This window comes from Anomaloglossus baeobatrachus, chromosome 3 (assembly GCF_048569485.1).
Source record: "Anomaloglossus baeobatrachus isolate aAnoBae1 chromosome 3, aAnoBae1.hap1, whole genome shotgun sequence".
Lineage (NCBI taxonomy): Eukaryota > Metazoa > Chordata > Amphibia > Anura > Aromobatidae > Anomaloglossus > Anomaloglossus baeobatrachus.
Genome location: NC_134355.1, coordinates 603,543,537 through 604,604,725, shown reverse-complemented (window position 1 = coordinate 604,604,725; position 1,061,189 = coordinate 603,543,537). Strand labels below are relative to the sequence as shown.

Sequence of the window (1,061,189 nt, the reverse complement as noted above, 5' to 3'; positions counted from 1 at the left end):
GGGGAATGTCACTTTGGTGGCCGTTGCCCAGTACCGTGCCCTGGGTGCTTTTTAAAAGGGGAATATTTACAGGGGATTTTTGAATAAAGTTCACACATGACGCCACTTACGGTTTTGCGGCTATGGGGATGGAGCCGCTGCTGCACAGTTCTTGCTACTGGGGCTGGTGTTAGTGGCAGCCTGGATGTTAGGCCCTCTGCAAGCAGGGCCAGGCCCCAGAGGATACGTGATGTAAATGGTGTCGAAAGAATACAGGCCGCACACCACACTGGGTTGCAGTATAACTGGTTCTTTTACTCACTTTCAGTTAAAACTGGTCACCCGGGGAAGGCTGGTTTCAACCCAGGTCCCCTTAGGGGTACTTTGCACGCTGCGACATCGATAGCAATCTCGGTAGCGATGTGAAATTCTAGATCGCAAGTGCGATCTTCCGAGATCGCACATGTGTAAAATGACCTATGTGCGATCTCGAAAGATCGCACTTGCGATCTAGAATTTCACATCGCTAGCGATGTCGCAGCGTGCAAAGTACCCCTTAGTCCCAGTGCCGGTTTAGTGACCTGGAGGTTTCTTTCCCCTGCACCTGTCTTTGGTTGGTGGGTCCCCGTGGCTTGGAGCGGCTGGGGGTCCCCTCCTGGTTGTCTCTTACAGCAGTCCGTATGATGGTAGCGTGAACTCTGTGGGGTTGGAGTTTCTGGTCCTGTCCCCGATTCTCCCATTGCTACTGTGTCCCGAACTTCAAGGTCAGTAAGGTCCTTGATGGTCCCCTTACTGTGCAGATTTTATCAGGTCTGCCTGGAATGTTTGCCTGACCTAGGATTTTGTACCCCGTCGGTGCGTGATTCCAGAAGTACGCCTCTGTAATCCACCGGCAACCAACCGCCTGGGCTCTCAGGTCACTGTCACACTCCTGTCAGTGCGTCTGCTCTCTTTCACTGCCACTTCAGACTCCCTCATGTCTTACTGACTGTCCACTTTCTGCCCCTCCCACCTGGTCGTCTAGTGGACTGGACTGGCTCCACCTCTGAGTGGCCATCCATAGGTCCAACCCTAGCCTGGTACCAGTGTATGGGGGAATTTGGGGAAAAACAGGGATTAACTGGAATGTTTGGTTGTGACCGGCACTGGTCTTCTGGGTATCCTGGGGATAGTCCCTGCATCCTGGTGGGGATACTGAGGTGCTGGAGGTCACATCACCACATGACACAACTCAGAAACAATCATCTCAACATCAGTAAATGATGAATTTCCTTATTTCTCACAGTCTACAACTGTTAATAATTCAGTATGCCTGGAAAACTCCTTAAATATAACATTGAAACTTTAAGCCGATAGCATAGCTTCTTAGGGTACCGCTTAATTCGATTTTAATTTGGAGGTGCTGTATGATGTTTCTTTTTATTATATCCAAGACATGCATGCCTAACCATTATCCCTTAAAGCTGCACTCTGTGTTTTTTCTTTTTTTTTCACCACTGGACTAGGGATTTTAATCTAAGTCTAAAGGCTGCTAGCGATAGCACCTGCCTCCGTCATTTGTGCGTCACAAGCAAATCACTGCCTGTGGCAAACGATATCACTAGTACGCGTCACACGAACTCACCTTTCTAACGACGTCGCTGTGGCCGGCAAACAACCTCTTTTTTAAGGGTGCGGTTCGTGCGGTGTCACAGCGACGTCACACAGCAGGCCTCCAATAGAAGCAGAGGGGCGGATAGCAGCCGTATGAACGTCACTCCCACCTCGTTGCCGGAGGACGCAGGTACGGTGTTGTTTGTCATTCCTGGGGTGTCACACGTAGCGATGTGTGCTGTCTCAGGAACGATAAACAACCTGCGTCCAGAACGAGCAACGATATTTGGAAAATGAACGACATGTCAACAATCAACAATTTGGTGAGTATTTGGGATCGTCAGCGGTCGCTCGTAAGTGTCAGGCTATGTTCGCACGTTGCGTTTTTTTCCGCGTTTCTGCAGAGTTTTTAGCAGCAGCGTTTTTGCGCTAAAACGCATGCGTTTTTGATTGCCAGCAAAGTCTATGGGAAAAGCAGAAATCCTGTCTGCACTTTGCTTTTTTTTCAGCAGCGTTTAATTTGCATATTTGTGGTCAAAAACCATGCTGAAAAAGAAGCAGCATGTCAGTTGTTTTTGCCATTTCTGCAGCGTTTCCTTAACATTGGAGTCAATGAGAAATGGCAAAACGCAACGAAAATCAACTTTCCTGCGTTTTTCATGCTTTGTACCTGGTTTTTCATTGCGTTTTTGGCTTCAAAAACGCATGCTTTTCTGGCATAAAATTAAAGGGTTATAATGTTCCTTTACACACACACAAAAAACGAAAATTTAAATGATAAAAAATATTAAACTTTACCTATTTTTCTGTTAAAATGTGCATAACCACTATTATTTCATTAAAATTGATAATGTTCCATATATTTTTATTTAAAGTTAATTTTATCCTTTTTTTCTCTTTTTTCATTCTTTTTGACTATTCCAACTTTATTTCTCAGTGTCTTGATCTACAAAACGCATCTGCAGAAACGCAGGTGAAAACGCAGGTAAAAAGCGCTTAAAACACACTAAAAACGCGATAAATACGCATGCGTTTTTAGCGCTAAAATATGGCCAAAAGCCATTTGGTCAAAAACCAAGGGAAGGAAAACGTGCAGAATAAACTGCAGGTACTCCGACGCAATGTGCGAACATAGCCTCACATGCAACGACGTCGCTAACGAGGCCGGATGTGCGTCACGAATTCCGTGACCCCAGCGATATCTCGTTAGCGATGTCATTGCGTGTAACGGGGCCTTTACACTCACTTTCTGGCATTTTCACCTTTTATAGACACTGCCATCATACTCAGGCAGTTTGTCACCTACCAGATTACTCCAGTGTTTCATGGAGCGAGCTGGAGTTCATTCTTCAATACAAGTCTATGAGAGCATCGTTTTTGTTCCCATAGACTTGCATTGAGAGCTTGTGATGTAAATTCTGACTTCCATCCAGTCAGAAGTAGTGGCACAGCGAGAGCGGAGCGGCACCAATAAAATGTGAAAATATCTGAGGGTAAGTATATTACTTTGGGTAGGGATTTTAGATTAGAAGCACCACTCCAGCATGAACCACCCCTCTGCTCAAGTGGTGCATAAATAGTCCAAATCATTTTTATCTGAATAATGAAGTATATTAGAGAGTGTTGGGAGAAACAACTTGATTGCCAGAACTTACAGTCATATGAAAAAGTTTGGGCACCCCTATTAATGTTAACCTTTTTTCTTTATAACAATTTTTTTTTTTTGCAACAGCTATTTCAGTTTCATATATCTAATAACTGATGGACTGAGTAATATTTCTGGATTGAAATGAGGTTTATTATACTTAGGCGGGCTTTGCACACTACGACATCGCAGGTGCGATGTCGGTGGGGTCAAATTGAAAATGACGCACTTCCGGCATCGCATGCGACATCGTAGTGTGTAAAGCCTAGATGATACGATTAACGAGCGCAAAAGCGTCGTAATCGTATCATCGGTGCAGCGTCGGCGTAATCCATGATTACGCTGACGCGACAGTCCGATGTTGTTCCTCGCTCCTGCGGCAGCACACATCGCTGTGTGTGAAGCCGCAGGAGCGAGGAACATCTCCTACCGGCGTCACTGCGGCTTCCGTAGGATATGCGGAAGGAAGGAGATGGGCGGGATGTTTACATCCCACTCATCTCCGCCCCTCCGCTCCGATTGGCCGCCTGGCGTGTGACGTCGCTATGACGCCGCACGACCCGCCCCCTTAACAAGGAGGCGGGTCGCCAGCCAGAGCGATGGTCACAGGACAGGTGAGTCCATGTGAAGCTGCCGTAGCGATAATGTTCGCTACGGCAGCTATCACAAGGAAATCGCTGCTGCGACGGGGGCGGGTACTATCGCGCTCGGCATCGCAGCATCGGCCTGGGATCTCGCAGCGTGCAAAGTACCCCTAACAGAAAATGTGCAATCCACCTTTCAACAAAATTTTACCGGTGCAAAAGTATGGGCACCCTTATCAATTTCTTGATTTGAACACTCCTAACTACTTTTTACTGACTTACTAAAGCACTAAATTGGTTTTGTAACCTCATTGAGCTTTGAACTTCATAGGCAGGTGTATCCAATCATGAGAAAAGGTATTTAAGGTGGCCACTTGCAAGTTGTTCTACTATTTGAATCTCCTATGAAGAGTGGCATCATGGGCTCCTCAAACCAACTCTCAAATGATCAGAAAACAAAGATTATTCAACATAGTTGTTCAGGGGAAGGATACAAAAAGTTGTCTCAGAGATTTACACTGTCAGTTTCCACTGTGAGGAACATAGTAAGGAAATGGATAACACAGGTACAGTTCTTGTTAAGCCCAGAAGTGGCAGGCCAAGAAAAATATCAGAAAGGCAGAGAAGAAGAATGGTGAGAACAGTCAAGGACAAGCCACAGACCACCTCCAAAGAACTGCAGCATCATCTTGCTGCAGATGGTGTCAATGTGCATCAGTCAACAATACAGCGCACATTGCACAAGGAGAAGCTGTATGGGAGAGTGATGTGAAAGAAGCCGTTTCTGCAAGCACGCCACAAACAGAGTAGCCTGAAGTATGCAAAAGCACATTTGGACAAGCCAGCTACATTTTGGAAGAAGGTGCTGTGGACTGATGAAACAAAGATTGAGTTGTTTGGTCATACAAAAAGGCGTTATGCATGGAGGCAAAAAACACAGCATTCCAAGAAAAGCACTTGCTACCCACAGTAAAATTTGGTGGAGGTTCCATTATGCTTTGGGTCTGTGTGGCCATTGCCGGCACCGGGAATCTTGTTAAAGTTGAGGGTCGCATGGATTCAACTCAGTATCAGCAGATTCTTGACAATAATGTGCAAGAATCAGTGACAAAGTTGAAGTTACGCAGGGGATGGATATTTCAGCAAGACAATGATCCAAAACACCGCTCCAAATCTACTCAGGCATTCATGTAGAGGAACAATTACAATGTTCTGGAATGGCCATCCCAGTCCCCAGACCTGAATATCATTGAAAATCTGTGGGATGATGTGAAGCGTGCTGTCCATGCTCGGTGAGCATCAAACTTAACTGAACTGGAATTGTTTTGTAAACAGGAAAGGTCAAATATACCTTCGTCCAGGATCCAGGAACTCATTAAAAGCTACAGGAAGCGACTAGAGGCTGTTATTTTTGCAAAATATTAATGTCACTTTTATGTTGAGGTGGCCATACTTTTGCACCGGTCAAATTTTGTTTAAATGCGGATTGCACATTTTCTTTTAGTACAATAAACCTCATTTCAATCTAGAAATATTACTGTCCATCAGTTATTAGATATATGAAACTGAAATAGCTGTTGCAAAAACCCAAATTGTTATAAAGAAAAAAGGTTAACATTAATAGGGGTGCCCAAACTTTTTCATATGACTGTATGTCGTTTACCTGGTAACAATACCAGCACATGGTTATCATCTTCACTGATATAGACAATGAAGGGAGCTGCAGTTAGAATAGAGAACATAACCTGTTAGATCTGGGTTATTATCATTGGTGTTCACATCTATCTCTACAATAGGACCTTGTTGAGTGCTGTTTTCAGTGTAGTTATAGAGGAGAGCACTTCTCTACTGACAGCTGTGTGTATCAGTGTCTTGTTATATAGATAGATGCATGTCCCATTGGTATGATCTGCATCTACTGTACACATAAATGTATGGGATGTGAGAACTCCTTTAAATTTAATATCTTAGCAGTAAATAGCACAGATGAGTACATTGGCTAAGTTAATTATGAATGTTCTCCCTCATTGCACTAATCATAGAATGAACACCCCTATTAAACGCTAAAGGATTTAACTAAAGAGAGATTTTTAATGTTAAAGTCCTACAGAATTTCTTTTTCTCCTTGGTGACAAGAGCCATACATGTACAGTATTTATTGGGAGAGGAAGAATGGAGTGGGCTTAGGAACTGAACCAGTCTACTTCACACAAGATGATGGCTGTATTATTCAGCCGTCATCTGCCTCTAACAGCCATGAGTTGAGAACATTTAGAGTGGACGGCACACTATTGTAACCACCAGCAGTCTTCAGGATGATGATTTATTTCTACGCGTTTTGGAGCAATAGTTCCTTCTTCAGGATAAAATCACAAATGGTACTTCCTGAAGAAGGTGCCATTGCTCTGAAACGCGTAGAAATAAAAGACGTTTCCAGTCTGATGCATCATACAGCAGCGCGATGGTTAACCCCTTCACCTCCTACTCCCTTTGGACATCTATGTTTAGACGAAAGTAGCGGTGGTGCTAGCAAAGTGATGTCCTCCTTTGCCCCTATTTGGCTCCACTCAGCCTTTTTTTAAGCAGATGCCTGGTCAGTAAAGATGAGTGGCTAAATCCATGGAAGATAGATTTCCTGTAGAGTGTAAGCTCTTATGGTCAGCAAGGTCCTTTCGCTTTATCTTCCATGGAGCCTAAGCTCTTATGGTCAGTGGGGTCTTTCCTCTCTCTCATTAACACTAATTTTTCAAGTTATTACAAGCTTTCCTGTATCAATATTTGCACTGATTTATTCACCACAAATCAAATTTTTGCGAAAATTTGGCAAACTCAATAAATTATAATTTTAAAAAGACATTCTCATTTCTACTGGTCAATCTGGAGAAAACTGGTTGATGATACTGGGTCATAATTGAAAAAAAATTGCGTGTAATTTTAAAAACCCTTTTTAAGGCCTCTTTCACACGTCCTTGTCTTCAGTACGTGTTTGGTCCTTTTCCTCACGTACCGGAGACACGGGCACACATAGACCCATTTAAATCAATGGGTCTGCGCTCACGTGCGTATTCTGCCATGGACCGTGTGTACGTGTGGAGCATAACTGTGCCCGTGTGCGCCACACGCCGACATGTCCATTTTTCTCCGGCATCACGGGTGTCACACGGAATGCAAACGGACCACATGGAGGTCTTCCGTGTGAAATGCGCCGGAGAAAACACACGTGTCTAAGAAAAAAAAAAAACTTTACTCACCTTCTCCAGCCTTCCTGTCTCTGCCGCTGCTGTCACTTGCTTCCGACCGCCGCTCATTATGCTCATTGCATATTCACTGCGGCCGGAAGCTGCAGCAGTGGGGAGCCGGTAGGACCGGAGACCGAAGATCAGCACCACGGACAGCGACACCAGGGACAGGTGAGCAGAAAGTTCCCGTTCTCCGTGTGTTACCATGGGTAACACACAGAGAACACACGTGTGCCACAAACACGGCTCACGCAGGGCAATACGCACCTTTGACACGTCCGTGAAAAACGTGAGAGATTTTCACGAACGTGTGAAAGAGGCCTAAGAAGGGAACATTTGCTGAACTACCCTATACGGATATTTTCCTTCTGAAACCTACTTGTAGTATCTCAGACTACTTGTACAAACAAGATTCATACACGTCATCCACAGAAAACAGCGTACGTGGCAAATCCCATCGATAAACTGGATAATGTATGTAAAAAGTAGAGCAGCGCTTTTCATTTTGTTCCGTAACATCATGACGGTTTGAATTTCACAGCTATGTTTCTATGGGGGAATATTTTACTGATGAATTACACTCGCTATGAAATATTAAAGCATCGTTGACTTCCTCTATCATCGCCTTAAGCTGTGTCCTGCTTTGAAGACGCAAAATGTGTTGTATCTGAAATAATACTAATGAGAGATTAACTCTGCTTTCGACTTTTAAACTAATATCAGAAGTATCTGTTGTAGTTCATTAAAATCCGCAGCATATGCCATTTGGTGAATTGAGGCAATTAATTCAAATCCCTGATTTATTCATGTTGAATGCTGCCTTCCGTAGGGAGAGCAGCGCTTCTATCACAGAAGTGGGTCCATTTGACGTACAGAGACCAGGTCTCTCCAAACACTGTTCTGTTCCAGTGCTTTGATTATTCTGGCGAACGGCACTTTATACCAAGGTTAAGGACATTTGTAAGAACAACTTCCTGTGCTCTTTAAGGCTTATGAAGCAAATGAATGAAACTGTTTGATGGAAAAGACACTTAAAATTGCTGTTCCTTGAAAATAATAAAAAGTTAGGATAAAAGAACGGTACAGAGAGTACTCTGAGGTATTTATAATACATTCTGCAGGCATACGCTTTATCATGTCAAGTTACTCGGAATCCAAAGATGCTTAATTATTGGGAATCTTTTCCCTGAGCTTTAAGAAAATAAAAATTGCAACACTAACAACAATATAATGTACTGTACATGTGTTAAAAAAAAGAAAAAAAAACAAAAAAATAATTAAAATGCTTTAAAACACATAAACAACTGCCCATAAGAGGCAAATAATGGATTACCAAACATTCCAGATGGACCTAGAATGATAAATAAGTCATTATTCCTTGTCACCGATTAACTTTGAGCTTTTTGCTATCCAAGAATAAAAAAAGGTTGACAAAAGAGCACAAAAAATAGATCACTGATGCTGATTGTTCAGATGAATTGATATTTCTGTTTCACAAGGTTGATGGGAGGCTCATAATTTTACAAAAACATCATGAATCGTTAGTGTTGTGAATGTTTTTGTAGAAGACCCTAGGTTCTCTAATATGTGTGGATGGACATCAGGAAAGTCAGGATTACCTTAAAATTGTGGCCAAGTTCATGCATTTGTGGCAGCTGTTTACCCCATGGCAAAAAGTCACATCTATAAAGAGAATATGCAGCATATAGTCAGGCAATCGTTCCAAGAACATGACAGTAATTTCTCCGGGCTTCCCTGGACCTCACAGTCCCCATATCTACCGTAATCACACAGAGCATCTTTAAGACTAGATAGAAAGTGATGTTAGAGCATGTCAGTACCTCCATATAATTTATGTGCTCCACGTGGGCCAAAAGTCCTGCAGAATGATTCAACACTTTGTAAAATCTATGACATCACTGATTAAAGGGGTTGTCCACTACTTTGACATTGATGGCCTATCCTTAGCATAGGTCATCAATGTCTGATTGGCCAGGGTCCAAAACGCTACACCTTGGCTGATCAGCTGTTCTCGGTCTCGGTGGCGGCAGCAGGTGGCTGGAAATGCTCAGCTCCCGTGCTGCTTTGTATTCTGATAGCAGCCGCGGCTGGGTATTGTCCATCTGCCTCCCATTATAATCAATAGGAGGTGGATGTCAGTTCCCGGTCACCGGTCATCAGAAGACGGAGCAGCGCCGGAACTGAGCATTTATGGTTGACTGCTGCCGAGCCTGAGAACAGCTGATCGGTGGGAGGGTGGCATGTTGGACCCTGGCCAATAAGACATTGATGGCCTAGGGATAGGCCATCAATGTCAAACAAGTGAACAATCCCTTTAATTCACTTCTGGAGGACAGAGTTGTTCCTACTGACTATGAGATTGCAGCCTCTAATTAGATAACTATTTATTGTATACAGTATATATTACTCCTTCCCACCAGCTGATTTTCCTTTTTTGTTTCTTCCTCCCCTCCTTCCGAGAGCCATAACTTTTTTTATTTTTCCATCAAGAAAGCCATATACGGTTTGTTCTTTTTGCAGAACAAGTTGTACTTTTAAATTATAGTATTAGTTTTCCCATATAGTGTACTGACAAATGGTGCAAAAATTTCAACTGCGGTGAAATTGCAAAAAAAAGTGCAATTCCACAATTGTTGTTTTTATTTACCATTTTCACTATATAGTAAAACTGATCTGGAAGTATGATTCCCCAGGTCAGTATGAGTTCATAGATACCAAACATGTATAGCTTTACGTTTATCTAAGTGATGAAGAAAAATTAAAAAATTTGTCAAGAAAAAGAACTGCGCATGTGTTGCCATTTTGCAAGACATGTAGAATTCTAAATTTTAGAGATCTAAGGCCGGCGTCACACGGTACGATCTATCGTGCGATCACACGAGCGATCGTACCCGCCCCCGTCGTTTGTGCGTCACAGGCAATTAGTTGCTCATGGCGCACAAAGTCGTTATCTCCCTGTCACACGCACTTACTTCCCGGACGACATCGCTGTGGGCGGCGAACATCCTCTTCCTGAAGGGGGAGGGACGTTCGGCGTCACAGCAACGTCACACAGCGGCTGGCCAATAGAAGCGGAGGGGCGGTGATGAGCGGCCGGAACATCCCGCCCACCTCCTTCCTTCCTCATTGCCGGCGGGACGCAGGTAAGCTGTGTTCGTCGTTCCCGGGGTGTCACATGGAGCGATGTGTGCTGCCTCGGGAACGATGAACAACCGGAGCACAGGAGGAGGACCGACATTTTGAAAATGAACGACATGTCAACGAGCAACGATAAGGTTAGTATGTTTGCTCGTTCACAGTCGTTCGTAGCTGTCACACACTACGATATGTCTAACGGAACCCGTGACCCTGACGACATATTGCCCGATATATCGTACCGTGTGACGCCGGCCTTAGGCTATGTGATGGCTTACTTTTTGTGTCTTGAGGTGAAATTTTTAATGATACCATGTTTGGGTAGATGCAATATTTTGATCTTTTGTTATTGCATTTTTTTTTCTCCCTACATCATTTACCGGAATTTCTGTATGTGGCGATGCCAAATATTTGTCTGTTTTTTTTTATACTATTGTTCTATTTTCAATGGGGCAAAAGAAGGCTGATTTGAACTTTTAGTATTTGTTTTTCATATTTTTAAAAATTTTTTTAATTTTTTTTTCATTTTACTTGTCCCCTTAGGGGACTTGAAGTCTGCATTGTCCAATCACTTCTGCAGATCAGAGTAATACTTCAGCATCCTACTAAGCAGCAGAAATGCTGATGATCTGTGGATGCCTGCATTCAGCCGTTGCTCACAGGAACTTCATCTTGAGAGCTGCATGAGTCATCTGCTGACTGCTGACCCCCAGCTGTCATGACCATCTATTGGTGCCCTGTGATCGCACCATGGGGCCGCCAATGGTGGTGGGGAACGGCACATGTTAGTTTGGTATCACACTTGCGAGTGACTCACATGTAATATGCGCGAGTCTTACATCGTATCACCCGGCGCGGCCGTACACTCTACGCACAGGAGCAGGTCAGCTCCATGTACTTCTATGCAGCTGAGATGCTCCTGCCCTGAGACCAGCAGGCCGTGCCGGGTGATGCGATGCGAGACCTGCGCGTATTACACATGAGCTGCTTGCAAATGTGACTCTGGCCTTAGGACGAGAGTTTGACAGCATGAGCTATCTAGTTAACAGGAGCAGGTGGATTTGAGATCCACCCACACCTGTTAGCTGCACGTCTGCTGATCAGATCAGGCGACTTGTATGGGAAATAATGGGGGCTCACCGCGCAAGCACACATTAAAGGGACACACATGACCAAGGACGCATAGGTACGTCTTTGGTCATGAAGGGGTTAATATAGTAGCTAAGAGTAAATTATCAGCTCATTACAATCAAAGTGCAGTTCTGCTTGCATGATCACCCTGGATAAGGCTGTGAATTCATTCTAAAGGCTGCTTTATACAAAACGAAATCGCTAGCGATTTAGTTAGCGATGTGACACGCCCAGATCAAGTGGATGTTGTTTGTCGTTGGCAGGGTGTCAAACGTAGCAATATGTCTGCTGTGTTCCAAATGACGAACAATATTTTGAAACTAAACGACATGTCAACAATCAACAATTTTCACCCTATTTGCGATCGTTCGGAGTCGCACGTAGGTGTCACATGCAATGACGTCCCTAACGATGACGGAAGTGCGTCACGAAAATTGTGACCCCGACGACATATCGTCAGATAAATCGTAGCGTGTAACGTACCCCTTAGTCTGCAGTCATCTGAATTGTACTTTATTTTTAATTTTTACTTTATGAAATTAAGTCATCTTTAACAAATAAAGTCTTAATTAAACTTATAATTGTATGTAATGTTTTTAAAATATGGTGCACGAGTTGTTGCTAGAACCTCCAGAATCTTCTTGTTGCAGTTGTATCAAGAATCCATTTTTTCATGGAATGTTACTATTTTGCAGCTGACTTGCAACATATGTTAGTGAACGTATTTCTGAATCCATTTTATGTCATTTCACTGAAGACATGATTTCACATCCAAAGTTATATTTTTATCCTAATTAAAAGAACATCTTTCTAATTAGTTTGATGTTCTGTCTCGGGTGAATATTGTACATTTTTTATAATTAACTATTGGTTTATATCTTCTTCATCCACATTTTTAAGCTCTCAGTTTAATAATTATGTGATATAATTTTTTTTAAATATTGTCTACATAAGTCTGCTCCACTGCAAGAGAGTGTCTTTGAGACTGAAAAAAGGACAGGTGTCCATTAATCCAAATGTAAATAATTTCAGCACCATAGAATGAATAAATCTTGAGTAGTTTGCTTTAAGTGTATTCAATTTCAGGAGTATAAAATTCTCAATAGGAAATGTAAAAAAGAATCAAGCTAGCAAAATTAGCTGCTGAAACAAAAATACTGCCAAAGACATTAAGATAACCCCCTCCCCCAATTTTTTTTTATATATACATCAATGCCAAAAGGAACAAAAAAAGTATGGCATTGACCCCATAAAAGATTATAACTAGAGATGAGCGGACTCGTAGATAACCAGGACCCGCGGGTCCCTATTAATTTAAACAAAAATCAAATTTCGGTCTGGAATCCAGGTCCTACATAAGTCTATGGGAGACTAGAATCCATCGATTAAAAATGGTGGTGGAAGGGATGAGGGATAGGAGCGAGTGTGGTATACTCACCAAGGCTCTGTGTCATGGCGGTAAGCTGTTTCCAGGTTGTGCATTCACTTCTGGAGCTGATAATAAAATATGCACTGCTTTCCCTGCTCATTGGCAACTGTGATTTGTTGCAGACAGACACACCCCCAGCCTGTGTGATAGCATGGGAAAGCAAGGAGGAAGAAAGCGATTATAAAAGCCCAAACAAACAATCAAGTCGATCAAAATTGATTTTTACTGAATACAAATACAATTTATCAATTATAAATAGTGCAGGTATTAGTGGGAACAACATTGCATGCATTAATAATTATACGATTAACACGACCGCATCATGATATTTATACATATGCATAAATGAAACCATATGCATAAAGTAGGACTCAAACAGTCAAAATGGGCCAAAGATCATAATAGAAATTTAGTATATTTAGCTGTAATGACTTTAAAGACCACTAGAGTAAAGGGGGCTTTACACACTACGATATCGTTAATGTTTGGTCGCCGGGGTCAAGTTGTTAGTGACGCACATCCGGCGTCATTAATGATATCGCAGCGTGTAATACTTACCAGCAACCTTAGGCGACCTCAAAAATGGTGAAAATCGTTCACCATGGAGAGGTCGTCCCAAAGTAAAAAATCGGTAAGGGTTGTTTAGCGTTGTGGTTCATCGCTCATGCGGAAGCACACATCGCTATGTGTGACACCGCAGGAGCGAGGAACGTCTCCTTACCTGCCGCCGGCCACAATGAGGAAGGAAGGAGGTGGGCGGGATGTTACGTCCTGCTCATCTTCGCCCCTCAGCTTTGATTGGCCGGCCGCTTAGTGACGTTGCAGTGACGTCGCTGTGATGCCGAACATCCCTCCCCCTTGAAGGAGGGATTGTTCGGCAGTCACAGCGACGCCGCCGACCAGGTAAGTATGTGTGACGCTGCGTAGCGATAATGTTCGCTACGGCAGCGATCACAAACAATGGCATGCGCGACGGGGGCGGGTACTTACACGGTCGCTATTGCTAGAAATTGCTAGCAATATCGCTACCGTGTAAAGCCCCCTTAACACCCGACACGTGTTTCGGCATCTTCATCAATGGCCCCTTGATGAAGATACCAAAACACGTGTCGGGTGTTACACGCTCTTAACAGGTAACCACTCTGCTGGCTCTAATATTCTATACCTGTATTATCTGCCATATATCTTTATTTCTAATGGAATCCCTATGGCCCTTAAACAAGCCACTCTAGACTGGCTATATGTAGTTAATTTTGCATATGATAGATTTCCAAATGCTCTAATATATTTTCACACACTTAAGCGGGCTTTACACACTGTGATATTGGTCCCGATATCGCTAGTGTGGGTACCCGCCCCCATCTGTTGCGCGGCACGGGCAAATCGCTGCCCGTGTCACACAACATCGCCCATACCCGTCACACATACTTACCTGCCCGGCGACGTCGCTGTGACCGGCGAACCACCTCCTTTCTAAGGGGGCGGTCCGTACAGCGTCACAGCGACGTCACTGAGCGGCCGCCCAATAGCAGCGGAGGGGCGGAGCTGAGCGGGACGTAACATCCTGCCCACCTCCTTCCTTCCGCATAGCGGCCGGGAGGCAGGTAAGGAGAGGTTCCTCGTTCCTGCGGCGTCACACGGAGCGATATGTGCTGCTGCAGGAACGAGGAACAACCTCGTTACTGCTGCAGTAACGATTTTTGAGAATGGACCCCCATGTCACCGATGAGCGATTTTGCACGTTTTTGCAACGATGCAAAATCGCTCATCGGTGTCACACGCAACGGCATCGCTAATGCGGCCGGATGTGCGTCACCAATTCCGTGACCCCAACGAGTTCGCATTAGCGATGTCGTAACGTGTAAAGCCCCCTTTAGAGTGACCCCTAGTGTTTGGATGCAACTACATCACTGGCTTAGCCGTCCTTGTGCACTTAGAGTGACTCTCAGTGGTTTCAGCCATAATTACACCACTGGCATAGTTGTCCTCTATGCATCTAGAGTGACCTCTAGTGGTCTTTAAAGTCATTCCAGCTAAATATACTAAATTTCTATTATGATCTTTGGCCCATTTTGACTGTTTGAGTCCTGCTTTATGCATATGGTTTCATTTATGCATATGTATAAATATCATGATGCGCTCCTGTTAATCGTATAATTATTAATTCATGCAATGTTGTTCCCACTAATACCTGCACTATTTATAATTGATAAATTGTATTTGTATTCAATAAAAATCAATTTTGATCAACTTGATTGTTTGTTTGGGCTTTTATGATCGCTTTCTTCCTCCTTGCTTTCCAATATGTTAATGCAATTTGCTTTATTGTATGATTTGGTTGGATTATTCTCTAACTATATATTACGCATATTAGATCACTGTTTTACATTTTTCCTGTGTGATAGCATGTCTGATGCTTACACTCAGAGACGCTGTGTGCGTCTAGATCATGCAGTAAAAAAACTAAATAAATAAAACAATTGGCGTAGGCTCCCCCCACATTATAGTACCCAGCACAGATAAAGCCCATGGCTACAGGCTACAGCCCCCAGCCATGCACTTATCTAGGCTGTGTATTAAAATAAGAGGAAACGCATGCAACTTTATTTTATTATTTAAATAAATAATTTTAAAAAATGGTGTACGGTCCACCCCAATTTTGATACCCAGCCATGATAAAGCCCGACAGCTGGGGCTGGTATTTTCAGACTGGGGAGGCCTATGGTTATTAGGCTGCCCCCCAGCCTAAAAATAACAACTTGTAGCTGCCCGTTATTGTCAAATTCATTAGATATGAGAAGCTCAGTGCTTTACCTAGCTCTTGCCGATTGCCCTGATGTGGTGCCAATCAGGGTAATGAGTGGTAAATAACAGCCTAAATAACAGCCCACAGCTGCCAGTAAGTCCTAGATTAGTAATGACACACCACATCACTAATCTGTAAGTGAAAGTAAATAAACCACAAACACCGAAAACATTGTTTGTTTGGAATCAGATACAAAAACAACACTCTCTTTCACCACTTTAATAACCCCAATACACCCCTGCAGGTCCGACGTAATCCACACGAGGTCCCACGACGATCCTGGCTCTCCTACATCTCAGTCACAGCGAGTGCCAGAGAGCATGACTACCCACTGTGACTGCAGACAGAGACTGACTGAGCCGTGCGATCAGCGGTGACGTCACTAGGTGATTTGCTGTCACAGTTGGAAGTCCCCATGATCCTCCACCTGTGAAAACAGGTAACCTGACCTCAGTAAAGTCACCTGCATCTCTTGGCAGAAAAACACATTTTTTGCCAAGAGATGCAGATTTAGTGCTGAAATTTTCACACTATATTCATGCACCTAATTTACCACTCTTTGCAACAAATTGCATCAATACCGCGGCAAAAAACACATAAAAAAATGCATAAAAAAAAGGGGTTTTTTTGCCAGGAGGTGCAGATTGGGTGCAGGAATATGGGGTAAAAATGCCATCATCAAATTTGCATCTCTTGGCCCAAAAATGCAGAAAATCGCAGCAAAACCCCACAGCAAAAACGACGGCAAAAACTGCAACAAAAAATGCATATGTGTGTGTTTTTTTCCACAAGGTGTAGATTGAGTGCAGAAATATGGTGCAAAACTTTCATCACCAAATTTGCATCTCTAAGCCCAAAAATGCAAAAAAGTTTTTTTTTTTTGCCTGGAAGTGCAAATTTGGTGCTGAAATCTCCTGCAGACCATTTCAGTACCAAATGTGCACCTCCTGGCAGAAAACCGCAGCAAAACCTGCAGAAAAAACCACAGCAAAAACCACGACAAAAAAAATGTGTAAAACAAATGTGTTTTTTTTTCTGCCAGGAGGCGCAAATTTGGTGCTGAAATCTGCTGCAGACCATTATAGCACCAAATGTGCACCTTCTCGCAGAAAACCACAGCACAAACCACAACAAAACCCAGCAGCAAAAAACTGCGTCAAATGTTTTCTTTTGCCAGGAATTGTAGATTGGGTGCAGGAATATGGGGAATATTTGCCATCACCAAATTTGCATCTCTTGGCTCAAAAATGCAGAAAATCGCAGCAAAACCGCACAGCAAAAACCACGGCAAAAACTGCAACAAAAAATGCATAAAAATGTGTGTTTTTTACCACAAGGTGTAGATTGAGTGCAGAAATATGGTGCAAAACTTTCATCACCAAATTTGCATCTCTTGGCCCAAAAATGCAAAAAAGTTGTTTTTTTTTGCCTGGAGGTGCAAATTTAATGCTGAAATCTCCTGCAGACCATTTCAGTACCAAATGTGCACCTCCTGGCAGAAAACCGCAGCAAAACCTGTAGAAAAAAACACAGCAAAAACCACGACAAAAAAATGTGTAAAAAAAATGTGGGGTTTTTTTCTGCCAGGAGGCGCAAATTTGGTGCTGAAATCTGCTGCAGACCATTATAGCACCAAATGTGCAGCTTCTCGCAGAAAACCACAGCACAAACCACAACAAAACCCGACAGCAAAAAACTGCGGCAAATGTTTTATTTTGCCAGGAATTGTAGATTGGGTGCAGGAATATGGGGTAAAAATCTCATCAGCAAATGCTGTATGGCCACTCGCTGTGATTTGATGTAGCAGAGCTGAATCATCATGGGACCTTGTGTGGATTACATTGGACATGCAGGGGTGTTTTGGGGTTAATAAAGTGGCGAAAGAGGGTATTTTTTTTTACATTTTATTCCAAATAAAGGATTTTTCAGTGTTTGTGTTTCTTTACTTTCACTTACAGATTAGTGATGGGGAGGTCTCATAGACACCTACCATCACTAATCTAGGGCTTAGTAGCAGCTGTGGGCAGTTATTTACCCCTTATAACCCCAATTGCCACAGCATCATGGCACTCAGGAAAAGCCGGGAAAAGCGTTGAGCTTGTCACATCTAATGGATGCGAGAATCTTGGGTGGTTGTAGGTTGCTATTTTTAAACTGGGGGGCAGTCCAATAACCATGTACTGTACCTCCCCAGCCTGAGACTACCAGCCCAGCTGTCGAGCTTTATCATGGCTGGGTATCAAAATTAGGGCGGACTGAACACCGTTTTTTAAATTATCTATTTAAATAATAAAATAAAGCCGCATGCGTTTCCTCTTATTTTAATACACAGCCAAGATAAGCGCAGGGCTGGGGCTGCAGCCTGTAGCCATGAGCTTTATCTGTGCTGGATATCATAATATGTGTTGACCCTACATCAATTGTAAGAATTTATTTATTTATTTTTAGACCTCGATACTGACCCGCAGACAGGGTCTGTGAGTAGTTGCAGTCAGACACTGTCACACAGGCTGGGGGCACGTCTGACTCCAACCAATCAACTGGTGGATGGGGAAAGTAGTGAAAGTAGTGCATATTCGATGAGATAATGCGTGGCAGTGGAATTGAATGCGCAACCTGGAAGCAGTGTGCAAGCATGACGGAGCCTCGGTACATATGAAGTGCTCACTTCCTTCTTATTTTCTTTATTATTCCTTTATTTTTTTTTAATTTCTTTTGTGCTGGTTCTGGAACAAACACCCGGGCCCGGAACACGAGTACCTTTGAAATTGCGCGGATCCGGACTTTTACAGTCTGTGTCCGCTCATCCCTACTTATAACAGGATATGAAACAGGCACTTTTCATTGGTGTTCACCAAGGAACTGACTGTCCCAGGGATCATTCAGCAAGGCAAAAATCCAAGACCCCGCGACATAAGTAATTTAATGCAAGAAAAAGTATGCCTGTGAAAATTAAAACTGACAAATGCCCAAGGCCAGATGGCATTCCTCCATGGATACTGAGGGAATTGAGCTCAGTAATTGACAGACTGCTGTGTCTTATCTTCTTAAGGCTGCTTTACACGTGTCGATTTCATGAGCGATTGCATGTGCGATCGCACCCACCCCCATCGTTTGCGCGGCATGGGCAATTTGTTGCCCGTGTCGCACAATGTTGTAACCCCCCGTCACACGCACTTACCTTCCAAACGACCTCGCTGTGGGCGGCATACATCCTCTTCCTGAAGGGGGAGGGACGTTCGGCATCACTGCGACGTCACACAGCGGCCGGCCAATCGAAACGGAGGGGTGGAGATTAGCGGGACGTAAACATCCCGCCCACTTCCTTCCTTCCGCATTGCCGGCGGCCGCAGGTAAGCTGCAGTTCATCATTCCCAGGGTGTCACACGGAGCGATGTGTGCTGCCTCGGGAACAATGAACAAATAGACATTCGATTTTTCGAAAATGAGCGACGTGTCAACAAGCAACGATAAGGTGAGTATTTTTGCTCGTTCACAGTCGCACATAGCTGTCACACGCTACGATATATCAAACGATGCCGGATGTGCGTCACTTACGACGTGACCCCGACGACATATTGTTAGATATATCGTAGCATGTAAAGCCCGCTTTAGACTCTCTTGTAATAGGGTTGGTACCTCAGGATTGGAGAACGGCTGATGTGATACCAATATTTAAGAAAGGTAAGAGGGTGGATCCAGGCAACTACCATACGTGTGCAAGGTTTTTGAGGGAATTTTAAAACATGACATGCAACCATATATTTGAGAGAATAATATAATAACTGATAACCAGAATGGATTCATGAAAGATAAGTCGTGTCTAACCAACATGTTGGGCTTCTATGAGGATATACAGTTAGGTCCAGAAATATTTGGACGGTGACAAAATTTTTGCGAGTTGGGCTCTGCATGCCACCACATTGGATTTGAAATGAAACCTCTACAACAGAATTCAAGTGCAGATTGTAACGTTTAATTTGAAGGATTGAACAAAAATATCTGATAGAAATTGTAGGAATTGTACACATTTCTTTACAAACACTCCACATTTTAGGAGGTCAAAAGTAATTGGACAAATTAACCAAACCCAAACAAAATATTTTTATTTTCAATATTTTGTTGTGAATCCTTTGGAGGCAATCACTGCCTTAAGTCTGGAACCCATGGACATCACCAAACGCTGGGTTTCCTCCTTCTTAATGCTTTGCCAGGCCTTTACAGCCGCAGCCTTCAGGTCTTGCTTGTTTGTGGGTCTTTCCGTCTTAAGTCTGGATTTGAGCAAGTGAAATGCATGCTCAATTGGGTTAAGATCTGGTGATTGACTTGGCCATTGCAGAATGTTCCACTTTTTTGCACTCATGAACTCCTGGGTAGCTTTGGCTGTATGCTTGGGGTCATTGTCCATCTGTACTATGAAGCGCCGTCCGATCAACTTTGCAGCATTTGGCTGAATCTGGGCTGAAAGTATATCCCGGTACACTTCAGAATTCATCTGGCTACTCTTGTCTGCTGTTATGTCATCATTAAACACAAGTGACCCAGTGCCATTGAAAGCCATGCATGCCCATGCCATCACGTTGCCTCCACCATGTTTTACAGAGGATGTGGTGTGCCTTGGATCAGGTGCCGTTCCCTTTCTTCTCCAAACTTTTTTCTTCCCATCATTCTGGTACAGGTTGATCTTTGTCTCATCTGTCCATAGAATATTTTTCCAAAACTGAGCTGGCTTCATGAGGTGTTTTTCAGCAAATTTAACTCTGGCCTGTCTTTTTTTGGAATTGATGAATGGTTTGCATCGAGATGTGAACCCTTTGTATTTACTTTCATGGAGTCTTCTCTTTACTGTTGACTTAGAGACAGATACACCTACTTCACTGAGAGTGTTCTGGACTTCAGTTGATGTTGTGAACGGGTTCTTCTTCACCAAAGAAAGTATGCGGCGATCATCCACCACTGTTGTCATTCGTGGACGCCCAGGCCTTTTTGAGTTCCCAAGCTCACCAGTCAATTCCTTTTTTCTCAGAATGTACCCGACTGTTGATTTTGCTACTCCAAGCATGTCTGCTATCTCTCTGATGGATTTTTTCTTTTTTTTCAGCCTCAGGATGTTCTGCTTCACCTCAATTGAGAGTTCCTTAGACCGCATGTTGTCTGGTCACAGCAAAAGCTTCCAAATGCAAAACCACACACCTGTAATCAACCCCAGACCTTTTAACTACTTCATTGATTACAGGTTAAGGAGGGAGACGCCTTCAGAGTTAATTGCAGCCCTTAGAGTCCCTTGTCCAATTACTTTTGGTCCCTTGAAAAAGAGCTATGATTCCTAAACCCTTTCTCCAATTTGGATGTGAAAACTCTCATATTGCAGCTGGGAGTGTGCACTTTCAGCCCATATTATATATATAATTGTATTTCTGAACATGTTTTTGTAAACAGCTAAAATAACAAAACTTGTGTCACTGTCCAAATATTTCTGGCCCTTACTGTAAGTGCAAATCTGGATATTGGTAATGCAGCTGATGTGATTTATTTGGGCTTTACAAAGGCATTTGATACTGTACCACATAATAGACTTATACTAATGCTCCAGAAGCAAGGACTAGGGGAAACAATATGCAACTAGGTAAGGAATTGGCTAAAAGATAGGAAACAAAAAGTAGTCATAAATGGTATGTTCTCTAATTGGGCTGTAGTCAGCAGTGGAGTGCCGCAGGGATCTGTGCTAGGACCGATTATTTTTAATCTTTTTATTAATGACCTTGTGGATGGGATTGAGAGTAAAGTGTCAGTCTTTGCTGACAATATCAAACTATGTAGGATATTAAAAACTGACCTTGGTAGTACAATATTACAAAATTATCTAGAGAAGATGTATGAATGGGCAGATGTGCCGCCCCCGCAACAGCCGACGGGCTGCTCGGACTCGGATCCGCAGTGGCTCGAGGGATCTCCGAATCCGAGGCGGCGTCGGGCGGCTAGGTCGGAAATAAAAAGGGGGATTTGTAGTTTTGGGATAATGTTGTGACGCCACCCATGGTGTGTGGTAACGTGAGGGACCACTGCTGCCGGTTTGGGGAGAGCCCAGGGACGCTGGTGTGTGGCAGCTCGAGTTGTTAACCCCTCTGTGGGCAGGGGGAGTGGTGTCCCGGGGTCCGGTGATGGATGGAGTGGGGAATCTGTCGGGTGCAAAGGGTTAACGTGTACTCACATAGTCCAAAGTCACTGACACTGACACCAGGTAAACCAAACTCTTGAGTATCCTGCTTTTCGTGGGTAAGTACGCCGGGTCTGTGCCCTTCTGGTGTTGCATGTTGACCTGAAGACCTTGGCACTGTGTGTCCTACGTATGGATCCCTTACACTTGAAGCGTTTCGGGTCCCGCTCACCTGTGTGGCTAGCAGGGTGAGCTTGCTCTCAGGGTTCACGCTTGGGATTTTCTGGATGCTTGTGGGAAGTCCTATCCCCCTCGTTGCGCTAGTACCCCGATTCTGGAGCGTGTGGGGAACGGTTCCTGAAGACTCTGTTGCCGTATGGTGAATTACTGGGCTACGTGAAGCTACTTCCCAGCCTAGGGTCCGCATACCCCGTCATGCCCTGGTCCCTGCCCGGTTGTAGCACAAGGCAGCCGGCCTGCTCTCTGTAGCAGCACCGTGCTCCCTGTCACTACCCCCTGCGACCGGGGTTCCAGCTCCTTCTGGCCAGGCCAACGTCTGGCACCTAGGACGGGTACAGGAGCCCAGCTCCACACTGTGACCTGTCCTGTCACCACTGCTCACTGCTCAACTTCTACTCTACAACCGACATATCTGCCCTCCCTCTTCCATCCCTCCATCTGGGTGGCCCTATTTCCCTCAGGCTGCCCAATGGGTGTTTGTTGGGTGTGGTGCAGAGTGTTCCTCAGGATTTTAGTCACCAAATTGACAGGACCCATAACCAAGGAGGAGCGGGTACCATGCAGAAGGGCAGATTGCACGGCACCCTTGTAACGACCTGATAGGCCAGGGCGTCACACAGACACTTGGAAAATGAGATTTAATATTGATAAATGTAAAGTAATGCACCTAGGATGGAGTAATCCTATAGCTGCATATACACATGGAAATAAACTCGGGACTACAGAGCAGGATAAAGACTTGTGGATTCTGGTTACAAGTAAGCTGAGCAGCAGCACTCAATGTCAGGCAGCAGCTGCAAAAGCAAAAAAATATTTTAGGGTGTATACGAAGAAAGCGGCAACTAGATTATTACAAGGAATAGAAGGCCTCCCATATGATGAAAGGTTGAAAAAGATGGATTTGTTTAGCTTAGAAAAAAGATGTCTCAGAGGAGATCTCATTTACAGTTAGGTCCAGAAATATTTGGACAGTGACACAAGTTTTGTTATTTTAGCTGTTTACAAAAACATGTTCAGAAATACAATTATATATATAATATGGGCTGAAAGTGCACACTCCCAGCTGCAATATGAGAGTTTTCACATCCAAATCGGAGAAAGGGTTTAGGAATCATAGCTCTGTAATGCATAGCCTCCTCTTTTTCAAGGGACCAAAAGTAATTGGACAAGGGACTTTAAGGGCTGCAATTAACTCTGAAGGCGTCTCCCTCGTTAACCTGTAATCAATGAAGTAGTTAAAAGGTCTGGGGTTGATTACAGGTGTGTGCTTTTCCATTTGGAAGCTGTTGCTGTGACCAGACAACATGCGGTCTAAGGAACTCTCAATTGAGGTGAAGCAGAACATCCTGAGGCTGAAAAAAAAAGAAAAAATCCATCAGAGAGATAGCAGACATGCTTGGAGTAGCAAAATCAACAGTCGGGTACATTCTGAGAAAAAAGGAATTGACTGGTGAGCTTGGGAACTCAAAAAGGCCTGGGCGTCCACGGATGACAACAGTGGTGGATGATCGCCGCATTCTTTCTTTGGTGAAGAAGAACCCGTTCACAACATCAACTGAAGTCCAGAACACTCTCAGTGAAGTAGGTGTATCTGTCTCTAAGTCAACAGTAAAGAGAAGACTCCATGAAAGTAAATACAAAGGGTTCACATCTAGATGCAAACCATTCATCAATTCCAAAAATAGACAGGCCAGAGTTAAATTTGCTGAAAAACACCTCATGAAGCCAGCTCAGTTCTGGAAAAGTATTCTATCGACAGATGAGACAAAGATCAACCTGTACCAGAATGATGGGAAGAAAAACGTTTGGAGAAGAAAGGGAACGGCACATGATCCAAGGCACACCACATCCCCTGTAAAACATGGTGGAGGCAACGTGATGGCATGGGCATGCATGGCTTTCAATGGCACTGGGTCACTTGTGTTTATTGATGACATAACAGCAGACAAGAGTAGCCGGATGAATTCTGAAGTGTACCGGGATATACTTTCAGCCCAGATTCAGCCAAATGCCGCAAAGTTGATCGGACGGCACTTCATAGTACAGATGGACAATGACCCCAAGCATACAGCCAAAGCTACCCAGGAGTTCATGAGTGCAAAAAAGTGGAACATTCTGCAATGGCCAAGTCAATCACCAGATCTTAACCCAATTGAGCATGCATTTCACTTGCTCAAATCCAGACTTAAGACGGAAAGACCCACAAACAAGCAAGACCTGAAGGCTGCGGCTGTAAAGGCCTGGCAAAGCATTAAGAAGGAGGAAACCCAGCGTTTGGTGATGTCCATGGGTTCCAGACTTAAGGCAGTGATTGCCTCCAAAGGATTCGCAACAAAATATTGAAAATAAAAATATTTTGTTTGGGTTTGGTTTATTTGTCCAATTACTTTTGACCTCCTAAAATGTGGAGTGTTTGTAAAGAAATGTGTACAATTCCTACAATTTCTATCAGATATTTTTGTTCAAACCTTCAAATTAAACGTTACAATCTGCACTTGAATTCTGTTGTAGAGGTTTCATTTCAAATCCAATGTGGTGGCATGCAGAGCCCAACTCGCGAAAATTGTGTCACTGTCCAAATATTTCTGGACCTAACTGTATATGTATAAACACATGTGTGGTCAATACAAAGGACTGGCACATGATCCTATCATCTAGGGCCACTCTGTTAAAGGATTGATCTCTAGTTACAACACTGTTCACATCCTGTGTCTCCTGCCTCTCTCTTGAGATTCAAGCTATCTTGCCTTCTGTCTGTTTTGCTCCACCATTTTCACAAACTACCCACTGTATGCGACCTTCACAACCTACAAAATGGTTGTGAAGAAAAGAGTGAAGTGGTCAAAAATTATGTTGAAAAGGGCAATCTTTTAAAGTTCATTTTGTATCTGTGTTCTCTAAGAATGCAAATGTAACATCAACTGATCTTCACTGTACTATCGAAGGAATAAAAAATCCACACCATCTATAAACAGAGAGATGGTGAAGGAACACGTAGCTAAATTAAATGAATTTAAATCTCCTGGTCCAGATGAATTACATCGCAGGGTACTGAAAGAGATAGCAGAGGAAATTTCTGAATCACTAGCCAGAATCTTTGAAAATTCTTGGAGAACAGGAGAAGTCTCAGAACACTAGAGAAGGGCAAATGTTGTCCATATCTTCAAAAAAAGAAAAGAAGATGAGCGTATTGAATAAATTATTAAACAGCATATAAGTACATAGAGGAGAATGAAGTAATTAACCATATTCAACATGTGTTTGAAGCAAACGAGTTATGTTTGACTAATCTAGTTTCCTTCTATGATTTATTCACTGACTGGGTGGATCAGGGAAATGCAGTAAATATATAGTATCTCAACTTCAGAAAGCATTTGATAAAGTATGTCATACTATCCTTATTGAAAAATTGACCAAGTGTGGAATTCATAAGGCTATGGTTACGTGGCTTTATAATTGGCTCAGTGATCGTACTTAAAAAGTGGTAATAAATGGTTGTACCTCCAATTGGAAGAGTGTTTCAAGTGGGGTACCACAAGGCTCTGTCTTGGCAACAGTGTAATTCAACATTTTCATAAATGATCTAGATAAGGGAACTGTAGGTAAACTAATCAAATCTGCAGAAGATGCAAAGCAAGGAGGGATAGCTAACACTAGATAAGACAGAGAAAAGATTCAGAAGGATCTAGATAAGCTGGAACAATGGGCAGTGACTAATAGAATGATATTTAATGGGGAGAAATGAAAAATTCTACCTTCGGACATGAAAAACAAAAACAACATTTACAGAATGGGAGGAAGAGAAATAAGCAACAGCACGTGTGAAAAATACTTGGGTATACTAATAGATCACAGACTTCACATGAGTAAAAAATGTGATGCAGTGGCAAAAAAAGCAAACACAATTCTGGGATTTATTAAGTAGTATACAGTAGATCACACAAAGTAATTATCCCCCTCTACTCTTCTTTGGTTAGATCCCATCTTGAATAATATGTCCAGTTCTGAGCACTATATTTAAAAAAAGACTGTCACGCTGTACTCTAAGATGTACAATAGCAGTACAGCGCAGTAATGTGGGACTGAGAGGATTCCTGAAACTATCTGAGAAGGTAGTTAGCTGGTAAGCCACTAGGGGGCGTAAAAGTGGAGGAAACGTATGAGCAGAGAATTCCCTAGCAGAGGTAATACTAGTCAAGTTCACCAGATGGCAGTAGAATCGTCAGAAAGCCGTGTCACAACATGAGGTCTTGTAAGTACACAAGGGCAAAGTCTAAACGTAGTCAGGGGGAAGCAAATAGTCAGTAGCCGGGAAATCAGAGCCTAGAAGCGAGGGGGAGTGGGAAGACAAGACAGAATAAAAGGTAAACAGATAAGGAACGAACAGGGAGACAGCGGGAGAGACACTGATGGAAACAGACAGCAGAGGAGGTTAACAGGTCAGGTGAACACGGAGGTCAGGCGGGGGCAGGGCAGACAACAGGTCACTCAAGAGCAGAACACAGCAGAGCCAGAAGTATCACTGGCGAAGTCCAAGAGAAACAGTGCCCTAATAAAGCAGCCTGACCTCCAGAACGAGGCAGAAAGGATTAACCCCTAACGTGACTTGCATCAGAAGTGAAACTAAAAAAAAAGGCTCAGCTCCAGCTGAGCCAGGAGTCAATCATGACAAAGACATTGAAAAACTGGAGCAAGTTCAGAAAAGAGTTACAAGGAGGGTGATCGCACTGCAAACTATTTCCTACGATGAACGGTTAGGCTATGTGCGCACGTTGCGTTTTTACCCGCGTTTCCGCTGCGTTTTTAGCGGCTGCGTTTTTGTGCCAAAACGCATGCGTTTTGGTTTTCCAGCAAACTCTGTGGGAAAAGATGAATTTCTGTCTGCACTTTGCTTTTTTTTCTGCAGCGTTTAATTTGCATATTTTTGGTCAAAAACCATGCAGAAAAAGAAGCAGCATGTCAATTGTTTTTGCCATTTCTGCAGCGTTTTGTTAACATTGCAGTCAATGAGAAATGGCAAAAACCAAGATTCTTCAATTTTCCTGTGTTTTACCTGCTTTTTAGGTGCAGAAAACATGCGTTTTAGACAAACAAAACGCATGCTTTTCTAACATTAAATTAATGGAATAATATGTCCCTTTACACACACACATAATCCGACAAATAAATTATAGAAAATTATGGGTTTTTTTCTATTTTTTGGAATTAATATGATAAAACCGCTATATTTTCAAGAAATATAACTATTTTCTTTAATAATTCTAAAATTATCTATGTTTTGCTTTTTTTTCTCTTTCTTCATTCTGTTTGACTATTTAATCTTTATTTAGCAGTGTCTTGATGTTCAAAACGCATCTGTGAAAACGCAGGTGAAAAAGCATGTAAAAAGCACTAAAAACGCTTCAAAAACGCAGTAAATACGCATGCGTTTTTAGTGCTAAAAAATGGTCAAAAGCCATTTTGACAAAAACCAAGGGCTTAAAAACGTGCAGAATAAACTGCAGGCACTCCGACGCAACGTGCGCACATAGCCTTAAAGGATCTGGGAATGTTTACCTTTGAAAAGCAAGGCTAATCTACCATGGCAGATACAGGTATACATTAAATAGACACGGTGACGTCAGAGTACCACCCCTACTTGAAAAAAACGGGCGGGAAAGGGTGCATGGTGATCCATATATGACGCAATACAAGGTAATACATAATAAAAAGGCAAAACATAAAACCTTGTCTCAAAACATAAAACCTTGCCTTTTTATTATGTATTAACTTGTATTGCGTCATATATGGAAAAATTTTTTTCAAATATATGGATCACCATGCACCCTTTCCCGCCCGTTTTTTTCAAGTAGGGGCGGTACTCTGACGTCACCGTGTCTATTTAATGTATACAGTTAGGTCCAGAAATATATGGACAGTGACACAAGTTTTGTTATTTTAGCTGTTTACAAAAACATGTTCAGAAATACAATTATATATATAATATGGGCTGAAAGTGCACACTCCCAGCTGCAATATGAGAGTTTTCACATCCAAATCGGAGAAAGGGTTTAGGAATAATAGCTCTGTAATGCATAGCCTCCTCTTTATCAAGGGACCAAAAGTAATTGGACAAGGGACTCTAAGGGCTGCAATTAACTCTGAAGGCGTCTCCCTCATTAACCTGTAATCAATGAAGTAGTTAAAAGGTCTGGGGTTGATTACAGGTGTGTGGTTTTGCATTTGGAAGCTGTTGCTGTGACCAGACAACATGCGGTCTAAGGAGCTCTCAATTGAGGTGAAGCAGAACATTCTGAGGCTGAAAAAAAAGAAAAAATCCATCAGAGAGATAGCAGACATGCTTAGAGTAGCAAAATCAACAGTCGGGTACATTCTGAGAAAAAAGGAATTGACTGGTGAGCTTGGGAACTCAAAAAGGCCTGGGCATCCACGGATGACAACAGTGGTGGATGATCGCTGCATACTTTCTTTGGTGAAGAAGAACCCGTTCACAACATCAACTGAAGTCCAGAACACTCTCAGTGAAGTAGGTGTATCTGTCTCTAAGTCAACAGTAAAGAGAAGACTCCATGAAAGTAAATACAAAGGGTTCAAACCTAGATGCAAACCATTCATCAATTCCAAAAATAGACAGGCCAGAGTTAAATTTGCTGAAAAACACCTCATGAAGCCAGCTCAGTTCTGGAAAAGTATTCTATGGACAGATGAGACAAAGATCAACCTGTACCAGAATGATGGGAAGAAAAAAGTTTGGAGAAGAAAGGGAACGGCACATGATCCAAGGCACACCACATCCTCTGTAAAACATGGTGGAGGCAACGTGATGGCATGGGCATACATGGCTTTCAATGGCACTGGGTCACTTGTGTTTATTGATGACATAACAGCAGACAAGAGTAGCCGGATGAATTCTGAAGTGTACCGGGATATACTTTCAGCCCAGATTCAGCCAAATGTCGCAAAGTTGATCAGACGGCGCTTCATAGTACAAATGGACAATGACCCCAAGCATACAGCCAAAGCTACCCAGGAGTTCATGAGTGCAAAAAAGTGGAACATTCTGCAATGGCCAAGTCAATCACCAGATCTTAACCCAATTGAGCATGCATTTCACTTGCTCAAATCCAGACTTAAGACGGAAAGACCCACAAACAAGCAAGACCTGAAGGCTGCGGTTGTAAAGGCCTGGCAAAGTATTAAGAAGGAGGAAACCCAGCGTTTGGTGATGTCCATGGGTTCCAGACTTAAGGCAGTGATTGCCTCCAAAGGATTCGCAACAAAATATTGAAAATAAAAATATTTTGTTTGGGTTTGGTTTATTTGTCCAATTACTTTTGACCTCCTAAAATGTGGAGTGTTTGTAAAGAAATGTGTACAATTCCTACAATTTCTATCAGATATTTTTGTTCAAACCTTCAAATTAAACGTTACAATCTGCACTTGAATTCTGTTGTAGAGGTTTCATTTCAAATCCAATGTGGTGGCATGCAGAGCCCAACTCGCGAAAATTGTGTCACTGTCCAAATATTTCTGGACCTAACTGTACCTGTATCTACCATGGTAGATTTGATGTGGTCTTATTTCTGATGGTCCTAAGGAAGGGAGCAGAGCTCCTGAAACGCGCAGACCTATGCAACAATAAAGATACATGAATCTGAGCCTCTGACTGGTGATCATTGGTGCGGCATTACAAACCTGTCTTCTACCTGTCTCTGTTATCTGCCGTTTTGGGTTGCTGCTGCCTTGGTCCATTTCTACATGCGATTATAGTGGTTGTGACTGTCACAACTACATTTGGTGAGTAGTATTGCCCCCCCCTTCCCTACCCTATACATATTAGGGTAAGACCCTATTGCGCTTTATTTTCCACAGCTTTTCTATTTAACGTACACTTACTAGGCCTTCACTGACTTATTCTAGAATGAGCCATTACTTTCCCTCTCATTGACCGCTCCCGAGGTGGGCAAGTCCCAACACTTAACTCTAACTGTTCCTACTGTCTGTTACTAGGCAAAATTAAACTTTCACGCAGGGCAATACAAACATTCTACACCTTTTCTCATTACATTACACATTCTGTAATCATAAAGTTACCAAACTTTGTTTTGTTCACTTTTAATAGATCATGTTTTCCTTACACTGTTGATAAAACTGTTCACCGACCAGATACAGCATGTATTCACAAAGTCTCAAATATGAACTTACAGAGCTAAGTTTTTCATTATAATGGTACACATGAGCCTTTTATTTCTTAGCACTACTATTAAAGTTCTAGTATAAATTCTAAAAAAAAAAAAAAAATAGAATAAAAAAAAAAATAATACAAGAAATAAAACAAGCAATGAGACTGACCCTACACCACAATACAGACAGAACACAGCCTAAATTCCCTATTAGAAAATTGATCATGTGCTTTAAATCTTATGGCACTTAATCTGGAAATTAGATGATACTGAAGACACTGCACATACAGTTAGGTCCAGAAATATTTGGACAGTGACACACGTTTTGTTATTTTAGCTGTTTACAAAAACATGTTCAGAAATACAATTATATATATAATATGGGCTGAAAGTGCACACTCCCAGCTGCAATATGAGAGTTTTCACATCCAAATCGGAGAAAGGGTTTAGGAATCATAGCTCTGTAATGCATAGCCTCCTCTTTTTCAAGGGACCAAAAGAAATTGGACAAGGGACTCTAAGGGCTGCAATTAACTCTGAAGGCGTCTCCCTCGTTAACCTGTAATCAATGAAGTAGTTAAAAGGTCTGGGGTTGATTACAGGTGTGTGGTTTTGCATTTGGAAGCTGTTGCTGTGACCAGACAACATGCGGTCTAAGGAACTCTCAATTGAGGTGAAGCAGAACATCCTGAGGCTGAAAAAAAAGAAAAAATCCATCAGAGAGATAGCAGACATGCTTGGAGTAGCAAAATCAACAGTCGGGTACATTCTGAGAAAAAAGGAATTGACTGGTGAGCTTGGGAACTCAAAAAGGCCTGGGCGTCCTCGGATGACAACAGTGGTGGATGATCGCCGCATACTTTCTTTGGAGAAGAAGAACCCGTTCACAACATCAACTGAAGTCCAGAACACTCTCAGTGAAGTAGGTGTATCTGTCTCTAAGTCAACAGTAAAGAGAAGACTCCATGAAAGTAAATACAAAGGGTTCACATCTAGATGCAAACCATTCATCAATTCCAAAAATAGACAGGCCAGAGTTAAATTTGCTGAAAAACACCTCATGAAGCCAGCTCAGTTCTGGAAAAGTATTCTATGGACAGATGAGACAAAGATCAACCTGTACCAGAATGATGGGAAGAAAAAAGCTTGGAGAAGAAAGGGAACGGCACATGATCCAAGGCACACCACATCCTCTGTAAAACATGGTGGAGGCAACGTGATGGCATGGGCATGCATGGCTTTCAATGGCACTGGGTCACTTGTGTTTATTGATGACATAACAGCAGACAAGAGTAGCCGGATGAATTCTGAAGTGTACCGGGATATACTTTCAGCCCAGATTCAGCCAAATGCCGCAAAGTTGATCGGACGGCACTTCATAGTACAGATGGACAATGACCCCAAGCATACAGCCAAAGCTACCCAGGAGTTCATGAGTGCAAAAAAGTGGAACATTCTGCAATGGCCAAGTCAATCACCAGATCTTAACCCAATTGAGCATGCATTTCACTTTCTCAAATCCAGACTTAAGACGGAAAGACCCACAAACAAGCAAGACCTGAAGGCTGCGGCTGTAAAGGCCTGGCAAAGCATTAAGAAGGAGGAAACCCAGCGTTTGGTGATGTCCATGGGTTCCAGACTTAAGGCAGTGATTGCCTCCAAAGGATTCGCAACAAAATATTGAAAATAAAAATATTTTGTTTGGGTTTGGTTTATTTGTCCAATTACTTTTGACCTCCTAAAATGTGGAGTGTTTGTAAAGAAATGTGCACAATTCCTACAATTTCTATCAGATATTTTTGTTCAAACCTTCAAATTAAACGTTACAATCTGCACTTGAATTCTGTTGTAGAGGTTTCATTTCAAATCCAATGTGATGGCATGCAGAGCCCAACTCGCGAAAATTGTGTCACTGTCCAAATATTTCTGGACCTAACTATATACTGCTTTTCGCACCATTTGAATGACATTTATCTAATGTGTATAGAGAGCTTTAAATACCAAATAGGAAGAATCATTTTACCTGTTATTTTTCATCTTTTCTTCATTGCCCAGATTGAATTTTATACATATATATATATATATATATATATATATATAATTTATTTATTTATTTTTTTTACAAACTATTGTGTACACTGTATGAAGAATCCGTTTGATGATCAGATAACTCTTTGTGTGTTGTGTGGATCTAAAGACTTTTCTGGCTTGAAATATGATCTTCCTCATACATGTTGTGAAAGGTTGTTCACAGCCTCGCTGGCAAATGCCCCTTCAGCTAAAGTAATTACCTTTGAACAGAATCAAGGTAATTTTGAAGTGTGGCCATGTTTTCTTACTTCTCTTTATAGGACACATGTAAGACCAAGTTGTTTATTTTAGCCATAAGTTTGGAAGCAGATGAAATCATAAATCCCCTTCAATGTGCTAACAAAGTGCCAATTAGTCAATGAAATGAAGTTCGGTATTTCATTTCTTTTTTTATCCTTAAGATACTTTTTAATGCAATTTTAATATATGACTTTCTTTATTTTACACAGGAAACAAAAATCAGTTATAACTACAAAACATATACAGCTGCACACTACAATGTCTGCCCAGACATTGAGGCTTTTAACCCAGAGAGTGGCATTTCAAGTTAGGTTCCCAGTATACAGAGATTACCTTGCTGTGGTGACCGGGCTCACATGCATTGGCCAATACATATGCTAAATATCTCTATTTTCAAATATTCCTATAGCAGTAATGCAATGCCAGAGTTCACTTTTTCATTGTTAGCATTTTAGTGTGCAGCTGTATATGTTTTGCAGTTATAATGTGTTTTCAGCTGGTACCTGTTCACACCTGTGGGATGTGGGAGTCAGTCTTTTTGATATATAAGAATCAATTCTGTTCCCACACATACATCCATTTCCTCTTCATCCGAGTCACAACTACTTCTCTTATTCTCCTCAATGTTGATGAAATATCTCTTAATGTCCTCTCAGAAAATGTTCTTTATTTTCCATTCTGCCACAGTACCTTTCTATTTTGTGTACAAGAAGCTCAACTATATCCATGACGTTTCCATTTTTCATAACCCTCATAGCTCAAAACACACTGTGACTGGATTATAAAAACAACAACAAAAAAATACAATAGCACCATGACATCCAACACAGCAAACAGGTTGGATGAAAAAAGGAGGAGATCTAGTATCACGTCCGGGGATTAAAAACAATAGTTTATTCCATCAATTTAAAAACCATGAAAAAAATAGAAAGTGGGCAGTAATCCGTACCCCACAGGGTTTATTTGGCTTAAGCGTTTTGGACTATAAGTCAATTCAACCCCATGGAATTTGGACCATTACCCCTTTTTAATTTTTTCATGGTTTTTAAATTAATGGAATGAACTATTGTTTCTAATCACTGGACATGATGCTGGATCTTCTCCTTTTTTCATATTGAACTAAACTGGATATCCAACATTGAGCTATCTGAGCACCTTCCGGAGTTAATTGGATTTATCCATGGAATTTATAACCATGGATATGTGGTGAGATTCTTTTCTATTTGACAGTAATGGAACTGGCATTTTCTTATTTTCTTAAATCTATATCTCTACACTTTTTCATCTGTCACCTCCTTCATCACCTTTTTTATGACGTTCATTCTTTATCTACTGTGACACAACCTTTAGTAACAATTTATCCGTCCGACTACTACACATCATGCTTCTGTTAGTGCTCCTCAACTTGCCATTCCCTATGAACTAATTTTTCCACATCTACACTCCAAATCCCACCACTAGCCTTTTTTTCCAACTCTATTTCCAGCTGTAGGGTATGTGCACACAACATTGTTTTCTACCTGGATCCCAAATGAAAAATTGCCGCAAAACCACCTGCAAAAAATAGTTACTTCTTTTAAAAACTGCAGAGTTTTTAAACTGTGAAGCCACTAGGGCAATGTGCACACGCTGAGTATTGGATGCAGACATTTCTGCACCTAATCTGAATCTCTTGTCAGACAAAACGTGTGTGTGTGTGTGTGTGTGTGTGTGTGTGTGTACATTGCCTAAAAGTGGTAGCATGTTCAGTGTTTGGGTGGATGAAGTCACTTGCTATTTATCCCTTAAATTGCAGAGAAAAGATGCTTGGGCAGAGCCACTACTAAAACCATAGCAAAATCCACAGCTAAGCCACTTCAGGAAAAAGGCTTTGCCTAAGGGTAGGGTTCCACTTGCGTTTTGCATGGACGAGTGCAATGAACCATTAGATTGCACTTGCACCAGTGGAAAACTATGGGGCTGTGTCCATCTACGATTGATTTCTTATGCCATATCGACCTGAGAAATGAATCACAGCATGCTGCGTTTGGCAGCGAGTCTCGGCTCACACCCCCCCATACAAGTTTATGGGAGAGTGGGAAACATCGCACTGCACTCGCATGTCATCCGACCGCAGTGTGTTGAACACAGAGACAGGCGGAGGAGGAGAGGGAGATAAAGTGTTCCTTCCCCTTCTCCGCAGCTGTGATATGATCGCAACATCACATCACAGTCGCATGACCCGCGGCTGATGCTCGCAACAGAGGGTCATTAGCATATCACTTTCGATGCTTTAGCATCGAAAGCTATGCGCAAGTGAAACTGTACCCTAAGAAAGCTGCAACAGGGCCACTGGCATCTTAAAAATGTCCTGTGCATACTCGCCTAAAAATACCTTCAATCCAGTTCTTATCCACCTTTTCCATCTAGAACTCACCAATGAAACCATTATCAATATTACTAATAAACGTTAAATTACTAAATCTATACAGCATTACTCTATACTTCTTTAATTTTCCTTCATCCTATTCACCATGCAATCCAAAACTATTAATCAAGGGTCCTTACATTTCCCCGATCTCAACAGTTTTATGAACCTTCATTTCCTCTTTCACTTTAAAAAAAGATTATTTACATTATTATTTTCAGGTCTCTTATTATTAATGTAATTGAAGAATATTGTTGTTGTATTACTTTCGTGTAATTGTTTTTTTTACATAGAAAGAAATGTGAATGTGACAGAACCACATGAACCTTTAATTCTTCTTTTTTTTCCCTTTTCTTTAATATGAAGATTATTTACATTATTATTTTTATGCCTCCTATTGTTAATGTAATTGAATTGAAGAATATTGTTGTTATATTACTATAATATATATATATATTTATATATATATATATTTATTTTTTTTTATTTATTTATTTATTTTTAAAGAAAGAAAATGTGGATATGGCAGAATCATCTGAACCTTCAATTCCTTTCTTTCCCTTTCACTTTAATATCAAGATTATTTACATTATTATTTGTATGTCTCCTATTATTAATGTAATTGAAGAATATTGTTGTTGTTACATTACTAGAGTTGAGCGCGGTTCGCGGTTCGAGGTTCTCCAGTTCTAGGCTCGAGTGATTTTGGGGCCTGTTCTAGATCGAACTAGAACTCGAGCTTTTTGGAAAAGCTCGATAGTTCTAGAAACGTTCGAGAACGGTTCTAGCAGCAAAAAAACAGCTAATTCCTAGCTTGGTTTCCGCTGTAATAGTGTAAGTCACTCTGTGAATCACACTATTATGACATTTCAGTGTATAGTGTGCGGGAACAGCGCATTCAGATCACTGCTGTTTGTATAATGGCGATCGCCATTTTTTTTTTTTTTTCCTTGTCTTCCTTCCCTAAGCGCGCGCGTCTTGTGGGGCGGGCCAGCATGTCAGCCAATCCCAGACACACACACAGCTAAGTGGACTTTTAGCCAGAGAAGCAACGGCATGTGTGATAGGATGTCCATGTCACATGTCCCTGCATTATAAAACCGGACATTTTCCTCCAGGACGCCATTATCTCTTCTGCGTCTTTGGTGTCAGACATCACTGGCGCAGCTCCGTCCTTTCTCCTATCGCTGATACAGCTGTATGCGCTCCATACACAGCGCTGGACAGCTTAGGGATAGCACTTTCTAGCAGTCCTTTTAAGGGCTCAAACCGTTAGGGTCAGAGCCATAGGTGACAGGTCCTGAAAACAGCGACAGCGTCTGTGTAGCCAAGGTCAGGGATTTCCTCCCTGCATTTCCCTATTAGGAGGGAATAGAAAGGCAGGCTTCCATTCCTCTACCCAGAGCCCCACAATCCTGCCACTGTACCCTCCTGTCCTCTGCACACTCCAACTCATTATAACTAAGCCATTATACTAGCAAACACTCAGTGTACCTAGTGGCATCCTAAACGTGGCTATTGGACTTTGCTATAGTCACACTAGTGCAAAGACATTTGCAGAGCACGTCTGCCTGCATTGCACACTCCAACTCATTATAACTAAGCCATTATACTAGCAAACACTCAGTGTACCTAGTGGCATCCTAAACGTGGCTATTGGACTTTGCTATAGTCACACTAGTGCAAAGACATTTGCAGAGCACGTCTGCCTGCATTGCACACTCCAACTCATTATAACTAAGCCATTATACTAGCAAACACTCAGTGTACCTAGTGGCATCCTAAACGTGGCTATTGGACTTTGCTATAGTCACACTAGTGCAAAGACATTTGCAGAGCACGTCTGCCTGCATTGCACACTCCAACTCATTATAACTAAGCCATTATACTAGCAAACACTCAGTGTACCTAGTGGCATCCTAAACGTGGCTATTGGACTTTGCTATAGTCACACTAGTGCAAAGACATTTGCAGAGCGCATCTGCCTGCATTGCACACTCCAACTCATTATAACTAAGCCATTATACTAGCAAACACTCAGTGTACCTAGTGGCATCCTAAACGTGGCTATTGGACTTTGCTATAGTCACACTAGTGCAAAGACATTTGCAGAGCACGTCTGCCTGCATTGCACACTCCAACTCATTATAACTAAGCCATTATACTAGCAAACACTCAGTGTACCTAGTGGCATCCTAAACGTGGCTATTGGACTTTGCTATAGTCACACTAGTGCAAAGACATTTGCAGAGCACCTCTGCCTGCGTTGCACACTCCAACTCATTATAACTAAGCCATTATATTAGCAAACACTCAGTGTACCTAGTGGCATCCTAAACGTGGCTATTGGACTTTGCTATAGTCACACTAGTGCAAAGACATTTGCAGAGCACGTCTGCCTGCATTGCACACTCCAACTCATTATAACTAAGCCATTATACTAGCAAACACTCAGTGTACCTAGTGGCATCCTAAACGTGGCTATTGGACTTTGCTATAGTCACACTAGTGCAAAGACATTTGCAGAGCACCTCTGCCTGCATTGCACACTCCAACTCATTATAACTAAGCCATTATACTAGCAAACACTCAGTGTACCTAGTGGCATCCTAAACGTGGCTATTGGACTTTGCTATAGTCACACTAGTGCAAAGACATTTGCAGAGGACCTCTGCCTGCATTGCACACTCCAACTCATTATAACTAAGCCATTATACTAGCAAACACTCAGTGTACCTAGTGGCATCCTAAACGTGGCTATTGGACTTTGCTATAGTCACACTAGTGCAAAGACATTTGCAGAGCACGTCTGCCTGCATTGCACACTCCAACTCATTATAACTAAGCCATTATACTAGCAAACACTCAGTGTACCTAGTGCCATCCTAAACGTGGCTATTGTACTTTGCTATAGTCACACTAGTGCAAAGACATTTGCAGAGCACGTCTGCCTGCATTGCACACTCCAACTCATTATAAGTAAGCCATTATACTAGCAAACACTCAGTGTACCTTGTGGCATCCTAAACGTGGCTATTGGACTTTGCTATAGTCACACTAGTGCAAAGACATTTGCAGAGCGCGTCTGCCTGCATTGCACACTCCAACTCATTATAACTAAGCCATTATACTAGCAAACACTCAGTGTACCTAGTGGCATCCTAAACGTGGCTATTGGACTTTGCTATAGTCACACTAGTGCAAAGACATTTGCAGAGCACGTCTGCCTGCATTGCACACTCCAACTCATTATAACTAAGCCATTATACTAGCAAACACTCAGTGTACCTAGTGGCATCCTAAACGTGGCTATTGGACTTTGCTATAGTCACACTAGTGCAAAGACATTTGCAGAGCACGTCTGCCTGCATTTCACACTCTAACTCATTATAACTAAGCCATTATACTAGCAAACACTCAGTGTACCTAGTGGCATCCTAAACGTGGCTATTGGACTTTGCTATAGTCACACTAGTGCAAAGACATTTGCAGAGCACGTCTGCCTGCATTGCACACTCCAACTCATTATAACTAAGCCATTATACTAGCAAACACTCAGTGTACCTAGTGGCATCCTAAAAGTGGCTATTGGACTTTGCTATAGTCACACTAGTGCAAAGACATTTGCAGAGCACGTCTGCCTGCATTGCACACTCCAACTCATTATAACTAAGCCATTATACTAGCAAACACTCAGTGTACCTAGTGGCATCCTAAACGTGGCTATTGGACTTTGCTATAGTCACACTAGTGCAAAGACATTTGCAGAGCACCTCTGCCTGCATTGCACACTCCAACTCATTATAACTAAGCCATTATACTAGCAAACACTCAGTGTACCTAGTGGCATCCTAAACGTGGCTATTGGACTTTGCTATAGTCACACTAGTGCAAAGACATTTGCAGCACCTCTGCCTGCATTGCACACTCCAACTCATTATAACTAAGCCATTATACTAGCAATTTTTGCTGCCAGTTTAAGGGCCGTAGTTGCATTGTCAGGGATATTTATTCTTTATTATTCTGCTGTTAATAAAGCTAGACCACCACTGCAATCTACACCACCTCTCAATTTTTACTACCACATTTTCAGTCCACAATCTTGTCGCAATCAACATGAGTGGCAAAATGACAGATGCTGGTGGAAAGGGGAAGAGGCGTGGTGGAAAAGGCAAAAAAGGTTTTGTCCGTGGGGAAGGTGGCAAAGCTCCATTATCATCTGCTGAAGATAGACCATCTACCAGCAAAAGTAAGATGTCTACTACTTACCGTGGACAATCCGATGTGCTCCCTTTTTTACGGACACGAACAACAGGAACAAAGGTAGATGATGGGCAAAAAAGGAAAATGCTTGAATGGATCTCAAGTGGTCCAACAAGTGCCCTCTCAGCCACTTCAAGTACCGCATCCAAAAAACACCAGTCCTCTGAGTTGTCATCCCAATCAAACTTGATTTCTCCCAGCTCTGAAGTTTCCATCAGCCCTGCACAGTATGGTGGAACTGAGATGGCTGAGTCTGCAGAGCTGTTCTGTCACACTATAGCCTGGGAATCAGAGGTCTGCTCCCAAGCTACAGTGAGTACAGAACAGGAAATGGTCTGCAGTGATGCCCAGAACCTTTGTGACTCTGATTCAGGCCGTGAGGACAAAGTTTCGGAGCATAATGTTGACCCTTTGTCACAAACTGTAACACCTGTGGTTATAGACAATGAGGAACATACTGATGAAGATGAGACTCAGATACCCGATTGGGATGACAACTTAAATATTCGGTCAGGGCAAGAAGAGGCTCGGTCAGAGGGGGAGGGGAGTGCAAACACAACAATTGATGATGAAGTTCTAGATCCCACCTACTGTCAACCCACAGTCAGGCACTCGAGGAGGTCAACAGAGGTGGTGGAGGAGGATGCAACTGATGACGAAGTTACCTTGCGCCTTCCTGGACACAGTCGGAGTACTGGTAGCACGTCTACAACTGCATCCTCAGCCACCACTCTGCCTCTGAGCATTATTCGGGGTGGATCATCAGGTCGCATGGCCTCTAAGCCTTGCCTAGCCTGGTCCTTTTTTGACATAGAAAAAGATCGCCCAAATTATGTGATCTGTAAAATTTGTCATGGTTCTCTTAGTAGAGGTCAAAACCTCAGCAGTTTGACAACTTCTTCCATGAATCGTCACATGAATAAATATCATATGGCCCAGTGGGAAGCTCACCGTGCTGCAATGCGGCCTAGCGGAGCGAACCATCCACCGCCTGCCCCTTCCAGTGCATCCGCGCGCTCGTCGTCTTCTAGGACTGTGGGGACAGCTGTCACACCTGTTTTTCCACCCACAACTTCCACCACTGTAACCGCAACAGGCAGTTTGCTTGGTAGGTCGTCAGTTGTTTTGGAAGGGGAAACAAGTGAGTGTGTACAGCTGTCTCAGACATCGATAGCACCAACTTTGGATGAAGGCAACATCATGTCTCCGCCTGCACTTTCCTCACAAACCTGCATTTTTCCAGGGACACCCTACTCAACACCGTCTACACACAGCAGCCAGATCTCTGTCCCTCAGATGTGGACAAATAAAAGGCCATTTCCTGCGACCCATGACAAAGCTAAGAGGTTGACTCTATCCCTCTGTAAGCTGTTGGCTACAGAAATGCTGCCTTTCCGCCTAGTGGACACACAGGATTTTAGAGACCTTATGTCTGTCGCTGTGCCCCAGTACCAGATGCCTAGTCGCCACTACTTCTCTAAGAAAGGTGTGCCCGTGCTACACCAGCGTGTCGCACACAACATCATCGCTTCCTTGAGAAACTCTGTGTGTGAACGGGTGCATTTCACCACCGATACTTGGACCAGTAAGCATGGACAGGGACGTTACATGTCGCTGACTGGGCACTGGGTAACTATGGTGATAGATGGTGAAGGGTCTGCTGCACAAGTCTTGCCGTCCCCGCGACTTGTGTGTCAATCCTCTGTCTGTCCAAGTTCCGTCACTGCTTCTGCATCCTCCACCTCATCTGGCTCCTCCACCTCCGCCCCAAGCCTGCCTGGTCAGGCCACCAGCGTTCTCACTGCGCAGAAGGAATCACGCACCCCTCATTACTATGCTGGCAGCAGAGCGCAACGGCATCAGGCGGTCTTTAGCTTGACATGTCTTGGGAATAAGAGTCACACAGCTGAGGAGTTGTGGTCAGCTCTGCGGTCCGAGTTTAATAAATGGTTGTCTCCACTCAATCTGCAGCCTGGTAAGGCCGTGTGCGACAATGCTGCAAACCTGGGTGCGGCCCTTCGCCTGGGCAAGGTGACACACGTACCTTGTATGGCTCACGTGTTGAACCTTGTCGTGCAGCAATTTTTAACACAGTATCCCGGCCTAGATGGCCTTCTGAACAGGGCACGAAAACTGTCTGCTCACTTCCGCCGTTCAAGCGCCGCAGCTGAGCGACTTGCATCGCTCCAGAAGTCTTTCGGCCTGCCGGTTCATCGCCTGAAATGCGATGTGGCGACACGCTGGAATTCAACTCTCCACATGTTACAGCGACTGTGGCAGCACCGCCGTGCCCTGGTGCAATACGTCATGACGGATAGCCTGGGCCAACGAGATGCAGAGGTGGGGCAGATCACCCTGATGGAGTGGTCTCAGATCAAGGACCTATGCACCCTTCTGCACAGTTTCGACATGGCGACGAATATGTTTAGCGCTGACAATGCCATTATCAGCATGACGATTCCAGTCATTTACATGCTGGAACACACGCTAAACACTATTCGGAGTCAGGGGGTGGGACAACAGGAAGGGGATGAACTACAGGAGGATTCATATGCGCAAGACACAACAACATCACCAAGGTCCAGACGTTCATCATCACCAAGGCGCCAGGCATGGGAGCATGGGGTACAGGGATCAACAAGGGCGCATGGTAGCAGGCGAGATGTTGAGGAAGGTGCAGGAGGACATGAAGAAATGGAGGACGAACTGTCCATGGACATGGAAGACTCAGCAGATGAGGGAGACCTTGGTCAAATTTCAGTTGAAAGAGGTTGGGGGGAGATGTCAGAGGAAGAAAGAACGGTTAGCACCTCTATGCCACAAACACAGCGTGGACTTGGTCCGCATGGCTGCGCAAGACACATGAGTGCCTTCTTGTTGCACTACCTCCAACATGACCCTCGTATTGTCAAAATTAGAAGTGATGATGACTACTGGCTTGCCACACTATTAGATCCCCGGTACAAGTCCAAATTTTGTGACATAATTCCAGCCATAGAAAGGGACGCACGTATGCAGGAGTATCAGCAGAAGCTGTTACTCGATCTTAGATCTGCTTTTCCACCAAACAACCGTGCAGGTGCAGGGAGTGAATCTCCCAGTTGTAACTTGACAAACATGGGACGGTCTCGTCATCTTCAACAGTCTACACGTACCAGTAGGACCGTATCTGGTGCTGGTAACAGCAATTTTATGGAATCTTTTCATAATTTTTTTAGACCCTCCTTTGCAAGGCCACCAGAGACAACAAGTCTGACACATAGTCAACGGCTGGAGAGGATGATACAGGAGTATCTCCAAATGAACATCGATGCCATGACTGTGCAACTGGAGCCTTGCTCCTTTTGGGCTTCAAACCTAGAAAAATGGCCAGAGCTCGCAACTTACGCCTTGGAGATTTTGTCGTGTCCAGCTGCCAGCGTTGTCTCTGAACGTGTCTTCAGTGCTGCTGGGTGTGTGCTGACAGATAAGCGCACGCGTCTGTCCAGTGACAATGTGGACAGACTGATGTTCATCAAAATGAACAAGTCATGGATCCAGAAGGAATTTACAACCCCTGTGTCATCCTGGGGAGAGTAAATGCTTGTGGATTTTGAATGTGCTTGATGCAAATCTAGCTGTGAAGTGTACAACTAGGGCACAAGTGCTGCCACTGAATGGGTGGGTGTGTGTGGGGCACAATTTTTGGAAAAAAAGGGAGACTCCGCTTGGAGTAACCCTTGCTTGCTGTGTTTTTAAAAGAAGCCAAGATGAACAGAGCTGGGATCAGGAAAGACTTTGCTACCTACCCCGGTGTCATCCTGGGGACGGATAAGAACGGCGTATTTTTGAATGTGCTTGATGCAAATCTAGCTGTGAAGTGTACAACTAGGGCCCAAGTGCTGCCACTGATGAGGTGGGTGTCTGTGTGGCCCAATTTTTGGAAAAAAGGGAGACTCCGCTTGGAGTAACCCTTGCTTGCTGTGTTTTTAAAAGAAGCCAAGATGAACAGAGCTGGGATCAGGAAAGACTTTGCTACCTACCCTGGTGTCATCCTGGGGACGGATAAGAATGGCGTATTTTTGAATGTGCTTGATGCAAATCTAGCTGTGAAGTGTACAACTAGGGCACAAGTGCTGCCACTGAATGGGTGGGTGTGTGTGGGGCACAATTTTTGGAAAAAAAGGGAGACTCCGCTTGGAGTAACCCTTGCTTGCTGTGTTTTTAAAAGAAGCCAAGATGAACAGAGCTGGGATCAGGAAAGACTTTGCTACCTACCCCGGTGTCATCCTGGGGACGGATAAGAACGGCGTATTTTTGAATGTGCTTGATGCAAATCTAGCTGTGAAGTGTACAACTAGGGCACAAGTGCTGCCACTGAAGGGGTGGGTGTGTGTGGGGCACAATTTTTGGAAAAAAGGGAGACTCCGCTTGGAGTAACCCTTGCTTACATTGTTTTTAAAAGAAGCCAAGATGAACAAGTCATGGTTCAGCAAAGACTTTATCTACCTACCCCGGTGTTATGCTGGGGACGGTTAATTATGGCGAATTTTTGAATGTGCTTGATGCAAATCTAGCTGTGAAGTGTACAACTAGGGCACAACTGCTGCCACTGAAGGGGTGGGTGTGTATGGGGCACAATTTTTGGAAAAAAAAGGGAGACTCCGCTTGGAGTAACCCTTGCTTGCTGTGTTTTTAAAAGAAGCCAAGATGAACAGAGCTGGGGTCAGGAAAGACTTTGCTACCTACCCCGGTGTCATCCTGGGGACGGATAAGAATGGCGTATTTTTGAATGTGCTTGATGCAAATCTAGCTGTGAATTGTACAACTGGGGCACAACTGCTGCCACTGAATGGGTGGGTGTGTGTGGGGCCCAATTTTTGGAAAAAAAGGGAGACTACGCTTGGAGTCACCTTGCGGTGTTTTACATGATTTTAGAAGGGCGTGCCATGCCTATATCTGTGTGTCCTCCTCTTTTTCCTTGTCCAGTTGTTTTGTTTTCGCATGAGTATATGTCCTTGTCACTTTCCCATGTGTTTGAGTTGTTTGTCACCTTTTGGACACCTTTGAGGGTATTTTCTAGGTGTTTTTCTGTGTTTGTGATTGCCAGCCATTGTTTCCTATGCAGTTCGAGTTCGGTTCGTCGAACGTTCGACGAGCCGAACTCGAACGGGACCTCCGTTCGGCGAACCGACCTCGAGCCGAACCGGGACCGGTTCGCTCATCTCTATACATTACTATATATATACATATATATATATATATATATATATATATATATATATATATATTATTTATTTTTTTATTTGTTTATTTTTAAAGAAGGAAATGTGTATGTTGGAGAATCATCTGTATAATATAGAATTACCTATATGTAAAAATTTGCGCTGAACCACAACAATACATTGAGAAATAATGTTTTATTCTGTTTTATTCTCCACTCACACCAAAAAATATATAAAACCTCTACTAAAACATCACATAACATAAAAAACAAATATACAAGTACTTGATTATGATTTAAAACTACTGAATATAAGTCTCAAGAAAGGGTTTTATATGAGTCTTTACAAAATACACAAAAGCCCATAATATAAATGAATAATAATTTGTATTACTACACCAGAGTCCTCAAATGTCACTTTGAGTCACGCACTTCACATAAGCTGCAGTTGCCTTTATAGGGTTAAATATTAACACCACATCTAGCGCATTAACGCCAGATGTGTCCAAAATGTAACAATTCAGCAGGCAATGAAAGTCTCTGCACTATATGTTTGTTTCTTCAGTGCAAGGCTCCAGCAGATTAAAGACAATTTATGCTCTGTGGATTTCAAAGTGTGCCTGAATACAAGTTTACAACGGGACACCACAGATTCTTCCTTTGCAGGCTCCTGGATTCCTAAAAAGCAGATAACACTTCAGTGTTTAAATAACAACTTAAATACACAGGCTCCGGCAGATTAAAGGAATTTCTGCGCTGCCGGTTTTTAATTGTGCCTGATTGCAGGTCCACAGCAGGGCACTGTAAACTTCTCCTGTGCAGGCTCCTGGATTCCTAGAAAGTGGAGATACCGCCAAGGCTTTTAGTTTGTAGCAGAGCTCCAAGGATCCTTGAGGAAGGGGACCGGCAACGCCCCCGAAACGCGCGCGTCGGATCAAGCTCATTTGCACCTACTTTCTTTCTACGGCGGAACAGCCGGATTGTGTGTGGATTCAAACCTCCAAAGTTTAACTTTGCTGGAAAGAGTGAATGCCCTAATCAATTCTTCGGAATCTAGAAGGATTTTGTACCTTGGAGCTCTGCTGCAAACTAAAAGCCTTGGCGGTATCTCCACTACAGGAACGCAGGAGCTCACATAGGGGAGGAATCACTGCACCCCCGCTGAAGATTCTGCGATCAGGTACCTTTAATAATAACCCACAATATAGAGACTTGTCTACCTGTCAAAGTGTTAATTTACCCGTGGCAGAATAAGTGGACTGTGTCCTTCATTCAAACTTCTTACCCGGGAAGGCATTTGTGGCGCCCCTGACCTGGTCAGGCACCACAGAGTATTGCACCCATGCGGGAGCAATGCTTCCAGGTAATCTCCAAAGGCCAGGATGAGGTGCACACACAAACATATAGTGACCAGGCCTCCCACATCACCAGAGGGGACCCTTGAGTAGCCAGAAGGAGTTAACTTTCAATTCCCAGCTGGGGGTGTGTTCAGGGGCTGGTTGCTAGGAAGCAGGGCAGAGAGAGAGAGGAAGAGGAAAGTCTGGAGGAAGAAGTTGAAGTGTGTGGAAGGGAGCAGAGGAGCTCTCGTGTCAGACAGGTCCTGAGGAGTGCAGTAGCTGAAAGCAGGGGAGAAAGGAGTACCGTGGGTCGGCCTGAAAATCATCCAGAGAGAAGGGTGGCTGAGTACGGAGATCCCGGTATCCGAGCACACAAGGGGAACTAGGTCCCCAGTACAGGCAGCAGATCATCCAGAGCTGCTTAACCTACAGGTGGGGGGGGGGTACTTCATGCCCTCACCACGACTACACAGAGCTTGAGCCAAGCAGCAATCACCAGGCCCATAAGGGGACAGGGCCAGAAGCCATCCCACCAAGGCCACGCTGCCGGCAGACGAGCCAGAGAGAGGGGAGCAGGGTGGTAACAGCTTCCCTGGAGGGGTCCTACCACGCTTCAAGCAAAGGATCCTCCTAAAACAGAAAGAGTGCAAGGAAGGCGAGTGGACAGCTACCCTCAGAACGGCCTCCTGGAATTCCTGGTTCAACCTGGTTATCACAGTGTCGCCCGGGCATCTCACCGTGACCTCCAAACAGTGAGTAAACACGTTGAAAGACTTCTTGGACTGTGTTTGAGTCATTCTGCGACCTGTGGTCCCACACACATACACCGGGGCCTGGGGCTTGCCTCACTCTCAGGGGGCTAATATACTGACTGCACCCACCATCAGCCCCAGGCATCCCTTAATCTGCAGTGGCGGTCCCCGCTGACCGCAATACTGAGAGTGGCGTCACGACAATCCTAAAAGAAGGTTCCCTACCTGTGACCAGACTGTTCCATCCACGTGGAGTCCCTGAAGGTACTGCACCGACACATACTAGCGGGGCTTCACAACTTCTGGCGTCACGAACAGGATAAGGACTAGACCTGTTCAGACAGGTGACCGTGTGCCTCAGAGGTCCGACCGCAAAAATTGAACCGCCGCCATATTGCCATCTTCAAAAGCGCGCGCTGCAGCCCGCGCGAGGGAGAAGAGCACCGCCCACGAAGAGGTGTGGCCGCCCCAGAATCCCCACAATTCGGAGAGCGTTCTGACCCAGGAAGTGAAAAGGGCGCGCGCAGATTTGTGAAGAAAAATGGACGCTGCAGGAGGTAATGCCCCTGGTCAGGGCGACGCAGCCCAAGCGATGCCAGCCCCCGTCGCGCTGGACGCAGCAGCGCCTGGTGCCGGTGCCGCGATCGCAGCCGCGCCGGCTGAAATCTCCCCCATAATGCCAGTTTCCTTGCTGTATGTCCCAGGAGCGCAATGGCTGCCCCAATACGCCGGTAAAATAGACACGCTGACCGGGTTTAAGAAGAAGATCAGCACCCTGCTAGACATGCACGCGATGACTGGTAAGCAGAGGGCCGCTGTGGTGCTGGGACAATTGACTGAGGCAGCAGAATTGGAAGCTGAGTCCTGGACCAATGATGACCGGAGCTCTGTTGAGACCATCTTTGCCAAACTAGCAGCTGCTTTTGAACACCGCACCGAGGGAGAGCTGAGGACGGACTTCTATAACTGCCGGCAGAAGCCCCAAGATAGTATAAGAGACTATGCCCTCAGGCTGCAGGCTGCACTACGGGCTCTCAAGCTGGTGGACCCTGTCAGTGATCAGGAAGGAAACCGGATGATGAAGGAACAATTCTTGCGGGGCCTGCGCTCTCCTGAGGATGGGAAGCAGATGAAGCTGTGGTCCCTGGAACACCCTGACGTGGACTTTGCCATTCTGAAAGACAGGGCAGTGAAAGCACTCCAACCTCCTGTGGACACAGACCCCGTCGCACCAGCATGGCCTGCCAGTTCCACGGCTGCAGGAGCGGAATCCTCCTCGCAGGCCCTGGTAACTGCAAAAGGACTCAACACGCCAGCAGAGACCATAAATACACTATCCTCCCAGGTGCAACAGCTCACTAAGGACGTCGCACAAATCCTGAAAGCAATGCAGTTGCCCTCAGAGACCAAAGTCCCTCATCGGATCCTGCTAGCTGACAACCCAGAGGACGTCCCTTGGATGCGGAGGAGAAGAGGTCCCCCAACCCGAGGCAGGAGCAGTGATCGCTATGACTCATCTGGACAACCCATCTGTCGTCGTTGCCAGGAGGCAGGACACTATGCAAGGGCCTGTCCTTTAAACGAGCCAAACCTGGGGCCGGGGGCCAGTCCTCAGGATTAAGAAGATCAGGCCCAAGTCGCTGCTGTGATCAGTACGTGGGTGGACGTCCTGTCCTGTCCATCGTCCTGGACGGGATCCCTACCCCGGCATTATTGGACACCGGCTCTCAGGTCACCACGATCCCGTATGTCCTTTATCGTAGGCTTTGGTCGGACGACGATCTCCGACCACCGGACCCCTCCCTCACCATCTATGCTGCCAACGGACAACCTATAGACCAGATCGGGGTCAAAGAGGTAACCATAAAGGTGGGAAGGCAGGAAATGAAGGGACAAGGACTGATTGTTGTGGACACTGATATTAGAGAAAGGAACCCGCAAATGATTTTAGGCACTAATGTCATAGAAAATTGCCTAGGGGAAGTGTTGTTGTTGCTTCACCAGATTGTTGAAGGTGCTGAGGGCAGGTCGCAAAGAGCCTTGCAAAAGGAGATCCGAATCATTCTGAGGAAGCAACAGGTAAAACAGACTGGCGGTGAGATTGGTAGTGTACGGGTGATGGATGCAAACCCCATTGTGATACCCCCACGGAGTGAAATGATGATGTGGTGTAGAGCAGCGGTAGGTCTCAGAGGACAGGATTACCAGGCTGTACTAGAGCCCACTCATTCAGACCACTGGCCCACGATTCTGACAGCCAGGGGGGTAGTTGATGTACACAAGGGACGAGTGCCTGTACGAGTGTTGAACTGTGGGGAGGAGGAAGCCAGACTACCAAGGTACGCTACCATAGCCAAACTGTTTACATGCTCAAATGACGCCATAACACCTGTAGGTCCCCTGACACAAGCTGACTCAAAAGAGGACGAGACCTCCCAAAAGCAGTTAGAGGATTGGTGCCAGAAACTACACGTGGGGACTGACTCTACACCCGACTACCAGAAACATGGGGTTTACAGGGTCGTGCAGGAATACGAGCAGGTCTTTAGTAAGAACCCACTAGACTTTGGTAGGATCAAAGGGGTGCAACATCACATACCCACAGGCAGTCATCCTCCCATTAAGGAAAGACATAGGCCTATTCCACCAGCCCATTACCAGCGCACAAAGGACATGCTGAAGGACATGAAGGAGGCAGGCGTCATAAGGGACAGTTGTAGCCCCTGGGCGGCTCCCCTGGTCCTGGTAAGAAAGAAGGATGGCACGATGAGGATGTGTGTGGATTACAGACGGATAAATCAGATAACACACAAGGATGCCTACCCTTTGCCAAGGATAGAGGAATCCCTCGCTGCCTTGAAAGCCTCTAACTACTTTTCTACCCTAGATCTTACTAGTGGCTACTGGCAAGTATCTGTAGCAGAAGAAGATCGGGAGAAGACGGCCTTCACCACCCCAATGGGCCTCTGTGAGTTCAACAGCATGCCATTTGGACTCTGCAATGCCCCCGGGACCTTCCAGAGGCTTATGGAATGCTGCCTAGGGCACCTCAACTTTGAAACCGTCCTGCTCTACCTGGATGATGTCATCGTGTACTCCAAGACCTACGAGGACCACCTGAAACACCTGGCTGAAGTCTTTGAAGCACTATCCCGATATGGAATGAAGCTGAAACCATCCAAGTGCCATTTACTGAAGCCAAAGGTCCAGTACCTAGGTCACGTGGTCAGTGCAGAAGGAGTAGCACCGGACCCAGAGAAGGTCACAGTCATCCAGGAATGGCCCACACCTACTACCGTCCGGGAGGTACGTCAGTTCCTTGGCTTGGTAGGCTACTACAGAAGGTTCATCAAGGGCTACACGAAAATGGCAGCGCCTTTGCAAGAGCTCCTGGTAGGCCACCCAAAGAAGAGAGGAAAGATCTCCGGCCCGCCATTTCACTGGGGAGAAGCAGAAGAACACTCCTTCAGACAAATGAAAGGGGCCTTGACGGGTGAAGAGATCCTAGCCTACCCTGACTACGGTCTGCCATTCGTACTGTACACAGATGCCAGTAATGTGGGACTGGGAGCAGTGCTTTCATAGGTGCAGGGAGGCAAAGAGCGTGTGATTGCTTACGCCAGCAGGAAGCTCAGGCCTACTGAAAGAAACCCGGAGAATTATAGCTCATTCAAGCTAGAGTTCCTGGCCATGGTATGGGCTATCACAGAGCGGTTCAAGCACTACCTGGCAGCCACCAAATTCACTGTCTTCACGGACAACAACCCCCTGACCCACTTGGATACTGCTAAATTGGGTGCCATGGAGCAGCGTTGGGTAGCCCGACTGGCGAATTATGACTTTACTGTCAAGTATCGAGCTGGCCGCAAGAACGGCAACGCAGATGCTCTGTCCAGGATGCCTCACCTAGCAGACGAGGGTGAAGATGTAGATGATCTTGAAGAGATTGAGCTGCCAGCGTTCCATCGCCATGGAGCAAAACAGTGTCGGCAGTCGCGTGCCAACCGCCAAGAGGTGACCCTGAACCCACTACCTCACTACAACTGGAAGGAGACCCAGGAAAATGATCCAGCGGTAGGCTTGGTAAAGAAACTGATCAGCCAGCCGGGCGCCAGCCTTGACAAAGGAGCCCCACCTGAGGCACAGTACCTATGGAAGGAGAGGGGTCGATTATTCATCTATCAAGACAAACTTTACAGGAGCATCATTGACCCGAGGACGCATGAGAAGGTGTGGCAAGTGATTGTACCACAGAAGGATACGAGGATGGTGCTAGAAGCCTATCACAATGGTGCAGGCCACTTTGGTTGGAAGAAACTGGAGGCCCTACTTAAAGTAAGATTCTACTGGGTGGGCATGAGATCTGCCCTAGAGAAGTGGTGTCGAAACTGCGGGCCCTGCAATCTTAGAAGAAAAGACCAGCACAGCCAGAGAGCACCACTCCAGCCAATCCAAACTAAACGGCCCCTGGAGATCGTGGCCCTGGACCATGTAAAGTTGGCACCCAGCAGACAAGGCTACAACTACGCTCTCACTATGGTTGACCACTACTCCAGATTCCTGGTGGTAGTACCAGTCAAGGACTTGACAGGTCAAACTGCAGCCAAAGCTTTCCAGACACACTTCTGTCGACCACATGGCTATCCAGATCAAGTGCTCACTGACCAAGGACCAGCCTTTGAAGCTGAAGTGTTTAAGGAGTTTTGTAACCTATACGGCTGCCAGAAGATCCGTACTACGCCTTACCATCCTCAGACCAATGGCATGTGTGAGAAGATGAACCACATCATTCTCGACCTTCTGAAGACGCTCCCACTAGAAGAACGAAGTCAGTGGCCGGAAAAACTGCCCGATCTAGTGGACATGTATAACAACATCCCTGTGAGTTCCACGAACTGCACACCGGCATACCTGATGAGGGTCAGACCAGGGAGATTGCCAGTAGATCTGGAAATGGGAGTTGAGACCCCTGAAGACCATCTACAAGGTGCTGATTGGGATTCCAACCGCCAAGCCCAATACAAGAAAGTACAAGAGTGTGTGGAGCGAAGCCTGACTCAGCAGCGTGAGAAACAAGAAAAGGCCTACAATCGAAAAGCACCTGCTGTTCCTTTGATGCCAGGAGATATAGTTCTCAAAAGAAAGAGAAGACGTCATAAACTTGACAATCACTGGGAAGAAGAACCCTATACTGTGTTACCATCGACGCTTAGCAGTGAAAAGACATGCCTTATCAGCAAAGATGGAGGAAAAACAACAGCTGTCGTTTCTAGAGATCGCCTAAAGAAATGTCCTGAACAACTAAGAATCCCTGAAGAAAGTCCCAACCCTTTGCCAGTTCAAGAACCAAAAGAAAAGATGATCCATACTGTACTTGGAGATTTTCCAGCAAGTTGGCCTCAATACAATGGAGCAGTAGTTATTCCGGTTATTACATTCCCTCAATCTAGAGAAGTAAGAGACCCAGAAGAACCTGTTCAGAACCTGGAAGAGCCAAATGTAGCTGAAGCAGAAGACCATGCACTGGTATCAATACCTAGTACACCCATTATTCACATTGAGACACATACATCGGGTGGGAGGACACAACCTCAGACAGATGACAGTATAGTACTGCGTAGATCAACCCGCAGCAATTTTGGTCAGCTCCCATTACGCTATAGAGAAAGTACAGTTTAGTTCAAAGTGACTGTATGAAATGTAATGTTTAACCTGTTATAGTTAAGTAACGTTTAAGCGAAATGTGCCCACAAAGACTATTGTGAGACCTCCTTAAAATGTTAGACCACTGGTTATGAACTGGCTTTAACCACAAACTTTTGCATTGTAAAAAGTTACCTCCTTGGTATCAACCACAGAGTCTGCCTGTTGAGGGGCATGGCTCTGCACCAACAAGGGGGCACGCCTGTTTATGGGGCCTGCCCTCCAACACTCGGAAGCGGGTACGCCTGTTTATGGGGCCTACCTTACACCACTCCCCTCAGGAGAGGAAGATTGGAGGAAAGGTCTGGGGAATGTGATGGCCCAGCCCTGGTCACCAAAAGGACCGGCGACCTACCTCCTGGAGGTTTTTGGGTGGGGTTCGGACATGTGGGTGGTTGGTGGTGGAATGGTACCTGGTATGTTTAAATGTAAATAATTGCCCCTGTGTGGGAAAAGTTTGTATTTACCTTTTCTCTTGTCTTTGCAGCCCGAGGACGTGCTGATGATAACTAAGGGGGAATGTGGCGCCCCTGACCTGGTCAGGCACCACAGAGTATTGCACCCATGCGGGAGCAATGCTTCCAGGTAATCTCCAAAGGCCAGGATGAGGTGCACACACAAACATATAGTGACCAGGCCTCCCACATCACCAGAGGGGACCCTTGAGTAGCCAGAAGGAGTTAACTTTCAATTCCCAGCTGGGGGTGTGTTCAGGGGCTGGTTGCTAGGAAGCAGGGCAGAGAGAGAGAGGAAGAGGAAAGTCTGGAGGAAGAAGTTGAAGTGTGTGGAAGGGAGCAGAGGAGCTCTCGTGTCAGACAGGTCCTGAGGAGTGCAGTAGCTGAAAGCAGGGGAGAAAGGAGTACCGTGGGTCGGCCTGAAAATCATCCAGAGAGAAGGGTGGCTGAGTACGGAGATCCCGGTATCCGAGCACACAAGGGGAACTAGGTCCCCAGTACAGGCAGCAGATCATCCAGAGCTGCTTAACCTACAGGTGGGGGGGGGGTACTTCATGCCCTCACCACGACTACACAGAGCTTGAGCCAAGCAGCAATCACCAGGCCCATAAGGGGACAGGGCCAGAAGCCATCCCACCAAGGCCACGCTGCCGGCAGACGAGCCAGAGAGAGGGGAGCAGGGTGGTAACAGCTTCCCTGGAGGGGTCCTACCACGCTTCAAGCAAAGGATCCTCCTAAAACAGAAAGAGTGCAAGGAAGGCGAGTGGACAGCTACCCTCAGAACGGCCTCCTGGAATTCCTGGTTCAACCTGGTTATCACAGTGTTGCCCGGGCATCTCACCGTGACCTCCAAACAGTGAGTAAACACGTTGAAAGACTTCTTGGACTGTGTTTGAGTCATTCTGCGACCTGTGGTCCCACACACATACACCGGGGCCTGGGGCTTGCCTCACTCTCAGGGGGCTAATATACTGACTGCACCCACCATCAGCCCCAGGCATCCCTTAATCTGCAGTGGCGGTCCCCGCTGACCGCAATACTGAGAGTGGCGTCACGACAATCCTAAAAGAAGGTTCCCTACCTGTGACCAGACTGTTCCATCCACGTGGAGTCCCTGAAGGTACTGCACCGACACATACTAGCGGGGCTTCACACATTCATACCCTGGAGTCCCGTGGTTGGTAATCAAGCGGTGTCTGCTTTCTAGGAATCCAGGAGCCTGCACAGGAGAAGTTTACAGTGCCCTGCTGTGGACCTGCAATCAGGCACAATTAAAAACCGGCAGCGCAGAAATTCCTTTAATCTGCCGGAGCCTGTGTATTTAAGTTGTTATTTAAACACTGAAGTGTTATCTGCTTTTTAGGAATCCAGGAGCCTGCAAAGGAAGAATCTGTGGTGTCCCGTTGTAAACTTGTATTCAGGCACACTTTGAAATCCACAGAGCATAAATTGTCTTTAATCTGCTGGAGCCTTGCACTGAAGAAACAAACATATAGTGCAGAGACTTTCATTGCCTGCTGAATTGTTACATTTTGGACACATCTGGCGTTAATGCGCTAGATGTGGTGTTAATATTTAACCCTATAAAGGCAACTGCAGCTTATGTGAAGTGCGTGACTCAAAGTGACATTTGAGGACTCTGGTGTAGTAATACAAATTATTATTCATTTATATTATGGGCTTTTGTGTATTTTGTAAAGACTCATATAAAACCCTTTCTTGAGACTTATATTCAGTAGTTTTAAATCATAATCAAGTACTTGTATATTTGTTTTTTATGTTATGTGATGTTTTAGTAGAGGTTTTATATATTTTTTGGTGTGAGTGGAGAATAAAACAGAATAAAACATTATTTCTCAATGTATTGTTGTGGTTCAGCGCAAATTTTTACATATAGGTAATTCTATATTATACAGATGAATTTATTTCTGGGCATTAAAGGGTTTTTAGCCTAGTAAAATTAGCTGCAGAATCATTGCAACATTGGGTCTAGCGCTGACCCTTATTCTATTGTTACTTATGTTGGAGAATCACCTGAACCTTCAATTCCTTTCTTTCTCTTTCACTTTAATACCAAGATTACTTACTTTATTATTTTTAGATCTTTTATTATTAATGTAATAAAAGAATATTGTTGTTGTATTAATTTTGTTTATTGTTTTTTTTTCTTCATTTTGTTAAAAAAAAAAAAAAAAAAAAAAAAAGAAAGATGTGAAAGTGAGAGAATCACTTCCTATTGATAACACAAGGCAGAGTGGACAGGCTGAAGTCAAGAAAGAAATAATGAATCTTTCCACAGTAATGTTTCCGTAATTAGGGATGATAAACTTGATAATTATTTACTGTCGCTCACGCTCTTTGAAGATGATTTGTAAAAAACGTAAAAAAAAATATATAAAAACCCATAATGAAGAGACCCATTAGTGAGACTTTGATCTGATATCTGACATATTTTCTTGAAAAAAAAATGTTAATAAAAATGAAATGCTTGTATGATACATCTTTTAAAGTAAAATAAAAATTGAATCCCAGCCAGTGAGCGGAAGATGTTAAACTAGACAGCTGTATATAATAATCCAGAGAACCATTGATCTCAAAGCAATCTATTTTTTGTGGTTTTCAAAAATTTGTATATTTTTTTCCCAAGGGGACACATTAAGATTGTGTATTTACTTCATTTTCAATGAATTCTTTGGTTGAAAGTTTTATCTCCTAACTCAGGGTGGGGAACCTTTGTTCTTCCGGGGGCCATTTGGAAGTTTCTACCAAACTAGAAACTAGAAACTAGAAATGTTTCTACCAAACTAGTTCGGGGGCTGCACAAAATTATCAACATGAAAATTACCCTGCTATATTTGGTCAAACAATTTACTCACTGTGGCGGCTGTAGCGTCTACTCTTTGGTGCAGCTGTAATATTAAGGTGATATTGATCTTGTTGCTTTTCACAACTGTTTTTCCAGGTTTGAGTTGGCTGGGACTGCTGTATATACATCACAGGAGGGGATGGGGATTTATACATCACAGGGGAGGGTTGGGAGGAATATAGATTACTGGGGAGACTGGGGGGCATAGACATGACTAGGGAGGCTGGGGGCATAGACATGAAAGGAAATGCTGAGGGCAAATACATCACTTGGGAGGAGTATAGATAACTAGAAAAGCTGTGGGACATAGACGTGGCTGTGGGCATAGACATCACTGGGGGGTACATACATCACTGGGGGTGTATACATCATTGATGGGGAGCACAGACATAGCTGGGGGGGCATAAACATTGCTAGGAAGAGTTGAGAGGAATATACATCACTAGGGAAGCTGTGGGGCATAAACATCACTGGGGGTACATACATCACTGGGCAGCACAGACATAGCTGGTGGGCATAAACATTGCTGGGGGTATATACATAACGGGGGGCACAGAAGGCCCTGGGGATGCTGGAGGGGCACAGATAACTCCCTGGGACTCTAGAGGGGCACAGACAGCCCTGGGGAACACTGGAGGGGCACAGAAAGCCCTTAGGGAAGCTGGTGGCATAGAGAGCACTGGGGGCACAGGGAACGATGGGAGAGGCTGGAGGCACAGAGATCACGGAGGGACGCTCGGGGCACAGAGATCACTGGGGAGACTGGGGGCACAGATGAGAGCACTGGGGGTACAGACGAGAGCACTGGGAGCACAGGCAAGAATGCTGAGGGCACAGACAGGGCTGGAGGGAGGCTGGGAGCACAGACAGACCTGGGGGGAGGCTGGGAGCACAGGCATACCTGGGGGGAGGCTGGGAGCACAGGCAGACCTGGGGGGAGGCTGGGAGCACAGGCAGACCTGAGGGGAGGTTGGGAACACAGGCAGACATGGGGGAGGCTGGAAGCACAGACAGACCTGGGGGGCTGGGAGGACAAGCAAACCTGGGGGGAGGCTGTGACCACAGGCAGACCTGGGGGAGGCTGGGAGCACAGGCAGACCTGGGGGGAGGCTGGGAGCACAGGCAGACCTGGATCAGGCTGGGAGCGCAGACCTGGCGAAGGTCACAGGCAGTTAGAGAACTGAGGGAGGCTAGGATCACAGAGAGCGCTGCCGCCAGTCACCGGAAGTGCTACCACCAGGCACAGAAAGCGCTGCCTGGCACAGTAAGACCTGGGGGATGATGTGGCAGTTACTCCTCCTATATAGGATTGCAACGCACCTCCCGCCTACAAAGTGCGTCCTCACGTAGCCAGTGCCAGTGTGGGAATGTAGTCCTTCAGGTATAGGAATCATTGCATTCAGAATTGAACGCGCTGTGTGGGGTTTTAAAGGGCCAGCAGGCAGCAAGATTTATGATATGATAACGAGACCAGCGACTAGTAGCAAGGGCGTTAGTTCCCTTGCCTAGTCGGCCCCGTAAACATGTAAGCACACCCCTGTGGGCGTGCTAACATGCTAATGAATGCACAGCATCAGTGGCATGGTTGCGCTCACCTCTCTGCTGCCATCACGCTGGATTTTGGCTCAGTGTGCATGATCCCAGGACTTCTGATCATGCGCACTATGAAGCCTTGTGTACGTGTTCCGGCTTCAAACTGGTGTAGTGCGCATGACCAGAAGTCCTGGGATCATGTACATTGACCGAAATCCAGTGCGATGGCAGCAAAGAGGTGAGCGCAACCATGCCTCTGACGCTGCGCATTCATTAGCATGTTAGCACACTCACAGGGGCCTAATAACATGCTAATGTGGCCAACTAGACAAGGGAGCTAATGCGCTTGTGACTAGTCGCTGGCCTCATTATCATATCATAAAGGATCTTTAGAAATTCTTTTTCTAAAGATCCCTTTATCTATACTACTAGATACAGGGACTGCTAGGCAGGGATTAGAAATATGCACCCAGACTGTCTCTTGGTCCTGGTGCATACAGGACCTGGCAGGTTCCCTTTAAGGAATAAAAAAATAACATACATTTTGTTGTTATTTGCACTTTTATGATAAAAAGTTTAAATTCAAAGTTTTCTGTATATTATATACTTTTCTGTAAATTAGAACATATTTTTTTTTGTTTTGTCAAGATCTTTAAACTTCTAGAAGCATATTTATAGCAGACACTTTGACCTGTCTTGCCTTTATTGACTCCACTTAACTTGACTTACAGGCTTGGATTTTGGGATCACTGACTTTATTGAGTGGTTGAATTATTAGTATGTCAAGTATCTGAAAGTTTTCTCAATAAATGTCAAAATCTTTCTCAGCCGTGCCCTTATGTACAAACAGAATCCTTGACCTTTGCCTTATCTCTCGCTGTCATTAATTGGGATAACACACTGTCAGCTTGATATCAGTATATTCCATACTCTGACCCATCTTCAGCTTAGTAAAAACTTAATGAATGTGAAATATTTCTATCTTTATTACATATTTCTACCTTCTAACACTATAATACCCTTCTATATAAATGTGCAATATTTGTGAATGTATAGTACATCACATTGCTTATGTCAGACGGATCATGACTTTTATTATATTCCACAGCTACATTATACCAGATGCAAATGGAAATAATCTTTCTGACATCCTCACAGAGCAGATCCAGCAAATCACAGTGAGTGGGGGATAATGTGTAGTCCACTGATGAGTCTGTGACTTATAGAGCTATGATGCAAAGAAACACCTCAAAAGTGTTGTAGACAAACTATTATGGTATAACTGTCACATTGAAGTTTTTTCACAAACTTCGCTGACTATCATGGCAGCGTTGGTCTGTGTTCAGATTGCAGATTCTGGCACTCTGCTTGATGGTTTCTCTGATGTCTAAGATCAACAAAGGCAGACTCGGGCATTTATCTGCTGTGTGCTTGAGTCATAGGCAGGCTAGAAAGAGTTAATATCTGCTGGTCTGCTTGCTCTTTTAATAACATGCTGTGGGGAGGCCTATCACATCTGCTTCCTTTCTATTTATGCTGGTTGAATACGTCTACTCATGCCAGCTATAGTTTGTCTATGTCGATCTGTGAGATGTGGTATCCCAGACCTTCTGGTGAAAGTTGTAACTTTTGCTTGGTGGGGTTGTGGAGTTTACACCTGTTGTTTTGAAGCTTCATTCTTGCTCTTCTTTTTCCTCCTGAAACTCTTATTTTCTTTACTTTTGTGTGTGAGTGTTGTGTGACAGAGTTTTAGTTTTCCCTTGTCTGTCTGTATTTGTGGGTTTCATCACAATCCTGTTCCATCACTCCATGGGGGGGATGGGGAGGAGGAATCAGATCATATACGGTCAAAAGCAGGGCCAGGAAAGAGACTCAGACCTCCTCACCATCATGAGTATCCCTAAGGTTAGGGATATCTTAGCACCGCCTAGTTAGAGGGATGGCGTAAGAACCCCAGTTCACCGCTATCGCATAGTAGTTGGGACAATAAACCAGCAGAATCTAATCTGAGGGAAAATAGCAGACAGCATCATAACCAATGTTGTAAAATCCCCTTTTAAATAATAAATTGAGCTACCACCAGCTACCACAAAAAAGACCCTGAGAGCTTACTAAAACAGATTCTACATCCATTTTTTTATTATGCATATTGATGACTAAACCTTTAAAACTGTCTAGTCCTTTAAAATTGTGCTATCTAAAAAAAATATTGGTAATCTTACCTACAATTTATCAATCTTCTTTAATACTATTCATATTTGTTAATACATGCATGAATTCATGACCTAAACCTAAACATGAATTATCTTGGGAATGGAGATTTATTTGTACAGGAAATATTTTAAAAGTCATTATATTGTGGAAAATATATACTGTATATAATGAGTCAACGCAACAGAATCCTTCATTTATTAAAATAAAAAATAGTCAACGGTCCACACAGTATAATGGGAACTTTTTTATTTTTCTATTAAATTATTTTTCTTTTGCTTTCTTATTTTATTACAAAGAGCCATTCTTTCTTATTTTCCTAATAAACCAAACATGGTACTTATCAGAATCTGCTTTGAATTCACTGCTCAAATCTGTTTTCGGTGAAGACAAGCTTTTAGCACATTGAGAAATCAGATTAGCATTGCTGCCTATAAAGTGCCTTCCGAAAGTATTCGTCCCCCTCTAACTTTTCAAGCTTTTCCCAAATTTCAGGCTTCAAACATAAAGATAAAAATGTTAATGCTCTGGTGAAGAATCAACAACAAGTAGGACACAATTGTGAAGGTGAACGAAATTTATTGCTTATTTTAAACTTTTAAAAAAAATAAATGACTGAAAATTGGGGCGTGCAATATTTTTCGCCCCCTTTACTTTCATGGCAGCAAACTCACTCCAGAAGTTCATTGAGGATCTCTGAATGATCCAATGTTGTCCTAAATGACTGATAATGATAAATATAAGCCACTTGTGTGTAATCAAGTCTCCGTATAAATGCACCTGCTCTGTGATAGTCTCAGTGTTCTGTTTAAAGCACAGAGAGCATCATGAAGACCAAGGAACACAACAGGCAGGTCCGTGGTACTGTTGTTGAGAAGTGTAAAGCTGGATTTGATTACTAAAAGATTTCCAAAACAATAAACATCCCAAGGAGCACTGTGCAAACGATCATATTGAAATGGAAGGAGTATCATACCACTGCAAGTCTACCAAGACCCGGCCGTCCATCCAAACTTTCATCTCAAACAAGGAGAAGACTGATCAGAGATGCAGCCAAGAGGCCCATGATCACTTTGGATGAACTGCAGAGATCTACAGCTGAGGTGGGAGAGGTGGGAGAGTCTGTCCATAGGACAACAATCAGTCGTACACTGCACAAATCTGGCCTTTATGAAAATATCCATAAAAAGTGTTGTTTAAAGTTTACCACAAGCCACCTGGGAGACACACGAAACATGCGGAAAAAGGTGCTCTGGTCAGATGAAACCAAAATCGAACTATTTGGCCACAATGCCAAACGATATGTTTGGCGTAAAAGCAACACAGCTCATCACTCTGAACACACCATCCCCACTGTCAAACATGGTGGTGGCAGCATCATGGTTGGGCCTGCTTTTCTTCAGCAGGGAAAGGGAAGATGGTTAAAATTGATGAGAAGATGGATGGAGCCAAATGCAGGACAATTCTTGAAGAAAACCTGTTGGATTGTGCAAAAGACCTGAGACTGGGACGGAGATTTGTCTTCCAACAAGACAATGATCCCAAACAAAGCAAAATCTACAATGGAATGGTTCAGAAATAAACGTATCCAGGTGTTAGAATGGCCAAGTCAAAGTCCAGACCTGAATCCAATCGAGAATCTGTGAAAAGAGCTGAAAACTGCTGTTCACAAACGCTCTCCATCCAACCTCCCTCAGTTCGAGCTGTTTGCAAAGGAAGAATGGGCAAGAATGTCAGTCTCTCGATATGCAAAACTGATAGACACATACCCCAAGCGACTTACAGCTGTAATCACAGCAATAGGGGGAGCTACAAAGTATTAACGTAAAATGGACAAATAATATTGCATGTCCCAATTTTCAGTTTTTTATTATTTAAAAAAGTTTAAAATAAGCAATACATTTCATTCAACTTCAATTGTGTCCCACTTGTTGTTGATTCTTCACTATAACATTAACATTTTTATCTTTATGTTTGGAGCCTGAAATATGGGAAAAGATTTAAAAATTCAGGGGTGACGAATACTTTCGAAAGGCACTGTAGATATTTGTGGAGAAGGAAGTGGCAAAAGGGTAGATGCTTGATTGTATGGGCTCCTTCCAGGTATGACGTCATTTCTGTCACAAGATAGGGGTGTGTTGGAAATGCAGCCCGAAGTTTCCAGATGGAATAAACAATTAATTTTCTAAGTCCTCATAATCATGTTGTTGCATATAATAGAAGTGGGGGTAAGACCCCCAGGCAGGGAGGGGCCGGAGGGGGCAGGGGCGTGCATGGGTTGAAGCCCCCCTTTGCAAGATTTTAAGGCACAGGAAGAAACATCACCATGTCCATCAACCAAACCAGTCACACCCATTAACCTGGATGGAGCCCATACATTATAGGCTCAACCGAGACAGAAGCCAGTAAACAAATCATTTAAAAATGAAGTAAACCAATTCTGTAGTGGCCGCGCTCCCCGTAGTAATGATTTTAAAAACTCTTGTCCTCAAATGGAATTTATTACTCAAACATACGGAAATAAAAAACAGATACAACGCATTTCGGCGGGAACAACCGCCTTCCTCAGGTTAGCCCAGGTAGTCCCACACACACAACCCCCCCACCTTAGTAAGGTGACAGCAGCCAAACTACAAAACCTTTGTCACCTCCCTCCGGGTTTGATGTTCACACCAGGGGGCGGAGCCAGGCAGTTGGCTCCGCCCACCAAGGAGTTCACAGGCCCAGAGGCAGGAAAACAGTAGTCTGGAGTAGTCTTGTGTAGTCTAGTCTTGACAGTGGAGTGAAGTGGAGTCAAGTTCAAGGGCAGACCTGTGCTCAGGCCTGCCAAAGTCTACACCAGGTGTCTGGGTTGGAGCCCAGTCACCTCTGGCAAAGAGGCAGACGGTGGTGGCTGCCTGCAGGAGCTGGGATTACAGCCGGTGGAATCGTAGGGACCGGGGATGGGTGGTGGCCCGCCAGTACCGAACCAGGGAACCGATTGGACAGCGGAGCACCAGGAGGGGTACTCAGACCCAGTATGAGGCCCAGAAACAACTAGGCTGAGTCAAATCAACTGATTGAGGACTGCACTTTAGGACCTTTCCCACATAAGACCCGACTGAAGACAACAGCCCAACCATAGGGGTAAAGCCACCGCCCAGGCATAGAGACCCGAGGGGCCAGAGTCTGCAGGCAAACAGGGCTCTCCCGACGCATAGCAAGCCTGGGAGCGGACTACCGTTGCTCAGGCATAGGAGTCGTGATTTCTACACAAGTGAGGTGCAGGAAAAAGGCGGAAACAACCAACCTGTTAAGGGGAAAATCTGCAGCTGGCTGCGGGCACCGTTCACCATCTTGTTTGGTTTACCAGAGACTCCAGCGTGTTTATCTTAGTGAGTACACCAGTGCCTTCGGGCCGTGCACCGCACCGACACCCCAGCACGCATCCATCCCCTCGCCTCAGCACATCATCCCACTACCCACAGAGGGGGTCAACACCAAGCTGCGCAACACCGTTCCCGGGAGCCTAGTCAACGGCAGTGGTGGTGTCCATCCATTCACCACAACCCGTGGGTGGCGTCACGAACTTAAATCCCCTTCAAACCACCGCAGCTCAGGCCGTGGACCTCCCCACCGAAGTCCCTACGTGTAGCGCCAACCCACTTTCAGAGCGACGTGACCCCCGGGTCCATGGAGAGCTCAAGCCACCCACCGATGAGCATGGATCTGAGTGGCTCAGCAGCCGGCCGAGCCCCAGGGTGGTACAGACTTCCTTAGCACTGCAGCTCCCAGGATTTACAGCAGAAATAACATTGATAATAATAGTTCTGCATTTTCAGTATAGTTTACCATGTTGAGATTGCAGACAGAAATTTGATGATGTCGCGGGCGGGTGCCACGTCGCAGCAGAGGGGTTGCTCGGGGGCGCTCGGGTCCGGGATCATGTGTGGGGCTTGAGTGGTGACCGGACCCGGACCGGACCGGACCCGGGGCTCGTGCAACTGCCTGTCCTCGCAACAGTAAAAAGGGGGGTATTTACAAGGGAGATAGATTTTATCTGTGACGCCACCCGTGGGTTGCAGTGATGGGATGGTGGCACCGCCACTGCCTCTTGTGCAAGCGCCTGGGACCGATGGTGCTGGGCAGCAAGGTGGTGTCCCTTCCACGGGTAGGGGAGGTGTAGTCCCGGGGCCCAGGTGTAGGTGGGGAGCACTGCTGGGGCGCCGTCGGCAGGTTGGATCGGATGACACCGGTGTACTCATGATTAGGAATAATCCACACAGAGTCTATACTGTAAACCAAGTCCGGATGCCGGTTGCCGTTGGAGAGGTCTGCTGGTCCCGCACACGGGTTAGCAAGGTAAGGACCCTTCCTCCTGCACTCGTGTCTTGCTGTGTGTTGATTTAACCCGCTTGGAATGTGAGAAATCCGCTCCCCTGCAGTTTTGTATACAGGGGGAGCCAGGCCCGCAAAATCTGAACCGTGGGATTTTAATAGGTTCTTGGCAGACACCTTATCCCCCGCGTTGGGCTGCTGTTTTGCTCTCTCTGGGCTTCTCTATCCGGAAACAAGGCCTGAAACCTTGTCCCTCTGGTCAATTAACAAGGGGCTTGAAGCTTGCCTCGTCCTAGGGTCCAGGTACCCCGCTTGTGCACGGCCTCCGGACAGGATTCCCGTTGTCGGTACCGGTGGGCTACAATCCTGCCCCGGTCCACTTCAGGTCTCCCGCAACCGGATCTCCGTCGCCTGTGGCCCTACTCTGCCATCTGGCACCTAGTCGGCTCTCCCGTGGTCCAAGAGCTCCAACCCTGACCACGCTGCACTTCAGCTCCACTGACAAAATCCTCACTGTTTGACTCTGTCTGTCGTTGTCCTCTGTCTAGACTCGACTCCGACTTCACTCAAACTCCACTCAAACTGAAACTCTAACTTCAACTGATACTTTCCCACCCCTGACACCTCAAGACCCCTAGGTGGGTGTTCCCATCCGCCTGGTCCCGCCCACTGGTGTGTCCCGGCTATCATAGGGGGGCGATTAGGCTTTGTGGCTGGTGTTCCTGTGTGTGGAAGTGGTGTTAATCCCAAGGAGGAGGTAAATTCATGTACCCTTGGTGGGGGTACAGTCCTCTGTGACTACCTAGTTTTGCCAGGGCGTCACAATGACATCACAGTCTTGCGACCATGATGTCACAATAGCTCCTATAACGTGTAGGCATCTTAAAGAACTAAAAAGGAGAATACAGAGTATATAGTGTTTGTTAATCATTGTGCGTGTGTGTCATTAATTGTGTGTGTCAAGCATAGGGTGAGTGCATCACACATTTGGTGTGCCCAAGTAGGGGCAGCTGGGGCCACGGCCTGGCCTTGGCATTTCTGCTGTGATGCAGCCCTTCTCTCACTTTGGCCCTTGCCCTGGTCCTCTCCACAAAGCAAGGGGATAGGCGTGTATAGCAGGGGTTCTGGTCAAATGAGTGGACTTTGTATCTGCAAGCCATACCTTTATGCAGGTCATTGAATACTCTTGCCAAGGATTGATTGACACAGATTCAATTTCAACAGTGTTTTACTAACAGTTACGCACAGTACTTCAGTCATATCATTACTGTGGGCACAATACTTGAACATTGTAGGCATGGATCACTTTACTTCAAAAGACACTTCTACTGAAAACTTCTCCTTGGCTCTTTGTACTACTGCTGCTCTTACACTGTCTTTTCCTTCACTTGTTGACACCACGGTTCCACTCAGTAAAGTCATAGAGTCGCGCTCAGCCATGGTCATGCCCAGCCCTGAAGGCCCCGTTCACTAACGGTACATGCCAACCTGCACTGCCGATGGACAACATTTGTTTTATTAGCTTCTCCGTGCTGGCCTGTTCACCCCAGTCTATATCAGCCCTCCGCTATTGGACTAGTTTTGCAGGATGCAGTTGTGACCCAGCATGCCCAGGTTGGCGTATGGTCCTCACTTTGATGGGGTAGAGCGCCCTACTGTTCTGTCCTATGTTACAGTTTCTGACGCTGGCTTTGGACCTTGCCATGTGCAGCCATTCTGAAACCTAGGTATTTTTTAGCTTAAAAACAAGAAGGTAGGTGGCTAAGGCTGTGTGCACACGTTGCGTTTTTTACCGCGGAAACGCTGCGTTTTGAACCGCAGCGTTTCAGTGGCAAATTGCATGCGTTCAGCTTTCCCAGCAAAGTGTATTGGAAAGCTGAAAAATCAGTGCACACGCTGCGTTTCTTTCCGCAGCGTTTTGGATGCCAAAAATCGGTGCGGAAAGAAAAGCAGCATGTCACTTCTTTTGTGCGTTGTGGCTGCGTTCTCTCCCCCATTGAAATCAATGATGTGGGGTCAGAACGCAGCTACAGCGCATGGACCTGCTTTTTTGTTGCGGTCCGCGGCCTTTGTCGGCACGCCAGAACGCAGGCATTTACCTGGAAGTGAGGTCAAGAGGTTTCCTGTTGACCTCACTTCCTGGCAAAGCCCCCGGTGTCGCCAAAGTGCCCGCCCCGACCCCCGACCCCCCTCCCAAAAATCCAACATGGCCGCGCGCACAGTAGCGCATCGGCCGCCCTGCTCCTATGATTTCTGTCGCATGTGCAATAACACATGCGACAGAAAAATGCCCCCCAGGCCCTGCCCGTTCACCCCAATTCCCCCCGGTGTCATACATACCTGTCCGGTCGCAGCGCTGATCCCCCACGGCCCCCTCCTCCTTCACAGCAGACGCCGGCCGGTCACATGTGCAGAGCAGCTGACAGCCAGCACAGTGTTCAGTGTGAGCTGTGCTGGCTGCTCGGCAGTCTGCAGCTGTGACCCGGGGAGAGTGGGTGCAGATTTTTGCACCCACTCTCCTCAAATGGAGGGTCTGCCCTCCTAGAAAATGGGGGATACGTTCCCTGAACGTGTCCCCCATATTCTAGAAGGTCCAGAGCCGACGTGGGACATCCAAATGGATTTCTGCGGACCCATTTTTTTTATTAAATTGGAGAACAAGGGAATGATTTGGGGAGTGTTTTTTCTAATAAAAAATTTTTTGTTGTCTTTTTTTGCTTTTGTTTACTGTCAATTAGTTATGTCGGGTGTCTGATAGACGCCGTGACATCACTAATTGCTGGGCTTGATGCCAGGTGACATTACACATCTGGTATCAACCCCATTTATTACCCCGTTAGCCAACGCACCAGGGCGCGGGATGAGTTGGGGCGAAGCGCCAGGATTGGCGCATCTAATGGATGCGCCACTTCTGGGGCGGCTGTGGCCTGCTATTTTTAGGCTGGGAAGAGTCCAATAACCATGGCTCTTCCCACCCTGAGAATACCAGACCCCAGCTGTCAGCTTCACCTTGGCTGGTGATCTAATTTGGGGGGACCCCATGTTATTTTTTTTTTATTATTTTTATTTATAAATAAAAAAAAAAAACCTGGGGAGCCATCCAAATTGATCACCAGACAAGATGAAGCTGCCAGCTGTGGTTTGCAGGCTACAGCTGTCTGCTTTACCCTGACGGGCTATCAAAAATAGGGGGGACCTCACGCCATTTTTTTTTTGTTTTTGTGATAAAAACTAGGCTAGGCACCCTTTAGTGCCACATGAAAGGTACTAAAGGTGCCAGCTTAGAATATGCAGGCGGGGGTGGGACGTTATATATATTTGACCTCCATTGACGCTTTTTAGGCTGGATGCCCACAATCGGGGTTTGCAGCGTTTTGGGCGCAGATTGTTTTCCCTGCGTCCATGACGCTGCGTTGTGCAGTAGAAGCACAGTGGAAGGATTTTTAGAAATCTCATGCCCACTGTGCTTCTTTTCTCCGCAGCATAAACCGACCGGTGGCGCAGCTTCCCGAGCCTCAGCATGTCAATTTATGCTGCGTAGATGAGTGTTCTCTGCAGGTAGCATAGAGCTCCACAGCAGCCTGAACCCAAATCGTGGGCATGGCCAGCTGCGTTCTCCCGTGGACAACACTCACATCTCTGCAGGAGGCTGACACTGTGTACTGGACGCCGTGTCGCTGGATCATGGCCACATAGCCTTAGGCCTGTTTCACACGTCAGTGATTCTGGTACGTTTGTGCTTTTTTTTAAACGTACCAGAATCACTGACATACGCAGACCCATTCTAATGAATGGGTCTGCTCACACATCAGTGATTTTTCACTGCACGTGTCTCCGTGCAGCGTACCCGCGTGTGCGTGATTGCCGCACGGAGACATGTCCATTTTTTTCTGGCATCACTGATGTTCCACGGACCACGCAGTGGTGTGGTCCGTGAAACACGTGCCAGAAAAAAAGTGCTTGTAAAATAAAAATCATTTTTACTCACCCGGCGTCCAGCGATGTCCTCTGCAGCCCGTTCTCCCTGCTGCTTCTGAGCCGGCTCATTATTGTCGCGCATATTCATGATGTGCGACACAGCCGACCCGGAAGCAGCTGCTGCGGGGGTCAGCGCCGGCCGGATGCTGCACCGCGTGAGCGATCAGCACCATGGAGAGCGGGAGCGGGCACAGGTGAGTTAATCTCTAAGTGCAATCACGGGCCACGGAGAACGGAGCCCGGATTGCACTTAGACAACCCATGTGTGCCGTGATTCACGGCACACGGAGGGACATGTGCATGTTTTACACGCCAGTGAAAAACGTCACTGTTTTTCACTGACGTGTGAAACGGGCCTAAAAGTGAGAATATTGTTGCTACAGCAACATTTTGGGTGAAGTAGCTGTGGATTCAAAATGCTTAATATACTCCTGAATAAAATCCTTGAGGGGTGCAGATTCCAAAATGGGGTCACTTGTGGGGGTTTTCTGACGTATAGGTACCCAAGGGGCTCTGCTAATGTGACATGGTGCGCGAAGTTTATTTCAACTTTTCCAAAATTCAAATGGTGCTCCTTCCATTCCAAGCCCTCCCATTTATCCACACAGAATGTGGAGAAGGAAATGACATCACAGGGTTTTTTTTCCAAAGGTCTGTGTTCAACCAACTTTATTAACACTGACAAGTCTTAAAAAACGCACCTAAAAAAACGCATGAAAAACGCATGAAAAACGCATGAAAAACGCATGAAAAAAGCATGAAAAACGCATGAAAAACGCATGCGTTTTCGATGCCTTTTTCTCAAAAAAGCATTGTTTACAATTCTCCCCTCTGCCAGAGGGTGCGTTTTTTTCCGCGCTGAAAAAAAAGCAACGTGTGAACATACCCTAAAAAAGATAAACTGATACAACACAGGTACAGGTAACGCATTTCTGGCCCAAAGTGGCCGTTAGTCTTCTTAGATTAAGGGCCACTTTGGGCCAGAAACGCGTTGCCTGTACATGTCTTGCAGCAGTTTTATTTTTTATCCACCTACCTTCTTGTTTTTTTGCCTTTTTGCATTGAATAAATTAAAACCTTTTTTTATGTATTTGTGCAGGTACTATTTCTACTTTTGGATTGTCCATGGAACTGCCCTGTACCATGCACTTTATTAGGTGGGCTGAATTGCTATTTTCTATATATTTTTTTGGCTTACACACTGTCAAACTGTCAATTTTCTCTGAACTTTTCTTCACAATATTTTCTGCCTAACTAAACCTTGTCTCTGTCTCTATATATATTCTTCCCATCCCCTCTCAGTGTTCTGCACGTTTCACTGTCTTGCTACTCCTATTGCTAGGCAACCTCTAATATCTTGCCCAGGAGCAGTACGTAAGCCTGCCACTGGATGGCCACATGTGCAACATTAGAGTAAACACATCCACAATATCTACACTATTCTTTTCATTGACTGAGGTCTTCAGGGGTGTGGTGCATGAGTCCAGCACCCCTTTACATATGTTTCATGCATTGGGTGTGTGTGTCATGCATTGTTTGTGTGTGTTATGCATTTTGTGTATATCAAGTAATTCACTGTACACTCTTATTCCAAAATGCAGGAAGTTTTATTCCAATTGCAGATGTGAATTAGACATACAGTGCCTTGCGAAAGTATTCGTCCCCTTGAATTTTTCAACCTTTTCCCACATTTCAGGCTTCAAACATAAAGATAAAAATTTAAATTTTATGGTGAAGAATCAACAAGTCGGACACAATTGTGAAGTTGAACGATATTTATTACTTATTTTAAAATTTTGTAAAAAATAAAAAACTGAAAATTGGGGCGTACAATATTATTTAGCCCCTTTACTTTCAGTGCAGCAAACTCACTCCAGAAGTTCATTGAGGATCTCTGAATGATCCAATGTTGTCCTAAATGACTGATGATGATAAATATAATCCACCTCTCTGTAATGAAGTCTCCGTATAAATACACCTGCTCTGTGATACTCTCAGTGTTCTGTTTAAAGCACAGAGAGCATCATGAAGACCAAGGAAAACAACAGGCAGGTCCGTGATACTGTTGTGGAGCCGTTTAAAGACGGATTTGGTTACAAAAAGATTTCCAAAATTTTAAACATCCCAAGAAGCACTGTGCAAGCGATCATATTGAAATGGAAAGAGTATAATACCACTGCAAATCTACTAAGACCCGGCCGTCCCTCAAAAATGTCATGACTTTATGGACTGTCCCCAAGAAGCTCAGAGATCAGGGGCACTAGCGCAATGAAGGGGATAGGGCTTTCCAACCCAAGCAGCACACAGAAATTCCAAGCATGAGCCCTTGAGAGCACAGCTCTACTACAAACAGTAGGGAGCGGGGCCCGGACAGCATTATGCCGACGGGCCACCAGAACACTTCAAATTTGTGCATGGAGGCAGGCTCCAGACCACCCGGCAGTACTATAGGGGACGGATACCCGGACAGGCTCCCCCAAGAGGGCAGCGGCACCCAGAGACTTGGTTTACCTTGTTGTCAGAGTCTGCTTTGCTTTGCGGCCGCATCATCACCAACACTGCCGGAGTCAGTACATGGTCCTCCCCTGCTTCCAATCTTCACCCCGCTCCCTAACACCACCATCCAGAGTCCCGGGGTCTCCCCTACCCATGGACGGAACCGTCATCTGGCTGCCCCCACGCCATCTCCCCCGGGTACTCCCATCGGCAGCGGCGGTACTCCCCTTACCGCGAACCATGGGTGGTGTCACAAACTATTGTCCCCTGTAAATACCCCCTTTTACATTCGAGTGGCCGCGAGCCCCCGGGTACGGAGACCCTCAAGCCACAGCAGACCCCCCAGATCCTAGCGGTTCGACCGCTGCAGGGGCGGCACACATTTACCTAGCCTCCATTCCCCCAGCCCTTCTAATAGGAGCTCTATGGAATGCTCTGCAATAAACTTTCATACATCCACAACCTTTTCATCATTAACAAACTTTCCTTTCTTGGCATCACAAAACCTGGCTCACCCCCCTCTGACACAAACTCTCCAGTTGCACTTTCTTATGGTGTTTTCCATCTCTCGCACATGCCTCGCCCCAGTAACAAGCATGGTAGAGGAGTTGGTTTTCTTCAGTCAGAAAAATGCCACAATTCTACTTCCATCCATTACTCTTCCCACTTTTGAGGTGCACTTCATCCACATCTATTCCCCCTCCAACCTCCAACTGGTTGTCATTTACCGCCCCCCAGGGCCTGCCACACCCTTTTTTTGACCACTTCAACACCTGGCTACTACATTTCCTTTCCACTGAAATCCCAACCATTATCATGGGCAATTTCAACATTTCAATTGACACCTCACACCATCTGTCTCAAAACGTTTAACACTCACTTCCTCCTTTGGCCTCACCCAATAGTCCTCTGCAGCTACTCACAAAGATGGCCACATGCTTTCCCTCATCTTTACCCACCTCTGTTCCCTATCTAACCTCTCAAATTCACCAATCTCCCGTCTGACCACAACCTACTTACATTCTCTTCCCTTTCTTCTCAAAGTACACAACCCCTATTCCACAAACATTCACACCCTCACATAGATCTAAAACAATTTGATTTACCATCATTTTCTCAGCCCCTTTTCCCTCTTGCAGACATAGCTTCCTTACACAATGCAGATGATGCTGCCACTTTATATAATACTACAATCTCTTTAGCTCTTGAATTGGCCACCCCCTCACACATACCACAGCCTGCACAATCAACAGGCAACCCTCGTACACCATCCTGTCTAAAAAACTAAGACAGGCTTCCAGGGTTGCTGAGAGGAGATGGAAGAGGTCTCATTCCACCAAGCATTTCATCACATACAAGCAGACCCTCACCAATTTCAAGGCCACACTCACTGCTGCAAAACAAGCCTACTTCTCATCTCTCATATCCTCGCTGTCTCACAACCCTAAACAGCTATTCAACACTTTAAAATCTCTCCTCTGTCCCCCAGTGCCACCTTCTTTTGCTCTCATTTCAGCTGAAGCTGTTGTCTCTTTATTCAAGCAGAAGATTGATAACATCAGAATAAGCTTTGGCCCACAGTCCCTACAGCCCCTCCTCATAACTACTCAGCCCTCTTCCACCAAATCCAGCTTCTCTACCATGACAAATCATCTTTCCGCTCTACTCACAAAATCACATCTCAGCACCTGTGCACTTGACTTCCTCCCATCCCACCTCATACCCAACATCGCCGCAGTCTACATCCCGACCCTATCCCATCTCTTCAATTTACCACTAACAACTGATGTATTCCCTTCATGCTTTAAACATGCTTTGATGACGCTTATCTTCAAAAAGCCTTATATTGACCCATCCCCTGTGGCTATCTATCACCCCATATCACTTTAACTTTTGCCCAGGGACCCACTTAAACACAGCCCTAGTTACTTAAAAGTGTTTTCTTCTCAAGACTTTTTTTTGCTAGAAGATTTCTATGAGAAAATACTGATTACAAGATGTCCAGCTCCTGTGAAACACAGCAGTTCACCATAAAGATGCCTTTTCTTTGCTCCCGGTTCACATACTGGGAGCTGGTGTAAGGTAAGTTAATCTGCTCCCTTGACAGGGTATTTGGGCTGTGTTGCGACCATTGTTGCAGTGATTTTGTGTCTGTGGGGCGGTGAGGCCTGGAGTCATGGGGAGTCAGCCTTGCAGCATGGGTGCTGTGAGGCACCAGGTCATCTGCCCTGCTGGTGCATTGTCACTGTGGTGATGGTTGGCGCATGGTTCTGCACCATTAGGGCGTCAGGGTTAGGGACCCACTCAGAGGTTTGCCGTGACTTGGGAGTGGCTTAATACAGTCTTATCAGAATGTTAAACCAAGATCCTCATGTTCAAGTATTTAATTTTTTGCCTGACGGCATTAGATCAACTTATGAGTTTTGGATGTGCGGCCATTTCTTTTTTCTACCACATTGTCACCATAAAGATTATTATTTTTGTATTATTAATATTTATTTATAGAGCACCATTGATTCCATGGGGCTGTACATGAGAAGGGGTTACTTACAGAATATAAATTACAATAGACAGACTATTACAGAGGGAAGAGAACCCTTCCCTTGCGGGCTTACATTCTATAGGATTGTGGGGAGGAGACAGTAGATGGGGTGTTGTTCGGGCGGTGGTTCCGGCACAGATGTAAGATGTATCCACCCTTTCACTTTCACAATATTCATTATCATTATGCATTTCAATTTCTTAGTATATAAATAAAATTTATTATCCAAACATAATAGGAAAAGGAAAACCTTGACAGATCATATCTGCTGGGTAGCTATATTGTTATTCACCTTTACTGGCTCCAGCGGCTGTATGCACATTTCCCTTCTTCTGCGACCTGCTCCTTCTTTTCTTATCCCCATAAGATCATTCCCCTAGGCTTCTTAAAGACCACTCAGTAAGTGTGTGAGTGACACTACCGTGCTCATTCAGTTAGTTATTATGTGACTGAACCAGCTTTATTGTGGATGGGCTCTCCTGCCACCTGACAAACACTGCTACTACATCAAGGTGTTATACAGCTAACTCAGTTCTGCAGTTCTGAAATGCTGTCCTCACATCTAACCCTGCCACATACAAATGCATATAGCTGTCTCACCTCTGCTATTCCTGGGTGCCATACAAACATTTGGCTCTGCTAGAACAAGGTGCATGATTGCTGTCTCTGTCCTGCTTTTCTTTGTTTTTGTACACTCATTTAGCACAGCTACCAAGTGCCTGACTGCTGATTCAGCTCTGCTGTTCCAGGTTGCCCGATTGGTTGCTGATTCCGCTCTGTTGTTCGTGGGTGCTTTCCGAACACTTGGCTCTGGTACAATAAGGTGCCTGACTGCTAAATCAGCTCTTCTCTTCCTCAGGGCTATCCATGCACTCGTATCTGCTACAGCAAGGTGACTGTCAACTTAGCTCTGAAGTTCCTGAGTGCTGTCTGAACACTTGGCTTTTTGCTACAACTAGGTGCTGTCACGCTCCCCAGCTCCCGTGCCACGCTCCCCGGCTCCCCTGCCACGCTCCCCGGCTCCCCTGCCATGCTTCCCCGCTCCCATGTCACGCTCCCCGGCTCCCGTGCCACGCTTCCCCGCTCCCGTGCCACGCTCCCCGGTCCCCCGATCCACAGCCTCCATGCTCCCTCACCTGCGTCCTCCAGGCAACCCGGTCCCCGCTCTCGGCGCCCGTCTGCGACGCTGAGCCAGCCCGGCACTCCTGCCTCCTGTGCACCGCTTCCTGCTCTGGCTTCTGGCACCCGGGCCTCGCGCATGCACATTAGGGCGCGCGCGCGGTCATTGACCCTCGCTTAAAGGGCCAGCGGCCTCCAACAGGATATTGAAGATTCAGGTACAGGGTATATAGGGGGTTCCTTTCCAAGTGGGCGGGACCTGTTCTTCGTGTTTGCTAAGCTAGGAGTCAGGTCCCCCTGTGCCTTGTCCCGTACTTACCTATCTCTCTTGTAGAGCCGCTCCTGTCTCGCCAACCGGTCCTGACGGTTCCAGAACCCCAAACGGTGACTGTCCGCCATCTTGTCAGTCCCTACCGTCTCCGATCCCTGGATCCGTGTGGTGACCGACCTCCTTGCTCAGCTGGTTCCGGACTCTGCCTGACATCATCCCGGCCTCCGAACCTGAGCTCCGTCACCCGGACTACCTTCAGAGACTCCGTGGTCCCAGGGACTTCTTCACTCCACTCCTCTGAAAGGACTGTCCTGCTACCCGTAGTGCTCCGGCTACCGGGCACCTTGCCCTCGGTTGGGGTGCTCAGTCCAGTGGATCCACCTCCTGGGCCTACCCGTCCTCCTGGTCCTAACAGGTGCCTAGGTGCCATGTTAGCTCTGCTGTTCCTGTGTGCTGTCTGTATACTTAGCTGTGCTTTAACAACTAACTACTAATTCAGAGCTGTTGTTCCTGAGTACGGTCACATACTCGTCTATGCTAGAGGAAGGTGTGTGACTTCAGACTCTTTCTGACTCTTCTCTATTGTTCCTGTCCACATACTCACCCTTCATCAAAGTGCCTCATTGCTGACTCACTCGGATGTTGCTGTGTGTTGTCCACACATTCTGCTTTGCTACTTTAATTAGATTGATTACTTATCTTTACAATCAAGGTTGCTTTTCTGCAAGAAAGTACCAGTTTATCTTTCCAAGGTGCTGTCGGCATATTTGGCTCTGCTGCAACAAGGTACCAACCAGTCTGTCTACTCATCCCTACTTTTCCTAGTTGATGTCCTAAGATTTCACTCTGCTTTGTCAAGTCATCTGGCCATATCTTCTGTTTTAACAATCAGTGTCATCCAGCTTTCCAGATTCACACGCTACTTAGCATACCTAACCCTTTTTTTCTTTGTTGTTCTATGAGTTTTCCTTGTCTGTCTATGTTACATCACCCCTACGGATACATACTACTCACCGTGACCAATGACAACCCAAATCTACATTTACAGGTGAGACTATAAAATATATATAAAAATTGAGATACTTAGTAGACAAAATTGGCCAGTTTTATGTAAGCCCAACAGCCCACGACAAGACGACCTCATTTTTGTTGGGTCCCTATCAAAGTAATGCCTCTATTTGGGTTAGAAAAAACCCTAAAATTTATTTGTGGACAGGAATCTGAAAATGGAGAATTAAAATCACCTGAGGTTGAAGAGCAGGAGCCCCAGCCAGCGTTCTTGATCCTCTGATCCACGAGTTGCTCAGCGTAGCTAACCCCTTTGTTCTTTGCTGTTCTATAAGTTGTATTGCCTTCTCTATTTACATTTTATCAACCCTACCGGTTCATAGTGCTCACCCTGACCAATGACGATGCAAATACACGTTAACAGGTAAGCCTATAACACACAAATAAAAACTGAGATACTTAGCAGACAAAATTGGCCAGTTTTATGTGAGCCCAACAGCCAATGGTCCCTATCACACTAATGTTTCTCTTTGGGTTAAAAAACCCTACAGTTTATGGGCTGACAGGAACCTGCAAATTGAGAATTAAAATCACCTGAGGCTGAAGAGCAGGAGTGCCATACAGCATTCTCGATCCACTGATCCACGAGTTGCTCAGCGTAGCTAACCCCTTTGTTCTGTGCTGTTCTATGAGTTGTCCTGACTTGTTTATCTACGTTGCATCAACCCTACTGGTACATAGTGCTCACCCTGACCAATGACAAAGTAAAGCCACATTAACAGGTAAGCCTATAACATACATATAGTCACCAAAAACATAGACATTGATCTACATAGTATTTCTAAATCATGTTTCTTTTTCATAGCTGGTCGACTCGACCGACACATCCAAGGTAATCTTTGGATGGCTGATCACCACCTATTCCATGCATGCCTGACTTTGGTTAGCAATATATCCCTCCTGTTGGTGGCTGTTCACATTCAGTGGCCTCACCCTATTTCCACAGGCAATGCTAATTAAGCACCATAATTGGATCTTATCCACCTTGATTTATGGTTTCTGTTCTGGCACTGTGAAAGTCCCGGCGTGTATGGAGTCTGCTACGCACATTGGGACCTGGGCTGCCGTTTATCCGCAGCTGCCTCCTTTTGCGACATGGAAGCGGTTATACACAGGTTACAGGTATGTGTGCTGTAATATGGTTCTGCTTTTTATTTGGGATGCCGCAGAGCATATGAAATACAAATATAGAGTAGGATCCCCCTATCTAGATTTGCCATGACGTGGCAGGGGTGGCTCAAAGAATTGATAAATTATTTGCTAAACATCTCTAGTACAGTTGGAATAAATCTGTGTATTTGCACTTTTTATATGATGCATGCCCCTCTCAGGTCATGCTGGCGCTCTTTAATCTTTGGGATAATGTAAAGACAGGTGTTAAATTGCATTCCATTACAAACATAGGAGTAATTAAGAGTTGGATAATTGAAGGCTATATGATTGAAATGCATAACTGTGTCCTCCAGAGTACAAGACATAGATATTCAGATTTTGCTTCTATTCTGAATTTTACAGTTTATACAGTATAATCTAAAATTTCTAATGTTCTATACTTCTGGTTGAGAATTACAGAATATACTGAAAATGTAAGCATTCTCATGTGTATAGAAATTGTAATCTGTACAAGTTCAACGGAAACTTCTGAGGAATAAACAAGACACAAAGAATATTTCTTCTCATTTTGTAGGTCAACAGATGACTCCAGACAAGCATTGAATTTCCACCCTGCCAGATCAGCCGTTCTAATCAGAATAATCATTTCTATATTCGCATATTGTACAGCTGGGCTAGTTATATAAGCAGCCCCCAAACTGACCTGGTCTAGCTAATGTGTGTCAACATAGTGAAGAAACGCTATAATATGCTACTTTGCAAGCTGTTGAACTCAGAAGTTGAAGAAATGAGAGCGAGTGGAGAGAATTCAAGAAAAGCAATACTATTCTTAAGCAGTTCAAGATCCGGCCTTTCGTGACAAGGAACTTTTTTTTTTCTTCTTACATGAGGTTTACAGGATTCTAATAAATTTTTCTCATTTGGATATTCAAATAATTTTTGCCTTTTTTATTTTGTGATAATTTGCATGTCATTTCTACATTCTTACTTTTTTCCCCGATGTTAGAGGGAAAATATGAAGAAAACATTTCTGCTTTTCATATTAAGAAATGGTCATAAATTTCAATTAATTTTTTTATTAATAATAAAATAAATTTAAAATTGTGTTCCCCTTTCAGTAACAATTTTTTTTATATATCAGACATGAGTTTTCTTTCAATGGTGGCAAAGTTACAAATAGTAAATCGAACTGCGATTGGCTTTTCTTCTTTTTTGTCTTTTATTAAATTTATTGATTTTTTTAATTTAGGTAAATTCATCCTAATGTCTGCACTGCAAAGCTGGACTGAGCCTGTTAGGACCCAGCAGATCATGTTCCCTCACATGATTACAGCCTGATACCAGAAGAGAAAACACTGTCAGCACTACCCAGTCTGTATATACAGTACTTCGTCTGCACTGTGTACACAGCAATTAGGGGGAAGAGATGGTAATAAACTGTTTCTGCCTTCTCTATGAAGAGTCCAGCTGTGTCTGTCTGCTCGTACCCCACTCCTACAGCTGCATGATCTCATGCAGATACTTACTGAGCAGTGACATTTAAGAAGATCATTGAAGAACAATATGTGGACCACACAGAATTTTAAAGTCTGGGGTTGTTCTGGAAGTAGTAGTACATTTATAGTACGAAAAACAATAAATATGGAAATAATTTTATTCCATGGCTCATGTCATGTTCGTTTTAGGGTTTTATTCAAATATTTTATTTATTAAGTCATTCTGGAGTCATTTAGTAAATTACAGTTGGAAATGAGAGGATATTGTGTAATTTAAATTTGCTGGCATCATTACATTTTTCCCCAAAATTTGATTCTCAGCAAAAAAATTAGCATGATTCAAAATCCTGGAAAACTTGTAATTGCTCAGAAATTACATGTGGAGGAGAGGAGAGAGATAACTCCGCTGACAATAAGATCTTAAACTTTACAGGGACACTGGAAATAGAAAACAATTCTGACATACAAACGGTGCTCTACTGGGAACCACTGATCTGTGATGGCCCCGGTACTGACTACCAATGTAGAAACTATTAGAATCGTAAGATGCCATAGCTGCAGAACATAATAGGGAAGTCAGTGTGCCAATGCAACTTAACATTACGGCCCCCTTCACACATCAGTTTTTTTGCCATCAGTCACAATCCGTTGGCTCGAAGGATGGACAGATCCGTCACAGATTGTGGACAAAATGATGCAACAGATCCATCGAAAAAACTAATCCGTTGCATCAGTTTTTTCAGCCCAACAGTGTTTTTACATCCAATCTGAGCATGCTCAGTTATTAAAAATGGAATCCGTCGCCAGATTCCATCATTTGACAGATTACGATGAATCCTGCACCCATAGGCTTCCATTATATCAAATGACGGACAGTGACGGATCCATCACTGTCCGTTTATTCAACATAGACAAAAACCGTTACTGTGGACATTGTCTCCGTCCAACGGACAAACAATATTTGACGGATCCGTTGAATGGCGGATGAAACGTGAGGCGATCCGACGCAATCCGTCGCTAATAAAAGTCTATGAGAAAAAAACGGATCCAGCGGCATCAGTCATCGAATCCGTTTTTTTAAAATTCGATGGATTGTGACTGATGGCAAAAAGTGATGTATGAAAGGGGCCTAACCCGCTCTATGATGCTTCAGCAGTGTGGGAAATAATGCAGGGTAAATTTTATAAAAGAAAATTTGTGGACTGTGAATCATATCTCAAAATGTTTGAATTGGCATGAAACCCGTGAATTTCAGGAAATTCGACTCAAACTTGATCCTCTGCAGATAGATTAGCTTATCTCTACAGAATCTTTCATAAAATGTATGGAAATGGCCTTAACTGTCTCTAAAGTTTAATTTGTAATCTTCTAAAGGGCACTTTACACGCTGCGATATCGCTATCGATATCACTAGCGAGTGTACCCGCCCCCGTCGGTTGTGCGTCATGGGCAAATCGCTGCCCATAGCGCACAACATTGCTAACACCCGTCACACATACTTACCTGCCTAGCGACGTCGCTGTGGCCGGCGAACCACCTCCTTTCTAAGGGGGCGGTTCGTTCAGCGTCACAGCAACGTCACTAAGGGGCCGCCCAAAAAAAGCGGAGGGGCGGAGATGAGCGGGACAAACTTCCCGCCTACCTCCTTCCTTCCTCATTGCGGGCGGCCGCAGATAGGAGGTTGTTCCTCGTTCCTGCGGTGTCACACATAGCCTGCGTCCTAAAACAGCAACGATAATCGGGAATGGAACGACGTATCAACAATCAATGATAAGGTAAGTAATTTTGATCGTTAGCGGTCGTTCGTGTGTTCCACATGCAACGACGTCGCTAACGAGGCCGGATGTGCGTCACGAATTCCGTGACCCCAACGACATATCATTAGCGATGTCGGTGCGTGTAAAGTGGCCTTAAGCCAATAGAAAGAGTTTCAAGCAACTACTATGTGTATACCACCTTACCATTATTTAGATATTTACAAAATTAGGTGGCATTTACATAGCAAATATCCCTTTCCTCAGATTAATAACACAAGTCCTAAAGGATCTGCTTTGTGTTTTGTTAACTTCCCTTTCCCCTGAGAGAACTTATTTACCAGTGATCTACTATAAAACGTTTTAGGGCATCCTCCTTTCCGTATATATTCATGTTTTAATTGGAAATTAAAGCATAAGTGTTTTTTACTGTTTATTTATTTTGTAAGCTGCAAACTTAATTTAGTTTACTAGAGGTCAGAGCAAAAGTTTCCTGAATTACAGCAGCCCTTTACTTTCTCCCTGCTGATTACAAATTGTTTATCTGTGTAAAGAAGGAACGTGGTATTTATAAAGAAGCTTGTGAATACAGCTGCATAAACACTGAATGAAGCTATGTGTTTGCATGTACTATCAAAGGTAAAAGGAGAGTAGAGGTACAGAAAATTGAATGTCAGCTAGAAAGTTTGCATAAATCGTGAACATGACCAGGCTGTAGCTCCATTGTATCTGTTAGTCAATAATAAGTGCTTCTAGTTAGTGAATAAGCACAAGGGAGAAATTTCCATGATCCAAGGTCACTTATCTCCTTTTGGCAGAGCCCTTAAAAGTGTGAATGGCATTTTAAGCAAGGTTTACATTTGCCTTTTGCTATTCTAAAAATATTGAGCTGGTACATGTTTATACAGCTAAAAGGCCAACAAAATTCTGGGATGTATCAAGACAAGCATTGAATCTAGATCAAGAGAGGTAATTATTCACCTATACTCTGCCCTGGTCAGACCCCACCTGGAATACTGTGTACAGTTCTGGGCACCAGAATTCAAGAAATACATCGATATATTGGAGCAAGTCCAGAGAAGAGCAACCGAGATGGTAAAAGATCTGTAAACCACGTCTTATGAAGAACTAGTTATGCTTAGTTTGCAAAAGAGAAACCTGAGAGGAGACTTAATAGCGGTCTACAAATACAGTTAGGTCCAGAAATATTTGGACAGTGACACAATGTTCGCGAGTTGGGCTCTGCATGCCACCACATTGGATTTGAAATGAAACCTCTACAACAGAATTCAAGTGCAGATTGTAACGTTTAATTTGAAGGTTTGAACAAAAATATCTGATAGAAATTGTAGGAATTGTACACATTTCTTTACAAACACTCCACATTTTAGGAGGTCAAAAGTAATTGGACAAATAAACCAAACCCAAACAAAATATTTTTATTTTCAATATTTTGTTGCGAATCCTTTGGAAGCAATCACTGCCTTAAGTCTGGAACCCATGGACATCACCAAACGCTGGGTTTCCTCCTTCTTAATGCTTTGCCAGGCCTTTACAGCCGCAGCCTTCAGGTCTTGCTTGTTTGTGGGTCTTTCCGTCTTAAGTCTGTATTTGAGCAAGTGAAATGCATGCTCAATTGGGTTAAGATCTGGTGATTGACTTGGCCATTGCAGAATGTTCCACTTTTTTGCACTCATGAACTCCTGGGTAGCTTTGGCTGTATGCTTGGGGTCATTGTCCATCTGTACTATGAAGCGCCGTCCGATCAACTTTGCAGCATTTGGCTGAATCTGGGCTGAAAGTATATCCCTGTACACTTCAGAATTCATCCGGCTACTCTTGTCTGCTGTTATGTCATCAATAAACACAAGTGACCCAGTGCCATTGAAAGCCATGCATGCCCATGCCATCACGTTGCCTCCACCATGTTTTACAGAGGATGTGGTGTGCCTTGGATCATGTGCCGTTCCCTTTCTTCTCCAAACTTTTTTCTTCCCATCATTCTGGTACAGGTTGATCTTTGTCTCATCTGTCCATAGAATACTTTTCCAGAACTGAGCTGGCTTCATGAGGTGTTTTTCAGCAAATTTAACTCTGGCCTGTCTATTTTTGGAATTGATGAATGGTTTGCATCTAGATGTGAACCCTTTGTATTTACTTTCATGGAGTCTTCTCTTTACTGTTGACTTAGAGACAGATACACCTAGTTCACTGAGAGTGTTCTGGACTTCAGTTGATGTTGTGAACTGGTTCTTCTTCACCAAAGAAAGTATGCGGCAATCATCCACCACTGTTGTCATCCGTGGACGCCCAGGCCTTTTTGAGTTCCCAAGCTCACCAGTCAATTCCTTTTTTCTCAGAATGTACCCGACTGTTGATTTTGCTACTCCAAGCATGTCTGCTATCTCTCTGATGGATTTTTTCTTTTTTTTCAGCCTCATGATGATCTGCTTCACCTCAATTGAGAGTTCCTTAGACCGCATGTTGTCTGGTCACAGCAACAGCTTCCAAATGCAAAACCACACACCTGTAATCAACACCAGACCTTTTAACTACTTCATTGATTACAGGTTAACGAGGGAGAAGCCTTCAGAGTTAATTGCAGCCCTTAGAGTCCCTTGTCCAATTACTTTTGGTCCCTTGAAAAAGAGGAGGCTATGCATTACAGAGCTATGATTCCTAAACCCTTTCTCCGATTTGGATGTGAAAACTCTCATATTGCAGCTGGGAGTGTGCACTTTCAGCCCATATTATATATATATAATTGTATTTCTGAACATGTTTTTGTAAACAGCTAAAATAACAAAACTTGTGTCACTGTCCAAATATTTCTGGCCCTGACTGTATCTGAAAGGAAGTCACAGTGCAGAGGAAACTACACTATTCTCATTAGCACCAGTAAGTACAAGAAGCAATGGGATGAAACTTAAAGGAATGAGATTCAGATTAGACATTATGAAAAACTTTCTGACAGTGAGGGCAGTGAGGGAGTGGAACAGGCGACCACGGGAGGTGGTGAGCTCTCCATCAATGGAAATCTTCAAGTGAAAACTGGATAAACATATTGCCGGGATGATTTAGGAAAACCTGCACTCATGGGAGTTGGAACAAATGGCCCATGAGGTCCCTTCCAACTCTACCATTCTATGATTCTATAATCTATTATTTTTCTTTCCTTTTATTTTCACAAATTCCGAGTTGTGGGGCACCAGATAACTAGCTTCGAAAAAAACAATAATTTCTTGATACTCTGTCACAAGACATGTATGCTAGATATGCCTAGGAATTAACACCCAATAGTTATTGGTTCTCTGGAATAAATTTTATTATTGACATTTATTCTGAATATATGCATGGTATGGTTGAAAAAAAACACATTTCCATCATGTTCAACTGAAGAGTGGTAGAGGATAATGGAAAGGTTTCTAAGCGCAACCATAATGCATTAAGCATTCCTATGTAGAAAATCTGATTTTTCCTTGTTAATCCCAAGTTATCTGTCTCAGTATTCAAAACAAGAATTTTATACATTCACATATGTATTTATGTTATTTTCATCTAAGCCTTTTTGTTAAACCATCAATTGTTTCCGCTGTGACCAACTTCTGAGGCTGACGATTCCACAGATTAACCCTAGAACGCGCAAGCAATTCAATCTACCATAAAAAGCAAATGACCTAGCAGGCCTGCGAGGCCCCAGGTATGCGTTCTAGGGTTAATAATTCTTAGGGTAAAGCTGGTGTCACACTAAGCGACAGCGACAACGACGTCGCTGTTACGTCACCATTTTCTGTGACGTAACAGCGACCTTGTAAGTCGCTGTTATGATCGCTGCTTAGCTGTCAAACACAGCAGAAGCAGCGATCATAACGTCGCTACATGTGCAGAGAGCAGGGAGCCGCGCTTAGCGCTGGCTCCTTGCTCTCCTAGGTACAGTACACATCGGGTTAATTACCCGATGTGTGCTGCAGCTACATGTCACAGTGCAGAGAGCAGGGAGCCGCGCACACTGCTTAGCGCTGGCTTCCTGCTCTCCTTGCTACAGTATACATCGGGTTAATTACCTGATGTGTACTGCAGCCACATGTGCACAGAGCAGGAGCCGGCACTGGCAGCAAGAGCGGAGGCTGGTAACGAAGGTAAATATCGGATAACCAGGGAAAGTGCTTCCCTTGGTTACCCGATGTTTACGCTGGTTACAGCTTACCGCAGACTGCCAGATGCCGGCTCCTGCTCCCTGCTCGCTTCATTTCGTCGCTCTCTCGCTGTCACACACAGCGATGTGTGTGTCACAGCGGGAGAGTGACGACCAAAAAATGAAGCTGGACATTCAGCAACGACCGGCGACCTCACAGCAGGGGCCAGGTCGTTGCTGGATGTCACACACAGCGACAGCACGTCGCTGCAACGTCACAGAAAATGGTGACTTAGCAGCGACGTCGTTGTCGTTGTCGCTGTGTGTGACACCAGCTTAAAGAAATCTTGACTCCTCTGAAGATTAGACCTTGTTTCCCCAGATGGATGGAGTGATGTTTGTTGGATTTATCTTGTTTTTCCAGTCTTTAAATTTAGTGTGGGGACTCACAAAACAATGACGACCCTTTACATAGCTTTCAACCTTGCGTACTTTGGCCAAAATATCGACTGTATACCTCATGCAATTTTTTCATCCTCTGCAAGATACAACAAGGGCATGTAGTGTTGATGAGGGGAAAATCTGGATGTCTTTCTGTCTAGGGTGCTATTATAGCATGCTGAGTAGCCTACCTGATCTTATGTTATGGGTGAAAACCAAAAGACTATAATTATGGTGCACTGCAGATAACTGAGTGACTAGTTCTATATACAGTACAATCCTTATCTGTGTGTATTTAGAATACTAGGCTGCTAGGCAATCCCTTTATGAATGGGCGATTTGTGATTGGTTAATTTATCACTATTTTGCACCTATGCTGATTCTGTCTTTTATTATGGGGCATGCTGTATCCTGTAGTGCATTAGTATTTTGACCTCATATTGGTAAGTACAGCAGCTTTATATATGCACACAGAGTATTTTTTCGTAGTTTTCAAGACAGACATTGAGCAGAACCTTCAAATTTTTCAAGAGTTTATAATTTTTAAATAGGATTTGAAATGTTTCTGCTCAGTTTTTCAAATAAAATTAAAATAAATAAATAAATTAAAAAACATTCTGCAATTACTTGGAAAGGAGCAGTCTTATCAAGCTAATAATTTCTCAAAAAACAAAACTAGGAAACAAAAACTCTGTCCTCGTCTGCCAATCTGTACAGGTTTCATTGTCTAGAATCCCTGGCATTAGTTTGACTCAGTTACACATTTTAGTTACATCAGTCAGTCTAGGGTCACTAGAGTGAGAGTTGCTCTATTACTTAGTTTCAACCGACGTTGGCGACACTCAGTATCATGTTCATATTCTATAATGCATCTTATGGTCAGGAGCTGCCAGTTATAGTTAAAGGGAACCTGACAGCTGATACATGCAGCCCGATCCATGGACAGCATTTATCAGACAGAGGCTGGCTGCATCATTTTAGAGAGAAATTTAGCAACCGAGTGGCATGGGATACTAACAGGAGAGTTGGGTCCTTGGTAGCTTCTCCCAAACTGCTGCCCTGGAGTGACAGGTCTCATCCTTGATGCGTTTATAGTGAGAGACCTGTCAGTTACTATCACCGGTTGGGCGTCTTTTAAAATACGTTTTTCTATAAAATTCAGAGCTTTTCATTAATGCATACATGGCTGACATCATGCAACCAGTTTCTCATACATGCTCTCCATGGATTGAGCAACATGTCTAGGCTGTCTGGTCCCCTTAAACCCCTTTACGCCATGATGATTTTTCATTTTCAGTTTCTATTTTTTCCTCCCTTCTTCTAAAAGCCATAGGAGCGCTCGTTTTTTGCGGAACCGTTTATAGTTTTGAATGAAGCCATTAGTTTTACCATATAGTGTACTGGAAAATGGGGAAAAAAATAGAAAACAATTCCAAGTGAAATTGCAAAAAAAGGGCAATTGCACGATTGTTTTTGGGGTCTTTTATTTACCACATTCACTATATGGTAAAACTGACATGTCCGTATTATGCCTCAGGTTGGTACAAGTTCGTAGAAACTAAACATATATACCCCCAAAAATTCAGAAGTTTGTCCAAAAAAGGCTTTTGTTGGTCAGAGACCCATAGAGTTCTCGTTTTTTGGAATCTAGGGCTCACTGATGGCTTATTTTTTGCATCTTGAGCTGGCGTTTCTGAATAGATATGACATTCTGATCACCTGTTATTGCATTTTAATTGAAATATTATGGTGACCAAAAAACGTAATTTTGGTATTTGCAATTTTTATATAGCTACACCATGTACCTATTAGATTCATTGATTTTATATTTTGATAGATCAGACATTTTTGAATGCGACGATACAAATGTGTATTTTTATTTTGTTTTATTATCAATGGGGCAAAAGGGGAGTGATTTGAACTTTTAGGGGTTTTTTTTATATTTTTTATATTTTTGAAGAATTTTTTTTATTGATTTTACTAGTTCCCCTAGGGGACTTTATAACTGTACCATCCAATCGCTTGTCCTGATCAGAGTGATGCTGCAGCATTACTCTAATCAGGAGAAATGTAGTGTTCCTGTGAGTGCTGGCGCTCTGTCAGCTCTCACAAGAAATAAGTAATGGTAGTATCAGGGGTCATCAGCTGACCCCACACTACCATTACAACAACATCGCATCCCGTTATTGCAACACAGGGCTGCCGATGGTGGCGTGGAATGGCGTGATCCCCGCCGCATCCATTTAAAACGCGCTGTCAGGTTTGTACAGGGCAATCTAAGTGGTGGGCAGCTATGAGTGGATCTCTAATCCACATGCATCTATTATCCACACATCTGATGATTGATCAGGAGACATGGGTTGGAGCTGAAGCCTGCGATTAGTGGGGGGACATTACCTAGGATGTATATATGCATCCAAGGTCGTGAAGGGGTTAAGATAGCCATTCTATTTGAGAAAATGTTAGGTTAGCACTAGTTACCCTCTTTGTAGAAATTAAGTATTACAGTGTTTCTCTAAAAGCAAAGGCCCTTTCACACACAGAGATAAATCTTTGGCAGATCTGTGGTTGCAGTGAAATCATGGACATATTGTTCCATTTGTACACAGCCACAAACCTGGCACTGATTGTCCACAATTTCACTGCAACCACAGATCTGCCACAGATTTATCTCTGTGTGTGACAGGGCCTTAAGACCTACCCCATAAATGACACGATTGTACACGATTGTTGGATTATAGTTGAAATATAAGACCTACTCAAAAATCCAGCCCTGGTTACAGTCAGGGCCAGCATCACGGAGAGTCAAACTGCATAATTTCACAAGAATTCTTAGAGACCCCCAGCATTTTTATTCTGATGTTAAGATTTTTGAGCACCCTTGGTGACTTGAGTCATGTGACCATGATGCAACCAAAGGTCTCTTAATTGCAGAAGTATAAAAGAACTGAATAGGTGACAGGTTGGTATGCAGGACTGGCATAAGGAGAAGAGAGAGAAAACTGGGCAATTTCACAGGTCCTCCAGTCTCCTAGGGTCCACAGCATCTCTCCTCCTGATATGTTAAAGGGGGCTTTACACGCTACGATATCGTTAATGCGGAGTCGTTGGGGCCACGGATTTGGTGACGCACATCCGGCCGCATTAGCGTTGTTGTTGCGTGTGACACCGATGAGCGATTTTGCATCGTCGCAAAAACGTGCAAAATCGCTCATCAGTGACATGGGGGTCCATTCTCAATTATCATTACTGTAGCAGTAACAAAGTTGTTCCTCGTTGGTGCGGCAGCACACATCGGTACGTGTGACACCGCAGGAACGAGGAAGCTCTCCTTACCTGCCTCCCGGCCGCAATGCGGAAGGAAGGAGGTGGGTGGGATGTTACGTCCCGCTCATCTCCGCCCCTCTGCTTCTATTGGGCGGCCGCTCAGTGACGTCGTTGTGAGGCCGCACGGACCACCCCCTTAGAAAGGAGGCGGATCGCCGCTCACAGCGACGTCGCAGGGAAGGTCAGTCCGTGTGACGGGTTTGGGCGATGTTGTGTGGCACGGGCAGTGATTTGCCCATGTCGCACAACAGATGGGGGCGGGTACGCACGCTAGCGATATTGGTACCGATATCGCAGTGTGTAAAGTGGCCTTAAGACTGATTAAGGACCTTTGTGATATCACGGTCAAGTGACAATGTTTTCACCATAGGTCTCTTAATTGAAGGAGTCTAAACATACATGATACACATCTGTTACACACCGGCTTTGGAGAGTTATGTTGATAATCCAGAATGTGATATGATTATATTTGAATAAATGTTTTTTTTGTTCAAGAATAAATGTGGATTGTTGTTCATGGGAAAAAAATAAGACCTCCTCTGAAAATAAGCCCTAGCCTATCATTCATAGCAAAAAATAATTTAACACCCTGTCTAATTTTCGGAGAACCACTGGTACATCATATTACATGCCCCATTTGCTCTTTATGGTTAATACAATACTGTCAAATGCAATAGGCAATAAAAAAATGAGACATTTGTAATTTTTTTTTCAATTAAATATTTATAAGAATTTGCATTATGCATGAGTTTTATAACACACTGATGAAATATACAGTATGTAATATTATCTTATCAAAATACATAAATACTTATACCATCTGTTTGATTCCCTCATAAATACATTTGGTAAGACCATAAAATTTATTAACAGAATATTACATTAAAGCTGCTGACAGCAGACTGTAGATTGTATTCTCCTAAGAAAAGAAAATTCTAAAATGTAATATGCATGCTATCAGGCTATATACAACAAAACCCTCCAGCCAGGATCCTACTTCATTGGATATATACAGCTTCTAAGACAACCTGGAATATTTTTCTTAAAGTGCTATTTCATTATCCTTTTCCATAAAAGAAATAGGAAAATGTGCTTCTGATATTATGAAATACATTTAAATGGAAAATAAAGTGAATGTGTATACACCGAGCTGACATAGACAGGAGGGAGAAATAGTTTATGTTTTATTAAGAAAGTTTGATTCCAAATTATTTGTGCATGAAATCTCAATCCCACAAGAAAATATTGCTTCTCCATGCTTGTTCTTCACGTGTTGTAAATGTATTTCCTCGTAATACTTTGGCTGTTTATAAAGGTGGGGTCCATAGATGCAACCTTGGCAGCAATGAAGGAGTGAATACAATGTAAAACACCAGTGAGATCCTGAAATTCCAGTTCCTATGAAAATACAGAAAAATATATAAAATACAGAAAAACATAATAGAAAACTAGAAGTTTCATAGAGTTAGTAGGGATAAGTTTGGAGGGAATCTGCTTTGAAAACCTGAATGTCCTCATTATGGGCCATGACCAGCATTTAAAGGTGTTTTCCAATAGTTGGACAACCCCTACTAATTACCCTTGTTCGCCCCCCATAAAAATAAATAAGCCTATACTCACCTCTGGTGCTGCTGTGGTTTCAGCAATGTATGAAGTCGCGTTCCTGAGGCCCAGGTGACATGGTTATGACGAGTGGGTCCTGCAACCAATCAGCTCCAGCTTTCTTCATCCGCCATCTAGACAGGAAGTCAGCATAGCACTTGCATCCTGCTCAAATGTCCAAAAGTGGGGAGACAAACACCAGGCACTGATTGGTCGCGGGGCTCGCGGGACATAACAATGTTACATTGGAATCTGAAACGTGACTTCAGACATCGCTGGAACCACGATCGCATCGGAGGTGAGTAATGGCATTATATTTTTACAGGAGCCAACAAGGAGAATGAGTGGGGGTTGTCCAAATAGTGTATATCCTCTTTAACACATCTGAAGGCTCATTGCTAGAAAATATTGCTCATTGGAATGGATTACCAGCCGTTCAGCTCTAGCTCTAACATGGAAAAAAATAACTTTTCTTTTCCTTGAAAGAGAACCTGTCAGGTGATACATGCTCCCTGAACTATGGACAGCATGAATTTAGGAATTCGCTACCTCTTTTTATGTTTCTATGATTTCCTCTAAAATACTACACATTTTCAGAGTATATGTAGCTTCAAAACAGGCTGGGAACAGGGGGACCAGTCATTAGGTTGTTGCCAGAGTGAACTATCAGTGATTGTGAGGTGAAAGCTTGACTTGAAATTGAAAATTATACCCTATGTGTTGGTTAGGAGATACCTTGCTGATAGCTCCGATCACTGGGCCCTCAGAAATCCAAAGAATGAGACTCTGGAACCCCAAGAATTAGCTTTGCCATGATTGAACCTCAGGTATCCATGCTTCACTTCCACTCCATTCTTTGGTAATGGGACTTCTGGAAATAGACATGTACTATACTCCACTTTGTCCAGTAGTTCTAGAGCCAATGAAAGGAGAAAACTGAACATGGGCACTTCTACGTCTGTTAAAATGAGGCTCTGGAGATCCCTATTTTTGGGGTGCCAGAGTCCTATTCGAAGGTTCAATGATCAGCAATTTTTCCCCTATCAAATTCTGTCAATTATAGATAGATAGGGGATCATTTGCAATATTGGGAGATAATACAACTGCCAAATTGTTATAATTACTACAAAGAACCTGTCAAGAAGAGATGACTGAATCAATTCAATTAAATTTACAAGTACAGGGAAATTCATGCAATTCAACCCAAAAAATGTCTACCACAATTTTACACATTGCAGAAAATTGCATCAACCAGAGAAGGCTCAAATGACCTCAGGAACAACCATGTGTGCTTCCCTATAATATTTTGCAGCTATCACATCACATAGAATAATGCAACCAATCAGAAGAGCTTATCACAGACATTTTAAAAGCTTCATGCACCATCAATTTTAAGGTAACTTAAAATAGTTAAAGAACAGCAGTGCTAAAAGCACAGCAATAGAAGTAGAAACATTAGACAAATATTACAGAGAGTAATGTGTTGTACAACTGCAACAGTGAAGTATGATAGTCTGCAACAAATTCCAAGAGTCAGTTTATATATGATAAAAAATATAACCGAGGTAAGAACAGCAGTGTGCGACCAACTGTGATTGATCAGTTATATGCAGCTATCCTGCGGCATTTGTATCACAATAAAAAATGTTTCTTCACTCTTAATGCACTAGAAAGCAGAAGCAAAACAGCACAATCATTTTTCCTGAAAGAAAAATCTGAAATCAGTGTCAGATATGATGTGTTTGCTTGTCACAAGCAACTGGACTGAGTTTTAACATGCCTTGTACATTCTTTTTTGTGAAGGTGAAATAATTCTTTTTGAAAATACAAAAAAATCCCCAACATTGGAGCATCTAGAGGAGTATTTTCATGTTATCAAATTAGCATGGTTAATTAGACAACATGGAAATAAAACATATTGCAATTTACTTGCCTTTTCTATCTTCTGCAATTCTACTGCAATGAAAGCTTTTATTTTACATAGTACTCAGCTTATTGCCAAAGACAATCAGAGGTTAACCAAGTATGCACAAAAGCTACACTTCCTCCTGAGGTAACTTCTGAGATACCAGTCGGCTGTCTCCAGCTAATTGGTTTCTGTACAGCGGTTAGCTGCTCATCTCCTCTTCTTTCTCAGCTGCTAACCCAGCTGCTGTTATCAGTCCTGCAAAGTCACCAGACCCAACATCGTCAATTTCCAAAGCAGTTTTTCTAATCATTGCTCATTTGAGCCATGTGCACTTTTATAGCAAACATAGTAATAACAATATAGACTTTAGAACACTGACAGATCATTAATGTGTCACAGTAGCAGAATAAGGTCAGCAGTAGGACAACACAACGGAATCAGCAACAAGAACGTTAAAGGTTAGGGAGCTCAAGGCACAACCTTAGGATAACCATTTAACCTCATCCTTCTACCTCAAAGTGTGCATGTTGCAAACAGTTATTTTTTTTACATTCATACACATCACATCAATACTATGCCCTGTTGCAGGTTTTGTCTTTTTATATGTACAAATCAACACTGGCCATCTCCCCTGTCCTTGTTAAAGAAGAGTCTTCCAACAGCATGGTATGGATGTGAAGTTAGTTTTCCGCCAAACAATGAATTTTGCATTTAGCCCTAAAAGTTCTACTTTGGTCTCATTTGACCAGAGCACTTTGTTCCACATACTAAAATGTGCTTTGGTCAAATTAGATCAAAGTAGAACTTTTTGGGCTAAATGCTAAATGATATGTGTAATGGAAAATTAACACTGCACATCACCCTTAAAACACCATCCCCACCATCAAACATGGTTGCTGTGGGGATGTTTTTCTTTAGTTAGGACTAGAAATGTGGTCAGAGATGATAGGAAGATGGATGGCGATAAATACAGTGCAATCAGGTCACGCTGCAGAGTATAACAAGCCTGGCACGTGCTTTCAGACCCTTGGATGTCTGATGCACGACAAAATGTACACAAACAATACAACAGGTAGGGGGGAACACTGGGAACACATTAATAATGGTGGGCCCTTGCTCTAGTGAGGGGGTAAAGGGACACCTCCTGCACCAACCTGCAGCTGTTCCTACCCTCCTAGCCAGGCCCTATACAGTCTCCTCAACTGTCGCCAAACAGGAAACGGAGACCCTAACAATACCCTGTAGTGGCCCTAACTAGCGCATTGGCAGGTGAGAGACGCTAGCCCCACTAATATGAGTCATATGACACAGGGGAAGGTAAGACTAACAGGGTAGAACAGCAACAAAAAGAGGATGCAGTGGAACCTCGGTTTACGAGTAACCCAGTTTGTGAGCATTTTGCTATATGAGCAAAGCTTGCTGTAAATTTGTAATTCAGTTTACGAGCAAGCTTTGCCGTATGAGCAAATGCTCACTGCACACACTTCCGGTTCCGTACTTTCATCGCGCTCTGACCCGTTCGTGCAGTCTGCACAGACACACACAAACACGCATGCACAAACACATATTATGCTTACCTTACCTTCTGTTCCATCGCCGGCCTCATGGTTCTTGTAGTTTGCTGATACAGGATGTGTATCGGGTAACCATCGTGACGATGGAGGAACTTCTGCTGTCAGCCGCTACTCAAAGGCAGTGCGTTGGCAATCAGAGGCTAGTGTCTCCTGCCTTTGATGTCAGCGCTCTGGCAGCGGAGGCCCTGGGGTATCGGTCACAATGGTTACCCGATACACATCCTGTACCGGCGAACTACAAGAACAATGAGGCCGGCAATGGAATGGAAGGTAAGGTGAGCATAATATGTGTGTGTGCGCGCGCGCATGTTTGTGTGTATTTGTGTGTGTTTGTGCGTGTTTGTGCATGTGTGGAATGGCACAATAGGGGACCAGGATGGGACATTGAACAAGTTGTGGAACGAATTGTCTGAGCTTTCATTATTTCCTATGAGAAATTTTGCTTTGCTAGACGAGTAACTTGGTTTACAAGCACACTCCCAGAACGCATTGTTCTCGTAAACCAAGGTTCCACTGTAAAGTCTGCCTTTGGGAACAAGCCTTCACAGGACCTTCAGCCAAGGCGGCCAGAGAGCAAATGGATTTATATCTTCAGCAAGGAATGCTGGGTAACATCTTTACTTAAACCTGAAGGGGCATGGCTACTAAGTAGCTGCAGCTGAAACACTCAGCTATGAACTACTGTAGAATAAAACTGACATTAACAATAATGCACTGAAGGGAATAAAACTACGTTTAAATGTTGAGTCCCAGATGGAAATGAGGGATGTCAACCCTGAATCTGTCACTAGTCTCCAAAAATAGAGACAAGACCATAACAAATCATGTAGCTTAACCTGTTAGAGGTTGCAAAATTCTTGAGATTGGGGTGAAGGTTCACCATCCAGTAGGACAATGACCCTAAATATACTGCCAGAGCTACAATAGAATGGCTAAGATCAAAGAATATTCATGTGTTTCAATGGGCCAGTTAAAGTCCAGACCTAAATGCTGTGGAAAACCTTTAAAATTGCTCTTCACAGATGCTCTTCATCCAATCTCACTGAGCTAGAGCTGTATTGCAAAGAAGAATGGTCAAATATTGCAGCACATACAGTGCCTACAAGTAGTATTCAACCCCCTGCAGATTTAGCGGGTTTGATAAGATGCAAATAAGTTAGAGCCTGCAAACTTCAAACAAGAGCAGGATTTATTAACAGATGCATAAATCTTACAAACCAACAAATTATGTTGCTCAGTTAAATTTTAATACATTTTCAACATAAAAATGTGGGTCAATTATTAGTCAACCCCTAGGTTTAATATTTTGTGGCATAACCCTTGTTTGCAATTACAGCTAGTAATCGTCTTTTATAAGACCTGATAAGGCCGGCACAGGTCTCTGGAGTTATCTTGGCCCACTCCTCCATGCAGATCTTCTCTAAGTTATCTAGGTTCTTTGGGTGTCTCATGTGGACTTTAATCTTGAGCTCCTTCCACAAGTTTTCAATTGGGTTAAGGTCAGGAGACTGACTAGGCCACTGCAACACCTTGATTTTTTCCCTCTGGAACCAGGCCTTGGTTTTCTTGGCTGTGTGCTTTGGGTCGTTGTCTTGTTGGAAGATGAAATGACAACCCATCTTAAGATCCTTGATGGAGGAGCGGAGGTTCTTGGCCAAAATCTCCAGGTAGGCCGTGCTATCCATCTTCCCATGGATGCGGACCAGATGGCCAGGCCCCTTGGCTGAGAAACAGCCCCACAGCATGATGCTGCCACCACCATGCTTGACTGTAGGGAATGTATTCTTGGGGTCGTATGCAGTGCCATCCAGTCTCCAAACGTCACGTGTGTGGTTGGCACCAAAGATCTCGATCTTGGTCTCATCAGACCAGAGAACCTTGAACCAGTCTGTCTCAGAGTCCTCCAAGTGATCATGAGCAAACTGTAGACGAGCCTTGGCATGACGCTTTGAAAGTAAAGGTACATTACGGGCTCGTCTGGAACGGAGACCATTGCGGTGGAGTACGTTACTTATGGTATTGACTGAAACCAATGTCCCCACTGCCATGAGATCTTCCTGGAGCTCCTTCCTTGTTGTCCTTGGGTTAGCCTTGACTCTACGGACAAGCCTGGCCTCGGCACGGGTGGAAACTTTCAAAGGCTGTCCAGGCCGTGGAAGGCTAACAGTAGTTCCATAAGCCTTCCACTTCCGGATGATGCTCCCAACAGTGGAGACAGGTAGGCCCAATTCCTTGGAAAGGGTTTTGTACCCCTTGCCAGCCTTGTGACCCTCCACGATCTTGTCTCTGATGGCCTTGGAATTCTTCTTTGTCTTTCCCATGTTGACCAAGTATGAGTGCTGTTCACAAGTTTGGGGAGGGTCTTAATTAGTCAAAAAAGGCTGGAAAAAGAGATAATTAATCCAAACATGTGAAGCTCATTGTTCTTTGTGCCTGAAATACTTCTTAATACTTTAGGGGAACCAAACAGAATTCTGGTGGTTTGAGGGGTTGAATAATAAATGACCCTCTGAATAAACTTTTCACAATTTAAAAAAAAAAAAAACAAAACATTCTTTTTTGCTGCAGTGCAATTCACACTTCCAGGCTGATCTACAGTCCAAATGTCACAATGCCAAGTTAATTCCGAATGTATAAACCTGCTAAATCTGCAGGGGGTTGAATACTACTTGTAGGCACTGTAGATGGTAAGCACATACCCAAAGGATTTGCAGCAGTAACTGCAGTGAAAGGTGGGCCTACAAAGTGTTGAACCAGGGGTAGAGATGAGCAAACCCAAACTGTAAAGTTTTTTTTTAACAAAAATCAGTGTCTAAGTTTGGAGTTCGGGTGCTGCACGTAAGCTATCAACTATTGAGAATCAGGGTACTCAGGCATGTTCCATGCTCAATCTGCTTGCAGTTTCTAAATGGCTATCACTAAAGGTTAAAACAACATTTTTGGATGTAGTCTGTCCCCCCCACCCAAAAAAACCTCATGCAATCCCTTCCCAAGATAAGCTCCGTTTGTGGCTAAATGTACGTGGGCGGAGAGCTGAACTGCCCAATCAGTGACTTTCAAAGGGGTTCAAATTTCAGGATCAAGTTCAGATCAAATCCAGGTGCCAAACTGAACTTTATCTAAAGTCCGGTGAAACCAAACTTGCATAGCTCCACTCAACTCTTCTCAGGTGGGCTGAATATAAATGCATGTTACAATTTTCAGTCATATTTTATACATATTTAGAAAACCATGTATCCTTTACACTTCAAAAATACTTGCTACTTTGTATTGGTATATGAAAAAGATAAATTTAAGTTTGTGGGTGTAATGTGAAAAAAATATAGAAAAGTTTATGGGGTATGAATACTTTTTCAAGGCACTCTATGTTCATTTTATTGGATATTAATATTTTGCTAGAGTTCCATTCTGATTTCAACGATTTACTGATCACCAACCTCTGAAACAAATTCTAATATTGCAGAATTTACAACCGTCTTATAATGGGTTTTCATTTATTTAAAAGATTTTCATTTTACTTAGAAAATATTTATTTAAAGGTGCAGTTTATCTCATTATGTCAGGATATGAGTACAAAGCTTGATGCGACCATTCCCTAATGGCATTCTATCTATTGAAATTAATCTCAAATGTCAAATATATTTTTAGGCATATCTCTCCGTAGGATGCTTTCGACTGGTTACTTTTCTTACCAAAATCCCAAGAGCTTGTGACTTAGTTATACAATAAAATATCATGCAGTTTATATTCACAGCCTCCAGTATCCATCCATGTAGAATTGTACATTTTCATTACTTAGTGACTGTACCAGTCAGCCGCTATAGGGCGTGTGATCTGTGGGAGCCTTGTGCCAGGGCTGCCAACAGTCTTTAAATTCACTTACAGTCAGAAAACTCTTGCTCTATATTTGCTGGCTGTAATGTCTGGCTGGAAAAAAGACACCGTTTGTAATTTTTTTGTATATAATTAGTTAGAAGGTGGATCTTCCATATGATGGGCAGCCTTGAAGTGTAACCAATGGGGGTCACAGAACAGGAGGGGTGGGACTTTCAGTCATAAAAATCCTGCTTTCCCGCTGTACTACAACCAATCATCATCAAGAAGCAGAAGCAGTGGTAGGGGAGTCTGCACTAGTGAAGTGTGAGGATGTCCGGACTCCAGATATACAGTCATACAGTGTCACGACATTTAAGAGCATTTGGACTGAAAACCCATCAGCAGTGACCAAACCTCTAATTAACAGAAAGAATCAAAAGGCTAGACTCACCTTTGGTGAGAAGCATGTTGTGTGGACAGAGGAGAAGTGATCCACAGTTCATTTTAGTGATGAAAGCAAGTTTAATTTATTTGGGTCTGATGGGAAACATTATGTTTATCGACAAACTGGGAAAAGACTGCACCCACAGTCTGTTAAGAAGTCAGTGAAAGGTGGTGGAGAAAGTGTCATGGTTCGGGGAATGTTTTTTGCAGCAGACGTTGGACTTCTCATACACCTATACGGCAGAGTGAATACAAGTGTGTATCAGAAATTTCTCCAATAACTTGTGGCTCCTTACTTGTGTTCATCATTCAATCATCAATTTTCATACAGGACAATGACCCCTGTCACACAGCAAAACAGGTAAAGTAGTTCCTTGAAACAGAAAACATTGAAACAATAAAATGGCTAGCCCAGAGTCCTGATCTAAGCCCAATAGAAAACCTCTGAAAAATCCTTGGTGACAAAGTTATGGTCGAAGAAACCCACAACAGACAAAGAACTGTGGAAGAAACTGGAAGAAGAGTGGACTAAAATCACACCAGATCAGTGTGAGAGACTAGTTATGTCCTGTGGCCACAGATGTGCTGAAGTCATTAAAAGCAAAGGTCTGTACATTTTCTACTGATTCGTGACTGTTGTTACCTTCAGAAAATTTACTTAGACTCTTTCTCTGTGCTACAGTCATTGTTGTTCTCTAATTATGATCATCACGTTTTGGGCAAAATTAAGGTTTTATGTTGATAAACTTTGGATCTTTTGTAAAACACTGTTCTAGTGGAATGATTTACCCCTTACAAAAAACCTTCAAATGTTGATCAATGTAGATTATATTATTTCTGAAAAAAGCAAGTGATCATACATTGTTCTGTAATTTTGATCTCTAGTGTACATATGATGCCCCTGGACTATCAGGTTGTCACATGGTACTGTACTGGTACTGCATGGTACTGCATAAACTGCCCTTCCGTGCAGTATTTGAGTCCTTCATGGTTCTGGGACCCTATCTTACAGTGTTGCCCCCAACAGCAAATCAAAACCTAGATACACACTGCACCACACCCACCTGGCACACCAGTGGACGGCTTGAGCGAAATAGAGTCGCCCACCTGGGGGGTCAGGGAGGGGAGGTGAGGAGTGTAATGTAGTGGAGTGAAGGAGAGGAGATGTGAAGTAGCCCTCAAGCTGAGAGGAGCTCAGAGGAGGCTGGGAGTGGTGGCTCCCAGGTGAAGCTAGCTAGGTTGCAGACGGTGGTCTGGACCAAGAGGAGTCGGACCCCCGGTCGCAGGGGATTGAGACGAGGTGCCTGGACCTGTCAAGGAGGATGGTCAGCAGCCTGGTTCTATCACCAATCCGGGACCAAAGGCATGGCGGTGTACACGGACCTTAGGTCGGGGAGAAGCTTCAGGCAACCCGGCAATTAACCTGAGGAGAGCAGAGCCTTTATGATCTGTTCCCACCCACTCCAGAATTGGGGCACTAGCACAACGAGGGGGATAGGGCCTTCCAAACAAGCAGCCCAAGAAAATACCAAGTGTGATCCCTGAGAACAGGCTCCCTCACTTAAGGCCGCTTTACACGTTGCGATATCGTGACCGATATCGCTAGCGTGTGTACCTGCCCCCATCGGTTGTGCGACACGGGCAAATCGCTGCCCGTGGCGCACAACATTGCGCGGACTCGTCACACTACTTACCTGCCTAGCGACGTCGATGTGACCGGCGAACCGCCTCCTTTCTAAGGGGGCGGTTTGTTCGGCGTCACAGCGACGTCACTAAGCAGCTGCCCAATAGAAACGGAGGGGCGGAGATGAGCGGGACGTAACATCCTGCCCACCTCCTTCCTTACTCATTGCCGGCGGCCGCAGGTAAGGTAAGGTTCCTCGTTCCTGCAGTGTCACACATAGCGATGTGTGCTGCCGCAGGAGCGACAAACTACATCGTAGCTGCAGCAGCAACGGTAATCGAGATTAGGGGGGCATTTCACAGATTAGCGATTTTGAACATTTTTGCGACGATTCAAAATCGCAATGTCATCGCTAATGCGACCGGATGTGCGTCACAAATTCCGTGACCCCAAACGACATCGCTTTAGTGATGTCGTAGCATGTAAAGCGGCCTTTAGCTACAGTGGGGATCGGGGCCCGGCAAGTTTCAGACTACCGGGCCACTACGTTGAAGTAAAAACTTTGTGCCATGAGGCAGGTCATGGATCACCAGGCAACACTGTAGGGGACGGGACCCGGACGAGCTCCCCTCTGAGAGACAACGTCAGTCAGAGACTTGGTTTACCCAGTTGTCAGCGTCTGCTTATTGACTGAGTGAGTACCTGAGTGACCCCTGCATCCCACGACATCCCACCGAGAGGGCAAGGACACCTTGCTGCCCCACTCCGTCACCCCAGGTACTCCCATCGGCAGTGGCGGTATCCCCATCAATACTGTACACCACGGTGGCACCACGAACTATAACTCCCCTGTAAATAATGACCCCTTCACATTTAAAGTGGCCCCAAGCCCCCAGGTCCGGAGACACTCGAGCCAAGAGTAATCACCCCGGATCCGAGTGGTTCAATCCGCTGCAAGGGCGGCACACACATATATAACTTATTGAGGCCTAGTGGCCTCATATTCTGAGAGGCTTATAATGCCCTAAGGAATATGAACCCACAAGGCCTAAATAAGCCCCTTGCCTGTGTCCACTGAACAAAGCACTTTTGTATGTACGTGTTCAACCTCTTCATCTGCCTACAGTCTAGTGGTATCCTCACTAATGCCATATATTTGCCACCGTTGCATTGGGGAAACCACAATTAAGGTGACAAAGATTCTCTGTGCAGTGTTTATGCGGTGCCCTTGGGCTTCAGGTGCCACAGGATATTACACCACTTTTAAGGGGTAATATCTATAGCGGGTAAGGAGGGGGTTAACTACCGGAGCCTTCACAAAAAGACACACAAACAACAGTAAGGGGCCTTCCCACAGGGGGTTGGACTAGGGCAGACAGGGTAGTTAGCCATCACGAAGCATGTGACTTCCCCCATCACTAGGACAACCACTGGGTGATGGCACCACTTCGGGTAGAAATAGGCGCCACTATCACACATACACAGACCTTCCCAGGCACAGCTTGGGAGGGACAACATCTAGCACTGACAACTGGAGTAAGTGTTTCTCTCTCTTCGTGGGCCCGTGGCTCGAAGTTGGAGGCTCGGCCCGGGTTCTGGATAGCAACCGAGGGACAATTCACTAAAGACTTTCACGGGCACCTGCGGTGACCGGCGACTATCCGAGATCTACTGGAGCTCATCGTGGTAGAGAGCGGTACTCTGGGACAGCACCTGAACTACCTGTGAGTAAAAGAACTGGAACCGCAGCCCCTGCCTCTCCTTTACTGGCGCCGTTGCCCAGCTCTTTGGCACCAATGGGAACTACAACCACCTCCGTCTGTCCTCTATCATCCTCCCCAGGGTAATCCCGCTCCGCCTGTGGGGAGCAACACCATCCCGGCTGCGACCCTCACCATCAGCCCCGGAGCGCACCACCTGTAGCGGCAGCTCATACCTTGCCGCGTACCACAGTTGGCATCACGATTTTAAAAAGACTTACCTAATTGTCACTACCACTCCCATCCTCCAACTACCTCCCTTCACCCTCATTTCTGTACGCCTCGGGATAACGGAACCGAGCCAGGCCACCCCGGGACATCGCAGAGGATCTGCACCCCCGGCCTGGCAATGAGTAGGCTAAAACAACTGACCAAAGGGGCGCTACATTTGGCGTCACGAACAGGATATTCGTGCCTGCAACCATTGGGTACTGTGCACCTATTAAATTTTCTGTGTATGGACTGTATGTGGTGTATTAACAAAATCAGCAGACGCCATTTCTGCAAAAAGTGGGAACAGAGGGGGCGTGCGGTCGTGGGTGCAGCCAACAGCAAAAGGCGCTAACAGGAGTTCTGCTGCAGAGCCAGTCAGAAAGCAAAGACGAAAAATTAATATGTACACTGAGGAGAAAGCAGAGGCTGTCCATGCTGCAGTAGCCGCTGCTCCAGTAATCCAGTTTAGCATGCCTTACCTCCCAGGATCGACCTGGCTGTCACAGTATTCTGGAGAAGCCTACACCTTGTCTGACTTCAAGGAGCGAGTCTATGGCGTATACTATATCTACCCCCTAACTGAGAGCCAGAAAGCCAACATCCTCATTGCTAAGTTAACTGGAGCAGCCCGGAGGGAGGTCAGGTCCTGGCTGGAGACTGACAAGAGGGTGGTGAAGGACATTTTAGCTAAACTGAAGGTAAACTTTGATACTCGTACACCGTCTGAGATCAAAATGCGGTTTTATGGATGCAAGCAAAGGGCCCAGGAGAGCATACAGGATTATGCCTTAAATCTGCAGGAGGCAATGAAAGCAGTCAAACAGGTGGCACCAGCAGAGGTGGGGGATGAAAATCACCTACTGACCGACCAGTTCTGCAGGAACTGCTGTCTGATGCTCACCGGACCCAGCTGCGCATCGTAGCCATGCAACACACAGACATCATCTTTGCCGAATTCAGAGACTGGGCCATCCAAATGCTGCGTGAACCATCTCGGCCCAATCCTGTGTTCACTACCAAGGTAAAGGTGGATGCCAAAGAGCAAGCTGTGGAAAAGTATCCCCTCGATGATTGGCGACTCCAGATTCAGGAACTGATCAAGTGTGTGTCTGCCTTAACCCATGCAGTGCAGTCCAAGCAGGTGAAACAGCTACCAGTATCCATTGAACAGGTTTCCAATGCTGATGACCTTCCATGGCGACGACGCGGTAAGGACCCCATTGTCCCAAGTTCCTGATCGGTATACTGCCAATGGGCAGCCCATCTGCCGCCGTTGTGGTAAAGCGGGACATTTTGCAAGAGGCTATCCCATGAGTGTCCAGAACCAGGGGGCCCGTTTTGTAATTTGTAATTTGTAAGTGCCACAATACATGGGAGATATGCCCTTCTATTTCTGTGCCTATGCACTGTGACCAAAGCTACTCCACTAGATACTTTATTTTTTTACTTTTTTATGGCCAGCCCCATTAGGACATTTACAATGGAGCCCCATCATTTCTATGCACACCCCTGCTAGTGTCCTTGAAAATGTACATGAAAACCATAACATACTGTATATACGTTTATTTAACTGAATTAAGGTTGAATTACATTTATTGCCTTTAGCCATGTTGCTACATATTTCCTCACCTTGGCAGTTGTTAACAATGCACACTACCTCTACTGTACAGAAATTACAGCTCTAAAAGGAACAACCAAGCATATTTCATTGTCTATTTCCAACACCATAATGAATGTTGCAATCCATATTCTTTTAAACTTATTTTGTGCTCCTTTTTCACCCCTTTTTAGACATCCTCAATGAGACATTCCCTTGTATGTTACTGGCGTGGTCTTATGAGCGAATCAGATGTCTCCCTATTTCTGTTCCTTCCCCATCATAGTAGAAAGTAAAAAAAAACCCAGAGATTTGAAGACAGCTTCATACCCCTCTCCACTATCAATGATTTATTGGAGACTTGTTAAATTTCTGAATATTTAAGGGGTAATCCAGGGAGATAAAAAAAAATCTTCTAAGGTCCATGCCCTCCAAATTATAAAGATGAGATGCCCAATGCAGTCCTATATCCTCACAATACCTGTAATTCTGTGTGACAGCAGCTGCTCTTTGGTGCTCCCCCTCCCCTCTGGGATATAAGAGGGTGTGGCGTGTACCATGATATTGGCAACAGCCAGTCCCCTGATAATATCTGCTTCCCGGCAGTGAAAAAACATGGGGGGTGGCCACAACTGTCTACCTCACAAACTGTGCATGTTTTAAAGAAATTCTGCTTTGTTCCACACTTTATCATTGTAATAGTCCAATGTTAGACCTGTACGCACACCGTTTACAGTGTGTTGGAAGTGCTTGCTTTTGGAATGTGAATCCTACTATCTTTTCTTCTCTCATTCTATTTTTTAAAGGTACAGTATGTGGATGTTTATTTAAAAAATCTTTTAAAGGAAGTTTCCATTTTAGTTTTTGAATACATTTTATAATTATAGAATTAATCAACCATATAATGTACACCTCACGACAATGCTGCATTCTGTTGCCATTTTCATTTCTGATTCTGAATCTACATTTGGCTCCATCAGAATATAATGTTTTGGGATAAATAACTTACATTGAATTTTTGTTGAAAGGAGAAATTGTTAAACAAAAATAAAAAAAAAAATTACAAAATGAAATGTTATTTTGCTAGCTGCATTTAAAATTCGTAGCGATCTCAAGAATACTGCTAAATATTACCACAAATTACTTTCGGTGCATGTACCTAAATAGCGACCTAGCTTTTTAGGGATAAGCAATTTTTGTTAAGGGAATAAGAATTTAAAACAAAAAATCTTATCCCCAAACAAAAAAAAAAAACTATACACAATTTTTCTTTTTCCGCACCTATTTTAAAGGGGTGGTTCACCCCTTTCCAGTAGTGCCACATCGATATTATGTTGAGAAGCAAAGTTTCCCTCAAAGACCTTGTGTTGCCAATAGTGCCTGTGAGTGGTGCTATTGTGGTCCGCTCAACCCCTTCGCAGACCCCCAGGCTCCGTGACATTTCATGTCTGGTAATGTCACGTCAACAGAGGCTGGCCACAGTCTTCCTGAGTGATGGCTGTGGGTGGCGGTTCACTGCTCATCACAGCCCAGCGTCACAGCATGCGAGATGCTGGGCTGTGATGAGCGGTGAAACGCCATACACAGCCATCATTCAGAAAGACTGCGGTCCGGCCGCAGTTGACGTAACATCACAGGACATCAGAGGTCATGGAGCCCAGGGTCATGTGAAGGTAGTGAGGGACTGCAATAGCGCCGCTCACAGGCACTATTGGAAACACAAGGTATTTCAGAGACACCTTGTTTCTCAAAATGGATGAACCACCTCTTTAATATTCCAGTGTGACAAAGGTATATCACACAACTCTCCTGTAATCCGCAAGTAGCATTTTTTACACCGTGCAAGTCAGAATAGGGAAAATTGTCTGTAACAGCTAAATTGTTTAAAATGATGAAACAGAAAGTGCAATTTTGTTTAACAAAACTAACAATTTACAAATAACCGAGGCAGCAAATATGTTATATTTGACATGATAGACAACATTTTTAATCTGTTGGTGCAACAAACGGGTGCACTGCCTAAACTGCCATGTTTAGCTGTAACTTCACTGTGTCCTTCACAGATTTCCTGAGCTCTGATCCATTGAACGTCTGGCTCCGCAGATTGGACCAACTTATAGAAGTGACACAATTTCCCCACAGACTTGCATGACTTAGGAACGTCTGACTGACGGCCCTAACTTGCCGTTCTGACCCAAACCAGTTATCCACCTTTCACCACTTTTCCACTAAAATAAGACACAGACTGCGTGACATTGGATGTAAAGGCCACAGCAGCCTCGTTTATTAACACCAAAATAATCAATAACATTTTATTCATAAACATAGTAAATAACTCCATAAGCATAACCACCAGCAAAGGAGGGGGGGTAAGTGAAGAGTCCCTTTGTCCATGATTGCAACACCAGCTCCACCATGTGCCCTCAGCCGCACCACACCGACTCGAGGACACCCAGCCGAGTGTTGCTCCACCATGTGCCCTCAGCCGCACCACACCGGCTCGAGGACACCCAGCACATTAACATGCCCTGCTGTGACCCAGCACAGCAGGGTCCCACGTTAACATGTCCCGCTGTGACCGAGCACAGCAGGGACCCACCAACCATACCATTGCACACCAGGGGTAACCCGCTCCTGCACTGGGTTCCCCCCCGCTCTTTGTGCAATCCACCGACTTCAAATACCCCCCTCCTTTCCGCCGACTGCTGCGACAAGGTCGATCCTCCTCGTCTCTCCATGACGATCGCCAGGAATCCAAAATAGGGCGGGTGGGCGGGACAATTCAAGACGTCTTCCAGGTAGTGAATGACCTCCCACCTCCTAATCTAGCCCTGTATATACTCCCCTACACTAGCAACCCCCTGACCAATTACATGGCCCCACAGCCCTATAACTCCACCTCCCACTTTTCCCGCACAAAATACCCTGTACCTTAACCCCTTGCTAACCCTCAGGCCTAGCATCCCTCCTCAGTCATGTTGCCCTCCCTTGAGCCCTTTCAGGGCAGGCGTCCGGGCTTTTCTTGACTTAGGAACGTCTGACTGACGGCCCTAACTTGCCGTTCTGACCCAAACCAGTTATCCACCTTTCACCACTTTTCCACTAAAATAAGACACAGACTGCGTGACATTGGATGTAAAGGCCACAGCAGCCTCGTTTATTAACACCAAAATAATCAATAACATTTTATTCATAAACATAGTAAATAACTCCATAAGCATAACCACCAGCAAAGGAGGGGGGGTAAGTGAAGAGTCCCTTTGTCCATGATTGCAACACCAGCTCCACCATGTGCCCTCAGCCGCACCACACCGACTCGAGGACACCCAGCCGAGTGTTGCTCCACCATGTGCCCTCAGCCGCACCACACCGGCTCGAGGACACCCAGCACATTAACATGCCCTGCTGTGACCCAGCACAGCAGGGTCCCACGTTAACATGTCCCGCTGTGACCGAGCACAGCAGGGACCCACCAACCATACCATTGCACACCAGGGGTAACCCGCTCCTGCACTGGGTTCCCCCCCGCTCTTTGTGCAATCCACCGACTTCAAATACCCCCCTCCTTTCCGCCACAGCGAGCACGTATGACACCTTGTACGTGCGAGCCCCACCACCAAAACCCGACCCGACCCGACTCCTCGGGTCGAGCAACCAATACTGCGGGACCAATGTCAATCAAGCAAAATGACCCCCCAATAGACTTTACGATGTCAACCTGCACCAAACCACCAATACAACAAGGTCAGCCGACCCAAGACCTGCAACTAGCCGAACACCTCGTCCGATCCTATGTACCGCCTGCGCGACCAGTCCCCAACGAGCCACCAGAGCCGCCGCCCCCATCTCCCCGGAATAGGGGCAAGCTTGGCCTCGTTGAGACAGCTACCCTGCAGGCGCCGCTGAAATTTACACATCCACTGATAATCAAACAAAGCCAACCATTATTGGTGTACCAGTACAACAAGGGCAGCCGTCCCAAGACCAGCAACTAGCCAACCACGCTGTCCGATCCTATGCACCGCCTGCGCGACCAGTCCCCAACGAGCCACCAGAGCCGCCGCCCCCATCTCTACGGAATAGGGGGGCAAGCTTGGCCTCGTTGAGACAGCTACACTGCAGGCGCCGCTGAAATTTACACATCCACTGATAATGAAACAAAGCCAACCATTATTGGTGTACCAGTACAACAAGGGCAGCCGCCCCAAGACCAGAAACTAGCCAACCCCGCTGTCCGATCCTATGCACCGCCTGCGCGACCAGTCCCCAACGAGCCACCTGAGCCGCCGCCCCCATCTCCCAGGAATAAGGGGGCAAGCTCGGCCTCGTTGAGACAGCTACACTGCAGGCGCCTCCAAATTACATATCAGCTGGTAATTAAGCAAAGCCAACCTTTATAGTTGGAAACAAAACAACCTCCCCTGTTTCCCCAACCTCTGGTAGATCCTAAGACATACCAAATAATGAACCGCTAGACAGTCATGCCCCTGCGAACAACAACACGAGCACGCCACCCAGGCAGGAAGAAATGGCCCAGGGCAATCAAGCCCGATGTCACGGATCAAGCACCCCGGATGCCCCCCCAGCGACCACGTCTCCTCCACCCACGTGCGGTACCAAAACGCTGCTGTTCCCGTAAACTGTGTATTATCCCACCGATCCTGGAATTACCACCCAGTCCAATAGCCAAAACCATTCCACCCCAAAGACACAACAACACGGGACCAAAGACAGTCAAGCCGACCACCGGCCTGAAGAAAAGACCTTAACTATATCCCCACTGTGTAACCATACTCCCACCACCAGATGATTTCCCTAATTAAGTCAGCATACACCCTTCTGACCACCGCATAATGCTCAAAGCCCCGCAAAAGGGGGGGGGGGGCACATAAGCACAGTTAATCATTGGTATCTCCGTGTGCTTTGAACCTGGCAGCACAACCCTACCGTTGCCACCCTCTCACCAAAAGCCAACTGCACACCACACCCCATCCCCGCTAAACTGCAGACTCAATACAACTCACAAAAACGAGAGAACAGAAACTCCCACTCGACCCGTAATCCAGAGAAACTCAAACACCATATTTCTCCGAAATTGCAGACACCATAAGCCAGGGCCAACCGTCAACGTTGCACCCACGAGTGTCTGGTGCCTCCCCGCCATTCAGCCCTAAAGCGCCGCAAAACAACCCCCCAAACGGGGCACCGCCCCAGACAATTACCACGTCCTTAAACCATAAGAGCCAGTGCATACCGCACTGGCTACCCCAGCCATCCAACCCAACATTGCGGGAGGTAATGGCATAGTTGCAACCTATTCACACACTACTTCAAATACCTCACCCGCAGCTGCGCCGCACCACTGTGCACCCGTGATACCTGCCGGTCCCGACCAATACGTAAGACCAAAGGAACCGCCCGGCAATGTACTGCCGGGAGGGGCTGCACCACCGCGTGGCAGCCCGCGAAACCCACAACAGGCCCCACAGTCTGTCCACATAATCAACAAATGGAGCAACACCCGCCAGCAGCACTACCTGGCTGGAAACTACCGCAAGTCGCCAATAGGAGGCCCCCCCCGACACCAATAAGCCACACACTAAATCACCCAATGCCAATGTCACTTATTCCTTGCACCGACACATTACCCGAGCCCCCTACCCGGGGGGCACCAGGAAGAAACACACCAAGACGAACCATATACCCATAAGGCAAAGCCAAGTCAGCTGTACCCAGAAGAAACACCCCAAACCCATCGTAAACGAGAACCACCTACTCTTATTATAAACTCCTGTGGAGCTACTATCAACCGCCATAACGAATGCCGCCCAATACGGACTGCCAACGTTAAGCCGGCAACCCTACTAAGAACCGCATACCAATCCGCGTGTATAAAACTTGTTAAAACTGCCCCGTGCAGACACTGCCGGCAGACTCCCGTAATCTCCCCATGAACCCCCAAGCGGCACGTGAACCCACGAATTCAAGAAGCCAAACTGGACCACAAAACAGTAGCATGATATACACGGGAACCTGATAATGGCCCGTAACTGTACCTCAAACATAGGGCCCCACCTATACGAACCACACACATCGATTTATCCCACACATTCTAACTCTGCAAATACACTCTGGGCATGAAGAAACAGCTTAGCAAGCCCAGGTTGTCCCAGAAACAGAAAATAAGCACTCAACCATCCCGAATATTGGAATAATACCCAACTATGGGAACGAACCCGAACCATAGACCCCAATAACCGGCATTGCGCAACCATAAAACATCCAGCTCCACACAATACATGTACGAAAGATATCGGAAACAAACACTGAAAAACGATTACAGGCAAAGGCAACAAAATCGTGACTTTGTTTTTTTTTTTTGTTTTTTTTTTTGTTTTTTTTTTTTATCGCCTCTTACTCCTGTCAATAGACGGCTAGCCTGGGCGCCGCATACAGGTGACTGGTCCACTTCAAGACCCCCAGAAAGGTGTCGTCCACCGCCGCAAGGAAGGACAGATATCCAACTGCTGTCCCCATCATCTCGACCTTAACATCTGGCCGCAACAAAACATGCCGCGCCCCAGTGGACCAGCAAAATACCCCCAGTACTCACACAACACCAGTTGGAGAACCGGGCTAGCCCAATGCCCATAAAACTTAAAGCACCCCTCTTAAAACACAACCACCTTCCCCTTCACCTCTCAAATAGCACACACCCCATGCAACGCTCCAAAGTAAGACGCCGAATGCAAATGCGCCCCCGCACGCCGGGCCACCATGTCAGTGGACTACCATCAAACTCTTATCACATATTATGAACCGAGATAATCCTCTAGCTAAAAGACCCCCATGACCATTACAGAAACCATGGAATTGCCGTGACCATGGCTATCCACAACCCATTTGTAAGTATTCGTATCCCTGCCTCAATCACCGCCCCACCGCCGACTTCCACCTGAATCAGTCACAAACCACCTGAAAATCACCCAATCATACAAAACACCCAGAGAATGCAAGCGCCATTACGCCATCCAGAATAAAGAAAGTCGTCACCTATAAATAGACACCCTAGCATAGCAAGGCACCCGGGACCACGTAGCCACCACTCACACACAAAATTCAACGCCGTACTCAGGGTCCCCAACCTCCTGCCGAAACTCGCTGACAAACCAACTACCGCCCTAATGCACCCAAAATCATACCTAACGACACCCTCACCACCCACCATAATTCAAGCATTAATACAAGGTTTTAAGTGAGCCGTAACTTACTAGGCTGACTCCATGGGATCCCACGGAACAGCCGTCACATGTCCTCCGCGTCGAGCACCGCCATCTTCTCCACGGGTAAACGCAGGTTGCAGCCCTCCAGGGCCGCAACGCAACCGGCCGGACTGGCCGGCCAGCCGGGGACGCTTGTCAAGTAGTCACCGGCTCGGAGCCACAACTTAGGAGGGGGTGGTGCGCTCCAGCCGCACATCCGCCAGCTGGCATATGCAGACGATCGAGACGTGCCGCCACTGCCTGCTGGACCCCGTTCAGGCTGTTCCACCTAGATCCCTGGCAGTAGTAGACGACCGAGATGCCAGGGGCATGTGACTGCGCCGCCAGACCCCGCACCGCGCCATGGGTCACGTGGCCGCGCCGCCCAGGTATCACGCTGACCCCCGCACCGTACTGATCTGAGGCTGTCAGGGCCAGTGATGTCACTTACCACTGCCCGCACCGCTGCTGGACGGTTGTCTGGGTCTGCGAAATCCTACCCGCATCCTGCTCTGCAGCCGCCGCCGATCGCTGCAGGATTCATCGCCGACACTTCCGGGTCAGCTGACACCAGCGCCGAAGCACGTGACCGCATCGCCAGACCACGTGACCGCATCGGGTCACGTGGCCGCGACGCGCGCGTCACCAGTGCGCGCCGCAACCCGGAAGTGGAGGAGAGGCCGGTCACGTCACACCGCCCCGCTGCCGACATCTGATGCAGGTCACTGCGACGTCTTCCACTGGGACCGCAAGTGACCGCGCCGCCGGCCCACGTAACCGCGCCGCCCGCCCACGTGTCACCGCCGACCCACGTGACACTGCCGACCCACGTGACACCGCCGACCCACGTGACCGCGGCGGGTCAGGCGAGCGCGGCGGGTCAGGCGAGCGCAGTGGGTCAGGCGAGCTCGGCGAGCAAGTGAGCGCGGCGGGCCACGCAGCCGCGACGCGCGCATCACACTGCGCCCCGCGAACCGGAAGTGGAGGGAGGCCGGCCATGTCACTCACCGCCCCGTTGCCTTGATGCTCGTGGCCCGACTTCCGGCCCAGGCCCCGCTTTTCCCGTTTCTTTAATCTGCCGCCGCTGCCGTGGGTCTTCCGCTGGGGCTCCTTCTCCGCCGTCGGGTCCTCGGCGGCGTCTCCGGGCTGAGGCGCTAAGGAAACCGCGGTCTTCACTGCCGCTTCGGAGGCAGGGGGGTCCCCATCTGCAGAGCCGCCGACTTCACCGGGCCATCGCTGCAGCTGCTCCTCCTCCTCTTCATCTGTACCCCGAAGCCCTCAATTTTCAGGATCCAAGCGAATCAGCAACAATTCAAGACGTCTTCCAGGTAGTGAATGACCTCCCACCTCCTAATCTAGCCCTGTATATACTCCCCTACACTAGCAACCCCCTGACCAATTACATGGCCCCACAGCCCTATAACTCCACCTCCCACTTTTCCCGCACAAAATACCCTGTACCTTAACCCCTTGCTAACCCTCAGGCCTAGCATCCCTCCTCAGTCATGTTGCCCTCCCTTGAGCCCTTTCAGGGCAGGCGTCCGGGCTTTTCTTTAGAAGTGTAAAATCGGCAAGTAAAAAAACACGTTTTAGAGCACTTCCACGGCGGAAACGCATCCAAAGCGCATATATTCCACACCAAAGTCAATACCAGGAAGTTTAAAAAACAAAGCAGCTTAGGTTAAAGGATCACACATTAGGCAGACAAAAAACTCAGAATAAAAAAGCAAGAAAAATGCAGCTTCAAAAATGCAATGAAAAAAACACAAGTAAACTAAGGTGCAGAAATTCTGCAGCATCAAAAACTCAACAAACACTGTTTGTGGTAATGTAGCCTTGGAGACAGTACTCCTCAGAAAGTCTAGACATAGAGGATTTGCTCCAGATTTGTAGTTTTGATTAAACACCACAGATCTGCAACAATTTAGGGGTGCTTCACACACAGCGAGCTCGCTGCCGAGATCGCTGCTGAGTCACGCTTTTTGTGACGCAGCAGTGACCTCATTAGCGATCTCGCTGTGTGTGATACTGAGCAGCGATCTGGCCCCTGCTGCGAGATCGCTGCTCGTTACACACAGCCCTGGTTCGTTTTCTTCAAAGGCGCTCTCCCGCTGTGACACACAGATCGCTGTGTGTGACAGCGAGAGAGCGACAAATGAGGCGAGCAGGGAGCAGGAGCCGGCGTCTGACAGCTGCAGTAAGCTGTATCCAAGATAAACATCGGGTAACCAAGGTGGTTACCCGATATTGACCTTAGTTACCAGCCTCCGCAGCTCTCACGCTGCCTGTGCTGCCGGCTCCGGCTCTCTGCACATGTAGCTGCATTACACATCGGGTTAATTAACCCGATGTGTACAGCAGCTAGGAGAGCAAGGAGCCAGCGCTAAGCAGTGTGCGCGGCTCCCTGCTCTCTGCACATGTAGCTGCATTACACATCGGGTTAATTAACCCGATGTGTACTGTAGCTAGGAGAGCAAAGCTAAGCGGTGTGCGCTGGTAACTAATGTAAACATCGGGTAACCATACCCGATGTTTACCTTAGTTACCAGTGTCCGCAGCTTCCAGACGCCGGCTCCGTGCAAGCGCAGCGTCGCTTGCACGTCGCTGCTGGCTGGGGGCTGGTCACTGGTCGCTGGTGAGATCTGCCTGTTTGACAGCTCACCAGCAACCATGGATACAAAGGAGGAAGAAGTCATTCATTTTGCCAAGGTGCCTACATGCCTCGAAGTTAGAAGCAAAAAGTAATCAAAATGCACAAGTGTGCAGGTAAAAATACTTTTAATGAACAACAAGTACAATACAAAGGCATAGATGTGAGCATAAATAAGTTACACAGACATAGGGGGTGATAAGAATCCCCACATGTGAATGCATGCGAATCGTATCAATTAAGTTACTTGTAGCTCACTGGCATGGTCAGTGCTGAAGGCATATAACAACATAGTGCAGACCAAAAAAGTACCAGCCGAAGAAATCAACAAGCCGGCTACACATTATAGGTTGACAAGTTAACAATGCAGCAAAAGACCAGAGGCCAGTATAGAGCTTACCAGGGTAACAGAAGGAAAAAGCGTGCAGACACACACAGGGAAAGTCCCGACACGTGTTTCGTGTTGCGACTGCTTCAGGGGACTGTGGACAACAGGACAAGGCAAGAGTCTAATATACCTGCCGTACTTATGCTGGATTTGCAACACCTGTCGCAGTTCAATGGGGCGGAGAGGCGCAGCGTCAGTATGGGCAGCAACCATGTAGCGATGCAGCAGCGATCCTGACCAGGTCAGATCGCTGGTCGGATCGCTGCTGCATCGCTAAAGTGTGAAGGCACCCTTACAGTAGAAGGGATTGGGAACAAATCTCAACCAAAAGTACTGAAACATTTCCACACAAAAATCAGAATATGCTACGGCTTCTCATATCTTCAATATGCCAGTATGTTCATTGATTTCCACCATGGATTCACATTACTTTGGGTCAAAATCTCTTAACAAAATCTGCATATAACTGATGCTAAATTTGCTGTGGATTCACTGCAGATTTCTCCAACGTTGTAGCAATTTTTCTGGATATTTAACCAACCATTCTGTTCTGGAAAGTCAGTGCTTCTGAGAAGTATATTGTTTGATCTCTCTAAGCTATACTGAATTAGAAGAAAAAACATTTGTATTAAAAGGAATCTGTCAGCATGTTTTTGCTACCTCATCTGAGAGCAGCATTATGTAGAGAAAGAGATCCTGAATCTAACGATGTATCACTTAGATTACTGGGTGCAGCTGCTCTGACACAATCAAAATTTTTAGATTTAGCCATGTACAGTAGCAGAGCTGAGAGAGCTGTCCCCACCCACAACAGGCTCTCTATAGAGATTGTACATTGACAGCGAGGTGTCAATCAGAGGAGGTGGCATGCCGGACTGTCGGGCACGTGATATTGTAGTCTGAGTCTGAGCAATGTTAAGGGTCCTGCTGCTTAAATAAGCCTAGCCAATGAACAACAGATCGGACTGTGACAAAACATGCATCCCAGAATTTTCTGTGTCAACCCTTGCAGCATGCTGGCTTCAACATACATAGACAAAAAAAACCTGCTGACAGATTCCTTTTAAGCTATTTAATCAGTCACTTACAATAGGGTCCTAAAATGCAGCAAAATCATGTGATGGAAGATCCCTCATGCGTAGGGGCAAATAAAGGCACAAGATAGTCCCATGGGCATATAGCCTTACAGCTATGTACCCACGGATTTTGCCACAGAAAACCTGCAGATTTATCTCCATTTTCTAGATAAATCCACAGGTTTTAGCATGTACAGACACTCCCCATGCTATCCTATGGGATTTGGGGAGTGCTGTGTCTGTGTCGCCCTGGGCAAGCCAGGGGACACAGGTCACACACCACCACACCCTACATCCCAGGTAGGCACATCTAAGCTAACCAAAATTCCTTGTTGCCTTCCTCCAGAGACTGATGATTCACACCAGGGGGTGGGCCAGGCGGTTGGCTTCGCCCACCGAGGAGGACACAGCTCTGGAGGCGGGAGAAACCAGGCAGTTGAGCCCAGGCAGGGCAAGAGTGAAGGAGAGGAGAAAGCTCAGGGAGGAGCAGGAGTGAGGAGCGAAGTGAAGGAGTAAACAAGTAGTGAAAGTAGAAAAGTGGAAAAGGAGGAAAGCAAGTGAGGTGACAGTAAAGACAGAAAGCCTGAAGGGTCCAGCTGTGTGTAGGACCAGGTCAGCAAGGTCAGCGACGGCGGTGACTGTCTGGAGGGGGACCGTTTGGAAGTTCCTGGAAGGACCCCGTTGGCTGTGTGCCCGGCGGTCTGGAGCAGTGTTCCGAAGGACAGTCAGCACCAGGGCAGGGGCCTCTCGGACCCCGGCAAGGCTAGGAGTCGCCAAATTTGCCAAATCCGTCAGTGAAGGGGACGTAGATCCCCCAACAACCAAGTCCCGATTGAAGGCAACAGCCCAGCCAGTATAGAAGAGACACCGCCACCGCCAAGGCACCAGTTTCTTAGGGCCAGCGCCTGCGGGCAAAGAGTAGAGCTCCCCCGGTCCAGCTTGAAGCCGGGGAGCGGGTTACCGGTGGGGACCCATCGCAACCATCAAGTACATCAAGGTGCAAGGAAGAGGGACATCACCGTCACCTACCGGGAGAGCAAGTGCAGCCGTCCGTGGGACCGTCTATCCAGCCGTTTGGTTTACCGTACAAACTGTGTCACGTCTCAGGCTGAGTGAGTACCACAGTGCCGCAAGGCACCGCGCTGCCTCCCCCCGCGTCCCTGCGCCCACCAGGCCCTGCACCTCCCAAGCCATCACCGGGCCCCGGGATCACCAACCCCTACCCACAGAGGGGCAACACAACACCTGGCTGCTCGGCATCACCATCCCCGGGACCCCCGTATTGAGCAGCGGTGGTGAAATCACCACAACCGTGGGTGGCGTCACGGACAATAATCATTCCCACACCCAACAACCCCCTTTCACTCACGGGCGAGGAGTGCCGCTCGAGAAACCCCCGGGATCCGGCCTACAGCTCGAGCCACCACTGAGCAGCGGCCGCCGGACCCGAGCAGAAGGGGGTGAGCGTAGTGTGCTGACACCCTCCTCCCCGCCCGCGACATGTCCATGCTGCGGTATGTGCGGCTGCGGAATATGCTGCGGATGTCCCGCAGCCACACATAACTGAATGTCAATTATTCCTGTGGAAATATCTGCGGAATTCCCGGCCCTCCACTATGGGGATAGAGGCCGGGACTTCCGAACGTAAGTCGCATGAATGTCCGCAGGTTTACCGCAGATATTTCGCTGGAATCCCGCAGCTATGGATAGCTGTGGATTCTGGGGAGTTGCTGCGGGAAACCTGCAGACATACCTGTGGATATATCTGCGGGTACATAGCCTAATAGTGAGGTAGTCCCACAAAACTCCCATGCTCATTCACCCTTCTATAGGGGTATGAGTTTATATATTATCCAACTTCAACACTATAGGACTCAACCCTGAGACACCCTTACAGTAAAGTTCTAAAAAAAAAACATTATATCAAAAAGTTTGGTGGTAATTTGAAGACTACAATATCAATTGCCAGAGGAAAAGAAAGAAATTCCCTTAATTTCCTAACTCATTAAAACATGATTTTAATGAAAAATACAATAAAAATCACAGTAAAAAGGAGCACAATATTAGATAAACAATAGAAATTCTAGAATTATTCTACCAGCTTCAAAACTAACTAAAGTTTGCATTTTGGAGAAACAAAAGAAAAATAAAAATTTATGGATTTTCTAGTAGAAATCTATATAGGCCAATAAACTAATTGATTAAGTGCCTTGTATTGGGTAATGTAAAGGGAAGGCAAACTGGTGTCAAACTGCTTTTAGGAATATGAATTATTGTTAATCCAATTTGTGAGCATTTTTCTCTATTAGCCTATTGAATGAGCAATTTGTCAAATTAATTTGGCTTTGTTTCCAATGGTAAATTTTGATACTGCGTTATCCAAAAATTATATTTGACTTTGTTAAAAGTCTTCTAAACTAGCGTAACTTTACTCATTCTTCGCTCTGGACCAGGTTTTTTTTATCCCAGATTTGGAGCTGATATGACTCAGGACATCTACATCAGCATTTCATAGAACAAATCATAGAGGATGCGTCATACACTAAAGGCTGCTTTACACGTAGCGACATTGCTAGCGATGTCGCTCGTGAAAGCACCTGCCCCTGTCATTCCTGCGTCATGGGCAAATCGCTGCCCGTGGCGCACAATATCGCTAGTACCCGTCCCACATACTTACCTTCCCAACAACGTCGCTGTGGGCGGCGAACAGCCTCTTTTCTAAGGGGGCGGTTCGTGCGGCGTCACAGCGACGTCACACGGCAGGCGTCCAATGGAAGCGGAGGGGCGGAGAGCAGCCGCATGAAAGTCACGCCCACCTCTTTGCTGGAGGACGCAGGTACGGTGTTGTTCGTCGTTCCTGGGGTGTCACACATAGTGATGTGTGCTGCCTCAGGAACGATGAACAACCTGCGTCCAGCACCAGCAACGATTTTTTGAAAATGAACGACGTGTCAATGATCAACGATTTGGTGAGTATTTTTGATCGTTAACACTCGCTCATAGGTGTCACACGCAACGACGTCGCTAACAAGGCCGGATGTGCGTCACGAAATCCGTGACCCCAACGACATCTCGTTAGCGATGTCGTTGCGTGTAAAGCCCCCTTAAGGCACAGATTTATAAAAATGGAACAGTGACCACACACACTGCTCGCAGGGCATTTTATTGGCCACATGTGATGTGTTTTGGCATTACCACTTAAGTCATTTAATAAGGAATTTTTTTATTACATGGTCAATAAATCAAATTCTTTTATAAATCTTTTTAAAAGACTGTAACCAAAAATCATATGTACAAAAATATACTTTAAGATTTACCGTCGCTTACATTTTTATTTCATAAATCAATGGTACACATGAAAAAAAATAAACTTTGTAATTTATCTTATCAGAGAAATCTGCTTTTCTTCTCTGCCAGGACTGATCATTCAGTCTCAAAATTTTCAACATTTAAAATGTTTATTTCTAGATTTAGGTGCCATCCCGATTGAGATACACCCTGTCATTGTGGGATGGCTTTTGCATTTTATAGGGCAGTGCGTTTTATTTTTACAGCTTTCCAAAAGTAGGTGTCTGAACAGTTATGACCCAGATTCTACTAAGCCTTTATATATTTTTATGTCTGCTGACACATAGTTAGGTGAACCACAAGAGTTAGGTACCATCCCATTTGAGGTATACCTTGTCGTCGTGGGATGGATTTTACCTTTTTTGATCAAAACAATGTCAACTAAGTATCTTATAAATATAAAAGAGAATCTGGCATTCAAAATATGTTGCAAATGGTGGTGCAAGTGGAAAAGTGAGGTCACAAATCTTTATCAAACATACATCTGGAGGTAAACCACGACTGAGTCACGTGGATGAAAGTAGAGCTATATAAAAGTGCGATCTGCGTCACTTTGAGACTGTTACTGGGTACACTGTACATTGTGATCAAGCTGCCAATAACTGGTAGAAGCAAGCTATTTAGAGTGTGAAACGTACGTTGGCATCTCCTTTCCATTAGGAGATTTTTCCTCCATGCCTTGGTCTGCCTGCACTCCTTGACACTTTCAACCATATGGGTATGGTCAGTGTAGGTGTAAACTTGCACCCTCTAATCTGATAATACTGATATATGCAGTGGAATGGTAATGTGTGTTGTTGCTATTTTGCACCTATTTTGTTAAATCTTTGATCATTCCACTTGTCAGGTTTTATCTCTGCATTGGCCTCTTCTGATCATATTACATTTTAAAATGGTTATGTTTGTTATAATCATAAGCGGCCATATTTATTATATGTGCAGGTCTGTGCTGCCATTTTATTAATCTACCCCTGTATTGTGCATTTGCGCTTTACAAAAACTGCTTTGATTGCTGTAACCATTATTTATTGGGTTTTTTATGATTAATAAAAAAAATATATGTTTTTGAGCATTACAACACGTTTTTTTCTCCTGTTTGTCCAATAACTGGTAGGGGTAGAATTACAAAGATTAGTCTGACTGGCCAGCATGTGAGACCTAGTTCTCCAATGATAATCTACTGCTGATAAAACACTCATTGTATTGAAACAAGAGCACACAGCTTACTAAGTGACATATCTCTGGAATCAGAGCCACTTGCTCTATATTAGGCTGCTCTCAGATTAGATAGCAACAGTCTGCTGACAGATTTCCTTAAAAAGACTACCGTTTGGCTGCATACAAGACAACCAGTGGTCACTTAATATTTTGTTTAGACAGACCGACTGCCCTTCTATGTGTACAGATCGAAAATTAAAATGATCATTCTGGGTGCATAGAAGAACATGGTCTAAACAGCACATACACTGACAAAAATGATTATTTTTAAGCAAGCACAAAAAGGAATTTTACTGGTTAAACGAGCAGTTTCTTAATTTGTCTGGTGATTTTCAGCTTGTGTAGTTGGGTCAATAACTGGAAAACTGATGTTCTTAGAAAAGCTTGTAGCTGATTATTGGTCATTAGTCATGCGGTGACTAACAAGGTTTTATGAGATACCAGCAAATTCCCCAGGGAGGTGCCATAACACTGAGAGTACACAGGGACCACAAAACGGAAGGTACCAGGGGACCCGAGTCACCACCTGCGGCTGTACCCTGCACTCCTTGACGTGCCTATACGGGTTATTTCACCCCATCGCTGACCACATTCCTAAGCCCTTGCTTGCCCTAAACTCACCCTGACTAGTGAGCAGGCACTAGTCTCGCCTCTATTATACAGAAACACAAGGGTAGGAAAACAGATAGGGAAAATAGTCATGAAAAGGAAAAACACTCCAAGTAGCTTCAATGCAGTTAACACCACAGCTGCAGACTACACGAAAAACTTCTTCCAGAGCAGGCTCCTTCCAAAGTTGACCACATAGAACTAAAGATTCAGTTTCTATCACAGGCATCAGCTGATCAGCCACATGTACTTAACTAGTGAAGGTAAGTGATAGCAAGGAGCTGCACCTGAGATTAAAAGCTACCGCCAGCAGCCAGGCAGGAAAGGGTGCTTAACCCTTACAGCACTACTAGCTAGCAAGAGGATGTCATTCAAGTATCAGTAACGGATCTGCAAGCAGCAAGGCATTGTGACCTTCTGATTCCAGACTCGCCGCAGGTCACCCCTGGACAGGATGCACTCATGACATTACTATAAGTCAATGTGCACATTCAGTCCTTTCCTGTGTTTTTTTTTTCTGCACCTAAAACCACCTTTTCTGGAAGTAGAAATTCTGCAATCATATCACTCGTTTCTCATCATTTTTGTATCATGTTTGAAACTTTTTTTTGGTTATAAATTACACATTTGCTTTGTCTACTGTACAAGTATAACAAAGCTACTTTTGTTTCCTAAAAAATGCTTGAAAAACATACCAGAAACTAAGCAATGTTACTGTAAATACGTTGGTTGCATTTTTTCCAGTGTTTTTTAATTTTCTCACTTCCTTCTATGGGTTAAAAACACTGCAAAAACGATGAAAGAATTGGCATACTGCAGATTTAAAAAATGCTGCAATTCTCAAATTCAGTCAGAAAAAAAAAACAATCGCATGCATGAGTTTTCTGAAATTCAAGCTTTTGTTAGTACTGTAAAAATATCTTGTTTCCCCCCTTCAGTTCTAGGCATGTTTTCACCTTCCTGCCAAGCCATATTTTACAATTCTGACCAGTATTACTTTATAAGGTAATGATTCTGGAAAACTTCAACATATCCTAGTGATTCTGAGACTGTTTTTTGTGAAACTTTGTACTTTATGTTAATGAATAGAGATTGAGGGCACTGCAGCCAAATTTGAGATGCTGACCCCTGACTGCTGGCCCCCTATGCTAAGTTTTAGGAGGTTCCCCTCCCTGGAAAGACACTGTTCAGCTCCCCCGCCCCTTGGTGGTATGACTAGCTATTGCCCTGCCTTCCGGATATATGTCACCGCGCTGCCCAGCTTTCGGTCTCTCTGTTCCAGGACACGGACCTGTTTCCCGCCCTCCCTCCTCTTTGTTTTTATAAGTTTTGCTGTGTTTCACTGTGTTAAGTCGCAGCAGCGGAAGGGGTAGGAAAAGTGGTGCTGAAATACCTGCACTGGACGGCCAGAAGGCGGAAAATTTCCCTAAACCCGGTGGTGCTTGCTGGTAATGCCTAATTTAAAAGCTGCAACCAAAATTTATGCCAAAGTAAAGATGAGAGTGTTTTTTCCTCATGCCTCTCCAAAATTGAATAAGTGAAATCAAAGCATTTTCACTTATAAAGAACGGTGTGGTATCTTTCTAGGGGGGAAAAGTGGTGTTTGGGTCTTGGCAGTCGAGGAAACCTGTTCAGTAAAGGTTCGCCAATTTCAAATTCAGTACAAGCCTGAGCATGTTCGTTTGGGCTCAGTAACCCCGAGCCCCTCCCCAAAAGTTGGTAATGTTTGTTTTTGTTCCTTTTCTGCTCCTGAACGCTGGCTGTGTTTCCAAAAATGATTTTTAAACCGTATTTTTTCCTTTTGGATAGGATTGTGGTGCTGTTTGATGTGGGGATGTGTAAAATCAGTTCAGGAGAAGGGGAGTCTGGCCTGTGAGAAGCCAGAGGTGCCCGGTGCCATTTTTTTTCTTAACTATATTTGTGGATATTGCAAACATTCACAAGGTTCAGACAGAAGGGCTTCTGTGATTGGCTGCATAAGTCCGTGTACATATAAATTGCGGACATGTTGCCTCAACGCCCTTTTCTGAATTTGAAATGTTAGGGAAGCTGCTGCTGCTGGTGCTTCCGTCATTGCTGCTAGACAGTGAGGTTTAATTCTACGTAGTTCAAATAGATAGGAGAGTGAAAGTTTAGAATAGTGACATGCAGTGAAACTTAGCTTAGCTAGAGGTTTAATGCTAGGTAGTTGAGATAGATAACAGAGCAATAGTATACAATAGGGTAGTTTAGGGAAAGGTGTGTGTGTGTGTGTGTGTGCCACAAATTGGCACATTTCATGATTGAAAAAAGGATTGGTACTTGTTGTGCCTGCTAAAGAGTTTCCAGTGAAGTATATAAATATTGCTAAGTATTACTGGTTGCTGAAAAGTAAGCAAACACAGTCATAAGTATTGTTACTTATTAGTGCCTGGCCTAAGAAAATATCAAGTGAAGTATCTAAAAAGTGGTTCTTCGCAATTTTAATTGCCTGGTGAAAATCTGCAAACACAGTTATTGTTACTATTGTTACTTGTTAGTGCCTGGCCTAAAAAATGCTAGGGAAGTGTCTAAAAATTGGTTATTGTCAATTTTAATTGCTTGGTCAAAAATCTGCAAACACAGTTATAGTTATGGTTACTTGTTAGTGCCTGACCTAAAAAAAAATTTGCTAGGGTAATATCTAAAAAGTGGTTTAGGCAATTTTAATTGACTGCTAAAAATTATGCAAACACATTTATAGGTGTTAGTAGTTAGTCGTGTGTGGCCAAAAAGTTGCTAGGGAAGTATCTAAAAAGTGGTTCTTGCCAATTTAAATTGCCTGGTCAAAATTCTTCTAACAAATTTATAGGTATTTTTGCTTGTTAGTGCCTAGCCCAAAAAAATTCCTAGGGAAGTATCTAAAAACTGGTTCTTGCCAATTTTAATTGTCTGCTCAAAATTGCACAAACACATTTATAGGTGTTGATAGTTAGCCATGTATGGCCAAAACAGTTGCTAGTGAAGTATCTAAAAAGTGGTTCTTGCCAATTTTAATTGCGTGGTCAAAATTATGTTAATTATTGGTATTGTTGCTAGTTAGTGCCTGGCCTAAAAAAATAGTAGTAAGGAAGTGTTTGAAAAGTTTTTCTTTGCAACAAATTGCCAGCTCAAAATTACGCAGTGAATTACATGTATAGATATTCTTAGTAGTCCCTGCTGAAAATTTGTTATTGAACTTCTTGGCACTTTTACAGTGTCTGCTCCAAATAACACCGTAAACCACATTTTTAGTTGGGTACCTTTTAGTGTGTTCACAAAATCGCCAACTCAGGCAGGAAATAAATAATTTATCTTTTGTGTCAGATGTCTGAGGGGTGTGGGCGTAGGGTTGCAAAACATCTGTTTTAAAGGGGAAAGGTACATTAACTATGAGTGGTAAATCACAATGAGGTTGTCATGGAAGGGGGAATAGGCAGTGTGTTGGCGGTTCTGTTAGTCAAAAGTCTAGTGAGCAAACTCCGGCTCATCCTATCCCATGAGAAATGAGAACAACTTCCATTTCTAGACAGCCTACTCCACTAGACTTCTTTGACATCCCCACATCGCTTCAAATTTGAAATGCGGCTGATAAACAACATGTGCTGGAGTGGATATCAAGCAGTGCATCAAGTGGCCTCTTCTCCTCTTCCTGCACCTCAACATCACACACAGTTCATTCCTCCAAGGTGCCACGCCACTTACACTTATTTGCGTTCACGTCACAAATCGCCTACTAGAAAACTGACTGTGGAGAACCACGCATGGGCGAGTCTCAAGAGCTGATCACACATTCTATTCTATGGCCATCACAGGTCCATTTCAAAGATTCCCAGACTGCTGAGGAGGAAAGAATGTGCACCAATGCCCAACACTTTTGTTAGTTGGATCCTTGACTGGCCGAAGTAGGGTCCCAGCAGGATCCAGACCCTTGTCAACTGACATTAACCACCAGGGGTAGAGGTGATGATGATGAGACTCAGATACTTGAAGCGCAAGCATACTGTCCTTGGATGTCAGGTCAGGAAGAGGAGTGGGACAACATAGAGCCTGATGATGAAATTGTAAATCCACTTAGTGTGAACCCAGAGGCACGCAGCTGTGTAGCTCAGCAGATGAGGAGGAGGAGGAAGTGAGGGTGTTGCATTAGCAATTCAAGCACAAACATATAGGGTGATTTGCCTAGCCTGGGCTTTTTTTGAGACAGCAAAGGATGACCTAACCTTCATTATCTGCCAACGTTGTAAACAATGATTTAGGAGAGGCAAAAATTAAAATATTTTGATGACTTCATGCATGAACAACACATGTGCAACCAGCATGCATTACTGTGAGAATCTCACTGCGCTAAAATGTGGACTACCGAGTCTGCCCAACCACCGGCCACCAAATCAATCACTTCTGTGTCCGCTGACTCTGCTGGTCTCAAGAATCCCTTCAGGTTTTACGAGGAAGCTGCACTCAAAAAATATCTAAAAATTTCAACGTGTGCACAGTGCCTAATACTATGACAACATTGTTCCCAGCAGTGGCCTGGGAATAAGAGATGCATCAAGGCATCCTCTCCATGCTTCTCCTATTCCAGTTGATAGCTGTTTCCATCCGTCTCAGTGATTATCCTGTCCCCCAGACATTTTGGGGAGTTTTCATGAAAATGCCTGCGTTTCCTATTGACTTTCATTATACTCGTTACTCAAATCAAGTCTGTCCGAGCCTCCAACCAGCTCGATTCAAGTACCGAACAATGCAGGTATTTTAGTGCTCGCTGATCACTAGTTACTAAGTATAAGTCTCGGCTATGTGTCCAAGGTACTTAGCATAATTTTGGTAACTATTAATATTGTCATGAAAGGAACATCCATGTGCAAATGAGGTCAAAATCCATATACAAATGGAAGTCCAAATAAGATGTTGACAGAATACTCTTACATTATTTCACAGATCTTTCATTCATATAAACTTGTACTTTAAATTCCTCCTCTAATTTGCAGCGGCTGGTACAGCCTTTTGTGTATTCATCATATGACGCAATAATGTGTAAAGATTAGGGATGATCTTATACTTCGATTATTCGGTGTTGCGAATATATTTCAAATACGCTATTCGACTATTCGATGCACAATGTAAGTCTATGGGAAGCCCAAATAGTTCCGAATAGTTGTTATTCGGGTTTCCCATAGACTTACATTGCGCATCGAATATTCGCGAATAGTCAAATAGCGGCGAGGTATTCGGAAAATATTTGCGAAGCCGAATAATCGAAGTATTCAATCATCCCTAGAAAAGATCCATACAGAATTTTATTGAATTGATGGTAGTATTGTGCATATTATCCCTCTTGAAGCATGACATTGCCTTCTCTAAACAAAGTCAAATTAATCAGTCCTTTATGTTATATTATACAAAAATGCAAATGAATCTATTCCATGCTGCTTTGGTAAATCCGGTTATATATCGCCTCAAATCTGAAATAAAATAAGGATTTTTGCTATTACGTGCCACAGACATAAAAAGTCAGAGAACTATATTTTATTAAACATTTTAAGCTTGAAGTTCAAATGGAAAATTCATGATTAAATTAAAGTTAAACATTTATGTACAACCTCCAGTCAGTCTAATCCGGGCGCTCACGCCGCTTTCATTTTGATTGTGCCTAAATTTTAATTATAAATTTTGTAACATTTACAACATCTGATGCCTATTACCGACTCTGTCATATTCTCCGCTTTGATTATGTAAGTGAATTCATTGCCGTATTACTTACCTTCATTTCAATTTGTTTTGTGTCACAATTTTGAAATAGCAGCTTTACTCGGGTTTTGCCGTCATCTGAGGAGCCTTTCAATTGGGAAAACTTAAATCTCCAGATTATGTTCTAAGACGGAAAAAAAAATGGATCAAATCTGATCTGCAGTCATTGTGAGAATATAGACATATATATTTAGATTATACGATTTTTTTTTAGCTTTTTCCATATTCAAACGTCGGTTGAGAATCACTTTAACCCCTTCGCGATATGGACAATTTTTGGATTTTCATTTTCTCATCCCCTCCCTCCAAAAGTCATAACATTTTTGTTTTTCTGGCCACATAAATGTACAAGGGCTTGTTTTTTGTGGGACGAGTTGTACTTTTGATTGACACCATTCATTTTACCACATAGTGTACTGCAAAAAAAAAAATTCAAGTGCTGTAAAATTATTAAAAATGCATTTCTGAAACAATTTCTTTTTGTAACGAATTTGTATTTATGGGGTATATTTTGTCTTAAAAATTACCTTCAAATAAGATGATCCTGATCCATATGATTAAACTTGAAAATGAATATATATACATGCGGTCAAAATTGTTGGTACCCCTCATTTAATGAAATAAAAACCCACAATTATCATAGAAATAACTTGAATCTGACAAAAATGATAATAAATTAAAAATCTATGAAAATGAACAAATGAAAGTCAGACATTGCTACTTTTCAACCATGCTTCCACAGAATTTAAAAAAAACCCTCATGAAATAGGCCTGGACAGAAATGATGGACCCTTAACTTAATATTTTGTTGCACAAAGTTTTGAGGAAATCACTGCAATCAAACAATTCCTGTAACTGTCAATGAGACTTCTGCGCCTCTCGACAGGTATTTTGGCCACTCCTCAAGAGCAAACTGCTCCAGCTGTCTCGTGTTTGAATGTTGCCTTTTCCAGACGGCATGTTTCAGCTCTTTCCAAAGATTCTCAATAGGATTTAGATCAGGCCTCAAAGAAGGCCACTTCAGAATAGTCCAATGTTTACCTCTTAGCCATTCTTGGGTATTTTTAGCTGTGTGTTTTCGGTTATTATCCTGTTGCAAGACCCAAGACTAAGCATTCTGAAACTGGGCAGCACATTTCTCTCTAGAATCGCTTGATAGTCTTGAGATTTAATTTTACCCTGCACAGATTCAAGACACCCTGTGTCAGATGCAGCAAAGCAGCCCCAGAACATAACAGAGCCTCCTCCATGTTTCATAGTAAGGATAGTGTTCTTTTCTTGATATGCTTAATTTTTCCATCTGTGAACATAGAGCTGATGTGCCTTGCCAAAAAGTTCAATTTTTGTCTCATCTGTCCATAAAACATTCTCCCAGAAGCTTTGTAGCTTATCAACATGTAGTTTGACAAATTCCAGTTTGGCTATTTAATTTTTTTTTCAACAATAGTGTCCTCCTTGGTCGTCTCCCATGAAGTCCACTTTGGCTCAAACAACGATGGATGGTGCAATCTGACACTGATGTTCCTTGAGCTTGAAGTTCACTATCTGTAATCTCTTTAGAAGCTTTTCTGGGCAGTTTTGTTACCATTCCTGCTATCCATTGTTTTGATTTGTCATCAATTTTCCTCCTGCGGCAACGTCCAGGGAGGTTGGCTACAGTCCCATGGATCTTACATTTCTGAATAATATGTGCAACTGTAGTCACAAGAAAATTAAGCTGCTTGGAGATGGTCTTATAACCTTTACCTTTAACATTCTTGTCTATAATTTTCTTTCTAATCTCCTGAGACAACTCTTTCCTTCGCTTCCTCTGGTCCATGTTGAGTGTGGTACACACTATATCTCCAAACAGCACAGTGAGTATCTGTAGCACTATATAAAGGCACACTGACTGATTACAAGATTGTAGACACCTGTGAGGATATAATTAGTGGGCATAACTTGATTTATCATGTCCCTTTTCTCACATTGTTTTCAGGGGTACCATCATTTCTGTCCAGGCCTGTTTCACACAATTTAAAAGAAATTAAACTCATGAAAGCAAGGTTGAAAAGCAATGTCTGACTTTCATTTCTTTATTTTCACAGATTCTTAATTTATTATTACTTTGTCAGATACAAGTTATTTCTTTGACCATTGTGGGTTTTTCTTTCATTAAATGAGGGGCACCAACAATTCTGACCATGTGTGTATTTAAGATGACGTTGCCAGATCTAAAAGTATAATAATTGTCTGGGCCAGGCATATACAGTGGGTGCAGAAAGTATTCAGACCTCTTTAAATTTTTCACTCTTTGTTTCATTGCAGCCATTTAATAAATTCAAAAACAGTTCATTTTTTCTCATTAATGTAAACTCTGCACCCCATCTTGACAGAAAAAAAACAGAAATGTAGAAATTCATTAAGGTGGCAGCATCACGGTATGGGGGTGTTTTTCAGCTGCAGTGACAGCACGACTGGTTGTAATTGAAGTAAAGATGAATGCGGCCAAGTACAGAGATATCCTGGAAGAAAACCTCTTCCAGAGTGCTCTTGACCTCAGACTTGGCCAAAAGTTCACCTTCCAACAAGACAATGACCCTAAGCATACAGCTAAAATTACAAAGGAGTGGCTTCAGAACAACTCTGTGACCATTCTTGAGTGACCCAGCCAGAGCCCTGACCTAAACCCAATTGAGCATCTTTGGAGAGACCTGAAGATGGCTGTCCACCAACGATTACCATCCAACCTGACGGAACTGGAGAGGATCTGTAAGGAAGAATGGCAAAAATCCAGGTGTGAAAAACTTGTTGCATCATTCCCAAGAAGACTCATGGCTGTACTATCTCAAAAGGAGGGAGCTTCTACTCAATACTGAGCAACCGGTCTGAATACTTATGACCATGTGATATTTCAGTTTTTCTTGTTTAATCAATTTGCAAAAAATTCTACATTTCAGTTTTTTTCTTTCAAGATGGGGTGCAGAGTGTACATTTATGAGAAAAAAATGAACTTTTTTGAATTTACTAAATGGCTGCAGTGAAACAAAGAGTGAAAAAATTAAAGGGGTCTGAATACTTTCTGTATCCACTGTATGAATGGGTTTTCTTGTTATGAGACAAGGTTCTAAATATATCATTCTAAGTCCCTCAGAATATTAGTACATTTTTTATACCTATCCATTATCTTTAGATTTTTCTTCTTAGTATTTGGCTGCAATATTCAGTGTGAGATGATTGTGATTAAGATGAAATTCCTCCTGACAATGTTTTGTAGTTTTTGCATTCAGGCACAGGGGTATTTTGATGTCACTTCTTTAGCCTCCGGTATGACATTAGTTTCTCTTTCTTCTTCTAGCAGAGTGATGCGGTTCCATTTCCCTGTAGCCTGCGGCTCTTTCTTCAGGCTTAGCATTTTTTTCTCTAATCTTTTCCTGTTACTTAACGTTTGAGTCATAAGCTGATTTTCTCTGAGATTTGCACATTTTGTGAATTACTTGACTGTTTTTCACTTAGTTCTCTATTATGTTTATCCTTTTAATCAAATAATATGCAACAGATTAGTAATTATGCTAAATCTAATGATGGCTATTTGTAGCATCCAGAAATGTCGCCGTGCTGGGGACCCTGTAGAAGAGCAGATTATGGGCACCTTGCTCTAAATTTACTTGGCAAAGATCATCTCTTATTTGTCAGGAATAATTGACCAGTAAGGCCGAGTTCACACATCCATGATATATAGTCTAAACAAAGATTGCATTATCCAACCTGTCAGTGGTTCTTTTGAATCAAACCTAGTTAGCTTGGGTCAGGAGACGCATGGGTCCTACAAAGATCATGACACATGACTTTGTGAATAGAACCTAATTGTGAGCTGTGTAATCCATTAGACTACATATATTATAAAAAATGTATATGAAAGTCAATGGGTAACATCTTCCAGAAAAATGCTTAAGTTCCCTATTGACTTCTGTTATACTCGGTAAACGAGTTGAGCCCATCCGAGCGTCCAATTTCTAAATACGAGTACCGAGCACCCAAGCATGGTACTTCCCCCTCATCACTGGTCATTTCTTTTAACTACTTTAGGGTTCGTAAACTTTAAAGCAGTTCCACTGGGAATCCACTTGCTCTCTATACATAACAGAATAGAATGAAAGCCAATAGCGGTGGAGACGTCATGAAAGCAAGGGCAAAACCGCCCATGAAGTAGAACTACATAACATAACAACGGCAATGAATATGATAAAATCTCTTTACTTTATTGACAAAAAATTGGAGGCAGGTTGGACCTTTTTGCACATTAATTTCCTTTCAGCTCTTTTAGACTCGGCAGGATTTCACTCCTTTGTAACAGCTTTCATGCTGAAGTGTGTCTTGCATACAAAGGAAAAGAAAAAAGCAGTTTTCTATAGGACAATATATTGTTCTTACTTATACAAACAACCATTTTTGAGAAAGAGAAATGCAGCAAGGCTGCTGTCTGCAAACATGTGCTGCTAATAGGAGTATTTTTACAGGGAACATGTCACATATAAAATGCAGTCCAATCTGTACACACCATGAGGAGCAGAGCAAATAATGTAATCAATTGTGGGAAAGCACTCCATATAAAGTATATCCTTGTACCTTATTCATTTAAACCCTACTTGTAGAGATGGGTGAGTCTGGTTCGGGACGGAACTTGAACCCGAACATCTACTTGGATGGCAAACCACATATAAGTCTGAGAACCCAAACATTGGCTGTAAAAGGAAACATGACTGCCTGCTGCGACTTCAGGCAGAGACTGACTAAGCCATAGCTCTGACAGGTGATGTCACTGAGTTTGCCAGCTGTCGCCACTGGAAATACCCACGGTCCCCGTCTGTCACTGCAGGTAAACTCACCTCAGGGGAACTGATTGAACTCTGTGACCTCACATCAGGTGAACTAATTGACTTCAATGAGATCTGCATCTCCTGGCAGAAAAACGTGGGGGTGAGGGTTTGCCAAGAGATGCAACTTTGGTGCTGAAATTTATATACCAGAGTTCTGCATCAAATCTGCATCTTCTACCATTAAAAGCATCTAAACGTGATGCAATTTTGGTGCAATATTTATGCGATTTTTTTGCCAGGAGAGGCAGATTTGGTGTAGTAATTTGGTGTATAAAGTTAAGCACCAAATCTGCATCTCGGTAAAAAAAATGCGGTTTTCTGCCTGGAGATGCAAGTCTCATTGAAGTCAGTGACTTCTCCTGAGGTGAGAATTCTGAGTTCAATCAGTTGACTTGAGGTGAATTTACCTGTGGTCACTGGTGGGAGACAGTGGGAACCTCCAGCTATGACTGTTGGTAAACTCAGTGATGTCACCACTCAAAGCTGTCAGTCTCTGCATAAAGCCACGGCTAGTGGTCATGTTTTCTAAAGTGCCCGAGTGCTGCAACTTCAGTATGTAGTAGAGTCGGGATTATTGTGGGACCTAATGTGGATTACGTCGGACCTAGGTGTTTTGGGGGTTAATAAATTAGAGAAAGAAGGGTTTTTTGCATTTTATTTCAAGTAAAGGATTTTTTTCACTGTTTGTATTTATTTCTTTTCACTTACAGGATTTCAAATGGGGGATCTCATAGGACATATACCCATTTTAAATCTAGGGCTTAGTGGCAGCTGTGAGCTGTCATTAACCGCTTATATTACCCTGATTGTCATCACACCAGGGCAATCAGAATGAGCTGGGTAAAGTGCTGGGATTGTCGCATCTAATGGTTGTGACAATTCTGGGTGGCTGTTATTTTTAGCTTAGCGGGCCCAATAACCATGGGCCTCACCAGGCTGAAAATAGGAGCCCCACGCTGTTGGCTTTATCATGGCCGGTTATCAAAATTGAGGGGGACTGCATGCCTTTTTTTACATTATTTATTTAAATAATTAAAAAAAGCTGCATAGGGTACCTCTTATTTTGATACACAGCCAATATAAGCACATTGCTGAATGCTGCAGCCTGTAGCCATATGCTTTATTTGCACTTGTTATCACAATATGGAGGAACCCCATGTCAATTTTTTTATATATTTATTTTTACACCACTATAGGGACACAGACTGTGTGTGATTCCAACCAATCACAGATGCTGTCACACAGGGTGGGGGCACAGTCTGACTGTAACCAATCTCAGATGCTGGGACTGCCGGTGGGTGGGTCAAAATGTATGAGAGCTAATAGGCGGATCCAGAAGTAGTGTTATAACTGTGGCAAAGGTCGGTAAGTATAACGGCCTTGCTTTATTCCTTATTTCTTTCTTTTTTTTTATTATTTTCCGGGTGGCTGAATCCAAACAATAACACAGACGTCCCTTAGAAGTCTGTGTGTGAACACTAGGTATCGGATATGGAACCCGAACAGTTTGAGTTTTCCAATCACTACTGTGTTTCCCTGAAAATAAACCATACCCTGAAAATAAGCCCTAGCAGGAGTTTTCAGCCTCTTCGGCATAAGGCTTAAATATAAGCCCTACCCCGAAAACAAGTCCTAGTCGCGGTTCAATAATGAAGTGTCTATGCTGCTAAAACAGTTAAAGAATACTGCAGGACACTTCATTATAGAAAGCAGACACCCCCAAAAGAGAGAAAAAAGACAGAAGACCCCCAATCATACTCACCAGACGCCGAACGAGAGGACCTGCAGTGGAATGTATCAAGGACCAGTGGTGGAACGCCGACCTACACATGTCAGATCGCACACCCACACACATCAGATAGCACAGACAATCACACATCAGATCGCACACACGCACTCACCACATCTGATGATACCGGTTGCTTCTGGCCAGCAAGGAACCTGGGATCCAGTGCAGTGGAGTGTGAGGACCTGTGGTGGAACACATGGAGGACCTGGGTGGAACGCATCAATGCATTCCACCACAGGTCCTTTAAGCATTCTACCATAGGTTCTCGAGCTCCACTGCACTGTGTCCCAGGTTTCCCTACCGGTTGGAAGTGTGTGTGTGTGTGTGCGATTGTTTGTGCGATCTGATGTGTGTGTGGGTGATCTGATGTATTTGAGTGTGTGGACCAGAAACAGGGGAGGCCCGCTGAAGAACTCAGGAGGACCTGGGAGCGATGCAGGTGTCCAGGGTCTGGTAAGTATGAGCCTCCTGGGAAAGGGGATCTGCTTTTTGGGGGGGGGGGGTAACCTGTGGAAACCGTGTTTCCCTGAGAATAATCCCTACTCCGAAAAAAAGCCCTAGCACATTTTAAGGGTCAAAAATAAGACAGTGTTTTATTTTTGGGGAAACGGTACTTGCTTGTTATTTCAGGCAACTTTTCACAATAGGCTGTCATGTGTGTGTGACGCCCTGGACTAGTCAAGTCATCCCAGGTAGTCCCATGCACATACACACCCCCTCCCTAGTAAGGTGACAGCAGCCAACCTACAAACCTTTGTCACCACCCTCCGGGTTTGATGTTCACACCAGGGGAGCAGAGCCAGGTGGTTGGCTCCACCCACCGAGGAGTTCACAGGCCCGGAGGTGGGAAAAACAGTGAAGGGTAGTCTAGTTTTGGTCTTGACAGTGAAAGGACGTGAGGAGAGTCAAGTTCAAGGGCAGACCTGTGCTCAGGCCTGCCAAAGTCTACACGAGGTGTCTGGGTTGGAGCCCAGGCACCTTTGGCAAAGAGGCAGACAGTGGTGGCCGCCTGCAGGAGTTGGGATTACAGCCGGTGGAACCAGGGTCGGGCGGTGGCCCGCCGGTACCGAACCTGGGAACAGATTGGAAACCGGAGCACCAGGAGGGGTACTCAGACCCAGTACAAGGCCCAGAAACAACTAGGCTAAGTCAAATCAACTGATTGAGGACTGGACTTTAGGACCTTTCCCACATAAGACCCGACTGAAGACAACAGCCCAACCATTAAGGTAAAGCAAGCCACCGCCAAGGCATAGAGACCCAAGGGGCCAGCGTCTGCGAGCAAACAGGGCTCTTCCGACACACAGCAAGCTGGGGAGCGGGCTACCGTTGCTTAGGCATAGGAGTCATAACATTTACACAAAAGAGGTGCAGGAGAAAGGCAGAAACCACCAACCTGATAAGGGGAAGCTGCAGCCGGCTGCGGGCACCGTTCATCTCGTTTGGTTTACCAGACACTCCAGGGTATTTTATCATAGTGAGTACACCAGTGCCTTCGGGCCGTGCTGCACTGCACCAGCACCCCAGAATGCCTCCATCCGCTCGCCTCAGCCCCTCCCCCGGGACCACCATCTCCCTACCCACGGAGGGGGTCAACACCAAGCTGCGCAACACCATCCCCGGGCGCCTCGTCAATGGCAGCGGTGGTGTCCATCCATTCACCACAACCCGTGGGTGGCGTCACGAACTTAAATCCCGCTGCAAACCACCACGGCTCTGGCCGTGGACCTCCGCACCAAAGTCCCTACGTGTAGTGCCAATCCCCTTTCAGAGCGACGTGACCCCCGGGTCCGTGGAAGAGCTCAAGCCACCCACCGACGAGCACGGATCCGAGCGGCTCGGCAGCCGGCCGAGCCCCGGGGCGGTACATGTGTATTAGAGAAATAACACTTTGTTAATGATTATTACATGACTGACATCCTGCTTTTTTCACCAGTTTTCCCTACTGCAAGCTCTATCTCTAATTTTCAGCTGTATCTGAGCTTTAGTGTGAAAATTAGCTACTATGATATATCCCAAACACAGTTCACAGAATTGTATATAATAATTTCTGCTCCCCTGCCTCTGTGTACTATATGTTCAGAAGCAGTAGCAGCATGGAGAACCTTGTACAGCAGAACCAATCAGCATTGCTGTGATTTCAGCTCTGGGGGGAGATAAAACACAATAGAAAGCAGCACAGCTCACAAATGTAGACAGATAAAAAGCTGTGAATAAAAAGCTCAATAGGAACAAATGACAGACAAACAGTACTAAAAACATAATCCAGCTGCTGCAGAATCCACACACTCAAAGGCAACAGGATATTCAGGAACCAAAATACAATGTGGAAAACATCTGCGCTGCTGTAAAATGATGAAGGTCCAAAGTTTTGAGTGAAAAATATAGGTGGTTTTTATATTTATGCATTTCAAAGTGTTCGTCACTTCTTCTTTGCATAAGTGGATTTCTTGATGAAGAAATGAGGATACACCTTGAAACGCGTTGAAATAAATAGTTCAGCCAGACTTTAGAGAAAGTACAGTTCTGGACCCGGACTTGACCCGAACACCAATGAAAGTCACTAATTGGGTTGTTCAGGTTTCCACCCACATTCAACCAGGCATAAACAGATCACTTCCGGGGGCAGGTGAGTGGGATCTCTCCATTTTTATTTTTTGGTGCACACTACATCCGATAACGTTGTTGTGTGAGTCATTCAAACACAGTAAGCGGCTCGTACAGGACTGTGCACCGAGTGTGTAACATTATATCCCCCCAGCCTGTATCATATTGCAATCAGGCTTCAGCAGTAGCTATTGTCATTGATTTGGTGGGGGTTGCATATATATATTGTTCTTCTCAGCATGGGACTTCTCCAATCTACAACTTGGTAAACAGAACAGAGCCAGCAGTCTAAAGTCCATTCATGCATCAAATGGCCAGGGGGAGGTGTGCCCACCTAAGGGGCTGATCCCAGGAGAGAAGAACATGTTAGTTCAGTTAGTTGGATCTCGGCTGGAGACGTACTAGGATCTATAGCTGAGGCTGGATCCTGGGGTCTGTGTGTGTGGACTGTTACAGACTGGAGATCCGCGGCCACGTGGAGTTATGCTTTGTTGAGTGAAGGGTGAGGACCTCTGCTAAGGCAAGCTCCTTATCGCCCGTACATGGACGATTGGACGTTGAGGACTTTTGCATTCTCCTTGGCGCCCCCGGACCTATTTCCTTTGTGTGGACTCTAAAGAACCATTTTAATATTGCATTTTTTATGCTCCCTGCCTCATTAAATTTTCTTGGATTGTTCCTTGGCCTGGCGTCCCTTACTGCTGTGTCGCATACCCCGTCACAAACTGGTGGCAGCGGCGGGATCAGAGCAGAAAGAATGGAGGACAACGGCCCATTAACATCTGGAATCAGAACCTCAGAGTACAAGAACTGGACTGTGGTGAGCCTACAAACAATGGCCCGTGAATTAGGAGTCGGTTACAAAGGACTCTCTAAGGAGCAACTAATTGAGGCATTGGAAAACGCTTGCCTGCAAGATGGCACCGAGGAACAATTTCCACAGCAAAGGGAGGAAAGACGGGAGCTGGAGGTAAATACCCAAAAAAGTCAATGGATTGTGTGGTATGAGGAGGAGATGGCACTGCTTGGAGATGAGGCCACCATAGAAGATAAGAGGGAGGCTATTCGCGGAGCTAAGGAGAGGGCATTGCTGGAGAGGAGATTTGCTGTGGAAGCAGCTAGAGGCTCCAGACAAACTTTAACCACAGCACCAACTATGAGGGAATTCTCCAGAGTGTCCCGCAAGGACTTTAAGCCATTTAATGAAGCTGCAGGTGACATTGAGGGCTTCTTTCAGGACTTTGAGCATCAGTGCCGATTAATGGAAGTCCCAGAAAGAGAGCGAGTCAGACACCTGGTGGGCCTCTTGGAGGGTGGAGCTGCCGACGCCTATAGAGCTATGGAACCTCAGTGGAATTGTGAGTATGGGGAGATAAAACAGACCATTCTGGAACATTATGCTGTGACCCCAGATACTTATAGGACTCAGTTCCGTACGTTAGCCTGTGATGGAGAAGTGTCTTTTAAGATGTTTGCCCACAGACTGAAACAAGTATGCCATCGCTGGCTGGAGGGAGAGGGGGCCTTAACTTGGGAGACGTTCATCCAGGTCATCCTAAAAGAACAGTTTTATGCCAAGTGCCCTACTGAGATTCGGGAATGGGTGCGTGAGAGGAGACCAGAGACAATGGAACAAGCTGCTGCTCTAGCTGATGAGGTGCTCACTATCAAGCCTCAATGGAAGAAGCTGCTAGCAGAGGGAGCAAAAATGACCACCTCCCCAACACCAGAGGTTCCTTGTCCTTCAGTGCCCAATGTTCCTCGACCTAGATCACCACCTCATGTGGATACCCATGTGGATATCCAGTTGTTTCTACCACATTTTTTGGAATACGACGAGGAGAGAAAGTAGAAGAGAGGAGATGTTATAGCTGTGGGCATCCCGGACATCTGCGGGCCACATGCCCATCTATCCAGTGGAGTCATCCTCCAAATCGACAACCACCTCCAGCACCTGCACCTCCCTATCAGTCACCAAGGTCTCCTACCTACTTCTCCAGAAGGCAAACTGGACGGAGTGAGACGCAGCGCAGATGTTATCAATGTGGGCAGCCTGGTCATCTGCAAGCTCACTGTCCAGGTGTTCAGAGGCAGAACAGCTGCAGACAACCTTTGCCTGTCCATTATCTACAGACACCCTCAACAGGAGAAGAGCTAGATTCAGGCCCTGATGATTTGCCAAGTGACCCTGATATCTTGACTTCCCTACCAGGAGTCTATGGAGTGCGAGCCACAGCCACGCGTTCTTATGATCTTCAGCATAAACATCTACAGGAGGTTGTGCTGGATGGCCAAAAAGTTGTTGGCTTTCGTGACACTGGGGCTTTTATCACCATTGCAGATCCCCGAGTAATTCAACCAGAAGCAATTCAAAAGGGACCAGGAATTGCCATGCACCTACTGTACCTGGGCACAGCGATGAACTAAATGCAACCACGCCAAACAGATTTCATTCATTTCAATACACTCCATGAAATTCCACTCCCCTTTGCTTCCTCATGATAACAGCTCATCACTGAGGTTTAGTCAAATCTTAGATGCCTTCACTCGGGGTGACTTTATTCTAAGAATGGATTGTTTGAGATGGGACAAACCTTTTTAGATATATTTCACATTCATTACAGGTTAGTCGGTATATTTATTGATTTACATGATGATATTAATAAAAACAGAACATCAGTGTAATGGAAATCAAAAATTATACCGTAAACTTCAGAATAATTAAGCTTGAGCTACTTTCATTATTGATCCACAGAGATATGCATTTTATAATAATACAATTAGAAACGGGAGAACTGTATTATTCAATAAGAATTATTCCACATTCCCTTACCTTTGATTTGCTGTCAAAACAGGTAAATCCTGATACAAAGTCAACCATGAAGCAAACGCCATCCCCCTGACTGTTGCAGGCATATGTTTTTGACTGTAAAATAAAATAAAAAATAAATAAATATAATAAATACATATTGAGTTACAATTTTACATTACAATACTGTATATTTAACATGAACTGTTTAAAGGGAACTTGTCACCAGGTTTTTCCCTTATGAGCTGCAGCCACCACCAATGAGCTCTTATATACAATATTCAAGACTACTGTATATATGTGCGCAGGCCGCTCTGTATAATGTAAAAAAAAGACCTTTATTATACTCACTTAGGGGGCAGTCTGGTGCGATGGGGGTTGCTACTCACGGGTTCGGCGCATCTTCTCTGCTGCGATCTCCATCCTCCTTCTTCCCAGCCCAATGTGGATGAGGAGCCATACCCATCGAACCCCCCCTATAATGCTCTATATAAGGGCTCACTGGTGGTGGTTGCAGCTCATAAGGGTACATGCTGGTGACAGGTTCCGTTTTAGGCCACGTGCGCACACTGCAGATTTACCGCGGATTTTATCGCGGATTTGCAGCGGATTTGCTGCAGAAAATGTGTTTAACATTGCTGCAGTCATTCCCCAGCAAAACCTATGGCTATAAAAAATGCTGCATTTTTTTATACCTGCGGATTTACCCGCTGAATTTCCTCTGCGGAATTAATGTGCATGTCACTGCTTTTCTGCAGGTACCTGCTGTTTTTGCCATAGATAATGGTAAAAAAACGCAGGGACCAATCCGGGAAAAAAGGTGGCAAAACCGTGGCAAACCGTGGCAAAAAACGCGGCATAAACGTGGCAAATTGCTGCAAAAATGTGGGTGCGGTACCCACGGTATTCTGCTAGAGGGTGCGGATTTTTCTTAAGAAAAGTCCATTTTCTAGTGCACACATAGCCTAACACAGGACATTTTGCTCCATACCCAGAAGTGGGTCATTCCAAGTCTAAACTCCAGAGAGTCAAGGTTTCCATATCTTGCACTGATGAAGGTCAAAAAGTCTTCAGCTGTTTACAAGCTGCAAGAAAAAGGTTCTGTACATAATAGACTGTATCTGTGCTATTCACAAGCTATTTTCTATGCATAATTTTTATGTATCCTCTTAAAGGGAATCTGTCAGCAGGTTTTTGCTATGTAATCTGAGAGCAGCATGATGTGGGGCTGAGATCCCGATTCCAGAGATGTGTCACTTACTAGGCTGTGGGTTGCTGTTTTAAAAAGATCAGTGTTTTATCAGAGGAGATTATCACTAGAAGACAAACTGCCCCATGCCTCCTAGTCCAACCATGACCCAGCACTGATTATCAGTTTTCTGTCACTGTACGTTGCACACAGAAAGCAGTGGTGTGTGCGGTGTTATACACAGCTCAGCACTCAGTGAACTGCTATTTCTGCAGGAGAGAAAATTGTAGTTCTATCACAACTGCTGTACTCAGTAAACTAAGTGATACATCGTGGGAATAAGGGGTACTTTACACGCTGCGACATCGGTAACGATTGCTAGCGATGTTGAGCGCGATAGTACCCGCCCCCGTCGCTCGTGCGACATTAGGTGCTCGCTGCCGAAGCGAAGATTATCGCTACGGCATCATCACACGCACATACCTTTTGAGTGACGTCGCTGTGACCGCCGAACAATCCCTCCCTCAAGGCGGAGGTGCTTTCGGTGTCATAGCGACGTCACTTGCGGCGTCACTAAGCGGCCGACCAATAAAAGCAAAGGGGCGGAGATGAGCGGGACGTAACATCCCACCCACCTCCTTCCTTCCTCATTGCCGGTGGACGCAGGTAAGCAGATGGTCGTTGCTCCCGCGGTGTTACACATAGCGATGTGTGATGCCGCAGGAACAACGAACAACATCGTACCTGTGGCAGCAGCGATATTAAGGAAATGAACGACGTGTCAACGATCACCATTTTGGAACGATTTTGCGATCGTTGATCATCGCTCACTAGTGTTACACGCTGCGATGTCGCTACCGGCGCCGGATGTGCGTCACTAACGACGTGACCCCGACGATATATCGGTAGCGATGTCGCAGTATATAAAATACCCCTAAGGGTCTTTGACTTTACAGATTGTTACTGTCAGATTACATTATAAAAACCTGCTAACAGATTCCCTTTAAAACCCTATATCAGTGAATTGTATATTTGCCCTTTTCTTAGCTAGCGTAAATGTGTTAGGCCTTACTGCTAGAGTTGAGCGAGTATCTAAGTATCTGTACTCACTATACTAATAATGAATACTGTCTAATACTCGCGTATTCATTCCGAATAGTGATACAATGCAAGTCAGTGGCGAAAAACTCACAAAGTAATGAGTAACATGAATGCCGTACTATTCATGCGAGTAGCGAATAGTGCGGAATTTGGGTTACTCATTACATTGCGAGTTTCCCCATTGACTTGCATTGCACACGCTATTCAGAATGAATACGCGAGTATTAGACAGTACTCATTATGAGTATAGCGAGTGCGAATAGTTAGCTACATGCTCAACTGTACTTCCTGTCCACTTGCGATTTAAGATGGCGAGTGTAATTAATAAAAAATCGGATTGCACTCGTGGTAATATTATTCAATGAGGAAGTGTCCATCTGTGAGTTTTTCCTCAGCTGTAATTAGGCTGAGGAAAACAATTTCAGCATTCTACGTATGGCTGCGTATATCACACGAGATTTGACAATGCAAGTCTATGGTTGTGAGAAAAAACGGACCGGACACGGATGGTGCATGTGCGTTCTGATTTTTCTTTTACACCCATAGACTTGCATTGGTGCATCTTGTACGATGTACACACATAAGTTCCCAGCCAGAACCCTCCTGGCAACAAATACAAAAAAAAGTATATATATAGATACAAATAGACTCTGTAGATAGATAGATAGATAGATAGATAGATAGATAGAATGATAGATATCTTTCCACTATAATGTCACAGCACCTCTATATATTGTAAACATGCACCCTTTAGTGCCTTTCAAGTGGCAGTAAAGAGTGTTTAGCCTGGTTTAACTTAAAAATAAATAATTACAAAAAACAATATGGGGTCCCCCTTATTATTGATAACCATCAAAGGTAAAGAAGAAACTGGGGGTTAAAATTATTAGGCTGGGAAGGTCCATGATTATTGGACTCTTCCCAGCCTAAAAATAGCAGCTTGAAGCTTCCACAGAAGCCCGGCTTTCCCGATTATCTCTATAATCCAGGAATGTCGTGGGAGCTGTCTGACTATGTTGGAGCTTGGAACTTTGCTTTCTAATAAATTAATGAACAAGTGACAGTCTCTTGTTTCTCCCTTTTTATGTATTTCAGGTTTCCTTTCCTGGACAGTGTTGGACTCCTTGGACTACATCGGACATGCTTGTTTTTTTTGGGGGGGGGGGGGTTTAGAAACTGGTGAACTAAGGATAGTGTCTAGAATTTATTTTTTTTTAATAAATTATTTTTGACTGTATGTTTCTTTCTTTTGACTTACTGGGTTAGTAATGAGAGATTATGATAAGCACCTCTCCATTAATAACGCCGGGGCTTAAACGGGTGGTTCACCCATATTTTTTATTGTATAGATCGATGCTATATTGAGAAACAATGTTTCTCTCAAATACCTTATGTTGGCAATAGTGCCTGTGAGAAGCGCTATTGCGGACCACTGTTCCCCGCTCCATAACCCCAGGGCTCCATGACCTCGGGGATCCGATGACGTCACGTCAAGTTCTGGACACGTCCCATCCCTGCAGCCAGCCCCAGTCTTCCTGACTCACTGAGCTGTGGGCGGTGTTTCACCGCTTGTCACAGCTCTGCGTGACTCCTGCTTGCAGCGCTCTGGGAGGGAGCTGATGGGCTGTGACGAGCGGTGAAACACCGCTCACAGCCCATCACTCACGGACACTGCAACCGGCCGCAGTGTCAGGAGCTTGATGTGATGTCACCGGATCCCCGAGGTCATGGAGCCCAGGGGTCACGGAGCGGGGATCAGCAGTCTGCAATAGCGCCTCTCACAGGCACAATTGCCAACATAAGGTATTTGAGAGAAACATTATTTCTCAATACAATAGCTTTCTAGACAAAAAAAAATATGGGTGAGCCACCCCTTTAATGCCATCTGACACTACACAGCTAACATCAACCCCAGAACATTACCCTGATTTCCACCTCATTGGGGCAATCAGGAAGAGCTAGGGTGAAGTGCCAGAATTGATGCATCTTATTGGATGCCACTAGAATAGCCAGGAATGCCACTGAAACTGTGAATAAATGGCAACCAGTGAGTAGAGGCGTTACAACATTTCTCCACCAAGTTTCAAAAAATGAGGATTTATTTTTTTTGGGTGGAGAACTTGATATCAACCTGAAAGTCTTTGATAGATGTTGGTCCGATTTCACTTGGACTCATCTTACTTTCCCAAATGACATTTGTTATTCCTATGTCTGCAGTTTCCTAGACTGATATCCGAAAAATGTCAAATGACCTAAGATTATTTTAAGACTGGAACATTTGGTGACCTTGTTATGCCAATGAGGATTTGAAAAGTTCTTGTAGCAACGTAAAATGTGAAGTCACTAAAAGTTTCCTTTCTAGTGAATATATTGTTACATAGTGAACGTCTGCTTTGTAGTGCTGACACATGGGTTATAATACACAGGGGTTTTTAGCCCTTTTAATGGTTTATTACTTGGTATAATTCTGGTAAAAGATACATGATAAATAGTCCTATATACATGTATCTATTGAAGATTCTGACATACATTAACCTACATTGCGCCTGCCGCATTTCCCCACTTTATTCTATTTATAGTGACTTTACAGTTTACATTTGTATCTTTAGTTTCTTAAACTACATTACATTTAGAACTTTGTCATGTTAAAAAATATATATTTTAAAACTAGGACCTTTTCATGATCATATTTTTATGTCATCATTACCAGTCTGAAAAGCTCTGGCAAAAATATTTCAGTTATAAAAGTATAAATGTAACCATTATTTCATGCAAAGAGTTTATAGGAGGTACACCTTTAGAAGTGGCACCTCAATCATTGTGCATGAGGGTCTCGAAGTATCTATGCCACATGAGACACTAGTATTTTACATTGTACAGGGTAGATAGTGGGGATTTTAAGGATTTTGCTTTGGCTTTAGCTTTTTTAAGGATTTTGTGTCCAATTATGCTTCTGGATCTAAAGTTTCAAATACAGTTTTTATAGATACTCATGGGACATCTTATTTAGACCACGATAGATAGAAAGATAGATAATGGATAGATAGATAATGGATAGATATATAGATAGATAGATAATGGATAGATAGATAGATAGATAGATAGAGGGATAGATAGATAGATAGATATAGATAATGGATAGATAAATAATGGATAGATATAGATAATGGATAGATAGATAGATAGATAGATAGATAGATAGATAGATATAGATAATGGATAGAGAGATAGATAATGGATAGATAGATAGAGGAATAGATAGATAGATAATGGATAGATAGAGAGATATCTGTGTGTATGAATATATAACATATATTTATTTACATAAGATATTTATCACACTATATATATTTACACTATATATATTTGATCAAAACATAACTGAGTCTTCTTGTGATATGTATCGGAGACATTCCAGGACATGTCCCTTCGGAGCAGGACTATGAGCTGGAACCTATACTGATCACTCTAATATAAAGCCACCTTGAATTTGAGCGCCATAACTATAAGGTAAAGTGTGTTTTTATGGGGACACTTGTGGAGCTTCTGTTGTTATAGGAAACCTGTAAGTATTATAGTAATCAATACAACATCAAAGGTATGTTTGGTAGTTATACAGAGTATTGTGGCACAATATTTGGTGGTAACTAGGGATGAACAAATTCAAACTGTAAGTTTGGGGTCCGTACCGGACACCAGGTGTCCAGGTCCCGGACCCGACCACATACTTTCACCTGGATGTATCATTCCTGTTCAGGTTTGCCATCCAAACAAAGCTTGTTGAAAGGTTGCAGAGCAGCCAATCAGCAAGTTTTTCTGGTGTGGGCACTTCCAGCCCCATCACAGCCAGGTCAAGTATTAGCATGGCTGTGATTGGTCAGGGACATCACTGTAAAAAAAAATTGAGGCTCTTTTCCTATTTTGATAGTCGGGTAAAACAATAGCTACAGGCTGCAACCCCCACCTGTGAACTTTACCATAGCTGGATATAAAAAAAGGAGATCCTAGACCTTTCTTCTTTAAAAAAAACCCAAAAAAACCAAACAACTATTTAAATAAATAATTGAAAAAAAGGCATAAGGTCCCCCCATTTTTGATAAACAGCCAAGGTAAAGCAGACAGGTAGGGGCTGGTATTATCAGGATTGGAGGAGCCATAGATATGGGCCCCCCAGGCTAAAAATACCAGCACGCAGGTCCTCAGAATTGGCACACCACATTAGGAGCCTGCAGAGAGCAAACATGTTTCAGCCCATGTTTTCACTCTGCAGCCTCTGGATGTAGCATAGTGGAGGATCGTTGTGGGACTTTGTATGGATTACATCGAATCTGCAAAGGTGTTTTTGGGTTAATAAAATAATGAAAGATTGTGTGTTTCTTTTATTTCAAATAAAGGATTTTTTCAGTGTTTATGTTTTATTTCTTTTCACTTACAGGATTAGTAATGGGGGTGAATCATAAATGTCTCTCATCACTAATCCAGGGCTTGATGGCAGCTGTCATTTTTGAAAAATCACAGCTGTCATTAACCCCTTATATTACTCCAATTGCCAATGAACCAGGGCAATTGGGATGAACCAGGTAAGGTGCCAAGTTTGGTAAATCTAATGTGATGTTCCTGGGTAGCTACAGACTCGTATTTTTAGGCTGGGGCTGAATATCAAAAATGGGGGGGACCCTAAGACTTCTTTAAATTATTTATTTAAATAACTAAAAAAAAATGGGATCTCTATATTAATATTCAGCCATGGTAAAGCTCATAGGTGGAGGCTGCAGCCTATAGCTACTGTTTTACCCATTCTGGCTATCAAAATAGTGTGGGAGCCTAATTATTTTTTTTAAATTATTTATTTATTTTTACACTACCATACAGAAAACTGACTGCAACCAATCACAGACATGGAAACAGGGTGGGGGGCGTGTATAGCAATCTGCAACCAATCACAGACAAGGGCACAGAGGGTGGGCGGGGCAAGCAGTGAATATAGATGATATGCCTTTAAAACATTCTCTCTCTCTCTCTCATTATTCTGACATTTGGGAAATATAAATAATTTTGGTTCTTAATTGGCCTAAAACGGGAAAGGATTATTCTGATTTTATGTCATTAGTGAGAAAAACATGCAGATGTGTCTTTTTAGAAAGTGTATGTAATCTTCTGATTTCAACTGTAAATGAATGCAACAATTCACTGATCACATTGGTAGAAAGCCCAGCCCTTGCCTACTACTTACAATAAAATCTTGGTCAAGTACTACTAACTTACTGGCTAGTTCAAGTTCATTATACAATTAAACATGCCCTATTCTGTTGCAACAAATATATAAATACAGATTTATTGCACAATTTAACCAGTGCATGCTCACAGATATAACTAATAAGGTATTAACAGGTTGCAGCGTGACATGGTACAAGCACCAGTTACTTCACTGGCGATTGCAGTTCGAGGATATATTTGCAGAAATGCCTCACTACACTTAAAATGCACGTCAGCATAAAATATATTGCTCAGTTTACAGAACCTTAAATTTGTCATTTGATTTCAGTATAAGTCCAGAAATGAATCTTGATGTTTTGTTGTTAGGGTAGGGTCACGTGTAGAGGTTAGATTGCATCAGCCTTTGTAGATGCATCCTAGCTGCACTTTGGCCCAGTGACCTCTACATGTGATTCTCTTCTAACTATAAAAAGGTTAGGTGCAGCTTTTGCTTTACCTTAGGCCGGTGTCACACTTGCGAGTGCCTAGCGTGTATCTCGCGTGAGTCTCGAGGTGCATCACCCGGCACGGACTCACACTCTCTTCACAGGAGCGGGTTGGTTGCATAGAGATGCATGGAATCGACCCGCCCCTGTGAAAAGAGTGTGAGTCCGTGCCGGGTGATGCACCGCGAGACTTGCGCGAGATACATGCGAGGCACTCGCAAGTGTGACACCAGCCTTAAAGAGGTTTTCCACTACTAATGTGACCCTCTTTCATTTGTCCTAACTATTCCTAACTAACACTTTTTTAATATACTTCTCCTACCTACTCTGCTCTTGTAGGCTGATCTCTGTGCGGCTCATAGAGTATGCTCCTATGTTGTTGTTTTACCTTTGATACTTCCAGTCTGAAGACCGAAATTGGACAAACTGAGCAGGACACGTCATTGCGATATGCCAATCATTAGATAGTATATCACATCATAGCACATGTCACATCAAAGCACAGCACTGTAAAGCTGGCTGAGAGGACAGTGAAGTGTGATATGGGTGCGTACACTGCTGTCACTCGAAGAAAGATAACTCGGCCCTCACCAGTGATGTGCCCTGCTCAGTTTGTCCATTTCTGGAAACAACAACATAGGAATATAGGAGCTGCAGAGAAATCAGCTTAAAGGAGCAAGGTAGTAGCAGAAGTATATTAAGAACATGGTAGGAATAGTTAGGACAAATGAAGTACATTAGTAGTGTAAAATTCCTTTAATATTCACTAATTTGATGAACTTTGAAAAATATTAATAACCTACAGCCTACCAGTGAGTCCAAAGCCCTAAAACAACTTGCACAACTAGGCGATATTATGTAACAAATTAAACAAAAGTCAACAGTGCATAGAAACATTCATTCTGTTTTTCAGAGTATTCTAAATGTATGCATGTAGCATTTTAACAAGGTGGTTGTTTCTGCAGCATATACCTGGATTGTTACAGTCCCCATAGAACTGTTGTAGAATTATTTGAACATATCTACGGCATGTGAACTGTGCCTAAAATATTATCAGTTTAACAAGTATTATTAATATTTATTTATAGAGCACCATTGATTCCATGGTGCTGTACATGAGAGGGGGTTACATACAGAATACATATACAAGTTAGACAGTAGACATACAGAGGGAAGAGGGCCCTGCCCTTGCGGGCTTACATTCTATAGGATTTTGGAGAGGAGACAGTAGGTAGGGTGTAGGTTGGGCGGCAGCTCCGCACGGTGGTGAGGCGGCAGCTCCGCACGGTGGTGAGGCGGCAGCTCCGCACGGTGGTGAGGCGGCAGCTCCGCACGGTGGTGAGGCAGCAGCTACGCATGGTGGTGAGGCGGCAGCTCCTCAATGAGGTGAGGAAGTGGTGTCATTCTGGAATATTTTTGATTGCCCACTTAAAAAATCCCACTATATAAGTATAAAAAGAAATAGCTAAAAATGCCTGATCAATAATTCCTAAAATTTGCCAGGTATCATGAGGTTAAAATTCCAGTAGAGCAGTTTTATTGCAGAGCTTCTGATGTTTCTCCAGCACAATATCGAAATGCGTGCAATTCAAAACAAACCATCACTGTTAATTGGCTGTAAAAATTGATTCAACCTCATAAAGCAAATCATTAATTTTAAGTGCTCACTCTTCTTTATCCTTTATGATTTTCTCAATTTCCAATCATCTGTTAAACCATTAGATGAGCCTTACCATGGTTTGTGTTGACCAATTTTGCATATGGCAAATGCAATGTTCAGAAATTAAAGCTACTGTGTGTCTTTTCCACAATAATTTTCTTGTTCTTTCCAATATATAAGATAACAACTAAAGGAACTTGAATATTGTCTCATAAGTTAATCACCAATCCTTGAATAAGTGAAATATAAACAGGTGGTTTATAATTATGAGTCTTTTAAAAATCTATTCATTTGTGTCAACAGTTCCTATTCAGACCTATGTGTCTCCATAGCAACAGACTACAAATAATTCCAGTGTAGTCTAATCCTGCAATCAAAGTGCCTTGTTTTTGCCACTACATCTTGCTAACCTAATAGATGAAATATAGTGAGATGTTTGTTTTTGCAGTCTTACCATGAGAAAATCTAGATCTGCATTAAAACTGAAGACAAAGCAATCAGACATTTTTATTTAGATTGAAGCAATGATGTAACAAGCCATCTACTGGTCACGGTGCAAATCTAAGTATGTATGGCAAGTAAATGCTATGGTCAATCAAGTTTTGGTGTGGTATATCATCGCTGTAGACGGAGACTGGTGGCATATCTCCCAACTTTTGAAGAACAGAAAGAGGGACAAACTATGTGGCATGCGTAGCACAGCAGGGCACATTTTGTCCACATTCCTAGCCACACCCCAAGCCACACCTATTTCATTTACTATTTCTTTTTACCCTGGCAAAAGGAGATGTCCTAGGGGCAATGTCAGTGAGTAACATTCAGCAGACAATCCAGGACTGTCTTGCTGAATCCAGAATGGTTGAGTTTTATGCGGGCGTCACACGATGCGATCTATCGTGCGATCGCATGTGCGATCGTACCCGCCCCGTCGTTTGTGCGTCATGGGCAAATCGTTGCCCATGTCGCACAAAGTCGTTTAACCCCATCACACATACTTACGTGCTGTGGGCGGTGAACATCCACTTCCTGAAGGGGGAGGGACGTTCGGCATCACAACGACGTCACACAGCGGTCGGCCAATACAAGCGGAGGAGCAGAGATGAGCGGAACATAAACATCCCGCCCACCTTCTTCCTTCAGCATTGCCGGCGGCTGCAGGTATGATGCAGTTCATCGTTCCCGGGGTATCACACGGAGCGATGTGTGCTACCCCGGGTACGATGAACAACCGGCGCAAAGTAAAATAGACGATTTTTTAAAAATGAACGAGTACACGATACACGATTTGTCACCGATTTGCGATTGCTCGTAGGTGTCACATGGGACTACGTCGCCAACGAAGCCGGATGTGCGTCACGAAAACCGTGACCTGACAACCTATCGCACGATAGATCTCCTCATGTGACGCTCGCATTAGGCTGCTTTCACGCTACGTTTTTTTAACATGCGTCATGAATGTTTTCTTGCTGTAAAAGCGGATCCTTCTTTTACAGCAAAAAAACGCATGCAAACGCATGTGTTATTTTGCAGGATCCTGTCACTTTAAGTTTATGGGTGGGCACTGGAGTCATGTGATCGGGAGTGAGGGGAACTGAACGTGTAAGACTGGGAGTCGACATCTGACAGCTGTGGAGGCTCGTAACCAAGGTAAACTTCGGGTAACTTGCTTGGATACCCGATATTTACATTGGTTACGAGCGTCTGCAGCTGCTAGGAGCCGGCTCCCTGCACACGTAACCAAGATAAACATCGGATAACTAAGACCATGGTTACCCGATGTTTACCTTGGTTACGAGCGTCCTCCGCTCTCAGGCGGGGGAGAGTGGAGAGAGAGGGAGGGGGAGGGAGGTGGAGGGAGAGGGAGGGGGTGGGGGAGAGAGGGAGGTGGGGAGAGGGGGGGAGAGAGGGAGGGGGAGAGAGAGGGAGGGAGAGAGAGAGACTGATCACCCGAGGCTGGTTTCTGGGCATGCTCAGTAGAGCAAGCAGGATCCTGTCTATCAGCATGCCAGCGTTCACATACGTTTGCATGCTGTTTAGTCAGGATCCAGCAATTTGCAGTATTTGGACGCAGCTCAAAAACGCTACAAGTAGCGTTTTTGAATAAAGTTAAAAAACTGCAAGTCGCTGGATCCTTACTATAACGCACGCAAACGCAGGTGAACGCATGTTGACGCGAGTCCATTGCAAATGCATTGAAATGAAAACGCATTTGCACTGGATCCGTTTTTGCGTTAAAAAAACGTTCATGACGCATGTTAAAAAAACATAGTGTGAAAGCAGCCTTAGGTGCAGCATCCAGGTCAGTGGTACCTGGAGACTAGATGAGAAGTCCGTGAGTTTCTCATCTTCCGGTGTGCCCGGTGTGGCGTTTAATTAGGTACACTTGACTTGATGTGATGTCATCTGTGCGTCATGCACATCTCTGGTTCGGACCTAGAAATTTAATTTTTTGTTCATTTATTAATGTTGTTGCAGCCACAACTTTGTCATCTTGAAGTAATCTTTACTATATTACTTCTGGCTTTGGGTGTCTATAAGGCCATGAAGCAGCATTTTATATTGAGGAAAAGCTTTGATTCTGCACTTAAAAAAGTAACCAGTTTTTTACCAGTGTTTTTTATAGATCCACATAGAAACCTCTACAGAAAAAAAGCACTAAAACCGCAGAGTTCCGCACTTTCCTTACACGCACAGTGGGTGAAGTTTTCTTTAAATCACATTCACTTTAACTGGACAGAAACAACAGAATTTCTGTGCAAAAAAGCAGCAGAAAAAAAATCAACATCTATGCTACATGTGAACAAGGCCAAATATGCAGGCCAAGTGGATGTGATTTCATTGCATCTCCACCAGCTATTCGTCTAAAGACGCTGCTGAACTTTTTGGTTTGGTGCATTTTTTCACTATACACTTCTATGTAGAGCATGAAAAATAAACAAACATTGTTACATTTTAAGCGCAGAATCAAAGCTTTTCTGTACTATTAAAAAATCATTAAAAACACAGCTTCACATCTGCACCAAAACACACCAACTAAGGGGGAAAATAATTGCAGCAAAAAACGCAATAATCAGAGAAGAGTTTTATTGTGTTGTGTTGTGCAGACAACTGAAGAAAACATGCAGAGGAAAAAGCAGCATTTACACTACTTGTGAACAAGGCCCCAGGGTTACATTTTTCTAAAAAAGAAATTCTGGGTTTAATAGAGAAAAGATAATCAATCAAGCAATTTTTTAGCGATCACCGTAAAAATTAGATCCCTGTATTGTGTAAGTTTTTACAGTTACAGAGTCACCAAATATGTCTGTTATTTCCTGAATTGTTACATTTTTTTATGTTACAATAATTTTTGCTGCACTTTTTTAAATTGTTTTTCATTATTTTTTAATAACTTTTTAGGAAGTAGAACAAGCAGAATTCCCCCCCCTCTAGAATATAGGGACATAGAAATTCACTGCAATGTACAGATTAGATGTATCTGTCATACCTCGGTTTCAGGACTTAATCTGGTGACCTCTTGCTGTATGGTCAGTTACCTTGTTTTCTGAGCCACAGCCTGCTCATCTTTGCCCAACTGCTAAAGGTTCACTTGTCTTTGTTTTTTATGCCTTGATTTGCTGCTATTTTGTCTCTGTCCTATCACAGCTTTGGATGGGGCTATTTATCCTTACCTTACACAAGCCTACTTTGTTGGCTATATTTTCAGGTGGATTACAGCTAAGGAGTTCCAGTCCTGTAGCTGAGGTATTTTGCCTGCGAGGCAGAGACCAGTTGTGTTACTGCTCTGTGTTTGCTCATTTACCTTCCCAACATCTTTCTTTGTACTCAATAAGGTTGGTGGTAGGTTTCCCTTGCTTTTATTTATTATTCTCCTTTTTGCTCCTTTATGCACATGCCTTATGTTTCCTCTCCTTCTCTCCCTGTCTACCTCTGCACACTTTCCCTCTTTTGGTTAGTTGTGAATAATGGCCACCACTATTGTTTCTTAGTAGGTGTGAGAAACCCCTTGATGGCCTTTCAGGTAGCCAGTGCTGAGTTTGTATTTTTAATTGTGCGGCTTTAGATCATTTAGTCTGTACGGGAACCAGTAGGGTGTTGGTGCAGCTGTTGTGTTGTAAACTTTTCTTCTCCCTTTACCCATATTTAAGTTAGGTAGGTGCATAACAGTTTCGCTATGTACCAGTACAATCTGCTTATTATTATATATTTATAGATTTCATGGTGCTGTACATAAGAAGGGGTTACATACAAAATACAGATAGAAGTTACAGTAGACAGACTGACAGACAGCCCTTGTGGGCTTACATTCTATAGAATAATGGGGAGGAGACAGTAGGTGCGGGTGGAGAGGGGAGTGGGGGTCCAGAGCCTGCACTACAGTTTCAAGATTACAAAATTCTCCCACTCTTATCAGTGTAGCATTTGGCTCAAAACTTGTTCTACTGCCTGCTATGGTATAGGTTGTGTGTTCAATCTCACGGGAGACCGGATCTCAAGACATATTTTTTTTTCATTAATTTTTAATAGTTTTATAGGAACAAGAAATATTTTCTTCACCTCTCAAATCGGAACAGACTGAATTGGGAGCTATGCTGGTGGTGGAACAGAGGCTATAGAGAATAGAATGAATTTTTTTGTCAGGTATTGTCAGATCTTGCCTTTGGAATATGCTCCTATCTCAGGAATAGAAAACGGTTTCATTCAAATGAAAATGGAGACGTGACTGACCAAATATGAACCTTTTTATTCACTTCAGTAGGATTTCCAAAAATATCCTGGCACCCCGCCTCAGCAGTATAAACCACATTCTTCACCAATTAATTGATTTTTGTTAGTCTTTTTAAGCTTGATTGCTTGGGATTTCCAGAAAATTTTATCTTGGAGCTTAATATTGGATAATTTAGACTCATTCATATTCATTAGAAAAGTAAAAGAGTAAAATAATTGTTTCTATGTACTTCTATTAGGAAACAAGAGATTCTGCTCATAAACAGATTTACAGGCGGAAGGTTTAGATAAATGACTAACCACACTCGCAGCCATTATTTAATTGTTTAAGATTTACAATGCTAACAAAATTATTATAATGTATTACATCAAGGGGGCCGCTATGGCACAAGCTCATAAATGTGTTACAACAGTGTGACTAATGCCTGACACTGTGCGCGGAGATCTGCAACCTAAGCACATTCGCAGAATAATGAAAAGTGCACTCTCAACTGATTGTCAAATTAACCTACAAAAAGTTTGTAAGAACTCCGGGCTCGTGACAGCTTTAACAATATGAAGCTCTATTATTAAAAATTAGAGATAAACTTCTGCATTTGTTTAGTCTACGGTAATGAGTGGTGGTGTCTGCCAAGCTTTACTCACAAACTACTCATTACCACTAGGGTTTTCTTAGAGAGCATCCATCACCAATTAATTGATTGCTCAATATTTTTAGAGCTGAAGTGCTCGGTTTTGCAGGAAATGTAAACTTCCACCATGTAAGGCCTGCGACACACATCCGTGCCGCCAGTACGTGTTTGTCATTTTTTACACGTACCGGCGGCACGGAGACACGTTCAGCAATGCTACTCTATTGTAGCAGGCACACAGGTGTAAAACCACATGGAACATGTGTCCGTGTGCGTTTGTACGTGTGTGCGTTTTTCAAAGCGCTGACATGTCAGTGTTTCCTCTGGCAGCACGGGTGTCACACGGCCCGCACCTGTACCACATGGGTGTAGTGTGGATGCGGTCCCGTGTGACCCGCGCCAGAGAAAACACACGTGTCAGAGAAAAAAAACCCAAAACATTTACTCACTTTCTCCAGCCCTCCTGTCTCTGCCGCTGCTGTCACTTTCTGCTGACCGCCGCTCATTATGCTCATTTAATATTCACTTCACTGCGGCCGACAGCAGCAGCGGGGAGACGGGAGGGCTGGAGACCGAAGTTCAGCACCACGGACAGCAGGAATGACCACGTGAGTATGTAAATAACCTGTTCTCCGTATGTTATCACGGATAGCACATGGAGAACACACGTGGCCCGCACATACCAGAGACACGTACTTACCTGCACGCAACATGCAGGGGAAATACGTGTCTCTCAGCACGTGCGTGATTTTCACGTGAGTGTGTCCGCACTTTGCGTTTTCACCTGCGTTTCCGCAGCTTTTTGAACTGCAGCGTTTTAATGCCAAAAGGCATGCGTTTTGATTTCCCATAATAGTCTATGGAAAAGGAAGATTTCCTATCCGCACTTTGCATTTCAAAACGCTGCGTTTAATTTTCATATTTTGTGTCAAAAACCATGCGTTCAAAGAATCAGCATGTCAATTGTTTTTGCCATTTCTGCAGCGTTTTGCTAACATCGAAGTCAATGAGAAGTAGCAAAAAGCAAGAAACATCAAAATTCCTGCATTTTACCTGCTTTTAGTTGCAGAAACACTGCATTTTGGAATTCCAAAACGCATGCTTTTCTGACTTCAAAATAATGGAATAATATGTCCCTTTACACACACACATAGTCCGACAATTAAATTATTGAAAAACATAAATTTATTGCTATTTTACCTCTAAATAGTATAAAACCGCTAAAAATATATGAAATATAACTATTTTCTTTATTATTTCAACAATTATATGTGTTCCTTTTTTTCCCTTTCTTCATTGTGTTTGACTGTTTAAACTTTATTTAGTAGTGTCTTTATGTTGAAAACGCATCTTTCAAAACGGAATGGAAAAGCATGTAAAAAGCGCTAAAAACGCGGCTAAAACGCGGTAAATACGTATGCGTTTTTAGCGCTATTTTGTGGTCAAAAGCAACTTTGGCAAAATCAATTACTGCCAGATGGTGCGTTTTGAACTGCAAGTAGGACGACACAAAGTGCGGACATAGCCTAAGGCTAGTGCAGATTTGCCACAGATTTGCTGCAGAAAATGTGTAACATTTCTGCAGTCATTCCCCAGCAAAACCTATGGGTATAAAAAATGCTGTGCGCACACTGTATTTTTTTATATTTGTGGATTTACTCGCAGAATTTCCGCTGCGGAACTAGGCTATGTGCGCACTAGAAAATGGACTTTTCTTAAGAAAAATCCGCACCCTCTGGCAGAATACCGCACCTGCGGCAAAAACTGCTTTAAAACCGCACCCACGTTTTTGCTGCGATTTGACGTCTCTTTACTGCGTTTTTGCCGCGGGTTGGTCCCTGTGGTTTTTTACCATTATCTATGGCAAAAAAACGCAGGTACCCGCAGAAAAGAAGTGACATGCACATTAATTCCGCAGCGTAAATTCCGCGGGTAAATCCGCAGGTATAAAACCATGCAGTGTGCACAAAGCATTTTTTTATACCCATAGGTTTTCCTGAGGAATGACTGCAGAAATGTTAGACACAATTTCTGCAGCAAATCTGCGGCACATCCGTGGTACAATCCACGTTAAATCCGCAGCATGCGCACATAGCTTTAATGTGCATGTCACTTCTTTTCTGCAGGTACCTGCAGTTTTTGCCATAGATAATGGTAAAAAAACGCAGGAACCAACCCGCGGACAAAGCGCAGCAAAAACGCGTCAAAACTGTGGCAAAAACGCATCAAATCGCGGCAAAAACGCTAGGGCGGTATTCTGCCAGAGCATGCGGATTTTTCTTAAGAAAAGTCAATTTTCTAGTGCGCACATAGCCATAGGGACTCTTGATGGGCTTGACATAGAAGTTACAATCCTTAACAAGGGATAGGGAACTCAACTTCTACGAAAATTCCCAATAGGTCAGTTTATGTCAAAGCGATTGTAGGCTAAACTTACTGTCCGTTGGTCTTTGAGGAGCTACACATTAACCCAGCATGCCCTGTTAGATTATTAGCAATGACTGTAGACTTAGGCGGGCTTTGCACACTACGACATCGCAGGTGCGATGTCGGTGGGGTCAAATTGAAAATGACGTACTTCCGGCATCGCATGCGACATCGTAGTGTGTAAAGGCTCGATGATACGATTAACGAGCGCAAAAGCGTCGTAATCGTATCATCGGTGCAGCGTCGGCGTAATCCATGATTACGCTGACGCGACGGTCCGATGTTCCTCGCTCCTGCGGCAGCACACATCGCTGTGTGTGAAGTCGCAGGAGCGAGGAACCTCTCCTACCGGCGTCACCGCGGCTTCCGTAGGATATGCGGAAGGAAGGAGGTGGGCGGGATGTTTACATCCTGCTCATCTCCGCCCCTCCGCTCCTATTGGCCGCCTGCCGTGTGACGTCGCAGTGATGCCGTACGACCCGCCCCCTTAATAAGGAGGCGGGTCGCCGGACAGAGCGACAGTCACAGGACTGGTGAGTCCATGTGAAGCTGCCGTAGCAATAATGTTCGCTACGGCAGTTATCACAAGGATATCGCCGCTGCGACGGGGGCGGGGTCTATCGCGCTCGGCATCGCAGCATCGGCCTGCGATGTCGCAGCGTGCAAAGTGCCCCTTATGGTCGAAGGACTGCATTGCTCAGATAGCAGATATAGCTGTGTAAATTGTTAGAATTTGTTAATATTGTACTGTGTGGGATTTTTTCTTGAGTTTTTAAATTTTCTATTATTCTTCATGTTGTGATGAGAAAGATAAAGTTTCCTGGATAACTCAGGAAAAACAGTTTATTATGTTTGTAATGGAACCATTTTTGTGTGGATACTATGTTTTGATCACCTGTTATTGCATTTTAAAAATAATTTGTGGAAACCAAAAAACGTAATTTTGCAGTTTGGAGTTTTTTTCTCGTAACGTCAAGTACCAATCAGATTATTTGATTTTATATTTTGATAGATAGGGCATTTCTGAAAGCGGTGATACCAAATATGTGTGTATATAAATATAATTTTCTTAACTGATTTCTTTTCAATGGGGCAAATGTGGGTGATTTGAGTTTTTATTTTTTTTATTTTTTCATATTTTCTTAAAACATTTTTTTTTTACATTTTTTATTTTTTTTACTAGTCCCCCTAGGGGAGTTTATGGATCAGCAGTCTGATTGTTTGTACATTTCTGTTGATCAGAGCTGCACTGCTCTGATCAGCAGAAATGCAGCGTTCCTGTAAGTGCTAGTGCTCTGTTGGCTCTAACAGGAAATATGTCACGATAGCGACAGGAGTCATCACATGACCTGTTGCTACCATGGCAACAATCGTCTCCCTGTGATCACGTTACGGGGCCTCCAATGGTGGCAGGGAATGACGTGTTCCCCACCGTGGCCCCACATTCTGACAGCACGATCTAAGGGGTTAACAGGCCAGGTAAGTCACTGGCGCTCCTTGCTGCCCTGTGGTTCGCTCCCCACACCCTTGTGCTGTGCTCCCCGCGCGGTCCTAACTTAGGATCGGGCAGGGAGGTGGCGGGGGAGTGAAGCACCGGGCAGCGGGGAGAGAAGCACCAGGCGGGGGAGCGAGGCAGCGGGAAGCGAAGGACCCGGGCGGGGAGCGTGCATCAGCTGATTGTTTAAAAAACGGCGGCTTTTTACCCCCCGGCTTTTAAACAATCCTGCATACATTTCAGCCTTTTACTCAGCCCCCAGACCGCTTTTTCGGGTCCATCAGACAATTACTCACATTTCCCATTGACTTACATTGGACTCACTACTCCTAATGAGTAATTACAAGGATACTAGCGGAGTAACAAGTAGCCTGAATACCGTACTACTCGGCGAGCACCGAGCAGTAACGAGTATACTCGCTATTCCCTAAACATGGCATACACTACTGCACAGCTCTGAAAATCTGTACAGCTCTGTAAAAGAAGGGGGTGGATATATCATTGGTGCAAAAAAAAAAAATGTAGCCACACAAAATAGGGCCTACTTCTACCTCTAAAGCTGCAAGCATGCTCTGGACTGCAAGGGGCCCATATAATTTTCTTACATAGGGGCCCTCTTCTGTTTGTGTTCACTGCTTACATAAGCCATCTGCACAGAAAAAAAACATGTCTCTGTGAAGCACCGTACTGTCCCACGGAAGCAATGCTTCTCATGGAGAATACAACTGGATGAAACATGCAGCTACTTTTGCATTTTTATAGCTTGTCATGTGCATGGGCTATTTTGATCTTGTATGAAAATATTCATTTAACCAAGATCTGCCAAAACATTGTATAATTCCCGCAGTCCTGTCAGGGGCTTTTGTCCAGACTTCCACTCTTCGCAGGTTCCATAGCTTCTCCTCCTTGGGGATGCATACATTAAATAGAATTTTCTTTTCTTTTCTCTCTTAGATTCAAACCCACAACCTCCATGTTCATAGGTATACAGTGCCTGCAAGTAGTATTCAACCCCCTGCAGATTTAGCAGGTTTGATAAGATGCAAATAAGTTAGAGCCTGCAAACTTCAAACAAGAGCAGGATTTATTAACAGATGCATAAATCTTACAAACCAACAAGTTATGTTGCTCAGTTAAATTTTAATAAATTTTCAAGATAAAAGTGTGGGTCAATTATTATTCAACCCTTAGGTTTAATATTTTGTAGAATAACCCTTGTTTGCAATTACAGCTAATAATCGTCTTTTATAAGACCTGATCAGGCCGGCACAGGTCTCTGGAGTTATCTTGGCCCACTCCTCCATGCAGATCTTCTCCAAGTTATTTAGGTTCTTTGGGTGTCTCATGTAGACTTTAATCTTGAGCTCCTTCCACAAGTTTTCAATTGGGTTAAGGTCAGGAGACTGACTAGGCCACTGCAACACCTTGATTTTTTCCCTCTTGAACCAGGCCTTGGTTTTCTTGGCTGTGTGCTTTGGGTCGTTGTCTTGTTGGAAGATGAAATGACGACCCATCTTAAGATCCTTGATGGAGGAGCGGAGGTTCTTGGCCAAAATCTCCAGGTAGGCCGTGCTATCCATCTTCCCATGGATGCGGACCAGATGGCCAGGCCCCTTGGCGGAGAAACAGCCCCACAGCATGATGCTGCCACCACCATGCTTGACTGTGGGATGGTATTCTTGGGGTCGTATGCAGTGCCATCCAGTCTCCAAAGGTCACGTGTGTGGTTGGCACCAAAGATCTCGATCTTGGTCTCATCAGACCAGAGAACCTTGAACCAGTCTGTCTCAGAGTCCTCCAAGTGATCATGAGCAAACTGTAGACGAGCCTTGACATGACGCTTTGAAAGTAAAGGTACCTTACGGGCTCGTCTGGAACGGAGACCATTGCGGTGGAGTACGTTACTTATGGTATTGACTGAAACCAATGTCTCCACTGCCATGAGATCTTCCCGGAGCACCTTCCTTGTTGTCCTTGGGTTAGCCTTGACTCTTCGGACAAGCCTGGCCTCGGCACGGGTGGAAACTTTCAAAGGCTGTCCAGGCCGTGGAAGGCTAACAGTAGTTCCATAAGCCTTCCACTTCCGGATGATGCTCCCAACAGTGGAGACAGGTAGACCCAACTCCTTGGAAAGGGTTTTGTACCCCTTGCCAGCCTTGTGACCCTCCACGATCTTGTCTCTGATGGCCTTGGAATGCTCCTTTGTCTTTCCCATGTTGACCAAGTATGAGTGCTGTTCACAAGTTTGGGGAGGGTCTTAATTAGTCAGAAAAGGCTGGAAAAAGAGATAATTAATCCAAACACGTGAAGCTCATTGTTCTTTGTGCCTGAAATACTTCTTAATACTTTAGGGGAACCAAACAGAATTCTGGTGGTTTGAGGGGTTGAATAATAAATGACCCTCTGAATAAACTTTTCACAATTTAAAAAAAAAAAGAAATAACATTCTTTTTTGCTGCAGTGCATTTCACACTTCCAGGCTGATCTACAGTCCAAATGTCACAATGCCAAGTTAATTCCGAATGTGTAAACCTGCTAAATCTGCAGGGGGTTGAATACTACTTGTAGGCACTGTAGCTATGAGGTACAGCCCAGATTGAAGAGAACAGGAAAATTTGGAATACTTGAGCTGTATATTACAGGCTGTGGATCTAGAAGCAGATTATACTAGTACATAAAAATACATCTGCACAAAGCGATGTGTGCTGCCGCAGGAATGACGAACAACCTGCGTCCTGCAACAGCAACGATATTTGGGATTAGAACGACGTGTCAACGATCAACGATTAGGTGAGTAATTTTGATCGTTAATGGTCGTTCCTGCGTTTCACACGCAACGATGTTGCTTACGAGGCCAGATGTGCGTCACGAATGCCGTGACCCCAATGACAACTCGTTAGCGATGTCATTTGCTTGTAAAGCCCCCTTTAATCCATGTCCTTAGTCTGCTTGTGTTCAGCAAACTTTTTGCAGGCTTTCTTTTACATCATCTTTAGAAGAGGCTTTCTTCTTGGATGACAGCCAGCAAGACCAATTTGCTGCAGAGTGCGGAGTATGGTCTGAGTACTGACAGGCGGGCCAATCCCCCACCCCTGTAACCTCTGCAGCAATGCTGGCAGCACTCATATGTCTTTTTTAAAAACACAACCTCTGGATATGACACTGAGCATGTGTACACTTTTTTGGTTGACCATGGTGAGGTCTGATCTGAAAGAAACCTATCTTGTTAAATGTTAAACTTCTATATGGTCTTGGCCATTATGCCGCAACTCAGTTTCAGGCTATTGGCAATCTTCTTATAGCCTAGGCCATCTTTATGTAGAGCAACAAAGCTTTTTTTCAGATCCTCATTCATTGCCATGAGGTGCTATGCTGAACTTCCAGTGGCCAGTATAAGAGAGTGTGCGAGAGATAATACCAAATTAAACACTTTCTCCCTATTCCGACTTTGCTAAAGACTAATTGGGCACAATTTGGCCATTATCACTTAAGGGTGTACTCACTTTTGTTGCCAGTAGTTTAGTCATTAATGGCTGTGTAGACTTATTTAGAGGGCACCAATTTTACACTGTTATACAAGATGTACACTGACTGCTTTACATTGTATCATAGTGTCAGATCTTCAGTGTTGTTGCAGCACCCCACGGGGTCCAGGGAATACTCATCATTGGGCCGGTGGAGGGTCAGGGGGTTGTCACGGGTTGCCCTGCCTGGTTTCGTGACCCTGAGGTGTCTACAAAAGGATAGTGGGATGATGAGGGTTTTGGAAGTAGTAGTTGTCTCGTGACGCCACCTGTGGTGTGCGGCCAAAGATTAGCCGCCACTGCGGGTGCTGTCCTCTGGGACGGATGGTGTCGCAGCCGGGATGGTTCAGCTCCCCACAGGTAGAGCTAGGCCCCAGGGAGGATGATGGGGGTGGTAACGACAACTGACGCCGAAGCACGGTGCGATGGCACCGGCAATGAAGGGCTGACTCAGTAGTTGCGGTTCAAGGTTTTTACTCACTGTCCGGTTGCTGCCCTAGGAGTGTCAGTCTCTGCTGTAATGGGCCCCAGCCGATTCTGGATAATTCTGAGATCATCGCCGGTGTTCCCACTGTGTGTCCTTTCTGGTTGGGGTCCCTCCAATCCCATGGATGGAATGTGGATGGGCTGTGGGTGTTTCCCGCACTCTCCGCAGACCCTGGAATTCCCGGTAGCTGTATAGAGCCCGGGCTGAGCTGCCTGCTCCAAGCCATGGGTCTTGCGGTGCTTCAGAAGTGTGAAGAAGAAAATGCCTGGATCGAGGTCCTGACTGTGCTCTTTACCTCAAGCTGTGCCCAGGGCAAAAAACTGACTAAGTGTGAGATGCTCCTTCCTGTTCCCAAGTGGTGCCCACCCACCAGGTGGTTGTACTAGTGACCAGGGAAGTCCCATGCCTCGTGATGGCCACCCCCTTTCTACCCTAGGCCAATCCCAGTGGGAAAGCACCTGACTGTGTGTGGATTGTGAGAAACACAAGCGGTTACCCTCTTCCTTACCCGGGATGAGTACTGCACCTTAAGTGAGATGCAGTACCCTGTGGCAACTGAAGCCTCAGGGGTGCCACATTGTCCCATGAAAAGACAACAACATTTTTTAAAAAACTGTGCCTGGTGTACTCACTCTGTGACTCTATCTGTCTATCTATCTATCTATCTATCTATCTGACACGCCCAACTCCAGGGCTGGGGGTGCTCAGAACCGGGCTGGACTAGTCCGGGGATGTCAGCAGTGGTGGGGCCTGGCTCCATGACCCTAGCGGTATCTTTATTCGATAATGAGGATGATGATGGGAGTTGTATTTACAATGAAATAAAGTTCATGATGCCACCGGTGGTTTTGCGGCTATGCGGGCCGCCGTTGCGCTGCGTGTTCCCCAGGGCAAGTGATGATGGCGCAGCTGAAGTAATCTTGCTCCCCACAGGTGGAGCGGGACTCTGGGGCGACCGTTGGAAATATGAAAAGGCAGGTTGAAAAGGACATATATGAAAATATGAAAATATATGACAAATATGAAAAGGACAGGTTGTAACGTAGGAGGAATGGAGACGACACCATGGCTTTGCAAGAACAGTCTTTTACTCACTGTTTTAGTTCCAGGTTGACAGCCAGCTTAGTCCACCCACAGTATGCTGAGATCCCTAGTGATGGGCATCCGACGATCCCGAGTAAGCAGGTACCGGTTCGCCTTCGTCTGCATTTCCTGGTCGTCTCTTCTGCGCTTACTCTCTCCCGCCGGTCCTGCACCTCCACACACAGTGCCCTGAACCAGGGGTTGCGGACCTCTAAAGGGACTCTGGCTCCCTGATCCTCTGTGACCCCCTTCCAGTGGATTTGTGTGCTGCTTGTGGCCCAAATATGCGTACAGCCACCCTGCCCTCCAGTGTTACTAGAAAGTCATAAAGTCTTTTCTAGCCTAGAGACCGGGACCCCGTTTGCGACCAAATCCCTCGACTTTGAGATGTTGCTTGTGGAACAAGATTATAGGGGAGTCTGGCAACCCTCCCCTAAATCTCTGGGATTCTTTCTTCAGCGTCACCAGGGTCGAGGAAGACCCTCAGGGTCTTGAACCTAGTCGGTCTGCTTCCCACTCCTGACTGACTCTGTCAACCATCAACTGTCAACTTTCAAATTTAGCTACGCCCATTTTCCTCAGACACCTCACCCACCAAGCTCCACCCCCCTGGCTGGTTTCAGAGACAATGCACGGGGTTTAAGTGCCATAACAAGATTTCTGGTCACTAAGCATTAATGGGACCTGCCCCGGCCCTGATCTAGAGTGTGAAATAACAATTGGGTGTCTGTGGGTTTTTGGTACGTGAACCGGTAGATGGCCCCTTTCTTACCTTGGATGGGGCACCACACCTCTGTGGCGATGGTAGCCTCAGGGGCGCCACATATCTATCTATCTAGCTAGCTATCCACATTTTTAACACATAAAAATTAATTTCAGTGTCATGTGTTCTTTTCCGGTACGTATCACACGTATGTCACACATATGGTACAGGTACCAGAGATATGTGCACACGGATGTCACAAAGACAGCATAGAGATGACACGGATGACACACATGGACCGCCACATGTAATGTCAAAATGGGACATGCCACATGCAGGTGTTTTTAATGGACGCTTAAAAGGGGCCTTAGAGACTAAAGGAAATAAAAGTGCTTGTAGAAAAAGGTATAAAACAACAAACCAGCCATTCCTTACAGGATAATCCTCTCATTCCGGCACGGATTCTCCAGTCACCCCGAGCGGCCTTTGTTTGTTTTTTCTGCAGCGACCACATGCCGCACATGTTCTGCAACCAATCACTGGCCTCAAAGGTGCTGCTACTAAAGTTACTATAACTGCTGAGGCCAGTGATTGTGCTGAGGAGAGCTATTAGATCAAATACTTGATTAACCTCTTGACAAGGGATTGCCATGACTGGCTTCATCAGGAGACTGGTTCTATAGCGTCGGCCTGATGAAGCCAGTCATGGCGAAACATGTCGGGGAGGCTATTAGCTGTTAGGTAGTTTTAACAGGCAGTGTAGGTGATAGCCAGCCATATTACGTTTAGGAATTGATCCAGAGCAGTGTCAGTCCGCGGCCGCACTCATCCAATACGGAATTGGCCTCCCACCTGCCAATTTTAATCCTTGTCCATTTATATAATTTAATAAAGTTTATTTGATTAGGTCTTTAGATAGGGTACCTCTTGTTTCCCTTTGGGCAAATAGTGTTTGTACAATTACCCCTACACTGACAGGGTGTGACAATCAAAGGTCAGTGTTTGTAATTTGCCTTACATGAGCAAGGTTTTCAAATATAACTAAGATGGCCACCGATGACATCATAGACCCTCCCATCAGCATGGATCCACCAGATGACGACATAGACCCTTCCATCACCATGGATCCATCCAATGACGTCATAGACCTGCCTACGATGATGCCCACCAATCAGCTTATGGACTAAAGCGGGCTTTACACGCTACGATATCGTTAATGAATTATCATCGGGGTCACGGTGTTTGTGACGCACATCCGGCTTCATTAACGAGATCGCAGTGTGTGACAATTTTGAGCATCCTTAAACGATCGCAAAAACGCTGAAAATCGTTTGCCATGGAGAAGTCTTCCTGAAACAAAAAATCGTTTTAATCTTTTTAGCGATGTTGTTCCTCGTTCCTGCGGCAGCACACATCGCTGTGTGTGACACTGCAGGAACGACGAACATCTCCTTACCTGCCTCCACCGACAATGCGGAAGGAAGGAGGTGGGCGGAATGTTACCACCCGCTCATCTCCGCCCCTCCGCTTCTATTGGACGCCTGCCGTGTGACATCGCTGTGACGCCGCATGAACCGTCCCCTTAGAAGGGAGGCGGTTCGCTGGTCAGAGCAACGTCTCAGAGCAGGTATGTGCGTGTGACGCTGCCGTAGCGATAATGTTCGCTACGGCAGCGATAACATAATATCGTACGTACGACGGGGGCGGGTGCTATAGCGCTCAACATCACTAGCATCGGCTAGCGATGTCGCAGCGTGTAAAGCCTGTTTAATACATTGTTCAACCCACTGACCAATGGACACATCCAAGTATGCCCACTGTAGGGCTGACCATGCCCCTTTTCTTAGTTTTTATAAAGGCATGTTCTTGAATAAAACTCTCAGAGTCTGGGCCGACTTTGGTCGAGGAAAGATGAATGTCCGCCTGTGTGTTTGATCTCATTTTTCAAGCATGCACTCGATCCACACCAATTAGAATCAGGCAATAGGCAACTTGTGGAACTTTGTAAGAGTTCACCCTAACATTTGAATGCAGCGGACTCGTGCATGTAGTGGTCTTGCTGCATAATAAGGAAAAATAGTCCAGCTCAGAACGTTACTACTCTATTTCACAACAATCAATGTAGATACTAATTATTTATACCCGTGGACAATTTCTTTAAAAATGGTGATTGGTGATGTATCTAATTAAAATACAGTACCAATAAGGCTGTGCTGAATTACAGCATTGATGTTATATGGAAATGCGATTTTTAAATAAACAAGAAATTGTTTAGATAACAAAAAAAAAAAAAAATCAATGCTAAAGCCTGCGAGTGGTACTGCGCTATCACTAATGGGGCAGATGTGTGCCGCATACAAAGGAAGCTGCATCTTATTCAACCTATATTTACATTTTAAGATGAAGCGAAGTAAAACTGTCATATACAGGAAGCACCGCTCCTCCACTGTAATGATAATGTTATAGGAACCGATTTAATCAGAATATGTAGATTTGTGAAATGTGTGACAACTATCTTCAAAGGCCTCATCAAACAGGAGGCAGAAGGGCTATATTGGCTCCATGCTGTGATCTAAACAGTTATTTCTGGAAGTGCTAAAATGGCCTGTTAATTTCCGCATGCCATGTAATCCATCCGACTCCAGCTGATGAGTGAAAATCATAGAACTGTATATACAGGCAATTTAGGAAACATGAATATTGAACATTGCTTAAATGTTATATCTGTGATTAAAATCATTCTAACATACAAAAAAATACATTCTCTATTCTCTATCTGTTAGAGATCGAATTGAGGGACTCCCAATCGGTGCCAGGTCTTTGGTAACTACCAGCAGTAAGTTAGCTCCATGAATCTCTGGAGGGGAGGATTTGTCAGCGCTGGCGTGATGTCACCTGAGCTGGGTGACACACCATAGATGTAAATGATGGTAATAATGCACAAACATGGATAACTGTCAATTGAACTATGTGCAGTGTGTGGTGAATATAGAAGTATATGCCACTGACTATTAAGATGCAATTATAGGGTGCTTTACAAGCTGCGACATCGCTAGCGATTGCTAGCGATGTCGCGAGCGATAGCACCCGCTCCCGTCGTTGGTGTGATATGTGGTGATCGCTACCATAGCGAACATTATCGCTACGGCAGCGTCACACGCACATACCTGTTCTGCAACGTCGCTGTGCTCGCCGAACAATCCCTCCTTCAAGGGAGAGGTGCGTTTGGTGTCATAGCGACGTCACAAAAATAGCCGTCCAATAGCAAAGGAGGGGCGGAGATGAGCGGCCGGAACATGCCGCCCACCTCCTTCCTTCCTCATTGCCGGTGGACGGAGGTAAGGAGATGATCGTCGCTCCTGCGGTGTAACACATAGCGATGTGTGCTGCCGCAGGAACGACGAACAACCTCGCTACGCACGAGACAACGATTTTTGGTAAATGAACGACCTCTCATATACCAACGATTTCTGCCTCTTTTGCAATCGTTTAAGGTCGCACATAGATGTTACACGCTGCGATGTCGCTAACGGCGCCGGATGTGCATCACAAACACCGTGACCCCAACGATATATCGTTAGCGATGTCGCAGTGTGTAAATGGCCCTTATCTCTTTAACACCTCTTAAAACACATCCAGATTCTAGCCATTTATCCATAGGCTTGTCCAACACCTGGCACACCTGCTGATCCGCTATGCTCTGAGCCACTGGCAGCTGGAAGAACTCAGTTGTGAAGCTGCACAGCTCCATCAACTGTATAGTAGTCGCAACCGGATATTGCACATCCGCCTCGTATTCGAACCAGTTGCCTCTTTACAACCTGCAATGAGGTAAGGTGTGTAATTCACATCTTTCTGATAGAATAGTCTCCTAAATCAGTTCCAAATGAGACTCTCTACTGGACCTTTGTGGTGCATTATTTTGTCATGGTCCTGACCTAGATCATCGTTCCCCAACTCCAGTCCTCAGGAGCCATCAAAAGGAATGTTTTCAGGATTTCCTCAGCATTGCCCAGGTGTTGGAATCATCACCTGTGCAGGTGATTAAATTATCATCTGTAAAATGCTATGGAAATACTGAAAACATGAACTGTTGGTGGCTCCTTAGGACTAGAGTTGGAGAACCCTGACCGTGATGAAGATTCTAGGGTGGGCTAGTCCACCCATGGTCTCACATTGCTAGGAGCAAGAGGCTACCAAATCAGCCCCATTTTACAGGGATAAGCAAAAGTGCCGGAATTCAAATTAGAATTCAAAATTCATCTACATTTAGCAGTTATGGGATGCAAATTTGTCTTTATTCTGCTTTGGGATTTCTCCTCACCCAAGAGAATAATAAATATGAGGTGACTAAAAGAAAAAAATGTCTCTGCTCACCTGTCCCCACATTAGCACAGCCTACAGTGTGGTCCTCCACTTTGATCTGTCTCTTCTTTCCTCTGACATGCCATGATTTTTTTGTGTGTCTTCTCTCTGCCCAAGGCTTCTGGTGCTATGATATCAAAGATGACTGAAGAGGACATTGCATGAAGGAGGGAAGAAGAGACCGGATGGAGATGAGTACCGGATGGTGATGAGTACCGGATGGTGGACTGTGGTGGTGGTAGCAGGATAGCTGACCATTAGAGTGAGTATTATTTTAAATCTCTTTCATATCCTTCGGGTGATATGGCATGGGAAAAAAAGGCACAGATGTAGGACTTGCTATATTAAAGTGGGGTGTAGTGATATCATTCAAAGACCTCCTTGCCATAAAAGAAAATTATAGTATTATAATAAGGCATGGTCAAACAATGATATTGTTATGTTTTTTTGCCAAGAAACTTCAACTATGATCATCCTACAGCTCCTTCTCAAGTTCCTGAACCCCATATTTTATAGATATGGTCTCTAGGTATTTATGTATTAATATTCTGCTGCATTACCATGTGGTGTTCAAAAATTTTATTTCTAATGTCATCTTTAATCTAAGCTGTCACGTCTGCACCAGAGTCCGCTCCTGCAACTTCTGCTTCGGTCACCAGGCACCATTGTTTTCCCACCGTGGGCAGTGCTGGTGATAGGGGAGGAGTCAGTACCAGTACCTCTGGTGGGCACAGGCTCCGCCATCCACTAGGCTGGGTTTCCCTGGGACCTGTAGTACCACTGGCTGACTATGGTGGCATTTGCCTTCCAGCTGAAGTTACCACCTTTCAGCTATAGCCAATGGGAAGGCATCACACCCTTTAAATTCCTCCTCCTGTCTGCTGGTCGTTGCCAGATATATAATCTAGTTTATCTTGCTTGTCTCTGGTTCTTGCCCTGCTCTGTACATTGATCCCTGTGTTTTGACCCCTGCCTGCTCTCTGACTACTCTCCTGCCTGCCGTTTTTGTACCTTGCTGTCATCTCTGTGTTTGACCTTAGCCTTATTTCCTGACTACGCTCTTGTCTGCCGATTTTGTCCCTTTTCTGTATCTCCTGGTTTGCCCTCTCCAATGACTACTCTTCTTGGGATTGCAGCCTTCCACAGGTAGTGATCTCCGGGGCCCTGTGGTAATTCCAAATCCCTGTATAGGGGTTAAAGGGTTTCGGGGTTCTTGGGATCCTGCTTAGTGGGCAGCTAGTTTCTAGTGTGTCCGTGATAGCCATCCTGAGACTGTGGTTCCAGGCAGACATTACATAAGCCTTTATAGACAGTTAAGGCTTCTGAGCTACAAGCACCCCCAGAAACGAGCATAATTTCTCTATGAAGTTTACTTTACGGGATATAAATATATCTGACAGCCAGAGAAGCCTTTGAGATTCTTACTGTGCTTCAAATGCCACAAGTGAAGCATAGATGGCAAGTTCAAAGGCTTCTTCCTGCACTGTCAGACATACGCTTATGTCTACTTAAGAAAGCATTGCGGAAGAGTTGTCCTGATGTCTGCAGGTGCTTGAGAAGATATAATAAGAAAGATAATATAAAGCTTAACGCCAGTGCTCTGGGTCATGAAAAGGTCCTGCTGGTCCTACAAGGAACGTCACATACTCGAGTCTGTGTGTATCCTTGTACTATGATTGTGGAGAAATATAGAGAAGCTGCATTCATATTAACATTAAGAAACATGTAAATGTAGAAATATTAAGATATATTAAGTAAAGGTTAAATATGAAATTGTGTAGATATATAAAAAGGGCCAATAAAATGAATGAACTTAACCCCTTCAAGACAAATGAAGTATATTAATAATAATAATAGTATATTATTATTATGTACTTGTACTGAACTGGAGAATCATACTGCCAGGTCAGTTTTACAATATAGTGAACATGGTAAAGAAATAAAACAAAAATCAATTGTTGAAGATTTTTTTTTTTTTACAATTTCACTGGACTTGGATTTTTCTTGTTTTCCAGTACACAATATGATAAAATAATGCTGTCGCTCGAAATAACTCATTCAACAAAACACAAGGCATTATACGGCTATATTGAGGGAAAAATAAAAAAAGTTATGTTTCTTGGAAGAAGGGGATGAAAAACAAACGAACAAAAACAGACAATGACCATAGTGTGAAGGGGTTAAAGGGTTTGTCACTTTATCTTTATTTTGAAGTGTGGTGACATGTTGAGGCGCAACTTACTAAAATATCATTTTATTATATTACAGGTTCTCTTCCTTGGGAAAAGCCGCCCACTCACAAGCTCTTCCATTTTTAGTAGAACAGCTATGTTCAGTCTATGAGGACGACTGAACTAACAATTGCTGGAGGAGAATCTATAACACTTCAACATAGGTGAACCCCTTTAAATACCATAGCTTGAAGGAACGAGAAAAGGGGTAATGATTAGTGTTGGGCAAATAGTAACTATCTTTGTTTGACGCCCCTGGACTATCAGGTCGTCACAGGGTACTGCACAAACTGCCCTTCCGTGCAGTATTCCAAGTCCCTCATGGTTCTGAGTCCCTATCTAAATAGTGTTGTCTCCAACAGTAAATCAAATCCTAGATACACCCTGCACCACACCCACCAGGCACACCAGTGGACGGCTTGAGTGGAATAGAGTCGCCCACCTGGGGGGTGGGGGGAGTTGAGGAGTGTAGTCAGTTAGTGAGGGACTGTGTGTAGAGTCAGGAGAGTGAGAGGAGGAAGGGAGCGGTGGCTCCTAGAGAAGCAGTCTAGGTTGCAGACGGTGGTCTGGGCCTAGAGGAGTCGGACCCCCGGTCGCAGGGGATTGTGGCAAGGTGCCTGGACCTGTCGAGGAGGACAGCCAACAGCCAAGCACTATCTCCGGTCCCGGACTGAAGGCACAACGGGGTACACGGACCCTAGGTTGGAGAGTAGCTTCAGGCAACCCAACAAATCACCTGAGGACAATGCAGCCTTTATGATCTGTTCCCACAGAATTGGGGCATTAGCGCAGCGAGGGGGATAGGACTTTCCAATCCAAAACGGTCCAGAAAATCCCAAGCGTGAGCCCTGAGAGCAAGCTTCCACACTTAGCCACAGTGGGGAGTGGGACGCGGAAAGTTCCATACTATTGGGCCACCACATTGAAGTTAAACTTAGTGCCAGGAGGCAGGTCACAGATCACCAGGCAACACTATAGGGGACGGGACCCGGACGAGCTCCCCTCAGTGGCAGCGGCAGCATATGCTTTTTGACTGAGTGAGTTTGAGAGTGACCCCTGCATCCCACGGCACCCCACACTGAGTCCCGGGGCATCTCCCCTACCCGTGGAGGGCTACGACATCTTGCTGCCCTACTTCATCATCCCAGGTACTCCCAGCGGCAGCGGCGGTACTCCCAATTACTGTACACCACGGGTGGCGTCACGAACTATATATCCATTCCCCTGTAAATACCCCCCTTTCATTTGAGTTGCCGCACGACCCCGGGTCTGGAGACCCTCGAGCCCCAGCGAACATGGATCCGAGCAGCTTGGCTGCTTCCACGGGGGCGGCATATTTGTTGAAATTATTCGTAACAAATCCCAAAGTACTATTTTGAAATGTAACATGAATAACGAACCTAATGGAAGTCAATGGAAAACCTGTGCATTTTTCTTTTTGTGACAAATAATGTAATAGTTCTTGGTATTCGGTAAGCATTATCCAAACACGAATAGTTACTATTCGCCCATCTCTAGTAATTATCAAAATATTTAAAGATAGTCTATCAGCACAGAATGACTGTTCCAACCAAGTAGAGGTGCTCGGTCCACCCAAACAGTTCAGCACCCCTTCACACATTCTTGTTTTCTTTCTGACTCCCCCTCCATCTTCTCTGACTGGCAGCATTGTCTTTATAGACCCAAAGAAGGGCAGAGATAGATGGAAAATAAATCGGTGGGAAGGTGCACTCAAATGTTTGACCAATGCCGCAATGCACCAAGCGCCTGTACCCGGTTTGAACAGTTATGTTGTCCTGATGTAGAGGTGGTTCAGTCCTTGTGCTGTTTTATGCTATGTATTGTCTACCTGTACTACGAAAGCTGTGTTATCCTAAACATATTATATGGCATGGATTGTTATAAATGTGTATTAGGCCTCTTTCACACCTCCATGCATTTAATGGAGCAAGTCAGTATGTTTGTCCGTTTGTGTGTTCTCCGTATGCTGTTCATGTGCTATCAGTGTGACATCGGGATAGCACACAGACAGCATGAACTTGTATACTTACCTTTCTCCGGCACTTCTGTCTTCGGTGCTGGTACTTCTGGGTCCATAATCAGAGTAGTGAATATGCATGAGCATAATGAGTGTGACCTGCATGCAACAGCAGCACCGGAAACAGATATAAAGATTTTTTTTTTTTTTAAGGGACAGGTGTTTTCTCTGGTACATGTCACACTGATGTAACATGGATCACATCAGTGTACAGTCCATGTGACACCCATGCTACCGCCAGAAATCTAACATGTCACCATGTGGAGCACACAGACACGCGTGTGCTCCATACAGACACACAGTCCATGTGAAAACATGGACATGGGCACAAACCCACTGAATTTAATGGGTCTACGTGTATCCATGTCTCCAGTACGAATGGACACCACACGCACTGGAAACATGGATGTGTGAAGGATGCCTTAACATGTAAATGTTGCTAGCAGAGTGTAGGTTATCGATGTAGAAGATTTGGGCCTACTTGCCAGCAGGTGCCACCTAGCAGGAGAGACCAGCTGAAGCACCGGACAGGTGCGAAACGGCCATCGTTTGCCACGTATGGCGTGTACTCCCTCCCCCCACCAGCCCTCTCCACACATGTAACCTCCACCATTCAATAAACGGCACCATGCACAGCAAAAAACCGGTGAGTGCAATATTTTTTTTCTATTTTCATACTGGGTGCCACCTAGCAGGAGGGCTGGAGCAGTATTAGATTAAATGTTAGATAGGTCAGGGTTAATTGGAGGTAGAGGAGGAGTGACAGATGGCAAGTGGGTTGGCTAGTAGTGCGGGCCTCATGGGGTGCCAGTTCTAGATAAGGTTCGAGTAAGATAAGACATGGTCATGGTGTAATGGCCAGTGAGGGAACCCTGAGGTAACCTTGAGAGGTCCGGAGCCTATGGCTCACCCCAGCGGCCTTAGAGAGTCATGTGACTAGAGAACTGTCGGAGCCCAGAAACAGATGAAGTTGTTAAGAAGAGGGGGGAACTTAGATGCAGACCTGGCAGCTTGAGGGCGAGTTCAAAAATAGCAGGGGACAGGACAAGAAAGAGTACCCCAGAAACAATAGTAGCAGGGTGATGGACACCAGCCTGAAGAAAGCAGTAAGTGTTATGCACCCCATCCGAAGTCACACCCATACATAGAGTCTTCTAGCCCCATACGGTCCCGCATCCATGCGTTCCTTCACTCACAGTCTCTTTTAAATATTTTAAAATGGATCTGTCAGCAGTATATGCAGTCCTGTGTAAAGACAGCATAGTATGGAGATAAGTCTGCTTTCCGATTAAAGAAAACCCTTTGTTTTTCGGATGATAGGAGTAGTCAGAAAACACATATAGTTATGAGTCTAATGTATGTATGAGATTAATGCTTTTCCTTTTCTCATCACATATATCAGCCAACTGCTGGCTATGCAGATAGGCAGCAGCTAGCCTTCAATGAGGGTTGGTCGCATATTAGAAAGGGAACAGTTTCCCTTCTTCTTAAATATAATGGATTCATGAGCTAATATTTCCCATACATGTTAGATATCTGTTGGATGAACAATGAAACTATTTCTGTCTTCACTCCTATCGTACTGTGTTCCCTAGGAGGGAGCCACTGCTATACATTTCTGGTGGTTGATTAGTTGTCCGGCATTGGATCCCTATCTTCACTGATAATTATTTGTTGGGGATCCCCATATACAATGGACTATTGGCCAAACCCATCAAAAATGGTGTATTCTGCCATTAGTCTAATGTTTTTGGGGGGCCATTTTCCAAATGAGACAACTTTTTTGTGCTGCTTAAGGGGGCTTTACATGCAACAACATATCTAACGATATGTCGTCGGGGGTTACGGCATTCGTGACGCACATCCGGCGTCGTTAGCGACGTCATTGCGTGTAACAGCTCCGAGCGAGTGTTAACGATCAAAAATAATCACCTAATCGTTGATCGTTAACACGTTTTTCATTTCTAAAATCTCGTTGGTCATTGTGGACATAGGTTGTTCGTCGTTCCTGATGCAGCACACATCGCTACGTGTGACACCTTGGGAACGACGAACAACAGCTTACCTGCGTCCTTCGGCAAAGAGGTGGGCGTGTCATTAATGCGGCTGGTCTCCGCCCCTCTGCTTCTGTTGGTCGGCCGCTGTGTGACGTCGCTGTGACGGCGCACAAACCTCCCCCTTAACAAAGAGGTTGTTCGCCGCCCACAGCGACTTTGCTAGGAAGGTAAGTATGTGTGACGGCTGTTAGCGATATTGTGCGCCACGGGCAGTGATTTGCCCGTGATGCACAAATGACGGGACGGGTACGCTCGCTAGCAATATCGCTATTGATATCACAGCGTGTAAAGCCCCCTTTAGACTAAGAAAAGAGCAGACCTTTCCCTACAATATGCTAGCCTTAAATGCCTGGTATAAACATATAGTTTCATAGTTTTTAAGGTTGAAGGTAAACTTAAGTCATGCATCCTTCACCTTTGTAATGGTGCCTGGGTGATGGGAGGGATCACGCATGTTCTCCTTCCCATCTTGTCCGGCACGCCTCGGCCATGGTGTAACGGCTCGTACTGGGGATTAACAACAGCATGATCGGATACAATGTGTACCAAAACAAATATGGAAACCCCCCCCCCTACCCTCCCCCAGAAATGTTCTGTTTATTGCTGGCTGCATGTGGCCGAAGACCAGAAATGCAAATCAGTGGCTTCATTACGGGTTTGGGTCAAGTCCCAACCTGTGGAGGGGAGGGTCAGTTTGGCTGGACCAGCAGAACTGAACGTCCATGGGTTTGATCATCTCTTGTAACAGTACGTTTGGATCACGAGGTCAAATCTTTTTTTTTATACACCTTAAAATCTTGTTTTCTTTTGCAGCTGCTGCTTAACCCCTTCACCCCCGGCCACTAAAACACCCTAATGACCGGGCCATTTTTTGCAATTCTGACCAGTGTCACTTTAACAGGTTATAACTCTGGAACGCTTCAACAGATCCTGGCGATTCTGACATTGTTTTTTCGTGACATATTGTACTTCATGTCAGTTGTAAATTTAGGCCGATACTTTTTGCGTTTATTTGTGAAAATTTAGGAAATTGTGCGAAAATTTTGAAAATTTTGCAATTTTCAAACTTTGAAAAAATTTATGCCCATAAATCTGAGAGATATGTCACACAAAATAGTTACTAAATAACATTTCCCACTTGTCTACTTTACATCAGCGCAATTTTCGAAAGAAATTTTTTTTTCGTTAGGAAGTTAGAAGGGGTCAAAGTTCATCAGCAATTTCTAATTTTTCCAACAAAATTTACAAAATAATTTTTTTTAGGGACCACATCACATTTGAAGTGACTTTGAGAGGCCGAGATGACAGAAAATACCCAAATGTGACCCCATTCTAAAAACTGCACCCCTCACACTGCTCAAAACCACATCCAAGAAGTTTATTAACCCTTTAGGTGCTTCACAGGAACCAAAGCAATGTGGAAGGAAAAAATGAAAATTTTACTTTTTAACACAAAAATGTTACTTTAGCCATAACATTTTCATTTTTACACAAGGGAGAAAAGAGAAATTGCACCATACAATTTATTGTGCATTTTCTCCTGAGTACGCTGATACCCCATATGGGGTAAAAATCAATTGTTTGGGTGCACGGCAGAGGTCGAAAGGCAAGGAGCGCCATTTGAATTTTTCAACGCAAAATTAGCTGCACTCATTAGCGGACGCCATGTCGGGTTTGAAGACCCCCTGAGGTGCCTAAACAATGGAGCACCCCCAGAAGTGACCCCATTTTGGAAACTAGAGCCCTTAAATAATTTTTCTAGACATTTGGTGAGCACTTTGAACACCTGGAGGCTTCACAGAAGTTTATAACGTTGAGCCGTGAAAAGAAAAAAAATTTTTTTTACCACAAAACTGTTGCTTCAACTAGGTAGCTTTTTTTTTCACAAGGGTATTGGGAAAAATTGCAACATAAAATGTATTGTCCATATTCTCCTGAGTACGCAGATACCTCATATGTGGTGGAAATCAAATGTTTGGGCACACGGCAGAGCTCGAAAGGGAAGGAGCGCCATTTGAATTTTTGAACGCAAAATTAGCTGCACTCATTAGCGGACGCCATGTCAGGTTTGAAGACCCCCGAGGTGCCTAAACAATGGAGCTCCCCCACAAGGGACCCTATTTTGGAAACTAGAGCCCTCAAATAATTTTTCTAGACGTTTGGTGAGCACTTTGAACACCTGGGGGCTTCACAGAAGTTTATAACGTTGAGCCATGAAAAGAAAAAAAAAATTTTTTACCACAAAACTGTTGCTTCAACTAGGTAGCTTTTTTTTTCACAAGGGTATCGGGAAAAAATGCAACATAAAATGTATTGTCCATTTTCTCCTGAGTACGCAGATACCTCATATGTGGTGGAAATCAAATGTTTGGGCACACGGCAGAGCTCGAAAGGGAAGGAGCGCCATTTGAATTTTTGAACGCAAAATTAGCTGCACTCATTAGCGGACGCCATTTCAGGTTTGAAGACCCCCGAGGTGCCTAAACAATGGAGCTCCCCCACAAGTGACCCCATTTTGGAAACTAGAGCCCTCAAATAATTTTTCTAGACGTTTGGTGAGCACTTTGAACACCTGGGGCCTTCACAGAAGTTTATAACGTTGAGCCGTGAAAAGAAAAAAAAAAATTTTACCACAAAACTGTTGCTTCAACTAGGTAGCTTTTTTTTCACAAGGGTATCGGGAAAAAATGCAACATAAAACGTATTGTGCAATTTCTCCTGAGTACGCAGATACCTCACATGTGGTGGAAAGTAATTGTTGGGCGCATGGCGTGGCTCAGAAGAGAAGGGCACCATTTGACAGCAAAATTGGTTGGAATCATTAGCGGACGCCATGCCACGTTTTTAGACCCCCCCTATGGTGCCTAAACAGTGGAGCTCCCCCACAAATTACCCCATTTTGGAACTAGACCCCTCAAGGAATTTATCTTGATGTTTAGATGTTTAGTGAGCCCCTTGTACCCCCAGGGGCTCCACTGAAAGTTGATAACGTTGAACCGTGAAAATTATTATTTTTTTTTTAATTTTTTTTTTTAATTTTTGCAGCAACAAGGTAGCTTTTTTTTTTCTTTTTACAACGGTATTAGGAAAAAAATGCACCATAAAACTTATTGTGCAATTTTTCCCGAGTACGCAGATACCTCATATGTAGTGGAAATCAATTGTTTGGGCGCATGGCGGGGCTCAGAAGACAAGGAACGCCATTTGACTTTTCAAACGCACAGACGCAGTGCACTGATCGGCCGCTGCAGGAGGCACGGTCGGATGAGATACAAAAAGCGCTGGGGATACGGAAAAAAAAAAAGTCACGCCAAAAATTGAGCAGGGATGCTGATCCGCGCTCAGTGGGACGCACGGACAGATGCAATACTTTTTTTCTGTATCCCCGACGCTTTTTGTATCGCATCCGTCCGTGCGTCCCGCCGAGTGCTGATCAGGGATGCACATAACGGATCGGCATCCCTGCTCAATTTTTGGCGTGACTTTTTTTTCCGTATCCCCGACGCTTTTTGTATCGCATCCGTCCGTGCGTCCCACCGAGCGCTGATCAGGGATGCACATAACGGATCGGCATCCCTGCTCAATTTTTGGCGTGACTTTTTCCGTATCCCCGATGCTTTTTGTCACGCTCGGAGGGACGTACGGACGCATGAGGTGTAAAAATGGACAGGGGATAGAGGAAAAAAAAAGAAAAAAAAAAAGTTATACTCACAGTACCCAGAGGATTAGCAGGAGGAACAGCTTTACAGCAGCAGCCAGCAGGCAGGAAGTTGGACAGCTCAGCAGAAGACCCAGGAAGAAAGACCCAGCGATGGAGGCAGATGTGATCGGCCGGTGAAGACAGGTAAGAGGACGTCGGGGGGACAGCAGAGGGGGAGGGGGACAGCAGAGGGGGAGAGCAGAGGGGGAGAGCAGAGGAGGAGGTAGATACCGGAGGAGCTGCAGAATAGAGATCACAAGGGAGGCCGGCAGATTGGGATGGCGGGGGGCAGATCGGGATGTCGGGGGGCAGATCGGGATGTCGGGGGGCAGATCGGGATGTCGGGGAGCAGGTCAGGATGTCGGGGGGCAGATCGGGATGTCGGGGGGGCAGATCGGGATGTCGGGGGGCAGATCGGGATGTCGGGGGGGCAGATCGGGATGTCGGGGGGGCAGATCGGGATGTCGGGGGGGCAGATCGCAGGGGGCACGGGCAGGGGCCATTACGGGAGCGCGCATTAGCAATCACAGAAGCGCGCAGGGGCTGCAAGGTGAGCACAATACTCACCGCTCCTGCTCCGTGACAGCAGCGGCTGCAGCAGCGGTGGCGTGGTACCACTAGTACCAGCCAGTGCTGCACGCTGCAGACATGTTGGGGGAGGGTCCCCAGACCAGCACAGGCCTGGGGAGGGCGGCCACCAGCAAATCAAACCGCCCCACTGCACACTGATTGGAGCAATTGCGCGTCATAGCACGATCGCTCCAATCAGTGCTGCAGGGGCTGGGGGCGGTATGTTTGAGATCCACCTATGATCTGCTGCATCAATTTTAATGCATTTTTTAGAAGGGTTCACAGTTTATCAGCAATTTCTAATTTTTCCAATAAAGTTTACAAAATCAATTATTCTTTGACCACATCACATTTGAAGTGACAGAAAATACCCAAAGCGACACCATTTTAAAAACGTTCACCCCTCAAAGTGCTCAAAATCACATTCAAGAAATGTATTAACTCTTTACGTGCTTCACAGGAGTTTAAGCAAGGAAAATTATGAAAATTTTACTTTTGCATTTTTGCAAGGGTAACAAGGGAAAATTAACTGTACAATTGCTGTGCAATTTCTCCTGAGTACAAAGATACCCCATATGTGGTGGAAAAATATTATTTGGTTTGGGCACATGGCATGGCTTGTAAGGGAAGGAGCAACATTTGACTTTTGGAATGCAAAATTGGCTGGAATTGATACGGGACACCATGTTGCGTTTGCAGAGGCGTGATGTTGCTAAACAGTGAAAACCCTCCACAAGTGACCCCATTATGTAAACTAGACCCCTCAAGTAACTGATCTAATTATGCGATGAGCACCTTAATCCCCAAGGTGCTTCACAGAATTTTATAACATTGAGCTGTGAAACAGAAAATATTTTTTTCCCACAAAAATGTTGCTTTAGTCCCAATTTTTTTATTTTCAAAAGGGTAACTGTGACGCTCTGGCAAAACCAGGTAGTCACACACTAGGCCCCCGCATAACACCTTCCCTTACCTAGGTTACATACAGTTGACCTGAAACCCTAGTCACCCCCCTCAGGGCAAGACAGGCACACCAGTGGGCGGGACCAGGCGGTTATGGAACGCCCACCTAGGTGTCTAGACAGCCCGGGGCGAGAAAACAAGCAGTTCAAGTCTAGAGTTCAAGTTGAGAGGAGTGGAGGCTGGGGCTAGGTGTAGCTCCAGTGGAGTCAAAGTCAGACAGTCTAAGTCTGAAGTTAAAGTTGAACGGTGCCAGGGTCGGAGCCCTGGTGCCTTGGCTAGGTGGCAGACGGTGGTCACCGTCAGCAGGAGACGGGAAGACGGCTGGGCATATCGGAGGTGGACCGGGACAGGGTTAGAGCCCGCCGGTACCGACACCGGAGACCCGACCGGAAACCGTGCACAGAGGGGGTACTCGGACCCTGAAGCCAGGACCGGAACCAATGGCCTAATTAATCAACCTATTGAGGGCAGAATTATAGGTCCTGTCCCAACCACAGTCCCAAAAGGAGACAACCACTCACAAAGAGGGATAGGGCGACCTCCAGGGTCCATAGATCCCATGGTTCAGCGTCAGCGGGCATGGCTCCTCAGGTACACAGCAAGCCGGGAGCGGACTCCCGTGTTCCATATCGGGAAGTCTAAACACACACCCAAAACTAGTGCAGAGGAGAAGACGGCAACCATCAGCCCAGGTGGGGGACCAGGGTACAACCGGCCACGGCGACCGGCCACCAGCACCTTGGTTTACCAAAAGACTAGTGTGATTCATTTAATTGTGAGTAACCAAACATCCCCTGGTAAGTCCGGGCTCGCAAGCCCCTGCCATCGCCATTCCCTGCACAGAGACACTGGGCCCCGGGGCAACCATCCCTACCCACGGAGGGGTTAACATCTGTCTGCCAGTACATCTCCCCCGGGTATCCCAAAACAGCAGCGGTGGTGTCCCACTTCACCACACACCGTGGGTGGTGTCACGAGCTGAATACAGCCAAGGCCGTACAACTACGTTCCCCTTTTCATTCAGCGTGTCCGCGTGACCCCCGAGTCCGGAGGATCCCTCGAGCTACACAGCGGGTCCGGATCCGAGCACCCCGGCTGCTGCAGGTATGGGGTGGCACACCCCGAAACTTGGCGTCACGAACAGGATACTTACCCATTCACCTACCTGGTGGAAGTGAACCTTGAGTTGGACAGTCAGCAGTGATCCGTTGAAAAATTTCCAGAAGTCGCCATTTTGCCGTTATTTTTAGGCGTGAAAAACTACAGCCCAGCGTCTTCTGCCCCGAGAAAGGGCACGAAGCTGAAGCCCCGCCCCCTGGGAACACGGCCGGAAGGAAAAAACACCCTGAGGCTGAAAACAAAACTAACTTGCCGCACAAGGGAGTGCTTGCAAAAGACCAAGGGGGAGAAGCAGGAAGATGTCCGTGCCTAACCCGGATGGCGGAGTAGCGTCTGCAGCGGGAGCAGCGGCACCTGAGGATGTGGCAGAGGATGGAAACGTGGCGGCTCCCGCTCCGGTCGCAGGAGCGGGGGAAGCGGTGGCCCTGGCGATCACCCAAGTCATGACAATCACCTTGCCCTACATGCCCGGCGCTGCCCGGCTACCTCAGTTATAGCAGTCCCCATTGGGACCGTGCACCATTCCAGTTTGGAAAAGTTTTAAAAATGGACCATGGCTTTGGACTGGAAAGCCAACCCAAAAACTATTGGGTTTTGTAAATAGTCCCTGACCAACCTTCTCACCCTACAGCAGTCTCTGGAGAGGCTGGTTGGAGGAAGGGCCTGCGGTAGAGTCGGCCGAGGCCCAGTCACCACCAAAACCGGTGACTACCCTCCGGGTCAGGGGTCCCCTGGACGTGGGGCCCTTGAGATAGACTGTCGGGTAAGGGACTTTTTACCCAGCCCGTAAGGGCAACACCCGGACCTGTCCTGGACTTGGGCAAGGGGTGAGCACTAGTGCTTAGCGGTGCCACCAGGGGGCAGGTTGTTTTGGGTGGGGGTGCGGTGTGAAGGACCCGGTCCGTCCCGTCCCAGTTTAGATGTGTAACGTTTAAGCAATGTGCCTCCCGTAAGGGGAGAAAACCAATGTACTTGATGTTAGTATACTTGTAAACTGTTCCTTTTCCTTTTTCAGTTCCTGTTAAATAAATGTTGGTGGTCGGACAGCCTGCGGACGGTCTGTATTAAACCAAGGGGGAATGTGACACCCTGGCAAAACCAGGTAGTCACACACTTGGCCCCCGCATAACACCTTCGCTCACCTAGGTTACATACAGCCGACCTGAAACCCTAGTCACCCCCCTCAGGGCAAAACAGGCACACCAGTGGGCGGGACCAGGCAGTTAGGGAATGCCCACCTAGGGGTCTAGACAGCCCGGGGCAGGAAAACAAGCAGTTCAAGTCTAGAGATCAAGTTGAGAAGAGTGGAGGCTGGGGCTAGGTGTAGCTCCAGCGGAGTCGAAGTCAGGCAGTCAAAGTCTGAAGTTCAATCGGCCGCGGTGGCCAGCCACCAGCACCTTGGTTTACCAAAAGACTTGTGTGATTCATTTATTTGTGAGTAACCAAACATCCCCTGGTACGTCCGGGCGCACAAGCCCCTGACATCACCATACCCCGCACAGAGACACTGGGCCCTGGGGCAACCATCCCTACCCACGGAGGGGTTAACATCTGGCTGCCACTACATCTCCCCTGGGTATCCCACAACAGCAGCAGTGGTATCCCACTTCACCACACACTGTAGGTGGCGTCACAAACTGAATACGGCCAAGGCCGTACAACTAGGTTCCCCTTTTCATTCGACGTGTCCCCGTGACCTCCGGGTCAGGAGGATCCCTTGAGCCACACAGCGGGACCTGATCCAAGCAGCCCGGCTGTTGCCGGCGTGGGGGCAGCACATAAGAAAAAATGCACCATAAAATTTGATGTGCAATTTCTCCTGAGTATGCCGATACCCCATGTGTGGTGAAAAACTACTGTTTGGGCAAAGGTATGGCTCAGAAAAATATTTTTGTATTATTTTCACTTTTTTTGGCAATGAGTTTATCTGTCTCGATCTTTGCTGCCTTGGTTTGCTCTTTACACATTTTTTTTCCATAATTATTTAATATGCCTCATAATTATCCTCTTGCTTTAATTCTTTAAACATTTTCATTTTGTCATCTACTACGTCCCTTACAGTTCTATTTAGCCTTAGTAGTTTACTCCATTTTATACCTTGTTTATTCCCATGAGGTCTGTATTGTGCCCAGGACCTTTTCAGGAGGCTTATAAAAGTGTCCCATTTACTTTGTGTACTTTTATTTCTCTGGCCATTGTCCCAGTTTTTGGCACTGAGATCATCTCCTATCTGTTGGAAATTCACCTTCTTAAAATGCAGTGTCCTTGTAGCCCCTGCAAAATAAATCTTCTTAACAAATACATGAAAACATATTATATTGTGATTTTGTGATCACTATTACCCAAATGACGCCAAACCCATATATTTGATATGCAGTGTGGCCTATTGTTTAATATTGTATTTTGCTAAGTATAAGATGCACTTCTTTTGCCCACAATTTTGGAGAAAAGTGCGTGTTATAATCCAGATGTACCTGGCTGTTGCTGAGTGGCTGAGGGGGCATGGTGGTGGTAGAGGAGAAGGTAACAGGAGGCAGGAGCAGGGTCACAGAGGCAGTAGACATCACTGTGGCGAACACATGTGCTCACTAATAAAGAAAATGAATATTTATTGCTCCCCATTGCCAAATGAAGCCAGTGCCGAGAGGTGAACAGAACTATGGGCATAGGGAGCAGTGAATATTCACTCTCTTTTTTTTAGCGGGCACACATGATCACCCAGATACCGGCTTATTGCTGCTGCTGGGCGATCATGTTTGTCCGCTAATAAAAAAGATGATCTCCATGTCCATAATCCTGAGCGTGGGGAGCAGAGAACATTTATTCTCTTAAATTGCAGGCACACATGATCACCCAGCTTCCGGCTTCCTGCTGTGGCTAGGCGATCACATGTGACTGCTATTAAAGATAATAAATATTCCCCATGCCCATAATCCCAGGCATAGATGCAGTGAATATTCCAGCAGCTGACTTCTGTGTGTAACTAGGGCGCATAGCAGTGATGTCATGCACTGTGCTTCTTACACACTGAGGTCATTTGCCAGCATCAGACGAGGATACAGTGTACATGGGGACCGGTGGGATGGTGAGTATGATTGCTTTTTTATGTGTGTGGCGTGATGGGGGACATATATACCAGGATGAGGGACATATATACCATGATGGAACCAGGATGAAGGCATAACATATGCATACCAGTGTGATGGCCATATGTAACAGGATGAGAGCGTAGTATACCAGAATAGGAACAGAATAAGGATCATATATACCAGGATGAGAAAAAGATGGGCAATATATATATCAGGATGGAGGACATATGTCGTGGGCGGAGGAGGGGACGCCACTGCTCGGGTCCGGCTGCTGCTGCTGCTCGCTCGGTCGGTGGCTCGAGCAGTGGGCCGGATCCCGGGGACTCGAGCGGCGTTCCTCGCCCGTGAGTGAAAGGGGTGGTTGTTTGTGGTTTAGGGATATTGTCCGTGACGCCACCCACGGTTGTGGTGAGGTTGTGACACCACCGCTGCTCTGGACGGGGATCCCGGGAGCGGTGACAGGGAGCAGCTTGGATGTTGTTTCTCTCCTCCGTGGGTAGGGGAGTTGGTTGTCCCGGGGCCCGGTGAGGGGTCAGGGAAGGCAGGCGGGTTACGGGGCCTGGTGAGGTGCAGGGTCGCGGGGGCAGCGCTGTGCCGCACGGCACGGTGGTACTCACTCAGCCAATAATCAATGCAAAGTCTCCGGTAAAACAAACGGCTGGATGGACGGGTCCCACAGACGGCTGTGGTAGCTCTCCCGGTAGGTTGATGGTGAGTGCCTTTCCCTGCACCTGTGTTGTGTTTACGGTTCCAATGGCTTCCCACCGGTAACCCGCTCCCCAGCTTGGATGGATGCCGAGGGAGCCCCTTTGGCCCGCAGGCTCTGGCCCTGGGAACTGTAGCCTTGGCGGTGACTGTATTTCCCTTTACGGTGTGAGCTGTTGCCTTCAATCGGGTCTTGACTGCTGGGAAACCCCGGAGGTTCCCTTCGCTAACGGATTTGACCAGTTTTACGGCGACTCCTAGCCTGGTCGGGGTGCTGGCTTCTCTTCACTCCCCGATCCTGTACCGGCGGGCGACCGCCCGTCCCCGGTCCTTATGGGTCACTTCAATCAGCCTCTCCTGCAGACAGTCACCACCGTCTGCCAACCTTGCTGTATGTGTCCGGGCCACACACCCGGACACGGTCAGTCTCCTCTACTGCCACTTCACTTCTCCCACTCCAAAACTAATCTGACTTCTTTTCCCACCTCCAGGACTGTGAACTCCTCGGTGGGCGGGGTCAACCGCCTGGCCCACCCCCTGGTGTGGACATCAGCCCCTGGAGGAAGGCAACAAGGATTTGTGTTTGACCTAGATGTACCTAGTCGGGTTTTGGGGTGTGTTGATGTAGTACCTGTGACGTCCTGGCTTTTCCAGGGCGCCACACATATACATCAGGATGGGGCACACATATACCTAGATGGGGCCCAAAATGGGTAGATTACTACAGAATTGGGGGAAATTGCCCCCATAACAGTGTCAGATCCCCCCTAACAGTGTGTCTTGACCACATTTTTTGGTGCAATTTGTTTTCACTATTTTCCTCCTCTAAAACCTAGGTGCATCTTATGGTCTGGTGCTTCCTATAGTCCGAAAAATACGATATTAGGTCTAGCACTGCCCCCATACTTGTTGGGTCCTGAACCAGTTGTGAAAGCTATCAGTCTTTCATTATTGTCAATAACCTGTTTCCTTTGCTGGACCTGCAGGTTTCTGCTCCCCAATTTAGATCAGGGTAGTTGAAGTCCCCCATAACAATGACTTCCCCTGATTCTCTGCCTCATCTATTTGCTGTATGAGGATATTTTCTGTCACTTACATCAGATTTGGAGACTTATAACCAACTCTGAGTATTTTATTTTTCTTTCTCTGCCCCCTAATCTACACCCACAGGAACTTTATGTTTACATTAACCTCATATATATCATTATGTAAAATGGCTTTTAGGGACAATTTTTTATATATCATATCCCTTGCCCTTGCTTATTTGTATGATCATTCCTTAACAAACTATACTTACCATATTTTTTGGATTATAAGACGCACTTTTCCTCCAATAAATTTGGGAGGAAATGAGAAGTGCATCTTTAAATTCGAATATAGCTTACCGGGAGGTGGAGAATTGGCAAGGGGCTGTCTGTGCGGCTCTCTGTGCGGACGGCCGGGTTCCTGTCTATGTGGGCAGACAGGTGCCTATCGTTGCTTGCAGGTGGCTGCCTCTCTGTCCCAGCAGTCGGCTGCCTTTTTGTGCCGGCGACCGACTGCCTCTCTGTGCGGGTGGGTGGGTGACCTGCTGGCTGCCACTCTGTGCGGGCAGGTGGCTGGGTGTGCGAACCATCGTGGCTGTGCTGGTGTCGCGGGCGGCGGGGCGCTGCGCTCGCTAACGCTCGGGTCCGGTGCTGCTGCTGCTGCTGCTCGGTGGCTCGAGCGGTGGGCCGGATCCGGGACTCGAGCGGCGCTCCTCGCCCATGAGTGAAAAGGGGATGGTTTGGTTTGGGGATGTTGTCCGTGACGCCACCCACGGTTGTGGTGAAGTTGGGACACCACCGCTGCTCTAGACGGGGATCCCGGGAGCGATGACAGGGAGCAGCCGAGATGTTTTTCTCTCCCCTCTGTGGGTAGGGGGATTTGGTGGTCCCGGGGCCCAATGATGGTGACTGGAAGGTGGATGGCGGGGTTTGGTGAGGTGCAGGGTCGCGGGAGGGCAGCGCGGTGCCAGACGGCATGATGGTACTCACTCAGCCAATGATGTAGACGGAGTCTCTGGTAAAACAAAAGGCTGGATGTGTGTCGCCCGGGGATCAGGGGGTACTCAGATCCGGGCCACGGGGTCACTTCTGTGGGTATCACGATGGCGTGACACGGTCTGTGATCCCAGGCTCCACAGTAAAAGGGAATTTGGTAAGGGAGATTGTCCGTGACGCCACCCACGGGTTGTGGTGATGGTGGACACCACCGCTGCGATGAAGGTGCAGGACTCCCAGGAACGGTGTTGGGATGCAGCTAGGATGTTAACCCCTCCGTGGGTAGGGGCAGTTGGTCACGGGGCCCGTTCGGGGATAAGCAGGGAGCAGGGCGCAGTGCTGCGGTGCGGTGCCCGAGGGCACGGGCGTACTCACAAGTATTTCACACAGAGTCACTGGTAAACTAGGAATTGCCGGTGTCCGCAGCCTTCAGTACGGAGGGTGTTAGTGGCCCACACACGGTTCAGCAGCTCCTGTTGTTCTTTCCCTGCAGCCAGGTGCCTCTCTCTCCACTCTCTTCCTCTTTCTCCTCAGCCGGGAACGAGGAATCCACTCCCCTGCAGTGATCTGGGTCACCCTAGGTACCGGCGGGCCACTACCCTGCCCCGGCTACCTCTGGCCCCTTCCTCACTAACAGCCTGTCCCGGCTCTTTCGGAGCACGCTTCTCTATCAGCCTGGGAGCTACCACTCCAGACTCCTCTCCTGTCTGTCTCTCCACACACTCTGCTCCAGCCCCTCCCCTCCTGCTCTGTCTTGTTCCTACACTGGGGGAGGGTGGTTTGTCCTGCTGCACCATGTGGGATCAGATTACCAAGGAGGATTAACTCTTTCTGTGACAACCTGGCTTTGCCAGGGCGTCACAGATGGATGGGTCCCGCAGCCGGCTGCGATGGTCACTCCCGGTAGGTTGGCGGTAACTGTCTCTCCCTGCACCTGTGTTGTGTTGTCGGCTCCGATGGCTTCCCACCGGTAGCCCGCTCCCCAGCGGTGTATTTGCCAGAGGAGCCCCTTTTTGCCTGCAGGCTCTGGCCCTGGGAACTCTAGCTGTGGCGGTAGCTCTATTTCCCTTCAAGGTTGAGCGGTTGCCTTCAGTCGGGTCTTTGCTGCTGGGAAACCCCGGAGGTTCCCGTCGCTGACGGATTTGACCGGTTTAACGGCAACTCCAAGCCTGGTCAGGGTCCGTAGGCCCTGCCGAGTGGTGCTGGCTTCTCTTCGCTGCCCGGTCCAGTACCGGCGGGCCACCACCCGTCCCCGGTCCTTACGGTTGTGCGTCAATCGGCCTCGCCTGCAGACAGTCACCACCGTCTGCCAACCTTGCTGTTTCTGTGCCCGGGCCACGTACCCGGACACGGCCAGTCTGCTCCACTACCACTTCCTCACTCTCCAACCACTACTCAAACTGTTATCCTCTCCACTACTGTCCTTTCCCGCCTCCAGGACTGTGAACTCCTCGGTGGGTGGGGCCAACCTCCTGGCTCCACCCCACCTGGTGTGGACATCAGCCCCTGGAGGGAGGCAACAAGGATTTGTGTGTGTGACTGATGTGCCTAACCGGGGTGTGGGGTGTGTTGTTGTAGTACTTGTGACGTCCTGGCTTGTCCAGGGCGCCACACTGGCAGCGGAAGCTGTGGTGGCTGTGCAGCGGGTGTCCCAAATGGTCTGTCCGCGGTCCGGGGTTCAAATAATGGCGGCTGGAGTCAGCGCGTGCCCAGATGGAGCTCTTGGATGAGAGCTCCATCTGCGCACGCACCACTCCGGACACCATTTCTTTGAAGCCCGCACCACCAACAGAGCATCTGGGACACTCGCTGCACCAGCCTGCTCCACCACACAACTACTATAGCTTCCGTTGCCAGCACAGACCCGCCGCCACTGCCAGCAATGACTCGCTGCCACCTCTGCCAGCACTGAGCCGCTGCCGTTGCCAGCACTGACCCACTACCAGCACTTACCAACTGTCGCTGCCAGCACTGACCTGCAGCCGCTGCGAGCACTGATCCGCCGCTGCTGCCAGCACAGCCTCTGCCTCCTGTGACCCCGCTCCACCACCGCTGCCGCCCCCGTCCGGTAAGACAACACCGGAGTATAAGACGGACACCATTTTTTTTTACCTTTTTTTTATCTCGAAATTTGGGGTGCGTCTTATAATCTGGTGCTCCTTATAAAATGAAAAATACGGTAAATGAAAAATATAGAATAGAAGCAGCACTCCAATGGAAATAAGTGAAAAATTGGACTTTATTCACACAAATATATGTGACGTTTCAGCCCCTTTTTGAGGCCTTTTTCAAGCAAAATGCTTTGTGATGTGTATTTGAGCATACAACCATCATAGAAGAGTTTTATCGAACATGCCATCCAGAATTGGGATCGACTGCGTAGAACAGCGTTCATTTACTACACTAACTTGAATGGGACCTATATAATCACCATTTTATATGAGAGTCAGTCTGTGAACTCTAGATGTTGAATGCCAGGACTAAAAAGAGCTTCTTCAAATTTCAATTTAGATCACTGGAGACCCTGAAGCTAGACTTCCATGTTTTGGCTTTTTTAAACACATGTTCCGATCATTACGTCACATGTTTGATAACTACACTGTGTGCAGAATTATTAGGCAAATGAGTATTTTGATCACATGATACTTTTTATACATGTTGTCCTACTCCAAGCTGTATAGGCTTGAGAGCCAACTACCAATTAAGTAAATCAGGTGATGTGCATCTCTGTAATGAGGAGGGGTGTAATTACATCAACAACCTATATAAGGTGTGCTTAATTATTAGGCAACTTCCTTTCCTTTGGGAAAATGGGTCAGAAGAGAGATTTGACGATCTATAAAAAAAAGTCCAAAATTGTGAGATGTCTTGCAGAGGGATGCAGCAGTCTTGAAATTGACAAATTTTGGAAGCGTGATCACCGAACAATCAAGCGTTTCATGGCAAATAGCCACCAGGGTCGCAAGAAGAGTATTGGGCAAAAAAGGCGCAAAATAACTGCACATAAATTGAGGAAAATCAAGCGTGAAGCTGCCAAGATGCCATTTGCCCCCAGTTTGGCCATATTTCAGAGCTTCAACGTTACTGGAGTATCAAAAAGCACAAGGTGTGCCATACTCAGAGATATGGCCAAGGTAAGGAAGGCTGAAAAAACGACCACCTTTGAACAAGAAACATAAGATAAAACGTCAAGACTGGGCCAAGACGTATCTTAAGACTGATTTTTCAAAGGTTTTATGGACTAAGGCTATGTGCGCACGTGTGCGCTCTGCACCGCACTGAAAAGGTGCACTTCAGAGCGCAGCTGAAAAGCTGCGTTCTGAAGCGCATGGTGCCGGCGAGAACGTGCGCTCTGCCTGCAGCTCCTGCCATAGACAGAGCAGGGGCGCAGCGTAACTGCATGAATTACGCACACGTGCGCACATAGCCTAATGAACTGAGAGTGACTCTTAATGGGCCAGATGGATGGGCAAGAGGCTGGATTAGTAAAAGGCAGAGAGCTCCACTCCGACTCAGACGCCAGCAAGGATGGAGGTGGGGTACTGGTATCTGCTGGTGTCATCAAAGATGAACTTGTGGGACCTTTTCGGGTTGAGGATGGAGTGAAGCTCACCTCCAAGACCTACTGCCAGTTTCTGCACACAATGTTGATCGTAAACAGATCAAGCAACTGACAGAGTCTATGGATGGTAGGCTGTTGAGTGTGACCAGAAAAGTGGCTATATTGGTCACTAATTTTTTTGGATTTTGTTTTTGCATGTCAGAAATGTTTATTTCTAAATTTTGTGCAGTTATGTTGGTTTACCTGGTGAAAATAAACAAGTGAGATGGGAATATATTTGTTTTTTTATTAAGTTGTCTAATAATTCTGCACAGTAATAGTTATCTGCAAAAACAGATATCCTCCTAAGATAGCCAAATCTAAAACAAAACCCACTCCAACTTCCAAAAATATTAAGCTGCACACGCTGTAGTGTCAGGAAATAACAAGGTGGTTTGCTGCCAAAAGTTTTATTGAGCTCAGGATGGATTACTCCTATGGCAGGGTTCCCCAACTGCAGTCATTGGAGCCACCAACAGTGCAGGTTTTCAAGATCTCCTTGGTGTTGCACAGATGATAATTTATTTACATGCCCAGGTGATGATTCATGACCTGAACAAAACTGAGGAAATTCTGAAAACATGAGCTGCCGGTAGCTCCCGAGGACTGGAGTTGGGGAACCCTGCCCTACAGGATCAGCCTTTTATTGATGGGGTACTTTAAACAATCAGATAGCAAGATACCCCTACCTGAAAATAAATAATGGATGGTCCAGTGCTACCGTGTAAATGTAGACGTAGTGTATACACATGACCACAGCTCCATTCACTGTCTTTGGGAGAGTTGGGCATGAATTTATAGACCCATATAAACCAATAGTATGGAGTGCTCATGTAACGCTCTGGCCGGGCCAGGGAGTCACCAAATAGGCCCCTGCACCTTCCCTCATAGGTGACATCAGCCAGCCTCAAAACCCTAGTTACCCCCCCTCCGGGCTGTATAGACACACCAGGGGGCGGAACCAGGCAGTTAAAAGACGCCCACCGAGGAGTTTAGACAGCCCGAGGTGGGAAAGTAAACAGATTTTGTTAGAGTTCAAGTTGGAGAGGAGTGTGGGCTGGAGCTGTATCCAGCTCCAGCAGAGGCGAATACCCAAATTGAACGGCGCCAGGGTAGGAGCCCTTGGGCCACTGGCTAGGAGGCAGATGGTGGTCTCCGTCTGCAGGAGGCGGGAAGACGGCTCGGTGGAACCGAGGTGGACCGGGACAGGGTTGTAGCCCGCTGATACCGACCCCGGGAACCGACTCGGAAACCAGAGCACACAGGGGGTACTCGGACCCTGAAGCCGGGGCCAGAAGCGACTGGAACCAGCTAATTAACCGATTGAGGCCAGGACTAGAGGTCCTGTCCCACCCAAAATCCCTATTAGAAGGCAACAGCCCACCGAGGGGGATAAAAGGCCACCGCCAAGGCTCAGAGATCCCACGGGCCATCATCTGCAGGCAAGGACTCCTTAGGCTACAACCGGCTGGGAGCGGACTCCTGAAGTTGCAAAAGCACAGGCAGTCCACCGTTCTAAAAAGTGCAGGAGAAAGACAGAGACCACCAGCTGGGTGGGGGACCAGCACGCAGCCGGCTGCGGGCACCAACCACCATCAGCTTGGTTTACCAGAGACTCGTGTGTATCTTTAATAGTGAGTACACCAGCACCCTGCGGTCGCCCATCTCCCTGCACCAACAACTCCAACGGGTCCTGGGGCCACCATCCCTGCCCACGGAGGGGTTAACAACTTGCTGCACAACATCTCCCTCGAGTGCCCCGTAACTGCAGCGGTGGGGTCCAAACTCGCCACATATCATGGGTGGCGTCACGAACCTCGTACGGCCCAGGCCGTACATATACGTTCTACATCCACCACCCCCCAACCCTTTTCATTTAGAGTGTCCGCGGGATCCCCCCGGGTCCGGAGACCCTCGAGCCACACACTGGAAGGCCCGGATCCGAGCAGCGGCAGGCTGCCGGCACGGGGGCGGCACACTCATAAGAGTTCTACTACTTTATATACAAGGTGCACAATGCCCCATTACTAGGGTTGGTAAGGTTCTCAGTGGTTGACCCTTTTCTACTTATGAATCTATCATCTAAACACAGTATAAATGAAAAATGCTGTACGTCGGATAGTATAACCCTTTAGCGTACCCAATAGATGCTTGGATACTTTTTGCCTGTGTACGGGAGTGGTACATGACACAAGGGCTCTTTTCTTCTTTAAAATCCTATGATCTGCCCTGCTTGTTAGGTTGTACTTTAAAAACACACATGCCCTTATTTAGCAAAGGATTTCTGCCCGATTTCTGATGTAAATCACTTTGAAATTATTGTTTGTGCAATTCCAAGGTGCACAAAAGTTTTGAGACTCTTTGCATTTTCATGCCAGTGCTGGTCAGCTTCATCATAGTGGGCAAAAAATGGGAGAGAAGCGTGGAGAAGCCCACCCAAAAATTCTTCAAAATTTATGCCACTTTGGTGGCATAACTTATGCCAGAAATCTATTCCACTCCATGACTGGAGTTAATTTGCTGATGAAGCACCCAAAGGCGTCAGTGATAAAATGTGCTTTATACATTAACCCCTTTTTCCGTTTTTCATTTTCATTTTTTGCTCCTTTTCTTCCGAAAGCTGAACTTTTTTTTTTTTTCCATCAATATAGCCATATGAGGGCTTAGTTTTTGCGGGACAAGTTGTACTTTTGAATGAAAATTATTAGTTTTACTATATAGTGTACTGGAAAATGGCAAAAAAATTCCAAGTGCGGTGAAATTGCAAAAATAGCGCAATTGCACAATAGTTTTTGGAATATTTTATTCACCTTGTCCCCTTTATGGTAAAACTGATGCATCAGTATGATGCCTCACGTTAGTACGAGTTTGCAGATCTACAAACATGTATACTTTTACTTTTAGCTAAGGGCTTAAAAAAAATTCTGAAGTTTGTCCAAATAAAGAATTGCGCTTTTGGCGCCATTTTTTGATACTTGTAGTGTTCTCATTTTTCTGGATCTGGGGCTCAGTGATAGCTTATTTTTTGCATCTCGAGCTGAAGTGTATAATTATATCATTTTTGTGCAGATGCTACGATTTGATCGCCTGTCATTACATTTTAAAAATGTTTGCGGAGACCAAAAAATTTAATTTTGGCATTTGGAATTTATCGCCTTGCAGTGAACCAATCAGATTAATTGATTTTATATTCTAGATCAGGCATTTATGTAAGTGGCAATATTAAATATATGTTCTTTTTTTAACCCTTTTATTTTCAGTAGGGCGAATGGGGGGAGATGTGAACTTTTAGGTGTCTTTTATATTTTCATATTTTTGAAAACTTTTTTTTACGTTCTTAATTTGTTTCAGCAGTCTGATAGCTTGTGCATTTCTGTTGATCAGAGCTGCCCAGCTCTGATGAGCAAAAATGCAGTGTTCTTTTAAGAGCCGCTGCTCTGTTGGCTCTTACAGGAACTATGTCATGATAGCAACAGGAGTCATGACCCTTCGCTACTATGGCAATCATCTGCTCCACATGATTGCGTCACGGGGCCTCCGCTGGCAGCGGAGAATGGATCTTGGATAAACCTGCGCCTGTTAGCCTCACATGTCTGCTGTTCAAATCAGCAGACATGTGTAGGGTTCACTGCTGGCTCACCGAACTGGCTGCACCTCTTAATTAATTTGGCACATCTTACTCCTGCAAGCCCATCATTAAGACTAGGTTATGAAATAATACAAAAAAGAAAGTCGGGCACTGCAGCGTGAAGCTGTATAGTCGAGCCATACTCATGGGAGACAGTAATCAGCTGTTCCAGGACTTGTATCGCTGTGTCAGGTGGTGCTCTGCTGACAGCAGGGTCAAGATTCCAGAATTCGGGTATAGAGAAGAAGCGGCAGCTCACTCGGATAATTGGCAAAGATTTTTTATTCTGCAGTTGCAGACATAGTTACATGAATAATGGGGAGGAGGGGTGGTGCGGGGACGGCAGACGGACTAATGCGGGCTTTACACGAGACGAGCTATCGTGCGATGCATCGTCGGGGTCACAGTTTTCGTGACGCACATCCGGCATCGTTCACGATGTCGTCTCATGTGACACCTCCAAGCGACGCAGTATCGTTCATAAATCGTGAGTCGTGTACTCGTCGCTCAGTTTTAAAAAATTGTTTAATTAAAATGGCGGTGGTTGTTCATTGTACCCGGGGCAGCACACATTGCTCCGTGTGACACCCCGGGAACAATGATCACAGCTTACCTGCATCCCGCAGCTCCCGGCGGCTATGCGGAAGGAAGGAGGTGGGCGGGATGTTTACGTCCCGCACATCTCCGCCCCTCCGCTTCTATTGGCCGGCGGCTGTTTGACGTCGCTGTGATGCCAAACGTCCCTCCCCCTTCAGGAAGAGGATGTTCGCCGCCCACAGCGAGGTCGCTCAGCAGGTAAGTACGTGTGACGGGAGTTTCATGACTTGGTGCGACACGGGCAGTGATTTGCCCGTGACGCACAAACGATGGGGCGAGTACGATCGATCGTGAAATCGCACGATCGGTCGACTCGTGTAAGGCCCGCATAAGACTAGCTTATGAAAGGACAGTCTTTATGAATCAAGACCAGAGTGTTTACATTTTCCCAGACAGTACCTAAAAAGGAACATAAAGGCTATATCCAGTACTTCATATACAAGTGGGCACTTGGGAGGTGGCATCACACTTGTAGAATTTTTTTTTTTGAATTGCTCAGTCTAAACTCATCTTCGACTCTTTTCAGAATAAATATTTGACTAGCTAACGTACAATTCATTCTAATCTGTAAAACATAAATGCGGCTTTATCTTTTTTTAATAATTTATTTTTTGTAATATAAAACAAGATGAAATGTCCACTTCACTGAAATGAAACAACTTCCCCTTGGTACCCATGCTTCTGTTCTACAGCTACGGATGAATAGGCAAAAGTGTTTTAGTGTGCTGAATGTTATATATTAGTATCGGATAAGACAGAGAAATAATGAGATGGGATTGACCAAAGCAGACAGCATGACACTATTCATAATCTAAATGTGAAAACACATTTTTTTTCTGAATATGGTTATGAATTCAGTTTAAATTGCATTTATCTGGATTTAATTATAAACTAAAATGTGAAGGTTGAAGGACTGTATAGGTGTTAATTGTGACTTAAATCATGCTTGGTACGGTTGTATTAAAAGGTTTCAGAGCATGAAGAGAGGGCGTCTTGTTTTCAGATAACTAAAGGATAAATTCATCAGCCAAAATATTAAAACCACATTCATGGTAGGTCCCTCTTGTGCCAACAAAGAACTTAGACCCATGAAAGCATAGACTCCACCAGATGTCTGATGGTGTCCTGTGGAATCTGACACCAAGAATTGAGCAGCAGATTCAAGTTGTCTCAATGCATCACACTTGTTTTTTCCAGCACATCTCAAAGATGCTCTATCACATTGACATCTGGAGAATATGGAGACAAGTCATATTCTTGAATTATTAACTACGTTACTCAAATTATTCCTAAACAAGATTTTCTGTGTGACAGGAGTAGAGATGAGCCACCCCCCTAGTGTTCGAGTTCGGTTCGGTTAGTCGAACGGAGGCTCCGTTCGACGAACGTTCGACAAACTCCTTTCGAACCCCATTGAAAACAATGGCAGGTAAACACAAACACATAAAAACACATTATACATGTACACATACAGTTAATAAACATTGCCATTACACTTACAGGTCCCCGCGATGCGTCCTGCACTCTGTCTCCCGACGATTTTCCTTCCGATAATCGCTGCGTCCTCCAGGTAACCAGCACTGATGATAGGACCTTCCGTGACGTCAAAACAGCATGTGACCAGTCACGTGTGTATTATCTCATTCGAAACAGACTGGTCACATGGCTAGAAGTCATGCTAGGTCCTGTCAGTGCATCTCTCCGGTATGCGGTGCTCGTTTGTGTACCGGTGAGATGCTCTGGCACATGGTCACCTTCCCCGTTTCTGCATGTGGGCGCTCTTTACAGAGTCAGCCCACATGGAAGGACTGGCTGCCCCAGCCGGTGAATTGCGGCACCGGGAATCACGTGATCGGAGCACCGTTGCTATAGTAATCAGCCTATCAGATTACTTTAGCAACAGTGGCTCTGCTCACCCACTGAGTGATTAGAGTGCACGGGAGCAGCAGCGTCTTCCTCCCATGCAGTGCTGTCTGATGTAGCAGAGCTGCATGGGTTGAAGGAGAAAGAAGACAGAAGACCAGGATCGTGGAGGGATGAGAGGGAGTAATAAACATGGAGTCTCTAAGTGTGTCTGTGTATTTATTTCTATTAAAGTATTTTTTCTCTGTGTGGTGTCTTTTTTTTTAACCCTTTATTGGAGATTCTTATTGGCCAGATCAAACTTGCCTTACATTAAGAATCTCTGGCTTAATACTAGCTAGTAAAACAAAGCTAGTATTAACCCATTATTACCCAGCAAGCCACCCAGCTTCAGGGCTGCTGGAAGAGTTGGATACAGCGCCAAATGATGGCGCTTCTATGAAAGCGCCAATTTCTAGGGCGGCTGTGGACTGCAATTAGCAGCAGAGGGGCCCAGAAAGCTCGGGCCAACCTGTGCTGCGGATTCCAATCCCAGCTGCCTAGTTGTACCTTGCTGGACACAAAAATGGCCCATGTCGATTTTGTTTTTAATTATTTCATGAAATTCATGAAATAATTAAAAAAAGGGCTTCCCTATATATTTAGTTCTCAGCTTTGTACAAATAGGCAGCTGGGGGTTGGGGGCAGCCATACCTGCCTGCTGTACCTGGCTAGCATACAAAAATATAGCAGCTGCAGAAAGGCTCAGCATACTCCATCCAGGACTGTATGCAGGAGTTCCCCCCCCCCCAAAATGACGTGGCTTCGCCATGTTTTTGTATGCTAGCCAGGTATTAGTAGGCAGCTATGGGCTGCCCCCAACTCCCAGCTGCCTATTTGTACCTGGCTGGGAACCAAAAATATAGGGAAGCCCTTTTTTTTAATTATTTCATGAATTTCATGAAATAATTAAAAAAAAAAAAAAGAAGGACATGGGCTTCGCCCAATTTTTGTCTCCAGCCAGGTACAACTAGGCAGATGGGGATTGGAATCCTCAGCGCAGGGTGCCCAAGCTTTCTGGGCAGCCCTGCTGCGAATTGCAGTCCGCAGCCGCCCCAGAAAATGGCGCTTTCATAGAAGCGCCATCTTCTGGCACTGTATCCAACTCTTCCAGCTGCCCTGTTGACGGGTGGCTCACTGGGTAATAATGGGGTTAGGGATAGCTGTATATTATCAACTAGCCCTAAGCCCGAAATTCATGGTGTCACGCCAATATTAGACATGGCCACCATCAACTTCTAGTACAGATAAAAAAACACAACACACAGAAAAATATTTTTATTAGAAATAAAACACAATACAATCAGTGACTCCATCTTTATTGAAATAAAGAACCCCCCTCCGCAGTAATCCTGGGTCAAGGGTCCCACGCCATCCAATCCGGATCCAATATCATCTGATCGGTTTTCTGGAAGGCGAAGCGATCAGATGATGTGTCAGGTTCAAGGGCCTGAATCACATGACACAGCAGCTGATTGTATAAACTGCTTTTATACAATCAGCTGATGCATCAGTGCAAAAAAACCCAAACTACACACTTCTGTGCAGACTCCTGTCCGACAGCAGCAGGTGATAGTTTAGCCGGCCGGGCGATAAAAAGCTGGCCTCACCGCTCGACTTTTAGTGTCAGCTGATGCTGTCAGGTGACCGCATCAGCTGATCATTGCCTGGTCTGAGAGAGAGAGAGAAAGAGAGAAAAAGGAGAGAGAAGAGAGAGAGAAGAGAGAAAAAAGAGAGAGAGAAAAGAGAGAGAGAAGAGAGAGAAAAAGAGAGAGAGGAGAAAAAGAGAGAGAGGAGAAAAAGAGAGAGAGGAGAAAAAGAGAGAGAGAGGAGAAAAAGAGAGAGGAGAAAAAGAGAGAGAGGAGAAAAAGAGAGAGAGGAGAAAAAGAGAGAGAGAGGAGAAAAAGAAAGAAAAAGAGAGAAAGAGAGAGAAAAAGAGAGAGAAAAGGCGAGAAAAAGCGAGAAAAAGAAAGAGAAAAAGAAAGAAAAAGAGAGAATAAAAGAGAACGAGAGAGAAAAAGAGAAAAAGAGAGTGAAAGAGAAAAAGAGAGAGAAAAAGAGAAAAAGAGAGTGAAAGAGAAAAAGAGAGAGAAAAAGAGAGAGAAAAAGAGAGAAAGAGAGAAAGAGAGAGAAAGAGAGAGAAAGAGAGAAAAAGAGAGAGACAGAGAGAGGGCGAGAGAGTTGAGAGAGAGGGAGAGAGAAGAGAGAAGAGAGAGAAGAGAGAGGAAAGAAGAGAGAGAGAGAGAGAGGAGAGAGATTAGTGAGAGAGGAGAGAGAGAGAGAAGAGAGAAGAGAGAAGAGAGAGAAAAGAGAGAGGAGAGAGCAATGCAGGCTCATTCCGTGAACTGCTCCGATTTTAGAGGTGTGTTCCGTGGGTCACAGCTGATGTCCGGCTCCTCCCCTCAGTGCATAATTAAATTAAATGAAATTATAAATAAATAATAATTATAATTTAAAATAAATTAAATTCATTATTGGGGTGGCCGGAACTTGAACTTGTGAACTAATGCTCCCTAGGCAGTAGCTCTAACCATTGAGGCACAGCCTCTAACGAGAAACACAGGAAGATTTGGTTATTTTGACCTCACTTCAGGTGCTGCGTGGAGAGGACACAGAGCGCTCGTGTTCTACGGGGCTCCCTGTCATCTTCATGTAGCAGAGCTGAAAGCGTCGTGTACATTACTTCGGACCTGGATTGTTGTTTGGGGATTATTAAAGTGGTAAATGAGGGTTTTTTTGTCTTTTATTCCAAATAAAGGATTTTTTGCTGTGTGTGTTAATTTACTTTCACTTACAGGTTAATCGTGGAAGGTGTCTCGGGGAGACGCTTGTCATGATTAAACCCGTTATTCCCCCAATTGCCACCGCACCAGGGCTATTCGGGATGAGCTGGGTAGAGTCCCGGGACTGTTGTATCTAATGGACTGCCTGCTGATTTTGTTAGGGTGGTGGGCTTCCCATAACGTGGCTCTCCCCATCCTGACAATACTAGCCTCCAGCCATGTGGCTTTATCCTGGCTGGTATCAAAATTGGGGGGACCGCATTTTTTTTTTTTTGAAATTATTTATTTATTTATTTTACTGCATGATATAGACCCACCCACCAGCGGCTAGGATTGGTTGCAGTGAGACAGCTGTCATTTATCGTGGGGGCATTTCTGACTGCAGACAATCATTGGCGCCGGTGGGCGGGGAAGGGACGGAATAACTGATTGAATAATGAAGCGGCAGCCATTTTCAAAAGAGGAAAAGCCGCCCGAGATTTGTGACAGCCGTGCAGCGAGGCGCCCGTGATCGGTGAGTAGGAAAGAGAGAGGGATTGTGCTGGGGATGCAGGACGCATGCAGATACGCAACGTGCGCACATACTTACTGTGAAAAGCCACGCTTTTGGTGATCGAACCGTTTTCGAACGTTAACTCGAACTGCCGAACTTGAAGCAAATCGTCGAATGACTCGAACACCCCGCGAAATTACTCGAACTTGAAATTGGCGAACCGTTCGACTCGAACATCGCTCAACTCTAGACAGGAGACATTATCCTGATGAATGAGGGCACTGTGAGCAGAACAATCTCTTTGGCATCCCACACTCTCTACCATATTGCCTCCCTCCAACAATGCATTCTGCTGCCGCTTCTTTGGGAGAGCAATGGATTACACATTTAAATGTCCACATGATGTAAGATAAAATGTGTTTAACTAGACCATGCTCCCTTTCTCTATTGCTTCATGGTCCAGTTGTAAAACTCATGTGCCTCCTATTGTGGGTGCTTGGGATGGTGGACAAATGTCAGCAAGGGCACTCTGACCCGTCTACAACTACAGCCCCAAATCCACTGTGTGCATCTTTCTATCATAATAAGCAGTACATTTTTAACAATTTGTTCAAGATGTAGCTTTTCTGTGAGATAACGGTTCATCAATGGTGTAATGGGAGACGAGAATGGCAAAGGGACCCCTAAGCGTACCCTAAGACTGGGGACTCTGTGCTGTCCCTTATCCCAACAGTTGACCTGAATGTGGTCAGGGTCAAGCCTCCAACATGGCCCTGCCTCCTATCCTGGCCCTGATAACTCTATCCTCACCAACCAGGGGACTAACCGGGATGGAGATCCCAAACCAAACCCACCAACACAAAACGACAGATGGGGGTAAATAAAAACTCACACACACCAAAACCTGCACCGGGGACACCACAGTTACATGGGTAAGGATAAGGGTAACAAGAATAAGGGGGAAATAAGAACAGCTTAATAAAATCACGGCAACAGACACAAATAGCAGCAGAGATCAACAAACTAGTCCTCTCTGCTCCTGGGCTAGGCTCCAACTGAGGCTGGAATCACACTTGTGTGTGTAAAATCGGTCCGAGTCGCATGCTAGAAAGTAGCATGAGCTCTGTTCAAGTTTAGATCAGTGTGCAATGCAACTGCAATGCAATCCTGTGGTTTTTCAATTGATTGTAGTCCATGTGCAATCCATGTGTGATACGTATGGGATCTGTTTTTATTCTCAGCAACTATGTCATCTGCCATTCAGCTCTGCTACATGGCCGCTGACAGCAGACACAGACAGAGCCATGTAGCAGAGCTGAATGGCCGCTGACAGCAGACACAGACAGAGCCGCGGGATCAGAATGAACTCGGATGAACTTCACCCAACTTCATTGTCATCCCGCGGCTCCGTCTGTGTGTCATGGCCTGATTTTCAGTCACTGGTGAAGGTCTTACTGGTGACCGCAATCTCCTGAGTGACTTAAGTGATCTGCGCTATCAGCAGTGCCATCACTCAGGTTACCCGCGGCCACAGCGGAAGTCCTCCACCTGAGATCTGTGACCGCAGGTAACGTGAGTGACGTCATCGCTGATAGCGCGACTCACTTCAGTAGTGGTCTGTGACCGCTCTCTGTCAGCTTCTGATGTAGCAGAGATGAAAGCTTTGTGGAACCTCTGTAGATTACGACGGACCTGGAGGAGTATTTGGGGGTTTAATAAAGTGGTGAAAGAGGGTTTTTTTTGTCTTTTATTTCAAATAAAGGATTTTTTGGTGTATGTCTTTATTTTCTTTAACTTACAGGTTATTCATGGAATATCTGGTATCTCGGGGAGACGCCAGCCATGATTAATCTAGGACTTAATGGCAGCTATGGGCTGCTGCCATTAACTCCTTATTACCTCGATTGCCACCACACCATGGCAATTCGGGATGAGCCGGGTACAGTCCCGGGACTGTTGCATCTAATGGATGCGGCAATTCCGGGGCGGCTGCTGGCTGATATTGTTAGGGTGTGGGGGCTCCCCATAACGTGGCGCTCCCCATCCTGAGAATACCAGCCTTCAGCCATGTGGCTTTACCCTAATTGAATGATAGCCCGGCTCACTGAGTAAGGTGCTCAGGGGAAAAATATATAACATATAAATAGAGAACCCCGGCACTCAAAAATGAGAGAGTCTTATATAATTGAGTTTTTATTTAATTTTATTTTTGATGTTTCAGCGAATGCCTTTTTCAAAACTAAATAAAAAATAGAAACATATGCAATTGTCAGTACCATAAATACATGAGATATTATAAATCATATCCATATCAAAAATAATGAGAAAAACATCATATATACCTAATACAGTGTGAAAACAGGTAATATGTGTTATCCTGTGAAGTATATCAATGAACTTCGCATGAAATTTTCTAGAAAAAAAGGGGCCATATATTAGGTACAAAGAAGAATTAAATGCATAAATCCGCCAAAAAGAACATACAATATAAGCATACCTAATCAGAATCTCCCTAAAGAAGAGCTCTGAATAACGTGGTATAATGATCACATGCATGGTCATCTATGGGATAAAGAATGTAAATTTTAAACCACATATTAAGATGTAACAGAAAGTGCATCTGTATGCCACAATGAAACATCATATTACCTCATATAAAGAGCAGAGTTTCCTAGTGAAGATTTGGAATACAAATATCGCTAATAAGATAGCTAGAGGTTAAAGTGAAATAACAATCAATGAAGGATATAGAAAAAACAATCCCATAGAATAACATGATGATAGCAACGAGGAGCGCTATGACATTACCTGTGCCCTGGGAGATCAGTGGTGGAATGGGACAGAACAGAGCCGCGGTGAGGCTTATAAGCCGAATAGGGGCGGGACAACTAATAATTTCCTGTAAGAAGGAACGCACGGTGAAACGCAATGTGCGCGTGCGCAGTGAAACGCGGAAGTGCGCGCATGCGCGGTAACGAGGGAATGGTGAAACAGTGTAACCCGGATTCGGAGCTCCATGGAAACCAAAGTAAACTTCAACGTGTCTATAGGAAGGAGGGAAAAAGGAAAGATATAAGTAAATGTAGCAGGTACAAAGCAAGTAATTACCAATATTAAGTAATGACCATATATAAATAGTCAAAACATACGAGCCATATGAATATACAAACGTATACATTATCTGAATGCCCCTGCTACAACTATCAGGAATACGGTAACAGATTCCCAACCCTTATGTAATCAATGGGGGATAAGAATTACCATAATGATTATACTTAATATATATATATATATATATATATATATATATATATATATATATATATATATATATATATATATGGATATACACGCATATACATCCACATTCATACACTTATAAGCAAACAAGAAAAAATGAATCACAAAACAGGACAGACCCCATATCTCCAATTCAATAACATTCATACTCCCTATAAAGACCATGAGGGAACAGGGTATTGAGCATGTGAATCCAATAGGATTCTCTATTTTTTAATTTTCGAACCCTGTCACCTCCACGCCTCAAGGGGGGAACATGCTCCAGAACCTGGAAGCGAAGTTGAGAAATAGTATGTCCACATTGTATGAAGTGATAGGGTATAGGCAATATAGTCAATCTACATTTAATGGTGGATTTGTGCTTCCCTATGCGGTCTCGGACATGCTGGGTAGTCTCCCCAACATATCCGAGACCGCACGGACACTTTATTAGGTAGACTACATATGATGTATCACAGGTGAAAAAATCCTTTATTTGGAAAACCTTCCCAGTACGGGGGTGTGTAAATTGGTTGCCCTTAACCATATTTGAGCAATGGGGACAATGGAGACACGGGAAATTACCCTTTTTGGGAGTGGAAAGAAAGGTCTGTCGGGACCGAAGAATTGTTGACCCAATGTCCGCCTTGACTAAAATATGGTGGAGATTAGGGGACCGTTTGCAGCTAAACAAAGGAGAAGTAGAGAATTCAGTTATTTGAGGATATGATCTCTGTAATACCTGCCAATGTCTAAGTGTAATCTTCTTAATGATCGGACGAAAAGGATGAAATGTGTTAACAAAAGAAATAAAGGATCCCTCCCTCCTAGGTTTACGAATAGGATTTAAACTTTCTTCAAATGCGGAATGAACTACCGATGCGGGATAGCCGCGTTGCAAAAATTTTTTTGACATCTCCTCATGTCTACGAGAACGCTGATCATGCAATGTAACGATTCGTGATACTCTCTTAGGCCTCTGCCACACTCACGTGTAAAAAACGTACGTTTGCTGTAGTCCGTTTTTTGTGTCCGTGTTCCGTATTTGCAGTCCGTTTTTCCCCTCCGTGTAGTGTCCGTATGCATATCGTGTGTCATACGTGTGTACGTGTGTGCATTTTCCTGTGCGTGAAATACGTCAGTGTGTGTTCCGTGTGCAGTCCGTTTTTTGTGCGTGTTTAACATGTTTCACACATTGAGATAATGGTGATTACTTGGAATTAAATGACACATAGGTGTATGTGATTAGGACATAAATATAAGTTAACTATAAACTGTTTCCTGCTTGTATTTTGCCTTGGAGCACCTATGTGTTGTGACAAAATTTTCGCAATGCCATTATCCACGGAGGCCTTAGTGTTTTTATGTTGGATTATATCTCGTCGTTTTGGCGTTAGACGGCACATGTTGCAATATGATAATGTAAGAAGAACCAGATTGTGGGTGCATCCACTAATGATGATGCGGCCTATGCATGGTCATTTCCATACTTTATTTTTTGAGTTACGGAATTTCCCAGATAAGTTTTTTTCATACTGCCGTTTGTCAGTTGAGAGTTTTGATTACTTACTAAATATTTTACGACCTCATTTGCAACATCAGGACACTTGGATGCGGCTTTCCATTTCCCCAGAGGAGAGATTTATGGTGACTCTGAGGTATTTGTTATTTTTTATAATTTTTTGTAAATGTGTTATTTTTCACATTGAAATGTGTAATTGATCTTTATTGATGTAATATCTGTTTTGAATCAATGTTTGTGTTTTCTTTTGATTGCTTTAATTTAAAATAACATATTGTTAATTGTAAATCATTGTTTGTCTTGTTTTCATAGATTCTTGGCGACTGGTCAATCTTTTAGTGCTTTACATTTTGATTTTTTGTTGGGGAGATCAACCATTGCCGTTATAGTACGTCACACATGCGACATGATATGGCAACATTTAAAAGAACAAATGATGCCTCAGCCAAACAGAGAAGATTGGTTGAAAATCTCTAAGGGCTTCAAGGACTCTGTTGACTTTCCTAACTGCATAGGAGCTTTGGATGGCAAGCATTTCAGAGTTAAAAAGCCACCAAACTCTGGGTCACGTTATTTCAATTTTCATAAGTTTTTTTCCGTTGTTATTTTGGCATTGGTTGACACAGAATACCGTTTTATTTATGCAGACATTGGGGCCTATGGTAGTGCCTCAGTTGCCCGTATTTTCCGTTCATCAAGATTAGCCCAACGCCTGCAAGAAAATGCATTATTGATCCCCCCACCAGTTGCCCTACCTGGTACATCTGGACCGTTGGCACCATATGTGATGGTAGCAGATGCAGGATTTGCATTATCCAAACATGTTATGCGACCATATCCAAGGAGATCCATTGATGACAGGAAACAGTACTTTAATAATCGGCTAACTAAAGCAAGACGTTATGTGGAGTGTGCATTTGGTATTTTAGCTAACAAATGGCGCATTTATCAGACAACTATTCAGTTGCAGCCAAACTTTGTGACATCTGTCCTCAAGGCTACCATAGTGCTTCACAATTTCTGTCGGATACATGAAGGAGGAACTTATGTGGATGATGAATTTCAGATAAACCATGTTGTTAATCCAACAGGGGAACCTATGTCTCATAATTCCGTGACATCTGGTTTACAAATTAGAAATTTATTTACTGATTACTTTAATTTTTTTGATGATAATAATAATAGTGATGTTTGTTAAGATTGTCATGGATTTATTTCGATAAAAATTTATTATTTTTTCTTATACGAAAATGTGTAATTTTTTCTAAACATCTAAGAGCTTAAATCTTACTTGTATTAAAGTGAAAATGTGTTAATCATCAACTGACATTTCTGTTAACAACATGGATTTCTGAATGTTGTATGTATGTTTTTGTAAATTTCTGTGTTACTATCATGTTTTTTTTGTTATTTTAAACTTACAACATTAATAATGTTAAACGTCTATTGAAAAAATGCAATATTATTTAAAAATTTAAATAATAAAGATGATAGTTTTTTTCCCAACATATTTTTTTATTAATAATAAGCATATTAATCCATAAAGTAATGCTGTTATTTTTTCACATCAAAATAAAAAATGAACATATTGTTCATCTTCTGTTAAATTTTACAAAATGTAAATTTTTATGGCATTCTTTCTAAAATTAAAAATATACTTTACTTACAAGAGTACATTTTCAAAAATGTGTGCATTGCTTACAATGTTGAAAAATTGTCAACCAATTAAGTTGGTCTCATGTTGGACATTGACATAGACATAATAAATGTAAACTGTGTTTTGAGAATATAAGAAGTAATCTAACCATCAAATTGGTTGGGTACAAATGTGTTCCTAAAATTAAAAAAAAAACCATGCCATCAAACATATATGTGATCCGTCACTAAATATAATCACACATGTTTTTTTTTTTTTTTAAACTCAGAGTTTACACATTTTTGGAAATCCTTTTTTTTTTAAATTTTGACACATTCATCATATTTGTTGTTTGAATGTAAAGATTAGAGATGAGCGAACCGGTCGCGGTTCGGCTCGAGGTTGGTTCGCCGAACGGACCTCCCGTTCGAGTTCGGTTCGTCGAACGTTCGACGAACCGAACTCGAACTGCATAGGAAACAATGGCAGGCAATCACAAACACAGAAAAACACCTAGAAAACACCCTCAAAGGTGTCCTAAAGGTGACAAACAACTCAAACACATTGGAAAGTGACAAGGACATATACTCATGCGAAAACAAAACAGCTGGACAAGGAAAAAGAGGAGGACACACAGATATAGGCATGGCACGCCCTTCTAAAATCATGTAAAACACCGCAAGGTGACTCCAAGCGGAGTCTCCATTTTTTCCAAAAATTGGGCCACACACACACCCACCCCTTCAGTGGCAGCAGTTGTGCCCCAGTTGTACACTTCACAGCTACATTTGCATCAAGCACATTCAAAAATACGCCATTCTTATCCATCCCCAGGATGACACCGGGGTAGGTAGCAAAGTCTTTGCTGACCCATGACTTGTTCATCTTGGCTTCTTTTAAAAACAATGTAAGCAAGGGTTACTCCAAGCGGAGTCTCCCTTTTTTCCAAAAATTGGGCCACACAGACACCCACCCCATCAGTGGCAGCACTTGGGCCCTAGTTGCAAACAGGATGTTTTGATTTGCATCAAGCACATTCAAAAATACGCCATTCTTATCCGTCCCCAGGATGACACCGGGGTAGGTAGCAAAGTCTTTGCTGATCCCAGCTCTGTTCATCTTGGCTTCTTTTAAAAACACATCAAGCAAGGGTTACTCCAAGCAGAGTCTCCCTTTTTTTCCAAAAATTGGGCCACACAGACACCCACCCCATCAGTGGCAGCACTTGGGCCCTAGTTGCAAACAGGATGTTTTGATTTGCATCAAGCACATTCAAAAATACGCCATTCTTATCCGTCCCCAGGATGACACCGGGGTAGGTAGCAAAGTCTTTCCTGATCCCAGCTCTGTTCATCTTGGCTTCTTTTAAAAACACATCAAGCAAGGGTTACTCCAAGCGGAGTCTCCCTTTTTTTCCAAAAATTGGGCCACACAGACACCCACCCCATCAGTGGCAGCACTTGGGCCCTAGTTGCAAACAGGATGTTTTGATTTGCATCAAGCACATTCAAAAATACGCCATTCTTATCCGTCCCCAGGATGACACCGGGGTAGGTAGCAAAGTCTTTGCTGATCCCAGCTCTGTTCATCTTGGCTTCTTTTAAAAACACATCAAGCAAGGGTTACTCCAAGCGGAGTCTCCCTTTTTTTCCAAAAATTGGGCCACACAGACACCCACCCCATCAGTGGCAGCACTTGGGCCCTAGTTGCAAACAGGATGTTTTGATTTGCATCAAGCACATTCAAAAATACGCCATTCTTATCCGTCCCCAGGATGACACCGGGGTAGGTAGCAAAGTCTTTCCTGATCCCAGCTCTGTTCATCTTGGCTTCTTTTAAAAACACATCAAGCAAGGGTTACTCCAAGCGGAGTCTCCCTTTTTTTCCAAAAATTGGGCCACACAGACACCCACCCCATCAGTGGCAGCACTTGGGCCCTAGTTGCAAACAGGATGTTTTGATTTGCATCAAGCACATTCAAAAATACGCCATTCTTATCCGTCCCCAGGATGACACCGGGGTAGGTAGCAAAGTCTTTGCTGATCCCAGCTCTGTTCATCTTGGCTTCTTTTAAAAACAAATCAAGCAAGGGTTACTCCAAGCGGAGTCTCCCTTTTTTTCCAAAAATTGGGCCACACAGACACCCACCCCATCAGTGGCAGCACTTGGGCCCTAGTTGCAAACAGGATGTTTTGATTTGCATCAAGCACATTCAAAAATACGCCATTCTTATCCGTCCCCAGGATGACACCGGGGTAGGTAGCAAAGTCTTTGCTGATCCCAGCTCTGTTCATCTTGGCTTCTTTTAAAAACACATCAAGCAAGGGTTACTCCAAGCGGAGTCTCCCTTTTTTTCCAAAAATTGGGCCACACAGACACCCACCCCATCAGTGGCAGCACTTGGGCCCTAGTTGCAAACAGGATGTTTTGATTTGCATCAAGCACATTCAAAAATACGCCATTCTTATCCGTCCCCAGGATGACACCGGGGTAGGTAGCAAAGTCTTTGCTGATCCCAGCTCTGTTCATCTTGGCTTCTTTTAAAAACACATCAAGCAAGGGTTACTCCAAGCGGAGTCTCCCTTTTTTTCCAAAAATTGGGCCACACAGACACCCACCCCATCAGTGGCAGCACTTGGGCCCTAGTTGCAAACAGGATGTTTTGATTTGCATCAAGCACATTCAAAAATACGCCATTCTTATCCGTCCCCAGGATGACACCGGGGTAGGTAGCAAAGTCTTTCCTGATCCCAGCTCTGTTCATCTTGGCTTCTTTTAAAAACACATCAAGCAAGGGTTACTCCAAGCGGAGTCTCCCTTTTTTTCCAAAAATTGGGCCACACAGACACCCACCCCATCAGTGGCAGCACTTGGGCCCTAGTTGCAAACAGGATGTTTTGATTTGCATCAATCACATTCAAAAATACCCCATAATTAACCGTCCCCAGGATGACACCGGGGTAGGTAGCAAAGTCTTTGCTGACCCATGACTTGTTCATCTTGGCTTCTTTTAAAAACAATGTAAGCAAGGGTTACTCCAAGCGGAGTCTCCCTTTTTTCCAAAAATTGGGCCACACAGACACCCACCCCATCAGTGGCAGCACTTGGGCCCTAGTTGCAAACAGGATGTTTTGATTTGCATCAAGCACATTCAAAAATACGCCATTCTTATCCGTCCCCAGGATGACACCGGGGTAGGTAGCAAAGTCTTTGCTGATCCCAGCTCTGTTCATCTTGGCTTCTTTTAAAAACACATCAAGCAAGGGTTACTCCAAGCGGAGTCTCCCTTTTTTTCCAAAAATTGGGCCACACAGACACCCACCCCATCAGTGGCAGCACTTGGGCCCTAGTTGCAAACAGGATGTTTTGATTTGCATCAAGCACATTCAAAAATACGCCATTCTTATCCGTCCCCAGGATGACACCGGGGTAGGTAGCAAAGTCTTTCCTGATCCCAGCTCTGTTCATCTTGGCTTCTTTTAAAAACACATCAAGCAAGGGTTACTCCAAGCGGAGTCTCCCTTTTTTTCCAAAAATTGGGCCACACAGACACCCACCCCATCAGTGGCAGCACTTGGGCCCTAGTTGCAAACAGGATGTTTTGATTTGCATCAAGCACATTCAAAAATACGCCATTCTTATCCGTCCCCAGGATGACACCGGGGTAGGTAGCAAAGTCTTTGCTGATCCCAGCTCTGTTCATCTTGGCTTCTTTTAAAAACACATCAAGCAAGGGTTACTCCAAGCGGAGTCTCCCTTTTTTTCCAAAAATTGGGCCACACAGACACCCACCCCATCAGTGGCAGCACTTGGGCCCTAGTTGCAAACAGGATGTTTTGATTTGCATCAAGCACATTCAAAAATACGCCATTCTTATCCGTCCCCAGGATGACACCGGGGTAGGTAGCAAAGTCTTTCCTGATCCCAGCTCTGTTCATCTTGGCTTCTTTTAAAAACACATCAAGCAAGGGTTACTCCAAGTGGAGTCTCCCTTTTTTTCCAAAAATTGGGCCACACAGACACCCACCCCATCAGTGGCAGCACTTGGGCCCTAGTTGCAAACAGGATGTTTTGATTTGCATCAAGCACATTCAAAAATACGCCATTCTTATCCGTCCCCAGGATGACACCGGGGTAGGTAGCAAAGTCTTTGCTGATCCCAGCTCTGTTCATCTTGGCTTCTTTTAAAAACACATCAAGCAAGGGTTATTCCAAGCGGAGTCTCCCTTTTTTTCCAAAAATTGGGCCACACAGACACCCACCCCATCAGTGGCAGCACTTGGGCCCTAGTTGCAAACAGGATGTTTTGATTTGCATCAAGCACATTCAAAAATACGCCATTCTTATCCGTCCCCAGGATGACACCGGGGTAGGTAGCAAAGTCTTTCCTGATCCCAGCTCTGTTCATCTTGGCTTCTTTTAAAAACACATCAAGCAAGGGTTACTCCAAGCGGAGTCTCCCTTTTTTTCCAAAAATTGGGCCACACAGACACCCACCCCATCAGTGGCAGCACTTGGGCCCTAGTTGCAAACAGGATGTTTTGATTTGCATCAAGCACATTCAAAAATACGCCATTCTTATCCGTCCCCAGGATGACACCGGGGTAGGTAGCAAAGTCTTTGCTGATCCCAGCTCTGTTCATCTTGGCTTCTTTTAAAAACACATCAAGCAAGGGTTACTCCAAGCAGAGTCTCCCTTTTTTTCCAAAAATTGGGCCACACAGACACCCACCCCATCAGTGGCAGCACTTGGGCCCTAGTTGCAAACAGGATGTTTTGATTTGCATCAAGCACATTCAAAAATACGCCATTCTTATCCGTCCCCAGGATGACACCGGGGTAGGTAGCAAAGTCTTTCCTGATCCCAGCTCTGTTCATCTTGGCTTCTTTTAAAAACACATCAAGCAAGGGTTACTCCAAGCGGAGTCTCCCTTTTTTTCCAAAAATTGGGCCACACAGACACCCACCCCATCAGTGGCAGCACTTGGGCCCTAGTTGCAAACAGGATGTTTTGATTTGCATCAAGCACATTCAAAAATACGCCATTCTTATCCGTCCCCAGGATGACACCGGGGTAGGTAGCAAAGTCTTTGCTGATCCCAGCTCTGTTCATCTTGGCTTCTTTTAAAAACACATCAAGCAAGGGTTATTCCAAGCGGAGTCTCCCTTTTTTTCCAAAAATTGGGCCACACAGACACCCACCCCATCAGTGGCAGCACTTGGGCCCTAGTTGCAAACAGGATGTTTTGATTTGCATCAAGCACATTCAAAAATACGCCATTCTTATCCGTCCCCAGGATGACACCGGGGTAGGTAGCAAAGTCTTTCCTGATCCCAGCTCTGTTCATCTTGGCTTCTTTTAAAAACACATCAAGCAAGGGTTACTCCAAGCGGAGTCTCCCTTTTTTTCCAAAAATTGGGCCACACAGACACCCACCCCATCAGTGGCAGCACTTGGGCCCTAGTTGCAAACAGGATGTTTTGATTTGCATCAAGCACATTCAAAAATACGCCATTCTTATCCGTCCCCAGGATGACACCGGGGTAGGTAGCAAAGTCTTTGCTGATCCCAGCTCTGTTCATCTTGGCTTCTTTTAAAAACACATCAAGCAAGGGTTACTCCAAGCGGAGTCTCCCTTTTTTTCCAAAAATTGGGCCACACAGACACCCACCCCATCAGTGGCAGCACTTGGGCCCTAGTTGCAAACAGGATGTTTTGATTTGCATCAAGCACATTCAAAAATACGCCATTCTTATCCGTCCCCAGGATGACACCGGGGTAGGTAGCAAAGTCTTTGCTGATCCCAGCTCTGTTCATCTTGGCTTCTTTTAAAAACACATCAAGCAAGGGTTACTCCAAGCGGAGTCTCCCTTTTTTTCCAAAAATTGGGCCACACAGACACCCACCCCATCAGTGGCAGCACTTGGGCCCTAGTTGCAAACAGGATGTTTTGATTTGCATCAAGCACATTCAAAAATACGCCATTCTTATCCGTCCCCAGGATGACACCGGGGTAGGTAGCAAAGTCTTTCCTGATCCCAGCTCTGTTCATCTTGGCTTCTTTTAAAAACACATCAAGCAAGGGTTACTCCAAGCGGAGTCTCCCTTTTTTTCCAAAAATTGGGCCACACAGACACCCACCCCATCAGTGGCAGCACTTGGGCCCTAGTTGCAAACAGGATGTTTTGATTTGCATCAAGCACATTCAAAAATACGCCATTCTTATCCGTCCCCAGGATGACACCGGGGTAGGTAGCAAAGTCTTTGCTGATCCCAGCTCTGTTCATCTTGGCTTCTTTTAAAAACACATCAAGCAAGGGTTACTCCAAGCGGAGTCTCCCTTTTTTTCCAAAAATTGGGCCACACAGACACCCACCCCATCAGTGGCAGCACTTGGGCCCTAGTTGCAAACAGGATGTTTTGATTTGCATCAAGCACATTCAAAAATACGCCATTCTTATCCGTCCCCAGGATGACACCGGGGTAGGTAGCAAAGTCTTTCCTGATCCCAGCTCTGTTCATCTTGGCTTCTTTTAAAAACACATCAAGCAAGGGTTACTCCAAGCGGAGTCTCCCTTTTTTTCCAAAAATTGGGCCACACAGACACCCACCCCATCAGTGGCAGCACTTGGGCCCTAGTTGCAAACAGGATGTTTTGATTTGCATCAATCACATTCAAAAATACCCCATAATTAACCGTCCCCAGGATGACACCGGGGTAGGTAGCAAAGTCTTTGCTGACCCATGACTTGTTCATCTTGGCTTCTTTTAAAAACAATGTAAGCAAGGGTTACTCCAAGCGGAGTCTCCCTTTTTTCCAAAAATTGGGCCACACAGACACCCACCCCATCAGTGGCAGCACTTGGGCCCTAGTTGCAAACAGGATGTTTTGATTTGCATCAAGCACATTCAAAAATACGCCATTCTTATCCGTCCCCAGGATGACACCGGGGTAGGTAGCAAAGTCTTTGCTGATCCCAGCTCTGTTCATCTTGGCTTCTTTTAAAAACACATCAAGCAAGGGTTACTCCAAGCGGAGTCTCCCTTTTTTTCCAAAAATTGGGCCACACAGACACCCACCCCATCAGTGGCAGCACTTGGGCCCTAGTTGCAAACAGGATGTTTTGATTTGCATCAATCACATTCAAAAATACCCCATAATTAACCGTCCCCAGGATGACACCGGGGTAGGTAGCAAAGTCTTTGCTGACCCATGACTTGTTCATCTTGGCTTCTTTTAAAAACAATGTAAGCAAGGGTTACTCCAAGCGGAGTCTCCCTTTTTTCCAAAAATTGGGCCACAAAGACACCCACCCCATCAGTGGCAGCACTTGGGCCCTAGTTGCAAACAGGATGTTTTGATTTGCATCAAGCACATTCAAAAATACGCTATTCTTATCCGTCCCCAGGATGACACCGGGGTAGGTAGCAAAGTCTTTGCTGATCCCAGCTCTGTTCATCTTGGCTTCTTTTAAAAACACATCAAGCAAGGGTTACTCCAAGCGGAGTCTCCCTTTTTTTCCAAAAATTGGGCCACACAGACACCCACCCCATCAGTGGCAGCACTTGGGCCCTAGTTGCAAACAGGATGTTTTGATTTGCATCAAGCACATTCAAAAATACGCCATTCTTATCCGTCCCCAGGATGACACCGGGGTAGGTAGCAAAGTCTTTCCTGATCCCAGCTCTGTTCATCTTGGCTTCTTTTAAAAACACATCAAGCAAGGGTTACTCCAAGCGGAGTCTCCCTTTTTTTCCAAAAATTGGGCCACACAGACACCCACCCCATCAGTGGCAGCACTTGGGCCCTAGTTGCAAACAGGATGTTTTGATTTGCATCAAGCACATTCCAAATCCACAAGCATTTACTCTCCCCAGGATGACACAGGGGTAGTAAATTCCTTCTGGATCCATGACTTGTTCATTTTAATGAACGTCAGTCTGTCCACATTGTCACTGGACAGACGCGTGCGCTTATCTGTCAGCACACACCCAGCAGCACTGAAGACACGTTCAGAGACAACGCTGGCAGCTGGACACGACAAAATCTCCAAGGCGTAACTGGAGAGCTCTGGCCATTTTTCTATGTTTGAAGCCCAAAAGGAGCAAGGCTCCAGTTGCACAGTCATGGCATCGATGTTCATTTGGAGATACTCCTGTATCATCCTCTCCAGCCGTTGAGTATGTGTCAGACTTGTTGTCTCTGGTGGCCTTGCAAAAGAGGGTCTAAAAAAATTATGAAAAGATTCCATAAAATTGCTGTTACCGGCACCAGATACGGTCCTACCGGTACGGGTAGACTGGTGAAGATGACGAGACCGTCCCATGTTTGTCAAGTTACAACTGGGAGATTCCCTCCCTGCACCTGCACGGTTGTTTGGTGGAAAAGCCGAGCTAAGATCGAGTAACAGCTTCTGCTGATACTCCTGCATACGTGCGTCCCTTTCTATGGCTGGAATTATGTCACAAAATTTGGACTTGTACCGGGGATCTAATAGTGTGGCAATCCAGTAGTCATCATCACTTCTAATTTTGACAATACGACTGTCATGTTGGAGGTAGTGCAACAAAAAGGCACTCATGTGTCTTGCGCAGCCATGCGGACCAAGTCCACGCTGTGTTTGTGGCATAGAGGTGCTACCCGTTCTTTCTTCCTCTGACATCTCCCCCCAACCTCTTTCAACTGAAATTTGACCAAGGTCTCCCTCATCCGCTGAGTCTTCCATGTCCATGGACAGTTCGTCCTCCATTTCTTCATGTTCTCCTGCACCTTGCTCAACATTTTGCCTGCTACTATGCGCCCTTGTCGATCCCTGTTCCCCATGGTCCCATGCCTGCTGCGTTGGTGATGATGAACGTCTGGACCTTGGTGATGTTGTTGTCCCTTGCACATATGAATCCTCCTGTAGTTCCTCCCCTTCATGTTGTCCCACCCCCTGACTCCGAATAGTGTTTAGCGTGTGCTCCAGCATGTAAATGACTGGAATCGTCATGCTGATAATGGCATTGTCAGAGCTAAACATATTCGTCGCCATGTCGAAACTGTGCAGAAGGGTGCATAGGTCCTTGATCTGAGACCACTCCATCAGGGTGATCTGCCCCACCTCTGCATCTCATCTCGTTGGCCCAGGCTATACGTCATGACGTATTGCACCAGGGCTCTGCGGTGCTGCCACAGTCGCTGTAACATGTGGAGAGTTGAATTCCAGCGTGTCGCCACATCGCATTTCAGGCGATGAACCGGCAGGCCGAAAGACTTCTGTAGCGATGCAAGTCGCTCAGCTGCGGCGCTTGAACGCCGGAAGTGAGCAGACAGTTTTCGTGCCCTGTTCAGAAGGCCATCTAGGCCGGGATAGTGTGTTAAAAATTGCTGCACGACAAGGTTCAACACGTGAGCCATACAAGGTACGTGTGTCACCTTGCCCAGGCGAAGGGCCGCACCCAGGTTTGCAGCATTGTCGCACACGGCCTTACCAGGCTGCAGGTTGAGTGGAGACAACCATTTATTAAACTCGGACCGCAGAGCTGACCACAACTCCTCAGCTGTGTGACTCTTATTACCAAGACATGTCAAGCTAAAGACCGCCTGATGCCGTTGCGCTCGGCTGCCAGCATAGTAATGAGGCGTGCGTGATTCCTTCTGCGCAGTGAGAACGCTGGTGGCCTGACCAGGCAGACTTGGGGCGGAGGTGGAGGACCCAGATGAGGTGGAGGATGCAGAAGCTGTGGCGGAACTTGGACAGACAGAGGATTGACACACAAGTCGTGGGGACGGCAAGACTTGTGCAGCAGACCCTTCACCATCTATCACCATAGTTACCCAGTGCCCAGTCAGCGACATGTAACGTCCCTGTCCATGCTTACTGGTCCAAGTATCGGTGGTGAAATGCACCCGTTCACACACAGAGTTTCTCAAGGAAGCGGTGATGTTGTGTGCGACATGCTGGTGTAGCGCGGGCACACCTTTCTTAGAGAAGTAGTGGCGACTAGGCATCTGGTACTGGGGCACAGCGACAGACATAAGGTCTCTAAAATCCTGTGTGTCCACTAGGCGGAAAGGCAGCATTTCGGTAGCCAACAGCTTACAGAGGGATAGAGTCAACCTCTTAGCTTTGTCATGGGTCGGAGGAAGTGGCCTTTTATTTGACCACATCTGAGGGACAGAGATCTGGCTGCTGTGTGTAGACGGTGTTGAGTAGGGTGTCCCTGGAAAAATGCAGGTTTGTGAGGAAAGTGCAGGCGGAGACATGATGTTGCCTTCATCCAACGTTGGTGCTATCGATGTCTGAGAGAGCTGTACACACTCACTTGTTTCCCCTTCCAAACCAACTGACGACCTTACAAGCAAACTGCCTGTTGCGGTTACAGTGGTGGAAGTTTTGCGTGGAAAAACAGGTGTGACAGCTGGCCCAGGCTAGGCAAGGCTTAGAGGCCATGCGACCTGTTGATCCACCCCGAATAATGCTCATAGGCAGAGTGGTGGCTGAGGATGCAGTTGTAGACGTGCTACCAGTGCTCCGACTCTGTCCAGGAAGGCGCAAGGTAACTTCGTCGTCGGTTGCATCCTCCTCCACCGCCTCTGTTGACCTCCTCGAGTGCCTGACTGGGGGTTGACAGTAGGTGGGATCTAGAACGTCATCATCAATTGTTGTGTTCGCACTCCCCTCCCCCTCAGACCGAGCCTCTTCTTGCCCTGACCGAATATTTAAGTTGTCATCCCAATCGGGTATCTGCGTCTCATCTTCATCAGTATGTTCCTCATTGTCTATAACCACAGGTGTTACAGTTTGTGACAAAGGGTCAACATTATGCTCAGAAACTTGGTCCTCACGGCCTGAATCTGAGTCACAAAGGTTCTGGGCATCACTGCAGACCATTTCCTGTTCTGTACTCACTGTAGCTTGGGAGCAGACCTCTGATTCCCAGGCTATAGTGTGACTGAACAGCTCTGCAGACTCAGCCATCTCAGTTCCACCATACTGTGCAGGGCTGATGGAGACTTCAGAGCTGGGAGAAATCAAGTGTGATTGGGATGACAACTCAGAGGAATGGTGTTTTTTGGATGCGGTACTTGAAGTGGCTGAGAGGGCACTTGTTGGACCACTTGAGATCCATTCAAGCATTTTCCTTTTTTGCCCATCATCTACCTTTGTTCCTCTTGTTCGTGTCCGTAAAAAAGGGAGCACATCGGATTGTCCACAATAAGTAGTAGACATCTTACTTTTGCTAGTAGATGGTCTATCTTCAGCAGATGATAATGGAGCTTTGGCACCTTCCCCACTGACAAAACCTTTTTTGCCTTTTCCACCACGCCTCTTCCCCTTTCCACCAGCATCTGTCATTTTGCCACTCATGTTGATTGCGACAAGATTGTGGACTGAAAATGTGGTAGTAAAAATTGAGAGGTGGTGAAGATTGCAGTGGTGGTCTAGCTTTATTAACAGCAGAATAATAAAGAATAAATATCCCTGACAATGTAACTTAGTTATAATTCGTTGGAGTGTGCAACGCAGGCAGACGTGCTGCAAATGTCTTGGCACTAGTGGGACTATAGCAAAGTCCAATAGCCACGTATAGGATGCCACTAGGTACACTGAGTGTGTGCTAGTATAATGGCTTAGTTATAATTAGTTGTAGTGTGCAACGCAGGCAGATGCGCTCTGCAAATGTCTTGGCACTAGTAGGACTATAGCAAAGTCCAATAGCCACGTATAGGATGCCACTAGGTTCACTGAGTGTGTGCTAGTATAATGGCTTAGTTATAATTAGTTGGAGTGTGCAACGCAGGCAGATGCGCTCTGCAAATGTCTTGGCACTAGTAGGACTATAGCAAAGTCCAATAGCCACGTATAGGATGCCACTAGGTACACTGAGTGTGTGCTAGTATAATGGCTTAGTTATAATTAGTTGGAGTGTGCAACGCAGGCAGACGTGCTGCAAATGTCTTGGCACTAGTGGGACTATAGCAAAGTCCAATAGCCACGTATAGGATGCCACTAGGTACACTGAGTGTGTGCTAGTATAATGGCTTAGTTATAATTAGTTGGAGTGTGCAACGCAGGCAGACGTGCTGCAAATGTCTTGGCACTAGTGGGACTATAGCAAAGTCCAATAGCCACGTATAGGATGCCACTAGGTACACTGAGTGTGTGCTAGTATAATGGCTTAGTTATAATTAGTTGGAGTGTGCAACGCAGGCAGACGTGCTGCAAATGTCTTGGCACTAGTGGGACTATAGCAAAGTCCAATAGCCACGTATAGGATGCCACTAGGTACACTGAGTGTGTGCTAGTATAATGGCTTAGTTATAATTAGTTGGAGTGTGCAACGCAGGCAGACGTTCTGCAAATGTCTTGGCACTAGTGGGACTATAGCAAAGTCCAATAGCCACGTATAGGATGCCACTAGGTACACTGAGTGTGTGCTAGTATAATGGCTTAGTTATAATTAGTTGGAGTGTGCAACGCAGGCAGACGTGCTGCAAATGTCTTGGCACTAGTGGGACTATAGCAAAGTCCAATAGGCACGTATAGGATGCCACTAGGTACACTGAGTGTGTGCTAGTATAATGGCTTAGTTATAATTAGTTGGAGTGTGCAACGCAGGCAGACGTGCTGCAAATGTCTTGGCACTAGTGGGACTATAGCAAAGTCCAATAGCCACGTATAGGATGCCACTAGGTTCACTGAGTGTGTGCTAGTATAATGGCTTAGTTATAATTAGTTGGAGTGTGCAACGCAGGCAGATGCGCTCTGCAAATGTCTTGGCACTAGTAGGACTATAGCAAAGTCCAATAGCCACGTATAGGATGCCACTAGGTACACTGAGTGTGTGCTAGTATAATGGCTTAGTTATAATTAGTTGGAGTGTGCAACGCAGGCAGACGTGCTGCAAATGTCTTGGCACTAGTGGGACTATAGCAAAGTCCAATAGCCACGTATAGGATGCCACTAGGTACACTGAGTGTGTGCTAGTATAATGGCTTAGTTATAATTAGTTGGAGTGTGCAACGCAGGCAGACGTGCTGCAAATGTCTTGGCACTAGTGGGACTATAGCAAAGTCCAATAGCCACGTATAGGATGCCACTAGGTACACTGAGTGTGTGCTAGTATAATGGCTTAGTTATAATTAGTTGGAGTGTGCAACGCAGGCAGACGTGCTGCAAATGTCTTGGCACTAGTGGGACTATAGCAAAGTCCAATAGCCACGTATAGGATGCCACTAGGTACACTGAGTGTGTGCTAGTATAATGGCTTAGTTATAATTAGTTGGAGTGTGCAACGCAGGCAGACGTGCTGCAAATGTCTTGGCACTAGTGGGACTATAGCAAAGTCCAATAGCCACGTATAGGATGCCACTAGGTACACTGAGTGTGTGCTAGTATAATGGCTTAGTTATAATTAGTTGGAGTGTGCAACGCAGGCAGACGTGCTGCAAATGTCTTGGCACTAGTGGGACTATAGCAAAGTCCAATAGCCACGTATAGGATGCCACTAGGTTCACTGAGTGTGTGCTAGTATAATGGCTTAGTTATAATTAGTTGGAGTGTGCAACGCAGGCAGATGCGCTCTGCAAATGTCTTGGCACTAGTAGGACTATAGCAAAGTCCAATAGCCACGTATAGGATGCCACTAAAAAACACTTAGTGTGTGCAAGTATAATGGCTTAGTTATAATTAGTTGGAGTGTGCAACGCAGGCAGATGCGCTCTGCAAATGTCTTGGCACTAGTGGGGCTATAGCAAAGTCCAATAGCCACGTATAGGATGCCACTAGGTACACTGAGTGTTTGCTAGTAAAATTGCTTAGTTTAAAAAAGTTGTAGTGTGCAATGCAGGCAGATGTGCTCTGCTAATGTCTTTGCACTAGTGGGACTATAGCAAAGTCCAATAGCCACGTATAGGATGCCACTAGGTACACTGAGTGTTTGCTAGTAAAATTGCTTAGTTTAAAAAACTTGGAGTGTGCAATGCAGGCAGATGTGCTCTGCTAATGTCTTTGCACTAGTGGGACTATAGCAAAGTCCAATAGCCACGTATAGGATGCCACTAGGTACACTGAGTGTGTGCTAGTATAATGGCTTAGTTATAATTCGTTGGAGTGTGCAACGCAGGCAGATGCGCTCTGCAAATGTCTTGGCACTAGTGGGACTATAGCAAAGTCCAATAGCCACGTATAGGATGCCACTAGGTACACTGAGTGTTTGCTAGTAAAATTGCTTAGTTTAAAAAAGTTGTAGTGTGCAATGCAGGCAGACGTGCTCTGCAAATGTCTTTGCACTAGTGGGACTATAGCAAAGTCCAATAGCCACGTATAGGATGCCACTAGGTACACTGAATGTTTGCTAGTATAATGGCTTACTTAGAATGAGTTGGAGTGTGCAGAGGACAGGAGGGTACAGTGGCAGGATTGTGGTGCTCTGGGTAGAGGAATGGAAGCCTGCCTTTCTATTCCCTCCTAATGGTGAAATGCAGGGAGGAAATCCCTGACCTGGGCTACACAGACGCTGTTGCTGTTTTCAGGACCTGTCACTTATGGCTCTCTGACCCTGCCGCTTTGAGCCCTTAAAAGGACTGCTAGAATGTGCTCTCCCTAAGCTGTCTAACGCTGTGTATGCAGCGCATACAGCTGTATCGGCTATAGGACTCAGGAGGACGGAGCTGCGACACTGATGTCTGACACCAAAGACGCAGAAGGCAGATAATGGCGTTCGTGAAGAAAATGTCCGGTTTTATAATGCAGGGACATGTGACATGCAGATCCTATCACACATGCCGTTGCTTCTCTGGCTCAAAGTCCACTTAGGTGTGTGTGTGTCTGTGATTGGCTGACATGCTGGCCCGCCCCACAAGACGCGCGCGCTTAGGGAAGGAAGACAAGAAAAAAAAAAAAAAATGGCGATCGCCATTATAGAAACAGCAGTGATCTGAAGGCGCTGTTCACGCACACTATACACTGAAATGTGATAATAGTTTGATTCACAGAGTGACTTACACTATTACAGCAGAAACCAAGCTAGGATTTAGCTGTTTTTTGGCTGCTAGAACCGTTCTCGAACGTTTCTAGAACTATCGAGCTTTTGCAAAAAGCTCGAGTTCTAGTTCGATCTAGAACATGCCCCAAAATCACTCGAGCCGCGAACTGGAGAACCACGAACCACGAACCGCGCTCAACTCTAGTAAAGATTACCAAAAATGTGTATCATAAGTCAACAAGATCTTCTAGTGAAGTAACCTGAGTGTTGCTGAGTATGTTGTTTTGTGTGGCCTCAGAAATGGTATTTTCAGGAATGGAAGCAGTTGTTTGCTGAACAACATTCCTATTACTAACTACAGTAGTGTGTGGAACAGTCTGTTGCATGCTTGTTTGTCCCAACACATTGCCTGTTGTTGAGTACACCTGTGGATCTACATGGGTAATTGGGTATTGTGTGTGTGTATGTTGTTGACCTTGAGGATAGTTGACTGATGTTTGTAAGTGTGGTGTAGGTAACATAGTTGAGATTGGATAATGAGGCATCATGAATGATTGTGGGTATGTTGAACCAGGAAACAAGTTAGGTAAACCACCAATATTTGTGGGTTGAGTAAAGTAACTAGTACTTGGAGTGGGTTGTAAATTCATATAGTTCATGGGTTGCTGTGAGGTAGCACTTTGTACAGTGCTTAAGGCACCAGTATTGGTTGCAACATACCCTTGTCTAATTGGTGTTGGGAATAACGTACTTGAAGCAATTGAAGGTTGACCAGATTGTTGTAATACTGGATTATTGACTATTACAGTTGCCATTGTTGTTTGTGTTGAAATTGTATTTTGATTGTCTGTTGTGTTTGGGACTGTATGTTGTTGCATAATGGTACGCCAATTTTCTATGGCCTCATATACTCTGACTGGTTCCTGTTCTGCCTGACTAGCTGACAGTAGGGTCAGCATAGCAGCACGTACACGTTCCTGCCTATCGGATGGAATTTTGGTTAAGCTAGAAGATAAAGACCGACAAAAGCGCTCGGCATCTGTTTCTGGAATTAGAGTGTTCATTATGTGAATAATGCGTGTGTCAATTATTTCCGGTAAGAATCTCATTTCCTCAGGTCTGCGGATTCTTCTTGCACGTAGAGGTTGTGGTGCAAAACGTGGAAGTACATTTGTTTGTGTTGATTGTGTAGCTGGTGTGGTTGCTTGTTGTGTTGATGAGCCTTGGGTGTTGGTTTGTGCACTCTCTGTCCCACCCTCATGTGATTCAGTTGCTGCATCTTGTTGAATCTCTGGATTTTCACTGTCTTCTCTGCCAGGTTCTTGTTCTGATGCTGAGGTGGCTGTAGCAGAGGGACCTGCTGTTGGTTGATCATCTGAATCGTCTAGATTATCCTCCGTTCTATAAGAAATGAGACAACATATTACAATCTTAACATTTATATTTGTACAATTATCTTAATGAAGTAAATGAATGTTGCATTTTTTTTTTTTTTTCTAAAAAAAAAAAAAAACTTACTGTGTTACTTCTAAGATGGGTGCTAGGAAGCTTATTTGTTCATAATAAACATATCTGCGTTTGCGGCCTTGGCTGGATGAGGATGGTATAGGGTTGTACTCCCTTCGGTACTGATCACGTGCTGAACGCCAACGCCTTTTGACCAAGTCAACTGTGTAATTTAAAAAAATATGTCACTTGCAACATTCACCATAAATCTGCACACATTAATTAAAATAATGTTTGCTAAATGTAATATACAATTTAACAAAATAATGTTGGCCAAATACTTTTGAGGAAAAAACATTTTTTTATATATTCTTCATTCAAAAGCATTTTTAGACATTCACACATAACAAAATAATATTTCTGATAAATTATCTTTGAAGTAATTGTCATATATATTTAAATTTTCCTTTTTTTTTTTAGAGCAATATCATTTGGCAAAAAATTACTAGAAATATTATTTTATTCATGTAGGTCATGATATTGAAATGTTATTTAACTAAATTAAAAAAAAATATTAAAAATAAAAAAACATGAATTGAAATTGTGATACTAAAATTAGACTAATAAAACAGGGAATTTAAAAACACATGACAGTTTAATCAGTTAATTAATTAACTTCATGAAGAATTCAAAGTCAGATTACAAAAATAAGTATACTTTGATTTTTGTTAGTTATGAAATGTTTGGTTAACTTTTTAAAAATTTAACATGAACTCAATATATAGAGTAGTACATATACCAATTCTTCACAAAGATTTTTTAACTAAAAGACAACATAACTATAACAAAACATTCACCGTTTGTAATTATTTGAAAAATCCTAATATATATATTAAATAAATAAATATAAAAACATACAACAACTTACCATATTTAGCACGCTTTGCAGGCGAACATCTAGCCCATGCATTATTGGGGTACACTTCCTCAGCTACTTGATTCCAATGGCGGTCAACTGTCAGTCGGTCATGGTAACCATCAACACGTGTATCCCATAATGGTGGGTGAGTCTCGACAGCTGTTATCAGTTTCTCCGTGTCCACCCGTGGTGCCATTATTATATTTCGAAGCCGAAATTTTGCTCAAAATATATCTTTCAATACACAGAACTACAACTGCTTGCTTGCTCACTCCTTCTGCAAATGCATAGTTAGTTTTGTGCAAAAAAAATATGTTAGCTACGCCACCTGAAAGTATTTGAGATTGTAACAACCTTTCTAATGAAAACACGGACACGGACCACACGGATAGCATACGGAGGCCATCCGTATCACGTACGTGTAAACACGGACCCATAGGATTTAATGGATCCGTGAGGACGTTATGCCGGTGGAAAACGGACATGTCAGCGCTTTTTCAGCACGCTCAAACGTACGCACGGAACGGACACACGCTCCGTGCGCAAACACTGACGTGAGGCTTTTTATATTAAAAATACTGTGTCAACATCAGCACGTGTCTCCGGTACGTGTAAAAAATGCCAAAAACGTACCGGAGGCACGGATGTGTGGCGCAGGCCTTATGTTGAGAAATTGGCAGGGAGTTTTTTAAATGACGTGGATGACTACTTGTATAGTGCATGAGACTATTACGGTCAGTGGGTTTAATATACATGTCAGAAAGGATATGACCCTCCTGATCCATATGAATAAGAGTATCAAGAAAATTTACAGTAGACTATTTATATGTTATATATTTTTTCCCCTGAGCACCTTACTCAGTGAGCCGGGCTATCATTCAATTGTTGTAGCATATTTTTTGGTCTGTGCTCCTGAAGTACCATAATTATTATTATCGATTATGGCTTCCAATATTTTTTCCTATAATGAAGAGGAATCTTCTGCTATCCATTCAAGAGTGACTACCACTGGACAATTTCTGTTTACTCCAAGTGAAGAATCACGGACAAAGGAGTATGAACGCGAGCTAAAACGCCAGGTAGCCTTGGAGCTCCACCTTATCACCCTTGCTGAGTATTATAAGGTCAAAAGAATACCGCGAGGATTACGTGTTTCGTTACGACCTACCTTATTTTCTGACAATCCTGAGTTCTGCACCACATTTCAACACATTTTGAACAAATGCTCGTATGACCTGATGACTCTTACTATTGATTATTTACATAAAGAACTGGATATTATTTCCAGACAAGTATCAACTCTTGAGGGACAGTTATCCAATACTTTCTCAACTACTGATTTATTAAATATGAAGTCTAAAATGGACTCTACCATCTCGGAATATAAGAAAACACTTCAAGAGCGAAAACGCAATAAATTTGCACGTGATGAGGATTATAAGCGTGGACAGGTTTACAGGTGGCGATGTGGCGAATCTTTTCCGCGCAGACGCTTTCCACCTAGGACTGACTTTTCTTCATCCGCCAGTTCCAGTATTCCTGATAGTTGTAGCAGGGGCATTCAGATAATGTAAACGTATGTATATTCATATGGCTCGTATGTTTTGACTATTTATATATGGTCATTACTTAATATTGGTAATTACTTGCTTTGTACCTGCTGCATTTACTTATATCTTTCCTTTTTCCCTCCTTCTTATAGACACGTTGAAGTTTACTTTGGTTTCCATGGAGCTCCGAATCCGGGTTACACTGTTTCACCATTCCCTCATTACCGTGCATGCGCGCACTTCCGCGTTTCACTGCGCATGCGTACATTGTGTTTCAAAGTGCGTTCCTTCATACAGGAAATTATTAGTTGTCCCGCCCCTATTCGGCTTATAAGCCTCACCGCGGCTCTGTTCTGTCCCATTCCACCACTGATCTCCCAGGGCACAGGTAATGTCATAGCGCTCCTCGTTGCTATCATCATGTTATTCTATGGGATTGTTTTTTCTATATCCTTCATTGATTGTTATTTCACTTTATCCTCTAGCTATCTTATTAATGATATTTGTATTCCAAATCCTCACTAGGAAACTCTGCTCTTTATATGAGGTAATATGATGTTTTATTGTGGCATACAGATGCACTTTCTGTTACATCTTAATATGTGGTTTAAAATTTACATTCTTTGTCCCATAGATAACCATACATGTGATCATTATACCACGTTATTCAGAGCTCTTCTTTAGGGAGATTCTGATTAGGTATGCTTATATTGTATGTTCTTTTTGGCTGATTTATGCATTTAATTCTTCTTTGTACCTAATATATGGCCCCTTTTTTTCTAGAAAATTTCATGCGAAGTTCATTGATATACAGTTAGGTCCAGAAATATTTGGACAGTGACACAATTGTCGCGAGTTGGGCTCTGCATGCCACCACATTGGATTTGAAATGAAACCTCTACAACAGAATTCAAGTGCAGATTGTAACGTTTAATTTGAAGGTTTGAACAAAAATATCTGATAGAAATTGTAGGAATTGTACACATTTCTTTACAAACACTCCACATTTTAGGAGGTCAAAAGTAATTGGACAAATAAACCAAACCCAAACAAAATATTTTTATTTTCAATATTTTGTTGGGAATCCTTTGGAGGCAATCACTGCCTTAAGTCTGGAACCCATGGACATCACCAAACACTGGGTTTCCTCCTTAATGCCTTGCCTGGCCTTTACAGCCGCAGCCTTCAGGTCTTGCTTGTTTGTGGGTCTTTCCGTCTTAAGTCTGGATTTGAGCAAGTGAAATGCATGCTCAATTGGGTTAAGATCTGGTGATTGACTTGGCCATTGCAGAATGTTCCACTTTTTTGCACTCATGAACTCCTGGGTAGCTTTGGCTGTATGCTTGGGGTCATTGTCCATCTGTACTATGAAGCGCCGTCCGATCAACTTTGCGGCATTTGGCTGAATCTGGGCTGAAAGTATATCCCGGTACACTTCAGAATTCATCCGGGTACTCTTGTCTGCTGTTATGTCATCAATAAACACAAGTGACCCAGTGCCATTGAAAGCCATGCATGCCCATGCCATCACGTTGCCTCCACCATGTTTTACAGAGGATGTGGTGTGCCTTGGATCATGTGCCGTTCCCTTTCTTCTCCAAACTTTTTTCTTCCCATCATTCTGGTACAGGTTGATCTTTGTCTCATCTGTCCAAAGAATACTTTTCCAGAACTGAGCTGGCTTCATGAGGTGTTTTTCAGCAAATTTAACTCTGGCCTGTCTATATTTGGAATTGATGAATGGTTTGCATCTAGATGTGAACCCTTTGTATTTACTTTCATGGAGTCTTCTCTTTACTGTTGACTTAGAGACAGATACACCTACTTCACTGAGAGTGTTCTGGACTTCCGTTGATGTTGTGAACAGGTTCTTCTTCACCAAAGAAAGTATGCGGCGATCATCCACCACTGTTGTCATCCGTGGACGCCCAGGGCTTTTTGAGTTCCCAAGCTCACCAGTCAATTCCTTTTTTCTCAGAATGTACCCGACTGTTGATTTTGCTACTCCAAGCATGTCTGCTATCTCTCTGATGGATTTTTTCTTTTTTTTCAGCCTCAGGATGTTCTGCTTCACCTTAATTGAGAGTTCCTTAGACCGCATGTTGTCTGGTCACAGCAACAGCTTCCAAATGCAAAACCACACATCTGTAATCAACCCCAGACCTTTTAACTACTTCATTGATTACAGGTTAACGAGGGAGACGCCTTCAGAGTTAATTGCAGCCCTTAGAGTCCCTTGTCCAATTACTTTTGGTCCCTTGAAAAAGAGGAGGCTATGCATTACAGAGCTATGATTCCTAAACCCTTTCTCCGATTTGGATGTGAAAACTCTCATATTGCAGCTGGGAGTGTGCACTTTCAGCCCATATTATATATATATATATATAATTGTATTTCTGAACATGTTTTTGTAAACAGCTAAAATAACAAAACTTGTGTCACTGTCCAAATATTTCTGGCCCTGACTGTACTTCACAGGATAACACATTACCTGTTTTCACACTGCATTAGGTATATATGATGTTTTTCTCATTATTTTTGATTTGGATATCATAGTATCATAGTATCATAGTTTTTAAGGTTGAAGGGAGACTCTAAGTCCATCTAGTTCAACCTGTAGCCTAACATGTTGATCCAGAGGAAGGCAAAAAAACCCCCAATGTGGCAAACAAGTTCCAATGGGGAAAAAATTTCCTTCCTGACTCTACATCCGGCAATCAGACTAGTTCCCTGGATCAATACCCTGTCATAAAATCTAATATACATAACTGGTAATATTACATTTTTCAAGAAAGGCGTCCAGGCTCTGCTTAAATGTTAGTAGTGAATCACTCATTACAACATCATGTGGCAGAGAGTTCCATAGTCTCACTGCTCGTACAGTAAAGAATCCTCGTCTGTGATTATGATTAAACCTTCTTTCCTCAAGACGTAGTGGATGCCCCCGTGTTCCAGTCGCAGGCCTTGGTGTAAAAAGATCTTTGGAAAGGTCTCTGTACTGTCCCCTCATATATTTATACATTGTGATTAGATCCCCCCTAAGCCTTCGTTTTTCCAAACTAAATAACCCCAAGTTTAATAACCTGTCTTGGTATTGCAGCCCACCCATTCCTCTAATAATCTTGGTGGCTCTTCTCTGCACCCTCTCCAGTTCAGCTATGTCCTTCTTATATATCGGTGACCAGAATTGTACACAGTATTCTAAGTGTGGTCGCACTAGTGACTTGTACAGAGGTAGAACTATATTTTTTTCATGAACACTTATACCTCTTTTAATACATCCCATTATTTTATTAGCCCTGGCAGAAGCTGCCTGACACTGTCCACTAAAGTGAAGTTTACCATCCACCAATACACCCAAGTCTTTTTCTGTGTCTGTTTTACCCAGTGTTCTACGATTAAGTACATAATCATAAATGTTATTTCCTCTACCCAAGTGCATGACCTTACATTTATCTACATTAAACTTCAATTGCCACTTCTCAGCCCAATCCTCCAATTTACATAAATCTCCCTGTAATATAAAATTATCCTCCTCTGTATTGATTACCCTGCAGAGTTTAGTATCATCTGCAAATATTGAAATTCTACTCCGCATGCCCCCAACAAGGTCATTTATAAATATGTTGAAAAGAAGTGGGCCCAATACTGACCCCTGTGGTACCCCACTATGAACTGAGACCCAGTCCGAGTACGTACCATTAATAACCACCCTTTGTTTCCTATCACTTAGCCAGTTTTTAACCCAGTTACACATATTTTCCCCTATCCCAATTATTCTCATTTTATGTACCAACCTAAAATGATATATGATTTATAATATCTCATGTATTTATGGTACTGACAATTGCATATGTTTCTATTTTTTATTTAGTTTTGAAAAAGGCATTCGCCGAAACGTCAAAAATAAAATTAAATAAAAACTCAATTATATAAGACTCTCTCATTTTTGAGTGCCGGGGTTCTCTATTTATAGCTTTACCCTGGCTGGTATGAAATTTGGGGGGAACCGCATGCTGTTTTTTTAAAATTATTTATTTAATTTGCTGCATGATATAGACCCGCCCACCGGCAGCTGTGCTTGGTTGCAGTGAGACAGCTGTCACTCAACGTGGGGGCGTGTCTGACTGCCAATCATAGGCGCCGGTGGGTGGGGAAAACAGTGAATAAGTGATGGAATAATGAGCGGCCAGCTTTTTCAAAAGAGGAAAAGCCGCCGGATCTTTGTGACAGCCGTGCAGTGCAGCGCCGGTGATCTGGGATCGGTGAGTATAGGAGACGGGGGGGAAAGGGATAGACCAACAGACAGAGAGAGAGACCGAGGACAGGGAGACAGAAAGACTGACAGAGAGACAGACAGACCGACTGTCAGAGATAGAGATTGACCAACATTGACAGACCTCACTCATTTCCTGTGTTTTCGGCAACATGCGATAAATGTATTTAGAAAAACTCATGTGACTAGGATGGTGTGTGTGCCGTCCATGTGACATACGTTTTTTTTCACGCACCCATAGACTTTCATTGGAGTGACTCTCGCGAGAAACTCACCAAAACGCAGCAAGTTGCGATTTTGTTCTCAGTCCGATTTGGATTGAGGAAAAAATAACAAATGGGAGCTGCCTCATTGATTAATGGGTCCGAGTGCAATGCGAGAATTTCTCGCATTGCACTCGTGCGAGTGCGAGTTAATCGCAAGTGTGAAGCCGGCCTGAGTTGAATATCCAGCAGCTACTCCAAGAAGCAGAAGGATTTTATAAGGCTGGAAATGATCAAATGGCCGACAGCTGAGACAGACTGCTGCAGCACAGAAAGGAGTTTAACCATTTTGTGCCCAAGGTAAATTAACACCGTTTAAATGTGAATAGAGTAAAATGATGATAGAGAGCTCTGACCCTGAGCCGTTAAAGGCACCCGTGATAAACGGTACATCAACTGATGTCAGTTTACTAGTTTTCATTCCTTGGACCAGTTTTGGAAGATAATAAACTCTATATACTAGGAAAACCTTACAGGACTCATTGTTTCGGAGATGCTCTGACCTAGTTCTATTCTGATCATGGTCATATTTTAAATGCTTTAGTCATTTTTCCCACTTTCAACAAATCAATTTTCAGAGATAACTTGTTTACTTACTTTTTATAGAGTTAAGGTGGTGTCACACATAGCGACGCAGCAGCGATCACGACCAGCAATCTGACCTTATCAGGATCGCTGCTGCGTCGTTACATGGTCGCTGGTGAGCTGTCAAACAGGCAGATCTCACCAGCGACCAGTGACCAGCCCCCAGCCAGTAGCGACGGGTGGAAGCGTAACTAAGGTAAATATCGGGTAACCAAGGAAAGCACTTCTCTTGGTTACCCGATATTTACCTTAGTTACTAGCGTCCACCGCTCTCACGCTGCCAGTGCCGGCTCCCTGTTCCCTGCACTCCTAGCCAGAGTACACATCGGGTTAATTACCCGATGTGTACTCCAGCTACGTATGCAGTGAGCATGGAGCCGCCACTGCAGCGTGAGAGCACACCGCTTAGCGCTGGCTCCCTGCACTCCTAGCCAGAGACCACATTGGGTTAATTACCCGATGTGTACTCCAGCTACGTATGCAGGGAGCCGGCACTGGCAGCATGAGAGCTGCGGACGCTAGTAACTAAGGTAAATATCGGGTAACCAAGGAAAGGGCTTCTTGGTTACCCGATGTTTACCGTGGTTACAGCTTACCCAGGCTGCCAGACGCCGGCTTCCTGCTCACTTCAGTTTGTCGCTCTCTCGCTGTCACACACAGCGATGTGTGCTTCACAGCGGGAGAGCAACATCGAAAAAATGAAGCAGGACATTCAGCAACGACCGTCAACCTCACAGCAGAGGCCAGGCCATTGCTGGATGTCACACACAGTGACAGCGACGGGACGGCGCTGCTACGTCACAGAAAATGGTGACTTAGCAGCGACGTCGTTGTCGTCGTCGCTATGTGTGACACCACCTTTACTTAGACCAACGTCAATAGTCAACCGAAGGTAGTGCAGTGTGAAACAATTGTAAGAATACATATTTTGTCTCTACTCATTGCTCCTTTTCTGTGAAATTCAATTTTTATCCATATGCAAATTAGATTGCACTGGGAGGTGTATCCAAGCAGTCAATGGTTCCTCTTCTCTCCATCTCCCCATCCTGTGTTGTTTGAAGTGAAGACAATCTCTTCTTCTTGTGTCTTCAATGTCTCTAGTCAAAACATTGTGCATGCTCTACTCTTTGTATGGTCGGCACATGCAAAGGTCAAGACTAGGATTTTCAGCAAAACATAGCAGAATATTGTGCATGAAATGGGCAAAATAAAACCAGTATGTGCATGAGATTTTGGCTGGAGGAAGAAGTAATGTCACGCAGAACTCTGTTTTTACTGTCAATCAAGCAGCAAAGAGTGGCACCAGGTAGGGAAAGGTTAAGAGGAGCCATGGAAGGTAAGTGCAGCAATATGCCTTCCATGTGCACTTGCAGTTAAATTTGCATATACATAAAAAGAAGAATTTTTCCACAAAGGAACAATAAATCACGAAATAGATGTTGTTAGAATTGCCGCACACTGCCCTTTCCTGCACTAACTTTTGTTGCTTTCCAAAAACGTTTGACAGGTTTAATAAATATTATCCAATGACATGAAATAATTTAATCAATTCTCAAAATGTACAATTGCTTTTTGCCGTGCAGTTATTAGAAAATTGAAGCATTGCCTACTGACAGATAACAGTTGTTATTTTCTATTATTAGTTAAGATTTTACTCCAGAAACAGAATAGACATTAATTTACATATATTGTCCCTGGTATTGTGCTCTATGCACACAGTCATATTACAGATCTAGCAGAGCATTATGTAACCCATGATACAGCATCCGCCAATGTCTTGGGAGACCTATGGTATCTTTATATGCCTTCAATTTTATAAAGAGACATACGGAGGTATCTGGGAGAACCATTTTGACATATTACATATTTTTATTCTGAATACCCCCTGTATATTTTCTTCACCAAAACCACCGGGGTATAGCTAGCTACACCAGATGTTCCATTTTAGTAAATGAGAGAATACAATTCTCATTCTCATGTTGCAGTTCTGCTGTTTTTAGTGTTTACTGCTTTTAGTTAAAGTTACATCATTCTTTCTATCCCCATAACATTTGCTAACCATATGTTGAATTTAAAAGGTGTATCTGGGACTTTTTATATTTTAATAAAGCAAATGCATTAAAGGGTACATCTGGGACGTTAACAAAAAAAAAGTGCCTAAACACTAACAGGCAGTTGGTTGATGCCTACATGCCTCTTGTGACCGGCGCCGTCACAGACTGCTCCTGTCGGCGATTCAGCTGCTTCTGCTGATGTTGCATCAACAGATTGGCAGCGTCTCATCCGCACTGCTCTGTAGGCGGGTGGGAAAGCAGATGTCATACTGATTGACAGCTGGCTCCTCCATTTAGGCAGTGGGGAGCTGGCTATCAATCAGCATGACGTCAGCTGTACTGCACCATCCCCAGAGCAGGGTGGACAAGAAGCCTCCACTCTGTTGATGATAAAGGCATTGTATCACCGGCAGGAATGAGTTATAGCAACTATACCTGCCTCTTAGTGCTTAGGCACTAAAGTAACAGACATATCCTTTAATGCATTAGATTTAATATCCTTTATACTAAAAGACATAAGAAGTAATCAGGGAAGAGAATTGGACTTCTTGGGTCCCTCATACACTTAGGCCACATTCACATGTTATATTCGTAGCCAAAACCAGGAGTGGAACAATAAGAGGAAAATATAATAGAAACACGTCACCGCTTCTGCACTGTTTCACCCACTCCTGATTTTGACTCAACGTGTGCACATGGCCTTTTTGGCGTGGCTCTAATAGCTACATGAGCACCCCTTAGGCCATATGCACATGTTGAGTATTTTATAAAAAAAAAAAAAAAAAAAAGTCCATGTCCGAGTTCAAGTACTGTTCGTATGCTAATAAAGTTTGTTAAAAGGCTGCAGCACAGCCAATCAACAAGCTTTATTGCATATGGAAGGTGACTATAGACTGCTATGAACAATAAAAAAAGAGAAAACAAAAAAAGTTATTTGGGTTACCATCTACTTTTGATCACCAGCACAGGAAAAGCAGACAGCTGAAAGCTGCAACCGTCATATTTCTGCTTTACCTATGCTGGGTATCAAAAAGCAAGGGGATCAAACTCCATTTTTTTAAATTATATAAATAAATAATTTTAAAAACCAGAGTGGGGTCCCCCCTATTTTTGATAACCAGCCAAGGTAAAGCAGACAGCTGGGGGCTAATAATATCAGGCTGGGAAGGCCCATGGTTATTTGGTCCTTCCCAGATGTGCCAATGCTGGAGCTTTGCCCTGCTCTCCAATTTCCAATCCACCTGTGGCTGTTAGAAGCACATGTTGGCTCAGTGTGCGAGCCCGCATCAAAGCCAGGGACTTGACTTTGGACATACCAGTACGTCCAAGGTTGTTAAAGAGTTAAAAGATACTTAAATGCATGAACATATGCTCAACAAGACATTTGTACATAGAAATTCATATTTTCAGTTTAGTAAACACTTTTTGAGGTGGGTTTTGGAGTTGTCCTGTCTGCAAGAAACATTATGTGCACATACCCTTAAAATCCATCTAGCATTTATTTAGAAAGAAGTCACACATTTAGGATTAAAACATATAATACAATCAAGATTTTTTTTTTATCAACTAGCTTATTTATAGGCAAGTAATTCTGTATCTATGTGAAAATAATTCTCAATTCCGATCACTATTTTTTTTAATACCTGACTGTAGAAAGTCAAAAGGTGTCATTACTCACCCCTACTCGTTGTACTTCCATAAAGATTGCTTTTTGGAAGGATCTTTCCCATGCTGGTAGATCACTGCCCAACTCCGTACTGAAAAAGTGGCTCTTGCCGTGTCCAACTAAAACATTAAAACAATATGGTCGCTGACCTTCAAAATCTTCACTTTGATTAATATTTAAATATAGATTTTCTTGAATCCAGATTTCATCAGCAGGCCAAACCTAAAATTGAAGTAGAACAAGCAAATAAAACAGTCATCTCTTTCTAGAGCTTTACATCATCTATTGAATCCTATATTCTGTATGTAATATCTATGTAATGTATAGTACATATAGTAAGTAACTCTACTGCTGTGTTCCCCAACTCCAGTCCTCAACAGCCACCAACACATCATGTTTTCAGCATTGCCTTAGTAGTGCCCATGTGATAATTCCAGTATGAGGCTATGTGCGCATGCTGCGGATTTACCGTGGATTTGCTGCAGAAAATGTGTCTAACATTTCTGCGGTCATTCCCCAGCAAACCCTCTGGGTATAAAAAAATGTTGTGCGCACACTGAATTTTTTTATATCTGCGGATTTATCCACGGAATTTCCACTGCGGAATTAATGAGCATGTCACTTCTTTTCCGCACGTACCTGTGGTTTTTGCCATAAATAACGGTAAAAATCCGCAGGGACCAACCTGCGGCAAATCCGCGGCTAATCCCCACCAAACCGCGGCAAAACCGCATGCGGATTTAATTGCGGTTTTGGTGGGTTTTTTTACCGCAGGTGCTGGATTCTTTAAGAGGGTCCGGAGTTTCCTTGAGAAAAAGTCAATATCTAGTACGCACATGGCCTTAACAGAATCCTAAATACATGATCTGTTGCTGCTCATGAGGGCTGGAGCTGGGGAACATTACTCTACTAGATTTTGTTGAAAAATGAACCTTAAAGTGTAACCAGTGTTTTAATTTTTATTTCATAAATGAATAGTACACATTAAAATAAGCAATTTTGTAACATATGTTGTCAGACAAATGTGCTTCTTTCTCTGCCAGAATTGATCAGAATTGATTGTTACAAAAATACTCAATTCAGAAGTAAAATCTGTATTCAGTGAGGACAGACTTTCCTATTTACTGTGATAGGGGATGGCAGTTGTTATTGGTGAGATTCTATAACAGGAGGAGCTAGAGATAGAGCTCCTCCCTCCTCCCTCTTCTATATACCGTACATTGAAAATCATCAGTAACAACTGTTAGGGTATGTTCACACAGGGGTTTTTTTGGTAAGTTTTTGCTGCGTTTTTTAGCTGCAGATTTGCCTTGGTTTTATGCAATCTCATGCACACACACACAAACACCTGCAGATTTTTTCCTGACTGTTTTGTCAAATTCCTGCGTTTTTGCTGCAGATTTCAAAGAATGAGCATGTCAATTCTTTGCAGCGTGTTTGCATTATTTTTTCATTGATACAACCCATTTTGTAGAAAAAGCACATCAAAAGCGCATCAAAAACGCCACTAAAACGCACTACAAACACAGATGACTCAAAGGAGATTTCCTGCCACAAGATCAGGTTTTGGCCGGGAAAAAAACTTACCAAACAAGCCTTAAACTGTTATCTCCTATCTCAGTAAGGCCTCTGCCACACTTCCGCAAAAATACACGTACGTGTCTCAGGTTCCGTTTTTTGTGTCTGTTTCTCCGGTACGTGTGACATCCGTGTGATGGCGTATGCTCGCCGTGTGTGCGTGTGGAATGTCCGTGCATGGGTGAGATACGTACATGTAATGTCCATGTGCTGTCCGTTTGAAATCATCCCTGTGTAAGGCAAAATGTCGTTACTACATACCCGCTGACAGCCGACACAGACAGAGTTGCGCAATGAGAATGAACTTGGATGAACTTCATCCGACTTCATTGTCATACCACAGCTCTGTCTGTGTGTGGCGTCCTGATTAGCGGTCACCCGTGAAGGACTCACCGGTGACCGCTAATCCCCTCAGTGACTGAAGTTAGCGGCGTGTTTAGCGCTGCTTTCACTCAGGTTACCCGCGGCTAGCTGGATTCCTCCAACAGAGACCGCAACTCACCTGTGACTTCATTGCAGATCGCGCAGCTCACTTCAGTCACTTGGGCGACTTGCTGTCACAGTTGGAGGATCCAGAGTTGGCCACGAGTAACCTGAGTGACGTCATTGCTGATCATGCGGATCACCTCAATTGCTGCGTGGAGCTGACAGAGAGCGGTCATGTTAAGTGGCCGCTCTTGTCAGCTTCATGTAGCAGAGCTGAGAGTGTTGTGGGACCTCCGTGGATTACGCTGGACCTGGATGGGTTTTTGGGGCCTAATAAATTGGTGAAAGAGGGTGTTTGTTTTTGTGTATTATTCCAAATAAAGGATTTTTTGGATGTGTGTGTATATTTTCTTTAACTTACAGGCTAATCATGGAAGGTGTCACGGGGAGACGCCTGTCATGATTAACCCCTTATTACCTTGATTTCCAATGCACCAGGGCAATTCGGGATGAGCTGGGTAGAGTCCCGGAACTCTCGCATCTAATGGATGCGGCAATTCTGGGCAGCTGCTGACTGATATTGTTAGGCTAGGTGGCTCCCCATAACGTGGAGCCCCCCATCCTGAGAATACCAGCCTTCACCCATGTGGCTTTACCCTGGCTGGTATTAGAATTGGGGGGGGACCACACTTAGTTTTTGTTTATTTATTTATTTATTTTACTGCTTGATATAGACACGCCCCCCGGTGTCTGTGATTTGTTGCAGTGAGACATCTGTCACTCAGTGTGGGGGGCATGTCTCACTACAACCAATCATAGGCGCAGGTGGGCGGGGAAAGCAGTGAATACGGGATTGAATAATGAGCGGCCGGCATTTTCAAAATATTAAAACCCGCCGGAGGTTTTTAACCCCTTCAGCCCCCGTACACTTTCTGTTTTTTCGTTTTTGATTTTTGCTCCCCTTCTTCCGAGAGCTGTAAATTTTTTATTTTTCCATCAATCTTGCCATATGGGGCTTGTTTTTTGCGGGACAAGTTGTACTTTTAAATGAAACCATAAGTTTTACCATATGGTGCACTTGAAAACAGCAAAAAAATTCCAAGTGTGGAAAAACTGCAAAAAAAGTGTGATGGCACAATAGTTTTTGGGATGTTTTATTCACAGTGTTCACTATATGGTAAAACTGATGTGTCTTTGTGATGCCTGAGGTCGGTGCGAGTTTGTAGACACCAAAAATGTATAGGTTTACTTGTATCTAAGGGGTTAAAAAAAATCACATGCTTGTCCAATAAAAGTGGCGTACATTTTGCGCCATTTTCCGAAACCCGTAGGGTTCTCATTTTTTGGGATCTATGGCTCAGTGATAGCTTATTTTTTGCGTCTCGAGCTGACGTTTCTAATGGTACTATTTTTGCGCAGATGCTACTTTTTGATCGCCTGTTATTGCATTTTGCGCAAAACTTGTGGCGACCAAAAAATGTAGTTTTGGTGTTTGGAATTTTTTGCCACTACGCCGTTTAGCAATCAGATTAATTGATTTTATATTTTGAGAGATCGTGCATTTCTGAACGCGGCGATACCAAATATGTGTATATTTTTTTTTTTTAACCCTTTAATTTTCAATGGGGTGAAAGGGGAGTGATTTGAACTTTTAGGTTTATTTTTATTTTATTTTTTAAAACTTTTTTTTTACTTTTTTTTTCATTTTACTAGTCCCCCTAGGGGGCTATAGCGATCAGCAATCCGATCGCTCTGCACTATCTGCTGATCACAGCTATACAGCTGTAAACAGCAGATACGGTCACTTCTTGCTTCACTGACCTCCGGGCTAAGTGAAACCGGAAGGGACTCGTCATAGCTACAGGCGTCATCACATGACCCTGTGCTACCATGGCAACCACTGAAAGTCACGTGATCACTCACGTGACTTCCGGTGGGGGCGGCGGTAAGTAAAAATCGTGACCTTGCGTATATACAACTCGCTGCCAGACTTTGGCAGCGAGATGTATGGGGTTAATGTTACGGCTGGACTGCGATTCCTCTCGTAACATGCAGGCACACATGTCAGCTGTTGAAGCGTGTAAAGCGGACTTTAAACCAGATAGTTGTATAACATCATTAAAAAATAACATTTGCCACATGTCTACTGTACATAAACCACAATTTTTAAACATTTTTTTTTCTTTTGTTGAAATGTTAGAAAGATTGAAAGTTTATGAGCAACTTCTCATTTTTCCCAAAAAATTTACAAAACCATTTTTTAGAGAACAAATCATGTTTGTAGTGACTTTGAGGGTCCTATGAGACAGAAAACACTCCAAAGTGTTATCATTTAAAATTATTAATCCTGCAAACTACTCAAAACCACATTCAAGAAGTTTATTAACCCTCTAGGTGCTTCACCGGAACTAAAGCAATGCAAAATATAGAAATGAAAATTTTACTTTTTCCCCACAAAAATATTGCTTTAGCCTTATAGTTTTCATTTTTACAACGGTAACAGGAGAAAGTAGACCATATAGTTTGTTATGCAATTTCTCATGAGTAGACTGAGACACCATATGTGGTGAAAAACTACTGTTTGGACACACGGCAGGGCTCAGAAGGGAAGGGGTGCTATTTGAATTTTATAGCGCAAAATTGGTAGGAATAAATAGTAGACGCCATGTTGCATTTGCAAAGCCCTTGGTGTGCTTAAACAGTGGAAAGGTGTGATGAGCACAACTGCGTCACAGAGTTTTATAATGTTGAACCACGAAAATGAAAAAATACATTTTTACCACAAAAATGATTCTTTAACTCCAATTTTTTTTTCATTTTCACAAGAGTAAAAGGAGAAAAGGCAGTTTACAGTTCGTTGTGCAATTTGTACACATATCCTATATTTAGTGTAAAACTACTGTATGGGTGCACGGTTTGAATCGGAAGGAAAAGTGTGCTATTTGAAATGTGAAGCACAAAATTGGCTGGAATAGATAGTGGATACCATGTTGCATATGCAAAGCCCCTAATGTGCCTTAATAGTGGAAACCCCCACAAGTCACCCCAGTTTGGAAAGAAGAAGAAATAAGAAAGCAAGAAATGTATCTAGATGTTTGGTGAGCACCTTAAATTCATAGGTACTTTGCAAAATTTTATAACGTTGATCCGTTAAAATAAAACAATACATTTTTAGCACAAAAATGTTGCTTTAACCTAAAATTTTTCATTTTCTCAAGGGTAACAGGAGAAAATGGACCATTCAATTTGTTGTGCAATTTCGCTTGATACCCTATTATTGGTGGAAAACTATCGGTTCAGCTCATGGCAGGGCTTGAAAGGTAAAGAGTGCTGTTTGAAGTTTGGAGTGCTATTTTGGCTGGAATAGATAGTAGATACCATGTTGTATTTGCAGAGCCCATGATGTACCTAAAGAGTAGAACCCCCCCACAAGTCACTCCATTTTAGGAACTATACCTCTCAAGGAATTCATCTTGATGTGTAGTGAGCTATTTTAAGCCTCAGGTAATTCATGTAATTGTATAACATTAGATGTAAAAGTAAAAAAAACATTCCACTTAAATTCATCTTTGGTCCCAAAGTTTACATTTTCAAAAAAGGTAATAGGAAAAAATGGGCAATACAATTTGTTATACAATTTCTCCTGAGTTTTCCAGCATCACACATGTGTTCAAAAACTACTTTTGTAGTACAGTGCAAAACTCAGAAGGGAAGGAACACCATATTGGAGTTCTAATTTATGTGGAATGGTTTGGCAGAGCCATTGACATAAAAATAGCAACAAAAAGAGGATTAAATCTCCTCCAAACAAACCACCCCCCTTTTCACTCGTGGGCGAGGAGCGCTGCTCGAGTCCCCGGGTCTGGCCCACCGCTCGAGCCACCGAGCAGCAGCAGCCCCGGACCCGAGCGTAGCGAACGCGGCCCCTCCGCCCGCGACACAAGCAATCAGTGTGCAGTTTTATCATCTAGCAATCGCCCCCTCCATTTTTTTTGGAAGTGTGTGTGTGATTGGCTCCTCCTGCACCTGTGATGCCTCCACTTAGTGGGGGTTTAGCTGCATCCTGCTAGAGTACTAGTTTTTGGCCCGGGCGATATACAACTGCTGCCCTTTTTTGCTGTAAGTAGAGTGCTTGACATGCCAGAAATGAAGACCCCACCATAAGTGACCCCATTGTACTAATGGCACCACTTAATGACTTCATCTAGGGGGACAGTGAATATATTGACATCACAAGTGTGTCACTGAATTGTATACCATTTTGCAGTGAAGAAAGAATAAATACATTTTTTCTCCAAAATGTTGCTTTAGCCCCAAGTTTTTATGAGGGCTAATAAGAAAAAGAAAAGAAGAAAAAAGGGGCCACGTTGTTTGTTATGTAATTGTTTAGGAGTGCGCCAATACTCTCCAAGTGATCGAGAACTACTATTGAGGTACAGTGCAAAGCTGACAAGTCAAGGAGTTACTGAAACGATTTGCAGGTACCATGTCACATTGGCGGAGCCCCAGAGGTGCGAGAATAGGAGAAATCCCATTTTACAAACTAAATCCCTCAATTAGTTAATTTAGGGGTGCAGTGAGCATATTGACACTACAGTTGTGTAACTAAATTTGATACTATTGGATGGTGAAGAAAAAATGATTACATTTGTACCACTATAATGTTGTTTTAATCCCTGATAGCCTATTTTAACAATGGGAATAGATTAAACAGGCCCCATATTGTGTTACACAAGTTCTCCTAAATTTGGCAATACCCCATATGCGACTATACAGTACTATATGGCCACATGGCAGGGCTTGGGAAGGAAGGAGCATCATTTGACTTTTAAAGCATAGATGTTCCTAGAATAATTTATGGTTACGGACTCTGAAGACATGCTTCCAGTACATGCATTGTGGTCCAAGAGTGGACCGATATTCTCTGACATCTTCAAGAGCCCTTAGACTGTTGCTCATGTATAGATCTCCACTGTAGTTTTGGCACCACTTCTAAAGACTTTATGAACATATAGCATTTATGTATTTTAGCTGTTGGTCCTAGCATATAAACTGTTTAAAACTTCTGACTTAACTAAAAAGAAAATAAAAATAACATATATTGAGAATAAAGTACAAATGTCTTCATGAACACTAAGGGTTTTTTTGCACGCTGCGACATCGCTAGCCGATGCTAGCGATGCCGAGCATGATAGTACCCGCCCCCGTCGTACATGCGATATCTTGTGATAGCTGCCGTAGCGAACATTATTGCTATGGCAGCTTCACACGCACTTACCTGCCCTGCGACGTCGCTCTGGCCGGCAACCCGCCTCTTTCCTAAGGGGGTGGTTCGTGCGGCGTCACAGCGACGTCACATGGCAGGCGGCCAATAGAAGCGGAGGGGCGGAGATGAGCGGGACGTAAACATCCCACCCACCTCCTTCCTTCCGCATAGCCGGTGGACGCAAGTAGGAGATGTTCTTCGCTCCTGCGGCTTCACACACAGCGATGTGTGCTGCTGCAGGAACGAGGAACAACATCGTATCTCCTATTGGTGCAACATTATGAAAATGACCGACGCTACACAGATCACCGATTTACGACGCTTTTGCGATCGTTTTTCGGCGCATCTAGGCTTTACACGTTGCGACGTCATTACCGGCGCCAGATGTGCATCACTTTCAATTTGACCCCGACGATATCGCAGTAGCGATGTCGCAACGTGCAAAGTATCCCTAAGAGTAAAAGGAGCAATTTGACTTACTTTCATGATTAGTAGGGGTTCAAACTCATATTTTTAAAAAATACACAAGGTTCCCTAAATGCTATGAAGGGGTATTCCACTCAACTTCTTTCTTACTAGATACAAGGTGTGTTACTAGTTGAAGCTCCACAATAATATTTAATGAAGAAAAAACAAAAAGCCAGCACCAAATGGGCACTCCAGCACTAAAAATTCCATCTGTACTTATTATAAAATTTTGAGATTTTTGGCAAAAAATTGCAATTTCTTGAGCTACCTCGCCACGTCACGGCAAATCTCATTTGAGGCAGTCCTGCACTAAAATATTTTTAGAAAATGTGCCATACGGCTTCACATATGAATAGTAGAACTGCTCTTAGCAGCACTCACCTGGTCTATTTCAATCACGTACCCATGACTGAGTCATGGCTGTGGGCGGGACAGGTCCAAGCAAATGCTGCATGAAGTAAAAAGCCTGTGGACAAGGCCTGATGACTGAATGTGTACAGTCACCAACCGCCAAAATCTAGACAGGTGGAATACATCCCAAATTGGGGTGCATAGCATGGTGGGGGTCAGCCACCGACCAATTCAATGAAGAAAAAACAAAAAGCCAGCACCAAATGTGCACTCCAGCACTAAAAATTCCATCTGTACTTATTATAAAATTTTTGAGATTTTTGGCAAAAAATTGCAATTTCTTGAGCTACCTCGCCACGTCACTTTCAATTTGACCCCGACGATATCGCAGTAGCGATGTCGCAACGTGCAAAGTATCCCTAAGAGTAAAAGGAGCAATTTGACTTACTTTCATGATTAGTAGGGGCTCAAACTCATATTTTTAAAAAATACACAAGGTTCCCTAAATGCTATGAAGGGGTATTCCACTCAACTTCTTTCTTACTAGATACAAGGTGTGCTACTAGTTGAAGCTCCACAATAATATTTAATGTCTACTTCTCAATAGGTTATACAGTTAGGTCCAGAAATATTTGGACAGTGACACAATTTTCGCGAGTTGGGCTCTGCATGCCACCACATTGGATTTGAAACGAAACCTCTACAACAGAATTCAAGTGCAGATTGTAATTTTTAATTTGAAGGTTTGAACAAAAATATCTGATAGAAATTGTAGGAATTGTACACATTTCTTTACAAACACTCCACATTTTAGGAGGTCAAAAGTAATTGGACAAATAAACCAAACCCAAACAAAATATTTTTATTTTCAATATTTTGTTGCGAATCCTTTGGAGGCAATCACTGCCTTAAGTCTGGAACCCATGGACATCACCAAACGCTGGGTTTCCTCCTTCTTAATGCTTTGCCAGGCCTTTACAGCCGCAGCCTTCAGGTCTTGCTTGTTTGTGGGTCTTTCCGTCTTAAGTCTGGATTTGAGCAAGTGAAATGCATGCTCAATTGGGTTAAGATCTGGTGATTGACTTGGCCATTGCAGAATGTTCCACTTTTTTGCACTCATGAACTCCTGGGTAGCTTTGGCTGTATGCTTGGGGTCATTGTCCATCTGTACTATGAAGCGCCGTCCGATCAACTTTGCGGCATTTGGCAGAATCTGGGCTGAAAGTATATCCCGGTACACTTCAGAATTCATCCGGCTACTCTTGTCTGCTGTTATGTCATCAATAAACACAAGTGACCCAGTGCCATTGAAATCCATACATGCCCATGCCATCACGTTGCCTCCACCATGTTTTACAGAGGATGTGGTATGCCTTGGATCATGTGCCGTTCCCTTTTTTCTCCAAACTTTTTTCTTCCCATCATTCTGGTACAGGTTGATCTTTGTCTCATCTGTCCATAGAATGCTTTTCCAGAACTGAGCTGGCTTCATGAGGTGTTTTTCAGCAAATTTAACTCTGGCCTGTCTATTTTTGGAATTGATGAATGGTTTGCATCTAGATGTGAACCCTTTGTATTTACTTTCATGGAGTCTTCTCTTTACTGTTGACTTAGAGACAGATACATCTACTTCACTGAGAGTGTTCTGGACTTCAGTTGATGTTGTGAACGGGTTCTTCTTCACCAAAGAAAGTATGCGGCGATCATCCACCACTGTTGTCATCCGTGGACACCCAGGCCTTTTTGAGTTCCCAAGCTCACCAGTCAATTCCTTTTTTCTCAGAATGTACCCGACTGTTGATTTTGCTACTCCAATCATGTCTGCTATCTCTCTGATGGATTTTTTCTTTTTTTTCAGCCTCAGGATGTTCTGCTTCACCTCAATTGAGAGTTCCTTAGACCGCATGTTGTCTGGTCACAGCAACAGCTTCCAAATGCAAAACCACACACCTGTAATCAACCCCAGACCTTTTAACTACTTCATTGATTACAGGTTAACGAGGGAGACACCTTCAGAGTTAATTGCAGCCCTTAGAGTCCCATGTCCAATTACTTTTGGTCCCTTGAAAAAGAGGAGGCTATGCATTACAGAGCTATGATTCCTAAACCCTTTCTCCGATTTGGATGTGAAAACTCTCATATTGCAGCTGGGAGTGTGCACTTTCAGCCCATATTATATATATAATTGTATTTCTGAACATGTTTTTGTAAACAGCTAAAATAACAAAACTTGTGTCACTGTCCAAATATTTCTGGACCTAACTGTAAATGTATTAGATCATAATAACTCTTTAAAAAATATTTTGTTTTGCCTATTTTTTTTTTTACATATATTTGTAATTGTTTCACATTTTTGCCTGGTAGAAATGTCCCTCCCAGTAATATATTCTGGATGTGATCTGTGTGTGTATTTAGTGTGCTACTTTCTTCATTAATTCATTCATAAACCCAGCTTCTATCCTGCAGTTTTTTTCTTTCCTCCCTTTCTGTTGCCTATTTTTTCTGTCCTCCCTGAACTTTTACATGCTTTGTCCCCTTACCACTCTGGAGATATCGTATTTTTCGGATTATAAGATGTACTGGCTGCAGTGGGGGCTGTGTGGAGCAGGCGGTGAGATGTTCTGTTGGCAGTGTGGGGCTATACTTGCTTCAGTGAGGGCCTTGTGGAGGAGGGCGGTGCGGCATGTGAGATGCTCTGTTGGCGGTGCGTGGCTGCTCTGGCTGCAGTGGGGGCTGTGTGGAGCAGGCCGTGAGATGTTCTGTTGGCAGTGTGGGGCTATACTTGCTTCAATGAGGGCCTTGTGGAGGAGGGCGGTGCGGCATGTGAGATGCTCTGTTGGCGGTGCGTGGCTGCTCTGGCTGCAGTGGGGGCTGGGTGGAGCAGGGCATTGCGGCTGGTAAGATGCTATGTCGGCTTCAAATAATGTGGCCTGGAGTCGGCATGTGCACAGATGGAGCTCTTAGCTCAAGATCCCATCGCTGCCTCCAGCCCACTGATATCTTAGCAGACTTAAGGAAAATGGCACCCGGAGATGGTGCTTGCGCAGATGAGATCTTGGCTTGTCATTGAGCCAAGAGCTCAATCTGCACACGTGCCGACTCTGGGCAACATTTCTGTGAAACCCGCACCACCGACAGAGCAAATGTGACACCTGCCGCACCACCCTGCTCCACGCAATCACCATGGTGCCTGCAGCCAGCACAGCTCCCACTGCAGCCAGCAGAGACCCCACCGCAGCCAGCACAGCCCTAATTGCAGCCAGCACAGACCCCACCACAGCCAGCAGAACCCTAATTGCAGCCAGCACAGCCCCCACCGCAGCCAGCACAGCTCGCACCACAGTGCCTGCAGCATTGCCCTACTCCAGCATTGCCCCTGGGTCCTGTGACCCCGTTCCACCACCGCTGCCGCCCCCCCACCAGTAGGACACCACCGGAGTATAAGACAGACCATTTATTTTTTATTTATTTATTTTTTACCCTTTTATAGCTCTAAAGTTGGGATGCATGTGTCTTATAATCCGGTACAATTATAAAACGAAAAATATGGAAATTTAGAAAATTGATTGAATTTGCAGCTAGGAAGCAAAAGAAGATCGAAAATAAAATCTATGCGAATATATACATAGCTTTTAATTTAATGTATTTTGGTTATCAATGTAATAAATATATAAATCTAAACTTAAAGGGTTGACTTGCATTTAAATTATATATACTGACACTTACCTTGCTAACTTTAAAGAGAACCTCACAGAGGTTATACATTTTTTCTGCTCGTGCCCAGTCAAGCGTGCTAACCTGTAAGTAACAACAAGAAAAATTATCCTGCATCAAACTTAAATTAGAATTTCTTCAATCCAATATCCAAAATATTTATTTATTTATTTATTTTTATTCATTTCTTATTGCTAGTACATAACTGTAAAAAAAAATCTGGATGGCGTAAATGTAGTAGCATATTTAATTTTCACCGTTTATTTCATCCTTTCTCCTTGAGGGTCTCCAATTTTGTAAATAAGATTTCCTAGTGAGATTTTTTAAATTTAATTAATTGATCATTTTGCACTTTTCAAATTAAAGGAATTCAAGAGAATATAATAAGAAATAGAATTTACCAATGTGACAAAAAGTTATTGAAATAGAAATTTAGGGGGTTTTTTTGCATGTCGCATATTTTAAATTGATGCTTCTGAATGTGGTATAAATTCAAAGTGAAGAAAACACTTTATAGTAATTTAGTAGATATCATGGCCACTATTATGCAGCTCTCCTGGATGTAATCAATGCCTTGTAGCAGATGGAGATGCCTTTTGTTGATAGCAATAAACAGCGAAATTACTTTTTAACAAAGCAGTAAATATAAATTTATGATCCAGCGTTATTAATTTCTCCATTTTATCCCGTATGTGTTTGAAAGGATATCACAAGAACCAGAATCTTACGTAAAGATTCTCTATGGTTAAAAATCCAGCTGGCCTCCTATTACCTTCCACCTGTTTTACAGTTATCGAAACAACCTCTAAGTATGGTAATTACCTCTAAACTTTAAATGTAAGGGCAATTCCCAAAATATTAATATTTTTCGCTTGACTCACCGCATAAAAAGAAAAATGTGGAGTCAGTAAACAATCACTTAAAGAGTAACTCAACTTAATCACCTTATTTTTCTTCCTTCTCTCCTAAACATCATCCTATAGTGCAATTTCCATGCCCATTTCCTGCTTCTTTAGAAGCTCCTTTTAACTGTTGCTTAACAAGATCCATATACTGTGTTAAAACTAATAGTGTACAGGAATTCCCCTGTCGGTGCCTCTATGCTCCCCACCCTGTACTCAGTCCGGGAATTTCCCATACTCTGAATATATTGTGCAGCTCTTGGCAAACAGCAGAAATTGAAAAGAGCTAAGGAATCATAGACTGGGCATTGACTCAACACTGCAGCATAGTTTTTGTTGGCGAAGGAGGCAAAAGAGGGCAATTAAGTAAGTTGCAAACTTACATAACTTTGCAATGGAAGTAACAATTGAAATATAAATGAGTAAGGGCACTACATGCCTGAAACGTTTACGATATCCTTTTTAAGGTGATTCAATAAACTATAGATTTTTAAAACATTTTTCTTCATGTGCGGAGATTGTTTATCTCATCATCCACCTGGGAACTGGCCTAGAATTTATTTTGTGCACTGAACTTCATTGTTGGACTGGATGTCTGCCTGGACTGCTGAGCTGACTATCATATTTTGCTTGTCTATTCATAACTTTACAATGCCTGGAGGATAATTGATTAAATGAAAAAAAAAGTACTTTATAATTGGGTTTTATTACTGTATTAAGTGATGCCAATGTAAGAGGGTGGCCAGAAGAAGCTACTTCTGTTCACTGCCCCATGCCATCTGCACACCAACATTGCCATCTGCAGGAGTATCAGGGCAACCAAGAACTGATCTGTAAGGTGTAGGTTTCTTTTACAGAAGAGTTAGAGTGGAATGCTAAGTCAAGTGATAACTGTGGTGCAGTTACAAAGTATAAAAGGGTGTGCCGGTAGTAAGAAGGTGGAGTTGACACCAAGATTACCAACTAAGCAGACATGTGCGCAGCAGGTCAAGCCCATGGTCAAGCACATAGTAGTCATCTATGTTAGAATAATCTGGAAGTGTGTTGAGCCTAGAAAAACACAAAGACTGCTTCCATCGCCAGAGGAACTCAAAGACTGAGTACCATCAGCTAAGATATCCTGAAGAAAGCATCCCATCAAAAGAGGAACCTAAAGACCAAATTCCATCTCCAGAGGAACCCAAAAACAAAATACCGTTGCCAGAGGAACCCAAAGACCGAATACCACCTCCAGAGGAACCTGAAGATTGAATACCACCACCAGAGGAACTTTAAGACGGAATACCGTTGCTAGAGGAACCTGAAGACCATATACCATCACCAGAAGAACCCGGAAACCAAACACCAAACATTGTTACAAAAAGAAGATCAGAGTATGCGGTCAAACACCGAAGATTGAACTTCGAGAACCAGAGACTGAGAAACGAACATTTGTTCCCGAGGGGTGTTTAAGTGAGCCGGGCTGATGCTTCCACCCATAACTTACAGTAATGGGAGAGAGACTAGTTCATTATTAAAATTAACTGTTAATGTAGTGCATTTCAACATATCTGCCCAACATTAGGGAACTGCTAACATAAATAGCCTGTGAATATATAAGCTTCATGTTTAATTATATATTGTTATTATACTGTAAATAAGGGCAACATTGATGCTCCTTTGATGGGAGAACTGGGATTGGATTATTGTTGAGAGGATTTATTTGGTATAGCATTCAATGATTGCATGTACCTGATCAGTCGAGTGTAATGGTGAAACAATCAGTAATTTGATTTTTAGCTGTGAACTGTTAGGCTATGTGCACACGTTGCGTAAATTCATGCAGTTACGCTGCGCTTTGCAGCACAGCGTAACTGCATGCGTCCTGCGTCCCCTGCACAGTCTATGGAGATTGTGCAGGGGCCGTGCGCACGTGGCGTCTCAGAGCGCAGCGCTTCGGCTACTGCCGAAGCGCTGCGCAAAAAGAAGTGACATGTCACTTCTTCCGTGCGCTTTGCCGGCAGCTCCTGCTCTGTCTATGGCAGGAGCTGCAGGCAGAGCGCACGTTCTCGCCGGCACCATGCGCTTCAGAACGGAGCTTTTCAGCTGCGCTCTGAAGCGCACCTTTTACGGTGCTGGGCTAGTACGCAACGTGCGCACATACCCTTATATTGTTTTCTGCTCACATACCCCACCTGTATTCTCTTCCCCAGAAAAGTATATCATAAATTAGAAATTCCATGCACACAATTCCATTGGTTTTTTTTAGCAGCGTTTTGTTTGACAAATATTTGTCAAAATTGTTGCCTAAAAAAAGCAGCATGTAATTTCTTCATTACGTTTTCCACCCATTGAAATGAATGAGGTGTGTCAAAACGCAACCAAAATGTTTAGCTGTGCGTTTGCACTGCGTTTTGGTTGCATTTTTGATCCGTTCTTGTCAACAAAAATAATGGAATAATAATTTTCAATAAAGTTTAAAAATAATTTCACCTGATAAATGAGCATTTTGTTCAATTGTTGTTTGATTGGCAACCGGTTTGCACTGCCTAATTTTTAGGAAACAAGTGTTTCTAGACATGCTCGCTTCCAGTAATCAGGTAGTGTACAGTTGTGTTCAAAAGTTTACAGTTCAAATATCTTTTCCTGTAGATCCATTGACAATTCTTTTGCTTTCCCCATGACTCCCAATCCAGAAATGGCAGTGGTTGGATGAAAGATACAAGAGCCTGTCTGGATCCCAGAAACTCACTCAGCTTTTATGCACACAAAATGATTACAAGCAAACAGGTCACAGGTGAGGATGTTACCTTTATTAGCCATTCAAACCCATACGTGTCAACTTCTGTGCATATTATCAGGCCAAAATCACCAGGGTATGTAAACTTTTGATCAAGGTCATTTGGATGTTTTTGGTTGTCATTATGATTTATAAAGAGAAAACAGAGTAGATGACAATAAATGTCTTCACCCAACCACTAACCATGAGTAGAAAACAAGAGTTTGTGTTATCATTCATATTCTCTAAAAAAAAGGCCAAGAAAGGAAAAAATCTGCTGCGGTATGTAAACTTTTGAGCACAACTGTAAATTAACCCTATCAGCCCCAATGGGAACAAACAGAGCAGGCCTGCCATTTCTCGACACAGTGAGACACAGTACATATAAGGTTTGTACCAAGTTTCAGTGTTATTTATCCAAAGATTTCCAGCTATAACCTATAAAATTATTGAAGATACATCATAACGAGACAATGTATCTGTTGTGGAAGGATTTATCCCAAGCTAATTTGTTGCTGGACATTAGGAAAGCTGTTTAACAAGAAACATTCTATAGGTATGGGTAGTATGCAGAAACGGACTCACAAGTATCCTCAAACCTTTATTACAATATGTTTATTAATTAATTCTAAAAATCCCATGGACACACAAACAAATAACAAAACCGTGGGGTCAGGTGAACCCTCACTAGGTTGTTGCTGAGATGAAGGGACGGGGGAGGTTGGGGGGGGGGCTGGTAACTCGGGATAGAAATGGTGTCCCTACCTATCAACGGAGGGTATGACACCTTAAGTTACTGGGCGCCCCGTTCTACGTCGACTGTCCCTTTCCTCACTCTAAATAGGGAAGATGACTCAGGAGGGAAAGGGGGGGAGGAGAGAGGAAACCGTCCCAAAATAATTAGGGTCTAACAGGATATATAGATATATACGTCAATTCCAATTCCTGACCCAAAATAATATGATATAAAACCACTAAAGGAATGGTACAAAAACAATATCTTGCACGATTTAGCTCATGTAATACCTAATAATTTGTCACACTGTAATATATCACAAAAAGAGCCATCATAATCCTTATACAATCATAACAGGACTAAATAAATCAGCAGAAAAGTTTGCTACCACCCACTAATATTGTTCTAATATGGGTGCCAATATCCTCCGTCACAGATAATGCCAAATGATAACAGGACAAAACAGGGAAAAAGAAAGGATAATCAACTTCCCTGGAAAGAGCAGGTCTTCATCCCTGCCGGGCCTCTACGCATTTCTCCTTTCCCATTGAAGGTTCGTCAGGAGGCTCAGGGAAACAACAGCAAATCCTGTAATCCATGGCTGTAAGCAGCGTTCATGTGATTTAATGGGGATTTTAAATCATAGCGCCAGGAAGTGGTCAGAATCCACAGCAAATGAAAGCCTAGGGCTACGATGTTCCATAGAGGGTAACTGTGTATGTCCAGCAGAGATCAGAACACTAGATGGCCCGGGTTCAATATGCGCAAGCGCTGACCCGACGTCACCGTACAGGCAATACATCACCGCACACGCGCAGTCAAAACAGGTACCCTCTGGCATGAGCTGTCGGAGCGCGTGTAGGGAAAATTCATCACGCACATGCAATCAAGGTGTCCGCAACAGTGATAAGGCAAATAGTGCCAAGTCTAATAGTGTAGGTATGTGTAAAGCAAATAACCCACTGCCAATGTGCGGCCGTAGGTAATGGCAACATATGTGCGCTCAGTGAAAGGCTGATGCCCACGCCAAATAGACTTTGGCATTCACCATAGGCTATAGCCGGTCATTCAGTGACAATGGTAGATAAAAGGATAATATGACATTTACAGTAGTCAACCAATAGTGCAAGGATGTTATTGGAGTTTATTCTATTCTGAGCAATATATGCCAAAATTACCATCCCACATTTAGAAAACAGAAGAGTTTATGGAATACTACTAAATCCATCAAATCCACAGTTTAGTAGGTTTTATTATTTCTTAATAAAACTATCAGGACATTATTGGTGACCAGCAATCCCCAGCGTTTCTGACACAACAGAATAAGTAATAACCGCTCATGGAAAATTCCAGAGCCATATATCCGTGATTGCAAAACTTTGAGTCGATATCGGGGGCATTTTAACTGTCGTACTTAGGTGTACCCACAATAAAAATGACAATAAGTAAGGTGTGAGAACGTGGAACGGGGGCACCCGGTAACTTAAGGTGTCATACCCTCCGTTGATAGGTAGGGACACCATTTCTATCCAGGGTTACCATGGCCTCCCCCCCTCCATCGTCCCTTCATCTCAGCATCAACCTAGTGAGAGTTCATCTGACCCCATTGTTTTGTTATATGTTTGTGTGTCCATGGGATTTTTAGAATTAATTAATAAACTTATATTTCAATAAGGGTTTGAGGATACTTGTGAGTCCGTCTGGACATTAGGAAATAAAAATGCTACTGTTCTTGTTCTACCTTGTACTGTACTGAAAAATAGTTGCTATAGAAATAGCAAAATGGCTACTTTTTAGTGGTAACTAAAAAGTATTCAATCACGAGAAAAGTTTACATTTATAACTTTATTAATAAATATGTAATGTATAATGGATTGTTTCATTGTGGGTTTTCAGCTGCCATTAGTCACGTCATTTTTAAAGTGCATCATATATTAGTGAAAAACATTCATATTTGTGCATATTAACATTTTAACGAGAAAAGTGCTTCTGATGTATGCTTTATGTCTAAAATGTATTGTGACCATTATAGTACTGTAAGGCATCTAATTAAAGGCATTTTCCAATAAACAAAGTTGATTTTAATCAATAGATCTTGGAATAATAATAAGTTCCACAATTCAGTGTTTAAAAATTTTTCCTGTGCTGAGATAATCTTATATATGTGTTCCTGCTGTGCAATGGCCGTGTCTGACCGTACAGGGACATGCTCTGATCATACCACCTCTTCTGGGCAGAGAAGGAAGCAATAAAGTATACAGATAGGACAGCACAGAATTGCAAATAATTCTTTTCATAAGGTAAAACATTGCATAAAAAGAGGCAGGGGAAATGTTTTACCTCACAAAAAGAATTAGCCTGTATATTCTCTTCTACTTTCTCCCCTGCCCTGGAGCTGTGGTATCATCAGACCATGTCCCTGTACGGTCAGACAAAGCCATTTGTCACGCTCCCGGGGCCCCGGCACTGCTCCTTACCCACTGATCCGGTCCCGGGATCACAGCGCAACTCCTTCTCCACTGACCTGGTCCCGGGATCACGGCGCTGCTCCTTACCCACTGATCCGGTCCTGGGATCACGGCGCTGCTCCTTATCCACTGACCCGGTCCACGTGCGTACCGACCGCACCGCTGCTCCCGCTCCTGCTCCCGCTCCCCTGTGTCTCCCATGATCCCTGCTCGATGGTCCCGCCGGCTTGCTGCGGCTCGGGACTCTGCCCCCGACTCCCCTGCATCCTGTCCCCGGCCTTCTGTGCTTGTCTCCGGCTTCCGGACTTCGTGCATGCGCATTAGGGCGCGGGCACACTCATTCACCTCTTCTTAAAGGGCCAGCATCCCTGGAACAGGATATGGCCGATTACAGGTTCAGGGTATATAAGACTTCCTTTTGCATACGGGCGGTGCTTGTTCAATGAGTTCTTGCAGCTTAGTCTCTTGTGCTAGTGTTCAAGCCCTCTGATTTCTGTTCCTGGATTAACCTCTCTCTACCCTCAGAACCTGATGCCCAGTGTATGCCTCAGCTCTTCCGACTCCCTGAAGATTCCCCGGTGTCCATTAGCAGTGGACCTCATCATCTTCCCTCTGCTTCACTCCGCCACCGGCTCTGGATTACATCCGACGTCTCCAGCCTGCAATCGTCACTGGTTCCAGACTTCGCCTGCTGTCTTCACCCAGCTCCGGTCATCCGTCTAGATTCCCTCCGGTCCGAAGTCCCCGTATTCTGCCCGGACTTTCGAAGGACACTCCCCGTATCCCACCTGTGTTCCGGCTGCTGTGCATCTAGGCCCTCTAGGGTGGTCGTCAGACAGTCCCTGTATAGGGGTTCGCTCCTGGTGGCCTCCCTGGGGAAGTCCGGTGCATGGTCCCGTGGATCCACTCCTGGACTGAACGCTACACCATTACACAGTACACAGTTTTTCTCAAAAATTGTTTTTTTCATATATGTTTTAAATATATGTATTTTTTGTATGATATGCGTTTGTACACTATCCCATTGATGTGAGATTTGTAAATTTCTGTCTATATAAACGTTTGATATGCGTTTGCATCCCATTCCACTGATGTGATATTCGTTAATTACTCTTTCTGAAAACAATTGTTTATTGTTATGTAGTTTTTATATTCTTTTCTTTTTATTTTAGACAGTCTTTTGAAAAAGACAGGTTCTGTCGAAACTTTGATACTGTCTATTAACACGATTATCACTTATGGACATAATTTTTTGAGCAATAATCAAAATACGAATAAATATTACTACTGAGCAAAAAGCAACTGGATTCTACTTTTTCTTGTTGTCCCGTTTTTGAGTTATTTTTCTAGTACTAGTGTTTTTTTTTTTCTCCTGAGCACCGCTTTACAGTTGAGCCAGGCCTTCCCTGATTGATTACATAGTACATAGTAGGGGACATATATAAAATTATCTCTGCATAGTAACATTTTTATTAAATACATAAAATAGTGGAAATTATTACTCAAAGATCTATTGATTACAGTGAACGTAAAAAAAAAAGAAAAAAGTGTAATTTTTATTGCATTTTCAAAAAACAAAACATATAACACATAAGTGGATTGTGACCATTTTTCGCCAGAGCAAAACTGGTTCAGGAGTGCAGTGTTATTGTTGTGTAATAAAAAGTCCAACAGTTCCTTGGAATAAAAGTTCACTCAAAACACAGACATTTTTTTATACCTGTTCAAATGGCCACCTGTGAACCAGCCATACACATGAATATTTTGAGATCTAGCATGGTGTTAACTATTATTTAAATATACTCTAGTTCAAATTTGGAGAGAAAAGGGTTACTAAACCGCGCTGTCGTAGAAAGGAGGATCCATGTAGAAGGAATGATTTTATTTGTCTACGCGTTTCAAAGCGTTATGGCTTCTGAAGAAGACATAAAGCTTTGAAAGTTGTACACAAATAAAATCATTCCTTCTACATTGATCCTCCTTTTTACGACAGCGCGGTTTATTAACCCTTTTCTCTCCAAATTTGATCTGCATCTCCACGTGGGCTCTGCTGCAGCCGTCTTTACGCCTTTACAGTGGCTGTGACTCTTACAACCACACCAGATTAGTCTACCCTTACAGCACCTTTGCTGACAGTGTTTTAGAATAAGACCCTATTTGCGCATACTGTCTCTTCCAGCACTTTTAACCTTAAATAGACTCTAGCCACATCAATTCCTTCTTCCAAAATTATACCAACTAAAGATAAGAAAACCACGAAAAAAATAACAATTTCAAACATAGCAAACCAGTACATTGTTTTGACGAACAGTCTGCTCTACACTTTTACACTTAGAAAACACCTGTTTCCCAAGTAAATCACAAGAGCAATTGGAGTAGGCTAGCCATTGTGACCAATTAAGTTTGAATTGCTCCAATGTGCCCAATCTACCCGCTATCATATGTTCCATAACACAATTTTGATTGATATTAATAAGAATTTCACCTAATGAAGGGGGGGTGGGTTCCAAGCTTTTCCATTTGGCCACTATATCCTCCGTCACTATTGTTAAAATATAAGTTCTAAGCACCGCATCCCCTTGTGGTATCAACCACAGAGAAAATAAATCTGTTTCCGAGCCCCAAGGGAACATAGATCCCATAATGGATGTCATCAGTGAGTGAATTTGTTGCCAATAAGAATGTTTAGAGGACATGTCCACCAGATGTGTAACAAGCTAACCACCGCTTTTTTGCATCTCCACAACTCAACCGGGAATTGTGGGTTTATTTTGTTAAGTCTATATGGAGTGTAATACCATCAGTATAAAAGTTTCCTGGGGGTTTTTAGATGATTAATACAATGATAAGTTTTCCTATGCAACTGGAAGGTATAAAAGCAGTCAACACTTGAAAAGGTACTATTTCGATCCTTCTCCCACTTAACAAATGGTAAGGACCCAGGATCGATTGAGTTATTAATTGCCAAATATGCTTTGGAGATACCCTTTGAGATCTCTTTATTTGTAGTAAAATAATACTCATATAAGGTCTTAAGTGGCGGTGCAATTTATTTAACCCCCCCCCCATGTCTTATCTGAAGATATTTGAAGAAGTCCTTCTTATTAATGCTGAAGGATTTCATTATATCAAAAAACTGGACAAGAACACCATTCCTCATAATATCCACCAATTTTGTAATGCCCTAAAGGGGGCTTTACACGCTACGATATCGTTAATGTTTTATCGTCGGGGTCACGTCGCTAGTGACACACATCCAGCGTCATTAACGGTATCGCAGCGTGTAACACTTACCAGCGACCTTAAACGTCCACCAAAGTGGTGAAAATCATTCACCATGGAGAGGTCGTCCTAAAACCAAAAATTGTTAATGGTTGTTTCTAGATGTTCCTCGTTCCTGCGGCAGCACACATCGCTATGTGTGACACCGCAGGAGCGAGGAACATCTCCTTACCTGCCTCCACCAGCAATGAGGAAGGAGGGAGGTGGGCGGCATGTTTGTCCCGCTCAGCTCCGCTCCTCCACTTTGATTGGCCGGCCGCTTAGTGACGTCTTGGTGACGTCGCCATGATGCCAAATGCACCTCCCCCTTGAGGGAGGGATTGTTCGGCAGTCACAGCGACGCCGCCGACCAGGTAAGTGCGTGTGATGCTGCCGTAGCGATAATGTTCACTGCGGCAGCAATCACACGATATCGCATGCACGACGGGGGCGGGTGCTCTTGCGTACGATATCGCTAGCAATTGCTAGAAATATCGTAGTGTGTAAAGCCAGCTTTAGTGTGCCAAACCATCCAAATCTATGAATGGAATAAGATGATTGAGGGATGAGTGGGGTGTCTTGCAATCTTAGAGGGATCAGGTATTCCACCTAAGTCCTTCTTTTTCCATATATTGACCCCAGCTTTAATGCTAGGTGTAGGGGCAAAAAACGTTTTGTTTGACAATCTCAGATACCATAATAAATGAGACATATTGGGGTAAACCATTATTTGGGATTCCAACTCAACCCATAATTTAGTGTGATCATTCATCCACTAATTTCTCAATTGGTCTAGTAGTGAAGCATGATCGTCGCTCCGAATGTTAGGGCACCCCGAGCCACCCTGATTAACTGAAAGAAACAATATTTTGGATGAAACCCTTTCCCTCTGTGATTTCCAAATGAATTTCATCAGTAGGGACTGTAGAATGTTTAGTGTATGTGGAGATAATTATATGGGTAGATTTTGAAAATAATACAAGATCTTGGGTAAGAGAATCATTTTGCCCACAGAATTATTACCAAGCCACGATATAGGAAATGCAGTGAAGTTTTTAATGTCTTGAGAGAGAGAGACTTTGTTAGGGTTTGGAAATTAACCCTCTCTAAATCGTTACTAGAGTATGTCAGAGATATACCCACATACAGGATTGACCCTCCTGCCCACATAAATGGGAACTGTTATTGCAAGCACCTCTGCGATTCAACCGAGATGCCAATATTCAAAATGATTGATTTGAAAGTATTGACCTTACAATAACTAACTTCCCCAAAGTGATCAATAAGTTTAAATATTTCCTCCAGCAATTTCTTTGGGTTAGAGACATAGTATCAAGTCATCAGCAAAAAGGCCAATATGGTGCTGTATATTACCCACCCGAATTCCAGAGATCTGGGGTGATATACAAATTGGATCCATGACAAGAGTGAAAATCAAGGGGGGGGAGTCTGCAGCCCTGTCTTGTTCCATGAGAAAGGCCTCTATAAGGACACTTGCAAAATTTACCTGTGCTGAGGACAAGGAATAAAGTGCCATAATAGAAGTAAATGTCTTCCCCTCTAGTCTGAAATACAAAGGACCTCCTCAAGATACCCCCAATGGAAGCGGTCAAATGCCTTCTCCACATCCAAAGCTAGGAGCAGAGAAGGCACCGACCTATGTCCCACTTCTGATATAATATTAATGAATCTATGAGTCCTGTCACATATTTGGCAGTATTTAATAAAATCTACTTGATCCCTGTTAATAGGAGTCAGCAGAATATTTAAAAGTCTCATCGCTAAAACCGTAGCATACAGTTTTAGGTCTGTATTCAGCAGAAAAATTGGTTTAAAATTGGCTGGGATATCCGTAGATTTCTCAGGTTTAGGGAGGGTTATTATTAAAGCCTTGAGCATCTCCTCAGGAAAAGAACCCCGGGGAACAGCCTCATTAAGAATTCTAGTAACGTATGGGGCTACCATCAGCTTATATTTTTTGTAAAACTCATTTGTAAGACCGTCTGGGCCAGGGGCTTTATGCAATTTTAGTTTGTCAATAGCGTCACTCATTTCTCGCACTGTGATAGTTTGAGATAGCAGTTCAGCTTGTTCCGAGCTAATCTGGGGCAGGAGGGGGGTAGATCGAAAAGGGCTAATTTTTATCACAACTAGGCTGTTTAATTTGGCCATCCTTCCCCAAATTATACAGTTCAGAATATTATTGAGCAAATTCATAGGCTATGTGTCGTGGGTCCATAACTCATACCATATTTGGTGAAATTAAATATGAAATGCAAGATCTCAAAATTTGTAATTTAATTTGTTTGGCTAAGGGGTACTTTGCACATTACGATATCGCAGGTGCGATGTCGGTGGGGTCAAATCGAAAGTGATGCACATCCGGCGTCGCTGTCGATATCAGAGTGTGTAAATTCTTTTTGATACGATTAACGAGCGCAAAAGTGTCGTAATCGTATCATCGGTGTAGTGTCCGACATTTTCATAATTTAGCTGCAGCGACGGTACAATGTTGTTCCTCGTTCCCCTGTGGCAGCACACATCACTGTGTGAGAAGCCGCAGGAGCGAGGAACATCAGCGTACCTGCGTCCTGCGGCTCACGCCGGCTATGCGGAAGGACGGAGGTGGGCGGGATGTTTATGCCCCGCTCATCTCCGCCCCTCCGTTTCTATTGGCTGCCTGCCGTGTGACATCGCTGTGACGCCGCACGACCCGCCCCCTTAGAAAGGAGGCAAGTCGCCGGCCAGAGCGACGTCGCAAAGCAGGTAATTCCATGTGAAGCTGCCATAGCGATAATGTTCGCTACGGCAGCTATCACAAGATATCGCTGCTGCGACGGGGGCGGGTACTATCGCACTTGGTGTGACGCCCTGGGCAAGCCAGGGGTCACAGGTTATAACACCACCACACCCTACACCCCAGTTAGGAACATCAAGGCTAACCTAAAATCCTTGTTGCCTTCCTCCAGGGGCTGATGTCCACACCAGTGGGTGGGCCAGGCAGTTGGCTCCGCCCACCGAGGAGTTCACAGCCCTGGAGGCGGGAGAACCAGGCAGATCAAGCTAGGGGAGTGAAGTAGAAGGAAGTGGTAGAGGAGCTTGAGAGAAGGAGTAAAAAGTGACAGTTTATAAAGCCTGAAGCTGGTCCGGGTGTGTGCCCCGGACTGAGAGACAGCAAGGTCAGCAGACGGCGGTGACTGTCTGCAGGGGTGACTGCTTGGAGGTTGCTGGAAGGACCACGGACGGGTGGTGGCCCGGCGGTACCAGAGCGGTATACGAAGAGCAGTCAGCACCAGTGGCAGGGGCCTTTCGGATCCCGGCAAGGCTAGGAGTCGCCGTGAATTTGCCAAATCCGTTAGTGAAGGGGACCTCTGGGTCTCCCAACAAGCAAGTCCCGATTGAAGGCAACAGTCCAACCGTTACAGAGAGACACCGCCACCGCCAGGGCACCAGTTTCTCAGGGCCAGCGCCTGCGGGCAAAGTAGGGCTCCTCCGGCCCATATCCAAGCCGGGGAGCGGGTTACCGGTGGGAATCCATCGAAACCATCATCATCTTAGGTGCAAGAAGAGGGACCGTCACCGTCAACTACTGGGGAAAAGCAAGTGCAGCCGTCCGTGGGAACCGTCTTTACAGCCGTGTGTTTTACCGAGAACTGTGTCATCGTCTCAGGCTGAGTGAGTACCACAGTGCCGCAAGGCACAGCGCTGCCCCCGCGTCCCTGCACCCCACCAAGCCCTGCATCACCCACCTCATCACTGGGCCCCGGGATAATCAACCCCCTACCCAGGGAGGGGAGGACTAACATCTAGCTGCTCCATACCATCACTCCCGGGATCCCCATACAGAGCAGCGGTGGTGTCAACAAATCACCACAACCGTGGGTGGCGTCACGGACAATAAACTATCCCAAAATCCAATCCCCTTTCACTCACGGGCGAGGAGCGCCGCTCAAGTCCCCGGGATCCGGCCCATCGCTCGAGCCACCGAGCAGCAGCAGCAGGCCGCAGCAGCCGCAGCGGCAGCCGGACCCGAGCAGAGGGAGAGCGCGGCGTTCCCTCCTCCGCCCGCGACAACTTGGCGTCACGAACAGGATCTTACCGCTCTGCCGTTGGGTAGAGGTGCGCCTTGTGACCGCCGGAGGTATCCGGCCGGAAAATTTCAGAAGTTGCCATCTTTGGCGCGAAAAGTTCCCGCTCGAGCGTCTTCTCGAGTAGTAGAGGCGCGAAGGCCAAAACCCCGCCCTGATAGAGGAGGGGCCGGAAAGAAGCTAAGGGAGACGGAATGGCGGCTGGCCGCATGTAGCCGCGGCTATAAAAGCAGGGACGCCAGGACTCTGCAGACATCTTGTTCCTGGGAGAGGCCGCCAGCAACATGTTCATGCCGTCCCGCAGCACCGTAGCCCCCGTGCCTGGAACCGCGGCGTGGGTTGAGATCCGGACCGCGCAGCTCTACCAAAGGCTGCAGGTCAATATGCAGCTCCTCATGGAGGAGTGGGAGACCGACATGGCGGACGTCATAGCGACCGTGCGGAGACGCGAGGAGGAAGCGGAGGAAGGGAGGGTGAGTGACCCACGCCCCGATGCCCTTGAAGGGCCGGTCATCGCGGCTGCGGGACCCGGTCCAAACCCTCTCCCCCTGCTGCCTCCCTCGCCACCCGTCTCGGAAGCTGTGACCCCGCCACTAGGCCCGCTACCACCACAACCGGTAGCGATACCCAGCGTACCCACCCAGGCGGGCCGACCTGTAGCCGGAGCCCGTAGTCGACCTGGGGTGCTGCCCTGGAAAGCCCCGAAAACCGAACCGGAGGCGTCCCCCGAGAAAGTCCCCGAGCCGGAGCCGATGACCCGCTCCGTGCCGAAGGCCCAACCGCGGAAAGCCCCTGTGCCCATCCCCCACACCTCGGCTGAGGTTGCGCCGGGTTGCCGATGCAAAGCAGCGTCTAAGGCCAAGACACCGCGGGACCTGATGCCCAGAGTACCAGCAGTGGGCAATGTCCAACAGGTCTCGCAGGGCCCGACCCGTGCGCCGGAGCTCGCAGCAGCGCCGTACTGGGACAGGGAGCCGGTACCGTTGGGCCCGGAGATTGAAGAGAGGGAAAGAAGGAAGGCGGAGTTGGTGGCCCGTGCAATCCGGGAAAAAGAGAGCCTCCGTCAGGCAACTTTCCATGTCCGGGGCCCGCTGTACGAAGGGCAGGTGAGGCGGTTTGATGTCCGCCGGGGCTATGGGTTTATATATGAACCGGGCCTGGAGGCCGAAGTGTTTATAGCCCGGCGGGATGTGAATGCCCACCTGCCTGAGGAGCATCCCGGTCGTAACCTGATGCCGGGTGACATTGTGCAGTACACCCGGCACTGTGGGGAGAGGGGGTGGTTCGCGCTGGACGCTAAGTTAAGGGGCAGCCAGGAGTCCCATGTGAGCGCCGCGCCCCCTCCCTCAGGTGATGTGGAGGAATCGGAATAACGGCAACGGAGCACCGTTGCACCGTCCCCGTTGGGACCACCAGTGTGTTTGTTTAAAGTTCTAGAGATGATGATAAGAGAATGGAACCGAGGATTTATCTGATTTAACCGTGATTGGAAACCGGCCGTTGCCGGCACCGTTGTCCCCGTGGGGACCGTTTGAAAAGTTTGCATAGGAACTCCTATAAACATGCCCGAGAACTCGCAGGGCAACCACAAACGTTAAGTGGGTTGTAAATAAATATGTTGTGCAGCTACCGCTACTGCCTCCGGAGAGGCAGGTTGGAGGGAGGGCCCGCAGTGGAGCAGGCTGGGGCCCAGCCACCACAGGAACCGTTGGCTACCCTCTGGAGGGGAAGGACAGATCCCGCTCGGGTAACTTGTGCTGGACTGGGGTCAAGGGGTGCTGCCTGGGCTTTAGGGGCAGCATCAGGGCCAGGTTACTTGGGTGGGAGAGAGCGGCAGCCGCAACCGTTTTAATGTTTAGCAACGTTTAAGTACCGAACCTCCCGATGTGGGATGATGTCATAAGTTGTATTATGTTTACCTTTTTATATATATTTTTCAGAAAATAAAACCGGTGTTGGACGGGCAACCCGCGGACGGTCTGCATTTTGCTAAGGGGGAATGTGACGCCCTGGGCAAGCCAGGGGTCACAGGTTATAACACCACCACACCCTACACCCCAGTTAAGAACATCAAGGCTAACCTAAAATCCTTGTTGCCTTCCTCCAGGGGCTGATGTCCACACCAGGGGGTGGGCCAGGCAGTTGGCTCCGCCCACCGAGGAGTTCACAGCCCTGGAGGCGGGAGAACCAGGCAGATCAAGCTAGGGGAGTGAAGTAGAAGGAAGTGGTAGAGGAGCTTGAGAGAAGGAGTAAAAAGTGACAGTTTGTAAAGCCTGAAGCTGGTGCGGGTGTGTGCCCCGGACTGAGAGACAGCAAGGACAGCAGACGGCGGTGACTGTCTGCAGGGGTGACTGCTTGGAGGTTGCTGGAAGGACCGCGGACGGGTGGTGGCCCGGCGGTACCGGAGCGGTATACGAAGAGCAGTCAGCACCAGTGGCAGGGGCCTTTCGGATCCCTGCAAGGCTAGGAGTCGCCGTGAATTTGCCAAATCCGTTAGTGAAGGGGACCTCTGGGTCTCCCAACAAGCAAGTCCTGATTGAAGGCAACAGTCCAACCGTTACAGAGAGACACCGCCACCGCCAGGGCACCAGTTTCTCAGGGCCAGCGCCTGCGGGCAAAGTAGGGCTCCTCCGGCCCATATCCAAGCCGGGGAGCGGGTGACCGGTGGGAACCCATCGAAACCATCATCATCTTAGGTGCAGGAAGAGGGACCGTCACCGTCAACTACTGGGGAAAAGCAAGTGCAGCCGTCCGTGGGAACCGTCTTTCCAGCCGTGTGTTTTACCGAGAACTGTGTCATCGTCTCAGGCTGAGTGAGTACCACAGTGCCGCAAGGCACAGCGCTGCCCCCGCGTCCCTGCACCCCACCAAGCCCTGCATCACCCACCTCATCACTGGGCCCCAGGATAACCAACCCCCTACACACGGAGGGGAGGACTAACATCTAGCTGCTCCATACCATCACTCCTGGGATCCCCATACAGAGCAGCGGTGGTGTCAATAAATCACCACAACCGTGGGTGGCGTCACGGACAATAAACTATCCCAAAATCCAATCCCCTTTCACTCACGGGCGAGGAGCGCCGCTCGAGTCCCCGGGATCCGGCCCATCGCTCGAGCCACCGAGCAGCAGCAGCAGGCCGCAGCAGCCGCAGCGGCAGCCGGACCCGAGCAGAGGGAGAGCGCGGCGTCCCCTCCTCCGCCCGCGACATTGGCATCACAGCAATCGGCTTGCGATGTCACAGCGTGCAAAGTACCCCTAAGAGAGTACATGTTTTGTTTCCCTGCCAATATTGAGTCATTTTGAGTTTTTTCAGAACTTGCTCATATTTATATAAATTCTTGAAAAACTGCCACGCTAATTCAATTATTTCTTCTTTTAGACAGGTTTACGCGGACCCTGCCAACTGCCTGCAGCTTCCAATTCCCTTCCCTCCCCTCTTTTTTATCTATTTAACTGATATTTTCAGTCTTGTGTCCCCTCCCTGGCATCACCTCCATACCCCCATAGTTAAGTATAGCCTCTTTCCCATTCTTTGTGGGAGCGCTAGTGTCCATCTTTAAAATTTTTATATAAATTCTGTTTATGTAGCTGTTGGTGGAGTTGAGATATTTCCATTGCTCTTTGGAACAAAAAATGTAACTTGTTAAGTCGATACAGGTCCGAAAGTTTATTTTGAATTTCAGTATAAGCTAAAACCCCCATTTTTTGTTATGAGCTGCTTTGCTTAATTAACTGCCCCCTAATTGTAGCCTTGTGGGCACACCACAAAGTCATATCAGAGACCACCCCATTGTCATTCAAGAGAAAGTACTTTTCTATGGACGTGGCAATATTTGAACTGTAGCGTGGATGGTTCAAAATATAGGAATTAAGCGGCCATTTTCGACTAGGAAACAAGCAGAATCCCTCATTAATTGATAACATAATGGGTGCGCGGTGTGACCATGTCATATTTACAATATAGGAGCTACCCACCCGGGAAATCAAAGATTTGTCTATTAAGAAATAGTTAATCCTAAAATATATTTTATGAGATGATGAAAAGAATGTATAATCCCTTTCAGAAAGGTTCTGCTATATGTATATATCATATAGGTTGCCACTGTGGAGGGTGCGGACAAGTGGACTAGGGTCCAACTTGGTTTAAAGTGATGTAGTATGCATACTAGGCCAGAATGAAAAAAATTAAAATCCCCTACTATAATCAGAGCACCTACTGTATTTTGTTTGGTTAAACAGATACATTTCTTTAGAAATTGATGCTTATTTATGTACATTAGGCGCATATACAGAGGCTAAGGTATGGGGTGCATTATTAATAATGCATTGCAAAATAAAATATCGACCATTTTCATCAAGCAATTGCTTTGCGACCGTGAAAGCTATGGAGTCTCGCACTGCAATAGATACATCTCCCTTTTTTCTGACTGCCAAGACAGATATTACATGTGGGAATTTTTTATCCTTTAAGCTAGAAAGGTCATCCTTATTCAAATGCGTCTCTTAGATGCAAATAATATCTGCACTAGCCTGGGTAGTTCCCCTCCACAGTAGCGACCTCTTGAAAGGGAGAATTTACCATATTTTTTGGACTATAAGACACACTTTTTCCCCCCAAATGTTGGGGGAAAGTAGGGGGTGCATCTTATAGTCTGAATATAGGGCTGCGGGGAATGAGGGTGCTGCTGTAGAGCGGGTCAGTGGCGGCATGTGCAGGCTGTAGCAGCGCCTGCCATGGCCACGTGGGCCCGCTCATTTCCTATGTACGCCCATCTTCCCGTCCATCATCTCTCAGCACTAAAGCCGGCGTTGACAGGTGGGCGGGATGATGGGCAGGCGGTGTGCGCATAGTAAAGAGCCGGCCCGTGTGATCACCCCTGGCAACTACAGCCTGGAGTGATCATGTGTGGGGGGCAGTGAATAAAGTACGGTATGCTCACCGTTCCCTACAGCGTCGTGATGTCCTCCTGTCTGCCAGCCTGCTGATCTGTGTGGAGCCGTGCGCACAGCGATGACATCATCCCTGTGCTCACTGCTCTCCAGGAGGACATCACGATGCTGCAGGGAACGGTGACGGCTCCACACAGGTCAGCAGCGCTGCTGGTGACACAGACAGGAGGATGAGCGATGCTAATGGAAGGAGGAAAGGTGAGTATAAATGTTTATTTTTTCTGTGCCACAGGATACGGGGCATATATCAGGATGGGGTATATAGCAGGATGGGGGTTTATAGCAGGATGGGGTATATAGCAGGATGGGGGTATATAGCTGGATGGGGTATATAGCAGGATGGGGGTATTTATCAGGATGTGGGTATATAGCAGGATGGGGGTATTTAACAGATGGGGGTATTTATCAAGATGGGGGCTATACCATGATGAGGGGACACAACCCCTCCCTCCTTCTGAATAAGTGAGTATGCAATGAGGTCTACACAGACCTCTGGCCATCTCAATTAAGTCCATGTTGCTCAGCTATGGATAGTTATGATTTTTCTTGCCGTGACAGTTCATCAACATGGTCCAAGTCCAACTGGATTGCAGGTGCCCAGGTTGTCTACACCCATAACATCTCCTCTCTGTGATTCCCCCAGGGCGTGGTCGGAACTGTTAGGGCCCAGGATTTTGAGCCTAGATTGTCATCGGCCTGTGGCTGGTTGGAGGGGATGATATAACTGGAGAGGGCCGGGGAGCAGGAGCAGGCTGTGTCTTATTGTCCAGAAACCCCCTCAATTGTGGTCGGATACTAAGGGCCTCATCAGCCAGGGCAACAGCTCTATCCAAGGTGCATGGTGTGCGCTCTCTGACCCACTCCTGTATTTCTGAGTGACACTTGTAAAGAAATTGTTCTATTAGAAATACTTGCATAACGTCTTGCACAGTGAAGGCGTCTTCTGCTTCCAGCCATCTCCGACATGCCTGGAACATCTTATGTGCATACATCCTAAATGATCCCCCCGTGGTGCATGGGAGGTCTCGGAACTGTGCCCTATGTGAATCTGCAGTGATGGCATGGTAATCCAGGATATTCCGCTTTACAATGTTGTAATCCCGGTTCTGCTGTGAGTCAATGGTGCGATAAGCCTCTGCCAGGCTTCCGTGCAGGAGTCCCACTAACAAATGCACCCAGACAGAGTGGGGAACCTCCATCATGACACACTGCTGCTCAAAGTCCTTGAAGAATCCTTTCACATCTCCGGAAGCCTCATCAAATGGCTTGAAGTCCGCCCGGGTGATCCGTGCAGACTCCTGGATCACTGGGTTTGCACTCCAACTCACATTACTCCCTCTGTCAGACTCCATTGCTTCTTGTCTCCGCTGAGCAGCCTGCTCCTTATATTCCTGAGATACACCGGGGCCAAGAGCTGCCATTTCTTCTTCGAACCACACCATCCACTGACTTTTTGGGGCAGGGATCCCAGTCCTTGTCTGTCAGACATCTGGGAGGAGGTGGACTGGCTCTCACCCACAACTAGATCAATCAAGGCTTCTTTACTCAGTCTATGGTAGCTCAGGCCCAGATCTTTGGCTCTGTCCTTTAAACTGGATGCAGTCCAGTTTCTGTACTCACTCTGTTGGTGGGCCTCCATTAGGCTGCGCTCTGTTGATCCTGCCGATGCAACCAGTTGTGACGGGGTCCTTCTCCCATATCAAATAATCAACAGAGCGAGAGATGGCTGTACAATTCAAAGACCATTTATTCCAAGCAACTCAAATGGTCCATAACATAATCCACAAAACAGAGGGTAAAATTAGTCCAGAAATATGAATATAATCAAATAAGCGATAAATGTCCTGGTCTCTCTGAGAAGTCCCAGTTTCTTCCAGAGATTCAATCTTTCTCCCTTCAAGTTCTCCAACAGACTCACAAATCTCCCAAGTAAGCAGAGAGTCCACAGTAGATGGACTCTAGGCCCACCTCCCCCCACACCCAGGGACAGAAGCGCCTCAAGAGGCTATAACCTTGCACTACAGGGGGTGATTATTTTTAATCAATACAATGTACACACAAGCAGTACAAATAATGGACAGTGAAACAATCCTTAAAATAGGAATCTGTATAGCAAGATACACCTCCCCCATATCCCACCATCACAATGGTGAACATATACAAGGCAGGAGGATCATTACCAGGATGGGGTATCTTAGTAGAGAATCTGTGGACATTACCTCCATAACAGTGTCTTCAGCAGATCCTCGCCCCATAACAGTGTGTCATGACCACATTTTTTGCTTAAAAGTTTATTTTCCTATTTTCCTCATCTAAAACCAGGGTGTGCCTTAAGGTCCGGCGCATCTTATAGTCTGAAAAATACCGTAGTTCCTTCACATTGAGAGATAATATTTTAAATACCATGATAAGTTCTAAATAGGGCGCTAGTCTGACAACCACAGTTAGGGAACTTAAAGCCCCAAATATGTGCCCCTATGACTGACATACTATAAGGATTTACAATCCACCTTAAGGGATCTAAGAGCAGAGACAATATGCATGTGCATGTCACATTACACAGTGAAGGCGTAAGAAAAAAAAGAAAAAAAAATTCTGAGAAAGAGAAAAAAATGAGAATAAAAATCAAAACAAAATAACCTTAAACGTTGACCAGGGAGGCAAGATGACCCTGGTGAATCAGGGGACAGGCACCAGGTGGAACCTAGAAGACTAAAAAAAAACAAACATGTAGACTTCACACATGCCAGAGTCAGCCCTTCAATAGAGAAGTAGTGTAATCAAATATCAAGTAGAACTAACTGAAAGCCGCGTCTTCCTTGTAGACATGTTGCAATTTGAAAGATATGCAGCACTGCAGTGAATCAGGTGGGGTGACGTTTCCTTCCAGAATAAATTTGCCATTCTTGCTGTAGATGCATCAGTGATCTCACTCACCTCTCCGCTGCCATTGCTGCACCGACACTGGATTTCGGCTCAGTGCGCATGACCCCGGAGTTTTGGTCATGCACACTATTTCAGTCTGAAGCCAGGACGCGAACACCCGGCTTCATAGTGCGCATGGCCCAAACTCTGGGATCATGCCACTGAGACGAAATCCAGTGTCGGGCGGCGATGGCAGCAGAAAGGTGAGATCATTCTCTGACGCTGCACATTCATTAGCATGTTAGCACACCCACAGGGGCATCCTAACATGCTAATTGGGCCAACCAACAACAGAAGCAATGCCCTTGGGACTAGTCCCCGTGCTCATTACCATACAATAAAAGATCTTTAGAAATACTTTTTCTAAAGATCTCTTTATCTATGCTAGTGTATACAGGGACGGTTAAGCAGGGATTAGCAATATGCACCCAGAACTGCTCGTGGTTCTGGCTGCATATTGCACCTGACAGGTTCCCTTTAAAGAGCTCTGCACATCTTTGCATTCAGGAGCACACCGCTCACCAGCCTCTGAGCTCCTATATTGCACTTTTGAAGATTGACATCTTGGACTAGCAGCATGGTCATGATGGTGGTCTGAACTGTATAGGGTGCTTTACACGCTGCGACATCGCTAACGATATATCGTCGGGATCACGTCATTAGTAACGCACATCCGGCATCGTTAGCGACATCGCAGCGTGTGACACCTAGGAGAGACGATCAACGATTGCAAAAACGTCAAAAATCGTTGATCGTTGACACGTCGCTCCTTTTCATAATATCGTTGGTGGTGCATGCCGCTAGTTGTTCGTCGTTCCTGCGTGACCACACATCGCTATGTGTGACACCGCAGGAACGACGAACATCTCCTTACTTGCGTGCACTGGCAATGAGGAAGGAAGGAGGTGGGCGGCATGTTCCGGCTGCTCATCTCCGCCCCTCCTCTGCTATTGGGCGGCCACTTAGTGGCGCCGCTGTAACGCTGAACGAAGCTCCCCCTTAAAGGAGAGATTGTTCAAAAATATACTGATTGGGACCTTAGATTGTGAGCCCCAGTGGGGACAGTATTGCTGATGAATGTAAAGTGCTGTGGAATTAATAGCGCTATATAAATAAATAAATTATTATTATTATTATTATTATTCGGTGTCTCCAGCGACATCGCTGATAACGTATGTGCGTGTGACGCTGCCGTAGCGATATTGTTCGCTACGGCAGCGATCACCCCCATGACGAAACAGCGACGTGGGCGGGTGCTATCGCACACGACATCGCTAGCTATCGCTAGCGATGTCGCAGGGTGTAAAGCACCCTTATGTCGGAAAGCAGAAACAGTAGCATCAGAGAACAGAGTCCAGAGATCCAGAATCCAGCGATCTGTAAGTAAATGTGGGCTCCTTGCCAAGAAACTATATAGGTAAAAGAGGATGACCAGTCTATGAGCGCTAGCAATAGATCTTAAATCTGCGATTTTTTTTTGTAGATAGTAAGGCTTTATTGTTAAAAATAAAGCTCTTGTTTTCACTTCACAACGCGTTTCAGCAAGATCCACTTGCTTTCCTCAGGTCTTGCTGAAACGCGTTGTGAAGTGAAAACAAGAGCTTTATTTTTAACAATAAAGCCTTACTATCTACAAAAAAAATCGCAGATTTAAGATCTATTACTAGCGCTCATAGACCGGTCATCCTCTTTTACCTATATTGTCTACTCCCGCAAGGGAATCTGGCAAGAGTTGCTGCGAGTAATAGATTCAACCAGTTCACTTTGATCAACCCAGCGGGAGGACGCAGAGCCGATCTGAGCTCCAGGAATCAAGGAGTCGGTGAACCAGGAGACACCAGCGGTAAACTGTCCAGATCCACCCCGCTAAATATCGGATAGTGTCAAGCTAACTCAGTCCCTCATCCCCCAGAGGAATTACACACTCACCACCGAGGTTGTGCGAGGGCGCACAACCTAGTCAGGTGAGCAGTTTTATACTATAATCTAAAGAAAATGATCCACGGGTGCTTCTCATATTGCGCTATCATTATTTTACAGTGAAGCTTGCCAAGAAACTGACCATCAATGATGACCTACAGTGGTTGTTGATAACCTAAGATTTCAGCAATACAATATAGATATTAAAATTCTTGAGAAAGAAGAGGATATTTAGTAAGAAATACATTTCAAAATTTATGGTTTCTACAAGTCCTTTGCAATTTTACCCATTTAACAAGATGAGAGAACCCCTTTAAGCGTACAGCTTTTCCATGTACATGAGCCCGTAAACTCACTGTAAAGTATTCAAGTTTTACTATTTTGCAAGCAATATCATCAGCCAACTGTAACTTCTGTAGAGCGTAAATGTTTCTTATTTATAGAAAAGAGACCATTTACCCATGAAATTATTAAAATGAAACACATATATATCCTAAAAAAATCTTAAACCGTTTGCACACACATTCTCAATGCTGTTTTTCTTTGGAAAATGCAAAAAAGTGGAAAGCAAAATACAAATGTAAGCACAAAGCAGTCTACCCCACTGAGAACTTCATTACACCGAGAACAAATAACAGTCAGGTGCTGTATTGATGACAGCTGTGCTGTGCGTAGGAGCTTTTCCAAAGCACTTAAAACGCTTCTGTCCTAGGTGATTAATACTCATTCATGTGCACGGATTTAAAATCCATATCCTTCCCAACTACATACTATTAATTGTTTTATTAAAATATTAACCTAAATTAATTTAAAAGTACAGAAATTTAAAAAGACAGTGGGATACATATTTTTATATCATGTTCATGCACTATTTATTTTTCGAAAATAAGATGGATAATATAGAAGCTGCACCATATACCGTGTTTCCCCGAAAATAAGCCATAAGCCGAAAATAAGCCCTTGCAAGAATTGACAGCATTTTCAGCATAAGGCTTAAATATAAGCCCTACCCTGAAAATAAGCCCTAGGCGCGGTTCAATAATGAAGTACACATGCAGCTAAAAAAGTTAAAGAATTCTGGAGGACACTTCATTAAAGAAAGCAGACACCCCCAAAAGAGAGAAGAAAAAAGACAGAAGACCCCGCGATCATACCAGATGTCGAATGGGAGGACCAGCAGTGGAGCGCATCAAGGACCTGCAATGGAACGCATATCCACACATATCAGATCACACACCCACACACATCAGATCATGCACATGTGACGCCCTGGACTAGCCAGGTAGTCACAGGTAGGCCCTTGCATAACACCCGTCCCCTAAAAAGGTGTCATCCGCCACCCTTAAAACCCTAGTCACCTCCCTCAGAGTTTAATGGACACACCAGGGGGGCGGAGCCAGGCGGTTGGCCACACCCACCGAGGAGTTCAGAGAGCCTGAGGCAGGAAACTCAGTTCAGATCAGTTGTAGTCAGATTAGTGACAGGAGTGAAGGAGAGTGGAAGCAGGCCTGTGCCCAGGTCTGCAGCAGTCTGACAGATGCCGGGGTTGGAGCCCGGGCACCTTTGGCTAGGAGGCAAACGGTGGCCTTAGCCTGCAGGAGCCAGGAAGACGGCTCGGTGGAACCGTGGTGGACCGGGACAGGGTAGTGGCCCGCCGGTACCGACCCGGAGAACAGACTCGGAAACCGGAGCACACAGGGGGGTATTCAGGGTCCAGAATCCACTGGACTGAGTTAATTAACTGATTGCGGTCTGGACTATAGGTCCTTTCCCATGCAAGTCCCGACTGAAGACAACAGCCCACCGAGGGGGATAGAAAGCCACCGCACAGGCAGAGAGATCCCACGAGCCAGCGTCTGCGGGAAAAAAGGCTCTCCCGACATCCACAAATCCGGGGAGAAGACTCCCGTCGCTGAAGCGCAGGCAGCCCAAATACACAACATGGTGCAGGAGAAAGGTCAAGACCACCGAACCGGGTGGGAGACCAGTGTCTTCTTCCCCGCAGAAAGGGCGTGAAAAACTTAAGCCCCGCCCCCTGGGAACACTGCCGTGCAGCAAAGCGAGAGGTCGAAAAGCGAAACTGATCGGCCGGAGAGGGTAGTGCCGCGAAACGATCAAGGGGGAGAGGGCGAGAATGGCGGCATGTAACTAGCACTGCGGAGTGCAGGGACTCCAGGACTCTGCAGAAACCCATTCCTGGACACCAATGCGGCAGGATGTGTCGGAGTATCCAGGCCCAAGCCCACTTCATGCTGGCGAAGTGGGCGTCGGAGATGAAGGACATGGCTGCAGTCGTCCGGGCGCGTGAAGTGGAGATGATCTCGGAGGAGCGGGTAAGCAGTGACCCATGCCCCTTTGTTCTCCAGAAACCGGCCGTCCCGGCTGAGGGGCCCGGCCTAATTCAGTCCGCCACACCATTTCCCTCGCCGCCCGTACCCGCAGCCAATGCCCCAACCGACCCGCTGCCCCAGTCCGAGGCAGCGGAGCCCGTACCATCTACGGGGGAGGACCCAGCCACTGGGCCCTCAGGTCTTACCGTCAGCATCGCTCCGGCACCGCCGACGACATCCCATCCGGCCCCGAGCATGGCCACAACAGAGATGACGATAGCTCCGGCAGTCCGCCCGTCAGCAACGGAGGCGATCCTTGACCAGAAGCCAGCACCGCAAGTCACATTGACCGCTCCCAGACACCCGGCCTCGGCTGAGTAGTGGTCTGCCGGTACCGACCCGGGGAACCAATTCGGAAACCGGAGCACACAGGGGGGTATTCAGACCCTGAAAAGAGATCCAGAATCCAGTTGACTAAGTTAATTAACTGATTGCGGTCTAGACTATAGGTCCTTTCCCACCCAAGTCTCGACTGAAGACAATCGCCCACCGAAGGGGATAGAAAGCCACTGCACAGGCAGAGAGATCCCACGGGCCAGCATCTGCGGGCAAAAGAGCATTCCCGACATCCACAAAGCCGGGGAGCGAACTCCTGTCGCTGAAGCACAGGCATCCCAAATACACAACACGGTGCAGGAAAAAGGCCAAGACCACCGAACCGGGTGGGGGACCAGACGCAGCCAGCTGCGAGCACTGACCACCATCAACTTGGTTTACCAGAGACTTGTGTGTATCAATAACAGTGAGTACAAGTGTCCTCCGGCCGCGCACCGCCCTGCACCGCCCAGCTACCCCCAATGGGTCCCGGGGCCATCATCCCTGCCCACAGAGGGGTTAAGATCTTGCTGCACTATCCTAGGTGCCCCGTAACTGCCGCGGTGGTGTCTATCTTCACCACATTCCTTGGGTGGCGTCATGAACTTAGGTACGGCTCCGGTCGTGCACCTACCTAACTCCCACCAAAAGCGCCAGCATCCCCTTTCACAGCGAAGTGACCCCGGGTCCGGAGGCGCTCGAGCCACGCACCAACGAGCCCGGATCCGAGCGGCTCGGCTGCAGCCGAGCACGGGGCGGTACACACACATCAGATCACACACCAAAACACATCAGGTTGCACACACACATCAGATTACACACTCACCACATCTGGCAATACTGATGGTTTCTGGCCAGCAGGGGAATCTTGGAAACAGTGCAGTCTGATGAATGTGTCGGCCAGAAGCAGGGGAGAACTGCATGGTGCATACCTGCTGGGAGTGACTGCCGAAGATCGCAGGAGGATCTGGGAGTGATGCAGATGCCCGGGGTCTGGTAAGTAAGAGTTTCCTGGGAAGGGGAGTCTGCTTTTTGGGGGTGGTAAACTTACCCTCAATCGTGATTCCCCGAGAATAATCCCAACCCCAAATAAAAGCCCTAGCGCATTCTTCGGGACAAAAACTAATATAATACAGTGTCTTATTTTCAGGGAAACTTGGTAAGTATTAAATTACCGTATTTTTCGCTTTATAAGACGCACCTGATTATAAGACGCACCCCCAAATTTGGTGAAGGAAAAGAGATTTTTATTTTTTAATGTTAAATGGGGTCCATCTTATAATGCCAGTGTCCGTCTAACAAATCATATAGGGTATATGTCCCTCATAGCCCCCCATCCTAAAATTAGCCCACCTTAATCTGGATATGGCCCCCTTATATTGAATATAGCCCCCTTGTGCTGGGACACGTCCCCCTGTGCTGCCCATGGCCCCTATAGATGGCACAACTCCCCTGTTAGATATGGCCCCCATACAGCTGCCCATGGCCCCTATAGATGGCACATCTCCCCTGTGTTAGATATGCCCCACATGCTGCTGCCCATAATAAAATAAAACACTCTTTCCTTACCTTCTCAGCGCTGTCCCTCCTGTGTCTCCCTCCTCGCAGTTGAGCTCCGGCTTCCTTACTTCCTGCTTCTTGCTGCCGGTCATGTGATGGCAGAGTGATATCATCTCTGCATGCCTTATCACAGACAAAAGCAGCAGGAGACAAGATCAGCTCTGGAGGAGGTGAGTAAAGCTTTTTTTATTTTACTAAGGGCAGCAGCACGGGGGCCATATCTAACACAGGGGTAATCATGTGCGATTAAAGGAGGGCGCAGGCAGATATAATATGCCCCGCTGCCTCAGCCCCTCAGCGTGATGCAGTTTCAGAACCACACTGCTGGACAGCGGCTGTGCATATTATATGAGCGGGAGCAGGAGATATAACGCTGCTGCTCCCAGCTTTCCCTGCCCCCAGCACCGCTCCAGAGCGGACCCTGCAGTATATACATATATATGTACACCCCCCCGTATATTCGGTTTATAAGATGCACCCTCTACTTTCCCCCAAAATTTGGGGGAACAAAAGTGCGTCTTATAAAGCGAAAAATACGGTACTTTCCTGCATTGATTATTTCATCTTCTTTGGTGCTGCATTCACGCCTGATCTGTCTTTCATATTGGTATGCATGTGTCGTGCCCCTGAGGCTTCAGTCGCCACAGAGTACTGCACCTCATTTAAGGTGTAGTGCTTAACCAGGATTCGGAGGAGATGGGTACCGGTTTCACAAATTATACCACTCAAACACACAACCGGGTTGCCCTCATCAATGGGGACCGGGCTAGAGTCGGGTCTTAAGGTTGCCTTCAAACCTGGGGGGCACCACCCACTAGTGACAGGGACCCCGGGGGAGGAGCAGCCACAAATGGGTTAGGAGCCAACACTACAGTTAAGGAGTTCTCCAGCAGGAGAGGAAAGGAGCAGACGTGTCTTACCAGTGCTCCGGTGGCACACAGGAGTTGTTCTTGTGGTTGCCGAGTTGAGAGATGAATTGCTCCCTCGGAACCGATGGCACGCATGGTGCAGAACCCTAGGGAAGATCACGTTTCAAATGGGTTTTCCAGAATCTGCCAGGTCTGGGAGGTTTCAAGCCTCCCTGGCCACAAAGAGCCCTTAAGAACAGTTCCTTAGACAGGATCAGACCCCATTACAGAGTTAAGGCACCTGCAAATAGGGACAAGAGTACTACTCGAGACGACCGGGGTCCCCAAGTAGCTTCAATCCATGGGGATCCAACACACAGGGCTCTAGGAGGAAAGGGCCCACCGAGCACCACACCGGATTGACCTCTAAAGGAATGCAGGTTCGACGGGGCACATCACAGCGGGTGACCAGTACTACTGGGTGAGCGGCACAAAGAGTGAATACCTGAACCGCAGCATCAGACTTGGACTCTCAATACTGGTGCCGCCGCCCTGCGCCTCGGCACCAAGGGCCTTCGCCATCACTACTCCCCTCATTATCCTTCCCCGGGGCCCGCACAGCCTGTGGAGAGTGATACCTTCTTCGGCTGCTATTACCATCCGCCCCGGAGGACAGTGACTGCAGCGGCGGCTAATCCCTGGCCGTGTAACACAGGTGGCGTCACGACAATCTTCCTACTACAATCTCCATCATCCTCCCTCCTATTGGTGTACACCTTGGGGCACGAGGCTGGGCAGACCACAGGGACATGCCAGACCACCACACAGGCCTGGTGACGAGTAAAATCAGGTACAAGACACCGTGCCTGACTACCCCTTGCCCCCTGGTTTTACACATGTCTGTTCTTTCTCTGATGTGTACTTAGTTAAGTTTTGTCTTCAGTCCTGGGAGTTAATTCATCCTATGTCTCTAGGTGTTTGATCGGCTCCTGCCCTATAGGCTCGCTGTTTACCTTGTACCAGTGGCGTAACTAGAGTTTGATGGGCCCCGATGCAAAGTTCAGACCTGGGCCCCCCCTCTACGTACACCGACACTTGGGGATGGGATAATGACGCTGACACTTGGCTCTTTCCCTCAGCACCCAGCTTCCCTATGTTCTGATATCCATCTGGTCATCGGCACCCAGCTTCCCCATGCTCTGCTATATGCACATCAGAGCATGGGAAATCTGGGTCCTGAGAGAAGATGTATAGCAGAGCATGGGAAAGCTGGGTGCTGAGGAAAAGAGCCCTTTTCCCTCAGCACAAAACGTTCCCATCCCCTGCTTGTATCTTTGTCCCCCTTGTATATAGTTCTCCAAATACTATAATGGCCCCCAGATAGCCTTCCATATAGTATAAAGGGTCCCAGATAACCGTTCATATATTAGAATGCACCTCCACAGTCCTCCATGTATTATATTGCACCACAGTCCTCCATGTATTATATTGCACCACAGTCCTCCATGTATTATAATGCACCACAGTCCTCCATGTATTATAATGCATTTCCCATAGTCCTCCATGTATTATCATGCACTCCCCATAGTCATCCATATATTATACTGCACCCCATAGTCCTCCATGTATTATAATGCATTTCCCATAGTCCTCCATGTATTATAATTCACCCCAGGCCTCCATGTATGATGCAGCCAGCCCCCCATGTATAATGCAGCCAGCCCCCCATGTTCCATGTATAATGCAGCCAGCCGCCCATGCTCCATGGATAATGCAAGCACCCCCCCCCCACACTCCCTGTATACTGCTGGCAGCTCCCCCATACTCCCTGTATACTGCTGGAAGCTCCCCCATACTCCATGTATACTGCTGGCAGCTCCCCCATGCTCCCTATATACTGCTGGCAGCCTCCCCCATGCTTCCTATATACTGCTGGCAGCCTCCCCCATGCTCCCTATATACTGCTGACAGCCTCCCCCATGCTCCCTATATACTGCTGGCAGCCTCCCCCATGCTCCCTATATACTGCTGGCAGCCTCCCCCATGCTCCCTATATACTGCTGGCAGTCTCCCCCATGCTCCCTATATGCTGCTGGCAGCCTCCCCCATGCTCTCTATATACTGCTGGCAGCCTCCCCCATGCTCCCTATATATTGCTGGTAGCTCCCCCATGCTCCCTATATACTGCTGGCAGCCTCCCCCATGCTCCCTATATACTGCTGGTAGCTCCCCCATGCTCCCTGTATACTGCTGGCAGCCTCCCCATGCTCCCTATATACTGCTGGCAGCCTCCCCCATGCTCCCTATATTCTGCTGGTAGCTCCCCCATGCTCCCTATATACTGCTGGCAGCCTCCCCCATGCTCCCTATATACTGCTGGCAGCCTCCCCCATGCTCCCTATATACTGCTGGCAGCCTCCCCCATGCTTCCTATATACTGCTGGCAGCCTCCCCCATGCTCCCTATATACTGCTGACAGCCTCCCCCATGCTCCCTATATACTGCTGGTAGCTCCCCCATGCTCCCTATATACTGCTGGCAGCCTCCCCCATGCTCCCTATATACTGCTGGCAGCCTCCCCCATGCTCCCTATATACTGCTGGCAGCGTCCTCCATGCTTCCTATATACTGCTGGAAGCCTCCCCCATGCTCCCTATATACTGCTGGCAGCCTCCCCCATGCTCCCTATATACTGCTGGCAGCCTCCCCCATGCTCCCTATATACTGCTGGCACCCTCCCCCATGCTCCCTATATACTGCTGGCAGTGACTCGCCCACCCCAGGGCTATGGGACACCCGGTGCCGGGCCGGACTAGTCCGGTGGTAGTCAGTGGTGGCTGGGCCCGGCTCCGTGGCCCTGGTGGGTGTCACTATAATATGTGGCTGATGACTTTAAGTTTGTGTTCGTGACGCCACCTGTGGTATGCGGCTATTAAGCCGCCACTGCCGTGTAAGGCCTCCGGGGTGATGAAGTGGCAGCAATGGTGGTACTGCTCCCCACAGGTGGAGCGGTGCCCCGGGACACAGTTGGTGCTTGTGGAAGTCTATGGTGTTGTGTGACTAGCACGGTGCAGGGCCGACAAGCAATGAAAGAAACAGGCACAAACAGTAGTCTCTTTACCTTCTCCTCTTTTACTCGGCAGAAGTTTAGTCCAGGGAGACCGTCACAGATGGTAAAGATGGTCCGGCCGGCCTGGAAGTGCCTGGGGTGATCTTTGGCCAGTTGAGTATGAGGCCTACTCCTTAACCTTTCTTTGCTGTTTTAGGACACTGCACTTTGGGGTTAGCAATTGCCCTCTTGCTGCTGGGACCGGTGGTTCGTCCCTTTTTCTGTGGGGTAGACTGCGCAGGCCCTCTCTGGTGCTTCTCTGCTGGAGTCCACACCAGGCCCTTGGGATGCAGCTGTACCTTCAGATTGCTTCTGGGCCAGGGGGCTTGCAGCTCTCCTGCCCTCCGGATTCAGCTACCAGGGATGGATTTTATGCCCTGGCAACTACAGACTCCGATGTCCGAGTCTCTGCTGTGCCTCTCTGCTTCCCTTGCTTCACTGGGCCAAGCTATCCCAGCTCTAGGCCCCAGTTTCACAAGGCAGCACTACTCTGCGTCTGCACTCTTTCACTCCTGTGTCCAGACTAACTACTACTTCCTCCCTTCAGCCAGACTTAAGGAATGCTCCCTGAAGTTCCAGGTTCAGAGCTCCCTCTGCTGGCCGGAGGGAGAACTGTGTTGGGTGTTAACTTACTGGCCAATAGATCTCCCAATTACCTCCAGGCTCAGCATTAACCCTTTGGGAGGGCAATGCTGTTGTGGCGACCAGGTCCAGGGGCGCCACACTCCCCCTTAGTTAAATTCAGTACTCCCGGACTGTGGAAACAAACATGACATGTTAGAACATTTCATCCCATTATGGGAGGCGCAAATACTTTAACGTTACAAACTTAAACATTACTATAAGAGTCCAGTGTGGCTCCCTGCCGGGTGTCCATTACACTGCTCCATGGGGGACCCGCCGCGATCAAACCCCCAACGTAGGCTCTGGGCGTGCGTCAGAGCATTGATGACCCCACTCTATGCACGCCGGACGGGTTTTTCTTCAGGGGTGTGGAGCACACTGGTGCTAACTATGAACAATTTAGGTGTTGGCCACCCATAGTCCAGTGGCCCAATTGTCCATTTTCGCAATCAAAGAAAAAGAAAAACATTTTGTACACAACCTTACAGACATTTTGCATAACTATGTACATTCTAATAAATACTCCTTCTTTTTCCCTTATACAGTTGACTCTCTATACCTTGGAGGGGGTTGTCCCCGAGTGCTGCGTTGGGACCTGCGTAGCTCTGGTGTTTGCCCCTGACTATGTGGTGCGTCTTCTACCTCAGCACTACAGGTGGGCCTAACCCTGATAGGTAAGCGTGATGGTTGCCTATGTGGTCTAAGAGTCGCCAAGGGTATGACAGGTTCACCACTGACAGGGGGTTGATCCTCCTGTTCCACTGCTGGCGTGTCATCTCGTGTTGGAGCGGACGGTTCTTTAGGTGGATCCGGAACCTTTTCTTTTTCTGGCTCGATCAACTGCGGAAACGTCAAAACTGGTACCACTATGGCATTGTTTATTCGGGTCCAAGTTTTGGGGAATTTTCCAAGGATGGTTTGAATCATCTCCCCTTCTTTCTCTTGACTTTGGGGACTTCCTTGTACTTCTTCCATTTCTCTTTGGATTCTGCACCGTTCAGGGCACGCTTTCAGGCGGTCTCGAGAAATTGCTTGATAGGTCTTGCCTTCATCCTTGCTTATGAGGCATACCTTACTATTGTCAAAGTTGGAGGGGATAATGGTGTAGGGCTCGTTTTCCCACTGATCATCCAATTTATGCGTCCTCCGCTTCTTCTTGAGGACTTGTTCTCCAGGTGCTAAGGGAGTTGCTGGGGCTGTTTGATTGTAATGCTGCTCTTGTCTCGTTCTTGCTTGAGACAGGCTCCTCTCTACGCACTCCTGGACCTTACGGTACCGCTACTGCCGTTCTGTATCCCAATCCTCTATTTCTTGAACCGCCTCAGGCGACACAGTCCCCATCTCAAAGTCTACAGGCAACTTGCCAGGTCTGGCTCGCATCAGGTAAGCGGGGCTGCAGTTGGTCGAATTTACTGGGATATGGTTGTACAGGTCTACCAGATCTGGCAACTTCTCTGGCCATTGGTTCCTTTCTTCCAGCGGTAGGGTCTTCAGCATATCGATAACCACATGGTTCATTTTCTCGCACAGTCCATTGGTTTGGGGGTGGTACGGTGTGGTTCGGATTTTCTTACAGCCGTACATGTTACAGAACTCTTGGAACACTTCGGCCTCAAATGCAGGACCTTGATCAGTCAGTACCCTTTCCGGATAACCGTGAGGTCGACAAAAGGATGCCTGGAACGCTCTAGCTGCTGTTCTGGCTGTCTGGTCCTTCACAGGCACTACTACCAGGAAACGAGAGTAATGGTCCACAATGGTGAGGGCGTACACATAGCCTGACCGGCTTGGTGTTAACTTCACGTGGTCCAGGGCCACCAACTCCAGGGGCTGCTTCGTGACAATTGGCTGTAGGGGAGACCTTTGGCTGGCATCATCCTTCCGCCTCAGGTTACACGGGCCACAGTCTCGGCACCACTTCTCGATCATCTTTCTCATGTGCACCCAATAGAACCGATCACGGAGTAGGGCCTCCAACTTCTTCCACCCGAAGTGTCCTGCGTTATCATGATACGCTGCTAGGACCATTGGAGCATCCCTCTGCGGAACCACTATCTGCCAGACAAGTTCATTTGTTCGCCAGTTGACATATCTCTTGCAGAGCTTGCCTTGGTAGGTGAACAGTCGTCCCCTCTCCTTCCACAGCTGCTGGGCTTCCTCTGGAGCGTCTGGGCCAAGATGGGTCTCAGCTTGCGCTAGCTTCTCTTTGACCAATCGCACGGCCGGGTCACCGTTCTGTGTCTCTTCCCAATTATGGTGGAGTAATGGGTTGACTGAGACCTCGTGCTGGCTTGAGCGCTTCACTCCCACAGCATGCTCACACTGGGAAACACCTTGGTGATGGAAAGCCGGTAACTCTATCTCTTCGAGTTCATCCAGGTCTTCTCCAGTCTCGGGTAAGTGAGGCATTCTGGACAGCGCATCAGCATTGTTATTCTTCTTGCCAGCCCGATACTTGATGGTAAAGTCAAAGTTAGACAGCCGGGCCATCCATCGCTGTTCCATCGCACCTAACTTGGCTGTTGCCAGGTGTGTCAACGGATTGTTGTCCGTGAAGATGGTGAACTTGGCCGATGCCAGATAGTGCTTGAAGCGTTCAGTCACTGCCCAAACAATAGCGAGGAACTCCAGCTTGAAGGAACTGTAGTTTTCTGGATTCCTTTCTGTGGGCCGAAGCTTCCTACTGGCGTACGCTATCACCCTCTCTCTGCCTCCCTGTACCTGGGACAGAACTGCTCCCAGTCCCACGTTGCTGGCGTCTGTATACAGTACAAACGGTTGGCTGTAGTCAGGGTAGGCCAGAATTTCTTCTCCCGTGAGAGCCCCTTTCAGCCGGACAAAGAATGTTTCTAGTTGGCTGCTCCATTCAAATGGAGGGCTCTGCTTCTTAGCCTGCTTTGGCTGGCCCACCAGGAGATCTTGAAGGGGCGCTGCTATCTTGGTGAAACCATCAATGAACCTTCGGTAGTAGCCCACTAGTCCAAGGAACTGCCGCACCTCCTTCACTGTGGTGGGTCTTGGCCAGTCCTTGATTACAGTGACTTTCTCCGGATCAGGTGCCACACCTTCTGCGCTGACCACATGACCCAGGTACTGTACCTTTGGCTTCAAGAGGTGACATTTGGACGGCTTGATCTTCAGGCCATATTTCGACAAGGACTCAAACACTTCTGCTAAGTGCTTCAGGTGGTCCTCATAAGTCTTGGAGTAGACTATGACGTCATCCAGGTACAACAGCACGGTTTCAAAGTTGTGGTGGCCCAAGCAGCACTCCATCAACCTTTGGAATGTCCCTGGGGCGTTGCAGAGCCCGAATGGCATACAATTGAACTCACAGAGGCCCATTGGTGTCGTGAATGCAGTCTTCTCCTTGTCCGCCTCTGCCACGGGAACCTGCCAATACCCACTGGTGAGATCCAAGGTGGAGAAATAGTTAGCTGACTTTAAGGCTGTTAGTGACTCCTCTATTCTGGGCAGAGGATAAGCATCTTTATGTGTAATGCGGTTAATTTGCCTGTAATCTACACACATTCTCATTGTACCATCTTTTTTCTTTACGAGCACTAGTGGAGCTGCCCAGGGGCTACAACTATCTCTGATAACCCCAGCCTCCTTCATTTCTCGTAACATTTCCTTGGCACACTGATACTGTGCGGGGGGTACAGGGCGGTATCTCTCTTTAATGGGATGATGATCACCCGTGGGGATTTGATGTTTAACCCCTTTCACCTGCCCAAAATCTAGGGGGTGTTTGCTGAAGACCCGCTCGTACTCCTGTACCACCCGGTAAACCCCATGCTTTTGGTGCGAGGGGGTGGAGTCGGTGCCTACATGTAATTTTTGGCACCAGTCTTCCAGCTGCCCCTTGGAGCCATTGTCTTCCGCCTGGTCGGACGGGATCAAGGGTTCCACTGCTTTAATGGTATTGTTGCTGACAGTGTACAGTTTTGCTACAGTGGCGTACCGGGGCAATTTGGCCTCCTCCTCCCCACAATTCAAGACACGGACGGGCACTCTCCCCTTGCGGACGTCCGCTACCCCTCTGGCTATCAGGACTCCAGGCCTACTGTCTGAATACACCGGTTCTACCAAGGCATGGTAATCCTGACCCTTGAGGCCTATTGCTGCCCGACACCATATCAACATTTCACTTCTTGGGGGTATTGCAATGGGGAGGGGGTCACTTACCCTCACACTGCCAATTTCTCCTCCGGCCAGCTCTACCTGCTGCCTCCTCATCAGGGCTCTGATCTCCCTCTGTAGGGCACGCTGCTGCCCGGAGCTGGCAGTTTCAGACGCCTGTTGCAACAAAATTATCACTTCGGCAATACAATTTTCTATCACATTTGTACCAATGGTTAGCAGTGGGTCAGATTCTTTGCGATCAATATCTACAATTATCATCCCCTGACATGGCAATTCCACCCGCCCCACTTTAATGGTTACTTCTTTGTACCCAATTTGAGGTAAGGGCTGACCATTACTGGCCACAATTGTTAAATCATCATCTGGGCCATGGTCAATGTCTGAATCAGCCCAATATCTTTTGTACAGTTTGTGGGGGATGGTTGTTACCTGGGACCCCGTATCCAGGAGGGCATTCAAAGGGATCCCATCCAGCACAATGGGAAGGACCGGTCGTCCTCCCACATACTTGCTGCGGCTGGGGTTTGAGCCGGGCTTCCTTACACCTGGGGGTTGGCTCCTGGCCCCAGGCTCAGCCCATTTAAAGGACAGCGTCGTGCAATGTGGCCCGCCTGGCTGCAGCGGCGGCAGATCGGTTGTCCTGTTGAATCATACCGGTCTGTGTCTCTGCCTCGGGTCGGCGGAATCCTCCTCTGTCGCATCCATGGGACGTCATCTGGGCTGGAGGCCAACTCGATTCTTGCAGGCGATGGGGTCACTTGTAGAGACTGCACGGTCTTGGCAAGGGCAGCCACAGTCTTGGTCAGCTCCTGGAACTGCTGTCTGAGCTCTGCAGTGGGATCCTTATCCAGGGACTGCGCCTCAGCCCCTGCAGTGGCTCGTGTTGCAGGCACCACCCCGGGGTACGTGATAGCAAGAGGCCGGAGGGGTACTGGGTCATTCGGTGTAGATTCTCTCAGTACCCTGATGGCCTGGTCCTTAAACTTTGCAAAGTCCAGAGCAGGGTTCTGCAGGGCCAGGATACGCAGCTGGGTCCTGTGGGCGTCTGACAGGAGCCCCTCTATGAACTGCTCAGTTAGGAGTTTGTCTTCTTCACGTACACTCTCTGGGTCCACCTGTTTAACTGCTTTCAGGGCGTCTTGCAGGTTTAAGGCATAGTCCCTTATGCTGTCTGTGGCCCGTTGTTTGCACCCAAAGAATCTCATCTTTATCTCGGCTGCGGTGCGGGTGTCAAAAGTACTCTTTAGCTTGGCCAGTATCTGGGCTGCTGTCCCTTTATCTGTATCAGGCCAGGACTTCGCTTCACGCTGGGCTGCGCCGGCTAGCTGTCCCATTACTATGCGCACCTTCTGGCTCTCAGTCAGCGGATACACCCGGAATAAGCTGTGCAGGCTTTCTCTGAAGTCACTCAAGGTATGGGACTCCCCGGAGTACTGCGGCAGCCATTCTGCTCCCGGTATGTACGGCATGGTGATCGGCATTACCGGCGCTACAGTGGGGGCTGGGGCGACGGCAACTGGGACTGCTTCGGCCGGTGCTGCGGCGCCTTGGGCGATGGCAGCCACCTGCTCTCCCTCTGAGTCGGACATCTTCTTCCCCCTTAGTGAACCTTACCAGGCTCCGTTCACGTTTCAAATTTCCTTCTGGGTCGCGCGGGGTTAACAGCGCTCTGCTCTGATGGCGCGCTCCCTTCGCGCTCTTTGTCAGGCACGCCCCCCTTCTTCCTGCGCTCGGCGCGGCTAATGGCGGCGGCAATTTACAACCAGTACACAGTCTTTTAAGCACAATTCCTGCAGGCGCACAGTACCCGGTGGGACCGGGCACGAAATCCTGTTCGTGACGCCAAAAGTTGACTCGCCCACCCCAGGGCTATGGGACACCCGGTGCCGGGCCGGACTAGTCCGGTGGTAGTCAGTGGTGGCTGGGCCCGGCTCCGTGGCCCTGGTGGGTGTCAGTATAATATGTGGCTGATGACTTTAAGTTTGTGTTCGTGACGCCACCTGTGGTATGCGGCTATTAAGCCGCCGCTGCCGTGTAAGGCCTCCGGGTTGATGAAGTGGCAGCAATGGTGGTACTGCTCCCCACAGGTGGATCGGTGCCCCGGGACACAGTTGGTGCTTGTGGAAGTCTATGGTGTTGTGTGACTAGCACGGTGCAGGGCCGACAAGCAATGAAAGAAACAGGCACAAACAGTAGTCTCTTTACCTTCTCCTCTTTTACTCGGCAGAAGTTTAGTCCAGGGAGACCGTCACAGATGGTAAAGATGGTCCGGCCGGCCTGGAAGTGCCTGGGGTGATCTTTGGCCAGTTGAGTATGAGGCCTACTCCTTGACCTTTCTTTGCTGTTTTAGGACACTGCACTTTGGGGTTAGCAATTGCCCTCTTGCTGCTGGGACCGGTGGTTCGTCCCTTTTTCTGTGGGGTAGACTGCGCAGGCCCTCTCTGGTGCTTCTCTGCTGGAGTCCACACCAGGCCCTTGGGATGCAGCTGTACCTTCAGATTGCTTCTGGGCCAGGGGGCTTGCAGCTCTCCTGCCCTCCGGATTCAGCTACCAGGGATGGATTTTATGCCCTGGCAACTACAGACTCCGATGTCCGAGTCTCTGCTGTGCCTCTCTGCTTCCCTTGCTTCACTGGGCCAAGCTATCCCAGCTCTAGGCCCCAGTTTCACAAGGCAGCACTACTCTGCGTCTGCACTCTTTCACTCCTGTGTCCAGACTAACTACTACTTCCTCCCTTCAGCCAGACTTAAGGAATGCTCCCTGAAGTTCCAGGTTCAGAGCTCCCTCTGCTGGCCGGAGGGAGAACTGTGTTGGGTGTTAACTTACTGGCCAATAGATCTCCCAATTACCTCCAGGCTCAGCATTAACCCTTTGGGAGAGCAATGCTGTTGTGGCGACCAGGTCCTGGGGCGCCACAGCAGCCTCCCCCATGCTTCCTATATACTGCTGGAAGCCTCCCCCATGTTCCCTATATACTGCTGACAGCCTCCCCCATGCTTCCTATATACTGCTGGTAGCTCCCCCATGCTCCCTATATACTGCTGGCAGCCTCCCCCATGCTCCCTATATACTGCTGGCAGCCTCCCCCATGCTCCTTATATATTGCTGGCAGCCTCCCCCATGCTCCCTATATACTGCTGGCAGCCTCCCCCATGCTCCTTATATATTGCTGGCAGCCTCCCCCATGCTTCCCCGGCCATGCACTGATTTTTAAAAAAAAAACAAAAACACGTTTTTACCGCTCTCCTCGTTCCCTCGCTGCTGACCTCACGTGTCCTCGTTCCCCGCCGCTCCGTCCTCATCTCTCCTCCGCTGCCCTGCAGCTGCGGTCGGCGTCCTCCCGCCCTGCGCTCTGTGCTCTGAGCACAGCGGACGCACAAGAGTGACGTCACCGCGCAGGCACAGACGTAGAATGAAGGAGCATGGAGCTGCACGGGCCACTCCACGCTCCTTCATTGTTGCTCTACGTGATGACGGGGAAGGGGGGCCCGGTGCTGCCGCCGCTGACAATGGCCAAGGGGGGCCCACTGTCAGCGGCGGAGGCACCGGGTCAAACAGCGGCCGCGTGGTCTGCGCCAGATCAGCGCAGCTCCTCTCACAGAAAGGAGCTGCTTGCTGATCTGCAGAGCGGGCCCCTAAAAGCTGCCGGGTCCGGTCGCACTCGCGACCTCTGCGACCGCGGTAGTTACGCCTCTGCCCTGTACACTGACATGTGTATAAAGTTAGAGGAAGAGGTCTCTGACCATAGTCTCTGCGTGCCTCATAAGTGCACAGCACAGTACAGTACTTAGAAATATACCAGAAATATCCCAGAAGTGACTAGAAGGTATTTGCCAAAAAATCTGCATGTGTTTCATATTCCAAGTGTGAACAGTTCCTGATTTCAGTTATGAAATACACTATGTGTTCCTTTTATTTGCTACTAAATGGTTCACATTGACTTTCACTTTCTTTTTCTGCTCTTTTTTTTCCCAGGTTGGGTGTCTGTGTATCATGTATAGCAATCTCTGCTGTGGTGTCTTTGTAATTGCTTAATTAAGCAGTAAAGCAAATTGTGTCCTACATTCCAACAGATAGGGAGGCACGGTGGCTCAGTGGTTAGCACTGCAGCCTTGCAGCGCTGAGGTCCTGGGTTCAATTCCCACTAAGGACAACATCTGCAAGGAGTTTGTATGTTCTTCCCGTGTTTGCGTGGGTTTCCTCCGGGCACTCCGGTTTCCTCCCACACTCCAAAAACATACAGTTAGGGACCTTAGATTGTGAGCCCCAATGGGGACAGTGTTGCCAATGTATGTAAAGTACTATGGAATTAATAGCGCTATATAAATGAATATATTATTGTTATTATTATACTTAAAAATATTCCAATGTGGCAAAGGGATAGCAAGTGTGTATATTCCTAAAACCAATATTTTTGATGTGTCTCGTCAGTTACCACTACGTTACATGCTTAAAAAACACCTTACCAAAAGGACACCCTGATGCGTTTCGCCGTGGCTTTTTCTGAGGGCGTCCTTTGATAAGGTTTTTTTCAGCATGTAATATAGTGGTATATTTTGCTTCCAGCACATGGCTATTTTTTTGGTGGGATGTAGTTTATCAGGTTGTACGAGTTACTGATTTTTTTTTTATATTATCACTGTACTATTATTATATGTCAACTTCTGTCACTATTATTAGTGATTATTTATTTTTCTCACACTATTTGTACATCTTGATGTCCTGTATTATATTATTTTACTTACCATCTGCACTTTGAATATCATCTACCTCACTTTGTTACTCTGTCATGCTTTTATCATGCCATTTTCTTACTGTGCATCATTTAAGATTTTTTATGCTGTTTTTAATATATCACAGTAAAGATGAATTTTGATAATTGATTCCAGTGTAGTGCTTTATAGGTTTATATAAATTAGACACTATGTGTCACATGGTGTTCAGCTCTAAACTCACTGAGTCTCATGGCGACTTCTGACCCTGCTCACATTGCAGACTGACATGTCACACTATAGAAAAAATACCAAGAAAAAAGGACCTCATAGTAAAATTAGAGATGCAATAAACCCATATAACATGAGAAATCTTAGAAAAAAGTTAGTTGCTTGTACAAGTTCACTATATAGAAAAATCACTCAAACCCGTAAATAATTATTATTGCTGCTTTTAATAGAAAAAGTGCATAGACAATCACAATTACGGTAAGTGGAATAAAATTCATATACAAAAGTAGTAACAAAAATGAACCAGAAAAGAAGATTTGGAGAAGGAAAAATATCCCCAGCCGCTAGGAAAAAGAAACTCCCTAAATATATGAATATATGGCACAGATCCAGTATATATATATTTATATATATATATATATATATATATATATATATATATATATATATATATATATATATATATATATATATATAGTCTAACAAAGCCTAAAGAGCTGGTCCTAATAGCCAAAAAACACAAAGGAGCACTCTCTAACCATCAGTCATGGTCAGTACAGAGCCACTGTATGAAAAAATGACAAAATTACACTTGGGATTTCAGTGGGCCGCATAAGCTGGAAAACCCTATCCCAATCGTTGTGTTGATGCCTTCGTTCTCTGAGCTCTTGGGGAAAGTTCATAAAGAGACTATCCTCCACAGGTTAATTATCAGGTTTTGTTAATCTACTCACCGATCTAGGTCCTGTACCCCGCCGTGCTCGGTACCGGTCCGGTTACTGGACTTTCTGGTGCCAACCATTCTCCAAAACTAAGCCAGTACACCCCTTTCTAATACCCAGTGACCGGGTCTCTAACTCCTCTGGTCCCAGACCACCGTCTGTGACCCAACCAAGGTCACACAGGGATCTTCAACTCCCTCAGCTTTTCACTCTTTGAGGACTACCACTGTTCTCCAGGGAGCTGCTACTCCCAGATCCTCTCAATTTGGGAGCTCTCACTGTTCTCACTCAGTCCCTCCCACCAGTCTGCCTAACCCCTAGGCGGATGGCCCTTTTCCAGCTAGACCAACCCACTGGTGTGTCTGACAGGGTGTGGTGTGAGGTGTGGTTAGGATTTGAGTGCTGATGGAAGCAATACCAGTGTGTGGGAATCCAGAACCATGGAGAGTGGGTTCTGCACTATGAGAAACAAGAGTACAGTTCCCTGTGACACCCTGACAGAGTCAGGGGCGTCACATTAGGAGACCTAACACAGCCGCCTCTGCAGTTTAAAAGATGGTGGAGCATGTACCCCCACGTTGATTATAGCTTAATTTGTGATACTAGTGCTGTGGTGCTCTTGCTCTGGTGCTGTCCTGTACATTATTTGGTATGTTGGGGAAAAATTCTCATTGTCTGTGTATTCCCTCCCTGATTCTTTATTTCCTTCCGAGCATGTTTGTTCCCTGTCTGTCTATTTTAGTGGGATAAACCACTCTTGTCCCAGCCCTCCCCGGGGGTTGGGAAGAGGGGGTATTGACCAGGTATTTTCTGGAGCTAGGGTTAGGAAGACGGCCCAAACATCGTCACCATAAGACATATCTTTGGGAACAGGGACGGATATGGCCAATGTTGCCCTAGGGCTAGTATAGATAACCCTGCTCCAAGTTACCTCATCACAACACTAGACATTATAATCAGCCCATTTAAATTTCTTTATGGACCCCGTAGCTTCCCTTGCGAGGCAGTTACAGGCGCTGTCACTCCAGGTGGTGGAATTAAAAGGGGAAATTCAGCAACAGTCTTCTACCTCGATGCAGTCCAGGTTGGTTGCTGGATCACCTGAACCTATGCTGTCACTTCCTGAGTTGTTTGCTGGGGAGCAAAGCCAGTTTATAACCTTCCAGGAGGCATGCAAATTATATTTTCGCTTTTGTCCTCATTCCTTTGGGAGTAAAGGCCCAGTCACACACAACGACTTACCAGCGATCCCGAAAACGATGCGACCTGATAGGGATCGCAGGTAAGTCGCTGGGAGGTCGCAGGTGAGATGTCACACAGTCAGATCTTACCAGCGATGCAGGAACAATACAGGTCACAGTAGCGACCTGTATAACGATCTCAGCAGTCACTGTGACCCTGTCACACAGTGTCAAACACAGCGATGTGTCCTGCCCAGCAAGACATCGCCTTTGAAGAAAATGACCTGGACCATTCTGCAACGACTAGAGATCTCACAGCAGGGGCCTGATCGCTGGTAAGTGTCACACATAACGAGATCGCTAACGGGATCGCTACTGCGTCACCAAACAGTGACTCATCTGCGATCTCGCTAGCGATCTCGTTATGTGTGACAGTACCTTAAGGCACAGTATGTGGGTATTGCAGTCTCACTTCTTAGTGGTGACACACAATCTTTGGCATTTTCTTTATCTCCTGATTCCTGTGTTTGGGTCTGTGGACTTTTTTTTTCTGTGCTCGGTCTAATCTATGACAATCCTGATAAGGTGTCATTTGGCCGAGTTTATATTACGTTCACTTCAACAGGGGAATCAGCTGACTGAGGATTACTGCACTGAATTCCAGCATTTGTCAGTGGACACACAGTGAAACGACCTTGCTCTCAAGAACCAGTTTTTTCAGGATGTGTCCGAAAGGGTAAAGAAGGCCTTGGTTATGTATGAGACTTTTCCCTCTCTGGAGTGTGCCATAGCTCTGATAATCCATATAGATTGCCAGTTCCGTCAGAGGTCTCATAACACTTAAGCGGGCTTTACACACTACGACATCGCTCAAGTGATCTCGTTGGGGTCACGGAATTTGTGACGCACATCCGGTCGCTTTAGTGATGCCGTTGCGTGTGACACCTATGAGCGATTTTGCATCGTCGCAAAAACGTGCAAAATCGCTCATCGGTGACATGGGGGTCCATTCTCAAATATCGTTACTGCAGCAGTAACGGAGTTGTTCCTCGTTCCTGCGGCAGCACACATCGGTACGTGTGACACCGCAGGAACGAGGCCACAATGCGGAAGGAAGGAGGTGGGCGGGATGTTACGTCCCGCTCATCTCCGCCCCTCCGCTTCTATTGGGCGGCGGTTCAGTGACGCTGCTGTGACGTCGCTGTGACGCTGACAGAACCACCCCCTTAGAAAGGAGGCGGATCGCCGGTCACAGCGACGTCGCAGGTAAGGTAAGTAGTGTAACGGGTCCGGGCGATGTTGTGCGACACGGGCAGAGATTTGCCCGTGTCGCACAACCGATGGGAGTGGGTACGCACGCTGGCGATATTGGTACCGATATCGCAGTGTGTAAAGAGGCCTTTAGTCTTTCTGGGAGGGGGCAGCGGCACCTGTGTCACATCCAAAGGCCTTGTGGGACAGCTTGGTGGGACATCTCAAGTGAGAAGAGAGTTCATTACTCCATATAGGGAGGTGTATGCTTTTCTGTTGTAAAAAGTGACATTTTATTACCACTTGCCCATTGGTGCTTAAGAGAGGTTGGCCATTGGAAAACTCTTATGAGGGCGTCACACGGGACGATAAATCGTGCGATCGCACCCGTCCCCCTCGTTTGTGCGTCACGGCCAATTAGTTGCCCGTGGCGCACAAAGTCGTTAACCCCCCGTCACACGCACTTACCTCCCGGGCGACGTCGCTGTGGGCGGTGAACATCCTCTTCCTGAAGGGGGAGGGACGTTTGGCGTCCCAGTGACGTCACACGGCAGCCGGCCATAAGAAGCGGAGGGGCGGAGATGAGCGGGACGTCAACATCTTGCCCACCTACTTCCTTCCACATTGCCGGCAGGACGCAGGTAAGCTGTATTCGTCACATGGAGCGATGTGTGCTGCCACGGGAGCGACGAACAACTGGCGCGGAGAAGGAGGAACGAGATTATGAAAATGAACAACGTGTCAATGAGCAACGATAAGGTGAGTATTCTTGCTCATTCACAGCCGTTCGGAGGTGTCACACAGTACGATATCTCTGACGATGCCGGATGTACATCACTAACGACGTGACCCCGACGACATATCGCCAGATATATCGTACCGTGTGACGCCCACGTTAGACTCAGGGGGATTGGGATATTCTAACCTGGGACTATGCATCTCATTCACCATGGTATCTCATTGTGTTTTACCTGTCAAGGTAAAAATAGGGGGCCAAGAGGTCTCAGTTATGGTGTTTCTTGATAGTGATTCTTGGGCCAAAATTATCAACAGACAGATTGCTCACTTCACTGGGTTAAGGGTTGACAAGTGATCCAGCCCTATATGGATCTGTGCCATCGACTCGTCACCTCTCTCCCAAGAGGTTTTCAAGGAGTGTGTAGAGGGATTGGAACTGTGCATTGAAGTACTCCATTCTGAGGATATTACTTGCCATGTGCTGAAGGATCTAGCTGCACATATTGTATTAGAATTCCCTTGGTTCACTTTAAACAACTGGTAGTTGACTGGAAGACCCAGGATATAGTTCAGTGGAGCTCTTAATGTAAGGAACACTGTCTGGGGACCTTTGTCTTGACCATAGCCACTATTATCCCTGAGCCTTATGACTGCACCATAAGGTTAAAGTTAGGGGCCAAGTTACCCAAGTACAGCATGTATAATCTGTCCGGTCCTAAGAGACAAGCTCGCAAGGAAAACAGAACTGAGAGTTTGGTCAATAGTCACATTAGGCCATCTTCATCCTCTGTAGCAGTGGGATTTTTCTTTGTAAAAAAAAAAAAGATTGTTGACTCCATTCACGTCTGAATTTCTGAGAGCTTAACCAGATTATGGTCACACCATATCCTATGCCGCTGATTCCAGATATATTTGATCAGATTTCTGGTGCGAAATGGTTATCCAAAATCAACCTCAGGGTGGCCTATGAAATGAATCAGGTCTGATAGGAGAATGACTGGAAAACAGCATTTAATACAACTGAGGGCCATTTTGAAAATCTGGTGATGCCATTTGGTTTAACCAACATCCCTGCAATATTCCAATACTTTGTGAATGAAGTATTTGATCCCCTGTTGGGGAAATTTGTTATCATATACTTGGATGACATTTAGATTCTAGATTTTAGGTCACACATGAAAAATGTTAAACAGGATTTGCACATACCAAGGGCAAAGAAGTTGTATGCTAAGTTAGAGAAATGTCTATTCACGGTTCAGGAACTGCCAATTCTGGGTTACATTATTTTTATCTCTGGTTTTAGGATGGATCCCTCTAAGCTGCAGGCTAATCTTAAATGGGACCGTCCTGAGAATCTTAGGGGCACTTTGCACACTACGACATCGCAGGTGCGATGTCGGTGGGGTCAAATTGAAAGTGACGCACATCCGGCGTCGCAGGCGATATCGTAGTGTGTAAATCCTTTATGATACGATTAACGAGCGCAAAAGTGTCATAATCGTATCATTGGTGTAGCCTTGGTCATTTCCATGAATTGGGAAATACCGATGTTACGATGTTGTTCCTCGTTCCTGCGGCAGCACACATCACTGTGTATGAAGCCGCAGGAGTGAGGAACATCTCCTACCTGCGTCCTGCGGCTCACGCCAGCTATGCGGAAGGAAGGAGGTGGGCGGGATGTTTTGTCCCGCTCATCTCCACCCCTCCGCTTCTATTGGCCGCCTGCCGTGTGACGTCGCTATGACGCCGTACGACCCCTTAATAAGGAGGCGGTTCGCCGGCCAGAGCGACGTCGCAGGGCAGGTAAGTACATGTGAAGCTGCCGTAGTGATAATGTTCGCTATGCCAGCTATCACCATGATATCGCAGCTGCGACGGGGGCGGGGACTATTGCGCACAGCATCGCAGCATCGGCTTGCGATGTCGTAGTGTGCAAAGTGCCCCTTAAGGTGCTGCAATGGTTCTTGTGTTTTGCTAATTATTACAGAAAGTTTATAAAAAAAAATTCTGCCATAGCTAAACCTCTAACTGACATAATGAAGAAAGATAAGGAATTTTCCAACAGGTCTGAGAGTGCTTTACACGTGTTTGATTCTCTTAAAAAATGCTTTTCATTAGCACCTGTATTGATGCAGCATGATGTGTGACTTCCCTTCTCTGTGGAGGTTGACGCATCTGAATTAGGAGTAGGGGCTGTTTTGTCTCAGGGTCTGTTGGTTGGTGAACTTCGCCCATGTGCCATCTTTTCTAAGAAGTTATTGCCGAACGAACGTCATTATGACATTGGTAATAGGGAATTACTCGCCATCAAATTGGCATTTGAGAAATGGCAACACTTTTTGGAGGGAAATATTCACTCTGTCACTGTAAGTACGGACCATAAAAATCCCCTGTACCTCGAGTCAACAAAGTGCCTATCTCCGAGACAAGCTCGGTGGTTGTTGTTCTTTAACAGGTTTTATTTTTCATAACCTATCATCCTGGTTCTAAAACACTAGGGAAGATGCATTGTCCAGGAATTTTCCAGGTGGGGAACCTTATGAGGACCAGGCTCGATGCCCCTTATGGGCCCCCTCGTTGCTGCTGAGCCTCGGACTCTGGTTGGTTGGTTAGGGACTTGTGGTTCCCCTCACCGGCAGGTTTAGCACATCAGTAAATAGACGTCTACTCTAGGGACCTGTTCCCCGTGTGTGCCTAGTCACCAGGAGTCCCCGTACTCGACCAGCTGACTTCCTCAGCATCTTTCTGCAGGACTTGCTGGTAACCGTTCTCCCCCGCTAACGGCTACTACACGTGCAGGGTCTGACTAGCGTGTCAGCGCATGTCTCTCCCCTCCGGCGACTCTTTGCGCCCTTCCTCTGCTAGCAGACTGGCTAGCTCCTCATACTTTCCTTACAGCCACTGCAACCTAGCTTCCAGCCCCTCCCCTACACCCCTATGTGAGATGTGGAGGAAAGCCCCCTCTTGGATCTACTCAAGGGTCCCCTGTAAGGTGTGGGAGACCTGGTTGCTATGTGTCTGTGCGTTCCCACTATGCCAGCCTTTGGATTACCAGAAGGTACTGCCCCAGCATGGGTGCGGTACCCAGTGGTGCCTGACCAGGTCAGGGGCGCCACAGATGGCTGCCGTGAGACGTCGCTGTGACACCGCATGTACCGCTCCTTAGAAAGGAGGCAGATTGCCGGCCAGAGCGACGTCGCAGGGAAGGTAAGTCCGTGTGACGGATGTAAGCAATGTTGTGCACCACGGGCCCGTGACGCACAACTGATGGGGGTGGGTACGCTCACTAGCGATATTGGTACCGATATTGCAGCGTGTAAAGTACCCTTAACTCCCTTTCGACTAGTTTCTGGCCTCATTAGCATATCATATATGGGATTTTTAGAGATACTTTTACTAAAGTTCTCTTTATCTATTCTCCTAAATACAGGGGTGGTTAGGAAGGGATTAGCAATATGCACCCAGATCTGCTCGTGGTTCTAAGTGCATATTGCACCTGACAGTTCCACTTTAACATTTGAGCTCCCTGTCTGGGCAGTACTACAAGTCCAAGAGAGTACTGAACTAGAGTTGTTACCTGGCATTATCTGCAATGAAAGCTGAGAGTCACATGGCAAAAGAAGCAGAAAGAGGGACCGCAGACACCTATGCAGATGTCACACCTGTACTGCAGTGTGTCTTGCTCCATAGATAAATGACAGAAGATCCCACATGAACAGGAGGTCTATTGTGTCTAAGGAGGCATTTTTGCCAGTGAAAAGTCATTCCAATTCCCATAAAACTTGTAAAATATATTTTCAAGTTTTAAAATATCATTAATAAATAATATATTACTTTCCACAATATTATCACAGACTGGCACTGCCTCACAGTCAGGATCCACAGCAAGAAGTAAGACAGAAAGGACGGCAAAATTCTTTGGTTGACAGATAATAGACAGAACATACAATACACCTGCAAGCTGTCACATGAAATGTACATGTCTACTGCATTTTTAAGTGTTTCCAGCGCGCTCCATTTTTTTTCCTAACTTGAAAAATAAAATGACAAAATGAGCTCACATGCGAAGAAACAAATGATCATAGCATGTATAAATCCTGCATGATTCAATATCTGAAAACAAAATTGACTATATTATAATAAGAATAAGTAAAGAGCAGCTATCAAAAGGATCCGCTACAAAATGTTTTGAATTCATGACGTTTCAATGGAAATATGCTTTATTTTTTTTGTTACCCGCTGTTCTCAAGCTTTCAGACACCTACAGTAGTGATATTTCCAAAAATATCTTGGATTTAGAGGGACATTTCAATTACTGACGACTGACGTTTTTATTTTTTATTGTTCGAATCAAAATGTATTGTGTCAGAGTTATTTTTACAACTTGACGGTTTTGCTGCAGGCGTCCCTAAGGGGCTTTAAGACTTTTCTAAATATTACGGTTTGCGCGGAATCCAGCAGATGTTTTCTCGAGACTGTCTGAGAGGTAGAGATATTCTAACCCAAAATATAAAAATGTTCTTCTATCGTAATTCTCCTGTTTTGCTCTCTGGAATATATGTTAATATTGAGCTACGGTTGGACGATCGGGCAGAGATGTGACTTAGGTTCAACACCGATAAATGTAAGGTTATACACACGGGAAGGAAAAATAAATGTCCCCATTGCATTCTAAAACACAGAATAAAACTGATATGAAAATATACCTGGGCATAATAGAGGACAGCAAACTGAAAAGTATGGAAGCTGAACAGATGCTTTATTCAATTGTACCTGTGCACTGATAATGTAAAATGTTATGGATGAAAACTCTGTGGTAAGGGTGGTCAGACAACAAAAAAAAAGAAACCAATAAAATGGATTATCTATTTTTGGAATATTCTTAGTTTAAAGGAGCAGACTAATATCTTTTCAGATCTCAATTGTCACAGTCATCTCTCTCTTTTTGAAGAATTATGACGGATTCAGGATTGGAATCTCTCCTTTCCTTTTGCGACTCTAGAGTTAAACATGGTTTCATTTCTTTCAGTGCCTTATCAGTTAATCTAAATTTTGTTGCCAGCAGTTCCTAGCTGAGTGTTTCAGCTGCAGCTGCTTTGTAGCCACGCCTATTTAAGTTTAAGTAGTGTGTTTCCCAGCAATCCTTGCTGAAGATACAAATTCATTCTGCTCAGGTCCTGCTAGGAGTTGTCCTAAAGTCGGGCTTTATCTTCTTTTGTTGCTGTTAAGCTCTATTTGTCTTAATTTTCCTTGTGCCGTATTAGTGCAGCAGTGAGGCTACCTGCCCTCTCACTAGCCAGGGTGTGTACATGTTTTTTCTCTCAGTGATAGGTTCCTGCTCGGCGACAGTTGAGGAAACTGTATATGGACTGGCTAGAAGAATAGGAACAGCTGCATGTGAGAGCAGGAGTTGTCCTATCTACCCCTTTCACTTGCACAAGGACCCGCTGTTGTTATCATGCACCCGGTGTCATCTTTGTTTGTTGTGTTTTTTGGTTTGTGTCAGACGCCCATAGGTCTGAACGCACTTGCCACACTCATCATACTTGGCAAGCGTGACACCTATTTACTAGTGCCACTTGAGAACCACAATATTTTTCACATTCTGACTTACCGAGAATTCAATGCGCTTGAAAAAGTTTTGGAAACTTTAATTTCAGTCGTAAGAACATCAGGTCTCAAAAACAATATTATTAACCACTCATCAATTTTGGGTGATTAGATAATAGAGTAATAGGTATACAGAAGAATAAAGAGTTTACCAAAAATATCGGCTGAATAAAAAGTTTTATTTTATAAATATTTAACACCTTCAAAACAAACATTTTTACTAAAATCAACATATATCCCAGCATGAAGCACAGATGGGAAGGTAGGTAAATTAGGGGGATATAGACTTATATTATAAATAATTATTAAATAGTACCTCTATCTGATTCCTATAATGAGGTCACTCTGCCTTGCCATGAAAGTTGGCACCCTAATTAATGATATGGTGCCACCACTCAATGAAGACTGTCCCTATTAAACTTTCCCTAATACCCATAACCTACCACACAAAAATCTATTAGGAAATTAGTAGGCACTCAACTTAATAATTTATCATTTACTTGGTGCAGTCACCAACATAGAGATAATGATTGATGTCACTTTCAATAGTTTCTCCTTTAGTTAACACTTTTCTCACCATTCAGTGTTTTGCGTTTCATCAGGAGACATGAAGAGACTCAATTGGCTATTATCGATCAGTTGAGCAGATTCTAGCGTGTGCGCAGATAACGCTGAGACTTTAAGACCAGTAGATCAGCTATTTTGGATGCGTACCTTCAGAATTGTGTAGTCTTGGAATACTATGTGGCCCTGGCGTGCCCTCAGTCATGCTCCAATCGGAAGACACTATGCGATTACTTCTGGCGACAACTTACCAGAAGTACGTCACTGTAAAGAGGGACAAAAGGCTAGCATGGAGCAGGACAGGTGACAGAGAGGGACAAGAGCCCAGCATACAGCAGGACAGGTGACAGAGAGGGACAAGAGGCTAGCATGGAGCAGGACAGGTGACAGAGTGGGGCAAGAGACCTCCATTCCTGACATCATGGAACGCCATCAAAACCCTGCGTGTGGCCGAAATTCAAAAGATAACGTGGTGTTTCCTATATGCAGCAATACTGTATATAAAGTGCCAGTGATCAAATTATAAATATACATATTATATATATATATACACAGTACAGACCAAAAGTTTGGACACACCTCATTCAAATAATTTTCTTTATTTTCATGACTCTGAAAATTGTAGATTCACATTGAACGCATCAAAACTATGAATTAACACATGTGGAATGAAATACTTAACAAAAAATCGTGAAACAACTGAAAATATGTCTTATATTTTAGGTTCTTCAAAGTAGCCACCTTTTGCTTTGATTACTGTTTTGCACACTCTTGGCATTCTCTCACTTTACAGGTGTGCCCTGTCAGGTTTAATAAGTAGGATGTCTTGCCTTATAAATGGGGTTGGGACCATCAGTTGTGTTGTGCAGAAGTCTGGTGGATACACAGCTGATAGTCCTACTGAATAGACTGTTAGAATTTGTATTATGGCAAGAAAAAAGCAGCTAAGTAAAGAAAAATGAGTGGCCATCATTACTTTAAGAAATTAAGGTAAGTCAGTCTGAAAAATTGGGAAAACTTTGATAGTGTCACCAAGTACAGTGGCAAAAACCATCAAACGCTACAAAGAAACTGGCTCACATGAGGACCGCCCCAGGAAAAGAAGACCAAGAGTCACCTCTGCTGCGGAGGATAAGTTTATCCAAGTCACCAGCCTCAGAAATCGCAAGATATCAGCAGCTCAGATTAGAGACCAAGTCAATTCCACACAGAGTTCTAGCAGCAGACACATCTCTAGAACAACTGTTAAGAGGAGACTTTGTGCAGCAGGCCTTCATGGTAAAATAGCTGCTAGGAAACCACTGCAATGGACAGGCAACAACCAAAAGAGACTTGTTTGGGCTAAAGAACACAAGGAATGGACATTAGACCAGTGGAAATCTGTGTTTTGGTATGAGGAGTCTAAATTTGAGATCTTTGGATCCAACCACTGTGTCTTTGTGCGACGCAGAAAAGGTGAACGGAAGGACTCTACATGGCTGGTTCCCACCGTGAAGTATGGAGGAGGAGGTGTGATGGTGTGGGGGTGCTTTGCTGGTGACACTGTTGGGAATTTATTAAAAATTGAAAGCATACTGAACCAGCATGGCTACCACAGCATCTTGCAGCGGCCTCCTATTCCATCCGGTTTGCGTTTAGTTGGACCATCATTTATTTTTCAACAGGACAATGATCCCAAACACACCTCCAGGCTGTGTAAGGGCTATTTGACTAAGAAGGAGAGTGATGGGGTGCTACGCCAGATGACCTGGCCTCCACAGTCACCAGACTTGAACCCAATCGAGATGGTTTGGGGTGAGCTGGACCACAGAGTGAAGGCAAAAGGGCCAACAAGTGCTAAGCATCTCTGGGATCTCCTTCAAGACTGTTGGAAAACCATTTCCGGTGACTACCTCTTGAAGCTCCTCAAGACAATGCCAAGAGTGAGCAAAAAAGTAATCAAAGCAAAAGGTGGCTACTTCGAAGAACCTAGAATATAAGACATATTTTCAGTTGTTTCATACTTTTTTGTTAAGTATTTCATTCCACATGTGTTAATTCATAGTTTTGATGCCTTCAATGTGAATCTACAATTTTCAAAGTCATGAAAATAAAGAAAACTCTTTGAATGAGAAGGTGTGTCCAAACGTTTGGTCTGTACTGTATATATAAACAAAAAGTTTCAAGAGTATGAAAGACCCCCTATAGAATTTCAAATCACCCCCATTTCCTCCATTAAAAATATAATAATAATATTAATCATCATCATCATCATCATCATCATCATCATCATCATCATCATCATCATCATCATCATATGTGGTATCACTGCATCCATAAAAGTCATATATGTCAAAATATTTTTAAAAAATAACCCAATAGTCAGTGGGCAGTAAACTTATCTGCAGAATGGTAGACATTTAATTTTTTTGTATAAAATATATATTTTTGCTTTTTCAGTTATAGTAATTCGGTTGTCAAAGTGGGAGACTCCTTTACCTACTATACAATATGTATTCTAGTACAGTATGTTACCCTCCTTTTAGACACTTTTTGATCTCAGGAACCACAAATAGCTACTGCTTGATTATCATGATACAAAAATGATGCAGCCACTGAAACTATCATAAATTTTGCTCTGTATCCACATTCAGGAAAACAATTAAAATAAAGGAGTCACTAATCTTCAAATTCATGAATACAAGTTAAATTTAATTAGTTGCATCATGCATTTTGCGCTCAGAAAATTAGCCAAAATAATGTCTTGAAAATACAGAATAATCTAGATGATGAATAAATGTAATTAGAATTCAATGTCTTCCTGTTCTTTTCTATCTCGCAGTTCTGTGTGCTTTTATTATACTTTGCGAGGTTAATTAAAAACTCTTCATAAGTTCATATCTCCAATTATCTAAATTATTCTCTAAATTGAATTGTAGTTCCCTAAAATATTTCCCAAAGCTATTTTGATATATATGCAGTTAATAGATGAATTAACGGCTTGATAGGAAGAAAGGGCATCAAGTGAAAATGTAGTTAAAGAGGACAAAAATATAAATATACATTTTTCATTCAGTTCCATTGCCCTAGGTGTATAAAATCCAGTGACTCGCCATACCGTCTGCCTTAACTAATGTTTACGACAAATAGCTCATTCAAAAGAGTTCTTTGATACCAGCATCGTCCACTAATAGGACTTCATTGATGTAACGAGTCAGTTTGTGAAAGCTCATCCATCTTAAATATTAAACTGAGTGATATTATTGAAACATTTAAAGGAGTATTCACAAATTTTCTCTTGAAAAGCTCAGAGTTATGTAGACTTCTTACTTTGTGGTTGAATGTTGGGGTCGGTACAACTCCCACAATGAAAGTTCTGATCCAAGAGCTTCATCCTGCTACTATACATTAAAGCACCACTCCAGCGTTTGTTTTTTAATGTCACCACTGGAGTAGTGTTTCTAATCTAAGTCCCCTGCCCCTGGTATTAGATGTCTTCTCCGGCATATTCATATGTTATCAACGTCCCTCCTGTTGGTCTTCTGCACTTTGTGACCTTCCGTCTACTCCAGTGTTTCATTGAGTGAGCCATAGGTCACAACCAATGCAATTTTATGAGTGCCTCATTTTGGCTCTCTTAGGCATAGCTTGTGACATTTCTTCTGACTTCAGACCAGTCACAAGTTGCGATCTCCATGAAAAAGGGGACACAGTAGGGTGAGTACAATTCAAGGGGCAGGTACCTTAGGTTAAACACAGCATTCTACTGGTGAAAAAAGAACTCATTGTTGGAGTGGTGCCTTAATGTTTTGTCAGTATTTGTTCCAGTCTGCATTGTTTTCACTACATATGGATATAGATATAATAAACATTTGAACAAATATGCAATTCAGGGAAATCAGAGCCGTGATTAGAAGAACTGCTCTGGAAACTGCGTATGTTGGGTTCTGGGAACTGGGGATTTTACAAGCCAATTGATTTCTATACAGAAAGTGAAAGGGATGGTCTGAGCTTGTAAAATGAAAGGGATGGTCAGGGAGGTGAGCAGCTAATTCTGTATAGAAATCAATTGGCTTGAGAGAACTGACTAGGATGCTAAGAGTTAACTCCTCTCCTAGAATGTAACTACTGCAGACACTAAGCCAGGCTATATTATCTGAGCTCCTTGGAAACAGGCTCTATATTATGTAAAATTAAATCTCTCACAGCAGAAAAATGACAGCAGAGAGAAAAAGTAAGACAATTGTAAATTTGCTTATTTTCATGTAATACAACTAATTAAAACAATTTAATAACATGAAAATACCCCTATAACAACCACAGCAATTCATCCACAAAGCATCAGTATTAAAAATGTAAAGGCTTTAACAATAAAAAAAATATATGCAAAGATTTAGATCAACCCTCTTTTCCACAAAAGTATTTTAATTAGCAACATATAAAAAAGGAAAAATCGTTGTCTGGTAAGTAGCGATGTTGTTCGTCGTTCCTGCGGCAGCACACATCACTATGTTTGACACCGCAGTAGTGACGAACATCTCCTTACCTGCGTCCACCGGCAATGAGGAAGGAAGGAGGTGGGCGGGATGTTACGTCCCGCTTATCTCCGCCCCTCTGCTTCTATTGGTCGGCCGCTGTGTGATGTCATTAGGAAGGTAAGTATGCGTGACGGTGATTAACGACATTGAGCGCCACGGGGAACGAATTGTCCATGACGCACAAACGACGGGGGCGGGTGCGATCGCTCATGCGATCGCACGAAATATTGATGCGTGTGACGGGGCCTTTAGTCTAGCATACAAGTACATGCATGGAGACTTCACACGGGAGGACTTCTTACATCCAACCACATTAACACTCTTGGTACTAAACATGCTGTATTTTGCTTCAAGGCTTATATCACTGAGGATAACCACCTCTGGCATATATATCTCCCCTCCATGGCATGTCTGGAGGCCTCTGGACCTTGGGACACACTCAATACGTCGCTCTAGTTCCCTTCTTTTGGATGTTGCTTTCCCTTTCAGAAACTCATTTTGGAGAAGCTATGACCTCTTATTTCCCCAAGGACATTAAAACCATCTGATTCTTTTAATCCATGCCCAGCAGGTTATAAGCACTCCTGTAACTCCCTGAGCAACCCATGATTAAACTTCTCTTGCACATGAGTGTATGAACCTGTCCATGACGACTCTTTCCACCATGAGCCAGGTCATAATAGGCCTACTGTGGTTCCCCCATTAGATAAGGCGCCAGCACCTCCACCCACTTTTCCGGAGGTAATTTTTCCTGTTTCCCCACCCTTTTAAAAACTGTCAGGAATGCCTCAACATTGTCACCCAGTGTCATATTTTGAAAGGCTCTCCTTACTGTCCTCTGCACATTTGAATTATCACCTTGACTCAGGGGTGGTGCAGCTTCCCTGGGGCGGAGTGTCTCAGCCAAGAGCACCATCTGCTGCATCAACAAATTTATCAGTCTCCTGCTGAGCTTGCTGGTGCTGCTGTATATTGTCCTGTACCAGTTTCTGATTAACTCATCCATGTTGTCTGTTTTCAGTCCTGCAACTGCTTTTACCCAAGACATACAGTTTCCCTGCAGTAGTCAGACATGCCCCTCAGGATTCATCATACTTCTGCAGCAACTGAAGAGATGACAGCAAACTCATCAGCGTTTGAGGTAGGTACATGAGGCATAAAAAAAAAAAAAATGTTCTGGCTGCTTTATTGAGACTCCATAAAGAGAGCCACAGACAAAGAAAATAAATGGTCTTTCCATGCAGGAAATCAGGGTATACATTCCTAATAATGGCAATACTGTGTTAGTCCAGCATACAGTGCCAAGCATGGAGACTTCACACACACAGATGTGACGCCCCTGAGGGTCCAGTCACCACAGAGGTACTGCTCCTCAGCCAGAGGTGTGGCATCCCATTCTCGGGTAAGGAGGAGGCCACATGTTTTTGCACACATACACAGACACACACTCTTAATTTAGTGACACTCTGTTAGGCCGTGGTTAGGGCAAGTTGCACCTTAGGGAAAGCACAGTCCCGAAGCCAGTCTGGAGGTGGAGTCTAGTTAGTGGGAGTAGACTGTAGAACTGTAGAACGTTAGTCAGTCAGGAAGTGGCCATGTAGGAAAAAGGTTCTGGGGTCTGGAGCTGGAGCAGCTCAGTCCAGGATCAGGACTGAAGGGGTCTTAGATCCATGGGTACGTGCGCCATACATCCGTGAACTCACATCCACAGCCGGCATACCAGTGTGGAGGGACTTGGACGCAATAGGGACCGGTCCCTAAACTATCGGAGGACTACAATGCTCAGCTAGTAAACCAGAGGCTGAGGTTACTTCAAGTACCGACGCCACCTCCACACATAACCCGCTGAAAAGGTGACCATGTAGGACCAAGTGACAAGGCAGGGAAGCCACCCATACAAAGGATCCGCGGACACCGGCTCAGGGCACTGTGTGTGAGGCATGGGGCAAGTGAGAGAGGCCAGCGCAGGAAGACGAGCAGGGAAGGAACACAGAAGGGTGTTCCGGATTGTGCCTCCAAACTATCCGTGGATCGGCCGGAGCCCATCACGGCAGGACCCATCACTCCGAGGGCAGCCTCTGCCTAGTCGTGGTAACCTGGAACTATCAACAGTGAGTAAAGAACTTGTGACTGCATTCCTATGTTGTCCAGTTATTGTTTGCGCCTCCAGCCCTGCACCCCGCCATTGTATCTCAACACCATCGACAGCCCTGGGGTCCAGCTCTACCTGTGGGGAGCTATACCAACTCAGCTGCATCACCACCGGCCCCAAGGGAGCTGAATAGTAGCAACGGCACCTATGTTGCCGCACACCACAGGTGGTGTCACAACATCTTCCATTGTAAATAACTTTCTCCCCCATTATCCCTTTTAAAACTACACTGCCGGGGTCACGGAGCCGGGTCTTGCCGCCGTGATCCTCTCCTAGAACAGAACCGGCCCGCTAATGAGTGCTCCCATGGCTTCGATCGGCGTGTCAAAGACAGCTAGTAATTTCACCTGCACTTTCTTATGTCCACCATACCAGGCCCCAGAGTTGGGCTATGTGAGAATCCAGTACAACCAATCTCTCTGTCTGCTCGTAAACCAGACCCTTAACATACCCTATTGACACTCTCACTATTATACATACTGGAGCTTGCCTCTAGGCTTAGGCTATGTGCGCACAGTGCGTTTTTCGCGGCGTTTTTGCGCGTTTTTCGGGTGCGTTTTTGGCTTTAAAACTGCAGGACTTTGCTTCCCCAGCAAAGTCTATGAGTTTTCATTTTTGCTGTCCGCACACATCTGGTTTTTTTACCTGCGTTTTTGAGTTAAAAAAAAAAATGGACATGTCAGTTCTTTCCTGCGTTTTTCTGCGTTTTCCGCCCATGCAATGCATTTGAAAAACGCAGCAAAACGCAGAGATCAAAAACACAGCAAAATGCAGCCAAAAACGCACCAAATCGCGTCAAAAACGCATGCGTTTTTTTATGCGTTTTTTCGACGCAGGTGCGTTTTTGTGCGTTTTTAGCGGCCAAAAACGCACAAAAACGCAGCGTCAAAAAGACGCAGTGTGCGAACCTAGCCTTACACCACTGCCACTGAGGATACATATTGTGACACCTCTGGGATTCATATTTTCCCTCCATGACATGTTCGGCAGCCACATGTACAATGTACATAAAAAAAAATATTGTTTTGCAACATGCACACTTTGTGAGGTAGACAGTTGTATATAATTTGCTGGATTAAAGAGATTCTTTTGGCTTTAAAAAAGAATTATAGCTGGCCCATCTTGTAAGGGTTTCAATAGCTAAGTAGTTTTGCAAAGCCCTTGGCACTAGTGACATGGATTCCTCTCATTGTGTGAGTGATATTATTTGCTGTTGATGTTTCACGTTGCTTGCTCTGTCCATAAACCCTCGGGTGGCATATCACTTGAATCTTTGGATTATTATTCACAGAATGAGACTACGGTCCCATTTTCAATCTGATTCATCACTGATGAAGTACACCATAATCAGATTAGATCTTCTATTCTATATGAAATCAGCTGTGAACCCTGACCTTTTAACTCTACATTGCACTTGTGTAAAATTGACAAGTTAGTCTGGCCCTGGCCCCATATTATGTTATCTATCATAGTACCTCCCACCAAGTACCAAGGATCAATCTATCAATCTCTAATTGGGACACCTACACATTACACCTACCACAGCTTTCTAAACATATAGGCATATAGTTGCTCCCCCTTCTGTTTCTAAAATACCTTGCTCTCCTCTGGGAAGTCTTTTTGGAGATTTTGGAGCATCTGCAGTATTTTTGCCTAGTTATCCAGAAGAGCACTTGTGAGACCAAACACTGATGTGTTCTGAACATAAATCACTCACACAAAGAGGAAAAGTAAAAAGAAAATGTGTGGCTGCACCCAACTGGTCCCCGTACAGACTAAACATCCTAGTCACACAAAAATCAGCACCACTTTGGTCTTGGCATCCTAAAAGGCCATCAAAGTGTTTCTCGTGCATGCTGAGGGATGAGAGTGATGGTCACAAAACACTACCTACAAGGGGATAGAGGAAGGACTGCTGTTCAAACTAGAAACCCGATTTGAACTAAACTGAAACAGACACAAATTAAGTGAAAGGATAAGGGGCTGGGAAGAAAAACACAACAACAGACACTCAGTTGATGTTTTCTTGAAAGGTAAATCCCAAATATGAAGAACTAGACAACCCAGGAAAAAGTTCAAATAGAAATATAGCCAGCAAGGAAATTCAGTGAAGGGAGAAAACAATATATTTTCAACCAGGCTGTGATAGGAAAAACCAAAACAGGACAATGAAAAACACCCGATGTGGATAAAGCCCAAAAAGGAAAAAAAAAAACAAAAGTAATTGCTTCAGCAATTTGCCCGAGAGGAAAAGGACTATAACTCAGCAGACAGGGGAACCGAGCATGGAGCAAGAGGTCACCGGATTGAATTCAGAAACTGAGGCATGACATAATCCCAAAAATGAGGCATGACACATTCCCTATTCTATTTCATTCCAAATATGTGGGATGAGGTTTATGTCTAAGCTCTGTCTGGTCAGTCAAGTTGTTGCACACCAAACTTAACCTACCTGGACTTTGTTATGTGCACTGGTGCACAGTCTTACTAGAACAAAGAAGGGTCTTCTTCAAACCGTTCCCACAAAGTTGAACATATACAAATTACCCAAAATGTCGTGGTATGGTGAAGAATTAATATTTGCCTTTGCTGTGATTAATGGTTCTATGCTTACCATTGAAAAACAGCTGCATACTATTATCCATCCTGCAATAAACCTTACAGTTGACACAAGGTAGGCAGGTAACATTCTCTTGAAAGTCACCAAAGCCAGATTCATCCATCAGATGCCAGTTAGAGAAGTGTGATTTGTTACTCCACAGAACATGTGTCAGCTGCTCTAACGCCTAGTGGAAATGCATTGTGCTTGGTGATGTAAGGCTGTGTATGAAGCTCTTGGTGCACACTGTTTTTGCTGATGTGAAAACCAGAGGTTTGGAGTCTGCAGTTATTGAGTCAGTTGGCGATTTTCTTGGACTTTGAGCCTCAGCATTTGGTGATCCCGCTCTATTAGTTTACTCTTACAATGCATTGCTTTCAGCAAGAGTGAAGCCATCAGAATTCTTAAATTAGTTTTAGACATGAATAGAAAAAAATAATCATTCAAATAAAAATGAATGCAACTGAAGTAAAGCAAATTATACTGTAAATTTGCACAATTTGTAGATTTTAATTCCAATTTAAATTGCATTTTATAATTTGTTTTTTTTGAAAGTGGAAATCTTCCTTCATTTCTTTCATCCACTCATATTTAAGACTTTCTTTTCTAATTGTACACTTGAATAATAATCATCATCATTAGGCACAACAACAATGCAGCTGCGTTGAGCTCATGGAATGGATTTCCAGAATATGAATACTATATTGATAGGTAGTTTTTTTGCTTCAGTGATTTGCGTTGGAAAAATGAAAGTTTGCGAAGTGACAGCTATGTAATTTTGCAGATAGACATGTTAGATCGTTTTAAAAGCCTCAAGCAATGTATTTATAAATAGCTATGTGCTGTTGGATGCTAATAAAGTAATATCTAGTAAACCACATTTTCATTAAAATGTCTAGACATCAGAGACAATTGCATTTTGTAAGTTCCCAGGATTTTGTGAGTTGTCATGTATAAATAGATTCAGTCTGGGGTGGTGCCTTCTGGACTGTAATGGAGGCATAGCCTGTGGCTCCTGGGCCCCTGCGTTATTTATTAAATTAAAGACTTCCTGCGAAGAAGATGGGCCATTGGGTCTTCCTAAGCAAAATAATTCCTTTGTAATAGTACCAAATATCCCAACACATGGGCCTACATGTTGTAGCATATAGTTTTCCACATACAGCAAAGCATCCAGGGTAGAATACAGTATATGACAAAACTGATCCCCTCACATTTTTGAAAATATTTTATATCTTTTCATGGGATAACACTGAAGATCTGACACTTTGATACAATGTAGATTAGTCAGTGTACAGCTTGTATAAAAGTGTAAATTTGATGTGCCCTCTAAATAACTCAGAAGGAGGCTGTGGACAAAAAAGCGCAAATAGGGTCTTACCCCGATATATGTGGGGTGGGGAAGGGGGAGTAAACTCACTCACCTGATGTAGTTGTGACAGTCACAACTACTATAAGTGCATGTAAAACAAGATCCACGGCTGCAGCCACCCAGTGGCAGACATCAGAGAGCAATAGAGAAGGGTGTTCAATTGCCGCGCCAACAGATCACTCATTCAGATGATGAAGACCAATGTCACTTTATTTTCATACAGGTCTACGCGTTTCTGGAGCACCTGCTCCCTTCCTCAGGACCATCAGGTTAAAAATAACATCAAATCTGTTCCACAGAGATCAGACACATCATAAGTAGTGAAAATGACATCATAGGGACCACCCCCTTCAGAAAAAAACGGCGGGAAAAGGCTGCCACGTTGTCAGCTATGACGTTTACATAGAAACAATAAAAAAAAAAAACCATCAAACACATGAATGTCAAAAAACACCTCTGTAAATTGTGAATCACACCCATTACATGTTGCATGAAAAAACGGGATGTGTGTAAAAAATAAAAAATGAATTACATAATGATAATAATTAAACCGTGTATATGCATGACATGTCCATATAATATGAAAAAATGAACATGAAACAGTGTAGAACCCGGAGAAGTACGGGTGCATGAAACATCAAGTGCATACTGTGTTTAAGCAGAGATGGAAGAGCGTCAGCATCAGTCTCTGTCGCCACCAAGGGGGAATGAAAATCAAGTGAAAACCGATGTGGATCGAACCTCAGGTAAGAGCAAGTGTAGTTGAGTGTGCAAAACATGGGAACATAGAAACCCCGACAGTAATAGCTCACGGGCAAAGGCTCATGACCGCAGTGTACTATAGGGCAAGAGCGTGGGAAAAAAAGTTCTGAGCATGCGCCCAGGATAAGTATCAGGCACCGACAGGTCAAACAAGTTCAAAACTGTGGGAACCAATCTACAGCGCATGCGTGGCAGCCGAAAAATAAAACAGATACAGAGAAATATAGATAAAAAGAGGGGAAAAAATCCCAGGGACACCAACAATACAAAAATAGAATTAATATATAAGGAATTGAAAAATTGGAGAAAAAGGAAGGAAGCAGAAGAAACCAAAAAATCCTTTGATGTCATGAAATCACAGATAGATCAATCTGTTGAGTCCCATCACCCAAGAGAAATCAACACCGTGAATAAGAGGGATCTAATCAAAGAATACCCTACAACCATATATATACACATAAAAAAAACAGAGAAAAAGAACAGGACAAAATGCATATATACATCTGACTGTATATATGAAAAACTATATAACCACAATAGTGTAAAAACATATGTACACCTATATAATTGCATATGTCATATAACACATACTATAATAAGAGGCCCAAATATAAAGCACATGGGCCCAGGTCCATAGAGGACAATGATAATGAAAACTATGATCAAAAATATGTATATAAAAAAAAAAAAATATATATATTTTAAATGTATAAAAATATATATAATAAAATTAAATAAATATTAAATAAATATTAATATCCCATGTCTGAACAGCCAAAGGTGAGATATGTATAAATTATCGTAGATAAGAAAATACAAGATAAAAATAGTTAAAATTGCATAAAAGGAAGGGAGGTAAAAAAATCCATATGTATATATGTGGAAAATAAATACAGTTTAAAAACATGATAAACAATGTCAGTTAAATAAATCAGTTACCTCATTAAGGCCCCGAGGTTTTAAGGTGTTGAGTTTGTAGATCCAGTAGGTTTCTTTTTTATTTAAGATCTCCATCCTATTGGGATTATGGGTGGGTATCTGCTCGATTGGAGTGACTTTTAACTCAATTTTTTTGTTATGATATATAGTAGTGTGCCGGGATAATCCATGTAGCATGTATCCCACCTTGATATTGTGCCTGTGAGAATTAATTCTATTATGCAGGGCTTGGGTCATCCTCCCCACATACCGCTTATTGCAATCACACTCGATCAAATAGATAACATAATCTGATTGACAGTTAAGGTGTCCTTGTATAGGGAAAAAAGTATCTCCCAGGTCAGACCCAAAACTGACCCTACCATGTTGTATCGATTTACAGCATAAACAATTTTTAGCCATACATCTATAGCTTCCCAAAGGTTTACTGGTACTGATAATGTTGGAAGGACTCCTCAATCTACTTGGTGCCAACTGGTTCTTTAAGTTGGAGGCCCTACGAAACGTGATTCCAGGGAGGGGGGGTAAAACATTCTTGAGAAAAGGGTCATTATGAAGTACAGACCAGTGTTTCTTTAGTATTCCCCTAATAGCATCACTATCACAACTGAACGTGGTAAGAAAATTCGATGAAAACTCATTTTTGGAAACGGGTTTAACATTTGACGACACGGTTGTGCTGGAAGGAACATCTAGAACCTGATGCCTATTAGTCTGATACGCTTTCTTAATAACAGGCAGAGGGTATCTTTTATTCAGAAACCTTTCCTTCAGGACCAAGGCTTGATCCTTGAAATCACCATCTAATGTGCAGTTTCTCCTGACTCTCTGGTATTGGTTTTTGGGGATGTTAAGCAGCCATTTGTTATAATGGTTACTGTTGAAATTAATGTAACCATTGCAATCTACTTTTTTGAAAAAGGTTTTTGTCAGGATTGAACCTTCAGTATGTGAAATAGTAAGGTCTAGGAAGTCAATGGAGGACTGGTTCACAGTAGGTGAGAACCTCAGACCCCAAGTATTGTTCACTATACCCTCTAGAAAAATAGAGAGGTTATTGTCAGTGTTGTCCCAGATTAAGAATAGGTCATCTATGTACCTCTTATAAGTCACCACATGTTTGAAAAGTTCGGAGGAGTAAACATGCTGCATCTCAAAAAGCCCCATTACTAGATTTGCAAAAGTGGGTGCAGCTTTCGAGCCCATGGCTACGCCACAGCATTGATGGTAGATCTTATCTTGGAATGTGAAAAAATTGTTTTTGGAAATAAATTCCATACTGTCCAAGACAAAATTCTTTTGTGCAGCAGGTAGGCGATCATCTACCTCTAGAAACTGTTTAAAGCATTCAAGCCCAAGGTCATGAGAAATATTCGTGTAAAGGGATGCGATATCTAAGGTCACAAAAAGAAACAAATCCCTCCATGTGACACTCTTTAGGATATCTATAAGATGAGGAGAATCCCTAAGGTAGCTTTTCAGATTAAAAACATGCGACTTCATAATGGAATCAACATATGCCGCCAGGTTTTCAGTAAGTGAACCAATCCCAGAGATGATGGGTCTTCCAGGAGGGTTAGTCAGACACTTATGTATTTTAGGGAGATGATAATAGAACGCCAGCTTGGGATTCCTTATATCTAAGAACTTATGCTCATCTTTATTGAGGACCCCTAGTTCAGAGGCCCTTTTAATTAGGGATTGATAATCGGAAATGGAATTTAGATATACAGACATGTCAACCACCTCATAGTGTGTACCATCGGATAGCATCCTCAGAGCCTCCCGGACATAGCTGCTTCTGTCCTGTAGGACAATGCCTCCCACCTTTGTCAGCATTACGGATGACCAAATTTGAGTTATTTTTCAGGGAAGTGATGGCCATTCTCTCCTCCCTGGATAAGTTGGTTTTAGGGGGGTTCCTATTGGTAAGGACCCTCTTGAAGTCCTCTAACACCAGATCGTTAAAGGTTTTAATGTGGTGTCCTATATTATGTAGGGGATAAAAATTAGATTTTAATTTGTAATCTGTATGGAAAAAATCGTCCAAAACCACTTCATTATTAATAGAGGAGGATCTGTTAATCTGGAAATGCCTTGTCAGGGTCAATTTCCTAATAAATTTCTGAAAATCTAGAAAGAGATCAAAGTCATTTGAAGATCTGGTGGGACAAAAGGAGAGGCCCTTCTTCAGGACACTCAACTCACTCTTTGAGAGACTATAGCTGGAGAGATTGAAAATGCCTGAGGTGTCCTCCTTAATCATGTACTTTTTTTCTCTTTTTTGTTTGAGCCTTCTCCCAGCTCTAGTCCCTCTAAAGTGTTTTTTCTTTTCCCTCCTCTGGGTGTCAGAAAGTTCGTGATAGGGACCTGTGAGTTCCTGGCCAAAGGTAAAAAAGGCACACAAGAATCATTCTGAAGAGTGTTGTCTATAGTAATAGTGCCCTTATTCAGAACAGCCGACAAAGGTATCGGAGCTGAAGTGGAAGGGTTAAGATCATGAACCTCAGAGGAAGTTGGTAAGGATAAAAAATCATCATGTACAGAGATGTCTAAAAGATCAATAAAGTCGCCATCGTGGTGGCTAATGTCCACAGGGGGAGCAGTGTGTACCTCTAAAGCTGACAACGAGTCCCTCTTTTTCCTGACATTTTCTATTTGTACCCTCAAAGATTCAAGCTGTTTCTTTGTATACTCAAAATCTATAGGTCCCCTAGAAGGTGGAGGTGCTACAGATATAGGTTCCAGATTATCCACTATCACGGGAATACTGACTTCCACTGAATTTATAGTAGGAGAGTCTATGAAGACCTCATCATTGTTTGTGACCGATGATGTACCGTAAGGTTGGGCAACAAAGCAAGTCTGAGACACAGAATCCGTCGCAGACGTTTTGTTAAGCCCAGTACTAGCATTATCCTTGACGGTTACTCTCCTATCATGAGAGCTCGTGTTCCTTTTATGGTATTTGCTATTGAAGAAATTTCTGTGACTACTGCGAGATCTAGGTCTCCGAGTAATGGAATTATTAACCCTCACGGTAACCCCCTCAGTCATAGTCTTATTAGAGATCATATCAGATATATCTCTTTGTAGTTTTTTAGATTCATATTCATTATACAAAGAAACAGCTTGAATCTTTGAGGGTACAAATAGAAAATGTCAGGAAAAAGAGGGACTCGTTGTCAGCTTTAGAGGTACACACTGCTCCCCCTGTGGACATTAGCCACCACGATGGCGACTTTATTGATCTTTTAGACATCTCTGTACATGATGATTTTTTATCCTTACCAACTTCCTCTGAGGTTCATGATCTTAACCCTTCCACTTCAGCTCCGATACCTTTGTCGGCTGTTCTGAATAAGGGCACTATTACTATAGACAACACTCTTCAGAATGATTCTTGTGTGCCTTTTTTACCTTTGGCCAGGAACTCACAGGTCCCTATCACGAACTTTCTGACACCCAGAGGAGGGAAAAGAAAAAACACTTTAGAGGGACTAGAGCTGGGAGAAGGCTCAAACAAAAAAGAGAAAAAAAGTACATGATTAAGGAGGACACCTCAGGCATTTTCAATCTCTCCAGCTATAGTCTCTCAAAGAGTGAGTTGAGTGTCCTGAAGAAGGGCCTCTCCTTTTGTCCCACCAGATCTTCAAATGACTTTGATCTCTTTCTAGATTTTCAGAAATTTATTAGGAAATTGACCCTGACAAGGCATTTCCAGATTAACAGATCCTCCTCTATTAATAATGAAGTGGTTTTGGACGATTTTTTCCATACAGATTACAAATTAAAATCTAATTTTTATCCCCTACATAATATAGGACACCACATTAAAACCTTTAACGATCTGGTGTTAGAGGACTTCAAGAGGGTCCTTACCAATAGGAACCCCCCTAAAACCAACTTATCCAGGGAGGAGAGAATGGCCATCACTTCCCTGAAAAATAACTCAAATTTGGTCATCCGTAATGCTGACAAAGGGGGAGGCATTGTCCTACAGGACAGAAGCAGCTATGTCCAGGAGGCTCTGAGGATGCTATCCGATGGTACACACTATGAGGTGGTTGACATGTCTGTATATCTAAATTCCATTTCCGATTATCAATCCCTAATTAAAAGGGCCTCTGAACTAGGGGTCCTCAATAAAGATGAGCATAAGTTCTTAGATATAAGGAATCCCAAGCTGGCGTTCTATTATCATCTCCCTAAAATACATAAGTGTCTGACTAACCCTCCTGGAAGACCCATCATCTCTGGGATTGGTTCACTTACTGAAAACCTGGCGGCATATGTTGATTCCATTATGAAGTCGCATGTTTTTAATCTGAAAAGCTACCTTAGGGATTCTCCTCATCTTATAGATATCCTAAAGAGTGTCACATGGAGGAATTCGTTTCTTTTTGTGACCTTAGATATCGCATCCCTTTACACGAATATTTCTCATGACCTTGGGCTTGAATGCTTCAAACAGTTTCTAGAGGTAGATGATCGCCTACCTGCTGCACAAAAGAATTTTGTCTTGGACAGTATGGAATTTATTTCCAAAAACAATTTTTTCACATTCCAAGATAAGATCTACCATCAATGCTGTGGCGTAGCCATGGGCTCGAAAGCTGCACCCACTTTTGCAAATCTAGTAATGGGGCTTTTTGAGATGCAGCATGTTTACTCCTCCGAACTTTTCAAACATGTGGTGACTTATAAGAGGTACATAGATGACCTATTCTTAATCTGGGACAACACTGACAATAACCTCTCTATTTTTCTAGAGGGTATAGTGAACAATACTTGGGGTCTGAGGTTCTCACCTACTGTGAACCAGTCCTCCATTGACTTCCTAGACCTTACTATTTCACATACTGAAGGTTCAATCCTGACAAAAACCTTTTTCAAAAAAGTAGATTGCAATGGTTACATTAATTTTAACAGTAACCATTATAACAAATGGCTGCTTAACATCCCCAAAAACCAATACCAGAGAGTCAGGAGAAACTGCACATTAGATGGTGATTTCAAGGATCAAGCCTTGCTCCTGAAGGAAAGGTTTCTGAATAAAAGATACCCTCTGCCTGTTATTAAGAAAGCGTATCAGACTAATAGGCATCAGGTTCTAGATGTTCCTTCCAGCACAACCGTGTCGTCAAATGTTAAACCCGTTTCCAAAAATGAGTTTTCATCGAATTTTCTTACCACGTTCAGTTGTGATAGTGATGCTATTAGGGGAATACTAAAGAAACACTGGTCTGTACTTCATAATGACCCTTTTCTCAAGAATGTTTTACCCCCCCTCCCTGGAATCACGTTTCGTAGGGCCTCCAACTTAAAGAACCAGTTGGCACCAAGTAGATTGAGGAGTCCTTCCAACATTATCAGTACCAGTAAACCTTTGGGAAGATATAGATGTATGGCTAAAAATTGTTTATGCTGTAAATCGATACAACATGGTAGGGTCAGTTTTGGGTCTGACCTGGGAGATACTTTTTTCCCTATACAAGGACACCTTAACTGTCAATCAGATTATGTTATCTATTTGATCGAGTGTGATTGCAACAAGCGGTATGTGGGGAGGACGACCCAAGCCCTGCATAATAGAATTAATTCTCACAGGCACAATATCAAGGTGGGATACATGCTACATGGATTATCCCGGCACACTACTATATATCATAACAAAAAAATTGAGTTAAAAGTCACTCCAATCGAGCAGATACCCACCCATAATCCCAATAGGATGGAGATCTTAAATAAAAAAGAAACCTACTGGATCTACAAACTCAACACCTTAAAAACTCGGGGCCTTAATGAGGTAACTGATTTATTTAACTGACATTGTTTATCATGTTTTTAAACTGTATTTATTTTCCACATATATACATATGGATTTTTTTACCTCCCTTCCTTTTATGCAATTTTAACTATTTTTATCTTGTATTTTCTTATCTACGATAATTTATACATATCTCACCTTTGGCTGTTCAGACATGGGATATTAATATTTATTTAATATTTATTTAATTTTATTATATATATTTTTATACATTTAAAATATATATATTTTTTTTTTTTATATACATATTTTTGATCATAGTTTTCATTATCATTGTCCTCTATGGACCTGGGCCCATGTGCTTTATATTTGGGCCTCTTATTATAGTATGTGTTATATGACATATGCAATTATATAGGTGTACATATGTTTTTACACTATTGTGGTTATATAGTTTTTCATATATACAGTCAGATGTATATATGCATTTTGTCCTGTTCTTTTTCTCTGTTTTTTTTATGTGTATATATATGGTTGTAGGGTATTCTTTGATTAGATCCCTCTTATTCACGGTGTTGATTTCTCTTGGGTGATGGGACTCAACAGATTGATCTATCTGTGATTTCATGACATCAAAGGATTTTTTGGTTTCTTCTGCTTCCTTCCTTTTTCTCCAATTTTTCAATTCCTTATATATTAATTCTATTTTTGTATTGTTGGTGTCCCTGGGATTTTTTCCCCTCTTTTTATCTATATTTCTCGGTATCTGTTTTATTTTTCGGCTGCCACGCATGCGCTGTAGATTGGTTCCCACAGTTTTGAACTTGTTTGACCTGTCGGTGCCTGATACTTATCCTGGGCGCATGCTCAGAACTTTTTTTCCCACGCTCTTGCCCTATAGTACACTGCGGTCATGAGCCTTTGCCCGTGAGCTATTACTGTCGGGGTTTCTATGTTCCCATGTTTTGCACACTCAACTACACTTGCTCTTACCTGAGGTTCGATCCACATCGGTTTTCACTTGATTTTCATTCCCCCTTGGTGGCGGCAGAGACTGATGCTGACGCTCTTCCATCTCTGCTTAAACACAGTATGCACTTGATGTTTCATGCACCCGTACTTCTCCGGGTTCTACACTGTTTCATGTTCATTTTTTCATATTATATGGACATGTCATGCATATACACGGTTTAATTATTATCATTATGTAATTCATTTTTTATTTTTTACACACATCCCGTTTTTTCATGCAACATGTAATGGGTGTGATTCACAATTTACAGAGGTGTTTTTTGACATTCATGTGTTTGATGGTTTTTTTTTTTTTATTGTTTCTATGTAAACGTCATAGCTGACAACGTGGCAGCCTTTTCCCGCCGTTTTTTTCTGAAGGGGGTGGTCCCTATGATGTCATTTTCACTACTTATGATGTGTCTGATCTCTGTGGAACAGATTTGATGTTATTTTTAACCTGATGGTCCTGAGGAAGGGAGCAGGTGCTCCAGAAACGCGTAGACCTGTATGAAAATAAAGTGACATTGGTCTTCATCATCTGAATGAGTGATCTGTTGGCGCGGCAATTGAACACCCTTCTCTATTGCTCTCTGATCTCTAAATAACTCACACAGACATTAACCCCTTCACGACCATGGACGGATATATCCGTCATGGAGCGTGTCCCGTTAAGCCCCGCCCCCTGCCGCGGGCAGGCGGCGGCGGTTGGCACACATATCAGCTGTTTTCAACAGCTGACATGTGTGCCTGCTAGCCGCGGGTGGAATCGCTTCCACCCACGGCCATTAACCCCTTAAATCTTGCTGCCAAAGTCTGGCAGCAAGATCTAAATGCGCGCGGCCATGTTTTTTACTTACCGCCGCCCCCACCGGAAGTCACGTGCGTTATCACGTGACTATCGGTGGTTGCCATCGTAGCACAGGGTCATGTGATGACACCTGCAGCTATGATGTTTCACTTTCGTTTTCCCTCGGCCGAGAGCAGAGGGAAAAACAAAGTCACTGAATCTGCTGTTTACAGCTGTATAGCTGTGATCAGCAGATAGATAATAGCGATTGGATTGCTGATCACTATAGCCCCCTAGGGGGACTAGTAAAATGAAAAAAAAGTAAAAAAAAAGTTTTAAAAAATAAAATAAAAAATAAACCTAAAAGTTCAAATCACTCCCCTTTCACCCCATTGAAAATTAAAGGGTTAAAAAATAAATAAATATACACGTATTTGGTATCGCCGCGTTCAGAAATGCCCGATCTATCAAAATATAAAATCAATTAATCTGATTGGTAAACGGCGTAGTGGCAAAAAAATTCCAAACGCTAAAATTACGTTTTTTGGTCGCCGCAAGTTTTACGCAAAATGCAATAACAGGCGATCAAAACGTAGCATCTGCACAAAAATGGTACCATTATAAACGTCAGCTCGAGACGCAAAAAATAAGCTGTCAGTGAGCCATAGATCCCAAAAAATAAGAACACTACGTGTTTCGGAAAATGGCGCAAAACGTGCGCCACTTTTATTGGACAAACTTGTGAATTTTTTTTAACCCCTTAGATACAAGTAAACCTATACATGTTTGGTGTCTACAAACTTGCACCGACCTCAGGCATCATACCCATACATCAGTTTTACCATATAGTGAACACCATGAATAAAACATCCCAAAAACTATTGTGCCATCACACTTTTTTTTGCAATTTTTTTGCATTTGGAATTTTTTTGCTGTTTTCCAGTACACCATATGGTAAAACTTATGGTTTTATTTAAAAGTACAACTTGTCCCGCAAAAAACAAGCCCTCATATGGCAAGATTGATGGAAAAATAAAAAAGTTACGGCTCTCGGAAGAAGGGGAGCAAAAACCAAAAACGCAAAAACGGAAAGTGCCCTGGGGCTGAAGGGGTTAATGTCTAAACTGCTGGAAACAAAAGTGTGCACACCCCATAAGAGAAAATTGGAAAATTATTCCCAATCAGCCACTTCTCTCGCCAGCGTCATGTGACACATCAGTGTTACAAGGTCTCAGGTGGGAATGGGAAACAGGTCTGCTAAATTTGGTGTTATCACTCACACACTCTTTTGGTCATTTTGGTCCCTGGAAGTTCAACAAAAATTGTTGCTCTACATAAAGATGGCCTAGACTAAAAGAAGATTGCCAAAACCCTGAAATTGAGCTTCAGCACAGTGGCCAAGACCATACTGTGGCTTAACAACGCAGGTTCCACTCAGAACAGGCCTTGCCATGGTTGACCAGAGAAGTTGAGTGCTCATGTTCAGCATCATATTCAGATGTTATCTTTTCAAATTAGATATATGAATGCTGCCTGCATTGCTGCAGAGGTTACAGGAGTAGGGGGGTCAGCCTGTCATTGCTCACACTATTTGCTGTAAATTGCATCAAATTAGTCTGCGTGGCTGTCATCACAGGAGGAAGCCTTTTCTAAAGATGATGCACAAGAAACCCTGCAATAAGTTTGCTGAACATAAGCAGATTAAGGACATGAATTACTGGAACCATGTCCTGTGGACTGATGAGATCAAAATAAATTTACTTGGTTCATATGGTGTCAAGCATGTGTGAGTACAAAGACAATTGTGTCTTGCTTACAATCAAGCATTGTGGTAGGAGTGTCATGATTTGGGAGTGCATGAGGGAACCATGAATGCCAACATGTACTGTGACATACTGAAGCAAAGCATGATACCTTTCCCTTTGGAAACCGCAGTAGGGCACTATTCCAACATGATAACGACCCCAAACACACCTCCAAGATAAATACTGCTCTGCTAAAGACACTGTAAAGGTAAAGGTGCTGGACTGCCTAATCATGTCTCCAGACCTAAACCTATTGAACATTTGTGAAGCATCATTAAATGGAAGCTGGAGGAGCGCAAGGTCTCTAACATCCACCAGCTCTGTGATGTCCTCATGGAGGAGTGGAAGATGATTCCAGTAGCTCCTGCGAAGCTTTAGTTAACTCCATGCCCAAGAGCGTTAAAGCAGTATTTGAAAATAATGGTGGCCACACATATATTGACACTTTGGGCACAATTTGACATTTTCACTTAGGAGTTTACTCAATTTTGTTACCAGCGGTTTTGACATAAACTGCTGTGTGTTGAGCTATTTAGAGGGGGCAACAAATGTACAATGTTATACAAGCTGTACACTGACTACTTTACATTGTATCAAAGTGTCACATCTTGATGTCATATGCTGCACCCAGTGCGACATGACCCCGCTATTCCTCATCAGTCCACTTTCACAGGCTATTCCTTCTCCTCTTAAACACTTGGAAAACTGCTCAACAAAGGCCGCAGATAGGCCAAAACATTGCGGTGATAATGAGTTTTACTTACGAATTTTCACTCTTTGAAAAACACAGAGTAATTATAAGAATTTGATTGGGAACAGTTTCCCTTGTGTTTTGTTGAATAAAACCTTTTGAAATTGCATATGGACTACTATGAGTGCCGACATATAATTTCTATTTACAAAAATAAAATATTTACTAAAATGCGAAGGGAGTACTCACTTTAGTGATAAACTGTATACTCAAAATACATCATCCAAATAAACATTGTAATTGTTTTGCAAAGGTTAACATAAAATATGAAGAAAAATGGAAAAAACGTATAGAGCCTACGCGAAACATGGAGCTACTGTAAGACCCAATGTGGGCCTAACTGTCATGTTTCATACCAGCAAACTATAGTGCACATAAATGACTGATATACAGTATCTAGTGCCCATTTAAAGTAGGTGCCCATAAAATGATCTCTAAAAACTCCTTTACTCACGTGCACTCACAGTTTGGCAGCACTCAGTCACAGAGGTTGCCACCTGAAATTGAACAACAAATGGCACTCACGCTCATCATCGGCTGGCCTTTTGTGTCCAATACTGATAACTTCCTATTAATAATATTAACAACTTCATATTTTTAATGCTGACCTCGTAATTACCACAGATCCAATATATGACTAGTGTGAACAGAAACCAGTTCAAACACCAAGTCAAAAATCACAGTATACACATATTAAGATTATTACACTAAAATTTGTAAAAACAAAATCAACATTGTTTATATCGCCATAATCTGAGACATGTAACTTTTTTATTTTTCCTGCAGAGGTGCTATATGGGAACTGCTTGTTTTCTGTGCGCCCTGAGCTCTTATTTATACAATTTTGGGGTTCATATGACATTTTTATAACTTTATTGTATTTTACTGTATTTTATTTAGGAAATGCGGCGACTCCCAAAAAATGCCAATTCTGACATTGACAATTTTTTTTCTTTCCAACGTTTAATGTATGGTTTAAATAATTATGTGTTTTGAACAGGACAATGTAAAATATCTTCATTTTTATAATCTTTACATTTTTAAGGGTGGTGATTTAATTTTTTTCATTTTGTTATAATTTTCAAAACATTTTTTTTTAATGTATAGTTGATATTTTTTTAGTGTGAAAGTATGTGAAATTAATATTTTTTTAGTTCCCCTAGACGACTTGAACCAGAATTTCAGTTTGTAGCAACATTTTTGGCTACCTATGAAGCTCAGCCTGTGGCTGAGCTTCACAGAAAAACTATTATGGCAGTTACAGTCTCCCGTCTCTAATAGTAACCTATCGGTTCCATTATATCTCAAAAAAGATTAGGTGCAGAAGTGCAATTGGAGATATCACCTAATTCACATCAGCAATAACATGTTTTAAATTTTGCTGGTAGAGATTTACTGTCGCATGGTAGAATAATACTATTATCAGAAATCTGGGTATTGGCAGAAATATTTTTGGGGCATTTTCATTTTACACTTAACTATTAAAGTATTTCTCAATTTTATATTGAATGGGTTGGCAACCTTTGGGGACAAATATTTTTTTAGAACATAAGTATATATTTTGGGGGCCAAAATGATTTTTACAATTTGGATTTCCTTAAATATGTTGTATTTTTTGGCTTTTGCAAAATTTTTGTTTACCTGTACATTTAATTTTGATGTGATGTAGTATGGTCATAAATCAGCTAAGAGGCACCCAGGAAAAAACTGATAATCTACAAACTCTCACATAAGATTTGTAGAACGAGCTGACTAATGGATACTCAGTTATTCCTTCTATAGCCGGTATTAAAGAGAACAAGACAGAGACTGTAGGCAAATGGTGGAAAAAAGTTAAATGAAGCTCAATTAGAAAATAGATTTTTAGTCCCAAACACATGTGTATAAGTAAAATAAAAAAATGTCACCAATAGTGGACAATCCCTTTAATGCAAAAAAAATCTACAATAGAATATCTTACTGGTGGAGTCTTGAAGATATAGAAGGTTGAACCTTTTAGTACCAGGAGCTTGAATTTATAAATGTGTGATCCATCTGATCCTTGTACTTTTTCGCTGACCCATCCCATGTGTAGGATCTGTAAGGAGAAGCAAAAATGTGGTCATGCCAACAAAAAACCATTTCATTCAGCCAAATAGAGGGTAATGTAGAAATTACATAATATTATGCACGTGAGTAGTCAAAAAGAGACTATAACACAAAAAGCAATTGCATATTAAGAACAGCAGAAATACTAACGCAAAATTCAAACTGGGACCCAAGTATGGTGCTGGGTTTAGATAGATGGGCTTAATTGTTTTTGCCTTCCACACCAATGTCTCAACCCTTTGGCCTCTTTCCCAAACCCCTGCTTTGCTAACAAGGGAGATCCACAGTGAAGGTAAACTTTTTGCAGGTCCTTCCAAATCCATAAAAATGAAAAGGGACAAACCGGTCTGTCCCTTTTCTAATTATTCAGTGCGATATAGATATAGATATAGATATATAGCTATAGATATATAGATATAGATATATAGCTATAGATATATAGATATAGATAGATATATTTATAAATTTAATATTAACATGCGGTAAAAAAAAAAACAATTCTTCATGAGGACTCAGATCTGAATTTTTGAGTTATGGGATCTCTGCATGTTTGGCAGCTTTCCATATAAAGCCACAGAAGGATTTGGTGTTAAAACTCCAGATTCCGCAGGTTTTTACTAAATATTGTAAATACTATATGCAGCATTAAAGTAGCAGATATGGATCGGTTGAGATGGGTGAATCAATTCAAGGTAAATATTTACAAAAAAAAAAATACTATTCACGAAAATCTGTTGTTTTTTTTGTCTGAAATCAATTTACTGAAACCAAGTAAAATTATGGCCTTTAAAGGGAACCTGTCAGGTCCAATATGCACCCAGAAACAAGAGCAGTTCTGGGTCCATATTGCTAATCCCTGCATAACCGTCCCTATATACACTAGCATAGATAAAGAGCTCATTAGTAAAAGTATTTCTAAAGCTCCTTTATGATATACTAATGAGCACAGGGACTAGTCACAAGGGTGTTATTTCCCGCGACTAGTCCTCCCTCTTAGCACGTTAGCACACAGGGGCGTGCTAACATGGTGTTCAATGCACAGCATCATCAGCAGTGACACGCATACCTGTGTCCACTGACACCATCTCAAATGGCAGGTTTAAGCTCAGTGTGCATGATCAGAAGTCCCTGCACTTCCGGTCATGCGCACTATGAAGACGGACGTACGTGCGCATGACTAGAAGTCCTGGGACTTCTGATCATAGACACTGAGCTTAAACCTGGCGTTCTGATATAATGACAGTGGACACAGGTACATGCGTCACTGCTGATAACGCTGGTCATTAAATAGCATGTTAGCACGCCCCTGTGGGCGTGCTAAGAAGATGGAATAGTCTGGGGAACTAATACCTTGTGACTAGTCCCTGTGCTTATTAGCATATCATAAAGAATCTTTAGAAATACTTTTTCTAAAGATCCCTTCCCTTTATCTATGCTAGTGTATACAGGGACGGTTAGGCAGGGATTAACAATATGCACACAGAACAGCTCATGATTCTGGGTGCATATTGGACCTGACAGATTCTCTTTAAGCTGTGTTTGCATTAAATGATGGAAAAGGATGGGATACAGTGCTGGGAGACCTTAATGTTAGATACGTCTTTTTATGGAAATTGTAGAGCTTTCTTATTGCAGAGAATAGGTTCATGGTCATTCAAATTTTAGGAAATGAGTCACTCATCTCGAATATGATGCTTTTATTACTAGTAGTATCGGGGCAGACATACTATTGTTGCATCTTGTACAGCTACACAGGCGCCAAATAGATTAGAGGAGCCATATTAAAAGCAGTTTCCTACTATTAATTATATTGCACATAAGGACATGAGCTAATAAACTTTGTAAATCACATATTCTGATTCATTTTTCGCATTAATTATGGTGTGCTTTATATTGAGCTATGGAGTAATAGAGGGCATTTGTACAGTTCTTGCATTGGGCCCTCTACTCTCTGAGTCCATCCCTGAGTTTTAGTAGTATTAGAAAAGCTTCATCGTGAACCATCAGGAATGCTTATGCCGGCGTCACGCGGTACGATATATTGGGCGATATGTTGTCGGGGTCACGTCGTTAGTGTTGCATATCCGGCATCGTTTGACATATCGTACCATGTGACACCTCCGAACGACTGTGTATGAGCAAAAATACTCACCTTATTGTTGCTTGTTGACACATCGTTCATTTTAAAAATGTCGGTCCTCCTTCTGTGCTCCGGTTGTTCATCGTTCCCGAGGCAGCACACATCTCTCCGTGTGACACGCTGGAAACGATGAACTGCAGCTTAAATGTGTCCCGCCGGCAATGCGGAAGGAAGGAGGTGGGCAGGATGTTATGTCCCGCTGATCTCCGCCCCTCCGCTTCTATTGGCTGGCTGCTGTGTGACGTCGCTGTGACACCGAATGTCCCTCCCCCTTCAGGAAGAGGATGTTCGCCGCCCACAGCGATGTTGTCCGGGAGGTAAGTACGTGTGATGGGGGTTTAACGACTTTGTGCGCCACGGGCAACTAATTGCCCGTAACGCACAAACGACGGGGGCGGGTATGATCGCTCGTGCGATCGCACCATAGATTGTACCGTGTGACGACGGCCTTAGGTTCCACATAAGCACAGGTCTGCACGTTCACTTCTGAAAATGGCAACGGAAGAGCGCTCAGCTCATTTCTGAGGGTCCCATATAAGAGAATGGAGATAGCTGCACATGCAAACTATAGCCATTCATTTCAAACTCTTTAATTTTTCTATTAGGTGCTAGTCCCATAGGTGATATATGTCTGCACCTATCTGGCATTCATGGTATAATCTAAGATTGACAACATAGCACTAGTTTTATTCTGTTATTATTATTATTATTATTATAATAATAAATATGAGTAGTATAGTATATTTGCAGATATTAGAAATAGTATAAATACTTTATTTGTACTAAGAATAACAACAGTATATGCATGATAAAATTACATTACAGATTAATGACTTTTTTATTTACGCCTCTATAAATAATATTTCTCTAAACATCACTTTTTAATTTCTTTGGCCTAATAAATGAGCTCAGCATGGAGGTTGTGCTTTTGCATGGTCATTGAACTTTTTGATGACTTCTAAAACTTTACAGTAGGGGGTACATTATCCAATATATTTGATTTTTTATTCATTTTTGAATTCTTGTGAACTCATCCATAATACTTGAATATGCATAAAGTGATAAAAAGACTTTACTTGCTGCACTCAACCTAAAAGTGGAATATTTGCCATTTCAGTAATTCATAATTTATAATGAAATGGATATAAAAATACTTTATCTAGTTCAGTCCGGTCATTTTAGCTCTCTCAATGTAATGTCCTGCCAGTATTTCATGCTGTAAACCGCAAAACAAATTAAATACTTTACAAAGGTGGTTGTTATAGAAGTGTTAAAAAGGAAATTTTATGAAGACATTGTAATCTCAGAAATCTCCTCTGTTAGATCAAACATAAAGTGGATGAAACACCATATTTTTCATTTCATAAGACATACCGGATTATAAGACTGCGATGCTGTGAGTGGTACAGAGGGGGGCCCAGATACTCACTGCGAGCACTGCTCTGTTCCAGGGCTGTGGACACGGCTCTGCTCTGTGTGGGGCTGCTCTGCTTGCCGCAACTCTGTTCTGCTCTGTGCGGGGCTGCTCTGCTCTGTGCAGGGCTGCTTTGCTCTGTGCGGCAGGCAGTGAGTCAAGGGCCTTTCTGAAGATGTCGGTCGTGAGGCCTTCTTCAAATAATGGCGGCCAGAGTCGACGCATGCGCAGATGAGAGTTTAAGTTGAAAGCTCCATCCGTGCATGCGCCGACTCTAGGTGCCATTATTTGAGGAAGCCCTTACCACTGACATCTTCAGAGGTGCCCGTGACTTATCTCCTGCTGCACAGATCCGAGCCCTGCCGCACAGAACCGAGCCCCGCCGCACTACACAGAGCCCTGCCACACCACACAGAAGCGAGTGAGCCACAAAGAGCAGAGCAGCGCCGGAAGCACACCGCATAGAATTGCCCCTGCCACCTTTGAATCCTGTGTAATAAGGAGAAATGACACAGGAAAAAAGTAAAAAGCAAAGAGAGAGGTGCAAAAAGTCATGGAACTAGCATATATCTATTAGTATTTAGAAAGTAATCCTGCAACTTATTGAGAAATAATATCAGTTGGCTCAACTGATCGCCTATAAAAAGGTGTCTCATTACCAAGGTGCCATACAATAAACACCTCATGATGGGTAAAACCAGTGAGCCGTCTCAAGGCCTTCACAAATTGTTGTAAACATATTGGTCGCATTGGTTAAAGCTCAATTGACAGCAAAAAAGTGACAGGACTTGTTTTCCTACTTTCCAGTATATTATACTGGAATCATTCAACAAGTGAAAAATCAAAGTCCACCACCCGATATAATTAATTTAACACAAGATGAAGTACGCCTACGTCTGAGTAAATTAAACATTGACAAATCCCCAGGGCCAGATGGCATTCATCCACGAATATTGAGGGAATTGAGCTCCGTAATCGACAGACCGCTGTATCTCATCTTTTTAGACTCACTTGTAACAGGGTTGGTGCCTCAGGATTGGAGGATTGCTGATGTGGTACCGATATTTAAGAAAGGTAAGAGGGTAGATCCAGGCAACTACCGTCCAGTAAGCCTGACATCAGTAGTATGCAAAGTTTTTGAGGGCATTTTAAGGGATGACATGCAAAAATATATTGCAGAAAATAATATGATAACTGACAAACAGCATGGATTCATGAAAGATAAGTCGTGTCTAACCAACCTGTTGGGGTTCTATGAGGGGGTAAGTTCAAACCTGGACATTGGTAATGCAGCTGATGTGATTTATTTGGACTTTGCAAAGGCATTTGATACTGTACCACATAATAGCCTTATACTAAAGCTCCAGAAGCAAGGACTAGGGGACACAATATGCAACTAGGGTAAGGAATTGGCTAAGAGATAGGAAACAAAGAGTAGTCATAAATGGTACATTCTCTAAATGGGCTATAGTCAGCAGTGGGGTGCCACAGGGATCTGTGCTTGGACCGATTCTTTTTACTCTCTTTATTAATGACCTTGTGGATGGGATTGATAGTACAGTGTCAGTCTTTGCCGATGACACCAAACTATGTAGGATATTAAAAACTGACCTGGATAGTACAATATTACAAAAAGATCTGGATAAGATGTCAGAATGGGCAGATACTTGGCAAATGAGATTTAATGTTGATAAATGTAAAGTAATGCACCTAGGACGGAGTAATCCTATAGCTGCGTATACATTAAATGGAAGTAAACTCGGGACTACAGAACAGGAGAAGGACTTGGGTATTCTCATTACAAATAAGCTGAGCAGCAGCACTCAATGTCAAGCAGCAGCTGCTAAAGCAAACAAGATAAATAAATAACAATAGATAAATCACTTGTAAGACCACATCTGGAATACGGGATCCAGTTTTGGGCTCCACATTTTAAAAAGGACATTCAGAAGTTAGAGTCAGTTCAAAGGCGGGCAACTAGACTATTACAAGGAATGGAAGCCTCCCATATGATGGCAGGTTGAAAAAGTTAGATATGTTTAGCTTAGAAAAAAGACGTCTCAGAGGAGATCTCATTTATATGTATAAATACATGTGTGGTCAATATAAAGGACTGGCACATGACTTATTTCTTCCAAAAACAATACTAAGGACCAGGGGGCACTCACTGCGAGTGGAAGAAAAGCGATTCCGACACCTAAATAGGAAAGGGTTCTTTACAGTTAGAGCGGTCAGACTGTGGAATACACTACCACAAGAGGTTGTAATGGCAGATACTATAACAGCTTTTAAAAAAGGGCTGGATGATTTCCTCAGTACACAAAACATTGTTGGTTATAAATGACTTAGTGACTAAATGTAGAACTGGTGGAGGAAGGTTGAACTAGATGGACCTAGGTCTTTTTTCAACCTAAGTAACTATGTAACTATGTAACTATGTAACTATACAGTAATATTAGTGGTAATATTTAAAAGTAGTCCAAGGCAGGGGAAGAAAACCAAAGTGCAATAATTTAAAATCACTCAGTCCTTATGATGTTAAAGACTATCTTTCTCTAATTTTGTAAATGGTTTCAATGTAGACTATGACCAGTCAATCCTCACCAGATCCTCACAATGATCTATCAAACCGATCTATCATGTGTTGAACTCTTGCACCAGGATGACAAATCACCATTTGACAATCGTGGTCTTTGTTAAAGATCACCCTCTCTGTTCCCCATCTACCCTGCACTCCTATTCCGTCCCTTACTGGAGCAAACATCTTGCTTTTTCAATGCTTTTAAAAATTGCTATCCACTTTGCCTGAAATTTTGCCTGAAATTTAAGATTCTGTGTTTTTGACGAAGCAAAAATACGCAGCATAAAAAACTCACCAAAAGCGTATCGTGGGAATGTAGCCTTAAACAATCTTGTGATTGATTCCCCATCTGTTTTTCATTACTGCCCACTTACTTTTCCACTTTTTCTTCACCCTTTCCCAACTTTTGAGATGTGTTATTTGTAAATTAGTTAATTATTTCAAATGAAATGGGAAAATGTCTAACTTTCAACTTCTGACATGTATTCTTAGTTCTGTTGTGAATAAAATATGACTATTAGAGTTTAGCGATGTTCGAGGTTCGCCAATTTCATGTTCCAGTGATTTTGGGGGGTGCTCGAGATCGAACTCGAACGTGAGCTTTTTGCTAAAAGCTTGACAGCTCGAGTTACGTTCGAGAATGGTTCAATTAGCAAAAAGCCTAGCTAGTTACTATCTAGCTTTTCACTGTAATAGTGTGAGTCACTCTGTGAATCACACTATTATCAAATTTCAGCATATAGTGAGTGGGGGGGGCACGTTTAGATCAGTGCTGCTGAGAGAATGCCGATCGCCATTTTTTCTTTTTTCCCTAAGCGCGCGTGCAGTGGGGCGGGCCAGCATATCAGCCAATCCCAGACACACACACAGCTAAGTGGATTTTTTTCCCAGATAAGACAGGGCATGTGTCATAGGCTGTGAATGTCACATGTCCTTGCATTATAAATACGGCTATTTTCCCCTCACGGCGCCATTATCTACCATCTGCGTGTAGGTGACAGTCACTGCTCACGCAGCTCCTGTCTCCTACTGTGTACGCTACACACACAGCGCTGTACAGATTAGGAACAGAAGTTTATTTCAGCCCTTTTCAGGGCTGATTTCCTGGGGCTCAGAGCCATAGGTGACCAGGTCCGTGGAAACGCTGTATACAGCTTTAGATAGCGTCTGTGTACCTAAGCTCAGGGATTTCCTTGCTGCATTTCACCATTAGGAGGGATAGAAAGTGAGGCTTCCTTTCCTGTCCACTGACCCAAAGAACCCGGCCACTGTACCCACCTGCCTACTTTTGCCACGCTATTTTTATAGCAAACAGTGCTGAAACTTAGTGGCATCCAAAAAATGGCTGCTATACTCCATTGTTGTCCCACTGGTGCCAAGCAATTTCTAGCACCTCTGCATTCTACCCTCTTGCCCATGTTTGCTACGCTATTTTTATAGCAAACAGTGCTGAAAATTAGTGGCATTCACAAAGTGTCTGCTATACTAATTTAGTGTCCCACTGGTGCCAAGCAACTTCCAGCACCTCTGCATTCTACCCTCATGCACATTTTGCTATGCTATTTTTATAGCAAAACGTTCTGAAACTTAGTGGCATCCAAAAAGTGTCTGCTATACTAATTTAGTATCCCACTTATGCCAAGCAAGTTCGACCACCTCTGCATTCTACCCTCATGCACATTTTACTACGCTATTTTTATAGCAAACAGTGCTGAAAATTAGTGGCATCCACAAAGTGTCTGCTATACTAATTTAGTGTCCTACTTGTGCCAAGCAAGTCCCACCACCTCTGCATTCTACCCTCCTGCACATTTTGCTACACTATTCTTATAGCAAACAGTGCTGAACATACATGGCATCCAAAAAGTGTCTGCTATACTAATTTTGTGTCCCACTTGTGCCAAGCAAGTCCCACCACCTCTACATTCTACCCTCATGCACATTTTGCTACGCTATTTTTATAGAAAACAGTGCTGAAAACTAGTGGCATCCACAAAGTGTCTGCTATACTAATTTAGTGTCCCACTTGTGCCAAGCAAGTCCCTCTGCATTCTACCCTCATGCACATTTTGCTATGCTATTCTTATGGCAAACATTGCTGAACATAAGTGGCATCCAAAAAGTGTCTGCTATACTAATTTTGTGTCCCACTTGTGCCAAGCAAGCCCCACCACCTCTGCATTCTACCCTCATGCACATTTTGCTACGCTATTCTTATAGCAAACAGTGCTGAACATAAGTGGCATCCAAAAAGTGTCTGCTATACTAATTTTGTTTTCCACTAGTGCCAAGCAAGTTTCACCACCTTTGCTTTCTACCCTCCTGCACATTTTGCTACGCTATTTTTATAGCAAACAGTGCTGCCAGTTTTAGGGCCATAGTTGCATTGTCAGGGATAGTCAGTGTTGGTTCTTCAGCTGTCAATAAAGCTAGACCACCTCTGCAATCTACACCACCTCTCAATTTTTGCTACCACATTTTAAGTGACTAATCTTGTCGCTAACAAAATGAGTGGGAAAAGGAGAGATGCTGGTGGAAAGGGGAACAGGCGTGTTGGAAAAGGAAAAAAAGTTTGTGTCCGTGGGGAAGGTGGCAAAGCTACATTAACATCTGCTGAAGATAAGCCATCTTCCAGCAAAAGAAATATGTCTACTACTTTCCGTGGACAATCCGATGTGCTCCCTTTTTTACGGATCCGAACAACTGTAAGAAAGGTAGATGATGCACAAAAAAAGAACATGCTTGAATGGATCTCAAGTGCTCCAACAAGTGCCCTCTCCTCCAACTCAACTACCACATAAAAAAAACCCAGTCCACTGAGTTGTCATCTGAATCATACTTGCAATCACACTTGCTTTCTCCCAGCTCTCAAGTCTCCACCCGCCCTGCACAGTATGGTGTAATAGAGATGGCTGAGTCTGCAGAGATGTTCAGTCACACTATAGCCTGGGAATCAGAGGTCTGCTCCCAAGCTACAGTGAGTACAGACCAGGAAATGGTCTGCAGCGATGCCCAGAAGCTTTGTGACTCAAGCCCATTTTACACGCTGCAATATATCTTACAATGTGTCTTTCTCTAGAATTGCACGTCAGGTTGTTCATCGTACCCGGGGTAGCACACATTGCAGCGTGTGACACCCCGGGAACGATGAACAGATCTTACCTGCCACCTGCGGCTCCTGGCCAGCTATGCGGAAGGAAGGAGGTGGGCAGGATGTTTACGTCCCGCTCAGCTCCGCCCCTCCGCATCTATTGGCCGGCTGCCGCGTGACGTTGATGTGACGCTGAACGTCCCTCCCACTCCAGGAAGTGGACCTTCGCCGCCCACATCGAGGTCGTATGGACGGGTAAGTACGTGTGACGGGGGTTAATCATTTGTGCGACACGTTTAACAAATTGAACGTGCCGCATATACGATGGGGGCGTTGCAAATCGCATACGAGATCATATGCGAAATTGCAACTTGTAAAGCAGGCTTTAGATTTGGGCCCTGATGACCAAGTTTCTGAGCATAATGTAGACCCTCATTCACAAACTGTAACACCTGTTGGTAGAGACAATGAGGAACATACTGATGACGATGAGACGCAGATACCAGATTGTAATGACAACTTAAATATTCGGTCAGGGCAGGAAGAGGCTAGGTCTGAGGGCAAGAGGAGTGCAAACACAATGCTTGATAATGAAGTTCTAGATCCCACTTTCTGTCAACCCACAGTCAGGCACTTGAGGAGGTCAACAGAGGCGATGGAGGAGGAGGCAACTGATGACGAAGTTACCTTGTGCCTTCCTGGACAGAGTCGGAGTACTGGTAGCATGTCTACAACTGCATCCTCAGCCACCACTCTGCCTCTGAGCACAATGCGGGGTGGCTCAGCAGGTCGCATGTCCTCTAAGCCTTTCCTGGTCCTTTTTTAACCTTGCAAAGGATCTCCCAAATCATGTGATCTGTAAAATTTGTCGGGAATCTATAAGTTGAGGCAAAAAGCTCACTAGTTTGACAACTTCTTCCATGAATCGTTACATGAATACCAAGCATAATTCCCAGTGGGAAGCTCACTGTGCTGCAATGCGGCCTAGCGTAGTGGGCAACCACCGCCTGCCCCTTCCAGTGCATCCGCGCGCTCTTTATCTTCTATGACTGTGGGGACAGCTGTCACACCTGGTTTTCCATGCACACCTTCCACCACTGTAACCGGAACAGGCAGTTTGCTTGATGGTCATCAGGAGAGATGAGCGAACCGGTTGCGGTTCGGATTGAGGTCGGTTCGCCGAGCCGAGGTCCCGTTCGAGTTCGGTTCGTCGAACGTTCGACGAACCGAACTCGAACCAATAGGCTATAATGGGAGGCAATCACAAACACATAAAAATGCATTATAAATGTACACATACAGTTAATAAACATTGCCATAACACTTACCGGTCCCCGCGATCCCTCCTGCACTCTGTCTCCTGCCGCTATTCCATCCGATGGACGCTGAATCCTCCCGGTGACCGTCACTGCCAGCAGAGATGCAAAACCTATCGTGACGTCAAAATAGCCATGTGACCAGTCACGTGGCTATTATCTCATTGGCTACAGACTGGTCACATGACTATGACGCATCATGTAGGACCTGCGAGTGCATCTCTCCGGTACACGGTGCACATTTATGTATCGCCGTGTACCGGCGACATGCTCTAGCACACGGTCGACTCCCCGCTCCGTTAGGGACCGGCTGACACAGCCGGTCATTAACGGAGATCACCGTTGCCATAGCAACGCAGTTAGCGGTGACGTCACCGCTAACCGCGGCTCCGGGAGCACCGTTGCTATGGTAACGCGTCTGTCAGCGTTACCGCTGTTACCGCTAGCAGCACTGATCACTCACGGAGTAAAGGCTGCACGCTGCTTCTCGTGCAGCTTTCACGGAGTGAATGCTCCACGGGAAGCAGCGTCTTACCCCATGCAGCAGTGATGTAGCAGAGCTGCATTTGTTGAACGAGAAAGACAGACGACCATGGATCGTGGAGGGCTGACAGGGGGTAATAAAGATGGAGTCTCTAATGTGTCTGTGTATTTATTTCTATTAAAGTATTTTTTCTCTGTGTGGTGTCTTTTTTTGAACCCTTTATTGGAGATTCTTAATGGCCGGGTCAAACGTGCCTGACATTAAGAATCTCTGGCTTAATACTGGCTAGTAAAACAAAGCCAGTATTAACTCATGATTACCCAACAAGCCACCCGGCTCCAGGGCTGTTGGAAGAGTTGGATACAGCGCCAGATGATGGCGCTTCTATGAGAGCGCCATTTTCTGGGACGGCTGCGGACTGCAATTCGCAGCAGAGGCGCCCAGAAACCTCGGGCTAACCTGTGCTGCGGATTCCAATCCCCAGCTGCCTAGTTGTACCTGGCTGGACACAAAAATGGGGTGAAGCCCACGTCATTTGTTTTTTAATTATTTCATGAAATAAGTGAAATAATTAAAAAAAACGGGCTTCCCTATATTTTTGGTTCCCAGCCGGGTACAAATAGGCAACTGGGGGTTGGAGGCAGCCCGCGGCTGCCTGCTGTACCTGGTTAGCATACAAAAATATGGCGAAGCCCACGTCATTTTTTTGGTGGGCAAAAAACGTCTGCATACAGTCCTGGATGGAGTATGCTGAGCCTTGTAGTTCTGCAGCTGCTGTCTGGTCTTCAACATACAGACAGACAGCAGCTGCAGAACTACAAGGCTCAGCATACTCCATTCAGGACTGTATGCAGAAGTTTTTTGCCCCCTGAAAAAATTATGTGGGCTTCGCCATATTTTTATATGCTAGCCAGGTACAGCAGGCAGGTACGGCTGTCCTCAACCCCCAGTTGCCTATTTGTACCCGGCTGGGAACCAAAAATAAAGGGAAGCCCTTTTTTTATTATTTCATGAATTTCATGAAATAATTAGAAAACAAATGACGTAGGCTTCGCCCCATTTTTGTGTCCAGCCAGGTACAACTAGGCAGCTGGGTATTGGAATCCGCAGCACAGGTTGGCCTGAGCTTTCTGGGCCCCACTGCTGCGAATTGCAGTCTGCAGCTGCCTCAGAAAATGGCATTTTCATAGAAGCGCCATCTTCTGGCGCTGTATCCAACTCTTCCAGCACCTGCCTGCTATACCTGGCTAGCATACAAAAATATGGCGAAGCTCACGTCCTTTTTTTGTAGTTTTTTGGCAAAAAAAATAAAAAATGCTTCCCTGGATTTTCCATTGCCAGTGAAGGTAACACCAAGCAGTGGGAGTTAGCAGCCAGTAGCTGCTTGGATTACCCTTAGCTAGCAATACAAAAAATGCAGCGGGAGCCCATATATATTTTTTTAATTATTTATTTAAATAACTAAAAACAAAATGGGCTTCCCTGTGTTTTGATTGCTGGACATCACAGTGCTGTAAAAATAAATCTTTAAAAAAATGACGTAGCGCTCCGCGGTATTTTTGATTCTCAGCGCAGATAAAGCAGACAGCTATGGGTTGCCACCCCCATCTGCCTGCCATTACCTTGGTTGGCAATCAAAATACAGGGAAGCCCATTAATTTTTTCTATTTAAAAAATAGTTAAAAAAAAAATGACGTTGGGTCCCCCCATTTTTGATAGCCAGCTAGGGTAAAGCAGACGGCTGTAGCCTGAAAACCACAGCTGGCAGCTTTACCGTGGTTGGGGATCCAATGTGGAGGTCCCCTCAGGCTCTTTTTTATAATTATTTTATAAATATTAATAATTACACAATAGGGTCCCCCCCAAATTGGATCACCAGCCAAGGTAAAGCGGACAGCTGTGGTCTGGTATTCTCAGGGTGGGAAGGTCCATAGTTATTGGGCCTTCACAGCCTAAAAATAGCAGGCCGCAGGCACCCCAGACGTCCACTAGATACCCAACATCATAAACTGTCAGTATTAACAAAAAAAAAAAAATCGACAAAAGAAATTTATTTGAAAAAACAGTCCCCAAAACATTTCCTCTTTCACCAATTTATTGTAATAAAAAAAATAAAGGGGTCCCACGACGACTCTGGACCGTCTAGAATATGGGGGGAGACACTCAGGGAACGTATCCCCCATTTTCTAGGAGTGCGGACCCTTCATGTGAGGAGTGTGGGTGCAATGAATCTGCACTCACTCTCCCCGGGTCCACAGCAGCAGAGTCCATGTCGTAATGGTTGCTACCAAAGCTGCAATGCCCTGCTTATGAGGTAAGGGCATGCCTAATCAGGAGAACTACTGTAGAGGAAGCTCTGCTCACTGGTATATAGGTGCTCAGAGGTAATAATAGATAAAATTAGTGAGTAACCTCGGCACTCTAAATCTCCCAGACTAAGTCAGTAAGTCACAACGGATAGTAATGCAAAATCACTCTTTATTGGTCCGTATTAAGAAAAAAAAATTTTTCATAAGCATATATGTTTTTGTCCAAAACAAGTTACAAATGACATTTTGGCCTGAGCCTTCGTCAGATTGGACTTATCTGCATGTAATCATGAAAAATGACAATAATCAGTATCACATAAGAGTGAGAGAACAATAACATAAACTCGAACAATGTAGAGGTACAATTGGGATGCAGCAAAAAAATTGCAACACAGCAAGAAATGAAACACATGATACAAATGTCATAATACAGTACAAGGACAATATAGTAATGACAAATATGGGGTCAGAGTAGGCTTAGACAGCTCTGGTACGAAAGAGATGTCAACAATCATAAAGTAACATGTGCAGTAGGTGTAGAGCTACACTATGCATGGCAGAGCTAATGGGTAGACCGACCATAGAAAAAGTGGAGAAAAAGTGGAGAAAAAAATGGAGAAAAAGTGGAGAAAAGGTGGAGAAAAAGTGGAGAAGAAGTGGAGAAGAAGTGGAGAAAAAGTGGAGAAAAAGTGGAGAAAAAGTGGAGAAAAAGTGGAGAAAAAGTGGAGAAAAAGTGGAGAAAAGGTGGAGAAAAAGTGGAGAAGAAGTGGAGAAAAAGTGGAGAAAAAAATGTAGAAAAAGTGGAGAAAAAATGTAGAAAAAGTGGAGAAAAAGTGGAGAATAAAATGGAGAAAAAGTGGAGAAAAAGTGGAGAAAAAGTGGAGAAAAAGTGGAGAAAAAATTGAGAAGTGGAGAAAAAGTGGAGAAAAAGTGGAGAAAAAGTGGAGAAAAAGTGGAGAAAAAGTAGAGAAAAAGTAGAGAAAAAGTGGTAAAAAAAATGTAGAAAAAGTGGAGAAAAGGTGGAGAAGAAGTGGAGAAAAAGTGGAGAAAAAGTGGAGAAAAAAATGTAGAAAAAGTGGAGAAAAAATGTAGAAAAAGTGGAGAAAAAGTGGAGGAGAAGTGGAGAAAAAGTGGCGAAAAAGTGGAGAAAAAGTGGAGAAAAAGTGGAGAAAAAGTGGAGAAAAAGTGTAGAAAAAGTGTAGAAAAAATGTAGAAAAAGTGGAGAAAAGGTGGAGAAAAAGTGTAGAAAAAATGTAGAAAAAGTGGAGAAAAGGTGGAGAAAAAGTGGAGAAGGAGTGGAGAAAAAGTGGAGAAGAAGTGGAGAAAAAAATGTAGAAAAAGTGGAGAAAAGGTAGAGAAAAAGTGGAGAACAAGTGGAGAAATAGTGGAGAAAAAAATTGAGAAAAAAATGGAGAAAAAGTGGAGAAAAAGTGGAGAAAAAGTGGAGAAAAGTGGAGAAAAAATGGAGAAAAAGTGGAGAAAAAGTGGAGAAAAAGTGGAGAAAAAGTGGAGAAAAAGTGGAGAAAAAAATGTAGAAAAAGTGGAGAAAAAGTGGAGAAAAAGTGGAGAAAAGGTGGAGAAAAAGTGGAGAAAAAATGGAGAAAAAGTGGAGGAAAAAGTGGAGAAAAAGTAGAGAAAAAGTGGAGAAAAAGTGGAGAAAAAGTGGAGAAGTGGAGAAGAAGTGGAGAAGAAGTGTTTGTTCATGCTAGATGGGAGATAAATAATTTTTTACCGGCGCTGTCATTTACTGTAACGTGATCATCGGTGTACGGTGTATACCTGTGATCACGTGAGCGGGGACCGGAAAAACCGTCCTGAATCATGATCTCCAGGGTCTCAGCTAGCCCTGAAACCCCGGAGATTTTCTGACGCTGGGGGGCGTTATTCACTTATTTTTGCCTGCTGTTTATAAACGGCAGATCAGAATAAGGCTACATTAACACGACCGATCCATTTTTGCGGTCTGCAAAAAACAGTCCGTTTTTTTTCACGGGTGCATCAGTGTAGCATCCGTTTCCGTTACGTAGACGGTCCGTATGTCATCTGTTTGTCATCCGTGTGCCTTCCGCTTTTTTTGTGTACTGCAAAAAAACTGAAGGAGGGTAAATGCATAAATTTACCCAGGATCCATAGCTTCATCCTACATGAGGCGGTCACATGTTCCCTCCAGTGCCATTTTCTACTGGTTTTCACAGCGTAGAGCGCTCTGGTGATTTTCCTGTGCTTGTGCACTTCATATCAGTCTTTTCTGTCATTATAATGGCAGAAAGACACATAATGTCCCACTCTCCTGCATTTTGTAATTTTGCACCCTTTGGTGCCTTTCATGTGGCAATAAGGGTGCTTAGCTTTGTATTTAGCCAAAAAAATGAAAAAAAAAAATGACGTAGGGTTCCCCCTAGTTTTGTAGCCAACTAGGGTAAAGCAGACAGCTGCAGCCTACAGACCACAGCTGGCAACCTCACCTTGGCTGGTAATCCAAAACTGAGGGCACCCCACGCTGTTATTTTAAATTAAATAAATAATTAAAAAAAACACGTAGGGGTCCCCCCAAAATTGGATCACCAGCCAAGGTAAAGCAGACAGCTGGGGCCTGATATTCTCAGACTAGGGAGGTCCATGGTTATTGGACTCTCCCCAGCCTAAAAATAGCAGGCTGCAGCCGCCACAGAAGTGGCGCATCCATTAGATGCGCCAATCCCGGTGCTTCGCCCCAGCTCATCCCGCACCCTGGTGCGGTGGCAAACGGGGTAATATATGGGGTTAATACCAGATGTGTAATGTCACCTGGCATCAAGCCCTGGGGTTGGTGAGGTCAGGCGTCTATCAGATAACTGAATAGGATAACTGAAGTGAGCACTAATATATATATTATGAGTGCAAGCCAAAAATTACATACTATATACGGATAAGGCTGCACATCAAACTTAGATAATAGTATAATGCCTCAAGCATATGGACAAATATTGGAATACACAATGAAAAATGCTACTTGCTAATTTGAACATGTGAATAATGAATTGCATACCTGCCATGAATATTAGGAAAAAGGAGATATTTAGCAATCGCATTGATCAATGTAACTGAGCCCCAAGGCCTCGTCAAGGCATATCTCTATATTGGGGTCCCTAGCTCTGTGACCCTAACTGTGTGTCATCTCATTGCAATTAAAAACTGCTGTGGGTGGAGAGGGGTAACTAAGGACTTTCTTATATAGGAGATGGAAAAAACATGGCCGAAAGGGGCGGAGCTGTGTTCACATTCAGAAAAAAAACTACATATAACTGAATAGGATAACTGAAGTGAGCACTAATATATATATTATGAGTGCAAGCCAAAAATTACATACTATATACGGATAAGGCTGCACATCAAACTTAGATAATAGTATAATGCCTCAAGCATATGGACAAATATTGGAATACACAATGAAAAATGCTACTTGCTAATTTGAACATGTGAATAATGAATTGCATACCTGCCATGAATATTAGGAAAAAGGAGATATTTAGCAATCGCATTGATCAATGTAACTGAGCCCCAAGGCCTCGTCAAGGCATATCTCTATATTGGGGTCCCTAGCTCTGTGACCCTAACTGTGTGTCATCTCATTGCAATTAAAAACTGCTGTGGGTGGAGAGGGGTAACTAAGGACTTTCTTATATAGGAGATGGAAAAAACATGGCCGAAAGGGGCGGAGCTGTGTTCACATTCAGAAAAAAAACTACATATAACTGAATAGGATAACTGAAGTGAGCACTAATATATATATTATGAGTGCAAGCCAAAAATTACATACTATATACGGATAAGGCTGCACATCAAACTTAGATAATAGTATAATGCCTCAAGCATATGGACAAATATTGGAATACACAATGAAAAATGCTACTTGCTAATTTGAACATGTGAATAATGAATTGCATACCTGCCATGAATATTAGGAAAAAGGAGATATTTATCAATCGCATTGATCAATGTAACTGAGCCCCAAGGCCTCGTCAAGGCATATTTCTATATTGGGGTCCCTAGCTCTGTGACCCTAACTGTGTGTCATCTCATTGCAATTAAAAACTGCTGTGGGTGGAGAGGGGTAACTAAGGACTTTCTTATATAGGAGATGGAAAAAACATGGCCGAAAGGGGCGGAGCTGTGTTCACATTCAGAAAAAAAACTACATATAACTTAATAGGATAACTGAAGTGAGCACTAATATATATATTATGAGTGCAAGCCAAAAATTACATACTATATACGGATAAGGCTGCACATCAAACTTAGATAATAGTATAATGCCTCAAGCATATGGACAAATATTGGAATACACAATGAAAAATGCTACTTGCTAATTTGAACATGTGAATAATGAATTGCATACCTGCCATGAATATTAGGAAAAAGGAGATATTTAGCAATCGCATTGATCAATGTAACTGAGCCCCAAGGCCTCGTCAAGGCATATCTCTATATTGGGGTCCCTAGCTCTGTGACCCTAACTGTGTGTCATCTCATTGCAATTAAAAACTGCTGTGGGTGGAGAGGGGTAACTAAGGACTTTCTTATATAGGAGATGGAAAAAACATGGCCGAAAGGGGCGGAGCTGTGTTCACATTCAGAAAAAAAAACTACATATAACTGAATAGGATAACTGAAGTGAGCACTAATATATATATTATGAGTGCAAGCCAAAAATTACATACTATATACGGATAAGGCTGCACATCAAACTTAGATAATAGTATAATGCCTCAAGCATATGGACAAATATTGGAATACACAATGAAAAATGCTACTTGCTAATTTGAACATGTGAATAATGAATTGCATACCTGCCATGAATATTAGGAAAAAGGAGATATTTAGCAATCGCATTGATCAATGTAACTGAGCTGTGTTCACATTCATAATTTTTGGCTTGCACTCATAATATATATATTAGTGCTCACTTCAGTTATCCTATTCAGTTATATGTAGTTTTTTTTCTGAATGTGAACACAGCTCCGCCCCTTTCGGCCATGTTTTTTCCATCTCCTATATAAGAAAGTCCTTAGTTACCCCTCTCCACCCACAGCAGTTTTTAATTGCAATGAGATGACACACAGTTAGGGTCACAGAGCTAGGGACCCCAATATAGAGATATGCCTTGACGAGGCCTTGGGGCTCAGTTACATTGATCAATGCGATTGCTAAATATCTCCTTTTTCCTAATATTCATGGCAGGTATGCAATTCATTATTCACATGTTCAAATTAGCAAGTAGCATTTTTCATTGTGTATTCCAATATTTGTCCATATGCTTGAGGCATTATACTATTATCTAAGTTTGATGTGCAGCCTTATCCGTATATAGTATGTAATTTTTGGCTTGCACTCATAATATATATATTAGTGCTCACTTCAGTTATCCTATTCAGTTATATGTAGTTTTTTTTCTGAATGTGAACACAGCTCCGCCCCTTTCGGCCATGTTTTTTCCATCTCCTATATAAGAAAGTCCTTAGTTACCCCTCTCCACCCACAGCAGTTTTTAATTGCAATGAGATGACACACAGTTAGGGTCACAGAGCTAGGGACCCCAATATAGAGATATGCCTTGACGAGGCCTTGGGGCTCAGTTACATTGATCAATGCGATTGCTAAATATCTCCTTTTTCCTAATATTCATGGCAGGTATGCAATTCATTATTCACATGTTCAAATTAGCAAGTAGCATTTTTCATTGTGTATTCCAATATTTGTCCATATGCTTGAGGCATTATACTATTATCTAAGTTTGATGTGCAGCCTTATCCGTATATAGTATGTAATTTTTGGCTTGCACTCATAATATATATATTAGTGCTCACTTCAGTTATCCTATTCAGTTATATGTAGTTTTTTTTCTGAATGTGAACACAGCTCCGCCCCTTTCGGCCATGTTTTTTCCATCTCCTATATAAGAAAGTCCTTAGTTACCCCTCTCCACCCACAGCAGTTTTTAATTGCAATGAGATGACACACAGTTAGGGTCACAGAGCTAGGGACCCCAATATAGAGATATGCCTTGACGAGGCCTTGGGGCTAAGTTACATTGATCAATGCGATTGCTAAATATCTCCTTTTTCCTAATATTCATGGCAGGTATGCAATTCATTATTCACATGTTCAAATTAGCAAGTAGCATTTTTCATTGTGTATTCCAATATTTGTCCATATGCTTGAGGCATTATACTATTATCTAAGTTTGATGTGCAGCCTTATCCGTATATAGTATGTAATTTTTGGCTTGCACTCATAATATATATATTAGTGCTCACTTCAGTTATCCTATTCAGTTATATGTAGTTTTTTTTCTGAATGTGAACACAGCTCCGCCCCTTTCGGCCATGTTTTTTCCATCTCCTATATAAGAAAGTCCTTAGTTACCCCTCTCCACCCACAGCAGTTTTTAATTGCAATGAGATGACACATAGTTAGGGTCACAGAGCTAGGGACCCCAATATAGAGATATGCCTTGACGAGGCCTTGGGGCTCAGTTACATTGATCAATGCGATTGCTAAATATCTCCTTTTTCCTAATATTCATGGCAGGTATGCAATTCATTATTCACATGTTCAAATTAGCAAGTAGCATTTTTCATTGTGTATTCCAATATTTGTCCATATGCTTGAGGCATTATACTATTATCTAAGTTTGAGGCGTCTATCAGATACCCAACATCACCAACTCAGTCAGTAATAAAAAAAATAGACGACAAACACATTTTTATTTGAAAAAACACTCCCCAAAACATTCCCTCTTTAACCAATTTATTAGAAAGAAAAACAAATCCAGGTCTGGTGTAATCCAAGGGGTTGCCATGACGATCCACACTGTCCCAGTCAATGAAGAGCAGAATGTTCCCCATTGGCTGGGAGAGCAGTGCAGTGACCTGAGCTAACATCAATAGGTCAGCCCAGGTCACTGCAGGGCATGACAAGTGCTTCTGTCAGCGAGGTACATTACCTGCGCTGATCTCCTGCACTGCCGACAGCACCTGTCACTGAGTTCAATGACCGCCGCCTTCACAGCCAAGTATCACGAGAGGCCGGTGACGTCACCGCTAGTCAGTCTCGGGTCGGAAGCAAAAGAAGGTGATGTGACAAGCGGCGGCCATGGAGGACAGTGACAGCGCTGAGGTCGGGATGGCGGGACTTCATCACCGCAGGTAAGCCGAGCGGGGCCATGTGTGCAGAGTGTGTGTGTGTGTGTGTGTGTGTATGTGTGTACATGCCGCGGGCAGGAGGGGGTGGAGCGAGCTGAGCAGGGAAGTGTGGGCTTCCTGCACATAACTAGGATAAACATCGGGTTACTAACCAAAGCGCTTTGGTTGGATATCCGATGTTTATCTTGGTTACCAGCTTCTGGCAGGCTGCCAGCGATGGCTCCTGCACACTGTAGCTGTAAAAAGCCCTGCTTTTTGCTGCTAGAACCGTTCTCGAACGTATCTAGAACTATCGAGCTTTTGCAAAAAAGCTCGAGTTCTAGTTCGATCTAGAACAGCCCCCAAAATTACTCGAGCCACAAACTGGAGAACCACGAACCGCGAACCGCGCTCAACTCTAGTCATCAGTTGGTTTGGAAGGGGAAACAAGTGTGGGTGTACAGCTCTCTCAGACATCGATAGCACCAACGTTGGATGAAGGCAACATCATGTCTCCGCCTGCACTTTCCTCACAAACCTGCATTTTTCCAGGGACACACTACTCACCACTGTCTCCACACAGCAGCCAGATTTCTGTCCCTCAGATGTGGACAAATAAAAGGCCATTTCCTCCGACCCATGACAAAGCTAAGAGGTTGACTTTATCCCTCTGTAAGCTCTTGGCTACCGAAATGCTGCCTTTCCGCCTGGTGGACACACAGGATTTTCGAGACCTTATGTCCGTCGCTGTGCCCGAGTACCAGATGCCCAGTCACCACTACTTCTCTAAGAAAGGTGTGCCTGCGCTACACCAGCATGTTGCACACAACATCACCGCTTCCTTGAGAAACTCTGTGTGTTAGCGGGGGAATTTCACCACTGATACTTGGACCAGTAAGCATGGACAGGGGCGTTACATGTCGCTGACTGGGCACTGGGTAACTATGGTGATAGATGGAGAAGGATCTGCGGAACAAGTCTTGCCGTCCCCACGACTTGTGCGTCAATCCTCTGTATGTATAAGTTCCTCCAACGCTTCTGCCTCCTCAACCTCGTTTGGGTCCTGCACCTCCGCCCCAAGCCTACCTGGTCAGGCCACCAGCGTTATAACTGCACACAAGGAATCATGCACACCTCCTTACTATGCTGGCAGCAGAGCGCAACGGCATCAGGCGGTCTTAAGCTTGAAATGTCTTGGAAATAAGAGTCACACAGCGGCTGAGTTGTGGGCAGCTCTGCTGTCAGAGTTTCGTAAATGGTTGTCTCCACTCAACCTGCAGCCAGGTAAGGCTGTGTGCGACAATGCTGCAAACCTGGGTGCGGCCCTTCGTCTGGGCAAGGTGACACACGTGCCTTGTATGGCTCATGTGTTGAACCTTGTTGTCCAGCAATTTTTAACACACTTTCCCGGCCTAGATGTCCTTCTGAACAGGACACGAAAACTGTCTGCTCACTTCCGCTGTTCAACCGCCGCAGCTGAGCGACTTGCATCGCTCCAGAAGTCTTTTGGCCTGCCGGTTCATTGCCTGAAATGTGATGTGCCGACACGCTGGAATTCGACTCTCCACATGTTACAGCGACTGTGGCAGCACCGCCGAGCACTGGTGCAATACGTCATGACGTATAGCCTGGGCCAACGAGATGCAGAGGTTGGGCAGATCACCCTGATGGAGTGGTCTCAGATCAAGGACCTATGCACCCTTCTGCACAGTTTCGACATGGCGACGAATATGTTTAGCGCTGACAATGCCATTATCAGCATGACAATTCCAGTCATTTTCATGCTGGAACACACGCTATGCACTTTTCGGAGTCAGGGTGTGGCTCAACAGAAAGGGGAGGAAGTACAGGAGGATTCATATGCACAAGGGATAACAACATCACCAAGGTCCAGACGTTCATCATCACCAAGGCGGCAGGCATGGGACGATGGGGGAGAGGGATTAACAAGGACGCCTGGTAGCAGGCAAAATGTTGAGGAAGGTGCAGGAGAATATGAAGAAATGGAGGACGAACTGTCCATGGACATGGAAGACTCAGCAGATGAGGGAGACCTTGGTCAAATTTCAGTTGAAAGAGGTTGGGGGGAGATGTCAGAGGAAGAAAGAATGGTTAGCACCTCTATGCCACAAACACAGCAAGGACTTGGTCTGCATGGCTGCGCAAGACACATGAGCGGCTTCTTGCTGCACTACCTACAACATAACCCTCGGATTGTCAAAAGTAGAAGTGATGTTGACTACTGGGTTGCCACACTATTAGATCCCCGGTACAAGTCCAAATTTTGTGAAATAATTCCAGCCATAGAAAGGGACGCAAGTATGCAGGAGGATCAGCAGAAGCTGTTACTCAATCTTAGCTCGGCTTTTCCACCAAACACCAGTGGTACACGGAGTGAATCTCCCAGTTTTAACTTGACAAACATGGGACTGTCTCGTCATCAACAGTCTAACCGTACCAGCAGCACCGTATCTGTTGCTGGTAACAGCAATTTTATTGAATCTTTTCATAATTTTTTTTAGACTATCCTTTGCAAGGCCAACAGAGACAAGAAGTCTGACACATAGTCAACGGCTGGAGAGGATGATACAGGAGTATCTCCAAATGAACATCGATGCTATGACTTTGCAACTGGAGCCTTGCTCATTTTGGGCTTCAAATCTTGAAAAATGGCCTGAGCTCTCCACTTACGCCTTGGAGATCTTGTGTCCAGCTGCCACCGTTGTCTCAGAACGTGTCTTCAGTGCTGCTGGGTGTGTGCTGACAGATAAGTGCACGCGACTGTCCAGTGACAATGTGGACAGACTAACCTTCATCAAGATGAACAAGTCATGGATCCGCATGGACTTTACTACCCCTTTGTCATCCTGGGGAGAGTAAAAGCTTGTGGATTTGGAATGTGCTTGATGCAAATCTACTTGTGAGGTGTACAACAGGGGCACAAGTGAAGCCACTGAAGGAGGTGTCTGTGTGGCCCAATTTTTGGAATAAAATGGGAGACTCTGCTTGAAGTCCCCCTGCTGTGTTTTTAAAAATGAGCCAAGATGAACAAGTCATGGTTCAGCAAAGACTTTGCTAGATTGTCCCCGGTGTCATCCTGGGGACAGTTAAGGCTGGCATATTTTTGAATGTGCTTGATGCAAATCAACACATCGAGTTTGCAACTGGGGCACAAGTGATTCCCCTGAAGTGGTGTGTGTGGCCCAATTTTTGGAAAAAAGGGGGACTCTGCTTGGAGTCCCCTTGCTGTGTTTTTAAAAATGAGCCAAGGTGAACTAGTCATAGTTCAGCAAAGACTTTGCTAGACCTACCCCGGTGTCATCCTGGGGACAGTTAACGCTGGCGTATTTTGGAATGTGCTTGATGCAAATCAAAACATCCAGTTTGCAACTAGGGCACAAGTGATGCCACTGAACTGATGTCTGTGGGGCCAATTTTTGGAAAAAAGGGAGACTTTGCTTGGAGTCCGATTGCTTGCTGTGTTTTTAAAAATGATCCAAGATGAACAAATCATGGATCAGCAAAGACTTTGCTACCTACCCCGGTGTCATCCCGGGGACAGTTAAGGCTGGCGTATTTTGGAATGTGCTTGATGCAAATCTACCTGTCAAATTTGCAACTGGGACACAAGTGATGCCACTGAAGGGGTGTCTGTTTGGCACAATTTTGGGAAAAAGGGATACTCTGCTTGGAGTCTACTTGCTGTGTTTTACATGACTTTAGAAGGGCATGCCATGCCTATATCTGTGTCTCCTCCTCTTTTTCCTTGTCCAGCTGTTTAGTTTTCGCATGGGTATTTGTCCTTGTCACTTTCCCATGTGTTTGTGTTGTCTTGGGAGTTGTTTGTCACCTTTTGGACACCTTTGAGGGTGTTTTCCAGGTGTTTTTAGGAGTTTATGATTGCCTCCCATTGTTTTCAATGGGGTTCGAGAGGCTCATCGAACGGCTCGTCGAACGGCCCGTCGAACGGGGCACCGTTCGATGAACCGAACCGAACTCGAACTCTAGGGGGGTGGCTCATGTCTAATGACTATATGACTAAAAAAGATTTCAAAATATTTATATTCTTATATTCTTTACATTTTACACAGCATCCCAATATTTCGGGAATTGTGATTGTAAAATAAAAGTAATGGACCTAGTGAAAAATACAGCCATTTTTGTGATAAAAAAGGGTGATTATTAATATATCACACTCTGATTTGCTCGCAGTTAACAGTTAGGTACAATAGGAGTCAGTATTGGGCCCTCTCCTTTTTTAATATATTTTGTTATTGACCTGGCTGAGAATATTTTCACTTGAAGTTAAACTCTGCGATGTAATTAAAACAGATAGAATCAGTTAATATTATAGACAGATTTATATATGCCTAATTCCTCAGGCAGAGAAATAGCAACTGAAGTTTAATTTCAATGAATATCATGCATTCGGGCCAAGGACACAAAAAGCACAATTTTATATACTAAACGGTAAAATAATTGTCACTGAAAAAGACTTGGGGGGAGTATTTGTTGAATAATATAGAGCTTTACTGACCATTACCAGGCAGCTGCTGCCAAGGCTAATAAAACAATGGGATGCATTATAAGAGGCAGAGGTGATCAAGACAAGAATATAATTTTTCCACTATACAAGTTACTAGTACAGCCAAATTTAGAATTCAGTTTTCAGTGTTTGTTTTCGTTGTATAAGAAGCACAGAAATTAACTTGAATGGGGTACAGATCAGAAATTGAGTATAATAAGTTACACATGTATGTAAAGCATTAAGGAATTAATGGTGCTATATAAGTGAATAAATATTATTATATGTTAATATGGGAATGGGTGAACTTCATCAAGCTTGAAAGTATTCAGGTGGGAAAAGAAAGACTTAAGGCCGCTTTACACGCTGCGACATCGCTAGCATCGGCTAGCGATGTCGCGTGCGATAGCACCCGCCCCCATCGGTGGCACGATATGTGGTGATCGCTGCCGTAGAGAACATTATCGCTACGGCAGCGTCACACGCACATACCTGCTCTGCGATGTCACTGTGACTGACGAACTGCCTCCTTTCTGAGGGGGCGGTTCGTTCAGCGTCACAACAACGTCACAGCAGCGTCACTGAACTGCCGCCCAATAGAAAAGGAGGGGAGGAGTTGAGCGGCCGGAACATGCCGCCCACCTCCTTCCTTCCTCCTTTTCCGGTGGACGCAGGTAAGGAGATGTTTGTCATTCCAGCGGTGTCACACATAGCGATGTGTGCTGCTGCAGGAACGACAAACAACATCGTTACTGCAGCAGCAATGATAATTGGGAAGAGGGGGGCATGTCACCGATGAGCGATTTTGAACGTTTTTGCGACAATTCAAAATCGCTCATAGGTGTCACACACAAGGACATCGCTAAAGCGGCCGGATGTGCGTCACAAATTTTTTTTCTGACAAGGATACATTGTTTACAAAGATGTTTAGGATGCATTTCATAAACTCTGTTCTTTATATCATGGATGCAAATTATTGCCAAATTATAATTTATACTAGTGATGATCAAACACATGGATATTCAGGCTTGCTGAACCAGCAGGGACAAAAAAAAAACCGGGTTCGGCAAGCGAACTTGATGCTGAACTTGACCGCGAACAACAAACCCCATACAAGTTAATAGTGAGCCGAAGTTTGGGGCTGTAAAATGGTTTTAGTAAACGTCAGGAGGTTTCAAAAAGGAACCTAAATGGGGGTAAGAGCATGCCAAATGCCCTGCAAACAAGTATGGATAGGTAAATGACTTCAAGGATTTCTGTCATCTTAGCAATTATGGGTAAATAGCAAGTAAATGAAGAAACAAAAAAATTTAACAATGACCCCACAGAGATGGATTTCAGAGAATCTCCACAGAGCAGAAATTTAAAAAAGGAACATTACAGAGCATGTATCCCAGTTCACGCACACAGTCAAGATTGCCAAACTTCCCCCACAGAACAGCAAGTTTAACAAATTCCCCAATGTAGACTGTATTCTCGGTTGTCCCACACAATCAAGATAGTCAATGTTGCCTCACAGAGCAACAATTTTAAAAGGCCCATGAGGAGTCTGTCGATAGCTCCAGCTCAGTTGGGAATTTCAACCCCAAACAGCTGAGTCTCAGAACAGCCTGATATTGATTTCCCTTGGCTGTGCTGAGCTGAGGTTGGTCGGGCAGGTGTTACGCATGAGGAGGCGGTGGAGGAGTTGGAGAAAACTGAATAGGAGTAGGAATCAACACTGACCAACAAACGTCCAGTGATCTGAGGTGATGGTAGGACATGCACTTGAATGCCTGGTGCCTCATACCCAGCCGTCACAATGTTGTGTGCAGTTAGATAGACTATCCTTGCCAATGCTTACTAGTCCAAGTATTTGTAATTCTGGAGTGAAAAACAGCTTTGTTTCTGCAGGGAAAGGATGGCATGCCTGGAAAAATTGTGCCATCTGGGAACAATGTACTGCAGTACAGACACATATGTTTTGTTGGAAACTGTCCATCCCCACCTGCCTGAATGGCAGCATTGCAAAGGCAAGGATTTTGGAAATGCTGACATTCATGGCCAGGGTTTGTGGGTAGCTAGGGGGTATTTCCTCTTTCTATCAAAGGTTTGGGGATGGAGAGCTGCAGACTTTCATGGGTTGGTGTGGATATTGTAGGTGATGCTGTTGGTCATGGTGGGGGTGTTGGTGCTGCTGTTACTGCCACATCATGCGCTTGGGGGAAGGATGGTGGCCCTGCTGATCATGAACGGATGCAAGATGCCTACACCACAACAGAAGAATTCAACACCACAGGAAAAGAGGGAGCAGGAGGAGTCGGAGTTCTTTCCTGATTTCTCAGGAAACTACTCCACTGCATCTCGTGTATGGAAGTCAGATGATGCATAATGCAGGTGATGCTCAGGTTGAGAAGATTTTTCCCTCACTTCAGGTTCTGACAGCACATCTTGCAAACCACCACTCTATTATCACCAGAACATTCATGGAAGAAATGCCATTCCAGGGAGATATTTTGAGCTGCCCTTGCTGGAATGTATGTATTGGTGTGACTGGCGGTAGCAGCCAACTTACTGGTTATGGGCCATGCACAGGGCTTTTGCCCCATGCTCCCTTTTTTGCTGTGCTGCTGGTTTGTCTGCCAGAACAACTCCTCTTCATCACCTCTTCATTTTAGATGGCGTCAAGCACCTAGTGATCATCCCTCGCATCGTCTTCCATCCACTCCTCAGCCCTGTCCTCTTTCCCAGTCTGCACAGTGATGCAAGCTGCAGCAGTTGACACCTGTGTTTCATCATCCTCTGAGCTATGGTGGAGTGATGCACAGTCCATGTCCACCAGCCCTCCCACGGACTCTTCCTCCAACACAACAAGTGGTTTGGTGTCAGTGCATGCTGTCTCTTTTACCTCGGAGGCAGGGCCAGGTGGATGGGCCACGGGACCCCAGCTAGCATAGACATCAAAAAACACTGCTGCATGACTTATGGCTCACACTGCTTGGCTGATTTTGGATGGCTTGAGGTGGAAGGAAGATGACCATGGAAGACAACTTTGAGCTTTCTGATGTGGTCTGGATGTAAAACAATGCAAAGGACTGGTAGCCATACAATCTAAAACCGCCTCAACATGTCCTGGCCTCACCATTCATGCAGCATTACTTGGGCACTACTTGGTATTGCTGTGATGGCTCTGGAAGGGCTTACACACTCTAAAAGCTTGCTGATTGGCTGCTCTGCAACCTTTCAGCAAGCTTTATTTGGGTGAAAAAATGAACAGGAACCAGACTTACAGTCAAAAGTCTGTGTTCGAGGTTCAGCACCAGACACAAGGTGTCGGGTATGGATCCCAAACTTTACAGTTCGGGTTTGTTCATCCTTAGTTTTTTTACAAATAATTATGCAACGATTATGAAACATATTAAGCAATCTCATAAGCAACTAAGAATTTTATGATAAGGTGGGACTTTGTCATAAAAAATTGAATTAGTGTGTATACAAAAAGTATCTGCGCCTTACATATATACCCCCCGAATAAAGAGCTCAAAAATGCTGCAAGCGATAACAAACACTCCTGCTGAGTGGCTAAACTTGAAAAAAGAAAGGATACTACCGCTGCGCAAATGAACTCTTATACTGTGGTGAAGATAAGATAAATAAACCACAGAATAACACCTTAGGTATAACCAAAATAATAATACACTACCCAAAGGAACTCACTGCGACCGTGTATGACCGGGAGTATAGATCAGGAAGCCTCCAGGATCAGGCTGGTAGCGATTGGTACTGTGCAGAAAAGAACTTCCAGAGTTGATTTTGAGTGAACTCCTGTGACGGAGTGCTCAGTAAATTAGCGCTGGGTGCATATTAGGCAGCAGACAGGCCATATGGGTATGCCTGAAGAAGAAACTAGTCAGTTTTGAAATGCGTCGGATTGGCCCTTGCAGGCCGCCGTACTCAGTGGTGATGTCACCCCTCCTGCTTCTGCGTGTCCTGCACTGAGTGCTTTGCTGTGTTGGGGGAGCGACAGCCGAGGCATCTAGCAGCAGCATCGCACCCAGCAGACCGGGGGTTTGCTCTACTGTGCTAGGATAGACCCTCACAGTACCCCGCACCGTGGTCCCCCTCCGAGGTTGGCGCAAATGCAAGCACTAATTTGCTCAACACTCCGTAACAAGAGTTCACTCTGGAAGTTCTTTTCTGCACATCACTGATCGCTACCAGCCTGATCCTGGAGGCTTCCTGATCTACACTCCTGGTCATACACGGTTGCAGTGAGTGCCTTTGGGCAGTGCATGATTATTTTGGTTATACTTAAGGTGTTCTTCTGTGCCTTGTTTATTTAACTTATCTTGACCACAGTATTACAGTTCATTTGCGCAACAGTAGTATGCTGTCATAAAAAATTTAACTCTTTGTAAACAACCTAGTATGTACATCATTTTTTGTCTATCGATCGATGATCTGGGTATATTTTATGCCGATATACCTAAAAGATATTAAATAGTCTCCAGCAAACGATTAATTTGAGTGGTCAACTAGTAATAGTACAATTATCCAGCAGTTATCACTGTATACTAAAAGTATGGCAAGCCAAAGATTGCAATCAATTGCCTTGCTATCTATAGAGAAGGGTTCCTTTCATAAGCCCACCCATCATTCCTACACAATCATATAATACTATAAAGGAGCAGATACAGGTGTAAGAAACATAAGAACACAGGGTCAGGAACTCTTTATTGTTCCATACAGAGCAAGTGTTGGCTGTGCTACACAGCTAGCAGCTCTGTCTAACAGCAACCATTAGATATAGCTTTCATCCCAGATCTTGAATTAACTAAATAAGTTTACACATTTGAGGACCTTTTTCCATTATTGTGCATATATTTGGGGCTAATAATCGCAAAAGAGTATTAAGACATTACAGCACGGGATCACAAATTATTCCTTCTTTGAGGTAAAACATTACTTATGAATGGGCAGGGAAAAAAAAAGAAACAGATGCAATCCCATGCTGTGCTATTGATGAAATCTATTTTGTGTCTTCCCCTGTCCAGGAGATGTGCTATGATCAGACCATGTCCCTTTACAGTCAGTCACAGCACATAGCAGGGGCACATATATAAGATTATCTCAGCATGGGAACATTTTTTTTTAATCATATCCAATTGTGGAACTTTATTTCCAAGCTTTATTAATAAAAAATGAACTTTATTCATGCAAAAATACAAAAAACACTTTAAGTATCACAATAGGGATGGCCATCCATATGCCCCTTGTGACGTTATTTCATGAGCCGATTGTTTGCCATATATATATATATATATATATATATATATATATATATATAAAACATACACACATACCGTATTTTTCGGATTATAAGACGCACCGGACCATAAGACGCACCCTGGTTTTAGAGAAGGAAAATAGGAAAATAAAATTTTAAGCAAAAAATGTGGTCATGACACACTTATGGGGCGAGGATCTGCTGCTGACACACTATTATGGGGGTAATGTCCCCAAATTCTCTAGTAAGGTACCCCATCCTGGTAATGATTCTCCTGCCTTGTATATAATCCCCATCCTTATATTTATTTTTTATATATATATATATATATATATATATATATATATATATATAGTGTGTGTATGTATGTATGTATGTGTGTGTGTGTGTGTCCCTCATCCTGCTATATGTGCCTCATCCTGCTATAGGTCTCTCATCCTGCTATAGGTCCCCCATCATCCTGCTATATGTCCCCCATCATCCTGCTATATGTCCCCCATCATCCTGCTATATGTCCCCCATCATCCTGCTATATGTCCCCCATCATCCTGCTCATATGTGCCCCATCATCCTGCTCATATGTGCCCCATTATCCTGCTTATGTGCCCCATTATCCTGCTCACATTTGCCCCATCATCCTGCTCACATGTGCCCCATCATCCTGCTTATATGTGCCCCATCATCCTGCTCATATGTGCCCCATCATCCTGCTATATGTGCCCCATCATCCTGCTCATATGTGCCCCATCATCCTGCTCATATGTGCCCCATTATCCTGCTTATGTGCCCCATTATCCTGCTCACATTTGCCCCATCATCCTGCTCACATGTGCCCCATCATCCTGCTTATATGTGCCCCATCATCCTGCTCATATGTGCCCCATCATCCTGCTCATATGTGCCCCATCATCCTGCTCATATGTGCCCCATCATCCTGCTCACATGTGCCCCATCATCCTGCTCACATGTGCCCCATCATCCTGCTCACATGTGCCTCATCATCCTGCTCATATGTGCCCCATCATCCTGCTCACATGTGCCCCATCATCCTGCTCACATGTGCCCCATCATCCTGCTCACATGTGCCCCATCATCCTGCTCACATGTGCCCCATCATCCTGCTCACATGTGCCCCATCATCCTGCTCACATGTGCCCCATCATCCTGCTCACATGTGCCCCATCATCCTGCTCACATGTGCCCCATCATCCTGCTCATATGTGCCCCATCATCCTGCTCACATGTGCCCCATCATCCTGCTCACATGTGCCCCATCATCCTGCTCACATGTGCCCCATCATCCTGCTCACATGTGCCCCATCATCCTGCTCACATTTGCCCCATCATCCTGCTCATATTTGCCCCATCATCCTGCTCATATTTGCCCACACATCCAAGCCCTCTTCACCTCATGCCGATTACAACTCAAAAATATCTCCCGGATCCGTGCTTTTCTTAACCAAGAATCTGCAAAAACATTAGTGCATGCCCTCATCATCTCCCGCCTCGACTACTGCAACCTCCTGCTCTCTGGCCTCCCTTCCAACACTCTTGCACCCCTCCAATCTATCCTAAACTCTGCAGCCCGCTTAATCCACCTCTCCCCTCGCTACTCCCCAGCCTCGCCACTCTGCCAATCCCTTCACTGGCTTCCCATCGCCCAACGACTCCAGTTCAAAACATTAACCATGACATACAAAGCCATGCACAACCTGTCTCCTCCCTACATCTGTGACCTAGTCTCCCGGTACCTACCTACACGCAACCTTAGATCCTCACAAGATCTCCTTCTCTGCTCCTCTCTTATCTCCTCTTCCCACAATCGTGTACAAGATTTCTCCCGTGCATCCCCCATACTCTGGAACGCTCTACCTCAGCACATCAGACTCTCCACGACCGTGGAAAGCTTCAAGAGGAACCTCAAGACCCACCTCTTCCAACAAGCCTACAACCTACAATAGCCTTCAGCCCAGTAGACCACTGCGCAACCAGCTCTGTCCTCACCTATTGTACCATCACCCATTCCCTGTAGACTGTGAGCCCTCGCGGGCAGGGTCCTCTCTCCTCCTATACCAGTCTGTCTTGTACTGTTAATGATTGTTGTACGTATACCCTCTTTCACTTGTAAAGCGCCATGGAATAAATGGCGCTATAATAATAAATAATAATAATAATAATCATCCTGCGGAACACACATAAAAAAAATAAAATAAACATTTATATTCACCTTTCCTCACTCCACGCAGCGTTGCTCCTCCTCCGTCTGTGCCGGCAGCGCTGTGTGGAGCCGGCCACGCTCCCTGCTGCACCGCGATCTCCTTCTGTCTGTGCCGGCGATGCTGTGTGGACACGTGCGCACAGCGATGACGTCATCGCTGTGAGCCCCGTTAGTCTCTACACAGCGCGGCCGGCAATCAGGAGGACATCGCGGTGCTGCGGGGAACGGTGAGTAATGTGCACTGATTCACTGCACCCCGCGCTGAAGATGATGCGCGGGGAGCAGTGAATACAGCCGCACATGATCACTCCTGGCTGTAGTTGCCAGGGGTGATCACGGCTGGCTGTTTACTTCGCGCGCGTCCCCGCTCATCACCTGCTGTCAGCGCTGAGAGATGGGCGGGAGGATGGGCGTGCATATGTAATGAGCGGGCCCACGTGGTCACGGCAGGCGCTGCTTCTGCCTGCTCGTGCCCCCGATGACCCACTCCACCGCAGCACCCTCATTCCCCGCAGCCATGCCTTACATTCAGACCATTAGACGCACCCCCCACTTTCCCCCAACATTTGGGGGAAAAAAAGTGCGTCTTATGGTCCGAAAAATACGGTATATATTTCCAAATATTTCTATAGCAGTAATGAAATAGCAATACCAGAGTTCCCTTATTCAATGTTAGCACTTTAGATTGCAGCTGTATGTATTTTTGTAGTTATCATTTCTTTACAGCTAGCACCTTTTCACACCTGTTGGATGTGGAGGTCAGTCTTTTTGATATATTTGTAGCTTGGTGCCTATCGACGGTCCCATTGGAACCATCACAGATGCCTATGTGAATGCCAGCCACAGACTTGACTTCATAGGAGATCATGATTTTTAACATATACTGCAATATTGTGTAATTTCTATATTTAGTAGAATCGATTAAATGATCACAGGTTTAAGTCCCCTAGGGAGACTAAAGAATAAAGTGATTGTTAAAAAAAGTTTTAAAAAATATTTTAAAAGGTTTAAAAAAATAATATTTACCGTACATAACCGCATTGAAGAAATTAAAAAAAAGGTATATTTGATATTGCCATATTCTTAATTTAATCTGACAGATCACAATATGTATTAATCCATAACATAAACGCTTTAAAATTGAAATTGAAAGACCAGAATTGTTTTTTTTTTTCGTTTACGGCACTTCTCTTTAAAATATTCAATAGAAAATGATCAAAATGTGTTATGGACACCAAAATGTTACCAATAAAAATGTCAACTTGCCACACCAAAAATGTGTTCTCATACAGTTTCATTAACGGAAAAAGTACAATGTGACGTATCTCGGAAAATGGTAACACAAACTCAATTTTTTTGTAAAGGTAAAAAAAATGTTTAACCTAAAATAATAAAACTGTATAAGTTTAGTATCGCCGCACTTCAGAATGAAGGCTGTAAAAACGAAACTGAAAAACATTTTTTAATACGTTATATGGTCTAATAAATGGCAAGATTCAAAACTATATGATGATGGCTGTTTCAATGGAAAAATAAAAAAACTATGGCTCTTAGGGGAATAAAAGGGAGGATTAAACAAAAAGGAAAAAAATAAAAATTGCTTTCTTGAGAGGTTAAATTTAATTTGGGGAAATGTATATTGATTCCATTAGTGCTAAATTTGGCTTTCGATAGTATTACATCCAATTTATAAAACACCGACAAAGATGAAGGTTTGTAAAATGTATTCAATTCTTTTTTTGTATCAGATTTTATATTTTTTTTTACCGTGAGAATTTTTCACACGTCCGGCTAAATCTAATAAAAAATGCATTAGATGAGATGTAAGTGCTTGAAGTGCACAAATTCTATCTAGACTAATGTGGTGTGGATATATCACAATTTGATTTGTGAAGATTCAGTGAAATTATTTATCAAAGATAAACCACGAGAATGTTTCGCGGCGAGGCTTTTATCACTTCTTAAAAGCTTTCTTCTTCTCACATCGATAGACTCAAAAGTTATTTAAAGCTCCTTCTCTTCTCCTAAATATTATTTCAGACGCCAAATATTAAAGCGACCAATGTTCCGTGCACATTATAGGATCCCTAAATAGACTTCACAGTTATTACTTTCCTATTTAACTTGTTGTGATGCATGTCAAAACTGTCTCCAAATTGTCATTCGCTGCATAACATTACATTTCTTCTAATACCATTCACTCTATATTCACTGTGCTCTGATATGAATAAATACATTTTTATCACTGTACCTTCTAGATGGTGTGATTGTCAGCTTCCTACCCATGTGTTCAGTATTCTGTATTGGAGTTCTCATAAGCGTCCAGGTGTTTTCCTGTTGCACAGCATCTACTTAGCGCAAGCTGTCAGATCTCTGAATATTTTTAAATCACTGATCAGGGACATTATATATAGACAATCACTATCTTATGGCAGTAAGATTGGCCTAGTGGTAAATAATACAGTGACACTAAGAAGGATCTGAAGTTGCGATGACACGTTGGTATGGAAGTTCCATCTGTGGGATTCCTACTGATTAGCAGAATAGAAGGGTAATAGCCATCACTAGAGTGTCATGGAGCATTCACCGCAATACCTGACAGTACTGTCTATAAAACTAAAGATGCATCTAATTCACAGCTTAGTCCAGCTGAGAATCTTTCTATTCTATGACAGTCCTGGTATGTGTAGAGCTTGCTCCACATACTGGGACCTGGGCTGGCCTTTATCCACAATTGCCTCTTTTTGCATCATGTAAGAGGTTATATATAGGTTACAGGTAAGTGTTGCACTTATATGGTTCTGCTTTTAATTTTATCTTGGAGGCCACATGGCACATGAAATACATAATATAGAGTAGGACCCCCCTATTGAGATTTGCCATGACGTGGCAGGGGTGGCTCAAAGAATTGATCAATTATTTGCTAAAATCTCATTTTTTTTATTATAGTACAGTTGGAATAAATCTGTGAATTTGCACTTTTTATATGATGCATGCCATTTTCAGATCATGCTGACTCTTTTTTCTCTGTTATGGCTGTAGTTATGCTCCATTTTTCTGGTGGCTGACCACCACCATGCTATGCATGCCTAATCTTGGTTTGCAATGTATTCCTCCTGTTGGTGGCTGTTCACATTCAGTTGCCTCACCCCTTTCCACAGGCAATGCTGATTAAGCATCATACTTGGATCTGGTTCGCCTTTATCAATGGTTGCTGTCTGGCACTGGGAGGGTCAGTTCTGATATAGTCCTGGTATGTGTAGAGCTTGCTCCACATGCTGGGACCTGGGCTGCTCCTTATCCACAATTGAATCTTTTGCAACATAGAAGCGGTTATATACAGGTTACAGGTAAGTGTGCTCCATTATGGTTCTGCTTTTAATTTTATCTAGGAGCCCGCATGGCACATGAAATACATAATATAGAGTAGGACCCCCCTATTGAAATTGGCAGGGGTGGCTCAAAGAATTGATCAATTATTTGCTAAAAATCTCATTTTTTTATTATAGTACAGTTGGCATAAATCTGTTAATTTGCACTTTTTACATGATGCATGCCATTTTCAGATTGTGCTGGCTCCTTTTTCTCTTTTTTTCTTTTTATCTCTATTCCATGACAGGTAAGGGTTAAAAGTATGTATTATCACCAACCAATTAACTGATTGTTCATTCATATGTGCAGGATGTGATGTGTTATAAATGTGTGGTTTTTTGTCCATTTCTGTATGCCTATGACTAAGGAGCAATCCGAAACCCATATGGCATGGGCCCTGTGTTGGCCCAGATCATGGAACTTATGTTTTAAAATTTTTTGCACGTATGACTTTCTGAATAAATTTGGATACCACTTTTACGAAAGAACCTGATGCTGGATTTTCCTTCCTTCCTGCTTACATGTGGTGGCCAGCCACGCCCTTGCATCGGTGGGGTTTGCAGAGAACCTGGTGATCTTTCCCCTCCCCTTTTCCCATACCTTGGAAAATACCTGACAGTACTGTCTATACAGCTAAAGATGCATCTAATCTACAGCTCAGTCCCACTCAGCCCATTCACTTTACTATTTAAGCTACAGTACAAGCTAGAGATGAGAAGATCTTTTGAAAAGTGAATTTTCCAAATCAGTGAGATTTTTCAGAAATTTGATTTGCGGTGAACACATTTGGGTGGATTACAATACTGGAAAGCTTGTAATAACTCGGAAAACACGTGGCGGAGGAAGAAGCTTCTGACTATAAGGGATTACACTCTATAGGAGAGAGAGAGGGCTCCGCTTAGCATAGAAGCTTAAACTGGTGGACACAGACAGGCCACTGTGCTGGAACAATATATGAATAGTAATGAGCGAACAAGTTTGGCACTATTCATTACTCCCACGAATATTAATATTATATGAACATTAACATTTGGGCATTTGTGTGGCTGCAAAGATTACACTAATGATATGTTTGCCACTATCTCTACAGAAGAGAGAGGAACCAGCTGACCTTAAGAGCTGACACTCTACAGGAGAGAAGCTGAAAATAGAAAAAAAACTGCTGGAGTGATTCCCTAATAATGATCCTGTACCAAACACTACCAGTTACATTCTCATCCTTTCTTCACAAACAGTTAACAAGTGAATATTAGTGTAGTGAGTAAATGTTGTAGAAATATATAAAGTCCAAGTCCCAGTGACTCTGAAGATGGAAAATGACTTTGCCTTACAAACTATGCTTCTCTGGGAACCGCTGATCTGTGATGGCTCCAGTACTGACCACCACTGTACTAGGTATGAAGATGACATAGCTGCAGGGCAATATGGTTAGGCTATGCAGCAATACAAAATGTTGGCATGCTCTCTGATGCTTCAGCAGTGTGGGAAATAGTATCAGGAAAGTTTTCTTTTGCAAACCGCATATTGAATTTGAGTACGGTTGGAATTTGTGTGAAACCACAAATTTCAGGAAACTAGACAAACTCCATCCTACATAGATTGATCTACTCCTCTCTAGTACCAGACTTTAATTAATTCCCTAATAACTATATTTTCTATCCTTTTGAAAAATTGTTTATGCTCAAATTCATAAGTAGAAACTATGGCTTAAGTAATAAATCTAGTAGTTAAATCTTAAATAGAGATGAGCAGACCCGTGGATTGGTCTGGCGGGTTTAGAGTGGAATGGCCAAGCCAGTGTCCAGACCTGAACCCAATATAAAATCTTTGGAGGGAGCTCAAACTTAATGCCCATCAACAGCCCCAAAACCTGAAGTATATGCAGAAGATCTGTATTGCGCAGTGGGACAATATCTCTGTTGCAGTGTGTGCAAACTCGGTCAAGAACTACAGGGAACGGCTGACCTCTGTAATTGCAAACAAAGGTTTCTGTACCAAATATTAAGTTCTGGTTTTCTATTGTACTAAATGCTTATTTCATGCAACAAAATGCAAATTAATTATTTCAAAATCATACATTGTGATTTACTGTATTGTAATATTTTATTGTCTGTCACAGTTGAAGTGTACCTACGATAAAATTACAAACCTCTCTATTTTTTATATGTGGGAAAATTTGCAAAATCGGTAGTTTATTATATACTTATTTTCCTCACTGTATGGTATCTCAACGTACTCAGAAGAATTTACACAACAAATTGCATAGTGCATCTTCTCCTGTTACCCTTGTGAAAATAAAAAATAGGGGTTAAAACAACTTGTGAGAAAAACGTGTTTTTTTTATTTTCACGGCTCAACATTATAAACTTATGTGAAGCACCTGGGTGTTTAAGGTGCTCACCACATATGTAGGTAGTTCCTTGAGTGACCTAGTTTCCAAAATGGTGTTACTTGTGGGGGTTTCCACTATTTAGATACATCAGGGGTTCTCCAAACATGACATGACATCTGCTAACTTTTCCAAGCATTTTTATGATCCAAATGTTAAATGGTGCTTCTTCCCCTCCGATCACTGTCGTGCACGCAAACCATATATCGGGTATTACTGTTTTCAGTACAAATTGCAAAACAAATTCTATGGTGCATTTTCTCTTATTACTTTGGTGAGAAAAAAAAAAATCGGGACTAAAACAACAATTTTGTGAGGAATTTTTTTTTTTATTTTCATGGCTCAATGTTATAAAATTCTGTGAAGCACTCGGGGATCAAGATGCTCACTACACATCTATCAAGTTCTTTGAGGGGTAAAGTTTCAAAAATTGGATTATTTGTGAGGGTTTCCACTGTTTAGTCACATCAGGGAATCTCCAAATTGCATCCAAAAACTTTTCCAGTCAATTTTGTGTTCCAAAAGTCACATGGTACGTCTTTCCTTCCGATCCCAGCCATGCACACAAACAGTAGTTTTACACCACATATGGTGAATCAGCGTACTCAGGAGAGATTTCACAACAAATTGTATAGCGCATTTTCTCCTGTTACCCTTGCAAAAATGCAAAACAACATATTTGTGGGAAAAATATGACTTTTTATATGGGGTGTAAGGTGGTTACCAAAAATCTAGATAAAATCCTTGAGGGCTTTACTTTTCTTACTTTTCAAACTGTGGCCACTGATGGGGTTTTTTTTCCATTTTTCCATTGTTTAACCATGAAGTACAGTATGTCATGAAAAAAATTCTTAGAGTCACTGGGATCTGTTAAAGCATTCCAGAGTTATTACCATATAAAGTGCCATTGGTCAGAATTGAAAAAAATTACCTGGTCAAGAAAATGTAAACAGGCTTTGATCTGAAGGAGTTAAGAAACTAGCTTTAATTTTTCATTTATACCCACTTCTATCTTTGGGAACCACACTTATCAGATGAATTGCTTCTAACAGATGAAGCATGCTGCTGGCCACATCATTTGGAAAGAAAATAAATAGAGGGACTACAATACATATACACAATGCTTTGTATTTAAATCAAATATTTCAGTAAGATCAACCCTGGTTAGCTGTCTATGGACATGTAGGTCATAGAAAGTTGAATAAAATGATACTTTGATATCTGTGATTAGATGTCTTATTTTAGAGTAATCCACATTTGTCTTAATATATAAATGAGCTGTTAAAATCTATGAGTCAAAAATGGATCTCCCCTTGATCTGCCATCAGAGCTTATTTTAAATAACAAGGGTAATGACCAGTGTGAGACATGTAATGACTGACAGTCTGCTCTCCTGATCTACATGTCTCACATTGGTAACTCTGACTTTAATATAAAATAAGCTCTGGAGGCAAATTCTAAAGCGGGCTTTACACGCTGCGACATCGCTAATGCAGAGTCGTTGGGGTCACGGAATTCGTGACGCACATCCGGCCGCATTAGCGATGCCGTTGCGTGTGACACCGATAAGCGATTTTGCATAGGCCTTGCTATCAGAGTTTCTGTCCCTACGTAGCGTGCAGTGGGGGTACGGCTTGGCAGCCCGCCTGATCTAATAGTATGGGCGTCACCTAATAGGCTGCGGGTTTGTGACTGTGCGTCTGCTAGTGTGAACAGTGCTCTATGCAAGCCACCAGTGTGCAGTTTTACCATCCAGCCATCACCTCCTCCATATTTGGAAGTGCGTGTGAATGGCTCCACCTGCACCTGTGTTGCCTCCACCTAGTGGGGGTTTAGCTGTATCCTGCTGGAGTGGTAGTAGTCTTTTGGCCTGAGCCATATACAGCTGCAATTCCATCTTGCTGTAAGTAATGATATTTTCTTTTTTGCTTTTTTATATTATATGTAGTGTAGGGACCTACAAGCATGAGGTTCCCGTGACGAGGGTTGTAGGCTTACGTCTTATGGCCATAACGCTAACAAAAAACCTCAAACGTTTTTGTACAGGATACAGCCAGGCCCCTTTTTGTTAGGCCTTGCTATCAGAGTTTCTGTCCCTACGTAGCGTGCAGTGGGGGTACGGCTTGGCAGCCCGCCTGATCTAATAGTATGGGCGTCACCTAATAGGCTGCGGGTTTGTGACTGTGCGTCTGCTAGTGTGAACAGTGCTCTATGCAAGCCACCAGTGTGCAGTTTTACCATCCAGTCATCACCTCCTCCATATTTGGAAGTGCGTGTGAATGGCTCCACCTGCACCTGTGTTGCCTCCACCTAGTGGGGGTTTAGCTGTATCCTGCTGGAGTGGTAGTAGTCTTTTGGCCTGAGCCATATACAGCTGCAATTCCATCTTGCTGTAAGTAATGATATTTTCTTTTTTGCTTTTTTATATTATATGTAGTGTAGGGACCTACAAGCATGAGGTTCCCGTGACGAGGGTTGTAGGCTTACGTCTTATGGCCATAACGCTAACAAAAAACCTCAAACGTTTTTGTACAGGATACAGCCAGGCCCCTTTTTGTTAGGCCTTGCTATCAGAGTTTCTGTCCCTACGTAGCGTGCAGTGGGGGTACGGCTTGGCAGCCCGCCTGATCTAATAGTATGGGCGTCACCTAATAGGCTGCGGGTTTGTGACTGTGCGTCTGCTAGTGTGAACAGTGCTCTATGCAAGCCACCAGTGTGCAGTTTTACCATCCAGCCATCACCTCCTCCATATTTGGAAGTGCGTGTGAATGGCTCCACCTGCACCTGTGTTGCATCCACCTAGTGGGGGTTTAGCTGTATCCTGCTGGAGTGGTAGTAGTCTTTTGGCCTGAGCCATATACAGCTGCAATTCCATCTTGCTGTAAGTAATGATATTTTCTTTTTTGCTTTTTTATAAAATCGCTAATCGGCGACATGGGGGTCCATTCTCAAATCTCGTTACTGCAGCAGTAACGAGGTTGTTCCTCGTTCCTGCGGCAGCACACATCGCTGCGTGTGACGCCGCAGGAACGAGGAAGCTCCCCTTACCTGCCTCCCGGCCGCTATGAGGGAGGAAGGAGGTGGGCGGGATGTTACGTCCCGCTCAGCTCCGCCCCTCCGCTGCTATTGGGCGGCGGTTCAGTGACGTCGCTGTGACGCCGCACGGACCGCCCCCTTAGAAAGGAGGCGGTTCGCCCGTCACAGCGACGTCGCCGGACAGGTATGTATGTGTGACGGCTCTGGGCGATGTTGTGCGGCACGGGCAGCGATTTGCCCGTGTCGCGCAACAGATGGGGGCGGGTACCCACACTAGCGATATCGGGACCGATATCACAGTGTGTAAAGTAGCCTTAAGGGAGATTTGTGTGCAACTCATAGATCGTATCAGCTCATTTACATATTAAGAAAAATGTAGATTTCTCAGTAACCATTGAATCTCGGATATCAAGGTATCATTTTTTTCAACTTTCTATGATCCACCGACCCATGCAGATAGCTTAGGAGAGTTGATCCTACAGATGCTTTTTAAATCAATGTGTAGCCGTGTCTTACTTATTTCTACAACAGTAGTCTTCTTTAAAGTACTCTTCCATACAATAGGTGAAGGAGCTTTACACAGTTGTTGCAGGGTCAGACTCATTAATTTTGTGATTGCAAATTTCAACTCTGTCAATAAATGTATCCAGGATCATTGATAGTCTTTTAAAATAGATGTTTCAATACTATAGACATGTCCTAATCTCGCAGTGTTAACAACTACCGTAACTATTGCCATTTCAATATATTTAACAACACCCAAGACAGTCACAACAGACTTCAATGAAGTGAAAGGCAACAACTTCAGGAACATATAAAAACGACAAAAAAGAGAAGTCTTTGGATTTGCCTCATATACCATTATATCCCATGGCCCAAAAACCACCAACAACAATGCAAATTGCACATAGAAAAATCTTTAATTGATTGGGTCAAGCATATAATTTTACATGGGATATAAAACATTATAACAGGTAAGGAGGTAAAAAGACACATGAGAGCGAACAAGAAATCCCCATGTGAGGCTGCATGGATCTAGCAGGGTAAACACAAGGGTATATTCCCAGCAGGGCCAGTGTAAGTGCCTTCACAGCAAACAGATTCAATGTGAAAGACAGAGCAGTACTAAGTAAAGAATCATAGGCACATTTACCCAAACACATAGCCCGGCAAGGAATCCACCAAATGTAAAACTCACATGCAGACGCACAGGGGGAGCAGTCCCAATACGTATTTCGTGATGACTTCCTCAGGGGACCGTGGACAAAGGAGGGGAATGGACAAATTTATACACTAGTGTATATCAAATCATTTGCAGCACCTGTCACGGCTGCAGAGCTAAAGCACACTGAGCAGGTGTGGGCGGCTACTCCAGCATCACCTGGGCTAGGGAAAACCCTATGATGACGTCACTTTTACCCAGAAGACGCTTCAGGGAGAGCCGTACACACTGCACATGTGCAGAGCCGCAAACAGGAAGTAAAGCTGCAAATGCCATGTCTACTCCTGGCAGAAGAAAGGGCAAATCGCATTAGGAATCACAGATAATATAGAACACTGTACAGGGACAAGAATATATACAATTACATCATAATAGCATCCAAAAAAGATGTACATGAAAGACATTAACACTGTTTATACAATATCAGATATAACAACATTTTCATCAATAAAACAGAGTCTAATAAAGAATCACATATGGAGGACATGAGCGTATTGTATTCCTTCCCAGATCATGTTCAATGCAGACGGACCACCAGGTTAATGACACAGAAAGATATGCACCAAGGGTACAAAGTAAAAAACTGTAAAGAAAAAGAGACATAAAGGGAGTCCAGTTAAAAAATTTTTTAAAAACCATTATATACAGAGCAGATTCAGTGCAGGGAACCCGCAGCCAAAACCAATTACACCCTATAACGGGAACCACATCAACCGCAGATGAGATCAACTGATTTATAAATAGGAAATAAAGGTCTGCCTCTCATTCAATCCCCGAGGGACCACTGTGTCAAGGAGAAATATCCAGCGACATTCCACCCGTGCCAACGCCTTATGGATGTTACCACCCCTCAGTCCAAGGTGCACACGGTCAATCCCCCTCACCTTAAAACTTGAGGGGTCAGACCCATGATACAACCTAAAATGGCGGGGGATGGTCTTAAGGGAATCAACATCCTCAGATTTCGCTTGTTTGGCAGCGATGATATCTCTAATATGCTCCCTCGTCCGGACCCGTAATTCACGACTAGTGAGTCCGACATATATTAAGTCACAGGCACACGTGGCGTAATAAATTACGCCCGTGCTACTGCAAGAAATATATTGTCGGATCTCAAATGTTTTGGAGCCGTCCGAGGAAGTAAAGGATGTTGCCCTGAGGATGTTCCCATGACGACACGCAATGCATGAGCCACATGGATATGATCCACAGATAGGACGTCCCATCATGAATGGTGGTTTCTTTTGTGCCACATAATGGCTTTGGACCAACATGTCGCGCAGGCTTCGGCCCCGACATGCCGTCATGAGGGGTCGGTCGGGAAGCATATCTTTCAGCACTGGTTCTGTTTGTAAAACAGACCAGTGTTTAGTTAATATGCCACGGATGTGGTCCCATTGGCGGTTGAATGAGGAAATAAAGCGCACCTTAGATTCAGCAGGCTTCGTCTTGTCAGGATTAAAACGCAAAAGTAGTTGGTCTCTTGAAGCTGCTTTAGCGCGTCTATAGGCCTTTTTAATGGATCTGGCACTGTAGCCCCTCTCCCTGAACCTATCACGCATCTCACTGGCTCGACCCTCAAATGTATCCGTCTCTGAGCAAATCCGTTTAAGGCGGATAAATTGCCCGGTAGGGATCGCATTGATGGTAGATTGTGGATGGCCAGAAGATGCATGTAACAGGGCATTCACAGAGGAGGGTTTCCGATAAATGTCAGTGGTCAGAAGACCCTGATCATTAATGGAAATACCAATATCCAAAAAATCAACCCTAGACGGATCAGCCTGATAGGTGAGATAGATGTTATAGGAGTTGGAGTTCAAGTGGCGCACAAAGCCCTCAAGCTCCAGGGCGGTCCCCCCCCAGATGACAAAGATGTCATCAATGAAGCGGAGCCAGCACTGCACATGGGAGCTAGCCGGCACGCCGTCGCCGAAAACCTCCCTCTCCCAGTAACCCAGGAAGAGGTTTGCGTACGAAGGCGCGCACGCCGCCCCCATCGCAGTGCCGCGCCGCTGGAGGAAGAACCGCTCACCGAAGGTGAAGGCATTGTGCGTCAGTACGAACTCCAACAATTCCAGAATCAGGTGTTGTAATGGTGGTGCCCAGTTACTCATACCCAGGAAATACTCAACTGCCTGCAGGCCATGCTCATGACAGATGTTGGTATATAAGGTCTCAACATCCAGAGTCGCCAGCAAAATCCCACGCTCAACTGTCAGGCCATTAATCCTCCTAAGGACGTCCGAAGTGTCTCTAACATGGGAGGGCAGCGTCTCAACCAGAGGTTGGAGATAAAAATCAATAAATTTGCATACTGCATCGCATAGCCCTCCGATGCCAGAGACAATCGGACGTCCAGGGGGAACCCGAGGGTTTTTATGTATTTTAGGCAAAAGGTAGAACGTGGGCGTTACTGGCATATCTGGAAGGAGACCATCATACATCTTCTTAGTAATGGTACCCGAGGCAAGAGCATTCTCGAGTATGAGAGTCAACTGGGTCAGGAAACCATTAGTTGGATTGGAGGGGAGCATCTGGTAGAAGTCTGTATTTCTCAATTGTTTGTACACCTCACGCTCATACATGGCAGAAGGCCAAACCACCACGTTACCCCCCTTGTCCGCTGGTTTAATGATTACTCCCTCTAGTTTCCTCAGTTCCTCGAGGGCTCGCTGATGTTTAACAGCAAGGTTATTATTATTTGTTCTCTTAGAGAGGGATCTCAGGTCACCCATAACTAAGTCATGGAAGACTTGTACCTGAGGACACAGCGAAAACGGGGGGAACGTGGTGGAGCGCGGATACAAACGTGTAGGAAAAATATTATCCAACTCACCAGATGCCTGTCCCTCCAATTCCTCAAGTGTCCGCACAGCCTCCTCCTCCCTCTCGACGGTGCAAGGGTTCAGGCTCGGTCCTCTAGCATGTATTTTATGGAGGACCACCTTTCTGAGGAACAGATTCAGGTCCTTAGCGACTGTAAAAAGATCAAAATTACAATCAGGTACAAAGGTTAAACCTAGTTTTAGGACCTCAATCTGGTCAGTAGTCAATTGGACCTGAGATAGGTTAATCACCTCCAGTTGGTTGGAATTGCCCTTCTTTGGAATTGCTCCCAAGGTGGATTTTCCAAGGGCTGGTGATGTTTTCTCGGGTCTATTTTTACCCGAAAAACCTCTCGTTACAGGTCTAGATGAGGCCTGAGATGTAGAACTTTCATCCTCCACTGAGGAGATGGAGGAGGCTGACACGGAATGAGGGAGTCCGACAAAATTTCTCCTCCGACGTGTTGTCCCTTTCCACCGATACACCTGCTGATTCTTATAATCAGTAACATCACGTTGATATTTTTTTGTTTTATTAGAGACCAACTCCTTTTCCCACTTGACAAATTCCTTATTCATTGTCTCGTGGAAATTAGATAGCTCAGCGGGGGTGAGTTCCTTCGTGGTACGGTCTTGTAGAACAGAAATCTCTTCATCAATGGCACGGAGAGAGGCCTCATTATTGTTAATAAGAAGCCCCATAAAGGACCTGGAGCAAGCAGTAGCTGCTTCCTCCCAGTCCCTTTTGAACGTCTCATCCGTGACATTAAATGAGGGAAAGACCTGTACCCTAAGACCTCTGGGTATTAACCCCCGATCAACATAGCGCTGCATAAATGCCTTGTTCCACCAGAGTCTCATTCTGCGGTTGAACAATACTTTGATTTGGCTGCAAAGTTCCCTGTGACTTCTTGAATCCGCTGAATTGTCCACTTCGCCCTCTGTGTCAAAAACCTGGTTTAATTGAGTTTGCCACGCGGATTCACGGGCTTTAAAGTCCATGCTGCTTGGAAAAATGACTGTGAAAAAACACAGAAAGAGACTGCCATGTATGAGCGTGAGGTGTACAAACAATTGAGAAATACAGACTTCTACCAGATGCTCCCCTCCAATCCAACTAATGGTTTCCTGACCCAGTTGACTCTCATACTCGAGAATGCTCTTGCCTCGGGTACCATTACTAAGAAGATGTATGATGGTCTCCTTCCAGATATGCCAGTAACGCCCACGTTCTACCTTTTGCCTAAAATACATAAAAACCCTCGGGTTCCCCCTGGACGTCCGATTGTCTCTGGCATCGGAGGGCTATGCGATGCAGTATGCAAATTTATTGATTTTTATCTCCAACCTCTGGTTGAGACGCTGCCCTCCCATGTTAGAGACACTTCGGACGTCCTTAGGAGGATTAATGGCCTGACAGTTGAGCGTGGGATTTTGCTGGCGACTCTGGATGTTGAGACCTTATATACCAACATCTGTCATGAGCATGGCCTGCAGGCAGTTGAGTATTTCCTGGGTATGAGTAACTGGGCACCACCATTACAACACCTGATTCTGGAATTGTTGGAGTTCGTACTGACGCACAATGCCTTCACCTTCGGTGAGCGGTTCTTCCTCCAGCGGCGCGGCACTGCGATGGGGGCGGCGTGCGCGCCTTCGTACGCAAACCTCTTCCTGGGTTACTGGGAGAGGGAGGTTTTCGGCGACGGCGTGCCGGCTAGCTCCCATGTGCAGTGCTGGCTCCGCTTCATTGATGACATCTTTGTCATCTGGGGGGGGACCGCCCTGGAGCTTGAGGGCTTTGTGCGCCACTTGAACTCCAACTCCTATAACATCTATCTCACCTATCAGGCTGATCCGTCTAGGGTTGATTTTTTGGATATTGGTATTTCCATTAATGATCAGGGTCTTCTGACCACTGACATTTATCGGAAACCCTCCTCTGTGAATGCCCTGTTACATGCATCTTCTGGCCATCCACAATCTACCATCAATGCGATCCCTACCGGGCAATTTATCCGCCTTAAACGGATTTGCTCAGAGACGGATACATTTGAGGGTCGAGCCAGTGAGATGCGTGATAGGTTCAGGGAGAGGGGCTACAGTGCCAGATCCATTAAAAAGGCCTATAGACGCGCTAAAGCAGCTTCAAGAGACCAACTACTTTTGCGTTTTAATCCTGACAAGACGAAGCCTGCTGAATCTAAGGTGCGCTTTATTTCCTCATTCAACCGCCAATGGGACCACATCCGTGGCATATTAACTAAACACTGGTCTGTTTTACAAACAGAACCAGTGCTGAAAGATATGCTTCCCGACCGACCCCTCATGACGGCACGTCGGGGCCGAAGCCTGCGCGACATGTTGGTCCAAAGCCATTATGTGGCACAAAAGAAACCACCATTCATGATGGGACGTCCTATCTGTGGATCATATCCATGTGGCTCATGCATTGCGTGTCGTCATGGGAACATCCTCAGGGCAACATCCTTTACTTCCTCGGACGGCTCCAAAACATTTGAGATCCGACAATATATTTCTTGCAGTAGCACGGGCGTAATTTATTACGCCACGTGTGCCTGTGACTTAATATATGTCGGACTCACTAGTCGTGAATTACGGGTCCGGACGAGGGAGCATATTAGAGATATCATCGCTGCCAAACAAGCGAAATCTGAGGATGTTGATTCCCTTAAGACCATCCCCCGCCATTTTAGGTTGTATCATGGGTCTGACCCCTCAAGTTTTAAGGTGAGGGGGATTGACCGTGTGCACCTTGGACTGAGGGGTGGTAACATCCATAAGGCGTTGGCACGGGTGGAATGTCGCTGGATATTTCTCCTTGACACAGTGGTCCCTCGGGGATTGAATGAGAGGCAGACCTTTATTTCCTATTTATAAATCAGTTGATCTCATCTGCGGTTGATGTGGTTCCCGTTATAGGGTGTAATTGGTTTTGGCTGCGGGTTCCCTGCACTGAATCTGCTCTGTATATAATGGTTTTTAAAAAAAATTTTAACTGGACTCCCTTTATGTCTCTTTTTCTTTACAGTTTTTTACTTTGTACCCTTGGTGCATATCTTTCTGTGTCATTAACCTGGTGGTCCGTCTGCATTGAACATGATCTGGGAAGGAATACAATACGCTCATGTCCTCCATATGTGATTCTTTATTAGACTCTGTTTTATTGATGAAAATGTTGTTATATCTGATATTGTATAAACAGTGTTAATGTCTTTCATGTACATCTTTTTTGGATGCTATTATGATGTAATTGTATATATTCTTGTCCCTGTACAGTGTTCTATATTATCTGTGATTCCTAATGCGATTTGCCCTTTCTTCTGCCAGGAGTAGACATGGCATTTGCAGCTTTACTTCCTGTTTGCGGCTCTGCACATGTGCAGTGTGTACGGCTCTCCCTGAAGCGTCTTCTGGGTAAAAGTGACGTCATCATAGGGTTTTCCCTAGCCCAGGTGATGCTGGAGTAGCCGCCCACGCCTGCTCAGTGTGCTTTAGCTCTGCAGCCGTGACAGGTGCTGCAAATGATTTGATATACACTAGTGTATAAATTTGTCCATTCCCCTCCTTTGTCCACGGTCCCCTGAGGAAGTCATCACGAAATACGTATTGGGACTGCTCCCCCTGTGCGTCTGCATGTGAGTTTTACATTTGGTGGATTCCTTGCCGGGCTATGTGTTTGGGTAAATGTGCCTATGATTCTTTACTTAGTACTGCTCTGTCTTTCACATTGAATCTGTTTGCTGTGAAGGCACTTACACTGGCCCTGCTGGGAATATACCCTTGTGTTTACCCTGCTAGATCCATGCAGCCTCACATGGGGATTTCTTGTTCGCTCTCATGTGTCTTTTTACCTCCTTACCTGTTATAATGTTTTATATCCCATGTAAAATTATATGCTTGACCCAATCAATTAAAGATTTTTCTATGTGCAATTTGCATTGTTGTTGGTGGTTTTTGGGCCATGGGATATAATGGTATATGAGGCAAATCCAAAGACTTCTCTTTTTTGTCGTTTTTATACCATTTCAATATATGTTGATTGCAAAAGATCAATGATAAAAGTGTAACCACACTTGAATGATTCAAGGAAGTGTTGGCATCAGAAATATGAATATTTGGGAGATACTCCTTGGATCAAAAAAATGTCTATTGTAGACTGTCACTAGCAACCAGTTATGAAGTCTGCAGTGCTGCCAATATAAAGTAATGCTTCTTCAATGTGTTCTTTAACACTAGAACTACTGAGGTAGTCATTTTGATTACTTTGCACTATATATTTCTATATAGGTGTCACGAGTCCAGTAGTTCTAGTGTTAAGCAGCAAGTCCCTTTTTACTGATTGATAAGTGTATAGTGCAGCCAATATAAAGCAATGTTTTTTTATTGTATACTTTAAAGTGTAATAATAAGTTGTTGCTCCTATGGATTGGTCAGAGTAAAGCATTGGGTTAGTGTCATCAGTAGAGATGAGCAAAACTGAGGTTTTGTTTTCAAACCAAACACCAACTAAAAAACACAGGGCTCGGGTTTGGAGTTTGAATGCTTTACGTGCGAACTTAACTTGCGCGAGCAACGCTGTGGTCAGATACACTTGGTGCTCAGCCTTGTGCGAGTTGCTTGTAGAGTTTAAACTACTCGAGCTGGGGGCAACAACAATGTGATTGGATGTAGTGTACCACAAAAAAAAAGGTTGAAAAAGCCAGCCCACCCTCCCCCGGAAGTGGTCTGCTTATGGCTGGCTGTATGTGGGCGAAGACTGAAACTGCCAATCAGTGTTTCCAAACCTTATCGTGCAATGTTCGGTCACATAGAGGTTTAGTTCATTTGCGGCCAGCAAACCGAGCCTCCATAGGTTTGCTCATCTTTAGTCATCACGCTGTTCCACACCTACTAGTTGCATGAAAGAGACATAAAAACTCTTGCTTTCCAGCCAGTAAAGATAATACATATGCTATTGATGCAGAAAGAGATAAAGAAAATCTGTGTAGCACAACAGAGGAAAACAGCTGCACCATAGATAGATAGCAAGTGTGGATGAGTAATATTTTATATTATGCTGCAGTGCTCCAAGGCTTAAAAGGGGTAAACAAAAATGAAGGTAAAAAGCTCCTACTAAAATGGCATTCAGTCTAGTTTTTCGTAGGTGAAAGATCAGCCAGCCTTCATGAGAAAGTACTGACATAAGAAGACAGTGAGAATTTGTCACCACAGAGGGAAGCATCAAAGCTTATTCCTAACTGTGAAGATGATATTCACCAAAGATGTAAGACGTTTTCCTTCCAAGAGGAGCAAAGAGTATGAACACAAGTGAGGGATTAATGGACCACTGGTTGGGTCTATGAGAGGGCTATTGTTACGGGGGGCTGTCTGATAATAAAACCTAAAGGAATGTCAGACAGTCAGGGTCCACCGTGCAAAGACTCTGTTGCAGAGTATGGCAGAGGATAAGGGGTATATAAGTGTGCCACTGTAAAAAATAATAGCACAAGTGCAGAGTGCAATACCTCTGTTAAACTCACAGAGGAATATAATTTAGAAAATAAAGCAATTCCTCCCTTACTTGGAGGGTGTGTGGAATGGTCTCTGTTAAAGATCACAGAGACAAAAGCAGTGAGTGTGAAATGGCACCTACCTAGGTCTAGTGGTGCCAGGAGACGGACAGCAACGTAAGCCGCACAAAGCTCCTACCTGTGTTCGCTCCACTAGTGTGCGAGGACACGAACCACTAGATATGGCACCTGCCTAGGTCTGCTCTTCTAGTGGTGCAAAAGAGACGGACAGCAGCGTAAGCCGCACAAAGCTCCTACCTGTGTTCGCTCCACTAGTGTGCGAGGACACGAACCACTAGATATGGCACCTGCCTAGGTCCGCTCTTCTAGTGGTGCAAAAGAGACGGACAGCAGCATAAGCCACACAAAGCTCCTACCTCTGTTTGCTCCCCTAGTGTGCGAGGATACGAACAACTGCCAGACACAGTATAAGGAACGTTACCCTAGCGGCAACGTCCACCTACGAGTAGAATCACAAGGCCCAGCCGGACCATGTGCCTCAGGCACCTGCCTATGTCTGCTCCACTAAGAGGTAAGGATACGGACTGAAGCCGAAGCTGTAAGGTATAAGAACGCTACCCTGCCGGTAGCGCTCACCTAACAAACAGAGAGATGCCTAGAGGGACGTGCACAGGGCGTCTACCCTCTTGCATGAACCAAGAGGACTGAGCGCCGCGCGGCGTGCGTCAGGGTCTTATATAGACTCTGTGTCTCATCCAAGATGGAGGACACCAGAGCCAATCCGCTGCCAGAATGACAGCAATGACGTCACGCTGGCCTATCACTGAGCAAAGCGTCACAAGCACATGACCAGCGACCAATCGGCATATAAGGTGTCAGAGACATGTGACCACGTGTCACAAGCACATGACCAGTGGCCAATCAGCTTAGAAGGTGTCAGAGACATGTGACCTCGTGCCAGCGATGATGTCATCCGCACATGTGCAATGGCTCCAAGATAGGACTTAGTCTCCAGCGCTTGCACATGTGCAGTAGCAAGAAATCCGGACATAGTCTCCAGAGCCACAGCAACCGTAACAGCTATGATAAGCACAGTGAATTTATGAAGAAATGTACAACAATGAAACACAGCCTTTGTCAGATTTCGGAAATGGGTGCAAGAACAGAGGCATATAAGTCACAAGTGTCAGTAAAGTGACTCAGGTGAAAGTCCACTGTTACATTTTCCTTTTGTCTAACTCTTGTGGGACTGATAAAACCCTTATTGATCAAGGGTTCAGTAGTCGCACCCACGGTGCAGGAGTTAAACTGTTATTCGTCGCCGGGTCGGTGATGTTGGGTCCTGCATGCCCTGCCCGGCTTCGTGGCCTTGAGGTGTACAATAAAAGGGAATGAGGAGGATGGGTGGTGGAGAGGATGAGGGTAATAGTGGATGAGGGTGAGGAGGAGGATTGTCTCATGATGCCACCTGCAGTACACGGCCAGGGAATTAGCTGCCACTGCTGTCGTTGTCCTCCGAGGCGGATGGTCGTAGCAGCCAAGATGGTTCTGCTATCCACAGATGAGAGGAGCACGGGGCGACAGCGTCGGCAATCAAAAGGCTGAGTCAGCTGCTGCGGTTCCAGGTATTTTATTCACTGTCTTTAGATTACCCGGGAGGTACTGGTCACCATCGTGGTGGGCTCCAACCAATCCCAGTTAAGTTAAAGGTAGCCACTGGTATTTTAAAAGTATCCCTTCTAAGAGTTGCCCCTCCAGGAGTGAGGAACCCGAGCAGAGTGTCCCGCTCCAAGCCTCAGGCCCCGTGAAGGAAGAGAAGTGTTGTCTTGTCACCAGAACTGAAGTCCCGACTTGACTGAAGCTTGTGTATAGGCTGCTCCTACTTCTACCCCAAGTGGTGCTCGCCCTCCAGGTGGTTGTCCTAGTAACCGGAAAAGTCCCATGCTTCATGATTGCCACCCCCCTATCTATTAATGAATCAGAGAAGGAAAAACTGGGCACTATCCACACTCAGCGGTTAATAGCACACCGTGTAGTTCATTAATCCAGTCAATGCCCGTCAAATCCATCCATATGGTTGAATACTGGCAGCAGGAAAAATATCCGAGGTGCTCATTTGAAAGAAAAAAACACTTTCTAAACAAGAAAATATTAGAACGAAAGGCACTCACCAAAGTAGTTGTGTCAAAACAACCTTTTATTCCATCGACTGGTTACAAATGAAGGCACGGGGGAGGGGGGTACACACGGCACATCGGACCAATGTGGACCCGTGGAAGCGTTGAACAAAGACGCGAAACGGCCATCGTCCAACATGCCCTGTGTACCCCCTTCCCTGTGCCTTCACTTGTAACCTGTCTATGGAATAAAAGGGTTTTTTGACACAACTAAGCCGGTGAGTGCCTTTCGTTCTACTATTTTCTTGTGCACCCCCCTATCTACCCTAGTCCAGTCCCCAGTGAGAAGGCACCTAAGCTGTATCTAATGTGGAATGTGGAAACACCGGTGCTTAACCTCCTCCTCAAATGAGCTGCAGTACCCTGTGGTGACTGAAGCCTCAGGGGCGCCACACAATTACTTATGAAATTCATGTAAGTATAGTATTGAAAAAAATAGTTTAGATGAACTTTGAGTGTTCATATTTTGTTTGAATGTACAAAAACTGCAGAAATGTAAGACAAAACTTTGGACTTCAACACTTTTATCTTCTTGATGAAAAGTACTTTGGGAATACTTCCTTTTTTTAAAATATTTTTTTTTCAATCTACATTATGTTTTGGCCGATTATTATCACTTCTTTTAATACCAAACTGCAGAATTTAATCACATTACAAAAAAATGTGTCCTCATGAGTAATAGATATCAAGGCGCCAGATAATATCAAATTGCACCTTAAAATTGGAATTTATTGTCAAGTGTGAATGAAAAGATTTAATTTGCATAGCAATGACACAGAATGAGTCAGGAGGCAATATAAGATCAAGTACCAAATATTTATGCTGTTTAGTTGGAAAATGAATATACCCCTGGAGCCTGCACAATTAAAAAAAAAATTCTGATGTTAAGAAAGAACGACTGTTCTGCATGTTCTTAGGACTCCAGATCACATTCCACTTAGTGCATATTTATTGCATCCAGTATGTGACATTTTATGGCCCAGCGCAAATGTAATTAACCTGTGAATTTAACAAGGTTCTAAAGGGCTGCTAAGTTATACAATTGCTATTGACTTTTAACCATCTTATCGATGCACTGCGCAAGGTAAAGAAGATACAAAAGACTTATCCATCTACATTTCTAAACATAAAGTCAATATGCATCTGAAGTAAATTAAGTCCTTGAACAACCAGGAGGCTGAAGACTCTAAAATCTGAATGCAATTATCTTTGCTAAATAAAATCATTTGTCTAAAGTTTTGTAATAAAAAAAAATGCATAGAAAGAAGTCACAAAAGAGTTAAAATTAAAATAAATGATGAACATTATGACTAGAGATGAGCGATCTTGCCAAGGGTTGGATCATCAGGATTGCCGAGCCTGGCCGAGATCGACGATCCGATCGTCAATCCTAGCCGATCTGATCCTTTATCCTAGCTGAACCCATTAAATTCAATAGGAGGCAAAAGTGATGTGTTGTAAAATGTTGTAAAGGGACTGTAAAATATGTAAGTAAAAAGGAAAAAAGGGAGTAAAGCTGTGGGGACTCGGTAAGTTAACCTCACCTCAGGCAAGGTCACTGAATTCATAGACCTGTATCTTCTGGTAGAAAATCACGTTTTTTTGCCAAGAGATCCAGATTTGGTGGGGAAATTTCTACAGCATATTACTGTACACAATGTACACCTCCTGGCAAAAAAAACACACCAAAACACCATGCAGTTTTGATGCGATAGTGATGCAATTTTTTGCCAGGAGGTGTAGATTTGGTGCAGGAATATGCACAAAAACAGTTTTAGGCCTCCAACACACATCCATTAAAAACATGCACATGCCACGAGACACGTATTTTCCCTGCGTGTTGCGTGTGGTAAGTACGTGTCTTGGGTACATGCGGTCCACATGTGTTCTCCGTGTGCTATCCATGATAGCACACGGAGAACCGGTAATTTGCATACTCACGTGGTCCGCGCTGCTGTTCAAGGTTCTGATCTTCGGCTCCAGCTCCACCCACTCCCCACTGACGCTGCTTCCGGCTAAGCGGAGGGGCGGAGATTAGCGCCCGTGACAGCACGCCTACCTCCTTTACACGCTCATAACGAGCGGCGGCCGACAGGAACATTTTGCAGCGGAAGAATCTGCAGGGCTGGTGGAGGTGAGTATGAGTTTCTTTATTTTTAAATTAATGACACATGTTCTCTGGCGCGTGTCACATGGAACCACATCCACACTATATCCGTGTGGTACGGGTGCGGGCCGTGTGACATCCGTGCTGCCGGAGAATATGTGGACATATCAGCGTGAGAAAATCACAGACGCATGTAAGTACGAAACGGACACACATTCCGTTCCAAAATACTTACGTGTGTCCAAACAATAATGAAAACATAGGTCCACGTGTCTCTGTGCCGCTTGTACGTGAAAAAACTGCCAAACACGTACCGGCGGCACGGATGTGTGTCTTAGGCCTTAGTGCCATTTTGGTGTGGTTTTCACCCACAGGGGTGTGATACCACGGAAAGCATGCAAACGCCCACGGGGCTATGCAATGCCCAGGGGACTAGACCCTCTTCTATTTAAATAGGGAACATGTAAGTAATACAATGTTTTTTTTTATAAAATCATATTACACAATATTACAACACAGGGATGGGTAGGAAGGGTTTCTAGGCCACATCACCCTGCTTGTAGGTCAGAATGACTATGGGACCTGACAGGCTCCCTTTAAATGCCACAGATGGGACAACCCTTTAAGGCATATACTATATTCTGGTCAGCTAAAGGCCATGTAAATAAATAAATCAAATATGTCACATTGCATGTGTACATTTTCATATATTCAGCATCTCCCTATATTGTTACAAAACTGTCATATATTTCTTGTGCTTTTAGATAAAAGTGTACATTAACCTATTACTTTACTGCACACAAAGAAAAAAACTGTATAGAGATTTACATATTATGGGATCAATACTTATTTCATATTTTGTGTCACTGACCTGATCAGATGGTGAATAACATTTGTTTACCATTTTCATCTGCAAAACAAAAACGTAAGAAAAAAATTAATTCACCTAATTAAAAAGTGAATTTAAGTATATCAGTGTGAACATTGCCCAAAGAGTATATGCAACAATTAACGCGTTTTATATACGAGGAAAGTCATATTCAACAGAGAATGGAGAAGAAAAAACTGTAAAAACATTTAATGATGTTTGTTTTTGAAATTCCTAAATGGCCTGGCCTCTTCCTTGACGTTCTGGGTGACCTTGCGCTTAACCTACCCTTTGTGCTGTCTGTAACATTCAGTGTCCAGGTTATAGATGTATTAAGCCGCCTTCCACTAATATAATTTTATCATTTTACTCCTTAGACCATAGTAAAAGGCAAGAAAGGTAACACAGAAATATTCTTAAGATTACATTCACGTGCATTTTTTCAGCACTGTAAAATTTTACCTTTTTGATGTATGAGATATGAGTAATAAAATGACTGAGAATTTATGAATTTTTATTCACACATCGTTTTAGTGACTGCTACAGATTTGTAGAATTATTAGACCATGCTGAGTTTTTTTTTTTGCCTGTGGGTTTTGTTAGACAGTATCTTTCTTCCTTCATTGGCGTAAAGAGGATCTGTCACGTAAGACTGTTTTCCTGTTTAAGGGGGAATAGTATAACGACAAGTTTGCATTTCTATGAAGCCAAAGAGCACAAAAAATATTGTCAGAAAAAAGAATAAATTGATTTACAGTATATTTATTTTCAGTGGAAAACTATTTAGGCAGAATGGAGGCAAAGCAGAGCCATGGACGTAGTGACCCATGACTCTCCTTTGCAGGGCAACATAGGGTTAATATACCTGTAGAGTGCAGAGCGGGCTTTTCTGGGGTCAATAGTTTAAGGGGTGGGTTATAAGGTCCAGGGGGTGGTTAGAAGGGGTGGGAATGTATATATAGATACAGCGGAGGAGGGGGTGCCATCATAAGAGCATGTGGTACCAACAGACAACTCCCACCCTTTAGTTAATATTTTGGAGAGTAGCAAGGGTAATGGTTTCTGGAATTTTTTTCTTGTGTCATTTCAGCAAATGGTGGTGAGGGGGGGTTCTTTGAGTTAGTGGAAAAGTTAGGGTGGGAGTGGTACATCGAGTGGATGGTGACCACCCTCCCGCCCTCCCACACTATAGTTAATGTGGGGAGTAATGGTTTCTGGAATTTTTTTCTTGTGTCATTTTGGTGAACGGTGGTGAGGGGGGTTCTTGTAGTTTGTGGAAAAGTTCGGCTGGGGAGGTGGTACATAGGGTGGATGGTGACCACCCTCCCCCAGTTATTTGGACTGGTAATTGCCTGGCAGACTTTGGGGCTCTCTATGGGGGTCCCTTGAGAGTCGGTGGTAGGGATAAGGTATTCTGGCAACAGAGGTGCCCCCGAGCTTGTAGTCGCGGCTGGGGGCAAAACGTTGGATGGTTGATATATATTATTTGGTTGTCCATCAGGTGTTTGGGGCTCCAAAAATCTCCCTTGCATGTAAACAGTTATTTATTATTGTTAAGTTTGTTAATAAAAGGGCCGGTTTAGCTAATTTATCCAAAAGTGTTGTTATGTGTTCATTTAAGGGAATTCGGGAACGGGGGTTTAATTGAAGTTAGGGGGTTAAACATGAGGCATGGAAACATCTGCAATAAGGCAGTCAAGTATTTTGGGCTAATGAATATTTCCTAATCTATAGTCTCAGCTGAATAAAAAATAAAGTGACTCAAAATTTGATAATGCCTGATCCGAAGTAGAATATCTTGTGATTGGTGTTTTCAAACTTCAACATGTCATATAATACACTGACAGAGTGGATATATTGTTTGTACTCCCTATGCAGACTCGCAGGGGTCTAAGAAGTAAAGGAGTCCATTACTACCATCAAAACTGGTGGAAGTGTGCATTTTAATGAGTTATTGGACTGAAAAGGGCACATTTCCTGTTCTTGCACAGTGGTCATTTTCTGGTTGTATCCGTCAGTGTGCTCTGGTCTACCCAAATGGAGCTGAATATACTCTTTAGCTCCCTTTAGACTCCATATGCTGGGTCTGCCTGCAATCCATGTACACCCAAGAGTTAATCTTCTGATAACCAAGCTGCTAACATTAAAAGATACTAAAAGATATCCCTAAATCATAGGTAAAGCAAATATCCATTTAGGGAAACAATATCCTTCAATAACTTACATGTTGTTAAAATACAGAGCATGAAAATTATACATTTGTGTCCCTCGCGGACGTCTTGCAGCTGACACCGTATATCTTCCCACTCCAAGTTTATCAAATTCTCCTCAGGCAGCGTCCCACAAGAACTAACCACGTCCTAAATCTCCTCAATCTGGTCTCTCTCCTCACAGACTGTTCCCCACACTTTTTCTGCTGGGTTAAACCACACACAATGTGGAGGGAGGGGAGACAACCGCCAGTCCAACACACACCTGGAACAGGGGGCACTGTTCTCTTAGGTACCAAAGTATCCAGTTCTGTGCTTACAGCACCTGCATATTGCTCTTCCTGCCACCACTAACAAACCCTCTATCTATTCCTATGCATATAACTATAATACATTTATGACGCACTTAAGCTTAAGCTTTAAAGTAGTCTAAAACACACACTATGCGATACACTTATACACTTTAATACAACACCTAGAAGGAACGCTGGTATCCTGACCACCTCATATATATATATACAGTATATAAGAACTTGCAATATCCCATAAATTGTACTTTCAGGGTCAGAGATCTAACACACTCCTGTTTCCTGCCGGTAGCGGCAGCCCCGTCACGTAATCACTTGACACCAATGGGTTGCCATGAAAGAGCAGGGTCAGATGATGATCCTTGTCACTGTCATGACTCACTTATTTTGAATCCTGGCACAGCAGTGGCACTCACAGAAAACAGTTTTTCTGCTGATCAGAGCGATGTTGTAGCATCACTCAGATCAGCAAAAGCGATTGGACAGTGCAGATATAAAGTGTGGCGTCCCTGAGGCTCAGTCGCCACCGGGTACTGCTTCTCTTTTAAGATGTGCTATTCATTCTGGGTAAGAGGTCACTGGTGTTTGTTTCACTTACCAAAATCCAGTGAGTCAGCCAGTTACACAACTCAGGAAGCCAGCCAGCCTGGGCAGTTCCCGTTTACCAGGGCAACAGCCACTGAGTCATCAAGAAGGTGGGGGTTGACTTAGAGAGTGGGAACACACAAACAGTTTCAGTTCAAAATAGTCTGAGTCTCTGAACAGTATGGTCACTAAGAGAAAGTGCTTGAGAGCTTCTCTTAGCTAGAACCGGGCAGACTGGAAGAGGGCAAGAGGGAACCGGTGGGGATGATGAGACAGAGGAGAACATGGTAACTGCAGGTCCCCTTCCTTTTTCTGCACATCTCAGGGCAACGGAAGCGGGAAAGGCCACCTGTGACATCTCCTGATCCAACCCGCAACAGCCCAGCAACGAGTAGGTTAACCACTTGCCTCGTGGGGCACTGCAAAAGTCTGCTAAAAGGACTAGTAAAAAAAATAAAAAGTGTAAAAAGAAAGTTTTAAAAAAATATTAAAACAAAATAAAACTAAAAGTTCAAATCACCCTCATTTTGCCCCATTGAGAATAAAAAAAATAATAAAAATACACATTTGGTATCACTGCATTCAGAAATGACTGATCAATTAAAATATAAAGTGCATAAATACAGTGCATAGCAAGAAAAAAAATTCCAAATGCCCAAATTTTGGCTTTTTTGGTCGCTGCAACATTGCTTTAAAATGCAATAACAGGTGATTAAAACATTTTATCTATACAAAAATGATATAACTAAAAACACCAGTTTGTGATGCAAAAAATAAGCCATCACTGAGCCCCAAATCCCAAAAACTGAGAAAGCTACGGGTGTCAAAAAATGGCGAGAAAAGTGCAATTATTTTTATTGAAAAATTTCTGGTTTTTTTCCATCACTTAGATAAAAATAAAACTATACATGTTTGGAATCTATGAACTCGTACTGACCTGGGGAATCACAATACCAGGTCAGTTTTACTGTATAGGGAACATGGTAAATAAAGTAAAAAAAAACAACACTTTTTTTTTGCAATTTCCCTGCTCTTGCAATTTTTTTCCCATTTTTGAGTACAATATGGGAAAGAATGAATAGAGTCATTTAAGGCCTAAGCCACACGGCGAGAAAATCGGTGCGAGTGGAGTGCGATAAAACATTGCATTCCCCTCGGACCAATTCTAGCCTGTGTGTGAGCACAAATGAGCGATTATTTTCTAAGCCCTAATTGGACCGAGAAAACAATCGCAGCATGCTGCAATTGTAAGGCGAGTCCCTTTTTTCTCGCACCCATTCAAGTGAAAGGGGCGAGAGAAAAATCGCACTGCACTCGCGGTACACCGGTGTACCGCGCGTGCAGAGCGAGAATCACAATAGCCAGCTACGGAGGAGAGAGGGAGAGAAATCCCTCCCCCCCTCCTCCGTGCCGCCCCGCCCCTCTGCAGTGCTGGTTCGCCCCTCCGCATCGCCGGCCCGCTCCCCCGCAGCTGAGGTCCGCTCGCAGGGTTGGACCTCAGACGCAGGCACGCTCGCATGACACTCGGCTCCTGCTGTGCTGCCAGAGCGAGCCGAGTCTCATGCGAGCATCGCAGTAGTGCCCCATGTGGCCCCATGTGGCCCCAGCCTAAAAGTACAACTCATCCCGCAAAACAAGTCGTGATATGGCTATATTGATGGAAAAGTAATGGCTTTTGGAAGAAGGGGATGAAAAAGCGAAAATGGTAAATTGCCCAGAGGTGAAGGGGTTAACTTAACACTTCTTTTTATGAAAGTATTCTTACTTGACATATGTTTTCCAGATCAGCACAAAACTTTTGCATTTTACTGTAAAATAAGCAAAATTGGCCAAGAATTTCTCTTGGCCAAAGGGTAAGTTTATTAAGGACTAAAAAATTCAGGTAAAGCAAAAAACAATATAAGGTTCTACTATTTTTTTTTTTGCTAAATTTTACCATAATATATTGTGTTCAGTAAAAAGATCAAACATGAGCTGCTGTTGTAACCTTGACAAAAGCCAAAGTGTTGACATTGAATTTTGGAGGAACAAATAAAACTTCCAGTTCTCTATTTTGAAACACTGACAGGTAATGCACACAGCAATCTATTCCATCACAGTCTTGACTCCTTCACATCAATATTTTTCAGATCTGACGGCAATAATACATTTTTTTAAATAGGACCAATCTACACAAATAGAACTGCTTTAAAGTTTTTGACTTTTAAAGGGAAGGTGTCGCGGATTTCTATAATTCAAACAATGATTACTTGTAAGATAACATGCAGTTATAATGTTATCTTGCTTTAAATAAAGATGTCTTTCAGTTTTTATAATGCTGGAAAGCTGGCAATGGGGGCTGCCATTTTACATTCCAAGTTTTAGCATGACAGTGCAGGCTCAATTTACTGCACCTCATGGACATAGGCGATAGTAGTCAGATTCCGACCCCTTTACTTCTATTACAACTGAAATGGTAACACCTATGTGGGCTGCCCAATTCACAGCCGTCGGTGTGTTCAGCCGCCATTTTTCCATAGCCCACGTTTTCGGCTGGGCTTCATTTTTCCCCTACAGCCAGGATTTGAAAGACCAAGCAGTACCATCCTAACAGATCCTAGAACAGCAACGTTACTGACAGCTGGAGCGGCGTGCAGCAGGGGATTACCATCTCCAATGACAGCCCCTCCCCCTGCTCTACACAGCACCGCTCTCCCCCCATCGCCGGCGTCCATGCAGCAGAGCTGTGTGTGTGTTGTTTGTGTGCATGCAGAGCATGTGAATACTGGCACCCCTCCCCCCCTCTGCCGCTGCTACTGTCTCCACTGACACCCACCCGCTCCCCCTCTAATCCTGTCCTATGTGATACTGTCTGCTGAGCTGTGTATCTAATCCTCTCCTGTGTGATATGTGATGCCCTGGACTAGTCAGGTTGTCCCAGGTAGTCCCATGCACACACACCCCCTCCCTAAAAAGGTGACAGCAGCCAAACTTCAAAACCTTGTCACCACCCTCCAGGTTTGATTTTCACACCAGGGGGGGGCAGAGCCAGGCGGTTGGCTCCGCCCACCAAGGAGTTCACAGGCCTGGAGGCGGGAAAAGACACAAGTTCTAGTGTAGTAGATGAGTCTTGACAGTGAAGGAGAGAGGTCGAGTTCGAGGGCAGACCTTTGACCAGGCCTGCCATAGTCTACTCAGGTGTCTGGGTCGGAACCCAGTCATCTCTGGCAAGGAGGCAGACGATGGTGGCTGCCTGCAGGAGCTGGGATTACAGCCGGTGGAACCGTAGGGACCGGGGTCGGGCGGTGGCCCACCGGTACCGAACCGGGGAACCGATTGGAAACTGGAGCACCAGGAGGGGTACTCAGACCCAGTGCGAAGCCCCAAACCAACAGGGCCAAGTCAAATCAACTGATTGAGGACTGGACTTAAGGACCTTTCCCAGACACGTTAGATGACAACAGCCCAACCATACAGGGTAAAGCCACCGCTAAGGCATAGAGACCCAAATTGCCAGCGTCTCCGGGCAAACAGGGCTCTCCCGACACCCAGCAAGCTAGGGAGCAGACTACCGTTGCTTAGGCATAGGAGTCAGAACATTCACACAAAGAGGTGCAGGAGAAAGGCGGAAACCACCAACCTGTTCAGGGAGAAGCTGCAGCCGGCTGCGGGCCCCGTTCATCATCCTATTTGATTTACCAGAGACTCCAGTCAGTGTATTGTGTCATAGTGAGTACACCAGTGCCTTCGGGCCGCGCATCGCGCCGCACAGCATCAGCACCCAGCACGCACCCGTCCCCATGCCTCAGCACCTCCTTCGGGCCCCCGGGACCATCACTCCCCTACCCACGGAGGGGTCAACACCAAGCTGCGCAACACCATCCCCGGGAGGCCTAGTCAACGGCAACGGTGGTGCCCATCCATTCACCACAACCCGTTGGTGGCGTCACGAACTTACATCCCTTACAAACCACCGTGGTCCCGGCCGTGGAACTCCCCACCGAAGTCCCTGCATGTAGCGCCAACCCCTTAGCAGAGCGATGTGACCCCCAGGTTCGTGAGGAGCTCGAGCCACCCACCATATGAGCACGTATCCGAGCGGCTCGGCGGCCGCAGCTGAGCCCGCAGGATGGTATAGATACAGCAACTCAGCAGACAGTATCTAATCCTATCCTGTGTGTTACTGTCTGCTGACTTGCTGTATCTAAACCTATCTGCTGAGCTGTGTATCTAATCCTCTCCTATATGATACTGCCTGCTGAGCCGTGTATCTAATCCTCTCCTATGTGATACTGTCTACTGAGCCATGTATCTAATCCTCTCATATGTGATACTGTTGGCTGAGCCATGTATCTAATCCTCTCCTATGTTATACTGCCTGCTGAGCCATGTATCTAATCCTCTCCTATGTGATACTGTCTGCTGAGCCATGTATCTAATCCTCCCCTGTGTGATGCGGTCTGCTGAGTTATGTATCTAATCCTCTCCTGTGTGATACTGTCTGCTGAGCTGTGTATCAAATCCTGTCGTGTGTTATACTGTCTGCTGAGCTATGTATCTAATCCTATCCTGTGTGATACTGTCTACTGAGCCATGTATCTAATCCTCTCCTATGTGATACTGCCTGCTGAGCTGTGTATCTAATGCTCTCCTATGTGATACTGTCTGCTGAGCCACGTATCTTTTCCTCTCCTATGTGATGCTGCATGCTGAGCCACGTATCTAATCCTCTCCTATGTGATATTGCCTGCTGAACCATGTATCTAATCCCCTCCTGTGTGATACTGTCTGCTGAGCTGTATATCTAATCCTGTCATGTGTGATACTGTCTGCTGAGCTTTGTATCTAATCCTATCATGTGTGATACTGTCTTCTGAGCCATGTATCTAATCCTATCCTGTGTGATACTGTCTCCAGAGCTGGGTATCTAATCCTGTCCTGTGTGATAGTCTGCTGAGCTATGTATCTAATTCTATCATGTGTGATGCTTTCTGCTGAGTTGTGTATCTAACCCTCTCCTGTGTGATACTGTCTGCTGATCTGTGTATCTAATCCTATCCTGTGTGATACTCCTGCTGTCCTTGGTGACACTTTATACATTTCTGGTCACAAGCAAAATGGCTCCGCACTGTGATCCTAAATTTCATTCTCTGTTCCTTTGGAAACACTCAGGTTGGGAGGGGGAGGCTGTGACATCACACACAGGAGAGCAGACTCCACCCACTTTACTGCAGCTGTAATCCAGGCTATTTCTACAGTGGGAATTCTGTAGGATTTCAGCAGCTGCTCCCCCTAGTGTTTAACAGTGGAAAATATCAAACTTTTTTTTTTTTTTTTTTTTTATATTTGCTCAATTAAAAACAAATAATAATATTTAAACAAGACATTAAAACATTAATACTTTACATTTTTTCAGTTATTGACATTTTTTTTTTTTGAACGACACCTTCCATTTAAACAAAATCCAAAACTGAGATTTATGAATTGCGAATTCTTCTTGCATTAATACAATGGCAGTGCTAAGACAGCTATAATTTTACTTTTATATACATTAATGGGCATATGGTAGATTAATATTTGGGCTGTGCTTTGCTTTAGGACTTCATTTCCTTTAAACCAATCCAAAAACTAAAAGAGTATTCAAGTCAAATGCATTTTGTCGCCTATACACTGGATAAATGCTAGATCTGTAAAGGACCAACATCCTGGATGTTAAGCAATCAACATAACAGGGCAACAAAATACCAACCTCCTCCAAGCCACAAATTTAACTGGAATGTTTTTCGTGAATGGCTCCTGCCACTGCCTAAAATTTCTAAAATTCTAGTAGAAATACACTGACAAACAAAAGGGTAACAATGTTTTGAACTTTTGATTTTCAGGCTCCATATCTTACCATCCACTACAGCATCAAACGTGAGACTATCATCATTTTATAGACAATCATCTTGGCTATCTCATGCATAAGCTTGACTTGCAACTATTTAGCATATACTGTAAGTTATGCAGATTCTTGTTATGTCACTGCATTTTGCTCCTTAAAATATTAATTTTAATTGTTATTATCTTGTTAGTATTTTCCAAATCCATTTCTGGATTCCAGCACTGCCTGAATCCTTCTGGAAATGCTCTTGATCATATTCAAGCATGTCTTGACCTAAATCTGAACCCAGGTTTCTTCTACATGTTGCCAATGTTGGTGCATACTGGTCAACTAACTTGGGTAGTATATAGATTTTAGACTATACCCACAAGTGTTCGATTGGGTTGATGCCTGGTGACTGTGGAGGCCAATCCAGCACCTCTACTTTATTTTTACTGAACCATTTCTATACCAATTTGAACCTATGCATTGGGTCAGTGTCCTACTGGAACAATACATTGTCCTTTTCAAAAATCCTCAAAGTGTACAAAGTAATTTGCTTTGTAAGATACTCACATATAGCTCAGCATTTAGACTACTATCAATCTTGGTCAAGTATCCAATGCATTTCACTGTGAAACAACCCCTTATCATCAGGCTTCCTCCACTAAACTTGACAGTTCCTTCAATTTCTCGATCCATTCTCCCTCTTTTGCTGTTTTTTCCAGACCTATTTTCACCCATCAGAACATAGTCTATTGATTGTTTTCTCATCAAATCACCCATTTCCAATTTTCCACTTTCCATAGGTTTTTGCAAACTCAAGCCCAAGCTTCTTATGTTGATAATGAAGTTGAGGCGCCTTCACTTTTTTCAGGCAACCATTCCAAACTTGTGACGTGTGCGTTGCACGGTGCTTCTATGAACGTCTCTGATCTCAATATTTCAAAGCAAAGGAACCACCTTCACTGCCGTGTTTGTCATGCCAGAACTGATAGAACTTGTGATGAGCCGACTTGTTGACTCTCATATTTTGCCTGAATGCAAAATATTCACCACTTGGATTTTGAATGAATGAATAGACTTTATTTCCTATTCTTCCAACAGTCATGGCACTCATTATTTTCTTGGCCAAGAGGCTACTATCGATGAGCTGAATGATGCTGTTTCTCTTTTCTTGGGAAATCTTAATTGTGGCTCCTTAATTCTAACTAGTGACCTTTTGCTTGGCAATCAACCTAATAACACACTGAACTATTAGGGAATGTGAGAAGAGGTTGTAATTTGTATTATACAGGAAAAAAAAGAGTTTTCCACAAACGGGAGAATAACAATAACAATGCAGTGACATAGCAAGAATCTGCATAACTTATTATATGCTAAATAGTTGCAAGTCAAATTTATGTGTGAGATAGCCAAGATGATTGTCTATAATATGAAGGTAGTCTCATGTTCGATGCATGGAGCCTGAAAATCAAAAGTTCGAGACATTGTTACCCTTTTGCTCATCAGTGTAGCTGACTGGTCTTTAAGAAGTTAAAGGAATTACCTGTTTCATGGAAAACTGTCTGAGTGTATTTGCATTAAAGGGGTTGTCCACTACTAGGACAACCCATTCTCATTCCCTGAGTTTGGCCCCATTAAAATAAAAAAGCTTAGGCTCTCCTCCTGTGTCGGTGCCATTCCTGCGGTGCCAGCACTCGTGTTACATGGCACAACTGAGGTTAATTTGATTAATATATGTGAATCTGCACATTCATTTTATCCAGTAACAGTTTTGTTCTTGTTTTATGTTTTCTGTGTTGTGCATTGGGAGATGTGCACAGTCCAAGGGGCAGTCACATTTCTCCATCCATCTTAGTCAGACAGGTAACAATTTGAGCTTGGCTGGTTTCTAGACCTTCCCCAGTTCATTGAGGGTTTGGTTAGACACTTAGGGGCACTTTGCACACTACGACATCGCAGGTGCGATGTCGGTGGGGTCAAATTGAAAGTGACGCACATCCGGCGTCGCAGGCGATATCATAGTGTGTAAAGCCTTTTGATATGATTAACGAGCGCAAAATCATCGTAATTGTATCATCGGCGTAGCGTCGAACATTACCATAATTTGGAAATGACCGATGTTACGATGTTGTTCCTCGTTCCAGCGGCAGCACACATCACTGTGTGTGAAGCCGCAGGAGCTAGGAACATCTCCTACCTGCGTCCTGCGGCTCACGCCAGCTATACGGAAGGAAGGAGGTGGGCGGGATGTTTATGTCCCGCTCATCTCCGCCCCTCCGCTTCTATTGGCCACCTGCCGTGTGATGTCGCTATGATGCCGCACGACCCGCCCCCTTAATAAGAAGGCGGGTCGCCGGCCAGAGCGACGTCGCAGGACAGGTGAGTGCATGTGAAGCTGGCGTAGCGATAATGTTTGCTACGCCAGCTATCACCATGATATCGCAGCTGCGACGGGGGCGGGCACTATCGCGCACGGCATCGCAAGCATCGACTTGTGATGCCGTACTGTGCAAAGTGCCCCTTAAAGAGGTGAATCAATGCAGTTGGGTCCATCAAATGTATTTAATTTGTTTCTGGTGGATGGCTTATACGTTCTTGATTAACAATGTGAAGCATCTCACATTTTTTTAAACATGTAGTAAGAGTATAATTTATGTATTCATTAATTACAGATTGCTGTTGCATAGTATATATATATTGTATGCATGTCTATAAATTTAAGGTATATGAAACACTCAATTTTGCCTCCTTGGACATTTAATAGCAACATTTACAATATGTTCACTGTATTTTATTTCATGAAATTTAAATTGAGATTTGAATATTCTCAACATAAAACCCTCAGTCTTAGATTAATCCATATCACCGTGAGCTTCTTCTATATGAACTCTAATTCCTTAATATCTCTAAAGAAGTTTGGAATATTTTGTATTACCCTCAAATTTATGGAGTCTCTAAATTGCCTCATACAGTTGTTTTATTGAACACAATTTTCACTTTTATGGAAGAATATATTTTGCTCATAAAAGACATATACTATCCAGGCAAAATGGTGGTTCTAAATCTTACTCTTGATAAGCTACATTGTATCATTGCTACAAAATTTGACTTCAATAATTTACTGTATTAGCCAGTCTCAAAAGGAGAGATCAAATAAGAAATATGCTGAATCAACCTAAATAATTTCAGACTGTGGAAACCAACCCTTTGAATATTTAATAGACTGCTATAGAATTGTTCATGCAGAAACCAAGTTATTTCTTACTTTTAGCGATTATCATTATAGAAGTTTAATTTCATAAAAAAGAATTGAAAAAAAATGATGTCAATGTCCATGTGAGTGCAGCACCTTGACGCCCTGTGGCTTCCATATTAATGCTCACTTTATAACTACCATACAATAATTTATAAATCATATTCTGTGTATGATATAAACTGTGTTTTTACAAAAATAAGACACTGTGTTAAAAAAATCCCCCCCCCTCAAAAAAAAGCGCTAGGGCTTATTTTTGGAGTAGGCCTTGTTCTTGGAGAAACATGGTTGAGGGTAAGTTTACCCTCCCACCCAAACAAGCAATGCAGTAGTGCAATGCAGAAGTGTACAGCACTTTGTAGGTGAGAGAGGTAAGTTTATATTGTACTTTGTAATAGATGGGCAACCAGTGCAATGACTGGCACAGGGTGGAGGCATTTGTGTAGCTGCTGGACTGAAATATGACCCTAACTGCTGTTTACAGGATAGAATGAAGAGGAGAGAGTTTAGAGAGACAAATTAGTAGAGACCTGCAGTTGTCCAGGTGAGAATGAATCAGAAAAATAGTAAGGGATTTTGCAGAGTCAAATCTATGAAAAAAATGGATACTCAAGATGATTTTAAGATGCAGATGACACGTGTTAGTTATTTGATATAGGGAGTGAAGGAAAGATTTGAGTCAAATATAAACCCAATAAAGAGGCCATAATACTTGGAAGGTATAATGGAACCACCCAGGGAAACATCATTTTCGGGTTTGGTTAGTAGAGGGATAAAACACAAGAAGTTTAGTTTTGGACAAAGTCATTTTATGATATAGTGAGGACAGGATGTTAGAGACAGCAGAGATACAGTCACAGGTATTTTGAATTAGTTTGGGGTGATATCAGGAGAAGATGTGTATAATAGAGTGCTACAAGTATCAACTTAGAGATGGTACAGAAAACCAAATCTACTGAAGGTTTGTCCAAAAAGGGCAGTATACAGAGAAATGTCAAGGGGCTGTAGTACTGAAGCCTGAGAAACCCCAACAGTAAGGATAAGAGAAGAAGAAGAAAAAACGGAAACTGATGCACTGAATGAGAGATTGGAGAGGTGGTAGTAGTAAAGCCAAAAGAGACAGATAGAACCATTAAAAGTAGACAGTGGGTGCACCATAGTTTCAAATGTTGCAGAGAAATACAGTATTAAAAGGGAGTCATAGTAGAAATGAGAGGACCCATGTGTGTAGAATAGAGTTTGGGTTGAATTTCTTGAAATTCATACTTTTATAATTCGAATACTTTGAGATTCTATTAATGATTTGCAGAAAAAAAATTGCCTGCCACTATTTCCCACAATGCTGAAGCATCCAGAGACCAGGCGAACATCATTTTGTGCTGCCGCACGTGCTTCATCATAATGCCCTGTAGCTATGAGACATCTTAAAGATTGTTATACCTTGTACGCTAGTGATCAGTACCTGGGTCATCCCAGATCAGTGATTCCCAGTGGAGCACAGTTTGTAAAAAATAGTTATTTTCCATTGGCAGAGTCACTGGTCAAGTCTCTCTCCTGTAGAGTGTAAAGGGCACTTTACACGCAGCGATTTCGCTATCGATATTGCTAGCGAGCGTACCTGCCCCTGTCGGTTGTGTGTCATGGGCAAATCGCTGCCCGTGGCGCGCAACATTGCTTACACCCATCACACATACTTACCTGCCTAGCGACGTCGCTGTGGCCGGTGAAACGCCTCCTTTCTAAGGGGGCTGTTCGTGTGGCGTCACAGTGGCGTCATTAAGTGGCCGCCCAATAGAAGCGGAGGGGCGGAGATGAGCGGGATGAATATCCCGCCCCCCTACTTCCTTCCTCATTGCGGGCGGCTGCAGGTAAGGTGATGTTCCTCGTTCCTGCGGTGTCACACATAGCGATGTGTGCTGCCGCAGGAACGACGAACAACCTGCATCCTGCAACAGCAACGATAATCGGGAAAGGAACGATGTGTCAACGATCAACGATTAGGTAAGTAATTTTGATCCTTAACGGTCATTCATACGTTTCACACGCAACGACGTCGCTAACAAGGCTGGATGTGCGTCATGAATTCCGTGACCCCCAACGATATCTCGTTAGCAATATCATTGTGTGTAAAGCGGCTTTAACTCTTATGGTCATAGGGGTCATCTCTCTCTTACTTGTATTTTCTCTCTCTTCTCTTTCCCATATGAACTTTGTGGGCAACTAAATCCTTTTCTGTTTTGAAATCCACACAAATTTAATCCCTTTGAATCAAATTCTTTTGGAAAATTTGTCAAACCTGGCAAATTTTAGTTTCAAAAGATCCGCTGATCACTAAACAAGGGCCATTAGATTCAGCTAAAGACCGGAGACCGGATTCTAAAGGGCCAAGAAGAGAGTTACCTGAAAGTTAGCAGATTAGAAGAAAGTAAACCAAAGTGTTCCAGGAGATTCGAGATGAAAGGGAGATAACAGAGTATTTCAAGCTAACACCGAAAAGAGCTTCAGGACCTGGCGCCATCCCAGCTGGAGGAGATGTCTACAGGTTAGTTTACACTTCTGGTGCATCATCTCAACATTATTTTTACTCATTTACTTTTGTTTGGTTTTACTAAACAAGGTTACTTGTGGTGCCCTATATTTAAACATGTCTTCATGTGTCTTTATATACATTGCCTGCTATTTATCCTCTCTTCCTGGCATGTGCTGCTCTCTTATGTACACCATTCCCTGGAATACCCATGCATATTTTAACTATCATTAATAAAGATTTATTTCTTTTTCCTTTCCAAATGGCTATCTTTTTGTTTTTTTGGTGTTGCTTTTATCACATAGATACTGTATATACATTGCTGTTCATTCGATATAAGGGAGTGCATATAATTGGAATTAAAAAGCACTTTACTCCTAATCCCCCACGTCCATATTTTTGTGCTGTACCTTTGCATGTATTAGCTTCTAACAATGTAATAATGATAATGAAATAATAAAGACGGTATTTTGCTAAAAGCCTGTGTAAAAGGTGTCATTAGTAGAGACAACTTTCTCTGGAGCTTAAAAATGAAAGCCAATCAACAAAATTAAGGATCATATTCAGTTTTGGCACCATAAAATTAATTGAGGTCAACTGTTTTTGTCTCTGAACCAATTTAGCTGTAGAACAGTGTAATCCTTAGTCTGGACTCACACTTGCCAGTGACTCACGATTAAGTCGTGTGAGTCTCGCATCTCATCATCCAGCACGGCATGCCGGAGCGGGTCAGCTGCATAGAAATACATGCAGCTGACCTGTTCCTGTCTGGAGAGCGGCATGCCGCGCCGGATGATGCAATGGAAGATTCACACAAGTTATTTGCGAGTCACTCTCAAGTGTGACTCCGGCTTTATACCAGGTATACGGTAGTACTGCTTTCCAAGGTGGAAAGTGCTGCTTGTAAAAGAAAAAAAAAAGATCTTGTCTTGCTCAGATATCGCTTTCTAATACAATGTTTATGTTTTAATCCATAATACAGGGCTTTTTCATAGAGATGAACTTAATTTCCCATCTGCAGTAACTCATATGTGATTTGCATACTTGAGATCTAAGGGGTAATGTTTATCTTTTTGCAATGCTTCTATGGGAATTTAAATATGCAAATTGACTCTTCAGTGAAGAAGAGGACTTGGATTTTAGTGCCACCTATTGGAAGTAGTAATCCTAAAAGTCAATATAGACCCTTTAACATGCCTCCATTTTTCCAGAAGTGCATTGCATTGCTCATAACTAGAGATGAGTGAACCCGAGGTTTGGTTTTCAAACCGAACACCAAATTTAAAAATCAAGGTTGAGGTTCGTGGATTGGATGTTGAAAGTGGAGCTAGGCTCATTTGCTGCCAGCGAATCAAGCCTCGATGGAGCCACTCATCTCTACCCATAAGTTTCCTCCCACAGGCATGCTAGACATTTCACTGTCCACAAGGAGAAACATTACTGCTTAGGTCCCAATCATAAGCATTTGATACAGCCAAATCTTATACTGATCAGGGGCAGTACTATGAAACACAAACTGATATTCTGGTTTGGCTTTAATCCTAAGTCATATTGCAAGGGTCGTTAAAGGGTCAATATTGACTTTTAGGATTCCTGCCTCCAATTGGTGTAACTAGAGTTCAAGTCCTTTGCTTCTCTGCAGAGGCAATTTGCATATTGCATACTTGTGGTCATGCGTCCAACTATTTCTCTTCCACTTCTCTCAATGTAATTTGGTAACCGCCTGAACTTAACAGGAAACTTGCAACGTATATGTGATGCCCTGGACTATCAGGTCATCACAGGGTATTGTGCAATCTGCCCTTCTGAACAGTATCCACCCTCCTTGATCACGGGTCTCTGCCTTTTGATGTTGCCAAGAACAAGCTAATCAAAATCCTAGGAACACTCTGCACCACACCCACCAGACACACCAGTGGACATCCTGAAGGGAATAGGGTCGCCCACTTGGGGGGTTGGTTAAGGGGAGGTCAGGAGTGCCAGGAGCAGTTCAGTTGAGGGGTGACTCTCGTGAGGAGAGGTCAGGAGCTGGGCTCCTTGGTACTACTAGGTGGCAGACATTGGTCTGGGCCTGGTAGGAGCAGGACCCCGGTCGCAGGGGATCGTGACATGGACAGTTGAGGAGGACAGCCGGCGGACTTGTGCCATCACCGGGCAGGGTCCAGGGCACGACGGGGTACGTGGACCCTAGGTCAGGAAGTAGCTTCAGGTGTCCTGGCAATGTACCCAACGAGGATGGAGCCTTCAAGATCCGTTCTCCACCTGCTCCAAAATCGGTGTACTAGCGCAACGAAGGGGATAGGACTTTCCCACTACATAGTCCAGAAAATCCCAAGTGTGAATCCTGAGAGCAAGCTCACCCAGTTAGCCTCACCGGTGAGCAGAACCCGACTAGTTTTATGCTAAAAGGACCAGTTAGAAGAAAAGGTGGCAAGGAAAAGGTCACAGGGTAACAGGCAACACCAACATGCATGGGATCCAGGCATGCTCCCTCCAAGCGGCAGCGGTGTCAAGAACTTTCGTTTACCACAGTTTTTCGGTGTCAGCGTTATTGGACTGAGTGAGTACATAAGTGACCCTTACCGTCCCAACGGCACCTCCCCGTCACCCTCATCGAGTCCCGGGGCATTCCCACTTCCCATGGAGGGGTTAAACACTAGGCTGCCCATAGCATTGCCACCGGGTACTCCCAACTTCAGCAGTGGTACTCCACCTTACCACACACCATGGATGGCGTCATGAACTTTCCACATCCTCCCTTGTAAATATTCCCCCTTTTATTGCGAGTGGCCGCACGACACCGACCCCCGGGTCCGGAGGTCCCTCGAGCCACCGCGGATCCGGATCCGAGCAGCCTGGCTGCTGACGCAGGGGCAGCACATATAGTCTGTTGGAAAGCCCCATATTGAATTCACTGTCTATTTTTATACCTAGCTTTGAAAACCTCACTTAACTATAAAGTGCAAGTAACAAACACATCATGGTATCTTTAATTATTGTGTCAAATGACAAAATATTCTGTTCCATTCACATATTATATTCCTGTATCAGCAGTTATTAAGTATTTCACGACTGCCCAAAGTCTATAAATATCCAGACAGTCTCTATTGTGTTCTGCTGTGACAGCATACTAGAACTGCTGCACACGTTATGCAGATGCAGGGACAGAGAGACCACTGTTATATACTCCCCGCAAAGAAAGCAGATATGAATGATCAGCATGTCTAACTTCTCATTCACTGTGTATATATGTTAGGAAGCACTGACCATGCTTCTTTCTCCGGACCCAGAGATCATATGATCTATGGGTGTAGAGAGAGAACAGGAACTGCTGTGTCCTATGAAGCCTAATCAGCACTGCTCCACAAAGAAGAGATTGATTTTCCCCTGTAACTGGTGCTAATATACTAGCCCTACTTACAGGGGATGTCAGCGATAAAAAAAATGTATTCAATTATTAATAGCATCTCTTCTCCCCGAAAGGTTTTATAAGACCTTATGGTGGCACAATATGTAAAATACTATAAATATAAAAATAAATAAATAAAAAAAATATATATAAAAAAAAATAATAAAAGAAGACACTGCCAGTCTTAGCCAATGTTTCTAGCCCCCTCACACTCCCACCCAACTCACCCCATAGAAAAAAAAATAAGTCCAAGTTATAAAAATACTTTACATGGAAAAGAGAATAGAATTAAAAAAATTAGTAGCCAGTTCTGTTCATAAAAAAATGTGAAAAATGGACAGTGAGACCGCTGTTTTATACTCCCTGAAGAGAAAGCAGATATGAATGATTAGCATGTCTAACTTCTCGTTCACTGTGTATATAGATGAGGAAGCACTGACTGTGCTTCTTTCTCCGGACCCAGAGATCATATGATCTATGGGTGTAGAGAGAGGACAGGAACTGCTGTGTCCTATGAAGAATAATCAGTACTGCACTGCAAAGGAGAGATTGATTTTCCCCTGTAACTGGTGCTAATATAATACTATAATAAACTAACTCTACTTACAGTGGATGTCAGGGATAAAAAATGTATTATTATATTATTAAATCCATCTCCTATCCTTGAAAGGTTTTATAAGATCTTATGGTGGCGCAATTTGCAAAATAACTTAAATAAATAAAAATGAAAGATAAAAATAAATAAATGAAAAATAATTAAAAAAGACACTGCCAGTCTAAGCCAATATTTCTAGCACCCCCCCACACACACACACACACCCACCCAACTCACCCGATAGGAAAAAAATATGTCCAAGTCCTAAAATTACTTTCTATGGAAAGGGGAACATAATTAAAAAAACAATTAGTAGCCAGTTATGGTCATAAAAAAAGGGAATATTTTTTTTCCTGATATCAACAACAATAAAAAATAGGTATAGAAAAATTAAATAAAAATGATGCCCCATGCATCACAAAAAAAGAGGCAAAAACTGTGTATAGCTGAACAAGAAAGATTTTTTTCTACCATCAAATGTAAAGATTATAAATCTGAAAATGTGCCTGGTCAGGAACATGAGCAAATGGCCTGGTTATAAACTCATTAAAACAGATGAGTCAGCTTAATATACAAACGTACGTAGGTGCATTCGATTATTATAGTTATGGGACCACATTCTCTGTGACCAAAACAGGATGAGACATATTTTTGCTATGACGGGTAGCAGAATATGCCACATAAATTTATGAGTCTAGGGCAGGGGTCCCCAACTTGTGGCTCGGAAGCCATATGTGGATCGCAAACCGGTGATTTGTGACTCGCGGCTGTCTGTCTTCAAGCTTGGTGCCAGAGCACTAGCTCTAGCAAACAGCTTTGAAGAGTAGATCTCCAGATGGTGACTTTTGTGAGTACTCCACACAGAAGAGCAGATCTGAATGGGAGTAAAATAGGAACCACTGGATCTTGGTATACTGTCTCGGTACAATGTTCATGGAAGAGTTTTGGCTGTAATTATGCTGGTAATGGGGCTCTGGGTGGTGGCACTACTATGAGGGGGCGGCAGCTGGATGTAGCTTGTGACCCTTTCTCAGAGCTGAATGTGGCTCTCAAGATCAGAAAGGTTGGTGACCTCTGGTCTAGGTTACTATGAGGGGAGCAATTTCCCCACCTTTCCTCACCTTCATCTTTCCCTTCTCCATACAAAGCAGCCACTCAGTCACCCCCCAGACATACAGTAAAAAAAGCAAGAATAGTCTCATGCTATAAGGAAAACTAGTAGAAATCACTAATCACTAATAGTAATATGTTTCCCTTAAATAAAGTACCATATTCAGTTGACTGATGTGCTTTAATGTAAAATGTCGTATATTGCTTACTTTGTATATGGGTAGTGAATCTATTTTATTATGATGTAATACAGAACAATCTGATGCTGTGATTTATGATTAGTGAACATTTATGTTGGACCAAATGCAAATCTGTTATATTTAAGTTATTATACAATTTGAACGATAAGGGTATTACTGAAAATTGACTGAAATAATTTTTTTCCAAGACTAATACTTTGACTTTATCTGATGATTTGCTGACTGTCAAGGGTCGGAACTTTATCAATCAAAGACTTATTTTTCCCAAAATCTCATGTATATGAATTTTACATATTGAGGTCTCATGTATGGAAAAGGCTCAAGAGCGTTTTCTCCGGCCAGTACTTATCTCTTACTGCAGCAATGGGCACTAGCTGACATAGAAACTACAGAATTACAGTGTATGTCTAATGTGATCAAGCATTCACAGATTCTAGTCCTCTATATCAAGATGTGACTGCAGGTGTAACATCAGGCATCAGGTAGGAGAGGACTCATGATGAGCGGCACAACACAGAGGAAGCACCAGGGTAGCAATACATTGGAAGGCTCTGGCACTTGAGAGAGGGAAGCTGGGTCACCTCCAAACACTCACCTGATGCTGATCCCTACACTCCATACTCTCTCTAGACTAGTCCTTCCCCTGTGCCCCTTCATTTGTCTAGGATCTTGCTGGCCCTGAACTCACCCTCACTAGTGAAGGCCAGCAAAACACTAGTCTCACCTCTGCATTAAGACAACTTGAGGAAGGTAAGACACATGAGTGGGGAAATACACAACAAATAACACTCCACAGCTTTTACAGCAAGAACTTTTCAACTGCAACACAAGCGACACCTCAGCTTCTCCATAGACTGGTACCGTTAAAGTTGACAGCATAAATATGAGCTATAGCTGGCATAGGGAGGAGTGAGGAAAGGATATTTATAGTAGAAGGAAGTGGCTACATCTAAAGTTACAATTTCTTATTAGATATAAATGAATCTTAACCCATTCAGTATCGGATGTAATTAAATACGCTCCAACTTTGGGTAGCAGACGAGCGGGCACTAAAGCGGATCTGTGATCAACAATATGTGACCTGATCTCAAATCCCTCCATGATCACATCAGGCTGGTACAAACTCACGACATCTAAGATCCTACAATATTGTTGCTTTTCCCCAAATAGTACCAATAAAACTATAGCTAGTTGTGCAGAAGACCCTCACAAAATTCCAATTTTGGAAAAAATAAATTTGGTACTCAAATTATGGGGATAGCGCAAAAAAAACAAATATATATATATATATATATATATATACATATATATATATATATATATATATATATATATATATATATATAATGTGTGTGTGTGTGTGTGTGTGTGTGTGTATACAGTACAGACCAAAACTTTGGACACACATTCTCATTCAAAGAGTTTTCTTTATTTTCATAACTCTGAAAATTGTAGATTCACATTGAAGACATCAAAACTATGAATTAAAACATTTGGAATGAAATACTTAAAAAAATGTGAAACAACTGAAAATATGTCTTATATTCTAAATTCTTCAAAGTTGCCACCTTTTGCTTTCATTACTACTTTGCACACTCTTGGCATTCTCTTCATGAGCTTCAAGAGGTAGTCACCGGAAATTGTTTTCCAACAGTCATGAACGAGTTCCCAGATATGATTAGCACTTGTTGGCCCTTTTGCCTTCACTCTGCGGTCTAGCTCACCCCAAACCATCTTGATTGGGTTCAGGTCTGGTGACTGTGGAGACCAGATCATCTGGTGTAGCACCCCATAACTCTCCTTCTTGGTCAAATAGCCCTTACACATCCTGGAGGTGTGTTTGGGGTCATTGTCCTGTTGAAAAATAAATGATGGCCCAACTAAACGCAAACCAGATGGAATAGCATGCCGCTGCAAGATGCTGTGGTGGCAATGCTGGCTCTGTATGCCTTCAATTTTGAATAAATCCCCAACAGTGTCACCAGCAAAGCACCCCCACACCATCACACCTCCTCCTCCATGCTTGACGGTGGGAACCAGGCATGTAGAGTCCATCCGTTCACTTTTTCTACAAACACACGGTGGATGGATCCAAAGATCTCCAATTTTGACTCATCAGACCAAAGCACAGATTTCCACTGGTCTAATGTCCATTCCTTGTGTTCTTTAGCCCAAACAAGTCTCTTCTGCTTGTTGCCTGTCCTTAGCAGTGGTTTCCTAGCAGCTATTTTACCATGAAGGCCTGCTGCACAGTCTCCTCTTAACAGTTGTTCTAGAGATGAGAAGGTGTGTCCAAACTTTTGGTCTGTACTGTATATATATATATATATATATAGATAGATAGATAGATAGATACATACATACACTGCTCAAAAAAATAATGGGGACACTTAAGCAAGGATCTTGTATTTTGGTGTTCCCTTTTTTTTGAGCAGTATATATACATATATATATATATATATATATATATATATATATATATATATATACTGCTCAAAAAAGTAAGGGGACCACCAAAATACAAAATCCTCATTAAAGTGTTCCCTTTTTCCCTTTATTTTTTGAGCAGTATCTATATATGCACAGTATATATATGTATATATATATATATATATAGATAGATAGATAGATAGATAGATAGATAGATTTGTTTATTTTTTAAGTAGTAAGAAACATAATACACTTTATACATTTTGAATTGCTGTAATTAGTTGAGCTGCAGACTTACATGCCATAAATAAGGCATCTGATACAACAATTGCAGGGTTTTTGTTTTCCGCTTTTTAACCTCACACTGATTTTTCTTTCCATTTTTAGTACATTTTATGGTAATGTTGTAAATTGGTTATTGTAGAAAAAGGTTAACACCATAATAAAGTAAGTCATCAATGTATTATTCCTGGAACTTTAGGTGAAAAGTGCACTTGTATATAATCTATGAATGGGAGCGATAAAATGCTCTAATTGTAAAATGTGTTTTGTAGTAGTTTTCTCACATGTGATCTTTATAAGCAAAATTGATCACAAAGGAAAGTAAAATTTAATAGGAGAATTTTTTTTTCCAAAGTGTCCTAGCCTTATCGGTGATTAGTAAACTTTATTTGCTAGGTAAGAGGATCTAATAAGAAGAAATCCACTAGAATGCATTTTCCTAATTGACTTTGTATACATTTTATTCTCTAAGTAATATCAAACAAGGCAATAAACTTACATTCTGTAGAGTTAGGTCACTAATGTTTGTAGATATTGCTCGTAGCCAGTCTGCACTGTCATGCGCTGAGTTAAACTGAAGTGTCCCAGAGCTAACGCCATCTTGTGCCAGAAGTTCAAATGAATTTGGTCTATTAGAAACAGAAGACAAAAATGTTAATTTCAAAGCTGTCCTTCAATACTCATATACTGTGTTAATTTGTTTTATTTTTTATTTTAACAATTTTGCATGGGTTTTGTTTCTATGGTTTAAAAAGCATAAGCTTTAAGTATAGTATTAATATATCGGCATGGCATTCTTAAAATTCTGTTTCAATGTTATATTGTACACAATGAAAGTCACCTTTACATTTTTTTTAGTAAATTCACAAATCCTCATAAAACAATGATTTTGGTTCATCTGTTCCAATGAATCTATCCTGTCCCATCCCTCTGTTTTTTTCCCCCTAGAAATATATGAATAAATGAACAACTTTATGTAATCAGTTGGGTCCGTGTTTCCGTAGAGTCTAAAGGTACCGTCACACTTAGCAATGCTCCAGCGATCCCACCATTTATCTGACCTGGCAGGGATCGCTGGAGCGTTGCTACATGGTCGCTGGTGAGCTGTCAAACAGGCAGATCTCCACAGCGATCAGAGATCAGGCACCAGCCACCAGCGACCCGAGTAACAACGCTGTGCTTCGTAACCATGGTATTCCTTGGGTTACTAAGCAAAGCGCTTTGCTTATAGTTACCCAATGTGTACCTTGGCTACTTGTGCCGGGAGCAGGGAGCCGGCCTCTAGAAGCTGTGGACGCTGGTAACCAAGGTAAATATCGGGTAACCAAGCAAAGCTCTTTGCTTGGTTACCCGATGTGTACCTTGGTTACCAGCATCCGCAGAAGCCGGCTCCCTGCACATTCAGATCGTTGCTCTCTCGCTGTCAAACACAACGATGTGTGCTTCACAGCGGGAGAGCAACAACCAAAAAATGGTCCAGGACATTCAGCAATGACCGGCGACCTCACAGCAGGGGCCAGGTCGTTGCTGGATGTCACACACAGCGACATCGATAGCAAGATCGCTGTTGCATCACAAAAACCGTGACTCAGCAGCGATGTCGCTAGCGATGTCGCTTAGTGAGACGTGGCCTTAAAGTTTGATCAGTGACCAATATCTCACTGTTGAGGAGCACAAGATCTTTACAAGAGAAATGGTAATACCAAGTTTTACATTAAACCCTTAGACCACGTGCACATGTTGAGTACTTGTTGAGTTTTTTACATCAGTATTTATAGCCAAAACCAGGAGAGGAACAATCAGACAAAAAGTATAATGGAAACACGTCACCAGTTCTGTATTTTTCCCTCACTACTGGTTTTGACTTACACAAACAGGTTAAAAAAACCTCACCAAATACTCAACATGTGCACATGTGACACACAGAGCGCAGTGTACCCAGGTTGCTGGGCATGGGTTGGATGTGTGGCACCTGGTGACATTTAAAAGCACATAGCTAGAGATATGCAGGGGCTAATGCTGTAAGTTTACTGTCCCCTCTCTGTAATGATGTTTTCTGGCATTACCCCATGGTTTTAAAATGGTGGAGGGAGACATGAGAACCAGAAGATACTTTAACTGTAGATTAGATTAACTGTACTTGATGAGCAGCCAAAAAAGGTACAGAGCCATGATAGGAATAACATGTTCAGATGACACAGCTCCACAGAAAGGAGGATAGCCATGGATACAGAGAAACAGTCACATGTGAGACATGATGACAGCAAGAGCACTTCGAGCCTATCCTGCTGACCAAGCAGACACAATAGAGTTTGATTCCCTCTATCCTACTGGAGGGGCATTCTCCAGCAGACCCCAAAGTTTCAGGTTCCTCTAACTCTCATGTAGTAGGTTCTCCTCTGTACCCATCTGCTTTATCGGGGATCCACCTCCATGCTCGTACTCCTCCTTCAGCCACAGCTTTAAATTTCTGGTAGGCTAGAGTGCTGTGAAGACCAGGACATTCCATCTGACCAAAGAGGCGCTAGATCCAACAGGTGGCTTCAGGTCAATTGATTCTCATAGATCCTGCTGGAGCAGGAGTTAGAGTTCCCCTACATGTTCCTGGTGATGTGCACTGGCTAGGCTACAACTGTACTCTGACTAAACTCTAGTGTCTGCTTTCTATTGTACCTAAAACTGCACCCACCAAACTATTCTCCTAGGCTTCCTACTAGTGAGGAGTTTGAACTATTTAGTATCTAATTATGCTGCATACTGTGACACATGGAGCACAATGTACCCAGGATGCCGGGCATGGGTCAGATACTCTAATATGTGTCACGGATGTTGATGGCCGTACCCGTGCCCTGCTGCTCCGGTGACCGTGAAAAAAACACATAGCTGTGGGCATGTGGGTTTTACACCGGAGTTACTGTTTTCCTTATCAGCTAGGTGATCAATGGTGTGCCCCTTGATGTTGGTGCAGGGAAAACAGTAGGGTCGGGTCTCGGGAGACATGTTCAGCAATAAAACAAATGAATTTTTTACTTATTCAGCATTCAGCAAGATACACATGCATAATGGTGGTAACATGCTTAGATGATAGAGCTCCACATACAGGCAGATAGCAAACAGATGCAAGGATAGTCACATATGAGCAAGTGCGAACTGAGCCTATCTTGTTGACCAAGCTGACAGAACAGAGGTGGCTTCCTCTATCCCACTGGGGTGTTGTTCCCCAGCAGACAACAGACTTCCTGCTGCCTCTGACCATTATGTAAAATAGGCTCTCCTGATTATCCATCTTCTTTAAGGTTGGACCCACCTCCAGGCCCATACTCCTCCAGTGTCCACAGCTTTGAGTAAGCTGTGCAGACCAGGGCATTCCATCTGTCCAAAGAGGTGCAAGTCCTAATATGTCCTACTTGTGGTTTCTGGTCAGTCTGTTCCTATACAGCCACTGGATTGAGGGTCAGTGTTCCCCTACATGTTTCTGACGTGTGCACTCACTGAACTCCAACTATACTCTGACTAAAACCTGAGGTAACGGCAGTTATGTACTAAGATTTCATCCACCAGGCTATTTTGCCCAGTAACAAGGCATGTGGGGAATTTAACTCTGGATGTAAAAGTGTGTGCCGCCTACCTCATGTAAACTTAATGACTATAAGTCACTTTGATAGTACCAACTCTGGGATACTACAATACCACCAATAAACAATGCAAGCTTCAAATAGCAAAATCACACATATATAAAATTCATATTCATGTAATCATCAACTCTGGGGCATTACACACGTGGTATAAATGTCCAGGTCAAGATGCCTAAAGCGGGCTTTACACACTGCGATATCGGTCCCGATATCGCTAGCGTGGGTACCCGCCGCCATCTGTTGCGCGACACGGGCAAATCGCTGCCCGTGCCGCACAACATCGCCCAGACCCATCACACATACTTACCTGCCCGGTGACGTCGCTGTGACCGGCGAACCGCCTCCTTTCTAAGGGGGTGGTCCATGCGGCGTCACAGCGACGTCACTGAGCGGCCGCCCAATAGAAGCGGAGGGGCGAAGCTGAGCAGGACGTAACATCCCGCCCACCTCCTTTCTTCCGCATAGCGGCCGGGAGGCAGGTAAGGAGAGCTTCCTCGTTCCTGCGGTGTCACACGGAGCGATGTGTGCTGCCGCAGGAACGAGGAACAACCTCGTTACTGCTGCAGTAACAATTTTTGAGAATGGACCCCCATGTCACCGATGAGCGATTTTGCACGTTTTTGCAATGATGCAAAATCGCTCATCGGTGTCACACGCAACGGCATCGCTAATGCGACCGGATGTGCGTCACCAATTCCGTGACCCCAACGAGTTCGCATTAGCGATGTCGTAGCGTGTAAAGCCCCCTTTAGACTATGTGCATATGTTGAGTATTTGGTGAGTTTTTTACCTCAGTATTTGTAAGTCAAAGTCAGGAGTGAATGAAATATATAGAAGTGGTGACGAGTTTCTATTATACTTTTCCTTTCATGAACAGTCCCTGTTAGCAATTAGCGCAGGGACTAAATGATGTCACTGATCCCGAGGGTATTGTAAGAGTTTATGTGATTAGAGGAGTTAGGGGTTAATGATAGATCTGCCTGGTAACGCGAGTGAGCCTTAGTAACCAATGGCTTCACTGCGCACCTAATTTAAATGTACCGATTGGTAGGTCAGGTTGCTGAGCAGAGTTTGTTTTGTATATAAGGGGCTGTTTTGTCAGCTGTGAGTCACTCACAGCTGATGAAGAGGAAGTTTCTGTCATGGATCACCTTATCCAGCAGATCCTGAGGAGAGCCGGGGAAGAAGATGGAGCGGCGTGGCTGAACAGATGCCTGAGAATTTGGCTTTAGGAGCGGAGATGCCCGGTTCAGGAGCGGCGATTCGGATGGAAGAACGGCCGGCGGTTCCGGAGCTAGCGGTGCCTTCGGGGGAAAAAAGAAGCCGAAAGGAAAGAGCAAGATACTCACCGCCGGCATCAGCGAGGAAGTCGTCGCAGAGGCGGAAGAAGAAGTCGGCGGCCCGTGGAAGCAGAGGACTCGGTGCTGGTGCAGAGAGACCATTGCTTGCGGAGGCGGTCGCTGCGAGAGGACGGTCGAGAACTTCTCGCGCGACTCTGATACCATCGCAAGAGCTGCCGATGCCATCGGGTCCCCGGAAGCCGCGTCACCCGGAAGTGTGCAGCCCAGTACCAGTCCGACGGGTCCCCCCAAGCGACCGCGAGCATGTTCCGAGTGCGGTGCCGTCGGTCAGCGGGGATTTTGTCCTGGGCTGCTATAGCCCGCCGCCGCCTCTTTTGCAAAAGAGCTCACATGAGGCGGCGGTGGTTTCTCAGGCATGGGCGTCAGGGTCATCATCCGGGGACGAAGCTGCGGCAGGCACAGAGGAGACGGCGGCGCTGAGGCAGCGATCCAGGAGCTGCTACCAAGACTGGTGCATGGAGGACGCATATGCAGGCCCACGGACGACTGGTGAGAACCCTCATTTACGTTTTAATGGTGGGCAGGATTTTAATTTAGGTATACTGAAGGAGATGATGTACAGTGTATGTAGGGATGTGTTAGGGAAAGAGGATAGGTCAGTGCCAGCCCAGGATGCCCAGGTGGAGGGTATCCCGGGTAATTTGTTCAAGGAAGCTATCACCTGTCAGTCCTCTCCCCTGGGTTTTCACTTGAGCATGGGAGTGAAGGAAAAAATATGGAGGAAATAGTACGTGGATATTTTTTCCTTGCTCCCATCCGCAAATCAACAACTGCGTACAGGAGCGTCGGATGCTAAGGGTGAGGGTGACAGTGAAAAAAAGAGACTGTATAAATCTTTTCATAATTGGCTACAAGCCTTTTTTATTTTTGCAGCTGTTCTTGGAGAAAAATATTCTGAACATTGCAGTGGGTTGTTCCAACACATGGAATCTATTCTTGAGGCATACAGGAATTTTGGTGGGATGGCTTGGCTCACTTATGAGGAGTCCTTTTGCCAAAAAATGTCAGTACACCCCTCTATGCGGTGGGGCGAGAAAGATGTGGGCCTTTGGCTTAATTTGATGGTGTCGCAACGGAGTTACACGAACAGGCAGCACCCAAATGTACACTTAAAAAGGGGTTTCTGTTTTTCGTTTAATGAAAGCACATGCAAATGGCAAAACAATTGCAAATTTAGGCACGATTGTTCCTTTTGTGGGGGAGGACACCCATTATTTAAATGTTTTAAAAAACAGTCGTCGCAGGGCCAGCAGCTTGCCAGCACCAGGGAACGTTTTCTTAAAGGCTCGGACACCAGTGAGCTTGGAAAAAATGTTCCCATGGCTAGAGGGGGGTACCACGACGGACAGAAGGCTAATGTTGTTTTTAATGGGTTTCACTCTGGATTTTTTGTGCCTACATTTAGAGGTCAGGGTTGTGTTTTTGTTAATAACTTAGCTTCAGTTAATCAGCATGAAAGCTTTATTTTAGAGCATATTAGGAAGGAATTGCATCAGGGGAGAATAGAGGGTCCTTTTGCTAACCCCCCTTTTCAGGATTTTAGGATTTCTCCTTTGGGAGTAGTACCTAAGAAGGAACCCGGCACTTTCAGAGTGATTCATCACTTGTCATATCCAAAAGATTTTTCATTGAACGTCGAGGTGAACACTGATTTGGCATCTGTACACTATGCATCGTTTGACATGGCGGTGGATTTGTTAAGGGAGTTTGGTAGCAAGGCATTGTTGGCTAAAACCGACATTAAATCTGCATTTCGGATCTTGCTGGTACACCCGGACGGTTTTAATTCGTTGGGTTTTTATTTTAATCGGGAATTTTATTTTGATAAATGTTTACCCATGGGTTTTTCGTTGTCTTGTTTTTATTTTGAGTGTTTTTCGTCATTTTTACAATGGGTTATTCAGGAGAAGGTCCCTGGGGTGGGGTTCTGCACTTTAGATGACTTTTTATTTGTTGGTGATGGGTCTTCAGATTTGTGTTCGAGTTTGTTGGAGAATTTTTTAGCCTTGATGCGGCATTTTGGCATACCTATTGCACAGGAAAACACGGTTTTACCTTGTAATAGGTTGGAGTTCTTGGGTATTACCTTGGACTCCATTACTATGGAATGTAGTCTGCCGGCAGATAAAGTAGTTGCATTGCAGGCGGCAATTGCTGTAATGTTGTTAAGAGAAAAAGTGACGCTGCGACAGATGCAATCGGTATTAGGTTCATTGAATTTCTGCTTGAGAATCATCCCTATGGGTCGGGTTTTTTGTAAGCGTCTGTATGACGGTACTAAGGGGTTGAAGTCACCAAATGCGCATTTGAGGTTATCGCGGGAAATGAAAGAAGATCTATCTGTTTGGCAACATTTTTTGCGGGATTTTAATGGGGTGTCTTGTGTACAGCAAGATTTTTGTTTTTCAGATGAATTAGCTCTATTTGTTTTTGCGGATCGGACCTGGGGTTTTCAGGTGACATTTAACTCCAAATCGTCTGGAGATGTGTGGCCGGACACATGGCACGCTATAGGTGTGGTGAAAAAAGACGTGGTTTTGGAGTTATTTGCCATCTTAGTGGTATTCTCGATTTGGGGGACGTCGCTGGCAAACAGACGTATTAAATTACGGTCTGGGAACAGTGGTGTACTTTTTTGCATTAATACGCTGTCGTCTAAGTGTTTGTGGGGAAGTAGGATTTTGAAGCGTTTGGTGTTGCAGTGTTTGTCTTTTAATATTTGGCTAAAATGTTCCTTGGTGTCGGAGACATGTAATCAGACAACACTGTCTTTTTTACAGCAGAGCCGGATGGATTCTTGTTCTCGGAAGGTGCCTTTTCCGAAAGAGTTGTGGGAGATAATTTAAATCTTATACCTGGTTTTATTCAAGGTTCCCTGGCTCCTGGTACATGGGCGGCTTATGCCGCTGCATGGGAGGAATGGAAGGAGTTCTGCGAGTCAAATCAAGTGGCTTATAATAGTCCTAATGTGGGATTAGTTTTGCAGTATATTAATACTTATTTATACACAGGTAGGAGCTATGCATCGCTTCACAAAGGTTTATCGGGCATATCGTTCTTTTTGAAACTACAAGGGGGGGTGTGTCACTTTTTTCTTATTTTCCGGTAAAGCAAGTGTTAAAGGGGTTTAAAAAAGGGAACTGTCATTCTGATTCTAGGCGCCCCCTTTCGGTGGAGTTGTTAGGACAGCTATGGGAGGTTTTAGGTTCAATTTGCTATGATGTAGTAGAAGCTACTTTGTTCCGTTGTGCTTTTGTGATAGCGTTTTTTGCAGCTCTCAGGATTGGTGAACTGGTGGCTCCTAGCAAGCATAAGGTAGGTGATTTATTGCTAACAGATGTGAGTTTATCAATGTCATATTGCTTAATTTTCATAGGTAGATCAATAACGGACCAGTACGGGAAGGGTGTGAGTATTAAATTGAGAGCAGTGGGTGATTCTCGGGTTTGTCCTGTTGTTAATCTGAACATGTGGACGAGTATCCGTCCAAGGTTACCGGGTAATTTGTTTATTCATGCTAATGGGGAGCCTGCTACAAGGTTCCAGTTTTGCAAATTAATGAAGCGCTCCTTACAGGAGCTGGGCATGGGCGACTTGAGGTTCTCGTAGCATTCTTTCAGGATTGGGGCAGCGACCTCTGCTGCTTGTCTTGGGATGTCTAAGAACAAAATTAAAAGGATTGCGATATGGCGCTCTAATTGCTATAGGCGTTATGTGGGACCTGATATGTTTTCTTAATTAACTTTCTTTGTTTTAGGACCTTTACCCATCTGGATAATTGGCCACTCTTTTGTGTACTGGGCGCAGAAGAGGGCTTCTTTACAGAATTATTTCGAAAACGTAGCCTTTCCAGTCCAAGACCTCAATGTTTGTTGGTACAGTATTAGGGGAATGAAATGGAACCAACTTCTTTCGGAGTTAAAGAAGAACACTTTACGTGCTCCATCCCTTGATTTAATAATAGTTCATTTATCTGATAATGACATTGGTTCAGTCAAAACATTGGATCTTTTATATTTTATGCGTCGGGACTTAGTGTTAATTAAAAATGTATTTCCGGGGGTTTCGGTTGTTTTTTCGGAAGTTATTCCGCGGTTTGTTTGGTGTGATAATGGTCTGGAGTTTTTAGAAAAAATTAGGATGCAGATCAACAGAATGATTAAAAAATGTTTGTTTTCATTAGGCGATTTTTCTTATCGGCATGTGGAGCTTGAAGGTTTTATTCAGGGTTTATATAGACGGGATGGGGTTCACCTCTCAGATATAGGGCTGGAAATTTTTAATCTTGGCCTACAGAATATTGTGGAAAAGTTCCTGGGTTGTAGGGGGGGGGCCCTAATTGTTATTAGCGCCCCTGGTGGAGAATCGCCCAGCCATTCTGGGTGGATTTGGAGTTTTTACGGTGGTTTTCAATATGGACTGGTTATAATGGTATTTTTTATGGTATTTTATGGTTAATTAAAATGTTTTAATTTATTGTAAAGTAAACTCTTAATAAACAACACGGCCATTTATTTCCACAATATCTGTCTCCAGTGTCAGTTATTTATAGGTATTAAGATGGTATGAAAGGAGTGTGGGTCATGTGTCATCATAAACAGTCCCTGTTAGCAATTAGCGCAGGGACTAAATGATGACACTGATCCCGAGGGTATTGTAAGGGTTTATGTGAATAGAGGAGTTAGGGGTTAATGATAGATCTGCCTGGTAACGCGAGTGAGCCTTAGTAACCAATGGCTTCACTGCGCGCCTAATTTAAATGTTCCGATTGGTAGGTCAGGTTGCTGAGCAGAGTTTGTTTTGTATATAAGGGGATGTTTTGTTAGCTGTGAGTCACTCACAGCTGATGAAGAAGAAGGACATGAATTGGACAATTGGACATAAACTCACATGTCCCGCTCCTGCTGTCTGTGGTGCTGAAAAGTCCCGCGATGAATCCGGCCATTGTGTCTCTCCCCTCTGCAGCTACTTCCGGGTTGGCTGTGTAATGAATATGCATGACAGTAATTAGCCGGGCAGGAAGCAGCAGCCAGCAGAAGCAGAACACAGCGTTACTGGAAAAGGTGAGTAAAAAATGTTTTTTATTTTCAATGTACATTTTTTTCTGGTACGTGTTTCACGGATCCCACTATTGTGTGGTCCGTGGGACATCAGTGATGCCAGGAAAAAAAGGGACACGTCTCCGTGCGGCAGTCACGGACACGTGTGTATGCCGCATGGAGACACGGTCAGTGAATAATCATTGATATGTGAGCAGACCCATTGATTATAATGGGTCTGCGTATGTCAGTGATTCTGGTACGTATAAAAACTAGCACATACGTACTTGAATCACTGACATGTGAAACACTGGAATCAGGGTCTCTGTCTGTACATTATGCTTCTCTCAAATGGCAGACAAAAAACCTGGTGACAGATTCCTTTTAAAAAAAAAAAAAGAATATTTGTATCACCGCGTTAAGAAATTCCCTACCAATCAGAATATAAAATCAATTAATCTAATCGGTAAAGCGTGTAGGGATAAAAAAAAATTAACAACTTCAAAATTACGTTTTTTTTGCCACTGGAACATTGCAATAAAATGCAATAACATGCGATCAAAACATTGCATGTACCCAAAAATGGTATAATTAAAAACATCAGCCATCACACAGCCCCAGGTCCCAAAAAATGAGAACACTATGGCTCTCAAAAATGGTGACAAAACTGCAATTCTTTATTTGTCAAGTTCAAAATAATAATAAAATAATCAAAACATAGACTCACAATTCTAAAATAGAGGGGGAAAAAACAAAGAAATGTGGACTATCAGACAATTTCAAAAAATTAAAAAGTTATATTCTTATTTTGTACATTAAAAGACATCACATTTCATGATGAAGGAAAATACCACAAGTGTCGGAGTAAACAAATTGGACCAGAGTACACAAATATTAGTAATAATGCACATATACATATATCCATACACATACATGCAAGTGTATGCACATACTTATATGTCTACATGTATATACACGCACTTACACCCAATATCAAATCCCTGCAGCAATGTAAAATATCTCAATGCTGTTGCTTGGATAATATATGCAAAGTGTTTGAATATGAATATACTAAGTAGCAGATAGAAATTTCAAAAAAGAATAACAAGTGTTGCAGGTCTGTGTGTCACCAATAATCTAATTGCTGCACAAAAGGAAAAACACTGTACACTTACATAACAAGATAACTACTGGCCCATATGTCTACCTCCTAGAGGACAAAGAAAAGGCTGAGATATTAAACAGGCACTTTTCATCCATGTTGACCAAGGAACTGACTGTCCAGGGATCATTCAACAAGGCAAAAATCGAAGTCCCCCCCATATAACTAATTTAACCCAAGAAGAAGTACGGCTGCATCTGTGTAAATTAAACACAAATTCCCCAGACTAGATGGCATTATTTCACAGCTTTTGAGGGACTTGAAGTTATTGACAGACCGCTCTATCTTATCTTCTCAAGCGGGCTCTACACGCTACGATATCGTTAATGAATTATCATCGGGGTCACAGTGTTCGTGACGCACATCTGGGTTCATTAACGAGATCGCAGTGTTTGACACTTATGAGCAACCTTAAATGATCGCAAAGCAGTCAAAATCGTTTGCCGCAGAGAGGTTGTCCTAAAACAAAAAATCGTTTTCTGCTTATTTGCAATGGTTGTTCGTCGTTCCTGCGGCATCACACATCGCTGTGTGTGACACCGCAGGAGCGACGAACATCTCCTTATCTGCATCCATCAGCAATGCGGAAGGAAGGAAGACGTTACGTCCCGCTCATCTGCGCCCCTCCGCTTCTATTGGACGGTTGACGTGTGACATCGCTGTGACGCCGCACGAACCGCCCCCTTAGAAAGGAGGCGGTTCGCCGGCCAGAGCGACGTCGCAGAGCAGGTATGTGCGTGTGACGCTGCCGTAGCAATAATGTTCGCTACGGCAGCGATCAGACAATATCGCACGTACGATGGGGGCGGGTGCTATCGCGCACGACATCGCTAGCCGATACTAGCGATGTCGCAGCATGTAAAGCCCGCTTCAGAGTCTCTTGTAACAGGGTTGGTACCTCAGGATTGGAGAATGGCTGATATGGTACCAATATTTAAGAAAGGTAAGAGGATGGATCCAGGAAACTACTGTCCAGTAACTCTGACATCAGTGGTATGCAAAATTTTTAAGGGCATTTTAAGAGATGACATGCAACAATATATTACAGAGAATGATATAATAACTGACAACCAGAATGGATCCATGAAAGATAGGTTGTGTCTAACCAACATGTTTGGTTTCTATGAGAAGTGCAAACCTGGATACTGGTAATGCAGCTGATGTGATTTATTTGGACTTTGCAAAGGCATTTGATACTGTACCACATAATCTTATAATGAAGCTCCAAAAGCAAGGAATAAAGTTAATTTCCTCTTGGCAGCGTGGCTCTCACTGCTGGCACAAGACAGGTTCCACATGCTATTAACCTACAAATTAACCCCATATATGCAGGTAATAGTGTTTTTTCATGTGACAGGTTCCCTTTAAAATTGTGCAACAGAGTTTACATGTTGCTTTTACATTGATTTGATCCGTTGTCCATAGACTTCACATGTTAAAAAACAGATCTGGCCAACATCCATTATTTAACAATGGACAAAGAAGTTGTATTTGCACAACTTTTTTGCAAAAGGATCTCTAACAGATCCATGATAACAGATGACTACAAGACATGTAAACCCAGCCTAACACCGTAGAATAAAATTAGCCCAAAGAACCACCTTTATTTGTCAGGACAGTGAATGCCATTCTCTTCATTTAGCTCTGTTAAAGTTATAAATTGAGATGTGACGTTAAAATTGAAAATATACAGAAAGGAATTAACGTACGTGTCTTGTGGAAGTTTTTAGAAGACAAACATGATTATTGTATTACAAACCTTAACTTTACTGTCGAAGCCTTGAACCTTGAAATTCGAGCCATTAGTAAAGGAATTGAAAGTTCATCCATCCATCTCTTTTCATATTTGGGTTCTTGAATTGTAGGCGAAGAAGGTGATGAGGGAGCCTGAAGGAAAGGGTAAGAACAATTGAATGTAAAATAAAACTCTATAAAAGTTAGGAAAACTAAAATTGGATATTTCTAAACACTTGGAATCCTATTCTGCATATATTTCCCAATCATTAGTTCTATAACGGTACTGATGTAATTGTTTCTTGGGGTGACCATACCCTATGGGCAGCTTGTGGATGCTGAAGTATGCATACTTACTACCTCCCTAAAAACAGCCATCATTTTCTGCTGGCATTAGTCCAGATAAGGGTCTATTTGTTGCTCTTAAGGCCCAGTCACACACAATGACTTACCAGCGATCCAGAAAACGATGTGACCTGATAGGGATCACTGGTAAGTTGCTGGGAGGTCGCAGGCGAGATGTCACACAGTCAGATCTTACCAACGACACAGGAACGATACAGGTCACAGTAGCGACCTGTCTAACGACCTCAGCAGTCACTGTGACCCTGTCACACAGTGTCAAACAAAGCGATGTGTCCTGCCCAGCAGGACATCGCCTTTGAAGAAAATGGCCTGGACCATTCGACAATGACTAGCGATATCACAGCAGGGGCCTGATCGCTGGTAGATGTCACACATAATGAGATCGCTAACGGGATCGCTACTGCGTCACAGAAACCGTGACACAGCAACGATCTCGCTAGCGATCTCGTTATGTGTGACGGTACCTTTAAGCATAAATGGAGTCATTGAAGTAATTGGAGAGCAAATAATACATATACAACGCAACAATATAACAGTCGTAAAGACTTGGTGCTTAGGATGATATTGTGTTTCAAGCTTTAAAAGCAAAGGTCTAACCATGCTAAAAGGAAAAGAGTAAAATTAAGCATAAGTGATGGAAAATAAAGGCAAAGGTTGGAGAACATAGCAGATCATGATATGTTAGAGCTTAATTCAGTCACCTAAGTCTGTAGGCTACACTCGGAGAGCAATACTGTGCAGTGAGACTGAAAGGTCACGCACATCATCCATTTTCATAGCTAATATTAAATTGCTTGTGAGGACTGTGTTTCAAATGTAATAATAAAATGGATTTAATTAAAGATATAATCTTACATGAGAGCTGCAAATGTAGAAAAATCAAGTACATTACAATTATCCTTTAGAAATTCATACATATATAATATACATTACATCTTATAACTATTCATATGTAATTACATGCAATACAAATATCAAGGGCATTTTTCTACTTTTTGCAAAATTTAATATAACAGTGAAGTATTTTGAAAGTATGGATTTTTGCTATATCTTTTTTTCTTAAACATATTTCTGAAAATTACATCCTGCATGTAACTGATTTTTATGCATTGATCAGCAACACATTTAAATTTATAAAGCTTTAACCTATATCATATAAGGGGAAAGTGGCATCCTGTAGGTTTCTTGTAAAAGCACAAACTTCAGCCAACATCTAGTTTAAGATTGTAAATTAAAATCAGAGGTGGATGCAGTTGCTTTCTGAGACTGCATGCTATGAGAGGGGAGGAAGAGCAGATGTGACACGGATGGATCTAGTGCATGCAGCACAGCTACATCACTCAAAAAAGCCACAAAAACAAGCAAAAGATAAAAAACAAAACAAATAAAAAATATCCACAAAAATTTCATTGAAGTAAATTATCAGCTATAAAACAATGACTCCGTAGACATAATGAGATGTTGTGAATTTTATCCTTTCTTTCTAGAACACTTTCTATCCTCTTCTAGTCTTGAACACTTTCTGCATCTTGCATATTTACGTAATCGCCACATATACAAGCACCACAAGTAAATGAACTCTTACACATACACACTGAAAAAAAACAGTGTAGCTTTAGGGGTGTAGGGGCAGCAGCCTGATCTTGGTACCAGGAGCATAAAATAATTCACCATTTGTAAATCTAGCAAATGATAGGTGAAGAGTGGAGATCTTGGTAGGACAGTACATGGAGTACTAGTAAAGGAAGAACCTGTTGTGTGCTCAATATTCTTCTCTTTTTTAATTTCATAATTGGGTAAACAATGTTATTTCTATATATTACAGTGAGTTTTTTTCTCAAATTCATTTGCATAACAATATGAAAATAATATTTTATTAAAAGATTTATTACGTACTGTATTGGAAGTATTTCCATTCAGATGTAAACCACTGTCAAAAAGTGGAGATGAAGTACCACTGCTGTGATCACTGGGCGGATCTGGGGAACCTAAAAAAAGTTTACAAAAAGTATTAAATTCTATTTCTAGAAGCTCATTTTTGTAAACTGTGATATATGCTGTTTAAAATAATTTTCTGCTTAAAGAGTCATGTTCATTTTAAAGTTTTGATCAATGAAGTCCAAGTGCTGAGCCCTCACTGCTGAAATGTAAGGGCAGAAGTGAAGGCCAAACCCGACTCCTCTTGGGAGGGAAGAGACTTTCTATGAGCCCATCTTTAACTAACTAACACTGTCTAGTATAGTTTTGTCCTGAGGAAGGGGCTAGATTGTCTTGAAACACATAGACTAATAAACCATTTTCAACTGAATGCATTTGGAGTACTTGGCATGCATTGAGCAGTGAAGAAGAACCGCATTTTTTCCTGAACCACTCAATCGAGCATGAGTAAAAACCCCACCCTCCCTCACTTGGAAATGCTCTGATTATGGCTGGCAGTATGTTGGCAGAGAGCCAAACTACAGAAATAGTAGCTTCCAATGGGGTTCAAGTCAAATCCAGTTGCCAAATTGAACTTGATCTAAAGTCCGGATGAACCCGCGCGAACCTGAACTTCAACGGGTTCACACATCTCTATTATTAGTGACCGTGGCATTAGGCTACAATGGTGGAAAAGGATTTTTTCTCCATTCCTTAACCAACAAAGATTTATTTTTAATGTTTAAACGTATTGTTTGTGATTTAATCAGACATTTTTCATGCTAGTCATGATCAGGGAGTGTGCTGGAGTCAGACATTAATGATTTCTTATACTTTGCACTTATTTCTATAGATTAGGAGTTTCTGAAAAGTGACTAGACTAAGATTTAGGGGGTAGTAAAAGCCACTAGAGATGAGCGAACTTTAGGCTTGAGGCTCGGGGTTCGGGCTTGGAAAATGAGCTTCCTTCATCAAAACTTTTAGGCAAGAACTCCAGCTTAAAAAGCTTTGAAAAGTCGCAATGTTTTGGCACAACGTCAGGCTGATTGGAAATTTTGCTATTTTTGGCATTCTTACGCTATTTTTTCCCAGCCCAAACAAAGTGGGCAGATCTGGGACAGCAAAGGGTGAAGCAAATACTTATCCTCAAATTCATGATGAGCAGTGGTTTTTAAAGATGAGCTAACCTTAGGCTTGGGGTTTAGGCTCGGAAAAATACATGAAAATCACTAATGTGAATATAGCGCTGTGCTGGTGTCTGAGTGATGCCCTGCATTATGCGCGCTGCGGTTAGTGTTTGATCAGCACAAATTTGGCTTACATTCAGTGTTCTCAGATATTTTGTTCACAGAGAATTTTAAAAAACAACCAAAAAAAAACAAAAAACAAACACTGCCCACCCACCTCCAGAAATGTTTTGCTTTTGGCCCATAGCAAAACACTTCCGGAGGTGGATGGGCAGTGTAAGTTTTTTATTGGTGTTTTTTTTTTAATTCTCTGTGAACAAAACATCTGAGAATGCTTAATGTAAGCCAAATTTGAGCTGATCAAACACTAATCGCAGCACACACAATGCAGGTCATTACTCAGACACCAGCACAGCGCTATACTCACCTTAGTGATTTTCATGTCATTTTCCGAGCCTAAACCCCAAACCTCAAGCCTAGAGCGGGCTTTACATGCAAAACAAATCTAACGATGTGTCAGCGGGGTCACGTCGTAAGTGACACACATCCGGCATCGTTAGTGTTGTTGTAGCGTGTGACAGCTACGTGCGATTGAGATTGAACGTAAAACCATTCATCGCATACACGTTGTTCATTTCCATAGAATTGCACGTCGGGTTGTTCAATGTTCCCGAGGTACCACACATCGCAGTGTGTGACACCCCGGGAACGATGAACAGATCTTACCTGTGTCCCGCGGCTCCCGCCGGCAATGCGGAAGGAAGGAGGTGGGCGGGATGTTTACATCCCGCTCATCTCCGCCCCTCCGCTTCTATTGGCCGGCTGCCACGTGACGTCGCTGTGACGCTGAACGCCCCTCCCACTCCAGGAAGTGGATGTTCGCCGCCCACATTAAGGTCGTATGGAAGGGTAAGTACGTGTGACAGCAATTAATCGTTTGTGCGACACGGTCAACAAATTCAACGTGTCGCACATACGATGGGGGCGTGTCACATCGCATACGATATCATATGCAGAATTGAAAGGTGTAAAGCAGGCTTTAGGTTCGCTTATCTCTAAAAGCCACTGCTCATCATGACTTTGAGGATAAGGAATTGCCCCATCCCTGTGCAGTCCCAGATCTACCCACTTTGTCTGGGCTGGGAAAAAATACTGTAAAAATGACAAAAATAGCAAAATTTCCACTCAGCCTGACATTGTGCCAAAACGTTGCGACTTTTAAAAGCTTTTTAAGCTGGAATTTTTGCCTAAAAGCTTTGATGAATGAGACTCATAATATGGTAAATGTAATGGTGTCTTTTAAAACTGTAACTTATCCTGCAACGAAAAAATAGGGTAGACAGAAAAAAGGTACTTCTATTAGAAGACAGAGGAAAAAAAGAAGCGTAGAGATGTGATATGACTGTGGCGGGAAGGAGATAAATTTATATTTAAAGAGGTCACACTACTGGTAACTACTTAGATCTATCATTTTCATACACAGCACTATTACTGTACAAAGGAATCAGAGTGAAAAATACAGCATGAGCCCTTATAAAAATACGTTATGAGCGCATGTGGACATTTATGAAAAAAATATACATTGGCGCTCTCACAGGGGGCTGATATCATTCTGAGTTATGATATGAAAACCTATGATCTTGTTACATGTTTATAAGAAAGACTATTCACCTCATTACCAGTTTTGTTCAGTAGTGTACAAATTGGAAGTATGCTTCAAATTCTGAGTATATACTATAAAAATGTCATCAAATGCCTTCTAATAGCAAAAGCTGATCTATGTGTATCTGTACGGAAAATGACCCCGCTGTGACAGCAGGATCAGATCCAGGAAAAGGAGGATGAAGCAAGAGAACAGATCAAAGTTTGTGATTTTAGTCTGTCCAGCTTGCATATAACAGTGTGACAAATCTTTGCATCTCAATTACTCCCCCCCCAAAAAAAATCCTGTACATTTTTTGAAGTCTTCTTACCTAGCGGGAGCTTTAGAAATGAAGGTGCTTCCTTGAAATAGTAAACAGTAATGGTGACTTCATCTCCAGCATTCCGCAGTAAATGAACCTGGTGTGAATTCAACAAACATGAAAGAAAAGTGAAGCCCCACAGACTGGAAATATAATACATTCGATGGGCTGAAAAATTTCCAACTGAAGTTTGGTATGTACCGTCGCTGCATGTTAATACAGAGTATAAAACATAGTACAAAGAATAAAGCTATGTCTAGAGAAGGATTGAATATAGATTTAAATACAGGTGCACAATGGGTATTGTAGTTGCTGTAGGAACTGGTAGAATATACTTAAAGGGAATCTGTCGGCAGGGTTTTACTAACCCATCTAGGGTCAGAGAGCCTGATTCCAGAGATGTGTCACTTACTGGGCTGCTTGCAGCAGTTTAGATAAATTCCCTGTTTTATCTGCTGTTTTATCTGCTTTGAATGCTGAGCTCTGTTTAACCCCTCCCACTCCACTGACTGGCAGCTTTCTGTTTACATTGCACATGAACTAATCTCCCAATATACTCAATATGTACTCTCCAGTCCTCCCATGATCTCCTTCTCTCCTCCTCCTTCCTCATTTGCTCCTCACCTAACCACCTCCAACACAACTCCTGAGCATCCAGTCTTCTGGAATTCGCTGCATCAACACATCAGATTATCTGATACACTTGCAAGCTTCAAATGGAACTTGAAAACTCATTTGTTCATAAAAGCCTATAGTCTCCCTTGACCTCAATGCTCTACCACCACCGGAGCTGCCGCCTCACCACCACCGGAGGTGCCGCCTCACCACCACTAGACCATCTGACATTGTACATAAACTAATCTCCTGCTACACTACAACACACAATCTCCGGTCCTCCAAAGATCTCCTTCTCTCCTCCTCCTCACTCATTCGTTCCTCACCCAACCACCTCCAACACTTCTTCCGAGCATCCCATGTCTTCTGGAATTTGCTGCCTCAACACATCAGATTATCTGCTACACTTGCAAGCTTCAAATGGAACTTGAAAACTCATCTGTTCAGAAAAGCCTATAGTCTCCCATGACCTCAATGCCCTACCACCACCGGAGCTGCTGCCTCACTACCACCAGAGCTGCCGCCTCACCACCATTAGACCATCTGACATTGTACATAAACTAAACTCCTGCTACACTACAACACATAATCTCCGGTCCTCCCAAGATCTCCTTCTCTCCTCTTCACTCATTTGCTCCTCACCCAACCACCTCCAAGACTTCTCCCGAGCATCCCCTGTCTTCCGGAATTCGCTGCCTCAACACATCAGATTATCTGCTACTCTTGCAAACTTCAAACGGAACTTGAAAACTCATCTGTTCAGAAAAGCCTAAAGTCTCCCGTGACCTCACTGCCCTACCACCACCGGACCTGCCGCCTCACCACCACCAGAGCTGCTTCCTCACCATCACCCCACCTACTGTCTCCTCCCCATTATCCTATAGAATGTAAGACCTCAAGAGCAGGGTCCTCTTCTCTCTTTACCAGAGTCTGTCTACTGTAACTTGTATATGTATTCTCTATGTAACCCCTTCTCATGTACAGCACCATGGAATCAATGATGTTCTATAAATAAATAATAATAATAATAATTAATAATACATTGAAAATAAAGCTGCCAAAAAAGAAAGCTGCCAATCAGTGGTAGGGATGGGGTTATATAAGTCTCTTGCATATGTGGGACTATATGGCAGCAGATTTACTTATCCTTTGATAATAATCTCCAGTTTATAAATATGATTTTAATGAGGATATGTCCTCTTTCCTGACATATTTGTTTTGTAAAATACTTGCATTCTTTGTTAAACAATGACTCTTTTTCTTGGATGACATGTATAAATAAATGTAACATTAAAGGGACTATATAGACTTTACAGATGTGGGCTCCTGCTTGGATAGCCTTCAATGGTAATTTATAGTATGCAGTTTCTGCAGCAGCCACATGATAATGGAGTTTGGTTGCAGCAGCTCTTCTACATCTCTGCAATAATCTAGCACTCTACACAAATTCTCTGTCTGCAAACTTTTCGTAAATGTTTAAATTTACCCATAGTCAACTCCAACGTAATCCTAAATGTTACAATAAATAAAGTAAATAAATACAAAGAAAAATGTAAAAAAAAAAGAGAAGCTGCAACATAATCTATGTCAATAATCTTTAGAGATTTCAAAATTCTCTCTTCAAATTTTAGGGTTGTATAGATCCTCCGGATGTAGGGTTACTATAAAAATTGTTTCTCGGTACTTTAAAGCTCGTAATTGCTTGGAAAATACACAAATGAGAGAACATAGATAGAAAGAACTCGCTGATAATAATGGTTTATACTCTACAGGAGAGAAAGAGGACTCTGCTGACAAATACAGCTTACAATCTACAGGAAAAAGAGAAGATCCTGCTGATCATAAGAGCTGACATTCTACACTTACATTTTCCAATAGAGGTCATGCTGACCATAAGAGATTACAATCTACATGAGCGAGAGGTCCACGCTGATTTTAAGAGCTTAAACGCTACAGGAGAGACAGGACCCCAGTGACTATAATAGCTTACATACTACAAGAGAGACAGGAGCTCCTAACCATAAGAGCTTACACTCTAAAGGAGTGAAAGGACTCCACTGACCATAAGAGCTGACACTCTACAGGAGAAAAAGGACCACGCTGACCATTAGAGCTAACACTGTAGATGAGAGACAGGACCCTGCTGGCCTTAACAGCATACATTCTACAGGAGAGAGAGGACCACGCTGAACATAAGACCTTACACTTTCCAGTAGAGGACCATGCTTACCATAAGAGATTACACTCTACAGGAGAGAGAGGACCACGGTTACCATAAGAGCTTACAGTCTACAGGAAAGAGAGGACATCACTGGCTATAACAGCTTATTTTCTAAAGGAGAGAGATAGAACCCTGCTGACCATAAAAGCTTACACTGTACAGGAGAAACATACCCAGTGACTCTGGAGATGGGAAATGTCTCTGACGTACACACTGTGATCCACTGGGAACTGCTGATCTGTGATGACCCATGTACTGACCAGCAATGTGTAATATACAATAATCTGTTAAATGTCATAGCTACAGGGTATCATGAGGAAGTCTGTACAGTCACATAGAAAGATGTTAACCCACTCTCTGATGCTTCAGACTTGCAGGAAATGGTGCAGGGAACACATTTTTCCACTCACTGTAAAACACATCTCAGGGTTTGAATCCATGGGAAACTGCACACTTTAGGAAATTTGGGTCGAACTTGATCCTCAAGATTCTGATCCACTCTTCTCTAATAGCTATACCAGTTATGGCAACATAGTCGTATGTGCAAAGAAGATGTGCAGGTCAGAGCGAAATTAACTTTTGCTGAAATTAGGGCCTGGGCAACTGAAAAAGTTACCAAACACAAACACATAAAAAATCCTTTATTTGAAATATAATACAAAAAAACACCTTCTTCACCACTTTATTAACCCCAAAAACACCACTTCAGGTCCAATATAATTCGAACAAGGCCCCACAACACTTCCAGCTCTGCTACATCTAAAGTCCCAGAGCGTGCCCATGAAATATGACCACCCGCTGAGGACTTCCGACAGAGACTGAGTTGCAGTGATCAGCAGTGATGTCACTCAGGTAAATTGCGGGCACAGCTGGAGGTTCCCATGGCCCTCACATAAATAAACTTTGATATATATTCTGGCAGAATGTTTAAAGTCACTGTCTTCCTGGAATGGGAACCTACACCCGAGTCTCACATCTTTGCAGCCTCTCACAGGTTTTACTTTAGTATTACCCTGGACTTAGCTCCATTGTTCCTACAATCAACTCTGACCAGTTTCCTTGTCCACAGCAGGATGCTGCTACCACAATGTTTTATGGTTGGGATCATGTTTTTAGGGTGATGTGCACTATAAATTTGCCTCACATAGTGTTTTACACTTAGCCCAATAAAGTTGTACTTTGGTCACAGAGTAGGGTGCTTATACATGCTTAGACATGCTAGCTTTGCCCCAACAAGGTTTTCTTGCAAAGTGTAAACTGTACTTCTTATGCCTTTCTTTAAAGGGAACCAAACATCAGGATTTTCATGTATAAGGTGCAACCAGTGCAGTACTGGCACTATCAGGCACAGTGTTTACATACCATCAGGGGGCAGCTCGGGTGTGTAGTCAGTGAAATCCAACTTTAAAAAGTTTGAAACATGGCGCCGGAGTTGGCACCTGTGCATAGCGCTTATCTCCGGCGCCATGTTTCTGAAGCCCGCTGTACTTAGTATTTTGCGCCCTCGCTTATTCAGATCCCGTTGTGACTGCAGAACAGCTGATGAGAGGACGCAATTAGCTGCAGGTAATCGCGTCCTCTCATCAGCTGTTCTGCAGTCCTGTTGTGACCATGCGCGCTCCCGCGGTCACAACGGGATTTGAAGAAGCGAGGGCGCATGCGCTGGCCTCTCCTGCAAAATGCAATTGCTAGCGATGTTGCAACATGTAAAGCCCGTCTAAGTCTGACATCAATGGTGTGCAAGGTTTTTGAGGGCATTTTAAGATATGACATGCAATGATGACATGCAATGATATATTAGAGAGAATAATATAATAATTGACTACCAGAATGGATTCATGAAACATAAGTCATGTCTAATGTCGTTGCTGAATGTCCAGCTTCATTTTTTGGTCGTCACTCTCCCGCTGTGACACACACATCGCTGTGTGTGACAGCGAGAGAGCGACGAAATGAAGCGAGTAGGGAGCAGGAGCCGGCGTCTGGCAGCTGCGGTAAGCTGTAACCAGCGTAAACATCGGGTAACCAAGGGAAGGCCTTTCCCTGGTTACCCGATATTTACCTTCGTTACCAGCCTCCGCCCTTGCTGCCAGCGCCGGCTCCTGCTCTGTGCACATGTGGCTGCAGTACACATCGGGTAATTAACCCGATGTGTACTGTAGCAAGGAGAGCAAGGAGCCAGCGCTAAGCAGTGTGCGCGGCTCCCTGCTCTCTGCACTGTGACATGTAGCTGCAGTACACATCGGGTTAATTAACCCGATGTGTACTGTACCTAGGAGAACAAGGAGCCAGCGCTAAGCGCGGCTCCCTGCTCTCTGCACATGTAGCACAGCGACGTTATGATCGCTGCTTCTGCTGTGTTTGACAGCTAAGCAGCGATCATAACAGCGACTTACAAGGTCGCTGTTACGTCACAGAAAATGGTGACGTAACAGCGACGTCATTGTCGCTGTCGCTTAGTGTGAACCCAGCTTAAGGAATTGGCTAGAAAGATAGGAAACAAAGAGTAGTCATAAATGGTATGTTCTCTAAATGGACTATAGTCAGCAGTGGGATCTGTGCTAGGACCGATTCTTTTTAATCTCTTTATTAATGACCTTGTGGATGTAATTGAGAGTAAAGTGTCAGTCTTTGCTGACAACACCAAACTATGTAGAACATTAAAAATGGACCTTGATAGTACAATATTACAAAAAGATCTGGATAAGATGCAGAATGGGCAGATACTTGGCAAATGAGATTTAATGTTGATAAATTTAAAGTTAAGGCCACGTCTCACTAAGTAATATCGCTAGCAACATCGCTGATGAGTCACGTTTTTTGTGACGTAACAGCGATCTTTCTAGCGATGTTGCTGTGTGTGACATCCAGCAACAACCTGGCCCCTGCTGTGAGGTTGCTGGTTGTTGCTGAATGGCCTGGACCATTTTTTGGTTGTTGGTGTCCCGCTGGGCAACATGTCTGACACCATATCAACAACGAGCAACTTAGTTGGGGACTCAAAATTCAGTGACGCAGGCGTGGTTTAGCCTTTTCTTTACAACGCCCTTTCCAACTCCGATTGGTGGTCACAACTACAGCTTTAGGCAACAAGGTCTGACTTCCGGCCTTTGTTCACGAGCACATACTGCTTACAAGCACACAAATAGCTTGTGAGTAGAGAAGCATGACTGCACTGTCAAATAGGGATATAATAGCAGACATTGAGAGACGTGTCCTATAAATAGACTAAAAATGGTAAACGCAGTTGAGACCCCTAAACGATGCCCAGTCGAGAAACGTGGAAGAACAACAGATGAATCGATATGGAGTCACAGCCCGGAGGAATCTATTGCGATCTGCAATCCAGAACCTTTGGATGGAAGCAAGGAAAGGCTGCCCAGTCACAACGCACTTATGACCACCAATAGGAGAATGGGGGGGTGCGGAAAAGGCAACGTAGATACACGCCTATATGTTGCTAATCGTTCAATGTGACAGGGTTTCAGTGATCAACGATGGTGTTGTACAAGTTGTCATGGATCGCCGCATCGTTGGTGCGTCGTTGGTAAGGTCTGACTGTGTGACATCTCACCAGCGATCTCTTAGTGATTTACCAGCGATCCCTATCAGGTTGTATCGTTGTCGGGATCGCTGGTATGTTGTTTAGTGTGACAGTACCTTAATGCACCTAGGACGGAGTAATCCTATAACTGCGTATACATTAAATGGAAGTAAACTCGGGATTACAGAACAGGAGAAGGCCTTGGGTAGTCTGGTTTTAAATAAGCTGAGCAGCAGCACTCAATGTCAAGCAGCAGCTGCAAAAGCAAATAATATTTTAGGGTGTATAGAAAGAGAGATTAGATTCCGCGATCCCAACGTATTGTTACCCCTCTATAAATCACTTGTAAGGCCGCATCTGGAATATGACATCCAGTTTTTGGCTCCACATTTTAAAAAGGACATTCAGAAGATAGAGTCAGTTCAAAGGTCGGCAACTAGATTATTGCAAGGAATGGAGGCCTCCCATATGATGACAGGCTGAATAGTTGGATTTGTTTACCTTAAAAACAAGAAGTCTCAGAGAAGATCTCATTTATACGTATAAATACATGTGTGGTCAATGCAAAAGGACTGGCACATGACTTATTCCTTCCAAAGACAATACTAATGACCACAGGCACTCACTGCGAGTGGAAGAAAAGCGATTCCGGCAGCTAAATAGGAAAGGGTTCTTTACAGTTAGAGCAGTCAGACTGTGGAATGCCCTACCACAAGAGGTAGTAATGGCAGATACTATAACAGCTTTTAAAAAAGGGCTGGATGATTTCCTCAGTGCACACAACATTGTCGGTTATAAATGATTTAGTGACAAAATGTAGAATTGATGGAGGAAGGTTGAACTAGATGGATGTAGGTCTTTTTTCAGCCTATGTAACTATGTCTCAGACAGTGAAGAGGTTTATTGAAGAAATCAATGCTACGATGTGTTTCTTCTGGCTGTCCACACAATTGCCCAGTTTGTCATAGCCTTAGGCGGGCTTTGCACACTACGACATCGCAGCCCGATGCTGCGATGCCGAGTGCGATAGTGCCCGCCCCCGTCGCAGCAGCGATATGTGGTGATAGCTGGCGTAGCGAAAGTTATCGCTACGCCAGCTTCACACACACACTCACCTGCCGTGCGACGTCCCTGTGGCCGGCGACCCGCCTCCTTGTTAAGGGGGCGGGTCGTGCGGCGTCACTGCGACGTCACACGGCAGGCGGCCAATCAGAGCGGAGGGGCGGAGATGAGCAGGATGTCAACATCCTGCCCACCTCCTTCCTTCCGCATATCCTACGGAAGCCGCAGTGAGGCCGGTAGGAGACGTTCCTCGCTCCTGCGACTTCACACACAGCGATGTGTGCAGCCGCAGGAGCGAGGAACAACATCGGACCGTCGCGTCAGCGTAATCATGGATTACGCCGACGCTGCACCGATGATACGATTACGACGCTTTTGCGCTCGTTAATCGTATCATCCAGCCTTTACACACTGCGATGTCGCATGCGATGCCGGAAGTGCGTCATTTTCAATTTGACCCCACCGACATCGCACCTGCGATGTCGCAGTGTGCAAAGTGCCCCTTAAGGTTGACATACACATTAGAGAGAACGTTAGCTAATGCTGCTGATTTCAGAGTGACCGTCCAGTGGCCGACCATTTATTATCAATGACAGATAGAAAAGGAATGGACATTTGGAATTTCAACACGTTGTTTTTGGTGGAGATATGTTTTCCAAAGTCAGGAGACATACCGTACTGTAGATGTTTGCCAAATGAACTTTCCGTCATCAGCAATCCCATATGGTCAGCCTTAAGCCTTCTCTGCACCAAAGTAGTTTATATAGACAAGCTTAGAATTTACACTTAAGGCCCAGTCACACACAACGACTTACCAGCGATCCCAAAAACGATGCAACCTGATAGGGATCGCTGGTAAGTCGCTGGGAGGTCGCTGGTGAGATGTCACACAGTCAGACCTTACCAGCGATGCAGGAACAATACAGGTCGCAGTAGCGACCTGTATAACGATCTCAGCAGTCACTGTGACCCTGTCACCCAGCGTCAAACACAGCGATGTGTCCTGCCCAGCAGGACATCGCCTTTGAAAAAAATGGCCTGGACCATTCAGCAACAACTATCGATCTCACAGCAGGGGCCTGATCGCTGGTAGATGTCAAACATAACGAGATCGCTAACGGGATCGCTACTGCGTCACGGAAACCGTGACTCAGCAGCGATCTTGCTAGCGATCTCGTTATGTGTGACGGTACCTTTAGTTTATTTCCACCCATAAAATAAAACCTACCATATATTACAGCGTCGTTAATAAGTCAGCTTTTTTCACTGGCACAAGGCTTCCATCATTCAGTTAATCAGCGCATTTCAACTATGTTTTCCATGAATGGTCACACCACTTAAGCACTGTATGTTTCCATGCTAATTACTATGTTAATAAGGCCTTTCAAACTACATTTAATTATCAAGAATTGAACATGTACCATTAGCTAATCAGGGGAAATCATATCCTTATGCTTCAGAATACGTAGAGGAACCAATATATTATGACTGTTTTTAATTAAAATGTTAAAACAGGAAGCACTTTGATGTTCTATACTATGATTAAATTGCAGGCCAATAACAGTATAAACAATCTGATGTCAGATATTGAATTATTAGATATCTTGGAAAAAAATGAAAGGGTTCTTGTTAATGCTTTACAAAAACAAATTGTAATTTAATAAGGGTTTTAATGTATAAGAAAAAGAGATGAATCAAAAATGTCCAGACAGCCAAGTATTTCTCCAGAATGGTCAAAAACGTAAAGGGATTGTTCACTTTCAGGCTTCTGTACCCAAGTAAAAATAATAAAATCAAACGGTGCTCAATCTCCCCATCATGGCTCCATTCCATGCTGAAGTATCCTGAACAGCAAGTGTGATGCCCCTGCAGCAGTTGAACCGCTCGGATCCGGGGGTGATTACTCGTGGCTCGAGGGTCTCTGCACCCGAGGGCTAGGGGCCACACTCAAATGGAAAAGGGGGGTATTTACAGGGGATTGGTGTACTTTGTGATGCCACCCGTGGTGTACGGTAATTGGGAGTACCGCCGCTGCTGTTGGGAGTACCTGGGGTGGTGGAGGGGGGCAGCAAGATGACGTTACCCTCCACGGGTAGAGGTAGGCCCCGGGACTCTGGATGGTGATGCGGGTATGCAGTGCAGGGGTCAGTCGGGTACTCACTCAGCAATGAAGCAGACGCTGACAACAGGGTAAACCAAGTCTCTGACTGCCATTGTGTAATGCCTGCCTGGATCCACAGACTCAGATGGGCTGTAATGGAGAGGCTAGAGGGAAGCCAGTCACCAAGCAGGACCCCCAGAACCCTGAAACCCTTTAACCCCTATACAGGGATTTGGAATTACACAGGGCTCTGGTGATCACTACCTGTGGAAGGCTGCAGTCCGATGAGAGTAGTAGTCAGGCAGGGTCAAGAAAGGAATTGCGGAACAGGGACAGAATCGGCAGGCAATGAAGTAGTCAGCAAACGTAGCAGAGGTCAAATCCGGATCAGGCAGCGAGGTACAGAAACAGTAGGCAGAAGGGTAGTCAGAAAACACGCAGAAGTAAGCACACAAGAATAACCAAACAGAATAGGACGTAACAGGAGCCAGGAAAATCAGAACTATCTCTGGCAGTGGTCATGTGACAGGAGGGGGAATAAGAAGGGTGTGGTGTCTTCCATTGGCTGTAGCTGAACGCTGGCAACTTCAGCTGTAAGACACATGCCACCCACAGTCAGCCAGCGGTACTGCAGATCCCAAGATAACCCAGCCCAGTGGATGAACGGAGCCTGCGCCCACCGGTGCCGCTGGCATCGACTCCTCTCCCATCACCAGCACCATCCACGGCAGGAACACGGTGTCACCTGGCGATCGGAGCAGAAGTCGCTGGAGCAGACTCCGGCGGTGACGTAACACATTGCCTCTCGAGGGGAGCTCGTCCGGGTCCCGTCCCCTGCAGCACTGCCTGCTTGTTTATAACCTGCCCCCTGGTACAAAATTTCGATTGTCTGTTGTGGCCCGGTACCTTGTAGCTTTCCGGGCCCCACTCCCCACTGTGGCTAATTGCCTCTTTTGCAACATAGAAGCAGTTATATACAGGTTACAGGTATGTGTGCTCCATTATGGTTCTGCTTTTAACTTTATCTAGGAGGCCGCATGGCACATGAAATACATAATATTGTGTAGGACCCCCCTATTGAGATTTGCCGTGACGTTGGCAGGGGTGGTTCAAAGAATTGATCAATTATTTGCTAAAAATCTCAGTTGGAATAAATCTGTGAATTTGCACTTTTTATATGATGCATGCCATTTTCAGATTGTGCTGGCTCCCCTCTCTCTAAGTGAAGGAGCCTGCTCTCAGGAGCTCACGCTTGGGATATCAGTGGGCCGCTTGCTAGGAAAGCCCTATTCCCCTCGTTGCGCTAGTGCCCCTGATCTCTGAGCTTGGTGGGAACAGTCCATAAAGGCCCTGTCTTCCACAGGTTAATTTCCGGGTCGCCTGCAGCTCCTCCCCGACCTAGGGTCCGTGTACCCCGTCGTGCCTTCGGTCCCAGACTGGTGATAGCACCAAGCTGCTGACCATCCTCCTTGACAAGTTCCAGGCACCTAGCCTCAATCCCCTGCGACTGGGCGTCCGACTCCTCTAGGTCCAGACCACCGTCTGCGACCTAGTCTGCTTCCCCTCCTGGGATCTCCAACTCCCAGCTTCCTTAGAGCTTCTCACAGCTCGAGGGCTACCACTGAACTAACTTGACACCTCCCACCTCCCTGCCTGACCGCTAGGTGGGTGGCGTTATTCCTGCTTAAGCAGCCCACTGGTGTGCCTGACAGGTGTAGTGCAAAGTGTATCTAGGATTTGTGAATGCTGGTGGAGGCAGTACTGCAGGATGGAGACCCAGAACTATGGGGGTTTGAGTCCTGCACGGGGAGGGCACATTGTGCAGAACCCTGTGACGACCCAAATAGTCCTGGGCGTGACACAAGGAAAACAGAGGATGTCCAGCACTAGAATATGAAAGAGGCCCCTTGATTTTCAGCACTGATGGGGATGCATGGGTAAGACCCCCATTCATGATTAATGAAAATCTACATCTGTCCTAGATACAATCACTGAAAAATAATAAAAAAAATATAAATCCATTAACTTCATCAAACAAATAAATGTAAACAAAATACAAGACAGAAGGTAAAAATAACCCTTACAAGCTGGAAGGATGGTGTGGCCAATAATTTTCAAAACAAAAGGTAATAAATATAATGAATCAGAGCAAATGGGTGAATTCATATATAACTGAAATCTACAAAGTATCCCATAAATACATAAATTCATAGATAATTACACAAATAAATACAAATTTGTCCATAAATTCCAAACGATCGAAGTCAGTACTAACATTAAGCCTCTAGCACCCTGATTTGCATTTTGAACATTGCCTCATCAGCAGGCCTTCCAGTTGTTAAGGGGTATTTGTAGTTTTTGTCTGATAGTTTGTGTTTTGTATATACTGTACTTATTTAATTAATAAAGTTAATGGGTTTGTATTGTTTTGATTATTTTTGTGTTATTGCAAATCGGTTTTCGCTACTTTTTTGAGAACTCTTGGTCGATATAAATATTTTTTTATGTGGTACAGTTAAAAAGGTGACTCCATTACTCAGTAATAGTGGCTACATCGATGTAAAGCTCATAAAGAAGGATTTTCTCAAATACCTTGTGTAGTCAATTGTGTCTCTGAGCGGCGCTTTTGCGGTCCGCTCATCCCCAGCACGTGAACTCCAGACTCTGTGGCCTCTGAGATCCAGTGATGTCACGCCAACTTCCAATTGACCCGACATTACTGATGCCAGCCCCAGTCTTCCTGATTGACTACACTGTGCGTGGAGTTTCACCGCCCATCACAGCCCAGCATTTCATTCACTCTCTCCTTTGCTGCAGAGCGCTGCAAGCAGGAGCGATGCTGGACTGTGACGAGCGGTGAAACTCTGCCCACAGCCCAATCTCTCAGGGAGACTGGGGCCCGCTTCAGTGATATCAGGTCAACTGGAAGTTGACGTGACATCATCAGATCTCAGAGGTCACAGAGCCTGGGGGTTATGTGATGGGGATGAGCAGACCTTAATAGCACCGCCCAGAGGCACAATTGACTACACAAGGTATTTGAGAAAAGCCTTCTTTATGAGCTCTACATCGATGTGGCCACTGTTGCTGTATAGTGGACCACCCCTTTAAGAGGCTTCAGATTTAGGTTTTATTCCTCACCCATGATTAAATATTTGTATTTTCAGGATAGGAAGTCTTCCTTAAGGGAGGACCTTCACCGATCATAACGTGATATTATTCTTAGGACCACCAGTCCTAGAAGACAGATCACCATTGATCAAAAGTGATGGCACATGGTTACTGATCTGACATTATAAGTTGGAAATATCTCTTATGTTTGTACTTAGTGCCTGATTGCAAATAAATCTACCTACCTGTACTCTTGGTTTTAGCATCAACTTTTATTGTTAGTTTCTAAGAGTAATACATTTGGTTAAATGTAAAATTTAGTGTCTGTCATTGGGGCTTCTTATACTATTACTGATACTAATGAGTTGGTTTATCTATACGAGTCCAGCAGGGCATTTTCTAATAACAAATGCTAAACAATTATTTGAGTTTTTTAGTGAATGGTGTTGGGGTGCACAATATTAGTGAAGCATTCCATCCGGTAAACCTTCCTGATGCTTCACATTTTGATTGTCTTTATATCACTGATATTCAAACTCAGACACTCTAATTTTTATTAGGGAAAAGAGAAATATTTTTCTTGTATTTAAAGTTTATACCGCTGATAAATAATTAAAGCACCCGGTATTATCTTTCTTGCTTCAAGCACCAGTGCGTCCGTTTAAGTTATTATTAGTACTTAGCCAACATAAAAATTAATACATAAAAAAGAAATACTGTATTAGCTTAGCTTAGACCATTATATCCTGATAGTGTGAGTAGAGAAAAAAATCATAAAGAATAGAGCGAAAATGTTCAGACAAAGGGGAATGCAATTTACACACTAAATTTGGGTTTTAGATAGATAGAAATAAAAAGGTACAAGTCCAAGGATATTGCAATACTCTAGATTTCAACCCACAAGTCAGCGTTTCTTCATATTCAAAATGAGATAGTAAACTACTTTAGGAGTGCTGTCTTGTTTTTAGAGAGGTAGGTAAAAGTCACCAGAAGTCACCTAATTAGTAAATTGTGTCCAAATATATGTAATTTATTCTCAGTATAGTTACAGCTGTTCTCTGAAGGCCTCAGCAGTTTGTTTAAGAACATGAAAGGTTAAATAGTATCAAAGAGCATCTTGAAAACCATGGAACATACCAGACAGGTCAGAGATAAAGTTTTGGAAAAGTGTAGTGTTTAGGTTATAAAAAAAATACCTAAAACTCTGAACAGCTCACAGAGCAGTGTTCAATCCATCACTCAAAAATGAAAGAAGAATGGCACAATTTCAAACCTATCAACACATGGCCGTCCACCTAAACTGACATTTCAAGTACATAGACCACTAATTAGAGAAGCAATCAAGAGGCCCAATGTCACTTGTAGAGCTGCAGAAATCCATAGGTCAGGTGGGAGAATCTGTCTACAGGACAACTACTAGATTATACTCCACGTATATGGCCTTTTTGGAAGAGTGGCAAGAAGAAAGCCATTATTTAAAGCAAGGCATAAGAAGTCCAGTTTACAGTTTGCAAAAAAAAACCTTGTCGGGGGTAAAGCTAGCATGTCTAAGCATGTATAAGCACCTTACTCTGTGACCAAAGTACAACTTTATTGGGGTAAGTGCAAAACACTATGTGTGGCAAGTTTATAGTGCACATCACCCTAAAAACATGATCCCAACCATAAAACATGGTGGTAGCCGCATCCTGCTGTGGACAAGGAAACTGGTCAGAGTTGATCGTAGGAACAATGGAGCTAACTAAGTTCAGGGAAATACTAATGTAAAACCTGTGAGAGGCTGCAAAGATGTGAGACTGGGGTGTAGGTTCCCCTTCCAGCAAGACAGTGACTTTAAACATTCTGCCAGAGTGTAGATTAAAGCTTATTTATGTGAGGGCCATGGGAACCTGAGTGATTTCACTGCTGATCACTGCAGCACAGTCTCTGTCTGAAGTCCTCAGTAGGTGGTCATATTTCATGATCACGTTCTGTGACTTTAGATGCAGCAGAACTGGAAGTGTTGTGGGACCTTGCGTGAATTACATTGGACCTGAAGGGGTGTTTTTGGGGTTAATAAAGTGGTGAAAGAAGGTTGTTTTTATGTATTTTATTTCAAATAAATGATTTTTTATGTGTTTGTGTTTATTTCTTTTCACTTAAAAATGTTACGTCACCGCCGGAGTCTGCTCCAGCAACTTCTGCTCCAATCGCCAGGCGACGCCGTGTTCCTGCTGTGGATGGTGCTGGTGATGGGAGAGAAGTCGATGCCAGCGGCACCAGTGGGAGCAGGCTCCCACTGGGCTGGGTTATCTTGGGATCTGCAGTACCACTGGCTAACTGTGGGTGGCATGTGTCTTCCAGCTGAAGTTGCCAGCGTTCAGCTACAGCCAATGGGAAAAGACCACACCCTTCTTATTACCCCTCCTGTCACATGACCACTCCCAGAGATAGTTCTGATTTTCCTGGCTCCTGTTACGTCCTATTCTGTTGGTGATTCCTGTGTTGACTTCTGCGTATTTTTGACTACCCTTCTGCCTACTGTTTTTGTACCTTGCTGCCCGACCCGGATCTGACCTCTGCTACGTTTGCTGACTACGTCACTGCCTGCCGATTCTGTCCTTGTTCCGCAATTCCTGGTTTGACCCTGCCTGACTACTACTCTCATCGGACTGCAGCCTTCCACAGGTAGCGATCTCCAGGGTCCTGTGTAATTCCAAATCCCTGTATAGGGGTTAAAGGGTTTCAGGGTTCTGGGGGTCCTACTTGGTGAGTGGCTTCCCTCTAGCCTCCCCTTTACAGCCCATCTGAGTCTGTGGATCCAGGCAGGCGTTACAAAAAATTAGTAATGGGGGGTCTCATAGACCCTCCTCATCGCTAATCTAGGGGTTAGTGGCAGCTGTGAGCTGACTTTAACCCCTTATTTCCTTGATCGCAGCCACACCAGGGCAATTGGGAAGAGCCAGGAAAAGTGTTGGGATTGTTGCATCTAATGGATACGGCAATCTCAGGTGGCTGCAGACTGCTATATTTAGGATGGGGGGCTCAATAACCATGGGTCTTTCAGCCAGAGAATAACATCCCCCCACTGTTGGGCTTTATCATGGCAGGTTATCAAAATTGGGGGGACTGGATAATTGAATTATTTATTGAAATAATTTAAAAAAACAGCATGCGGTTCCTCTTATTTTGATACACAGCCAAGATCAGCGCACGGCTGAGGGCTGCAGCCTGTAGCTGTATGTTTTAACTGTGCTGGGCATCAAAATATAGGGGGACAATATAACAATTTTATTTATTTATTTTTACACCATAATATAGACCTACAGACAGGATCTGTGATTGGAAGCATCAGACATGCTGTCACACAGGCTGGGGTCGCGTCTGACCGCAACCAATCACAGACGCCGGTGGGTGAGGAAAGCACTACATACACAATGAAGGTAATGAGCAGTCCGGGAAGTGAATGAGTCGCCAAGCAGTTACAGCCGCATCGGAGCCTCGGTAAGTATGGCGCACTTGCTTTATTATTTTTTTCTTTATTTTTCCTTTTTTTTATATTTCCCAAATACTAGATCTGGTTTAATACCCAGAATTCCCTGAGAATTCTAGGCCCGAGCCCGCCACTTTCGTACATTTGAACGTGCAGGTCCGAACTTTTACAGTATGGGTCCGCCCATCACTAATGATGACACAATCTTACCAGCTTCCGCCAGCATCTTTTCAAGGTATTTTGCTTTTGTTCTTGGTTTGATATAAACATGTCTGACCAAAGCATGTTCATCTCTGGTACACAGAATCCGTCTCCTTCCTAAGCAGTATAATGCCTGGACATTCCCATCTTGTTTGTACTTGTGTATAACAGTTTGTATAGATGAAAGAGGCATCTTCAGGTATATGGAAATTGCATCCAAGGATGAACCAGACTTGTGCAAGTCCACAATTCTCTTCTTGAGATATTGGCTAATTTTTTTTACTTTCCCATGATGCTACATAAAGAAGCAGTGTGTTTCAGGTGTGCATTAAAATACATCCACAGGTGTGTCTCTAATTAACTCAGATGTTATCAATAAACCTATCAGAGGCTTCCAAAGACATGACTTCATCATATGGGCTGTTCCATATTGTGTAAAGGCATAGTACTCTTAACCTCTTCACGACCGGCCGATTTTTCGCTTTCTGTTTTTTTTTTTCACCATTCCTTTTCTGAGAGACGTAACTTTTTTATTTTTCAGTCAATATGGTCATGTGAGGGCTCATTTTTTGCGGAACGAGCTGTACTTTTAAATAAAACCATCAGTTTTACCATACAGTGTACTGGAAAACGGCAAAAAAATTCCAAATGCAGAAAAATTGCAAAAAAAGTGTGATAGCACAATGGTTTTTGAGATATTTTATTCACTGTGTTCACTATATGGTAAAACGGATGTGTGGGTGTGATGCCTCAGGTCAGTGCGAGTTCGTAGACACCAAACATGTATAGGTTTACTTTTATATAAGGGGTTAAAAAAAATCGGAAGTTTGTCCGAAAAAAATGGCGCACGTTTTACGCCATATTCCATGACCCGTAGCGTTCTCATTTTTCGGGATCTATGGCTCAGTTACGGCTTATTTTTTGCGTCTCGAGCTGACGTTTTTTACGGTACCATTTTTGTGCAGATGCTACGTTTTGATCGCCTTTTATTGCATTTTGCGCAAAAGTTGTGGCGACAAAAAAACGTCATTTTGGCGTTTGGAATTTTTTTGCCGCTACGCCGTATACTGATCAGATTAATTGATTTTATATTTTGATAGATCGGGCATTTCTGAACGCGGCGATACCAAATGTGTGTATATTTTTTTAACCTTTTAATTTTCAATGGGGCGAATGGGGGGTAATTTGAACTTTTAGGTTTTTCTGTTTTTTTTTTAATTTTTTAAAACTTTTTTTAACTTTTTTTTTTATTTTACTAGTCCCCCTACGGGGCTATTGCGATCATCAGTCTGATCGCTCTGCACTATCTGCTGATCACAGCTACCTAGCTGTAAACAGCAGATATGCTCACTGTCTTTTTCACTGTGCAGCGGGCACAGCGAAAGTGAAAGCAAGTCATGTGTAGTACAGGAGTCATCACATGACCCTGTGCTACCATGACAACTATAGGAAGTCACGTGATCGCGTCACGTGACTTCCGGTATCAGGCGGTAAGTAAAAGTTTACCGTGATCACGCTTATAATGGCGCTGTCACATATTGACAGCGCCATATAAGGGGTTAAACGGCATGAGCAGATAATGATTCTGCTCGTGCCTAGCAGGCACACATCTCAGCTGTGGAAATCAGCTGAGATGTGTACCGATCGCAGCATGCTGCTGCCAGCATACCGCGGGCAGTAACGTTATGACCGCTAGGACGTTAAGGGGTTAAGGGTGCTTTACACGCTGCGATATTGCTAACAATATATCGTCGGAGTCACGTCGTTAGTGACGCACATCCGGCGCCATTAGCGACTTCGCAGCATGTGACACCAATGAGCGACGATCAACGAACACAAAAACGTGAAAAATCGTTGCTCGTTGACACGTCGTTCATTTCCTTAATATCGTTGCTGCTGCAGGTACAATGCTGTTCGTCGTTCCTGTGGCACCCCACATCGCTATGTGTGACACCGCAGGAACGACGAACATCTCCTCACCTGCGTCCACCGGCAATGAGGAAGGAAGGAGGTGGGCGGCATGTTCTGGCCGCTCATCTCCACCCCTCCTCTGTTATTGGACAGCTGCCTTGTGACGTCGCCGGCCAGAGCGACGTCGCAGAACAGGTATGTGCGTGTGACGCTGCCATAGCGATATTGTTCACTACGGCAGCGATCACCACATATCGCAAAAACGACGGGGTCGGGTGCTATCGCTCGCGACATCGCTAGTAATCGCTAGCGATGTCGCAGCATGTAAAGCATCCTTTAGTGTATGTAAACTTTTGACTTTGCAGAAAGTAATAAAATGCCTTAAAACATTCTCTCTCTCTCATTATTCTGGCATTTGGCAAATATAAATACTTTTGGTTCCTAATTGACCTAAAACGGGAAAGGTTTATTCTGCTTTCATGTCACATATTGAGAAAAACATGCAGGTCTGTCTTTTTAGATGTGTGGCGCCCTGGCCTAGCCAGGTCGTCACAGATAACATACAAACATCCCCACCCCCATCAGACAGGGACACCAGCCAAACAAAAATCCTTGTTGCCTCCCTCCAGTGTCTGATGTCCACACCAGGTGGGGCGGAGCCAAGCGGTTGGCCCCACCCACCGAGGAGTTCACAGGCCTGGAGGCGGGAAAAGTGACAGTTTAGTCCTGGAGGTGGAAGAGAGAGGAGTAAACACTTGGGTGTCTGGGTTTGTGGCCCAGGCACTGACAGCAAGGTTGGCAGACGGTGGTGGCCATCTGCAGGAGTGGTGGAGCAACGCGGAACCGTAGGACCGGGGTCGGGCGACGGCTCGCCGGTACCGACCGGGGAGCAAAGTGAAGCCAGCACACACAGGCAGGGCCATCGGACCCCGACCAGGCTTGGAGCCGCCGACAATAGTCAGATTCGAATGTGACTGTAACCCCAGGGGTTTCACAACAGCAAAAGTCCCGATTGAAGGCAACTGCCCACACCGTGAGGGTATACAGCTACCGCCTAAGGCTAGAGACCCAAGGGCCAGCGCCTGCGGGCAAATGGGCTCCTCCGGTACCCATACATCGGGGAGTGGACTACCATTGGGAATCCATAGTAGTCAGAAGGAGAACATCAAGGTGCAGGGAAAGACAGCCGCCATCACCTGTCCGGGGAGAAACACTGCAGCCGGCTGCGGGACCCGTCCATCCAGCCATTTGGTTTAACGAGGACTTTGTACCTTTCTTGCTTTGTGAGTACACCCGTGCCATCCGGCACCACGCCGCACTGTCCCTGCAACCCTGCACCTCACCAACTCTGCCTCCCCGTCACATCATCGGGCCCCGGGACCACCGACCCCTACGCACGGAGGGGGAAAACAACATCCCAGCTGCTCCTTACCATCGCTCCCGGGATTCCCGTCACCAGCAGCGGTGGTGCCCATCTTCACCACGACCCGTGGGTGGCGTCACGGACTAAATTCCCCATACCAACCACCCTTTTCACTCACGGGCGAGGAGCGCCGCTCGAGTCCCCGGATCCGGCCCACCGCTCGAGCCACCAAGCAGCCATCGCAGCAGTGCCGGACCCGAGTGTTAGCGAGCGTAGCGCAGTGGCGTCCTCCCCACCCGCGAAAGATGGTGTATGGAAACTTCTGGTTTCAACTGTATATCATATAAAATCCCTCAAAGTACATTTAAGTTTTTGAATGCATTGTAAAAAAATGTGGAAAAGGTCACAGAGTTTTCAATGCACTGTAGATAGATAGATGGATAGGAAAGATAAAGAGATAGTAAGAGATAGAGATTGATAGATGATACTTAAAGAGAGTAAATACATGAAATATAATCATAAGTAAATATGATATAGATAGATAGATAGATAGATAGATAGAGGGATAGATAGATAGAGGGATAGATAGATAGATAGATAGAGGGATAGATAGATAGATAGATAGATAGATAGATAGATAGATAGAAGTGAAAAGATTAATAGATGTTTATTGATTGGTGGAGATTAGAAATGAGCAAGTCGCTTCAATGGAAAAAGTATTTTCTCCTCACAGACTTACGGTAAGATCAATGAGAAGACTGGAACTGGATTGAAAAGTGAGCAGGCAGTGTACTGGGTGGGGAGAACAGATGAAGGGTGTGGTGAAAATATTAGTTTTTATTTTATTTGTAACCCCTCTCTTTATTATGCACCGGAAAGAGTTTAAGTTTAATAAACAGGTTTTTATTAGTAATTAGTTTGGCGTTGAATAAGTTCAACACACATCAAATCTCGTGTGAATTTGAGCAAATCTGATCAATCAAATTTTGGCAGATCAAATCGTCTCTAATAAATATATAAAAGTAATAACTGTACACAAATCAAATTTGAACATCAATTAAGTATCTCTCTATATTATTTATGATAGATACCTCTAGTCTACTTTAGATACTTGACAACTTTTGAAAAAAGTACATTAAAAGCAGACCTCCCAAAAGAATAAAAATCCGAGACTAGGCCCCCTAAATGAACACAGACTCAATGAATAAAAATTCCCTGCCCAAAGAGATTTGCATGGTTTTCCAGATGTCATTACACCCAAGAGGGCTGAAAGAATAGGGAGGTGTGCATATTTTTGAGACTTTAAGGTCTTCTAGTAATCTCCCTTTTTTCATAAGTTTCCTGGAAATTTAGGGATTGTTGATACGTATGAGATAAGCTGCACAATATCAATACAATTATTTTCCTGGATTTTAAAACTGATGTTCTATCCTTAAGCGGGCTTTACACGCTGCGACATTGCTAGCAATGTCGTGAGCGATGGCACCCGCCCTCGTCACTTGTGCGTCATGGGCAAATTGCTGCCCGTGGTGCACAACATCGATAACACCCGTCACACATACTTACCTTCCCGGCGACGTCACTGTGGCCGGCGAACCGCCTCCTTTCTAAGGAGTCACAGCGGCGTCACAAAGCAGCCGCCCAATAGAAGTGGAGGGGCGGAGATGAGCGGGCCGAGCATCCCGTCCACCTCCTTCCTTCCTCATTGCGGGGGCCACAGGTACAGTGATGTTCCTCGTTCCTGCGGTGTCACACATAGTGATGTGTGCTGCCGCAGGAATGATGAACAACCTGTGTCCTGCAACAGCAACGATAATCGGGAAAGGAACGACGTGTCAACAATCAACGATTAGGTAAGTAATTTTGATTGTTAACACACGCAACGACATCACTAACGAGGCCGGATGTGCGTCATGAATTCCGTGACCCTATCGACATCTCGTTAGCGATGTCGTTGTGTGTAAAGCCCGCTTTAGAACAAGAGAACTTTAGAACATGCTACCATGAGAGGTAGTGATCTCTCCATCAATGGAAATCTTCAAGCAGGAACTGGATAAATATATAGCTGGGATGATTTAAGAAAGCCTGCACTTGCAGGGGTTTGGACCTGATGGCCCTTGAGGTCCCTTCCAACGTTACCATTCTAAGATTCTGTGATTAGAATAGGGCACTATTTTTTACTGTAGGGGTAGATCAGCTATTTAGAATAGATGTGTGTTATATTGCTCACATTTTTCTCCTGTGATCATTGTGTCCCATTCATGGTTTACCAGGGACTGTACCAGTACCTTTAGTGGTGATGTAGTCTTCTATTGGCCATCAATGCAGCTCTGGGGTAACTTTAGAGATTCATGGCACAAACTACAAACGCCTATTACATATTAGAAATCATACTGGAAAGTAATTAAATCATCTAACAAAGAAATATACATACTGTATATTTAAAGAATCTCTATTCTCAGTATATTTGATTGTGCAACCCTGAGACACAGCCGAAAAATGTCTCTGAATGAATATGTAAATATAATTGGCTTTCATGATTTTAATTCATTATTTACCTCAAAGTCAAACAAAAATAGAATATTTTTGGAGTGAAAAGAGAAAAAAGAGAAATCTAAGGTTTTGCCTTTATTCTCTATCTGATATATGACATTTCCACTAGAGGAAACATGAGCATTGACCTGAAATAATATTAAAGTCATGATTAAAACATTAGGGCCAAATGTGTATATTAGTTGAAAGGATTGTCTGCACCTTCAGAGCAAGGGTTAGCCCTGATGGTGATCCTTCAGTGACCAGATACATTTCAAAGCCATGCACAGCATTCCGTCATTCTTTCTTAATACATTTCCTTTCCATTTAAATTCAATAGCATTTTATTATGCAAGATAAATGGAACATCATAGTTGAAAAAAAGATCATTTTTGAACTGAAGGTCAAATGTGAAATAAAATTACCCTTTCAACTCTCTATGCCTAGTGCTAAATGTTCCCCCCAGCGCTGAAGATCTAAAAGTTAAAATTAGGGTAGATATCTTCTTATTGTAATGAGACATCCTCCTTCGTCCATTTGTCCCACAGATATAAAATTGTAAATCAAACTTTTCCTACTATGATAAATTTTAATCTATTTTCTTTTGTTGTTCCTTCACATTTTCCAAGAGTCATAACTATTTGGAGGAGGAGAAATGAGGGGAGAGGTGAATTACTTAGGCAAGCAGAATTGACAGTTCTTTGGAGAGGTGCTAATGTGTTAGGCTGCTTTCACACTACGTTTTTTTAGCATGCTTCATGAACGTTTTTTTGCTGCAAAAGCGGATCCTGTTTTTGCAAAGAAAATCGCATGCAAACGCATGTGTTATTTTGCAGGATCCTGTCACTTGAAGTTTATGGGCGGGCATTGGAGTCATCTGATCGGGAGTGAGGGGAACTGGACATGACAGACTGGGAGCCAGCATCTGACAGCTGCGGTAAGCTGTAACCAAGGTAAATATTGGGTAACTAAGTGAAGTGCTTTACTTGAATACCCGATATTTACCTTGGTTACGAGCATCCGCAGCTGCTAGGAGCCAGCTCCCTTCACACGTAACCAAGGTAAACATCGGGTAACTAAGAAGCGCTTTGCTTGGTTACCCGATATTTACCTTGGTTACGAGCGTCCGCCGCTCTCAGGCGGGGGAGAGAAAGAGGAGAGAGGGAGAGAGGGAGGGGGAGAGAGGGAGGGGGCGAGAGAGACTGATCACGCCAGGCTGGCTTGTGGGCATGCTCAGTAGAGCAAGCAGGATCCTGTCTATCAGCATGCCAGCGTTCACATGCGTTTGCGTGCAGTATAGTCAGGATCCAGCAATTTGCAGTATTTGGACGCAGCTCAAAAACGCTACAAGTAGCGTTTTTGAAAAAAGTTAAAAAACTGCAAGTCGCTGGATCCTCACTATAACGCACGCAAACACATGTGAACGCATGTTGACGCGAGTCCATTGCAAATGCATTGAAATGAAAACGCATTTGCACTGGATCCGTTTTTGTGTTAAAAAAAAAAAAAAGATGTTAGAAGAGTTAGAAGAGTCTAGGCTGGAATTTTTGATGGCATGCATGTAAGGGGGTTGTTGAGCCTCTTTTCTTGGGGATGTTGACCATATTGTTGTTATGTAATGGTGCATGAAAATATGTCTTTATAGCAAAAAAATATAGATGGTAGGAAGATGAAGCAAGAGCAGTGTTAGTCATGTTAGTTAGTGAAATAGTTGGTAAGGTATTGATTGCTATGTAGGGTTCTTGCATAGGAAGCCCTGACTGTAAAAGTAGTTCAGGGGCATTAAGACCTGACAATAGAGTTAACTTCTGTAGTAGTAGCTAGTGAGAGGATAGAGAAAGCTTTCTGATAGGGAAGACTAGGTAGTTCTGCAGGGGAAGTTATGTCCTCATGCAGAATGAGCTGTTGCCCTTGTTATGACCGGGGCAGATGAAGGCTTGTGGAGAGTGGCATTTGGGAAATCGGTCTCTGAGAGAGGAGGTAAATGTAGCTGCGGCAGGGGTAGAAATAATATCCCTGAGGATTTCACAGTCCTAGGTCTGAAGGATCTGGCTACTGTAGTGTTTAGTGAGTGCAGCAGTGAAGAGCAACATACCATGTAAATACCTGGTGACAAGTTGATGTCAAGTAAAGAAGTGCTACTATCCCCTACAAAGGAGTGCCACCTGATTTGTATACGACAGACCCGCAACCGTAATTTATGTAAGAATGACAGGGCGTGCTACTGAGGACTACACCCGGCAATGACTATCAAGCCCTCAGCACCCCTTACATACAGAAGCAGTTTTATTGACTAAAAACTGAGGAAATACTGATTAGACTTTGCCAAAGAACATTTAAAGAAGCCAGCCCAGTTCCTGAAAAGCATTCTATGGACAGATTAAACTGAGAGTAACTTGTACCAGAAAGATGGGAAGGAGAAAGTTTAGAGAAGGCTTGGAATGTGTCAAATTTAAAGCAGCAAACATGGTGGAGGCAGTGTGATGGCCGGGCATGCATGGTGTCCAATGATCCTGGGTCACTAGTGTTTATTGATTAAGTGACTGAAGACTAAATCAGCCGGATGAATTCTGAAGTGTAAAGGGCAATACGTCTGCTCAGATTCAACCAAATGCAGCAAGGTTGATTTGACGGTGATTCACGATACAAATAGACAATGACAAAAACATTCTGTGAAAGCAATCCAGGATTTTTTAAGGCAAAACAGTGGAATATTCTGCAATGGCCCACTCAATCACCAGATGTCAGCCCTGTTGGGCTGCATTTCATATGCTGAAAACAAAACTTAAGGCAGAAAGACCCACAAATAGGTAACAACTGAAATCACCTGTAGTAAAGGCCTTCTAAATATCACAAGGGAGGAAAGCCAGCGTTTAGTGACGTCGATGGCTACCAGACTTCAGGCAGTCATTCTCTGCAAATTATGCTCAACCCCCTTAATTAAACCTGAAATCTACACTTCAATTTTTCATTTGAAATGAAAAAAAATGGCACACAGAGTCCACATCACAAATATCCAGTCATTGTCCAAAGATTTCTGGACCTAACAGTAGATTAATGAGATGTTTTGGTATTACAGATAGCAGGAGATGGTATGGTTTTGGAAGAACCATTTGACAGGCAGGGCAGAATTAAAGTTACCCAGACTTCAGATTTGTGAATTCTGGGGACATTAGTAAGCCATTATCTATGATTAATAGATCTAGGTGGCATGGTTGAGTGAGATGGTGGAAACATAACTTTGGTTTTCTAGACTTTTAATTTTAGAAAGCTTAAAAGAAATCTGGCAATGTAATCAACCCTGCAAAGCAGTCTTATATGGCATGTAGGTCATTGGATTGCAGATACCAAGGTATCATTTTCCAATGTCTTATTCAGAGAATTCCAAATTATTCTTATATGTAACAAAAATGGTAAGATATATGGGCCGAAAATAGTTATTCCTGAGAATCGGCCTCCAGAGCTTATTTTAAATGAAACTGAGCATTTCCAGTGTGGGACATGTAATGACTGACAGCTTGCTCTCCTAATCTACATGTCTCACTCTGGTAGCACCCTCTTTCATTTAAAATAAGCTCTGGAGGCATATTCTACTGGAAATCTGTATCCGGCCCATGAATGTTAAAAGCTCAATTCTGGAAAACATCTGCAACAATTTCAAGGGTGCACCACTTTCGGCCATAACTGTTATATACTGTATATTGGGCAATTGGGCAAAACTCCCGAGATGCACGTCATACTTAGGAGATAGTAGTGAACATCTGCTGCCCAAGCATGGATACAGAACAAAGTATATATACAATACAAAGCATGAGAAGCACATTTCTGTCTGCTGAGCATCAGTGGAGATTTCAGCATCCAAAAATCAGCTTCCAGTGAGAAGGACATCAAAACATGAAAAACGGTTACTTTTCTCTTTACAGGCTGGGTTCAGCACTATAAACATGACTATACAGCTATATTTTTTACCATTTGTCATTGATAAAGCACAGACAAGCTACAGTTCTGTCCCCATTATAGGAGCATTACAACGTGGTCTGCACAATCATTAATAATCCTTAAAACCATGAACTTCTCTGCTGATCCATGGAAATATTATATATCTGTAAATGAAGCAAGGAAGTTTGACTTGCTTCTTATTATAAATACCACTGCAGTTTTGCTAAACCCATTGGAAGAATAGACTACCTAAGAGTTTTATAGACTGGCAGATGTCACCCAAGAGGCAGGATTCAATTTAAGTTTCTATTAAAGGTTAAAAGATGTATATATTACAGATCACCACTACAGAGTGAATGAAAGGTTTTATGCACTGTAGACTTAATGAGAACTTCAACTTTTCATAGAAAGAAATTAAAATTCATAAAGACATCTCTTTGGTCTTTACAGATGGGACATATCCATCCAACATGATTAATATGGCATTAATTAAAAGTTACAATTTATAACTGAAGAAGAAAGAGAAAGCTAATACTTCATCTAGCCAATGTTCAGCTAGGACCCCTATTGTGGACAGGTAATAATTAATTTTGGTTTATCTGCTGGAAAACAGACACAAGGGCTGGGGTCTGTATGTACAGGGTTGGAAAAGCATCACATGTGTCACCTCCAAAGTTAACTCTGCTGCATTTCAAAAGATTGTTCCAGACTTTTTGGCGCTGGTAGTCAGTGATAAATATTGGGTTTTGTATCATTATGATACTTATGAGAGATACGTTTTCAGCTTTTTAATCCCGAAGGGAAGAACATGCATATTTTTATATAATTGAGCGATCACAGTATCATCCCAAAATTAATATTGGGCCGATGGAGGACCATACACATATCATATTTCATATCTATAGAAAGGTAAAATCATGTTAGGAAACATGACTATGATATTTTTTGCCTATGGACCTCCAGCGCCCACCATATCCTGAAAGCTAGGAATCTCATAATTTTCTAGAGACTGGAGCTACTGCCCATGACCAGCCCCATCTGCGGTCACCAAGGGGAGGAGTGACTATTCCCTAATATAGAAGTTTGAATTGACAGGAAGGTACACTGAGAGTTAGCATTGTTCCACGTTTCAATGGAGTCAGACTCCTTCCCTCCATAAATCTGAGCCATGTCCATGAAACAGGATTAATCATTTTATTTTGTGTAATTGTATATTGTATTATTTCATTCCCCTTTCGTAACAACTTTTGTATATTTCATAAACACTGCTTATTTTTCAAATCTAATATATATATAGCTGAGTGAGTGTGACAGATGGGGAAAGAGACAGACGGGAAAAGAGACAGACGGGAAAAGAGAAAAACAGACAGACGGGGAAAGAGACAGACAGAGACAGACGGGGAAAGAGACAGATGGGAAAGAGATAGATGGGGAAAGAGACAGATGGGGAAAGAGACAGATGGGGAAAGAGACAGATGGGGAAAGAGACAGATGGGGAAAGAGACAAACAGAGACAGACGGAGAAAGAGACAGACAAAGACAGATGGGGAAAGAGACAGACATGGATAGAGAAAGACAAGGAAAGAGACAGACAGAGACAGGACGACAGGGAAAGAGACAGACAGCAAAAGACACAGACAAAGAGATGGACAAAGACAGACAGGGAAAGAGACAGGAAAAAAGACGGGGAGACAAACGGGGAAAGAGACAGACCTGGGAAAAAGAGACCTGGAAAGAGACAGATGGGGAAAGAAACAGAGAGATAAAGACAGACGGGGAAAGAGACAGAGACAGACAGATGGGGAAAGATACAGATGGGGAAAGAGACAGATGGGGAAAGAGACAGACGGGGAAAGAGACAGACAGGAAAAGAGACAGACGGGGAAAGAGACAAACAGAGACAGATGGAGAAAGAGACAGACAGAGACAGACGGGGAAAGAGACAGACGGGAAAAGAGACAAATGGGGAAAGCGACAGATGGGGAAAGAGACAGACGAGGAAAGAGACAGACGAGGAAAGAGACAGACAGGGAAAGTGAGACGGGAAAAGATACAGACATAGACAGACGGGGAAAGAGACAGACAGAGACAGACGGGGAAAGAGACAGACAGAGACAGACAGAGAAAGACTGGAAAAAAGACAGACAGAGACAGATGGGGAAAGAAACAGACAAAGACAGACAAACAGACAGGGAAAGAGACAGATGGGGAAAGAGACTGACCTGGAAACAGACAGACCTGGAAAGAGACAGACCTGGAAAGAGACAGACCTGGAAAGAGACAGACCTGGAAAGAGACAGACAGAGACAGGCAGACAGGGATGGAGACAGGCAGACAGGGACAGATACAGGCAAACAGGGACAGAGACAGGCAGACCAGTAAAAAGACAGACAAAGACAGATGGGGAAAGAGACAGACATGGATAGAGAAAGACAAGGAAAGAGAGAGACATGGATAGAGAAAGACAAGGAAAGAGACAGACAGAGACAGGATGACAGGGAAAGAGACAGACAGCAAAAGACACAGACAAAGAGATGGACAAAGACAGACAGGGAAAGAGACAGGAAAAAAGACGGGGAGACAAATGGGGAAAGAGACAGACCTGGGAAAAAGAGACCTGGAAAGAGACAGATGGGGAAAGAAACAGAGATAAAGACAGACGGGGAAAGAGACAGAGACAGACAGATGCGGAAAGAGACAGATGGGGAAAGAGACAGACAGGGAAAGAGAAAGACGGGGAAAGAGACAGACAGGAAAAGAGACAGAGGGGGAAAGAGACAGATGGGGAAAGAGACAGACGGGGAAAGAGACAGATGGGGAAAGAGACAGACGGGGAAAGAGACAGACGGGGAAAGAGACAGACAGGGAAAGAGACAGACGGGGAAAGAGACAGATGGGGAACAAGACAGATGGGGAAAGAGACAGATGGGGAAAGAGACAGATGGGAAAAGAAACAGATGGGACAAGAGACAGATGGGACAAGAGACAGACGGGGAAAGACAGAGACAGACAGACACAGAGATAGAGAGACAGACAGACATGGAAACACAGAGATAGAGACAGACAGACTGATACATAGACAGACAGAGAGATAGAAACAGACAGACTGAGACATACAGTCAGGGCCAGAAATATTTGGACAGTGACACAAGTTTTGTTATTTTAGCTGTTTACAAAAACATGTTCAGAAATACAATTATATATATAATATGGGCTGAAAGTGCACACTCCCAGCTGCAATATGAGAGTTTTCACATCCAAATCGGAGAAAGGGTTTAGGAATCATAGCTCTGTAATGCATAGCCTCCTCTTTTTCAAGGGACCAAAAGTAATTGGACAAGGGACTCTAAGGGCTGCAATTAACTCTGAAGGCGTCTCCCTCGTTAACCTGTAATCAATGAAGTAGTTAAAAGGTCTGGGGTTGATTACAGGTGTGTGATTTTGCATTTTGAAGCTGTTGCTGTGACCAGACAACATGCGGTCTAAGGAACTCTCAATTGAGGTGAAGCAGAACATCCTGAGGCTGAGAAAAAAGAAAAAATCCATCAGAGAGATAGCAGACATGCTTGGAGTAGCAAAATCAACAGTCGGGTACATTCTGAGAAAAAAGGAATTGACTGGTGAGCTTGGGAACTCAAAAAGGCCTGGGCGTCCACGGATGACAACAGTGGTGGATGATCGCCGCATACTTTCTTTGGTGAAGAAGAACCCGTTCACAACATCAACTGAAGTCCAGAACACTCTCAGTGAAGTAGGTGTATCTGTCTCTAAGTCAACAGTAAAGAGAAGACTCCATGAAAGTAAACACAAAGGGTTCACATCTAGATGCAAACCATTCATCAATTCCAAAAATAGACAGGCCAGAGATAAATTTGCTGAAAAACACCTCATGAAGCCAGCTCAGTTCTGGAAAAGTATTCTATGGACAGATGAGACAAAGATCAACCTGTACCAGAATAATGGGAAGAAAAAAGTTTGGAGAAGAAAGGGAACGGCACATGATCCAAGGCACACCACATCCTCTGTAAAACATGGTGGAGGCAACGTGATGGCATGGGCATGCATGGCTTTCAATGGCACTGGGTCACTTGTGTTTATTGATAACATAACAGCAAACAAGAGTAGCCGGATGAATTCTGAAGTGTACCGGGATATACTTTCAGCCCAGATTCAGCCAAATGCCGCAAAGTTGATTGGACGGCGCTTCATAGTACAGATGGACAACGACCCCAAGCATACAGCCAAAGCTACCCAGGAGTTCATGAGTGCAAAAAAGTGGAACATTCTGCAATGGCCAAGTCAATCACCAGATCTTAACCCAATTGAGCATGCATTTCACTTGCTCAAATCCAGCCTTAAGACGGAAAGACCCACAAACAAGCAAGACCTGAAGGTTGCGGCTGTAAAGGCCTGGCAAAGCATTAAGAAGGAGGAAACCCAGCGTTTGGTGATGTCCATGGGTTCCAGACTTAAGGCAGTGATTGCCTCCAAAGGATTCGCAACAAAATATTGAAAATAAAAATATTTTGTTTGGGTTTGGTTTATTTGTCCAATTACTTTTGACCTCCTAAAATGTGGAGTGTTTGTAAAGAAATGTGTACAATTCCTACAATTTCTATCAGATATTTTTGTTCAAACCTTCAAATTAAACGTTACAATGTGCACTTGAATTCTGTTGTAGAGGTTTCATTTCAAATCCAATGTGGTGGCATGCAGAGCCCAACTCGCGAAAATTGTGTCACTGTCCTAATATTTCTGGACCTAACTGTAGATGTAGCGTCTAAGGGGCCTTAGGGTACTCGTCACCGGCCAGTGGTTTCTTGGGGTAGCTGTGACTGGCCTGACCTGGTTTCGTGACCCCGTCGGCTCCATGTTAAATAAGAACAGCAAACGGACAAGTGTCCAATACAGACGGGGATTGAAGGAGGGTGACGGGCCCCTGGGAAGTGGTAATATCAAAAAACTGACCCGCACATCCAACAAATGTGAACAGGTTCTAACTGAAAAAACATAGTAACTAACCGGTTGCAGCGGTAACTGGGGTCTCGGCCTCCTCCGCCGCCATCCTTTCCTGCGACTAGTCCTCTCCCAGGGGCAGTACTGGATGGGGAATGGGGATGCTTCGCAGCATCACCCACGGTATGCAGCCAGGAACTAGCCGCCGCTGCACAGTCTCTCTCTGGGGCAAGTGTTATGTGCAGCCGGGATGGTATCGCTCCTCACAGGCGGAGCGGGGTAATTTTCATTTTTTGTAATTCTGTTCCGCATAAATTCAGCAGAATGTCAGACAATAGCCACCATTTTTATGCACCATAATGGGCTATCAAAAATTTAAAAAAATCCTTATACTCCTTTTACAGCTCAAGTCTCCAACCCCTCAGATCTTCACGATCAGCCATCTGGTCCTTGCCGCAACTTCTGATTTTCTCCATTCCGAAATTACTGGGCCTCTAACATTGAGCCAGGACTTTAGGCTCTGAGGAGGTCCAGGGCTGTTTTCCACATGTACACACAATATCATTGTGCATATGCTCACATCATGACTTTGTGGTCTTTTGTTTACTTGTTCAGCACCGTCCCGGACTTCTAGTACCGGCAGTGGTGATCAAAAGATTTGACAGGGACTGGATGTGAGGCAGTGAGGGGCAGAGGGGATTTATTTTTACATATTACATTTACTATGCTCTGGTCTGAATAAGGAACATTACATTTCAAAGAATAACTTCTCCTTGAATAGAATTTCCCAGGAAAATCCAGTTGAATTCACATTTTCCTGATACGCTCATCTATAGTGCTAATCCAGAAATTAAAAATATTTTTATTTTGGAACAGTGAGTGTTCATCATGCTCAAGTGGTTTTGAGCCGACACTTAGTCAAGTGATTACATCTGCAGGGTAACACATTTTATTTATTACAAATGTAGCATTTCTTAAGATTACAAAGAAATTACATTGCAGAAAGATATCTTGTTGCAGAAAAGTGTAACTTGACACCCTTCTAAATAAGTTATATGACTGTGGTTGTGTTAACATATTAACTGTTAAATATTACAAGGAAGTTTGTAATATTGTTCTTATGGTGTCGTTTAAGAAACATTATATCTATCTATCTTTTGGTCTTAAGGATCGGGTATTTTCTACATTTAGAAAAGTGGTCCCCAAATAAAGGGATACTAATACAGTAAAGAAATGCAGGTATTACTTACTCTTCCTGGTTCCACGTATGGGTCCCTGCCACTGCTCCTCTGTGTTTTGGTTGCAGCAAGATGTCATGCCCACAACACACATCCCTGCTGCAGCCAATCACTGAGTTCAGTGGCTCATGTATATTGCTTGAGCTGAGCTCACTGATTGACTGTAGTGGTGATATGAGTTATTGACGACGTAACGTCATCACTACAGCCAAAACACACAGACATGAGCAGTCATAGATAGTCAGCAAGCAGGGTGAGTATTTTTGGTATGTTTTTTTTTTTACTTATCTATTCATTTGGGAACCACTTTTCTAAAATTGGAAAACCTCGTTAAATATATGGGACATCTACTTTAATCTGGCCATACACAGTGAAGTGGAAGTAATCTATACCCTCTTGTAAGGCTTTTGAAAATTACATCCATTTAAGTTAGTAGCCTGATTTTATAAAGGCATTCAACTGGTGGTGATATACTGTAGCACAGAGGTTCCCAACTCTAGTCCTCAAGGCACACCAACAGTGCAGGTTTTCAGGATCTCCTTAGTTTTGCACAGGTGGTAATTTAATCACCTGCACTGGTGATGATTCCAACCCCTGTGCAATACTAAGGCAATCCTGAAAACCTGCACTGTTGGTGTGCCTTGAGGACTGGAGTTGGGAACCTCTGCTGTAGCAAATACAATATAATCTTTAATAATCTACTTTTGATATACCGTACTCTTTGTTTTAAAAGACGCACCAGATTATAAGACACACCCCAAATTTACTGAAAAAATATGGGGTCTTGTCATGACTTACTCCTGGCTCAGCTACAGCTGAGCCTTTTTTTTTAGTTTCACTTCTGATACAGGTCACATTAGGGGTTAATCCTTCTTGCCTCGTTCTGGAGGTCAGGCTACTTTATTAGGGCACTGTTTCTCTGGGACTACGCCAGTGGTATTTCTGGCTCTGCTGTTTTTTGCTCGTGAGTGACCTGTTGTCTGCCCTGCCCCTCGCCTGACCTCCGTGTTTACCTGACCTGTTGTTGACTTCCTCTGTTCTCTGTTTCCGTCTTGTCAATGTCTCTCCCGCTGTCTCCCTTCAGCTCCTTGCTCGTCTGTCTCCCTGTTCGTTCCTTATCTGTTTACCTTGATTCCGTTCTTGTCTTCCCATCCTCCCTCACTTCTGAGTTCTGATTTCCCAACTACTGACTATTTGCTTCCCTCTGACTACATTTAGACTTGGCCCCTGTGTATTTACAAGACCTCATGTTGTGACACGGCTTTCTGACGATTCTACTGCCATCTGGTGGGTTTGACTAGTATTACCTCTGCTAGGGAATTCTCTGCTCATACGATTTCTCTACTCTAACGCCCCCTAGTGGTTTACTGGCTAACTACCTTCTGAGGTAGTTTCAGGAATCCTCTCTGTTCCACATTACTGCGCTATACTGGTATTGTACATCTTAGAGTACAGCGTGACAGGTCTGTTTTATAATCTGGTGGTGTCTTATTGGAGGGGGGCAGCAGCGGTGGTGGAGTAGGATCACAGAAGGCTGGGGCGGTGGTGAAGTAGGGCGATGCTGCGAGAGGTGTAGCGGGTGTCCCAGATGCTCGCTGCAGGCACTGTGAGGCAGGAGGAGCATTCAGAAGCTGTTGGCAGTGTGGGCTTCAAAGACATGGCGCTTATACAGATGGAGTTTTTGGCTCAATAACAAGCAGAGATCTCATCTGCACACGCTCCACCTCCAGGCACCATTTTCCTTAAGTCTGCTGCAGGGACTCAATGGGTCTGAGGTGCCGCATGCGCAGATGAGATCTTGTGCCATGCACCATTATTTGAAGCCCACATTGCTGACAGCGGCCCCTGCCCCACTGCCAGCAGCACAGCACCCAGCTTACAACACAGCCCGCCACCAGCAGTAAGCTGCAGCATAGCACGCCACCAGCAGTAAGCTGCAGCACAGCCCACAGAACAGCCCACCGCATACAGCACAGCCCGCAGCATCTCCCCTGCCTCCTGTGACCCTTCTCCACTACCTCCTATAAGCTACATTTGGATTATAGGACTCATGCCTCATTTTCTTCCTAAATTTTGGGAGGAAAGTGCATCTCATAATCCGAAAAATACGATAATTTCAGATAGGATTTATTTCTTGGTCACTAAGTAATATAAAGTAACTAAAAAGCAAGTAATTTTATTAACTCATTATAGGATACATTTTTGGCTGCTTGTATTAGAGAGTTCTGCAGTACACAAAATGCAGCGATTACCTCTTTATAGGAGAAGTATATACAAAGAGTGATAAAATGAAACACAGATAAGCAATGCAATAAAGAAAAAAAGCTATCTTTTATAAGCCATTAACTACTGGAATTAACATCTGTTGTTCTCACTTCATACTGCACGTACAATTGTATCCGGCAATGCGACTCCATTAACTCCCTCCTTAGCGGGGGCATAAAGAGGTCACATTAACTTAATTCTAAGGAAGGTAGTTTTCAATTACACTGTTAGTCAGCAAAAAAAGATGTCCTATTTTGTTTGTTAGTATGTTAAGCCCGAGGAGGTGTGAAAAACTTACTAGACAACATTTACTCAAATAAGGAAAAAAAAATTCTGCTGAGCTGCACTTCTTTGATGAACTTTGTGCAAAATTACACTATTTTGCATAACATCTGAAGATCCCAGGGGAAACTCTACGGATGTATATGTAAAACTATATTTCTAGAGTAGGGTTATTGCATAAGGTCAGTTTGTTTTACATAGTATACGAGGACGTGATCTTAATAATGAGCCTTGGAAAAATATAATCTCACAAAAAGCATTGTTAGTGGATCATTCAGGATTGGGCTGAGGATCAATAAATCTTACTATTGACTCAAAATTCAATGCCTTTGGAATAGTTTTGGAGCCAATCACTTATGATTGTGATTTATTAAGACTAAATTTACAAACTACAGGTTTGTTAGATTAAGAATGAGATTGTCACGGACTAGCAGGGTTTACCTAGTACCTGGTAAATTCGCAGATGGTACAACACTCAGGGAGCACAGGGGTCATGATACAATGGAGGTCCCTGCCGCTAGGGAGAGGGGTGAAGGGGCACCCTTAAGCTGTTACCTGAGCTCCCTAGCACTCCTATAAAGGTTCTTGCAATCTGTTGCCAAGCCGGATACTTTATTCCCTCAGCTAACCCAACACTCACCCTGGCTAGTGAGTAAGCTGATGACTTCACTATACTTGCCACTACAGTAAAGAAACACAAGGATAGGAATACAAACAGGGGAAATAGACATGCAAGGAAAAAAACTCCAGGCGGTTTCAGTGCAGCAAACACCACTGCTGCACACAACATGATAAACTTCTTCCAGAGCAGGCTCCTTCTAAAGTGGACCACATGGAAATGATGATTCCATTTCTATCACAGGTATCATGTGATCAGATCACATTAAGGGTGCTTTACACGCTGCGACATCGCTAGCGATCACGTTAGCGATGTGACACGCCAGATCGCATCTGCAATCTGGCGTGTCACATCGCTAATGAGATCGCTAGCGATGTCGCAGCGTGTAAAGCACCCTTTACTTAAATAGGGAAGAGGAGTGATCCCAAAAAAAATATACCTGAGATTGGCAGCTACAGCTAGCAGCCAGGAAGGAAAAAGTACTTAACTCTTACAGCACCACAAGCAAGGAGATGTTATAAAATTACAGTAGTGAACCTGCCAACATCTGTGATCTTCTAACTCCAGATTCACTCAGGGTGTCCACCAAGTGAGATGCACTCATGAAAGAGATGAGAAATGTATACGAGTCCTTAGAAATTGTATTATTTTTACAGACCAGCTCCTTGACCGTGACACTAAAACTGTATTAACACATTTTTTTGCCTTGATCACTGTAGTATCTCTATGTTTTTGGAAAATCTCTGCAAAGAGCTACAGACACAAGTCATGGCAGGTTTGTCGCCATTATGGGAAAACACAAGACAGTGTTTATTACGTCAGCATGTAACCAGAGCAGTCTGTCTCATTTCAATAGTTCAGCCAACATACTGCTCTGTCTATATATTTACTGGGTCAAAAAAAGGAGATTGGCTTAGAAATTAAAATGAGAAGTCTGACAATCCCCTCCCAACATAGGTTTAATAACAGGTGACACAGGAAAAAGTGTCCTGAAATGGGCACAAAACAGAAAAGGTTAACTGAATTTCTTGAAATGTTTCTAATAGAAATTATAGAGGTTATCTGTCGCGGGTGGAGGAGGGGACGCTGCGCTCTCCCACTGCTCGGGTCCGGCTACTGCTGCTGCTCGGTGGTGGCTTGAGTGGTGGGCCGGATCCCGGGGACTCGAGCGTCGTTCCTCGCCCGTGAGTGAAAGGGGGGGGAATTGATTGTGGAGATTTTTGGTATTGTCCGTGACGCCACTCACGGTTGTGGTGAGATTGGTGACACCACCGCCGCTCTGGACGGGGATCCCGGGAGCGATGACAGGGAGCAGCCTGGATGTTAGTTCTCCCCTCCGTGGGTAGGGGGTTAGTTGCACCGGGGCCCGGTGATGGGGTAGGGATGGATGGCAGGCGGGTTACGGGGCCTGGCGAGGTGCAGGGTCGTGGGGGCAGCACTGTGCCGCACGGCATGGTGGTACTCACTCAGCCAATGATGAGGACACAGTTCTAGGTAAAACACACGGCTGGATGGACGGGTCCCACAGACGGCTGCGGTGTTGTCTCTCCCGGCAGGTTGATGGTGACTGCCTTTCCCTGCACCTATGTTGTGTAGTGGTTCCAATGGGTTGCCACCGGTAACCCGCTCCCCAGCTTTGGATATGGGCTGAAGGAGCCCCTTTTGCCCGCAAGCTCTGGCCCTGGGAACTTTAGCCTTGGCGGTGACTGTGTTTCCCTCTCTCGGTTGGACGGTTGCCTTCTGTCGGGACTTGGCTGCTGGGAAACCCAGGAGGTTCCTTTCGCTAACGTATTTGGCAAATTCACGGCGACTCCTAGCCTTGCCGGGGTCCGTAAGCCCCTGCCGGATGGTGCTGGCTTCTCTTTGCGTACCGGTCCGGTACCACCGGGCCACCGCCCGTCCACGGTCCTTACGGTAAACTCCGATAGGCCACTCCTGCAGACGGTCACCACCGTCTGCCAACCTTGCTGATTTGTCCGGGCCACACACCCGGACCAACTTCAGGCTGCTTAACTGCCACTTTACTCCTCTCTCCTTTCACTCTCCAAACTAAACTCTCTCCTCCTTTACCACTTCCCAAAACTAATCTGCCTGCTTTTCCCGCCTCCAGGACTGTGAACTCCTCGGTGGGCGGGACCAACCGCCTGGTCCACCCCCTGGTGTGAACATCAGCCCCTGGAGGAAGGCAACAAGGGTTTTTGTCTGACTTCGGTGTGCCTGACCGGGAGTGTGGGGTGTGTTGTGTTGTTCTCTGTGGCCCCTGGCTTGTCCAGGGCGCCACATATCCACTACTCTTAGGATAGGTTGTCAATGGCTGAAATGGCCGGCACCCCCACCAATCAGCTGTTCTCAGTCCCAGTGTCAGTAGTAGGCAGCTGGAAATGCTTAGTTCCAGAGCTCCCCATCAACTGATAGTAGTACTACAATATAGATGACATAGGGAGTAGATGCCTGGCTGACAGTGTCCCTTAAGCACTGGCAGCAGCAGGACCTTTGTAGAAGAATGGCAATGGATAGTCAGGTAGGCAGGTGGTATGACCAATTTAATAAATAGTATTAGCCATAGGTTAATAAAAGTCAACACTGAACCATGACTGATTCATTTTGACATATATGATATTTTCAATGCTCATTGTGCATAATCTGACAAAGCCACTAGCTGCACTGAATACCCTCTCTGACTCTGAATGGAGGTGTCACGCTAAGTACCAAGCTACCACCAAAAGCTAAGGGAAGGGGACCCCTGCATCTAGGAAAGGGGGAGATGGTGACCCTTGATGATACTTACAGCTGGTCCCTAACCACCCTAGATATGCTGTGCCCCATGTGCCGAGCCGGATACCTGATCATAGGTATCCCTAGTACTGGACCCTAAATAGAGAATGGGTAAGATGAGGTCTTCATCAACCCTATTAAACGCTAAAGTAAGACACAAAGGGGACACATGGGGGAAAAAGCATGAACTACTTATCATGTGTCACTTGCGATTTTCAGCAAACTTTTTACTTCCGTTTTTCCTTCCGTTCAGGGTTTACCAACATCTAAGGGCCTTACCGACTGTCCAGTGACATACTGTATGTATCCATGGTTGGGGTGGGTATAACTAAGCATCATGAATCCAACATTTGGACTTAAGTGAGTTAACATATTGATTGAAGTAATCCACTCAACTCAATTGTTGCCAAGATTATAGATTGCCTTGTTTCTATTCAATCTATACAATAATGGTGATGCGGGGCTATGTGTACTTTTCAGCTGTAAAAAGACACTGTTTTAGCTTCGATTCTGTAGTTCTCATTCTTATTAAGTGGATTTTTGTTATTATATACTATTATGAGACATACCAGTTCTTATGGGTTATGATACTTATTGAGTCTAATCTAAACATTGTGATTACAGCTACGAATGCGTATTATTCTATTCTATTGTAGTAGCATAATATTGGAACTTTGTTTAATTACTTTTTCTACTAGTATATTAAACTAACAGATCTAGTCTTTGTGATGATATGTTCAATTTTCTTTCCGTATATAAGAACAATATTTTGTTAATACTGTGGAATTTGTTTTCCAAAAGAGGTGTTTGTATATATACTGTATATACAGGGTTGTCCAAAAATAGGTGGACAGAAAATAATATTTATTTTGATTTATATATAAAATTATCTTTACTAACACAAGCATAACATCGACAATTACATTTTATTCTGAACAATAATACAAAAGCCCTTAAATTTTATCAACGCAGGTACTCAAACTGTTTTCCATTACAATTTGCACAGCTTTGAAGTCTGCCTCTTACGCTTCGACAAACATTTTTGCACAAGTCTCTTTGGGTATTAATTTCTTGAAATGCATCTCTTATGTAATTTTTCAAATCTCTGACACTTTTTGGTATTCGACTATAAACTTTGTCCTTGAGTACTCCCCAAAAGAAAAAAAATCCATTGGGGTCAAGTTTGGTGAACGTTCCGGCCAATCAATTGGGCCTCTTCGGCAAATCCATTTATTAGGAAATGTTTCATCAAGATACTCGCGGACTACTCTTGAATGATGTGGAGGGGCCCCATCTTGTTGGAAATAAAGGTCATTTGAATTAGGCTGTTGCTGTAACTGGGGAACAACTTGATTCATTAGAATTTTGAGATACTTATCTCCTGTGACGGTTCTATCAAAAAATATTGGTCCTAAAACACCAAAACTTGAAATTCCACCCCAAACATTGACACCAGGCTCATTTAGTTGTTGCTCTAAATGTTAAATGAGTGTTCTCATTATACCAATAAACCAGTAAATACAATTATGTCTGTTAATATGGCCAGATAAATTGAAAGAAGCTTCATCACTCCACATAATGTTATCTAACATTTTCTTCAATTTCGTTAAGCATAATCTCATTAAACTGCAGCCGCCTGTCTGGATCATCCTCCAATACACCTAGAATTAGACCTGGACGAAAAGCTTTACACCCAATAGATTTCAGCATTCGCATAACAGATGCTCCTGAAATTCCTAATTCTAAAGAGGCTCTTCTGGTGGACTTTTTTGGACTTTTTTGGACTCAAAACAAATGTTTCAGCAATACGTTGTTTATTATTTTCTGTACAGGCTGTTTTGGGTCAACCAGTTTTTGGAGCATTAAGGATTGAGCCAGTGGCATTGAATTTGTCACGAGTGCTGTAAATGGTTTGTCTCTTTGGGGTTTGAGTACCAAATGTTCCAACCCAATTTTCTGTAACAGTTTCAGCACTTTCAGATTTACATTATTTGCCATTATGGGTTATCTGAATTATCTGATAAGAAAATAGATTTGGTGGAGATTCACCTGTGAAAACTGGATCTGTGAAACTGACTCAGTTGCCGTTAGCAACCAATCAGATTCAACATTTCATTTTCAAAGAGTCTGTGAAGAATGAAAAGTGGAATCTGATTGGTTTCTAAGGGCAACTGAGTCAGTTTCACTTTACACTATATTTAACTAATCTCCCCCTTCATAACCCTATTTCACATACTGTCCACCTACTTTTGGACCACACGGTATATACAGTATCTATCTATCCATCTATCTATCTATATACATGTATATATATATATATATATATATATATAGCAAAGAAACAGCCCTGGAAAGAGACAGACGGGCAAAGAGACAGACGGGCAAAGAGACAGACGGACAAAGAGACAGACGGACAAAGAGACGGACCTGGAAAGAGACCGGGAAAGAGACAGATGATGATAGAGACAGACGAGGAAAGAGACAGACAGGCAAAGAGACAGACCTGGAAAGAGACGGACCTGGAAAGAGACAGCCCTGGAAAGAGACAGATGGGCAAAGCGACAGCCGGGCAAAGAGACAGATGCCCAAAGAGACAGACAAGCAAAGAGACAGACCTGGAAAGAGACAGACGGACAAAGAGACAGACCTGGAAAGAGACAGATGGAGAAAGAGATAGACGGAGAAAGAGAAAGACAGAAAGACACACACATAGAGACAGACAGAGATAGAGAGAGACAGACAGATACAGTGATTGAGACAGACTGATACAAATACAGACAAAGAGATAGAAACAGACAGACAGAGACAGACAAGGAAAGAGACAGACAGAGAGACAGACAGACAAACAGACAACGACACACAGACAGATACTGGGAGAGAGACAGTTACTATCCCGGGCTACGCCTGGGTACTGCAGCTAGTATGTATATTATATATATATATATATATATATATATATATAGATATATATATATATATCTATATATATATATATATATATATATATATATATATCTATATATATATATATATATATATATATATATATATATATATATATATATATATATATATATATATACACATACATCCATACACACATACACACGTTTTTTCCCTACATTTATGTAGACCATGTTTTCCCTCTCCTATATTTACACACTATGTTGTGACTTTTCTGTGCGGCCTCAAGCTTAATTGAATCCACCTGAATGTGGGTGATTACCTACCTGATGAATGGTGGATTTCTATGTCACCGTAGATATGAGTAAGGATCCTGCTCTGTTTTTAGACTTTTTTGTGAAGATGTTGAAATAAAGTGGTTTTTTTATGTATTTTTTCGTGGGATTGCTGGAATCTTTCTTCCTGTTTTGTGGACTACGCTCCTCCGATGACCAGTTGTTTTTTCTTTCCGTGCTTCCCTTGCCTCCTGCCTGGATCTGAATTTCAAGTGGAACGTCGGAGAAGTACTTTTTTCATGAACCATTAGCACACTCACTGAGGCTTTAGCATTGTGTGAAATGGCACCATAAATGTCTTTCTTTATTTTTCTGCTGATACTTAAAAATCAAATAGCAGATTGCACTAGTTACGTAGCAATAGCTCTTTTATATGGTTGCATCTTATTTGATATTTCGGCTATAATCCTATATACAGTATAGGCTTTATCACTTAGTACTCTTGGACTACTTAAAGGGGACCCATGTAAAAAAAAAAAAATAACCTGGAGATTAAACCCATAGTTTTACATGACAGGTTCCCTTAAGAAAAATGCAATGAAAAGATGTGCTGTGCAGACTCTAATTCGTTTCTAATATAATTCAAGGTTGAAAACGAACTCTCAAATTCTTAGCACAAATAACACAAATTCACTATAAAATAATATAAAGTTCCAAAGGAACACTAAATCTAGACATGGAAACAGGATTAAACATATTATCCACATCAGTCTTCGAACTTTTTTTATGTACAGGTGCATCTCAATAAATTAGAATATCAAAAAGTTTATTTATTTCAATAATTCAATACAAAAAGGAAACACATATTATATAGAGTCATTACACACAGAAGGATCTATTTCATATGTTTATATCTGTTAATGTTGATGATTATGGCTTATAGCCAATGAAAACCTAAAAGTCATTATCTCAGAAGATTAGAATAATTACCACAAAATACCTGAAAAGGCTTCCTAAGCTTGATTGGCCATCAAACTCGCCTGACCTAAACCCCATAGATTCTATGGGGTATTGTGAAGGGGAAGATGAGAGACACCAGACCCAACAATGCAGAGCTGAAGGCTGCTATCAAAGTAACCTGGGCTTCTATAACATCTCAGCAGTGCCACAGGCTGGTCGCCTCCATGCCACGCCGCATTGATGCAGTGATTCAAGCAAAAATAGCCCCGACCAAGTATTGAGGCATTTACTGTACAGACGTTTCAGTAGGCCCCAACATTTCTGAATTTAAAATCATTTTTTCAGTTGGTCTTATATAATATTCTAATCTTCTGAGATAATGACTTTTTGGTTTTCATTGGCTGTAAGCCATAATCATCAACATTAACAGAAATAAACACTTGAAATAGATCCCTCTGTGTGTAATAACTAAATAATATGTTTCCCTTTTTTGTATTGAATTACTGAAATAAATTAACTTTTTGATGATATTATAATTTATTGAGATGCACCTTTATCTAGGAAACCCCTGGATAGAACAGAAGTGTTTATTCCATACTTGAAGTTTGTAGTGTTTTAGCTAAGAGTTACCTAAGAGCTGGGTTTACTTAAGGGCAAGGGTTTATAATTATTGAATATTCTGTGTACAGAGCAGAGTGGGAGAACTCCTGGTGTAGAATTTGGCTATGTGCACACCCTGCAGATTTGGTGCAGAAATTTTCTGCATCAAGTCTGCACCTTCTTGCAGAAAAACACACCAAAACGCATATGGCTTTGGTGCTTTTCTGGTGCTGTTTTTCTCCATGCTATTTTTAGTGAAGTCAATGGCTGGAAGGGCTATAAACGGAGATAAAAAACCTAGCAAAAATTGTCATGCTGCAGATTTGTTCTGCACCAAATCTGCAAGGAAAGAAAAGCAGCATGCGCACAGTACTTCAGAAATCTCATAAAGCTCTTGCTGAAGCCTGGCTGTGCATTGCAGAGTTCTTGCTGAAGCTCAGTGGTAGATTACAGTGTTCTTACTGAAGCTGGGCTTTGCTTTTACATAGCTCTTGGTGAAGCCTGCCATCTATTACAGAGTTCTTGCTGAAGTGGGGCTGTGAATTACTGAGTTCTTGCTGAATCCTGGCTTCAATTACAGAGTTCTTGCTGAAGACTAATGGTGCATTACAGTATTCCTGCTGAAACCTAACTCTGACTTACAGAGTTCCTGCTGAAGCTTGGTTGTACATTACAGAGTCCTTGCTGAAGCCTGGCTGTGCATTAGAGTTCCTGCTGAAGCGTAGCTATTACAGCGTTTTTGCTGAAGCCTGGCTGTACATTACAGAGTTCTTGTTTAAGCCAGGCTGTGTATTGCAGAGTTCTTTTTTAAGCCAGGCTGTGTATTACAGAGTTCTTGCTGAAGTCTGGCTGTGCAAGATAGAGTTATGGCTGAAGCCTGGCTGTCCATTAAATAATTATTGCTGAAGTCTGGCTGTGCATTACAAAGTCCTTGTTGAAGCCTAACTGTCCATTACAGAGTCCTTGCAAAGCCTGGCTGTGCATTACAGAGATCTTGCTGAAGCTTGACTGTACTTTGCAGAGTCCTGACTGAAGTCCAGCTGTGCATTAGAGAGTTCTTGCTGAAGTCTGGCTTAACATCACAGAGTTCTTGCTGAAGCCTGGCTGTACATTACAGAGTTCTTGCTGAAGCTTGGCTATACATTAGAGAGTTCTTGCTGAAGCTTGGCTATACATTAGAGAATTCTTGCTGAAGCTTGGCTATACATTAGAGAGTTCTTGCTGAAGCTTGGCTATACATTAGAGAGTTCTTGCTGAAGCTTGGCTATACATTAGAGAGTTCTTGCTGAAGCTTGGTTGTACATTACAGAGTTCTTGCTGAAGCTTGGCTATACATTAGAGAGTTCTTGCTGAAGCTTGGCTGTACATTACAGAATTATTGCTGAAGCTTGGCTATACATTACAGAGTTCTTGCTGAAGCTTGGCTATACATTAGAGAGTTCTTGCTGCAGCTCAGTTGCATATTACAGAGTTCTTGCTGAAGTCTGACTTAACCTTACAGAGCTATGGCTGAAGCTCAGCTGTGCATTACAGTTTCTGACATTTTACTTTGAATACAATGGGCATCCAACAAAGATAATTACTATGGTTATGTCCAATGTTATACAACTATATCCTACATTAATTCTTAGGGGTTAAATATATTTTATATGAGGGAATATTAAGATGAATTGCAAAGGGACTAAACAACAGTCTATATAAAAACTGAAGGTTATCAGTGCGTGTGAGCAAATCAATTCAGTGCAAATTAAATTCAAGTAAATTTTTATTAAATTTACAGATCCAGGCATTGTGCATTTCGATTCATGATGAACCCCTCCAAAAAATGCTCCCTGACTTTGCACACATTTCAGAATATTGCATCAGTCACAGAAGGCTTAAATGACCTCAGCTGCAACTGTTTGGGCCCTAAAACATAGGATACATTCTCCAGACAGTAATGTGATGTACAACTGCAGTTAAAAAGAGTATTTTAGTCTATGAATAATACAGAAATTCAATTGATAAGAGAAGAGAGATAATCAGTTATCAGCAGCAGTTCCAGTTTGATTAATCAGTCATATCACATAGTTGACATCTGTTTTTCTACATTTGAATTAATCAATCACACTTTTTTGTATTATTTATAATGCACTAGAAAGCAGCATCAAGCCGTTACGGTCAACCTCACAAAGTGTGTGTCCTACAAGTAATTTTTTTTGTACTTATAGTCAAATTTTTGTATGTGTACCTACCTAGCATTTCTTATCAAGTCATTTTTGGTAAATGGGATCAACATTGTTAAAAAAAAAGAATAGAAAAAAAGGTTTAAAAAATGTCAAGAGTTAACTATTCAAATTGACAATCGTACACACTAAACCTACAATAATCTGATGCCTACTATCACAGTTTGCTTTGTATATGTTTCTACCTACCTAGTATTTCATGGTACTATAGGAGGTGGTCACGTTCACCCCCACCCCTATTGTGCTATGATAGAGATCTATATTGTAAATGTGTTTGAAATATTATAATGCACTGCTGCTTGCAAAATGCTGTTCCTTGATGGAGCACAGCCAAGACCGTGCAGCGAATGCTGCCACCTAGCTTGACCCCCCCAATAATGTCAAGAATATGTTTATGTAATGTTTTATGTAATGCAAATATATTGATGTAGGTTTCAGTAGAAGTAAACAGTGTTGGACTCTTCCCGATATGGCGGGGGTTCGGAGTCAGGAGGAGAGGTGTGACAGTTGGACAATAGGCTGGTTAAAAAGACAGGCCTGGTAAGGAATCAGTTCTACATGAGAATTCATGGACTAAAGATATAGTATGAACTGTAGGCCTGTCAGGGAACCTGGAGTTATCCTCGTAAGGTCTGGAGCCTACAGCTCTCTCTGACAGGCTTAGAGAGTCGAAGTGACTAGACAGCCGTTGGGGCAGAGAAGCAGACAGCGGTGGAGCACAGGTACCCGGTAGCTTACGAACCAGTTTCAAGATCACAGGGATAGGCTGAGAGAGAGTTCCCCAAAAACAAATACAATAGAACTGTAGGAGTGAGGCCATGTCTGTCATAACGGTGAGAAGGAAAATAAACCGTTCAAGTTATGTTTGTCAAAAGAACTCCTGTGCAACTTGTTTTACTACTGTGTCTACAACGGGGATTGGCTGCAAGGTGATGGATACCACCCTGAGGAGTACAGTGCCATACACCACATCTAAAGTGATTCACACACAGACTCTTTCTGGGGTAGAATTGCAGGGCCCTCACGGACCGATGTCCGTACCTTCCTACAGTACATTTTGTTTTACAAGGGTTGATTAAATTGTTTTTAAAAGGTTGTTAAATGTTTTATCATAGTGTTGTATAAAAAGTATGGAAGAATACAAGGTGACAATGGCAATTGACATGGTAATGTAAAAGAAAAAAAATTACATGACTAACAATATGGGAGTGACTAACAGCAACAGAAGCATCACCATTAGTGCTACCAACTCCAGCAGTCCAAGTACCAGTACTATCAAACACAGCTACAATTGGCCTCCTTTGCTTTGGCAAATGAATTAATGAAGAGTAAAGGGGGCTTTACACGCTACGATATCGTTAATGTTCGGTCGCCGGGGTCAAGTTGTTAGTGACGCACATCCGGCGTCATTAACGATATCGCAGCATGTGACACTGACCAGCGACCTTAAGCGACCTCAAAAATGGTGAAAATCATTCACCATGGAGAGGTCGTCCCAAACTCAAAAATCGGTAAGGGTTGTTTATCCAGGTGGTTCATCGCTCATGCGGCAGCACACATCGCTATGTGTGACACCGCAGGAGCGAGGAACGTCTCCTTAGCTGCCGCCGGCCACAATGAGGAAGGAAGGAGGTGGGTGGGATGTTTCTTCCTGCTCATCTCCGCCCCTCCGCTTTGATTGGCCGGCCGCTTAGTGACGTTGCGGTGACGTCGCTGTGATGCCGAACGTCCCTCCCCCTTGAAGGAGGGATTGTTCGGCAGTCACAGCGCCGACGCCGACCAGGTAAGTATGTGTGACACTGCCGTAGCGATAATGTTCGCTACGGCAGCGATCACAAACAATCGCATGCACGCCGGGGGCGGGTACTTACACGCTCGCTATCACTACAAATTGCTAGTGATATCACTACCGTGTAAAGCCCCCTTAAGTTTGTGGGGATTAAGGAATATTTGGCACATCACTTAAGATGATGTTACCTCTGACAGCGACACTATCTTTTTCAGTCAGTGTTCTGAAAAGAACAGTCTGTCAGATCACAAGTGACATTTTTAATTTAAAGAAATACGAACACTGTATTATTAAATGGTCTTTTGGCTACATACTTACATAGATTAAAAAAAGAACTAGGTCCTGCTAGTTCAATTTTCCTCCACCAATTATATATTTCATCACTAAATCATTTATAACCGACAATGTTGTGTGTAGTAAGGAAAAAACAACCTTGGAGCTGGAATTGATCCAGTGGCCTAAGGATATCTGCACCTTCTCTACAGTCCTCTGCTCTACCAGCTGAGCTATCAAAGGGACTAAAGGCCCCATTACACGCAACGACATCGCTAACGAGATGTCGTTGGGGTCACGGAATTCATGACGCACATCCGGTATCGTTAGCGACGTCGTTGCGTGTGACACGTACGAACGACCGCTAACGATCACAAATACTCATCTTATCGTTGATCGTTGACACGTCGTTCTAATCCCAAATATCGTTGCTGGTGCTGGATGCAGGTTGTTCATCGTTCATGAAGCAGCACACATCGCTACGTGTGACACCCCAGGAACGACGAACAACACCTTACCTGCGTCCTCCGGCACCGAGGTGTGCATCACTTTCTTTCAGCTGCTCTCCACCACTCCGCTTGTATTGGAAGGCTGCCGTGTGTCATCGCTGTGACGCCGCACAAACCGCCCCCTTAAAAAGGAGGGAGTTCGCCGGCCACAGCGACGTTGCTAGGCAGGTAAGTCCGTGTGATGAGGACTAACGATATTGTGCGCCATGGGCAGCGATTTGCCAGTGACGCACAAACGACAGGGGCGGGTGCTTTCACTGTGTGTGCTGCGTGAAAAGCCCCCTTAATGCTATGGCAATTCATTATCCATTGATATGCTGAGGTCATTTTAACATTACTAAGTTTGTGTTTAAGATCTTCAAAGGGGATGGATTTAATCATATCTTCTCTGATTTCCAGGGACAGGACAGGACTTGAACTCATCAGCTTGTGAGCTTTTTGTCCATAGGCAGCAGTTCTACCATTGAACCACTGCCTATTGGATTTAGTCCTAGGAAACCTTAGCCTGTCACACATTATTTCAGGGCAATTAGAAGTTGTGCAGTATAGCGACTCATGGATAATCGATTTTTAACTAATTGAATATTTTTGAAAAATTCCATCAACCTGGTGAATTCAACCATCAAAAGATTTGATCATCTCTAAAGCTATGACAATAATAAACATACAATTTATACAATTTTACAACTTGTGCCACAAAATAAATGTTTTCAGAGAGATTAAAACATTAAAGTATAAAAAGCCCTTTCACTCGTTTCAATTTCCCCATGTTTTTGGCAGTGCTTCACGATGAAAACAATTGGAAAAAATAACACGAATTAGTGCAAAATACTTACAACTTACCACTTCTTCATGAGTTGCATTTTCAACATTAATGCCATTAACCTGAAAGTAAAAAGACTTTTGTATTTAGCGTAATTTTGCTTGGTAATCATCCTTATAATCTATTTATAGGATGCAAACAGCATCTACTAAGTGTATAATCTAGCCAAACCCTCTGCCAAAATATGCATTATGTACAGATGGTTATGCACTTCTTTCCTCATGGTAATTATTTACTAAGACTGGTATGTGTGATTTTTTTTTGTTTGTTTTTTTATTGTTGTTGCCACTATTTGTTACAATGCATCTATTCTTTTTTAGTGCCAACTAAAAATGTTTTAACTAATTAAAAAAGTAAATATGAAAAACAATGAATGAAAGTTAAGCAGCTTTAATACTACGTATAAATTGCTTTTAAGTTTTTAAGACACCTCTTTGCTGTTAGTGAACTAACATTTTTGTGTCAATTGCTGCTTTCTGTTATGTATTATGTGTTTTAAACACTGTTTGTGATTCACTGTAATATATTGAAATTTTCAGAAGGGGTGTGTGCCAGTGTTCTCTACATTTATTTATACTTTGAAAATATATGCTAGAATGTATGATCTCGACATGAAAAAAACACTCCAGCGTAGTTGTTTTTTTTAAGCTCTGGAGTGGTGCTTTTAAAGGGAACCTGTCAGATGCAATATGCACCCAGAACCACGAGCAGTTCTGGGTCCATATTGCTAATCCCTGCCTAACCGTTACTGTATATACTAGCACAAATAAAGAGATGCTTACAAAAAGTATTTCTAAGTTCTTTCATAATATGCTAATTAGGCCAGGTACTAGTTGCAAGGGCACTATTTCCTGCGCTCATCCCACCCTCTTAGCATGTTAGCACACCCACAGGGGTGTACTAATATGCTATATTCAGGACCCGTGGAAGCACTTTGCCTTAGTGCGAAATAGCCGTTGTCCGGCGTGCCTGCACTCCCCTCTCCCCTTACATGTTGTAACTTGTTTACAAAAAGTTATTAAAACTGCAAAATCCCACCGTGAAGTGCCACCCTTCTTTCTTCTCTGGATATGCTATAAGCAGTATCACCAGCAGTGGCGTGCGTACCTGTGTCTGCTGTCACCGCTGAACAGACATCAACGGCACTACCGTTCATGTGCACTAGACCTCTCCGAAGCAGAGAAACGTACACCCGGCTTCATACTGCGCATGACCGGACGTGCCAGGACTTCTGATCAGCGGTAACAGCGGACACAGGTACGCACATCACTGCTGATGATGCTGCATTGGATAACATGTTAATACGCCCCTGTGGGCGTGCTAACATGCTAAGAGGGTGGAATGAATGCAGGAAATAATGCCCATGGAAATAGTCCCTCCACTCATTAGCATCTCATAAAGGATCTTTAGAAATACGTTTTCTAAAGTTCTCTTTATCTATGCTACTACCTACAGGGACGGTTAGGCAGGGATTAGAAATATACACCCAGAACTGCTCGTGGTTCTGGGTGCATATTGCACCTGACAAGTTCACTTTAACCTAAGGTACTGGTCCCCAGTCTTAGGCCTCGGTCACATGAGCGTATGAATTGGACAAGTGCACTGTGAGAAAATCTCAGATTCTGGAAGATAAAAAAGTCACAATTGGATGCTAAAATTGGTGAGACTTGCCAATACAAGTCAATGGGTTTGAGAAAAAAACAGACTCCACACAAACAGCACACGGACCATCCCAGTGACGTCCGTTTTTTACGGATAAATTACAATTCTGTAGCATAGAACACTGTAAATTGTCTGGTAAATGACTGTAAATGAATAATAGTTGCTGAGAAAAAACAGATTGCGCACGGACAGCACATGGATGACAAGTGAGAAAAAAATCATCCTACTTTTCTGGATGAAAATGGGACCAATTTTTAATACGCTTTTATGACTCTGGCCTTATACTCACCCCCCGGGGTCTTCACCTATCTTCAGCATTGCATCGGTCCCTGTGCACCATCTTGTGGCAGTAACTTTTGACTGGCCGGAAGTCAGAAGTTATGTCACAACATCTCAATGTCTAGTCCATGAGAGCCATATAGAAGCAAGAACGAGGTTCTCGTGGACTTGCATTGAGTTGTGACCTCCCACTCATCCATGAAATACTGGAGTGATCCGACAGAACACAAACTGCAGAAGACCATCTGGAGTGGTGCCAATAACAGCTGGAGACACCGGGAATTCTTGCATTGCACTTGGACCAATGATATTCAGTGAGGAAGAGAAGATGGTCAGCTTTTTTCTCATCCAGATTCTGGATGAGAGAAAAGTTACAGCATGCTGCAATTGTCAGCGAGAGATGTGTCAATGGCACCCATATAAGTCTATGGGTGCGAGAGAAACATCGGACTGCACTCGGATGATATCTGAGTGCAGTGCTATAATCGCATCAGCTGACAATGGAGGAGATGGAGAAATCCTCTCCTCCACAGCTGTGATCTGATTGCAGAATCAGATCACAGTTGCATGACACTCGGCTCACCCTGGCTGCACAGCGGGAGCTGAGGGTCATTACCCTATCCGATGCATTTGCATTGGATGCCATGCAATCATGTGAATCCAGCCTAAAGGGCACTTTACACGCAGTGATATCACTATCGATATCGCAAGTGAGCGTACCCGCCCCCGTCGGTTATGCATCACGGGCAAATCGCTGCCCGTGGCGCACAACATCGCTAAGAACGGTCACATGTACTTACCTTCCCTTCGACGTCGCTGTGGCCGGCGAACCGCCTCCTTTCTAAGGGGGCAGTTCGTGCGGCGTCACAGCGTCGTCACTAAGCGGCCACCCAATAGAAGCGGAGGGGTGGAGATGAGCGGGCATAACATCCCGCCCACCTCCTTTCTTCCTCATTGCCGGCGGCCGCAGGTACGGTGATGCTCCTCGTTCCTGCGGTGTCACACATAGCGATTTGTGCTGCTGCAGGAACGATAAACAACCTGTGTCCTGCAGCAGCAACGATAAATGGGATTAGAACGACGTGTCAACGATCAACGATAAGGTAAGTAATTTTGATCGTTAACGGTCGTTCATGCGTTTCACACGCAACGACATCGCTAAAGAGGCCGGGTGTGCGTCACGAATTCCGTGACCCCAACGACATCTCGTTAGCTATGTCGTTGCGTGTAAAGCGGCTTTAAGAGTAGGGACAAGAACTTAGATTTAAAGCACCACTCTGGCAGAAAAATAAAAAACTAAAACACTGTAGTGGTGCTTCTAAAAGAGCATTATATTACTTCAGGTAAAGAATGACAAAGCTTAAGGGTCTATGTTTTCTCGATTTTTCGCTATGTAGCCTGATTGGCAGTTGCAGAATATACTGAACAACCCTTATGATGCAGTCAATTTTCATTTATGATTTTTCTTCCTTTTTTCTAAGAGACATAATTTTTTTATTTTTGCTTCCATATGGCTTGTATTTTGGATGATACAAGAAATACTTTGAGTGAAATAATTCATTTTGCTAAACCAAATACTGCAAAACAGGAAAAATCTCCAAGTGTAGTGAAACAGACAAAAAGTGCAATTCAAACATTGCTTTTTAGGGTTTTGTTTTCCAATATTTGTTCTGTGGTAAAAACGACCTGGCATGATAAGTGCTTAGGTCAATAGACTTATGGGGCAATACTAAAATTGTCCAGTTTTTTTTTTTTTATATCACAGGTAAAAAAAAAAAAATCAAAAATTTGTGAAACTTTTTTTTGGCTTGTGTTGCCTTTTTTGGGGACCCGTTCCTATTTGTTTCCTTTAATAGAGATGTATGAAGGCTTGCTTTTTTGCGGTGTGAGCTCACGGTAATATTGATATGAACTGGCGATTAATATGACACTTTGGTCACTTCTTATCTTTTTGTCTCATTGTTGAAACATAAAAAACAGCAATTTTGTAATTTTACATTTTTCTCGGTTTTACAAGTTGTGCCAGAAATAAATATACGCTGTTTACTAATTTGTTAATTAATTAGTTATTTTATATAGATAGAAATAGATCGATCTGACTTTTATGCACTGTGTGATAGAACATTTGTGTATCTTTTATATATAATTTTTAAACACTTTATTATTTTTCATCCCTTTATCTATGAACATGGATCATCTGATCACTTGTATTACACTGAACAAAAATATAAATGCAACACTTTTGTTTTTGCTCCCATTTTTTATAAGATGAACTCTAAGATCTAAGACTTTTATGGAGATCTTTTTCTCTCAAATATTGTTCACAAATTTGTCTAAATCTGTGTTGCTGAGCACTTCTGTTTTAGGCCTGTTTCACTCGTCAATGAAAAACATAGACGTTTTTCACTGACGTGTAAAAAACGCATATGTCCCTCCATGTGCCTTGAATTCACTTCACATGTGGGTTATCTATGTGCTATCCGTGATCCGTGATTGCACATGGAGATAAACTCACCTGTCCCCGCTCCTGCTGTCCATGATGCTGAACTTTCCCAGATGCTGCCTTCGGCCGCCGCTGTGTAACCTCTGCAGCTACTTCCAGGTCAGCTGTGCCATGCATAACAGCAATATGCCGGGCAGAAAGCAGCAGCCTGCAGAGGCCGGAGAGAGCGTTGCTGGAGACAGGTGGGTATAAAAATCATTTTATTTTCAATGTACGTGTTTTTCTGGTACGTTTTTCACAGCTCACACCATAGTGTGGTCCGTGGGGCATCAGTGACACCAGAAAAACAACAGACATGTCTCCGTGCGGAAATCACAGACATGTGTGTACACCGCACGGAGACACGGTGAGTGAAAAATCACTGATGTGTGTGCAGACCCATTGAATTTAATGGGTCTGCGTATGTCCATGATTCTGGTACGTATAAAAATTAGCACATACGTACCAGAGTCACTGACGTGTGAAAGCGGCCTTACCAAGATAATCCATCCACCTCACAGGTGTGACATATCAAGATGCTATTTAGATAGCATGATTATTGCACAGGTGGCTTTACACGCAACGACATCGCTAACGAGATGTCGTTGGGATCACGGAATTCGTGACGCACATCCGGCCTCGTTAGCGACATCATTGCATGTGAAACGCACGAACGACCACTAAAGGTCAAAATTACTGACCTAAGCGTTGATTGTTGACACGTCGTTCTAATCCCAAATATCACGAGGAACAACATCGTATCTGCGGCCGCCGGCAATGAGGAAGGAAGGAGGTGGGCGGGATGTTACGGCATCTCCGCCCTTCCGCTTCGATTGGGCGACCGCTTAGTGACGCCGAACGAACCTCCCCCTTAGAAAGGAGGCGGTTCGACGGCCACAGCAATGTCGTTAGGAAGGTAAGTACATGTGATGGGTGTTAGCGATCTTGTGCGCCACGGGCAGCGATATGCCTGTGACGCACAACCGGTGGGGGCGGGTGCTTTCACCAGCGACATCACTAGCGATGTCCCTGTGTGTAAAGTGGCCTTTAGGCTGACCACACTAAAATGCCACTCTAAAATGTGCAGTTTTTTTACACAAAACAATGCCACAGATATCACAAATTTTGATGGAGCATGTAATTATCATCCTGACTGCAGGAATGTCCACCAGAGCTGTTGATTGTGAATTGAATAATTTCTGTACCATAAGCAGTTTCCAAAGGTGTTTCAGAGACTTTGGCAGTACATCTAAGCAGTCTCACAACTGCAGACCCCGTGCAACCACACCAACCCAGGACCTCCACATCCAGCATCTTCACCTTCAACATCATCTGAAACCAGCCACCTGGACAGCGGCTGCACCAATAGGTTTGTATAACAAAAGAATTTCTGCACAAACTGTCAGAAACTGTCACAGAGAACCTCCTTTGCTGCTCGCCATCCTAATCGGGGTCTCCATTTGACTACAGTTTGTTGCTGTAACTGACTTAAGTGGGCAAGAGCTCGCATTCAATGGCATCTGGAACTTTGGATAGATGTTCTCCTAAAGGATGAATCTTGGATTTCACTGTTTAGGGTAGATGAGCACCAACAACTCTTATGCAACTGCATAAAAATATTAAATCTTTATTGAGAATAGAATAAAAAATATAAATATATACCTAAGATGTCTCAAAAAACAAGACCCCCCCAAAAAAGGGCAGATGGAATATTTTATACATCTAGCCAAACCCCCTGTACAGTGTTAATCAATCAATTAGAACCGGACCAATAAATATAGTGTAGCGCTCCATGGGGCAGACGGTTAACCTATTCTTCGCCGGCCAAGTAATACCAGTCGCTTGCTATGATGGGCTCCGTCAAACCTGAACCTGTTTAGAGATCAGTCTGGTTTGGTGTTCGGTGGGTTCCTTCCTTGTAACGCCTATGCAGTGGATCCCCTGGCTTGAAGGTACGAGGGCACCCTGGGTTTCACGAGTAGAACTCTTGTCCCTACATGAAGGTGCCGCGGTTCCACTGTTGGGTCTGAAGTCATCCAAGGCCCCGAATCCTATATGGCACTGTGCTCTAGGGCGCTTTGTGGCCAGGAAAGCTTTAAACTTTCCCCGTCCAGGCAGATTCTGGAAAACCAATGTGGAGTATGATCTTCCCTAGGGTCCTGCCGCCCAGAGTGGCGTCGATTCCCAGGGGAGCAGATACACTGTCCCCATGGCAACCGTGTGAACTTCTCCTCCTTCCCACCGGAGCACCTGTAAGATGCGACTGCTCTATTCCTCTCCTGCTGGAGAACTCTCTAACTGTTGTGTTGTCTCCTGACTCCCCCTGCTTGCTGTACCTCCCCCTCCCAGCTTCTAAGCTAGTGGTACTGGGGCCCCTGTGTGAGGGCATCCTGTAAATGCCACTCTGTAGGCCACCCCTTTATTACCCTACCCTAGCCAAGTCCCCAGTGGGAACAGGGCAACCTGATGTGTATTTGAGTGTGTAAGTGGTTAAACCGGGACTGACCTCTTCAGGATCCGGGTTTAGTATTACACTCAAATTTAGGTGCAATACTCTGTGGCAGGCGACTGAAGCTTCAAGGGCAACACAATAGCAATACATATAACTACACAGGATGTGTGGGACACCATTGTACTTTCCTCTTGCTGATTCCCTTTGTAAGTTATCCTCGTGCCACTAAGGGACCTTTTTCATATTTATGTGTTTTATAATAATTTTATTCATTGATATAGCGTTAATAATTCCACAGCGCTTTACATACATTGGTAATACTGTCACCATTGAGGCTCACAACCTAGAGTCCCCGTCTGTATGTCTTTGGAGTGTGGTAGGAAACAGAGGAAACCCACGCAAACACGGGGAGAACATACAAACAGATGGTGTCCTTGGTGGGATGTGAACCCAGGACCCCAGCGCTGCAAGACTGCAGTGCTAACCACTGAGCCACCGTGCCTCCCTTGTTTAACATATTATGGACACACTTGAGTCTTTAATTTATGATAGTTTCTTATTTTCTCATATTGATGTTAAAAATGTAGTTATATGTATTGCTATCTATATTTATTGGTCTGGTTCTAATTGATTGATTAACACTGTACATGGGGTTCGGCTAGGTGTTCCCAATATTCCATCTGCCCTTTTTTGGGGGGTCTTGTTTTTTTGAGATATCTTTTGTATATATTTATACTTTTTATTCTATTCTCAAGAAAGATTTAATATTTTTATGCAGTTGCATAAGAGTTGTTGGTGTTCATATGCAGTGTGGTCAGTGTTCCAACTTTTGAGTTTGTGATATAGGTGTTGCTCAGGGTAGATGGCAGACTGCATGTATGGCCTCATGTGGATGAGCTGAAGTAAATGTTGTGAATAGAGATGAGCGATGATCGAGGTTCGCCAATTTCATGTTCGAGAGATTTTGGGGGGTGCTCGAACTCGAGCTTTTTGCTAAAAGCTTGACAGTTCGAGTTACGTTCGAGAACGGTTCGATAACCAAAAGCGTGGCTTTTCACAGCTACAGTGTGCAGAGAGCCATCACTGGCAGCCTGTGGTACGCTGGTAACCAAGATAAATATCGGGTATCCAAGCAAAGTGCTTTGCTTGGTAACCCGATATTTACCCTGGTTATGTGTGCAGGGAGCCGACACTTAGCCGCTGGGCTCCGCCCCCTCCTGCACTCGGCATGTACACACACACACTCACACTCACCTGTCCCCAGCCATGCAGTCCCCGGCACTGACGTCCTCAGTGCCACATGGCCCCACTAGGCTCCGCCGACTTTGCACTCTGCCGCCCGCACACATGGCCCCACTAGGCTCCACCCACTTTGCACTCCGCCGCCCGCACACAAGGCCCCGCTAGGCTCCACCCACTTTGCACTCCGCCGCCCGAACACATGGCCCCGCTAGGCTCCACCCACTTTGCACTCCGCCGCCCGCACACATGGCCCCCCTAGGCTCCACCCACTTCGCACTCCGCCGCCCGCACACATGGCCCCGCTTGGTTCCACCCACCTCGCACTCCGCACACATGGCCCCGCTTGGCTCCACCCACCTCGCACTCCGCACACATTACCCCGCTTAGCTCCACCCACCTCGCACTCCGCACACATGGCCCTGCTTGGCTCTACCGAACTCGCATTTCGCACACATTATCCCGCTTAGCTCCACCCACCTCGCACTCCGCACACATGGCCCCGCTTGGCTCCACCCACCTCGCACTCCGCACACATTGCCCCGCTTGGCTCCACCCACGTCGCACTCCACACACATTACCCAGCTTAGCTCCACCCACCTCGCACACATGGTCCCGCTCGGCTTACCTGCGGTGATGAAGTCCTGCCCTCCCGACCTCAGCGCTCTCACTGTCCTCCATGGCTGCTGCTTCACATTTCCTCTCGGTGCCGACCCGAGACTGTGACTAGCGGTGATGTCACAGGCTCCCGCGATACTTGGCTGTGAAGGCAGCGGTCATTGAAGTCAGTGACAGCTCTGCTGTCAGCAGTGCAGGAGATCGTCACCGCAGGTAATGTACCTCGCTCCTGACAGCAGCACTTGTCATGCCCTGCAGTGACCTAGGCTGACCTATTGATGTTAGCTCAGTTCACTGCATTGCTCTCCCAGCCAATGGTGAACATTCTGTTCTTCATTGACAGGGACAGTGACTATGGTATGGATCACCGTGGGAACCCCTTGGATTACAGCAGACCTGCATTTGTTTTTCTAATAAATTGGTGAAAGAGGGAATATGTTGAGGAGTGTTTTTTCAAATAAAAATGTGTTTGTCGTCTATTTTTTTTATTACTGACTGGATTGGTGATGTCGGGTATCTGATAGACGCCTGACATCACCAACCCCAGGGCTTGATGCCAGGTGACATTACACATCTGGCATCAACCCCATATATTACCCCATTTGCCACCGCACCAGGGCGCGGGATGAGCTGGGGTGAAGCACCAGGATTGGCGCATCTAATGGATGCGCCACTTCTGGGGCGGCTGCGTCCTGCTATTTTTAGGCTGGGGAGGGTACAATAACCATGGACCTCCCTAGTCTGAGAATATCAGACCCCAGCTGTCTGCTTTACCTTGGCTGGTGATCCAATTTTGGGGGGACCCCACGTGTTTCTTTTTCTTAATTATTTATGTAATTTAAAATAACAGAGTAGGGTCCCCTCAGTTTTGGATTACCAGCCAAGATGAAGCTGCCAGCTGTGGTCTGCAGGCTGCAGCCATCTGCTTTACCCTAGCTGGCTACAAAAATAGGGGGAACCCCACGTCATTTTTTTTATAAATTTATTTTTTACAAAATGCAGGAGAGTGGGACATGAGGTGTCTTTCTGCCATTATAATGACAGAAAAGACTGATATGAAGTGTACAAGCACAGGAAAATCACCAGAGCGCTCTACGCTGTGAAAAGCAGTAGAAAATGGCACTGAAGTGAACATGTGACCGTCTCATGTAGGTTGAAGCTATGGATCCTGGGTAAATTTATGTATTTTTCCTCCTTCAGTTTTTTGCAGTACGCAAAAAAACGGAAGGCACACGGATGACAAACAGATATCATACGGACCGTCTACAGAACGGAAACGGATGTCACACAGATGCACCCGTGAAAAAAACGGACCGTTTTTTGCGGACCGCAAAAACGGATCGGTCGTGTGAATGTAGTCTTATTCTGATCTGCCGTTTATAAACAGCAGGCAGAAATAAGTGAATAGCGCCCCCCAGCGTCAGAAAATCTCTGGGGTTTCAGGGGGTAGCTGAGACTCTGGAGATCATGATTAAGGCCGGTATTTCCGGTCCCCGCTCACGTGATCACCGGTATACACCGTATACCGATGATCACGTTACAGTAAATGACAGCTCCGGTAAAACATTATTTATCTCCCATCTGGCATGAACAAACAGATGGGAGATAAATCTCCTCCCCGGTCCCCTCCGGTCCCCCAGTGTCACAAAAGTGCCCCCCCCCGACCCACTCCCGGAAATCCAAGATGGCCACGCGCACAGCAGCGCGCCGGCCACATTCACCCTACTTCTCTGATTTCTGTCGCATGTGCCATGACACATGCAACAGAAAACTCCTCCCCAGGCCCTGCCAGGTCACCCCCTATAACCCCACTGGTGTTCCCCGGTGTCCCACGGTACCTGTGCAGCGTTGATCCCCCGTGGCCCCCTCCTTCACAATAGACGCTGCTGCATGCACAGAGCGTCTGTCAGCTCAGCTTCCTGTGTTCAGACACAGTGAGTGGTGGTAACCATGCATCTGTAAGCTACTGCAATGCCCTGCTCATGAGGTAAGGAACATAGTTGATCAGGAGAGCTATGACATTTCCAAATGGAGGTATTTGATTTTATAGTTGCCCTGCTGAATGACTACCAAACATGAGAGTCCGTTATATGCCACAAGAAAACATGTCTAAATAGCAAGCTCTGTTGTTTAGTATTCATTCAGCAGGATAACTGGACATAAAGGGGGATTCCATCTCCAAGATCCTATCCCCAATATATCGTAGGTGGAATAGCAATAATATCAGCAAATACCAATATTTGGAAATGTAGAATAGTTCTCCTGATTAGGCATGCCCTTACCTCATGAGCAGGGCATTGCAGCTTTGGTAGCAACAGTTACGACATGGACTCTGCTGCTGTGGACCCGGGGAGAGTGGGTGCAGATTCATTGCACCCACACTCCTCACATGGAGGGTCTGCACTCCTAGAAAATGGGGGATACATTCCCTGAGCGTGTCCCCCCATATTCTAGACTGTCCAGAGTCATCGTGGGACCCCCTTATTTACTTTTCCTTACAATAAATTGGTGAAAGAGGGAATGTTTTGGGGAGTGTTTTTTCAAATACATTTTTTTTGTCTATTTGTTTTGTTAGTACTGACAGTTTGTGATGTTGGGTATGTGATAGACGCCATGACATCACAAACTGCTGGGCTTGATGTCAGGTGACCTTACAGCTAGTATCAACCCCATTTATTACCCAGTTTGTCACTGCACCAGGGCACGGGATGAGCTGGGGTGAAGCGCCAGGATTGGCACATCTAGTGGATGCGCCCCTTCTGGGGCGCCTGCGGCCTACTATTTTTAGGCTGTGAAGGGCCAATAACTATGGACCTTCCCACCCTGAGAATACCAGACCACAGCTGTCCGCTTTACCTTGGCTGGTGAACCAATTTGGGGGGGACCCTACTTTTTTTTTGTAATTATTAATATTTATAAAATACTTATAAAAAAAGAGCCTGGGGTGACCTCCACATTGGATCCCCAACCACGGTAAAGCTGCCAGCTGTGGTTTTCAGGCTACAGCCTTTTGCTTTACACTAGCTGGCTATCAAAAATGGGGGGACCCAACGTCATTTTTTTTTAAACTATTTTTTTTAAATAAAATAAATAATGGGCTTCCCTGTATTTTGGTTGCCAGCACTGTGATGTCCAGCAATCAAAATACAGGGAAGCCCTTTTTTTTTAGTTATTTAAATAAATAATTAAAAAAAATGTATATGGGCCCCCACTGCAGTTTTTGTATTGCTAGCTAAGGGTAATCCAAGCAGCTACTAGCTCCTAACCCCCACTGCTTGGTGTTACCTTCACTGGCAAAGGAAAATCCAGAGAAGCATTTTTTATTTTTTTGCCAAAAAACTACAAAACAAATTACCTGAGCTTCGCCATATTTTTGTATGCTAGCCAGGTACAGCAGGCAGGTACAGGCTGCCCCCAACCCCCAGCTGCCTATTTGTACCTGGCTGGGAACTAAAAATATAGGGAAGCTCTTTTTTTAATTATTTCATGAATTTCATGAAATAATTAAAAAAAAAAAATGACGTAGGCTTCGCCCCATTTTTGTGTCCAGCCGGGTACAACTAGGCAGCTGGGGATTGGATCCACAGCACAGGTTAGCCTGAGCTTTCTGGGCCCCTCTGCTGCGAATTGCAGTCCGCAGCCGCCCCAGGAAATGGCGCTCTCATAGAAGCGCCATCTTCTGGCGCTGTATCCAACTCTTCCAGCTGCCCTGATGCTGGTGGCTCGCTGGGTAATAATGATTTCAGTTGATAATATACAGCTACCCTAACCCCATTATTACCCAGCGAACCACCCGTCACCAGGGCAGCAGAAAGAGTTGGATACAGCGCCAGAAGATGGCGCTTCTATGAAAGCGCCATTTTCTGGGATGGCTGCGGACTGCAATTCGCAGCAGAGGGGCCCAGAAAGCTCAGGCCAACCTGTGCTGCGGATTCCAGTCCCCAGCTGCCTAGTTATACCTGGCTGGACACCAAAATATGGCAAAGCCCACGTCATTTGTTTTTTAATTACTTCATGAAATTCATTAAATAATAAAAAAAGGGCTTCCCTATATTTTTGGATCCCAGCCGGGTACAAATAGGCAGCTGGGGGTTGGGGCAGCCCGTAGCTGCCTGCTGTACATGGCTAGCATGCAAAAATATGGCGAAGCCCACATAATTTTTTTTTGTGGGGGGTAAAAAACTTCTGCATACAGTCCTGGATGGAGTATGCTGAGCCTTGTAGTTCTGCAGCTGCTGTCTGTCTGTATGGAGGAGAGCAGACAGCAGATGTAGAATGACAAGGCTCAGCATGCTCTATTCACTAGTGTATGCAGGAGAGCAGACAGCAGCTGCAGAACTACAAGGCTCAGCATACTCCATCCAGGACTGTATGCAGGAGTTTTTTGCACACCAAAAAAATGACGTGGGCTTCACCATATTTTTGTATGCTAGCCGAGTACAGCAGGCACCTACGGGCTGCCCCCAACCCCCATCTGCCTATTTGTACCCGGCTGGGAACCAAAAATATAGGGAAGCCTGTTTTTTTTAATTATTTCACTTATTTCATTAAATAATTAAAAAACAAATAACGTGGGCTTCGCCCAATTTTTGTGTCCAGCCGAGTACAACTAGGCAGCTGGGGATTGGAATCCGCAGCACAGGTTAGCCCGAGGTTTCTGGGCGCCTCTGCTGCGAATTGCAATCCGCAGCCGCCCCAGAAAATGGCGCTTTCATAGAAGCACCATCATCTGGTGCTGTATCCAACTCTTTCAGCTGCCCTGGTGACGGTGGCTTGCTGGGTAATAATGAGTTAATACTAGCTTTGTTTTACTAGCTAGTATTAAGTCAGAGATTCTTAATGTCAGGAGTTTGACCCGGCCATTAAGAATCTCCAATAAAGGGTTAAAAAAAAAGACACCACACAGAGAAAAAATACTTTAATAGAAATAAATACACAGACACACTTAGAGACTGCATGTTTATTACTCCCTTTTATCCCTCCATGATCCATGGTTTTCTGTCTTCTTTCTCCTTCAGCCCATGCAGCTCTGCTCCACCAGCAGCACTGCATGTGAGGAAGACGATGCTGCTCCCCGTGCAGGCTTTTCACTCCGTGAGTGATCAGTGCTGCTGGCTGTTAGCGGTAACGTCACCACTGACAGACGGGTTGCCATAGCAATGGTACTCCGATCACGTGATTCCCGGTGCCGCTGCGGTTGTTAGCGGTGACGTCACTGCTAATAGGCGCATTGCTATAGCAACGGTGATCTCCGTTATTTACCGGCTGTGTCAGCTGGTCAATAATGGAACGGGGAAGCAGAACGGGGAGTCGACCGTGTGCCAGAGCATGTCGCCGGTACACGGCGATACACAAACGTGCACCATGTACCGGAGAGATGCAATGACAGGACCTAGCATGACGTCAAAGCCATGTGACCAGTGAGATAATAGACACGTGACTGGTCACATGCTATTTTGACGTCACAATAGGTCCTGTTATCACTGCTGGTTACCGGGAGGATGCAGCGATTATCCGATGGAAAAGCTGCGGGAGACAGAGTGCAGGATGCATCGCGGGGACAGGTAAGTGTTATGGCAATGTTTATTAACTGTATGTTTACATTTATAATGTGTTTTTATGTGTTTGTGATTGCCTCCCATTGTTTCCTATGGGGTTCGAGAGTTCGACTAACGGTTCGACGAACGGTTCGTCGAATGGGGCACTGTTCGGCGAACCGTACCGAACTCGAACTCTAGGGGGGTGGCTCATCTCTAGTTGGGAATCAAATATATAGCCTGTGGTGGTGGTGGGGTTATGGTATAAACAGGCATATGTTATGGACAATGAGAAGAGGTGCCTTTTATTGCTGCCACTTTGAACAGATATACTGTAATGAGATCCTGAGCCCATTGTTGTGCCATTCTTCTACTACAATTAACTGATTTTGCAGTATGATGATGCACGGCTCCATGTTGCAAGGATCTGTACACAATTCCTGGAAGCTGAAAACATCCCAGTTCTTACATGGCAGCATACTCCCCGGATATGTCACCCTTTGAGCTTGTTTGGGATGCTTTGCATTGGCGTATACGACAGCGTGTTCAAATTCCTGCCAATATCCAGCAACTTTGCACCATCATTGAAGATGAGTGGACCAACATTACACAGGCCACGATCAACAACCTGATCACCTCTGCAAATGAGATGTGTTGCACTACGTGAGTCAAATGGTGGTCACACCAGATACTGACTGGTTTTCTGAGTCCCCTCGACTACCCTAAGGCTATGTCCGCACGTTGCTTTTTACCTGCTTTTTTGCTGCTTTTTCAACTGCAGCGTTTAATGCCAAAATGGATGTGTTCTGCTTTTCAAGCAAAGTCTATGGAATTTGGGTTTCTTGTCCGCACTTTGTTGTTCAAACTGCAGCCTTTTTGTTGCAGAACTTTGGTCAAAAACTCAGCTTTGCAATTCAAAACACAAATGGCAAAAACAACTGACATGTCAATTGTTTTTGCCATTTTGGTTTTGCACTGCAAAGCTGAGTTTTTGACCAAAGTTCTGCAACAAAAAGGCTGCAGTTTGAACTGCATAGTGCGGACAAGAAACCCAAATTCCATAGACTTTGCTTGAAAAGCAGAACACAACCATTTTGGCATTAAACGCTGCAGTTGAAAAAGCAGCAAAAAAGCAGGTAAAAAGCAGGTAAAAAGCAACGTGCGGACATAGCCTAATACTATAAAGAGTGGCCTTTTATTTTAGCCAGCCTAAGGCACACATGTGCAATAATCATGCACTTTAATCAGCATCTTGATATGCCACACCTGTGAGGTGAATGGATTATCTCAGCAAAGAAGAACTCACTAACACAGATTTAGACAAATTTGTGAAATAAATTTGAGAGAAAAAAGTTTTTTGTGTATAATAAAAAAGTATTAGATCTTAGGGGTACTTTGCACACTGCGGCATCGCTAGCCGATTGTAGCGATGCGGAGAGCGATAGTCCCCGCCCCCGTCGCAGATGCGATATCTTGTGATAGCTGATGTAGAGAACATTATCCCTACAGCAGCTTCACATGCACTTACCTGCACTGTGACGTCGCTCTGGCAGACGACTCGCCTGCTTCCTAAGGGGGGCGGGTCGTGCGGCGCCATAGCGACGTCACACGGCAGGCAGCCAATAGAAGCGGAGGGGCGGAGATGAGTGGGACGTAAACATCCCGCCCACCTCCTTCCTTCCTCATTGCAGGCGGGACGCAGGTAAGGAGATGTTCCTCGCTCCTGCGGCTTCATACAGTGATATGTGCTGCCGCAGGAATGAGGAACAACATCGTACTTGTCGCTGCAGCGAAATTATGGAGATGACCGACACTACACAGATCACCGATTTTCGACGCTTTTGCGATCGTTTATCGGTGCTTCTAGGTATTACACGTTGCGACGTCGTTACCGGCGCCGGATGTGCGTCACTTTCGATGTGACCCCGACGAGATCGCAGTAGCGATGTCACAATGTGCAAAGTACCCCTAAAGGCTACTTTACACACTGCGATATCGGTCCCGATATCGCTAGTGTGGGTAGCCGCCCCCATCTGTTGCGCGACACGGGCAAAATCGCTGCCCGTGCCGCACAACATCGCCCAGACCGGTCACACATACATACCTGTCCGGCGACGTCGCTGTGACGGGCGAACCGCCTCCTTTCTAAGGGGGCGGTCCGTGCGGCGTCACAGCGACGTCACTGAACCGCCGCCCAATAGCAGCGGAGGGGCGGAGCTGAGCGGGACGTAACATCCCGCCCACCTCCTTCATTCCGCATAGCGGCCGGGAGGCAGGTAAGGGGAGCTTCCTCGTTCCTGCGGCGTCACACGCAGCGATGTGTGCTGCCGCAGGAACGAGGAACAACCTCGTTACTGCTGCAGTAACGAGATTTGAGAATGGACCCCCGTGTCGCCGATAAGCGATTTTGCACATTTTTGCAACGATGCAAAATCGCTTATCGGTGTTACACGCAACGGCATCGCTAATGCGGCCGGATGTGCGTCACGAATTCCGTGACCCCAACGAGTTCGCATTAGCGATGTCGCAGCGTGTAAAGCCCGCTTTAGAGTTCAGCTCATGAAAAATTGAAGCAGAAACCAAGGTGTTGCGTTTATATATTTTTTCAGTGTATATATAGCAAGAGTTATGTAAATTGAAAGAGTCATGGTCTCCTTTGAAGCACATTCACTTGCTGTATTTCAACAACACTATAATAAGGGGGCACAGCGGTCTTCATTAGACCACCAACAGGCATAGGAACCCATCCATACTCTGCGATTGCATCATGAGAATATCAAACATATTCAATAATATTGTGCAGAGATTGTCACATCCACATTAGTCTATGTCCCCATTATGAAGCCATTTAAACTCTTTTATAAGTGTAATTAGAGGAAATTAAGGCGCATTGGGCAAGTTCACACCAATATGGTAAGAAAATACAATCTGGAAGAAGTCTTAAGCCCACTTTACACGTTGCAATTAGTTGTACAATCGCATTTGCGATGTGACACGCCCAGGTTGCATACGGGATCTTCTGAGATTGCATGTAGGTCGTTCATTTGCTGTCACACGTGCGTTAGTAGTCTATGTTAAATTGATCAATTTTGTGTGCGATCCTTTAGATCATGTGTTCTGTGACGTATGCATTGGGCACCTTTTTTTTTTTTTATTCATTGACTTGACAAGCGTGTGTAATGTATAGGGATACGTTTTTACTATGTCATCTGCCATTCAGCTCTGCTACATGGCCGCTGACAGCAGACACAGACAGCCATGCAGCAGAGCTGAATGGCAGATGACAGCAGACACAGACAGAGCCGCACTGTCAGAATGAACTCGGGTGAACTTCACCCGACTTCATTGTCATGCTGCGGCTCTGTCTGTGTCGCGTCTTGATTAGCGGTCACCCCTGAAGGACTCACCGGTGACCGCTAAACTCCTGAGTAACTGAATTGAGAAGCCCTCTCTCATATACTCACCGATCCCCGGCGCGGCGCTGCACGTCATTCACACTGCTCCGGCGGCTTTTACTATTTTGAAAAAGCCGGCCGCCCATTAAACAATCCCGTATTCCCTGCTTTCCCCGCCCACCGGCGCCTATGATTGGTTACAGTGAGACACGCCCCCACGCTGAGTGACAGGTGTCACACTGCACCCAATCACAGCAGCCGGTGGGCGTGTCTATACTGTGTAGTGAAATAAATAATTAAATAATTAAAAAAAACGGCGTGCGGTCCCCCCCAATTTTAAAACCAGCCAGATAAAGCCATACGGCTGAAGGCTGGTATTCTCAGGATGGGGAGCTCCACGTTATGGGGAGCCCCCCAGCCTAACAATATCAGCCAACAGCCGCCCAGAATTGCCGCATACATTAGATGCGACAGTTCTGGGACTGTACCCGGCTCTTCCCGATTTGCCCTGGTGCGTTGGCAAATCGGGGTAATAAGGAGTTATTGGAAGCCCATAGCTGCCAATAAGTCCTAGATTAATCATGTCAGGCATCTATGAGACACCCTCCATGATTAATCTGTAAGTGACAGTAAATAAACACACACACACACGAAAAAATCCTTTATTAGAAATAAAAAACACAAACATATACCCTGGTTAACCACTTTAATCAGCCCAAAAAAGCCCTCCATGTCCGGCGTAATCCAGGATGGTCCAGCGTCGCTTCCAGCGCTGCTGCATGGAGGTGACAGGAGCTGCAGAATACACAGCCGCTCCGGTCACTTCCACACAGCAACTGAAGACAGCCGTGCGATCAGCTGAGCTGTCAGTGAGGTTACCCGCTGTCACTGGATCCAGCGGTGGCCGCGGGTAACCTCAGTGACAGCTCAGCTGATCGCGCTACTCACCGCCGCTCCTCTCACCTCCACGCAGCAACTTAGGTGAGTAGCGCGATCACCTGAGCTGTCACTGAGGTTACCCGCGGCCACCGCTGGATCCAGTGACAGCGGGTAACCTCACTGACAGCTCAGCTGATCGCACGACTGTCTTCAGTTGCTGTGTGGAGCTGACAGGAGCGGCGGTGTATTCTGCAGCTTCGGTCACCTCCATGCAGCAGCGCTGGAAGCGACGCTGCATCATCCTGGATTACGCCGGACATGGAGGGCTTTTTTGGGCTGATTAAAGTGGTTAACCAGGGTATATGTTTGTGTTTTTTATTTCTAATAAAGGATTTTTTCGGGTGTGTGTGTTTATTTACTGTAATTTACAGATTAATCATAGAGGGTGTCTCATAGACGCCTGACATGATTAATCTAGGACTTATTGGCAGCTATGGGCTGCCAATAACTCCTTATTACCCTGATTTGCCAACGCACCAGGGCAAATCGGGAAGAGCCGGGTACAGTCCCAGAACTGTCGCATCTAATGTATGTGGCAATTCTGGGCGGCTGTTGGCTGATATTGTTAGGCTGGGGGGCTCCCCATAACGTGGAGCTCCCCATCCTGAGAATACCAGCCTTCAGCCGTATGGCTTTATCTGTTCTGGTTTTAAAATTGGGGGGGACCGCACGCCGTTTTTTTTAATTATTTAATTATTTATTTCACTACACAGTATAGACACGCCCACCGGCTGCTGTGATTGGGTGCAGTGTGACACCTGTCACTCAGCGTGGGGGCGTGTCTCACTGTAACCAATCATAGGCGCCGGTGGGCGGGGATAGCAGGGAATACAAGATTGTTTAATGGGCGGCCGGCTTTTTCAAAACAGTAAAAGCCGCCGGAGCAGTGTGAACGCCGTGCAGCGCCGGGGATCGGGGATCGGTGAGTATATGAGAGAGGGGGATAGACTGACATGGACAGAGAGAGAGGGACAGAGATAGTGACCGACTGACAGAGATTAGTGAATGACAGACATTGTGAGGCGCTTCAGAACGCAGCTTTTCAGCTGCGCTCTGAAGCGGACCTTTTTTAAGCTGCGGTGCAGAGCGCACACCTGCGCACATAGCATCAGACACCAAAATCGTATGAGGGATGTCACACGTTACAATTCACTAGGTTCGTGCAACAAAACGCTCAATTCTAGACAAAGATACGATGTGTTTGCGATCAACGGTTTTGCGTTCAATCCTGATCTCACGTAGGTGTCACACTTAGATACCTCACAAACAATGCCGGATGTGCGTCACTTACAACTTGACCCCAACGACGGATTGTGAGATATATTGAAGCAGGTGTAGTGGGCATTAGTTCTTAATTAGATTTTAACAAAAAACCCCAGCAGTGGCAACAACACTGAGTCTCCATGCAGTATACACTGGCTGCATGGGATCTAGATGATGAACTTATACTGTATATCTTACGCAATTTAACAAAGCCTTGGATTTAAAGGAAACCTGTCAGGTCCAATATGCACCCTGAACCACAAGCAGTTCTGGGTACATATTGCTAATCCCTGCCTAATCGTCCCTGTATACACTAGCATAGATAAAGAGATCTTTAGAAAGGGAATTTCTAAAGATCTTTTCCGTATTCTAATGAGCGAGGGGCCTAGTCCCCTGGGTATTAGTTCCCCTTTCTAGTCGGCTTCATTAGCATGTTAGTAAGCTCTTGTGGGCCCCTGTGGGTGTGCTATCATGATAATGTATACACAGTATCACAGGATGATCTCACTCACCTCTCCGTCGCCATCGCATTCAATGCTGGATTTTAGCTCAATGTGCATGACCCCGGAGTTTGGGTCATGTGCTCTACTTCAGTTTGAAGTCAGGATGCGTACACCCAAACTCTGGGGTCATGCGCACTGAGCAGAAATCCAGCATCAAGTGGCGATGGCGGCGGAGAGGTGAGTGAGATCATCCTGTGACGCTGCGTATTCAATAGCATATTAGCATACCCACAGGGATGTACTAACATGCTAATGGAGCTTACTAGCCAGGGGAACTAACGCCCAGGGGGCTACTGCCCTCACTCATTATTATATGGTAAAAGATCTTTAGAAATACTTTTTCTAAAGATCCCTTTATTTATGTTAGTGTATACAGAGACCGTTAAGGTACTGTCACACTAAACGACGCTCCAGCGATCCCACCAGCAACCTGACCTGGCAGGGATTGCTGGAGCATCGCTACACGGGTTGCTGGTGAGCTGTCACACAGGCAGATCTCACCAGCAACCAGTGACTAGCCCCCAGCCAGCAGTGACACATGGAAGCGATGCTGCGCTTGGTAACCAAGGTAAAGTAAGGTAAGCAACCCGATATTTACCTTGGTTACAAGCGCACACCGCTTAGCGCTGGCTCCCTGCACTCCTAGCCAGAGTACACATCGGGTTAATTACCCGATGTGTAGTCTGGTTATGTGTGCAGGGAGCAGGGAGCCGGCACTCGCCACGTGAGAGCGGCGGACGCTGGTAACGAAGGTAAATATCGGGTAACCAAGGAAAGGGCTCCTTGGTTACCCATTATTTACATTGGTTACCAGCGTCCGCAGAAGCTGGCTCCCTGCACATTCAGTTGTTGCTCTCTCGCTGTCACACACAGCGATGTGTGCTTCACAGCGGGAGAGCAACAACTAAAAAATGGTCCAGGACATTCCGCAACAACCAGCGACCTCACAGCAGGGGCCAGGTGGTTGCTGGATGTCACACACAGCAACATCGCTAGCAACATCGCTGCTACGTCACAAAAGTCGTGCCTCAGCAGCGATGTTGCTAGCGATGTTGCTAGCGATGTTGCTTAGTGTGACGGTACCTTTAGGCAGGGATTAGCAATATGCACCCAGAACTGCTCGTGGTTCTGGGTGCATATTACACCTAACAGGTTCCCTTTAACTATGTATTCTAGCCTTGCATATACTGTATATCACAAAAATGAGTACACCTCTCACATTTTTGTAAATATTTGATTTGATTTTTTCATGGGACAACACTGAAGATATGGCACTTTGATACAATGTAAAGTAGCCAGTGTACAGCTTGTATAATAGTGTAAATTTGGTGCCCTCTACGTATCTGAACACAAACAGCCATGAAATGTCTAAACTGATAGCTCAAAACTGAGTACACACCCAAGCAAAATTAGCCAAATTGTGCCCAATAAGCCACTTTCCCTCCATGGTGTATTGTGACTAATTAGTGTTACAATGTCTCAGGTGTGTTAAATTTGGTGTTATCGCTCACACACTCTTCCATACTAGTCACTGGAAGTTCAACATGGCTCCTCATGGCAAAGAATTGTCTGAATATCTGAAAAATAGAATTGTTGCTCTATGTACAGATGACCTAAGCTATAAGAAGAAGAATGCCGATACCCTGACTCAGAGCTGCAGCACGGTGGCCAAGACCATAAAGCGACTTAACAAGACAGGTTCCACTCAGAACAGGGATCACCATGGTCGACCAAAGAAGTTGAGTGAACATGCTCAGCGTCATATCAAGAGGTTTTCTTTTCAATATATATGTATGAATACGGCCATCATTGCTGAAAAGGTTAAAGGTGAAGGGGTTCAACCTGTCAGTGCTCAGATCATATGCAGCATACTACACCAAATTGGTCTGCATTGTTATCATCCCAGAAGGAAGCCCTAAGTTTTCTGATAACAAGTCGGTGGTCTGATGAATCCAAAATAAACTTTTTTGTTTCAGATGGTGTCAAGCATGTGTGGCGGCAACCAGGTGAGGAGTACATAGACAAGAGTGTCTTGCCCACAGTAAAGCATGGTGGTGGGAGTGTCATGGCTTGGGGCTGCATGAGTGCTGCCAGCTGTGGGGAACTAAAATTCATTGATTGAACGATGAATGCCAAAATTTACTGTGACATACTGAAGCAGAGTAAGATTCCCTCTCCTCGGAACCAGGCCGGCAGGACAGTTTTATAACATGGCTTTTTGTTCAGTCATTTAGAGGTAACACAAAATTTACACTGTAAGGCTGGTTTCAGACGTCCGTGTTTAAACAGGTACCAGCCACACGCATGGTTATGGTCATAAGTGTGACATCCGTGTTTGCATATGTGTGACACGTACCAGGTAAAACATGTGTCTCAGCAATGAAAAGATGTTCTATATCTACCTTTATCCAGCGATGCTGTATTCTGCTCTGCTGCCTCCTGCTCCTAACCCCCGCTCCTTATTTTCATTGATTATTCACTGCCTGAGGATTTGGAAGCCAGAGCATTGTGGGGACGGCGCCGGACAGCACAGCTGAGGACAGCACCGCCGGGGACATCGCCGGAGACATTGCCGGTGACAGGTAAGTATACAGCAGTTTGTGCAGTTACATCCAGGGGGTCATCTGAGTTCCCAATGAACTCTCATGAACCCCTGGAAGTCCCCATCGTCACACTTGCTCTAGTGCAGTTGTCGCAGGGGTGTCATCAGGAGGTCATCAGAGTTCATTTGGAAATCCGATGACCTCCTGGTTGTCCCTGCACACACACTGCTGGCAGGATACTCACCTGTCACTAGCGATGTCCCCAGCGATGCTGTCCTCGGCGGTGCTGTCTTGAGTGCTGTCACTGCGATGCCCCTGCTCCGAGCTGCTCACTGTAGTGAATAATCAATGAAAATAATGAGCGGGTCAGGAGCGGGAGGCAGCAGAGCCGGAGACAGCATCGCTGGATGCAGGTAAAAATAGAAAATCTTTTTATTTAAAAACCCGTGTTTTCTCTGGTACATATCACACTAATGTCACACAGATCACATGAATGTGCGGTCCGTGTGACACCCATGCTGCCAGAGGAAAAACAGACACTTCTCTGTTTGAAATAGCGGGGCCACACAGTCCATGTGTAAACACGGCCATGTGAGTACACAATAGGGTAACATGGGTACGTGTAACATCCGTGTTAAAAGCGGATGTTACACGTACCTAAAACATGGACGTCTGAAACCAGCCTTATAGAAGCTGTACATTGCTTAAAGGGAACCTGTCACCTAAAATATGCGTTCTGAGCTATCAGCAGACGCATATGTGCCCTAATTACACCTTCCTACCCATCCCTGTGCTATAAAATTGTATAATATGAAATAAAAAACGTTTTATTACCTTCATATTTCCTATGTAAATAACAGGGAATATGGTCACAGGGGTGGCTCCTTGCCCTGCATACTTTCTGTGGTATCACACCCCTGTGGGCGTGATACCATGGAGTCACATGAGTGACGTCACCGTCGCTCATTCTATCCTGTGCGCATTGTGGCAGGCTTCGTTTCCGGGTGTTCACGCTCCGGCTTCAGATGCGCACTGCGCATGCACAGTGCGCATCTGAAACTGACAAGGAGAATCCGGAAGAGAAGCCTGCCGCAATAGTTAGTGTAAACGCATGCAGGAAAGAATTTGTGACGGTGACGTTGCTCATGTGACTCCATGGTATCACGCCCACAGGGGCGTGATACTGCGGAAAAGTATGCAGGGCAAGGCGCCGCCCCTGTGACCATATTCCCTGTTATTTACATAGGAAATATAAAGGTAATAAAATGTTTTTTATTACTTTCATATCATACAATTTTACAGCACAGGGATGGGTAGGGAGGTGTAATTAGGGCACACATGCGTCTGCTGATAGCTCAGAGCGCATATTTTAGGGGACAGATTCCCTTTAACATTGCATTAACACTTAAAGTGTCAAATATATATATATATAGTGCATGTAAACATTTTTTTTACCATAGTTGATTTATTCTATTTTAATCTTTATTGCTGTCATTTATAAGTTTAAACAATATAGACAGAATGTGTGTAGTTTGAGTTACAAATATTTCTTGCAATTGGATTCCCTTAAATATTTTGCACCATTTGGCTTTTTTCTTTTTGTACGTTGATGACTGCAGAATCAGGTAACTAAAGGCCGCTTTACACGCTACGATATATCTAACGATATGTCGTCGGGGTCACGTCATTAGTGACGCACATCCGGCCTCATTTGACATATCGTAGCGTGTGACAGCTACGTGCGACTATGAACGAGCAAAAATACTCACCTTATCGTTGCTCGTTGACACGTTGTTCATTTTCAAAAAAATCGAACGTCCTTCTGTGCTCCGGTTATTCATCGTTCCCAAGGCAGCACACATCACACCGTGTGACACCCCGGGAACGATGAACTGCAGCTTACCTGCATCCCGCCGGCAATGCTGAAGGAAGGAGGTGGGCGGGATGTTTACATCCCCCTCATCTCCGCCCCTCCGCTTCTATTGGCCGGCCGCTGTGTAAAGTCGCTGTGACGCCGAATGTCCCTCCCCCTTCAGGAAGAGGATGTTCACCTCCCACAGCGAGGTCGTTTGGAAGGTAAGTACGTGTGACGGGGGTTTACGACTTTGTGTCACACGGGCAAGAAATTGCCTGCAACGCAAAAAGATGGGGGCGGGTGCGATCGCTCATGCGAACGCACGATAAGTCTATACGTGTAACGCAGCCTTTACAATACATGTGTAAGATTTTTTGCCATGGAGTTTGTAATTCTTACTGCTGTTTTTTGCTAAACTCCTTTGTGCTGACTTATGACCACATTAAGGCTATGTCCGCACTTTGCGTCGTCCTAAATGCATGTCAAAACGCATCCTCTGGCAGTAATTGATTTTGCCAAAGTTGCTTTTGACCACAAAATAGCGCTAAAAACGCATGCGTATTTACCGTGTTTTTGCTGCGTTTTTAGCGCTTTTTACCTGCTTTTCCATTGCCAAAACTCAGATGCGTTTTGAACACAAAGACACACCTAAATAAAGTTTTAACATACAAACACTAAAAAAAGGGGAAAAAAAATAAAACAAATTTAATTTATAAAATCATTATTAAAATAGTTGTTTTTAATAAAATTATAGCGGTTTTATACTATTTTTGACTAAAATATCAATAATCAAATAATTTCCTTTAATTTAATTTTCGGACTATGTGTGTGTGTAAAGGGACATATTATTCCATTATTTTGAAGTCAGAAAAGCATGCGTTTATGTAGTCCAAAAGACATTTTTTCTGCATTTAAAAAGCAGGTAAAACGCTGAAATTTGGATTTTGCTTGCTTTTTACAACTTCTCATTGACTTCAATGTAAGCAAAACGCAGCCCAAATGGCAAAAACAATTGCATGCTGCTTCTTTGAACGCATGGTTTTTGCCACAAATGATGCAAATTAAACGCTGCGTTTGGAAACGCTAAGTGCGGACTAGAAATCCCCATTTTCCATTGACTTTGCTGGAAAATCAAAATGCATGCCTGTTGGCATGAAAACGCTGCAGCTCAAAACGGACTTAAAAAGCAGCTGAAACGCAGGTGGAAACGCAAAGTGCGGACGTAGCCTAAAGATCAGCCTAACCTTGCTGTGATCTGCGGCCATAAATCAGCACAGAGAGAAGTTCAGTAATAAACTGATAAAAAAGCTACAAACTCCCTGCCAGAACAAGCTCACTGATGACTTCTCAGTTAACTCATTTAGCAACCAATAATATGTAGCTAAACAAAAGAGTAGATCAATATTTTTTTTATGAAAATCCAATAGCAAAAATTATTATAGCCCAAAATACAAGCATTAAAGTGAAAAAAAGTCCCTGATCGTGTCCATATTCTTCAAACACTTAAAGCGACAAACACCGAATTCTATATAAACATTCTGTGATTAGAGCTAGAACTCTCTTAGGCCTCTGCCACATTCACGTGAAAATCACGCACGTGCCGAGAGACACGTATTTCCCCTGCGTGTTGCGTGCAGGTAAGTACGTGTCTCTGGTACGTGCGGGACACGTGTGTTCTACGTGTGTTATCCGCGATAGCACACGTAGAACCGGTAATTAACATACTCACCTGGTCCTTCCTGCTGTCCGCGGTGCTGTCCATGGTGCTGATCCTCGGTCTCCAGTCCTTCCTCTCCCCGCTGCTGCCGGCCGCAGTGAAGTGAATATTAAATGAGCATAATGAGCGGCGGTCGGCAGCAAGAGGCAGCAGCGGCAGAGAAGGAGGGCTGGAGAAGGTGAGTAAATGTTTTTTTTTTTTTCACTGACACGTGTGTTTTCTCCGGCGCGTGTCACACGGGACCGCATCCACACTACACCCGTGTGGTACGGGTGCGGGCCGTGTGACACCCATGCTGCGGGTGAAAACACTGACATGTCAGCGCTTTGAAAAACGCACACACGTACCAACGCACATGGACACACGTTCCGTGTGGTTTTACGTGTGTGTGCCTGCTACAATAGGGTAGCATTGCTTAACGTGTCTCCGTGCCGCCGGTACGTGTAAAAAATGACAAACACGTGCCGGCGGCACGGATGTGTGTCGCAGGCCTTAGCAATGTCATTTAGATACCGCATAGCAAGTCTACATTTCATGAAATTGTTCGGTGGTCTGTGATCACAAATCTGTTCACATCTGCATTGTGAATCTCTTTACAATGACAGGTACAATGCTGTGCCGAATACATCATACAATACACGCCAGGGTTCAGTTCAGGTTTCCATATATTCCACATCATGCTATTCAAAACTGCACAAATTGCCAAGAAGTCTCCAAGCAAAGATATAAATGTAGCCAGCCAGGCACGCTGTTCAGAACTTTTAGTAATGCTGTAACTGTAGAAAATAAAAAAAGTTTTTAAACCCTATGGTACACTAACTGGGTCAAAGTATACAAAGTACAACTCTTACCATGCTGGGGTCATGTATAAAAAGACTGCCATACCATTCCAATTAACTTCGGAATATATTAGCTGTGTATTTATCCTGCACTGGAAATGTTGACAGCTCGTTCTTATCCTCTAATGCTGTAATTTATATTTAACTGATGTAAAGCTGACAAAAAGCATCCAGAGCGAGGCCCCAGGGACCAGGAGCTCAGCTGGCCACCTCCCGTAAGAAATCTTCTACTGCTAATATGGAACACAGACAAAAAGGTACAGCAGCACTCTGTGAGCGCCAAGACATATGCAAACATAGAATATATGAAATTGAAACTGCATTAATGCTATATAGACTTTACTAAAAAAATAGAAGCTTCTTTGTAAAAAAATTGGCCAATTCTTGTGTGGCCATCCACCGCAACAAGGTGACCTTTTTTGTTGGGACCCCATCCTAGTGTCATGTGTCTCCTGGATGAAAAGTCTACACATTTATGGGTAGAAAGGATCTGGCATTAACTAAAACCACTCTGTGGCTGATGTTTGCCCATCAGCCACAGGGCAGCCAATGAGCCATCGGGATAGGGTCCCATAAAAAGGTCAACTTGTTGTGGTTGATGGGCAACCAAGAATTGGTCAATTTTTGTGCAAAGAACCTTCATTTTTCTAAGTATATTCCATATAGCATTAACCCCTTTATGACTGAGGATGTAACGGTATGTCCTAAATCATAAAGGGGTAATCACCGCTGGCTGCTGCGATGAGCCAGTGGTGATGACCGCACATTTCTGCTGATTTGTACAGCAGACATGTGTGCTGCACAGGCGCATGTGGATCTGAAATCCACCTGCACCAGTTAACCCCTTAAATCACACTGTCAAAATGTGACAGTACGATTTACATAGCCACAGCGGGTAACGCACACTTACCTGCCGCCATCAGAGGCCCATGACATGATCATGAGGAGCCGATGGTTGCCAAGGCTTCTGTCACTATCATGACTCACGTCCTGCTACAGCTGGCAGATCGCTGGCTGTAACAGAAGATGAGCATTTCTGCTGATCTGAGCTGTGCAGCTCTAATGAGGAGAAATGAACAAGTGATCAGACAGCTGATCCTTATAGTCCCCTAGGGGAACTAGTAAAATAAAAAAAAGTAAAAAAAAAATTAAAAAATTTAATTAAAAACCTCAAAGTTCAAATCACACTGCATTCGCTCCATTGAAAATTAAAGGGTTAAAAAAATAAAAAATATACACACATTTGGTATTGCCGTCTTCATAAATGCCAGATTTATCAAAACATGAAATCAATTAATTTGATCAGTAAATGGGGTAGTGGGAAAAAAAATCCTAATGCCAAAATTGCGTTTTTTGGTCATCGCAAATTTTGCACAAAATGTAATAACAAGATATCAAAATGTAGCATCTGCACAAAATTGGTACCAATAAAAACCATCAGCTTAAGATGCAAAAAATAAGCCATTACTGAGCCCCATATTCTGAAAAATGAGAACGCTATGGGTTGCAGAAAATAGCACAAAAAGTGCGCCACGTTTTTTGGACAAAATTCTGAATTTTTTTTTAACCCCTTGGATAAAAGTAAATTTACACAAGTTTGGTGTTTACAAACTCGTACCAACCTGAGGCATCACAGCAACTCATCGGTTTTACCATATAGGGAACATGGTGAATAAAATATCCCAAAAATTATCATGCAATCGCACTTTTTTTGCAATTTTTCTGCACTTGGAATTTTTTTGCTGTTTTCCAAAAATAAAAAAGTTACGGTACTCGGAAGAAAGGAAGCAAAAAACAAAAATGAGAACCGGAATATTGCCTGGTGGTTAAAGGGTTAACGCAGTTTAAATTTCATACATTACTTCTAGATTGCTGCTGCACTTTTTTGTTTCTATTTTGTGTAGTCAAAGCAGTTGGCACCTGTTCACACATGTTATATTTGGAGATGCAGTTTTTTTTCTACTGCTAATATGGGTAGCTCTTAATGTTCTACACACAATTACAAGATTGTGTTTGTTTTAAAGAGTGATATAACATTCAAAATATGTATTACATAAATGTGAGTTTCCAGTTGCTTATGAATAACAATTATATAGCGTCTTACCTGCATTACGGCATCGCCTGTGAATAACACCCCACTCTGGTCGGCTGAGAAATAACACGAATTAACATTTAGAGAGTTTCACATAAATCGAGTACAAAATCAAATATAATTCTATATAACTATGGTTATTATCTATAGACACTTTAAGATATATTAGTTTTAGTAGAGAGGATACAATATAAATAATGTTAAAGGAAACCTATCACATCCTGCCCATAACCAAGCACAGCCTGAAGCACGGGCCATCTTCATCATTACATCTATGGTTTACTCCGAAATAATGTGGAGAATATGAAGTTGGAAACAGGGGCCATGGATGACATGACAAAAAAGAGTAAAGGCCCCATCACACGCAGCGACGTATCTAACAATATATCCCCGGGGTCACGGATTCTGTGACGCACATCCGGCCTCATTAGCGACGTAGTTGCATGTGACAGCAACGAGCGAGTGTTAACGATGGAAAATACTCACCTTATCGTCCATCGTTGACACGTCATTCATTTTCAAAATGTCGTTGATTGTAGAGGTCTCCGGTTGTTCGTCGTTCCCGAGGCAGCACACATCGCTATGTGTGACACCTCGGGAGCGACGAAGTACAGCTTACCTGCGGCCGCTGGGAATGCGGAAGGAAGGAGGTGGGCGGGATATTATGTTCCGCTCATCTCCGCCCCTCTGCTTCTATTGGACGGCTGCCGTGTGACGTCGCTGTGACGCTACATGAACCGCCCCCTCAGAAAGGACGCAGTTCGCCGGACACAGCCAAGTTGCTAGGCAGGTAAGTCCCGTGTGACGGGTCCGAACGATGTAGTGCGCCACGGGCAGTGATTTGCCCGTGATGCACAACCGATGGGGGCGGGTGCCTACATGAGCGATATCGCTGCGTGTAACACCCCCTTTATTCTGGAGGTAATGCTCAATCAATGTCTACCCAGCAAAGGTATCTCTCTATACACACATACACATATATTGAAAGACCAGTGTATCAGGCAAATCAGTAAAGACCTGCTTCCTTGACTAATTTTAGGCCACGTGCACACCTTCAGTATTTGGTGAATTTTTTTACCTCAGTATTTGTAGCCAAAACAGTGGGCGAAAAATCCAGAAGTGGTGACGTGTTTCTATTATACTTTTCCTCTGATTGTTCCACTCCTGGTTTTATCTTACAAATACTGAGGTTAAAAAAATCACCAATTACTCAATGTGTGCACGTGGCCTTAAGGCTGCTTTACACGGTACGACTGATTGTGCAATTTCACAATCGATCGTACCCGCCCCTGTCCTTTTTGCATCACGGGCAAATTGATGCCCGTGTCGCACAAAGTCGGTAACCCCTGTCACACGTACTTACCTCTCGTGCGACCACGCTGTGGGCGGCGAACGTCCACTTCCTGGAGTGGGAGGGACGTTCGGCGTCACAGCGACGTTACACGGTCGCCGGCCAATGGAAGCGGAGGGGCGGAGATGAGCGGGACATAAACATCCCGCCCACCTCCTTCCTTCACATAGCTGGCGGCGGCCGCGTGACGCAGGTGAGTTGCTGTTCATCGTTCCCGGGGTGTCACACGGAGCGGCGTGTGCTACCACGGAAACGATGAACAACTAAATTAAACGATATTTAGGAACCTAGCGACCAGTACACGACTCACGATTTGTAAGCGATACTGCGTCGCTAGGAGGTGTCACACAGGCCGGCATCGCCAGCGATGCCTGATGTGCGTCACAAAAACCATGACCCCGACGATCTATCGCACGATAGATTGTCTGGTGTAAAGCAGCCTTTAGGGTATGTGCCCATGGGGAAAGTGTCCTGCGTATATATCCAAAGGACATTCCTCAGGAGCTCCCAGTAATCTGCAGCACAACTTTGTCTGTTTTAATTGAGGATACAAGACCATGGCTTCGGCACTGCATCCTCAATGCAGAACAAGTGCTGGAGTGATCAGAGCGTTCATACTTACCTCTAGTGATGAGCGAGTACTAAAATGCTCGGGAGCTCGAGGCTCGGGCCGAGCATCTCAAAATACTCGTGTACTCGGCCCGAGCACCGAGCCCAATGTTATCCTATGGGAGACCCGAGTATTATTCTGAAATGACCACCGGCAGCATGTAGAAACCATAAAACTGTAAATTAAAAAAAAAAAAGTGCGTGTGTGTGTAAGCGTGCATATATATATACACGCGGAGTGGAGTGCAGGAGGGGCCGTAGCCGAGCGGGGAAGTGTCGGGCTAAAGGCACGGTCATGCTGTGAGGGCCGGCCAATCACTGCAATTCCACAAGTAACAGGGCTGTGGCATTGCAGTGGTCTGCCAGCCAATCCCTGCATAAGGGATGGCTGTAAAAAGAGCGCCAACATGTAGACCACGAGTACAGCACGAGTATCGCGAAATTACTCGGTCCCCGCCGAGTAGCCCGAGTACAGTGATACTCGTGCGAGTACCGAGTAGTGACAAGCATACTCGCTCAACACTACTTACCTCCATTAGGCAGCACTTCCCTCTCTAACCGTGTCTGTCTACTAGAGATGAGCGAACCGGTCGCGGTTCGGCTCGAGGTTGGTTCGCCGAACGGACCTCCCGTTCGAGTTCGGTTCGTCGAACGTTCGACGAACCGAACTCGAACTGCATAGGAAACAATGGCAGGCAATCACAAACACAGAAAAACACCTAGAAAACACCCTCAAAGGTGTCCTAAAGGTGACAAACAACTCAAACACATTGGAAAGTGACAAGGACATATACTCATGCGAAAACAAAACAGCTGGACAAGGAAAAAGAGGAGGACACACAGATATAGGCATGGCACGCCCTTCTAAAATCATGTAAAACACCGCAAGGTGACTCCAAGCGGAGTCTCCCTTTTTTCCAAAAATTGGGTTACACACACACCCACCCCTTCAGTGGTAGCACTTGTGCCCCAGTTGCACACTTCACAGCTAGATTTGCATCAAGCACATTCAAAAATACGCCATAATTAACCGTCCCCAGGATGACACCAGGGTAGGTAGCTAAGTCTTTCCTGATCCCAGCTCTGTGCAGCTTGGATCATTTATAAAAAACACAGCAATCAAGGGTTACTCCAAGCGGAGTCTCCCTTTTTTCCAAAAATTGGGCCCCACACACACCCACCCCTTCAGTGGCAGCAGTTGTGCCCTAGTTGTACACTTCACAGCTACATTTGCATCAAGCACATTCAAAAATACGCCATTCTTATCCGTCCCCAGGATGACACCGGGGTAGGTAGCAAAGTCTTTCCTGATCCCAGCTCTGTTCATCTTGGCTTCTTTTAAAAACAATGTAAGCAAGGGTTACTCCAAGCGGAGTCTCCCTTTTTTCCAAAAATTGGGCCCCACACACACCCACCCCTTCAGTGGCAGCAGTTGTGCCCTAGTTGTACACTTCACAGCTACATTTGCATCAAGCACATTCAAAAATACGCCATTCTTATCCGTCCCCAGGATGACACCGGGGTAGGTAGCAAAGTCTTTCCTGATCCCAGCTCTGTTCATCTTGGCTTCTTTTAAAAACACATCAAGCAAGGGTTACTCCAAGCGGAGTCTCCCTTTTTTTCCAAAAATTGGGCCCCACACACCCACCCATTCAGTGGCAGCAGTTGTGCCCCAGTTGTACACTTCACAGCTAGATTTGCATCAAGCACATTCAAAAATACGTCATTCTTATCCGTCCCCAGGATGACACCGGGGTAGGTAGCAAAGTCTTTCCTGATCCCAGCTCTGTTCATCTTGGCTTCTTTTAAAAACACATCAAGCAAGGGTTACTCCAAGCGGAGTCTCCCTTTTTTCCAAAAATTGGGCCCCACACACACCCACCCCTTCAGTGGCAGCAGTTGTGCCCTAGTTGTACACTTCACAGCTACATTTGCATCAAGCACATTCAAAAATACGCCATTCTTATCCATCCCCAGGATGACACCGGGGTAGGTAGCAAAGTCTTTGCTGACCCATGACTTGTTCATCTTGGCTTCTTTTAAAAACAATGTAAGCAAGGGTTACTCCAAGCGGAGTCTCCCTTTTTTCCAAAAATTGGGCCCCACACACACCCACCCCTTCAGTGGCAGCAGTTGTGCCCTAGTTGTACACTTCACAGCTACATTTGCATCAAGCACATTCAAAAATACGCCATTCTTATCCGTCCCCAGGATGACACCGGGGTAGGTAGCAAAGTCTTTCCTGATCCCAGCTCTGTTCATCTTGGCTTCTTTTAAAAACAATGTAAGCAAGGGTTACTCCAAGCGGAGTCTCCCTTTTTTCCAAAAATTGGGCCCCACACACACCCACCCCTTCAGTGGCAGCAGTTGTGCCCTAGTTGTACACTTCACAGCTAGATTTGCATCAAGCACATTCAAAAATACGTCATTCTTATCCGTCCCCAGGATGACACCGGGGTAGGTAGCAAAGTCTTTCCTGATCCCAGCTCTGTTCATCTTGGCTTCTTTTAAAAACACATCAAGCAAGGGTTACTCCAAGCGGAGTCTCCCTTTTTTCCAAAAATTGGGCCCCACACACACCCACCCCTTTAGTGGCAGCAGTTGTGCCCTAGTTGTACACTTCACAGCTACATTTGCATCAAGCACATTCAAAAATACGTCATTCTTATCCGTCCCCAGGATGACACCGGGGTAGGTAGCAAAGTCTTTCCTGATCCCAGCTCTGTTCATCTTGGCTTCTTTTAAAAACACATCAAGCAAGGGTTACTCCAAGCGGAGTCTCCCTTTTTTCCAAAAATTGGGCCCTACACACACCCACCCCTTCAGTGGCAGCAGTTGTGCCCTAGTTGTACACTTCACAGCTACATTTGCATCAAGCACATTCAAAAATAAGCCATTCTAATCCATCCCCAGGATGACACCGGGGTAGGTAGCAAAGTCTTTGCTGACCCATGACTTGTTCATCTTGGCTTCTTTTAAAAACAATGTAAGCAAGGGTTACTCCAAGCGGAGTCTCCCTTTTTTCCAAAAATTGGGCCCCACACACACCCACCCCTTCAGTGGCAGCAGTTGTGCCCTAGTTGTACACTTCACAGCTACATTTGCATCAAGCACATTCAAAAATACGCCATTCTTATCCGTCCCCAGGATGACACCGGGGTAGGTAGCAAAGTCTTTCCTGATCCCAGCTCTGTTCATCTTGGCTTCTTTTAAAAACACATCAAGCAAGGGTTACTTCAAGCGGAGTCTCCCTTTTTTTCCAAAAATTGGGCCCCACACACCCACCCATTCAGTGGCAGCAGTTGTGCCCCAGTTGTACACTTCACAGCTAGATTTGCATCAAGCACATTCAAAAATACGTCATTCTTATCCGTCCCCAGGATGACACCGGGGTAGGTAGCAAAGTCTTTCCTGATCCCAGCTCTGTTCATCTTGGCTTCTTTTAAAAACACATCAAGCAAGGGTTACTCCAAGCGGAGTCTCCCTTTTTTCCAAAAATTGGGCCCCACACACCCACCCATTCAGTGGCAGCAGTTGTGCCCCAGTTGTACACTTCACAGCTAGATTTGCATCAAGCACATTCAAAAATACGCCATAATTAACCGTCCCCAGGATGACACCAGGGTAGGTAGCAAAGTCTTTCCTGATCCCAGCTCTGTTCATCTTGGCTTCTTTTAAAAACACATCAAGCAAGGGTTACTCCAAGCGGAGTCTCCCTTTTTTCCAAAAATTGGGCCCCACACACACCCACCCCTTCAGTGGCAGCAGTTGTGCCCTAGTTGTACACTTCACAGCTACATTTGCATCAAGCACATTCAAAAATACGCCATTCTTATCCGTCCCCAGGATGACACCGGGGTAGGTAGCAAAGTCTTTCCTGATCCCAGCTCTGTTCATCTTGGCTTCTTTTAAAAACACATCAAGCAAGGGTTACTCCAAGCGGAGTCTCCCTTTTTTTCCAAAAATTGGGCCCCACACACCCACCCATTCAGTGGCAGCAGTTGTGCCCCAGTTGTACACTTCACAGCTAGATTTGCATCAAGCACATTCAAAAATACGTCATTCTTATCCGTCCCCAGGATGACACCGGGGTAGGTAGCAAAGTCTTTCCTGATCCCAGCTCTGTTCATCTTGGCTTCTTTTAAAAACACATCAAGCAAGGGTTACTCCAAGCGGAGTCTCCCTTTTTTCCAAAAATTGGGCCCCACACACCCACCCATTCAGTGGCAGCAGTTGTGCCCCAGTTGTACACTTCACAGCTAGATTTGCATCAAGCACATTCAAAAATACGCCATAATTAACCGTCCCCAGGATGACACCGGGGTAGGTAGCAAAGTCTTTCCTGATCCCAGCTCTGTTCATCTTGGCTTCTTTTAAAAACACAGCAAGCAAGGGTTACTCCAAGCGGAGTCTCCCTTTTTTCCAAAAATTGGGCCCCACACACACCCACCCCTTCAGTGGCAGCAGTTGTGCCCTAGTTGTACACTTCACAGCTACATTTGCATCAAGCACATTCAAAAATACGCCATTCTTATCCGTCCCCAGGATGACACCGGGGTAGGTAGCAAAGTCTTTCCTGATCCCAGCTCTGTTCATCTTGGCTTCTTTTAAAAACACATCAAGCAAGGGTTACTCCAAGCGGAGTCTCCCTTTTTTTCCAAAAATGGTGCCCCACACACCCACCCATTCAGTGGCAGCAGTTGTGCCCCAGTTGTACACTTCACAGCTAGATTTGCATCAAGCACATTCAAAAATATGTCATTCTTATCCGTCCCCAGGATGACACCGGGGTAGGTAGCAAAGTCTTTCCTGATCCCAGCTCTGTTCATCTTGGCTTCTTTTAAAAACACATCAAGCAAGGGTTACTCCAAGCGGAGTCTCCCTTTTTTCCAAAAATTGGGCCCCACACACACCCACCCCTTCAGTGGCAGCAGTTGTGCCCTAGTTGTACACTTCACAGCTACATTTGCATCAAGCACATTCAAAAATACGCCATTCTTATCCATCCCCAGGATGACACCGGGGTAGGTAGCAAAGTCTTTGCTGACCCATGACTTGTTCATCTTGGCTTCTTTTAAAAACAATGTAAGCAAGGGTTACTCCAAGCGGAGTCTCCCTTTTTTCCAAAAATTGGGCCCCACACACACCCACCCCTTCAGTGGCAGCAGTTGTGCCCTAGTTGTACACTTCACAGCTACATTTGCATCAAGCACATTCAAAAATACGCCATTCTTATCCGTCCCCAGGATGACACCGGGGTAGGTAGCAAAGTCTTTCCTGATCCCAGCTCTGTTCATCTTGGCTTCTTTTAAAAACACATCAAGCAAGGGTTACTCCAAGCGGAGTCTCCCTTTTTTTCCAAAAATTGGGCCCCACACACCCACCCATTCAGTGGCAGCAGTTGTGCCCCAGTTGTACACTTCACAGCTAGATTTGCATCAAGCACATTCAAAAATACGTCATTCTTATCCGTCCCCAGGATGACACCGGGGTAGGTAGCAAAGTCTTTCCTGATCCCAGCTCTGTTCATCTTGGCTTCTTTTAAAAACACAGCAAGCAAGGGTTACTCCAAGCGGAGTCTCCCTTTTTTCCAAAAATTGGGCCCCACACACACCCACCCCTTCAGTGGCAGCAGTTGTGCCCTAGTTGTACACTTCACAGCTACATTTGCATCAAGCACATTCAAAAATACGCCATTCTTATCCGTCCCCAGGATGACACCGGGGTAGGTAGCAAAGTCTTTCCTGATCCCAGCTCTGTTCATCTTGGCTTCTTTTAAAAACACATCAAGCAAGGGTTACTCCAAGCGGAGTCTCCCTTTTTTTCCAAAAATTGGGCCCCACACACCCACCCATTCAGTGGCAGCAGTTGTGCCCCAGTTGTACACTTCACAGCTAGATTTGCATCAAGCACATTCAAAAATACGTCATTCTTATCCGTCCCCAGGATGACACCGGGGTAGGTAGCAAAGTCTTTCCTGATCCCAGCTCTGTTCATCTTGGCTTCTTTTAAAAACACAGCAAGCAAGGGTTACTCCAAGCGGAGTCTCCCTTTTTTTCCAAAAATTGGGCCCCACACACCCACCCATTCAGTGGCAGCACTTGTGCCCTAGTTGCAAACAGGATGTTTTGATTTGCATCAAGCACATTCCAAATCAACAAGCATTTACTCTCCCCAGGATGACACAGGGGTAGTAAATTCCTTCTGGATCCATGACTTGTTCATTTTGATGAACGTCAGTCTGTCCACATTGTCACTGGACAGACGCGTGCGCTTATCTGTCAGCACACACCCAGCAGCACTGAATACACGTTCAGAGACAACGCTGGCAGCTGGACACGACAAAATCTCCAAGGCGTAAGTTGCGAGCTCTGGCCATTTTTCTAGGTTTTAAGCCCAAAAGGAGCAAGGCTCCAGTTGCACAGTCATGGCATCGATGTTCATTTGGAGATACTCCTGTATCATCCTCTCCAGCCGTTGACTATGTGTCAGACTTGTTGTCTCTGGTGGCCTTGCAAAAGAGGGTCTAAAAAAATTATGAAAAGATTCCATAAAATTGCTGTTACCGGCACCAGATACGGTCCTACTGGTACGGGTAGACTGTTGAAGATGACGAGACCGTCCCATGTTTGTCAAGTTACAACTGGGAGATTCACTCCCTGCACCTGCACGGTTGTTTGGTGGAAAAGCCGAGCTAAGATCTAGTAACAGCTTCTGCTGATACTCCTGCATACGTGCGTCCCTTTCTATGGCTGGAATTATGTCACAAAATTTGGACTTGTACCGGGGATCTAATAGTGTGGCAATCCAGTAGTCATCATCACTTCTAATTTTGACAATACGACTGTCATGTTGGAGGTAGTGCAACAAAAAGGCACTCATGTGTCTTGCGCAGCCATGCGGACCAAGTCCACGCTGTGTTTGTGGCATAGAGGTGCTACCCGTTCTTTCTTCCTCTGACATCTGACCCCAACCTCTTTCAACTGAAATTTGACCAAGGTCTCCCTCATCCGCTGAGTCTTCCATGTCCATGGACAGTTCGTCCTCCATTTCTTCATGTTCTCCTGCACCTTGCTCAACATTTCGCCTGCTACTATGCGCCCTTGTCGATCCCTGTCCCCCTTGGTCCCATGCCTGCTGCGTTGGTGATGATGAACGTCTGGACCTTGGTGATGTTGTTGTCCCTTGCGCATATGAATCCTCCTGTAGTTCCTCCCCTTCATGTTGTCCCACCCCCTGACTCCGAATAGTGTTTAGCGTGTGCTCCAGCATGTAAATGACTGGAATCGTCATGCTGATAATGGCATTGTCAGCGCTAAACATATTCGTCGCCATGTCGAAACTGTGCAGAAGGGTGCATAGGTCCTTGATCTGAGACCACTCCATCAGGGTGATCTGCCCCACCTCTGCATCTCGTTGGCCCAGGCTATACGTCATGACGTATTGCACCAGGGCTCTGCGGTGCTGCCACAGTCGCTGTAACATGTGGAGAGTTGAATTCCAGCGTGTCGCCACATCGCATTTCAGGCGATGAACCGGCAGGCCGAAAGACTTCTGGAGCGATGCAAGTCGCTCAGCTGCGGCGCTTGAACGGCGGAAGTGAGCAGACAGTTTTCGTGCCCTGTTCAGAAGGCCATCTAGGCCGGGATAGTGTGTTAAAAATTGCTGCACGACAAGGTTCAACACGTGAGCCATACAAGGTACGTGTGTCACCTTGCCCAGGCGAAGGGCCGCACCCAGGTTTGCAGCATTGTCGCACACGGCCTTACCAGGCTGCAGGTTGAGTGGAGACAACCATTTATTAAACTCGGACCGCAGAGCTGACCACAACTCCTCAGCTGTGTGACTCTTATTACCAAGACATGTCAAGCTAAAGACCGCCTGATGCCGTTGCGCTCTGCTGCCAGCATAGTAATGAGGGGTGCGTGATTCCTTCTGCGCAGTGAGAACGCTGGTGGCCTGACCAGGCAGGCTTGGGGCGGAGGTGGAGGACCCAGATGAGGTGGAGGATGCAGAAGCAGTGGCGGAACTTGGACAGACAGAGGATTGACACACAAGTCGTGGGGACGGCAAGACTTGTGCAGCAGACCCTTCACCATCTATCACCATAGTTACCCAGTGCCCAGTCAGCGACATGTAACGTCCCTGTCCATGCTTACTGGTCCAAGTATCGGTGGTGAAATGCACCCGTTCACACACAGAGTTTCTCAAGGAAGCGGTGATGTTGTGTGCGACATGCTGGTGTAGCGCGGGCACACCTTTCTTAGAGAAGTAGTGGCGACTAGGCATCTGGTACTGGGGCACAGCGACAGACATAAGGTCTCTAAAATCCTGTGTGTCCACTAGGCGGAAAGGCAGCATTTCGGTAGCCAACAGCTTACAGAGGGATAGAGTCAACCTCTTAGCTTTGTCATGGGTCGGAGGAAGTGGCCTTTTATTTGACCACATCTGAGGGACAGAGATCTGGCTGCTGTGTGTAGACGGTGTTGAGTAGGGTGTCCCTGGAAAAATGCAGGTTTGTGAGGAAAGTGCAGGCGGAGACATGATGTTGCCTTCATCCAACGTTGGTGCTATCGATGTCTGAGAGAGCTGTACACACTCACTTGTTTCCCCTTCCAAACCAACTGACGACCTTACAAGCAAACTGCCTGTTGCGGTTACAGTGGTGGAAGTTTTGCGTGGAAAAACAGGTGTGACAGCTGTCCCCACAGTCCTAGAAGATGAAGAGCGCGCGGATGCACTGGAAGGGGCGGGCGGTGGATGGTTCGCTCCGCTAGGCCGCATTGCAGCACGGTGAGCTTCCCACCGGGACTTATGATATTTAGTCATGTGACGATTCATGGAAGAAGTTGTCAAACTGCTGAGGTTTTGACCTCTACTAACAGAATCATGACAAATGTTACATATCACATGAGTTGGGCGATCTTTTTCGATGTGAAAAAAGGACCAGGCTAGGCAAGGCTTAGAGGCCATGCGACCTGTTGATCCACCCCGAATAATGCTCATAGGCAGAGTGGTGGCTGAGGATGCAGTTGTAGACGTGCTACCAGTGCTCCGACTCTGTCCAGGAAGGCGCAAGGTAACTTCGTCGTCGGTTGCATCATCCTCCACCGCCTCTGTTGACCTCCTCGAGTGCCTGACTGGGGGTTGACAGTAGGTGGGATCTAGAACGTCATCATCAATTGTTGTGTTTGCACTCCCCTCCCCCTCAGACCGAGCCTCTTCTTGCCCTGACCGAATATTTAAGTTGTCATCCCAATCGGGTATCTGCGTCTCATCTTCATCAGTATGTTCCTCATTGTCTATAACCACAGGTGTTACAGTTTGTGACAAAGGGTCAACATTATGCTCAGAAACTTGGTCCTCACGGCCTGAATCAGAGTCACAAAGGTTCTGGGCATCACTGCAGACCATTTCCTGTTCTGTACTCACTGTAGCTTGGGAGCAGACCTCTGATTCCCAGGCTATAGTGTGACTGAACAGCTCTGCAGACTCAGCCATCTCAGTTCCACCATACTGTGCAGGGCTGATGGAGACTTCAGAGCTGGGAGAAATCAAGTGTGATTGGGATGACAACTCAGAGGACTGGTGTTTTTTGGATGCGGTACTTGAAGTGGCTGAGAGGACACTTGTTGGACCACTTGAGATCCATTCAAGCATTTTCCTTTTTTGCCCATCATCTACCTTTGTTCCTCTTGTTCGTGTCCGTAAAAAAGGGAGCACATCGGATTGTCCACAATAAGTAGTAGACATCTTACTTTTGCTAGTAGATGGTCTATCTGCAGCAGATGATAATGGAGCTTTGCCACCTTCCCCACTGACAAAACCTTTTTTGCCTTTTCCACCACGCCTCTTCCCCTTTCCACCAGCATCTGTCATTTTGCCACTCATGTTGATTGCGACAAGATTGTGGACTGAAAATGTGGTAGTAAAAATTGAGAGGTGGTGAAGATTGCAGTGGTGGTCTAGCTTTATTAACAGCAGAATAATAAAGAATAAATATCCCTGACAATGTAACTTAGTTATAATTAGTTGGAGTGTGCAACGCAGGCAGACGTGCTGCAAATGTCTTGGCACTAGTGGGACTAAAGCAAAGTCCAATAGCCACGTATAGGATGCCACTAGGTACACTGAGTGTTTGCTAGTATAATGGCTTAGTTATAATTAGTTGGAGTGTGCAACGCAGGCAGATGCGCTCTGCAAATGTCTTGGCACTAGTGGGACTATAGCAAAGTCCAATAGCCACGTATAGGATGCCACTAGGTACACTGAGTGTGTGCTAGTATAATGGCTTAGTTATAATTAGTTGGAGTGTGCAACGCAGGCAGATGCGCTCTGCAAATGTCTTGGCACTAGTGGGACTATAGCAAAGTCCAATAGCCACGTATAGGATGCCACTAGGTACACTGAGTGTGTGCTAGTATAATGGCTTAGTTATAATTAGTTGGAGTGTGCAACGCAGGCAGATGCGCTCTGCAAATGTCTTGGCACTAGTGGGACTATAGCAAAGTCCAATAGCCACGTATAGGATGCCACTAGGTACACTGAGTGTGTGCTAGTATAATGGCTTAGTTATAATTAGTTGGAGTGTGCAACGCAGGCAGATGCGCTCTGCAAATGTCTTGGCACTAGTGGGACTATAGCAAAGTCCAATAGCCACGTATAGGATGCCACTAGGTACACTAAGTGTTTGCTAGTATAATGGCTTAGTTATAATTAGTTGGAGTGTGCAACGCAGGCAGATGCGCTCTGCAAATGTCTTGGCACTAGTGGGACTATAGCAAAGTCCAATAGCCACGTATAGGATGCCACTAGGTACACTGAGTGTGTGCTAGTATAATGGCTTAGTTATAATTAGTTGGAGTGTGCAACGCAGGCAGATGCGCTCTGCAAATGTCTTGGCACTAGTGGGACTATAGCAAAGTCCAATAGCCACGTATAGGATGCCACTAGGTACACTGAGTGTGTGCTAGTATAATGGCTTAGTTATAATTAGTTGGAGTGTGCAACGCAGGCAGATGCGCTCTGCAAATGTCTTGGCACTAGTGGGACTATAGCAAAGTCCAATAGCCACGTATAGGATGCCACTAGGTACACTAAGTGTTTGCTAGTATAATGGCTTAGTTATAATTAGTTGGAGTGTGCAACGCAGGCAGATGCGCTCTGCAAATGTCTTGGCACTAGTGGGACTATAGCAAAGTCCAATAGCCACGTATAGGATGCCACTAGGTACACTAAGTGTTTGCTAGTATAATGGCTTAGTTATAATTAGTTGGAGTGTGCAACGCAGGCAGATGCGCTCTGCAAATGTCTTGGCACTAGTGGGACTATAGCAAAGTCCAATAGCCACGTATAGGATGCCACTAGGTACACTGAGTGTGTGCTAGTATAATGGCTTAGTTATAATTAGTTGGAGTGTGCAACGCAGGCAGATGCGCTCTGCAAATGTCTTGGCACTAGTGGGACTATAGCAAAGTCCAATAGCCACGTATAGGATGCCACTAGGTACACTGAGTGTGTGCTAGTATAATGGCTTAGTTATAATTAGTTGGAGTGTGCAACGCAGGCAGATGCGCTCTGCAAATGTCTTGGCACTAGTGGGACTATAGCAAAGTCCAATAGCCACGTATAGGATGCCACTAGGTACACTGAGTGTGTGCTAGTATAATGGCTTAGTTATAATTAGTTGGAGTGTGCAACGCAGGCAGATGCGCTCTGCAAATGTCTTGGCACTAGTGGGACTATAGCAAAGTCCAATAGCCACGTATAGGATGCCACTAGGTACACTGAGTGTGTGCTAGTATAATGGCTTAGTTATAATTAGTTGGAGTGTGCAACGCAGGCAGATGCGCTCTGCAAATGTCTTGGCACTAGTGGGACTATAGCAAAGTCCAATAGCCACGTATAGGATGCCACTAGGTACACTAAGTGTTTGCTAGTATAATGGCTTAGTTATAATTAGTTGGAGTGTGCAACGCAGGCAGATGCGCTCTGCAAATGTCTTGGCACTAGTGGGACTATAGCAAAGTCCAATAGCCACGTATAGGATGCCACTAGGTACACTGAGTGTGTGCTAGTATAATGGCTTAGTTATAATTAGTTGGAGTGTGCAACGCAGGCAGATGCGCTCTGCAAATGTCTTGGCACTAGTGGGACTATAGCAAAGTCCAATAGCCACGTATAGGATGCCACTAGGTACACTGAGTGTTTGCTAGTATAATGGCTTAGTTATAATTAGTTGGAGTGTGCAACGCAGGCAGATGCGCTCTGCAAATGTCTTGGCACTAGTGGGACTATAGCAAAGTCCAATAGCTACGTATAGGATGCCACTAGGTACACTGAGTGTGTGCTAGTATAATGGCTTAGTTATAATTAGTTGGAGTGTGCAACGCAGGCAGATGCGCTCTGCAGATGTCTTGGCACTAGTGGGACTATAGCAAAGTCCAATAGCCACGTATAGGATGCCACTAGGTACACTGAGTGTGTGCTAGTATAATGGCTTAGTTATAATTAGTTGGAGTGTGCAACGCAGGCAGATGCGCTCTGCAAATGTCTTGGCACTAGTGGGACTATAGCAAAGTCCAATAGCCACGTATAGGATGCCACTAGGTACACTGAGTGTTTGCTAGTATAATGGCTTAGTTATAATTAGTTGGAGTGTGCAACGCAGGCAGATGCGCTCTGCAAATGTCTTGGCACTAGTGGGACTATAGCAAAGTCCAATAGCTACGTATAGGATGCCACTAGGTACACTGAGTGTGTGCTAGTATAATGGCTTAGTTATAATTAGTTGGAGTGTGCAACGCAGGCAGATGCGCTCTGCAAATGTCTTGGCACTGGGGGACTATAGCAAAGTCCAATAGCCACGTATAGGATGCCACTAGGTACACTGAGTGTGTGCTAGTATAATGGCTTAGTTATAATTAGTTGGAGTGTGCAACGCAGGCAGATGCGCTCTGCAAATGTCTTGGCACTAGTGGGACTATAGCAAAGTCCAATAGCCACGTATAGGATGCCACTAGGTACACTAAGTGTTTGCTAGTATAATGGCTTAGTTATAATTAGTTGGAGTGTGCAACGCAGGCAGATGCGCTCTGCAAATGTCTTGGCACTAGTGGGACTATAGCAAAGTCCAATAGCCACGTATAGGATGCCACTAGGTACACTAAGTGTTTGCTAGTATAATGGCTTAGTTATAATTAGTTGGAGTGTGCAACGCAGGCAGATGCGCTCTGCAAATGTCTTGGCACTAGTGGGACTATAGCAAAGTCCAATAGCCACGTATAGGATGCCACTAGGTACACTGAGTGTGTGCTAGTATAATGGCTTAGTTATAATTAGTTGGAGTGTGCAACGCAGGCAGATGCGCTCTGCAAATGTCTTGGCACTAGTGGGACTATAGCAAAGTCCAATAGCCACGTATAGGATGCCACTAGGTACACTGAGTGTGTGCTAGTATAATGGCTTAGTTATAATTAGTTGGAGTGTGCAACGCAGGCAGATGCGCTCTGCAAATGTCTTGGCACTAGTGGGACTATAGCAAAGTCCAATAGCCACGTATAGGATGCCACTAGGTACACTGAGTGTGTGCTAGTATAATGGCTTAGTTATAATTAGTTGGAGTGTGCAACGCAGGCAGATGCGCTCTGCAAATGTCTTGGCACTAGTGGGACTATAGCAAAGTCCAATAGCCACGTATAGGATGCCACTAGGTACACTGAGTGTGTGCTAGTATAATGGCTTAGTTATAATTAGTTGGAGTGTGCAACGCAGGCAGATGCGCTCTGCAAATGTCTTGGCACTAGTGGGACTATAGCAAAGTCCAATAGCCACGTATAGGATGCCACTAGGTACACTAAGTGTTTGCTAGTATAATGGCTTAGTTATAATTAGTTGGAGTGTGCAACGCAGGCAGATGCGCTCTGCAAATGTCTTGGCACTAGTGGGACTATAGCAAAGTCCAATAGCCACGTATAGGATGCCACTAGGTACACTGAGTGTGTGCTAGTATAATGGCTTAGTTATAATTAGTTGGAGTGTGCAACGCAGGCAGATGCGCTCTGCAAATGTCTTGGCACTAGTGGGACTATAGCAAAGTCCAATAGCCACGTATAGGATGCCACTAGGTACACTGAGTGTTTGCTAGTATAATGGCTTAGTTATAATTAGTTGGAGTGTGCAACGCAGGCAGATGCGCTCTGCAAATGTCTTGGCACTAGTGGGACTATAGCAAAGTCCAATAGCTACGTATAGGATGCCACTAGGTACACTGAGTGTGTGCTAGTATAATGGCTTAGTTATAATTAGTTGGAGTGTGCAACGCAGGCAGATGCGCTCTGCAAATGTCTTGGCACTAGTGGGACTATAGCAAAGTCCAATAGCCACGTATAGGATGCCACTAGGTACACTGAGTGTGTGCTAGTATAATGGCTTAGTTATAATTAGTTGGAGTGTGCAATGCAGGCAGATGCGCTCTGCAAATGTCTTGGCACTAGTGGGACTATAGCAAAGTCCAATAGCCACGTATAGGATGCCACTAGGTACACTAAGTGTTTGCTAGTATAATGGCTTAGTTATAATTAGTTGGAGTGTGCAACGCAGGCAGATGCGCTCTGCAAATGTCTTGGCACTAGTGGGACTATAGCAAAGTCCAATAGCCACGTATAGGATGCCACTAGGTACACTGAGTGTTTGCTAGTATAATGGCTTAGTTATAATTAGTTGGAGTGTGCAACGCAGGCAGATGCGCTCTGCAAATGTCTTGGCACTAGTGGGACTATAGCAAAGTCCAATAGCCACGTATAGGATGCCACTAGGTACACTGAGTGTGTGCTAGTATAATGGCTTAGTTATAATTAGTTGGAGTGTGCAACGCAGGCAGATGCGCTCTGCAAATGTCTTGGCACTAGTGGGACTATAGCAAAGTCCAATAGCCACGTATAGGATGCCACTAGGTACACTGAGTGTGTGCTAGTATAATGGCTTAGTTATAATTAGTTGGAGTGTGCAACGCAGGCAGATGCGCTCTGCAAATGTCTTGGCACTAGTGGGACTATAGCAAAGTCCAATAGCCACGTATAGGATGCCACTAGGTACACTGAGTGTGTGCTAGTATAATGGCTTAGTTATAATTAGTTGGAGTGTGCAACGCAGGCAGATGCGCTCTGCAAATGTCTTGGCACTAGTGGGACTATAGCAAAGTCCAATAGCCACGTATAGGATGCCACTAGGTACACTAAGTGTTTGCTAGTATAATGGCTTAGTTATAATTAGTTGGAGTGTGCAACGCAGGCAGATGCGCTCTGCAAATGTCTTGGCACTAGTGGGACTATAGCAAAGTCCAATAGCCACGTATAGGATGCCACTAGGTACACTAAGTGTTTGCTAGTATAATGGCTTAGTTATAATTAGTTGGAGTGTGCAACGCAGGCAGATGCGCTCTGCAAATGTCTTGGCACTAGTGGGACTATAGCAAAGTCCAATAGCCACGTATAGGATGCCACTAGGTACACTGAGTGTTTGCTAGTATAATGGCTTAGTTATAATTAGTTGGAGTGTGCAACGCAGGCAGATGCGCTCTGCAAATGTCTTGGCACTAGTGGGACTATAGCAAAGTCCAATAGCCACGTATAGGATGCCACTAGGTACACTAAGTGTTTGCTAGTATAATGGCTTAGTTATAATTAGTTGGAGTGTGCAACGCAGGCAGATGCGCTCTGCAAATGTCTTGGCACTAGTGGGACTATAGCAAAGTCCAATAGCCACGTATAGGATGCCACTAGGTACACTAAGTGTTTGCTAGTATAATGGCTTAGTTATAATTAGTTGGAGTGTGCAACGCAGGCAGATGCGCTCTGCAAATGTCTTGGCACTAGTGGGACTATAGCAAAGTCCAATAGCCACGTATAGGATGCCACTAGGTACACTGAGTGTTTGCTAGTATAATGGCTTAGTTATAATTAGTTGGAGTGTGCAACGCAGGCAGATGCGCTCTGCAAATGTCTTGGCACTAGTGGGACTATAGCAAAGTCCAATAGCCACGTATAGGATGCCACTAGGTACACTGAGTGTTTGCTAGTATAATGGCTTAGTTATAATTAGTTGGAGTGTGCAACGCAGGCAGATGCGCTCTGCAAATGTCTTGGCACTAGTGGGACTATAGCAAAGTCCAATAGCCACGTATAGGATGCCACTAGGTACACTGAGTGTGTGCTAGTATAATGGCTTAGTTATAATTAGTTGGAGTGTGCAACGCAGGCAGATGCGCTCTGCAAATGTCTTGGCACTAGTGGGACTATAGCAAAGTCCAATAGCCACGTATAGGATGCCACTAGGTACACTAAGTGTTTGCTAGTATAATGGCTTAGTTATAATTAGTTGGAGTGTGCAACGCAGGCAGATGCGCTCTGCAAATGTCTTGGCACTAGTGGGACTATAGCAAAGTCCAATAGCCACGTATAGGATGCCACTAGGTACACTAAGTGTTTGCTAGTATAATGGCTTAGTTATAATTAGTTGGAGTGTGCAACGCAGGCAGATGCGCTCTGCAAATGTCTTGGCACTAGTGGGACTATAGCAAAGTCCAATAGCCACGTATAGGATGCCACTAGGTACACTGAGTGTTTGCTAGTATAATGGCTTAGTTATAATTAGTTGGAGTGTGCAACGCAGGCAGATGCGCTCTGCAAATGTCTTGGCACTAGTGGGACTATAGCAAAGTCCAATAGCCACGTATAGGATGCCACTAGGTACACTGAGTGTGTGCTAGTATAATGGCTTAGTTATAATTAGTTGTAGTGTGCAATGCAGGCAGACGTGCTCTGCAAATGTCTTTGCACTAGTGGGACTATAGCAAAGTCCAATAGCCACAGATAGGATGCCACTAGGTACACTGAGTGTTTGCTAGTATAATGGCTTAGTTATGAGTTGGAGTGTGCAGAGGACAAGAGGGTACAGTGGCAGGATTGTGGGGCTCTGGGTAGAGGAATGGAAGCCTGCCTTTCTATTCCCTCCTAATGGTGAAATGCAGGGAGGAAATCCCTGACCTTGGCTGCACAGACGCTGGCGCTGTTTTCAGGACCTGTCACCTTAACTCTGACCCTGCCGGTTTGAGCCCTTAAAAGGACTGCTATAAAGTGCTCTCCTTATGCTGTCTAACGCTGTGTATGCAGCGCATACAGCTGTATCAGCGATAGGACTCAAGACGGAGCTGCGACAGTGATGTCTGACACCAAAGACGCAGAAGGCAGATAATGGCGTCCGTGAAGAAAATGTCCGGTTTTATAATGCAGGGACATGTGACATGCAGATCCTATCACACATGCCGTTGCTTCTCTGGCTCAAAGTCCACTTAGCTGTGTGTGTGTCTGTGATTGGCTGACATGCTGGCCCGCCCCACAAGACGCGCGCGCTTAGGGAAGGAAGACAAGAAAAAAAAAAAAAAATGGCGATCGCCATTATAGAAACAGCAGTGATCTGAAGGCGCTGTTCACGCACACTATACACTGAAATGTGATAATAGTTTGATTCACAGAGTGACTTACACTATTACAGCGGAAACCAAGCTAGGATTTAGCTGTTTTTTGGCTGCTAGAACCGTTCTCGAACGTTTCTAGAACTATCGAGCTTTTGCAAAAAGCTCGAGTTCTAGTTCGATCTAGAACATGCCCCAAAATCACTCGAGCCTAGAACTGGAGAACCACGAACCACGAACCGCGCTCAACTCTACTGTCTACACATTGCAGGAGAAGGTGGGCGGGACTGCACGAGCTCTGGCTGTCACATGACCAGAGCTCATGCAGGCCCTGCCCACCTCCTGCTCCTGCCTCCACCGTACTCCTCTGCACTGGAGGAAGTGACTCCGTTGTCTGCTATCAAGGCAGGTAAGTATGGGACCCTGCGGAGAAATCCGCAGGAATAATTGAGATGCAGGGAAATCTGCATTATTTCCGCTGTGGAAAAAAACGCAGAATGGGCACGGCAGTTCCAAAACGTCATAGAAATGGCTGGGGACTCGCTGTACTGTGGATTTTTGAAAAATCTGCGAAATTTACGAGAAAAAAATCGCGGCAAATTCCGCTAATTTTCCGCAGCGTGGGCACATAGCCTTAGTCACCTAATCCCTGAGCCCCATTTTCAACTTCGTTTTCTTTGCAACATTCAGCGTACAACATACATGACTGTAATGAGGGAACTGGTCTCTGATTCATGTTGGCTATGTTGGTTTGATTTCTTAATGCATTTATAACCTCTTTGTTATTTAAACCCCCCTTCACATGTCCATATAGAACAGTGATGTGAAAAAATGGTCCCTGTGTCAGTCAGTGTGTCATCCATGTGTCATCAGTGTGTCATCCATGTGTCATCAGTGTGTCATCCATGTGTCATCAGTGTGCCATCCATGTGTCATCAGTGTGTCATCCATGTGTCATCAGTGTGTCATCAGGGTGTCATCCATGCGTCATCAGTGTGTCATCAGGGTGTCATCCATGTGTCATCCATGTGTCATCCATGTGTCATCCATGTGTCATCAGTGTGTCATCCATGTGTCATCAGTGTGCCATCCATGTGTCATCAGTGTGTCATCCATGTGTCATCAGTGTGTCATCAGGGTGTCATCCATGCGTCATCAGTGTGTCATCAGGGTGTCATCCATGTGTCATCCATGTGTCATCCATGTGTCATCAGTGTGTCATGCATGTGTAATCAGTGTGTCATCCATGTGTCATCAGTGTGTCATCCATGTGTCACCAGTGTTTCATCCATGTGTCATCACTGTGTCCATTTTTACCATCTACAGTATGTATCATCAGTGTTTTTAACAGATGGCTAAAAAAATAAAGAAATGTTAAAGAGAACCTGTCAGGTCCCATATGCATTATGACCTACAAGCCTGGTGATGTGTGGCCTAGTAACCCCTTCCTACCATCCGTGTGTAGTAATAATGTGTAATATGAATGTATAAAAATATGTTTTATTACTTACATGTTCCCTATGTAAATGATCGCAGGCTCTAGTCCCCTGGGCTTCGTTGGCGTTTGCATGCTTTCCATGGTATCACGCTTGTGGGAGTGATACCACGGATTTACATGAGTGATGTCACCGTCAGCTTCTTCAGATCCCTCGCGTGCGCACTTACCATTCCCGCAGCCTTGTTATCCGGGTGCTTGCTTCTCTGCTTCAGACACGCAGTGCGCATGCTCAGAAGACTCCTGCGGTTCCGACCATGCGCAGAGCACGTCTGAAGCCGAGAAGCGAGCACCCGGATAACAAGGCTGTGGGAATGGTAAGTGCGTACACGCGGGATCTCAAGGAGCTTTTAAGGCTCCTCCTATACTTTTAATGTTAATCACATTCAGCATATAGATGTCACACGTGTAACGTGGTGTGGGCGGTAGCCATTTGCAAGGTACTTGTCTCTTATGACCTGTATGTTAAATGAAGGTGGGGGTCCTGACTGGTGTGTGAACTTGTGCTATGGAGGAGCTTCGCTGATCTTGCGACTTCGGCTAGCCAGGACCAGATGTTGAACAGTTCAATGAGAGAGACCACCACTCGAAAATAAACTTTTTACTTAATGATAAATTGGTGAGGATTATTTACAGGGTGTAGTGGGTACACACCTTGAAGAACTTTTCCATCACAATACTAATTATTTCTACACAGTTAAACACAAAAAAACGCCTTAATTGTATATTTCTATATTTTTTTTCTTTCACACAAGGGTGTGAAAGAAACTATAAGTCTCAACATAGTCTGAGTATAGGTATTCAGACAAATGAAGCTTGATAAAATAATGTTAATTTAAAATATTTATTTTTATTCAAAATTAATATATTAAAATATGTAGGTTAAAGTTCTACTGTATGATAACCAGGGACATGGGATAAATAGCATCCAGGTAATAAAGTAATCATACAAACTGTGATATTATTGCAAAATATAATTCATCATATAGTGTATCTAAATGCATCAATATATCATGAAATAAACGTAGTGTGTTATTATAATCCATGCATATATAAATAAATTATAATAAATAAAGTGCTCCGTGCTGTATAACAATGACACCAGTTTATATAAAATAACGAGTGTACATTCAATATGTATAATAGTGCTCCAGATTTATAGCCATATATACTCGATCACCCAGGAGCATACTGACCACATAAACGGTAATGGTACCTACTTGTAATAGCTGGCAGCTTGAGCTACGTCCCTTTACTCAACGTACGTTTCGCCTTTCTTCTTCGGGTGGCCAATATCAGTATGGTAATGGGTGACCAAGTATATATGGCTATAAATTTGGAGCACTATTAGACATAATGATTGTACACTCTTGTTATTTTATATACACTTGTGTCATTGTCATACAGTACGAAGCACTTTATTTATTATCATTTATTTATATATGCATGGATTGTAATGACACACTGTGTTTATTTCATGATATATTGATGCATTTCGATACACTATATGAGGAATTGTGTTTCACAGTAATATCACAGTTTATATGACAGCTTTATTACCTGGCTGCTATGTATCCCATGTCCCTGGTTATCATACAGTAGAACTATTACCTACATATTTTAATATATGAATTTTGAATAAAAATACATATTTTAAATTAACATTATTTTATCAAGCTTCGTTTGTCTGAATACCTATACTCACACTATGTTGAGGCTCAATTCTACATAGTCTCAATTGCTTCTCTTAATTTGCCTGCATTCTGCTTTTACAGGTTCACCTGCCTTAACAACAACCAAGCTCAGTGCTACTGTTGAGTTTGTGAGAGTCCTATTCTCAACCCATTGCTCCGTGTATTTTTGTCTCTAAAAGGGATTAGTTTGCCAGTATGACTGGACTTAGCTTCTCTACTTCTGACGCTTTGGAACTCCTGCTCGAGCCACCTCCTGCTTACCACTCTGTCCTTTCATCTGTTTTCCTTTCTCTCTACTCAGGATCATGCTATTCACTCGCTCGGTCTCCACTCATGTCAGGGACACACGTAATGTTGCTCTACTTATTAGTTAGACCTTAGGTCTGCTTCTACTGTACACTGGGCCCTATCTGATCTCTTGACAGGAAACTGTCTGTCCCTTCATTTTAGGTCCCTCTAATGTAGGCGTCACACGGTACGATCTATCGTGCGATTGTACGAGCGTTCTTACCCGCCCCTGTCGTTTGTGCGGCACGGGCAATTAGTTGCCCATGGTGCACAAATTCGTTAAACCGCCGTCACACGTGCATACCTGCAGAGCGACCTCGTTGTGGGCGGCGAACATCCACTTCCTGAAGGGGGAGGGACGTTCGGCGTCACAGCGATGTCACACAGCGGCCGGCCAATAGAAGCGGAGGGGCGAAGATGAGCGGGACGTAAACATCTCGCCCACCTCCTTCCTTCAGCATTGATGGCGGGACGCAGGTAAGCTATGTTCATCGTTCCCGGGGTGTCACACGGAGCGATGTGTGCTACCCCGGGTACAATGAACAACGGGCGCAAAGTAGATTCACGATTCGTAACCGATTTGCGATTGTTTACAGACGCTCATAGGTGTCACACGGGACGACGTCGCAAGCGATGTCGGATGTGCGTCACAAAATCCGTGACCCCAACGACATATTGCACGATAGATCATCTCATGTGACGCCCACATAAAACTGGGCTAGTCCAAAACATTAACTCTAAAGGGGGCTTTACACACTACGACATCGCTAATGCGAACTCGTTGGGGTCACGGAATTGGTGACGCACATCCGGCCGCATTAGCGATGCCGTTGCGTGTGACACCTATGAGCGATTTTGCATCGTTGCAAAAACGGGCAAAATCGCTCATCGGTGACATGGGGGTCCATTCTCAAAAATCTTTACTGCAGCAGTAACGAGGTTGTTCCTCGTTCCTGCGGCAGCACACATCGCTCCGTGTAACACCGCAGGAACAAGGAAGCTCTCCTTACCTGCCTCCCGGCCACAATGCGGAAGGAAGGAGGTAGGCGGGATGTTACGTCCCGCTCATCTCCGCCCCTCCGCTTCTATTGGGCGGCAGTTCAGTGACGCAGCTGTGACGTCGCTGTGACGCTGAACTAACCGCCCCCTTAGAAAGGAGGCGGTTTGCCGGTCACAGCGACATCGCCGGGCAGGTAAGTATGTGTGACATGTCTGGGCGATGTTGTGCGGCACGGGCAGCGATTTGCCCGTGTCGCACAACAGATGGGGCGGGTACCCACGCTAGCGATATCGGTACCGATATCGCAGCGTGTAAAGTAGCCTTTACTCTTCCTACTCTCGACAAAACACAATTTATCACCAATAGCGCATGTTACAATACACATTACACACCATAACAATACTTGTGTCTTCAAGGCAGAAAATGGGCAGTATGTCCATCTGTTAACACATGGATGGCTCACAAATGCCATCCGTATGCTTTTTCTTGTCTTTTTATGGACACATAAGACTTGTATTTGCATTTGTCATTCGTGTATGTACTGGAAACCCTGACATGTGAAGGAGGTCTTAAAAAAGTTTAATTGGTAATGTAGTCTGATGAACTGGATTACGTTTGGTTTGGCAGGAAAACTATGGTGTTTTAACTATATAATGACTCATTCAGAAGTTGGATTTTTTAGTCCAAGTGCTATCTGTGGTTTTCACTTTTATCTGTGATAGTCTTTAGGTACTTTCACATGTCCATGACTTTTTGCGCACCATGCGATCAAAGTAAGATTGCAATGACATGTCCAACTTGGATCCACGGGCCAAGAAAAAATATTGAATGCAAATGTAAGAGTCAGTGAAAAAAATTGGATCTCACTCAGATGTGATCTGATTTTCATGGACTGTCAGAAAGGAGAAGGTTGAAAAACTTTTTTTCTCTGCGTTTGAAAAAAACTGATGACATTTGAACAAAATTCTGATTGAACTCTGATCAAAGTCTGATCCAAAAAATTGGTCGTTATTTTTAGTACATGAAGAAAATCGGACGTGTAAATGAGGCCTAAGGGTGGATTCTCACATTACGGATTTTGTTGCAGAAAATTCTGACTAAGTATCAGTTTCAGTTGCCAAGACTTGATTTGTTTAATATGAATTGGATAATTTCAGAACTTTCACATCAAAAACTAAACATGGGAATTCACCTTAAAGAGAATCTGTCACTTCTTTGACCTTTTTAAACTATTAATATGGGCATACAGGTCATATAGAAGTCTGAAAAATGTCCTACCTGTCTGTCTCAGAAGCCTTGTTCTGGAAAAAATATTCTTTTATCACTTTATGTAAATGAGCTCTTCCAGGCTATGGGGCAGATGCTAACTCCGCCTCCACAGATTATTTTTAAATAAAAGGGGCATTACCAGTGTGAGACAAGTAACTGACACAGAACAAGAGAAATGAAATTTGACTTCTTGCAAACATATTTTTTGCATTTCCCTGAGCGCTCTTTCATTGTAACAATATTGCAACACTGTCTGCCTGTGAAATAGAGGATCAATCTGAGAGACACCTGCAGATGTGTCAATTAGGGTACAGTTCCAATTGCGCATAGCTTCCGATGCGAGAGCATTGGAAGCGATATGCTAATGTCCCTCTGCTGCACGTTTAGGCTGAGGGTCATGCGACTGTGATGGGATCTTGCGATCATATCACAGCTGCAGAGAAGAGGGAGGGAGCACTTTTTCCCCATCTCCTCCCCGGCCTGCCCAGCATACATCGCACTGCAGTCGGATGACATGCGTGTGCAGTGCGATGTTTCACATGCTCCCATAGACTTGTATGCGGGTGCGTGAGCCGAGACTCGCTGTCAAACGCTGCATGCTGCGATTCATTCCGTATGCCACTATGGCATGAGAAATCAATCGCAGATGGACACTGCACCATAGTTTTGCACTAGAGTGAGAGCAATCTGATGTTTTATTGGATTGCACTCGTCTGTGCAAAACGCAAGTGGAACCGTACCCTTATAATCACATACAGCTCTGCAGAGAGCAACCATCACATTGATAATGCTCCTTTTATTTAAAATAAGCTCTGAAGGTGGAGTTATCTTCCAGGCAGCATCCGCCCCATAGCCTGGAAGAGCTCATTTACATAAAGTGATAAAAGATGATTTCTGTTATGAGGCATACAGTTGACGATTGACTATATGACTCTTCTCAGCATTTATAACTTGTATGCCCATATAAATAGTTTAGAAAAGTGAAAGTGGTGACAGATTCCTTTTAAGGCCAAGTTCACATTGTTTCTTTGGTACACATCGGTGGTTGTATCTGAAGCACTGAAAAAAATGGTTTGGGGTGTAATCACAGATGGGACAATGGAGGTTAATGGAGTAGATGGAATCACTTTTTGTTGTGTCTGGCTTTATATTCAACAGAGTCCACCTTTTTGAAGTAGTTGCAGTGTTAACTATTTAGTAATGATAAATATAATAAATAATTGTTCAAATAAAATCATTTTTAGAAAATATATAAATATATTTTGTTTCTATTTCTAAAATAGATAATTTACATTTACATATAATATACAAGGTTAATCTGCAAAATATTGACAAGTCGACAAAATAAAAACTACATATATTTTTTCAAAGTTACAAAAATATATTAATAATGCCAATATTTATCAGTTATGTTTTAATGTAATCACAAATATATATATATATATATATATATATATATATATATATATATACTAACTGTACTACCCAGCTTCGCCCGGGTTAATAACTGCTGTTAACAAAATAGAATGTATTAACAAAAATGTATTCTGCACACAAAAACCACAAAACAAATGGATATAAATGTAATTATTAAAAGGCAGAAACTAAGCTAATAGAAGCATTTCACAACATATATTTCAACACCACAGATATTCCACACAGATTTAACTAAATTGGCCAAGTAATGTGCTCCATCTGTCTCTTTCCAGATCTGTCTCTTTCCCCGTCTGTCTCTTTCCCCGTCTGTCTCTTTCCCCGCCTGTCTCTTTCCCCGCCTGTCTCTTTCCCCGCCTGTCTCTTTCCCCGCCTGTCTCTTTCCCCGTCTGTCTCTTTCCCCGTCTGTCTCTTTCCCCGTCTCTCTCTTTCCCCGTCTCTCTCTTTCCCCGTCTCTCTCTTTCCCCGTCTGCCTCTTTCCCCGTCTGCCTCTTTCCCCGTCTGCCTCTTTCCCCGTCTGCCTCTTTCCCCGTCTGCCTCTTTCCCCGTCTGCCTCTTTTCTCATCTGCCTCTTTTCTTGTCTGCCTTTTTTCTCATCTGCCTCTTTTCTCGTCTGCCTCTTTCCTCGTCTGCCTCTTTCCTCGTCTGACTCTTTTCTCGTCTGCCTGTCTCTGTCTATTTCTTTGTCTGTCTCTATCCCAGGTCTGTCTCTTTCCCCGTCTGTCTCCCCGTCTCTTTGTCTGTGTCTTTTCCTGTCTGTCTCTTTCCCTGTCTGCCTGTCTTTGTCTGTCTCTGTTTCTCTGTCTCTTTCCCCATCTGTCTCTATTAAGGTCTGAGTCTTTCCCCGTCTATCTTTGTCTGTCTCTCTGGCTGTCTCCTTCCCTGTCTGCCTGTCTCTGTCCCTGTCTGCATGTCTGTCTGTCTCTTTCCCCATCTGTCTCTTTCCAGGTCTGTCTCTTTCCAGGTCTGTGTCTGTCTGTCTCTTTCCCCGTCTGTCTGTCTTTTTCACCGTCTGTCTGTCTGTCTCTTTCACAGTTTGTCTCTGTCTGTCAATTTCCCTGTCTGTCTCTATCTCTCTGTCTCTTTCCCTGTCTGTCTCTCTCTGTCTCTTTCTATCCATCTCCCCACCGACTACTTATCACCTCACATATAAGCTTCTTATACTATGAATATCTTTTGTTCCTATAGCAACAACTCACAGCTCCTACTAATAACCTGTAGTTCTAGGCTCCATTTACTTTAATGAAGGAATGATTTTTGGAGAGTAACTGTAAAGCGTGGGGTTAAATTTTCCTGTCAAAACATAGTCCATGACGTGTGAGTGTGCATAATTTTGTGCGACAGTGCAGATGCTAATCCCAGACATACACACACACACACACACACACACACACACACACACACACACACACATACACACATTCAGCTTTATGTATTAGACATATATATAATATATATATATATATATATATAACTAATCCATGTAACTTTACCTGGTTGATCTTTAAAAATTTTAGATATAACAACGGGCACTTTATGTTGTGCTCCACCCTGAAAAGAAAGAGAAAACAATATTATATACACCAATTATAATTATATTATACACGTGCAGTATTATTGTTTTCCAAGTGTAGTGTTTTGAATTGAAACTAATCCCTATTCAAGTGAGGTGAGATATCACACTCCATCCATAGACAAGAGAGATTCTGGGGGGGAAAAACAGCTACAGTATATCCCAAAAGTGAGTACACCCTATCACATTTTTGTAAATATTTTAGTATAGCTTTTTATGGGATAGCACTGAAGTTATGACACTTTGATATAATGTAAAGTAGTCAGTGTACAGCTTGTATAATAGTGTAAATTTACTGTGCCTTCTAAATTACTCAACACAGCCATTAATATCTATACTGCTGGTAACATAAGTGAGTACACCCCTAAGTGGAAAATTGTGCCCAAATGTCAATATTTTGTGTGTCCAGTAGTGATTAGTGAGCACTAATATGCTTGAGTGCTCAGTACTTGAATCGAGGAGGTTGGATGCTTGGATGGGAAACTCATGCATTCTCCCCCCCAGTGTCATGTGACTCATTAGTGTTACAAGGTCTCAAGTGTGACTGGGGAGCAGGTGTGTTACATTTGGTGTTATCGCTCACACACTGTCTCATACTGGTCACTGGGAGATCAACGTGGCTCCTCATGGCAAATAATTCTCTGAGGATCTGAAAAAAAGCATTGTTGCTCTACATAAAGATGCCCTAAGCTAAAAGAAGATTGCCAACACCCTGAGACTGAGCTGCAACATGGTGGCCAACACCATACAGTGGTTTAACATGACAGGCTCCACTCAGAACAGGCCTCACCATGGTCGACCAAAGAAGTTGACTGCATGTGCTCAGCATCATATCCAGAGGTTGTCTTTTCAAAATCGAAGTATCATTGCTACCAGCATTGTAGCTGAGATTACAGGAGTGGAGGGTCTGCCTATCAGTGCTCAGGCCATATGCTGTGCACTTCCTCAAATTCGTCTGTATGCCTGTCATCCCAGAAGGAAGACTCTTAAAGATGATGGAAAAAAAATCCCGCAAACAGTTTGCAGAAGACAAGCAGGCTAAGGACATGGATTACTGGAACCATGTCCTCTGGTCTGATCAGGTATTACTTACAGCAAAGATGGGCTGTAGTGTGTAAATCGCCCAGGCCAAAAACTAATACTCTACCAGGATACAGCCAAAGTGGAAGCATCACAGGTGCAGGAGGAGCAAATCACACACACACCTCCATGAAATGGTGTGATTTGCTCCTCCTGCATTCCTCTTTTTGTTGCTATTTTTATATCTGGTCTGATCACTCCACGATACATTTGTTTGGTTCAGATGGTGCCAAGCATGTGTGGGGCAACAAGATGAGGAGTACAAAGACCACTGCCTTGCAAAAGAAACTGAGGGTAAAGGTGCTGAACTGGCTAAGCATGTCTCCAGACCTAAACCCTATTGCTCACCTGTGGGACATCCTCAAACTGAAGGTGGAAGGGCGCAAGGTATCTGACTTCCACCAGCTCTGTGATGTGGTAATGGAGGATGGAGCAGGATTCCAGTGCCTCCTGTGAAGCTTTAGTGAACTCCGTGCCAATGAGAATGAAGGCAGTGCTTGAAAATAATGGGGCCACATAAAATATTGACACTTTGAGCACAATTTGGTCATTTTCGCTTAGGGTTTACTCACTTTTGTTGCCAGTGGCTTTGAAATTAATGGCTGTTGAATTATTTAGATGCCACAACAAATATACACATTTAATGTACACTGACTACTTTATATTGTATCAAAGGGTCATATCTTCAGTGTTGTCCCATGAAAATATATAAAATATTTCCTAAAATGTGAGGGGTGTACTCACTTTTGTTATATACTGTAACTCTAGTAGTTGTTATTTCTATTTATGGACTATACACAGGATATTGATTTCTGTTAGGCACTATGCGTCTATATGACACTATATATGCTATTGTGGCGCCCTAGGACCTGGTCGCCACAACGGCATTGCCCTCCTGAGGGTTAATGCTGAGCCTGGAGGTAATGGGGAAATCTACTGGCCAGTAAGTTAACATCCACCGCAGTTTCTCCCTCAGGCCAGTAGGGGGAGCTCTGAACCTGAAGTTTCAGGGAGCTTCCTTAAGCCTGACCTGGGGGAGGAGTTAGTAGTCTGTAGGGAGCAGTAGAAGTGAACAGACGCAGAGTGAGCTGTCCTGTGAATCTGGGGCCTAGAGCTGGAGCAGTTTGGCCCAGAGAAGCAGGAGTAGCTGAGAGGCAGCGGAGAGACTCGGACATCGGAGTCTGTGGTTGCCAGGGTATAAAATCCGTCCCTGGTAGCCGAATCCGAAGGGCAGGAGAGCTGCAAGCCCCTGGCCCAGACACATCCAAGGTACAGCTGCAGCATCAGGGCCCGGTGTGGACCCCAGCGGGGAAGCACCAGAGAGTGGGCCTGCGCAGCCACCTACAGAGGGAAGGGACGTGCCATTGGTCCCAGCAGCGAAGAGGGCCATTGCTGGATTCAGAGAAGCAGGGTCCTATCATCACCAAGAAAGGTACAGGAGTAGGCCTCATACTCAGCTGGCCAGAAAGATCACCCCAAGTACTTCCAGGCCGACCGGATCCCCATCACCACCTGTAACGGTCTCCCAGGACTGGACTGTTCCCAGAGTAAAAGAGGAAAAGGTAAAGAGACTGTTGTTTGTGCCTGGTTCTTTCCTCGCCTGTCGGCCCTGCACCGTGTTAGTCACACAGCACCATAGACTTTCACAAGCACCAACTGTGCCCCGGGCATTGCTCCACCTGTGGGGAGCAGTACTACCATAGCTGCTATATCATCATCCCGGAGGCCTCACACAGCAGCGGCGGCTTAATAGCCGCATGCCACAGGTGGCGTCACGAACACAACCATTAACAAGCAAGCCACATATTCAACTGACACCCACCAGGGCCACGGAGCCGGGCCCAGCCACCACTGACTACCACCGGACTAGTCCGGCCCGGCACCGGGTGTCCCATAGCCCTGGGGTGGGCGAGTCAACTTTTGGCGTCACGAACAGGATCTCGTGCCCGGTCCCACCGGGTACTGTGCGCCTGCCGGAATTGTGCTTAAAAGACTGTGTACTGGCTGCAGACCACCGCCGCCATTAGCCTCGCCGAGCGCAGGAAGAAGGGGGGCGTGCCTGACAAAAAGCGCGAAGGGAGCGCGCCATCAGAGCAGAGCGCTGTTAACCCCGCGCGACCCGGAAGAAAATTTGAAAAGTGAACGGAGCCTGGTAAGGTTCACTAAGGGGGAGGAAGATGTCCGACTCGGAGGGAGAGCAGGTGGCTGCCATAGCCCGAGACGCCGCAGCACCAGCAGAAGCAATCCCAGTCGCCGTCGCCCCGGCCCCCACTGTAGCGCCGGTAATGCCGATCACCATGCCGTACATACCGGGAGCAGAATGGCTGCCGCAGTACTCCGGGGAGTCCCATACCTTGAGTGACTTCAGAGAAAGCCTGCACAGCTTATTCCGGGTGTATCCGCTGACTGAGAGCCAGAAGGTGGGCATAGTAATGGGACAGCTAGCCGGCGCAGCCCAGCGTGAAGCGAAGTCCTGGCCTGATACAGATAAAGGGACAGCAGCCCAGATACTGGCCAAGCTAAAGAGTACGTTTGACACCCGCACCGCAGCAGAGATAAAGATGAGATTCTTTGGGTGCAAGCAGCGGGCCACAGACAGCATAAGGGACTATGCCTTAAACTTGCAGGAGGCCCTGAAAGCAGTTAAACAGGTGGATCCAGAGAGTGTACGTGAAGAAGACAAACTCCTAACCGAGCAGTTCATAGAGGGGCTCCTGTCAGATGCCCACAGGACCCAACTGCGTATCCTGGTCCTGCAGAACCCTGCTCTGGACTTTGCCAAGTTTAAGGACCAGGCCATCAGGGTACTGAGAGAATCTACACCGAATGACCCAGTACCCCTCCGGCCTCTTGCTATCACGTACCCCGGGGTGGTGCCTGCAACACGAGCCACTGCAGGGGCTGAGGCGCAGTCCCTGGATAAGGATCCCACTGCAGAGCTCAGACAGCAGTTCCAGGAGCTGACCAAGACTGTGGCTGCCCTTGCCAAGACCGTGCAGTCTCTACAAATGACCCCCTCGCCTGCAAAAATCGAGTTGGCCTCCAGCCCAGAGGACGTCCCATGGATGCGACAGAGGAGGATTCCGCCGACCCGAGGCAGAGACACAGACCGGTATGATTCAACAGGACAACCGATCTGCCGCCACTGCAACCAGGCGGGCCACATTGCACGACGCTGTCCTTTAAATGGGCTGAGCCTGGGGCCAGGAGCCAACCCCCAGGTGTAAGGAAGCCCGGCTCAACCCCCAGCCGCAGCAAGTATGTGGGAGGACGACCGGTCCTTCCCATTGTGCTGGATGGGATCCCTTTGAATGCCCTCCTGGATACGGGGTCCCAGGTAACAACCATCCCCCACAAACTGTACAAAAGATATTGGGCTGATTCAGACATTGACCATGGCCCAGATGATGATTTAACAATTGTGGCCAGTAATGGTCAGCCCTTACCTCAAATTGGGTACAAAGAAGTAACCATTAAAGTGGGGCGGGTGGAATTGCCATGTCAGGGGATGATAATTGTAGATATTGATCGCAAAGAATCTGACCCACTGCTAACCATTGGTACAAATGTGATAGAAAATTGTATTGCCGAAGTGATAATTTTGTTGCAACAGGCGTCTGAAACTGCCAGCTCCGGGCAGCAGCGTGTCCTACAGAGGGAGATCAGAGCCCTGATGAGGAGGCAGCAGGTAGAGCTGGCCGGAGGAGAAATTGGCAGTGTGAGGGTAAGTGACCCCCTTCCCATTGCAATACCCCCAAGAAGTGAAATGTTGATATGGTGTCGGGCAGCAATAGGCCTCAGGGGTCAGGATTACCATGCCTTGGTAGAACCGGTGTATTCAGACAGTAGGCCTGGAGTCCTGATAGCCAGAGGGGTAGCGGACGTCCGCAAGGGGAGAGTGCCCGTCCGTGTCTTGAATTGTGGGGAGGAGGAGGCCAAATTGCCCCGGTACGCCACTGTAGCAAAACTGTACACTGTCAGCAACAATACCATTAAAGCAGTGGAACCCTTGATCCCGTCCGACCAGGCGGAAGACAATGGCTCCAAGGGGCAGCCGGAAGACTGGTGCCAAAAATTACATGTAGGCACCGACTCCACCCCCTCGCACCAAAAGCATGGGGTTTACCGGGTGGTACAGGAGTACGAGCGGGTCTTCAGCAAACACCCCCTAGATTTTGGGCAGGTGAAAGGGGTTAAACATCAAATCCCCACGGGTGATCATTATCCCATTAAAGAGAGATACCGCCCTGTACCCCCCGCACAGTATCAGTGTGCCAAGGAAATGTTACGGGAAATGAAGGAGGCTGGGGTTATCAGAGATAGTTGTAGCCCCTGGGCAGCTCCACTAGTGCTCGTAAAGAAAAAAGATGGTACGATGAGAATGTGTGTAGATTACAGGCAAATTAACCGCATTACACATAAAGATGCTTATCCACTGCCCAGAATAGAGGAGTCCCTAACAGCCTTAAAGTCAGCTAACTATTTCTCCACCTTGGATCTCACCAGTGGGTATTGGCAGGTTCCCGTGGCAGAGGCGGACAAGGAGAAGACTGCATTCACGACACCAATGGGCCTCTGTGAGTTCAATTGTATGCCATTCGGGCTCTGCAACGCCCCAGGGACATTCCAAAGGTTGATGGAGTGCTGCTTGGGCCACCACAACTTTGAAACCGTGCTGTTGTACCTGGATGACGTCATAGTCTACTCCAAGACTTATGAGGACCACCTGAAGCACTTAGCAGAAGTGTTTGAGTCCTTGTCGAAATATGGCCTGAAGATCAAGCCGTCCAAATGTCACCTCTTGAAGCCAAAGGTACAGTACCTGGGTCATGTGGTCAGCGCAGAAGGTGTGGCACCTGATCCGGAGAAAGTCACTGTAATCAAGGACTGGCCAAGACCCACCACAGTGAAGGAGGTGCGGCAGTTCCTTGGACTGGTGGGCTACTACCGAAGGTTCATTGATGGTTTCACCAAGATAGCAGCGCCCCTTCAAGATCTCCTGGTGGGCCAGCCAAAGCAGGCTAAGAAGCAGAGCCCTCCATTTGAATGGAGCAGCCAACTGGAAACATCCTTTGTCCGGCTGAAAGGGGCTCTCACGGGAGAAGAAATTCTGGCCTACCCTGACTACAGCCAACCGTTTGTACTGTATACAGACGCCAGCAACGTGGGACTGGGAGCAGTTCTGTCCCAGGTACAGGGAGGCAGAGAGAGGGTGATAGCGTACGCCAGTAGGAAGCTTCGGCCCACAGAAAGGAATCCAGAAAACTACAGTTCCTTCAAGCTGGAGTTCCTCGCTATTGTTTGGGCAGTGACTGAACGCTTCAAGCACTATCTGGCATCGGCCAAGTTCACCATCTTCACGGACAACAATCCGTTGACACACCTGGCAACAGCCAAGTTAGGTGCGATGGAACAGCGATGGATGGCCCGGCTGTCTAACTTTGACTTTACCATCAAGTATCGGGCTGGCAAGAAGAATAACAATGCTGATGCGCTGTCCAGAATGCCTCACTTACCCGAGTCTGGAGAAGACCTGGATGAACTCGAAGAGATAGAGTTACCGGCTTTCCATCACCAAGGTGTTTCCCAGTGTGAGCATGCTGTGGGAGTGAAGCGCTCAAGCCAGCACGAGGTCTCGGTCAACCCATTACTCCACCATAATTGGGAAGAAACACAGAATGGTGACCCGGCCGTGCGATTGGTCAAAGAGAAGCTAGCGCAAGCTGAGACCCATCTTGGCCCAGACGCTCCAGAGGAAGCCCAGCAGCTGTGGAAGGAGAGGGGACGACTGTTCACCTACCAAGGCAAGCTCTGCAAGAGATATGTCAACTATCGAACAAATGAACTTGTCTGGCAGATAGTGGTTCCGCAGAGGGATGCTCCAATGGTCCTAGCAGCGTATCATGATAACGCAGGACACTTCGGGTGGAAGAAGTTGGAGGCCTTACTCCGTGATCGGTTCTACTGGGTGCACATGAGAAAGATGATCGAGAAATGGTGCCGAGACTGTGGCCCGTGTAACTTGAGGCGGAAGGATGATGCCAGCCAAAGGTCTCCCCTACAGCCAATTGTCACGAAGCAGCCCCTGGAGTTGGTGGCCCTGGACCACGTGAAGTTAACACCAAGTCGGTCAGGCTATGTGTACGCCCTCACCATTGTGGACCATTACTCTCGTTTCCTGGTAGTAGTGCCTGTGAAGGACCAGACAGCCAGGACGGCAGCTAGAGCGTTCCAGGCATCCTTTTGTCGACCGCACGGCTATCCGGAAAGGGTACTGACGGATCAGGGTCCTGCATTCGAGGCTGAAGTGTTCCAAGAGTTCTGTAACATGTACGGTTGTAAGAAAATTCGAACCACACCGTACCACCCCCAGACTAATGGACTGTGCGAGAAAATGAACCATGTGGTTATTGATATGCTGAAGACCCTACCGCTGGAAGAGAGGAACCAATGGCCAGAAAAGTTGCCAGATCTGGTAGACCTGTACAACCACATCCCAGTGAATTCGACCAACTGCAGCCCCGCTTACCTGATGCGAGCCAGACCAGGCAAGTTGCCTGTAGACTTTGAGATGGGGACTGTGTCGCCTGAGGCGGTTCAAGAAATAGAGGATTGGGATGCAGAACGGCAGCAGCGGTACCGTAAGGTCCAGGAGTGCGTGGAAAGGAGCCTGTCTCAAGCAAGAACGAGACAAGAACAGCATTACAATCAAACAGCCCCAGCAACTCCATTAGCACCTGGAGAACAAGTCCTCAAGAAGAAGCGGAAGACGCATAAGTTGGATGATCAGTGGGAAAACGAGCCCTACACCATTATCCCCTCCAACTTTGACAATAGTAAGGTATGCCTCATAAGCAAAGATGAAGGCAAGACCTGCCAAGCAATTTCCCGAGACCGCCTGAAAGCGTGCCCTGAACGGTGCCGAATCCAAAGAGAAATGGAAGGAGTACAAGGAAGTCCCCAAAGTCAAGAGAAAGAAGGGGAGATGATTCAAACCATCCTTGGAAAGTTCCCCAAAACTTGGACCCGAATCAACAATGCCATAGTGGTACCAGTTTTGACGTTTCCGCAGTTGGTCGAGCCAGAAACAGAAAAGGTTCCGGATCCACCTAAAGAATCGTCCGCTCCAGCACGAGATGACACGCCAGCAGTGGAACAGGAGGATCAACCCCCTGTCAGTGGTGAACCTGTCATACCCTTGGCGAATCTTAGACCACAAAGGCAACCATCACGCTTACCTATTGGGGTTAGGCCCACCTGTAGTGCTGAGATAGAAGACGCACCACGTAGTCAGGGGCAAACACCAGAGCTACGTAGGTCCCAGCGCAGCACTCGGGGACAACCCCCTCTAAGGTATAGGGAGTCTACCGTATAAAGTAAAGAGTACTTATTAGAGTGTAAATAGTTATGCAAAATGTCTGTCATGTTGTGTACAAAATGTTTTCTTTTTCTTTGATTGCGAAAATGGACAATTGGGCCACTGGACTATGGGTGGCCAACACCTAAATTGTTCATAGTTAGCACCAGTGTGCTCAAACACCCCTGAAGAAAAACCCGTCCGGTGTGCATAGAGTGGGGTCATCAATGCTCTGACGCACGCCCAGAGCCTACGTTGGGGGTTTGATCGCGGCGGGTCCCCCATGGAGCAGTGTAATGGACACCCGGCAGGGAGCCACACTGGACTCTCATAGAAATGTTTAAGATTGTAACGTTAAAGAGAATGTGCCTCCCATATTGGGATGAAATGTATGACATGTTATGTTTTGTTTCTACAGTCCGGGAGTACTGAATTCAACTAAGGGGGAGTGTGGCGCCCTAGGACCTGGTCGCCACAACGGCATTGCCCTCCTGAGGGTTAATGCTGAGCCTGGAGGTAATGGGGAAATCTACTGGCCAGTAAGTTAACATCCACCGCAGTTTCTCCCTCAGGCCAGTAGGGGGAGCTCTGAACCTGAAGTTTCAGGGAGCTTCCTTAAGCCTGACCTGGGGGAGGAGTTAGTAGTCTGTAGGGAGCAGTAGAAGTGAACAGACGCAGAGTGAGCTGTCCTGTGAATCTGGGGCCTAGAGCTGGAGCAGTTTGGCCCAGAGAAGCAGGAGTAGCTGAGAGGCAGCGGAGAGACTCGGACATCGGAGTCTGTGGTTGCCAGGGTATAAAATCCGTCCCTGGTAGCCGAATCCGAAGGGCAGGAGAGCTGCAAGCCCCTGGCCCAGACACATCCAAGGTACAGCTGCAGCATCAGGGCCCGGTGTGGACCCCAGCGGGGAAGCACCAGAGAGTGGGCCTGCGCAGCCACCTACAGAGGGAAGGGACGTGCCATTGGTCCCAGCAGCGAAGAGGGCCATTGCTGGATTCAGAGAAGCAGGGTCCTATCATCACCAAGAAAGGTACAGGAGTAGGCCTCATACTCAGCTGGCCAGAAAGATCACCCCAAGTACTTCCAGGCCGACCGGATCCCCATCACCACCTGTAACGGTCTCCCAGGACTGGACTGTTCCCAGAGTAAAAGAGGAAAAGGTAAAGAGACTGTTGTTTGTGCCTGGTTCTTTCCTCGCCTGTCGGCCCTGCACCGTGTTAGTCACACAGCACCATAGACTTTCACAAGCACCAACTGTGCCCCGGGCATTGCTCCACCTGTGGGGAGCAGTACTACCATAGCTGCTATATCATCATCCCGGAGGCCTCACACAGCAGCGGCGGCTTAATAGCCGCATGCCACAGGTGGCGTCACGAACACAACCATTAACAAGCAAGCCACATATTCAACTGACACCCACCAGGGCCACGGAGCCGGGCCCAGCCACCACTGACTACCACCGGACTAGTCCGGCCCGGCACCGGGTGTCCCATAGCCCTGGGGTGGGCGAGTCACTATCAGGTTGCCTAGAACTCCAGCCCTGAAAGGCAACAGTACTAATCACTGTGCTGCCATACATGTATAACAGATGGAGTCCCAACTGTTCCTAAGAAATGGGCCAGGTTAAAGTACACCAATCATCAGGATTTTTCTCTATATGCTAAAGCCAAGGCTATACTGGCGCTATCAGGCTGATTCTATACATACCTTTAGTTGTCAGCTTGGATGTGTAGGTTTTGAAACACAAGCAAGTAAAGTTTGTAAAATGAGTAGCTTTTTGAATGGCAGCAGCTGCCAATCAGCTGATAGCTGCGCAGGGTTTTGATAGCGATTCCCATCTCCCTGTCTGTCCTCCCCATGTTATTTATGCTAATTATATTATACAATCATTTTACTGACTAGAAGGACCTATGCTGATGTCATATCCATGTGACCAGAAGCCAACATGGCGGATACCAGCAAGTAACAATATTTTTCTGTTGGCTGAGGCCCCACCCCTTCTAGTCCCATGGGTAGGACATCAGCACAGGTCCTTCTAGTCACTTAGTAAAACAATTCTATAATAGAAGGAATCTTCTAATAGGCAGGAATCACTATCAAAACCCACCACAGATATCAGCTGATCGGCAGCTGCTGTCATTCAAAAAGCTGCTCATTTTACAAACTTTACTTGCTTGTTTTTCAAAACCTATACATCCGATCTGACAACTAAAGGAATGTATAGAATCAGCCTGATAGTGCCAGTATATCACTGGCTTTAGGTTGCATAGGTTAATCTTGGTGATTGGGGTGCTTTAAGTGCATGGAAGTGATATCCCATAGCACGTTTGTAATCTTACAGAAATGCTAGAGAGTCACACGTAGCCACCTGACTATCCTATTCCTTTCAGTACATAATGGGTTCCCTGTGTTTTGTAAAAGATCAGATCCCAATGGTTGAAACCTAATCTATAGCATGTTTATGGCAAATCCTGTCAATCTGCTAGAAATATCCACGATGAAACCTCCACCATAAATCTACGTCAGTTAAATGTGACTGACTAGCACATTAATATGACATTCAGACATTGACACGTTTCTATTTCAATATATACATGTTAATGAAATACATTTTAAATGAGCCTTGAGTCAAAGGACTCCATATGCAATTCATGCCTACTTTACTAAAATGCTCATTAGGATAAATTAAAGAAAATCTTCCAGACTCACGACAGAAAAGACAAGTCCCCAGTATGGTGGTAAGTGTAAAGGCACCTGCCAGTAGTGGACAATTATACATTTTCCATGTCAGGTAGATACTGTAAATTTCTGAAATTCTAACATCTGAAACACTGAAGACGAGTATCATAAGTGTAAGTGGAAATAGCCTGGGAGTGAAAAGAAGGTGTTATCATACTTCAAAGGGATAGTTCTTTTCACAGCAGATTTTTCATAGTCACTCTGGATATTTTTTTATTGTACTCTATCAATATGAGATAATCATCTATTTCCAGCATAGCTAATAAGTATACATGTCGCAGAGGGAATGGGGCGGTTTACTACTGGGGAATGTCACTTTGGTGGCCGTTGCCGGTCCCGTGCCCTGGGTGCTTTTTAATGGGGAATATTTACAGGGGAGATTAAAGTCATTGATGTGACGCGACATGCGGGTTGCGGTTAATATGGTGGAACCGCCACTGATGAGTTGGTTACCCCTAGGGCTGGTAGTGATGGCAGCTATGATGGTAGGCCCTCCGCAGGTAGGGCTGAGCCCAGAGATTTGTATGATGGAGACTTTCGCCGTTGATAAAGGAGGCCACACCATGGTTGTGGTTACCAGTCTATACACTCTTGACCCTCGGACGTCTGGTTCTGGTCCCTGTAGATCCAGTGCCAGTTTGATGACTCGGTTGCTCTGTCCCCGGCACCCTCAGTGTGGTCGGGCCCCCATAGCTTGAAGTGGTTTGGGGCCCGACTGTCCCTTTTTGGGGCAGTCTCCTTGTCCGTACGGCAGGCAGTGTAGACCCTGTAGGGCTGGTCTGTGTCCAGAACCCTGATCCTTGCTTTACTGCTGATGCCCCCTGGATCTGTGTGTCAGTGAGGTCCGTGAAGGTCCCTTCACTGTGCAAGTATTTGCCAGGCCATGTAAAACTGATGCCTGACCTAGGGCCCTGTGCCTTATCGGTGCTCTTGTCCCAGTGGTTCTCGGGTGTACCAACCCTGGCGACCACTCTCCTGTGCCCCCAGGTCAACACTTACATGACCCAGCTCAAGGCACTTCTCCTCTCTACCATGTCCACTAACTAACTCCCTGCTGTCCCCTCCCACCAGGCTGTCTAGTCCCCTGGTCTGGCTCCGCCCTCTAGGTGGCCATCCCCTTGTGTCCGACTAGCCAATTATCCCTGAAGTGGAGTGGAAACTGGGATTTCTGTGTGTTTAGGTGTTACTGGCACTGGTGTTACAGGTCCTGAGGGTAGGCCCTGCATCCTGTTGAGGATGCAGTACCTAGTAGTGCCCTGAGTGGCTCAGGGGCGCTACATATATAATTAATGAGGTTTAATCACTGAGACTTCACTGACCAGAAGAACGGGGGTCCCATGTCCCCCATATGCATGGAGAGGTAGTGTGCATGCATTAACTCCTCTCTATTCACTCTTAACAGTATGTGGAAGTGGTAATGTACATATAGGATGACAACTTCATTTATTGTCTGAATGCTTGGTAATATCCATCAGTCCCATGGTCTTTAAACATAGCAAAACTGCTCATGTGTGACCACCACTTAAATGAGAGACCTGATACCCTAGAGGTGGCACAAGCAGAGAAACAAAAGGCAGCAGCACAATGCGCTTGCTTTCTAACAGCTGCTGATAACACAAGAGTCAATATGTAGAGGAAACACACGATAGTAGGAATTTTTACAGTCTGAGGGAACATACAGCCTAAACTGACAGTGTAATCTAAAGATAAAAGGATATGAGACAATGGATATACTCCGCACTGGCGGCGATTCAATAGAGTTCACACCAGTCAGTGAAGAACATCCGGCTTATGGAAGTCTACTCCTTTCGACATCAACTTTTTTCTTTATCAGAAAAAGTCATCGACAACCTGATGGTTTGTCCTGATGAAGAAAGAAGTGGGTTTCGAAATAAGAAGATTTCAATAAACCATATGTTCTTCACTCTCTGGTCTGAACTCCATTGAATTGTCGGCAGTGCAGATTCTATCCATTATCTTCTATCATTTGATCTCTGCACACAGTGGGGCCACAGTGTCATGCTTGCCAGGTGTAGCAAGCATGTCGAAGTGCGTTCAGACCTACGTGTATTAAACACAGCAAAAAACACACAAAAAGGCGGGCACAAGGGACACAAAAACAACGGGAGGCCCGGTAACTAGTAAGAGGGGTAAGGGAGCACCTCTTAAACTCACCTGCAACTGTCCCTTTTCTCCTCACCAGTCCCTATACAGTCTCCGCAGGTGTCACTGACCAAGAACCTGAGACCCTATAATGGCGCTATAGTAACCCTGACTAGTGAGGGACAGATGGGGTTCACTAGACCTCACCGCTGCACTAACAACACAATGGAAATAAAGGCAAACAGGGGGGAAATTAACATCTGGAAGAGTATAGCCTGAGAAGGAACTTGGCTTGCAGAACCTTCCTCAATGGCACCAGGACACAAATGACTTTGTATCTTCAGTGGGGAATGCTGGGATACCCTGCTATTTGAAGCTGAAGGGCATGATTACTGAGTAAGTACAGATAATCACTCAGCAATGAACTGCTTAGGGGTGCTTCACACATAGCGAGCTCACTGCCGAGATCGCTGCTGAGTCACGCTTTTTGTGACGCAGCAGTGACCTCATTAGCGATCTCGCTGTGTGTGACAATGAGCAGCGATCTGGCCCCTGCTGCGAGATCGCTGCTCGTTACACACAGCCCTGGTTCGTTTTCTTCAAAGCCGCTCTCCTGCTGTGACACACAGATCGCTGTGTGTGACAGCAAGAGAGCGACAAATGAAGCGAGCAGGGAGCAGGAGCCGGCGTCTGACAGCTGAGGTAAGCTGTATCCAAGATAAACATCGGGTAACCAAGGTGGTTACCCGATATTTACCTTAGTTACCAGCCTCTGCAGCTCTCACGCTGCCTGTGCTGCCGGCTCCGGCTCTCTGCACATGTGGCTGCTGTACACATCGGGTTAATTAACCCGATGTGTACAGCAGCTAGGAGAGCAAGGAGCCAGCGCTAAGCAGTGTGCGCGGCTCCCTGCTCCCTGCACATGTAGCTGCATTACACATCGGGTTAATTAACCCGATGTGTACTGTAGCTAGGAGAGCAAGGAGCCAGCGCTCTCCCTGCTCCCTGCTCACACTGGTAACTAATGTAAACATCGGGTAACCATACCCGATGTTTACATTAGTTACCAGTCTCCGCAGCTTCCAGACGGCGGCTCCGTGCAAGCGCAGCGTCGCTTGCACGTCGCTGCTGGCTGGGGGCTGTTCACTGGTCGCTGGTGAGATCTGCCTGTTTGGCAGCTCACCAGCGACCATGTAGCGATGCAGCAGCGATCCTGACCAGGTCAGATCGCTGGTCGGATCGCTGCTGCATCGCTAAGTGTGAAGGTACCCTTAGGAAAAGCTGCAGGAGAAAAACTGGCACTTAACCACTGCAGTGCCAAAGGAAATGAAACCCATTTAAATGAAAAGAGCCAGATGAGAGGCTCCAGACCAAAGGCTGTCACTGGTCTCAACATGCAGGAGACGATCCTCACACACAGCTATACCCCCCTCAATCATTCTACCATTTGTTCACAGTTAAGATCTTATTGCGCTTTTTTTGTCTTTCCAGCCCCTTGCATAGCATAAATTAAGCATAAAGAATTTGTACCTTTGGTGTTTTTATTGCTGACTCCATTCATAAAAAATGAAGTTTAATAAAATCTGGTGTTTAGGCTGCCCGGTGCACTTTTGGTGTGACCCAGATTCTTATTATACCATTATGCCCACTGGCATTTTGCATGCCCCAGCCTCCTTCATGGGTGATTGACAGCATTGCTTGGACAGCTTTGTTTGAGGAGAAAGCTCAGGCAAACCAGAGATTTCAATCACCATTGATGAAGGACATGCAAAATTAATGGCTGGGAAAGTACAAAGAACACTCAGATTATGTGCCGCCCTGGCAAAACCAGGGTGTCACAAAGGTCTGCATCCATGTTTTTGGTGCAGATCTCACACTCCCTTGGGAAGTTTCCCACACACAGAAACACACCATCCAATCAGGTCCCACTCACCCCCTCCCCAGGAAAAGGGAGGGGTGGGAGGAGCTTAGAAAGAGCAGGGTTGAGTTTGGAGTCAGTCTGCAGGAGGAGAGAGTTCTAGAAGCAGCTATGTTGGGAGCAGAGGAGAAGTGGTAGTAAGGGCTTCAGGAGCAGGCTAGCCACTTGTGGGGACCTGGAGTGGACTGGGCGAGGGTAGTGGCCCCCCCCGGTGCCAGCTGTCGGGACCCAGTCCGGACCAGTGTGCAGAGCAGACACAAACCTCGGACAGGAAAAGAGCACCTGAAACACACACACGGGTGTGGGACCCGTACTCACAGCAACCGGCCGTGGGCACCAGTTACCAGCTACTTGGTTCAATTCTGGACTCGTGTCAGTTATTGCTTATAGGGAGAGTTATACCAGGATTTCATGGACTTGTGAGTACATGGGAGCACACACAGTCTTTTATCTCAATTCGATGAAAACAGATTTTACCATTACTGAGATAGAAGATGACAAATGCTGCTACTAATATTCTGTGGAGAGAGAAGAGCTAAGGGCAGACACAGGCGCCACCTCCACATTGCAACCAGGGACTCCACAGCTTCTCCTCCTCAGAACAAATTCAGACATAAAGTCCAGGATAACATTTAACAATTCTTTACTGAAGAACTCGCACAGTTTCTGTGGACACATCCACTGCGGGCAGATAGCCTGAATGTTGCAGGCATGTAACTGTTTGGTTTAATGTCACATTTTCCTGCACACCGCGCCCTCCTGCACATCTCTCCGACTACTATAGGACTGTCTGTTTCCCCCAGCAACACCACAGTGACAGATAGTAAATTCGTGGAGTCCCACATGGATCTAATGGCATCCCCTCCCACAGAGATTTGATATACCACCGGACGGAGTTCCTCCACCACTGTCTCTGTGACGACTCATTCGCCCAGGTCCATGTTACCTCACACCGAAACCAATCCTATTGGACTCAGTTGTTTCCTGAAAATTCCACTAGAGCCAAGGCCCACAACTTCAGGGTTTGTGCCTATTTCTTCACCTGACGACTAAAGAGTTTCCTTTGTCCACTTTATTTGGGCTTCCTAGGGTGACCCTGAGGGTCTGGCCAAATTACTCTGGGCTTCTCTCACTATAACTCCCTCAAGTACAGCTTCTACTCTCTACTCAACAATGTCCCTATGTGACTAATCCCAAGTGTCAACTTACTGTTGCTGAGCAGATTTAACCTTTAACTGCTTCAGCCCTGCTCTCCATCCTAACCTCAAGCATTTGCACCTTCTGCCATAAGATGCACCAAAAACACATGTTTTAGGTGCATTTTTGGTGTGTTTTTGTGCCATGCTTTTTTTTGCCAAAATTATTGGGTTGAAGGGCTAACAAATGTAGGAATAAATGCATCAACAATTGATATGCTGCAGATTATTTTCTGCGCCAGATTTGCAAGGAAAAAATAAGCAACGAGAGCACAGTACATCAGAATTCTCATTGACTTTACTGGTGTAAATGTGGCGCCCCTGACCTGGTCAGGCACCACAGAGTATTGCACCCATGCGGGAGCAATGCTTCCAGGTAATCTCCAAAGGCCAGGATGAGGTGCACACACAAACATATAGTGACCAGGCCTCCCACATCACCAGAGGGGACCCTTGGGTAGCCAGAAGGGGTTAACTTTCAATTCCCAGCTAGGGGTGTGTTCAGGGGCTGGTTGCTAGGAAGCAGGGCAGAGAGAGAGAGGAAGTGAGAGGAGTCTAGAGGAAGAAGTTGAAGTGTGTGGAGGGGAGCAGAGAAGCTCCCGTGCAGACAGGTCCTGAGGAGTGCTGTAGCTGAAAGCGGAGGAGAACGGAGTACTGTGGGTCGGCCTGAAGAGCATCCAGAGAAAGAGGGGTGGCTGAGTACGGAGATCCCAGTATCCGAGCACACAAGGGGAACTAGGTCCCCAGAACAGGCAGCAGATCATCCAGAGCTGCTTAACCTACAGGTTGGGGGGGTACTTCATGCCCTCACCACGACTACACAGAGCTTGAGCCAAGCAGCACACCAGGCCCATAAGGGGACAGGGCCAGAAGCCATCCCACCAAGGCCACGCTGCCGGCAGACGAGCCAGAGAGAGGGGAGCAGGGTGGTGACAGCTTCCCTGGAGGGGTCCTACCACGCTTCAAGCAAAGGACCCTCCTAAAACAGAAAGAGTGCAAGGAAGGCGAGTGGACAGCTACCCTCGGAACGGCCTCCTGGAATTCCTGGTTCCACCTGGTTATCACAGTGTCGCCCGGGCATCTCACCGTGACCCCCCCAACAGTGAGTAAACACATTGAAAGACTTTTAGACTGTGTTTGAGTCATTCTGCGACTTGTGGTACTACAAACCCACACCGGGCCCTGGGGCTTGCCTCACTCTCAGGAGGCTACTATATCCGACTGCACCCACCATCAGCCCCAGGCGTCCCCTAACCTGCAGTGGCGGTCCCCACTGACCGCAATACTGAGAGTGGCGTCACGATCAAAACCGAAGATTCCCTACCTGTGACCAGCACCAGCTACGTGGAGTCCCTAAAGGTATGCACCGATACAACACCTGTGGGGCTTCACATCTGGCGTCACGAACAGGATAAGGACTAGACCTGTTCAGACAGGTGACCGTGTGCCTCAGAGGTCCGACCGCAAAAATTGAACCGCCGCCATATTGCCATCTTCAAAAGCGCGCGCTGCAGCCCGCGCGAGGGAGAAGAGCACCGCCCACGAAGAGGTGTGGCCGCCCCAGAATTCCCACAATTCAGAGAGCGTTCTGACCCAGGAAGTGGAAAGGGAGCGCGCAGATTTCTGAAGAAAAATGGACGCTGCAGGAGGTAATGCCCCTGGTCAGGGCGACGCAGCCCAAGCGATGCCAGCCCCTGTCGCGCTGGACGCCGCAGCGCCTGGTGCCGGTGCCGCGGTCGCAGCTGCGCCGGCCGAAGTCGCCCCCATAATGCCAGTGTCCTTGTTGTATGCCCCAGGGGCGCAATGGCTGCCTCAATACGCCGGTAAAATAGACACGCTGACCGGGTTTAAGAAAAAGATCAACACCCTGCTAGACATGCACGCGATGACTGGTAAACAGAGGGCCGCTGTGGTGCTGGGACAATTGACTGGAGCAGCAGAATTGGAAGCTGAGTCCTGGGCCAATGATGACCGGAGCTCTGTTGAGACCATCTTTGCCAAACTAGCAGCTGCTTTTGAACACCGCACGGAGGGAGAGCTGAGAACGGACTTCTATAACTGCCGGCAGAAGCCCCAAGATAGTATAAGAGACTATGCCCTCAGGCTGCAGGCTGCACTACGGGCTCTCAAGCTGGTGGACCCTGTCAGTGACCAGGAAGGAAACCGGATGATGAAGGAACAATTCCTGCGGGGCCTGCGCTCTCCTGAGGATGGGAAGCAGATGAAGCTGTGGTCCCTAGAACACCCCGACGTGGACTTTGCCATTCTGAAAGACCGGGCAGTGAAAGCACTCCAACCCCCTGTGGACACAGACCCTGCCAGTTCCACGGCTGCAGGAGCGGAATCCTCCACGCAGGCCCTGATGACTGCAAAAGGACTCAACGCGCCAGCAGAGACCATAAGTACGCTATCCTCCCAAGTGCAGCAGCTCACTAAGGACGTCGCACAAATCCTGAAAGCAATGCAGTTGCCCTCAGAGACCAAAGTCCCTCATCAGATCCTGCTAGCCGACAACCCAGAGGACGTCCCTTGGATGCGGAGGAGAAGGGGTCCCCCAACTCGAGGCAGGAGCAGTGATCGCTATGACTCAGCTGGACAACCCATCTGTCGTCGTTGCCAGAAGGCAGGTCACTATGCAAGGGCCTGTCCTTTAAACGAGTCAAACCTGGGGCCGAGGGCCAGTCCTCAGGATTAAGAAGATCAGGCCCAAGTCGCTGCTGTGATCAGTACGTGGGTGGACGTCCTGTCCTGTCCATCGTCTTGGACGGGATCCCTACCCCGGCATTATTGGACACCGGCTCTCAGGTCACCACGATCCCGTATGTCCTTTATCGGAGGTTTTGGTCGGACGACGATCTCCGACCACCGGACCCCTCCCTCACCATCTATGCTGCCAACGGACAACCTATAGACCAGATCGGGGTCAAAGAGGTAACCATAAAGGTGGGAAGGCAGGAAATGAAGGGACAAGGACTGATTGTTGTGGACACTGATATTAGAGAAAGGAACCCGCAAATGATTTTAGGCACTAATGTCATAGAAAATTGCCTAGGGGAAGTGTTGTTGTTGCTTCACCAGATTGTTGAAGGTGCTGAGGGCGGGTCGAAAAGAGCCTTGCAAAAGGAGATCCGAATCATTCTGAGGAAGCAACAGGTAAAACAGACTGGCGGTGAGATTGGTAGTGTACGGGTGATGGATGCTAACCCCATTGTGATACCCCCACGGAGTGAAATGATGATGTGGTGTAGAGCAGCGGTAGGTCTCAGAGGACAAGATTACCAGGCTGTACTAGAGCCCACTCATTCAGACCACTGGCCCACGATTCTGACAGCCAGGGGGGTAGTTGATGTACACAAGGGACGAGTGCCTGTACGAGTGTTGAACTGTGGGGAGGAGGAAGCCAGACTACCAAGGTACGCTACCATAGCCAAACTGTTTACATGCTCAGATGACGCCATAACACCTGTAGGTCCCCTGACACAAGCTGACTCAAAAGAGGGTGAGACCTCCCAAAAGCAGTTAGAGGATTGGTGCCAGAAACTACACGTGGGGACTGACTCTACACCCGACTACCAGAAACATGGGGTTTACAGGGTCGCGCAGGAATACGAGCAAGTCTTTAGTAAGAACCCACTAGACTTTGGTAGGATCAAAGGGGTGCAACATCACATACCCACAGGCAGTCATCCTCCCATTAAGGAAAGACATAGGCCTATTCCACCAGCCCATTACCAACGCACAAAGGACATGCTGAAGGACATGAAGGAGGCAGGCGTCATAAGAGACAGTTGTAGCCCCTGGGCGGCTCCCCTGGTCCTGGTAAGAAAGAAGGATGGCACGATGAGGATGTGTGTGGATTACAGACGGATAAATCAGATAACACACAAGGATGCCTACCCTTTGCCAAGGATAGAGGAATCCCTCGCTGCCTTGAAAGCCTCTAACTACTTTTCTACCCTAGATCTTACTAGTGGCTACTGGCAAGTATCTGTAGCAGAAGAAGATCGGGAGAAGACGGCCTTCACCACCCCAATGGGCCTCTGTGAGTTCAACAGCATGCCATTTGGACTCTGCAATGCCCCCGGGACCTTCCAGAGGCTTATGGAATGCTGCCTAGGGCACCTCAACTTTGAAACCGTCCTGCTCTACCTGGATGATGTCATCGTGTACTCCAAGACCTACGAGGACCACCTGAAACACCTGGCTGAAGTCTTTGAAGCACTATCCCGATATGGAATGAAGCTGAAACCATCCAAGTGCCATCTACTGAAGCCAAAGGTCCAGTACCTAGGTCACGTGGTCAGTGCAGAAGGAGTAGCACCGGACCCAGAGAAGGTCACAGTCATCCAGGAATGGCCCACACCTACTACCGTCCGGGAGGTACGTCAGTTCCTTGGCTTGGTAGGCTACTACAGAAGGTTCATCAAGGGCTACACGAAAATGGCAGCGCCTTTGCAAGAGCTCCTGGTAGGCCACCCAAAGAAGAAAGGAAAGATCTCCGGCCCGCCATTTCACTGGGGAGAAGCAGAAGAACACTCCTTCAGACAAATGAAAGGGGCCTTGACGGGTGAAGAGATCCTAGCCTACCCTGACTACGGCCTGCCATTCGTACTGTACACAGATGCCAGTAATGTGGGACTGGGAGCAGTGCTTTCACAGGTGCAGGGAGGCAAAGAGCGTGTGATTGCTTACGCCAGCAGGAAGCTCAGGCCTACTGAAAGAAACCCGGAGAATTATAGCTCATTCAAGCTAGAGTTCCTGGCCATGGTATGGGCTATCACAGAGCGGTTCAAGCACTACCTGGCAGCCACCAAATTCACTGTCTTCACGGACAACAACCCCCTGACCCACTTGGATACTGCTAAATTGGGTGCCATGGAGCAGCGTTGGGTAGCCCGACTGGCGAATTATGACTTTACTGTCAAGTATCGAGCTGGCCGCAAGAACGGCAACGCAGATGCTCTGTCCAGGATGCCTCACCTAGCAGACGAGGGTGAAGATGAAGATGATCTTGAAGAAATTGAGCTGCCAGCGTTCCATCGCCATGGAGCAAAACAGTGTCGGCAGTCGCGTGCCAACCGCCAAGAGGTGACCCTGAACCCACTACCTCACTACAACTGGAAGGAGACCCAGGAAAATGATCCAGCGGTAGGCTTGGTAAAGAAACTGATCAGCCAGCCTGGCGCCAGCCTTGACAAAGGAGCCCCACCTGAGGCACAGTACCTATGGAAGGAGAGGGGTCGATTATTCATCTATCAAGACAAACTTTACAGGAGCATCATTGACCCGAGGACGCATGAGAAGGTGTGGCAAGTGATTGTACCACAGAAGGATACGAGGATGGTGCTAGAAGCCTATCACAATGGTGCAGGCCACTTTGGTTGGAAGAAACTGGAGGCCCTACTTAAAGTAAGATTCTACTGGGTGGGCATGAGATCTGCCCTAGAGAAGTGGTGTCGAAACTGCGGGCCTTGCAATCTTAGAAGAAAAGACCAGCACCGCCAGAGAGCACCACTCCAGCCCATCCAAACTAAACGGCCTCTGGAGATCGTGGCCCTGGACCATGTAAAGTTGGCACCCAGCAGACAAGGCTACAACTACGCTCTCACTATGGTTGACCACTACTCCAGATTCCTGGTGGTAGTACCAGTCAAGGACTTGACAGGTCAAACTGCAGCCAAAGCTTTCCAGACACACTTCTGTCGACCACATGGCTATCCAGATCAAGTGCTCACTGACCAAGGACCAGCCTTTGAAGCTGAAGTGTTTAAGGAGTTTTGTAACCTGTACGGCTGCCAGAAGATCCGTACTACGCCTTACCATCCTCAGACCAATGGCATGTGTGAGAAGATGAACCACATCATTCTCGATCTTCTGAAGACGCTCCCATTGGAGGAACGAAGTCAGTGGCCAGAAAAACTACCCGATCTAGTGGACATGTATAACAACATCCCTGTGAGTTCCACGAACTGCACACCGGCATACCTGATGAGGGCCAGACCAGGGAGATTGCCAGTAGATCTGGAAATGGGAGTTGAGACCCCTGAAGACCATCAACAAGGTGCTGATTGGGATTCCAACCGCCAAGCCCAATACAAGAAAGTACAAGAGTGTGTGGAGCGAAGCCTGACTCAGCAGCGTGAGAAACAAGAAAAGGCCTACAATCGAAAAGCACCTGCTGTTCCTTTGATGCCAGGAGATATAGTTCTCAAGGGAAAGAGAAGGCGTCATAAACTTGACAATCACTGGGAAGAAGAACCCTATACTGTGTTACCATCAACGCTTAGCAATGAAAAGACATGCCTTATCAGCAAAGATGGAGGAAAAACAACAGCTGTCGTTTCTAGAGATCGCCTAAAGAAATGTCCTGAACAACTAAGAACCCCTGAAGAAAGTCCCAACCCTTTGCCAGTTCAAGAACCAAAAGAAAGGATGATCCATACTGCGCTTGGAGATTTTCCAGCAAGTTGGCCTCAATACAATGGAGCAGTTGTTATTCCAGTCATTACATTCACTCAATCTAGAGAAGTAGGAGACCTAGAAGCACCTGTTCAGAACCTAGAAGTGCCCAATGTAGCTGAAGCAGAAAACCACGCATTGGTATCAGTACCCAGTACACCCAGAATTCACATTGAGACACATACATCGGGTGGGAGGACACAACCTCAGACAGATGACAGTATAGTACTGCGTAGATCAACCCGCAGCAACTTTGGTCAGCTCCCATTACGCTATAGAGAAAATACAGTTTAGTTCAAAGTAACGGTATGAAAAGTAATGTTTAACCTGTTATAGTTAAGCAACGTTTAAGCGAAATGTGCCCACAAGGACTATTGTGAGACTTCCTTAAAATGTTAGACCACTGGTTATGAACTGGCTTTAACCACAAACTTTGCATTGTAAAAAGTTGCCTTCTTGGTACCAACCCCAGAGTCTGCCTGTTGAGGGGCATGGCTCTGCACCAACAAGGGGGCACGCCTGTTTATGGGGCCTGCCCTCCAACACTCGGAAGCGGGTACGCCTGTTTATGGGGCCTACCTTACACCACTCCCCTCAGGAGAGGAAGATTGGAGGAAAGGTCTGGGGAATGTGATGGCCCAGACCTGGTTACCAAAAGGACCGGTGACCTACCTCCTGGAGGTTTTTGGGTGGGTTCGGACATGTGGGTGGTTGGTGGTGGAATGGTACCTGGCATGTTTAAATGTAAATAATTGCCCCTGCGTGGGAAAAGTTTGTATTTACCTTTTTCTCTTGTCTTTGCAGCCCGAGGACGTGCTGATGATAACTAAGGGGGAATGTGGCGCCCCTGACCTGGTCAGGCACCACAGAGTATTGCACCCATGCGGGAGCAATGCTTCCAGGTAATCTCCAAAGGCCAGGATGAGGTGCACACACAAACATATAGTGACCAGGCCTCCCACATCACCAGAGGGGACCCTTGGGTAGCCAGAAGGGGTTAACTTTCAATTCCCAGCTAGGGGTGTGTTCAGGGGCTGGTTGCTAGGAAGCAGGGCAGAGAGAGAGAGGAAGTGAGAGGAGTCTAGAGGAAGAAGTTGAAGTGTGTGGAGGGGAGCAGAGAAGCTCCCGTGCAGACAGGTCCTGAGGAGTGCTGTAGCTGAAAGCGGAGGAGAACGGAGTACTGTGGGTCGGCCTGAAGAGCATCCAGAGAAAGAGGGGTGGCTGAGTACGGAGATCCCAGTATCCGAGCACACAAGGGGAACTAGGTCCCCAGAACAGGCAGCAGATCATCCAGAGCTGCTTAACCTACAGGTTGGGGGGGTACTTCATGCCCTCACCACGACTACACAGAGCTTGAGCCAAGCAGCACACCAGGCCCATAAGGGGACAGGGCCAGAAGCCATCCCACCAAGGCCACGCTGCCGGCAGACGAGCCAGAGAGAGGGGAGCAGGGTGGTGACAGCTTCCCTGGAGGGGTCCTACCACGCTTCAAGCAAAGGACCCTCCTAAAACAGAAAGAGTGCAAGGAAGGCGAGTGGACAGCTACCCTCGGAACGGCCTCCTGGAATTCCTGGTTCCACCTGGTTATCACAGTGTCGCCCGGGCATCTCACCGTGACCCCCCCAACAGTGAGTAAACACATTGAAAGACTTTTAGACTGTGTTTGAGTCATTCTGCGACTTGTGGTACTACAAACCCACACCGGGCCCTGGGGCTTGCCTCACTCTCAGGAGGCTACTATATCCGACTGCACCCACCATCAGCCCCAGGCGTCCCCTAACCTGCAGTGGCGGTCCCCACTGACCGCAATACTGAGAGTGGCGTCACGATCAAAACCGAAGATTCCCTACCTGTGACCAGCACCAGCTACGTGGAGTCCCTAAAGGTATGCACCGATACAACACCTGTGGGGCTTCACATACAGATAAACATGTTATAATCTGTACCAAAAACATACTGTGTGCACACAGCCTTACAGATCGCCACAGACTTTATCGGCACCAACTGCCATCACCCCTCTCAGTAATTGGAAAATCTGTATTCACTGAAGACAGATTTTACAGATAAATTGAGAATTTTGAGAATGAAAGATCCGTCGAGGAGAAAGAAGTACATTTCTTTCATTACATATATTACAACTTTTCTTATTTTTAATTGTGCTATTAATTTCTAGAAAAATTAAATGCCAGTTCCTCTATCTGAGCAGCAAAACTTACAAGATGTTCTGTGAAATCATTCATCAAATGGTTGGAAAAAAATGAATAATATGTATTTTTATTAACTGTTTTTCACCTTGATGAAAACATTCTCATTCTATAGTATTCCAGAGATTTTGTATATAAAATAAGTGTTATACATTTCCTACCTTAATGCTTAGACCCAATCCGCCAACAGGGTCTCTGTGAAGTGTAACAGTTCTGCGCTTTAAAAAATTGGAAAAAAAATACAATTTAGGTAAATATTTTGTATACTATAACTTCACTTTCATCCAGAAAAAAAAATATTAACAAGATATTTCAAAGGGCAGAGCTTTACTTTTACATAGCTGGATTTTATAACTTTTATAGACAAAAAGGAATGGCAAATAAATTATTTATAAAAGCGCAATATATTATTCATAAAATAACATTAATAACTAAGCATTTGTGTGAACGCACCAGAGTGATAAATCTGATTTACGTGACACTTTTATTGTACTAAGTCTAACTGGGCATAGTTAAAAACAGTTCATAAGATATACTGTATAAGTATAAAGACATTTTAAAACATAATCATTCCTTATATAACTTATAAATAATGTGGAAAAAAAAGAAAAGAAAAGGAAGAAAAATTACAACATAATACCTTATTGGATGCACAGATAAAGCATTTCTTAACACATGTAGAGGCTCTTACTGGCTCACAGGGAAGGATAGGTGAATCTCCTTTTTCAGGAGTAGGACCCCAACTGTCACCCTCCTTCACAGCAGTGCTTGGCACAGTACACTTAGTGGACTATATACATAAAGGCCACAGGCCACTCTATGAAATTATATCATCGAACTGTCATAAATACCATAAATGTATCAGGTAGATGAAAGTCCACCAGTTGCACCCAACTGCATTCTACATATATGTCATAGGAAACATTGCAATATGCACAATGTAGTAGTCTTTCCATTCAAATATATGGAAGAAGTGATGACTGGAAAATTGCAAACAAGGGTGATGTAATTTTTGCTTTTCGCTCTACAGTAGGCCTCCTGATTCAATGTTACAGGAAGGCACTTGGCATTCTTCTCCGACACTTCACAACTATCACCAAGTCATGATTAATGCTGTAACGACTTATGACATACTATTCTCAACATAAGTCGTTTCCCTGTCTTTGATGTGTACTTGCACTCTGAGCTAATTAATCAGCCATCATCCGGCTCTAACAGCCACAGGTGGCGTGGAGCTCCACTAGTGACTGTTAACCTGTTAAATGTTGCTGTCAATCTCTTACAGTAGCATACAACATGTGCCAATAGGGGAGCACACTATTGGGACCCGTCATCAGTACTTACACATCTTGAACGTGGGACACCAATGGGTTGTCGTGACAGATGAAGACCATGGATGGTATTCATAAGAGACTGTGATTTTCAATTTACACAGCAGAGCTGTAGCACTGCTGTGTATAGCATATGTGATCAGATGATTGCAGGGTTAAGTCCTCTAAGTGGACTATTAAACACAGGGAAAAGTAGAAAAAAATGTTTTATAACATTTAATACATTTATATATAAAACTTCAAATCACCCCTCTTTTATCACATTTAAAATTAAGAAATTAAGAAAATACACATTTGGAATAGTTGCGTTTGAAAAAGTTTGATCTATGAAAATCTGAAATAAATTAATCTGACCTGTAAAGAGCGTAACGGGGAAAAAAAAGAAATGCCACAATTAAAGATTTGGTCTACTACAAAGCACAGTGGCCACATCGGTGTAAAGCTGAAACAGAAGGCTTTTTGTTGTCAATGCTGCATGTGAGCAGCGCTATCGCTGTCCGCTCATCTGTCATCACGTGACCCAGGCTGCAGTGACCTCTGATGCCCGGTCATGTAATTTCAACTTCTGTAATTGAAAGTCTGGCATCACCGTGGTGGGGCACAATCTCCTTGTGTGACTGGGCTGTGGGCGGAGTTTAACCACACATCATGGACCAGCATAGCTCTTGCTTTCGGTGCTCTGTGGGGAAGGAGTGCACGTGTGAGATAATGGGCTGTGGCGTGTGAAAAAACTCTGAGCTACCGGACTATCAGATTGTTGTACCGTCGTGTCCCGCAATCCAACAATCCGTTAGTCTGGTCACCGAACTCCATTGAACTAGCTGCCAGATTTCCAGATTATAGGATTGCAGGAGATGGCCGTACAGCAGTCTGGCAATCTAGCAGCAGGTTCAACAGAGTTCACAGCAGGGGAGCCCCCTAGTGTAAACTCCGTCAACCTGACTGCCAGATTGCAAAACTGTTGTGCCGTGTATCCCACAATTCAACAGTCCATATATCAAGGTCCATATATCTGGCAGCGGATTCACCGGTGGTCACACTTGGTACAGCGGGAACCCAGCTGTGAACTTCCATGACCTGACTGATGTCCCCACTTCTCACAGCTGGGTCCCTGGTTAGCCTCAGTTTGATGCAGGAGCCATATTGATCGGTTGTGTTTTCCATCACTGCAACTTCTTGATGTGGCAGAGCTTGGATCATCATGGGACCTTGTGCAGATTACATTGGACCTGTGGGGTATTTTGTGGGTTAATAAATTGGTGAAAGAGGGTAGGGTTTTTTTTATTATTTAAAATAAAGGATTTTTGTGTGTTTGTGTTTTTTTTCTTTTTATTTACGGAGTTGGTAATTGTGGGGTCTCATAGACAGCTCTCCATTACCAATCCAGGGCTTGATGACAGCTGTTAGTTTTAACAAATCAAAGCTGACACCAAACCCATATATTACCCCGATTGCCACCGCACCAGGGCAATCGGTAAATTGCCGCAACTGGCACATCTAATAGATGCACCAATTGTGGGGCTCCTGCAGGTTCCTATTTTTAGGCTGGGGCGGGTCCAGTAACCATGCACCTTTCAAACATGAGAATAGCAGTCCCCATCTGTCTGCTTCATCTGCACTGTTATCACAAACAGGAGGGGGACTCCAGGTCATACTTTTTTCTACTTTGCCTGCCAATAACTGTAGGGCTAAGTAAAATGTAGTTTTCATTTTTCAATTTCTATTTTCATTGCATGATGTTGTTGACTAGTTATAATGTGTCATGTAGGATAAAATAAAGATTGAACCAAAAGATAATGTCAGACTTTGCTTTCTCTGTCTGAAACATGTATCTTCCCACGTGCAATCTCTGGTCCTCCAAAGACCTTCTTCTCTCCTCCACACTTGTACGTTCCTCACTCAGTTGCCTCTCCCATGTATCTCTCCTAGCCTCTTGAATTCTGTGGCCCAATACAACCAATTATTCACAACATTAAGAACTTTCAGGGGAACCTTAGCAGTGTGACCTTTTGTGGCTTACCTTCCATGTGGAGTGTGTCAATGACTGCCTTCTGGACATCTGTCAAGTCAGCAGTCTTCCCCATGATTGTGTAGCCTACTGAACCAGACTAAGGGACCATTTTAAATGCTTAGGAAGCCTTTGAAGGTGTTTTGTGGTAATTATTCTAATTTTCTGAGATAACTTTTGGGCTTTCATTGGCTGTCAGCCATAATCATCAGCATTAACAGAAATAAACTTTAGCTCACTCTGTGTGAAATGACTCTGTATAATATATGTGCATCCCTTTTTGTATGAAATTACTGAAATAAATTAATATTTTGATATTCTAATATATTGAGATGCACCTATATAATATATATATATATATATATATATATATATATATATATATATATAGATATATATATATATATATATATATATAAAAAAAATATATAATTTACTTCTACATATTTTCCATTTGTAATAGAATTAACAGCTAGTTACTGATACGCTTACTAAAGCCTGCTTTACACGTTGCAATTAGTTGTACAATCGCATTTGCGATGTGACACGCCAAGGTTGCATACGGGATCTTATGAGATCACACGTAGGTCGTTCATTTGCTGTCACACGTGCGTTAGTAGTCTATGTTAAATTGATCAATTTTATGTGTGATCCTTTAGATCATGTGTTCTGTGACGTATGCATTGGGCACCTTTTTTTTTTTTTTTTTTTTTTATTTATTGACTTGACAAGCGTGTGTAATGTGTAGGGATGCGTTTTTACTATGTCATCTGCCATTCAGCTCTGCTACATGGCCGCTAACAGCAGACACAGACAGCCATGTAGCAGAGCTGAATGGCAGATGACAGCAGACACAGAAAGAGCCGCACTGTCAGAATGAACTCGGGTGAACCTCACCCGACTTCATTGTCATGCTGCGGCTCTGTCTGTGTCGCGCCCTGATTAGCGGTCACCCGTGAAGACTCACCGGTGACCGCTAAACTCCTGAGTTTAGCAGCCCTCTCTCATATACTCACCGATCCCCGATCCCCGGCGCTGCACGGCATTCACACTGCTCCGGCGGCTTTTACTGTTTTGAAAAAGCCGGCCACCCATTAAACAATCTCGTATTCCCTGCTTTCCCCGCCCACCGGCTCCTATGATTGGTTACAGTGAGACACGCCCCCACGCTGAGTGACAGGTGTCACACTGCACCCAATCACAGCAGCCGGTGGGCGTGTCTATACTGTGTAGTGAAATAAATAATTAAATAATTAAAAAAAACGGCGTGCGGTCCCCCCAATTTTAAAACCAGCCAGATAAAGCCATACGGCTGAAGGCTGGTATTCTCAGGATGGGGAGCTCCACGTTATGGGGAGCCCCCCAGCCTAACAATATCAGCCAACAGCCGCCCAGAATTGCCGCATACATTAGATGCAACAGTTCTGGGACTGTACCCGGCTCTTCCCGATTTGCCCTGGTGCGTTGGCAAATCAGGGTAATAAGGAGTTAATGGCAGCCCATAGCTGCCACTAAATCCTAGATTAATCATGTCAGGCGTCTATGAGACACCTTCCATGATTAATCTGTAAATTACAGTAAATAAACACACACCCGAAAAAATCCTTTATTAGAAATAAAAAACACAAACATATAACCTGGTTAACCACTTTAATCAGCCCAAAAAAGCCCTCCATGTCCGGCGTAATCCAGGATGCTCCAGCGTCGCTTCCAGCTCTGCTGCATGGAGGTGACCGGAGCAGCAGAAGACACATCCGCTCCTGTCACCTCCACGCAGCTAATGAAGACAGCCGCGCGATCGGCTGAGCTGTCACTGAGGTTACCCGCTGTCACTGGATCCAGCGGTGGATGCAGCGGTGGCTGCGGGTAACCTCAGTGACAGCTCAGCTGATCGCACTATTGGCTTCATTAGCTGCGTGGAGGTGAAAGGAGCGGCGGTGTATTCTGCAGCTCTGGTCACCTCCATGCAGCTGCGCTGGAAGCGACGCTGGAGCATCCTGGATTACGCCGGACATGGAGGGCTTTTTTGGGCTGATTAAAGTGGTTAACCAGGGTATATGTTTGTGTTTTTTATTTCTAATAAAGGATTTTTTGGGTGTGTGTGTTTATTTAATGTAATTTACAGATTAATCATGGAAGGTGTCTCATAGACGCGTGACATGATTAATCTAGGATTTAGTGGCAGCTATGGGCTGCCATTAACTCCTTATTATCCCGATTTGCCAACGCACCAGGGCAAATCGGGAAGAGCCGGGTACAGTCCCAGAACTGTCGCATCTAATGTATGCGGCAATTCTGGGCGGCTGTTGGCGGATATTGTTAGGCTGGGGGGCTCCCCATAACATGGAGCTCCCCATCCTGAGAATACCAGCCTTCAGCCGTATGGCTTTATCTGGCTGGTTTTAAAATTGGGGGGGACCGCACGCCGGTTTTTTTAATTATTTAATTATTTATTTCACTACACAGTATAGACACGCCCACCGGCTGCTGTGATTGGGTGCAGTGTGACACCTGTCACTCAGCGTGGGGGCGTGTCTCACTGTAACCAATCATAGGCGTCGGTGAGCGGGGAAAGCAGGGAATACGAGATTGTTTAATGGGCGGCCGGCTTTTTCAAAACAGTAAAAGCCGCCGGAGCAGTGTGAATGCCGTGCAGCTCCGGGGATCGGGGATCGGTGAGTATATGAGAGAGGGGGATAGACTGACATGGACAGAGAGTGAGGGACAGAGATAGTGACCGACTGACAGAGATTAGTGAATGACAGACATTGTGAGGCGCTTCAGAACGCAGCTTTCAGCTGCGCTCTGAAGCGGACCTTTTTTAAGCTGTGGTGCAGAGCGCACACCTGCGCACATAGCCTCAGACACCAAAATCGTATGAGGGATGTCACACGTTACAATTGACTAGGTTCGTGCAACAAAACGCTCAATTCTAGACAAAGATACGATGTGTTTGCGATCAACGGTTTTGCGTTCAATCCTGATCGCACGTAGATGTCACACGCAGATACCTCACAAACGATGCCGGATGTGCGTCACTTACAACTTGACCCCAACGACGGATTGTGAGATATATTGAAGCGTGTAAAGCGGGCTTAAGGGGGTTTATATGTCAAATCTACATAGAGGTGAAAAAAATGCTCTAAAGGCAAGACTTTTAACCAGGACTTAAATGTTCTTTGCTAGCAGTTACTCAGGTAGGAAACATTTTAGAAATATTTTATCTCAGCCATTTACAAAGTCACCTTTGGCAATTTAACATTGTAAAAGGTTAATGAACATTTTAATTTTTATTCTAAGTCCGACGCAGCAATGAATGTGAAAATTATTAAATAACCATATATTCATAACTGCAATCAAATCCATTGTCTTTGGTTTTTAGCTCGTCATGGCTCTGCTGTGGCTTCGGGGAAAGTTTTATGTAACAACTGAAGATCAACTTGTGAAGGTTATTTTATTCTATTCGCTCAATTTGAAATTATAATCACTTTGTACAGCAGTATATGAAGAAAGCACAAGAAACCGCTATCATATTAATTACATATTTGTGTTCTAACACAATAAAATAGCACCTAACATTAACAATTTCTATCATATACATTATAGCCTATTTAAAAAAGCCCATAACATGTTTGGCCATTGTAATAAATGTAGCATATAAACAATCGCACAAGGCAAGGCTTTTGTGCTGCAATAAACTGGAAAATACGTGAAGGCAAATGGTAAATAAAGAAAAAATAAACTGCTTAAAGTTCTGTAGTTTAGAGGTTGATGGTATTTTAGTGATTTATTATAATTTTTTCACTGATATATAGGGTGTGAGGCAGTGCCAGGTGTAATATATGAAGGTCGGTATGTTTCTCCAGGAGTGTGCTTGGAGACCTTGTGAGACTCGCTGGAGTGTGATGTAGTCACAGTCACAACTGTGAGTGCAACACAAAGAAAAAAAGAGTGAACTTGGTCATGATATTTGACCAAGTATTTTGTTTAATTAAACCTATTAGGGCTTTTATTTTTGGAGAGTTCTGTAGGCTTGGCAGTGGGATGGAATTCTCTCTCCAGCCCAGGTGTTGCAACAGGCTCATGTCTGGGAAAATACATTTAATCTTGCAGAGCACAGCAGGGTTGTTACAGTTGGGATCCAGGCTGTTGGAGCAGCACATGCTGTGTGAGCTGGCTGTGAGGAGCAAACACAGGCCAGCACTGAGAAACATGGAAGTTAAAAAGCGTACCCCTGCACCCAGGATTCCTACAGTGGTGCAGGAGGCAACCTGGACATTTATTTGGACTGCATTTTTGTGAACCACTTGCATTCCGGGTTTCCAGGTCTGTAACACTTTGTGGGGTGAATTAATGACTATTGGTGTGAACCAGAACCTGGGTCACTGCCTCACTTGTCTGGCTCCAAGAAGCCACTGCCTCACAAGGGTCATTGACCGCTCGTTTATCACAATGAAATTAGTACATCCAGCATTACAAGTACTAATTTTTATAAAGTGTCAACTTTGTAATGATGAGCGAGAATGTAGATTCTAAGGATAAACTCAAGTGGCATTATTAACAAGCAGTAGCCTTCTAAAATAAAGATATTAATTAATATGCGTTTTCACTTTACAAAAAGTGGACCAAACTTCTAGTAAGTTACATAAAATAATAAACAGAACAGGTTGTCATCTTCCCCAAATCCAGCACAGACTCCTTGCTGCTTACTGGTGTTTTGGCTTCATCGATGATGTCCCGTCAGCTCCGCTCATCACCACAGTTCATGGAAGCTGCGGACAGGCCGGGCTGAACTCCGAAGCTGTCACCTGAGCCCCGGAGTTTAGCCCGGCCTGTCCGCAGCTGTGACATGAACTGAACCACAATCGCTGGGGAATCAGTCAGCGCTCACGGTTCAGTCCTGCAAAGCTGAGTTCAGTTCAGGCTGCACTCCGGAGCTCAGGTGAGAGCTTCAGAGTTCAATGCAGGTAACCACAGCCATGCCTGGTATTACTGGTGGTTCCTCCAGTAGCCAGTCCGATTCTGGATGGCTTTATGCTTTTTTCATCAAAACAGTGTTTACTAAGTACCCTATGTTTATTTATATGCATTATGCATTTATTTAATTACAGCAGGGTATACGTCCATATTAGTTGTATCTTGGGTTTTCTTCGACGGAGAATTGAGCAGGGCTGAACACACATGCACTCATCACTAGTTGTTATCTGTTCTTAAGTACACTAATTTTTAGGAAATGTTGAAGCACTGATTGTTCTTGTTCTTTTCTCTTCAGAGTACATATTTTTACAGATCTTTTCAATCATGAAAGGACTGACTTTGACAAGCTATTTAATTCTACATAATACCATCAATAGAGAACAGTAATATGAAATGCCATTGTGAGAAATAGATATAAATCATCATCCTACGTTACATATTTGTCAATGCTACGTGATACTTTTTAACTTCATAGTAATTTATGCTAAACGACAACTTTTTTGGTTCCATTTAATGCATTGAGCAGAGAAATAAAGGAAAAGAGTATAATAAAATAGGTAAGCTAAGGAAACGAAAGCTATTTAAATATTCAAAGATAAAGGTAGCATGCATTGCAGAATAAAATAATCCTGTAATATACTGTAACTAAATTACTAAAACATAGGCATAATTCTGCATGATTTTATATTCTAGAAATATGAGAGAATATGATGAGTGACGAGTCTGTATAGGCACATTTTATAAATGAAATATATAACATCTTTTAAAAAAATTGCTCAACACTTAGCCTGCTTATTCTAGGCTTCGGAATCCAGTGGGTGGTCTCACTCATGATTGACAGCTTTTCCTGTAGCTGTTCCTATGTGTATACTAATTAGGTTTACCACTGGAATGCTAAATCTAGAACATGCCGGGATTTCAATAACTAAATTACTTTTTTTATGAATTTTTTTCCCATAGAAAGGAATATCAATCCATCAGCTTTGTCAAGTCAATTCACGCTGTATGTTCAGTGTGACAGGTTTCATTTACACAATCATTTTTGAAGCATTTTATTCCATTTCTATTGGACACTGTCCAAATGTTAAGTCTTAGAGTATAGCATTCTTTTTTCTATAACTGGTTGGTCTCTCATAACATAAGGAACCACACATTTTGTGCTTGCACCATAATCAAGGCTTCACTTCTGTCAAAACATGAACTTGTCATGCTTCCTCCCTCTACTAACTTTCCAAAACCCAATATTGCTATTTCTGTGTCTGGTTCTATCATTACTCCCCAACAGCATGACTGCATTCTTGTAGTCATATTTGACTCCGATCTCTCCTTCAATCCCTATATCCATTCATTTGCTCACTCATCACCTCCACCTCAAAAACATCTCTAGAACTCAACCTTTTCTCACCTTTGACTCTGCAAAAACCCTTACTGTCACTTTTATTCATTCCTGTCTGGACTATTGCAATTCATTATTAATCTGTCTCCCTCTTACTAAATTCTCCCATCTCCAACCCATCCTGAACGCAGCAGCCAGGATCATATTCCTGTCCAACCACGACACTGATGCCTCCAACTTGTGCCAGTCATTTCACTGGTTGCCTATCAGCTAGAGAGTACAGTATGAAACCAATCTTCACTCTCACCTACAAAACTCCTCCACAGTTCTGCACCTTCCTATACCTTCACCCACATCTCTGTTTATCCCCCTACCCATGCACTCCGTTTCACTAATGATCTAATGTGGGCGTCACACGAGACGATATAGCGTGCGATATGTCAGCGGGGTCACGTCGTAAGTGACGCACATCCGGCATTGTTTGATATATCGTAGCGTGTGACAGCTACAAGCGACAGTGAACGAGCAAAAATACTCACGTTATCGTTGCTCGTTGACACCTCGCTCATTTTCAAAAAGTCGTTTCTTCTTCTCTGCGCCGGTTGTTCATCTTACCCGGGGTAGCAAACATCGCTCCGTGTGACACCCCGGGAACGATGAACACAGCTTACCCCTTCTATTGGCTGGCCGCTGCGTGACATTGCTGTGATGCCGAACGTCCCACCCCCTTCAGGAAGTGGATTTTCGCTGCCCACAGCGACATCGCTCAGCAGGTAAGTACGTGTGACGGGGGTTTAACAACTTTGTGCGCCACGGGCAACTAATTTCCTGTGAAGCACAAACGACGGGGGCGGGTGCAATTGCTTGTGCGATCGCACGATAGATCGTCTCGTGTGACGCCCGCATAAGACTAACATCCTTAATAATCTGAACCTGCCACTCCCCCATCTAAGACTTCTCATGAGCTGCATCAATCTGGAATGCGCTACCCTAGACAATTCAATCTCTGCGTAATATGTTGACGCTATCGAGATAAAAAAAAATTGTTTTTGAATATTCCCAAAGTGTAGCCTAAGGTAAATTGTTATGAAATATCTTCAAATTACCTTTGTCTGTAAATATTCTTAAAGGAAAGGTTTTCATTCAGGCAACCCCTTTAAAGATCCTTTTTATGTATACAGTAAAACGTAAGAGAGTGTCTTGTGCTCAAGACTCTCTTTGGCAAGAACTTGTAGCAACTGTACAGAGATGATCTGGTTATTATGGGTTTGACATTGTGCCACCACCTGTAGACCTCTAATATCACGGTGGTGGGTCTGAGTAGCGATGTATCCGTATCGGGGTCATGCCATAGACTTTTGTTATGAGAGTTAAAAATAATATTAAAAAAGGGGGAGCGAAAAATAAAATAAATAAGTAATTAAAGAGTTTGTGACGCCAGTTGGGGTGTTTGACTTTGGTATGGCCGGGCACTGCTGGTGGGCCCCAGGAGCTAGGTGATAATGTACAGTGCCAAAGGGTTGTCTCCCTTGCTCCCATAACTAGGGATGGTTCCTGGGGATGTTGAGGTAGGGAGGGCGTAGCAGAGAATAATCAGCCAGAGACAGGACAGGGAGCTTTTACCCTTTACTGAAGGTCTGCAGAACAGTCCGGAAAATTCCTTACAGCATTCACAATGATGGTGGCCTGACCTGCCCCAATGAGAGTTTGGTTTCTCTGCTGTGTGGTGGTTGTGTATTCCTCCTGCCGCTACTTCCCTACCTGGGAAAAGGTGTCTTGAAATCCTGGGATTTTCAAGACAATAAAACTCCGGATCTGTAATACCTTCCAGTGAGCAGGCAACTTGAATCCTGAGGGAAAACTCACTGTTCTAGAAGTTTCCAGACTCAATCACATCGCTGAGCTCCTGGGTAATTTAACTGCTCCTTATGAAAAGGCTAATAGCAGTCTCTCAGTTTGCCGCTGACCTTGAAAGTCCAGGTGACCTAGGAACTGATGCCCTGACAATTTGTAGCTGGCCCCTCTAGAGGTTTCAACAGTTACCTCAGGACAGGACTGTCTCCATATTAAACTCCTCACTTCACGTCACACTGACTTCAACTGCCACTCTCTGAATTTACCTCACATATAAGCTCCTCCCCTATTTCTCCTTCTAGGACACACACACAAGCTTTGTTATCAGCTCAAGTGAACAGCTCCAGTAAGGGAGTCTGGGAAAATATTTATATGTAGTGAACAGCAGAGAAAACCAAATCTCATTAAAGATGGCAATACATATGCTGCTAATTTTTGTGGCGACTCAGGCACAGGATGCCACAACATCATCATGCATGGCGTGCTCACCTATTTTCTTGCTTCTGTAGTTTAATATATGAAGAGGTGTTTACCACCAAAGTATCTTGTTTCTTCGATGAAGTGGTCAAGATGAGACAAAAGGTGTAAATAAACCTACACTGATAATCCAGCATATCTCTCTGACTTTGGCAATGTTAGTCTAATGTGTATGGAGACCTGAAGATACGAGAGATTTGAGTTTGTAATTTATCTAAGCCCTGATATTCCTGAGAATAAGAAATTCTTCTGAGCAGGGTTCTCAATGCAAATTTTGCCCACTTCAGAGATTCCGCCAAAGAATTTCACGCTTTTGCAGCTAAAGATTTTTCTTAGCTCCATCCAATGCCACACATTTTAGGTTTTCATAAGATATTTAGAACATTTCTTCAAATATGAAACAATATACAAGTATTAGAAGCATTTGGGATCTGTCATAGATTTGTGTGCAGTTTATCCGGTAGAGCACTTACATTTGAACTTTGCTTGTGTCCACTAACGCAGACGATGTCTTGCTTTTGGATTGTCAGTGCTTCCTTGGTAAGTCTGAGTCGTACATCACAGGAATTCTCTGAACCTTCATTATATAGTTGTGCAAAACCAGTTTTAGTCTGTGGACAAGATACAAATGGAATAGATGAGACAATGTATAATATAGCATGGTCATGATCTCACTGCAGCATGGCATATCACCAATGCCTCAAATTTCCAAATTAAAGTATATATTACATTTTTAAAGTCTACATTTGGACAACAGCAAAAACAAATATGTTGTGAAACAATCATTTTAACACTATTGTTAGCCCTAATTGGAGATTAACAGCACCAGGGAGCGAAGGACCCAGGCGGGGAGCGTGCATCAGCTGATTGCTTAAAAAAGCCAGCAGCTTTTAAACGATCATGCATCCATTTCAGCCTTTTACTCATCGCCCAGACCGCTTTGTAGGGTCTAGCAGACAATTACCCACATTTCCCATTGACGTATATTGGACTCGCTACTCGTAGCGAGTACTCGAGTATTAGGACCTACTCGTTATGAGTATAGCGTGTCTGAGTATTTCACTTCTCGCTCATCCCTAGTCATACCCACAAGGCAATGGTATAAAGTGAGGGCGGTAATGCCGCAATAGTGCTGTCACCGGCTATCCTCAGAACGCTAGGACCTCCAACAAGCCCAACGTACGTTTTGATAGGAGCTTTTTTAGATCTTCATCAGGAGAGAGCAGCACCTATATATATATTTATATTTTGATAAATCAGACTATTACAAATGCAGTGATATTAAATGTGCATTTTTTCTTACATTTTTTTAATGCTATTTTCAATGTAGCTTTTGCTATAGACTTTAGGGTCCCCAACAGAGTGGAGGCCCTAAATAATTAACCAGTTGTCCCCCTTCTAGAAGCCGACCCTGCTACTGCATTGGCTGTTAATTAGTCCTGGGGTCGTCGTTACAGACACCGCTCAATATGCACAGAGCAGTGACTGAAAGCATGCCGGCCCCTATAACTGAAAGGTGGGAGGAAATTAAGCTCACAGTGCAGCGGCTATTAACCTGCAGCTTAATCCAAAATCTGCAGGTTAATACCATTTTTTACATGACAGGTTCCCTTTAATGTTTGCTACATCATGATGTGTAACACATTATTTAATAAGTTAACGTTTGCTGCAGGGTCATGATGGGGCTTCTACCACCTCACTCCATAAAATGATCAACGTCACCCTATTACTGGAGTGTCATCTCAATGTTCTTTCTACTTCTGAGTTTCCTAGGCTCCTTTAGGGTTTTATGCCTATCTTCAATAGTTATTGCCTGCATCATAGTTTAAAGACATCATTTCTTGTCCAGCTTTCTAGTTTGAAAAGAAAATACTAGAACCTAGAAAATTGAAATCTTTTTTTCTTGCATGATTATTGCCCATTATGAAGAGAGAAGTCTGTTTGCATTATTCTAGTTATACCGATGCTTAATACAGTCCATTTTTATCAATGTCAGCGTATGGTGTGTAAAGTAATATGTTATATTTGTGTGGAAATAATGCAGAATATTCGTCATTCACTTAACAAGTGCATTATTGCTGTTGGTGACCTTCATGTCATTGCTTCCCTTTAGAGAAAATGTATTGCTATTCACTTTTCATTTTCCGTTGATGTCTGTAATTGAATATCATTAGAATTGGTTGAAAATGGCTTGTTGTTAGAACTGTATATACACTAATACCACAAGTGATCACCAAATGATCAGATTCATCTTTTGTATGCAATATGAATCATCGATCGACATTTATCTATGATCATAGATAGCTTTGTTCAAAAAATCTATTTTAGGAATAATTGTCACTATTGATTCAGGCCATTACGTCTGCTGTCGGAGGTATTACCTTTTTAAAGTGAAGCTATCATCGGAATATGATCTATTGTTTATATCAGGTGTTTGTATTACATTTTTGTATTTTTTGAATTTTGGCAATTTTATTTTAATATCACGGTCTTTATTAACCCGTTAAGGACAGGACTATTTCTCGGTTTTTTTCACTCTCGTTTTTTCCTCCCCTTATTCCAAAAGCCATAACTTCTTTTATTTTTCCGTCTACATAGCCGTGTGAGGACTTGTATTTTGCAAGATGAGTTGTACTTTTGAATGACAGCATTCATTTTATTATGTGATGTAATAGTAAGCGGGAAAAAAATTCCAAGTGCGGCAAAATAGCAAAAAAAAAAATGAAGTTCTGTAATAGATGGCATTATGAGGAAAGAAGTTTGTGGCGATACTGAAGCAACATCTCAATACATCATCCAGGAACTTAAAGCTTTTGAGGAAATTGGTCTTCCAAATGGACAATGACCTAAAGCATACTGCCAAACTGGTTACAAAGTGGTTTAATGATAACAAGGTCAATGATTTGGAGTGGCCATCACAAAGCCCTGATCTCAACGCCATTGAATATTTATAGGCAAAACTGAAAAACCCGGTGTGAGCAAGGCAATCTACAAACATGGCTCAGTTACACCAGTTCTGGCAGAAGGAATAGGCCCAAATTCCTACCAACTATTGTGAGAAGCTTGTGGAAAGATATGCAAAACGTTTAACCCAAGTCATACAGTTTAAGGGCAATGGTATAACATACTAATGAAATGTATGTAAACTTTTGACTTTGCAGAAAGTAATAAAATGCCATAAAATATTCTCTCACTCTCACTCTCACTCTCACTCTTCTTGGATTTGACAAATATAAATAATTTTGGTCCCTAATTCACCTAAAATTGGAAAGGTTAATTTTGATTTTATGTCAGATAGTGAGAAAAACCTGCAGATGTGTCTTTTTAGATAGTGTATGTAAACTTCTGGTTTCAATTGTAAATACCACACATGTATAGTTTTTGTTTTATTTAAGTGGTTAAAAAGATTGTGATATTTTGAAAAAAAAATGTTGCCTTTGTCACAATTTTCCGAGAGCCGTAAGAATTTCAGTTTTTGTGATATGGGACTGTAAGAGGGCTTGATATTTGCACCCTGTGATAATGTTTTACTGATATTATTTTTGAGTACATATGATGTCAATTTGATTGCCTGTTATTACATTTTTTTCTGTTTTTTCGGTTGCCGAAAAACAGCATTTCTGGTGTTTTGACTTTTTTTTTCGTTACCCTGTTTACTGATCAGAATAATTTGTTTTAGATTTTGATAGATCAGACTTTTAAAAACACAGCAATGCCAAATATGAGGGTTTTTTTATTTTTAATGTGATAAAAGGGCGGTGATTTGGACTTTTATGTTTTTTTAGCTTTTCATATTTTTTTAAATTGAAATACTATGTCCCAAGAATGACAAAAGTATTTTAGAAGTGATACCTTTATAGGCTAACCAGAAAAATTATATTAGAAAGCTTTCAGAGCACAGAGGTTCCTTCTTCAGGCAAATTACAAAAAGTTTGTAATTTGCCTGAAGAAGGAGCCTCTGTGCTCTGAAAGCTTTGTAATATAATTTTTCTGGTTAGCCTATAAAGGTATCACTCCTAAAATACTTTTGTCATTCTTGCGACATAGTATTTAAATTGATTTTTCTGGCTAACACGGTACCACAATATTACCCTGTATTGCACATATTTTTTTTAAAACCTTTTCTTTCTAATTTGTACTATATATAATAGTCTCCTTATGGGGACTTGAACATGCAAAAGTCTGATCACTTGTTTGATATACAGTAAAGCCACCGCATTGCTCTATATAGGAGGATTTACAGTATCCTATGAATGCCGGCAAGGGGTCTGGTTTACACAGGTGTACGGTTATAGCAAATACAGGGGTCATCAGCTGACCCCTGGCTGTCAGGACCAATCATTTGCATCTCACACTCACATTGCAGGAGCACCACTCCACCTGCAAGCTAATAGAGGCAGATGTTGGCTGAATGATTTGGCCTTCATCTGCAGGGAAAGATGCGGGCTTGGCGTGCATGCCCGAATTAAAGGCAGGGAAATGACTCACGATGTACATAGAGCATCACGGTTCTTTAAGTAGTTAAAAAAATACTAACTTCGTAATCTTGCAATTTTTTTACACTGACCACTGTGGATTTTTTTACCCAAATTTCCTGTTCTTTCAGCAAGTATCCAAATTATCATAAGGAGTATTACAATGACAAGTAACTCTTCTATACACAACTGATAACACAGGTTCCTCCATTCATATTAGGTGATGCTATGGCAGACACTACTCATTCATCACTTTATAAGGTACTTTGCACTAAACAATAAAAAAAAAAGCAGGGACCTTAAATTTGAGGCTTTATACAAGTGTTATTTCCTGAAACAGGAAGTTAAAGACTAAGGCCTGCAACACACATCCGTGCCGCCGGCATGTGTTTGTCATTTTTTACACGTACCGGCGGCACGGAGACACGTTTAGCAATGCTACCCTATTGTAGCAGGCACACACTCGTAAAATCACACGGAACGTGTGTCCGTGTGCGTTTGTACGTGTGTGCGTTTTTCAAAGCGATGACATGTCAGTGATTTCTCCCGCAGCACGGGTGTCACACGGCCCGCACCCGTACCACACAAGTGTAGTGTGGATGCGGTCCCGTGTGACACGCGCCGGAGAAAACACACGTGTCAGTGAAAAAAAAACAAAACATTAACTCACCTTCACCAGCCCTCCTGTCTCTGCTGCTGCTGCCTCTTGCTGCCGACCGCCGCTCATTAATCTCATAGAATATTCACTTCACTGCCTGGCAGCAGCAGCAGCGGGGAGACGGGAGGGCTGGAGACCGAGGATCAGTACCACGGACAGCAGCGTGGACATCAGGAAGGACCAGGTGAGTATGTTAATTATTGGTTCTACGTGTGCTATCGCGGCTAGCACACGTAGAACACACGTGTCCCGCACGTACCAGAGACACGTACTTACCTGCACGCAACACGCAGGGAAAATACGTGTCTCTCGGCACGTGCGTGATTTTCACGTGAGTGTGGCAGAGGCCTAAGAAAGACTCTGTGAAAAAAAAAAATAAGGGAACAGTATTTGAAGGATATGCAAATCGTTTAAGTTCCTTGAATGATTATTCCATAGATTAGGGTACCACTTACAGTGTTCAGCACCCCAACATTCTTGAGAATGATTTTCTGCAGCCTGGTAATACTGTAATGCTCTACTGAGCCCCACTTTAATGGAGCAGAGTTTTGCATGCTTGATCCATTTTCTATTCACTTGCCATTGAACTCCTACAAAATAGCAGAACAATGTGCTGAAACCTCTTCAACAGTTCCATCATCAAATGAGGCTGCAGAGCTCATTCTTGGGGCAACAGATCCACACTCCACATTGCTAGTGCTCTTAGATGTTGGACACCCAGTGATCAGAAAATTCTCCCCAATTCAATGGATGATTTTTTTTAATTCGCATTTGCTGAATTTTTCAAATTTTTCCAAAAACTTAACTTGCGACATTTCATTTTACAGGAGTTCCAATTGCCCTGAAAAACTGTGTATAACACTCTGAATGTGTTCAACTCTTTCAATATCTTTGTCATGGGGTCCTGCTCCAATATCACACAATCAACAGAGCAAGAGATGGTGGTATAATCTGAAGAGCATTTATTCCAAGCAAATCAAAACGGTCCATAAGATAATCCACAAAAAAGAGGGTAAAATTGGACCAGTAACACAAATATAGTCCGTTAAGCGATAAATAAATGTCCAGGTCTCCCTGAGAAGCCACAGCTTCCCTCAGAGGTTCAATCTTCATCCTTCTCTCTTCAAGTTCCCAACAGACTGACTCACCCCCTCAGGTAAGCAAAAAAGTTAGGTGGAGCCCATGCCCCCTCCCCCGATTTAGGAACAAAGCCTGGCAGGGGAGGGATTCAACCTGCAAATAAGACAATGTACACACAAGGAATACAGAATGGACAGTGAACCATGCCTAAACATTAACCCACACAAAATGGTACATAATCCACAATATTTCACCATCACAACCTCTCCCTCCTTCTTAATAAGTGAGTACGCCATGAGGTCTACACAGACCTCTGGCCACCTCACTTAAGTCCATATTGGTCAGCTGTGGAGAGTCCCTTGTACAGCGGTAGGGTTGGAAGGACAAGCTTCCCTTTGTGTCCTCCTTCACTCAAACTGTGTTTCCTGTACCCACAAATAGGCATTGTAGATTCCCCACATCATTTCCTAGGAGAATATCTGCAGGCAGGCCGCTCATCACCCCAACCACACATTGCTTGACTCCAAAGCCAAAGTCCAGATTCACAGTCACCTTTGGGATATTCCTTTTTGTCCTTTAGCCAATTCAATAACAATCCCCGGTCCATGATGTATCGCCTCTGGCCGAACCACCCGGGGATCAGCTATTGTGAGAATGCCCCAGAATCACAAAATCCAATGACTCTCTGTCCATCCAGCACAAGCTCCTGTAAGTACTTGCTTTGATGGTAAGAGGAACTTAGGGCTGTGGCTTGCACCCCATAAACCCCTAGTGGCCGACCATGAGTGTCTGAATCATTAGGCAAGTCAACTTGAAGGGGTGAGAACTCTTCCCCCATTGTGTTCGGCTGTAGAGAATGAACAGGTCGATTTGGTGCAAGGTCATTCTTCAATCGACCAAAAGGGTAAGTGTTTTGCAAATGCCCAGGCTGTCCATATCGATAAAATCTCATCTTTGTCGTACTCCTTCTAGTGTGCATTCTGGACAAGGAAGCAGGAGAACCTGGTGACGAAGGCCAGAGGCCATACACTCCAACAGGGGCATCTATGGTGCAGGGGTCAGCGGTATACTCTGGTAGAGGTGGCAGTAACTCTTCCTTAGGCGGGATGGAATGCACAAAATGCACCGGATGAGAGGTGTGTGGGGGTCCCTCCGAATCCATGCGGGACAACTGTATTGCAGGTGCCCAGGTTGTCCACACCCATAACATCTCCTCTCTGTGATCCCCCAGGGTGTGGTCGGAAATGTTGGGGCCCAGGATTGGGAGCCGTGGTTGTTATCGGCCTGCAGCTGGTTGGAGGGGCAGATATAACTGGAGAGGGCTGGGGAGCAGGGGCAGGCTGTGTCTAAAGGCTACTTTACACACTGCGACATCGCTAGCAATCTCGTTAGCGATGTGAAATTCTAGATCGCAAGTGCGATCTTTCGGTCATTTTACGCATGTGCGATCTCGAAAGATCGCACTTGCGATCTAGAATTTCACATCGCTAACGAGATCGCTAGCGATGTCGCAGTGTGTAACGTACCCTTTATTGTCCAGAAGCGCCCTCTATTGCGGTCGGATAGTAAGGGCCTCATCAGCTAGGGCTGCAGCTCCATCCAAGGTGCACGGCATGCGCTCTCTGACCCATTCCCGTATTTCTGATCAACACTTGCACAGAAATTGTTCTATAAGAAATACCTGTATAACGTCTTCCACAGTGAAGACGTCTTCCGCTTCCAGCCATCTCCGACATGCTGGGGAATCTTATGAGCATACATGCTAAACGATCCTCCAGTGGTGCATGGGAGGTCTCGGAACTGTGGCCTATGTGAGTCTGTGGTGATAGCATGGTAATCCAAGGTCTGCTTTACAATGTTGTAATCCCGGTTCTGCTGTGAGTCAATGGTACGTGAAGCCTCTGCCAGGCTTCCGTTCAGGAGTGCCACTAACAAATGCACCCAGCCAGAGTGGGAAACATCCATCATGAAACACAGCTGCTCAAAGTCCTTGAAGAGCCCTTCCACATCTCCAGAAGCCTCATCAAATGGCTTGAAGTCCGCCCGGGTGATTCGCACAGGCTCCTGGATCGCTGGGTTTACACTCCAACTCACATTACTCCCTCTGTCGGACTCCATTGCTCTGGTCTCCTCCGTGCTCGGCGAGCAGCCTGCTCCTTATATTCCTGAGATACACCGGGGCCAAGAGCTGCCATCTCTTCTTCGAACCACACCACCCACTGGCTTTTTGGAGCAGGGATCCCCGTCCCTAATGTTTGTCCGTCAGACATCTGGGAGGAGGTGGACTGGCTCTCACCCACAAGTAGATCAATTAAGGCTTCTTTACTCAGTCCCTGGTATCTCAGGCCCAGATTTTTGGCTCTCTCCTTTAGATTGCAAGCAGTCCAGTTTCTCTACTCACTCTGGTGGATCTCCATTAGGCTTCGCTCTGTTGATCCCACCGCTGCCACCAGTTGTCACGGGGTCCTGCTCCCATATCACACAATCAACAGAGCGAGAGATGGTGGTACAATCCAAAGACCATTTATTCCAAGCAAATCAAAACGGTCCATAAAATAATCCACAAAAAAGAGGGTAAAATTAGTCTAGTAACACAAATATAGTCTGTTAAGCGATAAATAAATGTCCTGGTCTCCCTGAGAAGCCACAGCTTCCCTCAGAGGTTCGATCTTCTTCCTTCTCTCTTCAAGTTCCCAACAGACTGACTCATCCCCTCAGGTAAGCAAAGAATTTAGGTGGATCCCACGCCCCCTGCCCCGATTTAGGAACAAAGCCTGGCAGGGGAGGGATTAAACCTGTAAATAGGACAATGTACACACAAGGAACACAGAATGGACAGTGAACCACGCCTAAATATTAACCCACACAAAATGGCACATAATCCACAATATTTCACCATCACAACCTTTAACATAAACAAAGTCATAGTAATGTCAAAATTAAATTCCTAAGACTTTACTACTGATGTGTAAGCAAGGATCTTAAAAAGTCACAAGAAAAAGGTATCACATTGTAAAGAGTAGTACGCATCCAATATTTATGCATCCATACAGCACGTATATGTATATACTGCATACCATATTTTTTGGACTATAGGACGCACCTTACTATTAGATGCATTCAAGATTTAGATAACAAAAAATAGGAAAAACATTTTTCCTCCTAATTAAAACTTCCCTGGTGATGTAAAAGGTAGCGGGATCATTATCACCAGTTTGAATGCACTAGGATACAATGGAGATATAGTAAATCTATTGTTAGTGTTTCTCTCAACCATGTGTTTTATTCACATATAACTTCACAGCACATTTATTAAATGGTTGGTCCAAGTGTGTAATGAAAGTCTGCAGTCATCCTGTGTGCCTGCAGACTCCAGGATCCATGCAGGGTGTGCTGTCATCATTGTCCAATTCCAGCAGTGAGAGCGGGTGGAAGTGTGTATGTACGGAATTTACAGATTTCCGGCCAAATTCTCAGCTATATATGCATATTTATACACATGCAGTTCTGCTACATATGTACATTTATATACATGCACACTATACATTACCCCATTTTGCATTTCCTTCCAGGTCATGTATTTGGAAGGACCTGCTACAGTCTGCTATGTTCAGGTGGCTTGTGTATAGGTCTAGTATTGGGCTATTACAACAACGAAGTGTGCAAAAAACAATACTGCACTTTGTGATGTAGAGAGTTGTGTTTTCTGAATTATGGAGATTTTTCTTTAAGATGTAAAAAAAATAATTGAGCTGGTGAGGACCAAACAGTCACGGTCCACATCTGCACCAATGACAATGACTTGGGTATATGGGTGGATGGCAAACTAAACTTTAGTGCAAATGGAAGGCAGCAACTGCCAAGGCAAATTAAATATTAGAATACATTAACCCCTTCATGACCAAGGATGTACCTGTACGTCGTCCACGGCCACACCTGTATGTTCAAGGCGAGCCCACAATTTTCCCCACAAATGTTGATTGATCTGCTAACAGGCGCGGGTGGATCGGACATCCACGCGCATCTTTTAACTAGTTAAATCCTGCTATCAATCTCGGACTGTAGGATTTAATGGGCTTCAGAAAGGATCGCTCTGTTCGCCGCCACCATCAATGGCCCTGTAAAGCAATCTTGGGGCACCAATGGGTTGTGATGGCAGCCGGGCATCAGCTGATGACCCCTGTTGCTATCATGACAAAGTTCCTGTGAATGCCAGCAGCTCGCCACCATTCAAAGATCATCAGTATTTCTGCTGTTCACAGGGATGCTGAAGCATCGCTCTGAACAGCAGAAGTGATCGGATAGTGCAGGCTTAAAGTCCCCCGGGTACTAGGAAAGGAAAAAAAAAGTTTTAAAAAATATGAAAAAATGATAAAAATAAAAGTTCAAATAACCCCTTTTTGCCCCATTGAACATAAAAAAAAAAAAATACACATATTTTGGTATCACCACATTCATAACCTGTTTAGCGAAATCTAAAATAATGTAATATGATTGGTAAAAAGCAGAGAGAGAAAAATATTAAAACGCCACAATTACATTTTTTTGGTTGCCGCTATAGTGCAATGAAATGCAATAACAGGTGATCAAAACATTACATCTACCCAAAAATTGCATAACTAAAAACATCAGTCTAGAATACAAAACTAAGCTGTCACTGAGCCCTAGATTCCGAAAAATGAGAACACTATAGGTCTCAGAAAATGGCAATAAAATCGCAAATTTTTTTGACAAATGTCAGAATTTATTTTTACCACTTAAATAAAACTATGAATTTTTCGTATGTACAAACTCGTACTGACCTAGGGAATCATAATGCCAGGTCAGTTTTACCACATACGGTTAGGGAACATGGTAAAAAAAAAACAAAAAAACAATTGAGCAATTGCACTTTTTTTTGCAGTTTCATCGAACTTGGAATTTCTTTCCCATTTTTCAATACAATATGTGGCAGAATAAATAATGTGATTCAAAATTGAAGCTCAACCCGCAAAACACAAGCCCTCATATGGCTATATTGATGGAAAAATAAAAAGTTATGGCTCATGGGAAAAGGTTAAGAAAAAATGAAAACTGAAAATCACCCAGGGGTTAAGGGGTTAAAAGAGGCATATGGTGCTCATGACAAGAATATAGCTTTGCTTCTATACAAGTCCCTAGTCAAGTCTTATTTAGAATACAGTGCACAATTTGGGGCTCCATTGTATAAGAAGGTCATAGCTGAATTAGAGCGGGGGTAGTGAAGAGCAGCTAAGGCTATAAAGGGAATGGGTGGACTGCAATGCCAAGGTAGGTTACCAAGCTTGGGATTATTCCATTTCAAAATCTTATTACAATGTACAAATATATAAAGGTCTTTCCAATTATCTTTTTACACCTAGGTCTGCGATGATAACAAGTCGGCGTTCTCTATGCCTAGAAGAAAGAAAGTTTATTCACAGACAATAATTCTTTACTGTAAGAGCAGTGATATTTTGAAACTCTCTGCCACATTATGTATTAATGGTTAGAGCACCACTCCAGCTTATTTTTTTCAGCACTGTAATGATGCGTAAAATGGAAGTTTCTTGCAGCCTGTCACACGCTCATCTTTTGGCAGATTCACCTTTAACAGATGCCATGTTGTAACAGTAATGCGGGCGTCACACGAGACGAGCCATCGCGTGATGAATCGTCGGGGTCACGGTTTTCGTGACGCACATCCGGCATCGCTTGCGACGTCGTTTCGTGTGACACCTCAGAGCGACGCAGAATCACTCACAAATCGTGAGTCGTGTACTCATCACTTAGTTTTAAAAAATTGTTTATTTTTAATGGCGCCAGTTGTTCATCGTACCCAGGGCAGCACACATCGCTCCGTGTGACACCCCGGGAACGATGAACACAGCTTACCTGCGGCCGCCGGCAATGCGGAAGGAAAGAGGTGGGCGGGATGTTTACGTCCCGCTCATCTCCGCCCCTCCGCTTCTATTGGCCGGCCGCTGTGTGACGTTGCTGTGACGCCGAACATCCCTCCCCCTTCAGGAATAGGATGTTCACCGCCCACAGCGAGGTCGCTCAGCAGGTAAGTATGTGTGATGGGAGTTTAACGACTTTGTGCGCCACGGGCAACTAATTGCCCGTGACGCAAAAATGACGGGGGCGGGTACGATCTATCGTGCGATTGCACGATAGATCGTATCGTGTGACGCCCGCACAACTTCTGATTTGCTGGAAGTCAGAAGTTATATTACAAGCGCTCAAAGCATCTTTATGTGAGCCCGAACAAGGCCAGAATGAGGCTTTCATAGACTTGGATTGAAAAGTCACCACAGACGTACTCCATGAAACACTGGAGCACACTGGAAGGTCACAAATCACCAAAACCAACCAGAGCGACAGCGATACAAGTTGAAGCTGCCAGAAGATGAGTATCAGACAGGGGTCAGGAGACTTAAATTTAAAGCACCACTCCAGTGTTGCAGTAAAAAGAAAATGCTGGAGTGGTTATTTAAGTCACAACAAAAGTTTAAGGAGGAAAATTCTGTGATGGAATTGATCCAGGGAACTAGTCTGATAGCCAAGTTATAGTATAGTTATTCACGAAGGAATGTTTCTCCTAATGTGGAGAATTAGCACTTGCATCATTGCCTTCCTTCAGATCAACATTTTAGGCTTTATGTTGAACTCGATGGGCTAATGTCTACCTTTAACCTTTAAAACCACAAATCAATGCAAGAAACAGATTTTCTTTGACACTTTTTTGGACTCTGGATTTAGAATACTTGCACGATTAGCACTGAGGGGTTAATTAGTGCCCTCCTTCCTTGCAGTGTGTGATGAATAAAAATATGGCTTTTTATTAGGGTGTTGTTATTGCAGTATATCTCAGAGCAATCGATTCTCAATCACACTTCGTGACTACAGCTACAATAATTCCTTATGTATTACTTGAATTTATAGATTAATATTCACAGACTGAGATGGAGACTATCACTCCCATTTTCAATCTGCTTCAGAAATGATGACAAACATATTAGACCCTTTTCTATCCTTTCGTGGAACAACATATAGACCTCTTTTAAGCACACTGTACAAGCATAAAAGTATACTACTTGGCTGGCCTCCATATTTTAAAAGGGAACCTGTCACCAGATTTGTCCCCTATAAGCTGTGGCCACCACCAATGAACCCTTTTATACAGCATTTAAATATGCTGTATTTAAGAGCCCAGGCCACTGTGTAACATAAAAAACACATTTACTATACTCATCTAGCAAGCGGTCTGGTCCAATGGGTGTCGCTGCTCTTCGGTGCATCTTCTCTGCTGCTATACCCATCCTTGTTCTATCCCACCCAGTGCGGGTAACTTGATCTATGTCATCTGCACAGGCCAGCATTGCAGTACTGCTGTAACGCCTGCCTGGATCAACAGACTCAGGTAGGATGTAATGGACAGACTAGAGGGAAGCCACTCACCAAGCAGGACCCCCAGAACCCTGAAACCCTTTAACCCCTATACAGGGATTTGGAATTACACAGGGCCCTGGAGATCACTATCTATGGAAGGCTACAGTCCGAGAGTGTAGTCGTCAGGCAGGGTCAAACCAAGAATAGCAGAACAGGGACAGAATTGGCAGGCAAGGACGTAATCAGAAAACAAAGCAGAGGTCAAAACCGGATCGGGCAGCGAAGTACAAAAACAGCAGGCAGAAGGGTAGTCAGAAAACATGCAGAAGTCAGCACACAGGAATCACAAAACAGAATAGGGTGGACCAGGAGCCAGGAAATCAGAACTATCTCTGACAGAGGTCAGCAGACAGGAGGGGAACTAAGAAGGCTGTGGTGTTTTCCCATTGGGTGTAGCTGAACGCTGGCAACTTCAGCTGGAAGACACACACCACCCACAGTCAGCCAGTGGTACTGCAGATCCCAAGATAACCCAGCACAGTGGATGATCGGAGCCTGCGCCCACCGGTGCCGCTGGCATCGACTCCTCTCCCATCACCAGCACCATCCACGGCAGGAACACGGCGTCGTCTGGTGATTGGAGCAGAAGTCGCTGGAGCGGACTCCGGTGGTGACGTAACAACTGTGCAGGCGCACTGTGATCTGCCTGCTTAGGACAGATCAACATATTGTAGTGCGCATACACAGGCAGTCTCTAACCTTTCCTTGCGCCTGTGCATTATAGTACTTTCTATCTGCCTTTAAAAGGGCAGATCAAAGTGCGCCTGCACAGGACCGCAAGGGGGGCCAGTGTGGATGATGTAGGTCACGTTATCCATACTGGACTTGAAAGAAGGAGGATGGAGATTGCAGCAGAGAAGATACACCGGACCAGAGAGCAGCAACACCCATCGGACCGGACCACCCCTAGGTGAGTATTATAAAAGTGTTTTTTTATGTTATATAGATGGGCCTCGGCTCTTATATACAGTATTCTAGAATGTTATATATATGAGACCACTGGTGGTGGCCACAGCTTTGGCGGTGCATGACCATGTGATGTCATAGCTGCATGGCATTATGGGGAAGCACATGCGGCTTTGCATAAGCCATCTGTCCACTCTGAATCTTCATTAATGTGTGAAATGGAGCAACCATTTTTTATGTTAGCCAATCCTCAGAAAATCATCCTCTTTGAATCGATCTATTCATATTTAGTGGATACAGATTAGTAATACATTGTGTTATAAATACGTAATATAAATACATTTTTCATAGGAAAACACTAAATTCTGTTATATATTACCATCAAGAGCATTAGAAGTGGATATTTCTCACTAATAGATTCTAGATGGTTGTGCCATCTATATTATCTACAAGATTTATGTGTTTCTGCTCTAGTTTTGCATTTCGGTAAATTTATCTGTAGTTTATGCATCAGTCGGAAATCAGTTTCGCAATGTTATTAGTACTGTATATTTCTTCTGTAATTATGGGAAGCAATATATGAAAATCAGGTTACTGTGCCATAAATTTTTTTGCCTTCTTTCCTATTATAATTATGCGAAATACTGTAATATTCCAGATTCTTAAAACTTACAGGATATGTAGACTAATATAGAAATTCACTAATAACTTGTAGGAAATTTGTCTTTTTTTTAATACAGTTTTCAAATCTTTCTCTTTTGATTACAACTAAATAGGCAATTTCAATGGGTAAACTACAGCAGCTAGCCCCATTACTCACAAGGGTATGGATTAATAGTCCTATATTTGCTCATATTGAGGATAAGATTTTGTAAAAGTTATTGTATGACACATGATTGGAGGCATTAAAAAATGTTCAATCAGACAATCAAGAGAAATTATTAAAAGGCACTGTAACCTACATAAAGAATGTAATTTTTAAAAATATTTTAAATTAAAATGTCCCAACACCTAACTTACCGGTAGCACATACTATAGAACAGATAACAATATCATTCAGTCTATTGTTTTGGTTGTAAAAAATTGCAGGTAGAATCTCTGCAAAGTACATATCTGAATTAAGTCATCATATATGGAGGTGTAGCCTGATCACATATAGCAGAAGTTTAAGATGGTGTTATGCCTCGGAGAGGCTGAAAATGGCGCCTTGTGCAGCAGTCGATTGATACTTTAGCTTACTGCAGGGAAGAAAATATATGATTTCTTGCGGAAAAGCTTGCATCTTTCTCAAACGATGGAAATACACAAGGAAAAACAACAGTATACACAAGACTCATCAAAGGTAAAGTTGTTATTGTCACGATTCTGATTGGTGGTGCTCTGCTCTCCTGTAAAGCCAATGTGTGGTTTTCTATTATTCTCCGGTGGACTGGTTGTTCCTGGTCTCGAGCCCTGTGGGAGGGGCCTGTTCATTGGCACTTCACTTTGGGTGATTACTATGCTTTATTTTGGAGCTACTTCACCCAGAACTTCACCAGTGATAATTACTGTGTTGCTGCAGTTATTGCTGGCTCCCATAAGTGACCGTCTTGATCTTGTCCCGCTACCTCGTTCGTAGTACTCTCCTCCTCTTGTTTCCCCGACCCTGACTTGACACCCTGACTCGCAGAACCTGGCTTGTATCCTGACCTTGGCTTCACTCTCTCCCTTTGTACCTGACCTGTCTTCCTTATTTCCAGACCCCGGCTTGTATCCTGACCTCAGGTCCACGCTCTCCCTTTGTACCTGACATGTCTTCCTAACTTCCAGACCCCGGCTTGTATCCTGACCTCGACTCCACTCTCTCCCTTTGTACCTGACACGTCTTCCTAACTTCCTGACCCCGGCTTGTATCCTGACCTCGGCTCTGCTCTCCCCCTTGTTACCGTTGCGAATTCCCGGCTCCTGACTATTTGCTTTTTTGACTACTCCTCCACTAGTGTATCTAGCGACACCTAGTGTTAGAGCATCACAGTTACCCATTTCTTTATATGAAGATTGCTATGCAATCATCAGACACATTCTCTTTTACTGTAGTTTCTCTTTAAGTTAATTTAACTTCAAAGCTTAAATGAGTAATTGGATAGTGATTCTGAGTAGAGAAAAGTGAAATTATTCGGGTGGAACTGAATTCTCAAATTTTTCACAATCCATTTTCCACAGAATAGGTTTTTTTCCCAGTTTGGTAAGCAAGAATTTGGCCAAATGGTGTAAGCTAAGCCTGTCAGTTTACTGAACCACTGAGGGTTGGAAAATTGTTAAAAAAATTATACCTATCTCACCATCACATGACCTGCCACCCTATTGTCTGATATGTGATCCTTAGGGTCTCTTCTTTTCATTTTCTTCCACCTTACGCATTCTCTCTGTTCTTTTCACTGTCAAGGCAGCAGATGTCAATTCCTTTTGGCATATTATGACATTACGATGTGCAATGTTTGAGTGATAACACGATGGAAAGTCATTTTTCAATGCATAACTGAGCCAGAAATCGCAGTCTGGAGTCGAGAAGCCAAAAATAATGCACATGACACCGGAAGTCAGGACAGATGATTGGTTAGATTAGTATTATTGTTTACATTTTTATTAATATTCATCATGGTCTGAAGTCAGGAAGGACCCCATTGCCATTGCATGATTTAATTTGAGGATTCAATCCGGTGACCTTTTGGGAGCATGGTCGGTTCCTCTCTCTGCTGAGCTTTTGCTTTTCTTCCCTATCCAAATGCTGATGGTTCCTAATGTGGCGCCCATGACCTGGTCAGGCACCACTGAGTACTGCACCCATGCTGGGACAGTGCTTCCAGGTAATTCCAAAAGGCCCGAATGAGGTGTGTACGCACAGACACATAGCAACCAGGTCTCCCACACCTTTAAACGGGACCCTTGGGTAGCTTCTGGAAGAGGTTAGCTTTCAATTCTTGTCAAGGGATGTAGGGGAGGGGCTGGAAGGTAGGTTGCAGTGGCATTCAGAATAGGAGGAGGAGCAAGCCAGTCTGGAGCAGTGTACTGACGTTGCTGAAAGAGGCAGACATACAGCCACGCTAGTCAGACCCTGCACGTGTAGTAGCTGTTAGCGGGGGAGTACAGTGACCAGAAAGTCAGTCTGAAAGACACCTGAAGAGAGGCAGTCGAGTACGGGGACTGCTGGTGACTAGACACGCACAAGGAACAGGTCCCTAGAGCCAGACATCCATTTACTGATCTGCTAAACCTGCCAGTGAGGGGACTAGAGGTTCCTCACCAAAGATACAGAGTTCGAGCCTCAGCAGCAACAGGGGGACCCATAAGGAGATAGGGCCAGAAGCCATCTTACCTGGTCCCCGCTTCCGACAAACGAGCCAGAAAGGGGAGAAAAGGCAGTAGCGACTTCCCTGGATGAATCCCACGATACTGCAAGTAAGGGGTTATCCGAACAAAGAAGTGCTAGGAAGGCGAGTTAATGGTTACAGTTCAGCTTGAAGGAGTTCCTGCTTCCCCCCCTGGTATAATCTCAGCATCGCCCGGGTATCTCACCAACCATCTAAAAGTGAGTAAACAAGTTGAAAGACTTTCTGGACTGTGACGGAGTTATTCTGCGACCTGTTGTTCTACACACCTGAGTCCCTGGGGCCAGCCTCACTCTCGGGAGGCCACACCATCCGACTGCAGATCCCATCTGCCCCAGACGCTCGTTAAACTGCAGTGGCGGTCACCTATAACCCTGACCGCAAACCGAGAGTGGCGTCATGACTCAGATGTAAATAACCTGACATACCTGTTGCCAGCGGTAATCAAGTGGAGCCCCTGTGGCATCCCAGAAGGTGGAGTGACGCCCCTGAGGCGATCGCCACAGGTGGGCGACACACTATTATCTTTGTTCTCCTGTCTTAGTTCAGTACTCTCCAAGTGCTTCTCATTTTCCCATACATAAATTTTACTTTTTAGCTTATAGTTAGGTGCATAGTTACATTGTTACATAAGTTGAAAAAAGATCTAGGTCCATCTAGTTTAACCTTCCTCCACCAATTATATATTTTGTCACTAAGTCATGTATAACAGACAATGTTGTGTGTACTGAGGAAATCATCCAGCCTTTTTTTAAAAGCTGTTATAGTATCTGCCATTACTACCTCTTGTGGTAGTGCATTCCACAGTCTGACTGCTCTAACTGTAAAGAACCCTTTCCTATTTATCTCCTTTCTTCCACTCGCAGTGAGTGACCCCCTTGTCCTTAGTATTGTCTTTGGAAGGAATAAATTATGTGCCAGTCCTTTATATTGACCACAAATGTATTTATACATATAAATGAGATCTCCTCTGAGACGTCTTTTTTTTAAGCTAAACAAGCCCTACTTTTTCAATCTCTCATCATATGTGAGGCCTCCATTCCTTGCAGTAATTTAGTTGCCCACCTTTGAACTGGCTCTAACTTTTAATATTCTTTTTAAAATGTGGAGCCCAAAACTGGATCTCATATTCCAGATGTGGCCTTACAAGTCATTTATATAGGGGTAACAATACATTGCGATTACAGGATCTAATATCTCTTTTTATACACCCTGAAATCTTGTTTGCTTTAGCAGGTGCTACCTGACATTGAGTGCTGCTGCTCAGCTTATTTGTAATGAGAATCCCCAAGTCCTGTTCTGTAGTCCTGAATTTACTTCCATTTAATGTATACGCAGTTATAGGATTACTCCGTCCTAGATGCATTACTCTACATTTATTAACATTAATTCTCATTTGCCAAGTATCTACCCATTCCGACATCTTATCCAGATGGTTTTGTAATATTGTACTATCAAGGTCCATTTTTAATAGCCTACATAGTTTGGTGTCGTCAGCATCAAAGACTGACACTTTACTCTCAATCCCATCCACAAGGTCATTAATCAAGATATTGAAAAAAATCGGTCCTAGCACAGATCCCTGCGGCACCCCACTGCTGACTATGGCCCATTTAGAGAATGTACCATTTATGACTACTCTTTGTTTCCTATCTTTTAGCCAATTCCTTACCCCTCTGCTTATAGTTTCCCCTAGTCCCTGCTTCTGGAGCTTCATTACAAGACTGGTATGTCGCACAGTATCAAATACCTTTGCAAAGTCCAAATAAATCTCATCAGCTGCATTACCAATATCCTGGTTTGCACTTACCCCCTGATAGAACCCCAACAGGTTGGTTAAACACGACTTATCTTTCATGAATTCATGGTCTATGTCAGTTATTATATTATTTTCTGCAATATACTTTTGCATGCCATCCCTTAAAATGCCCTCAAACCTCAAATTAGGTATGCAGATTCTTGTCATGCCACTGCATTGTTACTGTTTTGCTATAAAATATAATGTTTAATTTTTATTATTTTAATAGTGTTTTGTATGCTCTTGAACAGATTCAAGCATGTCTTGTCCACAATCTGACCGCATGTCTCGTCTACGTTACCAAGAGTTTTCTCTCTAATTAATATAGTAACTTAAAGAATATATTGTACCTTAAAGACAGCAATAAATAGGTAATAAGACAAAAAATGCAAAAAGATCATGATACTGACAAGAGGTTAACAAACAATTAAGTAATTCAGCATTTTTTTAAATAATTTATTACATTGGTGGCACGAGATTACACGATGATATATTACAATGCTTTCTATATTCCTGTGTTCTGTTTGGAGAATACAATGAATATGACAGAATCAATCATAACTAATTAGCCGCTGACATACCAAGCGTAAAGTAATTAAAAAAGACATTAACGCTTGTTTTCTAATGATTAAATCATGTAGACTGAATACCAATCTACTGCATTTTGAAATCGGGTTAACTCTAATGAGACAACCCCTTTAATATAATTTTGCTGTTTGACAAGCACTGACCAAACTGAAAAATATTATGGGCCTGAAAAAACAGTGAACAAAATGAATTTAGTTCCCAAAAAAAAGAAAACAGACCAAAGTTGTTCCACAAGACAAAACAGCAAAAATAAAATATCTAATAATAATAATAATAACACCATAACAACAACACCACACCAACAACAACAGCACACCAATAACAACACCACACTAACAACAACAGCACACCAATAACAACACCACACTAACAACAACATCACATCAACAACACCAAACCAACAACAACACCACACTAACAACAACACCACACCAACAACATCACACCAACAACACTACACCAACACCACCACCACACCAACACAACACCACACCACCTCCAACACCACACCACCACCAACACCACACCAACAACAACAACACCACACCAACAACACCACACCACCACCAACACCACACCACCGCCACACCAACAACAACACACCAACACCAATGACACCACACTAACAATAACACCACACCAACAACAACACCACACCAACAACACCATAACAACACCACACCAATAACACCACACCAACAACACGACACCACCACCAACACCACCACATCAACAACACCACACCCCCACCACCACCACACCATCACCAACAACAACACCACACCAAAAACACCACACCACCACCAAAACCACTGCCACACCAACAACAACACACCAACATAAACTCACCAACACCACCACACCAACACCACCACACCAATAACAACACCACACTAACAACGACACCACATCAAGAAGAACACTACATCAACAACACCACACTAACAACAGCATGACACCAACAGCAACACCACATCAACAACAACACCACACCAACAACACCACATCAACAACACCACCACACCAACAACACACCAACACCAATGAGAATATCAGTTTGGTGCCTTTTAAGGCTGCTTTCACACATCCGGCTTGAGCTCTGCGGCTCAATCCGGCTGTGCAAGCTATGCAACGGATGCGGTGAACACACCGCATGCTTTGCATACGTTTTTCTTTTGCGGCCAGTCCGGTTTTTGCCGCTTGCGGCATGCTACTGAGCATGCGCAGTGGCAAAAACCGCATGCGGCGGCCGGATGTGGTTATTGCCGCATCGCGCCGCATCCGGCCGCCATAGGCATGCATTGAAAAATGCGCCGCATCGGCCGAATGCGGCGCGATGCGGGTTTTTTTGCTGCACGAAAAAACGTGCCAGGCAACGTTCCATCCGCCCGCCGCATCGGCTAAATCTGCCGCATGCGGCAAAAACCGGACGGAACGCAAGGCCATGCGGCACTAATTAAAGTCTATGCAGAAAAAACGCAACCGGCAGCAAAAAAAAATGGTTGCGATTTTCCTGCAAAGTGCCGGATGTGCCGCATTGCAGAAACCGGAGGTGTGAAAGCAGCCTAACTCATTCAAGAAGAAAATGTTTGAACTATGCAAGGGATATAAACACTATTTATGGCAAACATTTTTATGAGATTGTGTTGTGGACTTAAATGGAAAAAAGTTAAAATCAGTTTATTTTGCGGCTGCTTCCATTTGTACCAAAATTATCAAAGTGACAAACAATGGTTAATAAATGTGTTACATCGTTAGATTTAACTTTTCTGTCTAAAGCTGTTTTACACTTCCTGTGTTAATGCTTAAAGGAATAAGAGTTATGACTTGTTTGTGATTTATGAATCAAAATTCTGAAATTTATTTTACATTTATTTGCGTAGCTGAACACACTCACTTTCCCCCTTCACTCTTTTAACCCCTTAACGACCGCGGGCCGTAAAATTACGTCCTAGCAGTCATAATGTTACTGCCCGCGGTCTGCTGGCGGCAGCATGCCGCGATCGGCACACATCTCAGCTGATTTTCACAGCTAAGATGTGTGCCTGCTAGGCACGAGCAGAATCGTTATCTGCTCGTGCCATTTAACCCCTTAAATGGCGCTGTCAATATGTGACAGCGCCATTATAAGCGCGATCGCGGTAAACTTTTACTTACCGCCCGATACCGGAAGTCACGTGACGCGATCACATGACTTTCGTTAGTTGTCATGGTAGCACAGGGTCATGTGATGACTCCTGTACTACACAAGAATTGCTTTCACTTTCGCTGTGCCAGCGGCATAGCAAAAGAGAAAGACAGCGTATCTGCTGTTTACAGCTGTATAGCTGTGATCAGCAGATAGTGCAGAGCGATCGAAATGCTGATCGCAATAGCCCCCTAGGGGGACTAGTAAAATAAAAAAAAAAAAGTTAAAATTTTTTTTTAAAAAAATTTAAAAAAAAACAAAAAAACCTAAAAGTTCAAATCACCCCCCCATTCGCCCCATTGAAAATTAAAGGGTTAAAAAAATAAAAAATATACACACATTTGGTATCGACACGTTCAGAAATGCCCGATCTATCAAAATATAAAATCAATTAATCTGATCAGTATACGGTGTAGCGGCAAAAAAATTCAAAACGCCAAAATGATGTTTTTTTGTCGCCACAACTTTTGCGCAAAATGCTATAAGAGGCGATCAAAACGGAGCATCTGCGCAAAAATGGTACCGTTAAAAACGTCAGCTCGAGACGCAAAAAATAAGCCATCACTGAGCCATAGATCCTGAAAAATGAGAACGCTATGAGTCACGGAATATGGCGTAAAACGTGCGCCACTTTTTTCGGTCAAACTTCCGATTTTTTTTTAACCCCTTATATAAAAGTAAACCTATACATGTTTGGTGTCTACGAACTCGCACTGACCTGAGGCATCACACCCACACATCAGTTTTACCATATAGTGAACACAGTGAATAAAATATCTCAAAAACAATCTTGCTATCGCATGTTTTTTGCAATTTTTCTGCATTTGGAATTTTTTTGCCATTTGCCAGTACACTATATGGTAAAACTTATGGTTTCATTTAAAAGTACAGCTCGTTCCACAAAAAATGAGCCCTCACATGACCATATTGACTGAAAAATAAAAAAGTTACGTCTCTTAGAAAAAGAATGGCGAAAAAAAAAACGGAAAGCGAAAAATCGGCCGGTCGTGAAAGGGTTAAAGTGGGAAGATCTTTATAAAATTATAAAAAGTTGTCACAAATGTTTTGATAAATACTCCTCCTTCCAATATGTATTGCAAATAACACGCTTCACTTCTAATTAGCCTACTGTAAGAATGGAATGGAAAGAATGAAGGTCTGAACATTACTCTCCAATGAATTTTCAGGGCATCATTGCTCAGTCATCAGGAATCTGTGCAGTTAGGAAGGCAGCAGCCAGGTGTAGGAGACAGTTGGATAAAGGATTTGCTCACAGTGGCATATAACTCAAGACAAGTGGTATCTGATGTTTCATTGGATAGTGCTTGCTTTAATGTTATACTATGGGGCAGTGATAACCAGTGCTTTTTTTTCTTCCTGCTGATCCGATATCAAAAAAAAAATTACTGCATGCTGCGATTGGCGGCATATATTGGAGGGGGTCCACCTATGAAACTCAGTGGGTGCGTACAAAACATCAAACTGCACCCAGATGTCATCAGTCCGATATACACTGACACAGATAATCAGACAATAGAGAACATGGAGAGATTAAGTTCATCATCTTCTCCACACAGGATACAATTCTCGGATATGAAAGAAAAAAATCTTTCAGCTCACCCGAGTAGATGCGTTCCAGGACTTTGTGGAGTGTCCGCGGTCCACCGGACAGGCAGGTCCGGACTCAGAAGCCAAAGGAAGGAAGGGGGAGACCCAGCACTGATTCCAGTAAGATAAAATCCCCAAAACGTTTTTAAATCATATTAAAAGTTATAAAGGTACAAAAAGTTCCATGATAATGCCAAAGAATGGATTCTTGACGCGTTCAGACTCAAGAAATAAAAACACAGTCCTTAATCATTATGATTAATGATTAAGGACTGTGTTTTTATTTCTTGAGTCCGAAACGCTTCAAGTATCCATTCTTTGTCGTTATCATGGAACTTTTTGTACCTTTATAACTTTTAATATGATTTAATAAAGTTTTTTGGATATTTTCTTACTGGAATCGGTGCTGCCCCCCCCCCCCCCCCTTCGTTTGGCTTACAATTCTCGCATGCAACAGAATCGGATCACAGCAAAAATTACAATCTACTTAAACTCAGAGCAGAATTTGAGCTGAGTGTGATATGCATAATCGGTCAATTCTCTCACATGAGAGAGTATATGCTAATGTGAGCGTACTCTTACATAAAGAAGGCAGAGATGGTTTATTACCATATCTGCAATTTTCATAAGTGTACATCCTGTGCTGACCTTCCATTTTATATACAGTTTAAGAAATGCTTAACATGTTTTTTCTTCTTGGCTCATGTGATCACCAGGTGTTAATAAAGAGCAGGGGCTCCTGTGTTCGAAGAGACACAGATCTGGTCAGTAGTTCAAGCCAGAGGTTGAATATTGTCCTGAAACTAGGGCTCATATGCCAACCCCAGTTACAAGGGAAAACAGAAATCATAAAAAAAATTAAACTTTGAAATATCTTTCATGATGTGATTGTATTCCATATGTTGAAAAAATGAAAAGAAATAAGAGAATTAAAAAAGCAACAAAAATAAAGTCCAATAAAAATGCAATTGTCACTCCAAAACACCGTGTCAAGCTCCAAGATCAATGAGAACAATACAAACTAAAGATGCTTTCATAAAATTAATTGTTTTAGAAATGGAAACATAATTTAAAATAAATTTTAGTGATCATTTCTGGTGTTATAAGATAAAAAACTGGAAAAATAAAATTTATTTTGCTTACATTTTCACTAGTGATGAGCGAGTACTAAAAAGCTCGGGTGCTCGAAGCTCGGGCCGAGCCTCCCAAGATACTCGTGTACTCGGCCCGAGCAACGAGCCCAATGTTATCCTATGGGAGACCCGAGTATTTTTGTGAAATGACCTCCCGGCAGCATGGAGAAACCCTAAAAATGTCACAAAAGTCTCAGAAGAGTGCTCAAATGACATGGCAACAGCATGGGGAAGACCCCTTGAAGCATTTATCACTCAAAAGTCACAGCTGTGAACAATTTTGTCCGCGTTTTACGCCATTTTTACGGACTCACCAGAAAACCTTCCAAAATGACCCCAAAATGATTTTTCATGGCGGAAATGTTAAGGGCACATACCCAATAGTGAGATAGAGCTGGTGTATGTTACTTTTTGAGATCAATACATGAAAGATTTTACGTGAAAACATTGTGTGGCACTCCGATGTCCCTGAGAAGAGACGTACATGAAGGCCTCTTGAGTCTAATGTGCCCATTTTGAGGAAGTGAGTCTTTGTAGTATTTTCCTTTGCCAGGGCAGTCCTAAATTGTGAGGTTCACCAATGCCCCTGCATACAGACGTGCATGAGGGCCTCAAAACATTAAGTGTCCATTGTCAGGAAGTGGGTGTATTATAGTATAGCCCTTAGGCAGGGCAGCCAAAAATTGGGAGGCTCCACATTGTCCCTGGGTAGAGACGTGCATGATGGCCTTTAAACCTGAAGTGCCCATTGTAAGGAAGTGGGTCTATTTCAGTATAGCCCTTTGCCAGGGCAGCCAAAAATTGGGAGGCTCCACATTGTCCCTGGGTAGAGACGTGCATGAGGGCCTCAAAACATTAAGTGTCCATTGTCAGGAAGTGGGTGTATTATAGTATAGCCCTTAGGCAGGGCAGCCAAAAATTGGGAGGCTCCACATTGTCCCTGGGTAGAGACGTGCATGATGGCCTTTAAACCTGAAGTGCCCATTGTAAGGAAGTGGGTCTATTTCAGTATAGCCCTTTGCCAGGGCAGCCAAAAATTGGGAGGCTCCACATTGTCCCTGGGTAGAGACGTGCATGATGGCCTTTAAACCTGAAGTGCCCATTGTAACGAAGTGGGTCTATTTCAGTATAGCCCTTTGCCAGGGCAGCCAAAAATTGGGAGGCTCCACATTGTCCCTGGGTAGAGACGTGCATGAGGGCCTCAAAACATTAAGTGTCCATTTTAAGGAAGTGGGTGTATTTCAGTATAGCCCTTAGGCAGGGCAGCCAAAAATTGGGAGGCTCCACATTGTCCCTGGATAGAGACGTGCATGATGGCCTTTAAACCTGAAGTGCCCATTGTAAGGAAGTGGGTCTATTTCAGTATAGCCCTTTGCCAGGGCAGCCAAAAATTGGGAGGCTCCACATTGTCCCTGGGTAGAGACGTGCATGAGGGCCTCAAAACATTAAGTGTCCATTGTCAGGAAGTGGGTGTATTATAGTATAGCCCTTAGGCAGGGCAGCCAAAAATTGGGAGGCTCCACATTGTCCCTGGGTAGAGACGTGCATGATGGCCTTTAAACCTGAAGTGCCCATTGTAAGGAAGTGGGTCTATTTCAGTATAGCCCTTTGCCAGGGCAGCCAAAAATTGGGAGGCTCCACATTGTCCCTGGGTAGAGACGTGCATGAGGGCCTCAAAACATTAAGTGTCCATTTTAAGGAAGTGGGTGTATTTCAGTATAGCCCTTAGGCAGGGCAGCCAAAAATTGGGAGGCTCCACATTGTCCCTGGATAGAGACGTGCATGATGGCCTTTAAACCTGAAGTGCCCATTGTAAGGAAGTGGGTCTATTTCAGTATAGCTCTTTGCCAGGGCAGCCAAAAATTGGGAGGCTCCACATTGTCCCTGGGTAGAGACGTGCATGAGGGCCTCAAAACATTAAGTGTCCATTTTAAGGAAGTGGGTGTATTTCAGTATAGCCCTTAGGCAGGGCAGCCAAAAATTGGGAGGCTCCACATTGTCCCTGGATAGAGACGTGCATGATGGCCTTTAAACCTGAAGTGCCCATTGTAAGGAAGTGGGTCTATTTCAGTATAGCCCTTTGCCAGGGCAGCCAAAAATTGGGAGGCTCCACATTGTCCCTGGGTAGAGACGTGCATGAGGGCCTCAAAACATTAAGTGTCCATTGTCAGGAAGTGGGTGTATTATAGTATAGCCCTTAGGCAGGGCAGCCAAAAATTGGGAGGCTCCACATTGTCCCTGGGTAGAGACGTGCATGATGGCCTTTAAACCTGAAGTGCCCATTGTAAGGAAGTGGGTCTATTTCAGTATAGCCCTTTGCCAGGGCAGCCAAAAATTGGGAGGCTCCACATTGTCCCTGGGTAGAGACGTGCATGAGGGCCTCAAAACATTAAGTGTCCATTTTAAGGAAGTGGGTGTATTTCAGTATAGCCCTTAGGCAGGGCAGCCAAAAATTGGGAGGCTCCACATTGTCCCTGGGTAGAGACGTGCATGATGGCCTTTAAACCTGAAGTGCCCATTGTAAGGAAGTGGGTCTATTTCAGTATAGCCCTTTGCCAGGGCAGCCAAAAATTGGGAGGCTCCACATTGTCCCTGGGTAGAGACGTGCATGAGGGCCTCAAAACATTAAGTGTCCATTTTAAGGAAGTGGGTGTATTATAGTATAGCCCTTAGGCAGGGCAGCCAAAAATTGGGAGGCTACACGTTGTCCCTGGGTAGAGACGTGCATGAGGGCCTCAAAACATTGTTCCCATTGCAAAGGAGCGGGTCTCCTGTCGTTGTAATGTCCATTCTGCAAAGAATGGGCGAAAAAATTTACCACTGGGGGTATACCTGAAACAAAGACCTAACTATTGTAACGGTCATCATGATGGCGCATGAGGAGAAGGAGGAGCAGTCCAGCGATTATCCAAAGTCGAGAAGTGTACCCATGGGTGAGTGGAGGTACATGGCAAACTTTAAATTCCGCTCTCATTTGCTGGTGGTGTGGTGAAGTCTGGCCCAATCCAACCCTTGTTCATCTTTATCAGAGTCAGCCTGTCAGCATTTTCAGTTGACAGGCGGGTGCGTTTATCTGTAATGATTCCACCTGCGGCACTAAAAACACGCTCTGACAAAACGCTAGCAGCAGGGCAGGCCAGGACTTCCAAGGCGTAGAGAGCCAATTCATGCCACGTGTCCAGCTTGGATACCCAATAATTGTAAGGCACAGAGGAATGTCGGAGTACAGTTGTTCGATCTGCAAGGTACTCCTTCAGCATCTGGGCAAACTTAGGATTTCTTGTGGCACTACCCCGCACCTCAGGGGCTGTGGTACGTGAGGGGCTGAGAAAACTGTCCCACATCTTAAAGACTGTTCCCCTACCTCTGGCGGATTGGACTTGTGCCTCTCTCGGCTGTACGCCTCGGTTGTCCACTGATTCCTGACCTATGCCGCTAGCGTTTTGTGAGGGGAATGCTTTGCCTACTTCCGTGAGTATGGCCTTCCGAAACTGCTGCATTTTGGTTGACCTCTCCTCCACGGGAATAAGAGACAAAAAGTTCTCCTTGTAGCGTGGGTCTAACAGTGTTACCAACCAGTAATGATTGTCGGCCAAGATGTTCTTAACGCGAGGGTCACGAGACAGGCAGCTTACCATAAAGTCAGCCATGTGCGCCAGACTCTTAACAGCCAGGACTTCAGTAGCCTGACCAACAAGATGACTGAACATGCTGTCCTCCTCCTCCTCCTCCTCCTCCTCCTCCTCATCTACCCTGTCCTCTGGCCAGCCACGCTGAATCGAGGATATGACTGGTGTGCATGTCATATCCTCAATTTGGCCGGAGAGTTGCTCCATGTCTTCATCCTCCTCCTCGTCATAGTCCTCCACTGCACGTTGTGATGAGACGAGGCTGGGCTGTGTGTTATCACCCACACCCACTACTGTTTCTTGCTGCAACTCATCGCGCTCCGCCTGCAATGCATCATGTTTGTTTTTCAGCAGGGACCGTTTTAGAAGGCAGAGTAGCGGTATGGTGACGCTAATAATGGCGTCATCACCACTCACCATCTTGGTGGAGTCCTCAAAGTTTTGGAGGATGGTACATAGGTCTGACATCCATCTCCACTCCTCAGGTGTTATGTGTGGAGTTTGACCCATTTCCCGACGGCTTAGGTGATGCAGGTACTCAACAACTGCCCTCTTCTGCTCACATATCCTGACCAACATGTGCAGAGTTGAATTCCAACGCGTGGGGACATCACACACCAGTCTGTGAGCCGGAAGATGCAAACGGCGCTGAAAGCCGGCAAGGCCGGCTGAAGCAGTAGGTGACTTTCGAAAATGTGCAGACAGGCGGCGAACTTTTACCAGCAGATCAGACAGCTCTGGGTATGACTTTATAAACCGCTGAACCACGAGGTTGAGCACATGGGCCACGCATGGAACATGTGTCAGCTGGCCTCGCCTCAAAGCCGCCACCAGGTTCCGGCCATTGTCACAAACGACCTTTCCTGGCTTTAGGTTCAGAGGTGTGAGCCAGTGATCTGCCTGCTGTTTCAGAGCTGTCCACAGCTCTTCTGCATTGTGGGGTTTGTCACCTATGCAGATTAGCTTCAGCACAGCCTGTTGCCGCTTCGCCGAGGCAGTGCTGCAGTGCTTCCAGCTTGTGACTGGTGTGGAGGGCACAGTGGATGAGGATGCGCAGGAGGAGGAGGAGGCTGAAGAGCATGACATTCCGGAGCTGTAGAGTGTGGGTGAAACACTGACTGAGGTAGGGCCTGCAAACCTTGGTGTGGGAAGGACGTGTTGCGTCCCTCGCTCAGACTGGGTCCCAGCTTCCACAATATTAACCCAGTGTGCCGTCAACGAGATGTAGCGGCCTTGCCCACAAGCACTTGTCCACGTGTCTGTGGTTAGGTGGACCTTGGGTGAAACAGCGTTGTTCAGGGCACGTGTGATGTTTTGTGACACGTGGTTATGCAACGCGGGGACGGCACACCGGGAGAAATAGTGGCGGCTGGGGACCGAGTAACGTGGGACAGCTGCCGCCATCAGGTCACGGAATGCTTCTGTCTCCACCAGCCTAAAAGGCAACATTTCCAGCGCAAGCAGTCGCGAAATGTTAGCATTTAGAACTGTGGCATGTGGGGTGTTGGCAGTGTATTTGCGCCTGCGTTCAAAGGTTTGCTGAATGGATAACTGAACGCTGCGCTGGGACAAGGACGTGCTTGATGATGGTGTTCTTTCTGCGTAGGCAACTGTAGGTGCAGGAGTGGAGGAGGCTTGTTCGCAGGCAGCATGGACAGAGGATTGGCTCGCATGCACAACCAGCGAAGACGTAGCAGTGACATCAGCAAGCACTGCTCCTCGACTCTGTTGTACTTCCCACAAAGTCGGGTGCTTGGCTGACATGTGCCTGATCATGCTGGTGGTGGTCAGGCTGCTAGTTTTGGTACCCCTGCTGATGCTGGCACGGCAGGTGTTGCAAATGGCCTTTTTTGAATCATCTGGATCCAACTTAAAAAACTGCCAGACTCGTGAAGACCTAACATTTGGACAGGCACCTTGTGTCGTCGTGTTGTTCCGGGGAACGGTTGCCTGACTTCTGCCTGGGGCCACCACCCTGCTTCTTACTGCCTGTTGTGATGCTACGCCTCCCTCCCCCTGTGCACTGCTGTCCTCGCTCTGCATATCCTCCTGCCAGGTTGGGTCAGTTACTGGATCATCCACCACGTCGTCTTCCTCTTCCGCACCCTGCTCCTCCTCCTGACTTGCTGACAATTGTGTCTCATCATCGTCCACCACTTGTTGAGACACGTTGCCAACTTCGTGAGAACGTGGCTGCTCAAATATTTGGCCATCTGTACAGACGATCTCCTCATGACCCACTTCAATATGAGCTGGCGAGAGGCCAGAATGTGTGAATGGAAACGTGAACAGCTCTTCCGAGTGTCCAAGTGTGGGATCATTAATGTCCGAGGAGGACGTGTACTCAGCCTGGTGGTAGGAAGGAGGATCAGGTTCAGAAATGTGCGGTGCAGTATCACGGCTACTGACACTTGACCGTGTGGAAGACAGAGTGTTTGTGGTGGTGCCAATCTGACTGGAAGCATTATCCGCTATCCAACTAACAACCTGTTGACACTGGTCTTGGTTCAAGAGCGGTGTACTGCTGCGGTCCCCAAGAATTTGGGACAGGACGTGCGAGCGACTAGATGTGGCCCTTTGTTGTGGCGAAATTAGAGCTTGCCCACGACCTCGGCCTCTGCCTGCACCACCATCACGTCCACTTCCTTGTTCCTTGCCAATGCCCTTGCGCATTTTGCAATGCTGTGCACTGCTGACGTGTATATTCACTACTTGTGCGTTATATCAAAGTTTCTGGAAATTGCACACAAGTGCACCTGTACGCTGCCACCGACAGGCACACACGTGCGGTTTTAAAAACCAAGCACGGACGCAATAATAACCTAACACAGGTTTTAGGAGCAAAAATTAAGAACTCTGACACTATCAGCCACTGCTGACTGACGTGTATTATACACTACACTTGTGCGTTATATAATAGTTTGGTAAACGCACACCAGTGCACCTGTACGCTGCCACCAACAGGCACACACGTGCGGTTTTAAAAACCAAGCACGGACGCAATAATAACCTAACACAGGTTTTAGGAGCAAAAATTAAGAACTCTGACACTATCAGCCACTGCTGACTGACGTGTATTATACACTACACTTGTGCGTTATATAATAGTTTGGTAAACGCACACCAGTGCACCTGTACGCTGCCACCAACAGGCACACACGTGCGGTTTTAAAAACCAAGCACGGACGCAATAATAACCTACTAACAGGTTTTTTTGGGGAGCGACAATTACAGTACAGACAAGTCAGACACTATCTGGACTGTTTTACACTGTGTACACCAGCCCCAGATATGAAGGCTGGTATACGGTCACCACTACCCTGCCTGCCTGCCTGCCTGTATACTGCTACAATAGTCCTGACAAGGACTCTTTTGGTCACTAGCCTGTATTCAGACCTGGCTATACCCTGCCTGTATATAGCAACAATAGTCCTGAGAAGGACTCTGCTACTGTACTCCGACCTGGCTATACCCTGCCTGCCTGTATACAACTAGAATAGTCCTGAGAAGGACTTTTGGTCACACTGTTTGCAGCCCTGCAACTGAAAAAGCTATAAAGGGCCGCAAAGCTTTCCCTGAATCAGCGACACTCTCCCTACACTCACTGTCAGAATAGCTGTGAGCAGAGCACAGCGCGCCGGCCGATATAAAGGCTCGGTGACGCTGTGCAGGCCGGCCAATCACTGCAATTCCACAACTAACAGGGCTGTGGCATTGCAGTGGTCTGCCAGCCAATCCCTGCATGAGGGCTGGCTCTCAAAAGAGCGCCAACATGCAGAAATGAAGACCACGAGTAAAGCACGAGTATCGCGAGATTACTCGGTCCCCGCCGAGCAGCCCGAGTACAGTGATACTCGTGCGAGTACCGAGTAGTGACAAGCATGCTCGCTCATCACTAATTTTCACGCAATATTGGCAAAAAAATATATAAAAATTACAAAAAAATAAGGCCAGACTTATCACAAAAAATGATGAAAAAAATGATGTATTTGTTTATAAAATTATTTTTTATAGAAAGGGGAACATAATTTAAAATACATTTTATTGGTCTTTTATGGTAGTAAAAAAATATTGGATGAAATAGAAAAGCAATTTGCTTATATTTTCATGCAATATTGGCAAAAATAATAAACAATAATTAGATAAAAATTATGTCACACTTATCAGAGTCAAAAATTAAGTGAATATCCAAAAAAGAAAAAAACCTTGAAACTGCATATATGAAAAACATAAAGATATTTGCCTAGTTATAAACATTAGAAAATAGTCTGGTTTCGAACTGGTTGACCTAACAGACATACCCAAATGCATCAAGATACAAGAGTGCAGAAAAGTATCATTTAAAATTTAATTTCTTTTATAGTGTTTTTTTCATTGAGTGAAGTCCAGTTTTCTGCATCATGATAGCTTCCAGTGAAGTAGTATGATTTAACAGGCTATGCCAAGTTAAAAAATATTTCATCTGAGAGATTCTGGGGGGTAGGGAAAGAGCCCGACGGGCACTGGTTACAGTATTTTCAATTACGTAGCTATGTTAAGTCTCTGATCTGGGGGTGGGGATCCCCTCCACGATTACCCAATTCAAACAAAGAAGCTTGGGGGCAGAGGCCCCATCACACCATCTTTTTGCTGTATAAATTGATTGTGTCCAGGCGGGAGACAGAGGAGAAACCCCATTATATGTCTATGCCTGGCACAGAGAAGTGGGATATGAGTTTCCCCTGACTCGTTGGCAGAGGGTCTTTACTCTACCCACAAGATCTCGGTTTCCTGTAGGATTCAAGAGCTGAATTAAAAAATTTCAATGCATTGGTATAGAACAAAGGTCAAATTACACAGGATATACCCAGAAATCCCAAATCTCTGTTGGAGATACACTAGGGGGAAGGAACAATGCTACATGTATAATGGAGCTAACAACAAAGGAAAAAATCTGTACAAAGACTTTATAGTTTGAAAACAGATATAAATTTTATTAAATAGAAAATACAAAAGACAAAGGTTATTTTGGTTAAAACTTGTAGAGACAGGTGATGATAACCACCAAAAGGTACCCACATACCAACCTGGCACATGTTACATATTTGAAGCAGTCAGAGAGCCAAAAAAGGCCAAAATGATGGATAGTCAAAAAATGATCAATCAGCATAGATGCAAACAAACTGCTGCAGAAACCCTGTGCTAAAGTTGTAATATAATTCCATCAAAAATTCTTGCAAATGCAAGTATAACTAATGGCGCAGGGCATCAACCCACACTGTGCTGACCAACTACGATGTATCCACCGCGTCATGCAAGATAAATATATATGTGACGTTTAGTCAGCCTATGGGAACCCCTAAGACTGAACACCGTAGCTATCAGATACAACAGTGGAGGTACCACTCAAAAGGCAGAGTCGTACGTGCAAAACATAGAGGCAACCATGTGATGAATCAGTATAATTGCAAAAAATCCACTGACTGCTGAAGATATCCTGTGCCAACATTGTAGTATAATCCCATCAGAAAAATATGCAAATACGAGTATGGCTAATGGCACAGGGTATCAAAACACAATGCAATATCGTACCTGAGGTATGGTATGAGGGTAAGGAACCCCGACCTATAGGTTTCGTAATCCTTCTTCCGGGATATTTTTCTGATTGATCACATGGTTGCCTCTGTGTTTTGCACATACGACTCTGCCTTTTGAGTGGTACCTCCACTGTTCTATCTGATAGCTACGGTGTTCAGTCTTAGGGTTCCCATAGGCTGACTAAACGTCACATATATATTTATCTTGCATGACGCGGTGGATACATCGTAGTTGGTCAGCACAGTGTGGGTTGATGCCCTGCGCCATTAGTTATACTTGCATTTGCAAGAATTTTTGATGGAATTATATTACAACTTTAGCACAGGGTTTCTGCAGCAGTTTGTTTGCATCTATGCTGATTGATCATTTTTTGACTATTCATCATTTTGGCCTTTTTTGGCTCTCTGACTGCTTCAAATATGTAACATGTGCCAGGTTGGTATGTGGGTACCTTTTGGTGGTTATCATCACCTGTCTCTACAAGTTTTAATCAAAATAACCTTTGTCTTTTGTATTTTCTATTTAATAAAATTTATATCTGTTTTCAAACTATAAAGTCTTTGTACAGATTTTTTCCTTTGTTGTTCCATCCGCATTCTGTATATGGCTTTCTCCATATGCTAATTATGACACGAGATTTCTCGTGTATATTGGTATTGTTTGTTTATGTATAATGGAGCTGCCCAGGCATTAGACCACTCTGGAATGACATATTTCAGCTATATAACCATTTGCTTTTTGACCAGATCTCGCCTTCCCCTGATCTGTCTCTCTTGTCCATGTTCTCAAGGTCCGTACCTAATGTTAAGAAACTTCTTGCCATTCTTTCTGATAGCGATGCATCAGCTTATCCCAAGGTTCTGGAAAACCACCTACATCCTGACAAGGATAGATTGGATAGAAACAGTTAACACACTCCAACGCCTGGAAGAAGCCAGGGCATTCAACAAGAAGTTTGACTCTAAATGGTTTGCGACCTGTCACGCTTGGATATTTTGTAAGGAGACGGCTGTCTTTCAAAAGTGGTTGATGCAGGGGATTTTAGAGACCTGACTGGGTCTTGGAGTGCAGACCGGAGATCCGAGGGAGACTATCCTTTCCCCACCACAGGGATACCATATCTGAACCCCTTCCCCTCTATCTTTTCTTTTCCTCTTATCTCCCTCTTTCTTGCTTCCTCTCTTCTATCCTTCTCTTGTTTCTCATTTTTACTTACTTGTTGTTCTATAACCAATATGGATAAAGAATTCTCCACTTGGCATTACATTGATTACACTGGTCTACAAAAAAAACCCAAACGTTTTTTGTGGCATGGACTTTAAGAACAGTTTTGGACTATTTGAGGGTGCTGAATTCAAATCTGATCTTATAATTTCTCTATCACATCACATTTTTGCGCTGTAGGTATATATCCCATTTTCATGAATTCCATGAAAAATATAAGTAGTGTATCAAAAGTGCCGGTTTATACGGTTCTCTAAGGTAAATTTAGTTTTCATTTAGTCTCCCAATAAATGTGAGAATATCTTTGTTTTCTTTGAACATGCATAATTCCCATTTGTTATGATAAGAAAGTAAACAAACAGTTTTCAATGTACACAACGGTCGTGTGCTGGTACTGTTTTATTTATACTTCAATTCAGATGGCCAGCTTGTCTATTTTACTGATGTTGAAGGGCTACTTCTCTTCATGGGACTTCCAGCATATGATTCAAGGGATTGGAGGCTTTTTATTGATAGTTCCAAAAGAAGTTTAAAATTGTTCTGTTACACAATGGAAATAAGTATGGCTCTGTACCAATAGGTCATTCTGTAAAACTTAAAGAAGAATATAAAAACATCAAGATTGTTCTAGAGAGGTTACAATATAATGTTCATGTGTGGTTAATTTGTGTTGATTTGAAAATGGTTAACTTTCTTTTGGGTCTGCAAGGAGGGTACACAAAACACCCTTGTTTTCTGTGCTACTGGGACAGTAGAGCTACAGCAGAGCATTGGGTGAAAACTGAATGGCCTCAGCGACAGAGTTTGGCATCTGGTGATAAGAATGTCATCCATGGTCCTCTAGTGGATAGGAAGAACATTGTCTTTATTCCCTTGCACATAAAACTTGGATTGATGAAGCAGTTCGTCAAAGCTCTCAATCACATGCTTTAACTATATATGTTCAACTTTTCCTGGTCTTAATGAAGAGAAGAAAAAGGCTGGAATATTTGATGGACCTCAAATAACAACACTTATGAGAGACCCAAATTGCATTTTGTAATGTGGTGCAGAATTTTATAGGGAATAAGAATAACAGAAAGAGATAGAGAGGGGTGTTCAATTGCCGCGCCAAAAGATCACTGGTTCGGAAGATCAGATCAATGTCACTTTATTTTCATACAGGTCTTTCAGGAGCACCTGCCCCCTTCCTCTGGACCGTCAGGTATAGAAATAACACCAACTGGTGCTCCTGAAACGCGTAGACCTGTATGAAAATAAAGTGACATTGATCTGATCTTCCGAACGAGTGATCTTTTGGCGCGGCAATTGAACACCCCTCTCTATCTCTTTCTGTTATCTGCTGTTTGGGTGGCTGCAGCCGTGGATCGATCTGTACATGCGGATATAGTAATTGTGACTCTAACAACTACATTTGGTGAGTAAGATTACTCCCCCCTCCCCACCCCGCACATATTGGGGTAAGACCCTATTTGCGCTTGTTTTCCACAGATTTTCCTTCTATAGGGAATAAGAAAGCAGACAACTATGAAGAGAATGTGGAAGAGCTACTAATGAGTCTGCGAAATCTTGGATGTAGAATGAGTATCAAGATTCACTATTTACACAGCCATTTGGACTTTTTTCCAAAGAACCTTGGGGATGTGAGCGAGGAACAAGGGGAGCGTTTTCATCAGGACATTAAAACAATGGAAGAACGGTATCAAGGCCGGTGGGACTCACATATGATGGCTGACTATTGCTGGAGCTTGATGAGAGACAACCCAGAAGCTGTACATCACAGATCAGCCAAGAAAAGAAAGTTCAAATAACTGCCATTTGCCATTTATCTGTGTGCCATATATATATATGTGTTTTTATATTTTGTTGTTTAATTCTTTAAGTATATTTGATTTGCTGTACATAGACTTTGTAATCTTTGTTACTCCTTGATTAAAAATATACAAAATGTAGCACCTAAAATCATGTGTTTTTATGATAAAACATTCGATATGAGTAATTTTCATCAAAAATTGAAAATATCTCGAAATCCTCATGTGATAGCCAAAAACGGAGTTCATATTCGTAATCAGCAGACAAAATTGACTTAAAATATGTTTTAAAACCTTTTGCCAGAAAAATTGCGTTGAACAGTGTTATTGTTGAATGTTTTATAGGCGTATATCTAACCAGTAGGAGGGGGTGTTTTTCTGACCTAATTACAGTTGATATACTGTTTCTGCCTAATTGAATGCCTGGAAATGTTTGTTAATTTTTCTTCTATGTTTAATAAAAATATATGGAACCTAAAAAAAAATGTTTCATCTGTACATGTCATACAGTTTGAGGAGTTATCTAGAATATGTATAAACGACCAGAATATATGTATATATATATATATATATATATATATATATATATATATATATATATATATATAAATATTTAAAATACTGTATATATATAGAGAGAAATCTCATTGTTAAAACTTTTTAGACAGGAAGAAAATAGAAAATATGACAGCTTTCCAAGGCATTAGATATTCCACGGAGCCTTACCTACAACTGTATGTCTCTCAAAAATGTATGAAAAGAAAGGTAGAAAAAAAATGCAACAGCAACATTAACCCCTTCATGAACTTTGACATACATGTGCATCAAAAGTTGTATCTCTCCATTTGATATGCGCTCAAACATCAAACCGACATCTTTCACTCACATGCCAGCTTATTTAATCAGCCAGTATGTTTCTAAAAGACACAGGTGGATCTGAGCTCTACCAGTGAACGGTAACTTGTTAAATATCGCTGCCAATCTCTATCAGCGCCATTTAACATGCACCTGCAGGGGGCGCATCACTCAATGCTCCCATCAGCACACACGTAACATGCAGGGAGGGAGTTGAGGTCTACTGAAGACCCCCATGCCTGTCATTATCATCCTCCTGTGAAAGCCAGCCCGGAACTGGTGTTCATAGGAGATTGTCATTTTAGTAATACATAGCAGTGCCGATTGGATAATCACAATTTCAGGTCCCCTAAAGGAGCTATTAAATACAATAAAGAGGGAGACGTTTTTAAAAATAATATGAAAAAAATAAAAAATGTTGCAATATTGCATTAAATCGCAATAAATATTTATCAAAACATCGTATCAGCCCCAAAATGGTATCTGTAAAAATGTTGGCTCAGAGCACGAAAAAAAGTTACCGTATTTTTCGGACTATAAGACGCACCAGACCATAAGACGCACCCTGGTTTTAGAGGAGGAAAATAAAATTTTAAGCAAAAAATGTGGTCATGACACACTGTTATGGGGCGAGGATCTGCTGCTGACACTGTTATGGGGGTAATGTCCCCAAATTCTCTGCTAAGGTACCCCAGCCTAGTAATGATCCTCCTGCCTTGTATATACAGTATATGTCCCTCATCCTGGTATAGCCCATATCCTGCTATATACCATCATCCAGGCATATGGCCGCATCCTGTTATATACTGGCATATGACCCCATCCTGCTATATAACCCATCCTGGCATATTGCCCCATCCTGCTATATACCCCTCCATCCTGCTATATACCCCCATCCTGCTCATATACCCCCATCTTGCTCATATACCCCCATCCTGCTCATATACCCCCATCCTGCTCACATACCCCCATCCTGCTTACATACCCCCATCCTGCTCATAATATACCCCCATCCTGCTCATATACCCCCATCCTGCTCATATACCCCCATCCTGCTCATAATATACCCCCATCCTGCTATATACGCCCATCTTGGTATACGGCCCGCATCCTGTGCCACATAAAAAAAATTAAACGTTTATACTCACCTTTCCTCGCTCCCTGCAGCATCGCTCCTTCTCCTGTCAGTGCCAGCAGCAGCGCGGCTTACCTGTGTAAAGCCGGCCACAATCCCTGCAGCATCGCGATATCCTCCTGTCTGTGCCGCCGGCGGCTGCATGTGGACACGTGCGCACAGCGATGACTTCATTGCTGTGCGCCCCACTAGTCTCCTCACACAGCCGCCGCCGGCAGACCGGAGGACATTGCGGGCTGCAGGGATCGTGGCCAGTGAGTTATACTGATTCACTGCCCCCCGTGCTGATGATGATGCACGGGGAGAAGTGAATACAGCCGCACATGATCACTCCAGGCTGTAGTTGCCAGGGGTGATCACGCGGGCCGGCTCTTTATGCATCCCCCGCCCATTATCCCGCCCAACTGTCAGTGCAGACTTCAATGCTGAGAGATGATGGGCGGGAGGATACATGCATATGAAATGAGTGGGCTCACGTGGTCACGGCAGGTGCTGCTACAGCCTGCTCATGCCACCGATGACCCGCTCCACCACAGCACTTTCATTCCCCGCAGCCTTAAAATTCAGACTATAAAATGCACCCCCCACTTTCCCCCAACATTTGGGGGGAAAAAAGTATGTCTTATGGTCTGAAAAATACGGTGTGTGTGTATATATATATATATATATATTTATATATATAAAAAGATTTGATGTTTTTTGCCTGTTGTCCTGATGAAGGGAGCTGAGTACTCCTGAAACGCATTGACCTGTGCATGAAAATAAAGAAACATTAACTCTTTCATTGATCCAGATTGGTTAATAGAGCAGCTTTTAAAACCCGTCTTCTACTGTTTTCTGTTTTTGTGATCCTCCTATGAAAGCCAGCCCAGAGCTGGTATTCATAAGAGATTGACATTTTAGCAATACATAGCAGTGCCGATCGGATAATCACAGCTTCAGATCCCCTAAAGCAGCTATTAAATACAGTAAAAAGTGAGACTTTAAAAAAAATATGAAAAAAATAAAGAATGTCGCAATATTGCATTAAATTGCAATAACAATTTATCAAAACATCATATCAGCCCCAAAATGGTATCTGTAAAAATGTCTGATCAGAGCACAAAAAATTAAACCTTCACATAGGCATATATCTCAATAAATGAAAAAGTTAAGGGTCTCGACATTTACACTACAAGCAACATTTTTTTTTACAAATTTTCCCAAAAAATGTATCCTTGAATTAGAGAAACTTTACATGTTTGGTATCTGCGTTCTCACACTGACTTGGAGTATGATATTGCATCATGAGTTTTACCATAAAGTGAACATGGTAAATATAGAGTATGAGAAATAAGAGGAAAAAATAAAAAGAGTACCAAGACATGTGGGTGCACACATTTCCCATACTATCACTGAGATAATTAATGATTGTCTTTGGAATGTCCTGACAGACTGAATGCACTTAGGTTTGCAAATCAACAAGCTCCGCTGCAGACACCACCCTTTGCCATTGCTTACTAGGGACTAAAGTTTCAGTTTGCCGACTTTCTCGGTGTTCACCGAACATTTCGACTGACATATCTAAACTCCATTCAGTTCATTGAAAGGCAACAGCAAAGGCATAGACAACAAATTCCAGTGGGGCCAAAAGCTGGCAGAACAGCTGAAAGCACAGCCATTAGCTTCCTAGACTATTAACATAAGAAATATTGACGTGGATGAGTGACAGGTGTAGGCCTGATGGGCTGGGAGCCCTCATACCTCATGAAACAGCTCAAACTGTTTCTCTGCTCAGCTACACTCAGGTGGCACCAATATTAGATTCATAGACTATTATTGCTAGACAAGGATGAAAAAAAGCAATCAAGTGTCTGTAATGATACAGTAATATTTTTATTGAAACAAGGTGACAAAGGTGGAAACAAGGATATGAAACAGAGTGAACACAAAAACGCCAACAACCGCTGCACAGGCAGCAGGATATACTAAGATATAAATATACTGTATTTTCAAATAAACATGTAAAATATCCTGGTGGTGAGATAATAAATAAATAAGCTGTGCTGCCAGTCAAAAAAGGGGCAATAAAATCCACATGTACTTATAATACAATATACTTGGGGTGTTGCACATGCAGATTTGTATGTCACAAAGGCTTACTAAGAAGTATTAAACATGCCAATTCATGAAAAGATGTATACAATAAAAATACCAAACAAGCATGTAAATTCTCATACATATAACAAAGTGTATTGTTGCTTAACTAAGTAATAGAAACATTTTGATCTGCTAAATGATAAATGATAATGGAACCCTAGATGGCACAAGGTAAAGATTGTAAATCCATATGGCACTGACCAAACTTACCCATGAGAGCACACACATGTGTGGTAGAATATTCCTGAAAATGACAAGGCAGCACAAGTAAAGATGGCAGTGGCCCAACGCACGTTTTGGCATAAACGCTTCATGAGATGACTGTAACTAGCACCAGGAATAGGAGGAATAAATGGAGGGCATCCACCAATCAGACCGCAGAATATCCATAGTGACGCATTTGTCGTAATGGCTACATCAACCGCCAGATGGCCACTGTATCATAAGGCAGGGTGATGAAATCACGTAGAGACCACATGACCCGAACACCATGCCATAGAGAAACAGTAAACCAACAGGCATCGAGAGGCAGGAGGATGCACATGTTTAGATTACTCGTGGACAAATGGATAAAGTTATATTACTGCATCCAGAGCCTATTGTCATTCAAGGGTGCATCTAGCACCATATTGCTGAACCCACCCCATAACATATAGGATATACAAAATAAAAATAGCTCTAGAATATAATTGACATTAGTTAAGCAGTTTAGCGCACAGAAAAACATAGAAAAAAAACATTTTCTATATATCAGAAGTTACTATACCAAAACATAATAAGGTAAATAACTGAAAACTAATGAGGGGTCAATGGTAGTTTATGGATATAATAATCACATTAATCACGTTAATACAGGTATTACCAGATGTATAAAAATATATAATCCAAAGTTATTTACACACTACACTGACTTAATTTGTATAGACAGAAATAAAAAAATAAAATAAAAAACTGAAAAATATCAGATGACTTTGTGAATCATAAAATGGAGTATGACTTATATATCACCAATGAGTATAATATGGACACCTAACGTAACCAAATGAGAAAGTTAAAATTATTTGAAAACTACATACTAATGATTAAAAACCAATGAAAAACTATATTTACAAAAATGAGACAAAACTATTGCTCTTATTGAGACCAGATGGATGTATAGTATTAGAGTCCAAATCCATCTGGTCTCAAGTTGCGCCAGGTGCTTACAAATGGCACCCCCACACATGTCAATTTCCAAGAGGTCCATACTCCGAACTTTGAAGCCTGTAGCATCAGATTTATGAAATAATTTAAAGTGCCTAGGTATTGTTTTGAGGGTGGATGTGTCCATGTCCTCAAATGTTGCCTCAATGTCCAATACATGCTCACAAACACTCACCGTACGTTGGCATGTCGGGAGATCAACATATATTTTAGGACAAGGACAGGTGACGTAATATATTACAGCATATGATGTGCATGTAATTTTCTTCATGATTATAAAGGATTTCTGTCCATATGAATCAGAAAATGTATTGGCGCATAATATGTTGTGATATGTGGCACATCTGCAACAGGATTAGAGGAAATCACTAGGCCATTTTCCTGGCCTGGCTGCACTGCTGCAAAAGGTACAGTCATTGTGTGCTCACTTCTGAACTTCTCAACTTGCGGCTTATCGACTTGCATTGCTACAGAGGTCTTTCGACCTACCAGTTAACCAGTTGATGTGCAATGTGCCAACACGGTAGAACTGCACTCTTGCACATGTTGCAGCAATTGTGGCAGCAGCGCCAAGCCCTGGTGCAGTATGTCATGACGCATAGCCTTGGCCAAAGCAGTTCGGCCGTGGGGCAAATCATGCTTGTAAAGTGGACACAGATGTAGGATTTCTGCACCCTTCTGCAGAGTTTCAAAATGGCTATTCAGATGGTTAGCACTGACAATGCTGTCATCAGCATCACTATTCTGGTCAACTACATGCTGGAGAAAACTTTGAATAGTCTGCAGCAAGAGGCTGTGATTCTAAAGGAAGAGGAAGAATCAGAGGAGGATGCAGAAGGGAAGCCAGTATCTCTAATGAACAGACTGTCGTTGCATAGGCAGGAGGGTGGAGTACAGTGATCTAGAGGGGCTCATGATAGCAGACATACTTTTAGTGAAGGTGCAGGAGCTGAGGAACAAATGGAGGAGGATGAGGACAAAGAGATGATGGGCCCGCAACAGTCAGGAGATGAAGATATTGATCTCTTCTCCATTGTCCATGGTTGGTGGGAAGTGACGGAGGAAGCAAGCTTCAGTGTTATCTCTTTATCAAAACACTATGGGCTTGGACCTTATGGAAATGTACAACACATGAACGCCTCCATGGTGCATCTGCAACATGATGCCCATAATGTTATGATTAGAAATAGTGATGACTACTGGGTTGCCACTCTGTTAGAACCTCAGTACAAGAGTAACTTTTGCCAGATGCTTCCTTCACTGAAAAGGGACCTGAACATGCTTGAGTATTAACACAAACTTGTACACAATCTTAAGAGTGATTTTCCCCAAGTTAGCAGTGAGACACAAAGTGTGCATCACAGTTCTACACTTCCAACCCTGGAAATGTTGTGTTTTCATTGCGGAAAGATTAGCAGCAGTTTAAGTGGCAGAAGCAATTTCAGTGAGTTATGGCACACAGTGAATGACTGGAGAAGATGGTGAAGGAGCATCTAGAGCTCAATATCAATGCCATCATGGGGAGTTTGGACCCTCTTGCATTTTTGTCTTCAAAAACGGAAGAATAGCCTGAGCTCTTCAGTTATGCCATGGAGGCTTTTTCATGCACGGCAGCCAGCTTTCTTTCTGAATGTGTCTTCAGCGCTGCTGGTTGTGTCCTGACGGATAAGCACATCTGGCTGTCCCCATCGTGTTTATGGTGGCAGTTATCTTTGCTGTGGGAATTCTTTTTCCATTGCTTTCTGATAAATCTTTTGCAAAGTGCAGTCTCTGAAGGAGCAAAGTAAGCTGTGAATGTCCCATCACTAATAAAATAAGAACAATGTCTCCTCAAAAGAAAACTGGAAAGCAAACATGAGCAGGGAGCAAGCTATCCTCTTTCTATCCTCTTTATGTTCATCAGGCTGCATCCTTAAAGGGAACCAACCAGCAAGTTTTTCAGCTATAAAGAACTAGGATGCTGATTCAAATCATACCTTCAGTTTACAGTCCCTGACAGACGTTCTGTGGCTTATCCATGTTATGTAAATAAAAGCTTATAACCTGACTTTTAATTCATCCATTGGTTTTATAAATTACTCTTTTGAAAGCTGAAACCCTCCCAAATTTGGTTTAGGTTATGAAAATAAAGTTGCTGCGAAGCTGAAATATTGATCATTTAATGAACACAGGAAGGTCAGATTTTGGCAAGACAAAGGTTTTGTCGCCCACTGAAAGTAATGTGAAATTCAAACACATAATTAACTTCTAATACAAAGATATGTTGCATAACATTGGTGAATGAACTTGTGGTGCTATTAGAGCCATATTTAATATTTTGTGTGACTTCCATGAGCTTGAAGGACTGTATCCATGCGGTTCAACAATGAGTCATACAATTTATTGATGAAGTCATCAGGAATAGCAAAGAATGCAGTCTTACATGTCTCCAAGAGTTCATCTAGATTCTTTGGTTTTGTCTTCCAAGCTTCCTCTTTCATCCTACCCCAAACATGCTCAATGATGTTCATGTCTGGTGACTGGGCTGGCCAGTCCTTGAGCACCTTGATCTTCTTTGCCAGGAGGAACTTTGTTATAGAGATGGATGTATAAGGTGGAGTACTATCCTGCTGCAGAATTTGACCCCTTTTATGATTTGGAATGTAAGAGGTAGCCAATACTTCTTGATATTTTAGGCTATTGATGTTGTCTTCCACCTTGCAAATGTTTTGGACACTCCCATACTGAATGTAACCCCAGACTATGATCTTTCCACCACCAAACTTAACTGTTTTCTGGATCCATACTGGCTCCAGTAGGTCTCCTGCAGTATGTGCAGCAGCTGTGGTGTAATTCAACTGAAGATTCATCAGACAAATCCACCTTCTGCCACTTTTCCAGCGTTCATCTGTTTAGCCAGCTGTGGGACTTGGCAAATGCCACACAGTTTTTTAATTGCCTTTTGTTTAGTGCTGGCTTCTGGGCACTGATTCGACCATGGAGGCCATTTCGTGACAAAATCCTATAAACTGTTCTAGTTAACACAGGAATTTGAGGTGACTAGACCTTTTGGAGCTCAGCTGCAGCGGAAAAGGGACTGGCTTTGCAGCCACCTCTGCAGTGGATCTGGTCTTCAGCCTCTTGATAATCAAGGCTTTGGTCGCAGGGTGGATTTTTGGCATGTTGTCAGAGGTCAAGTTGCAGTTCAACTGAAGGTCTGGGGTGCTGGGTTTCTTTTTATACACATCCACTAATTAACCGATCATTTAGTGAGCACAGGTGAGGATGTAAACTAGGATTGGGTGCATTATATGACAAGGCGACAAAACTTTTGTCTTGCCAAAATCTGACCTTTCTGTGTTCATTAAATAATCAATATTTCAGCTTTGCAGCACCTTTATTTTCATAACCTAAACCAAATTTGGGAGGGTTTCAGCTTTCAAAAGAGTAATTTATGAAACCAATGGATGAATTTAAAATCAGGTTATAAGCTTTTATTTACATAACATGGATAAGCGACAGAACTTCTGTCAGGGACTGTAGAGATTAGAGGTTTGATTGTAGAAAAATTCTTTATCAAAGCTTCAGAAATAGCATCATTGGTGCCATGGCTTTAGCATCAGGGCAGGCCTTTGTGGATCGGGTTTTTTGGAATGATTCCTCTCCCTGCCTTAATTCCTTTTTTTTATTAAACGTTTGCACTAACATAGCCATTGTCGATGTTGGTGGCTCATTCACGTTCCTAGCGTGATATTCTCTTCAACAAAGTGGCTCCAGAATCGCATGCTCAGATTTAATTTTTTTCATCAGCACCATTTTATTGAATGCAACATGACACTAGCAATGCGCACTCACCACCAATATAGGCAATGGTGATCGTGGCGCAAAATTTAAACTAAAAAAGGAGGCAAGGCAGGAGGAGGAATCATTAAAGGGGCCCGACCCACAAAGTTCTAAACACTCACAATTTGTTTATCTCTAACTACTCAATATTGAATTTAATTTTATCCATCCAAAATATTTTTTGTTAATTTATTTTTGAAAGGTACATCGTTGTATTTCATATCAGATTCAGTTATATATATTTATCAAGAGCTATACCCTGAACATTTTTATATTGGTAAAAAAATGAACATATAAAAAGTGAGCCTTAATAAAATATTTTGCAGAAAATTCTGAAATACATAATGTTCAGTATGTTGTTACACTGTAGATTTCTATTTCCAGTGTAACATTAGAATTTCATAGCTTATTTTGCACGGTTGGCTAGTTGTTAATGATGGTATTGTATTGTCCTGCTGTCAAGTATTTTTCTAAAGAGCTATAAAAGTTTTAGTTGCAATATCTTTGAATCTAAAAGAGCCTAGCTGTAAGCATTCTGGTGCCATTTCATTGAATCAAAACTAGTCTTTGATAAATAATAGCCGTACTGTTTGCTATGGGAAGAGCATGCTGTTATAGTTATCAGAACTTCTTGGATACAGTTACAATCAAACATATTCAGCCCTCCAAATTTTGGTAGCTTTACTTAAGAATCTTAGCACATTCCTCATAAGCAATGGCCTAAAATTATTTAATATTCTTGGCTTTGAATACTACAACTGCCTTCTATCTATCCCAACATGGCCTCACTTGTCATGAGGCAAGAAGGAGTATCTTGAAAGGGACTCTGATAGCACAGAATGACTGTTCAAACTAAGTACATGCGCTCGGTGCATCAAGTCGTAGTCAAACATTTAAGTACAGCTTTGCACCAACCTGGTATCTGTCTATTTCCACCCTTTCATGGCTCTAGAAGACAAAGGTGTCAATCAAAGAAGAGGTTGGGGATAGAGAAAGAGGGAAAACAGGCAGGTAGAAAAGCTCAATTAAATGTTTGGAAATGCCTGTAATTGACTTGAGCATTCATTCTCTGCTGACAATCCCTTTAAAGCACACCAATCACCAGGATTTTCCTATATAATGTAAAGCCAGTGCCATATTATATATATATATATGGCTTTGCCCGGGTTAATAACTGCTGTTAACAAAATAGAATTTATTAACAAAAATGTATTCTGCACACAAAAACCACAAAACAAATAGATATAAATGTAATTATAATATCTGTCTCCCCCTCTGTATATATCTCTCTATCTCTTTGTCTGTCTGTCTCTTTCCCTGTCTGTCTCTGACTGTCTATGTCTCTTTCTCCATCTGTCTCAATCTCTTTCCTTGTCTGTCTATCTATCTCTGTCACTTTCCCTGTCTATCTCTTTCCCTGTCTGTCTATTTCCCTCTCTTTCGCTCTCTTTCCCTGTCTGTCTCTTTTCCTCTGTCTCTTTCCCTGTGTCTGTCTCTTTGTCTGTCTCTTACCCTGCCTGTCTCTTTCCTTCTCTTTCCCTGTCTGTTTCCCTGTGTCTGTCTCTGTCTCTTTGTCTGTATCTGTCTCTGTGTCTGTATCTTAACCTGTCTCTCTCTTTCCTTCTCTCTGTCTGTCTCTTTCCCTGTCAGTCTGTCTCTTTGTCTGTGTCTGTCTCTTTGTGTCTGTCTCTTACCCTGTCTATGTCTGTTTCTTACCCTGTCTGTGTCTGCCTCTTTCCTGGTCTGTGTCTGTCTCTTTCCCTGGCTGCACTGTGACACGCCAACATTCCACATAAGGGCGTGGCTGTGCATTCTTCTGAAGTTCTGGCTGCACTTTGGCTCCCAGCTCCATTCACTGTAATGGAGGCAGGTTTTTTGGTGAATAACTGTAAAGCATGGGGTTAAAATTTCCCCTCAAAACATAGCCTATGATGCTCTCGGGGTCCAGACGTGTGAGTGTGCAAAATTTTGTGGCTGTAGCTGCGACAGTGTAGATGCCAATCCCGGACATACACACACACATACACACACACACACACATTCAGCTTTATATATTAGATATATGTATATATATATATATATATATATATATATATATATACACATTCTATATGGCTCTATCGGGCTGATTCTATACATACCTTTAGTTGTCAGTTCGGATGTACAGGTTTTGAAAATCAAGCAAGTAAAGTTTGTAAAATAAGCAGCTTTTTGAATGACAGCAGCTGCCGATCAGGTGATAGCTGATACCAGGAAGCAACATTTTTCTGTTGACTGAGGCCCCGCCCCTTCTGGTCACATGGGTATATCAGCAGCACAGGTCCTTTTAGTCACAAAGTAAATCAATTCTATAATAGAGTTAGCATAAATAACAGGGGGAGGGGATAACTATGAATACCCACCCCAGCTATCATCTGCTGCAGCTGCTGATTTTACAAAATTTACTTGCTTGCGTTTCAAAACCTATATATCCTAGCTCACAACTAAATGTATATATAGAATCAGCCTGATAGTGCCAGTATAGCACTGGCTTTAGGTTATATAGGAAAATCCTGGTAACTGGTGTGCTTTAAGAGGAGTGCCGAGAGGAAAATAGCATGGCAGTGTCTAATAGCCATGATAGCCGTAGCACACAGTTGTCCTGCCACTTTCTGTGCAATAAACTGCCCAGCATATAACTGGATCAATAAATCAAATGGAATGAAACTGGTTTAAATGCCGCGCTAGAAACCACAGATGCTGTAGATAAAAAGATTTTCTTTATTTCACAATTCTACGCGTTTCAAAGGCATCTCCGCCTCCTTCTTCAGGAACAAAAATCATAATTTGATTTATTTGTTAACTGCTCCCCGGGGCCGCTGCTAAACCACTATAATCACTCACATGCGACCATAGGGTGTTGTGACTGGCACAACCCTACCAGGTGAGTGTGTCTTTTTCTGTCTCTCTACCCTCATACCGGGTAAGACCCTATTGCGCTTTTATCCCCTACAGCTTTACAAAGTATAAAACTGGGACACTCTCTGAGCATACAACATTCATTCAGTCTCTCTCCACAGATATACGGCTGAAGGACTACCATTCTCTCTGCATGTGTCATAGTCAATACAGTGGTGAGATTGTTCTTTCTCCTCCATTGACCAAGGGAGAGTTGTAAAAACATCTGTCTGAATATTATTCTTCGTAAAATAAATAAATTCTTTGATTTTCATGTAGCTTGGTTTTTTAAGGATTTAAATTCACAACCTCCTGAAAGGCATAAAGAAACCTTTGCTGCTGCCTGCAGTCCTACATACATCAAAATAAATCTTTAAAATCATTTAAATAGTATTTTTTTTACTGTCATATTGTACATATCTCTATATACCTGTACAGTTTTGTATATCTGAATATCAAGGATAAAATAACCATTAGAGAAGTTATTTTCCAATGGAATTGCTTAAATAAATTTCATACAATCAAATAATCATTTTTTTTTAGAAAATTATGAAAAATAAACATCTAAAAGTAATAAATAATATGATATCTCTGTAATCATAACATCAGGTACAATATAGTGAACGGATCATTTTTAGTGACTGGTAAATGGCGTAAAAAATAGCATTATATTTTTTTTCTCTCTCCATTAAACCCATGCAAAAATTAACACAAATGTAACAAATATGCATGTTTGGCAAAAACTGCAGTTCATCTAGAGAAAAAGCAAAACCTCATACAGGACATGTCACTCGTGATGAGCATAATTGGCCCTATTAGTTACTAATACTAAGATAGTCAGGATAATTGTTATCCATTGAGTATTTTAGCATTCACCTCATGAGTTTTGAGCCTGCTCCCACGTTTTGCCCCTGATTTTCAGCCACTAAACATACGAGGATTGCCTGCCCATCACAGTAATGCTGTAGCCTTTTTTGCTACTGGCATTACTGTGATTTAGCAGGCGCAATGAAAAAAATAAAAATGACGTACAGACCCCAGCTTATTTGTGATAATCAGTGCACGTAAAGGAGATGGCTGTGGGCTACTATTTTCAGGCTGGGAAGGTCCATGGTTATTGGAGCCTCCCCAGCCTCAAAATAGCATCCTACAGCCGCCACGCAATTGGCGCATCTGGATTCATCATGAATGCCCTGGTATGGTGGCAAAAAAAGTAATACATAGTATGAGGTTGAATGTGGCGTAATACTCTGAGAACTTTGCTCCCAGAAGCGACCTGTGTTTCAGATATGCATCTAAGCATCTTTCCCGTACTGTTCCCATTCAATTTCAGCACTTTTCCATGCATTTCAGCATTTTTACAGCCCCACCAGATATCTTAGTAGGGTCCACTGAAAATTATTCAAATTTTCCATTGACTTGCATAAGATTCGTAATGAACACATGAATAGTACAAAATATTCAAGAGGAATAATCCGAACCTGAATATTTCACTATTTTCCCATCAGTACATCATCAATATTCTAATTAAATTTATTTTTAAATGTGCTATTCACATGAATGCCTCACCAGATGTTGGTATTATCCCATCCAATCCACACAGACAAAGAAATCAAGCCATAAAATGTCCACAAATTTAGTGATGTGTAACAATGAGAAATGACACAGGGAATACAGGCCTTTATTGATGATCCCAGCTTCAAGACGCCTCCTGTATGTTGAAATTAGCTGCATGCATTGCTCAGGGGGGAGTTTGGCCCATTCTTCCACACAAACACTCTTCAAATCCTGAAGGTTCTGTGGGCTCCTTCAATGAACTCTGAGCTTTAGATCCTTCAATACATTTTTTATTGGATTCAGGTCAGATAATTGGATGAGCCATTCTAGCAGCTTTATTCTAGCTATAAAGATAAAGCAATAAAATCTTCTTTGTTTTTTATTAGTAAAACAAATTATTATAGTCACATCATAAAAATATATGTTAAAATTTGTCACTCCATTTTTTGGAATTTGTTCTAGTAATAAAAAATAAATATTTTATTGGTTTATCCTCGTAGTTGGACTAAAGTTGTACTTTTTGGAATTCACTTTCTAACTACAAGAGCAAGGTCCGAACCTGGGAACATGCATATTTATACCTGGTAAGCTTTCTTTAGTTTCTTACTGCATATTTCCCCACAATGCCCTGCAAAAATCAGATCACATGGTCTAGGGGTACACCATTTTTGTCTTCCTAATTAAAGGAATAATTTTTGGATGTTTTGTGAAAAGTATTGTTTCTTTGATTAACAAATTAGAAAGTTCTTGAAACTCCTCATAGAAGGATACTTTTTGCACCCAACTGAGTGAAAATGCTAAAACATCTTTAATTTGCACCAGCTGTGAATAAAACAATAGCAGGGAATGTATCGTCCCTCAAAACAAGACAATTTTTGGACTATTTATGCAATATAAATAGTCTGCAAAGTCTAAAACTGCTCAGTGTGGTTAAATTGAATTCTGTTTAACACCACTCATCATCCATATTCCACTATCCAGATAGATTGAGATCAATTGGACATTAAAAAGGCTGTGTTTGCATTACAGAGCTCAAAAAGGCTTCCATAGACTCCTAGGGGAACTTCCATATTTTCCAGGCAGTCAAATGTTTGTTAAAAATGTGGCAAATGCTGCAAATTCAAATGTCAGAACATCAACTCATGTAAACATATGATAACCGGAAGCTGTTTGTTTGTTTTTGGAATAAGGTGGGGATGAGTTGTTGTAATTGTCATTTTAAGAGTCAATAAGGCAAGACTCAGTCCTGAATCCCAAAATCTAACTTGTTTAGGGGGTTCAATAATTTTGATTGCAACTGTTCATACTCATGATTATTAGGTCAAATTAATGAACATTAGGAAACTTAGCAACCTGGTCTTGTGTAGGATACATGATACCTGAAGAATTTACTTAAGAAGAGCAATGGGTTAACTTACATTGCTAAATCAAAATGCTTCAAAATTATAGATATATACATGTATGTGTAGGTTGTACAAATAAAATCACATGGGAATTATGTAATTATGCATTTGACTTAACCCCTTTACTCCAGGCCGATTTTCCGGTTTTGTTTAAGTTTTTTCCTTTCCTTCAACGAGGAGCCATTAATCAGCCATTGAATGTGGGGAAAGATGTAGGCTGAGTGTGTGAGTCTGCATCAAAGCCAGGGACATAGTGAATATACGTCTTTGCTCACAAAGGGATTAGAGGGAACATATTTTACACTCCTCAACACTGAAATTGTAACACCAAGAAGGAAAAGCATGAAATTACAGGATCAATAGACATGTTTTTGATATGTAAATGATTAAAAAATGGGAATAAAGTTTTCAAACCATATTATTAAATTTAATATTGAGTGTGAGTGTAAATAAATATAATTGCATGTCTTGGCTGTAATCAATGAAGGTATTAATGATTGTCTGTGGAATGTTCTACCACGTTGAATGCTCGTGAGCACACCAACCATCAATAGCCGTAACCGGCAGCTCCCTTTACAATTGCTGACCAATGAAGTTCCAGATGTGCTCGATGGGAGACAATTTGAGAAACTCTGTATGTCATGGTAACATGTTTAGGCAATGCAGGCTGCTCACAGGGTACCTGGAATGAAGACTGAAGGGGTCCTGCTACTGTACATTGCACCACCCATAACCATAATCCCAGGTGCGACTTTAGCTCAAGAAGGCATTTTCATGGTTTTGCGCACAGTGTCTTCAGAACAGTCTTCGGCTAGCCTTGTGTAAAAGACAAAAGTACAACTTGTTGCTGAAGAAGATTGCCCTTTGTCTCAGCCTCCTTTTTCATCTGGATAAAGCAAAAACCGCAGCGCCACATTCTATAGCCGCTTGTGTAAATGCATAACACAAAAACTGCAGCATCCAGACGCACGTCTAACACCAAGGGATCACTTGCAGACACATACCGCAATGAAGAAAAACCGACAGCGTCTTCTGGGTGAAAAACGTTTTGTTGTCTTTATTCCGTAAGTGCAAAGAAAAAGAAGCAACGTTTCGACCAATGTTTGATAATGCTTGATAAAGACATTGGTCAAAACATTGCTTCTTTTTCTATGCACTGACAGAATAAAGACAACAAAAAGTTTTTTACCCAGAAGACACTGTCGGTTTTTCTTCATTCCTTTTTCATCTTGTTCTCTACCATGACAGCATTTGAGACTGGTGGTTTAAGGTCAATGGAACACCTACCTCTTACCAATATTTTGTGGAGATATTGTTTGATACCTTGGTTTTGGCATGGGAAGTCCAGAATTCATCACTATGCGCCATTCTTCTAATTTGTCATGCAGATGTTAGCATTTGAGCACATTTTACGGTTATTCCAAAACGTTTTTATTCCCCTAAACACTAAGGGGTACTTTACACGTTGCGACATCGCTAGCATCGGCTAGCGATGTCGAGCGCGATAGTACCCACCCCCGTCACACATGTGATATGTGGTGATTGTTGCCGTACGGCAGCTTCACACGCACATACCTTCTCGGTGACGTCGCTGTGACTGCTGAACTATCCCTACTTCAAGGGGGAGGTGCGTTCGGCATCACAGCAACGTCACCGCGACGTCACTAATCGGCCGGCCAATAAAAGCGGTGGGGCGGAGATGAGCGGGACATAACATCCCGCCCACCTCCTTCCTTCCGTATTGCCGTCGGGACGCAGGTAAGGAGACGTTTGTAGCTCCTGCGGGTTTACACACAGCGATGTGTGGAGCTGCAGGGACGACAAACAACATCGTACCTGCGGTCGACCCGACATTATGAAAATGACCGATGCTACACAGATCACCAATTTTCGATGCTTTTGCAATTGTTTATTGGCCCATCTAGGATTTCACGTTGCGATGTTGTTACCGGCACCGGATGTGCATCACTAACGACGTGACTCTGACGATATTTCGGATGCGATGTCGCAACGTGTAAAGCTCTACCTTAAGGGCACAATCAATCGTACCCGCCCCCGTCGTTTTTGCGTCACGGCCAAATCGCTGCCCGTGGCGCACAAACTCGTTTACCCCCGTGACACGCACTTACCTTCCGGACGACCTCGTTGTGGGCGATGAACGTCCCCTTCCTGAAGTGGGAGGGACGTTCGGCATCACAGCGACGTCACACGGTAGCCGGCCAATAGAAGCGGAGGGGCGCAGATGAGCGTTATGTAAACATCCTTCCTTCCATTAAGCCGGCGGGTGCCGTGGGACGCAGGTAGGCTGTGTTCATCGTTCCCGTGGTGTCACAGGGAGCAACGTGTGATGCCACGGAAACGATGAACAACCTGCACCCATGAAAATAAATGAGATTATGAAAGTTAACGACGAGTACATGACTCACGATTTGTGAGCGATACTGCATTGCTCAGAGGTGTCACACGACACGACGTCGTGCACTATGCCGGATGTGCGTCATGAAAACCGTGACCCCGACGACATATCGCACAATCTATCGTCTCGTGTAAAGCCCGCATTAGACTCACAACTTTGCACAGTGCTGATATCCTAACATAGGCTCATTGCAATCTCACTTAGAAATAAATCAAGGTCTTTGAGATCAAGGATTCTGTCCCTTTCAGTTGCGATAACTGGCACATTAATGAAGAGGATGCATCGCACACTCATTCTAGAAGACTTGATCTGATGTCTCAATTATGTGGCTAAACAATATTTGCTTTTGAACTGGCTGTTACTGTATGTTCCATATGCCACAGATTTGAGTTAGATGCTTTAAAATGGGATAATTTGTAGCTCTTAATGACACTTGCTAATTCCTTGATTTGCATAACCTTACAGCTTGTACTTCTTGGTGTTGCACTTTTAATGTTGTGCAGTCTATGTATAGAAATTTATTTAATTTAATTTAGCTTTTAATTACATTTAAGTCTGTAAAAGATAAATAATGATTTTATTTGTTGAAGATATTTATTATTAAATTTTTAAAAACTCCCTGGGTGCAGTCATATTGAAAGTACATACATACCTCCTTTCTTGTCAGTAAAGACACTGCATTACCCAGTGTGAGCTTTATAACCGATGTAATGGATGGGAGTAAATGAACAGAAAATTGTGAGAAGAAATAAAAAGCCTCCATTAGGAGAGAGTAGATTAGGAAAGAGGTGAGTTACATTTAGATATTATGCATATATTATTCTGTCTGATATCAAACAGTGCTTTATTGAAAATGATATAACTGCTGATCTTGTCCTAGTCTACACAGCAAAGCTGGTGAGTGATCTTATCAAAGCAGGAATGGTCAGCATATTGTTGGTCTGTTATGGAGTGACTTAGGTGAACCTAGGGGAGCCTATACTGGCCCTAAGGCTTTGGCACCTGCACTCACCTTAACCCTGTAGATATCCTTGATGGTAGGGAGGTCCAGGTCACCACACTAGGCCCTCTCTCCTGTCCTCTCCCCTGATGTTATGATGCTCCTCCACAACCCATCACCCAGGGAGAATAGGCAAGAACAGGAGTCAACACCCCATCAACAAATTTGGACAAACAGGATATTTTCCATACTCGTACACATGGCAACTACACACAAAGGAGCCACAAAAGGTGCACGAGGGGAGACAACATAAAAGGGGGGAAAAACAGACTACTGGGGAACTTCCAAACCACAACAAACACACCTGAAAATGCTGCAGTAAACTCCAATGCTGCAGCCAACAGAACATCTGAGAGAGTAAATAACAGCTCCCTCCACCTCCTGGCCAAACATACTAATGATAGAAAATAACCGGCACCCTCTGGTGGATGTAGAAGGTATTTATAGAACCTGGGCGTGGTCCCAACAGGAAACACCTGACCAGGAGTCAGGAGATGCTGGAATTAACCCTCTCCTCCCCAAAGGAAATGGAATTCATTTAATCTGCAGAGTCCCACAAGACATAGGCTCTGAAGCAGAGCATGTCACAAAGCTCCGCAACAGGGGAAAGTCCGTTACATGGTCAGAGTGAAAAAGAGAATATTACAAGGATTTTAATATGGGAATTAGGCTATGTGCGCACTAGAAAGTGCCATTTTCTTAAGAAAAAAACTGACCCTCTGAAAGAATCCCGAACCTGCGGAATAACCGTGGTAAAACCGCACCCGCATTTTTGCTGAGATTTGCAGAGTTTTACTGCGGTTTGCAACGGATTTACCGCGGATTTTCCGCAAATTGGTCCCCACGGTTTTTACCATTATCTATGGAAAAAACGCAGATACCTGCGGAAAAGAAGTGACATGCACATTAATTCCGCAGCGGAAAATCCGCGGGTAAATCCACGGGTATGAAAAACCGCAGTGTGTGCACAGCCTTTTTTCAAACCCATAGATTTTGCTGGGGAATGACTGCAGAAATGTTAGACACATTTTCTGCAGCAATTCCGTGGCAAATCCGCGGCAAAATCCGTGGCAAATCCGCAGCGTGCGCACAGTGCATGAAACAGGAAAATATTCTTAGGACAAAAATTAAAATAACATAATTAAAACAATCTACAAAAGTGAACTTGTATTCCATCACCCAAAGTTGTCAGAAAACTAAAGGAGATCCAAAATAAATAAACTAAATGAGCTCACCTAAATTATTTCATGAACATTTTAGTTTTTGACTGGTTTTAAAACCTTAGAAGGGCATTGTGACAACATTGTTTTGCACATTTTGTTATAAAAAAAGAACATCAATAACTACTCAAAAATGCATACAATCTGTTTGTCGGTATTCACACTACATCAACATAGGTTCATGAATGGGAATGTGTGGCAATAATAGGCAGTATTTTACAGAGCTGAGCAGATTGATATGTAGTTACATGAGCGTTATTGTACTATAACATGCAAGATATTGATCTAAATCCCTAGATATAATTTATGAATTTAAAGGTTCAATGGGGGGTCCTACTCATTGATTGGTAGAGTCCATTGTGTGAGCATATACAAAAAGAAAGCTAAGACCCCCCAGTGGACTACTGAGTCCACAATAGGCAGGAATATATCCTAAATCATTTTTCACAAACCTACAGTATAGATCAATCTTCCCAGCGTCTTGTGCTGTATAATGATGATGCCCACAGCATTCTCAATATGACAGGTTTGCTTAAAAGAAGGTAATTCATAATATTACATGTATTATTGATCGGTATTGTGTTCAGAGTACACACTTTATACTGTGACTATCACTAGATCATCTCTAGAGGAAGCAGAGTAATGGGCCATTCAATGCCATTTAATTTTATTGTGTCCCACTAAACACATAACATATTGGTATAGGGCACTGCAGCTGGTAAGATTGTGGCTACTATACCTGTAACAATGTAAAATGTATTATGTATGGCATTTTCTACAATTTTTTTCTAATATAAAACTATTATTTGGTCTCCCCCTAACTAGACTCTCTCCTCTACAGTCCATCCTTAATGCAGCAGCCAGAGTCACCCATCTGGCTAACCGCTACTCGGATGCCTCTGCTCTGTGCCAGTCATTGCACTGGCTGCCCATATATCACAGGATCCAAGTCAAACTGCTTGTTCTCACCCACAAAGCTGTCCACAGTGCGGCACACCCTACATCTCCACCCTACTCTCTGGCTATCACCCCACCCGTTCTCTACGCTCTGTAAGCGACTTTCGACTAACATCCACACTAATTCGAACCTCCCACTCCCGGATCAAAGACTTCTTCCGAGCTGCACCAACCCTCTGGAACGCTCTACCCCAAGAAGTTAGGACAAATCCCAACTTACTCAGCTTCAGACGCACCCTAAAGACGCATCTTTTTAGGGTGGCCTATCACACTCCCTAATCAGATTCGATTCACAAAGTCCCTCTACAACTTCTCACAACATAACTCCACATCAAAATCCATGGCACCCAAAGGCATCTCAAGGCTCTGGCCAACTGGTCCAGGAAACAATTATCTATCCCAAATTTCCGTGAGATGGCTGGATTGTCATTGTAAATAAACACTTGAACCTTGCCTCTCCCCCCCAATCTCATTGTAGATTGTAAGCTCTCACGAGCAGGGTTGTGTTTTTTCTTTTTTTTTTCCTCTAAATATTGTATTTCTATAACTGTTACTTGTTTGTATATGATCCTCCTGAATTGTAAAGCACTGCGGAATATGTTGGCGCTATAGAAATAAAGATTATTATTATTATTATTATTATTATTACTATTAATAATTAAAATTCAAGAGGTTATTTTCATGGTGTTCAGTAGTTCACCACTTCCCTGACTCCTGATGATTAAACGGGTTGTCCCACAAAAATCGTACATTTTAATCAATAGATCTTGGAATAGTAATAATTTCCATTATTGGTTGTTATATATAATGTATAGTGTAATCTGATATAGCTTGTACACAGACAATGGAGAAGATAGAGAAATTAAGTTTTCCATCCGCTCCTCTCCTGTGTTCTGATTCTCACATGTGAGAGAATTGGAGCAAAGTGCAATGACACTCCACTCACGGTAACAGCGGCGTTTCAGTCAGTGTTATTAGCATATCTCATCCCATGCTTTTGCATCAGAGAAACATTGGATGCTATACACTAATATGAGGCTACCCTAAAAATGATTTACCTCACAGGAAGCAGCATCTGCGATCACACGCTGTCCTGTCTGTATAGTCTGTTTTGTCCTTGCCCAGGAGATGTTTAGGGTACCGTCACACTTTAGCGACACAGCAGCGATCCGACCAGTGATCTGACCTGGTCAGAATCGCTGCTGCATCGCTACATGGTCGCTGGTGAGCTATCAAACAGGCAGATCTCACCAGCGACCAGTGACCAGCCCCCAGCCAGCAGCAACGTGCAAGCGATGCTTGCAGGGAACCGGTGTCTGTAAGCTGCGGACACTGATAACCACAGTAAACATCGGGTATGGTTACCCGATGTTTACCTTATTTACCAGCGCACACCGCTTAGCGCTGGCTCCCTGCACTCGTAGCCACAGTACACATCGGGTTAATAAGCAAACCTTTGCTTATTTACCCGATGTGTAATCCAGCTACGTGTGCAGGGAGCAAGGAGTCGGCACTGACAGCGTGAAAGCGGCGGACGCTAGTAACTAAGGTAAATATCGGGTAACCACCTTGGTTACCCGATGTTTACCTTGGTTACAGCTTACCGCAGGCTGCCAGACGCCGGCTCCTGCTCCCTGCACATTCAGATCATTTCTCTCTTGCTTTCACACACAGCGATGTGTGCTTCACAGCGGGAGAGCAACAATAAAAAAATGAACCAGCACTGTGTGTAACGAGCAGCGATCTCACAGCAGGGGCCAGATCGCTGCTCAGTGTCACACACAGCGAGATCGCTGATGAGGTCACAAAAAACGTGACTCAGCAGCGATCTCAGTAGCAATCTCGCTGTGTGTGAAGTACTTAGAGAAGAGATCATGGGACCAGAAGAGCAGCTCAGGTTATAAGAGGATTTGACAAAGCAAAGTATTTAGTAAACTGCTTAGGCTACTTTCACACTTGCTTTTTTTTCCTTCAGTCGCAATCCGCCGTTTTGGAAAACAGCGGAATCCATTAACGGATTCCTTTGCTTCCCTTAGACTTGTATAGACGACGGATTGCGACTGATGGACCTGCGTTGCTTCCGCTGGCCGACGCTGTGTTGCTTCCACCGGGTGGAAGGAACACAGTATGTAAGTTTTTTGAGCGGCGGAATCCTTTATTTTTTCACTGCGCATGCTCATCATTTTTTTTTTTTTTTTTTTTTTAAATCACAGAAACTTTGTTTTGTCTCTCGGTGGCCGAACGATCAGCTGATGGCCCGACAGCCGGTTTTAAGAGCGCTCAGCTGACCGCCCGGCAGCCGGCTTTTGAGAGCACTCAGCTGATCGCCCGGCTTTTGAGAGTGATCAGTTGTTCGCCCAGCGGCCGGCATTTGAGAGCGATCAGCTGTTCGCCCGGTGGCCGGCTATGGAGAGCGATCAGCTGATCGCCTGGCAGCCGGCTTTTGAGAGCGCTCAGCTTATCGCCCGGCTTTTGAGAGTGATCAGCTGTTCGCCCAGCGGCCGGCTTTTGAGAGTGATTAGCTGTTCGCCTGGCAGCCGGCTTTTGAGAGTGATCAGCTTATCGCCCGGCTTTTGAGAGCGATCAGCTGTTCGCCCAGCGGCCGGCTTTGAGAGAGATTAGCTGTTCGCCTGGCAGCCGGCTTTTGAGAGCGCTCAGCTTATCGTCCGGCTTTTGAGAGCGATCAGCTGTTCGCCCAGCGGCCAGCTTTTGAGAGTGATTAGCTGTTCGCCTGGCAGCCGGCTTTTGAGAGCGATCAGCTTACCGCCCGGCTTTTGAGAGCAATCAGCTGTTCACCCAGCGGCCGGCTTTTGAGAGTGATTATCTGTTCGCCTGGCAGCCGGCTTTTGAGAGCGATCAACTGTTCACCCGGCAGCCGGGTGAACAGCTGATCGTTCACAATAGTCTGCCACCGGTAAAACTGTAAAAAACAAAAAAAAAAAGCAGATTCCGTTGTTTTCTACGATCCGTTGCATCCGTCACACAACTCAATGCAACGGATGCCGTTCAACGCTAGTGTGAAACTAGCCTTATCTATCACAGTTAGTTCATATAAAAGGGACATGTAAAGTAGTAGACAAACCCTTTAATAAATAGTGCCACACCAATCATGGTCGTACCACTAGTCCTGACACAATTATTTTAAGACTATGTGCCCACGTAGCGTCGAGGTCCTTGCATTTCTAAACGCATCCTCTGGCAGTAATTGATTTTGTCGAAATTGCTTTTGACCACAAAATAGCGCTAAAAACGCATGCGTATTTACCGCGTTTTTGATGCGTTTTTAGCGCTTTTTACATGCTTTTCAACCTGCGTTTTGACAGATGCGTTTTGAACATCAGGACACTGCTAAATAAAGTTTATTCTGTCAAACACAGTGAAAAAAGAGAAAAAAACCCCAAACATATTAATATAAAGAATTAATCAAGAAAATAGACATATTTCATTAAATTATAGCGGTAATGTACTATTTATTGAAAAAATAACAATAACTTCTTATTTTTCATTAATTTAATTGTCGAATTAGGTGTGTGTGTAAAAGGACATATGAAATCATTATTTTGATGTCCAAAAAGCATGCGTTTTGGTAGTCCAAAACGCATGTTTTCTGCACCTAAAAAGCAGGTAAAACGCTGTAATTTTGATGTTTCTTGGTTACTTCCTGTTTCTCATTGACTTCTATGTTATCTAAACGCAACTCAAATGGCAAAAACAATTGACATGCTGCTTTTTTAAACGCATGGTTTTTGCCACAAAATATGCAAATTAAACGCAGTATTTTGAACTGCATGGTGGGCACAAGAAATCCCTATTTCTCATAGACTTTGGTGGGAAATCAAAACGCATGCATTTTGGCATTAAAAAGGTGCAGTTGAAAACGCTGCAGAAAAGCATGAAAAAACGCACCGTGGACACATAGCCTAAAATAGGCTTGTAACATATCGCAATTCACTGTAGAGGAAAATGCAAATATGTTTATTTTAAGATAACCCTTTATGATTACTCCTTTAGCTAAATGTTAAAAAATTGATATTTAAATTTCATTTTTTCAAACCATAAGCATTAAAATTGTAGAAGGACATGAAAATTACATATAAAGAATTAGTAAAAAAAAACCCAAAAACCTGCATTCGTGACAAAAAGCACAGTAAAAATATATTAGTTTAATTAATCAGATCTAACACAACTAAACTGCATCTCCCCCCGGAAAGTCCAAAATAACCAGAAACTAAATGTTTACTTTCAGGAGTTTAGTGACTCAATATTTTTCCTGAAATTAATATTGCAAATTATAACAAATTGCTGTCTCCTACCTCTCAATATAAGAAGGAAGGTTATTAATGTAATTTAAAATAGCAACAAATCCTATCGGACGCCTCCTCGCTGTGATATACCCTATTAATTAATAACATTTTGGACAGGTAGTTCAGAAGGGGACTGTCAGCTGTCCAGATCTGCTGCTAAAATTTACACAGAAAGAACATTATTATGTATGCAGAGTGCAGAGCAATGGTAATCAATCAATCAAACTGCAAACAAAGAATAATCCTTTATTAAAGGGGTTATCCGGCTTATTTTGCTTATTTCCTTTATTACACTATTGGGCTACATTAGGGCAGGTAAGTAGATAGTGACTACTTACCTGCCCTGCTGTAAGCCCCTCTCCCCCGGCTCAGAGTGGTCATGTGACAGCTTATCCGTGATTTTGCAGCTTCCTGTGATGTCACGATGACTGGCATTTATCATATACCCACTTTAAGATCACTGTTTTTACACCTCAATTAGGCCTGTAGTAATGATTACCCATATGTACCATTGAGTACTGGCATGATGGTTTCTCTCTAAAAATGTATAGCTCTATCTTTTCATTTGACCTATCTTCCCCAATTGTAAATATAGCTGGTACTTATGGATCTGCCCTTATTTACTCTTGGGAATAATTGTCTGTCTGCTGTCTGGACTCGAACGCGGAGTCCTGTTTGCCTCGGCACTTGCGCTCGTGCCTATCTGTTCCCCTTGACTATATGTGCTGCGCTTGATCTGCCTGTGCTGCTAGGAGGGACGCCTTCTAACATGCACGGCTCGCGCATGCGCGTTACGATTTGTTTACACATTCCATTTCCTGGCTGTGTACACATGGCTACTGCATCGTCACGTGCACCTCTAGACTTCCGGTTTCCTATGTACGGGCGTCACCATGTATTGTGCGATCGTCCGCCTCTCTATCAGCAGACCGCTGGGGCGCCCAGTGGCTGCAGGCAGCTGTAATCAATTGAGCGGCAACTGGCAGGTAATCATCTGATCATTACCTGTGTAAATATATGTACTGTGGGTCTTCTGTTACATACCTCCCCTGACGAAGCTGCTAGTCAGCGCAACGCGTTGGGCCGTTTCCCTGACCCCACTCTTGCTCCTTTGTATGATCCATGCATACCTTCTTTGACTGCGCCGGGCCCGGCTGGTAATCGCGCTTATTTGCGCCCATACTGCTTGCATGATTAATGGATATGTCTAGGTGATTCTTCCTTTACATCTGTCTCATATGCACTTTGTATGGGCGGAGAGCCTATGTACTCTGCTTGTATTTATAATCCTGCCTGCCCAGGCATCCCTGGCACCCTGGCTATAGATCACTAAAGCAACCAGTGTGATTGGTGGCCCTTGGTTGCATGAGTATAGTGGAACGTCCTGGCTGGGATTTGTTGTTCCACATATTTCATCTGAAGCTATGCATTCTTTTTTTCACGCAACTATATCCAGCCTATTCAGGATTTGGCCACTCTTGGACTGATTACCGTATCTCACACTGCTATATTTAATCTACATTGCTTTGGATACGTTACTAGGATAGCATTGGAGGGGCCGGATTTGAATATTTTTGATATGGGCGCAGTCCTTAGTCATGGTATAACTGTGTGACTACTAGAGATGAGCGAACCGGTCCCGGTTCGGCTCGAGGCGGTTCGCCGAACGGGGGGTCTGGCTCGAGTTCGGCTCGTCGAACGTTCGACGAACCGAACTCGAGCCCATAGGAAACAATGGCAGGCAATCACAAACACAGTAAAACACCTAGAAAACACCCTGAAAGGTGTCCAAAAGGTGACAAACAACTCACAACATAACACAAACACATGGGAAAGTGACAAGGACATATACTCATGTGAAAACAAAACAGCTGGACAAGGAAAAAGAGGGAGACACACAGATATATGAGTATATGCAAAGAAACATCGATTCCATTATTGTGCAACTTGAGCCCTGCTCATTTTAGGCTTCCAATCTGGATAAATTGCCTGAGCTCGCCACGTACGCCTTGAGGATCTTGTCGTGTCCTGCAGCCAGCGTTCTCTCGGAACCTGTCTTCAGTGCTGCTGGGGGTCTGCTGGCAGATAAGCACACGTGTCTGTCCACTGACAATGTGGACCTGGCTCTCAGAGGACTTTTCTTCCCCTGGGTCAGCCAGGGGAGGCGAAAGGCACGCGTATTTTTGAGAGTGCTTCATGCAAAGCATCTTTTTCTTTGTCAAAAGGGGGGCTCAACCGATCCCAGTCAAGTGGGGTGTGTGTGGCCCAGTTAGTGGCAACGAGGGAGACTGTGGTTGGAGTCCCCTCGCTGTGTCTCTAAAAGAACCAAGATGAACAAGTCATGGCTCTCAGAGGACTTTTCTTCCCCTGGGTCAGCCAGGGGACGGGAAAGGCACGCGTATTTTTGAGAGTGCTTCATGCAAAGCATCTTTTTCTTTTTCAAAAGGGGGCTCAACCGATGCCAGTCAAGTGGGGTGTGTGTGGCCCAGTTAGTGGCAACGAGGGAGACTGTGGTTGGAGTCCCCTCGCTGTGTCTCTAAAAGAACCAAGATGAACAAGTCATGGCTCTCAGAGGACTTTTCTTCCCCTGGGTCAGCCAGGGGACGGGAAAGGCACGCGTATTTTTGAGAGTGCTTCATGCAAAGCATCTTTTTCTTTGTCAAAAGGGGGGGTCAACCGATGCCAGTCAAGTGGGGTGTGTGTGGCCCAGTTAGTGGCAACGAGGGAGACTGTGGTTGGAGTCCCCTCGCTGTGTCTCTAAAAGAACCAAGATGAACAAGTCATGGCTCTCAGAGGACTTTTCTTCCCCTGGGTCAGCCAGGGGACGGGAAAGGCACGCGTATTTTTGAGAGTGCTTCATGCAAAGCATCTTTTTCTTTTTCAAAAGGGGGCTCAACCGATGCCAGTCAAGTGGGGTGTGTGTGGCCCAGTTAGTGGCAACGAGGGAGACTGTGGTTGGAGTCCCCTCGCTGTGTCTCTAAAAGAACCAAGATGAACAAGTCATGGCTCTCAGAGGACTTTTCTTCCCCTGGGTCAGCCAGGGGACGGGAAAGGCACGCGTATTTTTGAGAGTGCTTCATGCAAAGCATCTTTTTCTTTGTCAAAAGGGGGGGTCAACCGATGCCAGTCAAGTGGGGTGTGTGTGGCCCAGTTAGTGGCAACGAGGGAGACTGTGGTTGGAGTCCCCTCGCTGTGTCTCTAAAAGAACCAAGATGAACAAGTCATGGCTCTCAGAGGACTTTTCTTCCCCTGGGTCAGCCAGGGGACGGGAAAGGCACGCGTATTTTTGAGAGTGCTTCATGCAAAGCATCTTTTTCTTTTTCAAAAGGGGGCTCAACCGATGCCAGTCAAGTGGGGTGTGTGTGGCCCAGTTAGTGGCAACGAGGGAGACTGTGGTTGGAGTCCCCTCGCTGTGTCTCTAAAAGAACCAAGATGAACAAGTCATGGCTCTCAGAGGACTTTTCTTCCCCTGGGTCAGCCAGGGGACGGGAAAGGCACGCGTATTTTTGAGAGTGCTTCATGAAAAGCATCTTTTTCTTTGTCAAAAGGGGGGGTCAACCGATGCCAGTCAAGTGGGGTGTGTGTGGCCCAGTTAGTGGCAACGAGGGAGACTGTGGTTGGAGTCCCCTCGCTGTGTCTCTAAAAGAACCAAGATGAACAAGTCATGGCTCTCAGAGGACTTTTCTTCCCCTGGGTCAGCCAGGGGACGGGAAAGGCACGCGTATTTTTGAGAGTGCTTCATGCAAAGCATCTTTTTCTTTGTCAAAAGGGGGGGTCAACCGATGCCAGTCAAGTGGGGTGTGTGTGGCCCAGTTAGTGGCAACGAGGGAGACTGTGGTTGGAGTCCCCTCGCTGTGTCTCTAAAAGAACCAAGATGAACAAGTCATGGCTCTCAGAGGACTTTTCTTCCCCTGGGTCAGCCAGGGGACGGGAAAGGCACGCGTATTTTTGAGAGTGCTTCATGCAAAGCATCTTTTTCTTTTTCAAAAGGGGGCTCAACCGATGCCAGTCAAGTGGGGTGTGTGTGGCCCAGTTAGTGGCAACGAGGGAGACTGTGGTTGGAGTCCCCTCGCTGTGTCTCTAAAAGAACCAAGATGAACAAGTCATGGCTCTCAGAGGACTTTTCTTCCCCTGGGTCAGCCAGGGGACGGGAAAGGCACGCGTATTTTTGAGAGTGCTTCATGCAAAGCATCTTTTTCTTTGTCAAAAGGGGGGGTCAACCGATGCCAGTCAAGTGGGGTGTGTGTGGCCCAGTTAGTGGCAACGAGGGAGACTGTGGTTGGAGTCCCCTCGCTGTGTCTCTAAAAGAACCAAGATGAACAAGTCATGGCTCTCAGAGGACTTTTCTTCCCCTGGGTCAGCCAGGGGACGGGAAAGGCACGCGTATTTTTGAGAGTGCTTCATGCAAAGCATCTTTTTCTTTGTCAAAAGGGGGGGTCAACCGATGCCAGTCAAGTGGGGTGTGTGTGGCCCAGTTAGTGGCAACGAGGGAGACTGTGGTTGGAGTCCCCTCGCTGTGTCTCTAAAAGAACCAAGATGAACAAGTCATGGCTCTCAGAGGACTTTTCTTCCCCTGGGTCAGCCAGGGGACGGGAAAGGCACGCGTATTTTTGAGAGTGCTTCATGCAAAGCATCTTTTTCTTTTTCAAAAGGGGGCTCAACCGATGCCAGTCAAGTGGGGTGTGTGTGGCCCAGTTAGTGGCAACGAGGGAGACTGTGGTTGGAGTCCCCTCGCTGTGTCTCTAAAAGAACCAAGATGAACAAGTCATGGCTCTCAGAGGACTTTTCTTCCCCTGGGTCAGCCAGGGGACGGGAAAGGCACGCGTATTTTTGAGAGTGCTTCATGCAAAGCATCTTTTTCTTTTTCAAAAGGGGGCTCAACCGATGCCAGTCAAGTGGGGTGTGTGTGGCCCAGTTAGTGGCAACGAGGGAGACTGTGGTTGGAGTCCCCTCGCTGTGTTTTACATGCTTTTAGAAGGGCATGAAATGGCTTGGAGGTTGACTTTCATCATATGCAAACTGTTGGCTACCAAAATGCTGCCTTTCCAACAACTGTGGTTATAGGCAATGAGGAACATACTGATGAAGATGAGACGCAGATACCCGATTGGGATGACAACTTAAATATTCGGTCAGGGCAAGAAGAAACTCGGTCTGAGGGGTAGGGGAGTGCAAACACAACAATTGATGATTAAGTTCTAGATCACACCTACTGTCAACCCACAGTCAGACACTCGAGGAGGTCAACAGAGGCGGTGGAGGAGGATGCAACCGACGTCGAAGTAACCTGGCGCCTTCCTGGACACAGTCGGAGCACTGGTAGCACGTCTACAACTGCATCCTCAGCCACCACTCTGCCTCTGAGCATTATTCGGGGTGGATCAACAGGTCGCATGGCCTCTAAGCCTTGCCTAGCCAGGTCCTTTTTTGACATAGAAAAAGATCGCCCAAATTATGTGATCTGTAAAATTTGTCATGGTTCTCTTAGTAGAGGTCAAAACCTCAGCAGTTTGACAACTTCTTCCATGAATCGTCACATGAATAAATATCATATGGCCCGATGGGAAGCTCACCGTGCTGCAATGCGGCCTAGCGGAGCGAACCATCCACCGCCTGCCCCTTCCAGTGCATCCGCGCGCTCGTCATCTTCTAGGACTGTGGGGACAGCTGTCACACCTGTTTTTCCACCCACAACTTCCACCACTGTAACCGCAACAGGCAGTTTGCTTGGTAGGTCGTCAGTTGGTTTGGAAGGGGAAACAAGTGAGTGTGTACAGCTCTCTCAGACATCGATAGCACCAACTTTGGATGAAGGCAACATCATGTCTCCGCCTGCACTTTCCTCACAAAGCTGCATTTTTCCAGGGACACCCGACTCAACACCGTCTACACACAGCAGCCAGATCTCTGTCCCTCAGATGTGGTCAAATAAAAGGCCACTTCCTGCGACCCATGACAAAGCGAAGAGGTTGACTCTATCCCTCTGTAAGCTGTTGACTACAGAAATGCTGCCTTTCCGCCTAGTGGACACACAGGATTTTAGAGACCTTATGTCTGTCGCTGTGCCCCAGTACCAGATGCCTAGTCGCCACTACTTCTCTAAGAAAGGTGTGCCCGCGCTACACCAGCATGTCGCACACAACATCACCGCTTCCTTGAGAAACTCTGTGTGTGAACGGGTGCATTTCACCACCGATACTTGGACCAGTAAGCATGGACAGGGACGTTACATGTCGCTGACTGGCCACTGGGTAACTATGGTGATAGATGGTGAAGGGTCTGCTGCACAAGTCTTGCCGTCCCCACGACTTGTGTGTCAATCCTCTGTCTGTCCAAGTTCCGCCACTGCTTCTGCATCCTCCACCTCATCTGGGTCCTCCACCTCCGCCCCAAGCCTGCCTGGTCAGGCCACCAGCGTTCTCACTGCGCAGAAGGAATCACGCACCCCTCATTACTATGCTGGTAGCAGAGCGCAACGGCATCAGGCGGTCTTTAGCTTGACATGTCTTTGAAATAGGAGTCACACAGCGACTGAGTTGTGGGCAGCTCTGGAGACTGATTTTGATAAATGGTTGTCTCCACTCAACCTGCAGCCTGGTAAGGCCGTGTGCGACAATGCTGCAAACCTGGGTGCGGCCCTTCGCCTGGGCAAGGTGACACACGTGCCTTGTATGGCTCACGTGTTTAACCTTGTTGTCCAGCAATTTTTAACACACTATCCCGGCCTAGATGGCCTTCTGACCAGGGCACGGAAACTGTCTGCAGTGCTCACTTCCGCCGTTCAACCGCCGCACCTGAGCGACTTGCATCGCTCCAGAAGTCTTTCGGCCTGCCGGTTCATCGCCTGAAATGCGATGTGGCGACACGCTGGAATTCAACTCTCCACATGTTACAGCGACTGTGGCAGCACCGGCGAGCCCTGGTGCAATACGTCATGATGTATAGCCTGGGCCAACGAGATGCAGAAGTGGGGCAGATCACCCTGATGGAGTGATCTCAGATCAAGGACCTATGCACCCTTCTGCACAGTTTCGACATGGCGACGAATATGTTTAGCGCTGACAATGCCATTATCAGCATGACGATTACAGTCATTTACATGCTGGAGCACACGCTAAACACTATTCGTAGTCAGGGGGTGGGACAACAGGAAGGGGAGGAACTACAGGAGGATTCATATGCGCAAGACACAACAACATCACCAAGGTCCAGACGTTCATCATCACCAACGCGGCAGGCATGGGACCATGGGGGACAGGGATCAACAAGGGCGCATGGTAGCAGGTGAGATGTTGAGGAAGGTGCAGGAGGACATGAAGATATGGAGGACGAACTGTCCATGGACATGGAAGACTCAGCAGATGAGGGGGACCTTGGTCAAATTTCAGTTGAAAGAGGTTGGGGGGAGATGACAGAGGAAGAAAGAACGGTTAGCACCTCTATGCCACAAACACAGCGTGGACTTGGTGCGCATGGCTGCGCAAGACACATGAGTGCCTTCTTGTTGCACTACCTCCAACATGACCCTCGTATTGTCAAAATTAGAAGTGATGATGACTACTGGCTTGCCACACTATTAGATCCCCGGGACAAGTCCAAATTTTGTGACATAATTCCACCCATAGAAAGGGACGCACGTATGCAGGAGTATCAGCAGAAGCTGTTACTCGATCTTAGCTCGGCTTTTCCACCAAACAACCGTGCAGGTGAAGGGAGTGATTCTCCCAGTTGTAACTTGACAAACATGGGACGGCCTCGTCATCTTCAACAGTCTACCCGTACCAGTAGGACCGTATCTGGTGCTGGTAACAGCAATTTTATGGAATCTTTTCATAATTTTTTTAGACCCTCCTTTGCAAGGCCACCAGAGACAACAAGTCTGACACATAGTCAACGGATGGAGAGGATGATACAGGAGTATCTCCAAATGAACATCGATGCAATGACTTTGCAAATGGAGCCTTGCTCCTTTTGTGCTTCAAATCTAGAAAAATGTCAAGAGCTCTCCAGTTACGCCTCGAAGATTTTGTCGTGTCCAGCTGCCAGCGTTGTCTCTGAACGTGTCTTCAGTGCTGCTGGGTGTGTGCTGACAGATAAGCGCACGCGTCTGTCCAGTGACAATGTGGACAGACTGACGTTCATCAAAATGAACAAGTCATGGATCCAGAAGGAATTTACTACCCCTGTGTCATCCTGGGGAGAGTAAATGCTTGTGGATTTGGAATGTGCTTGATGCAAATCAAAACATCCTGTTTGCAACTAGGGCACAAGTGCTGCCACTGATAAGGTGTCTGTGTGGGGCCCAATTTTTGGAAAAAAAGGGAGACTCCGCTTGGAGTAACCCTTGCTTGCTGTGTTTTTTAAAAATGATACAAGATGAACAGATCTGAAGGCAAGATGAAGCCAACATCATGTCTCCGCCTGCACTTTTCTCACAAACCTGCATTTTTCCAGGGACACCCTACTCAACACCGTCTACAGACAGCAGCCAGATCTCTGTCCCTCAGATGTGGTCAAATAAAAGGCCACTTACTGCGACCCATGACAAAGCTAAGTGGTTGACTCTATCCCTCTGTAAGCTGTTGGCTACCGAAATGCTGCCTTTACGCGTAGTGGACACACAGGATTTTACAGACCTTATGTCTGTCGCTGTGCCCCAGTACCAGATGCCCAATCACCACTGCTTCTCCAAGAAAAGCATGCCCGCGCTACACCGGCATGTCGCACACAACATCACCACTTCCTTGAGAAAATCTGTGTGCGACAGGGTGCATTTCAACACAGATACTTGGACCAGTAAGCATAGACAGGGTCATTACATGTCACTGACTGGGCACTGGCAAACTATGGTGAGAGATGGAGAAGGGTCTGCTGTACAAGTCTTGCCGTCCCCACGAGTTGTTTCAATCCTTGTTCTGTATGTAGAAGTTAATACACTGCTTCTGCCTCTTCAACCTCGTGTGGGTCCTCTACCTTTGCGCAAACCCTGTGTGGTCAGGCCACCCTTCCTTGCAACTGCGCACAAGGACTACCACACACCTCCTTACTATGCTGGCAGCAGAGCTCAATGCCATCAGGCGGTCAAAGTTTTACTTTGAAATGTATGGGAAATGTGAGTCACACCGCTATTACAGAGAATAGTAGTCAGGCAGGGTCAAAACATTAATTGAGGAACAGGAACAGAATGGGACGGCCAGGACTTAATCAGAAAACAAGCAGAGGTGAAATGCGTATCGGCCAACAAGGTACATAAACAGCAAGCAGGAAAAGTAGTCAGGTAACAAGCACACAAAATCATAAAACTGAACTGGGGGTAAAATTAACCAGAGGTTCATAGCTATGTCTGGCAGTGGTCTGCAGACAGGATGGGCATAAAAAAGGGTGTGGTGTCTTCCCATTGGTTGTAGCTGAATGATGGTATTTCATCTGTGAGATACCCACCAGCTACATTCAGCCAGAGATTCTGCATCTGTCAAGGTAATGCAGCCCAGTGGGTGAGCATAACCTGCGTCCACCTGCGCCGCTGGCATCGACTACTCTCCCATCATCAGCACTATTCATGAAAGGAACACGTTGTCACCTGGCGACCGGAGTACAAATTGACGGAGCGGACTCCGTTGGTGACTTAACAGCCGTGTGCGGCAATGATGCAAACCTGGCTGCGGGCCATCCTCAGGGCAATGTGACACACGTGCCTTTTATGGCTCACGTGTTGATCCGAATTCTCCAGCAATTTTTAAAACACCATCACGGCCTACATGGCCTTGTGCAGCGGGCACGCTCGCTATGTGCTCACTTCCATCGTGCGCACACAGCAGCTCAACAACTTTCATCACTCCGGAAGTCTTAGGGTCTGGCAGTTAAACGCCGGAAATGCGATGTTCCGACACGCAGGAATTGGAATCTGCACATGTTGCAGCGTGTGTGGCAGCACCGCAGAGCCCTGCTGAAATACGGTAAGACATATAGCCTGGGATAAGTTGATCCAGAGGTGGTGCAGATCACGCTGCTGGAGTGGTGTCAGATCAAGGACCTATGCACCCTGCTACACAGTTTTGAAATGTCGACGAAGATGTTTAGCACTGGCAATGTCATTCTCAGCGTGACAATTCTGGTCATCTACATGATGGAGCACACTGTAATTATTATTCGGAGTCAGGTGTTGGGACAAGAGGAAGGGGAGGAAGTACAGGAGGAGTCATATGCGGAAGGGATAACAAGATCTACGAGGTCCAGATGGTCAGCGGCACCTATGCGGCAGTCATGGTGAGGGAGAGGGATTAACAAGGGCGCATAGTATCAGCAAAAAGTGTTGATGAAAGTGCAGGAGCCCATGAAGAAATGGAGGACGAACTGGCGATGGGCATGGAAGACTCAGCAGATGAGTGAGAGCTTGCTCACATTTCGGTTGTGCGAGGTTGTGGGTAGAGGGCAGAGGAAGGATGCACGATTCTCACCTCTCTGCCACCAACACACCAAGGACTTGGTCCTCCTGGATGCACAAGACACATGAGCGCCTTCTTGCTGCACTACCTACATGACCCTCGGATTGTATGAATTTGAAGTAATCCTGAATACTGGGTTGCCACACTGTTAGATCCCCGGTACAAGACAAAATTTGGCGAACTAATTCCTGCCATAGAAATAGACGCACGTATACAGGAGTATCTGCAGAATGTGGTACGCAATCTTAGATCTACTTTTCCACTAAACACCAGTGCTGCACAGAGTGAATCTCAACACTTTGTCATGGATAGGAGGAAATGGTCTTTTACTTGTCCACATCGGAGGGACCGAGGGATGGCTGCTGTGCTGAGATGGCGTTGAGTACGGTGTCCCTGCACAGTTGCACTTTTGGTCATATCCCAAAATGAGTTGAAAAAGGACAGATGCTGTTGGAAAGGGGAACAGGTGTGTTGGAAAGGGGAAAAAAATTTTGGTCCGTGGATTTGGTGGTTAAACAACTGTAACATTTGCTGAAGAAACAACATCTGTTACAGTGGGACTGGCAGATTTGGATAAAGTGGTATATAATCTGTGACCGCTATATAACAAAAATTAATAAGAAAAGAAAGAGAAAGGTATATATCACCTTCAGCAGTCAGTGTCCACCGTGCTCCCAGTTGGAAAAGGAGAGGTTGGCAACTTGAAGGTTTGGTGGAGGATACAGAGCTGTGTGGCTATGAAACTAATAGTAGCCTGAACCGAGTTAGACGCCATTCGGATCTGGAGACTGTGAGCCCTGTTAGCGTCACAGGGTCCACATGCCCACCCAGCCCAGGAACTCCCTGTTAACAACACAGGGGCCATTGAGTACGCTGACCGTGTGCGTAGGGGCCACACCTGTGGACAGCAGGCGCATCAGCAGCAGCAGGCCTGTTAATGCCACTGGGCTGCACAAGCAGGACTGTTAGGACAGGAGCTGGTCTTAACCGTTCTGCGTTACCAACTGTGGTGGTGGCCTGCATCCACCACCCTATCCCTGCCTACCTCTGGCCTAAAGCCGCAATGGGTTCAACACATGGAGGTGTGCTCTTTCGGAGCATAATAGAAGACTGCGCACCTCCTTGTTGGCTCCAGCCCCTTTTATAACCTGGGTCCGCCCCAAACCAGGGTGAACCACAATGCACCTCCTGGAGACAAAAGCAGAGTGACACGTCATGAGTGGCATAACTAGCGTCCTATTTGGAAACGCAACTTCAATGATGACCTCATGGCTGCCATGACCCAAACACCTCACCAGTCATCGTCTGACCATCAATAATGCGGTGACAAGTCATAGGTGTGGGCCTCTGCAAGCCATTTGGGAGGACACCTGATGCCCTGTGGTCTATATGGGACCCCCACATCAGGGCCAGGGCCAAAGAGTTCATTACCGGACCTAGTCTCTGATGCAGGAAGTGCCTGAGCATGCTCAGTAGCATGAAATACAGTCTCTGAAAAAAGACTATCAGCTTTAGCATGGTGTCTAGGCACAAAACAGGACTTAGACCCGGCACAGAATGCAAGCACCTGTGCAAAGAGGCTTTTCACACTTAGTGTGGGAGCATGCGCTGTATCCCGAAATGAAGACTTAGCGTCAGGAATGGCACAGTCAAGCTGAGCATACTCACTAGGCGAAACACTGTAATTATGCTGCAGCTGGGGTACATCGGCACACGCATGCGCACTAGCTGCCTCTCCACACTTAGACGTGGAGGGGAAATTTGTCTTGGAGATGCTGTCTATGAACAGAAGGAAAAGCTAAAGGAAGCCTGACTTTCTATCCCTCCGAATTATGAAATGCAGCAATGAATTCCATGAGTTTGCTATAACATTAGCGTAGCTAAATGTGCATGAGGGTGTGATGTAGAGGTGCTAGAAATAGCTTGTCACCAGTGGGGCACTAATGGAATACAACAGCCAGTTCTATGATGCCACAAAATGGCAGTATTTTGTGCTATCATTATAGCTTATTAAAAACAGAGCACGAGGTTGTCATGCAGAGGTGCTGCACATAGATTTGCAGTAGTGTGAATAGACAAAAGTACAATAGCCACGTTTAGGATACAACTAGGTACAGTGAGTGTTTGCTAGTATAATGGCTGAGTTTAAAAAAGTTTGAGTGTGCAATGCAGGCAGACGTGCTGCAAATAACGTTCCAATACTGTGAATTGACAAAAGTACAATAGCCACGTTTAGGATACAACTAGGTACAGTGAGTGTTTGCTAGTATAATGGCTGAGTTTAAAAAAGTTAGAGTGTGCAATGCAGGCAGACGTGCTGCAAATATCGTTCCAATAGTGTGAATAGACAAAAGTACAATAGCCACGTTTAGGATACAACTAGGTACACTGAGTGTTTGCTAGTATAATGGCTGAGTTTAAAAAAGTTAGAGTGTGCAATGCAGGCAGACGTGCTGCAAATAACGTTCCAATACTGTGAATTGACAAAAGTACAATAGCCACGTTTAGGATACAACTAGGTACAGTGAGTGTTTGCTAGTATAATGGCTGAGTTTAAAAAAGTTTGAGTGTGCAATGCAGGCAGACGTGCTGCAAATAACGTTCCAATACTGTGAATTGACAAAAGTACAATAGCCACGTTTAGGATACAACTAGGTACACTGAGTGTTTGCTACTATAAATGGCTGAGTTTAAAAAAGTTTGAGTGTGCAATGCAGGCAGACGTGCTGCAAATAACGTTCCAATACTGTGAATTGACAAAAGTACAATAGCCACGTTTAGGATACAACTAGGTACACTGAGTGTTTGCTACTATAAATGTCTGAGTTTAAAAAAGTTTGAGTGTGCAATGCAGGCAGACGTGCTGCAAATAACGTTCCAATACTGTGAATTGACAAAAGTACAATAGCCACGTTTAGGATACAACTAGGTACACTGAGTGTTTGCTACTATAAATGGCTGAGTTTAAAAAAGTTAGAGTGTGCAATGCAGGCAGACGTGCTGCAAATATCGTTCCAATACTGTGAATAGACAAAAGTAAAATAGCCACGTTTAGGATACAACTAGGTACACTGAGTGTTTGCTAGTATAATGGCTGAGTTTAAAAAAGTTAGAGTGTGCAATGCAGGCAGACGTGCTGCAAATAACGTTCCAATACTGTGAATAGACAAAAGTACAATAGCCACGTTTAGGATACAACTAGGTACACTGAGTGTTTGCTACTATAAATGTCTGAGTTTAAAAAAGTTTGAGTGTGCAATGCAGGCAGACGTGCTGCAAATAACGTTCCAATACTGTGAATTGACAAAAGTACAATAGCCACGTTTAGGATACAACTAGGTACACTGAGTGTTTGCTACTATAAATGGCTGAGTTTAAAAAAGTTTGAGTGTGCAATGCAGGCAGACGTGCTGCAAATAACGTTCCAATACTGTGAATAGACAAAAGTAAAATAGCCACGTTTAGGATACAACTAGGTACACTGAGTGTTTGCTAGTATAATGGCTGAGTTTAAAAAAGTTAGAGTGTGCAATGCAGGCAGACGTGCTGCAAATATCGTTCCAATACTGTGAATAGACAAAAGTACAATAGCCACGTTTAGGATACAACTAGGTACACTGAGTGTTTGCTACTATAAATGGCTGAGTTTAAAAAAGTTTGAGTGTGCAATGCAGGCAGACGTGCTGCAAATAACGTTCCAATACTGTGAATTGACAAAAGTACAATAGCCACGTTTAGGATACAACTAGGTACAGTGAGTGTTTGCTAGTATAATGGCTGAGTTTAAAAAAGTTTGAGTGTGCAATGCAGGCAGACGTGCTGCAAATAACGTTCCAATACTGTGAATTGACAAAAGTACAATAGCCACGTTTAGGATACAACTAGGTACAGTGAGTGTTTGCTAGTATAATGGCTGAGTTTAAAAAAGTTTGAGTGTGCAATGCAGGCAGACGTGCTGCAAATAACGTTCCAATACTGTGAATTGACAAAAGTACAATAGCCACGTTTAGGATACAACTAGGTACAGTGAGTGTTTGCTAGTATAATGGCTGAGTTTAAAAAAGTTTGAGTGTGCAATGCAGGCAGACGTGCTGCAAATAACGTTCCAATACTGTGAATTGACAAAAGTACAATAGCCACGTTTAGGATACAACTAGGTACAGTGAGTGTTTGCTAGTATAATGGCTGAGTTTAAAAAAGTTAGAGTGTGCAATGCAGGCAGACGTGCTGCAAATAACGTTCCAATACTGTGAATTGACAAAAGTACAATAGCCACGTTTAGGATACAACTAGGTACAGTGAGTGTTTGCTAGTATAATGGCTGAGTTTAAAAAAGTTTGAGTGTGCAATGCAGGCAGACGTGCTGCAAATAACGTTCCAATACTGTGAATTGACAAAAGTACAATAGCCACGTTTAGGATACAACTAGGTACAGTGAGTGTTTGCTAGTATAATGGCTGAGTTTAAAAAAGTTAGAGTGTGCAATGCAGGCAGACGTGCTGCAAATATCGTTCCAATACTGTGAATAGACAAAAGTAAAATAGCCACGTTTAGGATACAACTAGGTACACTGAGTGTTTGCTAGTATAATGGCTGAGTTTAAAAAAGTTAGAGTGTGCAATGCAGGCAGACGTGCTGCAAATAACGTTCCAATACTGTGAATAGACAAAAGTACAATAGCCACGTTTAGGATACAACTAGGTACACTGAGTGTTTGCTACTATAAATGTCTGAGTTTAAAAAAGTTTGAGTGTGCAATGCAGGCAGACGTGCTGCAAATAACGTTCCAATACTGTGAATTGACAAAAGTACAATAGCCACGTTTAGGATACAACTAGGTACACTGAGTGTTTGCTAGTATAATGGCTGAGTTTAAAAAAGTTAGAGTGTGCAATGCAGGCAGACGTGCTGCAAATATCGTTCCAATACTGTGAATAGACAAAAGTACAATAGCCACGTTTAGGATACAACTAGGTACACTGAGTGTTTGCTACTATAAATGGCTGAGTTTAAAAAAGTTTGAGTGTGCAATGCAGGCAGACGTGCTGCAAATAACGTTCCAATACTGTGAATTGACAAAAGTACAATAGCCACGTTTAGGATACAACTAGGTACAGTGAGTGTTTGCTAGTATAATGGCTGAGTTTAAAAAAGTTTGAGTGTGCAATGCAGGCAGACGTGCTGCAAATAACGTTCCAATACTGTGAATTGACAAAAGTACAATAGCCACGTTTAGGATACAACTAGGTACAGTGAGTGTTTGCTAGTATAATGGCTGAGTTTAAAAAAGTTTGAGTGTGCAATGCAGGCAGACGTGCTGCAAATAACGTTCCAATACTGTGAATTGACAAAAGTACAATAGCCACGTTTAGGATACAACTAGGTACAGTGAGTGTTTGCTAGTATAATGGCTGAGTTTAAAAAAGTTTGAGTGTGCAATGCAGGCAGACGTGCTGCAAATAACGTTCCAATACTGTGAATTGACAAAAGTACAATAGCCACGTTTAGGATACAACTAGGTACAGTGAGTGTTTGCTAGTATAATGGCTGAGTTTAAAAAAGTTAGAGTGTGCAATGCAGGCAGACGTGCTGCAAATATCGTTCCAATACTGTGAATAGACAAAAGTAAAATAGCCACGTTTAGGATACAACTAGGTACACTGAGTGTTTGCTAGTATAATGGCTGAGTTTAAAAAAGTTAGAGTGTGCAATGCAGGCAGACGTGCTGCAAATAACGTTCCAATACTGTGAATAGACAAAAGTACAATAGCCACGTTTAGGATACAACTAGGTACACTGAGTGTTTGCTACTATAAATGGCTGAGTTTAAAAAAGTTTGAGTGTGCAATGCAGGCAGACGTGCTGCAAATAACGTTCCAATACTGTGAATTGACAAAAGTACAATAGCCACGTTTAGGATACAACTAGGTACACTGAGTGTTTGCTACTATAAATGGCTGAGTTTAAAAAAGTTTGAGTGTGCAATGCAGGCAGACGTGCTGCAAATAACGTTCCAATACTGTGAATTGACAAAAGTACAATAGCCACGTTTAGGATACAACTAGGTACACTGAGTGTTTGCTAGTATAATGGCTGAGTTTAAAAAAGTTAGAGTGTGCAATGCAGGCAGACGTGCTGCAAATATCGTTCCAATACTGTGAATAGACAAAAGTACAATAGCCACGTTTAGGATACAACTAGGTACACTGAGTGTTTGCTACTATAAATGGCTGAGTTTAAAAAAGTTAGAGTGTGCAATGCAGGCAGACGTGCTGCAAATATCGTTCCAATACTGTGAATAGACAAAAGTACAATAGCCACGTTTAGGATACAACTAGGTACACTGAGTGTTTGCTAGTATAATGGCTTAGTAACAATGAGTTGTAGTGTGCAATGCAGGCAGACGTGCTCTGCAAATGTCTTTGCACTAGTGGGACTATAGCAAAGTCCAATAGCCACGTTTAGGATGCCACTAGGTACACTGAGTGTTTGCTAGTAAAATTGCTTAGTTTAAAAAAGTTGGAGTGTGCAATGCAGGCAGATGTGCTCTGCTAATATCTTTGCACTAGTGGGACTATAGCAAAGTCCAATAGCCACGTATAGGATGCCACTAGGTACACTGAGTGTTTGCTAGTATAATGGCTTAGTTAAAATGAGTTTGAGTGTGCAATGCAGGCAGACGCGCTATGCAAATGTCTTTGCACTAGTGGGACTATAGCAAAGTCCAATAGCCACGTATAGGATGCCACTAGGTACACTGAGTGTTTGCTAGTATAATGGCTTGGTTTTAATGAGTTGGAGTGTGCAATGCAGGCAGACGCGCTCTGCAAATGTCTTTGCACTAGTGGGACTATAGCAAAGTCCAATAGCCACGTATAGGATGCCACTAGGTACACTGAGTGTTTGCTAGTATAATGGCTTGGTTAGAATGAGTTGTAGTGTGCAATGCAGGCAGATGTGCTCTGCTAATGTCTTTGCACTAGTGGGACTATAGCAAAGTCCAATAGCCACGTATAGGATGCCACTAGGTACACTGAGTGTTTGCTAGTATAATGGCTTAGTTAAAATGAGTTTGAGTGTGCAATGCAGGCAGACGCGCTATGCAAATGTCTTTGCACTAGTGGGACTATAGCAAAGTCCAATAGCCACGTATAGGATGCCACTAGGTACACTGAGTGTTTGCTAGTATAATGGCTTGGTTAGAATGAGTTGTAGTGTGCAATGCAGGCAGATGTGCTCTGCTAATGTCTTTGCACTAGTGGGACTATAGCAAAGTCCAATAGCCACGTATAGGATGCCACTAGGTACACTGAGTGTTTGCTAGTATAATGGCTTAGTTAAAATGAGTTTGAGTGTGCAATGCCGGCAGACGCGCTATGCAAATGTCTTTGCACTAGTGGGACTATAGCAAAGTCCAATAGCCACGTATAGGATGCCACTAGGTACACTGAGTGTTTGCTAGTATAATGGCTTGGTTTTAATGAGTTGGAGTGTGCAATGCAGGCAGACGCGCTCTGCAAATGTCTTTGCACTAGTGGGACTATAGCAAAGTCCAATAGCCACGTATAGGATGCCACTAGGTACACTGAGTGTTTGCTAGTATAATGGCTTGGTTAGAATGAGTTGTAGTGTGCAATGCAGGCAGACGCGCTCTGCAAATGTCTTTGCACTAGTGGGACTATAGCAAAGTCCAATAGCCACGTATAGGATGCCACTAGGTACACTGAGTGTTTGCTAGTATAATGGCTTGGTTAGAATGAGTTGTAGTGTGCAATGCAGGCAGACGCGCTCTGCAAATGTCTTTGCACTAGTGGGACTATAGCAAAGTCCAATAGCCACGTATAGGATGCCACTAGGTACACTGAGTGTTTGCTAGTATAATGGCTTAGTTATCAGTTGGAGTGTGCAGAGGACAAGAGGGTACAGTGGCAGGATTGTGGTGCTCTGGGTAGAGGAATGGAAGCCTGCCTTTCTATTCCCTCCTAATGGTGAAATGCAGGTAGGAAATCCCTGACCTGGGCTACACAGACGCTGTTGCTGTTTGCAGGACCTGTCACCTATGGCTCTCTGACCCTGCCGGTTGGAGCCCTTAAAAGGACTGCTATAAAGTGCTCTCCCTAAGCTGTCTAACGCTGTGTATGCAGCGCATACAGCTGTATCGGCTATAGGACTCAGGAAGACGGAGCTGCGACAGTGATGTCTGACACCAAAGACGCAGAAGGCAGATAATGGCGTCCGTGAAGAAAATGTCCGGTTTTATAATGCAGGGACATGTGACATGCAGATCCTATCACACATGCCGTTGCTTCTCTGGCTCAAAGTCCACTTAGCTGTGTGTGTGTCTGGGATTGGCTGACATGCTGGCCCGCCCCACAAGACGCGCGCGCTTAGGGAAGGAAGACAAGAAAAAAAAAAAAAAAAAATGGCGATCGCCATTATAGAAACAGCAGTGATCTGAAGGCGCTGTTCACGCACACTATACACTGAAATGTGATAATAGTTTGATTCACAGAGTGACTTACACTATTACAGCAGAAACCAAGCTATGATTTAGCTGTTTTTTGGCTGCTAGAACCGTTCTCGAACGTTTCTAGAACTACCGAGCTTTTGCAAAAAGCTCGAGTTCTAGTTCGATCTAGAACATGCCCCAAAATCACTCGAGCCGCGAACTGGAGAACCACGAACCACGAACCGCGCTCAACTCTAGTGACTACCAACTTGAGGGCTCCATTTATGATATATACTACTCAGGTATTAAGTGCTATACTAGGGATTTGTCCTCATATTTTGATCAAGAAGGTGCTTTGCATGTTATATACTGTTGATTGAACTACTATATGGAATGTCATTTACTTTTATTGGAGCATTAGTGAGGTCATATGTTATATGTGTATTTTAAAGGTTTTTATGATGTCTTTGTCCTTTCCCTTTTTTTGACCCAATAAAATGTATTATATTTAAAGATTGTACGATCCTGATGTGCGCCTCCATTATGTGTAATTTTTTCTCCTTTTTGCTTGTATCATTAGTCTACACATAGGCTGCACTCAACTGTGTTGATTTTGTGCTGTGCATCCCTACCTTTCCTATCCACGATGACTGGGTATGCGCTTATGCTGCCTTGTCAACGGGCAGGTATATGGTACCGGAGTCCCTGCCCCCCTCCCCCGCACCCTCTCACATTCCATAGTGAAGGGGGTCTTGCTGCTTGCTTGTACACTGAATGCAGCCCCCATGCTGCTGGCATTCCACAGGCATTGGCCCCCTTGCTGAACGCTGCCTGTGCTGGGGCCATGCAGACAGCATTGTATATCAGATAACAGATTCCTGGGCGCTCTGCAGATGGGAGCGCTGTATACAGCTATGATCATCCACTGGCTAATTAGGGGCCAGCAGTGGATCATTGCAGTAGCTGTATACAGAGCTCGGCTCTACAGAGCGCCCGGGATTCTGCATCTAATATAAAGCGCTGACTGCACAGCCCCTGCACCAGCAGCAATCAGAAAGGAGGGGGCTGCGGCCGTAAGAGGCAGAGGACACAGGGCACCGGGGGAACGAGGACAGGTGATTAGGATTTGTGTTTGTTTGTGTGTGTGTGTGTGTGTGTTTGTGTGTGTGAAGAATGGCAGACTAGGGGGAAATTCTATAGGAGAGAGCACTGCTACAAGAGGAGCCCAAGGGGACATTACTACAGGATGAGCACAAGGAAAGGAGACATTACTATAGTATGGGGACTGGGATGGGCACATTACTACATTATATATGCGGTGGATGTGAGGATCACTGCTCTGTACTTCCAATGATTGGATTTACAGAGCAGCGATCTCTTATCTGTGACAGAACAATCACCTCACATCCACCGCACATATAATGTAGTAATGTGCCCATCTTTGCTGGAGCAATGAGAGGTCAGTGCTGGGGCAGAATACTGACAGCCAATGAGTGTGCAGAGGGTGGGCAGGGGACGGGGCTGGACAGGGAGGTCGGGCAGTGCCAGCCCTACCTGTGAGGTTCGGCACAGGAAGATGTCATGTTTGGTTGAGCTGCAGGTAAACAAAGAGTTGCAGAGAATAAAGGGATAATTCAAGAGGAAGAGATGTTAGAAAACCAAAATAAATAATGTAGAGGTGTTTTATATGACAATACAGCACAGATTAGTTTAAAAAAAATGTTTGGAGTTTATGTCAGACAACTCCTTTAAGCAAAAAGGACAATGTGTGTAAAATTACAGAGGTCCCATCACTAGCTCAAAAATGCCCAGTTTCTCTTATATTATTCTCATTGCTCCATTCAGTATTCTGTTATTTTTTTTGCATGTGTTTTGTTTTACGCTATGTGCGCACGCTGCATTTTTTGCCACGTTTTTTGGGTGCGTTTTTGTTATAAAAACTGCATGAATCTCCTTCCCCACCAAAGTCTATGAGATTTTTGCTGTCATTGCAGTTATTTTTAGCTGCGTTTTTGGAGTGACCACAAAGATGCAGCATGTCAATTCTTTTTGCGTTTTGTCCCTGCATTTTGGGAGGGCTGGTATTTGGCAAGATACTTTTCCCCATATAAAGTCTACAGGGACCAGAATCGGGTGCAAAGGGGTTGGAGCAAGTGCTACAAAAACACTGATCACCAGTCGGCTGTCACACTGCTGCCGCGGCAGCTCTTTCATTTTCCAGAGCCGGCTGCTCATTAGGCTCATAACATATTCACCCCTTCCCCGCTCACCGGTGGCTGTGATTGGTTTCAGGCAGACCCGCGCCCACGCTGAGTGACAGCTGTCTGACTACAGCAAATCACAGACGCCAGAGGGCGGGTCTGTATTGTACAGTAAATTAAATAAATAATTTAAAAATGGCGTGCGGTCCCCCCCAATGTTGACACCAGCCAAAATAAAGTCTCACAGCTGGGGGCTGGTATTGTCTGGCTGGGAAGAACCACGTTATTGGGAGCCCCACAAGCCTAAAAATATCAGCCAGCAGCCATCCACAATTGCCGTGTCCATTAGATGATATAGTCCTGGGACTTTTCCCGGCTCATCCTGATTGCTCTGATGCAGTGGCAATTGGGGTAATAAGGAGTTAATAGCAGCCCATAGCTGCCACTAAGTCCTAGCTTAGTGATGGCAGACATCTATGAGACACCCCCTCATCACTAAGCTGTAAGTAAAAGTAAATAAACACAATCACCCAAAAAATCCTTTATTTGAAATAAAACACAAAAAAGCTCCCTCTTTCAACACCTTTATTAATCTCTAAAACACCTCTCCAGGTCTGACATAATCCACACGAGGTCCCACGATGCATCCATCCTAACCAACTGCTACATTTGACAATCACAGAGGCGGCTATAGAGCACGACCGCTCTCTGTAAGGGTCAGGCCGCAAGTTAAGTGAGTCGCGCGGGATCAGCGGTGACTTCAGCTGTCACCACACATCACCTGACTGAAGTCACCGCTGTTCCTGCACTCACTTCAGTCACAGCCGGATTTGTGGTAACAAGTGGAGGACTACAGCTATCACCACACATCACCTGACTGAAGTCCTCTACTTGTGACCACATATCAGGCCGCGGCTGAAGTGAGCCGCGTGATCAGCGGTGACTTCAGTCAGGTGATGTGTGGTGTCACAAGGAGGTGGAGAACTCCTTTGTTTTTTTTAAGCCAAAAACGCTGCTTAAAGTAGTCATCACAAACATAAAAATGTTGCATCTTTGTGGCAAAAAAACCAGCAGCGTTTGCACATAGCCTTAAACACCATACAGTTCAAGATACAGTGCTGGCCAAAAGTATTGGCACCCCTGCAATTCTGTCAGATAATATATACTCAGTTTCTTCCTGAAAATAATTTCAATCACAGATTCTTTGGTATTATTATCTTCATTTATTTTGCTTGCAATGAAAAAACACAAAAGAGAAAGAAACAAAAATCAAATCATTAATCATTTCACACAAAACTCCAAAAATGGGCCAGACAAAAGTATTGGCACAATTAGCCTAATACTTGGTTGCACAACCTTTAGCCAAAATAACTGCGAGCAACCGCTTCCGGTAACCATCAATGAGTTTCTTACAATGCTCTGCTGGAATTTTAGACCATTCTTCTTTGACAAACTGCTCCAGGTCCCTGAGATTTGAAGGGTGCCTTCTCCAAACTGCCATTTTGAGATCTCTCCACAGGTTTTCTATGGGATTCTGGACTCATTGCTAGCCACTTTAGTAGTCTCCAGTGCTTTCTCTCAAACCATTTTCTAGTGCTTTTTGAAGTGTGTTTTGGGTCATTGTCCTGCTGGAAGACCCATGACCTCTGAGGGAGACCCAGCTTTCTCACACTGGGCCCTACATTATGCTGCAAAATTTGTTGGTAGTCTTCAAACTTCATAATGCCATGCACACGGTCAAGCAGTCCAGTGCCAGAGGCAGCAAAGCAACCCCAAAACATCAGGGAACCTCCTCCATGTTTGACTGTAGGGACCGTGTTCTTTTCTTTGAATGCCTCTTTTTTTTTCCCTGTAAACTCTATGTTGATGTTTTTTCTCGAAAAGCTCTACTTTTGTCTCATCTGACCACAGAACATTCTTCCAAAACGTTTTAGGCTTTCTCAGGTAAGTTTTGGCAAACTCCAGCCTGGCTTTTTTATGTCTCGGGGTAAGAAGTGGGATCTTCCTGGATATCCTACCATACAGTCCCTTTTCATTCAGACGCTGACGGATAGTATGGGTTGACACTGTTGCACCCTCGGACTGCAGGGCAGCTTAAACTTGTTTGGATGTTAGTCGAGGTTCTTTATCCACAATCCGCACAATCTTGCGTTGAACTCTCTCGTCAATGTTTCTTTTCCTTCCACATCTATTGAGGTTAGCCACAGTGCCATGGGCTTTAAACGTCTTGATGACACTGCTGCGCACCGTAGACACAGGAACTTTCAGGTCTTTGGAGATGGACTTGTAGCCTTGAGATTGCTCATGCTTCCTCACAATTTGGATTCTCAAGTCCTCAGACAGTTCTTTGGTCTTCTTTCTTTTCTCTTTTCTCCATGCTCAATGTGGTACACACAAGGACACAGGACAGAGGTTGAGTCAACTTTAATCCATGTCAACTGGCTGCAAGTGTGATTTAGATATTGCCAACACCTGTTAGGTGCCACAGGTAAGTTACAGGTGCTGTTAATTACACAAATTAGAGAAGCATCACATAATTTTTCAAACAGTGCCAATACTTTTGTCCACCCCCTTTTTATGTTAGGTGTGGAATTATATCCAATTTGGCTTTATGACAATTTTTTTTTTTCATTGAAGACAAATTAAATGAAGATAATAATACCAAAGAATTTGTGATTGCAATCATTTTCAGGAAGAAACTGAGTATTATCTGACAGAATTGCAGGGGTGCCAATACTTTTGGCCAGCACTATATATAGTTTTTTTTTAATTAGTGCTGATTGTTATGGTTTTTACCAAAGGTGCTCACAGGACTCTCTGGAGAGTGTCTTCAAGCTTCTCTGCATTATTACCTTGTAGGCCATGCTCCCATGGTAAGAACTATAAATATTAGCACTAAATAAAAGGACCCTATCTCTGAAAATGTATGGCAGATTAAAAACAAAAAAAAAATACTCAGTGAAGAAGTGAAAATAAAATAAAAGCCAAACTGACCACTTTTGACTTGGTGGTAAAGTGTGGTGAAAAGTAATAAAAACACAACAATGGAAAAACACCAAGAGTCACTATAAGTTATGCATACTGTACATAATAAATAGAAATAGGAATAGAGAGGATACCAAACAGTTTAAATTAAAGGAAAAATGGAGAGAGGTCAAGTAAAAAAACAACATGTATAGTCCATATACTTGGCTTCTTAGGAGTAAAAGAAACCCATTTGTTCCAAATGTTAAGTACGGGTGTCTAAAAGTCTGTTTACGTGGACCAAGAAAGAAGAAAAATAACCCAGCACTCAAATATATAATCAATGGTGCTGTGTAGTGCCCCTGAATACAATGGGGTGCTAAAGGGAAATGCATCCTTACACAGGGTGCAGGGCCTACCCCCCATAGTTTCAAGTACCCAGGAAATCGGTGTTACTCCCAACTGCACCACAAATCCCAACCCACACCTCACACCATGACCTGTCAGACACACCAATGGGTTGGTCTAGCTGGAACAGGGCCGCCCACCTAGGAGTCAGGCAGACTGGTGGGAGGGATGAGGAGAGTGTGGCGCCCTGGACAAGCCAGGACATCACAGGTACTGCAACAACACACCCCACACCCCGGTTAGGCACATCAGCCGCACACAAAAAACTTGTTGCCTCCCTCCAGGGGCTGATATCCACACCAGGTGGAGTGGAGCCAGGCGGTTGGCTCCACCCACCGAGGAGTTCATAATCCTGGAGGCGGGAGAAACGGCAGAGTAGGAAAAGGGAGAGGAGAGGAGTGAAGTAGTAGTGGAGGAGCTGACTGGCCGTGTCCGGGTACGTGGCCCGGGCACAGAAACAGCAAGGTTGGCAGACGGTGGTGACCGTCTGCAGGCGAGGCCGATTGACGCACAACCGTATGGACGGGAGAAGGGCGGTGGGCCGCCAGTACCGAACCGGGCAGTGAAGAGAGGCCAGCACCATTCGGCAGGGCCTGCGGACCCAGACCAGGCTTGGAGTCACCGTTAAACCAGTCAAATCCGTCAGCAACGGGAACCTCCGGGGTTTCCCAGTAGTAAAGACACGACTAAAGGCAACCGCTCAACCGTGAAGGGAAATACAGCTACCGCCACAGCTAGAGTTCCCAGGGCCAGCGCCTGCGGGCAAAAAGGGCTCCTCCGGCAAATATACCGCTGGGGAGCGGGTTACCGGTGGGAAGCCATCGGGGCCGAGAACACAACACCGGTGCAGGGAGAGACAGTTACCGCCAACCTACCGGGAGTGACCGCCGCAAACGTCTGTGGGACTCGTCCATCCAGCCGTTTGTTTTACCAGAGACTTCGTGTACGTTACTGGCTAAAAAAGTACCACCGTGCCGTCTGGCACTGCGCTGCCCCCACGACCCTGCACCCGGCCAAGCCCCGCAATCCACCTTACAGTCAACAACTCCGGGCCCCGGGACTACCAAAATCCCCCTACCCACAGAGGGGAGAGAAACATCCCAGCTGCTCCCTGTCATCGCTCCCGGGATCCCCATACAGAGCAGCGGTGGTGCCCCAACCTCACCACACACCGTGGGTGGCGTCACAAACCGACATCCCAAACCCCAACAGACCATCCCTTTCACTCACAGGCGAGGAGCGCCGCTCGAGTCCCCGGATCCGGCCCACCGCTCGAGCCACCGAGCAGCAGCAGCCGGACCCGAGCCGCAAGCACTGTCGAGCAGCGCACCGCCCACCCGCGACAAGAGAACAGTGAGAGTTCCCAAAGTGAGAGGAGCTGGAGTGTTAGCTACCGGGGAGCTAGTAAACAAAAGTTGGGTCGCAAGCAGTGATCCAGGAACAGAGGAATTGGTGACCGGGTTCAGGGACTGACAGAACTGACCGGTACTGAGCACAATGTACAGGACCTTAGGTCAAGAGCCAATTCAACGTCCTGGCAATTAACCTGCAGAGGAAGGGGGCCTTCAGGGAGCTTCCTAGAAGCTCAGAGATTGAGGGCATTAGCACAACGAGGGGGACAGGGTTTTGCAGACAAAGCGATCCACTGAGGTCCCAAGTGCCAGCCCTTAAGGCACGGCTACACTACACATATTGAGCAGGGCCCCCAACAGCTTCAAGCCACGAGGACCACCAACAGACAACAAATTGTGCACGGAGGCAGTCTCCGAATCACTAAGTGACACTGGTGGGACCAGGTACTTAGACGGGCTCCCAGCAGCGGCAGCTCTACACAGAGACTTGGTTAAAAACAGTTTGTGCCTCAGTTTCTCTGCCATACAGTGCATCAACCACCACAGTGAGTACACCTGCCTCTGCACCCTGCCTCTCATCTCCCCTCATCACCCGAACACCGGGGCCTTCCTTACTTGTGGAGGGACTGTCACCTTGTTGCTTCACACCATCTGCCATGGTCCTCCTTACAGCAGCAGCGGTACTCCCATTACTGCACCCCGCAGGTGGCGTCACGAACATTCCTCCCTTGTAAATAACCCCCCTTCATTGAGTGGCCATTAAGCCCCGGGTCTGGGGATCCTCGAGCCACAGCAATCCCAGATCTGAGCAGTTTGCCTGCTTAAGAGCAGCACAGTTGCTTTATTCAACTGTTGTTGAAAGCTCGGGATGGATCTGAAATATTCAAGAGGTGAATAACGCAACAAAATAGATTAAATATATTTGAGTGCAGAGTTCTTTTTCTTGTTTCCTGGAATTTTTTCTACATGCACCAAAGTTTGAAGATGGAGTGCCGATTGCCTGTTGGATCATCCAGACCAGACCAACCGCTTGCACGATACAACTGGCAATCAATTAAATGCCTGTTTACACACGGAGGCCAAAGCAAACGATGCACACTGAGTGATCTATACAAGATATTAGCTCTTTCAGTACACATATGACTTGCCCACCCCAGGGCTCTGGGACTCCCTTTGCCGGGCCGGACTAGTCCGGGGGTACTCAGCGGTGGCAGGGCCCGGCTCTGTGACCCTGGCGGAGTCAACTAGTATGATGGCTGTGGGGATGGTAATTATAATTAGGTTTATGGAAGATTCGTGACGCCACCTGAGGATTGCGGCTATGGAGCCGCCGCTGCTGGATAGGGCCTCCGGGGCTGATGTAATGGCAGCTGGGATGGTTCTGCTCCCCACAGGTGGAGCGGTACCCCAGGGCAACCGTTAGTGCTTATGAAAGTCTATGCAATGGTGGGGGCGGTGCAGGGCCAATCAGGTAGTGTAAAGAACCGACACAAACAACAGTCTCTTTACCTTCTTTTCTTTTACTTGGCAACAGTTTAGTCCTGGGAGACCATCACAGGTGGTAAGGGTGATCCGGTCGGCCTGGAAGTACCTGGGGTGATCTCCTTGGCCAGTCGAGTAATGAGGCCTACTCCCTGATCTTTCTCTGTTTCTACAGGACCCTGCAATCTTGGTTTAGCAGTGGCCCTCTTGCTGCTGGGACTTGTGCTATGTCCCTTTCCCCATGTGGTAGGCTGCGCAGGCCCTCTCTGGTGCATCTCTGCTGGAGTCCACACCGGGCACCTGTGATGCAGCTGGACCTTCGGGTTCTTTATGGGGCCAGGGGACCTGCAGCCCTCCTGCCCGTTGGATTCGGCTACCGGGAAAGGGTTTTACACCCTGGAAACCACAGACTCCGACGATTGATGTTTTGTCGCGTGCACTTCTGAGGCGAACAGGTTCTGACCCGTCCTCCTCTAGCGTCTTCTCTTCGTGCCTCGCTATGGCTCCTGCTTTCCTGGGTTGAGCTCACCTAGCTTCACACTCCAGCTCACAAGACCGTACTACTCAGCTCCTCTCTCCTTGAACTTCCCTCACAGACTACCTAACTCCTCCCTCAGGTCAGGGCTTAAGGAAGTGCTCCCTGGAACTCCAGGTTTAGAGCTCCCTCTGCTGGCCTGAGGGAGAAATGGTATTGAATGTTGGTACTTACTGGCCAATTGTCAGTAATGTCAGTCCGATCTACATAGGATGATGCACCACCAAGAATGATGAACCTTGTGCTGCACAAAAAAATATTTCACTCAGTCAATGAGCATTTTGCTTGGCAGCCATGGCAAGATAATCGCTCATAATTATCTTGCAGGGTACATGCAAATGCACAAGACAAACCAAAAAAAGTACTTGAAGATATATGGTATCAATTGCTATCGACATCGTGATGTGCTGTAATTTATCTTGATGCTCTTGTATCAGTCACTGAATGTATAAGTTTAGCCATGTATGTTTGACTTGGAAATACTGCAGAGTTTTAGAGAACAGCATACGTACAAAGCTGTAGGAAGATTAGACAGATTAATGGGTCACAGGTGACTTCTTACTGGGTCTCTCCATACACACAGGTTGAGCCCAATTGCTCAAGGTTGTGTGAGCGCAGAGAAACCATTGGGGACCTGAATGTCACGCTGTACAAAGGGCAAGAGAGACGTAGTACAAGATATTCCCACTAGGTGGCAGCAGAGTAGTGAAGGAGAGTCAAAGTAACACAGTAACAGAAAGGCAGCTGAAGTACAGCTGAGTAACTTATGCAGGCAGTTAACAGGCAAACCACCAGGGGACAATAAAATAATCAAAGTCAGGGTCTAGCAGGAGAGTCAAGTCATAGCAAAGGGAGGATAAAAATCAAGCCAGAAAATAGAACTGAGTCGGAAGCTGGGAGATATGGTATGCAGAGGGAAATACAAACAACAGACAGGAACGTGAAGTCAGGGATTGGGATAGATGGACGAACGGGGGAGGGTACAGGTCAGGGCACAGTAACAAGAAGTCAGATCAAACAGGAATTTTCACCAGAGCAAGTCACAGGCTGCAGAGCAAAACTATAACCAGCACAGGAATGCAGGTTCAGAGACCATATATAGTGTCTCCTGAAACCAGAAGGAGGCTGATGGGAGTTAACCCCTGACATGACCAGGCAATGTCTGTGAAACTCTGGAGCGGAGAATACCGGTCCTGGATCATGACAATAACATGCCCACAGCGGGGCCTGGGGGTTACTCGTTACCGGGCTGCAGTTATGTTCTGGGATGCTGAGGTGGCAAGGCCCAGTTTCGTGACCTGGCGGTGTCGTTCAATAAAGATGGTGGTGGGGTAATATTTATAGGGGAGATGTTGTGATGTCACCTGTGGTATGTGGCAAGATAGCTGCCGCTGCTGCTATTCAGTTCCCTGGGGGTCAGTGGTGATGCAGCAGAGTTGGCATAGCTCTCCACAGGTAGAGCTAGGCCCCAGGTCTGTTTGGAGTAGTAGTCTTTACAAATGATGGTCGGACTTAACGTTGGGGTGCAGGACTAAAGATGCTGGCAATAACTGGACAACACTGGTGCCGTAGTTTCCTTTACCTTTTACTCGGTAGTAGATGATACAGGCCTGGGAGACTGGTCCAGCTGGTAGCTGAGGTCTGGTCAGCCTGGAAGCAATTGAGGGGATCCATCTAGCCAGGTGGGTTCAAAGGCCTTACTGCTTGCGCTGTGATGTGTGGGTCCCTGAGGCTTGAAGTTACGCTGAGACCCTCTTCCTTGTGTTGGTTCTGGTTCTCACCCATATGGCAGGTAGCGCGAGTCCTTTACTAGTGCAGCTCTAATGTCACAGCTCCTGGCTCTGTTATGCTGCTGTGCCCCGGGCACTCTGTGGGCTAGAAGACCTGCAGTCTGCTGCCCTTCGGATTCAGCTAGGGGGACTTCAGTACCCACGCAGCCTCAGACTCTGATGTCCGGTTCTATACGCTCAGCCCTGAGGGAGCAATGGCACAGCTCTCTCTCAGCGACCGTCTTCCCTCCACTCCTGACTTGTTCTGATTAGTTTCATTTTCTGTCTGTGTGTGTCTGTGTATAACTCCTGCTCCAGGTCAGAAATGCATAGGGAAGCTCCCCAGTTACTGGGTTTGAGAGCTCTCCCTTCTGGTCCGGAGTAGGAAGTGTTGAGTGCTGGTGTACCTTGCATGGGAGACCCCACCCCCATTGCTTCCAGGCATAGCATCACCCCCTGTGAGGAGGGAAATGTTACTGTGGCAATAGACCTGCCAGTCCAACTAGTCTTTCAGGGTGGCTTGGTCTCCAGTGGCTTTTAGGCTATGTTTACATGTAGCATTTTTGTTGTATTTTTTGCTGTTCTTTTTTTTTTTTTTTTTTAAAGCAAATTAAAAGCTGATTTTTACAGTACCAACAGAAGGTATGAGGTTCAAGAAAATTCATGCACATGTTTTATTTTGGGTTTAGGATATAGTGAGTCACCGTTATTTCTGCATTTATACTTGGAAGGTCGTCAGGTTCTGATTAGGGCCACCCATTGCACTCCCAAGCAGAGAATGAGCATTATTAAAATAATTTTTTGTAGCATGTAACTAATAGGACACAAATATAACTAATTTAGTGAAACTAGCTAGTGATAGTCTAGCCTTAGGACCTTCATTGTCTTGCAGGTAGCAATACTGCCTACTGCTTATTGACATTGCTTGCACTTGTTCCTACATACCTTTGCATGCTGCAAAAACTCATGGAGCGAGAGGTTACCACATTCCATTAAGCAGATGCGAATTTTTTAACTCTGTACATATACCACTAAATAGGGAAATACAGCATGTAACTTGACACATTCTATGTTAAATGTCAAGTTACAGTTTTCTGTATCCATGAGATATTGATGGGATATTTGCCATTCTTTACTTTTAACAGTGCCCCATGATAACTTCAAACTGCCAGCATTCGTTGTGTGATACATAGTACAAGCACATTGATAGAGATGAGCAGTTCCATCGAGGTTTGGTTCGCCGGCAGCAAATGAGCCTAGCTCCACAGGTTCGAACTTGACCCGATCCCTGGATCGTCACTGATCAGCAGTTTGAGTCTGTGCCCACATACAGCCATCCATTATGAAAAAAAAGATAGCCAGCACTAACGTGCACTACTGCACTAAAAATTCCAAACTGTACTATTATTAAAATTTAAGATTTTTGGCAAAAAATTGCAATTTTTTGAGCTACCCCGCCACGTCACGGCAAATCTAATTCGGGCAGTCCTACAGTAAAATATTTTTATATAAAATGTGCCATGCGGCCTCACATATGAGATAGTAGAACTGTTCTTAGCAGCACTTACTTGGTGTTTTTCAATCCAGTACCCATGACTGAATCATGGCTGTGGGCGGGACAGGCCCAAGCAAATTCTGCTTAAAGTAAATAGCCTGTGGACAGGGCCTGATGACTGAATGTGAACAGTCACCAATTGCCAAAATCAAGACAGGTGGAATATAACCAAAATTGGAGTGCACGGCAAGGTGGGGGTCAGCCACCGACCAATTCAATGAAAAAAACAAGATAGCCACCACCAAATGTGCACTAAAAATTCTCTGCTTACATACAGCCATCCATTGTGGCCTTTTTCACATGTCAGTGAAAAACACAGAAGTTTTTCACTGACATGTTAAAAATGTCTATGTCCCTTCATGTACTGTGATTCACGGCACAGGTGGGTTGTCCATTTGCAATCCGTGATATGTGATCCGTACTCCGTGATTGCACATGGCGATAACCTCACCTGTCTCATTCCTGCTGTCCTTGGTGCTGAATCTCCGGCTCTGCAGCATCTGGCCCCCGCTGTTTCTCACCTCTGCAGCTACTTCTGGGTCAGCTCTGGCTGCATACATGAATATACATGCCATAATGAGCCGGCCAAGCTGAGAGCAGCTGCCGAGCACAGCATCGCTGGAGAAGGGGAGTTGAAAATGCTTTTTATTTTCAATGTATGTTTTTTTCTGGTACGTGTTTCACGGATCACACCATAGTGTGGTCCGTGGGACATCAGTGAGGCCAGAAAATAACAGAAATGTTTCCGTGCGGCAATCACGGACACGCATGTATGCCGCACGGAGACATGGTCAGTGAAAAATCACTGATGTATGCACAGACCCATTGATTAGAATGGGTATGCGCATGTCTGTGATTCTGGTACGCATAAAAACTAGCACATACGTACCAGAATCACTGACATGTGAGACAGGCCTAAGAAGAACACTTCCGGGGGAGGATGGGCGGGCTTTTTCTTTTTTTTGTTACACACTACATCTGATCACATTGTTACCTCCAGTGTGCACCATTCATACACTGCAAGCGGCTCGCACAGGGCTGAGCACCGACGTACCTGAGCACAGCCTTGCTCTCACGAGTTTTGTAAAGCATCCGATCCACAAACTCGAACCTTGATTTTAAAATTTGGTGTTCGGTTTGAAAACTGAACCTCAGGTTCGCTCATCTCTGGTACTGTATCATTTATTTATATTTAAAAAATTTTAACAATTCATTTTGTGCAATAATTTATTTAATTCATAATATAAATTATTTATTCACTGGCATCTTTGCAATTTCTTTACACATTTTTGACCATTGTCTCTGGTGCATTTTCCTATTTATTTATATAGCTTGCTATTTATCTCTTCTGGGCAGTGTGATTTTTTGAATGTTTTAAATGATTTCTTCTGTCCGGTCCTCTTACATGTACCACCGTAGCAATTTTTAGGTGTTTTTTGTGTTTTAATTGTATGTAAATAAAAACTTATTATTTTAGGCCTGATACTTTGGTTTGTTTTCTTGTTTGACACCACTGTACAAGGTATTATAATCCTCTTGATAAACTGGATAGACCATGTGATGTTATTACTGAAGGGCATTATAGGGAGTCTTGCATACCCGCACAATACCGATTGTTCAGCAGTGTGCAAAATTGTTCCTGGTGTGTTACATTTTTTGTGTTTCTTGCGGATCAAATTTCAAAGTGTTCAAATTTGCATAGAAGCACACTATAATACCCATACTGGCGCCCCTGAGCTGTCCTGCTCTACTCCCCCGGCAGGGACATTGGTTCTCTCACCTGTTTGGACCTCCTGCGTTGGTTGTCCTTTCCCTACTCCATGCAGCTGCCTTCCAAAGAGTGTGTTTATATTGCAAGCTTCCTGGTTCTGCTCGAAGGGCATGCATTAGGCCACGCCCTTTTTCTTAAAGAGTCTGCGCACCCTAACTTGGAAGTGCTTCTGAGGTTAGCTGAGAGGTTGCAGATACTTAAGGCACCTTTTCCCTATGAGAAGTGCCTGGGCAACAAGTTAGTTACGTTGCTAGTTCTCAGGTCCCTTTGTGCTGTTGCTGACATTGTGCTGAGTGCTGCTGCTGGCATTTGTTTATATTTCAGTGCTGTGCTAGTTTGTTGATCTGCTGCTGCTGCTACTACCATACACGCCGACCAACTCCTATGATACCCACCACTGCAGGTATCCTTGCCAGTCGCTGCTGCTGAATCCATCCATCCACCTATCCATCCTTCTCAGATGGATCTGCGACTTTACCAGTGCATGTACCTTCTGCCACCTCTGGTGGTAGTAGTGAAGACTCGGTGGCCAATCCAGTTCGCTCCTTTAGGCAAGTGAACGGTACCTGTGGTCCAGTGGAACCACTTATATGGTGCTCACCCCAGGAGCATAACACACAAATTTCAGGAAATTTGACTCAGAGCAGATCCTTCGCAGATCAATGTGCTCATCTCTAATCCCAGCCTATACAGTAAAGCTGTAGATAACAGGACTATAATATCTGCTATATTTCAAGATAAAAAAATATGCTTAGATTCTGTAGGTTTTATGAATTTGCCCAAAATACATATAAAATTAGCTTTTTACTTATTTTGAAGCTGTCAAAATAACACGTACAGTTAATTTATTGGCTATTTCAGTAGAAACTCTTACAATTTGCTGTGTGCCGATGCCCTCTGCCTTTACCTAGCAAACAAATAATTCCTGGGTGTTTGACAGATGATCTTACTGTAGCCCAAATGCAATCAGAATCAGACTTAAATGCTTCTTAATTAATTATTAGTGCATCACCAGCAAGCCAGGTGTCTGCCTCGCATGCAAATGTGGAACGATCGAATGGCTAATGTTAGATTTATAATCTTAAAAAATAGGGCATTAATATGCAGGAACCTTCATGCTATGCATTACGCAAATTACATTATAGTCTGTGTTTGAAATCCATTAAAGAAATTGGTGATGTGCTCCAGAGATCAAAGTGTCGGCCATGAAGAATGTGGAGACCACATATGTAAATATTGTGATACAGGTATTCCCTATTGCTTTCTTGGTACCTTGGTCTAAAAGGACTGACTCATACTGTATATAACATAGCAATAAGACATTAATCGCATGTCACATTACCAAAAATTAGCACAATATCATGTAGAACACAGGAGACTATTAATAGGTGCAGCGTGTCATTGAACTGTGGGAGTCATTGCCATACTGTGTGCCGCGGGCATCTTTCACAGCAAACCCACTGTGAGAAAAGCATATCTTTGTAGTGCAACTAAAAGAAACCTTGGTCACATTGTTTCTTACTATCAAGACACCCACAGATACACGAGGCATTATAGACAAGGCAGGCAGACGAGATAAATGGCTGTATGTAAATGCGCTTACAGGGTTGGAAAAGACGCAGTGGGAGAAAAGTACTGTAACATCGCGCTTCCAGTAATTTATAGTTTTCCTGAGCGGTTGGCTGGAGTGTAAATTGCCAAGTTTTTTTTTGTCTCCGTGTAATATGTACAAAAGAAAGACGTGCAACATCGAAATGTCCCAAGTGAACAAAGGTTCCACTAGTTTTCAGTGATTACATTTTCAATCACGACGTGGATGTACGAATACTGCTACATAAACCCCTTTCCGCCACAGCTAATTTTTATTTTTATGATTTTGTTTTCTCTTCTAATTCTTCCTTAAGGCCCTGTGCGCACTAGGCGTTTTTACCTGCGGTTTTACCCGCGGTTTTGCTGCGGAAATTTCTTGAGAAATGTTTGAAATCTTTCTGCAGACATTTCCCAGCAAAACCTATGGGAAAAAAAATAGCTGTGCGCACACTGCGTTTTTTTTCTCAAGAAAATTCTTTCTGAAGATTTTCTTGAGAAAATTTCTTGAGAAAATGTGCATGTCACTTCTTTTCCGCAGGTACCTGCGGTATACCCCCCGGTATTTCACTCCATTCACTGTAATGTAATCGCGAAATACCGGGGGTATACCGTGTGAAGCCCCACAGGTGTTGTGTCGGTGCATTACCTTCAGGGACTCCACTCAGCTGGATCTTGTCACAGGTAGGAGATCTTCTTCTTGTCGTGACGCCACTCTCAGAATTGCGGTAAGTGGGGACCGCCACTGCAGGTTGAGGGACGCCTGGGGCTGATGGTGAGTGCAGTTAGTTGGAATAGCCTCCTGAGAGTGAGGCAAGCCCCAGGGCCCTGTGTAGGTGCGTAGTACCACAAGGCGCAGAATGACTCAACACAGGCAGGATGTCTTTCAGGGTTTTTACTCACAGTTGATAGGGTGAGTAACCCGGGCGTAGCTGGGATGAACCAAGTGGGAACCAGGTGTCCTTCAGGCTGACTTGTGAGGGTGACTACTAACTCGCCTTCCTTAGCCCTTGGTGGTTTGGGGTAACCCCGACTTTGAGTCCCTATGGGGGTCACCCAGGGAAGATGCTGAAGCCTCTCTCCCCTTCGTTTGCCGTGTGCTTGTCGCCTGGGCCAGGCCACTCCAGCTGCTTGCCTCCTGTGACCTATGGGCCCTAACTGTGGCTACGTGGCTGCGGCTTTTGTGGTGTTGTGGCGTGGGCTTTGAGAGCCCCACACCGGCAGGTTTAGCAAAAGAAAGCTGGATCTATCTCCGCTTCGGGATCTGCCGCCCGTTTGGGCCTGGTACTCTCCAGCAGTCTCCTTACTTCCCACTCCGTGCTCTTCTCTCTAGCTGAGATGGGTTTCGGGTAGCACTCCTAGTTGACCGTTCTCCCCCGTCGGTAGCCACTGCGCGGACGCTGTCAGACTACAGCAGCCCAGGGGAAGGGGTCAGCTCTCCTCGGAGCTCCCTGGACTCTGCTCTGAACCGGCTCACATCTGGGACCTTCACTGCTGCTCCTGTCTGAGCTTCACTTTCCTGCTCCTCACTCCTCCACACTCTGCTGCAGACTCTAGACTGTTTACTCCTCCTTCTCTTTTCCCTTTTGTGCCTGCCTACGCCACCTAGCAACCAGACTCTCTTACCACACCCCTTGAGAGGAGATGGAGGCTTTTGGCCCCCTCCACTATTCCAGTGAAGGTGAAGGCTTTTCCCCCTCCTGGGATCCCCAGGGGTCCTCTCATAGGTACATGTGTGAGACCTGATCACTATGCGCCTGTGTTCCACACCCCAGTCAGCCTTCTGGATTACCTGTGTTGTACTGTTCCCAGCATGGGTGCAGTACTCAGTGGTGCCTGACCAGGTCAGGGGCGCCACATTCCCCCTTAGTTATCACCAGCACGTCCTCGGGCTGCAAGACAACATTTTAAAATGCATAAAACATTAAAACATGGTAAAACATTTTAAAAGCACCAGGTACCATACATCACCACCCTCCACCCACAAGTCCGTTAACCCACCCAAACCCTTTCAGGAGGCAGGTCACCGGTCCTTTTGGTAACCAGATCTGGGCCATCTACTTCCCCAGACCTTTCCTCCAATCTGCCTCTCCCGTTGGCCGCGCCTTCAGCCACTTCTGGCAGGATGTAGAGGCGGCTTTCATGGGCTGGTGGTTTCAGGGTATACCTGGCCTGGTGGATCCGCGCCTTCAGCCACTTCTGGCAGGATGTAGAGGCGGCCTCCACAGTTGGTGCTGACCAGGTACCCTCTTTGTGGTGGAGAGCCAGGCCCCATAAACAGGCATGCTCTCTGGTCGCAGGCGAGCCAAGGCCCTATATACGGACGGGCTCCTCCTGGTTGCAGACGAGCCAAGCCCCTAAACAGGCTGACTCTGGTGGTGGTGGTGCCCTTTTGGTGTAACTATTTACACTGCGAGAGTTTGTGGCTATAGCCAGTTCATAGCCTTAAGGTTTATTTCTCACATCAGTTTATGTGGGCACATACTTGAACTTTTAAAACGTTGCAAAACAAACTTTCCAAACTGGTCAAAACTTGCTGTACTTTACTTAAACTTATGCAGACTCCTCTTCACCAGGGCTTGGGCCTGTAGGGCTGCGGCACCTGTTGCTTTCTTGACCTTTTTCCTCATCTGTAGTTGTCTCGTCAGTAGGTCCTTTGTCTTTTCTTTCTTCTTCTTTGGGACATGGTACTACATCTAGCGCATACCACCCTCTTTCTCCTTGGTGCATGGTGAACTGTACGGAGTCTCCCATCTTTAAGTTTCTGCCAGGGTGTCCTCTGGGCAGATTAGCTCTGACGTCTCTCCTATTGACAAAAATGCCTTCTTTGATACCAGGTGCTACGATGAACCCGTATCCTGACTTGAGGCTGAAGTCCTCCACTACTCCTCTGCAAAGGGGTCCTCGGACCTGTGCTTTGGCTCTTCTCAGGAACCTTTTTTCTTGTAGGTCTCTGGCCGTGATGTCATCTCTCTGCTCTGGGGATGGCGGTGCAGGGGAAAACTGAGTTCTGCTGCGGCGCTGTGTCTTGCGGGCTGGATTCTGCGAAGTGCAGCTTACAAGCTCCCAGGTAGGGCGGTTGGGCAGGTCTTCTTCGTCAGCAGGAGGTGTCAGGTCTTCCTCGTCCCAGCGGGAATATGGCAGCATCTCCGGCTCTGGGACTAGCACTGCTGCTGGCTCCGGGGGCAACTCCTCAGCTTCTTGCCCTCCTCTCCCCCTTAGTTCTTCTTGGCACTCCTTTGGAGGCAGTGCTGGGGATGGGCTTTCTTCAGCAGGCCCAGGCGGGGGACTCTTCAGCGTGGTTGCTGCAGGGGTTGCCTTAGGGGTGTGCGGAGGGAGCATGTATCGGTCCACCATCTCCTGTGGGAACTTGGCCTCCAGGTCAGCCTTCAGCTGCCAGTATGCGGAGTCTTCACCTATCAGGGATTTCCTAGTAGGGACTTCCTTAGGCTGGGGAGCGGTGTCTGCTCTGGCCTTGCAGGCCGGGGTAAATGGTGATGCAATCTCTTGGCGGGCCGCGCCCTGTATGGCGGCGGCCTGGTCTTGGAGGGCCGCGCTCGGCATGGCGGCGGCCTGGTCTTGGCGGGCCGAGCAGGGCATCGCTGCGGCGGCCGGGTCTTGGCGGGCCGAGCAGGGCATCGCTGCGGCGGCCGGGTCTTGGCGGGCCGAGCAGGGCATCGCTGCGGCGGCCGGGGCTTGGCGGGCCGAGCAGGGCATCGCTGCGGCGGCCTGGGCTTGGCGGGCCGCACCTGGCGTGGCTGCGGCCTGGCTCAGCGTCGCCGCGCCGGGCGCCTCTTCAGGGACCGCGGGCGTGGCAGCAGGGGTCGGGGCATCCGGGCCGGCAGGGGTAATACTGGACTCACCCATCGGTGGCAGCATCGGGGTCTGAGTCGTCGCCGTCCGGTCTGGCACTCGTCGTGCGGTTCCCCTCTCATAGGCCTGAACCGCGGCAGCCATCTCCAGAAGTTCCATGCGTTCTTCCCTGATCTGCTCCACGACCCGGGTCTCCAGTCGGTCGCAGAACTGGGCCAGCTCCCGATACCACCAGGCAGCGGAGCCCGGTTCTGGGTTTCTGCGGTCAGACGCCATTTCTTCTGCGCCCTCTTCTGCACGATTTCCCAGCAGTGGACTCGCCGTTGCCTCTAGTAGCAAGCTGTTCAGTTTCCGCTCTGCCTCTTTCAGCAGCTCCTCTCCCAGCAGCAGGCTTCTGGCTCCCTTTCTGTCCCGACGTCTCTGGACGCTTCCGCTCTCTTCACAAGCGAGGTCAGAACTCTGCAGGGGATCTCTGGGTAGCCACTCCTCTTCGTGGGCGGTAACTTCTCCCAGCGCGGGCTGCTGTTGTTTTTCGGCGCGCTTTTCATGGTGGCAATATGGCGGCGCTTCCAATTTTCCAAGCGGACCGCCCAGGCACATGGTCACCTGTCTGAACAGGTCTAGTCCTTATCCTGTTCGTGACGCCAGATGTGAAGCCCCACAGGTGTTGTGTCGGTGCATTACCTTCAGGGACTCCACTCAGCTGGATCTTGTCACAGGTAGGAGATCTTCTTCTTGTCGTGACGCCACTCTCAGAATTGCGGTCAGTGGGGACCGCCACTGCAGGTTGAGGGACGCCTGGGGCTGATGGTGAGTGCAGTTAGTTGGAATAGCCTCCTGAGAGTGAGGCAAGCCCCAGGGCCCTGTGTAGGTGCGTAGTACCACAAGGCGCAGGCAGGATGTCTTTCAGGGTTTTTACTCACAGTTGATAGGGTGAGTAACCCGGGCGTAGCTGGGATGAACCAAGTGGGAACCAGGTGTCCTTCAGGCTGACTTGTGAGGGTGACTACTAACTCGCCTTCCTTAGCCCTTGGTGGTTTGGGGTAACCCCGACTTTGAGTCCCTATGGGGGTCACCCAGGGAAGATGCTGAAGCCTCTCTCCCCTTCGTTTGCCGTGTGCTTGTCGCCTGGGCCAGGCCACTCCAGCTGCTTGCCTCCTGTGACCTATGGGCCCTAACTGTGGCTACGTGGCTGCGGCTTTTGTGGTGTTGTGGCGTGGGCTTTGAGAGCCCCACACCGGCAGGTTTAGCAAAAGAAAGCTGGATCTATCTCCGCTTCGGGATCTGCCGCCCGTTTGGGCCTGGTACTCTCCAGCAGTCTCCTTACTTCCCACTCCGTGCTCTTCTCTCTAGCTGAGATGGGTTTCGGGTAGCACTCCTAGTTGACCGTTCTCCCCCGTCGGTAGCCACTGCGCGGACGCTGTCAGACTACAGCAGCCCAGGGGAAGGGGTCAGCTCTCCTCGGAGCTCCCTGGACTCTGCTCTGAACCGGCTCACATCTGGGACCTTCACTGCTGCTCCTGTCTGAGCTTCACTTTCCTGCTCCTCACTCCTCCACACTCTGCTGCAGACTCTAGACTGTTTACTCCTCCTTCTCTTTTCCCTTTTGTGCCTGCCTACGCCACCTAGCAACCAGACTCTCTTACCACACCCCTTGAGAGGAGATGGAGGCTTTTGGCCCCCTCCACTATTCCAGTGAAGGTGAAGGCTTTTCCCCCTCCTGGGATCCCCAGGGGTCCTCTCATAGGTACATGTGTGAGACCTGATCACTATGCGCTGTGTTCCACACCCCAGTCAGCCTTCTGGATTACCTGTGTTGTACTGTTCCCAGCATGGGTGCAGTACTCAGTGGTGCCTGACCAGGTCAGGGGCGCCACAACCGCAGGTAGCAAATGATGTGCGGTATACCCCTGGTATAGCCGCGATTTACCTGCAGTAATACTCATCACTGCCTGCGGTTTTGCAGGGAAGTGATGTCATTATGCCATGAAGAGAACGCGGAGCAGAGTAAACACACACGTCGCACTCCCTGGACGCCGCACGGAAGAACTTCCGTGTGACCTCTAGGTGCCCGTGCAGTCTGTGTCCCGCTCCAGCCCCGCCGCTGCCTGCACTGCTGTGTGTCAGTGTCTGCCCACAGTATCAGCAGCTTGTCACGCTGCAGTGCTGGCAGACACTGACACACAGCAGTGCTAGCAGCCGCGGGGATGCCGAGCACTGCTGTCAGGAGTTGAGATGAGATCATTACCTGCTGTGATGATCTCCAGCCTCCTGACGTCCCCGCGGTCACTGCCGTCTATGCCCGTCTCGCGAGCGGCCCGAGACTGTCCCTAGCGGTGACGTCACGGGCTCTCGCGATACTGCTGACAACGAGGCGGGCATAAAAGTCAGTGACAGCGCTGACGTCAGCAGTGCAGGAGATTGTCACAGCAGGTAATGATCTCATCTATCCTCCTGACAGCAGGACTCGTCATCCCCCGCAGTGACCTGGGCTACTGATGTTAGCTCAGGTCACTGCATTGCTCTCCCAGCCAATGGGGAACATTCTGTTCTTCATTGACTGGGACAGTGACTATGGTATGTATCGCCGTGGGCCCCCCCCCTTATTGGATTATGCCGGATGTGGAATTGATTGTTCTTTTCAATAAATTGGTGAAAGAGGGAATGTGTTGGGAGTGTTTATTCAAATAAAACTTTTTTGGTTGTCTATTTTTTATTTCTTACTGACTGGGTTGGTGATGTCAGGTATCTGATAGACGCATGACATCACTAACCCCAGGGCTTGATGCCAGGTGACATTACACATCTGGCATCAACCCCATATATTACCTCGTTTGCCAATGCACCAGGGCAACAGGATGAGTTGGGGCAAAGCACAAGCATTGGCACGTCTAATGGATGTGCCACTTCTTGGGCAGCTGCGGCCTGCTATTTTTAGGCTGGGGAGTGTCCAATAACAGTGGACCTCTCTAGTCTGAGAATACCAGACCACAGCTTCCGCTTTACCTTGGCTGGTGATCCAATTTGGGGGGGACCCCACGTTTTTTGTTTTAAATTTTTATTATTATTATTATTATTTATTTAATGTAAAATAACAGCGTGGGGTGCCCTCTGTTTTGGATTACCAGCCAAGGTAAAGCTGCCAGCTGTGGTTTGCAGGCTGCAGCCGTCTGCTTTACCCTAGCTTGCTACAAAAGATGGGGGGACCTTACGTCGTTTTTTTTCTAATTATTTATTTATTTTATGGCTAAATACAAGGCTAGGCACCCTTTAGTGCCACATGAAAGTCACTAAAGGGTGCCAGCTTAGAAAATGCAGGGAGGTAGGACATTATATAGGTCTTTCTCATCTACCCTCTATCTCTCTATCTATTCATCTATCCATCTTTCCCTCTATCCATTATCTGTCTGTCTATCGATTATCTATCTATTATCTATATTATTTATTGCAGTTACAGCATAACAAAACCACAGGGACCAACCTGCGGAAAAACCGCGGGAAAAACGCATGCGTTTTTCCCGCGGTTTTAGTGCGTTTTTTTACCGCAGGTGCGGTAATCTTCAACTCCCAGAAGTTTCTCAAGAAATTTTCGTGAGAAAAATCACTTTTCTAGTGCGCACATAATATACAAGCCATTTGAGTGCATTTTTTTGGGCGGGTCAAGTTTTTAGATTTTAATGACATTCACTTTACCAGTTAATGTATAGAAATGGAAAAAATGGAAAAGATATCAGTTTTGTGAAATGGTGACAAAAAAAAATTAAATCCAGTAATTTTTGTAGACTGTGAGATAACAATGAATTTTTGATGCTAAATATTTTATCTGCATTAAAAACAAAGCATCTTACAGTTCAAGCAAAGTGGATGGGATTTATAGAAATCTCCTGCCCATTGAGCTTCTTTTTTTTATCTTAAAGGGTACTTTACACACTGCGACATCGCTAGCGATTGCTAGCGATGTCGAGCGCGAAAGCACCCACCCCCGTCGTATGTGCGACATTGGGTGATCGCTGCCGTAGCGAACATTATCACTACGGCAGCGTCACACGCACATACATTGTCAGTGACGTCGCTGTGACCGCCGAACAATCCCTCCTTCAAGGGGGAGGTGCGTTCGGCGTCACAACGACGTCACCGCGACGTCACTAAGCGGCCGTCCAATAGAAGCGGAGGGGCGGAGATGAGTGGGATGTAACATCCCGCCCACCCCCTTCCTTCCTTATTGCCGGTGGACGCAGGTAAGGAGATATTCGTCGTTCCTGCGGTGTCACACACAGCGATGTTTGCTGCTGCAGGAACAACAAACAACATCATACCTACAGTAGTAACAATATTAAGGAAAGGAGTGACGTGTCAACGATCACCGTTTTTGGACGATTTTGCGATCGTTGATCGTCGTTCCTTTGTGTCACACGCTGCGATGTCGCTACGGGCGCCGGATGTGCGTCACTAATGACGTAACCCCGACGATATATCGGTAGTGATGTTGCAGCGTGTAAAGCACCCTTAAGGCTATGTGCGCATGCTGCGTTTTGAGGCTGCATTTTTGTGCATTTTTTTTGCCGCAAAAAATGCACAAAAACGCACCCGCGACAAAAACACACCAGTAAAAACGCATGCCTTTTTACCGCGTTTCGGTGCGTTTTTTCCTGCGTTTTGCTGCGTTTTTGTTCCTGCAATTTGCTGCGTTTTTCAAATGCATTGCATGGGTGAAAAAACTCAGAAAAACGCAGAAAATAATTGACCTGTTGCTTTTTTTGTCAGCTCAAAAACACAGCTAAAAAAAAGTATTGTGCGGACAGCAAAAATGAAAAGTCATAGACTTTGCTGGGGAAGCAAAGTCATGCAGTTTCTGACCAAAAACACACCCGAAAGACGCGTAAAAACGCCGTGAAAAATGCACCATGCCCACATAGCCTAAGCTTCCTAGCTGCACAATAGTCCTAGACTTCAATAGTCCTGTGGTTAGAGTTATTTTAACCTGCACAGAGGCTACCAGCTACTAGTGGCCTCTGTGCAGGTTAAAATAACTCTAACCACAGGACTATTGAAAGTCAACTTGAACCTTTCTTCCTAATCGGCCTTTGAGTGTTCCCCATACCCTTTTAGAAACCAGGGAAAATGGAGAGAGCAAAAAAAAAACTTGAATCAGGAAGGTATGCATCGGTAGAAAGAATCCCTGAGTGAGAAAATAAGAAACCACGAAAACAAAATGAAAAGTGAAGTATCACTGCTAGAAAGAACTGCCTCCTACTTCCTATGGCAGTATGGCTGTTACTCCAGAAAGAATTCACAAATACTATTGTGCCGCCCCCGTGCCGGCAGCCTGCCGCCGCTCGGGTCCGGGCCTTCCGGTGGGTGGCTCGAGGGTCTCTGGACCCGGGGGATCCTGCGGACACTCCGAATGAATAGGGTTTGGGGGGGTGGATGTAGGACATATTTGTACGGGTTGGACTGTACTAGGTTTGTGACGCCACCCACGGTATGTGGTGAGTTTGGACACCACCGCTGCAGTTACGGGGCACCTGGGGGGAGAAGTTATGCAACAAGTTGTTAACCCCTCCGTGGGTAGGGATGGTGACCCCGGGACCCGTTGGGATTCGCTGGTGCAGGGAGATGGGCGACCGCAGGGTGCTGGTGTACTCACTATGAAGAAAACACACGGGTCTCTGGTCAACCAAGTTGATGGTGGTCGGTGCCCGCAGCCAGCTGCGTTCTGGTCCCCCACCCGGCTGGTGGTCTCTGTCTTTCTCCTGCACTTTTGTGTGATGGTGGACTGCCTGTGCTTGCAACTTCAGGAGTCCGCTCCTGGCTGGATGTAGCCTAAGGATCCCTTGCCCGCAGACGCTGGCCCATGGGATCTCTGAGCCCTGGCGGTGGCCTGTTATCCCCTCGGTGGACTGTTGCCTTCAATCGGGACTTTGGGTGGGACAGGACCTCTAATCCTGGCCTCAATCAGTTAATTAACCAGTTCCAGTTGCTTCTGGACCTAGCTTCAGGGTCTGAGTACCCCCCTGTGTGCGCCGGTTTCCGGGTCGGTTCCCCGGGTTGGTATCGGCGGGCCACTACCCTGTCCCGGTCCACTTCGGTTCCACCGAGCTGTCTTCCCGGCTTCTGCAGACGGAGACCGCCATCTGCCTCCTAGCCAAAGGCACCAGGGCTCCTACCCTGGTGCCATTCAATTTGGGGTATTCACCTCTGCTGGAGCTGCAGACTCCTCTCCAACTAGAACTCTGACAGAATCTGCTGAACTGACCACTTTCCCGCCCCCGGGCTGTCTAGACTCCTTGGTGGGCGTCTTCCAACTGCCTGGTTCCGACCCCTGGTGTGTCCATCTAGACCTGAGGGGGGTGACTAGGGTTTTAAGGTTGGCTGATGTCACCTGTGAGGGAAAGGTGTTGTGCAGGGGCCTATCTGTGACTACCTGGCCCTGCCAGGGCGTCATACTATCACCAGCAAGAAAGATCAGCGAGGGGAAGGTTTAAATAGCTGCACCTAAAAGTTGATAGGGCAGACAAAATTAACAACTGAAAACAGAGGAATGAAACACGAACAACAGATAGTAAAATCCTGGAAAGAAACAGAACCCATTGTGGCACAGAGACTCAAGAAGCAAATCACACAACACAGGCTTGTTGATGCAAATCCCCGAAGCATGACAAAACGGCTTAAACAAGTAATGTTACCTATGAGTTTCAATTCAGAAATCTAATGTAACATCATCATAATGGAAGTGAGGCAGTATGACATCACACACATGCTCTTGCATAAATAGTTGCTTTAACATATAGGCTTCAGTTTGGAAAATGATTTGTAGTGTGTTAAAGTAAGATAAACAAGTGATATTTAATCAGGTAAACTGCTGTGAAATCAGTTTCCTAAGGTCTTGTTTACATGTTTAGTATTTGGTAAGAATTTATATCAATACTTGTAAGCCAAAACCAGAAGTGGATGAAAGATGCAGAAGTGGTGCACGTGTTTCTTTTAAATTTTTTTGCTTTGATTGGTCTACTCCGGAAACCAGGATGGCCCCAGGATGGGGACATATATACCAGGAGGGGGACATATATACCAGGATAGGCCAAGCATGAGGACATATATACCAGGGTGGGGGGCATATATACCTGGATGGGGGACACAAAAGAAGTGACATATATCAGGATGGGTCCAGGATAAAGACATATATACCATGATAGGGTACATGTATGCCAGGATGGGGAACATATATACCAGTATGCAGAACATAAATACCAGGAAGGGCCCAGGATGAGAACATATAAACCATGATGTGCCTAGAATGGGGAACAGATATACCAGGGTTAGCACATATATACCAGGATGGACCCAGGATGGATGGGGAACATATACAGTATACCAGTATGTAAAGACCAGGATGGGGGACATGTATAAAAGGATGAGGACATATATACCAGGATTAGGGACATATATACCAGGATGGGCCAAGGTTGAAGATATAAATACCATGATGGACCCAGGATGGGGGCATATATACAAGGATTGAGGAAATACTGTATATACCAGAATCGGGCTAGGATGGGGCACATGTATACCAGGATAGGGATATATATACAAGGATAGGGGACATACATACCAGCATGGGCCCAGGATGAGGACATATACACCAGAATTAGCCCAGGATGAGGACATATATACCAGGATTGGGACATATATTATAGTATGCGGGACATATTTATCAGGATGAGGCCTAGGATGAGAGTCAAATATACCAGGATGGGGCACATATTTACTTGGATGGGTGACAGATCTAGCAGGATGGGGCCCAGAATTGAGGACATTAGTACAGGATGGAGGAGATAATTACATAATGAATGGGAATTAAGATTTAGAATGCTACAAGGCCCCATACCTCTAAACAATATGCAGAAGGATGGCCAAGGTTCAAAAATTTGCACTGGGACCCATCAAACTTTAGTTAAACCAATGCTTACACAAAATCCATGTGTCAACGTGATCTAAAAGATAGATACAGTGGAGAAAATAAGTATTTGATACACTGGTGACTTTGTAAGTTTTCCCATCTACAAAGAATGGAGAGGTCTGTATATTTTATCGTAATAAAATGCTAATTAATTATTTAAAATAATACAATGTGATTTTCAGGATTTTTTTTTATTCTGTCTGTCACAGTTGAAGTGTACATAGGATAAAAATTACATACCTCTCCATTCTTTGTAGGTGGAAAAACCTTTAAAATCGGCAGTGTATCAAATACTTATTTTCCCCACTGTACATTAGCACATGGACAGACAGACAGAAAGCTAGATCATCACAAACTCGACGCATATGTACATCAAAAGTTGTGTCACTGCCTTTGATGTAGGTTTGCATGCTGAGCCTACATCTTTCACTGCAGATGGTGGCTGATTTATTTAGCTATCACTTGACTCTAACAGCCGGGGGTGGATTGGAGCTCTGCCCACTACTGTTAGCCAGTTCCATCCCTCTGTCAATCTCTGGCAGATGGACATGCCATTCCCCGCTACCATCATGACATGATCATTGGTCGCCGATTGGTCGTCATGACAGCCAGGGGTAAGCTGATGACCTCTATATCTGTTATTACAATCTGTTATTACAATCCTCCTGTGAACACCGGCTGGGAGCAACATTCATAGGAGATCGTGATTTCTGCTATACAGAGCATTGCTGATGCTGATGCATTGACCTGTATACCACAAGCAAGTGGACAATCGCAGCTTCAAGTCCCTTAAGGGAACTAGTAAATAAAGAATTTAAAAACAAATGTTTTTAAAAATATGTAAAAAAAAAAAAACACAAAAATCTAAATTTCAAATCACCCCTTTCTTGCTCCATTAAAAATAAAACAATAAAAAATTTAAAAATACCCATTTTTGGTATCGCCAAGTTCAGAAATGTCCGATCTATCAAAATATTAAGTAGATTAATCTGATCTGTAAACAGCATGATGAGAAATAAAAAAACACACCAGAATTATGGCTTTTGGTCACTGCAATGTTGTAATAAAATTCAATAACAGGAGATCAAAACATCACATCTACCCAAAATGGTATCAGTAAACACGTCAATTCAGGGGACAAAAATTATGTTTTCATACAGCTCAAGATCCCAACAAATAAAAACGTTATGGATCACAAAAAAATGGCAACACAAGCAAAAAAAAAATGTTGTTTTAAAATTTCCCAAAAACCTGTCAAAAGTGAAATAAAAAAAAGATACATCTTTGGCATCTACAAAGTCATACTGATCTAGTCAATCATATGGCCAGGTCATTTTTACCATAGACAGTAAACATGGTAAATAAAAAAAAACCTTAAAAAATTGTGGAATTGCACCTTTTTTCCAATTTCAATGCACATTTTTTTTTTCCTGTTTTCCTGTAAACTATTAGGTAAAATGAATGGAGTAATTCAAAAGTCATCCCACAAAATGCAAGTCTTTTTATGGCTATATTGAAGGAAAAATAAAAACATTATGGTTCTTGGAAGAAGGGGATGAAAAAGGAAGATGTGAAAAAAAGGAAAGTCAACCAGGAGTGAAGGGGTGAAAACCTAGGGCTCATTCAGACATCAATGAAATTCTTATATTGAAAATAAGTCCAAGTTTCATCAGTGTTTTTTCATCAGAGATTGGTCAGTGTTAAATTAGTTTTTCTTGGATAAGAAACAAAAAAAAAGTTTCCCTATCTTTTCCTATCCAGTAGTAGAGATGAGCAAACCTGAGGTTCATTGTTCGGAGTTCGGGGTTCGAGACCCGACAACCAATAAAACAAAGTTTGGGTTCAAAGTTCGAGTGAGTTACGAGTACACACCACTCAAGTGAGCAGCACTGTGCTTGGGTAAAGGCCGCTTTACACGCTGCGATATCGTTACCGATATCCCTAGCGTGCATATGACTCGCCCACCCCAGGGCTATGGGACTCCTGGTGCCGGGCCGGACTAGTCCGGGGGTAGTTAGTGGTGGCTGGGTCCGACTCCGTACCCTGGTGGGGTCAATTAATATGGCTTCAGTGGGGTTGATTAAAGTTTGTATTTTCGTGACGCCACCTGTGGTTTGCGGCTATTAAGCCGCCGCTGCTGTATGAGGCCTCCGGGGCTGGTGGTATGGCAGCTCAGATGGTCCTTATCCCCACAGGTGGAGCGGTGCCCCGGGGCAACAGTTGGTGCTCGTGAGAGTCTATGGTGTGATGTTGTGTGAATAATACAGTGCAGGGCCGACAGGCAGTGAAAGAAACAGGCACAAACAGTAGTCTCTTTACCTTCTCCTCTTTTACTTGGCAACAGTTTTGTCCTGGGAGACCGTCACAGGTGGTAAGGATGATCCGGCCGGCCTGGAAGTGCCTGGGGGTGATGTCCTTGTCCAGTTGAGTATGAGGCCTACTCCCTGCTCTTTCTTTTCTTCTACAGGACCCTGCACTCTGAATTTAGCAATGGCCCTCTTGCTGCTGGGACTGGTGGTTCGTCCCTTTTTCTGTATGGTAGGCTGCGCAGGCCCTCTTGGGTGCTTCTCTGCTGGAGTCCACACCGGCTCCTTGGAATGCAGCTGTACCTTCAGTTTGCTGATGGGCCAGGGGGCTTGCAGCTCTCCTGCCCTCCGGATTCGGCCACCAGGGAAGGATTTTATACCCTGGCAACCACAGACTCTGATGTCTGAGTCTCTTCTGTGCCTCTCTGCAAATCTTGCTTCACTGGGCCAAGCTATTCCAGCTCCAGGCCCCAGTTTCACAGGACAGCACACTCTGCGTCTGCACTCTCTGCTCTCTCTACACAGCCCTGAGCCCTAACTCCTCCCTCAGGTCAGACTTGAGGAATGCTCCCTGGAACTCCAGGTTCAGAGCTCCCCCTGCTGGCCTGAGGGAGAAACTGCGTTGGATGTTGAACTTACTGGCCAATGATTCCCCCAATTACCTCCAAGCTCAGCATTAACCCTTTGGAGGGGCAATGCTGTTGTGGCGACCAGGTCCTGGGGCGCCACACATACACACCCCCATTGGTTGTGTGACACGTCCAAATCACTGCCCGTGGCGCACAACATCACTCAGACCCGTCACACTACTTACCTGCCTAGCGACGTCGCTGTGACCGGTGTACCGCCTCCTTTCTAAGAAGGCGGTTCGTTCGGCGTCACAGAGACGTCACTAAGTGGGCACCCAATAGAAGCGGAGGGGCGGAGATGAGCGGGACGTAACATCCCGCCCACCTCCTTCCTTCCGCATTGCTGGTGGGACGCTGCTACGGTGAGGTTCCTTGTTCCTGCGGTGTCACACATAGCGATGTGTGCTACCGCAGAAACGATGAACTACATCACACACGCAGCAGCAACGATAATTGGGAATAGAGAAGCATGTCACCGATTAGCGATTTTGCACGTTTTTGCGACGATTCAAAATCGCTCATAGGTGTCACAGCAAGGACATCACTAAAGCGGCCAGATGTACATCACAAATTCCGTGACCCCAACGAGATCGCTTGAGCGATGTTGTAGCATGTAAAGCGGCCTTTAGGCCCCCTTCCCACGCACGTGTCTCCGGTACGTGCCCGCATGTACCGGAGACATGGGCACATATAAACCCTTTAAAATCAATGGGTTTATGTGCACGCACGTGTTCAGACATTGGCCCGTGCCTCCGTGTGGAGCACACGTTAGCCTGTGTGCTCCACACGGATGCATGTCTGTGTTTCTCTGGCAGCACGAGTGTCACGCGGCCCGTACACGTACCACACGGAAGTAGTGTGGATGCTGGTCCACGTGACATGCGCCGGACAAACACACGTGTCATTTTAAAAAAAAAAACAACACATACCGTATTTTTCGCTTTATAAGGCGCACCGGATTATAAGAGGCACCTAAAACTTAGACATAAAAAAAAGAAAAATGGGGTCCGTCTTATAATCCGGTGTTCTCTTACCAGAGGGGGGCAGCAGTGGTGGTGAAGCGGGGTCACAGGAGGCAGAGGTTGTGTTGGCAGGCACGGCGGGTCAATGGCAGCGGGGTCCGTGGTGGCAGGTGCCGTCCGTGGTGGCAGGTGCAGTGGTGTCCGGGGTGGCAGGAGCCGCGGGGCCCGTGGTGGTGGCGGCAGCAGCAGCGTCGGCGTCGGCAGGTGAGTCATGCAGCAGGCCGGTGCAGTGAGTGTCCCAGTGTCCGCGGTCCCGGTTCAAATAATGGCGCCTGCGCAGATGGAGCTCTCATTCAAGAGCTCCATCTGCGCACGCGCCCGCTGCCATTATTTGAAACTGGGACCGCGGACAAACTGAGTTACTTGCTGCACAGCCGCCCGCCCCACACACACAGAGTGGCAGCCAGCAGGCTGCCCGCCCACCCTGCGTGCAAGTGGCTGGGTACCTGTGCTTGCGTGCAGGCGGCAGCCATCTGCCGCCAGCACAGGCACCCGACCGCCGCCCGCACACAGCACCCAGCCACCGGCCACTGCCCGCACACAGCACCCGGCCGCTGCCCGCACACAGCACCCAGCCACCGCCCACACACAGCACCCGGCCACCGCCCGCACACAACACCCAGCCGCCGCCCGCACACAGCACCCGGCCGCTGCCCGCTCACAGCACCCGGCCTCTGCCCGCACACAGCACCCGGCCGCTGCCCGCACACAGCACCCAGCCGCCGGCCGCAGCCCACACACAGCACCCGACTGCCACCCGCACGCAGCCATGGGTACCCGGCTGCCACCGCATGCAAGCACAGGTACCCGACCGCTTGCATGCAGCCACAGGCACCCGGCCGCCCGATCACCGCACAGACAGGACTCCCAGGCACCGCTATATTCGCTTTATAAGACGCACCCCCCATTTTCCTCTCAAATTTTTGGGAGGAAAAGTGCGTCTTATAAAGCGAAAAATACGGTACTCACCTCCACGAGCCCTGCAGTGTCTGCCGCGGCTGTCACCTGCATCCAACCCCCAGTGAATTTGAACAACGCATCTTCTTCACTGGGGGCCGGAAGCAGCGTCAGCGGGCCATGGCCTGTGCCGGACACTGTCATTCAGCACCACAGACAGCTCCGGAAGAAACAGGTAAGGCAGGGCTTTCCATTCTCCATGTGTTATTACGTATAACACACGGAAAACACGCATGTGCCACAAACACAGCACACGGAGTGGAAAATGCACCTTTGACACATCTGTAATACACGTGCGTGATTTTCACGGACATGTGAAGGGGGCCTTAGAGTGATGTTTATCCCTGTGTGAGCCGCTTGCAGTGTTTGAATGGCTTGCACCGGGGGTAAAGTCAGCGTTATCAGATGCAGTGTGCACACACAAAAAAAAAAATGAAAAACCTGCCCACCTGCCCATGGACGTGTTCTGTTTATGGCTGGCAGCATGTGGGTGGAGCCATGAACTCCCCAATTACAGACTTCCATTGAGGTTTGGCTCAAGTCAGGGTCAAAAACTCAACTTTTTTAAGGTTTGACTGTACCTCCCGAACCGAACTTCCAAAGGTTCGCTCACCTCTATACAGTAGTCCGTAATGGCGTCCAAGTGCTGTCTGATTTTGTCATGAATCCAAACACCTGCTTTGTTGATTTTTATCTGAAACTCAGAATAAAAGCAGATATATCTCTGCAATTTAGGGTGCAACCTTTGTTCTGCCCCATTCTGTATTATTACTATGAGTAATATCCTTGAAAAAAACTGATGGCACTTGTACGCAATTAACAGATCTCTGAATGAGTCCTTAGGCTATGTGCGCACATTGCTTTTTTTAGACGCTGCGTTTTTTTGCCACTAAAAACGCACCAAAACGCAATCGCGGCAAAAACGCAGCGGGAAACACACATGCGTTTTTACCGTGTTTCGTTGCGTTTTTGGCTGAGTTTTGCTGCGTTTTTGATCACTGAGTTTTGCTGCTTTTTCCAATGCATTGGATGGGTGGAAAATGCAAAAAAAAACGCAGAAAAGAATGACCATTTTTTTTTCAGCTCAAAAACGCAGCTAAAAAAAAAAGCTGTGTGCGGACAGCAAAATTGAAAAGTCAAAGACTTTACTGGGGAAGCAAAGTCATGCAGTTTGGAGCCCAAAAACGCACAAAAACGCACTGTACATTTGAAAAGATAGTATATGAGGTGGTATTTTAAATTAAAGGATCATAATAATCATTATTAATTTAGTTTGTCAAGTTCTTTTGCTTACCAAGAAATTGCCGGTGCTCCTAGGAGCATGAAAGTTTGATGACCTAACAAGTCAGATTTACTATTGTACTACACTACATTCATTTGTTATAAAATACCCACAAAGTGTTACCATCCCATTGTAAATTTTCTATGCACATGGGATACAGAGAATGAATAATTAAATTGTTGTGAAACCTGCAGCTGGCACATACAGTACAACAGTGCTATGACCTTGAAGGTACAAAAAAACCTGCTGTGAGCAAATGATAGTAAAGTCATAGATGTGACAAGCCATTAAAGTAACATAGTAAATAAGGTGAAATTAATAAATCCCAGTGTTCTAGGTCACTTTTATGAAGAAATTGAAACACATAGATAGTAAGATAATTTCTGTAATGGAAATCTAATAAAATCATGAGCAAGAGCACACAATTCACTGAGATGATCCCACAGACGCATCAATCAAGAAAATTCAATCATAGATCCATTTAATTGACTTCTATTGATTTTAGGATCTTTATCACTTCTGTAATAAACCAGGCATTTCATACAAAGCAGAGGTTTAAAGTAAATGTTCATTTTATGATCCGCTGAAATTTCTAAATTTTAAAGTGGTGATCTAAAGGCTAAAACAATTTCTATCTAAATCCTTATCTATATATTGTCACAATCTAAACTAATTTCTAATACAGCTGCATTAAAAATTCCCTACTCTATCCTTACTACACTAACTACTTTTGAAATTGATTTATTTTTTCCCCTAATTTCTTTCTGATGATGCTTTACTTAAGAACTCCAGGGTATTCTGGGATACTCAAAAGAGTTGTCATCATTGGGCGGAGACTGTGGTCACTGACACAACCCCTACTCCCACCCTAAATGAAGCATCATCAGTTACACTCGTTTCACGGGCTGGGCTAGTCCTTGTGGGCTGTCATTGTGTGATTTACACAGCATGGTCTGTGTTGCCGGCTCAAATCAGCAGAGGTTGCAGCACAGAGCACTGTGTGGTATTACAGTAACCGGCGGCATCTAGAGACCAGCTTCTGAATGCTTCTGGGTATCCTGACACCACACAGTAACAGTGCTAGCTGCTCTGTGTTGCCGGCACTAAATTTTAACACAGATTGGATGCACAGTTTCATTTTTTAAGCCTCGGCCCTTTCATTTTAAGCCACACTCTTTTACATCTGGGTATGTCCCTCCAAGAAAGCCCATGCAAAACGCGCGTCGGGACTAGTGGTCTAAGGTCCCATATAAAGAGTCATAGGAAGGTAATTTGCATTTATTTGCACAAACTTTTTTATTCCAGGGACATTTTCATAGCCTTTCACCACTCATACATAGTATACTACTGTTCAGGATGAATAGTTTCCCCACTATTCGAGTAATTTTTTGTGACTTTTCATAGTCCTTTCTAAATACCAACCCTCCTAACTTTTATAAACAAAAAAATCCACTAACACCATTCTGATTAATCCTAGTTGGCGCATAACTGAATATGCCAACCAGACTTATGCAGAAACTCCATAACAGTATACAAAACAGAAGAACAAGGAGTGTGACACGCATGAAATAGATTTATTTATGTATCAGACAACCATTTTAATATATACAAGTGGCAAGACTAGATATATATAAAAAAAAAATGGGAGGGTTCCTATCACTCGGGGAAAAGGTTTATGATGGGGCTGTATCTTCTGAAAGGAGTATGACTTAAGGTCCAGTCACACTAAGCAACTTACCAGCGATCCCAACAACGATAGGGATCGCTGGTAAGTTGCTAGGAGGTTGCTGGTGAGATGTCACACTGCGACGCTCCAGCGATCCCACCAGCAACCTGACCTGGCAGGGATTGCTGGAGCGTCGCTACACGAGTTGCTGGTGAGCTCACCAGCAACCAGTGACCAGCCCCCAGCGCCGCGTGGAAGATGCTGCGCTTGGTAACTAAGGTAAATATCGGGTAACCAACCCGATATTTACCTTGGTTAATAGTGCACGGAGCTACACGTGCAGAGAACAGGGAGCAGCGCACACTGAGCGCTGGCTCCCTGCTCTCCTAGTTACAGCACACATCGGGTTAATTACCCGATGTGTGCTGCAGCTACATGTGCACAGAGCAGGGAGCAGCGCACACCGCTTAGCGCTGGCTCCCTGCTCTCCTAGTTACAGCACACATCGGGTTAATTACCCGATGTGTACTGCAGCTAAATGTGCACAGATCAGGGAGCAGCGCACAATGCTTAGCGCTGGCTCCCTGCTCTCCTAGCTACAGCACACATCGGGTTAATTAACCCGATGTGTCCTGCAGCTACATGTGCACAGAGCAGGAGCCGGCACTGACAGTGAGAGCGGCGGAGGCTGGTAACAAAGGTAAATATCGGGTAACCAAGGACAGGGCTTCTTGGTTACCCGATGTTTACCGTGGTTACCAGCCTCCGCAGAAGCCGGCTCCTGCTGCCTGCACATTTAGTTGTTGCTGTCTCGCTGTCACACACAGCGATCTGTGCTTCACAGCGGGACAGCAACAACTAAAAAATGGCCCAGGACATTCAGCAACAACCAACGACCTCACAGCAGGGGCCAGGTTGTTGCTGGATGTCACACACAGCAACATCGCTAGCAACGTCACAAAAGTTGTTCGTTAGCAGCGATGTTGCTAGCGATGTTGCTTAGTGTGACGGGGCCTTTAGATGTGGTTCCCTTCAAAAATCGCAATATAAGCACATGTGATATTTGAGTAATTTTGTTTACATTAGACCACCACTGTAAAGTCTTGATTTAAACTGCTCCACCCACCTTCAGCCCTGATATAACTTTATATAGTTATGCCTATACACAAGTTATCTCTAATACATAAAATCTATTTCACGCATGCCACACTCCTTGTTCATCTGTTTTGCAGTGCACCCTCCTAACTTTTTATGTGACTTTTGGATCCTTTGGATTGTTTGTCCACATGAGTCTTTACCTATTTCATTTTATTCTATGTTTACTATTGCCATTAATTTGTTAAAGCACATAAATCACCAGAATTTTCCTATATAATCTAAAGCCAGTGCTATACTGGCACTATCATGCTGATTCTATACATACCTTTAGTTGTCAGCTATGATGTAATGTTTTAGAAACACAAGCAAGTAAAGTTTGAGCAGCAATCAGCTAATATCTAGGGTACGTTTTCATAGTTATTTCTGCCCCCCCCCCTCCTGCCTGTTGTTTCTCCCCCAATCTGATGATTATGCTAATACTATTATAGAAGCATTTTACTAAGTGGCTAGAAGGACCTTTGCTAATGTCATACCCATGTGACCAGGAGGAGCGGGGCCTCAGAAAACAGAAAAATAATGTTGCTTTCTGGTATCAGCTATGTTGGTTGAGGCCCAGACCTTTCTGGTCACATGGGTATGACATCAGCAAAGGTCCTTCTAGCCACTTAGTAAAACGCTTCTAGTTTATATAATAAAATCCTGGAGATTGGTGCGCTTTATGTATAAAATAAATCTATTGTTTTTATTATAGACCTAAGACTCCACTGGTTATTGTAGAATTTAAGTCTTTTGTAGAGTGTAAGCGCTTATAGCCAGCTGGGTTCTCTCTCACCTGTACAGTGTAAACTTTTATAGCCAGCTGGGTCCTCTCTCTCTCCTATAGAGTTTAAGCTCTTATAGTCAGCGAGATCTTTTCTCCTGTAGAGTGTAAGCTCTTACGGCCAGCTGGGTCCTCTCTCTTCTGTAAAGTGTAAACTTGTATGGTTACCTAGATGCTCTTGCTCTCTCCCCTCTCCCCCACGTATGTCTTATGAGCAATTGCAAGCTTTCCAGAATTGTGTTTCACATACATTTATTGGCCGTGAATACAATTTTGCAGTCACAGCAAAATTCTATAGTGTATAAAATTATCATATATGCAACTCTTTTCTACATCTACATTTTTTATATCGTATTTGAGAATTGCGTAATATAAGTTTAGTTTTGTAGATTCTTGAAAGATTCTACTAAGATTTAAGTCAGAACACACCTTGAGAAGCAGAGATTACTCAGTGCCCTAATACAAAACAGGGATCAAGGCACCAAGGTTCATGAATAAAAATGACAGGATTGGAAGGTGGTTAGAGTGCGGTGCCAGGAAATAACTGCTTGCTTACAAATTCCAGACAAGAAATATAATTCAAAGGTTACATGAACCAGAATAAGGTTACCGTAGAGTACTGAGACAGCACTGGGTGGTGGATTTACATAAAACAGAAAATTCTCTACGGATATTCATTTTAAGCAGCATTCCTGTAATAGATGCATCTCAAGAATAGATAAACACATTGAATCAAGACTGCTGCTGCGTGTTGGACAGCTCCGACAGCAAATGATTGCTCCATCAGAGGCAAATCTAGGTTTTCAGCACCCGGGGCAAGAATTCTGTTTGGCGCCTCCAATGCGGTTTGAGTAGTCATCATGCACATGTGGTTTGCGCACTTAGTTACATGTCGACAAGCTGGTCTTCATAATTCTCTCAATCTTTAGTGGAAAACTACAGCTTCTGCTTCATTGAGAGAAGCAGGAAGAAAATCTACTTATCACGTGACCGTAACTAAGAAAATCACATATGAGTTGAGTGGCCATGTGATGATGACTGCTGGAACCAGCAAGCGGAAGTGAATGCTTTCAATGAGTACATTACACCCTGTTAGGATTGGGTACAGTGCTTGATTTTATAATTAAAGGGCTTGTCCAGGCTTGTAACGAAAGTCATAGTTACATAGTTACATGGGTTGAAAAAAGACCTAGGTCCATCTTGTTCAATCTTCCTCCACCAATTCTACATTTAGTGGAGGAAGGTTGAACTAGATAGACTCTAGTTCAACCTTCCTCCACTTCCTCTACTTTAGTTACTCTAGATGACTACAGACTCACAGCGCCCATTGCACACTTTTCGAATTCTCTCATGCCGGCGGCAAGAGTGGACGGTCATGTGAGTACAAGAATGCGATTTGCATACTTCCAGCCAAATTATGGCTAAATGTGTCCGGCTTCACTCAACTCACTTGTATTGCTTGAGACCAGTGTTAAAAACATACAGTAAAGTATGAAATGCCAAACAACACTCAAAATTTACAACATGTCCTTTCTTGGAAACAAGTGGGTTTACGTGTTTCGAGGAAATACTTCTTACTCATGACCTCTGGGAGGTTATGAGTAAGAGGTATTTCCATGAAAAGCATAAAGCCACATTTTTGAGAACTTTTGAGTGCGGTTTAGCATTTCTTTCTTTACGGCCTCTTTTTAAGACTGGATTAATAAAGTAAATATTTTTATTGGATGTGCTAAACTGCTTTTTTCTGGAGCTTTTGCCATTTGGATCTTGGTCTCGGCACTCCTTTGAACCATCTGAGCTGGATGTTTTTTCTTACTGTGTCCTCCTATACTACCCAGTCTTTATATTGTGTCCCTTCATTACACTTTCCCCTCTTCGGCCTTATACCCCCTTCTGGCTGTGCCCTTACACTGTACCCCCATATTATTCCCTCTCTATACCCCCACACACATTATTTAGGTTTTTATTCTCTGTCCCCTCACACTTTTATCCCCTCATACTGTCTTCTCATACTCTTCCCTTCAAAAGGCTCCCCACATATTTACACCCTTCCTCATACTGTCTCTTCTCATATTTCCCCTCTAACTGTACTTTTTCCTCACACACTTACCCCTTCACTCCTTATTGTGTTTGCTAGCACATACCCCCCGCTCCCCATACTGTGTCCACACCCATCCCATCTTCCTCAGTCTCCATACTGTGTATGCCTACATCACACCTCTCATATTGTTTCCTCAAACATGCCCCCCTTGCTCTCCATACTGTATCTGCACTTATCCCTCCCTCATGCTCTCTTCATACTGTTTCCTCAAATTTCTCTCTTTCCCCTCGTACCTCATACTCACACCCATACCATCTTCTTGCTTCCCATACTGTGTGCGCAAAAATCTCCCTCTCACACTGTTTCCTCATGCTTGCCCACCCCTTGATCCCCATACTGTGTCCACACCCATCCCCACTTGCAAACTGTTTCATCATAAATTCCCCCTGTGCACCATACTGAACTGGCACCCATCTGCCTCTCGCTCCCTATACTGTCTGCACCCATCCCCTCCCTCTTTTCACAAAGTCTGCACTCAAATTCCCTCCACCCCAGACACTGTTCTGTATCAGCACCCTTCTTTTCCTCACTCATCATTCTGTGTCAGCACCAATTCGCCCCTTGCAACCCAAACTATGTCCTCAAATAACCCCCCTAATAACAATAAATGTTTAGTGTTTTCAGCTCCACTGGAGCACTTAGCACCAACATTATGTGCACCTGTGTGGCACCAGTCAGTGACATCAGCAGCATAATCAGCTGAGCTAATCACGCTGCTGATGTTACCCTGACCCAGTAGAATTCGCAGTTAGGGCTTCATTATATTCATGCCTGAAAGACAAGTACAATTGATCACTGGTAACCCGTGTCTTCCACCTTCTCTCTTCTGTGGATTTACAAAATAGTAACAAAATAAAAAAAAAAACAACTAGATTTTTAGAAACAACACAGTAACAATGCAGTGACATGACAAGTATCTGCATAACTAATCATATGCTACATAGTTGGAAGTCAAATTTATGTATGAGATAGCCAAGATGAATGTCTATAAAATTAAGCTAGTCTCACGTCCGAAGCTGTTACCCTTTTGCTCATCACAGTTATACAAAAATAAAACTTTTCTCTGAATGGAGGCTATAGATGTGATTTGACACTGATGCCCCTATAAGGAACAAAGAGAGAGAAAGAGAGGGCCTGATAAATCAAAGATAATGGTTTAACACTTGAACTACTGAGGTAGTCATTTTGACTACTTTGCACCATGTATTTCTATATAGGTGTCACGAGTCCAGTAGTTCTAGTGTTAAAAAGTTTTGAAAAGTTGCATAATTTTTATGCAACGGGTGGCTTTGGTAAAATTAGAGCGGTGTGAAAAAGTGTTTGCCCCCTTCCTGATTTCTTATTCTTTTGCATGTTTGTCACACTTAAATGTTTCAGATCACCAAACAAATGTAAATATTAGATAACACAAGTAACGCAAAATGCAGTTTATAAATTAAGGTATTTATTAACAAGGGAAAAAGAAATCCAAACCTACAGGTCCTGTGTGTAAAGGTGATTGCCTTCACCCCCGCATCTTTGGAAGTAGAGTTCAATTTCCCTACCCACACTGAGGCCTGATTACTGCCACACTTGGTCTCAAGAAATCACATGAATAAAACTTGTATGGCAAAGAGAAGTAGACAAAGATCCTCAAAAGCTAGTGAGAACCATTATCCACAAATGGTAAAAACATAGAACAGTGGTGAACCTTCCTGGGAGTGGTCGACTGGTCAAAATTACTCCAGTAGTGCAGCGTCAGCTAATCAAAGAGTTCACAAAAGACCCCTCAATAACATCCAAAGGCCTCACTTGCCTCAGTTAAGGTCAGTGTTCATGACTCCACCATAAGAGTTTTGGTCCCATGAACCATAGTTGACTCCTGAGCAACAGGTTTGGGATTTCTGCCCCAGGTCATAACAAGGGACATTATATTCACAGAGAATAACTTCTTCTACAAATCAAATTTCATGGGAATATCTGTGCGAGCAGACAAAATTTGAATTTTGCTTCATCCGCTTATATCAAGCCAATATAATTATAATGCAGTTTTTGAGTCAATGCCAAAATTTCTTCCATTAAAAGAAATCTTTCACCAGGGTTTTGCTCCCCCTTCTGAGAGAAGCATAATGTAGAGACTAGAGATGAGCGAACCGGTCGTGGTTCGGCTCGAGTTCGGTTCGCCGAACGGAGGTCCCGTTCGAGTTCGGTTCGTCTAACGTTCGACGAACCGAACTCGAACTGCATAGGAAACAATGGCAGGCATTCACAAGCACATAAAAACACCTAGAAAACACCCTCAAAGGTGTCCAAAAGCTGACAAACAACTCACAACACAACACAAACACATGGGAAAGTGACAAGGACATATACTCATGCGAAAACAAAAGAGCTGGACAAGGAAACAGAGGAAGACACACAGATATATGAGTACATGCAAGGAAACGTCGATGCCATTACTGTGCAACTTGAGCCCAGCTCATTTTAGGCTTCCAATCTGGATAAATTGACTAAGCTTGCCACGTACGCCTTGGGGATCTTGTCGTGTCCTGCAGCCAGCGTTCTCTCAGAACCTGTCTTCAGTGCTGCTGGGGGTCTGCTGGCAGATAAGCACACGTGTCTGTCCACTGACAATGTGGACATGGCTCTCAGAGGACTTTTCTTCCCCTGGGTCAGCCAGGGGAGGCGAAAGGCACGCGTATTTTTGAGAGTGCTTCATGCAAAGCATCTTTTTCTTTTTCAAAGGGGGGTCAACTGATGCCAGCCAAGTGGGGTGTGTGTGGCCCAATTAGTGGAAACGAGGGAGACTGTGGTTGGAGTCCCCTCGCTTTTGAAAAAAGAACCAAGATGAACAAGTCATGGCTCTCAGAGGACTTTTCTTCCCCTGGGTCATCCAGGGGACGTGAAAGGAATGCGTATTTTTGAGAGTGCTTCATGCAAAGCATCTTTTTCAGTTTGAAAAGGGGAATCAAGTGATGCCAGTCAAGTGGGGTGTGTGTGGCCCAATTAGTGGAAATGAGGGAGACTGTGGTTGGAGTCCCCTCGCTTTTGAAAAAAGAACCAAGATGAACAAGTCATGGCTCTCAGAGGACTTTTCTTCCCCTGGGTCATCTAGGGGACGTGAAAGGCACGCGTATTTTTGAGAGTGCTTCATGCAAAGCATCTTTTTCATTTTGAAAAGGGGGATCAAGTGATGCCAGTCAAGTGGGGTGTGTGTGGCCCAATTAGTGGAAACAAGGGAGACTGTGGTTGGAGTCCCCTCGCTTTTGAAAAAAGAACCAAGATGAACAAGTCATGGCTCTCAGAGGACTTTTCTCCCCCTGGGTCATCCAGGGGACGTGAAAGGCACGCGTATTTTTGAGAGTGCTTCATGCAAAGCATCTTTTTCTTTTTGAAAAGGGGGGTCAAGTGATGCCAGTCAAGTGGGGTGTGTGTGTGGCCCAATTAGTGGAAACGAGGGAGACTGTGGTTGGAGTCCCCTCGCTGTGTTTTACATGATTTTCGAAGGGCATGACATGACTAAGAGGTTGAGTTTCATCATCTGCAACTTGTTGGCAACAGAAAGGCTGCCTTTACACCCTTTTGAGACCGAGGATTTTCGAGACCTTATGCCCATTGCAGTGCCCCAAGAGCCGATGGTCAGTCGTCACTCCTTCTCCAAGAAAGGCATGTCCGCGCTACCACAGCAGGTTGCACAAAACCTCACCGATTCCTTGAGAAACTCTGTGTGTGACAGGGTGCATTTCACCACAGATACTTGGACCAGTAAGCATGGACAGGGGAGTTACATGTTGCTGACTGGCACCGGGTAACTATGGTGAGAGATGGAGAAGGGTTTGCTGTACAAGTCTTGCCATCCCCACGACTTGTGTGTCAATCCTTCCTCTGTATATACAAGTTCCTCCACTGCTTCTGCCTCCTCAACCTCGTGTGGGTCCTCCACCTCGGCCCAAACCCTGTGTGGTCAGTCCACCCTTCCTTGTAACTGCGCCCAAGGAATCCCACACACCTCCTTACTAAGCTGGCAGCAGAGCTCAAGGCCATCAGGCGGTCAAATGTTTACTTTGAAATGTAGGGGAAATGTGAGACACCGCTGAGGAATTGTGGACGGTTAGCTCTGGAGAGTGAGACCGAGTTTCATCAATGGTTGTCTCCACTCAACCAGCAGCCAGGGAAGGTCGGGTGCGACAATGATGCAAACCAGTCTGCGACCCTTCTTCAGGGCAATGTGACACACGTGCCTTGTGTGGCTCACGTATTGAACCTGGTTGTCCAGCAATTTTTAAAACACTATCCCGGCCTACATGGCCTTCTGACCAGGGCACGGTGTAACGCCTGCCTGGATCGACACACTCAGATGGGCTGTAAAGGATAGGCTAGAGGGAAGCCACTCACCAAGCTGGACACCCAGAACCCTGAAACCCTTTAACCCCTATACAGTGATTTGGAATTACACAGGGCCCAAGTTGATCAATACCTGTGGAAGGCTGCAGTTCCAGAGAATAGTAGTCATGCAGGGTCAAAACATTAATTGAGGAAGAGGAACAGAATGGGATGGCCAGGACTTAATCAGAAAACAAGCAGAGGTGAAAAGCGGATCGGCCAGCGAGGTACATAAACAGCAAGCAGGTAAAGTAGTCACAGGTAACAAGCACACAAAATCATAAAACTGAACTGGGGGTAACAGTAACAAGAGGTTCATAGCTTTGTCTGGCAGTGGTCTGCAGACAGGAGGGGCCTAAAAAAGGGTGCGGTGTATTCCCATTGGTTGTAGCTGAATGATGGTACTTCATCTGTGAGATACCCACCAGCTACATTCAGCCTGTGGTTCTGCATCTGTCAAGGTAACGCAGCCCAGTGGGTGAGCATAACCTGCGTCCACCTGCGCCACTGGCATCGACTCCTTTCCCATCATCAGCACTATGCACGAAAGGAACATGTTGTCACCTGGCGACCGGAGTACAAATTGATTGAGTGGACTACGTTGGTGACTTAACAGCCGTGTGCGGCAATGATGCAAACCTGTCTGCGGCCCTTCGTCAGGGCAATGTGACACACGTGCCTTGTATGGCTCACGTGTTGAATCTGATTCTCCAGCAATTTTTAAAATACCATCCCGGCCTACATGGCCTTGTGCAGCGGGCACGCTGCTATGTGCTCACTTTCATCCTTCGCACCCAGCAGCTCAACAACTTTCATCGCACCGGAAGTCTTAGGCGGGCTTTGCACGCTGCGACATCGGTAACAATGTGTTACCGATGCTGCAGCGATAGTCCCGCCCCCGTCGCACGTTCGATATATAGTGAAAGCTGCCGTAGCGATTATTATCGCTACGGCAGTTTCACACGCACATACCTGCCGTGCGTCGTCCCTCTGGCCGGCGACCCGCCTCCTTCCTTAGGGGGCGGGTCGTGCGGCGTCACAGTGACGTCACACGGCAGGCGGCCAATTGAAGTGGAGGGGCGGAGATGAGCAGGATGTAAACATCCCGCCCACCTCCGTCCTTCTCATTGCAGCCGGGAGGCAGGTAGGTGAAGTTCCTCGCTCCTGCGGCTTCACACACAGCGATGTGTGCGGCCGCAGGAACGAGGAACTACATCGTACCTGTCGCTCCCCCGGCATTATGGAAATGTCGGAGGCTGCAGCGATGATACGATGACGACGATTTTGCGCTCGTTCATCGTATCATCTAGGATTTACACACTACGACATCGCAAGTGACGCCGGATGTGCGTCACTTTCGATTTGACCCCACCGACATCGCACCTGCGATGTCGTAGTGTGCAAAGCCCGCCTTAGGGTCTGGCGGTTAAATGCCGAAAATGCGATGTTCCGACACGCAGGAATTGGAATCTGCACATGTTGCAGCGTCTGTGGCAGCACCGCAGAACCCTGCTGAAATACGGTATGACGTATACCCTGGGCTAACTTGATCCAGAGGTGGTGCAGATCACGCTGCTGGAGTGGTGTCAGATCAAGGACCTATGCACCCTTCTACACAGTTTACAAATGTCGACGAAGATGTTTAGCACTGGCGATGCCATTCTCAGCGTGACAATTCTGGTCATCTACAAGATGGAGCATACTGTAAGCATTATTCGGAGTCAGGTGTTGGTCCAAGAGGAAGGGGAGGAAGTACAGGAGGAGTCATATGCTGAAGGGATAATAAGATCTACAAGGTCCATACGGTGAGCGGCACCTAGGCGGCAGTTATGGTGGGGGATAGGGATTAACAAGGGCGCATAGTATCAGCAAAAATTGTTGAGGAAGGTGCAGGAGCCCATGAAGAAATGGAGGACGAACTTGCGATGGGCATGGAAGACTCAACAGTTGAGTGAGAGCTTGCTCACATTTCGGTTGTGCGAGGTTGGGGGGAGAGAGCAGAGGAAGGAGGCACGATTCTCACCTCTCTGCCACGAACACACCAAGGACTTGGTCCTCCTGGATGCACAAGACACATGAGCGTCTTCTTGCTGCACTACCTACAACATGACCCTTGGATTGTACGAATTCTAAGTAATGCTAACTACTGGGTTGCCACACTGTTAGATCCCCGGTACAAGACAAAATTTGGCGAAATAATTCCTGCCATAGAAAGGGACGCACGTATACAGGAGTATCTGCAGAAGGTGGTACGCAATCTTAGATCTGCTTTTCCACTAAACACCAGTGCTGCACAGAGTGAATCTCAACGCTTTGTCATGGATAGGAGGAAATGGTCTTTTACTTGTCCACATCTGAGGGACCGAGGGCTGGCTGCTGGGCTGAGATGGCATTGAGTACGGTGTCCCTGCAGAGTTGCACTTTTGGTCATATACCAAATGAGTTCAAAAAGGACAGATGCTGGTGGAAAGGGGAACAGGTGTGTTGGAAAGGGGAAAAAAGTTTTTGTCCGTGGGTTTGTTGGTTAAGCAAAAGTAACATTTGATGAAGAAACACCATCTGTTACGGTGGGACTGGCAGATTTGGATAAGGTGGTATATACTATGTTACCGCTATATAACGAAAATTAATAAGAAAAGAAAGAGAAAGGTATATATCCCCATCAGCAGTCAATGTCCACCGTGTTCCCAGATGGAAAAGGAGAGGTTGGCAACTGGAAGGTTAGATGGAGGATACAGATCTGTGTGGCTATGAAACTAATAGTTGCCTGAACCGAGTTAGACGCCACTCGGATCTGGAGACTGGGAGCCCTGTTAGCGTCACAGGGTCCACACGCCCACCCAGCCCAGGAACTCCCTGTTAACATCACAGGGGCCATTCAGTACGCTGACCGTGTGCATTGGGGCCACACCTGTGGACAGCAGGCGCATCAGCAGCAGCAGGCCTGTTAATGCCACTGGGCTGCACAAGCAGGACTTGTAGGACAGGAGCTGGTCTTAACCGTTCTGCGTTACCAACTGTGGTGGCGGCAAGCATCGACGCCCTATTCCTGCCTACCTCTGGCCTAAAGCCGCAATGGGTTCAACACATGGAGGTGTGCTCTTTCGGAGCATAATAGACGACTGCGCACCTCCTTGTTGGCTCCAGCCCATTTTATAACCTTGGTCCGCCCCAAACCAGGGTGGACCACAATGCACCTCCTGGCGACAAAAGCAGAGTGACATGTCATGAGTGGCATAACTAGCATCCTATTTGGAACCGAAACTTCAATAATGACCTCATGGCTGCCACGACACAAACACCTCACCAGTCATCGTCTGACCATCAATAATGAGGTGACAAGTCATAGGGGCGGGCCTCTGCAAGCCATTTGGGAGTGGCCTAGCCACATCGTCAGGACACCTGATGCCCTGTGGTCTATATGGGCCCCCCACATCAGGGGCAGGGCCAAAGAGTTCATTACCGGACCTAGTCTCTAATGCATTAAGTGCCTGAGCATGCTCAGTTGCATTAAATACAGTCTCTGAAAAAAGACTATCAGCTTTAGCATGGTGTTTAGGTACAAAACAGGACTTAGACCCGGCACGGAATGCAAGTACCTGTGCAAAGAGGCTTTTCGCACTAAGTGTGGGAGCATGCGCTGTATCCCGAAATGAAGACTTAGCCTCAGGAATGGCACAGTCAGGCTGAGCATACTCACTAGGCGAAACACTGTAGTTAGGCTGCAGCTGGGGTAAATCGGCACACGCATGCGCACTAGCTGCCTCTCCACACTTAGACGTGGAGGAGAAATTGCTCTTCGGGTGTGGACTTGGAGATGCTGTCTATGAACAGAAGGAAAAGCTAAAGGAAGCATCACTTTCTATCCCTCCGAATTATCAAATGCAGCAATGAATTCCCTGAGTTTGCTATAAAATTAGCGTAGCAAAATGTGCATGAGGGTGTCCTGCACAGGTGCTAGAAATAGCTTGGCACCAGTTGGGCACTAATGAAATACAACAGCCAGTTCTATGATGCCACTAAATGGCAGTATTTTTTGCTATCATTATAGCTTATTAAAAATGTGACGCCCTGGGCAAGCCAGGGGTCACAGGTCACAACATCACATGCACCCCACATTCCGGGCAGGTACACCTAGGCTAACCTAAAATCCTTGTTTCCTTCCTCCAGGGGCTGATGTCCACACCAGGGGGTGGGCCAGGCGGTTGGCTCACAGCCCTGGAGGCGGGAGAACCAGGCAGAACAGCTAGGGTAGTGAAGGAGTAAACAGTGAAGTGGTAAAGGAGGACAGTAAGAGTGGTGACAGAAAAGAAACAGTTAAGAAAGCCTGAAGTTGGTCCGGGTGTGTGCCCCGGACTGAGACAGCAAGGTCAGCAGACGGCGGTGATAGTCTGCAGGGGGACTGCTTGGAGGTTGCTGGAAGGACCGCGGACGGGTGGTGATCCGGCGGTACCGGAGCAGTATACGAAGAACAGTCAGCACCAGGGCAGGGGCCTTTCGGATCCCGGCAAGGCTAGGAGTCGCCATAATTTGCCAAATCCGTCAGTGAAGGGGACCTCTGTCTCCTAACAACCAAGTCCCGATTGAAGGCAACAGTCCGACCGTTAAGGGGAGACACTGCCACCGCCAAGGCACCAGTTTCCCAAGGCCAGTGCCTGCGGGCAAGAGAGAGGCTCCTCCGGCTCATGTCCAGGTCGGGGAGCGGGTAACCGGTGGGAACCCATCGCTACCAAAAAGGCTTTACATAGGTGCAGGGAAGAGACTGTCACCGCTAACTGCAGGGAACATCAGCACCGTAACCGTCCGAGGGACCCGTCCAACCAGCCGTTTGTTTACCGAGAACTGTGTCGTGTTTACTGGCTGAGTGAGTACCTCCGTGCCGTGCGGCACAGCGCTGCCCCTGCGCTACTGCACCTCCACAGGCCCCATACCCGCCTGTCCACCATACCAACCCCATCACTGGGCCCCGGGACCACCAAAACCCCTAACCACGGAGGGGCAAACTAACAACTGGCTGCTCCATACCATCACTCCCGGGTTCCCCAGAAAGAGCAGCGGTGGTGTCCACTTAATCACCACAGCCGTGGGTGGCATCATGGACAATAAACTATCCCAAAACCCAATCCCCTTTCACTCACGGGCGAGGAGCGCCGCTCGAGTCCCCGGGATCCGGCCCATCGCTCGAGCCACCGAGCAGCAGCAGCAGGCCGCAGCAGCCGCAGCGGCAGCCGGACCCGAGCAGAGGGAGAGCGCGGCGTCCCCTCCTCCGCCCGCGACAACTTGGCGTCACGAACAGGATCTTACCACTCTGTCGTTGGGTAGAGGTGCGCCTTGTGACCGCCGGAGGTATCTGGCCGGAAAATTTCAGAAGTCGCCATCTTTGGCGCGAAAAGTTCCCGATCGAGCGTCTTCTCGAGTAGTAGAGGCGCGAAGGCCAAAACCCCGCCCTGATAGAGGAGGGGCCGGAAAGAGGCTGAGGGGAGACGGAATGGTGGCTGGCCGCATGTAGCCGCAGCTATAAAAGCATTGACGCCAGGACTCTGCAGACATCTTGTTCCTGGGAGAGGCCGCCGGCAACATGTTCATGCCGTCCCGCAGCACCGTAGCCCCCGCGCCTGGAACCGCGGCGTGGGTGGAGATCCGGACCGCCTAGCTCTACCAGAGGCTGCAGGTTAAGATGCAGCTCCTCATGAAGGAGTGGGAGACCGACATGGCGGACGTCATAGCGACCGTGCGGAGACGCGAGGAGGAAGCGGAGGAAGGGAGGGTGAGTGACCCACGGCCTGATGCCCTTGAAGGGCCGGTCATCGTGGCTGCGGGACCCGGTCCAAACCCTCTCCCCCTGCTGCCTCCCTCGCCACCCGTCTCGGAAGCCGTGACCCCGCCACTAGGCCCGCTACCACCGCAACCGGTAGCGATACCCAGCATCCCCGCCCAGGCGGGCCAACCTGCAGCCGGAGCCCGTAGTCGACCAGAGGTGCTGCCCTGGAAAGCCCCGAAAACCGAACTGGAGGCGTCCCCCGAGAAAGTCCCCGAGCCGGAGTCGATAGCCCGCTCCGTGCCGAAGGCCCAACTGCGGAAAGCCCCTGTGCCCATCCCCCACACCTTGGCTGAGGTTGCGCCGGGTTGCCGATGCAAGGCAGCGTCTAAGGCCAAGTCACCGCAGGACCTGACGCCCAGAGTACCAGCAGTGGGCAATGTCCAACAGGTCTTGCGGGGCCCGACCCGTGCGGCGGAGCTCGCAGCAGCGCCGTATTGGGACAGGGAGCCGGTACCGTTGGGCCTGGAAATCGGTGAACGGGAAAGAAAGAAAGCGGAGTTGGTGGCCCGTGAAATCCGGGAAAAAAAGAGCTTCCATCAGGCAACGTTCCGTGTCCGGGGCCCGCTGTACGAAGGGCAGGTGAGGCGGTTTGATGTCCGCCGGGGCTATGGGCTTATATATGAACCGGGCCTGGAGGCCGAAGTGTTTACAGCCCGGCGGGATGTGAATGCCCACCTGCCTGAGATGTATCCCGGTCGTAACCTGATGCCGGGCGACATCGTGCAGTACACCCGGCACTGTGGGGAGAGGGGGTGGTTCCCGCTGGATGCGAAGTTAAGGGGCAGCCAGGAGTCCCGTGTGAGCGCCGCGCCCCCTCCCTCAGGTGATGTTGAGGACTCGGAATAACGGCAGCGGAGCACCGTTGCACCGTCCCCGTTGGGACCACTAGTGTGTTTGTTTAAAGTTCTGCAGATGATGATAAGAAAATGGAACCGAGGATTTATCTGATTTTACCGTGATTTGGAAACCGGCCGTTGCCGTCACCGTTGTCCCCGTGGGGACCCCTTAGTTGCATAGAGAACTTTCTATGGACAAGCCCGTGAACTTGCAGGGCAACCACAGACGCTAGTGGCTTGTAAATAAGTTGTGTTACCATTACCGTTTACGCAATTACCGCCTCCGGAGAGGCAGGTTGGAGGGAGGGCCCACAGCAGAGCAGGCTGGGGCCCAGCCACCACAGGAACCGGTGGCTACCCTCTGGAGGGGAAGGACAGATCCCGCTCGGGTAACTGGTTCAGGACTGGGGTCAAGGGGTGCTGCCTGGGTTTTAGGGGCAGCATCAGGGCCAGGTTACTTGGGTGGGAGAGAGCGGAGACCGTAACCGTTAACCGTTTAAAACCGTAACGTTTAAGAAATGTGCCTCCCGATGTGGGATGATGTTTTTCTACTTGTATATATGTTACCGTTTTTTATCTTTGCAGAAAAACAAAAGGAAAATAAAACCGGTGTTGGACGGGCAGCCCGAGGACGGTCTGCGTTTTGCTAAGGGGGAATGTGACGCCCTGGGCAAGCCAGGGGTCACAGGTCACAACATCACATGCACCCCACATTCCCGGCAGGTACACCTAGGCTAACCTAAAATCCTTGTTTCCTTCCTCCAGGGGCTGATGTCCACACCAGGGGGTGGGCCAGGTGGTTAGCTCCGCCCACCGAGGAGTTCACAGCCCTGGAGGCGGGAGAACCAGGCAGAACAGCTAGGGTAGTGAAGGAGTAAACAGTGAAGTGGTAAAGGAGGACAGTAAGAGTGGTGACAGAAAAGAAACAGTTAAGAAAGCCTGAAGTTGGTCCGGGTGTGTGCCCCGGACTGAGACAGCAAGGTCAGCAGACGGCGGTGATAGTCTGCAGGGGGACTGCTTGGAGGTTGCTGGAAGGACCGCGGATGGGTGGTGACCCGGCGGTACCGGACCAGTATACGAAGAACAGTCAGCACCAGGGCAGGGGCCTTTCGGATCCCGGCAAGGCTAGGAGTCGCCATAATTTGCCAAATCCGTCAGTGAAGGGGACCTCTGTCTCCTAACAACCAAGTCCCGATTGAAGGCAACAGTCCAACCGTTAAGGGGAGACACCGCCACTGCCAAGGCACCAGTTTCCCAGGGCCAGCGCCTGCGGGCAAGAGAGAGGCTCCTCCGGCTCATGTCCAGGTCGGGGAGCGGGTAACCGGTGGGAACCCATCGCTACCAAAAAGACTTTACATAGGTGCAGGGAAGAGACTGTCACCGCTAACTGCAGGGAACATCAGCACCGTAACCATCCGAGGGACCCGTCCAACCAGCCGTTTGTTTACCGAGAACTGTGTCGTGTTTACTGGCTGAGTGAGTACCTCCGTGCCGTGTGGCACAGCGCTACCCCTGCGCCCCTGCACCTCCACAGGCCCCATACCCGCCTGTCCACCATACCAACCCCATCACTGGGCCCCGGGACCACCAAAACCACTACCCACGGAGGGGCAAACTAACAACTGGCTGCTCCATACCATCACTCCCGGGTTCCCCAGAAAGAGAAGCGGTGGTGTCCACTTAATCACCACAGCCGTGGGTGGCGTCACGGACAATAAACTATCCCAAAACCCAATCCCCTTTCACTCACGGGCGAGGAGCGCCGCTCGAGTCCCCAGGATCCGGCCCATCGCTCGAGCCACCGAGCAGCAGCAGCAGCAGGCCGCAGCAGCTGCAGCGGCATCCGGACCCGAGCAGAGGGAGAGCGAGGCGTCCCCTCCTCCGCCCGTGACAAAAACATAGCAGGAGGGTGTCCTGCACAGGTGCTAGAAATAGCTTGGCACCAGTGGGACAATAATGAAATACAACATCCAGTTCTATGATGCCACTAAATGGCAGTATTTTTTGCTATCATTATAACTTATTAAAAACAGAGCAGGAGGGTGTCATGCAGAGGTGCTGCACATAGCTTGGCACCTGTGGGGCACAAATGGAGTACAACAGCCACGTTTAGGATGCCACTAAGTTGCAGCAGTTTTTGCTATTATAATGGCTTAGTAACAATGAGCTTGAGTGTGCAATGCAGGCAGAGGTGCTGCAAATATTTTTGCACTTATGGAACAATACAGAAGTCCAACAGCCACTTTTATGATGCCACTAAGTTCACTCAGTGTTTGCTAGTATAATGGCTTAGTAACAATGAGTTGGAGTGTGTAAAGGGCAGGAGGGTACAGTGGCAGGGTCGTGGGTCTCTGGGTAGAGGAACGGAAGCCTGCCTTTCTATCCCTCCTAATGGGGAAATGCAGCGAGGAAATCCCTGACCTTAGCTACACAGACGCTGTCATCTTGTGTAGCTGTTAAACTCTGTTTTCAGGACCTGTCACCTATGGCTCTGACCCTGCCGGTACGAGCCCTTAAAAGGACTGATAGAAACTTCTATCCCTATGCTGTCCAGCGCTGTGTATGGAGCGTATACAGCAGTATCGGAGATAGGAGCTGCGCCAGTGATGTCTGACACCAAAGACGCAGAAGAGATAATGGCGTGCTGGAGGAAAATGTCCGGTTTTATAATGCAGGGACATGTGACATGGACATCCTATCACACATGCCGTTGCTTCTCTGGCTAAAAGTCCACTTAGCTGTGTGTGTGTCTGGGATTGGCTGACATGCTGGCCCGCCCCACTACACGCGCGCGCTTAGGGAAGGAAGACAAGGAAAGAAAAAAAAAAAATGGCGATCGCCATTATCCATACAGCAGTGATCTGAATGCGCTGTTCCCGCACACTATACACTGAAATGTCATAATAGTGTGAGTCACAGAGTGACTTACACTATTACAGCGGAAAGCCAGCTAGTAATTAGCTGGTCTTTTTGCTGCTAGAACCGTTCTCGAACGTATCTAGAACTATCGAGCTTTAGCAAAAAGCTCGAGTTCTAGTTCGATCTAGAACAGCCCCCAAAATCACTCGAGCCGCGAACTGGAGAACCTCGAACTGCGAACCGCGCTCAACTCTAGTAGAGACAGAGACCCTGAGTTCAGCGATGTGTCACTTAAGGCTGCTTTACATGCAGCGACATTGCTAGCGATGTCGCTCGTGAAAGCACCCGCCCCCATCGTTTGTGCATCACAATATTACTCGGACGCGTAATACATACTTACCTACCTAGCGACATCGCTGTGGGTGGCGAACAACCTCTTTTTTAAGGGGGCGGCTTGTGCGGTGTCACAGAGACGTCCCACAGCAGCCCGCCAATAGAAGCGGAGACCAGCTGCATTAATGACACGCCCACCTCGTTGCCAGAGGACGCAGGAACGCTGCTGTTCGTCGTTCCCGGGGTGTCACACATAGCGATGTGTGTTGCCTCAGGAACGACGAACAACCTGCGTTCAGCACCAGCAACGATTATTTGAAAATGAACGACGTGTCAACGATCAATGATTAGGTGAGTATTTTTGATCATTAACACTCGCTCATAGGTGTCACATGCAATGACGTCGCTAACGACGCCGGATGTGTGTCACGAATTCCATGACCCTGACGACATATCGTTAGAGATATCGTTGCGTGTAAAGCCCCCTTTAGTGAGCTGTTTGATAAAATCAATGTTTTCTCTGCTGCAGATCTATTAGATTAACAGAGCTCATCAATATGCTGGACTAGCTGTAGCACGCCAAGTAGTCCTCTAATGATAATCTACTGCTGATTAAACTGAGTTTATCAAAACGACACAAAGTAGCCCAGTAAGTGACACATTGCTGTAATCAGGGTCTCTGTCTCTATATTGTGATGCTCTTAGATTAGGTGGAAAAAACCTGGTGACAGATTCCCTTTAAGTAACAGAAGCATAAGTCATTACTTTATATTTCCAGTTTTTAATGAAGCTCTAGCTTTTGCTCAAAAAATGTGTAAAAAATCTTTTTAAAATTATCATTACTTATCTTTGAATAGCCTATTAAAAATCTTAAAAAGGAAACAAAATCTGATTTGATTTAAAAAAAAAAATAAAAATGTGATAATTCCTAATTTAAAGGGAACCTGTCAGGTGTAATATACACCCAGAACCACGAGCAGGTCAGGGTATATATTGCTATTCCCTGCCTAGCAGTCTCTGTGTACACTAGCATAGATAAAACCCTGAAGAAAAAATCTGTACGAAGACTTTGTAGTTGAAAATAGAGCCAAATTTTATTCAGTACAAAAGACAACAATCAAAGTGATAAAAAACTTTTTCATAGAGACAGATGGTGATAATTACCAGATGGTACCCATATACCAACCTGGCACACATTGCATGTAAAAACCAGTCAAAGAGCAAAAAACTACCCCAAACAGATGATCAAACAAAGGGGGAGTCACTTAGCATAAGGTTGTAACACCCAATGTCTGGAGTTGGATACTAAACTAGGTTCAATAGGTACGACTACAACCACTAGCACTATGCTTTAAATGTCCACTATTCATAACCACCTACAATATAACCACCGCTGAGTGCAAAGGGCTATCCATGTGGTGAGTGGTCATTCTAAGGGAACCCCAAGCTAACCACTGGGGCTATAGATTAAAGTGGAAAAAGTACCATACAAGAACAAAGTGATACATACCAAACACATGGACAACCATGTGCTAAGTGGATAAAAAGCAACTACTGACTGCTAAACAGTACCCGGTGCCGATAATACTAAACAGACCAGCTACAAATGTACAAACGTGTCTCACTAGTGGCACAAGGTAACAAAACACACAGCAATATCGTACCTGAGGTATGGTATATGGGAGAGGAGCAAAGCATAGTGCTAGTGGTTGTAGTCGTACCTATTGAACCTAGTTTAGTATCCAACTCCAGACATTGGGTGTTACAACCTTATGCTAAGTGACTCCCCCTTTGTTTGATCATCTGTTTGGGGTAGTTTTTTGCTCTTTGACTGGTTTTTACATGCAATGTGTGCCAGGTTGGTATATGGGTACCATCTGGTAATTATCACCATCTGTCTCTATGAAAAAGTTTTTTATCACTTTGATTGTTGTCTTTTGTACTGAATAAAATTTGGCTCTATTTTCAACTACAAAGTCTTCATACAGATTTTTTCTTCAGGGTTCTATCTATATTCTGTATATGGCTTCCTCCATATGCTAATTATGGCACGAGACTCTTCGTGTATATTGGTATTGTTTGTTTACTAGCATAGATAAACAGATCTTTAGAAAAAAAATATTCCTAATGATCGTTTATTATATGCCAATGAGCGCGGGTACTAGTCATGAGGATGTTTCTCCCCTTAGCTAGTCGGCCTACATAGTATGTTAGCACGCCCCTGTGGGTGTATTAACATGCTAATGAATACACAGCGATGCCGCACATACCTCACCCTTAGTGACGGCCGGCAGAGGATAGATGCGCAGTGGACATGATCCAGAGTCCTCAGCACTATCGGTCATGCGCATTGTACGTCACTGAAGCCAGGAAGCTTACACCCGGCATCAGTTTAGTGCACACGACCGGAGGTTCTGGGGACTCCTGATCATGTCCAGTGCACATCCATCCTCCGCGGCCATAATTAAGAATGAGGTATGTGCGGCTTCGCTGCGCATTCATTAGCATGTTAGTACGCCCACATGGGCATGCTAACATACTATGTAGGCCGACTAAGAAACGACCTTGTGACTAGTCACTAGTCACTAGCTTCATTAGCATAAGATAAAAGCTCTTTACAAATACCTTTTCTAAAGATCTGTTTATCTATGCTACTATATACAGGGACGGTTAGCCAGGAATTAGAAATATGTAACCAGAACTGCTCGTGGTTCTGGGTGCATATTGCACCTGACAGGTTCCCTTTAAGCTTTACTGTACATGACTGTAGAAGAAAAGCAATTGATTTCTCCAATAAAATGTGTGCAATCAAATTCCTGTCCACCCTCCCAGTAACGGCACTGAATTATCACTATCGTTTGTATAGCCATTAGCCCCACCGCTTCTTATTGCTGTGTGTAGACTGTGATGTTCGGAGATGGACAAGAGACGTCTTTATCTTCTAATCAGCTTGTGCTGCCATTAGAACTTTTCTCACAAAGACACAATTGATTTTAAATCATGACGGGTATTTAAGGAAGTGAAGCATATAAAATCCGCAGCATAGCGCTGATCAATATATGGAATATCTTTCATTTTGCATGGCTACACCATTTAAGTGTACATGTCAGAGTCCATTGAAATGAATAATGTAATATTTGTTTTGGCTATAAATGTTCTCGGATCAGCGCTATGTTCTGACCACATAGTGTGCTTTTGTTAAAGAAAAGGTCATTTATTTGTGAAGAGTAATTAAAAGTCGGCTCTTAATGTACAATCCACAGGCAGTCTAAGTATTACCAATATACACCAGTGTGATAACAACTAAAAATAAGCTTTCCTTCAAAATAATGAGTCTTAATACCCCATACTAATGACGTAAAATATAGCAGTACCTGAGGCCAAGCCGGGACCTATATTTTAATATATCATCCTGTTTTCTCTAAAGTTTTGCTGATAATTAGATTAAATTACTTTATACTATAACACATCCCATATGAAAGTAACAGTAAACTCCCAAAGGTTAGTTTTATGAGGGGCTGCTTTTGGCTTTACCCAGAAAGAAACGAGATAGGATGATTAAAGTTTACATTTATTCCACATACTCTCCACTGATGTCATCACACTTCTTACATCGGTATTCCAAGTTCTGTAAGCCTAGCAGAAAGGAGGATTTCAGCTGTGCTTCAAACCAGGCATCCATAGCAGCCATGGCATCAGAAATGGTGTAAAATTTAGTACCCTTGAGGTGTTTCTTCTGGTTTGGAAACAGATGATAGTCGGAGGGAGCTAGATCTGGTGAAATAAGGTGGGTGGTCAATCAGCTGGAAACCCAGTTTTGCCGTGGTCGCTTGTGCAGTGTGAGCGCACGCGTTTTCTTGCAGGAACAGGATTCCTTTGGACAGGTTGCCGCGCCTTTTGGCCTTCAGAGCTGCCTTCATTTGGTCCAAAAGTTCAATGTAATTGATGGTGAAATCCTTTTGAAGGTAGTCCACTAGCAGCACGCCCTCCTTATCCCAGAACACAGATGCCATCACCTTAGTGGCTGATTTTTGCACCCTGAACTTCTTTGGACGAGGAGATCCACTGTGCCTCCACTCTTTTGACTGCTCCTTGTTGACAGGTTAATACAAAAAAATCCAGGTCTCATCCATAGTGACCAGTCGATCCAAGAAGTTCTTATCAGTCTCAAAATGCTGACAAATGGACTGGGAAGTTTTCACTCGCATGCTTCTCTGATCTGTTGTCAAACATTTGGGGACCCACTTTGCAGATAGCTTCCTCATGTCCACATGTTCATGGATAATAACACAAACACGTTCACGGGAAATCCCCATGATGTCTGCTATTGCTTTAGCTGAAATTCGTTGATTCTCCATTATGAGGCTGTGCACAGCATCGATGATCTGCGGAACAACAACCACTCTTGGTCGTCCAGGACGTTCCTCATCATTGGTGCTGAAGTGGCTTGTTTTAAATTTGGCAACCCAGTTCTTAACTGTGGAATATGAAGGGCATTGATCCCCCAATGTCTACGACATACCATGAATATCCTTTGTGCAGTTTCCTTGCAAAAACAAGAATTTTATCGCTCCTCTGCTCTCAGTTGCTGTGAATATCGCATTAGACTCCGCCATTTTGTTTTCCCGTATGTGTAGAACACTGTTGCCATAAGCAACAAACACTAAATTTTGAAAACATATATTGGACACATAAGGCTTTCATGTGATGCAACATTTGTTACCATAGAAACAAAAAAGATCACAAAGCCAAAGACTTATCAACAGCCCTTCGTATTTTCATAAAGGCACAGGACATTTTATGATAACTCAAGTAGTGATGGGTAGAGTCACAGATAACTGGGATCGGCGGATCTGACTGTATTGAAAAAAAAATCCGGTTTCGGCCTGAAATTGATCCTGGATATCTGGCCGAACGTTGGTCCCCATATAAGTTTATGGTGACCAGAATCCGGTGCGTAAAAATGGTGGTAGAAGCGATAGAGGAATTGGAGCAAGCGCTCCATCCTTGCCGAGTCTCCGGCGCATATGTAGCAACTCCTGCAGCAGCTCATTCCACATTGGCTGGGGCGCATCTGACTGCAACCAATCACAACCAATCGGTAAGTACAGCACGCTTGCTTCAGTCTTATTTTTTATTTCCTGAGTGCAGGGCTTGGATTTTTAGCCCTGAGAATAAATCAGGAGGAGATTATCAGTAGAGGACTAGTAAACCTGCTGCCTTCTAGTCCAAGCACATCCCCACCACTGATTGGTAGCTTTCTGCATATGTACAGTGTACCCAGAAAGCTACCAATCAGTGATCTGGGTGGGGTTATATGGAGCTCAGTATCAAAGAAATGGTAGATCTGCGGCAGAGGAAAGTGAGTCTATAAAAACTGTAGCACTCAGGAAAATAAGTGACACATCTCTGGAATCAGGTCTACTGCCTCTACAACATGCTGCTCCCAGATGGGGTAGCTAAAACCTAATGGCTCATTCCCTTTAAGCCTTGAGTGAAATAGAGCTTCACAGTTGGCCAGTAATTGTACAATATCACAAGATTTAAATGGATTTAAGGGAACTGATAGGAAAAGCAGAAAAAAAATTACCAAAAAATGTCAACATTTTTAATTAGTTATGTTTATCTAAATGTAAATATAAAAATTTAAAAATATAATAAAACATTTACATTTTGGTGACGGTGTAAGTGTAAGGCCGGGGCCACACGGGGAATAATGCGATCCTCGCATGACACTCGGCTCACGCTGGCAGCACAGCAGGAGCAGAGTGTCATGCGAGTGTCCCTGTGACTGAGGTCCAACTGTGCGAGTGGACCTCAGCTGTGGGGGGGCGGGCTGGCACTGAGGAGGGTAAGGCCGGAGCTACGGAGGGGAGGGAGGGATTTATCTCCCTCTCTCCTCCGTAGCCGACTATTGCCATTCTCGTCCTGCACTCGCGGTATACCGGTGTACTGCGGGTGTAGTGCAATCATTTTCTCACCCCATAGACTTGAATAGGTGCGAGAGAAAGAGACTCGCATTACACCCGCAGCATGCTGCGATTGTTTTCTCAGTACGATTGGGGCCTAGAAAAAAAATCGTTCATGTGTGCTGGCACATAGGCTAATATTGGTCCGAGTGGAATGCAATATTTTATCGCATTACACTCGGTCTGATTTTCATGCCGTGTGTCTTAGGCCTTACTGTTCAAACTGATAAATTATTAAACCATTTATCTTATAAGTATACCCAAACAACAAAAACAGATTTTATAAAATAACTAAATTTTATTAAATAAATATTATTAAAAAATACAAAAAGGTGTAGGGCAAATCAGGATAAACAAAATGTGCAGCAGGGCATGGAGATTTCATATTAGTAGATAAAGCATTAAAAAATTCATCAAATAGGAAAAACGTTTTTTTCAAAAACAATTCCAGGAAAATCCAAATTTGATATTGACTTCCTATAAAGGTTCAGTAACCATACAAAGCTTATAAAACAATAAAGTGTCAAGTGCACAAAGAAATTCATATAAACATTGAAAAATCTGGAATGCAAAAATAGTAGTGTCAAGTGCACATGAGTAAATTAAATCAATTATATAGAAAGTTAGTACATTCATGTAAACAAAAAACTCAAACGTACACTGGCAGATTCCCAGTAAAGGTCTTCTTCCTATAGAAGGATGAAGCCAAAGCAAAACGTACGTCGGGGACTTCAGTGTACGCAGTGCTGTCTTGGATTTTTCATGCAATTTTTGCACTTTTCCATTCTACGAGAGGACATTCTTTTTCTTACATGGATGCATTCATTTTACATGTATAGTGGTCTGATCTCCTTATATGCTCTTAACCCTTTAATACTTCCTTTTTCTTTTAAGAATAGCAATTAGACTTTTATAGGAAGGAGACTTTTACTGTGAATCTGCCAGTCTTTTGAGTCTTTTGTTTATATGAATGTACTAACTTCCTATATATATTGATTTAATTTACTGATGTGCACTATTTTAGCATTCCAGATTTTTCTGTTGATATAAATTTCTATGTGCACTTGACACTTTATTGTTTTATTAGCTTTGTATGGTTACTGAACCTTTATAATAAGTCAATATCAAATTTTATATTTTCTCGGATTTTTTTGACAAAACTTTTTTCCTCTTCGATGAATTTTTGAATGCTTTAATGTTTAATAATTTTTGTTAAATAAAATGTAATTATTTTATAAAATCTCAGGTTTTTTTGTTTGGGTATCTATTTGATTCAATAATTTTTGGCCGTATTTTTTGGTTCAGATATCTTATAAAGTGAATGCCAAAATGAAGAAAAAAAATAAAAATGGCAACAATGCAGATTTTTTGTTACTTCACAGTTTACAAAAAAATGGAATAAAAAGGGATAGGAAAGTCATATGGTATCACAGCATCAATGAAAACTACAACCCGTTTCACAAAAAACAAGCTCACACAAAGCTATTGAATAAAAGGTAAAAAAAAGTTATGGCTAAAAGTTTTGATTCTCAGAATATGAGAACTGAAAACATTTTTTTTCAAGGTTATTTTTTTAAGTAGTTAAAAAAAACTATTTATATTTGATGTTATCATAACTTCACTGACCCAACAGAATAAAAGTACCAGGTTATTTTTACTGAAAGTGACTGACAAAAAATAACACCAAGCGAAATTTCATTTTTTCTTCAATTGGAATCACTCTTCCATTTTTCAGTACATTATGTGTTAGAATGAATGGTTTCATTAAAAACTACAACTTGTTCTGCAAAAAACAAGACCTCACACAGGTATGTTGTTTCAAAATTAAAGAAAGTTATGTCTCTTTGAAGAAGGGGGAAAATCAATAAAAAGAGCAAAAAACAAACAAAAAAAGGCCTAGGAAGGCTTAATTATGTACCTGTGATTTTTAATTTTCATTATCATTCCATCTTTCCAACCAAGCAAAGCTTTTTTTTGTTATTCATGATATGTTGTTCATGTTCAGACAATTTTTTTTCATAAAAAGTTATTTTTTTGCAAGTAAAAGTGTAGAATAGTATATTAAAAAAGAAAGAACCAAATATAAAATATTTAATGCAGGACTTTATAGTAAATGTATATATAAAACCAGACACTGGACACTAGATAAAAATGTAATGAGCTGTCAACAAAAATAATGCAGAAAAATATTTATATTTTTTAAAAACTATAATTAGAGTTGAGCATGTAGCTAACTATTCGCACTCGCTATACCCATAATGAATACTGTCCAATACTCGTGTATTCATTCCGAATAGCATGTGCATGTCAAGTCAATGGGGAAAACTAGCAATGTAACGAGAAACCCAAATTCCGGCACTGTTCGCCACTCGCACGAATAGTGCGGCATTCGAGTTACTTGTTACTTTATGAGTATTCCCCATTGACTTGCATTGCACACGCTATTCGGAATGAAAACGCGAGTAGTAGACAGTATTCGTTATGAGTATAGCGAGTACAAATAGTTAGGTACTTGCTCACCGCTAACTATATTATATTTTGCTACTCCTGAAGTCTTTTACACCGCTTCTTTTTCTACTGTTTGTTTCATAGTTTCATAGTTTCATAGTTTTTAAGGTTGAAGGGAGACTCTAAGGCGGGCTTTGCACACTACGACATCGCAGGTGCGATGTCGGTGGGGTCAAATTGAAAATGACGCACTTCCGGCATCGCATGCGACATCGTAGTGTGTAAAGGCTCGATGATACGATTAACGAGCGCAAAAGCGGCGTAATCGTATCATCGGTGCAGCGTCGGCGTAATCCATAATTACGCTGACGCGACGGTCCGATGTTGTTGATCGTTCCTGCGGCAGCAGACATCACTGTGTGTGAAGCCGCAGGAGCGAGGAACATCTCCTACCGGCAGCACTGCGGCTTCCGTAGGATATGCGGAAGGAAGGAGTGGGCGGGATGTTTACATCCCGCTCATCTCCGCCCCTCCGCTCCTATTGGCCGCCTGCCGTGTGACGTCGCAGTGACGCCATACGACCCGCCCCCTTAATAAGGAGGCGGGTCGCCGGCCAGAGCGACGGTCGCAGGACAGGTGAGTCCATGTGAAGCTGCCATAGCGATAATGTTCGCTACGGCAGCTATCACAAGGATATCGCAGTTGCGACGGGGGCGGGGACTATCGCGCTCGGCATCGCAGCATCGGCTTGCGATGTCGTAGTGTGCAAAGTGCCCCTAAGTCCATCTAGTTCAACCCATAGCCTAACATGTTGATCCAGAGGAAGGCAAAAAAAAACCCCAATGTGTCAAATAAGCTCCAATGGGGAAAAAAATTCCTTCCTGACTCCACATCCGGCAATCAGACTAGTTCCCTGGATCAATACCCTGTCATAAAATCTAATATACATAACTGCTAATATTACATTTTTCAAGAAAGGAATCCAGGCTCTGCTTAAATGTTAGTAGTGAATCACTCATTACAACATCATGCGGCAGAGAGCTCCATAGTCTCACTGCTCGTACAGTAAAGAATCCTCGTCTGTGATTATGATTAAACCTTCTTTCCTCGAGACGTAGCGGATGCCCCCATGTTCCAGTCGCAGGCCTAGGTGTAAAGAGATCTTTGGAAAGGTCTCTGTACTGTCCCCTCATATGTTTATACATTGTGATTAGATCCCCCTAAGCCTTTGTTTTTCCAAACTAAATAACCCCAAGTTTAATAACCTGTCTTGGTATTGCAGCCCACCCATTCCTCTTATAATCTTGGTTGCTCTTCTATCTACCTTTAAGATTATGCTATTTATAACCTTCTATACTTTTGCAATCAAAAAAGCATCCATTCCTCTCTTAAATTCATTCAGTGAGTTGGCCATCACCACTTCCTCAGGAAGAGAGTTCCAGAGCCTCACAGCTCTTACCGTGAAGAACCCTCTTCTATACTGATGTCGGCATTTTCTTTCCTCCAAGAAAGAGAATGCCCCCTTGTTCTTGTCATAGTCCTTGGTACAAACAGATCATGGGTGAGATCTCTATATGGCCCTCTGATATATTTGTACATATTTATTAGGTCTCCCCGAAGTCTTCTCTTTTCTAGAGTAAATAGACCTAATTTTGATAACCTTTCCGTGTATTGTAATGCACCCACTCCATTTATTATTTTAGTAGCCCGTCTCTGAACCCTTTCAAGTTCAGTAATGTCTTTCTTCAGCACCGGCGCCCAAAATTGCACACAATACTCCAAGTGTGGTCTGACGAGTGATTTGTTGAGCAGGTCCATTATAGAAACAGCTGGACATCTTTTGGAGCATTTTGTCAATGTTTTTCCTTTATAAATCAGTAGCTTTTCTTCATTAATGGAAATGAAAATGTCTGTGAAAATACGCCAACAAAAAGTTAAAAGACTGAGAAAAAAATTCCAGTGGAAATCAACATCTAAGGGCAGAGTCACACTTGCGTATGACTGGCACAAGCGCAATGCGAGAAAATCTCGCACTGCACTCGGCCCCATGTAAGACAATGCTGCAACTCACATCTGTGAGTATTTCTTCAGCCCTAAACGGACTGGGGAAAAAAATCACAGCATGCTGTAATTGTCTTTGATACCTATACAAGTATATGGGTGCGAGAGAAACATCGGATTGCACTCGGATGTCATCCAAGTGCAGTGCGATTTATGCAGAGGCTGGCAATGGATAGGAAGAATAATCCCTCCATCACCTCCGGAGCTGTGATGCAATCTCAGGATTGGACCACTGTCTCATGACACTCGGATCATGCTAGCAGCACAGCCTGAGCTGAGGGTTATTAGCATATCTGGTCCAATGCATCAAAAGCAATACGCAAGTGTGCTCTGCCCTAAAAACTGCTCCTAAAAACATACTTCGGGATTACAAAAATTTAGAAAAAAAGATCAATTCCTAAAGCGTCTTCTTTTTGAAAAACTGATTTTTTTTGACTACCAGAAATATATGAAGAGTGAACATATCCCTGCGGCAAGTGCACACAGAGTTTTTTAGGAAGGTCAAAAACTACCAGTTTGTCAACTGGAAAAGGATTAGACTTCTTCTATACAGTGGTTTTTAAGTGATTTTTTTTTTCTGAAATAATTTTTAGCTTTTTGGTAGTGTTTCCTGAAACACTTTGTTAACTTTCTCCTGTAATGCTTTATACATCCTTTTTGATAATTTTGGGGCATTTTTAAAGGAGGAAATATAGCAATATACCAACAAGGGAGTCCACAGTAATCACAACAAATTAGCTGGACCAGTTAAGGAGCTTAGAACAAGTATTGATAGACATAAAACATAACATTTAATTCATGTGCGGATAAAAAGTAAAATAAAATTCACTAGTGAGAATTAAAACCAGAGGTGCCAATAATCCAATCATATGGACAAAATTTGGCTTATAGGGCACATACACAATCCCAAGAGTATGGTCTGCCTCAGCTTGCTCCAGGTGAACTGAATTGGATCACTAAAACCCTCCACAGTACAGCCAGCTGAGGTGGAACAGTAGGGTACACACAACAGAACATTTATCCTAATCAAGGCCCCATATAGGGGGAGGTATTCACCAGTGTGTCACAGGCAGTTATACTGGTACCTTTAGGAAACCGTAAAAAATGAATTCCGCATTACTTGGGAACGGTCTTACCAGGTCCAGAGATAAGTAGCAGGCATACAAACAGGGTATCGGCTCATAAGGGGGGCTGTCAATCAGCACATCAAATGCCATACAGGCCAGGGAACCCGTGTCAGGCATATAGATAGGTCTTCCCACTCCCAACATGCTCCCATGCTAACTTATACCGGCATGCTGTGGGCTTGTACCTCCATGCCTGATACTATTCTTTTGCGGCTATTGTACGTGGTGCCCATATTGCTATGGTTACGCCTTGTGCTTCTCCGTGGGATGGATAGCTTGCGTTCCACTTACCTGGATGTGACGACATAAGGCAGTGGCTGCTGCGTCTGCCTAGCGACGCAGCGTCTGATGACGCAGTACTTCCGGTCCAGCAGTATTCTGGGAGTACGTGTCACGATAGTTTTGACCCTTTTGCGCATGCGCTGGGCTATATATGGAGCGTCTCCCCGGACGCCGAGCGCGGCAACTTTGAACTGGGTCTGGATGCACGCCAAAGTGCGGTGAGTCTTTTTAACCATGGGGCTTGGTGAATACGGCCTGGTAGGTAGTTTCCAGGGCTTACCCCTTGCTTTTTTGTTTATCTCTCTTAGTGACCTGGGCATTTGTGGACTGTTGTGCTATGGTGACACCTAGCGACAGCCCTCTTTGACATCCCACTTGGACTCCCCTGATGATCCATATTTGAAATGTTGGGAGTGGGAGGACCTATCTATATGTGTGCTGCCGCAGGAATGACGAACAACCTGCGTCCTGCAACAGCAACGATATTTGGGAACTGGACAGCGTGTTAACGAGCAACGATATGGTGAGTATTATCGCTTGTTAACGGTCGCTCCTGCGTGTCACACGTAACGACGTTGCTAACGAGTCCGGATGTGTCACGAATTCTGTGACCCCAGCGATTTCTCGTTAACGATGTCGTTGCGTGTAAAGCAGCCTTTACTGTCGCTCTCATTCATTCTCGCCTAGATTATTGTAATTCTTTACTAATTAGTCTTTCTGATTCTAAACTCTCCCCTCTCCAATCCATTCTGAATGCTGCAGGTAGGATCATTTTCCTCTCCAACTGCTTCACTGATGCCTCTGCTCTGTGCCAGTCATTGCACTGGTTGCCTATCCGCTACAGAATCCAACATAAACTTTTCACTCTCACTCACAAAGCTCTCCACGGTTCCACACCACCCTCCATCTCCTCCCTCATCTCTGTCTATCACCCCACCCGTGCCTTCCGTTCTGCTACTGACCTAAGACTGCCATCCTCAAAAATTCAAACCTCCCACTCCCGTCTTCAAGATTTCTCACGAGCTGCGCCAATGCTCTGGAATACTCTACCAAGAACAATCCGATTAATTCCCAATATCCACACCTTTAAGTGGGCCCTAAAAATGCATTTCTTTAGACTAGCCTATCACCTCACCGCTCTGATCTAATCTAGTCCCTTTCTGCCCTTCATAAAATTTACTTCCAATTCTTGTCCCCTGTATCTTCTGGTTCCTTCCTCTTCATGTATTTTTTACACTCTGTACCTGGGTAAATTCTGGCTGGCGACCGGCCCACGCAGCTGGTTTTGAATCCCCTATTAAATTGAAGGCTGGACAATATATGACAAGCTTCTCTCCCCCCCCCCATTCACCTTTTGTGCCTCCCCTATTTCCTCATAGACTGTAATCCTACGAGCAGGGCCCTCATTCCTCCTGGTATCTTAATTATTTTGTATTTTTTATTTTGTAAATTTTATTTTGTATTGTCTCATATTGTCTGTACATGTCCCCTCTGAATTGTAAAGTGCTGCGGAATATGTTGGCGCTATAGAAATAAAACTTATTATTATTATTATTATTATTATTATTATTATTATTATTATTATGTATACAAAGCTCATCAATATAAAGGACTACATGGCAGCAGGTTTACTAGTCCTCTGCTGATAATCTCCTGGTGATAAAACAATGGTATCATTCAAATTACATTAAGAAGCCCAACAAGTGCCACACTGCTGGAATCAGGGTCTCAGTCTCTACAGTACGCTGCTCTCAGAATAGGTGAAAGCTGATTTCCCAAAATTCTCAGAATAGCTATCAAAACCTGGTGACAAATTCTCTTTATTAGCTGATGGTTTGTCAGCCTAGTTTATTCCCTTTGTAGGTTTTAACTGCTAATTTAGCAAATATTCATACACAGTAAGGTTTTCTGCTTATTTTCCCCATGCTCACAAAGGGAATAGTATCAAAGCGTGAGTGAGAAAAGCAAAAAGTATCATTCTCTGAGTACATACTGCATTTTTCGGATTATAAGATGCACTTTTCCTCTCAAAAATTTGGGAGGAAAGTGAGGGGTGCATCTTATAATGTTAATGTAGCTTACTGGGGGTGGTGGAAAGGGATTGCAGGAGGTGGGGGAAATGCAGCGGCGGCTGAGCTGGTGCTGCGGCGGCTGTATGGGGTCTGTGGCGGCTGTGCAGGGGCTGTAGTGGCTGGGCTGGTGCTGCGGCAGCTGTGCGAGGTCTGAGGTGGCTGAGATGGTGCTGCAGCAGTTGTGTTGGGTCTGCGGCAGCTGGTGCTGATGAAGTGGCTGCTGGTGCTGGTGCTGTGGTGGCTGTGCGGGGTCTGAGATGGCTGTGCGTGATCTACGCCACCTCCGCGTGGTCTGCGCCACCTGTGTGGGGTCTGAAAGACCCCCTTTTTTTCACCTATTTATGCCCTGAATTTGGGGTGCATCTTATAATCCAGTGCGTCTTATAAACCAAAAAATACAGTATATTGTTAGACTAGAAGTACAAATCAGCCTCTAAGACAGAATAAACTAAGCTGCCAAGCCATCATGTTCCCCGTGGTGTTAAAGACAGAAGGACGCAACGTAAGGTAAAGATTGTAATGGTAATACAAAGATTTATAACTTTACAAAGGCTGATCAATAACTAAATAAATAAAAAAAAAAACTACATACTTAGTGAAAAACATCTTAGGTGACTATTGGTATTCTCTCTATATCGGAGGAGCATACATTGGCAGAAAGGATATAAAAATGGAGTCAAAAGTAGCATACTAAAAAATGGTGGGCTTTGAAGTAGGCTTTAAATTTTCTCTTATGGATGTTATAAAGGAGTGACTTTTAACTTTAATATATTTTGTATTATTTTTAAGCATTGAAGAAAATATTTGAGTATATTTTTGGATGACAAAAATAGAGTTCCACGTGAATAGATTAATAAGATTATATATTAAATCATAAGTCACAAATATGAACAAAGTCAAAGCAGCAAAAAAGATTGAACATTTTTACAAATTGCTATGGAGAGTTCTGAGGCAAAGTTGAAGTTTTAACAGCCAAACTTTAATATCCCTGCACTAATTGCAGCCACTTAATAATGCAATATTAGGATGGTATGACAGCGTATAATTTGCTTTTTCACATAAATGTTTTAATCTCTACTTTTGCTTCCATTCTTTTAAGAAAAATATTCTTCATGTCATAGGGGCCTAATGTCTTATCGGTAGAGTTTTTTTTCTTTTCCTTCCTCACTTTTTCATGTGAACTTTTTTTTTTTAAGTTGAGGAGTGATTATATTTTGAGCCAAACCTTATAGAGGTTTGGCATAAATCATAATGTAATTGCACTCTTGTAATTGCACATGGCACACTGACTTAATTACTTTTTATAGATGTACAGAAGAGTTTGTGTTTCTGCAGTTAGTCATGCCTATGTAAATGTATTATCCTATCATATTCACTACTTTTGATCAGGTTTGTACATATTTTCTACTATTTGTTCCTTTTAAAAAAAATTATAGAAAATAACTATTTTGACTGCTCTCAATGGCCTTGAAAATATGATCGAATTTGTATATATACCCTATAGCTCATGTTGGTGTGTAGTAATAAAGGATGTGATTTGATGTTACAACTCTGTCACTAGTCTACTATGCAGGCCCGGTGTCAGCACCCGGGGCACCTGGGCAAATTCCAGGGCCCTGGAGGAGATCAGTTATGCTCTCCCCGGGCCGAGTTCCGGGCACTACAGTACTCAGGATGGCAGCTGCATGTTCCTGGCTGCCAGCCCTGCACTTGCTCAATGCTGCGTTGTGTGCAATTGCATAGACGTTCATCTGTGGGCAGAGCTAGCATGCAGTTCACTCCTGTCCCAAAGGTGAAGAGAGAGAGGAGCCACAGCGCAGCATTTAGGAAGCAGACCCCGAGCTGTATGTGCACCCCCCACGTCCCCTTAGAGCAGTACAGGCCCCCAGATCTGTATGAGCCATCCCCCAGAGCAGTATGTGCCCCTAGACCTGTATGAGCCACCCTCCAGACCTGTATGGGCCCCCAGATCTATATGAGCCACCCTAAAGCAGTATAGGCTCCCAGACCTGTATGAGCCACCCCCAGAGCAGTATGGGCCCCTAGACATGTATAAGCCACCCTTCAGAGCAGTATGAGCCCCTAGACCTGTATGAGCCACTCCCAGAGCAGTATGAGCCCCCAGATCTGTATGAGCCACTCCCAGAGCAGTATGGGCCCCCAGACCTGTATAAACCACCCCAAGAGCAGTATGGTCCCCCAGACCTGTATGAGCCACCCCCCCAGAGCAGTATAGGCCCCCAGACCTGTATGAGCCATACCAGATTTTTCATCACTTTTAGGTTTTGCTCACATTAGCATTTAAATCAGATGAATGCAAAGTGAGAAAAAGTCACATTTTACTTGGACCAAAGTTATTCAGTAATGCAAAGCAGGTATGCAATTTTTTTCTCATGCCAATTTCGTATGGGAAACCGTTCATAGCATTCTGAGATTGGCATCGTAACTCGGATCACTCACATTCATTCCCTAAGTCTATGGGTGCATGTGAAACATCGGACTGCATTGGGATGACATCTGAGTGCAGTCCACAGAGACAGGCAATGGAGAAGTTGGAAAGATTAAGTTTTCCATGTTCTCTTCACCTGTGCTCCCATTCTTCCATGCGATAGAATCTGTCACAATGGTGACTGTAGGAAGCAGGAACAAGTATGCACCTGCGTGGTCCCTCAAGCTAGTCCTTAGGCTATTCCTGTCCACAAGATTACTCCTGAAGGTGGAAATGCCTTTGTCTCATACCTTGCTATGCTCATAGATACAACTCACCTCAATGTCCCCAAAGGGGCAGGAATACAAGTGATACATAATTAATACATAAACAAAACAGGCATGAAAATAAATAAAAAAGGAGTCCAAATCTTCTCCAGTTAGAATCTTTGGTGCTGCAATTGAAATGAACACCTCAACTATACAGAGACATGCTCCTTCAACATGGTCAGTTATGTCGCGGGCGGAGGAGGGGACGCCGCGCTCTCCCACTGCTCGGGTCCGGCTGCCGCGGCTGCTGCGGCCTGCCGCTGCTCGGTGGCTCGAGCGATGGGCCAGATCCCGGGGACTCGAGAGGCGCTCCTCGCCCGTGAGTGAAAAGGGGAATTGGTGTTTTGGGATAGTTTATTGTCCGTGACGCCACCCACGGTTGTGGTGATTTGTTAACACCACCGCTGCTCTGTAGGGGGAGCCCGGGAGTGATGGTATGGAGCAGCCAGTTGTTGATGTGCCCTCCGTGGGTAGGGGTTGTGGTGCTCCCGGGGCCCGGTGATGGGATTGGGATGGTGGACAGGCGGGTCTGGGGCCTGTGGAGGTGCAGGGGCGCAGGGACAGCGCTGTGCCACATGGCACGGAGGTACTCACTCAGCCAGTAAACACGACACAGTTCTCGGTAAACAAACGACTGGTTGGACAGGTCCCTCGGACGGTTCACGGTGCTGATGTTCCCTGCAGTTAGCGGTGACGGTCTCTTCCCTGCACCTATGTAAATTCCTTTTGGTAGCGATGGGTTCCCACCGGTTACCCACTCCTGGGCTTCAAGCTGGGCCGAAGGAGCTCTACTCTTGCCCGCCGGCGCTGGCCCTGGGAAACTGGTGCCCTGGCGGTGGCGGTGTCTCCCCTTCACGGTCGGGCTGTTGCCTTCAATCGGGACTTGGTTGTTAGGAGACTGACGTCCCCTTGACTGACGGATTTTGCAAATTATGGTGACTCCTAGCCTTGCCGGGATCCGAAAGGCCCCTGCCCTGGTGCTGACTGTTCTTCGTATACTGCTCCGGTACCACCGGGTCACCACCCGTCCGCGGTCCTTCCAGCAACCTCCGAGCAGTCCCCCTGCAGACTATCACCGCCGTCTGCTGACCTTGCTGTCACTGTCCGGGGCACACACCCGGACCAACTTCAGGCTTTACAAAACTGTTTCTTTTCACTTTACTTCAGCTTCTCTCCTAAGCTCCTCTACCACTTCCTTCTACTTTCACTTCCCTAGCTGGACTCTACTCTCGCCCTCAGCTAGACTTCAACTCCTGGTTCTCCCGCCTCCAGGGCTGTGAACTCCTCGGTGGGCGGAGCCAACCGCCTGGCCCACCCCCTGGTGTGGACATCAGCCCCTGGAGGAAAGCAACAAGGATTTTTGGGTTAGCTTGATGTACCTGCAGGGAATGTGGGGTGCGTGTGGTGTTGTGACCTGTGACCCCTGGCTTGCCCAGGGCATGACATTCCCCCTTAGCAAAATGCAGACCGTCCTCGGGCTGCCCGTCCAACACCGGTTTTATTTTCCTTTTTGTTTTCTGTGAAAATAGAAAAACGGTAACATATTTACAATTTATGGCATCATCCCACATCGGGAGGGTCAGTTCTTTAACGTTGCAAACGGTAACATTAAACGGTTGTGGCTGCCGCTCTCTCCCACCCAAGTAACCTGGCCCTGATGCTGCCCCTAAAACCCAGGCAGCACCCCTTGACCCCAGTCCAGCACAAGTTACCCGAGCGGGATCTGTCCTTCCCCTCCAGAGGGTAGCCACCGGTCCCTGTGGTGGCTGGGCCCCAGCCTGCTCCACTGCGGGCCCTCCCTCCAACCTGCCTCTCCAGAGGCGGTTACGGTAGCTGCACAACATATTTTATATTTACAAGCCACTTAACGTTTGTGGTTGCCCTGCAAGTTCACGGGCTAGTCCATGAGCAGTTCCTCATGCAAACTTTTCAAACGGTCCCCACGGGGACAACGGTGTCGGCAACGGCCGGTTTCCAATCACAGTAAATCAGATGACTGTTCGGTTCCATTTTCTTATCATTATTTTAAACTTTCAAACAAACACACTGGTGGTCCCAACGGGGACGGTGCAACGGTGCTCCGCTGCCGCTATTACGAGTCCTCCACATCACCTGAGGGAGGGGGCGCAGCGCTAACACGGGACTCCTGGCTGCCCCGTAACTTCGCATCCAGCGCGAAACACCCCCTCTCTCCACAGTGCCGGGTGTACTGCACGATGTCGCCCGGCATCAGGTTATGACCGGGATGCTCTTCAGGCAGGTGGGCATTCACATCCCACCGGGCTATAAACACTTTGGCCTCCAGGTCCGGTTCATATATAAACCCATAGCCCCGGCGGACATCAAACCGCCTCACCTGCCCTTCGTACAGCGGGCCCCGGACACAGAACGTTGCCTGACGGAGGCTCTCTTTTTCTCTGATTGCATGGGCCACCAGCTCCGCTTTCTTCCTTTCCCTCTCACCGATCTCCAGGCCCAACGGTACCGGCTCCCTGTCCCAGTACGGCGCTGCTGCGAGCTCCGGCGCACGGGTCGGGCCCCGCAAGACCTGTTTGACATTGCCCACTGCTGGTACTCTGGGCGACAGGTCCCGCGGTGACGTGGCCTTAGACGCTGCCTTGCATCGGCAACCCGGCGCAACCTCAGCCGAGGTGTGGGGGATGGGCACAGGGGCTTTCCGCAGTTGGGCCTTCGGCACGGAGCGGGTCATCGGCTCCGGCTCGGGGACTTTCTCGGAAGACGCCTCCGGTTCGGTTTTCGGAGCCTTCCAGGGCAACACCTCCGGTCGACTACGGGCTCCGGCTACAGGTCGGCCTGCTGGGTATCGCTACCGGTTGTGGTGGTAGCGGGCCTAATGGCGGGGTCACGGCCTCCAAGACGGGTGGCGAGGGAGGCAGCGGGGGGAGAGGGCTTGGACTGGGTCCCGCAGCCGCGATGACCGGCCCTTCAAGGGCATCGGGGCGTGGGTCACTCACCCTCCCTTCCTCCGCTTCCTCCTCGCGTCTCCGCACGGTTGCTATAACGTCCGCCATGTCGGTCTCCCTTTCCTCCATGAGGAGCTGCATATTGACCTGCAGCCTTTGGTAGAGCTGCGCGGTCCAGATCTCCACCCCCGCCGCGGTTCCAGGCGCGGGTGCTACGGTGTTGCGGGACGGCATCCACATGCTGCTGGCGGCCTCTCCCAGGAACAAGATGTCCGCAGAGTCCCGGTGTCCCTGCCTCTATAGCTGCGTTCACATGCAGCCAGCCGCCATCGCGTCCCCCTTAGCTTCTTTCCGGCCCCTCCTCTATCGGTACGGGGTTTTGGCCTTCGCGCCTCTGCTACTCGAGAAGACGCTCAAGCGGGAACTTTTCGCGCCAAAGATGGTGACTTCTGAAGTTTTCCGGCTGGATACCTCCGGCAGTCACAAGGCACACCTCTACCCAACGGAAGAGCGGTAAGATCCTGTTTGTGACGCCAAGTTGTCGCGGGCGGAGGAGGGGACGCCGCGCTCTCCCACTGCTCGGGTCCGGCTGCCGCGGCTGCTGCGGCCTGCCGCTGCTCGGTGGCTCGAGCGATGGGCCGGATCCCGGGGACTCGAGCGGCGCTCCTCGCCCGTGAGTGAAAAGGGGAATTGGTGTTTTGGGATAGTTTATTGTCCGTGACGCCACCCACGGTTGTGGTGATTTGTTAACACCACCGCTGCTCTGTAGGGGGAGCCCGGGAGTGATGGTATGGAGCAGCCAGTTGTTGATGTGCCCTCCGTGGGTAGTGGTTGTGGTTCTCCCGGGGCCCGGTGATGGGATTGGGATGGTGGACAGGCGGGTCTGGGGCCTGTGGAGGTGCAGGGGTGCAGGGACAGCGCTGTGCCACACGGCACGGAGGTACTCACTCAGCCAGTAAACACGACACAGTTCTCGGTAAACAAACGGCTGGTTGGACGGGTCCCTCGGACGGTTCACGGTGCTGATGTTCCCTGCAGTTAGCGGTGACGGTCTCTTCCCTGCACCTATGTAAAGTCCTTTTGGTAGCGATAGGTTCCCACTGGTTACCCACTCCTCGGCTTCAAGCTGGGCCGAAGGAGCTCTACTCTTGCCCGCCGGCGCTGGCCCTGGGAAACTGGTGCCCTGGCGGTGGCGGTGTCTCCCCTTCACGGTCGGGCTGTTGCCTTCAATCGGGACTTGGTTGTTAGGAGACAGACGTCCCCTTCACTGACGGATTTGGCAAATTATGGCGACTCCTAGCCTTGCCGGGATCCGAAAGGCCCCTGCCCTGGTGCTGACTGTTCTTCGTATACTGCTCCGGTACCGCCGGGTCACAACCCGTCCGCGGTCCTTCCAGCAACCTCCGAGCAGTCCCCCTGCCTGGCCCTCCCCCTGGTGTGGACATCAGCCCCTGGAGGAAGGCAACAAGGATTTTTGGGATAGCTTGATGTACCTGCAGGGAATGTGGGGTGCGTGTGGTGTTGTGACCTGTGACCCCTGGCTTGCCCAGGGCGTCACAGTTATATTGTGAACTATATACGGCATGGAGTGCAGCCATAGATGAGTAGATTTAGCAAAAGGGACAGATAATATCAAACTGCAGATGAGGACAAAGAATTCTGAGCCAGCATGGAAAGGGTCCTTAACCAGTTCAGCAAGAAGGGCAAGCATATCAGCATGATAACAGTCAGAAGGCCTGTGATCTATTAAATGCTGACCCCAGGCCCCTCAGATGTGACATCAGTATGCGGCACACTTATAACAGAATCAGAGAACAGTGAATGACAGTGGCTCACACCCGCATACCATGCTCTTGCATCCCATTCTATTAACCAATGGAGTATCGGCCTTATGGATTTATATCTTCAACTCGGTGATCTATGAATCTTTAATTCATCATGAGAATGAAACTTGTGTTTCTCATTAATGAGTAGCCTGGCCCTACTACTAGAATTGATGACCTGTATGAATATTGTTCCTTTGACTGTTAAAACAAATTTCTTTGTGCCTTAATATGACATTAGGTTGTTTTCTAGTTTCCACAACATGCAAGTGTAATGTTAAACCAACCCCGTATGTTTGATAAAAACAACTTTTAAACTTCAATAGCTTTAATCATTCTCACTGGGGTTTGATTGATGGGCTAAACAGGATGGTCTACTCATATGTTCATTGCGCATACTGCCGGCTCTTGAAGTATGCACAATGAAGCAGGGGGAAGTTCCCAAGCTTCACTGATGCATTGCATTTGCTCAGAAAGCAGCAGTGATGCACGGTCTTAACCTCTCCTTGCTTAGTAGAGTGAATGGAGTCAGTTCTAAACTACTATGCCCATTACACTGGGAAAGTGCACTCAGCTTCACCGTCCACAATGGGAGACTTGACATTCAGCACAATGAAGATTTGAACAGTGTGCACTGTGACATCAGAAAGAGCCCAGATCCTCAATTAGTCCCTAGTGGACATAATTAATGGCTTAGGACAGCTATTTCGGGATCCAGGACCGCTCACTTGTCTGGAAGTAATTAATTAACATAAGTTGAGTGGAAACAAAGTTGTTTTTAATTATAGGTGGTCAGTTTAGTCTTAGATTAACATGTTAAAGTTACTGGGATATAACAACTCAGGATTGGGAGCTGATTAGGGGTAAAAGTAATGTGATAGGTTCACTTTAAATAATAAAGTGGGCTTTACACGCTGCGACATCACTAGCCGATGCTAGCGATGTTGAGCGTGATAGCACCCGCCTCCATCGTATGGCCGATATGTGGTGATCGCTGCCGTAGCAAACGTTATCGCTACGGCAGCGTCACACGCACATACCTGCTCTGCGACGTCGCTGTGACCGGCGAACCGCTTCCTTTCTAAGGGGGCGGTTCGTTCAGCGTCACAGCGACGTCACTAAGCGGCCGCCGAATCAAGGCGAAGGGGTGGAGATGAGCAGGACGAACATCCCGCCCACCTCCTTCCTTCCTCATTGCTGGCGGGACACAGGTAAGGAAAGGTTCCTTGTTCCTGTGGCATCACACGTAGTGATGTGTGCTGCCGCAGGAACGAGGAACAACATCGCTACTGCAGCAGCAACGATAATTGGGAAGAGGGGGGCATGTCACCGATTAGCGATTTTGAACGTTTTTGCGATGATTCAAAATCGCTAATAGGTGTTACACGCAACGACATCGCTAACGCAGCCGAATGTGCATCACAAATTCCGTGACCCCAGCGAGATCGCTTTAGCGATCTCGTAGCGTGTAAAGCCACCTTCAAGGTGGCGATGATGTTCGCTACGGCAGCGATCAACACATATCAGCCATACGATGGGGGCAGGTGCTATTGTGATGCCCTGGACTAGCCAGGTAGTCACAGAAAGCGCCCCGCACAACACCTGTCTCTTAATAACGTGTCACCAGCCAACCAGTAAAACCCTAGTCACCCGTCTCAGGGCTTGATGTTCACACTAGGGGCGGAGCCAGGCGGTTGGCACACCCACCGAGGAGTTCAGAGAGCCTGAGGCGGGAAAACGTCAGATGGAGTTTGGAGGAGTCAGTTAGTGGAGGTGAAGTGAGTGGAAGCAGGCCTGTGCCCAGGTCTGCGGCAGTCTGACAGGTGCCAGGGTTGGAGCCCGGGCACCTTTGACAAGGAGACAAGCGGTGGCCTCAGCCTGCATGAGCCGGGAAGATGGCTCGGTGGAACCGTGGTGGACCGGGACAGGGTAGTGGCCCGCCGGTACCGACCCGGGGAACCGACTCGGAAACCGGGGCACAAAGGGGGGTACTCAGACCCTGAAAAAAGGTCCAGAAGCCACTGGACTGAGTTAATTAACTGATTGCTCTCTGTACTATAGTTCCTTTCCCACCCAAAGTCCCGACTGAAGACAACAGCCCAACGAGGGGGATAGAAAGCCACCGCACAGGTAGAGAGATCCCACGGGCCAGCATCTACGGGCAAAAGGGCTCTCCCGATATTCACAAAGCTGGGGAGCGGACTCCCGTCGCTGAAGTGCAGGCAGTCCACAGATACACAACACGGTGCAGGAAAAAGGCAGAGACCACCAACCGGGTGGGGGACCCGATGCAGCCGGCTGCGGGCACCGACCACCATCAACTTGGTTTACCAGAGACTTGTGTGTGTTACTAATCATGAGTACAACAGTGCCCTCCGGCCGCGCACCTCCCTGCACCGCCCAACCACGCAACACCCAACGGGTCCCGGGGCCATCATCCCTGCCCACGGAGGGGTTAACGTCTTGCTGCGCAACATCTCCCCTGGGTGCCCAGTAAACGCAGCAGTGGTGTCCACCTTCACCACAGCCCGTGGGTGGCGTCACGAACTCAAACACGGCTCCGGCCGTATACCTACGTCCCTCTAAAGTGTAGACCCCCCTTTCAGATCAAAGTGGACCACGGGGCCCCCGTGTCCGGAGACGCTCGAGCCACCACCCGGCGAGTCCGGATCTGAGTGGCTCGGTTGCCGCCGAGCACGGGGTGGTACACTATCACGCTCGACATCGCTAGTATCGGCCTTTTAACAGTTTATTATCCCTCAATGGACAGAAATCTCCCTCTTAAAGGTAATGATTTATATTGCTGCTTTGTTAAGAGTTGTATCATTTTGTCACATGAGTAAAAATGCAAAACTTAGAAACTGTGAAATTGTCCTCTTATTAAAAAAAACCCCTCTGTTTTTAAGAACAGAGAGAATTGAAATGGTTACTGGCCACCTTTGCCATTTGAGAGGCAGCAAGATTCCTAGGCAAGGAGCTGGTGTTTGCAAATACATCTCTGAAACTGGTTTGGTCGTCGAATATTACTTGGTCTAAAGATTGCAGCAATGAGGAGCACACAGCCTGGACAGTCATTACAACTAGAGATGAGCGAACCCGAGTTTGGATTCGTAAACTGATTTCCAAAATAAACAAGACTCAGGTTCGAGGTTCAAGGTTTGAGCGAGTGACGAATACGAACCACTCAAGTGAGCAGCGCTGTGCTAGGAGTGATGCTCAGCACTGTGCGAGCTGCGTGCAGTGTTTGATCGGCTTACATTTGGGGTAAAATCAGCTTGATCAGATGTAGTGTGCGCACACAAACCCCCCAATTTTTTTTATAAAGCCTGCCCAACCTGCTTCAGAAGTATTTTGTTAATACCCCATAAGCAAATCACTTCTGGGGCAGGGTGAGCAGGGTTTATAATTGTTTTTGGGGGGTTGTGTGTGTACACTACATCTGTTGATGCTGATTTTACCCCAAATGGCAGCCAAACAAACCCTGCACGCGGCTCGGACAGGGCTCAGCAGCAATCATACCCAAGAACAGCGCTGCTCACTTGAGTGGTTCATACTCGTCACTTGCTCGAACCTCGAACCTGAACCTTGTTTTTTGGAAGTCAGTTTCCGAACCCGAACCTCAGGTTCGTTCATCTCTAATAACACTGCTGGCTCATACTGACAATCCTCAGGAGCATACTACTCCCCTTTCTCAGCAAGCAAGAAGACGAGAGGCTGTGGAGCAGTGTGCTCCTGAACAAAAATTATGAGCACATCGATTTAAATATATTTCTGTAAACTGCCAGTTTGTCATAAATTACGGTATGTTTCATATATCCAATATTTCGGTTATGTTCAGTGATTAGATTGAGAACAGAAGCATTTTCGCATAATATTATACATCCGCCAAGACTTGATTTTTTTTTCAGTGCCATAATATATTTGCAAATTACTTTTTTTTACAATGTTTTTATAAGAAGGTGTAGATTACTCTATTTTATCAACTAGAAGCTGGAACTGCTAATAATAAAAGTGTCAAGATTTATTACAGTCAGCTGTTCAAGCTCCTATATCACCTTTATAAATCATATCAAAAATCTATATTCATTCTGAAACATCCTACACATTATTATTATTATTATTATTATTATTATTATTATTATTATTATTATTATTATTATTATTATTTTAATAGTATTTAATATATTATTAAAAAATATTAATAAAAAAAACCAAATATTAGTTACATTTGATTTCTGCATGATGATTCCCTGAATAATATCTGCAGCAAATCTGGTAACAATGATAGATGAAAAATAAAGTTTTCTTTCATCATGTATTAAAAAAAAATAACCCATGAACCCCTTCTTGGCATATGATGGACTGTTACATCTTGCCGGCTCCCTAACGTTGACGCGAGCTTGTACACCAAGCCCGCATCTTTTCCGCTACATTATGGCTGAATAATTCCACCTGTAAATCTCTAACAGCGGCATTTAACGTGCACCAACATGAGGATGTGCCATTCTTTGCACCAATTCACGCACTCGTGATGTGATTGAAGGGCGCTGATAAGTTGTCATGACAGCTAAGGGTCTACTGAAGACCTCCGTGCCTATCATGATGATTCTCCGGTTAAAGCCATAGCTTAGCTGGCATTCATAGGAGACTGTGATTTTTGCTATACTGATGCACTGCTATGTATAGTACAAACTATCGGATGATCACAGGTTTAAGTCCCCTAAAGCGACTAACAACTACAGTAAAATGTGAAAAAAAGTTTTAGAAAATATAAAAAAATTTAAAAATATAAAAGTTTAAATCATCTATCTTTTGTACCATTAAAAATAAGGTAATTAAAACAAATAAAAATACAAAACACAGATATGATATGGCTGCATTGCTAAGTCTGATCTATCTAAAAATAAAATAAATTTACCTGATTTGTAAATGACAGAATGGGGAAAAAAATGCCAGAATAAGATTTTTTTGGCCGCAGCCACATTGCAATGAAAGGCAATAAGAGGTGCTCAAAACATGGCATCTGCTTCAAAATGCCATCAGTAAAAGCATCAGCTCAGGGCAGAAAAAGTAAGCCCTTGCACCTTACATAAGCCTATATACTGAAAATTGAAAATGTTACTGTACAGAGAACACGGTATATAAAGAAAAACAAAAAAAATTGCGTAATTGCACTTTTTTTTTTTTTTTTTAAATATTGACGCACTTGGTATTTTTTTTTGCTTTCAAGCGCATAGCATGATAAAGTGACTGGTGCCATTCAATAGTATAAAGTGTGTCCACAAAAAACAAGCCCTCATATGACTATGGAGATTGAAAAATAAAAAGTCATGGCTTTTGGAAGAAGAGGGGAAAAAAACAAAAAAACTCCATCGAATATATAAAGCTCAGTGTATGTAGGTGTGTATGTATGTCTGCTAAAGGAATCCGCACCGTCGCATTTACAATCACGAAATTTTGCACAGACTCCTCATGTGACTCAGGGAACATCATAAGGCCACTTTACACGCTACGACATCGGTAATGCAATGTCGTTGGGGTCACGGAATTTGTGACGCACATCCGGCTGCATTAGCGATGTCGTTGCGTGTGATACCTATGAGCGATTTTGAATCGTTGCAAAAACGTTCAAAATCGCTCATCGGTGACATGGGGGTGCCTTCTCAAATATTGCTGCTGCAGCGTGTACGATGTAGTTTATCGTTCCTGCGGCAGCACACATCGCTCCGTGTGACGCCGCAGGAACGAGGAACCTCACCTTACCTGCCGCCGCCCGCAATGCGGAATGAAGGAGGTGAGCGGGATGTTACGTCCCGCTCATCTCCGCCCCTCCGCTTTGATTGGGCGGCAGTTCAGTGACGCAGCTGTGATGTCGCTGTGACGCTGAACGAACCGCCCCCTTAGAAAGGAGGCGTTTCGCCGGTCACAGCGAAGTCGCAGAGCAGGTAAGTAGTGTGACGGGTCCGGGCGATGTTGTGCGCCACTGGCAGCGATTTGCCCGTGTCGAGCAACCGATGGGGGCGGGTACCCATGCTAGCGGTATCGGTACCGATTTCGCAGCGTGTAAAGTGGCCTATAGACTATGTTTTGACAGGAAAATATAACCCTGCGCTTTACAGTTACTCTCCAAAATTCTGCCTCCATTAAACTGAATGGAGGTGGGAGCAACAGGCTATTAATAGCAACAGTCAGTGGTTGCTATAGGAACAAAATAAACTGTTAGTATAAGAAGCTTATGTGTGAGGTAATATGATGTCGGTGGGGAGACAGATAGAGAGAGACATAAAGAGACAGACAGACAGAGACTCAGACTGAGACAGACGTGGAAAGAGACAGACAGAGACAGACGGGCAAAGAGACAGACCTAGAAAGAGACAGCCTGTGCAAACGGACAGCCCAGGCAAAGAGACAGACCTGGAAAGAGACAGACCTGGACAGAGACAGCCCAGGCAAAGAGACAGACCTGGACAGAGACAGCCCAGGCAAAGAGACAGACCTGGAAAGAGACAGACCTGGAAAGAGACAGCCTGGGCAAAGAGACAGCCCAGGCAAAGAGAGACCTGGAAAGAGACTGTCCTGGAAAGAGACAGACCTCGAAAGAGATAGCCGGGCAAATAGACAGCCCAAGCAAGAAACAGCCCTGGAAAGAGACAACTGGGCAAAGAGACAGCCGGGCAAATAGACAGCCCAAGCAAGAGACAGCCCTGGAAAAGTGACAGCCGGGCAAAGAGACAGCCGGACACAGAGACAGCCATGCAAAGAGACAGACCTGAAAAGAGACAGATGGGGAAAGAGACAGACGGGGACAGAGAGAGACAGACAGACACAGAGATGGAGACAGAAAGACTGATACAAATACAGACAGAGAGATTGAAGCAGACAGACAGAGACATACACAGACAGACAAGAAAAGAAACAGACAGAGAGACAGACAGACAGCGACACACAGACAGAGACTGGGAGAGAGACAGAGAGACAGTTACTATCTGTCACGCTCCCCGGATCCCGGCGCCGCCTGTCACTCACCGCTCCAGTCCCCGGTCCTCCTACCCATGGCTGCCCCTCTCACTCCTCCTACTGTGCGTCCTCCATGCCTCCCGTCCGCCGGTCTCGGCGTCCTGCTGCGACCCAGGACTCTGTGCCTGGCTATCCTGCATCACCTTCACCTTCCTCTCTGCTTCCTGCGCTGGTCTCCAGTACTCAGGCCTCGCGCATGCGCATTAGGGCGCGGGTGCGCTCACTAACCTCTTCTTAAAGGGCCAGCATCCCGGGAACAGGATCTGGCTGATTACAGGTACAGGGTATATAAGACTTCCTGTTCCATGTGGGCGGTGCCTGTTCAACGTGTTCCTGTAGCTAGGTATTCAGGTCCCTCTGTCTTGTGTACCCAGATTAACCCTGTCTCCTCCGCAGTGCCCGTCTGCCGTCCCGACTGTGTCCAGCGTGCCGGTTTCCCAGGAGGTGTCCCGGTGACTGTCTGCTGTGGATTCCACCATCTTCCATCAGCTTGAACCCGTCACCGATCCTGGATTCCACCTGGATACTTCAGTCTGCACCTCCCGCTGTATCTGGACCCTGTCTGCTATTACTACTCGGCACTTGTACCCGGTTCCAGTCATCCGTCCTGCCTATTGTTCCCGTTGGACTAATAGTCATCTCCCATGCAAACTTCTGAAGGACCCATACTCCGTACCCCTAGTGTTCCGGCTACCGTGCATCTAGGCCCTCTGGTGGGGTGATCGGACAGTCCCTGTATAGGGGTTAGCTTCGGGTTGCCTCTCTGGGGGAGTCCGGTGCACGGTCCCGTGGATCCACTTCCAGGACATTACACTATCCCGGGCAACACCCTGATACTACAGCTAGTAAATAAATAAAATAGAAAATGACTTCAGCAGGAAGGGGTTAAAATACAGTTGTATCATTTCACTAACAGGTGAAAAGATACAAGTCTGAAAAGTCATTCATTAACACTACTGTAATCCATAGTCAGGAGTTCAGTCTCAGTCACTCACATGTCCCATGTTTTCAATGGGAGTCGCATTCAGTCTGGGCATAATATAAGTGACCTACTTTGTCCGGCACATTAGAGGAATGCTATGTATGTAAAATGAACAAAAAATAAAGAACATATTCAAGTACTTTCTCACATAATCTTCTGCTTTCCTTTGTGCATTCTATATCATAAAAGCCAATAAATATATTTATTTATTTTACTCACTTATATAGCACTGTTAATTCCACAGCACTTTACAGATGTGACCATTACTGTCCCCATTGGGGCTCTCAAACTATATTCCCAATCAATATGTCTTTGTAGAGTGAGAGGAAACCGGAGAACAAGAGGAAACCCACGCAAACATAAGGATATTGATGGACATTTCCTTTCTATGTCTCATAAATGAGCTTTGTTCCTGACCCTCTGACTATCATATATGTGACTGTAAGACAACTGACTGCAGCAGGAGCCTCCCCCTCTGCCCTGTCTGAAGCAAAAATATACATTAGCTAAGCCACACCCCATGATTATTCTCCTATATTCCCTTCTCTCAATGCCATAAATGGAAATCAAAAAGCTGTGGAGAGAAAAGCGCACATAGGGTCTTATCTGATAAACACTGCAGGTATAGAGAATAGGACAGGTGCTCACCTGTGGAAGTTGTGACAGGCACAACTCCTATGAAGGCAAAATAGAATGTAGAAATTGGTCAAGCAGCAGCCCCGATAATGCAATGGAGAAATATAAAGGTAGATAGAGAAGTCGGGTTCAATACTGCGCTAAAACCATGAAGCCAGACGATATGATGGATTCTTTTCTTTATTTAGGACAGGTCAACGCGTTTCAAGGGCATGTCCGCCTTCTTCATCAGGACAAGAAAAAAACAGCATTCTTTTCTTGTCCTGATGAAGAAGGCGGACATGCCTTTGGAACGCGTTGACCTGTCCTAAATAAAGAAAAGAATCCATCATATCGTCTGGCTTCATGGTTTTAGCGCAGTATTGAACCCGACTTCTCTATCTACCTTTATATTTCTCCAATGCCATAAATGGGACAGACCAGTAAAATATTAAAGAGGTGGTTCATCCCTTTTCATTACCGGCCACATCGATATTATTTTGAGAAACAAGGCTTCTCTCAAATACCTTGTGTTGCCAATAGTGTCTGTGAGCAGTACTACTGCGGTCCGCTCTTCCCCGTCATGTGACCTCCGAGCTCTGTAACCTCTGATGTCCAGTGATTTCACGTCAACTTCCTGTTGACTCGACATCACCATGGCCGGCCCAAGTCTCCATAAGTCACTGGGCTGTGGGCAGAGTTTCACCGCTTGTCACAGCCCAGCATTGCTCCTGCTTGCGTGCTCTGCATTAAAGGACGAGGGAGCAGGGAGATGTTGAGCTGTGATGCTGGGTTGTGACGAGCAGTGAAACGCCGCCCACAGACCAGTCACTCAGGAAGAGGGCCCGCATCAGTTGACTTGAGATCACTGGACATCAGAGGTCACAGAGCCTGGGGTCACAGGAAGGGGGTGAGTGAACGGCAATAGCGCGGCTCACAGACACTATTTGTAACACAAGGTATTTGAGAGACACCTTGTTTCTCAACATAATATCGATGTGGCCAGTAATGAAAAGTGGTGAACCACCTCATTAAACCCCTGTGTTATCTGCAGGATTTACACCAGGATGTTTAAAGGGTTATTCCCTTCTCCAAGATCCTATTCCAAATTGTACAAGGTGTAGTAGTAATAAAAGTAATAATAATAATAATATAATATTAGCAAATACCTCCACTTAGAAATGTAATATAGTTCTCCTGATTCACTATGTCACTTACCTTATGACCAGGGCATTGCAGGACCTAAGGTATCCATGGTTACGACCATGAGTAACTAAGTAACTGTCACTATATGTGTGATCATAAACAAGGATACTGAAGGTCCTGCAATGCCCTGCACATGAGGTTAGAAAGGGTGAAATGGAAGAATTATACTACATTTGTAATTGGAGTTGTTTGCTAATATTATTGTTATTATTACACCTACTACATATTAGGATAGAATCTTGGAGATGGAAATAAACCTTTAACACTAGAAGTCCCAGAGAGGGGTCATTTAACATTTCTACCTTTGGAACCCAGAGACGGGTCGAATGACCTGAAGGATTTTAGCTAACATCCTATAATCACCGTCTTTTGTTCTGTAATTAAGGCCATTACTGTCGCACCACAGGAGGTTGTTGCTTTCCATTGAGCTTAGCCATTTATTTTCTAGTTAGTTCTATTCAGTTTGGACTAAGGGTCATTTGACCCTCTTTCGGGACTCCAGGGGGAGCTCGAAATTTCTGGGACTTCTAGTGTTAAAGTCCTTTTCAGTGAGAAATATTAGAAACCAGATTACCTCTTGCCTACATGTATGCTTCTTTTCAAGGTTTACATTCCTTTAGGTATTATCGCTTAAATATTAATGCCGTATTATACAGTATGTCATTTATTACCCTGTGCTTTTTTTCTATTTTAATGTTTTAGCTGTCCCAAAAGATAGGCAATTTGTTACTAATTGACACAAATTGAAAAAAATAATGATAAATCAACATTAGAGCTTCTCTTGTATAATTTCATTTCATGCTTCGCGATCTCACAAAGGCTTCGAGAACCTCTGCTCTCCTGGTAGTTACTGACAGCGGTGACATTTTAAGGCACCTCACAGTATACTGTTCTTCATAAATGATAGATATTATCTAAATTAAAGAAGCAAAATGAGATAAAAGAAAACAGTTTTATTATCAGGAGACAATTTTAGATGTGCTGCTCGCACATAATTTACTAAACACCCCTGAGCCTGTTGGATTTAATTTCCCATTCATCTTTATTCAGCGTGTAATAGTATCTGATAAATGTTGTAGTTTTGTTAAGAGTTTGTATTGGTTTCATGCAAATATAGCTTTTCAAGCATAATATAAATCTGATATAGGAGATATTTATGTATCTACACACCGAAAGGATCTCACAGGGATCTACTCAATTACAAATGTGCATGTAAATGTCTGCCCCAGAGGTTAAAATGTTATTCGCAATGTAAATTACTGATTGATCTCATTCCCATGTTTATATGCCAGGAATACAATAGAAAACAAGGACAGAAACTAGATAGCTGGAAAGGCATGAGGGTAGCTGAGGTAGACTTTAGGCCCCAGGTCACTGGCACAAAAAAAGGAAAGACACAGTTGGGTATGTTTGATACAGCAAAGAAGAAACTCCAAAGACCAGTATAACGTGTGGTTTGGTCCCATGGCAAGCAAGAATCTCCTGCATTAAAAGGTGCCCAAAGTGAAGAGGCTGTGGTCCTGAGTGAGGAGTCAGTTTTGGGCTGATGGATAGAGGTAAACAAGTGAAAGGAGAAATCAAGCTGCTGTAAGGGAAGACTGACCTAAGGAGTGATGGATGTTTTGTTGCTTCAGGAATGCAGTAGGTGCCCATTTGTGAATGCAGGTATCATGTAGGCCAAAAGCTGGGTAACGTTTACTGAAATACAACCTGTGCTGTTCCCACCTGTTTCCTTTAAAACCTTTAATGTTATATCCACTGTTATCTATGTCTTTGTTCATGCTTGTCCTTTACTGTCATCTACTGGTCAGGCCTTTTTAGTCCAGCCTGTGGGAGTGTTTTCAGTCCTTCATGTGACCTCACATCCTGGCCTCCCTCTTAGTTTCAGTTTTAGTCAGTGCATTGTGAGGAGCACATCTCTCTCCTTTTGGGCTTCAGAAAGGCAAACTTTTTGACTATTTTTTTTTTTGTCATTGAATTGGTCGGTGGCTGACCCCCACCTTGCCGTGCACCCCAATTTGGGTTCTATTCCACCTGTCTTGATTTTGGCCATTGGTGGCTGTTCACATTCAGTCCTGTCAACAGGCTATTTACTTCAAGCAGCATTTGCTTGGACCTGTTCCACCCACAGCCATGATTCAGTCATGGGTACAGTATTGAAAATCACAAAGTAAGTGCTGCTAAGAACAGTTCTACTTTTCATATGTGATGCCCTATGGCACATTTTATATAAAAATATTTAGAGTAGGACTGCCCCAATGAGATTTGCCGTGACGTGGCAAAGTAGCTCAAGAAATTGCATTTTTTTCCCCAAAAATCTCTAATTTTAATAATAAGTACAGTTTGGAAGTTTTAATGCAGTAGTGCACATTTAGTGCTGGCTATCTTGTTTTTTCAAAGTTTTTAACCAGTAGCGGGTCTAGGACAATCATCTCACGACTACCACAGTTATAGCCACTTGATCACTGTACTGCGGCACGTTTTCGTTCTTGGAGGAAAAAATAAACCACTGTTGCTTCACCTCAGCGTCTGTACATTTGAATCCATCTACCCTGAAGCACTCTGGTCATGTCTGCCTTACCTAGTGGAAACGAAGTTAAGACTCCTCACACCTCTACCCAACTACCTGCCTTCAATCGCCTCTAAGTGGGGACAGAACACAACCCCCATGACACCACTAAATCTAATTATCCATCATTCCTCCAAGGTGTCCTGAATTGTTCAATTAAGTTAAAAACACATTGGCTTTCTATTGTTTATATGTAACCACCAAGCTTTGCACCACATGTTGAGTCATAACCACAAAGAGGCATAACTCCTCGTGACTAGAGATAAGGGAACCCAAACGGTAAAGTTTGGGGTTCATACAAAAGATGGACTTTAAAAAAAAATAAGTGTCCAAGTTCAGAGTTCGTGAGTGTTGTAATCATGCTAACCACTGGATCGAGCATTTGGGTGCTCGGTAAGCTTGGTACTCAGCCCGTTGCAAACCGCATGCAGTCTCTGAATGGCTCTCACTGGTGGTAAAATAATGTTTTCGGATGCAGTGTGCACAAACCCAAACCCCCCCCAGCCCAGAAGTGCTCTGTTTATGGCTATATGTGGAAGGAGAGCCAAACTGCCAAATCATTGAACTCCATTGGGGTCTAGGTCAATTGCAAATCCTAAACTGAACTTAATCTAAAGTCAAGCTGAACCCGGCGCACCCAAACTTCAATGGGTCTGCTCATCTCTAATCGTGAGTAACACCAAGCATCATTGATGCTTCTGTACTACATAGGACTATATAACAATATCCCACCACTTACATCATTATTGTTTTAGAAGCAACCCTATCACAGATAAGTTTCACATGTACAGAGCAAGAAGCCAAGAAATATGTTGATGTGTAATGGACATGAAACAATCTTTCCATATGGTTGTTTTATTTCCATAAGCCAAGGGTGTATTCTTCTGTGCATTGAAATATTAATATCAACTTTAAATTGGTGATGTAAGGATTGCCTTCATCTTGGGTAAAGATTGAGGGCCCGAATCAGCACGACCGAGATTGATCATGCCAGTCTTGCTGGAGGGGTGTCCTAGAGTCAGATGCTCCTAATTCATGAAGAGTTGCTGGAGTTAGTTTTCTGGCATATGGAACGTCATATATTATCATGAATTAGATGACCTGTAGCGTCTGGCACCTGCCACAATGCTGTCCCACTACAACTTGAGCAATTTTGTTGTAGCTTTGAGAAACTGGCTTGAAAATAACAAGAGTCACAAAATGTATAAACAAGCTCGAGCTGAATTTTGTGACTTTTTAAAGCTTTTACTACACTAGTCAGCTATGAAGGGCTTTGAGGAATTAGACCCTAAAGGGTACTTTACATGCTGCGACATCGCTAGCGATCTCATTAGCGATGTGAAATTCTAGAGCGCAAGTGCGATCTTTCGGGATCGCACATAGGTCATTTTACGCATGTGCAATCCCAAAAGATCGCACTTGTGATCTAGAATTTCACATCGCTAATGAGATCGCTAGCGATGTCGCAGCGTGTAAAGTACCCTTTAGTCTATTGCCTTAACTCAGAATCTAAAAACTTTGGCCAATGCATAGTGATTTTTTGGCACTTAGGATGTATGGTCCACCATCCCTTCACTGACTGCGTCTTTCTTGTCTCGTTTGTGATCTTTTAATAAGGGATTTATTAATAATCCAACAAATGAATATACAATTATGTTCAATTTGATTTGTTTTTTATAGCTCACTGCAATAGGATCTATGTTTATTGGATGGATGAACACAGGAGCTGTGTCTGTGTCATCAGCAGTGAGCGCTGGCTGTAATACACAGTCAGCATCCTGAGTCCCCTTATTTTGACTATTTAACCTTTTCAGATGCTTCAGTCAATAGTGAGTTTGTGAGCCCTTTTATACCCCACAATGCAATTCTATGGAGTCAAATACATTTTTATCACAGCAGAGTTTTTCAAAACTTACAGTCTCTTAAAGCAATGTCTACATTGCATAACCAAAAAATAATTATATTTTGGTATGCCAAAACATTATGTAAGCAATAATTCACAGCTTCTATACCCTGATTGGACAACAAGAAATTAAAGAAAATCAATTTCCGTAAGACCTGTTTCACACGTCAGTGAAAAACAGACATTTTTCACCGACGTGTTAAAAACGCCTATGTCACTCCGTGTGCCGTGATTCACAGCACATGTGGGTTGTCCATGTGCAATCCGTGATACGTGATCCGTACTCCGTGATTGCACATGGACGTATACTTACCTGTCCCGTTCCTGCTGTCCGTGGTGCTGATGTCTGTGGCTCTGCTGCATCCGGCTGCCACTGTCTCTCACCACTGCAGCTACTTCTGGGTCGGCTGTGGCTGCATAACTGAATATGCATGCCATGATGAGCAGAAAGCTGCAGAGAGCAGAGGCAGAACACAGCATCGCTGGAGACGGGTGAGTTTAAAATGTTTTTTTATTTTCAATGTACATGTTTTTCTGGTATTTATTTTATGGATCACACCATAGTGTGGTCTGTGGGACATCAGTGAGGCCAGAAAAAAATGGACATGTCTCCATGCGGCAATCACGGACTTGCGTGTACGCCACATGGAGACATGGTCAGTGAAAAATCACTGATGTGTGCGCAGACCCATTGATTATAATGGGTCTGTGCATGTCTGTGATTCTGGTACGTACAAAAACTAGCACATACGTACCAGAATCACTGACATCTGAAACGGGCCTAAGGTGTATCAAAATAAAAAAAGACACAAAAAACAACAAAGAAATAAAATAATATTTTTTCATTATAGAAAAACTTATTTTTTAAAAAGTCTAAATAAAAACAGATATAGACGAAAGGTGCTCGACAAAGATTCATGTAAAAAAAATGTTAGCATTACATAAAAAACAAAGCAGTCAATAAGCATATAAAAATATGACACAAAGCAAAAAAAATGAACAAAATAATATTCCCATCCAGGCAGAAATTCTGGGCAAAATATTTAAACAAATAACAGTTTATCTTTGCATAAATGGATTAAATAATGTGTCTGCAGATATGTACTGTGTATTTCATATTTAATGCATATTGTAACAAACCTTTAGCACCGCACTTAGAGAAGATGATTACATTCATAACCCCTTCATACATTTAGAAAATTGTCAAATAATCTTTTAAAGATGATTTTTGGAAATTCTCCCAGTTTACCATATGCTTATTTATTTCTCATGTGGAAAAAACCATGTGCCCATATTTTAAGGCATGGAAATAGCATTTTTTGATAGGATGCCTAAGTGCACACTCCCTTTTATTATGCATTATGTACTTTAAATAGCAATGGATGAAATGCTGGAGAGTTAGAGATAAATGTAGCAACAAATCTGTCTTTTTGACGCTGGCTTGTGTCACTCCAGCTGGTAATGTTATGTTCTATAAAGAGACCGATCATCAAAAATGATTATAATTTATATAAACTATAACAGCATGATGATAATTCTTAACATGCCATATGTAGAAATGCTGCTCTAATAGCTGTCTCTTTAAAAAAAATGAAAAGGCTAATCTAATAAAATGATATCACATATGGCAACTATCAAAAAAGTAGACACAAGTTTTCATTGTTTTGATACGATGCATGAGGTGCATATTTTGTAAGCTTCATGGTCTCAATGTAGAGGGAGGCCAGTTGGATGGTACAATCACCGAATACTGAACCAAACATCATCAACAGTGGGGTGTTCTACTGTATTCACATAGCCACCACCTGTCATATATTTGGCTATCCATTTTAGAGGTATGTGGCGGTAAAGACATGTCCCATAATTAGCAGGACACAAATGTGACAAAATTTAGGAACCCATTTTTAAAACAAACTAAGCCAACATGGGGGGGATGGCGGTTTTAAAAAACGGACATTATACATTCCCATTGGAGAAAGATATACCATATTCATTAAGAACCATGTGCATCTTAATCAATTTGACTAATGTCATGATCCAGGCCGGCTTTTCCCTGCTGTGGTTTCACCCAGCTCTGGCTTGGTCATATCAGGGATTAACTTCCCTTGCCTCGTTCTGGATCTCAGGACGCTATATCTTGCCTCTCTACCTATGGGTCAGTTCCAGTGATATTTCTGCCTTGCAGCTTGTTTACTGGCTCTGGTGAGTGTTCCTGATCTGCCCTGCCTCCCTGCTACTGTATCCTGACTTGTACCCTTCCTCGTTCATCTGTCTGTCCCAGTCCTTGACTTCCCGCTCCTGTCTGTTGCTTGTGTTTCCCTCTGCATACCTGATCTTCCAACTCGGTTCTGTCTTCTGACTTGATTGTGATACTTTCCTTGCAATGACTTGACTTTTCTGGCTAGACCCTGACTGTTTGACTACTCTATTGCCCCCTGGTGGTTCGCCTGTTGAACTGCCTGCTGAAGTTTCTCTGCTGTACTTCAGCTGCCTTTCTGTTACAGTGTGACTTAGTCTCTCCTTCTCTACTCTACTCCTACATAGTGGGGAATACGCTGTAGTACATCTTACTAGCCACTTGTACAGCGTGATAACTAATCTTTCCACTGCCCACATGAAAACATCAGGAAACCACACATTATCCTCAATAGAGATGAGCAGTTCCATGGAGGTTTCATTCGCAGCAGCCAAGGAGTTGAGCCTCCACTGGCTCTAGCTTGACCCGAATCCTGGGGCAAGTAACTTATTGGCAGTTTGAGTCTTCGCTCACAAACAGCCAGCCATATGCAGATCACTTCCAGGGGAGGATTGGCAAGCTTTTTCAAACAATTTTTTGGGTTCCACACTACATATAATCATGCTGATGTTACCCCAGTGCGAGCCATTCAAACACTGCAAGAGGCTCACACTGGGCTGAGCACCAAGACTACCTGAGCACAGCTTTGCTCACACGAGTGAAATTCACACCTAAAGCATCCGAACCCCAAACCTTGATTTTTTTAAATTGCTGTTCGGTTCAAAAATCGAACCTTGGGTTCGCTCATCTCTAGTCCTTAGCACAATAGCTTGGCTCACTTTTATGTCTCTTACTACCAGAAAAGGTCTATGCACTCTGCATTTCTCAAGTTTTCTCTGATTTTAAAACAGAGAAACTTTAAGCTATCCATGGATTTCCCAACCATTGGTGTGTCCATCTTAAAGGCTGAAAAAGTGTCAAAATGGGGATGATACTTAAGGTTACAATAGAACAAAGAACTTGATGGACTCAGCTAATGGAAAATGATCTGCACAGTCAGACTGATAACCAGAGACAAAACACTGAAGATGCTGCTTGAGTGTCCGACAAATACGTGCACTCCATTGGTCTCTGGATGGTGGGCTGAGAAAAATGACAACTCAACTCAATATTTTTTAAGACTGCCTTCCAGAACTTAGAAAATGATGTTTCACAATCGGAAACAATATTTTCTGGAATACCAGGCAGATGTGCAATGTGCTTGATATATGACTTGCATAAGGTTTTAGAGGTGGGTAATTTGGACAAAGGTACAAAGTGACACAGTTTCATAATCTATCAACCAACACCCAAATTACAGTTTTGCCTTCAAAGGACGTGTAACAGGGTAACCAGTAGAAGATACACATGTTCAATGCCCATCACCATCTATCAAGAGATCAGGGTCTGTAGGAGTGAGTTTCCTTGAGGGAAGAGTTAGGAGGAGACACCGAGTGAGGTGATCACTGCGGCGCAATTACTAAATATAAAAGGCAGGGCTGGTGATGGGAAGACACTGATTTATCAATATAATGCGCATGAAGGGTCTTTAGACATCTGGTTGGGCGCTTACATCAATGCTATCATGTCACCAAGTAATATGACTATCCTTGTCACCTGTTGATATGTAAACTCTGACATTATATTTATTTTTATATTTATATTTATTTTACTCTTGTCTATTTAGTGCTGTTTGACCCTTCATCTAATTACAATCTTTCAATAATAATGTTTGTGGTGTATTACTTATATTAGAAGCAAGGAATAACACGTGGGCAGTCATATAATGTTTGCTGCTCATTAGGCCCTATAATCACCCTCCATATAGGAGTGTTTTGCCATTGCACATATTTTTAATACCTCTTTGATATTATTTACAGATTACTGAACCATCACGCTTTCTCCTGTATTACTGCACATACTGTATAACATCGTGCCTAAATAGACCCTGCTGTTTTTAAATTGGTATCATTCTGTAATTGGTATTTTAATATCATTATATTTTTTTATAACTATACGGTACTGTCAGGGTTTTTAACTCTTCTTCACGATCTTCATCTCTTATGGTTTTATTCAGAGTTTCCCTGTGAATTATACAAAGTGGCATTCTGACTGTCTGCTATATAATCTTTTATGTCTTGATGTTCTGAACTCTAAGGAGTACATTTTTCTCTTGGTTATGCAGTATTTACCAGACTATAAGATGTGTCAGACCATAAGACGCAGCAAGGTTTTAGAGGAGGAAACTAGGAAACAAACTTTAAAGCAAAATATTTGGTCATGGTGCACTGTTATGGGAGGGGATCTGCTGTTGACACTGTTATGGAGATAATGTCCCCCAATGCTGTACTAATGTCCCCTATCCTAGGCTCTTCCAAGATTGTGTCACTCATCCTGTTTTATATGTCCTCCACCCTATATATGTTCATCATCTTTCTCCCATCCTGGGATGTATAATCTCCTATCTTGGTATACATGACCCTCATCCTGTTATATATGTCACCATCCAGGTTTATATGGCCCTCATCCTGGGCCCGTCCTAGTATATATGATCACTATCCTGGGTCCATTTTGGTATATAGGTATAAGGTATTTCATCCTAGTATATATGTTCCCCATCCTAGTATATATGACCCCCACCCTGGTGTATATGTCCTTCATCCTGGTATATACATTATGTCCCCCATCATGGCACACAAATGAAAAAATAAACAATTGTACTCACAATCCACTCCCCTGATACATGGTGTCTTCTTTTGATAAAGGGAACTGATTTCAGTGTGTAAATGGTGCAACGCATGATGTTACTGCCATACAACCCCAGTTACACGTGGACATCAGCTGCTGGAAAATTCACTGCTCCCCATGCTCAGTATTATGGGTATGGGGAGCAGTGACTATTCATTCTCTTTAAAAGCGGACACACATGATAACCCGGCAGCTGCAGGAAGCCAGTGGCTGGGTAATCACGTGTGCCCGCTATTAAAATAATGAATATTCACTGCTCACTGTAGCTATGTAGTTCTGTGAACTATTTGTAAATGTTGGCTTTTTTGAGATATTTTCATTGTAAGGGTAGAGTCACACTGGCATCTGACTCACACAAGTGCAATGCGATAAAATCTCGCATTGCACTTGGCCCCATGTAAGACAATGGGAGTAGAGAGAAAAAATTCCAGTGACAGAGTCTTCTAAAATCCAAGACTTAAATTAATCCATAACAAAAATTTCCATTACAATATGTGCATAAAACCAAAAAAGGAAATATTCTGATGCAACATCATAGAGGTCCAGACACAGACATGTTTCGGATCAACCTCCTTTTTCATTTTAAGATAATGGTGCAGCTCAGATCTGTGAGTTTTTTCTCAGCCCTAATCTGATTGAGGAAAAATTTGCAGCAAGTTGCGATTGTCTGTGAGTCTCGTATCACTTGCACTCATACAAGTCTGTGGGTGTGAGTGAAACATCGGACTGCACTCGGATGACATCCGTGTGCAGTGCGATATATGCGCAGGCTGACGATGGAGGAGACGGAGAGCTTACTCTCTCCCTCTCCTCCGCCCCTGTGATCCAGTCACAACATCACTCGGAGCACAGTTGCATGACATGGCTCACGCTCACCATACGCTAATGTGACTCCAGGCCTAACCTATACTTAAAGAACAAGTGGTTTGATGGAGCAATCATTTAACTCAAATTACTGTCTTATTCACAAAAATAAATGAGAAACTAAAAATGGAACACATAAAACTAGACCACAAGGGAATTTATCATCTTAACTTTCACTTTTTAGGCACGGTAATGGTGGTATTTATTATTTGAGGCACTGCTGTTGTGTAGACCTCTAAACAAAGTTTACACAGTGAAATCCAGATCCAGATTTGAAACGTGTCCTGGATTAAACACTGTTATGTCCTATGGAAAGTGGTATTGCTATTTAATTATAAGTAAGCTATTAAGGTCATTGTGGATTTATTATTTATACACTTTACAGTTCCTTATGTGATACTTATTTTATTTTTTTTTGTCAAATTATTTTTATTTTAGGGCCAAAAAATTACATTATTAATAAAAAATGTGGCTTTACATATATGCAGGCTATTGTAAATAATACATGAAAATATTTGCATACTTTTTGTAATAAAATGTTTTTTTTACAAAAATAATATATCTATGGTTATTCCTATATATAACATTTAAAGTTGGCAGCAACCATTTCTTGGGGATATTTATTTTTATAATATAATTGCTAGTGCTCAATTTTAATTATCCTAATTGTTTTTTAGGCTATATTCTGTCTATATTATGTTACACTTTATGGACAAAGCTATTGAGACACAAGATTAAAGGCTGCTTTACAAGCAGCAACATCACAAGTGATGTCACTGGTGAGATCACACGCCCCCGGCGTTTGTGCGTCACAGGCAAATGGCTGCCCGTGGTGCACAACATCGCTAGGACCTGTCACATGTACTTACCTGCCTAGCGACATCGTTGTGCCGGCAAACCGCCTCCTTTCTAAGGGGGAGGTTCGTGCGGCGTCACAGTGACGTCACACGGCAGCTGTCCAATTGAAGCGGAGTGGCGGAGAGCAGCCGAAAGAAAGTGACGCTCACCTCGTTGCCGGAGGACGCAGGTAAGGTGTTGTTCCTCGTTCCTGGGGTGTCACACATAGCGATGTGTGCTGCCTCAGGAACGACGAACAACCTGCGTCCTGCAACAGCAACGATAATTGGAATTAGAACGACTTGTCAACGATCAACGATTAGGTGAGTAATTTTGCTCGTTAGTAGTCATTCGTACGTTTCACACGCAACAACATCGCTAACAAGGCCGGATGTGCGTCACGAATTCTGTGACCCAAACGACATTTCGTTAGCAATGTTGTTGCATGTAAAGCCCCCTTAATGATTAAATTCAGGTATTTCATTTAGTCCCAATAGCCACAGGTATATAAAATTGACTCCTTGTCATGCAGTCTGCATGTGTTAACATTTTTTTAAAGAATGGATTATTTAAAAAACCTCACACTACTTCAGTGTGGTCCTATAACAGGATGGCACCATTGTAACCAGTCGGCTTTTCCTTACTAAGTATTCCACTAAGAATTTGTATTATTCAAAAGAAGCTTTTAGGAAACACATGTATGTAGCCATGAAGTGGAGGCCAAAAAAGTTATGGCATAATGTCACCAATTTGCTGAAGTCAATCGTGAGTAAAAGTCGGCAACACTCTGCTGCACAAGAATTGTATTGCCCTGAACTAAATTTGGTATTGACGTAAGAGCACATACTGTATCAAGAACTTCATTGCATGGCTTTCCATGGCAGAGAAGCTGCATTGGAGTTTTACTTCACCTAGCACAATACCAAGCATTGTTACATACAGTATTTACATAGGTTGAAAAAAGACCTAGGTCCATCTAGTTCAACCTTCCTCCAATTCTACATTTTGTCTCTAAGTCACTTATAATCAACAATGTTGTATGTTCTGAGGAAATCATCCAGACCTTTTTAAAATCTGCTATAGTATCTGCCATTACGACCTCTTGTGGTCGGCATTCCACAGTCTGACTGCTCTAACTGTAAAGAACCGTTTCCTATTTAGGTGCTGGAATCACTTTTCTTCCACCCGCAGTGAGTGCCCCTTGGTCCTTAGTATGATCTTTGGAAAGAATATGCCATATGCTGGTATTTGTATTAATCACACCAAAAGATAGAATGTAATGTAAAAGTAATGTAAAGCATGGAACCACTGGACTCTGCAGCAGAGGAAATGTGTTTGGTGGAGTGACAGATCATGCTTTTCTATCTAGCATCTCATGGTGGAGTCTTGGTTGGTGAATAACAGGAGAAGCTGCCTGACTGCATTGTGCCAACTGTAAAGTTTGGTGAATAAGGGATAATGTTATAGGCTTGTTTTTCAGGGGCTGGCCTTGACACCTTAGTTTTAGTGAAGAAAAGCTTAATGCTTTAGCATACATAGGCGGGCTTTGCACACTACGACATCGCAGGTGCGATGTCGCTGGGGTCAAATTGAAAATGACGTACTTCCGGCATCGCATGCGACATCGTAGTGTGTAAAGGCTTGATGATACGATTAACGAGCGCAAAAGCGTCGTAATCGCATCATCGGTGCAGCGTCGGCGTAATCCATGATTACGCTGACGCGACGGTCCGATGTTGTTCCTCGCTCCTGCGGCAGCACACATCGCTGTGTGTGAAGCCGCAGGAGCGAGGAACATCTCCTACCGGCGTCACTGCGGCTTCCGTAGGATATGCGGAAGGAAGGAGGTGGGCGGGATGTTTACATGCCGCTCATCTCCGCCCCTCCTCTCCTATTGGCCGTGTGACGTTGCAGTGACGCTGTACGACCCGCCCCCTTAATAAGGAGGCGGGTCGCCGGCCAGAGCGACGGTCGCAGGACAGGTGAGTCCATGTGAAGCTGCCATAGCGATAATGTTCGCTACGGCAGCTATCACAAGGATATCGCAGTTGCGACGGGGGTGGGCACTATCGCGCTCGGTATCGCAGCATCGGCCTGCGATGTCGCAGCGTGCAAAGTGCCCCTAAGACTCTAAGGACAACTGAAGACTCTAACTTTAGGGGAAAAGTTTGGAGAAGGCCCTTTTCTGTTCTCCAGTTAAGCAAAGCAAGGTCCATAAAGGCATAGATGAGGGAGTTTGGTTTGGAACAACATAATTGACCTCAGAGAGCACTGAACTCAATACAATCAAACAACTTTGGGACTAACTACAATGAAAATTGAAAACTAGGCTGTGACCTCTTACATTAACTCTTCTGGAAGAACGAATAAAAATTCAAACAGACACACTCAGAAAATCATGAAAGGACCAAAGTGGAGGACTAGCTGGATACTAATATAGAGATACTTTCTATATAATTAATATATAGTGGCATGCAAACATTTAGGCACCCTTGGTCAAAAATACTGTTATTTTGAAGTTAAGCAAGTTGAAGATGAAATGATCTCTAAAAGGCATACAGTTAAAGATGACACATTTTCTTTACATTTTAGGGAAAACATATATATTTTCATCATTTATGTTTTTAACTTAACCAAAAAGGTAAATGGGCTAATGCAAAAGTTTGGGTACCCTGCATGTTTATTACGTAGTTGCACCCCCGTTGACAAGTATCACATCTTGTAAACATCTTTGAAGCGAACCAAGAGTCTTTCAGTTCTTGTTTGAGGGATTTGTATCCATTCTTCCTTGGAAAAGTCTTCCAGTTCTGTGAGATTCCTGGCTCGTCTTGCATGCACTGCTCTTTTTAGGTCTAGCCACAGATTTTCAATAATGTTCAGATCAGGGCATCTGTTTAGATGTTATTTTACATACTTCTGACACTGATTTTTATGTTGAGGACTCAGGAAAGGTTTTCTTATGATGACTCTTCCATGAAGGCCATATTTGTGCAGGTATCTCTGAGCAGTAGAACAATGTACCACAACTCTACAGTCTGCTAAATATTCCTGAAAGTCTTTTGCAGTCAAATGAGGGTTCTGATTTTCCTCTCCAGCATCTCTACAAGCAGCTCACACAGAAATTTAGCATGATCTTCGAGATGTTATCTTCATCTTTCTCCTGCGTTATGGGCCTCCACCATTTTCCTTTTCACAGTGCTAATAGCTGCTTAGAAGAATCCATAGTTGCTGTTTTTTTGGGACAAGATTAGACAAGGCTGTTTTTTTTTATAAAGTTGTGAAATTTGCATCACCTGGCCTTTCCTAATGATGATAGTGTACAAGTCATAACCCTAACAGGATAATTAAGGTCTTAAACTTTGGTCAAAGGTATCAGCACTAGTGGTGGGTGGGTTCACAAATATCAAGGATCAATGGGTCCAATCGGGTTAAAATAAACCCTGATTCGGGTCTGGGATCGATCATAGATATTTGGCCGGATGCTGGTCCCCATATAAGCCTATGGAGACCAGAATTCGGTGCTTTAAAATGGTGGTACGAGGGATAGGGGGATTGGAGCAGGTGCATTATACTTACTGAGTCTACGTGCGGCTCTAACGCTACTCCTGTGGCTGCTCATTATCCTTCATAAATATTCACTGTTTCCCCCTCTCAAAAGCAGTCCAGGCATCTCTGATTGGTTGCAGTCAGACAGCGCCTCCAGCCTGTGTGGAAGCGTGTTTGACTGCAACCAATCAGAGGCGCTGTGTCTGTCTAGATTAATGTAAAAATAATTAAATAAAAAAAATGGCATAGGGTTCCCCCGTATTATAATACCTAGCACAGATAAAGCATATGGCTATAGGCTGCAGCCATGTGGGGTGCCCCTGAGGCTTCAATCGCCACATGGTACTGCACCTCACTTAAGGTGCAGTATTCATCCCGAATAAGGAGGAGGTTATTCACTGGTGTCTATCACACTATATACAACATACAGCTTAGTAGCCAGCCACTGGGACTGGAGCTATACATAAGGGAGTAAGGTTACACACACAGACAACTAATAACAGGGAGAGACAGGAAAGACGTGAGACGTAGGAGAACACGGTCACTGATGGGAGAGTGTTATCTCCCCCAGGACCAGCGCACACCACGGGGTGTGGAGCCCTAGGTTAGCAGGAACTTTATTTCCCTATAATAAGTCCACCGGGCAGGAGATTCTAAGTTTCCTGGCCCACCTCAACTGACCGGGGCACAGGAGCAGATAGAGCCAGGAGTTGCGACCACGCTCTAGCCCAATAACGGACTCGCGCTGCCTGCTATACATGACTGGACCTAACCCCAAGACAGGAGTTTCTGAAGGACAACAGGTCACAGGGACTCATCTCACACAGCACAGAAAGGAAGGGCTCACAGTCCACAACACTAGTGGTGACTTCCGAACTATCCGGGATCGGCTGGAACCCATCACAGCGGGGACCGACGCTCCAAGGATGACGAGCTTACAGTGAGTAAAGACCTTGAACTGCAGCCTCTGTGTCATCCCATTTCTATCGGCATAGACCACTACCACTCCCAACATCCTTCCTGGGGCATAACTCTGCCTGTGGAGAGCTGAATCATCTAAGCTGCACTGTCATCCACCCCAGGAAAGAAGTCCCTCAGTGGCTGCTAATATTGTCCGCACACCACAGGTGGCATCACGAACAACTACCCCCATCATCCCCATCCCCAAAGCCTGTTATTGACACTGGACGGGGTCACAGAACCGGGCAAGGCCACCGCGGCGACCCAGGAGAAGAACTGCGGCCCGGTGATGGGTAACTTCCGACCCCGTGGGCGCGTCACAAGCGCTTATCTTGGCTGTGTATTAAAAATAGGAGGAACCGCATGTGGCTTTTTTTAACATTATGTAAATAAATTATTTATAAAAATAGTGTGGGGTTCCCCCCCAATTTTGATACCCATCCATGATAAAGCCAAAAGTTGGGAGCTGGTATTCTCAGGCTGGGGAGGCTCATGCTTATTGGGCCTCCAGCCTAAAAATAGCCGCCTGCAGCCACCCAGGATTGTCGCATCCATTAGATGTGACAATCCTGGAACTTTCCCCGGTTCTTCCCATTTACCCTGCTGCAGTGGCTATCAGGGTAATGAGAGGTTAATAACAGCTCACAGCTGCCACTAAGCCCTAGATTAGTAATGGAAAGCATCTAACAGACCCCTCCATTACTAAGTGAAAGTAAATAAACACAAACATCAAAACAATCCTGTATTTGAAATAAAATACAAAAAAACACACTCTCTTTCCCCTTTTTATTAACCCTCAAAGCACCCAGGTCCTACATAATCCACACAAGCTATTGAAGGATAAGGAGCAGTCCCGGAAGAAGAGTGAGCAGTCTGGAAGCAGAGTTACAGCTGCACGGTGACCAGTAAGTATAAAGCGATTGCTTTATTCTTATTTTCTTTATTTTTTCTTTCATTTTGTTTTTTATAACCTGGGTGGCCAGACCTGGATTGTTACCCAGAGGTCCCTAAGAACTCCAGTCCCAGATTGTTTTGAACCCACACATATCCAGACTTTTACAGTCCGGGTCCGCCCCTTACTACTGAGCACACTAATCTCCAAGGGTACCAAAACTTTTGCATCTGCACATTTTTAGTTTTGTAATTTTTAAAAAATAAAAAATGAAAATATATATTTTTTTTTACCTGAAATATAAAGGAAATATGTCATCTTTAACTTTACGGTGATCTCCTAAAAAGAGCCACTCTTTGGCTAGATCCTTTCTGGAGGGATATCTGGCTATTTTCCGTGTCGAGACTCTTAACAGAGGCTCCACGGACTTTTTCTTATTTGCATCTTTAACTTTATGTTTTTTTAGAGATCATTTAATCTTCAACTTGCATTACTGTTCACAATAATATTAATTTTGATCAGGGGTGCCCACACTTTTGCATGCTGCTGTACTTGTATTTGTGTATGTTTAATATAGAAAATAGAAGACTTGTACAGTGGATTTCTTATAGTTTTGTTCTTTATACCTATGGAAAATGGAGTTAATACATTATGCTGTCCTCAACAACATTTACAAAGTCATCTCGGCAGTATGTGCCTTCCCATTTCAAGTGATGTACATTTTCTGCAAATAACTATAGGTCTTTATAGCTACTTTGAAGTGTGAGCAATGCTGTCAGCCATTAGTGGTGTGCATGGGAACAGGGAGATAATAGTATTTAAAAATAAATATGGAAAGGTGAGCATCTCCTATAAGGTGATTCATTATGCGGTACATATATTTTTCAGCTGTGTCTAAAAACATTGAGCCCTCGCTACTTGTAGGAGAAGACTTTTCTCTTTAGCATTTCCAGTTGTTCAGTTCTTTCAGAAAAAATATGAGATGTGCCTGTATATATCATTTATATTTTTCTTTTTGAAATGTCAACTTTTTTTACACAATTTTTTTTCTGAAATCTGTTTTATCGTTTTCCATCTTCCTCCTTCTCTGCTGTGCATAATCCCTTGAAGATCTCCAGTAACAGGTGAATATTGCTTAGTTCATTTATTTACATTGACTTGCCTTTCCCCTTCAGTAACTCTTTAACCCCTTAAGGATGTGGCCTAGATTGGGGATTAAGTTTTGCATTGTCGCCTTCTAAAAGCCGTATCTTTTTTATTTTTGTTCGGCAAGCGCTGCATGAGGGATTTTTTTTTTACAGGAAAAGTTTTAAATTTCAGTGCCATGTTTTAGTTACCCAAATAACTAATTAATTAGTTTTTGGTCACTATGATTTCAGCAATACCAGTTTATTTTCTTTTCTAGCAATGCATGTACTAAAAGCAGTGAATCCTCTGGTGCCTATGAGATAGCTTTTCCTGTACACCTGTGATACAGTGGCATGCAAAAGTTTAGACACCTTTGGTCAAAATTACTGTTATTGGGAACAGTTAAAGAGGACCAACCACCAGCATTTTCATATATAACCTAAAGCCAGTGCTACACTGGCACTATCATGCTGATTCTATACATACCTTTAGTTGTGAGATTGGATGTATAGTTTCTGAAATACAGGCAAGTATAGTTTGTGAAATGCACTGTTACTTGATTGACAGGTGCTGCAGAATATCTAATAGGTGGGTTGGGTTTTGCTATTTATTCCCAACCCTCTCTGCCTGCCTGTCCTTTCTCCCCCTGTCTCTGTTATTACAGGGGGAGGAAGGAGAGAGGAAGGACTGGTGAGATCGGGTGTATACTTTCTGAAATACAGGCAAGTAAAGTTTGTGAAATACAATTCCCACCTCTGCCTGCCTGCCTGTCCTTCCTCCCACCTGTCCTTCCTCCTCCTTCGTCCCCCTGTAATAACAGAGACAAGGGAAGAAAGGACAGGAAGACAGAGGTGTGAATAAATAGCCAAACCCGACCGACCTATTAGATATTCCATTGCACCTATCAATCAAGTAACAGTGCATTTCACAAACTTTACTTGAATATATTTCAGAAACTATACATCCGATCTCACAACTATAGGTATGTATAGAATCAGCATGATAGCGCCAGTCTAACACTGACTTTTGTTTATATATGAAAATCCTGGTGGTTGGTCCTCTTTAACCAAGTTTTAGATAAAATGATCTCTAAAAGGCATAAAGTTAAAGATGACACATTTCCTTTGCATATTAGAAAAAAATAAATAATAAACAAATAATAACTAAAATATTTTCATCTTTCACATTTTTAAAACAAAAAAGGAAAGTGTGTATTTTGCAGTCAACCATCGGTTCTGATTTGCCCCTCTAGCAGCTGTCACAGAAATTTTGCTGTAGAAAAGCTAAAGTTGAAAAGAGGATGGCTTCTACCAATGGATAATGATCCTAAACACACAACAAAATCTACACTAGACCACCTCAAAAAGCGCAAGCTGAAGTTTTTACAATGGCCCTCACAGTCCCCTGGTCTGAACATCATTGAAAATCTGTGGCTAGACCTCAAAAGAGCAGTGCATGCAAGACGAGCCAGGAATCTCACAGAACTTTAAGGCATTTCCAAGAAAGAATGGATGAAGATACCTCAAAACAAGAATTGAAAGACTCTTCGCTGGCTTTACAAATTGTTGACAAGCTGTAATATTTGCGAAAGTGTGTGCTAATAGGTACTAACCATGCAGGGGTCTCAAACTTCCATTGGCTCTTTTTGTTAATTTAAAAATGTAAAAGATGAAAATATTTTTGAGGAGTCTAAAATACAAAGTAAATGTGTCATCTAAAACTTTATGCCTTTCAGAGATCTGTTCTAGTGATGGGCAAACCCAGGCTGTAAAAGTCCAGATTCGCGTGGAATATTTAGTATCCGTGCACTGAACCTGGGCCTAGAGTTTTCAAGGAACTCCAGGTAACTGTCCGGATCCAGCCATCTGGATAATTTTTAAAAAAATAAAGTAAAAGAAAAGAAAGAAAATAGGAATAAAGTAGCACGTTATACTTATGAGTTTCCCGCGCTAATGTAACACTACTTCCAGGTGTTGCTCATTTTTCGCATGGATATGCACTGCTTCCCCGCCCACCAGCAGTCCTGGCGTTTGTGATTGGTTGCTGTCAGACCACGCCACCACCATGTGTGACAGCATGTCTGACTGCTTGGAATCACAGACACAGATGCATCTGTTTTGTTTTGTAAAAATAAATAAAAAAATTGGCATAGGGTCCCGCCATATTATGATATCCAGCACAGATAAAGCACACAGCTACACATTTTAGGGTGGGCCTTCTATTGTTACCAGGCTAAGGCACACCTGTGCAGTAATCATGCTGTCTAACCAGCATCTTGATATGCCACACCTGTGAAGTGGATGGATTATCTCGGCAAAGCAGAAGTCCTCACTAACACAGATTAAGACAAATTTGTGAACAATATTTGAGAGAAAAGGGCCTTTTGTGTACAAAGAGTCTTAGATCTTTGAGTTCAGCTCAAGAAAAATGGGAGCAAAACTAAAAGCGTGTTAAAAAGTGATCATTTCATTTAGTCTAGGTATTGATGATAATTCATGTCCTATAGAAATAAACATTAGCAAAGACCATAGCTCTTTACTATCTTGAATCGCGTTGAATATTTCTGGATTTTGTTATCCAGCTAACTTTCTGTGCTGAAATGTAGCAGAACAGGAGAAAGACAAAAAAAAAAAAAAATGATGTTCATCAACCATGTCCTCCATTTTGAAAAAATTTGAAGATACATACTGAAGAAGATGATGAAATTTGTTGGAGTAGAATTTAATTATATTTTGAATATACAAAAAAAACAAACTGCTACAGATTTTTGTAAATGTGCCTTGCACAGATTCAGCTAAATGGCATTGGCCACCATTTTGCTGAACCATAAACAGCCATTAAAACTTAAGAAAACTTATACTCACCTTAACACTGATCTTACTGACACTTCAACTGCTCCCTACCTGTTCTCTGGTCCTCAGAGTCACCTCTTCTTTCCATCATTTTGAGCAGCAACCTATTCGCTGTTCATTTGGGGTCAGGACTTCTGACCAAAACTAGGCATCGGAGATCATTCTTCAACAGATGTCATAATGTCCCACATCTGTGATGCGCAGTGATCTCTGTGACATAGTCATGTCCAAGGGGTCTTGGCCTAAAGTTAACTGGTCAAAATAGGACTGGTTGCTTGCCATACGGTCGACAGGACCTCTTCTGTCAAATGTCGTAGGTCTGATCCGTTCAATCTAGGATTTCCAGCTGTCAAAAGGCCTTAGAGGCAAACACATGTCGCATATCTGTGACGTCACAACATCATGCAACATTCAGTGACCTTTGAGGTCAGAAGTCCCGGCCTAGAATGAATAGACCTGGAAATATGGTTGCAAAAGGAGAAAGAAGAGGTGGCTCTGAGGAGAGGACAATGGACTGCGAGCAGAGGAGGGGCTGGACCAGTGAGCTATAAGATGCTGTAAATTAAATTTCCCAGGAAAATCTTGATTTGGCAAAATTAAATTTTGTCAGATTTGCTCATCTCTTAAAACAACTATAAGACAAAAAAAAGAAAAGTGGCTTTACAAATGCCACAAATGATGAATCAGGCTCCTTGTATTAAGCTCTTAGAACATATGCGCCAGTAATTATGTGGTTAACTAAAGGGTATTTCTAGAGGTAAGAGAAAAACAGCCATATTACTAAGATGTACAAGATACTGTATTTATAAAAAATATGGCTTACTGGAAGTGTTCTGCTCAATAAAATATTATTTATATATTCATTCAAAAGGTTAAAATAACCATCAGAGGTAAAAAATTAATATAAATGTTCAATTCAATCAATTAATAGCTGGTGCTGCATAAAAATATGAAAACATTGTGGGCCAACACAATATCCACAGCTTAAAAAGAGGCAAGCTATACGTATAGATAACAGACTATCAGGATTCAGTAAAGTGTTTGTGCTTAAATGTAATCCAATAATACTAATGTAGCCAGTGTTAAGATCCTATAACCTATAAAGGCTCTGCCCTGTGTGTCCCCCTCGCCCCAACGTACGTATCGCCTCTTTTTTACCTCTGATAGTTATTTTAATCTTTTGAATAAATAATATTTAATTGGGCAGAATACTCATTTTTTTGTTTTGTTTTTATACAACCAGGGTTTTTGTTAGTGATATTTGTTGCAGTTTAGCTCAGATTTATTTTAATTGCACTATCCTATGTGAACAAGTAGAGTCTTTTTTTTTTTTGTCTGACACTGCAGGAGAAATCTACGGCATAAGTGGCTGAGTTTACAAAAGAAGGAATATATATATATATATATATATATATATATATATATATATATATATATATATATAGTACAGACCAAAAGTTTGGACACACCTCATCTCTAGAACAACTGTTAAGAGGAGACTCTGTGCAGCAGGCCTTCATGGTAAAATAGCTACTAGGAAACCACTGCTAAGGACAGGCAACAAGCAGAAGAGACATGTTTGGGCTAAAAAACACAAGGAATGGACATTAGACCAGTGGAAATCTATGCTTTGGTCTGATGAGTCCAAATTTGAGATCTTTGGATCAAACTACTGTGTCTTTGTAGAAAAGGTGAACGGATGGACTCTACATGGCTGGTTCCCACCATGAAGCAAGGAGGAGGAGGTGTGATGGTGTGGGGGTGCTTTGCTGGTGACACTGTTGGGGATTTATTCAAAATTGAAGGTATACAGAACCAGCATGCCTACCACAGCATCTTGCAGCAGCATGCTATTCCATCCGGTTTGCGTTTAGTTGGACCATCATTTATTTTTCATCAGGACAATGACCCCAAACACACCTCCAGGCTGTGTAAGGGCTATTTGACTAAGAAGGAGAGTGATGGAGTGCTACGCCAGATGACCTGGTTATCACAGTCACCTGACCTGAACCCAATCGAGATGGTTTGGGGTGAGCTGGACCGCAGAATGAAGGCAAAAAAGCCAACAAGTGCTAAGCATCTGAGGGAACTCCTTCAAGACTGTTGGAAAACCATTTCCGGTGACCACCTCTTGAAGCTCACTAAGAGAATGCCAAGAGTGTGCAAAGTAGTAATGAAAGCAAAAGGTGGCTACTTTGAAGAACCTAGAATATAAGACATATTTTCAGTTGTTTTACACTTTTTTAAGTATTTCATTCCAAATGATTTAGTGTTTTAATTCATAGTTTTGATGCCTTCAATGTGAATCTACAATTTTCAGAGTCCTGAAAATAAAAAACCTCTTTGAATGAGGTGTATCCAAACTTTTGGTCTGTACTATATATATACAGTTAGGTCCAGAAATATTTGGACAGTGACACAAGTTTTGTTATTTTAGCTGTTTACAAAAACATGTTCAGAAAAACAATTATTTATATAATATGGGCTGAAAGTGCACACTCCCAGCTGCAATATGAGAGTTTTCACATCCAAATCGGAGAAAGGGTTTAGGAATCATAGCTCTGTAATGCATAGCCTCCTCTTTTTCAAGGGACCAAAAGTAATTGGACAAGGGACTCTAAGGGCTGCAATTAACTCTTAAGGCGTCTCCCTCATTAACCTGTAATCAATGAAGTAGTTAAAAGGTCTGGGGTTGATTACAGGTGTGTGGTTTTGCATTTGGAAGCTGTTGCTGTGACCAGACAACATGTGGTCTAAGGAACTCTCAATTGAGGTGCAGCAGAACATCCTGAGGCTGAAAAAAAAGAAAAAATCCATCAGAGAGATAGCAGACATGCTTGGAGTAGCAAAATCAACAGTCGGGTACATTCTGAGAAAAAAGGAATTGACTGGTGAGCTTGGGAACTCAAAAAGGCCTGGGCATCCACGGATGGCAACAGTGGTGGATGATCGCCGCATACTTTCTTTGGTGAAGAAGAACCCGTTCACAACATCAACTGAAGTCCAGAACACTCTCAGTGAAGTAGGTGTATCTGTCTCTAAGTCAACAGTAAAGAGAAGACTCCATGAAAGTAAATACAAAGGGTTCACATCTAGATGCAAACCATTCATCAATTCCAAAAATAGACAGGCCAGAGTTAAATTTGCTGAAAAACACCTCATGAAGCCAGCTCAGTTCTGGAAAAGTATTCTATGGACAGATGAGACAAAGATCAACCTGTACCAGAATGATGGGAAGAAAAAAGTTTGGAGAAGAAAGGGAACGGCACATGATCCAAGGCACACCACATCCTCTGTAAAACATGGTGGAGGCAACGTGATGGCATGGGAAAGCATGGCTTTCAATGGCACTGGGCTACTTGTGTTTATTGATGACATAACAGCAGACAAGAGTAGCCGGATGAATTCTGAAGTGTACCGGGATATACTTTCAGCCCAGATTCAGCTAAATGCCGCAAAGTTGATCGGACGGCGCTTCATAGTACAGATGGACAATGACCCCAAGCATACAGCCAAAGCTACCCAGGAGTTCATGAGTGCAAAAAAGTGGAACATTCTGCAATGGCCAAATCAATCACCAGATCTTAACCCAATTGAGCATGCATTTCACTTGCTCAAATCCAGACTTAAGACGGAAAGACCCACAAACAAGCAAGACCTGAAGGCTGCGGCTGTAAAGGCCTGGCAAAGCATTAAGAAGGAGGAAACCCAGCGTTTGGTGATGTCCATGGGTTCCAAACTTAAGGCAGTGATTGCCTCCAAAGGATTCGCAACAAAATATTGAAAATAAAAATATTTTGTTTGGGTTTGGTTTATTTGTCAAATTACTTTTGACCTCCTAAAATGTGGAGTGTTTGTAAAGAAATGTGTACAATTCCTACAATTTCTATCAGATATTTTTGTTCAAACCTTCAAATTAAACGTTACAATCTGCACTTGAATTCTGTTGTAGAGGTTTCATTTCAAATCCAATGTGGTGGCATGCAGAGCCCAACTCGCGAAAATTGTGTCACTGTCCAAATATTTCTGGACCTAACTGTATATATATATAGGTTACTTAGACATTAGGCACCTCTCTTTTAGTGGCGAAGTGTACTACAATACTAGTACATCCCATACATCCAGTCATGTCAGTCTGATAAAATAATGGTCATTTGAATGAGCTATAAAACTAATTGGAATATTGACTGTTGTCACCACTTTTCTCAAAAGAGAATAAGAGAATATCTACCACCTTGTCTGTGTATCCTTCTTACAGTACTGCACCACAATTAAAGTGCACATTTAAGAAGAAGAAAAATCCTCCACTGCTAAATTAGCAATGGCAGAAATTGTCTTGATTTGCAATAGCTTAGACTTTCTAAGTAATTTGGTGACCGCATGCAGATATAGTTTTCTGATTGGAATGTTTAAAATAAGCAGTTATTTTTAGGAAAGCTTGAAATACGGATGTGGACAAGCAGTAAAAGGTTGTCAACGGTACTTAAAGTGCAACAAGAATCCAACACGGCACTTAATGGTCGGATAATTGGCATCACTCTTATCTTTAGGGAGAATGCAGGTACTTAAGACTACAGATGCTTGGATAGTTTCCCTTCAGAGTTTCTTTTTACCTTAGATAAAATATATTCTTGTATGTTAGTGTTGTGATTCCACAAAGACTTCAAAAGGTTTATTCATTTTAATTAAATATGCTCACCGGCTGCAGTTTGCTATAAAAAAACTTGCACTGTACTCACCGTCTCTGGATTCTCCAACAAGTCCCCATCACTGTTCCTGTTGTAAGGTATTGGCTACGACACCACGAACAGCAGCGCAGAGACTCACCAGTGTACCGGGGGTAGGAGAAAACAGCACAGATTGTATTTTTGCTGCAAACTGCAGCCTGCGCCACTGACACCAGTCGTGGGGGTGGTGCTAATCTGTGAATATCAGTGCTAAAGAGAAGAATGGTATTAATGCCGCGCTGCTGCAAAATGAATAAACTGTTGATTGAATAAACTTCTTTTTTATTTTACAGGTCTACAAGTTTCAGGGATCAAAGACCCCTTCTTCAGGACAAAGGGAGAAATCAACAATATATAATATATAATACAAGATATATTGTTGATTTCTTCCTTTGTCCTGAAGAAGAGTACTTTGATCCCTGAAACACGTAGACCTGTAAAGTAAAGAAGTTTATTAACTCAAGTCTATTCATTTTGACAGCAGAGTGGCATTTACCCGGTTCTCTCTCCAGCACTGAAGTTTAACCCACGAGGAGCTGTGGCTGCCGCCATTCTCTCAAGCTTTCACAGGGGTTGCAAATTTCAGAACCCCAATAGGTCAATGCTACTTCATGTACAATTCCCTATAATACCTGGTAAGACCCTATTTTGCACTTTTTATCCTCTGCTTTAACATTAGGTATCCGCATGCTATGCTCTGTTGCCAACTGCTTACTACTGCTCTGAGCCGGCAACACAGAGAGCGTTGTCATTGAGCATATAATTGAGCGTACAATGACAGCATGCAGAGACAGAGCAGGGACCAGTTTCTGAAATGACCGTCACTGATGACACTTAGTTTCAAGGAGGGGGCATTGACCACAGTCTCTACTCCTGATAATGCTTCATTTGAAAATCCCAGGATGCACAGGGATTCTCAAACTTAGTGTCATTACACAGGAAGTAATAACAAAACTGAAATAACAAAAAGTGTAGTTGGGGAAAGATAGGGAATTCTTAATGTAAGTTAATTAGAAATTACTTTAGATTACAATACCAAATAGATGAGGATTTAGGTTAAAATCTTTTGGCCTTTGGACTACCCCTTTAAATAGATTGTCACCAGATAATTATAGTGTAGGACAAAATGTACAGTAAAATAGAAAATTGCAATGACAATGGATGAAGTAGTGTAAAAGAATAAAAAACTTCTTCATTTAAGAACATCCCAGCTGCTGGCTGCAGAAGCAAAAACATCACCATTGGCAGTGGCATTCTTGTATTAGTATTAGTATAAAGTATTAGTTGTGAGGAAGCAAAGGGCATTATGGAGTATATAGCACATCACTGGTCTCAGTCACAGTGGAATGATGTCACCCCTTAAAATGACACCATCAGTATTCTGCAAAAACGGTCTCTGTGATCTTTAGCAACTAATAGGGCTAATCTTTGTATCAATTGTAATTTAAAAAAATGGACTGTAAGAGGTACTTTGCACACTGCGACATCGCTAGCTGATTATAGCGATGCCAAGCGCAATAGTCCCCGCCCCCGTCGCAGATGCAATCTCTTGTGATAGCTGCCGTAGCAAACATTATCGGTACAGCAGCTTCACACGCACTTACCTGGCCTGCCCTACGTCACACGGCAGACGGCCAATAGAAGCAGAGGGGCGGAGATGAGCGGGACGTAAACATCTCGCCCACCTCCTTCCTTCCTCATTGCAGGCGGGATGCAGGTAAGGAGATGTTCCTCGCTCCTGCAGCTTCATACACAGCGATGTGTGCTGCCGCAGGAACTAGGAACAACATCGTACCTGTCGCTGCAGCGAAATTATGGAAATAACCGACGCTACATAGATCACCGATTTACGACGCTTTTGCGATCGTTTATCGGTGTATCTAGGCTTTACACGTTGCAGCATCGTTACCGGCGCCGGATGTGCGTCACTTTCGATTTGACCCCGACGACATCGCAGTAGCGATGTCGCAACCTGCAAAGTACCCCTTAGTTATTACATGTTATCCTCTGTTTATATGGTGAGGTTATTGTGAAATTACTTTGGCTCCGATTATGATAAAGAGCTTGAAAGGGGTAGACTACAAACGTAAGAGAGCTCAGAGTTTTACACTTGTATTTTCAGGGCAATTAGTGGCTTTGCCGTATTGCAGTTCATGGCACATCAAATCACTGTGAATCAATTAAAAAAAATAATGAAACTGGTGAATTTGAATTTTAAAAAATGTTATCATCTCTAATCCAAATCTATGTTTAGTAGCCTCTGTCTACGTGATGTGTCCATAAGATGTCACCACTAGAGAAGAGCGAAGCCGAAGTTCAGTGTTTGGTTTTCAGCCGAACACCATCTTTTTTTAAAAAAAAAACAACAAAAAAACAGAGTTTGGGTTCGGCGTTTGGGTGCTTTACATATGAACTTCACTTGTACTAGCATCGCTGTGCTTGGGTACACTCGGTGCTCAGCCCAGTGAGAGCCACTTGCAGTGTTTGAATGGCTCACACTGGGGGTAACAACAGTGTTATCAGATGTATGCAACCTCCCAAAAAATGGAAAAATCCGCCCAATCGCCTCTGGAAGGGATCTGCTTATAGTTGGCTATATGTGGTCGGAGATCTGCTCTTCCAGTCAATGACTTCCACTGTGGTTTGGGCCAAGTCGAAACCTGTGGAGGTACAGTTGGGCTGCATGCCCCAAACCAGAATTCTGGTGAGTTTGTTCATCTCTAGTCACCACCTTCTTGACTATATATATCTAATAAAGGTTTTATTTTATTCATGTGTCAGGTGAAGAAGAGGGTGGAGGTAGTGCATGGTGAGCTGGGCCAATTTTAAACATTTCTCATCCCTATCTTAATAGTTAGTAAAATGCTTCACAAAAAGAGAAAATCTCTATAGGGGCTGCAATTAGAGAAATCAATGGGAAAATGTACTTGAATAACTAAATTACCTGCTTCTCCAGTCACAAAAGGTTAACAGCAGGGGATGACGTATCATTGATGCAACCTGTTCAGCAGCACGGCGGCCCATGAGTTAAGGGGGCCACTTCTACCTCCAAAGCAGGTGGAATTGTTCTTTATAATGGGGCCCATGCATTGTTCTTGCACAGATGTCTTCTTCTATCTGTGTGCGCCAGTGGTTAGCACAATGAAACAATGTAAGAGCACCTGAGGAAGAGGACAGCACAGTCCTTGAAATGCGAAGTGCAATAAAATAAATTATTATTCCTTCACTTATGGTCTGCTGTGCCCTATTATACACTGCTTTCTCTTTTACCTCCTAATGTCTGTCTCTTTGGATATTTGCAATTGAGAAGGTGTATGGTGCAGCAGCAGACCAGGAAGGATCTATCCATCTACATCATAGGAGGGGATTGATTGCAAGTACACAAGCTTCACTGCTCGGCCAGTCTCCTGATTGCACCTATTGTTACTCTCCCGACTACAGCAGCCTGAGGAGGCACTGACAAACACCTTCCCTGCCACACGTGGAGACACTGCTCCACCAGCAGCTGCAGATCCCTCTGTGTGTCAGTGTCTAATTCCAGGTGATCACTGTATTTGTGCAGGGTGCACAACCTTTGGGGTGAGTAGTACATTGCATTTAATTTATGCTCACTATCTTTAGCAGGTTCACACAGGAGCGCACCCTGTTTTTTCTATTTTTACATGCACAGGGGGCTGCAGGAAGGAACCACAGTGAGTGGTGCTCACTGGCAGGAACAAGTGTGTGGAGGATGGCACACCTCCAATAGAGATTGTATTGGACTGGAAGCCCACGGTATGTGGATGTACTATGTATTGCCTTAAGCCAGGAGAGGCTTTGTGTGTTTACTTTGAGGTGCAGTTTATGCTTGGTTTTAAATAAACTACTGGAATTTATAAAAGAGACTGTGTTTTCCTGCGACCCTGCCTACGTCTACCATGGGTGAATCCTCATAGTTGGTATCAAGCATTGCCTGAAAAAAAACTTAATTTGCATTGTTCTTATTCAGTGTGTCCACCCATATCCTGTCCACCACCATTAACTTGAGAAAGGCGGCAGCTATAGGCATAGAAGTGGTGTCTAGGTATAGTAACGTATCCATGTGCTACGCAATGAAACACCTATAGCGCCACCTGGTGGAAAACAATGGAGATAGCATTTTTATCTCGAAAACGGAATGAGAAAAAAAGTAAATAACAAAGTTTTAGGGCAACATCAATTCAATACGAATCGACACCTTGCATACAGAAATGCGATGATTAGAACGCAGCCACCATACCCAATGACTTGTAGGAAGGTCTCCATGAGGTATCGCTTCACGTCCACAGCCTTATGAGTTTTACACATTCTAATCATAGCATTTCTGTATGCATGGTGTCAATTGGTATTGAATTGATGATGCCCTACAACTTTGTAATTCAGTTTTTTTCTCGTTCCGTTTTCGAGATATAAATGCTAACTCCATTGTTTTCCACCAGGTTGCGCTGTAGGTGGTTTCATTGCGTAGCGCATGGCTACTTTACTATACCTAGACACCCCTTCTATGGCTATAGCTGACGCCGTTCTCAAGTTAATGGAGGTGGACAGGATATGAGTGGACACACTGTATACTCCACCTCATCCTATATGTACTTAGTTTTACATTATTGCCTGGTGTATGATATTTGAGTCTTAAATATAGTATATGTGTATTATTAGAAGAAAGAGAGGAAGGAGTGTTAAATGGCCAACCATATAATCAGAAAAAATCATCAAGACCATTGTCATTATAGTATAAAAACTAAAAAAGTTTATTAAGTACAAATTCAGACAATGGTAAAATCACAATAATAGAAAAAGACATAGTAGGTAGGAGAACAGTCCCAGACAAATAATCCCAAAAACAGGAGGACATCAACCCAATAAGGTAAAGGCATATACAAAGAATGGGCAAGCAGCACCCTGAAGATGTAGTAAGGGAAGTTCCTCTAACTACAAGTACAATGAAATGTCTATAGAACAAAGCTGCTTACCCATTAAAAAGTTGCAAAGTGCTAAATTAGTGCCAGGGCAGAAGTCCAAGTATCAGTGGGAGAAGCCCCAACGCGTTTCGCTTTGCGTTGCTTCTTCGGGGGGCAGTGCATATATGTGTATTATGCCATGGGGTCATGCATTTGCGCACAAGTTATCTTGTAACTCAAGCCCTTGTACGTTAAATACCCTCACATAAATCTACAGTATATCTGTTTGGCGGCAGATCTTAGAAACCATATGCGTATTTGCATCTTAATCATTTCCTACAGCCTTCATCTTCATACAGTCAGTCCCTTAAGCATGTTCTCTTCCTTCTAACCTGATCTACATTTCAACAATATAATTGTGAGTTTGAAGTAGAAAAAAAATGTCACAGCTGTAAATCTGGGATGAAAAAAGTAGTGAGGAGGAAAAAATCTTAAAAGGAATAAGTGCAAGTATTGCTGCTTTTCTTCATTTCTCTAAAACTTAACTATAAATAAGTTTCATAAAATGATAACCATTGTCTGTAAGGCTATGTTCACACACTGCGTTTTTTACCTGCGTTTTGGGTCCGTTTTTGCTGCAGAAATTTCTTGAGAAATTCTTGTAACCTTTCCGCAGACATTCCCCAGCAAAACCTATGGCAAAAAAAATTAGCTGTGCACACACTGCGTTTTTTTCTTAAGAAAATTCTTTCAGTAGATTTTCTTAAGAAAAAGAATGAGCATGTCACTTCTTTTCTGCAGCTAACTGCGTTTTTTGCCATAGATAATTGGCACAATAACGCAGGGAGCAACCAGCGATAAAAACGCACCAAAAACGGACCGAAAACGCACCAAAAACGCACCGAAAACGCGGCAAAAACGCAGGTGCGTTTTTGGTGCGTTTTTTAACACAGGTGCACTCTTAAGAAATTTCTTAAGAAATTTCTTAAGAAAAATCATTTTTCTAGTGTGAACATAGCCTAATACTTGACACGTGAGGATAAAATGTGCACATTTTATAATCTAATTTGAGGTATCTTTTCTTTTCAATGTTTTATTTAAGTTTTCCAGAAAAGGTAGAAAAGGTTAACATAACATTACAGGGGAGATATTTGCAATAACAATGAAAGGATAAAAAAAATCTGGAAAAGATGAAAGTAACAAGAAATTACAAGCAACGTATGCCACAAGAAACTATTGGGCTAAACAACCAATCGTCCAGCAAATAAGCGGGAAAATATAGCTAAGTCGAAAAGTATAAAACCGGTGCCTGGTATATAAACGATTTTGGTAAGATGGCAGCCTGTAAAACAAAGAAGAATATTCTTCAAAGAAAACAATAAGGGACAGAGAACAATTAATGTGAAGTATTATCCTGTTATTTATTCAGTTAATTTAGTAACTTGAAAGTCAAACTAGAGAAATTTTCAAAAATGGATTTACACCAACGGGTTATATATATATATACCAAGGCAATAAAATCACTAAAGTCCCAAAAGTTATCAACATAGCTAAGTCAAAGGGAATAAAGCTAGTGCCTGGTATATAAACAATTTTGGTAAGATGGCAACCTGTAAAACAAAGAAGAATATTCTTCAAAGAAAACAATGGGGGACAGAAAACAACTAATGTGAAGAATTGTCCTGTTATTTATTCTTTTAATTTAGTAACTTGAAAGTCAAACTAGAAACATTTTTTAAAATGGCTTTAAACCTACAGGTTATTTATATACCAAGACAATCAATCACTAAAGTCCCAAAAGCTTTCAACATGCTCTGTACAATAGAAAATTTCAACAATTACTGCTGCATGTTCCTCTACTGTACTGAAGTTACCAAAATGATGCTCCTGATCCTGATCTGACCTCACTTATTGCTTTGCAGCTATTGGCTAAAGCTGCACCTGCCCAAATTGATGTTGTGCCCGCCTTCTTCCAGTTAGTCTAAACTGTTCTACGTCTTTTAATCCTTTCATCTGGTCTGTGTGTCTGAAGAAACAGGTAAAAATGTAGTTAAAATCTGCATTATGTGCCTAGTGGATGCATGTGGAAGACAGAAAAGAAAAGAAAAATGGATCTCCAGCAGAGCTATGGGCATAGTAACCAATGACTCATTTATGTAGGGCAAGCAAGGGGTTAATTAGACTACATTAATGTCGGTAATTGGTTTTGTCAAACGTTTAAGAAGCGGTAATATGGGAGTGCTTGCAAGAAAGAGGCTGTGAGGCTTCCAATCAGTATGGGGGTAACACAATAAAAGGTATACTTAGTTTACCTGTTCTTCAGAGGTGACATGGTCTGCAGTGTCAGTGGTGGATTGGATTATGGAGCTCCTTTGGGCTGTTGCCGGCGGTGCTGATGGAGCCTTGTTGATGTTCCATATCCAGGAAATCCTCGGCGAGTTGGTTCCAAGTGGTGATACTGAAGCAACTCCAGCACAGTAGGCGTCTCTTCCCTAACATGGCTCCGAGGCATTAGGGGCACCACAGAAGCACCACCAGTGACCATCTACAACAGGATCTGCCCCTCTCTGCCTAGTGAAAGAGATCTTGGCTTGGGAGAAATTCATCTTGGTAGAGGGGCTGGTGGAGGAGGAGCCTAGAACTGCAACCTATCACATGACAAGGCCGCCTTCCTCTAGGGCTTCAGTCTACAACAACATGGTGGCGGTTCCTTCTAGAGATATGGCTATCGATGTGCCTGGGTGTTCCCCACATGATTCCTCTTCTTCAATAGTTTCTGACACATGGATGCTGAGGTCTCCGAAGCTACACAATAATACACAGCTGATGGGTGGATTCCTCAGAGATGGAGCTCGGCCGTCAATTTGCTCCTACTACTTACTGTATTTCTTCTAAAATAATACTATCAATTCATTTGAAAAATAAAACATCAAACATTTAAATTAGCTACTCTTTATGGGTTCAGGGCTTAGTTAATTGGATGCTCAATCTAAACATTATTCTTTTTAATATAATGGTGCCAGAATATAGTCCCAATTACATTGATAAATATTCCCATATATGTTAATTTAATAAACTATATCTGTTATAGTACAGCTCATTAAAATACCAGATTTGCCAGTTTAGAATACCAACAAAATATGCAACCAAAAATTAATAATATGACCCTAAATAAAAAAGAAACATACTGATCTTTCATGGTTCAATATTGAGACCAAGATAATATCCTTTTAAAATGTTGTTGTAATAACTAGAGATGAGCGGTGTTCGAATCGAACTGTTCGCCAATCTCAAATTCGACCTGTTTTAGGCGATGTTCGAGTTGTTCGATGAACACGAACAATTAGCTTCAAGTTTGACAGTTCGAGGTTAAGTTCTATAACGGGTCGATCACCAAAAGCGTAACTGGCTTTTCATAGTAATACTGTCATTCAATGTTAATACAGTGGAACCTTGGTTAATGAGAACTATCCATTCTGGGAGTGTGCTTGTTAACCAAGTTACTCATTTAACAAAGCAAGATTTCCCATAGGAACTCATTGCAATGCAGACAAATCCTTCCACAACTTGTTAAATGTCCCATCCTGGTCCCCTATTCTGTCATTCCACACATGCACAAACACACACAAACACACACAAACATACACAAGCATACACGCACACACACATATTATGCTCACCTTACTTTCCGTTCTATCGCCGGCCTCCTGGGACTTGCAGTTCGCCGGTACAAGATGTGTATCAGGTAACTATCGCGACCGATGCCGGAATTTCTGCTGACAGAACGCTGACGTCAAAGGCAGGAGCTGCTTGCCTCTGATTGGCCAGCACGCTACCTTTGAGTGGCGTCTGACAGAAGTTCCTCCCTCATCATGATGGTTACCCGATACACATCCTGTAGTGGTGAACTACGTGTATCGGGTAACCATCGCAACGAGGGAGGAACTTCCTCTGTCAGACGCTACTCAAAGGCAGCGCGCTTACCAATCAGAGGCAAGCAGCTACTGCCTTTGACGTCAGCGTTCTGTCTGGCTGCGGAAGTTCCGGCATCGGTCGCGATGGTTACCCGATACACATCTTGCACCGGTGAACTGCAAGTCCCAGGAGGCCGGTGATGGAACGGAAGGTAAGGTGAGCATAATACGTGTGTGTGCGTTCGTGTTTGTGCATGTTTGTATGTGTTTGTGTTTGCCTGCCATCGTTTTCAATAGTGTTCGAAGGTGTTCGAAAGTGTTTGACGAACGTTTGTTAAATGTTCGACAAACACACCCGCCATTCGACAAACCGAACCAAACTCGAACACTAGGGTGGTGGCTCATCTCTAGTAATAACCTCCTTTCTTCTTGTTACTTATTCTGTATATCTTTGCTAATGGACAATAAAGGAGAAGATGATTTTCCAATAGGCTACAATAAGATAATTCTTTATTAGGAATGATCGAATACCGGAAATATTTGGCTTTGCGAATATTTTCCGAATAGGTCGACGTTATGTGAATAATCAATGTGCAATGTAAGTCTATGGGAAGCCCGAATAGTTCAGAATAGTTATTATTCAGGTTTCTCATAGACTTACATTGCGCATCGAATATTCGCAAATAGTCGAATAGCGGCGACCTATTCGGAAAATATTTGCGAAGCCGAATATTTGAGGTATTTGATCATCCCTATTCTTTATCTTTTGAACACTGGCATTGTATGAGTGCCGACCTGCACTGTGAGAGCTGTGATTGGCATTCCTATTGTGGAGAGGGCCACTAGATCCAACTTTACTCACTCACGTAAGAACTTGAAATATTGCACCTGTGTTTTTCTCTAAGCCCTGTCAAGTCTTTCCCACCAAAAAATTTATTATTTACATTTATGGGCTGCATCTATAAAGCCAGTTACCGGACACTCAGCATTAGCTCACATTGGGAACAAAATTTTCTAATGAGACAAAAAAGGGGTGCAAATTGACCCAACTATAAAAATGATCAAAGATCTAGCCCGTAACCAATGTTCATTGAGTGATAATAATAATAATAATATTCTTTATATAGCACTAAGATATTCCACAAAGCTTTACATACATTATCATCAATGTCCCCATTGGGGCTCACAATCTAGAGTCCCTATCAGTATGTCTTTAGAGTGTGGGAGGAAACCCACGCAAACATGGGGAGAACATATAGACTCCTTGCAGATGTTGTCCTTGTGGGATTTGATCCCAGGACCACAGTGCTGCAAGACTGCAGTGCTAACCACTGAGCCACCGTGTCACCACTGTGATAGGCAAGTGCTGCCTTTTCTTCTTGCAGCACATGGGTGAAGTCCCCAGTGTCCAGCAAGTAGCAGCACAGTAAAGCAGCCTGCTGTGCTTTGCACAGGCAGTGATGGAAGAAGCTCCTTTTAAACTTATTTTAAAGGGGTTTTGCTATTGCCAAAATATTATCCCAATATGTAGTGGGTGTAATAATAATAGAAAATACCCACAATTAAAAAAGTAATACAGTTCTCCTGATCTAGCCATGTCTCTTACCTCATGTGCAGGGCATTGCAGCTTAGGTAGCCACTCATATAGTGACAGTTAATCAGTTGCTCGTGGTCGTAGCCATGGATTCCTAAGCTGCAATGCCCTGCACATGAGGTATGAGACATGGCTAGCTCAAGAGAACTATACTACATTTCTAATTGGAGATATTTGCCAATATTATTATTATTACACCTACTACATAATGGGATAGGATCTCGGAGATGGGAATAACACTTTAACTGCTTTGCATAGATATTGACGGAGGCTACACTTTGCTCTCCCATAGCTCCTCACTCTCACTCATACATTTGGGAAAGGCAGGCTGGAGACCTACAATTTTTTTTTATTTGATGCCAAATTCCAGCGAAAAAGCAGAAAAAAATATAGTGCAAAGGGAAAACTATACTTGTATAATATTTTATTAAAATACAATATATATGTTTACAAAATAACGGTCCATGGGTAAAAGGCACAAAATACTTGCCCCTTCCCTACTCATGTTATGCCACTGAAGTGAACAAGTGCTCACTCACTTAAGGGGTTTTTACAAGCTACGATATCGTTAATGTTTATCGTCGGGGTCACATTGTTAGTGACGCACATCCGGCATCATTAACCATATCGCAGCGTGTAACTCTTAACAGCGACCTTAAGCGACCTCAAAAATGAAGAAAGTTGTTCACCATAGAGAGGTCGTCTCAAAACCAAAAATCGGTAATGGTTGATTATCGATGTTGTTCGTCGCTCCTGCGGCAGCACACATCGCTATGTGTGACACCGCAGGAGCAAGGAACGTCTCCTTACCTGCCGCCGGCAGCAATGCGGAAGGAAGGAGGTGGGCGGGATGTTACGTCCCACTCATCTCCGCCCCTCCGCTTTGATTGGCCGGCCGCTTAGTGACGTCGCGGTGACGTCGCTGTGATGCCAAACGTCCCTCCCCCTTGAGGGAGGGATTGTTCGGCAGTCACAGCGATGACGCCGACCAGGTAAGTATGTGTGACGCTGCCGTAGCGATAATGTTCACTACGGCAGCGATCACACGATATCGCTCACACGACAGGGGCGGGTGCTTACACGCTCGATATCGCTAGCAATTGCTAGCAATGTTGTAGCGTGTAAAGCCTGCTTTAGACCCATTCACATCTCCCTGTTGCCAGTACATGTGGAATCCATTCTTTCATGAGTACCACAAATACCCATTAGAATCTATGGGGCTGCTCGTATGTCCATTTTTCCAGAAGCATGTATAACAAGGGCCAATAAAAATCTATGGATTATTTAATTATACGCTAACAAATATACAGCTGTACTGTAATGCACTAAGGTATGCAAACATTGAATATAGGAATTTGAACATGCATTACTGCTTAGGAAATAAATAGAAAAATTAAGACACCTCCCCTATTATAAGGCCAATTTTATGCCAGCCCAGCAGCCAGTGTCAAGGTGTATCTCTCTTTGCTGGGTCCCTACCTAAATGCCCCTACTTGGGTTAAATAGTCTACAATTTTATGGCAGGCAGATCAGTACTAATGGAAAAATAAAAATTACCTAAGCTGGTGCGAAGTAGTATATTCATTAGATTATATTTCATGTTCAGTTTACACCTGTTCACACTTGTCTGTTAGGAAGTGCTTTCAGTTTTCTTATTATGGATCCAGGAAAAATACATACAGCACAAAGATGGTATCCTTGTACCATTACGTGTGCCATCCATGTATAGGAAAAGTTTGTAATTTCTCTTTCTTTAGCCATACTGAAAAAACACAGCTGGTGTGATGATCAACCACTAGGTATCACTAGAAGCAACTAGTGGAGGAGTTGACAAACAAGCTGGAGGTCAGAGCCAGGAAGTCGCGCATGGTACACAGGGAACAAAGTGGAGCCAAGGTCAGGGAACAAGCCGGTGGTCAGAAGCAAGGAAATAACGTAAGGTACACTGGGAGAAAGCAAGGCTGAGGTCAGGGTACGAGCTAGTGGTCAGAGGCCAGAAAGTCATGTAAGGTATACAGGGACAAAGTGGAGCCAAGGTCAGGGTACAAGCCGGAGGTCAGAAGCCAGGAAATAACGTAAGGTACACCGGGAGAAAGCAGAGTCAAGGTCAGGGTACAAGCTAGTGGTCAGAGGCCAGGAAGTCATGTAAGGTATACAGGGACAAAGTGGAGTCGAGGTCAGGGTACAAGCCAGGGGTCAGAAGCCAAGGGAAAACTTCAGAGTAAGGGGCATGAGCAGAGAAATGTCACAAAGGTTCAGGTAGCAGGACAAGATAAGAACGATGCACTTAAAGGAACCAGAGCACTCATTGCAGAGCAGGAACTACGACTGGCAGCATTTGGGTGAGATCGCTCCCTAATGAAGCAGTCACCCGGAATGAGGTGCCTGAAAACAGGCTCCTCCCATCACCAGTGCAGGACCCGAAGCTACAGGAGCACCAGTTCTGCAGGAGGGCAGGGAACTGCGGATCAGAACCATGACAGATGGCACACAGATGACACAAGGATGTCAAATGAAACGGCTGATTACACCGTTACTTGATTTGCACATGTTGTTTATATGTACGTGTGAAAGGGGCCTAAGAGAGAGTGTTAAACAGTATTTTACAGCAGTGGAAATTATCCCACTGGGTCATCATGGAGTGGACTAATGTTTGTTTTTCACCAGAGTAAAATTAATTCCTGAAATGGCCAAAGAAGTGGCCTTCAACTTTAAGAATCCAGCAAGAAAAGAAAAAGTGAACGTTTTTTTACATAAGATTTGGCAATCAATGGATTTACCATATATCAAAAATTAAAAAGTAAAAAAAGTCTCTTCCCAATAGTAAGTTATAAAAAGGAAATTATGGAACATTGTCTTGGTGGGGCAGGTGCAGGAGCAAGAAATGACATACACTGTCGATAAAGCACCGCTGGTATTCTAAATTCAGTGTGACTCTTCAGAGTCATGACACCGTGTATCCAGTGATCAGCCATCATCATAAATTATATGAAAGGATTATTCTCACATGACTCCTGCTACTATATTTCTTTTTTAGTGCTTCAATCATTCAAGAATTTGTAAATTAATTTCCTGTATTTAATCAGATAAATGTGCTTATTAAATTTGTAATACTCAGCCATGTATTGTGCTTTGTAGAAAGAGATAATCAGTTTTATAAGGGCTAAATCTAAAGAGAAATGAAAGATAAAAAAACGCTGTAATGAACACGGATATTTTTGTTTGATCAAGGGAATCATCTCTTGTTTACGCAAGGGAAAATATTAGGAAGCACAATAGTGTACAGTTTTTTAGTTCTAATATTATGGATCTCTACATTTAATAATGAAGTTGCTAAAATTATTTAAAGGAAACCTGTCTGTCACCACTTTTTCGGCCTATAAGCTGCGGCCACCACCACCGGGCTCTTATATACAGCATTCTAACATGCTGTATATAAGAGCCCAGGCCAGGGGTATAACATAAAAAACACTTTATAATTAGTGATGAGCGAGCATGCTTGTAACTACTCGGTACTCGCACGAGTATCGCTGTACTCGGGCTGCTCGGCGGGGACCGAGTAATCTCGCGATACTCGTGCTGTACTCGTGGTCTTCATTTCTGCATGTTGGCGCTCTTTTGAGAGCCAGCCCTCATGCAGGGATTGGCTGGCAGACCACTGCAATGCCACAGCCCTGTTAGTTGTGGAATTGCAGTGATTGGCCGGCCTGCACAGCGTGACCGAGCCTTTATACCGGCCGGCGCGCTGTGCTCTGCTCACAACTATCCAGACAGTGAGTGCAGGGAGAGTGTCGCTGATTCAGGGAAAGCTTTGCGGCCCTTTATAGTTAGTTCCGGAGCAGGGCTGCAAACAGTGTGACCAGAAGTCCTTCTCAGGACTATTCTAGTTGTATACAGGCAGGCAGGGTATAGCCAGGTCGGAGTACAGTAGCAGAGTCCTTCTCAGGACTATTGTTGCTATATACAGGCAGGGTATAGCCAGGTCGGAATACAGGCTAGTGACCAGAAGAGTCCTTGTCAGGACTATTGTAGCAGTATACAGGCAGGCAGGCAGGCAGGCAGGGTATATAGCCATTCCTAGTGGTGACCGTATACCAGCCTTCATCATATCTGGGGCTGGTGTACACAGTCTAAAACAGTCCAGATAGTGTCAGACTTCTCAGTAATTGTCGCTCCTAAAAACCAGTTAGGTTCTTATTGCGTCCGTGCTTGCATTTAAAAACAGCACGTGTGTGTCTGTCGGTGGCAGCGTACAGGTGCGCGTTTTGCACAAACTATTATATAACGCACAAGTCTAGTGTATAATACACGTCAGTCAGCAGTGTCTGATAGTGTCAGACTTCTCAGTAATTGTCGCTCCTAAAAACCAGTAAGGTTCTTATTGCGTCCGTGCTTGCATTTAAAAACAGCACGTGTGTGTCTGTCGGTGGCAGCGTACAGGTGCGCGTTTTGCACAAACTATTATATAACGCACAAGTCTAGTGTATTATACACGTCAGTCAGCAGTGTCTGATAGTGTCAGACTTCTCAGTAATTGTCGCTCCTAAAAACCAGTTATGTTCTTATTGCGTCCGTGCTTGCATTTAAAAACAGCACGTGTGTGTCTGTCGGTGGCAGCGTACAGGTGCGCGTTTTGCACAAACTATTATATAACGCACAAGTCTAGTGTATAATACACGTCAGTCAGCAGTGTCTGATAGTGTCAGACTTCTCAGTAATTGTCGCTCCTAAAAACCAGTTAGGTTCTTATTGCGTCCGTGCTTGCATTTAAAAACAGCACGTGTGTGTCTGTCGGTGGCAGCGTACAGGTGCGCGTTTTGCACAAACTATTATATAACGCACAAGTCTAGTGTATAATACACGTCAGTCAGCAGTGTCTGATAGTGTCAGACTTCTCAGTAATTGTCGCTCCTAAAAACCAGTTAGGTTCTTATTGCGTCCGTGCTTGCATTTAAAAACAGCACGTGTGTGTCTGTCGGTGGCAGCGTCAGGCTCCATATTGTCCCTGGATAGAGACGTGCATGATGGCCTGTAAACATGAAGTGCCCATTGTAAGGAAGTGGGTCTATTGTAGTATAGCCCTTAGGCAGGGCAGCCAAAAATTTGGAGGCTCCACATTGTCCCTGGATAGAGATGTGCATGAGGGCCTCAAAACATTGTTCCCATTGCAAAGGAGCGGGTCTCCTGTCGTTGTAATGCCCATTCAGAAAGAATGGGCGAAAAAATTTACAACTGGGGGTATACCTGAAACAACGGCTTAACTATTGTAACGGTCACCATGATGGCGCATGAGGAGAAGGAGGAGCAGTCCAGCGATTAGCCAAAGTCCAGAAGTGTGTTACCATGGGTGAGTGGAGGTACATGGCAAATTCCCGTTACAAACTTTAAATTCCGCTGTCATTTGCTGTTGGTGTGTGGTGAAGTCTGGCCAAATCCAACCCTTGTTCATCTTGATCAGAGTCAGCCTGTCAGCATTTACAGTTGACAGGCGGGTGCGTTTATCTGTAATGATTCCACCTGCGGCACTAAAAACACGCTCTGACAAAACGCTAGCGGCAGGGCAGGCCAGGACTTCCAAGGCGTAGAGACTAAGAGCCAATTCATGCCACGTGTCCAGCTTGGATACACATTAATTGTAAGGCACAGAGGAATGTCGGAGTACAGTTGTTTGATCTGCAAGGTACTCCTTGAGCATCTGGCCAAACTTAGGATTTCTTGTGGCACTACCCCTCACCTCAGGGGCTGTGGTATGTGAGGGGCTGAGAAAACTGTCCCACATCTTAAAGACTGTTCCCCTACCTCTGGCGGATTGGACTTGTGCCCCTCTCGGCTGTACGCCTTGGTTGTCCACTGATTCCTGACCTATGCCGCTAGCGTTTTGTGAGGGGAATGCTTTGCCTACTTCCGTGACTATGGCCTTCTGGAACTGCTGCATTTTGCCTGACCTCTCCGCCTCGGGAATAAGAGACATAAAGTTCTCCTTTTAGCGTGGGTCTAACAGTTTTACCAACCAGTAATGATTGTCGGCCAAGATGTTCTTAACGCGAGGGTCACGAGACAGGCAGCTTACCATAAAGTCAGCCATGTGTGCCAGACTCTTAACAGCCATCACTTCAGTATCCTGACCAACACGATGACTGAACATGCTGTCCTCCTCCTCCTCCTCCTCATCATCTACCCTGTCCTCTGGCCAGCCACGCTGAACCGAGGATATGACTGCATGTCATATCCTCAATTTGGCCAGAGAGTTGCTCCATGTCTTCATCCTCCTCCTCGTCATAGTCCTCCACTGCACGTTGTGATGAGACGAGGCTGGGCTGTGTGTTATCACCCACACCCACTACTGTTTCTTGCTCAAACTCATCGCGCTCCGCCTGCAATGCATCATGGTTGTTTTTTGAGCAGAGACCATTTTAGAAGGCAGAGAAGCGGTATGGTGACGCTAATAATGTCGTCATCGCCGCTCACCATCTTGGTGGAGTCCTCAAAGTTTTGGCGGATGGTGCATAGGTCGGACATCCATCTCCACTCCTCAGGTGTTATGTGTGGAGTTTGACCCATTTCCCGACGGCTTAGGTGATGCAGGTACTCAACAACTGCCCTCTTCTGCTCACATATCCTGACCAACTTGTGCAGAGTTGAATTCCAACGCGTGGGGACATCACACACCAGTCTGTGTGCCGGAAGATGCAAACAGCGTCTTAAGCCGGCAAGGCCGGCTGAAGCAGTAGGTGACTTTCGAAAATGTGCAGACAGGCGGCGAACTTTTACCAGCAGATCAGACAGCTCTGAGTATGACTTTAGAAACCGCTGAACCACGAGGTTGAGCACATGGGCCACGCATGGAACATGTGTCAGCTGGCCTCGCCTCAAAGCCGCCACCAGGTTCCGGCCATTGTCACACACGACCTTTCCTGGCTTTAGGTTCAGAGTTGTGAGCCAGTGATCTGCCTTCTGTTTCAGAGCTGTCCACACCTCTTCTGCATTGTGGGGTTTGTTGTCACCTATGCAGATTAGCTTCAGCACTGCCTGTTGCCGCTTCGCCGAGGCAGTGCTGCAGTGCTTCTGTGTCGCCCTGGACAAGCCAGGGGCCACAGAGCACAACACTTAAACACCCCACACTCCCTGCAGGCATATCATAGTCAAAACACAAAATCCTTGTTGCCTTCCCCAGGGGTTGTTGTCCACACCAGGGTGTGGAGCCAGGCGGTTGGTCTCCACCCACCGAGGAGGAGGGAAAACACAGGCAGTGAGAGTTAAGCTAAGGAAGTGGAAGGAGGAAAGTAGTAGAGAGGAGAAAAGTGACAGCAAAGAGCCTGAAGTTGGTCCGGGTGTGTGGCCCGGACAGGACAGCAAGGTTGGCAGGATGTGGTGACCGTCTGCAGTGGAGGCCGATTGGAGTCTGCCGTAAGGACCGTGGACGGGTGGTGACCCGGCCGTACCGGACCGGTATACAAAGAGAAGACAGCACCATTGGCAGAGGACTTTCGGATCCCGGCAAGGCTTGGTGTCGCCGTGAATTTGCCAAATCCGTTAGTGAAGGGGACCTCAGGGTTTCCAAACAGCCAAGTCCAGATAGACGGCAACCGTAAAAACCGTGAAGGGGAGACACCGCCACCGCCAAGGGCAACCGTCTCCCAGGGCCAGCGCCTGTGGGCAAAAGGGGCTCCTCCGGTCCATATCCAGGTCGGGGAGCGGGTTACCGTTGGGAAACCATCACTACCAACACTTAACTTAGGTGCAGGGAGAGACAGTCATCACTAACCTGCAGGGAGGAACAACCGCAGCCGTCTGAGTGACCCGTCCATCTAGCCACTTGTTTTACCGTGAACTGTGTCATCATCATTGGGCTGAGTGAGTACCTCCGTGCCGTGCGGCACAGCGCTGCCCCTGCGACCCTGCACCTCATCAGGCCCCGCAACCCGCCTGTCATCCATCTCTACCCCATCACCAGGCCCCGGGACAACCAACCCCCCTACCCACGGAGGGGAGAAATAACAACAAAGCTGCTCCCTGTCACAGGCTCCCGGGATCCCCGTCCAGAGCAGCGGTGGTGTCCACACAATCACCACAACCGTGGGTGGCGTCACGGACAATATCCCCAAAACCCAAACCACCCCTTTTCACTCACGGGCGAGTAGCGCCGCTCGAGTCCCCGGGATCCGGCCATCGCTCGAGCCAACGAGCAGCAGCAGCCGTAGAGCAGCGTCAGCCGGACCCGAGCAGTGGGAGAGCGCACCGTCCCCTCCTCCGCCCGCGACACTTCCAGCTTGGGACTGGTGTGGAGGGTAAAGTGGATCACGATGCGCAGGAGGAGGAGGAGGCTGAGGAGCATGACATTCCGGAGCTGTAGAGTGTGTGTGAAACCCTGACTGAGGTAGGGCCTGCAAAACTTGGTGTGTGAAGGACGTGTTCCGTCCCTCGCTCAGACTGGGTCCCAGCTTGCACAATATTAACCCAGTGTGACGTCAACGAGATGTAGCGGCCTTGCCCACATGCACTTGTCCACGTGTCTGTGGTTAGGTGGACTTTGGCTGAAACAGCGTTGTTCAGGGCACGTGTGATGTTTTGTGACACGTGGTTATGCAATGCGGGGACGGCACACCGGGAGAAATAGTGGCGGCTGTGGACCGAGTAACGTGGGACAGCTGCCACCATCAGGTCGCGGAATGCTTCTGTCTCAACCAGCCTAAAAGGCAACATTTCCAGCGCAAGCAGTCGCGAAATGTTAGCATTTAGAACTGTGGCATGTGGGGTGTTGGCAGTGTATTTGCGCCTGCGTTCAAAGGTTTGCTGAATGGATAACTGAACGCTGCGCTGGGACAAGGACGTGCTTGATGATGGTGTTCTTTCTGCGTAGGCAACTGCAGGTGCAGGAGTGGAGGAGGCTTGTTCGCAGGCAGCATGGACAGGGGATTGGCTCGCATGCACAACCAGCGAAGACGTAGCAGTGACATCAGCAAGCACTGCTCCTGGACTCTGTTGTACTTCCCACAAAGTCGGGTGCTTGGCTGACATGTGCCTGATCATGCTGGTGGTGGTCAGGCTGCTAGTTTTGGTACCCCTGCTGATGCTGGCATGGCAGGTGTTGCAAATGGCCTTTTTAGAATCATCTGGAGCCAACTTAAAAAACTGCCAGTGTCAGAGTTCCGGGTTTTCCAGTTTTCTTTTGAAAGAGCTTGCCCTTTGTTAACATGGAGTTTTCTGTTCTGTTGCCCTACTTCCTGTCCATCTGTTTAAAAGCCGCCCCTAAAGCTTAGTCCAGTGCCTGAGTATACTGCTTCCTGTGTGCTCCTGCCCTGCAGCTTTTGGTTCCTGATTGTTATTCGGATCCTCTTGGAAAACAACCGACACCGACTCTGGACTTCATCTGGTATCATCTAGCTGTGCCCGGACTCCGTTTGCCGTCTTTGCTCGGCACTTCTGCCCGGTTCCTTCCGTTTAATACCACTCTGGACTCACATCACGTACGGACATTTTTGGACTTACCTATTGCCCTTTTGTGTCCCGGCTGCTGCGCATTTAGGGCTTCTGGGGTGATTGCCAGACAGTCCCTGTATAGGGGTTCGCTCTTGGTGGTCTCCCTGGGGGAGTCCGGTGCGCGGTCTCGGGAATTCCCTTTCGCTCCGTCCCTGGAAGGTATTTCCTGTATTTATGTTCTACTGTGTTTTTGTTCCGTTTATGTACATATTTGCTGGTTGCATATTATAAACGTCTTGCACCAAGAACTCGTCTCTGGTTGTCATTGCCCTAACGCAATCGAAATCCTCAATACATACAATAGTATTACAGCCAGACTCGGGAAGACCTAACATTTGTACAGGCACCTTGTGTCGTGTTGTTCTGGGGAACAGTTGCCTGACGTCTGCCTGGGGCCACCACTCTGCTTCTTACTGCCTGTTGGGATGCTACGCCTCCCTCCCCCTGTGCACTGCTGTCCTCGCTCTGCATATCCTCCTGCCAGGTTGGGTCAGTTACTGGATCATCCACCACGTCGTCTACCTCTTCCGCACCCTGCTCCTCCTCCTGACTTCCTGACAATTGTGTCTCATCATCGTCCACCCCTTGTTGAGACACGTTGCCAACTTCGTGAGAACGTGGCTGCTCAAATATTTGGGCATCTGTACATACAATCTCGTCATGGCCCACTTCAACAGGAGCTGGCGAGAGGCCAGAATTTGTGAATGGAAACGTGAACGAACAGCTCTTCCGAGTGTCCAAGTGTGGGATCAGTAATGTCCGTGGACGTGTACTCGGCCTGGTGGTAGGAAGGAGGATCAGGTTCTGAAATGTGCGGTGCAGTATCACGGCTACTGACACTTGACCGTGTGGAAGACAGAGTGTTTGTGGTGGTGCCAATCTGACTGGAAGCATTATCCGCTATCCAACTAACAACCTGTTGACACTGGTCTTGGTTCAAGAGCGGTGTACTGCAGCGGTCCCCAAGAATTTGGGACAGGACGTGTGAGCGACTAGATGTGGCCCTTTGTTGTGGCGAAATTAGAGCTTGCACACAACCTCGGTCTCTGCCTGCACCACCATCACGTCCACTTCCTTGTTCGTTGACAACGCCCTTGCGCATTTTGCAATGCTGTGCTGATGTGTATTCACTAGACTTGTGCGTTATATCCAAGTTTTTGCAAAACTCACACAAATGCAGCGGAAAGCTGCCACCAACAGGCACACACGTGCGGTTTTTAAATGCAAGCACGGAGGCACTAAGAACCTAACAGGTCTCTATCCAGGGACAACGTGGAGCCTCCCAATTTTTGGCTGCCCTGCCTAAGGGCTATACTACGATAGACCCACTTCCTTCCAATGGGCACTTCAGGTTTACAGGCCCTCATGCACGTCTCTATCCAGGGACAACGTGGAGCCTCCCAATTTTTGGCTGCCCTGCCTAAGGGCTATACTACAATAGACCCACTTCCTTACAATGGGCACTTCAGGTTTACAGGCCATCATGCACGTCTCTATCCAGGGACAATGTGGAGCCTCCCAATTTTTGGCTGCCCTGCCTAAGGGCTATACTACAATAGACCCACTTCCTTACAATGGGCACTTCAGGTTTACAGGCCCTCATGCACGTCTCTATCCAGGGACAACGTGGAGCCTCCCAATTTTTGGCTGCCCTGCCTAAGGGCTATACTACAATAGACCCACTTCCTTACAATGGGCACTTCAGGTTTACAGGCCATCATGCACGTCTCAATCCAGGGACAATGTGGAGCCTCCCAATTTTTGGCTGCCCTGCCTAAGGGCTATACTACAATAGACCCACTTCCTTACAATGGGCACTTCAGGTTTACAGGCCATCATGCACGTCTCTATCCAGGGAAAATGTGGAGCCTCTCAATTTTTGGCTGCCCTGCCTAAGGGCTATACTACAATAGACCCACTTCCTTACAATGGGCACTTCAGGTTTACAGGCCCTCATGCACGTCTGTATGCAGGGGCATTGGTGAACCTCACAATTTTAGACTGCCCTGGCAAAGGAAAATACTACAAAGACTCACTTCCTCAAAATGGGCACATTAGACTCAAGAGGCCTTCATGTACGTCTCTTCTCAGGGACATCGGAGTGCCACACAATGTTTTCACATAAAATCTTTCATGTATTAATCTCAAAAAGTAACATACACCAGCTCTATCTCACTATTGGGTATGTGCCCTTAACATTTCCGCCATGAAAAATCATTTTGGGGTCATTTTGGAAGGTTTTCTGGTGAGTCCGTAAAAATGGCGTAAAACGCGGACAAAATTGTTCACAGCTGTGACTTTTCAGTGATAAATGCTTCAAGGGGTCTTCCCCATGCTGTTGCCATGTCATTTGAGCACTCTTCTGAGACTTTTGTGACATTTTTAGGGTTTCTCCATGCTGCCGGGGGGTCATTTCACAAAAATACTCGGGTCTCCCATAGGATAACATTGGGCTCGTTGCTCGGGCCGAGTACACGAGTATCTTGGGAGGCTCGGCCCGAGCTTCGAGCACCCGAGCTTTTTAGTACTCGCTCATCACTATTTATAATACTTATCTAACGGTGGCGCGGTGGGCCTTATGGGCGTGTCCGTTGACCAGTGCCGGCGCCGCCTCTTTTGGCCATCTTTGTTCTCCTTCTTCTCTAGTCGCGGTGCATGACGGGTCCAACGTCATCCACACTCGCCGGCATTCAGGTCCTGAGCAGGGCAGATTAAAGTATTGTAGTATGCCTGCGCAGGACCGGCGACTGTGTATGACCTAGCTGCGTCATGCACCAAGGCTTCAGAAAGAGGATGAAGATGGCCGAAAGGGGAGGCGCCAGCACCGGACAACGGAGACGCCCATAAGGCCCACAGCGCGACCATTAGGTAAGTTTTATAAAGTGTTCTGTTATTTTTTACCCCCGGCCTGGGCTCTTACAGTGCCTACAAGTAGTCTTCAACCCCCTGCAGATTTAGCAGGTTTGATAAGATGCAAATAAGTTAGAGCCTGCAAACTTCAAACAAGAGCAGGATTTATTAACAGATGCATAAATCTTACAAACCAACAAGTTATGTTGCTCAGTTAAATTTTAATAAATTTTCAACATAAAAGTGTGGGTCAATTATTATTCAACCCCTAGGTTTAATATTTTGTGGAAAAACCCTTGTTTGCAATTACAGCTAATAATCGTCTTTTATAAGACCTGATCAGGCCGGCACAGGTCTCTGGAGTTATCTTGGCCCACTCCTCCATGCAGATCTTCTCCAAGTTATCTAGGTTCTTTGGGTGTCTCATGTGGACTTTAATCTTGAGCTCCTTCCACAAGTTTTCAATTGGGTTAAGGTCAGGAGACTGACTAGGCCACTGCAACACCTTGATTTTTTCCCTCTTGAACCAGGCCTTTGTTTTCTTGGCTGTGTGCTTTGGGTCGTTGTCTTGTTGGAAGATGAAATGACGACCCATCTTAAGATCCTTGATGGAGGAGCGGAGGTTCTTGGCCAAAATCTCCAGGTAGGCCGTGCTATCCATCTTCCCATGGATGCGGACCAGATGGCCAGACCCCTTAGCTGAGAAACAGCCCCACAGCATGATGCTGCCACCACCATGCTTGACTGTAGGGATGGTATTCTTGGGGTCGTATGCAGTGCCATCCAGTCTCCAAACGTCACGTGTGTGGTTGTCACCAAAGATCTCGATCTTGGTCTCATCAGACCAGAGAACCTTGAACCAGTCTGTCTCAGAGTCCTCCAAGTGATCATGAGCAAATTGTAGACGAGCCTTGACATGACGCTTTGAAAGTAAAGGTACCTTACGGGCTCGTCTGGAACGGAGACCATTGCGGTGGAGTACGTTACTTATGGTATTAACTGAAACCAATGTCCCCACTGCCATGAGATCTTCCCGGAGCTCCTTCCTTGTTGTCCTTGGGTTAGCCTTGACTCTTCGGACAAGCCTGGCCTCGGCACGGGTGGAAACTTTCAAAGGCTGTCCAGGCCGTGGAAGGCTAACAGTAGTTCCATAAGCCTTCCACTTCCGGATGATGCTCCCAACAGTGGAGACAGGTAGGCCCAACTCCTTGGAAAGGATTTTATACCCCTTGACAGCCTTGTGACCCTCCACGATCTTGTCTCTGATGGCCTTGGAATGCTCCTTTGTCTTTCCCATGTTGACCAAGTATGAGTGCTGTTCACAAGTTTTGGGAAGGTCTTAATTAGTCAGAAAAGGCTGGAAAAAGAGATAATTAATCCAAACATGTGAAGCTCATTGTTCTTTGTGCCTGAAATACTTCTTAATACTTTAGGGGAACCAAACAGAATTCTGGTGGTTTGAGGGGTTGAATAATAAATGACCCTCTGAATAAACTTTTCACAATTTAAAAAAAAAATAAAAAAAGAAATAACATTATTTTTTGCTGCAGTGCATTTCACAGTTCCAGGCTGATCTACAGTCCAAATGTCACAATGCCAAGTTAATTCCGAATGTGTAAACCTGCTAAATCTGCAGGGGGTTGAATACTACTTGTAGGCACTGTATATGCAGCATTCTGACATGCTGTATCTAAGTACCCGGTGGTGGCCGCAACTTATAGGCCAAAAAAGTGGTGACAGGTTCCCTTTAAAGGAAACCTGTCAGAAATGTTCATCAATACATTTGATTGTGTAGCTTTGAAAGAAAAATCCAGTTGATCATTTTATGATCCCAAAAAGCTGCTGCAACAGCTAGAAATTGCATTTTGAAGGTCAGATTACAGTATGCCACAAAAGTGAGTACACCCCTCACATTTTTGTAAATATTTTATTATAACTTAAACCAAAGATATGACACTTTGATACAATGTAAATTAGTCAGTGTAAAGCTTTCATAACAATGTAAATCTGTTGTGCTCTCTAAATAACTGAACATCCAGATAATAATGTCAAAATTACTGGCAACAAAAGTGAGTAGACCCCTAAGTGAAAATGGAAAAATTGTACTCAATTAGCCATTTTCCCTCCTCGGTGTCATGTGACTCATTTGTGTTACAAGGTCTCAAGTGTGAATGGGGAGTCAATGGGGGGAAGCAGTGCATATAGATTAGCGTTAATCATCAGCCCCGGAAGAAGAATGAGCGACCCTGAAGCAGTTACAGCCACGCAGGAGACTCGGTAAGTATGAAGCGCTTGCGGCATTCTTAGTTTCTTTCTTTTTTTTTATTTCCCAAGTTTCCATACGTGGATGATTAGCTAGAATTCCCTCAGAATTACGGGCTCGGATCCAGCACTCAGGTACGTTTGAAACTGCGCGAATCCAGACTTTTACAGTCTGTGTACGCCCATCAATAGTTGAGACACATCTTGAGTTGGGTTTCTTCAGATTGCAACCCATCCTGACATGTTGCTTGAAGATCCAGCTCACCGCTACCTGACCTGACTGCTGCCTAGACTCGGATGTCGGCCCTGCCCCGACCGCAATGCAAACAATGAGGAAAATAATCCAGCTGGGTGCAAACGGTTTTCTTTATTCGTGCATGAGAGGATAGTGCACAACAAACGTTGAAGGGCGTTAAGCCATAAACGCGTTAACGTTTGTTGTGCACTATACTCTCATGTACGAATAAAGAAAACCATTTGCACCCAGCTGGATTATCTTCCCCATCCTGACATGTGCCTAGGACAGGCTGCAGGTTCCTTTCTCTCACCCTTTGGAGAGGCTATCTGCATATACAATCTTCATGGTAGTAAAGCAGCAATAATGGCAAAGAATAGATGGATCAATATATCAGTTTTAATGCAGAAAAAGCAGATGTCCACTATGCTCAACACACAGTGTGCACAACGTTCTTCATCAAGGAACCAAAATGGCAAAAATAATAGACACTACAGTTTTTGTTGATTCTTTCATGCTATATACCAGATTTTTCTTCTACGGGTTATTTTTGATGGCAATGACATATATGTATAATTTCTTTGACCTTATACCTTTGAACAGAAAAGGCATATTTTATGTAACGTATACCATGATATAGCTAGTGTCATACTATATTTTTATTTTATTCTGATTGTGGTGGTAACAAATTTTACAATAATTAATTAGTTTTAAAATTAGAATTTGCCAATTTCACCAAATTTTTCCCCAAAATTCAAATCCTTTTAAAAAAATGTGCACATTCTCATTATTGGACAGCAAGTAGATTAGAGGAGAGATAGAACCCAGCTGACCATAGGAGCTTACACTTTCCATGAGAGTGAGAGAGGACCCCGCTGAACATAAGCGCTCATACTCTACAGCAGTGTTCCCCAACTCCAGTCCTCAAGGACCCCCATCATGCCATGCATGTTTTCAGGATTTCCTTAGCAATGCACAGGTGATGGAATTGTCAGCTGTGAAGGTGATTAAATTATCTCCTGTGCAATACTAAGGATATCCTGAAAACATGCATTGTTGGTGGCTCCTGAGCACTGGATTTGGGGAACCCTTGTCTACAGGAGGAAGGGATTTACCCAGTAACATTGGAGATGGAAAACGACTTTGCTGTACAAACTGTGCTCAATTGGGAACAGCTGATCTGTGATGGCCTCGGTACTAACCACCACGGTACATGGTATGATAATCCATAAGATGTCATAGTTGCACAGCATTATCGGGAGGCCTACACAGCAAAGCAAAATGATAGAAATGGTGCCAGACAAGTTTTATTTTTGGCAAACAACAACTCAAAACTCCAAATATAAAATGTTCCTTCAAAACGTAAATTTTAGCAAATTGGACTCACTTACGATCCTTCACAGATCAATCCACTCACCTCTAATCACAGGTATACTTTACTGTTTTTGTAAAATAAGATGTGTTTCAATTTATGTTGGAAAATATGGCAACATTTTTTATCATACTTTTTAAACTTTCTTTTTATCCGACTAGAAAACCTTACGCTGCATTTGCTAATGTAATTCTTTAAATTATGTGCACAAAGAGTTTTTTGCACTTTCAGCGGGTTCACTTCATAAAACACCTGAAATATATCTTAAAAAATGTTTCAAAAACTCTTTATATTCATTTTTATTGTAAAAAATATGTTTGAAAAAACTCTTTACATTCATTTCTATTGTAAAACCATATTGCTGTTCATACAGTTTCTTTCCACTTCAGGTTTTGTAGAACACCTGGTAGGAAGAAGAAAGTGTGAAGTTATTTCATTTCCTGGAGTCCACTCCAAACTTGGCACTGACCAATCAAAAGGTAGCAATACAAATTGATTCAGGAGGAAAACTCTTCCAAAATCCTTCAAAAACTCCTCAAAATTACTTCCAATAATTAAAAACTTAATCATTTTTTTAAAAATTCCCCAAAGAAAGAGCATTTCCTGAAGTGGTTTGCTACAGAAAACATTTTTTTTTCTTTTTAATGCTTCTAAACAAAACGTCTTCAATCTTCATATCTATAAATCCTTAGAATACTTAGTCTTCAATACCAGTATTACTTGTCTTACATTGATAGGGAATCTAATAGCCTCCTTCTCTGTTTAAATCCATAACTGCTATGGTGGTCTGTGTCCAACCATGGAAAATATCTAGAAGGAATTTTCGTGTTCTTCCCTTATTTGTGGGTTTCCTCTTGGTTCTCTGGTCTCCTACCATACTCAAAAGAGATACAGAAAGATACAGAAAGGGAATGTAGATTGTGACCCCCCCAATGGGGCAGTGATGACAATGACTGTAAAGTGCTGTTGAATTAATAACACTAAATTAATCTAATATATAAAGCTGAGAGTATGTGTGTGCATGTAGGTATGTATTTATGTTTGTCCACTAAAGGAATCCGCACCGTCGCCTTTACAATTATGAAATTTTGCACAGTAACCTCATTTGACTCAGGGAACATCATTGACTATGATTTGAGGGGAAAATCCCGCGCTTTACAGTTACTCTCCAACTCCAACTAATTTAACACTTTACAGTTATTCGCCAAAAATCCTGCTTACATTAAAGTCAATGGAACTGGGAGCTACAGGTCATTAATAGGAGCTCTGATTGGTTGCTATAGGTAACAAAGGACATTCTTAGTATAAGAAGCTTATGTGTGAAGTAATATGATTTCTGTGGAGAGACGGATGGAGAGAGAGACAGAGAGAAAGACAGACAAAGAGGCAGAGGGGCAAAGAGAGACAGACAGAGAAAGATGGATAGAGAGAGACAGAGAGAGATACAGACAGAGACAGATAGACAGACATAAAGAGACAGACAGAGAGAGAGAAACAGAGACAGAGAGATTGAGTGAGAGGCAGACAGGGAGAGAGAGAGACAGAGAGACACAGGGAGAGAGACAGACAGGGAGATGGATAGAGAGAGAAACAGAGAGACAGAAAGAGATATAGAGTGACAAACAGAGAGAGGCAGACAAGGAGAGAGACAGGCAGAGAGAGAGACAGATACAGCCAGAGAGTGACAGCCAGAGACAGATAGAGAGAGACAGAGAGAGACAGAGAGAAAAACAGAGAGACAGAGAGAGAGAGAGAGACAGAAACAGGCAGACAGGGAAAGAGCCAGACAGAGAGACAAATAAACACAGAGAGCCTGAGAGACAGACAAAGAGAAAGAAACTGACAGCTGACAGAGAGAGAGAGGGACAGCTAGACAGAGAGTCAGAGTGTGAGACAGAGAGTGAGAGAGAGTGGGAGTGGGAGAGTGAGTGAGAGACATATAGACACTTAGTTGCTATTTCTGGCAATGCCGGGTACTACAACTAGTAATATATAAATATATTACACCAACCGAGTCATCTTTTGAAAAAACACCCATCGCCCTTGATTAATCGTTCCAATCAGTGACAGATGTCAGTGTAAATGTCTATGAATTCCAGTACAGTGTCTGAGCTCAGATGCCTTTTTCATGCAAAGTGACTGAGGTATGTACATCTTGGCCAAACCAAGCAAATTGCACATTAATAAAAGCGTTCTGAGCACAGACCCTGCAAATGTATGTACTGGATTTCAAAGATATCTGTGCTAATGTCATCAGAGTGGAGCAATCAATTAAAGGGAATAGGCCTGATTTGTTTTTTCAAAGATATCTCAATGACTTGGCCAGGTTTCCATACCACCTGAGGATTCAAGCTAACACTTTTAAACACACAAAGGCAAGTTTTCAAATTAAAATTATTTAAACACCACGACATGTATAATAAAGCTATAAATACCATTCTAAATATCAGGTAACTGCCTACAACTACATGAGGTTAGGTAATAGATGATGTTCTGATGACAGATTCCCTTTAAGTGCAAAGGGGCATTACCTGAGCTTTTTCTTCTTCCCTTACATGGCACTGACTAATCATAAGCAGGAAGCAACATATTATGGAGAAAAAGAACACACGAACACACATGAAGAAAAGCTTAGAACGGATTTCTAAAGCCCGCTTTACACACTACAATGTATCTTACGATGTGTGGGCGGGGTCACGTCGTAAGTGACGCACATCCGGCATCGTAAGATACATTGTAGTGTGTGACAGGTATGTGGACTGCGATTGAACGTTAAAATGTTCATCGCATACACGTCGTTGAATCCTGATGAATTGCACATCGGGTTGTTCAATGTTCCCGAGGTAGCACACATCGCAGTGTGTGACACCCCGGGAACATTGAACAGATCTTACCTGCCTCCTGTGGCTCCAGCCGGCAATATGGAAGGAAAGAGGTGGGCGGGATGTTTACGTCCCGCTCATCTCCGCCCCTCCACTTCTATTGGCCGGCTGCCGCGTGACATCGATGTGACGCCGAACGTTCCTCCCACTCCAGGAAGTGGACGTTCGCCACCCACAGCGAGGTCGTATGGACAGGTAAGTATGTGTGACGGGGGTTAATCGTTTGTGCAGCACATTCAACAAATTGAACGTGCCACACATACAATAGGGGCGTTGCAAATCGCATACGATATTGTATGCGAAATTGCAACGTGTAAAGCAGGCTTAAGTGTGAGATGTGAAATGACAGACTTCTTGGAAAAGCAGACACCTAGCAGCACTCTCCAGAGGGACACAAAGTCCAAGTCTACAAGGAACCCCATTGAAGATAATCCAATACATTTATAATAGAAAGTGTCCAAATTCCATGTGATGATAATGAAACATACTTTATTCTGCCATGTACATAATCAACAACATTTCAACCTATAACAGGTTTTTATCAATTACTTAATAAAGACCTATTATAGGTCTAAACGTTGTTGCTTATCTAATGACAGACAGTCTGCTCTCCTCACCAGTCTCACTGCAAAGATGTACATGATTACAAGGTGCTGGGAGTAGAACAGAGATTACTAACACCTCCAGCTTTCATCTCATGGCAGTCAGTATGCGGGGGGGGGGGACTGGAGATGTTCAGTGTCTTGAAAAAGTATTAAAAGCATGAATATTCCGTGAACTTTTCCACATTTTTCTAATTACACTCATAAACTTGAATTTATTTTATTGGGACTTTATGTGATATACCAACACAAAGTAGCAAGTATTTGAGAAGTGTGAAACAAATGATACATGGTTTTCTAAATATATTAAATATATAAATCTGATACTTTTGGAGTCCATTTGTATTCAGCCCCACTGAGTCAATACTTGTACTGTACCACCAATTACTGCTGCAAGTCTATAGGGTGCTTTACACGCTGCAACATCACTAACGATATATCGTCGGGGTCACGGTGTTTGTGACGCACATCCGGTGTCGTTAGCGACATCGCAGCGTGTGATAACTAGAAGCGACGATCAATGATCACAAAAACGGCAAAAATCGTTGATCGTTGACATGTCGCTCCTTTTCATAATATCATTGGTGGTGCATGCCGCTGGTTATTCGTTGTTCCTGCGGCATCACACATCGCTATGTGTGACACCGCAGAAATGACGAACATCTCCTTACCTGCATCCACCGGCAATGAGGATGCAAGGAGGTAGGCGGGATATTCCGCTCGCTCATCCCCGCCCCTCCACTTCTATTGAACGGCTGCCGTGTCACGTTGCTGTGACGCCGCACGGACCGCCCCCTTTGAAAGGAGGCGGTTCACCAGCCACAGCGACGTCGCAGGGAAGGTAAGTCCGTGTGACGGGTGTAAGCGATATTGTGCGCCACGGGCAGCGATTTGCCCGTGACGCACAACCGACGGGGACGGGTACGCTCGCTAGTGAAATCGATAGTGATATCGCAGCGTGTAAAGTGCCCTTTAGTCTCTACTAACTTTGCACATATACCGTAGAAGCTGACATTTTTGCCCATTCTTCCTTGCAAAATATCTCTAGCTCAGTGGATTGGATGGAGATGTCAGTGAACAGCAATTTGTAAATCATGTGACATATTCTCAATGGGATTGAGGTCTGGACTTTAAATAGGCCATTTAAACAAATTTCCTTTACACTTCACTGATACTCACTACTTTGTGTTGGTATGTTGCATAAAATACGTTCAAGTTTGTGAATGTAATGTGAAAAAAATATGGAAAGTTTTACAAAATATGAATCATTTTTCATGTCACTATATATGAATCCACACTCTTCTCTCAATTTGCAATCAAACATAGCTCTGTATTGAGATCAGTGTGGAGAACAGACTGTCTGTCATTACATGTCTCACAGTAAGAAACCTGCTGTAAGTCTTCATGGGAGGTGTGCTTTCTTTTCCCTAGTATAATACTTCCTGCTTCCAATTGGTTATTCTCATGCAAGGGAAGAAGAACATGCTCTCACAGACCAATCCCTAAACTTAAGATATACTATAAGTCAAAAAGTTTACAAGTTAATATCTCTGCAACAAAGAGGAGAAATTAAAACATAAAAAGTAGGGTTGTTTTTTTTGTTTTGTTTTTTTAATCTCTGGAGCTGTTATTGCTTGATTTGACCCGTTTAAAATGCTGAAAGTAGCAAGAGGTCCTTTTTAAATGAATTCTTTTCTGACAGCACTGTATAAACACAGTAGAGGTTGTTTGTTTTAGACCATAAGTATTGAAAAATATAGATAGGTATAAAAGCAGTAGGATATATTGAATCCAAATAATTTACAAAGTTAATTAAAATATTTTTGAATCATTAGCGCAATATACAACAACCCTGTCCTGAAGAAGAAGTGTGAAACGCGCGTTGGCATGGAATGAGACATAACAAGAAGTGCAGCCAGGTATGTGATATACCATTTTATCTGTAATATGAGTTGCGGTTTTGATATAAATATCTCCATAAACAAACATTGTTGTTTTTTTAATGAACCTGATAGTGGGGGTTTCTTATTGTATGTAACACTATTGTCCCTTTACTTTTCCAGCAGATTTTTGTTCCTAAAATGAACATTTTTTGTCTTTCATCTTTTGATGAGTCTACTTAGTATTTATTTAGTAAAATGTATTATTTTTGTGATGAACTTTTGTTTATTATGCACTTACTGCTTAGTGTTATCCAAAAATAAATGAAATTAACCTCTTCCAGATGGGCCCATACTTCACCTCCATGAACCCATAATATTTTTTTTTATATTTAAGATAGACCATTTACATCATTGTAGGTCTACAAAATACAAGATCACTTAGAAACATATACAATATAATTGATTCGACCTCCATGTCCCAAATCAAAATGTTTGGACAAGATTAACAAAAGTAAATGTGGAGACGTATAGCTCCAGAGATGAGCAAATCTTGAAAATGGAGCTGAATCTCCAGGAGGCAAATCAGTTCTATTCACTGTGAATCTCAAACTTGACAAATCAATTCTCTCTTTTCAACCGATTACTTTTAATACTGTATGCCGGCGAGTCGTGACATTTCTTGCATATGATCAGTTGATCATCCTGGAACTGTAAAAAAAAAAATCAAAGGAGCCGCATGCTGTCTTTTCCAATAATTATTGCAAAAAGCATAAATATCTATCCACGCACAATATCTAATATAGGTGAAAATAAAATAATATTGGTGTAAGGGAATATGAATGATCTTCTCACTATCTTCACAGTTTATATTAATGTCCATTAAATAATTTTTCTTTTCACTTTGCAGGTATATAATGGTGACAATTACAAAATATTTATTTAAAAACCGGATTAAATGAAAGAGTTAGGGGCATAAACAGAAGCAAAACTTCCATATTTGCAGTAAAATATGCTTCCCCCATCGCTTTTAAATTGCAAGCCAAGTAAATGGGGTTTCTCCAACAAATTTTTTTAGCATAAATTGTGTAAATCCATCTATATCACATTTCTCGTGTAGGAATAGCCAAAGATGAGCTAAATGTATTAAGAGGCTTATATGCAGTTTAAGACGAGAGTGTCAAGCTCAAGTCTTAGTAAATCTCCCCCTTAGGCCTCATTCAGATGTCCATTATAAATAAATAAATATATATATATATATATATATATACTGTATATCTATCTCTACATATCTCTCTCTCGCTCTATGTATATATATATATTTATATACATATATATAATATAGAGAGAGAGAGATGTGTAGAGATAGACATACATTATGTATATATATATATATATATATATATATATATACATATATATAAAATGGACAACTGAATGAGGCCTAAAGGGTGCTTTACACGCTGCGACATCGCTAAGGATATATCGTCTGGGTCATAGTGTTAGTGACGCACATCCGACGTCGTTAGCGACATCGCAGCATGTAACACCTCTAAGCGACCTAAAACGATCGCAAAAGAGGTAAAAATCGTTGGTATTGGAGAGGTCGCTCCAACACCAAAAATCGTTGACAGGTGAGTAACGAGGTTGTTCGTCATTCCTGCGGCAGCACACATCGCTATGTGTGACACCGCAGGAACGAGGAAACTCACCTTACCTGTGTCCCGCCAGCAATGAGGAAGGAAGGAGGTGGATGGCATGTTTGGCCCTCTCATCTCCGCCCCTCCTCTGCTATTGGCCGGACACTTAGTGACGTCGCTATGACGCCGAACGAACCACCCCCTTAGAAAAGAGGCAGTTCGCCGGTTACAGCGACGTCGCTAGGCAGGTAAGTAGTGTGACGGGTGTAAGCAATGTTGTGCACAACGGGCAGCAATTTACCCGTGTCGCACAACCGACGGGGGCGGGTACACATGCTAGCGATATTGGTACCGATATCGCAGCGTGTAAAGTACCCTTAAGGGGGAGATTTACTAAGACTTGAGCTTGACACTCTCGTCTTAAACTGCATATGAGCCTCTTAATACATTTAGCTCATCTTTGGCTATTCCTACATGAGAAATATGTGTGTGTGTATATATATAAATATATATATATATATATATATATATATATATATATACAGTCAGGGCCAGAAATATTTGGACAGTGACACAAGTTTTGTTATTTTAGCTGTTTACAAAAACATGTTCAGAAATACAATTATATATATAATATGGGATGAAAGTGCACACTCCCAGCTGCAATATGAGAGTTTTCACATCCAAATCGGAGAAAGGGTTTAGGAATCATAGCTCTGTAATGCAAAGCCTCCTCTTTTTCAAGGGACCAAAAGTAATTGGACAAGGGACTCTAAGGGCTGCAATTAACTCTGAAGGTGTCTCCCTCGTTAACCTGTAATCAATGAAGTAGTTAAAAGGTCTGGGGTTGATTACAGGTGTGTGGTTTTGCATTTGGAAGCTGTTGCTGTGACCAGACAACATGCGGTCTAAGGAACTCTCAATTGAGGTGAAGCAGAACATCCTGAGGCTGAAAAAAAGAAAAAATCCATCAGAGAGATAGCAGACATGCTTGGAGTAGCAAAATCAACAGTCGGGTACATTCTGAGAAAAAAGGAATTGACTGGTGAGCTTGGGAACTCAAAAAGGCCTGGGCGTCCACGGATGACAACAGTGGTGGATGATCGCCGCATACTTTCTTTGGTGAAAAAGAACCCGTTCACAACATCAACTGAAGTCCAGAACACTCTCAGTGAAGTAGGTGTATCTGTCTCTAAGTCAACAGTAAAGAGAAGACTCCATGAAAGTAAATACAAAGGGTTCACATCTAGATGCAAACCATTCATCAATTCCAAAAATAGACAGGCCACAGTTAAATTTGCTGAAAAACACCTCATGAAGCCAGCTCAGTTCTGGAAAAGTATTCTATGGACAGATGAGACAAAGATCAACCTGTACCAGAATGATGGGAAGGAAAAAGTTTGGAGAAGAAAGGGAACGGCACATGATCCAAGGCACACCACATCCTCTGTAAAACATGGTGGAGGCAACGTGATGGCATGGGCAGGCATGGCTTTCAATGGCACTGGGTCACTTGTGTTTATTGATGACATAACAGCAAACAAGAGTAGCCGGATGAATTCTGAAGTGTACCGGGATATACTTTCAGCCCAGATTCAGCCAAATGCCGCAAAGTTGATCGGACGGCGCTTCATAGTACAGATGGACAATGACCCCAAGCATACAGCCAAAGCTACCCAGGAGTTCATGAGTACAAAAAAGTGGAACATTCTGCAATGGCCAAGTCAATCACCAGATCTTAACCCAATTGAGCATGCATTTCACTTGCTCAAATCCAGACGTAAGACGGAAAGACCCACAAACAAGCAAGACCTGAAGGCTGCGGCTGTAAAGGCCTGGCAAAGCATTAAGAAGGAGGAAACCCAGCGTTTGGTGATGTCCATGGGTTCCAGACTTAAGGCAGTGATTGCCTCCAAAGGATTCGCAACAAAATATTGAAAATAAAAATATTTTGTTTGGGTTTGGTTTATTTGTCCAATTACTTTTGACCTCCTAAAATGTGGAGTGTTTGTAAAGAAATGTGTACAATTCCTACAATTTCTATCAGATATTTTTGTTCAAACCTTCAAATTAAATGTTACAATCTGCACTTGAATTCTGTTCTAGAGATTTCATTTCAAATCCAATGTGGTGGCATGCAGAGCCCAACTCGCGAAAATTGTGTCACTGTCCAAATATTTCTGGACCTAACTGTATGTCGCGGGTGGGGGACAGATCACAACCGGGGGGCCGCGCGAGGCACTCGGATCCGGGCGGTGGCTGTGGCTTGAGTGGCAGCCGAATCTGGGGCTCGCGCAGCCGTCCGTCGCCCATGAGTGAAAAAGGGGTTATTTACAAGGGATAGAGTTTTTGTCAGTGACGTCACCCATGGGTTGCGGTGAGGGGGCGCCCGGGGCTGATGGAGCGGGGCAACAAGGTGGGATCCCCTCCACGGGTAGGGGAGGTGTAGTCCCAGGGCCCAGGGTATTGTGAGCTTTTGCAGGGAGCAGGAAACTTACAGTTCAGTTGTCGTGGTGCTGGATGAACTGCTGATAATTTGTATGGTCAGTAACCACTCACAGTCTGTATTGTAAACAAAATTGCCAATGGCCGGTCATCTTTGGCGGGTGTCTTCGGGTCCCACACCCAGATATACAGCCAGGGGCCCTTTCTTCCACACTCTCTGTCTGTCTCTTTCTCGTCTGGACTAGTCAACTTGAACAGCCTCTGGACTGGATTCCCTTTCTCGGCACCGGCGGGCTACAACCAGGGGTGGGATTCAAATTTTTAACAACAGGTTCTCGGTAAACCCTGCCCATTTGAAAACCACACCCATTCAGTAACCACACCCATTTTGTTAGCCACACCCATTTTCACGCACTTTCCTCAAGCAAAAAAGTAATTTAAAGTAAAATCTCTTTCCCCTTCTTCCCCTCCTCTACCTTCACTCTCCTGTCCCGCACCAGTTGTTCCAATCACTGTCAGTCATATTGTGTTAAATGGTTTTTCTACAGTTTTTAAAAATTATTACTAAAGGAGCCCTGCTAAAATTGGAATGGACGACCTTCCCTATACAGATCCCATCCCATGTGGCTCCTTTCCCTCTACAGATCCCATCCCATGTGGTCTCTACCCCCCTTGCAGATCCCATACCATGTGGCCTCTTTCCTCTGCAGATCCCATCCCATGTGGCCTCTTTTCTCTGCAGATCCCATCTCATTATGGCCTCTTTCCCTTGCAGATCCCATCCCATTATGGCCCCCTTTCCTCCTGCAGATCCCATCCCATTATGGCCCCTTTCCCCCTGCAGCTACCATCCTATTATGGCCTCTTTCCCCAGCAGATCTCATCCCTTGTTCTCCTTTACTCCTGCAGATCCTGTCCCATATGGCTCCATTTCCCATATAGCTGCCATCTTATGTGGTCTCCTTTCCCCATATAGCTGCCATCTTATGCGGTTCCTCTCCCCATATAGCTGCCATCTTATGTGGCCTCTCCCCATATAGCCACATATAGCTCCCATCTTATATGGCCTCCTCTCCCCATATAGCCACATATAGCTCCCATCTTATGTGGCCTCTGTCCCCATATAGCTCCCATCTTATGTGGCCTCTCTCCATATAGCCACATATAGCTCCCATCTTATTGGCCCCTCTCCCCATATAGCCACATATAGCTCCCATCCTATATGGACTCCTCTCCCCATATAGCCACATATAGCTCCCATCTTATGTGGCCTCTCCCCATATAGCTCCCATTTTATGTGGCCTCTCCCCATATAGCCACATATAGCTCCCATCTTATATGAACTCCTCTCCCCATATAGCCACATATAGCTCCCACCTTATATGGACTCCTCTCCCCATATAGCCACATATAGCTCCCATCTTATATGACCTCCTCTCCCCATATAGCCACATATAGCCCCATCTTATATGGACTCCTCTCCCCATATAGCCACATATAGCTCCCATCTTATGTGGCCCCTCTCCCCATATAGCTCCCATCTTATGTGGTCTCTCCCCATATAGCCACATATAGCTCCCATCTTATATGAACTCCTCTCCCCATATAGCCACATATAGCTCCCATCTTATGTGGCCTCTCTCCCCATATAACTCCCATCTTATGTGGTCTCTCCACATATAGCCACATATAGCTCCCATCTTATATGGACCCCTCTCCCCATATAGCCACATATAGCTCCCATCTTATCTGGCCCCCCTCCCCATATAGCTGTCATCTTATGCTATCCCTCTCCCTGTATCTTCGGCTCTATGAGTGCTTACCTGCTCCAAGCAACGGCGGCCTCTCCTCTGTCTTCCGTCCTACGCGGCTCTCTGCACACTGACGTTGACAGACGGCTGGAGGAGGAGCTACCTCCTCACACTGCCATGACCCCTCTGCAGCGTCAGCGCGTCGCTGCCCGCCAGGTCAGGGAGCAGACTGGCACCACTCAACCCGGAAGTGTGGCGCGGAGGTGCGGGGATTCATTTGTGTTAGAGTCTTAAAGAGACACTAACACAAATTAATACAGGTAGGAACCGGATCGCCGGAGCTGTTTCTTGCTGGTTCGGGGAACCGGCTGCTATTTTAACAACCGGTTCTCCCGAACCAGACAGAACCGGCTTAATCCCACCCCTGGCTACAACCCTGTCCCGGTCGGCCTCAGGTTCCCTGTGACCGGATCTCCGTGCCTGTGCCCTCACTGCCACCTAGTCCGGTAGTCTAGGGCTCCAACCCTGACTACCAACCTCTCCAGTGAGCTCCAACTCCCTCTAGTCAGTTTTTCACTGACTACAGCTCAACTGAAACTAAACTTTGCTTTGTCACTCCTCAGCTCTCCTCGACCCCTCCCATTTTCCTGGGGAGGGGGTGAGTAGGGCCTGATTGGCTGGTATATATCTGTGTGGGGACTGTGTTGGTGCCAAGGAGGAGAATGGCCTGCACTTTGGTGGATTTATGCAGGCTCTGTGACAATCAGGTTTTGCCAGGGCGTCACATATATATACACAGGGTGGGGTGGTCCAAAAGTAGGTGGACAGTATGTGTAATAGGGTTATGAAGGGGGAGATTTATGAAACATGGTGTAAAGTAAAACTGACTCAGTTGCCCTTAGCAACCAATCAGATTCCACTTTTCATTCTTCACAGACGCTTTGGAAAATGAAACTGGATCTGTGAAACTGACTCAGTTTTCACAGATAAATCTCTCCTCTCTCCACCTACTTTTGGACCACCCTGTATATATATATATATATATATATATATATATATATATATATATATATATATATATATATATATGTGTTTGTTTTGTTCATGTTTCTCAATGATAGTACATGTACCCATTATAGTTTTTGAAAATAGTTCACATAATTTTTTTTTGGCAGCCTTTCTGACTGCAAAGAACCCCCCAACATGGATACATATCTGACTTTTATTCAGTTTGTGGATCAGCATCTTCATTGTCCATTAACGGACAGCAAATAGATGACACATTGATAATAACAGGACCAATATGGATGAAAATCGGATCCAGCAGACTGATGAAAATGTCCTGTTTGTTTTCTACAGATGTCTGATTGAGGCATTATAGTTATGTTTCCATGCTGCTGTTTCAATAAAGTAACTGGGTATTACGGTTTATATATGGAACTAACAGTAATAGACATTCAGTATACAGCGTGCTCCTTAGCTATCCCTACTGGTAACAACTCTATTGAGACAGAATTACCTCGTATGTGTTTTAACTTCATGACTATGCAAGAAATCTGAAGTTCTCTATAACAAAAAAAGCTACAACCACCATGAATACATATGCAGTATAAAATGTATCATCAGAGAAAGTTGGACATTAAAATAACATGTTTTTAACCACTTAATGCCATACGACGTACATATTAGTCAAACACGTGTCACTTACTGCTCCATGATGGATATGTACTGTATATCATGCTGATTGCACAGTATAGATTTTGTACCTGTGCAATCAGCTTTAGGAGCTTGACTGATATAGCAAGCCGAGCGCCTGCTATAACAGCCAAATCTAGCATTTTAACACCTCATAAGCCATGGTCAATAATGACAGCAATACCTGAATGTCATAATGTCACTGCAGGATAGCAAGGGACAGGGGGCTCTTATACTGTCCTTCACGCCAGGGGATTATAGGGTATCCTCAGAGTTACCCCTAATGGTGGAGATGCCTAAAGGGTATTTTACACGCTGCAACATTGCTAGCAATTGCTAGCGATGTCGTGCGCGATAGCTCCCGCCCCCGTCGTATGTGCGACATTTGGTGATCGCTGCCTTAGCGAGCATTATCGCTACGGCAGCGTCACATGCACATACCTTGTCAGCAACGTCGCTGTGACCGCCGAATAATCCCTCCTTCAAGGGGGAGGTTCGTTCGGCGTCATAGCGACGTCACTGCGGCGTCACTAAGCGGCCCTCCAATAGAAGCGGAGGGGCAGAGATGAGCGGCCAGAACATCCCGCCCACCTCTTTCCTTCCGCATTGCCGGTGGACGCAGGTAAGGAGAGGTTCCTCGTTCCTGCAGTGTCACACATAGCGATTTGTGCTGCCGCAGGAATGACGAACAACATCATACCTGTGGCAGCAACGATATTAAGGAAAGGAGCGACGTGTCAACAATCCCTGTTTTTGAACAATTTTGCGATCATTGATCGTCGCTCCTTGGTGTCACACGCTGCAATGTCGCTACCGGCGCTGGATGTGCATCACTAACGACGTGACCCCGACAATATATCGGTAGCGATGTCGCAGCATGTAAAGCACCTTTAAGAGTTTTGTGTCTGGCTATTACCCCCTCCTACAAGGATGGAAGGTACAGGAGTGTGATCGTGGCAAAGATTAACACTGACAGGGTACAACCAAAACTCAAACAAGCTCATAGAATCAAAAAGAAACAAACTAAGGAGAAAAGCAAGAGCAGGAAGGTAGCAGCATAAAGACAACAAGTTAAGTCTGGATCACATCTCACCAGATCAGTATAGGTAAACTATTTTGTGGCATTAATGGAATAGTCCAGCCAGCATAGATAGGAGTTGAGTAAATTTGACTGGCCCCTCGCAGCATGTGATCAAAAGAGATTAACAAGTAGCCAGCAGAGATTAACGCTTGCTAGCCTGCCTATGTCTATTGATCAACACCCGAGTCTGACACTGAGGAGTTTGACAGAGGGAAAACACTCTGTCTACCAGCCCATTTGCACCTCTCTAGCACAATTGAGGGTGTTGGTGGGTTGCTTTGGTAATTTTGAGGTCTAAAAAAGGTCTGCTGGTCTTCAATACATCACAGTTTACCAGATCTTGCCAGAGACAGGGTCTAATGGACTTTCTGACAGCAGGGTTGCCAACTTGACTTTTTTTTTTCTGGACAACTTATCAAAAAATCACGGACAGACAATATTTTTTACGGATACATTGGAAAACCATAATAAATCATCATGAATATGAGGGATTTATGTCTACAACCCTTAATTCTGATATAAACATATTAGCTACATTCACTGTGAACTGTAAATGTATAACATTTATAGTTATAATAATCTGTATAAGATTCTTCAGCTTAAGTTTTTTTTTTAAAAAAAAAATTACGAACGCCTTATAAATATATATATATATATATACTAGCTGTAGTATCCGGGTGTTGCCTGGGACAGTGACTGTCTCTTAGTCTGTCCCCCAGTCTTCATCTGTCTGTGTCTGTCTATCTTTGTCTGTGTCTGTCTGTCTGTGTTTGCCTGTCTGTGTCTGTCTTTCTCTGTCTGTGTGTCTGTCTGTCTCTGTCTGTCACTGTCTGTTTGTCTCTCCCTGTCTCTGTGAGTTTGTCTTTGTCTATCTCTTTCTGTCTGTGTGTCTGTCTCTGTCTGTCTCTCTGTCTCTCTCTCTGTCTGTCTCTCTGTCTGTCTCTTCCCCTGTCTGTCTTTGTGTGTCTATTCCTTTCCCTGTCTGTCTCTGTCTGTGTGTCTGTCTCTCTCCATGTGTGTCTCTCTCTATCCATGTCTGTCTGTCTTTGTCTATCTCTCTGTCTGTGTGTGTCTAGCTGTCTGTCTGTGTCTCTCTGTCTGTCTCTGTATGAGTTTCTGTCTGTCTGTCTCTCTATCTCTTTGTCTGTCTGTGTCTGTCTGTCTCTATCTCTGTGTCTGTCTGTCAGTCTCTTTCCCTGTCTGTCTCTTTCCCCATCTGTCTCTTTCCCCATCTGCCTCTTTCCCCATCTGTATTTTTCCCCGTCTGTCTCGTTCCCAGTCTGTCTCTTTCCCCGTCTGTCTCGTTCCTCATCTGTCTCTTTCCTCGTCTTTCTCTTTCCCTGTCTTTCTCTGTATCTTTCCCCGTCTGTCACTCTCTCGTTCCCTGTCTCTGTCTCTTTCCCTGTCTCTTTCCCTGTCTTTTTCCTTGTCTCTGTCTCTTTCCCTGTTTTTGTCTCTTTCCCTGTATCTGTCTCTTTCCCTGTCTCTTTCCCTTGCTGTCTCTGTCTCTCTGTTTGTCTCTTTTCCTGTCTGCCTGTCTCTTTCGCTGTCTGTCTGTGTCTGTCTGTGTCTGTCTGCTTCTGTCTGTCTCTTTGACTGTCTGTCTCTCTTTGTCTCTTTCCTTGTCTGTCTGTCTCTCGTTCCCTGTCTCCCTCTCTCTGTCTCTCTCTCCTTCTGTGTCTCTGTCTTTCTCTGTCTCTCTCTATCCATCTCCCCACCAACATCTTATTACTTCACACATAAGCTTCTTATACTAACAATTTATGTTGTTCCTATAACCACCAATCACAGCTGCTATTAATACTGTAACCTGTAACTCCCACCTCCATTCACTTTAATGGAGGCAGGTTTTTTGGAGAGTAACTGTAAAGCACGGGGTAATATTTTCCGGTCAAAACATAGTCTATGATGTTCCCTGAGCCACATGGGATGTCTGTGCAAAATTTCGTGATTGTAAATGCAACGGGGTGGATTCCTTTAGAGGACATATACACACACACACATACATACACACAGCTTTATATATTAGATAGATAGATAGATAGATAGATAGATAGATAGATACAGTATATATATAACTTATCCTGCATTGTAAAAGCCATAAGGCCAAAAAGCAAAGAAAGAAACATAGAAATTTCTGTTTTTGTTCACTCTCCATCATAAAAAAATGAAATTAAAAGTGATCATACCCTGAAATGGTACCAATAAATACTACTGGTTATTGCACAAAGAATAAGCCCTCATACAGCACGATAACATAATCGGAACATGATGTAAAGTAAAAATGTTTCATTAAAATGTGAATATCTTGTGCAAAAGTTGTAAAATGTACAAAAATGATATAAATTGGATATTTCTGTAATCCCACTGACTTGTACTATAAAATTATAACATTGCATTGTTTGTCCAGTATAGTGCACATTGTAAGAAAAAAAATACATTATTATTATGTAAAAATCAAAAAATGTATGAGGCTGGAAATTTGGTGAACCCTACAAATAATAATACTTTTTTATTGATTTTATTTTGTGTAAGTACTAAAAGATTAATAATCCACATAAACTGGTTATTGTAACTATTGTATTAACTTGAAATAAAGTAATATAACTATATTTTAAATTTTATTACTATTATTATTATTATATTACATTTAATAGTGAAGAAAAAAAATGCTGTTTCATTTGCATATTCACCTCCAAAATAGTGGTATAAAAACTAATAAAATAGTCACTAAAAATGTTACTAATGAAAACTACATTTTGTCGTGTAAAAAAAAAGCCCTCATTTAGCTCCTTTGTTAGAAAGTTTTAAATTGTATGGTTCTCAGAATATTGCAATATGAAAACAATTACTTTAAGTGTATTTTATTGATTAAAACTAGTAAAACATAAATAATACTATACAAATTTAATATCACCATAATCGTATGTATTTGTTGTTAAAATTCATTTTTGCAATTGTGTTTTATTAAATATTTTGCAATGTAGGGGACACAGATAGCATGTGGGGCTCTGGTCAGATGAGACCAAAATAGAATTTTTTGGATTAATTGAAAAATGTTATGTGTGGTGGAAAACTAACACTGCACATCACCCTAAAAAACACCATCCGACAGTCAAACATGGTGGTGGCAACATCATGCTGTGGGGAGGCTTTTCTTCAGCTGGGTCATGGGATTTGGTCACAGTTGATCTGAAGATGGATCAAGCTAAATACAGAGCAATCCTGGAGGAAAGCCTGTTAGTTGCTTCAACAGACTTGCAACTTAGGTGTAGGTTCACCTTCCAATAAGACAACGACCCTAAACATTCTGCCAAAGCTACAATAGATGATTTAAATCAGAGCATATTCATGTGTACAAATGGCCCAGTGACAATCCAGAAAAAAAATTCCATTGAGAATCAGAGGCAAGACTTGAAAATTGCTGTTCACAGACGCCTCCATCCAATCTTACTGAGCTACAGATATTTTACAAAGAAGAATGGGCACAAAATGTCAGCCTCTAGTAAAGACATCTCCCAAACACTTGCAGACATATCCTAAAAAAATTGCAGCGAAAGATAGTCCTACAAAGTATTGACTTAGGGGGGTTAAATACAAATGCACGTTAGAATTTTCAGATTTACATTTTTAAACTATTTAGAAAACCATGTTTCATTTCCTCTACCCTTCATACATAATTGCTACTTAAGGGTACTTTACATGCTGTGATATCGGTATTGATATCGCTAGCGAGCGTACCCGCCCCCGTCGGTTGTGCGTCACGGGCAAATCGCTGCCCATGGCGCACAACATCGCTAAAGGGTGCTTTACACGCTGCAACATCGCTAGTGATTGCTAGCGATGTCGCGCGCGATAGCACCCGCCCCCGTTGTTCGTGCGACATTTGGTGCTTGCTGCCGTAGCGAGCATCATCTCTATGGCAGCGTCACATGAACATACCTTGTCAGCGACGTCGCTGTGACCGCCGAACAATACCTCCCTCAAGGGGGAGGTGCGTTCGGCGTCATAGCGACGTCACTGCGGCATCACTAAGCGGCCGGTCAATAGAAGCGGAGGGGCGGAGATGAGCGGGACGTAACATCCTGCCCACCTCCTTCCTTGCTCATTGCTGGTGGACGCAGGTAAGGAGATGTTCGTCGTTCCTGTGGTGTCACACATAGCGATGTGTGCTGCCGCAGAAACCACGTACAACATCGTACCTGTGGCAGCAGCGATATTAAGGAAAGGAGCGACATGTCAACGATCACCATTTTTTGAACGATTTTGCGATCGTTGATCATCGCTCCTACCTGTCACACGCTGCAATGTCGTTACCGGCGCCGGATGTGCGTCACTAACGATGTGACCCCAACGATATATCAGTAGCGATGTCGCAGCGTGTAAAGCACCCTTTAGTGTTTTTACATCACATAATACCCCAATAAAGTACATTTAAGTTTGTGAGTGTAATGAGAAAAGATGTGGAAAAGTTCAAAGGGCATGAATAGTTTTTCAAAGCACTGTAAAGATTTAGGTTGCAATGAATAGTGATGACTTGATATGAAAAAGTGGACAACCCCTTTGATACAAATGTCAGCGTATTATCTCCACTGTAAAGATTAGATTTCCGACAAGGAAGTAAATACTCATTTTTATTTTCTTTCTCAAACTTTTCAGATCTGATATCCTGTTCAAAAGCCAAACTGTTAGAAAGTTTCTCTTGGTTAATTCTCATCTGTTATTGCCTTGCTCTAATTGCTGTGGCATTTACAAGTCCGGGGCTGGCCCACCAATACCAAGTCTCCGGTTTGCAGATCAAAAGTTATATCCAATCTTTTTCAACTCAGTGTGAGATGCGGAATTTCCAGTTATCATCTTCTTGTCAAATGCAAAAAAAAAATTCTAAATTGTTAGTGATTTAGTTAGTTCAGTTCCGAAAAGATTTATTCTAATGAGTGACCTAAGAAATACCAGTTAGGCAGACCTCTGCCTGAGCAAAGCTGAAGAACTCAGCCGTAATAGGGAAATATTATTTCATTTTGCCAGTAATGTATCTTTATTGCATAAAGTAAGGCATCAACTTCAGCTCTTATCGTAGGGTTCATGTTAGGACTCTGCATTAGTCTATGGTTGTATAGTATGATTCAGAAACATTCTTAAAACCAAAGTCAAATAAATAAGTTATTGCATTTCCCCAAAAACTAATCAATGAAAGTGTTTTAATTACTTATAAATGAGTCAATTATCTTTTGGTCACATTTTCCACTGCATGGAGAGCAGATGTAATCCAAAATATTCAATCCCCATTTGCAAATTACAATATTTTTTCATTTTATAAGACGCACTGGATTATAAGAGCCCAAATTTAGAGGAGGAAAATAGAAAAAAAAATCATTTTTAATGTTAAAGGGAGGGTCCGTCTTAGGCTATGTGTCCACGTTGCTTTTTACCTGCTTTTTACCTGCTTTTTTGCTGCTTTTTCAACTGCAGCGTTTAATGCCAAAATGGATGTGTTCTGCTTTTCAAGCATAGTCTATGGGAATTTGGGCTTCTAAACACCACTATGCAGTTCAAACTGCAGCCTTTTTGTGGCAGAAATTTGGGCAAAAACTCTGCTTTGCAGTTCTAAACGCAAATGGCAAAAACAATTGACATGTCAATTGTTTTTGCCATTTGAGTTTTGCACCGCCACCCCGGTAAACCATATCCGGATAATAAGACACACCCCAATTTTTCCCCCAGTTTTGGGGGGGAAGTGTGTCTTATTATCCAAAAATACAGTAGGTTTATTAGAAAAATGTACAATTTCTGCTGTTTGCAATAAACCAAACTACAACAATTTAAATAGCTCAACATAATTAAGATAACAAGCGATTTCTCTAAATTAAAAGCAAAATATATCCCTGCAGCTTCCTAATTATTGAACCTCTCCATTACAAGTATTTTTAATAATTAGTCCTTTGGTTGCTATGACCTGATGCAAAGGTGAGGCAGCATTCTTGAGTAATCTTAGCCTCTTTCTCATCGCCACTGGCCTCCAGCTCATTAGTATTCTTGGGTTATCAAAAGAATTGTCCAAAAAGATAAAAACCTTTTGCTTCCTTTAGAAAAAAATAACAAAATACCTTGCTAAAATCCCTGACCTATCCTGATTCGGACACTGTTTTAAATTTTGAACTACATGATTAAATTACAGAGATATTAGCATTTGTTGCTTTTGGAGACCAGTATGGGAAATCTCTGCTTGTAGACCAATTTGGCATTTCCTCAAAGTCTTCTCTATAGAAGTGTGCTTTCACACCTTCTTCCCAGACCCTGCTAATCATACCTGGGCAGCTGAAGTATAGCTATCTCAGAGTCTTCTGAGGTTTTATTGGCAGCATCTAGTAGTGGAGGGTTGATGAAAGCGTACAACCATTGGCCTCTTTCACACGTCCGTGTATCCGGTACGTGAGGAAACGGACCAAATACGTACCGGATACACGGACGTGTAAAATCAATGGGTCTGCGCTCATGTGCGTATTCTTCCATGGACCGTGTGTACGTGTGGAGCATATGTGTGCTCGTCTGCTCCACACGAAGACATGTCCATTTTTCTCCAGCAGCACGGGTGTCACACGGAACGCAAACGGACCACACGGAAGTGTTCCGTGTGACCCACACCGGAGAAAACACACGTGTCTGTAAAAAAAATAAAACTTTTCTCACCTTCTCCATCCCTGCTGTCTCTGCCATTGCTGTCACTTGCTTCTGACCGCCGCTCATTATGCTCATTGCATATTCACTTCACTGCGGGCCGGAAGCAGCAGCAGCGGGGAGTCGTCAGGATCGGAGACCGAAGATCAGCACCACGGACAGCTACGCCAGGGGCAGGTGAGCAGACAGTTCCCGTTTTCCGTGTGTTATCACGGATAACACACGGAGAACACACGTGTGCCATAAAAACGGCACATGGAGGACAATACGCACCTTTGATACGTCCGTGAAAAAACGTGCATGATTTTCACGGACGTGTGAAAGAGGCCTTAGAGAAGAATCTGAAGAGATGCCCAGTTGAACTGCAAAGTAGAGATGTCACATACCACACTCAAAAAGCTACAAGTGTGAATATCTCCAAAATGGAATGATTCATTGCAAAATGGAAAGGAGTGGCAGAATCAGGGATTGTTATTACATATTTGTCTATTTTGGCTTAATTTTTTTGGGCACATCACAGATTATCTTTATGAGAATTGTGTTTTATAGGCTTGTAAAGCAAATACAGTCATTGTGCTGAAGTATCTCATTTAAAATTGAAATGTTCATTTCTTTTCCATAGTAATTTGTCACCAATTAAAAAAATATTATATTGTGTCTTACTTAAGTTGTCCAATTCTAATATCTTTTTCTAAACTAAAAAAAAGTAATTGTTAATACAGGGAATATTTTTGTTTTTATTACTCATTTTATGTCCCTTGATGTAGCATTGTCATCTTCCAGCATGCTGTCACGCTCCCGGTGTCCCAGCAGCCCTCCTTACCCACTGAGCCGGTTCCTGCATCGGACCACCGCTCCATACCCACTGATCCAGTCGTACCTGCATTGCACCACCGCTCTGTACCCACTGATCCAGTCGCACCTGCATCGCACCACCGCTCCGTACCCACTGATCCGGCCTCACCGTCATTGCACTGCTCCTTACCCACTGATCCACTCCACGTGTCCACCGGTCATGGCCGCCGCTCCCGCTCGTGCTCTCCTGTGTCCTGCTCCTGGTCTCATGAGTCTGACTCTGAGTATTAGCCTCATGCCTCTGTATAGGACCAGGCCGCGCCCACTCTCCTGGTTTTATGGACCCAGCACACCTGAAGCAGGATGTGACATACGGCTGTGCTGGATATATAAGACTGGCCTTTCCATAGGGGCGTTGCCTGATCAACGTGTCTAGAAGCTTTGTCTTTTGTGCTAGGTGCTCAGGCCCCCTGGTGCCGTGTCCGGTAGACTTCTTGTCTTTGCTCCCTGGTACCTGTGCCTGTTTTCCTTACCGTCCTGAAGAACTTTGTGACTCTGCTGACCTGGTTATACCTGTCCCGGCCACGCCAGTGCTCCGGCTGCCGTGTACCCTGCCCCCCGGTGGGATACTCGGTCCAGTGGATCCACCTCCTGGGCCCATCAGTCCTCCAGGTCCTGACAGATTGATCAGGCCATGGATCCCGCTGGAGCACAAGCGTCTGAGCTGGCCGAACTACGCCAGGAACTGGTGCAACAGCGTGACACCTTACACCGGATGCTGAAATTCCTGGCGTCCATGGACCACCGGTTATATACGCTGCAGACCGCTGCCTCGTCTGAGTCCACGCAGCAACCAGTCTCCGGCTCCGAACCAGTTTCCGCCACGGCCTCGCAACTTCGCCTCGCTGCTCCGCCTCGCTATGCAGGGGATCCCAAGTCCTGCCGCGGCTTCTTGAACCAGTGCTCCCTGCATTTCAAGTTGCTTCCTCATTTGTTTGTCTCAGACCAGGCTAAAGTGGCGTTCCTGATGTCGCACTTGGAAGGCGAAGCTCTAGCCTGGATTAACCCCCTGTGGGAGAATGAGGATCCAATGACCACTAACATCCGGGAATTCCTGCACGCTTTCCGAAGTACATTCGATGAACCCGGACGTACCACCACAGTGACCTCTTCGCTCCTCCGGCTACGCCAAGGGACCCTGACCGTCGGCCAATACGCCATCCAGTTCCGCACGCTCGCCTCTGAGCTGGGCTGGAACAATGAGGCCTTGACGGCGGCCTTTTGGGAAGGACTCTCTGGCCGCGTCAAAGACGAGCTTGCTGGCCGTGACGTTCCACGCACCTTGGACGCTTTAATATCCTTAGCCACCCGGATTGACCTCCGTTTCCAGGAGCGAACCAAAGAGGTATTCCGGGAGAAGCTACCACCCCGTCACGCCTTGTCCCCGCAGAGGCCTACCGCTCCTTTGCCCCTGCCTTCCTGTGACATGTTTCCGGAACCCATGCAAATTGACCGACTGAACCAAGCCAAGCAACGCCGTGCAGAACGGCTCGCCCTGGGCCTGTGCTTCTATTGTGGAGACGGGTCACACATGCTTCGGACATGCCCTGAGAAACCTGGTAGACCCCAGGCCCAAGGGATGGTGGGAACCGCTACCCTTGGCACCGGAATCCCCTCCGTTCCACTTACACAGACTGTCCAGGTGACGACGAAGAAGACCAGGTTCACAGCAGAGGCCCACATCGATTCTGGGGCGGCGGGTAATTTCATACGCCAGTCTGCAGTGGATCGATACCAAGTACCTGTGATCCCGCTTGCCAAGCCCCTCTGGTTCGCCTCCGTGGACGGCAAACTGCTATACGAACCTGTCCGATATACCACTGAACCAGTAAGACTCCAGGTTGGCACTTTGCATACTGAGACCATCACCTTCTTTGTGATCCCGAGGATGGCTCCTGAGCTCCTGTTGGGTCTGCCCTGGCTTCAACTTCATGACCCTGCCATTAGTTGGCACTCTGGCGCTATTAACCGCTGGGGGTCCTCGTGTCATGACCACTGCCTACAGCCCGTTCCTCGGCCCCTGTCACCCGAGCCTGCTATGCCGCAGGAAGAAGAGGCGACGACTCAGTCCAGCGGTGTACCACAGCTCCTGGCACTTGTGCCTGTGGTGCCACCGGACCCAGAAGCAGAGTCGACGCAGTCCAGCGTCGTTCCACCATCCCTGGCACTTGAGACTTTGATGCCCCCTGCTACTGAGGATGACACACTTTCCTGTACCCGGTCCGAGACGCCCGAACTGGTCGCCCACGACTCCAGTCCTGCTTCTGACTGTCTTCCCTTATCCGTTGCCTCCGTTGCCGCTGACTTGGGTTCTCCGATACGGGACATAGTGGCCATGAAAACGGTCCGGGGTAGGCAGTCCTTCCTGGTCGATTGGGTGGATTGCGGCCCCGAGGCTCGGTCCTGGTTGTCCCGGAAGTACGTTGCTGCCCCTCTTCGGCGCGCCTACATGTCCCGGCCGCGGGGAGGGGGGCTTCAAGGGGGGGGTACTGTCACGCTCCCGGTGTCCCAGCAGCCCTCCTTACCCACTGAGCCGGTTCCTGCATCGGACCACCGCTCCATACCCACTGATCCAGTCGTACCTGCATTGCACCACCGCTCTGTACCCACTGATCCAGTCGCACCTGCATCGCACCACCGCTCCGTACCCACTGATCCGGCCTCACCGTCATTGCACTGCTCCTTACCCACTGATCCACTCCACGTGTCCACCGGTCATGGCCGCCGCTCCCGCTCGTGCTCTCCTGTGTCCTGCTCCTGGTCTCATGAGTCTGACTCTGAGTATTAGCCTCATGCCTCTGTATAGGACCAGGCCGCGCCCACTCTCCTGGTTTTATGGACCCAGCACACCTGAAGCAGGATGTGACATACGGCTGTGCTGGATATATAAGACTGGCCTTTCCATAGGGGCGTTGCCTGATCAACGTGTCTAGAAGCTTTGTCTTTTGTGCTAGGTGCTCAGGCCCCCTGGTGCCGTGTCCGGTAGACTTCTTGTCTTTGCTCCCTGGTACCTGTGCCTGTTTTCCTTACCGTCCTGAAGAACTTTGTGACTCTGCTGACCTGGTTATACCTGTCCCGGCCACGCCAGTGCTCCGGCTGCCGTGTACCCTGCCCCCCGGTGGGATACTCGGTCCAGTGGATCCACCTCCTGGGCCCATCAGTCCTCCAGGTCCTGACACATGCACTATATCAGTGACCAAATCCTATTTTACTACACTCTTGCGCAGTGCTGTGTTTCTGTACATTTGCCTCTTCCATCAAAATACACCATGATGAACACACTTACCCACAACACTATGTCCCAGATTCATCAAGGCAATTATACTAGATTTCTGACGTAATATGCTTTGAAAAGTCAGAAAAATTTAGTGTAACCCAGAGTTGTGCAAAATGTTTGCGCCTTTTGGCATTTTCACAGTAGTTTTAGCCAACACTGTCAAAATAAGTGAAGCCGAGGTGGGACAGGGGCACAATGGGGCTCATCAAATTCATTACGAGCTGCAGCATGCCTTACAAATGTTACTCCAGTCTCAGAGATTAGAATAAGATTTGTGACAATGGGTGCACCACGTTTTTAGATACATCTGATTCATTAAGAGGATTGCTTCTCGTAATGAATCCAGAGCCTCTTTCTCCACCTTGCCACGATGTGCCAGTCTTGATGACTTTTTGTCCAAACATACAGGGCTTCATTCATTAATTACGCAGCTTTGGTAAAACAAAAGCTTGTGTCACCGTTCCATTTTGTGGAGCATCTTGTGCTCTGTGGTATGCTGTCATGCTATCTTGCTGAGCCGGTACTTGCCTATACCATCGCGTAGAGCGTTTTGCAGGTTTAGATGCTCTGCTGTTTGTCTTGAGCTCCTGTGAATGGGTTGTTTCGTTTCTGAGCACTGGGTCCTAATGCTGGTGCTGGGAGGGGTTTACTCAGATGCTTCTCGTTTCGGGTGATTGCTCACATCGCCAGTCGTATTTCCCAGTTCCACACTAAGTGCTCATGGTTCCCGTTTGTGTACAGTTATCTGATCTTGGCTTCTCGACCCTGGCTGTTGTTGACTCTGCTGTGCCCTCCCCCCCCTGACTTTGTCGTTACCTCCTGGCTTCCGACCTCGGACCTTCTCCTGATCATGTCACCTCCTGCTCCGTGCTACTCTCCTGGAATCCTGACCCTCGGTCTGTATCTTGACCTCGTCTCTGCCTGCTCCCTGTATCTTGTCGTGTCCTCCTGGAGTCTGATCCTGGCTTGTATGACTACCTCTCCATTCACACTGCACACAAGTAGTATCTAGCGCCACCTAGTGACTAGCATCATACTAACGCCACATAGTGTCGAGCACCACAGCTTGGCTCTAAATGGTTGTTTTGGGCAACAAAACGGTTTTCCTGTAAGACGTGCTGATAATTGTAATTCTATATAAATCACCCAAGGGAACAATTGGCTGTTTTTTGTGGCTCATTCTGTAAAAAGAATTAAAGTTTTCTTTTTGCCTTTTTTTTCATCCTGCCAATTATTAAACACTCGATTGCAAATGGGAGTAATGTGATACTGTAGACCTTTTATGTGACAAAGAATGACAACCAACTCATTAATATATGTAAATACAGAATGCACCGCTGCTTATATGAGCTCAGTGGAATAATATTCGGATGCAGAGATTTCCTCATAGGAAAGATTTTATCACTAGATAATTCCGGATACATCAAGGTCAAAGACATTACAGTGATTGCAATAATTTGGTGGGAATAAAGCAGCACTTTGAGAACAGATGCTGTAACACTTAATAAATTCTATCTCACGGTGGTTTCATCTTGGTGGTCCTTGAACTAACTTCATAATTGATACCACAGAAACAAAGTTGGGATTTGTGTTTTCTCTCAGCCGTGTCACCTTGCCCATCTGCTGTGTCAGTCTTGACAGGAATTTGGATAATGACAAAAAGCTGTCAAATGCGATTGTGTTTTCAGCAGCGCTCTTTGCAGAGAGCCTGTAATTAATATGGCATCTTAGATTAGGACAATTGTGGTTTCCAGAGGCATTCATGAAATATTTACTAAATGGTATTTAGGAGGCTTTTTTTTGGAGCTGGGTTACATTCTCATGTCTAAACTCATAAGCTCTGGTTGATAGATAATTGAGAAATGATGCTAAAGGTTGGAAAATAATTACTTTATAACTTCATATGGAAATCAAACTGTGACATTTCCTACTAAAAATACACATACACAAAAAATAAGCAAAGTCATATTATAAGAAGTCTGTTTTTGATGTACGGTAGTCAATATAATCTATGGAGCTCTTCACATTACAATTATTTTATGTAGACCGAGTGGTCAGCATAAAAATAGAGACATGTCCATTTTTAATTTGAGCCATGGATAAAATTCAGCCATACAAGTTCCATGAGTCTATATCAGTGTTTCTCAACTCCAGTCCTCAAGACCCACCAACAGATCATGTTTTCTGGTTTTCTTCAATCAGGTTTTCAGGATTTCGTTAATGTTGCACAGGTGATGGAATTATCCCCTGTCTAACATTGAGGAAAACCTGAAAACATGATCTGTTGGGGGGTCTTGAGGACTGGAGTTGAGAAACAATGGTCTATGTAAATCATGGACAACGCCTGGATGCCATCCATGTGCATTCTCCATTTTTCAATGAAATGGATGGAGGAAAAGGGTTAATTCGCGCTGCCAAAAGAAAATCACTAAAGATCAATGGAGAATAAAACATCTGATTTTATTGTTCTATGCATTTTGGAGCTGTAAAACTCCTTCTTCAGGACGAAATCAAGAGTGTACACAATTGATTTTTTCCCTGAAGAAGGAGTTTTACAGCTCCGAAACACGTAAAACAATAAAATCAGCTGTTTTAATCTCCATCGATCTTCTATGATCTTCTTCTGGCAGCGCGGGATAGCCCTTTTCCTCCATCCATTTCATCTTTATCTTCATGGGTTCTGCAGCTCCCAACCTTATTACGTGGTTTTAGTGGTTGTGTCTCTAACCCAACAACACCAGGTTAGTGCACCTATTTTAACTCTTTTTGATATCACTGAATAAAACACCATTTGCGTCCCCTTCCTTGTCTTCTCAATTTTTACAATGTTCTCATTTTTAACATTGTAGTAGGTAAAAGAAGCTTTTTTTAACAAATAAAATGGAATACTGGTGGTGAAAAATGGACACACTAATGAATATATGAAAATAACTCACTGAAGAGAATTAATTTGTTTTTTTGGGTGTATGAGAAAAAAATCACTGATGTCTGAACTGAATGAGGCCTAAATGAAAGTGCACGCCCTCCCTCTGTTTTGAGACGCCATTTACTTTGCAAAGATAATCTCTCTATTTCTGATACTTAATCACAAGTGTTTACCTACAAAAGTATCAGAGTTTTCTAAAATACGTTTTAGAGCTCATTCATTACTAATCTAATATTAGATGTGTATACACACCATAACTGTTTATCCACGGTACAAAAGTGTTTGCGTTGTGTCGTGTAAACCCTTTTCCTAGGACATCTAATTTGGGGAGAGATACAAGACATCTCCACATCTGGCAATGTTGGTCCAATTAATAGCGAATCATCGGCGACAAGAACACACAACCAGTATATGTCAGTGCACAAGGCTTCTCTGAACCTCAGATGCCAAGTCAGATGACAGGTATTTAAAGACCTTTATTCCACAGCATCTTGGGGGCTAAGGAACATACTACACCAGATAACTTCACTCAGTTGATATTTTTCAAGATGTGAAAAGTCAACTTTTATTCTCCAAAGACATGATGCTGGAGGAGATGAACAACAAAATTCTAATGCCAATCTGTGCTGCGAGCTCTGCAAGATGAGGTGGTAGAAACACTGCCTGTGTTAGTAGCACTGTGAGCTAGGGCAAACCTTGGGTTGGAAATTATGCTAGGGGCTAATGAGTGCTGGCCATTTCACATGCAGAGATACCTGTTAGTCAAATCATGGATGATGACTATGATCTGTGTTGGACAAAATCTGATAACTAGACAGGAGTGACGAGGAGATGAGGTCATCGGAGGAGGAAGTTGCTAGCATTCGTGATGGAGTTTGCAGGCATCGTGCGTCAAAAACATACTCTAGGACCAAATCAGCTTTTCTTGCTCTAAGGTCTGGTGCAGGTAATGCCCTACTTCGTAGTGGTGAAGGAGGCTCCACAGCACTTGAACATCTAGTTATGGTGGGGCAAATCCTACATGCGAGTTTCTCATGTATGTTAATTCTTTTTTACATTATCGGAGGACCAAACTATTCCATTATTCAGGTTGTGCTGTTGTTAATTAAGCCAGGAAAATCGTGGTACACAAAAAATATTAACTATGTGACTCTATCAGCAAAAAAAACGGCATCACCTGCTCATGTGGAGAAAGTAAACTGACCAGCAAAATCTCTCATCTAATCATAATCATCATTCTGGTAACCGGGTGGCACGCACAAGTAGTGCCTTTTCTTTGTCATCAGTCTCATCACTATCCTCACCTACTGTTTTCCATACCATTTATCCTTTACCTACCCTGTTTCCCCAAAAATAAGACATCCCCTGAAAATAAGGGGTACTTTGCACGTTGCGACATCGCTACCGAAATATCGTCAGGGTCATGGTTGTTGTGACGCACATCCGGCGCCGGTAGCGACATCGCAATGTGTAAATCCTAGGAGCGACGATGAATGAGCATGAAACAGTAAAAAATCGCTGATCTGTGTGACGTCATTCATTTTCATAATGTCGCTCCTGCTGCCGGTACAATGTTGTTTGTCGCTCCAGCGGCGTCACACATCGCTGTGTGTGAAGCCGCTGGAACGACAAACATCTCCTTTCCTGCGTCCCGACGGCAATGTGGAAGGAAGAAGGTGGGCGGGCCGCTTAGTGACGTCGCGGTGACGTCGCGGTGACGCTGAACGCACCTCCCCCTTGAAGGAGGGATTGTTCGGCGGTCACCGCGATGTCGCCGACCAGGTATGTGCGTGTGATGCTGCCATAGCGATAATGTTCGCTATGGCAGCAATCACAAGATATCGCATGTACGACGGCGGCGGGTGCTATCGTGCTGGACATCGCTAGCCGATGCTAGTGATGTCGCAACATGCAAAGTACCCCTAAGACTTAGTAGAGTTTTTACTGAATTGCTAAATATAAGGCCTCCCCTGAAAGTAAGACCTAGCAAAGTTTTTGCTTGGAAGCATGCCCGCCGAACAGAACACCAGGGCATATTGTACATGCAAATAATGGTAGTAGCAAGAAATTCTTGATAGGTTTCACAGTTTCTGTTTATGCTGGTTTGTGACGACAACTACTGTACAGTATATAATAAATGTTAATTTTTTCTGTTGAACAATAAATGTGAATTTTTCTTCATGGAAAAATAAGACATCCCCTGAAAATAATACCTAGCACATCTCTGGGAGCAAAAATTAATATAAGACACTGTCTTATTTTTGTGGAAACTGGGTACATTGCAATGTCAATTCTACTGTCACAGGGAGGTATTTATAAGCATCATTGACTGTCATGGCGGTGGTGGGATCTGTTCAGACTACAGATTCTGAACCTCTGCCTGATAACTTCTCTGATGTCTGCGATCAGTGCAGGCAGACTTGGACATCGACCTACAGAGTGGTTGTTCATAAGCAAGCTAGCAACAGTTAATCTCTGCTGGTATGTTTGTTAGTCTCCTTTGATCACATGTTGTTGGGGAACTGATCACATCTGCTCTCCTCCTATATATGCTTTCTAGATCCTTCCTTCTATGCCAGCTATAGTTTATCTAAACTGGTATGGTGAGGTGTTGTGACCGAGACTAACTGGTCGTTGTAGTACTTGCTGCTCTGTGCGAGGTTGTAGAGTTTTCCAATTTTGTCTTTTATTGATACCTTCCTGCTCTTGCTCTGTTCCTGTGAGTTTGCAGTGTGTCAGAGTTTTGGTTTTCCCTTGTCTGTCTTTATTTGTATTTCCATCTCACTCCTGCCCCTTCTTTCTCTGGTGGGAGAGAGGAATTAGATTAGTTCTGGTCAGGAGTATAGCCAGGCACGAGACACAGGTATCTCCACCATTAAGGGTAACACTGAGATTAGGCATAACCTATGGTCCCCTAACTTAAGGGACAGCATAGGTGCCCCTGTCCCCTGCTATCCCACAATCACATTGTGACATCTACTTTTGTGTGCCCAAGAAACATGCATGCAGTCCTCCAATTACATGGAAATTGTACTCCTTTATGTTCAAGTTCAACATAATTGATGCCAAACCACCTTGATTGTATTGCCTTTTGCGAGAAAGAATTGTGTGCATACAGGTTCAATGTAAGATACCTAGCTGCCATTATTTATTGTACCAAAAAAAAAATATCACTGCTTACTTTGGCAAAAAAAATGTTTAACCAAAATGTATCATGTTACAGACATATGACATGATCAGCCAAATGGTTTATCTGCCAATGCAAAAACTGATGCACAATGGTAAGCAGATATGCACCATCTTAACAGCCCTACCTAGCTATGTCCTTTCTCAAGCAAATACCCTATGCTCCAATACATGACATTTTGAGCCAATAGTATCTGAGAGAGTTGATGGAAGTTGTATAGGTTGAATGGATCATACCATTGTGCCATTGTTCTTCTTTGGGCAAAGTGCCCCACATATCAAACCAGCCTTTAGGGCTTCCAGTGACTCCCATGGATTAGAAATATTAGAAATACACAACGTACAGGCACCGGGAAGGTTTCAAACGCTAGTAATCTGCAGACTACCCCATACCTGCAGGTTAATATCATTTTTCCCGTGATGGGTTACCTTTAATGTTTACTCAATGTTGAAAAAAATGGTAATGGAGTCTCGTAGGCTTAAATGGCACTTCAAGTCTTTTTTATAAGGAAGTCACATCAACTTTGCATCAAACTCTTGTTTATCTCTCTTAAAGTCATCTTTAAAGATATCTTGACTAACTGCATGTAGCCTTGACTATTCCTGCCTTTTATACACTGAGAATTGCTAGTTTTCTCTATTCTTAGAAATCACTATTACATGTAATTTCCTGTTTACTTTACAGTTATAAAAAGTTTGTGTAATAAACTGTTTATAGCTATAGACAGTCATTTTTATTTGTTTATCACAAATGCAAGACAAAATGCTTAAAAAAATCAATTGAGGAGTGTTCACAGCATTTACATTACTACCTTATGTATAAAAAAATTGTTTAAAAGAACTGAAGTCCTCAGTGGTTGATACCTCTTAATGGCTATCTGAAAAGATGGTAATAATTGCAAGCTTTTGAGACTACTCAGGTCTCTTCATCAGGCTCAGTATAACACAAAATCTGAAGAGTCACATATTTATACATAACAGGACATAGAATGGAGCAATAAAGAAGACAAGTTATGTGAAGCAGAACTATCACTATGGCAAGGGGGCAAACTGTTGTGGCCATAAATATTGTTTTAGTTCATAGATAAACAGTGTGAAGTTTTTATTGTCCTCTGATTAGGGTCTAGTCCGGGCTGGGATGCCCCCAGATGCTCCGAGGAACACATTTCTTAACTGATGTAAAAAGACATAAATCCATGTGACATATTCATTCCCGCTCTGAATGTGTCAAAGGTCATCATAAGTTTATATTCCCAGACTCTCCTGTCTCTTGGGGACTTGAAATTTCCTTTCAATACCAGCAATTTCAAGTCCATGATGCTGTGGTCTGGGTTACAAAAATGTTTGGCCATGGGTAGATCCATCCTTTTTTCTCTAATTGTGTGGCGGTGAGAATTCATCCTTGTCCTGAGCTGTTGTCCTGTCTCCCCTAGATACAGACCCCCAGTTGGACATTTGGTACATATAATCAAGTACACCACATTAGTTATGTATGTCATTGGTAGGCTTTGCTATACAGCTAAATAGATAAAATGTCACATCTATGATGTAATCTATCTCGCAGAGCCTAAAGAGTTTGGCCACTACTTTTACACTGATGGCCTATCGTTAGACTATGTCATTAATGTGTGAACGTTCTGACACCTTGACCCCTTCTCTGTGTTGATCAGCTGGTGAGTGTCCGGAAGTACTAAGTTTCAGAGACATCTTCTTTTAGCGGCCATGGCCGGGTACTGCACATATGCCACCTATTCAAATCAATAGAAGGAGGATGTTTAATACCCGGCCACAATCACTATCAGTTGACGTGCAGCCCCCGAACTGAGCATTTCTGGCCAACTGCTGCCACCACTTGCACCGAGAATAGCCGATCGGCAGGGTTGCGGGTTGATAAATCCTGACCAATAAGATGTTGATGACATATCGTAAGGGTAAACAATCAATGTTAAAGTAGTGGATAAACTCTTTAATGAGAACCTGTCAGTAGGATCAACCCTCCAACACTGTGTATACGGACATGTAGGTCATAGAAAGCTGTGATCCTGTCACGTTCCCACCAGAGTCCGCTCCAGTGACTTCTGCTTTGATCACCAGGCGCCGCCGTGTTCCCACTGTGGATAGTGCTGGTCATAGGAGAGGAGTCGGTGCCAGTGGCTCTGGTGGGCGCAGGCTCCACTCATCCACTAAGCTGGGTTTCCCTGGGAGTTGCAGTACTACTGGCTGAATTTAATTGGTGTGTGTCCTACAGTTGAAGCTATCACCATTCAGCTACAGCCAATGGGAAGACACCACACCCTTCTAATTCCCTCTCCTGTCTGCTGCTTACTGCCAGAGATAGTTCTGATTTCCTGGTTCCCACTCTGTTCTGTATAGTGATCCGTGTGTTTTGACCTCTGCATGTTCTCTGACTACTCTCCTGCCTGCCGCTTTTGTACCATGCTACCCGATCCGGATTTGACCTCTGCCTGGTTTCCTGATTATGTTTTTGTCTGACTGATTTTGTCCCTGTTCTGGATTTCCTGGTTTGACCCTGCCTGACTACTACTCTCATCATACTGCAGCCTACCACATGTAGTGATCTCGGGGCCCTGTGTAATTCCAAATCCCTGTATAGGGGTTAAAGGGTTTTAAGGTTCTCAAGGTCCTGCTTTGTGAGCAGCTTTCCTCTAGCCTGTCCATTACAGCCAGTCTGAGTTTGTGGTTCCAGGCAGGCATTACAGATCCAGTGTCTTATTCCTGAAAAATCATTTTTAAGTAAATGAGCTGTTAAGATCTAAGGGCTGGACACAGATCTCCCTGAGACTCTGCCTTCAGAGCTTATTTTAAATAAAAGGGGCATTACCAGTGTGAGACATGTAAATAACATACAGTAGATGAATATAACTAACTTTTGACTCATTACAAACACATTTGCAGCTGCAGCTCTCACAGCTCTGCTGTACTGCAACACTGACATTAACACATATTGCAATGTGTCAGTTATATTCACACACAGCTCTGCAGTGACATCAGATGAGCAGGGAGTGACCATAGGATATTACACTGGTTATGGTCTCTCTCATTTAAAGTATTCTTTAGAGGTTCTGTAGATCTCAGGAAGATCAGTGTCCAGCCCTTGGTTCATAACAACTGATTTACATATAAGAAAAACATTGATCCTAAAATCCTAATGACAAATTCCTTTTAATTTAGTGAATTTGTTATTATCTTACACCGTTTCTAACATTTTCAGTAATGTATCCCTCAAGTCTCCTTACTTCATTGTTTCAGCCATGATAAATTAGCCAGTCGTGTTGAAGCATAAATGGAGAGATTATTATTTATATCAGCAGGTTCAGTATCCTCCCAAACCCCCCCCCCCCCCCCGCAATCTCTATTAATCATTTAGGAATATTTGATCTATATTCTTCACAATTCTTATAGTCTAATGGGTAACTCTGTGACCGCATATAAGTGACATGATGCTATTAATTTCACAATACAGGGCTAGAAATGTTAAGTCCAGTAACTGATTCTTCCACTAGTTGAGAAAAGCAACTACAGCTGTGCAAAGTGCCAAGTGATTATATCATTATTCCTTATGACGCACCTTTCTGAGCATATATAAACTGCATTGGATTTTAATTTCTGGAATTCCTTATGAAAGAGGTTTTTCGAGCTGAACGTAAATTTACACACTAAGGCGGGCTTTGCACACTACGACATCGCAGGTGCGATATCGGTGGTGTCAAATCGAAAGTGACGCACATCCGGCGTCGCAGTCGATATCGTAGTGTGTAAATCCTTTTTAATACGATTAACGAGCGCAAAAGCGTCGTTATCGTATCATCGGTGTAGGGTCCGACATTTCCAAAATTTGACAGCAGTGACAAATACGATGTTCTTCCTCGTTCCTGCGGCAGCACACATCGCTGTGTGTAAAGCTGCAGGAGCGAGGAACATCTCCTACCTGCGTCACCGCGTCTAACGCCGGCTCTGCGGAAGGAAGGAGGGGGGTGGGATGTTTACGTCCCGCTCATCTCCGCCCCTCTGCTTCTATTGTCCGCCTGCCGTGTGACGTTGCTATGACGCCGCACGACCCGCCCCCTTAATAAGGAGGTGGGTCGCCGGCCAGAGCGACGTCGCAGGGCAGGTAAGTGCATGTGAAGCTGCCGTAGCGATAATGTTCGCTACGGCAGCAATAACAAGATATCGCTGCTGCGACGGGGGCGGGGACTATCGCGCTTGACATCGCAGCATCGGCTTGCGATGTCGCAGCGTGCAAAGTGCCCCTTACTGTATGTGACTATAGATTATCAAATACTAAAAGCTGCCAATATGCATACTGTCAGGATTTCCCTATCTTTTTAGCAGGTCATATCATCATATGAACTGCTAAAAAAAAAGGAAAATCCTGACAGTATGCATATTGGCAGCTGTTAGTATGCAAGCATTCAATTTATATACTTGCTTTGATGTGCTGACTAGCTTCTCTCAGTAGAATATGTGGTCACATGACTTACGTTCTGACTAGATTTTCACCTGATTCCCTTCATATATATTGGGAAGAGCAGATTAGAAGCTGATTAGTACATAACAGCAATATATATACTTGCGATCCCTCTGTCACCAACTTGAGCTAGAAAACTTGACAGCGTGCATCTTGCACACTGTCAGGATTTGGAAATCTGTAGTCACCTAGATTGACTGCAGTAGTTTATGTTAAGCCTGGAAAATGTCTTTAAGAATTTCAGATGTTTCTATTTTAGATACTGAATGTCCTCGCTACTACCTATAAGTTAATTTTTAGTAGTGAAGATTTTACTAAAAAAAAAATATTTACAATAAAATTGCCTTTGAAAAATGTTCTTGAAAGAACAGATTCAGTATAAGAAATGTAAAATTATATTTTCATATTTAAACATTTTTATGAAAATCGTAAGTTGAAGATTAAATGTTCCTCTTTGCATAAAACTATAAGCCTTGCTTCCTACGAGTAATCACGCCGAGGTACAGAAGAGTTGGGTCAAGGATTTTTTAAGTGCTGGTAACTGAAGTTGGACATATTTTCACTTAATCCAAACTTCTGGCATAATTATTTTATGTCTAAGCTTCGTCGTTGGCTAAAGCAAATCAAGGGGATGAATTCTGTTGGATCACTTCAAGATATGAACATTGAGAAATCTACATGTAGTTACGGTAGAATGACCACAGGTCCATATTGTAGATCCATAGTTCAGTTCAATTACATTCATTGTATGTTTTGAAGCAAAGTATATACTTATAATAAACTCTCTTATGTCAACTCTCATGGCTCTTATCAAGCAGGAGATCATTAACCTATATCAAGGAATGAAAAAAAATCACTGGACTAACTAACGGCCATTCAATTTATTTTTTTTATGGAAAGCATGTATACAAAAGTATTGTATTCCAAAGTGAGCTATAGCGGTTTTGTATATGAATATGCTTTCTAAAATCTGATGGCACACACAGTCTCTCAACATTATAAAACTGATGCTTTCTTCCATGATCTGCTTGCTCACGTTAAATCTATTACTGTGGCCTCCAAGACGGAACTGCATCAGGTGTTGATTCTCAGAATTAGGGCATGCTCATGTGAATGACTTGGACGAGAGCAATGCAAGAAAATATCGCATTCCACTCAGACCAATGTTATTCAATGAGGGAAAGCAGATGGTCAGCTTTTCTCTCAAGCAAAAAGTCGGAGAATGCTGAGATTGTCAGCGAGAGACATTTGACTCGCACCCTTATAAGTCTATGGATGCGAGTGAAACATTGGATTGCACTTGGATGATATCCTCGTGCAGTGCGATATACGCACAGCCTGACAATGGAGGAGATGGTGAGATTAATCCCTCCCCCTCCTCTGCAGCGCCCACCCTCTCATCCGCAGCTGTGAGCCAGGATTGGATCATAGCTACATGACACTCGGCTCATGCTGGCAGCACAGTGGGAGCCGAGGGTCATTAGCATATCGCATCTGAAGCATTTGCACTGGATTCCATACGATCGTGTAAATCCAGCCTTTGATGATTGTCCATGAATTCACAAGTGGTAATCATATCGTTGGCATACCAGGTGTCTACTGTTGCTGACCAAATCTTAGAGCTGATAAGACAATGAAGAGCGCTCCATTTGTGTACTGTAGACAAGGGGAAAAAACAGAGAAAAAGGGCTGATGCCCTCACCTTATAAGGTTGGGCACAACCCACACAACCAAGATAAAAAGCATTATGGCTCTCCCTTCAGCTGCGCTGCTCTGACGTATCCTCACAGTCTAAGTACACAAAGCTGGAAAAGGAGGACTTGTTTTAAAAAAGCTTTCCTCTCTGGGCGCTTCACACGAAGAAAGCCACCAACAGTGGATTCAACTGAAGGTTCTTTAGTTTGCAATGCATTTTAAGGACGGTCTGTCCTGTTCCTAAGGCAGGAGAGGACGGCATGTCTTTGAAATGCGTAGCAAATTAATAAACCTTCAACGGAATCCACTGTTGGTGGCTTTCTTCCTTTGCAGCACCCAGACAAAGATGCTTTTTTCAAACAAGTCCTCCAAATCTCAGTGCTTGCATGTGCCTCTGCAGAAAAAAACTTGAAAATGAGAATTTGTTCTTGATCCATAATTCAGCTCTGAGACCATTGTTACAGAATTTAGCAACTTGGAGGCTCTGTATTAACCAATACTTAGTTTTTGCTCCATCACTGCAACCTTCTACACCTCTATAAAGCTCTTGCTCCTTCTACCCATTCTTTATCACATACACATGTGCTCTCCTTTATGCCTTCTTTTTGCTCTTTTTAAAGCTCTCTAATAACCAATGTGTCATAGGGCAGTCGCAAATAGAAGCGTGCTCCTGTGCAAGAACATTAAGTTGGCCCTTTGCCATACAATAGTTGATAATAATGCACAAAGCCACCTGCTTTGGAGAGATAATTGGGCCTCTTTGCCTCTTGGGCCCCTGTGTAGTTGCATAGGTTGCACCAATGGTTTGTTTGCTGCTGAGTTCCTCTAAGGCTTCCGACACATCCGTGCCGCCGGTACGTGTTTGCCATTTTTTGCATGTACCGGCGGCACGGAGACACGTTCAGCAATGCTACCCTATTGTAGCAGGCACACACACGTAAAACCACACGGAACGTGTGTCCATGTGCGTTTGTACGTGTGTGCGTTTTTCTACACGCTGACATGTCCACGTTTTCTCCGGCAGCACGGGTACACACTGCCCGCACACGTACCACACGGGTGTAGTGTGGATGCGGTCCCGTGTGACACAAGCCGGAGAAAACACACGTGTCAGTGAAAAAAACCCAAAACATTTACTCACCTTCTCCAGCCCTCCTGTCTCTGCCGCTGCTGCCACTTGCTGTCGACCGCCGCTCATTATGCTCATTTAATATTCACTTCACTGCGGCCGGCAGCAGCAGCGGGGAGACAGCAGGACCGGAGACCGCAGATCAGTACCCTGGACAGCAGCAAGGACCACGTGAGTATGCAAATTACCGGTTCTACGTGTGCTATCGCGGATAGCACACGTAGAACACACGTGGACCGCACGTACCCGAGACACATACTTACCACAAGCAACGCGCAGGGGAAAAAAATACATGTCTTGCGGCACGTGCCAGTAGTACAGGCATGCCAGTAGTAGCTTAGAATGACGACATCCAATGCACATGTTAAATCCCACTATCAGAGTTAGGTAGCCGTATTTAACAGGTTAACAATGGCTAAACCTGGTTAACAATGGCTAAACCTGCCATTGTAAGTGGCAGGTCCTGGCTGTAGTAAACAGCCATTACCTGCCGAGTATGGGGCGCGCTCACTCCATTATCCCACTTCATACACCCACTTCCAACATGCACTGTACATGTACTGAGGATGTCATGAAAGCAGGGGTGGGATTCAGCTGGTTCTGTCTGGTCCTGGAGAACCGGTTGTTAAAATAGCAGCCGGTTCCCAGAACCGGCAAGAAACAGCTCCAGCGATCCGGTTCCCTGTATTCACTTGTGTTAGTGTCTCTTTAAGACACTAGCACAAATGAATCCCCGTACCTCCGCGCCACACTTCCTGGTTCAGTGGAGCCTGTCGGCTCCCTGACCCGGCGTGCAGCGACGCGATGACGCTGCAGAGGTGACGACAGTGTGAGGAGGGAGCTCCTCCTCCTGCCGTCTGTCAGCGTCAGCATGTAGAGAGCCGCGGAGGAGGACAGGAGACACAGGAGAGGCCACCGTTGCAGGTAAGCGCTCCATGGGCCGAAGATGCAGGGAGAGGGGCCGCATAACATGGCAGCTATATGGGGAGAAGAGCCACATAAGATGGGAACTATATGTGGCTATATGGGGAGAGGGGCCACCTAAGAGGGGAGCGCTTTATGGGGAGAGGGGCCACCTAAGAGGGGAGCGCTATATGGTGAGAGGGGCCACCTAAGAGGGGAGCGCTATATGAGGAGAGGGGCCACATAAGAGGGGAGCTATATGTGGCTATATGGGGAGAGGGGCCACGTAAGAGGGGAGCGCTATATGGGGAGAGGAGCCACATAAGAGGTGAGTGCTATATGGGGAGAGGGGCCGCATAATAGAGGAGCGCTATATGGGGAGAGGAGCCACATAAGAGGGGAGCGCTATATGGGAAGAGGGGCCGCATAAGAGGGGAGCTATATGTGGCTATATGGGGGAGGGGCCACATAAGAGGGGAGCTTTATGTGGCTACATGAGGAGAGGAGGCCATAATGAGATGGGATCTGCAGGGGGAAAGGAGGCACATGGGATGGGATCTGCAGGGGGAAAGGGGCCATAATGGGATGAGATCTGTGGGGAAAGAGACCATAATGGGATGGGATCTGTGTGGGGCAAGAGACCACATGGGATGAGATCTGTATGGGGAAGGTCGCCCATTCCAATTTTAGCAGGGCTCTTTTAGTAATAATTTTTAAAAACTGTAGAAAAACTGTTTAATACAATAAGACTGACAGTGACTGGAACATCTGGTACTGGACAGGAGAGAGAAGGTAGAGGAGGAGAAGAAGGGGAAAGAGATTATACTTTAAATTACTTGTATTTTTTGGTTGAGGAAAGTGCGTGAAAATGGGTGTGGCTAACAAAATGGGTGTGGTTACAGAATGGGTGTGGCTTTCAAATGGGCGGGGTTTATAGAGAACCTGCTGTTAAAAATTTGAATCCCACCCCTGCATGAAAGGGTTAAGAAATTAAATCAGCTTCAAGCCAACTGGCCAATACCTTATCAGGAAAAAAGCAAGGGGGTGATCCAGCACCAGAATCAATAAAAAGTTGTTGCTACCAGCCTCAAAGATCCGTGCATCGGCAGATGTTGAATCCAGCAAAATGTTTCCGCATTTGGTGAGCTGATGTCTGATGGTTTTTTTTTTTTTCTCAGTTTATCAGATAAATTAATACGTAAAACACCAGAAAAAAATTGTCTTTTGTCTCGTGTTTCTAAAAATAAGTTGGACATTTTATGAAAAATGCCAGTCCGGAACGTCTATTTAGAATTGTTCTCATTTGCATGATCTGGAGACTTTACTTTGCACCTTATAGACCTGTTCCAACATCTGAGCAGTGATTTAAGAGAAGTGATTAAAAATTAGCATTTGTTCTACTGGTAGGACTTCCAGATGCCGTGGAAGAGGCTATTTAATCTCTAAAAAGTACATTTGTTTTTTCTCCCACAGTTCAGCGACATTTTAAACTAGGCTTCATAAAAAATGTTTCAATTTGCACCTTTATTATGTATTTGTAATATGTCATCTGACATTTGGGTGTAGTAAATCTTTCGATGGGGAGGAATAATTTGTCTCTGACTGTAGAATCATTCGCAATTAGGTCTTGACTGTGGCTTCTAAATGGTATCACATCAATAGGACGCGGGGAATGCTAAAGTGATTTTTAGAGATGTGACCAGGATTAAATGAAACAACATAACAGATACTATGCCTGCTCTGCATTTTTGAAGACTTCTTAGTGTATATGTGCACAAAGCTTTTTTGAAGCTTTCAAGAGCTTTTCGTTTCATGGAGCAGTTTTGAAGCATTTTTGAGCAGTTTGGAGAGGTTTTTTTTCCCCCGATTTATGAGGGTGTCCAGTGGATAGAATCCCCCCCCTCGAAGATGCCGGATGTTATACTCTGAAAGTGTATTTTATCTGTTGACTGGATGGTGCCTTTTATGTATTTTAGTGTGTTAAGGCCGCTTTACACGCTGCGACATCGCTAGCGATGTCGCTAGCGATAGCACCCGACCCCGTCGTTCGTGCGTCACGGGCAAATCGCTGCCCGTGGCGAAAGATATCACAGGTACGTATCACATGAACTAACCTTCCTAACGACGTCACTGTGGCAGGCGAACAACCTATTTTTTAAGGGGGAGATTCGTGCGGCATCACAGCGACATCACACAGCGGCCCACCAATAGAAGCGGAGGGATGGAGAGGAGCTGCATTAACAACACCCCCACCTCATTTCCGGAGGACGCAGGAACGTTGTTGTTCGTCATTCCCGGGGTGTCACACGTAGCGATTTGTGCTGCCTCAGGAACAACGAACTACCTGCATCCAGAATGAGCAATGGTATTTGGGAAATGAACGACGTTTCAACGATCAACGATTTGGTGAGTATTTCTCATCGTTAGCGGACACTCATAGGTATCATACGCAACGACATCGCTAACGACGCCGGATGTGTGTCACGACTTCCGTGACCCCAGCGATATATCGTTAGCGATATTGTTGCGTGTAAAGTGGCCTTAATGCGTAGGTGTTCCTGTGGGTTATGTCACAGTCCTGCCAGCTACCACCAGATGGCACTGAACTCTCTAAATGCTTGGAAGGAGTTCAGATAGAAGATACAATGGCAGGACTGCAAGGGTTAATGAAGGACGGCCGGCCCACGATTTAGGGAGATATAGGAGGTAGGATTACCTGGTTTAGTCAGTAAGTGTTAGAGATGAAGTGAGAGCAATAATAAAGAGAAAGAGTGGTGGTGTGCTAACAAACAGGCAGAAGCATTGGGCAGGAGGAAGACTGAAGTTGGTGACCTACAGAAGGTTATTACAGAGTGGTGTCTAGTAGATATATCAGCAGCGACTGAGGTAGTGCGGGAGAAGATCAGTGCCTTATTTCAACATTGCCAATTCTGGGATCTTCGGATGGTAAACTAAGGGTAGCCTATCCTTAGGGGAGAAGTTACTTGCCAAAAGACCCGGAGTGGAGGATCTGTGTACTCTCAAGAGCCGGTGGGAACCTGCCTATAACTGTGTTGCTCTGTATACCAAAGCCTGTAAAGTACATGTGCCTCTCCAAAGGAGAAGAATAGTAGTGTTTTAGTAAAGTAACCAAGCGTGTGTCTGTGATTCCTCAGGACCAAGACCATCAGCCTGCAAAACAAAATCGCAGCACATAGGTAACCACACCACACTGGATCCACCACACAGCTCAACCCTGTTTCATGTAGTGAGTTGGGCGGGTGCACGACTACAGCCCCAGGCCTCGGCCAATGCCCGGACTGATTCTACAAACATCTTCTGATTGGACAGCACCTAGACTGGAGCAGATTCCATCAGGAGCCATTTCACAATAGTAACACACACTTTTCATCCCCAGTAGATGTTTTTCAAAATCTGAAGTGTAACACTCAAAAGACTGAACATAAGAATACCAAAGTGGTTTTACAATAAAAAAATAATTGGCAAATGTTATCAAGTGTTTTCTACACAATATGTGATTTTTAAAACAAACCCCCTGCAAAAAAAAAATCAAAAATCCACAATCCCTTAGGCTATAGTTACACAATGAATAATTGGTGAGGTTTTCATGTTGATGATTTTCTACAGTATTTCTTCACATATTAGCTATTTTAGGTTACTTAGGGTTTTTTTTATTACGGATTTTAATGCATTTTCTTACATGCATTTTTGATAATTAATGCTGCGTTTTCTGCCCTTTCTTACATATCATGTTATAAATTAATGTGCTTTGGTTTTCCTGCTATCTTTTTTTTCACAAAATTTTATTGATAAAGTAATGTGCGGATTATATGAAACATAAAATTCAGCATATTTGCAAGAAAAACTGAAATCTTGCAAATTTCAAAAATGCTCCACAGCTCAGCTTTCAGAAAATGTGCAGGTTAAAAATTCATCATTGAAACTGACTCTTAGGCCCCCTTAACACGTTCGTGTTTCTGGCATGTGTGGCGTCCGTTTTCACACATAACGGAGATGCCTTGACATGCATACTCATGAATTTTTATGATGACCTTCGTGAAAGGATTGTTAAGAAAAAGCCATTCAAACATTTGAGGGAGATTCACAGGGAGTGGACTACTGCTGGAGTCAGTGCTTCAAGAGCCATCACACACAGACATATCCAGGACATGGGCTACAACTGTCCCATTCCTTGTGTCAAGCCACTCATGACCAATAGACAATGCCAGAAGCATCTTACCTGGGCCAAGGAGAAAAAGAACTGGACTGCTCAGTGGTCCAAGGTGATGTTTTCAGATGAAAGTAAATTTTGCATTTCATTTGGAAATCGCAGTCCCAGAGTCTGGAGGAAGAGTGGAGAGGCCACAATCCAAGCTGCTTGAGGTCTAGTGGGAAGTTTCCACAATCAGTGATGGTTTGGGGAGCCATGTCATCTGCTGGTGTAGATTCACTGTGTTTTATGAAGACTAAAGTCACCGCAGCCGTCTACCAGGACATTTTAGAGCACTTCATGCTTCCCTCTACCGACAAGCTTTTTGAAGATGGAAATTTAATTTTCCAGCAGGACTTGGCACCTGTCCACACTGCGGAATGTACCAATACCTGGTTTAATAAGCACAGTATCACTGTGCTTGATTGGCCAGCAAACTCGCCTGACCTAAACCTCATAGAGAATCTATGGTGTAGTGTCAAGAGGAAGATGAGAGACACCAGACGCAACAATGCAGATGAGCTGAAGACTTCTATCAAAGCAACCTGGGCTTCCATAACACCTCAGCAGTGCCACAGGCTGATTGCCTCCACGCCATGTCGCATTGGTGCAGTAACTCATGCAAAAGGAGCCCAACCAAGTATTGAGTGTGTTTACTGTATTTCTGAGTTTAAAATAATTTTTTCAGTTGATCTTATATAATATTCTAATTATCTGAGATAACTTTTGGGTTTTAATTGGCTGAAGGTATAATCAACATTAATACAAATAAACACTTGAAATAGACTCTGTGTGTAATGACTCTATATAATATATAGGAATAGATCCCTCTGTGTATAATGACTCTATATAATAGAAATAGATCCCTCTGTATGTAATGACTCTATATAATATGTGTTTCCTTTTTTGTATTGAATTACTGAAGAAAATTAACTTTTTTATGATATTCTAATTTATTGAGAAGCACTTGTATGAATGTATATTCTCCATTCAGTGTATCAAGATGACGATGTTGTGACTAAATAAGAAACATACGATTATGAGTATTATAGTTTATGAATCAAAATGCCATGTATCCTGCAGGCATCTGAAACAAAGTCATCCCTCCAAGATTGGTACTCAGGAATGATCCTATAGTAATAAAAAGTAAGAAAACTATAATCAGAATAATTTTTTAATTACTAGAATACAATGCCGTTTCCACATTTTCAGTGCTTTCTCCACTGACATGTTTGTCTTACCGGAAAACAAAATAATGCAATTAAGGATTAAACTGAGCTCATTTGTTGAATTAAACCTTAATACTTCATCTTGAGTTATTTCACATATTGGATTCTAGAATATATTACATTTACAAAGAAAATATTGTCATTGTATCTTTGTCTTTGTATTTTAAGGGAGTCTGTCAGTTTTTACTTGTGTGCAGCTGCAGTAAAGAGGAGAGAGCTGTGTACCATGCTGTGACCTAGGAACTCCAACAGTGAGTTTGTGCAGGCACCAGATTTGTCAGGAGTATGGATGAGCAAACCTGAACTGTAAAGTTCGCTGCTACTACTGATCACTGGGTGTCCTGATCTCAGACCCGAACACAAACTTTTACTTGTACATCCGGTTCCTGTTCGAGTTTGTCATCTGAATAAAGCTTGTTGAAAGACTGCAGAGCATAGCACATCCGGTCACAATTGGTGGCTCACACAGAGGGTACAGTGAGAACTGCCAGCTCTGAATGCTGGTGAACTAGCTGTCGGCCTGCTCTGCAGCTGTGTCACGCAACTCAACAGTCCGGTAGTCCTGCAGCGAATTCACCTGTGGTCACAGCTGGAGGTTCTCACAATACTAACTGTAATGGCAGGTGAACTCGCTCCCAGACCTTGGGGCTGTGTGACACAGCACAGAGCAATCTAGCAGTCCGGGAGTGAGTTCATCTGTGGTCGTAGCTGGCGGTTCTAATGGTATCGACAGTGACTGCAGGTGAACTCACTGCTGAATTGTCAGAACACACTGCTCTGCCTCCGTGTCATGCAGTCCGACAGCCTGAAAGTCCAACTGTCACACGTACTCAAGTGACTTTGCCAGGTCACATGGATTGCTAGACTGTCGGACTGCGTGACATGGTAGCAGAGCAGTCCAAGAGTGAGGTCACCTGCTGTCACAATTGACAGCTCACACAGAAGGTACCACTGCAACTACCAGCTGTAAACTCCAGTGACCTGACTGACATCTCTGCTTCTCACAGCCAATTACTCCCCTACTGTCTGCAGTGTGTACCAGATTCTACAGTAAGTGGTCACATTTCTAATGTCACTGCTCACTGTGGCCTCTGGATGTAGAAGAGCTGAGAATTTTCATGAGACATTGTTGGGGATTATGTCGGACCTGCAGGAGTGTTTTGGGGATTAATAAATGGGCGAAAGAGGGTGTCTGTGTTTGTTAATTCAAATAAAGAACTTTTCTCTGTGTTTATTCCTTTTCAGTTACAGGGTTAGTGATGGGGTGTTTCGTAAACACTTCTCCATTACTAACCTAGGGCTTGATGGCAGCTGTCACTGTTGACAAATCACACTTCTGGGTTGGCTCAGGGCTGATATTTTTTGGCTGGGAAAGGCCAATAACCATGGAACAGAGGATGGGCAGGGGAATTAAAAAATAAAAATGCTGTAAAACAGCTGGCAAAGCTTGATACATATATATATATATATATATATATATATATATATATATATATATATATATATATGTATACCGTATATATATATATATAGTTATTCTATCTGTTCTTACTTTTTTATATGTTCTTTCTTATTTTCTTTCTTTATAGCTCTTTATCTTATCTGTTCTATCCATTTTATCTGTTCTATCTATCTATTTTATGTGTTCTATCTATCTTTCTATATCTATCTATAATTTTTCAGGCTTTGGCCATCTTTTACACATTAAAGAAACATTCATTTCAGTATCATGCATTTTTACCGGTACCAGTCACACAGACATCACACAGACGTCTGAAAAGGGCCTCAACTAGGGTGCACAGAACACCTTAATAGGCAAATTACTTGAATATTGGCAGTGACAGACTACCTTTAAAGACAACCTGTCATCAGGATTTTGCTCATTAAAGTAAAGGCATTTCCAGAATGGTGCTCTTATGTAGATTAAATCAATGCCTTTAGTGGAAAAAATGGTTTAGGATGTTCTCTAATCCATCTTTAAAGCCTTTGGGCAATATGATTTAGGTGTACAGGGGCTTGACTGTCGGTAGGGTCTTCAGCTAATGCCCCAACTCCCCCACCTGCCTCTGGTGTTAATTTATGCCCGTGTACACCTAAATTTTATTACCCGAAAGGTCACTGCTTTGCAAGTGAACTGTTTCCTGTTTGAAAATGCACTGTCTTTTCTATGGGTGATGTGTGCCCAGACTCTGTAAAATGGTGCCAGTGAGACTACACTTGCACAGATTGACCTGCTGGTGGTCTTCATTAAAATGGCACTGTAATGACAAATGCGTAGATTGACATCTTAACTTAATTAACACTAGAAGTCCCAGAGAGGGGTCATTTAACATTTCTACCATTGGAACCTTATGGAGCTCGAAATTCCTGGGACTTCTAGTGTTAAAGCTCTAAAGGACCTCATTGAGCTGGGATCTCTATCTGTTCATGTGCCACCACAGTGCCATTTTACTGAAGACTGCCAGGAGATCAGTCTGTGCACGCACCACTGCAGCAATGACGGAGACAGGTGACTCACAAAGCAGTAATCAGCCATACAGACACCAGAGGCAGGTGGTGCAGTTGAAACAGGAGCCAAAGACCCTTTCCATATTCTTGCCCATGTGCACCTAAATTTTATTACCTAAAAACTTCAAAGGCAGTTTAAAGAGCAACCACCCAACAGATTTCTTCACTTGCGGTATCAATTTATTCTTTATAACATTGCCAATATGGCAAAATCATGATGATTGTTTCTCTTTTTTTATATATTATTATTTTTTATAATTTATTTTAAAAATAGTCAAGTTCACCGTGATCCTATAAAATGCATTGCAACCTTAAAGCCTGGCAGTAAGCTTGATGGAAAATTCTACTTTTCCTCATAATTACAACATATTAGTATATCAGCGTGATGGAGGACTATATTCAGCTGGTCATGCTGGACACTTGCTGAGAACACAGAGCTACAGAGGAAGAACTAACTACAGTGCCTTAGACTTTCAACCCTATTGTTCTGACACTGAGGCAAAATTATTATCTTAATTATTGATTATAAAATAGTTTTATCCAAATAGAACATATAAATGTTAGTATGAAGCTATATCTCCAATCAATAACTAGCTGATACTATCCAAAGAAATGTTTTTTATATGATAGTCTAAATTGTATCTGTTAGTAATGACTAAATCTTTTGAAGTTCAAAATCACCAGGTTTTATAAATTTTTCGACAAAAACATTGATTCTCTGTGAATCCTAATACTGCAAAATCTCTAATTGACATGGGTAACACTGGGCTTTCCGAGGACTGCATTACACTCCTTTCAAGCTGTTCACCAAAAACATAGCTTAGCAATAAAATGTTAAAAAAAAAAGTCAGGAGCCTGACTCGTTTCTTGCGTACACTGATGCCCTTAGTCAAAGGAATATTGGTATTCCTATGACAAAGGGCATTTGTGTACGCCAGAAACATGTCAGTTTTCTGCCGTTTTTTATCATGTTTTTTTGCATTAAAGTTTTTTTTATTATTTACCCTGCATTGGATGTGCTGAGATTTTTCTTCATTTTCCTGTTAAGCTGACCCACTGGAGCCTCACACACTGATCTTGTGAGAACCACTGCAGTGAACTTTGATAACCTCATGAGGTCACCCCAGGTTATAACAATGGGTCACACAGTAGTGTGTGAGCCACTGAGGGCAGGGACGAGCTGTGACATCATGAGTTCAACTGAGTTCACTGCCTGTGGTTCTATTGCCAAGTATCGCGAGAGCCCATGGCAATAAACTGCAGTGAACTCGAGTTCAACTGAGTGCACTACCAGTGGTTCTTACTCAAAGTATTGTGAGAACCACAGGAAGTGAACTCATTGAACTCATGAGTTTACTGCAGTTTATTGCTGCAGGCTCTCGCGATCACGATACTTGGTGTGAGAACTTTGAGCAGTGAACTGAGTTGAATTTATGATGTCACTGTTCGTCCCTGCCCATGGTTGCTCACAGACAACTGTGTGACTCGCTGCTGTGACCTGGAGTGACCTCATAAGTAAATGCTGCATAGAAGTGCGAGTTTAAAGGGCCTGCAGCCAGGAAAGTGCAGCTGGTGGTCAGAGCACAGCGGTCACAAGCAATTGGCTCAGGGGTTGCAGAACTGATCACCCCCCCCCCCAATGACAGCAAGTGGGCCCCTCTGGCTGTCCAGAGCCCTAGCACTTGCCCGTGTGTATTGGGTGCTGACGCCGACCCTGTGCTAACCGTTACCAAACAAAGGCTGAATTTTGCTGATTTTGAGAAAAGTACTCAGGAATATGAATCCAAATGGGCAACACTTGTGTCGAATTTGAGATTTGCACAATTTTTCAAACAAGATTACTCATCTCTATTAGTGACAACAAATATCACTGTTGAATGAAGGGAATTGGGAAGAATTATAATATTCTTGTTATAGAACTGGCAATAGATACTCCATCATTACCAGGATTAGCCATACTCACTAATGTAAATTGAAATCTCTTCAACCTGAAACCCTTGAAGGAGTGATGCCTTATCAAGATAACTTTTTAATATCGCTATCTCTTGAAGATGTATCTGAGAGCAGTGAGCAGGATCCATCTGTATCCTAAGCCATCTCATATTTATTTCATAGCAAAAACAGGAATTATAATTAAAGCACCGGAACCAGAGCATTATTTGTTACCAGTTACGGGCAGAGGCCCAATTCTGCACAGAGATCTGCCAAGGAATTTCACCTGATCCAAAAAAAAAAATCAATAGATTATAAGAAAAATGAGAATTTTGTTAAAGAAAATACATTAACAGAAAAGTACAAATTTTCGTTTGTTAAGTTACATCTATTTTTTCCTTCTTACCATGAACAGGAGCCTAATTATCTACAGGGTCCTATTGTGGACTTCTGGGGGCAGTCATCCCAAATATTTATTCTTTAGAACAAAAATGAGGAAGAAGCTCAGACTTAATGAGAATTAAAAGTCAATGAAGCCCAACATGTTTCACCCTTTGTGCTAATCCCGCAAAGGGGCCCAGTCTTGTAAAAGATCCTACGTATGGAACGCACATTAAATCCAGTCTTCCCCTAAAAAAATATGATTTCACAAAATATGGTGAAAAAGCAGGCACATACTAAAATACTTGACTTATGTAAGTGGATGAATTTTGTTCATAAAATATGTTTGCATTTTCTGCTGAGAACAATGCATAGGCTCAATTTTGAGCAAGGTCCCACTGGGAAAATGCATCCCAGATTAGGCCCTTAAAAATTAATTTAATTTTAAGTTATAAAAAAATCTGAGGCATGCCAAAATATTGAGTCACCAAATAATTTTGCATTGAAAAAATGGCATTTTGTGACCAGAACCAGCAGTGACTCAATCCTGTTCAAGGTCATATCTGCAGAATTCACTCTAGACGCTGCCACTCAAAAAATTGTTTTACTAAAACTAAAGAGGAAGGTGAAACATGATGAAAATTTGAGCTACAGAAAATGAAGAATTTTGCTTTGAGTAAAATAAAGAAAAATATCTATCAAATTGACCCAAGATGCTGCCCCAGTACAAAATTATTTAATAAAAAATGAGGAGAAAGCTTAGACGGCTAAAAAATTTGAGTCTTGCAAGATGAAGGTACAAAATCATCTACACAATTCTTCTGTAGGGATTCAGCCCAGATGATGTTTCTAAAAAAATGAATTTCATTTTATATTTTTGAGAAGCTGAGACACACCAAAAATTTGAGTTATGGAAGCCAAAAATTTTGTTTTGAAAAAAGGTTTGCATATTGTGTCCAGACCTTCTCAGGAGTCCACTCCTGTGCAAAGTACTACCTGGAAAATTCATTTGAGATGCTCCTATAGAAATTAATTTCAAGAAAAATGAAGAGGATGATTAGATGTACCAAAAGTTTTAGTATTTGGAGAAAAAAAAAAATTCAAAATTGTTTACCTTTTATGACAAGCTTTTTTGTGTTTCATTAACGTTGATGGACATAAAGGACTGATGTATACCCTAAGCATGAATTTGCCAGAAAATAACAGCCGTTAATGTGTTTGAATAAAGGTGGAGGAATACTTTATGTACAAAAAGCAGTAGATGATGAGGATGATGACATTAACAAGGACCAACCGATAAACTTAGACCAATCAAAACTAAAGTACAACCTTATATGCACCAAAACTGTGACTGAATGGATTATTAATAATATTTGAGCAGCTCAGCAATGATTTTCCTAAAATGTTCAGTTATCTTGACCACCACACCTGAAAGATACCACAAAGGACTCTGATTTAAAGCACATCAGGAAGAAAATGGGAAACATGAGTTTTAGGTCTATGTAGTATGGGTTGTGAAAAAGCAATGGGAAGAAATATAAGGCACTGGAAGATTAAGGTGGCACAAAAGCTTGGAAGTTGCTCTTAAGACCCCTTTACACGCTACGATTTATCTGACAATATGTCGTCGGGGTCACGGTTTTCGTGACGCACTTCCGTCATCGTTAGCGATGTCGTTGCGTGTGACACCTACGTGCGACTCCGAACGATCACAAATAAGGTGAAAATCGTTGATCGTTGACACGCCGTTCAGTTTCAAAATATTGTTCGTCGTTTGGAATGCAGCAGACATATTGCTACGTTTGACACCCTGCCAATGACGAACAACATCCACATGACCGCCTTGGTCAAACAATATATCGCTGAATAATGTAGCATCGTTTGTGAGATGTGTACGTGTGACTGCCACAAAACGACCTATGAGCGATCTCGTCAAATTGTAACAACGATTGGGCGTGTCACAACATTAACGAGATTGCTAGCGATATCGTTGTGTGTAAAGCAGCCTTTATTCTTCACCTTGTGGCAACCTTGTCTGCTGATGGCACAGTTTTCATTTGTAAGAACTTTGTAGTCTCTTTCAAAGACATAAGTAAGACATGGCACTCATCACCTACCAATGACAGATATCAGTGTAACACAAGCTTCAATTATTAACCGTCATCTCCCTACACAATGTTTCTTGCACTAAGAGTCATCCTGTGTGACATTTGATACAACCTTCTGCCTATTTTCTGGTATGGGTGAGAAATTGTCCAATGAGGAAGATGTAATGGAAGTTCATAAGAATCACCATGTGAGGAGGTAGCACCTACAGTAAAAAAAACATTGACTCAATGGGCCATAAATTACATGTAATGTCCCTGGCCATAATTTCTGATGTCAATGTTAGAGAGTAACCTGCAGCACAATGTCAATTCCAAAGAGTGGACCATGATTTCTGCCACGTGAAAGTATAAAGCAGGGAAGGCTGTATTTAATAAACAATAGGCACTACATGTCTTTCATTGAAGCTCAGCATACGTCATTTTTTTCACAAAAAGCAGTTCATCATCAATTGTGGTGAATTTAGGAGTATTGTTTCCACATCAGTGGATGACTGAACACATGTTTCGTAGGCACACAAAAAGTTAACTGACTACGCAATGGTGATAAATGAGGAAGAGAGCAAAAATAGTAAATGAGGACGATGACAATGGCCAAGAACTATTTGTGGATACAGGCTAAATGCCAGAAACACTATCATATGGAAAAGAAAGTGGACAGCCTGAACATTGCTTATCTTACTAGTCATTTTGCTTTCTCCACGTGAGCAGGTGGTGGCATTTCAGATTTTGACAAAAAGACATATTTGCTAGTTTATGTGGTCCAGGATATCCACAGCTTATTTTCCAAAAACTAGAGAGTACACACTGTATTAGATTGGTCCTCTAACATGGTGGAAAATAATTACTACACCCAGGGGCGTAACTAGATTTTGATGGGCCCCGGTGCAAAGTTCAGACCTGGGCCCCCTCCACGTACATCAACATTTAGGGTACAGGATAATGATACTGACACTTGGCTCTTACCCACAGCACCCAGATTTCCCATGATCTGAAATCCCTCTATCAGCACCCAGCTTTCCTATTTTCTGATATCCATCTTGTCCTCGGCACACTGCTTCCCCATGCTCTGCTATACATCTTTCCCTCAGCACCCAGCTTTCCCTTATCAGAGCATGGGAAAGCTGGGTGCTGAGACATGATGTATAGCAGAGCATGGGAAAGCTGGGTGCTGAGAGAAGATGTATAGCAGAGCATGGGAAAGCTGGGTGCTGAGGGAAAAGAGCCTTTTTCCCTCAGCACAAAACGTTCCCATCCCCTGCTTGTATCTTTGTCACCCCTTGTATATAGTTCTCCAAATACAATAATGGCACCCACATAGCCTTCCAAATAGTATAAAGGGTCCCACATAACCCTTCATATATTAGAATACACTTCCATAGTCCTCCATGTATTATAATGCATTTCCCATAGTTCTCCATGCATTATAATTCACCCCATAATACTCAATATATAATACTGCACCACATAGTTCTCCATATATTATAATGCACTCCCATAATCCTCCATGTATAAAGTAGCCCTTCAATTATTATCTTGAATTTCTCATAGTTCTCTATGTATTATATTTCACCCCATAGTTCTCCATGTATTATACTGCACCACATAGGCCTCCATATATTATAATGCAGCCCTATAGTCCTCCTTGTATAAAGTAGCCCTCCAATTATTATAACGAATTTCTCATAGTTCTCCATATATTATAAGTCACCCCATAGTTCTCCATATATTACACTGCACCACATAGTCCCCAATGTTTTATAATGCACCCCCATAGTCCATGTATAAGGTAGCCTCCATAGTCCTCCATATATTATAATGTAGCCCCCATAGTCCTATATGTATTATAACGCAACCCCATAAAACTTCATATTGCATTATGCAGCCCCATACTCCTTCATGCATAAGGCCCCCCTATATTCCATGTATAAGGTGTCCTTCATTTTGTATTATACAGCCCCCCCAGACCTCCATATATAATAATGCAGCCAGCCTCCTCAGGCCTCCATGTATAATGTAGCAGCCAGCTTCTCCAGGCCTACATGTATAACAATGCACCCAGCCTCCTCAGGCCTCCCTGTATAATATAGCACCCAGTCTCTCCAGACCACCTCCATGTATAACAATGCACCCAGCCTCCTCAGGCCTCCATGTATAATATAGCAGCCAGCCTCTCCAGGCCTCCATTTATAACAATGCACCCAGCCTCCTCAGGCCTCCATGTATAATGCAGTATCTCTAGGCCTCCATGTATAATGCAGTATCTCCAGGCCTCCATGTATAATAATGCAGCTTCCCCAGACCTCCATGTATAAAGCAGCCTCTACAGGCCTCCATGTATAAAGCAGCCTCTCCAGGCCTCCATATATATTGCTGCCTCCTCAGACCTCCATGTATAAAGCAGACTCTCCAGGCCTCCATATATAATGCAACCTCCTCAGACCTCCATGTATAAAGCAGCCTCTCCAGGCCTCCATGTATAATAATGCAGCTACCCCAGACCTCCACATATAATGCAGCCTCCTCAGACCTCCATGTATAAAGCAGCCTCTCCAGGCTTCCATATACAATAATGCAGCTTCCCCAGAACTGCGTTCCCAAGCCTCTGGCCACCGTTTACTCACTTATATAAAAAAAAACAAGTACTCACCTTCTCTCTTCCTTCCACCGCTGCTGTCTTCCCCGCTGCTCGTTCTCCTGGTTGCTCGGTCGGCATCCTCCTGTCCTGCACTCAGCACAGCAGTCGCTCGGGAGTGACGTCATCGCACAGGGGGAGAATGGTGATGCATAGCGCGGCACCGGCCGCGCTATGCTTCATCATTACTGTGCGCGGTGACGGGGGAGACGCTGCAGCCGCTGACACCAGGCAGGGGGCCCCGGTGCCGCCGCTGACATCAGGCAGGGGGGCCCAGTGTCGGCGGCGGCAGCGGGTCAAATAGCGGCCGCGAGGTCTGTGACAGATCAGCGCAGCTCCTCTCACACTGACAGGAGCTGGCTGCTGATCTGCCTGGCGGCCGCCGGGCCCCTAACCTCCCGGGCCCGGTCGCGATCGTGACCGCTGCGACCGCGCTAGTTACGCCACTGATTACACCCAAAAGCCCGAATGTAGGACTCCACCATGACCACCAGCAAACCAACAAAGCTTTCAGACACTATCCCAACATAAGTCACCTACCCAAAAACTCACAGCTTAAGAACATCTTCCCCTAGAAGATATTTTAGCTGGACAAAAGCTCTGCTCTTTAATGTCAACTCCACCACCGTTCCCCTTTGATGATATCACATTCTCAGCACGCTGATCAGGTTCCTAATCATCACCAGCATTATCCAGTTCCACACAATTTTAGCCATGGTATGAGTTTATTTCTCTTACACTACTGCATCCATTACCCATGCCACTTTTTAATTCACCATACATTTTGGATACAAGCATAAAGATTTCTCAAATGTTTATTCACACTTTTCCGATCTTGGAAAACAGGGTACATGGGTACATGTGAGGCCAAAAAGGCTAAAGTAACGACAGCTTGCATATATCATTTCCTTAACCTTAAGTCAGTCAATTGGAATTTCCAAAGATATGCTCATCTGTAGTACCTATCCATATGTTAGATGATAAATAAATGATCCCTGGGGTCTGACTGCTGGGTCCGCCACTATTCACATTATTGTCATCTATCTGAAAGTCTCCTAAGAGAATGGTGTAGTAGTTGTAGCACCCCTGAGGTATCAGGTGTCACAGAATATGTAACCAAGTGTGGACAACCCAAATCCTGGAATACCAGTGGCGGTAAACACACCAACACAATCACACATACACTAAACCCCATGTCCAACCTGGGAAAACTGCCTAGAGACAGATTTACCGGATGGCCACCTATTGGTTGGTAAGCATCAAATTTGCTAGGGAGAGACCCAAAAAGGGGCGGGGCTAGTTGCTAGGTGGGGAGTTGGCGGGAGGAGAAAAGTCAGTTGTTGTTGGAGAGAGACTGAGGGAGTCAGAAGTGAGAGAAAGGAGAAAGTGAAGTGTTTTAGGACAGCAGTCCTAGGTGTTAAAACCTGAAGAAAGAACTGGAGCTAAAAAGGAGAAGGGTTGCTGTGGAGTAAGGAACTAGTCTACTACTACTACTCAAGGAACCTATGGTTGCCAAAGGAGTGCAGGACCCAGATTCACAGAATCCAGCACAAGCGGGGTACAAAATTCTTGAACGGGAGTACACTTCAAGCCACCTGTTAAATCTGCCAGGTGAGGGGATCATCAGGGTCTCCCACCAACCTGAGTGTCCGATTAAAGCAAGGAGGGGACCTGGGGACAGGGACAGGAGTCCATCCCATTAAATTGTCCATGCTGCCTGCTATACGGGTAACAACTGGGAAGCAGAGGGGATCCCAGGAAGCTTTAGGCCACGAGGACCCACCAAAAACCAAAGTGTGCATGGAGGACAGCTTACCAGGTCACTAAATGGCACTGGAAACAAAGGGTGAGGAAACACCTGAAAACCAGCACCACCCCGTGGCGGTACCAGAACAGTGAGTAAAAACCAGTTTAAACTGTAGTCCCTGCGTGGCTTGAATCCTTTCTACATTGGTGCATTATCAGCTCACACTGCACACTAATACCACCATCATCCTCTTCCGGGGCCTAGCCCTACTTGCGGAGGGCCAGAACACCTGAGCTGCATTATACCACCCGCCCCAGGAAAATCACGCAGCGGCAGCTCCTATAAAATAGCTGCAAAACCATAAGTGGCGTAGTCAAAAACTCTTTTATTTATTTTACTTTTATTTTTCCGAGCAACCCCCGGGGTCACGGAACCGGGCATCGGCCGCAACCACAACTTCCCTGTTCACCAAACGCCCGAGACTGAGTACCCTACTGCCCTGGGGCGTCACATAGTGAAGAAGTGAAACCCTACCACCCTATACGTTCCCTAACTCTCTGCACAAATGACCATGGGCCTTTGTTTCTGAGGATCAAGGGTGGTCTTATTAGCTGATCTGCTAGAGATAATGCATTTATCAATCATTGTGTGAATAGGCGATGAATATTGTATATATGGGACAACCTTTTACCATATTTTGGGTAAAGAGGAGGTGGACTTACATGTTCAACAAATCATTACTTACAATTTTCCCCTACTGATATTACGTTGATTGTTTATTTTAGAAGCCTTAAGGCCCTGTCACATATAACGAGATCTTTGCTGAGTCATAGTTTCTGTGACACAGCAGCGAAACCGCCAGTGATCTCGTTATGTGTGACACCTACCAGCGATCAGGCCCCTGCTGTGAGATCGCTAGTCGTTGCTTAATGGTCTGGACCATTTTCTTCAAAGGCGATGTCCTGCTGGGCGGGATGCATCGCTGTTTTTGACACTGTGTGACAGTGCCCCAATGACAGCAGAGATAGTTATACAGGTCGCTACTGTGACCTGTATCGTTCCTGCATCGTTGGTAAGGTCTGACTGTGTGACATCTCACCTGCGACATCCCAGCGACTTACCAGCGATCCCTATCAGGTAGTATCGTTGTCGGGATCGCTGGTAAGTCGTTGTGTGTGACTGGGCCTTTAAGGAAAAAAAGTTACCTACTTACCATGTGTGAGTAGCATAGCATACTGAATTCACTCCTTATATATTTCATGTGTGTACCTTTTATAAGAAATAGCGTCTTACTGAGATAGGAGCTCTTTGTGTCTTATCTTTATGACTATAAATAAGGTAAGAGCTGTAAACTTCACAATGCTGCCTAAGTTCTGGCTCAGTGAATATATTTGATAACACCGCCAGTGAATGTGAAAAACAGTTTGGCCTTGCTTCTAGGACGTTATCTTTGATCTTTCTATGTTTACTAATAAACTAAGCACATTTATATTTCTTCTGTAGGAAAATGGAAGGCAGATTCCTGGCAATGTTGACCCGTGAACCTCTTATTGTATGTTTACTTAAAAACTGAGGAACAATGTATGCATTGTAGCATTGTCCATCAATGTAAATATTTGTAGAATTTATACTTGTTACATTAAAATGACCTCCAATATACAAAATGGTGAAGAACAATTATAAAAACATAATCAACTTTCCCACATAAAGTTTGGTGGGGAAGCCTTGATATAATTTTGCCCATTTTGATTTTGTTACATATCTTTCCTTTTGCTGGAGAAAATTTTATTGTTTTTTTTTTTAAATTGACATATGTACACCCTTGGTCTTGAGTATTTTTAGCCTTTTAATATATTTAACTCACCTATATTGCAACTTACTAGATGTATAAAGGCCACTTTACACGCTGCAATATCGTGACCGATATTGCTAGCGTGCGTACCCGCCCCCATCGGTTGTGCGACACGGGCAAATCGCTGCCCGTGGTCCATAACATCTCGTGGACCCGTCACACTACTTACCTGCCTAGCGACGTCGCTGTGACCGGCGAACCACCTCCTTTCTAAGGGGAAGTTCATTCAGCGTCACAGCGACGTCACAGCAGCGTCACTGAACCGCCGCCCAATAAAAGCGGAAGGGCGGAGATGAGCAGGACGTAACATCCTGCCCACCTCCTTCCTTCCTCATTGCGGGCAGACACAGGTAATGTGAGATTCCTCGTTCCTGCGGTGTCACACATAGCGAGGTGTGCTGCCACAGCAACGAGGAACTACATCGCTAGCTGCAGCAGCAGTGATAATCGAGAATAGGGGGTGATGTGAACGTTTTTGCGACGATTCAAAATCGCTCATAGGTGTCACACGCAACGACATCACTAAAGCGGCCGGATGTGCGTCACAAATTCCGTGACCCCAGCGAGATCGCTTGAGCGATGTCGCAGCATGTAAAGCGGCCTTAACATAGTGGTTTTATGCAAGTTTTACTGTCATGATTCTGATTGATGGTGCTCCGCTCTCCTGCAGAGCCGATGTTTGGTTTTGAATTATTCTCCGATGGACTAATTGTTCCAGGTCTCTGACCCTGTGGGATGGGCCTGTTCATTGGAGCCTCATTCCTGGTGATTGCTCTGCTTTATTTTGGAGCTGTTTCACCTGGAGCACCGCCAGTGGTAGTTCCTGTGATTCAGCAGTTGTTACTGGCTCCCTTAAATGACCTTAAATGTCTTGATCTTGTCCCGCTACCTCGTTCCTAGTACCCTCCTCCGCCTGTTTTCCTGACCCTATCTTGACTACCTGACTCCCAGATCCCGGCTTGTATCCTGACCTTGGCACCACTCTCTCCCTTGTAACTGATGTGAATTCCCGGCTCCGGACCTTTGGGTTGACAACTCCTCCACTAATGTATCTAGTGAGATCTAGTGTTCTCACATCATACTTCTCCACTAGTGTATCTAGCAACACCTAGTGTTAGAGCATCACAACTTCTTTTTGGTTCATCCTTTAGTCTTGTGTGTGTGATTGTTAGGTTTAAATCATGATTTAAAACACCATTCCAGTGTTTTATTTTATTTTTTTTCACTGCTTGAGTGGTGCTATTAATCAAAGATTACTGGCTCCAGTCTTAGGGGTACTTTGCACACTACGACATCGCAGGTGTGATGTCGGTGGGGTCAAATCGAAAGTGACGCACATCCGGCGTCGGAGTCGATATCTTAGTGTGCAAATCCTTTTTGATACGATTAATGAGCGCAAAAGCGTCGTTATCGTATCATCGGTGTAGGGTCCGACATTTCCATAATGCCGGTGCAGCGACAGGTACGATGTAGTTCCTCGTTCCTGCGGCAGCACACATCGCTGTGTGTGAAGCCGCAGGAGCGAGGAACTTCTCCTTACCTGCGTCCCGGATACAATGCGGAAGAAAGGAGGTGGGCGGGATGTTTACGTCCCGCTCATCTCTGCCCCTCTGCTGCTATTGGCCGCCTGCTGTGTGACGTCGTTGTGACGCCACACGACCCGCCCCCTTAGGAAGGAGGCGGGTCGCCGGCCAGAGCAACGTCGCAGGGCAGGTAAGTGCATGTGAAGCTGGCGTAGCGATAATGTTCCCAACGTCAGCAATCACAAGACATCACAGCTTCGACGGGGATGGGGACTATCGCGCTCGACATCGCAGCATCGGCTGGCGATGTCGCAGCGTGCAAAGTACCCCTTAGGCTGGAGTCACACTTGCGAGAGACTCGTGCAAGACTCACATCGCATCACCCGGTGCGGCTGCACACTCTCCGGATATGAGAAATGTTGCATAGAAATGCTTGCAGCTAACCTGCTCCTGTCAGGAGAGCGTCAGACTGTGCCGGGTGATGCGATGCGAGACTCGCGCGAGTCGCTCACAAGTGTGACTCTGGCCTTACACTCACTCTCTGGCATCATCACCTTTTACCGATGACACTCCTGTCCTGCTGTGCCATCTTGTGACCACAACTTCGGACTGGCCGGAAGAAAGAATTTACGCCACAATCTCTGAATTTATCTCTATAAAAGCCAGAACATGTCTTTCATAGACTTGCATTGAAGAGTGACCTCTGGCTGCATGAAACAGTGGAGCAGCTGGCAGATTATAAACTGCAGAAGACTGACAGAGTGGATAGAAGGTGAAGACGTCAGAGCGTGAGAATAAGACTGAGGTCAGGGAAAAGAGAACCACTCCAGGAGTTAAATGAAACAAAAAGGCTGCAGTGGTGCTTTCTGGAACCATGTTATAAATAAAGTTGATTACGTTTTATGATTGCCCTACATATTTTTGCATAATGGGGATACATTATTTGTTGGTGTTTAAGGACAAACTGTTATCCAATGTGGTTTATACACCCTTAGTGGTATATTATTATTATTATTATTATTATTATTATTCTAGAAGGTGGCCCGATTCTAAAGTATCGGGTAGTCTAGAATGTGTATGTAGGTTAGTAGATTGAATAATAATGTAATGGCTGGTGTCACAATTGATGAAAATTTTAATATTATAATTTTTGCCAGTTGTATGTCAAGAAAGGAGTCGGGGGCGTCAGACAGCAGGAGCAGCGATGGCGGAGCCGAGCGGGGCCATGTTTGCGGGTGGGGCGGAGCCGAGCAGGGCCATATGTGCGGAGGGGCGGAGCCAAGCGGGGCCATGTTTGCGGGTGGGGCGGAGCCGAGCAGGGCCATATGTGCGGAGGGGCGGAGCCGAGCGGGGCCATGTTTGCGGGTGGGGTGCAGCCGAGCGGGGCCATGTGTAAGGGGGGAGGAGTCGAGCGAGGCCATAGCTAGGGTATTGTTAAGAGAATTTGTTGTTATTAACCTTCAGTGGTTGTATGCACTTGAACAGTCGAGTGTAACTGTGGAACATGCCGGTTGCTATTCAGTTTATGTTGCCTTGTGCTTCTCCATTGACAGTTGCTGACTTATTCCCCTCTCTATCTCCCTTTTCCCACCTAATAAAAACCAATTGAAGTCATTACTGAGTCATCGTTACTGCGTGTTGCATTTATGGCCTCCATGTAACCCATGAAAAAACATTCTCATATCATTTTGCATTGCCACAAGGGCCTCGCCACGATGCCCTGCATTTATCAAATTTAGTGGATTATCATACATTGTACACTGGCGGTCAATACCTAGGCCATCACAGTTCAGTGGTTCCCAGTGGAGCACAGTTGCAACTGCAGAGCTGTTTTGCATACCGTCAGTCACTGGGTATGCCTCTGTCCTGTAGAGCGTAAGCTCATATGGTCAGTGGGTTCTTTTCTCTCTGTAGTATTTTATGAGCACTTACAAGCTTTTCAGAACATAGATTCGGGCAAATAACATTTTGGGAAAAAATTCAGTAAAGTCATCAAAGTCGAATTTCAAAACATCCGCTCATATTTAATACAGACCCTTTAATGGTGAAGGGCTTCAGGATTTTGACACTTTTTGAGTAAATAGGTGTATCATAAAAAAGTTTAGTACTTTTTGAGTAAAGCACCGGAGTTGTGCCTTGCTCTAAAGAAATAAAGCAATGATCATTTTCATATTTATTGCTCATTTCTTCCATGTATATTAATCTGTGGGTACATTTTAAGTCTTACCATTAAAAACGTCAAGGATTTAAAAGGAAATTAAAATTGCACAGTGGGCACAGTAATTGCCCTGACTTGCCTTTTCTGTATTCATCTTCCCTGTCCTAGAGAAACCTTACATTTTATTGACATTTAAGTGTCAGCGCTTACATTTTTATAGGGTCCATAAAGTAAAACTTAAAAGTCACGTAACAGTGTGTAATTAATGTTCTGTCCCATGTAAGTTGTGACATTTGAAAAGCAGGAGTAGCTGTGATTGTAAATTCTGGGGTGGAACTATCTCATTTCACTGAATATGTCACAACCTTCAGATTTTATTCTCGGCAAATATTAGGAAATCAATCCATGAAACTAGCGTGGAATAGTGAAAAAGTCAGGACAGATACTGCACTAAAGGCTGCTTCACCTGCCCGTCCAGCGGCAGCCAAACAGTGGGAATTACTTGGACTCATTAATTATTGTATATTTAAATTATTGTCTTAATATTGTTATTTTTGGACAAAATATGAGACTTAACCAAGCACTCATCAACCCTAACTTTAGTTTGAAGGCAGATAATAATAAATGAGTATGTGTAATATGATTGTGTACATTTGTATTTAATCTGCCATAGGATTAGTGGGACCTTCTCATTGATAGGGAAAAAAGACCTTTGAGTTATCTCACTAGATTTCAAAGTATATACTGTATACATTGCTAAATAGATATATTAGTCCTGAGGAGGCTAATGTACTTACTTGGGAAAATCTATGTAAAAATGGCTTTGTAATCCTGATATTAAAATGAGCATTTCAAAAATTCATCTAACAATTTCTGAGCTTTTGAGTTTGAGTATGTTACATTTTTAGGCAGCCACCCTAACTGACATCTGCAGCTTGTTGTCATCGCTCAACTCTGGGGCTCGACCTGGTGACCTCTGGTTGTGTGATTCGTTTCTCTGTCTGTTGGACCACAGCCTGTTTTGTCTTGGTACAACTACTGATGGGTCTCTTGTCCTTCCTTTCTTTTGCTTTACTTTCCGGTTTACTTCTGTTCAGGTGTGCACTTCCTCATTTTGTTTGCCCTATGACATATTGGGAGGGTCTATTTATACTCTCTATGAACAAGCCTTCAGTGCTGGCTATATTTCTAGATGGATGGTTATCTGGAGTCACAGCTCTTCAGTTAAGAATTCTTACTGAGTTATTTCTTTTGTTTTCCCTGCAGTTTGTTTGTGTGATTCTCTTCCCAGTTTTCTCCTTTCTAGTTTATTTTTGGATTTGGAGGGTTTTTTTTACGTATTCTGTTATTCTGACATCTGCAGCTTGTTGTCATCGCTCAACTCTGGGGCTCGACCTGGTGACCTCTGGTTGTGTGATTCGTTTCTCTGTCTGTTGGACCACAGCCTGTTTTGTCTTGGTACAACTACTGATGGGTCTCTTGTCCTTCCTTTCTTTTGCTTTACTTTCCTGTTTCACTTCTGTTCAGGTGTGCACTTCCTCCTTTTGTTTGCCCTATGACATATTGGGAGGGTCTATTTATACTCTCTATGAACAAGCCTTCAGTGCTGGCTATATTCTTAGATGGATGGTTATCTGGAGTCCCAGCTCTTCAGTTAAGAATTCTTAATGAGTTATTTCTTTTGTTTTCCCTGCAGTTTGTTTGTGTGATTCCCTTCCCAGTTTTCTCCTTTCTAGTTTATTTTTGGATTTGGAGGTTTTTTTTTACGTATTCTGTTATTCTTTTATGTTTCCTTTGTTTTCGTCCGTCTGCTGTAAGACTGTGTTTACACTTTCCTAGCCCTGTGTCTCACCCTCTGCTTGTGTGCACTTCATTTATGTTTTCTGTTGTTTTGAGTTACACTTGCTTTATAGTTGAGGGTGCAGTTAAGGAAACTCAGGGTCAGTCGACATTGAGTGGGGGCACCATTACATTAACTTAGGGTGCCAACTAGAGTTGAGCGCGGTTCGTGGTTCGTGGTTCTCCAGTTCGCGGCTCGAGTGATTTTGGGGCATGTTCTAGATCGAACTAGAACTCGAGCTTTTTGCAAAAGCTCGGTAGTTCTAGAAACGTTCGAGAACGGTTCTAGCAGCCAAAAAACAGCTAAATCATAGCTTGGTTTCTGCTGTAATAGTGTAAGTCACTCTGTGAATCAAACTATTATCACATTTCAGTGTATAGTGTGCGTGAACAGCGCCTTCAGATCACTGCTGTTTCTATAATGGCGATCGCCATTTTTTTTTTTTTTTTTTCTTGTCTTCCTTCCCTAAGCGCGCGCGTCTTGTGGGGCGGGCCAGCATGTCAGCCAATCCCAGACACACACACAGCTAAGTGGACTTTGAGCCAGAGAAGCAACGGCATGTGTGATAGGATCTGCATGTCACATGTCCCTGCATTATAAAACCGGACATTTTCTTCACGGACGCCATTATCTGCCTTCTGCGTCTTTGGTGTCAGACATCACTGTCGCAGCTCCGTCTTCCTGAGTCCTATAGCCGATACAGCTGTATGCGCTGCATACACAGCGTTAGACAGCTTAGGGAGAGCACTTTATAGCAGTCCTTTTAAGGGCTCCAACCGGCAGGGTCAGAGAGCCATAGGTGACAGGTCCTGCAAACAGCAACAGCGTCTGTGTAGCCCAGGTCAGGGATTTCCTACCTGCATTTCACCATTAGGAGGGAATAGAAAGGCAGGCTTCCATTCCTCTACCCAGAGCACCACAATCCTGCCACTGTACCCTCTTGTCCTCTGCACACTCCAACTGATAACTAAGCCATTATACTAGCAAACACTCAGTGTACCTAGTGGCATCCTATACGTGGCTATTGGACTTTGCTATAGTCCCACTAGTGCAAAGACATTTGCAGAGCGCGTCTGCCTGCATTGCACACTACAACTCATTCTAACCAAGCCATTATACTAGCAAACACTCAGTGTACCTAGTGGCATCCTATACGTGGCTATTGGACTTTGCTATAGTCCCACTAGTGCAAAGACATTTGCAGAGCGCGTCTGCCTGCATTGCACACTACAACTCATTCTAACCAAGCCATTATACTAGCAAACACTCAGTGTACCTAGTGGCATCCTATACGTGGCTATTGGACTTTGCTATAGTCCCACTAGTGCAAAGACATTTGCAGAGCGCGTCTGCCTGCATTGCACACTCCAACTCATTAAAACCAAGCCATTATACTAGCAAACACTCAGTGTACCTAGTGGCATCCTATACGTGGCTATTGGACTTTGCTATAGTCCCACTAGTGCAAAGACATTTGCATAGCGCGTCTGCCGGCATTGCACACTCAAACTCATTTTAACTAAGCCATTATACTAGCAAACACTCAGTGTACCTAGTGGCATCCTATACGTGGCTATTGGACTTTGCTATAGTCCCACTAGTGCAAAGACATTAGCAGAGCACATCTGCCTGCATTGCACACTACAACTCATTCTAACCAAGCCATTATACTAGCAAACACTCAGTGTACCTAGTGGCATCCTATACGTGGCTATTGGACTTTGCTATAGTCCCACTAGTGCAAAGACATTTGCATAGCGCGTCTGCCTGCATTGCACACTCAAACTCATTTTAACTAAGCCATTATACTAGCAAACACTCAGTGTACCTAGTGGCATCCTATACGTGGCTATTGGACTTTGCTATAGTCCCACTAGTGCAAAGACATTAGCAGAGCACATCTGCCTGCATTGCACACTACAACTCATTCTAACCAAGCCATTATACTAGCAAACACTCAGTGTACCTAGTGGCATCCTATACGTGGCTATTGGACTTTGCTATAGTCCCACTAGTGCAAAGACATTTGCAGAGCGCGTCTGCCTGCATTGCACACTCCAACTCATTAAAACCAAGCCATTATACTAGCAAACACTCAGTGTACCTAGTGGCATCCTATACGTGGCTATTGGACTTTGCTATAGTCCCACTAGTGCAAAGACATTTGCATAGCGCGTCTGCCTGCATTGCACACTCAAACTCATTTTAACTAAGCCATTATACTAGCAAACACTCAGTGTACCTAGTGGCATCCTATACGTGGCTATTGGACTTTGCTATAGTCCCACTAGTGCAAAGATATTAGCAGAGCACATCTGCCTGCATTGCACACTCCAACTTTTTTAAACTAAGCAATTTTACTAGCAAACACTCAGTGTACCTAGTGGCATCCTAAACGTGGCTATTGGACTTTGCTATAGTCCCACTAGTGCAAAGACATTTGCAGAGCACGTCTGCCTGCATTGCACACTACAACTCATTGTTACTAAGCCATTATACTAGCAAACACTCAGTGTACCTAGTTGTATCCTAAACGTGGCTATTGTACTTTTGTCTATTCACAGTATTGGAACGATATTTGCAGCACGTCTGCCTGCATTGCACACTCTAACTTTTTTAAACTCAGCCATTTATAGTAGCAAACACTCAGTGTACCTAGTTGTATCCTAAACGTGGCTATTGTACTTTTGTCTATTCACAGTATTGGAACGATATTTGCAGCACGTCTGCCTGCATTGCACACTCTAACTTTTTTAAACTCAGCCATTATACTAGCAAACACTCAGTGTACCTAGTTGTATCCTAAACGTGGCTATTGTACTTTTGTCAATTCACAGTATTGGAACGTTATTTGCAGCACGTCTGCCTGCATTGCACACTCAAACTTTTTTAAACTCAGCCATTTATAGTAGCAAACACTCAGTGTACCTAGTTGTATCCTAAACGTGGCTATTGTACTTTTGTCTATTCACAGTATTGGAACGTTATTTGCAGCACGTCTGCCTGCATTGCACACTCTAACTTTTTTAAACTCAGCCATTATACTAGCAAACACTCAGTGTACCTAGTTGTATCCTAAACGTGGCTATTTTACTTTTGTCTATTCACAGTATTGGAACGATATTTGCAGCACGTCTGCCTGCATTGCACACTCTAACTTTTTTAAACTCAGCCATTATACTAGCAAACACTCACTGTACCTAGTTGTATCCTAAACGTGGCTATTGTACTTTTGTCAATTCACAGTATTGGAACGTTATTTGCAGCACGTCTGCCTGCATTGCACACTCAAACTTTTTTAAACTCAGCCATTATACTAGCAAACACTCACTGTACCTAGTTGTATCCTAAACGTGGCTATTGTACTTTTGTCAATTCACAGTATTGGAACGTTATTTGCAGCACGTCTGCCTGCATTGCACACTCAAACTTTTTTAAACTCAGCCATTATACTAGCAAACACTCACTGTACCTAGTTGTATCCTAAACGTGGCTATTGTACTTTTGTCAATTCACAGTATTGGAACGTTATTTGCAGCACGTCTGCCTGCATTGCACACTCAAACTTTTTTAAACTCAGCCATTATACTAGCAAACACTCAGTGTACCTAGTTGTATCCTAAACGTGGCTATTGTACTTTTGTCAATTCACAGTATTGGAACGATATTTGCAGCACGTCTGCCTGCATTGCACACTCAAACTTTTTTAAACTCAGCCATTTATAGTAGCAAACACTCAGTGTACCTAGTTGTATCCTAAACGTGGCTATTGTACTTTTGTCTATTCACAGTATTGGAACGTTATTTGCAGCACGTCTGCCTGCATTGCACACTCTAACTTTTTTAAACTCAGCCATTATACTAGCAAACACTCAGTGTACCTAGTTGTATCCTAAACGTGGCTATTGTACTTTTGTCAATTCACAGTATTGGAACGTTATTTGCAGCACGTCTGCCTGCATTGCACACTCAAACTTTTTTAAACTCAGCCATTATACTAGCAAACACTCACTGTACCTAGTTGTATCCTAAACGTGGCTATTGTACTTTTGTCTATTCACACTACTGCAAATCTATGTGCAGCACCTCTGCATGACAACCTCGTGCTCTGTTTTTAATAAGCTATAATGATAGCACAAAATACTGCCATTTTGTGGCATCATAGAACTGGCTGTTGTATTCCATTAGTGCCCCACTGGTGACAAGCTATTTCTAGCACCTCTACATCACACCCTCATGCACATTTAGCTACGCTAATGTTATAGCAAACTCATGGAATTCATTGCTGCATTTCATAATTCGGAGGGATAGAAAGTCAGGCTTCCTTTAGCTTTTCCTTCTGTTCATAGACAGCATCTCCAAGACAAATTTCCCCTCCACGTCTAAGTGTGGAGAGGCAGCTAGTGCGCATGCGTGTGCCGATGTACCCCAGCTGCAGCATAATTACAGTGTTTCGCCTAGTGAGTATGCTCAGCCTGACTGTGCCATTCCTGACGCTAAGTCTTCATTTCGGGATACAGCGCATGCTCCCACACTAAGTGTGAAAAGCCTCTTTGCACAGGTGCTTGCATTCTGTGCCGGGTCTAAGTCCTGTTTTGTGCCTAGACACCATGCTAAAGCTGATAGTCTTTTTTCAGAGACTGTATTTCATGCTACTGAGCATGCTCAGGCACTTCCTGCATCAGAGACTAGGTCCGGTAATGAACTCTTTGGCCCTGGCCCTGATGTGGGGGTCCCATATAGACCACAGGGCATCAGGTGTCCTCCCAAATGGCTTGCAGAGGCCCACACCTATGACTTGTCACCGCATTATTGATGGTCAGACGATGACTGGTGAGGTGTTTGGGTCATGGCAGCCATGAGGTCATCATTGAAGTTGCGTTTCCAAATAGGACGCTAGTTATGCCACTCATGACGTGTCACTCTGCTTTTGTCTCCAGGAGGTGCATTGTGGTTCACCCTGGTTTGGGGCGGACCCAGGTTATAAAAGGGGCTGGAGCCAACAAGGAGGTGCGCAGTCTTCTATTATGCTCCGAAAGAGCACACCTCCATGTGTTGAACCCATTGCGGCTTTAGGCCAGAGGTAGGCAGGGATAGGGTGGTGGATGCAGGCCACCACCACAGTTGGTAACGCAGAACGGTTAAGACCAGCTCCTGTCCTAACAGTCCTGCTTGTGCAGCCCAGTGGCATTAACAGGCCTGCTGCTGCTGATGCGCCTGCTGTCCACAGGTGTGGCCCCTACGCACACGGTCAGCGTACTCAATGGCCCCTGTGTTGTTAACAGGGAGTTCCTGGGCTGGGTGGGCATGTGGACCCTGTGACGCTAACAGGGCTCACAGTCTCCAGATCCGAATGGCGTCTAACTCGGTTCAGGCTACTATTAGTTTCATAGCCACACAGCTCTGTATCCTCCACCAAACCTTCAAGTTGCCAACCTCTCCTTTTCCAACTGGGAGCACGGTGGACACTGACTGCTGAAGGTGATATATACCTTTCTCTTTCTTTTCTTATTAATTTTTGTTATATAGCGGTCACAGATTATATACCACTTTATCCAAATCTGCCAGTCCCACTGTAACAGATGTTGTTTCTTCAGCAAATGTTACAGTTGTTTAACCACCAAATCCACGGACCAAAATTTTTTTCCCCTTTCCAACACACCTGTTCCCCTTTCCAACAGCATCTGTCCTTTTTCAACTCATTTTGGGATATGACCAAAAGTGCAACTGTGCAGGGACACCGTACTCAACGCCATCTCAGCACAGCAGCCATCCCTCGGTCCCTCCGATGTGGACAAGTAAAAGACCATTTCCTCCTATCCATGACAAAGTGTTGAGATTCACTCTGTGCAGCACTGGTGTTTAGTGGAAAAGTAGATCTAAGATTGCGTACCACATTCTGCAGATACTCCTGTATACGTGCGTCTATTTCTATGGCAGGAATTAGTTCGCCAAATTTTGTCTTGTACCGGGGATCTAACAGTGTGGCAACCCAGTATTCAGGATTACTTCAAATTCATACAATCCGAGGGTCATGTAGGTAGTGCAGCAAGAAGGCGCTCATGTGTCTTGTGCATCCAGGAGGACCAAGTCCTTGGTGTGTTGGTGGCAGAGAGGTGAGAATCGTGCATCCTTCCTCTGCCCTCTACCCACAACCTCGCACAACCGAAATGTGAGCAAGCTCTCACTCATCTGCTGAGTCTTCCATGCCCATCGCCAGTTCGTCCTCCATTTCTTCATGGGCTCCTGCACTTTCATCAACACTTTTTGCTGATACTATGCGCCCTTGTTAATCCCTCTCCCTCACCATGACTGCCGCATAGGTGCCGCTGACCATCTGGACCTCGTAGATCTTGTTATCCCTTCCGCATATGACTCCTCCTGTACTTCCTCCCCTTCCTCTTGTCCCAACACCTGACTCCGAATAATAATTACAGTGTGCTCCATCATGTAGATGACCAGAATTGTCACGCTGAGAATGACATTGCCAGTGCTAAACATCTTCGTCGACATTTCAAAACTGTGTAGCAGGGTGCATAGGTCCTTGATCTGACACCACTCCAGCAGCGTGATCTGCACCACCTCTGGATCAACTTATCCCAGGCTATATGTCTTACCGTATTTCAGCAGGGCTCTGCGGTGCTGCCACACACGCTGCAACATGTGCAGATTCCAATTCCTGCGTGTCGGAACATCGCATTTCCGGCGTTTAACTGCCAGACCCTAAGACTTCCGGAGTGATGAAAGTTGTTGAGCTGCTGTGTGCGCACGATGGAAGTGAGCACATAGCGAGCGTGCCCGCTGCACAAGGCCATGTAGGTCGTGATGGTGTTTTAAAAATTGCTGGAGAATTCGGATCAACACGTGAGCCATAAAAGGCACGTGTGTCACATTGCCCTGAGGATGGCCCGCAGCCAGGTTTGCATCATTGCCGCACACGGCTGTTAAGTCACCAACGGAGTCCGCTCCGTCAATTTGTACTCCGGTCGCCAGGTGACAACGTGTTCCTTTCATGAATAGTGCTGATGATGGGAGAGTAGTCGATGCCAGCGGCGCAGGTGGACGCAGGTTATGCTCACCCACTGGGCTGCATTACCTTGACAGATGCAGAATCTCTGGCTGAATGTAGCTGGTGGGTATCTCACAGATGAAATACCATCATTCAGCTACAACCAATGGGAAGACACCACACCCTTTTTTATGCCCATCCTGTCTGCAGACCACTGCCAGACATAGCTATGAACCTCTGGTTAATTTTACCCCCAGTTCAGTTTTATGATTTTGTGTGCTTGTTACCTGACTACTTTTCCTGCTTGCTGTTTATGTACCTTGTTGGCCGATACGCATTTCACCTCTGCTTGTTTTCTGATTAAGTCCTGGCCGTCCCATTCTGTTCCTGTTCCTCAATTAATGTTTTGACCCTGCCTGACTACTATTCTCTGTAATAGCGGTGTGACTCACATTTCCCATACATTTCAAAGTAAAACTTTGACCGCCTGATGGCATTGAGCTCTGCTGCCAGCATAGTAAGGAGGTGTGTGGTAGTCCTTGTGCGCAGTTGCAAGGAAGGGTGGCCTGACCACACAGGGTTTGCGCAAAGGTAGAGGACCCACACGAGGTTGAAGAGGCAGAAGCAGTGTATTAACTTCTACATACAGAACAAGGATTGAAACAACTCGTGGGGACGGCAAGACTTGTACAGCAGACCCTTCTCCATCTCTCACCATAGTTTGCCAGTGCCCAGTCAGTGACATGTAATGACCCTGTCTATGCTTACTGGTCCAAGTATCTGTGTTGAAATGCACCCTGTCGCACACAGATTTTCTCAAGGAAGTGGTGATGTTGTGTGCGACATGCCGGTGTAGCGCGGGCATGCTTTTCTTGGAGAAGCAGTGGTGATTGGGCATCTGGTACTGGGGCACAGCGACAGACATAAGGTCTGTAAAATCCTGTGTGTCCACTACGCGTAAAGGCAGCATTTCGGTAGCCAACAGCTTACAGAGGGATAGAGTCAACCACTTAGCTTTGTCATGGGTCGCAGTAAGTGGCCTTTTATTTGACCACATCTGAGGGACAGAGATCTGGCTGCTGTCTGTAGACGGTGTTGAGTAGGGTGTCCCTGGAAAAATGCAGGTTTGTGAGAAAAGTGCAGGCGGAGACATGATGTTGGCTTCATCTTGCCTTCAGATCTGTTCATCTTGTATCATTTTTAAAAAACACAGCAAGCAAGGGTTACTCCAAGCGGAGTCTCCCTTTTTTTCCAAAAATTGGGCCCCACACAGACACCTTATCAGTGGCAGCACTTGTGCCCTAGTTGCAAACAGGATGTTTTGATTTGCATCAAGCACATTCCAAATCCACAAGCATTTACTCTCCCCAGGATGACACAGGGGTAGTAAATTCCTTCTGGATCCATGACTTGTTCATTTTGATGAACGTCAGTCTGTCCACATTGTCACTGGACAGACGCGTGCGCTTATCTGTCAGCACACACCCAGCAGCACTGAAGACACGTTCAGAGACAACGCTGGCAGCTGGACACGACAAAATCTTCGAGGCGTAACTGGAGAGCTCTTGACATTTTTCTAGATTTGAAGCACAAAAGGAGCAAGGCTCCATTTGCAAAGTCATTGCATCGATGTTCATTTGGAGATACTCCTGTATCATCCTCTCCATCCGTTGACTATGTGTCAGACTTGTTGTCTCTGGTGGCCTTGCAAAGGAGGGTCTAAAAAAATTATGAAAAGATTCCATAAAATTGCTGTTACCAGCACCAGATACGGTCCTACTGGTACGGGTAGACTGTTGAAGATGACGAGGCCGTCCCATGTTTGTCAAGTTACAACTGGGAGAATCACTCCCTTCACCTGCACGGTTGTTTGGTGGAAAAGCCGAGCTAAGATCGAGTAACAGCTTCTGCTGATACTCCTGCATACGTGCGTCCCTTTCTATGGGTGGAATTATGTCACAAAATTTGGACTTGTCCTGGGGATCTAATAGTGTGGCAAGCCAGTAGTCATCATCACTTCTAATTTTGACAATACGAGGGTCATGTTGGAGGTAGTGCAACAAGAAGGCACTCATGTGTCTTGCGCAGCCATGCGCACCAAGTCCACGCTGTGTTTGTGGCATAGAGGTGCTAACCGTTCTTTCTTCCTCTGTCATCTCCCCCCAACCTCTTTCAACTGAAATTTGACCAAGGTCCCCCTCATCTGCTGAGTCTTCCATGTCCATGGACAGTTCGTCCTCCATATCTTCATGTCCTCCTGCACCTTCCTCAACATCTCACCTGCTACCATGCGCCCTTGTTGATCCCTGTCCCCCATGGTCCCATGCCTGCCGCGTTGGTGATGATGAACGTCTGGACCTTGGTGATGTTGTTGTGTCTTGCGCATATGAATCCTCCTGTAGTTCCTCCCCTTCCTGTTGTCCCACCCCCTGACTACGAATAGTGTTTAGCGTGTGCTCCAGCATGTAAATGACTGTAATCGTCATGCTGATAATGGCATTGTCAGCGCTAAACATATTCGTCGCCATGTCGAAACTGTGCAGAAGGGTGCATAGGTCCTTGATCTGAGATCACTCCATCAGGGTGATCTGCCCCACTTCTGCATCTCGTTGGCCCAGGCTATACATCATGACGTATTGCACCAGGGCTCGCCGGTGCTGCCACAGTCGCTGTAACATGTGGAGAGTTGAATTCCAGCGTGTCGCCACATCGCATTTCAGGCGATGAACCGGCAGGCCGAAAGACTTCTGGAGCGATGCAAGTCGCTCAGGTGCGGCGGTTGAACGGCGGAAGTGAGCACTGCAGACAGTTTCCGTGCCCTGGTCAGAAGGCCATCTAGGCCGGGATAGTGTGTTAAAAATTGCTGGACAACAAGGTTAAACACGTGAGCCATACAAGGCACGTGTGTCACCTTGCCCAGGCGAAGGGCCGCACCCAGGTTTGCAGCATTGTCGCACACGGCCTTACCAGGCTGCAGGTTGAGTGGAGACAACCATTTATCAAAATCAGTCTCCAGAGCTGCCCACAACTCAGTCGCTGTGTGACTCCTATTTCAAAGACATGTCAAGCTAAAGACCGCCTGATGCCGTTGCGCTCTGCTACCAGCATAGTAATGAGGGGTGCGTGATTCCTTCTGCGCAGTGAGAACGCTGGTGGCCTGACCAGGCAGGCTTGGGGCGGAGGTGGAGGACCCAGATGAGGTGGAGGATGCAGAAGCAGTGGCGGAACTTGGACAGACAGAGGATTGACACACAAGTCGTGGGGACGGCAAGACTTGTGCAGCAGACCCTTCACCATCTATCACCATAGTTACCCAGTGGCCAGTCAGCGACATGTAACGTCCCTGTCCATGCTTACTGGTCCAAGTATCGGTGGTGAAATGCACCCGTTCACACACAGAGTTTCTCAAGGAAGCGGTGATGTTGTGTGCGACATGCTGGTGTAGCGCGGGCACACCTTTCTTAGAGAAGTAGTGGCGACTAGGCATCTGGTACTGGGGCACAGCGACAGACATAAGGTCTCTAAAATCCTGTGTGTCCACTAGGCGGAAAGGCAGCATTTCTGTAGTCAACAGCTTACAGAGGGATAGAGTCAACCTCTTCGCTTTGTCATGGGTCGCAGGAAGTGGCCTTTTATTTGACCACATCTGAGGGACAGAGATCTGGCTGCTGTGTGTAGACGGTGTTGAGTCGGGTGTCCCTGGAAAAATGCAGCTTTGTGAGGAAAGTGCAGGCGGAGACATGATGTTGCCTTCATCCAAAGTTGGTGCTATCGATGTCTGAGAGAGCTGTACACACTCACTTGTTTCCCCTTCCAAACCAACTGACGACCTACCAAGCAAACTGCCTGTTGCGGTTACAGTGGTGGAAGTTGTGGGTGGAAAAACAGGTGTGACAGCTGTCCCCACAGTCCTAGAAGATGACGAGCGCGCGGATGCACTGGAAGGGGCAGGCGGTGGATGGTTCGCTCCGCTAGGCCGCATTGCAGCACGGTGAGCTTCCCATCGGGCCATATGATATTTATTCATGTGACGATTCATGGAAGAAGTTGTCAAACTGCTGAGGTTTTGACCTCTACTAAGAGAACCATGACAAATTTTACAGATCACATAATTTGGGCGATCTTTTTCTATGTCAAAAAAGGACCTGGCTAGGCAAGGCTTAGAGGCCATGCGACCTGTTGATCCACCCCGAATAATGCTCAGAGGCAGAGTGGTGGCTGAGGATGCAGTTGTAGACGTGCTACCAGTGCTCCGACTGTGTCCAGGAAGGCGCCAGGTTACTTCGACGTCGGTTGCATCCTCCTCCACCGCCTCTGTTGACCTCCTCGAGTGTCTGACTGTGGGTTGACAGTAGGTGTGATCTAGAACTTAATCATCAATTGTTGTGTTTGCACTCCCCTACCCCTCAGACCGAGTTTCTTCTTGCCCTGACCGAATATTTAAGTTGTCATCCCAATCGGGTATCTGCGTCTCATCTTCATCAGTATGTTCCTCATTGCCTATAACCACAGTTGTTGGAAAGGCAGCATTTTGGTAGCCAACAGTTTGCATATGATGAAAGTCAACCTCCAAGCCATTTCATGCCCTTCTAAAAGCATGTAAAACACAGCGAGGGGACTCCAACCACAGTCTCCCTCGTTGCCACTAACTGGGCCACACACACCCCACTTGACTGGCATCGGTTGAGCCCCCTTTTGAAAAAGAAAAAGATGCTTTGCATGAAGCACTCTCAAAAATACGCGTGCCTTTCCCGTCCCCTGGCTGACCCAGGGGAAGAAAAGTCCTCTGAGAGCCATGACTTGTTCATCTTGGTTCTTTTAGAGACACAGCGAGGGGACTCCAACCACAGTCTCCCTCGTTGCCACTAACTGGGCCACACACACCCCACTTGACTGGCATCGGTTGAGCCCCCTTTTGAAAAAGAAAAAGATGCTTTGCATGAAGCACTCTCAAAAATACGCGTGCCTTTCCCGTCCCCTGGCTGACCCAGGGGAAGAAAAGTCCTCTGAGAGCCATGACTTGTTCATCTTGGTTCTTTTAGAGACACAGCGAGGGGACTCCAACCACAGTCTCCCTCGTTGCCACTAACTGGGCCACACACACCCCACTTGACTGGCATCGGTTGACCCCCCCTTTTGACAAAGAAAAAGATGCTTTGCATGAAGCACTCTCAAAAATACGCGTGCCTTTCCCGTCCCCTGGCTGACCCAGGGGAAGAAAAGTCCTCTGAGAGCCATGACTTGTTCATCTTGGTTCTTTTAGAGACACAGCGAGGGGACTCCAACCACAGTCTCCCTCGTTGCCACTAACTGGGCCACACACACCCCACTTGACTGGCATCGGTTGACCCCCCCTTTTGACAAAGAAAAAGATGCTTTGCATGAAGCACTCTCAAAAATACGCGTGCCTTTCCCGTCCCCTGGCTGACCCAGGGGAAGAAAAGTCCTCTGAGAGCCATGACTTGTTCATCTTGGTTCTTTTAGAGACACAGCGAGGGGACTCCAACCACAGTCTCCCTCGTTGCCACTAACTGGGCCACACACACCCCACTTGACTGGCATCGGTTGAGCCCCCTTTTGAAAAAGAAAAAGATGCTTTGCATGAAGCACTCTCAAAAATACGCGTGCCTTTCCCGTCCCCTGGCTGACCCAGGGGAAGAAAAGTCCTCTGAGAGCCATGACTTGTTCATCTTGGTTCTTTTAGAGACACAGCGAGGGGACTCCAACCACAGTCTCCCTCGTTGCCACTAACTGGGCCACACACACCCCACTTGACTGGCATCGGTTGAGCCCCCCTTTTGACAAAGAAAAAGATGCTTTGCATGAAGCACTCTCAAAAATACGCGTGCCTTTCCCGTCCCCTGGCTGACCCAGGGGAAGAAAAGTCCTCTGAGAGCCATGACTTGTTCATCTTGGTTCTTTTAGAGACACAGCGAGGGGACTCCAACCACAGTCTCCCTCGTTGCCACTAACTGGGCCACACACACCCCACTTGACTGGCATCGGTTGAGCCCCCTTTTGAAAAAGAAAAAGATGCTTTGCATGAAGCACTCTCAAAAATACGCGTGCCTTTCCCGTCCCCTGGCTGACCCAGGGGAAGAAAAGTCCTCTGAGAGCCATGACTTGTTCATCTTGGTTCTTTTAGAGACACAGCGAGGGGACTCCAACCACAGTCTCCCTCGTTGCCACTAACTGGGCCACACACACCCCACTTGACTGGCATCGGTTGAGCCCCCTTTTGAAAAAGAAAAAGATGCTTTGCATGAAGCACTCTCAAAAATACGCGTGCCTTTCCCGTCCCCTGGCTGACCCAGGGGAAGAAAAGTCCTCTGAGAGCCATGACTTGTTCATCTTGGTTCTTTTAGAGACACAGCGAGGGGACTCCAACCACAGTCTCCCTCGTTGCCACTAACTGGGCCACACACACCCCACTTGACTGGCATCGGTTGACCCCCCCTTTTGACAAAGAAAAAGATGCTTTGCATGAAGCACTCTCAAAAATACGCGTGCCTTTCCCGTCCCCTGGCTGACCCAGGGGAAGAAAAGTCCTCTGAGAGCCATGACTTGTTCATCTTGGTTCTTTTAGAGACACAGCGAGGGGACTCCAACCACAGTCTCCCTCGTTGCCACTAACTGGGCCACACACACCCCACTTGACTGGCATCGGTTGACCCCCCCTTTTGACAAAGAAAAAGATGCTTTGCATGAAGCACTCTCAAAAATACGCGTGCCTTTCCCGTCCCCTGGCTGACCCAGGGGAAGAAAAGTCCTCTGAGAGCCATGACTTGTTCATCTTGGTTCTTTTAGAGACACAGCGAGGGGACTCCAACCACAGTCTCCCTCGTTGCCACTAACTGGGCCACACACACCCCACTTGACTGGCATCGGTTGAGCCCCCTTTTGAAAAAGAAAAAGATGCTTTGCATGAAGCACTCTCAAAAATACGCGTGCCTTTCCCGTCCCCTGGCTGACCCAGGGGAAGAAAAGTCCTCTGAGAGCCATGACTTGTTCATCTTGGTTCTTTTAGAGACACAGCGAGGGGACTCCAACCACAGTCTCCCTCGTTGCCACTAACTGGGCCACACACACCCCACTTGACTGGCATCGGTTGAGCCCCCCTTTTGACAAAGAAAAAGATGCTTTGCATGAAGCACTCTCAAAAATACGCGTGCCTTTCGCCTCCCCTGGCTGACCCAGGGGAAGAAAAGTCCTCTGAGAGCCAGGTCCACATTGTCAGTGGACAGACACGTGTGCTTATCTGCCAGCAGACCCCCAGCAGCACTGAAGACAGGTTCCGAGAGAACGCTGGCTGCAGGACACGACAAGATCCTCAAGGCGTACGTGGCGAGCTCAGGCAATTTATCCAGATTGGAAGCCTAAAATGAGCAGGGCTCAAGTTGCACAATAATGGAATCGATGTTTCTTTGCATATACTCATATATCTGTGTGTCTCCCTCTTTTTCCTTGTCCAGCTGTTTTGTTTTCACATGAGTATATGTCCTTGTCACTTTCCCATGTGTTTGTGTTATGTTGTGAGTTGTTTGTCACCTTTTGGACACCTTTCAGGGTGTTTTCTAGGTGTTTTACTGTGTTTGTGATTGCCTGCCATTGTTTCCTATGGGCTCGAGTTCGGTTCGTCGAACGTTCGACGAGCCGAACTCGAGCCAGACCCCCCGTTCGGCGAACCGCCTCGAGCCGAACCGGGACCGGTTCGCTCATCTCTAGTGCCAACCCCCACAGTCAAGCAGGGACAAATAAGAGTCAGGTTTAGGGTTACTTCTGGTCTGTATAGGGAACTGTGATTAACATCTCTTTTGATTTTGTGGTGCGGTACTAGATGGTAGGTATATTTCTCCTGGCAAAATACGGCTTTGCTGGAGCTCTGGCTGGAGAAAGCAGAACTCTGGCCTGGAAGCCTTTTGATTATCCGGATTTTAGGGGCAACGCCCGAAAACAGAGCTGCCACAATTAGGGAGGCATAAGGTGCTCTGTGTTCAGTGGATAGTGTGTAGAGAGCCGGGGCTGGTTAAAAAGCTCAGTGGGTCATCAGGATTTCAAGGAGGAATTACTATCTCTGCCTAACAGTCTCTGTATTTCATTACTGCGGTGTGACTGGCAACCTACCTAGGAAAGGGTGTGCTCCAGTCCTGTGTAACAAACAGAACTGAGGGAATGGACTTTTTTGTTGTTTTTTTCCTTTAGAACTGCTGACTATCATCGTAAGTGTGAATAAAACCCTTACGTTTTGCCTTATACGCCTGTGTGAGCCTCTTTACTGCATCCCGACCGGAGCAAAACGCTACAGTTTGTTCATTCCTGCGTGAGTGGAAGGGCTCAGTCACAACACTTGTGAGATATAAGAGCAGCAGGGAGGAGGAACATTAAAGAATTATTAGACAAGTTGGGGAAAGATTGAGCTTAGTTTGTTCAAAAGGATTATACAGCCATTCTGATGTCTTATTGTCAAAATAAGTATTACAAGCAAAGGCACAAGCAGAGAAATTAAAATTTCCTCCAAAATTTAGAAAGTAACACAGCATAAACAAGGAACAATATTTATTTGTTCTGGTCATAGACACTAGTGCACAAAGAATGTGCAGCAAACTCGCTTAATAAAAATGGACGCCACACAGGTGTAAAATACTGATGAGCCAATGCTCACAACATATCAATGCATGTTGGGGTATTATTGCTTAGTTTCGTAATTGAACACAAAAAGGCTTCTATATATGTAGTGCTATTGTCTTATGGGTGCACAGTATCTGGCTTGCAGCCTATTAGTAGTGCCCATACTATTAGATCAAGTGGTCTGTCCAGCAGTAGATAAGTGCATCCCATTGAGAAAGACACCCTAATTTATAAGGCCAACATTAATTGGCTTGGCCTTAAACTGCAAAAAATAAATATACTTAATGTAATATATGTGAGATATTGGTTAATTTTTTGGCCAAAATACACAAGCTCGCAACCAACGTCAAGGGTCCTCACTCTCTTGAGAGTCAATAAACAAAAACTAAAAGTCACAGAAAGAGGAATTAAAATTTTCCAAAAAATGTAAAAATTAACATAGTAAAAAAAAGTAACAGTATTTACCAGCCCAGTTCATGAAAACGAATGCATGAACAGGATGCCTTACACCACATCAATAAAGGTGGAGGCAGCACAGATGCAAAAAAATGATGAGACAACTAGTCACGAACTACCAATTCATGGAGGTGGTGATTGCTTAGTATTAAAATTGCACACAAAAAAGGCTTGTATACATCGCTGTTCACACATGTACAGTGCCTACAAGTAGTATTCAACCCCCTGCAGATTTAGCAGGTTTGATAAGATGCAAATAAGTTAGAGCCTGCAAACTTCAAACAAGAGCAGGATTTATTAACAGATGCATAAATCTTACAAACCAACAAGTTATGTTGCTCAGCTAAATTTTAATAAATTTTCAACATAAAAGTGTGGGTCAATTATTATTCAACTCCTAGGTTTAATATTTTGTGGAATAACCCTTGTTTGCAATTACAGCTAATAATCGTCTTTTATAAGACCTGATCAGGCCGGCACAGGTCTCTAGAGTTATCTTGGCCCACTCCTCCATGCAGATCTTCTCCAAGTGATCTAGGTTCTTTGGGTGTCTCATGTGGACTTTAATCTTGAGCTCCTTCCACAAGTTTTCAATTGGGTTAAGGTCAGGAGACTGACTAGGCCACTGCAACACCTTGATTTTTTCCCTCTTGAACCAGGCCTTGGTTTTCTTGGCTGTGTGCTTTGGGTCGTTGTCTTGTTGGAAGATGAAATGATGACCCATCTTAAGATCCTTGATGGAGGAGCGGAGGTTCTTGGCCAAAATCTCCAGGTAGGCCGTGCTATCCATCTTCCCATGGATGCGGACCAGATGGCCAGGCCCCTTGGCTGAGAAACAGCCCCACAGCATGATGCTGCCACCACCATGCTTGACTGTAGGGATGGTATTCTTGGGGTTGTATGCAGTGCCATCCATTCTCCAAACGTCACGTTTGTGGTTGGCACCAAAGATCTCGATCTTGGTCTCATCAGACCAGAGAACCTTGAACCAGTCTGTCTCAGAGTCCTCCAAGTGATCATGAGCAAACTGTAGACAAGCCTTGACATGACGCTTTGAAAGTAAAGGTACCTTACGGGCTCATCTGGAACGGAGACCATTGCGGTGGAGTACGTTACTTATGGTATTGACTGAAACCAATGTCCCCACTGCCATGAGATCTTCCCGGAGCTGCTTCCTTGTTGTCCTTGGGTTAGCCTTGACTCTTCGGACAAGCCTGGCCTCGGCACGGGTGGAAACCTTCAAAGGCTGTCCAGGCCGTGGAAGGCTAACAGTAGTTCCATAAGCCTTACACTTCCGGATGATGCTCCGAACAGTGGAGACAGGTAGGCCCAACTCCTTGGAAAGGGTTTTGTACCCCTTGCCAGCCTTGTGACCCTCCATGATCTTGTCTCTGATGGCCTTGGAATGCTCCTTTGTCTTTCCCATGTTGACCAAGTATGAGTGCTGTTCACAAGTTTGGTGAGGGTCTTAATTAGTCAGAAAAGGCTGGAAAAAGAGTTAATTAATCCAAACATGTGAAGCTCATTGTTCTTTGTGCCTGAAATACTTCTTAATACTTTAGGGGAACCAAACAGAATTCTGGTGGATTGAGGGGTTGAATAATAAATGACCCTCTGAATAAACTTTTCACAATTTAAAAAAAAAATAAAAAAATAAATACCATTCTTTTTTGCTGCAGTGCATTTCACACTTCCAGGCTAATCTACAGTCCAAATGTCACAATGCCAAGTTAATTCCGAATGTGTAAACCTGCTAAATCTGCAGGGGGTTGAATACTACTTGTTGGCACTGTAGGTGCCCACTCTCTGGCTTACAGTTTATTAGTGACGTCTGACGCTCTTTTCCAATGGAGTGCACTTATATAGTGTTGGGCAGCCCTCCTAATTTAATAGTATGGGCGTCACTAATAGGCTGCAAGCCAGACACTGTGCACTACATGTGTGAACGGCGCCCTATACAAGCCTATTTTGTGTGCAATTTTAATACTAATCACTCACCCCCTCCATGAACTGGTAAATTCTCAGCTGTCCCATAAGCATCTTGAACCTGCGTTGCCTCCATCTTCATTAAGGGGGCTGCTACATCCTATTAGTGCATTTTTGTGTAAACACTGTTGACCTTATTTGCTGTGTTAATTTTCTAAATAATTACATCAGCCTAATCAGGACTTGAAAGCAATTTAATAAATTATTCATTTTTTAATGTAAAACTTAGAATATAAATGATATTGACAATTGAGGTTACACTATGAACCTAAAAATTTACAGTGACTCTTGAAACGGAGTTTGAGTTATGTTTTAAAAAAATGTCTAAGTGCAGCATAAATATACTAGCAAGTATTAGATATAATCTAGAAAAATTGAATTACGGGCCGATCGCATCTTGTTAAATCGCTAATATTGAAAAGTGTTTGGAAAAGTGGTGTGCTCCTGATGAAGGACGTTAAAACAACCCTTTAACAAAATGAGTGCTGAAATGGAAATAGTTAAATTGATATCAATAAGATATCAAAGCTCTGCTGGACATTAACGTCACAGGGATTTTTCTATAATGCACACTATAAGCTATGCGGCTAAATCGCTTCCATTTATCCTGATATGTGTTGTACCTGTTATTTATTAATAAAGTGGTGATTTAAGAGCTGTAAATAACCTACAAATATGTGGACACTACATTTACATTTTTTATATTGTTCCATCCATCCCATTGTATCAGTAATCGTTACCTCTGAATCCGCTTAATGTTGGCTTTGAACCACAATTTCTTATTTATTGTGCATTAACATATCTTATTGTCATATAATTGCTGTGAGAACGAAGCATATAGGTGGTGAATACATTTCAATAGACAAGGTAGGCAATGCTTGAGTGAATACATAATTGCAATGAAGGCTGTTATTTCATGCAGAATGATCAGGTAAATGAAGGCTTGCGGTTTTTTCAGCCATAAATCTATGAAACTCAATGTGACTATGATAGGGTTGATTCTGTTGATCCTTGTTCTGGTTTAAGATTAGGAGAAAGAGTTAGAAAGTTTACAAAGTAACGTGTTGTCTAATGCTGTAAAAAGTTCTCAAATTAGGAAAACATGCAGGTTTTCAAAATAGGAATCACAGAGCAATTATACAATAAGATGTTAAAGGGATGGTCAGAAATTAGCAATGATTTAATTTTAAATGTCTATGTAATCTAATGTGAGAGAATACAAGCCATTCTGTATTGTAAAGAAACCATCTTGTCTTTTAACTGAATGGTGGATGTCATAGGGTTCAGATAACACTGATGGGTGGGAAGTTTCACTTTTTTGCACACACCACATCAGCTCTTATTGGTGCATTGTAATTTCTTTGTTTGGGATACTATATAAGCTGGTCACATGATGCAATAAAACAGAGACCTTTAGTACACCACATTTGGCTGTACTCTATTGATTTGTCCAAGGGCTTGTAAAACAAACCTTATTAATTTGGAGTTCCAAGGGCATAGAAGCAGAGTATTTCACTCATACTAATAATGTACTCACTTTTTAATATACCTTAATTAAAAGGTTCCTACTGTTCCCTCTCTGTTTTTTTGGTTTGATGACAGATTGTTCAAGAATCTTCGGTGTATATTGTGCTGCTCAAATAAGACATCATTGGGATCAGTGGATGCAATCACTGCTGCTGCCTCTGTCTGCACCCTGGAATGAAGTGTCATCAGTGATGTCCATTACAGGGGCTGGGCTGGTCCATGCCCTACTGACCATGTATCGCTTAACAATTCTGATGTATGCTAAGTACAAACTTCCTTGTCACTGTGCAAAATGTATTTTCAGTGCACAGTGACAGTGCGCTAAAGGCTGCTTTACACCAGACAATCTATCGTGCGATAGATCGTCGGGGTCACGTTTTTTGTGACGCACATCCGGCATCGCTGGCGATGCCGGCCTGTGTGACACCTCCTAGCGACGCAGTATCGCTCACAAATCGTGAGTCGTGTACTGCTCGTTAGGTTCCATAATATCGTTTAATTTAGTTGTTCATCGTTTCCGGGGTAGCACACGTTGCTCCGTGTGACACCCCGGGAATGATGAACAGCAGCTCACCTGCGTCACGCGGCCGCCGCCGGCTATGTGAAGAAAGGAGGTGGGCGGGACGTTTACGTCCCGCTCATCTCCGCCCCTCCGCTTCCATTGGCCAGCGGCCGTGTGACGTCGCTGTGACGCCGAACGTCCCTCCCACTCCAGGAAGTGGACGTTCGCCGCCCACTGCGAGGTCGCACGAGAGGTAAGTATGTGTGACGGGGGTTACTGACTTTGTGCGACATGGGCAGCGATTTGCCCGTGACACAGAAAGGACGGCAGCGGGTACGATCGATTGTGAAATCGCACAATCGGTCGTACCATGTAAAGCAGCCTTTACTTTCTGGACGTTATAATGATGAGCTCCCAAGACAGATGTTATGCGCAATAAAGTGCGCACGTGGTAAATAACACAAAATAAGGTCTTACTTAAACCTACTAAACCTGACCCACCCAATTCTTGTACAGACTAAAGGTCTCAACTTTGCAGTCCCTACAGGACCCTGTGCGGACTGAGACAACACTAACTGGATGACTCACATGACAACTGAGACATTCGCTTCCTAAGCGGCCTTCGAGAGTTCCATGCACCTCCTAAAGAATCTTGGGATGGTGCAGAGTAAAATAAGGTAAACCACAAGTTATAATCTGCCAAGAGAGACAAAATACAAACAGGCTGTAGCTCCAAGCAGGGTGCACTTCAGAAATATCACCAGCAGGAAATGGAAGCCCAGGGAGGATTTAAACAGTTACACCCGCCTCATGTTTGATCTGTGCTGGGTATCATAATATGGGAGCACTCTACACCATTTTTTTTTCAATATATTTATTTTTACACTACAGACATGCACACAGCGTCTGTGATTGAAAGCAGGCAGACACACTGTCATACAAGGTGGGAGCGCATCTGACTGCAACCAGAGATGTGGGTACTGCCAGTGGGCGGGAGAAGCAGTGCATATGTATGAAGGATAATGAGAGGCCCCAGAAGTAGCCTTACAGCTGCATGGGAGACTGGTAAGTATAATGTGCCTGTTCTAATCCGTCTATCCCTTCTACCACCATTTTACAGCACTGGATTCTGGTCCCCATACACTAATATGGGGATTAGCATGGGGCAGATATCTGGGAAAAATTCCAATCCAGAACCAGTTTTTTTTTAAACCCGGTTGCACCCGCCGATCCTGGCTATATGCGGGTGCACGCATCACTACTCTTGACATGTTGGTTAGCCTCATTCAAACATCCATTTTTACATATTTGCTTTATCAGTGTTTCTCATGGTGATAATGTATACCCATTATAATGTATGAAGCTTTTGATATGTCCATGTCTTTTTGCGGGCTGAGAGGTCCACAAAAAATCATGACAACATGTTTGTTTTGATACATCTTAATCTCCTTTAGATGGAACCAATTTTTCTATTGATCCATAGTAAAAAATTAATTTCCATTTGTCTATATAATATCAGAGACATAGAGGCAGAAAGGAGGTTTCAGTATGAAGACCTTAGCAGCCTGAATAAATGTAATTTAAATTGATTCTGTTGGCAGGTTTTTGCTACATAATCTGAAGACAGCAGGAGATAGGGGCTGGAACACAGATTTCATAAATGTGTCATTTAATAAGCTATTCAGCTCTTTGATGACACTAAAACATTGATGAGGTTGAATGTGGTTCCTCTTCGCTGCCATGACCAACCAAAAAGATGAGTCGAATGAAGTATAACAGGTTTATTTCTCTACATGTTTCAAGGCAATCTTGCCTCTTCCTCAGGATAAAACCATAGCCAAGATTGCCTTGAAACATGTAAAGAAATAAATGTACAATGTACACAGAGAGCTGTAGTGTAGGCAGGATTATCTTTCTGAGCTCTGTTACATACCACATCTAGATAAATTGCATAAGAAAGGTTCATATGAAGCACTGCCAAAGTAAGGAACAATCCAAAGGATTCTTTACAGTGACTTTATTTCTGTAAGTCACTGTAAAGAATCCTTTGGATTGTTTCTTAAGGGTGCTTTACACGCTGCAACATCGCTACCAATATATCGTCGGGGTCACGTCGTTAGTGACGCACATCCGGCGCCGGTAGCGACATCGCAGCGTGTGATACCAAGGAGTGACGATCAACGATCGTAAAAGCGTTCAAAAACGGTGATTGTTGACACGCCACTCCTTTCCTTAATATCGCTGCTACAGGTACGATGTTGTTCGTCGTTCCTGCAGCTCCACACATCGCTGACACCGCAGGAGCGACGAACATCTTCTTACCTGTGTCCACCGGCAATGCAGAAGGAAGGAGGTGGGCGGGATGTTACGTCCCACTCATCTCCACCCCTCCACTTCTATTGGCTGGCCGCTTAGTGACACCGCAGTGACGTCGCTATGACACCGAACGCACCTCCCCCTTGTGGGAGGGATTGTTCGGTGGTCACAGTGACATCGCTGACAAGGTATGTGCGTGTGACGCTGCCGTAGCGATAATGTTCGCTACGGCAGCAAGCACCAAATGTCGCACGAAAGACGGGGATGGGTGCTGTCATGCTTGACATCGCTAGTAATCACTAGCGATGTCGCAGCGTGTAAAGCACCCTTTACTTTGGCAGCGCAGCATTTGATCCTTTCTTATGTGAGTTATCTGGTTTTACTGTCGCGGGCGGAGGAGGGGACGCCGCGCTCTCTCACTGCTCGGGTCCGGCTGCCGCTGCTGCTGCGGGCTCTAGCGGCGATGGGAAAGGGGTTTTGTTGTGGGTATTGTTTATTGTCCGTGACGCCACCCACGATTGTGGTGATTGTGTGGACACCACCGCTGCTCTGGCTGGGGATCCCGGGAGTGGTGGTATGGAGCAGCCAGTTGTTGAATTGCCCCTCCGTGGGTAGGGGATTGGTGGTCCCGGGGCCCAGTGATGGGGTTGGGATGGTGGACAGGTGGGTTATGGGGCCTGTGGAGGTGCAGGGGCGCAGGGGCAGCGCTGTGCCGCACGGCATGGAGGTACTCACTCAGCCAGTAAACACGACACAGTTCTCGGTAAACAAATGGCTGGTTGGACGGGTCCCTCGGACGGTTACGGTGCTGATGTTCCCTGCAGTTGACGGTGACGGTCTCTTCCCTGCACCTATGTGTAGTCTGTTGGTAGCGATGGATTCCCACCGGTAACCCGCTCCCCAGCTTGGATATGAGCCGGAGGAGCCCCTCTCTTGCCCGCAGGCGCTGGCCCTGGGAAACTGGTGCCTTGGCGGTGGCGGTGTCTCCCCTTAATGGTCGGACTGTTGCCTTCTAACGGAACTTGGTTGTTGGGAGACAGAGGTCCCCTTCACTGACGGATTTGGCAAATTATGGTGACTCCTAGCCTTGCCGGGATCCGAAAGGCCCCTGCCCTGGTGCTGACTGTTCTTTGTATACCGCTGGGTCACCACCCGTCCACGGTCCTTTCGGCAACCTCCGAGCAATCCCTCCTGCAGACGGTCACCGCCATCTGTCAACCTTGCTGTCTCAGTCCGGGGCACACACCCGGACCAACTTCAGGCTTCTTGCTGTCACTTTCTTCACTTTCTACTTCCACTCTGTCACTTGCTCCTCTACCACTTCACCAGCTTCACTCTAACTTCCTTTCACTTTCACTTCCCTAGCTGGACTGCCTGGTTTTCCCGCCTCCAGGGCTGTGAACTCCTCGGTGGGCGGAGCCAACCGCCTGGCCCACCCCCTGGTGTGGACATCAGCCCCTGGAGGAAGGCAACAAGGATTTTAGTTTTGACTTTGGTGTACCTGCAGGGAATGTGGGGTGCGTGTGGTGTTATGACCTGTGACCCCTGGCTTGCCCAGGGCGTCACACTACATGGGGCTGCAGCAGCCGGTATGACATGTGCATATAGTGGTTGTGACTCTCACAACCCCTCAAGGTGAGCACCCTCAGTGTTTTGTACCACCCCTCGGATAAGACCCTATTTGCAGTCTTTTTGGCTTCCAGTTTATTCATAACATGCTACATCTAAGAACTCTGATTGTATCACAACTGCTGCAACCAAGTAATCTAAGTGATACATTGTTGGAATCAGGGTCTCTGTCTCTACATTATGCTGTTGTCAGATGAATTAGCAAAATCCTGGTGACAGACTCCCTTTAAGGGGGATTTAACTCTTTTTATATGTTGCTCTAACTCAGCTAAAATCAAAGAATCCACTTTTCAAATAGCCCATTATAAAAATCACCTACATCATTTGCAATCCGCTCCTCTCTACGCCTACGTCTTTCCATATTATGAGAATACAAGCAAACTATAGCTAGTCTAATTCTACAGTTATGTCTGACCTCATTCCATCTATCCTTCTTCCGGACAAACTACAGGTGTTATAAAACAGACAGATGTAAAATAGTAAAATATGAGTGGAGGATCTGACTACACGGCTTGTGTTTGTAGTCTGTAACTATGGCGACTCACTGGTCTGCATAAAAGCTGTAGAAGCAAAACGTAATGTATTTTATTTTATTTTTCAAATAAAAAGTTGATTCTTTTTATTTTTACTTCATTAGAGCAACAATAACATAGTCCTTTTATTTGCTAACTAGATAGGACACCATCATATGGGGACTTATAAACTTAGCAAAATAATTTTTAATTCCATTACTCTGCAATGACATGATTTATAGCCTTATAACATATTAAACTTTTCTCCATCTCTTCCATCAACTGTGAACATCCCAAAGGTCATAACTGGTTATGTTTACTGTAATAAATGTGTTTAGTTGGAAAGTAATAGTGTTATGCTGTGTTTATGAAATCAGCATGTAGTATCGAGATTGTCACCGAGAAGTACGGGAAAATAGGCACCGGGGAGAAAATGAGAGATAGCACAACCTGCTCTTACCACTAATATCAGCTCATAAAGGATCATCGGAAATAAAATGTTTACATTCCCCCGCAGTCACGTATTTCAGTTCTCAATTTCCAATGTTTAACATATCCGCAGTATAAAAGCTTCTTACACAAAATGTGATTTATTTCCTTTTTTCCAGGATTCTACTTTAGTATTTGGATAAAAAGATAAAGATCATCATTAACATTTACAAGACTTCTTTGTGGAAAGATTATGCGGGTTCTGTTCTTTAAAAGTGATTTAGAAAGGATTAGGTTTGATCCAGGTACTGTACATTAATGCTATGCAGAGAGTCGCACATCACAGCGGGTTATCCAGCATTGCCAGGCTAAAAATACAATGCGCTGGTTCCCTAATGACATCAATAGCACGTTTAGTCTTTCTGGTACGGTGACAATTATTTTCAATATTACATGATGCATATATCCATCACTAACCTGGTGTAACTATGTCCCAGATGTAATATAGAAGGAATAAGCAATCGAAAAAGCTTGCCTGGTTTAAAAAACACGTGTTTATGTATCTAAATTTAATCCAGGGTCATAAACAGCATTAAAAATAATAAAAAAAAATCTAATACAAAATAGAAAAAAATAGTTTTTTCAGTTTCCGTTCAAATTTAGCAAATTTCTTTTGGTGTAATGTGTTGTAAAAATATTGCAAATTCCAAAACTGAAATTCTGTATTGAATGTGCTATAGGGATGAATGGATCTTTTGAAATTTGTATTAGCTGATTTACCCAAATTTTCCCCCCAAATGTTATTTGCGGTGAATACATTTCTTCAAGTCTCTACACTAGAAAGTTTGTACTTGCTGAGGAAATATACATGAGGGAGATGAAGAGGAGAAAGAGGTAGGACCCCACTGACCGAAAGAGCTTACACTCTATAAAAGAGACAGAACCCGCTGTCCATAAGAGCTTACACTGTACAGGTGAGGAAAAGAGAGAGAGGATCCTGCTGACCATAAGAGCTTACACTCTATAGAGGAGAGAGGATTCTGCTGACCATAAGAGCTTATACTCTACAGAAGAGAGAGGCTCCAGCTGATCATAAGAGCTTATACTCTACAGAAGAGAGAGGCTCCAGCTGACCATAAGAGCTTATACTCTACAGAAGAGAGAGGCCCCAGCTGGCCATAAGAGCTTACACTCTGCAGAAGAGAGGACCCCACTGATCATATGAGCTTACAGTCTACAGAAGAGAAAAGATCCTGTTGACCATAAGAGCCTACACGCTACAAAAGATAGGGGTCTCAGCTGACCATAACAGCTTACAATCTACAGAAGGGAGAGGCTCCAATTGACCATAAGAGTTTACACTCTACAGAAGAGAGAGGATCCTGCTGACCATAAAAGCTTACACTCTACAGAAGAGAGAGGCTCCAGTTGACTATAAGAGCTTACACTCTTCAGAAGAGAGAGGTGACCCTGCTGACCATAAGAGCTTACACTCTATAAGAGCTTACACTCTAGAGAAGAGAGAGACTCCAGCTGACCGTAAGAGCTTACACTCTGCATTATGTATTATTATTATTTTTTATTATTATTATAACGCCTTTTATTCCATGGCGTTTTACCAGTGAAAAGGGCACAAGGGGGAGAGAGGACCCTGACCACGAAAGATCACAATCTACAGCAGATGGGTGAGGGTACAGTTAATGGAGATGATGAGGGAATGTGTGGCACCCCTGACCTAGTCAGGGACCACTGAGTACTGCACCCATGCTGGGACAGTACTACCAGGTAATCCTAAAGGCTGGAATAGGGTTTGTACGCACAGACACATAGCAACCAGGTCTCCCACACCTTTAGAGGGGACCCTTGGGCAGACCCAAGAGAGGGCTTGCCTCCACATCTCATCAAGGGGTGCAGTGGAGGGGCTGGGAGCTAAAGTTTCGGAGGCTGTCAGGAAAGAAGGGAAGTGAGCTAGTCTGGTAGCAATGAGCGTGGTTGCTAGGAGACGCAGGCGCGCGCACACTCTAGTCAGACCTTGCATGTGAAGTAGCCATTAGCGGGGGAGAACGGTTACCAGTGAGTCAGTCAGAAAGATGCTGAGGGAGTCAGTCAGTCGAGAACGGGGACTCCTGGTGACTAGGCATGCACAGGGAACAGGTCCCTAGAGTAGACGTCTATTTATTGATCTGCTAAACCTGCCGGTTAGGGGAACTACAAGTACCTGACCAACCATCTAGAGTCCAAGCCTCGGCAGCAACGAGGGGGCCCATAAGGGGGATCGAGCCTGGAGCCATCTCCCTTGGTCCACGCTGCTGGCAAATGGGCCAAAAAGGAGAGAAAAGGCAGTAGCGACTTCCCTGGATGAATCCCACGGTACTTTAAGTCAGGGGTTATCCGAAACAAGAAGTGCTAAGAAGGCGAATTGATGGTTACCCTTAGACCAGCCTAAAGGATACCTGGTTCCACCTGGTTAATCTCAGCACCGTCCGGGTACCTCACAAAACCATCCAAAAGTGAGTAAAAACAAGTTGAAAGTGATAATTGATAGTGATTGTCATCAATTTTTCTAGAGTGTAACATTGTATTGCTTAATGTTTTATTGAATATTTTTTATCTACATGTTTGATCCTACTATTTATAGTTTGCTTGTATTATTTCACCTGTAGTTTCATCTTGGTTCCTTTTATATAGTACAATGGTGTTAGGGCCAGGTGGACGGGCAGACCCAGGAGGTGGATCCACTGGGCCGAACTCCTTGATGATGATAAGGGGTCCGGTAGCTGGAGCACTACAGGTAGCAGGACAGTCCGAGCAACAGAGTAGAATGGTGAAGTCCCTGGGACCACGGAGTCACTGATGGTAGTCCGGGTGACGGAGCTCAGGTTCGGAAGCCGAGATGATGTCAGGCGGGGTCCGGAACCGTGGGAGCGAGATGACGGGTCACCGCAGGGATCAGAGATGGTACGGACTGTCAGGATGGCAGATAGACAGCGTTCGGGGTTCGGGATTCAGCAGGACCGGATGGCAAGGCAGGATCGGCTCTAGAAGAGAGAGAGGTGAGTATCTCACAGGAACACAAGGAGACCTGACTCCTAGCTTGGGAAACACGAAGAACAGGCCCCGCCCACTTGGACACTAAACCCCTTTATACCCTGTACCTGTGTGCTTCATTTCCTGTCAGTGGACGCTGGCCCTTTAAGAAAGGGTCAATGACCGCGCGCGCGCCCTAATGCGCATGCGCGCGGCCCGGGTGCCAGAAGCCAGGGCAGGAAGCGGTGAGGAGGAAGCAGCAGAGCCGGGCTGGGGCTGAGAAGCCGACAGGCGCCGGGAGCGGGGACCAGGACGCCTGAGAAGCGCAGGCAATGGAGGCTGGAGAGCGGGGAGCGGCGGAGACCGGACCGAAGAACCGGGGAGCGAGGCAGGGGTGTCGGGGAGCGTGGCAGGTGAGCCGGGGAGCAGAGCAGGGGACCCGGGGAGCGTGACAGTACCCCCCCCCACGCTCCCCTCCCCGCAACCGGGACAGGAAGGCACGGATCAGAGGAGTGCCCACATTCTCCCGGGGCTCCCAGGACCTATCCTCAGGACCATACCCTGCCCAGTCCACCAGGAAGTACTGTCGACCCCGTACGGTCTTCATGGCCACGATATCCCTTACCGCATAGATGTCGTCATCGGCAATAGGAGGAGGAGCCGAACTGGCAGCAGCGGAGAAGGGACCAAGGACAACCGGCTTGAGCAGGGAGACGTGGAAGGAGTTGGGTATCCTCATCGTGGCCGGGAGCTGTAGCTTGTAGGAGACCTCATTGATCTTGCTGAGGACTTTAAATGGTCCGATGTAGCGAGGACCCAGCTTGTAGGATGGTAGCTTCAATCGGACGTACTTGGAAGCAAGCCAGACGAGATCTCCAGGAGAGAAACACGGAGGGTCCAGACGTCTCTTGTCTGCGTGTCTCTTCATCCGCAGGGAAGCACGTTCAAGGGACGTCTTGACAGAGTCCCAAATTGTAGAAAAGTCACGGACTACAGCATCAGCAGCAGGGACATCCGAGGAAGAGGATACAGGTAATGGGACGGAAGGCTGAAGTCCGTAAGCGACATGGAAGGGAGAGCTGGAGGAGGACTCACTGACGTGGTGGTTATGGGAGAATTCAGCCCAAGGAAGAAGCGTGGACCAGTCGTCATGATGGGCGTTGACGTAGTGACGTAAGAAGGAGGTCAAGATCTGATTGACCCGTTCCACTTGGCCGTTCGACTGAGGATGGTACGCTGAAGAAAAGTCCAGAGTCACTCCCAGATGTTTGCAGAGAGACCTCCAGAAGCGGGAGGTGAACTGTGTTCCTCTGTCGGACACAATGTGTGATGGAAAGCCATGCAAGCGGAAGATGTGATGTATATAGGTGTCCGCGAGTTCCTGGGCAGAGGGCAGTCCAGCCATAGGGACGAAATGAGCCATTTTAGAGAATCGATCCACCACGACCCATATGGCTGTGTGTCCGGAGGACAATGGCAAGTCCGTAATAAAGTCCATAGCAATGTGTTGCCACGGAACTGAGGGTATAGGCAGGGGCAGAAGACGGCCATATGGCAGGTGTTTGGGCGTCTTGTTCCTGGCACAAGAGGAGCAGGCAGAGACAAAAGAAGCGACGTCCGTGCGAAGGGATGGCCACCAGTAATGACGGACAATCGCACTCCATGTTCTCTTCTGACCAGCATGACCGGCTGTTTTCGAGGCATGGCCCCAGTGTAACACTTTTTGCCTGTCAGACTCAGAGACATAGGTCTTCCCGGGCGGTATCTGGGCCAGGGTGACAGGAGCCACCGGAATGATTTTACTAGGACAGATGATGGGTTGGGATGTCTCCTCCTCCTGCTCCATGGGCATGAAAGACCTGGACAAGGCATCAGCGCGTACATTCTTGTCTGCGGGTCGGAAATGGAGCTGGAAATCGAATCTGGCAAAGAACAAGGACCACCTGGCTTGCCGTGGGTTCAGTCGCTGAGCAGACCGCAGGTATTCCAGGTTCTTGTGGTCCGTGTAAATAATAACGGGGTACACTGCTCCTTCCAGAAGGTAGCGCCATTCCTCCAGAGCCAGTTTGACTGCCAATAGCTCTCGGTCACCGATGGTGTAGTTGCGTTCAGGCGCTGAGAAGCTCTTGGAGAAAAAACCGCAAGTCACCATCTTCCCGGAGGAGGACTTCTGCATGAGCACTGCTCCGGCTCCCGAGGAGGAGGCATCCACCTCCAAGGTGAACTGTCGGTTTAACTCCGGACGGTGGAGTACAGGAGAGGAGGCAAATGCCCGCTTCAGAGAGCCAAACGCGGCGTCGGCCGCAGGTGACCAGTCGTTTGGATTAGCCCCCTTCTTGGTCAAGGCGGAGAGAGGAGCAGTCAGAGCAGAGAAGTGAGGGATGAACTGGCGGTAGTAGTTGGCGAATCCCAGAAAGCGTTGGATTGCCTTCAGTCCAGAAGGAGAAGGCCAGTTGAGAATGGAGGAGACCTTCTTTGGATCCATCTGCAGTCCGGTATCGGAGATGATGTAACCCAGGAAGGGGAGAGAAGACTGCTCAAAAACACACTTCTCGTACTTGGCGTACAGACGATTCTCTCTCAGTCTTTGTAGAACCAGCTGCACGTTCTCTCTGTGGGTCTGGAGGTCTGGAGAGAAGACAAGGATATCATCCAGATACACCACCACACAGACGTAGAGAAGGTCCCGGAAAACGTCGTTCACCAATTCTTGAAAGACTGCTGGTGCGTTATACAGGCCGAAGGGCATCACGCAGTATTCATAGTGCCCATCGCGAGTATTGAACGCGGTCTTCCATTCGTCCCCAGAGCAGATGCGGACCAGGTTGTAGGCACCCCGAAGATCCAACTTGATGAACACACGAGCTCCTCTAAGCCGATCAAACAATTCGGGGATGAGCGGCAGGGGATACTTGTTTTTCACGGTGATTTGGTTCAATCCCCGGTAGTCTATGCATGGGCGTAAGTCGCCTTCTTTCTTCTTAACGAAGAAGAAGCCTGCTCCAGCAGGAGAGGAGGATCTCCGAATGAATCCCCTTGCCAGGCTCTCTGTGATGTAAGTAGACATGGCCCTTGTTTCGGCTGGAGACAATGGATATATCCGTCCTCGAGGTGGTGTGGTTCCCGGGAGCAGGTCGATTGCACAATCGTAAGGACGATGTGGCGGAAGTACCTCTGACTCCTTTTTATCAAAGACGTCCGCGAAGGACCAATAGGCCGAGGGCAGTCCCGGTAGGGACTCTGGAACCGGAGGTCGTCGGATGGGTTGTATGGTCTTCAGACAGTTCTCATGGCAAGAAGAGCCCCATCGGGTGATTTCACCAGTGCCCCAGCTGACTGATGGTTCGTGTGTCCTTAACCAGGGGAGTCCCAGCAGGATTTGATGGGACATGTGTGGGAGGACGTAGAGAGCGATGTTCTCGGTGTGCAGGGCACCGATACGCAGTTCGACCGGCCTGGTAATCCAGGAGATGGTGTCAGAGAGGGGTCTCCCATCCACAGAGGCAATCACGGGGGGTTTGTCGAGTGGAGTAACAGGCAGCTGGTACTTGTCCACTGTGGCCTGCTGGATGAAATTGCCTGCTGCCCCAGAATCGAGGTATGCCTCAGCCGTGAACCGCGTCTCTCCTGTTGTCACTTGCACAGTCCACGTAACCGGGTCTGAGAGAGTCCCAGCACCTAGGGTGGCCTCTCCTACCAACCCTAGGCTTTGGAGTTTCCCGGCCTCTCTGGACAGGAGCGCAGCAGGTGTGTGCCCTCTCCGCAGTAGAAGCAGAGGCCCTTGGCGAGCCGCTCTGCTCGACGTTGTTCAGACTGCCGCACACGGTCAATCTACATGGGCTCGTGGACGGAGACACCAGATGCCGTTGACTGAAGTACGGCGGGCTTCTGCGGAGGAGAGGAATGCCGTACCGGACGTCTCTCACGGGACACCTCTTTGGATCGCTCCTGAAAGCGAATGTCCACTCGAGTCGCTAGGGTAATCAGGGCATCCAGGGTGGACGGTACGTCACGACCAGCCAGCTCATCTTTAATTCGACCCGAGAGTCCTTCCCAGAAGGCGGCGGTTAGGGCCTCGTTGTTCCACCCGAGTTCCGAAGCCAAGGTGCGAAAACGGATGGCGTATTGACCCACCGTCAGAGTCCCCTGACGTAACCGGAGAAGAGATGAGGCAGACGCGGAGGCGCGTCCGGGCTCGTCAAAGGTGCCACGAAATGCCTGCAGGAACTCCTGGATGTTCGTGGTCACAGGATCCTCCCTTTCCCACAAGGGGTTCATCCACGCCAGTGCCTCACCCTCTAGATGGGACATGATGAAGGCGACCTTGGCTTGGTCGGAGGCAAACAAATGCGGCAGCTGCGTGAAATGGAGGGAGCATTGGTTTATGAATCCCCTGCAGGTCTTGGGATCTCCGGCGTACCGGGGTGGTGAGGCCAAACGAAGTCTGGAAGCATCCGAAGAGGCTGCCACGGGTGCTGGAGCCATGGATTGTCTAGTGGAAGCCTGAGATGCTGAAGGCGTAACTGACGCTTGTAGCGTGTTCAGGCGGGCGTCCACAGAAGACATGAATTGCAGCATGCGGGTCTGAGTCTCATGCTGGCGTGTGAGTTCCTCCTGTAAGGCTGCTAGTGCTTCAGCGGGATCCATGGCCTGTTCTTACTGTTAGGGCCAGGTGGACTGGCAGACCCAGGAGGTGGATCCACTGGGCCGAACTCCTTGATGATGATAAGGGGTCCGGTAGCTGGAGCACTACAGGTAGCAGGACAGTCCGTGCAACAGAGTAGAATGGTGAAGTCCCTGGGACCACGGAGTCACTGATGGTAGTCCGGGTGACGGAGCTCAGGTTCGGAAGCCGAGATGATGTCAGGCGGGGTCCGGAACCGTGGGAGTGAGATGACGGGTCACCGCAGGGATCAGAGATGGTACGGACTGTCAGGATGGCAGATAGACAGCGTTCGGGGTTCGGGATTCAGCAGGACCAGATGGCAAGGCAGGATCGGCTCTAGAAGAGAGAGAGGTGAGTATCTCACAGGAACACAAGGAGACCTGACTCCTAGCTTGGGAAACACGAAGAACAGGCCCCGCCCACTTGGACACTAAACCCCTTTATACCCTGTACCTGTGTGCTTCATTTCCTGTCAGTGGACGCTGGCCCTTTAAGAAAGGGTCAATGACCGCGCGCGCGCCCTAATGCGCATGCGCGCGGCCCGGGTGCCAGAAGCCAGAGCAGGAAGCGGTGAGGAGGAAGCAGCAGAGCAGGGCTGGGGCTGAGAAGCCGACGGGCGCCGGGAGCGGGGACCAGGACGCCTGGGAAGCGCAGGCAATGGAGGCTGGAGAGCGGGGAGCGGCGGAGACCGGACCGAAGAACCGGGGAGCGAGGCAGGGGTGCCGGGGAGCGTGGCAGGTGAGCCGGGGAGCAGAGCAGGGGACCCGGGGAGCGTGACAAATGGTCTCTATTGTAATCAGATCTCTTATCAGGGTTGCTCATTATATTTATTAGTTTTGCACTTTTTCACTGTTTTCAGCATGTTTTATGCTTGATGATCAATTACTGTCTTGTAAATGACGATACTAATCATGATACTAATATCAAGTTTCTCTTTACATTGGGTTGTGAGCTTGCATATTTTGGCCAAAATATATACAGATACCTCATATTTATTTTTCTACACATTTAACATATTTTTTACATGGTGTAGCAAGGCCCATCCCATCAATGGTGACCTTGTAAACTAGGGGCCTGTACCTCTGTGGCAGTCTGCCTGATCTAATAGTATGAGCATGTAATAGACTATTGGCTGGGCATTGTGCTTCACTATGTGTAACACGCCCCATACAAGCCTTATCTGTGTGGATTTCTAATACTAGGCAACCACCCCCACCATGATCTGGTAGGTTAAGAGTGGTGGTTTCATAAGTATTTTGCACTTGTGTTAACTCTTTTATTAAGAAGATCTGCTGAATACTGTTTTTGCATGTATTTCTTTGAACTTGGCTTGTTAATATCATTCCCTTTTTACCATGTTTATTAGTCTTCATGATCATGACCTACCACAGTCTGTAACCTTCCTTTTCTTCTTTTTTTCTGATTGTAAAAAATAGTTTTTTGTCCCATAATACATTCATTTAAATAAATGTCCCCAGGGTGTCCATATCCTTTTTCATATCCATGAAAAAAATAATCAGCAAATTTGTATTTCTGAAACTATTGTTTGATAGTGCTCCTATCATATATAAAAAAAACCCTGTATTCTTGTATTCTCCCTGAAAGGACATTCATTTCCGGGTCTGGGCTAGTATTTCCTCTTTTCCTGTGCGCTGTGCACTGTGCTATGTGCACAATGACAGCTCACTCTGTTGTCATCTTAGATCAGCAGTAACAAGCTGCCAATGAAGAGTTTTCAAGACTCTGAAACACATTGAATAGTAAATCACGATTTTATCCGCTAGTGATCAACTTCTTATTCCACATGGCAGCATGGGTTAACCCATTTCCTTCTTCCCTTCGCAGTGAAGTCAGAATACCTGATGTGCAGAGACCAGTACCACCAATGCACGTGACGTCAATGGTCTCTGCACATGGGGTATTCGGACACTGCTCTGTTGCTGGCTGATTACTGCTGATCAGAGCCAAAAATAAAGAGTACGCTGTCACTGTGCAGATATCACAGTTTCCAGGGACTAGCTCAGCCCCTGAAATGAGTGTAACTGATGATGCTTTGTTTCAGGAAGGGGGCAAAGACTCCATCGGTGACTGCAGCCTTTGCCATCTCATGACACTTCATATGAGTATCCCAGCATGCACTTGGATTCTCACATAAATTAACATTAGAGAGGAAGTAGGTGAAAAATCCAATAGCAGTTGGATAATGTAGTTAGAAAAGGCAGGGAATTTTTAATGCAAATATATTAGAAAATAATTTAGATTAAGGTACTAAACAGATAGAGATTTAGATGAAAATTAGTTTGACCTTCACATCACCCTTTTAAGATGACAGTTGTACTTTTCTGCCTTTCTAGTGCATGTCTTGATACTGAAAGACTGCAAGTTCACCCACTGAAATGCTAACCAGTTTGGACAAGTCCTGGATTTCTTTCCTGGATAGAATAGGATAGCAATAGGACTTCATAGACGAAAAAGGACAAGAATTGGCTCCATTGCACACTTGGAGCCAAACCAAATGTACTGTGTCTTTGTTATTTTTAATATTATTTTTTTTTACTTGATGCACTGCACTGTATTAGGCCCCATTCACATGTCAGTGATTCTGGTACGTATGTGCTTTTTTTTTATATGTACCAGAATCACCGAAATACACAGACCCATTATAATCAATGGGTCTGCTCACACATCAGTGATTTTTCACTGAACGTGTCTCCGTGCAGCGTACATACGTGTCCGTGATCTGCATGGAGACAAGTCCGTTTTTTTCTGGCATCACTGATGACCCACGGACCACACTATGGTGTGATCCGTGTGTGATCTGTGAAACACGTACCAGAAAATCACTGACATATTAAATAATAAACATTTTCAACTCACCTTTCCAGTGACGCGCTGTGCAGCCTCCGCTCTCTGCAGCTCCTGCCCGGCTGGTGAATATTCATGAAAGCAGGAATAGCCGACCCGGAAGTAGATGCAGAGCGGTGGGCGGACGCTGCAGAGCCGAGGAGTTCAGCACCATGGACCGCAGGAGCGAAGGCAGGTGAGTAATATCCATTTGCAATCACGGGTCATGGATCACGGATTACACATGGACAACCCATGTGTGCCGTGAATCATGGAACACGGAGGGACATGTGCGTGTTTTACACGTCAGTGAAGAAAGTCAGTGTTTTTCACTGACGTGTGAAGGGGGCCTATATCTGGTTGCATTCAGCTACTTCTGCAGTAAATAAGGGTATCTAAATGAATACAATTACTATTGAAGTCAACAGAAGTCATAGAAATCGTAATGCAGAGAGATCCCCCTAATTGTGGTTTATAGTAGTAAATAAAGAATGATGGGAGATATCAGCACTGCGATTGACACAAATGTAAATGCAGCACTAGAGTTCAACCGTGTAGAAAAAGAGTAATGTTTGCTCAATTTTTCATACAAATTAATAATATATGTAACAAGAAAATCATATTCAAAGCTTAACAAACATTACAGAGTGATTTACTTAGCAAAAGCATCTTGTACTGAGAAATGTCATGAGTATAAATGAAATGTTGACACTACAGCGTAACAGGGTTAAAATGAATGCCATATTGCAAATGAGGTTAACAAAAATATTTCAAGACCTCACAAATGTCTAGCAAAAATATGTGATGGAAAAAAATAATACACTTCTTCATAGATCCACCTTGTAATTGACAATATAGGTCACATAATGGAATGGAAATAAGTATTCTATTTTCCGGTGCCAAATACATCCTACCAATACGTAACCATTAAAAGTTTGTAATGTTTTATGTCATGATATTATAACACAGTGAATCACATTTCAATACCAGCTGCATTCTATCTATTCTTGGATTCTGTTGTTATCTACACCAGCGACCTCTATGGCTATGTGCCCACGGGAGCTTGGTCCTGCGGATTTTGCCGCGGAAAACTTTTTTTTTTCCAAATTTTTTCCAGATAAGTCCGCAGGTTTTAGCAAGTACAGACATTCCCCATTTATCCTATGGGACATGGGGAGTGCTGTGTCCATGCTGCGGTATGTGCGGCTGCGGAATATGCTGCGGATGTCCCGCAGCCGCACATAACTGCATGTCAATTATTCCTGCGGATTTACCTGCGGAAATCCCGGCGCTCCACTATGGAGATAGAGGCCGGGACTTCCGCAGGTAATCAGCAGGAATGTCCACAGGTTTACCGCAGATATTTCGCTGGAATCCCACAGCTAAAAATAGTTTTTTGTTCCGGGGATCAGCTGCGGGAAACCTACGGACTTACCTGAGGAAATATCCGCAGGTGCAAGCTCCCATAGGCACATAGCCTAAGGGCGGCTTTGCACGTTGCGACATCGCACGTGCGATGTCGATGGGGTCAAATCGAAAGTGACGCACATCCGGCGTCGCAGTCGATATCGCAACGTGTAAAACCTTTTTGATACGATGAACAACCGCAAAAGCGTCGTTATCGTATCATCGCTGCAGCCTCCGACATTTCCATAATGCCGATCCAGCGACAGGTGCGATGTTGTTCCTCGCTCCTGCGGCAGCACACATTGCTGTGTGTGAAGCCGCAGGAGCGAGGATCATCACCTACCTGCCTCCCGGCTGCAATGAGAAGGACGGAGGTGGGCGGGATGTTTACATCCTGCTCATCTCCGCCCCTCCGCTTCAATTGGCCGCCTGCCGTGTGACGTCGCTGTGATGCCACACGGCCCACCCCCTTAGGAAGGAGGCGGGTCGCCGGCCAGAGGGACGTCGCACGGGAGGTGAGTGCATGTGAAGCTGCCGTAGCGATAATAATCGCTACGGCAGCTTTCACTAGATATCGCACGTGCGACGGGGGCAGGACTATTGCTGCTGCATCGGTAACACATTGTTACCGATGTCGCAGCGTGCAAAGCCCGCCTAAGGGTCTATGCACACTGTATCAGAACCCTACGGCTAGCATTGAGATGAGAAAATCTCATATCATATATGTTAGATGGATTCATGGGCCAAGACCTATTTATACAATTGAGGTAAACAAAAGTTTCATTATTGCTTCCTTCTAGGTTCCATATGTTGGCATTAGAGATGGGAAAATCTTTGAAAATTTGAATTTGCCAACATTTGCCAAAAACTAGAATCTCGGAAAATAATTTTGAGCAAATTCAATACGGGATCATTTGTAAGTGCTCCTAAAATACATGTGGGTGAAAGAAGAGAATGAGAGAGAACACCCCATTCATTATAAGAGCTTACAATCTACAGGCGGGAGAGAAAGAGAAAGGACCACGCTGTCATTAACCTCTTAACAACCCTTGACGTATCCAGCACATCATACAAGTTGGTGCCTTCCAACCAATATGATGGACAGGGTACTCCATGGCAATCGCAGGGGTTCAGGCGCTGTACCCCCACGATCACCCCGAGGTCTCTGGCTAATGTTACATCTCAGCTCTGGCTGTCACTGTCAGGAGCAATGCCCACAATTCAGTCATGCAAAAAACCCCCTTTATTTTGTAAAAAAGCATTTTAAGCATAACAGTAGCCAAAACTACCACTGTAATCATATTGACCTGAGGAATAATGTCACGCTATCACCTATACCACATGGAGAACAGCGTAAAAAATAAAGTCAATTCTTCCCCTCCTTTTGATTTGTTTGTTCTACCTTTCACAGATCACAGTACGGTGATCTGTGGATGGCTCATATTTATCTTACACTCCATGCTGAGCGCTTATACCAGGGATTATGTGTAAATCTCTAAAAATCTCTAAAAATTCAGACAAAATTCCCAAAGGGAAATTCAATGTAATGAGGCAGAGGCAGAGGGAGTCACTTTGACCTCACGTATGGCCTGTGATCTGGCATTGTCTATCTTTTTTTTTACCCCTCTTTTCAGACGTGCATAAAAGTGTAGTCATCAATACTTTTGGTCACCATTGAAATGGAGGACACCGAGGAACAGATACCAAGCACAGTCCGAAGTAACTATATTGCTTCATTATTGAAGAGCTCTATCAAGGGGTTTACATGAATTACATATCTCGGGGATGTAAATGAAAACTCTGATGTAAGTGCTCAGCATAGAACACGGGATAATTGTGACCACACACAAAATGTTCTGCACCCAAATTGCCACCAAATAGTATTTAATCCAGCCAACAAAAAACAAGTCCCCACTCAGGTACATTATCTGTTAATGGAAATATAGGGGTTTTCATGTTACTGGTAACACAAAGGCACTGGAAAACTGGAAAAATGCTATGCCCCCGCTCTAGCGAAATCCAAGAAAATCCAGGAAAATCTGATCCAAATGCCCCGTCCCATCTGAGCCCCACAAAGTAAACAGCCCATGACTACATATTTGGCATTGTTGTAGTAAATAAAGCCTACTTAATTTACGGGGTGCAGGTTTGCCGAAGCACGAGCTGGACACAATGTACGGGCACTACAATGTACTGGACACAACGAGGGCTTATTTGCAATTTTTAATACTGCAATATTCACTGTGTTTGATGCTATGGGTGTTTTCCAGAGATTAAATTGTCACTACACCCATAGATGAATTCCCAGAGGGGTGTAATTTCCAAAATGTAGTCATTTAAGGGGGCTTCTGTTATTCTGGCACTTGGAGTCTGTGCAAATTGAGTCTGCAAGCTTTTCTAGGAAAATCTATGGTGCTGCTTTGCTCACGAGCCCTGCGGAGCAGCCAAACAGTACTGTGCAGTCACATGTGGGGTATTGCCACATTCAGGAGAAATTGTGTAACACATTTTGGAGTCTTTTTTTACCTATTGTTCTTATGAAAATTTGACTTCTGTGGTTAAAACAACATTTTAGTGGTAAAAATGTAATTTTTCTTCACCACCCAATAGTATAAAATTTTTGTGACACACCTGGGAAGTAAATATGCTCACTGCACCCCTAGATGCAGAGGGGTGCAGTTTGTAAAATAGGGTCACATTTGAGGTTTTGCTGTTCTGGCACCTCAGGGGCTTTGCCAATGTGACATGGCACTCGCAAGCCATTGCAACTAAATCTGCACTACAATATGACTCTCCTTCCCTTCTTTACTTTGTAACATGCCTACAAAATTGTTTCGATCAAATATTAGGTATTAGCATATTCAAAAATTGCACAACAAATTATAAGGTCCATAATCTCCTATGACTCTAATGAATTTGATAAAATTTAGGGTTAAAGCAACATTTTTGAGGTTAAAATGTATTTTTTCATTTTCAAGGCTCATTGTTATACATTTTCGTTGTAGCCCTGGGGGTTCAGGGTGCTCACCAAACATCTAGATAAATTACTTGAGGGGTCTAGTTTCCAATATGGGGTCTCTTGTGGGGAAGCTCTACTATTTGGGTACATCAGGGGCTTTTCAATGTCGACATGGTGTTTGCTAATGATTGCAGCTATTTTAGCATTCAAAAAGTGAAATGGTGCTCTTTCCCTTCCGAGCTTTGATGTGCTCCCAACAGTGGATTTCTACCACATTTGAGGTATCGTCATACTCAAATATTATGGTGCATTTTCTCCTGTTACCCTAGTGAAAAAAACTATCTGGTTGAAATAACAATTTTGTGGTAAAAAATTTTTTTTATTTTCATGGCTATGAAGCACCTGAGGGCTCAATGTGCTTACTAAACCTCTAGAAACATTCCTTGAGTGGTATAGTTTCCAAAACATGGTCCCTTTGGGGGAACATAACTATTTTGGCACATCAGGGGCTCCCCAAATGCAACATGGCATCCACTATCTATTCCAAACAATTTTGCAGTCTAAAGCCTGCTTTACACGCTGCAATGTATCTTACAATGTGTCGGCGGGGTCACGTCGTAAGTGACGCACATCCGGCATCGTAAGTACATTGCAGTGTGTGACAGGTACGTGCGATTGCGATTGAACGTTAAAACGTTCATCGCATACACATTGTACCTGTCTTTAGAATTGCACGTCAGATTGTTCATTGTACCCGGGGTAGCACACATCGCAGTGTGTGACACCCCGGGAACGATGAACAGATCTTACCAGCGTCCTGTGACTCCCGGCCCACAATGCCGAAGGACGGAGGTGGGCGGGAGGTTTACGTTCTATTGGCCGGCTTCTATTGGCCGGCTGCCGTGTGACATCGCTGTGATGCCGAACGTCCCTCCCACTCCAGGAAGTGGACGTTCGCCGCCCACATCGAGGTCGTATGGAAGGGTAAGTACGTGTGACGGGGGGTTACTCGTATGTGCGGCACATTCAACAAATTGAACGTGCCACACATACGATGGGGGCGTTGCAAAACGTGTAAAGCAGGCTTGAAATTCAAAATAGCTAACCTTCCTTTCTGAACCCTGCTGTGCTCCCAAATAGTAGATTCCCAACACATTTGGGGCATTGGTGTACTCTTTGGGGCTCAAGTAACATTATTGTGGAAAAAAGTAAAACTTTCATTTTTTTTTCCTTCCACGTTTCATTCATTCCTGTGAAGCTCCCGAAGACATTCAACTGGTTAACAGTGTGGGTGAATCTTGGATCTACAGTTAGGTCCAGAAATATTTGGACAGTGACACAAGTTTTGTTATTTTAGCTGTTTACAAAAACATGTTCAGAAATACAATTATATATATATAATATGGGCTGAAAGTGCACACTCCCAGCTGCAATATGAGAGTTTTCACATCCAAATCGGAGAAAGGGTTTAGGAATCATAGCTCTGTAATGCATAGCCTCCTCTTTTTCAAGGGATAAAAAGTAATTGGACAAGGGACTCTAAGGGCTGCAATTAACTCTGAAGGCGTCTCCCTCGTTAACCTGTAATCAATGAAGTAGTTAAAAGGTCTGGGGTCGATTACAGGTGTGTGGTTTTGCATTTGGAAGCTGTTGCTGTGACCAGACAACATGCGGTCTGAGGAACTCTCAATTGAGGTGAAGCAGAACATCCTGAGGCTGTAAAAAAGGAAAAAATCCATCAGAGAGATAGCAGACATGCTTGGAGTAGCAAAATCAACAGTCGGGTACATTCTGAGAAAAAAGGAATTGACTGGTGAGCTTGGGAACTCAAAAAGGCCTGGGCGTACACGGATGACAACAGTGGTGGATGATCGCCGCATACTTTCTATGGTGAAGAAGAACCCGTTCACAACATCAACTGAAGTCCAGAACACTCTCAGTGAAGTAGGTGTATCTGTCTCTAAGTCAACAGTAAAGAGAAGACTCCATGAAAGTAAATACAAAGGGTTCACATTTAGATGCAAACCATTCATCAATTCCAAAAATAAACAGGCCAGAGTTAAATTTGCTGAAAAACACCTCATGAAGCCAGCTCAGTTCTGGAAAAGTATTCTATGAACAGATGAGACCAAGATCAACCTGTACCAGAATGATGGGAAGAAAAAAGTTTGGAGAAGAAAGGGAACGGCACATGATCCAAGGCACACCACATCCTCTGTAAAACATGGTGGAGGCAACGTGATGGCATGGGCATGCATGGCTTTCAATGGCACTGGGTCACTTGTGTTGATTGATGACATAACAGCAGACAAGAGTAGCCGGATGAATTCTGAAGTGTACCGGGATATACTTTCAGCCCAGATTCAGCCAAATGCCGCAAAGTTGATCGGACGGCGCTTCATAGTACAGATGGACAATGACCCCAAGCATACAGCCAAAGCTACCCAGGAGTTCATGAGTGCAAAAAAGTGGAACATTGTCCAATGGCCAAGTCAATCACCAGATCTTAACCCAATTGAGCATGCATTTCACTTGCTCAAATCCAGACTTAAGATGGAAAGACCCACAAACAAGCAAGACCTGAAGGCTGCGGCTGTAAAGGCCTGGCAAAGCATTAAGAAGGAGGAAACCCAGCGTTTGGTGATGTCCATGGGTTCCAGACTTAAGGCAGTGATTGCCTCCAAAGGATTCGCAACAAAATATTGAAAATAAAAATTTTTTTTTTGGGTTTGGTTTATTTGTCCAAATACTTTTGACCTCCTAAAATGTGGAGTGTTTGTAAAGAAATGTGTACAATTCCTACAATTTCTATCAGATATTTTTGTTCAAACCTTCAAATTAAACGTTACAATCTGCACTTGAATTCTGTTGTAGAGGTTTCATTTCAAATCCAATGTGGTGGCATGCAGAGCCCAACTCGCGAAAATTGTGTCACTGTCCAAATATTTCTGGACCTAACTGTATGTATTGCTTTAAAAAGCATTTCATGGCTAATTAAGTAAATTATCAAGTGATGGGAAAGGTGCGAACTCAGCGTGTGAGCCCGCATCATATGCAGAAACATGGATGATGTCATCGGTCAAGAAAGGGTTAAGAAGTGACTTAAATTTGGCACCACAATGTCATTACCTGTAGGTGGACATTCCTCAAAAATTGATAAAACGACAAGAAGAAAATCGATGGAGTCAAGAGGCTTACAGCAAAATTAAAGGAGCTGCAGGAATTTCTGGCAGGTACTGATTGTGTACTGCATGTGACAATAATCTCACATGTTCTTAATATGTTTTGCCCCTGGAAAAGGTTGGCAAGTTGGAAGTCATTTCTTACAAAAAAAAAATCAAAACAGTTATGTTTTACTATAACCTACATCAAATCTGCCAAAAGCATATGTAAAACGTGTTATGGTCTGAAGAGACCAATGTTGTGGTATTTTTTTTGCCATAATTCCAAAACGTCTGTTTGACCAAACAACAACATACCCACAGAAAATCATGTTGGAGACAACTTTATTCTTTGAGGCTATTTTTCAGCAGATGAAACTGGTGTATTAGAGGAATTTTACCTATTAGTATGAATATGACCATAAGCATACCTCCAAAAAAGTCCAGATCTGAATGCAAATGAAAATCTGTCGGCTGAAAGAACGAGGGCACTGAACACAGTAGACGTTCTCACAATCAGACAGACGGAGCTCTTCTGTAAGGTGATAGACTACTACCCATGAAAAATGAATGCCATATTAATTCAAAACGTATTTCAAAAAAATATTACTTTAAAAGGGATCCTGTCACCAGATTTGTCCCCTATAAGCTGCGACCACCAACAGTGGGCTCTTATATACAGCATTCTAACATGCTGTATATAAGAGCCCAGGCCGCTGTGTAGAACGTAAAAATCACTTTATAATACTGAAGGGGGATACGGTGCAGACTGTACTCCGGTAACGGAGTCTCCTCTTTCGGCCTTCTTTGTCCTCCTTTTTCTGAAGCCTGGGTGCATGACGAGTCCTACGTCATCCACACTCGACGGCATTGAGGTCCCGCGCAGCTTATATATAAGATCCCACTTGTGGTGGCCGCAGCTTATAGTCACCAAATCTGATTACCTTTAAGGCTTAGGGGTGCTTCACACACAGCGAGCTCGCTGCCGAGATCGCTGCTGAGTCACGCTTTTTGTGACGCAGCAGTGACCTCATTAGCGATCTCGCTGTGTGTGACACTGAGCAGCGATCTGGCCCCTGCTGCGAGATCGCTGCTCGTTACACACAGCCCTGGTTCGTTTTCTTCAAAGGCGCTCTCCCGCTGTGACACACAGATCGCTCTGTGTGACAGCGAGAGAGCGACAAATGAAGCGAGCAGGGAGCAGGAGCCGGCGTCTGAAAGCTGAGGTAAGCTTGTAACCAAGATAAACATCGGGTAACCAAGGTGGTTACCCGATATTTACCTTAGTTACCAGCCTCCGCAGCTCTCACGCTGCCTGTGCTGCCGGCTCCGGCTCTCTGCACATGTAGCTGCTGTACACATCGGGTTAATTAACCCGATGTGTACTGTAGCTAGGAGAGCAAGGAGCCAGCGCTCAGTGTGCGCGGCTCCCTGCTGCCTGCACACACAGCGGCACACAGTGTGCGCTGGTAACTAATGTAAACATCGGGTAACCATACCCGATGTTTACCTTAGTTACCAGTCTCCGCAGCTTCCAGTCGGCGGCTCCGTGCAAGCGCAGCGTCGCTTGCACGTCGCTGCTGGCTGGGGGCTGTTCAGTGGTTGCTGGTGAGATCTGCCTGTTTGACAGCTCACCAGCGACCATGTAGTGATGCAGCAGCGATCCTGACCAGATCAGATCACTGGTCGGATCGCTGCTGCATCGCTAAGTGTGAAGGTACCCTTAGACAGGTTACCTTTAAGGCTATGCATATTTATGGAACCACATTACTTTAGTTCTTTAGTTTTCTTTTTCCCCTGAAAATATTTCAGTTTGTTTTTTAATTAATATGTACAGAATATGGGTGACATTAAAGGTTGAAAAAGTTCTAAAATGATTTTTAATGGTATGATTTTTTTCTTCTTTACATCTATTAGATGGATCTATTAGATACTGGCTGTTTGATCTCTGTCAAGTATGTTTAACTCTAAAACACTGTGGCGTCATAGAGAAAAACATATATTATTATTCATCGTATAGTTATTTAATTTTAAAGATTTGGCTTTTATGTACTCTAGTCAGTGGGTTTTTTTCACTTCAGAAGTAGTTTATAGTCTGTCAAACTCTCACCTATGGGCCAAATATGTCTCACAGGCCAATTTTTCTTTTCCCTGCGATGCTATTCTATATGGAACATTTTGAGGATGTCATTATTCTGAATGGAGCACTATGTGGGGGCCATAATTCTGTATGGAAGACTTTTGGGGGTCCATTAACATGTATGATGAACTATGCGGGGCCTACTATTCTGTATGGAAGAATCTTGGGCACATTATTCTGTATGGAGGAATATTTGCGGTCCGTGATTCTGTATGGAGGACTATGTGGGGCTCATTATCATATATGGAAGAATAGTTAAGGTCCATTATTCTGTTTGGAGAACTATATGGAATTCAGTATTCTGTACGGAGGACTACATGGGGCCCGCGACTAGGGCAGCCTGAGTCCTAGTCCAAGTTATTAATTTTGGCACTCTGTTTGTACATGAGTTTGACATCTCTGCTATAGTCCGAAAAATATTTTCTTAACCAAAATGTTATATTTCTAAGATGATTGGTTAAAATAGTATGGGTGTTTACTACAATTCCTAGGAGAATTGTCACACCAGTGGTCTAGTATCGTATATACTAAAGCGGGCTTTACACACTATGATATTGCTAGCAATTGCTAGTGATGTCAAGCGCGATAGCACCCGCCCCCGTCGTACGGCCGCTATGTGGTGATCGATGCCGTAGCGAACATTATCGCTACGGCAGCGTCACATGCACATACCTGCTCTGCGACGTCGCTGTGACCGGCGAACCGCCTCCTTTCTAAGGGGGCGGTTCGTTTAGCGTCACAGCGATGTCACAGCAGCGTCACTGAACCGCCGCCCAATAGAAAAGGAGAGGAGGAGATGAGTGGCCGGAACATGCCGCCCACCTCCTTCCTTCCTCCTTTTCCGGTGGACGGAGGTGAGGTGATGGTTGTTGCTCCTGCGGTGTCACACACAGCGATATGTGGTGCTGCAGAAGCGACAAACCACATCGCTACTGAGCAGAAAACGATATTTTATTTTAGGATGACCTCTCCATGACCACTGTTTTTTCCCTCTTTTGCGATCGTTTATGGTCGCTCAGAGGAGTCACACACTGCAATCTCGCTAATGAGGCCGGATGTGCGTCACAACCACCGTGACCCCGATGATATCTCCTTAGCGATATTGCAGCGTGTAAAGCCCCCTATAGGCTATTATCAATTGTTTTCAGTTTTGTGATCTTCTGTTTGAGGAAGCCCTACAGATGCTCAGTAGGGTTTATGTCTGGAGACATGCTTGGCCAGTCCAGCATTGTTAACCTCAGTTTCTTTAGCAATGCAGTGGTCATCTTGAAGGTGTGTTTGGAGTCATTATCATGTTGGAAAACTGCCCTGTGGCCCAGTTTCTGAAGGAAGGGAATCATGCTTTGCTTTAGCATGTCACAGTATATGTTGGTATTCATGGTTCCCTCAATGAACTGGAGCTCCCACAGCCGTCAGCAGTCATGCAGCCCCAAACCATGACACTCCCACCACCATGCTTGACTGTTGGAAAGCCACAATTGTTTTTGTAGTCCGCATCTGGTTGCCGCCATACACTCTTGACACCGATTGAGATTTTTTGGTCTCAATATACCACAGTATTTGGGTCCAGTAATCCATGTCCTTTATCTGCTTGTCTGTCTTCAGCAAATTGTTTGCGGGCTTTCTTGTGAATCCTCTTTAGAAGAGGCTTCCTTCTGTGATGACAGAATTGCAGTCCAATTTGATGTATTGTGAGTTGTATGTTTGAATCACTAAAATATATCTAATTTGAAAAGACAACCTCTGGATATGACACTGAACACATGCACTCAACTTCCCTGGTCCACCATGATGAGGCCTGTTCTGAGTGGAACTTGCCTTAATAAACTACTTCATGGGCTTGGCCTCCGTGCTGCAGCTCATTTTCAGGGTGCTGGGAATCTTCTTATAGCCTAGGTCATCTTTATGTTGAGCAACAATTATTTTTTTCACATAATTCTTTACCTTGAGGGGCCATGTTGAACTTCCAGTAGCCAATATAAAAGAGTGTGTGAGCGATAACACTAAATTTCATACCTGAGACATTATAGCACAAATGAGTGAAAAAATATTTACAAAAATATGAGGGTTGTACTCACTTTTGTGATACACCGTATATAATTGCTGTCTAATATCAAAGGAAAAAGACTTGATACCTTAAATTGTCATAATTACTCTGAATAACTTCCCGCACATTACGCGCTCCATTTCATCATGACTGCCTCCAAATAGAACTGTCTCATTTGTCGATAAAATACTGCATGACTTTTACGCTCGTATAAAATTTAATTAGAATTTATTTTTTTCCCATATTAAAACTAATTAACCAATTATGTATCCTAACAATTGTGTTGCAACACATAAGAATTGTGCGACATCCAGTAGAAAGGAAAAAATTGCCAGTGTGTTCAATGTAATAAAAGTAAATGGGTTTTAAAATATCAAGTAATAAAACAACAACAACTAAAAGGAGAAAAGAAATCTAATTAGAATTGATTACAAAGTCTACCTTAGCATGTGCGGAATAATTTACAGAAAACATGGCAAATACATATAGGTTATAGAAACAGCGGTCCTGTAGCAAAGCAATATGAATGTTATTTTTTATACTATTATTTTATTATTTTTTTTACTTATATAGCGCTATTAATTCCATGGCGAACCTGTGAGACTCCAGCTTTGGACACTAATCTATGAGCTGGAGTGGAGAATTTAGTGCATTTGTATGACAAGATCAGAAATTCATGTGCTGTGCTGCTCCTACCTGTTTTCTTTAAAACTTTTACCTTTAATGTTTATATCCACTGTTATTTAATATAGGTTTTTCATGCTTGTCCTCTGCTGCTACCTACTGGTCAGGCCTTTCTGCTCCTCTGTTTCTTCTTCTCCAGCCCATGGGAGTGTTTACTGTCTTCAGGGCCGTATTTGCTATTAGGCACTTGAGGGCACGTGCCTGGGGCGGCACCTTCCAGGGGGCGGCGCCAAGACCAAAACTTAATTTTTTTTTTTTTAAAATCTTCCTCCCTCCTCCAAACTCTTTATTAAATCCGGAGTCTTTTTGGAGGAGGGAGGGGGCGCCGCAGTCATTTATAGTCGCGTCTATAAAACAAGAGAATATAAATGAAAGTGTGAGCGTGCCGGCACTTCCGGGGTCAGAGGAGCTGCAATCAGCTCCCTGCCTCGACGTGCTGCCGTGCGCTCATTGTGCAGAGGTCACAGCAGCGTGAGGCAGCACCACGCAGAGGAGGACGGGAGATGGAGCCGCCGCCGAGGCAGATGTGAGATCCCGCCGCCACCGCCACCACCACCGCAGAGAATGGGAGATGGAGCCGCCGCAGAGGAAGATGGGAGGTCCCGCCACCGGGAACGGAAGATGCAGCCGCCGCAGAGGACCGGAGATGCAGCCTGGAACAGGTAAGCGCTTTACAGCCAAAGACAGCGCCGAACAAGCAATCATGCGAGGCCGCGCATGCCTACATGGAGGATGGGAGGATGGAGCATCATGGGGGTGCGCAACATGGGGGGATGGAGCACGATGGGGGTGCACATCATGGGGGATGGAGCATGATGGGGGGCGAAGCCTGGGAGATGGAGTACGATGGGGGCACATCCTGTGGGATGGAGCATGATAGGGGACGCAGCCTGGGGGATTGAGCATGATGGGGGGGCACATCCTGGGGGATGGAGCACGATTGGGGGGCGCAGCCTGGGGCATGGATCACGATGGGTGGGCGCAGCCTGGGGGATGGAGCACGATAGAGAGGGCGCAGCCTGGGGGATGGAGCATGATGGGGGGGCGCAGCCTGGGGGATAGAGCACGATGGGGGGCAGAGCCTGGGAGATGGAGCACAATGGGGGGCACAACTTGTGGGATGGAGCAGGATAGGGGGTGCAGCCTGGGGGATTGAGCACGATGGGGGGGACAGCCTGGGGGATGGAGCACGATGGGGGGGCGCCGCCTGGGGCATGGAGCATGATGGGGGCGCAGCCTGGGGGATGGAGCACGATGGAGAGGGCGCAGCCTGGGGGATGGAGCACGATGGGGGGGCGCAGCCTGGGGGATGGAGCACGATGGGGGGGCACAGCCTGGGGGATGGAGCACTATGGGGGTGGCGCAGCCTGGGGGATGGAGCACGATGGGGGTTGCACAGCATGGGGAATGGAGCACGATGGGGGGGCACAGCCTGGGTGATGGAGCATGATAGGGGAGCACATTATGGGGGGATGGAAAATGAGGGTGGTAATTAGTACATCGAATGGGGGTTGCAGTATGGAGAATGGGAGGCATGGTATGGAGAATAGGGTAACATGGGGGGACTCTATGGACATGGGGTAGCCTAAGGGGACACGTTATTGAAAAGGAATAACATGGGAGGGGCACGGTATGGAAAAGGGTCAGCATGGGAGTCTCGGTATGTAGGTGGCTTGATATGGAGAAGGGGAAGCATAGAGGGCTTGATATGGAGAAGCTCAGCATGGGGGGCTTGGTATGGAGGGGCTTGATATGGAGAAGGGGAAGCATGGAGAAAGCTCAGTTAGGAGCCTGGGATGGCTTGGTATGCAGAATTCAAAGCATAAGGCTCATTATAGAGTAGGGACAGCATGAGGGGGGCAGTGAAGTGGGGGCTACATGGAGAGGTGGGGATAGTGGAGGTCATAGTTCATAAGTGAGGAAAGTGTGGAGGATAAAATTCATAGTGGGGTGGACAGTGGGGGGTCTTCATTTGAGGGGGCATGGTGTGATATTTCACTACGGACAGTGTAGTGGAAATATGTTATAGGAGAGTATAATGTGGAGGCCGTATACTTTAATTGAGACGATGTGGAGTCATTTTTTGTACTGTGAGCTCAGTGATGGGTAATTATTTATTCTTGGGCACATCCTAGGGCTTACTTATGTTACTCTTTAGCGAGGAGCATTACATTGACACGGTTTGTCTTAAAGAGAATCTGTCACCAGGTTTTTTGCCACCTACTCTGAGTGCAGCATAATGTAGGGGCAGAGATCCTGATTCCAGTGATGTGTCACTTACTGGGCTGGTTAGTGTAGTTTTGATAAAATCACGGTTTAATTAGCAGTAGTTATCATTACAGGACTATTTGGTGTGCTGCAGGTAGTCCAGCATATTCATGAGCTCTGTATAACTGCTAGATCTGCAGCAGAGGAAATGACAGTAAACAGCTCAGTAAGTGACACATCACTGGAATTAGAGGCTCTGTATCTACATTATGCTGCTCTCAGATGGGGGACCAAAAACCTGGTGACAGATTCCCTGTATGGACACCATTTTGGTATGTGCTGCAGAAGACCAGACGAGAGGGAAGTCTTCGGAGACGCAGGACAATGTGTTGCTAAGAACAATGACATTTTAAAGGAGTCTTTTACTCCCAAAATGCCAATTAATCTGCAGACACATTTATACAGGGGACGTCACACTGGCATGTACAGCTTTAACATAATATTTTATTTTATATATGCAGACGGTTCTGTCTCCCCTGGTGCGGCCGATATCTTGGTGCACTCTTCTATTTGCATGTTAAAGATAGTCCCTTGTCTTAACTGACAGACGCCATTGGTGAGAGTCAGTCCTGTATAAAATTACTTAGTATTTCTGCACCTGTCCTGACACTGGAGGAGCAGAGTAGCACTCCAAGTGTCAGTGTGGGTGTGCATGCAATGTGACTGCATTTAGTTACATGAGTTAGTGTGGGTGTGCACACAGTGTGACTGCAGTGTTAGGGTATGTGCGCACGTTGCTTTTTACCTGCTTTTTACCTGCTTTTTTGCTGCTTTTTCTTCTGCGCTGTTTAATGCCAAAATGGATGTGTTCTTCTATTCAAGCAAAGTCTATGGGAATTTGGGTTTCTTGTTCACACTATGTTGTTCAAAATGCTGCCTTTTTGTGGCAGAACTTTGGTCAAAAACTCAGCTTTGCAGTGCAAAACCCAAATGGCAAAAACAATTGACATGTTGCTTCTTTGAAAAGCTGAGTTTTTGACCAAAGTTCGGCCACAAAAAGGCAGCATTTTGAACAACATAGTGTGAACAAGAAACCCAAATTCCCATAGACTTTGCTTGAATAGAAGAACACATCCATTTTGGCATTAAACAGCGCAGAAGAAAAAGCAGCAAAAAAGCAGGTAAAAAGCAGGTAAAAAGCAACGTGCGCACATACCCTTAGTGTGGGTGTGTACTCAGTGTGACTGCAGGGTTAGTGTGGGTGTGCACACAATGTGACTGCAGTGTCAGTGTGGGTGTGCATGCAATGTGACTGCAGTGTCAGTGTGGGTGTGCATGCAATGTGACTGCAGTGTCAGTGTGGGTGTGCACACAATGTGACTGCAGGTACGTTCTGACACCTGGTTGCTGCCTGTATTTGACTGCAGATTCAATGAGGAGGAAGGTTGTTGAAGTGAGCAGACCGCGCATAACAGCGCCGTGTCCCCCTCCTCACTGAAGCCACTCACTTGCTATACTTCCAGGTGCATCAAGTGGCAGCTATGGACACAGGATCCAGGCGTCAGCAGCACTGACATTATGAGTGTGCCGTTGTGCTCCTCATGTGCTGTGTGCACACCTGCTGTAACGCTTGGAGTGTGCCGCTGTGCTCCTCCAGTGTTGTATGCACACCCACTGTGACGCTTGGAGTGTGCCGCTGTGCTCCTCCTGTGTTGTGTGCACTGACGCTTGGAGTGTGCCGCTGTGCTCCTCCAGTGTTGTGTGCACACCTGCTGTGACGCTTGGAGTGTGCCACTGTGCTTCTCCTGTGTTGGGTGAATTGACGCTTGTAGTGTGCCGCTGTGCTCCTCCTGTGTTGTGTGCACTGACGCTTGGAGTGTGCCGCTGTGCTCCTCCAGTGTTGTGTGCACACCTGCTGTGACGCTTGGAGTGTGCCACTGTGCTTCTCCTGTGTTGGGTGAATTGACGCTTGTAGTGTGCCGCTGTGCTCCTCCTGTGTTGTGTGCACTGACGCTTGGAGTGTGCCGCTGTGCTCCTCCTGTGTTGTGTGCACTGACGCTTAGAGTGTGCCGCTGTGATCCTCCTGTGTTGTGTGCACTGACACTTGGAGTGTGCAGCTGTGCTCCTCCTGTGTTGTGTGCACTGATGCTTGGAGTGTGCCGCTGTGATCCTCCTGTGTTGTGTGCACTGAGGCTTGGAGTGTGCCGCTGTGCTCCTCCTGTGTTGTGTGCACTGACGCTTAGAGTGTGCCACTGTGCTCCTCCTGTGTTGTGTGCCACTGTGCTCCTCCTGTGTTGTGTGCACTGACGCTTGGAGTGTGCAGCTGTGCTCCTCCTGTGTTGTGTGCACTGACGCTTGGAGTGTGCCACTGGGATCCTCCTGTGTTGTGTGCACTGACGCTTGGAGTGTGCCGCTGTGCTCCTCCTGTGTTGTGTGCACTGATGCTTGGAGTGTGCCGCTGTGATCCTCCTGTGTTTTGTGCACTGACGCATGGAGTGTGCCGCTGTGCTCCTCCTGTGTTGTGTGCACTGACGCTTAGAGTGTGCCGCTGTGATCCTCCTGTGTTGTGTGCACTGACGCTTGGAGTGTGCCGCTGTGCTCCTCCTGTGTTGTGTGCACTGATGCTTGGAGTGTGCCGCTGTGATCCTCCTGTGTTGTGTGCACTGACGCTTGGAGTGTGCCGCTGTGATCCTCCTGTGTTGTGTGCACTGACGCTTGGAGTGTGCCGATGTGCTCCTCCTGTGTTGTGTGCACTGACGCTTGGAGTGTGCTGCAGTGCTCCTCCTGTGTTGTGTGCACTGACGCTTGGAGTGTGCCGCTGTGCTCCTCCTGTGTTGTGTGCACTGACGCTTAGAGTGTGCCACTGTGCTCCTCCTGTGTTGGGTGCACTGACGCTTGGAGTGTGCCGCTGTGCTCCTCCTGTGTTGTGTGCACTGACGCTTGGAGTATGCTGCTGTGCTCCTCCTGTGTTGTGTGCACTGATGCTTGGAGTGTGCCGCTGTGATCTTCCTGTGTTGTGTGCACTGACGCTTAGAGTGTGCCGCTGTGATCCTCCTGTGTTGTGTGCACTGACGCTTGGAGTGTGCCGCTGTGCTCCTCCTGTGTTGTGTGCACTGATGCTTGGAGTGTGCCACTGTGCTCCTCCTGTGTTGTGTGCACTGACGCTTGGAGTGTGCCGCTGTGATCCTCCTGTGTTGTGTGCACTGACGCTTGGAGTGTGCCGCTGTGCTCCTCCTGTGTTGTGTGCACTGACGCTTGGAGTGTGCTGCAGTGCTCCTCCTGTGTTGTGTGCACTGACGCTTGGAGTGTGCCGCTGTGCTCCTCCTGTGTTGTGTGCACTGACGCTTAGAGTGTGCCACTGTGCTCCTCCTGTGTTGGGTGCACTGATGCTTGGAGTGTGCCGCTGTGCTCCTCCTGTGTTGTGTGCACTGACGCTTGGAGTATGCTGCTGTGCTCCTCCTGTGTTGTGTGCACTGATGCTTGGAGTGTGCCGCTGTGATCTTCCTGTGTTGTGTGCACTGACGCTTAGAGTGTGCCGCTGTGATCCTCCTGTGTTGTGTGCACTGACGCTTGGAGTGTGCCGCTGTGCTCCTCCTGTGTTGTGTGCACTGATGCTTGGAGTGTGCCACTGTGCTCCTCCTGTGTTGTGTGCACTGACGCTTGGAGTGTGCCGCTGTGATCCTCCTGTGTTGTGTGCACTGACGCTTGGAGTGTGCCGCTGTGCTCCTCCTGTGTTGTGTGCACTGACGCTTGGAGTGTGCTGCAGTGCTCCTCCTGTGTTGTGTGCACTGACGCTTGGAGTGTGCCGCTGTGCTCCTCCTGTGTTGTGTGCACTGATGCTTAGAGTGTGCCACTGTGCTCCTCCTGTGTTGGGTGCACTGACGCTTGGAGTGTGCCGCTGTGCTCCTCCTGTGTTGTGTGCACTGACGCTTGGAGTATGCTGCTGTGCTCCTCCTGTGTTGTGTGCACTGATGCTTGGAGTGTGCCGCTGTGCTCCCCCTGTGTTGTGTGCACTGATGCTTGGAGTGTGCCGCTGTGATCTTCCTGTGTTGTGTGCACTGACGCTTGGAGTGTGCCGCTGTGCTCCTCCTGTGTTGTGTGCACTGACGCTTGGAGTGTGCCGCTGTGTTCCTCCTGTGTTGTGTGGATCACTATCAATCAAGACGCAGGACTGGCTATTATTTGGCTATATTAGGTGGTATCGGTGCACCCAGGCTTGGGCCGCGCCGAGGGTGCGCAGAAATGTCCTCATTTTCATATTAAATAAATAAGGCTTTTTCTGTAAATAGTAAAGGGAACTTGTCACACCATTTTTCGGTATTAACCTGCCCCCAATGTCTTGTTAGTGATGTAAAGTAAGTGATGCACATTTTCTGACTAATAAGACAATGGAGCAGTTTAATATTTAAAAAAGGACATGACCGGGTCCTTTTAAGCTAAACTCTATATGGTGGGAATTATTTCTCTACAGACCACGTCCCACATATAAATATTTCTGCAGTCTAGGTGTCATTTTGGAGTGACCGATTCCCTTGCGGTCAGCTTAAAAATCATCTCAGCCAACGTATCAAAGTTTTGCTTCCATCAGGTGATTGACGCTGTTTAGATAAATTAGTTTCCCCATCTTTGGCTGCAGTGTTAACGCTGCTTTTAAAGGGTTTTCTCACATTGGAAACTTATCCCCTTTCCTCGGGATGGGGAATAACTTTCTAATTGCTGGGGGTCCGAGCACCGTATCCCCCAGTGCTTCCGATAGCCAGAACAGAGGTTGATCATCCGCACTACCACGTAATTTGTTCTTAATGGGAGGGCTGAGCGCAGCGCTCTGTTGATTTTTGGCGTTAGAATGAATGGAGGAGAGTTGCGGATGATCACTCTACACTACATTCAGAAGAGCACCAGATCACACGATTGTTGGGGGCCACGGCAGTCAGACCCCCACAGATCAGAAAGTTATTCCCTTATCACATAGAGGGATAACGTTGAAGTTTGACAAATCTGCTATAAAGAATATCCAAAGTTTTGGGATTTTTTTTATGTTTTAGGCCCCTTCTGAGTAGACTGCTTAGAAGACCACAGTTCAGGAGACAAAAGAGCATGCAGACAGAATGGAGGCCAGGAGTAGAATTTCATAGTCCTGTTTCCTGAGCTGTGCATTTAGAGGTCTTTTCAGCAATTAATTGGAGTCTCAAGTCCCACCCCATGATGCCTCTTCTCTCTACTGAGCCCACCTCTGAACCCTACTAATCTCTTCAGAACTAATGGACCTAAACATAAAAGATATCTTCCAAAACTTAAGTCTATTGCCTGCGACTAATCAGTATTGTGGTTCCTATATCGTCCACAGTCTGATGATGACTGGTAACAACTATCAGAATCCCCTTACCATTGTTAAGGACATACTGGGAGTTGTACATTAATGCACTATATATATGGGTCTAACCTGACACTTCACTTGATTGCTGTACTAAGTTTGGCAATGTAGTTATGTACTGACGGTGGTTTTGGTGATGTATTATTTGCATTTAGGGTGGTTTTGGTGATGTATTACTGTTCTAACGGTGGTTTGGACATACTGGATCCTTATTCCCCCTGACAATCAAGAAGTAGAGCCCCCATTCACATTGGACTGTGAGCAGAACCTGTTTCTATTGGTGGGCTTAGACAACTTTAGGTTAATGTGTATGGAGGTCTTAACTACTATCTGAAGGCTCTGGGCAGTCTTGGGGTATGTGCATACGTCTTGTAGATATCTGTGAACCCCCTGAGTTATTCAGACAGAAAACACTTCAGGACAGTCATCACTTTATCCTGAAGTGTATATATATATATATATATATATATATATATATATATAAAATATATTTTTTTTTTCTGTTGTTGCTTTTTGGTTGTTTTTCCAAAATCGTTTACCTACTGGATTTTACTTAATTTAATAAACTAGTAAGCGGCATCCAAGCAGAAGCCGCCCATATAATGGACCGGTCACTTTCAGCCGCTTCATGTCTGAGGAAACCTGACGCACTTAGAAAAACTCCGAAGACTGGACATATGGACAGCAAGTCGTTTTTATATTGCAGTGTATGAGTTCATTCGTTTTAGAATTCATAGTTTGGGTTTTTGGGCGGGTTACAGGGTGGATCTGTCTGAAAACAAAATGCTGTGTGCACATACCCTTAAACTGACTGATCAGAAGGGGGCACCACCACTGACAGTGCCTAGGGCAGCATGAAGTCCAAATACGGCTCTGACTTTCCTCATTGAACCTCAATTCCTGGCATCTATTTCAGTCTTCAGCCACCATTCATGAAAATCAAACCACCTCATTTGGGCTGCAGAAAGGGAAACTCTTTTGACCTTAGTGGCTCCAGAGAGAAGCATCCCAAGATAACCACATACCAGGTACTCGGACCACTGTACCAGTGCATGTCTTATGGAGAAAATAAACCACCGTTGTTCATCTCAGTGTGTGCACATTTCATCCATCAACTCTGGAGCACTCTGGTCATGTCTGCCTCAACTATCGGAAAACGAAGGTAAGGTTCTCACACCATCCCACATCTTCAATCGCCTTTAAGTGGGGACAGAACATGTGCTACAGAAGAAAAAAAACGATGGTGTCAACTTTCCCTGTTAAAAATTCATATTTATCAGATTCACTTCAATTCTTTAAGGGAAGTTTCATTCGTTTACAATAAATCTGGTGCAAATTGAATTGGTCGGGAAGAGGCTAAACAAAACTCACCACTCATCCGTCATCTCCATGCCTCTCCTGCTGCTGCCAGGACTTCTATAAGCTTTTCCTTCTCACTGTTAACTGATATCTTCTCTCTTTTCTTTTCTGACCCTTCTTTATTAGGTCCTATGCCATTATATGTGGATGCGCAAAGTATTTAATTCATGTCAAGACAAACTCTGAGTGACTATCTGCGACATGATGCACTTCAACGCGCTGCGTGCCCCAGGTGACAATAGTGGGCCTAGTGCAGAATGAATGAAAGAATGAAAGAGAAGCTCATAGGAGAAAGAAGGGGTAAGAGGGAAGAACAGAGATGATCAAGTTGGAGGACTAGAGACAGCAGAAGAGGACTCCCCAAAAAATGTTGACAAATTTGAAATTTCAAGAAATTTGAGATTAATTTCATTAGTTACCAGTGATCAGCAAACTTGCAGATATATGGGCTCGGCTCCGATCTGAAATTGATCCCGGATATTTGGCCAGATGCCCAACCCCATAGAAGTATATGAGCACCAGAATCCAGTGTTTAAAAATGGTGATACAAGAGATAGAGGGGGGATTGGAACAAGCACTCTAAACTTACTGAGTCTCCGACACAGCTGTAACTACTGTAACTGCTTTCAGGCTGCTTGCTCTTCAGCCAGGACTGCTCATTTACCTTCATTCAAATTCACTGCTTCCCCCGCCCACCGGCAGTCCTGGCGTCTGTGATTGGTTGCAGTCACACGTGCTCCTGGCCTGTGTGACAGCATCTAACTGCAAACAATCAGAGGCGCTGTTTGTGGGTCACTATCAGGGTATAAAAATAAATAAAGTTTTGTAGAGTTCCTTCCATATTATGATAATCAGTGCAGATAAAGCATACAGCTACAGGCTGCAGCCCCCAGACATGCACTTATCTTGGCTGTGTATCGATATTAGAAAAAAAAAGGAATATACAAATGACATAAACAGTAAGCCCCATGTTTGATGAAAAAAGAGCCACAAAATATTTCAATATCCAAATTGTTAAAAAATTATAGATCCATTATAAATGCATGTGCGAAAAATCCTCCAAAATTTCCTTGATCACAATAGGGGGTAAATGGACCAGTCATGAACTGGTTAAGAAATGTAAAGTTACAAATGAAGCAAAATGTGGCTAAACAGATGCATTAGAATTAGTTTTGTGGATTGTTACCATGCCTGTGAAGCTATAGTTACAAATGTCGTTACATTTCTGCCATAGGAGTGTAGTACAGATTATTTTAGGAAACTCACATATTTACTTTTAAAGAGACTGCCACAGTTAATTTATCTCAGGAGCTCAGATTGCCCTCAAGCTGAACTTTAAGGAATATATAGGAAGACAGACCATTTAGAAGAAATGTTTGAGCCAGCTTATTCTCACGCAAAGTGACACCACTTTTAGAGGCCAAGATGTGATTAACAACAAAAAAAATGGTGAAAGGTTTATAGATAATATTAAATTTAAAGATGGTATGATGCTGTACTTTTTAAAGGGAAGAGGAGGGACTGATTCTATGGAGACAATGACTTCCACAGATGGGATGTTACTAAGGGGTACTTTGCACACTAAGACATCGCAAGCCAATGCTGCGATGCCGAGCGCGATGGTCCCGATGAGCGCAGCTGTGATATCATTGTGATAGCTGCCGTAGCGAATATTATCGCTACGGCTGCTTCACATACATTCACCTGCCATGCGACGTCGCTCTGGCCGGCGAACCGCCTCCTTATTAAGGGGGCGGGTCATGCGGCGTCAATGCGACGTCACACGAGGGGCGGAGATGAGCGGGATGTAAACATCCCGCCCACCTCCTTCCTTCCGCATTGCAGCCGGGACGCAGGTAGGAGATGTTCCTCGCTCCTGCGACTTCACACACAGCGATGTGGCTGCCGCTGGAGCGAGGAATAACATCGGACCGTCGCGTCTGCGTAATTATGGAATTCGCCGACGCTACACAGATATGATTACGACGCTTTTGCGCTCATTAATCATATCATCTAGGATTTACACACTGCGATGTCGAGAGCAACGCAGGAAGTGCGTCACTTTCGACATGACCCCACCGACATCGCACCTGCGATGTCGTAGTGTGCAAAGTACCCCTTAGAGTGAAGGACTTTGATTGATACAAAATGAACAAGACTAATTTCTTGACAATACAATGACAATTATTCAGAGGGTGGATCAAGTTTACTTAAAAAGAAAAATGGTGGTGATTTAAAGAGGTTGTAGCAGAAGCCATCCATTTAGTTTATTTGCAGTAGACATGGATAGGTTGAGCCCAGAAGAGAGAGATTTGTTCTTTGTCATGAACTCTCTCCTCTGGCTAAAAAATTGTCCCTGGAGGGGAAAAGTCTATCCATGACATCCATATCGCCTAATAGACAATATAAAAATGCATAAAGTTCATGCCATAACCTCTGGAAACACAAATTATATTAGAATTTACAGTGACTGTGTGATTGGGTCTCGACTAGTGATGGGCGGACTCAGAGATAAGGATTTCGTACCGGACACAGAAGGGGGCTTTACACGATAGAGATATCGGTACCGATATCGCTAGCGTGCGTACCCGCCCCCATTGTTTGTCCGACACGGGCATACCGCTGCCCGTCACGCACAAAATCACGCACCCCCGTCACACGGCTTACCTGCCCTGTGACGTTGCTTTGACCGGCGATCCGCCTCCTTTCTAAGGGGGCTGGTCGTGCGGCGTCACAGCGATGTCACATGGAAGGTGTCTAATAGAAGCGGAGGGGCAGAGATGAGCGGGACGTAAACATCTCGCCCACCTCCTTCCTTCCTTCCGCATAGCCGGTTGAGGCAGGTAAGGAGATGTTCCTCGCTCCTGCGGTGTCACACACAGCGATGTGTGCTGCCGCAGAAATGAGGAACAACATCGCTAATGAGAGGTAAACGATTTTTTGTTTTAGGATGACCTCTCCGCGGCATACGATTTTGGCCGCTTTTGCGATCGTTTTAGATCGCACATAAGTGTCATACGCTGCAATATCGTTAATGACGCCGGATGTACGTCAATAACGACGTGACCCCGACGATAAAACATTAACGATATTGTAGCATGTAAAGCCCCCTTTAGTGTCTGTGCAGGTACCCCGAACACGGACTTCTCAGGGAAGTCTGTGTTACTGTTCGGGTTCAGCAATGAAGATAAAATATACCTTTTAATAATAAATTTAAAATACGTAGGATCCAAATATAAATGATCAAGTGCCAATCCAGTGCAATAACAAAAGGACATACACAAATACATGTAAGTAAAATCATTTGATATGATCCAATCCAGTCTTGAGATCTTCTGTCACACATCTCCAGATGGAAAAAACAGAGCAGATAGTAATATTTAGCCTGTCGTGCCCTTGTATGACTCCTGCCCTTACAAGGGCAGTACCCAAGTGTGGAAAATAATTAACCCCAAAACCACAGGTAATACCCTCCCTACACGTTTCCTCCACAGTACATTGATCGTAGTGTTGATCATTCATATTTGGATCATATGTATTTTAAATGTATTATTAAAAGGTATATTTTATCTTCGTTGCTATACATTTAATTGATTTGGAAGATTTACCTGTTGTTTCCACTTGGAGTGGAGATTGGCTTATTATCTTACTGTTCAGGTTCAGCCTTAAGGATAAAAATAGAAATTAAAAATAAAAGGAAAAACAAAGAGAAGCAGGACAGTTATACCTACTGATTTTCCCTATGGATGTAACACTACTTCTGGGTCAGATCATTAGCTCTCATGTATATTCACTGCCCTTCGTCAGTCCCGGTGTCTGTGATTGGTTGCAGTCAGATCACACCCCTGCCCTCTGTGACAGTGTCTGTGGTTGGTTGGAATCACACATTCTATCTGCATCCCTATAGTGGTGTAAAAATAAATAAATAAATGGCGCAGTGTCTCCCATATTGTGATCCTCAGCACAAATAAAGCATACTACTAAAGGCTGCAACCCCAGCTGTGTCCGTTATTCTGGCTCTGTATCAAAATACGTGGGACCACATACAATTTTTTTTTAATTATTTATATAAATAATTTAAAAAAGGATGTGCGGCACTCACCAATTTTCATAATCTGCCAAGATACAGCCAACAGCTAAGGGCTGATATTCTCAGCCTGGGAAGGCCCATGGTTTTTGACCCCCAGGCTAATAATAGCAGCCCGCAGCCACACTAGAGTTTTTTCGCCCATTAGATGCGACAATTCTGGTTCTTTACCTGACTTATCCCGATTGCAGTGGCAATCAGAGTAATATAAGGAGTTAATCACAGTTGTGATATGTCAAAAATCACAGCTGCCATTTAACCATGGATTAGTAATGGGAAGTAGTCTATAAGACCACTCCATTACTAACCCTTTAAGTGCAAATAACTGAACAAAAAAAGAGAAAAATGCTTTATTTGAAAAAAAAAACAACACTCTTTCTTCAATTTTTTTACCCCCAAATTACCCAGGTCTGATGTAATCCACACCATGATGTTTCACAATGATCCCGGCTCTGATGCATACTGGTGTCGCAGCACATGGGCACATTAGAGAACATCACATGCGGTAGCATCACTGAATTTACCTGTGGTTATAGCTAGAGGTTCCCGTGATACATTACCTGTGACACTTGTAATTTGGTGTATAAATTTTAGCACAAAATCTACACCTTGCAAAAAAGCACAGTTTAGGCAAGGGTTTCTGTCAGAAGAAGCAAATTTGGTGCTGAAATGTCTGCACCAGATTTCTGCACCAAATTTGCATCTCTTGGCAGAAAACCACACTGAAACAGCGTCAAAACTGTGTTTTGTTTTTTGCGGTTTTCTGCCAGGAGATGAGGATTTGGTGCTGGAATTTATTCTCCAAATTCCTGTTCCAAATCAGCATCTCCTGGAAAAAAAACGCATCAAAACCGCATAAGAACTGCATCATGATTTGATATGTCTTTTTTTGCCATGAGATGCAGTATTCGTGCAGGAATTTGGTATATACTGTATATTCCAGCAACAAATCTGCATCTCTTGGCAAAAAACACAGTTTTCTGCAGGTCTGATTAAACCCAATGAGTTCACTTGAGGTGAGGTCACTGAGTTCACGTGACCTGAGGTGAGTTTACCTGTGGTCCCAGTGTCTGCCTGAAGCCGCATTGGGCAGACTTCAGTATGTAGCAGAGCCAGGATCGTCATAAGATGTCAAAGTGTGGATTACAATGGACCTGGATGTTTTGGGGGTTAATAAATTGAAGAAAGAGGCCGCACATGACTGGGGGCTGCAGCTTTTAGCCATCTGCTTTATCTGCACTGGGTATTAATATTCGAGAACCCTATGTCATTTTTATTTATTTATTTTCACACCATATAGGGAGGCAGACAGTGTGTATGATTCCAACCAATCACAGATTCTGTCACAGAGAGTGAGGGCGCGGTCTGATTGCTATCAATAACAGCTGCTGCGACTGACGGTGGGCAGGGAAAGCAGTGAATATGCATGAGAGCTAATGATCGGACCCAGAAGCAGTGTTAGGCTATGTGTGCACGTTGCCTTTTTTGTGACCACAAAGAGGCAGCATTTTTGTGCGTTTTTGGCCGCAAAAAAATGCACAAAAAGGCACATGCGGTAAAAAAATGCATAAAAAAGCATGCGTTTTTGCGAGTTTTTTGCTGCGTTTTTGTTGTTGTGTTTTCACCAATGCATTGCATGGGTGAAAAACGGTGGCAAAAATGCAGAAAGAATTGACAAGTTGCATTTTTGTGGTCACCAGAAAAACGTACCTAAAACAAAACTGCACTGTGAGGACAGCAAAAATGAAAACTCCTAGACTTTGCTGTGAAAGCAAAGTCATGCAGGTTTAGACAAAAAACGCACATGAAAAACGCGCAAAAACGGCGCGAAAAACCCATCGTGCGCACATAGCCTTACTGCTGTGGGGAAGGTCGGTAAGTATAACTGTGGTGCTTTATTCCTTATTTTCTTTACATTGCAGCCCCCCTATCTCTTAGTAACACCATTACAAACTTATAAACACATAAGTTCAGGTCCCTTAGACTTATATCGGGTTTGATTTCCAGGGTCACATTCAGGGTCAAATTCTGCTGCTAAAGACAATTATTTTTAGGCTGTGCTGGTTCGGTGAACCCGAATAACCACAGGTTTGCTTATCACTAATTGTCACAAACTTTGGGGGAGATTTACAAAGCAAACTCCATAAGAATTCTGTCGTCCGCCATTTATGTCACTACAAGAGTTAACAATGACAGATATAATGGCTGCATTTAAATGAAAAAAAAAGGGCTATAAGTGTAGCTGTCATACTGCATCGAACGTTATTCTGTTATTGCCATTTTTAATTTCTTTTTATACTTTAAGTTTTTTCATCCCGATATTCATATTATAACCGACTATTTTTCCATCAATATGAGTGAGGGCTTGTGTTCTGCAGATCAAATGTAGCTTTTTCAGGACACCATTTAATTTACCCTTTAAAGTGCTAAAAAACTGGATATATATTTTTTTTTAGTTGGGTGGAATGTAGAAAAACAATATTCATATTTTTTATTATCATTATTATTATTATTATTATTAGTAGTAGTAGTAGTAGTAGTACTAGTAGTAGTATTAGTATTATTATATTTTGAATCTTATTTTACAGCATGCAATCAAGTATAAAAATAACTTTTATTGGTATGTCAGTATAATTGTGATAATACAAAATGTATAGGTTTTTTTTACATGTTCTATTGGTTTGAAAATATATCAATTGAGTTGTGTGATGGCTTGTGGAGCGAGATGGCATTTTTACTAAAGCCATTTTTGCACAACAACTTTTTTATTTTTTTTTTATTTTTTTTTTATTTGTATTTGGTCGGGGAGAAAAGGTGGCGAGTCATTATAGCAATAGGATAGCAGCACTGCACTTGATAGCTGAAGTTACAACAGCAACTAGTAGAAATTTACTTCATGCTTTATTTTTTGTAAAATTGTAAAAAAGTACCAGGAACCCGGATGCCTTCAGTGATAAGAAGCTTATGTCTTGCAAAGTCTGATAATTAGATTTTTGTACATACGGATACATGCGCTGGTGTTAAGACCTTCGAGAAATATTGGATATATGAAACAGAAAATTCCAAGTTTCTTGTATTAACATTTCTCTATTTATTGCACAATAATTTTTGATCAGATAAAGAATTTTTTTTTTTATAGATATATATAGATATATGTATATATATATATATATATATATATATATATATATATATATCTCTCACTGATGGTAAAAGTTAGATAGGAACAGCAGGGCACTTTCATCATGTTGCTATAGGACACACAGTATTACATGCTGGCTATTGTTTGTTACTAGCTCTCTGTTCTAGCTACTAAAGGGCATCTATGATGTTTTTATGTTGCCCATGTAATATAATAAGAGTCTAAGATCACATAATATCACAATTGGATATCTAAGCTTCCCATATTTGATACCTTGAGATGCCCCAACAGAAAATACATAAACTTTGTAGATTATACAGCAAGATAGGAATTGTTCTCTTATACATTGTTAGGACTAAAGTATTATTGACTATTGGAAGCAAAAATTCAAAGTGATGAGGAAACATTGTGTTCAGACACTGGAACTACGCTCAATAACACGTAGGTAAAAACACAACTTTTTATACTTGATATATAGATAGAATTGAATTAAAATGCTTGTCTTATTTTTACATATTTGTATTACCGTTGTTTCATGTGGACTGTATTGTAGTCCAGAGCATTCATAATTCTGTGTGTTGATGTTATAAACAGTAGAGAAGAAGATATCTGCCAACATTCGATATTCCAGATATGTTCCAATCGAGCAAGGAAATTTGATGTGCATCAAGCTTATTAGACACAAATTGAATTGCTGGTAAAAGCACTCTCCAGATCCCAGAGCATAATAAACAGAAGGTGTAAAAATAAAAAATATCATGCTCACCTAGCCCTTCACTTGACGTGGAACCTCCGCTCTTCCTCAGTCTTCCACTGGCTCACTCCTTCTGAACTCCAATCTTCTCTTCTTGTCAGGGGGAATGGTACTGACAGACCAGGGGTTCCTGAGCTGGCCCTAAGACTGGGGCCCCTATGCCCACTTTCACCCCGGGGGTACCCTTGATGGTAGGGAGGCCTGGATCCCTGACCTGGCCCTGTCTCCTGTCCGGACCTGATCTTACTCCCCCCAACCTTGGGAGCGGGCCAGGAACCCAGAAACACAACCCCACAGAAAAGGCATGGACAAGGGACAACAAAACCTCATGCACTCACACACAAAGGGGAAACAATTGCCGATGCTTTCTTTGGCAGCTTCTTACTAAACTACGGAGCCTTAAATAGGGATAAACCAGCTGGAGTTGGTAATTAGCAATCTGGTTCATAGAAGAGTAAATCACTGCTTCAAAAGGATTAACTCCTGAATGGCTGGAAGCAGTGAAACAACTCAACCGACGCCCAGCTGAGCTGAGCACTAACAGAAACCATGCTGCTTGTTAGACTCTGCAATGTGAACAGAGTCCGACGCTGTAGTAGCAATCCGCGTGTGTGGAACCGGACAGCACATGACACTTCGTCCCCAGCCTTCCTCATTCTTCAGTTCCTTTGGCGCTCACAAGGCCTCTCATAAAGGCATAACATGCATTGTCCCATGAAATCAAGACATCACGTAGGGTCCAGTTAACGCCAGAGGTGCGGAAGAGCAAGCATGAAAAAGAAGACCAGAGCTGGAGGAAGAAATTAAGCCAATGGAAGATTGGGTGTGGCGCTTTAGCACCTGGAGAGGGGCAATATGAGAGTAATGTGTTTTTTAACATCTTCATGGCCCTAAAGAAAAGCAAGAATAATAAGGGCGTGCAAGTCACCATTCTGCTTGATTTGAATACTCACAAAAAGTTTGGGATCTAGCAAAACCGAATTATTTGTGAAATTCAAAGTGAATTTCATTAGCATTAAAGATGGGTGAAATCATTCAAGTAGAAGTAAATTCTATTTGAAGAATTAAAAAAAACATTTTGACAATATGGCTTTTTGTAAACGTTTTTGCACAAATTCAGCAAAATACAAGTTGAGACACACAAGTTAATAAAAGAGAAGTGAGTCAGTGACAAAGCTAACATTTTAGGTCTCTTTTGAGTTACATTGTAAATTGTACCAAGGGATTGTTCCTATTGCTAAAGTGTAATTATCAAGCACTAACTCTGATATATAACAGTCAAGCTCAATGCCTCAATGATGAGTGTAACTGACAAGATTGTGCTCTCCTTTAAAGACTGCAAATCCTTTGCAAGCATTGCCAACATAATACTGGGTAAATGTCTTTTTTAGTTGAACAGTGCCTGGTTTAGCACTGTACCATACTCGAGTTGGGGACTACGTTGAGAGTTATGAGCCATACACCCAAAATTGACCCTCTTACATGTATAATATGTATCTCTACAATATGAGAAAAAGGTAACAGTTATCTAAGGGAGAATTTAATATACACAATTTCTTTTTATCAGGTATTTATTTGCATGAAATAGAAGACATACAGGAACATAATATGGCACTGTGGATGTCAATAAACAATGTATTCTGCCACTGTACAGCTGGAAGCCTTAAAGTGGTCATATAACAGAGAATTCAAAGGAGTTTTAAGATTTCAGAAATCCATTTTAAAATAGTGATGAAAACATCTTCCCTGTAGCACCCATTCAATCACTGTTCAATTATGTATGCAGCACCACCACAGGTTAAATGAAGCATTACACAGTTAACATTCATAGCTACGAGTTCTTTAAGTAATACAGGACAGGAGAGTCTTCCAGAGCAAAATAAACTGTGGTTGTAAGATGAGGGTGAATATGAAAATGTGTTTTCTAAACTGCACAACTCTTTTAAAGGGAACCTGTCTGGTCCCCTATGCCCTCCAGCCCAGCAGCAGTCACATGTGTAGGCCAGAATTCCCTCCCTAACTATCCCTGTATAAGGCTATTCACTAATTCGAATGTTTAAAAAAGGACTTAAAGTGCACCAATCACCAGAATTTTCCTATATAACCTAAGGCGGGCTTTGCACACTACGACATTGCAGGTGCGATGTCGGTGGGGTCAAATTGAAAGTGACGCACATCCGGCATCGCATGCGACATCGTAGTGTGTAAACCCTAGATGATACGATTAACGAGCGCAAAATCGTCGTAATCGTATCATCGGTGCAGCGTCGGCGTAATCCATAATTACGCTGACGTGATGGTCCGATGTTGTTCCTCGCTCCTGCGGCAGCACACATCGCTGTGTGTGAAGTCGCAGGAGCGAGGAACATCTCCTACCGGCGTCACCGCGGCTTCCGTAGGATATGCGGAAGGAAGGAGGTGGGTGGGATGTTTACATCCTGCTCATCTCCGCCCCTCCGCCGCTATTGGCCGCCTGCTGTGTGACGTCGCTATGACGCCACACGACCCGCCCCCTTAGGAAGGAGGCGGGTCGCCGGCCAGAGCGACGGTCGCAGGGCAGGTGAGTGCATGTGAAGCTGGCGTAGCGATAATTTTCGCTATGCCAGCTATCACACGACATCGTACCTGCGACAGGGGCAGGGACTATAGCGTGCGACATCGCAGCATTGGCTTGCAATGTCACAACGTGCAAAGCCGCCCTAAAGCCAGTGCTATACTGGCACTATCATGCTGATTCTATACATACCTTTAAGGCCCCGTTACACTCTATGATATATCTAACGATATGTCGTCAGAGTCACGTCGTTAGTGACGCACATCCGGCATCGTTTGACATATCGTACCGTGTGACAGCTACGAGCGACTGTGAACGAGCAAAAATACTCACCTTATCGTTGCTCGTTGACACATTGCTCATTTTCAAAAAATCGATTGTCCTTCTGTGCTCCGGTTGTTCATTGTTCCCGAGGCAGCACACATCGCTCCGTGTGACACCCCGGGAATGATGAAAACATCTTACTTGCGGCTGCCGTAAATGCAGAAGGAAGGAGGTGGGCGGGATGTTACGTCCCGCTCATCTCTGCCCCTCCGCTTCTATTGGTCAGCCGCTGTGTGACGTCACTGTAACGCCGAACGTTCCTCCCTCTTCAGGAATAGGATGTTCACTGCCCACAGCGAGGTCGTTTGGGAGGTAAGTACGTGTGACAGGGGTTACCGACTTTGTGCGACACGGGCAACAAATTGCCCATAATGCACAAACGATTGGGGCGGGTGCGATCGCACATGCGATCGCCCGAGAAGTCGACGCGTGTAAAGCGGCCTTTAGTTGTCAGCTAGGATGTAATGTTTTAGAAACACAAGCAAATAAAGTTTGTAAAATGAGCAGTTTTTTTGAATGGCAGCAGCTGTTGATCAGCTAACAGATCTAATGTGTATTCATAGTGATTCCCGCCCCCTGCCTGTTGTCCCTCCCTCTATTTGTTATTTATGCTAATTCTATTATAGAATCGTTTTACTAAGTGGCTAAAAATACTTGTGCTGATGTCATACCCATGTGACAATAAGGGGAGGGGCCTCAGCCAACATAGCTGATACCAGGAAGCAACATTACTTTTCTGTTGGCTGAGGCCCTGCCTCTTCGGGTCACATGGGTATGACATCAGCACAGGTCCTTCTAGACACTTAGAAATATAATTCTATAATAGAATTAGTATAAATAACAGATGGGGAGGATGTTTTTTTTAAATATTCATATTAGTGAATAGTGTTCTACAGGACTGGTTACAGGGGGAATTTGTGCGTAGAGGTGTCAATGCTGCTAGGTTGGAGGGCATAGAGGACCTGGCAGGCTCCCTTTAGTGTTCCTTTCCCAGATTATTTTGGGTTTAACGTATTCTTTGGTTTTTAGAATGCCACCTAAACTGAGACTTTGTGACATGACAGAGATTGTGACATGACAGAGAATATCTGGCACAATCACTTGATACTGTTTTAAGTATCCCTTTTCCCTAAATTCTTTAATACCTTGATTCAGAGCGATGCATTAACATCTGTCTCGCTGTATAATAAATACCAATGTAAACATGATGATGGTCTGGGGAGAAGACTTTAATGAAGAGAAAGCTTCCGCTACTTTTTTTTTATTGACACGTTTTGTCTGCTGTCACTTCTAATTAATGATATTTCTGCTCAGTCTACATCCGCCAAAGGGGGATTTCAATCACGCAGCATTCTGTTTAACAAGTTTAGAAACATTCTTGCCTTTTACTCTGATGTTAATGTGTTGCTATGATGTGAGGATGACATGCTCTGTATTAGTGCTCAGTTATTTAAAAAAAATGTCATTCAATCTTTTCTATATAAAAGAAAAACAAAGTGACATAATGAAATTGGGAGGATTATGGCTTTAAGAAAAACCTGTCGGTAAAGAACAAGATAGAACTGTATTCAGATGATTCAGAGAAATTCCACATACCGTATTTTAGGCAAACTTACATGAACAGATTTGAGCACCCATCAATATAAGTAATAAATCGATGCTCATTTACAGGCGTTATTCATGGGCCACTGAACACTGTATTGGGACAAACGATGATTAAAACATACAATTTGCTCATTATCAGTAGAATGTCCCCTGTCACGGGGAGATTTGCTGCTCACAACAATTATTTTTAAGCCGTATAAAAGATCAACCAACTAACAAGAGCTTTTTGCTCATTTTGTTGATCACTGCCATACTGACATGACTGAGTGATCAGGGTGAGATTTCTTACAAATGCTTACTTGTAGAATTACCAGCCCATTTAAAAGGGCTTAAAGGCTATTGTTATAATTCTGTTTATAAAGACCCAATGTTATCCAAAGAACTCTTTAGACACTATCAAAATTCAAGTATTGCTTGTCCCTAGTGGGCTCAGAATTCAGTCTACCTCAGACGTACACTAGGGGCATTAACCCCTTAACACTAGATGTCCCAGAAATTTCGAGCTCCCCCCTGAAGTCCCGAAAGAGCTTCAAATGACCTAACTAGAACCTAATAGAATTAACTAGAAACTAAATGGCTAAACTCTATTGAAAACAACAACCTCCTGTGGTGCGACAGTAATAGCCTTAATTACAGAACAAAAGACAGTGATTATAGGATGTTAGCTAAAATCCTTCAGGTCATTCGACCCCTCTCTGGGTTCCAAAGGTAGAAATCTTAAATGACCCCTTTCTGGGACTTTTAGTGTTAATGACCGCTGTAACGGAATGTCCTAAGCGGTCATAGTGTAATCATTTGCGGCTGCTGCATGCACATGTCAGCTGATTTAAACAGCTGACATGTGTGCCTCACCGGCACGTGTGGATTCACGATCCACTCATGCCTGTTAACCCCTTAAATTGCGATGTCAAATGTGACATCACAATTTAAATCCCCATCTTGGTAAATCTTCACTTACCCGGCCCTGTGACGTAATCACTGTGAGCCGATGGTTGCCATGGTAGCACAGGGTCATGTAGCTATCATGACTCACTTCCTGTTTCACCCAGCCAAATGCTGCCAGTAACAAGAGGTGAGTATTTCTGGTGATCACAGCTGTGTAGCTTTGATCAAAAGAAATGCACAAGCGATCAGAGTGCTGATTGTTATAGTCCCTAGGGGGACTAGTAAAATACAAAAAAAGTTTTCAAAACATTTAAAAAAATTAAAAACATCAGCTTGAGATGCAAAAAGGAAGCCATCACTGAGCCATAGATCCCAAAAAATGAGAACGCTACGGGTCGCGGAATATGGTGCACAAAGTGCACCACTTTTTTGGACAAACTTCTGAATTTTTTGTAACCCCTTAGATAAAAGTGAACCTATACATGTGTGGTATCTACACACTTTTATTGATCTGACGAATCAAACCAAAACATCAGTTTTACCATATAGTGAACACGGTAAATAAAATATCCAAAAAATAATCATGTAATCACACTTTTTTTGTAATTTGTCCACACTTGGAATTTTTTGCAGTTTTCGAGTACACTACTGTATATGGTAAACTTATGGTTTTATTTCAACTTACAACTCGTCTTGCAAAAACAAGGCATTATATGGCAAGATTGATAGGAAAATAAAAAAGTTACGGCTCTTGGAAGAAAGGGAGCAAAAAATAAATAAAAAATGGAAAATCGTTTGTGTGTAAAGGGGTTAAGGAGGCAACCAAAATACATAGAGAAATCTATTTGAGTAGGAAGATCATATACACTCCATGAAAATATAATCCTTGGTAACATTGAAACCTGGGATCCAGATCTTCAAAGTTGGATATACGGTACATTAAAGATTTCAGAAAATCATTTTCAAAAGATGTGTTGTTCATGATTGGTGTGTGAAGGTTGTCAACTTTGACAACAATCACGTTAGTTACAAGGACAAATCAACATCCAACTTTTGGCATGATCTGTGACCTACTCTGGGCTAATTTATTAGGAAGTAAATCTGTTTTTATGCATGAAAAGCCTTCAACTACACTACCAGACAATGGCTGAAAATAAAAATCCAGAACGGCAGATTAACTTTTGTCTGTGTCACAAAAAGCAAAGAAAATGGTCTAAATTTGCCTTTTCAGCCATCCGAAACTTGTAACGTATGACTGTCATAAAGGAAACCTGATAGCTGATACATTCTGCCAAAGCTGTAGGCATCATGTATTAGCTCTAGCTGTTTCAGCTGAGCCAGGTATATTTGGCTTTGAACACTACAGCGTTTCGGAGAAAATAATACTTTAACTGCCGGCCAGGGACCAAGCTACGTTTTAGACTAGTCGAACAGGCCAGTCCCCAGTAGTTTCTTCTTGCCCACTGATTGTCACTGCCAGGTCTTGGCCTACATCCGCATTTAAGCAGAGACCTATCAGTCTAGGGCAGCATAAGGCTGTAGGGATAAGCCACCAGGAAGACAATTGTCCGACTAGGCTACAATGCAACTAAGTCCAGAAAGGCTATTAAAAGTATGTTTTCCACGAAAACACCACAGAGTTTTAGAGTCAAAAATACCAAGCTGAGATAATACAGCCAGGAACAATACACACTGAGCATGGTTTGGACAGCATGTATCAGCTATAAGGTTAACTTTAAAGAAGCCCTCTTATCAAAGTTTGTATTCTTTTAATATATTTCAATCATTATATTATATAGCACTGTGTACTTACAACTGCTCGTTTTGCCTTTCTACCCAGTTAATTCTTTGCATTTCTGAAATGATGGGCTAGGGGCACCTCTGGCTGTGTAGTCGTGGCACCCGAGGGTGCAAGGCTCACCCCTGATTCCACCACTCCTTTAATGTTGAAGACTGGCTCAGTGAGGCAATGTATGTCAGCGTCTTCGTCGGAAGGTGCACAAACAGTCCTCAGGCAAAAGTTGATGCTAACAAAAGATAACATTTATTTTGCACAGATATAATCCGGTCAGCAATATTCGGCAATTCCGGTGGAGCTGGGGACAGCCTGCCCAAACGCGCCCTCTGGTGGGGATATGCCCTGGGTACTCTGCTTCTCCGGGCTCCCACTCCTAAGTCAAGCACACACCGGACCCACACCGGCGGAATAGACTTTGAGGTTGCGTTCTCCTCCGTTACTCCGGCGCCCCCTGGTGTTCCGCTCACACACTGCCGCTGATCTTTACACCCTGCTGTCCCGGATCCTGACTGACTCTCCACACACACACACTCCCCCTAGACATCCAGCCGCTCCTCCTCCCCGGTGGCAACAGCCGTCCCACCCGGCCACTAGGGGGTGCCCTAACACAACATCACATAATAAAATAAACATTTTTATTATTTACAATTCCGGGTTAAACTACACTGGTACTAGTAGGGGGTAGGCCCACCCACTACATGCCTCCCCTCTTAAAATCCGAGCCTCCCGGCAAGGCTCTGTCTAAAACATGTAAACTATAAAGACACATAAACATCATGTTGACAAACTCCAGTCCATCACCTGCGGCTCGTTCACAGAAGAGACGCCAGTCCAGGGCGCGACAGCTCTGCAGCACGCCCGGTCTCTAGGTAGCGCCCGGAGGCTCAACAGCGCTCCCGGTCTTTAGATGGCGCCCGGAGGCTCAACAGCGCTCCCGGTCTTTCGATGGCGCCCGGAGACGCAACAGCGCTCCCGGTCTTTCGATGGCGCCCGGAGACGCAACAGAGATAGGAACTTGCAACAAAAACTTCTGCCGGTTAAACAACACTACCGGACTTCAAACAGGTTGACTGAAGAGACTTACTCTGGAGGCCAGGACTGCTTCCACTCCTCCGCCTGTGCCTGTATATAGGCTCCCAGAGACTGCCCCGGCTGGCGGCGTATCCTTCTGAAGGACACGGGGGCAAAGGGTGGCTCTGCGGACGCAGCTGCTTCCACTCCTGGCGGTGGTGATGGCGTCGCTACCCGGGGTGGTTGTGGCGCAGGTTACGGCACGTCAAGGACGATGACCGGCTGGTTGGTTACGCTCTGGTGCACTGCTACCACTGGGGGAACCTTCTCCGGGTCAGCGATCGGGCCAGATGATGCTTCCGGGGCAGCGGACAAGGTGTGCCGGGAATGAGAGGACGCGGACGGGACCGGTCTTGGATGGCTCCGGCGCCGCTCCTGTTGCTCCTCCCACTCCAGCTCCTCCTGCCACTGGGCCGCTTCCCGGGCGGTCGGCATCCGATTAACGCCAACGGCGAATAGGCCGCCGCTTCCCGCGTCCGGCAAGAATTGGACCTTCTCGCCCGGCCAGAGCGTGTGGAGACGTCTAGGCAGCCCCTCCACATCCAGGTGAACTCTATTATAGAAGTAGTCGTCCCCTGTAATGACCTCGCGGATGAACACGTAACCCTCCTTCTGGTTAAATTTCACCACCACTCCGGTGGTGAACTGCAGGGCCAACTCCTCGCCGCCGGGACCGGACAACATCTCCCGGAAGACGGTTTCAGCCATCAGGCGTTCTCGGACCGGGTCAGGTACCGGGGACGGAGCTCTGGGGGGCTGTACCTGGGAAGGAACGATGACCGGATCCCACACGAAGCCCAGGTGGTCTTCCTCCGGCTGCTCAGCTAGCTCTTCGGCCGGCACTCCATAAAAGGCAGGGGGTGCCGCGGCGAGGGCGTACGGCTGTGGGGTCTCCCCAGGGGGATGCGTGATCCCCGGAATCCGGTCTCTTACTGGGGGCTGCATAGCATACGTTGCCCGGACCTCCGTGATCGTGCCTCCGGTCTTTGCATCCCACGTGGTCTTCCATGACACCTTCTCAGGCCGCATGGAACCTCCTGGTCCGATCGGCAGGTCCACAAGGGATGCCTCACTTGCAACAGCAAACTTAGGCCGCCCCCGGCCTAGGCTGACCAGAGCCATGGTGGTGGCGAGCTCTTCCGGTTGTCCCGACATCTCCATATCTGTCTCCGTTTGCTGCACGACCAATGGCGACGCTGTCAAGACTGAGACTGAGGAAGAAAGAGGCGGGCCTTTGTTTCCCGCTCTTAAACAGAATCCTCCCCCAGCCTCGTGCTTCATCTTGACTCCTCCGCGGCGGTACTTCTTTTTCTTCCGAACACCGCCCACTTCGTATGTCTTCCTCGATGCCCTGGAACTGGCGCCTCCCCTCTTTGGGCGGAGTACTCCGTACCTCTTCCTCGGTACCGGCCAGTCCCAGGCTCTTCTTTTGGCGCCAACTTTTCGCGCCTTTTCTTCATCTTGGGCCCGGTCCAATGCTACGGGCACTGTGTTCTCTTCCCACCAGGGGACTGGGAATCTTCTTCCATAGTCAGGATCCTGTGCCTCAGGCACTACCTGATCTTCAGCTTCCTGGGTCCCCGGCAGGGAACTCGCATCCTGCCGACTACGCCACATGAAATGATGGGCTAGGGGCACCTCTGGCTGTGTAGTCGTGGCACCCGAGGGTGCAAGGCTCACCCCTGATTCCACCACTCCTTTAATGTTGAAGACTGGCTCAGTGAGGCAATGTATGTCAGCGTCTTCGTCGGAAGGTGCACAAACAGTCCTCAGGCAAAAGTTGATGCTAACAAAAGATAACATTTATTTTGCACAGATATAATCCGGTCAGCAATATTCGGCAATTCCGGTGGAGCTGGGGACAGCCTGCCCAAACGCGCCCTCTGGTGGGGATATGCCCTGGGTACTCTGCTTCTCCGGGCTCCCACTCCTAAGTCAAGCACACACCGGACCCACACCGGCGGAATAGACTTTGAGGTTGCGTTCTCCTCCGTTACTCCGGCGCCCCCTGGTGTTCCGCTCACACACTGCCGCTGATCTTTACACCCTGCTGTCCCGGATCCTGACTGACTCTCCACACACACACACTCCCCCTAGACATCCAGCCGCTCCTCCTCCCCGGTGGCAACAGCCGTCCCACCCGGCCACTAGGGGGTGCCCTAACACAACATCACATAATAAAATAAACATTTTTATTATTTACAATTTCGGGTTAAACTACACTGGTACTAGTAGGGGGTAGGCCCACCCACTACAATTTCCATTAGCTTTTTTATAGACATTCTGTAGAAACAGGAGGTCTCTTGTCCCTGGATGAGTTACCCCTCTTCAACTCCTGATCTGACTGCTCTGATCCTCTTCCCTGCCAGTGATTTTGCACTACTGACTCAAGCAGGGAAAAGAGACTTCCTGTTTCCATATAGAGCTTAGAAGGATTCAGTTAGTCTGTTTTTAATCATGTTATATCATAGACCTAATGGAAAAGAGGGAAAAGAGTAGAATTAACTGGGAAAAGGGGCAAAGTAAACAATTGTAAGTACACATTACTATATAATATGATAATTGTAATATATTAAGAGGATACAAATTTTGATGGGAGTGCTTCATTATCTCTTTCACTGCCATCCTGTTTTCAACTTCATGGCCAAGCCAATTTTTTCAATTTTTATCAGTCACTTTATGAGGTGATAACTCTGTAACACTTCAATGGATTTCAGTGATTCTGAGACTGTGTTTTTGTGTCATGTTGTACTTAATGCTAGTGGTAAATGTAGGATGATATTTTTTTAAAACAAGTGGAGGGAGACACAGAAAATCCTGCTGAACTGCTGAACATTTTTCAATTATTACATTTTAACCCCTTAATGATTAAGGACATACTGGTGCGTCATAAAATGTGACAACGCAATTTAAATGCCCACAGCAGGTAACGTGCACTTACCCACCGCCATCTGACATCTTGTAACGTGATCATCGGGAGCCGATGGTTGCCATGGTAGTACAGGGTAAGAAGACCAGCATTTCTGCTGATCTGAGCTGTGCAGCTCTGATCTACAGAAATGAGTCAGCAATCAGACTGCTGATCCTTATAGTCCCCTACGGGGGACTGACAAAATAAAAAACATAAAAAAAGTTTTAAAAAATAAAAAAAAAATAAAAAACCTAAAGGTTTAAATCACCCCCCTTTCGCACCATTAAAAATTAAAGAGTTAAAAACAAAAAAATATACACGGCATTCAGAAACATTCCATCTGTCAAAATATAAAATCAATGAACCTGATTGGTAAACAGTGTAGCGGCAAAAAATTTCCAAACGCCAAAATTACTGTTTTTAGTAGTCGCAACTTTTGCACAAAATGCAATAATAGGCGATCAAAACATACTCCGATGACACCAGAGTGCAGTGCGATAGAAGCATCAACTGGCAATGGAGGAGATAGGGAGATTACTCCCTCCCTCTCCTCTGCAGCGCCTACCTTCTTCACCGCAGCTGTGATCCGATCGCAAAATCGGATCACAGTTTCATGACACTTGGCTTACAATGACAGGACAGCAGGAGTTGGGGGTCATTAGTATATCGCATCCGATGCCATACGCTCATGTAGCCCCAGCTGTAGACTAAATCTTTTCTCTCAAAACTTTATATCAATCTGCACCGCTCCCCCAGCTCTATAACAAAATGTCTGCAGCTTATACTACATTACCAAGATAACAGGTTCCTTTTAAATTGTTAAGGAAGGATTAATATCTATAAAGTAAAAATTTCCTATATGGTATGTATTTGTGAAATAAAAAAAACTATAATGTGCACCCTTTCAGTTCCCCTACAAATTCGCCATGTTATACATTGCTTCTAAATTTGTGTTGATTGTTTTCACAGGTCAAACACTAGACACTGGGGACTAATGACATCTGTAGTGAATGACAGGTCAGTATGCATTGACATTTTTCCAAATACTTGATAGACAAATATACACTGCTCTGTGCATTAAAAAACTGTCAGATGTTCAGCATCCAGCAGTGAGTACAGACATGTCATTCACCGAGATCAATGATAGCTATTTTCACAGTGTTTAAGCTACAGAGATCACAGCTTGATATGTCTACTGTCAGTTCTGTAGCATTGTTCTTGTGTAAGAGCCAGGGCCAGGGCTTCATGCTTCTTACAAGCTTTACAGAAAAAAAAAGAACAGAGAAAATACCAGGCACATAACATCTGTGGAAGACAGTAACCTTCGAATAATCTGCTAGTTAAAGAGGTTGTCCAATACTTTAATATTAATGGCCTATCCTTAGGATAGGTCATCAATGTCTGATCCATGAGGGTGCGACACCCGGCACCCCGCCGATCAGATGTTCTACATGTCGACAGGTGGAACTAACAATTAGGAAGCTGCAGCTCCATTGACGGAATAGTGTCCTCGGCCAGGTACTGTACATCCGCCCAGTATTCATTTGAATAGGAGACATATGTCCAGCCATTATTCATTAGACAGCGCTATTCAACTCTATAACTGTGCAGCCGATACTGATAACAGTTGATCAGCCACCAAACAGATATTAATGATGTATCCTAAGGATACTAGTGGACAATGTCTTTAAGGACTAACACTGTTTTGACCAATACCCCAAACCTGCGTCCTTTATCAAATCAAACAAAAAAATAATTATCAATATACACTTAGGTCCAGAAATATTTGGACAGTGACACAAATGTTGTCATTTTACCTTTGTATCAAACAATTCCAATATTCAGTTATGTAATCAATATGTGTTTTTAAGTGCATAGCCTCAGCTTTAATTTGAGGGCATTTACATCCTAATTGGAGTAAGGGTTTAGGAATTACAGCTCTTTAACATGTGGCTGCCTCTTTTTAAAGGCACCAAAAGTAATTAGACAACTATCTCAAAATCTTTTTTATTGGGCTGTGTGGGCTATTCCTTCATTAATCCATCATCAGTTAAGCAGGTAAAAGGACTGGAGCTGATTCCAGGTGTGGCATTTGTATTTGGAAGCTATTGTTGTAAACCTAAAATATGCAGTCAAAGAGCTCTCAACCGACGAGAAACAGAACATCATTGGGCTGAAAAAAAGAAGAAATCCATCAGAGAAATATAAAATATTTTACGGGTGGCCAAATCAACAGTTTGGTATATTATGAATCAAAAATTAGCACACTGGAGAGCATGGGAACTCAAAGAGGGCCTAGATATCCAAGAAAGACAATTGTGATGGATGAGCATGAAATTCGTTCCTTAGAGAATAAAAAAATCAAGAATATAGGTGTTTCAGAATCTAAGGGTGCATGCCCACGATCAGTATTTGCAGCGGTTTGAATGCAGCATACGTCAGCTGAGTCCAAACTGCTGCGGTGTACAGTACAAGAAGCATAGTGGACGTAATTTCTAGAAATCTCGTGCCCACTATGCATGTTTTTTCTACCGCAAACACTGACCTGTGGAGCATCTTTCCAGACTGCAGCATGTCAATTGTTTGTGTGGAATTGCCTGCATCCTCCTTAGGGAGAACACAAGCAGGAGACCACAGCACATGGAACCCTGATCCTGGGAACTGACAGCTGCAGTCTCCTGCGTTCTCCTGCGGAGGAGACGTGCGGCCCCTGGTCAGGACTCGCTGCCCTGATCGTGGATACATACACTAAGGGCAGCAAATGCTAGCGATGCCGAGCACGATAGTACCCACCCCCGTCGCACATGCGATATCTTGTGATAGCTGCCGTAGTGAACATTATCACTACGGGAGCTTCACACGCACTTACCTGCCCTGCAACGTCACTCTGGCTGGTGACCCGCCTCCTTCCTAAGGGGGCGGGTCGTGCGGCGTCACAGCGATGTCACACGGCAGGCGGCCAATAGAAGCGCAGGGGCGGAGATGAGCGGGACGTAAACATCCCGCCCACCTCCTTCCTTCCGCATAGCCGGTGAAAGCAGGTAAGGAGATGTTCGTCGCTCCTGTGGCTTCATACACAGCGATGTGTGCTGCCGCAGGAACGAGGAACAACATCGTATCCCCTGATGTAGTGACATAATGAAAATGACCGACGCTACACAGATCGCAGATTTACGACACTTTTGCGATCATTTACCGGCGCATCTAGGCTTTACGCGTTGTGACGTCGTTACCGGCGCCGGATGTGCGTCACTTTCACTTTGACCCCGACGATATTGCAGTAGTGTTGTCGCAACGTGCAAAGTACCCCTTAGTCTACCATAAAGAGTAGACTTCCTGAGTGCAATTACAGAGTTTACCACAAGTTGCAAACCAACAATCAGCCTTAAAAATAGAAAGGCCAGATTAGACTGTGTCAAAAAGCATCTAAAGAAGCAGTACAGTTCTGGAAAAGCATTGTATGAACAGATGAAACTGTGATCAACCTGTACCAGAATGATGGGAAGAGGAAAGTATGGAGAAGGCTTGGAATGGCTCATGATCCAAAGCACACCACATCCTCTGTAATACATGATTGACGTGGTGTGATGGCATGGACATGCATGGTTTCCAATGGTCCTCGATCACTAGTGTGTATTCATGATGTGACTAAAGACAGAAGTAGCTGAATTAATTTTGAAGAGAACAGGGCTATAATTTCTGCTCAGACTCAAGAAAAGAAGCAGCATGTTCTGATCTCCATTCATAGGGTAGGTTGGAGGAGGTTACGGCCAAAAGAAATCTAAAAAAACAGGGGTCCTGATTCATCAAAGTGCTTACACCACCAGAAATCTGACATTAAAAAGAAACTTGGAAAAGAGGCAAAATTGTTGCCTCTTAATGAATTAAATGCCTCTGACTCCAGCACAAATTCTATAGAGACAAAGCCGGTCTTGATAAATCATGGTGAGTTTATTTTAAAAAATAAAAAATAAAAAAAAATGGACCCAAATTCAAAGCTGTATATGTCACAAAAAATTACAAATGGTTTAATGAGTTATCAAGTTTTAGTAACCATTTTATAAATGCTTTCTGCGACCTCCACGTGCTGTGTCAAGAACATCAAGATGATATTAAAAAATTGTCCCAAATGCCTTTTAAATTACTTTGGTCAAAAATTATTTTTTGAGTTAATCATATGAAATGAAACTTTTTGTTCTGCCCTTTGAAGTGCCATGCATTTGAAAGCAGGATTTGTGTGGCAGAGATATTGTAATTTAAAAATTTGCCCATCTTCACAAAATGCTCGGTACTGTACCTACACATGATGGTACACCTTGGCAGCATTTTTTTTTCTACTAGAATAATATTAGTTTGGATTCCCTTTCTGACTCAATCCTTCAATTTTACTGTATTTTTTGAAGTATTTTAATATATTTCTTATTTTTAGTTACTAATTTAAAGAACCCCTTTATTGCATCAATATCCTTGTTTAGATGTAATTTTTTTAAGAAACTACAGTACTCCCGCCACAACACTTAATTTAATGTGAACATTATCAGATACAAAGTGATACTTTTATAGTGGACTATAATTTGAACACATTTGTAATATGTGGCAGATAATTGTGTCTTGCAAGATTGCTCATAATTTTATATTTAGTATAATATAAAAATGATTAAAAGCAATGTTTACTGTTTTTTTTTGCATAAGTTAATACTACACACAAATATAAGAACCTTTGTGATATATGTTGTCAGAGAATTCTTTTTCCACTTATGAGCCACCTCTTTCCCTCCCCTTGCCTTCTGAATTTACCAACTACTCGAAAAGAAAAACAGCACAATTCTCTTGCTCAAAACAAGATGGGCGGTAATCACGCTATAGTGTCATGTTATAGTGCCTATGATATCCAATAGAAAGAGAAAGAAAAAAAAGAATAAGAAGCAGAGTAGAAAACATGCGGAGGGAGACAAAACTCTCTTCTAAGAGGAATTTTAATTCACCCCAGATCTGGAATCATAACAACACTCTTAGGTACTGTTGTTTAATTTTATCTTTGCTGCTTAAACTGAACGATTTGCAAAGAATCAAGTTTGAGTTGTTCTTGAACTTTGTGTTTTCACGTAAATTTGCACAGAAAAATAACTTTTCTGGCACCAATTCCCAAAACTGCTGAAGCATCTATTGGTGGGCTAACATCATTTTGCATTGCTACGCAGCCCTTCACAAAATGTCCTTACGTTGTGACCTCTCCTCTCTGCCAATCCCTTCACTGGCTTTCCAATGCCCAAAACTTCAGTTCAAAACACTAACCATGACTTACAAAGCCATCCACAACCTGTCTCCTCCATACATCTGTGACCTTGTCTCTCGGTACTTACCCGCATGTAACCTCAGATCCTCACAAGATCTCCATCTCTACTCCCCTCTTATCTCCTCTTCCCACCATTGCATTCAAGATTTTTCCCGTGCCTCCCCCATACTCTGGAACTCTCTGACCCAACACATCAGACTCTCGCCTACCTTGACGAGTTTCAAAAGGAACCTGAAGATTCACCTCTTTCAACAAGCCTACAACCTACCGTAATCCTCAGTCTACCATAGCGCCGCATGACCCTCACCTACCATATCCAAACAAACAAGGAAAAAGTGAGTCCTGCACCACTTGTATGCCTCTATTACCGTTCGGCAAACACACTTGAATGCACATATAGCACCAGCAGAGTATATAGTCCAGGAGCAACGTGCTGGTCACAGAAGTAAGTGTCCCATTCAATATGTAGCAGGAAAAATTGACCGCAATTACCGTTGCTGTGTCCGAAGTTCTTTATTTCAACATTTCAGTGCAGGATAAAATCATGAGCGGGAGGAGACCTGCATGCCGGCTCCTCACAGGGGACGACGGCCGTTTCGCCTGTAATTAGGCTTTCACGGGTCCACACCTACTGTATCCTCATCCATCCCCTGTAGACTGTGAGCCCTCGCGGGCAGGGTTATCGCTTCTCCTGTACCGGTCTGTGCTTTGTTTTGTTTATGATTATTGTACTTGTCCCTAAATTGTATACACCTTTCACATGTAAAGCACCATGGAATAAATAGTGCTGTAATAATAATAATAATAATTTAAAAAATAATAATACTATTAATAATATTGATATTATTATTATTAGTGTTAATAATAATAATAATAATAATAATAATAATAATAATAATAATAATAATAATAATACTAATAATAATAATAATAATAATATTAATACTAATAATACTACTACTAGTAATAATAATAATAATAAATAATAATCTAGCGGATTATCATACCAGGTACCATGGTTTTTAGTACCGGGGCCATCACAGATTAGTGATTTCCAGTGGAGCACAGTTTATACGGCAGAGTCATTTTCCATCTCCAGAGTCATTGGGCCTTTTTTATTGTTGAGTGTAAAATCTTATGGTCAGTGAGGTTTTACCTCTCTCATTTCTTAACCATATATATATATATATATATATATTATTAGTAACAAGCTTATCAGTATTGGGATTTGCACAACTTTATTCACTGCAAATCTAATTATTTGGGAAAATTTGGCAAATTCAAATATCAAAATAATCGCTAATCTGTAACAGTATCCATTATAAAAAAAATGTATATGTGGCGCCCCTGACCTGGTCAGGGCACCACTGAGTACTGCACCCATGCTGGGACAGTACTTCCAGGTAATTCTAAGGGCCATAAAGAGGTGTGTACGCACGTACACATAGCAACCAGCTCTCCCACACCATTAGATGGGATTCTTGGGTAGTCTCTGGAGGGGGCTTGCCTTCAATTCTTATCAATGGGTGTAGCGGAGGGGCTGGGAGCTAAAGTGCAGAGGTTGTCAGGAAAGGAGTGGAGCGAGCCAGTCTGGTAGTGGTGAGCGGCAGTTGCTAGAGGATACGCGCGCGGCCACTAGTCAGACACTGCGCGGTGTAGTGACAGTTGGCGGGGGAGAATGGTCCCGTGGTCAGTCAGTCAGACAGTTAGTCAGTACGAGGTTGCCAGTGACTAGGCACGTACGGGGAACAGGTTCCTAGGGCAGACTTCAGTTTTAACTACCTGCTAAACCTGCCGGTGAGGGAAACTACAGGTACCTCACCAACCACACAGAGTCCGAGCCTCAGCAGCAACACAGGGACCCATGAGAAGACAGAGCTTGAAACCATCTCAACTGGTCCACGCTGCCGGCAAACGGGCAAAAGAGGGGAGAAAGAGCAGTAGCGACTCCCTGGATAGACCCCACGGTATTTCAAGTCAGGGGTTATACGAACACAGAAGTGCTAGGAAGGCGAGCTAACCTGTTACCCTTAGACTGGCCTGAAGGAGCTCCTGGTCCTACCTGGTTAATCTCAGCATCGCCCGGGTCAGCTCAAAGTAACAACAAAAGTGAGTAAAAAGCAGTTGAAAGACTTTTGGACTGAGCTTGAGTTATTCCTGACCCACTATCCTACCCACTCGAGCCACTGGGGCCTGCCTCACTCACGGGAGGCCACACCATCCGACTGCAGACCCTATCAGCCCCAGACGCTCGTTAAATTTGCAGTGGCGGTCGTCCGTATCCCTGACCGCAAGCTGTGAGTGGCTTCACGACAAATGTATACAAAACCGACATACCTGTTGCCATTTTACAGAAGAAGACCCTGTGGCGTCCCTGAAGCTGGATCAGTATCCCTTGGGTGACAGATATACAGCTTCCAATAAATCCACTCTTAGACAGTAACCAGCTGCAGAGCCCAATGGTCCACGCCTATTGATGTAATTATACTATCATAGGTACTGGAAGACTATGGGATATTTGCTCATCCACAGCTATTGATATAGGAATTCTATGTCTATCCTTAAAGTAGTAATGTAATCTCAACAAAATTTTCCCCTAATTTAAATTCTGCCTCAAGTTGGAATTTATAGTAGTTAAAATGTACCTACAGTTGTACAACATTTTCATGATGCAGGACTATGTACAATAATATCTATTTTTTAATTACTTGACTTGCATTAGCCTTGAGAAGTGGCACAGGCCGGCCATTGTCTTTGTTGACTCTTAGGTTTCCATTACCAGGATGGGAGCTCGTACTGTACAATCATGACATTTTATAACACTACCTCCTCCAAAGGAGATGGAAGCCAAAGAGATAGTAATCTGTGCTGCTATTAAAGAGCAAAATCAGCAACACCAGTGATTGGTGATTGTACACACTGCTGCACTATAATCATTTTTCTGCATACATTTTGGAGGTTCCTTCAGTTTAACTACCTGGTGTGTGAGCCTTTTAACGCCAAATACCCAAATAATACAATGTGAACGTCCAAGTATTTTAGAACTAAAAAGAATTCATGACCCAAATATTGTCAGGAATGCCCAGCCTTAAGCCCGCTTTACACGCTGCAATGTATCTTGCAATGTGTCGGTGGGGTCACTTCGTAAGTGACGCACATCCGGCATCGTAAGGTACATTGCAGTGTGTGACAGCTACGTGCGATTGCGATTGAACGTTAAAACATTCATCGCATACACATCGTACCTTTCTCTAGAATTGCACGTCAGATTGTTCATCGTACCCGGGGTAGCACACATCGCAGTGTGTGACACCCCGGGAACGATGAACAGATCTTACCTGAGTCTTGCGGCTCCCGACCCACAATTCAGAAGGAAGGAGGTGGGCGGGATGTTTATGTCCCGCTCAGCTCCGCTCCTCCGCTTCTATTGGCCGGCTGCCGTGTGACATCGATGTGACGCCGAACATCCCTCCCACTCCAGGAAGTGGACGTTCGCCGCCCACATCGAGGTCGTATGGAAGGTAAGGACGTGTGACGGGGGTTAATCGTTTGTGCGGCACGTTCAACAAATTGAACGTGCCACACATACGATGGGGGCGTTGCAAATTGCGTACGATATCGTATGTGAAATTGCAACGTGTAAAGCTGGCTTTAGGGTACGGTTCCACTTGCATATAGCTTTCAATGCGAGAGCATCAGAAGTGATATGCTAATGACCGTCTTCTGCGGGCGTCACCGGAGTGTCATGTGACTATGATGTGATCTTGTGGTTGCATTACAAGTGTGGAGAAGAGGAATTGTACAATTTCTTATCCTCCGCTGTCTGTCTCTACGTACATCGGATGAGATGCGAGTGCAGTGCAATGTTTCACACGCTCCCATAGGCTTGTATGGGGGTGCGTGAGCTGAGAATCGCTGCCAAACACAGCATCTTGCGATTCATTCCACATGCCGCTATGGCATGAGAAATCAATCACAGACGGACACTGCCCCATAGTTTTGCACTGGTGCAAGTGCAGTCAAATGTTTTATCAGATTGCACTTATCCCTGCAAAACGCAAGTGGAATAGAGGCCTTCAAGTAAGTATTCCTGTAGTTTCAATTACTTTTCAGGATAAGTGCTATGTGTATAAAAGAGAAATAACAATTTCTGTCCACTAGAGGAGTTACTTGTATACTGCAATTTCCACTACTTTCCCCACCCATGGGCTCTAATAAAACACAGTCTCTAATTTGCAGTTATCTCTAAGCTAGTGAGTGGAGACTAGCTGTTATGATGTCTTCCATGGACAGAAAACATACACATGAGGGATTTCTGCTCTCCTTTGTTTACGTTACATATGTTCCAAAGTTGATCAGCATGGACAATATTATAATACTGTACTGAGCAGTGTATCTGTGAATCCAGCAATAGTGTGAGATAAAACACTGTCTGTACAATTTGTCTGGGTCTCTTACTCTTAATTTTTCTGCTTCTTCCAGCTCATCCATCCTCTACCCTCTCACTGTTTTGTAGCCTCTACACTCTCAATTCTGCTTTTCACTCCCCCTCCATCCACACTCTTCTATTCCACAGACATTAATAGACTTAGGTAATTTGATTCATTCAGAATGAGCTGCCATTCATGCTTGTTTTGGACAATTTATTTATTTATTTATTTATTTATTTTAAATAAATGATAAGTTCAAGTGTAGTTGAAGTGAGAAGGAGTGGTGGTAGATTGATGGCTGGTAACAAAAATATTATGTGGCTCATACAGTAAGTGGAAAAATAAACTATATATAACACATTTTCTTACATATTGTGCTATTGATTAAACTAAACATCAGCGATCATTTAAAGGTATTGTCCATTACTCGGACAACCCCTTTTCAATCTGAGTGGTTTCCCCCCCTTAAAATAAAAACACTTCTACTTACCTTTAGGTGGGCTTTGCACGTTGCGACTTCGCAAGCCGATGCTGCGATGTCGCACGCGATAGTCCCCGCCCCGTCGCAGGTACGATATCATGTGATAGCTGGCGTAGCGAAAATTATCGCTACGCCAGCTTCACATGCACTCACCTGCCCTGCGACCATCGCTCTGGCAGGCAAACCGCCTCCTTCCTAAGGGGGCGGGTCGTGCAGCGTTATAGCAACGTCACACGGCAGGCGGCCAATAGCGGCGGAGGGGCGGAGATGAGCAGGATGTAAAAATCCCGCCCACCTCATTCCTTCTGTAGAGCCGCCGGCGGCAGGTAAGGTGAAGTTCCTCGCTCCTGCAGCGTAACACACAGCGATGTGTGCTGCCGCTGGAACGAGGAACAGCATCGTACCATCGCAGCAGCAAAATTATGGAAAAGTCGGAGCTTGCAACGATGATACGATAACGACGCTTTTGCGCTCGTTTATCGTATCATCTAGGACAGGGGTGGGGAACCTTTTTTCTGTCGGGGGCCATTTGGAAATTTCTACCAACCTTCGGGGGCCGCACAAAATTATCAATGTTTAAATGACCCTGCTATATTGGGTGAAGCAATTAATTAACTGGGGGCATGGGGCTGGGGGCACAGACACCACACGCGGGGCTGGGGGCACAGACACCACACGCGGGGCTGGGGGCACAGACACCACACGCGGGGCTGGGGGCACAGACACCACACGCGGGGCTGGGGGCACAGACACCACACGCGGGGCTGGGGGCACAGACACCACACGCGGGTGTGGTGTCTGTGTGGTGTGAGACATCACTGGGGGGGAGGCACAGACATCACTGGGGGGGAGGCACAGACATCACTGGGGGGGAGGCACAGACATCACTGGGGGGGAGGCACAGACATCACTGGGGGGGAGGCACAGACATCACTGGGGGGGAGGCACAGACATCACTGGGGGGGAGGCACAGACATCACTGGGGGGGAGGCACAGACATCACTGGGGGGGAGGCACAGACATCACTGGGGGGGAGGCACAGACATCACTGGGGGGGAGGCACAGACATCACTGGGGGGGAGGCACAGACATCACTGGGGGGGAGGCACAGACATCACTGGGGGGGAGGCACAGACATCACTGGGGGGGAGGCACAGACATCACTGGGGGGGAGGCACAGACATCACTGGGGGGGAGGCACAGACATCACTGGGGGGGAGGCACAGACATCACTGGGGGGGAGGCACAGACATCACTGGGGGGGAGGCACAGACATCACTGGGGGGGGAGGCACAGACATCACTGGGGGGGAGGCACAGACATCACTGGGGGGAGGCACAGACATCACTGGGGGGGAGGCACAGACATCACTGGGGGGGAGGCACAGACATCACTGGGGGGAGGCACAGACATCACTGGGGGGGAGGCACAGACATCACTGGGGGGAGGCACAGACATCACTGGGGGGGAGGCACAGACATCACTGGGGGGAGGCACAGACATCACTGGGGGGGCTGCACAGACATCACTGGGGGGGGGCTGCACACACGACTGGGGGGGCTGCACACACGACTGGGGGGGCTGTACACACGACTGGGGGGCCTGCACACAGGACTGGGGGGGTGCACACAGGACTGGGGGGGTGCACACAGGACTGGGGGGGTGCACACAGGACTGGGGGGGTGCACACAAGACTGGGGGGTGCACACAGGACTGGGGGGTGCACACAGGACTGGGGGGTGCACACAGGACTGGGGGGGTGCACACAGGACTGGGGGGGTGCACACAGGACTGAGGGGGTGCACACAGGACTGAGGGGGTGCACACAGGACTGAGGGGGGTGCACACAGGACTGGGGGGGTGCACACAAGACTGGGGGGTGCACACAGGACTGGGGGGGTGCACACAGGACTGGGGGGGTGCACACAGGACTGGGGGGGTGCACACAGGACTGGGGGGGGTGCACACAGGACTGAGGGGGTGCACACAGGACTGAGGGGGTGCACACAGGACTGGGTGATGGGCTGCACATAGGATTGTGTGGGGGTGCACACAGGACATTGGGGGACGGGTGCACACAGGACATTGGGGGACGGGTGCACACAGGACTGGGGGGGCTGCACACAGGACTGGGGGGGCTGCACACAGGACTGGGGGGGGCTGCACACAGGACTGGGGGGCTGCACACAGGACTGGGGGGTGCACACAGGACTGGGGGGGCTGCACACAGGACTGGGGGGGTGCACACAGGACTGGGGGGGTGCACACAGGACTGAGGGGGTGCACACAGGACTGGGGGGTGCACACAGGACTGGGTGATGGGCTGCACATAGGATTGTGTGGGGGTGCACACAGGACATTGGGGGGCTGCACACAGGACTGGGGGAGGGGTGCACACAGGATTGGGGGGTGCAAACAGGACTACTGGGTGATGGGCTGCACACAGGACATTGGGGGGGCTGCACACAGGACTGGGGGAGGGGTGCACACAGGACATTGGGGGACACACTGCGCTGAGAGTTTCATGCAACTCTGGGGGAGAGGGTTTACAGAACTGGTGTGGGGAGGCACAAAGCATTGGGCAGGGCACATAGCAGCAGAGGGTCGGCGCTGGACTCACAGCAGCATTGCACTCACATCACCGGAGTGCAGGAGCCGGACACACTGCATCAGAAGGAGAAGGCGGGCACTGATCTCCGGAGGGCAGGGGGCGTGCACAGAACGAGGGAAGCTGTGAGGCTGCTGTGGACCCGCCCACAATTGGCACTGGCCGACGGGAGAACACACTGCAGCACAAACAGCAATGTGTGGATTTAAAGGGCCGGCGGCAGCAAAGTGCGGTGACAGCACCAGTCCAGCACTGCCTCCCCCGGGAATCTGCCCGGGGGCCACATAAAAGGTCATGGCGGGCCGCATGCGGCCCGCGGGCCGGAGGTTCCCCACCCCTGATCTAGGATTTACACACTACGACATAGCAAGTGACGCCGGATGTGCGTCACTTTCGATTTGACCCCACCGACATCGCACCTGCGATGTCGTAGTGTGCAAAGCCGCCCTTAGTGTCTGCACAATTCCAGCAGTGTCAGCACACGCTCTCCCAGGGGTCATGTGACACAACAACTACTGCTCCCAATCAGTACTGGCTTCTCTGTCCCCGCCTTCGGATGAATGAAACATCAAGAGGACGTAATTTTTTAACTCAAAGAGAGCATTAGTTTGATAGGGATGCAACAGAAAGAGTTCACTTTGCCATTGGCTGTTGGGCTCACATAAAACTGGCCGTTTTTGTGTGCGAAGTATCTCAATTTTTTTTTTTTTTTTCTTTTTTAAACAATAAATTTTTATTGAGTTTCAAATTATTAATACAAAGAATGGAAAACATTAAAGAATGATGATTGATTCACTTATAGATTGGAGTAAGTCATAAACGTTTGATATACCGTGAGATGCGACTAAGGCCATTTTGGCCGTCTAAGTTATCACATTGTAAACCATTTCTTATAAAACTGAGATTCATATTCTGGTAATAAAATGGAGCCGCAAAAACAATTTTTTTTTTGGTCTGATATATAATCATATAAATTTCCAATCGTAATCCCCACACCTAGGGGACTCTCTACATTAAACCAGAAGAGAGAGAACAACTAAAGCAGAGCAATAAATATAGCAAGCTAGAAAGTAAGAGAAGAATTAAGACAGAAGGGGTTTAGGACATCGCACATTATTTCAAGATGTGATGGTATAATGGAGAAGACAAGAACGCCTCCCAGTGAAACCAGGTCTTGGCTACTGTGTCCCTTTCCTGTTGGGACCCAGCCACCAGTAATTCCATGCGGTGTGTCAGGCCCACCTCCGCAAACCATTCCTCAAGAGACGGGGGATCCATGGATCTCCAATGTCTGGGGATCACGGTTTTCGCTGCCTGCAGTAAATGTCTGAGCAGAGATTTTTTAAATTTAGATTTTGATATGGGGAACATATAAAGCAAAATTGCTTCCGGGGACGGAGGGACTGAGATTCCAGTCACTTCCAGTACTATCCTGAGGACTCCGTTCCAAAAAGCGTTCAGGGTTGGGCATGACCACCATATGTGAACCATCGTTCCCGCATCTGCCCCGCATCGCCAACACGTATCCGGCACCCCTGGAAACCATTTGTTCACTGTTACTGGAACCCTGTACCATCTCGATACTATTTTATAACTCGTTTCTTGTGATTTAGATGCTATGACTGATTTATGAGAGAGGGAGAAACACTTATCCCATTGGTTTTCGTGAAGGTTTTATTCAGTTCTGACTCCCATGCTTTACAATAAGAGGGCATGGAGAGGAGATCTTTTTCTGAGAGCAGCTTGTAGATAACCGAGGTTGTATGTGGGATGATCGGTTTTGTGAGACATAGCGTTTCAAAAGTAGATAATGGGCGTATCAATGTTTCTTTTTCGGGGATTGATGTAAAAAAGTGCTGGAGCTGGGTGTATTCATATTCTTGTCGTGGCGTGGGGGGGGTTTCTCCCAGCATCGTGTTAAGAGGCAGTAATATCCCATTTGGGGCCACTTGGTGAAAACGCAGAGGGCGGGACTTGGGGTGGCCTAGGAATATCGGGGTGACACAACCTGGTTCAAACTTGGGGTTACCTGAGATAGGAAACAGGGGACCATTCCCAACCACCAACCCTTTTTTCATAGAGGGGATGTTCAGAGTCTTTAGCGTATTGGCTGTTGTATAAGATATTTCTAGGTTTTTTGGCAATGAGGGAGAGCGAAGCCAGGGCAGGGTTCCTACCGGGATCTGGCATCTATCCGTTGCCATGTGGACCCACATTTTCGTCGAATAATTGTGGATTAGGTCCAATACTCACGCGTGAGCAGCTGCTTGATAGTAACGACGACAGTCCGGTAAGCCCGTCCCACCCGCGTCTTTGGGTCGAGTTAATGTTTCCCAGCGGAGTCTCGGGTGTTTTGACGCCCATACAAAGTTCCTGAATTGTCGCTGAATTCCTTCCCAAAACGATGCTGGAATGTAGGTGGGGATTGTGTGAAGTAAGTACAATAGTCTGGGCAGAATGGTCATCTTTAATATGTTAATGCGACCGAACCATGAGAAACTCGTCCGCTCCCAAGTGGCTAAATTAGTGTCCAATCTGGAGAGAAAAGGCTGAAAGTTCAAAGGGAACAATCTGGAGAGATCCGAGGGTAGGCGAATACCCAGGTAGGTTATTACCTTATCCGTGGGCCACTTAAAGGGATAGTGCGACCTCAGGACTCGGACCGTCTTGTCGGAGAGAGACACGTTCAAGGCCTCGGACTTGTCCATATTGATCTTAAAATTGGACCATCTACCGAATCCCTCCAGGAGATCCACCAAGTTAGGTAGGGATGAAGTTGGGTTGGTTATATAGATTAATAGATCGTCGGCAAAAGCGGAGCATTTATATTCCTTACCAGCTACTTTGATTCCACGAATCTCAGGGTTGTTACGGATGGCGGCCAAAAGGTGTTCCATGATTAGTATATAAAGAAGGGGGGATAGGGGGCAGCCCTGTCGGGTACCATTATGGATGGTAAAGGGGGTTGATATTGAACCATTAATTTTTAAACTGGCTGTTGGAGATTTGTAGAGCGAGAGAATTTTAGCGCAAAAAGAGGGACCGAGGCCAATATGAGTAAGAGTTTGTGAGAGGGAAGGCCATGAGATTCTATCGAATGCCTTCTCGGCATCAAGGGATAGAACCATCAGCGGAATTTTATGGGTCTTTGCGTAGTGTACAATGTCAATAGTTTTTAAGGTATTGTCCCTTGCCTCTCTTCCCGGGACAAAGCCCACCTGATCCGGATGGATCAGCGAGGGGAGCAGTGAGTTTAGCCTATTAGCTATTAATTTAGCGAAAATTTTTAAATCAATATTTAAAAGGGAAATAGGACGGTAACTTTTACAGATATGCGGATCTTTTCCTGGTTTGGGAATTACTGTTACATAAGCAGACAAGGATTGACCTGGGAATGGACAGGACTCGGATATAGAGTTGAATGCGACCATCATTAATGGAGACAATAGGTCTGCGAATGTTTTGTAGAATTTCCCTGTAAATCCATCCGGTCCCGGGCTTTTATTGCTCGGTAGGTTTTTTATTACATCTGATAATTCTTCATGGTCAAAAGGGTTTTCTAAGTCCGCTATCGCTTCCGGACTCGGGATGTTGAAGGGGGATGTGATTAAATGAGAGGTGTTCACCGGCTTGGGGAGGTTGTATAGATTCGAGTAGTATGTACGAAAAGTGTCTGATATCTCCGCCGTTGTATGGACCATGGTATCCGTAGGTCCCTTGATACAAGGGATAAAATTTTGGGTGCATTGCGCACGTAAAGCTCTAGCAAGCATCCTTCCAGGTTTATTGCTGAATTCATAAAAGCGGCTGCGTCCTATTTGGAGGTATCGCTTATAAGAATCGTCTAATAATTTTTTGACTTCCTGTCTTGCTTTGAGGAGATTTCTTAATGTTTCTGTCGAGAGTGCGTTTTTATGGGCTAATTCAAGTTTGGCAACGGTTTGTAGGGCAGAGCTCAGGGCTTGGGCTTTCGCTTTTTTCAGACGCGAGCCGTGTTTGATAAAGACCCCTCTCAAGACACATTTGAGTGCTTCCCATTTAAAAATAGGGGCAGTCGTGTCGGAGGAGTGGTCTGAGATAAAGTGTCCTATGGAGTCCTGTACGTCTGACAAACATATAGGGTCTGTGAGCAAGTTTTCATTTAATCGCCATGGGCGCACCGTTTTAGAGAGGGAGGGGATCGCCAGGGAACAGTAGATTGGGGCGTGATCAGACCATAGTATGTTACCTATTGTTGTAGAGGATACCCACGGAAGGGCTGAATGTTGGACCATGATATAATCAATCCTGCTATAGGAATCGTGTGGTGTAGAGTAAAAGGTGTAGTCTCTGACCGCTGGATGTTGTAGTCTCCAGACGTCACATAGCTGTAACCTGAGGAGAGCTTTTTTGATGTATTTAATGGTTCTATATGATAGGTGTGATTTTTTCTTTGAATTGTCTAGGACTGGATCTAGTGTAAGGTTGAGGTCGGCGCATAGTATTACCGTCCCCTGTATCAAGGGGGAGGAAACATCTACCAGGTTTGATATGAAGTTGGCTTGATCCTGGTTAGGGGCGTATACATTTAGCAGGGTTAGTGATTGGCCTTCGATTTTTACGGTGAGAATAATGTATCTGGCTTCTCTGTCTACCGTACAGCTGACCAGTTGGTAAGGGAGGGATTTGTGAATGGCAATGGCAACCCCCTTAGATTTGTTGAGGGGGTTATTGGCAAAATGCCAACTAGTATAGTGTTTATGTTTAATATTAGGTGTATGGTTTTCTTTGAAGTGTGTTTCTTGTAGACAGATTATCTGTACCTTTTGTCGATGAAAGTGTTGTAGGATTTGCGCTCTTTTTTCCGGTGTGTTCAAACCTTTGGCGTTGAGGGAGGCGATTCTTACTTCCATCATTCAGGCTGAGCGGTAGGGTGGTTCCGGTGAATGTAGGTTTTCGTGCGATGTCGTAAGAGAGGGAAAGGCAGAGAAATTAGGGAGTATAGTGGAAACAAAGAGATAGAGCTTCAGAGAACAACAAGAAACAGAGGTATAGCCTCTGGGTAAATAAACTAACAAGGTATTAACGTAGAACAGGAGCTTGTGCAACCTTGAAAGGCGGGACAGAGGCTCACACCCTATGTGGGGCGAAGTCTAGTCTAGCAAGTGACACGGTAGCACAGGAGCCTGCAACACACTGCATTTAGTATAACATTAGAACTTGATATAACTGACTATCCACCGGCTAAATAATAGGGCACTTAGTTGTTGGGTAAAAGGAGAGTTATGTCCCAGGTCAAGTAAAAGATAACCGTTAAACTTGAAGAAAGTTATGTATTATATATCGGTCTCCCTGTTACTAAATACTGTTAGGGTTCTGTTATGTCCAAAGCAGGAACGACCGACGCAACAAGTAAAGTCAGAAGTTCAGGTTTCTGATTCACTTCCTACTTCCTTCCTCCATTTACATCTCTTAGCCTTTCTGAGCAGTTGGTCGTACAAGGTCTATTTACAGTTCTAAAGTGGTGTTATCCTCTCCCGGCTAGGTTAGAGCATGAGGTCGTGATACGACGGCCTGCGGTCGATACTCTTTTTTCTCCTCCTTTTGATCTTTCCCCTGAATAGGGGCCTGGGGGAGGACGATACAGAGGTTTTGGGGGTCTCCCAGGTAGGCTCATGCCGTTCTCCGTGAGAGTTACCCATTCATGCAGAGTAATAGTAGGTAGGCCCAGACCGGACAGGAAACCCCGCAGGTCTCCCGGTGATCGTAGCGTGAAGGTCTGGGGGCCCTTTCGCACTGACAAGGAGAAGGGGAACCCCCATCTGAAGGGTATCTCCCTCTCTTGTAGGAGGTTGAGTAACGGTTTGAGGGCTGCCCTCTGGGCCAGTGTATATCGGGATAAGTCCGGCATGATTCGGATAGGCTGGCCTTGATAAGAGAGTGATCGTTTCTGGCGTGCTGCCTGTAGGATCAGTTTCTTAAGCTGGAAAAAATGGATCCGGCATATTATGTCTCTTGGTTGTGGGTTTTTTGGATCTGGGGCCTAAGGGCTCTATGGGCCCTGTCCAACTCAATGAATGTGCCGGGAGGACGCCGTAGTAGGCCATTGAAAATGGAAGTCAGTGTAGCAGGAATATCTGCAGTAGAAATGGATTCTGGAAGGCCCCTTATCCTTAAGTTGTTTCTTCTGTTTCTGTTTTCGAGATCGTCTAAGGTGGATTGGAGGTTTTGTATTTGGGAGGAATGGCGGTTAACGGTTTCCATCAGTGTTTGTAAGGTATTCGTCGTAGAGTCACGGGATTGGGTGAGTGAGTCCACTTTTGATGAGAGATCAGTTAGCTCAGAGCGGAATATGGCGAAATCTGGTTTGCATTGAGAAACAATCTGGGTTGTTAGGTTAGTTATGTCTTGTTTGGTGGGTATCGATTCTAGTAACATGCGAAGGTCTGCCAGGGTTGCCGGTCTGTTTTCCTCTAATGATGTGAGTTTAGGTATCTTTGTATTCTCAAGGGATCTCTGGTCACCACTGGTGGGAAAGGAGGGTCTGCTTATCAGGCCAGCCGGGGCCCTATCATGTTCTGGGGACATTATTGTCCTCTGATTCTCCTGTCGGGGTGGCGTTGTTCTTGTCTCAGTCTCTGTCTCACAACCATCCCTGGGGGAGGCTGAGAACCAAGAGGATCCCGTTGACCACCGAGCTGGGGATGTAGTGGTGAGTGAGGCAGGGGGGTTACTCCACATCTCCTGCAACATGGGCTCCTGTGAGATTACCTCTGAGGCCTCAGCTGCCAAACGGGAATAATGTGTGTTCGCTATGGGTGCTGCTATGGATGGGCGCAGGGTATGGGCAGGCAGCGACCCCTCCTCATCCCTCTCCCCCTCCTGCGATTCCATCTCCTGGTTGTAGGCCACTGGGGGGTGCCCTATGGTTTTGGGGGCAGTTCCAGCACCCTGTGGCTCTTTACACATCTGCCTCCCCCCTGGTGATTGTGGTGGGGAGATGTGCGTTTCCCTATGATCCTCCATTGCATGGGTCTGGGGAGCGCTGCCAGTTCCTCCCCCCCCGCGCCTCACCTCATCCAGGGTCTCCGCGTCCTGCCGTCTTTCCTCGCTGCCCCTTCTCTGTGGGTGGCCCGGCTGCATCTGCGCCTCGGTCGGCGGCTGAGCCTTTCCCCTTGGCTCCTCACTGTGCGCTCCGGTCTGTGCGAGCACAGATGCCACCGCCGCTCCGCCATGTGGGAGGCCGCCATCCCGGTCCACCGCTCCTCCTCCACTCTCCAGCCTCGTGGGTGACCGCCGGAGGGCTGCGCCGTCAGTGCAGGTCAGTGGTGGTGAGGATGTGACATGCTGCAGGGGAGTCTGGTGAGAGGAACCGCCGACCGCGGGCTCCTCCATGTGCCTGCCTCGTGATGAGTCTCCTCCCTGTGTTTCCGATGGGGGATCACGGAGCACTCGGCGGGGAGGATTGGGCCTGGTGAGGAGGACAGCAATGTCTCCCTTGGTGGCAGGGGGTTGTGAGGAGGCACGGGACCTGGTTTTCCTGGCCGATTTACCCATGGTTAGGATGGATGCCGGTGGATTGGCTTGGGTGATGCACGAGCTCCATAAAAGTGCGACCTTACACCTCCATAGTTAGCCACGCCCTGTATCTCAATTTTTACATGTTTTTCATTGCAGTAATGTATGTCTATACTCCTATATTCATAGTTAGTTATACATATCTTAGGACTACAGAGTGCAACTGTCTCCTTTTTGTTACAAAAGAAGAAGTCATAGCTGCGGCTGGCGCTCACTTCCTATTAATGTTTGATAAGTCTGAAGGCTAGGAGAGTGAAGCTATGGCTAATTGGGTGCAGGGCTTGCATGATGGAACAACCTCATGGGAGCCCTATGAGAGAGCTTGCCGACACAGCTGGAACAAGGCTGGTACTGGAGGTGAGAATACAACGCATTTTTATTTTAAAGGGGCAAATACACTCAGATTGTGAAGGGGTTGTTGGAATAATAGGCAGCCCCTTTATGAACTCTAAACATTTGTAGAACAGTAATAGAAACATAGTAACTAGTAACTAGTAATAGGAACCTCAAGACCCACCTCTTCCAACAAGCCTGCAACCTACAATAGCCCTCAGTCCAGTACACCACTGCACAACCAGCTCTGTCCTCACCTATTGTACCATCACCCATTCCCTGTAGACTGTGAGCCCTCGCGGGCAGGGTCCTCTCTCCTCCTGTACCAGTCTGTTTTGTACTGTTAATGATTGTTGTACGTATACCCTCTTTCACTTGTAAAGCGCCATGGAATAAATGGCGCTATAATAATAAATAATAATAATAATAATAATAATAACTAGTAACATAGTAAATAGAAACAGAAAATCTAAATTTTCATCCTCTACACACTATTAATTAGTAAAATGTATATATATATATATATATATATATATATATATATATATATATATATAAAAAGCAATGAGCAAAATGTACTAATTTGACATACATGATATCTTTGTGATAATTTACATCTGTGCTCAGTTTTATATATTTAAGAAAACTGCCGATAATTTCCTTATTTGCATAATTCCATAAGTAATCATTATGGCCATGCTTTGTCACTAATTGCATAAACGTTAATTAAAGATGGTAAAGAAAGACCTAATTCAAGCTGGCAGCACGAGATAAATCTCAGAGTGAGAATACCAGTTGTTTTCCTATCTTTCTGCATTGGAGGAAATCCTGAAATTAATATTGACTATACTTCTCTTCGGAGAACAGCAGTTATAGCTCACATGCTAATTAATTACAATCATGTTTTCATCTTTAATTTTCAATCTATCGCAAAAATGAATTTAACTGATCAATTTAGACTAATATAGTTTAAATTAACTAACGTTAGTGTCATCCACGATCACAATCACATATGTTTGGACTACAGCAATGGCCTGCAACCTGTTGCTTTAGAGCTGTTTTAAAATTACAACCAGAGTTGGACATACCGCCGATGCAGCTGCATCAGTGCCCAGATGGGAAGGAGTACCTTCCAAGGTGGTTGAAATGTGGGCAACCTGGCCTGTTGCGCAGAGCCTAAGGTTCCAGGGGCCCATGGTGAGATTGCCTTCATCTTAAGTGGCGTGCCATACAGGGAGCAATTCTGCAGCTTCGCTGCACAGTGAAGGCAGAGGAACCACAAGAATCCATCCTTGGCTTTCTCCTGCCCTGCTCTTTATTTAAGACACAGGTTCGCTTGGCTCGATGATGTAAGCATGCCATGTGCCTGTGTCATTTAGACAGTTCCCAACAAGAAAACTAAATCGATTCAGAAGGGGGAAAGCATCGAGAGGTTTTTTTACACAAGACTGCGGAGAGGACAGTGGGGGAGCAAATGAATGGAATCAGAGTTAGGGGTGGATGAGGCACTTCAGGGCCTTATAAAGTACAGGGGGAGGAAAATGTTTGATATGGATTTAAAATGAATTGAGTGGTCGGGGAAGATGCTAAGTCCCTCATAGCCTTCTCCCTACCCCAAAATTCATTTTATAGCCCTGATAACAGCCTCTCCCCCTTACCATTCATTATAGGGACCTCAAAGCTTCCCCCAACTTCAAAATTCATTATATGACCCTTATAGCATCCTCACTTTCACAGTTCATTATATGGCCCTCATAGCATCCTCCCAAACCACATAACTCATTTAATGGCCCTGATAATGAACCTGATCTTCCTTTCCCTTCAAATCATTGTATGGTCCTAATAGTGTCCTCCCCAAACCAGAATTCATTTTTTGGACCTGATAATGGCCTCACGCACCACACAATGTACTATATGGCCCTGATAAAGTCCTCATTCACTCCACACTTCATTTTATGGTCATTGTTGTGTTCTTCTCCACCCCACAATTCATTATATGACCTGAGAGTGTCCTCCCCACCCCACAATTCATTATATGGCCCTGATAGCAGCCTTTTCACCCCACAATTATATGGCCCTCATAATGTCCTGTCCACCCCACAACTCATTATATGGTCCTCACAGCATCCTCCTCCCTCCACAAATCATTATAAGGCCATGATTGCATGTTTTTCTGCCCACCAATTCATTATGATGTAATCAATGAATTAAAATATATTGGGGAGTTGAAGAGGTGGGGGTTAAAGGGATAGAACCCTTTGTAATGAATTGAAAGATAGGAGAAGACACTACCAGCGACTTAATGAATTAGGAGGTGATGGAAGATCATAAGTACCTGATAACATCCTCCCCAAATTCATTATAAGACCCAGGTTGCATCTTCTCCCACCCAAAAAATCATTACTATGATAACAGGGACTTATAATGAATTGTGGGGAGAGGATATAGGTCTAGGGACTAAGGCTGTATACATAATCAGGATTTGCAGCAGAAAATAATGTTGCAAATCTTAAGGCAAGAAGAACAATGCATAAAAGAAGTGTTTTTTCATTTGTTTTTTGTTGCATATTTTTTCCCCACTTGTTAATATGAGTGAAATATGCTGCAAAAATGCTGAATGAATTAAGAGGCTGCAAATCAAAATCTGATGCAAATCTGCAAGGGAAAAAAAAAATAAGCAGTGTTTACATAGGATTTCAGGAATTTCACTTCCTATGATTGTAGTGTAAAATCTGATTATTTTCCACTACAACAATGCAATATGTTCAAAATAGCCTTAAGGGTGCTTTACATGCTACGACATCGCTAACGATATATCGTCGGGGTCACGTCGTTAGTGACGCACATCCGGCGCCGTTAGCGACATCACAGCGTGTGACACCAAGGAGCGACGATCAAAGATCACAAAAACGTCAAAAATCGTTGATCGTTGGCACGTCACTCCTTTCCATAATATCGTTGGTGGTGCATGCCGCTGGTTGTTCGTCGTTCCTACGGCGTCACACATCGCTATGTGTGAGCGCCGCAGGAATGACGAACATCTCCTTACCTGCATCCACCGGCAATGAGGAAGGAAGGAGTTGGGCGACATGTTCCGGTCGCTCTTCTCCGCCCCTCCTCTGCTATTGGGCGGCGGCTTAATGACGCTGCTGTGACGTCGCTATGATGCCAAACGCACCTCCCCCTTGAAGGAGGGATTGTTTGGCGGTCACAGTGACGTTGCTGAAAAAGTATGTGCGTGTGACGTTCGCTACAGCAGCGATCACTAAATGTCGCACAAACGACGGGGGCGGGTGGTATCGCGCACGGCATCGCTGTCGCAGCGTGTAAAGCACCCTTTAAAGTTAATGGGGGGGAGACTGACAGAGACTAATTATTTATATTTATGGGGGGGGTATAGCTATTTGGGGCATAGTTCCGGCTTATCACTTTATAATGTGAATACTGTGTGGCTAATTGTATATTAATGGTAGGGTACTAATTTTTACTCAAGGGGTGCTGTGGAGAATTTTTTAAATTAGGAGGCAAATGTATTTATACAATATATGGGACCTTGTTATTTTTAGGGCTGCAGTGTGAAAAGTAAAATCATGGCTAGAAGTTGTTGATATGACAGTCTGACCAGATTGAGAAGAAACATCAGAAAACTAATCAGATGAGATGTCAGCAGTAAGTAACTGAATATAAGTATTTATTCTGTGTTTTAAGACTTGGAGTTATACTGTTATTTGCGCAATCTCAGGGGCCACATTCTCACATTCGTGTGATATGTTCAAGTGCTGCCAGATTTTTTATCTCATGGACTCAGAGTTTCAGAGATCCATTCACATATCTGAGAAAATCACGGATTCAAGAATGAGATCTATGAGACACAAGAGCATGTCCTCTTGTAATCCGATTATGAGGAATAGGACAAAGTGAAAATCAGACAACACACTGACACTTCCCATGGATGTAGGAATGAAGCCTTATTATGTATAGCACAGTCCATTAGTATTTAGTGTACTCACTTACCATGTAAAGCACAGTCCTTAATTTTAGTTTCCTCTTTCAATATGTATAATACTGTCCCTTATTAGCATCCTCTCTAGTTATGTATGGTGCTGTCCCTTAGTATATAGTGTCCTCTCTTGTTATTTATAGCCCCGTTCCTTAGGCCTCATTGATACATCAATATTTTTGCATCAGTGTTTGTATGTCAAAGCCAGGAGTGGAATTACAGAGAAAAACTAAAATTGAAAGATTGACACCTGTTCTGTAATTGAAGACACAACTTTTTTTTTGGCATACAAATACTGATGAGATACTGATCAAAAACACTGACTTGTGAACGTGGCCTTACATAGTGTAATTTTGTGAATTTTGTTATTCACAGCTCCCTTTCTTTACTATATAATCCTCTCGTGTTAGATATAAAATGACTGCTGATGGAACAGTACGTGACCAGAAGGCCAGTCCATTAACTCCTCCATTAGAAAAGAAGCTTTACCATAGTACATCAACAGTCATGTCATTTTATATCTAACAAGAGAGGACACTATAAAAAAAGACAGGTTGCTGTAAATAACAAAAAATAGCAAGAAAATCTGATATGTAAGGGATGGTACTGAGCATAGCAAGAGAGGGCACCATGTGCTATATATGTGTATATACAAATATGCATGCTTATCTATATCTGTAGCTTTGTCGCCATAAAAGGAGGGGGGTCTAGACACAATTTGAACAGGGGCCCCAAGTTGTCAGTGCTGCCCCTATTTACAACTTAAAATTTGTTCTGACAGTTGAAGGCTGTCAAGACATTATAGGGTTATTTAAGTGGCAGCTGAAAAATCACAATTTGGAATGGGTCTGCGCACATGTGTGTGTTCTGCTATGGACCGTGTGTACGTGTGGAGCATATTTGTGCCCGTGTGCTCCACACGTAGACATGTCCGTTTTTCTGCGGCATCATGGGTGTCACATGGCCCGCACACGGACCGCACGGATGTGATCCCTGTTACATGCACCGGAGAAAACACACATGTTTGTAAAAAAAAAAAAGTCTATACTCATCTTCTCCAGCACTGCAGTCTCTGCCGCTGCTGGCACTTGCTTCCGACCGCCACTCATTATGCTCATTGAATATTCACTCCACTGTGGGCCAGAAGCAGCAGCAGCGGGGAGTCGGCAGAACCGGAGACTGAAGATCAGCACCACGGACAGCGACGCCAGGGACAGGTGAGCAGAGTGTTCCCATTCTCCGTGTGTTATCACGGATAACACACGGAGAATACATGTTGTGCCATAAAAACAGCACATGGAGGGCAATACGCACCTTTGACACGTCCGTGAAAAATTGCGTAATTTTCACGGACGTGTGAAGGGGGCCTTATGGTGAGCGGACTGTTGTGTGTAAGGAGATTGATACAAACACATCTGCAAAGTACTGGAAGGGAAGTCATGTTATTGGAGATGGTCTTTTGCTCACTTTCATGCACAATAAAGAAAAACGTAATAACCTAGAGTTTCCCAAGGGCAAGATGACTATACATGACTATTGTATAGTCAGATTTCAATACCAAGGGAGAGTTACTGTGAAAGCTGCTGACTTGTTTATTCATAATCTCATTCAAATACCTGAAAACATTAACAATAAACAATTGTTAACTCATTTACTTTTCTTATTATGTCTCTGGTTTAGCTTTTTAAGAGTATAATGGTTTGTAGTTGAGCAATGAATATAAACCTTATAAAACCTATGTTAAAGCACCACTACATCTTTTGTTTCACCATTTCAGTGTTACTTTAAATCTACATTCCCTGCCTCTAGCCTTATACTTACCCTCCAGCATCTTCACCTGTTATCCACAGAGCTTAGAACGTTCTTTGGTAATTTGAGACCTGCCGGCAGCTCCAGTTTCTTATGAAGCTGCTGGAGGCAACTCACGACTCAACGTAAGTCTATGAGAGCATCCTTCTGGCTCTGAGAGCTTGTTGTGACGTAACTTCTGACCTCTGGCCAGTCAGAAGTTATGGGCTCAAGATGATGTTATGTACAAAAGCAATGTAGAGAATAAGTGAAAATGCCAGAGGTTGAGTATAAAACTGGGGGCAGGGGACATAGATTTGAAGGAGCACTCTAGCGGTGAAAAAAGAAAATGATATGATTGGTGCTTTAATCAGACTGATGTGGATATTCACATTATTTAATTATTTTGCATAATTTATTCATATATTACTGAGCTACCCATAATATTTACAAAAGCCTTAAGAAGAATAAAAAGATAACATAAAATTAAATACGTGTTATATTCAGCCAGCTGGCCATCATTTTGCTACTGCAGAGGCCCAGTTGTAGAATACTTATGTTTAACCGGCAACATTTTCAGAGGCTCACTCAGCACTGGATCCACAAGCACAGAGTGAAAAAGGAGAATGTCAAACAATGGAGAAAGAAGAAAAGAACTGGCCAGATGGTGGAAGACTTGAAAACAAGCTGCGAGGGGAGGGGGGATGGAGAGGGAGAGGGGGTGGCTCGGGGCAGAAGGGTGGCAAGGTGAGTAGTAGGCTCATTGAGCACCGGACCCACCAGCACAGAGTGAAAAAGGCTAAAAAGGTTGTCAATCGAAGGAAGGAGGAAAGAACAAGCCAGATGGCGGAGGACTTGAAAACCAGCTGTAAAGGGAAAGGGATAGAGAGGGGGAGGGAGCAAGAGACTGGCAAGGTAGTAATAGGCTCATTGAGCACCGGACCCACAAGCACAGAGTGAAAAAGGCTTAAAAGGTTGTCAATCGAAGGAAGGAGGAAAGAACAAGCCAGATGGCGGAGGACTTGAAAACCAGCTGTAAAGGGAAAGGGAAGGAGAGGGGGAGGGGGGCTCTGGGGCAGGAGAGTGGCAAGGTAGTATCAGGCTCACTCAGCACTGGATCCACAAACACAGAGTGAAAAAGGCTAAGGAGGATGTCACACAATGGAGGAAGAAGGAAGGAACTGGCTAGATGATGAGGGTGTTGAAAAAAAGCTGCGGGGATAGAGAGGGAGAGGGGGGCTCAAGAGCAGGAGAGTGGCAGGGTGAGTAGTAGGCTCATTGAGCACCGGACCCACAAGCGCAGAGTGAAAAAGGCTAAGGAGGATGTCACATGATGGAGGAAGGAGGAAAGAGCAGGCCAGATGGCAAAGGACTTGAAAACCGGTGTGGAGGGAAAGGGATGGAGAGGGAGATGGGACAGGAGAGTGGTAAGGTGAGTAATAGGCTTACTCAGCACCAGATTCACAAGTGCAGAGAGAAAAAGATTAAGAAGGTTGTCACACAATGGAGGAAGAAGGAAAGAACAGGCCAGATGTTGGTGGACTTGAAAACCGGCTACGGGGACAGGGGTGGGGGGGTGGAGAGGGGGAGGGGCTCGAGGGTGGGAGAGTGGGAAGGTGAGTAGTAATCTTCTTTTAAACTCTACATTTATTATGCACTGGGCTCTTTACGTAGCCAGACAAGTTTGCGTAAACTGCTGAATTAGAATTTTGGAATATTCACTTAGAGATGTAATTCTTCATTGTTTTCCTAAAGTTAGACAAAGCTCAAATTTGGGTTACAGTTTGTAAGGACCTTGTAAAACAGTATGTGAAATAGAGACTAGAAAAAAAATCATCTCTTTGTATGTACTGTGTATGGGAGACATTATGCAGGGTAAAAGTCATAAAATGGCCAGAAATAGAGTTATGGCTAATGTATACATACCAAAACATATTATGAGAAGTTACCTGAAATGGCAAATACACATTAAATAACTCCTTCTACTAAGGGTATTCTTAGCTAATTAAGGAGTCCCATTCCAGGATCATTATATTTTCATCTGAGTGAAGATTAACTAAAACAAATTAGTCTACCTGCAAATGGATTTTGCATTCCTGCAGTATATAGATACCCATGAATTTGAAAAATAATTGAGTAATACTTTATTTCTCCTGTGGTGGAGCTGCAGGAAAATGTAACACATTTATGTTTTTACAGATTAAACTTGAGTGTATCAGTAGATGTACATTTTGTGATAAGCTTTTTATAAAGAAACCCTTCTATTTGCATGTATAGATAGCAGTGCCTTTGAACAAATAAATAGTTTAGAAATGTGAGAGCTATGATTTGGAGGACTGCTCTGAAAAAATCTGATGCTGGAGGCTATTTATTTTGCAGGACTGATAACAGCTGGTGAGTCAGGAGCTGAGAGGGAGAGGGAGGTGAGCAGGTAATTGAAGTCTACAAATCAATGGGCTGGGATCTAGTGGCTTAACACTTCAGCCTGAAATAAAGCTATTAAACATACTCAGCAAGATTCTGGAGGCAACAATCTCTACACTATGTAAGATAAAAGCTCCCATTGCAGTAAAATAACAGCAGATAGAAAAAGCAAGTCAATTGCAAACTTGCTTATTTTCATGGTGTTTCACTAACTATGTTAATTTCATAATATGAGAATATCCCTTTAAATTCATGGCAGAAACATGAACATTATGGCTGCTTTACATGTAGCGACATTGCTAGCAATGTCGCTCGTGAAAGCACCCGCGCCCATCGTTTGAGTGTCACGGGTAAATCGCCACCCGCGGAGTACAAAATCGCCAGTACCCATCACACATACTTACCTTCCTAGCAACGTCGCTGTGAAAGGCAAACAGCCTCTTTTCTAAGGGGGCGGTTCATGCAACGTCACAGCGACGTCACACGGCAGGCGTCCAATAGAAGCAGAGGGGAGGAGAGCAGTCGCATGAAAGTCACGCTCACCTCATTGCCGGAGGACGCAGGTACGGTGTTGTTCGTTGTTCCTGGGGTGTCACACGTAGCAATGTGTGCTGCCTTAGGAACGATGAACAACCTTTGTCCAAAATCAGCAACGACATTTGGGAAATGGACGACATGTCAACAACCAATGATTTGGTGAGTATTTTGCATCGTTAGCAGACGCTCGTACATGTCACACGCAACGACGTCGCTAACGAGGCCGGATGTGTTTCACGAATTCCATAACCCCAACGACATCTCGTTAGCGATGTCGTTGCATGTAAAGCCCCCTTTAGTCTCCATTTGTATCTACAATGGCTTCACATTAAACTACACATCTATTTAATTAATACATAAGTGTAGTATATTTTATTTAGAAATATTTGGAGATAACTTCTGTTCCTCAGCCATTAGACAAATGAGGGTCACTAACCAATGATGAATTATAATGATGCTTACAGGGCTATTTTGGACTAGAAAGTGGGGATGAAGAGTAAAGATGAGGTGGCCGTGAATCATGTAAAGAAATTATACAATGGGATCCCAAGGGCTTCATAAATCACCCACGACCGGCCTTTGCTGCTAAGAAATAAACAATTTTCAAAGGTCATTTGAGAATTGTGATAAAAAAAGTGTAGTATACAGATGCAAGAAGTAAAAGGGAACAATCATTTCTAAATCAGAACTTAATACATCAGAAGGTGTGAGACTTTTTAGAAAATCATCGAAAGTTATATTAAAGCAATTCAGCAATTTTTCTATTCATATTGTGGAGCTTAAAAATGAAAATTATAGGCTAGACATCTATTACTAGTAAAAGCTTCTTTTACACGTGGGAACAATCCAGGCAATTCCCAGCAGTTGCTCTCCCTGATGAATATGCAAAATACAGTAAACAATCAAACGACATTGATCACACATCCCAAAATGTTTGTTTTATAAATATGAAGTCTGCTTGCTGTATATGAGTACAGTATACAGTCATATGAAAAAGTTTGGGCACCCCTATTAATGTTAACCTTTTTTCTTTATAACAATTTGGGTTTTTGCAACAGCTATTTCAGATTCATATATCTAATAACTGATGGACTGAATAATATTTCTGGATTAAAATGAGGTTTATTGTACTAACAGAAAATGTGCAGTCCGCATTTAAACAAAATTTGACCTGTGCAAAAGTATGGGCACCCTTATCAATTTCTTAATTTGAACACTGCTAACTACTTTTTACTGACTTACTAAAGCACTAAATTGGTTTTGTAACCTCATTGAGCTTTGAACTTCATAGGCAGGTGTATCCAATCATGAGAAAAGGTATTTAAGGTGGCCACTTGCAAGTTGTTCTCCTGTTTGAATCTCCTATGAAGAGTGGCATCATGGGCTCCTCAAAACAACTCTCAAATGATCTGAAAACAAAGATTATTCAACATAGTTGTTCAAAAAGTTATCTCAGAGATTTAAACTGTCAGTTTCACTGTGAGGAACATAGTAAGGAAATGGAAGAACACAGGTACAGTTCTTGTTAAGCCCAGAAGTGGCAGGCCAAGAAAAATATCAGAAAGGCAGAGAAGAAGAATGGTGAGAACAGTCAAGGACAATCCACAGACCACCTCCAAAGACCTGCAGCATCATCTTGCTGCAGATGGTGTTACTGTGCATCGGTCAACAATACAGCGCACGTTGCACAAGGAGAAGCTACAAACAGAGTCGCCTGAGGTATGCAAAAGCACATTTGGACAAGCCAGTTACATTTTGGAAAAAGGTCCTGTGGACTGATGAAACAAAGAATGAGTTGTTTGGTCATACAAAAAGGCGTTATGCTTGGAGTCAAAAAACCATGGCATTCAAAGAAAAGCACTGGCTACCCACAGTAAAAATTTGGTGGAGGTTCCAGCATGCTTTGGAGCTGTGTGGCCAATGCCGGCACAGGGAATCTTGTTAAAGTTGAGGGTCGCATGGATTCAACTTAGTATCAGCAGATTCTTGACAATAATGTGCAAGAATCAGTGACGAAGTTGAAGTTACGCAGTGGATGGATATTTCAGCAAGACAATGATCCAAAACACCGCTCCAAATCTACTCAGGCATTCATGCAGAGGAACAATTACAACGTTCTGAAATGGCCATCCCAGTCCCCAGACCTGAATATCATTGAACATCTGTGGGATGATTTGAAGCGTGCTGTCCATGCTCACCGACCATCAAACTTAACTGAACTGGAATTGTTTTGTAAACAGGAATGGTCAAATATACCTTCATCCAGGATCCAGGAACTCATTAAAAGCTACAGGAAGCAACTAGAGGTTGTTATTTTTGCAAAAGGAGGATCTACAAAATAATAATGTCACTTTTATGTTGAGGTGCCCATACTTTTGCATCGGTCAAATTTTTGTTTAAATGCGGATTGCACATTTTCTGTTAGTACAATAAACCTCATTTCAATCCAGAAATATTACTCAGTCTATCAGTTATTAAATGTATGAAACTGAAATAGCTGTTGCAAAAACCCAAATTGTTATGAAGAAAAAAGGTTAACATTAATAGGGGTGCCCAAACTTTTTCATATGACTATATATACTATAAACATGTAATACATGAATACTTGAGGTTTGAATTCAGCAAATGACACAAATTTAACTGGAAAATTCTATTTGCGTCAAAGTTATTCCATGCAAATTGAAATTTTTTTTTTAGACTCCTATAGTAATTTAATACTAAACATTTAGTCTTCTGCGTCTCTTTTTTTGCAGTCTCCACATTTTCTCTTGGACCTCCTGCACCGGCGTTTGATGTCCCTGTGCACAGTGCATAGAGAGAAGGGCAGCACACCAGTGACAGTGCAAGGGGAAGAAATGTAAAGCAGAAACTGCTGTATGAATACTGGCATGAAAAATACAATAGCTATATGTGAAAATGAAAATATGACAATGGTATCTGTATAACTGCTATGAACTTAAGAATAAAGAGAAATTTAGCTATTGAATTGATCAATACAACAGAGCCCCAAGACCTCGTCACGGTATTCTCTTACATTGGGGTCCCTAGCTTGTGTGTGTCCTCTCTTTCAGTTAAAAAACTTACTGTGTATGGGAAGCTGAGACCCAGGCTATATATGTAAAATGTGGACCGGCAATAGGTGTGGGTGGGGCCGGGTTCACAAACAAGAGACTACAAACCAATAAAGAAATAACGTCTGGAACACAATGCTAAGTCTGAGCTGGGTGCAAAAACCCTAAAAAACGTCACTATATAAAGAGAAGGTATACACACCAGTGACAGTGCAAGGGGAATAAATGTAAAGCAGAAACTGCTCTATGAGTACCGGCATGAAAAATACAATAGCTATATGTGAGAATGAAAATAGGACAATGGAATTTGCATAACTGACATGAACTTAAGAATTAAGAGAAATTTAGCTATTGAATTGATTAATACAACAGAGCCCCAACACCTCGTCACGGTATCCTCCTACATTTGGGGTCCCTAGCTGAGACCCAGGCTATATATGTATAATGTGGATTGGCAATTCACAAACGACCCCACCCACACCTATCGCCAGTCCACATTATACATATATAGCCTGGGTCTCAGCTTCCCATACACGGTAAGTTTTTTAACTGGAAGAGAGGACGCACATTAGCTACGGACCCCAATGTAAGAGAATACCGTGAGGAGATGTTGGGGCTCTGTAGTATTGATAAGTTCAATAGCTAAATGTATCTTTATTCATATGTTCATGGCAGTTTATGCAGATTCCATTGTCATATTTTCATTCTCACATATAGCTATTGTATTTTTCATGTCAGTGTTCACATAGCAGTTTCTGCTTTACATTTATTCCCCTTGCACTGTCACTGGTGTGCAGCCCTTCTCTTTATATAGTGAAGTTTTTTAGGGTTTTGCACCCAGTTCTGTGCACAGTGCAGTCACAGCGCAAAGGACCAGATGATAAGATGCGCGGGTGTTGAGACAGGTGAGCAGTTTCTGTGAGTCAATGGGCTGTTGGCGGAGTTTCACCGCTCATCACAGCCCAGCATCTCTCCTGCTTGCACGCTCTGCAGCGAAGTGAGCAGGGAGATGCTACGCTGTGACGCAGGGCTGTGATGAGTGGAGAAACTCACGAGGAAGACTTGGGCCGGCCGCGATGATGTCTGGTGAGCAGGAAGTTGACGTGACATCACTGGATCCCTGAGGACATGGATCCCAGAGATGAGGCAATGGGGAAGAGCGGACTGCAATAACACCGCTCACAGGCACTACGTATTAACAACAAAATATGAGAGAAGCCTTGTTTCTCAACATAATATCGTTATGTCCAATAATGAATATGGGTGAACCACCCCTTTAAAGACAATTCAATTCCATTCCAATAATTTCTAATGAATGCATTATATGCATAAAACATTAAAAATGTTATACCAAACTAAAGGGCATAAATGAACAATTTAAACATCATTCACTTTGCTAGAATAAGGATTAATTTCTGTGTTGTAGAAATATGTGATGGGGAATGTGTAAAGACAATTTATTCTAATAGATGATGTGTTTCAGATTGTTAAATCTGGGAACTTTTTGGTTAAATTTTGCTCTTCTTACTAAATCTAGACATGCAATACTCAAATATTGAAGGTACACAGGGGAAAAAATTATACCTTTTATCTTATCAGGATCTGAGAAGTTAGTGCTAGTAATAGAGTGTTAAAGAACAATAACGGGAGCGTCCCTCATTCAGTAGTTTGTCAATGTACTGTAAGAAAGTGGACTGATACTGTCATGCTCCTTTCCTTGAAGGCACCAATCGCATTGTTGAATTGTCATGTAGTGTTATGTGAGTTGAGTTCTGCGTCTTTTGTTACTATTGTGATATTTGAGCTGTGATGGTAATGTGATGTATAGTATTGCTTTCATGTATATGCATACAACTTTTATACATAGTTGCTGGACTGTAGGGGAATAATAGTAAAGCGTTGGGACTAGTGATGGGTGAATAGTAACTATTCATGTTCAGATAATGCTAACCGCATACCGAATACTATTCCAGTATTTGTCATGACAAGAAATATGCTCAGGATCCCAATTGACTTGCATTAAATTTGTTATTTATCACAAATACTAGTACTTTGGGATTCGTTAAAAATAGGGATGATGGAATAGCTCAAATTTTCGGCTACGCCCATATTCGACGAATAGGTCACCGATATTCGACTATTTGCGAATATTCGATGCGCAATCTAAGTCTATGGGAAACCCGAATAGTTGCTGAATAGCAACAATTCGGGATTCCCATAGACTTACATTGTGCATCGAATACACATAGCGGCGACCTATTCATTGAATATTCGCGAAGCGAATATTACCAAATATTTGTGATATTCGATCATCCCTAGTTACAAATAATCAGAACAGAAATAGTTACTATTTGCCTATTATTAGTGGGGACTAGCCCAGAAGTGGAGAGTTTAGGCATTTGGGAAAGAGACGGTTCCTTCAAGAAAGTTAGTGAGATATACTGTATGGACTGATAGTTAGTAGGTCATCAAGCCTGCATGCAGTGGGTGATTTTTGGCAAAGGAAGGAGAGAGGAGACCGAAATCGAGATAGCATGATACTTAAAGGGGTATTCCCACAAAGTTAATTTCATTTGATTTTAATCAATTGATCTTATAATAATAATAATAATAATAATAATAATAATAATCTATACAATTGAATGTGTTTAAAAAAAAATCCTGTGCTGAGATAATCTTATATATGTGCCTCTGCTATGTACTGTGTAATGGCTGTGTCTGACCGTACAGGGACATGGTCTAATCATACCACAGCTCCTGGGCCAGAGATCAAGCAAAACAAAGTATACAGATAGATCGTATTTGATTCTTGTTTTGATTTAAAACATTTCCCTGCCTGTTTTTAAAAAATAGTTTACCTCATAGAAAGAAAAATTTGTGATCTCAAGCATAATGTCTGTATACTTTATTACTTCCTCCTCTGGCCCATGAGTTGTGATATGATTAGACCATGTCCCTGTACCGTCAGACATGACCATTATACAGTACATAGCAAGTACAAATATATAAGGTTTTTTTTAACGTTGTCTCTTGAAAATCTCAAAGCAGAGATGATCTTCCGACTTTGATGAATTTTCTCCAAAAGTTTGATTTGCTTTGATTTGTAAACAAATTTACGTGAATTCCAATAATGGAAGACTTGTAATTGCTCAGAAAATATATACATAGGGGAGAGGAGAGAGAGAGAGCGCGCGCGAGAGAGAGAACCTACTTAACCTAAAGAGCTTACACACTACAGGAGACAGATTTACCCAACTTTAGAGACTGTCTTGCCAACTTGACTTTTTACTTTTTCTGTACAGCTTTTAAACAAATCACGGACAGACTATATTTTTTTACTGCTGCATTGGGAAACCATAATATATCCTTATGATTATAAGCGATCCATGCCTACAGCCCATAGCTCTGATATAAAAACTGCATTCACTGTAAACAGTAAAAGACTCATGGTACCACTATGGAGGGCCAAATCTGCTCCCGTGAGCTCGATGATGTTTGAGTGGTTCGTTGGTGTGCAACCTCAATCCAGGGCAGGGGAGAACTTCTCTTTGTCCACGGACTCGGGGTGCTTATCTCCCCTGGATGGCATCTCTGATCATCTTTGGGATTGCCAATCTCAGGAGCTTCCTAATCCAGTACTGGTTCAGCAGACACCAGGTTCTGTCACTATCCACCTCGCAGTCACCCTCACAGCCCAGCACTATGCCTGTCTCCCAATCTCCATTCTAAGAGGTCTATCAGGTTGACTTCTCTCTCTCACTCAGGCATCCAGACATCTTCTGTTCACATCCTAAGATCTTCTTCTGCTCTTTCTCAGCTTCCTGCACTTTTTGGGCAGGGTTAGTGCAACTGCACAGATCCCAGCTAGTCCACAGAACATGGAACATAAGGAGAGCACTTTCTCTTAAAGTCATAGCATGCTCACCGCTCATAGGGGAAATTCCCTACTTTGATACCCTTGAAATTGTTCCAGAAAATGAATTATTTCTCCCAGGAAATTATAGCAGTTGCACATGTTTTGTTATATACATGTTTAATTCCTTTTTGTGTATTGGAACAACAAAACAAATCTAAGAAAAGAAGGCAAATTGGACATAATTTGCAGACAAAACAATAAAATGGGCCAGTCAAAATTGTTGGCACCTTTCGAAAACTGTGGTTAAATAACTTGGTTTCAAACATGCTCATTCAAACTTCCCTGTGGCAAGTAATAGATGTGAGCAGTATAAAATTACACCTGAAACCAGATAAAAAATGGAGTTGACTCAATCTTTCCATTGAGTGTTTATATGTGCCACACTAAGCATCGAGAACAGAAAGAGGTGAAGGGAACTGTTTGAGGACTTGAGAACAAAAATTGCTGAAAAATATCAATAATCTCAAAGTTACAAGTCCATGTCTAAAGATTTTGATGTCCTTTTGTCAACGGTGCACAACATAATCAAGAAGTTTACAACCTATGGCACTGTAGCTAATCTAATTGGACATATATGACAGAGAAAAATTGCTGAAAGGTTGCAACGCAGAATAGTCTGGATGGTGGAAAAGCAGCACCAATCAAGTTAAAAAAAAAATCAAGCTTTCCATTAGGTTCAGGGTGCATCAGTGTCAGTGCAAACTATCCATCCACATTTGAATTAAATTAAATTCAATGCTATGGTAGGAGACCAATGAGGACACCATTGCTGACACAGATACATAAAAAAGCTAAACTGCAGTTTGCCAAAATGTACGTGAGTAAGCCAAACTCCTTTATGGAAAAGTATCTTGTGGACAGATGAGACCAAGATAGAGGTTTTTAGTAAAGCACATCATTCTTCTGTTTACCGAACAAACAATGAGGCCTACAAAGATGAAAACACTGTGCTTACAGTCAAATATGGTGGCGGCTCAAAGATGTTTTGGGGTTATTTTGCTGCCTCTGACACTGGGTCCAATGACTGTATTCTAGGTATCATGAATCTGAAGATTACTTAAAGACTTTGGTCATAATGTAGTTCCCAGTGCCAGAAAGCTGGGTTTGCATCTTAGATCATGGGTCCTCCAGCAGGACAATGAAACCAAACATACTTCAAGAAGCTCCCAGAAATGGATGGAAACAAAGTGCTTGAGTTCTAAAGTGGCAGCAATGATTCCGGATTTAAATCCCATTGAACACCTGAGGAGAGATCTTAAAATTGCTGTTCGGAGAAGACGCCTTCAAATATGAGAGACCAGGAGCAGATTGCAAAAGAAAAATGATCCAAAGCTCCAGTTGAGAGGTGTAAGAAGCTTGTTGATGGTTATAGGAAGTGATTGGTATAAATAACTGTGCAAGCAAAGGACATCAAAGAAATATTACGTTGAGGGTGCCCACAATTTCGTCCTGCTCATTTGTGGGATTTTGCGTGAAATGATGTCCAAATTGCCCTTTTCATGTTTGTTTGTTTTGGGTTTTTTTGTATTGTTCCAATACAAACAAAGTATATAACAAAAGGTCTAATTACAATAATTTTCTTTGAGAAATACTTCATGTTCTGGAAGAATTTCAAGGGTGCTCACAATTTTGCCCATGACTATGAACTTCTGTGGTAAGTGTTGTAAGCATATGGGCACAAAAGGCCTAGTTATTTTTAAGAGAAATTCACAACTTCACATATCTACAACTATTATCACTGCTATGTTCTCAGGCCTCTGTGCTCACCAGTTTTGATGACAGATCGTGCTGGAATGAGACACATCTGATTCATTACTTGCCTCTTAATGAATCAGAAGTATAGGACAAGTGGCGTGCTCCTTGCGACAAATCCTATTTCAGTTGGGGACTAGAGATACATTTGCAGTTTAAAGAACACTGCCGCTCATCATGAATTTGACGAGAGAGGTTGCCATGCCCCAGCCCTGTCCCAGCACCGCCAGGTTTGTCAGAAATGGGCAAAAATAGAGTGCAAACACTATAAGTTTAAAAATGTTGCCACAGCCTTGAGTTACACCAAAGTTTGAACTTTATAAATGTTTTTAAGCTAGAATTCTAGAATAAAAACTTTAATGAATCAAGCCCCAATGTATTGTATACTGTATATGGCTTTTCTTTACATTCTCTTTTTCCCCATTGCAAAATTAAATGCATACATTTTTTGGAATTGTCAACAATTTAAACAATAATAATAACCCTGAAGAGATTTTGAAACAAATTTAACTTTCAATTTTAAGACTAGAGGTTACAATTTTGCAGACCAGCTCTGCTTTGCCCGGAAGACATCCGGCATTCATGTGATCACTGTGTCTAATAAAAGCATCGGTATTGCTAAATAGAGAAAGCAGCCAAAAATCTTGATAACAGGCTTTGTCCTCAGCGCAACCACCACTCCTACAATAAATGAGTGGTCAAACATGATCGCTATGGCTCCATTCACACTAAGCATTCTCCGGAAGCCCCATACACAATGCCAGAACCCAATCTCATAATTGATTGAGAGCCCAGTGAGTAGACCACCTGAAGTCATACTTTTATATCTTCTGGAACTTTAACAATATCTGGAAGTTCTTCCATCCTCATGATTGTAATACCCTTTTTACTGGGAAACTGTCATTGTGGTATTGTCCAGATAATAAGATCATATCACAACAGCAGTGCAAAAATGCAGTCATGGACTAAAGGAAGTTCGGAGATATTGTCCATCGAAGTAACGTAAATCTTGGCTGATTGACTCATCTCTATACAAAATTTGTTTTACAGGAATTCACTACAATTGTATCAGTTGTCAGACACATCAATGTCAAATACCATGGGTAGCACTTAAAACCATGTATCACATAACTCTTTATTTGCAGCAGCCTCCGAACATCTCTATGTCTTCTCCAATACATTGTATCCCTTTCTATCATTTCTATCGTTGACATTGTTCTATTTTAGCGCGTGACATTGAGTCCACAGATTCACGCTGAGTTGCAGAATGAGATAGATATTAAATTTGGGACAAAATAAATTGTTTATTGGGACTGATATTGTTGTTCAGGATATATAAATGGAAGATAAAACGGAAACAAAATCACTGGAGACAGAACGATGCGATATTCTATCGTCGCTTATTTACCAAATGAGCTTCAGCTATATCAGAAAACAATGTGCACTTAGTGGAGCATTTTATGATCGTAAAGTTAGATCTTTGCTGAAAAAGTTTTACTCTGAAGTACTTTGAAGCTGTGGAGCAGTTTAGGGGTGGCTGGTGGGGAACGTGCTAGAGGGGAGAGTGCTGGTGGGTAACGTGCTGCTGGGGAACGTGCTAGAGGGGAACGGGATGGTGGAGAACATGCTGGTGGAGATCGTGCTGGTGAGTGCTTGTGGGGAACGTGCTGGTGGGGAACGTGCTAGAGGGGAACGTGATGCTGGAGAATGTGCTGGTGGGGAACATGCTGGTGGGGAACATGCTGGTGGGGAACATGCTGGTGGAGAACGTGCTGGTGGGGAACGTGCTGGTGGGGAACGTGATGGTGGGAAATGAGGTGGTGGGGAACGTGCTGGTGGGGAACGGACTGGTGGAGAACATGCTGGTGGGGAACGAGCTGGTGGGGAACGTGCTGGTGGGGAACATGCTGGTGGGGAACGTGCTAGTGGGGAACGTGCTGGTCGGGAACATGCTGGTGGGGAATGAGCTGGTGGGGAATGAGCTGGTGGGAAATGTGCTGGTGGAGAATGTGCTGGTGGGGAACATGCTGGGAGGAACGAATTGGTGGGGAACGTGCTGGTGGAGAACGTGATGGTGGGGAATGTGATGGTGGAGAACGTGCTGGTGGAGAACGTGCTGGTGGGGAACGTGCTGGTGGAGAACGTGCTGGTGGGGAACGTGCTGGTGGGAAACATGCTGGTGGGGAACGTGATGGTGGGGAACGTGATGGTGGGGAACGTGCTAGTGGGTGAAAGCTTTGCCTATAAATGCTTGGAATCGAACTAGAGCAGTGACCCAGAAGGAACATTGTGTTAAGTTTCCTCATACTCCAGTGCTTTTTGTTGGCATGGGGAACAGATAAAGATGTCAGAATCTAAAAGCCAGGCTCATTCAAAACCAATAAACGTATAAAGTACAGAGTGCTGAAACAAGCGTAATCAGATAATGATAAAGTGGCGTGGAGATAGCTTTGACTCACTTTGCCCTGTGGAAAGGAAAGCCCATTCGCAGCCACTTTCACTGATGCCATTATTTGCATGTATTATTGATTGGAGCTTACAAAATCCCAAATTAAAGTGAATCTGTCACCAAGTTTTTGCCACCTAATCTTAGAGCAGCATAATGTAGGGTCAGACATACTGATTCCAGCGATGTGTCACTTATTGGGCTGCTTAGTAATAATAATAATTTTATTCATTTATATAGCGCTATTAATTGCACAGCGCTTTACATACATTGGCAACACTGTCCCCCTTGGGGCTCACAATCTAGAGTCCCTATCTGTATGTTTTTGGAGTGTGGGAGGAAACCGGAGTACCCGGAGGAAACCCACGCAAACACGGGGAGAATATACAAACTCCTTGCAGATGGTGTCCTTGGTGGGACATGAACCCAGGACCCCAGCGCTGCAAGACTGCAGTGCTAACCACTGAGCCACCGTGCATAGTTTTGATAAAATCACTGATTAATCAGCAGTAGATTAGTAGATTATCATTAGAGGACTACTTGTCCTGCTGCAGGTAGTCCAGCATAATAATGAGCTCTGTATAACTGCTAGATCTGCAGCAGAGAAAACATTGATTTTATCACATTAACAGCAAACAGCTCAATAAGTGACATATTGCTGGAATCAGGATCTCTGTCTCTACATTATGCTGCTCTCAGATGGGGGAGCAAAAACCTGCTGACAGATTCCCTTTAAGTTGTACACCATATGCTAAATTACCTGTACTGGCAAAATAAACTCTTCTGAGATACTACACAATGAGTAACGGATGAGAACTACGACTAACTGAGTTTGTTTTTGGATTATATTGGCTTCAAGAAACTTATGTTCTGGCATTAAGAAAACTTGAATTCTGATTTCCTTAAAAGGTTTTTTCTCCATTTTGCACCTAGCATTTACCTACCTGTGCAAATATATTTGGCATTGCAGATTTAGGGTAATTACTAGAGATGGGTGAAGAGTAACTATTCGTGTTTGGCTAATGCTTACCGAATATCGAATAATATCACAGTATTCGTCATGGCAAGAAAAATGCACGGGTTCCCCATTGACATGCATTAGGTTTGTTATTTGTGGCGAATACCTGAATAGTACTTTGGGATTTGTTACGAATAATCCGAACACGAATAGTCACTGTTCACCCATCAATAGTAATTAGTAACCATCAGATACTTACAGCTACTAAGTAATAGCGCTTGCTCACTTATCTTTCTCTAAGTTTTCAGATACAACACCAGTAAAATGTGGTATTATAAGAAATTATAGTAGGAATGATCACTATTATAACCGGTATGTTGTCAGAGTCAAAAGTGAGCTACAAACTTTTATTCTTGTAGATCACCATAATGGGCTTAAGATGAAAACTAAATAGCTACATAGATGGATAAATAGATAGATAGATAGATAGAGGGATAGATAGATAGATAGATAGAGGGATAGATAGATAATAGAGGGATAGATAGAGGGATAGATAGATAGATAATAGATAGATAGATAATAGATAGATAGATAGATAGAAGGATAGATAGATAGAAAAATAGATATATAGATAGATAGATAGATAGAAGGATAGATAGATAGATAGATAGATAGATAGATAGATAGAAGGATAGATAGATAGAGGGATAGATAGATAGATAGAAGGATAGATAGATAGATAGATAGATAGATAGATAGATAGATAGATAGATAGATAGATAGATAGAGGGATAGATAGATAATAGAGGGATAGATAGAGGGATAGATAGATAGATAATAGATAGATAGATAATAGATAGATAGATAGATAGATAGAAGGATAGATAGATAGAAGGATAGATAGATAGATAGATAGATAGAAGGATAGATAGATAGAGGGATAGATAGATAGATAGAAGGATAGATAGATAGATAGATAGATAGATAGATAGATAGATAGATAGATAGAAGGATAGATAGATAGATAGATAGAAGGATAGATAGATAGATAAATAGATAGATAGAAGGATAGATAGATAGATAGATAGATAGATAGAAGGATAGATAGATAGAAGGATAGATAGAAGGATAGATATATAGATAGATAGATAGATAGATAGATAGATAGAAGGCTACATAAATAGATATATAGATAGAGGGATAGATAGATAGATAGGTAGATAGATAGAGGCATGGATAGATAGATATATAGATAGAGGGACAGATAGATAGATAGATAGATAGATAGATAGATAGATAATAGATAGATAGATAGATAGAAGGATAGATAGAAGGATAGATATATAGATAGATAGATAGATAGATAGAAGGCTACATAAATAGATAGATAGATAGATAGATAGATAGATAGGTAGATAGATAGAGGCATGGATAGATATATGAATGACAGATTTATTATGTGTTGCTCCTAAGTAAAGGATATAACTTATAATGACGTGTATTTTGGCTCTTTCATGTTCCCTGCCTCTCTTCCTCAGTGTTTATACACATTTCCCTTCATGTCAGTCATTATTATATCCCATATTTACAGACAGATATTCTGATTATTCTATTAGCATTAATATAACTTGTTAATCAGCACCAGTGCATGTACAATGGTCTCGGACTCCGGTTGTGTCAGAGTTGGGTTGCTCGTGTGTCGGTGCTCACTCTCCATCTGACACACAGGCATGGTCGCATACTTGTTACATTAGCAGCGGGTAATCAGGTAAGCCGTCTATCTCTACACAATCACACTCTTTCCAGAAGGAGTCACCAAAGCTAAATCCTCATTCCGTGTCTAAGTGCAGACGCACAAATCTGAAGGGAAGTGGATGAAATGCTGGTGCTGGTGACTGTTTAATCCTAGGATACCATCATACTAGTCACTTAAGCACAAAGTAGGTCTGCAAATAAATCAAAGAATGGTTGGAGAACCTGAGCCTGATCACAGCTGGGATGGCCGTACCATGAAGATTTGGGATGAGACACATGAGTGACTATTATAGATGAGAACACGGCTTCTGAGCCTGATTGTAAACTCAGTTGCTAAATGGAAAAAGTGCAGGATGATGGTGGGTGATGAAGCCTGAACTGAAGACATGACCCTACTAGAAGTCCCAGAAATTTCGAGCTCCATAGGGTTCCAATGGTTGAAATGTTAAATGACCCCTCTCTGGGACTTCTAGTGTTAATATGATCAATAATGAATTGGCAGCGTAATAATAATATTAGTAATTATAATAGTATTTTTTTAAGTAATCAGGAAAAGTACTTGCCCAAGTTGGTACGAACAGGCTGACCGGGCGCTCTAGTTGGGGTGGAAGCTGCTTCCCCGCAGCATTCATTTCCCATGCAGATGAATTCCTGTATGAAGTGATCTCCTATCAGTCATTTATTCCAAATGCCAAGCGCTCGGAGGCAGCTGGGAAGAGTAGGCAAGTTATCGGAATAGAAGCACCTTTTGTCTAAGCTAACTAATCCATCACAGGACAGGAGTGTGTATGGAGCAGCAGCCAGTAGCAGTATCAGCAGCAGGGACTCTAAAGCGTTATCACATCCAGAGAGTTCCCCACTGCTCCCTCGCTCCCTCCCTCCTCCCAGTACGGCACAGCCTCTTTCTCTCACTCTGCTGCTGCTCGCTGTCATTTAGTAACATGTCTCTCCACCTGCTGGCTTATACATACTTTATTCCACTTTTATTCGCTTACCCCAATGTCATTTGCTTAAATATCTTGCGGTAAGCCCAACGTTGGAAACCCTGCAAGCGAAGAGAGGGTTTAAAAGGAATTTCAATGTTCGGAACGTCATTGATGATTTTATTTTAATATTATTCTTACTGATAGTGGCAAGGAGGAGATTGTAAAAGGACTGAAAAGACATTGATGATCTCATGGTTTAGGTGATGCAGGCAGCATTGCAACTTGAAGCTCATGGGCCCCAATGCAAACGCTCCAATGAGACCCCCAATTCTAGCAAGTCTTTAATAGCAATGGTCTTTTATTAGGGATGATAGAATACCTCAAATATTCGGCTTCGTGAATATTTTCCGAATAGGTCGCCGCTATGTGAATATTCGATGCGCAATGTAAGTCTATAGGAAGCCTGAATAGTTCTGAATAGTTGTTATTCGGGTTTCTCACAGACTTACATTGCGCATCGAATATTCGTGAATAGTCGAATAGCGGCGACCTATTCGGAAAATATTTGCGAAGCCAAATATTTGAGGTATTCGATCATCCCTAGTCTTTATACATAAGCCAATGGGACCTTTTAGGCCCCCTAGTCTCCAGGGGCCGGGTGCAAGTGCAACCCCTGTGCTATTGTAGTTATACTCCTGCATAAAGGCACTGGATCAATATTGGTGCTGTCACTTGTGATGGACACTACAAAACACATAGAGCTGCATACTAAAATACTATCAATGAATAATGGAATTGTTAGCATTCTAGAGTGCAGCTGTATATGTTTTGTAGTTATAATGTGTTTTCAGCTAGCACCTGTTCACACCTGTTGAATGTGCAGGTCAGTCTTTTTGATATATTTGCAGTGCATTTCTTTCTGACTGAGCACTCTGCCCTGTAAAAAGGCTATGCTCATTCCCCCTTATAGTAGGAGTCTAGCTGCCCAGACATGGAGGTTTTTAACCCAGATAGTAGCACTTTAAGTTAGGTTCCCGGTAAATAGAGATCACCTTGCTGTGGTATCGGGCTCACATGCACTGGCCAATACATAAGCTAAATATCTCTTTTTTTCAAACATTCCTAAGTTTCCCTATTCATTTTTAGCATTGTAGAGTGCAGCTGTATGTATTTTGTAGTTATAATGTAGTTTTGTAGTTATAATCAGTTATAATGTAGTTTTATAGTTATAATCAGCTAACACCTGTTGGATGTGCGGGTCAGTCTTTTTGATACATTACTAGGGATGAACAGTCCAGCTCTTTTTGGTCATCCAGATCCCTTGGCTCCGCTCATCAAAACAGCTAGATCTTTTGGATCCTAAATGGATCCCTACTTAATATGTGTTTCCTCCATGTGAACAGATATTTAAGAAGATGTTAACATGGCCAAAACCATGCACACCCAGACCAACACTCCGCCCACTTCCAATGTGCCAATTACATTGTTGAGTGGGCTGGGTTTTATTTAGGTGGGCGTGGTTTTGTCCGCCAAATATCAAAATGTTATGTTCAGTGACAGCCGTTAAGAGAATTTACTGGCTCTCACTGGGGTGCTGGCTCATTCATAGCTGGGAGCCGGCTTTTTATCTTGGATAAATAGCAATCATACAAGAGTGAACCCAAGGTTCGCTGTTCGGTGTTCATACCAAACACAGACTTTACATAAAAACCAGAGTTCCAGTGCTTCAAGTATGCTGACCACTCACGCGAGCATCACTGTGTTTAGGTATGCTCAGTGCACGGGCCAGTGCAGAGTTTGAATGGCTTGCACTGGGGATAACAACAGCATGATTGGATGTAGTGTTTACAAAAAAAATAGAAAAACTCTACCCATCCACCAAGCGATCTATTTATGGCTGGCTGGATGTGGGCAGAGACCCAAACTGCCTAATTAGTGACTTCCATTGGGGTGCATTCACAAACTGAACCTTATCAAAAGCCCAGCTAAACCTAACGAATCGAACTTCCATAGGTTTGTTCATCTCTAGTTGCGAGTGACCTAACACTGACTGTCCCAGGATCTTGGTACTACTGTCCTCTGTTACTCTCTTTGCCTCGGCAGCATACTGAGATGGGAGACGACATTGGGAATTGTGTTTTAGTAGTCATCTTAGCATTCACATGTATAAGTATTTTATTACAAAGTGAATTCATCAAGGTACTAGGCACTTTGCTGTGTTTATGAGAATCCTCTGATATGCAATGAGTTTAATGCTGGTTAAATGTAATCCTGCAAGGAGGTACATACTCTTTGAGGTCTATTGCACAGTCCTGAACCCATAATAATACATAGTAATTTCATTTTTATAGTGCAACATATTCTGCAACACTTTACAATTCAGTTGGAACATGTACAGACAATATGAGACATTACAGAACAACACATTTCAACAGATACCAAGAGGAGTGAGGACTGTGGTCGCAAGCTTACAATCTATGAGGAAAATGAGGCACAAAATGGTAAATGGTAAAAAGTGCTTGTATTATATGGTCCAGAAATCAATATAATTAATGGGGGATTCATCTATTGCTACATGAACCGATCTCCAGCTAATATGTGTACAAGTACAGGTAAAGAGTGCTATTAAGTGCGTGGTAAGCAGATGATAAAAGGGAATAGATTGGATGGGAAAAATGGGAATAGTTGGATGTGTGGCAAAGTGATAGCAAAGTCTAAAGAAATGTGTTTTTAAAGGCTCAAAACAGTGGTTATTGTGCATTAATTGAATCGTCTGAGGTAGTGCATTCCAGAGAATTGGCGCAACTTCTGAGAAGTCTTGATGACATCAGTGGGAGGTTCTGAATGTGACGACATGGACTCTGTCAGTGCCTAGCATGTATTAAGTTTCTTAAAATTTAGCCTGACATGATGATAGTCTGCTTATAAATGGGGGATAATCCCCTCATTGTTTCTACAAGGCTCTAAAGGTACCGTCACACTAAGCAACATCGCTAGCAACATCGCTGCTGAGGCACAACTTGCTAGCGATGTTGCTGTGTGTGACATCCAGCAACAACCTGGCCCCTGCTGTGAGGTCGTTGGTTGTTGCTGAATGTCCTGGACCATTTTTTAGTTGTTGCTCTCCCGCTGTGAAGCACACATCGCTGTGTGTGACAGCGACAGAGCAACAACTGAATGTGCAGTGAGCAGGGAGCCGGCTTCTGCTGACGCTGGTAATCAATGTAAATATCGGGTAACCAAGAAGCCCTTTCCTTGGTTACTTGATATTTACCTTCGTTACCAGCGTCCGCCGCTCTCAGCTGTCAGTGCCGGCTCCCTGCTCTCTGCACACTTAGCCGGAGTACACATCGGGTAATTAACCCGATGTGTACTGTGGCTAGGAGTGCAGAGAGCAGGGAGCCGGCACTGGCAGTGTGAGAGTGGCGGATGCTGGTAACGAAAGTAAATATCGGGTAACCAAGGGAAGGGCTTCTTGGTTACCCGATGTTTACCGTGGTTACCAGCATCTGCAGAAGCCGGCTCCCTGCTGCCTGCACACGTAGCAGAGTACACATCGGGTAATTAACCCGATGTGTACTGTGGCTAGGTGTGCAGGGAGCCAGCGATAAGCAATGTGCGCTGGTAACCAAGGTAAATATTGGGTTGGTTACCCGATATTTACTTTAGTTACCAAGCGCAGCATGCTTCCACGTGTAGTGACGCTCCAGTGATCCATGCCAGGTCAGGTTGCTGGTGGGATCGCTGTAGCATCGCTAAAGGCCACGTCACACTAAGCAACATCGCTAGCAACATCACTGCTAACGAACAACTTTTGTGACGTAGCAGCGATGTTGCTAGTGATGTCGCTGTGTGTGACATCCAGCAACAACCTGGCCCCTGCTGTGAGGTCGTTGGTTGTTGCTGAATGTCCTGGGCCATTTTTTAGTTGTTGCTGTCCTGCTGTGAAGCACACATCGCTGTGTGTGACAGCGACAGAGCAACAACTAAATGTGCAGGCAGCAGGAGCCGGCTTCTGCGGAGGCTGGTAACCACAGTAAACATCGGGTAACCAAGAAGCCCTGTCCTTGGTTACCCGATATTTACCTTTGTTACCAGCCTCCGCCGCTCTCCCTGTCAGTGCCGGCTCCTGCTCTGTGCACATGTAGCTGCAGGACACATCGGGTAATTAACCCGATGTGTGCTGTAACTAGGAGAGCAGGGAGCCAGCGCTCAGTGTGCGCTGCTCCCTGCTCTCTTCACGTGTAGCTCCGTGCGCTGGTAACCAAGGTAAATATCGGGTTGGTTACCCGATATTTACCTTAGTTACCAAGCGCAGCATCTTCCACGCGGCACTGGGGGCTGGTCACTGGTTGCTGGTGAGCTCACCAGCAACTCGTGTAGCGACGCTCCAGCGATCCCTGCCAGGTCAGGTTGCTGGTGGGATCGCTGGAGCGTCACAGTGTGACATCTCACCAGCAACCTCCTAGCAACTTACCAGCGATTCCTATCTTTGTTGGGATCGCTGGTAAGTTGCTTAGTGTGACTGGACCTTTAGTGTGACATCTCACCAGCGACCTCCTAGCAACTTACCAGCGATCCCTATCAGGTTGTATCGTTGTTGGGATCTATGGTAAGTTGTTTAGTTGTTTAGTGTGACTGGGCCTTTGAGAGTCTAGTGTTAAAGTTCTTGTTGACTCATGCATTTCCCTTGGCCAGTCAAGGTCAGATACCCAGACAAATCAATTATGCGATCCTCCCATTGTATTACTATGTGTATTGCTAGATGCAATGTAGCGTAGCTGTCCCTACCTCATCTCTGCCAGAGACCTTTACTAATATGGATATTTTATACGGCTTGAAATCTAGCCAATAAGAGCCCAGTCTTATCCACCAATCGTGTAGAATCCAATGGTCTGAATGGAGAGCTCAGGGGTATAAGAAGGAGGAATGTCTATTGCCCGGCTAGACTCTTGCTACATGATACCAATTTAGGATCTGCGGATCTGATTGGCAAGCTATAACCGAACCTGGATTATAATACTACATGGACTTCAGCATCAAATGCAAGGATTCAGCTGTAATATCAAAGACTACCTAAATCAGGCGTTATTCCATTCTCGGTGGGTACCCGCCGAAAGCGGGATGGTGCTGGTTTGGAGTAAGTGGCCCTGGAAGCTCTGAGGCATGGACATTCTAATCCCTGGTGAGCCAGCGGAAGGGTGAGAAACTGTTGCCGGTTACATTCTGTGGTTTTGCTGGTAATGTGCCATATGCAGTTAATTGTTTGGGGATCCAATAAAGTCTTAATATTGTGATTCCCTCAACCTGTGTTGTCTGAGTAGTGTTTGACCCACGGTTAAGGAAGTCAGGTGTTCAGTTGGGATGAGCCCTGGGCCATGCTGTCTTTCTAAAGGCGGCCGGGTCAGCGGACGAGAGCACCCACTGAGACCCGTGTCTCCATACTGAATATAGATGATGTAAGTCTTAGGTCCTTAGTCTTATGCCAAAATAGTCACCAATTGGAAGTCAGTGCTTGTAGTAAAGTAGCCAAAGTGAAAAATACACTGAAGAGCAAAAGAGTAACAATGTTTTGAACTTTTGAATTTCAGACTCTATATCTCACCATGTACTACAGCTTTGAGTGTGAGACAACCTTAATTTTTTAGACAATCTTGGCTATCTCATAGATAAATTTCAATTGCAACTTTTTAGTATATAACAAGTTATGCAAATTCTTGTCATGTCACTGCATTGTTACTGTTTTGCTCCTAGTGTTTGAAAAAAATGCTTCCTGTATATAACAAATTACAACCTGTCCTCACATTCCCTAATAGCTCAGTGTGTTATTAGGATGATTCCAAAGTGAAAGTCAGTGATTTGAATGGAGGCGCAGTCATGAAGAAGATTTCCCAAAAACAGAGAAACAGCATCATCCAGTTCATCGATAGTGATTTCTTGGTCAAGAAAATTGCCAAACTGCACCATGTGAGGCCATGACAGTTGGAAGAATACAAAATGAAGTCCATTTGTGACGCCCTGGGCAAGCCAGGGGTCACAGGTCACAACAACACACACACCCCACATTCCCTGCAGGTACACCAGCTAACCAGAAATCCTTGTTGCCTTCCTCCAGGGGCTAGTGTCCACACCAGGGGGTGGAGCCAGGCGGTTGGTGTCCACCCACCAAGGAGTTCATAGCCCTGGAGGCAGGAAGGAGCAGGCAGTTCAGCCAGGGAGGAGGAAGTGGAAAGAAGTGAAGTGTAGTGGAGCTGAAGAAGAAAGCTGAAGTGACAGAGAAGTGAAAGTAGAGAAAGTGCAAAGTGGCAGTTTAGTACAGCCTGAAGTGGTCTGAGGCTGTGTGCCTGGACAGAGACAGCAAGGTCAGCAGACGGCGGAGATTGTCTGGAGTGGGACTGTTTGGAGGTTCCTGGAAGGACTGCGGATGGGTGGTGACCCGGCGGTCTGGAGAAGCGTGCAAAGGACAGTCAGTACCAGGGCAGGGGCCTCTCGGACCCCGGCAAGGCTAGGAGTCGCCATAATTTGCCGAATCCGTCAGTGAAGGGGACGTAGATCCCCCAACAGCCAAGTCCCGATTGAAGGCAACAGCTCAACCATTACAGGGGAGACACCGCCACCGCCAGGGCACCAGTTTCCCCAGGGCCAGCGCCTGCAGGCAAAGTGAGGAGCTCCTCCGGCCCAGATTGTAGTCGGGGAGCGGGTAACCGGTGGGAACCCATCGCTACCAATAGATGTAACATAGGTGCAGGGAAGAGTGACCATCACCGCTAACTGCAGGGAACCGCAGCACCGTGAACCGTCCGAGGGACCCGTCCAACCAGCCGTTTGTTTACCGAGAACTGTGTCGTGGTTACTGGCTGAGTGAGTACCTTCGTGCCGCAAGGCACAGCGCTGCCCCTGCGTCCCTGCGCCCACCAGGCCCTGCACCTTCCACACCATCACTGGGCCCCGGGATCACCAACCCCTACCCACGGAGTGGCAACACAACACCTGGCTGCTCCGCATCACCATCCCCGGGATCCCCATATTGAGTAGCGGTGGTGAAATCACCACAACCGTGGGTGGCGTCACGGACAATAAACAATCCCCACACCCAACAACCCCCCTTTCACTCACGGGCGAGGAGTGCCGCTCGAGAAACCCCCGGGATCCGGCCCACAGCTCGAGCCACCACTGAGCAGCAACCGCCGGACCCGAGCAGAAGGGGTGAGCGTAGTGTGCTGACACCCTCCTCCCCGCCCGCGACAACTTGGCATCACGAACAGGATCTTACCGCTCTGCCGTTTGGTAGAGGTGCGCCTTGTTACCGCCGGAGATATCCGGCAGGAAAATTTCAGAAGCCGCCATCTTTGGCGCGAAAAGTTCCCGCTCGAGCGTCTTCTCGAGTAGCAGAGGCGCGAAGGCCAAAACCCCGCCCCGAGAGAGGAGTGGCGGGAAAGAGCTAAGGGGGACGCGATGGCGGCTGGCTGCATGTAGCTGCAGCTATAAAAGCAGGGACGCCAGGACTCTGCGGACATACTGGGTTCCTGGAAAGCACGACTGCCGAGATGTCCGCCCCACCTAGTTCTGCAGAGACTACCGAGCGGGTGTCTGGAACAGCGGCCTGGTTGAGGGCCCGGGCGGCGGGGATCTGCCGTCACTACCAGAGTCAGATCGGCGGGCTGATGGAGCAGTGGGCCACGGAGGTGGAGGCCCTAGTTGCTGTGGTGCGAGTGTATGGAGTGGAGGCCGTGATGGAGGAGCTGGAGAATGACCCATGCCCCTGTGTCCCCGAGGGACCGGTCGCTGCGGCTGAGGGACCCGGTCTGCCCCTGGCTCCTGTGTTACCTCCGTCCTACTCACTCGCGTGCTGCACCGCACCTGGCCCGTCGGGTGTGCCTCTCTCTGTGACTGCGGCGGGGGCAGAAGATAGCGACTCCGGGCCTGACACTGAGCCTGTGTCAGAAGAAGAGGAGGGGATCGTTGCCCTGCCTGGCATGGAGGCCACTTACGTTCCCCGAACCGGGGGCAACGGGTATCGGGCGGCCCTTCCACGCCGTGCTTGCTACGCACTGGAGGGGCTGGTGCCCGTATCCTTCCACCCCGAGCCGGGTTAGGAGGACGAAAATACCCAGTAGGGCAGCGGATGCCCGCTGCACCGTCCCCGTTGGGACCGTCAGGAAGTTTGTGTGAATTCACGTTTAAAAGTTTGTTTGAAATTTTACAGAGAATGATGGAAAATGATGATACCGAGTACTTTACCTGATTGTCTGCTTGATTTGCAACCAGCCGGAGCCGGCACCGTTGTCCCTGTGGGGACCGTTTAAAATGTTTGCATGGGAACTATCCATGGACAAGCCCGTGAACTTGCAGGGCACCCACAAACGTTAAGTGTCTTGTAAATATGTTGTTTGCCGTTACCGTTTCCGCAATGCCGCCTCCGGAGAGGCAGGTTGGAGGGAGGGCCCTCAGCGGAGCAGGCTGGGGCCCAGCCACCAAAGGAACTGGTGGCTACCCTCTGGAGGGGAAGGACAGATCCCGCTCGGGTACCGTGTGCTGGACTGTGGGTCAAGGGGTGCTGCCTTGGCTTTAGGGGCAGCATCAGGGCCAGGTTGCTTGGGTGGGAGAGAGCGGAAACCGTAACCGTAAACCGTTAGTAACGTTTAAGAAATGTGCCTCCCGTTGTGGGAAGATGTTATGAATCAAATGTTATCTTTTTACATTTTGCAGAAAAATAAAACAGGTGTTGGACGGGCAGCCCGAGGACGGTCTGCATTTTGCTAAGGGGGAATGTGACGCCCTGGGCAAGCCAGGGGTCACAGGTCACAACAACACACACACCCCACATTCCCTGCAGGTACACCAGCTAACCAGAAATCCTTGTTGCCTTCCTCCAGGGGCTAGTGTCCACACCAGGGGGTGGAGCCAGGCGGTTGGTGTCCACCCACCAAGGAGTTCATAGCCCTGGAGGCAGGAAGGAGCAGGCAGTTCAGCCAGGGAGGAGGAAGTGGAAGGAAGTGAAGTGTAGTGGAGCTGAAGAAGAAAGCTGAAGTGACAGAGAAGTGAAAGTAGAGAAAGTGCAAAGGGGCAGTTTAGTACAGCCTGAAGTGGTCTGAGGCTGTGTGCCTGGACAGAGACAGCAAGGTCAGCAGACGGCGGAGATTGTCTGGAGTGGGACTGTTTGGAGTTCCTGGAAGGACCGCGGACGGGTGGTGACCCGGCGGTCTGGAGCAGCGTGCAAAGGACAATCAGTACCAGGGCAGGGGCCTCTCGGACCCCGGCAAGGCTAGGAGTCGCCATAATTTGCCGAATCCGTCAGTGAAGGGGACGTAGATCCCCCAACAGCCAAGTCCCGATTGAAGGCAACAGCTCAACCATTACAGGGGAGACACCGCCACCGCCAGGGCACCAGTTTCCCCAGGGCCAGCGCCTGCGGGCAAAGTGAGGAGCTCCTCCGGCCCAGATTGTAGTCGGGGAGCGGGTAACCGGTGGGAACCCATCGCTACCAATAGATGTAACATAGGTGCAGGGAAGAGTGACCATCACCGCCAACTGCAGGGAACCGCAGCACCGTGAACCGTCCGAGGGACCCGTCCAACCAGCCGTTTGTTTACCGAGAACTGTGTCGTGGTTACTGGCTGAGTGAGTACCTCCGTGCCACAAGGCACAGCGCTGCCCCCGCGTCCCTGCGCCCACCAGGCCCTGCACCTTCCACACCATCACTGGGCCCCGAGATCACCAACCCCTACCCACGGAGGGGCAACACAACACCTGGCTGCTCCGCATCACCATCCCCGGGATCCCCATATTGAGCAGCGGTGGTGAAATCACCACAACCGTGGGTGGCGTCACGGACAATAAACAATCCCCACACCCAACAACCCCCCTTTCACTCACGGGCGAGGAGTGCCACTCGAGAAACCCCCGGGATCCGGCCCACAGCTCGAGCCACCACTGAGCAGCAACTGCCGGACCCGAGCAGAAGGGGTGAGCGTAGTGTGCTGACACCCTCCTCCCCGCCCGCGACACATTCATCCATTGAAAAGCCAAGAGGTGGACGTCCAAGCAAAATATCAACAAGTCGGCTCATCACAGGGTCTATCAGTTCTGGGGCAGCAAACCCAGCAATGGAGGTGGCTCATATGCTTTATAATAGTGAGATCACAGATGTCCATGCAAGCACAGTGCAATGCACGTTACACAAGTCTGGAATGGTGGCTCAAAAAAAGGTGATGAAGCCTCCACTTCATTATCAATATAACAAGCATTGGGTTGAGTTTGCAAAGTAGTATGAAAAGTGGACAGTGTAAAATTAAAACAGTTGATTTAGAGCAATGGGATGAAAGACAATAGACTAAGCTCTAATGGAAGCAAACAAGTCTGGAAGAAACAAGTGAAAAAGGGGCTAACGGATCAACATTTTTGAAGGAGCTGTCAAGTTCAGTGGGGGAAGCCTGATGATATGGGGCATTTCACAGCCAAAGATCTTGGATACTTGATTAGGATCAATGATGGTCTCAATGCTGAGCTATATGAGAGTATCCTACAAGGAGTGTTACTTAGCACACTCGAGTACTATGGGTATGAAAAGGACAACTTTGTGTTCCAGCAGGAGAACGACCCGAAGCATATGTTAACTGTGGCAAAGAAATGGTTCAATGACAATTAAGAAGAGGTGCTGGATTAGCCCCCACAGTCCCCAGACTTCAACCCAGTCAAACACGTGTGTAGAGTTCAAGAAAAAGCTGTATACATATCCAAGTGAGTTGACCAGTATGCACCAACATTGGGAAGGTGTAGAAGAGACAGGGAATCAGATTTTGGTCAAGACTTGTTTGAATTTGATCGAGAGCACGCCCAGAAGGATTCAGTCAGTGTTGAAAGCCAAAGGAAATTTACAAAATACTAACAAAATAATAAATATTAAAATTTAGATTTTTAGGAGCAAATCAGTAATAATGCATTGATCTGAGAAGAATCTGCATAAAAAATCATATGTTAGTAGTTGAGAATCAAATTTATGTATGAGGTAGCCAAGATGATTGTCTATAAAATGAAGGTAGTCTCACATTTAAAGATATAGCGGATGGTGAAATATGGAGCCTGAAAGTCAAAAGTTCAAAACATTGTTACCCTTTTGCTTTTCACTGTAGCTGACATGAGGATGAGGCCAGTAGGATCCTATAATGTGTAGCCACAGACATCAATAAGAACATCTTCTGTTCAGAAATTGTATGAAATTTTCCCACTCTGGTTCAGTACTTTTAACAACCTATATTGATTGTGGCTCTAAAATGCTGATGTGATTGATAGGAGCCTCATACAGACCTTGGATCAACAATCAATGTAATAATATCCACCATAATGAACATGTGAAAACATTGAAGGAGATTTACTAAGCAAAATGCACCTGAATTATGGTTTGATTTAAGTAAAGATGAGAAAATTTAATTTTCTACAAATTGATCCAAAAATTAAAATGTCTCCGAGAACTAGTTAGGGTGGATTGTGCTGAAGGCCTAGGAGTCGGCCCCTTAGAAGACCAGTAGGTAAAGCGCCTGGACAGGTGAGGGGCCATGTAGATTAATATTTTATTTTTTGTCGTCCTCACCCTCTCCTCCGTTTATTATGCTTTGGGGTTCGGAAAGACCTTATTAAAGGAAAATTTATGCCAATCGGGTCACTTTCAATTTCCATCAATTTCCATGTGCATCATATTTCTCATCCAAATTTCAATGAATCTTACAAAATCAAAGGTTTAGACATTTCCTCATCTCTACATTAACCCCTTACCAACATATGATGCACTCTCTGCCTTTGATGTGGGCTCAAACAGGAGCACGTCAGTCTCTCCTGCCCATTGGCGCGCCCATGACGTGATCACTGGGCGGCGATGGGTTGTCACGACAGCCGAGGTTCAGCTGATGACCTCTGTTTCTGTCATTATGATCCTCCTGTGAACACCGGCATTCGAAGGAGATGATGATTTCTACCATACATAGCAGTGCTGATGCAATACTCAGCATAGTACCAGAAAATTGGTGATCTCAAATTCAAGTCCCCTAAAAGGACTATTAAATCCAAGAAAAAAAAGAAGAAAAAAATATTTTAAAAATGTGAACAAAAATAAAAAACCCCACAAAAGTTCAAATCATTAAAACCTGTCAGGTGCATTATTCACCCGGAACCACGAGCAACTCTAGGTGAATATTTCTAATCCCTGCCCAGCAGTGCTAGCCTATAGCAGCATAGATAATGAGATCTTTAGAAAAGGTATTTCTAAACATCCTTCATTATATGCTAATGAGGCCAGCGACTAGTTGCAAGGGTGTTATTAAGCTAGTCGGCCCCGTTAGCATGTAAGCAAGCCCCTGTGTGCATACCAACATGCTAATGAATTTGCAGAGTCAAAGATATGGTCACGCTCACCTTCCTGCTGCCACCGCACCCGACGCTGCATTTTGGTTCAGTGTACATGATCCCCGGACTTCCAATCATGCACACTATGAAGCTGGTTGTACGCGTCAGGCTTCAGACTGGTGTAGTGTGCATGTCCAGATGTGCCGGGGATCTCTGATCATGCGCACTGACTCTAAGCCCAGCATTCTGAGGAGGTGCAATGGTCTCAGGTATGCGCATCACCTCCGATGATGACGCTTGGCAGTGGGCATTGAATAGCATGTCAGCACTTCCCAGTGGGCATACTAAAACGCTAAGAAGGTAGAATGAGTGCAGGAACTAATGCCATTGTGACTAGACCCTGGCCTCATTAGCATATAATAAAAGATCTTTAGAAATACTTTTTCTAAAGATCTCTTTATCTTTTCCTAGTGTATACAGGGATGGTTAGGCAGGGATTAGGTATGTACCCAGAACTGCTCGTGGCTCTGGGTGCATACAGGACCTGACAGGTTCCCTTAAAAAAAATAATAATTCACCTGTGGTATCGCTGCTTTCTGAAATGTCTGATCTATGAAAATATAAAATAAATTAATCTGACCGGTAAACAGCATCACAAAATAGAGAATTTTAAAAGAACAGATTTACGTTTTCTTGACCGCCACAACACTGCAAGAAAAAGCAAACAAAATATTATCAACCCCAAAATTATATCAATAAATACTCAGCTCCAGACGCAAAAAAAAGGCATCGCACAGTCCCAGATCATGAAAAATTAGAGCTTCACACGGCTCGGAAAATGGCGACAAAAGCAACATTTTTTTTCTAATAAATTTCTGAATTTATTTTTTCATTGCCACTTAAAGTAAAAAAAAAAAAAAAAAAAAATAAAAAAAAAAAAAAAAAATGTGTTGTATCGCTGTACTTATTCTGACATGGAGAAACATATTACTTTGTCAGTGTTATTTTACATTGAATGTGGTAAATAAAACCCCCAAAAAACAACTGTAGAATTGCACTTTTTTACAATTTCACTTCACTTGGATTTTTTTCCCCCCATTTTCCAGTACATTATATAATAAAATGAATGGTGTTATTCAAAAGTACAACACGTCCCGCAAAAATCAAGCCCTTATAGGGCTATCTTACTGGAAAGATACAAAAGTTATGGCTCTTGGAATAAATGAAGGAAAAAATGAAAAAGAAAAAAATGGAATATCGTGCAGAGGTGAAGGGGTTATGCTAAAAACTGTCAATACATTTATTATAATTTATTATATGTTTTAGACACATTTCTTAATTATGTAGATTGACAAGGAATATTGACTAGAAGAAAAAGTGTTACTTGTACGGGGTGCGTTGTCTGATATGCTACAACCTGCTTCAAAATTGTGTCAAAATTTTGGTGCAATTTATTGGTACAAAGTAAACCAAATAATAGATCCTGCAAACCAGACAATGATGCGCCAAGTTAACCAAACATAGTAATGCGGGCGTCACACGAGACGATCTATCGTGCGATATGTCATTGGGGTCACGGTTTTCGTGATGCACATTCAGCATAGCTTGCGACGTCGTCCCGTTTGAAACTTATGAGCATCTGTAAACGATCGAAAATCGGTTACGAATTGTGAATCGTGTACAGGTCGCTAATTTTTAAAAAATCATTTATTCTACTTTGTGCCGGTTGTTCATCGTACTCGGGGTAGCACACATCGCTCCGTGTGATACCCCGGGGACGATAAACACAACTTACCTGCGTCCCGCGGCACCCGCCAGCTATGCGGAAGGAAGGAGGTGGGCAGGATGTTTATGTCCCGCTCATCTCCGCCCCTCCGCTTCTATTGGCCGGCCGCTGTGTGACATCGCTGTGACGCCGAATGTCCCTCCTCCTTCAGGAACTGGATGTTCGCCACCCACAGCGAGGTCATCCGGGAGGTAAGTGCGTGTGACGGGGGGTTAATGACTTTGTGTGCCACGGGCAACTAATTCCCCGTGACGCACAAACAACGGGGGCGGGTACGATTGCTCGTGCAATCGCACGATATATTGTACCGTGTGAAGCCCGCATAAGTCTCTGAGATAGATGTCATATTTTTCAGGCTGCCTAGTGTAACAACTCTGCAGAATAAGTAAATCTGCTTCATTGAACACAGTGCCAATATAATGACAGAAATAGTGACTATAAAATAATATAAGTCCCTTCTGACAATACATAGTATCCTTAGTTTTTACCCCTGAAGAACCTCCTGTTGGGAGGTGAAACGCGTCGGGTCGACTAGGGGTTGAGGGTTGATAATATCACAACCTCCTCACAAATATAGTAATTGGCAACATATTCAGAACTATATCTCAACGTGGAATCAACTAATCTAGGGTGAAGTATTACCTCTAGGGATCTTGACTGTAGGACCCTTGACTATTAGACTGTTTAGGGATATTTTTCTGTTATGCCTTATTGACTTTTGTTTTTGTTTTTTGCTCCTAAATAGGGGAAATGTCGCGGGCGGGGAGGAGGGTGTCAGCACACTACGCTCACCCCTTCTGCTCGGGTCCGGCGGTTGCTGCTCAGTGGTGGCTCGAGCTGTGGGCCGGATCCCCGGGGTTTCTCGAGCGGCACTCCTCGCCCGTGAGTGAAAGGGGTTTGTTGGGTGTGGGGATAGTTTACTGTCCGTGACGCCACCCACGGTTGTGGTGATTTCACCACCGCTGCTCTATATGGGGATCCCGGGGATGGTGATGCGGAGCAGCCAGGTGTTGTGTTGCCCCTCCGTGGGTAGGGGTTGGTGATCCCGGGGCCCGGTGATGGCTTGGGAGGTGCAGGGCCTGGTGGGCGCAGGGACGCGGGGGCAGCGCTGTGCCTTGCGGCACTGTGGTACTCACTCAGCCTGAGATGTTGACACAGTTTTTACGGTAAACCAAACGGCTGGTAAGACGGTCCCACGGACGGCTGAACTTGCTCTCCCAGTAGGTGACGGTGATGTCCCTCTTCCTTGCACCTTTGTTTACTTGTTGGTTGCGATGGGTCCCCACCGGTTACCCGCTCCCCGGCTTCAAGCTGGACCGGGGGAGCTCTACTCTTTGCCCGCAGGCGCTGGCCCTGAGAAACTGGTGCCTTGGCGGTGTCTCTCCTACTCTGGTTGGGCTGTTGCCTTCAATCGGGACTTGGTTGTTGGGGGATCTACGTCCCCTTCACTGATGGATTTGGCAAATTCTGGCGACTCCTAGCCTTGCCGGGGTCCGAGAGGCCCCTGCCCTGGTGCTGACTGTCCTTCGGAACACTGCTCCAGACCGCCGGGCCACTACCCATCCGCGGTCCTTCCAGGAACTTCCAAACGGTCCCCCTCCAGACAGTCACCGCCGTTGCTGACCTTGCTGACCTGTCCTGCACACAGCTGGACTACTTCAGGCTTTCTCTCTGTCACCACTCTTGCTTTCCTCCTTTACCACTTTACTTCGCTTCTACTTTCACTTCCTTAGCTCATCTTAGCTGTTTACTCCTTCACTCCCCTAGCTTATCTGCCTGGTTTCTCCCACCTCCAGAGCTGTGAACTCCTCGGTGGGAGGAGCCAACCGCCTGGCCCACCCCCTGGTGTGAATCATCAGCCTCTGGAGGAAGGCAACAAGGATTTTTGGTTAGCTTTGGTGTTCCTAACTGGGATGTAGGGTGTGGTGGTGTGTGACCTGTGTCCCCTGGCTTGCCCAGGGCGACACATTCCCCCCTAGCAAAATGGAGACCGTCCGCGGGCTGCCGTCCAACACCGGTTTTATTTTTCTGTAAAAGATAACATGGTAAAATAATAACATATGTACATTTTTAATAACTCTTCCCTTAACGGGAGGCACTTTTACTTTAACGTTGCATAACGGTTTACGGTTACGGTTTCCGCTCTCTCCCACCCAAGCAACCTGGCCCTGATGCTGCCCCTAAAGCCCAGGCAGCACCCCTTGACCCACAGTCCAGCACACGGTACCCGAGCGGGATCTGTCCTTCCCTCCAGAGGGTAGCCACCGGTTCCTTTGGTGGCTGGGCCCTAGCCTGCTCTGCTCAGGGCCCTCCCTCCAACCTGCCTCTCCGGAGGCGGCATTGCGGAAAACGGTAACGGCAAACAACATATTTACAAGTCACTTAACGTTTGTGGGTGCCCTGCCAGTTCACGGGCTTGTCCATGGAAAGTCCTCCATGCAAAACTTTTAAACGGTCCCTACGGGGACAACGGTGCCGGCTCCAGCCGGTTGCAAATCAACAGACAATCAGGTTAAACTTCGGTAATCATTTTCATCATTCTTTCAAACTTTTCAAACTTTTAAACAAACAACAAAGTGGTGGTCCCAACAGGGACTGGACAACGGTGCTCCGCTGCCCTACTCCAGGCCTTCAGCTTCATCCGAGGGAGGGGGTGCCGAGCTCACTCTGCTCTCCTGGCTGCCCCGTAGTTTCACATCCAGGGCAAACCACCCCCTCTCTCCGCAGTGTCGCGTATACTGGACGATGTCTCCCGGCATTAGGTTGCGGCCAGGATGCTTCTCGGGCAGGTGGGCATTCACATCCCGCCGGGCTACAAACACCTCGGCCTCCAGGCCCGGCTCGTAGATGAACCCGTAGCCCCGGCGGACATCAAACCGCCTCACCTGCCCCTCGTACAGCGGTCCACGGACACGGAACGTGGCCTGGCGGAGATTTTCTTTTTCTCGGATAGCTCAGGCCACCAGCTCGGCCTTCTTCCGTTCCCTCTCAGCGATCTCCAGGCTCAGCGGTACCGGCTCCCTATCCCAATACGGCGCTGCTGCCAGCGCCGGCGCACGGGTCGGGCCCCGCGGGACATCCTGGACGTTGCCCACTGTCAGGAATCTGGGCGGCATGTCCCGCGGTGTCTTGGCCTTGGGCGCTGCCTTGCAGCAACAACCCGGCGCTACCTCAGCCGAGGTGTGGGGGATGGGCATAGGGGCTTTCCGCTGCTGGGCCTTCGGTTCGGAGCGGGTCATCGGCTCCGGCTCGGGGAACTTCTCAAGGGATGCCTCCGGTTCAGCCTTCGGAATCTTCCACGGCAACACCTCCGGTTTACTACGGGCTCCGGCTACAGGTTGGCCCGCCTGGGCGGGGACGCTGGGTACTGCTACCGGTTGCGGTGGTAGCAGGCCTAGTGGTGGGGTCACGGCCTCCGGGACAGGTGGTGAGGGAGGCGACGGGGGGAGAGGGCTTGGACCGGGCCCCACAGCTGCGATGACCGGCCCTTCAAGGGCATCGGGACGTGGGTCACTCACCCTCCCTTTCTCCGCCTCCTCCTCGCGTCTCCGCATGGTGGCTACAACGTCCGCCATGTCGGCCTCCCACTCCTCCATGAGGAGCTGCATCTTCACCTGCAGCTGTTGGTAGTGCTGCGCGATCTGGATTTTCACCCATGCCGCGGTTCCAAGCGCAGGGGCTACGGTGTCGCGGGACGGCATCCACATGATGGCTTCTTCTTCCAGGAACGGTATGTCTGCAGAGTCCTGGCGTCCCTGCTTTTATAGCTGCAGCTACATGCGTCCAGCCGCCATCGTGTCCCCCTTAGCTCTTTCCGGCCCCTCCTTTCTCGGGGCGGGGTTTTGGCCTTCGTGCCTCTACTACTCGAGAAGACGCTTGAGCGGGAACTTTTCGCGCCAAAGATGGCGGCTTCTGAAATTTTCCTGCCGGATACCTCCGGCGGTAACAAGGCGCACCTCTACCAGACGGCAGAGCGGTAAGATCCTGTTCGTGACGCCAAGTTGTCGCGGGCGGGGAGGAGGGTGTCAGCAACTACGCTCACCCCTTCTGCTCGGGTCCGGCGGTTGCTGCTCAGTGGTGGCTCGAGCTGTGGGCCGGATCCCGGGGGTTTCTCGAGCGGCACTCCTCGCCCGTGAGTGAAAGGGGTTTGTTGGGTGTGGGGATAGTTTATTGTCCGTGACGCCACCCACGGTTGTGGTGATTTCACCACCGCTGCTCTATATGGGGATCCCGGGGATGGTGATGCGGAGCAGCCAGGTGTTGTGTTGCCCCTCCGTGGGTAAGGGTTGGTGATCCCGGGGCCCGGTGATGGCTTGGGAGGTGCAGGGCCTGGTGGGCGCAGGGACGCGGGGGCAGCGCTGTGCCTTACGGCACTGTGGTACTCACTCAGCCTGAGACGTTGACACAGTTTTTACGGTAAACCAAACGGCTGGTAAGACGGTCCCACGGACGGCTGCACTTGCTCTCCCAGTAGGTGACGGTGATGTCCCTCTTCCTTGCACCTTTGTTTACTTGTTGGTTGTGATGGGTCCCCACCGGTAACCCGCTCCCCGGCTTCAAGCTGGACCGGGGGAGCTCTACTCTTTGCCCGCAGGCGCTGGCCCTGAGAAACTGGTGCCTTGGCGGTGGCGGTGTCTCTCCTACTCTGGTTGGGCTGTTGCCTTCAATCGGGACTTGGTTGTTGGGGGATCTACGTCCCCTTCACTGACGGATTTGGCAAATTCTGGCGACTCCTAGCCTTGCCGGGGTCCGAGAGGCCCCTGCCCTGGTGCTGACTGTCCTTCGGAACACTGCTCCAGACCGCCGGGCCACTACCCGTCCGCGGTCCTTCCAGGAACTTCCCCCTCCAGACAGTCACCGCCGTTGCTGACCTTGCTGACCTGTCCTGCACACAGCTGGACTACTTCAGGCTTTCTCTCTGTCACCACTCTTGCTTTCCTCCATTACCACTTTACTTCGCTTCTACTTTCACTTCCTTAGCTCATCCTAGCTGTTTACTCCTTCACTCCCCTAGCTTATCTGCCTGGTTTCTCCCGCCTCCAGAGCTGTGAACTCCTCGGTGGGCGGAGCCAACCGCCTGGCCCACCCCCTGGTGTGAATCATCAGCCTCTGGAGGAAGGCAACAAGGATTTTTGGTTAGCTTTGGTGTTCCTAACTGGGATGTAGGGTGTGGTGGTGTGTGACCTGTGTCCCCTGGCTTGCCCAGGGCGACACAGAAACACATAGGGATAAAATTAGAAGGGGGATACATGTCTCTATTGATTGTTTGGAACTAAATAGATTGTTTGATATATACTGTGGAAGTATTTTTTATCTAATTGCTTCTGTTAATAAAATTAAATTTTACAAAATTAAGGAGTTTTTTAGTCTGTGAATCAGTTTTAGCTCTCCTTTCATCAGTTTTTTGTGAGAATTTTTGAATCAGTTTTCTTATAGCCTAGGCCATCTTTATGCAGAGCAACAGTATTTGTTTCAGATCTTCAGAGAATATTTTGCCATGAGGTGCCATGTTAAACTTCCAGTGACCAGTATGAAAGAGTGTGTGAGCGATAACACAAAATTTACAACACCTGCTCCCCATTCACACCACCTGGTAACACTACTGAGTCACATTACACTGGTGAGGGGAAAATTGCTGATTGGGCACAAAATGGCCATTTTCACTTACAGATGTACTCAATTTTTTTTGCCAGCAGTTTAGACATAAATTAGAAGGCACCAAATTTACACTGTCATACAAATTGTACACTGACTATTTTACATTGTATCAGTGTCATATCTTCAGTTTATTCCATGAAAAGATATAATAAAATATTTACAAAAAGAGGTGTACTCACTTTTGTGATCTACTGTATTAGCCTTTGTCAATATGCTGTATAATAGGACCAGTGTTACTCCTCTCTTGCCTGGCACTGTATCCTCCCCCTTCTGTCATTTATGTCTGTTACTTGGTGCCTTGAAATGTAACCAGGCTCCGAGGCTTTATAGACCATCAAGTGATGGGACACCATCTCAGTATTCACATATTTGCTATCACGCTGCTACCATGAACACCATGCACTGCTTTCCTGCTCTTCCTATAACCTGCTAACAAACAAAGCTTTGCTACATTGCTGATTAACTCTGACATACCGCTGGCTAATTCTGCCTTGACAAACCCATCTCAGCTCAGTAATATCTACCTTACCTCTGTCAGCTCTGCATTGGACTCTGTAAGGAACTCCGCTCTGCTATATTTCTGAGCCATCTCTGATATCTTACTGTGCAAGTTCTAATCCTTCTGTTCCTGAGTCTCCTCTACTTTCTAAATTACATCTCAGTTATGTCTGTAACAGTAAACACTACAAATATCCAAAATACTGACCCGCACATCCAACAAATGTGAACAGGTGCTAGCCGAAAAAACATAGTTACTATAAAATGCATACAGCTGCACACTGAAAAGCCAAAAATGTATAAGGGAAAATATGGCACTGCATTGCTGCAAAAGAGATATTTAGTTTATGCATTGGCCAATGCATGTAAGCCCAAAAACCAACGGCAAGGTATATCTCTGTAATCCGGGAACCTAACTATATGCCACTATCTAGGTTAAAAACATCCGTATCTGGGCAAAATGCCACTATTTGGACTACAAACCTCCATGTATGGGCTGCTAGGCTCCTGCTACAATGGTTATGAACACAGCCAGGTCTTAGGGCGGAGTGCTCAGTCAGAAAGAGACTCGCTACAAATATCCAAAAAACTTACCCGCACATCCAACAAATATGAACAGATGCTAACTGAAAAAACATAGTAACTATAAAATGCATACAGCTGCACACTGAAAAGCCAGAAATGTATAAGGGAAAATATGGCACTGCATTGCTGCAAAAGAGAGATATTTAGTTTATGCATTGGCCAATGCATGTAAGCCCAAAATCCAACGGCAAGGTATATCTGTGTAATCCGGGAACCTAACTATATGCCACTATCTAGGTTAAAAATATCCGTATCTTGGCAAAATGCCACTATTTGGACTACAAACCTCCATGTATGGGCTGCTAGGCTCCTGCTACAATGGTTATGAACACAGCCAGGTCTTAGGGTGGAGTTCTCAGTCAGAAAGAGACTCGCTACAAATATCCAAAAAACTTACCCGCACATCCAACAAATATGAACAGATGCTAACTGAAAAAACATAGTAACTATAAAATGCATACAGCTGCACACTGAAAAGCCAAAATTGTACAAGGGAAAATATGGCACTGCATTACTGCAAAAAATAGTGGCATTTTGCCCAGACACGGATGTTTTTAACCTAGATAGTGGTATTTAAGTTAGGTTCCTGGATTAGAGAGATTACCTTGCCGTTAGTGTCCGGGCTTACATGCACTGGCCAATACATACATACAATACAAACTAAATATCTCTCTTTTGTAGTAATGCAGTGCCATATTTTCCCTTGTACATTTTTGGCTTTTCAGTGTGCAGCTGTATGCATTTTATAGTAACAGCAAACACAACTCTGCTTCATCAAAACTCATGATTCCAGTTTGCTACTCCAATCGCCAGCTTAATTGTTCCATCTGGATCTCCATGCTGCACCGTCATAATCTGTCCGTGCTGCAAAACACATGGTCAGTAGGTCAAGGGCTATGACGATCCACATCACCAGTTTATATACTGTATATTTGTAATCACCCTAGTTTTTACTGTAAATATTATTGCAGAGTATGTCAGTCACAGTGATCAGGTAATAGTTATGGAGCCTTCATGATAGTAAAAGTCATATATCAACCACAAGCCATGATCCATAGGCAGTATACTGTCAGTCACTGTGAACTCATAATATTACACATGGAATGGAATTAATAGCACACTACTAAATCATAGACCAAAAACTGTACAAAAATTCTCCAGGCACTGTATAGTACCTTTACTGCAAGAACAAATGTTACTACCACATAGTGATTACATTTTTTAATTATCCAGCAGACTATGTAATTTAATGGGCCTTACGACAACATTTGCCAATTATTTTATCTTCCTGGCTTCCTTTTCATTAATGCATTTTATATTATCAGACACAGTTGTTTATTTTTGTTGTCCTTAGATCTGACACATTTCTTGCTGTGCTCTGCATAGGATATATTTGTATCAGGAGAGCAATTTGTGTTGTATCCCATGACAATGAAAATCCACTACTGCAGCTAATGATAAAAAGCAGGAGAGGAAACAATAAAGTTGCATGGAGAGAATGCCGAGAGTGGTCAGAGTCTTTGAATTAATGCTTTGTGAAGCACAGAAAACTTCTGGCTACAGCTAGGGACATTCGGAGCTACTGGAACATAGTAATAAAGTGCCAGGAGCATGATACACTTACCATCACATGCTATTATTATTATTATTATTATTATTAAATTAAAAAGATAATCTTTTAGCACACCGCTTCCCCCACTTTTCAGACTACCTATATGTACATATATCTCTTTAAAGGCAATCTGTCAGCAGGTTTTTGATGTGTAATCTGAAGACAGCATGCTGTAAGGGTTAAAACATAGAATTCTGAGATGCCTGTATTGTCAAGATCCAATTTATTGTTTATTTGCTATATTTGTCTAAGCAGCAGGACTTCTCATTGCTTGGACTACAATGTCATGCGCATTGCTGTCTGACACTCCCCCTCCTCTGATTGACACCTCACTGTCAATGTACAATCTCTACTGAGAGCCTGGTGGAGGCAGGGGCAGCTCACTCAGTTAAGCTAGATCACTAAATCGAAAAATTCTGATTGTGTGAGTGTCGCGGGCGGAGGAGGGGACGCCGCGCTCTCCCACTGCTCGGGTCCAGCTGCCTCTGCTGCTGCGGCCTCTGCTGCTCGATGGCTCGAGCGATGGGCCGGATCCCGGGGACTCGAGCGGCGCTCCTCGCCCGTGAGTGAACAGGGGATTGGTTTTGGGGGTTTATTGTCCGTGACGCCACCCACGGTTGTGGTGATTGTGTGGACACCACCGCTGCTCTGTATGGGGATCCCGGGAGCGGTGACAGGGAGCAGCAGAGTTGTTAGTTCTCCCCTCCGTGGGTAGGGGTCGGTTGTCCCGGGGCCCAGTGATGGGGTGAGGGATGAGGGATGGCAGGCCGGGTGCGGGGCCTGGTGAGGTGCAGGGTCGCGGGGGCAGCGCTGTGCCTCACGGCACGGTGGTACTCACTCAGCCTGAGACGGTGACACAGTTCTCGGTAAAACACACGGCTGGAAAGACGGTTCCCACGGACGGCTGCTGTTGCTTTTCCCCAGTAGTTAACGGTGACTGTCTCTTTCCCTGCACCTTGTGTAATGTTGGTAGCGATGGATTCCCACCGGTAACCCGCTCCCCGACTTGGATATGGGCCGGAGGAGCCCCTCTTTGCCCACAGGCGCTGGCCCTGAGAAACTGGTGCCTTGGCGGTGGCGGTGTCTCTCTCATACGGTTGGACTGTTGCCTTCAATCGGGACTTAGTTGTTTGGAGACCCGGAGGTCCCCTTCACTGACGGATTTGGCAAATTCACGGCGACTCCTAGCCTTGCCGGGATCCGAAAGGCCCCTGCCAATGGTGCTGGCTTCTCTTTGTATACCGGTCCGGTACCGCCGGGCCACCACCCGTCCACGGTCCTTTCGGCAACCTCCGATCAGCCTCCACTGCAGATGGTCACCGCCGTCTGCTAACCTTGCTGTCTAAGTCCGGGGCACACACCCGGGCTAACTTCAGGCTGCTCCTTTACCACTTTCCTCCTTCTACTTCAACCTCCACAACTCATCTCTCACTTCCCTAGCTTCACTCTCACTGCCTGTGTTTTCCTTCCTCCAGGACTGTGAACTCCTTGGTGGGTGGAGACCAATCGCCTGGCTCCACCCCCTGGTGTGGACATCAGCCCCTAGGGAAGGCAACAAGGATTTTTGGGTCTAGCTTAGATGTGCCTAACCGGGGTGTAGGGTGGGGTGATGTCATTACCTGTGACCCCTGGCTTGCCCAGGGCATCACATTCCCCCTTAGCAAAATGCAGACCGTCCACGGGCTGCCCGTCCAACACCGGTTTTATTTTTCTGAAAAAAGATAAAAACACATACAAGTAAAATAACATCATCCCACAACGGGAGGCACTTTTCTTAAACGTTGCAACGGTTTTAAACGGTTACGGCTTCCGCTCTCACCCACCCAAGTAACCTGGCCCTGATGCTGCCCCTAAGAAACAGGCAGCACCCCTTGACCCCAGTCCTGCACCAAGTTACCCGAGCGGGATCTGTCCTTTCCAGGGGACCCACGTCCATGGGGAGCCCCTGGAACCCCCAGAGGGTAGCCACTGGTTCAGGTGGTGGCTGGGCCCCAGCCTACTCTACTGCGGGCCCTCCCTCCAATCTGCCTCTCCGGAGGCGGTAACGGTGGAAGCTGCAGCAACAACTTTTACAAGCCACTAGTTTGTGGTTGCCCTGCAAGTTCACGGGTTTGTCCGTAAGGAGTCCCTTACGCAACTTCAAACGGTCCCCACGGGGACAACGGTGCCAGCAACGACCGGTTCAATCAGCCATAATCAGGTTAACTTCGGTTGATCACTCATTTTCAAAACTTTCAAAAACCTTTAAACACATACAGGTGGTCCCAACGGGGACAATTTGCAGCAGTGGACCGCTGCCTTTTGTGGCTCAACAGTCCATTCTCACTCGCGGGGCTCTAGTGCCACCTTCACATGGTCCACTGCTCTGGACCCCGATGGTAGCTCGCTGCTGGCGATCTTCCTCCATATACATGCGGGCATGCACATCCGCTCTACACCCCTCTCGGGCATCGATCTCTCTGCGCAGCTGCCGTTGCCACCGCTCCCAGTCTGGAGCACTTTCTGTTTGCTCCGGTTCAGCGTGTGCGGGGGATGGACCCAGCCAGAGTCCCTCCGTGTCGGCTACGACCGGCACCTTCAGTAATGAGGGACCCCGCTGTGACATGGCCTGCTCTGCCTCCTGGCAGCTGCATCCCCGCCGTGCCTCCGGTGCATCTTTGCTGACGGCCTCAGCCTTCGGCTTCTTCCATGGAAGCGGATCAGGGCGGTCACAAGCTTCTGCTGCAGGTCGGTCTGCCGGGGCGGATTGGCAGGGTACCGCTACCGGTGGTGGTGGTAGCGGGCCTAGTGGCGGGGCAGCAGCAGCCAACACGGGTAGCGGGGGAGGTAGCAGGGCGAGCGGGTATGGACCAGGTCCCTCAGCCGCGATGACCGACCCACTAGGGTTACAGGGGCGTGGGTCACTTACCCTCCCTTCGAAGACTCCCTCCACCTCGCGTCTCCGTATGGCCGCCAACACTTCCGCCATGTCAGCCTCCCACTCCTCCAGGAGGAGCTGCATGCGGACCTGCAGACGGCTGCTTAGCTGGACGGTCCGGAGTTCCACCCACGCTGCGGGGCCAGGCGCAGGGACCACGGTGTTGTCGGTCGGACTCAGCATCTTTAGCAGCGGCCTCTTCCAGGAACCAGTCAATGGCCGCAGGGTCCTGGCGTCCCTGCTTCTATAGCCGCGGCTACATGCGACCAGTCGCCATTTGGTCCCCCTTAGCCTCTTTCTGGCTCCTCCTCTATCGGGGCAGGATTTTGGCCTTTGCGCCTCCACTACTCGAGGAGACGCTCGAGCGGGAACTTTTCGCGCCAAAGATGGCGGCTTCTGAAATTTTCTGGCCGGACACCTCCGGCGGTAACAAGGCGCACCTCCACCAGACGGCAGAGCGGTAAGATCCTGTTCATGACGCCAAGTTGTCGCGGGCGGAGGAGGGGACGCCGCGTTCTCCCACTGCTCGGGTCCGGCTGCCTCTGCTGCTGCGGCCTCTGCTGCTCGGTGGCTCGAGCGATGGGCCGGATCCCGGGGACTCAAGCGGCGCTCCTCACCCGTGAGTGAAAAGGGGATTGGTTTTGGGGGTTTATTGTCCGTGACGCCACCCACGGTTGTGGTGATTGTGTGGACACCACCGCTGCTCTGTATGGGGATCCCGGGAGCGGTGACAGGGAGCAGCAGAGTTGTTAGTTCTCCCCTCCGTGGGTAGGGGTCAGTTGTCCCGGGGCCCAGTGATGGGGTGAGGGATGAGGGATGGCAGGCCGGGTGCGGGGCCTGGTGAGGTGCAGGGTCGCGGGGGCAGCGCTGTGCCTCACGGCACGGTGGTACTCACTCAGCCTGAGACGGTGACACAGTTCTCGGTAAAACACACGGCTGGAAAGACGGCTCCCACGGACGGCTGCTGTTGCTTTTCCCCGGTAGTTAACGGTGACTGTCTCTTTCCCTGCACCTTGTGTAATGTTGGTAGCGATGGATTCCCACCGGTAACCCGCTCCCCGACTTGGATATGGGCCGGAGGAGCCCCTCTTTGCCCGCAGGCGCTGGCCCTGAGAAACTGGTGCATTGGCGGTGGCGGTGTCTCTCTCATATGGTTGGACTGTTGCCTTCAATCGGGACTTAGTTGTTTGGAGACCCGGAGGTCCCCTTCACTGACGGATTTGGCAAATTCACGGCGACTCCTAGCCTTGCCGGGATCCGAAAGGCCCCTGCCAATGGTGCTGGCTTCTCTTTGTATACCGGTCCGGTACCGCCGGGCCACCACCCGTCCACGGTCCTTTCGGCAACCTCCGATCAGCCTCCACTGCAGATGGTCACCGCCGTCTGCTAACCTTGCTGTCTCAGTCCGGGGCACACACCCGGGCTAAATTCAGGCTGCTCCTTTACCACTTTCCTCCTTCTACTTCAACCTCCACAACTCATCTCTCACTTCCCTAGCTTCACTCTCACTGCCTGTGTTTTCCTTCCTCCAGGACTGTGAACTCCTTGGTGGGTGGAGACCAATCGCCTGGCTCCACCCCCTGGTGTGGCCATCAGCCCCTGGGGAAGGCAACAAGGATTTTTGGGTCTAGCTTAGATGTGCCTAACCGGGGTGTAGGGTGGGGTGATGTCATTACCTGTGACCCCTGGCTTGCCCAGGGCGCCACATGAGAACAGCTGCACCCAGCAATCTAAGTTATACATAGTTGGATTCAGGATCTCTTTGCCTACATCATGTTGCTCTCAGATGAAGTAACAAAAACCTGCTGACAGATTCCTTTTAAAACACAAAAGTCTATCCTTACCTTTAAGTAGCCAGTGTGTTTTCCTATCACCATGATATTGCAGTTTAACGCAATGTGCAAATGAAGTGAAATGCTTTGAGTGTAACTAGAGATGGACTTAAACAAAGTGGTGCCCAATGCAAAAGTTAAAAATGGGGCTCCAAATGCTAGCATATTGCCCCATCACACTGTCACAGGCGGGGGCGCAGGCCACGGGAGGGGGGCTACTCGAGATGCTCAGATCCGGGGTCGTGGCTGTGGCTCGAGTGGCAGCCGGATCTATGGCTCGTGCAGCAGCCCATCGCCCGCAACGTAATTAAGGGGTTATTTACAGGGGAGAGTTTGTCAGTGACGCCACCCGTGGGTTGCAGTGATAGTTGTTGACACTGCCGCTGCCTTGGTATAGGGCACCCGGGGCTGATGGAGCAGGGCAGCAGGATGGTATCCCATCCACGGGTAGGGGAGGTGTTGTCCCAGGGCCCAGGTGTTGGTGGAGTGGAATGCTGGGACACAGTCTGCAGGCTGGACCATATGATACAGGTATACTCACTGTTTTTGAATAAATCACACAGAGTCCAGATAGTAAACCAAGAACAGTGAACAGAACAGGGGCCCTTCCTCCTGCACTCTAGTTTGGTGTCTCGTGTGTTGACTAGTCCGCATGAAACAGGAAAAGTCCACTCCCGGTGTCCTTGCTGTGGGAGCTGTGGCCCGTGAGATCTGACCCTTGGGATTTTTGCAGGCACTTGCAGACGCCCCATACCCTGCGTTGAGCTTCCGTCTCGCTCTATCTGGGCTTCTATTGGGACAAGACTTGGAATCTTGTCCCCTGCTGGCTAATTGACAAGGTGCTTGCAGCTGTCCTCGCCCTTGGGTCAGGTACCCCGACTGTGCACGGCCTCTGTACCGCATTCCCGCTGTAGGCACCGGCGGGCTACAACCCTGTCCCTGTCCACTTAAGGTCTCCCGCGACCAGATCTCCGTTGCCTGTGGCCCTGCTCTGCCGTCTGCCACCTAGTCAGCTCAGGTAGTCCGGTAGTCCGGGAGCTACAACCCCCGACTACCACTTCAATCCTCTCACTTCCACTATCTACTCAGTTCTGTCATGTTCCCTACCCTGACACCTCAGGACCCCTAGGTGGGCGTCACCATCTGCCTGGCCCCGCACACTGGTGAGTCCCTACTGTACTGGGGGGTGACTAGGCTTTTGTGGCTGGTGTTTGTACCTGCATGTGCGGTATGTGTTGAAAGGCTAAGGAGGAGAGAATCCTGCACCAGGAGAGGGGTGCAGTCTTCTGTGACAACCTTATTTTGTCAGGGCGTCACAACACAAAAATTTGGGGTGCATTTACATGGACTGGGTTTAGGATTTTATACAAGTGCAGTGAACTATATTGAAGTAATTCGCACTTGGTTCCTTACGTATCTGTTGACGAAGAATGATGGGCACAGAATGATTACTAACAATCTGTCCCCATACAGCATCAACTTATCAGCAGCACTTCTTCTGTTGACACTGGGTGATGTGCTGCTGAGAACAATGATTTTTGATCCGGCATAAACAATGCAGTCACCTGATGATTGAACAGTATTTTGCTCATTTGTTTGGTGATAGCCAGCATTGCCTTTAAACTTTTATCTTTGCTACCAGTGTTGAAAAATCTGGAGGCTACACACACATTATGTGAAACAAATACTCTCTGTTACATATGTACACACACTGCATGTTACACATACACATGTACAAGTGCATGTCAATAAAATAGAATATCATCAAAAATTTAATTTATTTAAGTAATTGAATATAAAAAATGAAACACATATATTATATATAGTCATCATTACACACAGAGGGATCTATTTCACATGTTTATTTCTGTTAATATTGATAATTATCGCTTACAGCCAATGAAGACCCAAAAGTCATTATCTCAGAAAATTAGAATATTATATAAGACAAAAATTGATTTTGAACTCAGAAATATTGTTCTACTGAAAAGTATGTACAGGACATGTCTCCAAAAATTAAAGTCTTTGTTCCTGTGTGCATTTGCAAACATTAATCTGTTTTTTTTTATGTTTCTTTTGCAATAATGGCTTCTTCGTTTCACTGTAGATAATGACATAATCTCACCAGCTTCCACCAGCATCTTCACAAGGTCTTTTGCTTTTGTTATTGGGTTCATATGCACATGTCTGACCAAAGCACGTTCATCTCTAGTAGACAGAACCCATATCTTTCCTGAGTGGTATAATGGCTGGATATTCCCATCTTGTTTGTACTTGCATATAATTGTTCATACAGATGAACAAGGCACAATCAGGTATCTGAAAATTGCAACCAAGGTTCAAGCAGACCTGTGCAAGTCCCCAATTCTTTTCTTGAAATCTTGGTTGATTTCTTTTGGCTTTCCCATGATGCTACACAAAAAAGCAGTGTGTTTCAGGTGTGCATTAAAATACATCCACAAGTGTGTCTCTAATGAACTCAAATGCCTGATCTTAGATTGTCTGTCTCTTTCCCTCCATTTAGTGATGGGTGGATCTGGACTGTAAAAGTCCAGATCCACGTGGTTTCAAATGTAGTGATGGGTGGATCTGGACTGTAAAAATCCAGATCCAGGTGGTTTCAAATGTTCCCGAGTTCCAGACTCCGACCCAGGATTCCAGATATTGATCTGGATCAGACATTCAGGAAATGAAAAAATAAATAAAGGACAAATAAAGAAAATAAGAATAGAGCAAGCACTTCATACTTTTGGAGGCTCAGCCGCGGCTGTTCACTGCTCCAGCGGCTGTTCATTTGCTTCTTGGGCCACTTATCATTGCTCATCCAAATGCACTGCTTTCTCCGCCCACCGGCCAACCTAGTTTCTGTGATTGGTTGCAGTCAGATGAGCCCCCAGCCTTTTTTATAGTCTGACTGCAACCAATCACAGGCTCTGTCTTCGGGATAGTATCGTGGTATAAAAATAAATAAAGCAATTAGTGTAGGGCTCCCATATTATGACACGCTGCACAGATAAAGCCTATAGCTACAGGCTGCAGCCCCCAGTCGTGCACCTATCTTGACAGTATACCAAAATAAGAGGAACCGCATGTGTCTTTTTTTTAAAAAAATATTTAAATAAATTGTGGGTCCCCCCCAATTTTGATACCCAGCCATAATAAAGCACAACAGCTGGTATTCTCAGATTGGGGACATCCATACTTATAGGGCCACCCCAAGTCTAAAAATAGCAGCCTGAAGCTGCCCAGGATTGTCACATTCATTAGATGCAACAATCCCAGCGCTTTACCTGGCTCTTCCCATTTTACCTGGTGCTGTGGCAATCGGGGTAATAAGGGGTTAATTACAGCGCACAACTGTCATCAAGCACAATATTAGTAATGGGTGGGAGTATATGAGACCCCCATCACTAATCCTATAAGTAAGAAAGAAATAAACACAAACACAGAGAAAAATCCTTTATTTGAAATAAAATACAGCAACCTTTTTTCTCTCTTTATTAACCCCAAATAGACACTTGAAGTTCTGCCTTAATCCACACAACATCCCACAACGGTCCTGGCTCTGCTGCATCTGAGCCTGGAGAGACAAAAAACATGTCTGATCTCTCCAGGGTCCAGGAAACACTGACAAAGGGGACTCAGCTGGCAGTAGTGACGTCACTTAGTTCACTGGAGGTCATACCTGGGTTTCCATGGTATGACCTCTGGTGACCTGAAGCACCCTCCTTGACCGGCACTGTCACTGTTAAAGTGCGGGGCCCTGCTCAACACCCTGCCAGCCATTTAACACTGGCTGGATGTCGGGGAGTACGTTGTAGCCCCTCACCCCCCTTCCCCCAACTAACACTATCACTGTTTAAAAACTGACAGTACTGGCTAGGGGCTGGGGAGTGTGGGGCTGCCCTGCACTCCCCTCCCCAACAGATTCTCTCAATGTCAAAATGCAGGGCCGTGCCCCACACCCCGCCAGACCTTTAACACTGACAGTGCCGTCAGGGGGTCAGGAAGTGTGGGGCAGCTCCTCACCCTGCCTCTGGCTGGCACTGCCACTGTTAGAGTGCGTGGCCGTGCCCTACACATTGCCAGTCCTTTAACACTGACAGTGCCGATTGGGAGTTCTCCTGGATGGCAGTATCAGTGTTAAAGGACTGGCAGGGTGTCACTTTAACAGTGACAGTGACGGCTGGGAGGAATGGGGTGCAGAGCTGCCCCCCACTCCCCGACCCCTGGCTGACACTGCCAATGTTAGAGTGTGTGGCCATGCCCTATACTTTGCCAGTCCTTTAACACTGACAGTGCCGGCTGGGAATCCTCCTGAATGACAGTGTCAGTGTTAAAGGACTGGCGGGGTGAGGGGCATAGCACCGCACTTTAATAGTGACAGTGATGGCTGGGAGGAATGGGGTGCAGTTCTGCCCCCCACTCCCTGACCCCTGGCTGGCACTGTCACTGTTAAAGGACTGGGTGTGAGACATGGCCTTTCACTTTAAGCCACAGTGCGGTACTCAGGTCACAGGAGGTCATACCGTGGAAAACGGGTATTACCTCTGGTGAACTGATTGAGATTGAGATTGCACATAGTCATCAGAAACAGTCCATCTGGCATTTGGCCTTTGCTCACCTCTCTACAGGCTGTTGTTTTGTGATGGAGAACCTGCAGAAATTCCATGTCAGACCTTAGCTCCACCCTCAGTTAAAAAAAAGCAGCAAGCAGGGTCTTTGTTTCACTGCAGATTGATGGCTAAGGTCCCAGTGTTGGGCTCAGAAACTTAGACAACGTGTGGGCACTCGCTCATCTTAGTTGGTCAAAAACAGTCTGTACTTATTGATGATAAAATGTAACAATTACTAAGTCCAAGATTGATAACTACCCTTGAAACAAATAAATCAAAATCCCAACATTTTTTCCAGTCCAAAAAATATTGTTTAACGCACATTCTTTGACATAGGAGCCTCTTATCTGGAAATGTAACCTTAGTAGATGAGTTATTATTTTGTACCAACTGATCCTAAAAGTACATTTTTCTCGATGTTATGGCATTGAAAAACACATCAAAAGGTGCTAATCAAATGCATAAATCCAGAAAACCCTGCCCCATATAATTAATTCCTTATGCTATTATATACTGATTTTCAACATCAACTTTTCCCTATTTATAAAAGAAAACCTAATCAAGCCATATTCCACCAAACAAATGCAGGGAACATTTGATGTACTTAACCTGCACTGACCCATTTATACTGACTGAGTACAAGTGGTATGTCAAGTATACTACAAGTAAACCTGGAAAATGTTCATCTATTTTTAGCAATCAAGCAAAATAGTTTGTGTAGCTAGAATTTACATTATCCTTGGGATTTGTACCCCATATTAGCTCTGTTCCATTGGTAATTTACTTTGCTTAACATTGGCACTGCATCACCAATATTGAAAAAATCTGTAAGTCAATGGAACAATAGACATGTAAATGGTATGTACATGATAAAAAAATGGAAAAACCATTTCCGAAACATCTCGATATACTTTGTACCCATAAAGGATGTCTAAGGAATGCTCTACACTAGCAATTGTGGGCTAAGGATGTCGTAGATGTGTTCAATGGGAAACAGGCACGACATAGTAACACGAGCAACATGCAGACTGTTGTTGTCATGTTGAAAAACAGCTCTTAGGAAACTTTGGAGAAATGGCCTTGTCACTAGTTCCATGTATCAATATGTTCCAGCTCAATCAATGTAACTCAAAACTGTTGGTGTACCTGGAATTAAAGGCCACTTTACACACAGAGATACATCTTTGGCAGATGGACTTATTGTTCCATTTGTACACAGCCACAAACCTGGCACTGATAGTCCACAATTTAACTGCAACCTCAGATCTGCCGCAGATTTATCTGTGTGTAAAGTGGCCTTAACAGTAGAGTGGTGAGGCTATGGTACATTATTCCACTTGTTCACATAATCCTGCGAGTGGAACTGGTGTACCTTTCACTCTAGGAGGGATGTGTGGGGGCTCATGCTGTATATAAGAGCATGTGTCGGAGCTTATACTGTATATAGTAGGATTTGTGGGGCTCATACTGTATATGGGAGGCTATGTGGGACACATACTGTGTCACGGGGTTCTTCTGCCATATCACACAATCAACAGAGCAACAGATGGCTGTACAATCCAAAGAGCATTTATTCCAAGCAAATCAAAATGGTCCATAACATAATCCACAAAACAGAGGGTAAAATTGTCCAGTAGTGGCATAAATGTCCCCGTCTCTCTGAGAAGTCCCAGCTTCTCCCAGAGGATCAATCCTTCTCTCCTGAAGATCTCAAACAGACTGACACTCCCCCCCAGGTAAGCAGAGAGTTTACAGTAGGTGGATTCCACGCCCACCTCCCCCCACACCTAGGGATAGAAGTGCTTCAAGAAGCTATAACCTTGCACTATAGGGGGTGATTAACTTAAGACAATACAATGTACACAGAAGCAGTACAACTAATGGACAGTGAACCATGCCTAAACATTAACCCACACAAAATAGCACATGACCCACAATATCCCACCATCACAACCTCTCCCTCCTTTTTAATAAGTGAGTACGCCATGAGGTCTACACAGACCTCTGGCCACCTCACTTAAGTCCATGTTGCTCAGCTGTGGATAGTCTATGGTTCTTCTTGCTGGGACAGTCCATCAGCATTCTAGTGTTGACTTCCACGCTTGTATTGGATGGAGAAGCTGTAGATAGTCCCTTGTACAGCAGTAGGGTTGGAAGGACAAGCTTCCCTTTGTGTCCTCCTTCACTCAAACTGTGTTTACTGCACCCACAAATCAGCATTGTAGATCTCCCACATAATTTCCTAGGAGAAAATCTGCAGGCAGGCTGCTCATCACCCCAACCACACATTGCTTGACTCCAAATCCAAAGTCCAGATCTACAGTCGCCTTTGGTATATTCTTCCTTTGTCCTCTAGCCAATTCAATAACAATCCCTGGTCCATGATGTATCACCTCTGGCCGAACCACCCGGGGATCAGCTATTGTGAGAAATGCCCCAGAGTCACAAAATCCGATAACTCTCTGTCCATCCAGCACGACCTCCTGTAAGTGCTTACTTTGATGGTAAGAGGAACTCAGGGCTGTGGCTCGCAACACATAAACCCCTAGTGGTTGAGCATAAGTGTTTGAGTCATTAGGCAAGTCAACTTGGAGGGGTGAGAACTCTTCCCCTATTGTATTTGGCTGTAGAGAACAAACAGGTTGATTTGGTGCAAAGTCATTCCTCAATCGACCAGTAGGGCAAGTGTTTTGCAAATGCCCAGGCTGCCCACATTGATAACATCTCCTCTGCGTCGTACTCCTTCCAGTGTGCATTCTGGAGAAGGCAGTAGGAGAACCTGGTGACAAAGGCCGGAGGCCATACACTCCAACAGGGGCATCTATGATGCAGGGGTCAGCGGTACACTCCGGTGGAGGTGGTTGTACTTCTTCCTCAGGCAGGATGGACTGCACAAGATGCACTGGACGAGGTGGAGGTGCATGGGGGTCCCTCCGAGTCCTTGCTGGACAACTGGATTGCAGGTGCTCAGGTTGCCCGCACCCATAACATCTCCTCTCTGTAATTCCCCTAGGGAGTGGTCGGAACTGTTGGGGCCCAGAATTGTGAGACATAGATGTCATCGGCCTGCAGTCTGGGTGGAGGGGCAGAGATAACTGGAGAGAGCTGAGACGCAGGAGGATCAGAATGTGACTTATTGTCCCTGTATTTCTGAGGGACACTTATACAGAAATTGTTCTATAAGAAATACCTGTATAACGCCTTCCACAGTAAAAGCGTCTTCCTCTTCCAGCCATCTCCAACATGCCTGGGACATCTTTTGGGCATATATCCACATCCTAAACGATCCCCTCGTGGTGCATGGGAAGTATCGTAACTGTGCCCTATGTGAGTCTGGGGTGATGGCATGGTAATCCAGGATAGTCCGCTTTAAAATGTTGTAATCCCGGTTCTGCTGTGAGTCAATGGTACGATAAGCCTCTGCCAGGCTTCCGTGCAGGAGTCCCACTAACAAACGCACCCAGCCAGAGTGGGAAACCTCCATCATGACACACTGCTGCTCAAAGTCCTTGAAGAACCCTTCCACATCTCCGAAAGCCTCATCAAATGGCTTGAAGTCCGCCCGGGTGATTCGTACAGGATCCCAGATTGCTGGGTTTACACTCCAACTCACATTACTCCCTCTGTCGGACTCCATTGCTTCTTGTCTCCTCTGTGCTCGGCGATCAGCCTCCTTCTTATACTGCTGAGATACACCGGGGCCAAGAGCTGTGACCTCTTCTTCAAACCACACCACCCACTGGCTTTTTGGGGCAGGGATACCTGTCCCCAGTGTTTGTCCATCAGACATCTGGGAGGAGGCGGCCTGTTTTGCACCCACCAGTAATTCAATTAAGGCTTCTTTACTCAGTCCCTTGTAGCTCAGGCCCAGATCTCTGGCTCTCTCCTTTAGACTGGATGCAGTCCAGTTTCTGTACTCACTCTGTGGGTTGATCTCTATTAGGCTGTGCTTTGTTGATCCCAACGCTGCCACCAGTTGTCACGGGGTCCTTCTCCCATATCACACAATCAACACAGCAACGGATGGCTGTACAATACAAAGAGCATTTATTCTAAGCAAATCAAAATGGTTCATAACATAATCCACAAAACAGAGGGTAAAATTGTCCAGTAGTGGCATAAATGTCCCCGTCTCTCTGAGAAGTCCCAGCTTCTCCCAGAAGATCAATCCTTCTCTCCTGAAGTTCTCAAACAGACTAAAGGCTGCTTTACACCTTACAATTTTGCATACGACCCGCCCCCATCGTATGTGTGGCACGTTCAATTTGTTGACCGTGTCGCACAAACGATTATTTCCCGTCACACGTACTTACCCTTCCATAAAACCTCGAGTGGGCGGCGAACATCCACTTCCTGGAGTGGGAGAGACATCATGCGGCAGCCGGCCAATAGAAGCGGAGGGGCGGAGATGAGCGGGACATAAACATCCCGTCCACCTCCTTCCTTCCGCATAGCCGACAGGAGCCGCGGCACGCAGGTAAGCTGTGTTCATCGTTCCCGGGGTGTCACACACTGCGATGTGTGCTACCTCGGGAACATTGAACAACCTGACGTTCAATTTTTAGTAATTGAACGACATGCATGCGATCAACGTTTTAATGTTCAATCGCAATCGCATGGAGATTTCACACGCTACAATATAACTAATGATGCCGGATGTGCGTCACTTACGACGTGATCCCGCCGACACATCGTTAGATAAATTGTAGCATGTAAAGCCCGCTTGACACTTCCCCCCAGGTAAACAGAGAGTTTACAGTAGGTGGATTCCACGCCCACCTCCCCCCCACACGTAGGGATAGAAGGGCTTCAAGAAGCTATAATCTTGCACTATAGGGGGTGATTATCTTCAGACAATACAATGTAAACAGAAGCAGTACAAATAATGGACAGTGAACCACGCCTAAACATTAACCCACACAAAATAGTACATGACCCAAAATATCCCACCATCACATACTGTATATAGGAGGATGTTTGGGGGCTAATACAGTATGTGTAGGCTATGTGAGAGCACATACTGTATATAGAAGGTTATGTGAGGGCTTATGCTTTGGGGTTATGTGGGAAGTCATACTGTATATAGGGGCTATGTGAGGCTCATACAGTATTTACGGACTATGTGAGGGCTCATATTGTATATAGGATGACTGTGTGAGGGATCATACTGTATATTGGAGGTGCTGTGTGTGGGCTCATACTGTATATAGCCTTTTATGTGAGAGCTCATATTGTGTATATAAGGAGGATGTCAGCATATTTAATTCTGTTCAATATTAAGTGATACAATTAATATCAATATAAAAAAATAATATAAAAAACGGATTTTTGTGTACTCACCGTAAAATCGTTTTCTCTTAGCCATCATTGGGGGACACAGGACCATGGGTGTTATGCTGCCTATCCATAGGAGGACACTAAGTAGATGCAAAAGCATAGCTCCTCCTCTGTAGTATACACCCCCTGGCCGGGCCAGGCAAGCTCAGTTTTAGTACACAAGCAGTAGGAGAAAAAAACTGTAAAAACTTCTCAACAGAGGAACATGAGAAAAAAAGAGTCATAACCAAATAAGGTACTGAGAGAACCAAGGCCCAACAGGGCAACAGGGTGGGTGCTGTGTCCCCCAATGATGGCTAAGAGAAAACAATTTTATGGTGAGTACACAAAAATCCGTTTTTCTCTGACGCCTCATTGGGGGACACAGGACCATGGGACGTCCTAAAGCAGTCCATGGGTGGGAAACATAAAAGAAGACAACACAACCCAAGGACTTGGAACCAGTCCCGGACAGCCTGGAGCGCCTACTGAGAGAGGTGCTCTACTGCCGTTTGCAGAATTTTCCTACCCAGATTTGCCTCAGCTGAAGCCTGGGTATGGACTCTGTAATGCTTTGAAAATGTATGCAGGTTAGACCAGGTCGCAGCCTTACACACCTGTTCCACTGAAGCCTGATGCCGAATGGCCCACGAAGCGCCAACTGCTCGCGTGGAATGAGCCCGCAGCCCACTAGGAATGGGCTTGAGTTGCAAGCGGTAGACTTCCTGGATCGCAGATTGCCTTTGAAGCTGCCTGTCCTTCTTAGGCCCCTCAGGAATGACGAACAAAGAGTCCATTTTCCTAAATGGGGCTGTCCTGGATATGTAATATCTGAGAGCTCTGACGAGGTCTAACGAATGTAGAGACCTTTCCATCATATGAACTGGGTGTGGAAAAAAGGAAGGCAGGACAATGTCCTCGTTCAAATGAAATGGGGTAAGAACCTTTGGAAGGAAATCCGGGAGAGGGCGCAGAACCACCTTGTCTTGGTGAAAGGTCAGAAAAGGCTCACGGCAAGAGAGTGTTGCCAGCTCCGAAACCCGTCTGATGGACGTAATTGCCACTAAGAATGTTACCTTCCAGGACAGAAGAGCAAGGGAGGATTCCTTGAGAGGTTCAAAGGGAGACCTCTGGAGACCGTCCAGAACGAGGTTGAGGTCCCATGGTTCCAGCGGCCGTTTGTACGGGGGAACTAGATGGGAAACGCCCTGGAGGAAGGTCTTGACTTGCGTTTTTTGAGCCAGGCGGCATTGGTAGAAGATTGAGAGCGCTGAGACCTGCCCTTTAAGGGAACTGAGAGCCAACCCCGCTGTAGAAAATCAAGAATTCTGGGGATGGCCAGAGACATAGGCTGGACGTTAGTTTCCCTGCACCATGAAAGGAAGATTTTCCACGTACGGTGGTAAATGCGGGCTGAAGCAGGCTTTCGGGCGCTGATCATGGTGGCAATAACCGCGGGGGAGAATCCCGCTCTTGTTAATATCCAGGTCTCAATGGCCATGCCGTCAGCTTCAGGGCTCTGGAGTTCTGTAGGGAAATGGGCCCTTGGGTCAGCAAGTCTGGGATGTCTGGAAGGCGCCACGGTGCGTCTGTGAGCATTTGTACTAATTCGGCGTACCAGGCGCGTCTGGGCCAGTCCGGTGCTATCAGTATCACCGGGACTCCCTCTGCCTTGATCTTCCTGATTACCCGCGGCAGCAGGGGTAGAGGTGGAAATATGTAAGGCAGGCGGAAGTGGTGCCAGGAGCAGACTAGAGCATCCGCGCCAATGGACTGCGGGTCGCGTGACCTGGCTATGAACGCGGGTACCTTTGCATTCAACCTTGAGGCCATTAGGTCCACGTCTGGTGTGCCCCAACGAGTGCAGATGTGTAGAAACACATCTGGGTGGAGGGACCATTCTCCGGCAGCCAGGCCTTGGCGACTCAGAAAGTCTGCTGCCCAGTTCTCTACCCCCGGTATGTGTACCGCTGATATCACTGATCCCGTCGATTCGGCCCAGCTGAGGATCTTGTGGGCCTCGAGGTAAGCCGCTTTGCTGTGGGTGCCCCCCTGCCGATTGATATAGGCTACAGCTGTCGCATTGTCCAACTGGACTCGAATCTGACGACCCGCTAGCAGAGGGCTGAACGCTCTGAGCGCGAGGAAGATCGCGCGGAGTTCCAGGATGTAGTTCCAGGATGTTGATGGGGAGGAAAGACTCCTGGGGCGTCCAACGTCCTTGAGCAGTGTGGTGCAGGTACACTGCTCCCCAGCCTAGGAGGCTGGCGTCCGTGGTCAAGACCAGCCAGTTCACTGGGAGAAAAGATCTCCCCTTCGATAGGGATGAGGACCGAAGCCACCAGCGGAGTGCGTACCTGACTGAAGGCGTCAGGTGAAGATGTCTGTCCAGGGAGAAGGGGCTCTTGTCCCAGGCCGCTAGAAGGGATGGCTGCAGTGGGCGGAGGTGCAGTTGAGCAAAGGGTACTGCTTCCATAGCCGCCACCATCCTGCCGAGCACTTTCATGCTGAATCGAATGGAGCGAGATGGAGGACGTAGAAGGCAGCGTACCGCTCGTTGAAGAGCGAACGCCTTGTCCTGAGGGAGAAGGATCAAGCCCCGACAGGTGTCCAGGGACATGCCCAGGAAGGTGATGGATCGTGATGGGATCGGGGATGATTTGTCCAGATTCACTAGCCACCCTAAGCGGGATAGGGTGTCCACAGTGATTTGTACGCTGGTTGAGCAGTCGCGGAAGGAGGGGGCCTTGATGAGGAGGTCGTCCAAGTAAGGGAGAACGACCACTCCCCTGGCGTGAAGGACGCTCATGGCGGCCGCCATGACTTTGGTGAAGACCCTTGGTGCGGTGGCAAGGCCGAAGGGTAGAGCTACGAATTAAAAGTGTGAGTCCTGAATTGCGAAGCGTAGGAACTTTTGGTGATATGGGACGATGGGTATGTGCAGGTACGCGTCCTTGATGTCTATGGAGGCGAGGAATTCCCCTTCGACCATGGATGCAATAATGGACCTTAGGGACTCCATTCTGAATCTCCGTACGTGCACATGTTTGTTTAGGTGTATGAGGTCCAGGATGGGTCGAACTGACCCATCCTTTTTGGGGACCACAAAGAGGTTGGAATAAAAACCCCCGAACTTCTCATCATCTAGGACAGGTATTATCACTCCTGCTGTTTGGAGCGAGTGGATTGCTGAGAAAAAAGCTTTGCGTCGTTTTCGAGTCTTTGGGGGGTTTGAGAGAAAGAACCGACTCGGGGGTCGGGTCCGAAATTCTATGTGGTAACCGGAAGACACAAGGTCTCGCACCCATTTGTCGTCTGAGGCAGCAGCCCAGATGTGTTGAAAGAGCCGCAGTCGACCTCCTACAATGAGTGTGTCTTCCAGGGCGCCGAAGGAGTCATGAGGGGGAAAAACGTCGTGGCCGAGTCTCCCTAGTCCTGGACTGTTTCGGTCTAGGCTGCCATGACGAAGTGGGTTTCGGGGAGGGCTGAGAAGGTCGTTCCCTGCGTAGTCCGTGGCTGGTGGCGGGGACAGCACGGGATGTCGACCAACCAAATGAGTTCCGAAAGGAGCGGAACGAGGACTGTGGACATCTGGTGAAGGACGTCCTGGGCTTCAGCTGGGGGAGGGAGGTACTCTTTCTTCCCGTGGCGTCAGAAATGAGCTTGTCCAGATGTTTGCCAAACAATCGGTCTGGAAAAAAAGGAAGGCCCGTGAGAGACTTCTTGGAGGCAGAGTCCGCTCGCCATTGTCGGAGCTAGAGAGCTCTATGGATGGCTATGGTATTTGAGGCGGCAAACGCTGCGCAGGTAGCAGCGTCCATAGAGGCCTGGATGAGGTACTCCGCCGCAGCGGCAATTTGAGCTGTTACCTCTGTGAAGGTCTGAGTGAACTGGGATTCCTCAAGTGAAGTGTTAAGGGATTCTGCCCAGACCGAGATCGCCTTTGCGACCCACACAGAGGCAAAGGAGGGCGACAGGGAGGAACCCGCAGCCTCAAAAGCAGAGCTGGCGAGGTGCTCCACCTGTCTGTCTGTCGGGTCCTTAATGGAAGAACCATCGGGTAAGGACAGGAGTGTCTTTGTGGTAAGGCGGGAGACCGGGGGGTCGACCGAGGGCAGATCGGCCCAGCACTTAGGGGCAGGTGAGGCAAAAGGGTACCGAGACTCCATGAGTTTTCGATTACCGAAGCGTCTGTCAGGCTTCTCCCTTTGCTTTGTGAGGATATCCTGAAACTCTGGGTGATCAGCGAAAAACTTTTGGGGTTTCCTTGCCCTCTTAAAGGAGACCGCATGGTCAGTGGTAGTGGATGGGGGATCCTCCACATGCAGAGTTTGGTTGATTGCTGCTATAAGTGAGTCTATTGCAGTTTGATCATCTGGGGGTGATTAAACCCAGGAATCCTCCTGGTACAAACAGCAATCTCCCTCCTCCAGCTCTTCAGAAGCCGTGGAGCATGTGGGAGAGCCTGCCCTGTGTGCTCCCGAGGGAGAGCCCGCTGGAGACACCCGGCCGTGTGCCCTTTTCCTGATCCCTGCAACTTGTGAAGTATGTGCCCGGATTACCTCAGAAGGATCCTCCATAGGGGTATCCTCAGGCTGCGTTCCATCCAGGGACCCAGAAGGGTGTGGAGGACGACATTGCATAGCCAGAACCAGGTTCTGTGACAGTTTTTCCATGGATTGGGACAGAAACTGTGCCCATTCCAGTGGGCTGAGGGCCCTAGGCTCTGGGCTGCCGGTTGCAGCGGTGGTGGCAGGGGGGTTTTGGGGGGCTATAGGGGCACAGGACTCACAGAGAGAAAAGGTGTGTTTACGTGGTAGCTCAACGTGGCAGGCAGTGCAAGCTGAATAATAGACTATGTGAGCCTTAGCCCTCTTAGTGCCTTTTGAATTCTGCATGTTCCTAATAGGAGTATGCTAGGAGGGGGAGCAATGCTCAGCAGAGCTACAATTGATAGCAAGCACCTCACCAGAATCAGCCGATGACCCTGTCCTCAGGAAGGCTTAGGGGTACTTCACACACAGCAAGATCGCTACTGAGATCGCTGCTGAGTCACGTTTTTTGTGACCTCATTAGCGATCTCGCTGCCTGTGACACTGAGCAACGATCTGGCCCCTGCTGTGAGATCGCTGCTCGTTACACACAGTGCTGGTTCGTTTTTTTATTGTTGCTCTCCCGCTAATAAGCACACATCACTGTGTGTGACAGCGAGAGAGCAACAATCCTGAATGTGAAGGGAGCAGGAGCCGGCGTATGACAGCCTGCGGTAAGCTGTAACCAAGGTAAACATCGGGTAACCAAGGTGGTTACCCGATATTTACCTTCGTTACCAGCCTCCGCAAATCAGACGCTGCCAGTGCCGGCTCCTGCTCCCTGCACACACTAAGTTAAGCGGTGTGCGCTGGTAACTAAGGTAAACATCGGGTATGGTTACCCGATGTTTACCTTAGTTACCAGCGCACACCGCTTACCTTAGTTACCAGTGTCCGCAGCTTCCAGACGCCGGCTCCGTGCAAGCGCAGCGTCACTTGCACATCGCTGCTGGCTTGGGGCTGGTCACTGGTCGCTGGTGAGATCTGCCTGTTTGACAGCTCACCAGCGACCATGTAGCGACGCAGCAGCGATCTTGACCAGGTCAGATCGCTGGTCGGATTGCTGCTGCGTCGCTAAAGTGTGACGGTACCCTTAAGCTCTTTGAAGATCTCGCACACTTCCCTGGGGGGGGGGCTTATCGCAGCCAAGGGGGGCGGGGCTTAGCGCTAAAAGAGCGGGAAGATGAGTCAGTGTGCCCCCCCCTGCTGTGGGTTTGAAAAAAACGGCGGGAAGGGAGCTTCTGCTAGTTATCCTCCCTCTCTCTACAGTCAGCACACAGCTTGTCACCAGTGGTTATCAGCCGACTTTTGCTGGAGCAAATAAACAGAGCAGATAATACACAGCATGAGTCCCTGAGCCCTGGGCCCTCCCCCTGCCACCGGGAAGTTATCTGCAAGACTTTCTGCAAACAGCAGAACTTCCCCCCAGCCAGCAAGCTAGAGAAAGTTAACACTGTGTGTGCAGGATCCTTGCTCCTTGCACATAAATACTGTAAATGGCCTGGGAGCCTTCTGCAGCGTCCTTTCTCCCTTTGTCTGGGAAACCAGTCAGGGGGAATCTCACCTTAAAACACTGCTTTCCAGGCAGTGAAAATAGCAGAGTCAGCTTGCTGTGTCAGTGTCATATTCAACTCAGAGCCTGCAGAGAGGGGCTGAGGAATCAGTGCCATCTTCATCTCAGAGCCTGCAGAGAGGGGCTGAGGAATTGGGCTATAGGGCACAGGCCTCTACCCTGGGCTTTGGAAAATCGGTGTCTGTGGAACCCGTCGTCCAGCCCAGGATCCAGTGTCACGGGAGGGGGTACGTGTAGGCATCGCTTCACGTTCCCGCCCGTTGATGGTAGTGAGAGATCGGTCCCAAAAAGGAAACCGTCGCCCTCAAAAAATAACAAACCTTGAAAGGAAGTGCCTCCTACAGACACTAAGCTAAAACTGAGCTTGCCTGGCCCGGCCAGGGGGTGTATACTGCAGAGGAGGAGCTATGCTTTTGCATCTACTTAGTGTCCTCCTATGGATAGGCAGCATAACACCCATGGTCCTGTGTCCCCCAATGAGGCGTCAGAGAAATTAATGTTATTTGTAATATTGAGCAGAATTAATTCAGCCTTTTGGGTTAGTCCTCCCCAACAGTCACGTGGCCCGTAGGGAAAATTAAATGGACCCTGTCACCTACTCACCTGCAGGGCAATTTGGTCTGATGGGCATTGCTGGTCTTGACCCATCCCTTCTCTCTGCTTATTTCCTTTCTCCTTTTCTCTTCATGTGGATGAAACAACCTATGTCATCCATACAGTCTCCTCCTTTGCGCTCCTCTCACTTCTCTCTACCCTGCTGTGGGCAGAGCAAAGTACTGTGATACGCAGGCATGTGGAAATGTCAAAGACCGGCCATGCTTGTGCACTACAATACTTTGATCTGTCCTCAGCAGGGCAGAAAGAAGTACGTGCGCCCAGGAGCGCAATGGAGGGCACCGTGTGTATGACGTAGGACATGTCATCCACATGAAACAAGAAGGAGGACATTGATCTCAGCAGAGAGGATGCACCAGCTCAAGACCAGAAAAGCCCATCTGACCATACCGCCCTGTAGGTGGGTAGGTGACAGGTTCCCTTTATTTTCCCACTCCTGCTCTATTATGTGTGGCACTGTATGCAAGGAGAAAAAATGCATGGGTCCCCTCTGCTCACCTAACCCATAAATAGAGCAAAACCCAATAAACTAATATTACATGGCTAAACATAAGTATATCTTAAACCTAATATACACAGTAGAAGAAATTTATTGTTATGATCTGGTAACCATGGACGATCACAAAAAATCACATTAATCAAGAAAAAACAAAACCACAAGAGTAGTTGGAAACTAAGTTGACCACAATCCCCTATCTATCAGACAACACTAGAAGTAGCAGTGGGATGTTCCAAACACACCTAGACACCTTGTCACTGCCGGAGAAGCTTTCTACACCTCAAAGGTAGAAATGAGGAATCCTAACTTGCCTCGGAGCAGTCCCCAAAGAAATAGCAAGACCCCAACATGCAACAATGGTGATGTAAGAAAACACAATACACAGATGGAAAATATAGATTAGCAAAGGTGAGGCCCCACTTACTAGATACGACTGGACAGGACAGATAACTGATTGCAGCCAGCAAAAAGACCTGCAAAAAATACCAAACTCCTGATAGGAAAAAAAATACTAAGACCACTAGGTCTTTCCCTGCTATATCAGGTACTCTTGTGCCAGAAACTTTAAAGTGAACTGCAGATATAATGGGAAGAAACAAAATCACAGAACAAACTATATTCTAAAGTGCAAATAATCCAAACATGAACAGGGAGCAAGCTTCCTTTCTTGCTGGAGAAACTGCCCTGCTCACAGAAGCAGAGAGACAGATTCTCACATACAAGAAATCAAACACAGAACCAAATGGAATAAGCAGAAATAACCTTAAGTGCAATTTCAGCAATTTAGCACACAAACTAGGAAACTTATCTGGAGTAGATTCAGGCACAGAAGAAATGGAAGAAACTGAAGGGAAAGCTCTCAGCCATCTACAGAAGCAGCTAGAAAAGATTTATCACCGGTGGCTGCCAGGCAGAAAATACTCTCCTAAATACACCAGGCTGGTCTGCAATAGGACTTCCTGGATTCCCAATTAACTGCAACACCTGTCTGAGTCACAGATTCAGACTCAGCTTAATTACCATTCCTGGCCACCACAGGGAGCTCCACACCAGCACCCACTTGGATTACATTCACAACAGTTCATGTTTGCCTGTGTGTGCAGATTTTACAAGGAAATTTGATTCCCAGTGGAGTTAATCTCCACAATTTGAATATTCATTATAACCCTCTGGCATCTTTCCAGATCATAGTGCATAATAAATGCTTTTTCATGTCAGATCCACTCACAATGATGTTCCCCAAAAATAATGCAATGCTGGGACTTCTGACCCTAATGAGGCCATGTCAATGTCACGCTAGGTACAGGGAAGTACCAAGCGATTGGCAAAAGGGAAGGGTAATATGGTGGCTCCTGACCAAGCTTACCACTGGGCCCTGGGTTCCCTCACCACCCTAGATAGGTTCCGCATCTGAGCCAGATACCTAATCCTAGGCTGACCCTGATCTGGGCTCTAGGTAGGGAGTGGATGGGATGAACTCTTCGTCAACCTCATTAGGCACTAAAGGATACACAGGGATAACAAACAAGAGAAAACCATAAACAACTTATCTCCGGTTGCTCAGGGAAAGAAGCTGCAACAACCACCAAGATTGTCCAGATGTATGCAAACCAACTAATAGCACTGAAGACTTGATAAAGATACAGTATATGAAATATCAGCAGCACTGAGTAATAGTAAGTGAAGGTATATAAAGATAAGGGAAGTACTGATGACCAACAGCTGACAGGCTGAGGAAATCCTCAGGGTCCTAAAGGGAAAGGGATGAAAATAAAGCTGAAATAATAGAAGCTCAGGGAGCAGTTTGCACATTCAAATGCTGTGACCATTTATAGCCAGACACCACAGGACTGTCTGTCACTCATGACAGGCCCAGAGAGTCCTGTGAAAGTGTGCACAAATCCATGATCTCAGGATGCATGCTGTGTCCTTAGGGGAATTTATGCGACGATAAGAAGATGCATTAAGTACCTGGACAAGTGATAAAGAGAAGCAATGAGGCCGGACAGGTGGGTGGCAGGGTGAGTATGAGTACTTTTTAACCTTTTCATAGCACTTTGTTGTTCATGCAAAATAGCATCATCGACTAGAGGCAAATTACATTTTGACAAATGTGAATTTCGTACTATATGAGTAGAATTCAATTCCATTCCATATATTTGTTATTCTCTAATACACAAACAGGTAGTGACTGTGTATAATTGACAAATTGTGTACATACACACCAAAACAATCTTACCTAATCTAATATCGATAGGAGTCATGTGATTATGTTGAGAAAAAGGTACAAGCAACTATCACATCATAGCTCAGTATGTGCCTTCCTTTGAGGTCCCATCTTTTCTCTTCCCACACTTATAAATCATTTGTTCACACCCCTGATTGCTATGCAGACCATAATCCTCTGTATCTGTTAGTTTGCTTTCCTTGTTTTGGTGAACCTATATCAAGGAATAAGTGGACCTGTGGATGTTCAGGATCACCGGGATTGGCGAGCTTGAGTTAAAAGTTTAGTTCGGGACCCAGACTTGACCCAAACTTGACCAGAAACCCTTAACCCCATATAAGATAATAAGTACCCAAACTTTTGTGCTATAAAATGGCTGCAAAATGATCATAGTAAGTACTAGGGGGCTGCAAATCGAAGTAAAATGAGGTTAAGAGCAGGTTAATTGCCCTGGAAATAAATGTGAATAGTAGTGTTGAGCCACCCCGCTATTGTTCGAATTCAGTTCGGTTCGTCGAAAGGCAGCTTAGTTCGGCGAACGTTCAATGAACGTTCGACGAACACCTTCGAACCCCATTGAAAACAATGGCAGGCAAACAAAAACATATACAAACACATTATACATGTACACATACAGTTAATAAACATTGCCATTACACTTACAGGTCCCCGCGACGCGTCCTGCACTCTGTCTCCCGCCGCTTTTCCTTCTGATCATCGCTGCGCCCTCCTGGTAACCAGCACTGATGATAGGACCTTCCGTGACGTCAAAATAGCATGTGACCAGTCACATGTGTATTATCTCATTGGCTACAGACTGGTCACATGGCTAGACGTCCTGTCAGTGCATCTCTCCGGTATGCGGTGCTTGTTTGAGCATATCCATGTACCGGCGAGATGCTTGGGCACATACTTGGCTCCCCGGTTCTGCATGTGGGCGCTCTTTACAGAGTCAGCCCACATGCAAGGACTGGATGCCACAGCCGGTGAATAACGGAGATCACCGTTGCTATAGTAACCCACCTGTCAGATTACTATTTCAACGGTGGCAGCAGTGACGTCACCGCTTACAACCCACAGCCTCTGCTCACTCACTGAGTAATTAGACTGCATGGGAGCAGCAGCGTCTTCCTCCCATGCAGTGCTGTCTGAGCAGCAGAGCTGCATGGGTTGAAGGAGAAAGAAGACAGAAGACCAGGATCATGGAGAGGTGAGAGGGAGTAATAAACATGCAGCCTCTAATGTGTCTGTGTATTTATTTATATTAAAGTATTTTTTCTCTGTGTGGTCTCTTTTTTTTTAACCCTTTATTGGAGATTCTTAATGGCCGGGTCAAACTTGCCTAACATTAAGAATCTCTGGCTTAATACTAACTAGAAAAACAAAGCTAGTATTAACCCATTATTACCCAGCGAGCCACCTGTCACCAAGGCAGCTGGAAGAGTTGTATGCAGAGCCAGATGATGGCGCTTCTATGAAAGTGCCATTTTCTGGGGCGGCTGCAGACTGCAATTCGCAGCAGAGGGGCCTAGAAAGCTCGGTCCAACCTATGCTGCGGATTCGAATCCCCAGCTGCCTAATTGTACCTGGCTGGACACAAAAATGGGGCGAAGCCTATGTCGTTTTTTTTTAATGATTTCATGAAATTCATGAAATAATTAAAAAAAGGGCTTCCTATATTTTTAGTTCCCAGCCGGATACAAATAAGCAGTTGAGGGTTGGGGGCAGCCGTACCTGCCTGCAGTACCTGGCTAGCATACAAAAATATGGCGAAGCCCACGTCATTTTATTGGTGAGCAAAAAACTCCTGCATACAGTCCTGGATGGAGTATGCTGAGCCTTGTAGTTCTGCAGCTGATTTCTGCTCTCCTGCATACACTAGTGAATGGAGCATGCTGAGCCTTGTAGTTCTGCAGCTGATTTCTGCTCTCCTGCATACACTAGTGAATGGAGCATGCTGAGCCTTGTAGTTCTGCAGCTGCTGTCTGCTCTCCTGCATACACTAGAGAATGGAGCATGCTGAGCCTTGTAGTTCTGCTCCCATTGTCTCTCCCTCCAGCATGCAGTCCTGGATGCAGCATGCTGAGCCTTGTAGTTCTGCAGCTGATGTCTGCCCTCCTGCATACACTAGTGGATGAAGTATGCTGAGCCTTGCAGTTCTGCTCCCCCTGCCTCTCCCTCCAGCATACAGTCCTGAATGGAGTATGCTGAGCCTTGTAGTTCTGCAGCTGCTGTCTGCTCTCCTCCAGACAGACAGCAGACAGCATCAGCAGAACTTCAAGGCTCAGCATATTGCTCCAGGACTGTATGCAGGACTTTTTTGCCCCCCAAAAAATTACATGGGCTTTGCCATGTTTTTGTATGCTAGTCCGGTACAGCAGGCAGCGGGCTGCCCCCAACCCACAGCTGCCTATTTGTACCTGGCTTGGAACCAAAAATATAGGGAATCCCTTTTTTTTAATTATTTTATGAATTTCATTAAAAAATTAACCCCTTCAGCCCCCGGGCATTTTGCGTTTTTCCTTTTGGTTTTTTTCCTCTCTTTCTTCCGAGAGCCGTAACTTTTTTATTTTTCTGTCAATCTTGCCATATGAGACCTTGTTTTTTGCAAGACAAGTTGTACTTTTAAATGAAACCATCAATTTTACCATACAGTATACTGGAAAATGGCAAAAAAATTCCAAGTGCCGAAAAATTGCAAAAAAAAGTGTGATCAAACAATATTTTTTGGGATATTTTATTCACTGTGTTTACTATATGGTAAAAGTGATATATCATTGTGATGCCTAAGGTCAGTGCGAGTTTGTAGACACCAAACATGAATATGTTTACTTGTATTTAAGGGGTTAAAAAAATTCACAAGCTTGTCCAAAAAAAGTGGCGCACGTTTTGCGCCATTTTCCAAAACCCATAGCGTTCTCATTTTTCGGGATCTGAGGCTTAGTGACAACTTATTTTTTGCGTCTTGAGCTGACGTTATTAACGGCACCATTTTTGCGCAGATGCTACGTTTTGATCGCCTGTTATTGCATTTTGCGCAGAAATTTGCAGCAAACAAAAAAACGTAATTTTGGGGTTTGGAATTTTTTTGTCGCTACGCCGTTTACTGATCAGATTAATTGATTTTATATTTTGATAGATTTGGCATTTCTGAACGCAGCGATGCCAAATATGTGTATATTTTTTAATTTTTTAACCCTTTACTTTTCAATGGGGTGAGAGGGGGGTGATTTGAACTTTTAGGTTTTTTCCTTTTTTAATTTTTTAAAACTTTTTTTTTCTTTTTTTTTTATTTTACTAGTCCCCCTAGGGGGCTATAGCGATCATCAATCCGATCACTCTGCCCTATCTGCAGATCACAGCTACAGAGCTGAGAACTGCAGATTTGGTGGTATACTTTCAATGCCGGCTGTATTCCGGCATCGAGAGGAAGTGACTCATGTTAGCTACAGGCGTCATCACATGACCCTGTGCTACCATGGCAACCACCGAAAGTCACGTGATCATGTCACGTGACTTCCGATGGGGCGGGGTAAGTCACTGTCATGGCGGCGCGCATATACATCTCTCTGCCAGATTTTGGCAGCGAGGTGTAAGGGGTTAATGGTCGCGGGTGGAAGCGATTTCACCCGCGACTAGCAGGCACACATGTCAGCTGTTGAAAGCCCACAGCAGGGGGGATAAACCTCACATGATCCATGACGTACCCAGTACGTCATGGGTCGTTAAGGGGTTCAAAGAAAAAATGACGTGGGCTTCGCCCCAATTTTTGTGTCCAGCCAGGTACAACTAGGCAGCTGGGGATTGGAATCCACAGTGCAGGGTGCCCAAGCTTTCTGGGCACCCCTGCTGCGAATTGCAGTCCGCAGCCGCCACAGAAAATGGAGCTTTCTTAGATCCGCCATCTTCTGGCGCTGTACCCAACTCTTCCAGCTGCCCTGGTGATGGGTGTGTCACATCCCCACCGAAGTCTGCTCTTGCAACTTCTGCTCCAATCGCCAGACGACGCAATGTTCCCACCATGGATAGTGCTGGTGATGGGAAAGGAGTCGGTGCCCGTGGCTCTGCGGAGCACAGGCTCCGCTCATTCACAAGGCTGGGTATCCCTGGAATCTGCAGTACCACTGGCAGACTTTAGGTGGCGTGTGTCTTCCAGCTGAAGTTGCCGACATTCACCTGCAGCCAATGGGAAGACACCACACCCTTCTTATTCCTCCTCCTGTCACATGTCCACTGACAGAGATAGTTCTGTACTCCTGGTTCATGTGCTGTTTGTATTTTGATTCCTGTGCGCTGACCTTTGCTTGTTGTTTGACTACCCTACTGCCTGTCATTTTTGTACCTTGCTGCCAGTTCCGGATTTGACCTCTGCTTTGTCTCCTCACTATGGCCTTGCCTGACGATTCTGTTCCTGTTTAGCATCTCCTGGTTTTTGACCCTGCCTGACGACCACGGACTACAGCCTACCACAGGTAGTGATCTCTGGGGCTCTGTGTAATTCCAAATCCCTGTATAGGGGTTAAAGGGTTGCAGAGTTCTTGGGGTCCTGCTTTGTGAGTGGCTTTTCTCTAGACTCCCCTTACAGCCAGTCTGAGTCTGAGGCTCCAATTAGCCATTACAAGGTGGCTCGCTGGGTAATAAAGGGGCTAGGGCTAGCTGTATATTATCAGCTGGCCCTAAGCCCGAAATTCATGGTGTCACGCCAATATTAGACAAGGCCACCATGAATTTCTGGTACAGATAAAAAAATACCCAACACACAGAAACATATTTTTATTAGAAATAAAACACAACACAATTAGTGACTCCATCTTTATTGAAATAAAGAACCCACCTCCGCACTAATCCTGGGTCAAGGGAGCCGCGCCGTCCAATCCGGATCCAATCTTATCTGATCGGTTTGCTGGAAGGCAAAGCGATCAGATGATGCGTAAGGTTCAAGGGCCTGAATCACATGACAAACGGCTTTTATACAATCAGCTGATGCATCAGTGCAAAAAAAAAAAAACAAAAAAAAAAAAACTACACACTTCCGTGCAGACTCCTGTCCGACAACAGCAACTGATAGTTTAGCCGGCCGGGCGGTAAAAAGCCGGCCTCAGCGCTCGACTTATAGTGTCAGCTGATTTTGTCAGGTGACCGAATCAGCTGATCATCGCCAGGTCTGAGAGAGAGAAAAGAGAGCGAAAAGAGAAAGAGAGAAAAAATAGAGAGAGAAAAGAGAGAAAAGAGAGAGAAAAGAGAAGCGAGAGGGAGAGAAAAGAGAGGGAAAATAGAGAAAGAAAAGAGAGAGAAAAGAGAGAGAAAATAGAAGAGAGAGGGAGAGAGAGAGAAGAGAGAGAGAAGGGGAGAGAAGAGAGAAAAGAGAAAGGAGAGAGAGAGAAGAGAGAGAGGAGAGAGAAGTGAGAGAAGAGAGAGAGAAGAGAGAGGAGAGAGCAATGCAGCCTCATTCCGTGAATTGCTTTGATTTTAAAGTGTGTCCCGCGGCTCACAGCTGATGTCCGGCTCCTCCCCTCAGTACATAATTAAATTAAATTATAATTATAAATAAATAATAATTATAATTTAAAATTAAAAATACATTATATTAAATTCTTTACCGGGACGGCTGGGACTCAAACTCATGAAGTAATTCTCCTTAGGCAGTAGCTCTACCCATTGAGCCACTGCCTCTAATGAAAAGCATAGGAAGATTTGGTAATCCTGACCTATGTATTGCAGTAGAGATATATCACATGCAGGCACTACCTGAGTGAAGTCTCCGGTGACAGCGCGGCTCACTTCAGTTGCTGCGTGGACCTGATACAGAGCGCTCGTGTTCTACGGCGCTCCCTGTTAGCTTCATGTAGCAGAGCTGAAAGCGTCGTGTGGATTACTTCGGACCTGGATTGTTATTTGGGGATTAATAAAGAGGTAAATGAGGTTTTTTTTGTCTTTTATTACAAATAAAGGATTTTTCGTTGTGTGTGTTTATTTACTTTCACTTATCATGGAAGGTAACTCGGGGAGACGCCTGTCATGATTAACCCCTTATTACCCATATTTCCACCACACCAGGGCAATTCACGATGAGCTGGGTAGAGTCCCGGGACTGTCGCATCTAATGGATGCGGCAATTCCGGGCGGCTGCTGGCTGATATTGTTAGGGTGGTGGGCTCCCCATAACGTGGTGCTCCCCATCCTGGTAATACCAGCCTCCAGCCGTGTGGCTTTATATTGGCTGGTATCAAAATTGGGGGAGACCGCAGGGTTTTTTTTTTTTAATTATTTATTTATTTTACTGCACGATATAGACACGCCCACCAGCGGCTGTGATTGGTTGCAGTGAGACAGCTGTCACTCATCGTGGGGGCTTGTCTGACTGCAACCAATCATGGGCACTGGTGAGTGGGGAAAGCAGGGAATACCAGTTTGAATAATGAGCAGCAGCCATTTTCAAAAGAGGAAAAGCCACCGAAGCTTTGTGACAGCCGTGCAGCGCCGCACCCATGATCGGTTAGTAGGAAGGAGAGAGGGATTGTGCTGGGGACGCAGGATGCCACGCTCCCCGGCTCTCCTGCTAGGCTCCCCGGCTCTCCTGCCATGCTCTCCGGCCCCTCTGCCTTGCTTACCGGCTCTCAGGTCGAGCTCCACCGCTCCCGTGCCAGGCTTCCCGGTCCCCCGCTCCACAGCCTTCCTGCTCCGTCGCCTGCGGTCCCCAGACAGCCCGGTCCCCGCTCCCGGCACCCGTCGGCAACTCGGCCTCAGCCCGGCTCTCCTGCTTCCTACTCACCGCTCCCTCCTCTGGCTTCTGGCACCCGGGCCTCGCGCATGCGCATTAGGGCGCGTGCGCGGTCATTGACCCTCTCTTAAAGGGCCAGCACCTAGAAACAGGAAATTGCTTAGACAGGTACAGGGTATATTAAGATTCACTTTCCTGGTGGGCGGGGCTTGTTCTACGTGTTTAGCAAGCTAGTGTTCAGGTCCCCTATTGCTTTGCCTTGTGCTTTGCCTGCATTAACCCTGTCCTGTCTCGTAGAGCCTGTCCTGCCACGCCAGACGCTCCGAACCACGCTCATTCCCGTACCCTGACGGTGACTTCGGCGGATGTTCCACCACCTCTGCAGCTCCGCCAGTCTCCAGTCCCTGGCTCCGTTTGGTGACCCGTTCCATCGCTCAGCAAGTTCCGGATCCCGCCTGACCTTACCACCTGGCCTCGGACTCTGAGCCTCGTCACCCGGACTACCGTCTAGAACTCCATCCACCTTTCCTGCTCCCCTACGGACTGTCTGACTACCACCTGTGCTTCGGCTGCCGTGCACCCAGACCCTCTGGCGGGGTGACCTGCCTGGCTGCCTCCTCAAGGGAAACCGGTGTACGGTCCAGAGGTTCCACCACCCGGACGTAACAGCTAGAACAGGCCATGGATCCCGCCGAAGCACTAGCGGCCTTGCAGCAGGAACTCACATGCCAGCGTGAGACCCAGACCCACATGCTGAACTTCATGTCTTCTGTGGATACCCGCCTGAACGCGCTACAAGCGGCGGCCACATCCTCGGCATCTTGGGTTTCCACAGTACAATCCACGGCCACTGCTCCCGTGGCAGCCTCCTCGGATGCCTCCAGTCTTCGTTTGGCCTCACCACTCCGGTACGCCGGAGATCCCAAGACCTGCAGGGGATTCATCAATCAATGCTCTCTCCATTTCAAGCTGCTGCCGCACTTGTTTGCCTCCGACCAAGCCAAGGTCGCGTTCGTGATGTCCCATCTAGAGGGAGAGGCACTGGCCTGGATGAACCCCTTGTGGGAGAAGGAGGATCCGCTGACCACTGACATCCAGGAATTCCTGCAGGCTTTTTGTAACACCTTTGACAAGCCCGGACGCTCCACCGCCTCTGCTTCATCCCTCCTCCGGCTACGTCAAGGGACTCTGACGGTGGGCCAATATGCTATTCGTTTCCGCACCTTGGCCTCGGAACTCGGGTGGAACAACGAGGCCCTAACCGCCGCCTTCTGGGAAGGACTCTCGGGTCGCATTAAAGATGAGCTGGCTGGTCGTGACGTGCCTTCCACCCTGGATGCCCTGATTGCTCTAGCGACTCGCGTGGATCTTCGCTTTCAGGAACGATCCAAAGAGGTGTCCCGCGAGAGGCGTCCAATACGGCACTCCTCCCCACCACAGAAGCCCGTGGCTCCTCAGTCGGCGTTACCTGGCGCGTCTACCTACGAGCCCATGCAGATTGACCGCCTGAGGCAGTCGGAGCAACGCCGAGCAGAACGACTAGCAAAGGGTCTCTGCTTCTACTGCGGTGATGGCTCCCACCTGCTACGCTCTTGTCCCGAGAAGCCGGGAAACTCCAAAGCCTAGGCTTGGTAGGAGAGGCCACCCTAGGTGCTGGGACACTCTCTGACTCCGTCACCTGGACTATTCAATTCACTACAGAAGAGACCCGGTTCACCGCAGAGGCGTATCTCGATTCCCGAGCAGCAGGCAACTTCATCCAGCAGGCCACGGTAGATAAGTACCAGGTGCCTGTCCTCCCACTAGAGAAACCGCTGGTGATCGCCTCTGTAGATGGGAAACCCCTCTCTGACACCATCTCACTGATCACCAAGCCTGTGGAAGTACGGATCGGTGCCCTGCACACCGAGAAGATCGCCTTCTACGTCCTCCCGCGCATGTCTCACCAGATCCTGCTGGGACTCCCATGGTTACGGACACACGAACCATCGGTCAGCTGGAGTACAGGTGAAATCACCCGATGGGGCTCCTCGTGCCACGAGAGATGTCTAAAAACCATCCAGCCCGTTCGACGCCCTCCGGTTCCAGAGTCTCTACCAGGACTGCCTTCTGCCTACTGGCCCTTCTCGGACGTGTTTGATAAAAAGGAGTCAGAGGTACTACCGCCTCATCGTCCCTACGACTGCGCCATCGATTTACTGCCAGGAACCACGCCTCCTAGAGGAAGAATATACCCCTTGTCCCCTGCTGAAACACGAGCTATGTCTGCCTATATTACCGAGAGCCTGGCAAAGGGGTTCATTCGGAGGTCCTCATCCCCTGCCGGAGCAGGGTTTTTCTTCGTCAAGAAGAAGGAAGGTGATCTGCGCCCTTGCATTGACTACCGGGGATTAAATCAGATCACCGTAAAGAACAAATACCCTCTGCCGCTTATCCCTGAACTATTCGATCGGCTCCGAGGAGCCCGTATATTCACCAAGTTGGACCTCCGTGGGGCCTATAACCTGGTTCGCATTCACTCTGGAGACGAATGGAAAACCGCATTCAACACTCGGGATGGGCACTACGAGTATTGTGTCATGCCCTTTGGTCTGTGTAATGCTCCGGCAGTCTTCCAAGAACTGGTGAACGACGTGTTCAGAGATCTCCTCTATGTCTGTGTTGTGGTGTATCTGGACGACATCCTGATCTTCTCTCCGGATCTACAGACCCACAGAAAAAACGTGCAGCTAGTTCTTCAGAAGCTTAGAGCAAACCATCTGTACGCCAAGTACGAGAAATGCATTTTTGAAAAGTTATCTCTTCCCTTCCTGGGTTATGTAATTTCGGACACCGGCCTGCAGATGGATCCTGAGAAAGTGTCTGCCATCATCAACTGGCCTCCTCCTTCCGGACTGAAGGCTATCCAACGCTTTCTCGGCTTTGCGAACTATTATCGGCAATTCATCCCACATTTCTCTGCCTTGACTGCGCCTCTCTCTGCCTTGACCAAGAAGGGAGCTAATCCTAAGGACTGGCCCCCGGCGGCCGATGCCGCGTTCTGCTCCTTGAAACAGGCGTTTGCTTCTTCCCCGGTTCTCCATCGCCCTGAATTGAACCGACAGTTCACCTTGGAGGTGGATGCCTCCTCCTCAGGAGCCGGGGCAGTGTTGATGCAGAACTCCCCCTCCGGCAAGATGGTCACTTGTGGATTCTTCTCCAAGAGCTTCTCGGCACCCGAACGCAACTACACCATCGGGGATCGGGAGCTACTGGCCGTGAAGCTTGCCTTGGAGGAATGGCGCTACCTCTTGGAGGGAGCAGTATACCCTGTAATCATATACACGGACCACAAGAATCTGGAGTACCTGCAGTCTGCCCAAAGACTGAACCCACGACAAGCCCGCTGGTCCTTGTTTTTTGTTCGATTTGATTTCCAACTCCATTTTCGGCCTGCGGACAAGAACGTGCGGGCAGACGCTTTGTCCAGGTCCTTCGTGCCCATGGAGTTGGAGGAGGAGACATACCAGCCCATCATCAACCCCAGCAAAATCATTCCGGTGAATCCTGTCGCTTTAACTCAGGTACCCCCTGGGAAAACCTATGTCTCAGATTCTGACAGACAGAGAGTCCTGCACTGGGGCCATGCCTCGAAGATCGCCGGCCATGCTGGTCAGAAGAAGACTTGGAGTACGATTGTCCGTCACTACTGGTGGCCGTCCCTCTGTAAAGACGTCACAACCTTCGTCTCGGCCTGTCCGTCCTGTGCCCGGAACAAGACACCCAAGCACCTACCATATGGACGTCTCCTGCCTCTGCCCATTCCTTCTGTTCCGTGGCAACATATCGCAATGGACTTCATTACGGACTTACCCTTTTCCTCCGGACACACAGTCATATGGGTTGTGGTGGACCGTTTCTCAAAAATGGCTCACTTCATTCCCATGGCCGGGCTGCCCTCTGCCCAGGAGCTAGCTGACTCCTTCATCCAACATATATTCCGATTGCATGGCTTTCCCGCACACATTGTGTCTGATAGAGGAACTCAGTTCACCTCGCGCTTCTGGAGGGCCCTCTACAAACATCTGGGAGTATCTCTGGACTTTTCTTCGGCCTATCATCCTCAGTCGAATGGGCAAGCGGAACGGGTCAATCAGATCCTGACCTCCTTCCTGCGCCACTACGTTAATGCCCATCACGATGACTGGTCCACACTTCTTCCTTGGGCGGAGTTCTCCCACAACCATCACATCAGCGAGTCCACCTCCAGCTCTCCATTCCGAGTCGTTTACGGACTTCAGCCTTATGTCCCATTGCCAGTATCTTCGGCTTCCGACGTCCCCGCAGCAGATGCTCTGGTCCAAGACTTCTCAGCCATATGGAGCTCTGTCAAGACTTCCCTAGAGCGTGCTTCTTTGCGGATGAAGAGAGATGCGGGCAAAAGGCGCCTGGATCCCCCGTGTTTCTCCCCTGGTGATCTGGTCTGGCTTGCATCCAAGTATGTCCGATTGAAGTTGCCATCGTACAAGTTGGGTCCTCGTTACATCGGGCCGTTTAAAGTCATCAGCAAGATCAATGCAGTCTCCTACAAGCTGCAGCTCCCGGCCACGATGCGGATACCCAACTCCTTCCATGTCTCCCTGCTCAAGCCTGTTGTCCTTGGTCCCTTCTCCGCTGATGCCGGTACTGCTCCTCCTCCCATGGCTGACGATGACATCTATGCGGTAAGGGATATCGTGGCCATGAAGACCGTACGAGGTCGGCAGTATTTTCTGGTGGACTGGGCGGGGTATGGTCCCGAGGATAAGTCCTGGGAGCCCCGGGAGAATGTTGGCACTCTTCTGATTCGTGCCTTCCTGTCCCGGTTGCGGGGAGGGGGTTCTGTCACGCTCCCCGGCTCTCCTGCTAGGCTCCCCGGCTCTGCTGCCATGCTCTCCGGCCCCTCTGCCTTGCTTACCGGCTCTCAGGTCGCGCTCCGCCGCTCCCGTGCCAGGCTTCCCGGTCCCCCGCTCCACAGCCTTCCTGCTCCGTCGCCTGCGGTCCCCAGACAGCCCGGTCCCCGCTCCCGGCGCCCGTCGGCAACTCGGCCTCAGCCCGGCTCTCCTGCTTCCTACTCACCGCTCCCTCCTCTGGCTTCTGGCACCCGGGCCTTGCGCATGCGTATTAGGGCGCGCGCGCGGTCATTGACCCTCTCTTAAAGGGCCAGCACCTAGAAACAGGAAATTGCTTAGACAGGTACAGGGTATATTAAGATTCACTTTCCTGGTGGGCGGGGCCTGTTCTACGTGTTTAGCAAGCTAGTGTTCAGGTCCCCTATTGCTTTGCCTTGTGCTTTACCTGCATTAACCCTGTCCTGTCTCGTAGAGCCTGTCCTGCCACGCCAGACGCTCCGAACCACGCTCATTCCCGTACCCTGACGGTGACTTCGGCGGATGTTCCACCACCTCTGCAGCTCCGCCAGTCTCCAGTCCCTGGCTCCGTTTGGTGACCCGTTCCATCGCTCAGCAAGTTTCGGATCCCGCCTGACCTTACCACCTGGCCTCGGACTCTGAGCCTCGTCACACGGACTACCGTCTAGAACTCCATCCACCTTTCCTGCTCCCCTACGGACTGTCTGACTACCACCTGTGCTTCGGCTGCCGTGCACCCAGACCCTCTGGCGGGGTGACCTGCCTGGCTGCCTCCTCAAGGGAAACCGGTGTACGGTCCAGAGGTTCCACCACCCGGACGTAACAGTAAGGAACCTTGTTGTAGATTTGGAATAGTTAAAGAGGAGCTTCAAGTTGTTTGTCTTTTGGCAAGATGAAAGTAAAAAAATCATTAAGAAAAAAACCCAAAAGAAATTCTAACAGGTTCAAACAATGGTTATCAGATCAGCAGCTAGTAGAAAGACAATTCGGATAGAGAGCTCGAATGGATGCAATATTTTTAGTGGCAGGCTAATGGTTAATGCTTCAAGCTTCACACAAATATGTTTCTGTATAGTTACAATGCAATAGGCTTTTATATAAATAGTATCTCGAGTGATTGCACACTTCAAACTGGTTAACATACATAAAAATTAAATGTAGAATTCAGTCATTCAAGAGAATTATACATAAAAGTTAAACATAAAATGTGACCTGTTCAGCATTTCAGCCATGTTTTTAATAAACCAGATGCAGGCAGAGCGGACTGAGAATTGTCTAAGCCCGCGGGAAATTAGAGTCATGGACCTATTACCCCCTTGAACTCAGTGGTAGCTGTGCACATCTATATGCAGTAAGCTTCCTTTATTGGGAGCTACAGCCGAATAATTTAACTCTATGTTGATAAGTAGGGAATTCAGAGCTCCGAATAAGAAAGATAACTCAAATGCCAGTACAATACATGGTATGGGCTAACTTTGGTGTCCTGATTAGAGATGCGCGAACCGGTCGTGGTTCGGCTCGAGTTCGGTTCGTCGAACAGAGATCTCGTTCGAGTTCAGTTCGTCGAACGTTCGACGAACTGAACTCGAACCGCATAGGAAACAATGGCAGGCAATCACAAACACATAAAAACACCTAGAAATCACCCTCAAAGGTGTTCAAAAGGTGACAAACAACTCACAACACAACACAAACACATGGGAAAGTGACAAGGACATATACTCATGCGAAAACAAAAGAGCAGGACAAGGAAAAAGAGGAGGAGACACAGATATATGAGTATATGCAAGGAAACGTCGATGCCATTACTGTGCAACTTGAGCCCTGCTCATTTTAGGCTTCCAATCTGGATAAATTTCCTGAGCTTTCCATGTACGCCTTGGGGATCTTGTCGTGTCCTGCAGCCAGCGTTCTCTCAGAACCTGTCTTCAGTGCTGCTGGGGGTCTGCTGGCAGATAAGCACACATGTCTGTCCACTGACAATGTGGACATGGCTCTCAGAGGACTTTTCTTCCCCTGGGTCATCCAGGGGAGGTGAAAGGCACACGTATTTTTGAGAGTGCTTCATGCAAAGCATCTTTTTCTTTTTCAAAAGGGGGGGTCAACTGATGCCAGTCAAGTGGGGTGTGTGTGGCCCAATTAGTGGAAACGAGGGAGACTGTGGTTGGAGTCCCCTCACTGTAATTGTAAAAGAACCAAGATGAACAAGTCATGGCTCTCAGAGGACTTTTCTTCCCCTGGGTCATCCAGTCGAGGTGAAAGGCACACATATTTTTGAGAGTGCTTCATGCAAAGCATTTTTTTCTTTTTCAAAAGGGGGGTCAACTGATGCCAGTCAAGTGGGGTGTGTGTGGCCCAATTAGTGGCAACGAGGGAGACTGTGTGGTTGGAGTCCCCTCGCTGTGTTTTACATGATTTTCGAAGGGCATGACATGCCTAAGAGGTTGAGTTTCATCATCTGCAACTTGTTGGCAACAGAAAGGCTGCCTTTACACCCTTTTGAGACTGAGGATTTTCGAGACCTTATGCCCATTGCAGTGCCCCAAGAGCTGATGGCCAGTCGTCACTCCTCCAAGAAAGGCGTGCCCGCGCTACCAAAGCAGGTCGCACACAACCTCACCGATTCCTTGAGAAACTCTGTGTGTGACAGGGTGCATTTCACCACAGATACTTGGACCAGTAAGCATGGACAGGGGAGTTACATGTTGCTGACTGGGCACTGGGTAACTATGGTGAGAGATGGAGAAGGGTTTGCTGTACAAGTCTTGCCGTCCCCACGACTTGTGTGTCAATCCTTTCTCTATATGTACAAGTTCCTCCACTGCTTCTGCCTCCTCAACCTCGTGTGGGTCCTCCACCTCGGCCCACCCTTCCTTGTAACTGCGCCCAAGGAATCCCACACACCTCCTTACTATGCTGGCAGCACAGCTCAACAGCATGATGCGGTCGACTCTTTACTTAGAAATGTCTGGGAAATGTGAGTCACACCGCTGAGGAGTTGTGGACGGTAAGCTCTGGAGAGTGAGACCGAGTTTCATCAATGGTTGTCTCCACTCAACCAGCAGCCAGGGAAGGTCGGGTGCGACAATAATGCAAACCAGTCTGCGACCCTTCTTCAGGGCAATGTGACACACGTGCCTTGTATGGCTCACGTGTTGAACCTGGTTGTCCAGCAATTTTTAAAGCACTATCCTGGACCACATGGCCTTCTGCAGAGGGCACGGTGTAACACCTGCCTGGATCGACACACTCAGATGGGCTGTAAAGGATAGGCTAGAGGCAAGCCACTCACCAAGCTGGACACCCAGAACCCTGAAACCCTTTAACCCCTATACAGTGATTTGGAATTACACAGGGCCCAAGTTGATCAATACTTGTGGAAGGCTGCAGTTCCAGAGAATAGTAGTCATGCAGGGTCAAAAATATTAATTGAGGAAGAGGAACAGAATGGGATGGCCAGGACTTAATCAGAAAACAAGCAGAGGTGAAATGCGGATCGGCCAGCGAGGTACATAAACAGCAAGCAGGAAAAGTAGTCAGGTAACAAGCACACAAACTCATAAAACTGAACTGGGGGTAAAAGTAACAAGAGGTTCATAGCTTTGTCTGGCAGTGGTCTGCAGACAGGAGGGGCCTAAAAAAGGGTGCGGTGTCTTCCCATTGGTTGTAGCTGAATGATGGTACTTCATCTGTGAGATACCCACCACCTACATTCAGCCTGTGGTTCTGTATCTGTCAAGGCACGCAACCCAGTGGGTGACCATAACCTGCGTCCACCTGCGCCGCTGGCATCGACTCCTTTCCCATCATCAGCACTATGCATGAAAGGAACACGTTGTCACCTGGCGACCGGAGTACAAATTGATTGAGTGGACTACGTTGGTGACTTAACAGCCGTGTGCGGCAATGATGCAAACCTGTCTGCGGCCCTTCGGCAGGGCAAAATGACACACGTGCCTTGTATGTCTCACGTGTTGAATCTGATTCTCCAGCAATTTTTAAAATACCATCCCGGCCTACATGGCCTTGTGCAGCGGGCACGCTGCTATGTGCTCACTTTCATCCTTCGCACCCAGCAGCTCAACAACTTTCATCGCTCCTGAAGTCTTAGGGTCTGGCGGTAAAACGCCGGAAATGCGATGATCCGACATGCAGGAATTGGAATCTGCACATGTTGCAGCGTGTGTGGCAGCACCGCAGAGCCCTGCTGAAATACGGTATGACGTATACCCTGGGCTAACTTGATCCAGAGGTGGTGCAGATCACGCTGCTGGAGTGGTGTCAGATCAAGGACCTATGCACCCTTCTACACAGTTTACAAATGTCGACGAAGATGTTTAGCAATGGTGATGCCATTCTCAGCGTGACAATTCTGGTCATCTACAAGATGGAGCACACTGTAAGCATTATTCGGAGTCAGGTGTTGGACCAAGAGGAAGGGGAGGAAGTACAGGAGGAGTCATATGCAGAAGGGATAATAAGATCTACAAGGTCCAGACGGTGAGCGGCACCTAGGCGGCAGTCATGGTGGGGGAGAGGGATTAATAAGGGCGCATAGTATCAGCAAAAATTGTTGAGGAAGGTGCAGGAGCCCATGAAGAAATGGAGGACGAACTGGCGATAGGCATGGAAGATTCAGCAGATGAGTGAGAGCTTGATCACATTTCGGTTGTGCGAGGTTGGGGAGAGAGGGCAGAGGAAGGAGGCATGATTCTCACCTCTCTGCCACCAACACACCAAGGACTTGGTCCTCCTGGATGCACAAGACACATGAGCGCCTTCTTGCTGCACTACCTACAACATGACCCTCGGATTGTACGAATTCGAAGTAATGCTAACTACTGGGTTGCCACACTGTTAGATCCCTGGTACAAGACAACATTTGGAGAAATAATTCCTGCCATAGAAAGGGACGCACGTATACAGGAGTATCTGCAGAAGGTGGTACGGATTCTTAGATCTGCTTTTCCAGTAAACACAAGTGCTGCACAGAGTGAATCTCAACGCTTTGTCATGGATAGGAGGAAATGGTCTTTTACTTGTCCACATCTGAGGGACCGAGGGCTGGCTGCTGTGCTGAGATGGCATTGAGTACGGTGTCCCTGCAGAGTTGCACTTTTGGTCATATACCAAATGAGTTGAAAAAGGACAGATGCTGGTGGGAAGGGGAACAGGTGTGTTGGAAAGGGGAAAAAAGTTTTTGTCCGTGGGTTTGGTGGTTAAGCAAAAGTAACATTTGATGAAGAAACACCATCTGTTACGGTGGGACTGGCAGATTTGGATAAGGTGGTATATACTATGTTACCGCTATATAACGAAAATTAAAAAGAAAAGAAAGAGAAAGGTATATATCCCCATCAGCAGTCAATGTCCACCATGCTCCCAGATGGAAAAGGAGAGGTTGGCAACTGGAAGGTTAGGTGGAGGATACAGATCTGTGTGGCTATGAAACTAATAGTTGCCTGAACCGAGTTAGACGCCACTGGGATCTGGAGACTGGGAGCCCTGTTAGCGTCACAGGGTCCACACGCCCACCCAGCCCAGGAACTCCCTGTTAACATCACAGGGGCCATTGAGTACGCTGACCGTGTGCATTGGGGTCACACCTGTGGACAGCAGGCGCATCAGCAGCAGCAGGCCTGTTAATGCCACTGGGCAGCACAAGCAGGATTTGTAGTACAGGAGCTGGTCTTAACCGTTCTGCGTTACCAACTGTGGTGGCGGCCTGCATCGACGCCCTATCCCTGCCTACCTCTGGCCTAAAGCCGCAATGGGTTCAACACATGGAGGTGTGCTCTTTCGGAGCATAATAGAAGACTGCGCACCTCCTTGTTGGCTCCAGCCCGTTTTATAACCTGGGTCCGCCCCAAACCAGGGTGAACCACAATGCACCTCCTGAAGACAAAAACAGAGTGACACGTCATGAGTGGCATAACTAGCGTCCTATTTGGAACCGCAACTTCAATAATGACCTCATGGCTGCCACGACACAAACACCTCACCAGTCATCGTCTGACCATCAATAATGAGGTGACAAGTCATAGGGGCGGGCTTCTGCAAGCCATTTGGGAGTGGCCTGGCCACATCGTCAGGACACCTGATGCCCTGTGGTCTATATGGGCCCCCCACATCATGGGCAGGGCAAAAGAGTTCATTACCGGACCTAGTCTCTGATGCAGTAAGTGCCTGAGCATGCTCAGTAGCATGAAATACAGTCTCTGAAAAAAGACTATCAGCTTTAGCATGGTGTCTAGGCACAAAACAGGACTTAGACCCGGCATGGAGTGCAAGTACCTGTGCAAAGAGGCTTTTCGCACTAAGTGTGGGAGCATGCGCTGTATCCCGAAATGAAGACTTAGCCTCAGGAATGGCACAGTCAGGCTGAGCATACTCACTAGGCGAAACACAGTAGTTCGGCTGCGGCTGGGGTAAATCGGCACACGCATGCGCACTAGCTGCCTCTCCACACTTAGACGTGGAGGAGAAATTGCTCTTCGGGTGTGGACTTGGAGATGCTGTCTATGAACAGAAGGAAAAGATAAAGGAAGCCTCACTTTCTATCCCTCCGAATGATCAAATGCAGCAAGGAATTCCCTGAGTTTGCTATAAAATTAGCATAGCAAAATGTGCATGAGGGTGTCATGCAGAGGTGCTGCAAATATATTTGCACCAGTGGGACACTAATGGAGTACAACAGCCACTTCTTGTATGCCACTAAGTTTACTCAATTTTTGGTATTATAATGTCTTAGGAACAATGAGTTTGAGCGTGCAATGCAGGCAGACGTGCTGCAAATATCATTGCACTAGTGGGACAATACAGAAGTCCAACAGACACGTTTAGGATGCCACTAAGTTCACTCAGTGTTTGCTAGTATAATGGCTTAGTTATAATGACTTTGAGTGTGCAATGCAGGCAGACGTGCTGCAAATATCTTTGCACTAGTGTAACGGGGGCAGGGGGCGCCTCAGGGGGTGTAGTCGGGTCCCCTCGCCTTGTGGGCCGCAGGCTGAACCCCGGCCCGGCCGTTACTTGCAAAACAGGTGTGTTGTCGGGGCAGAGTGTGGATGCATGGGGCCCATTCATGACAGCGTTCCTTCTGTGCTCTCCAGCTCCTTCTTCACTTTCAGGAAAGAGACAATTGCAGGCAGCGGGTAAACCAAACACCGTTTTATTAAACAAAGCTTCCATCTTTCTGTTTGCAGCAGTCTTACTTTAGTACGTTACAAGTTACAAGTCCTTTTCTACAAAAATGGTTTCCTTTTTCTCTACGGGCACTTTCCTTTGCCTGCAGGGGCCAATTGTTATCCCCCTAGCAGTGGTACTCCTATCCCGATTTTAGTCCAGCCCTTTCCCAGGGATTTGTATTGAACTAGGGGACGGCTCCAGTACTCACTACCGGCTCCGGATTAGCTCCAACTTCTCCGCTCCACTGCCACAGCACCCACTCCTGCACTCTGCCCCGGCACTTCTCCTCAGCTCACTCTCCTGTTACATCTCCCAGCACACTGGACTCTGCATTCAGAACCCTTCCTTCCCCACCTAGGCTGCCCTGCCCCTTCCTTCCCAGCCACTGTTACCAGGGGAACCACTGCTCTACACTGGCACCTAGTGGGGAAACAGTTTCTGGCAGGTAACATTTTACCATCAACATTTACAATTTGCCACCATACTACTGTGGCGTCTTCAGGGGGGGAAAAACCGCTCCTTCACTACCAGGGGTCCGACTACCCCTTACATTCCTCCCCTCTTTAACCTCAGCCTCCTGGCGAGGTTCGTACCTGCAAAATAACACATGTAGGAAAACACAATACTTAAAACACACAGACTGGCACACAAGTTTGGTGCCCGGAGTCCCTCCAGGGAAGCTACCGGTCTTAGTCGCACATCTGCCCGGAGGCTATTTCCAAGCGCTCCCAGTCTTTGGGTAGGCAGAAAACAACAGGACAACAAGATTCCTTCTTAACAGTCACGGAAGGAGTCCACGCACAGTTCTGCATTAAGCTCCTCCCGGGTTCAGTACTTTTAACGTTGCTTGAGCTGTAACATTCGCTGGCTCCTAACAGCAAACAGACATCTCTTCCAGATGACCACCTCTTCACGCTGGGTGGTATGCACGCAGCCATTCGGCCCGCTGGGCCCTCACATGGTCGGAGAGGGACTGTCCAGGTAAGCGGGGTAGCCTACGAAACGGCTCATAACCCGGTGGCTCCGGTACTTCCTTCTCTGGTTCAGGCCCTTCAGCCTCCTGCGGGGGTGAGGGGGTAGCTGGACGGGACCGCAGTGGGCTGCCGACAACAACTACCGGGTGCGACACCATACTCTGATGTATCACCAGTAATGCCGATGCTTCTCTTGGCTTGTCTCCAGCCGTAGGTTCGGCGGCCGCTTTTGGCGCGACCGTCGGGGTACTCTTCAGCCCACAGGCTTCAGCGAGCGCTTGCTTATGCTGAGCGCGCCACGCTCTGTTCTCCATTCTGCTTGGTCCAGGTATTGGAGTTTGCTTCTTCTTCCACTGCCGGGGTTGCAATCGCGCCGGGGAAGGTGGAGGCGGTTCTTTTTTTCCCGCTTCTGCCCATACTCCGCCCCCAGCCTCACCCACCAGGTCGGCACAGCGTTTGCGACGCCTCTTCTTTCTTGCGGCGCCGCCCACGTCTCTAGACCTCTGCAGTATCTCGTGGCAAGCACCTCCCCTCTTTGGGCGATGCACTCCGAGCTTCTTCCTTACAGGCCAGCCCAGCGCTTTTCGTTTGGCGCCCACTTTTCGCACCTTCACTGAATCCATGAGGACGGCCGCCATCTTGTCGCCATCTTGTGGCCTGTTCAGTACATCAGGCACCACTTGGTCTCTGCTCGGGGTTTCTCTTCTACAGGCTTGATCCTGCCGACTACGCCAAAATGTAACGGGGGCAGGGGGCGCCTCAGGGGGTGTAGTCGGGTCCCCTCGCCTTGTGGGCCGCAGGCTGAACCCCGGCCGTTACTTGTAAAACAGGTGTGTTGTTGGGGCAGAGTGTGGATGCATGGGGCCCATTCATGACAGCGTTCCTTCTGTGCTCTCCAGCTCCTTCTTCACTTTCAGGAAAGAGACAATTGCAGGCAGCGGGTAAACCAAACACCGTTTTATTAAACAAAGATTCCATCTTTCTGTTTGCAGCAGTCTTACTTTAGTACGTTACAAGTTACAAGTCCTTTTCTACAAAAACGGTTTCCTTTTTCTCTACGGGCACTTTCCTTTGCCTGCAGGGGCCAATTGTTATCCCCCTAGCAGTGGTACTCCTATCCCGATTTTAGTCCAGCCCTTTCCCAGGGATTTGTATTGAACTAGGGGACGGCTCCAGTACTCACTACTGGCTCCGGATTAGCTCCAACTTCTCCGCTCCACTGCCACAGCACCCACTCCTGCACTCTGCCCCGGCACTTCTCCTCAGCTCACTCTCCTGTTACATCTCCCAGCACACTGGACTCTGCATTCAGAACCCTTCCTTCCCCACCTAGGCTGCCCTGCCCCTTCCTTCCCTGCCACTGTTACCAGGAGAACCACTGCTCTACACTGGCACCTAGTGGGGAAACAGTTTATGGCAGGTAACATTTTACCATCAACATTTACAATTTGCCACCATACTACTGTGGCGTCTTCAGGGGGGGAAAAACCGCTCCTTCACTACCAGGGGTCCGACTACCCCTTACACTAGTGGGACAATACAGAAGTCCAACAGCCACGTTTAGGATGCCACTAAGTTCACTCAGTGTTTGCTAGTATAATGGCTTAGTAACAATGAGTTTGAGTGTGCAATGCAGGAAGACGTGCTGCAAATATCTTTGCACTAGTGGGACAATACAGAAGTCCAACAGCCACGTTTAGGATGCCACTAAGTTCACTCAGTGTTTGCTTGTATAATGGCTTAGTAACAATGAGTTTGAGTGTGCAGAGGACAGGAGGGTACAGTGCCAGGGTTGTGGGTCTCTGGGTAGAGGAATGGAAGCCTGCCTTTCTATCCCTCCTAATGGGGAAATGCAGCGAGGAAATCCCTGACCTTAGCTACACAGACGCTGTCATCTTGTGTAGCTGTTAAACTCTGTTTTCACGGACCTGTCACCTATGGCTCTGACCCTGCCGGTATTAGCCCTTAAAAGGACTGATAGAAAGTGCTATCCCTATTCTGTACAGCGCTGTGTATAGAGCGTACACAGCAGTATCGTAGATAGGCGCTGCGCCAGCGGTGACTGACACCAAGGACGCAGAAGAGATAATGGCGTCCGGATGGGCAGATACTCGTTTTTATAATGCAGGGACATGTGACATGGACATCCTATCACACATGCCGTTGCTTCTCTGGCTAAAAGTACACTTAGCTGTGTGTGTGTCTGGGATTGGCTGAATGCTGACCCGTCCCACTACCCGCGCGCGCTTAGGTAAGGAAGACAAGGAAAAAAAAAATGGCGATCGCCATTATACATACAGCAGTGATCTGAAGGCGCTGTTCACGCACACTATACACTGAAATGTCATAATAGTGTGAGTCACAGAGTGACTTACACTATTACAGCGGAAAGCCAGCTAGGAATTAGCTGGTCTTTTTGCTGCTAGAACCGTTCTCGAACGTATCTAGAACTATCGAGCTTTAGCAAAACGCTCGAGTTCTAGTTCGATCTAGAACAGCCCCCAAAATCACTCGAGCCGCGAACTGGAGAACCTCGAACCACGAACCGCGCTCAACTCTAGCCCTGATAATACTCTACAGGTCCCATTTCTCCAAACTGTTAGTCAATTCCTTGATTAAGTTCATAAATTTGTTGAGGACACCATAGATAGAAGTTTCAAAATGTCTTTGTGGCAACCTTTATCAGTATGGGATCTACTCAGGGAACGAGAAACAGATTCTTGTTGCACATTGAGCTAATTTCTGTGTGCTACTTTTTGAAGATTAGGTTCTCCACTTCATAGCTCTCATGGAGGTGCAGTGCCTTCTAGAAATCATAGATAATACGAGTCACGCCTGCTAATACATGTGGTCAAGTCTTTATATGAGCATTTTACTACAAGAGGTGGCGCTAGACACAAAAAGAATGATTTTTCCTAATTTTTGTTTGGAAGTCAGAGGATGGACTGGCTGATGACTTTAAATAACATTATCATCTACTGGTCTCTGCTGACAAATCATTAATAGGGATGATCGAATACCTCAAATATTCGGCTTTGCGAGTATTTGACGAATAACTCACCGCTATGTGAATATTCGATGCGCAATGCAAGTCTAAGATAAGCCCAAAGAGTTCCGAATAGTTGTTATTCGGGTTTCCCATAGACTTACATTGCGCATCGAATATTCGCGAATAGTCGAATAGCGACGATCTATCCGGGAAATATTCATGAAGACGAATATTTGAGGTATTCAATCATCCCTAATCATTAACTACTTTTTGACCTGCACTGGGTTTACATACTGTAGTGGATCTCTAAGAAAGGACATATATAATGGAAATAATTATGATTTGTAATGGTACATTGTCTGAGGGAAGATAACAGCTTGTAAGAGGGCTTCTGTGGACCGGCTTTGAACAAGCTACTTTAGCTGATCCCAGGAGAACCACAGCCTTAGCTCATTAACCCATATTTAGGGATCTGGACTTAAGCAGAGCATCCCAGCAATGATCTTAAAGAAGCAAAGTTTATTGAAGCAGTTATTTTGCTGTTATTTAAAATGAACTGATGGTCTCCTTGTGGAAACAAGTCATAATTCAGTCCTGGCCAGCTGATATCAGAGGCAATATGTCGCCTGCATGGGCATAATACGACTATCGTACATGTCCCCACATCCAGCCAGGACTATGCAAAAGAAGAATGCCGCGGAGACACCATCACATGTTTCTCAACGCTGGCAGGAAACTAGCCAGGTCTTTCACCGAGACGTGGAACAACCACGGGAAGGGCAGTCTCCAGTCAAGGAGACGACCTATGCCAAACATGGTATCCATCCACAGACAGCTGTTTCGGGGTATTTGCCCCTCATCAGTGTGGAGTTGGAAACTGGTTAGTGGGAGCAATGCCCAGTAGAAGACTAAATAGGTAAGAATGGTTGACCTCAGGGACATCAACACCGCGGAGACACCATCACATGTTTCTCAATGCAGTGACAGTCTTCTACTAGGCAATGCTCCCACTAGTGTGTCTGGCAGGTCATGATGTGAGGTGTTGATTGGGATTTGTGGTGCTGATGGTAGTGACACCAATATCTTAGGAACCTGAAACCATGGGGGGTAGGCCCTGAACCCTGGGTAAGGATGCAGTACCCTGTGACACCCTGATGTACTTAGGGGTGCCACATTCCCCCTTGGTTAAACGTAACTTGTCCCCGAGCTACAGGACATACAGAGTTTTTTATTGAACTGGAACTGAAAAAAGGATAACATATTAAATATGAAATACTCTTCCCACACAGGGGAGGCAATACACTTAAATGTTACAAACTCACAGAGTCCAACACTAGAACACTAGGACACTACCAGTTGTAGCGGTAGCCGGAGACTCAGCCTACTCCACTTCAGCCCCTTCCTGCGACAGTCCATTCCCATTGTCCCTTTCCCTTCAATCCGCAACCCAAAACACCTGAATCCCTGGTGCCACTGCTAGCCATGGAGTCGCACCACTCCGAGTTCCTTGCAGTGTCCGTGGTGACATGATTGAAGTCCTGATGGTTCAGGAGACGACTCTGGTTGGCACACTAGATCCAACTATTAACAAAGAGCACAAGCTCGTGCTGGCTGCTGCCAGTCCTGCAGCCATGGTTCATGATTAACTTTTTAATGATTGGCAGAAAATCAGGTGACTTTCTCGGTTAATTAGCATTTTCAACACTTTCAATTATGCAGGTTTTCAAGAAAAAAAACAAATAAAATATAAAACAACAGTAACTACTAAGGCAGCCGGGTTCTGCTACCATTACGCTAGCAGGCAATCTGGGGTGGTTGTGGAGGCTGGCACTATCTTCCCCACCACCATGGCATACTTATTAATTTCTAAAGCGTACCCCCAATCTCTAAGCTCTGCGGGAAGGTCCCTGAAAGTCTCCTTCCTCTGCAGGTTAATTGCCAGGACGTTGAATTGGCTCCTGACCTAGTATACAAGTATAGTATATATCTCCTGTATTTCATCGTGCTCGGTACCAGTCAGTTCTTTTGGGCTTGCTGGTGCCGAAAGTCCTCCTAGACTATGTCCGTCGCACCCTTTTCCAATGTCACTGCTACCGGTCCCCGACTCCTCTGGTCTCGGACCACCATCTGTGACCCAACCTCGACCTAGCTCCCCGGGATCTCACTCTCCCCAGCTCCTCTCTTTTTGAGGGCTCTCACTACTCTCCTGCTTCCTCCCTCCCACCAGTCTGCCTGACCTACCTAGGTGGGTGGCCCTTTTCCAGCTAGACCAACCCACTGGTGTTTCTGACAGGTCATGATGTGAGGTGTTGATTGGGATTTGTGGTGCGGATGGTAGTGACACTGATTTCTTAGAAACCTGGAACCATGGGGGGTAGGCCCTGCACCCTGGGTAAGGATGCAGTACCCTGTGGCACCCTGATGTACTCAGGGGCACCACACATCTATGACCAAAAGACGTAGGCTGTTGGGAGGAATGAGCTTTATTTCCTAACAGTAGCCAGGCTTTCAGTGCAGTTTTAGAATGCTAATAACTTGCAGATTTACCTCATATCTGCAATTGATACTATTTCCACAAAAAAAATTGATTCAAATGAAAGGATATGGAATGGTTATGTATTAATTTTTAAGTTCCTGACTAAACTGCCATAAATACATTGAAGATTGATAAACAGGTAAGCCATGCTATACAATGTCTCAGTACACTAAAAGGCACTATAGTAATTAGAGATGAGCCACCACCACCACCCTAGTGTTCGAGTTTGGTTCATCGAACTTGGGGTGTGTTCGTCGAACGTTCGTCGAACACTTTCGAACACCATTGAAAACATTGGCAGGCAAACACAAACACATACAAACATGCACAAACACGAACGCACACATACATATTATGCTCACCTTACCTTCCGTTCCATCGCCGGCCTCCAGGGACTTGCAATTCGCTGGTACAAGATGTGTATCGGGTAACCATCACGACCGATGGCGGAACTTCCGCTGACAGAGCGCTGACATCAAAGGCAGGAGCCGCTTGCCTCTGATTGGCCAGCACGCTGCCTTTGAGCAGCATCTGACAGAGGAAGTTTCTCCCTTGTCGCAATGGTTAACCGATACACATCCCGTAGCGGCGAACTACGTGTATCGGGTAATCTTCGCGACGAGGAATGAACTTCCTCTGTCAGACGCTACTCAAAGCCAGTGCGCTGGTCAATCAGAGTCAAGTGGCTCCTGCCCTTGACGTCAGCACTCTGGCAGTGGAAGTTCCGGCATCGGTCGCGATGGTTACCCGATACACATCTTGTACCGGCGAACTGCAAGTCCCAGGAGGCCAGTAATGGAACAGAAGGTAAGGTGAGCATAATATGTGTGTGTGCATGTATGTTTGTGTATGTTTGTGTGTGTTTGTGCGTGTTTGTGTGTGTTTGTGCATGTGTGCCGCCCCCGCGTCGGCAGCATGACTTTGCCATCACTCAAAACATGCCGCTCTACCTCCAGGGCATACCAGCACCACTCTTTTAACTTCTCTTGGTTAGTACAGGTAGCAATCTCCCGACGTCGCTGGTTCTGTGTCGTCATCTCCATCTGTAACTTCTGAAGGTGTTGTTCCAAGTAGGGGGCGTCAGCGTCGGGCTTCAGCTGCCTAGCTGGCTCTGGTTTCATGTGGATTCGTGTGGCCCCAACAGCCGTCGGGATGCCATGCGGCAGTGGAACCGGGAGATCTTTAGGCTCCACTTCCACCTTGGCAGGTTGAAGAACCGACTGCTCCGCACCTGGGGTTGCAGGGTCTGGGTGCTCCACCTCTGAGGACTGGCCCGGTGATGTGGCCGGGTCTGGTCTGGCCAGGGTCCGGATGACCGCTGTCATGACAGGAATGAGGGACAGTACAGTGGTTTCTGCAGCTTTATTTAAAGGCACCGAAGGTTCCGCTGACGGGATTGGTGTGGGCAGCTCGTCGTCCGCCGAGGACGGGGTAGGTGACGGTGGAGTGCTCACCGCGAGTGGGGGCGGTCCGGATCCCTCAGTCGCTGTGGCTGGATTTGGCAATCAGTAGGGACTGGGTAACTGCTTACCCTTTCTTCACGTGGGATTTCAATCTCACGGGCTCGCACCGCAATCGCCAGGCTCCTCATCTCTTCCCTCCAGTGGTTCAAGATAAACAGGAACTGCGTCCGCATTCTCCTGCACAGCTGCTTTGTCTCTTCCTTGATCCATGTCGTGGTCCCGGGAACAGAACGTTCCGGTGACCAATCCCGCTCCGCCATCTTGCCTCTGCGTCGTTCAGGAATGTTATGGCAGAGTCCTGGCATCCCTGCTTCTCTTCCGCTGTAGTTACATTCTGGCACGCCCCCTCGGTTTTCACTCAGTACTCCTTCGCATGCTGTGGCCCTCTGGGAACTTCTGGTTCCGGCCTTACACTCAGGACGAAGGGCAGGGCTTCTGCTTCACTCACTTTCGTGGGGAAGATGGCGTTTTGGCGCGAAAAGATGGCAGAAAATGGCAGAATACTTGTTTAGCAAAGCAAGATTTCCCATAGGAAATCATTGCAATGCAGACAATTCCTTCCACAACTTGTTAAATGTCCCATCCTGGTCCCCTATTGTGCCATTCCACACATGTGTGACACCCTGGCCTATCAGGTCATCACAGGGTATTGTGCAATCTGCCCTTCTGCACAATATCCACCTCCTCCTTGGAGGGTCCGATCGTTGCCATGGTGACCTGAGGTCGTCATGATGACCTTCAGGTCAACAAGCTACAGAAAGCATCTGGGATCATGCCAGGAGCATGATTCCAGATGCTTCTATCAGTGCAGCACTGACAGCTACAGTATATTGCAATGATCATGCATTTCATTATACTTTAGCTGCGATTAGGGCAGTAAAAGTAATGCCCCATATAGGGACTAAGTAAAAAAGTAAAAAAAAATAAAAACTCCAACACATCCTGCAAGAAGCAAGCCCTCACATAATTCTGCTGGCAGAATAAATAAAGCTATAGCCTTCAAAATTTGGTGATGCAAAACACCTTTAATTTGTAAAAAAAAAAGTCATTTTCTCCTTCTACCCTCATGAAAATGGAAGATTTGGGGTTACAGCAACATTTTTGTGTTAAAAATATTATAAAATTCCGTGAGGCACCTCGAGGTTCAAGGTGCTCACCAAACATCTACATAAATTCCTTGGGGGTCTAGTTTCCAAAATGGGGTCACTTGTGAAGGTTTCTACTGTTTAGGCACCTCAGGAGCTCTTCAAACCAGATATGGTGTTCGCTAACAATTCCAGCCAATTCTGAGGTCTAAAGGCCCTGTCACACACAGAGATAAATCTGCGGCAGATCTGTGGTTGCAGTGAAATTGTGGACAACAGTTCCAGGTTTGTAGCTGTGTACAAATGGAACAATATGTCCATGATTTCACTGCAACCACAGATCTGCCAAAGATTTATCTCTGTGTGTGATGGGGCCTTTAAATTCAAATGGTGCTCCCTCCTTCCCTTCAAAGTCCTGCCATGCTCCCAAACAGGGATTTACTACCACATATGTGGTATTGGTGTGTCAGAAGACATTGCACAACAACTTGTACAGTGCGTTTTCTCTTGTTACTTTTGTAAAAGTGCTAAGTTTAGGACTAAACTAACATATTTTTGGAAATAGTAAAATTTTCATTTTTACTTTCCACATTTCATTAGTTTGTGGGAAACACCTAAATGGTTAATAAACTTGTTGGATGTGGTTTTGAGCAGTGTGAGGGGTGCAGTTTTTAGAATGGTGTCACTCTTGGGTATTTTCTGTCACATAGACCTTTGACAGTCACTTCAAATATGATGTGGTCCCTAAAAAAAAATAACGATTTTGTAAATTTTGTTGGAAAATGAGAAATTCATGATAAACTTTGAACAGATGATGTCTAAAACTTGTGTTGATGTAAAGTAGACAAGTGGGAAATGTTATGTATTAACTATTTTGCATGACATAACTCTCTGTTTTAAAGGCATAAAAATTAAAAGTTTGAAAATTGAAAAATGTTCAAAATGTTTGCCAAATTTCTTTTATTTTCACAAATCAATGCAAAAAAAATAACATGAAGTACAGTGTGTAATGCAAAAAACATTCTCAGAATTACTGGGATACGTTGAAGCGTTCCAAAGTTATTACATCTTAAAGTGACACTGGTCAGAATTGAAAGTGGCCCGGTCAGGAAGGTGAAAACAAGCTAAGGCTAGGAACACACTTTGCGTTTTAGGTGCTTTTTAGGTCCGTTTTGGGAAGCACCTTTTCTTGCCATAAGGCATGCGTTTTGATTTACCAGCAAAGTCTATGGAAAAATTGGATTTTCCAACCCCACTTTGCGTTTCTAAACGCTGCATTTAATTTGCATATTTTGTGGCAAAAACCATGCGTTCAAAGAAGCAACATGTCACTTGTATTTGCCATTTTGGGTGCGTTTTGCTAACATTGAAGTCTCTGAGAAATGGCAAAAACCAAGATTCCTTCAAATTCCTGCGTTTTAAGGCTATGTGCGCACGTTGCGTACAGTTCACTGCAGAAATTTCTGCAGCGATCTGAAGAGCACATGTGCGCTTTAAATCGCTGCAGAAATGTCCGTAGTGAAGCCGATTCCATGCGCTCTGCCTGCAGCTCCTGCCATAAACAGAGCAGGAGCTGCCGGCAAAGCGCACGGAAGAAATGACATGTCACTTCTTTTTGCGCAGCGCTTCGGCAGTAGCCGAAGTGCTGCGCTCTAAAACTCCACGTGCGCACGGCCCCTGCACAATCTCCATAGACTGTGCAGGGGACGCAGGATGCAGTTACAAAGCGCAGCGTAACTGCATGAATATACGCAACGTGCGCACATAGCCTACCTGCTTTTTCAGTGCAGAAAACGTGTTTTTGACTACCAAAACGCATGCTATTTGATCAATAAAATAATGAATTCATATGTCCCTTTACACACACACATAGTCCGACAATTTAAATTAAGGAAAATAATACTTTATTGCAATTTTTCCATAAAATATCATATTACTGCAATAATTTAATGAACATAATTTAATTTCATGATTTTTTCTATGATTATAGATTTGATTCTTTTTTTACCATTTTTTCTAAGATTTTGACTATTTAAACTTTATTAAGCTGTGTCTTTATGTTCAAAACGCAACTATCAGAACGCAGGTGGAAACGCAGATAAAAAGCGCTGAAAACGCATCAAAAACGCGGTAAATACGCATGCGTTTTCAGCGCTAAATTTCTGAAAAAGGCAACTTTGGTCAAATCAATTAAGCCCAAAACGTGCATTCTGAACTGCAAGTAGGTGAACGCAAAGTGCGTTCCTAGCCTTAAGGCTACTTTACACACTGCGATATCGGTCCCGATATCGCTAGTGTGGGTACCCGCCCCCATCTGTTGCGCAACACGGGCAAATCGCTGCCCGTGCCGCACAACATCGCCCAGAGCCGTCACACATACTTACCTGTCCGGCGACGTCGCTGTGACTGGCGAACCGCCTCCTTTCTAAGGGGGCGGTCCGTGCGGCGTCACAGCGACGTCACTGAAGCGTCACTGAACCGCCACCCAATAGCAGCGGAGGGGCGGAGATGAGCGGGACGTAACATCCCGCCCACCTCCTTCCTTCTGCATAGCGGCCGGGAGGCAGATAATGGGGAGCTTCCTCGTTCCTGTGGCGTCACACGCAGCGATGTGTTCTGCCGCAGGAACAACTTCGTTACTGCTGCAGTAACGATTTTTAAGAATGGACCCCCATGTCGCCGATTAGCGATTTTGCACATTTTTGCAACGATGCAAAATCGCTTATCGGTGTCACACACAACGGCATCGCTAATGCGGCCGGATGTGCGTCACAAATTCCGTGACCCCAACGACTCCGCATTAGCGATGTCGCAGCGTGTAAAGCCCCCTTTAGGCTATGTGCGCACGTTGCGTACTGGCTACTGACCCTGCACAAATTTCTGCAGTGATTTGAACAGCACATGTGCTAATAATAATTTACACATTATTATTTGTGGTTCTCCTGTGTAGTGTAGATAGTTATTAATACACTGTAATTATCTCACCTATACCCCTGTGGGCTTTTGCTTATTGAAGCTAGCACTATTTGGGGGGTACTGTGGATTCATGGAGTTGTCAAACATAAAGTCATTGGATTTTTGTAGATATTTTTGCTATTCGATGGGTGCTTAATAAAATTCTACATATTTTTTATTGGATGTCAGGTGTGCACATTGCTTTAGCATAGTCCTTTCCTCTCCTTGTTCTTTATTGTATCATACTTTGCATGATGTAGCACCCTATATAATTTACTGTCTACTAGTGGTGCATCAGGCTTTATACACATTATCAATCTCAGAAAATTCAACTGGAAATTGATCCTTTTATCATAAGAACAGGGATTCTATTTCATCCTTGTGATTGGAGTAGTAGTTTCCATGCATGACTACTTTTTCAACTCACTGTCTATGGGAGTGGTGGTCTCACATAGGTAATATCACAAGATTTTGGGATCACAATGTTGGTAGACCCTATGATTTTACTTTTACTTTTAGCACCAATACCAATATTTGTTGGATAATCCCTTTAATTAATTTATAAAAGAGGATGAATCTATGAATCCTTTTTGCATCTCCTGTCCAGCTATACTGGTTAGGCTGGTTTCACACTACGTTTATTTAACATCCGTCCTTAACGTTATTTTAGCGGAAATACGGATCCTGCTTTTACAGCAAATAACGTATGCAAACGCATCTGTTATTTTGCAGGATCCTGCACTGGATGTTTAGGGGCGGGCATTGGAGTCATGTGATCGGGAGTGAGGGGAACTAGACTGGGAGCCGGCATCTGACAGCTGCAGACACTGGTAACCAAGGTAAACATCGGGCTTGGATACCCGATATTTATCTTGGTTACGAGTGTCTGCAGCTGCTAGGAGCAGGGCTGCCTGCACGCGTAACCAACGTAAACATCGGGTAACTAAGAGAAGTGGTTACCCGATATTTACCTTGGTTACGAGTGTCCGCAGCTCTCAGGTGGGAGAGAGAGGAAGGGGAGGAAGGGGGAAAGACATAGATAGAGATAGAGAGGGTGAGGGAGGGAGGAGGAGAGAGAGACAGATCACGCGAGACTGGTTCTGGGCATGCTCAGTACTTTCTGGGCATGCTCAATACAAAAGCAGGATCCTGTCTATCAGCATGCCAGCGTTCACCTGCGTTCGCGTGCTGTTTAGTCAGGATCCGGTGACTTGCAGTATTTTGACGCAGCTCAAAAACGCTACAAGTAGCGTTTTTGAAACATGTTAAAAAACTGCAAGTCACCGGATCCGCACTATAACGCACGCAAACGCAGGTGAACGGATGTTAACGCGAGTCCATTGCAAATGCATTGAAATGAAAACGCATTTGCACTGGATCCGTACTTCCGCTAAAATAACGTTTTCAACGGATGTTAAAAAGACGTAGTGTGAAACCAGACTTAGCCGTGCTATTGGCATTATAGTTCACATACCTGAAAAGTGTCAATGGTGATGTAGGCACTGGTCTCAGCTAGCTTGTCAAAAAGTCCAACATGGTGCCATATATTTCAGTAGATAGATTCCAATATAGATGCAAAAGTTACTGAATCACAGCCCACCGCGATCTCTGGGGGGCCTTTAGTCAATGAGGGGAGTACACACATGCTCTACTTCTGCTGCACTCACTCTCATTAGAGGTGTCAGAACAAGCAATCAGCAAATTATCAAATATCTGTTAATTATCTCTTAAGTGAGGAAGTAGACAAACTCTAATGCCACCAAATGCAGGTAGCATTCCTAAAAGTCAAAAGTGGCCCTTTAACGAGCCTTTTCATATGACTTAAGCTGGGTTTACACACTGCAACATCGCAAAGGACATCGCTGTAACGTCACCGGTTTTGTGACGTAACAGCGACCTCCCTAAGTCTCTGCTAAGTCTCTGGTGAGCGTTCAAACAGGCAAACCTGGCCAACAACTCAACAGCGATCCGGACCTGCAGAGCGACCTAGCTGGTTGTTGGGGACGTTGATAAGCAGCCTTTTGAAAGGGAAGTTGCTAACAAAGTCGCTGCAAAGTCTTCACACACTGAAACTTCATGCTGCACAGCGGGAAACAAAGGACCTAGGAATGGTCCTGAACGATTTGTAACGATTACAACTTCACAGCAGGGGCCGGGTCGCTGATAGGTTTCACACACTGCAACATCGCAAACAACATCGCTATTGCGTCACCAAACCGGTGACGTTACAGCGATGTCCTTTGCGATGTTGCAGTGTGTAAACCCAGCTTTAGGATGTATGCCAGATCAGAACCTCAGTTTTAAGACACAGTGTTTTGTGATGGTTGTCCCTTGTCAGTGTAAAGTATGAGATCTGATCTGGCTGTATGAGAAGCTATAGTGGGGTCTAAGGGGAAAGCAAATATCTGTTGTGATATATATATATATATATATATATATATATATATATATAGAGAGAGAGAGAGAGAGAGAGAGAGAGTGAGAGGCAGTTTCGAAAAAATGCAGGAAAAGTGTACTTTTTTGCTATTCAGCATTATTAACAGCTATTTTTCTTCCATTTTTTTTTATGGTATATCCAGATGTTACCCGTACCATTTAAAAAGAAATTCAGGAATAATAGCCCACAAAAAAAGTTGAAAAACCATAGAGTATTTCCTATAAACAAAATGTGTGACAACACACTACAAATTATGTGTATCGGAATACCAGTGTTCACTGCTGTCAGTTCTTTAAAGTGGCCTCTAACAGAAGTTCCAGACCTTCAGAATAAAGTAAAGTTGGAAAAAGAATTGTTTTCGGTTCTATGTCCTGTAGTTCAGAAATTACTCGGAACGTATTTTGTGAAATTAGTTGAAGAGGCGCAGGAGTGAGATATTAATTGGAAATCCAGTTCCATGAATATAATTATATTAAAAATGCATAGAATCTCTCATCTATATTAGAGGGCTGTACCGCAATGCACAGCTGCATTCTTTCGAAAATTCCGATTCTCTTGCCAAGAACACAACATGGAATTTTAAGGAAACTCTTCAGCCGTGCCTGTTTTTGGTAAATGCACAAAGGCCGTGATTTAACACTCCGGATGCAGGCAGTCCTTACTGTTTTAAAAGTGTTTCTGTCTTTTACAACTTTACTACTGCAGTCTCTTCTTATAATGATCCTCGTAAATTTCACACTTCTTTCTAGCGGTGTTGACTAACTTGAAACTGCATTGTATATCATGCAAGTCTGCCACAATAGCAAATATAATGGCTCCTTCCTCCATGTCTTCCCTTGCAATTAAAACCAAAGTCTCTGTCACAAGCTATTTTGTAAGCACCTCTTCTCTGTAACTGCATCTTGTCACCGTAGACGTAAACTAAATTTAATTATCATAAAATATAAGAAGTTCTGGAAAATAAATATTTTACAATTTTATGACTTTGAAGACCAATTTCCCCATACTCATGTTCCTATACAATGTAATAAACTGCATAGTTCTAAGCACATTTTACACACTTTTTTTGTATCTGATTTTAGTTTGGGCATGCCCCTGCCCCATCCCCCAATCTATCTCGGAAGGTGCTAATTTGAAGCATAAGGCCGGAGCCACACGGGGCACTAGTGCGATCCTCGCATGACACTCGGCTCATGCTGGCAGTACAGAAGAGCCGAGTGTCATGCGAGTATCAGTGCGACTGAGGTTCGACTGTGCGAGCGGACCTCAGCTGCGGGGGGCGAGCCGGCTCTGAGGAGGGGTGGGCCGGCACTGAGGAGTGGAGGGAGGGACTTCTCTCTCTCTCTCCTTCGTAGCCGGCTATTGGTATTCTCGATCTGCACTCGCGGTACACCGGTGTACGCAAGTGAAGTGCGATTTTTCTCTCTCCCCATACACTTGAATGGGTGCGAGAGAAAAGAGTCTCGCATTACAGTCGCAGCATGCTGAGATTGTTTTCTCGGTCCAATTAGGGCTTAGAAAATAATTGCTCATGTGCGCTGACACACAGGATAATATTGGTCCAAGTGGAATGCGATGTTTTATCGCACTCCACTCGCACCGTTTTTCTCACCGTGTGGCTTAGGCCTAGGAGGATATCATGCAGGAGAAAAGGTACTCAACCTGCTAATCAAATATGAGATTTAGCACCTATATTCCCTTTATTATGACCTTGTTGCCCCTCTGACATGTTTGATCATATCTTCATATTTTATTATTCCTCCACCTGGAAGTATATGATTAATTTGACAATTGGTTACTATCATTCCCCATATCAGCTGGAGCTAAATTACATTGGAAAGTGCTCATAGGTGTCAATGGTTTCACATCTGCTGAGACTGTCCAGATATTTGAATACAATTTGAACAGATTCAAAGGTGTCCGAGTCAGATAATAGGTCTGGAATGTAGGCCACACCCAAAAGTAGTGATAACACTGAATTTAGGCTTAATTCTGAGCAGATATAGTACTATGGTAATGATATAAAAGGGTTAATAGTTTCTGTATTTCTCAATTTTAAATACTTTATTATTCCATTAGTAGAGATGAGCGAACCGGTCCCGGTACGGCTCGAGGTCGGTTCGCCGAACGGAGGTCCCGTTCGAGTTCGGCTCGTCGAACGTTCGACGAACCGAACTCGAACTGCATAGGAAACAATGGCAGGCAATCACAAACACATAAAAACACCTAGAAAACACCCTCAAAGGTGTCCAAAAGGTCACAAACAACTCACAACACAACACAAACACATGGGAAAGTGACAAGGACATATACTTATGCAAAAACAAAAGAACTGGACAAGGAAAAAGAGGAGGAGACACAGATATAGGCATGGCACGCCCTTCTAAAGTCATGTAAAACACCGCAAGGTGACTCCAAGCGGAGTCTCCCTTTTTTCCAAAAATTGGGCCCCACACACACCCACCCATTCAGTGGCAGCACTTGTGCCCCAGTTGTACACTTCACAGCTAGATTTGCATCAAGCACATTCAAAAATACGCCATAATTAACCGTCCCCAGGATGACACCGGGGTAGGTAGCAAAGTCTTTGCTGAACCATGACTTGTTCATCTTGGCTTCTTTTAAAAACAATGTAAGCAAAGGTTACTCCAAGCGGAGTCTCCCTTTTTTCCAAAAATTGGGCCCCACACACACCCACCCCTTCAGTGGCAGCAGTTGTGCCCCAGTTGTACACTTCACAGCTAGATTTGCATCAAGCACATTCAAAAATACGCCATAATTAACCGTCCCCAGCATGACACCGGGGTAGGTAGATAAAGTCTTTGCTGAACCATGACTTGTTCATCTTGGCTTCTTTTAAAAACAATGTAAGCAAGGGTTACTCCAAGCGGAGTCTCCCTTTTTTTCCAAAAATTGTGCCCCACACACACCCACCCATTCAGTGGCAGCACTTGTGCCCTAGTTGTACACTTCACAGCTAGATTTGCATCAAGCACATTCAAAAATACGCCATAATTAACCGTCCCCAGGATGACACCAGGGTAGGTAGCAAAGTCTTTCCTGATCCCAGCTCTGTTCATATTGGCTTCTTTTAAAAACACAGCAAGCAAGGGTTACTCCAAGCGGAGTCTCCCTTTTTTCCAAAAATTGGGCCACACAGACACCCACCCCATCAGTGGCAGCACTTGGGCCCTAGTTGCAAACAGGATGTTTTGATTAGCATCAAGCACATTCAAAAATACGCCATAATTAACCGTCCCCAGCATGACACCGGGGTAGGTAGATAAAGTCTTTGCTGAACCATGACTTGTTCATCTTGGCTTCTTTTAAAAACAATGTAAGCAAGGGTTACTCCAAGCGGAGTCTCCCTTTTTTTCCAAAAATTGTGCCCCACACACACCCACCCATTCAGTGGCAGCACTTGTGCCCTAGTTGTACACTTCACAGCTAGATTTGCATCAAGCACATTCAAAAATACGCCATAATTAACCGTCCCCAGCATGACACCGGGGTAGGTAGATAAAGTCTTTGCTGAACCATGACTTGTTCATCTTGGCTTCTTTTAAAAACAATGTAAGCAAGGGTTACTCCAAGCGGAGTCTCCCTTTTTTTCCAAAAATTGTGCCCCACACACACCCACCCATTCAGTGGCAGCACTTGTGCCCTAGTTGTACACTTCACAGCTAGATTTGCATCAAGCACATTCAAAAATACGCCATAATTAACCGTCCCCAGGATGACACCAGGGTAGGTAGCAAAGTCTTTCCTGATCCCAGCTCTGTTCATCTTGGCTTCTTTTAAAAACACAGCAAGCAAGGGTTACTCCAAGCGGAGTCTCCCTTTTTTCCAAAAATTGGGCCACACAGACACCTTATCAGTGGCAGCACTTGGGCCCTAGTTGCAAACAGGATGTTTTGATTTGCATCAAGCACATTCAAAAATACGCCATAATTAACCGTCCCCAGCATGACACCGGGGTAGGTAGATAAAGTCTTTGCTGAACCATGACTTGTTCATCTTGGCTTCTTTTAAAAACAATGTAAGCAAGGGTTACTCCAAGCGGAGTCTCCCTTTTTTTCCAAAAATTGTGCCCCACACACACCCACCCATTCAGTGGCAGCACTTGTGCCCTAGTTGTACACTTCACAGCTAGATTTGCATCAAGCACATTCAAAAATACGCCATAATTAACCGTCCCCAGGATGACACCAGGGTAGGTAGCAAAGTCTTTCCTGATCCCAGCTCTGTTCATCTTGGCTTCTTTTAAAAACACAGCAAGCAAGGGTTACTCCAAGCGGAGTCTCCCTTTTTTCCAAAAATTGGGCCACACAGACACCCACCCCATCAGTGGCAGCACTTGGGCCCTAGTTGCAAACAGGATGTTTTGATTAGCATCAAGCACATTCAAAAATACGCCATAATTAACCGTCCCCAGCATGACACCGGGGTAGGTAGATAAAGTCTTTGCTGAACCATGACTTGTTCATCTTGGCTTCTTTTAAAAACAATGTAAGCAAGGGTTACTCCAAGCGGAGTCTCCCTTTTTTTCCAAAAATTGTGCCCCACACACACCCACCCATTCAGTGGCAGCACTTGTGCCCTAGTTGTACACTTCACAGCTAGATTTGCATCACGCACATTCCAAATCCACAAGCATTTACTCTCCCCAGGATGACACAGGGGTTGTAAATTCCTTCTGGATCCATGACTTGTTCATTTTGATGAACGTCAGTCTGTCCACATTGTCACTGGACAGACGCGTGCGCTTATCTGTCAGCACACACCCAGCAGCACTGAAGACACGTTCAGAGACAACGCTGGCAGCTGGACACGACAAAATCTCCAAGGCGTAAGTTGAGAGCTCTGGCCATTTTTCTAGGTTTGAAGCCCAAAAGGAGCAAGGCTCCATTTGCAAAGTCATGGCATCGATGTTCATTTGGAGATACTCCTGTATCATCCTCTCCAGCCGTTGACTATGTGTCAGACTTGTTGTCTCTGGTGGCCTTGCAAAGGAGGGTCTAAAAAAATTATGAAAAGATTCCATAAAATTGCTGTTACCAGCACCAGATACGGTCCTACTGGTACGTGTAGACTGTTGAAGATGACGAGACCGTCCCATGTTTGTCAAGTTACAACTGGGAGATTCACTCCCTGCACCTGCACGGTTGTTTGGTGGAAAAGCGGATCTAAGATCGAGTAACAGCTTCTGCTGATACTCCTGCATACGTGCGTCCCTTTCTATGGCTGGAATTATGTCACAAAATTTGGACTTGTACCGGGGATCTAATAGTGTGGCAAGCCAGTAGTCATCATCACTTCTAATTTTGACAATACGAGGGTCATGTTGGAGGTAGTGCAACAAGAAGGCACTCATGTGTCTTGCGCAGCCATGCGGACCAAGTCCACGCTGTGTTTGTGGCATAGAGGTGCTAACCGTTCTTTCTTCCTCTGACATCTCCCCCCAACCTCTTTCAACTGAAATTTGACCAAGGTCTCCCTCATCTGCTGAGTCTTCCATGTCCATGGACAGTTCGTCCTCCATTTCCTCATGTCCTCCTGCACCTTCCTCAACATCTCGCCTGCTACCATGCGCCCTTGTTGATCCCTGTCCCCCATGCTCCCATGCCTGGCGCCTTGGTGATGATGAACGTCTGGACCTTGGTGATGTTGTTGTGTCTTGCGCATATGAATCCTCCTGTAGTTCATCCCCTTCCTGTTGTCCCACCCCCTGACTCCGAATAGTGTTTAGCGTGTGTTCCAGCATATAAATGACTGGAATCGTCATGCTGATAATGGCATTGTCAGCGCTAAACATATTCGTCGCCATGTCGAAACTGTGCAGAAGGGTGCATAGGTCCTTGATCTGAGACAACTCCATCAGGGTGATCTGCCCCACCTCTGCATCTCGTTGGCCCAGGCTATACGTCATGACGTATTGCACCAGGGCACGGCGGTGCTGCCACAGTCGCTGTAACATGTGGAGAGTTGAATTCCAGCGTGTCGCCACATCGCATTTCAGGCGATGAACCGGCAGGCCGAAAGACTTCTGGAGCGATGCAAGTCGCTCAGCTGCGGCGCTTGAACGGCGGAAGTGAGCAGATAGTTTTCGTGCCCTGTTCAGAAGGCCATCTAGGCCGGGATACTGTGTTAAAAATTGCTGCACGACAAGGTTCAACACATGAGCCATACAAGGTACGTGTGTCACCTTGCCCAGGCGAAGGGCCGCACCCAGGTTTGCAGCATTGTCGCACACGGCCTTACCAGGCTGCAGGTTGAGTGGAGACAACCATTTATTAAACTCGGACCGCAGAGCTGACCACAACTCCTCAGCTGTGTGACTCTTATTCCCAAGACATGTCAAGCTAAAGACCGCCTGATGCCGTTGCGCTCTGCTGCCAGCATAGTAATGAGGGGTGCGTGATTCCTTCTGCGCAGTGAGAACGCTGGTGGCCTGACCAGGCAGGCTTGGGGCGGAGGTGGAGGACCCAGATGAGGTGGAGGATGCAGAAGCAGTGGCGGAACTTGGACAGACAGAGGATTGACACACAAGTCGTGGGGACGGCAAGACTTGTGCAGCAGACCCTTCACCATCTATCACCATAGTTACCCAGTGCCCAGTCAGCGACATGTAACGTCCCGGTCCATGCTTACTGGTCCAAGTATCGGTGGTGAAATGCACCCGTTCACACACCGAGTTTCTCAATGAAGCGGTGATGTTGTGTGCGACATGCTGGTGTAGTGCGGGCACACCTTTCTTAGAAAAGTAGTGGCGACTAGGCATCTGGTACTGGGGCACAGCGACAGACATAAGGTCTCTAAAATCCTGTGTGTCCACTAGGCGGAAAGATAATAGCAGGGACTAAAACTTAACTTTTAATAATCCAGATAAAAATTGTCAATATTACAAAAGTGCAGTAAAATTGCCAAATGGCTATAAATTGAAGTGGTCTCACCCAGACGTTCTCCAGGGACAAAAGGACACACCGATCCAGGGTTGATCAGAAGCGGAAAAGACCAGGGTAAAGCATTGGGAGGTGGTAAGATATAAACCCTGTCGTGCCCTGTGCCAATGCTTCCGCCCTGACATCACCTTATACTTGGACACATAGCCTGTATCTTTGATCCCTGCCACTGCAGGTTGATCAGTTTCTTGAACCCTGCCACTGCAGGCTGTTCAATTGGTTCTTTAATCTCCCCTGAAGAACTCTTCTCACTTAGAGGGAAACGCGTTGGGAGAACGCTTCTTTGTTTGGTTGTGGGGCAGACAGCTCACTTGGGCGCTGCCCTTGTCAGGGCGGAAGCATTGGCACAGGGCACGACAGGGTTTATATCTTACCACCTCCCAATGCTTTACCCTGGTCTTTTCCGCTTCTGATCAACCCTGGATCGGTGTGTCCTTTTGTCCCTGGAGAACGTCTGGGTGAGACCACTTCAATTTATAGCCATTTGGCAATTTTACTGCACTTTTGTAATATTGACAACTTTTATCTGGATTATTAAAAGTTAAGTTTTAGTCCCTGCTATTATCTTGTATATATTGGACTATTGGGCATTATCTACCTGGTTGCAGGTTACTGCTGTTATACCACTAGGCGGAAAGGCAGCATTTCTGTAGCCAACAGCTTACAGAGGGATAGAGTCAACCTATTAGCTTTGTCATGGGTCGCAGGAAATGGCCTTTTATTTGTCCACATCTGAGGGACAGAGATCTGGCTGTTGTGTGTAGACGGTGTTGAGTAGGGTGTCCCTGGAAAAATGCAGGTTTGTGAGATAAGTGCAGGCGGAGACATGATGTTGCCTTCATTCAAAGTTGGTGCTATCGATGTCTGAGAGAGCTGTACACACTCACTTGTTTCCCCTTCCAAAACAACTGACGACCTACCAAGCAAACTGCCTGTTACGGTTACAGTGGTGGAAGTTGTGGGTGGAAAAACAGGTGTGACAGCTGTCCCCACAGTCCTAGAAGATGACGAGCGCACGGATGCACTCGAAGGGGCAGGCGGTGGATGGTTCGCTCCGCTAGGCCGCATTGCAGCACGGTGAGCTTCCCACCGGGACATATGATATTTATTCATGTGACGATTCATGGAAGAAGTTGTCAAACTGCTGAGGTTTTGACCTCTACTAAGAGAACCATGACAAATTTTACAGATCACATAATTTGGGCGATCTTTTTCTATGTCAAAAAAGGACCAGGCTAGGCAAGGCTTAGAGGCCATGCGACCTGTTGATCCACCCCGAATAATGCTCAGAGGCAGAGTGGTGGCTGAGGATGCAGTTGTAGACGTGCTACCAGTACTCCGACTCTGTCCAGGAAGGCGCAAGGTAACTTCGTCATCAGTTGCATCCTCCTCCACCACCTCTGTTGACCTCCTCGAGTGCCTGACTGTGGGTTGACAGTAGGTGGGATCTAGAACTTCATCATCAATTGTTGTGTTTGCACTCCCCTCCCCCTCAGACCGAGCCTCTTCTTGCCCTGACCGAATATTTAAGTTGTCATCCCAATCGGGTATCTGAGTCTCATCTTCATCAGTATGTTCCTCATTGTCTATAACCACAGGTGTTACAGTTTGTGACAAAGGGTCAACATTATGCTCCGAAACTTGGTCCTCACGGCCTGAATCAGAGTCACAAAGGTTCTGGGCATCACTGCAGACCATTTCCTGTTCTGTACTCACTGTAGCTTGGGAGCAGACCTCTGATTCCCAGGCTATAGTGTGACTGAACAGCTCTGCAGACTCAGCCATCTCAGTTCCACCATACTGTGCAGGGCTGATGGAGACTTCAGAGCTGGGAGAAATCAAGTTTGATTGGGATGACAACTCAGAGGACTGGTGTTTTTTGGATGCGGTACTTGAAGTGGCTGAGAGGGCACTTGTTGGACCACTTGAGATCCATTCAAGCATTTTCCTTTTTTGCCCATCATCTACCTTTGTTCCTGTTGTTCGTGTCCGTAAAAAAGGGAGCACATCGGATTGTCCACGGTAAGTAGTAGACATCTTACTTTTGCTGGTAGATGGTCTATCTTCAGCAGATGATAATGGAGCTTTGCCACCTTCCCCACGGACAAAACCTTTTTTGCCTTTTCCACCACGCCTCTTCCCCTTTCCACCAGCATCTGTCATTTTGCCACTCATGTTGATTGCGACAAGATTGTGGACTGAAAATGGGGTAGTAAAAATTGAGAGGTGGTGTAGATTGCAGTGGTGGTCTAGCTTTATTAACAGCAGAATAATAAAGAATAAATATCCCTGACAATACAACTACGGCCCTTAAACTGGCAGCAAAAATTGCTAGTATAATGACTTAGTTATAATGAGTTGGAGTGTGCAATGCAGGCAGACGCGCTCTGCAAATGTCTTTGCACTAGTGGGACTATAGCAAAGTCCAATAGCCACGTTTAGGATGCCACTAGGTACACTGAGTGTTTGCTAGTATAATGGCTTAGTTATAATGAGTTGGAGTGTGCAATGCAGGCATAGGTGCTGCAAATGTCTTTGCACTAGTGTGACTAAACAAAAGTCCAATAGCCACTTTAAGGTTGCCACTAGGTACACTGAGTGTTTGCTAGTATAATGGCTAAGTTATAATGAGTTGGAGTGTGCAATGCAGGCAGACGCGCTCTGCAAATGTCTTTGCACTAGTGGGACTATAGCAAAGTCCAATAGCCACGTTTAGGATGCCACTAGGTACACTGAGTGTTTGCTAGTATAATGGCTTAGTTATAATGAGTTGGAGTGTGCAATGCAGGCATAGGTGCTGCAAATGTCTTTGCACTAGTGTGACTAAACAAAAGTCCAATAGCCACGTTTAGGATGCCACTAGGTACACTGAGTGTTTGCTAGTATAATGGCTAAGTTATAATGAGTTGGAGTGTGCAATGCAGGCAGACGCGCTCTGCAAATGTCTTTGCACTAGTGGGACTATAGCAAAGTCCAATAGCCACGTTTAGGATGCCACTAGGTACACTGAGTGTTTGCTAGTTTAATGGCTTAGTTATAATGAGTTGGAGTGTGCAATGCAGGCATAGGTGCTGCAAATTTTTTTGCACTAGTGTGACTAGACAAAAGTCCAATAGCCACGTTTAGGATGCCACTAGGTACACTGAGTGTTTGCTAGTATAATGGCTTAGTTATAATGAGTTGGAGTGTGCAATGCAGGTAGAGGTGCTGCAAATGTCTTTGCACTAGTGTGACTAGACAAAAGTCCAATAGCCACGTTTAGGATGCCACTAGGTACACTGAGTGTTTTCTACTATAATGGCTTAGTTATAATGAGTTGGAGTGTGCAATGCAGGCAGACGTGCTCTGCAAATGTCTTTGCACTAGTGGGACTATAGCAAAGTCCAATAGCCACGTTTAGGATGCCACTAGGTACACTGAGTGTTTGCTAGTATAATGGCTTAGTTATAATGACTTGGAGTGTGCAATGCAGGCATAGGTGCTGCAAATGTCTTTGCACTAGTGGGACTATAGCAAAGTCCAATAGCCACGTTTAGGATGCCACTAGGTACACTGAGTGTTTGCTAGTATAATGGCTTAGTTATAATGAGTTGGAGTGTGCAATGCAGGTAGAGGTGCTGCAAATGTCTTTGCACTAGTGTGACTAGACAAAAGTCCAATAGCCACGTTTAGGATGCCACTAGGTACACTGAGTGTTTGCTAGTAAAATGGCTTAGTTATAATGAGTTGGAGTGTGCAATGCCGGCAGACGTGCTCTGCAAATATCTTTGCACTAGTGGGACTATAGCAAAGTCCAATAGCCACGTTTAGGATGCCACTAGGTACACTGAGTGTTTGCTAGTATAATGGCTTAGTTATAATGAGTTGGAGTGTGCAATGCAGGCAGACGTGCTCTGCAAATGTCTTTGCACTAGTGGGACTATAGCAAAGTCCAATAGCCACGTTTAGGATGCCACTAGGTACACTGAGTGTTTGCTAGTATAATGGCTAAGTTATAATGAGTTGGAGTGTGCAATGCAGGCAGACGCGCTCTGCAAATGTCTTTGCACTAGTGGGACTATAGCAAAGTCCAATAGCCACGTTTAGGATGCCACTAGGTACACTGAGTGTTTGCTAGTATAATGGCTTAGTTATAATGAGTTGGAGTGTGCAATGCAGGTAGAGGTGCTGCAAATGTCTTTGCACTAGTGTGACTAGACAAAAGTCCAATAGCCACGTTTAGGATGCCACTAGGTACACTGAGTGTTTGCTAGTATAATGGCTTAGTTATAATGAGTTGGAGTGTGCAATGCAGGCAGACGTGCTCTGCAAATGTCTTTGCACTAGTGGGACTATAGCAAAGTCCAATAGCCACGTTTAGGATGCCACTAGGTACACTGAGTGTTTGCTAGTATAATGGCTTAGTTATAATGAGTTGGAGTGTGCAATGCAGGCATAGGTGCTGCAAATGTCTTTGCACTAGTGTGACTAGACAAAAGTCCAATAGCCACGTTTAGGATGCCACTAGGTACACTGAGTGTTTGCTAGTATAATGGCTTAGTTATAATGAGTTGGAGTGTGCAATGCAGGTAGAGGTGCTGCAAATGTCTTTGCACTAGTGTGACTAGACAAAAGTCCAATAGCCACGTTTAGGATGCCACTAGGCACACTGACTGTTTGCTAGTATAATGGCTTAGTTATAATGAGTTGGAGTGTGCAATGCAGGCAGACGTGCTCTGCAAATGTCTTTGCACTAGTGGGACTATAGCAAAGTCCAATAGCCACGTTTAGGATGCCACTAGGTACACTGAGTGTTTGCTAGTATAATGGCTTAGTTATAATGAGTTGGAGTGTGCAATGCAGGTAGAGGTGCTGCAAATGTCTTTGCACTAGTGTGACTAGACAAAAGTCCAATAGCCACGTTTAGGATGCCACTAGGTACACTGAGTGTTTGCTAGTATAATGGCTTAGTTATAATGAGTTGGAGTGTGCAATGCAGGCAGACGTGCTCTGCAAATGTCTTTGCACTAGTGTGACTAGACAAAAGTCCAATAGCCACGTTTAGGATGCCACTAGGTACACTGAGTGTTTGCTAGTATAATGGCTTAGTTATAATGAGTTGGAGTGTGCAATGCAGGTAGAGGTGCTGCAAATGTCTTTGCACTAGTGTGACTATAGCAAAGTCCAATAGCCACGTTTAGGATGCCACTAGGTACACTGAGTGTTTGCTAGTATAATGGCTTAGTTATAATGCGTTGGAGTGTGCAATGCAGGCATAGGTGCTGCAAATGTTTTTGCACTAGTGTGACTAGACAAAAGTCCAATAGCCACGTTTAGGATGCCACTAGGTACACTGAGTGTTTGCTAGTATAATGGCTTAGTTATAATGAGTTGGAGTGTGCAATGCAGGCAGACGCGCTCTGCAAATGTCTTTGCACTAGTGGGACTATAGCAAAGTCCAATAGCCACGTTTAGGATGCCACTAGGTACACTGAGTGTTTGCTAGTATAATGGCTTAGTTATAATGAGTTGGAGTGTGCAATGCAGGTAGAGGTGCTGCAAATGTCTTTGCACTAGTGTGACTAGACAAAAGTCCAATAGCCACGTTTAGGATGCCACTAGGTACACTGAGTGTTTGCTAGTATAATGGCTTAGTTATAATGAGTTGGAGTGTGCAATGCAGGCAGACGCGCTCTGCAAATGTCTTTGCACTAGTGGGACTATAGCAAAGTCCAATAGCCACGTTTAGGATGCCACTAGGTACACTGAGTGTTTGCTAGTATAATGGCTTAGTTATAATGAGTTGGAGTGTGCAATGCAGGCATAGGTGCTGCAAATGTCTTTGCACTAGTGTGACTAAACAAAAGTCCAATAGCCACTTTAAGGTTGCCACTAGGTACACTGAGTGTTTGCTAGTATAATGGCTAAGTTATAATGAGTTGGAGTGTGCAATGCAGGCAGACGCGCTCTGCAAATGTCTTTGCACTAGTGGGACTATAGCAAAGTCCAATAGCCACGTTTAGGATGCCACTAGGTACACTGAGTGTTTGCTAGTATAATGGCTTAGTTATAATGAGTTGGAGTGTGCAATGCAGGCATAGGTGCTGCAAATGTCTTTGCACTAGTGTGACTAAACAAAAGTCCAATAGCCACGTTTAGGATGCCACTAGGTACACTGAGTGTTTGCTAGTATAATGGCTAAGTTATAATGAGTTGGAGTGTGCAATGCAGGCAGACGCGCTCTGCAAATGTCTTTGCACTAGTGGGACTATAGCAAAGTCCAATAGCCACGTTTAGGATGCCACTAGGTACACTGAGTGTTTGCTAGTTTAATGGCTTAGTTATAATGAGTTGGAGTGTGCAATGCAGGCATAGGTGCTGCAAATTTTTTTGCACTAGTGTGACTAGACAAAAGTCCAATAGCCACGTTTAGGATGCCACTAGGTACACTGAGTGTTTGCTAGTATAATGGCTTAGTTATAATGAGTTGGAGTGTGCAATGCAGGTAGAGGTGCTGCAAATGTCTTTGCACTAGTGTGACTAGACAAAAGTCCAATAGCCACGTTTAGGATGCCACTAGGTACACTGAGTGTTTTCTACTATAATGGCTTAGTTATAATGAGTTGGAGTGTGCAATGCAGGCAGACGTGCTCTGCAAATGTCTTTGCACTAGTGGGACTATAGCAAAGTCCAATAGCCACGTTTAGGATGCCACTAGGTACACTGAGTGTTTGCTAGTATAATGGCTTAGTTATAATGACTTGGAGTGTGCAATGCAGGCATAGGTGCTGCAAATGTCTTTGCACTAGTGGGACTATAGCAAAGTCCAATAGCCACGTTTAGGATGCCACTAGGTACACTGAGTGTTTGCTAGTATAATGGCTTAGTTATAATGAGTTGGAGTGTGCAATGCAGGTAGAGGTGCTGCAAATGTCTTTGCACTAGTGTGACTAGACAAAAGTCCAATAGCCACGTTTAGGATGCCACTAGGTACACTGAGTGTTTGCTAGTAAAATGGCTTAGTTATAATGAGTTGGAGTGTGCAATGCCGGCAGACGTGCTCTGCAAATATCTTTGCACTAGTGGGACTATAGCAAAGTCCAATAGCCACGTTTAGGATGCCACTAGGTACACTGAGTGTTTGCTAGTATAATGGCTTAGTTATAATGAGTTGGAGTGTGCAATGCAGGCAGACGTGCTCTGCAAATGTCTTTGCACTAGTGGGACTATAGCAAAGTCCAATAGCCACGTTTAGGATGCCACTAGGTACACTGAGTGTTTGCTAGTATAATGGCTAAGTTATAATGAGTTGGAGTGTGCAATGCAGGCAGACGCGCTCTGCAAATGTCTTTGCACTAGTGGGACTATAGCAAAGTCCAATAGCCACGTTTAGGATGCCACTAGGTACACTGAGTGTTTGCTAGTATAATGGCTTAGTTATAATGAGTTGGAGTGTGCAATGCAGGTAGAGGTGCTGCAAATGTCTTTGCACTAGTGTGACTAGACAAAAGTCCAATAGCCACGTTTAGGATGCCACTAGGTACACTGAGTGTTTGCTAGTATAATGGCTTAGTTATAATGAGTTGGAGTGTGCAATGCAGGCAGACGTGCTCTGCAAATGTCTTTGCACTAGTGGGACTATAGCAAAGTCCAATAGCCACGTTTAGGATGCCACTAGGTACACTGAGTGTTTGCTAGTATAATGGCTTAGTTATAATGAGTTGGAGTGTGCAATGCAGGCATAGGTGCTGCAAATGTCTTTGCACTAGTGTGACTAGACAAAAGTCCAATAGCCACGTTTAGGATGCCACTAGGTACACTGAGTGTTTGCTAGTATAATGGCTTAGTTATAATGAGTTGGAGTGTGCAATGCAGGTAGAGGTGCTGCAAATGTCTTTGCACTAGTGTGACTAGACAAAAGTCCAATAGCCACGTTTAGGATGCCACTAGGCACACTGACTGTTTGCTAGTATAATGGCTTAGTTATAATGAGTTGGAGTGTGCAATGCAGGCAGACGTGCTCTGCAAATGTCTTTGCACTAGTGGGACTATAGCAAAGTCCAATAGCCACGTTTAGGATGCCACTAGGTACACTGAGTGTTTGCTAGTATAATGGCTTAGTTATAATGAGTTGGAGTGTGCAATGCAGGTAGAGGTGCTGCAAATGTCTTTGCACTAGTGTGACTAGACAAAAGTCCAATAGCCACGTTTAGGATGCCACTAGGTACACTGAGTGTTTGCTAGTATAATGGCTTAGTTATAATGAGTTGGAGTGTGCAATGCAGGCAGACGTGCTCTGCAAATGTCTTTGCACTAGTGTGACTAGACAAAAGTCCAATAGCCACGTTTAGGATGCCACTAGGTACACTGAGTGTTTGCTAGTATAATGGCTTAGTTATAATGAGTTGGAGTGTGCAATGCAGGTAGAGGTGCTGCAAATGTCTTTGCACTAGTGTGACTATAGCAAAGTCCAATAGCCACGTTTAGGATGCCACTAGGTACACTGAGTGTTTGCTAGTATAATGGCTTAGTTATAATGCGTTGGAGTGTGCAATGCAGGCATAGGTGCTGCAAATGTTTTTGCACTAGTGTGACTAGACAAAAGTCCAATAGCCACGTTTAGGATGCCACTAGGTACACTGAGTGTTTGCTAGTATAATGGCTTAGTTATAATGAGTTGGAGTGTGCAATGCAGGCAGACGCGCTCTGCAAATGTCTTTGCACTAGTGGGACTATAGCAAAGTCCAATAGCCACGTTTAGGATGCCACTAGGTACACTGAGTGTTTGCTAGTATAATGGCTTAGTTATAATGAGTTGGAGTGTGCAATGCAGGTAGAGGTGCTGCAAATGTCTTTGCACTAGTGTGACTAGACAAAAGTCCAATAGCCACGTTTAGGATGCCACTAGGTACACTGAGTGTTTGCTAGTATAATGGCTTAGTTATAATGAGTTGGAGTGTGCAATGCAGGCAGACGTGCTCTGCAAATGTCTTTGCACTAGTGGGACTATAGCAAAGTCCAATAGCCACGTTTAGGATGCCACTAGGTACACTGAGTGTTTGCTAGTATAATGGCTTAGTTATAATGAGTTGGAGTGTGCAATGCAGGTAGAGGTGCTGCAAATGTCTTTGCACTAGTGTGACTAGACAAAAGTCCAATAGCCACGTTTAGGATGCCACTAGGTACACTGAGTGTTTGCTAGTAAAATGGCTTAGTTATAATGAGTTGGAGTGTGCAATGCCGGCAGACGTGCTCTGCAAATATCTTTGCACTAGTGGGACTATAGCAAAGTCCAATAGCCACGTTTAGGATGCCACTAGGTACACTGAGTGTTTGCTAGTATAATGGCTTAGTTATAATGAGTTGGAGTGTGCAATGCAGGCAGACGTGCTCTGCAAATGTCTTTGCACTAGTGGGACTATAGCAAAGTCCAATAGCCACGTTTAGGATGCCACTAGGTACACTGAGTGTTTGCTAGTATAATGGCTAAGTTATAATGAGTTGGAGTGTGCAATGCAGGCAGACGCGCTCTGCAAATGTCTTTGCACTAGTGGGACTATAGCAAAGTCCAATAGCCACGTTTAGGATGCCACTAGGTACACTGAGTGTTTGCTAGTATAATGGCTTAGTTATAATGAGTTGGAGTGTGCAATGCAGGTAGAGGTGCTGCAAATGTCTTTGCACTAGTGTGACTAGACAAAAGTCCAATAGCCACGTTTAGGATGCCACTAGGTACACTGAGTGTTTGCTAGTATAATGGCTTAGTTATAATGAGTTGGAGTGTGCAATGCAGGCAGACGTGCTCTGCAAATGTCTTTGCACTAGTGGGACTATAGCAAAGTCCAATAGCCACGTTTAGGATGCCACTAGGTACACTGAGTGTTTGCTAGTATAATGGCTTAGTTATAATGAGTTGGAGTGTGCAATGCAGGCATAGGTGCTGCAAATGTCTTTGCACTAGTGTGACTAGACAAAAGTCCAATAGCCACGTTTAGGATGCCACTAGGTACACTGAGTGTTTGCTAGTATAATGGCTTAGTTATAATGAGTTGGAGTGTGCAATGCAGGTAGAGGTGCTGCAAATGTCTTTGCACTAGTGTGACTAGACAAAAGTCCAATAGCCACGTTTAGGATGCCACTAGGCACACTGACTGTTTGCTAGTATAATGGCTTAGTTATAATGAGTTGGAGTGTGCAATGCAGGCAGACGTGCTCTGCAAATGTCTTTGCACTAGTGGGACTATAGCAAAGTCCAATAGCCACGTTTAGGATGCCACTAGGTACACTGAGTGTTTGCTAGTATAATGGCTTAGTTATAATGAGTTGGAGTGTGCAATGCAGGTAGAGGTGCTGCAAATGTCTTTGCACTAGTGTGACTAGACAAAAGTCCAATAGCCACGTTTAGGATGCCACTAGGTACACTGAGTGTTTGCTAGTATAATGGCTTAGTTATAATGAGTTGGAGTGTGCAATGCAGGCAGACGTGCTCTGCAAATGTCTTTGCACTAGTGTGACTAGACAAAAGTCCAATAGCCATTTTTAGGATGCCACTAGGTACACTGAGTGTTTGCTAGTATAATGGCTTAGTTATAATGAGTTGGAGTGTGCAATGCAGGTAGAGGTGCTGCAAATGTCTTTGCACTAGTGTGACTATAGCAAAGTCCAATAGCCACGTTTAGGATGCCACTAGGTACACTGAGTGTTTGCTAGTATAATGGCTTAGTTATAATGCGTTGGAGTGTGCAATGCAGGCATAGGTGCTGCAAATGTTTTTGCACTAGTGTGACTAGACAAAAGTCCAATAGCCACGTTTAGGATGCCACTAGGTACACTGAGTGTTTGCTAGTATAATGGCTTAGTTATAATGAGTTGGAGTGTGCAATGCAGGCAGACGCGCTCTGCAAATGTCTTTGCACTAGTGGGACTATAGCAAAGTCCAATAGCCACGTTTAGGATGCCACTAGGTACACTGAGTGTTTGCTAGTATAATGGCTTAGTTATAATGAGTTGGAGTGTGCAATGCAGGTAGAGGTGCTGCAAATGTCTTTGCACTAGTGTGACTAGACAAAAGTCCAATAGCCACGTTTAGGATGCCACTAGGTACACTGAGTGTTTGCTAGTATAATGGCTTAGTTATAATGAGTTGGAGTGTGCAATGCAGGCAGACGCGCTCTGCAAATGTCTTTGCACTAGTGGGACTATAGCAAAGTCCAATAGCCACGTTTAGGATGCCACTAGGTACACTGAGTGTTTGCTAGTATAATGGCTTAGTTATAATGAGTTGGAGTGTGCAATGCAGGCATAGGTGCTGCAAATGTCTTTGCACTAGTGTGACTAAACAAAAGTCCAATAGCCACTTTAAGGTTGCCACTAGGTACACTGAGTGTTTGCTAGTATAATGGCTAAGTTATAATGAGTTGGAGTGTGCAATGCAGGCAGACGCGCTCTGCAAATGTCTTTGCACTAGTGGGACTATAGCAAAGTCCAATAGCCACGTTTAGGATGCCACTAGGTACACTGAGTGTTTGCTAGTATAATGGCTTAGTTATAATGAGTTGGAGTGTGCAATGCAGGCATAGGTGCTGCAAATGTCTTTGCACTAGTGTGACTAAACAAAAGTCCAATAGCCACGTTTAGGATGCCACTAGGTACACTGAGTGTTTGCTAGTATAATGGCTAAGTTATAATGAGTTGGAGTGTGCAATGCAGGCAGACGCGCTCTGCAAATGTCTTTGCACTAGTGGGACTATAGCAAAGTCCAATAGCCACGTTTAGGATGCCACTAGGTACACTGAGTGTTTGCTAGTTTAATGGCTTAGTTATAATGAGTTGGAGTGTGCAATGCAGGCATAGGTGCTGCAAATTTTTTTGCACTAGTGTGACTAGACAAAAGTCCAATAGCCACGTTTAGGATGCCACTAGGTACACTGAGTGTTTGCTAGTATAATGGCTTAGTTATAATGAGTTGGAGTGTGCAATGCAGGTAGAGGTGCTGCAAATGTCTTTGCACTAGTGTGACTAGACAAAAGTCCAATAGCCACGTTTAGGATGCCACTAGGTACACTGAGTGTTTTCTACTATAATGGCTTAGTTATAATGAGTTGGAGTGTGCAATGCAGGCAGACGTGCTCTGCAAATGTCTTTGCACTAGTGGGACTATAGCAAAGTCCAATAGCCACGTTTAGGATGCCACTAGGTACACTGAGTGTTTGCTAGTATAATGGCTTAGTTATAATGACTTGGAGTGTGCAATGCAGGCATAGGTGCTGCAAATGTCTTTGCACTAGTGGGACTATAGCAAAGTCCAATAGCCACGTTTAGGATGCCACTAGGTACACTGAGTGTTTGCTAGTATAATGGCTTAGTTATAATGAGTTGGAGTGTGCAATGCAGGTAGAGGTGCTGCAAATGTCTTTGCACTAGTGTGACTAGACAAAAGTCCAATAGCCACGTTTAGGATGCCACTAGGTACACTGAGTGTTTGCTAGTAAAATGGCTTAGTTATAATGAGTTGGAGTGTGCAATGCCGGCAGACGTGCTCTGCAAATATCTTTGCACTAGTGGGACTATAGCAAAGTCCAATAGCCACGTTTAGGATGCCACTAGGTACACTGAGTGTTTGCTAGTATAATGGCTTAGTTATAATGAGTTGGAGTGTGCAATGCAGGCAGACGTGCTCTGCAAATGTCTTTGCACTAGTGGGACTATAGCAAAGTCCAATAGCCACGTTTAGGATGCCACTAGGTACACTGAGTGTTTGCTAGTATAATGGCTAAGTTATAATGAGTTGGAGTGTGCAATGCAGGCAGACGCGCTCTGCAAATGTCTTTGCACTAGTGGGACTATAGCAAAGTCCAATAGCCACGTTTAGGATGCCACTAGGTACACTGAGTGTTTGCTAGTATAATGGCTTAGTTATAATGAGTTGGAGTGTGCAATGCAGGTAGAGGTGCTGCAAATGTCTTTGCACTAGTGTGACTAGACAAAAGTCCAATAGCCACGTTTAGGATGCCACTAGGTACACTGAGTGTTTGCTAGTATAATGGCTTAGTTATAATGAGTTGGAGTGTGCAATGCAGGCAGACGTGCTCTGCAAATGTCTTTGCACTAGTGGGACTATAGCAAAGTCCAATAGCCA

General features: G+C 44.9%; 1 protein-coding gene across 2 annotated transcripts; it reads right to left on the bottom strand.

Moving 5' to 3' along the window:
* Window positions 1-88,025: 88,025 nt before the first annotated feature.
* Window positions 88,026-961,159, bottom strand: SNTG2 (syntrophin gamma 2). 2 transcript variants are annotated; one of them, XM_075341061.1, is made up of 17 exons: window positions 960,846-961,159; window positions 560,136-560,273; window positions 547,841-547,897; window positions 522,546-522,603; window positions 494,452-494,495; window positions 465,045-465,086; window positions 416,469-416,556; window positions 413,288-413,379; window positions 411,051-411,178; window positions 398,594-398,723; window positions 375,341-375,379; window positions 319,170-319,286; window positions 242,741-242,812; window positions 230,938-231,147; window positions 136,187-136,279; window positions 124,112-124,222; window positions 88,026-88,658 (listed from the first exon to the last, which is right to left on the bottom strand). In XM_075341061.1, the coding sequence occupies exons 1-17, from the start codon at window positions 960,912-960,914 to the stop codon at window positions 88,527-88,529; spliced, it is 1,620 nt and encodes a 539-aa protein (XP_075197176.1). In that variant the 5' UTR covers window positions 960,915-961,159; the 3' UTR covers window positions 88,026-88,526. The 2 variants fall into 2 exon arrangements, with proteins under 2 accessions (XP_075197176.1, XP_075197175.1); XM_075341060.1 differs by having other exon boundaries at window positions 416,469-416,570; window positions 465,047-465,086.
* Between the last annotated feature and the right edge of the window lie 100,030 nt (window positions 961,160-1,061,189).

What these genes read in the sequence shown, in the direction of transcription:
- SNTG2 (XM_075341060.1), bottom strand. Translation starts at nt 960,914, where the DNA reads ATGAATGCTGCGGGGAAGCAGCTTCCACCCCAACTAGAGCGCCCGGTC. An exon ending in GACACAAGCAAAGTTCAAAT is followed by an intron (nt 547,898 to 560,135) that starts GTAAGTGCTCTA and finishes AATTTTTTAAAG; the next exon opens with CGCAGAACTGTTACACTTCA. An exon ending in GCTTCGACAGTAAAGTTAAG is followed by an intron (nt 398,724 to 411,050) that starts GTTTGTAATACA and finishes TGTTTCTAATAG; the next exon opens with ACCAAATTCATTTGAACTTC.